General features: G+C 42.6%; 7 protein-coding genes and 5 pseudogenes across 20 annotated transcripts; 5 read left to right on the top strand and 7 right to left on the bottom strand.

Moving 5' to 3' along the window:
• The first annotated feature begins 7816 nt into the window (after nucleotides 1-7816).
• Nucleotides 7817-104163, top strand: R3HCC1L (R3H domain and coiled-coil containing 1 like). Of its 5 annotated transcripts, none has more exons than XM_062215110.1 (7): nucleotides 7817-7902; nucleotides 64981-66788; nucleotides 76770-76942; nucleotides 80532-80602; nucleotides 82754-82849; nucleotides 83338-83478; nucleotides 92512-104163. In XM_062215110.1, the coding sequence occupies exons 2-7, from the start codon at nucleotides 64995-64997 to the stop codon at nucleotides 92577-92579; spliced, it is 2343 nt and encodes a 780-aa protein (XP_062071094.1). In that variant the 5' UTR covers nucleotides 7817-7902; nucleotides 64981-64994; the 3' UTR covers nucleotides 92580-104163. The 5 variants fall into 5 exon arrangements, with proteins under 5 accessions (XP_062071094.1, XP_062071096.1, XP_062071093.1 ...); XM_062215112.1 differs by lacking the exon at nucleotides 7817-7902 and adding an exon at nucleotides 7910-7995; XM_062215109.1 differs by lacking the exon at nucleotides 7817-7902 and adding an exon at nucleotides 8046-8248.
• On the top strand, nucleotides 47012-47810 carry LOC133776262 (vacuole membrane protein 1-like; annotated as a pseudogene).
• LOXL4 (lysyl oxidase like 4) lies at nucleotides 96665-114670 on the bottom strand. Its single transcript, XM_062215114.1, has 15 exons — nucleotides 114592-114670; nucleotides 111278-111595; nucleotides 110585-110763; nucleotides 109513-109718; nucleotides 108000-108038; nucleotides 107635-107854; nucleotides 106635-106818; nucleotides 106335-106489; nucleotides 105535-105702; nucleotides 104366-104528; nucleotides 102037-102280; nucleotides 100841-100956; nucleotides 100111-100247; nucleotides 99582-99693; nucleotides 96665-97175 (listed from the first exon to the last, which is right to left on the bottom strand). The coding sequence occupies exons 2-15, from the start codon at nucleotides 111561-111563 to the stop codon at nucleotides 97105-97107; spliced, it is 2280 nt and encodes a 759-aa protein (XP_062071098.1). The 5' UTR covers nucleotides 111564-111595; nucleotides 114592-114670; the 3' UTR covers nucleotides 96665-97104.
• Nucleotides 114671-208937: 94267 nt separating this feature from the next.
• On the bottom strand, nucleotides 208938-235691 carry PYROXD2 (pyridine nucleotide-disulphide oxidoreductase domain 2). 2 transcript variants are annotated; one of them, XM_062214490.1, is made up of 16 exons: nucleotides 235559-235691; nucleotides 232120-232139; nucleotides 228991-229084; nucleotides 228845-228918; nucleotides 224705-224860; nucleotides 222500-222653; nucleotides 221308-221369; nucleotides 221099-221196; nucleotides 217975-218116; nucleotides 217444-217578; nucleotides 216175-216247; nucleotides 215817-215973; nucleotides 213740-213894; nucleotides 212307-212413; nucleotides 209892-210012; nucleotides 208938-209193 (listed from the first exon to the last, which is right to left on the bottom strand). In XM_062214490.1, the coding sequence occupies exons 1-16, from the start codon at nucleotides 235677-235679 to the stop codon at nucleotides 209117-209119; spliced, it is 1746 nt and encodes a 581-aa protein (XP_062070474.1). In that variant the 5' UTR covers nucleotides 235680-235691; the 3' UTR covers nucleotides 208938-209116. The 2 variants fall into 2 exon arrangements, with proteins under 2 accessions (XP_062070474.1, XP_062070475.1); XM_062214491.1 differs by lacking the exon at nucleotides 224705-224860.
• A 1083-nt stretch (nucleotides 235692-236774) lies between these two features.
• HPS1 (HPS1 biogenesis of lysosomal organelles complex 3 subunit 1) lies at nucleotides 236775-260891 on the bottom strand. 3 transcript variants are annotated; one of them, XM_062215342.1, is made up of 21 exons: nucleotides 260819-260865; nucleotides 259348-259518; nucleotides 257706-257822; nucleotides 252435-252572; nucleotides 252120-252262; nucleotides 250944-251052; nucleotides 248430-248590; nucleotides 247536-247641; nucleotides 246786-246887; nucleotides 246575-246644; nucleotides 244826-244875; nucleotides 243651-243818; nucleotides 243374-243553; nucleotides 242442-242503; nucleotides 241849-241983; nucleotides 241706-241770; nucleotides 240614-240759; nucleotides 238758-238871; nucleotides 237860-237942; nucleotides 237345-237392; nucleotides 236775-236990 (listed from the first exon to the last, which is right to left on the bottom strand). In XM_062215342.1, exons 3-21 carry the CDS (start codon nucleotides 257820-257822, stop codon nucleotides 236969-236971), a joined length of 2019 nt encoding a protein of 672 aa, XP_062071326.1. In that variant the 5' UTR covers nucleotides 259348-259518; nucleotides 260819-260865; the 3' UTR covers nucleotides 236775-236968. The 3 variants fall into 3 exon arrangements, with proteins under 3 accessions (XP_062071326.1, XP_062071323.1, XP_062071325.1); XM_062215339.1 differs by having other exon boundaries at nucleotides 236775-237392; XM_062215341.1 differs by lacking the exon at nucleotides 259348-259518 and having other exon boundaries at nucleotides 236775-237392; nucleotides 260819-260891.
• A 9347-nt stretch (nucleotides 260892-270238) lies between these two features.
• On the bottom strand, nucleotides 270239-950527 carry HPSE2 (heparanase 2 (inactive)). Of its 3 annotated transcripts, XM_062214714.1 has the most exons (12): nucleotides 950238-950527; nucleotides 947151-947308; nucleotides 882428-882589; nucleotides 539850-540023; nucleotides 509245-509416; nucleotides 490034-490081; nucleotides 432163-432256; nucleotides 416238-416344; nucleotides 410830-410944; nucleotides 296613-296758; nucleotides 289749-289895; nucleotides 270239-270404 (listed from the first exon to the last, which is right to left on the bottom strand). In XM_062214714.1, the coding sequence occupies exons 1-12, from the start codon at nucleotides 950525-950527 to the stop codon at nucleotides 270239-270241; spliced, it is 1779 nt and encodes a 592-aa protein (XP_062070698.1). The 3 variants fall into 3 exon arrangements, with proteins under 3 accessions (XP_062070698.1, XP_062070699.1, XP_062070700.1); XM_062214715.1 differs by lacking the exon at nucleotides 539850-540023; XM_062214716.1 differs by lacking the exons at nucleotides 539850-540023; nucleotides 882428-882589.
• LOC133776282 (protein SET-like) lies at nucleotides 765706-781249 on the bottom strand (annotated as a pseudogene).
• Nucleotides 950528-1049033: 98506 nt separating the features above from the next.
• LOC133775770 (mitochondrial import receptor subunit TOM6 homolog) lies at nucleotides 1049034-1049317 on the bottom strand (annotated as a pseudogene).
• A 4076-nt stretch (nucleotides 1049318-1053393) lies between these two features.
• LOC133776161 (ribosome biogenesis protein NSA2 homolog) lies at nucleotides 1053394-1054287 on the top strand (annotated as a pseudogene).
• A 321-nt stretch (nucleotides 1054288-1054608) lies between these two features.
• Nucleotides 1054609-1055774, top strand: LOC133775769 (F-box/LRR-repeat protein 20-like; annotated as a pseudogene).
• Nucleotides 1055775-1060230: 4456 nt separating this feature from the next.
• Nucleotides 1060231-1123215, top strand: CNNM1 (cyclin and CBS domain divalent metal cation transport mediator 1). 5 transcript variants are annotated; one of them, XM_062214826.1, is made up of 12 exons: nucleotides 1060231-1061803; nucleotides 1088397-1088540; nucleotides 1091279-1091419; nucleotides 1092724-1092893; nucleotides 1094407-1094506; nucleotides 1095256-1095303; nucleotides 1098593-1098655; nucleotides 1106859-1107022; nucleotides 1117457-1117643; nucleotides 1117747-1117896; nucleotides 1119703-1119804; nucleotides 1120831-1123215. In XM_062214826.1, the coding sequence occupies exons 1-12, from the start codon at nucleotides 1060231-1060233 to the stop codon at nucleotides 1120908-1120910; spliced, it is 2922 nt and encodes a 973-aa protein (XP_062070810.1). In that variant the 3' UTR covers nucleotides 1120911-1123215. The 5 variants fall into 5 exon arrangements, with proteins under 5 accessions (XP_062070810.1, XP_062070812.1, XP_062070811.1 ...); XM_062214828.1 differs by lacking the exon at nucleotides 1098593-1098655 and having other exon boundaries at nucleotides 1121040-1123215; XM_062214827.1 differs by lacking the exon at nucleotides 1098593-1098655.
• A 1331-nt stretch (nucleotides 1123216-1124546) lies between these two features.
• On the bottom strand, nucleotides 1124547-1152951 carry GOT1 (glutamic-oxaloacetic transaminase 1). The gene is made up of 9 exons (XM_062214056.1): nucleotides 1152727-1152951; nucleotides 1143882-1144063; nucleotides 1133189-1133312; nucleotides 1132645-1132757; nucleotides 1132290-1132394; nucleotides 1129732-1129882; nucleotides 1129484-1129649; nucleotides 1127642-1127784; nucleotides 1124547-1125349 (listed from the first exon to the last, which is right to left on the bottom strand). Exons 1-9 carry the CDS (start codon nucleotides 1152842-1152844, stop codon nucleotides 1125210-1125212), a joined length of 1242 nt encoding a protein of 413 aa, XP_062070040.1. The 5' UTR covers nucleotides 1152845-1152951; the 3' UTR covers nucleotides 1124547-1125209.
• Between the last annotated feature and the right edge of the window lie 482 nt (nucleotides 1152952-1153433).

The raw sequence follows: 1153433 nt of genomic DNA, 5'->3' as shown, positions 1-1153433 counted from the left end.
TTCCAAAGCACTTTGCTAGCACGAATTGATCTTTTCAGCACCCCCTTGTGAGGCAGCTCAGTACTGCTAGTCTTACTGGGACCTAAGACTTCGGGAAGGTAAGCTACTTAAGCTAGAGCCACGCTAGTGAGTGAGTGATGGATCCAGATTAGAACCAAAGGCTGATGACATCTGTTGTCTGAGCCCCCAGACAACTCCAGAGTGGCCCCCACGCCCCTCCCTGCCCAGGATGTCCTGGAAGAAATCCAACCCTCTGAAGGATTAAACAGAAAAGGTTTGTCATCTTTACGACTGAACTGCTTCCAAATCAGCTGCCATTTATAGAGCACTTATTATGTGCTGAAAGCAAGGGCACTTGGCATAGATCCATCATGTGATTCTCACAACCCTTGTCCAACTTCTGTAATGTCACTGCTATGATGTTATGCATCAGAAAACTGAGGCACATAGAGATAAAGTCACTTGCTAAAAGTTGCACAGCTAGTAGTTAGTGGAACTAGGGTTTAAACCCAGGCTACTCAGCTTCAGAGATTCTAACTATTATGAACTAGGCTAGGTGTGGAAAGATGGACCAAGTCAAGTGGAGTTACTCTCGGTAAAGTTCTGCCTACTCCAGGCAATTCATCATTTGCTTTGCAAGATTATTTCTGGAAGTAAAGGGATTGGGTGGGGGTGGGGAGGTGGCTCTCTGCAAACGCGCTCTTGAGGAATGAGAGTGTAAACAGAAGTGGCTGGTTATTTGATTTTCTCTGATTTTTCCATTGGCTCCCCATCCCAGCTCTCTCTGAAAGACAGAGAGAGGAGAGAGGACCAATTCATGCAATAACCCAGTGTGGGGCCCATGTGCCATGCATGGTGTTTGATTATGGCCCTTGCTCCAGGGGCTGGAGACACACATAAATAATGATGACTTGGTGGAGAACACTGCAACCTGGGGTTGTGAGAGCTCACCGGGAGGGAGAGAGTGCAGGGAGAAGGCAGAAGTCACTCGTTAGTCTAGGGAGGTTAGGGAAGCCTTGCAGAGGTGATGTGAGTTGGATCCTGGTGGAGGTAGGGGGTGGAGGGAAAGGAGCAGCACGTGCAGAAGAAGGGCGATGCAAACTAACACGGCAGATCTGGGGAGCTGCAGGCATTCTGTCTATCTGCCTGGAGTTGTGTTTCTTGCTTTCTTGAATTAAATGGATCGATCTGAGGTCCTACAGCCCTGGATGAAGGACTGACTTACAAATTCTAGGGTGTCCATGGGAATGTAAGCCTTTGGGACATGTCTAGCCAAATTATCATCTTGGGGGTTTTGTTGCTGAATAGAAAGAATAGTTGTTGAACAAATATTAGCAAGTTTCAGGGCCAGCATTTAGTCTAGTAGTTAAAATGCAGGTCAAGGTACCTGCATCTCACATCAGAACACCTAGATTCTGTGGCTAGCTCCAGCTTCTAACTCCATCTTCCTGCTAATGCAGATCCTGGGAAGCAGAGTGATGGCCCAAGTAATCAGGTTTCTGCTACCCACACAGGAGACCAGGATTGCGTTCCAGCTTCTGGTTCAGTTTTGGCTGTCACAGGCATTTGACAAGTGAACCGGAAGACGCAGGGTCCCTGTCTGTCTGTCTGTTTGCTTCTCAAGAAGAAAAACTTTCTATTATAAACAAGGTACTGCCATGTGTACATGGTGCCATTAGTAGGGGATCACGCTTTTTGAGTATTGTGGGGCCATGGGAAAGAGTCTGGGTATAAGGGATTATGTCCTGAGAAGGAAACTTTGAGAAAGAGTCATTCTGTCTCTACCACTTACTTAAAGCAAAAAGATTTACCATTGTAGTGTTAAAAATCTGTTTTCCCTACTTAAACCTGTAACTTACGAGAAAAACTTTCTGTGATGTGCACCCCCGTGCCCTTGTTAGCCCTTTATAGCATACCCATGCATTTCCTAGCCATTAGATGACTTAGCAGTCATGATTACCCAATAAGGCAGGAGGTCTTAGTGAGTCTCCAGATGTTCCAATGTGTCAAGTGGGGTTATATACTTTTTCATAGTAAAAATTTGGGGCTCTTGCTCTCAGGTTTGTTCTCTCACAACCACTGAGCCTCCCAAGTCTTGCTGAGAGCTCAGTGCAGCCTCTGATGAATGCCAGAAGCTCCCTGCCGGCACTTTCAGGTGGAGGTGCACCCTGATGCACACCCTGAGGCAGGTGGTGAGGTTGTCAAGGTCGTGGAGGACGCCATGGATGCCACGGTGGGACCAAAAAGTCCAGCTCTAAAAATCTCACTGGCTCACTCACAGCTGAGCTGTGAAATTCTAAGAGGAAGAACTTAACACATTATCAGCTATAGCTCTAAGGAGTCAAGTTGTTCGCAGATGATATAGTTAGGATGGATGTGTGAGTATAATATTGCCAAGCCCTTCCCTTCAAGTGGACACTGTGGCACTGGATAGTTTAGCTGTACATGAGACCAAGAGGTTGAGTGGACAGTTTTGGTGGATGAAAGCTAACTGTGAGGGCAAGTATGTATGGTGGGGGTGCCGTGAGGGTGTTGGTACAGCTCAAGGTTGGATAATAGCATCAGATGTTCACAACCTGGAGATTCAGTCAAAACAATAGTTGCTGTCACACTCTTTTTAAGGTGTCTTCAATTAGAGATGGAGAGTTCTCTGGCTTCCTAACATAGGCTTTTGCGGTCTTGAATCATTGCAGCTTGTCAACGTTCTCTGTCCTGTTTTTCCTGCATTAAATCGGAACTAGCTGCTCAAGCCTCACCCTCATAGTGTCCAAAAAAAACTTACCTTTCCTCCAGCTGAAGCCTCACACCCATGCACTTCTGGACAGTAGCATTTCCAATTTTCAATGCTAGGATCCCATACCCAAGGGCCAGTGAAATTTGGATGTGTTCTGCTTAAGAGCTTAAAGTCAAAAGGGAAAGAATCCTTAAATTAGGGGGGACCAGGGAAAGTGTTGTGGTGCAATGTATGAAGCCACTGCTTAGGACACCCACATCCCATCCCGGAGTGCTGGTTCGAGTCCTGATTACCCCACTTCCAATTCAGCTTCCTGCTGCATTGTTCTTAGAGGCAGCAGATGGTGGCCCAGGTTGAGTTTCTGGCTTCTGGCTTTGGCCTGGCCCCATCCTGGCTGTTGCAGGCATCTGGGAGTGAACCGGTAGATGAAAGATCTCTCTCCCTGTCAGTGTGCCTTTCAAATAAATGCATAAAAATAAGGAAAGAAATACAAATGTAAACTATTTGCTTTGGAGCTGGCTGTAGATAACTATGTGCTAATTACTGAACAGACAGACAACACAGGATCCTAAGAGCCTGGGAACCAGCTCTCCTCCTCAAGTTATCCTAGACCTCCAAAGTTTGCCACTGACACAGGGGGCCTGGCACCAGGACCATCTGTGTTACAGGTGGTACAGTACAGTAGACAGCTCAGTCTGTCACCTCTGAGCTGCACAGCCTTAGGCACATTATGTAACCGCTCTGTGTCTCACCTTCCTCCAGTGTAAAATGATGCCATTTGTAGATGCTATCTGGTAGGGGCGTGTGAGGATTAACTAAAATCAGGCTCCTAACGGGCTTAGCACAGCTCTTGGCCCACATTAAGCACTTGTTAACTCTTTTTTTTTTTTTTTTTTTTTTTTTTTTTTTTTTTATTAAACTTTTATTTAATGAATATAAATTTCCAAAGTATAGTTTATGGGTTACAATGGCTTCCCCCCTCGCATAACTTCCCTCCCGCCCGCAACCCTCCCCCCTCCCGCTCCCCCTCTCCCTCCATTCGTGTAAGGATTCATTTTCAATTCTCTTTATATACAGAAGATCAGTTTAGTATACATTAGGTAAAGATTTCAACATTTTGCCCACATAGCAACATCAAGTGAAAAAACTACCATTGGATTACTAATTATAGCATTAAATCGCAATGTACAGCACATTAAAGACAGAGATCCTACAAAAATTTTTTTCAAATTAATTAATTTTCTATGCCATTTCCATTTTAACACCTCTTCAATGCTATTGTTCACGAAGGGAAAGTGCTTTTCCTCCTCCAGGGTGTTACTTTTCTCTTCCTCACATCCTTGACCTCCACCCCGACCCTCTTCAGAGTTTACATTTCTGAAGCCAGCTGCTCCCATGTGCCCTCCTTCTGATGGTCGGGGGTGCTGCCGAAAGGCAGCTCGCACAAGAAGAAATTTTTTTTTTTTTGGCATTGCTTACAGTATCATCTCAAGCCAATATACCACAGCTCATTTTTATCCAATAGTGAAGGGCTCTTTAAGCCAGCCATTCCTAGTTTATTCTGCTAAAAAAAAAAAAAAAATCAAGGTCTTTGGTTTCATGTTCCTTTATTGTATTTTGTAAGGCACCAAGCACATATTGGATGCTATGTAAATGTGAAACACTCTAACAATAGTAACCGAGACAGATGAGAAACTCAAGGAAGCAAAGTCTCCATTTTGAGTTTAGCTTTTTTATTGATGAGCTGAGTGACTTGGGAGAGACAACGCGGCTCCAGGGCTAAAGAGCCCACAGGGATTCAGAGGCCAAAGCTTGGAGTCTCAGTCACAGCAGCCGCTCTGCTGACCCCAGAAAAGCAGCTTTTTCCCCCTCTGGGCTTCAAATTCTTCCCATGAATACTGGGCTTATTGCCACAAAACTGTCACCCAGGGATGTTAAATTAGGCCAGGACTGTTGTATGTGGTTGTGCAGACTGTGTACTGCACAAGAGTGCCAGCTGAGGGAGTAAGTAGGGAAGGAAATCTAGTCCATGCACTGCTCATCAGTTCGAGCTTTGATGCGGGGCTGTGTCCACCAGGAGGAAGGAGGTATTTTCTTCCTAATTTGCATGAAAGCACACTGTGGATTAGTAAGGGCCTGCATGATACAAAGTGTTAGCAATGGGGCACTGAGTTTAGCATATGGAACAGGTGAATTCCTTTGACACAACTGATAACAACCTCTTAAGTCCCAGGCTCCATTCTAGAGACTGAAGATACGGAGACAGCTAACAGCAACTTTCTGATGTTGGGTCTTTCTGATGCTGGGTCCTCTCTTTTGTTTGCCAGTCCTTCCTCCTCTATATTCAATTCAGCAGCAAGTCCTGTTGACTCAGTGAAGAATGTCAAATCCACCTACTTCTCTCCATGCCACTGCCAGAACTTTGTTCCATTAATTCTTTCTGCAACCTATGGGCTCCCATTTCTACTCTGGGCCTTCAGAAAAAAAAAAAAAAAAAAGAGTGATTATATTAAAATGTGAATGAGAAAACATCACCCCCTTGTTTAAAACCTATAATTTAGTCCAGGGTCCTCACCATAGCCCCAGAGCATTACTGGTCCTAATGACCTCAGCTTGTCATCTAGACTCACACGCTCTTCACTCTGGCCTGTCACTCACTAGCCAGTCCCTCAGTTAGTCTAGCTCTTCCTTTGTGCAATCGGATCCCTTTGATGGAACATTCTTTCCTTGGTTTTCCCCTTCACCAGCTCTTTTTCATCTTCCAGTGCTTAGTGGAAAGACTGCCTCCTCAGGGAGGCCCTCCTGGACCATCTTGCTAAAATAATGCAGTATTCAGTGTCCACCACCATTCATTGCCAGGGTGCTCTGTCACACAGCAACCCAGTTCAATTTGAAAGCATAGAGTTCTTTATTTTCTGTCTTATCTGCTAGACTGTGAGCTCCATGACAGTTAGACAGTCAGGACCACGCTTGTTTGTTCTCCACTCTATGCCACCTCAGCACCTTGCTAAGTCTCTGGTGCATGCTAATAAGTATCAATACATATTTGTTAAATGAAGTTGATATAAGGGATTCACCTACTAGGAATTTGTTACAATACAATTACAATGTAGGGATGAGTGGTGTAACAAAGGCAAGTGACAAGCTAGTTCTGGCTCTCCAAGAAAGAAAAAAAAAATTCCTGATTTGTCATTTGTCTGCTTTTCATGGTGTAAATACTCTCATCACAGTCCAGCTCAAGAGCTCAGTGGTTTAAAAAGTGACTTGCAAAATCCCTGGCCACCTAACAGTTGGCTCTTCAAAGCTGTATGAGCTGGCTCTAGCTTAACCGTTAGATGGGAAGTCAGCACAGGTACAGTGAGTGTCTTGCAAAGGGACATTAGTTCACTCTAGAGGGGGGGTAGGCTAGCAAAGACTTCCTGGGTGGGGGGAGTAATTCTTGATTTGTGTTTTGTATCTTGGCTCAGGCCTCTTTAAATTGCCAAGGGTAGCCCTGCTCCTCCTTAACCCAGTCAACTGTTCCCATCTCTCCTCATCCTACCATGGCTTGCTTGGGGCTATCGCCTAACGTGGTCCAATCCTCAGAAAAAGCCTTCCGTGTAGCTGGTATTCTATTGGATTTGCTTTGAATCCAACAGGAGAGAACTAGGGTAGGATTTAGTTAAGGGAGCAGGAAGAGAGCTTTCCAAACACAGGGACGGCTATGCAAACATGAGGGAGCAAGTGCGATCTAGCAGTTGGGTAAATGTAGATGTATAATGGGAGGGAATGAGGGGAGATTAGCTCCTGACAGGCTTTGATAGGCTCCTTCCCAGCCTGGGCTGGGACAGGCAGCAGGGAGAAGAGGAAAGGGACGGATTCATTTTCTTCCACAATTGTTACCACAGCTGGTAATTGTAGGGTATTTTGCTGTTCGTGCTGGTGGTGGCTTTGATTTTTGATAGGGGATCATTTGATTAGCATCTGTCTATTCCAAGACAATGTAAACTTCAAAAGGGCAGGGGCTGTTCTGAATACTAGTGTTTTCTCAGCACACAACACAGCAGTGGCACAGGCAATAAAAAATAAAAAGTATTCTTGTTGAATGATGGAAGCACCTGGGGAACTTTTAAAAAATGCCCGTGCCCACCTACCCCACAATAAGATCTGTTACAAATCCTTCCTCTGAACTTCCCCACCACAATACGGGGTGGGAGGGAGAGCAGTGGGACTGGAATTCACATCTTGTAGAAGCTGCCCAAGACATTCACCTCTAGTCCTCTTCCCTCACTCGGTCAAGTGGAGCTTTCAAAGGATTTTTACCACAAATGTGACCTGAGTAAATTTGCTGTTCGCATAAATGGGCCTGAGGGCAGCCAGCGGGATCAGAAAGAGGTACTAAGGTCCCAAAGGAAGCCTATGCAGTAATCAGCTAAGACACAGTGAGGGAAGCAGGGTGGGAATTGAATCTCCGGCAGAGGCTGCGAAGCGGGGAGAGGCTCAAGAGCCACTTGGGGGACAGAGTGTGCAAGATCTGAGCGGCCTCCTGGTCGTTTAGGGGGTCGGGAATGCAAGTGGCAGCTCAGGGGAGAAGGTGCTCTCCCACACCCATCTCGAACTTAGAGCACGGGTATTTCACATCCGGGTTAGGAAGAGCAATCTTGAAGAAAACCAAGAGCGACTTAAAGAAGGAAAATCTGGCTAGCGTCATTCAAAATAACCGATCCAGCCCGACAGCGTCACAGGACTCACGCTAGTGTTAGAGGAGCCTTAAAGGCCTCGACTGAATCTGTCAACAAGGCCGTGTTCCGTGACGGCGGGCGCTGCAGCGCAGAAATGGCGCACACACAGGCGTGGGCTACTTTTCAAGAAACTGGCTGTGAACAGAGAACGGAGCTGGTAAGACTGAGTGCGGTGTGAGGAGGTCTGAACACATTTACAGCCGAGAGACCGAGGCAAGCATGAAGGGATAAGAACACAACGCCCGGCCGCCCTCGCCATTTTCCCCGGCCCCTCCCACCACGTGACTAGCACGCCCCGGCGCGGCAGGGCCTTGCCAAGACTACCACTCCCAGAAGGCCGCGCGGCGGGGGCGGGGTGGAGCCGAGGCCTGGCGCGCGCCCCAACGGCGGCCGCGGAAGAGCTACAGCTTCGCGGAGGCGGCGGAAGCGCAGAGCGACGGCGCCCCGGTAACAACCAGCCCCACGTACCCCTCTCTCCTTCCTTCCTGGTGTACCTCGGGCTGGGGCCACCGACCCGGCTGCTGCCCCTCACAGCCGGGGGTGAGAACTGCCTTCCCCCCTGTTTGTGACCGGTATTTTTTTTTTTTCTCACGTGACGCGCGGGGCCGGCCCCTGCCTGGGGCTGAGGTTCCTGGGAGCCTCCCGCCTTTCGACCCCTTCGGGCCCTAGGTGGTGAGGGACCCTCCTGCGACCGCTCTGGCCTGCTTTTGCCCTTAGGGGGCCATGGACCCCTCTGGATCTCCGCCCCAAGTGCTCCCTGCGGAGAGGAAGTCCCTTTCCGGGGTTTCAACAGGTACTGAGTGGGGTCCGGCGACCCGCTCAGGGCGAGGGGGGCGTGGGCGCCGAGGCGGCCCCCGAGACCCCGGGGCCGTGGCGCTGTCTGGGCCGAGAGCCTGGCGAGCGATCCGGCTCCGCCGCCGGGAGCCCCGGGCTATGGCTGGTACCGGGCAGGCGGGGCGGATGTACTTCCTGCTTTTCTTGGGCGGCCCTCGGGAGGCTCTGGTTGTTCCAAGTTTCCTTCGTCAGTATGGAGAGTTGTGTAAGGGAGCGAGCACAGGACTGGGAGCCTGAGGCCCCGAGAGGAGCCTCGGGCTACCGCTGGATAGACCTGTGGGCCTTCGTGGTCGCAGCTGGTATGAACCACGCAGGTTTTCTTGCCGGGTTCCTAGTGAAGAGGTGGCATTAGGGCCTTACCACCTGTGGTGTCGGCCGAAGATCCGTCTGGATTTTAAACTCCACCAGAATTTGGACTTTTGTCTCCCCCACGCTCAACTGTTCATCTCTGTTGCTTGTACCATGCGGGCACGAGCATTTCAGAGAACACTTATATGTCTTAAATGTGATCTTAAACGAATAGCTGCCTGTACCAGGTCTTGTTTCTCCTGTTCAGATACTGCTCCTGTGCTAAAAACTTGGCCCTGCTTCTAACACAGCACCACTAACCTGTGTGTATGCTGGCTGATCGGATTATTTTCACCTATCCTAGGGCGATGTGCTAGGTGTATGTATGTCTCCTCGCAGAATTCAGAATGCAAAGAACCAGTATTCCGGCCAGTTTTCTGATGGTTAAGCTGTACTTCTCTAGACAGTCTGCTTACTGTCATAATTTTCCCCTTGGGGAGAGTAGGAATTTTGCAAATCAATTAAATGTAGTAGTTAGATATTTTTAGTGTGTGTTTACTCTGAAGTGATTGAAAAATGCTTGAATGTGGTCCAGAAAAACAGGATATCATTAAGGTCTGTTAGTTCACTGTATTAAGTTGAACAAATTTGAACCCAAATCCTGCTGCTGTGACTTAGAATTTTGACTTTTGGGCCAATTAGTTGATTTCTCTAAGTTTATTTACAGTCAAATAAAATAGAGGAAATAGCATTTAGTTCACAAAGTGTCTGTGAAGATTAAATAAGATGTGACTATAAAGGGCTTAGTTGTGCCAGGTGCAAACAAGTTTTCATTATATTGTTAATATGATGCTGGTAATGAAAAAAATGATAATTTTTAAGTAGAATATTTTCCTGAGATTTCATTTAGTTGCTTTGTAAAAGTGAGGATGATTATCCATAATTCATAAGTCTTAATACAATAAATAGAAGTTCTTAGTTTGCAGGTTTTTTTTAAGCAGTTTGTTTTTATTTAAAGATTATATTAAGCTTTTTTTCTTTTTCTTTTTTTCTTCAAATTGAAGAAGTTCCTAAAATGTTATTGGGAGGTACTATGTTTCTATTTTTCTAGAGACTCTGCAAGTGTTGCTGTACCTAGTTCTTTTTCAATTTTTAAAAAAATTTTTTTAAAGATTATTTAATAAGGTAGAGTTGCTGAGAGTGAGAGGGAGAGACAGAGAGAGATACCTTCCATCCACTGGTTCGCTCCCCGGATAGCTGCAATAGTAGGGGCTGATCAGAATCCAGGAGATGGGAGATTCTTCCAGGTGTCCCACATGGGTGCAGGGGCCCAAACCCTTGGGCCATTCTCCTCTGCTTTCCCAGGTGCATTTGCAGGGAGCTGGATTGGAAATGGAGCAGCCGGGACTCAAACCAGTGCCCATATGGGATGCCAGCACTGCAGGCAGCAGCTTTACCCATGGCCCCTCAACTTCTTTACTTTGAAAGGGGGAGAGGGGAAGAGAGAGAGCAAGCGAGTATGAGAACGCACACATTAAAGTGAGTACTCCTATCCACTGATTCAGTCCTGGATGCCCACCACAGCTGGGGCTGTGCCAGGCCCAAACCAGGAACTGGGAACCCAGTCTCGTATAGGTGACAAGGACCCAGCAGTTACTGCCTCCCAGAGTGTTCTAGAATCAGAGCAGACTTGGAACTTGAATCTAAAAACTCTAATATGGGCTGGGGGTGTCCCAAGTGGTATTTTGACTGCTAGGCCAAATGCCAGACTTTATATCTAGTTTTTGAAATTGGACTGGTGCTTCATTTATAACCTGTAGTAAGAATATACTTCTTTGTACATTGTAACCTATAGTAGAATAATTATCTATCTTTATGACTCAGATATTGACTAGGAAAGCATTTTGTGAAATAGTTTTTGTCATTGATCCTTTTTTATTTTTTAAAGATTTACTTATTTGAAAGGCAATGAGAGAGAAAGATCAATTCTTTCCTTAAATGGCCACAATGGCTGGTGCTGGGCCAGGCTTAAGCCAGAAGCCAGGAACTGTATCAGGGTCTCCCATGAGGGTGTCAGTGGTCCAGCACTTGGGCCATCATCTGTTGCTTTCCCGGGTGTATTATCTGGGAGCTGGATCAGAAGTGGAGCATCTGGGGCTCAAACCAGCGTTCATATAGGATGTTGGCATCACAGTCAGCGGCCACAGTGATGGTCCCGATCCTTTTGTTTTTCCAAGTGTGATTATTTGATTTAAACATTTCAACCTATAGTTGATAGGATCTAGATGACTTGATGACCTTTTTTTTTTTTTTGAAAGGTGAAAAGTATTTCTTTTTATTTTATTTACTTGACAAGCAGAGAGAGAGAAAGAAATCTGCACTGATTCAGTTCCCAAATGCCTGCAACAGCTGAGGCTGGGTAGGCTAAAGCCAGGAGCCAGGAACTCCATCCAGGTCTTCTCCGTGGGTGGCACTTGAGCCATCACCTGTTGCCTCCCAGGGTGTGCATTAGCAAGAAGCTGGAACCCAGAAACTCCAATATGGGATGTGAGCATCATTTGTTTTTCCTCAGACCGCGCTGAATTTATTTATTTTTCCCCCAAAGAAACCTTTTATTTAATGAGTACAGATTTCATAAATACAACTTTAGGAATATAGTGATTCTTACCACCATACCCGCCCTCCCACCCCACCCCCTCCTTCCTCTCCCTTTCCCAGTCCTTTTCTCCATTAAGATTTATTTTTATTTATTTATTTATTTTTGACAGGCAGAGTGGACAGTGAGAGAGAGAGACAGAGAGAAAGGTCTTCCTTTTGCCGTTGGTTCACCCTCCAGTGGCCACCGCGGTCGTGCGCTGCGGCCAGCGCACCGCGCTGATCTGATGGCAGGAGCCAGGTGCTTCTCCTGATCTCCCATGGGGTGCAGGGCCCAAGCACTTGGGCCATCCTCCTCTGCACTCCCTGGCCACAGCAGAGAGCTGGCCTGGAAGGGGGGCAACCGGGACAGAATCCGGCGCCCCGACCGGGACTAGAACCTGGTGTGCTGGCGCCACAAGGCGGAGGATTAGCCTAGTGAGCCGCGGCACCGGCTGACTCCTGCTATTAATTTAACAATTAACCCTCTTTTGTATGATGTCAGTGATCACCCAAGGCTCTTGATTTGAGCTGCCAAGGCTATAGAAGCCCTTTGAATCCGCAATCTCCATCAGTATTTAGACAAGGCCATAAGCGAAGTGGAAGTTCTCTCCTCCCTTCAGAAAAAAGTACATCCTTTGATGGCCACTTCTTTCCACTGGCATCTCTCTCACAGAGATCTTTCATCTAGGGTATTTTTTTTTTTTTTTTTTTTTGGCCACAGTGTCTTGGCTTTACATGCCTGAAATGGCAAGCATCTTTACCTCACTATATACCTGCCTCTGAAGGTGGAAACTCTTTGTGACTGATGCTGTTGATGACATTGGGGTGTCTGTGTCTACAAGGAATGAAAGTTCAAGGAAGCCAAGGAGGAAAGCCATACAGAGAAAAATGATTTATTCGTCAAGGCAAAGTCTTTGGGTTAAAAATTGAAATGTTTATATTCTTCAAAGCCACAACGACTGCAAGATATCTGCAGATTCAGATGTTTAGGAAATGTTTCCTTTATTCTCTTTCCCAATGTAGTATCTCCTGGTTATTATGCTTTGCCAGTTTCATTTTTACTTTTGGTTGTGAATCAGCAGGTAACTACTTTTTTGCAGCACAAAGCTGACAGTAGCTTTTTGTGCTACAGTGTGTTGTTTTTCCTTCATGTGTTAAACACTTGTACTTTTGCCTCAGGTTTTTTTTTTTGTTTGTTTGTTTTTTGTTTTTGTAACTTAAAAGGCATTTAGAAGGTAGACTCAGTCTCGGTGGTGGCATCTAAGTTTGTGTTGTGGATGCTCAGTTAGTACCAAGTCTGCTGAATAGTTCTGAATAGGCAGGTTTTGTTGATTTTCTTAGTCACTGAGGCACACTCTGCAAAGGCCATATTGCATAGTGGAACAAACCTAAGCTTTGGAGCCAGATAGACCAAGATCTGAATCCAAGCTCTACTGGATTTTGGTTCATATAAGCATTTGAATTCACTTTTTTTTATCATCTGTAAAAGGGATAATAGTACTAACCCTGTGTAGCTAAAGACATTAGAGGCTATTTGAATTAGGCACACACTAGCTAGGCTTAGTAAAATGGGGTGTTATTACAGTTTTTAAATTTTTAATATATATTTCTAATAGCAGTGGATGTTGGTGATATATATGTGTTCATTTCTCTAATGCAGTGGTGGGGAATGTCCAGCTTGCAGGGTATATTTGGTCTGGCCCTGCCAAGGCTACTGCAGGAATCAAATTCAGTAAATCTATAGCAGGCTAATTTTTAAGTTAATAACTTTGTATGATCTATGAATGGTGTTGTAAATATCCAGATGGTCCTTTGGCAGACATGGAGTTTGAGCCATGACTATTCATAATAACTCACCAGAATAAATGAGAAACTGGTATATTTTTTATTTGGCCTTCATGCAATTTATTTTTTTTTTTAAGATTTATTTATTTGTTTGAAAGGCAGAGTTTCACAGAGAGAGAAGGAGAGACAGAGAGAGAAAGAGAGAGGTCTTCTATCCAATGGTTCACTCCCCAATTGGCCGTAACAGCCGGAACTGCGCCAGTCAGAAGCCAGGAACCAGGAGCTTCTTCCGGGTCTCCCATGTGGGTGCAGGGCCCAAGGACTTGGGCCATCTTCTACTGCTTTCCCAGGCCATAGCAGAGAGCTGGATTGGAAGTGGAACAGCCCGGTCTCGAACTGACACCAATATGAGATGCCGGCGCCTCAGGCCAGGTCGTTAACCCACTGTGCCACAGCGCCAGCCCCCTTGCAGTTTTATTAGACGTAAACAAAAGAACTAGTGCCATGAGTAAAAATACAGATTTTTTATTATAAGCTTACATGAATATATGGTTAGTCCTCAGATTGTGAATAAAACTGGTGACTTGGATCATCTCTGACAACTGCTAACCTGAACTAAAATTTACACATTTGTTTTAGTTACAGAATTTATTTGTCACATACTTCCTGTCTATAGGAAAAGTGAGAGGAATGGAACTGGGCAGTTCATACTTTGAAAGAGACCCCTGCTTCTACTGTGCTTACCCCCCAGAAAATGTGCTATTAGGTAGTGGGAAAGTTTCTCCATTAATGAGCGTAGCAGGATGGGTGAAGCATGGGTAACTCCTGAAAAATTCTACTTATCAGAGCATTAGATAGAAGAAAAGTTACAGGGTGTTGTCTCTTTGGGAGAGAATTTTCTCTTCAACAAAACACAGACCAGTTGCTCTCAGTTTGTAGTATCCATTTTTCACTGTTTCATGCTAGCCTTTTATATAATTTTCCATTCTTCAAAATCATTGTTCAGTTTATTATTTGTTTTTCCTCTTTGTGTGTGTGTGTGTATGTGTATGTGTATGTGTATGTGTATTTGTTGGTTTCTTTTAATGACAAACATGACTGGTTTGGGACTAAGGATGAAAACAGAAGCACCGTTGGAAACAGCAGGTTCTGGTGTCTAATATTGTGAAGTTTCCAAATAATATGAGTTAATTTGTGAATATGTTATGGATTTTTGGAATAGGCAATTCCTAATCATTAGCTTTGTGCAGAGTAAAAAATGCACAAAAAGTGTGTAGCACTTTTTTTTTTTTTTTTTGACAGAGTGGACAGTGAGAGAGAGAGACAGAGAGAAAGGTCTTCCTTTTCCATTGGTTCACCCCCCAATGGTGGCCACTACAGCAGGCGCACTGCGGCCGGCGCACCGTGTTTATCCGAAGCCAGGAGCCAGGTGCTTCTCCTGGTCTCCCATGCAGGTGCAGGACCCAAGGACTTGGGCCATCCTCCACTGCACTCCTGGGTCACAGCAGAGAGCTGGCCTGGAAGAGGGGCAACCGGGACAGAATCCGGTGCCCCGACTGGGACTAGAACCCTGTGTGCCGGTGCCGCAGGTGGAGGATTAGCATATTGAGCCGCAGTGCCTGCTGTGTAGCAATTCTTAATATTAGATTTGGCTTTTAGAAAAGAATCTTTTTTTTTTTTTAAAGATTTATTTATTTGAAAGAGTTAACACAGAGAGAGAAGGGGAGGCAGAGAGAAAGAGAGGTCTTCCATCCGCTGGTTCATTCCTCAATTGGCCGCAACAGCTGGAACTGAGCCGATCAGGAGCAGGAGCTTATTCCGGGTCTCCCATGCGGGTGCAGGGCCCAAGGACTTGGGCCATCTTCTACTGCTTTCCCAGGCCACAGCAGAGAGCTGGATCGGAAGAGGAGCAGCCGGGACTAGAACCGGCGCCCATATAGGATGCCAGCGCTTCAGACCAGGGCATTAACCTGCTGCGCCACAATGCCGGCCCCAGAAAAGAATCTCCTTTTTTTTTTTTTTTGACAGGCAGAGTTAGACAGTGAGAGAGAGAGACAGAGAGAAAGGTCTTCCTTCTGTTGGTTCACCCCCCAAATGGCCGCTACAGCTTGTGCTGCGCCGATCTGAAGCTAGGAGCCAGGTGCTTCCTCCTGGTCTCCCATGCGGGTGCAGGGGCCAAGCACTTGGGCCATCCTCCACTGCCCTCCCGGGCCACAGCAGAGAGCTGGCCTGGAAGAGGAGCAACCGGGACAGAACCAGCGCCCCATCCGGGACTAGAACCTGGAGTACCGGTGCCGCAGGCTGAGGATTAGCCTAGTGAGCCGTGGAGCCAGCAGAAAAGAATCGTAATATGTATGTATGGTGTTACTATTGGCTTGCAGTTAGTCTGTTACAAGTTCTTTGCCATGCAGTATGGCAAGAATATTTACAAAGTTAAGAAAGCACTTTTATTTGACTCATAATCTCAAATATATACCAGTAGTTCTGTCTTTGTTTTCTTACCTTCTTATATCTTATTATTTTATATGTTATATCTTATTAGTATTAATATTAACCTTTCTTATTTATAAAGATTAAAGGGTAGGGCCAGCCTTTTGTCTCAGGGAACCAGCCTGTGTCTCATTGGCATCTCGTATGAGCACCTGTTCAAGTCCTGGCTGATCTACTTCCAATCCAGATCCCTGCTAATGTGCCTGGGAAAGCAGAGGAAGATGGTTTAAGTATTTGTTGCTAGCCATGTTGGAGACCCAAAATGGAGTTCCTTGCCCCTGGCTTCAGCCTGGCCTATCCCTGACCTTTGGTGGCCACTTGGGGAGTGAACCAGCAGATGGAAGATCACTCCCTGCCCTCCCCCTCCCCCTCATCTCTCTCTAAAACTGTCTTTTAAATAAATAAATCTTTTTTTAAAAAAAGAGATTAAAGGAAAGTAGATAGGAATATTTTGAAAATGGGATGGGTAACTAAGGGGGGGGGGCAGAAATGCAGAATTAGGGAAGGACTCAAAGATATGCAGTTATAGGGACCAGCGCTGTGGCATAGCTGGTAAAGCTGCCGCTTGCAGTGCTGGCATCCCATATGGATGCCCGTTTGAGTCCCAGCTGTTCACTTCCAATCCAGATCTCTTCTATGGCTTGGGAAAGCAGTAGATGGCCTGCTGCTGCACTTCCATTGCAACTCCTTGTTGATGATTCTGGGAAAGCAGTGGAAGATGGCCCAAGTGCTTGAGCCCCTGCACCCATGTGGGAGTCCCAGAAGAAGCTCCTGGCTCCTGACTTCGGCCTGGCCCAGTCCTGGTTGTTGCGGCCATTTGAGGAGTAAGCCAACAGATTGAAGAAATCTCTCTTTCTCTTCCTCTCTCTGTAACTCTGCCTACTTAAGCTAGAGCCATGGCTGTTGAGCGATGGATCCAGATTAGAACCAAAGGTGCAGTTTAAATACATTTTTAAAAAATTATTTATTTATTTGAAAGGCAGAATTAGGGGCTGTGGGGGAGAGATCTTCCATCCCTTGGTTCATTCCCTAAATGACCACAACACCTAGAGCTGGGCCAGACTGAAGCCAGGGGCTTCATTCAGGTCTCCCACTTGGGTAGCAGGGGCCCAAGCACTTGAGCTATCTTCCATTGTTTTCCCAGGTGCATTAACAAGGAGCTAGATTGGGAGTGGAGCAACTTGAACTCAAACCAGCACCCATATGGGATGATGGCATTGCCGGCAGTGGCTTAATCTGCTGGACCACAATGCTGGCCCCTAGTTTGTTTTTTAAAAATAAGTTGTTCTCAAAAAATCTGATACACACTGTAGAAAACTTGTAGAATATAGAAAATGTAAAAGGATAACAACAGAAAACATTCATAATCTCACAATCTAAACATAACACAGGGGTGGGATTTGGCTCACTGATCAAGACGCTAGTTGGGACTCCTGCACTCGAGATCTGAGTGTCTGGGTTCAAGACCTGGCTTGGCTTCTGATTCTAGCTTCCTGTTGATGTGTACCTAGAGAGTCAGGTAATCCTCAAGTATTTGCGTCTCTGCCACCCATGTGGGAGATCTGGATGAAGTTACCAGCTCCTGGCTTCAGCCTGGCCCAGTCCGAGTTGGTTGTGGGCATTTGGGAAGAGAGTTTAGCAGATGGAGAGCTCAGTCTCTGCCTCTTAAATGTAAACATAACATGGCTTATATTTTTCATTTTTTTTCTAGTCTTTTTTTTCTAAGCATTTATTAAATCTCTTCTACTTTCCGAAAGGAATAAAAAAAACTATAAATCCAAAATGATACCCACTTTTTTTTTTTTAAGATTTATTTATTTATTTGAAAGGCAGAGCTACAGAGAGGCAGAGGCAGAGGCAGAGAGAGAGAGAGGTCTTCCATCCACAGGTTCACTCCCCAGATGGCTGCAATGGCCAGAGGTGCACCAATTCAAAGCCAGGAGCCTCCTCCAGGTCTCCCATGCAGGTGCAGGGCCCCAAGAACCTGGGCTATCCACTACTGCTTTCCCAGGCCACAGCAAAGAGCTGGATTGGAAGTGTAGCAGCCAGGATTCGAACTGGCTCCCACATAGGATTCTGGCACTACAGGTGGCAGCTTCACCCACTACGCCACAGCGCCAGCCCCAGTGATACCCATTTGTAGTAATCTTTATATTCCCATTGTTGTAAACTTTATATTCCTATTCTTACGTACTTTCATAAACTATTTGTATACCTATTTTCTGTCCCTCCCTAAATTTAAGACTTTTATAGACTATATGTTATTCAACTTTGTGTCTTGGGCATATAGCCAAGTGTCATAAATAGGTACTCAGAAGGTAATTGAGATGAATTATTACCCCCCCCCCCCATTGTAAAAGTTGTCTTATTTAAACACATCTGCCTAATTACACAGTGGATTGTGGCTTCTTTCGAGTTGAGGGATGCTCAACTTTTCAGGTGTGTGAGTATGTTTAATATGAAGCTACTGAACTAGAAAGTGTGCTTTTTCTGGCTAGCTTTGTTGTATAGCAAGCTACTCCAAAACTTAGTGATATAAAGCAGACATTTAATTTTTGGCTGTGAATTCTGTTGGAATTCAGATGGGGTGGTTTAGAGATAACTAGCCAGAGCCTTAGCTGGGAGATTCAAAAACTGTAACTCAAGGCCAGTGTTGTGGCATAGTGGGTTAAACCATGGGCTGTGACACCAGCATCCCATATATGCACTGGTTCATGTTCCAGCTGCTTCATTTCTCTCCAGCTTTGTGCTAATGTGCCTGGGAAGGCAGCTGAGGATAGCTGAAGTGCTTGGGCCTCTGCACCCATTGCAACACCTGGAAGAAGCTCCTGGCTTCGATCTGGCCCAGTCCTAGCCACTGTGGCAATATGGGACCACATTATCTCCTTCTCTCTCTTTAACTTTACCTTTCAAATCAATCAGTCAGTCAGTCTTTTAAAAAATGTAACTCAACATGTGGGAGCTGGAATCTGAAGGCTTCTTCACTCACATGTCTGGTAGTTGATGTTGGCTCTTTCCCCAGAATACCTCCATAGGGTCTCCCCACATAGGGTAATTTGAGTTTCACAACATGGTGGTGACAGTTTTCTAATAGTGAAGATCCAGAGACAGCCAGGTGGAAGCTGTGTTGCCTTTTTTTGGTAAAGATTTATTTATTTATTTGTAAGTCAGAATTAGAGAGAGGGAGAGACAGATCTTCCATCTGCTGGTTCACTCTCCAAATATGTGTAACTGTCTGGGACTAGGCAAAACTGAAGTAAGGAGCAGGATCTCTATCAAGGTCTCTCACATGGGCACATGCTCCCAAAGACTTGGATCATCTTCCAGTGCTTTCCCAGGTGCATTAGCAAGGAGCTGGATGGGAAATGGAGCAGCCGGGGCTTGAACTGGTGCCCATATGGGATGTTGGCGTCACAGGTGGTGGCTTTACCCGCTGTGCCACAGCACCAGCCTCCAGCACAACCTTTCATATTCTAGCCTTGTAAATCATGCAGTGTTACAGACTTACCAGATTCAAGGAGAGCAGTGGTTGCATGGAACCCACTTGTCATAGGACTGTCAGTCACATTGTCTGAAAGCCATGGGGTGTGGGCAATAGTTGCCATCTATGGTTGTCTTTCTCAGTACTTACTGAAATGAAAAATAGTATGTTAAAAGGAATTAAAAAATGGTGTCATTTTTAGATGTCAGCGAGTAAATGTCCTGTTCAGTGTTGATAGGGTTTTTGCCACTGGTAATGGTGTTTTATTAATTTGGTTTAAAATCTGTACTTGTAAGAATTTGTAAGTTCAAAGCTGTTTCAAGTTGTTTTCTTGACTTTTAAGCTCTGAAAAAGATACTCTCTCTTTTTAATTTAGTTAGCAAGTTGGTCAATTTTGGGGGGGCGTGGCTTGCCCCACCTTGTTTTTTTTTTTTTTTTTTTAATTGACAGAGTGGACAGTAGAGGGAGACAGAGAGAAAGGTTTTCCTTTTTGCTGTTGGTTCACCCTCCAATGGCCGCCGCGGTAGGCGCGCTGCGGCCGGCGTACCGCACTGTTCCGATGGCAGGAGCCAGGTGCTTCTCCTGGTCTCCCATGGGGTGCAGGGCCCAAGCACTTGGGCCATCCTCCATTGCACTCCCTGGCCACAGCAGAGAGCTGGCCTGGAAGAGGGGCAACCGGGACAGGATCGGTGGCCCAACCGGGACTAGAACCCGGTGTGCCGGCGCCGCAAGGCGGAGGATTAGCCTGTTAAGCCACGGCGCCGGCCTCCCACCTTGTTTTAAAACAACAATAAATGATATGATATATGTTTGCTGTAGAAAACTTAGAAAACCAGAAAAGAAACAAAGTCCACTCATGATCTCACTTCTCAGGTGTAACCATTTTAGGTTTGTAATTCTTAACAATGGTACTTACAGTTCAGACTGTTTTGAAAATGGAAAGTTTTGGCCGGCGCCGCAGCTTACTAAGCTAATCCTTCGCCTGCGGCATCGGCACTCCGGGTTCTAGTCCCACTTGGGGCACCAGTTCTGTCCCGGTTGCTCCTCTTCCTCTTCCAGTCCAGCTCTCTGCTGTGGCCCGGGAAGGCAGTGGAGGATGGCCCAAGTGCTTGGGCCCTGCACCCGCATGGGAGACCAGGAGGAGGCTCCTGGCTCCTGGCTTTGGATCGGCGCAGCATGCCGGCCATAGCGGCCATTTGGGGGTGAATCAATGGAAAGAAGACCTTTCCTCTCTCTGTCTATAACTAAAAAAAAAAAAAGAAAGAAAGAAAGAAAGAAAATAGAAAGTTTTATAAGTTTGTGGCGAACTCGGTTGGCAGCATCCAATCTTTATCCAAGTCTTTATTTATCCTTTGAAGTATAACAATCATACTTTCTCCACAGAAATATTAATGTACCTTAATTACAAAGTATTGGCCAAGACCATGGTTGGGTTTGATTTAGTGCATGACAGTACTTTGACTGAGTCATATAATGAAAACAGTGCTTCAGAAGGTTTGTTTTGGCAACTTTGTAAAGGAGATAATCTCAACGAGGAAGTGGCTAGAGAGTGTTTTAGTAGTACTATGGAGTAATGTTGAAATAATGTGGAAATAGAAAACGTGATACTTGTCATGGAGGAAGGACATTAAAGTACAGGCTTAGAATCTATAACTGAACGAATCAAAATACCTCAAAATTTTGTCTGTCATTAATTGTGTTGTTTCATTGATAGTAACATTGGAAAAAAAAATCTCAAAGCTCTAGGAGAAAGATAATGAGTTCAGTTTCTAGTATGTTAAAGTATTAGATAATTTAAGTGGTAATTTTTTTAAAAAAATATGATACCTTAAAAACGTAAACTAAAATTAATGCTGCCCCTTTTAAAGTAATTTATTTTTGAGGTTATGCTTTTATTCTAGCAAATAAATATTCTTTCTGATTTGTCTTTTTTTCTTTTTCTTTTTTTTTTTTTTTTTTTGTGACAGTAGACAGTGAGACAGAGTAGACAGTAGACAGTGAGAGAGAGAAAGGTCTTCCTTTTCTGTTGGTTCACCCTCCAATGGCCGCTGCGGCCGGTGCACCGCACTGATCCGAAGCCATGAGCCAGGTGCTTCTCCTGGTCTCCCATGGGGTGCAGGGCCCAAGGATTTGGGCCATCCTCCACTGCACTCCCAGGCCACAGTGGAGAGCTGACCTGGAAGAGGGGCAACCAGGACAGAATCCGGCGCCCTGACCGGGACTAGAACCCGGGGTGCCGGCGCTGCAGGCGGAGGATCAACCTATTGAGCCGCTGCGCCAGCCTCTGATTTGGAACTAGACCTAGTAGAGCCATACAAAAAACTAGTGATCATTTTCCTTATCCCCAAAAGAATATTATCTTACTTGATCACCAATCTTATTTACCGTACTTGTTCCTAAGTGATAATTGGCATTTCCTAAAGATTAATCTGCAAAAGTATAAAATTTATTACTGTGGAAGATATTGAGGTGACTATCATGGTTGCTGAGGGCATAAGCAAGTCTTAAGCTATAATAGCATCTTCAGAATGCAGTGCTAGTGTGTGCTGGTTAAGAAGAGTGGGTTCTGGGAAACATTGCATGATCTTTTTGGTACATTAGTTTTGTATTTTGAGCAAGTTCCTTAATCTTTCTGGGCCTCAACTTCCTCATTTGTGAAATGAGGTGGTGATAATACTCTCTTCCTCATAGGCTTGTTGGAAAGATTAGCTCTTAGATTTAGAACAATGTCTGGCAAATATGAAGAACTCAGTAAACATTAGCTGTTTTTTCAGCACAGTATCTACTGTCGCTACCATTGTCACTTCGCTTATTTATCTGTTTTAAAAATTGGTTATGTTCCTGATAATCATGTCTCATGCTAGAGTATGATAGGCTGCTGCAGATAAAATTGGAGGCTCGGAAGATTAGGCATAGAAATGCAGTTTTTAAAAAAGTTTTAAGGGTCCAGTGCTGTGGTGTGGGGGTGGAGCCACCACCTGTGGTGCTGGCATCCATATGGGCACCAGTTTCTGTCCTGGCAGCTTCACTTCCGATCCGGCTCTCTGCTGTGGCCTGGGAAGCAGTGGAGGCTGGCCCAAGTCCTTGGGCCCCTGCGCCCGTGTGGGAAGACCCAGAGGAGGCTCCTGGCTCCCGGCTTCAGACTGGCACAGCTCCAGCCATTGCTGCCAGCTGGGGAGTGAGTTAGCGGATGGAAGACCTCTCTCTCTCTGCCTCTCCTTCTCTCTCTGTGTAACTCTGACTTTCAAATAAATAAATCTTAAAAAAAAAAAGTTTGACCTAGAGCTTAGTAGAAAATACAGAAAAGACTAAGGGTGGAATATTGCAATATTGGAGATGACTCATGGTAATGGAGTGGGAGGCAGAAAAGGGGTTAGCAACAGAGAAGACGGAGATTGTTTTTAGAAAGAGATCAATGAGTAAATATTAATATAGCGGTTATGTTGGGATTAGATTTTGTTGTAACCATGTAAGAGATTTAAACATGATAGATGCTTATTTCTCTTGATGTCAGGAATTCTAAAAGTATAGTTAGTACTGTAATGGTTTGCCGTGGTGTCATGTTGTTACTGCACTGTGCGTGGATTCTGTTCTTTTCCAAAGTCACTTTAGAATCTAAGCTGCTAGAGCTCCAGTCATTTCAGATCCCACTTCCGATCCAGCTCCCTGCTAATGCGCCTGGGAAAGCAGTGGAGGATGGCCCAAGTCCTTGGGCCCGTGCACCCATGTGGGAGACTGAAGGAAGCTACTAGCTCCTGGCTTCGTATTGGCCCAGCGCCGGCTGTTGAGGCCATTTGAGGGATGAACCAGCAGATGGAAGACCCCCTCCCCCCTTTCTGTCTCTCTATGTAATTCTGTCTTTCAAATAATTAAGATGAATCTTAAAAAACACACACACAAAAAAAACAAAAAACTAGGAATAGTGAGAATAACTCATATGTAGTTAGATGAACACGGGTTAGAGAATAGTTATTTGTTCTTAGGAATGTTTGTTTAATTATTGGTAATCCCTGATAGAGTTTCTATAACTATGAAGCTATGAATATAAATCTTTGATCACATTACATCAATGGTACTTCGTTTTTAGGGTATATTCCCTTTGTGAAACCTTGTTTAGTTAGGATTATCAGTCTCATAAAGAAAGAATTACGTATATGTATGTATGTACATGTGAGTATACAGATGTCTATTTCTCCTTTTACCATTAGTGTTGGCCAGAAGTACTTAATGTGGCAATAGTGTGCAGTAAAATTGCTGGAAAACAAACCTCTAGTATCCCTCTTTTATTGTTTAATGTCTGTAATTTTACCCAATCTTCTATCTGCTCTCCAATTTGGTTGTTTTTTGGCCAGTGTTTTTAATCTGTCTCTGTCCTTTTATATTGCTTCTCTCTCACTGCTGGTAATCGTATTTCCCAAAATAGATAAATGAGCAAATTTAATTAAATGTGTTATTTGCTCTGTCTCCTGATCATTAATGAATTTGTAAGTAAGGTCAGACCTACAATCTCCCTAGTAATACAATTACTGAATTCTCTCCACTCAACTGATAATTATTTGTGGTTTTTTTTTTTTTTTATTTTTAAACATTCTACATTTTGTGTGTTTATGCTCTTTCACTGTTAGAAGTATAAAAGTCTTTCAACAAAAAGGGGCGAGCTTTTTCTTAGGGGTTTTTTTTGTCTCATTGAATTGAAAATGTTTTATTTATACATTTTTGAATGATGAACTATATATTTAAGAAAAAGTTCTTAGGATTTTGTTTCTTTGAAATAATTTTCTCTCGTTCTTTGTATTTTATCAACCTCAGTTTAAAATAGAGAATTTAGAAAGTCAAATGGTAAAAAAAAAAAAGTATTTATAACAAGAGATAATGAATGGATTTTAGTTCCACTCTCCTCTCCACTCTCTCTAGTCCTTGTCCTAAAGGCAACCATTTTCAACTCCTTAAGCTGTTTTTTCTGGTATTTACATATTTCCGGCTTTAAAATAATATAATGCTATCTTTTGATTCGCCAAGTTACTATATATTTTTTGTTATGATGTTTTACTGTACTTAAATAACATTCACTGCTGCCCCTCTACTAGCTTGCCATTTCAGTAACATTACAATATTTGATTGAATCTAATATTTAACGTTGTGTTTGTGTTATTATGCCTGTACAAATTCTGTTCACTGATGGTATCTTAAATACCGTCTCTGTGCAGTTTTATGTAAGGTTAATCACATTAATCTGACACTTCTTATTTTTCTTTTCTTTCTTTCCCTTTGCTTTTTTTTTTTTTTTTAATTCTTGGAAACCATTCTTCTAGAGATTTCCATTGGCCTATCTGGGCCTATTCTCTAGTTGTGCTACAAGGTTCTTTTCCTGGATTGGTTTCCCTTTTTTTTTTTTTTTTTTTTAAATTTTAGAGGTAGAGTTACAGACAGTGAGAGGGAGAGACAGAGAGAAAGGTCTTCCTTCCATTGGCTCACTCCCCAAATGGCCGCAACGGCCGGAGCTATGCTGATCCAAAACCAGGAGCCAGGTTAGGGTGGGTGCAGGGGTCCAATCACTTGGGCCATCTTCTACTGCTTTCCCAGGCCACAGCAGAGAGCTGGATTGGAAGAGGGGCAGCCAGGACTAGAACTAGCGCCCACATGGGATGCTGACGCCGCAGGTGGAGAACTAATCTTCTGTGCCATGGCACCGCCCCCACCCGTTGTTTTCAATCCTTAGATTTTTCTCTTCTATTTTTGATTCCCAGTATTGTTGGAACTCATATCTTCCTCATTCTTCGTTTACTCTCTTGCTTAAGTGGAGAGCACATCCTCTAGTAGTTGTGTTGGGTTAAAATAATGGTGCTTTGGTTGAGAACAAGGGGAGTACAGCCTTTAGCATGCCTGCTCTCTTGTCACATGGCTTTAGTCCAGTTTGGTTGTCTTCTCATGCACAGCTACCATCTTGGAATTCCCATTCACCAAGATTCCTTCATTTCTCCCTTGTGTTGGAAGGCCTGATTTATCAGTGCATCTTATGTCTTCCTACTTTCGGTTTGTTTCCTGATCTTTTGTTAAAGGATTATGGATGGGACCATTACTTACTATGTGAACTATCTGATCAGTCATAGTTTTACTAAACAAAGTAGATTTTTTTGGTCTGCTATAGTGTTTTGGGGGAGCATGGAGTATAAAGATTAGAAGATTTTAGTAGGTGTAATTAGGTTAACATCATCTGTAGAGTGGGTAAAACAAATGTTGATTGGTTGGTACTCGGGTTGTTTCTAGCTATTGGAGTAAATCTGTCCTGGATTGGCTGACTTTTAGAACTAAGGACTAACGCTGATTGGTTGGTTTGTAAAAGAGGGTCTGCTGTGTTGAGTTGTTCTTATCAACTGAATGAGTTTTTAAAACTGGTTCTTAACTGATTACCATGGCTGCAGTCAGTGTTTTCCTGAATTTATGAGAACTGAAGTTCATAGTTCTTATAGTTCTTCAGTTACTTTCTAGGAAATAGTATATGGTAGGGAATGTTTAGAGCTGTTCCATGTATGAAAATGTGTTTATTTCCTACCCTCACATTTGATTAATATAGTTTGGGTAAGTTTTGAGAAGTCTTAAGCTAACATGAACCCTCCCTTCTTTGATTTGGATCTTTTTGTTGGAAACTTATATTCCTGCTTTGTTCTCAGTGTTTGGAAGTTCACAGTGATGTGACTTGGTGTGGACTTGTCTATTTTTATCCACTATGCTCATTGTTTGTGGGTACCCTCAAACTGCATTTTTCTTGGAGCTGGTATGTGAGGATGAGGGTAGGGGAGTAGATATTAGTGTTCAAAATGCTCATTTATTGACCATTTTTAAGGATCACTGCACTTATAGTCAATCTCCAAGCCAGAGACTGTTTTACATTATGCAGATAACATCAAGCTGTCTTTCAGGGAGAAGGCAAGGACCTGAGACTCTTGCGGTAACTCTGTTTTTACCCAATACCCTTCCTCTATTACACTTTCAGTTTCTTTTTTTTTTTTTTTTCTTTTTTCTTTTTTTTGACAGGCAGAGTGGACAGTGAGAGAGACAGCGAGAAAGGTCTTCCTTTTCCGTTGGTTCACCCCCTAATGGCCCACTTTCAGTTTCAAAGTTGGTAAAACCAGTTCTGAATTTTGTGACGATTTCTGACTGTAAATTGAATGTTATAATTTTTTTTAGATTTATTTATTTATTTATCTGAAAGGCAGAAATATGGGGGGTGAAGGGGGAGAAATCTTCTATCCTCTGGTTCATTCTCCAAATGGCTGCAATGGCTGGGGCTGAGCCAGGCTGAAACCAGAAGCCAGGAGCTTCCTGTGGGTCTCCATGTTAGTGTAGGGGCCCCAGCACTTGGGCTAGCCTCCGCTGTTTTCCCAGGTGCATTAGCAGGGAGCTGGATGAGAAGTGGAGCAGGTGGGACTTGAACTGGCATGCATATAGGATGCCTGCACTGAAGGCAGAGACTTAACCTTCTATGCCACAATGCGGCCCCTGTTTGTTAAAATTTCTAAAGTTTTGCTGCTGGAGCTGGCCTTGTGGCTCAGCAGGTTTCATATGGTAAGTGATACAACAGATGGATTCTCTCTCCTTCTCCCTCCTCCCTTCCCCCACCTTCCCTCCCTGTCACTCTGCTTTTCAAATAAATAAATGAAAACATGGGTTTTTTTTTTTTAATTTTTAACGATTATTTATTTGAAAGGCAGTGCCAGAGAGAGAGAGAGAAGTCTTCCATTTGCTGGCCCACTCCCCAAATGGCCACAACGGCCAGAGCTGGGTCATTCTGAAGCCAGGAGCTTCTTCTGGGTCCCTAACGTGAGTGCAGGAGCCCAAGGACTTGGGCCATCTTCTGCTGCTCTCCGGGGCCACAACGCAGAGCTGGATCAGAAGTGTAGCAGCCGGGACTCAAACCGGCACCCATATGAGATGCTGGCACTGTAGGCGGTGGCTTTACCCACTATGCCACAGTGCTGGCCCCTCTTTGCTTCTGATTTTGTGCTTTGTTCTTTTCTAACTCCTTCAGATGTATTTCTGGGTTATTTGAAATCTTTCTTTCTTGCTCTGTTTTGTTTTTTGTTTTTTTCTCCTTATAGGTTCTTACTGCTATAAACTTCCTGTTTTTGTTGTAATTCTGTAAGTTTTAGGATGTTGTGTTTCCATTTCATTTTGTTTCAAGAAATTTTAAAATTCCCCCTTGATTTCTTCAATGACCTATTGTCCATTCAGAAGCATATTGTTTAGTCTCCATGTATTTGGTAATTCCTAAAATTTCTTTTGTTGATTTCTAGTTTAATTGCATTGTGGTAATAAAAACACATGATATATATTTTTTAATTTGTTGAGTCTTACTTGGTAGCCTCATTTATGGTCTATCCTGGAGAATGTTCCTTGGGTTGGTGAAAGAAACGTACATTCCGCAGCAATTGGATGAAATGTTCTGTAAATGTGTGTTGGGTATATTGGGTCTCTACACCGTTTAACTCTGATGTTTCTTTGTTGATGTGATTTCTCCATTAATGAAACTGGTGAAGTCCTCTACTGTTGTACTGGAGCCCATCTCTCCCTTTAGATCTAATGCCTATTTCATAAAGTTATAAGATACTCTATTTTATAAAAACAGTACTTTTTTTTTTTAAGTTTTGAGCTGATGTTGTGGTGCAGTGGGTTTGGCTGCCACTTGCAACACCAGCATCCCATACTGGAGTGCTGGTCTGATTCCTGGCTGCTGTGCTTCCAATCCAGCGTCCTACTAAGGCACCTGGGGAGGCAGTAGAAGATATCCTGATTACTTGGGCCCTTGCTGCTCATGTGGGAGACCCAGATGGAGTTCTGGGTTCCTGCTTTAGCCTGATCCAGCCCCAGCAGTTGTGGTCATTTGAGGAGTAAAGCATCAGGTGGAGAATCTCTCTCTCTGAGTTTCCCTCTCATCATTCTTTCAAATAAAATAAATAAATCTTTACAAAAAGTTTTGTTGCTTTTTCTTCTCCCCCTGTTCTTTCTATTGTTGTGGATCTTTGTTTTAAAACAAAACAAATGTATTGTTGCTATTTAAGTAGGATTTTTGGGAAGAAACAATATGATATGCGTGTGTACATTCCACTCACTTAACACACACGAGTGAAATGATTTGATAAGACTAACGGAAATTTTCCTGCATGATATGATACTGCATTATCATAATTTTAATATGTGAAAAGTGAGGTAATAGAATGATGTGCTCAAATGTTTCACAACCGTTCCCCCACCCCCACCCCCACCCCATGCCCCAGATAGCTGTGCAGAGAGGGCACTGCTGTGGGAAAGGAAGGATGTCAGAACTTTGTGAGCTGTCCCTTTATTTTTTAAAAATATTTTTTTTGAAAACCCAGAAATCTTTCATCTTCATTATAAGGAGACTAAAAAAAATTGATAATCATAAGGATGAAAATAAGGATCATTTTAATTCCACTACTCAGAACTGACCACTGTTAACAGTTTACTATAGTTTCTAGTCTTTTTCTCTGCATTTAGCTATGTATTTGTGCATGTATATTTACGTGGAATGTATGATTTTGCTCCCCATTTTTTCACCATAAATGTATATATTTCTTCAGTAAGAAGGATTTTTTTTTTCACATAGAATTCTAGAGATTATAGTCTTACAAACAACATCTACCAACTATCATTAATTGTAGAGAATGTGCCAGGCACTATGCTTACATCTTTTTGACTTTTTTTGCTGTTTAAGTTATGTTGACATTATTTAAGACCACAGACAAGTTCTGTGAATGGTACAATAAGTTCAGAACCCCAAATATTAACATTTTTACTGTATTTTCTTTTTCTCAATATATAGCTGTATATATCTTTTGAGAAGCTGTATACTTTCTTCCTCTTTATATTTAAATACAATTTTAAAAAATATTTTATATATTTATTTGAAAGGTAGAATGACAGAGAGATAGAAAAAGAGCTCTTTCATATGCTGGTTCATTCCCCAGATGGCCGCAGTAGGGCTGGGCCAGGCTAAAGCCAGAACCAAGAACTCCATCCTGGTCCCTGATATGAGAGGCCCTTGGGCCATCATCTGCTGCCTTCCCAGGTGCATTAGCAGGGAGCTTTAATTGAAACAAAACAGCTTGCACCGCATGGGAGACCGGGAGAAGCACCTGGCTCCTGTCATCGGATCAGCGCGGTGCGCCGGCCGCAGCGCGCTGGCTGCGGTGGCCATTGGAGGGTGAACCAACGGCAAAGGAAGACCTTTCTCTCTGTCTCTCTCTCTCTCTCTCGCACTGTCCACTCTGCCTGTCAAAAAAATAAAAAATAAATAAAAATTTAAAAAAGAAAAAAGAAACAAAACAGCTGGGAATTAAACCTGCACTACTGGTGTTATAAGTAGTGGCTTATCCCACTATACCACAACACTGGCCCCTATATTTGAATATTTTAAATGTATACTTTCTAAAAACAAGGACATTCTTTTACATACCTATAGTACAGTTGCCAAAATCATGAAATTAGTATTGATTTAATATAATCTACTCAATATCCCAGTATACAATAGAATTCTAGAATATATTCAGTCATCATGTCTGTTTAGTTTCCTAGAATCTGGAACAGTTCCTCAGTTTTGAAGATACAGGCTATTTTGTAGAATGCCTTCAACTTGGGTTTATATTTTCTCATGAGTAGATTCAGTTCATCCATTTTTGGCCAGAGTAAGTGTTGTGCTTCATATATATATATATATTCATTTATATACATATATAAAGAGGCACAACATGTTGAAATATGTAATGTGATCTTAGATCACTTTAAGGTAGTGTCTGCCGGGCTTTCTATTGTAAAGTTACTGTTTTTCCTTTTGTAATTATTTTTGTGGTAAAATATGTATAACAAAATTTGTTTTTCTGTTTTAACTATTTTTAAGTGTACAGCTCAGTAGCTTTACATGCCCTTTGTTAATTCACATTACATTTATAATTTTAAAGTGTCTTATGAAAAAAACACTTAGAGACTTTATAAATACCTTGTTATACCTTGAACTTTCACTCAGTAATTTTATTTTATTTTTTTTAAAAGATTTATTTATTTATTTATTTATTTATTTATTTATTGGGCAAAGTTACGGAGAGGGAGAGAGACAGAGAGAGAGTGCTTCCATCTGTTGGTTCACTCGCCAGATGACTGCAATAGTCAGTGCTAGGCCAGGACAAAGCCAGGAGCCTGAAACTTTGTTCATGTCTCTCACATGAGTGGCAGGGGCCCAAGTTCTTGGGCCATCTTCTGCTGCTTTTGCAGGCACTTTAGCAGGGAGCTGGATCAGAAGTAGAGGATTCGGACTCAAACTGGTGCCTAAATGGAATGCTGGTGCTGCATGCTGCGGCTTAACCCGCTGTGCCACAGCACTGGCTCTCACTCACTAATTTTAGTATCCATTGGTGTTATTTATAATAATACTTGGTTTTGATGTTGTCCCAAATTTGGGCAGTGGAAGCCCCTTCAGACTGGTTCCTGTCTCCTTTTGACATGCCTCTGTCATTCTTTAGGCCCTTCCAGACTTTTTACCAGAAAAAGGCATTCTTGGCTCATCTCGTACTTTCCGAGCCCCAGCCCTGGAATGAGTATTTTCTTCAAGGAGACCTGGTTCCTTTCAGTAGAGAATGACTTTGTGAGCTAAGATCTGTACTCCATATATCTTAGTTGTCATTAGTATCATTGCTTCTAAACCCTCTCAGCAGATACCTAGGAATAGAGACATGTGATATGTAGGTGTGTGCCTATGCATACACACAGTCATAGAACTTTATCTAGTCAAAGCAGTGAGTTTATACTGATACCTGTAAGTATGATTCAGTAGTACAGAGTTTATTCTTTCTGCGTTTTATACTGTTTTAGAACAGTGATAAACCTGGTCCCATTACTCATGTTTTTTGCTTATTGATTTAATCCTAGAATAACAGCAAATAGTTTGAAAATTGCTAACTCATCCTACCATTTAAAACACACATTGTAAATACAGTAGTGTGTGTTTGTAGTTTTTTTCCCTAGCCCAGAGGTAGGGAACCTTTTTTCTGCTAAGTGCCATTTAGATATTTATAACATAATTTGCAGGCCATACAAAATTATCAACTTAAAATTAGCCTGCTAAAGATTTATTGAATTTTGAGTCCTGCCTGCAGTTGCCTTGGCATGTCCAGGCCAAATGATTTCACAGGCCCTACAGGGCCTTTGGGCCAGATGTTCCCCACTCCTGCTAGCCAAAGGGCGTATAATCTAAATTTCAACTACCCAGTAGGATGTCTGCTCACTATGTGAATTAAGATATATTTTAACTGTAAAATGTACATTGGATTTTGAAAACTTACTATAAAAATTTGAAATCTCATTAATAGTTTATAGTATTTTATTTTGATTTTGTGTTAAAATATTTTAGATGTATAAAAATATAAAACTAATTTTACCATTTATATTTATTTTTTAATGATTTATTTATTTATTTGAAAGGCAGAGAGGCAGAGGCAGAGAGAGAGAGAGGTGTCTTCCATCCACTGGTTTATTCCCCAGATGGCTGCAGTGGACGGAGCAGTGCCGATCTGAAGCCAGGAGGAGGAACTTCTTCCGGGTCTCCCACGTGGGTGCAGGGGCCCAAGGACTTGGGCCATCTTCTGCTTTCCCAGGTCATAGCAGTGATCTGGATTGGAAGTGTAGCAACCAGGGCTCAAACTGGCACCCATATAGGATGCCGGCACTGCTGGTAGCCACTTTACCTGCTATGCCACAGCGTTGGTCTCTAATTTTACCATTTTTTAAAAAAGATTTATTTTATTTATTTGAAAGAGTTACAGAGAGGGAAAGGCAGAGGCAGAGAGAAAGAGAGAGAGAGAGAGACGTCTTCCATCCTCTGACTTATTCCCCAGATGGCCACAACGGCCAGGGCTGAGCCATTCTGAAGCCAGGAGTTTCTTCCATGTCTCCCACATGGGTGCAGGGGCCCAAGCACTTGGGCCATCTTCCACTGCTTTCCCAGGCCATAGCAGAGAACTAGATCAGAAGTGGAGCATCCAGAACTCAAACCGGCACCCATTTGGGATGCTAAAGCACCTGGGTGCTGCATGTGGCGGCTTTACCTGGTTCTCCACAGTGCCGGCCCCTAATTTTACTCTTTTAATGTGGCTCCTAGAAAATATTAAATGATATATGTGGTTTTCATTATATTTCTGTTGCACTGCACTGACATAAAATCCATGCTCAAAAGTTGCTTGGATTAATTTTCTTTCTCAGATATTTCCTCCTTTTCCTGAAGTTTATATTACTCTTTTGAAATAAAATGCAGTTCACTTGTTTTTATTTGTAGTCTATGTTTTTCTCTTCATCTTAATCAATTTTATTTAATCTAGGGTACATAAAACATTATGGTGATCCCAAAAAGTAAGAATTTCACAAATATATACACTTTCTCTGCCCCCTCCCCAGAAGTGTCACCCATGTCTTCATTCTTTTCACCCTATGTCCATCTATCCTGTTACCAATCTCATTATAATATTAATTATCCTTTCTTTGTGTTTCTTCCCTTTAGAATTGAGAAGATACATGTATGTTTTCTAATTTTCCCTTCTTTCTTACACAAAGGTAGCATACTGCAGATACTTTTTTGTGCTCTTACACTGTCACATATACAGATAGTGCTGCAACCTTGTCCTTATGTATTTTCATTTGTTGCAAGTGTCCAAAGTATCTTCATAAAGTTTATGGAAAGTGCATATTATGAAAAAAATAGGCATGGATTTAAAAACTTTCTTGTATCAAAATAAATTGATCTTTTAATTTCATTTTTTAACATAACTTTGTATCTGGGTAAATTCATAAGACTAGAAGCAAGGGATTTCATTGTGCTGTTTGAAATGGCCTAGATCTCAGAGCAAACCAAAGTTTTAATCTTGGTTATTTAAAATCTCCTTGTATCTACCAGTCTTATTATTAGTAGTATTTTTTTTTTTTTAAGAAGAAACTCATTTGCAACTAGCTATAAAGAGTGACATTGTGTCTGGGAAAATGTAGTATTAACACACTGTGTTGTCCCACAAGAGTACTTCTCAAGTCCCCAAACGCAGTGCTGACAATCTGTGACAGCCTGTGAATTGTTGGACAACAGTTGGGGAAGATAGGACAGCAGAGTAAGGTAGTTGTGTGTTAAAAAGGCAATGAGGAGGGGAAGTAATGAAGGAAGAACAGAGCAGTGGTAGTGTAAAGTATTTCACTTTTCCTTTTAGGATGTAACTTTCAGTTATCAAAACCTTAGGATGTTATATTGATAGATGTTATATTGATAATAGATATATTGATCATAGATGTTGTATTGATAAGTGCATGGATTGAATGGAATTTAAAATTTTGAGGAGACTAGAAGTAACACTTTATGCCAGGAAATAACACATTATAGGTACAGGTAATGGGAAGACAGATTGTCTTTTCTGGGAATTGTTGCAGATACAAAATGACTGAATCTTTATCTCAAGTACATGTATCTTATTTATTTATTTGATTTTAAGAAAGAAACTTATTTGAAAGACAGAGTCTGAATCCTCTGGATCCTGCCCCCAAAAGGCCGTGACTGGGCTGATTTGAAGCTGGGAACAGGGAGCTTAATCTAGGTCTTCTATGTGTTAGAAAAATAGCTGCTTGAAGGGCCGGGGCTGTGGTGTAGTGGATAAAGGCATTGCCTGCAGTGCCGGCATCCCATATGGGTGCTGATGGGTGCTGGTCTGAGTCCCAACTGCTCCACTTCCAGTCCAGTTCTCTGCTATGGCCTGGGAAAGCAGTAGAAGATGGCCCAAGTCCTTGGGCCCCTGCACCCATGTGGGAGACCTGGAAGAAGCTCCTGGCTCCTGGCTCCTGGCTTCAGATTAGCGCAGGTCTGGCCATTGCGGCCATCTGGGGAGTGAACCATGGGATGGAAGACCTCTCTCTCTTTCTCTCTCTGCCTCTGCCTCTCTGTAACTTATATATGTAATTCTGCCTTTCAAATAAATAAATAAATCTTTTTTAAAAAAGAAAAATAGTTGCACCATCATCACTGCCTCCTGGCATCTGTATTAGTAGGAAGCTGGAGTCAGGAGCCAGGTATTAAACCCAGGGACACTGATTTGGGACACTGATATGAACTGCTAGGCATAGTGCCGACCTGTATTTATTTGATTTTATGTATATGCTAGTTGATATTATCTCGGAAACACATGGCTAACTGAAGCATTTTTTTGTGAAACATTAGTGTATGAATATCTGGATATCATTTAAATTGTGGAGAATTTAATGTGCACAGTTATCATTCTTTCCTTGATTATGAGAATGGTTATATAAAGTGTAGATTGGGCATCCCTAATTAGAAATTTTGGACTGGGATGCTCAAATTATAAAATTATAAATTATAATTATAAATTATAAAATTCTAAAATCCAAAAAAAAGCTCCAGACTCTGAAGTACTTCTGTTCCCAAACAGTTCAGATAACAGATTCTTTTTTTTTTTTTTTTTTTTTTTTCTGACAGGCAGAGTGGACAGTGAGAGAGAGAGACAGAGAGAAAGGTCTTCCTTTGCCGTTGGTTCACCCCTCAATGGCCACTGCAGCTGGCACACCACCGCGCTGATCTGAAGCCAAGAGCCAGGTGCTTCTCCTGGTCTCCCATGCGGGTGCAGGGCCCAAGAACTTGGGCCATCCTCCACTACACTCCCGGGCCACAGCAGAGAGCTGGACAGGAAGAGGAGCGACTGGGACTAGAACCCGTTGTGCCGGCACCGCAGGCGGAGGATTAGCCTATTGAGCCATGGCGCCGGCCCAGATAACAGATTTTTAACCTGTTATTAGATTTGATTGCTTCCCTAAGTATAATTCTAAATATGGGATTAGAGTTGGGATACATTGTTTTAGAGCCCATTCCTCCTTGTTGATTCTGTTTCTGGTTAAATATGTTACTACTTGGTCATTGATACCATTTGATTAAGCATTACTTCAACAAGTAATTTAGTCATGAAGGCAGAATTCTCATTAAAAAGAGGCCAAGGATCTAGCTTGTTCTCTTTCTGCCATGTGAGGATCCATCAGAAAACAGCCATGTGCATCCCAGAAGAGGGCTGTTACCAAAACCTGGCCATGCTGGCGCCCTGATCTTGGACTTCCAGCTGCCAGAACTGTGAGAAATTTCTGTTTGTAAGCTACTCAATTGACTAAGTTTCTATAACTGTCTCCAAAATAACACTTTGCTTTTGGCTTACCGTCTCTTCACAGATACATATTCATTCCTTCTACTTGGAATGTCTCCCCTAAATTCTGTGCCTGAATAGCAACTTGAAAGGCCTACCTCTGCTTCTACCACTTTATATTTTTCTCAACCATTCCAGGTTCTTGGTGATATCTCTCTTCTTCTGGGTTTCTATCTTTAACTGTTTTATCTTTATTTGGCAATGATATATTCCTGTAGAATAACTTTTTTTAGAAACTATCTTTCCAATTTTTCTTTTAAAGATTTATCTATTTAGCCGGCGCCGCAGCTCACTTGGCTAATCCTCCAGCTGCCCCCTTCCAGTCCAGCTCTCTGTTGTGGCCCAGGAAGGCAGTGGAGGATGGCCCAAGTGCTTGGGCCCTGCACCTGCATGGGAGACCAGGAGGAAGCACCTGGCTCCTGGCTTCGGATCGGCGCAGCGCTGGCCGTGGCAGCCATTTGAGGAGTGAACCAATGGAAGGAAGACCTTTCTCTCTGTCTTTCTCTCACTGTCTATAACTCTGTCTCTGTCTTTCTCTCTCACTAACTGCCTGTCCCCCCCCCCCAAAAAAAAAAAAAAAAAGATTTATCTATTTGTTTGAAAGGCAGAGGTACAGAGAGAGAGGGGGACAGAGAGAAAGAGATCTTCCATTTGCTGGTTCATGCCTCAAATGGGCCAGGCCGAAGCCAGGAGCCCAAGCACTTGGGCCATCTTCTGCTGCTTTCCCAGGTGCATTAGCAGGGTGCTGAATTGGAAGTGGAGCAGTCAGGACTTGAAACAATACTTTATGGAATACTGGTGTTGCAGGCAGTGGCATAACCTGCTGTGCCACAATGCCAGCCCCATTTACTATTTTTCCAGTTAGGTAGAGACATTGTAAGGTGGAGTTATGAATTCATTTATGTTTTGTTTTAAAACATGTTATTTCTTATAGTCCTCCTTTATCATCTCTATTACTCCAGCAGAGATCTCAGTATAGTACGTATACTTAATAAATATTTGTTGATGATGAAATACCATTATCTATTATTAGCTTTTACCTGCCTTTTTTTTTTTTTTAATTCATTTATTTATTTGAAAGGCACAATTATAGAGAGGAGGAGAGACAGAGAGAGATCTTCAATCCCCTGGTTCACTCCCCAAATGGCTGGGCTGGGCCGGGCCGAGCCGAGAAGAAGCCAGGAGCTTCATCTGGGTCTCCCATTTAGGTACAGGGGCCCAAGTATTTGGGGCATCTTACTGCTTTTCCATGAACATTAGCAGGGAGCTGAATCTGAAGTAGAGTAGCTGATTCTCCCATCAGCACTCATATGGGATGCTGGCGCTGCAGGTGTTGGCTTTACCCACTACACCACAGCTCTGGCCCCTGCTTTAACATTTATCTTTGTTTTTGTGTCATAAGAATAATAATACAATTTAAGTACCAGTACCAAGATTATTCAGTAAATTATTCTTTGAAAGCCCTCTGTACAGACTTTCTGATCTTTAAAGTAGCATTGCTCTGAAAATGTCATTATATTTCAAGGCAGTTACTTGTTATTCTTGAAATACTCTTATTTGTTAACTTGCTAATGCTTTCTGTGACTGCTTTAAAGTGAAACCTCCTTCTTTTGATTTCTCTCTCTCTTTTTTTTTTTTAACCTGGCACTTTTGACTTTCACATTTGGAAGCATACTTACAAGGAAGAGGAGATATAGAACTAACTAGCAAACAAATTCCACCTCATTTACAGTTACTCAGTTTTGTTGCTATTGCACTTTGGTGTTTTTAAAATTAAACTATGATATGCTTTGCCGTCACAACTCTTAGAAGATTTATATGCCAATCTAGTATAATTAAGTACAGGGATTTTAAAATCCTAACTAACACTTGTTTGTGGGCTGGGATCATAAGTAACTTATGTTTCAGATTTTTCATTGGTTTAATAATAGCTACCAATTAATGTTGTATCAAATAAGATACCCTGTAAGACAGTAGTGCTGATTAAATCTAGTGGCCTTTGCTTTTAAAATTTACTCAGTGGTTTATTAGCCTTAGTCTGTAAAATCTAAAGAGGGAAAAAAAGAGATCAAATTTAATGCATGTCAAGGCTGAAATATATCTCCCAAAGCTTTCTCCATTTGAGCTCCTTTATTGTCAGCTATAGAATGTTAGTTTAACTCAGGATAGACTCAGGATAGGAACTAACTTGAAGAAACTCCATAAACCAAAACCAACCTCCATATAAATAGTGAGGGCAAAAGACATTTTAAGAGAGATTAAAAAAAAAAAAAAAATTCCCTGCCCTCACCACCAGATATATATGCGGAGTAGGACGCAAACTTTTCTCTCCACCTTCCTATTATTATTGCTGTTGTTCAGTCATATTAAAAGCTTTTACCTGACTGCCTTTTGAGGTGGTCAATAATAGGTACTGACATTAAACTTTGAACAGTTAAGTTGGTGAGCCATGGAGCTACCACGCCAGTGGAGTGTGAAAGAGACTAAGCTGCAGCCTGTTTGCCAGCCTATAAAGTGTGAAATAGTAGGTGCTGATGCATGGCAACTGTAGCCAGTGAAGTGTAAAATAAGTTTGGGGCGTGAACTGTGTGTATGTTGTGAGAAAAACCTTCTCATGCCATAGTTCATGTGCTTTGGGACCCCCAAGATCCTGCTGGAATTATGTTTCCTGTATTTTTCATGGTCTTGATACTCAGATATTTCCTGAAATATTTCTTTTCATTGTGCAAGCTATATTCTTTGTCCAACTGCATGCAGAGGAACAAACGCCATGAATGTCCAATACAGAGGAATTGTAAAATGCTTAACTATTATATTCTGTTTAAGAATACATCTGAAAATACCATCTGCACTTGGTGTTTGATGTACAGGATTCTTCTGTTTTAGACTCAAATATGAAAGTGGACTCTACACTCTATGTGAAGCTTCTTCCTTCAGTCTAAGAACTGTGTTACCAGTTCCCCTCTGGAAAAGGGGAAGTCGAGAAAGATAACGTTTTCAAATGCTTGGGGGAACTGGAGGGAAGAAATATAGAGATTATTCTTATGGGGAATAGCAGAGAGAGAGTTCCTCCTCTCCTGACACCTGGTGAGATTTTTTACCATATGGCTTTGAGGGTGAGACAAGGTGAATGAGGAAGTTTCAGAGACAATATTATTGTCAGCATTTTTAAGTATGGAAGGTTGCTGGATGTAGGCATGCCATGAAAACATTAAAGTTCTTTTAATTTACTGCAGAAGTCTTTGAACTTTCTTTGCTTGCTGTGCATTTATATAGATTCTAAAAAAATCATTAACATTTATGAAATTAATGCATTATTATGAGACAGATCATCCTGCTGTACACCATGCAGTCTAGTAATTAAGTACATGGATTTTGAAATCCTAACCAGTACTTATAAGCTGTGTGATCTTGAGTAATTTAAGATCCAGATTTCTCATCTATAAAATTGGACTACTAATAGCTACTTCTTAGTATGGTAATTAGCATCAAATGAAATAACATATATAGAACATTTAGCACAATCTCTGTGACATACACATATAGTATGTCATTTTTTTAAAAAGCACTCATTTAAAAAAAAAAAAAGATTATTTATTTATTTGAAAGGCAGGGTTATGGGGGAGAGAGGGAGAGCTAAAGAGAGATGTCTTCCATCCACTAGTTCATCCCCCCAGTGGCCTCAACGGCTGGCCGGGCCTGGGCCAGGCAGAAATCAGGAGCCCAGGCTTCCACCTGGGTCTTCCACATGGGTACAGGGGCCCAAGGACCTGGGCCATCCTCTGTGTAAGCACCCATTAAATGGTAGCTGACTTTCTTCCTCTAATGCTGCCGCTCTACCACTACTTCATTTTTGCTTGTAGTGCCTAAGCCTTAATGAAGCGGAAAACATAATTAGACATGGTTCGCAGCAGCAGATTTTGAAAAATATGTCTTTGTTTTATTCTTAAGCATGACTTGATCATTCTTTTATAACCAAAATAGAAACTATAAAAAGACTTTTTAAATGGAATATAAGGATTTTTGTGTTGATTTAAGATAGCTTTGCAAATGAGTGTAAAAATTGATTCATGGGACAGGTGTGGTGGTACAGCAGGGTATGCCTCCACTTGAGATGCCTACGTCCTATATTGGAATGCCTGGGATAGAGTCCTGCATCTGCTTCTGATCCAGCTTCCTGCTAATGCACACCCTGGGAGACAGCAGATGATGGCTCAAGTACTTGAGTTCCTACCACCCATGTGGGGACACCCAGTTGGAGTTCCTGACATTGGCCTGGTCTGGCCTGGCTGCTGGGAACATTTGGCATGTCAACCGATAAATAAAAGATCCATCTGTCTGTCTCTCTTTTTCTCTCTCACTCTGACTTTCAAATAAAATAAATAAAATAAGAAATTGATTAAAATGTATTTGCTTAATGCAAATCAGCCTTTTCTGGAATTTAGGGAGTATGTGGAAATAAGGCCTCAAAGAATTGTTATTTCTTACTACTTCATGTAAGTTATTTTTCCTTAGTTAAGTGCCCTCTTCTTTGAATTCTTAGGATAAATGGGTTTTTTTCTGGTGCTAAGAATAATTGTAGGCCGGTGCCACGGCTCACTAGACTAATCCTCTGCCTGCGGCGCCGGCACTCCAGGTTCTAGTTCCGATTGGAGCGCCAGTTCTGTCCTGGTTGCTCCTCTTACAGTCCAGCTCTCTGCTGTGACCTGGGAAGGCAGTTGAGGATGGCCCAAGTAATTGGGCCCTGCACCTGCATGGGAGACCAGGAAGAAGCACCTGGCTCCTGGCTTCGGATTGGTGCAGCACGCTGGCCATAGCGGCCATTTGGGGGGTGAACCAACGGAAGGAGGACCTTTCTCTCCGTCTCTCTCTTTCACTGTCTAACTCTACCTGTCAAAAAAAAAATAAATAAATAAAAATAATTGTAGTGAAGTGCTTGTCCAGTGTGTGAGGCACATTTTTGTGGGAATGGGATGGGAAAGTTATCCTGATTACTTACACTAATGGAGATGAACATTAATGTGGATAATATATTTGGATTTGGTATGTATTGTATGATCATTTTTGCAGCATGATTAACTTTGATTAAATTTTACTTCTTATATGTCCTATAAAACAGCTGTGATGGTGATAAAACTATTGTTTTAATTGATAGGTGATCTGGGTTCTAATCTGAGTTGCACTCAAATAGCTGTAAGTCTTAAATAAGTTCCTCAGCCAGTTTTCTCATCTTTAAGATGAAGTTACTAGGCCGGCGCTGTGGCTTAACAGGCTAATCCTCCGCCTTGCGGCGCCAGCACACTGGGTTCTAGTCCCGGTCGGGGCGCCGGATTCTATCCCGGTTGCCCCTCTTCCAGGCCAGCTCTCTGCTATGGCCCGGGAGTGCAGTGGAGGATGGCCCAAGTGCTTGGGCCCTGCACCTGTGTGGGAGACCAAGAGAAGCACCTGGCTCCTGGCTTCGGATCAGCGAGATGCGCCGGCCGCAGCGGCCATTGGAGGGTGAACCAATGGCAAAAAGGAAGACCTTTCTCTCTGTCTCTCACTATCCACTCTGCCTGTCAAAAAAAAAAAAAAAAAAAAAAGATGAAGTTACACAACATGATTTTCTAGGATTCTCTCAGTTTTAAGATCAGTACAGGGCCGGCGCCACGGCTCAATAGGCTAATCCTCCGCCTAGTGGCGCCGGCACACCGGGTTCTAGTCCCGGTTGGGGCACCGGATTCTGTCCCGGTTGCCCCTCTTCCAGGCCAGCTCTCTGCTGTGGCCAGGGAGTGCAGTGGAGGATGGCCCAAGTACTTGGGCCCTGCACCCCATTGGAGACCAGGAGAAGCACCTGGCTCCTGCCATCGGATCGCTCTCTCACTGTCCACTCTGCCTGTCAAAAATACAAAAAAAAAAAAAAAAAAAAGATCAGTACAGAGGCAGCTTAGAAATCAGGAAATGCAGTAATGACACATTTTGGCCACCAGAGGGTGAAGTCTAGTCAGTTAGCTTGTGCTCTGTATTTGACCAGAATGTGGCATTCTTGGAAATAAAGACGGCTTATTATTCATCTATCATTTATGGTTAAGCTGGTTAAGTCATAGAGTGTCTTATTCTCTGATTATACTTGCATACTTACATAATATCTTTCTGATTTTTTTCCTTTTTAATCTATTGGCTAGGAGTGGGATAAATATTTAAAAGAAGAGTAGAGGTTTTTAGTTGTTAGGGACTTGTTTAATTTTGTTCTTTAAAGCAGTGAATAGCTTGAAGGTGACCTATGGGTATCATTAATTGAAAGCACAGTAGTATAGGTGACCAGATTTAATAATTTGTGTCCATCTTCTTTTCCCCAAATACATAGACACAGAGACAAAACTCAACCTCATTACTCCCACTCTTTGAAATTTGAAGGATAAAAGGGAACTATTTGAGAAATAGGAATATAGTAGAATGACATACTGCTTGTGATTACAACCTAAGTTTCAGTCTTGCTTTGCCAGTAAATATATGTAACTGTGGACATTATAACTTTTTATCCTTATTTGAAAAATTGAGGTATTAAATTTGAAAAATTAATAAAGTAGTATCTTTGAACAGCAGCATATGCGGATTTTTTTTTGATAGAAACATAACTGTAGACATTGTAAACTATACAGTAAAAAGAAAGACATTTGCTATGCTATTGAGACATTTTTCTAACCTCACAAACAAATACAAACAAATGCTCTGTGACTGCTGGCTCAGAGTGGCAGTAATTCAGCCAAGAGGGACCAAGATTAGGAGCCAGGCCAAGCTGATCTGAGGTCTAGTTGATAATGAAGCATTTAGAGAAGTCATTTGAGAATAAGTGAATTTGGAAAAAGAAGGCATATGTGTTGTGGGAATCTTCGTAGAGCTGGAATAAGAGTCCATTTATTCTAGTCATACCAGAGTAAATAAACTTGATATAAGGTCCAGTTATACAAGTCTTGAGTTGCTATCTGAGAGCTCAGGATAAAGTGCAAGAAAAAAGAAAGACATAGAGTCTAAATAGACAAGCTGAGATGAGTGATTAGAAGGTAACAAAACATATGGATACAGAAATATGCTTGTGAAAGGTGGCAATGATTAGTATTTACTATTTGATATGTACACATACAAGAGAGTAGAGGCCAGTCAAGCAGAGTAGATAGAAATAACATTTTAGGATTATGTACAAAAGATAGAAATTTAATCTGTCCTTGTTTTTTGTTTTTTTTTTGTTTGTTTGTTTTTTTATTTGACAGATAGAGCTAGACAGTGAGGGAGAGAGTCAGAGAGAAAGGTCTTCCTTCTGTTTGTTCACCCCTAAATGGCCACTACGGCCGGAGCTACACCGATCCGAAGCCAGGGAGCCAGGTGCTTCCTCCTGGTCTCCCACGCGGGTGCAGGGGCCCAAGCACTTGGGCCATCCTCCACTGCCCTCCCGGGCCACAGCAGAGAGCTGGACTGTAAGAGGAGCAACCAGGACTAGAGCCCGGCGCCCATATGGGATGCTGGCACCACAGGCAGAGGATTAACCAAGTGAGTCATGACGCCGGCCCCATCCTTGTTGATAATAGGTTACCTTGTATATCTAAGTCTCCTCACATATTTGCGGCTGGTATTTTTTATCATTGACTTTTATCATTTTATCATATCACACTTCACTGGATACACGTATTCACAGATCTTTTTACTACTACAGTAGAGTTCATTTCACAGAAATGAACTGGCGAGTAACAACTTTGGCAGGCAAGCTAGCTTTTGAAGTACTGCTAGGAGTGGAGCCCAGTCCTTCCCTTTGGGCTTTGAGTTGGTGAAATTCATTGTGTTAGTGCTAGAAAGAATGAAACTGTAACAGTTTTAGCCTAGCTCCTGACAGCAAAGCAGAGGTGTTAGGATTTCTGTTCTAGAGGTTTACACTGCAAGTAACTTAACCTGATTGTGTGTCTTAATATTCCTGGGCTTCTGACCGCTGAAATATGGCTTGGATCGATGGTGGTTTGGAGGAAGTAAAAAGAGGGCTATCCATCATTCAGAGGCTCCATAGAAGCTGGCTGATAATGCTGCTTTCACCAAGCAGCCATCTGTCCATCTATCCATCAGTAGGATGAAATGAGATTTAGCGGAACAGGCAGCCGTAACTCTGAGACACTTTCTAACCAACAATTGCAGCCCTGGCCTGGGTCTGGCCACAAAGCACAGCACTGGGGTTTGGCGGGATGTGGCGGCAAGTGCAGTCAACTTCCCATCACTGCCAGCCTAGAGTATATTCAACATAAGGCCATAGTCCTGCCTAACTTCTCATATAAAATGCTGCTAAACTTGGGATGACAAGTAGACAGGAATTCTCTTCAATTCCAAAGTGTTCTACAAGTTGAGCAGATCCTTTTGATGTTTCCATACTGCAAGTACTTGTGCTGGTAATTCCTCATTCATCATGGTAATGAGGGATAAGGTTAAGCTAAATTAAAAAATAATTCAGTGATTGGTTCTTAAGCCAAAGTTTTTATCTAGATTTTTAGGTAGCAAACATTGAATTATTGAGAAGCCAGGTAAACCCTGAAGTGGATAATCAGGCTCTGAATAATTTCACGTTAACTATCTTTCTGTTTATTCCAGAACACTGAACCTTCTGAGAGACCCTCTGGATCAGTATAGTGCTTTCGGCTCATGTCACATATCTTGGTACCTTCTCTAGCCGTGGTCGCTTACTAGTGGTCACTTTAGACCTTAGCTTCTGCGCTTTGAAGACTTGCGTTTCGCTTAAGATTGGGGGCGGGGTTGAGGGAGCCTAATGTACCGGAGATGCTTCGGAAATGAGAGCCTTGGATGAATTCCTGGGCCTATTGATCCACTGGCAGTTTATGCATCCTGACATTCATAATCTCAGTAGGCTGCTGATGTTCCTGATTAATGGGCCCAGGGGCTGTCCATCCGTCACTTCACATTAATTACTGAAGAGGTGTTTTTCCAGTGATTTACCTGACAGCGGGCTGTGATAAATACCCCTAAGCAGTATGGGCAGTGATTAATCACAAGGCCACACCCCCCAACTCTCCCTTTCCCCTAACCACAGACCAGCATGGGACCTGACCAAAGAGTGCCCCTTCCCCATAAGCTATCTGTCTCCGTAATTGCTTGTGGATGCATATTTACTGGGGTATGGGACTTAGCAGATAGCGTTTCAGAATTTGTGCCAAAGATGATGAAAAGTAAATCTTCCCAATAGGAAGAGTAACGAGCATGTTTTTACATGGGGCAGATAAGGATATATGAGCTGCCCTAATGTTGCTTTTAAGAAATTTAATGGAAATATTGCCTACCTACTATGCAGGTACTCAGCACTGTGCTAGTTGCTTTGAGAGCATTGTAAAGAAGAAAAAGCACAGCTTTTTTCTTTGTGATATTTGTAGCCTATTCAGGGAGAATATGTGAACAAATATGAGAAATCAAAAGAAAATTTCATGATACTAATGCAGTCTTAGGAGGATTGCAGCAGAAATCCAGGTTTCCATTTCTTATTTTGTGACTTTAGAAAGTGAAATTTAGGGGCCAGCATCATTGTGGCATAGCAGTTAAAGCCACCACCTGTGACATTAAAGTCCTGGCTGTTCCACTTCCCATCTAACTCCCTGCTAATGTGCTTGGGAAAGTAGTAGAAGATGGCCCAAGTGCTTGGGCCCCTGCACCCATATGGGAGACCTGGAAGAAGCTCCTGACTCCTGGCTTTGGCCTGGCACAGCTCCAGCCGTGTGGCCATTTGGGGAATGAACCAATGGATGAAAGATCCCTCTCTCTCGCTCTCTCTCTAAAACTCTGCCTTTCAAATAAATAAACAAATGAATTAGTTAAAAGAGTTAAATGTTTTATTTAATTTTATTTTAAAGATTTATTTATTTACTTGAAAGTCAGCATTGCAGAGAAAGAGAGGGAGCGACAGAGAGAGATTGATCTTCCATCCACTGGTTCACTTTCCAAATGGCCACACCAGCCAGGGCTGGGCCAGGCCTGGGCCAGGCCTAAGCCAGGAGCTTCTCTCAGGTCTCCCATATGGGTGCAGGGGCCCAAGGACTTGGGCCATCTTCTGCTGTTTTCCTGGTCACATTAGCAGGGATCTGGACCAGAAGTGGAGCAGCTGGGACTGGAACTGGTACCCACAGGGATGCCAGTAGTGCAAATGGTGGCTTAACCCACTGTGCCATAGTGCCAGCCCCAAGTTAAATGTTCTAGTGTTTTCCATGTGTCAGGCCCTGTATTCAGCTATGGAGATGATGAATGATGAATGTGATACAGCTGCAGATCTCAGGGAGCACAATCTAGTGCCTCTGCTTCAGTTTCTCAAAGTATGAAACAAACTTTTCTAGAAATTTGTTGAATTAACTTAAAATCCATATAAAATTTAAAGTAATTTAAAGTTAATTTTTGCATCCTTTTTTTCCTGTAAATCTTTATTGACTACTTGATGTATTCCCAGAGATTCAAAAAGCATCTGAGAGACAGCATTTGCCCTCAAGAAACTTACGAGCTATTCATAAATGCATAAACAAGAATATAAGATAATATGTAATGACAAATGCATGCTGTATGGTGCATGCACATACATTCACAGAATGGTAGAATCAGTGTGTTTTCAAACAGTTTTAGGAAAAACCTGGATTTAGGATAAGCCTTTTGAATAAACAGTGAGTTGGGGTGATTTAAGCTGAGATAATTCAAGAAGAGCATTACACATGTTGGAAGGAATAGATAGATGACTATGGGGCCATCCTGCCCAGAATGGAGGAATTGTGTCTGAGAGTGGTACACATATGATTGAAACAGTAGATTGGCACTAAGTCATGAAGAACTTTGAGTGCCGAGTAAGCTTAGTTAAGATCTTGTAGGCTCTGGTGAGTCATAAGTTTTTGTACAAGAATTATAACCAAAAAAAGGTGTCTTTTAGAAGAAGTTACTGTGTTTTGATATCTATGCCTAATGTCATTTGGAATTGCCAGAGTTCCTTGGGATGTTCTCAGTGTCTTCTTTTCTAAGGTTCTAAATAAAGCTACCAGATTAAAAATGTACTATTATTTGTCTCCTGATTGCAGTACAGAGGATTGTGTAGTTTGGTTATGAATTTATGGAGTAGATAATAATACAGGTGAAAGAGAGACCAAGTTTTGCAATCTTTGGTCATACAAAGTTTTGTAATTCAGTGAAAGCTTTACATGATAACTGTAGAATTAAATTAGGAAAGACTTCAGCCTCAAGTTTTCAGGAAGAAATTCATTCTTAGTCTTAATAATGTAATTTCTTTCTTTCTTTTCTTTTTTTTTTTTTTTTTGACAGGCAGAGTGGATAGTGAGAGAAAGAGAGAAAGGTTTTCCTTTTTGCCGTTGGTTCACCCTCCAATGGCCGCTGCAGCCGGCGCATCTTGCTGATTGGAAGCCAGGAGCCAGGTGCTTCTCCTGGTCTCCCATGGGGTGCAGGGCCCAAGCACTTGGGCCATCCTCCACTGCACTCCCGGGCCATAGCAGAGAGCTGGCCTGGAAGAGGGGCAACCGGGATAGAATCCGGCGCCCCGACCGGGACTAGAACCCAGTGTGCTGGTGCCGCAAGGCGGAGGATTAGCCTGTTAAGCGACGGCGCCGGCCAATAATGTAATTTCATTAAGGCTATACTAGCTACTAATTAATAGAGAAATTTGCTAATCAATAGATAATTTCTGATTCAGAGTATCCTATTGGTTCTGTTTTGGTAAGAATATCTAAGGGATACTTTTTTATTTTTCCCGTTTAAAAAATGAAAATTGCATACAGGTTCCAGTTGGCCGGAGCCCAGTGGCGGGTATGAGAGTCAGTCAGGAGCCACTTCCAGGATCTGGAGAAGCTGGGGTCGGGGCAGCTCCTCAAGACTGATCTATGAAATGGCAGAGAATGAAAAACACTGTGACCAGAGACATGTAACAGTGAACAAGGAACAACATAATGGGAATTTCAGGTCCCTCTTCAATGAATGAAAAGAAGAGGAAGGATCAGGAAGAGACAGCCACTTACTACCTTGCAGTATTTTTCTCTGGAAATCCTTGTAATCTTGAAGGAGTGGACCTCAGAATTATGGCATCGTCAAAGCATTGTGGTGTCTTTTTTACTGCTGCTTGCTGTGCTTATAGCTACTTATTATGTTGAAGGAGCACATCAACAGTGTGTGCAACATATAGAGAAACAATTTCTCTTGTATGCCTACTGGATAGGCTTGGAAATTTTATCTTCTGTTGGGCTTGGAACAGGGCTGCACACCTTTCTGCTTTATCTGGGCCCACATATAGCTTTAATTACTTTAGCTGCTTATGAATACAACTCAGTTAATTTCCCTGTACCACCCTATCCTGATCAGATTATTTGTCCCTATGAAGAGAACATTGAAAGAACCATTTCTTTGCCGAGTATCATCTCAGAAGTGATGATTGAGGCCTGCATGTGGGGTATTGGTACAGTGATTGGAGAGTTACCTCCATATTTCATGGCCAGGGCATGATTTCCTTGTTTTTTCCAGGTGGTTTTATTCAACATTTGGTGTGGTGGACATTATTATATAAATCGTAAGAACTTGCATTAGATTGTTCCAGAGTCATCTAAGGTAGTGACCGCTGCCACTAACAGCTGTGGTGAGTTTTATACAAAAAACACAATTGTTGGTCCGGAAAAATGTTTGTTTATGGTGGTGGAGGAGCAAATGCAGTTTTTAGGAAAGGGAGAGTTAGTGACTTCATATGAATCAATATTAATCATTAGTTAAGGTGGGAAGGTGTGTGTGTGTGGCTTATGAAGGTAAATAATTTTCCTTCTCAAAATGATGGAGTTAAAAACAAATATGAGGAGCAGCTGTTTGGCCTAATGGTTAAGATGCCTGTGTTCCATATTGGAGTACCTGAGTTTGAGTCTTGGCTCCTGATTCCAGTTTCCTGCTAATTCTCTTCCTGGAAGGCAGTGGTGATGACTCAAATAGCTGGGTTCTGGCCACTCATGTGTGAGGCCTGAATTAGGTTTCTGACTCCCAGCTTTAGTACAGCCCATTTGGAGAGTGAACCAGTGGACGGGAGTTGACTCTGTCTCCATCTTTCTCTCTGCTTCTCAGATAAAAAATAAAATTGTAAATGCAAATATGGTATATTATCACAACATTAGGCAGCTGTGTTTCAGAAAATTCAGAGTTGCTTCGTAGTAGATATAGGATAGCATTGTGAGCGGTGAGGATCACAAGTTTTCGAGCTGTGATCAGCATCAATTCTGATTTCTGTTCTTGTTAGCTTGGTGGGAGACCTTACGTCTTAGTTTCTCTATCTGTAAAATGATGATAGTAATTATATATATGCCCGAAGGAGTTGTTCTGATGGCTAAATGAGGTGATGTATTGTCAGCACTTTAGCCCATTGCTTCATTCGTTGAGTTGGATGTAGTACAAAATTAAATTCTATTGCTATGTACAGTCTTCTAGCTCGAACATACTGCAAGGTTTTTATAATCTCAGAATAAGTCATAATTTTGGTGCTTTTCAACATTTCTCATAATTGAACTCTATATATTACTTGTATACCTAAAATGAGTGGTGCTTTGACAATGGATATCATTTGTTTGACGGTGCCAGAAAATTGTGGTTTTCAAGAATAAATAAGGTATTGTGGAAGATGGGAGGGCTTACATCCCTGGTTTAATTTTGTTGTCATCATTAGTTTGCACATGAGATGTCTTTGTAAATAGATATGTAATGTCATATATATGAGTACAAGTTGAGAAGGCCTGCTGTAGTAGGAAAATAGCTAATGAATTGAGTCAAATAACACAGTAACAAAAGAATTCTTTGTTTAAATCTGCAACTTAAATTTGTTAAGTGTGCAACATGCAAATACTATATAGGTATTCAAAGATCATTTAGGACTATCTCAAAAGGAATAATTGTAAACTATGGCAAGTAGATCTTCAATGGCAATGAAAATTCTTGGGTTTGGAGTCATTATAAGATAGATAGGTGAGGCTGTATCTTTGAAAATGTTATGACTAGAGCAGCTTTGGAAAGGGAAAAGTATGCAGTTGAGGGTTCTGATGTTCCAGGTATCACCTAGTTAATTATCCTAACTTCTTTTCCAGAGGCTTATCAAAGTTACTAAAGCAGAGAGTACTAGACATACTGATATGTTTATGTTGTTATCAGGTAGCATAGCATATCTCCATAGGCATATATGAGCACAAACATTGGTGTCAGATTATCAAGATTAGAATATAAATAATCCTGTTGTCAGTGTTCTAGCATTAGGTTAAGCTGCCTCCTGAAATGCTGGCATTCCATATGGGCACTGGTTTGAGTCCCACTGCTCCACTTCTGAACCAGCTCCCTGCTAATGTACTTGGGAAAGCAATAGAAGATAGCCCAAGTCCCTGGGCCCTTGTGCCCACTTGGGAGACTCAGATGAAGCTCCTGACTCCTGGCTTTGGCTTGGCCCAGCCCTAGTGTTGAGGCTATTTTGGGAGTGAACCAGCAGATGGAAGATGCCTCTTTCTCTGTCTCTCTCTCTCTAACTCTACCTTTCAAATAAATAAAATAAACCCTTTAAAAAAAAGAATATAAAGAATCCTTTGCCACATTCTGGTATTTTGGCCTTGGATGTATTATTTCACATTCCCTGTGCTGCATTTAAAGTTACACTGGTAATAAAATGCCACTTCATAGGGCTGTTGGGAGGAGTAAATGATTTGTTACCATTTTGAACACTACTAAGGTCATCAAGTGAGTAACTAGGGTCTTACAAGTTGCCAAGATGGGTTTCATAAAGTTCATATGCTTTGCTCAAATAAAAATACATTAAATACCTTACTTAGAAACTTTTATTCTTATTTTGTATAACTTGGACAAACTGGACGTTGCAGAGCCCCTTCGATGGAGAGAAATAGAAATACTTAGCGTAGCGAGAAGTAGCAGGTGATGACAAACAATAAAAGTGAGATACTCTACTGTTACATAATAAACTGGAAGTTGTAATGTAGTTGTGTTATATCTGTGGTGCCTGAGGGCAGCCTTTGACAACACGTAAGACCTTGAGGGGTTACTTTATGTATGGACTGTTTGTCAGTTCCAACGGAGCTTTTGATTCTGCTTCCTGCTAGTGAACCTTGTTTCTTGCATACCTTTGAGTAAGATCTGTGTAAGATCTCTTAAGAAGTTTCTGCCTGGTTTAAAAGCTTATTTTTCCTCAGTTCAGGTATGTTAAAGAGAAGGGCTACAGTAGTTCTCTTCCTTTATAGACTTTAATGTTACCAATTTGTCTATTAATTTACATTATATATTTCATATAACCTGGTTGAGTAGATTTAAGAATGAACTCCAAGTAGGTGCAGGGATTATTTTGTGTTTTCTTGTGCAAAGTATGTCATTGTATTAAGTAGTACAAACACATTTATGGAAGGATACATTAACAAAGCCGTGGCAGAGGAGTGAACAGTGAATGGAAGATGTCTCTCCTTCACTGTCTGTAACTCTGCCTGACAAATAAGTAAATCATTTTTAAAAAGGAAACTATGGCAGAATCAGTTATATGAAACCATTTCTCTGCTGTCCAGGTATAATTTTTTATGTTATTATATCATATGCAAATACTTCTGTTGTGTTTGGGTCAAGTCTGTTTTAAAGTGATGCTCATGTGCATGGAAGGGACATTTCTTTTTGCAGATTTGATGTTTGTGGTTGACACTGGGAGTAGAGGCCTTTGAAAATGTGCAAAGATTGGATGCTTTATTATTTTATTATTTTAATAATTGTATTATTATAATTTATTATTCTGCTAGAAACTAGATCAGGTGGTATAATCTTCTAATTTTTCACTCATGTTTTACATTACCTTTTATCTTGCTCTACAACCAGAAGTCCAGATCATTTAAAATAGAGAATGTTTTCTGTGTCTGTTGTGTAACTTTCTGACATTAAATATGCTGTTAGAATGCTGTTTCTCAAACTGTGAATCCCCTGAAATCAACTTAGTGAATAAATTGACTTTAAATGATGAGAGATTTTTTTTAAAAGATTTATTTATTTGAAAAACAGAGTTACAGAGAGGCAGAGGCAGGGAAGGAGAGGTCTTCCATCCACTGGTTCATTCTCCAAATGGCCACAACAGCCCATCCAAAGCCAGGAGCCAGGAGCTTCTTCGGGGTTTCCCACATGGGTGCAGGGACCCAAGCACTTGGGCCATCTTCTATTTCTTTACCCAGGCCATAACTAGATCAAAAGTGGAGAGCTAGATCAAAAGTGGAGTGCGCCAGGTCTCAAACTGGCTTTACCCACTAAGCCACAACACCAGCCCCATGTTCAGAGTTTTTTAAATTAAAAAGTGAAATGGGATCCAGCCTGGTGGGTAAAGCCACCTCCTGTGACACCAGCAGCCTGTAAGGCAGGTGGTTACTGTTCTGGCTGCTCCATTTCCAATCCAGCTCCCTGCTAAAGGCCTGGGGAGAAAGCAGGGAGACTTGGAGGAAGCTCCTGGCTTCTGCCTGGCCTAGTGGTCGACATTGTGTCTATCTGGGGAGTGACCCAGCAAATGGATCTCTTTCTTCTGTTTTTCCCTCTCTCTGCAACTCTGACTTTCAAATGAATAAATAAATCTTTAAAAAGTGAACTAGATTAAAAGAAGAGCAGTACATATATTAAGGGTAAGCATTTTATGTAAATGTTTTTATTATGTATGTATGTAAGTCTGTTTTGTACTGTGTCAAAGCATGAAATGCTTTTTTTACTGTGGTGTACTTAGGGAAAAATGTGGGAAAAACTGGCCTAAAATGTCTTCTATATAACAATCCGCACATAGCAGGTAAGTCTTATTTACAAAGCTTTTTAAAAGTATTTTAAGAGACCTTGAATATAATAAAGACTAAAGCAGAAATAAATGGAATTTTATAAGAACAGCACAAAATCAAATCAATGAATAGTTACTTTTTTTGAAAAGATCAACGAAATGACAGGCCCTTAGCTAGACTAAATAAAAAGACTCAAAAGATTAATGTCAGAATTGAGACAGAACAGTTTAACTGATGCCACAGAAATAAAGAATCATATTAGACTACTATGAACAAAATTATAAGGCAGCAAATTGGATAACTTAGAATAAATGCATAAATTCTTGGGAATATACCAAAACAGAATCATAAAGGAATAGATAAATCTGAGCAGACCGATTAACTAGTAAGGCGACTGAATTAATGACTAAAAACCTACAAAGAAAAGCCTGGGACCAGATGGCTTTGATGAAGAATTCTACCGAACATTTAACAGAGAATTAACAAATCCTCAGTCCAAACTGAATAGCATTATCCTGATACAAAGCCAAAGAAACTACCAGAAAGGAAATCTACAGACCAATATGCCTGATGAATACTGATGTAAAAATTTTCAACAAAATACTTTGAAACTGAATTCAACAACATATTAAAAGGATCATATGCCATGACCAAGTGGGATTTATCCCAGGAGTGCAAGGATGTTCCAACATAGGAAAATCAGTAAGAATACCATATTAACAGAATGAAGGACAAAAAACACATTATCTTTTTTTTTTTAATTTATCTTTTTTTTTAACATTTATTTAATGAATATAAATTTCCAGTGTACAGCTTATGGATTACAATGGCTTCCCCCTCCCATAACTTCCCCCCCACCCGCAACCCTCCCCTCTCCCGCTCCCTCTCCCCTTCCATTTGCATCAAGATTCATTTTTAATTCTCTTTATATACAGAAGATCAATTTAGTATAAAGATTTCAACAGTTTGCACCCACATAGAAACACAAAGTGAAACATACTGTTTGAGTACTAGTTATAGCATTAAATCAAAATGTACAGCACATTAAGGACAGAGATCCCACATGAGGAGCAAGTGCACAGTGGCTCCTGTTGTTGACCCAACAAATTGACACTCTAGTTTATGGCGCCAGTAACCATCCTAGGCTGTCGTCATGAGTTGCCAAGGCTATGGAAGCCTTCCAAGTTTGCCAACTCTGATCATATTTAGACAGGGTCATAAAAGACAGAGTGAGGATAGTAACCAATGATCCTAAGAGTGGCATTTACCAGGTTTGAACAATTATACAGCATTAAGTGGGGAAGAGGACCATCAGTACACACAGGTTGGGAGTAGAGCCATTGGTGGTAGAGTAGAGGTTATGATTACAAAGGAATGAGGCCCAAGTGCGCTAGACAGGGTCTAGAACAAAGGACAGAGTCATTATTAGAGGAGCTAAGAAAGGTGCTGTCTAAGCTACAATTAAGTTTTCTGATTGAGAGGCAAATAGAACCTGACAGAAGGGGCTTGAAAATAATCTGGTGGGCTTTAGGCCTTGTAAGTTAAGAGGCCCAGACCTATCTATCTCTTCACATGGGGTATATCCTAAGGGAGGTGTGAACCTCCTAGGGGAAGGCACTCTGTTGACTTTCATTACTTGGCTGGCCAAGAAACACATTATCTTTATTGATAAAAGCACTTGACAGAATTCCATACCCTTTCATGATTAAACCACTCAACACACTATGAATAGAAGAAAATTACCTCAATATAATAAAAGTCATATGCAAAAAGCCCACAGTTAACATTCAACACTGAAAAGCTCAGAGTTCTTCCCCTACCATCAAGAACAAGGCAAAGATGCCCACTCTACTTTTGTTCAACATGTTAATGGAAGTCCTTGTCAGAGTAATTAGACAAGAAAAAGGCACAAAGAAGAATGAAAAATTATTTCTCTTTGCAGTGGATTATCTTGACAAAACTATTAGAACTAATCAACAAATTTTTAGCAAGAGGCTGCAGAATCAGTTCTGAAACTTTGGTGCTTTTCTATACACTAACAATGAATAATCCTAAAGGGAAATTAAGAAAACAATCCCATATACTTAGGAGTACACTTAAAGGTTAAAAGTGAAAAGACAAAGTTAATGAAATGAAAGTTGCTACAGGTATATTACTTCTAAACAAAATCTATTTTAGGACCCCCTCATAAATGATTGACAATATAAAGAGTTACTATGTAAAACATAACAGTTTTCCAGTAAGATAGAACATTTGTTGCCGGCGCCGTAGCTTAACAGGCTAATCCTCCGCCTTGTGGCGCTGGCATACCGGGTTCTAGTCCCGGTTGGGGTGCCGGATTCTATCCCAGTTGCCCCTCTTCCAGGCCAGCTCTCTGCTATGGCCCGGGGGTGCAGTGCAGGATGGCCCAAGTCCTTGGACCCTGCACCCGCATGGGAGACCAGGAAAAGAACCTGGCTCCTGGCTTCGGATCAGCAAGATGCAGCGGCCATTGGAGGGTGAACCAACGGCAAAGGAAGACCTTTCTCTCTGTCTCTCTCTCTCACTATCCACTCTGCCTGTCAAAAAAAAAAAAAAAAAAAAAGAAAAAGAAAGAAAGAAAGAAAAAAAGAAAAGAACATTTGTAAATATTAGAATCTGATAATCTAATTTTAAAAAGTATGTAAAAATGTGACCAAATTCGAAGGAGTAATTGATAAATCACATAGGCTTTTTTTTTTTTTTTTTTTACATTTCAAGTCAAAAGACAAAAAGTAAGGATATGATTTGAAAATAATTTAATAAAAGTTGAGCGCCCAGGAATTTAGCATACATTATTTTCAGGCACAGATGTGATATGTACCAAAACTGATCATTTACTAGACCATAAAAACAATAACATTGTAAAGAGTAGACCACAGTGGTATAAAGTTAGAAATCAGTTTTTTAGAAATAATTAAAAAGTAGGGGTGCCATTATGGGGTAATGGGTAAAGCCTCCTCCTGGGATGCTAGCATCCCATACGGGCACTGGTTTGTGTCCTGGGTGCTTCCCTTTAGATGCACTTCCTTGCTAATGGCCCAGGAAAAGCAGCGAAGATAGCCCAACAAGGGCTTGGGCCTCTGCATCCATTTGGGAGACCTGGGTGAAGCTCCTGATTTCCGGCTCCTGGTTTCAGCCTGGCCCAACCCCAGCCATTGTGGACATTTGGGGAGTGAACCAGTGGATGGAATATCTTTTCCTCCCTTTCTCCCTCTGTCGCTGTAACTCTAAATTTCAAACAAACAAATAAATCTTAGAAATAATTTAAAAGTATGTACATTTGTCAGACACTTCTAAATAACTTAATGAGATAGAAATACTTTGTTTTCCTTTAATTCCAAGAATCAAAATGACCCCATTAGTAGTAAACTGCATTATTGTCCAAATTATGGATTTAAAATATGGTTTTTCACTAAAATGAAGTAGGGCTTCTTTTTGAAAAACAAGCAAACAAAAAACATGATTCTAGCTCTAGGTAAGAATTGAATACAGTCATTCTTGAAAACACAGAGCTATCAAAACCAACTTGGGATTGTGTCAAAAGAATCTTGAAAGGCTTACCATCAGCCAAAAATAGTTTAAGATTCAGGAGGAATAGTAACCGCAGTGAATCTCAACAAATGAGATCAATGAGGTTTTTTTGTTTTGTTTTGTTTTTAAAGAAATGACTGTCTTTGAAGGATGCCAAGTAACTAATTCATAGAAAGATTGATAAAGAATCAAGGATTTATTCTGTTTTAATCTATATGAACACTTTGGAAAATAGTTAATACGGGGAAGTTTACTATAGAAAAATCTCAGCCAATAAATACAAAAAGAATGACCAAATTAGATGTCATCATTTTGCAATCCTGTATTTTGATGAAATAAAGGCATACCTTGTTTTATTGTGCTTCATGGAATTTTAGATATTTTTTACAAATTGATTGTGTCAACCTTGCTTTGAACATCTGTTGACACCATTTTTGCAATAGAAGGTGCTAAAGGCTCAGGTGATCATTAATATTTTTTAGCAATAGAGTATTTTTAAATTAAGGTTTATGCTTTTTAAAAGAGGTTATGCTATTGCAGATTTAATAGAATTCAGTGTGTACACATAACTTATATGTAGTAGGAAATTAGGAAGTTCAAATGACTTACTTTATTAGGATACTTGTCTTATCGTGATGGTGTGGAACCAAACCCAGAATATCTCTGAGATACACCTGTAGTGTATCTTGGCAGTACTTATCAGAAAACCATTTGGTGAAAGGTTGGTGAGGAGTTTTGTAGTAGATGACTGAAACTGACAGTGCCTGAACTCAGTGATCGGTGTTAGTATGACAAAAAAGAGACCATCAGACATTGTGTGCTCCCTGATGTGATGCAATAGGAAGTTCATTGCACCAGTTAGGACATGTTTTCAAATTACCACAAGCATCTAGATCAAGATTAGGGAACCTTTTTCTGCCAAGGACCATTTGGATATTTATAATATCACTCACGGGTCATACAAAATTATCAGCTTAAAAATTAGTGTGCTGTAGATTTAGTGAATTTTGAGTCCTGCCTTTGGTTGCCTTGGCAGGGCCAGACCAAATGATTTCACAGGCCTTAGATGGCCTCTGGGCTAGATGTTCTCCACCCTTTTGTAGAGCAAACACTGCTTTTTTAGGAAGTACAGCCTGAGGATGCAATCCTCTAACTTCAGAATGTGAGAAATTCTGTAGAGGATAACTTTAACAAACAGATGGCAGTACAAGAAAACAAAAAGTGATCAACACCTGTAGATAAAAAGATAATTCGACATATAGGTCTTTTTGGATCTTGATTTTAACAAACAGAATAGGCAGTTCAAAAAGCAAGAGTAGGAGCTGGCACTGTGGTGTAGCAGGTAAAGCCACCGCCTGCAGTGCCGGCATCCCATATGGACGCCAGTTCGAGTCCCGGCTGCTCCACTTCTTATCCACCTCTCTGCTATGGCCTAGGAAAGCAGTATAAGACAGCCCAAGTCCTTGGGCTCCTGCAGCCACATGGGAAGACCCGGGAGAAGTTCCTGGATCCTAGTGCAGCTCCTGCTGTTGTGGCCAATTGGGGAGTGAACCAGCGGATGAAAGACCTCTCTCTTTCTCCCTGCCTCTCCTTGTCTCTCTGTGTAACTCTGACTTTCAAATAAATCTTTAGAAACAAAAAAAGCAAAAGTGACATTTGGCAAAGCTCAAACACTGGGTATGTGATGATATATTTTTAAGATACATATTGATATATTATGATTGTGCTTTTTTTTTTTTTTTAGGTTTAGTTATTTATCTGAAAGAGTTTACAGAAAGAGAGTGAGAGAGAACGAGCGAGAAAGAGAAATTCTCCATTCAATGGTTCACTCCCCAAGTGGCCACAGTAGTGGGAGCTGGGCAGATCCAGAGTCAGGAGTTTCTTCCAGGTGTCCCCTATGGGTTGCAGGGGCCCAAGGACTTGGGCCATCTTCTGCTTTCCCAGGCATATTAGCAGGGAGCCAGATTGTAAATGGAGCAGCCAGGACTCAAATTGGCGCCTATATGGGATGCTGGCATTGCAGATGGCGGCTTTACCCGCTATGCCACAATGCCAGCCCCATGGTTGTGCCTTAAAAAAAAAAAAGCAAACTTATCTTTTAAAGATATATACTGAAGTATTTAAGAATGAAATGATGCCTGGAATTTGGTTTAAAATAATCTAGCAGAGGGTGTACATAAGTAAAATGAAGACACATGGGTTATGATTTGAAGTTGAATAGTGAGTGGGAGTTCATTTTTATATTATGTTTGAAATATTTTGTAATACAAATAAAAGCAGCAACAACAAAAACTTTGAGATATAATCAGTTAAGTCAGCTAATCAATAAATTAATAAAAGAAAAATAGAATAATATTTTAAGAAAATTGAAGGAAGGACACAAAATTGAGAGAAATCAAATAGAAAAGTAAGTAGAGATGACCTATGAAACCAAAATCCTTGTCCTTTGAATGACTTAAAATTTTATTTTGGCAGGACTAATCAAATATAAAAGAAAGTAAATAATATTAAGAACCAAAACAGGAAATAATGGCAACTATAGCTGAGAATAACAGTAACAAAGTTGTATTATGAACAACTTTCATATCAACAAATTTGAAAATTTAAGTAAGCAGATTTTCTAGAAAAATTTATTTGCCAAATGGATAAAAAAGAACTTGAATAGACCTTTTAACATTAAAAGAGTACCACAGATGAAGTCTACCAGATTTTCAATGAACAGTAAGCATAGCCTTATATATGTATTTAACTTTTGTGATGAATGTGTCATGCTGTAACTTTGATAACCCAATCATGATTCCCGGCACTAGGAGGGGAAATCATAGACCAATCTCACTTGAATATATCTGCAACCTTATCAGTATTGACAAGCTGAATGAGTGGTCAGGCAGTTGTCCTGGCATTGAATATCCTATATTTTTCCATTGGTCTGCAATACCACATTATATACCTCACTTGAGACATTTCATTATTCTAACAAGCATTTCATAATTCAAGCAAATTTAAAAGTTGTTGCTTGAGCTGGCGCTGTGGCGCAGCAGGTTAATACCCTGGCCTGAAGCGCCAGCATCCCATATGGGCACTGGTTCGAGACCCGGCTGCTTCACTTCCAATACAGCTCTCTGCTGTGGCCTGGGAAAACAGTAGATGATGGCCCAAGTCCTCGGGCCCCTGTGAGACCTGGAAGAAGTTCCTGGCTCCTGGCTTCAGCGCAGCTCTGACTGTTGTGGCCAATTGGGGAGTGAACCAGCGGATGGAAGACCTCTCTCTCTCTCTCTACCTCTCTACCTCTCTACCTCTCCTCTCTCTGTGTAACTCTGACATTCAAATAAATAAATAAATCTTTAAAAAAAAAGCTGTTAAACTTAAAGATGTTATTTGGAAATACATTTGAAATAATTACATAACATTGAAAATGTTTTCTTCCCATACCCTCATGTTTGTGTTTAGTAATGTATATGGATTGATTGTGCTTTGTCTTCTTCCCAAAGGAGTTTGAGATAGCTTTAAAAAGGAACAGAGAAATAAATTTTTTTTATTAAACTTTTATTTAATGAATATAAATTTCCAAAGTATAGCTTATGGGTTACAATGGTTTCCCCCCTCCCATAACTTCCCTCCCGCCCGCAACCCTCCCCCCTCCCGCTCCCTCTCCCCTTCCATTCATGTAAAGATTCATTTTCAATTCTCTTTGTATACAGAAGATCAGTTTAGTATATACTAGGTAAAGATTTCAACATTTTGCCCATATAGCAACATCAAGTGAAAAAACTACCATTGGATTACTAATTATAGCATTAAATAGCAATGTACAGCACATTAAAGACAGAGATCCTACATAATTTTTTTTTCAAAATAATTAATTTTCTATGCCATTTCCATTTTAACACCAGGTTGTTTTTTTTTTTTTTTCATTTCCAATTCTTTTTATATACAGAAGATCACTTCAGTATATAATTAGCAAAGACCTCATCAGTCTGCGCCCACACAGAAACGCAAAGTATAAAAATACTGTTTCAGTACCAGTCCTAGCATCACTTGGCTTTAGACGACACAGAGAAATAAATTTTACCAGACATCTCAGGTGGATTAATCATTGCCTTTGAATACCAAACTTTTTCTGTGATTCTTAGAAAAAAGAGCTGAATGAGACACATTATGCTATGTCTAATGAAGGAACCAGGTCGTTTTAAGAGAGATGCTTTTCTCTCTCTCTCTCTCTCTCTTTTTTTTATATATATAGATGGGGCATTGGATAAGATGATAGTCATCTTCAATTTTTGCAAAAGTTAGGAATTATTTTTCAGATGCACATTTTCTATATCAACCAACTATAATAACTGAGATTTTAACATTGAATCTTAACTTTGGAAACTTTAGCATTTGTGGTAAGCCAAGGTATGTGATTTACTTTTGCTTTCAAAAAAAAAAAAAAAAGTGAAGGAATGGGGTTAGCATTGTGGCACAGTGAGTTAAGCCACTAACTGTGGTGTTGACATCCCACATGGGCACCACTTTGAATCTCAGTTGCTCTGATTCTGATCCAGCTCTCTGCTAACATGCCTGGGAAAGCAACAGAATACAGCTGAGGTCCTTGTGCTCCTGCCACTCATGTGAGCCACCTGGATGGAGTTCTGGGCTCTGGCCATTGCGATGTTTAGGGAGTGAGCCGGCAGGTGGAAGATAGGTCTGTCTGTCTGTCTGTCTCTCTCTCTCTCTCTCTAATAAATAAATAAATAAATCTTAAAAAAAAAAAAAAAAAACATGTGAAGGACTGATTGATAATACGTCAAGGGACTGGTAGAGTTGGAAAATCATTTTGCAGCCATCATTAATAAGATTTCAGGGGCCGGCGCCGTGGCTTAACAGGCTAATCCTCCACCTTGCGGTGCCGGCACACCGGGTTCTAGTCCCGGTTGGGGCGCCAGACTCTATCCCGGTTGCCCCTCTTCCAGGCCAGCTCTCTGCTATGGCCCGGGGATGCAGTAGGGGATGGCCCAAGTCCCTGGGCCCTGCACCCGTATGGGGGACCAGGAGAAGCACCTGGCTCCTGGCTTCGGATCAGCGAGATGCACCAGCCGCAGCAGCCATTGGAGGGTGAACCAACGGCAAAGGAAGACCTTTCTCTCTGTCTCTCTCTCACTATCCACTCTGCCTGTCAAAACAAAACAAAACAAAACAAAAACAAACAAACAAAAAAAAAGATTTCAGGTTAGCATTCTAAATGAAAAAATCTATGGAGAAGTTTTTATGAGGGCACCAGATGTTTACATATTTTTAGAGTGACTTCTCACATACTACTTATTGTCAGGAAGAAAATATGCAGTAATTATACAATAGAAAAATTGGACAACATTTTGAATAGGTGATCAGATTTAGAGCATCATTGAAATACAGGTGGGAGTTATGTCCTCAGGGACATATCACCACCTATGTAGTATTCTGGCTAAGAATATATAACCTTAGTCTAATTATGGAGAGACATAAAGCTAACCTTAAATGATAAATGTTCTTTTTGAAAAAAAGGCTGAGGAGGGGAACTGTTCTTCAAAAACGTCAGTGTCATAACAGATTACAGTAGACTGTGGAAATGTTCCAGAATGTAGGATGCCAAAAAGTCATGGCAATAAGGCAGTATCTGACCATACACTGGAGTGTTTATCAGAGGGAAATGTTATAAAGGACATTGCTGGATTAACTGACAAAACTGAAATACTAATGTTAGAAGAAAGTATTTTATCAATGTTAAATTTGATGACATTATTAACTAGATTGTGATTATGTGAGAAATATTCCTTTCTTTTTTTTAGGACACAAACTCTGGTGTATAGAGCATAGGGCCATGATGTCTATAATTTGCTCTCAAAAGGTTCAATACATAAAAATTGTGTGTGTGTAAAATGAGAGAAGGGGGAGAACATGTGTGATTGCAAATGATAAATGGGATAAATTCACAGTAGGTGAATGTGAGTAAAGGGTGTATGTGTACTGTCTACTCTTTACTTTTGTAACTATTGATTTGAAATTATTTCAGAATATAAATTATATATGTTTAGTTAGGATGCATTCTCATGCATTAATAAGGTAATGAAGCCTAGAGTGTTTGTTATAGAAGCATGAATAGTTGTCATGCCTATTAGGTATTTTCTCTGAGGTATCAAATGTCTCAGGTGAACCTTTGTTAAGTACTGGATCAAATCAATTCATGGTTTCATTATCCAGTGAATGCCTTAAGTACCAATACTTTGTATTTGAAGAGGAATACATGTTTTGGATGCCAAATATAGGGCAAATCATATTGATGTTATGTTGTGAAAATGTGAAAGCCTGACTTATTTTGTGCTAGTTTAATTTTGTGAAGATGGGTCAAAGTGGTACTTAAAGATAGTTACTAATATTTTCTCTCGAAGATTTCGAAATTACAGAAACAATTGGACAGGTGTTCAGGTGTGATCCCAGTTTTCTAAAGTATATAGAAAAAAATGATTTGGTCTCGTTATTTTATTTTATTGCCTCTTTATTTTAAAGGCATTGAGTTAGCAGTTCACTGTTCACCATCATAAAGAAGTCTAAATTTTTATCTCCTTTAAGAAGTATGATTTTGAATGGGATTGAATGTTGATAGCCCTTACAGAATAAATTAGCTGCAAAATACACATCAGAAAGCTGATTACTGACTTCTGATTAAGAAGCAAACTGGGCCAGTGCCGCGGCTCACTAGGCTAATCCTCTGCCTGTGGCGCCAGCAGCCCGGGTTCTAGTCCCGGATGGGGCGCCAGTTCTGTCCCAGTTGCTCCTCTTCCAGTCCAGCTCTCTGCTGTGGCCCGGGAGTGCAGTGGAGGATGGCCCAAGTGCTTGGGCCCTGCACCCGCATGGGAGACCAGGAAGAAGCACCTGGCTCCTGGCTTCGGATCAGTGCAGCGCGCCAGCCATAGTGGCCATTTGGGGGGTGAACCAACAGAAAAGGAAGACCTTTCTCTCTGTCTCTCTCTCTCTCTCTCTCACTGTCTAACTCTGCCTGTCAAAAAAAAAAAAAAAAAAAAAAGCAAACTGGACTGATTAAAGCACTAAGTATGGCAAAAAAGATGGAAAATATTACATAAGTATCTATAAGTACAGTGAAAAAGATGGAAAATATTACATAAGTAGGTAGGAAATTTTTAATCCAAGATACATTTTTGTAACTATGTATGATAGGCAGCCAGCCCTATCTTCAATGTTAAAGGCTTTTCTTGCTTACCATTGCAAAAAACACGGGGGTTTAAATTAAATTGGCAGTATCTTGAAAGTCCACAAGATGGGGATACTTCTCCCTTTTTTTGTGACTGTGGATTATTTTTTCAAAAATAGTAATAGCCAATGATGTATTGGAGCATCTGTTAACTGGCCTGAGAGCTGGTTGTTAAAATTTTAGGAATTTTTCAAAAAATGTTAAGCATACCCATTATTAAAAATTATATTACATAGGCTTACTATAAATAAACTATTTTTAGAAGGGTAATTAACAGTTAAAAATCACTTCTTGATTATGTTACTGTATTTTGTTATGATCTATGTTCTTGAAGTTCTGAGTATGTATATTGTATCTTTATGATAAAATACTCTATAAGAGTATAGTTATGTGTATATTTCCCTAATTCCATGTTTAATGATGTCACATTGGTAGCTTGAAATTAGGCATGGTAAGTATATTTACATGGTAGAGGTTGGAAAATGCTGTAAATCAAGATTTGATTTATTACTTATGGATAATCTACACTGAAAGTGATAGAAATAATACTAATACAGATGTGTCATGTCTTTACTATATTGTGAATAACTCAAAAAAATGAGCATATTTTCTTCCATTATTCAAAAACTATCACTTCCTTAAGCCAAAAAGTCAGTGATATTGTTGATGTCATTGATGTAAACAAAAATGTCAACCAGTGCTCCAGACTACATGTGGAGAGCTAGTTGCTAAATTACCAGCATACTATTGACTAGGACAAAATTGAATTCAGTATTTTGGTAAGAAATAGATGATATAAACTTACTATACTGCTATTCAGGATTAGGAAATAGTATTATGAAAATATGTGGGCATTAATTGAGAAAAAAGGTTGAATAAAAGCCATTAGCCATAGCACATAATAAGAATTTTAAAATACATGAAGTATTTGATAGATTTATTGCAGATCATAAATAAAATCATAAAATTTTAGAGCTTAAAGAATGCTTAAGATTAATTTAGATGAACTTGTCATTTATATAAATAGAATTCTTTCTCTAGTGCATGTCAGTCATCCAACCTTTATTTAAATTCTCCCAGAGACAGAGCCTATTGCCTGATATGAGCACTGGAGAACTCAGAAGTAGAGCTCTTTCTTGGGTTAAACTTGTTTTCCTTTACTTTGTGCCAGTTGGTTCTGATACTGACTTCAAGAGAAACATAGGAGCATTGAAACAGTATGGAAATTTTGTCTCTTTCGTAAGAGTGACTAATCCTTCAGGTATAAAGGCTGCTGTGATATTCTCATTTAGACCTCTTTGGCAAGAAGTATTCCTAAATTGTTTGTTTTTATTTTTTATTTGAAAGGGAGAGAGAGAGAGAGACTATCTTAATCCTCCATCCATCCACTGGTTCACTCCAAATGCTGACAACAGCTAGGGTTGGACCAGCCTGAAGCCAGGAACTCAGAACTCCATCTGGGTCTTCCACACGTGTGGCAGGGACTCAAAGTACTCAAAACGTCATCTACTGCCCCCCAGGTTGTATATTAAGCAGGAAGCTGGATTGGAGTTGGAGTAGCCAGGACTTGAACCAGGCACTCCAGTATGGAATGTGAATGTCCCAAGCAGTAGCTTAAGCCACTGCACCAAATACCCACTCCTGAATTTTTTTAAATCATAGCCCAATAAGATCTTCTAGAAAGCTTCCCTGATTTAGTTGTTTCGTTTTATTTAAAAATTGCTTTATGTGTGGGTATATACTTACGTTGAATAAATGTGGTTTTGGGGTGGGTCCACCTTGAGTATATTCTTCAATGTAAAGATCAGAGCTCTCAGAATATGAAGATGATTGTGTTTCATTGATGAGTATGACTGTTCTGATACTCTTTTTAATTCAGCTTAAAAAAAAGCTACTTATTTAAAAATAGAAAATATTTAGAAGGTAGAGGGAAAAAGTTTTGAGAAATATAAAAAAGAAGATATTTGGATAAAATTCAAAATGATTGTTTTGGGAATTTACTGTACTTAATCGAATACCTTAATTATTTTATTGCAGGTTTTGCTTTCATTTTTCACTTGAAGATTTCTATAGGATGGGTTAGTAGGCCCTCTACCTAGTTCTTGAAAATCTCTTGGTTCAATACATTGTAATTAGTTTCTGGTAATTAAATCATCTTTCTTTTTCTTGCAGATTGAGGTGGTGCAATGCAGCAAGAGGGAGGTGGATGCAGACTTCGAGCCAGAAGGCCTGATATGGCACTCTATGTACCCAGAGCTCGAAGGGGTGCAGTGCTTCTCAAGACAGGTGAAAAGGAAAAGAGCTGTAGTCCAGCTAACTCTGCGGTGAAAGAAGAGAACAGTTGCTTCTCCCAAAAGATATTTAGAGACAAACTTGAAGCTCAAAAACAAAATATTAATCCTGATGGAAAGGAACATAATGTTAGAAGAGGAAAGATATCTTCAACAAAATTAAGAAAAGACACATGCCTTCAAAAAAGAAATAAAGATGGGGTTTGCACTAAGAGAGGGACCACAGAATCCAAAGAAATATTGTCCCAAGAACATCAGCACGGGATCCCAAATGCTGGGATTGCACCTCGTATACCTTTACAAAGACATTTTAAACCAAAGAGGATGGAGTGTTTGGAGGTGGAAACTACAGATGTGATAGAACATGGGAGGTTGCCTCTATCAGAGACTTGTTCAGAAATCACTGAGGCACAAGTTGTAAACAAACCATTCCAGAATATCAAATTCAGTCATTTTAGTAGGCATGAACTAAGTGGGGAAATTTTTGAAGACAGAGATTTGGAAAGCAGGAATGAAACCAATGCCAAAATCGGAGAAATACTATCCCAGTTTCCTGGAGTTTTTAGTTCTGTATCAGAAGCTGAGAGCATGATTATACCAGTTAAACTAAGCTCTGATTCCGAAACCATACAACAAGGTATGCCAACATCAGATGGAATGTTGAGGCTCAGTAGTGGAGGCGTCACCACTGTTAGTGTCTCTGGACATCCAGATGGTGTCATTGACCAAACTTGTGGGGACTTTGGACCTGAGAATGTAGGTGATACAGTCAATAATACAGATTTCATCTTGAATCAGGAAGGTATAGATTCTATTCCCGAGACTTTGGGTCCTGTTGCTCATGGACAGACTATAGTCAGCAAATTAGAGAGCACAAATGTCATTGCTGATCCAATGATGATTAGAGAGTGTGAAAAGAATAGTCTCAGCGCCAGTGACGCTTGTATAAAGTATGGACTTTCTGATAGAGCTGTCTTTTCTCGTGAAACAGATATAGATACTAGATCTAAGAATATAGATGACATTACGAATAAGGCATGTATGATGGACATTGCAGATGCTGTATGTGATCATTTAACTCTGGACAGTCCTTGTGAAGTAGCAAGTGGAGTGGCTGATGAGACCTGTAGCAATGTGACTTATTTCTCAAAATATATAAAAATGAGTGCAGATGTAGCCCCTCTTCAGGAAGTTACAAGTGGGAACAATGAAAATTTCAGCAATCTGACTGCTTACTCAGATACTTACACTGAGAATATTTCGTCTAATTGTACAGAGTCAACAGGAAAGTTGATAGAGAACTTGTCAGGTTGTGCTTCCTCCTTACCTATAAAGAAGATTGCTGTTAGTAATTGTAACACTTTTTTGGACTCTGAACTCAGTATGTTAAATGGGACAAAAGTACTTTCAGACAGTGCCTTGGGCAGTGATCTGGATGGTACCGGCGATATAACAAAAGAATTACATGAGCTAAGAACTGCTGAAGATTTCAAAACAAAAGAGCAAGATGACTCAGGGAATATAGAACTTGGTGTATCCTTTCCTGCTGGAGAATCCTCTGTGGAAACACCCATGGAACTGAAAGCAGCTGAAACATCTCCCAGGGAGGGAAGTACTGCTCCTGAGGAGACCTGGGAATCTATGTTTAATGATGATGGTGACTGCCTGGATCCCCGTCTTCTACAGGAGGTATGTTGAAATTGCTTGATGCTTAGACAGTGTATGAATTTTGGGGACCTGGGGTTTTGGCAGTAGTTTCGCTAAACGTTTGCACACATTCACATACATTCAGTTTAAGGGTAGATTGAGTAAGAATATGAGAAGACTTTGAAAAGTTCATGAGTAGTAGAATTAAAAGACAATGCACATTTTCTGTGAATTTTTTGAAGCTCCTCCTGACAGAGTTTTAAAAATTAAAATATACAGAATTAAACTATCTCTCTAATATAGAAAATCCTTGATAGATCTTATGAAGAGATTAAAGGCAAATTTAGGGGCTGGTGCTGTGGCATAGTAAGCTAAGCCTCTGCCTGTGGCACCGGCATCCCTTATGGGTGTCGGTTTGTGTCCTGGCTGGTCCTTTTCTGATCCAGCTCTCTGCAGTAGCCTGGGAAAGCAATAGAAGATGGTTACCTGCACCTGTATGGGAGACCTGGGAGAAGCTTCTGGCTATTTGTTGAGGAAACATGAGGGAAACTTCTTCCAAGTATTTTTCTGTATTGACAAGATGTATTTTACATCAGCTTTCTTGGGAGGTGGAGAATGTTACCATTAATCATATTTATTTATTTTTCTAATAGATGTTGGGATGTTGTTAGATGCTGTAGAGGAAAGGTAGTAGATAAAGGAAGAATAAAAGAAAATAGGATTGTTTTAAAGTTTATACTGAATTAAATTGAAGAATAAATGACTGCCATATATAGAAAACGTAAGTGAATAGTGACATGCTAACCAGTTGGAATTTAAAATGTTGGATTTGAAGGCATCTTTGAAATGACTTAGTTCTTCAGTCTTTTCATAAGTTACACATGTACTCTCTAGCAGGCAAGTATCTTTTCTTTTTCTTCTTTTTTTAAGATTTATTTTATTTGAAAGAGTTACAGAGAAGCAGAGGGAGTGGCAGAGAGAGAGAAAGATCTTCCATTCACTTGTTCACTTCCAGATGGCCACAATGGCCTGAGCTGTACCAGTTTGAAGGCAGGAGCCAGAAGCTTTTTCCAGGTCTCCCATGCAGGTTCAGGGGCCAAGCACTAGGGCCATCTTTTACTGCTTTCCCAGGCCATAGAAGGGAGCTGGATCAGAAGTGGAGCAGCTGGGTCTCCAACCAGTGGGAGATGCTGGCACGTGGGTGGTGGCTTTACCTGCTCTACTACAGCCCCAGCCCCACAAGTTTCTTGCCATAAATAGAAACCACTGGTTTAAAATAGTGGGGCCACTCTTTGTCTTTTTATTCTTTAGAGTGGGTTCACATAATCTTTGCCTCATAGGGCAAAAAGTTTTTCCCCTAGAAGACCCCTCGATTTTATAAATGAGGAAGTTGAAGCTTTAGTGGTCACATCCTTAGGAAAAGCAGAATCAGAATTTCTGTCCAGTTCTATCTTAATCCACCATTCATATTCTTTACAGCTGACCATTTCCTTACCTGTTTCATTGGAGCCATTCCAAAGAGCCTTTTAAGTTTTAAGTGATAGTTCTTTTTTTCCTGAAAATTAAATCAGAAGTATATAAAAATAATCACATACGTATTTATGCACCAGAAGACTGGAGAGGGCAGCCCACTGGAAAGAACTGACTTTCCAGTATCAAGCATCTCTATCTCTCATTTCCAGTATCCATCTCTCTATCTCTCTCAAGATTTATTTATTTATTTATTTATTTGAAAGATTTACAGAGAGGGAGAGAGGTCTTCCTCTGGTTTATTCCCCAAGTGGCCACAACAGCTAGGTCAGAGACAGGCTGAAGTCAGGAGCCAAGAGCTTCATCTGTGTCTCCTGTGTGGGTGCAGGGGCCCAAGCATTTGAGCCATCTGCTGCTGCTTTCCCAGGCACATCAGCTGGGACCTGGATTGAAGTAGAACAGCCAGAACTTAAACTTGTCCTCATATGGGATGCTGGCACCACAAACGTCTCCTTAACCTGCTGTGCTATAATGCTGGTTCCCAATCTATTTTTATTTTAAGATTTGTTTTATTTATTTGAAAGGCAGAGTGACACAGAGAGAAGAGACTGAGAGATCTTACGTCTTTTGGTTCACTCCTCAAATGGCTGAGATGGTTGGGACTGGGCCAAGCTACAGCCAGGAGCCAAGAATACCACAGGAACTCCTTTTGGGTCTCCCACATGGGTGACAGGGGTTCAAGTACTTGAACCCTTTCCAATTGCTTTAGCAGGGAGCTGGATGGGAAGTGGAGCAGTCGGGACTCAAACTGATGCTCCAAGATAGGATGCTGACATTACAGATGGCAGTTTAACCTATTGCACCACAATGCCTGCCCCAGCGATCTGTATTTTTACAACTTTTTCAGATGATACTGATGCACATCAAGCTTGAGAACCACTGCTCAGAGGTAACATACAAATTTACATACACATCAGAGTGGGAGTGGGAAACTACATGTAGCTGTCAGCCCACAATTAGAAAAAGTACTGTTCAGCATAGGTTTTAAGACTGAAGTCAGGTTAAGAAATACTTACAATGGGGAAGATAAGTATAGAGAGGTTATTATGAATCAGAGCATTGAGAGCAGGCCTTAGTCTGAGAAAAGAATTGGCAAAAGGACTACCTGAGGGGCACATGTACTTATAGGAGAGACAGCACAGCTTCCTACAGAAGAAGGGTGTGGTATGTAGAGCCTTTTATGCATGGTAGTACTCAATATTTTTTGAATGGATGGAGGTGAGGGCAGAGTTGGGGCCTTCTGACATTTTAGCATGGCCTCCAAGGGTTTTCAGAATGTCACTGTTGTGGATCTTGGATTCTGTGTGATAGATTAAGGATGTGGCTCCCCATACAGAGCAGGGAAAGAGGTGGGTGTGGATGTATAACTCAGTTTTTCACATCTTACCACTCACTGTTGAGAATAGGTGCAGAAGAATTTAGGCAACAACTCAGCATTTTAAGAAGCATAGTAATATAATTAAAGAAGACATTGGTGGGCTGGCATTATGGTACAGTGGGTCAAGCCATCAGAGCACTGGGTTTGAGCCCCAACTTCTTTGCTTCCTATCCAGCTCCCTGATATTGTATGTGGGAAAGCATTGGCAGATGACCCAATTGCTTGGGCCCCTGCCACTCACCTGGAAAACCTGGATGGAGTACCGGGTTCCTTGTATCTGTCTGGTGTGACCATTTAGGGGGTGAACCAGTGTATGGAAGATTGATCTTTATCTCTCTGTTTCTCCCTCTGTCACTCTGCCTTTCAAATAAATAAATCTTTTTTTTTTTAAATAAAACTTTAAACAAAATATATTGGCAAGACTTAAAGCTGAGAATGGCAAGAAAGCATAGTTTATATATTTTAAGGTGTGACAATTAGAGTTGCGTTTGGATATATTTTGAGGTCCTTAGGAGGGAGTGGCGTCTGTGACAAAGGATGATCAGGAAAGATGGAGATGGATTGAGAATGCAGATAGCAGAGATCTAGCTTCAAACTATGATCTCTCTGCTTTGTGTTTTAGAAGATGTAATAATAATAATAATAATAATAATAATAGTATTAAAAGATATCACATATCCAGTAACATTATTAGTCCTTTGGTGACATTCAGTTTATTATTTATATTGCTTAAATATACTTTATTAAATGCTACCCCAGAGTGCCTTGCTTGTCATGAAACCTTTCTAGCCTAAGATGTTTGGCTATTTTCCCAGCTGGCCTATTTCTTTGTTGATAATGGCTAGACATATGGGAGTATATCTAATACTTCTAATAAGCAGAGAGGTATACTGTAGAACAAAATATGGCAGCCATTGGCCTCTGAAGCAATTTCCTGTAGCATCTGAACCTTTAAAACTGTCCAAGGGGGTTAGAGCATAGTTAGGTCATTGTTGAACTCCCAGGGCTGCAGCTTTTGATGGGCCTCTAAAAATTGCACTTAATCTCCTAACCATGGTGTGGAATGCCCAGAGTTGGTAACTGATAAAGGTGAGGATGTTGGCATGACTTCTCTTAGCCCTGTGAGATCTTGGTATTAGAACACAGGAGTTACTGTTCTTTAGAAAAATCATCCAAATCCCTTTCTGCCTCATGTGTCGATCAACAAATATGTTGGTAGAAAGTAACATAATGTGGATGTTGACAGATACTGGCATCTGGCACCTTCATTAGCCATTTATGGCCTTGACTTGAGTTTTTACATAGGGGTAAATATTTAGATTGTTTTAAGAACTTAAAGCCTTCCATTTGGAAAGTCCTTTTTAATAGAGGGCCATTAACAGTGTATAATCATGGAAAAGAGAAAAAACGAAGAAAACCCTGCATTCCAACCCACCTTTCTTCTCTATGTCTGGTAATTCATGTCTCACAGTGTCTGTGTGTCTCCATAGTCTTCTGCAAAAATGCTGTCCCAAGTTAAAAAAAAAAAAAATCAATAAAGATTAAAAAATAATTACTTATTTACTTGAAAAACAGAGCTCCCGTCTGTGGTTTAATTAAATGCCTACAATGGCTGGACTGGCAGGGGGCAAAGCTGGGGGCCAGGAACACAATCCAAGTCTCCCAAATGGGTGGCAGGAGCCCGGTTACTTGAGCCATCACTCCCATGTTCCAGGATCTGCATTGGCAGTAAGCTGAACAGGAGCCACAGCTGGCAATCAAACCCACGTACCTGAAAGGAAAAATTCTTAAGCCATCCACTAAAAGCAAATTACAAAGGGAAGAAACCTCTTCGTATCCCACCTTCGGAGGCCTTGTAAATAGTTTGGTACCCCACCACTTTTCAGTTAAATAGCAAATTTGAGCACTTGGAATTTGATAAACTATAAATCGCAAATAGCTAGGTATATGTTATTATTATCAGTACTGTGTTAAAGGCGATGCTGTATGCCAGCCTTCTTTATGTTCTGAAGTTGCTTATGTTTTATTTGTACACAGTATGTAAACATGTGATTTGACAGCTGCATAGCAGTGTGAAGGGTAATTAATATAAAGCAACATATAAAACAGCTTTGTCAGAGATGCACAAAAACAGTGTTTTGCTGTCTGATGAGTAACATAGTGGTTCCAAAAGAGATTTGATCCCCCAGGGCTAAACTGATGGGTACATCTGCATGTTGGCAAGGCCATAGATTTAAGATTATAGTTCTACTTTGTATTATTTTATGTCCCTTATTTCTGTTTTTTAAAAAAGATTAATATATTTTTAGCAGTTTTAGGCTTATAGAAAAAAATTAACAGAAACATAGGGTACCCACATACACCCTCATTGTTCTCTAATTTCTATTTTCACAGTATCTTTTATTAGTTTCAACTCATTTTAATAGATTTGTATCTATGTCTGAATTGACATGTTATTGACTGTGTAAGTGATGATTTGTAGACTCACCTTCCATATGCTGTATATCCTAATGCAGTCACCTGGGACACGCAGCAGAGTTTGATGGAATTATGTACTCTTTATTCTTCCATTAGTAAATGATGGCTAGATCTCTGGTTAACACAGAAAGAACAGTAAGCAGGTTCCATGGTTCATAGGTTTTTTCTTTCTTTCTTTTTTTTTTTAAGGCCAGGTTACTCCTAAAATTGAAGATCTTTCTTCTGAACTCTGTTAGATTTATTGCATGTTTTTGCTTTCAAGTCAGCATACATGTCAGCAACATTTTGATTTCTGATCCCTTTTTAAAACTGAAGAAAGACAGGCACTTTTGGGCTTATATTGTCAGTACAAGGGAAGCTTTTTTTAAGAAAACTTTTATTTAATAACTATAAATTTCATAGGTACAGCTTTTGGAATATAGTGATTTTTTCCCCCCATATCTGCCCTCCCACCCCCAAACTGTCCCACCTCCTACTTCTTCTCCCATCCCATTCTTCATTAAGATTCATGTTTAATTATCTTTGTATACAGAAGATCAACTGTACTAATCAAAGATTTCAACAGTTTGCACCCACACAGACGCACAAAGTATAAAGTACTGTTTGAAGACAAGTTTTACCGTTAAATCTCATAGTACAACTCATTAAGGACAGAGGTCCTACATATGGAGCAAGTGCACAGTGGCTCCTGTTGTTGATTTAACAATTGACACTCTTATTTATGACATCAGTGATCACCTGAGGCTTTTGTCATGAGCTGCCAAGGCTATGGAAGCCTTTTGAATCCAGTCTCCCTCAGTATTTAGATAGGGCCATTAGCAAAGTGGAAGTTCTCTCCTCCCTTCAGAGAAAATTGCATCCTTCTTTGATGGCCCCTTTCCACTGGGATCTCACTCACTGAGATCCCTCGTGTAGATCATTTTTTGCCACAGTGTCTTGGCTTTCCATGCCTGAAATGCTCTCATGGGCTTTTCAGCCAGATCTGAATGCCATGAAGACTGATTCTGAAGTCAGAGTGCTATTTAGAGCATTTGTCATTCTGTGAGTCTGCTGTGTGGCCTGCTTCAAGGGAAGCTTTTAAGAGTTCTTGTTTGCAGCTGCAGAGATTCCTAGTGTGCCTTAATTTTTCCTTAGCAATGCCTTTGTTTTCAGTGAACTCAGTGAGATATGGTATGTGGGGTATGGTTGGGGTAGATCGGGTCAGGGTAGTGTTAGGACTCCTAATTCATTATCTGGGTAGTAACAGTAGCTGGGAGGAAAGTTAGGATGGTCAGAGAGAACACTGGACTCTGTACCCTGTTCATAAACAAACAGGTATGTTCAAAAAGTAAAGTTCAAAAAAGTTTAGTTAGAGATAGAAATGTACCTTTGAGAGAATTACACTCTCCACACACCTCCCTTTGTATTAATTTAATCATTTGTTAGATCAGAGCGTGCTTGTTTTCTAAAAATGGGTTCTTTGTTGTTAGGCTTTAGTGGGGAGGTATACTAGTGAAGAAAAGAATGATCCAGCCATAGGTATGACTGCTGAAATATGTACTCAACAGTCTAAAATACACTTAAACTCAGATTCCTTTTTTGTTGTGGTGTCTCTGGGGTTAGGGTGTATAAGAAAGTGAAGAATTGTAACAAAGCCTAGAATCTGGACAGAGGGAGTGCTAATAAGTAATCTTATCCAGAAAATGTTTTGTTTAGATTGACTGAAGGCTGTTATTCAGAAAAATCCTAGAGGATAATCAGAAATACTGGATACCAGGCATAAAGCATCAAGACAAAATTTCTGATCCTTCAGATGATGGATTATACTATTAAACTGCCTATCTATATCGGGGTTGGCTTACTTCTGAGTCTGCTGTTGAAGGTTGGAAGGGCATATAGGTATTACCTGTTGCTGAGAGGGCCAGTTGGGCAAAGACTATAGACTAATGAAAGAGAAATTTTCCCTTTTTTTTTTTTTTTTTTTAATACCAGGGAAGAGGTCTGGATATGATTCAGGAATTGAGGTAGCTAAAGATAGCATAAGGGAATAGTGGATCAGGGATCTAGAGAAATCAAGCAAGAAGTGGAATGGCAATAAATACAAATTTTGTCTTCATTACAATTTTTCTTAGGTTTCATGGACAGCCACTGTCACTGAATATCACAGCAGTACCTGAATTAAGCTACCAGGGCTAGTTTTGGAAGATTCAAACATTTAGAATTCTTCTGCCTGAGTTCACTTTATTATTCAGCCTTTCAACTTTATCAGTGGTGCCTCTCCACCTAGTGTTTCCAAGCATACTGGGAAAAGATGTGTAATTTGTGGGCCTTATATTTGTTGTTCCATGAAATGTAGGATAATAATTAAATTTTTTTGCTATTGTTAGCACTTTGTTTTCAGTAGGTGTCAGAAGCTGAAATGTTTACTGGTTACCTCAGAGATGAGATATAAATGTGCAAGTTCAGTTTGCAGACCAGGTTAGAATGAGGAGCTGTAATCACATTTTCTTGCCAGACCTTCCTTTTTCTTTCTTCTTTATAACCAGTTCTTAGTATTTATATTTCTAAGATATTTTGTGACTTGCACTGTACCTCTCACAGTGTATTGGTTAGCCCCAATTTATAAAAGCTCTAAATGCAGTTCTTTATTTGGTTTGGTTTTAGCAAAGTAACTCAAAAAGTCAATGCCAACAATCAAAAAATGAGATAAAAAAAATTCCATTTACGGTAGCATCAGAAAGAATAAAATACCTAAGAATAGATTTAACAAAAAAAGTACAACTTGTACACTGAACACTACAAAATATTATTGAAAGAATTAAACCAGACCTAAATCAATGGAAAGACATCCCATGTTCATCTTTTACAAAACTTAGTATTGTTACTTTCAAAATTGATAGTCATGTTCCCACAGTCCCAGTTGCCAATTTGGGCAGAAATTGACAAGCTCTTTCTTAAATTCCTGTGGAAATGCAAGGGACCCCAACTATCAAATGCTTTTAAAAAACAACAAAAATGGAGGACTCAAACGTCCTGATTTCAAAGCTTTCTGTGAAGCTACAGTCATTAAGCGAGTGTGTCACTGGCAAAAGGATTGATTTACAGGTGATTGTAGAGTGCTCTTTTCTGTTTTAGGGAATCTAAGTTACTTGAAACTTAAAATAATAACCTCCCTTACACTTTTAAGAATTTGTTATAATTTTGGCTCAGATCTCCTCGTCTACTTCTGTGGCATACTTTCCCCTATGATCTGCCAGAGGTGAAACAATTTATAGATTGTATTTCTCTTTGGGAGAAACTTGTCCTTCTATAGATTTTAGTTCCCTTGGTTGGTTATCTTGCAAACTCAGCTCTCTGTTGAACTCAGGAAAAGTTAACGTTTTTATAGATCAGCTGATGTTTTCCTTTGTCACAGTGAGAGGAATAATGCCTTCCTGCCTTCTACAGCCTAAGCAGAGTATAATTAACGTGGTGCTTGGTATGCAGATTTAGCACTTCGTTAACATTGAAGTAGGTTGAATTAATGGAATACTTATGTGTCAAGCACTTATTACATCATCTCATTTAATTCACCCATCTATGAGTTGTGGGTACTATTACTATATCCATTTCTTAAATCCAAAACTGAGACTTAGTGGAGAAAACTAGAACACAGGAAGAAACATACTATCTATATCACTTTTTGCTTCCTTGCTTTCCAGTAAAGTTTCTGAATCCATTTTTCAATTCTCTGGAGAAAGGAGATGTATCCTTTGTATTGCAAATACTCACTTTTCTCATCTAATGGGGAAAGAGACAGTATAAAAGACGGAAAGCTTGAATGGAACCTTGTTAGATTTTAGGTTGATACAGAGGTGATGCTGTAAGGATCTGGCAGCTTTGAGTAGGCAGTAGTAAGCAGCATTTAGATTTTATAACAGCTGAATGACAAAATGACTGCCATGACTTTACTGTCATTTTTGACTTTCCCGTTTCCCTTCTGCTGATTTCATTGTGGCATAGTTACTAGCCTTCAGTTATTTTATGGGATAGTAGAATTTTAAGTATTTTTCATTACCATTAATTCCTTCACTAACCTGTTAAAGTAGGAAATTGTTAGGTGGCTCTCAGCCAGAGAACTTGAGTATAATTACTTGTACCGTTTGCATTTATATTAGCAAATTCCTCTGTAAACTGTCTTTTCAACTTTTTATAATACAACGAAGGGTGAAATAAATTTTTTAATTAAAAAAATCTTTTGTTTTTATTTACTTCCAGAAGAGAAACTGAGATGAGCATGAACAATAAGCTCAAATTAAAATTATAAATTTATCTCTTTAGTTCTTGTTTGAGAGTCAGTTTCCCAGATGTGCCATTTGTAACTCAATGTATTTGTCTATATTTTCTCATATGCTGGTTGATAGATGCAGGTTAGATTTTATGCATTGCCAATCTGCCAGAAGTTCAACATCCATTTCAGGTATTTTACATTATAATATAAACTGGGTGATAAACCCCTGGTCATCATTGTATCTGTGAAAAGCATTAATACGCAGAGAATGTAAAAGGTTAAGGAATGGAAAAATGGAGACCAGGAACAATATTGTTTATAAATTGGAAAATACTTTATAGTGCTCAGGTTTGTCGTAACAGTCATTTATGTGTTTCTTCCTCTCTAGTTATCAGGGAATATAAACAGAGAAAGCATCCAGGAACCTAGATTTGATTATTATAACCATAAAGTTCCTGATATTGACCTCAGTGAGTGTGAATTCCCTCATGTCATTGAAATTTATGACTTCCCCCAAGAATTTCGTACTGAAGACCTTCTACGGGTTTTCTGCAGTTATCAGTAAGTATTTTCAAATAGTTGCTGGTGTTAGGGAAGATGGGATGGAATTTTCTTAAAGTGTCTCCTGAAAAAGAATCTTTTGTTTTCATATTTCTGATTTTCACTTGAGTGTCAGGTTTGTTCATTATCTTTTCCAGTCCATTAGAATTAATTTGTATTGAATTACTCTTCTTCTTAGTTCCTTAAAAATACAAGACAGCCTTTCTAGGCCCTGCTTTAGCATTTAAGACTTTGTCATCAGTGCTGACTCTTACATCTGTCTTCATGGTGCATTTAGCCTATTTGTATTTATTGTAATTATGTATATATTTAAATAAATATCTAAATATATATTTGTGTATGAAGGGATTTCAAAAGGTTTTTAGAAAGTGGAATTATGATTTTATTTTGGTGCAAAAATTTAAAATCCAAGGGTCCCCACAAAGATCATAAAGAATGTATATTATGAAAAACCTATGCATAGATTTCAAAACATTTTTTATACCATAATTTATTGGGCTGGGCATTTGTCCTAACAGTTAAGACACTAGTTGGCATGCCTTAGAATCACCTGGGTTTGAATCCTGGCTCCACTCCACATTCTAGCTTCCTGCTAATGCACATCCTGGGAAGCACCAAGTGATAGCTCAACTGGTTGCATCCCTGCCAGCAGTGGGGGAGACCTGGATTGAGTTCCCAGCTCCTAACTTTGGCCTGGCTTAGCCCTGGCTGTGTCTCTCTGCCAGTCAAATAAAATAAATATCTAAAAAAAGGTTTTTTTAATTAGTAAACTTTTAATTCCATTTTTTCACAAACTTTTTAAGGTGCCCTTCTATTTGCCTGCTATCTGTTTTATGTGTGTTTACTTGTCCCATCTTTTTCTCTTCTTCATAGCCTTATTTTGGATCGATTAGGTTTTTTTTCTTGTTCCATTTTTCATAGAAATGATGTTCTTTCTATTCTTTGATGATTGCTCTAGAAATTACAAAATGCGTACTTCACTTTTCCATTGGCTAAAGTTAATGTTTTTACCCTTTTTCTAAAAACTGTAAGGGCTTTTAATTCCTAACCCCTCCCTCCTCATCTTACATATTATTGTGAGTGTTTGATTAATTTTTTGCCTTTTCCTTTTAAACTCCATTTACCATAATTACTGTTTTATATATTTAGCACTCAAATTTATCTACTTGGTATATTTTTCATTTATACCTTCTTGTATCTTACCTCCCATGTGAACACTGTTTCCTCCTTCATGGGACATATTCTTTAGTATTTAACCTAGTAACAGCCTACCAATTCAGTTTGGTGGGTTTTTTAAAATGGTTTTATTTCAGCTTGTTTTTTTGAAAGATAATTTTACTGGGTACAGAACTCTCAGAAACTGAAAGATATTATCCTACTTTGTTCTGGCTTTTTCTGTGGGTGGCGAGAAGTCACTTGATGGCCTAAAAACTTCTGAATGAAATAAATAAAATTTCATTAAAAAGTCCTAGACAAAACTAGCTTGCAGCTATATACTGATTCAATCATTCAAACTTGCCTGGGAAAAGCATCAGTTGTGTCACTGAAAGTAGAGGGTGAGTGGATTCTGGAGGACAGTGAGTCTCTTCCAGAACCAATATTCTGAATGTCTAGTGTTGTCCACTAGTTTGATTTGTTGCAGTCCAATATCAGAATTCATAAAATGAATTGTTGATGTCTAGGATTTCCTAGAAATTAGTTAATTCTTATGAATTATTTACTTCCCTTTGCTTTGCTTTTTCCTGATCTTACCTGGAAGACCATTTTAGTGTCAAATCCAGAAACATTCTTCAAAGAGAATTTTAAAGGATTATGAAATTTCAAAGTCTAAAAACTCATCTAGATCTTTTTCTTGTCCTTTTTGTAAATTATCTTATAGTATAGAAGTATATACTTTCTAGTTTTTCCACAGTCTCCAGTCTCTGTAGTCATTTGATGCCATGGTCAGGTTTACCCTTTTTTTTTTTTGATATATATATTTATTTATTTGAAAGAGTTAGAGAGGCGGGGGGGGGGGGGGGAGAGAGAGGGAGAGAGATCTTTCATCCTTTCATCCACTGATTCACTCCCCAAATGGCTGCAACGACCAGGGCTACTAGGCCAGGCCAAAGTTAGGAGCCTGGAGATTCTTCTAGGTCTCCCATGTGGGTACAGGGGCCCAAGGACTTGGGCCATCCTCCACTGTCTTCCCAGGCACATAAGCAGGAAGCTAGATTGTAATAGGAGCAGCCAGGACTTGAACCATTGCCCATGTGGGATGCCAGCATCGCAGACAGTGGCTTTACCCTCTTCGCCATAGTACTGGCCCCAGATTTACCCTTTAATTCAGGAAATTCTCTAACTTTCAAAGCCTCTTAATTTTTTTTCCTCAAAGGAATTTTTCTCTTGATTGATTATTAAAGGGAGAAAATATTTTAGTGGTTGTCATTTTTTTCTGTATAGTGATTTATTTCTAAAAAAAAAGTAGTCATTATGCAAAAGACTATATGATAAAGCCTGTGAATCAAATACCAGAGTTTCATGTTTTTATCACCATTTCATCTATATTAATAATATTTGTGATGAAAATTACTATCAGTCATTAAAATAATAAGCACTGTTCCTATATTACATGCCTACTAAATGTTGAGCACTGTTCTTGGCCTTGTCATAGATGATCTCATTTCCACTTTCACAGTGATTCTGTGAGGAATGTGCCATGGCCATTTCTACAGATGAACAGACCTAGCCCTAAGAAAAGTTAAAGCTGCCCAAGTCTCAAGATAGCAGAACCTTGAGTCCATTTATCTGTCCCTGAATCTCATTCTGTCCCACTGAACTGTGTAAACTATTGTATCATCATTCTGATCTTCCTTGTACTCACTCTCAAACTCTGATCCAGAGTAAGCATTTTCTAGTACTTCAGTGTTAATTATTTTGATACTTTCTAATCTGATCTGCTGTTTGTACCATGATTTATTTTATCCTTAATTTTTCTGACTTTGCTACGATTCTTTCCTATTTCCCCTTTCTTCCTTTTTCCAAAAAGTGAGAAGAGATCGGCCTCTATGATTACAGTTGTCCCTTTTTCCTATTACTTGACGGTTTTGATTTTTTTTTTTTATTATTTGAGCAACATCTTGCAATCTTGTTCTCTGTCCACCTCCACTATCTCCGCCCTCCCTACACCCACCCCAGGACAGTTTACCTTTGCATTAAATCCAGATGACCTTTCCTGTGTCCTCCTCTTATATTCTTCTACTGCTCTGCCTCCTCTTTCCATCTCTTTTCAACCCCTTCCTATAAGAACATCTCTTGTAAATAGTGCATTAAATACCTCCCTAAGGGGCTTGTGAGGATTAATTAGTTGATGTCTATAAAATGGCTGAGAATGTAAAATACTCCCGGGTGGTTCTTTATGGTGGTATTATTGCTTTTAAAATTCACTGGCTTCTTCTGTCCTCCAAGCTGTTTTTGTGTCATTATCCCATTCCACCTGTGTACTTGTTGAGTGTTTCTATCTCATGAAATGCTTTATGAGACTATTTGAAAGATGTTTAATAAAAGTAGATTTTATTTTAAGAAACAAAATTGTTTTCTTTTGTTGCAGAAAGAAAGGTTTTGATATTAAATGGGTAGATGATACACATGCCCTAGGAGTATTCTCCAGTCCAGTTACAGGTAATCACTTAATAGATATCTCTATTCATTTCATATTGTCCATTTTCTCCTGCTACTTGTTTTGATTTCTTTTCTATTCCAGCCAATTGGCATTTTATTCAACCAGCATATGTAACAGGACAGATACAGATTTTTTTTTTTAATTTTTATTTTTGTAAGGCAGAGAGAGTGAGATCTTCCATGTGCTGATTCACTCCCCCAGGCCCCACCTAACAGCCAGGGCTGGATCAGGCTGAAGCCAGGAGCCTGGAACTCAATACAGGTTTCCAGGGACCCAAATATTTGATCCATTACCTGTTGCCTCCCAGGGTACACATGAGCAGGAAGGTGGAATCAGAAGCAGAGCTGAGATTTGAACCCAGGGACTCTGAAATGAGATGCAGGCCAAATGCCCATCCCCAAATACAGATTTTTGGTGCATGCTTCTTTGATACCCATTTGCTCTCCCTCTCCCTCCCTCCCTCTCTCTCTCTCTCTCTCTCTCTCTCTCTCTCAACTATAATCATCTAATTTGGAGAGAAAGTCAGCTCCTTCCAAGGTTATTTGCATACTTATATAAGTCATGACAGTGCATCAGCAGTTTATAGTAGAAATTAAAAAGATCATGGGGGGCTGGCGCTGTGGCACAGCAGGTAAAGCTGCCGCCTGCAGTGCCAGCAACCCATATGGGTGCCAGTTCGAACCCCGGCTGCTCCACTTCTGATCCAGCTCTCTGCTGTGACCTAGGAAAGCAGTACAAGATGGCCCAAGCCCTTGGGCCCCTGCACCCACGTGAGAGCCCCAGAGGAAGCTCCTGGCTCCTAGATTCAGATCGGTGCAGCTCCAGCTGTTGCGGTCATCTAGGGAGTGAACCAGTGGATGGAAGACCTCTCTCTCTGCCTCTCCTTCTCTTCCTGTGTAACTCTGATTTCCAAGTAAAATAAATAAATCTAATAAATAAAAATAAAAAGATCATGGGACTAAATCTTAACAATATTTGTGATTTTTTTTTTTCCCTAAGACAAATGAATTTAAAGTAGCCCTTTTCCTGGTCCAGTAAGAAATTGTAATACTCACTCTCTCAATGTGTGATTGGGCTGACTTACATATATGATTCGATTCATTGATAAGTATGATGCTGAGGCGTTCATAGAAACTAGAGGTGTTGGAATATTGGTTCCTCACTGAACCTCCTGGAATACAGATCTGCTATAAAGGACTACATAATAAATGTCTTAGATTTTGTAGGGCAAAATTTTCTGTCAGGCAAGAAAGCAGCCACTGACAGTATGCAGACAAATAGACATGACTTGATTTCAGTAAAATTTTATTTACAAAAACAGGTGGTTTGATGGATTTGATCACAGAGCCATAGTTTACAGATTCCTGATCTAAAATAATCGTAACTCAGGGCCAATGTCATGGTGTAGTGAGTTAAATTGCCTCCTGTGACACCAACATCCCATATTAGCTCTGGTTTCAGTCTTGGCTGCTACACTTCCAATGCAGCTCCTTCCTAATGCACTTGGGGAAGCAACAGAGGATGGCCCAAGTATTTGGCTCCTGCTACCTACTTTGGAGATCTGGATGGAGTTCCAGGTTCCTTGCCCAGCCCTGGCCATTGTGGTCATTTAGAGAAGAGATCAGTGGGCAGAAGATATCTTTCTATAACTCTGCCTTTCAAATAAAAATAAATCCTTTTTAAAAAATCTTAACTTGAGTGGGCTTTTGGCAAAGCAGTTGGGATGCTGGTTAGAATGCCCGCATCCTATATTGCAATGTATGGGTTCAAGTCCCAGCTCTGCTGCTGATTCCAGCTTCCTGCTAATGCACACTCTGGGAGGCAGCTGATGATGGCTCAAGGGGTCAGGCCTCTGCTACCCATATAAGAGCCTTGGATTGAGTTCCTGGCCCAGCCCTAGCTGTTGTGGGCATTTGGAGAGTAGACCAGTAGATGGGAGCTCTTATCTCCTGGACTCTCAAATAAGATTAACTAATTAATCACAACCAAGTTGTACCTTATAGATTTTATCTATCTTTAATCTCTTTTTTTCTGTAGAAAAAAAAAAAAAAGAAAAGAACATTTAAGAAATATTTTCTAAGAAGTAGCCCCAAATTTTTCTTTTTGTCCCTCCTTCATGCATACTTCCTTACATTTATTCCTCTTTGCAGCTCGTGATGCTCTGGGTATTAAACATACCATGGTGAAGATTCGACCTTTGTCACAGGCCACAAGAGCAGCCAAGGCCAAAGCTAGAGCTTTTGCTGGTAAGCCTGTAATCTCTGGATTTGTTCTCTTGTTGATGGTGAAGTTACTGTTTTTTTCCATCAGTTGTACACTGTCCATAGTTCTAAAGGCATTTCATTTTTAGTTTTAGTGTTAAATTAGGAAGCATGTTTTTAAAGACAAAAAGGAAAAAAGACCATGTTGAAAATAGGGCATCTGAGTGGCTTGGAAAATGGAAGATACTAACTGCAAGCAGTGCAGCAGCCGGTTTCTGATGACATCTCTGCTTCTGTATTAGCTATGATAGAGTCACTGTAAGAAAATGTGGTAATGCAGATAATGAAGCCGGGGTTGTTTGTGCTTTGCCATGTTAATTTCCTCTGATCATCATCTATCAGGCTTGTATTAATTACTGCTGATGCAGCCCTTGTTAGTCTATTTTGTGTGTTAATTACTGAGTTAAATCACTTGGATCTGGAATGCTTTCCCTTCCTTACCCTCACCTTCTGCCACCCTTTCTCCCATTCAGAGTTCCTCCAGCCAGCAAAGGAGCGGCCTGAGACTTCAGCAGCTCTAGCCAGAAGGTTAGTCATCAGTGCCCTTGGGGTTCGAAGCAAACAGAGCAAAACAGATCGGGAAGCAGAGCTCAAGAAACTGCAAGAAGCCCGAGGTGAGCTGAAGCAATGGTGTTCTCCAGTTCCTCTAGAGCTCATTGTAAAATGGGGTGTGTGTGTGTGTGTGTGTGTGAACGAAGCCTATTCCATTTTATTGTTTCCATTTCCTGGAAACCTCCCCAGTGTGTAAAAATTGTTTTCAAGCCTTACATTCAAGAGGATACCATTGTGGGATTTGTCTGCCTGTTTCCAGGCATCCTAATCCATGCTTCTACTGTTGTTTTCCAAGAGATCCTTTTTGGCCTTCTCAGATCATTCTTGGCTTTTTCTATGGGGTTTGCAACAAACCCTGAGAAAAATTTTCCTAGGAAGATATAATAATCTCCCAGGCAGAAGACATTTTTTGCTGTGGTTTTACTGGGCCATGACATTGCCATGATGTTATCAAATGGTTTAAATCTTAGGTGGCAGACAAATTAAAGAAAAGCTAGCAAGTGACAATGATGATAGTAACTGTAGAAGGTATTTTCGTCATTTTAAAGACAATCCCAAGTGGTTCAATTAGAGTACATCTAGATTCAGCTGTCTATGCTTATGTTTCAGTGTCTAAGAGTTCTCAGGAAATATTTCCACTGATCCATAATCAGGATTTTTCTTTCCATTATAGGTTGGAGTTGAGGTTAAAAGCTCTCTCTCTCTCCCGTTAAAGACTGTTGAATTGTATAAAGGTTTGGGACTCAGTCTTGGCAGTTAAAAACTTTTATCAACCTTCAGGCTTTAGACAGTCTCACTGCCTTAGCCCAAGATCTGTGAAATCTGTGAAGGCAATTTATTCTGAAAATTCCACTTACCAAAAAGTAACTTCATTTTTCCATTAAATGAATTGAAGTTTCAGACTCCTTGTTTATGGCCGGTGTAACAAGGCCATTAATACTTCCTGTCCACTTTGCTCTGGTGATAGCAGGCAGCTTGCAGAGTCTCAGCTGCACTGGCCAGATAACCAGTGACAGAGTGCGTCATGGCAGGTGCTAGAGCTTCAGAATTGAACCCAACTAATTTTTGAAACCTTGTTGATTATAATGAGGCATTTGACTTTTTCCAGTTGTCCACTCAAAGGCCTCTTTCAGACTATCAAAACGAGAAGATTCCTCTGGTTTTTTAGAAGAAAGTGCAGTATCCATACCCCTTTATTAATTGGTTATCTCTAAGAAAATGATTTCTATGTGATAACTGCAGTTATCTCAAAAGATCATGGAAGGTAATGACTGATATCTATAAAGGGAGATGGGACTCCTTTTGCAATGCGTGGGTGTAATATCATATATATCTCTACAGATACTGCAGTAGTTATTATCCGTGGGTATTATCTGAGTAGTATCTATTTCTCTGTGGGCACATCAGCATTCAGCTCCACTTCTTGTGTTTTAAATGTTTTTTGCTGTTCAAAGGACATTTTAGTGATGCAATTAAAAATGAAACTTGGTTGAAAGGGTACCCTGTTACTTTCTCAAGACACTCTTTATTTGTGAATAGAGACCCACTGGGATAGGGTTCTCTTGTCTGTTTCGTCCTGAGCTGCAGTGGTGTACAGAGGACCTTTCCTTGATTATACCTCAGAGCTCTCCCATTCTTCATATCTGAGAAAATGCCCGTGGAAAATCTTTCCGTCCTATTTCTGTATGGAGCAGATACTCATATATGTGCCTGCATGGAGCCCAAGGCTTCTCACTTAAAGATTTTTTTTTTTTTTTTCTGTAAGCAGAACAGATAATTTTGCTCCAGATCTTTTCTTTTTCCACCAGAGATGGAGGAATCAGTGCAGTATTGTGGATAATATTTTAGACTCTGGAAACAAACTGCTTAGGTCTACCTCTTGGTGCTTGGTACACATAGCTCTGCTGTGTGACCTTGGACAAATTATTGACTCTTTGAAGGCCTCTGTTTCCTTATCCATAAGATGGCAGGCAAGTGAGATAATCTATGAAAGATACTTAGTCACCTTCAAAAACCATAGGAACTCTCTTGTTCCTGTTTCAATAGGCCTATAATTAACATACGATAAATGTTAGCTGCTGGAGTTTTTATTAGTAATAAACTTCACCAAGTGGTACATATTTTTCATCATTACACTTTTATTTTAAAATTTCTGTGTTATTATCAGCTCCATTTGGCATTCATTGAGCACCTTCACCTGCCCTGTGGCAAGGACTGTGCTCCCTATGGTAAAGAATGAGAGAGGCCGGCGCCACGGCTCATTTGGCTAATCCTCCAGCTGTGGCGCTGCACCCCTGGTTCTAGTCCCGGATGGGGCGCCAGATTCTGTCCCGGTTGCTCCTCTTCCAGTCCAGCTCTCTGCTGTGGCCAGGAAGGCAGTGGAGGATGGCCCAAGTTGCTTGGGCCTTGCACCGGCATGGGAGACCAGGAAGAAGCACTCAGCTCCTGGCTTTGGATCGGTGCAGCGTGCCAGCCGTAGCAACCATTTGAGGGGTGAACCAACAGAAAAGGAAGACCTTTCTCTCTCTCTCTCTCTCTCTCTCTCTTTCTCACTGTCTAACTCTAAAAAAAAAAAAAATCAGGTTTTGTTTCTTTCCTTAAGACTTACAGTCTAGTGGAATTATTTGTGAGAAAATATGAACCCCTTATAGATATTTTGGTAAACTGTTTCTCCTCCCATTTCAGTTCTAAGATTTTAAGATTAAAATCTATAAAAAGGTTTTATTGATTTAAAAGACTGGAATGGAACTTCAGGCAAATCAGTGTAACATATTGTGCTGATATTGTGTTATAGTTCTGTGAAGGATTTTAGAGCTGGCTCAGAGAAGTTAAGTAACTGACTTAAGGTCATCCAGTTGGTAAATTAAGAGGAAATAATTGAATTTAGACCACCTAATTAAAACTCACGCTCCTCTAATATTGTAATCCTTCTCCAAGTTTTGAGGTAACTGACATCTTTTTCCAAGCAAAAAGTGTGTGTGTGAGTGCGTGTCTGTATGTGTCCAGAAAACAAAATATGACGGGTTTCTTTTCTAGTTATCTGTAACAATGGTTAGCATTTTTCACTGTCAGAAAAATCTTCCTTTTGTTTAACTTAAATCTATGTGATAGTTTAAACCCATTTCCTCTTCTTTTTTCCTTAGTGGAAATAGAGAGTATATGGACACTAATCTGTTCTAAAACTCTGTAACTATAAAGGTCAAAGGCAAATCATTTAAGAATGAAGGAATCTGGGCTCTCATAGAGATTTTGCCATTAACTACTTGTGTAGCCCTGGGCAAATCAGCTATACCTGTCTGTTCCCCAGTTTCCAACAAAGTGAAAGCAATGATTATCCTACCTAATGGAAAACATTTTTAGGACAACATAAATGAACATATATAAAAATGTTTAGAATGATGCTTTGCCAATTCAGGATACTGTATATTTATTCATACTTACCTGGCAGGGGGAATACAATGATCACAAAGATACTATATTTTCTGTGACTGCTGGGAATTCTAGTGTTCATTATAATAGGAGTGAAAAATGACAGGTGTGTAGTATGTACTGTCGCTCCCCATCCATTACACATGGCAGACAGTACTAAGGGGCTGGCGCCGTGGCTCACTTGGTTAATCCTCTGCCTGCGGCACCAGCATCCCATATGGGCGCTGGGTTCTAGTCCCAGTTGCTCCTCTTCCAGTCCAGCTCTCTGCTGTGGCCCAGGAGGGCAGTGGCGGATGGCCCAAGTGCTTGGGCCCTGCACCCGCATGGGAGACCAGGAAGAAGCACCTAGTTCCTAGCTTTGGATCGGTGCAGCGCTGGCCATAGCGGCCATTTGGAGAGTGAACCAATGGAAGGAAGACCTTTGTCTCTCTCTGTCTATAACTCTACCTGTTAAATAAATTTAAAAAAAAGAGTCATGGCATTCTTTCTTGGTGAGTTTGGGCATAACTATTGTCAATTTATCAGAATTAGCTGGGAATTGATATCTATATACCATCCCAGTATACTTTAATAAATAATAGTATATGATAAATTCCTAGCTTTTCTTTTTCCTAAAGAGTTTTACTGCCTATCACAGTGCCTATGACATAAAAAGAGACTTATTACGTGTTTGTTAACTAAATACATGAATGATGTTGGTTACTTTGATTTTTCTTCATAAATCTTATTCATGATTCTACACTGAACTTTCTAAGTTATAGAACTTAGTTTCTAAGTTTATAGAACTCAGAGTTGAACTCTACATGTGAAGCTTTCATAATAAACAAGTTTGGAATTTGATTTTTTTGTTTTAAATGCACTAGATTTTTGTACCCTATTTGGATCTTCTTAGCCTTTTAATGAGAAGTCAGTCCCTTAGTCTTTAAAAAGGAGATTCAGAAAATAAGAGTACTCCTGGTGAATTGAGAAAAAGTTGCCAAGTCCTCTTAAGCAAATCATGTAGTAAATATTAGAAGGAAGAGAACTTTAGTACATAGTCGCTGAACATGAGCAAAGTGTTTTTTAGTCCAGCAGAGTGCATAACAGATCAAAGCTACACTGAGAGTGGGAAATGAAAGCACAGATCATCCTTGAGTGCTTTGTATTTGACTTAATCATAAAGACATATCTTTAAAGGCCAAAATCAGGAATATGTATGATTTTCAAACATTCCTCTTATCCAAACACTTGATTTCTTACCTAAAATTGGAGATGATGTTATTACCTTTCCAAATAAGCTACCTTCTCACTTTGAAAGCCTGCTATAATTTTATTTCATAACTTGTTTCCATTTTATTTTGGGGGAATAAATGATTAATTGGCTGCTTCTAAAAGACCATCTTTTGAGTCGCAGGCCTGAAAGGCAGAGTAAGTAAGCAGCTTGGTCACCTAGTTTGATTAATTAAATCACTAAGAATTTAAAAATCCTCTCCATAGGCTACTTAGTCAACTGTAATAAAACAAATTGAATCACAGTTGCTGCCTTCCGAGATCCACTTTAAGCATTCCATTATTTTGGCTTAAAGGGCACTGCTGCATTGCTAACATAATCTAGATCTTAGGGTGTTTTCTTGGTGTCTTTTCTCCCCTGATGTTAGAAGTTACCTTCATTTTTAACCCATATTTTCTTTCATTTTAATTATATTTTTCCTGATAAGAAGTATTAGCCCATTTTTTGAGTATTGACTGCTGTTCAGTAAACTTACTTCCCTTGCCTACATCAGAGATGAAAATGTTACCCATCGGGACTGACTATTTCTAAAGTAAATAGCACGTGGTTCTTTGTATTGATACTTAATACACTAATAATTATTGTTAATCATAATGCCCTCTACGTGATTTGGATTATATTTTCCCAGTATATTGATGATTAAATACAATTATTTGGTAAATTCAAAATCTAAAACCTTGCTAAAATTAAGAAGTTACTTAGATTACTTCCCTTTGATCTACCAGAAATGTCACTGTACAAAAGAAAGCAATTAGAGTAGTTTGGCCAGACTTGTCCTTCATAAAGAATGTTGATTATTACCTTGTAGGTGACTACAAGTGGATTTCATGATGAGTTTTCTTAGATGAAGAAGTATTTTTGAAAGTCATGGGGTTGGTGTCGTGGTTCAGTGGGTTAAGCCACTGCCTATGATACAGTTGGGGTCCCTGCTGCTCCACTTCTCTCTGATCCTGCTCCCTGCTCATGTGCTTGGGAAAGCAGCAGCAGATGTGCAGTTATCTGGGCCCCTGTACCCACATGGGAGACCTGGATGGAGTTTCAGGCTCCTGACTTTGGCCTGACCCAGCCCCAACCCTTGCTGCATCTGGGAAGTAAACCAACAGATGGAAGATCTCTTTCTGTCTCTCCCTCTCTCCCTGTAACTCTTTCAAATAAATAAATCTTTAAAAAAATTTTTAAAATAAAGTCTTCAGTTTACGTTCCATTTATATTTTTATATATATATATTTATATATATATATGGATTTATTTATTTATTTGAAAGTCAGAGTTACACAGAGAGAGGAATGGCAGAGAGAGAGAGAGAGAGGTCTTCCATCCCATGGTTCACTCCCCAATTGGCCGTAACAGCCGGAACTGCGCCAGTCAGAAGCCAGGAACCAGGAGCTTCTTCCCGGTATCCCACGTGGGTGCAGGAGCCCAAGGACTTGGGCCATCTTCTACTGCTTTCCCAGGCCATAGCAGAGAGCTGGATCGAAAGTGGAGTGGCCGGGGCTCGAACCGGCACCCATATGGGATGCCGGCGCTTCAGGCCAGGGTTTTAACCCACTGCGCCATAGCGCAGGCCCCTATTATATTTTTAAAACACAACACAGAGCTGGCCTTTTTTCGGTCTTCCACAGTTTCCATTCCCTCAGTGAGAAATGGTGGTTGATTGCACCATGATTTCAATCAGCTCACTTAATGTACTGATTTCTGTTGATTTATTTATTATACTGGAGAATGAAAGTCTTCAGGGCCAGCTTATGTGAATGCCTTAGGTTAATCATTTCATGCTAATTCTATTCTTCCTTATACCTTACCCTTAAGGCTGTTGTTTGGCTTTCTTCTTAGTTTACTTTTTTTAATTGTTAAAGCTGAAGTTGATAGGAGCTTTTAAAATGCAGTCTATCAGCTATTATCTGCTTTCCTTTCTCTTTAATAAAGGGATGACATGTTTCTTTATCTTTGGTCAGTTAATTTTTTCACACTTTTTTCATTTTTCTTTGTAGGTATTTTCAGATGTCAGAATAGTAGAAAATATGCTACCTAACAATTAAGAATCTGGGTTCCAATTTCAGTTCTTTTACTGATTATGTAACCTTTGGCAAATCACTTAAGGTATCCAAGCTTCATTTCTTCATTTTAAAGATGAAGAAATCTTTTTTTTTTTTTTTGACAGGCAGAGTAGACAGTGAGAGAGAGAGACAAAGAGAAAGGTCTTCCTTCGCCGTTGGTTCACCCTCCAATGGCCGCCACGGCTGGCGTGCTGCGGCCGGCACACCGCGCTGATCCGAAGTCAGGAGCCAGGTGCTTCTCCTGGTCTCCCATGGGGTGCAAGCCAAGCACCTGGGCCATCCTCTACTGCACTCCCTGGCCACAGCAGAGAGCTGGCCTGGAAGAGGGGCAACCGGGACAGAATCCAGTGCCCCGACCAGGACTAGAACCCGGTGTGCCGGTGCTGCAAGGCGGAGGATTAACCTATTGAGCGGTGGCGCCGGCTGAAGAAATCTTTTTTAACTTCCATCCTAACCTTTATTTTTGTATTCTATTCATCTCCTATGTTTGTAAATGTGCCTCCGCATTTTCACTATTTGTGTGTTTGTGTGTTTCTCAGTTTGTCTTCTCTACACTTAATAATTAGTTTCTCATGCTTTACCACTGGAATTTCCTATTACGTTTACATATATTTGTTAATACAGAGCTACCTTTTTTATTAGATAGCATTAGCATTAGGATAAGAAATGTTTCAGAATTCTGAACTTTTCTGATTTTAGGATGGTAATATAGATTCCATAATAAATGTTTCATAACACCAAAACCAGACACATTATATTGAAATTTCTGCTCTAAAATGTCTGACTATTCATTCACATTAAATGGGACATATAAAGACTACAAACAGCCTCAAGTCCTTGCAAGTGAGCTTTCCACAGCATTTTGGCCCAAGGTTGGGGGGGAAAATCTTGTTTTCAAAATTGTTTTGAGTTTGAAAATTGTGGATTATGGACACTGTTCCTGGATTTCCTGTAACTTTCCATATTACCCTAATGACTTGTCTGCTGCCTTCCTGGAAAATGTAAGTTCTAATAATTGACGTTTCTGGTGTCCTTATTTTTCCTCAGAATCCAGAACCAATGTTTGATTGATTTCATCCAAAGTTGCCTTTAGATCTCTTCCAAACTTCTTTGTGTTTCTAAGAATCAAAACCATGCTGTCTTCCTAAGAAATCCTGGAATCCTTTAGACAAGCCAGCAGTTATCCTTCAACTCAAGCCTGCCTTGGAGCTGAGTCCCAGGGCATTATGTTAATCAACCTTCCCTTTGCAGTTGTTGACCATGCTTCCCCGACCCCAGTCCCATTTTTGCCTCTTGTAACTTTGCTGCTATATTCAGATAATGCCACAAGATGGTGCCCAAATAGCAGCAAATTTCTCTCTCACATTTCCAGGTGCCAGTGGGCTAAGCTTCCTGACTAACTTCTTTGCCTTTAGAATACAGTCAAATATAGCTTAGGAATTTTATAAAGGATTCAATTGATAGGGAAAGAGATGTCAAAATAGTGTTGACTCTAAACTTATGTTGATTTTTGTAATCCCCCTGGTTCATTGCAAAGTCTTTCATAGACATTATCAATTTGTAACAATAGTCCTTGAAAGGAAGCATTGAAGTTTACAGTCTACATTTTATGGTGAAAGATAATTAATAGCCATGAAATTAGAATTGGTTTTGTGGCACCTAATGCAGTACTTGGGCTACCAAACCGTGTATGTTCTATATTTTCTTAGGCCTTAGAGAAAATGTTAAATGGAGAACCAAGCTTGCATATTAAAAATTGAATATGGATTGCTCAGATTTGTACACTTTTTTCCTTATTGGAAATGTGTATCCCAGAATATTTCTGACTCCTGAAAGTACTCTATCAAGTATGGAAATTTGGTTTGCCTCTAAGTATTTTTTCAGTAAAGATAGAGCAGAAAGATATAAAAAAAGCTATTTCCATTTGAGCAACAAGATAGAAGAAGAATATTGAAACATCTTCTTGATCCTTATCAAAATATTTATAAGGATTAGTAAACTGGTAATAATACTGAAGCATGAAACACATTTAAAAATGGAATTAATACAAATACATATCAGCAAAACTAGAATCTAAGTCTTGCTAGATTCTGACTTATTCCAAATACTTGTAATTTCCATTTGCCCTAGAGCTTTCTGTTTTTGGGTATACAGTAATAAATATAAAGACTTATAGTAGTGTTGTTTCTACTAAAATTGCACATGGAAAATTAGATAGTAACTATTGGAATTAGGTAAGAAGAGTCCTGAATTTTCTCCTGTCTCATGATTAAAATTGACTTGTAATTTGCTTGTTATGTGAAATATACAACCATGTTTAATACTTTCCTTATTTACAGAGAGAAAACGATTGGAAGCCAAGCAACGGGAAGACATCTGGGAAGGCAGAGGCCAGTCTGCAGTTTGAACATCACCCAAAGAAAGAGATAACTTTATGACTCAGAAAATGTTTCCATAGTCTTCAGATAAGAGGATGTTTCCAGAGCTCTGCACATGCAGGTGTGCATGTTATAGAGTTAAAAGTGATGGAAGCGAAGACTGAATGGGTATATAAAGAAGATAGATTCCTGTCTTCACTCCTCACTGCAGTTCTTTGGAATATACTACTGTGGTGGGCGTAGAAGGGAGCCATCAGCTAGGAAGAAATCTGGAAGGTGTGACTTCCATGAGTCTTCTGGACTATGCACGTCATGTTAGTGTGGTTCACCAAGATATTTAAAGCAAAAGCAAACAGAGGATTCAAACCTGCAGTGATGGGAGATTTAGGCCTCGCAAAGGCAGAGCATTCCTTAGTCCCTCACAAAGCTGAAAGCAGCAATATTGACAGCATGGGAGGGGGGGCAAGTGTGGAGCAGTTAGTACAAAGAGAAAGAAGACAGGGAAGCTACACTGCCAGTCCTAGGACTCCAGAGTTCGTGCAGTGGAGTCCAGAGCCTGTACTAGCTAAGTGCCTGGGGCTGCTCCCACTGCACAGCAGCCAGTGCCAGCTCCATTCCTCATGGTCAGCCAGTCTTGGAGCTGTGTGCCAGTTCCAGTTCAAGGAGTAATATCCTGTTGTAAGAGGGATATATTAAAGCCCATTTTATGGCATATATCACTCTGGTATTTGTCAATCTTGTCATTCCCACAAAGAAATAAGAGAGCAGCTCTCTTATCTTTATGCCCATATTAACCCTACCGAGTAGAGAGCTGAACATTTCCCGGTTCCAACATATTCCACAAAAGTGACCACCCTGGGATTGGTATGTGGTAGCTCCCCTCCCCTTGCCTTCTTGGACACCCCCACCCAAACCTCTTGCCTTTTCCCTTCTCTGTCAGATTTTGACATCCTGCAGAAAACATCTGGTACATAGCATGTTTTTGGTATGATCTTCTCAGCCTGTGCCAGAGGCACTTGGCAAGCAGCACCAGACCATCCATTACAGTGATGAGCAGCCAGGATAAAGTAAACATCTCTAGGCAGTGAGAGAGATTTCCTGAAGGACATGGACAAGTCAGAGCCATCAGCTCAGGCTTTATCCATCTCATACCTGCATTCTCAGTGTTTTTGGAAAGTAGTTCTACACTGAAAAAATGGCAGTGCTAGACCTTATATGCTGAGGTGGCAAGAAATAGTATCCCATTCTTTAGGGCAAGAGTTTCATTTTTTGATTTAGTGCCCATGATAATGACAGATTGTTAGCAGTGCCTAAAACGTGGGGGAATGGGATTCTGTTCAAATATTCCTCAAACGACTCTGGATTGGGGACTTAGTTTTGACCAAAGAACTCTGCTGCTGTTCCGATCTTAGAGGTCTCTCACTATTCCTCAGCATTCTTTTCTCATTCTTGGTCAGTTCTGCCAGTTTGCCTTGCTCCTGTTTGGTGCTTCCATGCCAAGTTTAGGGGATTAAATAAATTGTTCTCTTGACTCTATCACTGTTGCTTAGACCAGTGTCCCTCTCATAAGCTTACAGTTGCAGGACTTGTGCTGTCTTCATGGAACAGACTTCTCTGTGATGGGTAGATCTGTTTGAATAGTATGACTGAAAGAAAGAAAATGTAGGGAACTGCAGCATGGCTTCACACTCAATGGTATACCTCTGAGCTAAGCCTTTGCTATGTTTTGTTTCTTCTACAAGGCTAAGAATGACCTTGAGCAGTGAAAAAGAGATGACTGCCTGTCACTTGCCTGTAAGTGGGCTTCCCCTCTCTGGCTGTATTTTAGCTTTGAATGGCATTGTTGATGGTAACATATAGCTCTATGTTTATTGCCCAGCTTTTTTATACATCTCATAATTTTGAGAAGTTACTTTTGTTCTCATTCTAATACTCTATACTGTAGCCTATCCCCGTTCTCATCTAATAACCAGCTACCTATAAATTTCTGATTTATCCTTACAAGCAGACCCAGGAGAAAGATTTTTAATTTTTTTTTTTTAACCAACACTTGACAGGGAGTTCTCTATTTCTACCATTAGTTGAGAATGTGCTCTTTAGTTATATATTCTCCCAGTATTCTGCCCAGCATACATTACCTCAGGCTTGCCAGAGGGGAATCAAATGCTTGGCCATATCTAACGCAAGCTGACTTTCACTGGAGAGCACACAATAGCTTCCCCTGGCTCCTTTGTGAGATGTCCAGGAAGACAGCTAATACAGTCTGCTGTTCACATAACATTATTTTGTATATGTTAAACATCTAATCCCACAATCATCTGCAATTTATAATAGAAAGACATAGTCTCCCTGAATCCTAATATACTCCTCATAGAGTGAAAATTCTTTATAAAATAGAAGTAGATTAGGCTTCTGAGGAGTAGAGGTTCCTAGCACCTTAGTGTCTCTGAGACTAAATTATGCAAGTTGAAAGTCTTCTGAGGTTTTGGGTTCTGCCTGGAATTTGTTGGTTGGTATTCTGTTAACATCCCTCATCTAGTTATTAAGTTATTCCAGCCATCAGTCTTGCCATGTTCTTCCCTTCCAACTCAGAGGTATAACAGTACAACCTTTGTATAACTTTTTCCAGGAATTAGAACTGGCTGCATCTATCAAACAAGTGATGTGGGTAGCAAGACTGACACCAGAGCTGGTGGCTGTCTGCCTGACCTGCTTTTTGTAGCCATGTTGGAAACTAGATCCAGCAAGAAGCTGAGAGTACCTCCATACCTGAATCTATTCACGTCACCACTTGCTGTCCTGCTAGCTGCACCTCCCTTCACAGGCCATTAACTGCATGTATGAGTATAATGTTGTTACTGTTTGGGAAATGTTTGCTGAATCCAACAGGAAATCAGTCCTTCCCTTGTTTACCTAAACTGCCATGCTAAAATATAATGCTTCATTCGCCTAATGAAGGAGACGAGGAGTGGAGAGAAGGTAAAGGAGAAGGAGGAAAGCACTCCCTTGTCATAGAGGATACCCCAGAACATGTCTTTTTTTTTCCTTCCTAAGGAGAGGGGTTGTTATTGTGATGTGTGGAGGGGAGTACTGTTATAAATTTCCTGTATCTGGTACCATTCCTTGTAGTTTTGTAAGCTTTGTTAGGAAAGTTTACAATCCTTGACTTTACCTTCTTGTTTCTACTTTTCATCTTTTAACCTTTCTAACCCCTGTTGCAGCATTGATCCTGGGAAGGGTAATTGGGAAGCAGATAATAGGCTGTCATGAGTAGTATGTGTGTCATGTGCACCCTAGTCCCCAGCACAGGGAGTGAAAAGGAGTGAAGTTAGGGTGCTGGCAACGGTACGTAACCACAGCTGCTCTTTGTCTTTGTAGCAGTCCATAACGAGCAACCTTTATTGACAATGGGAGGAGGGGTCATACCTGTACGGATTATCTTTTAAGTGCGTCTCAAAGGAGAAAAGATCAAGAATCGTGTCCAAGACCATGGAATTATATACTACCTGAGCAAGAGCATGGTGCAGTCATGCCAAGCAGGGTGATAGCTTTTCCTAAGTTCAGTCCTTAACTAAATTAAATGTTCCCCCTTCTGATTTCTCCTGAGTCTTTTGTCCCTCACTCTATCACATCTGTCTTCATGTTCCTATAGAGATGAGTGGCTTGTTTGACTGATGTTCTTTCCATTACAAAAATTCATTCAATGCAAAGTTCATTTGGTTGAGACCTGAAGCCTAGGCCAATCCTGAGATGCATGGTGGTCCTGAGAGAGATTGGATTGTCTGCCAGATTATTTGACACAATTTTTTTTCCTTAGCAGAGGTCCTGGCAGGAGCTGAGGTCCCTATTAGCTCAGTGGTCTTCTTGCTTGGCCTTCTTGTGCTGCGCTGCAGAAAGGCCCTGTCTAGCCGTGTCTGTGAAACTTGCCCTTCTCAAGCACTCAGTAACTGGCAGTGTTGGCCGTTCAGGAGATTAGGGGATGCCGAGGCCTAAGCTTCTGGGGTGTGCAGTAGGATAGTTCAGACTGCTGAAGAACAGACTCTCGCAGAGCAGGGGTGGGTTCCACATGAGGACAGATAAAGTGAGGGGCTGAGTCCTTCAGCATCTCTGGTAGTTGTGCCTCTGAGACTGTGTGTTGCTTTGAGTCCCTAGCAGTGAGCTAACCCCATCTCCTGTGTGAGTCCTCTGTCCTCTGCTCCAAGACATTCGCAAAGCACTGCTTAGATGGGGGACTGGTCCTGAATCCAGAACTCTAGCAAGATCCAGGAAAAATTGGATCTCCTTGTGGAAGAGGAGCTCAGCTGACTAAAGCATGGAGACCATACTCCACAGGCCACAGGCCCCACGGGGAGAGGCCCATAGCCACCCAAAGGGAGCAGTACCATCCTGGTTTGGTGATCTTGCCATCCAAAGGCTTCCTGAGCAGGTACTTGATGCCCCTTGGCACTGGCCCCATTTATTATGAATTAGGGCTCTGTGAAGGGCATGGCTCCAGTAAGCTGAGGTATCTGGTGTTGGTGTGTAGGCAGCAGCTAGGAGTGTGCAGTGATGGCTTCAGATGAGGTTGTTCCTGAGTCTCTGTTCCTGTTCCAGGGAGAGCTCTGCATTGGCTCGGTATGAATCTCCTGTGGGCCAAAGGAAAACAGCTGAATAGCCAACCCTTCCCTGACAAGTTCACACAGACACATTCTGCCCAGTTTAACCTTAAAATCAGATCAGTCGAGGGCATAAACACTAGTCATACTATAGAAACAGACCCTGGACAGGTGTGTGGTTTCGCGGCCACCAGAAAGGATAGGCTGTTGTGTGGGCAGGGTGGTACTGCTGCTTCTCCTTTGCCCATTTCCCCAGATTTATTCTTTGAACTTTATTCTCTCTGTCTTGACCTCTAGAGATCGCATCTTGGCATCACCCTGGCTCCCTTGTCCTCTGGTATCTAAGTGAGTTAGGTCAGTATGAAGCTACAGCAGGAAGTTTAGAGGATGGAAGGGGAAAGAGAGTTTGGGCATTTCTTCCAGAAGTGATAGTCTTTTGACTCCAGCTCCAGCTCCATGCTTGAGCCTTGCCCTGGCTCCAGCACATCCCTTACCCCTTGAAGCCTAAAGGGAATGACAGTTTTTCACTCTTGTTTATACGTGGAGGTCTCAATATCTCCTTGTTTCCTTAGTCCTATGCATACCTCCTTAAGGAATCCTTTTGTGGGGCTGGTGTTGGGGCACAGTGAGTTAAACTGCCACCTGCAACACCAGCATCGCATATGGGTGCCAGTTCAAGTCCTGGCTGCTCCACTTACAATCCAGCTCCCTGCTAATGTGCCTAGGAAAGCAGCAGAAGATAACCCAAATACTTGGGCCCCTGCCACCCAAGTGGGAGACCTGGATGGGGTTCCAGGCTTCTGGTTTCCACATGGGCCAGCCCCAGATGTTGCAGCCATTTGGGGAGTTAACCAGTAGATGAAAGATCTCTCTATCTCTCCCTAACTCTCTCTATAACTACATCTTTGAAAAAATAAATCTTTTATTAAAAAAAAAAAAGAGTATTTGTCTTTAAGTAACTCCAGACTCTCAGCTGAGTGTGCCTTCTGTTTCTGTGAGGACCCTGACAGGTCTGTAATCATTGGTGGAAGAACCTGCAGAGTTACAATGGTTGTTCTTGCCTCTCACTGCTCTGGACCCCTTGCAGCCTGATTCCAGCATTATGGAGGACCTGCTGTCTCTGTAGACATGGCCTTGGATGCCAATTTCTTACTTTCTCCCGTACCGCCATCTCATTTAATGTCAGAAGAACATTTATCCAATAGTCACACAAGTTTGGAACTTTAGACTGTTCGTTCTTTTCTCTGTCTTCTATGTATTGCCAGTTATTTTTTGAAAACAAAAATAATTCCCTGACTGAAATTTCTCAGTGGTTCTAAGAAGCCCTTAGCACAAAGTCCATCATTATCTTAGAACCACCATAACCCTACCTATAAAGAACTTTAAGAGGTTGGAAGTACACAAACCACTTTTACAGTGGAGAAAACTCAAGTTGGGATTTCTTCATTTGCTTTGAAGCGGGAAAGTAGTCAAATTGGATTTGGAACCCAACAAAGACATCTGAAGCCCAATTTTATTCTTTCTCCTACTCTTTATCTTTGATTTTTAACCTTCCTTTAAAACCTAGCTCAAATATCACTCCCTCAGAAACCTTTTTTAGTCCCCAGGTAGTTGCTTTCTCTCTTTGCTTGCTCAGCATTTAGTTCATTCCTGTCTGAGGTACTGAATAGCACTGGGCTTATCTATTTATGGATCTCTCTGTATGCCCTGCCTGACACTGAGCTCCCACACCTTACTTCTACTAATGGCATGATGTTCAACACAACAGTAGGCCTTAATAAAAATGTTGATTAAATGGACAATTCTGCCCCACCCTACCCACCCCACATAGGCAAGTACGGCTGCAAGTGCATACATACACTCTTGTGAAAATGTAGGCACATGAAACATGAAAACAGAAGGATTCTTTACAAACCAGTAAAAGCTACCTCCTTACTCTGCCTCTTCCTCCCATCCCTACCCATGGATTGCTGCTTCTTTCTTTGTCTGACAGGCCCAATCCTGTAAGTGTCCCTGTTCACTTTGTTCTTTTTTAAGCATTGATCACAGCTGGGGTAGTAGCACAGATCAAGGGGGACTATTTTGTGAGGGTATCCGCTTAGGAAGGAGGCAATTGAGAAAGACCATTTGAAAGAGGGAAAGTAATGGACCAGAAAAATTCTGACATGGCCTGAGGTGACAGGAGAGATTCTAGGTCAGAGTAGAAACTTAAGTTTACAAGTAGTCAGCCTTGAAGGCAAATGGGTATAGAAGTAGTTTTTTGGTGAGGTTGATGGCCTGACCAGTTCTAGAAATCTACCTGTCAAGTTGTTAAAGGAAATTTATCTCTGTTGCATCCCTAGCCTTTTATGCACACATACAGGTCACACCCAGGGTGATTTAGAGTCTTCAGCTCCCTGAGCCCATATAAGGCTGGTCCCAAGGTGACTCAGTTACCTGTGTGGCAGTTGTGCAGCCAAACCCGGTGCCCGTCGTACTTGCAGCGACATCTCATCATGTTGTTGGAGAAATCTGACTCTGCCACCTCATATTTGGGGTTCACAACCACCTGGAGCAAGGGGGGGACAATTGAAAAAGGAAGATTTGATTTCTAGGTGAGCTGACAAGTATAAAATCTGTCACATCTTAGGTTGTACCTACTTTATAAAATGGGCTTCTTTCTATGCTTTGCATCACTAATCCTTAAAATCACCCCCAAGAAGTAGGCATTAATAGCCCTGTTTTACAACAGAGACTGAGCAGTCACAACTGAAAAGCCGTGATCTGCCCTGTGCCCATTGAACCAGAACTCAAACTCAGGTCCTTTGGATTTTGACCAAGTGTTCTTTCCACAACATAGCTCCTTCACATGATAGCCCCATTGGAGACTACACGTGAAACCCTCTTTCTTCACTTGATCTTAGGGAAGGTTTAAGGATTTCTGGAGAAATTGGAGCTCCTGTGGGAAATCCCAAAGGATTCTCACCTGGAAGATATAGTCCCCTGGGCCCACATCTGTGATGTCCACCCACTGGCAGTCGATGTCATGCCGGTAGGTGTCCCAGCAGCCTACAGTCACTCCCTGTTCTCCGAAGTTGGCACATGCATAGCGCCTCTGCAGTCCTGTAGGGAAGGGCATAGTTGAAGCACTGAAGCACTCTGTTGGTCTTAAATGCTATGCTTACACCAGCTTGACCTGCTCTGTGCAAGAATGCCCAGTTTACAGATTAGAGACCTGAGGTTCAGTTAAATGACTGGCCTGAGTATCAGAGCCAGAATTGCTACTAACTGTGAATCCAGCACCACAGCAAACCACATCTGTGACAAAGAGATTTCTACTTTGGATGCTTTAGTGAAAACCTCTGTTGGTCTAGGAAATGTGGTTAAAAGATTCCAGCCATACTGGGCTGATTTATTTTTGTCCGTCTATCTACTCATCCATGCATCCAGCACTCTTAAGTTCCACTGTTTACTGGGCCATTCTTAAAGGTTAGGAACTCTGGAAATGCAAACAGGAATCAAACAACCACTGCCCTCAGCTTAGCAAAGATGACACGGGTAAGATGAGAAATGGATCTTTTGTAATTGCCTGGAGTGTTGCTGCCAAACCAGATCTCCAGGTGCCTGGGGCCATTGTAAAGGGCAGAGGGGAGCCTGACCCCACAGGGGCTGAGGAACATAACCTGAGGAGGATGTGCTGATAAGAAACCATGTACCTGCTGGACAGTTTGTGTCTTCTAGACAGAAGCTGGCTTTGTGCCCCTCAGCCACCTTGGAGCCATTGAGAGTGAGCAGATCATAGTGGGTGAAGACCTCGATGCTGTGGTAGTGCCTGCAGAAAAGGCAGAGCTGTGAGCCAGGCCGCTACGGGAGAGGGCCTTCTGAAGGAGTTGGCAGGGAAGATGGAGGCGCTGGGCCCCAGCATCACCCACAAGGGAAAGTTAAACAGGGCAGTGCCCCTCTCCTACCCACACCAAAGTTTGTATGGCCCACTGACTGCTTTGCTAGCACCCCTGCCAGCTGCCCCCATCACCTGGTGCCTGGCTGCGAGGCCTGAACCCCAGGTAGAAGGAAGGGGCCCCGGCACGACCAGCCTTAGCGCTGAGCTGCTGGGGAGGGGCACTTACTCTACTCCCTGTCAGCCTCAGACCAAATTGCTACCGTTGTCTCCAGTCCCCTGTAATGTTAACTCTGTTCATGCTACCAGGGAAAGGTGCATATTAACTCAGGCAGGCCCAAGTCCCATAGCCACTGCCCATTCCCTCTGCTTTCTCCACCCACAGCTGTGTCCTAAAGGAAAAATAGTTTCTTTCTGTCTTTTGTTTTTTTTTTTCCCCATTCAGCCTTTGTCACAAGCATTGTCTCTCCTTCTGTTGGACCTGGAGACTCCTGATAGGAAAGAATGCTCACTGTTTCCTTTTTAGGACCCATCTGTTCCTGCCATTCTCTGGGGCCGTGCCTTGATGCTCAGGAACCAACACACTTTTTCTGCAGAGCCAGAATCCTGGATAGTATGTCTATTTTGAGCATCCAGGTTTCTACAAGTCCTCACCTTACCTGGCTTCTGAAGACAAAGCCTAAACCCAACATTAGAAAAATTGGCCATTACTGTTCTAACAGAGTCAGCTTCTGGTAGTAGCTAGCCTCTGTGGGACATTGCTGTGGGAAAGAGACCTCATGAGCATCATCAACACAGGTTCATCCAGGGAAGGCAAGACACAGAGGGCCAGCAGATCCTACTCAGATTCCCTGATTGCCTCCTTGGGGCAAGGCCGGTAAGATGTCTGGGAAGGAAGATGTGTCCAGGGTGCAGGCTCCTCTCACGAAAGTGCGCCTGAGGCCAGGAAAGAGACTGGGCTCTGGGCCTTGTTCTTTGCCCTTAACTCTCTGGAGCCAAGACATAGGCAGACACCTGTGACACTGGTGCCAAATCCAGCTGTGGCGTCCGGTTTTGGGACGAAAATCAGCCCGGCCCAAGTTGTAAATCTGTGAGGAGAAGCGCAGCAGGCGTCGGTGTCCGTACGGCCAGTCCATGTGGTCAGCAGACCGGGAAAGGCAGTTCTCCTCGTGGGCACAGTACAGCAGGCTGAGCGGGCGGTCTTCCAAGTAGGCCGTCTCCTGCACTAGCTGGGCGTTCATCACCAGGTCTGGAGCACCTGAGTGGCAGAGCGTGGCAGTGAGGCCAAGGGTAGGAAAGCAGTCCGTCTTGTCTCCTGCATGGAGCATGGGCTTGCCCCCAGACAAAGGACAGTTTAAGAGTCAGGAGATGAGAGTTCTAATAACAGTAGCAGGAGAAACCAGTCACTAACCCAGGAGGTAGCCAGCTATAGTGTCAGAAAAGGCCAGGCCCTGTGGGTTCACTTTTGGCTTCATTTCTGACTGCCATTTACCAGCTGTGTGACTGCTTAACGTTTTTGCCTGTCATTTTTGTTAGCTGTAAGCTGCAGAGAATAATAGTGCTATTGATATCATAATACCCATAATGTGCTTAGATCAGTGTCTGGCCCACAGTAAACAAGCAATTGGTAAAAGGTAGTATTTCTTTGTAAATACTTTTCAACCTGTACAAGTACCTGTGTGTAGCCTAAGCCACACAATCATCTCAGAGAGATCTGCTGCTGCCCAGCTTGGTGACTTTAGCCAAGTCACTGTCTCTCTCAGGGCCTCAGTTCCTTGAGTGTAAGGGACTGGGCAGAGAGGGAGGACTGGAAGGGAGAGGTGGGGAGCTTATCTTTCTGCCTGGTCTTGAGTTCTTCCCTGCTAGTCTGTTCTGCAGCTCATAGGTCCACGCTTACGCCAGGGTGCCTGTTCCAACCTGGTGGCTCTCACAGGTGTCCCCGTATAGTTCTCTTTGAGGCATCCTGGGCATTTCAGATGCTTTTCTGTGCATAAATACCTTACTTACATGCTGGTGTCTGTGGCTCAGTGCCTTTCCCTTTCCTTCCCTGTTGCAGGAGCTCTTGCCCTCCCCTAAAACCACATGGCTTTGCACCATCACTGCACCTCCATGTGTCACTACAGAAGTGTGCAGCAACACAGCTGTTGCTGTTTAACTCAGAAGAGAAGAGTTGCCCATTTACAGTGCTTGCTTGTGCAAAAACACAGGGTTACTGTGTAGGTATTTTGGCAAAGGCATCCTGTGGGTGCCGACAAAAGTGGGAAGGGGGCACTGGTTTATTTCCATGGATAGGCATTGAGAGTGGGAGTGAGGATTTGGCTGGTTCGCTGTACGATGCAAAAATGCTGTCAAAATTTCTGTGATATATTTTGGAGAGAGCCAGGATATGCCCACTGACAAACCCTGAAGGAAAGAAGGAGGACTTTCAGGGAATGAGGAGAGTCAAGGAAGGAAAGAAATGAGCAAAGTCAGAGAGGAGAAACAGGGGTGACTACGGAAGCTGTCTAGTACATGTGCCCAGCTGTTGGGAAATACAAAATGCATTCGAGAACAGAGCTGCCACCATGTTCCCAGGGAGAGTCAGCATGCTGTGAGGCCTTGCTGCTGGGCGGGCCCACTCTGCAGGGGAGGGTGTACTGAGTGGCCCCGAGTTTTTACCAGGGTGGAGTGGGCCAAGAGGAAGCCTAGAGCTCACTGACAAGTGTTAAGGGTGTGTGGGGGTTGAAGTCTGGCTATAAAGGTCAAGTGGCCACTTGAGTTGGTGCCAGCTGTAGCCGTTAAACTAAGTATAGTTATCTTCGACATGATTGGCGATGTCAAACAGGTGATGAGAGTCTAGGTTTGTGGAGCACACCCATGTCACAGAGTGGTCTTGTCCTAAATCCTTTAAGATAAATCCCTCAGCTCAGGAACAGAACACAGCTGGCCTTGGGTCCCTGGGGTGCCTCACACTTACATATCTTCCACAATAGCTTTCTAACTTTTTTTCTCACAAACCACAGTAAGAAATATATTTTCTGTTGTAGCCTAGCACACACACACCTCTCCAAGAAAAAAAAATACCACCATTACTAAATACATATTTTCTATTCTGTTTCATTGTTTTTCAACTGTTGGTCACAACCTCAAAATTGAAAAATCCTTGTGCTTTCATAGTTTCTGTTTTCATTCTCGTGGTAACTTCATGAGGTAGCAGGGCAGGGTTTGTATCCTGATTTAACAGGCCACACACCATGGGGAAATAGCAGAGCTGATGCTTCCACTCTCCCACCCTGCCACCATGGAGCTAAGACTGGCACAGAGGCCCCTGCCCCACACCCTGTGAGTCCCTCCTATTACTCACTGCTGGTACAGGAGACTCCTGCTGAGAAGCGCCCAGTGCCGTGGGAGCAGTGCACTGGCCCGTGCCTCTGACACTGCTGCAGAGCTTGCTCGGTGCCCAGGCAACCCACTCCACTCATCACCACTTCTCCGGCCCCCGGTGTCCCCTGCCAGTACCAGGTGTCCTAAGAAAAGAGCCAGACACCCAGTCAGAGCAGAGGGGGACCTGTGGAATCATCTCTGGCACCTCTCTCAGCTTTGGGCCCTTTCATATATCACCCCCACTGGGGTAGGCCCAGCCTTTGCCTGAAAATCTTTAACCATGAGAACCCCTGGGGCAGTCCATGTCACAATTGGATCCCTCTAATATTAGAAAGTTCTTCCATGCCTTGAGGCAGTGTGACTGCCATCCTGCCCTGTTCCCATCTCCTACCACGTGGCAAGCCTCTGTTCCTTCCTCACAAACCCAGACGCAGGGTTCCCATTCTGCCCGAGCTGCCGTCTGTACTCAGAGTTGGGCCCAGTTCTCCAGGTGAGGCCTGCCCAGGCATTGCCAGTGTGGATGCAGTGCTGAGGTTTCTCCATTACAGTCACGCCCCAGTCCTCTTGGTTTTGTCTCGTTAGGACCCTTTGAATCTATCCATTTACTGCTTCCTGGACTGCCTCTAGCTTGTGCAGTCAGCATCTTTTCTGAGTCTGCATCCCTCCATCCGTGTTGGCCTCCACCCAGTTGTTTTCCAAACAGCAAAGGAAGTCATTAAGAAAGAAAAAACACCAGACTGCAAGCTTTGAATGGTCTTCCTCCTCCCTCCTCTACCTGTACACTTCACACCACTCTCTCCCTAACTTCTTCGACTGAATCAAGCTTTCTCTGACTACAGGGCCTTTGCCTGGCCACTTACTCCTCTTTTTACCTCATCTGACTTAGCTTCTTTTCTGCACACAAGGTACTGTGTCCCTGGCTGTGTGACCATGTTACTGATGGCTGCTTCCTTCACTGGCCGGCATGCTCCTGAGGCAGGGGCCGTGTCTTGTTTCCCACAGCACCCAGAATTAGTCAGCCCATAGTCTGACTCAGTAATGAATTGCTGAATGAATGGGTGAAGGGCCAGAAGCTTCGCACTGGAAGTTTTGGTCCTCTTAGTCTAGGAGGATCGGAAACTATAGAGAAGGAATGAGGCAGGGACCTACCTTGATGGCATGGTTGGCAAAACCCAGGCCGAGCTGTCGGCAGACTACCATGGCTTCATTGAGTCCCCAGTGGTCACTGCACACGGTCCCCCAGCGTTGGACTCCATTCACCTCCACCTGCACCTCCACTATGCCCTCCTCAGGGCTACGGCCACCAGCCAAGCGCACCTGCAGTGGTCACAGGTGTATAAGCAGTGGGACAGCCGTGGTGGAGGACTGCAAGCTGGACTCCTGCTCAGGGATCCTAGATGAGACAGTCCTCTTTGGACTTGTCTCTTCTGTAAATGGAAGGGAGTTCACTAGCTAGTCCCGAATGTTCCTGCCCGCTACAGAAACCTGACTCAAAGCGCTTGCGCTAGGGGCTCTTGCTGTCCTACCCGAAATCCTGCCATTAATGATGCCTCAATTACACAGGGCTTTCACGTCCACCACCTCTCCCACAGGGACCCATGAGAGGTGACCCCATTTTACAAGACACCAGGGACTTGCTCATGGACCATGTCATACTGACACTTGAACGTGAACATCCACACAGCTGCAGTGCTGACAGCCTGTGGCACTCTCCCCTAGCCACCTTCTCACCTTCACAGGGAACCTGCGAGGGTAGGTGTGGGGGGGATGCCACCACCTGCAGAGTTTCTGGGGCCCTCTGACGTGTCTGGGACTGTGGGCATGACCAGGTGAGACTCAGAGGAAAGGGCTCTCCAGGCTGACTCCCAGGGAAGGTAGGCTGTTGCCAGGGCAGCCCCTCCATGCTGGCTCCCTGTGATATGTGAGGCCATGCCCAGACCTGAGCTCACCTGACTCTGGAAGCCCATGTCGGGGACGTTGCACCTGACAGCAGCATCATTGTCATGTTGACAACCATTCTGGGAGCCTTCCAGGGCAAGGCAGTCACTGAGGGTGCGCTCATATCCCCTGCAGCGCACCTCACTCAGATGGATGGGCCCTAGCCCTGTGGGGAGAGAGGTGCAGTGAGGCCCACAGCCGTGGTTTCCCCTGCGAAGGGGGACATCCTGGGCCCTGACACCGCAAGGCCACCAAGAGATGGGGCAGTGATACAGGTTTCTCCTCATCCCACTGTAGGCCCCCTCACTCACCTTGGCCCAGCTGGGCCCCAAAGAGAGCCTCTCGAGCAGAGCCAAACCCAAGTTGACGACACACGACGCTGGCGGAGATGAGGTCCCACCTGTGGTCACAGACTGTGCCCCACTGGCGGTTCATGAGCACTTCCACCCGGCCCTCACCCACCTGGGCCCCGGAGCGTAGGCGCACCCTCAGCTCCTGGGGAGAGGGAACTTGCTTCAGGGAGGGTGGCCAGCAGGTGTTGAGCCACCACAGCCAGAAGCCAGGCCATGGCCTCTGACTGCCTGTAGCTGCCACCTTGAATAGGCATTTTCTCCACCCCATTATTTCAATGACAGTTAACCCCTCAGTGTGGCGCTGGATGTGTCTTAACACCTCACTAGCACTTGCTCATCTACTATATTTTTAAAATATTTATTTGTTTGAAAGGCAAAGTGGGGGAGGGGAAGGGAGATAAGAGATTTATCTGTTGGTTCACTTTCCATATGGCCACAACAGCGGTGGGGCTGGGCCAGGCTGAAGCCAGGAGCTTCACCTGGGTCTCCCACATAGGTGGCAGGGGTTCAAGTACTCGGGCCATCTACTGCTGCTTTCCAGGTATGTTAGCAAGGAACTGGATTGGAAGTGGAGCAGCTGGGACTCGAACCAGTGCCTATATGAGATGCCAGTGTTGCAGGCGGCGGCTTTACCCACTGCACCACACGCCAGTGCTGCTCATCTAGATTTCAGAACAAAGGGCCCGGCTCAGGGCAATCCTTTCTGCTGTCATAGGCTGCAGCTACAGTTTAATGACTTTATGGTTACGTTTTATTCAAGGTGGGTGATGTCAACTTTCCATTTATGGTAGGGTTATAAACAGTCCTTTTAAAATAAATTCTAAGGTTCTGCTGTCTCGTGACATGGTCTCCTCATCCCAGTTCAGTTGCTTTCTCCTCTCCTCCTGTCCTGGAGCACCCCATGGCCCCTGACCCTAAAGGGTCCTGCACATAGGGTGCAGGGTCCCTTGGGGCTCACCTCCTCCCTGGACTCCTTGCGCCGAGGCTTTGCCTTTGGGGGGCGGAAGCGGGGCCCTGCCACACAGTTGACCACAGCGTGCATGCCTCCTGGGCAGGCTGGCCGCAGATTGCCCTGCGCCGGAGCCACCTGCACCTGGCAGTTGGCCATGTGAGGCTCTGTCCCCAGACAGTTTACTCGATGGATCCAGAAAGAATTCTTACTAGTCAGGCCCTTCAGCCTGCAAGACAGGAGACCGAGGGTGGAGGAGGGGTTGAGGGAGGAGCTTGCAGACCAAAGGAGGCCAAGGCAGAGGGACAGGGAGGCGAGGGTGACTCCTCACGCCACACCCCCTTGCATCCTCCCCTGAGGGTGCTGCTCCTCACCTGGACTTGGGGTCCTTCAGCTTCAAATTCCAGACTTTCCTGTGGTGGGAGAAAACAGATAGGGAGGGGAGGGGTGCAGAAGTCCCAGCCCCTGCCACCCTGGTTCCTTATAGTTGTCCTTATGTTTACATCGCACTTTGGAGTCTGCTGACCTGGTCATAAATCTTAGCTCAGTGCTGATAAGTGGCCACCCCACAAATAGCAATGATCCCACTTTACAGGGAAGGCAAGCAGGGTCCCTCAGCTAGTCGTGAAGTGGGGTCTGTTCTGCTGGGCTGCAGCTCAAGCTCACCCCCATCCAGGTGAGGGGGGGCCTTCAGGAAGTGCTCTGAAAGGACCCAGGGAACGTCCTCTGGGGACAGATGGAAGTCGAAGGCCTTGCTTGGGGTGGCTGTGAGAGGGCTGCCACCCAGAGGCACCGAGGCTATAATCATGGCCGCCCTTCTCATGGGTGGTGGGTGAGTCAGCAGGGCCCAGATGTGCAATTACCGGGCAGTGGGGAGCCAGGGCCTTGCATCCCAGTCATCCCCGGGGATGCAGCCACGTGGCAGCCCAGCACCCTCCTCCCGTAGACACAGGTGAGAGCAGCAAGGACTGCCACCCCCTTGAATGGAGCGTGGCAGAGTGAGGTGGCTGAGGGCAGGTGACAGGTCCTGTAGGAGATTCTCGCTTGCTGAGGAACACACAGAGTGCACTGCCTTGGAGCTGGTGGAACTGTGAGCGCGGTCGTCACTTCTCGGGCTGATGCAGTCTGCTGCGAGGGCTCCCGTTTCTGACAGCACTTTCTGTCTCCTCTCCCAGAGCTGCCCCACCCACGCCCCGCTTACATGCACCCCAGTCACAGCCTGGCTCAGGCAGACTGCCGTCGAGTGGAGATACCCACAGTGGAATGGATAATCGACGCCCTGCCCAAGGCCCACAGATAGTTACTGGTAGGCCTGAGACCAGGACACGGAGGACCCGTCCTTGGGTGGCACTGCCAGCATCTTCAGAAAACTCCAGTTTGTAGTCAAGGACACAGTGTTTGCACAGTTGCCAGCGTGGGGCGTTCTGGGCACAGTCATTTCTGTTTGGTTTCTGGCTGTGTCTAGGTCTGTCTCAGGATCTTCCACTCATCCTTATCCACTCTCCTCTTGTTATCCTGAGGGATCCACGTCTCACAAGTCCAGGCACCGTCCTCAACCAGCCTGTTTGCCTCCCACTCCCACATCCACTCATTGTCCTGCCCCAGACACCCACACCTGCCAGCCCAGCCCACCAGCCCTCCCTGAACCCTGCAGGGTCTCATGACCACACACACACACACTCACACCTCACAGTTACACACATGCTCTTACATACTCATCACACATGTGCACACACTCCTGCACACCTCACACACCCTTCACACATCACATGCCAGCAGCCACACACACGCACACAGACTTGCACGCATGTACATGCACACACACACTCCCAGCCACCACCCTGTAATCCCACCTCCATCCGGTCCTCAGTCCCGTCCCCCTCTTACCTGTAGTAGGGGTTGTTGACAGGCACCTCACTGGGGAAGCCCAGCATCCCGCACACCACCCTGCTGTTGTTCATGGTCCAGCCCTGGTCACACACCTGCCGCCAGTGGCCCTCGTACTTCACCTCCACGGCGCCCTCAGTCACTGGGAGGCGCCGTTTGGCACTGGCAAGGATGGGCTTGAGCCGTACCTCCTCCAGCCGCCGGCCCTGTAGGGCGCAGTCACTGTGGGCCCCGGGTCCCTGCCCTTCCTCCGAGCTGATGCAAACTGTCACTCAGGAAAGGGGGGCGGGGCTCAGACCATCCTCCTTGACGCCTCACTGGACAGGCCGTGAAACCAAGGCCCAGGGAAGGGAGAGACTTTCTTTGAAGGCCACATGTTGAATAATAGGCAGACCTCAGTTTGCGTGGGACCTTTCCCTCAGTGCCTCAAATAGGCTAAACTGCAGAGAAGCAAAGGGACCTGAGCCCTCACTGGAACCAGGATGGGAGACCCTGCAGCTGAGGGGGTTTCCGCTGGGCTTGCAGGGGGGCCTTCTTCATGGCAGCTGGCGAGAGCTGAGGTGGGCACAGACTGGTTGCTCAAGGCTACCAGCAGGATCCTCTGGCCCCCAACCCCCGCCCCCAAACCTGGGTGACCTGAACGAGGGCAGAGTCTCCCATTGTGGCCAGGGCCAGCTGTCCCCGGGCTGGAGGCTGCCTGGCAGCAGAGGGTGGGAGCCAGAGTGCTGCCCTGCCGGCTCCTGTTGTTTGGCTTGAGCTGTTTTTAGCTTGGGGTTGTTTGTGCTGGGAAGAGGCAGCAATTGTGGCCTAGCCTTGTGGGTGAAGCAGCCCCTTCCCCCTTCTGCCTTCCTGATGGGGAGCAGCTGCTGTGATTCCCAGCAGACCCAGCCTTTGATCCCCGACCTGCCCTGCATCAAGCTGAAGCCCTCTACCCATGCAGCTGCTCATGGCCAGGGCCCCAGGATGCTGCTTGGCTCAGGCTCTGCTCCCTTTCCTTCTGGCCTCCTCCTCCTCCAGGCTTGTCCCCTGATCCAGCTCTTGGCTCAGGCCTGTGCCTGAACAGCCTCCTCACCTGGGGCCCGAGGGCATTGGAGACCTTCTCAGAAAAGTAGCCACGCTGACGCTTGGGGTGGCACACCACCCCAACATCTTCCGAGTGGCTGCAGTCACTCACACCCCAGCCATTAGAGCCACACTGGTCCAGGGAGCTCTCGGTGCCCACACAACGCACATTGTCCAGCCAGATGGGTCCTGTTGGGGAGAGCACGGGTGATGCTCAAGGATGGGCAGAGAGAGGCAGGCCACAGGCCCTGCTGAGCCCCTTCTTCTAAATGTTAAGTAGCAAGTGGGGGTCAGGTGGGTTGATGGTCCTCCCGGGGTCTCAGTATACACAACCCTGCTGCTGCCTCTTGGCATTGGGTCCTATGGAATCTGGTTACTGAAATTTCAGGTAGGTGTAGTGACTCACCTATACCCTCACCTCTTCATCCATCCACCCATCCGTTTAGTCCGCAAGGTTTGCTAAGCACTCAGTGCATGCCAGTTTATGTTAAGGAATTTAGAGTTGACAGGTGGTGATGGCGGCGATGATGCCTCTTACAAGGGGCCATCTGCAGCTGGGGCTGAGGGAATGCCTTATGGAGAAGACCATTTGGGCTGTGTGTTAAAGGCTGGGTGGGTGTCTGGTGCCTTCTGCTGGAGCCACGGTGAGCCCCCTCCCGAGAGAAGCCTGCCGCCATCGCCTTCGCCGTCCTGCTGGACTCACCTTCCCCTTGGCCATACTTGGCGCTGTGGGCCCAGGTCAAGGCAGCCTCGAAACCCAGCTGGCGGCAGGCCACTGTGGCCTCCTGGAGGCCGAAGTCATCATCGCACACCGTGCCCCACTGGCCCTGGTGCAGCACCTCCAGGCGGCCCTCCTCCGGCCTGCTCCCTGGGCCCACCAGCCGGAGCTTCACGGTGCCCACTGACTGTGGATTGCTAGGAGGGGCCTGGCCCAGCAGCAGCAGCAGCAACAGGAACAGGGAGAAGGTGGCTGGGGAGGACCACGTCATGGTCACTGCAAGGTCCGTTGGGGCCAAGGCACCTGCAGAATGAGTAAACACGGCTGATCACCGCCTCTCCCCTGCCCGCAGGCCTCTTTGGCACCACACAGGGAGGAAGAGGAGGTGGCCTACCCCTCGAGTCACGGGGGGGGGGGGTGCCCAGGATCTCCAACCCTGATCAAGTGGGCAAATGCCCCCTTCACCACAGACGGGTGCATGGATTGTTGGAGCAGAAAGGGCTCATTCGCTGTGTGGCCGGGCAAATGTTAAACTTTTAGGCCCTAATTCCTTACTTCTAAAGTGAAGTCTCATATCTCTCTCAGCTTAGATACCCAATGACATCCCCAAGCCGTAGCTCCAGGTACCTCTGAGCACATTATCTGTGCATTGATTGAACAAACGTGACTGGAATACCTGCCCCATGACAGTTACTAGGCCAAATGCGGGAACACAGAAGTGAAGACAGCCCTCAGGAAGCTCAGAGCAGAGGGCTGTGTGCTGTGTCCCCAGTGCCGAGTGGTGACAGGTGTGGAGGCAGCACTGGCTGTGCAGTCGGGCTGTGGCACAGCACCGGGCTGCAGAGTGCAGACTGGGGAGCTGGACCGCCCACTTTCAAGTTCCGCCTCCCCGGTTAGTTTCTCGATGAGCCTGGGCAATTTCTCAGCACCTCCCTCTGTAAAACAGGCATAACAACAACACCAGCTTCATGGGATTTTTGCGAAGAGTGAATGAATGAACACGTGGTAAACGCTCAGGTCAGGCTCTGTAACAGCTACAATAGAAACAGTGGTCTAGGTAGGTCTCGTCCCTTCTTTGTACAGAGAGGGGAATAGAGGCCATGCCCTGTCTGATTGCGAGTCCCCAGCACCTGCAATGCCCTGCAGCTCCCCCTCCCCCGGCATGGGGAACCCACACTCCTCGCGAGGGCTGTGCGCTGCTTGTACCACATTCTCACCATACACTGCCCGCTGGGACCCGCCTGTGCTCCCGTTCCAGACTTAAACACTGCTTTCTTCATGTCACTCCCTACTCTGAGTCCTGGGGAGCCTTCACCACAGTGGAGTTCACGTCCCCATCATTAACATTACGGCTTTCTTAGCTTTGAAAGTTAACCCAGAAGTAATCAATGGTCTTAAGAAAAAAAAAAAATGATGGTGCAGAGTTAGAGCTGCTGATTACAGTAATCGATCTATCACTCTTTGCTGCTTCAAGGTCCCATTTCCTCAAAGCTCCCCTGAGGCCACAGGGGTCACACTGGGTCTGGACAGAGAAACAACCTCCCCCCCCCCCCCCCCAGCAGTCAGGATGCTCTGACTGCCACCAGACTGCGGTGGGCCTGGACTCCGGGATTTCCTCTCCGATCCTCAGCTGCAACACCTGTAAGACAAGGGGGTAGCAGTGGCGGGGGGGAGGGGGGCCTCTATACAACGCGCCTGCTGCTGGGAGGGCTGAGTAGGTCTGCTCTTGCCTGTGGCTGATGTCCCACAGCAAGGCTGTGGACAGTCCCAAGCTGGCAGCATCCCTCCCCTCCGAGGTACCAACACGGGGACAGGGTAGGCTCCAAGCCAGGGCAGCTCCCTCCCATGAAAGCTGCCACGAGGTGGCTGGGCAGCAGCAGGACCTGGGAGTCAGACCACCAGTGCCCTCTTCACTCGGCCTTCCCCCACTGCAGGGCTCCCACCGTTTTTTGTTCTCACCAGGCCCCAAACATCGCATCGTTACCCACCCTCTGTGCCTTTGCTCTCACCCTCCTAGCTGGAGTACCCGCCCCCTCTGCATCAGATTGTTAAACTCCTAACATCAGCACCCAGGCCAAATGCTCCTCCACGGAGGCCTCCCAGTCCCCTGCCTCCCTAGTACTTCTTGTGTTGCCGGATTCCTGCCCCACAACCGGTCTCCACACACCCATTCCCCAGCACCGGGCAAGGAAGAGGATCAGGCCACAAAGTCAGTCTTAGGGAGGGAGCAGTCTCCACAGTGGCCGTTACTTTCTGAAGGGAAAGAGAAGGGACAGGACGAGTGTGGGAAGGAAGATGGGGGTGGAGGAGGGAGGGAGGGAGGTGGGGATAATAGTCCATTTAGAAATACCTATTGAATCCTCTGTCCATTTTCCAGATGAGAAAATGAGGCTCAGAGAAGTTCATTGCCCAGGCAGGATTCGACCCGGGCAGCCTGGCTAGAAGCCGGTCCTCAAACCCACAGGGAGACAGATGTTGGGAGAAGGGGGGTGGGGGCAGGGAGCTGAATGAAATTCCACCCTGTGACAGTGAGATTTATGACCCGGACCGCGGTGTGAAGGCACTGGGGTGAGTGCCAGCACTGAGTGCCACCAAGTGACAGTTCCAGGACCTTGCCAGCTCGAGGCAGAGTGGCACCTGCTCCAGGTGCTGCCAGGGGACGCTGGCACCTGTCCTGCCCTGGCCCTGGAGGGAGGGCTGGAAGAGGGCCAACGCCCAAAGGCGTTGGGGAGACAACATGAGATGCTATTGTGGGGTCCCCACAACCCCTTCTCTGGAGGCTCTTGGGGGTTGGGCTGCGTCGGGTCTCCCCCTCAGCCCTCTGCCCTCCCTGGGATCACCGGCTTTGGGCCTGAGGCAGCGCCAGCAAATGGGCTGGAGCTTACCTGTCCAGGCTGGGAAAGGAGGGGGCTGAAGTCCTCTCCCCGCTCCCACTCCTCATTCCCTCTCACCGCAGCACAGTCACTGTGCCCTGGCTCCTTGTCCCTCAAGTCACAGGAGCGACACCTGAACCACCTTGCCCTTCCCCGGCCCCTCCCTGGGTGAGAAGGCAGAGAACATAGTCCGCGCACAGAGCAGGCACGCAGACATTCGGGGCCAGGGCGCAGGAGCAGGGAGCCTCGGGCCGAGCGCCCCAGCTTGGTCCCTGGTCTCATGGGAAGCAGGCTGCTGAGCACCGAGGGGCTAGGCTGGCTGCCCACGGGACTCCCTCCCTCCCAGCCTCCAGGAACCCTCAGAGAGACAGCAGGGCGGACAGACAGCAGAGCGAGACGCAGACCCGGGGCCAGGCGGGAGCTCACCGGTGGAGCGCGGACGGTCCGGGGCTGGGCCGGGCGCCACGGCGGAGCGGCGGGCGGTAGCGGGCCTCCCGGGGCGCCCTGGGGCCCTTTTATCCGCCCGTCGCCTTGGCCCCCAGCCCCCAGCCGGCCGCGGCCGAGGCCCCGCAGGCACCGCCCCCGGGCGGGCCTGGAGTGGGCGGGCGCCCCGCCCGGCCGGCTCTTCGCCAGGCGCCCCGGCGGGACGGGACGGGACGGGACTCAGTCCGGGGGCGGGGGAGCCCGCCGGCCCGGGAAGTCCCCGGCCGGGAAGTCGCTGGGGGCCCGCTGCGGGCGGGGACGGCTGTTTGGCGGAGCCCAGTGGCGCGCGGTGCGGTGGGAGGCACAGGGCGGCTGAGCGTTCCCGGGCAGCCTGTGGGTCCTGTGCCTCCCCTGCCTGACACAGGGGACAGCGCCCACCCCAGGGTCCCGCTCAGAGCCTCGGCGGGAGCAGGTGCGCGCAGCACAGCGCCCTGGCCGTGGGTGCACCTCCCTTCTGCAGGGTCCGAACCCCCTGGGCGCGGTTACCAGACACCCTGTTCTGGGGGCACAGGTGAGAGCTGGGTTCAAGTGCAGTCGCGATAGAGTGGGTATGTGCCCGATGCAGTAGCAGGTAGGCCTCTGCACTGCCCTAGTCCCCTTAAATTTACAGGGTACTGTAACGGGGTGCCATCCTGTTCTGCCCACTGTGCAGCTGCGAACACCGAGCCCCAGGAGCCGACCCTGGCTTCCCCAGGTCATACACAATAAAGTGGAAAGCATAAATTCCCTGCAGCCCTCACTGGATTGGGGAGTGGTCTCCTCCTGCTGCTGATGGGGGGCGGGGGGAGGGTTGTGCGCACTGTGTGGGGCAGGAGGCTGTGGAATTAAAAAACACAACGGGCTGAGCGAGGAGGGGTCCCAGCCCCAGTCCTGCTTCTTGGCACAGTTCTGTTCACCCCCAGGGTCCCAGGGACTGCATCTCTGAAAGGGCCGGAGGATGCCAGGCCCCCACTGGTCTCGCCTGGTTTCCCTCTCAGCTCCCACCTTGCCTGAGAGTCCTTCCAAAAGGCTCATTCATTCAGTAAACCTTTATTGATTTTCTCCTCGTGCCAGACGCTGGGAGGGGCCTGCCCAGTCTGGTAGGGGAGGCAGATAGACCAGCAAGCACTGCCAAGGCACGGTGTGATAAGGGCCGGATGGCAAGGTGGACCTTTGTGGTTCCTGACCCTGCTGCTGGGGGCCACCCCTGGCCACTCGTGTCTGAGATGGCCCCCCAGTGCCCCCGCCCCACCCCAGCTGGGCCCAAAACATTCCCTGTGATGAATCAACAGGAAAGAATGCTCGGAGCTCCGGGTCAGTGGCAGCAGCAGCAGCCCGGTTCCTCCCCGAGGGACAATGAGGCAGCTGTGGCCTGGGGTGCCAGGTATGCCCAGGCCCCCTCCCCATGCCTGGCCACCTCTCATGCTGAGCCAGGAGCAACAGGGAGGGCTGGGAAACATGGGCTCGGCCTCCTGGGCCAGAGCTAAAAATACCCTGAACCCAGGAGCCGGCATCCGGGAGAGCCTGGAGAATGAATGGATGTTGCTCGGAACTCCTTTGGCAGGCAGTTCCCTGGACAGAGGCTGGGGTTGGGGGCGGGCGGGGGCAGGGGGTGGCTGTCCTTGGGGGTTGCTGTGAGCAGCCCCCCTGGAGAAGTGAGGGGCTTGGGTGCCAGGTCCTTCTCCGTGGCCTCCTAGTGGTGGGCTTTTCTTAGCACCATCACCATCTGCTCATCCTGAAATGCTGCTGCCGTGGGTCGCCTGGGACCCTCCAGTTCAGCTCCATCTGCTTGGGCTTCACCGCGCGCTGCAAGCCTCACTGCGGGAGGGGGGGGGGTGTCGCACCATGCAGGCGCATGGAGACTATCGGCCTCGACTCCCACAAGTACGTTGTCTTTCTCCCCTCTTTTAGCTCCCAGGTCTTCTCGCAGGTCCTGGCGCAGGGCATGTGCACGGTCAGCGCTCCTGGATGGGATCCATGGGTCTGGTGTGCGCCGGCACCCTAGGCTGGGCAGGCCCCGGGGGAGGGGGCGATGAGCCACATGTGATCCTGTCCTGTCTTGAGGAACTGGCTGAGAGGTGGGGGAGAGACCCACAAGCAACCAGCAGGCGAGATGTGGCCGCGCCGCGGGTATGGAGCAGCCGCTCTGTGTGTCAGCTCATTTCACTATCTCAGAACCCTGTGGGCAGCATTGTGACCACCTGCCCTTTGCAGACAAGGAGCACAGAGGGGTTAGGTGATTTGGCCAAAGTCACACAGCAGTTCTGTCATGCTGAACTGGAGCAGAAGCGCAGGACTGTGAGGCTACAGAGGGCAGATCCTGAGGGTGCAAGGCCTCACAGCGGTGCCTCGTGCCTTGAAGGAGGGCCCTGATTCTGGGGTTTGGGGGAGAAAGTGGTATGGCTGGGACTCGGCATTAGCAGTGGAAGCTGTGGAACGCTGCCCCACCACGCCAGGACCTGTCACAACCACCCACATCCCTCGGCTAGTCCTCAGGGACCCAGGCTACGCGCCTCCACCCACCCAGCCCCTAGGAGAGAGGAGCCCGTTGACTGTCCCCCCACGGGGTGCTCCTCAGTGCCCCCTCCCTCCCAGAGTAGGGTCACCTGCGGCCGTGTCGGCAGGTGAGCTGGAGGAGCACACTCAGCCGCCCCAGCAGCCTCCACGACTCTGTGCTCGCCTGCCTCCCTAGAGACCCACTACCAGAGTTTGTCCAGGTTGGGCGTTGAGGACTTGAGTTCCAGTTCCGGCTCTGAACTGTGTAACTGCGGGCCCATTGTCTTGCTGAGCCCAGGGCACTGCTTCCTGCCTGCATCTGTGTGTCCCATCTTCACATCGCACCCCTCTGACACCCGGTGCGACGCACCTGCGCTGTGGGCACAGCCTCCGAACTCCTCCTCTCTCTCCCTCACACTCGCTGCCCGTGGCTGCGTTAGTCCCTGTAAAGACTGGTCTTCCCGAAGAGTCGTGCCCTAGCTCAAGAACCTTCAGCGGCTCCCGCTTGCCTCCAGGATACACGCAGAACTCAGCTGCGCCTCCTGTGGCCTCACTCAGGCCCCAGCTCAGCATTCTTCCATGAAAACGTGCACAAATGCTCTCGAGGCAGAAGATGCTGGACGAGTCGCAGGGCTGGACCAGACATGGTCTTAGCAGCTCCCCGGCCAGTGGGCGAGATGACTCAAGGACACGCAGCGGTGATGGAAAGCAGACCGCGAGCGGGAGGAGGAATGGGGGGTGGGGGTGGGGGGACAAAACCTTTTGGCAAAGGATGAGCTTTCCTTGGCCGAGACTGCTTGAACAGGTGCAGGGCTTTTGTTGAGAGGGGGCTGGGAGCAGGAGGGCTGTGAGAGACTGTGGAGGGGAGGGGAGTGTGGAGAGACGGTCCAGCGAGACTGCAGAGGCCACCCTGGGAGAGGGGAGGGCCAGGGCATCTGGAGAAAGGAGAGGGAATCCGGGGGAAAGCACACAGCTGGTTAAGCAGGAATGCTAGGAAGTTATTTTTAATTTTTTTTTTTGAAAGGCAGAAAGTGAAAGAAAGGGAGGCCAGTAGACAAAACGAGATATCCCATCTGCTGATTCATTCTCCAAACGCCTGCCAAAGCTGAGACTGGGCCAGGCTGAAGCCAGAAGTGTGGAATTCCATTCGGGTCGATCACATGGGTGGCGAGACCCACGCACTTGAGCCATCTTCTGCCGCCCCCGGCATGTGCGCTAGCAGGAAGCTGGAGCAGAAGCCGCGCGTAGCCAGGACTGGAGCCCGGCACCCCAGTGTGGTGCGCAGGCATCCCCCGCAGCAGCTTAACCACGGTGCCACACACACCTGCGCCCCAAAGTGTGAGGAAGCTTTGCTTTGTGCTATACAGTGTCACTTGCTCCCTCTCTTCCTCGGGGAACTTCAGAACATCTGCATTGGTCACCCCCACATTTACAGAGCCCGAGAGGAGTCAAAGAGGCCTCACGCCATGTCTCCGGGTATTCAGGAGCCATAAGTCAAACTAACGTGAGGTGGAGCAAAGCAAACTGTGCCCGCCCCTTTCACGGTGCACCTGCGGGAAGACCCCGGGTCAGCTTCCTTGAGCACTTGCCTCTCCAGGGAGGTCTGTGTGTGCAGAACACGTTATTGCCGGCATGTCTGCCCTTGCCCAGACCCGATGAGGTCCATCTCCCCCCCCACCATCCCACCTTTCTCCCACCGTCTGCTCCATCTCACAAGCAGGGAGCCTTGGCTGTGACAGAGTGTGCAGCACGCGGAGCTCAGCGCCGGTCTCCCCCAAGGCTGCCCTGCGGCAGCCAGTACCTAGGGCGCAGGCTGCGCTGGGGCTGGGGGCTGAGCATTGGAGAGTCAAGGAGGAGGGAGAGGGGCTCAGGCCCCCTCACTTCGGCCTCCCCTCTGGGCTGCCATGCCTTTGCGCTCACGGGGGTCTGGGCTTGCCATCTGATCTGACCCAACAGCTCGGTGCCATCTCTTCCCCGGCGCCTTCTTCCTGCCGCCTCGCAGACCCGTGCTCACCCACACCATTCTGCACCCCTCTGTGTCGCATTTCACTGCCACTTTGAGGGTCTTGACCAGGGAAGGACGAGGGCGGTTGTGGTGGGTCACCAGCCATCGCCCTCATGCCCTTCCTCCACCAGACCCCTCCAGACCCCGTTCTCCTCCCACCTCTCCTCAACGCCCCTCCAACTCCTCTTGAGTTCCCTTAAGAGATCTCTCCCGCCCCATTCTCCCTCTTCCTGTGCTGGGCTGGGGGTAGGATGTCAGGCCAACTTCTAGATTCTAACAGAATCTTTCTGCATAACAGACGTGTCCACGTCTATTCGCGGCCACTGTGAACAGCAGCCTGAAGTCGGAGACCCTCATGGCCAGCAGGTGCCACTGACGCTCCTGTCTGGGCGGGCGGGGGGCGGGACCCCGAGCTGCCCCAGGTGCCCTCCTTCCCTGTGGAGTTGGTCCTGCCTCTCAGGATTCTCAGTTGATCGGGAGTTGTAGGACCACTCCAGAGACAGCCATGGCCAAAGAAGAGTTAAATAGCTGCAAAGCTGTTGATTTGTGAAAAAGGCAGCTACCGAGAGAGGACGAGAAGAGCTTCACTTCCTGGCCATTGGCTGGAATCCACGTTTCTCAGGGCAGGATGACCTCTAAGGTGTTGACTGGAGTATCCCGAAAGAAATGTACCTAAGTGACGTCTCCTTTTAGCATCGAGTGCTCGTAAACAAGGTGGCTGAGGAGGAGTTCCACGGAGCTCTCCGCAGAAACCCAGCTTCGGAGGGGAAGCGGCTCCCACGCTTCACGAATGAGCACGAGCGCGTGCCCACCAGCACCCCGAGTCGCTGTCGCTGCAGTGGAGGGGTGTGACGGGAGCCTGGTGGCGAGGGTCTGTAACTCAGATCTCACGAGTGAAGGTGCCCCGTTCAGGTTGGGGTGTTGTCCTGTACCAAGTGCTGGGCGTGGATCCATCGGATTTGTGAAGAGAACACTGTGCTAGGCACGGTGGCCACACACGGAGAGCAAGACCCAGTTCCTATCCTCAGCCGCGGGCATTTAAGTCATGAATTATGTCGTCGTGTGAATAAGTTGCACGAGTCACGGTGATCTGTTTGCATGGATGAGATCACTCATGTGCTTACTCATTCATTATTTACTGAGCACCGATTATTAATGTAGGCACTTTGAGGGTCTTGAAGAGAAAACCAAAGCCAAGTTTCCCAGGTTCCCGGGTACTCCCGGCTCACCCTGTAAGAACGGCCTTCTTGTGCAGGTTCCTGTCTCGCTTATCCAGGTGGCACTCCCAGCACCATGCCCAACCCCTCAATCAAGCTCCTGTTCAGCTTGCGTCCAGGAGTTTGTAGGGCACAGGCAACACGTCCTCCAAAACTGCCTGCCGGGCCGTCCTGAAGCTCCTGCCTTCCCTCCCCCACCGCACATGTTCGCTACCTGAGAAGCTTCGTGAAAAATCTCTCCCAACCTTGGTGCTGGCATCCACTGCAAAAACATGCTGAGGGCCAGGCCGGAGGGACTGGTTCTTTTATTATTATTATTTGTAAAGATTTATTTACTTATTTGAAAGCTAGAACAATACAGAGAGAGGGAGAGATTGGTTCACGCTCCAGTTGGCCACAGCAGCCAAGGCTTGGCCAGGCCAAAGCCAGGAACTCAACCCCAGTCTCACACACGGAGGGCAAGAACTCAAGTACTTGAGTCATCATTTTCTGTGTCCCAGGCATATTAGCAAGGAACTGGCTCAGAAGCAGAGCAGCTGGGACCCCAACCAATGCTCTGGTGGAGGGGTGCTGGCACTGCAGGTGGCAACTTCACCCCCTCAGCTTTAAGTCCGGCCCCAGGGACTAGCTCCTTTTTTTTTTTTTTTTGGTCTTTTTTGTTTGTTTCTTTTCTCTTCTCTCCTCTCCTCTCCTCTCCTCTCTTCTTTTCTTTTCTTCTTTTTCTTTTAGGGGCTGGCCCTTAATACTTCTAAAGCTGGCACCCCCGAGGCACAGAATGGTGCTGCCTTCCCTCAGGAGGCAAGCATGGCTCCCGCTGTGCTGTGGTCTGGCACCTGCACCCTGTCCCATCTCACTGCCCATGGCCTCTCTTCTCCACACCACGCTGTGTTGATGGCCACAGCTGGTTGGCACATCTGACCTCAGACAGCGTGAATCCTCCAACTTGGTTCATTTTCAAAATTGCTCTGGTTGTCCTGGTTCCTGTGCCCTTTTGTGTACATGTTAGAATCAGCTTGTTAATTTATACCAAAAAAGCTTGTTAGAATTTTAATTGGGATTGCACTGAATTTGTAAATCAGTTTGAAGTGATGACATTTTAAAATTGGATCTTCTGATATGTGAACAAAGTATAGTTGTGATCTTATTTCAGTCTTTTTGATTGCTTTAATGTGTGATTTGTAGTTTTCAGCATAAAGACCCACACACGACAGAGTTTTGTTGTATTTCTGCCTAAGTATTCCATAGTTTGGTAATATTTCACATGGTACTTAAAATTTTTTTAAAGATTTATTTATTTATTTGAAAGTCAGAGTTATGCAGAGAGAGGAGAGGCAGAGGCAGAGACAGAGAGAGAAGTCTTCCATCCGCTGGTTCACTCCCCAGTTGGCCGCAACAGCCGGAGCTGCGCCAATCCGAAACCAGGAGCTGGGAGCTTCCTCCAGGTCTCCCATGTGGGTGCAGGGGCCCAAGGACTCAGGCCATCTTCTACTGCTTTCCCAGGCCATAGCAGAGAGCTGGATTGGAAGTGGAGCAGCCGGGACTAGAACCGGCGCCCATATGGGATGCTGGCGCTTCAGGCAAAGGCATTAACCCGCTGCACCACAGCGTCAGCAGTGGTACTTAAAATTTTTTAAAACTTTCTAATCGGTCATTGTTAGTTTATAAAAAGAGATTCAGTTTCTGAATACAGACCTGCATCCCCTGAGATTGGTAAACTCGCTTCTAGTGGCTTTCACGGTGAGTAGCGGCGGTTCTAGTTCATGTTTCCAACCTGGATGTCTTTCCTCTCTTTTTCTTACACTTGCTGGGACCTCAGTGTGAGGAGGAAGAGGGATGAAAGTGAGCACCTGGCCTTGTTCTCTGTCTCAGGGGAAAATCATTCAATCCTCCAACATCAGACGAGATGCTACTTGCAGATCCGTGTCTCCTGAGTAGTTAGATGGACACGTGTCAGGCTATCCAGCGTGTTCTCTTATCATCGTCTTGGTATCTGTGGGGTCTGTACTTGTGTCCTCTGCACCATTCCTGATAGCAGTAATTTGGGTCTCCTCTCCCGCCATTCCCGCCTTCTCTCAGTCTTATCAGTCTTGATGGAGGAGTGTCAGTTTTATTGATCTTCTCAAAGAATCAGCTTTACGTTTGACTGTTTTTCTGTTCTCAATCTCCCTGATTTATGTTCTTATCGTTATTATTTCCTTCTTATGCCTTGTGTCTATTTTGTTTCTTCCCTAGGTTCTTGGGGTATGAAATTCGATTACTGCCTCTCCTCTTTTCTAACCTAGCCTTTGGCTTGAGAGGACGCCCTTTGTTGGGGCATTGTTTTGTTCTATACCTGTTGCTGCTGCCTGCTGGCTGCTGCAGCCACCAGTCTGGGATCTGTAAGGGGAAGACAACCCAGGCAGCACACTGCCGTGTCGTTCCTGGAGCCCCTTGGTTTGTCTCTGGCCAGAGTCTCCTGAGGCTTTCACGGTACTTGAACTCCCACTTGAGTGGGATAGAAAAAGTACTTCTGCCCTCCTGGAAGCTGAAGCCCATTTTTCCTCCTTTTTATTTTGAAAAGTTTGTGTAGGTTTGGTATTAGTTCTTCCTTAATGTTCGGTAGAATTTTCCAGTGACGCCATATGACTGAGCCCGAGGTTTTCTTTTTTGGGGTATTTTTAATATTCTAGAACTATTTGATTTTTCTATGAATCATGGAGTGAGTTTGGTGGTTGGTGATGTTCAAGGAATCAGTCACCTAAGTGGTCAAGTTAATAGGCATAAGTACCTGTCTTTCTTTTTTCCTTTTTAAAAAAGATTCATTTTATTTATTTGAAAGACAGAATTACAGAGAGAGGTGGAGACAGAGAGAGGTCTTCCATCCGCTGGTTCACTCCCCAGATGGCCACAACGGCCGGAGCTGTGCCGATCCGAAGTCAGGAACCAGGAGCTTCTTCCAGCTCTGCCACGTGAGTGAGGGGCCTAAGCATTTGGGCCATCTTCTATTGCTATCCCAGGCCATAGCAGAGAGCTGGATTGGAAGTGGAGCAGCCGGGACTAGAACCAGCACCCAGATGGGATGCTGGCGCTTCAGGCCAGGGCGTTACCCCGCTGCACCAGAGCGCCGGCCCCAAGTACCTGTCTTTCAGTAGTCCATTATTTTATCCTCACATCCTAGGGTCTGCAGCGACGCCCCCTTCTTTTTCCTAACATCGGCAGTGTGCACCTTCTTTCCTCAGTCCGCCAGACCCTAAGGAGGACAGGCATCACCTTATCGGCATCTCCCTGGCCTGAGGACTTTGAGTGGCATCTATTCAGTGGGCAGGGACTCTCCTCGGGAGCCTGTCTTCTCCCGGAAGGGGCAGAAGGTGTTCTTGCCAGCCCAGGGGGCCCAGGAGAATCCAAGGCCTCCCGGTTCTTGTACACATCCACCCATACATCCCATCTTCGACCTTGGCATCTTTCTATCAGGGTCCGGCATTAGTCAGAGAAACCTGTTGAACCTGTGCAGCGTCCCCAGCCTTGTGATGAAATCCTGTGCCTGGTTTTCTGCAGCCTGCCAAGTGGCTGCCGGGGAGGAGGGTCTCTTGCAGAGCTGCCAGGGGAGCCTCTGGCTTTCCCGGCATGCTCTGAGTTGGTAGTTGACTGAGCCTGTTTTCTCTCTCTAACATTTCCGAACAATATTAAGGCAGTTATCTGATTCCAGAATCCTTATGATTACTGTTGCCAGCACAGCGTTCAAGTGCTCGAGTTACGGCATGAACCAGTGTGTCTCTGCCTGTTATCCCAGCACACCACAGGCAGGAGTCACGATGCTTGTGAGCCACAGCGTGCCAGGGGTTCTCACCGCCCCACGTCCCACCACCCAGGCAGCTGTCAGGCTGTGTGAATCGGTAAATGAGCCGCTCCAAGTCCCACCCTGAGCCTGTGCCTGAAGCCATGCTTGAGACAAGGACTAGGGTGCAAGCTGTTTACTTGGGGAGTTATCCCGGAGAACAGAAGGACCGAGAGGAATGAGGCAGCCAAGGGGGGGAAAGCCAGCAGAGGCGGCCTGCCTGAGCTGGCTGTCGTGCACGCCATGGTCCTGTTTACCGAGGGCCCTCCTTGGAAAGATGACCTAAGAATTCCCCTACGGGGGCTGGTGCTGTGACGTAGCCGGTAAATTTTAGCCGCTGCCTGCGCTCCTGCTCCTAGATTTGGATTGGCACAGCTCCGGCTGTTGCGGCCAACTGGGGAGTGAACCAGCGGATGGATGGAAGACCTCTCTCTGCCTCTGCCTCTCTGTAACTCTGTCTTTCAAATAAATAAATATTAAAAAAAAAAAGAATTCCCCCATGAAAGGGGGGAGGCGTGGGTACTTGTTGACCCCCTTCTTCCTCCATTTGGGTCCTCTACTGTGGAGGGTTGCTTCTGGAGTGTCACCCACCCCAGGGCACATGGCAAGGAGCACGAGAAGCAGGTGCCACATGTGCACGCAGTGTGTGTGCGATCCAGACACACTGCAGCCGTACCCACAGTCTGTGAGCTTCAGCGCGTTGCCATCTCGCGGCATTACCAACCGTGGGTCTGGTTCCTCCTAACCTCATCCTGACTTCCCTGGACTCTTAAACAGGTTTCCTCTTGTGTCAGCTCTTCCTGAGAGAAGCAGCCTGCTTTTCTAGGGAATTGATGCCTTGATTGTCTTGCATCAGGGGTAGGAATTGGGGCAGGAGGTAGGCACTATACCCACTGTCCCAGTGGACGAAGAGTGGGCTCAAAGAAGATGTGTTCAAGTCCTAACTCCTGGCACCCATGCAGGGCACCTTATGTGGGAAAAGCATCCTTGCAGACACAGATAAGGATCTTGAATTGAGTTCATTTTTTTTTTTTTTTTTGAGTAGGACCTCAACCCAATGACTAGTGTATTTAGAAGAAAAAGGAGCAAGAGAGGCAAAAAAAAAAAAAAAAAAAAAAAAAGAGGGAGGAAGGGAGAGAGAGAGAGAGAGAGATTTGAGATACGCCGACATGGGGAGAAGGCCAGGTGGGAATGGAACCTGAGATCGGAGTGACACTGCCACCACAGAGAGAACTCTGGGAGCCACCAGAAGCTGGGCGTGGTGCGGAAGCGCCCTCCCACCCGCCGGCCGCCAGCCGGCCATCACAGAAAGCCAGGCCCTGTGGACACTTTGATGTGGGCCCTTTGACCTCCAGACGGGGAGAGAATCAATTTCTGTTGTTTCCAGCCAACAAGTTTGTAGCGATTTGTTACAGCCACCTGGGGAGATGCAGACAGGAGCTCCCACTTGAGGACGTGGTGCCTTGAACAAGGAGCAGCTGCCTCTTTGTGGGGTGACCTCTGCTTGTTGGGGAACAGCCACTCCCCTGGGCGGCCCTCTGCTGGCCTCATAAACCTCCCCAAGAGACATGCCGGTTGAGGCCGCCTGAGCTCCTCATTTCTTCTCAATGTTGTCTCAACCTGCATGGTGCCTCCCTGGCTTAGCCGGCCAGGTCCTGCCTGGCGGAAGACCGAGGGCGCAGCCCTGTTACCCATCGTCCCACGGATCAGTCCGCTCGTGTTGCTTACAAACAAAAGACACCGACTTGGGCTACTGGAAACAGAAGAGGGATTTGTGGGGTGGAAATAGGCAAAGCCGGATGGCCCAGCCGGGTAAGAGGCAGGCTCCCGGAACGCACGGGCCGGCAGCTGCTTCAGGTCACTGCTGTGCATTAGCCTGGGGTCACCTGAGGCTTCAATGGCCAAGCAGAGGAGGCCTGACCGGGCCTGACCCCACCGTGTGCTGGGCCTTGCTCTGGGCCAAGGGGACAGCAGGTGGAAGGGGATGCTTCGACAGTCCCCTCAAGACCTCGCAGCCGGGGTGGATGGGTGAACTGTGAGTGCCGAGAAAGGGGAAAGACGTGGACAGCCGAGAGCCTGCTGCCCAGGCTGGCGGGAGCCCCACTACGCTGCGTGTCCTCTTGCGCCTCTTGCTCCCAGCCTCTCCTCCCCACGCTGGTCCTTGGAAGGGGGAGGGGCCGCAGATCGCCGGTCTTCAGCTTGAGAGGATGCCCCTCATCCACGATGAGCGATAATTAGACCCTGATCGCTCCAGTTAAGCGCTTCACTTAATCAATGGCAATTGCCCGTGCTGTCTCCTGCTATTGATTACGGAGTCCCGCGCTCTAGAAATCTTACAACGCCCTCCTGGGACGCTGCCACGGACCCTGCGGCTCTCCCAGGCGCGGACGCCCGGTGCTGAAGCGGCCCCTCCCCCGGAGGCTGCGGAGGTCCTTTCTCATCAGGATTGTTTCTGAAGATGGCACAGGGCTGCAGCTCCCTCTGCGGCTAATCTGAGTCTAAGTGGGAAGGAGCGGCTCAGTTAATGGGGCGTGCGGCGCTTCCCAGGTGGCAAGGACGAGCTTGACTGATTCAGGGGCCCTCTCAGAGGAGCCATGGGATGTGGTCTAGAGACTGGCAGTGAACACTCGCTCGTGAGGATCCTAATGGCAGCCAGCTGACCTCGTCCACCTAATCGTCATGACGGGCAGCAGGTGCTCAGGCCGGGCCTGGGCTGAGGAAGCAGCAGGGCCCCAGCCCGGGCTCTCAGATTGCACAGCAGGGGCCCTGGGCCTCTGCCTTGGCCAAGTTTCCAGGTGATCCTGGCGCACCGTGGAGGTTGAGAGTCACTGAGTCAGAGCCGGGGTGGGCTGTGGGGGGAGGGGGACTCGTGGTGCCCCCTGAAGTTGTCTTTCTGCTTCTGTAGGGAGAGGGGTCCATCATTTTCTTCAGATTTTCCAAGGGCCCCATGAGTCCCCGTGAGACGCCCCACCCTGCAGGGAGGGGACGGGGCACCCAAACTAGGGCAGGGGGAGGTTTGAACGTCAGTGGTTCCGAGGCCAGGGGCCCTTGAAGCACCCTGTCATCCCGCCTACATCCGTCTTGCACCATCCGCTCAGCAGCCAGGCACGGCTGCAAGCCCTGCTGGGAGGCTGACGGGGGGGGGCCCTCCCCCGCTGTCCTTGCACGGAGAATAGCACGGGGGCAACCAGGGATTTAGCCAGGCTCATCTCATCCCAAACTCTGGTGGCAGGAAGCAGTTGCAAGGTCTGTGAGGCAGTGGTTCTCAGCGTGGGCTCCCCAGATGGGCAGCTTGAGCATCTCCTAGGAACGTGTGGGAAACGCCAGCTCTCAGGGCCCTGCCCCAACATCGTGGTCAGAAACTCCCAAGGAGGGAGGCAGGTATTTGGGACCTTGCCTGTGCTGCCTCTGTCCCACATCCAAGTGCCTGAGTTTGGGTCCCAGCTCTTCTTCTGATTCCAGCTCCCTGCTCATGTGCACCCAGGGAGGCAGCAGGGATGGCTCAAGACTCTGATGGAGAGGCGAAGGCATGCTGAAACCAGCTGCGGCTCTGTCTGAACTCACCGCCTTATGGAACCGACTTGTTGTCTACCGTTAGACGCTGCACACCCTGGCTGGGCACTGTGCATTCTGACCAACCGGCTGCCCTCAGTCCCTCTGGTAAGTTAAATCCATGTCTCTCCCTATGGGACAGTCCGGTGGTTTCTTTGGAATTCATGAACGTTGTACGTGAGCCCTCTTGGACTTGGGACTCACGCGCACACTCTCTCTGCCTTGCAAATAAATAAATAGTTTTTAGAAATGGGAACTGTGATGGGGCCCAGTGGTCCATGTTTTTGTGACCCTCCCGCCCCCCCCCCCCCCATGATGTGACCGAGCACCATGGCTACAAGGTGCTGGTGTCTCCTTGTTGACAGGGTTGTTCCAGGTTCACCCAGGGCCTGGTGAGGCTGATCCAGCACCTGGAAAACCACCCCCAGTGCCCACGACTGGGAGAGGCCGAGCCAAGGCTGAGAGTTGAGAATGCCCCAGGGAGCCATTGCCTGGGTGAGAGGAAGCATCAGGCTGCCAGGCTCACCTGCAAGACCAGAGCACACAGAGGCAGGCAGCAGCCTCCGTGCAAACAGTTCAGCCCTTGCAGCTCAGAGGTGTCCTCACCTGGGTTGGGGAGGGGGCGGGGCTGGAGACACAGGTTTACGGCTCCCAGGAAGTCTCCAGGGGATGAAGAAGGGAGCCAAGAGCTAGACTCGTCTCTGCCGAGGCAGCCCTGCCCTGGCGCCTCTGATGTCCACAGCACAGGGCCCCGCTGGCCTTGAGCTGCTGGGCGTTCAGTGGGAAGATGAGACCCACACACAGGGGCAGTGGCACTTTGGGGAGGGCACAGGATGGAGGCAGGCTTGCATGGGGGGACCCTGGAGGAGTGACTGTACCTGGGGCTGGAAGAGCAGGTGGGTGGCATCCCAGTAGCCCACCTACCCCACGTGACTCACTCACACAGAATCCCTGCTGCTTGGTGGAGCCCAAGACTGGCATAAGGCACAGAGCATGGCGGCCACCTGGGTTGCAGGTTTGCTGGGGAACAATGCAATCAAACAATGGCTTAGCTGGGACTGGAGGTCCCAGGTGTGAAGGGAAGAAGGCACTCATTCAGGTTGGGGCAAGTTAGTGGAGGTGTTAAGTGGCCTGGGGCAGCTTAAAACCTTTTCCCTAAAGCTCGCAGGGCTGGCAGGCCTGGGCTTCCTCACCGTGAGCAGCCCCGGGGGCTGGCCGCCTCTGTCTCTCAGCCCCAGTCCAGTGCTGGGGCCTGGGCAGGACCCCGGGACCTGAGTGAGGAGGTGTGGCTCCTAACCAGGCGGGGAGAAGGGAAGTGCTAGGCATTCCTCACTAGGGGCTGGCGACTATCGGTGCTCCCTGGAAGCTCCTTGGTGCCCCAGCGGCTGGCCCTCCTGCCGCACAGCAGCCCGAGGTGACCAGGCCATGGAAACCGGAGTGGGGGAGCCCGGCACTTGTTCCGGTGGGAGGGACAGCCCTGCCTCTGAACGCACTCTCCTCTCCGGTGGGGAAAGCCGGCCTTCTCCCCGGGGGGCAGCCAGGGGGAGCTGCCCCCTTGGGGACCCTCCCTCTCTGAGGAACAAAGGTAACAACATGGGCATCCTTGAGCAGTTTTTCAGAGACCCGAGCTACCCAAATCCCCCACCCCAAATTCATTCTGAATCCTAAGCTGGTATGGAAGACTGGCATTAATTAAATATTTAAGTCATGCCCATTAAAGCTAGAATATTACTTTTCGCTCAAATTTATGACCGGCTGTATTTTTTATAGCTGCCCATGTACTGCATATCGGCCGTTGGTCCCCTCGTGTAATAAAGTGGACTGCATATTTATGCTCGTTTTATAGGACTTGGCGCATAAGTTGAGTATTTTAAGTGATTATACAGACACCCAGTATTTGCTTTTATGACATCAGTGGTTGTATTGGTGACAAATGTGCTGTTGCTTCACCACTGGCCAGCCGGCACCCCATTCTAATCCTGTGCCTGTGGGGAGTTAGGGGCTGTGCGACAACAATCCATTTTATTACCCAGCTTTCGGGGATCTGCTGAGGCAAGTGTGAGTCTGTTTGTACATTTCCAAATGGCCAAGGCCAAGTTCAGAAGCACACTTCCGCAGCTTAAAACCCGAGTTTCGGGGTTCCTTGTAGAAGGGGGTGCTGTGAGCGACAAGCTGCGCAGGGCTTTCCGGACGCCCGGGCCCAGGCTCCCCCAGCAGCCGGCAGCGGTGCTAGGACCCGTGGTCCTCTGCAGCAAACACCGACATTGCAGTCAGTCTGGGGTCACTGATGAAAACTGGGCCAGAACTGGCCTTATGCCACGGCAGCCCCAGCTTGCAGGAAATCATTTGCTTAACTTTGACTTTCTGGAGTTGGGGCGGCATTGGGCACCGAAGTTAAGAACTGCCTGCCTGGAATGCCTGCGTCCCACATCAGGGTGCCCGGTTCAAGCCCCAGCACCTCTTGTGATGCCAGCTCCCTGCTCATGTGAAGCCCGGGAGGCAGCAGGAGATAGCTCTGCCACCCCTGTGGGAGACCTCCATGGAGTTCCAGGCTCCTGGCTTGGGCCAGTGCCTGCGGTTGTGGGCATCTGGGGAGTGAGCCAGTGCACAGGAGATGTTTCTGTCTCTCTCTCACACTGTCTTTCTACATTCCAAATAAAATGAAAAACATTTTTGAAATTCCAGAGTGGATAATGTAAATCCTGGTGTTTTGTGTAACACAGGGGCTTGGAGTGAGCTCAGCAGTCCTCAATGCCCCGTCTAGCATCCTTCTCTGAAGATTCAAGACAACAACCAAGCAACAACCAACCAAGGCCAAACTTTCCCTGTAAACCCCATGTACCCTAAGGGCTGCACAGACCAGCCTCATGGCGGGGGAAGACAGTTACTCCCCACCTCCCAGGTGAAGAAAGTGAGGCTGAGAAACTTGACCTTGCTCACCCACGCAGGAAATGGCTCAGCTTCCAATCAAGTCTGCCTGACTCAAGCCCAAGCCGCCAGCCGTCATTGGCTCTGTGTGGTGGGAGTGGCGGGGGTGGGAGGGGGAATGTGGAGGCTCAGGCCCTGGAGACCCAGAGCTAGGAGATGAGGAGTGGCAGAGCCTCACGAGTGGTCCGGAGAGAAAGTTCAGAGACACAGGCACACATTTGTTGAGCTCCTTTGTGGGAATGGATCTCTGTGCTCTGGGTCAGATCTGCTCCGTGGCGCACAGTCTGAGGACAGCTCCCACCCCGTGGAAGCCCGTCTACCACAAAGCAAGGCAGTTCCACCTGGCCACAAAGTACTGCTGCCTCTGCACTTCTGGGGGGTACGTGCCCCAGCCCAGCTCAGAGATGGTGTGCGTGGGTCTCTTATTTGGAACTGTTTCTGATGCCCACCACGAAGCCTGACCGTGTAACCCCTGAAATACCACAAACCGTGGCCTTCTCAGCTCTGCGAGAAGTGAAGCCCGTAGAAACCTGTGGCTCAGAGACACAAATCCACCTGCCCACGGGCGCACAGCACAGTCCTGACACTATTCTGAAGCCCCGCCTATGTTCTTCTCCCCACACTCGTGTCCCGCTGTGTCCGCCTGAAGCTTCCACTTGAGACGCGTTCAGCCTTGAGCAGAGCTGGGCTTCAGGGAAAGCCCCCAAGGCCCAGCCCTGAATTCACTCCTGCACTTAATTTTTGTTTCGGTTCGTTGGGCTCCCACCTCCACCGTGGCAGGGAAGATGACTTTGTTCTCAGATGAAAGTCAAAGAGAAAGGATGTGCAGTGCCTGTGAGAACGCAGGACGATAAAGCCAGCCTGGGAATGCGTTCGCCATGTCCACACACACACAGGCACACACACACGCCATATGATCCAGCCCTAATGAAATCACACTGATGTTCACACAAAAACCTGCACACAAATGTTGATGGTAGTGCTGCCCACAATGGCCAAAAGAACTTGGAAACTGCACAAGTCTTGTGGAAGCAACTGGCTAAACAAACAGGTGTGTCTCTACCATGGACTCCTACGTAGCTGTATGAGAGACAAACTGTGGGTCGATCCAGCAGGCATTGCGATCAGCACAAGGAGCCAGTTTAGAAGGCTACAGACTGGACGATTGCACTCCTGGGAAATTCTGGGAACGGCACACCGTGGCTGATGGAGAATGGATCGGTGGTTGCCAGGGGTTATGGGCGGGGGTGGCGGAATGTGTCTTCCTGGGGCAGCACGAGTGTTTCGGGGTGAGCGCAATCGTCCTGCGTCCCGACTGTGGTGGCGGGCACGTGATCTGTCCACGTGTGAAAACTCACGGCATGTACACCAAAAACAAAAGCAGGAACGGAAAGAATCTATGTGTCTGCTGGACTGACCTAGCCTTGACGGCGCCGGCCACGGGGTGGCTCTGGGCCAGCCCTCGAGGACCTGTCTTTCCGCTCCCCCACACTGCTCACATGTCCTAGCTGGAGCTCCGGCTCCAGCGTGTGGGGCCCTGGCTGGCAGTGCCCTCCCCTCTGGAGTGGCATCCACCCTGCCAGGGCCCCCCCAGCAGCCTGCTGGCTCTCTCAGACGCTCCCTGCACTCCCGTGGCCGGCGAGAGGCTCCAAGACCTCTGCCCCTGTGGCTGCTGAGGAGCAGCTGGGGACCTGGGGATGGAACGTGATGTTGATTGTTCCTTTGAGTCCTCCAGGGATTCCAGAGAGAAGAAGGCCACCCTCCACTTCTCCTCCCCGGAGAAAAGCCTCTGGGGAAAAACCCGCCTGCCTGCACTGGCCCAGCTAGCCAGGAGCCTGGGGCAGGCAGGCCTGAATACCCGAGGAGTTCATGGGCGACAGCTCTGAGCAGTGACACTGGCGCTGGCCGTTGCCCCTGGCCCTGGCTGGGCTGCAGTCCATTTCTGAGGCCTGGAGCTCTGTGGATAACCCACAGGCCACGGGGTCAACCTAGGAGGCAGGAAGAGGAACGGTCAGGGTGGTGGCTTTAACCGCTTGTGGTTCCAAGAGGGGAGTTCTTGTGGCAGCCAGCGGCACGGGTGATGGGCAGGTCCAGGGCTGCCAACCCCGGCTGCAGTATTTTTCCCCACTTACTCACTGGACTCAAAAACAACCCCACCCACGTGCGGCGACCGGCGCCCTGCATTCTTCACCTTTGGGCTCTCCTGCCCAGGAAGCAACCTCAGCCCTGGAGGAAAGTTTCGGCCAAGTTCAAAGGGAAGGGTTTGGGGAATGGAAAGTCCTTTGAAACTCCTTGCTGGGATGGTGGCTGCCTGACCCAGATTTTCTCTTTTCAAAAATATGCTCAGAGCTGAAAGACCCCGGTGTCATGCAGACATGGGCGTGACGGACCCAAAGCACAGCTGGAGCCTCGCTCAGGAAAACCTCAAGCCTGAGTCAGAGCGGACTGCAGAGGCCAGCCCGCGGTGGCACGTTCCTGCGGGCCCACTGGGGACACCTGCGGAGAGCCAGCCTCGAGCCACCCAGTGTCCCCAGCAGGGGCTTGTGGGCGGCCAGCTCCTGTCCCAACACGAGGCTCCCTCCCGCCCCCACTTCTGAGACCTGGGAGGTGGCCCCAGCCGGCCGCGGTGGGGCCTCTCCGTGGGGCTGCCTTCCACAGCCTGGACTGTGTGCCCGAAGCTGCTGCAGTGCCGGAGCCGGTGAAATGGGCCAAGACAGCATCGCGCCTGCTCCCCCGGCCTCAGTCCCAGCCCCACCTTGCTTGCATCTCTGTGACAAGCAAAACAGACCCCTTTCTGCTTCCAGCAGAGCAACCTCTGGTCTCACCCACACGTGCCCCCGGGCGAGTTCCCTGCACCGTGCTCCCTGTCATGGACCGAGCCTGGCAGGGTTTTGGTCACGGGAGTGGGGTTTTCGGCAGGCACTGCTGTGAGGAGCCTGGGGTGCACCCCACCCCTGGGGCTGCCCCAGGGACCTTGCAGCTTCAAAGCCTCAAAGCAAAGCAAACTTTTGAGCTTCCGCTCTGTGCCTGGGGCCTTCCTCATCCCCCCACGTGCTGTGGCCCCTGTGGCTGGCAAAGAGCTTCAGGCCCAATGCCTTTGTTCTGTTCCACTTTGGGGTGCCCGGCCAGCCCTTGGCTGGAGGTTCTGCTGGGAGGAGGTGGGGAGAAGGGTGCAGGTCCTCTCTGCTTTTCTTTATTGCTTAGCCATTTCCTAGATTAACTTCTCTCTGTTAAAATAATCGCTGCGCTTTCGGCTTTTTTGCAGACACGGGCTCATACAGCACAGGCTGCCGAGCCGACTGCACCAAGGAGCTGTCACTTCCCCTCTGATGTTCCTCAGAGTGGTGGGCGGCTGCCAGCTCACCCAGCTGCCACCCTGTGCTGGGTCATTCCAGCCCAAAGCACAAAACCTTCCCACCTCCGTCCTCTCGTGCAGCCTGCTCAGGAGCAGGGCTCTCGTTTCCCCCTTTCTGTAGCAGTGGTGGGAGCTGTCGCAGGTCCCTTGAGATCCCTGGAGGTCAGAGCAGCCACGATGGCAGCAGTGAGCTGGCCTGCAGACTCCTCTGCCTCTCCCGGAACAGCTGTGGGACACCCCCGCCCCGCCCCGGTTCCTGACGTCGGTGCTCCCTCCCACGTCACATGCCCCCCTGTTATCAGTTATCAGGCCACGATCCCTCGAAGTGAGGCCCTCAGTGCAGGTTGGGAAGAGGAGAGCACACTACCCGCACTGCTGCAGCCGGGGTGGAGCTGTTCCCTGCGCAGCAGCAGAGTCCACAGAGTGGGGAGGGTCCAAGGATGGCTCTCCCCGCCCTGCCGTTGTACCAGAGCTGTCGGGCAGCTTGCCTGGGGTCACACAGCCATTACAGACCGGCAGCTGAGGCCAAGTTCTGTCCCGGGAGCACTCGCAGCTCTTCCCCCAGGCCGCGCTGACGTCACTCAGGCTCTGAGTCTCCGTGGGCAGCTGAGGTCAGCTTCGGTTGCCCAGTGTCCGTCTTTCCTAGGTTTCCTGGGAAGTCAGCGGAGTTCTCTGCTTCCCCTGAGACCCTGCCCCTGCAGCCCTCTCCGAGTCTCTGCTTCGGGTCCAGCTCCCCTGAGGCTCTGCCTGTCCCATGACCAGCAAACCCCGAGCGACTAGTCTGGGCTGCTGTGCGATGCAAGCACTGTGTGCCCCTGGAATCATGGCAGCGCCGGGTGTGCGATTCGCCGCCTTCCTCCCCCAAGCACTGCTTTCCTCCCATTGCAGGCTCCTGGGCACCGAGCTGCTGGGGCCCTGGTCCTGGAGAGCCCAGACACAGCTGCTCTGTTGACCAGCCCTGGTGCTCCCAGGGCGTTTTCCCCGGCAAGCTTGTCAGTGCCGGCGAGAGGGAAGGCAGCACTTCCCTCTGAGCAGCGAAAGCGGCAGCCGTTCTGAGAAATCACTTCTACAGCGTCGCCCCCGGCGCTTTGCAAGGGAACCAAAACCCACCGTGCAGGGGCGGCCTGTTTGCCCAGTGCTGGGGTTCTCAAGGCTGGTCATCAGAATCACCTGGGCAGCTGTCTAACACTGGGCTCCTGCCCTCCACACCACCTTTGAATTTTCCAGAGTCCTTGGGGCTGGGCGGGGGGAGGGGGGGGCATCCTAGGACCTGTGTGTGTTAGAGCTGCCCAGATGGTTGTGATGTTCTGCCCGGAGCGCTGCCGACAGCTCACGGTGGAGGCCTCATCTTGGTAGACCAGCACGCAGAGAAGCATCCAAAAATGCAGGGGAAGTGAGGTCATGCAGAGGGACCCTCGAGGCTGAGCATCTGTCCAATAACAGGCTGTGTGGGGCGGATTCTGGCTCAGCGCTCACTGTACGATAGCCCCGCCTGGTCAGGAGCGTCTCCTCCTGATCAAGCTGCCTCTGGAGCACAGCCGAGGGGTGGGGAGACCTCGTCGCCCTGACAGCCTCCGCTGGGACACTTCGTGGCTCTGGGACCACACAAGCTCTGCGGGCTTCTGTGCGGACACAGCAGTGGCAATGCCTCCTATCACAGCCGCAGGTAGGCAGAGCTACTGAATGGCATTGGGAGGTACCACGTGGATGAGGACCATTAGCTTTTTATTCCGATGAGGCTGATGACAGGAAAAACACATTTTATTTATTTTTATTTTTTATTTTAAAGATTTTTATTTATTTATTTGAAAAGCAGTTAAAGAGAGAGAGAGAGAGAGAGATCCTCCATCCATTGTTTCACTCCCCAGGTAACTGCAGCAGCCAGGGCTGGGGTGATCTGAACTCAGGAACCAGGAGCCTCCTCCAGGTCTCCCACATGGGTGCAGGGGCCCAAGGACTTGGGTTATCTTCTGCTGCTTTCCCAGGTGTATCAGCAGGGAGCTAGATTGGAATGGAGCAGTCAGGATGTCAGCCGGTGCCCATACCTGCTACGCCACAGCACTGGCACCAAAAAACCACAAAGGACTTTCACCTCCATCACTTCTAAACTCTTATCTATCTATCTATCTATCTATCCATCCATCCATATATTCATCTATCTATCCATCCATATTTCATCCATTGAAAAATCCATCCACCCATCATCAATCTATCCATCCATCATCTACATCTCTCTATGTATTTATCTATCAATCATTAATCCATCTATTTGGTCTGTCATCTGTATCTATAAATTTATCTATCCACCTATTTGTATCAATCATCTATCTATTACAAACAATGTTGCAACTCCTATGCATCAACCCGCATTTGGCAGTGGTTTGTGTTGGAAGTTCAAGTCAGATATGTGCTCTTCCTGTCTTCCCTGGGTCTAGCTTGCCCTGTCCTGCCAGAGAAGTGACCCAAGTGCAGCAGGAGTGGTTCCAGACAGGCCCAATCAGACTTTTTTCTACTCATAAATTGGGTCCGAGACTGAGAAAATGGAGCTGGTCTGGTCAGGTGTCTGTTCTAGATGCATGACACGGAGGGCACAGTCTGCTGAGGGGTGAAGAACACAGACAGCTCCCCAGAGAGGAGCAAGGAGACGCCACAGAGCAGCGGGGCTGGGAGGTGGGGATGGGTCCTGGCCACCTCGCAGCTCTGGTCCACAGCCCTGCTGGGTTGTGCTGCTCTGCTGCTCACGGCTCCCAGGAAACACCACTGCTCTGGTCACGCAACCTCCATTTTTCACAGGTAAGTCAATGCTCATTTCCTGTTATTTGCACCCATTGTAACCTAACTCGTGGACAGGGAAAGGGGATTTCCAATAATGCACGGACTGGCGTGTCACAACAGCAGCCTAGGCACGGCGCTAAGGCTGGTACAGATGTCAACGTCAGGCCTTTGTCTCTAGTACCTACTACAGGCCAGACACAACATAGGCATTTTATATTCACTAACTTTTAAGATCCCTAGAGCAACCCTGAAGGCCAAGTGGGACTATGTCATCTCACAGGAAAAGGTGCAGCAGCTCTGAAAGAGAGAACTTGATCCACATAAGGAGGGGGTCGAACAGATTCAAACCCCAGTCGCTGTGACTTGAATATCGGCCCGCCTTCAACGCCACCTTGATGCTGGTCTGTGTGGCGTAAGACTGAAGAGGACGCAGCCTGACGGGCTGTTGTATTAGGTGTGGCTGATTTACGGAGAGAGGAGCGTAGAGGCAGCAGGCCCCAGTCAAAGCCAGAGGGTCCACTGGGCCTGCACGATTTCAAGTCCAGGCTGTCCAGTACCCTGGAGAGCTCCCAAAGAGTACTACAGACTGAACCTGCTGGATCCTTAGAGCCCCAGACAGGCCTACCCGGAAGCTCAGGTCCTACCAGAACTTCAGGATCTTGAAGGCTGTTCACTGTCACTCACAGGCAGGGCGCACCCTGGGATCCTGGGGATTATCCCAGGTCATCTTCCACACCCCCACCCCTGCAGGTTTCTCTGCATCAGCTTTGGGAGGCGGTTCTGATTTAGGAGGCCCATGTCTCCCCAGCCAAACTGTCGGAAAAGACTTACCCACTCTTTCGTTTTTCTTTTTTTAAAGGTTTATTTACTTATTTGAAAGTCAGAGTTACAGAGAGGCAGAGGCAGAGAGAAAGAGAGAGATCTTTCATCCGCTGGTTCACTCCCCAGACAACCACAATGGCCAGAGCTGACCCAACCGAAGCCAGGAGGCAGGAGCTTCTTCTGGGCCTCCCACATGGGTGCAGGGGCCCAAGGACCTGGGCCATCCTCTACTGCTTTCCCAGGCCATAGCAGAGAGCTGGATTGGAAGTGGAGCAGCCAGGACTTGAACCGGAGCTCATATGGGATGCCAGCACTGCAGGCAGCGGCTTTACCCACTACGCCACAGCGCTGGCCCCCCTACCCACTCTTTCAAGCTAGCCCACCTCTTCCTAGGTGAGTGATGGCAAATGCCACGTGTTCATCACGCCAGGCCTCCTTTGGCGCTGTAAGACCAAGCTGGCTGCTTTGCATAATAAAAGGTTAAAATTATGAGCCACGCAGGGACTAAATAAAGCTTGGTCATTCAGGCTTGAAATCTGTCACTGAGCATCCCTGCACTCGCCTTGCACGTGCGCGCCTCCGCCACGTGAGTGCCCTCAGCGGCGCTGCTTATTTTAATCCACGTTTCCCCAGGACAGATGTGAAGAACTTCCCGGCCTCTCTGCATCGCCCGGGAGCCACACGGTTTCCATGACCACAGCTATCCGGGGTTTCCTTTGACCCTGCCAATGGAGCCTCCCCTTGGCATTTAGGTTGGCTCTTAGTGGGCAGCACCGGCCGTCCCGGCTTCCTTAATCAGTTCTTCATGGCTGCCTCTGCCGCGACGTTAATGAAGTCGTTCTGAATATCACTGGGCAGACAATGAACCAGAGGCAGGGACCAGGGTGAGGACCCGGATGGGGGCAGGGGCGGGAGGCCCCGGGCAGCGTGGGCCCAGCTGCCTCCCTGGCTCAGAAAGGAAGGCGAGAGATGAATCCTAAGCCCCGGGGCCTGACTTTTCTCCCGCCACTGGGAGAGATTGGGTGGCTCTGCCCCAGCCTGTAGGGGACGAGACTCGGCAGTTTGTTCTTGCTGAGGAGAAGGCCGCGGGGGTTTTCGTCTCTGAGTAGCAAGGCCCCGAAGGCCGAGTCTCAGTGCTTTGTGGGTGCGTTTGTCTTCGTGTCCCTCCCCATTGCTCTCCCCACAGACCCCTGGCTGCCCGTCCTCATCACCCCCTGCACTGCCAGGAGCAGCTCCCAGCCTCCTGCCCCGCTCTCTTCTGATAGATGCTGGCCTAGACTCCTAGCTGTGCCATGGGCCCTCGGGGAAGGCAGGCAGGCCCCCCGGGGACCCAGCTCAGGGCTCCGACCGTCCGCCCCGAGTTCCGGGCTCACCACAGCTCTTCAGGGGAGCAGATAAGAGGATGAACGTCTCACCTGGGCCGCTCTGGAGGGATCTGAGACCAGAGACAGAAACTGCTCTCGGGCCAGGACACCCACCCGGCTGTGGGCACAACATGGAGGCCCCGTCCGCATATAAACATCGGGGATTTGTAGATGAACTGTGGCAGGTGCCTGGTGGCAGTGAAACCACAGTAATGCAGCACTTTCTCAACAAGTGGAGGGCGCGTGTTGTGCAAGCGCCCCTTGTCCCGTTTCTCACGAGAATGCTGGATGGGCTCTGCATGCGTGTTGAGGGACCTTACTCCATCACACATGGAGTGACTCTCATTCTACCTGGCCTCAGGAATGTGGGGCTCATGGTTACCCAAACGTCCGCTCAGGGTAGGAAGTGTGGAGCCCACAGCCACCAGCCAGCTGGGGCCTCGGTGGACGGCCTGCAGGGGCGTCTGCCAAGCCCAGCGGCCTTACCTCCCGGGGCGACAGGAGGTGCAGGCTGAGAATGACACGTGCGAGCTTTGCAAACGGTTAGCTCTGCAAACTGGAGTTGTTTAAAGAATCTGACCTCATAATATACACAGGGCGGGAGCAGGGCCCACAGCCCACCCCAGCCCTGCAAACAGCAGTCCCACTTCCTCCTTCTAGACATTCCAGAGCCGCTGGAAGAGCAGTCTGCTCTTCACTAGGGCCTTTCAGCCGCTGTGGCCCTGCCTGGCCCCTCTGGCGCTTCCCGTAAGAAAACAAGCAGGGAGGCGATGTGGGCAGTGAGCGGGCCCTGGGCCGGCTGCAGCTGCGAGGGGCGCTGGCCGAGCCAGGTGTGCAGCTGTTTACTTCCCGTCGAGCAGCCTGCTAGCGAGCCCCCCAGGGGGGTCACCGGGAGTCCAGGGGCTGTGGCTTTGCCTCGCTATGGACTCAAAGAGTGCCATCCCCTGGGCCTTGGTTCCCTAGCAGATCCATGAGAGGTTGGGAGGGGTGGGCTCTGAGGTCCCTGCCAGCTCTGATCAGTTGGTTCAGGGAAGCTCTCCATGGGTGCCAGGCAAGGGAGAGGCTCCTACCTGAGTTTGTGTTCACCAGGCCGCCCCTAGGCAGCTTGCTTGGAAGAAAACGCGTTCCTTTCCTGTGTGGGAGCCGAGCCTGCCCTAGCTCAGCTCAGTGGTACCAGCTCCCGGACAGCTGGTCTCCCAGCTGGAGCGCGCAAAGGTGCCAGTGCAGAAGGGCCTCTCCTGCGAGGGATTTCAGAGAGCCCTGGAGGCCCCGTGTGCCCCCTCCACCCCAAGCTGTTCCCTGTAGCCAAACATCTCCACTCCAGAGAGCGCAAAGCTGATAAAAATAGACTGCAGCCAGAGCAGCAAAATGGGAGGCGGGCACAGGCCCAGCCTCTCCCCTTCCTGAGAAATCAGCACAGGCCATGACTCCGCTTGGGGGCACAGGGCAACTGCTCCCTGCTGCCTTCCCTCTCCTGAGCCACTGTGTGGCAGTGCCCGGGCCAGGGTCCTCACAGGGCAGGACAGCCAGAGAAGAGGCTCATGTGCTCACTTACTAGACAGAGAGCTTGGCTGTCAGGCCCACCTGGCCAGGACTAGCAAAGTGACCCCATACTAACACCATAGCACTAGGTGGCCGCACGAGTGTTGGCTCTGTGCTGGTGCCATTGCATGGCTTAGCTCCAAGAATCCCAACCGTGGAAGTCCTAAGAGTCCTGGAAGCTGCGAGTCTGAGACAGGGTGCCAGCAGGTTGGGTTCTGGTGAGGGCCTCTTCCAAGTTGCAGATGCTGCCTTCTCAGAGGCGCCCTATGTTGGGAAGGCTGTGAGGGAGCTCTCTGGGTCAGGCTCCGCACCCAGGATCTAATCACCTCCCAAAGGTACCGTCTCCTAACGGGGGAAGGAGTTCATGTTGGAGGGCCTGGCTTCAATTCCAGGCTCTGGCTCCTGACTCCAGCTTCCTGCTAATGTAGACCCTGGAGGCTGCAGGTGGGGGCCTAAGTGATTGAGCTCTTACCACGCACGTGGGGGATCTGAATGGGGTTTCCGGGTCCTGGTTCTGGCCCTGGCTCCCATCCAGCCCTGGCTCTTGTAGGCATTTGGGGAGTGCCCCGGGGATAGGAGCGCTCTCTCAAATTGATTAAAAACCCCTTTGTAGGGGCTTCCCATTCCCCTAGTACAACTCTAAACTCCTTGCCTGGCAGCCAGGACTGCACTGCGAGTGCTACTTCTTGGGCCCCCCCACCTCCCCGTCCTGACTCTGCTGTGTCCACGTCACTCTGCCCCCAGGTCTCCTGCTGCCCGTGCTCCTCCCACTTGGGAGCAGCTGGGCTCGCTGCCCTATGAGCTTCCTCTGGCTTCTCTCGGGTCCTGAGGGAGCGTCTCCTCCCCGGGCAGGCCGAGGACGGGCAGGGATGCCGACCTCACCCTGTTTCCCTTGCCCGCTCCTCGCTGCTTCCTTTCCCGGCTCCCACCGCGGCGGTTTCCCCACTGCTCGTCGGGGACGCTCGGTCTTGTTTACCTGGACGTCTCCGGTGCCTAGCACTCTGCTGGCACCTGATTAGAGTCTGGCAAATGTGCGGGAAAATGTACGGGCTTCCGAAAGTTGCCAGGAAACTCTCCGAAACGTGTTCTCTAGTACCAATTTAACCCTCAGCAGTGCGACAGTAAGGCAAGTTCACATCCCCTCTGGCTCTGTCGTCTGGATCTGAAGGCCAGGGGGCGAGGAGGAGGATGGGCGTTCCGGATGGGGCTTGAAATGGTGAAATAAACTCACGTTGCCCCTCCTTGAGGCTTGGCTTCACTTTTTTTTTTTTTTTTTTTTAAGATTTATTTATTTGAAAGGCAGAGTTACAGAGGAAAAGAGAAAGAGGGAAAGATAAAGAGATCTTCCATCCACCGGTTCACTCCCCAGACGGCCACAGCAGCCAGGTCTAGCCCAGATTGAAGCCAGGAGCCCAGAGCTCCATCCAGGTCTCCCACATGGTGGCAGGACCCGAGCACTCGGGCCATCTCCTGCTGCCTGATCAGGCGCATCAGCAGGAAGGTGGATTGGAAGTGGGGCATCTGGGACTCAAACCCGCATTCTGATACGGGGTGCCAGCATCGTGAGCTGAGGCTAACCCACGGCACCACAGCCTGCCCCGTGCTTTGCTTCAGACGCCGCTTTCCCCTGAAGACTGTCCTGCTCACGTCCCACCTTGGCCAGCGGGCACGATTGCTCACTCACCTGTACTCTCGCTCTGCCAGTGGCACATCTGCGGTGCTCACCACATCCGGCCTGGACTGTGCTAGGGTTGTGTGTGTCAGTCTTATGGGTTGCGCATGCTGTCTGGGCTCATTAGGATGCTTCTGAAGGTAAGTGGCAGGGCAGCTATGAGAGGATCTCCCTTCCCTCCCCCCACCCAGCCTCCCTCCCATCACTCCATCTCCCAGCTTGCTCTCTCTAGGGGACTTCGTTCTGTTCTAATGAAGGATTCTCCTCCACACAGTGGGACATATATCCGCTGGCAGCTCCAGGATTGTCACATCACAGGTCACCATCGTGGAGATGAGCCCTGAGCCTCTCCCATGGTCCTTACATCGAGCCCCGTGGGAGCAGCCTGTGCCCAGCCCTTTGATCAGCCGCTGTGATTAGGAGCAGGGATAGAGGAGGTCTTGGCTGCACGCCCGCCCCTGCAGCTGGGGTGCAGGCCTCTGTGAGTGGCAACCTCAGTGCAATCACATGATGGCAGCAGGGAGAGACTGGCTTGGGCCCTGCCTCTGGAAGGTCTCTCGCTCTTTCTCTCTCTCTCCCTCTCTGTAACTCTGCCCTTCAAGCGAATAAATATTCTAAAAAAAGAAAAGGTGCTGGGAAGACAAACATGGTAGGAGCTTACTGAACTATCCTGCAGTGGCTTCTGTTTTTTTTTTTTTTTTTTTTTTTTTTTTTGACAGGCAGAGTGGATAGTGAGAGAGAGAGAGAGAGAGAGAGAAGTCTTCCTTTTTCGTTGGTTCACCCTCCAATGGCCGCTGCAGCCGGGGCACCACGCTGATCCAAAGCCAGGAGCCCAGTGCTTCTGGTCTGCCATGCAGGTGCAGGGCCCAAGCACTTGGGCCATCCTCCACTGCCTTCCCGGGCCATAGCAGAGAGCTGGCCTGGAAGAGGGGCAATCGGGACAGAATTTGGCGCCCCAACCGGTACTAGAACCCAGGGTGCCGGCGCCGCAGGTGGAGGATTAGCCTAGTGAGCCACAGCGCCGGCCAGCTTCTGTCTTTAAAGTGTGGTTCTGTCCGACATTTTCCCTGCATTACTTCTATTCTCCTTGATAGCCAATATCTTTGATAGGGTATCACGGGTATTATTTTTAAAGAGAAAGAAACCAAGTTCAGAAAGGGTCAGTAACTCATCCAAGCCACAAAGCTTGTATGTGGCTGTCCAGGACTCAGACACGGGCGTGTGCTTACCCTGAGCTCACGCTTGTCCCTTCCTGGTGACCAAGGGGATCTGTCACTAGGGCCAGCTGACAGATCGTCTCAGGGACCTGCACGTGGGAACTGTATCTCAGCACAGGCATGGTGAAGATGCAGTAGCAAGCAGATCCCGCATCTCGCTGGCCGTGAACTGTGACGTTGGCTTTCTTGGTTGGCCAGCATGCCCATTATGGGTCAGCGAGAGAGCTGAACCTGTCGCAGCAGCTCCAAGAGCTGGGATGGTGGAACGGCCACTGTCTCAGTGTCGCCATCACCGTGCAGACAGAAAGGACGCTCTTGAGGGTCCAGAATCTGCCACTCACAGCTCCGGCAAGAAGCGGCCACACAGCCTCAGTCAGCCCCAGAGGCCCGAAGAGTGGACGGCCACACCCCGCCGAGGGCTGGGCCTGGTCAGTGCTTGGATGGGAGACAAGTCCGCCACGGGGCTCGGGAGGAGGAAAAGACACAAGCTTAGGGAGCAACACTAATGTAGTTTTGAAAATCATTTTGTAATTTTTCTGTAGTATATAGAGTGATTTTTAAAATACATTTATTTCATATCAGTGTGTTAATAAAAATTGCATTATAAAGTTTATTTTAATCATTCTTTAATTATACCCGCAATGTATAAACCTGATTTGGAGCATTTTCCTTCTTGAATAAGTGATGAATGAGATTTAATTTACTGTAAGTTAATTATGCAGAAAGGTGATTTGTTGACGTGTTTTAATTTGATATGTGTTTCATTTGAGAACCAAATGTATTTTAAAATGCAGATTGTAATTATAAACTGTGCCCAAAAAACTGCTTTTAGGACCTGCCTCATCCTTGGAGGTATTCAAATTTTTGTGTTTTGAAAAATCAACTCATTCTTTTAAGTGTAAAGGATTTTCTTCCATTGAAAATAAGATTAAAGGGAAAGTTTGAAATTGCTATTTGCAAGCACTTCTCAAAAGTACATTATGGGAATAGATCATCTTTATTGTTAACAAATAAAAAAGCCAAAATTGGTTCTAATTGCTTCTGTTTTTGCCTCTTAGCATTGGTTTGCGAAGTGCTAGGAAAATTTGTTAGGATTAGTCTATTTTTTATGCTCCTCATTAACTTGATATTGTGTTTCCACCTCAGTACTCCTTATGCTTCTTGTCTTAAGCCAATGGGCCACACTGGTTGTAAATTCAACCACAGAAGAATTTCACAGCACGTGACAGGAAGCCCCTGGGGGTGGAGTGGCCCTGGAGTGCTGCACGCTCATCTGATCTGTGGCTGCCTGCAGGGCGCTCAAGGCCTGCCGGTCAGAAAATCTCTGCCGATCATGGATGGAGAGAAGACGCGGAAACCTACTGTAAGCTCTACCACAAGCCTCTAAGCTTGTGGGCCCCTGGCAATGTCTGGGGGTCCCAGATGGCTGCTCGGAAGGTGCCTGGGGCACATCTACGCTGCTGTCTGTGGGAACCCCATGTATTTCACATAGAATCAGATGCTTGTTAGTTGTAGATGTTTGTCGACATTGCTGAATACTTGGAGGGAGCAAAGAAAACAGGGAGAGAAAGCCCAGGTCCTCCTTATTCTTTTTAAAATTATTATTATTAAATTTATTTATTTGGAAGGGGGAGAAGAAGAGAGAAAGAAAGAGAGAGAGAAACTTTCACTCCCCAAATGACTGCAACAGCCAGGTCTGGGTCAGGCCAAAGCCAGGAATCTGGAATTCCATCTGGGGCCCAGGTACTTGGGCCAGCCTCTGCTGCTTTCTCAGGTCTATTCGCAGGGAGCTAGATTGGAAGTGCAGCAGCCAGGACTCGAACCGGTGCTTATATGGGATGCCCGTGTCACAGGCTGCAGCTTAACCCACTGTCCCACAATGCCGGCCCCCCAAATCCCTTTTCCCGAGGATATTTTACTTCCCAGTTCACAAGGGTGTTGCCTGCATGGCGCAGGGACCGTGGTGGGGTGGGCAGGGCTGGGGAAGGAGGCAGAGGCCCCGGGTAGCAGCGTGTGAAGCCGCGGGCTGTGTCTCTGCCTGCCCTGAGAGCCGCGATAATGAAGATAGAACAAGTTCAGAGAAGGGCAGCAGAAGCCATGCGGGAGACATGACTTACGGGAGGAGAGTTTAATTGGTTTAGCCTAAAAAGCCCATTACGCTCTCTGGTGGACATGATCATGCTATAAATATCGGCAAGGTGACAACGGGGAGAGAGAGGATGGAATCCGGCTGACCGGGTGCGACCGTGCAGGCAGTGCAGGGAGGGACTGCAGAGCCTGCTGGGGGTCTGAGCCCGGTGCCCGGGCCTGGAGGCTGCTGTGCGGCAGGAGCTGGGACCGAGAGCTGGCCTGGAATCTGCCACACCAAACACCCGCATGGCTGCCCTCTCTCACTGAGGAGGGGGATGAGCCCGGGCCCGACTGGAGAGCCCCTCCCCCAGGCACCTCCTGGAGGCTTGGTTGGAAAACCTCAAAGCAGGGTACTCTGGGTCCCTGGCCCCAGCTTCATGCCAGAGACAGGAGACCCAGAAGACAGGGCTGTGGGACGCAGCTTGGAGCAGGTCGCTGGGTGGACGGGGTTTGGATGAGCTCCTGGTGGCTGCGACACAGTCACAGTGAAGCTTCACTGAGGTCCCCAACAGCTGCAGGCCTGGGAGGTGGGTGTGGTGATGGCGAGGGCTCGGCCTGGGGCCCTCGTGCGTGGTCGAGAGAGGGGCTCAACTCTCAGGGTGCACCTGGAGTGTGCAGACCGGAGGGGTTCAGAGAGAAGGAAAAGGGGGCATCTGCTGGGCTTGGGGGCTTCCCAGAGGGGGCGGGTGGCGAGGACAGGAGCCCCGGACCCGCTGGGTGGATGTCTGAGTTCCAGCGCAGCTCTCTGTGGGTCTGCAGGGTGACCTGCGGTGGTCTGGCTCCCAGTTTCCTTAGAATTGTGAGTGAGGGGGAAGGACAGCCCCAGGGGCTCAGGTCCCACAGGCAGGGGAGCAGTCAGCCCTGGCTTTCACCAGCTGGGTGGTCCTGGCAGATTGCTTAACTTCTCCCTGTGTGAAATGTGACTGTCCTTGGGAATTAGATAGAGAATCCCACGGGAAGAGCGGAGCAGGGTCCTGGGGCTGTTACATGCTACCGCCTGTGATTTATTTATTTATTTGAAAGGCAGAGAGAGATGGATTCTCTCCACTAGTTCGGTTCTCAAAGTCCCATAATACCCGGGCCAGGACGGAAGCCAGGACCCAAGAACTCCATCCAGGTCTCCCACGCAGATGGCAGGGGCCCAAAGACTTGAGCCTCCCAGGGCGTGCGTCAGCAGGAAGTTGGAATCAGGAGCAGCGGGGATTCAAGCCCAGGCCCTCTGATACAGGATGCAGGTATCCCAATAGTGTCCCATAGGCTGCGCCGATGCCCACGCCTCTGGTTTTGTTTATGTAAGAAATCGGGGTCCAAGATTCTTTCCAGCTTGGTGTTTTCTATAGGAAAAGGAAGATGTCAAGTGGGGGAGAGACTGGAGGGGCAAAGAAGAATCGTGCTTCTCCTTGGGGACACCTTATTTTACCCTTACATGCATTTGTTCATTGGTTTGTTCAACATACTTGTCTGGAGCATCTGGTCTACCAAAGGCCAGGCACTGCTATGACTTGGAGCTGCCCTGGTGGAGCTTGTGGCTGGGTGACAGGGGGAGGACGGAGGCTGGAGGGCACAGAGCAGGGGCTCCTCACCTGCCCTGGGCAGAGTGACTGGAAGGGTTTCCAGGAGGCTGTGGGGTTTAGATCATGAGGGGATTGACACAAGAGCTGGGTAAGGAGGGATAGGAGGAGATAGAGAATGCTAAGGGAGGGCTGGGGACGAGCATTCTAGGAATAAGAGCAGCAGGTGCAAAGGCCCAGGGGCCAGAGAGAGCAGCACACATCCAGGCGGTTCAGGTCTTCAGGGAGCGTGGAGAGCTGAGGCCAGAGAGACGGGCTGACTGAGAGGCCACACTAAGGTGAGTGGGTTTCTTCCTAGCAGCAGTGGAGAGCCACTGGACTGTGTCAGGTGGGGCATTGGCACAGATCCCACGAGGCTCTTTTGAGAATGGGTTGGAGGGCAAGGCTGTGGACAGGGAGCTGTTAGAGTCATCCCAGCAAGAGAATCAGAGCAGGGTGGAAAATGGAGGGGGGTTTCCAGGGTTTAGTATCAGGGCTTTGTGATGGTGCGATGGGCTGGGAAAAGAGAGGGGCTCATGCATCCGGCCGGAGTGGCCCGCAGTGGTCCTACAGACAGTGACCTGGGGGATGGGGCGACCAGGACCAAAGGTGCAGCCATCCCTTCTGTGTCTCAGATGAGATGCCTGGGCTCCCTCGCATTGGCTCTGCAAAGGGAGGGGCTGTGCAGCCCCTTTGGTGCCTGGAAGGGAGGCTGCCCACCTCCCCACAACACTTATGCTTCTGATCTACACACAGGTGCGCTTGGTCCTAAAACAGCTGAGAGAGGCCATTCACTGAGAAACTGAGGCCCACAGAGGAAACCAATTTGCTTAAGGTTGCAGAAGGTGTTCTCGTCCCGAGAGGCTGATTCTCAGAGTGGGAGTCTCCTCCTGACTGTCCAGGCAAGAGGGCCTGTCCAGAGCCGGGGCAGGGAGTCTCGTGTGGGAGGGCCCACGAGTGGCCTCTGGGGCAGCCCCAGCTTCTCCACAAGCACAGGTGGCGAGGGCTTGCATCAGGTTCTCAAAGAAGCCCACGACCCCAGCTCTAGGAACACAGGTTGCTGGACAAGAGTCAGAGGCGAGGCCATGGGGTGAGGACAGAGCAGGTGGTCACAAGTGTGGGCTCGGGACATGGGTGGACCCCATTTGTCACCAGGTGACATCCCAGACCAACATGTATGTACTCGGTGTACACTGAGAAGCCCGTTGGGGGGGGGGGGCTGGGAGCACAGAAGAGGTGCAGAAGGTGTGGTCCTCCTGGCCAGGGGGGTGGGAGGGCTTATAGCCCACCTGTCCCTGCTCTGTGCCAGCCCTGGAGGCTGTCGGTGAAAGGGGAGGGGGAACCAGCGTCCCCTCTTCCTAACCCTGTGGTTTGTTAGCAAAGTCCTAATGGGACCAAAGTGGAGAAGTGTGTGTGGCAGGGGAGGAAAGGGAGGGAGAACAGGCTCTCAGGCCCTGCACAGCTCCCGGGAAAGCTTCCTTCTGTCCTGGGGTCTGTGCTGCCTCCCTGGCTCAGTGTGTGTGTGTGTGTAGGCATGTGTACATGTGTCTCTGTGTGTGTGGGGTACACGTGTCCATGTCCTTTCTGTGATCTCTGGTCTCACTGCCTCCTGGGGAAGGGACCCATCAGGATCTTAGCTCACAGGTGGAGTCCTGAGGCTGGCAGGAGTCCCATAGGAGTCTGCCCACACCTGGTGACCCATCCTGGCAGGTGGGAGGCTGGGTGCTTGACAAGCAGGGGGCTGGGCGGGGGCAGGTGTCCCCTGCTTGGAAAGCAGTAGGGCTGGGTGTGGGAGCCAGGGGGAGAGGAGTGTGGGCCAGCAGCAGAGGGAGGCCCTGGGGAGGCCGTCTCTTTCCCCACCCCTCGACCTGCCAACACCTCACTTTAAGCGCATATGTGGGGTCCACAGGGGCTGGCACTGTGGCATAGCCAGGTAAAGCCAGCACTTGCAGTGCCAGCATCCCATATGGGTGCTGGTTTGAGTCCCAGCTGCTCCTCTTCCAATCCAGCTCTCTGCTATGGCCTGGGAAAGCAGTGGAGGATGGCCCAAGTCCTTGGGCCCCTGCACCTGTGTGGGAGACTTGGCAGAAGCTCCTGGCTCCTGGCTTTGGATCAGCACGGCTCTGGCTGTTGTGGCCATCTGGGGAGTGAACCAGTGGATGGAAGACCTCTCTCTCTCTCTGCCTCTCTATGCCTCTACCTGTCTGTAACTCTGCCTTTCAAAACAAAAAAACAATAAAACAGATCATGGACAAATGTATATTATGAAAAAAACTGTGCATGGATTTCAAATTTGTTTTGCCAAAATTCGCTTCTCCTTCAATTCCATTTCCCATGAACTCGGCGGGGGGGGGGGGGGGGGGAGGGCAGGCTATGGCATTAGCACAATGCTGTTCTCGCCTTTGTGTGAGCAGCACCACCACATTGCTGCTAACGCCTGTCACTTCGCCAGAGAGGAATGGAGCGCAGGGTTCAGTTCCCTCACCCGGTCACACACAGCCAGGAAGTGGCTCAGCTGGGACTCCTAGCCGCAGGTCAGTCCTCGTCCTGGTGTTGGTCCCTGGCCGCGTTGACCTTGCTCCCCCACAAGCCAGGACTCCATCCCACGGCTCCCAGGGCCTTTCCCGGCCTCTGCAGGCTGCACTGGGCGCCCACACACAGAGGCGGCTGCAGCCAGCCCATTACCAGCCCTCTCCTGCCCTCTTACGGCCGCCCCGGAGCCAGCCTCGGCTGTGAGCCTTCCCAAGGCCCCCAGAGAAGGGAGGCTGGGCCTGGCAGTGACCCAGGAGAGGGCGACCTGGGCCTGGCAGTGACCCAGGAGAGGGCGACCTGGGCCTGGCTCCCAGATGAATGACAGACAGCCCCCTGGTGCTCTTAAGGGAGGAGAGCTGGGAAAGCTTCTTCCCCAGGGGACCACGCTGGGGGCGATCCCTGGACCCTCTCCCCAGAGAATAAGGGCAGCTCTAGGAAAGCAAAGGCAGATCCCACAGGCTGGGGTGGGGGTGTGGCGCCTTCTACACTTGCGGATCCTTCTGTCTCTTGGCTCCCGTTCCTCTGCTTAACCTCACGCTATCCTGGCTTCCATTCATCCCAGTGGACAGCCCCGGCTGTCGGTGCCCCCAGCACCCCCCACACTGGACAGGGCTCCATCTCTCCCTCCTGTGAGAGCAGCTACCGCAGACCTACCCTTTGTTGTTGTTGTTGTTGTTAAAGATTCATTTTTATTTATTTGAAAGAGTTAGAGAGAGAGAGAGATAGAGCTAAAGAGAGAGAGAGAGAGAGAGAGGTGTCCCATTCGCTGGGTCACTCCCCAAATGACTACAACAGCCAGAGATGTGCTGATCCAAAGCAGGAGCCAGGAGCTTCTTCCGCTCTCCCATGAGGGTGCAGGGGCCCAAGGACTTCCACTGCTTCTTCTACTGCTTTCCCAGGCCATAGCAGAGAGCTGGATGGGAAGAGGAGCAGCTGGGACTAGAACTGGCGCCCATATGGGATGCTGGCTCTGCAGGCCGGGGCTTTAACCCACTGCGCCACAGCGCTGGCCCCAGACCTACCCTTTGTAATGGTGAACCGCCACTCCCGGCTGCGGAGCTCCTCAGCGTTGCTGGGCTGCAGAGCTGTGCGGGCCGGGCCGGGTTCTGGCTGTGGTCATTGCGCAGTCCTTTCTTCTGCTGCTCCACACTCCCTGCGGTTGTCACTTAGCTGCTGCGTGATTTGTCTGCACAGACTGGGGGTCTTGATTCGGGTCTAGGGGTCTCCAAGGATGACACTCGGCTGCTGTTCAGCCCCATTCCCATGCTGCTGTCATACAGTGGGGGTTTTGGGAAAGATTTTATTTGGGACAAAATTCTGTAATTAAAACTAAAACAAATCACAGAGTCAGATTAACAAATATACACATTATCAAATATGTGGTTTCAAGAACAATCTTACGCATGCAGACTTTATTGCTTTGAAAAGCATTTCTGGCTCACTAGGCTGATCCTCCGCCTGTGGCACCGGCACACCGGGTTCTAGTGCCGGTCGGGGCGCCGGATTCTGTCCCGATTGCCCCTCTTCCAGGCCAGCTCTCTGCTATGGCCCGGGAAGGCAGTGGAGGATGGCCCAAGTGCTTGGGCCCTGCACCCGCATGGGAGACCAGGAGAAGCACTTGGCTCCTGGCTTCGGATCAGCGCGGTGCCCCAGCTGCAGCGCGCCGGCCGTGGCGGCCATTGGAGGGTGAACCAACGGCAAAGGAAGACCTTTCTCTCTGTCTCTCTCTCTCACTGTCCACTCTGCATGTCAAAAAAATAAAAATAAATAAATAAATAAAAAAGAAAAGCATTTCCGTGGGGTGGCTGTTTGGCCCAGCAGTTAAGACACCACTTGGGATGCCCACATCCCACATGGGAAGGAATGCCTGGGTTCACGTCCCGGCTCTGCTTCCAGTCCAGCTCCCCGTGAATGCACACCTGGGAGGCAGCAGATGACGGCTCAGGTACTGGGACCCCTGCCATCCATGTGGGAGACTGGGATGGCGTTTGTGGCTCCAGACTTTTGCCTGGCCCAGGCCTGGCTGCTGCAGGCATTTGGGAAGTGAACCTATAGATGTAAGATTGATCCACCTCTCTCTCCCCCAACTCCCTCTCTCTCTTCTCTCTTCAAATAAAAATGAATGTAAGTAAATAAAACTTTAATAAATAACAAGAGCACTTCCTTTTCTTGCCTGCCATGGGAGTTGTAAATACAAATCTAAAAAAAAAATAGTAAGAGCACATCCTTCTCCTGCCTGGCTTGGGAGTTCTCTGGAGGGGGCCGTGCTGTGTCCCTGGCACCCGACAGGATGCCCGAGAGTCAGGGCCAGGTCTGTTCACTTCAGAGCCAGGCGGGGTCTCTTACAGCAGGCGCTCCCCTGTGGAACTGAATGTGGAGGTTGCTCTGTGGGGGACCTGGGAGGGGCGCAGGTCAGGTGGACAAGAAGTTCACGTTCAGAGTTTCTTAGCATATCAGTGAATTTCGGTTGGCAGAGTGGGGCCAGGGCCACCTCCCTGGCCCAGGTTCTGAGGGGCATTCGGGGGCCCAGGTGTCTTCCCAGAGATGGCATTGGAGCAGGTGGTGAATGGCAGATGCCTATCCGATTTATGAAGTCCTTCCCTTTGCTCTAGGTCGCTTACTCCTTGACATTCTCCGGAGGTAGATGTCGCAATTTTATCGGCAAGGAAACTGAGGCTCAAAGACTTTAGCTTGTCCCAGATCTCCCAGCTAGTAGGTGGCCGAGTGGGAACTCTGGGCAGGTGTGTGTGGCCAGCGCCTCCGTCCATCCATCACCCGCCACACTCGGCTGCTGTGAGCTGCGGGCTGCCCGGCGCAAGCCTTAGCGCTCTGAACGGGCAGCAGAGTTTGGTGCTGGGGTCATGAGCGGTCTGCTGAAGCCTCAGCCAGGTCCCAGGCCTGCTGCGGCTTTGACCAAGTGCAGACACCTCCCTCCAAAGAAAGCACCTCTGCTGGCCGGGCTGGCTCGGGTGGGCTTCACTCCTGGGAGCCTGCGTTGTGCGTGCAGCCGACAGCGTCTGTGTCCACGTCGAAGGCACACAGTTCTCTGCTTCGCAAGCTCCTTCCCCAGCCTTTTAGGGTGGCCTTGTCTCTGCATCTGATTCTCGGTTTTGGAAGCGTGACAAGGACGGGCGTTCAGGCTCGGTGAGCGCCCACCGCACAGCATGTTGCTGTTCTCTCGTGGACTCCTTACCCACGAGCCTCAGAAGCAGTCGGGCTCCTGCTTCAGATGGAACACGAGGATGTGACTCACACCAGGCCGTCTGCCCAGAAGCAGAAGCTCCCTGCTGTGAGCACAGGGCCTGGGCCCCAGGGACCTCCTGGGCAGGAGCTGGCTCCTACATTTAACCGAGGCGAAGAAGGAAATGGTTCCAGGAAATCAGGGCCACCTGCCAGCGTTAAAATCCGCCTCTAGAAGTCCAAGGACAGAGACCTCGAGAGCGGCTGTCGGGCAGGGGCTTCAGCGTTCAAGGACACCCAGAAACTTAATCGCCGCTGCTGCTGCAAGCAGGGGGCTGTGCCGGGCGCCCTGGGGGAGCAGAGATGAGCAAGGCAGCTCCACGCCTCTATGGACTCCTGGGCGGGGCGAGGGCAGCTCTGGCATCACCACCCGGAAGGGCCACGGGCCATGGAGCTGAGAGAGCAGAGTGGCCTTGTGACAGACACGGAGGCGTCGGGAGCCCCGTGTTCTGGGCCCCTCTCTGCCAGCCCCTCTGCGTTCGTAGGAAGGAAGGTCTGGCCTTTTCCAGGGCAGTCTGCTCCCCGGTGCCCTCGTCCCCTGGTAGGATATTTATTTACACCCTGGGAATGGTCACTGGTACACGTTTTGGGACACAGCAGCCTGGGGGCAGCTCCACGGCGGGCCTGGCAGGCGATCGGACACGTTCTCTTCTTTCAGAACGAGCTCTGGGGCTCCACAGTGCAGGGCGGCTGGGGCTGCTGTTTTGCTCTCTTGGATAGAACACGTGATTGCTAATGCTTGGGTCTGGCTCTGGCTGCTTCCTCTAACGGGTGTTTCTTAGAAGGGGGGGAGGGTGACTTGGGCCCCTGGGGTCACCAAACAAGTGTTTGGGGCACGTGAGGACGGCTGCGGCTTCCCCAGAGTGTGCGTGGTTTCCAACGGGGCTCTGACCTGGCCTGCACTGTAGCGGGGAGAGCACGCTGGAAACCAGAGAGGAGGGGCCGTTGGCCTCCAGCCTTGGGGGTTAGGTCCACAGGGCTCCGCCTCCAGCTCTGCTGGGCCAGACTCCAGCCACTCACGATCAGGGTGACCGTTGGCTGCCGCGCCGTGGCCAAGCCTTGGGCTCCTCACTGGGGCCACCTCCAGGCAGCGACACGTGGCGGTTTACCCAGCAGAGCCCAGGAAGGAGGGGACTGAGGTCCCGCGGCTGTGGCCACATGAAATGCTTCAAGGGTGTGGTGACATTTTCCCTGGGTTGGGAAACAGCCTGGCGTCATGCCCAAGTGGATGCTTCCAGTGTCTTTTAGGCTTGGCCCCGCCTGCAGCCCGGCACGTAAGCTTTCTGAGCCCTGGGATCTTCTGCGACACGGGGGCAGCTCCTGCCTTGGAATGTCTGATGCTCCATGAAGCCGAAGCCCCTGGGTCTGCCTTTAGGAGCCGATTATCGCGAGCACAAGGAGGTGCTCTGAGCCAGGAGTTTGTAAACTGTGCAGGGCTGGGCGGATGGAAGGGATCGTGGCAGAACTCAGCCGAGTGCTCCCGACCGGCCAGGGCCTGTCCCGCACAAGTGACACGCGTTACCTCGTTCCAGCCTCACAGCCTCACAGCAGCCCTCCGAGCTCGTGGGCCGTGCTGTGCTGTCCCCTGTGCAGGCGAGGAAGCTGAGGCTCCCCCAGGTTAAGGGACTTATCTGAGATAATGCACAGGAATGGGCGTGTCCACCCAGCTCTGTCTGCAGAGCCCCGGAGCACAGCTCCTCACGCTGGGCTAGAGAACAGTTCCCAGCTGTGTGCGCTGGGGTGGAAGCCGGGTGGGAACTGAGTGTGGCTCCGAGCGCTCTGAGCGAGGGCGCAGGGAGGGTTCCAGGAGCAACCCCTTCCTCCCTGCACCCGGGACGTCGGGCAGGAGGAGCGCGGACTCCGGCCCTAGGGGACACGGCCACCTTTCTCCAGATGCTCAGATAAAGGCGCGGCTGCCACTGCTGCTGTCACCGAGGAGCAGGGGCACGCACGTCATCTCATCCTCACCGAGGCTCGGAGCGAGGGACAGCTGAACTCCTCACTTCATAGAAACCGAGGCACCGAGAAAAAGTGTGCAAAGCGGGCCAGCCAGTAAGCCCCAGGGCTGAGACTGCAGCCTGGAATGGCCGCAGGGCCCCTCAGGTCCTCGCGATCCCGGTGCCTCAGGCCCCTGAGGAGGGCCCGGGCTGGGGGCCAGTGCCGGGGCTTGACCACACTGACGTCCGTTGGCCCTCATGATGGCGGGGGGCCTGGCGTGCTTTGCGGCCCAGGGAAGGAAGGCCCAGAGTGTAGGCAGCCCGTCCTGGGGCAGCGTCAGGCATACCTGCCTCCCTCCACACCTGGGCTGTCACTCCTCGGCGCGTTCCTTTCACCACATTGTATTAAGCACCTGCTGTGTGCTGGGCACTGGAGTTGCTGGGGTTCAGAACCTGGGGCAGAATTCAAATTCCGGCTGTGTTCCTGGGCCAGCCCTTCTCCCTGTGCGCCCGGAGCCTGCCGGCTCAGTGAGCCGCTGGGGCTCCCAGCAGGCATGTCTGTCAAGCACCCAGGGCAGAGTGCGGCCCTAGGCGCCAGCCTTTGCCTCTGTCCTCGGAGCCCACAGTCCAGCGATGTGGACAGGAAGGGAAACAGGGCGCTTCCCCATGCCGTGGCCGGGGTGGTGCCAAGTGGCACCGAGTGAGGGCGTCCCAGGCTGCTGCCTGCCCGCTCTGATGTGGGATGCTGGTATCACAAGCAGCGGCTTGACCTGCAGTGTCACAATGCTGATCCCTCGTTTTTATTAGAAAGACAGAAAGTCAAAGGGACACACACACACACACACAGAGAGAGAGAGAGAGAGAGAGAGAGAGAGAGATCTTCCATCTGCTGGTTCACTCCCCAGATGCCCACAACAGCCAGGACTGGGCCAGGCTGAAGCCAGGAGCCTAGGACTCTATCCAGGTTTCCCATGTGGGTGTCAGAGGCCCATGTATCTGAGCCATCGCCTGCTGCCTCCTAGGATGTTTATCAACAGGAGGTTGGATCAGAAGTGGAGTAACGCAGGCACTCAGCCAATAGGATGCCGGTGTCCTAAGCAGTGCGTTAAGTCTCTGTGCCAAACACCAACCCCAAACTAAGGCTCTTGAGGTGCGATCACTCTGGATTATCTGGGTGGGCTCTAAATCCTCACGAGGCAGGAGAGAGGGCAGCCACGTATGAAGGCAGCGGCAGAGCTTGGCGTTCCGCACTCAAAGCCAGGGAATGCTTGGAGCCAGGAGAAGCTGGAACAGGCAAGCAGGGACCCTCCCCTGGGCTTTTGGCTGGAGCAGCCCGCCGGCGCCTTGATTTCCCCCAAGGGATATTGATTTTGGACTTGTGGCCTGTAAAACTGTTAACGAGTACATTTCCATTGTCTTAAGCTCCCAAGTGTATGGTAATTTGTGTCCTTAAGAAACACATCCAGTGGTAAGAAGCTAAGTGGTGACAAGGCTGGTGGAAGAACCCAACCCATGAGCACTGTGGCTCCTACACACACAGGACGCTGAGGCCAGGGTGGGTTGTGGTGAGAAGGACGGCAAGGGAAGACCAGAGCCTTTGTCCTCCCCTCGGGAGCACAAGCTCAGGGCAGCAAGGAGATGGTTCTGAACCACGTGGGAGCCCTGACCTGGGACCAGGGTGCTGGGGGCTGTGTCCGCCTTTGATTCCTGCTTCTCTGTGATTCTGGAGCTGTCCAGGTGATGGAGGGTGTGGGCAGACATGAGGTTACATGGGTTATCACCTCGGCAGCAGCGGGGCCCGCTCGAATGCAGGACTCCAATGCGCTGTCCCTTGCCTGCAGGGCTGGGGACAGTCTGGGGGACACTTACACCAGAGCCCCTTGTCTGGGCATCCAGAAGGGGCTTTCTGAGCCCTCGTGGACTGGATTCCCACTCACAACTGCTCCACCTGCCCACCCCCATGTCCTGATTTGTCTTCAAGCTTCGGTGACTTCCGCCCGTGACCACTGGCTGCCTCGGATGACAGCGAGGATGGACAAGCCTCCCAAGCACCGCAGAGAAGCTTCACACGGCCCGTCTCAGCCTGGCGGCGTCTTGGCACTGCTTTCTGACACGTGCGCTTGTGGTTGTGATATTATATCGCACACATCAACGTGCTCATAATTCCTGACGGTAACGTCGTTCCTGGCTCATACACTGGGGTTAGGTAGATGCTTCATGGTGTTCCGCAAAGAGCCGCATGGCTTCCGGGTGCTCAGCCGCTGACCTGTGGTGGAGGGCAGCATTGCCGAGCGCCTACCAGGGCGGGGGTGACAGACGCTGTCTCTCGCCAGCCCGACAGCCTCTGGGGGTGGGGACTGTGCACATGTACCACCTGCGCGCAGCCCAAGTGATTCACAGCGTTTTGCAAAGTATTCAGTTACCCTTCATGTCTCACAGAACAGACACAAAACACTCCCAAAGACCTCCTCTGCTCTCCAGAGCCAAACCGGAAACAGAGCCCCGTCAATCCACGAGCCAGGCAAATCCTCATCACCCCATGGCCACCCTTTGATTCCCGTGCCCCAGCCTGGACACGCAGATGGCTGTAGCACAGCCGCACCCCTGTCCTGGCCCTGGCCTCAGAGTTCATAGGTCCACCTCTCAAACAGCAGACTTGGGGAGCGCCTGACCTGACCTGTGTCCAGCCGGGCTGTCACAGGAGAGCCAGGACACGGCCCCCGAGTCCCTGGACGCTGGGCTCTGTGGTCGTTTACATGACGGCATCTGCCATCCACCTCTTAGCTTTGGCCTGGGCCAGCCCTGGCTGTGCAGGGCATTTAGGATGCGCACTGATGGATGGGAGGTCGCTCTGTCTCTCTCTCTCTTTCTGTATCTCTTTCAAATGAAAGTGAAAATGGAGTGTCTTACGAGGAAGCATACATAGAAAACATAGGGGCAAAAAAGGCTCCGCAAAATCCCTCTTTGCTGGAGCCCCAGCTGGCTCCTAAAGAGAATCCCGAGTGTGGGCGCGGGCTGTGTAGGCAGCGGTGGTTTATTCTGTCCCCGGCGTGGATCGGGTGCCACACCAGGCCCTGGGGAAGGGGCTGCTCAGAAGACAGACGCTGCCTTACCCTTTACAGCGTGAACTCCTCAGAGTGGGCTGGGGGGTCAGGAACGGGGTGCTGGTCACAGAACCAGGTGATCAGGGCTGGCCTGGGGATCCCGGACCCCAGCAAAGGAGGGCACCTCGCCCAGACATCCCTGCAGCTGCAGGTGGAGAGGGAACACCGGCCCCCTGGGCTCCAGGCCGCACAGCCCGTGGAGAGGAGCAACCAGGAGCACAAGTGGTGTTGAAAGCATCCTAACGAGCGGCCTTTCATGCCTCCTGCAGCCCAGAAGCCCGCAAGCAGCCCCGGAGCCTACCCTCCTATAAATATTTGATCTTCTAAGACACTATGACCGTAAGTATTATCTGCTTCGAGCTCATTGTTTTAATTTCCCACATCAGGAGCCCGATGAAGAGGATTTCCGAGCGCACGCCCTGGAGACGGGCTTCCCGGAAGGCGTGGTGCCGGGCCCTGGGGAGTGGGGGAGAGGCCCGACGGTGGTGTTGGCTCTCAGGCAGCAGGCGGGCAGCAGAGGGCAATGCTGCAGGTGCAGACGGACAAGCCCCGTTAGGGCACGCGAGTCCCCGGGACAGCACGGGGAAGGCCTGCCGGGGTGGCGGAGCCCACAGGTGAGGAGCAGGGGTCTGGAGCCAGCTCTGCCTGATGCACTGGGTCCCCTCCAGCTCAGCACACAGTGACCTCATCTGCGAAACACAGGTCATAGCCGGGCCTCTTCTGGGGTCCATGTGTGGGGCAGTGTGTGCTTAGCTCAGGGCCCTGCTCAGGAACGGCTGCCTGGGAGCACCACTTAGCTCTCCCGGGGCAGGCAGGATCAGCAATTGCCGATGTTGCCGTCTCAGCCGACTGGCATCAGTGCCCTTCAGGTGAAGCCCTGGGCGCGGCCCCAGGCCCCCTTGGGCTGGCCTTCATCTTCCCCTCCCCTCTCCTCCCTCCCCTGCTTACTGTGTGCACAGGCCTCGGCTAGCACGCAGTTGTCCATACCAGCCGTGTCCTCCTCTGTGCTCTTCCCCCAGTCCCACTATCTGGACACTAGGCACCCCTGCACCTCTCCTCCGGACCCCCGCAGTGAGTGTCTGGAGCCCAAGAATGGAGCATCAACTCATCTCCCTACCTCCAGGGCCTGGATAAGAACGTGGTACTTGGGGCTGTCACAAAAGCAGGCATCACGCAGTTTTATATTCTCTAAAGGATGCTTGTACCCATCCCCCCCTAAGTCCCTCAGAGCGCGGCGACCCTTCCCAGAGGCCCAGAGAGGCTAAGTGACTTGTCAGGGGTTTCTCAGCAGTGTAGGTGCACAGCAGCGGCCAAAGGGGCTAACCCCACGGGCTGGGCTGTCTGAGCTGGACCAGGGCATCTCCTCCCAACTGTGGTTGCTGTAAGGTTCCGAGGGCTCCTACAGAGACAGTGCAGGGGCTCCTGCTGTTCTAGGCACTGGGGGTGAAGAGGGGAGGAGGATGCTTCCTGGAGCTGGAAGCCCCCAAAGCCTCCAGAGTCATCGGATCCTGTACCAGGGCTCTTGAACTTGCTGGGGCATTCTCTTCTCTCTCTCTTGTCTTTAAAAATTTATTTTATTTATTTGAAAGGCAGAGAGAGAGAGAGAGAGAGAGAGAGAGAGAGAGAGAGATGTCTTCTATATGCTGATTCACTCCCCAAATGACAGAAACAACTTGGGCTGGGCCAGGCAGAAGCCAGGAGCCAGGAGCTTCTTCTGGGTCTCTCACGTGGGTTCAGGGGCCCAAGGATGTAGGCCATCTTTAGCTGCTTTCCCAGGAGCACTAGCAGGAAGCTGGATTGAAGTGGAGTAGCTGGGACACAAATTGGCACCTATATGGGATGCTAGTGTCGCAGGTGGCCTTACCCAATGGCCCCGAGGTGTTCTCTTGGGAATGCTTCCAGCCCCATTTGCAGAAGAGGAAACTGAGGCACAGAGAAGTCAGCCACCTGTCCAAGGTCACACAGCTGGTCAGGTGTGAAACTTGGCAAGGACCTCAGGCTCTTAACCGCTCCTTGTCTCCCTGGGTCTCGGACTCAGAGGTCTCACCAGGGCCTAAAACAAACCCAGCCCCAGGACACCTGGTGTGGATGACTGCAGGGGCCCAGGGGCGCTCAATCTTCCTGCCTGGCTCCTTCATTTTGGAAAGTGTTGAGATTTAAGAGCTCATAAAACAGAGCTAGAACGGCGCCCTGCCAGGAACTCTGCATGGGCTCTCTGTCCAGCACAGGGGCCCCGTCTTGTCCCAAGTCACCTTGGGACACTCGGCAGCCAGTTAAAGTCCCTGCAGGACCACCTGCTGTCTGTGTCCTTCCTGGGACTGGAGTGCTGTGCAGGGTGGCCATGTGCACAGCAACGCTGGGCGTTGGTACAGGGACCGTTTTCCTGTGGCCACAGCGAGACTCTGCCGCTACCAGCAGCCCCTGCGCGTGTGACTCGGGGTCTGCTTCCTTCCGAGTGGCGCCCCCTTCAGAGCCGAGGGCTCGTGTCACCACCGTAGATGTCCCCCAGCAGTGTCCTGCTCCAGAGCATGTGTCGGGTCAGCTTGTACTGGATGGAAGGCTGGGGGAACAGAAGGAGGACTGGGAGGGGGGAGAGGGAAGGGTGGTGTCATGTCACATTGTGGGCTTTTTTTTTTTTTTTAGATTTATTTAATTATTTGAAAGTAAGAGTTGAGAGAGAGAGATCTTGCATCTATTGGTTCAATCCCCAGATGGCTGCAATGGCCAGGGCTGGACCAGGCTGAAGGTAGGAGCCAGAGACTTCACCCGGTCTCTCATGTGAGTGGCAGGGGCCCAAGCACTTGGGCCCTGTTCCGATGCTTTTCCCAGGCCATCAGCAGGGAGCTGGATGGGAAGTAGAACAGCTGGGACAAGGAATGGCATCCATATTGGATGCCGGCACTGGAGGTGGCAGCTTTACCTGCTACACCGCAGTGCTGGCCTCCTGTAGCCACACCTTTTGCCATGTGACTTTCGGCTCCTTGCATGAAGAGGTGGGGGCTGCATCTTCCCCCATCCCTTAAATCTAAGTTGCACTTGTGACTTGCTTTGGCCAATGGAAGGCGATGGACGTGACACTGACCCAGCTCCAAGCCAAGGCCTGGTGGAGGCCTCTTGTGCATTTCTGCTTTTTCTCCCTCAGAGCCCCCAGGTCAATAAGCGTGGTGGGAGACACGCGGTCCGGTCACTGGCTGGGGGGGGGGGGGCCCTCGCTGCGCCCCAGCCAGCCTGCAGATGCAAGGGCGAGCCCCAGGTCAGCCGAGCCTGGTGCAGGTCAGCCGGACCACAGTCTCGGACGGGCAGTAAACACTTGCTGCCTTCAAGCCTGGTGGTCAGCTAGGTTGTGACGGCCGACGCGGTGCAGAGGTGTCCTCCAGGGTCAGCATGGCCCCAGGGTCATCTTCAGAGGTCTGCCCCTTGCTCTTTTTATCCTGGGCGCTCATCTCTCACCACACGCTAGCCAGAGCCTTCTGCCCACATTTGGACTTTGTTCTTCTTCGTCTGTATCTAAGCTGTGGCGTGTGCTCCTGCACTCCAGTGCAGCCAGTGCTTACAGAGCCCTCGGAGTAAAAGACGTCATGCCACAGCAAGAGGACGGTCTCCTGTGGCATGCACCTGAGCTTACGTGTGGGGTGACAACAGGTGAGACGCAGATTCAGCCATTACTGAGTACCTACTGTGAACGCAGCACTGTGGGAGACGCTGGTGAGAGACCAACAGATGCCACAGCCACTGTGTGGCCGAGTCACTCCCTTGCAGCCTGGCAGAGCGAACGCAGGGGCTGAACAAAGACTCCCAAGGGATGACTGTAGAACCCTGCTTTCCCTGTTTCGCAGGGGAGCCGCAGCTGCCCGCAGTCGCTTTGGAACACGCCCAGGTGCACCTGCGGCTGTCAGGATGGCAAATTACTGACTCAGGGTCAGGTGGTAGAGGGAGCACGGGGGTCATGCTGGGACACGGGACCCTGGGCCAGCGGGCACATCTAGGAGGAGGCATTCCAGGCCTGGACTCTGTTCTGAAGATCGAGGGACACACAGAGGTTCCACTCGGGAAGTGATGCTCTTGTGTCTACACGGGGAGCTCCAGCCTGTGACTGGGGGTTGCTGGATTTGGTGGGAGTGTGGGCTCCGTGACTTCGAGGGTCCCTTTCCCCTTTGGGTTCACAGAGAGCTTCACGAATGCGGCTTCCGAGCCCCAGGGCCCCGCCTCGCCCTTTCGTGAGGACAGCCACGAGGAAGGCTGCCTGGGAGAAGGTTCCTGTAGCACCTGGACCTCGGGCGCCCATGACCACTTATGAGAAGGGTCCAGGCCTGTGGCATGAGACTGGCTTTCTATGCAGACCTATAAAAAGGCTCCACCTATACAGAGGCGCACAGGTGCCTGTTACAAACCATTGCCTCTAATGACACAACTCTACAGCACCTGTCCACACGGGCTGTGTAATTTAGAGTCCTGCTCTGAATGAGGGGCCCTGGCTGGGCCCCCCTCTCATCATGATGACCCGCTCATCTTTCCCAATGCTTAAAGGGTGCTTGCATATGGTACCACTGAGTCAACCCAAGGGAGCTGGAGAGGGAGGCAGGCCAGGGAGGCACACAGAGCCAAGGGGCCGGGCAGAAGACCAGTGCTGCCGGCAGGCGACACGCCAGCTGGGGCAGGGAAGACACGGGTACTGTGCTCACTGGAAACGACGTTGCTGTTGATGGTAACAGTGACAACGGTTGACATACAGGGAGCACTCCCTGCATGCCTGGGACCATGCTCTCCAGACATCACCTCCCTTCAACCTCACAACAATCCAGTGCAGTTAGTACTCTGTTCTCAGTACTTGACAGAAAAGCAAAGCACAGAGAGCTTAAGTGACTTAGCCAAGGTCACACAGCCAGGAAGTAGCAGGGCCTGGACTTGAACCTAGATCACTAGACCCTCTTCCCTGTCAGTCACCTGCTGTCTCTGTCGGTTAGCAGAAGGCAAGCTTCGGTCACCTGCAGTCCCCAGGGTGTGATGGGATGGCATCAAGAGACATCTCAAGAGCACCGTGCGACCCCACCACCTCAATATATTGATTCCTTGTCCGCAATGAGACAGCAGAGAAAGATGGGTTTTGCCTGGTGGCATAAATTAGCTCCGTGCCCTTGGTTCTGTGTCCCCGTGCTGCCTCCTTGCCATGAAAGTGGCAGGTCTGCCTGCAGCAGAGTGGTTGCCTTAGAGCAGTTCACGACCGGCACATGGCACGTGCTGGGACAGCGGCGTCCACGTTGAGCTTGGACAAATGGCAGAACAGAGCAGAGGGCAATGCAATTTACAAGGAATCTTAGCAACCAGGCAACGGGCAATAAACCAGAAAATCGCCCAGGAAACTCAGCCGAGCATGAGCTAAACGAATTGCAGGATTTGTGAACCAATTTACACCCTTCGGAGGGGAGTGGAGAGATGCACCGGGCAGCTCCAAAGCCCCGGGCAAAGACAGCAGGCTGTCACCTGCAGCGGACTTGTCGAAGGGCAGTGAGGATGTAGTGCCTGCTGAGGGACAGCGGGGCAGAGGCCTCTGGGGGCCACCCTCTCTGGGAGGAAGCCAGGGTCTGCCGCCCCAGGGCGGGGTGGGCGTCAGCTGGGTGCCCTTGCTCCCGGGAAACTGTTAAAAGCGGGGTGAAGCAACCAGCACGCCTCTCCCGTGGGCCACCTCACCAGGAGGAGGGTGAGAGCTGCCGGAGGTGAGGGACACCTTCCCTTGGGATGACATTGGCGCATGGCTGCTTGGAAGCCAAGTCCCCTCCTGGGAGTCCTCTGGGAGGCACAGATCCACCTGTTCCCCCAGGCTGTGGCGTGCGGAGGGCATGGGATGAGGTGGGTTTTTGTGATGCAAACACCTCCATCTGGCTCAGCCAAAGTTCTGCCAGGACGTGGGAAGACAGATGTGTCACTTTGGATCCAGAGCAGTGACTGGTTCAGCGTGGTCCCAGCTGGATGACTTAATACAAAGATGTGTGGCACACACGTGCAAGGTACAGATTCGGTATACAGAGGGTCTCTCAGATACAGAGATACAGAGGGTCTCTCAGCTTAACAACAAAGCCATATGACAGTTGTAAGAAGGAGGCCAGGATGCTGCTCTTGCTGACGCTCCTGGGAAGTGGGCCTCAGTTTCCCCGGCCGTGAAAGGACGTTGGCCCCAGGCCCTCCTGGGCTGCGCTGAGCTCAGTCTCGCTATTGGGTGATTCCTGGCCATTGCGGGAGGCGCAGGCTTTGCCTGGGAGGGGCAGTGTGACTCCAATTTCTCATGAGCCACATGCAGGTCCTTCCAGAAGCTTCTAGAAAGCCACTCTGATTATTCCACCCCAGCCCCACCCCTTGCCTCTGAGTTCTCTGTCTCCATTGGCCACAGAATGGCTCCCACGGCCTCACTGCTGCTTGGCAGGACACAGCACAGGGGATCTGGCCTCGGCAGGCTCCTGCCACAAATGCTGCACCAGGAGCCACCCTCAACAGGGCATCTGGGTAGGCAGAGGCAGCAAAGGCAGAGATGGCCGGCAGACCCAGGACCTGGCTTTCTGGCCAAAAACACAGAGGTGGGGGGAGAGCCCAGCCGGGGCTGGAGTTGCTTTGTCTGCCAACACGGCTGGCGGGGCCCAGTCAGGTGAACAGAAGGGCTGCAGTGTGGTGTGGGCTCTGAAACTGGACACAGCGAGGTCCAGTCCTCCCTCCACATGGCCGTGAGGCTCGGACAAGTCCTTGCAGTGCGCCAGCCCCCTTCATGCACAGCGAAGACGATTGTGACTGTTTGCTAGGTAGCTCTGCAGAGCACTAGTGATAGTTCACGTGAGCTCTGGCCATGGGCACATGCCCAGTGAGTGCCAGCTACGCTGTGAGTCCAGAACTCCAATATCAGGGACAAAGATGTGTGCGTTCTCCATCCACGTGTCGTTAGGACGTCCTGGAGGTTCTAGCCCTTGGACACACGAGGGAGGCCCAGGCTCTGCCCTGAGCTGAAGTCCTTGGGCTATGCTGAGAGCACACATCATAGCAGTCTAACTTCTAGAAGACTTGGGGGTGGGCTGCCCGTGCTGAAGTCCCAGCAAAGGTGTGGTTGCAGGGAGGGTGAGGGTTTGTGGTCTCTAATTGAACCTGTCGTCTTGGGCATGAGTCACAATGTGGGGGAGTGGACTGAACAGGCAAAGAGATCCCCAGGGGAGCATCTCCGAGGTGGGGAGACACACACCGGGGAAGGCTTGTGGTGGGGCTTGGCAGGAAGGAAGTAGCAAGTGGTAGAATTGTTCAAGCAGAAGCAGTGGGGTCCCCTAGCCTGGGTCCCCAGCCAAGACCTCTCCCTGCCAGCTGCCAAGCAGGCACACAAGCGGCGTGGCTGCCATGCTTGCCTGTTGTGTCAGAGAGGCTGCGTCAGCTCAGAGAGGGTTACTGAACTTTGACGACGTAGGAAAATGGCGAAGTGACCCCAACAGACTCCAGTTCACTCCTGGAAGTCCCCACTCCTCCCTGCCGGGCCTCACGTCCCCCGCTGCATCTTACAGTGGTTCTTCATCCCGAGAGGATCCTGGGATCCATGAAGGGAATTATTAATTACCAAGGCAGGCTTGACTTCAAAGCAATGGCCTCGCAGTCAAGGTTATTGTACATTTGTGATTTGTATTCCTGCTAACTTCCAAGCAGAGTTGAGATGACTGACAATTAAAAATATAGGCACCAGGACTGGAGGATGAAAGAAAATATATCCCAAGTCCCATAGATGAAGGGAGGAAATGATTAAACCAGAAACCAACAGGAGATAGTTACGGCAATTGCGCATTAAATTGAGCTAAAGCGAAGGGAAAACCGGATGAGTTATTGGATAAGAGAAAGCACGGCCATTTGTCAGGTGAACCAAACTTTTCCTGACACTCAATGTGAGCCCAGATTTATCATAAGAATCTCAATACAGAGGACGGAGCGCCGCAGGGCAAAGACTTTCGCCGAAGATGCAGAAACATTCTTCAGACACTCATTTATGATATCGACCCTGATAAAAGCTGAGGTCTTAGGGATGGACCCTTCGAGATTTAATAGAGCCTGGCTAATGGCTTATAGATCCTTACAGCTGCCGGCCCAGCCAGTGGTGTTTAGCAGGAGCCAGGGGTCAGCCTTGGGAGAGATGGTGGCTGAGAGAGGGCCCCCAGGCTGGATCCCACGTGGCTGGTGGCCTCCGGGGGCAGGGTCCAGAGTGGGTGAGGGATGGGAGAGCCCTTGGTGTAGACGGGGATATGAGAACTCACACCGCAAAGTGGCCTGCCACCCTGCCATCTCCCGGTCACGAGCCAAATGCACACGGGGGACAAGCCTAAAGGGGTCTCTGCCACACGGGGCTGTTATCTGGGGTGAGGAGTTCAGAGGAGGGTGGTCTTTGTAACTTTCTCCGCCTCTCAAGTTGCCTAGAGTGAGCTGACATGTTTATACACAGGAATCCCGGCTTTGCGGGCCTTCAAGCCACGGAGAGGATCGGCAAGACCAACTGGGGGGTCTCGGGCTTCCAGAACCTGGGCACTCTGCGCAGGCGCCCCTGCTTTGCGTCTAACCCCGCCTTCCCAAATGGTGCCACCCATTTCCCAGCGAGCGAGGAGGCTGATGGCAGCCCAGGGCCGCTGGGAGTCCCTCGCCGTAGCAATGTGTTTCTTCCTTGGTGCAGCTGCTCTGGCAGGAAAACCGGCCGCTGGTGGCAACAGCCTTAGAAAACGCGCGTGCTCCTGCTCCATTCGTTTTCCGTATGTGAACCGGTACCCAGGAAACAATCAGGGCTACAGGTGAAGATCGTCAGACATTCCTCAGGGTGCAGTATGGGAAACATGCTCAACATTTACCACTAGAGAAGTAGCTAAATAAACTAGCCAAAGGAAGACAATGCACCTCACAACGACAGACAGCCGGGGAGGCTTCTTGGGGCAGTGGCTCTGTGCTAAATGACCACGCCCAGGGCCCTCTGTTTTTGGGAAAACGAAGAACGTAGGTACCCATAGGTTTCTCCTACCTCTGTTTTTGGCTTATCTGCATTGACTGTTTTTCTATTCTGCTGTGTATCGCTCTGGCCGTAAGGGAACATGAAGAAAAGGCACGAGAGGGACCATCATGGAACATGCCAGCTATGAAAATACTGTACATGGAGTTCAAAATTTGTTTATCTTTTCATTCCATCGTCCCGTGCACCGTCTGAAGTCCTTGTGTATTTTTCAAAGCAGCATCGGTGGGTCTATTCCTGGGAGAAAATTGCAGGGGCACCTTCACGTGGGGGGGGGGACCTTTAAGAGCATATTTTTTAAGAAGTATTTTATTATTTTTATTTATTTGAAAGGCAGAACACAGAGAGGTTGAGAGAGATCTTCTGTCTGCTGGTTTACTTCGCGAATGGTCGAAGCTCGCAGGCCTGAGCCAGGACAAAACCAGTAGTCAGGAGCTCCTGGTCTTCCAGGTGGGTGGTAGGGCCCAAGGACCTGAGCTTTCCTCTGCTGCCTCCAGCCTCATCAGCAGGGAGGTGGATTGGCAGCAGAGCAGCCTGGCTCCAGCCAGCCCTTCGACGTGGGGATGCCAGCACCCCCTGTGCCTCAGCGCTGGCCCCTGAACAGATGGCTGGGACCAGGCTTGGCCCGGTTTCAGGACGGGAAGTTGGAGTGTGCTGAATGAAGGTTCCGCTAGGCTGTTCGTCTCCTCTACCCTTCACTCCTTGTCCCCACTGTGCGAACTTTGAGTCCCCAGGATCCCATCCTTATGTCCCCTCTCATCCCAGCAGGCAGATGGTGCAGGATTAGGGTTGCCTGGAAACGCAGCCTCCTGGGTGACACGCCCTCCCAGGGGTGAAGCATCGCAGTGGGGAGAGCAAGACGTGTGCTGACCTAGACACCAGGCTGGCTTTAAAAGATGACACATCCTTCTCAGCTTCCGAGACACAGGAGCCCACGGCAGTGCCTGCGGCTTGTGCGTAACCCCCCCCCCCCCCACGCCCCACCGAGATCTAGCTGGCTCTGTGCAGCCTTTTGGAAATTCATCCCCACTCCTCTTTGCAGACAGGCTGAGACGTTTTTCCTCTGGGCGGCCCTCTCCAATGAGCCGTGGGCAGTGTGGGAATGTCCTCAAGGGAGAAGAATGAACGTAGGCGTGTCACCAGCGTCGTGTGGCTTGTGCTGGGAGATTTCGGGCTGTCTGGTTGAAGCGAAGACAGGCAGAAAAGATGTCATTAAAGGGAGCAAAGAAATCACAGACTGCAGGAGGCCAGGGCTGGACAGACCAGCCTGGCTGTTAGGATGGTTTGGGAAGTACGGCCCCAGAGGTGGCTGGGACTGGAAGGTTCTCCATGTGTTCTACAGAAAGCCAGGGAAGCGGCATGGACTGAAGTCTCCCAGAGGCAGGCTGGTTTGCAGGGGGCGGCTCACCAGGCCTCACACAGCCACGGGACGTTGTCCTTATCCACATCCTGTACGTGAAGAGGTGGAGGCTCAGAAGGTCGAGGAACTTGCTTGAGGCCACACAGTAGGGACTGAATGTGAACCCAGTCTGACTCCCGAGAATGTGTGCCTTCTGCTAGGCCACGCCAGCCTCCTTCAGTGTTGATGTTTACGACATGGCAAAGGCAGATGAAGATGCCTGGGACTGTGCTTTGCCCTCGGCGCTCACCGCACACCCCCCACTGCTTGCCAGAAGCACTGGATTTTGCAGTGTTAAATGCCTTCGGGTTCTGACCTGAATCAGTTGTTTGCTTTTGAGACTGTAGACGAAGGGTTACTTCCCAGTGTTTTACCAGCACCAGTTTTTTGCTGATTCTCTTGAGAGATTCTAGAACTTATTTTATTTTGCTTTGTTTTTTTTTGCTGTGGTCAGCAGAAGATGGGGGTGTCACTGGCTCACTGGAGGGACAATGGCTGTTAAAGTCTTCTTACCACACGTCAGTAGCCTGGGGGAATGAACAATTTCAAGTCCAAGATGAGGTTGTTTCAGGAACTATTTGAACTATGTTTTATTTGAGAGGCAAGGAGGAAGGGAGGGGATAGGAGGAAAGAGAAAGAGAGAAAGCACTCGCATTCACTGGCTCACTCCCCGATGGCTGCAGTGGCCTGGCTGGCTGAAGCCAGGAAGTGGGTATGCAACCCAGGTCTCCCACATGGGCAGCAGAGACCAGTTACTTGAGCCATCACAGCTGCCTCCCAGGGTCTGCATTAGCAGGACGCTGGAACCAGGCGGCAGTGGTGGGAGTCGGACCCAGAGACTCTGATGTGGGACATGCGTGTCAAAACTAGCAGGTCAAATGCACAGCCTCGAATGTTTGCATTTACTTTTGAGGTACTTCTAAATGCACAGGAATGTAGTGTGTGTACAAGCAACTCCTCTATCCCTTTACCCACGTCCCCAGATTGTTAACATCTTATCCCATTTGCTCCATTCCCTTCTCTCTTTCTGAACACACGCGCACACACACACACACACACCACGGGAAAGTGGGCGTACTAGATTGACAGGCAAGAGGGCACAGTGAAAGTGCAGGGCTGTGAGACAGAAATGGTGGGAAAACCTTCCAGCTCATTTTTCCCTAACTCCCTGCCTACTCCCCGTGTTCCTGGGACTGAGACCAGTCCGCAGATATGGAATGCTGGTGTGGCAAGCAGGGACTTAACTGCTGTGCAAAGGCACACGTGCTGGGCACGTGCTTAGAGCGGAAATTCACAGAAATGAGGCTGGCCTCTTCTCGGATGTCTCAGCGGGGCCCACGATGCACACCTTTCACACCTGCGGAAGCTGGCCGTCTGTCCAGTCCAGGTATCTGCCAGACTTCTCTCTGCAAACTCACTGTTTCCTCCAGGGTAACTGACAGTATTTGGTGGGGCAGTGTCCAAGACCATGCCAGTGTCACGTTTGTCACCAGATCTCTACCCAGGCTCAGCGTCAGCTGGTGCCCCCTCCCCACAACCTCTGTGTGGCTGCCACGTGTGATACTAGATTGGCCTCATTCCCTCTTACTGTTGATGCTTTATGGTAGACAAGAGCCCCTCTGCCGAGGCCTCGTCTCCCCCTTCCCTTTCCGTTCCTGCCCGTGTAGACAATGGACTAGAACCCGTTGAGCCCATTGTTTATTTTGCTGCTCAGGTGGCCTAGGTTATCGGTGAGCCCCTTCAGACTGGCTTGTGTGTCTCTTTGAGGGGGGGCAGAATCATCCTTGGACTCAGGGGAGGTTGCAGGTTTTTTTGGAGTAACACCTTGGATTTTCCTTTTCTCAGCAATTCTTAAAGAAGCCTGCTCCTTTTGGTGGAGAGGGGGGGCTCAGGAGCCAAACACTGGGGCCCCTTCCTCCTGGCCTGGGCCTCTTTTCCAGCTCCTTGGCAGAAAGAGCTAGGAATGATACGTGTGTACATGCACACACCTGCTGTGTTCTCTGTATTTATCTGGGCGTCTGTGTAAGTCATCTAGTTTCCTATCTAACCATGAGTTTACATAGATACTTCCCATTTCAAGCTATCACCTCAGTGTCTTTCTTTTTTGAGATTTATTCATTCATTAATTTGAAAGGCAGAGAGTCAGAGAGAGAGAGAGAGAGATCTTTGATCTGTTGATTCACTCCCCAAATGCCTGCAGCAGCCAGGGCAGGGCCAGGCTGAAGCCAGGAGCTTGGAATGCCGTGTGGATCTCCCACATGAGTGGCATGGACCAGGTCCCCGGGCTACCGCCCCTTGCCTTCCCAGGTGCATTGGCGGGGAGGTGGGTGCGACACGCTTTGATGCGGATGCCTGCCCACCTCATTTCTTTCCATCTTCCCCTTCCCCAGCAGGAGCAGCCGGGCTCAGTGAGCCCTGACTGACGACTGCTTTGCTCAGTCCCCTTAGGTAGCTGGTGTCCTGGCAATGCCAGCAGCTTCCGAGTTTCTGCACTGCCACCCCTGCCTCAGCCCACCGCAACGTCCTGGGCTCTGGCCCCACTCGCTGCCGCCTCCAGGGGAAGGGAAGAGAGAGGGAGAGGCGGAGCAGGAGGAAGGGCAAGCTGGGCACTTGGTCGTTTTTTTCGGGGTCTTTCTGTCTCGTTTCCTCGCAGTCAACACGCTCTGGAGGCACCTCTTTGGGAGACGCTCCCTCTCCTGGGCCATGTGAAAAGGATGAGTCCGTTCCTGCACCGGGTGGTTGTCTCCTCCACTCTCCCAGGGCGCTGGGTGGGGGAGCGTCCGGGCCTGGCTGACCAGCGTGGGTGTGAGCCTAACAAGGACTGGAGCTGAGGGTTGCGGGGACTCCAGGCAACGAAGCCCCTGGAGTCTGCTCCAGAGCTGCCTCTCCAGCCGCTGCACAGGTGGCAGAGACCACCGAGGATGGGGCCCGGGCTGGGCCCAGCTTTTCTGGGGTCCGAAGCTTGTACCACCTGGGGATGCTTTTTAGGAAAAAAGCACGTGCATGTGAGAATTTAACCTGCTGCCCTCGGATGTCGCTTGCTCTTTCTGTAACCTCAGTATTTAAATTAGCTGAGCGCCCTGCTGCCTCCCTCCCCGACAGAGCGAAGTCTGAGTTGTGTGGCGCCCACAGGAGCAAACCCCAGAGCTCCCTTTTCCCCTCTCAGTTTTGAAGGCAAACTGGGTTCAGGGTTTCTGTCCCTGAAAAATGTTCTTCTTAACTAGATCACAGAACTGCCAGATAAGGTTTTGGGACTTTACAGCAGTAAATAAAGAAGAATCAGAAGTTATAGTTCTGGCATTGCTGTCCCCGGTTCCTGCCTCGTTCGCTCTAAATCAAGTGTGTGCGTGTCCTTGGGGACTGCTGGTGACTCCAGTTCACCAGGGACGCCGCGGCCCGGGCCAAGGAGCTCTGCAGTTCAAATCACAGTTCGCAGGCCCACCAGCTGCACACTTGCAAGTGAAAGTCGACCCCTTTTGCAGGAAGCAACGGGCCCCACGAGTGCAATAGACTGCTAATTAGAGGGGTAGGGAATACCCCCTCCCCCGCCTCCCTGCCCACCCTGCTGCCCATCGAGGATCCAATGTAGTTGGTTTGGGAACGCTTTTAAGAAGAATGTTACAGAATCATCATCAAAAGGAGGGAAAATCAGAGCGCTCGCCTGAGAGGGTTTTTTCTCCATGCCTGGTCGCTTCCTGGCTCAGTTCCAGCTCTGCACTGGCCAGCACAGCGACTCACTTCATCTTCCTAAGCTCTGGGTCCGTCTTCTGTGAAATGGGTGCAGAATGAGCGCCCAGCACTCACCCGGGGTGCTCAGCCTGTCCACACGGCACACGCCCTGACCCCACCCCCAGGGGTTCACAAGTCCAAGGCGCGGCCTGGAGGGGAGCCAGTGTTTGAAGCAATGCCATTGGCTTCCAACAGTCCCCTGGGCAGTGGGCACCAAGGCCAAGGGAAGGGCACCGGCAGCACCCACAACCAGGAGTCGCGTTCCACGGAAGGAGTGGGCTCTGGGACACCTGGCAAGGCATCCTGGGGCCGCCGGGAAGGTGCTCCCTGTGGGTTCAGTTTCCTGGGTTTATCTCGGCATTCTGGGCAGACAGCGCCAGGGCCACGCGTGCTGTGTGCGTGGGGAAATCCACAAGGGCAGCGCCGTCACCTGCCTGTGCACGCAGCTCCAGAAACTGCGCTTGAGAGGCCACGGAAATCAATATCGAAAATGAGATGCTCGAGTCACCGCAAAGTGCTATTTTCGCTTATTCCAAATTGCTCTGCTTCTGTAAGCGGCTATTTTCGGGCAGCTCTTCCTGGCTATGTATAGGGATGGCTTGGCAATTTCCACACAAGTGGGAAGAGAAGAGAACTCTGCAAATAGGCTCACGCCCCAGGGATAAATCGGGGGCAGCTGAAAAGGTGGTGCAAGTCAGCTGTTTTCCCAAATATCCGGCCTCTTTAACCACCACCCCTGGGCTGGAAACTGTCAACAAATAAACACGCGCACACGTGGCAAGGCCGCTTTCTAGTAAGTGCTTGGTGTTTAAAAATAGGGCTTTAAAAGCACAGTTTCCTCTGCTCCTGGGCCCGTTCCCTGAGCTGTCCTGGCTTTGCTATCCAGGGACTGTGTTTCGACGACAGGTGAAGGGAAACGGGGGTGCATTTTAAAAGCTTTCTGGTTTTCTGTTGCCAGGGAGAACTGGGAGACGAAAGGGAGGCGCAGTACAGGGAAAGTGGCCTCAGGCGCAGGTCCAGTGAGTCACTCGGCAATTATTGACTGGCTCTACTGCCCCGAAATACCCAGAACCTGCCCACTGGCCCCGTGCCCTCGGCCACCACCTTGTCTCGGCCACCATTATTGCCCTCTGTGGCCAAGTGGACTTCCTGTTTTCTCTCGGGGCTCCTCCCATCCATCCTGCACCCTGCAGCCAGAGAGGGCTTGTTCAGGGGGCAACTGGCACTGAAGCCCAGCCCTGGTGGACGGAGTGCGTGATGCCCAGGCTCGAGGCTGCGGAGAGTGGCAGCTCCGGGCAGGGCTGAAGGTTTCACACCATGAGCTGGTACTTCTTCCATGAATCCAAAGGCTCTCAAGAGCTTCATCTGGTCCCTGGCCTCTGGGAGCTCATGACCTGGCCTCAGGGTCGCAGACACTGAAAGTTCTAGGACTTAGGCTTGTCCACTGTGGCCTGAAGGGGCAGAAGCTCTGACCACCACGTGGAATTTACTGGAGAGGTGACTATTCAGGAGGAGGGAGCTGGCTGACGACCTGCTGTGGGGCTGGCATGGGCAGTGGCCAATGGCCGTTGCTGGTGGCCAGGCTGTGGGATGGTGTCACAGGGCCCCTGAGTATGGCGATGCCACACGATGTCCCAGCAGAATCATGTCCATAGCCCGACTGTTCAGGGCGTATTCTCCGGGGGCCCGCTCATTCCTTTCTCTCTCTCTCTCTCTCTCTCTCTCTCTCTCTCTGACAGGAAGAGTTAGACAGTGAGAGAGAGACAGAGAGAAAGGTCTTCCTTCTGTTAGTCACCCCCAAAATGGGCGCTACGGCCAGCGCACCGCACCAATCCGAAGCCAGAAGCCAGGTGCTTCTCCTGGTCTCCCATGCGGGTGCAGGGCCCAAGCACTTGGGCCATCCTCCACTGCCCTCCTGGGACACAGCAGAGAGCTGGACTGGAAGAGGAACAACTGGGACAGAATCGGCACTCCAACCGGGACTAGAACCCCGAGTGCCAGTGCTGCAGGCGGAGGTTTAGCCTAGTGAGCTGTGGCACCGGCTCATTCCTTGATCTCTTTCATTTCTATCAGGCAAATACGGCCCTAGCGGTCTTGAATTAATCTCTTGGCTTCCTATGTCCAGAAAGTGTGGACAACGGTTCCTCTGTAATAAAAGAACACACCGGATCTGCAGGGAGTCAAGCTGGACGTTCACAGTGGAAGGAAGAAGAGACTCCAGGAAAAGTGTCCCAACAGGAGCAATCAGCTCCGGTGACACTGGCTAGCCTTGACCTTGGGGCTTCCATGCTGCAAGCCGCTTCCCTTGGCGGTCAGCTCTGGGCGTGCCCGCCGGTGCCTGTCTCTCCAGGGCCTGGTCACCCCCAGGCACGGCCCCACTTCTTGATGCCGTTCACTGTTTGGCTTGGAGTCACATGCTGTCCACTGGGGTGACATACTCTTCAAGCTGCCGTTATTCTTATTGTGGAATAAATAGAGATATTAGTCCCACCGGACAATGCTTTATGGAGCCCACCTTGCTCCCCGTTCTCGCTCAGACGTTTACAAATTGGTTGAACCATGTCTTAATTTGTTCCAGCACCTCAAGGACGCACCACTCCTCTGTTTAATATACAGACGGTGCCGTGCAGAGGCTAAGTGCCAATAAATATTTGTTGAATTGATTTTCCCGTTCCAAGGTATGGCAGAAAGACCCTCCTGCTTTATGCACATAATTCTTCCGTGCGGTTGTCACTGAAGTCCTCCTCATGGACCCTGAACACAGCGCCAGCCCCTCGGGAAGTCTCAGATCTGAGCTGCGGCCAGCAAAACCGAAGGCAACCCGAGGCTGAGGACTGACGGTGGCGAGGAAGGGAGCCCCCCGGTGGTAAAAGGAGAGCAATTCCAGCGCCGTGCGGCAGGGGACGGGTAGGAGCCAGGGCAGGAGCAAGGTCGGGCGCCAAGGGCCTCTGAGATGCGCAAGAGAAGGAGTGGAGTCCAAACGGGACGCCACGTCGTCGGCCCCGCGAGTAAAGTGGGGAGCCACCCCGGGCTTGCGTCCTGGCGTTGCCATGGGAACCTCTTTGGACGGCTCACTCATTGATGCCGGCATCCTCGTCAATGAACCCGAGCGGCTCGGCTCACAGTCGCTGTGAGGAGTGAATGAGGGAACTCCTGTTTGGGAAAACAGCGGAGCTGGGAAATGCGCTGCACAGAGACGGCGCCGTGGCGAGATTGGAGAACATCTAGTGTCCGGGAGGCGTCATGCGCCACTTCCTTCCGCCTCCATTCCTCCTGCAGCGGACTCCCAACAGCCTGCTCTTCCCAAGCTTGACGGGGTCTTGTCGTGTGACAGGCCGGGAAACAGGCTCAGAGATCTCAGCTGAGTCCCACGTGGCCAATTAAAACACAAATGACATGTCATCCCACAAAGCAAAGGTCCCGAGTTGGCTCACAGGCTCTCTTGTTTACTCTGGCTTTTATTGAGCTTTTGTCTCACTTGTCATGTTAAGCCCCACTCCTGCTGTGGGAAATGTGGCCTGGCAATGGGAGGCACAGCGGGGGCGCTTGTGCAGCCGCCCCCAGGCTCAGATGAGGCCCCTGGCAGCCCAGGCCCCCGCTCTCTCTCTGCCAACTGGACCGGGCTGCCTGGGACGGCACCACTTCCTGCAGGGGGAGGCAGGAGGGAGAATGGAGGCAGAGGCAAGCCTCCTCTCTCTCTGTGCATGGGCTCAGCTTCCTCTCTCACTCTCCCTTGCTGGGCTGGAGTTCCCCCCCCCCCCGCCCCAGGCCCCGTTCTGGGGGCTCCTTTGATGGCGCCTGCCCCCTCCACACCTCAATTTCAGCTGATTCTCACAGAGCCCTGCACCATCTCAGAAGCAAACCCACTGAACCCCCTTACCTGGGGGGCAAACAGTGCCCAGCCAGCCCCCCACACCTGTGCATTCGCATTCACCACTCAACCAACCTCAGATGGGAACATTCGAAAGAAAGCTGCATCAGTACTGAACAGGCACGGCTTTGCCCCTTGTCATTGCTCCCTGTTCCGCACAAGACAACCCTGTATCTGGTACTGTAAGTAACCTGGAGATGATTTAAGGACACCAGAGGATACGCACAGGTGATGTGCAAACGTAAGGGGGCTTTCATAAGTCATGAAAATGCAGTTAAAAGACAAGTCTATGTAGGTGCAATCAGATCCTGGCTCCTGGCTTCAGCCTGGCCCAGCCCTGGCTATTGTGGCCATTTGGGAAGTGCACCCGCAGATGGAAGATCTCTCTCTGTGTCTCTTCCTTTCTCTTTGTAACTGTGACTTTCAAATAAATAAATACATCTTTTAAAAAAGACAACTGATTGGAGAGAGAACAAAATTTGTCTTGTGTACGTTTTTCCCAAAAAGACTAACTCATCAAAACTCATTGGGGGAGGTGACACTGTCCTTCCTCCTCTTCCCCCACCCCTTGTACTTCTTTTTAAGATCTATTTATTTATTCAAAAGACAGAATTACAGGGAGAGAGGGAAACACACACACACACACACACAGATCTTCTATCCACTGGTTACTCCCCAAATGGCCATGACGGCTGGGGCTGGGCCAGGCTGAAGCCAGGAGCCTGGAACTCTATCTAGGTCTCCCATGGAGATTGGCAGGGGCCCAAGCACTTGGGCATCTTCGGCTGTGCCATCCCTTCCTGATTGAGCAGAGAGAGGAAGGGCCTAGTCTTGGCAAGGGCCGAGCTACTGGGGGCGGAGCTCTGGGATGGAGCCAGCGGCATTTTTTGCCAGTTCATTTAGCACACTTCCAGCCAGCGCAGCCTCCTCAACTGCTGGGCGATGCCTCGTGCTGCTCGTCCCCCAGTGTGCCCCTGAGCTGCAGGCCCAGTATGGGTGCTCCCCGCAGCTGTGCCCTGTGACCCTACCACATGGGGTTCCCACCCGCCGGGTCCTGGCTGCTGATGGAGTGGTGGCTCGACCTCCGCAGATGTCTCCCCCCTGCACTTCCTGATGTGGAAACCGGCGCCCTGCTCTGCGTGTGTCGCCCGGTGCTGGCGAGCCTCTTCCTGGCTCCCCACATCCCTGCAAAGGCTGATCACGAGAACAAGATGCAAGATGTGTTTTCCAAGCCACCACAGGCATCCCATAATTCACTCATTTGTCAGGGACTGGCCAACAGTACTGCTAAACTGCTGGCAGAGGGAACTGGGACACCACACTCCGTCAGCACCTTGTGAGCCTGTGCTAGCAACGCAGGGGGCGAAGGCGTAGGGGCCTGCACGCTCACCGGCTGTGTTGCCACTGAAATGAGTCTCGGTTTGCCCACTTGCGAAATGGACTTGGTAATAAAAAGAACGTCCATCCTATGTGCTTACACGACTCTTACGAGGATCAGAGAATACAAAACCCTGTTAAACTTATATTAAAGAACTCCGCGTGTATACAAGATTATTGGTCCCATAAGTAGCAAGTGCCTTGCTCAACATAAGTGCTCTGTGGACTGTAGAAGTGTAGTTTGATTATGAAAGAAAGCGTTGTTTCCCAGAATTTCTTACTTGACATTCTTCTTTGTTTGCCTGTTTATTTCCTGTCTTCCCCACTAGACTGCAAATCCCGGGAGATCCGGAACTCCCTGGCTTACTGAGCACTGCGCACCTGGTGCCTGGAGGGGCGTTGGCACAAAGCTAACACTCAGTAGGTAGTTTTCAAGGGATGGAGGCTGCTTTATGGCATCAAAAGTGGAAGCAGTGTAAGGAAGAGCTAATATGCATTGCTGATGAATGCGAACTTAACTAGAATTTGATGCTGGTATGTAAATGAACCGTGTCTTAGAAAGCGAACGGGTTATCTGGAAGTAAGAAATTGGGAAGGAAGCTGTGGGCATGAAGAATGGATACGGGATCTGTGGGTTTTGAATGGGGACATATTTGTTCTATGCATTTAATGGGCTGTCTCCATTGCATTGCCCACGGTGCAGAACCAGGAGCCACACAGAGATGGGGCTTGCTTCAGCTAAGGATCTTTGAAAGTACAATGGGCTGGTGTTCAAGGTGCACCCAGGCAGAGGGGGGCCGAGTCCGCGGCACTCAGTGCTGTGGGGTAGCACATGGTCTCCATGGCCCCACGGAGGGCACTGAGACAAAGCCCAAACCAATCAGCCAATGGGAAAGGGGGAAGACAGGGAAGGGAGAAACAGAAAGGAGGGAAGACTTGGGGACCTGAGTCATTTTGCTTCCTTGAAAATCCATCTTCAATGCAAGGCCCTCTTGAGGGAACCCCAACACCCCCACCCTCCTCCAGCCACGCCCATGCCCCTCCCTGGGACACGTGGCCTGGGTCTAGCCCTCAGCTCATCCCCGCAGCCCACAGGGGACGGCTGTTGACTTCATGCTGAGCTGGCTGCTGGGGGCTCTTGTGTAGGACCCAAACGCCTCCACGCTGAGTCCGAACTGGCAGCCCCCGGCCCTCTCTGCAGTGCTGTCATCTCCTAAGCCCCGCCCTCAGCGTGGCTGTGCCTGGAGACAGGACCTCTAAGGAAGTGATTGCAGTTAAGGACGCTCATAGGGTGCAGCCCTGATCTGGTAAGATCCGTGTCCTCGTAGGAAAAGCACGTGTGCTCTTCGCCTTTACACACACGAAGGCCGCGTGAGCGCACACACAGGGGTCGGCACAGCGAGGCCCCTGCAAGCCAGACAGCAGCCCAATCTTGAAATCATGTTAGCTGCCACCCTGGCCTGGGACGGCCAGCTTCCAGAACTGGGAGGAAGTGCATGTCTGTCGGCGAAGCCACCCCAGTTTCTGGCATTTGGTTGTGGCAGCCGGGCTGACTACGGCATCCTCCTCAAGGTACAGTCATTTCAGGAGGAGGCGTGGCTCGAGTGTCCGTGCCACACTCACCAGCCCAGGGGCTTGGGCCCCGCACCTTGCTTCTCGGAGCCTCAGTGTGGTCATTGGTAAAATGGGCATCACAGCGCCTACCGCAGAGGGCTGTCCCGAGGACCAGGTGAGACGTTCACAGGTATCCAGGGCACAGTGAAACACTTAGAGAATGTCGGATTTCAAAGAACGTCCCCTCAGTCGCAGGCTTTTGGCGTATTGGTTGACTACAGGACCCACATCCCGTATCTGAGTGCACAATTTCCAGTTCTGGCTCTGCTCCTGATTCCAGCTTCCTGCTGGGAAGTGGCAGGTGATGACTCAAGGCCTTGGGGCCCAGCCACCCAGGTGGGAGACCTGGACTGAGTTCCAGACTTCTGGCTTCCAGCTGGCAAAGCCTGGCTGGTGAGGGCATCTGGGGTGGGAACCAGTGGACAGGAGTTCTCTTTGTCTGTCTGCTTGTCTATCTGTCTGACTTAAAAAAAAAAAAAAAAGCAAGCACCATTATGTTATAATCACCAGCCCCTGTGGACACAGAAGTGGAAGTGCCCATTTATCAGTGACCTTTGGGTAGACAGAAGAGTGTTCATCTTCACCCACCCCAGCCTCTCCTGGGTCTGTAGCATTGACACCAGGAACGACGACTTCCTGAGCTCTTCCCGGTAGAATCTGGGAGTGACTCTGCTGGAACATTCAGGCCCCCACCCCCCACCCCTCCTGAAGCCAGCGGGCTAGGAAATGCTTCCATGTGCAGCGTAAGGATGGGTCCCCTGGGGCCATAATTCATGCCCCGAGGCCACCCCCTGAAGCAGAATGGAGGTGCCCCAACTGAAGACCCAGCAAGCCGCCCGCTGCTCCCAGGAACGCAGGCTGCCGGCTAGATCAGGACAGGGACAGATTTACAGCTGCTCTGCAAATGCCCGGAATGGCAATGTCGATTCCAGACAGTGCAGGCAAGGGCGCATGGTGCCGGGTCACAGCCTTGCCTGTGATGAGCGGCTGCCCCGATGGTGGCTCCGACACTTCTCAGCGGGCTGCCCCGCCAAGCGCGCACATCTGTTCTCACCCAGGACTGTGGGAATGGAGAGTTCTCTGGCTGTTGAAATATGGCCCCCCGGGGACACAGCCAGCAGGGGAAGCACCCGCACTTCCCGCATGCTGACTGCAGACAAGCCCCTGCTGTCCAGCATCACGGGACAGGAAGCGGCCAAGTCTGCCGCCAGCCAGGACCTTGGGAGCCTTGGAGTCACGCAGAGAAGAGTTCCTGGAACCCCTCCTGGTCAGGCTGGGCCTATGGAGAAGTGGAAGGCGCGATTAACATGTAACCGTGAAATGCTGTAGAGGGGGCAAGTTAGCCTGAGTGATGGCTGCTTGGATGGCCACAGGAAGCCACTTCCCAAAGCCCCCTACACTAACTGCTTATTTGTCTCTCATAAAGAGAGGACCCGGAGTGCAGGAGCTTAGACTAAAGAAGGAGAGAGGCCATCTTCCTGGTCCAGAGTGATAAACAGGTGGTTCCAATCCCACCCTTCCACGTTGGCAAGCGAGAGATGTGCCTCATATGGGGGGGGGGGGGGGTCTCTGAGACGCAGGGCTCCTTCCTGGGGGGTTGTCTGGGATAGGTGAAAACTGCACCGCGCCTCTCCAGCGTTGTTACTGCAGCTGTGTGACACATGAAGGAGCAGGTTTTGGGGTCTGGGGGCACTTTCCTGGGAGGAAGGAGGGGCAGGGAGGTCAGGAAGGTGGGTCACCGGGAATTCCACCAGGTTGCAATCCCACCACTCAGCACACGTCCCACGGAAACCTGTCCATCAAAGAGACACACACACTCCCACCTTTGTTGCTGCACTCCACAATAAGCAAGAAATGGAAGCGACGCAGGTGTGCAGCAGGTGATGAGCGGGTAAAGCAGGTGTGGTGCACACACGAGCAACCGAATAACACACAGCTACACGCACGACGGAATCCTCACTCGCAAGATCCAGAGGGAACTGGAGGTCATTATGTTAAGTGAAATAATTGGGCACAGAAAGACAAACAGCACGTGCTGGGTATTTGTGTGGGATCCAGGAACGCTGATCTTGCAGAAGGTGAGAGTGGAACAGTGGGTACCAGAGGCTGAGGAGAGCAGGGTTGGGGGGGCAGGGAAGTGTTGATTAACCGGCACTAAATGCTAGTGAGACGGGAGGCAGAAGCTCTGGGATGCTGCTGCACAGTAGGGCGGCTTCTCACAACAGCAATGAACAGAAAGGATTTCAATGTTTTCACCATGAGAAATGATAAATATTTGAGGAGACAGAGGTGCTTACCCTGATTTAACACTGAATAACGTATGTATGTCTCCATGTTGTGTGCAAACAGGGAGCACCACACAGGGATAAAATTTGACGTCCGTTATTGCTCATGCCCTAAAGAACTCTCAACCCCAAAGCTCAAAGCAACAGGGTTTATAAAGGCAAAAACTGCAAGGAGGGGGAATACAGGGTTGTTAGGATCAGGGGGATACATGCTTGCTAGGGTCAAGCTGACCTAAGGCCTATGGGAAATGATCATCAGTTAGAATCTTGACAATAGAAAAATTACAATCTTAACATTAGTCCAGGTGCAGCCTGTCTGTTTTAAGCTTGAGCAATCCTGCCAGGGAGTGTCTGTGTTCTGCCTCGAAGGATGAGCTGTATCGCTATTGTCTTAGTTCCAGATCGGAGTCTCACAGCGGGGGGTGCTTTCTCAAGATGGAGTCTCAGGTGCTCTACAATGGGGTCCCTACTGTCAGGGTGTTACTGCAGGACCATCATGTGGCACCCCATAAATATGCATAAGTTTCAGATATCAGTTGCAAACAAAAACAAAAACAACCCCACAGGGCTGCAGATGTGTAGAGCGGCTGCATAGGAGTGAACATCACGCCCAAGACGGTGGCTGTGAAAGGCTCACGGGGTGAGCACTGGCAGAACGGGCTGGGGAGACGTGGGAGGCGCTTGGGCCCCGCAAAATATGTGAAGAGCGAAGAAGGAGAGCAGGCGACTAAGACTTCAGGGACCATCGTGATTAAAGAAGAAAGCATTAGAGATAGGACACAGGCACTCCCTTGACTTGCATCCTCTGGTCTGCTTTAACACAAACCAGGAGGAAAAGAAAGCTAGGCATCAGAAGCAATGGGTGGCAGGCCTATTAATGGCTGATCTGTACAGTGATCTGCCCTCAAGGAGACCCAACAGGCCAGTCCACTGCAGTGGCTTTCAATGTGGTAAGCCTGGGCTTCAGCAGAAGTCAGCTTGTGAAGAGCCCTGGCAACTCTGCCAAGAGTTGGATCACTGGAAATGGACCTGCCCTGGAGTCGAAGGATGCCCAGGTCAGAGCCACAGATCTTATTGGCTCGAAGCTGAAAAGCCCTTCACTCAGCCCAACTTCCAAAGTGACCACTGCAGCTGAGGGGATGGTCAAGTAGGGTCAGCAACATTGCAGGCAGAACTGTAAATTTCTTGTTAGAGATGCCACCTGCCTTTACCTGGCCAGCTCTCCTCCCAGGCCAGCCAAGTAATGAAAGTCAACAGAGTGCCTTCCCCTAGGAGGTTCACACCTCCCTTAGGATATACCCCATGTGAAGAGATAGATAGGTCTGGGCCTCTGAATTTACAAGGCCTAAAGCCCACCAGATTATTATCAAGCCCCTTCTATCAGGTTCTATTTGCCTCTCAATCAGAAAAATTACTTGTAGCTTAGACAGCACCTTTCTTAGCTCCTCTAATAATGACTCTGTCCTTTGTTCTAGGCCCTGTCTAGTGCTCTTGGGCCTCATTCCTTTGTAATCATAACCTCTACACTACCACCAATGGCTCTACTCCCAACCTGTGTGTACTGATGGTCCTCTTCCCCACTTAATGCTGTATAATTGTTCAAACCTGGTAAATGCCACTCTTAGGATCATTGGTTACTATCCTCACTCTGTCTTTTATGACCTTGTCTAAATATGATCAGAGTCGGCAAACTTGGAAGGCTTCCATATCCTTGGCAACTCATGACGACAGCCTAGGATGGTTACTGGCGCCATAAACTAGAGTGTCAATTTGTTGGGTCAACAACAGGAGCCACTGTGCACTTGCTCCTCATGTGGGATCTCTGTCCTTAATGTGCTGTACATTGTGATTTAATGCTATAACTAGTACTCAAACAGTATGTTTCACTTTGTGTTTCTATGTGGGTGCAAACTGTTGAAATCTTTATACTAAATTGATCTTCTGTATATAAAGAGAATGGAAAATGAATCTTGATGCAAATGGAAGGGGAGAGGAAGCGGGAGAGGGGAGGGTTGCGGGTGGGAGGGAAGTTATGGGAGGGGGAAGCCATTGTAATCCATAAGCTGTACACTGGAAATTTATATTCATTAAATAAAAGTTAAAAAAAAAAAAGAAGAAGAAAGCATTGAAGTCGTGCAAGCAAGGCAGGGGGAAGCAGGGGAGGACTGGGTTCTCCCTGCAAGGCCACCCTGCGCAGTGCCCCGGGCAGGTGCAGAGGCCAAGGTGCGGCAGGTCAGAGCCAAGTCAAGAAGGAGGGAAAGCGAGGCGAAGCAGAGCTGCTTCCAGATCTGTCCGCGAATCAGCTGAAGGTGCTGCCCACAGAAAGGGAAATGGGGGATTTCAGAAAGGAAGACAGTGCCCAGGGACACAAGAACCCGGAGGGGAAGCACCACTTCCAGGACGGGGTAATTGCATTAGGGTGTGGACAGCGGAGCTTCGTGGGGCCTGCCCAGCAGGTGCTCTCTCTCTGACTCTTTCCTCTCAGAGAGGCAAGTGCTAGCACAAAACTCCTTAATAGCGGCCGGCGCTGTGGTGCAGGGGGCTAAGCCTCCACCTGCAGCGCCTGCATCCAGTATGGGCGTCAACTGGAGTCCGGGCTGCTCTACTTCTGATCCAGCTCCCTAATAATGTGCCTGGGAAAGTAGCAGAGGATGGCCCAAGTGTTTGGGACCCTGCACCCACATGGGAGATCTTGAAGAACCTCCTGGCTTCGGCCTGGCCCAACCCTGGCCGTGGTGGCCATTTGGGGAGTGAACCAGTGGATGGAAGATCTCTCTCTCTCTCCTCTCCTCTTCTGCATGTCTGCTTTCCAAATAAATAAATAAATAAATCTTTTAAAAAAAAAGATCATCTAAGAGAGCAGGTGCAGTGCCCGGGTCACACCCTAGTACAGGTCTCGAGGAAGCTTTTCCTCACTAGCATGTTAAAGAGAATCGAGGTGCGTGGCAGTTTCCGTGGACACAAGCAGTTGGTTTGCTTGAGAGGCAAAGAGTGAAGGACAAGTGAGAGTTAAGGAGGGCACTGCTGCTTACAACAAGCGACAGGCGGAGGAGACGCTGGGAGGGAAGTGCAGCTCCCTGAGGGAGTGCCTCCCGAGAAGCAGTTTGCAGGGGTTTCTGTGGCAAGGGCGAGGGGAGTATCAGGACGGAGAAACGCGGGGCGAGAGGCCCCTTTCTGCTCAACCCACACCCCTCTTGCTCACACTGCGTTCTTCTTCCTGCTGGTGGTCTGGCCCCTCTGAGGACACTCCTTCACCCCGTCACTCCGACACGGACGTGAGCCCGGGAAAACCACCTGCCCCGTGTCCCGCCCTCATCCCGTCACGCCGAAGGGGGCCTCTGAAAAACAGGTGCTAGGCGATTGCTGAGGTGGGGGTGCTGAGCCCTGGGGCCCCACCACGGGCCCGGCCCCCTGTGAGCTCCTGTTCTTCTCCCCACAACCGGCGGCTTCTGCCCGGCTTGCAGCCTCTCTCTGCCCCAGACTTGGCGTTCGCCGTGCCTCTGGGCAGCTCCTTCCCCCTGTGAGGTCTCCCCGTGAATGCAGCTTCGCTCTCAGACTTTGTCCTGAGTATGGCGGTCTTCCACACTGCCCTGCCTGGTGGCTCCCACTCATCTTCCCCAAGGCTTAAGTGGGGAGCACCAGGTAAGAGGGCTGGGGGCAGCGCGTGGGGGTGCACGGCAGCTCCACCCCGCCCCCACCCTGCCACGTCCTCCATGGCTGACAGCGGAGAATGAAATACCAGATACAGGAGTGCAATGGGCCCCAGGGCTTGGCAGCCTCTTAGCTGAGGTCAAGGACAGAGTCCCTGTGGACTGAGACTGTGCTGGCCTCTGGCCCAGCAGAGCCCCTGCCTGCACCCATGCTGCCTCGGGCCAGAGAGCCCTCTTGTGTCCAATGTACCCTGAGACCTGAGTGCGGTGCCCTCAGCATCCCACCCCTGCCCTGGCACGCTGGTGCTGGCCCTCAAGCCGCGAGGCCCCACGGCTCCCCCCGACCCTGCGGCTTTACATTTTCCATCGAACTCATCTTAGCCAGCGCAGAATCACCGTGATCAGGGCTCTGGGCTCAGCACAGAAAAGACCAGGGAGAACTGGCCCCAAGGGAGCCTGTGGTAACCCGGGCAGACCGCTGGGGCCTGGCTTTGATGTGGACTGTGAATGGGGTTGGGGGGGGGGCTCGTTCCTGGGGTGGGGGCAGTGAGTAGGGGTGCTGCTGTGAGGGGAGTGCAGAAGTGGGGTGAGATTTGCCACAGGACTTCGGACAGCTGGTGTCCTCAGACAGAGGGAGGCGCGGGAACAGGGGCGTGCGCGGGTGGGTGGGGATGGACCCCGTGGCAGAGCAGTGGGAGGAGCTGGAGTGGGGCTGGCCCAGCTTTCCCGGGGCCTGGCTTTTTCTGGAACCTGAAGGCCAGAGGTCTATGGTGTGCAAGCAGCTGAGCAGTGGCCAGTGCCCGCAGGGGGAGTCTGTGGCTTCGTCAGGGTCACAGTGAGCGCCAGAGCTAACACCTCAGGCACTGAGCACCAGGGCCACCAGCACATTGCTTTGCATTAAAAAACTTATTTTTAAAGAGATTTTTTAAAAAATATTTATTTATTTGAAAGAGTTACAGAGAGAGGGAGAGACAGAGAGATATTCTATCCGTTGGTTCCCTCCTCAAATGGCCACAATGGCAGGAGTTGGGCCACGCCAAAGCCGGGGGTCAGGAGCTTCCTTCAGGTCTCCCACACGGACACAGGGGCCCAAGGACTTGGGCCATCTTCTGCTGCTTTCCCAAGCACACCATCAGGGAGCTGGATTGGAAGTGGAGCAGCTGGGACAAAAACCGGTGCTCATATTGGATGCTGACGTCACAGGTGGCGTCTTTACCCACTATACCACAATGTCAGTCCTAAGGAGATTTCCCGAACATACCAAAGTAGAGGTAATGATAGGATGGACTCAGTGTCCCACCCTCAACCACGGTCAGCTCATGGCCAGTCTTGTGTTCACTGCAGCTTCACCTCTTCCTACCACTCCCGGATTGATTACATCTCTCCCAGATTCCCCAGGCCTTCAGCTGTAATATCCTGCATGATTCTGAATCAAAAGGACTTTTGCAAGGAGGCAGCCATAATACCAGTAAGGCATCTAAAATGTTAAGCAGTGTTTCCCTGATGTCCTCAGCTGTGCAGTTAGCTGTTCACATTTCCCTGTCTCTTGACTTTTTCTTTTGTTTAAAACAGTTTATTATTAATTTGATTCACAATCTATATAAAGTTCACACATTGCTTTCTTTATTTAAATACGTGTTTGTTTATTTTGAACGTCAGAGTTGCAGAGAGATCTTCCATACACCGGCTCACCCCCAAATGGCCCCAACAGCCAGGGCTGAGCCAGGCTACAGCCAGGAGGCAGGAGTTTCTTCTAGGTCTCCCACATGGGTGCAGGGGCCCAAACGCTTGGGCCATCATTCACTGCTTTTCCCAGGCCATAGCAGAGAGCTGGATCGGAAGTGGAGCAGCCGGGACATGAACTGGCATCCACTTGGGATGCCAGCATTGCAGGCAGCAGCTTTACCCACTATGCCACAACGCTGGCCCCACGCATTGCTTTCTAAACTCTCTTAATTCATAAGCTCTCCTCCATCTCCTTTTTCTCTTGGACTATTTTGGTGGAGAATCTGGTATTTGTCCTACAGAGCATTGCACGCTGGGGATTCTGGCTGTGTGCTCCTTGTGCCAAGGAGCTTGTGCTCAACCCTTTATCCACGTGTTTCCTGCCAGTCGGGAGCTGGAGCTGCAGACGCCCCCAGGTCCAGGTTTGAGTCTCCGTTTTCTTCAAGACTACTCAAGAGGCCCGCAGTGCCTGGCCACCTCCCTCTGTCGCTGTCAGAGTGATTTCAGGTGGGCATTCCAGAATGGTCTGAGCAATGGCAGGACACCAGGAGGCAGGGAGGCCAGTTCAGAAGTCATGCAGTGGCCTGGCTGGCTGCTGCCTCCTGGCTCAGTGATGAGCCTGTGCTGGCAGGTGTGTGTGTGCACGTGTGTGTGTGTACACGTGCATGGGTGCACGCACGTGTGTGTACTTGTGGGCGGCCCTCTGGCACCAGAGCTTGTTTTTGTGACCTGGAGGAACTTGACAGCCACTGAGGACCAGGAAGTGACTAAGTCCAGCAGGGTAAGTGAGGCTCTTTGTAAATTATTTGCTTTCTCTGGGTCTGCTCCAGCTTTGCCAGGTAAGTGACATTCCCCAGGGCTGGCCCCACCCTGGAATCTTAAGATCCCTGGGCTGGGGGTGGGATGCAGATGCCTGCAGCACAAGAGAGCCCCTGGCCTCGGTGGCTGTGCCTGTGTGTTTTTAAGGACAAGAACAGTAGCTGGTGTGTAACGGCAAATACTGCAACAGTGAAAAACCCCAGGTGGCAAAATCCTCCCCTCCCCAAAAGGCACAAGGAACTCCGTGTTTGAAAAGGGCTTTAAATGTCTTTGAGGGCTAAAGATGTTCCCCTTGTCTCTGCCTCTCCTGGAGACCCTGGGTGGGGGATGTGGGAGAGGGAGAGGCAGGGGAGAGTTCACACTCTTCACACCTCCTTTGGAACAAGCACACATAAATATCCAGCAATGTCATTTTCGAAAGTGCAACAAGGCTTACTTTCTTATCTTGGGTTATAAAATTTGATATTTATTTTGGAAAGCATTTTGATTCCAAGTTGTAATAAAATAATATTGGATGCTGTGAAGTATTTTGAAGTGTGTTTTCAAAGGAATACACTACATTTTAGACATCTAAAGGAGCCCAGGTATTCAAAATAAACTATCAAATGCAAATATCAACGTAGGTGGTATTTTGAATTTTGGCACCATACCTTATAGCTCCGTCTTCTGTGGCTCCTTCGTGTGCGTTTCTGAGTGCAGAAACCCCACTGTGAGAACAGATTGGCGGGGAGCGGTGTTGGCAGAGAGTGGGTGAGGTGCAGCCCCAGTGTGCATGTCCAGGAGACAGTGGTTGGGGAGGGGAAAGGGAGACTGAAGTCTGATGAGCCAAGGGTCACTGCTGCTCCTTTCTGGACGACCTTGGACTTCTCCTGTGTTGCTACTTTTAAAAAACTCAATAAATGGAGAATTTTTAAAAAAGGTTTATTTATTTATTTGCAAGTCAGAGTTACACAGAGAAAGGAGAGGCAGAGGAAGAGAGAAAGAGAGCCAGAGAGAGAGAAAGAGAGAGAGAGGTCTTCCATCTGCTGGTTCACTCTCCAATTGGCTGCAACAGCCGGAGCTGCGCCTATCCTAAGCCAGGAGCCAGGAGCTTCATCCGGTTGTCCCATGTGGGTGGCAGAGGCCCAAACACTTGGGCCAGCCTCTGCTTTTCCCAGGCCATTAGCAGGGAGCTCTATCAGAAGTGGAGCAGCCGGGACATGAGCCAGTGCTTACATGGGACGCCAGTGTCACACACTCAGGCTTTACCTGCTATGCCCGCTCTCTGGACCACTCATTCTGGGGTCAACAAGCGGCTGTGTCATAAAGAGAGGCACACTCGGCGAGGAACTGAGGCCACCAGCCAGCAAGGAGGTGCTACCTTCTGTGAAGAGCCCCGTGTGACCTTGGAGGCTGATTTTCCAAGCCCAGACAAGCTTTGTGTCAACTGCAGCTGGGCTCCAACCTCGTGAGATGCCTTGAGCTGGAGCCCCCAAACGAGCCACTGCTGAACTCCTGACTCACAGGAGCTGAGATAATAAATGCCTGCTGTTTTGAGTCAGTAATTCTTAGAGTAATTCATAACATAGCAAACGACAATAAATACATGTGTGTCGAGCGGAGCTTTGCCCAACAGGCCCCAGTGCCTCCTGGAACTGCCAGGCACCTCCTAGAGAGCTGGGAAGAGGACCCTAGGATACTGTCACTGCGCATTTTCCTATGGGGACAGAAAATAGCAAGGGCCTGAGGTCAGCATCTTCTGAAGGGGGGAGTGTGTCCCTTAGAAGTCACAAATGCCTGGCGACTCACCCAGGGACAAAGGCCATGGAGGCAATCTCCAGAGAAGGAGGTCCCTTCTCCCACATCTGGGGTGGCAGTAGACAAAGCTTTTGCAAAACAATCAGCTGCCTGGCTTGATCAGAAGAGGAGTGCCCTCCTTCTGATACCTGCAGTACCAGATCTTCTCAGGTCCACTGGGGCATTGGGAAGCCTGACGAGTCACAGAAGCACATCACTGGAGCCTTGGAGACGGTGGCATACCCATGCGGAAAGCCGTGAGTCAATGTGGAACTGCCTGGAAGTTGACCCTCGTCATCACCTTTTACCCTCCTAGCAAAACTTGAACGCAGGCAACTACTCTCCCCGTGGTACAGATGAGAATGCAATACATCAACATAAACGATGCATCTAGTAAGCAGCAGAGCGGGTCTTCCAATTCCAAGACCCGAGATCTTGTGGGTCCACACAACACTGGCAGTGATAGACTCTTTGTGGTAATCAGGGCCTCCAGTTGGAAACCAGATGTGAGGAGGCTCCACCGAGACGTAGCTGATGCCAGACATTGTGAAACATTGTGCCCAGTCCATGATTTCTCTTACTTGACCCAATAATCCAGTGCAGCGTGTGTGTGTGGACATATAAATACATGAAAAGTCTATAGCAGGATGGGCACGTGGCCTGGCAGTTATGATGCCAGCTGGGACTACTGCACCTCATCTCTGGGGCCCTAGATTCAAGCCCCAGCTCCACTTCTGATTTCTACTTCCTTTTAATGCATCCTGGGAGGCAGCAGGTGATGCCTCACGTGCTTGGGTTCCTGGCTCCCGAGACCCGGATGGAGTTCCGGACTCCTGGCTTCAGCCTGGCCCAGCCCTGGCTGCTGATCTGGGGAGTGAATCAGCAGATGGGAACCCTTCTCTTCATATCTCTGCCTTCCTGTCTCTCAAATAAATAAATATATTTTAATGAGGTGTATAGGAAATCCATAAAATCACAATGAAATAAATGACCAATGCTTACCAGCCCATTTAAAAACAGAATATCACCAGGAACTTAGACTCCCTTGGAAGCCTTCTTGGTGGAACTTCCCTTCCTCTTCCCAAAGGTCGTTTTGAATGTTACGTGAATCATTCCCTCACTTTTCTTCTCATTATTGATTTCTTTTTTGTTGTTGTTTTGTTTTAAATATTTATTTTATTTATTTGAAAGACAGAGTTACAGAGACAGGTAGAGACAGAGAGCGAGAGAGAGAGAGAGAGAGAGGTCTTCCATCCACTGGTTCACTCCCCAAATGGCTGCAATAGCCAGAACTGTGCCAATCTGAAGCCAGGAGCCAGGAGCTTCTTCCGGGTCTCCCATGCAGGTGCAGGAGCCTAAGGACTTGGGCCATCTTCTACTGCTTTCTCAGGCCGTAGCAAGAGCTGGATTGGAAGAGGAGCAGCCAGGACTAGAACCGGTGTCCATATGGGATGCCGGTGCTGCAGGCCAGGGCTTTAACCCACTGTGCCACAGTGTCAGTCCCTCATCTATTGATTTCTAAGGCTTTGGGTTGTTTGTTTGTTTGCTCATAGGGGCCAGCATGCTTGCACTTGGGAGGATTCTGGTGCCATGGCTGAACCTAAAACAAATGCCATTGGCCATAGACTGTGGAAGATCAAGGGGACTCGAACGATCATCTAAGTTGAAATGACAGACAGCTTGCTGCTGCCATTCCCATTCCGGTGCTCACACAGACATCACTAATCAATCATGGCACTCTTTCATGTTGACCTGTCTTGATCCCAGGCCAAAAAGGTTTTTTGAGGCTAAATTCTAGCCATCCTGATCCAACTCAAGCTTTCCTTCTTCTGCAGAAAACCATACATAACCATTCAACTCCCACTTAATTCTCCGTTTTATTATGTGAACTTCCTCTAGTGGAAATGATTGGCATGGCTTCCAGGGGGTAGCCTGTAAGCCACTTGAGGCCAGGCTCTCCGCCTACTCTCGTATCCCTCCTAGTGCCCAGCACTGACCTACAGGCAGTGTTGCATTAGCCCTCACTCACTGATATGCTGAGGACCCAGTGAGCCAGGCCTGGAAGGGGTCTCTGGAAATTTGAAAACCAATGGCCAACTGCTCCAGAGAGAATCCTTTGACGCACTCATGGTATCCACGGTTCTTGTCCTGAAGTCCTTTACTGTGATCTATTTGGCTCTTAACTTCCCAGGTGTTTATAACTTTCCCACTGGCCAAAGAAAATCCCATGGCCAAGCCCAGATTCCGTGTGGGAGGGTTCTACCAGAGGAAGTAGAGACAAGCGACAAATTGTGACCAGGACCACCATCACACTGCTACTGATTCAGCAACTTCTACCCACCAGGGGTGGTGTTGGATGTCTTACATTTAATCATCTTAAACTTCGCAATCCCCATTTACAGATGAGGAGCACCACTCCGAGACTTGGAATCATGCACATCAAGCTGGCAAAGGTTGGAGTGGGGATTCAAACCTGAGGAGCTCTGGGGAGCTGGGCAGAGTCTGCCCCCATGAGTGTTCATCACAGTGCATGCTTCCCCAAGACCAAATGACCAGCTCCTGGATGGAGCCACCACGTGGGTCCTGATCCTCGCTCAAGAGGGCACAGGTGCACCGACAAGGCGGTGCAGCGGGTGAGGCCCCTGCTTGCAACACCGGCATCTCATATCGGAGCGTCAGTTCCAGCCCTGACAGCTCCCTGCTGATGCGCCTAGGAAAGCAGTGCAAGGTGGTTCAGATGGTTGGACCCAGGCCACCCATGTGGGAGATCTGGATGGAATTCCAGGCTCCTGGCTTCAGCCTGGCACAGCCCAGGAGTGAATCATCAGATGGAAGATCTTTCTCTCTGTCTCTAGCATCCTGTGCTTCAAGTAAATAAAATAGAATTTTTATTAAAATAAGAGGGCGCAGCCTCTCTCTGGGATGACATCAGTCATCAGCGGAGGCATCGCTGGTACTCGTGGTTCACTCTTCGTTACTGCCTTACTGCGGGGGTTGAAATGTAATGGAGGTGGGAAGGGCGCCACGTGTCCCTGGGAGCAGCCCCTCAGGTGCTGATGACCCCCGGGGGGGGTGGCACCTGAAGTCCTCATCATTCTCTCCTTTCCCAGTGCTGGGCTTTGCTCTCGGAGAGCGCCCAGGCCACCAAAACTTTCCTGTACACTTTCAGACTTGGGTTTTGGGTCGTTTTTGAAGCGACTGGTGAAAGACATCCTTCTAGGGGTCTGATTCTGACCGCACTCCTCTGCCAGGAAGACCCAGCAGGTCTGTCCAGGTGACCCAGGCTTCCACGCGCTGGGTCTGACACAAGCACCTGTGGGAAGACTCCTCTGAGCTGCATTCTGGCTCAGCGCAGAGGATCAGCGGGTCAGCCCCCCACCCCCACCCCGTGGAGCTTCTGTCTTCCTGGCCCGGAACGCTCCTGCCTCCAAGGCCGTTGGAAGCTGAGTGGAGCCAAGTCCATGGCTAATTATCATCCAAGACAAAAAAATACTGTTTTCAAGTTCCGTGGAGAGGGACTCAGATGAAAAGAAGTGGGAGAAGAGAGCGCAGAGCCCAGGCTGCTCACAGCAGCCCGAATCACAGGTCGAATCCCGTGCTGCGTTGGCTCTCGCTTCCACATTTCAAAGGCCAGAGTCAGGCCCTGCTCTTGGAGCTGCCTGCCCCATGCCGAAGGCCTGAGCACAGCCAGGGTCCACCACTGTCCACTTCCCAGAGCACAGCTGCAAGCCGGAGACAGATGCAGGCTGGGCAGCCCAGGCACAGTCCCAACTCGCAGCCGGCGCCGGGCAGCCGTTGTTTCCAGCTGCACTTTAACCCACCCTCCCCTGCTTACACACTCGGTGCCTCCTCATCCCTAGATGGACGGGGCAGTTGTCTGACCAGTGCCCAGGGTGCCAGTGTGCTGACTCGTCTTCCTGGCAACGTTTCCGGGCCCACCCTCTGTGTCTCGCAGAGCCCAGGACAATGCTCCCCTTGCAAAGGTTGAGGCAGGATCATGGAGCCTGCCCTGGTGCCGCCTTCCTCCCCAGGACGAACAGCTTTAGTCCGGCTTTATGGGTTCCTTCCTTCTTCCTCCCCATCCCAGAAGCTGTGTTTCCTCTCCCTGACCTCTTGGGTTCTGTTGATAAAAGCATCAATGAACACACCTCATGCTGTGGGCACGGGTGGATTCTCACCTTTCTCCAGTTCTTTTCTCACACAAAGTCACGCCTCCTAAGTGCAGGTGTTTATAAGGGGCACCACGTGCTAACAGGGTTTATCTAAAAGGAGAGAAAGTGAACACGCACACACACACACCTGAGTGTGGGTTGCCCCACATAGGGAAATACAGTTAGGGGCGGGCCAGAGGATTGCCCAAAGAGAGAAAAGATGGCTCGGGGAAAAGAGAGAATACCTGACAGGGACTCCAGCTGTGGCCCATGGCGAGAGAGAGAGAGAGAGAGAGAGAGAGAGAGAGTTCTTTGCTGGCCTCTTTTATGACGTAGAATGTGATGCCTCTACATGCATGAAGCCACCTGGGAATTTTATGAGACCTCCAAAAATCCCATGTGGAGTATATTATCCACAGTTTCATGGCATCCCCTGCCCCTTCTAGGTCCCAGATGATACAGATGCAACCTGGGAAAGGAGGCACTTTGACTGACAGCTTACTGGATAGCAGAGTGAGCACTGCACCTCACCCAGCCCTAAGCTATCTACCTAGTTATACCACACCAGGGCCATGCAACTCGCTCTTGCGAAGCCGAGGCCTTGCCCTGAATGTCACCGGTGTGCTGGTCACTTGGTGAGAGCAGGGGAGCGCAGACTGAAGAAGCAGCAGCTGGCGCGGAGGAGGGCGGCAAAGGGTGGGGTGGGGGAAGGCGCTGGCGTTAGCAGAAGAGAGGAAGGGGATGCGGGGTGAGCTGGGAGAGGAGGAGGCTGGGGAGGAAATGCCCAGGGGGGCAAAGCACCGGTGTGGGACCCAAAGGAGGAAGGACGGTGCCTACCATGGGCCAGGCATCCCGCCAGGGCCTTTGCGCTCCACCTGCCACGGTCCTTACAACGAACACATCACGTCCTCAGCGGTACTCATGCTTTTGGGGGGGCAGGCTGAGGTTTAGAAAGGTTCAAGCGCTTGTCTGAGATTCTCAGCTGTAAGACAGCGGAGACTAGATTCTAACTCGGATTTTTGGCTTCGGTTCCAGGGCTCTTTCCTCTATCGTCTTCCCTTTCTCTTTCCTCTATCGTCTTCCTTTTCGCTAACAGGGGGAAGAGGATTAAGGGCGTAGAAGAGAGGTGGAGTTGTCACCTGTGCCCTGGTTGCAAGTGACAGAACCTGGCTCGCTTCCACAGGAGGCCTTCAGAGTCCAGCGGAATGTAGGAGACCGGGCCTCAGAGATGACAACGACCGGAATATCTTGGATTCCGGGCAGGAAAAGCTAATGAATAGGTTCTGTGGGGCTTTGCCCTGGAAGGAAAATGTTCCTAGCTTTTCCCTCTGCCCTGCAAAAGTCAAAGTCCCAGGACAGAGGCTGATTGGCTGTACCATGTCACGCGTGCAGCCTTCAGCCTGGGGAGACGGGAGCACCAAGATGGCTTACCACGGAGGGGAGAGTCCTTCCCCAGATGCTGTTACTGAGGCGCAAATGGCTGCTGAGAAACCACTCATTGTTTTGGGGTTGTGGTCACCCCAAACTGCATCTGGGCTGGGACAGGGCCTGGCATCTCGAGTCTTATTCATGCCATTGGGATTGCCACTCTCACCACCACCATCTCCATGTAGCAGGGCTGGGCTAGACCCCCACAGCCTCCAAACCCGGCTGCCAGCGGGGAGCCCTCTCCTCCTATCGGGAGTCAGTCTCATCCAAACCGCACAGTCAGGCAGCAGAGCCGTCGGCGGCTTGCAGTCACCTGCGCGGATGCACAGCTGATCGTGATGCGCCGGTCCTTCAGTCACACACACACACAAACACACACACACTCTCTCTCTCTCTTAAACTCACATTCATAAACACACACACTCTCACACATACACTCATACACAACACACACACATGCACTGTCACACACAACACACACACTCTCACAACACAAACACACACTCACACATACACACACTCACATACACTCACACACACAAACTCACACATGCACTCTCACACACTAACACACACTCTCACACAGTCACACACAAATTCACACACACCCACTTATACACATATACTCACACATGCACACACACAAGCACACACACATTCACTTGTACACACACACACACTCTCACACATGCTCACTCACACACACACACTGACACACACTCTCACACATGCTCACTCACACACACACACTGACACACACTCTCACACATGCTCACTCACACACACACACTGACACACACTCACACTGACACACACTCACACATGCTCACTCACACACACAGTCACGCACACTGTCTCTCATACACACACACACTCATGCTCTCTCCCTCTCCCTTTGTGATGCCCCTGCACTCCCAGGGCTCTGCCAGCAAGAGCCATCACCTTGACCTTGGGACTCAGAACTGTGAGCCAGATAATCTCTTTTCCTTGAAACATACCCGTCTGTGATACTGAGCTACTGAAAACAGGCGAACGCGCCGGGGAGCCAGCTGCACAGCAGACAAGGGAGGCTGCAGGGGCACTGGGGCTGCGGGTGGGGTCCTGGAGCATGCAATTGTCTGGGCTTGTGGCTTGGGCCCCCCCCACTCGAGGCTGGGAAGAAACGAGGCTCCACCACCCTCTTACATCCCCCAGAGCCCAATGGAGGGGTTACAACCCCCACTAGTCGTTTTAAAGCTCCAAGTTCTGCCTTCTATACAGGCAGGGGACTGCTGAGCCCCTTCTGGCAAGGAAGCCCTGAGGTGGGCGTTCCCCAAGGCTGAGTTCTCGCCAAGCCTCCCTCCCCTCTCCGACTCTGAGGAGCAGGGCTCGGCCACAACCCCTCCCTCGCTGGCCTGTGGTCCCACGGGTTGGGAATCTTGCTGCCTAATAGTGCACCTGCCCTGGACCCTGGAGCGGGTGCATTCCTCTCCTGGCTCCCACGCCCACTTCGAGCCACCTGTATACCCTACAGGGCCCTGGTCTGTTATCCTGGGGTTTGAACCCACCGAATCCCCCCCAAATCTCCCAGGGGTGCTGTTGATGCCCCTGGGCCATGGACGTGGCCTGCCTCTATGCCAGATGCTCAGTACAGAGCCCAGGGGCCTGCTCTGTAACCACGTGGGCTTGGCTTCCCTCGGTCCTTTTCTCGCTTTCTTGGTGTGCTCCTCATCCAGACCTTCTGTTCTTGCCATCCCAGGCCCTCTCCTACCTTTACTTCCCAGAGGTTCTGTTGCTGTGTTTTCTGCCGTAGCTGTGGCACCGCATGCAGCGCCTGCCTGGCTGCAGGCCTGCAAGAAATGGGCGTGAAATGAATGAATGGCGGGGAGGGGGCTGAGCCCGCGGCTGCCACTGCTGTAACAGGCAGCAGCATTGGTGGTCAAAACCAAGTGTGATCAGAGCAACCGTCCGGGAGGGCTTTGATCTGCCTGGGGAATGGGACGCTCACTCCCACGGTCACCCGGGAAACGTCCAGTGTAGACTTAGGCTTCTAAAGACAAAAAAGAATGATTTCCACCTGTTATGCCGTGGAAGGAGACAGTTTACTTTAAACCTCACAGTGCTTATATATTGTGTATTACAGATACCTAGTGGGATTTTTACATTGCTTTCTGATCACTTCTCACCAAGGACTGGTGACAATTCTTAGCCCAGTGTGGTTAAGGGAGCATCTCTGGTCCCAGCAGGTTTGGATTTCTTGTCTACCTGTTGCTGGTGCTTGTGTCCCACCTTCCAGGCTGTTGCACTGTGGGAGGTGATGAACCAGCCCACAGCCTCCTCCTCAGACCAGGTGTGGCCAGCTTCATGTTGAGAGAATCTTGGCTCTAAACAGACTTTCTTCCTTTCATTTTTTAAAAAAAGATTTATTTTATTTATTTGAAAGTCACAATTACAGAGACGGGGAGAGACAGAGAGAGATCTCCCATCTACTGGTTCACTTCCCAAATGGCTGCAATGGTCAGGAGTGGGCCAGACCAAAGTCAGGAGCCAGGAGCTTCTTCTGGGTCTCCAATGTGGGTGCAGGGGCCCAAGCACTTGGGCCATCTTCTGCTGCTTTGCTAGGCACTTTGGCAGGGAGCTGGATCAGAAGTGGAGCAGCCAAGACTCAAATTAGCACCTATTCGGGATGCCAGCATCACAGGAGGTGGTTTTACGCGCTGCACTACAACACTGGCCCCTTCTAAACAGACTTTCCCAAACCCTCTCTCACCTTAGCAGGAGGGAAGTTACTGGTCCATGAGGACCAATCAGATAGGACCCCGGGACACAAAGTGCTGGAAATGGCTAAAAATCTGCAATTTAAAGAAAAGGAAGAACATGGTGAAGAAACCTAAATAAATACGTATATCTGTGGAGAGTGACAAAGCAAATTATTGTTCATTGATCAAAACAGACCCCTAGGATAAAAAGAGGTCCAAATTCTGATGCTAGAAGTAAAACATAAAATTCCCAACAAAAAATCCAACTCTAAAGCTAAGATGTCCAATTAGAGGGAGTGTTCGGGGAAGTGCAGGTCTGGATGTGTACTGGGCCAGTGTGCATCTGAAAAATACGACGATTATTCCGAATGGGAAGAAGGGTTTGGCACAACGTGGGACGTGCTGGCTATGGCGGTAAGTGAAGCCACAGGATTGCAAATGCAGGGTGATCCAAACCGGGGGAAAAGCCAACGTTCTTCCTTCCTGGAGTAAGAAAAAGTAAACGTTATGTATGTGTGCACGTAGTTAGGTCACCACACCTTTTTCTTTCAGTATTTTTATTTATCAGGCACCAAATATTAACAACACTGGGGCTCAAGAGCTGTAACTAGGAGAGATTGTTTCCTGTTGTTAGTTTTTGCTACATCATTCTTTCTTATTGAAGACGTGGGAAGAAAGAGATCAACAAAAGTACAAGTACAGACGACAACAATAATTCTATCCTGGGTAGATAACATTCTGACGTCTTCTTTCCCGACAGTGTGCAGGTGGACAGGTAGGCACATCTGTGGCCCCGGGATTTGGGGTAGGCCCTGTGGCACAGCAAGTTAACCCGCCACTCGGGAAGCTCATATCCCATATCTGAGTGCTGGTTTGAGTCCTGGCTGCTCTGCTTCTAATCCAATTTCCTGCTAATGCAACCTGGGAGGCAGTGGATGATAGCTCAAGTGCTTGGGTCTCTGCACCCACATGGGAGACCACATTGGAATTCCTTTCTGCAGAGGCAGGTCCCTTCCCTGTAAGCTGATGAGCTCGTTGCTTTTGTCCTAGGGAAAAAACAAAACAAAAAAAAAAAAAAACAGTGAAAGGCAGGACAGCTCATGGAAGCACTTGACCTTGCCATATGGTATGTGGACAGGAAAATGTCAAGTGATCCAGCAGGAAGTGCTGGACCAGGCCCAGGCCCTCATCTCGCAGTGTGCTCAGCAGGAGAGGTGGGGGCCAGCCAGGCTCCCCTGGCCCCCTGCTACCCCACCACCAGCTGTTGGCTGAGCTGCGAGCCCACCCAAGGGAAGAAGGGTGCTTCCTTCTTGTGGGCCAAGGCAGGGACAGGACAGACCCAGTGAAGACAAACAGGTGAGGCCCTGCCCCTTCCTGGGGGGCGGGGCCACACACACATTCCACAGACTTTTCTTTTGGTACAATTGAGGGCTACCGGCCAGCAACCCACAAACATGTGGGACCCATGAACTAAAATTAGTGCTCCAGGTTTCTTGAGGACCTGCACTTGCTCTCCGACGCTGTACTTCACGTAAGCGGAATCTCTCCAGCCTGTGGAGGATGCTTTTCAGTTTGCTCTTCAGCGGTTGTTTGAGCTGGTGTGGTTTTCAGTTACCGTTATTCATACTTCTTGTTTATAAATTACTATTGGTGTTGTGCCCGCATCATCCATTTAGCCTGAGGAGAGTTTCTGGTTGCTCCTAGAGTGGGTTGTAATGAGTGTTTCCTAAGAGAATTTTTGGCCTTTAGAGTGGTCCAATATGCAGACGTTATGCGCAAATGAATTCCTGTTCAATATTAATGACTCACGTGTGCCCATGGCCCAAGCACATATACTTGAATTTCCTTACGGCTTGCTTTTACGAAAGGTGGCCGGTCCCCCGGGTTTGCCCGGCACTGGGGAGCTTGCCTGGATGCAGAGTTCAGGGTTGCTCCTCCTGTTACTTAGGGTGCCTGTGTGTTTGTGCTGTTTTAACGGCTTTCACCTCATGATCAAGGTTAGCATAACAGTGCTAGCAGGGTCATTTTTGAGACAAAAGGCTATTTATTTATAATATACAATGAAGGATACAGTGGCAGCTTCTTGTGCTTTAACATAAACAAAGTGAATCATGTATGTTGCACGTTCAGGAAGCTCAGGTCAGTGTTGCCATCTGGTTCTTCTGCAGTTCCCTAAGCCCCGCCCCACTGTACCCAAATCCCAGAAGTGGGGTGGGGGAGTGAGGAGGGTGCTCTGGCCCCACTCGGGGTGGGGGGTACAGCCAAGAAAGTTCAGGACTCACCGAGCCCCCACCCACCCCGTGTCTGGAAGCGCCACGCTGCACATAGCCTGACCTAGCTCTGCCACGAGCAAACGCACAGTAGCAATCAGCCGTGGGCAGCGTCCCCAGAGGGCAGGCAACGCTCCCTAGCTAAGCACAAGTTTGAGTGGCACCTGCTTTGGACACTATCCGCTGTGGGTTCTCTGATTTGGATCCATAACTTTAGAGGCTGGAGGGAAAGTCAGCTGCCATTTATTTACTGTTTATCTCCAGCGTGCCCAGAACTCAGGGGAGGGGCTTCTTGCTTTTGACTTAATTTAACTCAGAACAATGCTATGCCATATGCCTGACCCTGCTCTGTAACCAAGACCCTGTGATTCAAGCCCAGCTGCCTCCACCTGGCTCAGTTCCTTCCTTGTCTCCTCACCACATCCCACCACCTGAGCAACCCAGGACACCACTCACCTGAACAGAGGCCACTTCCAAACGGTGAAAGCGACAGAAGCAAAAACAAACAAGAGGCTGACAATTTAAAAATAAAGCCAACATGAACTCAGCCTGGAGAAGGGACGCCCCGAGGGAGGCATCCTCAGAGCTCATCGCCTCAGTGGCCCTGGGTGGCCTCCTCCCTGTCCCCTCCCCCCCGCCCTCCCCCATGCAGGCTGCCTTCAGGACTCCTGGGCCTTGGGAAGCACAGCAGCGCCTCCCGCAGGTGGGGGGTGGTTAAATCACCCTGGGAGCTGCTTGGCCCGCACTCGTGTCCAGCCCGCACCTTGCAGTGTCTTCTACGAACCTCTCTACCTTATCCGGCCTTCCAAAGTCGACCTTAACGGAGGGCGCAGGTGACCGTGGCGCGACCTGACTCCTGTTCAGCTGTGAGTTTTTCTGTCCCCTGGCCGGGGCTGGATGCTCAGCATGCCAGGCAGGGTTAGCGGTGGGGCTGCTATTTATTTAACTGCTAATCCCACTTAGGTGAAATTAATTTACTCTACTATTATAACTCACCTTGCTTCCTCCCCGGCTGGGCGCCTGTAATTTACACCTGAATGCTGCACTGTGCTCCTGCTTCCTGGGCGGTGGGCAGCGGTCCGCAGTCTTGGGGTGACTCACGTTAGGAGGCTGCTCCGTGCAGAAGAGAGGTTTTCTCCTTATAGACTGTGGCGGGTTATTATAAAAACAGGGCTGGGTTTTTCTCCTAATAACCAGTTCCCCTTTAGGCTGCCCCTCTCCAGGGAAGTTTGTGTGCTATTATTAGGCTGCCTTTCAATTCCAAATATGGGCTGCTCCGGTTTCCACTGCGAGCTGCCGGGTCTCTGGCTTCTCCAGCCGCAGCCCTGTCCCTGGGTTCCCGCCTGTCCCCAGCCTTGACAAAGTGCAGTCGGACACACCATCGCCAGGCAGGTGGCCGCAGGACAAGCACCAACTGCTGAGTGCTGTCCTCTCAGGTGCTACCAGTGACTCTAAGCAAAGCAGGGGCTGCCGGCCGCAGCTGCCCACAGCCAGGGCCCGCGGCCCGGCTCTCCCCCTCCCCCAGCCCTGTCTTTGGTCTTTGGTGGCCATGGGTGAGGAGCCGTTTGTGTGTTTGTGTCGAGGCTGCTGGGGATGAGGCTCCTTTATGGAGACAAGAAGGAGCCAGGCTGGCCTCTTGGGGACACCCTGGCATGGAGCTCCTGCCTGGGTAGCCCCCAGGGTGTGGGAGTCTGCAGATAGGGGTCTGGCCTCCTGGTGACGAGCCCCCACCCCTCACCACCTTCTCGGACAGCTCCTCTGGCTCCTCAGGGGACAGCCGGGGGCAGAGGCAGCCTGAGAACCTGCCTCCTGGCCTCTGCCAACCCTGCCCGTGTGGCCACTTCAACAAGCTGCGGGAAGGGACATCCTTCGACACGTCTTCCTGGATGCTGCCCGTGGTGGCCGTGGAGTGGAGCCCACCTTCAGCCAGGCGTCAGGGCTCAGGTCCTTGACCTCTGGCCTGGCCTCATTGCCATCATCACTCCTACAAATCCTCCCCATGCAGCTGGGAGCCCCGAGCTCCATGCCCATCCCCACCTCCCTGCCCTGTCACAGGGTCCCTGGCAGAATGCCCTCTTCATGCCTTTTCTTTCTTTCTTTCATATTTTATTTATTTATTAGAGAGGTAGAATTACAGACAGTGAGAGGGAGAGGACACAGAGAGAGAGGTCTTCCATTTGCTTGTTCACTCCCCAAATGGCAGAAATGGCCAGAGCTAGGCCGATCCAAAGCCAGGAGCCAAGAGCTTCTTCCGGGTCTCCCACATGGGTGCAGGGGCCCAAGGACTTAGGCCATCTTCTACTGCTTTTCCAGGCCATGGCAGAGAGCTGGATGGGAGGAGGAGCAGCCGGGATTCTAACCAGCGTCCATATGTGATGCCGGCACTGCAGGCGGAGGATTAACCTACTGCGTCACAGTGCCAGCCTCTTCACGCCTTTTTCACTCAGGGAGTCAGCCAGGGCTGAGCTCACTGCAGCTCTAGTCTCTCCTTCCTGCCCCACGAGAGTGCTGGTACAGATTCATACGGCATTGGAGTGGTTAAGAACCCTGCATGCAACATCTGTCTGCCCTTGGACTGCAAATGCTTTGTGGTTAGGGACATTGCCTCCCATCCGCGAGCAGCCCTGCCCGCAGGCGGTCAGCTCTCAGTGGACTTGATGGCCACACAGCCAGTGTGTACTGGTTAGATCCAGAGTGTAGCTCCTGGCTTTGAACGTGCCTTTTGGTGTCAGACGGGATGCTGGGTGGAGCCCCGACTTTGTGTCAACAACCTGCTCAGTGGCCTTAGGCAAACTCTTTACCTTTTTGTTTCTGTCTGTAAAAACAGAGAGCCATTGTAGTCGGCTTCTGGGGTTTGCTGTGGATTTCAGCCACGTGGTGCACATGGCCCATGGGGTGGGGTCCGTGTCTGCCCAGCTGGCTGTGGCCCTGCTCTGAATCTTTTTGGGCTGGTGTCCCTGCTGCAAGGAGATGATGCCACGGAGAGGCTGGCTTGAGAGGAGGCGTCACGGAGAGTACGTTGAAGTGAGTTTTGGAGATCCAACCAGAGGAGACTGCTTTGTCAACCCTGTGTCTCCCAACTTTTCAACAGTCTGCAGCGACTGGTCTGTCGCCAAACCTCCGGGTATTGCAGGCTCCTCCCAGAGACAGCAGACTGTCACTTGACCTTGAGGGTACTAGACAGCCCCCGGGGAAGGGAGTTCCAATGACAGTCCCAGACTTGGAGGAGGATGGTTGATTTTTATGGACCAGAAGCACAGCACCACGGCCCCCACACAGATTCCTGCTCTGGCAAACTGCCCTGCCTGCCCCCTCCTCTCTGCCCTGGTGCGCTGAGCTGTGTGTGAGCTGGTGCCGTGCACTGTGGAGGAGCGTGTGTAGTGGGATGTCGTGGCCCCGGGACGGGAGCTCCCAGTTCCGCACCCTCTTGCTGAGGGATGTTCAATGCCCTAACCTGAAGGGAATCTTGCTCCATTGTCCTGCATGGTGGCTTTAATTTCATTCTCCTGCTTCAGGTGGGTGCAGAATATTCCAGAAAGCCTCTCACTGGGCCTGGTCCCTCCGTTTCAGTGCAGTAACTTGTCACTTTGTCAGAAAGGAAGAAAAAGAATCTTGGTTGAGTGCATTGTGCTGGGTGAAACATCACCATCCATTAGTCACTCAAGAAGCAGACACGGAAGAGATACGGAACTCACCCAAGGTCGGAAGATACTAGAGCCGCCGCCCAAACCCAGGTATGTGTAGCCTGGTGCCCTCCGTGCTGGCTGACCCTGGCTCAGCCCTGCCAGGTCATAGGTCCTCACGAACGGGGATGCGGATCTGGAGGAACTCGATGTCAGTTCATAACTCCGGACGCATCTGCACCTACCTGTGCACGGCTGTGTGGCCTTCTGCCTTGTATTATGTGTGCATTGCCATGCTACACATGGCCACGGTCGCAGAGGCTTCAAACAGCCCACGTCTATCACACACAGTCGCCGTGGTTCGAGAGTCCAGGCTCACCTTAGCCGGATCCTCTGCTGGGGTCTCACCAGGCTGTGGGCGAGAGGTGGGCCAGGCTGCAGTCGCGCCGGGAGACGCGGCTGGGAAGCACCCAGGCTGCTGCCTACGTCGCTGCTGGTAGCGTGCTGCTCCCCGAGGCTGTAGGGCTGAGGGAGTCAGGCAGGTGCCCGCCTCTGGGGAGCCTCTGCCTCCTCCTTCTGAGTGCAGGCTCAGACACAGGGCTCTGCCATCAGACCAGACCTTCAGAGGGACGATGTTGACACTAATAATGCTGTGTTTCAGGCACCAAACTGATTCATTTTAAAACTTCCCATGGAGGATAATGCACACACAGAAAGCACCGACATGCTAGGTGTGGAGTTGGATGAATTGTTTGATCATCACGCAGATCGAACAGCAGGATATTCTGAGTGTCTGGAAGCCTTCCTCCCATCCCCTCAAAGGTGACCGTCTGACAGGACCCGTTCCTTAGCTTGTTTGCGTCCAGTTTATGAATGAATCCTTCAGCACACATGTTGCAATGGGCAGATTAGCACGTGCGGGCTTAGCAATGCCTGGGAGCAGCATTGCTGGGCCCTGTGGTCACATGGGAGGCATATTTGGGGAGCTATGTTTACTTGCATAATCCTTACGTCCCCTCTGTATGGGGGGCACCATTCCACCCTTTACACACAAGAGCAGTTAAGCTTACCTAGCTTAATCTGCAGGTCCTGAAAGATCAAACAGTTAGATAGAGGAGGAAGTGCCATTTGCCTCATTATCCACAAGTCATTTTATTACTTTACCTTAACAGATGCATTTTTTGGGAACAGTTTTGTGTATCAGGCAAATGTGCCTTGCTCCCTGTCATCTAGTTCCTCATCTGGCCCTCTTGTCAGTCAGAGGCATCTCTAATCACCTGCAGAGCTGCATCACAGGGTTGATAGAATTTCAGAGGGAAAATCCAGGTTTGAGCTCATCCCCAAAGCCTCCATCTAGGGGCAAAGGATTCCTGTTGGGCTGTTGGCGTAGTGGGAATCTGCCAGGCTTCGCCTTTGTGATGGTGCAGACTCTTAAGGGGCTAGAGACCCAGCCCATGTCTGCAATCCCATGGGTTATGACCAATAAAAGGCATCGATGCACAAGTCATTCCCAGATCACTGAGGCCAGGCCCAGACCATCATTTTAAACAGCCGCAGAGCCCCACCCATTCACTCTGGGCTTCTCTTAGGCACAGGCAGTTACACGGAAGTCGTGGAGGGACAGTTTCCAAACTGCCACCAAGTGGCCAGAAAGACTTGAGGCTGTCGCTGACCTTGGAGTGTGCTTTGTTCATGCACATTTGCCTGCTTCTGTTCTTCTCCAGTTGTCTTTCTCCTTGTCTTTCTCTGGATGTACAAGTGTGTTTTCTAGGTACAGTTGGCTCTGTCTAGCCATGGGTTGCACATACAAGGGTTCAACCAACCATGATTGAAAAAGTTAGAAAAAAATCTGTACTAAACATGTAGAGATTTGTTTTTCTTGTCATTATCCCCTAAGCAATAAAGTGTAACAACTATTTACATAGCATTTGCATTGCATTAGTTATTATAAATAATATATTTAAAAATTTATTTATGTAATTAAAAGGAAAAGTTACAGAGAGGCAGAGAGAGAGACAGCAAGAGAGGTCTTCCATCTGCTAGTTCACTCCCCAAATGGCCTCAACGGCCAGAGCTGGGCCAATCCAAAGCCAGGAGCCTGGAGCTTCTTCTGGCTGGGTCCCACTTTATCATACTTTTTAAAGAAATCATTCATTTATTTTTTATTTACTTGAAAGGCAGAATGAAAGAGAGAGAGCAGAAAGAGAGAAAGGGAGAGAGGGAGGGAGAGACAGAGATCTCCACCAGTTAGTTCACTCCCCAAATGCCTGCAACAACCAGTGTCAGGTTGGGACAGGACCAGGAGCCCAAACTCTATCCAGGTCTCCCATGTGGGTGGCAGGGGCCCAAGTACTTGGGCCTTCATCCCTTGCCTTCCATGCACATTAGAAAGGGCTGAATCAGAAGTGGAGAGTCCAGAACTCAAACCAGCACTACTCTATGGGATGTGTGTATCCCAAGCAGTGGCTTAACCCACTGTACTACAATGCCGGCCCCTATTTTACTTTTCATTAGCATTTGCCCGTGTGATTAGCAAAGTGCTCCTCTAAACTTGATTCTTTAAATTGCTATTTGACATTCCATTACATGGAGCTAAGCATGATCAAGTTAATTATTTTGGGATAATTAGGTTGTTTCCAATATTCTGCTTTTGCAGGCAACACTGCGTGGGACTTCTAGTCCCTAAATCCTTGGGGATATTTTTTTTTTTTTTTTTTTTGCCAGGCAGAGTTAGACAGTGAGTGAGAGAGACAGAGAGAGTTATAGACAGTGAGAGAGAGACAGAGAGAAAGGTCTTCCTTCCGTTGGTTCACTCCTCTAACAGTCACTATGGCCAGCGCTGTGCCGATCCGAAGCCAGGAGCCAGGTGCTTCCTCCTGGTCTCCCATGCAGGTACGGGGCCCAAGCACCTGGGCCATCCTCCACTGCCTTCCCGGGCCACAGCAGAGAGCCGAACTGGAAGAGGAGCAACCGGGACTAGTACCCGGCGCCCCAACCAGGACTAGAACCCGGGATGCCAGCACCACGGGTGGAGGATTAGCCAAGTGAGTCATGGTGCTGGCCAGGGGATATTTCTTAAACCAAGTAACACGATGTGGAATAACTCATCAGAGTACATGGTCTTGGCTTTTTTTTTTTTTTTTTTTTTAAGATTGATTTACTTATTTGAAAGGCAGAGTTTACAGAAAGAGACAGAGGGAGAGAGAGAGAGAGAGAGATAGAGATCTTCCTTCCGCTGGTTCACTCCCCAAATGGCTGCAACAGCCGGATCTGGCCAGTTCAAAGCCAAAAGCTCAGAGCCAGGAGCCAGGAGCTTCCTCCAGGTCTCCCACATGGGTGCAGGGGCCCAAGCACTTGGGCCACCTTCTGATGCTTTCCCAGGCCATAGCAAATAGCCGGATTGGAAGTGGAATGGCCAGGGCCCAAACCAGCAACCATATGGGATGCCAGCGCCACAGGCGGAGGCCTAAGCTGCTACAGCACAGCGCTGATTCCTAGATTTGACTTTGAGTCCTCTTATCAAACGCAAAGCTATGCCACTGTGAATAACCTGCGAGAATGTCTTTTTCTACCCACGCTGATAATATCCTGTTACAAGTAAGTTGGCTCGGTTTCACAGTAAACCATGATAGTAGCTGTATTTACCGGACTGCTGGCGAGGCTGCATGCTCTTCAGGTTTGCTGTCCCTTTTAATTTCCCTTGTCCCTCCCCCAGATGCCATCCTGTGTGTGGCAGGTGTGGTAGCTCCTGTATTGCTGCCTTCACAGGGGGGCAGCACCGTGTCCCCCACAGCTGCTCGGCACATCTGACACTCCTCCCAGAGCGGGAAGCCTCCCGTCTCGCAGAGCCCAGACACTGTCCGCAGGCTGGGCTGGCGCTCGACCTAACGACTTAACCGGGTGAGGCGAGGGTCCCCACAGGAAGTGCTCCTTCCACGCTGGGGGAAGTGAGCAGCTGTGCAATGCATCAGGTGACCACGTGGCCCTGGCTTCTCTCTCCTTGGGAGAGTTTTATGTGCTGGGGTCAGAAGGGACCCATTTGCCTGGTTCACGGCCAATTTGCAGAATCATCATTTTGAGGAATTCTAAGCCACCTTGCTCAGCAGGTGGGCAGGTGCTAGGCTTGTAGGAACGGAGGCTCCCGTGGTGCCGAGGCCTGACTGTGTGTCTGGACCGAGCGTCTTGCAGAGATGTGAAGCGGGCGCTGGCCGTCACACAGGGGGAAGCCTCCCTCGCAGGGCTCAAACTTCTTGTCCCCCGCTCCCTCCTCCTCAGCAGAACATCTGCCTGGGCAGCAGCTGCGCCCTCACGGTCCAAGACAGGACAGGGAGTCTCTGAAACGATAAAGGAGCAGCCATCGGGCCTCTGGCTGGTGCTGATTAGCAATCAAGGCCAAGATCCACTCGCTGTCCTGTAATAAAGGCTGGCGCACCCTTCCAAGAGAATATTAGGCAGCTATTAAAAATAATGTTTTCAAAGAATTTTTATGACACTGAGAAATGCTTATGATATGAAATAAAATGAGAGATATGTAGCCCACATATAGAATATGATCCCAATTATGAGAAAGATTAGCCGGAAACATCGTAAAGTGGAGGCGTGGCTGTCTCTGCAGGCAACAGTATGAGTGGGCTTCGGGTTGCTTTCTTTTTAGAATTTTTAAATTTCCTACTTTAAGCATTTCTGATTTTTGTGTACAAAAAAAAATATCCCACCAACAATATTCTTAAAAACAAAGTCTGGTGTGAGCTACACAGGCCTCTGGGGACTCGCTACTGTGTGTGACCCACACTGCTCTGATCCCGCCGGGGCGGGGGGGAAGGGGCACCAGGCTGCTCGGGGCCAAGGGTGACGTAAACAAGGCAGCCTCCGTTCCAGCACGCGCGAGGGTACATTTTGCTGAAGGTCTCAGCCCCCCCACCCCGTGCTCGCCCACTCCCCAACCCCTTAGGCTCTGGGAAGTCTTTTGAGAAAAGTGAATCCCGGAACAACCCGGCGGTGCTCACCCCGGCCAGCTCCATGCTGCCCTGGCCCGGAGCTTCCGCTGGCTCTCAGTTCTGGGGGGAAAACTTCCTCTTGCAGAATCAGCGTGAAGATGATGCTCCACCCCGCCCTGAAGGCCCCTTTCGCACCAGATACTGGATCTATTGTCTCATTTGCTCTTTACAACGACCCTTTCCTAGATGAGAGACGTGAACTGGTGAGCACGAAGGAACGGGTGAGTCTGGCCTCCCTGTGCACATTCGCCTGGGAGAAGGGCCTCCTGTGCAAAGAGGGCTGCTCTGCACGCGGCCTTGGCTGCTGGCACTGGAGAAGCTGGCGGGAGTCCCGATGCCAGCTCACTCAGGGGTACCTTAGGTGTGTACAGAAAGGTGTGCTGGCCCGGCAGGCTTGCTGGGGGGAAGAAGAAGGGACGCTCTGGAAGCAGTGCTGAGGGCTCCCAGGGCCTCAGCTGAGCCCACTCTGCAGCCATCTCACTTGCTGTGTGTTTGCCTGGAGGCTCTGCTGGCTTGGGATGCCACTGCCCCAGACGAGTTCATCCGGCTGTGATCACACAGCCCCAGGATACACGGGCACTAAAGCCAAGCAAGCTCTCCTCTCTGTATTAAACGCTGGTTTTAATAAAATGCACCCAGTTCACCCATGGAGGCGTGGGGCACTGGTTAGCAGGCACTAAATGCAAATTGTACGCTTCTTCCAAGATGGTGGCTGGAGCCTGAGCACTCGGCGACCTCAAGTGGCATCCTCGTGGGGGCGAGTTTCCTAGACAGAGCTGCTTCAGGCTCGCTTGTTCTTAAGATCCTCAAAGACCACATGGGCTGCGTTTCGTCCTGCGGCTCCCATGACACCTCCTCCTGGAAGAGAATTTCCCATGAGCCCATGCTGCATTCATGAATCCAGCAGGAAGCAGGCAAGACAGGGCTGAGAGCCTGCAGCAGAGTGTGGTGGGCAGCTTACAGGCTGGCACTAAGGCTGCAGGATTCTGGGTCCCCTCCAGGCTTCCTGCCCAGAGCTCGGGGAGGGGCTGGGCCCACAGTCCACACCCGCATGCCCCTCTGGCAGGCGAGCCACTGGGACACATAGCCCATAGGAATAAGGGGTGCAGCAGGAAGATGGGCGAGGGCAGTCTCCGTAGCCGAGCGGGCGTCAGTGTGCGGCAGCGCTGGCTTCTGTGGCACCCGGGAGTCTTGCAAGAGGCATAGGGTGGGATTTTAAAGCTGGGGAGCTGGACTGATCTTTACTGGTCTGAACCAGCTTGGGAAGTGAGGGACAAAGGATTTGGAGAGCTACCTCCGCTGGGCCGGACCCTCAGACCCCAGGAGCCGGCGTGAGGCCAGCCTGGCGGGGGCAGCGCTGTGTGCTCACCCTGCTCCCGGGATTCGAACATTTGGAACTCAGGGGCCAGCTTGGTTCAGGTAGAGGCATGTGCTTCCCTCCCTGCCTCCCTCAGCCCTTATCTTCTTCTTAGTCCACAAGTGTCTCCACCCGCCGCCTCCCCACCCCGCTACAGCCCTTGCAGCCCACACAGGGGAGTGGGCCAGGGGTCACTCACCAGGATGGGCCCCACTGCCGCAGAGGTAGAGGCCCTGGAGGGGGCTGCGGTAGCTGGAGTGCAGGGGCACAGGCCGGGCGAAGTAGAGCTGCTCCAGGGACATGGCGCCGTGGAATATGTTCTGTGGGAGGCAGGGCCGCCGTCAGTCTTACAGCCCTGGCCGGCTCCTTCCCCGCCCTGTTCTCCTCCCTCCAGGCTATCTCCCTGGGCTCCTACAACGCACAAGGGGAAGGGTAGGAGAGGGAGTAGACGCCTAAGGGAGGGGTGCAGTTTCCCAGAGGCCATTCTGGGGAAGACAGGCGAATGGGGGCATCTTCAGCCTGGGAGGAAACTGACCAGGAAAGCAAAGGCGGGAAGGCAGCGAGGGTTTGGCTGTGGGCTCTGAGTCCCCTCGCTCTGCCAGATAAGCAGAAGATTCTGCATGGGGCCGGTGCCGTGGCCTAGCGGTCAAGCTGCGGCCTGCAGCGCCTGCATCCCATATGCGCCCTGGACAGGTTTGTGTTTCGAATGCTCCATTTCCGATCCAGCTCCCTGATAATGCACCTGGGGAAGCAGCAGATGGCCCAAGTCCTTGGGCCCCTGCACCCATGTGGGAGACCCGGATGAAGTTCCTGGCTCTTAGCTTTTGGCTTTGAACTGGCCAGATCTGGCTGCTGCGGCCATTTGGGGAGTGAACCTTCGGATGGAAAACACCTCTCCCCACCCCCCACCTCTGTAGCTATCTTTTAAATAAATAAATAAATCTTAAAAAAGAAACTTTTGCCTGGGCATGGCAGTTGGCTGCTGTGGGAATGGGGTTCCTGGCCCAGGCATCCATCTGAGCCTGGGCTTGGGGGCCCAGGTGCCAGCAGGGTTACTGTGAATGGCAGCCAATGGGCAATGGGAACGGAGGGCGGTTCTGGTCCGCAGGCCTGGCTCAGTGCAGCCCCGGGGGGGCTGGATGGGAGGACCAGCATCGCTGGGAGTGTCCCTCACTCTGTCCCACAGGAGCCCTCCTGACGCCCTCACATCCACTCCTCTCCCATCTCCCCACCACTGGGATGGGGCTGCCTTCCTCTCCCAGCCTCCATCCAGCCTCCACTGCACACTGCTGCTCTCTGCTTTGCTGACCGGTGAGTGTCCCCAAGGCTTCGTGTTGAAATCCAAGTCCCATTGCCAGGCAGCAAGAGGGAGGAACCTAGCCCAGGCATGGGGTGTGGGGGCGGGGCCTTCCGGGGGCATCCAGGTGCAGCCCTCCTGAGGGAGCCCTGGTGGCTCTGGGACCAGGAAGAGACTCACGCGTGTGCTCTCTGCCCTTGTGTGGGAGGCCCTGCACTGCCTGGGGACCTGGCCAGCACAGACGCCAGTCCCCATAGGCAGCTCCTTGACCTTGGAATCTAGAGTCATGAGCCAAAATAATCTGTTCTTTATAAAGTTAGCCTGCCTCGGGTATTCATGTTTTAAAATCTACTTGTTGGAAAGGAAGACAGACAGACAGATAGACACACAGAGATCTCCCACCCACCATTTTACTCCCCAAATGCCTGCAACAGCTGGGGCTGGGTCAGATCAGAACCAGGAGCCTGGAACTCGATAAGCGTCTCCCACGTAGGTGGCAGAGACCCAAGTACTTGAAAAATCACCTGCTGCCTCCCGGGGTACACATTAACAGGAAGCTGGTATTGGAAGAGGAGTCTAGACTCAAACCCGGGCACTCCCATATGGGGTGTGGGCATCCAGGCAGCTGCACAAACACCCATCCCCAGGTATTTTTGTAGCAGTAAAGAATGGACTAATACAGGTACCAAGAGTGCTCAGGGCTACCTGGCCCCTGCTGTCCACAACCACCCACACCCTCCCTTCTGACTGCCAGCCCTTCCTTCCTCTGCCTAGACCGGCGCTGTCCACCGAAGTCCCCCACACACTTTCAGATTTACTAATAGCCACACTTAAAAAGTAAAAGCAAACTAGTGGAATGAACGCCAATATTCCAATACACTGAAAATGCATTTCAACATGTGATCCATGCAGCAATTATTCATCAGACACGTTACATTTTCCCGCCCTAAGTATCTGCAGCCTGGCATGCGTTTCACACCTTTCTGGGCTCCGGAGCCACCCAGGGCTACGATGTGGCTGCTATGTGGGAGCCCGCCTCCTGCCTGGGCTCCCTGCCTCCAGTGTGCAACATTCTGCCTGAGAGTGGAGCAAGTCAGAGGAGAGAGGCTGACGCCAACATCGAGGCTGAAGGCCACAACCTTGGTGAGCTTCTCAGATGGCACTATGCTGCCTGAGTTGTCCTGTCCCCTTCCTAGCTGTGACCACTTCTCAGTCCCCTCCCGGCTGTGGTCGGTGCCGCTGGTCTCCCTTCCCGGTGTAAAGCCAGGTGGGCCAGGCAGGAAGGGGAGGATGCAGGGCCCCCAGGCTCATACTCACCCCTCCAGGGAGCCCAAAGATTCTCTCCAGGTCGGGTGGAGTGAGGATGTCTCTGCCCAGCACGGAGCCCTTGAAGCCAGGGGCGTAGGCCTCGATGCAGTCAAACACTGGGTGCCCAACAGCAGAGACACAAGATGGCGTTAGGCGGACAGGAGGTGATATGGCTTGGAGAATTTGCCAAAATCCTTCAAATTATGTGCTGAAAGGGCTTATTTTATCCTATGCAAATTAAACCTCCAAAGTATAAAAAAAAAAGTCCAGTGCCATGGCACAGTAGGTAAATCCTCCGCCTGCGGTGCCGACATCCCACATGGGCACTGGTTCTAGTTCCGGCTACTCCTTTTCCAGTCCAGCTCTCTGCTATGGCCCAGGAAGGCAGTGGAAGATGGCCCAAGTACTTGGGCCCCTGCACCTGTGTGGAAGACTGGGAAGAAGCTCCTGGCTCCTGACTTCGTATCAGTGCAGCTCCGGCCGTTGTGGCCATTTGGGGGGTGAACCAACGGAAGGAAGAACTTTCTCTCTGTATCTCCCTCTCACTGTCTGTAACTCTACCTCTCAAATAAATAAATAAAATCTTTTTAGGCCGGCGCCGCGGCTCACTAGGCTAATCCTCCACCTTGCGGCGCCGGCACACCGGGTTCTAGTCCCGGTCAGGGCACCGATCCTGTCCTGGTTGCCCCTCTTCCAGGCCGGCTCTCTGCTGTGGCCAGGGAGTGCAGTGGAGGATGGCCCAAGTGCTTGGGCCCTGCACCCCATGGGAGACCAGGAGAAGCACCTGGCTCCTGCCATCGGATCAGCGCAGTGCGCCGGCCGCAGCGCGCCTACCGTGGCGGCCATTGGAGGGTGAACCAATGGCAAAAGGAAGACCTTTCTCTCTGTCTCTCTCTCACTGTCCACTCTGCCTGTCAAAAATAAAAAAAAAATCTTTTTAAAAATATCCACAGGGAAAACATATCAGCCATCACCAAGGCCCAGGGGTCCTGGCGCAGTCCAGTCCCCTCGTCTTTCCCATCTTACCCCAGCCTTAACACGAGGTGCCTTGTCTCCTCTTGCATATGCAAAGCTTTTGCCACCTCACTGCATTGCTCGAGCTCTTTCTTTGGCTCACCACGCACACCCTGTGCTGCACAGCCAGCTCCTATCTAGCCTTTCGCACCCAGCTCAGACGTGCCTTCCTTTGGAAAGCTCACAGCTTCCTCCTGCCAGTCAGCACAGCGTGCAGTGCTGCAGCGACTGCTTCCTTAGCTGGCTTCCCCCACCAGCCCGGGCCAGCCGGAGGACAGGACCTGTGTCTTTCTGGTTGTCCTCGCCCAGCGCCTGGCCCCAGCTGACAGCCAGCGGGTTGACTGGAGGATCCCCCGGGCACTGCCCTCCCCCGGGGTAGCACCTGCAGGAGGAGTGAGGAGGGAGGGCTGGGCTCAGCTCGGCTCTACCTCGGTCTGCATAAGCATTCTTCTCCTGCTCGTCCCACTGCTTGCCTGCAGCCAGAGTGTAGGGCGTGTACTGAGTGAACAGGGAGATGACATGGCAGCCGCGCGGGGCCAGCATTGGGTCCAGCGAGGAAGGGATGCAGAGCTCGATCATAGGCCTGGGACGAGCAGAGAGGGAGAAGGTTGGCTCTGGAGGGGCCAACTGTCACAGTCGTCACAGGGGCATTCGCAGGAGGGGCTCAGCGCCGCCCCTCCCCAAAGCAGTCTGGGCCAGCCTGAGGCCCTACCTACTCACAGGCCCAGGGTCCCAGGTCAGGCCCAGCCCCCTGATGGATGGCGAGCTGTCCTCACCTTCCTCCCCCGCACACCCTGTGCTCCTATCAGGGTTCCCAAATGCAAACGGTGCCTGACAGACAGACAATGTGCCAGACCAGCGGCCAGGCCTAAGGCAGCAGGTGCAGTTTCCCTGTGGTACGCCCCCCCACCCCACCCCATAGCTGCGGTTCTACAGCTGTGGACTCAGCCAACCATGGGCTGAGAGGACTCAGAGCAGAGTGTGTTCTTACAGAACTCGTCACTGTTCTGTGACTATTCACCGGCATTTCCACTGCCTTCGGTAGCAGACGTAGAAATGATCTGAAGTTCATGGACGGATGTGTGGGGCTATTTGCAAATGCTACACCATTTTATCTAGGGGCCTTGAACATCCTCAGGGGTCCTGGAGCCAACCCCCCCGGCCCTAGTCCCTCACGGCTCCCGAGGGCAGATGGCCTGAGCATCCTCCAAGGCCATGCGTGGGCCCTTCCCCCACTCCCCACATCCCTGAACTCGGGGGTCCACCAGGCCTCTCACCATGACTTGTCCAGGCCGGTCTTGATTGACAGCCTCTAAACCCTACTCCTCCCCCAGCAGCCCCTTCCCCTCTGTAATAACCGGAAACCTTGTTTTCTGGGGCTGGGCTTCTCCACTCACACCCCACTTCCTGTCCAGGAGGAAAGCCTGTGCCTCCACACTGCTCATCTCTTCTACCAGCCTTGCCCGTGGATCCTGCAACAGCAACCAACTGTAAAGACGCCCTAACCTCTTCTCCACACGGTGGCCAGCGTGGCCCTTCTAACGCGTGACTCGGGTTCTGCACCAGCTTTCCTGGAGTAAAGGCCAGAAGCAGTGGACAAGACCGGCAGGCCCTAGCAGCTGTGGGCCTCAGACCCTTCACTCCCAGGTTCTCCGTCTGTAGCCAGTCTGGCCCCTCTCTCTGCCTCCGACACAGCAGCACAGTGACCTCCGCACCTGACCTCCCTCCGTCTGGGTGTTCTTCCCCAGCGCCCCCCAAATCCGTGCTCTCCCTTCCTTCGGGTCTGCTGAAATATCACATTGTCAGAGAGGCTTCCCTCACCTGAACGGCAAGTCCTCCCCGCCCTGCAAAACACCCATCAGTGTGCGTGTGTGCGTGTGTGCGCGTGTGCGTGTGTGTTGTCCTGTATCCTCCAGGGAGAAGCTTAGGCCACTGGAGGCAGATCTTCTTGGCCTTGCTGCTCTGCACCCAGGTCCCTGAACCCTCGCTCCTCACCCTTCACTTGGGCCTCTCTCTTCTTCACCTTAGGCTCTAAGTAATGCGTCCCTGTCTAATTAGCAGCTCTACTTCCTACCCCAGCCCGATCCCCAGGCCTGCTGACCTGTACCCAGCGAGGCCTTCCCCAGCGCCTGTGGACAGTGTGCAGGATGGAAGGATGGCACCCTGGACCATCCACCCAGCTCGCCAGGATGGACTCACATCTGTGCTGGCACTGGGACCTGCTCGAGCAGTTTTGAGTGGGAGAGACCCCTGGTAAGTGGAGGAGGGGACTCAGTGACCACGGAGCCGCCATCTTCTCCCCAAATGCCAGCACTGTCCGCTGCAGAGCCCCGCCCCTTCCACTAACCTGTGATATACCCACTCACCTGCCCTGGCCTCGGGTTTCTTGCCTGGGATGCACTTTCTGTCCTTGGAATTTGAGTATGGATTGAGACAGACCCTAAGTCCCTGCGAAGGTTCCACGCCAGGCGGGGGAGGCTGAACCCTAAGCCCAGGGCCACCCACCTGCGTGAGGGCAGGCCGGCCACGGCATCCTCGAACGCCTGGTGGAGGATGGGGATGTCTTCGCAGTTGAGGTGGATGGAGCACTGGTGATGGGGCAGCGGCTGACCACTGGGTGCGTTGGGGGCTGCCAGGAAGCTGGGCAACCTGTCCACAGCCACTAAGAGACCGGAGGGGAGGGTGAGGTCTTGGGGCCTCGGTGGTGGACAGGCAGTGTGGAAGCAGGAAGAAGTCTTTCACCTCCAAACGGGGCGCAGGCTGGAGGTGAGGTGGGTGGGGCCCTCCAGCCCTCCCCAGCCTGGGAGAGTTATCACTCAGAGGATGGCAAAGACACTGCTCCGCTGTCCGGCACACCTCTTACCATTGATCTTGGTGACGGGAGACTGGGTGTCCAGCTGAGAGATTCTCTTCACAAACGCCTCGGGCAGCCACTCCTGGCAGGAGAAGGCTCAGTGAGGGGCCCTGCACAGCCACGGCCCCAAGGCAGCCGGCTTCCTCCTCTGCTCAGGCCGGCCCCACAACCCCAGCCTCCAGAAATCCTCCTCAGCCTTCAGAGCTCAGCCCACCACCTCCCCTGTGAAGCCTTCCTGGATACCTCTGCTCAGGGCTAACTCTCCTTCCTCTGCACTCAGCCACTGGACCCGGCTCTGCCTGCCCGGGCCTGGGCCAGTGGATTGCAGGCCTCGTTTCTGGGCTGAAAGCTCCTGGATAGAGCGGTCATCTCAGAACTGCCTTAACGAGGCGCTTTGCACGAATTGTTGGATTTTGTTAGTGGAATCACTCGGAAAAGGTGGTTCTTTGTCCCCAAGTGTAGCCTGCAGGATGGCTGGGAGCTTGGTGCTGAAATATTCATGCTATCTTTTAGGGACAGAGAAGGTGTAGACAGAAACTGCCCCAAGTCCTTGCCCCTGTATGTCCTCCTGCCCCGACTCTGGGCTCGGCTGGGAGACTTGCTTTGGCCAGTATTAGCAGATGCGATGCAAACAAACAGGATGGCACTGGCACGACTCAGCCTGCTTGCTGCTGCCCTCAGCCAGACCCTGAGAACATGTCTGCATGACTGGCCCGGGGATAATGACATACACAACAGGGCTGAGTTGTCCCTGTCACTCCAGCAGAAGCCACCCTGGACCGACCAGAGCCAGCCAACCCGCTGGTGTGTGAATGAGTCCAGCCAAAATCAGCAGAGTCAACTGGTTGACCCACAGCTAACCGCAGACAGACGGGCAAGCCCGGATCAGCTGGATTCAGGCAAGATCCTCCGAGTTCTCCAGATCTGGGAGCTAATACATGTCGCTATCTGCCCAGAAGTTTTGTGGTTGTTTGCTTTGCTGCATTAACACGGCAATAGGTCATCGTCAAAGACAGTGAGAGAGGAGAAATCGCAATAGCAGAAAAGCTGTAAAAATACCTCTGGATTGAAAAATCGGAGCTGTGTTCTCGCACTGGCTCTGCCGGTCGCCAGCGGCATGAACCGCTGCCTCGCTAGTGGGACCTCTCGTTTGCCACCTCCCCGTGATCTGTCTGCTTCCTACCCTGAAGCAGTCCTGGCTCTCTTGGGGCTCCCCGACCCCAACCCCATCTTCCAGCCTGTTCTTGGCACACTTTGCATGCCACGCCCCGGCCTCACCTGCGGCGTCAGCTTCAGGAAGGTGATCTGCGGCGATGCGTTGGACAGCACCACTTTGCTCCTCACCTCCTCGCCATCCTGCAGCACGACGCCTTGAACCCGGCCTTTGCCGCTCACCTGCACCCGCGCCACTGTCTGGAGCCCAGCAGAGAGAGGTCTCAGAACCCCCGGGGGAGGGGCAGCGAGGTGCAGATCTCATGGGCTTGCCACTGTCTGTACTGCCACAGACACAGCCTCCTCTTCTCAGATCCACCTGCCAAGTTGTGGCTTCGCCTTTGCCCCTGCTTCCTTCCCACCTACCCCTGATGGCTCAGCCAAAAAGCGGCTCAGGGACTGGTGACCTCAAAGTGGGTGGGGTGGTCGGAAGGACTGGGACCTCAGTGACAACTGCGCAGCCACGAAATAGGCTGTGTAGCCCAGGTTCTGGATTCTGAATCCACCTCCATCATCAGCACCAGGCACCTGAACCCAGACTGCAGCACCCTGGGATCCCTGCCAAGAGCCAAGGTGGGGCAGGGGGCGGTGCTGCACCTTTTCAGTGAAGATACTGGCTCCGTGGGCGGTGGCTGAGCTCGCGATGGCTTCAGAGAGGGCGCCCATGCCACCCTGGACGTAACCCCAGGCGCCCTGCCTCCCCTCCAGGGCCCCCATCACATGGTGGAGCAGCACGTACCTGAGGGCAGAGCGACGGAATCGAGGACTGCGGGTGGCTTTCAACCTCTCGGTGGAGTTTGAGGCACGAATAGTCCCTGCCGCCTTGTGCCTGCAGTGCCCTCTCGGCTCCCCTCCCCCCAGCCCTTGCCCGTCAGCCCTGGAAGGAGCTCAAGGCTCTCGTAGGAGCGCTCTGCTCTCCCATTCCGCACTCGCTGCCCACGTGTCCACGTCTACCTGCAAAGCCCGAGTGCCATCTGGGGGACCGCAGCAGTCCCCTGGGCTGGAGCCGCACGTGCAGCTACCCCCACACGTCTCCACTCCATGCTTTCTGGGCAGGCAACTTCAACACATCGCCTTCCCCCACACCCCATTCCCCTTCCCGGTGAATACAGGTTCCAACAGAAACACAGGTGTCAACCTTGACCCCTACCCGTCCCTCCTCATCAGCAACCAGCTGAACGCTGCCGGCTCAGCCTCTGAAGGGCACTCGGAGCCACCGGTTCCCTGCGGCCCCCTCTTCTCTCCGTTGGGCTGCACAGAGCTGCCCCGACTGCACCGCCTTGGCCTGCGCTTCCACCCGCAGATGTTTGTCCCTGCAGGTCCCGGAGCTCCGTCCCAACGCCCGCCATGCTCAGTCCTCCTCCCCTTGCTGCCCCAAGGGTATAGGCCAGGCCCCTGCAAGCCCTGCGGCCTGGGCACCCACGTTCCTTCCAAGCCACCCCTCTTCAGGTCCTTGGGTGGAGACTCCTCCCCTGCACTCCAGCCTGGGCCCTGCTCTCCGGCAGCCCGGAGCCTTCCTCACTCCTCTTCTGTTCAGCTGATTTCTCCTGCTCCTTCAGGTCTCAGAAAAAACATGTCTTCCCCGCAGAGGCCTTCTCTGCCCTACAGGTAGGCCCCCTGTTTAGCCTCCTATCTTATACTCTCGACACTTGCATTGCTTGCTCCGAGTCTCTCTCTCCCATTACAATTCCTGATCTGGTCACCATCCTACCCTAGCAGCCGGCACGGGCATGTGCCCATCAGTGTTTGTTGAAAGAGCCAAGATAAAAACAAATCACTCGGCCGGCGCCGTGGCTCAACAGGCTAATCCTCCGCCTTGCGGCGCCGGCACACCGGGTTCTAGTCCCGGTCGGGGCACCGATCCTGTCCCGGTTGCCCCTCTTCCAGGCCAGCTCTCTGCTGTGGCCAGGGAGTGCAGTGGAGGATGGCCCAAGTGTTTGGGCCCTGCACCCCATGGGAGACCAGGAGAAGCACCTGGCTCCTGCCATCGGAACAGCGCGGTGCGCCGGCCGCAGCGCGCTACCGCAGCGGCCATTAGAGGGTGAACCAACGGCAAAAGGAAGACCTTTCTCTCTGTCTCTCTCTCTCTCTCACTGTCCACTCTGCCTGTCAAAAAAAAATAAAAAATAATAAAAAAAAAAAAAAAAAAAAAAACAAATCACTCGAAGGCACATTTCACAAGCTGAGCAGGAGCTAAGCCTCCCAGAGACCCAAAGAGAAAAGGACAGGAGGCCCCTGGTGGGAGGTGCGGATTGGCTGGGCTGCCGCAGAGCTTGGCTGAGGGGTAGCAGCTGCCGCCAGGCCCTTTCCCCAGCCCTGGGCCCTGGGGGCCGGCGTCCCGTGTGCAGGACAATCCTGCCCGGGGAGAAAAGCCACACTGACAGCTTCTTGCTGCATCCTCTGCTGCACTGGCAGCACACACACACACATGCGTGCACACACGTGTACACAGACATGCACACGCAAATGCACAATATAACAAACACATATGTACACAGATGTACAGTATGCATGCACACATACTCACACAGACATGCACATACCCACATGCACACCTACATGTGTACACAGACATGCACACATGAACACACATGCACAGCACAGACATGTGCACAGACATGTTCACACACGCACAACACACATGAACGCATATGCACACACATGCACAACACACGTGTACACAGACATACACACGTGTACACATACACATATGTACAACACACATGAACACACATGCACACAGACATGCAAATGCACAATATAACAAACACATGTGTGCACACACATACACATATGTACAGTATGCATGCACACATACTCACACAGACATGCACATACCCACATGTACACACACACGCACAACACAGACACACATGCACACACAAATACAGAATACACACATACACAAAGGTGCACATAGACATGCATGATAGAAACACAGGTGCACACACATAAACATATAGGCACACACACGATACACATACAAATGTACAATACATACATACACACACACAGAGACACCCACATGCAGAAGCACATAGGCACACCACATACACACATACCCCTCATTTCCTGGTATACAAGGGACTCATTAAGTAATCCCATAACCTCAGTCTTCACTGTGTCTGACTGCCACCTCTCGGACTGGGCTGAGAGTGCACATCCCATGTACCCTGAGAAAGGCAGCTCCCTGTGCTGTGTGTGTATGTGTGTACACGTCTATTTATGTGTGTGTATGTGCATGTGTGCATTGTGTATATGTCTGTGTACATGTATGTATGTGTGTGTCTATGTATGCATGTGTGCGTGTGTGTGTGTGTGTGTGAACAGAACAGTGGCAGAGGAGTGACAGCCGGCTTTGTAAGAGGCTGGGAGTGTGAGGAGAGAAAGAGTAGAAGGGACAGGAGGGGAGTAAGGGAGGCATTCCTGCTGAGCTATCACACTGCGAGGAGGGGGCGAGGCTTTTCTTAGAGAAACAGCACAGAGCAGTCAATAAGGAAGATTTGGGGAGTTCAAATTGGGCTAGAAGTCCCCCACTTATTAGCTGTGTGATTTGGGGCAAGACAACGCCCCTCTCTGAACTACAGTTCTCAGACATTGCTTGGAGGGTTAAGCTGATGAGGCATCAAGTGTTTGGCTCATGGGGCTCACGCTGGGGGGAGGCCGTGGTCACTGCTGTCCTCATTCTGTTCCACTTCTGCCGCCCCCACCCCTCGCTCACCCACTTCCTGGAGTATGGGGACTCATCATGGCTCCAATCACAGCATCTGTGGCCAGAGTGGCTTTCAGTGGCTCTGACTCAAACCAGTGACCCAGCACCTAGACAGCAGAAGAGCAGGGAGTGGGTTCAGGGGCCTCAGGGGCCTGGGGGGGAGGGAGGGTCCCCCTTACTGCATGGTGGGGCCTGGGAGGTGGCTGGGAGTTACAGACCTTGGAGATGGGAGCCACGAGCACCTGGTAGTACTGGGGAAGCTGCGCTCCCAGGATGCGGCCTAGGAGAGGGACCACACAGCATTCATTGAGGCAGGCGGCACAGAGACTTCCAACCTGGCTGGGGTGGCAGGAGCGTGGGGGAAGGCCGGGAGGTGGGGGTGGGGGGCAGCGTGGCACAGCAAGTGCAGGCGACAGATCCTGGGCTGTGGTTTCTCCCCGGAGGTCCCTGTGCTGGAGGCTTGGTCCCTGTGTATGGTGTGGACATGGTGGGGCCTGGCAGAGGCAATGAGGTCATGGGCTCCACTTCACAGGTGGACTGATGCTGTCTCCTCCTGGTTATATAAATAGGGAGCCTGGAGTGCTCCCGTCTGTCTCCAGCCTCCTGTTCACCACGACGGACCTCTTGTTAAACCCGCTGCCAGTGTCAGGCAATTATAGCAACACAGAATGGACTTGGCCTCTCAGCATGGCCTTATCTGTAACCTGGGCTATCGTGAGGATGAACGATGCACAGAGAGCATTTCACAGGAACCGATCACCCTTTGGCTGCTGGGTTTAGCTTTGGACGTCTTTTACCTGCCCCTACTCCCTCACTTCGAACCTGGAGGCAACAAACGCCCTGAGGCTGGCTAACCCATCCCTCTGGTAGTGGGTTCAGGTCACTTTCGAGAGTAACTGGTCACCAATGCGTTGAGGGCAGGGGTCATGGTCCCCAGCTCTTGGGGCTCTGATGCCTGGTTCTGGGCCTGGCATATAGCAGCTGTTGAGTCAATGCATTGGACTGGTGCTCTGAGATGCATTTGTGATAGCTTCCACCTCTCCCCAATTCGCCACTCCTGGTAACCCAGCAGTGCCGCCCACTCTCTGTAGCTGGCACTCACCCACGCCCCGCCCAGCCTGGGGAATGTTTAAGGATTTAAGTATAAGGGAGGATGTGCATTTGTTATATGTAAATATTATGCCGTTTTACATAAGGGAGTTGAGCATCCAAGGATTTCGGTATCTCCAGGGGGTCCTGGAACCAACCCAGTGTAGATAACGAGCAAGGCTCTATTTTTAGACTAAGATTTTCTCAGTAAAGTGCTCTGAGCATCCCTTGGGGCTGCCTTGGAGGGGCAAGGTGCCAGGCATCAGGAACACAGGCTCACATGCCGGCCAAGAGGGTCACTTCTCACGCCTGGGGACTTACCTGCCTTCAGCAGAGGCGTGAGGGTGGACAGCGACTTGAGCCTTTGCAGCAGGCGGCCCTGCTGGAGGGCCGCCAGGTCCACAGGGGCTGCGTCCAGCAAGGGGTCAATCGCTAAGACCAAGCGGCTCAGGAACTCCTCGTATCTGGGAAAGGCCTGGGACAGAGCTCTAGGTCAGGGCCCCTTGGCCTGAATCCTATGAGGACCCAGTTCTACGCCCTGCCCCCCAGCTGAGACCTGGAGGCACCCAGGCCCTGCTCTGCTGAGTCGTCCGGCCCTAGGTCTGTGAGCTGATGACAACACCAGGGAGAGGGCGCCAGAGGAGTCTGGAGACCTGGGCAGTGGGAGAGCCACCTGCAGTGGTGACAGGGACCAGAGGTTTATGCTGGCTAAGACCAGTCAGCAGCCACCAAAAACTGGCCGGATCCCAGGTGTGGTCTCCGATACACCACGGTGTCCCTTAAAAGGTTCTGCTCATGGCCTTTGCCCTTCCGTTCTTTACCCCATCTCCCAGATCGCTGCTGGCCCTCTCTTGCCCTGAAGCGTCAACACGCCACCTGGCCACACACAGGCGCCCAGCCTGCATCTCTCACCTCTCACCATCTCTTCCTGCCTGGCTTCTGGCCCACACCCTTCCTTCACTGGGTGGGCTGCAGGAGCCAGGAGGGAGGCCGGGGCCACCAGAGCCCTTTCTTGATTCTCAGCCCAGAGCTTTTAACTTGATTCTTCCCTACCCATGGAATTTCAAGAAGCCTTGCACAAGGTTGTGTGTGGATCGACATTCAAGAAGCCTAGGTAGAAGTGAAGTTAAGGGGCTTTCTGCAGAGTAGGCCTTTATGTGACAACCTTCAAGGACAGGACCAGGAATCGGGCCCCTTATGCCCCCCTGCAATGGGAGCTGGGCCGGTGCCTCCTGCTTGTGGGATCATCACTGTGCGGGCACAGCCACCGGCCTGCAGGCCCTCACCCCAGCCCCATGCTCCTGAGCCGGGCAGCATTAGCGGGGACGGTGGAGGTGCAGCACAATCCACTTTCTCAGAGCTGAGCTCCCTCGAGCTGGCATTTAGATCAGTGGTTAAGACACCTGTGCCCCACACTGGCATAGCCTGGCTTTGGCTCCTGACTCCTGCCATTGCAGACCCTGGGAGCCAGCAGTGATGGCTCAAGTAACCAGTCCCTGACTCCCCTGTGGGAAACCTGGATGGTGCTCTCCGCTCTCCGCTCTCAGCCTCAGCCCCAGCTCAGGTTTGGGCATCGTGGGCATTTGGGGAGTGAACCAGCAGATAGGAACTCTCTTTGTCTGTGTCTCTGGCTCACAAATACATCAATTTAAAACAATAAAATAAAAACACTAAGCTCCGCAGGTGATTCTGCTCCTCAGCAGGCTTGGCAACTGCTGGCCAGAGAGCAGCGTGCGCTGTGCCTGGGGCTGTTTTGGTTTTGCCCATCACTAGATTAACACAACAGGGAGCAACACACTTGGATTGTATTAGCATAGATTCTTCTTATAAACATGTCTCCACTGGGATATGGCTTCATACTATGCCTTCGGCTGATAGCCAGACTTGGCACAAAAATGGCCCTCCGGACACTTTCTATGCTGCACAATCAGTGGCGACGTCGTCCGGACAGAGCCACCCCCACCCGACAGGTCCCAGAACGCAGTCCCCGGGATTGTGTTCCCATGACGCGCAGTCTTCCTTTCCCAGAACTGCACGTGGCGCGATGCTTTCTTGCCCTGGGTCGCAGGGGCCTGAGGCCGACTTGAGTGAATCCTTATTTCATTCTCCTGCCTGAAGGTCCTGGTGCACTCCATTCTAGACTTAGCTGACCCTCAGCTTCCCTCCGTCTGCGCCTCTGTGCACTCTGATATGGACACCCGCTTGGAATTCTGCCTGGAGGTGGGAGGGACATGGGCACACACAGCGTCTGCCCGGCCCAGGAAACCCAGCAGGTGACACACGTGACACACACGGGTCCAAGACCCCAGCGCCCGCTGGGCTTAACTCCGGTGCCCCATCCCCTCTCCTCGTACTGACTGAGACAGAAGCGGCAGAGCCCTCCCAGGGAGGCAGTGGGGCCTGTCCAAGCCCCGTGGCCTTTGGACAATGTGTTCTAGGGGAATTCCGATCAGGCCCATTTCCTCTCAACAGCCACCTCCAGGCTGGGGAGGGACAGGGACGGCGGTCACCGGTCACTTTCCCTACCTGGGCGTCCTTCTGTGAGAAGCGTGCGATCTGCTTCTGGTTTTCCGCTGTGTCTGTGCCCAGCAGCAGGGACCTGGGCACCCTGCTCCCCGCGCCCTCTTCCAGCATGGGGGTGAAGGAGTGCGGGTTTCGGAGGTGAAGCCTCAGCCCGTGTTTCTGCAGAACACAAACAGAGTAGCAGCTGGGACTGCCGCCTGTGCCCGAGCCTCCTCCTGTGGCCAGTTAGGTGCCTGTGTGCGGTTCCCGGATGTGGCCCTGCTTCCTGTTTCTGTAACATAAGTTCATCAAAAGTCCATTGCCTGGGGCCGGCGCTGTGGCGTAGTGGGTAAAGCCACCGCTTGCAGTGCCGGCGTCCCATATGGGCACTGGTTCAAGTCTTGGCTGCTCCACTTCCCTATCCAGCTCTCTGCTGTGGCCTGGGAAAGCAGTAGAAGATGACCCAAGTGCTTGGACCCCTGCACCAGCGTGGGAGACCCGGAAGAAGCTCCTGGCTCCTGGCTTCGGATCAGCACAGCTCTAGCCATTGTGGCCAATGGGGGAGTGAACCAGCAGAAGGAAGACCTCTCTCTCCCTCTGCCTCTCCTTCTCTCTGTGTGACTTTTAAATAAATAAAGTCTAAAAAAAAAAAAGAAATCTATTGCCACACTGTATCAGAATAAGGCATATCACACCACACCATTCCACACCTCACCACATCATGCCACATCAACACTATACCAAACCACACCACACCACACCATACCACACCACACCACACATTATATATCAAACCACAGCATACCATACCACAATATGCTATATACTATATCACACCATACCACTCCACACACTACTTACCAAGCTCCTCCACACATTCTATATACCAAACCATGCCACACTGTGCCATACACCATATCATACCATGCTGTGCTGTGCTACACCTTATTACATACCACACCACGCCACACTACACCATTGCCTGTGCCAGGGACCATCCTCGAGTTTATAACAATTAGCTCACAATGACTCTGGAAGAATTACAACGCTCTTTGTACAAGGGCAACAGTGGAGGTTCAGAGAAGTTAAAAACCTTGTCCCTGGTCACTCTGCAAGGTGGACTTGGGCTTCAAAATAAGATCTCTGTGCCTGCCAAGCCCTGGCTCTCAGCACCAGGCTAGAACTGCCCTACTGTGGAAATAAGTAGCCAAGCTGAGGAGGCACAGGAAAGCAATGGCTACATGAAAATCTGTACTTGCAAGGAAGATCAATTATTTACACGGAAAACTTGTGTGTACTTTGTAGGGGCACTTACCCTAGGAATGCTCTCAACGGAGGTCCCCTGGTGCAGTTAAAGCGTGACTTGATTCACCAAGGCCTGCATGGCACACAGAACCCTCCACAAGCATCTACTTCTTTGAAGGAGGCCCAGACAACACCTGGGGCGCACTGCTCCCCCTGAGAGCCCTGCTGCCCCCGCGGGCTCCAGATCTGTGGTCTGCTCCCTCGTCCCTGCCCCTCACCCTGCATGGCTTCTCTCCGAAGCACTTGTCGCCACGTGGCCAGCTCCTCTCCCTCCTGCGGAAGGTCAGCTCCCTGAGGTCAGGGGCTCACTCTGCTTTTCTCCTGTTCATCCCCCAACGTGTAGACAGAGCAGCAGCAAGTCCTCTGTCGACCAAAAGCTGACAGCTACGCTGCCGACAGTGGACGGCTCCAGGGCACGGTGAGAGAGAAGCGTTAGCCAGGCAGAAAGACCCTGCCAGCGACTGGAGCTGGAGCCGCCCCAAACCAGGGACCCTACAGGTGCAGAGGCTCAACACGGCATTGAGCACTCTACTTCTTAGCAATTCCCACACTGATGGGGTTCGGGAGACCGTGGGGTCCGTCCTAACACTGAGATGACTAAGTTGGAGAGTTGGGGGAGCTTCCAGCTTGCTCCTGTACATACAGTGGATTCTTCTATTTATTTATTTGAGAGGTAGAGTAACAGAGAGTGAGAGGGAGAGACAGAGAGACCTTCCTTCTGCTGGCTCACTCCCCAAATGGCCACAACAGCCAGAGCCGAGCTGATCTGAAGCCCAGAACCAGGAACTTCTTCTGGGTCTCCCACGTGTATGCAAGGGTCCAAGGACTTGGGCCATCTTCCACTGCTTTTCCAGGCCATAGCAGGAGAACTGGATCAGAAGAGGAGAAGCCGGGACTAGAACCCAGCACCCATATGGGATGCCGGCACTGCAGGCAGAGGATTACTGAGCCACAGCACCGGCCCTACAGTGGATTCTTTAACCTCATGGGGCATCCTCAGCTCCTCTGTCCCTCACTCTTGACGTCCTGTGCATTGCCACGTGTCGTGAACGCCACCCGGGAAGCTGGCCATTTCCGTGCACGTCTGCCGCCCTCAGCCTGAGCCCGTCTTGAGAAGCGCTGCAGCAGCTGCCGTGCTGGCCCGCACTGTCCGCTCCTGTCCGCACCGTGACCCACACCAGCCAGACGGTGCCACGTCGTGAAGCTCATCACTGCTCTCTGAGTAAACACCTCTGCCGAGCTCCCGTGGCACTGGCGCGGAGCGAGCCTCCGGTCCTGGCCTGCAAGGCCCTGTCTGCGCTAGCCTCTGTCCCCTCGCCCCTGCGCATCACCTGGCTGCTCTGGCCACAGCGGCCTTCCTCCACTGCCCTCTGGCCGCAATTCTCTCTGCTCCAGTGGCCACGTGGCTCATGACCTCTTGGCATTCAAATGTCACCTCTTCAAAGAGGACTTCCGGGTTACCTCTCTCTCTCTCTGTTCTATTGCCTCGTTTCTTTAGTTCCTGGTACTATCCCTGTCTATCTGAATTTCTCTTGCTAAGAGCAGACCCCCGGCCTCCCCGATTCACTGCTGTACCCTTGAGGTCTCTCAGAAACACTCGCCCGATGTACGAATCCATAGCCTCCCTCCCACTGCCCCGGCGTGGCATCCGGAAGGAACCCAAGAGTTACTTCAAGGGTAATGCATTGAATGTGAATAAGCTTTGGTTCTAGGACTTTCTCTTGCAAGTGAAGCCTGTGGCATTCTTGGTGGTTTTAACTGCAGAGTAAGAAGGAGAAAATTCAACGACCCCTGGGTTAGACCTACCATGCGGTTCTCCCCTGAAGTAAACAGAGCAACAAGCAGTCCCCCCACGCCTACCTCCTGGGCTCCCCCAGGAGATGGCTCAGCGAGCACAGCCAGCCCAGGAGGGAATAGCAGGGAAGGGGCAAGGTGGCTGAGGGACCACTGGTCTGGGGGACTTAGGACAGAGTCAAATTCGGGGTCTTCTGTTTCAGAGACCCAGAGCACCTCCACCCCTGAACCAGACCTGCCCCCGAGAGCCGGGGACTCCCTCTTCCTCACGTTCCCCAGGCCTTGCTGGGGATCTGCCGGTTTGAGAGTCCTGGCTCCTACAGGTTCCCAGGAGGAGGGGGCAGCAAAGGCACACGGCTGAGACCCGGAGATCACTGAGGGAGGGCAGGGGTTGCCTCTGGCTGTGAGGTCAAGGCTGGCCCGGAGGGAGGTGGGACACGGGGGACGAAGTCTCCCTTCCCCCAGTGCAGGGACTCTGTCCTCCCAGCATGGACTCTGCCACTTCGTGTGGGGCCACTGTGGAAGCAAATTCACTGTAGACAGGACTGGCAGGCGCCTCAGCCCCTGGCTCACAGTGAGGCAGGGGCGGGGCAAAGACCTGAGAGCAGGCAGGCCCCGGTCAGGCTCCACCAGGGCTGAGCAAGCCTTGCACAAAGGCTCCCAGGATCCTCTCTGCACAGATCAGTGGCCAGGGGAGGCGGAAGTCCCCGGTGCCCGCCTCCTGCTCCAGCTGCTGTGGGCAGAAGCAGGGCTCACAAGGCTGCTCTCACCGCAGGCAGGTGTCCCAGGAGGCTCGGTTAAGACCCCAGCAAGTGAAGGGGGCAAGGCAGAGCAAAGTGTGTTTTTCTAAAAAGGTCTCATTTTTCTGTGGAATTTCCCAATTTTTGAGACCCTGGGTAGAAGGCAGCAGGGGGACCACATGGGCCAGACAGGTCCTCAGAAGGGAGAGAGGGAGGCCCCAGGTGGGGGTGGGGACATCACCCTGGCCCATCACAGGGATCCCATGGAGGGTGGGGGACATGGAGCTCCGCCCACCACTGTTCCCAGCTCCCGGGGCTGCTCTACCTGCAGTTCCAGGTCGGTGTAAATCTGTGGCCTCAGCAGGCTGAGGAGGTAGGACGCTCGGGAGAACTTGAACCCTGGAATGAAACCAGGTGGTGTCAGTCACCAGCCGTCACCCCCCCGCCCCCACACCGCCTCTCCTGGCTCACCTGGGACGATCTCCTCGGTGACAGCTGCGCCCCCGATCACATGGCGCCTCTCGAAGACCACCGTGTTCACCCCCAGCCGCTGCAGGTACGCCGCCTGAGGGGGCACAGGGCTCCCTCATTACCCACGGGAAAGCTTGGGGCTGACCTGCGCCCTTGGGTGCTCACTGCGGGGCCAGCTCGTGCTGCCCCTGTCCTGGAGTGCCATTCCCTTCACTGCCCTTCCATCCCCACGTCCCCAGCTGTCTTCTAAGATCCGCATGCCTGCCCCTGCCCTCTCCTTCCCGGCAGAAGGGCACTGTCCCTCCCTAGAGGCCTGCCGCCGGGACATTCCATTGCACCCTGCCCACCCGTCCCAGGCTGGCTGGACTCGGAAGGTGAAGCCAGGCTGCTTCGGGTCAGCTGCTCATTCTCTTCCTGCAGGTGCCTGAACGTAACCCTACTCGCTCTGCCTGCTCCATCGGGCTGCTGTGAGGATGAACAGTCGGTCCCTAAATGGGGCTTAGCACAGCCCCTGGCGCTGGGAGCGGGTGTGATACGTGAGGCTGTGGTTACAGGGGGCAGTGATGCAGGGGCCCCTTAGTTTCCCCCCAACTTAGTGGGAAACAATACATTTTTGTTGCCTGGAGCTGGCTGTGAGTCTCCAGTCCCACAGTGCTGGTCTCCCCAAGAACACAACACGATTTCCCAGAATGCAGTGCAGAAGTCCAACCTTTGAAACAAGTCCACTTGGCCACCACTACCGTGGCCCAGCACTGCGAGGGCGTCATCTCGTTTCATGCGCTCCGCCCTCCTAGAGGCAGGCGCCGAGGTGAGAACACCCAGCTTTGGCGAGGGGAACGGCTCGTCTCGGGCTCCCAGAGCAATGAGTGGCCATGTCGGGGATCCCGGGAGCTATCCTCTGAACACCCCTCCCCACGGAGAAGGAAAAAGGAGCAGCCCTGAGCCGGGAAGCATGCGGAGGGGCCGTGTGATTCTCCCGTTGGCCGTGGCCGTTTCACAGAACGACCACCTTGAACACGGCACCTCTGGGACCACGATGAGCTGATAAGGAGCAAGCACAGTACAGTTCTCAGCACAAACGAAAGCTAGGTCATGGTGGCACCTACAGGACCCCAGACACCTGATCTGTAATTTACAACATTGATTTCCTATTCCTCAAACAAGAGCTCATCTCCCAGACACCTGCGCCCTCAGCTAGAACAAGGGGCTGCTACGTCTTCCCCAATTCTTCATGCGAGTCTACCCTTCCGGGGATAAGATTTGCTGAGGTACCTGGTCCGAGGGCTGTCCCAATTTCTGACAGCCTAGAATTGAGAGCACATCCCCACTTTCTTAGACCCCCTCCAAATCCACCCACGCTCACACCCTGGAGAAGTTTCTTTCTTGCTGAGGCGGCCTGAGGACCCCGGGGGTGCGTCTCCCTCACGGCACTGGGTAACAAGCCGAGCAGCAGCCGCGGGACCTTCCTGGCGCTCTGGCTGAGGGGCATCCACACGAGCCTCCTCGGCCGGCAGCTTCTCATCACAGGAGCCCTGGTGTGTGAGAAGCATCACGGCCAGGTCCTCGAGCCACGTGACCTCGACCTACAAGCCGCTCCGTGCGGGAGGCACTATTACTCTCCCTTGACTGGCTCAGAGAGGCGGAGGGATTAGTCTTAAGCTTTATGGACAGAAAGTGGCAGAGCTGGGAGATGAGATCTTGTTTGAGGAATAGAAAATCAATGTTGTAAATTACAGAGCAGGGCAAGCATTTGGCCTAGCTGTTAAGATGCCACTTGGGATACCCAATCCCATATTGCAGTGCGGGGTTCAGGTGCAGGCTCTGCTTTCTACTCCCACTTCCCGACAATGCCTTCCTGGGAGGCAGCAGGTGATTGTTCCCGTAACCCAGATGGGAGACCCAGATTACAAAAAATTAATGTATCTTAATAGCAGAGAGAGAGAGAGAAAAAAAAATCTTCCATCCATTGTTCACTCTCCAAATGCTGTAGCTGTGGGGCTGAATGAGGCTGAAGCCAGGAGCCTGGAACTCAACCTGCATCTCCCATGTGGGTGGCAGGGACTCAAGTACTTGGGTCATCTAGGGTGTACATTAGCACAAAGCTGGAATCACAAACAGAGCGGGGGGACGCGGAGCCACGCACTCCGATATGAGATGTGTGTATCCCAAGGAGCATCTTGACCACTGAGCCCAGTGCCTGCTCTTGGAGACCCAGATGGAGCTCCTGGCTCCTGGCTTTGGCCTGGCCCAGCCTTGGCTGTGGTGGGCATTTTGGGAGTGAACCAGTGGGTGGAAGATCTCTCTCTCTCTCTCTCTCTCTCTCTCTCTCTCTCTCTCTCTCTCTCTCCCCCTGTGGTATCCTTCTGTCTCTGTGTCTTTAAACAAGAAAATGAAATTACTGATCAGTTGTCACATAAGTTTCCCTGCAAGACGTGCGTGTGGAATGGATGTGTCACCTGCAGGACTCAGATTGAGCATCAGGCCCTCGGCACCCCATGTTGTTTCTCTGAGAGCCCCCAAATTGATAGATTCCACGTCCTGTGGCCTTGACTGCCCTCAGTGGCATCCTAGGGAGTTCACGGACTCAGGCTAGAGGAGCAGGGCCTGAGCTGGGATCCTGCGCTGGCTCAGCCTGGGGTCTAGAAGCCAGCTGTGCCACAGACAGAGGCCCCAGGCCTCTGCTAGCCCGGCCGCCTCTCTCTGTTTCCAGGTCGCTCTGGATGTGCTGTGCTGTATACTCCAGGGGATAGGTCTCAGACTGAGCTGGGAGCACACGGCTCTCTACACGAAGACTGCTCATGACTACGAGTCAGCCCCAGGGACCCGATCTCCGGGCTCCAGACTGCTCCCAGGCGGCATGTATAACGCACTTTCCCACCTTTTCCCCAACTTGCTTCTGAGAGTCCCTGACAGGCCACAGCGGCAACCACGCGCTTAAGGCCAGGACCGGGAGGCGCACTGTCCATCCAGTCCTGCTCAGCACCGGGAACCTGGCCAGCTGCCTTTTCCTCTCTGCGGTTGCCTTTATGCCACTAGCTTGCACCTGCTCCCCGCTCCAGCCCACCCCACAGCTGCTGAGAGCCACAGGCCTGGGGGCCAGCGAAGGGGACCCAAGTGGGAGCTACTCACAGCCACCAGCCCGTTGTGTCCTGCAACGAGACAGAGGGGAGGGGGGGACAGCGTCACTGGGCAGAGGACAGGCAAACGCGGTCACTCAGCCCCGTGAAAGTCCATCATGACCAACACCCCCCCCCCCCCACCTCACACTCAAGCTTCCCAGTGGCATCACCGGGGCTCCCATTGCTCGGGGAGGACCAGGGGACTGTGTCTGAGGGCGCAGCACGGCAGGGAAGGCAAATGCAGGTGGCTGGCAGGTGGGCGTGTCCCCTGTCTCCAGCCTGGTCTGGAACCAGCGGCCAGCCAGCCAGGCAAGTGCAGCTCACGGGCACAACTACTGTGTGGCTCCCGGTGGGCACGGTTGGGCCCTAACATGTTTATTCGCCTAGGGCTGCCTTTGCCCATCCCCAGGGATCCAAATGTGAATTTAGATAAAAAATGAAGTCTGCTCAGGCAGAACGCTCTTCAGCAGAGAACAGGCCCAGGCAATTTGCAGGGAGTCGGGGGCAGGCCTTGCGGGGACCCCCAGCCTGCTTCCCTCCTTGCTGACAGGCGGTCGCTCAGAGCCTTTACAGGTGTCAGGAGACGCCATGATCCCTGAGCACCAATCCAGGGCTGACGCAAAGCAAGTGCTCTGAGACACAGCCACAGACAGGGGCGGCCCAGTGCTGCGGAGTGGGTTTCCTTTTAAATTTCCCTCCTGGAGACCCCCGGATTTTAGAGGTCACTGAGCCAGCTTCTCATCTGTGGAGGGAATCCCTCACACTGAGCTTTTCAACCCCTCTTGTCCAGGACCCTGGGGAAGACATGCACGTTCACGCCGTGTCCTGGGCCGCACACGCACAGGTTCACAGACACGGGTGTCAGGAGCCTGGAGGTGAAAAGCAGGTGCTACTCCACGTGGGTGCATTTCATGTTCAAAGGGTGCTGGTTGCTGTGCTATTTTTAAGTACTTGTGAAACCTTTCCTAAGACAGTTTTAAAAATACGCTGGTGGGGGCTCACGATCGGGTGCACAGAGTCGCCTGGGGGGCCTTCTCTCGGTGCACACAACAAAGGTGAGGCCGGGAAGTCGGGAGTCCTGCCCGCTCCTGCTGTTCACCCAGGGCCTGGCCTCAGAGAGGCTTTAGATCCTGGAGAAGCAGAGCAGGGGGAGATGCAGCGAGTGAGGAGGAGAGCCCGTGGGCCGTGCAGTGCACCCACACCTGGGCAGGCCCGTAATAAAATATGGGAACCACTGGTCTTGTAATTAATGAGTGCCAATCACCAACCTTGGAAAATGAATAGAATCCTCCAGACCACCGGGTCCAGTTCAATCATGACACACAGGCCCACGCAGGCAGGGAGACCTCGGATGACAAAGGTCCAGGAACCCCCAGCCCAGGGCTCCTCCTCCAGCCCTGAGGCTGCCAGCCCGGCTCAGGCCCAGGTTGCCCCCAGGGGTCCTCAGGCAGCATGCGTGGCCCTGTGGCACTGGCCCACCCCAGTGGGCAGGGTCGAGGTGCTGGGCGTCACCTCCCATCGTCAGGATCCTAATCCCCAGCCAGCAGGCCCTGGAATCTGTGTTTTCCCAAGCCCCTTGGGTCATTCTCAGGCACACTGAGTCACAAGACTGAATCAGGGTCATCTTGGAGGTGCGGCCATGCACTGGTGACTTCAGGGACTCAGCCATCACCATGACCTCAGCAGATGTCACTCAGTTCCTGCCCCGGGCCTGAAACGCCTTCAGACTGAGCTTCCGGTTCTGTCTGGCAGTCACAGAAACCTCTCAAGGGACACACTCACACCTTCGGGCAGCTCACCGAGACAGCTGGTGACCCACGGGGGTCAACCTGACCCTCCAGAGACAGCAGGTGTGGAAGGAGGTGAGGGGGCTTCCTTGTCTAGAGCCCACTTAGTGGGCATGTTGGCGCTGGCTCCCACCCGCCCAGGGAGTTAGGGAGCTGGCTGTCAGAAATAGCCATTGTTAAAGATGAAAATTGGTCAACTTACAATTAAACACATTCTATTGAAAACAAAGGGAATAAATAGTCAAGAATCATCACTTTCCAACAGTACATCTGACTACTACCTATGTCTCTGTGGCCACTGGCCTTTGTGTATCTGAAAGGTGGACACAGGGAACAGGGGTCAGAAAATGCGAATCCAGGCATCCCTCTGTGTGGCGGAGGGGGAGGGATGGTTCTCGGACCCCTGCAGGTACCAAACTCTGAGGCCGCTCAAACCCCTCGGGTAAGTGCTGGATCTCTGCATATAAACTACGCAATCCTCTGATACTTTCAGTCATCTCTGGGCTATGTACAATCTCTAAGCAATGTAAGTGCTGTGTGCACAGGTGCTGGACTGCACCATCTAGGGAATGATGGGAAAAGTCTGCATGTGCAGTATGGACATGACCACTGCAGGCTTAACTACAAGGTACATGACCCATGCTTGGTTGAAACTGTGCCTGTGGAACCTATGGACACAGAGAGCTGACCACCTATGTGTATTGTGTACATGTACACACATGTGTGTACACACATGTATGCATGGACATGCGCACACACATGTGTACACGCACACACTGATATGTGTGGACATGCATGTATATATACATGATATGTGCCTGTGTGTACACGTGTACATGTACACACCTGTATGTGTGTGGACATGCATACACGTAGATACATACACATGCATGTATAGATGCACAGGCACACACAATCTTCCTATTCAACATCTGCCAGCTTGCAACTACTGTTAGTATATACATATATGAAGAAATACAAGGGCTGCCACTTGAGAGCCATGTTCCAAGCTTCTCTCTGTAGACTCAGCTGGAACCAACATTTCCAGGGCCCTGAGTGAGCGTGAATGGGACGCCCCCAAGGGAAGGCCACCTGGCCCTGGGCCTGCTGCCTCACCCAGGCGCCAGCGGGCTTGGGACTCCTGAGCCTGGGGACCAGCAAAGTGCGGCAACAGCACCGTAGCGTCCACCCAAGTTCCAGGGGGCAGGCAGTGGGGCGTCCCCTCTGCAGATGCGCAACGGGGTCTCTGAGGCTGTTCTGATTTTCCCAAAGTCCCCGTTATGGAATGATTCCAACTTCCATCAGAGACAGCGACCTGAGCCATGACGGAGTGGTGACTGGAACCCTGGCACAGGGGAGGCTGGCCTTCACTTAGCACCACCCCAAGGCTCTTTCCTTCTGAACCTGGTGTGCCACACACTTTCCCAGAACATGTGGGAATGGCTAACTTGGCAGGAGACACATGGGAACCCCTAAGTTCACTGAGCCTCTCTTGTCATTCGAGAAGGCAAGAATTTGCCCCAGATCCCATGGCAACTTGATGGCAGAGTGCGAAGTGAACCCTGGGCGCCTGGCTCTCCACTCTCCTGGCGGGGGAGCAGAGTGGAGCTCAGCCACGGGCCTGCCTCCCTACCTGCAGCTCGGCTGGGCCCCGCCTGTTACCTGCTCCTATCACCACCGCGTCGTACTCGGGCTTCAGGCGTCCCTTGCCTACTGCATGAGCTTGTCTCCAGGCAGGGCACGGAGAGGGGCCCACGGCCCTGCGGAGAGCACGGGCAGCCATGTCCGCTGTGGGCTGGCCACACCCAGGCAAGGGAGGGGGCGGGGAGACTGGAGGAAGAGGGGAGGAGCTGCAGCGCTGCTGCTGGCTCTTGGCCCTGGGCCAGGACAAGGGGGCCTTGGGGCTCCTCCTGCTGAGTCTGCGCGGCGCAGCATGGGAGCGGGTTGCCTATGAACCGGGCAGAAGTCCTGTGCCGCCTGCAGGACTCAGCGGAGTGAAACCGATCCAACTGTTTATACAGGAAGGCAGGGGAACTCCCCACTGTGCACAGGAGGGTGCTGCGGCTTGGGCAGGGGCAGAGCCAGGCCAGGTGAGCACTGTGCTGCCCCATGTGACGGTTCTGTACCCATCGGAGGCTCCCACAGCCACTGCGCAGAGCCTCAGAGTGACCCTGTTACCGCGGCCTCCACCACACGGCCCACAGGCTGACACTGCGTGAGGGGGCCGGAGTCGCATTCCACGTGTGCACCCGTGTGAGCGCTGCAGTGCACAGAGGCGGGGCCTGGCGGGGGACACGGCACACCGGGACCTCCCGTGCGGCCCCTGCCAGTGGTGGGCTTATTGGCTGCTCCCAGCACTTCTATGTTTTCTGCCGTCAGCATTTCCCTTTTTAATTTCCGTGTGCAAGTCGGGACATGGGGGGGACACAGACCAGTCATCTCTGGACACTGCTCTCCACTGCCACCTTCCGCGGGTGTTACCCCAGCTCCCCAGCACCTGTGTTCGCCCCAGAGCTGCCCCCCGCCAGGGAAAGGCCCTGGTGTGAGCTGCAGCTGCGCAGAAGGCCCGGGCACGCGGCACGCGGCGGCCATTCCCCTGTCTGCGGTCGGCAAACCCCAGTGCGGGCCTCCCCTGTCCCAGTGCTCGGATGGTTTCTTGTCCTCATGTCCATCCCGACACTTCAGCAAAGATCATAGCCTGGAAAACACGCTCACCAAGTGCATCCGAATGTCTGGGCCCAGGCCTACAGCTCCAAGCCACAGCCCTAGGGGAAAAGTGAGCCCAGCGTGGACCAAGAGAAGGGGCCAGGACTCTGCAAGGGCTCCCCAACCCAACAGAAGGGACCAGAGGCACAGGCACGCTGGACTCGAGTGGTGACAACAACCAACATTTATTGAGCACCGACTGCATGCTTAGTAATCCTCTAAGCGTGGGGGAACAGGGTCAGGATGTTAGAAACTTGCCCAGAGCTGTGCGAGGAGGTGGCAGAGCTGGAACTGAAACCCAGAGGCTCCTGTGCCTGGGGCAGGAAGCAGCTTCCTCCGCTCAGAGGCCGCCGAGAAGGAGGGCCTTCAGCCCCTGGGGACTCCCTTCCTGGCTCCCAGGGACAAAGGAAAGGCAGCTCAGACCCACCGATTCTCTGAGGAGACAAAGGGCAACTGGTGTCTTGCTCCCCTCCCCAGAGGGACGGATTTGGGGGTGCCCACGGTGGTCCAGGTGGAGTTTAAGGAAGCCTGTGCCTTGGCTCCCCTCAGGGTGCCACTGTGGACAGGAGCCGGCTCTTCCTGTGGGGACCATTGCAAGCATAGATGGCACGGCCAGCGTGCCCTGGCCTAGGGCAGAGGGACGCGGGTGGCCTCCCCCAGGCGCCGGGCCAGCTGGCCGGCCTGCTGCACCAACAGGTCCGTGGGGATGACTGACAGGTGCAGGGCCAGCAGCTCGTAGCACCTGACAGCCTCCGCTGGGTGGCTCTTGCTGTAGTAGCGCAGGAGCTTCCTAGGGTGGGGGAGTGGAAGGAAAAGGATTCAGGAGCCAGGCTGCGGCACTCCTCCTGCGGCCAGGGGTCGCCCCACCCACCCCACCCCACCTTCTGATGCCCACACCCTTGGTCTCCTCATGAGGCTTCCAGCCCTGGACTGACAACATCTGCTCTGGCTCCTTACTGACCCCAACTTCTAAGGCCCAGCCCCAGGTCAGGGCCATCCTCACAGAGGCCTGCCGAGGACAGGCGTGCCCCAGCTCAGACGCCCATCCTGGGACCCCGGCACAGACGTCTCCCTGTGCTGCCAAGACCATGCCAGCAGGAAGATGGGCAGGGCCTCCAGCGTGCTCCACTCACTTCCTCTCCCCCTGAGCGCCAGGCCAGCCTGTGAGGCGCTCCCACCTCCCCTAGGGGGCAGCTGGCTTCAGCACCCAACACCAGGGACACCCACTGTTCCCAGTAGCCTCTGACGTGCCATCACCTGTAGTAGTCGCCTCCCAGCATGCCGATGGGGACCACATCATCAGAGAGGACAGGCACCTCGATAATCTGGAGTTTGTACCCCTGAGGAAGGAGAGGGGGAGCCATGGGTGTGGGCCCAGGGCCTGGCTCTGTCCTGCTGTGTGCACGGTGCAGCGGGACACACGTGCTCCTCTAGTTACCTTGACTGCACACCTTTCAAGTGGGAACAACAACAACCGCCTACAGACACCGGGGAGGAACTCGGTCTCCGGTGTGGAGCTTGGCACGCAGGAGCTCTTGCGACCACCACCAGTGGACCCAGATCAGTGGCGGGTGGCAGGAGGGGGCAGGGGTGTGGGGACCAAGAGACCAAGGGGCTGTACGAGGTAGAAGGAATGATCCCTAGAGGGAAGGAATAACAGAGAAAGGAAAGGAAGAGAGAGGCAGAGGCAGAGAGAGCGAGCGCCCATACCATAGGAAATGGCTCTCCATTCCTGAGCTGGCACAGTACCGCAGAAGCTCTATAGGAAGCAGCCCACAGCCAGGACACAAGGGATCCGAGCCCTATGGGCGGCACCACCCTGGGCAGGTTGGTTCACTGCTTCCGGCCATGACCTTCTGCCTACACACTGGGCGTGCCACCGTGCACTCTGCGCCCATCTGTGCGCAGGCTGACTGGTGCCCTCGTGCAGCCGCAGAGTGCGCCAGCCGACTGGGCAGGGGACCGCAGCGTTCCGTGCCCTCGTGAAAATGCAGCTTCAGCTCTAGTCCCTGCTCACAGAGCTTACCTGCTCTTCTACCAGGACCAGAGGCACTGAAGAGATGGACAGCAGAACACAATTCACAGGAAAGGAGTCGGGGAGTTATAGCAATGCAGTGTTTCAGGCCACCCTGCCCGGGGCCCTGGCCACACCCACCATGTCATTCTCAAACCACAGGAAGTAGGAGCAGTAGAAGTCCCCCTCCTGGAACAGCAGTGTCGTGTAGCCCTTCTGCAGGTATCTGCGTGCCCTCCGGATCAGAGACCAGACCTGCGGGAAGGAGGGAGCACGCTTACCACCGCCCGCGGGGCCGTGGCCTAGAGAGAGGGAGAGCAGTGAGCCACCAGCTTCAGGGCTTAGCTCACCGGTGCATGGGTGGAGGGAGGGACCACCCCTGCAGCTACCATGGGGATAAAACACGGGTAACAACACTTTGTAGGACTCTACACTTAAGCCACTGACTAGTCAACTACTCAGGCCAGAAAAGTAGCCAGAGTCATGGTGAATAAATGTGATGGGAGGTCCGGATGTGGCCCCTTGGGAAGCTCTTCTCTGCCAAGGGTCAGGTGCTCACCCAGGCTCCTGCAGGGCTGGGAACCGAGGCCATGGGTTCCACACCAGGGAGGTGCAGGGAAACGTGCTGGAGTGTGCAGCCCGCCAGGCCACACATGCCTTCTGTCCCGGGGCGAAACCCAAGCGAGGGCTTCCCAAGGGATGCAAACACATTTCCCGTGGGCCATGCACCATGGGCCCCTGTGGGCCTGTTCTGCCTAGTGCAGGGGCCATCCCCGGGGCTGCCTGCTGAGTGACCCAAGGGGAGGCGGCCAGGCTGCTCAGCCCTCCCATCCCCTAGTGGTGGGCGCCGTCACCAAGGCCTCTGCAGGGGAGTGGGGCTCACCCCCTGCCGGATCACATTGTGCGGCGGAATGACATCGGCAGACACATGCAGGGCTTAGCTGTGCTTCTCTGGAAGGAAGCTGGCAATGCTCATCAATAACTCTACAAACATTCCTCCTTCTGACTTGGAGATTCCATTTCTGGGAATCCATACTGAGGAGACAGCCAGAGATGAGGGCGGAGGAGGTGTGTCCTATAGAATTATTTATGACTGTGAGAGCCTGGGACAATCTCAGTGCCCAGACACTGACAGGTGGGTAAGTAAATTATGTTAGATCCACATGAGAGGCGATTACGGAGCGCAACATGATGCTTACAAAGAACTCAGGAGGAAATGCACCTGATATAATGTGAAATGAAACGTGCGGAACGCACTTGCATTGTTCTCTGCCCAGCATAAGATATAAACCTACCTCCAGGACCTGACCCAGAAAACCTGTCTCCAGGAACTGACCCAGCAAAACCTGTCTCCAGGCAGATGGCTGGGCCCAGTGGGGGTGGGGGTGGTGCCAGTAGGTGCCTGATGAGTTCTGTCTGCCATGTGCTGTGCCAACATTTACAGTCCCCTCACGTAACTTGCACGGTGCTGCCATGACATAAAACGTGCTGTTAGCTCTGGCCTGATGAGGAAACTGAAACTCAGGCTAATGCCTGAGTCCCAGAGCTAGTGAAAGCCGAGCGAGGTCGGCCGCTCAGCTCAGCCTAGGCACCAGCACAGACTTCCCACGTGCACACACCCGTATGCGTCTGGCTTACAAAGTGGAAGAGCTGCCCCCCCTTCACCCAAGACACGAGGGAGCCATGCAGAAGGGTCAGCTAGACTAGGAGAGGGAGCGAGCCCCCAGAGAGTGGGGCCTTGGTGGAAACACCTAGCTCTCAATTCTGAGGCCCACACTGACCTCCTTCCCTTTCATATTTACTAATTCAACAAATACTTGAAAGTCCTGCTCAGGGCACGCTGTCACCCCAGGCCCAGCAGGACGCACGGAGAGGTGCTGCCCGGCTCTGGGACCCGGGTCCCTCAGGTCGGGAAGCCTAGGCAGCAGGCCTCTGGGGGTGTGCGGATGCTGAGGGTGAGGCTGAAGGCAGGGGGCCTCCGGCTGGGGAGTGGTTACCTTGGTCTTGACGAAGGCAGCCAGGGGCCCCTTGCCCAGCTCCGAGGACGTCTTGTCACTGCTGCTGAGGGACGGCGCCACCATGTGCCCCGTGGTGCGGTCCACGTAGATGAAATGCACCAAGCCTGGGAAGTCTTCTAGGTAGGTGAGGGCCTGGGTTAAGGTGCGTACACAGCCAGGAGCCAGGGAGTGCGCCTCTGTCCTCGTCCTAGGCTTCGGTTCAGCCAAGCAGCAGCCGTGGAGGGCCAGGATGCTCCTCCCCCCGGACTCCCATCTGAGCCAAGGCTCCGGACCCCTGCCTCGTGGGAGCTCTCGAGCCTTGAGGAGTTCTGGGATCCTCCCTGTGCACATTTAACACAGGCACGTGTGGGCCTCACAGGAGCACGGGGCATTCACATCGGATCACTCCCACGTGGGAGGAGTGCAAGTTGTGCATGCGTGGAGCCGCGGCGTGAGCAGAGCTCTGTCTGACCTGCCAGCCCAGCCCATCGCCCGGCCCACCCATCTCCACAGGTCGCCTCCAGGGCCGGAAGGCTCCCATCTGGGAGGGGGACAGACTCCCCTGGAGGGGCAGTGGCGGGAGGTTCACGAGGTCCCTGGCGTCCCTATTCTCCTGCCTGGTGGAACCCAAAGCCTCAGGCGGCCAAGGCCTGACACCACAGCCATCTCAGGAGAGGGACAGCTGCTCTACCTAAGTTCCGTGGACAACCCATTTCCATCACGCAACTCGGCCTTTCTCACTAAAAGGGCCAAGTGGGTCTCGGCAACGGCTTTTCAAGCAGGGACAAACGTCCACTGAGGGCCTTCTCACGTCACTGTGCACGGTGGCCATCTGAGGAGGAGGACGTGGCCCTCTGGCACCAGGCGGGCCACAGGAACCCCCCAGGCGCCCTCAGCGAAGGCCTGTCAGCGTTTAGCGCCTGGCCAACACTGGCATGAAGAATGGGACAGCGGGCTTTCTGGAATGCTGGTCCCAGGTGACGCTGCAGCAGGACGCCCCCCCCCCCCCCCCCCCCCGGCTTTCCTGCAGAGGGCAGCCGCGCCAGGGTGGAGCCCCGCCCCCAGACACGAGGCTGCTTGCTCCAGGATATGACACCATGGTGACGTTCCGCCGGCTCTTCACCACCAGAAAGTCCTTCCAGTCGCTCAGCTTCTCCCTGCCAGGGAAGCGCCGCTGCCTGACGCGCCCTGCGCCCGGCTCCCTGCCCTGCCGGAGCCGCCCGCGCCACGCTTACCGCAGGAGCTTCTGGGCCTGGTCTTGCAGGTGCTGCGGCAGCCGGGGGCCGCCCTTGTCTGGTGCCGTGGCCAGGAAGTTGAGGCGGTAGATGGCACAGAGCTGCCGCTTCACCTTCCCACACGCCTGGAGCAGCCTGGGCGCGGGGGGCCAGAGCGTCACAGCGGCCAGGGCCTGGGGTGGGGGGGGCCTCGGCCCTGGCTGGCACCCCTGCTCCTGCACCCTACAGTGCCAACAGGCCTGGGGGGGCCTCCTCTCCATACAACATTGCCTTGCTACGTGGCATCTTGTCCAGTCTCGTCCCTCTGCTTATTAAGGGGGGGAAGGGACTTGCCGGGCGTGGCACGCAAGTCAGTGCTGGAGCTGCCGGGGCCGGAGGCCAGGCCCTGCACTGCCCGCTGTGGCGGCCTTGCACCCCTGCACCAGGACTTCTGGCCTCTGCTCCACTGGAGCAGGTGTTTCCCCAGCACCCTCCTCCTACTCGGCAGCTGCTTCCCGAGCCTTCCCTCCCCTTGGCCTTGAGGGACATGGTGTTTTTGGGATACGGGCCCTTTGCCTAGATGAGCGCCCCTTGTCCGTAGGTCCATGACTTACTCCCCGGATGATCCTGGCTCAGCTCTGGAGAAGGCCTTGGACTTAAACTCCAGCCAGGTGCTCTGTAGGGAGGACAGGGGTGAGGTAGTTTCCTGCCCGTGGTCCTGCAGTGAGGCTCAGGGAGACCCCTTCCCCACGGGGCCCTGAGAGGACCCTAGGCCTCCAGCCAGAGCTGGCTCCTCCGGCTGGCCCCACCACAAGGTGCGCCCTGCCACACACCACACTCTCTCCTCCCTCTTCAGGTGCAGTCTATGGAGCAGTTTCCCTGGGCCAAGTGCAGGGCACAGGCTCATCCGTGAATGCCTTGGGTAGCGAGGGCAGCCCCTTGGGGGACACACACAACAGGGCAGTGGCTGCAGGTGCCCTGGGAAGGAAGAGACCCTGAGGAGGCATGGGGGCAGGGAGACCTGACGTGTTGGGGGTGGCTGGGAAGGACCTCCCTGAGAGTGGGCACCAGGCATCTACCCAGGATGTGCGTTACCCGGGCACCAGCAGCGGCGCGGCCCCAGTGGCCCCTCCTCCTCCGAGGCCCCCCGCCGGCCTGTGTTGGGCCCTGTGCAGACATGCTGCCCACACCCCTGGCCTCAGCTCCCCGCTGGGGCTCTAAGCTCCACCTGGGGGTGGCCACAGGGATACCCAGGGGGTGGGCCACAGGGAGGGATGGAGGGTGCCCCGAGCCATCACTCAATCATGGCACTCTGGCTCTGGGCTCATGACGGTGTGGCGCTGGCCACGTCACCTGGGCTTCCTTGTCCAGAAGGCGGGCGTTACAGTCCACACTTGGTTTGGAGCCCTCAGGCGCCGCTGTGTGGTGCTGCTCGCACAGGAGGCCACATGGCCCCTCAGCGTGTGGGGAGCAGGACAGGGGGCAGAGGCGCTGCCCCTCAGTCCCCATGTGCCACCAGACGGCAGCCGCCGGCCCTGGGCCTCACCTGAACCTCCTGCCCGCTCCGGCTCCTGACGAACTTGTCCATCCTCTGGCGCAAGTCTCCCATGAAGGGCTGGGACCGCAGTGCGCTCCCGGCCTCCTGCCCCTCCTTCAGCTTCTTCTCCAGCAGAGAAAACCCATCCAGCAGCTGGTACAGCACCAGGGCCAGGGGCATGCTGGGGCTCTGTGGGCCAAGGAGAGGGCAGGGTAGAAGAGGGGTGGCCAGCCGAGCAGCCGCCCCGGCCCGAGAGTCGCCAGGGCAGGCCGGGGGGCTGCGGTACCTTGGTTAGGAGCACCATGTTGACGCCAGGCCACAGGGGCAGGCAGTACATGGTGTGGGGCACCAAGGGGCAGTAGTTGTCTTTTACGTTGGCGTCTAGGAAGATCCTCCTGGGGCCAGAAGGCGCGGGGGACTGAGGAACCAGCATTTCCACAGTGGCCTCAGCTACCTGTGCGGGAAGAAACATGGTGAGTGCGGGGTGGGCAGGGAGGCTAGGGCCGACTGGCCTCCTCCCCAGGGGCGGCATCTGGGACCGTCCACCTGCTGCCCTGGCCGGCACCCACGAGCTCCAGGAAGTCCCCTTGCAGAAAGCCCGTGCGCTATCGGAGCAGCTCCAAGCAGGGCAGCGGGAGGGGCACAGAGGCCAGGGTGGGCAGGGAGCGACTGAAGAGGCAGGCAGAACAGACACGGGGCCGGGCAGAAGCCCCCCCCCCCCCCCCGCCGCCTCCAGCAGGAAGTAGGAGCTATCTGTGCTGTGTCATCACTCGCACTCAGAACATGCCGCCGCACTCAAGCTGTGGGAGCTGAGGCATGCGATAACCAGGTGAGTGTGACGCCAGCCTTGCGTGAGAGGGTGCTAGCAGGCAAACTCAGAGAGTAAGGAGCTCATTGGGGATGCCACAGAGATTTCTCCAGTGTTGTTGACACCAGGAGACGGCTACAGACAGGGATTCGCTAACACACGCAAGGGATGGGCCCCCCTGCAGCTGGCACAAACCACGCTCTGAAGAATGCCTAGCAAACGGGAAGATGGGTGAACGCAGAAGTGTCCTGAGGTACGGCAGGGGCCACATTCAACACAGAACACCCAGGGCAAGCACTGTGTGCAGCGTGTGTGCGCACAGAACCACGGCGCAGGGGCTGCGAGGAAACACCCAGGGATGCTACTCGCTCTGAGGGGGGCCACACCCTCTGCTTTCCTATTTCCCAATTCTTCTAGAATGATTTAGTATTTGCATTTTTGAAAAAAGTGAAAAATGAAGTTGGATGAGCAGTGGGGAGGGTAGGGATTTATTGGAGGCCGAGGCCCAGTGTCTGGGGGAGGGAAGGGGACCGGCACCGCTCCAGAGACAGGCCCTGGCACGGGCAGTAACCCTGGAGAGCTGCCTCACAGCCCCAGCACCCACTGCAGCATGTGGGACCAGAGGGCGCAGGGCAGGGCCAGGGGAGACTCACCTGCAGAGCATCCGTGGGCGGGGTGCCCCCCTCCAGCCAGATGGTGCTGCCTGGTAAGACCCAAGGTAAGAACATAACAAGATATAGACCGGGAGAGTGGACACAATGGCCCAGCAGCACCTGGGGGTGGGTATGGAACACACAGGGCCCCAACCCACCAGCAGCTGGGTGGCCCTGGGCAGGGACAGAGGGCTTCACCGTGCCTGGAGTTGCCCCTTTTCATCCTCTCCCATGTCAGCAAGCACCCAGGAACCAGGGCCTCTGAGGCTTCAGCCAGCGGCAGCGGCTGATGGAGCTCGTGAGGATGTGCCTGGCAGTGATGGGGCACCCACCTCCTGGGTCCCTGAAGCCCCTCCTTGTCTCTGCCCTCTCTTCCTCAGTGCCCCTCCCCAGGAGTCAGCACACACGAGCTAGGGTCCCTACGCGCTCATTCCCTCGGCAGTCTTTTACTGAACACCTACTAAGTCCTGGGGACGGAGCTGGGTTTCCTTCCTGGCACAGCTCACAAAACCCCAGTGAAGCCGCTGCATATTTGAAAGATCATGTGTTTGTAATAATACTGTCTTAGATTTCATTGTAAATGACCCTCATTTATAACCACGGTTCTCTGGGGGAAACACGCTCCTACGTTCAAACACTGGAGTTACAAACGGACGAGTGCGACTCATGAGTTCTGGGCCCAGGGGAGCAACATTATTTACAGCTCTGCGGCCGGGAGACAGGAGGCTGGTGATGGATGAGGGGAGGGAGTGCCAAAGGCGGCGCTGATTCTCGAGGTGGCTTGGGCTCAGGGAGAGCTTAGGGAACAGGAGCTATGGACCCTTGCCCTAGGAACAATCACACCCCAGGACCTAAAGTTAACAACATCCGACCCAGCGGCTTTCCATCTCGGCTGCTCACGGAAATCATTTGGGCACTTTAAAGAGTTTGGAAGCCCCAGCCCCAGCCCGGGGCAAGTGTGAGCATCTCTGGGCACAGGCCCAGTGGCAGTGGCTTGGGAGGATTCTCAGGTGAGCCCCCCAGGCACGCGCCTAGGAGAGAACCTCTGCGCCAACGAGATGTGTGCACTGTGGCCTTGCCCAGGCCTGCTGGACTCGCCCGGGAAATGGCCCAGCAGAAGTCACCCCTGTAACTGGGCCTGGCTGACACGCGCAGTGGGGTCTGAGCCACTGGCACGAGGCAGCCTCACAAAAGCTCCTTTCACAACTCAGCCCTAGCAACCGGCAGCGGAAGGCCGGGCTTTCTCCCCACCAACCGACAGGGAGGCTCGCTCAGGCACGGCGACCCCAACACCAGGGCTCGGCAGCTACGTTTGTGAGCCAGGTTGTCTATTTTTCTTTTTGTTAATAGTGCTTTGATTATTCACAGTTTATTCTTTGTGCTATTTACCCACACGCTTTTGGGGAAAAAGGTATAAAGTAGAGAGACTGAATAAAATGTATTTGAAATCAAATGATTGCTACTGATTTCTACTCATTAGCTACAAAGAACGACGAGGCTGAAGGAACAGGCAGAGAAGAATTAAATGAAATCAGCCTGTCATGAAAGCTTTACGGATCACTGGCATGGCCTTAGCCATCCCTGGGTGCAAGCCGGGGCTGCCAGGGAAGTAGGGGCCAGGAACTTGGGTAGCTATGCTCAGGCCTTGCAAGGTGTGGGGATCCCCTGAACCCTAAGATCCCAGGGCTGCCCACTGGCATCAGTCCCCAGGCTGCTGCCACCTCCTCCTCCCTCTTCTCCCAGGCGCACCTGAGCTCTGCGCCCCAGGGGAAGGAGCCGGCGTGAAGTACTCGTCCAGGAGGGAGAGGCTGTCTGTGTCCTGGGAGGGAGAGCGGGGCGGCTCAGGCTCAGGCGTGGCCACCTCAGGTCCTCCCGGGAGCTCTCGTGGCCCTGCTGCCAGAGGCCTGGCCACGTGGCTGAGGCAGGCCCTCCCCTCCAAGCTGCCGTGCCTCGCACACACCTCCGTCTCCACGGAACTGCGCCCATGCGTGTCTGCGGGGTCAGGGCACCAGGCCTGCTGCACAGGGAGGTTCTGGCTGCTCCGGGGTCTTCGTGGTGAAGGCTGTAGGAGTGCCGGGAGATGCCGGTTAGCACAAGTCTGACTCGCTCCCTTCTGTCCATCCTCTGCCTCCCAGCGCTGCATAGGGAAGCCCCCGTCCCCCCACCCTGCTCCTCTACAGCCCTGGGTATGCGGTCCGCACTTTCCAGGGGTGTCTCAGTTCCACGGGCTCCAGTCTTTCTCCAGAACCACTGAGACTGCGGAAATTCCAACCCACAGCAATCCAAGCAGCACCGCCCAAGTGGTGGTCAACGCCCACCGGGTGTTCACTGTGCCCGGGCAATGCCGGGTCTACCTGGACGGTCTTCTCCATCCCTCGTAACAGCCCCGAGAGGGGAGGCCGGCACTGTCCCCATTTACAGACAGGGACTCGAGGCTCAGAGGGGCAAGCACCTGCCTGGCTCACATAGCTAAGTGGAAAAGCTGGGTTTCAAATCAGGACTGACTCCCAGGCTCTTCACCTGTAACTCATGGGTCAACATGCACTTGAGAAGTCCCCTGCCATTTGAAAGTAGCAGGAAAAATGTCATGGCCAACCAGGGGCTCAGAGCTGTGACCCGAGGAGTAGCCTGCCCACCATGCTGGGGGCAGCTTTGCTGGGCCAGCTCCCTGCCAGCCACCCCCCGCCCCTGGGGACAGCTGCCCCGAGACCTGAGCATCGTTGTCGTCCTCCGCTGTGCTCTCGCTGGGGTAGAGGTCCTGAACCAGGAGGATGAGGGCGAGGAGGTCGGCCGGGCGCAGGGAGCTGGCGCCATGGCTGTGGAGAGGGCAGGAGAGATGGCCGTCGGTGCTTACAGCGTGGGGGTGGGGGTGGTCCTGTGCAGGTGGCAGGCAGGGCCTGGGAATCTGCAGTCTGCCTGGAGTCTGCACAGCTGCTGCTGAGTGTGAGTGACAGAGGGAGGGAGGCAAAAACGAAGGAAGGAGGGAAGGAAGGGTGGGAGGGAGAGAGGGAGCGAGAGGAAGAGAGGAAGGAAACTTCCAGAGGATAGCACCAGGGCTCAAAACAGCTTAAAATGAAGTTCTCCTTCCAGAACAGGGAGTGAGCCGAGAGGAGCTGAGGAACTGGGAGGGTTTCAAGGAAGCGCAGATGGGTCTCGAAGGTCTTCTTGGCTTTTCAGGCAGAGGGAATAAGAAAGAGTAAGGGGCTGGTGTCATGGTGCAGTAGGTTAAGCCGCTGCCTGCAATGCCAGCATCCCATATGGGGCACTGGTTTGTGTCCCAACTGCTCCCCTTCTCATCCAGCTCCCTGCTAATGTGTCTTCGAAAGCAGCGAAAGGTGGTGCTTGGGCCCCTGCACCCACACGGGAGACCTGGAAGAAGCTCCTGGCTCTTGGCTTTGACCTGGCCCAGCCCCAGCTGTTGTGGCCACTTGGGGAGTGACCCAGTGGATGGAAAACCTCTGTCTCCCTGCCCCACCGCCGCCAGCCCTGTAACTCTGCCTTTCAAATAAATAAAATAAATCTTAAAAAAAAAAAAAAAGAGAAAGGGTGGGAGGGGGAGGGGAGGGGAGGCTCCCAGGCGCCGGGCATGGGACCCTGGGCTCACCTGGAGTAGAAGGCCAGCAGCTTGGAGTGCACGAGCAGGAAGGCGTGCAGGGCCTCCTCGCCGGCCCGCTCGGGGCTGCAGTTCACAAGCTGGACGCAGTGCCGCTCCAGCGCCTCGAGGCACAGCTCGCAGAGCTGGGGGTGAATCAGCCGCTCCACAGCCTGGCGGGGGGCGGCAGGGAGAGGAGGCCGTGTCACCAAACTCCCCGCCCTGCCGTAGGCCAGACACCCGGGGATGGCCGAGGTCTCAGCTTTCCTGGGCTTGCAATGGCTCAGGGAACTCAAGTGGCTAAAGCAGACGATGTGCAGGGGACAAGATAACCTTGCTGTAGTGATGTGCTGTATAAGTGCTGAGGAGGAGGCCCACAGTACTGAGCCAGAGAAAAGTGGTGGAGACTTACTTGGGCAGGGTGTTCACAGAAATGTCCCTGAGGAGGTGACCTTTGTAGTGCTACCTACAGAACGGCAAAGGCTGTCAGAGAAAGGGAGTGGGAGAACACTGCGAGCTGAGGAGAGAGCAGCTGCGGGGGCCTGGGGCTGGGGAGTCTGGAACAGTGCTGCCGGACTGAAGCACAGGGAAGCCCCGGGCACAGCGTCACACTCTCCAGCAAGCACACTCAAAAGCTAAAAACAAACAAGCGAAATTAATTTTCATATTCTATTTTACCCACTGTGTCCAAATATAATCAGTATATAATATTAAAGCATTTTTTTAGACTTATTTTTTACTTGTTTGAAAGGAAGAATTAGAGAAGGAGGAGGAGGGGAGGGAGGGCGAGCAGGAGAAATTGTCCATCTACTAGTTTACTCCCCGAAAGGCCATTTCGGCTGGGGCTGGGCCAGGCCGAAGCTAGCAGCCAGGAGTTTCTTCCGGGTCTCCCACATGGTGCAGGGCTTGGGCCATCTTCCGCCACCTTCCCAGGCACATGAGCAGGGAGCTGGATCAGAAGTAAAGCAGCCACATCTTGAACCAGTGCCCACATGGGATGCCGGTGTCACAGGTGGAGGGTTAACCTGCTATGCCCCAGCGCCAGCCCCTAAAAGCATTGTTAATGGGATGTTTCATATTCTTTTTTATGTTAAATCATCCAAACTGGTGTATAATTTTACATGTAAAATATAATTCAGTTTGGACCAGGTACATTTCAAGTGTTCAACAGCGCAAGCTGCTAATGACTGCCACAGCAGACAGGGTTAACCTGGAGTAATTCCCGAAGCTGAAGTAAGTCCCGTGTGAGGCCAGGGCACAGTGAGAGAGGACAGGAGAGGCAGGAGGTGAGGCTGGGCAGACAGGCAGCAACAGATCACATGGGCCCGGCAGCCTTGTGAAGGAGTCTGAATTCTATCCTAACTCCAACAGGTCACCTCCTACAAGAAGCCTTTCCCGAGCTGATACCCCACAGAGTTGACCACGCCGTCTTTGTGCCACCACGGGCTTTGATGAGAAACCTAATGCGGCACCCAGGATGCCTGATGGTGTTCTTCAGTATACACTCATGGGGATGACTGCTTTCCTCTCCAGGGCAGGAACTGTGTCTTTACGTAACCATCAGGGCCTGCAGCCTTAGCGTGCTGGGGGGACTAGGCATTTATCGGAAGAGTGAGTGAGTAGGGCTGAGGATGAATTCCTCTAGATTTATTTTCCAGTTTATGAATTCTCTAAGTCTCACCTGCTATTTATTCCATCCTTTGAGTTTTTCATCTTAACGAACACGTTTCCATTTCTGAAACAGCTATATGGAGCTACATGGGGTATTAGTCAAATCTGCCTTGTCATTATTGAGTCTCTTTTGTTATCTGATAATTTTTGTGACTAACTTCCGTGTATTACATATTTCACAGCTGCTTCAGCCTGTCCCTAAGAATTCCAATATGTCGAGCTCAGGGGGTTAAGTCTGCTCTCTCCTGACGCTTGGCCACTGCGCACCTGACCTTCTCTAATCCCGCTTTGATCCTAATCTGTCCTCGCAGGCAGTGAAGTTCAAGTTGTGGTTCCTGGATCAGCACAAACGGCGTCACTTGGGAACTTGTTAGACGTGCAGGTTCCACAGCCCTCCGGGAGCGAGGACAGCAGCGAGCCCTGCAGGGGAGTATGACGTGCACCGGAGGGCGGGGCCTCTGCTCCAGAGAGATGCCACGTCCGTGTCTGTGTCTGCAGAGGGCCAGGGGGCACCCTGGCCGCTGGGGCTGCTTCCTGCTCGCAGCGTTGTTACTGGCTGCATTCTGGGCAGTCCTGCCTTTGGTGCTATTTCAGTTTTGTTTTCCTGTTTCCCACTCTGGTTCTGAAGGGCTGTCTCCGGGGCGTCCTGTAGCCCTGCACGAGCAGTCTGCTTTATCCAGCACCTAGCTGCCTTGTGATGGAAGGCCCACCTGAGTCCCCAGCCCACCACAGGGCCAGAGGGAACAGCTGTCAGTCAGCGTGTTCCACGGCCCGCCCAGCCCTTGTCACCCGGTCTCCGGCCTGGATGTCCCCTCTGGCACCCGCAAGGCCTGAGGTCCCACGCGCAGCAGTCACCTCCACAGCAAAGCACTGCTCCTGGTCCCGCAGGCGGCCGTAGGTCCACAGCAGGCTCTGGAAACGCTTCCACACCTGGACGCGCTGCTCCAGGTCTGGGGGCCGCAGCCTGGGGGCAGAGCCGACAGGGTAGGAGACCCCGGGAAGGCTAGTCAGCCTCCCCAGCCCCAGCCTCCCTAGCTGAGCACCGGATCAGCGCTGCGCTGAAGGACCACACACTGAGAGCCCATGGGGCAGAGCGGCGTGGTAGGGCGGGCACTGGGAGTCAGGCACCACAGCCTCATCACACAAACTAGAGGGCACGGGGGGTGGGGGAGGAGACGCTGCTTTCTCTGCACCTCTCAGAGCCCCTGCAGCCCTGCAGACAGACAACTCAATTTCAAACGCTCAACACACCACACAGGCCAACACGGTCTGTGTCACAGGTACAGTCCGGCAGCATTCGCCTCCTGGGCGAGAACCACTCCTGAAATGGCCTTTGCTCACCGTGCCCAGGCATGGCGCTCCCTCACCTCGCCTCCCTGCTCAGCGTGGTTCCTGCTCATGTCGCCTCCACACTCAAAAGACCCAGAGTTTTGCACTTTGCAACATCTCCACCTGTGCTGGAGATCAGGGGGTGACCCCACCATGACCCCCACTCTCTCCAGTCCCCATCTCAACCAAGCTCCTCTCCTGGGCCCCGCCCACCTCGGTGTATGCTGCAAATCACTGTCTCTCCTGCCAAGTTCTTTCCTGCGGCCTGCAGATGGACTCCGGGGCCTGAAGCCCTGGGTAAAGGGTCATGGGGCTCTATGCGTGTGCAGGGGCATTTGCTTTTCTGGAGGGAGCGAATGCAAGTTCTCTGAGCAGGCAGGGACCCTTGGCACTGATGCGGTTTCTGGTGACAGATGGCTATTGGAGGAGTGGCCAGAGCACTGCACCAGGAGTCCTGAGCCCAGGTTTCCAGGCTGGCCGGTGCTGCTGGCTGGGTCGCCCTTGGCAGGGTGTTTAAGTTGTCTGTCCTCAGCTTCTCCATGCGGAAAATGAGGGGGTCAGACCAGATGGTCTCCAAGGGTCCTCTGAGCCTGCTTCTCTGAGCAGGGCAAGGGGTAGACAAGGGAAGGGCCGCTCTCCCAAGGCCGGCACAGGCCTCTTGCCCGGCGCGGACACTCAGCGCGGGACAGCCCCAGGACTCACTCCTTCCGGATGAGCTGGCTGTCCACAGTAACCAGCCCGAAGTGCACCTCGAACAGGTATTTGAGCACACACAGCTTGCGCCGCAGGTCACCCTCGCTCTCCGTGTGGTCTCCGTTGATGGCGATGAACAGGCATTCTCCGAACTGTGGGCACAGCCGGCCACGGCAGTCAGTCCCTGGGGGTCCCTCACCGGCCCCGTGCTTGGGGAAGGCGTGGGTCCCAGGGCATCTCCACAAGCTGCAGTTTCTGTCTTCCAAAGGAGTGGCAAGCGGAGTGCGTGGGGAGCCAGGCGTCCGCCCAGGGCCACGTACTCACCAGGTGGAGGACATACAGGTGGTCGCCATCTTCCGTTGAGAAGCAGGTGTACGTGTCCGAGAGCTTCTCCAGCATCGTCATGGAGGAGATGATGACCGGGGCCAGGAGGGTGCTGAGCTGGTCCTCCAGGGCAGGGAGCTGCAGCGGGTGGGGAAACGAACAGTGCCCAGGCCACACGCAGTGGCCAGATCCACGCCTCGACATCAAGGGGCAGTGTTGAGCCCGCCAGGGAGCGGGACAGAGACAGACTGGCCCCAGCACCTTGGGTGGCGGTTAGGAAGGCTGGGCAAGGCCACCGGACCATTCGGAGCTGTTCAGACCCTGGATCCAGAAGGCAACATTAAGGACCTGGGCCACGTTCTCATAGTGGAATGTCTGGGGCATTTGATCAAGAACTGGCTAACCCTGAGGACAAAGACGCCAGAACAAAGATGTTCACGAGAGCATAATTCCCAACTGCAAACCCCTAGAGAGAAAGGGAAGCAGCCAGTACCAGAGAGAGGATTAAAGAAGTAACCGCACACCCAGACGATGGAGGAGCCGAAGACTTCAAATGTGAACACTGCAACAGTTAGGACAGTTTCTCTCATACAATATTATACTTTTTTAAAGGATGGGAATATTCTGTATTTACGAACGCATAGAAAAAGCAAGGCACTGGAGAATACTGGGAGGGCTAGCACTCAGTGACTACCTCTGGGGAGAGGGCCAGTGGCCTCCCCGTCTGTGTACTTTCCTGTCTCCCACCCACACATGCGCGGACTCTGATAAGCTCTTCCCTGTCCATTCTTGCTGCCCTCCCAAAGAAGGAACAAAACAAGCAAACAAAACCAAAAAGGAACTGGGCCAGTTTGCTGAAAATCTGTGAATAAAAATGGGAGCGAGCCAGGGGAACGGGTACAACTCCACGGCTCAGTCCTGGGATGAAAGGAAAGGAGGAAAACAGCTCATCTTCCCCAGCTGGGGAACGCGGAGTCCTAGCTTGGCGCCGGGAATCCACAAGGAGCCGAGAAAGATCCTGCCTTGAAAAGAAACACAGGCGACTGCCTGGCGATAACGCGTAGCAGGTAGGGTAGGAGCGGGCCCGGCACGGGGCACCGTATCTGCTTGCCAACATTCTTGGCTGTGTCTGCGGCAGGCTGCCCGCGCTGCCACCGTGGTCCTTTCCAGCACTCCCGCCCCAGCTCAGATGGTTCCTCTCCAGACACGCTCAGGCCACCCGCCCTGTCACCCCCGTTCCCCATCCATCTATCACCACCTGAACTCAAGGGTTTGCCATCTGGCTCACTGCCCATCGGTCCTTTGTAGACTCTAAGACCCATGCTAGCAGGATCATGTTGCTGGGTTCACTACTTTCTCCCCAGAGGCCAGCACATAGTAGGTCTTCAATATTTGCTGAATAGAAGTGAGAAAAAATGCTTGTTGAATTCTTCACATACTGCAAATTTCTTGAATCATCATTCTTGAACAAATTTTAATAGAAAATCACTTAAAAGTCTAGATAGTATGTAGCCACTCATCTTAACAACAGGTGCTTGTGGGGCCGGCACTGTGGCATAGTGGGCTAAGCCTTTGCCTGCAGTGCTGGCAACCTACGTGGGCACGGTTTGTGTCCTGGCTGCTCCACTTCCGATCCAGCTCTCTGCTATGGCCTGGGAAGGCAGTGGAAGATGGCCCAAGAGCATGGGTCCCTGCACCCAAGTGAGAGAACTGGAAGAAGCTCCTGGCTCCCGGCTTTGGATAGGCCCAACTCCGGCTATTGCAGCCATTTGGGGAGTGAACCAGCAGATGGAAGACCCTTCTCTCTATCTGTAACTCTACCTCTCAAATAAAATCTTTTAAAAAAAATAGGCACTTTTTCAGCCAGTGAGGCAAGAACTTTTAGAGAGGGGAGTTGAGAACTTCTGGTATGCAGGCCTATTCCCAGACAGTACTTGCTGGGATTATAAAGCGGCACAATATCTTCGAATGCCTTTTGACTGGAGCTTTCTATCTTTTTTAGGAACTTCTCCTGAGGAAATAATTAGATATGGGACACAATTCAAGTACAAATGTGCCAGCAACAGTGATAGCAAACTAGCAGTAAGACGTGAGTATATATCCAGGATTAGGGAAATAAATGAAGATTCATTTATTCATCTGCTGGAATACAGTTACTTCCATTAGAATTATGCTTTTGAGAATACTCAACAAAGTGGAAGAATGATTTTGATATAATGGCAAGTAAAAAAAGAAAAGAGCCAGGAGATAAAACTGTAAATGTGGTATGCTCCCAACTATATAAAAGATAAAGAGCCAAAGAAAGTTATTAAAGAGCTAAGAGCTCTGGGTAGTAGAATTATGGGTCGTTTAAAATCTATTTCTCTGTATTTCCAAATTTCTACAATTAACTGATGCTATTTTTATGATCAGAAAAAAGTAAGTGTTGTACACATAAAAAATAAAACTGTGAAGATTTTCCCCCTTTACAATACTCATTCAGGTACTGGAAAATCAGGACTTTGTGCTTTTTATCCAGTTTTTAATAAAGAGGAAGAGAAAGGCTAGCAAATAGTTTGCTTCTTGAGTTGCTCTGATTGAAACAGTGGTTGCAGAACTGAAATACTTAAAAATTCGTAATTTAAAAATTATATGTATTGATTGCAAAAAAGAGCTGAACAGACAAACCTGTCTTTTGGCTTAAATAAAGCTACCTGAACGCCTGTGGTCTCTGCTGTCTTGTCTGCAGTCAGCGACTGTGCCAGGGATGTCAGCGAGGCTGGGGAGTGGGGCACTGACAGCCAACCAGTGCACTGGGGAGTGGGCTCACTGCCCGCGGGCCCACCGTGGCAGCAGGGGCACTGACAGCCAACCAGTGCACTGACCAGAAACGAGAAGTGGAGGACCTCCTGCTGCTGCTTCCCTGATAAAACATTTTTTTTTTCTCAAAATTCAATTGGAAACAAATTTTAAATGAATTACTTTTTAAAATGTAGAATGGAAATTATTTAAGTACAAATGACAGAGGCTGGCATTGTGGTGTAGTGGGTAACGCCGCCACCTGTGATGCCAGCATCCCATTATGGGTTGGAGTCCTGGCTGCTCCATTTCTGATCCAACTTCCTGCTAATGAGCCTGGGAAAAGCATCAGAAGATGGTTCAAGTACTTGGGCCTCTGCCATTCATGTGGGAGACCTGGATGAAGCTCCTGGCCTTGCCTAGCCCTGGCCATTGCAGCCATCTGGAGAGTGAACTGATGGATGGAAGATCTCTGTCTCTCCTTCTCTCTGATTCTTTCAAATAAATAATTAAATCTTTTAAAAAATAAGTATAAATCACAACTATTTCTTTTTTTAAAAAAGATTTTATTTATTTATTTGAGAGGTATAGAGTTACAGACAATGAGAGAAACAGAGAGAAAGGTCTTCCTTCCGTTGGTTCACCCCCCAAATGGCCACTATGGTCGGCGCGCTACACCGATCTAAAGCTAGGAGCCAGGTGCTTCCTCCTGGTCTCCCACATGGGTGCAGGAGCCCAAGCACTTGGGCCATCTTCCACTGCCTTCCCGGGCCACAGCAGAGAGCTGGACTGGAAGAGGAGCAACGGGGACTAGAACTCGGTGCCATATGGAATGCCGGCGCCTCAGGCGAATTAACCACGTGAGCCACGGCGCCAGACCCCAATCACAACTATTTCTAAGCTATAATGATAAAGTATTAAAACTGGATGTCCATATGCAACAAAATGAACTTCAATCCACTACTCATAACATAATCAAAAAATTCAAAATGGATCACTGAGCCTAATATAAAATCCAAAACTATAAAATTTCCATAGAAAATACAGGGGCAACTCTTTGTGATCTCAGGCTAGGTAAAGGTTTCTTAGTTATAACCCCACAACCATGAACCACAAATCAAAAGGGATAAATTGGAGTTACATAAATTAAAAATGTCTGCTCTTTGAAAGATACCCTTCACTGGAATGGAAAAACAAGCCACAAACTAGAATAAAACTATTTGTAAAATGTGTATCTCATAAAAGATTTGCATCCAAAATATATAAGAAACCCTCGAAACTCAGAAAGAAAAATAACAAGAAACAACCAACCTTATAAAAAAAAGGCAAAAAGCATGTGAAAAGATGCCCCAAATCATTAGGCACTAAGGAAATGAAAAGGAAAACACACGGAGATTCTAATAGACATTTAGTAGAATGGCTGAAATTAAAAAGACTGCGCAGAGCAAATTAGCGACGATACAGAGGACCTGGACCTCTCCCATTCTCCTGATGGAACGTTAGGACAACACATGCAGCCTGGAAGAGGCCAGCCGTTCTCGCCCAGCTGTCTGCCCACGGCAGAGGGGAGCACACGCCGTCACAGAGCCGTGCACACCAACGGCAGCGGCTGCTTTGTGTGCCGCAGTAAGAACGCGAGACAACCCGGAAGTCCAGCAGCAGGCAAACCCGCACAAGCGGCCGCTCCTCAGCAGGAAGGAACGAGCTACGCTGCAGCACGACTGATCTGCGAGTAATTATGCTGGATGCAAAAAGCCAGATCCAAAACCAAAACCTGAGTACACCTGTACTGTACGATCCCTTCTAGAAATGCCGACGGGTCCATGTGACAGCACTGGGGTCTGGCTACCAGGAGGCAGGGGTGGGAAAGGAGGGGTTACAAAATGGGGTGGTGACGAATATGTTCATTTTATTGGTTGTGACACAGACACAGCTTTGGGGTAGGCATCGTGGTCAGTGGGTTAAGCCACCACCTGGGACACCAGCAGCCCATTACAGAGTGGCCAGTTCGAGTCCTGGCTACTCTGCTGTCTCATCTACCCCTGGGGACATATGCCTGGGAGCAGCAGAGGGTGGCTCAGTGCTTGTCTCTGCCACCCACAGGGGGACCTGGATGGAGTTCCTGCATGCCAGCTTTGGCCTGGCTTGGCCGTGGGCGTTGTGCTCTTTTGGGGGGGTGAACTAGCAGATGAAAGATCTTTCTCTGTCTCTCATGTTTGCTCATCTCAGGCACTCTGCCTTTAAAATAAATGAGCAACTAAACCTTAGAAAAACAATCACAGGTTTAAATGCAAATCAAATTGTACACACTAAGTGCAGTTTATGGTGCAGAAACATACATGTCTTAAGTTTATGCTAAACTTTTTAGGTAGACAGTTGTTACATGATTAACTCTACTTCCTCTTGCCCTCAGTCAGCCGGGTGAGCCCTGGTGGGGTGGGGTCCCAGCCCCCCCTCCCCCATCTCTCCTGGGGCTGCCTCCCCTGCACCCACCTCCTCTTCTGCATTCTCTGACTGCCCAAACTTCAGCCGGAGGCTCTCTTCAAACTCCTCGTCTGTCCAGTAGAAGAGGACCTCTGCACCCTCGGTGGCCACCAAAACACACTTCATCTGCCAGGAAGAAGCAAGGTCAAGGGCACTGGCAGCTGCCACACCCGCGAGCTCAGCCTGAGTGACGACAATGATCCTAACCCTGGCAAGCAGTCACTTAGGGGCCCTCCTGGCGTAACTTCACTGCACCCTCACGCCTGGACAGAGTAGGGCTCTTGGGTTCCTCCCGCCTCCAGCAGCAGGACATGGGCTCGGCCTGACGTGGGAGAGCTGCGATCTGAACCAGGCCTGTCTGACGCAGGGCTGGGGCTCTTTCCTGTTATTCAGTCCCTCTCACCAGCTACTGCAGAGCCCCTGGAAGCAAATGCAAGGAAGAGTCCCAGGGCAAGCATTGTGGTACAGCAGGTTAAGCCGTCACTCACGATGCAAGCATCCCATTATTGGTGCGCCAGTTCGAGTTCCCGCTGCTCAGCCGGCTTCCCTTTCCAGCTCCCTGCTAATGTGCCTGGGAAAGCAGTGGAGGATGGCCCAAGTGCTTGGGCCCCTGCACCCCTGTGGGAGACCTAGGAGAAACTCCTGGCTCCCGGCTCCTGGCTTTGGCCTGGCCAATCATGGCTGTTGTAGCCATTTGGGGACTGAAACAGCAGATGCAAGATCTCCCAGTGTCTCTCTGTTTTATTAAATAATTTTTAATAATAATAATAATCTAATAATAATAAAGGATGGGATGCAGTTCCCAGTCTGAAAGAGCTGATGAATCAAGGCAGTCACACTTGTGGCTGACAGCTGGTGCCTCGTCTGGAACACAGGCCCCCAGACGGCTTTCCCCTCCAGCACGTATTTAGTGCTGTAGTTCTGTTTACTGAAACAGGTTGCCTGGGGACCCTGTCCCTGGCTCCTTCTCCCACCTGCAGCTTCTTCAGCCACATCCACCAGGGCCTTCAGCCTTCCAAATCTCCTTCCCCACCCACGCGCCCCCCTGTGTCACACACTTCAACGCCTGATAGGAAATGTGCTTCGTTGTTCATCCACTGGAGAGTCTTAATGCAGAGCTTGCCACGCTTCGGCCGGCCCCCTGGGTGACAGCCTGAGCTCCCAGCCGTGGTGCAGATCCCCTGGGGAACCGAGGGGATGGGGGGGCACACATGTGCTCGATCACACGGCGCGTGTGCAAAGCAGTGGCAAGGATTAGAAGCTCTGGCCCAACTCCTGCACATGCTGACGTCCACATCGTCAGGAGGCTCAAAGCATCCCGAGGCGTCAGCCTCAGCTAGACGCCTCAGGAACCTGCTACGTCCAGCTTAGTGGCCAGCTCGGTGTGGGGAAGGCTCAGAGAGCAGAGGGGAGAGTGGATGGGAGAGGTGCAGGTTAGAGACCCAGCAGGCCTGATGACCACCCGGTGCGAGGGATGAGGAGAGACGAGGCAGCAGGAGGCAGGTGACAGTAGGACGAGGATCTGGGGACGGGGTGGCGAGGATGGGTCTGCAGAGTGGAGGGGAGCCCCGTCCACTGCCTCTGTCTGCCTCCCATAGCCCCATGGTGGGTGCTGCCTGCCGACCCCACGGCCCCACGTGGGCCCGGCTACCTTAGCGAGGGGCACAGTCAAGCTTCCAGACAGCCAGTGATGCGGCAAGGGCTGCGGCTGGCAGGCTCGGTGACGGGCTCGCGGACCAGCAGCATAGCATCCTCCGTCCTGCAGACGCCGAGGCCGGAGAGGGAGCCAGCGCAGAGGCCCCGGTGCCACTGCTGCCTGTCCCTGGGAGCAGAGAAGGGCTCAGTGGTCAACGTTCTCCAGGGCCTTGGACAGTCGCTCTGGTCATAGCCCAGCCCTCTTCCTCTCTTAAGGGAGACTGTGAACCCCTCCGTGCAGAGTAGGTGCCTGTAAATGCTACCTCCCACCTCCTGTCCTTCCACGGTGGGTGGCTGGGTGGACGGCAGGCGGCCCAGCACACCCACGGAGGGTGGGGAAGCTGAGGGAAGAGAGGGAGGGGCATCCTGGGATGACGCGGTGAATGGCACTAAACTCAAACAGAAGAGGCTTTGCTCAGCCACCTAACATCTCTCTGAGCTCCAAACTCTGCTATGCAATAAAGGAAAGAACCCCCGCTCTCGGTGCCCCTGAGGCGTGGGGGCAGCCAGGCAGGTTGTTAAGCAACCTTAGCAAACTGCTTCCATGCACAGGGGGCTTCAACAACTTCACGGAAAACGCTAATCCCTAGCAACTCCACGTGTCCGGGAGCTCGTTATGGACATGGGGGAGGGGCCATTACTCTTACTTCTCTACCTCTCTTCTCTAAAGGAACTGGTTCCAGAACCATTCCTATCTGGATGAAATGCAGGCACAGCACAAAGCTGAAGCAGGAAAGCAGATAAGGTGCCAGTGCCCCTCCATGTAGAAAGGGCCGGCGTCCGGGAGCCTCCCTGCGAGCCTGGCTACATCCCCCCAGGGCTGGCGGGCAGCGGGCCCATTGGCAGCCGGCGGCGGGAAGGAGAGCCTGGCAGCTGTCGTTTGCAGATTCCCCCGTTTTCCTCCAGCCTGCTCGCAAGGGGCACCCGGAGGGGACTTGGGACAATGGCAGCCGGCCCGGCCGCCCTGGGAGACCCCCAGCGCCTACCTTCACCGTCGGGCCCGGGCCGCCCCTCCCTCCCCACAGCCCAGGACCCCAGGGCCGCCGCACCCGGCTTCCGGGCAGCTTCCTCGCTGGCCCGCCCGCTCCCTGCGAGCCCCGGCCGAGCCTGGGAACCATCTGATCAGCAACTCGCGGCCGCCTGCCTGTGAGCCCGGGACCCACACTTTACCTGGTCGTTTCACCCCTAAATCCCCACATCCCCCGCAACCCCGAGGCGACCCCGGGAAGCAGCCACCCCAATCCGAAGTTGGAGAAACTCTGGGGAAGCTAAGGTCCCCCGGCCACACCCACGGCGAGGATCCGGGGGCGCGGCCGCTCTCGGGGGGCCCCTCTGCCCCCCACGGTCCCTCCCTGGCTCCCCGGCGTTGCTGTCCTCGGAGGGACGGGCCGAGGGCAGCGCTCGGGCAGCGCGGGAGGCTCACGTACCAGGTCGCGGCGCACACTGCCCAGCGGCCCCGAGCCCACGGGCGCGCTTCCGGGTAGGGCCACGTGACCACGCCACGTGATCGGCCTCGCTTGGAGAGGGCTCGCGGCGCCGCCCGGCTCTGTGGGTTCGAGCCCCGCCCCTGCCTGGCGTGGCTGCTGCCCGCAGCCAGCCGCTGCTCTTGGCCCCCGAGCCCCGCTGAGCACGTTCCTCCTGCATCAGGGAGGGCGCCGAGGACGGAAGTGTTGGGGACGCGTTCCCTGCTGTCCCAGTCACAGCCTGGGCCGGCTCACCTGCCTTAGCGCAAGCGCTTCCCCCTGCACTGCGACCATCCGCACTGGGAAACGCAGGCCCGGAGAGAAGTCAACTCGCCGAGGGGCCAAACTAGGGTCCGAACCCAGGTTTTCTGGCTCCCTGGCTGGGCGCTTTCCCTCCTCTGGCTTCACTTGCCAGAGGTGACTGCGTTCGCAGTGCTCCTGGGGAGGAGACACAGCCTGCAGCCCGGCCCCCATGGCCGACAGGGCGTTATTAGGGCTCTCGGGCTTCTGGGGGTGGGTGCACGTTCTGGGTGCATCTGAAATGGCTGAAGGGTGGAAGGGGACCAATTCCCCACCCAGGCACCCTTGAGTGTCCACCAGGTGCTTTGAGCCCCACCCAGCAGGGGATGGGGAGCGGGGACTTGCTGGGGGGTGCAGCAGCTTGAGCGTCCCTGGGGAAAGGCAAGGCCAAGGATCATGGCCTGCACCACCTCCAGTCTGCACTGTGGAAAGGGGTACCCCCACCCCCGTCCTCCTCATGACAGAATTTCCCAGCCCCCCCGACCCATCTAGGCACAGGGCCCCACAGCAGGCATCCGTCTCCCCCAGCTCACAGTTGAGCTCCTTCTGCCTGTGCACTCCCTGTCGTGCTGGGTTCACTCACTGTGTGGCTGTCTGGTGTCAAATTCTGCGTAAGCATGAATCTCTGAGGTTGAATAAGTTCCATCAAATGGGCATGTTGCTATTTACCTATTCACTCCTTACTAGCAGTTTCTGCTTCTCACCAGCAGTATACTGGGGAGGCCCCGATTTCCCCACATCCTAACTGACACCTGTTATTGTGCACCTGCCATCCTGGTGGGAGCTCCTGATTTTGATTTGTATTTCTCTAATGCTGAACTAGTGGTGTTCAGTATTTCTTCATGTGCTTTTGGTCATTTGTGTGTGGCCTTTGGAGAAATGTCTATTCAAATCCTTGGCCCATTTTAAAATTTCTTTTCGTTATTGGAGTGTAAGGCTTTTTAAAATGTTCTAGATGTAAGCTCCTTATCAGACACAGATTTGCCAGCTGTTTTCCCATTACATGGTTTATCTTTTCATCTTTTACTTACCTTTTTTTTTTAAAAGATATATTTATTTTATTTGAAAGTTACAGGGGAGAGAGAGAGAGCGAGAGAGAGTGAGCGAGTGATATCTTCCATCTGCTGGTTCACTCCCCAAATGGCTGCAACGGCCAAGGCTGGACCAGGCCAAAGCCAGGAGCTTCTTTTGGGTCTCCAAGCACTTGGGCCATCCTCTGCTGCTTTTCCAGGCACATTAGCAAGGAACTGGATCAGAAGTGCAGCAGCTGGGACTTGAACCAGCGCCCATATGGGATGCTAGTGTCACAGGTGGCAGCTTCACCAGCTCGCCACAGTGTCAGCCCCATGTCTTCCATTTTTTCAATGGTATCATTTGTAGCACAAAAGAGTTTTTAAAAATTATTTTTAAGGATTTATTTATTTATTTGAAACTCAGAGTTACAGAGGCAGGGAGAGACAGAGGGAGAGATCCTCCATCCACTGGTTCACTCCCCAAGTGCCAATATGGCCAGGACTGGGCCAGGCTGAAGCCAGGAGCCAGGAGCTTCTTCTGGGTCTCCCACATGGGTGGCAGGGGCCAAGCACTTGGGCCATCTTCTGCTGCTTTCCCAGGCCATATCAGAGAGCTGGATTGGAAGTGGAGCAGCCAGGACTCGAGTGGGCACCCATCTGGGATTCTGGTGTTGCAGGCGGTTGCTCCACCTGCTGTGCCCCAGTGCAAGTCCCAGCACCAGCATCAAAGCTTTTAGTTTTGACGTAATCCAGCTCAGTCTATTTTTAGTTACCTACAGGTTTTTGTGTCAATGTAAGTTTTTGTTTAAAATTTTTTTTTTATCGTGGTAGAATATACATAAAACTTCCATCGTAAACATTTTTAGGCATTCAGTTTGGTGGCGTTGAATAAACTCCGAATGCTGTGCAGCCACTGCTGTCACCGCTCGCCGTGACTTTCCTGCTGAAACTGAGCTGCTGAGCGCCCGGCAGTACCTCGTGCTCCCGCCTCTGCCTCGCTCTGGCAGCCTCTGCTGCTCTCTCTCCGGGATTTTGGCCACTCGGGGATCTCACAGCAGTGCACACGTGCCGTCGTTTGCTTTTTCTGGCTGGCTTAGCATCACGTCGTCCGGGTTCACTGACGTCGGGTCATGGGTCAGGATCTCCTCCCTTTCGAAGCCTGAGCACCGCTCCGTTGTGGGCATCCTCAGATTTTGCTTTTCCAAACACCCACTGATGGACCCTTGGGTTGCTTCCACTTTTTAGCTGTTGTCGAAGGTGCTGCTAAGAACACGGGATGTACAGAGAGAACAAGGTCTCTTTGAGCCCCTGCTTTCAATTCTCTTGGGATATACACCTGGACATGGAATTGCTGGATCACAGGGAATCCTGATTTTAATTTGGGGGTACCACTATGCTGTTTTCTGTGAGGACCGCCCCATTTTCCATTCCTACCAGCAGTACACAAGGGCTCAAACTTCTCCACGTCCACACCAACACTGCTTACTTTGTTTTGTTTTGGATGGTAGCCATCCTAATGGGTGTGAGGTGGTTCCAAATACATGTTGATCTGATTGGGTAAATGCATAGGCGTGGGGCTGCTGGACTATGCGGAGCGTCTGCATGTACATTCCAGCCATTTCCTAAAGTGGATGTAGCATCTCACAGTCCCGTCCGTGCTTGGAGACTGCTGGTTGCCCTGTGGCCTTGTTAGCACTTGCTGTGCTTTTCTGACTAGTCATTCCAGGAGGTGTAACAGCTAATGACATCGGACTGCTTTTTGCTTGCTTATATGCCATCCATAACTCTTCTCGGATGAAGTGCTCAAACCTTGTGCTCACTTGAAAATTGGATTTTCTTATTATTTATTTGATTTCTTTGTATACTTGGATACAACTCCCTTATCAGGTATCTCTTTTGCCTTCAGGGACCAATGTGTGCCTTTATCTTTTCATTTTCTTTAATGACTTAACTTTGCATCTAATACACAAGTCCACATAAGGAGGATGTGGAGAGACAGCAGCAGCTGGAACAGGACCATCGGACACAGAACTGGACAAAGGACATCCCAGCAACCTTAGATTCAGGTGACCTCAGTCCAGTCCACGTTTACAGACGAGGAATCTTGAAGTGTCGAGGTGTAGAGAGGTGGAGGGACTCCTCTTCTGAGGTGGACAGGATCAGTGGGCTAGCACTGCTGTGATTTCCAGGTGTGGGTGTTCATTTGGTCTACAGCTGTGGCCTTTCAGGTCTCCATGGACCCTTTTAACTCTTTCGCTATTTGAGGTTTCAAATTATGTTTTCGTCATGTCCAGTAGAGGGTGCGGCATCTAGTACTGTGTGTATCCTAACTGGCTAGCAATGGAGAAGCATTGTTTCTGATACAAGTCAGCCAGGAGAGATAGCGCTCAGGAAGTGGGGGAGACGGAGAAGGCGCTTCAGGTCATTATGCAGTGTGCAGAAAAGTCCTGTGGATTTAGATTTCACTACACACAAACTATTAGACGGAAAATCAATGAGGGCCCTAACATCATTGACTCACACTCTGGTCTCCAACATTTTGGGCTCCTTTCCCACAAAACGCAGTTGTAGGGAAGTGACTGACCAGCTAAGGACTTCACTTCCAGACTCCTGGCATCCAGAGGGAGCCCTAGGACTTCTGGCTGTGGAGTTGGTTGGGAGTTGGGTGGAGGGTTTATGGCAGCTCTGGGTTTGGCCCCTAATTCCCGTGCCATCCTGCATGCTCTCTCCTCTGCCAGCTACAGCTACACGTTGATGCCCAGAGCTGCCCTGGAGGGAAGTGCTGGAGATGGTAGAGGGCCTACCTCAGACCAGATCCCTGAATGGCTAAGTGACAGGGCCACCGCCCCCTTCCCTGTTACCAGCAGTTGCATTGTATGAGTTATGAGCAAGAAATAAACCTTGATTGTGCTAAATCATTGAGATTCTGGGGTTGCCTGTTATTATAGTTTAACAGTTATTTTAATTCTGTGAATGGCACCTAACTTGATTTACAAAATTTAATTTATACTTAGAGTAGTTGAAGCAAAGTTTGGGGGAAGGGCTGAGGGCAACGTATCATGAATCCAAAGCTGCCCCATTTGTCAGTCCATCAAGGAATCAGTCTGAAGGTCAAGGAGCAGTGTGCACAAGGTTGCCTCCTTCTCCCCCGCAGAACACCCAGAAAACAGAAAGTGAGAGTAATCACATTTTATTACTTACAAATCATTGCCTGAAAATATATAAACTACCTCATGGACCCAAACTCTCTGCAATATCATAGAAACCATGATATAATCTGTTTCCTGGAAGAAAACTTTTAACACCTGCTAAGACCCCCTACACAGAGAAACAACTTTTCTTGCACTCATCATGCCAACTTTCAGGTGAATAAAACTAAGGGTTCTTTGTGCTTCTTCCAAAAGTATAATTTATTACATAACATTTACAACTTGGACAAGAATCCTGGACTAGGTTCATGAATAATAATCAGAAGACAAATGTTCCTGACACAGGCTGTAGGAAGGGCCCCTTTCCTCTGTGGTGGGACAGGGGATTGATTCATGAGCTGGTTATTTAGCACTTGCTCTGCTTCTCCCAAGCACTCACAGGGGAGGATCTGCTATTTGGAAGGAAATTCTGTGCCACAGCAGTTGGTGTGCTGCACTTTGACTTTCTTGTTTTAGAGTGGTCTTTGCAATGTCTCCCCAAGGTCAACAGCTAATGGATTTATTATTTAGTCTGGAAAGATGCAGAGAGACATCCAAACCTCTGGGGGTGGAGGGGCCAGTGCTCTTCCAGGTAGAGCGTGTGTGGGCGCTGACTGGCTCTGCCACTTCCTTCCCAGGACTTAGGAGCGCCGAGACGCATCCTGTGGCATTCGGGAGTGGTCCTTAAATTGCTCCAAAGAAGCACATAGATGAGAGAGCAGGAAGGCCCCTGGTGGGACACAGTGAGCTGCACTCGGACTACTACAGCCAAGGCTGGACACAGCTCTACTTAGTACTCATAGAGCTGCTAGTTGGCTTCCTCAAAGCAGAGATGGAGCGTTCTGGGGGAAGGCACTGCTAGAGTTCTCTGTAGGATACACACAGGACACTGAGGCGGCTAGCTCTGAGAGGCAGAGATGAGAGAGGCCGGCCACTAGCACTTGGATGACAGGTAGCACAGTGCAAGCAGGGCAGGCTTTGGAATCATAACAGACCTGGGCCCAAACTCCTGTGTGCCACTCTGCTGAGCTATGTGGCCTTCGACAGTTTCCTTCTCTAATCCGCCCATGTATAACTGGATTTAAGCTCACCGCACCTGGGGCTGCTTTGAAGCGTAAATGAAATGAGCAGTCTGATAAGAAGCATTCAATACAGGAAGGCACGCACAGACGCCTCCGTGCCACTGCAGCGGAACTCAGCAAGGGGTTCCACAGGCTGCGGCTGTCTGGCCTCATAATAACAGCACAGTTCTTCAACTGAATACTCTTTTTGGAGCACTTCTTGGGATCTTCTATGCAGTTTTAGTGCATCCTAAAAGACAGGTGGCAAACAATTCTCAAAGTGAGACTTAACTCCATCTCAGTACAGCTGATTTGCCTGGGCTCTGGGCTGGGGACAGAGTGACGGACGGCACAGGGGAGAGGCTGTGGAACTGGAGGGCGAGTCGGCATCCAGACCAGACCGTGGTGCTGCGGCTGCAGCGAGGGGGTGTGCGGGAAGCCACGTCAGGTGAGCGCTGACGCCCTCCCTTCCCTTGTCTCCTCCGGCCATCTCTGTGTCATTCCGCTCTGGTGGTAACTCAGAACACTGACGTCTTCCTGTCCCAGAGCGTGTGCTGTCAGCACTGCACCTGGCTTGCCTTTGCGACTGTAGCGATTAAACACTGTCCTCTCGTTTTCAGAGAGCCACTCTCAATGGATTTCCAACGTGAAGCCTGCACTGCATCCACCCAACCTGGGGCCCTGAGTGCACGGGGAGCAGACCTGCAGGTGCTGGGCCCGGCCCTGTGCCACAGCCCCGCCAGGGCCTTGTCTGCAGGCCTCAGAGGCTGCCTACGCTGAGAGAATCTGCCAGCTGCCTGTGGAGAGCACAGGGCTTTGGGCCCACCTGCCCAAACTGCTGCAGAGGGGTGGGGCTGCAGAGGGCCAGCGGGATTTGGGAATGGCGGTTCTGGCGTCCCAGGTCTCGGTCTCTGCACTGCCAAGCTTTCCTCCTGCCGGAGATGAGGCTAGCATCCCACACTGGCAGCTTTTTTCTCAGGGCACAAGAAGAATTGGGACTGTCTTTCCAGATAACAATGAAAACTTGTTCTGAGCCTTTGTGATAAGAAATAAGAAAGACAATCATTCCTAGAAGCAGCAGGAACAGAAAACCATCTGCACAAAAGGCACAGCCTTCTCGTTGTGCACGGTGGCTCTCTGAAATACGCATTTCTGCAAACCTCGTGTTTGGTCTGAAATAACGCGGCTCTTCAGGATCAGAGGCTCTTGGCCAGGTCCTGCTTGAGGAAGGGAAAATCAGGAGAGGCTGTGGGTGAGCTCTTTGCACTTTTGTCCCTGGTCCCAAACTGGTGAACGACTCCCCTGGTGCGGGTGTGCTGCTGAGTTTCCCTCTAACGAGCAATCCCCAGTGGTTCAGTAACGGCCCCCTCATGGCGAGGGACAGAGCTGGGACGGACGCCCGTGCTAGGATCTCCATGGACGGCAAGGGCAGAGTGAGTTCCTTGGTACCCTTTCATGAGACAGCTGCAAAGCCAGAATTGCAGGACTCCAGGGAAATTTCAGTGATACCCCCTTCCTTTTTTATTAACTAAAGAATAAACAAAACTTCAACCTCTCGGGAGCAGTTTTTAATACGCAGAGAAAGACCAAAGCAGAAGGAGTTACTGTGTCTGCCAAGCGTGGTGAAGAACCAGCACTTATTTACAGAAAGTGGGCTGGAGTGAAGCACTGGTGGCCCTGGCTGTACCCAATGAGCAGAAGCTACTGAGAAGTGACCAGGTGAATCTATGACCTGTGCATGGCGGTCGGGGGCAGGCTCTGGGGTGTTCCGTGCTCAGCAAACCCATTCCCCTGGACGACCCTCGGCAAGCTGCTGACCCTGTCCAACCTCATCGGAAAACGGGGGCAGTGTCAGCAACTCATTCTGGGGGCTCCTCTGTATGTAAAGCAAACGGTCAGGGGCCCTCCAGCTGTGCCCATCACCTCTAGGAGACTGCTATCTGCCCAAGTCTTGACAAGTTTGGACAAAGAGCCTTTGTCTCCTCTGTCCTTTCCTTGCTCTTCCACACTTCGGCCTATCTGTCCCCTCTTTCCTCTCCTTCCTCCCGGGGTGGCCTGGCTGGAAGGGCTCAGGGTCCCTCCCACTCCCCAGCCGCTTCCATGCTGGGTACAGCACTGGCCTTGTGCCTCCTTGCCCACTGTCGTGCATCTCCTGGGGGCTGTTCCTCCTGGGCCTAACCGTAAGCACACCAAGAGCCATGTCACCGTCTTCCGTACACAAATGGCATCCTTCTGCCAAATTCTGTTTTCCAAGCTGAGAATCCTCTGCTTCCCCTCTTGTCTCGTCGTCTCCCGCCTGTCTCTCACTTGCAGACCTGGCCCCAGTCCTGAGCCCCATGGGCATTTCAGGCAGGCTCCTTGGCCTCTGCTCTCAACAGCCCTGTCCCCATCCCACATTTTATTCTTTCCCAGTAACAGAAACTATATCACACTCTTAATTGTTAAATTAAGAGACAGTGTCAAATATTCCCTCCTTTTTTTTTAAAAGAAGCATTATCGGTAGCATTTATCCTGAGAAAGAAAATCACATCCGCAGAAAATGAAGTGATTTTGGTTGCAGTCTGCTCGCAAAGAACCGAGGAGCCCTGGGACCTCCTGAAGATCCTCTTCATGAACTGTGCGTCTCTCCACTTCCCATCTTCCCGGCTCGGAAGCCTCCCGCCTCCCACTCCAGTCTAGCCTCGGCCTCCAGATCCCGTGTTCTTCCCTCAATGGCTGACTGTGCCCGGGTGAGCTGGTTTGGGATGGGATGGACCTGGCCATCTGCCTGGTAGGTGCCTCTGAGAGGTGCACGGCTGTGTGGGAAGGGGTAGCAAGGTTAGACTCAGCTGTGTTCTACAGTGATGACTTCTGAATAACACCTTCTGCTTTTAGAAGACGGTTTTGTTCAACCAAACAATGAAGGGCTTGCCTTATCAAGCCCTCAGTAATCCCTCCATGTGAGAGCAGGTCAAATTTGCTTTAAGTTGAGGTGTGTGTGTGTGTGTGTACGCGTCTATTTGGTGTTCCAGTGCACTTTCTCTTTGTACTAAAACTCTCTCCTCCATAGCAACATGAAGGATGATGATTGCTTTTTGTGGAGCCAAATACATTGCTCTACACTCAACAAATATTGTTACCCGACTCCCATTCCAAGCCTGGGGGGATCTGGAGTCGCAGAGGAATAGAACCTTCTGACAAGGTCTGCAGTCTGAGTGTAATTCTCCTTGCGAAGCACTCGTTTCCCAGAGGAATAGCCAGTGATGGATGCCACTGTCAGAAACCCAGATGCACACTCCCATACATCAGCCAGGAAAAGCCGCCAACAGCTCGCCCAGCAGGCCAGAGCTGACTCACCCACTTGCCCCCCCAGTGGGAAGAGAGGTATCAGGCAACCCAGGGCAGCAGCAGGAAACAGACAAAGGGGAAGGAGTTAGACAGGGTTGGTTCTTGTGGGTCCTCGGTTCCTGTTGAGGGCTGAGGGTGTGGAACCGTACTGCTGTGTGAGCAGGGTCAGGGGGAGCCTTGGGAAACGTGTGGCCTGGGAGTGTGCTGGCAGCTCTGTTCCGGTGCTAGTAAGTGGACATGTACAGCTCTACCCATGAACTTTACTCCTTATACAGCTAAGGATGATGGCTCTGTCTTCCTCGTGGACGGCTGTGATCTATCTACGCTAAGCTCATGCTATGACAAGTAGTCCCTTTGGAGAGCAGGTCTGTGTTGACTGCAGCAGGAGGGGTGGTGCAGCTGGTCATGGAGAGGTCTGAAGAGTCAGGATACTATGGGGTGAAAGGGTGGAAGCCGAGCGGCAGGCCCACAGGTAGCTTGTGAGTGTCGGGTGCTTTATCGGTAGCGGCAGGCCAAAGCATTGACATTCTTAACCACATAAAAGCCCATGGTGACTGGAGGGATGACCAATGTCCGGCCGGCCCGCAGGGGGCGGGGCTTCAATTCTGGGAGTGTCCCGTCGTCCACCATGACTAAGGGCTGGCCATTCAGCTGCACTGACCTACAAGGAGGAAAAACAGCATGGGACTCATTAGTGTATCATAGAGGAGCCAACACTGCAAAGCCTGGGTAGTCCCAGGTTGCCTGCCAGCCCTGGCTGACACCTGCTGTGCCCTCAGGTGCTGACCAGGTATTTAATCATTCACTAAACATCCCAGCAACCCCCTCGGTGAATAACTTCGGTTTACCCCATTTCATCTGGGGTGGCTAAGTGACTTCATCGAGGTCACTCAGCTTGTAGGTCTGGGAGCCAGGGTTTGAATCCACGTAGTCTGGCTTCAGAGATGTCATTTAGACCAGTGAAAAGTCTCAGTGATACAGAAGTCGGAAATGTTTCACGCTTTAAAATACAGTAGCAGCTCGATTTGACTTTTTGACCTGAAGACTTTTTACCTGTGGAATGATGCATGGGCTTCATACAATTTCAGAAATCTATTTGTCTTGTTTTTTTTATTAATTGATCTAATGCATTGGAGAACTGCATGATGTCACTTTTCTAGGGTTATTCTGAAGAGGGACAGATAATTATCTATCAATTCTATTTCCCTATTTAACAGATGTTTCCATTTTAGTAACACAACAAAGTAGGTGGTGAAGTCGGTATCTGTGACCTCGCTTGCTTTTATCTCTCAGTGTAGCCAGCCATTTTCACCCTGAGAAGGGTACCACATGCACAGCAAACTTAGAAGAGAAACAGCCCACTTCAGCTGGATGGAGGGAGATGCCACCCCCATGGCCTGTGATAAGGAATCCAGGCAACTTGCCAGCTGTTTCTGACAGCCATGTACCCAGATGGAAGCTCAGTTGTATGGGTCAGTAGAAACGGCTAGAACCCGGCCACCAGCTGGAAATAAGGTGGTGAGTCAGCCCCAGAGAATCAGCATTGCGGAGTGATGAGTGTTTCTGGGCCTTGCCCAACCTTCAATGTGATAACATTGCAGTGATGTCATCCAAGCCGTAAAGGGAATAACATGTGATAAATTGGTAGGTCTTTGTTTTCTGTTACTTCTGTGCTATAAATGATGGGCAGCTTTAGAGAGAGAGAATCAGACCCATGCCCAACAGAGCAGACAATTCCCAGAGATAAGAGGGTTGCAAATTGCTCCCACTGGAGAGCTGAGCACAGGAGAGCTCCAGACCTGGCCCCACATGGATATGTTTAGGCTGGGTCCAGATCTGACTGACAGGCCAGAGGCCCCCCCCTCCCCCCGACACCCGATAGAATGGATGAGGAGTGAGTGAGCCAGAGGGGCACTCCCGGGTGAGGAGGTAGGTCTGCCTCCGGAAGCTGGGGTGGAGGAACTGAAGGTCTGTTTGATCTCATCAGATATGCAAGCAGCTTCGGCTTCTGAGCACAAGGAGTGACCCTTGTGGAGAAGCCAGTGTGCTCACTGCAGTGGGAGGCAGCGTGAAGAGGAAGATGCACCTGCCCAAGAGGCCCAGATGTCTTCGCTGTGTATTTTCACTCTTTTGTTTCAGGTGCTGCGAGTAGTCTACAAGCAGACGGGAGCGCAGTGAGATGCAGTTCCACAATTCTGATGAAACTCTCCAGAGCGCTTATATTTATGTAACTGCTCTGCGGGAAACCCTTCAGTGTGCCTCCCCTGTATGAGGGTACTTCAAAAAGTTTGGGAAAAGTTGCATTAACAGATAATCTTGGAGGGCCGGTGCGGTGGTGCACTAGGTTAATCCTCTGCCTGCAGTGCCGGCATCCCACATGGCACCAGTTCTAGTCCTGGCTGCTCCTCTTCTGATCCAGCTTTCTGCTATGGCTTGGGAAAGCAGTGGAAGATGGCCCAAGTCCTTGGGCCCCTGCACCCATGTGGGAGACCAGGAGGAGACTCCTGGCTCCTGGCTTTGGATTGGCACAGTGCCGGCTGTTGCAGCCATTTGGGGAGTGAACCAATGGATGAAAGACCTTTCTCTCTGTTTCTCCCTCTCACTGTCTGTAACTCTACCTCTCAAGTAAATAAATAAAATCTCTTTTAAAAAAGGTAATCTTGGTAAAAACATTTGAAATCATGCATAGTTATCTCACAATATGCACTTTTTGAACTGTTTGAAGATTCTACCTATGCATGGATTTCAATTTTTTTTTAACTCAAAATAAATTTATCCTCTAACAGCAGTTTCTATACACTTTTTGAAGTACTCTCATATACAGAACTAGGTGGAAACCTTCTGAGGAATTAGCCAATGTCTTTGCAGGTCCAGATGATACCAAAGCACTGACATCTTGGGGTTCTGGGAAGTGCAAAGCTAAGTATGATGAGAAAACCTTTCAAAATCGATACTAGCAATGAGTAGCTATTCAAGAACAGGCCTCATTGTGATTTCCTTATTGACCAGCTAAAAAGTTAACTTGGGTGGGACCAGGAAATGTGGTCAAGACCCTGGACTGACATCTCGAATTCTAGGAGTTGGTTGCTAATTTGCTACATGGCATTGGCAAACCCCTTAACCTCACTGAACTGCAGCTTCAGCATCTGGGAATGTGATGCAGGCTGTGGTGTCAAGGAAGGAAATAAAACACACGACCATGCTTTGGAAGCACAAAGAGCCGAATACACAAGAGGTCGTGTTCTTGTTGTCTCCTCGTTGCCACCATGCGCAGACAGACGCTTTGGTCCCTGTCACATGTGAGTGCTAGGTGGCAGATGCTTTTTATGGCTCCCTTCTGACAATCTTCTCTTCGCTTGGCTCCCATGTTTGATTCTCTGATTCCCTCTCTCCCTCCCCCCTCCCTCTCCATCTCTCCCTCTCATTTCCTCTTTCATTTCCGGATATTGTTTCCTTTTGAGGGGCTGCTCCCCTCTCTGCCTCTCAGCTGTTGGGGTCCTTGGGTGCTCTCACCCACAGCCATGACTTGGGTCCCACCCGCACGCTGATGTTTCCCAAACCCATATCTGTAGCCTAGATTCTTCCTCCAAACTTAGGTATCTCCACTCTGTTGGCCACAGGAACACCAAAGGTACCACGCCCAAATTCAACATCTCAAATCCTGTCCTATCTCTGTCTTCAAAAATAATTTTTGTGACAGAACCACCGTGTATCCAATCACCCAAGCCGAAGCGCTGGAGGTCTTCTGAGACTTCTCCAACTGACAGATCTAGGGCTACTAAGACAATCAATTCTACCTTTTAGTAGTTCTCAAATCTGTTCCATTTTCTTACCTCACTGCTCTCATTTTAGTCCAGAATTAGAATACTTGACTCCAAATTTATCTGTGCCACATGCCAGAGTGGCCTGTTCCTGTCACTGCACTGCTTCAGACTCTACCTCCTCCCTTCCCCTTGAACATGGACTATTAACCTAAACACCAGCTACCTCCCCAGTCTCAGATCCCCTTTACTCTAGTGCTCACCATGGGTCACAGCCCTCTGGGAGTGGCCGTGGGGTCCGTTAGCAATTACTGTGTAAGGATTTCATCAATCTTTTTCAAGAAAGATATTTAAAACAACATTATACTGTGGGAAGACCATGCCACTCATTGACATTGAAAAGGGAGAGGCCAGGCACTCCTGCTCCAATACGACATTAAGTGACCTGCAGTTTGCTTCCAGGCCACTGTGTGAGGTGTTCCCTCCACCTGGAGTACAGCCTTGTCCTCTTTTGGACAAGACTGCAGCAGGACCTTGCAGGGCCTGCCCAGGAGTTGTCTCCCCTGGACAATCTTCTCTGACCTGGGCTGAGTTACGAGCCCCACCTCCGAGCTCTCAGCACTTGCCTGCCTGCTCTGTCCCTCACTGGGCTGTGAATCCTCAGTGTCTAAAGGGACTCGATATTTCCTGAGAAAGTGACTAGACTTTTGAAGTTCTTCTGTTATTTCTGGTCTTCCTGGGTTGGATTTCTCCAGGTCTAAAGAGGCTCCCTAGAGGTGTGCTGAGTGTCTTTACAGCTTTCATTAACTACCAATTACTCTCGCTCTCAGTGGGGAGGAGAGATTAGATCTGCATTATCACCATTCGCACAGTCACTCACTAGATAACTTATCCCAACCTGACACAAGGCCATCCATCACTGCTGGGGTTTTTCATCCTTAATAAAGATCTCTATGACCTTCACTTAGCTAGGTCAACACGACTGAATTTTGTAGGGTTTGTGTGAGACCCTGAGTCCTCATACATCCTTATCTACAAAGACCTTTCACTTTAAAGATGAATGATACACATTGTCCTCCCCTCTCTATTACTCCTGCTTATGTTTCCCTTTTCGTACTTATCTCACTGCCTAGCGGAGTCACCTCGTGCTAAATCTAACAGCACGTTTCATTTATGTACACGGAACAGCTGGTAAATCGGCAAACACAATACAGGAATGATGAAAATCACTGATGATGGGACACTATTTGTGCAAAGGGCACTGTGCTATGATTTCCTCTGTTTCATCTGGTACCCAAACCCACTGAGGCGGCTGTTAGCACCCCTCGAGTACAGCTGAGGAAGCAGAGTGCACGGCCAGTGGTAGAGCTGAGATTCGCACGAAGCTTTAACTGCAGTCGTATGTGAGCTCCCTTGTCACAAGTGATTGTGAAAGAGCCCTGTGAGATCCACAGGGCAGGATTATTATTGTTGTAACTTTACTGTTGTGACGAGGTCAGAGGTTAAGTGGCTTGGGCAAGGTCACACAGCTAAGTGGCTAAGTGAGGTCTCGGATTCTGGCCTCCTGACCATCTCTTTCTTCTATTTCCTGGTGTTGCTCCAATTCCAGGTGGCACTCACTAGGGTCATATTTCTTTCTTTGGAAACCTTTCTTATCATATTTTCGTCATATTCTGGGACTTCCTTACTGGCCCACGATTTCTCAAAGCAAGTGCTAAATGATCTGGCCCAGGCTGAACTATTTCTCTTGCCTGAACTGCTGAGGGCATTAAAATTATCCAAATATTAGGACAACTGCATTTTATCACCATTTGTTTTTACAAAGTCTGAGTTACTTTCCAATTCCTACACTTGCTTTCTTAATCTTTCATGTTATTTGAAATGGGATTCAATGTGTCACCGTGGAGTCAAGTCCTCTGCTCCCCCGGTCTCTGTGGGAGCCCCTTAGCCTGGTCACCCTCCCTGCCCCCACCACCTGTCTACAATCTCTGGCGTCCACAACTTGTGGTTTCTGATAGCCATGGGTATTTAAGCATGGGTTCAACCGTTCTGAGGTCTCAGGGGAGCAAGTCTAGTGAGCATGTCCTTTCCCTATCGTGGAGATAATGTGTTAGACTCTAGTCTGGCACAGCGGGTACTTCCATGGGGAAGTGTGTGTGTGTATCAGCAGCAGACTTGTTGATGTCTGGTTCGGGCTGGCATGATCTCAGTTGCTGAGTGGGAGGTGAAGGGATTCCGAGAAAACTGGCTCCACTGCAGCCACGTTGAGAAAGTTATTTGCCTTCTCTGAGCCCAGGCATCTCCATCTGGATGAGGAGCACTGATTGACCAGATGGACCTCGAGAGCCCTCGGGCTTGACCGTTCTTCAGGCACGTGACCCATGCCTGACAGCTAGCCCGAGCCAGACTAATGCCAAATTCGGAGTGCTCCCTCCTGAACAGAAATCCGGCCACGCCATCGGCCTGTGTAAGTGTTCAGCAGCTTCCCGCTCATCTTAGGACATTGCCCAGTCCCTGTCAGCGGGCCATTTTGCCCTTTTATCTAGCTTAGGCCCCTAGAAGCTCACCCTAACTCCTGTCCACTCCAGCTCCCCACCACCGTCTCCTTTCACCGCGCATTGAATTTTGTTAGTCACGGTCTTTCTAATCCCAGTGCTTCCTTGGTGTCGTTCCGCAGTCTGGAACTTCTCCATATTCTGCCTTCTTCTTCCAGCTTCCTTCTCCTGGCTACTCGCTTCTCTCTCAGGTGGGGCTCCGTGCAGCTTCCAGGTGCGCCACGTGCCCAGTACTGCTTGGGCCGCAGCACCTAGCACAGGTATGTGACGGCCAGCGGCAGGAGACAGGAAGCCCGGCTGAGCCCGGCGTCGCCGTCAGTAAATCACATGCTAGATATAGATATGGAAGTAACAGAACTACAGGGAAGGAAAAGCCACTGGAAGGTCAGAAACTTGTTTCAGCCTAGGCTTAGGGCATTCAGTGCGCAGGTGAGGTCCCCGTGTCTGAACTGTTATATGAAAGGGAGGGAAAGAAGGGGAGAGAATGAATGAGAACTCGAATGTGTGCGCTCGGGTCTGTATCAGCCGGCACACACGGCTGGTTCCCAGTCTCGGTCCAGGGTGCTCTCCTGTGCGCCACTAGAGGTCACTCTTGTCCTACACAACAGTGCCGGCCGAGCCAGCCTTCGCGGTGGCTCCCAGGAAGCCGGAGCGCGGGGGCCTGTCCCCACAGCCTGCTCTCCAGTCCGGGGAAGGCCGCGAGATGTGGCCTCTCGGAGGAACAAATCCCAGTATCAATCAAATCCCAACCCAAACTTCCTTGCGGTCCTCTTGGCAGGGGGCCCACCAAATGTGGAATGTAGCCTGATATTAAGGAAACGTGCGAACCCGGCCTGCAATTCCTGCCGGGGTGCCGGCTTCCCGGCCCGTGTGCAGAGAGGGGGTCGGCTGCAGGTGTGCGGTTGGCGCCGGGCTCTCGCGGGTCCCAGGTCCCGGTGCCGCGCCGGCCCTGCGCTCCCCGTCGCCCGCACCTGTTTGTGCTTTGGTGTTCCCCACGGCCCCTCGCTGAGTCGGGAAGCTGGTATGTGCAGCCCCTGCCCTCTCCAGGTCACAGGCGGGTTAGAGCGGAGGGGCCCCGGCCGGGCTTCAGGAGAGAGGGGCTCTGCTCCCTTCTCTGGCTCTGAGACAGCCTGTGTGTGCATGTGGGGCCTCTTAGAAAGGACGTGTGCCTGAACCGGCTCTGAGTGTGGCCACCACGCTGAGCCCCCCGCCCGGCAGGGCTACCTGGTCCCACCTACCCCACTGCAGTCAGAGCCCTAGGACACTGGAACACTCCCTGGGCGGCTCCCACACCTCAAGGTCAAGGGGAGTTGTACTTCAAGTGTGCCCTGCAGCTTTTCTCCTGTGCTTTTTCATCAGTCTGGAATCCCGCGGACTCCCTGGCTGTTTTGGTCGTTTGGGGAGTGAACCAGGGGATGGATGATTCATAGTCAATCCCTCTCTGGTTCTCCCGTCCTCTATTTCTGTCACTCTGCCCTTCAAGTAAATGAATGAATGGATCTTAGAAGAAAAACAAAAGCCTGTTCTTGCTCCAGGTCCTGGCAGATGTGGCCCGGTCCCAAGGCTCAGATGGGAGAGGGGCAGAATCTGCACCTGCCTCTGCCAGCCTGCCCTGCCTGCCCACTCACTTAGGAAGAGTCCTGCGCTGAGTCACTCTGCCGCTAGACTGCTTTGTTCCACGTCTTAATTTTCAGTAGCACATGGCTCCGTGTCTTCTTGCCTGTGACATTTCACCTAACACTCGTGGAGTTCCACTCGGTCTCTCGCGTTCTGACGTGGCTGTCTGGACACTGCAGTCTCTTCCTCTACCTTTGTTAAAGCACGGGAGACTGTAAGAGACAAAGTGGGGGAGAAAGCTCCCTGTCCCCCCACCCTCCCAGGAGCCCACACCCCATCTGAGGAAGCTCCTGGTCTCTGAGCCATCTGGAGCCCGGTAAGATCGCGGCTCTTCACCCTGCCCTCAGAAGGGCAAACTGAAACAATGACCAGTTTTGATCTAGCTTCCGTGTCACTGACTAGAGGACACCAGTACCTTCTACAAACAGCTGGGCACTGGGGTCAGGCAGGGGCCGGGGGGTGGTGTTGCACAGGCAAGTTGTTCGGGATATAGGTTTTCCTGTGTGTAGTCAAGTCTGGGGTCATGCTTTGATCTGTGTTCCATCCAAGCCAGAATGATTCTACCATGTACTTCTGAAGGCTTAAACCAACTTAGCACACTTGGCAGGCATGATGAGATCCTAGCTAAGGAACCTGGATTTATACTGGTATTGTTGACTTCCAACAGAGGAGGGAATCGTTTGGGGGCAACTGGGGAAGAAAATTTGATTCTTCAATCATCTCAAAGCTCCATGCCTTGGGCATATCAAACTCAAACCACAGGACAAATAGCATTAGCTATAAAAACCATAGGACACAATAGGCACCAGCTATAAAACCATGGAGACTTTCTTATGTGGCTACTCTGCCTTCCCATCCCCCACCGAGAATTGATGCCAAGGTCACTGGCATTCACAAGTGGTGTTTAAGGAGCATTACTCATAATCCACTGTTCTGTGCGTTGTGGAAATTTCATTATAACAGACTTGATCTTTACCCTCGAAGGCAGAAACATGGAAACATGCAAATATGTGGCCATACACCCTATAATAAACATATTACGCAATCAGCAGAGATAGAAGAAAAAGAACATTCAGTTTGCATTTCAGGGTCTTTGGCAGTCTGGCCCTAATATGTCTTTGTGGCCTTTCCCCTCACCCTTCAAAGCATCCTATATCCCAATCACATGAGATGATTTACCCCCCCACCACCACCACCACCATGAGCCTTGAACTTTTGTCCTTCCAAACCTTCAGTAAACCCATCCTGGAACTGCCTTCCCTGTAGCACTTCCCAGAACATGGCTCATCTGAGAAAATCACAGATTCCCAGGTCAGAAATGGTCTCTTCCTTCTGTGTGCTCCCAGTTTCTGGATCTACTCTCATGTGATCTGTTCTGTTTAGATGTAATGGATCCTTAAAGCAGAAGCACCAGATTCCCCAAGCCTTACTTGCGTGGGGCTGGAAGAAGCGAGCATTGGGGTTCAGAAACAGTCTCTTTTCAGACAGTTCACAGCTATGTGAAGAGTCAGCAGAGGGCAGGGCGTGTGTGCACACAGGCATGCCCCCAGACAGCTTTTTCCTACGTAAAAGTATGAGCTAGAGGTCTATAAGCCATACCCCAGGCTCTATGGACAGCTATTCAAGTATGTGAAATCGAGGAGATACGCATTCCAGTTTTGCTGGCCTTTTTTCCTGTGACATCAAGGTGTGCTGGGGGAACCCTCAGAAGTCCCTTGGGGCTTACTTACATTTGTCCATCACCAACCCATGGCCTCTGGAAGGCGCAGAGAAAGCCAATGATAAAGGCCATTTCTCAGTCCACCAGGACTGCCCATGTTTCCTGTTTCCCTGCCACGCCCCCGCCCCCCCGTTTAGAACCGACTGTTCAGAAACATGTTAACGATACCCGAAAGTGCTCATCTCCTACGTTTTATCTGGGATAGAGTGGGAATCCCTGCCTGCAACAAGGGTCCCCAATTGAGTTGGGGTGGGGAGAGGAGAACACAGCCTTGATGGACAGCTTTGCAGAGGCTTTCCAGCTGCTGGGAATGAGCTGGAAGAAAATATATTCCTGACTTGAGGACAGACGAGAAACTCTTGGAAAGTAACAGTGAAAACCCTGGATTCCTAAACATCTTGGTTTAAGATGTCAAGTCACCAGAAAATATAAAAGCATTTTATAATCCTCTAATCTACACAGTGATCTGCACATTACTAATCAGGGATTTACAACAAAACAAACAATAGAAACCTTGGGGGAGCCAATACTCTTCCACTCAGTCTCAGAGAACTCCCAGGGGCTCATGGCAGGTTCGCACCTTTGGCAAAATGGCTTGGTGCCTGAATGAAGAATATAATCTGGGAGAAATCAAAGAAATCAAAATGCAAATCATCTAGGATCTTGTTCCAGCAGTTTATGGAAGGACAGTGGTTCTCAACCTTGGCCGCATATTTGAATCATCTGGGGAGCTTTAAGAAACACTGGGGCCTGGGGCCCAGCCCAGAGATTCTGGTTTAATTGGTCTTTGGGGCAGGTTGGGCACTGGAATTTTTAGAGCTCCCCAGGTGATTCAAAGTCGAGCCAAGGTTGAACACCGGGGGTAGAAGAGGCAGGAATATATTTGCAGCGGGGCATGGAAGGAAACTAAGTAATTTTCTCACCACTACATTTTGAATCTATTTTGAATAAAAAGTTTTTTTTTTTTTTTTAAACTCTTTTGGAGTGCATGCCAGAAGGCCACGTTTTTTAACCTGAAACAAAGATGGGAACTTTTCAAAGGCAAGTTTTGCTGTTGTATAGACTGCAGTGGGCCTTTCTGCCATCGGGACAGAGCTGCTTCAGCTCCTGCTTGCTCTCTGGCATGCACAGCGGGGAGATGGGTGTGCTGGGGAGGGACGGTACAGCGCTCTGCCGGATGAATTAAGGACCAAACCAGGTGAAACCTTGGCACTGATCAGGAACCCTGTGTTTCCTTAACACTGAATAAATACACACTCCTTGGAAGACAAGTCCTAGAAAGTTCTTTAGATTTCTCTCAATTCCTAGATTGTGCCATAGTGAGCTCCCAATGGACAAAGAGTGGTTCAAGCTCTCTTTAGGCAGAGGAACTAGGGATGAAGAATAGACCACTCGGTATCCCAGGTGTTTCAGAAACGTGTATAATTATTTACTTTGATCCCACAGGCATTGGATATAGCTCCTGTTTCTGTGCCACAAGTACTCCCAAGGGTTAAAAGGATTTAAATAGCTCTAAGTTACGTGAGTAACTCTGCACTAACTGAAATGAAGGATCATTCTCTTCTCTTTCCTTTTTTGATAGACTTCTTGAGAACTTTGAGGGACAAGCATTTTTATATGCATATATTTGCCGGCATCTATTTATATTTGTGCTGCTGACAGTGTCTATTTCAGCCTTTCTGAACAGGAACAGTAACCTGAATGTCAGTGCTCAGGATAGCTACCACTTGCCTGTTCACGAGCAGCCTGCTTCTAGATCTCCCAGTCCCAGGCACCTTCCTTGCCACTGGGTGCTCCCAGCCTCCATGCTGTCCTTCCTCCTGAGGGGCTCAAAATGGCCTGGGACCAGGGCTGCAACTAACGGGGTTGCACCTGTACCAGCAGAGACTCTTCCTCTGGGTGAAAGAGGTCTCCATTCTAAGTTTTGCTTTTTTTTCAAAAAAGGATCCTCTTTTTTCCTGATTTTTAAAACCAGTACCTGAAGCTCTGCATGGGTTAACAGCTTTCCTCACCCCTATCAACCTGAACAGGACAACAACTGAAGCTCTTTATCTCTGACTACCAAGGCAAATTCTCAACAGATTAGAGAAATTAATATAAAAATGAAACAGTAAATAAACCAGAAGAAAGTAAAGATGCATATTTATCTGACTTCAGGAATATAAATACACACACATAAGTGGAATGGAAGAAACCATAAGGCAAAAGGCATATTTAACTATATAGAAAGGGAGCACTTCTGTTTGTCAAGGTAAGAATCTGAAAGTGAAATTGTTGAAAAATAGCAAATAAAATACTGGATAAAATATTTCAGTAAGTATGACTGATAGCAAAGGGAGAAACTGTCTTATTAGAGCAAATTTAATAAAACAGATTAACATCCCAATAGAAAAATAAGCAAAGAACATATAAGACATGAAAAATCATTTAACATCACTAAACTCAAAGAATATAAATTAAATAAGAATGCCATTTTCCATTACGAATTTGGTAAGAATGTGAAAATGTTACATACTGTGTTGGTGAGGTGAGTTATAACAAGAAGTTCACATGTCCTACTCCTTCTTCAAGTAAGCTTGGCTAAGGTAGGGAAATTTGAAAATTAATCCTTTGAGATAAGGTCCTATATCTTGATAGATTCCAAGATGAGCAATCTGGAAACCAGCTTGTTCAAGGAATGGCTGAAGGAGCTGAGAGTGTTTAACTTGGAGGCTGGAACTTTAAGGAGAGTTCTACTGAAAAACTGTTATAAAGATCTACGCTGCCTAATTTTCCAAAACAAGGGGAGAAATGTCAAGAACATACCCTTTGTCTTCAGAAGGTTTACAGAAAATGCATATTATGAAAAAACCATGCATATATTTCAAGATTTTTTGGCACCAAAATAAACTTTGAGATCCATTTTTCCATGAAATTTTTAAAAAATGATTTATTTTATTTATTTGCAAAGCAGAGTGACAGAGAGAGAGAGAGGGAGAGACAGAGAGAGATTTTCCACTTGCTGGTTTACTCCTCAAATGGCTACCAAATTTATGAGCCTGGAACTCCATCTAGGAACTCCATCAGGGTCTCCCATGTGGGTGGCAGGGTCCTAAGTACTTGGCCATCTTCAGCTGCCTTCCCAGATACATTAGCAGGGAGCAGAGTCAGAAGTGGAGCAGCCGGGACTTGAACCAGTGCTCTGATATGGGATGCTGGCAGCCGTGGCTTACCCTGCTGTGCCACAGCACAGAGCTGTCTACTCCTAAAGCGTGCTAACTTGTGAGACAGACCAATCCATTAAACAGATGTTGAACTCTGTCTTTCAAGGACAACACAGGGGAAATCTTTGATGCACAGGCATCTTTCTAAGTTTTTCCTCTATAAAGTCATCTTTTAATAACTACAGAATGTTCAGAGTGGTTCCTTTTAAAAAAGAAACTAATTTAAACAATCCCAGATAAGTGAAAGTAATGGAAACCTGCAGGCATACATCTGGCTGATCAGAGCTCAGAAAATCCAGGTACCCACTAATATTGGCAGAATTTAAACACTGGAATGTCTTGAGTCTTCTGAGATACGTGGACTAATGGCCCCTGGTCTCAGAAAACAGGTCTTCAGGCTTTGTTTTTGAGTGTGTGAGAAGTCTTGGTATAAAATTCTTGGAGTTAGGGTTTTTCCCGAAGATCCTTTTACCAGGTCTATCTGTGGCCAAAATCTAAATGTAGTGCTTCCAGTTATCATTAGTGAGGGATTGTGGTGGGCCAGGTGGTGGCCAATTCTGTGCTCAGGACTTTTCACATTAGCTGCACTCTGCATCCAGAGATGAGGTATCATAATATAGTCTGTTCCAACAAGGACATGAAGATATTTTTAAAGTCTTAGCACCTGGGAGTTACTGGAGTATTTTCAGAACCATTCTGTTTGGTTAACATCAAATGACACCTCCCTAAAGGCTTGCAGTGAGATGCCAGTGTTTTTCTTTGATATTGGATTTAATGAGGGTAAAATCAAAGCAAAAGTTATATCCCAGAGAGATGGAAAAAATGAGCAGTGGTTTGTGGAAAAAGGAAAAAAAAAGATGTTTATTTCTTCACAGAATAGGCAATACGGTTCTTGGTTCATAGGAGCCTTGAGATCTTTTTCAGTTACAATCATGGCAGCTAAAGGAGAAACTCATGAAAATATGGAATTTAAACATTAATGTGGAACCCATTAACTCCAAAGCAGAAATGCTCTGCACCTCTATTATGGCACAGCCCACAGGCTGCTTCCTGTTAGTTGTTTGTAATAACAGAGATGCACTCTTTGAGGGTAGGGACCCAGAATTCTCTCCCTCCAGCCTCACTCATTAATAATTAAATAGCTCTTGAAGGCCAGGCGACAATGTGGCCTAGCGTTAGGATGATCAAGGGACACTTGGGTTGGAGGCATTCACACTGAACTTGACATTCCCACATCTCCCCTAATTTGTCTGCTTGCAATTCCTGAGTACTCAGTGTTGGCATCACACTTCTTTACGAAGTTTAGCCAGGTTAATTACCACTGCAGTTAGGTTCCTGAAGAGGAACAAGTCACTTCCAGTACAGAGTAGGGTCTCATTAAAAATTGATAAATGGAAGATATTTCTTTTCCCTTTTCCTTTGGAAGCCACCTTGGAGAGCATCTTTGCCTCAGAAATGTATCTCTGAGGGCGGATTCCACTGGGCATTAGGGAGCTCAGAGTACCTGTGAGTCAGAGTATAATATATTGGGTCAGAGTATAATATATTGAAGTTGATTCTCATAGATCTCAGATCAAACTAATTTAATTATCTCTTTGTCTCAGAACATAGAAGAAAACAGAAGGGAATCCCTCAATTTATTTGCTTTTTCTAGAACTCCATGGCTGGGAGACAGTTTTAAGTAGCTAAGAGAATAACTTTTAAGGAAAGCCTGAAATTAGGACTTGTGAAGAAAAGTTAAAGATCCGGGATGACTTAGTCCAAAGGCGAGAGCTGATGGGTAACCTAATACTCTTCAAATAGATTCATTCTATCAAGAGCCTGAGGTGAAATGAATCCAGACAATATAGAGACAGAGTTCACTTATCCATCCTGTATGCTTATCCTGTGAATTATAATTTTCTGTGACTGGGCCACTGGAGTAGCACATTGTTGAAGAGAGTGCACTGGATTAGAGGTCAGGGGAGTGGGATGGCAGGTGCTTTCTGGCCTCATCACTCACTAGTCTTGTGACCCTTGAATAGGTCACTTAATGCTCAAAGCCTCAGTTTCTTCAACTTTAAAATGGGAGAGGGGCAAGAATTGTTCTATATGCATCATGGTGCCATTCAGAAGGTTACATGAAATAATCACTATTAAAACTTTCGATTACCTCTAAAGTCACAGCCTTAGGTATGGTGGGCCCTAGTGTTCTTATAAATCAATTGTTAAGAGAGGTTGAAATTGTGGCCACTCTCTTCCCAGAGGTCTTTAAACATTGGGCATTCTCTGATCCACGTGGCTTAGCCAAAACTGTCTGAGGGCAGAATAAACTAGATTACCTTAAAATGTCATTCCACCCCAGTATTCTTAGCATCTGCCAGTTCCCTGAGGCCGACGTCCCCGAGTAGAACAGCTGAGCTGTTTCCTTTTTTCTAACCTTTGGATTATTTGCCTTCCACATGGAATTGAACCAGATATGTGCAAAACCCCTGGTGTCTGACCTAAGACCTGTTCTTAGTCTGAGCTTTCCCCGGAAAAATCCTTTTACTTTTGCTTTGCTTAGTTTAGCTTCATGTTGCTTCTTTGTTGAAAGACATTGGACATAAGTACGTCTCAGGTAGAAAGGATTCTCTAGAGGATAACGTTTATTCGTGTGTGATGACATGAGGCAATGGGTAGATTCCCTCTTTGGTGGTGGTAGAGCTTCCCCAAAAGGTGTTCTCTGACTTCCCCAGAATGGGGACTACTCTCCCAGGTATGAATGGGGCCATCTTCCTAAAGGGCAAGACAGGAGGAAACACAACAAGGGAGGGACCCATGTAGTGGAATGAGAAGGCCATGCCAAGGTGGCCACTGGCAAGCGAGCATCAGTTACTCAGGAATGGCTTTGAAACCCACCTGGCAACGCAGCCTGCCTGGCAATAGGCTGTGATTGGATGGCTCTGGAAACTGCCTGGCAACAGGCTGTGATTGGTTGGGGTATAGACCGCCCCTTGACCAGATTGGCTGGTCTTGGCTATATAAGCTGTTGTACCAACTGTAATAAACGAGTCTGTGGGCTGCTTGCCTCAAGCCTGCTTTCACCCGACTCCCGGGGTCTGTGTGTTGACTCCGCGCCTCTTGCCCCCACCATGCTGCTCCTCTCAGAAATGAACCCACTGCAACATTGTTGAGAAATCAACCGCAACAGACCCAGAGCTGGAGATCTGCTGGGAAAAACCAGCCACACGGTTTCTGCATTCCCTCTCACAGAACCGGCAGCTTCTCTGCGTGGCACTCCGATAGCTTTGAGAAACTGCTTCGCTGGGGACCAGAGAGACCACTGCTTCCCAAGATGAGGTGGAGAAAGGTGAAGGTGGGGTGCTTCCCAAGATGAGGTGTGAGTGGAGAAAGGTGAAGACGCTGCAGTCGTCTTGAGCTCATGGGAGCAGTAATCTGTTATCCCAGCTCCCACTGAGTCAGGACTCTGAGAACACCCCGTGAGAAAAGTCCATGCTGTCCTCAGACGAGGGGAGCTGGTGCAAGGTGAGCTCGCTTAGAGGTGAAATCTCTTCTACATCGTACTCCTTGGCTTTCTGTCATTTTGGAGTATTCTGGGCCAAATCTGTTTAATTTCACTTGGTGAGCCTGTGACTATCTGAAGAAAGTTCTTACAACTTACGTTACTTTTCTTCTCTGATCTGAACTCCATTTCCTTCAGCCATTCCTTGAAGACTATGTATTCAGACAGAATCCCCTTCCCTTGCAGTTTTCTAAAACTTCTATCGTATGGGGCAGAGAGCACTCACCTTTTATCTGGTTCTCAGAATGAGAGCAATCTCTTACCTAAGGAGTTGAGACCTGAGTGGGCTTCTCCTCGGCTCACTCACTGAGAAGGGTAACAGGGACCTGTTCTGTGAACCTGAACACCTAGACCGTGTCTCACTAGTGGCATCAAGTGTGCTTCCCGTGTGACAGCTGGCATCCCTTAGCTCCCAGTTCACGTGCAGATAACCCTTTTAGAGATTTCGAATCTTCCCAGCCATGAGGGCAATTCTAAGAGAATGGAAATTATCCCACGCCCTCAACTTCAAGTTTTCTGGCATTTCCCTTTTTCTGAACCCCAGACCAACTGGTGGCTTTGGTGGGGCACTGACTTGCTCTATACCCTCTTTCTAGTTCCTCTAGACAGGAGCACTTACACAATCTTCTACTCCCAGAACTTTATATTCTCTTCTGAGCAAACATGGCTTCAGGCTATAGCAAGGAATTAGCACAGAACACAGAGCCTGGCCCCAGAGGCTTATAAAAGAGAGAAAGAGAGACCAAAGGCTGAAATCACTTCCTACATTTCCTTTCATCCTTCTCAGCATAGCCTGCTTCACTGAAACCAAAGCCTTCCTGTGAGCCCCTCATCCCAGAGCCACCGAGGGCTTTCTCGTCAGTGGTTAGGGCGCAGAGGGCTGGACACTGGGCTGTGTGCGGGACTGTCCCTGCCTGGCAGCTTACAGGCTGAGAGGGCGAAGCAGAGGCTCAGAGTCCCCGTGTCCAGCACAGAATAGGTATGAAATTAGCATAATTTACAGGAGAGGAATACATCCTGAAAAGTGAGCGAAGGGCCCATGTTTCACACAGTGTTAAAGGGAGCGTCAAGGGCTGCACGCCAGTCTCTCTGACGTCTAATCTACAACTCTCTGATACAACATGTGTGAAATCATATGTGTGTAAACGTATTTATATTTCTAGATGTATGTGTGTACACGGGAAGTGGAATTCACCTATGGAGACGGCTTTATTTCACCCATATCCTTTAACTTGAGTCTCACAAGAATCACGTTTGACTGTTAGGAAACAGGTTTCATCATGCAGATAAATGGGAGCACCGGGATTCAGATTCGGGTCTTCTAACTCGAGCTCCATTGTTCTTCCAGTTACAGGACATTACTCACTGATCTCAGTAGTTGTTACCAAACCCCTCTTTAGGATCCCTGTGGAATGAATTTCTCTTTGTCCTTGTCCCTCTACTGTATTATTAACAATGGAACACAACTCCCCATCAATATGCTGACAAGGTGATGATAGCAAAATTTGAACAACAAGCACATTGCTAGCCAGTGAGACTCAGTCACTTTAGTCACCACGAGGACAGGTACAGGTGGGACAGGGGCCAAGGAGCAGTCAGGCTCACACAGTAAGGAAATTATGCTGAAGGCAGGGACACCGGGACGGGGCAGACAGATGGCGTAGGTGGCCTGTGTCCTTGGTTGGTGCAGAAACAAGCTCATGGGAAGATGCCACCCTATGCCTACCACCTCCTCCTGCTTGTTTACGTGATTCTTAGCAAACCCTTTAACATAATCTTAACAAATGTCCTAACATATTATCTCAAAAATCTGGGAAGACGTCTTTGTAAAAGAATATTCTTAGGGAAAGTGACTGTTTCCCTCCACTTCCCCCACAGGCTAGAGTTCTGTGTTGAGAGAAAGGAAGGCAATGGATATTTATTATTTACTATGTGTCAGGAACTTTACGTACAGTACCTCATTTACTCTGTTCCACAGGAGAAGTTTTACAGCTGAGGAAACAGGCTCACAGCGATTACAGAACCTGCCCAGTGCACAGCAGGGATGGAGGCATTGGCCTCATCCATGAAAGCATTTGGCACGTCCTTCAACACAGGGCCCATGGTCTTCCCAACACCAGGCAGGTTCAGCTCCTAAGCTCTTCAGCCCAGAGGACCTTAATCTATCACAGTTACTGCCAGGAATTAGCCGCTCTGCCAAATGGCTATTGCTTGGCAGCAGGAGACTTAAACACACTCGTGGTCCCCATAAACTCAGATCCTGGACGAGAATTTTAGAGCTGGAAGGGACCTCATCAAATAAACAGCAAGCCTTGAATTCTGCAGTTGAGGAAACCGAGGCCAAGGGCTTAGGGTTAGGGGATTTCCTGGTTCATGTGGTTGATTATTTAGTGGTAAAGCTGGGACTAGAATTAGGTACCTTTCTTAGGATGGAGGCCAAGAATCTAACACACCAGCAATGAACTACTGGGAAGCAGAGAGACAGGAATTGAAATACCCAAGAGAGTCCTAGTGATAGGCAGGATTAGGAAGAAAGAAATGTAGAAGCAATGTACCTGTAGCCAGAAGAAAAAAAAGCCATATGTGAACCAAGGCTGAACAGATCGAGGGTGGGCTAAAGAGATTCAATAAGTGACTTCCCAAATTGTGTTTTGTTCCATTGCACATGCAGTTGGAAGCCAAATGCAAACCACCAAGGTTGCAATGAATCAGTGAACAATTATAGCACAAATATTTGTGGGCAGCTGTGGGAGTGCAAGCCACCTGCTCCAAGTTTACAGCTTTGTTAAACTTGGTAAACATCAAAAAATGAACGGGAACGCCCCCTGTCTGTACAGCATCCCATACCCCTCCTGAGTGGCCTTGCTTGGGGTGGACTTGCCCTTGACCAGGTCCTTCTCATTATGGCCTCGAGGTGCTTTCTGTTGGCAGAGATAAGTGCTGCGGATAGTCTGTTGCAGCGTCTAGGGAGGTGGAGAGTTTGAAGGGGTCTTACAGACCACAGATGTCATCTCTCTCATACTGCTCAGACAAAGAAATTCAGACAGAGTAGTGATGTTCCCAAAGTCATAAAATTATGGACAGAACTGATTCTTGATCTTGAACTTTTGACTTTTTGTCCAGTGTTCCTTCCTCTATGCCCCAGGAAGATTGCAATGATAAAAATGGAGTTGTACCATTATAGAACTGGAAGGGACATGGTTTTCAATTCCCAGGATTCTTGGTTGCCACATGACCAGGGGGTGCTTTTGGCATTTAGTGGGCAGGAGCCACAGACACTGATCACCTCACAATGTGATAAGTCTGCATCATGAATTCTCTCTCTCAAATACCAAAAATACTCTTTTCAGAAATATTTTTGTCCACCATTTGACTTAACAGTTGAAGAAGATTCTAAACCTAGGGACAGGGAGGAATCTGATTAGGGTCCTGAAGAGAGGAGTCAGCAGTTCCTCAACCCAGGCTGCTCTTTGTCCTACCCTCCTCCCACTGAGCCCCAGTGAATCAGTAGCGACCTTGATGCCTTCAGAAAAGGGGTGACTCTGTCTCCTCCCACCATGCTCCGGCTACATTGGCTCCTCGGTTGTTTCTACGTCAGCACTTACTTGGACTTCAGGCCCTCTTGCCCATAGGGCTGCAGCAAATACTGGTGGACAAGCTTGTCCCTGAGAGTCCCAGCCAGTTTGATTTTCTTTCTTGATCGATGCAGGTTGATGATAAAAAGTGTAATGGACCCACGAACGTAGTTGTGGCTGAGATCCAGAGGGAGGAAGGGAAAAGATGGAAACAAAGTGGTCAGTTAGATGCTTCTGAATAATTTATAGGCTGCACAAAATAGGACCACCCCAGAAAAGGGCACTTACTTTATGGGCTTTGGCCACCATAGCCCTTCACAAACAGGAAGGCCTGTTATTGTGGTTTCCTGCAAAGAAGATAACTGCTTCCCACCATACCCCTTTTGCTTTTGTTTAAACTACTGCAAAGGTTTTAGAATTTCTGAGTATGGAAGTAAAACATGCTGATTACAAAAAAAAAATAGATATACAGTGGAAAAAGAAAATTTCCCACAATTCAGCAACTTGAGATATGTCAACGTGTTGGTACACATCCTTCCAGTAGTTTTCAGTTATTAATTTGACAAATATTTATCAAGTACTTTGACATGAAACTGAATCTTTAGAAAATTGGGATCACACAGCTTTTTTTTGTGTGTTAATGAACATCTTAAACATGTTCCTATGTTATATAATTCTATATAACATAAACTTTTTAATCAGAGAAATGCAACATAATTTATTAATCGTCTACTTTTGCAGAATTACGTCGTTTTCAATTTTTACCATTATAAATTATATCATACTCTCTGTAAAGTGAAGGATTAAGCCTCTGACTATAATGTAAATAAAAAATGTTATCTCAAAAAATTAAAATTATGTCATGAAGGGCTTCATCGTACATAAATTTTTGTACTTCATAAGCATTTCTGATGGCTAAAGTCTTAGAAGTTGAAGTCACTAAGTCCAGAGGAATTACATTGTGGAATTCCTAAGCAAATTTTCCAGTTCATTCCCAGTTGTGCCCTTCTTGTGGGGAGATTTTATGCCCCTGCTCTGTGAAACCCTAGGCCTCATGTGATCAGATAGTTTGCTTCATCTAATGAAATGTGGGTGGACATGTTCAAATCTCTGGGAAGCAGCTTTAAGAGACAGACCACGTTTTGCCATGTCTCTTTTCGCTCCGACAGATTGAGAGTGTTCTGGAAGAGGCTGCTCGGTTGACTTGAGCGCTGCCAGGAAGATGATGTGGAGCAGAGCTGCAGCTGTGCTGTGATGGACATGTAGAGCGAGTGAGAAATAAACTTTCTTACTGGAAGTCATGGCGATCTGGGGTCTTGTGATTACCACAGCACAGCTTTACGTATCCTGACAAATACACACATTTTAGAATACTGGTATTCTTTACAAAGCTTGTACCAATTTTTTCCCATCATCTCTATATCCATTTACTCATACTTTTAAGAATAATGGGCATTAACATTGAATAATACTTTGACAACCTGAGAGTTGAAAGGAGATTTCAGTGTCATATTAACTGGTACTTTTTTCAACTCATATTGAGGTACAGCATTTTTTTTTTCATTTGCCCACCTGCCATTTTATTCCTTCTTTTGTAAACTGTTCATATCCTTTGCCTATTCTTTAATGATTTGTAAAAACTATTTATCAAAGATAGCATCCGTTGTCTACATATGTGTTGTCCAGTTTACCCTAATTTTCTTCGACTGTCTCAGTTTGTTCATATTGCATTCTTATGTATAAAAGTTAAAAACTTTTATGTGGTCAAATGTACTTATCTTTCTGACTTCTGATTTTGCTGTTTTATCTATCCCAAGATTATAAAACTATTCACTGTTCTGGAATCCTTTAGCACGAGATGTTCAGAAGCCTGGGAGAACTATATGGCTCCATGCAAGAGCCTTTCAGCATGTATCAACAAAACTCTAACGATTTCCTTCACTCTGAAGGAAAAAGACCTTGTTCCTAAGGGGTCCCTCAGGGCCCCATCTGGATGGGTTAATGAGAGGAAACAGAAAAAATGACTGCCCTGCATTCAAAGGAAGAGTTCAGAGAAACTCATAAGTCAACTTTGCCCAGAGGAAAACATCATTCCTTGTAGAATTTCCCCTTTCCATCTCAGGGTCACTCATCTCTGTTTCTAAAGGTGCTAATTAAGAGTTGAGTGGCCAAGGGCAGGTCAGTATGATAACTTGGGATATTTAAAAAAAGTATCGTTCCCAGAGCTCCTCTCTGGAGATTTTGATTCATTTCATTTAGGATTGGGGCCTGAGAATCTGTATTTTTAAAATGTTTCTGAGCTATCTGGCAGATGAGTTGAGTTTGGCTACTACTTGCTTAGGACCATCCGTTGGGGCTGTAAGAAGAAATCCCAGTATATCCTGCTGGCTGTGCATAGGATGATTTTTCATGTACCAGTAGGAGGACACTTTGTTGTATTCAAGGTTTTTAGATGCCTGCATTTGTTTTGGTAAATTATTAAATGAATCTCCTATCTAATTTGTCTTCCTTTGATTCCTTTAAATCCACTATAGCATGTGAATTCGCTTTGTAGGCAAAAGAGTTAGGTCAGAAGATAATGTCAATTGATTTGAGCAAACTTGTATCACAACAGCCTGTGTCAGTGTTGACCATCATTAAAAGAATAACAACTAGATTCCTTTGGTGGGTTCTCAGATTAGCTTAGCGCATGTGAAAACTTGAAGTCATTCTGGGCTTCAGAGTGTGAGTGAAATAAATGTGGGTGGGCACCAATTTTTTCAGACTCTGGTAAACCCTTTTGCTAGCTACTATGAAACAATACTCTCCAAGGTCGGCGGTAGAGCAGGGTGAGAGCCATGTGCTTGCATTTATGAGTTTTTCTTCTGCAGGGCTGGGGAAGAATGAGCCCTCAGAGACTGCAGAGGAGAAGGGTGGGATGTGGGGAAGTGGTGGGTGGAGGGGAGGCCTGAGGTCACAGCACTACTGCAGGGAAGCTGTCTTCCCAAGCAGCCTGGCAATGGTCTGTTTTCCACGTATCTGGTTCTCCTCGGGAAGATGAACCAGCGCGGGCCAGGTACCAACATGCGGAGGCTCTCACAGCTCATGGAGTCTCCCCAGCTGGGAACTGGCGTTGAAGAGCACTTCAGCCATCTCTCTCCCTGCTTGGCCGAGGGGCCAGGACGTTAAGCGGAGGACACATTCATGGCTGAAAAGCCATATTGCTGAAGAATCTATATTGCTTGCTCACAGAAAAATAATCCTGGAGGAGTATCTGTTCCTCAAGAAAACTGCATCTGAAATCCTGGCCTGCAGGCAACTTTTGACCTCTGATGCTGTCAAATTCAGGTGGATTTTGGTTACTGTAGTGAATTCCCCTTTCTGGAGAGAAGCTATCTGGGTAGAACATCTGTCTCGCTGCAGGTCTCACGCATGGTGAGACTTTTTCAACAGCAAAGGCTCCAGGTGTCTGGAGTTCATCTTTTCTGGCTGTTCTGTTCCTGCTTGACATCTTTCCTGTGTTGCCATAGGAGGAGGAGGAAGTGAGTCAGGGAAGGAAGGCTGGAACCAGACTACGCCGAGTGTGAGGGTGGGGGACGTCATATGGGAAGGTGCATCTTGGTTTCCAGACAAAACAGTCACGTTCTAGAAACGTCTCCAGTAAAGCTGGAAGGCTGGGAAAAGGAAGGGGAGACAACGCTTTGCAGCCCATAGTCATTCCCAGCTAAAGTCAATGTGCTCAAAAATTGGGTTGGTCCGTTGTCTCCAAATCTAATTCAAAAGTTTTAGGTTTGGTAAAAGTCAGACCATGTTTTGCCAAACATTTTTTCCCCTTAATTTCAAAGCCCCTGTGTATTTTAAGGGAAATTTAATCCACATGTTTCTGATTCATTTACACTTAACTCATCAAAATATTGTTTTGTAAGAGCCATTTGATGTCCAAGAAGCCTCAGGAACCTTTTTTATGAGTCTTTAAAAAAACTTCTTCTGAAAAACAGGAAGTCATGTTTTGCCAATAATAAATGAACTTGAACCCCAAAAGACTCAATTTTGCTTTAACATCCACCAGGTTCCAATTGGTTCCGAACTTGGCTAAGGACCTTGGCTCCACCCTCGAAACATACATTGTCTCAACAGAATGGCCTATAAAAATAAGGTTTCCCAGTCAAAATTTGATTGCTCCATACATGAAGGCCTAGAGTGAGACCTTCTGTTAACTCCAGAACAGGAAGCTGAGAAGCACCTGCTGGTGTTGGTGTGAGTTTCTAACCTTTTCTCTTAAATCAATGACAGAAGACAACAGAGACAATGCTCTAGTATGTCAGGAATGACTGGCAACGCAAAAGACTATCATAAGAGGCAGTAGGGTATCCAACTGGACGTTGCCTGGCTGCCAGAGCGATAGAAGAGGGCGTGCTGTGTTAAGTTGGACACTAGGCCAAATTATCTCTATGGGTTCCTTTCAAATGTGAAATTCTTGCCATCACTAATGCTGTTATTCGCATAAGCAATTATTTCCATAGAGTTTTTGGAATTCAGTAAGATAATGTAACTGCAAATATATGACAAGGTGCTTATCACAGAGCAAGGATTCAATACACTCTGGAGGGCAGGAGTTATTTTAACGGACACTTTCTTTGGGTGGTTCTGTTAGTAATTTTCTACTTTCTCACTCAATCCTGTTTTGACCCAAGACACATATTTTCAGAGTCCTGGTCAAGACTGATTAATGTGAAGCCAGCGTGCTGTGACTCTGGCCGCACTGCCACAAGTAACATCATCAATCAGTGCTGATTCACTATGATGGCTGTGGCAGCTGTGAGGGCACACGCAGGGCATGTGGCTTCCCAGAGCGGAGAGGAGACACTTCTCCTAGCCTCGGCCCTGCTCTCTGAACACATGACACCCGCTGACACGAGGGACACCTCAACCTCGGCTGGCTCAGTGTATCCATTGTATGCTCGCTGTAGGTATCTAATAGGAAGATAAAGATCTTCACCCCAATTATTATCATTTGGGTGATGTGTGGGATGAATTATGATCATCATTTTTTTCCTTTTAATGGACAGAGGGAGAAGTTGTACTGATGGAGTTAGCAGTAGAAGTAGAGGGCTGGTGATGTAGAGTCCCGAATCTAGATGATTTGGTAACTTGTTTGGGGTCTCATGCTAGTGAGTGGTAGAACTCCTAATCACTCCACACACCGCATTCTGGATGCTGTGCTGATAATAAGAGGAACAGAGCTATAATTAAATCAACAGTAACACCTTGGTGCCTATTTCTGCATTTACTTATTCCATCTTCCATGCATTTATCATTTACTGAGAACTGCATGCCAGTCATTATACTGGACATCAAAATTAACGAGACATTGGCCCTGAGTTCAAGGGATACTCAGATTTTAGTGACAGCTCCCCATGAGAATATGAAAAGCACCAGGTGGAACACTGGAATGAGACCACATGAGGATCCCTGTGTGAGGGCACCAGGTCCTGCTAAGTCCATGGCAACTGACATTTCTTCCCCTGGGTCTTCAGACCAGCAGCACAAAGGCCACAGACTGATGTGCTTTCTAACAGCCACAGAAGGTGCCAAGCATAATTTTTCTTTCTTGAAGCTGAGGATCCACCTTTTGGGTGGTTACCTCAGGGCCGGAGCAGAGACAAGGAATACAATGTTTCCTTGTGTGGTGATCAGATAACTCCAGGCCAAGGCCATAAAGCAGTCACTCTCTGTCAGGTATTGGATTGAGCTTCCTGTTGAGCAAAAGGGATGTTGAAAACCTCTGGCCCCTGCCCAAAGCAGCCTCCCCTCATCTACAATAGGCACTTGTATGTACAGACATGATTCTTTGAGAAATCTTATCATGATAAATTAATTGGCTTGGCTCCTCTCTCATCAAGGAAGGAGAAGGAGCATCCGTTGAAACCTGACCACTCGGGCTCTTTGTGCTGTCCATTGCCTTGATCAGCCCGATCGGTGGGGTGGAATGAAGTCTGGCAGAGGCGCTTGCCCGCCCATTCCTCCTCTGCAGGTTTTCTGTGCATTAAGAGAAAAAAGTCTCTTCCAGGGCAGCCTACTCTGCCTTAAACAGGAAGTGAAGTAAGAAAGTCATGTTTAGCCAGATGGGTTTTGTTTTAGGCCTACTTTAAAATTTTTTCCCTTATAATCTTCATGTTTTAAAACATTTTATCTGTCAAACTTCATTTACTGATGATTAAATTTCCTGTTTGGTTTAAAGACAACTCTAATGACAACCAGCACTTCAAATAAAAAACAGAACAACCATACCTTACTGTACTGGGTTGTGAAAAGTCTGTGCTTCCCCCCAAAATGAAGCCCAGATTTCATTTGGTTTCTTAACACTTAAAAGAGCTGAAAAGATGTTTGAAAAACTGGCATGTGTACCTTTGGGTACTCCTGTGTTTCTGGGTAAGATCAGTTCGAGACACAGGTCTGGGGCTAGGTTTCTAGCTCTCTAACATGTACCTCAGAAATGGAGACATATTTCCTCAAGCTTTGCTGCTGGGTCATAGGACAAATCTGGCTTCTTGCCTTGGCTCAAGCTGAGGCGCACAGAAGAGCCTCATGGGCATTACATCAACAGGCACAGAGAAAATGCCCTATAAAAACTAATTGGGTAAATAAAGAAATGAACAAATGGCACAGATTTTATGGACCTTTATGAATAAATCTTGTTAAGTATAAGAAGGGAGCTTTACTTAGAGAAAAATCATTTGGAGAAGAAACTATGTATCAGACATAGGATGGCCACTGCAGAGGGAGTCTGGGAGTTTTCAACTAAGATCATTGCATGGAGATCCACCTCAAGGGGGTCCCAAATGGGATGGAATTCTAAGAGGGGCTGAAGTCCACTGAGGGTGGCCTTTCTCTTCTATGTCCATGAAGACTTACTTATGGTGATTTGTGCAGTGAGCATAAATCCTCAGCTTGTCCCGGATCACACGGCCAGGCCGTGGCTTCCGCTGCAGCCCAGCCACATGCACAGCCAAGACTTTGGGCCCGATCAGGCGCTTGTAAAGGAGAGAGAGCCAGTAGTCCTGAGGAGAACAGAGAGGTGGAGAGTCAGGGAGAGAAGACAAGCAGAGGTGTTCTGAGTAGACACGACAATGTGCAGGCCAGAAACCACTCCCCACCAGTCCCGAGAGTCATCACCAAAGGAGACCTTGACCCTACAAGCATGGTCCCTCAATGAAGTAAATCATCCCTCTGGGGATAAAGCATAAATCACTTCTTTCATTCCAATGTCTTATCACAAACACCCTGGTTTTTATTTAGGAAATTTGAAAAAGCTAAATAGATTTTGATTTCAAATTTGCATTCAGGCATGGTCATGATTTTTGTGCATCTAAACTGATTATCTCAAAAGACACAGAGAAAGCATTCGATAAAATACAACATCCTTTCATGATAAAAACCCTATGCAAATTGTGTGTAGAAGAAACATATCCCAACACAATCAAGGCAATAAATGACACACATACAGCCAGCATCACACTGAATAAGGAAAAACTGGAAGCATTTCCATTAAGGTCCAGAACCAGGCAAGCATGCCCACTGCTTTTTTTTTTTTTTTTAAAGATTTATTTATTTATTTGAAAGTCAGAGTTACAGAGAAAGGGAAGGAGAAAGGGAGAAAGTGAGGGAAGGAGGGGGGGGGGAGAGAGAGAGAGAGAGAGAGAGAGAGAGGAGGAGAGAATATCTTCCATTTGCTTGTTTATACTCTAGATGGTTGCAAGGCTAACACTGGGCCAGGCTGAAGCCAGAAGCCAGGAGCTACTTCTAGGTCTCCCACATAAGTGACAGGGGCCTAAGTACTTGGGCCATCTTCTGCTGCTTTTCCCAGGCCATTAGGAGGGAGCTGGATTGGAAGAGGAGTAGTTGGGACACCAACTGGTGCCCATATGTATTGCCTGCATTACTGGTGGCAGTTTTACCTGCTATGTCACAATGCTGGCCCTAAGGATGTCCACTTTCACCACTACTTTTCAATATCGTTCTGGAAGTATTAGCCAGAGCCAATAGGCAAGAAAAAGTAATTACAAGGATTCAAACTGGAAATGAGGAAGATACATTATCCCTCTTTGCTGATGACAAGATCCTTTATATTGGGGAACCAAAACACTCTCCTAAGAGATTATTGGAGACCAGCACCGTGGCTTAACAGGATAATCCTCCGCCTTGCGGCACCGGCACACCGGGTTCTAGTCCCGGTTGGGGCGCCGGATTCTATCCCAGTTGCCCCTCTTCCAGGCCAGCTCTCTGCTATGGCCCGGGAAGGCAGTGGAGGATGGCCCAAGTACTTGGGCCCTGCACCCACATGGGAGACCAGGAGAAGCACCTGGCTCCTGGCTTCGGGTCAGCGAAATGTGCTGGCCGCAGCGGCCATTGGAGGGTGAACCAATGGCAAAAAGGAAGACCTTTCTCTCTGTCTCTCTCTCTCTCACTATCCACTCTGCCTGTCAAAAAAAAAAAAAAAAAAAAAAAAAAAGAGATTATTGGAACTCTTAAGAGATTTTGGTAAAATTGCACAATATAAAATCATCACACAAAAATCAATAGCCTTTGTATACACAAACAATGCCATGACTTAGAAAAAAATTCGTAAGATCAGTTACATTCATATTAGCTACAAAAAATTTAAGTAACTTGGGATAAATTTAACCAAGGATCTGAAAGATTTGTACAATGAAAATTATAAAACATTTAGGGAATAAATAGAAAGACATCAAAAAAAAAAAGGAAAAACCTTCCTTGTTTGTGGGTTGGAAGAATTAATATAATCAACATGTCCATATCCATATTACCCAAAGCAATTTACAAATTCAGTGCAATCCCAATCCAGATACCAAGGACATTCTCAGATTTAGAAAAAATGCTCAGCATCACTAGCCATCAGGAAAATGCAAATAAAAACCACAATGAGGTTTCATTTCACCCCAGTTACAATGGCTATCATCCAAAAATAATAATAATAAAAAAAACCCAACAACTACTCATGAGGAGTAAAGGTAGCTTAAGGCATTGTTGGTGGGAATGTAAACTAGTACAACCATTGTGGAAGATAGTCTGGAGATTCTTCAGACATCTGAAAATAGATCTACCATATTCTGCTCCTGGGAATATACCTAGAGGAACTGAAACCTGCATGTGTAAGAGTTATCTATACTCTGGTGTTTATAGCAGCTCAGTTCACAATAGGTAAGATATGGAATCAACCCAAATGTCCACCGACTGACGACTGGATAAAGACAATGTGTTACAAATACATGATGGAGCACTACTTAGTTGTACACAAGAAGGAATTCCTGTGTTTTGCAACAAAATGGATGCAACTGAAGACCATAATGCTTAGTGAAATGAGTGAGAACCCAAAACACAAATGTCCTATGTTTTCTCTGATTGGTTGTAGCTAATATACAGAGAACAACAATAACAAAATGCAGCAAAAGCAAAGAAAACTCCAAAACCCCCTAGTGTATATCAGACTAAGCTGACATCTTGTGAGGTGACTGTTGTCTATAACCCTTGTCTACACTCCTGGGGAACAGTGGTCTACTACCTTTTACTTGTAGAGCTCTTTGTTTAGAGGAGCACTGAGCCTGTGATAATGAAGTAAAGTGAAAGCATGTTATTGCAAAAAATTAAAAGAAAAAAGGAAAGAAAGGAAGGAGGAGGGAGGGAAGAAAGTATTCTTGTATTCTTGGAAGTGAATCTATGAAATCTGTTCTCTATGTATTAATACATAAAAATTAAATTAAAAAAAGAAAAAAAACCCACTCACCCACCCAACCAAAAAACAACAAAAAAGAGATTTTCTCTTAAGGTAAGATCCGTTTTCAGCCAGTTTCTCACATGCAGGATGAAGAGATATTTATTAATTCTCAATATTTGTGTAAAGATAAAAAATTAACTTTAGAACAACAGATAATCCTCATCATTATTAAGTGATAAAGTTGAACTTACACTCTGTTTTATTGAAATCAGTTCATTTTCCACTGGGGGATAGGTAAAAGCTAATTTGTGCTCTAAGAAGGGAGGTGAGGGCTGGGTAAAGCTCTAAAAAGTTTCTGAGACAGATACACAAAAGAAATTGAGGAAGTTAATTCTTAACAAATTATTTTTCCAGGTTTTTTTTTTTGTGCAAAAATCCACATAATGTAATATTTACCATCTCTATTTGTTTATGGTATAAATATTCTGTTAAAGTTGTGTGGGTGCATTTTATTACCTTTGTGAGTTTTTTGCATAGAGGATAAAAGAATTTTATGGAAAATATTTCAATACTTTTATTTTGATTTCTTCCTTTTATTCTTAGAAGTCCTTCCTCATGCAAGGATAACATACATCTTTATTTGTATTTTTTTCTTTTTAGTTTATATCATCACTTTAAATTTTAAACTGTTAATTCATTGAAAATGACTCAGTGTATGCTACCAAGTATATTATTTTCTAAATAATTTGTTCCTGTAGTATCAAATAGTGAATAATCTATGAGCCCATCTTTATTATATACTAAATATATTATATATTTTATATATATATTATATATATCTGATATTTTATCATATGTATATCATAATATACTGACAAGAAATATTGCTTCTGAACTTCTGTGTCGGGAGTTTCTATTCTCTTCCACTGAATGCTTCATTTTTTATCAGTTTCACATCATTTCAATTGTTATACTTCATATTTTAATGTCTAGTGTTCCAGTCTTTCATCCTGCGTTTTCTTTCTTTCTCCACACACTCTTTAGGCAGCTATACCCACTTACTTTCCAAATAAACTTGGAAGTCACCTTTGTGGTGTCTGTTGTTGCAGAGAACTTCGAGGTTACCATGATCTCCGCTCTACGTGTCTGTTTTGTTTCCTTTTTTTGTCTTTTGTCGTGGCTTTGACATTCTTGTTCCTATTTCCTGACATGTAGGTAAAGAAATCCAGAGGAGTGTAGCTCCAACTGGGACTGGTACACAGCAGCTGCTACATCATCTTAGTGCTCCAAAAAACGCACATTCATAGACTTCACATCAGGCCTCCTGAATCAGAATCCTAGAGGCTGGGCCCCTGGGTGACTTTCCAGGTAATTCTGATACTCACGTAAGATTGAGAAGCATGGTTCTAGAGTACATGCCTAAGAGCAGAACTGCTATATCAGATACAGTTATAAAAACATACACTATAGGATAATGCCCACCTTTCCCAAAGTGGTATCTCCCTCCAACAGAGTCTGTGTGGACTTCTCTTGACCCACATCCTTGCCCACTTTTTATTTTCAGACTTCTTAATTTTTGCCCACCCAGTGTTAAGAATTCCTTCCTGCATTTAGTTTATTAAGTTATTATAATATATATTCTTTTAATATTTTACACTTTTTCTCCTTCATGATTAAGTCTTCAATCACAATAGTATGACCTGGGGTAGGTATCTAGTTTCATATTTTTCCATGTGGATAGTCAATTACAGCAGCGTCATTTATTACATGGTATCCCCTTTCTTTAGTGATCTGCAGTGTCCTCTGTGTCCCATATATCCATGGATCTGTTCCTGAGTTCCGTTCTGTCCCAATTTTCTGAGCTACACTAATCCTACACTGCTTTACTCGCTGCTGTTTTATGTTATGTCTTGAAATTTGGCAGAATAAGCCCCTTACCATAATGCTTTGCTAATCTTGGTCCTTTGCTAGTCATAGAAATTTCAGAATCAGATTATCTAAAATAAACTGGGTATCCAATATCTAAAAAAAATCTGCTGGGATTTTAGAGCTCTATTGAATTTATAAATCAAGTGAGGAAAATTTACATTTTATTATATTTAGTCTTCTTATCTATAAATATTAAAAGAACTCAAAAGGACTCCTTCCAAGGAGGAAAAAATATCTGACTGTCTTCAATGAAGAAGAAAATGTGGAAATCTTTTTAGTTAAGACAAGAAATCAGAAAAAATTTTACTTACAGGGTTTTCTAGTAACTATTTAGTGGTAAGCAGAGCCTTGAGGAGAACCCAGTGTTAAGTCTCAAACTTACTCTGTGGGCCGATACAGATACAGGTCGATTTTCCATTTCTAGAAAACACACGTTCAAAGTACTTCTGCACGCCTGTCCTCCCCATGGACCCATTTGATGTTCTATGGAAACTATTTGTGATGAGTCCCTTCATTTCCACTTGCAGAAGTGCATACCACTAGACAAAGCCTTCAATTCTCACCTCAACTCCCAATTCAAAGCCCAGGCAAAGTATCTGATTTAGGTAATACTATATGTGTCTTGTATACTATAGGCAAATGTTTGCTTTTTCAGTATTAAAATAACTGTTAATAATTAGCTCATAAGGGGCCAGCGCTGTGGCGCAGCAGATTAAAGCCCTGGCCTGAAGCACCAGCATCCCATTCTAGTCCTGGCTGCTCCACTTCCAATCCTTCTCTGCTATGCCTAGGAAAGCAGTAGAAGATGGTTCAAGTGCTTCGGACCCTGCACCCATGTGGGAGACCCGGAAGAAGCTTCTGGCTTCCAATAGGCGCAGCTCCGGCTGTTGTGGCCATCTGGAGAGTGAACCAGTGGATGGAAGACCTCTCTCTTTCTCTACCTCTCTCTGTAACTCTGTCTTTCAAATAAATAAAATAAATCTTTTTTAAAAAATTAGCTCATAGAGGGCCGGCGTGGTGGTGCACTAGGTTAATCCTCCACCTGCGGCGGCGGCATCCCATATGGGTGCCGGGTTCTAGTCCCAGTTGCTCCTTTTCCAGTCCAGCTCTCTGCTGTGGCCCGGGAAGGCAGTGGAAGATGGTCCAAGTGCTTGGGCCCCTGCACCCGCATGGGAGACCAGGAAGAAGCTCCTGGCTCCTGGCTTCGGATCGGTGTAGTTCTGGCCGTGGTGGCCATTTGGGGAGTGAACCAACGGAAGAAAAACCTTTCTCTCTGTCTCCCTCTCTCACTGTCTGTAATTCTACCTGTCAAATAGATAAATAAAAATCTTTAAAAAAACCAAAAAAATTAAAAAGCTCATAAATATATATTGTCTAAGCAGACATGCATCTGTAGTAAAACTGTGCATATACTTGTATGCATTATGGAGAACACTGATAAACATTAAATTTATGGTAAGAGTTACTTCAGGTGGGACCAGAGGAATCAGTGGAATAGGAAAGTCAAGAAACTTGGCGGTGGGAAGGAGTTATTGGTAATGCCTCAGATTTGAGTAGTAGATTCACAGGTACTGATTGTATTATTTCACTTTAAAAGCAACATTTAGGCATAAATAATCTTTTCTATGGGTCAAATAATATATTAAAGAGATACATGAAACATTATGTATGATTTGTTCATCAGAGCTTCCTTTATGAAGATGACATTATTGATTCACCCATAAGCAGGCAAACAAATTGTTTTACCCAAAGACAAACTGTGATTTACTTTCATTTTATCATCTCTTCCCTCAGAGGAATGGAGGGTTCTGATTGGCAAGTTAGTCGATGCTTGGAATGTTGCCTTACTTAGTCTCATGGACCATTTTCAGATTCTTTTTTTTTTCACCTTTACTCTTTTTTCAGTTTTCTATTCTACCTCTTTTTAAGAAACTCCATTCTCCATCTAGCTCTCCTTTTTGTAAAAAAGTCTCTCAACAGAATCGCATTGTATATCCTCCCTCCTCTTCCCTTCTTTCCTTCTTCTCTCTCCCTTCTTCTCTTTCTTCTATCTTATTACGAACATGTACCATTCACAACATAAATGAAATGACTCCTGCATATTTTGTAAGGAAATGGCACAAAAAGTAGAAAGATTATCTTTATGCATAGAACAGATAGGAAAACAATAGAGAGCACACATACATATCTAACAACAAAGAGGATATTTCATGAAAGATGGGATACAGTGAGGAGTTTCCAGATAGTAAGAGTTCATTAAGAGGGAAGACAACCAGTCATATAATGACTTTTTATGTCAATAATAGTAATAAATCCAAAGGAAGCAAGACATTGCAATTTTCAAGGGACAGAGACACAGGCAGACATTCTTTAAATGTACCAGACATGAGAAGAAATTGAAGAAAAATAGTGTCCATTTATTAGCTGGAGAGAGAAAACTAATAGCAGATGACATTAGAAAGACAGAGGTTTTAAATCTTTTCTTTTTCTTCAGTATTTGTCAAAAAGTCAATTGCTGTCTGAGAGCTAGACAGGCAGTATATAGAGTGAATTGAACCACAACAAATAGGAAGAGAGAGAATGACAAAAGGTTACAGAATTTACTGGATGAATTGCGGAGCTGTGTGTTCCTTGTGATTGAAAACTACCCTGCCAATTCCTATAGCTCAGTGCCTAGTAGCGTGCCAGGCCTATAGGAGATGCTAGAATTCAATTATAGAATCCCTGCTATGTCTAAGGCTCTATGCTAGGCGTCAGGAACATATGTGGAATACGGCAAATATAGTTCTTGCGAAGTTTTTGAAGCTTATAGCCTAGCAATAAAGATGGACCTTAAACCCAAGAGTTAAGTGATTAATTAATTTTGGTAGTGCTAATGGTAATGGAGAGGTAGGGCAGGATTCTACAAGATCACATAATAGAAGGTATAAACCAGCCTGGGGGCCAGCAAGGTGGCCTCTCATGGAGTGACATTTACGACTGGAGGAAGAGACAGGGGACAGAAGGGGTGTCAGGTAAGAGAAAGAGCTATGCAAAGACTCTGAGATGTGAAGCAATTTGAAAGCAGTCAATTCAGCTAGAGTGCAACAAACACAGGCAAGAACAGGATGAGATGAGGATGGTAGTGCCAGTTCATATAGACCTAAAATTATAGAATTCACCTTAAAATAAATGGGAAGTCATGGCAGGATTCTAACAGAGAAAGTGGTATTACTCAATTTACATTTAATGGGTTGACTTTCACAGCTGTGCAGAAAATGGAACAGAGAAAATCACTTGAGGTTGTTTAGAAGAAAGATAATGATAGTTTTGATTAAGGTAAGTTTAATTAACTGATTTAGGAGATAACATTGATGGACTGGGTTATTGACTGGATATAGGGCAAGTGCACCAAACGCTCTTCATAGCTTTTTAAGTGCTCAAGTCGTCGTTAGTTCTGGAGGACGGGGCGGCTACTGGTAGCACAGCACCAGCAGCAGGATTTTCCTTCTATCCTCAGCCCCACTTCCTCCTAACCCAATCCCAGCCAACAGAAGCTTCTTGATACCAAGTTCTGCCAATAATAAGTCCGAAAAGAACATATGTTAAAAAAAGCAGTCCTAGTAGTAGCAATAACTAACAATGTACATCATGTGTCCTTAAAGCTTAGTTCTCAAGTTTCTTTTTAAGATTTTTAGTACATTTGAATCCAATGCATGTTTTTTAAATGTTTGTCTTTATCCACTTATTTCACTCCCTGTCTCTTGCACTTCCTATTCTGAGTCACCTAGAGGCAGGCAAGGGGGCTCCTGCTTCAGAGGGCCGGCTCTGGCCATCCTTGAGCTTCACCCCTCTTTATGGGACCAAGAATGCCCAGAGCTAAGGGGCCATTCTCCACCTGAGCTGGTATCCTTTTCTAGGCTGTACTCTGCTTACCCAGGACTCTAGACTTCTCTGCCCAGATAGCCTTTAGTTTGTTGCCAGGATCTTTGTGGGCTGCCGCCTGAGGTCTGGCTTCCCCCCGGAGCTCTAGAGTGCGTGCCACAAGGTCAGAAAGCTGGCAGGGCAATCCTGTTTATGGAGGTGTGACCAGGGCTTGGGTTCATGAGACCCTTGATGCTATGTTATAGTGCTAGGGGTGAGAAAGGGGGCTAGCTGTGGCTCTAGGCTCTGACTTACCTGTGAAAGCTAGGAATGAATTAGTTGATTCATTCTACAAGCATTTTCTGAGCACATATTAATGGTGTTTGAGGTATTCTGTTGAGCCTGGGAAATGCAAAGATGAACCAGACAGCTTCCTATCCTCAAAGGACTTAGGAGCAAAGATACATGGAGACAAGTCTCAGTGAAATGAGACTGACTAAAGTAAACACCACGTGAACTGGAACCACTTGCAGTACTTTGGGAATTCAGAAGAGGAAACAATTATTTATGACGGGGGGACTTTGGGGGAGGCTTCACAGAGAAATAAAAGCGGAGAAGTAATTTGCTTAGAGTTGAAAGATATATATTCAAATACTGGAAAGTTATTTATTATCTCTAAACCTCAGTTTCCTCATAGGAATTTAATGAGACAATAAATCTGGAAACATCTATCAAAATGCCTGCTACATAAAAGCATTTAATAAATGTTTCTTATTATTCTCTTTATTCCTTGAAATATTTTTCAGCTTCATCAAAATATTCTACTATGTACACAGTTGTGCTTTAAGTTTCCCTGAAAACATACTTGATGTGTGTGCGTGTGTGCCTGCACATGTGTGTGCATGTGTGTGTGTGTGTGTGTGTTGGAAGTTTAAGGAGCGTTGGAAGGAAGCTCCTAGAGATCAGGGCTTATCTCTACACCCTCAGTGCCCTAGATAGTTGCATTCAATAAATGTAGTTTGACTGAAGAACATTCATATTAAGATTCACCGCCTGAAGCTGATGAAAGACCTCCAGGGCTGAATGGGAGTGAAATGGTAACTCTGAAAGGTTCAAAGGTCGTGGTTTGTCTAAGCTCTGATAGGCCTTGCTGCAAGTGCCTCACCTTATTTAATCTCAGTGTTTTCTGTTTGTGGGAAATATTCATATGCTGAAACGTAACAGCCAAATAGCAAATATTTTCCTTCATGGAGCCTCTTATGTGATTTCCAAAGTCCCTTAAATCTAGTTAACTCTAAGTGGGCACAAATGCTACAGCAGTAGCTGCTCTTCATCTAGATATTTGACCTTGGAGAGCTAACAAGAAATGAAGTGGAACACCACTGTTGGTTCTTGCCCCAGATGTGGCTGGATGCCAGAGCTAACATGTAGGGAAACAGCCCTGCTGCTCCAACTTCCTCCACAGAGAGCGAGCTGCAAGGCAGACCCAGAAAGTTTCCACGTGATTAAAGCATCTTTAGAAATTCTAAAACTGCGTTTTCCCTTGCTTCCCTTTTTAGAGGAAAAGAAATTCCCTCCAAACCATTTTTGCTACGCCACTTAAAACTGTCAAATGGCTTCCCATTGCTGGCAGGCTAGGGGAGTAAGGCCAGTGATTTTGATATGAATGGATTCTTACCACCTCACCTTTCCCTACCTGGCTTTTTATGCTCAAGGATGTTGATTATTTTTTTCTCTGACACCACCAACAGGGCATTTCTATTTGCCTAATTACCTCCTAATCTCAACCCACCCCACACCCTCAACACACACACACACACACACTGTTAACTCAGTTATCAGCGGAAGGATCACTTCCTGAGGGAAGCCTTCATGGACCACTCTCATCCTCTGTCTGAGCTGTCACATATTATGTTAAATGTTCTCATAGAACCATTTCTCTCTCTTGAACATTAAATTCTGCTAGTGTTTAGACATTAGTAAGATTATCTGATTCATATACTCATTTCCTTGAATGTAGACTATGAATTACATGATGATGAGACTATCTCCAGACTTAACATCTTATCTAGAACATAAAAATGTTCAATAAATGGTTTGAAACAGGACAACCTAGGGAAGCAATTTTCCCTTGTTCTAATTTCTTATCTCTTGCTTGTCTTTTTTACTTAGTTTTATCTATAGTTAGATTTCAGGTCATTTACTTTGGGAAAAAAACAAAAAACAAAAAAAACAGTTTTTCTGTACTCTGCACCATCAACCCCAGACCTGTGAAAGGTGAGAGGAGACAGACATTGGCCATGTTGAGGCTCCATGAAGCCGTCAGTGGCAGCAGTGAGGAACTTCCAACCCAATTCAATGGAGTGATGCTCAAACCAGAGAACTGAGTAGCATGGACACTCAACCTAGAATTATACTCCACAGAGTCACACACAAGGGGCAACAGAAGTATTGGGATATGGAGTTAGAATTCCAAGTGTTCTGAAAGTAAAAGCAATCAGACTTTGCACAAGCAATTATAAAGACATACCTTCATCTGCTCACAGAGTAAAGGTAGGTGGTGTTCTCTGGGTTCAAAGAGCCAGGGGCAGAACTGATAAATTTACTGTAAAAATGCCAAGCTATACTCTTTTAGTGAGAGTTATTTTTGGCAAAAACTACATTTGAATTATTGTTTCCACGGCCTGGACATTCAGATCATGAAGATCTAGTATGCCAGTGAAACATTTCCAAGTATTTAGTAAGAAAACAATTGCCAAATGGTGCGGATACTGTGGAAAAGTTGTGAGGTACTCGAAAAGTTAAAGATAAAAATACCACATAACAACAATTCCACTCCTAGATATACCCAAAAGAATTGAAAACAGGCACTCAGTTACTTAGACATGGGTGTTCACATGAGCATTATTTATGATGGTCAAAAGGTAGAAACAATCCAAATATCGATCAACAGAAGAATGATTAACAAACATGATGTATGCATACAAAGAAATATTATTCAGCTACAAAAAGGAATGGCGTTTTGATTCATGAAACAACATGTTGAATGAAATAAGCCAGGCACAAAGTGGTTTCTTCTGCTTACATGAATTATCAAGAAAAAGCAACTTTATAGAGATAAAAAGAAGAATAAGGTTACCAGAGGTTGGGAGGAGGTGAGAATGGAGCTTCTGCTTAACAGTTACAGAGTTTCTATTTGGAGTAATGAAAAATTTTGGGAGTAGATAGTAGGGCTAGTTGTATACCATTAAGATTATATACTTAGAATTATTCAATAATATACATGAAGACTGCTAAGGTGGCAAATTTTGTTATATATATTTTACCACAATAAAGAAGAAAAAAAGAAAAAAAAATCCAGAAATAAACTTTCTTTTTTTTTTTTTTTGACAGGCAGAGTGGATAGTGAGAGAGAGACAGAGAGAAAGGTCTTCCTTTTTGCCGTTGGTTCACCCTTCAATGGCCGCTGCAGCTGGCGCATCGTGCCGATCTGAAGCCAGGAGCCAGGTGCTTCTCCTGGTCTCCCATGCAGGTGCAGGGCCCAAGGACTTGGACCATCCTCCACTGCCTTCCCGGGCCATAGCAGAGAGCTGGCCTGGAAGAGGGGCAACTGGGACAGAATCCAGTGCCCCGACCGGGACTAGAACCCGGTGTGCCGGCGCCGCAAGGTGGAGGATTAGCCTGTTAAGCCACGGCGCCGGCCTAGAAATAAACTTTCTTAAGAGTAACCTAGTAATATGCATCAAAAGCCTTAGATTGCTACATACTCTTTGACCTAACAATTCTATTTCTCATATTCCCAAGAAATACATAGATATGTGCAAAGGTTTATCTGTAAAATGGTTATAATGGCTACTGTTGGCTTTGGTAACAAATATCAATTCCTTCTTCTGTTTACAGAATCTGGATTTTCTCTGGGAAATGGTTCAGCCATGACTGCATATGGTTTACTTAGGCTCTCTTACCTCTCTTGAGTAAGTGATAGTATTAGGTCAGTAGGATTTTCTCTTTGGAAGAGTGTTGATTGATTCTATAGAGTGGAGCCTCCAGGAGGTGTAGCCATATAGATTTCCTGCATTGTCTTAAACCCTATCTTTCCAAGCTGGGTGTGTCTGTTTTTTTTTTCCCCCAAATGTAACTAATGTAACATTTTCCACAATATTGTCATACAAATTGCTACCCTTTCTTTTTTTATGACCAAAGAAACTCAATTGGTTCAATGGTCATTATAAATTATTTTGAATGGAAGAATAAATAAATGAATGGATAAGTAAATTATAGTAGATTCAACTATGGATACTTTGTAGTCATCAGAAATTATATTTTGGAAGAATATTTATTGTTGTGAAAAGATAACCATTATAGTATGTAGAGGAAGAGCAGACTCTAAAATAGAATGGTCCTATTTTGAGATGATAAAATGTCCTTCTGTGCAGGTAAATCCAAAGGATGTATTTGTAGTCTAAATTAAAATAGTTATTTCTGGGTCATAGGGTTATTAGGTCATTGTTTTTTCCTTTTTAAGAATATTCTCTAAATGTTCAAGAAGGAACATTTAAAATGAGGAAAAAGGGTTTTTTTCTCCTAAGAAACACATACTCAAATTTCTGTTGGTAATTTCCTTAGGCTTAAAATAAAGTTTTGCTTGTTTTTCTTCTTTCAAAAGTGTATTTTCATAAAACAGACTTTTCTACATCTGTATAAGCACCTCAAATTCAGTATGTAAAATATCCAAATATATCAATTCTCCCCTTCCCCCACCATCCCCCCCTCAATGGCTTCTTCTCCCATGATTTCAATCTTTTTTTAAAAGATTTACTTATGTATTCAAAAGTCAGAGAGAGAGAGAGAGAGAGAGAGAGAGAGACTCTTCCATCTACTGATTCACTTCCCAGATGGCTGCAATGGTCAGGGCTGCATCAGGCCAAAGTCAGGAGCCAGGAGCTTCATCCAGGTCTCTCACATGGGTGGCAGGGGTCCAAACACTTAGGCCATCTTCTGCTGCTTTTCTCAGGCCATTAGCAGGGAGCTGGATCAGAAGCTGGGACATGAACCAGTGCCCACGTGGGATGTCGGCACTGCAGGAGGCAGCTTTACCTGCCAAGCCACAACCCTGGCCCAGTATGTTTACAGCCTTAATGAATGACACCCTTCCTCACCTAATTATTCAAGTCAAAAGCCTCGGTATCATCTGTTGACTCATCCTTACTCTTTACCTTACACATGCAATAAAATTTATATTTTGTCCATTTCCATTCCTCTCTAAACCTCCTACTTATTCCCATTCTGATAAAAAAACATGGGGTTTGCAAACCACCACATTTTTCCTCGCCCTCTTGCTACCAGGAGGAATTTGTTAAGATGCAAATACGATCCTGTCCCCCATCCTTAAACGTGCTTCAGTGGCTTCCACTACTCGCAGGACAGTGTCTCCTTCCATGCTATCCCTTTCCTCCTATGAACCCTGCAAACTGCTTCCTGTGTGCACGCCAGCTATCTTGAACTACTGTCCCTCATTCAAGTCCCTGCAAGGCCACTGCTGTTTAGAAATGTCATTCCTTTGGTTTGTGCATTTCCTCCCTCCAAGCCCTGCTCGGTTAACTCTTTCTCATCATTTGGGTTTTTTCCTAACTGAAACTTCGTCCAGGAGGCCTCTGAACTCCCAAGTCTAAGTTAGGGATTCTTTTTAACTACCTTATCACAAGACTCTGTAATTCCCTCCACAGCAGTGGCCACGCTATATGCTAATTGCCTTTTACTTGCAAGTGTTCTTGTCCAGCCCCTTCAGAAGTTCACAGTTCTTATTTATTCATAATAATGCCAATTATCACTTTTTGAGTGACATGATCAGCCCTTACATATATTATCTCACTGAATTCAGGGAACAATCCTCTAAGGAGGCACTATTTTGATTTTCCTATTTATAAATATGTGGAGGCTTAGAGTTATAAAACAATTTACCTAAGTGATAATGTTATAGCCTAGCACCTAGCACAATGCATAGGTATTTTGTAGGTGCTTAAAAAATATTTGCTGAATTAATGAATGCATGTACTAAAATTATGTAGATAAATCTTGCTATTATAGTTCTGATTCTAAAATAAAAGATGTTGCTAGAAGTTAAAGTCCCAGCCTGATCAAATGAGTAAGATGTCAGTATGCACCGAAGGTAGAAGCACCTGTCTCCCCAATTCGTCATTCACTGTGCTGCATCTCCAGAGCTACTGCTGCCTCAAGAAGCCCCATCCTTTTTTCCTCCAACTGCTTCTGTGAGAATTAGTAAAACAGCAAGGCACACTCCACTGGTTGAATTACCTATGGGGAAGGCAAGACGTAAAATTACTCTTCCTCACCTGAACTGCCCCTGGGTGCCCTGCAGCCCACGTTGAGACTCTGAATACCTGAGCAAAGTCAGAGCCCCGGGAGCAAAGTCACTGTCCAGATGCTCACGTGGTGAGGAGAGGCCTGAAATGAACAAACCTGGGGCAACGTAAGAACTGAGCACTGTGAAGAGTCAAAGAGCAGGCTGCCAAAACCCGAGCTCTCAGTCGCGAGTCACCAGCAGAAAAACAATGATAAGGGATCTTCCGAGTTTCAGGACCTTAGGAGACTTTTTGGCTAAGTGTCATCATTGTCAACAGTCAACATTTGCTAAGCACCTGTGCTGCACGGGACAAATAGAGACAACTAAGACCCAGTCTTACATAACAAAGAGCTCATGGTTTAGTGGCCAAAACCTAGGACGAACTCTGAGCAGAGTGGTTGCATTGACTCTGAAGTTCCACTTTCCCTTCCTTAACTGACTCATTCTTTGGATATTGGTGGGCAGAAAAGTGGGTCCCCCATAGACCTGAACAAGTCCCTTTTCTCCCCCAATACTCCTGCTCTGTTTTACAACTTCAGCTTTTCTGCACAAAAAGAATTTGTACAAGTCAGAAAGTTGCAGTGCCTGTGAGACGTGGTTTGTAGTACCCCATGCCTTTTCGCTAGGTTACAGGAGCCGAGCCAGTGAAGAAATCTCAGGGGAGGAAGTTGGAGAGAAACTGGCTGACTCTTGCTCTGGGCGGCATCATGCTAGCACCTTTCTGAATACAAAGAGAAGAACTGAATCTGTGAAGTCAGCTGCAGAGCTCAGCCTGACTTGAGGAGGCTGACGGTGCAGTCAACCAGTCCCAGAGGAGACATTTTCTTGACACTGACGCGTTCAGGGGATTTGGAACCCAAAAGTCAAGGTGGTCTCCACTCAGCTCCAGGATAGTCTGTGGAACACTGTGTTGTCCACAAGCTATTTTGCAGCTGTTCCAATTAAATAATTAAACTATATCTGAGTAGCAGCAACATCCACAAGAGCCAAATTGGATTCCTCCTTGGAAAACAAGCTACAGACCACATCTTTATTGTGCAGACACTCATTAACAAACACATAAAAAATACTAGTCAGAGGAAGATGTTTTCCTGCTTTGGAGATTTTAAAAAGGCATTTAATTCAATCTGGCATGCATCGCTGAACCTAAAATGGCTACAATGTGTAGCTAGTGCGAAAGCACAACCCTAGTTGTTCTATCAGGTCAGCCTCTGCAGGACAAATGCACCCAGAACTCAACAGGAGTTAGGAAGAAGGGGCCATTTCCCTTAGTTTTCTGAGCCCTGGGGAAGGGTTTTCTATACTTGAGAGCTCTAAGTTCAGGATCTTTCCTGATGAAAAGAAATGCTGGCTGCAGGTGATTAAGCCAGTCCCTACATCTCTCTGCTCGCTTCTGAGCAAAACAACTTAAATTGGTAGGCCCCAACTGACAGACTCCAGGGCCATCTACAGAGAGACAAATGGTCCTAAATAAGTTCACATTTCACTTTTTAAAAGAATATCTATTTATTTGAAAGGCAGAATGAGAGAGTGAGCGAGTAAGCGAGAGAGCAAGAGAGCTGTCTTCCATCTTCTGGTTCAGTCCCCAAATGCCCACAACAGCCAGGGCTGGGTGAGACTGAAGCCATGAGCCAGGAATCTCATCCATGTCTCCTATGTGGGTGGTAGGGAACCAAGTAGTTGTTCCATCACCTGATGCCTTCCCAGACACAACAGTAGTAAACTGGATCAGAAGCAGAGCAGCTGAACTTGAACTGACACTTGGATATGGGCTACAAGAGTTGCAAGCAGCAGCCTAACCCTCTGCACCACAATGCGGCCCCACACATTTCAATTTTTAAGGTAGAGCATACTGCAAATAGTGATGGAGTCTGTGGTCACAAAAGGCTTCCTTAGCCTTGGCAGCTCATGGCAAGAGACTCGGGCAATCACTGACATCATAAATAAGAGTATTAATCGTTAAAGGAATAATATAAGTCACTGTGCACTTACTCCCCATGTAGGACCTCCATCTTTAATGAGTTGTACTATGAGAATTAACTGCAAAACTTGTTCTCAAACTGCACTTTACATATTGTGTGCAAACTGTTGAAATATGTAGTTATCACAGAGTTGGTCCTCTGTATATAAAATTAAACTAAAAATGAATCATAATGAAGAAGGGGATGGGAGAGAAAGTGGGAGGTGGGATGGGAATTGGAGTGGGAAGGCACGTATGGGGGAAAGAACCACTATATTCCTAAAGTTGTACTTATGAAAAATGCATTCATTAAATAAAAGCTTTAAAAAAAAGTAGAATATGCTGTCTGTGCTGTTATGGATCCACAAAGGTTGTCTGATTTCTCAACCCCAACTCAATTGAGTCAAAACTTCAAAAAGTATGGTCTTCAAAGTAAGACCCATCCTTTAAGAAGTACCTGCATATCTAATGGCCTTTAGAATATTTTCATTTACATGAGCCTTTATGTGATTTTTAAAAAGTAGTTAACTCTGCAACCTCCAATGTCTACTGCTGCACACAAAACCGGGGCATGAGTATAGAAATATGCTAAAGAAAACAAAGACTAAAGCTGGGGAGGTGCAGAGAATCCTTGTTCTCCTACATAAAGGAAACTGAGCAGTGCTTTGTATTTAAGAAGAGCAAAGAAATGTATGAGGTGTGTGAGCAGTTCTAGGGTGAGGGAAAACAGACATTGTGGAATGAGGCCTGCCTTTGTCAGAAAATCTTGAAAACAGAAGTCAGAGGCAGCAGAGAAGAAAGACAGAAGATCTGTATCTTATTCTGGGCCTTGCACACAGTTGTCATTATCGTAAGTTCTTTTGGGTTTTGGATCAATTCTTCCTATATGGATGTTGCCCTATAACCAGGGACAACAAGCAGTTTGCTTGGCTGACCATAGCACACAGCCACTGGAAAGAGTTTTTCATTTTTAGCCATTAATTTGTCCTTACCATGCAGGAGGTGATCACAAGTTAGTTACTGGAACACTTTTGAGCAGGTTTATTTATCTATCTTAGAGATTAGTGGAAGGGAAAGAGAGAGAGAGAGTGTTAGCACTTAGCCATTGTTTCACTCCCCAAATTCCCACAATAGCCAGTACAATACTAAGCCCAAGCCGGGAGCCAGAAACTCAATTTGGGTCTCCTACATGGTGGCAGGGACCCAACCAGTTGAGCCATCACCTGATTTCTCCCAGAGTGCACATTAGCAGGAAGCTGAAATTGGGATTGGAGCTGAGACTCAAACCCAGGCCCTCTAAAATGGGTTGTGAGCATCCTTATGAGCAGCTTAACTGCTTTGCCAAAAGTCTGGCCCTGTCTTATTCTTAATAAGTGCAAATGGGAAGCCACAGTATCAAATCAGTAGCTATCTTTGACATTTCCAAACACAAATACCCAAATATTGAAAATCAGTCATTACAAATCTAAAGAGCTTCATTTATGGGGTCTCCCAGACCTTGTATAATGCAATACCAATTGATATGGAGAATCTGGAGAGAACAGCAATCTTGGCACATAAACTCAGTATAAAATAGAACACAGACTTTGACATGTGCAAAATCTTCAAAGTTCAAAGGAAAGTCCAATTTCAGAAAACTACAGGCTGGAAAACAGCTTATTGAATTCAGAATGAAGATACTCTACAAATCTTATTACAAACCTTGATAATTCTGACATTTGTAAAAGCATAATGGAATAAATCTTCAATTATATTTAGACAAACTCTCCATATACAATCAACTGTATGGATAACTTTACCTAATTTTTCTCTCTTAATAATTCTGCAGTTTTAAGTGCCAGCAGTTGTTTCAAAAGTGTAAGTGGGATACTGAAACTGTATTTAGAAATTTCCCTTGTGATTAGGAATTAAAAATCTATGTAATAGAGGTTCACTTTCTAGATTTCTACCTCAGAAGTTTCCTTGTCAACTATAATAAAAAAAAAATTGGCAAAGCTCCATCCTATCTTTTCTTCCTCCTCAGCCAAAGATTAAATAAAATTTTCAGATGTTCTTAACAGAAATTGAACCAGAAAGCTTAATAGGTTAGGGACTTTCATAATATAGTATGGGATTTTTTTTGGCAGAGCCAAGAGTTTCTACTTCACATGCTTTCTTACAGCCACCCAACCCTGTAACTTTCTCAGTCCTAGGGCCAGCCCCATGGCACACAACCTGTGCAGCTCCATAGGGCCCCATGCTCAGAAGAGTCCTATGCTCAAAAGTGTCCTGTGTGTGGCTTATTGCTCCTGTTGCTGCTGCCTTGACATCTTCAATAATTTTATCTTTGAACTTGTGTTTTGTAACGATGTCCATTGAGACAATGGGGCATGTGCCTGAGTCAAGGAGATGTGCACCGTATGTGTGCTCCAAGTTCCTTGCCATCCAATTAGTTTTTTTTTTTTTTTGACAGGCAGAGTGGACAGAGAGAGAGAGAGAGAGAGAGAAAGGTCTTCCTTTTGCTGTTGGTTCACCCTCCAATGGTCGCCATGGCTGGCGTATCGCGTTGATCCGAAGGCAGGAGCCAGGTGCTTCTCCTGGTCTCCCATGGGGTGCATTCTTGGGCCATCCTCCACTACACTCCCGGGCCATAGCAGAGGGCTGGCCTGGAAGAGGGGCAACCAGGACAGAATCCGGCGCCCCAACTGGGAATAGAACCTGGTGTGCCGGTGCCGCAGGTGGAGGATTAGCCTACTGAGCTGCGGCGCCGGCCATCCAATTAGTTTACAGTGTTTGTGATGCCACATGAGCACACAGTTCTGGTGGAGCCATGATGTGTGGGAGTTTAACAAGACTCAAGTGAGTGCAAGGTAGATGTGTGTTACGTGAGGAGTGGAGGGACTGGCGACACTGAGAGGCCACTTTCTTTTCACACCAGAACTAGCTTTTCAAATGCAGGAAGAAGACAATGGTGTTCTAAGAAACAAACCACCACTGAGTCCTACCATAGCCTTTTTCACTCATATTACTTCTCTGAATTGGCCAACCATTTTTGCTGAAAACGATGACATAAAAAGGGAAGGCAGAGAGAAGGCAAGTCATCATTCCCTTTTCTCCCAGTCCTTTCTTCCTTATCAATAATCTGAAGGTACAGTATTGGTCAAAAGTACACATACCAATAAACAAAATAAAAGCTGTGGAATTTAGTTTTGTGCAGTTTTCATTGTTCTGGTAAGAACAAAATACATATGTGTATATGTAAGTTATGAAATAAAACATGGACAATTTTCATCATTCTGCATACAGCTTTTAGAATGTTAGGTTCTCTTTATTTAATCCAAATTAAATAGCAGCCAGGGCAAGTGGAGAGACAGACTGAAGGAAAGGACAAGGTTTTACATTTTAGTATCTTTAATAATAGCTTTTTGAAGTCAAGGTTTCACATTCTCATGGCCCATTTAGTCCTTACTTTTCTCAGTAAGCCCTCACCATCACACTATCCCACTCTTCTTGTTACATATTTTGCAGGCATATACCATACAATGAAATAGGAGTCTGAAAAACAGAGACCTATGGACTAGAACTGAGAAGACAGGCCTACGGGGGACCCAAAGTGAATTTCTGACTATTAAAGGAAAAGCTACATGAGACGGAAAGATGACAGCTCCTAATTAAAGGAGGGAGAAGGATCTTTCTCTGGTGAAATCTGTTTAATGGGAGAGATCCGCAAGTACTAGAGCAAGCAATGCAGATCTGTGGGCTGCAATAGTGACTGACACCCATCTGTGTGACCCTGGATCTCGCAGGGGCAGAGTGAAGCTCAGGAGCGGCAATGGTAGCAGGGGGCATGTGAACTCAGAAGGCTGAGCCTGGTAGTCTTCAGTATTTTGCCTACATAGAATCATTCAGAAATCTGTCAGCACAAGGAAAGTAGTGTTTGGCAGCTTTCAGCACCAGCCACAAAAAAATATTTCAACTAAAAATTGTGATGTAGCGCTTCAGTAAGAGTACCTCCTATGTGATGGATACACTCATGAATGCAAGGCAAACTTACATGAATAGTTTTTTAAGAAGGCACTAAGATGGGCTTCCCAACATTACAAACCCTGTTCACAGCACAGAACGCGGACATGAGAGCTGTCATCATTCCTCAGACATGAAGTCCACAGCCTCAGAAGCTGTTCTTTCTAGCCTTCTGGTATGGTCATATGTGGAACACAGTAATAGGTGCTATTTAAGAACCTGGGTGTTGGGGGAAGGTAAAGGAGAGGACCTGGTGCAGCAAAGGAGAGCTCAGCCGCAGGGTGCAAGTTAGGTCTTGATGGAACCAAGTAGGCAAGTAAGGTCTAGACAGGCTCTTTTTCAATGTGAGTTAAGGTTTGAATAGCTGTAAGGAAAACTACAACTTTGTTATGTGGCTGTGAAATAGGTATGTATGTAGGTCACTTACACTAAGGTCATTTATCTCATTATTAGATGTATCAGAACAACTTTGATCCAAGTTTTATTTTGATTACAACATCAACTGCTATATTAAATTAAAGTCTTCTAATATAAAATGTAGCACTGATGCTGGGGAAGCAGTCACGTTCCAGAATCACATTTCTTTGGTTCCCATTTCAGGGCTTGGGCTCAAGCAGCATGGCCATCTGCTCACAACTTCACAAACAGAGACAGAGAACACTGTTTCTAAGGACCCAGAGGCTAAAACACAGAACATGGTCATCATTAAGTTTACAGATGACACTGACATGAAGAAAGGTGGGTTAGGAATAAATTCAGGGTAGGGCCTGAAGAGACCATCTTAACCACCCAATACATGATGGGGAAGGACTGGCAGCTTTGTGTGGTCACGACTCGATGAGGACCAGAGCTTATCAGTGCTGGGGAACAAACCTGGTATACATTTCTGGCACACAGTACTCTAGGGCCAATTGTGCTAATGTCAATTCAAATCCACCGAAAAGATTTTTTAGCCTTGAAGAAGATAAAAACCACATTTTTCCCTTCAGGGGAGCTAAAACTCATTCTGGGGTTGAGTAGTGGTGGTGATTTAGGATAAGATTATCCCAGGGTTTGCATAAAGGGGAGCAGAATATAAAAAATGATGCCTTGGTTTTCTATGCCATTTCCAATTTAACACCAGGTTTTTTTTTTTTTCATTTCCAATTATCTTTATATACAGAAGATCGATTCAGTATATAATTAGTAAAGATCTCATCAGTTTGTACCCACACAGAAACACAAAGTATAAAAATACTGTTTCAGTACTAGTTATAGCATCACTGCACATTAGACAACACATTAAGGACAGATCCCACATGGGATGTAAGTACACAGTGACTCCTGTTGCTGACTTAACAATTTGACACTCCTGTTCATGGCGTCAGTAATCTCCCTAGGCTCTAGTCATGAGTTGCCAGGGCTATGGAAGCCTTTAGAGTTCGCTGACTTTGATCTTATTCCGATAGGGTCATAGTCAAAGTGGAAGTTCTCTCCTCCCTTCAGAGAAAGGTACCTCCTTCTTTGATGGCCCCGTAGGATCTCTGTCTTTAATGTGCTGTACACTGTTATTTAATGCTATAACTAGTACTCCAACAGTATTTTTTTCACTTTGTGTTGCTATGTGGGGGCAAACTGTTGAAATCTTTACCTAATATATACTAAACTGATCTTCTGTATATAAAGAGAATTGAAAATGAATCTTGAAGTGAATGGAAGGGGAGAGGGAGCGGGAAAGGGGAGGGTTGCGGGTGGGAGGGAAGTTATGGGAGGGGGGAAGCCATTGTAACCCATAAGCAGTACTTTGGAAATTTATATTCATTAAATAAAATTTAATAAATGAAAAAAAAATGATGCCTTGGTCCCCCGCTGACCCTTTCCCATTCAGTCCATCCACATGTCCTTTCATCTCTACTCCCTCGTGTGTCTCCTTTGTCCCCTTCTGCCCTCTTCATTGCCATGTCCTAGTTGAGAAAATAGCTTCCCATCTAGCTCTCTTCTCACTTTAGATTCTTTAAAATCTGTTCTCCACAAAGCAGCTGAGGTCATCCTCCTAACACTAAAATCTGATCATATCAGTTCCTCCTGAAGTCCCTTCACTGGTACCCATTGCTCTCAGACAAGAATCCAGGCTTCTTATATTAACATGCACGCTGGGCGGGATCTGGCTTCTGTCAGCTCTCCAACTCCATTTCCTAGCGCTGTACTGTCTCACTAAATCTAGCTGTCTTCTCTGTTCTGGGAAGCTTCTGGGTCCTCTCCCCGCTAAGGCCACTGCACAATCCAATGCTTCCCTTAGCTCCTCTCAAGGATTTCTCATTCTCCTCCTTCAGGTCTCTGCTTAAATGTACTTCTCTGGAGACTTAAACAGCCACTTCACCACAACTCTCCAAACCCTTATTACCTTTCCCGTTTCTGTGATATTTACCTTTTTTTTTTTTAATCTGGTTACTTGTTTATTATTCGTCTCTGCCCTGTATCAACTCTGAGTTCCTTGAGAGCAAGAGGTTATGTCTGTTTCCTTCATAGCTACAGTCCCAGAATCTGCTGCAGTGTTGGCACAAGACTGGCCGTTATAAATATTTGTGGAATCACAAAACCTGTCTCCTGTCACACGGCCAGTCCAGTGGCCAGCATATTTAACAACTGGCCCTCTGAATCCCATGTATCTGTAGCCACACTGCTGTATCTGTAGTATCTGTCAGCCACACTGCTGACAAATGTACCTAAATACTATGCATATTTTTTAAGCTTCCAAGGTGCTTAGCTGAGGCTCTGTAGAGGTGGGGGCAGGTTGGTATTCAGCATGGTTAGGTGGTCTCTGAACCTTTATTATAGCAGTGGCAACTTGGGAAAAAAAACATCCTTTTTCTTCTGCATGTTTCCCACCTTCATTTTCTATGCCTTGGAAAATGTCTTTAAATTTCCTATCACTTACACACTCTTTAAGGTGGCTTTAATATCTATCTTCCAGATTCACAAGTGATGCTGAAACAATTAAGAGGTTCCTCATCCCTGATAGCCTCCCAGCAGGCACCTCTGGCTCAGCCAGAGCCACTTATTCTCTGGGGTTTGCCTTTCCCCGTCAGCTTTTAGTTCATTTGATTGGCTTAGATTCAAACACACTTAAATTTTGAAAACTAAGCTTTATAATTGTAGATGTTTATATTCTCTGAGTCATGCCATTTTATCAAAAAAGCACATGATCTGAGTTGTAGAGGGCATTTCAGAAGGCAGAGCTGCAATTCCAAGCAAGGGTAGGAAAGCAAGAGGATGGATGATACTTTGATCAACACTCATTCCCCAGGCCACATGGTGATTCTATCAGTCAAGTGAAGTATGTGCAGATCGAACCATGAGCGCCAGTGAAGAACAGACACCCAATCAGTCATAGGAACCTTTGACTTGTAAGTGAAAAAGGACTACGGAAACATGGACACCAAGAATGAATCTGGAGACCAAAGCACTCCGAGTTTCCTATCTGATGTGTCAGCCAGAAGGGCAGCTCTTCTGAGAGATGTGCCGTGCATTTGTTCGACCACAGGGAGCCAAGGGGTTGGGAAGCAAAAGCCCCAAATGGACTTTACAGTTACTGTGAATGGAAAAGGAAGGCCATATATTTTTAAGAGAAAAAGCCATATAAGTCTGACAGTTGCACCACACTCATGGAAAATGCGTCCCTCTGGCCATACCACTCTGTTTTCCTGACGGAGACTTGCACAGTGGGGAGGCACTGTGAAAAGTCTGTAGTAGTAACCACAAACCACTTATGGTGCACGCTGGGCTCAGCCACGGTGTCTCTGGGTCCATTTAGAGCAAGGCAGGTCACCTGCACTTTTGAACACACACACACCAAGGCTCTTATGCAACATACAGATAGCAACAGCCTCACAGATGCAAGGTGAATTATGCAATTAAAATTTCTATTTCCTGGCCGGCTCCGTGGCTCAACAGGCTAATCCTCTGCCTTGCGGCGCTGGCACCCCGGGTTCTAGTCCCGGTCGGGGCACTGGATTCTGTCCCGGTTGCCCCTCTTCCAGGCCAGCTCTCTGCTGTGGCCAGGGAGTGCAGTGGAGGATGGCCCAAGTACTTGGGCCCTGCACCCCATGGGAGACCAGGAGAAGCACCTGGCTCCTGCCATCGGATCAGCGCGGTGTGCCGGCCGCAGTGCGCCAGCCGCGGCAGCCATTGGAGGGTGAACCAACGGCAAAGGAAGACCTTTCTCTCTGTCTCTCTCTCTCGCTGTCCACTCTGCCTGTCCAAAAAAAAAAAAAAAAAAAAATTTCTATTTCCCTCCTTAAATTACAATAATCTTTGCTGTTTTGAAAGTTCTCAAATACTGGTCTTACCAATATTATCCAGTTAGTGCTTTAATTTTTACTGTGTTGAAACAGACTAACAGGGATGATAACTGTATTTAAAAACTTTTTCCAGTTAAGTCTTTAAATAATGATTGATTGTGATAGTTACTCAGCATTTAAAATGCACATGCTCTTCAACTAAGTAATTCTATGTATTTCTATTACAAAAATAAGATATCCTTACCCATCCATTGTCTCCATTTTGTACCTAAGGAACTGAACGTGGCTGGATAAAAGCATGAAAAGGCAGACAGATTTCATCTTAACAAGATCTCAAGCCTCCAGTGTGCTCTCAACATTGCCAGTGTTTCTCTAGTCTGTCATCGAGCTTGTTTTTCTCAACTCTAAGCTGACTATTTTGTATATTTCCTTTCTCCTCACAACATCTTCTCAACTCACTTCTCTTCCTTTCAGCTAATGATCTTACGTCCTGCTCCAAGAATACAAGAAACCAAGATTTGGGGGAAAGTTTTCACTCCTACCACCCAGTCTTCAAATGGCTGCCTCTGTGCCCTTCTCTGTCTTCTTGTACAAGTCAGAAGTACTATTCCCCCGAGCAAGGTTAGCTGTGTCTGTCATCTCTCATTCTGTTTCTCTTGTGCATCACCACTCCTCTTACTTTCATCTGGACTTAGAAGTACTGACATGTCTTCCCCAAAACATCCCCTCTGAGTGTCAGGCTTGTGATCGATCCACATGCTCAATATTCCCGGTGGACATCTTCCAAGCATCTCAAACTTAACATGCTCCAAGGGGACCCTTGATTCGTCCTTCCTCACACGCCTATTCTCTCCATGATAGTGAATGCCCCAGTACTCAGCAGGTGCCTAGATCTCTTTTCAACCCCAATCTTCACTCCTAGTGAGAATGTCACTTTTTGCCTTCTACATAAATCTTGAAACTGTCTATCTCTGGCCATTAGCCTAGGTCAAACCATCTATCACATTGAATATACTGCTGAAATAATCTCTTACCTTGTCTCATATCCATTGGTTGCTCCACTCTGATCTGTTCACAGAGCAGTTGAGTAATCTTTAGTATACATGATCACAACACTCCTCTGAATGAAATTCTCCAGTGGCCTGCCATAGCAGTGCAGATAAAACTCAAACTCTTTACCATTCCTTATGAGATTCTGTGCGATGAGTCTCTCTTTCCATCACCATTTCATGTTCCTCTCCCTCATCTGTCACCTTCCAGCTGCACTGGCCTCTTTTCTTAAAATGCTGTGCTTTCTCTCCTAGGGATTTACAAATGCTGTTCCACATGCCAGAAATGCCCTACCATCTTTTGGACCCACTCCTCAAAATATCCATCTGTGATTCTGCTGCCCAGGTAAGCATTCCCAGTTAGCTTGCCATGACACACTTCATTTCCATCAGAGCTACTGTCACAATGTACAATCGCATATTTCCTTTCTTATTTATTATGCATATTTCTGCTACTAGGTTGTAAGCTCTACCAGGTGGGGATCATTATTCAGAGATGCATACCCAGCCTTTCACACACCATATCACATATAGTGATGATCAGTAAATATTGATGAATATTTGAAGAAATGAATGAATAGAAAATGGTTGTTACAGTATTGTTGTAATAATATATTATTGTAATAATATATTGTTGTAATAATATAAACAATCTATACATCTATTAACAAGACTAACATAGCTTTAGAGTACTAAAAAGAGGGTCTATTTATAAAGATATAGAAAGTTGTCCCACATATATAGTACAGAACACTATATTTAAAAGGGTCGATGCCACATATAAACAGTTACAGAGTGCTCTGCTACTGAGAGCTTTATCCACTATGCCACAGTGCCGGCCCATCCAGGTCTCCCACATGGGTGGCAGGGACCCAAAGACTTATGCCATAATCGCTGTTGTCTCAGGAGCATTAGCAGGATGGAAGCAGAGGAGCCAGGACTTGAATCAGAATCAACACTCTGAAATGAGATGCCAGCATCCGCAGAGGTGGCTCAACTCACTATGCCATAGCACCTGTCCCTTTTCACGTTTTTAATTTAAAACTCTATCTGGATTTCATGAGGGCCCTTCTTGAGAGCTTGTTTGGAGGTTCTAGCAGGGGAGCGCAGCTACTCGTATACCCTTGACCGAAGACTGGTCCTCCTCTAGCGGAGAAGGTCGTCCTCTTCGACCGAGCGCGCAGCTTTGGGAGGGACGCACATGGAGCGGTGAGGGAGGAAGGGGACACCCGCCTAGCCAGCCAGATCAGCCGAATCAACCCTGGCGATCAATGGGGTGACAGATGTCGCAGCCAGATCGCCCTCACATCCTATGAGGGCCCTTCTTAAGACAGACCATGCACAATGTTTGTCCATTCAACAAGGCAGATCCCTAATCTATTTCTATGACTGAGCAGCTCTTTAGGTGTTTAGCTATTTCTTCAATACCTCCCCTAAATTGTTGATGAGGTACAAAGCTTCAAAAATAGAGGAAAGGGAACATAGATCCCAAGGGATAGTCTGCAGCATAAATGAACAGCACAGAAGTCTTGAACTGCCTTTTGATCTGAAGGACTGTAGAATACTAAGCTCACTCTTGAGTCAGTCTGGGTCTGAATTCTGCCTCTGCCTTGAGATTTGAAGCCTACACCTTGGCCAATTTTTGTCTTGTTTTAGTTACCTGAAAAAGTGGAGATGATAAAAGTGCCTATCTCAAGCGGTTGTTGAGAGGCCTATATAATATATTTTAGGTAAAACACTATTAACACTATTAGGATAGAGAGTGGGTATATAATAAACACTCAATAATATTAACTCTTATATAATGGAAAGAAGACCAGATTGGCAGTTGGAATGCCAGAGTTTCAATCCAAATGTGTCACTAGTAATCTTGGGGCCTAAGTTTCCTTTTCTGTAAAGTAAATACGTGGAGCATGAGTCTTCCAAGTCCTAATAAACTGATCTTATCTTACCATCTTTCCTTATGAGAGGGTGGAACTAACTCAGTCTGTCTGTCTGTCTCTCATTCAGAAAACAGACTGCAGATCCTGAGAAAGCTCTCATTTTGTTTGTTTTCTTGCTTTTGTTTTTGTCTATCTGGACCACCACTTCTGGCCTTACTGATTCTCAGGGGTCATGGCTGACCTGATCTTTCTCTTTGCTGGATCCAGTTTGATTTCCCTTTCTGCGAATGCTCTGGGCATGCTCTAATCCCTTGCTATCTTAGCATTCTAAGTCGTAGGGACTGGGTGATCTCTCTAAGGCCCTTTCTTACTCAGTGTTCTGTGAGTCTGCGGAGGTCAGCTGGTATTCTTTTCCAGCTGATGTTTGGCTTTGACTGCTGCAAAGCTGGATGCATTCAAGGACAGTGTGGGCAAGAAAGATTTCCGCCAATGGGCTAGGACTGCAAATGAAGCAACTGTGATGTCAAGAAGCATCCCCGTAATTTGAGGCTCAAAAAGCACAAAGTAGAATTTTATAGAATATAGGCATTTTGAGGTATTTTTGGAAGTCAAAATGGGACATTTCTTAAGATATAATAATGCTTTAATACAAAATTTCCTGGCTTTCTTTTGAGTCACTGGAACACAGTGTTTATGTTTCGTAATGTTAATCACATGCAATTCTTCTAAATCTGGGATCTAATGGATGCAAAAATTGGTCCAAATGTCAATTTTAAACATATGTTTTTTATATTGAATAGACCTGTATGATTCCAAACACCAGTTAACTCTTTGATGAAATTAGGGTCTGATTGTTTTTTTCAGAGGAGGTTTTGATTGGTATTCAAGATGGGGAGAAAACCTTAAATCACTCCAGCAACAGGGTCAGCAGAAAATTTGGAAGGCTACTTCTTGAAGCAAGCCGTGAAGGACTGGGATAGCTCAGTGAATATTGTTCACTCTAAGGAATGGAGGGAGTCAGGGAGCTGCTGGGCAGACTTTGGTAGGATCTGGAAATTTGAAAATTGGACAGAACAATGAAAGCCAATGTGAGAACCCTTTCATGGGGACTTTAAATGCAGATGGAGAACATACCGATTTTTTTGGTCATTAATAGTCATTATGAATTTCAAAATGACCATTTTCATTTTTTTCTAATGATGTGAAACAGTTTGTCTCAGTCCTCAGAGAGCAATTAACCAGACTTTTTGTTGGTGTCCAACAACTGTGCTTGTTGTTTTGTCTGAACAAAAGAAGGCTGGAAGATGACTTAGCCTTCCAGAACAAGAAGAAAATTATAGTTTAAAAAGTAACAGATATTAGGGTGAGACATAAGGCTTTAGACGCTAGGATATCACAATTAGAAGAACTGGCAAAAACCATGAGACTGAGGGATGGGTACTACTTCTTTTATCTGACCAAGAGCCTGATGACAGTTTGATTGTTTTTTTTTTTTTTTAATTTTTTTAAAAAGATTTGTTTATTTACCTGAAAGTCAGAGTTATATAGAGAGTGGGAGAAGTGTGTGTGTGTGGGGGAGAATCTTCTAGCTGCTGGCTCACTCCTCAAATGGCCTCAATGTCCAGGGCTATGCCAGACAGAGGCCAGGAGCCAAGAGCCAGGAGCTTCCTTTGGGTCCCCACATGGTTGGCAGGGCCCAAGTGGTTGGGACGTCCTCCACTGCTTTTCCCAGGCCACCAACAGGGAGTTGTATTAGAAGTGGAGCAGCCAGGACTTTACCCACCTCACCACAATACCGGCCCCCAAAATTTTTAAAAAGTTTTTGTAAAGGGAACAAATTTAATGTATCTCATATATATGTATATATACATAGTTCTTTTTTTGATTTCAGCATAGTTTATTGGAAAAAGTGAGAAGACAGAAATTCCTACAGCTGACCAAGTAGGTGTCTCAGTAAAGGAGAGACAGCCCAATCTACATTCAGACTGGGGTTTTTATGGATATGGGTATGGGTCTCCCATTTCTTCTCCACTCTTCTCTCTTCTGGGAAAGTCTGGGTGGGAGACTTTGCACGGAATCCCCCTAATCAAACCCCTCTGGATAATACTGGACAATATCTACTGGAGAAGCATATGATTCCTCCAGTACAGTAGAGCTAGCTATATCACTCCCTCAATTCAGTTAATTTCTGTTTTTTTATTTACAATTTTAAAAATTTATACAAGGTGAACAAATTTCATGTATTTCATACTTACAGACTTAGGAGCACAGCACTCCTTCCCACTCTACCCTCCCTCCCATCCATGCACCCACCCTTGCCCCTCCTTCTTTTCTTACTTTTCTTTTAATTTTTTTGCAATGACATACTTTCAATTTACTTTATAATCATTAAGCTTAACCATCCACTAGGTAAAAAATTCAGCAAGCAGTAAGTAGAAAGACTACTGTTCCTTGTGAGTACAGACAAGGGCTATAAACAATAACCAAATCTCAAAATATCAGTTTGGTTCTTAAAGTTCTTTCCCATTTGGTGCTTCAAATAACACTGCCGTGACTCACACTCATGTGTATATTTAATTTGGAATTGCCTTTTGAGCCCATAGAAGTCATGGAAGATCTCCACTTCACAGACATATCCTAGGACTTTTTTTTTTTTTTTTTTTACACAAGGAAAAATGTCCCAGTTTAATTATCCACTCTATTCATTAATCTTGACTCCAAATAACTTTTGTCTATTTTTAATTTTTTTTTATTTGATAGATGGAGTTAGACATGAGAGAGAGAGAGAGACAGAGAAACAGAGAGAGAAACAGAGAGAAAGGTCTTCCTTCCGTTGGTTCACCCCCCAAAATGGCCACTACAGCTGGAACTACGCCGATATGAAGCCAGGAGCTAGGTGCTTCCTCCTGGTCTCCCATGCGGGTGCAGAAGCCCAAGCACTTGGGCCATCCTCCACTGCCTTCCCGGGCCACAGCAGAGAGCTGGACTGGAAGAGGAGCAACCGGGACTAGAACCCGGTGCCCATATGGGATGTTGGCGCCAGAGGCAGAGGATCAACCAAGTGAGCCACGGTGCTGGCCCCTGTCTATTTTCTTTTTTTTAACTCTAACTCGCTACTAAAGGACAAACATTAGTGATGGATAAGGAACCAAGGGAGTGCCATAAACTCAGAAAGCAATTCCTAAATAGATATCACAGGTAATTTGAGAAAAATCAGCATCAAAAAACCTGCCAAATCCTCTTTCGGGACAGTCTTATAGGTTCTCCCAATGCTTTCCTGCTGGGAACCTCCATGCTAAGCTCTTCTTCTTTTTTTTTTTTTTCACTCAGAAACATTTTATTTAAGGAATACAAACTTCACACATTTCATAAATACAACAACGTTAGGGATATAGTTATTCTTCTCACTGTACCTTCCCTCCCACTCACACTCTCACCCCTCTTCTTCTTCCCTCTCCTATTCCCATTCCTATTTTTTACTAAGATCTATTTTCAATTAATTTTATACACATATGATTAACTTTATACTAAGTAAAGAGTTCAACAAATTGTATTAAAACTGTTCCTCAACAGTTGAGACAAGGGCTGTTCAAAGTCATTGCACCTCAAACTGTTAATTTCACTTCTGTAGATTACCATTTAGGTGCTCTATTAGTTATCCTACATCAGGGAGAACATATGGTATTTGTCCTTTTGGGACTAGCTTATTTGACTAAGTACAATATTTTCCAGTTTCATCCATTTTGTTGCAAATGACAGGATTTTTTTTAATACTATGTAGTATTCCATGCTGTACATATTCCATAGTTTCTTTATATAGTCTCCATAAACTGTTTTCTTATGCAGGCACTATACTTGATGGCTGACCACTTATAAGTCCTTTAAGTTTACACCAATCGTGTACCTCTTAACAGCCTCTTCCTGTTGGGGTTTGATTCTTTTAAGACAACTAAAACTTGGTTACTTTCTGTGCTATCCACTATACCTAAGAGAAATAGGTATCTTTGCTCTGTTCTCAATATAGATGTGATTTTTTAAAAAAAAATTTATTTGACAGACAGAGTTAGACAGTGAGAGAGAGAGACAGAGAGAAAGGTCTTCCTTCCGTTGGTTCACCCCCCAAATGGCCGCTACGGTCAGCGCTGCACTGATCCGAGGCCAGGAGCTAGGTGCTTTTCCTGGTCTCCAACACAGGTGCAGGAGCCCAAGCACTTGGACCATCCTCCACTGCATTCCTGGGCCACAGCAGAGAGCTGGACTGGAAGAGGAGCATCTGGAACTAGAACCCGGCACCCATATGGGATGGTGGCACTGCAGGTGGAGGATTAACCAAGTGAGCCACGGCGCCGGCCTAGATGTAACTTGATAACACGTGGATCTCTCCCTTCATTCAATCATTACGGACAGCTCCAGCTGCCTCTTCATTAGACCTTTCCAGGTAAGGCCTAGGTACTGGGATCTGTACCTACCAAACTTCAGGGTACACATGTCATGTCCTCCCATGAACTCTTCTTACACTCTCCTATAAAGTTTCTGGGACCAAACGCCTGGAGCAGAGAGGAAGGGCTTTCCGCATTCCCAACTGCCAAACTGAAACAACTCTTTTCAGGCTGACAGACTCTTCTTTCCCATTAACCTCCTGGTTGTCTTCTATACGTAGATGGGATATAATCAATGAGCCCCATATCATTTGGGTCCAGAAGAGGTTTGGGGCAACCCTTTAGGAAGTTCTGCATGGATAATTTGCTGTAACCTGTGGGCATTTTACATCCATTGGCCTCAGCTTTGAGGCCTCAGCTGAAAGGGACAATTGAAAAGTCTTAATATCATAAAAGCAATGACAATGACCTTCAGAACACAGAACTGAAAGGACATTCTGAGTTCATCATTACAAAAATAATTTCAGAGAAAATGACTCAATTATTGCTTTGTTTTGTGTTGGTAGAAAACTCAAAACTGCTAGAGAAGCAGGTCAGGTGGAAACCATTGAGGTGATGCTGGACAGAGACACTTTTGATGTGAACAGATAACACTGATGGTCCTTCCTACTGAACTATCAAGGTGGAGTTAAGTGGAGATGAAGCTGGTTACCAGAGATAGGGGAAAAGCGGGGAAGGTTAGAGCTGGTGGTGAAACACCAGGAAGTGCAGTCAATATTGGAAGGATCTACTCAAGGCTGAGAAAAACAGAGATCAAAGCCAGGGAAGGCAAGAGAAGCAATATAGCTTTGAGTGAATAGATCGGTGCAGAGGAATTAGTTGATTAACAGGGAGGAGAACATCTAAGGCTTTAAATGCCTGGAAACATATTCACTCTCTCATACATGCACACACATGCTACAAATGCTTCCTGAAAACTGATCCTGCTGCAGAGACTGTGGTAGTCACTGGGATTGCAGCAATGACACAACACAGAGAGCCTACCCAGAGATAAGACATTAACTACATTCAAGGGACTCAGCTAAATTCAGTTTGGCTGGAGAACAGAAAACCAGAAGAAGGATGACAAGAGAGATACGGGTAAAGGCCAAATCATACTGGTCTCTGTGGACCACTTTAAGGAATCTGAATTTTATCCCATAGGCAATGAATTAAAGGGTTTTAGGGAAGTGTTAAGAAGTGTTGTGTCATAAAATCAATTTGTCTGTACAGTGTAGAAAATATATTAAAGAGAGGTATGGCAGAAGGACAGAAATAAGATTTGTGGAGTAAGATGAAAAAAGTTTTTCAGCTCAGGAATTGGTTGAATATTGGTGCCATTTATCTGTTTGTGGGCATCCAGATAATGGATGGATATCCATTATGGCAAGGGAATGGTAGGGTAGAAGAATGGATATTTTGGGGTTATATCTAGATATGCATATGAAACACCCAATTTGCTAAGTCCAGTAGGTAGCTGTAAGGAAGGATAAATGGCTAAAGCATATACATTTGTGAGTGACCAGTGATTAGATGATAACTGTATGAAATTATACAACATTTAGAAAATCTTTATATAGCTCAGTGAGCCAGTATTTTCCAAATTACCCAAAAGGGTAAGCCCCATGCCTTGCAGCTATCAGACTGTTAAATGTTGTGGAGTTGTCACCTACAGTGCATTTGTAGGAAGCTGGATAGGTAGCAGAATAGTCAGCACTTGAACTGGCAATTCAATACAGGATGCAGGCATCCCAAGTGGCAGCGTAACCCACTGTGCCATATATCTGCCTCCTGGAAATCTTTTTAGACAATTCCATGGTAGGGTCCCATTCTATATCAGTTACGTCAGAGTAGGTGGTGAAGAGACCATTTCTGGCTCACATTCTCTGTCTATGGAGGAACAAGGAGACTGCTTGACTGCTCTCAGAATCCCCAAACTCAATTCCGTGTTCTTCTGTCTATACCAGTCTGGCTCTACCTTTGGAGAAGTTTTCAGTTTCTTACTTCCAAGGTTCTAGGCTTTTAAGGTCTGAGTGAAAAATAAATTGGAATGAGCAAATAGCACTAAGGCTACAGAGAAGGAATCTCAGAGGATTAGCTGAAAGTCACATTTAATTAAATTGCATCTATACTGACTTGAATGAAGCAAACAACACACAGTAAGAAGCTCAGACGACTGCATGGAAAAGATCAATGAGAAAAGGTAAAGCACTTATCTAAGTGTCAATCAGAAGTGTTAACATGAATTAAAAGGTAAAAATTGTAGAATAAAAGCTGACAACTTCAGTTTTATGGAACTACGGATACAGAGACCCTGGAGGAACTGTTAGGGTTCATCTAATTCAGCAGATTCCAAAGAATGGTCTGTAAACCTCTGGGGATCCCAAAGACCATTTCAGGGGGTCTTTTAACTCAAAATGAGTTCACAAACATGCTAAGATGTTATGTCATTCACTACACTGGCAACTGGGCTGAGAGTGGGAAAATAATGGAGGATAAAACCACAGGAGTTCAGAGTAACCTAGTGCTAGCAAACTGCTAATATTGGATTCTTCACTACCATGTCATGTGGTAACAACAGCAAAAGCAGTTTCACTGAAGAATTTTCATGATGAAACAGTAAAAAAATTACTTTCTAATTCTGACTCTTTTTAATATCCCATGTAATATCCCCAAATAGGGATTACCCATGACCATTTTTCCTTCGTTCTGAAGTATAGGGATTACCCTGAGAAGCTACTGTGTGCCCTTTGAGCTGGAAGCTAAACCAGCAGCTTTTTTATGAAATATACTTTTTTCTTGAATAAATTATTTACAGACTGATTATTTGCATTTGGATGCTTTGGAAGATGTTTTCTCCAAAATGAGTGAAGTGAGCCTGTCACTTAATGGAAAGTGACTGCCCTTGTTTGTTGCCATTTCTAAAAGTTTGGGCCTTCAGGAGAAAATGAGAATTCTGGAAAACATGGATGGACTTCTGTGACTCTGACAAGTTCTCAATATTTATGACTTTTATGATGAGATTGGGGGTAATATTGGAGTGATTTTTTGATATAGTGTAATGAAATTATACAACATTCAGAAGATCTTTATATATAGCTCAGTGAGCCTATATTTTTCAAATGACAATGAATAATACAAAATTACACATGGGTAAAAGATCCATTCAAATGACAAAACAGGTTTTAGTATAGAGTAGGAAAGATTCATTGATAAGGTTTTTAATTCCATATTTCAATTAACCTTTGAAAAACCACTATTAATTGAGTTTTGATGTAGTATCATGCAAGAATATGTGAATTATCTGAAAAACCTATTAAATAATCCCTTTTCCAAACACATTTCTGTGGAAGCACAGATTTTCTACATATATGTAGATTGATCAAAGTGACACATTGCAACAAAATGAATGCAGAAGCATAAGAGAATTCAGCTGTCTTCTGTTAAGTCAGAGATTTGCAAAAAAGGTAAAACAATGCCTCTCTTCTCACCAATTTTTGTTCTGGAAAACATACCTGTAAGATGTTATTTACGTTAACATGTAATGGGGCTAATTGTTTTGTGTTTTTGGATAAGTTAATACATAAATTTTTCTGTTTTAATTTTTATAAATATTGATAGTTATAACCTTGACTTCTTTGGGTTATTACAATAATTCTTAAGAGTGTAAAGGGGACCTGAGACCTGTTAGTCTAATATGGTAAACACAGGACAAGGAATGTGTCTGTTTCACTTCACACATCACATTCAGCCCCAAGGGGCCAACAAAACTTTATGTATCACCTTTAGCACAGAGTGAAGGAAAAAAGGCACTGAAGAATTAGCCAGGCAATTCATTCATTCTTTGATCCAACAAATATTTACTGTTCTAAGTCCTAGGAATACAGTAATGTTGAACATAGATAAAAAGTCCAATGCAGGTAAGCTTTTATCCTAGGGGTTTAATTGTGTCCCTATCACATTGTGTAAGCTGGGTAAATCATTTAATCTTCCTAGAGTTTGGTTTTCCCATATGTAACACGGGAAATTTGGAAAGAGTGATGTCCAGGGGTGCCCTGATTTCTATGCTCCTTTACCTTTGCTGGACTTCTAGAGGGGACCCTTCTGTTGCACCTGAAATACTGCTGAGATTTTCATCTAGCTAACTCCTAGTCCCTTAGGTCTTCTCTAAAAGTCACTTCTCCAGGGAGCTTTCCTTCATCTTCAGGTTACCCTCTTTGTAGCTGGTCACGTTTGACTCTCACCTTTCCAGGACACTCATGGTAATTGTTTACTCAGTATTGGTTTTCCTACTGGACTTGTGAGCTACCTGAAGGCAGGAACCATATCTGCTTTCTAACCATCTTCATGGAAAGAGCAGGTGCCAACTGAACACCCTACTCAAAACTTTAACATTTTCTCTAATACTTCCTAACCACCTTAATCTTACTTCCTTTCCAAAAAATACTATTTATCCTTATGTAACATACAGTATTTCTTACCTAATAATAGTATTAATTATCTATAGTGGGGGTAGGGAGGCCAAAAGTGATGACAATTCCATGAAGATTAAAATAGTCTCTTTGGTTCACTGTATATCCTTAGGAAATAAGTGTCAGAAGCAAAGACGCTGAACCATTTTTTTAAAAGCAGTGTGTTAGATTTGGATTTGTTCATACATATGTCTTCCTCTATTTCCTCTTGTGCATAAAAATACACATTTGTGTGAATTTTGAACAAGGTCACGAGCAAGGTCTGTGATCTGTAAATGCTGTGACATAAATTGGCCCATGTGGTAAAGGGCTTGTGACCTTGACCATCACTGGACCATAAAGTTGTAGTAGGCCAAATGCAATTATGGTTTTCTTGACCATTCTCTCAAACCATTTACAAATGTGCCTTAAACAGATTTTTGAGAAAATCAAGAGCATATGAACAAAGCAAAAAAAATCATTCAAAAAATAGACTACATGAACAGAGACAGAATTTAAAGGATCCTGGAGCAATAAACCAAAGATATAAAATGTAAACTCTTTCAACAGCACATAAATAACTTAAATAGATAATGTTTGTTCTCTGAAAATATAGCTTACAAGATGGAGGGAAAGCTAAACAACAAGAAAATTAAGTAAACAAAAGCAACTAATCCATAGCACATTAGGACTTATAATCCAGTTAGGGAGCAGCAAGTTTGAAATGCAGAACCATTTCAAATGCATCTACCATGATATAATTGGATTCTAGATGTAAAAAGGAAATATCAGTATAATTAAATTTAAGGTTGTGTGAACTTAAGGACTATAATATAAACTGTATCAAATTAAAAATGAAGTAAGTGCAGTATGAGAAAGAGGAATAGCTGTTCTTTTAGAAATAATCTTTATTAAGTATTCAGATGACTCATTAGAAAGAGAATTACTCACTAGATCCCTTCACGCAATTAAAAACAGGATATTAATATAATAATTTTGTGTGGGATAAATGTGGAATCATTGTAATTGGAAAACTAGTTTTCTACTTTTCAATTATAGTTAAAAAGGCTTTGATGTTAGGATATTCCTATAGTGCAACCTTAGTATTTAATTGTTAAAATTCAATTTTTCAAAATTGAACTTTGCTCTTCTGAAATGTTCTGCTTAAGTCAAATTCTGAACCATACAGAAATACTATCTTTATTGCAACACTGCAATTGTCTCCACAAATTATAATAAAAACTAAAGTGAGGATATTTAAAGTGACCTGTCCATATCCAAGTATTCATTTACACTCAGGATTCTTTGAATAAGATATAATTTGCAAGAAGTTGGAATCCCATCTATTGCAGAGATCTTCCCCTCCACAATAGCAGGGGTCTTTTCCTTTACAATCATTCAATGTAAAGGATTATTACGCATTTATGGGATTCAAGGCACTGTCTTGAGCACTGGAAATACAGATATGGACAACACAGAGTCCCAATTCCAAAGCTGATGAGATCACTGGGCAATACATAAGTACAAGATAATGACAGTTTATATATTCCATAAGAGGACAAAACACTATGGTGACAAGAGGAGAATAATATATTGCTCACTACTAATAGCTCTTATAAAGCTTTGGTTGCAGTCTTTGATGATTTAGTAAAGGTGCAAGGCAGAAAAAGTACAGTGGTAATAATGGGTTGGCAGATTCCCTTTCCCCTCTATCTCCTTGTAAAATTTCAGACATTCAAAGATGCGTACTTAGTATTTTCAATCTTCAGATAAGGAGGAGCAAGAGCTCTTTTGAACACTGACTTAGGCATTTGGTAGTAGGAATCCCATTTAGGCACCCTGTGAAGCTGAAATTGAGTCCATTCCTCTTTCCCTTAATTCTACAACCAAGTATTTGAACATTTGATTCTGTCCTGAAAGGCATCAAGACAAGTAAGCACATTAATCTTACTGTGGTAGCCGTATTTCTCTCACTATGGCAGGTAGAAAGGAGATCAGTCTTTTGATTCATCTTTTACTAGGATCACTATCAATGTTTGCACACAGTAAATTCCAAATCATTTCTGCCACAACAGAGCCTCCTTCTTTTACCCATTATATAGCAGATGCTCTCAAGTCCTGTTTTCCCACAAAGTTTTAGGCTACCTTATGTGAGTATCCTAAACTTGCACTCTAGCAACCTCAAAATCTATCATTTTACAATATGAAGATTAAGATTCTGGAATCAAGTTATCTGAAATTAAATCTTGCTTATATACCACTTACTGGTTTTGAGACCTTGGACATGTTGTTTAAAATTTTGAGCTTCAGTTTTTTCATCTGTAAAATGAGGAAAATAATAGTATTGACTCTATTACTGATTCAATCAACTGCAGATTGGCAATATTTGAAAAAATTGTATTTGTACTGATTACATGCAGACTTTTTTTAGTCATTATCTTCTAAACAACAATATAGTATAACAACGATTTACTTATTAGTTATACTGTATTGAGTATTAAAAGTGAACTAGAGGGGCTGGCGCCATGGCTCACTTGGCTAATCCTCCACCTGAGGTGCCAGCATCCATATGGGCGCCGGGTTTAGTCCCGGTTGCCCCTCTTCCAGTCCAGCTCTCTGCTGTGGCCTGGGAGGGCAGTGGAGGATGGCCCAAGTGCTTGGGCTCCTGCACCTGCATGGGAGACCAGGAGGAAGCACCTGGCTCCTGGCTTCAGATCGGCACAGGTCCGGCCATGGTGGCCATTTGGGGGTTGAACCAACGGAAGGAAGACCTTTCTCTCTGTCTCTCTCTTGCTGTCTATAACTCTATCTGTCAAATAAAAATATATTAAAAAAGTTAACTAGAGATGATTTAACGGATATGGGAAGATGTGTGTAGGTTACATGCAATGTAATGGCATTTTCTCTAAGGGACTTAGCATCTTCAGGTTCCTGGAACACTGGAGTCAACAAGTCTCTCAGGGATATGGAGAGGTGACTGTAGTTCTATGGCTGAACACAAGGAGTTGGAAGAGGAAGTGAGAAAAGGGAGGCAGCTGAGGCCAGTGTGTGGCACAGTGGGTAATGTGACTGCCTGCAATACAGGCATCCCGTATGAGCAATACATTTTTTTTGTGTGTTTTTAAGAAAACTTACATTTACACAAAAACCTGTAGGTAACTAAAAACAGATTGAGCTGGAAAATGTCAAAATTAAAAACTTTGGTGAAAAGTGATCCCTGTTAAATTTAAGAGTGGAAAAAGAGAGGGAGGAGATGTACAATTTGGGACATGCTCAATCGGACTTGCCGCAAATGGTGGAGTTAGAAATGTGCCAGGGGATTCCAACACAATCCCATCAAGGTGGCATTGGCCATCTCACTAGTCCAAGTGATCAATTTCAGCTCACAATTGATGGCTCTGATAGGTCTAAGAGTCAAAGGGATCACACAAACAAGACAAGTGTCTGCTAATACTAACTGATAGAATCAAAAAGGGAGAGAAGGATCCAACATGGGAAGCAGGATACACAGCAGACTCATAGAATGGCAGATGTCCTAAACAACACTCTGGCCTCAGAATCAGCCCTTCAGGCATTCGGATCTGGCTGAAGAGCCCATGAGAGTATTGTAGGCATGGAAAGCCAAGATACTATGGAAAAGAAAAAAAAGACCTAAATGAAAGATCTCTGTGAGTGAGATCCCAGTGGAAAGAATGGGGCCATCAAAGAAGGAGGTACCTTTCTCTGAAGGGAGGAGAGAACTTCCACTTTGACTATGACCCTATTGGAATAAGATCAAAGTCAGCGAACTCTAAAGGCTTCCATAGCCCTGGCAACTCATGACTAGAGCCTAGGGAGATTACTGACGCCATGAACAGGAGTGTCAAATTGTTAAGTCAGCAACAGGAGTCACTGTGTACTTACACCCCATGTGGGATCTGTCCTTAATGTGTTGTCTAATGTACAGTGATGCTATAACTAGTACTGAAACAGTATTTTTACACTTTGTGTTTCTGTGTGGGTACAAACTGATGAGGTCTTTACTTAGTATATACTGAATTGATCTTCTGTATATAAAGATAATTGGAAATGAAAAAAAAAACAACCTGGTGTTAAATTGGAAATGGCATAGAAAATTAATTAATTTAAAAAAATATTATGTAGGATCTCTGTCTTTAATGTGCTGTACACTGTTATTTAATGCTATAACTAGTACTCCAACGGTAGTTTTTTCACTTTGTGTTGCTATATGGGGCAAACTGTTGAAATCTTTACCTAATATATACTAAACTGATCTTCTGTATATAAAGAGAATTGAAAATGAATCTTGATGTGAATGGAAGGGGAGAGGGAGCGGGAAAGGGGACGGTTGCGGGCGGGAGGGAAGTTATGGGAGGGGGGAAGCCATTGTAACCCATAAGCTGTACTTTGGAAATTTATATTCATTAAATAAAAGTTTAATAAATGAAAAAAGAAAACTTTGGTGCTGATGCTGGGGCTGGTGCGGGGGCATAGCAGGTAAAACAATTGCTTGCAACACCAGCATACCATATGAGCGCAGGTTCGTGTTCTAGCTGCTCCACTTCTGATCCAGCTCCCTGCTAATGGCCTGGGAAAAGCAGCAGAAAATGGCCCAAGTGTTTGGGCCCCTGTCACCCATGTGGGAGACCCAGAAGAAGCTCCTGGCTCCTTACTTTAGCATGGTATAGCCTGGTCACAGCCATTTGGGGAGTAAACCAATGGATGGAATATTTCTGCCCCACCCCCAACTCTGACTTTAAAATAAATAACTACTTTACAAAAAGGAAGCAGCAAAGGATGACCCTGAATAAGTAGGCAGGAGTTACTCAATGCAGGCCTTAAAGGTGTTGTTATGCAGCTTTAGCCTATGAATGGTAGGGAATCCATGAAGATTTGTAAAAAGGAAAGTAAAATGGTAAGATGTATGTTTTAGGAAGGTCACATTGACAGTGCCTCAGAACAGAGAGATTAGACTTCATATCCTCCAGATGAGAAAGAATGAAGTCCATATGTATTACAAAAAAGCTATTCAGAGATTTCAATTTTTTTGCACCAAAATAAACTTATTTTTTAATTCCACTTTCCATGAGCTTTTTTAAAAAAAACATTTATTTTTATTTATTTCCCCCTTTAAAAAACTTTTATTGAGGAATACAAACTTCATGCATTTCATAAGTACAACTTTAGGAATATAGTGATTCTTCCCACTATACCCACCCTCACCCACTCTCCCATTCCTCCTTCTCTTTCTCCCATTCCCAGTCTCATTCTCCACTAAGATCCATTTTCAATTAACTTTATACACAGAAGATGAACTCTATATATTAAGAGTTCAGCAATTCACATAGAAAAAAAAAAAAAACAAAAAACAAAACAAAACAAAAAAAATTGTTCCTCAACAGTAGAGACAAGGGCTGTCCAAAGTCATTGCATCTTGAAGTTAATTTCACTTTTTTTTTTGAAACTTAATTAACTTTAAAGAAGCACCCAAAAATGATACATCTTTTGTGAGCACTAAGACATAGTTATAATACAACTTTTTTAGGACAGAGGTCCTGCATGGGAAGTTAGTGCACAGTGATTCTTGTTGTTAATTTAACTATTAACAGTCTTATGTATGATATTAGTGATCACCTGAGGCTCTTGACATGAGCTGCCTAGGCTAGAGAAGCCTTTTGAATCCACAAACTCCATTAGTATTTAGACAAGGGCATAAGTAAAGTAGAAGTTCTCTCCTCCCTTCAGAGAAAAGTACTTCCTTCTTTAATGACCACTTCTTTCCACTGGGGTCTCACCAACCAAGGTCCTTCATGTAGGACATTTTTTGTCATAGTGTCTTGGCTTTCCATGCCTGAAATGCTTTTGTGGGCTTTTTTATCCAGACCAGAATGCCTCAAGGGCTGATTCTGAGGCCAGAGTGCTATTTAAGGCAATAGTCATTCTATGAGTCTGCTGTGTGGACTGTTTCCCATGTTGGAGCATTCACTCCTTTTTAATTCTATCTATTGTTATTACCAGACCCTTAATCATATCCATATGACCACTCTAACACTTAAGATGGTATTTTTACCACCCAGCCTAAAGGGATTTGCGGTCCCAATGCAAGTTTTTAAACTACCCTTAGAAGTAAGTATGTAGGAATGTATACAGAACTATACAGCTTTACAGTTACAAACTTCATATGCTTCCTAATTACAACTTTAGGAACATGGTGATTCTTCCCACCATGCCCACCCTCCCACCCATATTTCCAACTCCTCTTCTTTTTCCCTCTCTTATTCCCACTCTTACTTTTTACTGAGATCTATTTTCAATTGACTTTATATACATATGTTTAATTCTATGTTAAGTAAAGAGTTCAACAAATAGTATATAAAAAAACTGTTCCTCAACAGTCAAGACAAGGGCTGTTCAAGTCATTGCTTCCCAAAGTGTCAATTTCACTTCTACAGATTGCCTTAGGTGCTCTATTAGTTATCACAGGTCAAGGAGAATAAAGTGCTATTTTGGTCTGGATTATTTCACTAAGTATGATGTTTTCCAGATTTATCCATTTTGTTGTAAATGACTGGATTTCATTTTTTTAACTGCTGTGTAGTATTCCATAGTGTACATATCCCATAATTTCTTCATCCAGTCTTCAGTTGATGGGAATTTGGGTTGATTCCAGGTCTTAGCAACTATGAAGTGAGCTGCAATAAACATAGGGGTGCAGATAATTCTTTCACATGCTGATTTTATTTCCCTTGGGTAAATTCCCAGGAGTGGGATGGCTAGATCATATGGTAGGTTTATATTCAGATTTCTGAGGTTTCTCCATATTGTCATCCGTAGTGACTTTACCAGTTTACATTTCCACCAACAGGGGATTAGAATACCTTTCCCCCCCACATCGTTGCTAGTATTTGTTGTTGGCTGATTTCTGTATGAAAGCCATTCTAACTGAGATAAGATAAAACCTCATTATGGTTTTGATTTGCATTTCCTTGATGTCTAGTGATCCTGAGCATTTTTTCGTGTGTCTGTTGGCTATTTGGATTTCCTCTTTTGAAAAATGTCTGTTTAAGTTCTTTGCCCATTTCTTCACTGGGTTATTTTGTTGTTTTGGAGTTTCTTGATCTCTTTATATATTCTGGTTATTAATCTTTTATCAGTTGAATAGTTTGCAAATAATTTCTCCCATTCTTTTGGTTGCCTATTCATTTTCCTGAGTGTTTCTTCTGCAGTACAGAAGCTTCTCAATTTGAGGTAATCCCATTTATGAATTTTGGCTTTGATTGCTTGTGCCTTTGGAGCCTTTTCCAAGAAGTCTTTGACTATGCCAATGTCTTACAGGGTTTCCCCAATGTTCTCTAATAATTTTATGGTATCAGGTCATAAATTTAGGTCTTTAATCCATTTTGAGTGGATTTTTGTGAAAGATTTAAAGTAGGGGTCTTGCTTCATACTTCTGCATGTGGAAATCCAGTTTTCCCAGCACCATTTGTTGAAGAGACTGTCCTTGTTCCATGGATTGATTTTTCAGCTCCTTTGTCACATATAAGTTGGTTGTAGATGCTTGGATTAATTTTTGGAATTTATGTTCTGTTCCATTGGTCTATCCATCTGTTTTTTTTATAGTACCAGGCTGTTTTTATTATAACTGCCCTGTACTATGTCTTGAAATCTGGCATTGTGATACCCCCAGCTTTGCTTTTGTTGTATAAAATTGCTTTAGCTATGTGGGGTCTCCTGTGTTTCCATCTGAATTTCAGCATTATTTTTTCCATATTTAAGAATATCCTTGGTATTTTGATTGGCATTGCACTGAATCTGTAAATTCCTTTCAGAAGTATGAAAATTCGGATGACATTGATTCTTCTAATCTATGAACATGGAAGATTTTTCTATTTTTTTGTATCTTCTTCTAATGTTTTGTAATTCTCATTGTATAGAGATTTTTGACAATCTTGGTTAAATTTATTCCAAGGCAGTTGATTGTTTTTGTAGCTATTGTGAATGGGATTGATCTTACAAGTTTTTCTCAATCGTCGCATTGTTGGTATATACAAAGGCTGTTGATTTTTGTGTATTGATTTTATATCCTGCTACTTTTTTTTTTTTTTTGACAGGCAGAGTTAGACAGTGAGAGAGAGAGAGAGACAGAGAGAGAGAGAGAGTTATAGAGAGGCAGAGATAAAGGTCTTCCTTCCATTGGTTCACTCCCCTAATGGCTGCTATGGCCAGCACTGTGCTGAACTGAAGCCAGGAGCTGGGTGTTTCCTCCTAGTCTCCCATGAGGGTGCAGGGACCCAAGCACTTGGGCCATCCTCCACTGCCCTCCCAGGCCACAGCAGAGAGCTGGACTGGAAGAGGAGTAACCGGGACTAGTACCTGATGCCACAACCAGGACTAGGACCCGGGGTGCTGGCGCCACAGGCGGAAGATTAGCCAAGTGAGCCACGGCGCCGGCCAATCCTGCTACTTTACCAAATTCTTCTGTGAGCTCCAATAGTCTTTTGGATCCCTTATATATAGAATCACGTCATCTGCAAATAGGGATAGTTAGATTTCCTTCTTTCCAATTTGTATCCCTTTGATTTCTTTTTGTTGCCTAATGGCTCTGGAACTATATTGAATAGCAGTAGTGAGAGTGGGTATCCTTGCCTGGTTCCAGATCTCAGTGGGAATGCCATGAGCTTTTTAAAGCTGCCTTGTGTCTCTTCCCCCTGGATGCTGTCCTGTTGAGGCTGTCAATAAAGATGCTTTGCCCTGCCATCAAGGGGCAGGAAGACACAAAGACTGAAAAGTGACTGCAGCTTATTCATCCCAACTGTAGTCTCTGATTAAACTGTAAGTGAGTTTCTACTCCCTGGATCCTCAGAGATATTCACTTTTCTTTTTAAATTAATCTACATGCTATCCATATCTTTCCAAAAAATTCTTTTTTCACTTAAGTTAGCCAGAGTTTGTTTCTATTGCTTATAACCAAATAACCTTGACTGACATAGTACTATATCCCAAATTTGCTTGAATATAGTCAATATCTACGGTGATTGTTTAAAAAATGTATATTTCTGGATTCTACTCCAGACAAAGTCACTGAATCGTAAATTCCAACAGAAGGGCATAGAAATTTTTATCAATAATAAATTTTCTCTAGTAACTTTCAGAATCCAGGCAAATCTGTCAAGCACTTAAGTAAGGGAAAATGGTGTGGAAAGAAAAATAAACAAATGGATAGACATAGCAATAAAGTTGGATATGTGAATGAAGGAGCAGGACTTCAGAGATCATGAAGATAAAAAGCCATGAAATCTGAGGAGAAGCACGTCTATAAGAGAACAATGAATGCAGTTTTGACATATATTTATTAATGGATACCCCAAGACATTTGAGGGAAAACTGGCAGCTAGTTAAAGTGGTTTTGCTACTTGTTCGGTGTGTGACCTTGGGGAAGTGACTCTGTAGAGTGGGAATAATCATCAGCTTATTCATTCTTATAATGTCTATTCATAGGTTTTTCAATGACAATATCAAAGTCTTAGAACTATGCCTGCCACATGATAGGTACTACATGAGTGTTAATGAAGTAAAGTGGGATATAAGGACCTACATTTTAGGAAAAAAATTCTGGCAGGAGATGAAGACTTGTGAGTTACAATCTTAGAAGGAGTGTTTGAAATCATAGAAATGAATGATCAAAGAATGTATAGTATATAAAAAACAGAAGGACCCCTACTCGGTGAGCCTTCCCTCTTATTTTAATCTATCAAAATTCTTCAATTACCACTTTTCATCAGTTCTATAATGGCCTTTTTCCACATTTCTAACATCTCTGGGAAAAGGATGCCTCTTATCATCAATGACATGTCATAGCATAATTATAAGAATTCTTTCTTATGCCGGTGCCGTGGCTCAACAGCCTAATCCTCTGCCTTGTGGCGCTGGCACACTGGGTTCTAGTCCCAGTCGGGGAGCTGGATTCTGTCCCGGTTGCCCCTCTTCCAGGCCAGCTCTCTGCTATGGCCCGGGAGTGCAGTGGAGGATGGCCCAAGTACTTGGGCCCTGCACCCCATGGGAGACCAGGAGAAGCACCTGGCTCCTGCCTTTGGATCAGCGTGGTGTGCCGGCCGCAGCATGCCAGCTGTGATGGCCATTGGAGGGTGAACCAACAGCAAAGAAAGACCTTTCTCTCTGTCTCTCTCACTGTACACTCTGCCTGTCAAAAAAAGAAAGAATTCTTTCTTTTTTAGTGGTGCATGAAATTATGATGTGCCTTTTAATTGACAGCATCTTGTATTTGATGAGACAAGAGAAGGGTGATTGCTCATCCCTATATGAGCCTCTCCCATAACATTTATTTGTCTTCCTTGTATTATAGTTGTCCATCAACTACTAGATTGCAAGGTACCCAAGGTAAAAAAATCTTTAACTATCTTTCTTGTTTCTCTAGGGACACTTAAAACAGTTCTGACTACAAAAGGTCATCAATAAAGATTGCTTGATTTAAATCAAACCAAGGTAGAATATACATTGTTTTTAGAGTTTCTGATACTTTGCAATTATACTCATTGCTGTTCCCATCTCTTCATTAATTTTCCATGAATGAACACATACTTGTTTTCAGATTACTAATGCTACAAGTGATTCAATGCATCAATCATGTTAATTTCCCAGGTAGTTAACTACATGTACTGCTTCAAGAAAACATATTACTAGCATTCCTGGGAATATTTAAAAGAAAGGACCAGAGTCTTACCCCACAATTATATTGAGATCAGAGAACAATTTTCACACACATCATTAACTGTGTAATTCTAGTAGATACTAATTCTGATTGATCTCTGTTTAGCCTGTTAACATAGCTCTATTCCATACCTTGGTTTACATTTAGGACTATGGGTGCCCTTTACCTGTGTATTCAATCTCCTAGGATCTCCAGGGGTCAACTACATGTTCAGACACGCATGATTATTGAAGTAAAGAGCTCATCTTCTCCTCAAGCTAACGCTTTGCACAGAACACACCTCATGTCTTGGAAATGGCCATGAAAATTCTCTTGGTTGGTTCCAACCAAACTTTCTATTATTTTTCTATTCATCACTTCTGGCTTTGCTATCACAGAGCTCAAGCTCTGATCTTACTTCTCACTTTCTGGATCCTCAGATCACATGAAGTCATTAACCTCCCTTCTTTTCCAAGTCCTAGAGTCTCTGCAGTGTCACAGTAGCAAACAGGAACTTAATTGTTGCCACTGATGATTGCTATCTTTTTCCTCCTTTCGCCTGATGTCTCTTCCTATGCTGACAAGGGAGTTGTTCTTCATCCCACTGGGATTTCTTTTCTCAAGTGGACAGCCAAATGTCTCTTCATTTGGTTGGCTCCTTACCCCCAATGGCCTGTTTATTTTTATAGTACAATTTGCCATTGTGATTTTGTTCTCTTAGTATTCTCTCCACCAAATTCTCCAAAGACTCAAGGGTAATCTGAATACTTTTAGTGTTAAGTAAATGGGAATACAGGTGTGTGATGATCACCAGAAGACTATGTGACACTTCAGTACTATCTACCTTCTTACATAATGTTGGAGAAATTAAATTTCTCAATACTGCATCCATCCAATGCCCAGACTCATTTTGTCCTCCGAGATTTACCCCTCATAGCATCCTCCAGACTACCTTCAAGCTAGATCAGACTATTCAACATCATCCAAACTCCCTGTATGCTCAATCATTTCTCAGTCTTTGTTAATTTTACTTAATTTTTTTCCCGGAATTTTCCTCCTCCCTTTTTGCTCATTGAAATCCCATCTAAGCCTGATTTCAGTAGCGCCTCCTTTATCAAGTCTCTCTCTGTTCTCCTACAGAATTTTTCTTGTATTTCTGTATCTGTTACTTTGTTATGTCTTAAATAACTTTTTGTACTTACATAGATAATTCTCCATAAAATTCCAAAGTGTTTGTGGTCAGAGACTCCATCTTATCTCAGTCACTCCCACATTGCAATGTAATATTTATTAAATGAATGATTACATGAAAATAAAGAGTTTATTGACAAAATACACATATCGTAAAGTTTAATAGTCCGGAAGGGTAAGTTGACTACCTAGAAACCTTTGCAATTTTGCATTCTCTCAGATTAACAGGGCAATTTGTTAATTGCAAAAGAAAGCACAACTCTGGTCTATGATTGAACAGATTTGGATGTTTTTCTTAGGCCGGTCATGTTCCTGTCTGGCTTAGTTTCCCAAAAGCCAAGATGAGGGTTGCTCTAGGTCAGTATTTCCCAAACCTTCCTCACTTTAGAAGCATCTACACAATACCTGTGCTTTATTTGCTTAGTAATTTTATTTAAATCACTGCAGACCTAATATTACTACTAGCTTTAGCCTTATCTTAAATAAAGGAATCTGTGAAATTATGGTTTTACACAATGAGGTTTCACTTCACCCCAGTTAGAATGGCTCTTGTACAGAAATCAACAAACAATAAATACTGGTGAGGATGTGAAGAAAAAGGTACCCTAATCCGCTGTTGGTGGGAATGTAAACTTGCATAGCTATTGCAGAAGACAATATGGAGATAGCATATGACCCAGCAATTCCACTCCTGGGAATTTACCCAAATGAAATAAATCCGCATGTGAAAGAGTTATTTGTACCCCATGTCTATTGCAGCTCAATTTACAATAGCTAAGATATGGAATCAACCCATTAACTGATGACTGGTTAAGAAATGTAGTACAGGGGCCAGTGTTGTGGCATAAAGGGTAAAGCTGCCACCTGTAGTGCTGGCATCCCATATGGGCGCTGGTTAGAGTCCCAGCTGCTCCACTTCTGGTCCAGTTCTCTGATATGGCCTGAGAAGGCAGTAGAGGATGGTCCAAGTCCTTGGGCCCCTGCACCTGTGTGGGAGATCCAGAGGAAACTCCTGGATCCTGGCTTTGGATCGGCCCAGCTCTTGCCATTGCAGCCAATTGGGGAGTAAACCAGAGGATGGAAGACCCCCCCCCCTCTGCCTCTCCTTCTCTCTCTGTGTAGCTCTTTCAAGTAAATAAATAAATCTTGAAAAAAAAAAGAATAAAAAAAGAAATGTGGTATATATACCACACACAGACACACACACACATGCACTATGGAATACTACTCAACCATAAAAACAAATGAAATCCTGTCCTTTGGAACAAAATGGATGCAACTGGAAACCATTATGCTTAGTGAAACAAGCCCATCCCCAGAAGACAAATACCGTACGTTTTCCCTGATCTGTGGTAACTAATAGAGTACTAAAAATGTAATATATGAGTGTAATTCACATTTTGAGATTCAATGATCATTTACATCCCTTGTCTCAATTGCTGAGGAACAGTGTTTATTTCTTATTATTTGTTGGACTATTTACTTCGAGAAGGGTTAATCTTATGAGTATAGGGGCCGGCGCTATGGTGCAACGGGTTAATGCCCTGGACTGTAGTGCAGGCATCCTATATGGGCGTGGGTTCGAGACCCGGCTGCTCCACTTCCAATCCAGCTATCTGCTATGGCCTGGGAAAGCAGTACAAGATGGCCCCAGTCCTTGGGCCCCTGCACTCACGTGAGAGACCCAGAAGAAGCTCCTGGCTCCTGGCTTTAGATCGGTGCAGCTCCAGCCGTTGCGGCCATCTGAGGAGTGAACCATCGGATGGAAGACCTCTTTCTCTCTGCCTCTCCTCACTCTGTGTAACTCTGACTTTCAAATAAATAAATAAATCTTTAAAAAAATTTTATGAGTATAAAGTAAACTGAAAGCAGATCATTGTAAAAATTAAGAGAGAGAACAACAGAGGAAAGAACAAGAAGGGTGGGAGGAAGGGTAGGGTGGGAAGTATCACTATGTTCCCAAATCTGTATATATGAAATACATGAAATTTGTTGACCTTCAACATTTTTAAAAAATTAATTAATTAAATAAATAAGGAATTATGGTTTTCACATTGTTTTAGCTATAATCTTTTCCTAACATAAATTAAAATAAATGTAACTATTCAAGTAACAAAAAGAATCTGAGTACCATTAAAATAACTTCTTATGCCACTAGTGGTACATGGACCACATGTTGAGAGATTTTGTCCTAGTCTCTCCCTGAAGTCCCTTCCAGACACAGTGGCCTTAAAATCTCCTCTAGGGAAGCTGTGTCCCCTCTTAAGCCGTTCAGCAAAATGCATTAAATGAATCTTTAACAGGGAATGATTCGGCATTAGCCCCAGGGATTGGAATGTAACTTCAAGTCTTCTAGCACCTCTAATGACTGGGATTTCACCCTCTTTATGCCTCCCCTCTGAGCACAGTGCTGTTTGCACCTCCTGCCTTTTCTTCAGCCTGTGCTTTCTTCCAGGGCCCTGTATGTGTTTGCCTGTCCAGATCTCCCTTCTGAGGGCTGTTTATGTTTGCACACTTGGCTTGTCCTGTGGACTTGTCTAACTAAACTCCACTTTGAGGGCTGTATATTTTGGCACATTTCGGCTCTCTAAGGAATTGTTTTGTCCATTAACACCTCTCCTCTTGCAGTTATACCAAAGTCTTTGCTGCCCTTGCCTCAAGAAAACACTATTCTGTTCTTAACATTTCTTCTATATATTTCCATTTATTTTTATACTTTCTATAATGAACATGTATAAAGATTATAATAAGAAAAACTATTTTAAAACTAGTTTTAAAGAATGTGAAGAGGACATTTGGTCACTGATGATGGGAATAAAGATAGTCTACTCTTTCAAAACTCATTTGACAGAAACAAAATGAAAAAACAGCATTAAGAAAGGGACTTGCTATGAATCACATAGCTAGCCATAACCCCAAGTACCACAGTTAGAAAGCATGCTTACCAAGTGTAGGCTTGTTTGCTGAGGGGAAAATAAAGAATCTTGAAAAGTGTCCAGACGTGGAATTGTACTCTTACTAGCACTAAGAAATCGAAGGGCATAGGTAGGTCGCCAGGGAAACACACTGTGTCCTGAGGCTTAGTTCCTCATCACAGGAAAGACTGAATTGAAGAAGAAACCATGCTGATCTCTCACTTTATTGTTTACCACATGCATAGTCAAAAAAGACTGCTCATGATAAAGAGAAGGATGAACTCAAAAGACAGAAAGTTAACGGTACAACTACTACTCAAACAGTGCTTTATACTTTGTGTGTGTCTGTATGGGTGCAAACTGTTGAAATCTTTACTTAGTATATTCTAAGTTGATCTTCTGTATATAAAGATAATTGAAAATGAATCTTGATGAAGAATGGGATGGGAGAGGGAGTGGGAGATGGGATGGTTGTGGGTGGGAGGGAGGTTATGGGGGGAAAAGCCACTATAATTCAAAAGTTGTACTTTGGAAATTTATATCTATTAAATAAAAGTTGAAAAAAAAAAAGACAGAAACGCAGAGTCTACATCTCAGGGAAACTGCTGTGAGCTACAGTGGCCTCTGGAAATCACGGAACAGAAGAGGGAACACAGCCCCAGAGCACAGGATATACAACTTGCTGGAAGAAGGTATGAACAACAAATCTTAACAGAAATCAGGCATTGCCCCCATACACATACTTTAGCAAATAGATGACCTTACTCAAAAACCAACTATTATTAGCATCAGAATAAGACAATAAAATAGGCATTGTGTGCCAACAATATTATTATTGTAATGTAGAAAGTTCAAAAGAATTTACAGACTATTAAGACTAATAGTTTGTCAGTGACTTTGACTTTAGCAAGGACACTAGATATAAGGTCAACATATAAAAACCAATCTGATTACTATATATTAGCAACAGCTATATGGAAAATAATACTTTAAGAAAGATATAACTTCAATAAATATAAAATACCTTGGAATATATTTAGTGATGCTAGATAAGATATCTTCCCTAAACATTATAAAACATTGCTGAGAGGAACTGAGAAATCTAAATAAGTAAAGAGATTTACCATATTCATCGAGTGGAAGGCTCAATGTTGTAAGATGTCAACTCACCCCAGGTTAAACTACTGATTCAATGCACTCCTTGTCAAAATTTCAGCAGGTCTTTTTGCAGAAATTAACAAGTTGATTCTAAAATTTATATGGAAATGCAAAATGCCAAAAATATCCAAGGTAATCTTGAGGCAGAAAACAAAGTTGAGTGTTTATGGAGACTTCTTTTAAGCTATAGAAACTAAGACATTAAGGTTTTGCTGTAAGGATAGATAAACTGACAAATAAAGCAATACAGAGTCCAGAAACAGACTCTTACATAGCCTGATTCATGACAAAAGCACAGACTCAGTACCTTGGGGAAAGAATGATTTTTTCATTAATTATGTTAATTCAATTGAATGTTCATATAGAAAAATATCTATTGATTCCTATCCTATACCATATAATAAAACAATTTTAGTGGCACTGCAGATCTAAATACGAAAGGTAAAGCAAGAAATGTTTTTGAGAGAACACAAGATAATATCTCTGGCAGGGGAGTATGCTGATACATCTTAAACAAACAGATGCTGATCATAAAGAGTGAATTGGACATTAAAGTTAAGAATGGGTGTTTATCAAAACCATTAAAGGAGTGAAAAGGTAAGTGACTGAGTAGGAGAAGATATTCATAGTACTTAATATCCAGAATGTTTAAAGAAAAGAATAATTAAATTTTAAAAATAAGCAAAAATTTGAGCAGGTATCCAATAAAAATGGTTATCTAAAAGGCCAATAAACATAGGAAAAGGGGCTCAACTTTATTACTTATCAGGGCCATATAGATATAAACCAATCACTACACATTAATGAGAATGGCTAAAATGACAAAGAACGTGTTGACAAGGTTGTAGAGCAATCAATACTTTCATATACTGTTGGTGAGAATGTGAATCTATACAAGTAATTTGACAGTGTCTTCAAAACTGAATGGTAGACATACACAGCAGCCTTCTATCACTGACACACACATACACACACACACAAATGTATATGTAAAAGCCTGCTACTTGATTCTTGGGTATATACCTAAATGTGCACATATATTTACCAAAAGACATCCAGAAAAAGACATGTGCAGTAGTTAAAACAATGAAACTTTAAATGTTCAGTGTAGCAAAATGTCACATAGTTTTGTAATATTCACACTGTAGCACACTATACAGCAATGCAAATGAGTAATACACAACAGCCCACAATATGGATGTTTATCACAAACATAATGTTGAATAAAAAAATCTCCAGATACAGAAAAATTAAATATCCTGTGATCACAATTATACAGAGTACAAGACTGACAAAATTACTGTGATATTACAAGTTGGGTTAGGGGTTACGACTAGGGCAGTAAGCAGTAGAAGGGAGCACACAGGAGTGGGGCTTCTGAGTTTCTGGTAATATTCTGACTCCTGTCCAGAGTACTAGCTAAGTGGGTATGATTAATGTGTGAAAATTTACTTACGATATGTATATATTTCTATAGATATGTTATGCTTCAATAAAATAGAATGTTTCACCAAAAAGTACACATTATCCTGGCTTCTCTTGAAAAAATTCAAAGATATTTCCAAGGTGGCTCACTTTCGAGAATCCTCTGGAGCTAAGCAGAAGATACCCTTTGGATAGAGTATGCATCACTCTCTACCATTTTCTCATTAATGTTCCCTGTCTAGCTGGAGGCATCTGGATTTATGTCCCTGGGAATCAAAACCACTCTGGTTATTGATTTAGTAGCTCAAGTCTGAATGCCTAGGACACAGCTCACTCTTTACCCTGAATATTCCCTCCTGTCCACTATTGCCCCCCATCACCAATCTCCACTCTCACTGTTCTTACAGCTTAGCACAGTCTTTGGCCATCTTACTCTGAAGTCTTCTTTCCTGGCCTGTGCTGGCATTCATCTGATTGTGTCTATCTGCACATCCCCCAAGTCCTTCTATCTTTCCTTTTATCAACAGCATCCTTTTTCCTTTTTTAAAGATTTATTTATTTATTTGAAAGAGAGAAAGTAACACACAGAGAGAGAGAGAGAGAGAGAGAGAGAGGTCTTCCACCCGCTGGTTCACTCCCCAACTGGCCACAACAGCTGGCTGAAGCTGCGCTGATCTGAAGTCAGGAGCCAGGAGTTTCTTCTTTTTTCTTTTTCTTTTTAAAGACTTTTATTTATATATTTGACAGGTAGAGTTACAGACAGTGAGAGAGAGAGACAAAGAGAAAGGTCTTCCTTCCGTTGGTTCATTCCTCTAATGGCCACTATGGCCGGTGCTACACCAATCCGAAGCCAGGAGCCAGGTGCTTCTTCCTGGTCTGCCATGTGGATGCAGGGGCCCAAGCACCTGGGCCATCCTCCACTGCCTTCCTGGGCCGCAGCAGAGAGCTGGACTGGAAGAGGAGCAACCGGGACAGAATCCAGCACCCATATGGGATGCCAGCGCCACAGGTGGAAGATTAACCTAGTGCGCCACCGCGCCGGCCCCACCAGGAGCTTTCTGGGTCTCCCATGTGAGTGCAGGGGCCCAAGCACTTGGGCCATCTTGTACTGCTTTCCCAGGCCATAGCAGAGAGCTGGATAGGAAGTGGAGCAGCCAGGACTTGAAATGGCGCCCATATGGGATGCCGGCACTGCAGGTGCCAGCTTTACCTGCTACACCACAGCACCAGCCCAACAGCATCCTTATTCCAATTAATTCATTCAACCACTAACCCAATAAACATTTACTGAGTACCTATTTTGTGCCAGGTGCTATATCAAGCACAGGTGGATTCAGGGTCTTAATCTCTGATAAAAAGTAAAGATAATCTATGAGTCATTGTACAAGTGAAGTATTACAAGAATCTGGCAAGTCTGAGATTGATTCTGTCTGGCAGGATATGGGGATTCTGGGAGTACTTGTGGAAGAGATGGTTTGTAAACTATTCTTTGAAGAACTGGAAGGAAGTTATTTGGACATGCAGAGATTATAGTGGGAGTGATAAAATATTTTATTCTAGACAAAGGCTGGGTTCTGTCCCATCTAAGAGCAAGTACTTCAGTGTGGATGGATGCCTTAAAGGGTAGCTGGGGGGCTAGTAAGTTTGGAATTTAAAGCTGGGGTCAGAATACAGAGGATCACAGACTGACCCCACTAAGGGCGTCACTGTGGTATGACTATTGAAAGGTTTTAAAAATAGAGTGCAGCACTGAGATTATAAAGGGTCTGTTTACATGTACATTCATCTCTTCCACTTACTCTGACTCCATTAGCTTTCCCTTTAAGCTCTACTTACCATTAATTCCAACATCATTTACAAATTGCTTGAAAACCTCCTCTTCCATTCAGTACAGCAGACCCTGGGTCCTGGGAATAACAGTCACCATCTACTATTTTCTCCCAATTTCTTTGCTGGTAAGCTGTGGGTCTCCTTAAAGTATGACTTGATAAGCTACCTTCTCCCAATCAGATTTTTTTCACTGGGCTAAACAAGCAAGAGGAAGAAGGAGTAGTCACATGGGACTTGTCTCTTCCCCTACAATGCACATCACAGAAGGCCTTGTGCCCTGCCCTCTCCTAGGAATCTCCAGATGAACACGGAGCCGCCTGAGAGCAAGGTCCAGCCTTGTCAACACAAAGGCCCTGCTTTCCTCTTTGCCTCTCAGGGTTTTTTTCCCTCATTAAATGTATCTTCTTCTCCATCTCAGGAGGATACTGACTTCCTATTACAACTTTTTCACAGTGGAACAGCCATTTACAGTGTGCAAAGTACTTGATCCTATTGGATCTCCACAGACACCCTAGAGAGACCCTAGAAAGGCAGTGATCATGCCTTCTGACTTCTGATCTGCTGGTCCATTCTTGTATCTAACAGGAGGTAAATAGTATTTATAGTATTAACAAACAAATGATTCAACGTGAATACCAATCTCTCTTGAGGATTACTTTCTTACTCTGTATTTTGTTCTTGTCTTTCTTATTTGACTTTACAAGAGGCTTGATATGGAATGCCCAATTTAAAGATAATCTTCCCACATCCAAGTATCATATAAATGGTTCCTTGAACTGTCTTAAAAATCAATTTGAAAAAGGTAAAGGAGTTCTTCAAAAGGTTACACATAGGGGCCAGCATTGTGCTGGATTGTCAGTTTGAGTCCTGGCTGCTCTGCTTCCGATCTAGTTCTCTGGTAATGCACCTGGGAAAGCAGTGGATGATGGCTCAAGTATTTGGGCCTCTGCCACTCATATGGAAGACCAGGATGGAGTTCTGGGATCCTGGCTTTGGGCTGGCCCAACCCCAGCTGTTGTAGTCAGCTTGGGAATGAACCACCAGATGGAAAATATCTCTTTCTCTCACTCTGACTTTTAAATAAATACATGAATAAATAAATAGTAAGTCTTTTGAAAAGGTTACATGTAGAGTTACCACATAACCTAGGCAGTTCATTCTCAAATATGTACTCAGCAGAAATAAAAATGTATGCTCACACCAACACTTGTATGTAAATGTTCATAATAGCCAAAAAGTGAACATGATTCAAACATCCATCAACTGACAGATGATGGATAAGTCAAATATGGCATATTTATGCAATGGGATATTATCTGCAGTAAAGATAAATCAAGTACAAACACATCAAAATATGGCTGAACCTTGAAAACATTCTGCTGAGTTAAAGAAGCCATTCACAAAATACCATGCAGTAAATGATTTAATTTATATGAAATGTCCAGACAGTTAATTCTATAGAGACAGAAAGCATATTAGTGATCACTAAATCTGATTACTGGGATGGTTGGGGGCAAATAGGGAATGAGTGCTAACGATTATGGAATTGCCTTTTCAGGTGTTCAAAATGACCTAAATGACCTTAGAATGATTGCTGCACAATTCTGTGAACATACTAAAAATCACTTAGTTGTACACTTTAAATGGGTAAATTACATGTAATGTAAATTATATCTCATATAAAACTCTTTTTAAAAAGACATGTTAATGAAATAAAACTTAGAAAATCAGAAATAGAGAAGAAACAAGTTGCCCCTTACTCTACCACCCAGAGAAAACTACTCTCCTGTGTACCCACATCCACATCCACACACACACACACATGTGCACGCACTAGTGTCACTTTCTATATTCAAGTCTGTAGCCTGCTTATTTGCATTAACATTGATCACAAGTACTTTGCACAGATGTTGACAGCACATGTTCTGGGGTCACATAGTATTCCTGTCCTTGAGATTTGGGCAAACACCTTGACCTCTCTCAGCCCTCCTTTTCTTAACTGTCCAAAGGGAATGATAACACCTACCTCCCACAGATGTCATGAGGATTAAGTACAAGTTCACTGAATACTGTTGACTTTGTTTTTCCTTAGTGAGGGCCAGTTTGTTTTCCTCAGTTGCAAGGAAGACTGCTCTCACCAGTGGCTGGCTGAGATGGACTGAAAACTCTGGTGCTGTTGTCCCCCTTTCCTGAAAGCGCTGCCTCTTTCCCAGGAGTGGGGAACAGAGTGATTGAGAGAAGGGCTCTACATTCAAACTGCCTGGGACAGGTTCCAAGTTCTGCCTTAACTTGAGCAAGTTCCTTAACTCTCTGCAACTTGGTTTTTCTCACCTGAAAGTATATATAAAAGTAGATACTAAATTTACAGTTTTTCTTAAAGATGAAATGTGTTCATATACATACAAAATCTGACACTATACATACAAAATCTGACACATTGTTAGCTATTTTTATAATTTCCTTGCTAAGTATTCTACATTCATTTTTCAAATTTACAGTTGTCAAGAATTTGTGAACTTCCAAACTGCCAGTATTTCTTTCCTATCACCCGAAGCAGAATTTTACTGACTCCAAGCTCATAATGGTTGCTCATCCACATCCATGGGCCCACAACACAAAGCAATTTTTGTTCAGCAAACTGAGTAGTTAAGAATGTTGTTTCCATTAATTTTACTACCTATGTACCTCCTGGAGGCAGGGCAATGCAGTTTAGTTAAACCAAAGCAAACCAAACAAAGCATTCTAAGGAGCTTATAAATGAGTGCTTATTTGCAGTTCTAAATCATCCCAGCCAGATGGGCATGTTTTAAATATTCAAGGAAAAAAAGTTCACAAGCTTTCTTAGTAACCTGTGTTAATGTTTCTAATCCTTATTGAAAGTTCTTCTGAAAATTCAACATCTGGGGCAAGTCAACAATTTGTCATCCAAATTACCACCAAAATAAACTGGGACAATTCTGGGTAAACTGGAACATGAAGTCAATTCCTAGATGGCAAGCCCTCCTGTTATGAGTGCCGTCCATATTATTTTACTTAGTACTCAGCAGAAAAGAACAATTTCTTTTGTTTCAGTGGTCTATGTAGCAATCTTATATATTCTTAAGCTTTTTCTTTTTTTGTTGATTTGTGGAATGGAAGGAAAAGAAGAAGCAGCTTAAGAAAGCACAACTTGAAGAATTTTTTTCTTTTCTTCCCACTCGATGATGGTGATAGTGATGGCAGTAATGAGGATGAAGATGAATGTATTACCAGGCATTCTGCTGAAGGCTTTATATGTATTATTTTATGTAATCTTCAAAAAAATCTGTATCATAATCATCATCAAAATTATCATCCCAACCTTGTTTTGCAGATTTAAAAATGGGAGAGAAAGAAGAGAAGAGGAGAACAAAATGAATGAATTTCACCCAAGGCCACACAGTCAGGATTTGCCTGAAGTTGGAATCTGGGGGTTGGGCTCTTCATCAAGACACTTCCTTCTGGGCCTCCTGCAAGACCCTGGTGGCACAAAACCTTTTGCTGCAGAGTCCCACCTGACTGACCGTGCCTGTAACACTGCATTATAAAAACACATCAGAACATGCTAAAGTGTATGAGATGGACATTATCTTTTTGAATCCTCACAGGACTGTGAGGTGGTCAAGGAAGGTTAAAATTCTTCCTATTTAGTAAATGGAGAATTCAGACTCAGAAAGAAAAAAAAATAAAACCCATACAGAGAGCAAGTAGTATAGCCAGTACTCAGTTCTGACTGTTCTTTTAACAAACTGCTAATGATTTAATATGTGATCCTCTCCGTGGGCATTTCCATTTTAACTGAATTGTCCCTGCAAAGCAAACGTTATCATACAAGAATGATCTTTCAACGAGGGGGTGGGGTGGGGTGGGTTTGGACACCATGGCATGAGCGCAGGAGGCATTTGGAGACAGACAACTTTTCTAGCAGCCTTCAAATCCCAACTCTTACATAACTTCTTTATTTGCTCGCCTTAAGGCTGTGTACAGAAGCCAACCACATTTTGAAAAAAAGTCAAATTAATTTTCCACAGTAGGTAGATTTTCTACCCATTTTCTCCAAGCCTTTGTGTAAAGACAGCAGCACATTAGGCCACCATGAATTGTCTAGATGGCCAGGGAGGCTGTGAGCGTGAGGATGAGCCAGAGAACTGTGGGACAACTTGTCCCTGGAGACAATGTGCTCAGGTCCAGCTGGTAGGTTCCATTTTCTGTTTCCTGAGGTGGGACACAGAAAGCTCTCTCATGAATGGGGAGCTGACTTAGACTTTGTGAGTCCAGAGGGAAGAGGAAAAGTGGGAAGTAAAATGAGTCAGAATTACAGGGGGTCAAATTCAGCTCAATAAAGGCTATCTTTCCCTTAATTACCATTACCTTTCACTAGGCTCAGTTGCCCAAGGAAGCAGCGAGTTTCCCGACTAAATGCACTCACACAGGGGTATGGCTGGGGCTGCTGGGGGAGGGATAAGGTCATCTGTAGTGCAAAAACATCTTGGGGAGCTTGGGAAATGGAAGTTCCTAAGTGATATCCCAGAAATTATGATTCCCAAGAATCTGCATTTTTATAAGCTTCCCTGCTGACACTGATGCAGGTAGCCCGACAACACTGCTGTAAAGGGATCCCTGTTCGGAGCGTGAGGCAGGATGAGGTGTAAGGCAGGGGGTGAAGGGACAGAGAGGAGGGTTCACACACATCCCTCTGAGCTGAACCATATGGTTGGGTGAACTCTACTCTTTTAGTCTAATATTAATCTTCTTTTTGGATGTTTATTCCTTGGTTTCCTGACAGAGAATGCTTGAGTGACATATGAGGTGAGAGATCTGGGGTGTAATAATACCATGTCATGGAAACACTCATAAAGCCATGACCCTGTGGCATATGAATTCTATGTGGGGTTTGCACAGGTATTAAATGTTCTGTGGTTGGCTTTGGAAGCCTGCTCTATCCTGACACCAGGATTTCTAAGCTGGCCTGGAGGGAAGCAGGCCTGCAGCTTCCTGGTGTTTGGAGCAGATGGGGAAAGAGTCTGAAATATTCCTTGTCATCACCTCCAGCTGACAGACCACAGGCAAAGGAGGCAGCAGGGAGAAGTCAGACCAGTTGATCCGGGAGAAAAGAGAAATCAATGGTGATGCCTTGTGAATATTTCCTTCTTTGTGTTCTTCTCCAAATGGATGGTATGTCTCTCTGTGTGTGTTTATTTGCATGTGTGTGTGTACTAAATCGTGTAGCACTTGTTTCTGACTGGAGACAGTAATAAATCAGGGGTTACAAAACCACCACTAGCCACCTCCTGCTGGCTCTGTCAAAGAAACAGGCCTTCGAGAGTGCAGCTGAGCCAGCACGATCCCCAGTGTTTAGGCCCCACCCTGTGGGATGAAAATCACACATCTGGGATCAAGCATTCCAGATGTGCAAAAGGCTAACATAGACGAGACGCTGGTGGGAAGACCATAGAGCTCTCAAAAACATTAGTACAGGTTCAAAGGTTTTTTGTAACCTTAGTCACGATAGTGCTTTCATCAGGCTTGGGTAGTAGGTTTTTTTCCCCCCTGGGCTCTGATCGTCTGCCCTGGGGTATCAAGAGGGATGTGGAAGGATTGAAATCTTTAGAAGAAATCATGTTAATAGCACTGAGGCAGTGACAGCAAAAATCCATAAGCTAAATGAGTCCTGGTTGAAGACCTTGAAAATAATTTTGGCACTCATCAAGTGTATAATCCTGAGCAAGTGACTTTACCTTCGGTGAACTTTGGTTTGTTAATTTAGGAAAATGAGGGATGGCCAATTCCACTGCACAGGTATTTTATGGGGACTGAATGAGATGCCACACAGAAGGCCCCTCGTTCAGGGCATGGGCATAGCAGGAAGCATGAGTTGTCGGAGACATAAGCACTGCTCCAATAGAGGATGAGTAGAAAAAAGGGAAGTAACTTCTTGCTCAGCCCTGCCACAGAGGTCTGTGGGGACAGGGCAGAAGCAAGATCGCCTTTGGAAGCTCTCAGGTTACTGGGGCTGCTGGGAGAGGTGTTGTCTTGTTATCTTTTCTAAGGCCCTGGTTGGCTTTTCTTTTCTCTGGGCCTAACAACTCCTTTCTCTCCATTAAGGTTCTCTTACACATAGTTTCTTTCTGGGCTTCAGGTCCTTTCTCTCACTGTCGCTCCTGTAGTCTGACCATACAAGGATGCTTTCCCTTAGAGTGGCAGTGACAATGGACTCAAAGATTAATGAGCATCATTCTAGGTTTCACTGAGCTAAAGAAGACAAAATTCCTGGCAATCAGAGCCTTACTACTCTTTGTGTTTGTGAGATTAAATGAAAAATAGGCCACAACAGTGGGGATAAATTTGGTGGGAGGTGATAAAAATATCCTAAAATTAGATAGTGCTCATGGTTGTATAACTCTGAATACACTTAAAAACACTAATTTAAAGGGTGAATTTTACTATAATTGAGATCCAAAAATAGGTGAGACTATTTAGCTAGCTTTCCATTCTTCTGTCCTTCTCCAGTTTTAATTACAATACAAATATAATTTAATTGTAAATCTAAATTATGAATTTGAAAGACAAATTTAAAGTAGAAAAAGCCATAACATGGTATATAGCATTTTGCATCAAGATTAGTATCACCTTTACCACTCCAAATTCATATTCATTCCCATTCTCTCTCTCTCTTCCTCAAGTACTATTGTGCCTAGAAAAATGCAACCCATCTTTCTAGATTTATCAACAAAACCTTTCCTGGTCTCTGTTACCAGGCCTCCTCTCTGCTCATTCATCAAACTAATGCAGTTGTTCCCATCTGTACTTCATGGGAGTAGCCTCCAGGGGCAGAGTCGAGACAAGCGAAGGAAAAATATTACCAATGCCACTCTTAGGAGGAGCTCTTCCACTTGGAAGTCTTTCTCATTCATCTCCTTCCAGATAGCTCCCCAGTTTCCTTCTCAGACCAAAACCAATGCCCAGGCAAGCCTTCTGCCTCCTGGGTTCTCCCACTCCAGTTGCTCCCCAACAGCTACCACAAAAATAGATTCATTTACACTATCTCCATTCCCAACAGGTACAATTACTTAGGGAGTCCCTCTAAGTGCTAAGGGGCCTTCTCTGAGCCAGTTGTTTTATGTCTCACTGACATCTCTGACCACTTCACAATGTGCCCACTGTGTTCCACCCGGGTCATCTATGGGTCTCTGCAAGTGTTCTTCCTGGCAGGTGGAATCCTTGCCCAAAGCTGCTCCTGTCTTGCCCCTTGCTTCTTCCCAAAGCCAGATCTGAACATTTCTTCTCCCTGAAGGAAGTCTCCTAGAGAGCCTTCATCGACTTGTCTGCTTTGTCCGTGTTTGGCTTGTGGTGTATTATTTTGCCCCTGCAGGACATCTGCATGACATGGCTTCTATTGCTCTTCTGCCAGTATGATGCTCTGCACCCAGTGGTTGCTCAGATGAATGCTGACTTGAGTTCTCTTCTTTAAGGAAAAACTCCTGTGCTTGTGCTCAGTCCAGCGGTTAAGATGCCCACACCCCACATCAGAGTAACTGGGTTCAATACCTGCTTGGCGCCCGACTCTGACTTCGTGCCAGTGCAGACCTTGAGAGACAGCAGTGATGGCTCAGGTAGTTGGGTTTTTACTGTTCACCTGGGGGACTTGGATGGAGTTCCAGGCTCTTAGCTTCAGCCTGGCCCAGCCCTGGCCATTATGGCCATTTTGAGAGTGAACCAGCAGATGAGAGAGCTCCCTCTTTCTCTCTCTGCCTCTTAAATAACTAAATAAAAGTGGAAGGAAGAAAAGAAAAGAAAAAAACTTCTTGCCTGCCTCGCAGAGGTCTCCCTTTTGACGAACAGGAAGGCTGTTTGTTGTTGTTTTATTTTGGCTTTAAAAATGTTTATTTATTTTCATTTATTTATTTGAAAAGCAGAGACATACATATACACAGAGAAAGATTTACCTGCTGGTTCATTCCCCAAATGCCCACAACAGCTGGGGCTGGGCCAGGCTGAAGCCAGGAGCCAGGAAATCCATCTGGGTCTCTTAGCTGGGTGGCAGGGATACAAGTACTTGAGTCAGCACCCCTTGCCTCTCAGGGTGTGAATCAGCAGGAGCTGGACAGGAAGTAGAGCATCTGGGACTTGAACCAGATGTGGGCTTTCCAGGTGGTGGATTAACCCATTGCATCACAATGTTCTGACTTTTGAAGAACTTTTAAAATTTTATTTAAAAGGCAGAGAGGCAGAGAAGGAGACAGTAAGAGCTACAGCGAGAGTGAAAGAGAGAAAGAGAGCCAGAGATAGCTGGATCTTCCATTCACTGGTTTACTCCCTTAATGCCTGCAACACTTGGGGCTGGGCTAGGCTGAGATCAAGGCCCAGAACTCAATCCAGATCTCCCTCATGGGTAACAGGGACCCATCTAATTTGAGCTACCACCTGCTGCCTCCCAGGATATACACCAAAAGAAACCTGAAATTGGAAGTGGAGCGAGGACGCAAACCCACACACTAATATGGGATGCAGGTCACTATAGGATGCAGACCTATAAGCAGTGTCTTAATTGTTATGCCGAAAACCTGTCCCTGGCTTTTTGTATTTTAACAATAAGCTGATAATTAGCTCAGAACTGTCTGTATGCTAGGCGCTATGGGGAATGTATCCTTCCTTTTTTTTTCTTTTTTTTTTCTTCCTTATGACCTTGTCATTAGAATAGGAAACGAAGGTATGTAGGTAAGTAATGATTTGGGAGCTGGATACACTGCCTTGTTTGTTCAGCTGCCATAGTAAATTGCCTTAATTTTTTCACATAAGCAGAGCCACTAAGATGGTTATTACAGAAACAGCCACTTTGTATAGTGCGACCCTGGCCACAGCCAGAGATGCAGGGCCCGTGGGTGGACCACTAACCAGGTGAGATGGACAGGAGTCCTTTCTTTAGAACTGCAACTCAAATCTTTTGACTCAAAGTTTCAAGCTTGACATGACCTATCCTGTTGAATATAAAAAATACTAAAGCTTCCCAGATTCTGTTTTGAGCATGTAGTGTTAATTACTGTATGTTTAGAGTTCTTCGTACTGTATGGTATAAAATCTCAAGTGTATAAATCTAATGACATATGCCTGTTGTGGTATCGCTGGGGGCAGTGGGACTGCTACAACTTTCTTTTTAAAATATAATTCAGGTAAATAAAAGCATTAAGTTACACTAGTACAATGGAAGATTTATTATTCAAACTGTGAAAAGTCAGGAAATTCCATAGCTGGATTCCAGGAGAGATATTTCTAAAAAAGAAAGTGGAAAGACCTAACTTAATTCAGTGCTGGGTCTGTTTGCTGCCTGGTACAATAATCCTATGGATTAAACACAGGGATCATATTGCACAGACTCTGTTCCTTGCACAAAAAAGACAAAAATGATTACTGAATTGGTTTCAAAGGAATAAAAAAAATAATTTTACAAATTTAAAAAGCATTTATCTTGAGGTAATCAACCAATAAAACCGCATGATCTCTGTCACACAAGGAGAAACAGAGCAACAGGGCAATGATGTACCTGACTGTGCCTCCTAATAGAGTCACAGCAGATGTAGGACTGAAATCAAAATTTACTTATTCCAATTGTCGACTCCAATTTTAAAGTTCGAGTGTTGACCTATTTCATAGGATTAAAAAATTGTGAACAGGGGACTGGCAGTGTGGCATAGCAGCTAAGGCTGCCTCCTATGATGCAGGTAGCCCGCATGGGTGTTGGTTCATGTCCCAGTTGCTCCACTTTTGATCCACCTCCTTGCTAATGGCCTGGGAAAAGCAACAGAAGATGCCTCAAGTGCTTGGGCCCCTGCCACACATGTGGGAGACCCAGATGAAGCTCCTGGCTCCTGGCTTCAGATTGCCTCAGCCCTGGCTGTTGCCACCACTTGGGGAGTAAACCAGTAAATGGAAGACCTCTCTCTCTCTCTGTAAGTTTTTCCAAATAAATAAATCTAAAAGAAAAAGGAATTATGAGAATTGAGAGGGTACTCAAAGATGCTTCTAAGGTAAAGTTTCATAAAAATCTCACACAAAATAATTGCTAGGTGACGGAGAGTCTCTGGACTCAAGACTGATTCATTTCAGGCACTGGCAGTTAGACCAGCTGATTTTAAAGTTCTATGTCTCTCTAGGATTTTTATCTGCCTACTCTGGGACACTGAGTCCTTGGAGAGCTAATTCACAGCAAGAGGATTCCTTTTTTCTGTCTGCTTTCTTATCTGGCCTTAACTTTTAATTTCAAAACTGAACTCCTCTCCAAATATGCTATCCTTTTCACTGAGGTGAGATGCTGTAGTTCATGATTTATTTTTTCCCTTGAGATAGCATCTGCACTTTCCAGAGGTCAATTTTATTTCTTTCCATGAACTTACAATCGTATCTCAATGTGCAACTTTCTGCTTAGGCTACTTGGTCTAATTTTCTGTCTTTCCTAAGTTGATCCACATATGCTCGTGGGCATTAGGGATGACTGGAGTTGGGTTTCTTCCTTCTGAAGGTACTTTGTGAACTCGTACCTGTCATGTGCATCCTACCAACTGCATCTTCCCATCCCTCCACTTTTCTGCTTTCTCAAGAGTGAACTCACCTTCCATGACTAATGCAATCCGTAAGCAGCCTTCATGTGGATTCTACAGATTTTAATTTCCTAGCATTTCCCTTTAGACTGTTTCTAACATCCTCTTCTTAAAAAGAAAAATCCCTTCTTGGAGTTGGTCAGAGGCTCCACATGGCCTCTCGTGTGAACTCCCTGCTCGGATGCCTCCGGTGGTGCATGGCTGCACAGACAAGGGGAGGAGAGGGCTCTGATAATGTGTTTCAGCAGAATGTACGAGGAGCCAACCTGTGCTGAGCATCCTCTAGCAGTGACGAAGAAGACAGGACTTAGTTGAGTAAGGCTTCTGATCTCTAAGAACTCCAAGGCCTACAGTATGATATTCAAGGCTAAAATACAGTAGAGAAGAGGCATTTGCTTTGGGGCAACAGATCTGGTCTAGTAACCTTGGAGCAATTACTGAATTTTACTTACTGTAGCTATAAAAAGAGACAATACCTATCTCTCAGTGGTTCTTGTGAGGATTCATTAGAGCAAGTGATATAGACTAGGAACTCAATAAATGACATTTGTTTATTTATAGTTATTATTATTATTTTTAATATAAAGTATCATTCACTATATTAGGACCCTAGAGGCAGTAATAAAAAATCTGGAATTCATTTCTCCTGTAGAAAAGCTTTCATAGATACCTCAAGTCCATATGAAAAAGAAATTGTTCCAGGCTTATTGGTGAGTCTGATTCTTAAAGCCAGCATTTAGGACATCTTTCTGCTCCCTGCCCCTCCCCCTCCAACCAAAGGCCTATTTTTACTATGAGGCAATGGAAGATGGACTCTTTCAAGAACCTATATTGGCAAATGTTGTTTATTGCTTCAGGACAAAGAGGACACTGGGTTCACTGTCCTCCATTCTAGAACCTCAGGTGAAATGGGGTGAGGGGGTCTGTTTCCCACTTACTCCTGCTCTTAGGATATAGTGGACACCAGCAGGAACTCAGTGTCACTCACCCCTGTCCACCTCTCTGATTTTTTCAGAGGCCATGGGTCACTTAAGTTGTGATTTCAACCTAAAATCACTTTACCTGCTAGAGACCAGGCTTACCACAGAACATGCCAGCAGTGTGGATGAAGAGCTGAGGTTAAAAACCACTAGCACTGTTAGGTCTCTAATTTAATTAGTCCTGAAGAAGCATACCTAATGAGATTACTCTGTATTTTTTTTATTTCACACAGCTTTATTGAAGTGTAACTCAAATCTTATACAATTAACAATAAGCCCATTAAAAAGAGTTGTGCATACACTGCCACAATTTTAGAGCCATTTTCTCTTATCCTAGAAAGAAATCCTGCACCACTTAACCATTACTCTCTAAGCCCCACTTTCCACTCCAGGGCTAGGAAACCACTAATTTCTGTCTCTATAAATTTGCCTATTCTAGACATTTCATATAATTAGAATCATACAATATATGATCCTCTGTGGCTGACTTCTCTTAATAATATTATATTTCTTGAAGACAGATGTATCTTCAATGTTGTCAAAAGGGATTTGCTAAATATAGCAAAGTGCAGCCATATTGTGGATTAACTCAACACTTAAAAAAAAAAAACAGGCTTGAGGCACGCATTTGGCTTAGTGGTTAAGACCCTCATATTCCATACTGCAGGGCCTGGGTCTAGCATCCACCTCTGGCGCCTGGCTCCAGCTTCCTGTTAATGCAGATCCTGGAAGGTGGTAGTGATGGTTGAGTACTTGAACACCTGCCACTCACACTGGAGATCAGTTTGAGTTCCTGGCGACTAGCTTCAGCCTCTGCCCAGCCTGTGTCGTTGTGGGCATTTGGAGAAGGAACAGTGGATTTGAACTCTCTTTCCCTTTCTGCCTGTTTCTTTCATTGTCTGTCTCTCAAATAAAGAAAAACGTTTTAAAATTTAGGTAGATCTACATATATTAGTAAATACCTCTAGTATGCATCTAAATATGAAATCTGAAAGAATATACATCAAACTATGAAAGTGGAGGACCTCTAGGGTAGGGCAGAGAAAGGAATAAGACTAGGAACAGAATACATAAAAACCTCTCCTCTTACTTAGGATATAGTAATTTTTCAAGGATGATCATTCCTAAGTTACTTCTACAATGAAGATTTAATTAAAAACCTTAGAAAAGAGAAGTGCAACTTCCCTTGGAAAGCTCCAGGAGGAGCTCAGCAGAAAGTGGAGGGGATGTTACTGAAGGTCCTGGAAGCATCTCACTCTGCAGTTCATGCAGAGAAACACCTGCACTGGGTGGCCCCTCCGTGCATGGGAGGCGGGTAAGGTCTACAGCAGGACAGTCATGGGAGGTCCTTAGTTGCCTACGAACTTAAGTGAAAAGGATAGGGACACTAGGGATTGTGGGTGGTGAGAGAGAGAGACTTTCAAGATTCAAGGAAGCAGAAGGAGGGCTGGAACTACATTTCCCAGGATGATTGCACAGAGATGGGGATCCAATTTTTAGAATCCTGGGAACTACCTCAACTTTCGTAGTCTCCACAGAGGTTAGTAGTATAGCTCGCTCGCTCTCTCTCTCTCTCTCTCTCTCTCTCTCTCAGATTTATTTATTTTGAAAGAGTTACAGGGGGGAGAAGGGAGAGATCAATCTTCTATCAGCTGGTCCACTTCCCAGATGGCCACAATGGCCAGGGCTGGGCCAGGCTGAAGCTGGAAGTCAGGAGATTCATCCAGGTCTACCACAAGGGTGACAGGGGCCCAAACACTTGGGTCATCTTCTGCTGCTTTTCCCAGGCCATTCACAGGGAGCTGGATCTGAAGCGAATCAGCCAGGACACAAACGTGTGCCCTGATGGGATGTTGGCATGGCAGGAGTGGCTTTACAAACTACACCACAACGCTGGCCCCAGTACAGTAGTTTTTAAAACAAAAGGAGAAAGAAGAATCTTTATCCCTTAAAAATATTCATTTATTTGAGAAACAGAGAGACAAAGACAGAGATGGGCAGAGAGAGGAGCTCCCATCTGCTGGTTCACTCCCCAAATGGTTGTGACTGGGCCAGGCTGAGGCTGGGAGCTGAGACTCAATTTAGGTCTCCCACATCGGAGACATGGACCCAGCCACTTGGGCCGTTACCTTCTGATTACTTGAAATTACATTCGCAGGAAGCTGGAATCAGACACAGAAGCAGGACCTGAATCAAGGCACTCCGATATGGGATGTGGGCATCCCAACCAGGATCTTAACCACCAGGGCAAACACCTATCCCCACATTTTCTTTTTTCCTTTTTTTTCTTGTGTTTTCACTGTTTTCTGGGATAGCAGGAAAGAGGGAAGTTGCCTCAGAAAATGGGCAGAGCAATGTTGAAAAGGGGAAGATTTCAGATTGGGTTCAGGGATTCAACAGCTAATTAGGATCATGGGGACTTTAGGTTCATTTTCAGCAGACTGGTATTTCTTTTCTTTTCTTTTTTTTTTTTTTAAAGATTTACTTATTTATTTATTTGAAAGGCACAATTACAGAGAGGCAGAGACAGAGAGAGAGAGAAAGCTTCCTTCTGCTGGTTCACTCCCCAAATGACTATAATGGCCAGAGCTGGGTTGATCTGAAGCCAGGAGGCTGGAGCTTCCTTCAAGTTTCCCACATGGGCACAGGGGCCCAAGGGCTTGGGCCATCCTCTGCTGCATTCCCAGGCACATTAGAAGGGAGCTGGATGGGAAGTATAGCAGCTGGAACTCCAATTGGTGCCCACATGGGATACCGGAACCACAGGTGGCAGCTTTACCTGCTATGTCACAGTACGGGATCCAGACTGGTGTTTCTTAAGATTAAGTGAATTCAATTATGTAATAATCTTAGAAGAAATATTTATAATCTACCTATCTAGGGATAGAACACAGGAGTCTATTCTTGGGGTGTCCATTTTTTACAGAATACCACATAGCTGTGGTTGTAAATGATAGATCTTAAGTGAAAGAGAGATAAGTTAGAGTGTCATCAAAAAAAAAGAGGTAAGATACAGCTCACCTATTTTAACAGATGCTCAACTAGGTAAGATCACTTGCCTAGAGCCAAATGGTCCATCTGTATAGCAATGGTCATAGTAATATTGATTATAAAAAGTTAATCTTTATGTCTGTTCGAGTTCCAGCTGTTCCACTTCTGATCCAGCTCCCTGGTAATGGCCTGGGAAAGCAGTTGAAGATGGCTCAAGTGCTCGGGCCCGTGCATTCAAGACTTGGAAGGAAGCTCCTGGCATCTGGCCCAGCTCTGGCCATTGCAGCCATTTGGGGAGTGAATAAGTGGATAGAAGAACTGTCCCTCCCTCTCTCTGTCTGTAACTCTGCTTCTTAAATAAATAAATAAATTTTTTAAGAAGTTAATCCTTATTGAGTGCTTACTGTATGTTAAGCACTATGCTAAATACTTCATATTTACTATCACATTAGTCTTACAATGTAGGCACTTTCATTATCCATATTTTATGGATAAAGAAATGGAAGCTCAGAAAGACATAGGAACTTTTTTATGGTCACACAGCTAACGAGAGGTTAGAGTTAGATTTCATGTCTTCTGCTTCCGTTCTAATATCTATCATGCCATGATGCCTATTTTTGCTTTTCCCCCAGGCCTCCTTCAACCACCACAGTTCTTAACTCCCCCTAGCTTCCACTTTGAAGATAGACTACTATTTAACCTTTCATTATTCAGAATTGTATATTTGAGCTAGAGTCACTGATGAAGACAAAAGGTTTTATTAATAAATAATTATCTGTTAGGATTTCACTCATCCTGTGTGAATTTCCAATTAGTATTTTCTTTCTTTTTTTTTTAATTTGACAGGCAGAATTAGACAGCGAGAGAGAGAGAGAAAGGTCTTCCTTCCGTTGGTTCACCCCCCAAATGGCCGCCATGGCCAGTGCGCAGCGCCAGTCTGAAGCCAGGAGCCAGGTGCTTCCTCCTGGTCTCCCATGCTGGTGCAGGGCCCAAGCACTTGGGCCATCCTCCACTGCCTTCCCGGGCCACAGCAGAGAGATGGACAGGAAGAGGAGCAACTGGGACTAGAACCCAGTGCCCATATGGGATGCTGGTGCCATAGGCGGAGGATTAACCAAGTGAGCCATGGGGCCAGCCCCTCCAATTAGTATTTTCACATGCTGACACTAATAATTCAGATGTTGTCCCTGTTGAGCTAAAAATGGAAATTGACTCAATTTCTAAGTGGAATGAAGCTCCTACTTCACTTTTCCCTGGAGCAAATATACGTAAAGATCAAAAACGAGTTCAGAAAGAATTTGAATAACATATATTAAGCTACAAAGTGACCAATTTATAATATTTCATAAAGTCTACAGTAGGTTAAAATAATCAAAGATGTCATGGATGAGCACAAATTACCAGGGGAATAATAAAAATTCTGGCATATGAGAAGGTAGATGACGTTTACCAAAGGGAATAGTGTAGGCAGGGGGAATCTATGAAGGCCATTCACCCACAGAACAAAGTCAACGGAAGACCACAGAGAAATATAAAGCCACTCGACTTGGTTTAATATTTTTTTTTTTCGTGAGAAACAGAAAATGTTGAACTCATCTGCTTTTTCAATTATGAACAGGAAACATAAAACTATATTCAATAAATACAGCAAAACTCTAATAACAACTACTTCAGGCCCACATTACAGCCAGTAAAAGAGGAAAAGAAGCCGAGGGGAGGGTGCGTAGGAGAGAGGGGGGAGGAAGCTCAGCAGGGTCCCAGTCACCTCCAGCATCTGTCACTGTCAGACCTGCTCCCTTTCCCAGGGTGCCCTCCTCAGGACTCTCCTATTTCTTTGTTTCCTTGTGGCCTACACTTCCCAAGTGCCCCTTCCCTTCTACTTTCTGCCTCTCCCCCATGCTCTCCATCCCTTCCCCCTCACCACAGTGAGAAAACTGAAGCAAGACCCTTTTTCTGATCACAGCTCTTGTTTTCCATAGCATTTATACTGAATTTTCAATTGCTTATCAGCCCTTCCTTCTTCAATATATGTGTGTTTTTAAATTACCCAAGTAGTATGTTCATGTGGTGAAAAAACACCACCGTATAAAGACTTATAATGAAGAGTGCTGCCTCTCTTACCAAATACACTGCGACTGAACTTCCGGTACAAATGATGAAGACTGAGCTGTTTAAAATCCCCTGACTTCTAGTCCCTCTTTTTATATTCTTGATTTCTCTTCTGTTCATTGCTGCAATTTCAAACAACATATTTAAATCTATAATTCCTTTGCTGTCAGCTACATATAAATACTGCTTAATTAACTGGTCTTTATTATTTCACTGTGTTTGTCAACATGACTTTAGTATTCCAGGAAGCTCTTGCCCAGAAAGTCACAAACTGAAAATATGTTTATTTGTTTCAGGAACTTCCTGATGAACATCAGACTGCTCAAGTCTTCTACTGATAGTGTCAAGTGACTGTTTACTCTTTAAAAAACTCTTTGAAACACGCACCTCAAAATTTTTGCTTTGTTGTGTTCACCTATTCTAAGTTAATTACATCATGACTTAATCAGTCCTAATCAAGCCCCCACGTTAAGTCCTACCTTAAACCAGACGTTAGAAAAAGCCTCATAAACATCCTGAGTGTGTCTTTACCCTTCTGAGATGCTCCTGAAACTTTGTAAAGATATGCTTATGCTTTTCACCACAGTAAGAATAAACTCAGTTTTGCTTTACCAACGGGTTAGTTTAGTGGTATTTCTAAATTGTTTTCAACAATTTGGGAAGTTCCATTGACATTCAATTGAGATCTCCTCACTCCCTAAGACCCTCAGTTCAGAAACAGCTCTCCCCTAAGCTCTACAGCTTTTGTGCTGGGATCTCTGACGCTGAAAGTCTTGTACTGGGCCTTTGAGGTACAAAGGCTGAGTTTATTTTACATCTCAGGATTAACAAAGTTTTTTTTTAGGAATCCTTTGATTATTTGATAAGATTGAGAAAACTATTATCCTTGGTGGAAATCTGTCTTATTACTAATACTTCTCTATGTTTCTGTCTGTCCTTGCCAATTATTGGTTTCTTCTTTTAAAAGGAAAGTTTGGAGTAGGGGAGGACAAATACCCAGAGTCTATTCTTCAAGTTGGCTTTAAGGACTAAGAAGTTCAGGACCTTTCCTCTTGACCAGCATCTTCTGGAAACTATCCTTTGGGTCAGTTTTCAAGACCTTTTTAGAACTTATCTCAAGCTTCTAGTTTTGTGTGAGGTTCTGATTCTGTAAGAGATCTCTCCAAACCTTCTGTCCTATCAAAAAGTGAAAGCTAGGTGCTCCATTGGTGAGGACTCAACAATGTGGTTGGGAACCCAAAGCATGTGGTACACAGCAATACCTGTAAAACAACTCTTTCCAAGTTCTCATGGGTTTATTTCATTCTCTGACTAATGTTTCTACCTTCCAGATCATATTTCCTGCTTCTTACGTATACTTAAAATCCAATTTCATGAACCTTAGTAATGGCATAATTTCACCAAGCATACCAAAAGAGTTTTTGATATGAACAAAAGTTATTCATGTGAGAAACATCCTAGAATAAAAAACAGATTATATATCAGAATCTTTAGTGTTTGACTGGTATAAAAAAGCATCCAAAGAAATTCAAATTCCAAAAATTCTTTAAGCGATTCCTTGGTCAAGACTAAAGAAAAATGTAGAACAAGTAAAACTATCTTTTTTTTAGATGCTTCCCACAATTTATAAATTGAAACAATGGCCTTCACTCATGCTATGGTTTGAGTATGATTTGGCCCCTGAACTCATGCAGGATTTTAAGTTTATGATATTAACAGGATGAACATTTATTTAAATTATGGTGTTTGCAGAATAGTCTTTGGGAAGTGATTATATTGGATTATGTTGTTAGACTGAAGCCCCCAAGATCTAATCCTGGTGAATTTATAATGTCCTCAAGTAGATACATGCATGCTATCTGCCTCACATCATGCACACCCCCCAGGACTCTGCCAGCAAGAGTGACATCACCAGAGGCTAAACCAACGAGACAATATCAAAATAAGAAATCTGACAATAATACAATGTGTGTGTAGTTACATGCCACTTTATCACATGCACATTTATGTAATCATAACCACAATCAAGGTACAAAACTATTCCTCATGACGATCTCTCTCATGCTCTCAATAGCAACATTTACCTCACAAACTTATACCCTCCCCAATCCCTGGTATCCATGAATATGTTCTTCATGTCTATAATTTTGTCATTTCAAAAATAGTACCCAAACAGAATCATATACTACTGGCCTTTCGAGATAGGCATTTTAAAATTCAGCACACTCCCCTTGAGATCTGTTATGTCTCCAGTTCCAAGTTTTCAACTGTTCATTCAGGAGTTACCAAGCTGACAGTCTAAGAGGGAGGGCCTTTTAGAGGTGATGGGCTCCTCCCTTTTGAACGAGATTAAGGTCCTTAAAAAGAGGCTTCCTGTGGCTGTCCTCTCTCTTGTCCTTCTATTCTTCTGCTCAGTCAACTGCGCCTCCCTTCAGAGGATGCAGTCCTAGTCAGAATATTAAACCTACTGCTGCCTGGATCTTGGACTTCCCAGTAAACTGCTGTTCTTCATAAAATTCCCAGTCTTTGGGATACTGTCATAGCCGCACAAAACAAACTGAGGCTGTCTTTTATGTCAGTGGTTCATTCCTTTTCTACTGTGGCATGGCTGTATTATAGTTTAAACATTCACCTACTGAGGTGATGTGAACAATAGTGCACGTTATTATGTGGATCTAGGTTTTCATTTTTCTGAGATAAAGGTTGAGGAGTACGATTGCTGGGTTAAATAGTAAGTGTGTATTTTTAAGAAATCGCCAAACTTTGCAGTAGCTATGCTGTTCCACATTGCTATCAGCAATGCATAAGAGATCCAGGTTCCCTGCATCCTCATCAGTAATACAAGTCATTCGCTTACTTTATTAATTAATTAATTTATTTATATAAAGGAAACCAATTTGATGTGTTTCATACATACAGCTTTAAGAACATAAGGTATTTAAAACTGCAAAGGTAGACAGATCTTAAGTAGTTATTCTCAGAACCACAGACATGCCAATGTTTTCCCTCTCTTCTAAGCTCTGAGGCTTCAATCCATTGGGCTATTTTTTTAGGAGATTGCATCCTTATGTTGAAGTCACCTGGATAACAGAGTGACAAGTCCTGCTGAGTAGAGTCAGGAAGTAGGGGCATGGAGGAGTGTCCAATTCCAACAGGAGCTGATGGTCTGACAGGTGGGGCTACCTTAAATCATTCACATTGGATCCTATTTGCAGCTCACAGACTTAGCCATGATGAAAGCATTATAATCTCAGGAGGGGGCAGAATAGCTAGCTAGTTTTTTTTTTTCTTTTCTTTTTTTGTCCTTCAGATGTGAAAAGGAAAGACATGAAGAAAAGAATTGCCTTAAAAAGATCTTCAGGTGACATTTCTCATTATAGTACATTCCACTTAGTTCACCCAACACAAATCAAGGAGCAAAATATTCGTCCTAGTAGAGCCATAGTCTTGGGTATTTTGGTATACTAGGTCATAAAGATTTTTTTAAACAAAGATTATTTATTTGAAAGATAGAGTTACATACAGAGAGAGGTGCATACATACACTTACACACATAGAAAGAGAGGGGGAAGAGAGAGAAAGAGAGAGAGAGAGAGAGAGAGAGAGAGAGAAAGAGAAAGAGAAGGAGAGAATCTTCCATCTGCTGGTTTACTCCCCAAATGGCCACAGTTGCCAGGGCTGGGTCAGGCTGAAGCCCAGAGCCAGAAATTACATCCAGCTCTCCCATGTGGATGGCAGGGATCCAAATACTTGGGCCATCTTCTTTTTGCTTTCTCAGGTGCATTAGTAGGGAGCTGGATGGGAAGGTGTAGCAGCCAGGACTTTATGGGAGGCCTGCATTACAGGCAGCGGCCCAACAGGTTGTGACAAAATGCTGGCCCCAGGTCATGTAGAGTTATAGATTATTAATGTCAAATCCATTTATAAAATAATATATTAATAAAATAATTACAGGGACCAGAGTCATCTGCAGACATTTTTATTCTTGTGTCTGGTGGTTGATATTGGCTGCCAGCAGACAATTCAGGAATTCCTATTGAGTGAATGTTGTACATATGAGGTGTTGAGTAAAACACTGAGTATGGTAACAGTTTTTAAATTACTTCAATTTTAAATTGAGGAACAGGAGGAGGAAAAAGCAGAGTAAATATTGGGACTCTGCATGTACAGTGTCTTCCCTCTGCTCCACAGCACCTTCCCCCATCACCTCCTGCAGAACTCCTCTGAGCCCTTAAACTCAGTTTGGATATCACTTTTTGCACAGAGTCTCTCTGAACCCCTCTAGAGCTAATTATCCTCTACTGGACGTTTCTGCAGTTCTCCATACATTTTACATTACTGCTCTAACGACACTGAATTATACAACAAGTTATATCTGTGTTTGCCACCAGACAGAGATTTTTGAGGACAGAAGGGTAACTTTTTCATATTTGTAATCCATGACACTATACAGTCTCTAGAATATTAGAGAAATTGAATGAATGAATGGAAAAAAAATGGAAGGAAAGAAGGCGGAAAGGCAGGTAGAGAGATACCTGAAAGGGGGCCAGTGTTGTGTCATAGCTGGTAAAGCTGCTGCCTGTGATGCCAGCATCCCATCTGGGTGCTGGTTTGTGCCCTGGTTGTTCCACTTCTGATCCAGCTCCCTGCTAATGGCCTAGGAAAATCAGGGGAAGACGGCTCAAGTATTTAGGCCCTTGCCACCCACATGGGAGACCTGGATGGATTTCCAGGCTCTTGGCTTTGGCCTGGCCCATTCCTGCCCCTGCGGCCATCTAGGGAGTGAACCAGCGGATACAAGATAACTTTCCCTATTTCTCTTTGTCTCTCTCTCTGTAACTCTTTCAAGTAAATAAATAATTCTTTTAAGAGAACACATGATGGATGTGGATAGGTTGGATGGGGTATCTTGTTCTCCAAATGAATTTGTAACATATTCATTGTTATTTATTATTTTATTTATTAGAGAGAGAGAGAGGGAGAGAGAGAGAGAGAGAGAGAGAGAGAGAGAGAGAGAGAAAGAGGAGAAGAGAGATCTCTCATCCACCAGTTTTTAAGATTTCTAATGTATGACTAAATAATATAAGACATGCTTAGAATTATTAATAACTCATGTTATACATGGGTCAACTGGTCTTCTTTTCCTTAAATGTGTTTCTTTCATATTTCATATCACTTTTCCATTGAAATAGATTAAATCCCGACAGGATGTCATTGTAAGCTTTAGTTTCCAATGCTTTTATAAAATAGTATTGTTAAAATCATTTGCTTATTAGTATTCCTCCTTTTCCCTACTATTTATTTTTATATTAAAATACTTTACACATTTAAAAACAAAATTTGTGTTGTGTTCCAAAGTGCTCAACATCTGGCTACAAGTAGTCTGTAAAAATTAATCTTTTCTCCTAATGAATAAAACTAACTTTTACTTTGATAAGTCCATTTCATCTTGTTACATCTTAGTGTGGGCTTTAGATCCTCTATGAACTCAGAGAGTTGATCAAAATTAACTTTTTAGTGGTGAGTGCTGTGGAACAGCGGGATGAGCTGCCGCTTGGGACACCTGTGTGCCATCCTGGAGTGCTGGTTCTAGTCCTGGTTAATCTGTGCTTTTGATACAGCTTCCTGATAATGTGTCTAGGAAAGCAGCAGCCACCCACAGGAAGGCCCAGTTGGCTTTCGTCTAGTCCAGCCCTGGCTGTTGTGAGCATTTGGGGAATGAACCAGGGTATGGAGGATCTTTCGCTCTCTCTTCCTGTCTCTCACTCTCTGTCACTCTGTCTTTAAAATAAACAAACACTTTTTTTAAAAAACCTTTTAACTTTAGGATTAAAATGATATATACAGACTAATACCAAATTTGGGCTGAAATCACTTTTTTCTTTTTCTTTACTATTAGGCTAACATATCTGAATCAGTACAACAATAGTGGTTAGAACATAGAAGCAACCATTTACCATTAACATGGCTAAATCTATGCAAAGTTATATAACTTTTTTTTAAAAAAGATTTATTCATTTATTTGAAATTCAGAGTTCACACAGAGAGGAGAGGCAGAGAGAGAGAGAGAGTAGTCTTCCATTTGCTGGTTCACTCCCCAGATGGCCTCAACAACTGGTGCTGTGCCTATCTGAAGCCAGGAGCCAGGAGCCTCCCCCATGTCTCCCATGCAGGTGCAGAGGCCCAAGGACTTATGCCATGCTCTACTGCTTTCCCAGGCCATGGCAGAGAGCTGGATTGGAAATGCTGCAGGTGGCACTCGAACCAGCGTCCATATGGGATGCCAGCACTGCAGGCGGTGGCTTTACCTGCTACACCACAGTGCCGGCCCGAGTTATACAACTTAACATCAGCACTGTCCCACACATAGGGTGGTGGAAACAGTCCACCCTGTGTACAGGCAATGTGGAGGGACATTGTGTACTGAGATTTTCGAAACAATAAAATTGACTAAACTTTAGTCTGCTTTTTATTATCACCATGTGCCAACATTTCTAAACATTGCCAGTGATAAAATACTCTTCCCTGAAAAAGTCTTTTGTTGGTCTAACTTCTAAACAATCCCTGTGGCCACTGTTGGTTTAATAATATATGTGTAAGCTTCAAATTAGCACATTTTAATAATTTATCCTCTAGCAAGCACTGTATTCTACATGGAAGCTGATTCCAAGAATTCCCAGTTGCTCAGTGGGCCCCCTACACACGTTTCTGGTGAGAATAAGTTCGTAACAGTGTGAGCTATTGAGCACTGTACAAGTTCTCCTCCAGCCAGCACTTCACATCTCCAGCCACTACAGTACTATATGGCCCTACATACAGCAGGATTCTGCATAAACAATGATGACATGATGATCTGAAACAGAAAAACAAAATAAAAAACCCTAGAATTGTTTTAATCCTGTCATTTTGTAGGACCATTAGGAGATTTTGAGTTGGAAATGTAAACAGTAAGGCAGAACACAAGCTATATAGTGCACTATTTTTGTTTGACAAATGCAAATAAAATATTTTACTGAATTTGAACAATATATTTAAATAGAAATATCTTTAAAATAAACGATCTGCTTTTTAAATGTCAACTGTTTTAAAAGTATAAAAAGAATCAAGAAAATAATTCTATGGCTGATTTTTACTATAAATAACTTTCTCATGTTGAAGAAGGGGACAGTAAGAAGTGACCCTTTTCTGGTGCCACATGTACTCAGCATGTCTCTGTGGGCTCTGCCTGCCTGCTAGGGCAGTGTTATGAGGCAGGTAAAGGTAGAACCAGTGCCTCAGCTTTTCACCTGTGCTTTTTATTTCAGGCTTTGTCCCTTCCTGGTCCCCAACCCAATTTTTACCAATCCAAAATTCCATTTATGAAGTTTTTCTATCAGCAATCGGTTACTGTATTCCTTTACAGCATGACCTTCACAAATGAGTATTCATATTTTACAGGAACCTTAAAAAGCCTGCTTTATTGAGATTTAATTCACATACCATATAATTCATCCATTAAAGTGTACAACCCAGTGTTTTTGGGGGTATTCACAGAGTTGTGCAAGCATCACCACAACCAATTTTAAGACATTTCATCACCCAGAAAGGACACTCCATAACTATCAGTAGTCATTCCCTATCTCCCACTTCCAGCCTTTCCTCTTCCTGCTACCCCCTGCCCTGAACTCCTTGCCACAGAAAATCACTTATCTACTTTCTCTGTGTATTTTTTTTTGCCTATTCTGGACATTTCATTATAGCATAATGTTTTCAAGATTCATCTATATTGTAGCATGATCAGTGCTTTATTCCTTTTATTGCCAAATAAAATTTCATTGCATGGACAGATCACATTTTATTTATCTGTTCATCAGTTAATGAACATTTGGATGTTTCTACTTTTTAGCAATCATGAACAATGTGGTAATGGAAATTCATATAACAAGCTTTTGTGGGGATGTATTTTAAAAATTCTCTTGAGTATATACCTAGCAGTGGAAATGCTGGGATATATGGTAACATTATGTTGAACTTTTTGAAAAACTACAACACTTGTTCTGCAAAGTGGCTGGACCATTTTACAATCACACCAGCAATGCAGAAGGGTCAAAAAAAAAATTCTCTGTATCTTAACAGAAGCCTTTGAAACCAGGGAGATAAAAAAAAAGAGGGTGGAGGGAATCAACATTTCTAAGCACCAGGCTATAAAACACATAAAACTCCAAAATCTGTGCACATTTCATTGTGCGTTCCTGAACACCAGTAAACCTTCCCTGGACTGAGTCTTTACCTATATGCAGGAGAATAAGAAATCAGGTGGTTGGGCAGGAAGAACTGAAATCAACTACACTCATACTGCGACTGCTCATGGTAAACTAATTTTATCATTCCACCATCTCCATCAATGTAACTTTACTGGTTCAGGAAATTCTTGTCTAGGAAAGTAGAATTTAGTAATAATTTTATTGGACATTGTAGAAATTTCTGAAAGATCCAGAAACTTAGTACTGGAAATCAGCAAATGATAGTTTAAGACTACTTTGAACCTCTGACCTCAAAATCTTCATTTGGCTATTCCCCAATACTATAATACTATATCATGATCTTAAGACTCAGTTTAGGTGTTGTTTTCTTTACTAGTAAAAACAAACTTAGTTTTGTCTTATTAACAGGTTGTTTTGGAGATATTCTGGGAAGCTAGTGTCTGACAGTGAATATTTGTGAAAGAATCCACCAAATCCATATATATAAACAGGTGTCTTGCCTTCCTACCTAGGTCAGACCTGTCTAGGAATGAATAGAAAAAAGGAACTTATATTACTAATGAGAACACAAAAAAGTCACAAAACATTGCTGCAGTAAAATAAGAAAAACAAAGAAAAAACAGAATTTAAATTTTCTATAAAAATACAAGTTCACTGAGAGGTTTCTAATGATTTAATTATTCAGTTCCTCAAAAATCCCTCCCTAAAGTCTGGTCTGGAATACAGTGGGAATACTTCTGCCTTTGGGATCCAGTGCTGCGTAATGCCACATCATGCTTCTCCAGGGCACTGTCACAGCACACCTAGATCGCCCTCTCCCACCCTCAGTGCTGCATACCCTGCATTTGGAAACACTGGTGCAAAAAAACCATGGTGGACTCTGGAGTCAGAATGTTCTGGGCTCAAAGCTGACGTCTGCCTTTTATCAGTTTGGCTTCAGACAGGTTACTTAATCTCTGTGGACTTCACTTTTTCTTCTTAAATAAATCAGATCTGCCTCAGTGAGATATCCGAAGTATTTGAGACAATGTATTTATTAAGTGGTTAGCATGTGATAGGTCTGAATGAATAGCAGCTTATATTAATAATAATCTTTACCATTATCATTATCTTCCTCTAAGGCAGGTATCTCATCCCATTGGTGAAAATGCCACTTTGTTCCCTGAGATTTCACAGTGTTCTGAAAGTGTTTTAATTTTGATAGAATAATGCATTTACATCCGTCTCACCTGTTATTTGGTGAGTTCTTCAAAGTCAGGCCCTCTTCTCAGCCCAGCAAAGCAGACACTAACTGAAACCCTACTGTGTTCAAAGCTTTGTGAACCATGTAACTATTTGGAAAAAAAATTTGCAAATTTAGTCATCAAGAGATTGAAAACTCAAGGCAGATTATGGCAATCATTAGAACTGTTTCTCAGCAAACAGCCTCATACATGCTGAAGACAGCAACCGATGTATTTTTCCATTCCGTAAATGAAAAGACACTTGAGGTCAAAGAATTTTCCACTGTCCCTGTCCCTAGCACGTCCTTGTCTCCCACAGCTGTTCTTTCCTAAACCTCTTAATAAAATTCAAATTGCCCAAACAATGGCTGCTAACTCTTGAGTACAATTCCTCCCTCTTCTGAGAATTGTCTTGATCCAACTATTCCCGAAACTTGCTGAACTTCAGCTAACCTCCCCGCTGAAGCCCTGTGAGAATGTCTGCCCTCCTCCCGCAGGTCAGAATGCTTCCTTGGAATCTGTGACTGGCATTTTTGAGTAAAGTTCTATGCTACTATGCTCTGGATGGTCTTCCTTACTTCAGAAGGAAAAATTTAAGTGCAATGAGAATGATATTTTGAGACCTTAAACCAATGTTTAAAATTTTTTTAAAAGTTTATTTATATGAAAAGCAGAGTAACACACACACACACACACACACAGGGAGAGAGAGAGGGAGGGAGAGAGAGAGAGAGAGAAAGAGACAGAGAGAGAGAGAGAGAGGTGTCTTCCATCCCTGGTTCACTCCCTAAATGCTTGCAACAGCTGACTGGGCCAGGATGAAGTCAAGCGCCAGAAGCTCCATCCGGGTTTCCCACATGGGTTGCAAGAACCCAAGTACGTGGCTCATCATCTACTGCCTTCCAGCTGTATCAGCAGGAAGCTGGACTGGAAGTGGGAGAGCTGGAATTGGGCCTCCAATATGGGATGGGACGTGGGCATTGTAAACATTAGCTTAACCCACTGTGCAAAAATACCCACCCCTAATTTTTTAATTATAAAATAGCTCATTGAAACAAAAGAATATGTGAAATAACCAAGTTAGTTTTCCATCTCTGAACCCAATTTGCATTTTCATTCTCTGTCTCATTGTCCTTCAGCTCTTTATACACTGATAGGGGGCATTCAAGCTTCTGCATTACGTCGGGCATCAGTTAGGACAAAAAGGTCAGGGCTCAGCCTGGGTTTCAAACTGACCTAAAAAATTTAATGAGGAAAAGTCTTGGAAAACAGATAATAGTAAGTTTTTCTCTTTTAAGTTATCAAAGTTTTTCTTAACATAGTAAAGTTTAGAGGTCTGAACATAAGTTTTATTAGAAGACTTATTGTAGAGAGCTGAGGCTACAACATAGGGAAGGTTTGGAGAGGATGAGATCAGGGCTAGGGTATAGCCTGGATCACGGGAAAGAAACTTAATGTTCTTCCCCCGTTAGTTCTTGGTCAGGGAGAATATACTACAAGAGGCACATCAGCATGACCTACTTCTCATACAGAGCTCCAAGGAGAGACTTTACCCATCCACCTAGGGCCACTACAGTGACACAAAACTCTTGCATGGAATGAGTCTGCAAACAAGGTCTGAGTCAGTGATTCCTGTCTGTCATAGCCTTTGCTTGACTACAGGAAACCCACCAGCTCCTATGTGCTCCATGAAAGAACTGGTATTCTGGAAGAATCTTGGTGACAGTACAAGGAAGTTCCAGAATCCAGGAAACTTAACATGGAACAATAGTAACATACATGCTCAATAGCAGGTGCCAATATGAAGCCAGAGAGACCTAGAAGCACCCACTCCACCTCAGTAAACACCAGGGTAATGTGCCAAGAAACTGGGGATGGGAGACAACTGAGTGTAAATGGGTAAACAGATGATAACGCATTAGCTGTGAGGCCTTTCCCCAGGGCCAGCCCCCTTGTCTAAGCATCTCTTTGTCTGTAAGAAGAAAGGAAGGAGAAGAAGGAAACTTTACAGTCTGAAAAGCTATTAAAAAGGAGACTAGGCTGGTGCCGTGGCTCAATAGGCTAATCCTCTGCCTGCGGCGTTGGCACCCTGGGTTCTAGTCCCGGTTGGGGCACCGGATTCTGTCCCAGTTACTCCTCTTCCAGGCCAGCTCTCTGCTGTGGCCCAGAAGTGCAGTGGAGGATGGCCCAAGTCCTTGGGCCCTGCACCCCATGGGAGACCAGGAGAAGCACCTGGCTCCTGGCTTCGGATCAGCGTGGTGCACCAGGCGCAGCACACTGGCTGCAGCAGCCATTGGGGGGTGAACCAACAGAAAAAGGAAGGCCTTTCTCTCTGTCTCTTTCTCTCACTGTCCACTCTGCCTGCCAAAATAATAATAATAATAATAATGTAGTGGTCAAGGTGAAGAGTTCTGGGGTCAAACTTCAGGCTTTAAATCCTGGGTCATCACCTTTTAGCCGGAGTTACAATCTTCCTCTTCTCAATGTCCATCCAGTTTTGTGCCTTACAAGAAAACTATGCTCTATTTAAGAAATCTGAACTTTCAGATGTTAAAGACAATGCTCTTATCACTTGTTAGTTTACCCTTCTTTTTGTTAAAAAATATTTATTTAGGGGCCAGTATTATGGCATAATTGGTAAAAGTGGCTGCCTCAGATGCCAGCATCCCATATGGGTGCTCGTTTGAATTCTGGCTGCTCCACTTCCAATACAGCTCCCTGATAATGGCCTTGGAAAAGCAGCAGCAGATGACCCAAATATATGGGCTCATGTCAACCATGTGGGAAGCCTGGATGAAGTTCCAAGCTCTTGGATTTTGCCTGGCCCAGTCCTAGCTGTTGAGGTCAACTGGGGAATGAATCAGTAGATAGAAGATCTCTCTTCTCTCTCCCAACCCCAATCTGTAACTCTGACTTCAAATAAATAAATCTTTAAAAAGTATTATTTTTATTTGAAAGGTAGAAGGGGGACGAGAGAAAGAAAGAGAGGGAGGGAGGGAGAGAGGGAGGGAGAGTGACACACAGAGAGAAACCTTCCATCCATTCCTTCACTCCCCCAAATGCCAACAAAGGCCAAAGCCAAGAGTCTGGAATGAATCTGGGACTCACACATGGATGTCAGGGACCCAAGTATTTGAGTCATTCCCTGCTGCCACTCAGGATGTACATTAGCAAGAAGCTAGATCAGAAGCCAAGTAGCTGGCACTTGAATCAGGTACTCTAATATGGAATGCAGGCGTCCCAAACTGTGTCTTAACCACTGCACCAAATGGCTGCCCCTAGTTTTCCCTTCTTTAGCCTACATTTTCTAGAACTTTCCATCTGCAGTCACGTCATATGATCCACAGCTCCTTTACCATTCAGATTGCTCTCCCTAGACGTGTGTGCAAGTTATCTAAATTTGCTTCACAGCAGTCCTACACTGTTGCAAATAGCTGCTTGATAAGACTCCATTTTTATCCTCAGTCATGACTGGAATGGTTCTTTTTATTCCCCTTGAATCCTCATCTTTGCCTCAAGCCCCTTTTGGAGTTACCATAGAACTTAGTCAACCTGTCAGGAAAAGGCCTTCTGCCAGCTGTGACTCAACTACTCAAATGTTCATCATTTCCCTGTCTTGTCTCCATTAAGCTGGCAGATTTAAATAAGGAGATGAATTTAATGAGAAGGTCAGTGGTTAGGTCCAAGTCCTTTGGTCACTACTTCTGTACAAAGCAAGAACAAAAAAATAAGAGAGCAAGAAATGTCTGCATGTTCCAACATCAACCCCCAAAGTGTGTTTCCCTTTCTCTTAAAAAAAAAGATAATTTTCATTTTCTCCATTCACTATTAAGAAGAAGCAACTATTCTGTCAATAGGAACCTTTGCTTATGTGTCTAGAGGTCATATCATTTAAACATTGTAATATTCAAACATAATTTCTTTTAATTTCACTTTGAAATTCCCTTTTCCCTTCAAGATCCAGCAGTCACAATTGTGGTTGATAAGGGAGTTATGTGTCTTGGTTAGTCACAATATCACATCAGCTTTTCTACTGTATAGAAGCATATAATCAGTTAAAAAATCTGTACCTCAGAATTAGATAAACTTAGGTTGGATGCCAACTTCAGTGTGATATAGCTTTTCCCACCCTAGGGATGAGGTAGTTTCCAAAGTTAGTAGTACAATGTAATTGTTAGAGAGTGGTCCTGGAGCTGAATTGCCTGAATTTTAATTCCAGTTTCTTCACTTACTAACTAGTGGGAAAGTCACTTCATCTCTGTGTATCTCAGTTTCCATGTCTTTAAAATGAGGGAAATAATAAAATCTACTTGATAGTGTTGAGCATTAAATGAGTTAATATACATAAAGTGCTTAGACCATGCAATCAATCCAAGCAACAGGAGTGCAAATTATGACCAAGTTATGGTAGTATTTTTCTTTATACAGTTATGTCTATGAGCTCAGAAGTCATTTAGATACAGGAAAAATATTGAATCAGGGGTCAGAAGAACCAGACTCTCTCTCTGACCCTGTTACTACTTAGTAAATTATCATTTCTGTGCTTCAATTCCTTCATGTGCAAAAATGAGATGGTATTATTGCCTGGTAGTTACTGAGAAGAATGTGGAACAATCTATATGGAGGATCTTATAATAGTAGAGCACTATTGAACGTAAAAGATAGTTATTATTATTAGTCATCATTATGTTTATTGCATTTCATTGTACATACAGAAGTTTTTTTAAAAATAAGATCAAGATATCCTACTTTGTAGAAAATAACAGATTATTTTCTTCAACCCGGTTACCTAGACATGCAGAAAACATCTTTGCATTTTCCTAGCGATACAGCACTTGATCTTTACTTCAAGGCACTTGTATAACACTACTTAAAATGGCCCAATTTCCAAGGTCAGAGCTTGCCTCTAATAACTGTACTTTGGTTTGGCCTATTTGGGTGAATATCTGATCTCTTCAGATATATGTCTGCTAATATAGGAAAGGATAACACCCTTCCAGGAAGGTCTCTTGCGGAGGATCCATAATGTATTTAATGGCTTCAAACAAAGAGTGTGTTCTTCCCTAGAGAAGTCATGTATCCTGTTCCAACTAGAGGGTCGGTTTCTTTTGCTTTGTATCTCAGACTCTGTCTTGCCTCTGGAATTGCTGTTCAAAGACTATAGTTGTGATTTTGGTCATTCATTTCCTTGCATTATCTGGAAAATTTTGCCAGTTTTAGCTAAATCTTTCTTATACCAGTTAAGTTCAGTATCAAATGTGAAGACCTTGTTTACGTCCTGTGAGACTTGAGTGCCGTTTCATATTCCATAGTCCACAGACTTTTCTCTTGCATCTCAGGAATAAGAATGGTCAGCCGTCTACCACATGGGCCTGGTTGACTAGTTACCAACAAACGTCTTATAGTCACTGTAACTTTATTAGGTTTACCTCAAACAAAATCTCTGTTTCTGATTATTTTGCCCCAGATGTACCTGGAGCATATTTTGAAGCCAAATCTCATTTTCTTATTTCCTGTCCATATTTCTAACTTCCCTAAACCCCCTGGATAATTTATCTATTGCACTAAAAGAAGTACAGTCCTGCTCCTTCTCAGTCTTTGGGCTCAGGAAATATCTATAATCATTTTTTCAATCATTTATGGTCCAGAGAGAGCCAAAACATGTTTTTTTTTTCTGGGGAAACTTAATCCACATGTTTATGATTAATTTATATATGCCATTAAATTGGTGTTTCTAAGATAATTCATTTGGCAAGCTACCTCTCTCACCATTCAAATCTCCCCTCAAGTCTTATTTGAGTTGGTATGGAACTTCAGCCAGGTGCTTTTCAGTGTTGGCTCAACCATTGGAAAAGTATTCTGAGACACTGTTCTGTCCGTATTATGATTGGTACACAACTGTCTGAACAGTGGGTGTCTTACCGAATGGAGACTGACTAAAGAATTTATGATCAATGTCCCTTTAGGCAACAGCTGCAACTGTTCCTCAGAGTAGATATAACTTCTAAGTCTAATTCACCCAAAGTTCAAATGCATTTCAATTTAATCCCAGCTAATTCTAAAAATCTTTCACTATGTATATATTATGTACTAGGTACGGTAAATTATAATATATCCTGCCTTCAATTTGCTCCTTATAGGAGATACTGACTTGTATATTTACAATAGCACTGTGCAGCAACAATCAAGTGTACATATCGTCAATGTGCTAGGAGAGAATTAGGTTAAGAGATTTGTACTTGGGACATTAGAGAAGGTAACAATACAGCTGGGCTTTAAAGCAAAGTTTTGAGTATGTTGGGGATAACCACGAATAAGTGGTTCCAAGATACTGGACCCAGAATGGCAGGGCTAGTTGGAAACAGGATGAGAAAGTGCAAATACAGATTATGAAAAGTCTTGAATGCTTAGGCGTTTTGGGGCATTGAGTTTGGGGAACTCTCAAAGCATACTGGATTCAACAACATATTTAAGAAGAGGAATGACATGATTATTCCTCTGATCATTCCTTCGGCCCTGACACTGCGGAAGCCAGACTGGAAGTGTGAGAAACTATAGGCAGGGGAGTCCTTAAGGAGGCTGCTGTGATGATAGAGATTAGAGGTTCTTGTAGTGGAAGGCCTGGCTTGGACATATGTAACCTACATAAATTTCAGAGAGTTTAGAGATGAACAAGATATGAAGATTAGATAGGCTGTGAGTGATCTCCCGATGAATTACATAGACTCTCTGGGCCTTCATTTTCTCAACAGTAGATTGATCTCTAGTTGTCTAAGAGTTTTAAAACAATGTCATATGAAACAACTGAGCTCTTATGTGGCACACAGATTAAAGAATTTATGAAAGGCTCTCATTTCATTGTAGCTCAGAAAATAAAGATGAGGGCTGGTGCTGTGGCGTAGAAGGTTAATCCTACACCTCCAGTGCCAGCATCCCATTTGGGCGCTGGTTTGAGTCCCAGCTGCTCCACTTTTGATCCAGCTCCCTTGCCTTGGAAAGCAGCAGAAGACGGCCTAAGAATTTGGTCCCCTGTACCCATGTGGGAGGCCTGGAAGAAGATCCTGGCTTCCGACAGGCCCAGCTCTGGCTGTTGTGGTCATTTGGGGAGTGAACTTATGGATGAAAGATCTCTCTCCTTCTCTCTCTCTCTCTCTCTCTCTCTCTCTCTCTGTAACTTTGACTTTCAAATAAATAAATAAATAAATAACTCTTTCAAAATAAAAGAAGTTAAAGATGATTATAGCTTGTGTGAATTAGGATTTCTAAGACAACTGAATATTCATGCTGCTTGAATCTCTAAGCCTTTGTTGTAGTCTACTTAGAGGTCTTTCACATGTATCTCGATAAATATGTGCTTGCTGGCTTTTTAAATTGAAAATTTACTTTTGAAATTAAAAATTAAAACTTTTTAATTAAAAAATTATGTATATAATATATCAGGTAAAACATGATACCTTGAAATGTGCATATCTTGTAGAATGTCTAAATAATGTCTAAATAATGTCTATCCATCTTTTTCTGTACCAGTACCATGCTGTTTTGATAACAACTGCCCTGTAGTATGTCCTGAAATCTGGTATTGTGATGCCTATGGCTCTGTTTTGTTGTACAAGATTGCTTTAGCTATTCGAGGTCTCCTGTGTCTCCATATGAATTTCAGCATTATTTTTTCCAGATCTGAGAAGAATGTCTTTGCTATCTTGATTGGTATTGCATTGAATGTATAAATTGCTTTTGGGAGAATGGACATTTTGATGATATTGATTCTTCCAACCAATGAACATGTAAGATTTTTCCATTTTTTGGTATCCTCTTCTATTTCTTTCTTTAAAGTTTTGTAATTCTCATCGTAGAGATCTTTAACGTCCTTGGTTAAGTTTATTCCAAGGTATTTGATTGTTTTTGTGGCTATTGTGAATGGGATTGATCTTAGAAGTTCTTTCTCAGCCGTGGCATTGCCTGTGTATACAAAGGCTGTTGATTTTTGTGCATTGATTTTATATCCTGCTACTTTGTCAAACTCTTCTATGAGTTCCAATGTCTCTTAGTGGAGTTCTTTAGATCCCCTAAATAAAGAATCATATCATCTGCAAAGAGGGATAGTTTGAGTTCTTCCTTCCCAATTTGTATCCCTTTAATTTCTTTTTCTTGCCTAATAGCTCTGGCTAAAACTTCCAGAACTATATTGAATAGCAGCGGTGAGAGTGGGCATCCCTGTCTGGTACCAGATTTCAGTGGAAATGCTTCCAACTTTTCCCCATTCAATAGCATGCTGGCCATGTGTTTGTCATAAATTGCTTTGATTGTATTGAGGAATGTTCCTTCCATACCCAGTTTGCTTAGAGTTTTCATCATGAAAGGGTGTTGTATTTTATCAGATGTTTTCTCTGTGTCTATTGAGATAATCATATGGTTTTTCTTCTGCATTCTGTTAATGTGGTGTATTACGTTGATTGTTTTGCGAATGTTGAACCATCCCTGCATACCAGGGATAAATCCCACTTGGTCTGGGTGGATGATCTTTCTGATGTGTTGTTGCATTCTATTGGCCAGAATTATTATTGAGGATTTTTGCATCTATGTTCATCAGGGATATTGGTCTGTAATTCTCTTTCGATGCTGCATCTTTTTCTGGCTTAGGAATTAAGGTGATGCTGGCTTCATAAAGAATTTGGGAGGATTCCCTCTTTTTCGATTGTTCTGAATAGTTTGAGAAGGATGGCTTGGTGCTGGATGGGCTTACAGATTGTATCTACAGAGGTTTGCCTGGAGGCTGGATCTAGCAGTTCCAGGCTAAGGACTAGGACTGTGCAGTCTAACCTATTGCTAGAGCAGTCTTAAATCTTGGAGCTTTAGTGGCCATACTGGCACTTTGAGTATTCTGAAGCCTGGGCCTGCTTGGGCTTGTCTGACCTTGGGCTTGTCAAGACTGGTATTTGAGTCTGTGGGGGCCAGTCTGACACTGGGGCAGGCCTGAAGATAGTACTAATAAGGCATGCCTGGAGCCTGTGGCTGCAGGATACTTTCTGGTGCCAAGGCAGTCTTAAATTTTCAGTTTTCAGATACCAGCATGGAGTCTGGGGCAACAAGGGCCTGACTAGTGCTGAATTTTATTGGAGTAGTTCCAGTGTTGGGGTCCAATATAAATTTCGGTGCTCGCTTCTTCCCTCTTTTTCCCACTGAAGGGTATCTCTCTCCACTGTGCTTCCCGTAGTAGGGGGAGGGGCATAAAACTATTCCTCCTACCCTCCTTAATGTATCTTCTTGTATCTATACTATACCCAGGAGCTTTAATCTTTATCTGCCTTTGTTGGCTCTTATGAAGACATTTTAATGCATGGACAGTTATTTAAAGTGATGTTTCTGTTGAGGGATAAGTGCTGGAAAGATATATTTCCCATTTTGCAGATGTACTTCTGGTCCTCTTTATTCGTTCATTGAAGTTTTTTTTAAAAAAATATTTTATTTGTGGGGGAGGGAGAGAGAGAGAGAGAGAGAGAGAGAGAGAGAGAGAGAGAGAGAGAGAGAGAGACTCTTCCATCTACTGGTTCACTCTTCAAATGCTAGCAACAGCTGGGGCTGGACTAAGCCAAAGCCAGGTGTCTGGAACTCAATGTAGGTCTCCCAACATGAGTGGGAGGGCCCAATTACTTGGTGCATCAGCCACTGTCTCCTTGTGTGCGCATTAGCAGGACACTGGAACTGATAATAGAGCTGGGACTCAAGCCCAGGCTTTTCTTTTCTTTTCTTTTTTTAAGCTTTAATTATTTATTTGAAAGGCAGAGCTACAGAGGCGGAGGCAGAGGCAGAGGCAGAGAGAGAGAGAGAGAGAGAGAGAGAGGTCAGTCTTCCATCTGCTGGCTCACTCCCCAAATGGCTGCAATGGTTGGAGCTGAGCTGATCTGAAATCAGGAGCCTGGAACTTCCTCCAGGCCTCCCACATGGGTGCAGAGGCCCAAGGATTTGAGCCATCTTCCACTGCTTTCCCAGGCCATAACAGAGAGCTGGATTGGAAGTGGGGCAATTGGGACTTGAACAGGCGCCCATATGGGATTGTAGCACTGCAGGGGCGGCTTCACCCGCTGTGCCACAGTGCTGGCCCAAAACCTAGGCTTTTCAATATGGGATGTGGACATCCCAAATAATGTCTTAACTGCTATGTCAAATGTCTGCTTCTGTTGGCTCCTTTAAAAGGCAACCAGTTACTTCCTTGATGTGTAGTGGTTAAAGTGATCATTAACAAAAGGCCATGTTTCCTAAGGAGAGTCTAAGCTGCTAACTAATAATCATAAACCCCTTTGAGAGTAGTTGTGAGTAACTGGCATGTTTGCACCAGTGATTCCCTTCCTTGATTTGAGAAAATTCAACTCATCAATCAATTTTTGAGAGTACATTAAGTATGTGTAATGGATGCTATAGGAGACGTAACAGTAAGTATACCAAGTCCCTGCCCTCAAGGAACTTAAATTCTTGGAAGGGAAATAGGATAAATCTATAAATGATTATAAATTATAAATGATTTATAGCTTCCATATATAATAAATTCATAAAAGGATACAGATAAAAATGCTAATGAGGCTTAGAAGGAAGAGAGAAAACATTCACTTAGGATAATTTAAGAAATTCTCTAAGAAAGAGTTGAGATGGACCTTGAAAGATACTAGGTAGGTTTTTGCTCATTTGAGATGTTAGAGAAGGCAATGGTGCAGGGTAAAAGAAATCCAATTATGAAATCACAACTGAAACTTTTTCTCATTCAACAAATTTTTGTAGGATTCCTACTACATTGAGGAAGATGGTGATAACTAAAACAAATTCTGCACCCAAGATTTCAGCCACTTTGAACTCAAATGTTTCTCCTTCTCATGGGGGCAAAGGAGAAAAGGAAATGAACAGATTAATTATAATGTAATATGGTTAGTATTTTATAAAGTTCCTTAATTATGTGGTATATGTATTAGCTAGGGTTTTCCAGAGACAAATACTAATGGGGTGGAAATTCATTTTTCTAATAAGCCCTTCAGCTGATTGGATGAGGCCCATCCATATGGTGCAGGGTAATTTGCTTTATTCAGTCTACTGATTTCAATGTCAAAATTATTTAAATGTATATTCATAGAGCTATCTAGAATTGTGTTTGACCACATAGTAAGAATGCTTACCCTAACCAAATTGGTACATAAAATTAACCACTATACTGGGCAAGAAAACACCAAATACTGGTAAGGATAAGGATGTGGAGCAACAGGAACTTTCACTCATTGTTGGTGGAGATTCAAGAGCGCATAGCCACTTTGGAAGATAATTCAGCAGGTTATTACAAAACTAAATGTATTCTTATCATATGATTCAGTAATTGTCTCCTTGGTATTTATCCAAATAAGTCAAAAATGTATGTCTACACAAAAACCTGAAGATGGATGTTTATAGCAGCTCATTCATAATTGCCAAAACCTGGGAAACACCAAAAAGTTCCTCCAGTAGGTGAGTGTATATGGGTCACGATACATGCATCTAAAACTGTAGATTTTACAGCAGCAATGTTCACCCTAATGTAACTGTGGACTTTGGGTGATTATGATGTGTCAATGTAGATTCATCAGTTGTAACAGATGTATCAGCCTGGCAGGGAATGTTGATAATAGGGGGCGGGTAACATATGTATGGGGACAGGGAATATCTGGGAAATTCCTGTACCTTACTGTTTTTTTTTCCTACAGAAACCTTTTATTTAAGGAATACAGATTTCACAAGTACAGCTTTAGGAATACAGTGATTCTTCCCACCATACCCACCTTCCCACTCCCACTCCCACCCCTCCTCCTCTTCCTCCCTCTCTCATTCCCAGTCCCATTCTCTATTGTGATTCATTTTCAATTAACTTTATACACAGAAGACCAACTCTATATTAATTAAAGATTTCAACAATTTGCACACACACACACAAACACGTTTTGCAGTTAACTCTCATAATATAACTCTTGAGGACAGAGGAACTGCATGGCAAGTTAGTGCACAGTGACTCCTGTTGTTAATTTAACAACTAAAGCTCTTATGTATAATATCAGTGGCCACCTGAGGCTCTTGACGTCAGCTGCCTAGGCTATGGAAACCTTTTGAATCCATAAACTGTGTCAGTATTTAGACAAAAACATAAGCAAAGAGGAAGTTCTCTCCTACCTTTAGAGAAAAGTACATCCTTCTTTGATGGCCACTTCTTTCTGCTGGGGTCTCAATCACAGAGTTTCTTCATGTAGAATACTTTTTTACCACAGTGTCTTGGCTTTCTATGCCTGAAATGCTCTCATGGGTTTTTCAGCCAGACTAGGATGCCTAAAGGGCTAGTTCTGTTTTTTTTTTTTTCAACTGACTTTATACACATATTATTAACTCTCTGTAAGAAAAGAGTTCAACAAATAGTATGAAGAAGAGAAAAAAATTGTTCCTCAATAGTCAAGACAAGAGCTGTTCAAGTCATTGCTTCTCAAAGTATCAATTTCACTTCTACAGATTTCCTTTTATGCATCTTACTCTTAAGGTTGCTATAAACCTTAAAATTCTCTAAAAAACAAAGTATTTGAAAAGAAAAAGAGAACACCATTATCTTTTTGAATAAAAAGAACACACCTGTCTTTTAAACAACTGTGAATTGAAGCATATATTTGCACATCATCTGCCTGGAAGAGGACTTGCATTGTAAGTACCCTGTCGGAATAAGATCCAAGTTGGTGAACTCAAAAGGCTTCCATAGCCTTGGCAACTCATGACTAGAGCCTAGGGAGATTACTGACGCCATAAACAAGAGTGTTAAATTGTTAAGTCAGCAACAGGAGTCACTGTGTACATACTTCTCATGTGGGATCTGTCCTTAATGTGTTGTCCAATGTGAAGCAATGCTATAACTAGTACTGAAACAGTATTTTACACTTTGTGTTTCTGTGTGGGTGCAAACTGATGAAATCTTTACTTAATATATACTAAATCGATCTTCTGTATATAAAGGTAATTGAAAATGAATCTTGATGTGAATGGAATGGGAGAGGGAGCAGGAGATGGGAGGGGTGCGAGTTCGAGAGGAATTATGGGGGGGGGGGGAAGCCATTGTAATCCATAAACTGTACTTTGGAAATTTATATTTACTAAATAAAAAATAATAATAATAAAGAAATTCTTAAAATTCAACAATAAAAACATAACCTGCCTCCTCTAAAAAATGTCAAAGAATTTGAATAGACATTTCTTCCAAGAAGATTCACAAATGGCAAATAAGCACATGAAAAAATGCTCAACATTATTAGTCAATATGGAAATACAAATATGTCCACTGATTAGGGTGGGTACAATCAGAAAGCAGACAGTAGCAACAAGGGAGGGTGTGGAGTATTTGGAATCCTCATGCATTGCCGATGGGAATACAAATGGTTAACTATTTTGTAAAAATAGTTTGACAATTCTTCAATAATCTAAAGATTTCATATGACCCAGTAATTCCATCCCTAGGTAATTTAGTCCACTTTTGATACTACAATAAGACTTGAAACTGAGTGATTCATAAAGAATGGGGATTTGTTTCTCAAGTTTTAGAGGCTAGGAAGTCCAAGATCAAGGCACCAGCAGGACTACTGTCTGGTTAGAGCTGCTGTCTGTTTGGCAGATGGCATCTTGCTGCCACATCCTTGGAGGACAGGAATATTGGGACCTCACACGGCAGAAGGGTCTGAAGAGCGAGAGCATCCTTCTTCAACCTTGTGCCCTTTCATAAGTGTACTAATCCCATTCATAAGGGTGGAACACTGCTGACTTATTCACCTCTTAAAGGCCACACCTCTTAATACTGTTGCATTTGAGGTTAAATTTCAACATGAATTCTGGAGGGGACACCAATATTCAAACCATGAGCACTATGTATATATATCCAACATAAATGAAAGCACACATTACACATTATATGCAAATGTTTAATTGCAGAATTTTTCACAAGAGCCCCAAAACAGAAACAGAATAGTGTCTATCAAGGATGAGTAGATGAATAAAATGCAGCATATTCATACAATGGGATATTATTCAGCAATAGAAGGGAATAAAGTATTGATATGTGTTATAACACAGAATGCCCTGAAAACAGGCTAAGCAAAGGGTGACAGATACAAAGCCACATAATGTATGACTCCATTTATGTGAAAAGTCCAGAAATGGAAAATCCACAGAGATCGAAAGGAGATTAGGACTTTCCAGGGGCTGATGGAGAGGATGGGATAATGGAGAGTAACTGCTAACAGTCAGTTTTCCTTTTTGAAAACTATTCTAAAATAGATTATGATGTCAGAGGCACAATTCTATGAATATAATAAAAGTGATTAAATCATAGACTTTTAAAGGTTGAATTTTATGATATGTTAATTATATCTCAATAAAACATATTTTAAATGAATCCAATGTCAATACAAAGCCTTGCTTACTGACATGGAGTTGTGTCCTCTCCTAGTGCCACATCTTTTTTCTTCCCTCTATCCCAAATCTAGCTGTCTTAAAGAGAAAGATGACCAGAGGAAGTCCTGAAGTCTCCCTTTCAAGGGGGACCAACACTCATATTCATTCAAGTTTGCTGGGAAACTTTGAAGAGGATGGAACTTCAATGGTTATGGATGGCTCTGCTGGATACAGATACTCAAGTCACTATCCTACTACTACCTGTTTGGTCAGGAAAGAGGGCTTCTGAGCTCAGCTGATAAAATTTGGGCAAGGTTTCCAATAGAAAAAATAAATCTAGAGTGACAGTGTCATGTTGTGGTTTTCACTGCTGCAAGAATATTGGTGTATATTTTACATGGTTGTGCTGTAAAAACTTATAACATCCAGAAGGGATTCTCCTGATTGGGAAAAATCACATGTAGAGAAGTAGTGGGGCATCTAGTGGGATAATTGTATATAGGAGGACATGTAAATCACTCCCAACACACTTTCCGATTCTGTCTCAAGGGAACCCAGGAGGAGAAAGGGAAATCCAGCCTCCGCACCAATTAAGTACTAATAAGCACTAAATCAGTACTACTAAGTACTAAAAGGTAGTACAGATAATTGAGACACAATATTTCAATCTACCTCCCAGAATGCAACTGGAGACTTAGGGTAGATTATTCCCAACTGAATTCAGTTTTATCCCCGTAGCCTCCACTGTACCAAGATTATAACTATACCTAAATCCATTGCAAAGACTGATGCCACCTGTTTGCTGTTTTGGACATTGTCAACACCTTGTCTATTGCGTTTTCCCCAAGAACAAGGGTCAATACCAGTTCACATTCATGGCAAAGTCTCCAATTTAAGTGCATGTTTTCAGTATCTCTCAGAAAGAAAGATGAAGAAAGAGTATTAAGGATCTTTATTCCTTCAAAGCCAACTGTGGAACTTTCCTCAAGATGCAAAATGTCTTGGTATGGCCCTTTAAACCAATTTAATTGATATTTAGGTCTGCCAGCCATCATTAGATGGTTACACATTGAGGATGGTTCTGTACTGTTTATGGTTCTAGGGAAGGAGGTTTAAAATTCACTCTTGAAAGTGGGAATAAATTCCCACATATTGTATGATATCAATGGGGCAACATAACTGGCATAGAGGGATAAGGACTTGATAGTGCTCTTTTAATATATTGGGTATGAGCAGTGAAACAAACTTGCTGCTGATTATAAAGAAAATTGAACGTACATCAGTGTAAAAATTAAAAGAAAAATAAGGAAAGAAGGAGGAAGGGTGGGAGTGAGTAAGGGAGGGAGGGTAGGGCAGGGCATATCATTATGCTCTTCAAACTGTAAACATGAAGTTTGTTCCTTTTTATACATAAAAATTTTAAAAATTGTTCCTTCCTTCTTTTCATTCATTATTCAGTAAAAATATAAATCTACAAATTAGCCACTGTTAAATCCCAGGTTTTAGTTCTGGGGTCATTTTATTTTACCTTGAAGGCACTTTTCTGCTTCCTTCTGTTTGCCATGGCTCTAGGGGATACAGTTACCAGGAATTTGAGAGTTGTCAAAGCTGTAGCAGAACCTACTAGGCAGAGAAGATAAAGTAATAATGAAGAACCATAGAGCTCAGAATCACTGAATCACTGGAAGTACCTGGCAGAGTTACAGAGATAGAGGGAAAGGGACAGGGAGAGGGAGTGAGGGGGTGAGGGAGAAAGAGAGAGAGAGAGAGAGAGAGAGAGATCGTCCGTCCACTCATTCTTTTTCCAAATGGCTGCAAGAGCTGGGGCTGGCCAGGCTAAAGTCACGAGCCTGGAACTCCACATGTGTGGCAGCCCAGGATGGCTATATCTGTCCTACCTGCCTTATCAGGAAGTTGGGAAAGTCAGCTGAATTAATATATAGGTAAGCTATAGCAACTTACAAAGGGACACGATGAATAAAATCAAAGAAGCCAAATAAAACCAGTATTAAATGTTTGTAGAGTATGAATGAGATGTGAAGGATTCTGAAGATTCTAAAACACATTCTATGTGCAAGCTGACACTGTTGTAATTAAAATCCTGTACCTGTATAATACTATGGAGGATGGCTGTTTCCTAGGTAATCCCATATTTCCCAAGATGTTAAAATTTCAATTAATACTTTCACCTATTTAGAAATATAACAATGGTAATATTACTATGTTGTTACTAAGTGTCAGGTGTTCAGTAAAGCCCTCACAAGAACTCTACAGAGTAAACTCTACTAGCATCCGCCATTACACAGATGATGGAGGATAATGGAAAATCTGTCAAATGTAACACAGCAAGTAGACAGTAGAGTTGAGAATCATATCCAGATTTGTCTCACTTGAGTCCAAGCTCTTAAGCAGCAAGCTATACTGTCTCTCAGTATACATCAGGCACTTAGCACCTGACAATAAAAATATGCCTTGACTTCACTGTTCAGTTTTACCAAACTTTTAATTAAAAAAAATTTATTTGAGAAGTAGAGTTACAAACAGAGAGAGAGACAGAGGGAAATCCATCTGCTGGTTCACTCCTCAAATGGCCACAAAGGCTGGAGCCAGGCCAATCCAAAGCCAAGAGCCAGAAGCTTCTTCTGGGTCTCCCACATGGGTGCAGGGGCCCAAGCAGCTGGGCCATCCTCCTCTTCCAGCCATAGGCAGAAAGCTGGATCAGAAGAGGAGCAGCCAGGGCATAAACTGGCGCCCATATGGGATGCTGGCATCACAGGTGGAGGCTTAGCCTACTATACTATAGCAAAAGCCCATCTAGCAAATTTTTAAAGAAGAACTAATTCCAATTCTCCTCAAACTATTTAAAACAACTGAAAGGGAGAGATCCTCCTAAACTTCTTCTATGAGGCCAGTATTACCTTAATTACTAAACCAGAAAAAGATACAACAAAGAAAGAGAACTATAGACCAATATCACTGATGAACATAGATGCAGAAAACCTCAACAAAATAGTATGTAATCTAATCCAACAACACATCAGAAAGATCATTCACCCAGGCCAAGTAGGATTTACCTCTGGTATGGAGGGATGGTTCAATATATGTAAATCAATAAATATGATACATCACATTAACAAGTTGAAGAATGAATACCATATGATTATCTCAATAGATGTAAAGAAAGCATTTGATAAAATACTATGTCCTTTCATGGTAAAAACCTTAAGCAAATTGGCTAGACAATACAATTAAGACAATAAATGACAGACCCACTGCCAGCATCAGATTGAATGGGGAAAGGTTATAAACATTTCCACTAAGTTCTGGGACCAGATACAGATGCCCACTTTCACCACTGCTGTTTACTACAGTTCTTCAAGTTTTACCCAGAGCCATTAGGCAAGAAAATGAAATCAAAGGGATTCCAATTAGAAAGGAAGAAGTCTAATTATTCCTGTTTGCAGATGACATGATCCTACACAAAAGGGAACCAAAATACATCACTAAGAAATTATTGGAACCTATAAGATAATTTAACAAAGTTGAAGGATATAAAATTCACACACAAAAATCAACAGCATTTGTATACACAGGCAATGTCATGGCTGAAAAGGATTTGTAAGACCAGTCCCATTCACAATAGCTACAATAAAACTTAAATATCTTGATTAATTTGACCAAGGATGTAAAAGATCATTATAATGTAAATCAAAAAACATTAAAGAAAGAAATAGAAGAAATCATAAAAATTTGAAAAATCCATCATGTTTTAGAATTGGAAGAATTAATATCATCAAAATGTTCATACCACCAAAAGCAATTTGCAGATTCAATGTGATCCCAATCAAAATACAAATGACATTCTTCTCAGATCTAGAAAAAATGATGCTAAAATTCATTTGGAAACAGAAGAGATCTTGAATACCTATAGGAATTTTAAACAAAAATAAAGCCAGAGACATCACAATACCAGACTTTAAAATATACTACAAGGAAGTTAAAATCAAAACAGCCTAGAATTGACACAAAAATAGACATGTAGATCAATGGACAATTAGAAACTTCAGAAATTAATCCACACATCTACAATCAACTTGTCTTTGCAAATGAGCTGAAATCAATCCCTAGAGAAAGGACTGTCTCTTCAACAAATGGTGCTGGGAAAAATTGGATCTCCACATGCAGAAGTATGAAACAATACCCCTACATTACATCTTACAGAAAATTTAACTCAAAATGGATACAAAATCTAAATCTATAAGCTGATACCATCAAATTACTAGAGAAGAACATTGTGAAAACTCTGTAAGACACTGATACAGGCAACTATTTCTTGGAAAAGACCCCAGAAGCATAGGCAATCAAAGCAAAAATAGACAAATGGGATTACAACAAGCCAAAAACCTTCTGCACTGTGAAGGAAAAACTAAACTAAGTGAAGAGGCAACTGACTGTACACAGCAGACTCATAGAATGGCAGATGTCCTAAATAGCACTCTGGCCTCAGAATCAGCCCTTAAGGCATTCGGATATGGCTGAAGAGCCCATGAGAGTATTTTAGGCATGGAAAGCCAAGACACTCTGGAAAAAAAAAACAAACCTAAATAAAATATCTCTGCGAGTGAGATCCCAGTGGAAAGAATGGGGCCATCAAAGAAGGAGGTACCTTTCTCTGAAGGGAGGAGAGAACTTCCATTTTGACTATGACCCTGTCGGAATAAGATCGAAGTCGGCGAACCCTAAAGGCTTCCATAGCCTTGGCAACTCATGACTAGAGCCTAGGGAGATTACTGACGCCATAAACGAGAGTGTCAAATTGTTAAATCAACAACAGGAGTCACTGTGTACTTACTTCTCATGTGGGATCTGTCCTTAATGTGTTGTCCAGTGTGAAGCAATGCTATAACTAGTACTGAAACAGTATTTTACACTTTGTGTTTCTGTGTGTGTGCAAACTGATGAAACCTTTACTTAATATATACTAAATTGATCTTCTGTATATAAAGATAATTGAAAATGAATCTTGATGTGAATGGAATGGGAGAGGGAGCAGGAGATGGGAGGGGTGTGAGTGGGAGGGAAATTATTGGTGGGGGGAGCCATTGTAATCCATAAACTGTATTTTGGAAATTTATATTTACGAAATAAAAAAAAAAAGAAATGGGCAGAGGACATGTCCAGCAATTTTCAAAGGATGGAATACAAATGACCAACATACACATGAAAAAATGCTCAGGATCACTAGCCATCAGGGAAATGCAAATCAAAACCACAATGAGGTTTCAACTCAACCCAGTTAAAATGGCTATCATCCAAAAATAGAAAAAAATAATAAATGCTTTTGAGGATGTGGGGTAAAAGGTACCCTAATCCACTGCTGGTGGGAATGTAAAGTAGTACAACCACTGTAGAAGTCAGTATGGAGATTCTCAGATATCTGAAAATAAATCTCCCATATGACCCAGCCATCTCACTTCTGGGAATTTACCCAAATGAAATATAATCAGCATATGAAAGAGTTATTTGCACTCCTGTGTTTATTACAGCTCAATTCACAATAGCTAAGATATAGAATCAACCCAGATGTCCATCAACTGATGACTGGATAAAGAAAACGTGATATATATTTACTATAGCATACTACTCAGCAGTAAATGAAGAATGAAATCCTGTCTTTTGCAATGAAATGGCTGCAACTGGAAATCATTATTCTTAGTGAAATTAAAGCCAGTCTCAAAAAGACAAATATCATATGCTTTCTCTGATATATGGTAGTTAATATAGAATACCAAAACATGTATAAGAATGAGATGGATATCTTGTTATATGTTTGTTATTTTTAGCTCTTGTTTTTACTCCTGTGAACTATGGTCTTTCTACTTTTTACTTGTTGAATACTGTGAATAGGGGTGAAGTAACCCTGTGAATTTAGAGTGTATTAAAATTATTGTTTTGTAAAAACTGATGGAGAGGAGGGTGGAGAGGGGGAGGGGGAGTGAAGAAAGTGTTGTTGTCTTCTTGGAACGGTACCCTATGGAATGCATAAAATCTGTTCTCTTTATATTTAGAAAAAAAATTTAAAAATCTGCCTTGATTCTTTCTGTAGCCCCAGAATCCCAGTCACTGAACATCTTTAGAGTTTGGTAAACACTATGTTCAGAGCATCATGGAAGGAATAAACAGGAGAGGTGACTTCCATTTTCAAGGTGCTTATAGTCACAGGGAGGAAATTAAATGTATCCCATAACTCAATTAAAGGAAGCAGTAAGTGCTGTAATAGTGTTGCCTGAGCCTGAAGAAAAGAGTGACTACTTCTTGAATTAATTCAAAGTGAAGTCATGCATTTTAATTTTATTTTAAAAGATTTTACTAATGTAAGTCCAGTTGGAAGGTGTGCCTGAAGATATTATATGAAAATATTAAAGATGAATCAGAAATGTCAGAGCTTAGGGGGAATGAGATCACTGAGTTCAACCTCCACATTTAAGACAGACCAAGAACTTTCAACACCACACAATAAGTGACTTGGTAGCAGAACCTGGACTCAGATCCAGTACTCTTGGTCTTCCAGGTCATCAGCCATCTGTCTTAAGTCCCTCTCCCTTCTTGCTGTCACATAACTGCAGTGCCCTGGGACAAGGAGTTTTCTCAGGAACATGTTTTCTTTGAGTAACTAATATCACAAATGTCACAAATGACATATTGTTGTACAAACCTTCCTTTACTCTTCCTCGGGCTCCTCTCTTCTGTCAATAGTAACCTCTACTACCTCAGAGAAAAGCCCTATTGTCTATGGTTCACTTGAATTCCTCCTATCTCTTCATTTTTCACATATTTGTTTAGTATTTCCTATGTAAGGGATGTTATGATAGGATCTGGAAATATTAAATGGACAAGACAGACATTTACATCCATCACATACAAACTGTCTCTCCACAGCTTTGTGTTTTGTCACCCAGAACACATCGTAAACATGCAGAGAAGAAATCCTACTTCATTTTCTATATTTCACAGCAGCTAAAGCATTGTTCTGTTTTACTGTTTGTCATAACAACCTGGCATGAGGACATGAAAACGATTATCAATGAAATTTGTAAACACACAGAAATACAGAATAGTATGAGAAACTCCCAAATGTTCTGTTTTCATTTCAAAGCCTGATGACAGGTGACAGAGGGTCACACGGATACAGCTGGGTCAGTGATGGCAAACACAGTAAGCATTAGGTTGTTAGAGATTCATGACACAGGGGCAGGCAGTGGGATGCTCCACCTTATTCACATAAACAGCAACAGACAGAAAGCAAAGAGGTTTACCAGCTGCTGCTTGCAAGGACAAGTCACCAGCTACAGGAGATCTGAGTGAATTTGTACCAAGCAGGGTATCTGGCTATGGGTGCACTGTGCCTAATTTAGGATTATCTGCGAGGCACTGGATGGCTTCTGATGTGTACCTGACCTTCTCTGAAAGAAGGCTCTGCTCTTCTTCCAGCCCTTAAAGGGTTGCCTCTTCATGAAGACTTCTTGGCCACGCTGTGCAAAGAGGTCTCCCATCATCATTGTTCAACTTAGCCACCTGTTTACTTCCTACACAGCAATCTTAATTTCATGATTAATTGTTAATTTACTTGTCTATTTTTAGTCTCCTTTTCTAGACTATAATCTCCACTGAGGGCAGGAATCTTGTCTTTCTCCTTTACCTCTATGTTCGCAGAGTCTATAAATGTCTGGCACCTAATATTAAATTAATCTGTTTCAAATGGATAAGTAATAGAAAATTCTAAATATTTTGTTTATATCTTGATAATTGAAGTAAGCATTGAGTACAGAGGAGTAAAGGGTAATTTCTATTCTAAGTAAATGGAAGCCTATAACCCAGTGGCTCTGAATCCTGGCTACACATTAGACTCACTTGGGAGACTAAAACACAGCAACATCTGGGATTCTCTACAGACTAACTGGCTTGGGGTCTTTGGGACTGGGGCCTGAACACGGGTATTTTTAATAGCTCCCTAGATGGCTATAATATATAGCCAGGCTTAAGAACTACTTCTCTAATGAGGAAAGGCTGTAGGGAAATTGTCATCAAGATGAAGGCAGGTCTTCTCAAGTCGAGTTTAGAGTCAGAATGGTGGCCTGTGTTGTGGTGCAGTGGTTAAGGCACCATTTATGACACAGGCACCCTATACCTGAGTGCCACTGGAGTCCCAGCTATTCCACTTCCAATCCAGCTCCCTGCTAATGTGCCAGGGAAGGCAGCAGAACATGGCCCAAGTAGTTAGGTCCCTGTCATCCACATAGGAGACCTGGATGGAGTTCCGGACTTCTGGCTTCAGCTTGGCATAGTGCCAGCTGTTGTGGCCATTTGGGGAGTGAACCAGCAAATGCAAGACTTCTGTTATTTCTGTTTCCCCCTATCCCTCCCTCTATAACTCTTTCTTTTTTTAAAAAATAATTTTATTTATTTGAAAGGCACAGCTACAGAGAGAGAGAGAGAGAGAGAGAGAGAGAGAGAGAGAGAAAGTCAGAGGGAGAAATCTTATATTTGCTGATGCAATCCCCAAATGGCTGCAACATTCAGGATGGGCCAAGCTGAAGCCAAGAGCCAGGATCTTCCTCCAGGTCTCCCACATTGGTGCAGGGGTCCAAGTACTTGGGCCGCCCTCTGATGCTTTTCCAGGCCATCAGCAGGGAGCTGGATTGGAAGTGGAGCAGCCAGGACTCGAACCCAGTAACTGTACAAGATGCCAGCGTTGTAGGCAGTGACCTTATCCATTATGCCACAACACTGGCCCCAACTCTGCCTTTCAAAATGGAATATAAGCATCTGTAAAATGTTGTATTCTATTCAATCTTTTCAAAGCTTAACACCAAACCAGAGATAAAATAAGTAGAGATTGGTAACAACTGAAAGTGACTGAGGTACTAAAAACTGATTGATTTTTTTTAAAAAATTAAAAATTTGTTTAATGCATTTAAATAACAATTAAAAAAGAGTATATGTTCATTTATCCTAGTTCTATTTTTAAAAATACACTTGCTCTTATTCAAACAGCTGCAAATACTTGACTGAGTTAGGAAACAGCAGAATCTTGGTTCCTCCTGGTCACTTTTAACACAGACTTGTGTGTTGGGTCCCAAAGGTTATAACCAGACAGCACTGTGCCTTCCTTCTTCTTGTCAGATTATTGTAATTTTTTTTAGTGTTTTTGGTGAGCTGATGAGGTTAGGAGAGGTGCAGTTATTCTCATTTCAGAACTGAACATGCTCCTCCTCCTCTCAGGCTGCAAGGGTGGCACACCGGGCTCACAAGCTCAGGCAGCGTGAAGCTGTAATTGCTTCTCCTCCCTAATTTATCTAGGTTGCCACACAATTTGCTGTATCTGTAATCCCTCAGTATTGCAATCTGGGAACAATATAAATGGCTGATAGCAGAGTGGGGTTTTCAATTGTTGCTTTTCAGTGATTCACATAATGTGCTGTCATTAGCACTTTGAGGGAACACATCATGGTTTCCAGGGTTTATTGACCATTTATAAATACCAAATGAAGGTGTAAGAGCTGGTGTTGCAGCCTGGTTACTGCCTAATTACCTTCACAGGGAAAAGAGTGGCAGCATCTTCTCTGCAGGGAAATAAAATATAATTTTTAGTTTGTCTTTAACCATTTGTAGTCTCAAGAACAAATTCCTCTCAAGTACCAAAAGTCACAGCTTTCCTTTTTTCCCTCTAATATTCTAGTAATTGAACTTTCACCAAAAAGTCTGTCTACCTTTCATACTTTAACCGTTAATACTTGGAGTTGATTTTTAGATCTCTATATAAATATTCAAATGCACATTATCTCACTACAGTGAGATAATTACATTATATTAACATTTACTGAGTGGATACCATGTAGTATAAGACACATCCATTGGTTCATTTAATTCTTTCCAACCTTCAGAGATAGACATTATTATTGTCTCTATTTTATAAGAGAGGAGATTGGTGTTTAGTGAGGATTAGTAGTGAATCCAAGGACGTATAGATGGTAGATACAGCTGGATTTAAAAGATAAGACAAGTCAGTCTGATTCCAAAGCCATACTCTAAGTGTACATTCAAATAACCCCTGCTCTCCAGCCCCAGCACAGCTAACGCCTGTTATAGAGGAGGAAATGAAGACTCATGTGACTAAAAAATTGTGGCCCTGCATCTTCTAAGGTCATGTCAGACTTCTTTCTACTGCCTCAGCAGCTTTCATCTGGGTGAGCTACTACAACTGCTGGCATGTGCTGCTGACATCCTATACACACTGCTCGGGTTGAAAAGTAAGTAAAGAATAAGAACTGATAGTGAAAAAACAATCAGAAAATCTTCAAAGTAAAAGCAAATGAGGTTCCTTCCTAGTTAGGAGGAGCACAGCACCGGCGCTCATCAGGGAAGCCAGGAGTTAGAGGCACACAGGAGGAAAGAAGCAAGCCAGTCATGTCCACCGGGCACGCAGCCCAGGTCCTTTGGCCACTGACGAGGAGCCAGTGTGAGTCTCAGTGATTGATCCTGCAGCCAAGGATGCCCTTCTCTCAGCAGCCGCAGGTTCCCACAAAGGAAGGCTGCACACGGAGAAGTCTTTGTCAGGGCTCCTAATGAGAGGATTGAGTTTCACATCACAGCTACCTCTAACCAGGTACACTCTGCTGCTTTCATCTTCCTGATGGCTCCCACGGGAAAGAAAAGAAAGAGAAGAGAGACTATACTAAGAAACAAGTCACAGGCTAGTTTGGCTGGGTTTTGTTCCTCCTGGCTTCTTACCACCCCCAGGTCTGCAGCTTTGAAATTCTTTAATTTTCACACACCCTGTGTGGCCACTGGACAGCAATGGGAAAAGTTTTCCAAACTAATTGTTCATAATTCATCCACCATGGCTCACTGGAAAATGAATGCCTCTGAACCGCGGCACATGCTATTGCTTCTGGAAGATCCTCCGCAGACCCAAACTCTTCTACGCATAACCTGCCCTTCTTCAGGACTCAGCTCGGGCACTGGTCTCCTCCAGAAAACCTTCCTGGATGCTCTGCCCCAGTCCTGCACAGATCTCATTCTGCAGTCCTCTTCCATCCTACCACAGTCTTTCTTCCATAGTCCCTGCTCACATATCTGTCTCCCCATCTATACCATAAGTTCATTGAGTACAAGGAAAGTGTCCCCAGTATCTAGCATGCTGCTTGGCATACAGCATGAGTGTAATAGGCACTTATGGGTGAAATATGATTGATAAATGACTAAAACTGAAATCATATTTGCTGAGCTCTTTATATAGTATATTTAACTCTTTCAATGCTTTTTTTAAAAATAACTTTTAGGTGTGAGTATTTGGTGCAGTTGTTAATACACTACTTGGGATGTCTGTGTCTCTTATCAGCAAACTTAGGTCTGAATCTTGGCTCTGTTCCCAATTCCAGCTTCCTGCTAATGTACATTCTATAAAGGAAGCAGATGAAGGTTCAAGTAATTGGGTGCTTGACACCCATATGGGAGATCCAACTGAGTTCCAGGCTTCTGACTTTGATCTGGTCCAGCCTCACTCCTGCTGTTATATTCATCTGAGGAATGAACCAGCAGATGGGAGATCTCTATCTGTCTGTCTTTATCTTGTTGTCTTTAGAATGAATATATAATTTCTAAAAAATGGCCTTTACTTTATTTGAGGTTTCAAAAGCAATAATATTGACTGAAACAATTTTACATAGAAAAAAAAGAATCCACAAAGGAAATAAAAACTGCCTATATCTTACCATCCAAAGAAAACTACTTTATCATTTAGATATAGATTATGTAGATATTATCAATATCATAAATCCATGTATATATAATTTAGATATAGATTATGTTCCTTCCAGTAATTTTATATGCATATGTATACACAAAATCAGAATCCTATTGACATACTTAATTTTCTCACGGACAGTAACAATAACTTTTGGAAGAAGGTAGAGCAGAAATTTTTATCACAATTTAAGTGATGAGAAACTGGAACCTAAAGATACACATCTAACTAATGGCAGAGCTAGGACGATGGCCCTTGATTCTTGCCATAGTCTTAGGCTCCTGTTGCCCCTAGGGACGCCTCCTAAATGGGTGGTGTTCTTGCATCACTCCAGTATCAATGGGACATGGGTTTGTAACTGCGGGGGGTTCTTCCCTAGGAAAAGGAAAGGTTTCCAGGGTTGAGGAAATCATTTGACCTGGCCCCAAGAAGGCAACGATAGGCAAGATTGGAAATTCAGTAAATCTTAGCAGGCTAACTTTGGGGCAGATAATTTTGTATGATGAATGATATGTAAATATCCAAATGGCACTTGGCAGAACAAAGGTTCCCCACCCCTGAAAGATGAGCCTGTGTCTACACCATGGCCATAGTGTGTAAGTGAATGTTACACTTTAAAGGGAAACAAGGATGAAGCAACTAGGATATTGTCACAGGACTTTGTGTTATACTAACAAACTGAACTAAACAGGCGTCAGTACAAGTCAAAGTTTCTTTTCAATGGCCAAGTGACATCTGAACAGTGATTATCTAGGTGCAAATCATGTTGCTATGGGAATTGCAGCCTTACATTAAATCTCATTATAGCCTAGTAAACTGTGCTCCAACTCATGACCAATGCATACTGCAGTGTTCAATAAATGTGCATTGAGCTGAACGGAATGGTTATTATTATTTGGCAGGGATAACAAGCAAAATAAAGACTGACAGCAAACGTTTGCACCAGTACGCCCACTACGGAAAAGGCACTTCAGTGTGATCTAGATTTTTTTTTTCTAAATAGAGGGCCCTGAATTGTAATTCCAGAAACACACTTCAAATTATCAGCTCTGTACTGTCTTATTTACATGCATACCTGTAGGATGCCTAGCACAGAGTCTGATACATTTGAGATGTCAATGATCCATGAATTGAATTATGTTTGTGTGAAGACTGTTTTTTGCTAGCCTGCTATGAGAATTAAGGAGATGTTGACTAATAATTCACCATTCCTTTCCCTGAAAGCTCTGTAAATCAAGTTGTTTTTTTTTTTTTTTAAAGCAGCATGCTAGATTCCAAAGCCCTCTCTCAGGAGAAATGCCTGTGACTGGTGGGGTCTGGACTGTGTCCACCAAATGTGAGATCTCTTCTGCACATACATCACCTACTCCCAAGGGAGTCTGTGACTGACTGGCTGTGGAGAGTCCCACATCCTTTCTTTCCCAGTGGGAGGGGGGTCAGGGGAAAAGGCTGGGAGTCTAGTGATTTAGCATGGCTGAGCTATGTGTTCTCTTCCCGGGAGAAGCAAAATCTTACAACAGGAGAAGAGATGGCACTTTTCTAGAGAAGCTCCCATGAAGAACATGGGATGTAGTTGAAAATGACCTTTCTAGGGACAAGTTTCTTTGTGGCATAGCAGGTGAAGCTGCTGTAATGCTGGCATTCCATATGGGTACTAGTTCATGTCCCAGCTGCTCTACTTCTGACCCAGCTTCCTGCCAATGGCATGGGAAAAGCAGCACCTGGAGACCCAGATGAAGCTCCTGGCTCCTGGCTTTTCTGGCTTTGGCCTGGCTCAGCCTTGGCATTGTGACCACTTGGGGAATGAACCAGCAGATGGAAGACCTCTCTTTCTCTCTAACTCTGACTTTTAAATAAATAAATCTTTTTTTTTTTAAAATAAAGAGCAGCCTCATATTCTCTCTTAACATACATTGGAGCTGTTGGAACAGTGCTGCCAGAGTTGGGCTGAAATGGTACAAACTGGGGTCAAATGAATGAGCAGAGGGAGGGGTAATACGGGATACTGGCTGAGGAATCAGAAGACTGAAATGCTCACTTTTTCTGAGTTCATCTAAGAGAACTAACAAAAACAAACACAAGACACTATTTGCTATTCAGATCCTTTCTTGAAATTCATTGAGCTGAATTTGAAGGAACTAGAATAGATTTTTCTGGGAAGCAACCAAAACACAACTCATTAAACCCTTTAACTCTTAACAAACCCTCTTGAAGATTTAATCATGATGTAAAATCCACAAGTTTTTATTGGCAGTGTTTGGTTATCTTTTGCACAACTCTCTCAAGTGGCAACCAATATGATTTCCAGGTCTGTCTCCATTACACATTCCAGGGGCCTGCTGGCAATGTCTGTCAGATTGGTGCCCTGGTCTAGCATTATAAACTCTTTCCAAGGCAGACTTAGGACACAATCTCCCAGATGCCAACTTCTCTGCTTATAAGGTACAGAATTTATTAGTGAAAAGAAAGATAAAAAGAAAGATTGCTACCTTTAAAAGTGATTTTACATATGGTTTATTTATTAGAACTTGGTGTTTCCAAAGATACAGCTGCCCAGATCATTTGAGCCTTTGTGCTGAATCAGTGGAACTTGTCTTAGCTCCCTGTGAGCTTCTATGAGCTCTGCTATCGATGCAGAGCCACCGAGGTCTGTTGTGTCATGTGTTTGAACGAAGTCACTGGAAGCAAGGAAGCAAGTGAAGGAAGTCACTTCTCATTTGGGAAGAAAAAGTCATGAGAACTTGTGAGTTTATGTCACACATGGCCATGCAAGGTACATAGAGGGTTGGTATGAAATCCAGGTTTTTCCAACCCTGGAAATGAAGATTTCTAGTCATCCAAAGGCTATCTTTTTCTATCCTGTTTTCTTCTCTTCAATTCTCTAATATACCTGTTTTAATCTCTAGACTCAATTCTAAAGCAAAATTTGCTCTAAGATCACAGGAAAGAAACCCAGGACAGTATTACAAGAAATCGTATGAAAAGAAATTGGGATTTAGAATTTATACACTCTGAGAGTTCTGATTCTTCTTGTCTGACCTTGGATAAATCACTTAATAACTTCATAGAATATCAGTTTCTTGTCAGTAGAATGAGTATAAATAGTTGTATTATCTCACCACGCTTTTTTTCAGAGCAACTATGTGAAACTACAATTATCTTCCTCATGTGTTTATTTATTTTCCATTTCTCAGTACACTTTACTACATTATAAATACTAAGAGTTCAGGAACCTTATTGTTGTGGTTTACCACAGTGGACCAATGCCAGGAATAGCAATCAGCTCACAGTGCATGGTCAAGAAGAATGAATGAAATTTAAACAAGTGAAGGAAGGCACGAAGGAAAGAAGGAAAAAGGAAGGACAGAATTTTTGAAGCATTATTGATACACTTCAGGAAAATGATCTGTAAATTATTAAGTATTGTCTGCATAACTTAAAAATTATAACATTTCATGTATTAATTACGCCAGCATCTTTAAAAAATGTAAGTTACAACAAGTTACTTCCTCGATTAAAGCTTCCTTTTACTTCTTAAAAAATAAAAGCCAAACTCCTGGCCGGCGCCGCAGCTCAATAGGCTAATCCTCTGCCTTACGGCACTGGCACTGGATTCTGTCCCAGTTGCCCCTCTTCCAGGCCAGCTCTCTGCTGTGGCCAGGGAGTGCAGTGGAGGATGGCCCAAGTGCTTGGGCCCTGCACCCCATGGGAGACCAGGATAAGCACCTGGCTTCTGCCTTTGGATCAGCACGGTACGCCAGCCGCAGCACGCCGGCCGCGGCGGCTATTGGAGGGTGAACCAACGGCAAAAGGAGGACCTTTCTCTCTGTCTCTCTCTCTCTCTCACTGTCCACTCTGCCTGTCAAAAATAAAAAATAAAAAAAAAAAGCCAAACTCCTTTCAGCTTATCAAGCCTATATGATCTGAACTCTACCTGCCTAATTTCCAGTCAGTTTCCCTCTTCTCTGCCATACCCCAATCACTCTGATAATCTTGTATGTTCTCCAATATGCCAAGTTTGTTCTTGCCTGGCACCTTTGTGTTAGCCTCTTTCCCCACCTGGAAAGTTCTGCAAAACCTGAGAGCTAGCTCCTCTCTGTCCTTGAGCTCTTGGCACACATGACATCTTGTCAGAGGAGCCTTTCCTGTTTATGTGTGCTGAAGCAGTCGTCACAGTAATCTATTGTTTATTTATTCATTTATATATTACTAGTCTCCTCCTTAGTGCCTGATATTCAACAAATATTTACTGCTGTGTGACATAATATTTGTTTAATGCTTATACTTCATAGATACTTTTCTATTTTGTTTAATTTCTGCAAGTTTACAAGCAAAAAAAAAAAAAAAAAAAGAGAAAAGAAAGAAAAAACCACAAAAACCCTCTATGGTTTAAAAGTGAAAGCTCTCTCTACCTCTTTCCACTGAAACCTCTCCCCAACACACTTCGCAAGAGGTATCTTTGTCCTGTGGAGAAAAGCAACTGTGGCGATTGGTTTCACATTTATGATTTAGCTGCAGTCTTGGAGTCATGGAACCCTAGTGATACAATACTTACTTGGTATTCCATTCGAACCTAGAGGGATTCTTGTGAGACATGGAAATGGTGCTACTGGTATCAGGCTATTTCCTGTCTTGGGTTAGAAGCCTCGTAATTCAGAGCTGGGAGGATGGAGGGAATGGGGTAGAAATAGGTAGATGGAAGCAAATGGTAGTGAAATTCACTGGTTCCCATTTGGGCTTGTTTATACCCATGCGTCAGTAATTCTGTACAAAGAGCACTGGACCAGGACACAGGACTAGAGTCTGAGGTTGTCTCTACAACCCCTCTTCCTTCTACTCAATGATGTGGAACTGGTAACTTAGGGGAACCCCAGCTCTGAAACTCTATGAATTGATGAAAGGAGTCTGACCTTTCCCAGTGACCATGATGTCTGTGAAAAGGGATAACCCCTGCTGTACTTCTGGTAAGTGTAGCTTTCCTGAACTAAGTAGGATTTCTCTGACTGTCCAATAGGGTCACCAGACAATCACAAATCTCTGCTTTCCTCATGCAACTCTAGTCTCCTCTTTCCTTGAGAGACCAGGCAAAAACCCTCACTGTCATGTGGGGTTTAATATCTAACTATACAACTAAGTACACTCCAACCACTCTCCAAGAGATGGATTCCTACTGTATCTGATGTTGCTAGCACTACTCATCTGCCTTCAACATGCTGCACATGACATTAAACAAAGTCTCCCATTAGCACGAAAAGAAAACAATCTGGAAAAAAATGACTGTCAAGCAGAGTTCAAACAGGCCACAAGTAGATGTGGAATCTAAACGCATAAGGTTTGCTAAAAAAAACTGTAATAAATATTTATCATGTATAGGTATATGCATGCATGCATAAATATGTAGGTACACATATAGATGTGTTTGTGGTATAGTCTAAGTCTGTGAAATCAGTCAAGGCAAGAAAGACAAGAAACGCTATCCAATTTATGAAATTAACTAGTGACAGCAACAGGAGAAAAACTTAGTGTAGAACAAGGTATAATCAAAAGAAATGAATGTTACGGAAAAGGATCTGGGAATCTTTATCCCACACTTACGGGTAATGGGTTAAAATTCTGGTCCACAAGGTGATTGTATCCATGGTCAAAAAATGAATGCCGTATCACTACATCAATGCCCTGGTTGGCCAGCATTCCCAAAGTGTTCAACCATCTAAAATGCAAATGGAAGAAGCTACATCAATATATTTTAATGGCATATAATATATCTATAAAAATTGATTACAACATACAAGTACACACCAATCCTCTATAACCAAATTTATCCAGTACTTTAAAGGAGAAAATTGTAGTAGAGCATTACGACTTTGACTATAAGGTAATTTAAAAATTTGTTATCTTAAAAATTAAGAAAGAAGGAAGCAAGCATCAATATTCTTAGAATTATATCTTTGAATAACATTAAGTCTGTTCTCTTTATATTAATAAAAATGCAAAATAAAAGAAATTATAAGATTTTTGGAGATTATCAGATGCAAATTCTTCATTTTACAGGAAAAGAAGTGGAGATCCAGGGGAGCACAATGACTTCCCTTGGTTATGAAGTCATTATTGCTAATAACTTATTTTGTATTGATGAATACCCAAGCCATTTTTAAGCCTAATGCCATCCCTCTGGTCACAAGATATACAATCACAGGAGAACACACAATATCAGTTCCATCTCAAACTCCCTTTTTTACTCTCTGCCACCATGCACACACCTTTCATGGGCTCCTAAATCATGGACTCCCATGAGCCATGCAAATGTACCTCAGTCATTTGCATGACTCATATTCATATATATCACTGTCAGGTGTTGATGCAATAATTTTCCTTGGCACTATAATTAATTATTCAGGGGTTCACACATACAAGTATGTTACAATGAAGTACCTGCACTGCTCACACACTTACCATGTACCCCACTATACCAAACAGCCACTTTCCAGAGTACGTCATCTTTCAGTAATATTGCCCTCTTGGTTCTCCCATCACCCATGGCTGATCTTGCCTCATAATATACACATTCAATTCATTCATCCACCCATTCATTCTCATTTTCATTCTCTTCTCTCTCTGTCTCTCCTCCCCCTAATTATGAAACTTATGGAAATTTCTCACTCCAATGTGACCATATATGTAATAAATATGTCTTACATCTTCAGTCTTCCCCATATGAAAGGCAGGGTATTTCACAATATGCTTCAAGCACATGTGTGTGTCCAGGTTCATCTATTACCTCTTCTGCCCTCTCCTATTCTCCACAGGCTCTAAGCCATAAGAAACTACTCCTAGCTACTCAAATACATTATGCTTCCTCATACTAACCTGAAACTGTTTTAATATCTGCTTAAATTTTTTTTCCTCTTCTCCTATAACCCACCTCTTTTCATCTAGCAATTTTCTTTCCATCTACTAATTTCCAGTGTCATATTCTTCTAAACTCTGCTGCTACAGCCAGAAGTAGTACCTCCCTCTCTACTTTCGCAGAATCCTATTCACACTCTCTGGGAGCCCACCAAGTGGTAATTTGCTTATTTATATTCCTTCTCTTCAGCTATGAGCTCATCAAGCATAGACACAATGTTTGAGCTTGTACCCAAAACACCCATCACAGTTCCTGGAACATTGCAGGTGCTCAATACTCTTTAAGCTGAAATTTATCTGCATAAAACTGGATCCTAGGAACCCTATTCTTCAACATTCAGCCCACTGGAGGAAAATCATGCATAGTTATGATTTCCCAAATCTGAAGCCATATAGAGGTCCAAACACATGATTTGTGGAAGAAAAAAGTTTTTTTCTTGCTAGAATAAAAAGCATTGCTAATTTTTGTATCATGAATAAGTGTTATTCACATTTTCAAACCTTTTTTCACATTTACAATTATATTTTATTTTCATAAAAACTAAGAAATATAAACTGACAGAGTTAACAAAAACAGACAAGAACAAAATGCAAAACAAATCACAAAAACAAAAATTTTAAACCAGAAGGAAAATCTGACTATAACATAGAAGAATCTTGTTGTTGTTGTTCAAATTGGGACACTGTGACCTAGGGAATTGGAATTACTTTTGGAAATCCCATAGCTCAGCTACTTGCCTTTATTTTTATTAATCTTGCTGCCTGTGAAATCAGGACAAGTGTAGTTTTCCATTAGCCATAATATTAATAAACTTGTCACAGCATGTGCTGTGATAGAACCATAACACAAATCCAGAGCTAAAGCCTCCTAAATCAGTGTTATTTCCATGTTGAAAGAGCATAGATACAGTAAAGTTAATAAGTATTTATCTATAAAACAAGTATGTCTTACTTATCTTTACATTTTTATATTGTTAAATGAGTGAAAAATAAAACAAATAAACATACTATTACATATTTGTGAGCTCCTAGATCCAGTAGCAATTACATATTAACACAAGTCTGTATCTTGCTGTTTTTACATGTGAAAGGATATTCATTCACTCATTATTCAATAACACTTAACTAGTCTCAGCATGGAGGATACATGCAAAAATGCCCATGTGATCATGTCAGTAACTGGTAAATCACTGGGTGTGTAAATACCTTTTTATATACATTTACAGGAATGGGATCCAATTCCTACTTGTGACCTCTATAGGGCCTGGCACCATGACCTGCATAGACTCTATATTTAACAAATAGGAGTAAATTAGTAAACCTGATTTTTCTTTGCAAGTATATGGGGAACTGTTGAAGAAGCTGTAAAGTGGAAGAGAAGAATGTGCATCCTCCCCCCCCCCCCCTTTCATGTGTGTCCAGGATCTGGAGATTAAAAATGACTATGCCAGAACCACTGCTTCCCCTGGCCTTCAGAGCAGAATGCTTAGTGCTGAAGCTGTCTTCATCTCTTTTCTGTGATAACAAATCCCCGGAGAAGGGGAAATAAATGGTCTTCCAAAACTGCCTTCTAAGCGCAAGTAAAGAAAGTTGGTAAAATGACTGGTATACACATCCAAGGATGCTGCTCCAGTCATTGTTTTTCATTCCACAAAAATTCTTTTGAAGACTTTGTGCCAGACACTACTACTTTCTGGAGACACAGCAGTGTACCAATGGTATACTTGCAGTGTGACAAAGAATCTCAAAGCCCTGACTGGGAAACACTCTCCTTGGGTACTTGGTGGAGAGAATTCTGATTTACACACACATTTGCATGTTTCTTAGTGAGTTCACATTTATATATGTTGAAAAATGCCTTCTTTCCAATTTCTTTGTAACCTCATAAGAGCTTCCTGGAATGCTTTTTTTCCCTCCAGGAAGCCACCTATGTCCCTTTGAGAAGTGGGTACTGTCAGTGGAGTTGAGATCGAACGGGTGACAAAGAGATAAGAACAGAAGCAGAATGAACTAATTTTCATCTGATCTGTGTCAACCAAGCATTGGATGTCGGAACTACAACCCATGGTTAAAGAACCATGTTTATCTGTGTTCTGGAAAATAAATGCAGAGCTCTGGGAATATGTGGCTGATGCTCACATAAAGGCAGGTCTCTGCTGCAGATGATTCCATGAAGGTCTGAGGTATTTCTCATTTCACATCATTATTTAAAGGGAGGAATGCTCACAAAAACACTTGTACAGCTCGGTTGCCAGCTGGGCTCTGCAGCAGAATCCCTTTTTCTTCTTGTTGATAGTTGGGCAAAAGCTATTCCTCTACTGATTCCAAGGGGCCTCCTGTATTACTGACTGTCAGTCTGGCTTCTCACCCTTGCAACCTGTCACACATTAAACCAGTGTGGAATGTATTTTTAAACAAGATGCTCAGCAATGCTGTATCAAATGTTGACTCACTCCATTTCATTCATTTGAACCATGCATTCTGGACAACTGCTCTGTGCTATATATTGTTAGATGCCGAAGATACAGATATAGAAGACGTGGTACTAGCATGAATTACATTGATTCATTATCTTCATCTACATTTGCCACAATTCTGTCTGTAAAGGCAATCTACTTGACTAGTCTGATTTATCCTTCACAAATGTATTAAAGAACTACCTCAATGGAGAGGGACTGCCTATATAAAATTAGGAACAGCTGTTAGTAGACCACATAGCTGAGGGTGTAGCTGCAGTTCCTAGGAGCACCTTGCTTAGCAAATGGTCTAGGCCATAGAATTATACTGGAACAGGACAAAGCTGCTTGGTTAGTCCACGCTCCTTTGGTGTTTGTCCCTGCCACGTGACACTGGCAGGAGTCAGAGGCCCTTCATGGTCCTGGCTTCCGTCATTCTCCAGATTGCAGTGGGCTTCACGTTCATTTTCCTGTCTCTTTCAAATTCCGGTACATTCTATTACCAAAGCCAAAGCTTTAAAATAAAGGTCAGATTGTATCTCTTTCCTCTCTCAAAGTCTTCAGTGTCTTGTCCTGAGAATAGAACACAGGCTCTCTTGGTTTTCAAGACATTCCCTGATCTGGTGGTAAACCTCCCCCTGGTCTCAGTCCTCATTTTATCTCTGCAGAGAGTGAGGCTGTAGTCACGAGCCATTGCCTCCTCTCTGCGACTTTACCCATAGTGAGGCTGTAGTCACCAGTCATTGCCTCCTCTCTGCGACTTTACCCATAAGCTTTCTCTGGTTTAGAGCACTCTCCTCTGCCATCACCACTACTCCCATCTGTAGAAACTACAGTAACTGACCTACTCAAATGACACTTCCTTGATGAAGTTCTTCCTCATACTCTCAGCAAGAGAAAGTCTTAATTCGTTTGCAAGCCTATCACATTCCTGTTGTAGACAGCTCACGTAAGGCAGAAAGAAAGGTTATCTGCTATGACGGTAAAGAGGCTGGGCTCCAAGGCACTCTGCTTGGGTACAACTCTGAGCTTTGCCACTAACTAAATGAATGACTGCATAAGTTACTTCAATTCTGTGTTTCAGTTTCCTCATCTATAAAATGAAGATAATAATAGCATCTATTTCACCAGGTTGTTAATAAAACAATAGCATTCAACTGATTATTAACTTATTACAATATGTAAAGCACTTCAGACAGTGCATGACACGTGGCAAGCACTAAATAGTTAAAAGTGTTATAATTATGCATTTACCTCTCACAGTCAGTTATCTCCTATCCCAGTTCCTCCAGTTTTATGTTTCTGAAGGGCAAAACTCTATATAATTCACCTAGGACTATGGCAAAAACTATGTAAGAACATATATGTTATTGGCACTGTGTTTTGAACTGTAGGCATTAAAAATCCGTAATTACCATTATCATAACTGTGAGTACTACTATTATTATCTGTGTTCTCATGCCTGTGCCTGACCTTTTAGGATCTAGGGAAGGCACAAATCACCACTGAGTGGTTACAAACATTCACAAATGAATGGAAGAACTTTCCCCAGGAAAGCCTTGCCTTGCATTGGGCAGAACAATGGGCAGTAGCATCAGTTTCATTGTCCTTCCAGGAAGTGAATTTACAAGTATTACTCACAAGAATCCTGCAGCATAAGAATCTGATAGATTGTTTGTGCCTCCAGCTGAGGTGGTCACCACACCTTCAAGCCAAATCTTCTTTCCTGGAGTGTATGTATTAACCACCTGTTCATACAACAAAGCAAAAGAAGAGGATAATGAATGTTTAAAAACTAAGCCCAAATGAGAAGCAACAGACATTCTCCTAGGGAAGTTTCCCTATTCTCTACTCCCAGGTGGTCATGGTTTGTGCTTGTTTTATGATGGTGCACACAGAAAAGTGAGCTGACATCACACATAAAAGCATTAATATGGACACACGTCTACACAAAGAAATCATCATTTTTCCCCTAAGAAAACCCAACATATTCTAACATGAAAGTTGACTGCAACAGCCTTCACTGGAAAATGTAATTGTATTATGTTTCCCTCTGATTGAGAAGCAATTTTCTTCAGTCATCTGCGATGGCACATCTATGATACAGTATGCTGCCCATGCATCAGAAGTTATGAATCATAAGAGGGTAGACAGCAATGTTTGCAAGAAATATTTTATAAATAGCAAGGCATGATATTGCAACAACTTTTGAAAATAACTTCAGTTAAGTGGCAAAAGAAGTCACTGACCTACAAGTCAGAGAATACCAGGGAACAACTATAGCTGTCTGTCATCCATGCAGAGGCAAAGTCCCTTGTCAAAACGTGACCTCCTGAAGTTTTGAAATGGCCCAGTCTCTGCTCCGTAAGTTGGAGACTGGCCTAACTATCCCATTCGGGGTACAGACACTATGGGAAGAAATATGGCAGTACTTCTAAGTAATATTGTACGCTAGGTATGCCTGGAAAATAGAGCTTGAGTCAGACTATCTACAGACAGCACATTTGAGAAATAATACCAAGAAACAAGAATTAGGAACAAGGGGGTTTTAAACAGGTAAGAAAAATGAACACAATCATGTTTTCAAACTGGCAACTGATATTGGCAACCTAGACTAAATCTCTCAGGGATTTCAGTAAGGGCCTTTTGAGCTGTCTCTCTGCATTGTTCTCCACGAGTTATAATGGGAAATACCTATCCCCTGGCTCCTCTCCTTCAAAGGTCAAGAATAGCCTTGTGGTTGTTCACTCACCTTCTTCCCACTCTCTGCCCCCATTTCATGTGCAGGTCTGAGTGCTGAATAAGATTCCCCGACAGTTCCATATTTCTGCCTCAGAGAAGTCCCAGAAAAGGAAATAAATAAGAGATAGGGGCCTATCATACTACACTAGCAGCAAGCTGGTTATAACCCTACCCTGGCCTAGCTCTCCTCTTTGCAACAATGGCTAAGCAGGAAGTGGGACTAGGAGGTTCCTGTTATAATAGGAAGGGTTGATTCCTCTTCCATATATATACATGCCAAAACAAGTCTTCCTCAGATCTCTAGGGAAACAATTATAGGGTGCCCACTATGTCACTTTTGTGACAGGTGTCCTTTGACAGAAATGAAAAAATAAAATGTGTTGGATACATAGTACTATGAAACACTACAAAGCAGTTGGAACAATCAACTGAATGCCAATATGCAACATGAATAGGCTTTAACATTTTAGTGGTAAGCTAAAAAAAAACAAAGAAATTTACAGCACAATATTATTTATGTAATTACTTATTCACATCCAGCAGCAAGTACACATCACTTAATGGCATATATCAAACACACAAGGAAGGCATTTTTAAGAGAGAGGTAAAAGCTAAAATTAAAACTGAACTTTGCATGAACTAATGATATAGTTTAAGTGACTTAAGTATCTGCATGGAGGCCCTCAATAAAGGAAAAATAAAAAGTGCACGGGGAGGGACAAACCCATGGGTAGACATCAGCAAATGATCATAAACCTCTTTTCAATTTCACCTAGGTAAAGCTCTCTGTCCTCTCTCCCCCATCTACTAGAGAATTTTCATTATTTGAAACCTATTTTAATGTAAGAGTTGGCAAAATTATCGACCCTTTCAGAAGTAAGCTTATGAAAATATACAAATTTAAAATGAAGTAAGGATGGACAGATCAAGAATGGAAGAAAGATCCTGAGAACTAATGGTAGTGGTCAAATCAGAATGTCAATAATTAAATAAAAATCCACCCTTGTACATGGGAAAATAAGAGTCATTTGGGAATACTACAAGGTAGTTCCCTCATCCTTTCAACACTGTTCAGTGTATCCAACCCAAAGGAAGCTGAAAAAAGAATAAAAGAAAAACACCTCAAATAATCAAAAGATAGAGTCATAGATGAAATTAAAGGATTATATCAATTCCTGTTAATATATAGTATAGAAACACCTGTACAATGATCTATTTGTGTTACTTTTATGACTAACCAGAGTTGACTCAATATATTTTGTTTTTATTCTTTGCTTTTGGCTTCCAGTATATTCAGAGTTTAATTTTGTGCTCAAAGCCAGATATTGAAGTGAGGCAGTTAGAGACAGGGGGTTTAGTTAAGCAAAACAAAACAAAACAAATGCCAAAAATGGTAAACATTGAAATAGAAATGAACCTTGAAAATGTTAAGCTAAGTGAAAGAAGCCAGACACAAAAGGCCACATATTGTATGATTCCATTTATAGGAAATGTCCAGAATAGGCAAATTCATGGAGACAGTAAGTAGATTCATGGTTTCCCAGGGTTGAAAAAGGATAGGGAGTCTGGGAGCAGGGGAACTTTGGAAGTGACTGTTATTGAGTGTGGGGTTTCTTTTGGAGATGGTGAACCGCTTTTAAAATAAGACAGTAGTGATGATTTCAAAATTCTGTGAGTATACTAAAATCTACTGCGTGTCACACTTTTTAAAAAATATTTATTTATTTATTTGAGAGGCAGAGTTACAGACAGAGGGAGAGACAGACAGAAGTCTTCCATTTACTGGTTCACTCCCCAAATGACTGCAACAGCCAGAGCTGAGCTGATCCAAAGCCAGGAGCCAGGAGCTTCTTCCAGGTCTCCCATGTGGGTGCAGGGGCCCAAGCACTTGGGGCATCTTCTACTTCTTTCCCAGGCAATTAGCAGAGAGCTGGATTAGAAGAGGAGAAGCCAGGACTTGAACTGGTGTCCATATGGGATGCCGGCACTACATGGGAAGGCTTAACCTACTATGCCACAGCACTGACCCTCAAGTGTCACACTTTCAAAGGGTGAATTTTATGGTGTGCATATCACATTAGCAAAAGGAGAGGTGGAGTTTAAGCAGGCCAATAGTCATAATGTGGAAAGTGGACTGTTTCCTGAAAATGAGGGTTCTATTGCATACTAGCTGTAAGAATTTTAGCAGCCATTATCTTGGACTTCAATTTCTTCATTGACATTTAAAATCATGGATTTGGAGTAGAAACTCTCTAACGTCCCTTCTAGTAAAATGTTAAGATGCATTAGTATTTTATAATACTAATTTGAGTTCCTTTGGTGTCACCCAAAGGTCAAGAGTATCCTTGATTATGGAAGTTAACAAGTATGAAAGACCAAAAAGAAGTCAAAAACAACTTAGAACTTGTCATCTCAAAAGCAAAGATTATGGCTAGAGGAAAACAGTGAGAATGGTAGACAAAGCCATGGGAGTAGATGAAATTGGCTACAGAAAATATAAAAAAATGAGATCAGAAAAAGGATAAGGATTTCCATGCAAAAATATTAAGGCATTATCAAATGCATTAATTAATTTATTCAATAAATATGTATTGAGCAGATGCTCTCTGCCAAGCACAGTTCGAGGGACAGTTATTCAGCAATGAAACACAGTAAGCTCTGTTCTCATTCACTTAATTTTAGTCAAGGGCAGGAGACTAACACTAAACAAGTAAACAAAATAAATTTAGAAAACAATATGGGTAAAAACCCAGAGTAATATAGCAGAAAGTGACTAGGCAGACGGAGAGATTACCTTAGTGTTTAAGGAAGGCTCCTGTGGAAGGTGGTGTCTGGGCTAACAGCTGAGTGCAGAAGCAGCCATCCCCTTAATGAATCTGGGGAGGCAGCCCAGAAAAGGGCCTATGGAGGAAACAGGGTTGCTGTTTGTACAACCCACAGATTACCACCTGGAGTCTAGCAATGGACTGAAAGATTTGAAACTGAGATCATAGACGAAAGGAGGTATATTTTCATTCTGAGTGTAACATGAAGTTATAGGGGTTTAAGCAAAGGAGTGATCTGATCTGACTTGTACAAGATCAACATAGATGCTAAGAAATCATATCCATATGTAAATACATATATAGGGGTGTGTGTGTGTGTGTGTGTATGGATCATGAAAACTGATACACAAATTATGTTTTTCTTTTTTAAAATTAATATAAAGAGAACACATGTCGTGTACTCCATGGGTACAGTTCCATGAAGACAACAATACTTCCCTCACTCCCCCCTGCCAAACTCCCTTCCTTCCATTCTCTCATCAGTTTTTTAAAAGTCATAATTTTAATCCACTCTATATTCACAGAGTTAATTTGCCTCTAATCATAATATTCAACAAGCAAAAAGTGGGAAGACAACAGCTCCACAGGAGTATAAACAAGGGCTAAAAATGACAGTCATATCACAAAATGTCCATATCATTCCTATACATTTTTTATATTCTACATTAACTACTACATATGAGAGAAAACATGATATTTGTCTTTCTGATATTGGCTTATTTCTCTAAGCATAACGCTTTCCAGTTGCATCAATTTTGTTGCAAAAGACATGATTTAATTCTTTTTTTTTTTTATGGCTGAATAGTACTCTGTATTGTATATATGCCACATTTTCTTTATCCAGTCATTAGCTGATGGACATCTGGGTTGATTTCACATCTTAGCTATTGTGAATAGAGCTGCAATGAACATGGAGGTATAACTAACTCTTCCAAATGCGGATTTCATTTCCTTTGGGTAAATTCCCAGGTGTGGGATTGCTGGGTCATGTGGTAGATCTATTTTCAGATTTCTGAGGAATCTCCATAGTGTTTTCCATAATGGTTGTATTAGTTTACATTTCATTTTGATGACCATTTTTAGCTCAATTTCCTCACTGAAACAATGAAATAATACCCAACACGATTGTGTTAAATATTCTATCTGCATTGTCTAAGGATAAATAACATTAGGCCTTCTACACAAAGATCCTAAACTACCACTTATTACCCAAGTAAAAATCCAGGAAATTTCCTGGAAACTATTAATCTTCTGGAGGACGAAGAATCTTGCCTTGCTTAATTTTATATTTATTTCTTATCAGACAGCCTGGCACAGAAGTGCTTACCTGAAGATGATAGTGTTCTAGGAAGATAAACGGAATGATTTCAAACCTGTCTCTGGATAAGCTCAAAGTAAACTGCCAGTCTTTAAGGAAGTGATGGGATCTACAAAAAGGCAACTAAACTGGTCAAAGAATTGAAAGATACATGTTGGTTGTGAAAACAACCTCAGAGATCAGGAAAAGTAGAGACATACAATGAAAACCCTTAACAACATAAAATGCGAGCAGTGCATGTTTCTTTGCTAAGTCTTAGAATATCAGATTTGGGATCTTCTCAATCTCAGGAAAAGGAAACTCCCATTTTGCTTAGCAATAACTCATATATAGAATCCAATAATGTCTAAAGTCTCCAGGGTAAATTACTGCTCAACGTGATTTAGATACCAGAAAGATCTGAGGAAGTATCAAGCTCATTATAGGACACTGCTATTGAAGATAAGGAGACAATAATGTATATCTACCACCTTTTCCTTGAGAACATCTGCTGTACATACTCAGTTGGGAGGGTGGCATACAGAACTCAGAGGGCTGATTTGGATGGGGAGGTTATATTTTCAATGGAGTTCAGAGTCTTTCTTCTTTAAATGAAGACTTGGTTTCAGAGGATAGATTTATGAAATGCTGCGTACACAGAACCCTGCACAGACTTACGCATGGTATAAATAAAAGTCATTCTGAATTCTCTTCTGATTTCAGGGAGATTTAGGAGGAAATAACGTAAAAATTAGTAGTGAGGTAGTGGGTAGCAGTGAGTAGTGGTTAGGGGAATACACTCTGGAGACTGAATGTCAGCACTGGAATCCTGGTTCTATTGGTTATTCATGTATGAGCTGGAGTGTGTTGTATTACTTCTCTCTGTCTCCATATGCATAGCAGAGGATGTTATGATATTTAAATTAATATTTGTAACCACTTGAAGGAGTGTGTGGTATATTGTAAGCACTAATAAGTATAAATAAAAATGCTAGCTAGTCTACTCTTCTTGTTAAAAGCATATCAGATTGTATTTGAATAAATATAATATTAGCGTTGGTTTCTTTTTAGATATACTACTTGTGGTGACATGAAATAGCTCAGATATCGACTAACAATGGGAAAGGCCAGTTTAGAACTTAAAATTGCACATGCATAATCCACTTAAACATAATTAGCATTCAGAGTGATTCATTTAACCACCCTCAGCACAGGGGCAATCCCTGTCAAGTCCCATGAACAAAAACCACACAAGGTAGAACTTAATATATATCCTAAATCAATCATATGAAATGCTTTGTGGGTGAAATAGTCCTGGAAATTATTCATGTTAAAGGTTCTAGGAGTAATAGTACAAACCAACAAATATTTTCTGAGCCTTTACTATTTGGGACAAAGTAGGAAGCTGAGTCTTCCACGGGCAGAGAAGGCCCCTGTGTGTGGGATGGAGGCACTGATTCTGAGGCTGGGTACTGGTTGGTCTTGGGGAGGAAATCAGTTTACGCAGAAGAGGACAGAAAAAAATCAGGAAAAGCAGATGGAACCAGCTGCAAAATTCCCTTAGAAAGTGAAACTCTAAGAAACTGAGGGCTACAGTTCAACACTGCGGTTTTCTAAGTAAATATGATTCTCCCTGGCTGCGAGAGAGAAAATTAGAAATTGCTGGAAAGAAAAAGGTACAGTTCCTCATAAGAAATGATGTGCCAGTGAAGGTTATCTTAAGGGATACATTGTCTGGGGAGAGACAAGTGCACATGCAGAGATTACTGAAGTGAGGGTAGAGGGAAACTGGCTGGGTGGCTGACTTCCTTTCAACAGTTCTTTTGTTCCCAAATAGACTTCAGCCCTTGGGCCTGTGTGGTCAAAGGAGTTTTGAGCCATGTATAGAAGAGCTCAGTAAGTGCCATTGGCTGCTCAGAATCCCTAGTCTATTGGAAATAGAGTGGTACAAAGGGAAACCCTTGTAGCTCACTTCCCTCCCATTTCAAGGTTGGATGGTCAGAACTGTTTTATGTAGATACACTGAGGGAAGAAGGGTGAGAGACAAGAGAATATTTCCTATAATTTTTAATTTACAAACATGGATGAAAAAAGCAAAAATAGGGAAAAAATCATTTATGTGGCACATTTTCAAGACTGGGCTTCCTATTCCTGTATTTCCTTGATACCCTGCCTCCAAAACCGTGATCTAAGTCTTTTAAAAAGACTCCTGAGAGCCTGGCTTCAGTCACTGGCTGTTCAAGAGATGGTAGCCTTGTAGCAGCAGACACGTTGTTTATGGTTATCCAAACCCAACACCTTCCTTAATGAGAAAGGAAGTAATAAAACAGGAACAGTGGACAGCCCAGCTGGACTAATCTGCCCTGGCAGGAGGCCCACCCTCCAAAGGAGCTGGAGTCCATTAATTCTAGCATCTCATCTACTTGAAAGTCAACCTTCCTCAGGATTTCAGGAAGAGCAGTAGCTCTTTAAATAACCAGAACTGCTCCTCTATATGGTTACAAAGAGCTGCATAGCTTGAAGCTTCCTAAAATTTACCCCTACGTGGCTCTTGTCTCTCAGCAGTCTTTGTTATCATACTTATGAGTGGTCAATGGGAGAGTTCAGGGCTGGTCTTGTTTCTTTCCATCCTCCTTGTGTGTTTTTCTTTTTTTTTTTTTAATTTGACAGATAGAATTAGACAGTGAGAGAGATAGAGAGAGACAGAGAGAGGTCTTCCTTCTGTTGGTTCACCCCCTAAATGGCCACTACTGCCGAAACTACGCTGATCTGAAGCCAGAAGCCAGATGCTTCCACCTAGTCTCCCATGTGGGTGCGGGGGCTCAAACACTTGGGCCATGCTCTACTGCCCTCCCAGGCCACAGCAGAGAGCTGGACTGGAAGAGGAGCAACTGGGACTAGCCCATATGGGATGCCGGTGCCACAGGCGGAGGATTAACCAAGTGAGTCACGGCGCCGGCCCCTCCTTGTGTGTTTTTCAATTCTATGCTTAACTACTGTGCTAGGAGAGTATGGGGCATGTTGATTCTGACCTCTCCTTCCTCACTGCCCCCGCCTAAGTTCTGGATCTTAGCATTTCTTCTTCGGTCTTCCTGTTCTTGTATCTCTCTCCTCTAGGCCATCCACCACACTGCTTCCATTTGAAGAAATCCATCTTTGGCTTAAAATCCTTCCGTGGTGTCCCATTGTCAGCAGCAGTACTCAAGCATTTGTGCTCACTGAGGAGTCTGCTGAGTTCGGAGATGGGCTGTAAATAACTTGTTTTTGATAACACTGAGAGTGGTGATTTGGGTCTACGGCCATACCACCTTGAACGCAGCCAATCTCATTGGAATGTAGTCATTTGGGGGTTATTTACTTACAAATAAACTAAGTGGATTTCAAGTTGTCATACAACATTCTTTTCATTCCCCCAAATTATGAAATGTTTTCTTAACTGGGAAAATGGGTTAAGAATCCAGTAATTACAACGCCTGGTCTATCTTATCTATTTGTCCATGTGAGTATATTAGACATATAGAGTAAGGTTGAGAACTATGGCCCACAGGATACAATACTAACTGCTTTCACATAGCATCTCAGACCCTTCATAACTCCCCCTTAGTTACTTCTTTTCCCATCCCTTCTCTGACACCTATGTATCACCACACAGAATGGACTCACCCCCTTTAAACTACACAGTGTGCTTTCACTTTCTTACTAATTACCCCCACACTCCCAATCCACGTTATCTGATATTTTTTTCAAGGCTTATTTCAAGTGAAATTTTCTCTGTGAAATTTTCTTCAAGCTTTCAGAAAGTTAATACTTCTTTCCTCTAGGTGCCAAAGTTCTCTGAATATCTGTATCTGTATATCTATCTATCTATAGATACCTATATCTATGTCTATATGTATGACCTTGTCCTCATTACACTGAAATGTAATTTTCTCTTTGTTTCTTTTTGCATGCATGACAGGATGTTTGGCAATTATGTTTTTATTAAATATTTCTTAAATAAATGATAGAAATAATATTTTACTGATGAAAAGGCTAAGTTTCAGAGAAGATAATAACCTCAAGATATCAAGGGCAAACACCAAATTCTCAGAATTCCAGCTCAGAGCTCTGTTTATTTTCTAATTGAATTTTCCTGTTTGAGGAGACCCACAAGTTTCTGGTTGACTAAACTGCCTCCATATTTAAGATGTCCTTCTTAAGTTAGACAAGATTGGCTATTCTGGGCTCAGTCATTCCAATATCTCATCACATTCCTCTTGATTTATTTCTTCTGTCTAATGCACTTCCTATCAGTTTCATTAATTTTTTCTATATAATTTATTTTTATCATTTCCTTGTTCCGGAGTGCCATATTTGCTCATTTTCTGTTGGTATCAGATCAATTTTTAATTTGTGGCTTCTGTTTCTGTGACATCTTTAGGATTTAAAATTGCATTCTCTGCTCTTGTTATCTCAAACCACAGAAAAGCAATTGAATATAATTGCAACAAAACATAAAATTAAAATAAGAACACACAGAAAAAAGATAAAGTAACTGAGGAGGAGTATGAGCATATGTAAGAAAATACAGAAGAAAGTTTCAGTGTCCCAAAGCTTTGGCTGTGTTCCAGAATAAGTGCTGGTGGAGAGAAAGAGCCTGGAAAGCAGCTACTTGAACTTAAACCTTTCTTCCTCCTTTTCCCAGTCCTTTTCTGTGCCTAATCCTTTCCTGTGCCTGATCCAGGCTTACTGGATACTTTACTCACCAGTCCTAGGCTCTACCAGCCTCAGTGGTAATTTTGTGCTTAATTGGGACAAACCCTATCATCCTCTAACTCCTATGTTAAAACATTGGAATATCACATCGAATTGCCTCTTTTTTTCCGAATAAGCCTTTTTGCCCAAAACAGCAATCTGTTCCCAGGGCCATTCCTCCAAGCATATAGGCATGGCACAAACCTTCACATCGTCACTGCCTTGCTTGCACACAATAGGACCTCACTATACTTTGACCAAAATCTTATTCATATGAATAGAATCCAGTGGGTGAAAGTCACACCCTGAAAACTATTTCCTCTTCTACTATCACCTGTCTAATATCATGATGCCCAACTTTGATCCATTCCTCATCTCTTAACTACCCATTTCAGATTATCAACTGATTGGAGAATCAAAGAGATACTCTTTTATAAAAAACACTCAATAGTTTTTAACGGTTTTCCTGATCTTAGCTGGTTGGGAATATAAATATTACATGGGTTACAAAATGAATGGTTAATAGTGTAGGAGATGCTGAACAATGTAATGGAGAATAGTGCAGGTTCTGGAATTAAGTGAGCCTTGCTTTAAGCTGTTTTACTACCTGCTAGGCTCTGTGGTGTTGAGAAAATTTTTTGAAAGGATTAATAATTTATGATATGTGCAATAAATGGTACTTATAACCCCCAAAGAAGCAAACACTATATTTCATAAGTTAATGATGCATTTTCCACAATTTAATGCTATTGAAATCAGAATGTTCTTTATAATCAATATTAAATGAAATTTGCCTATTTATTCTTCCCCAATAAGCTTTCACTAAGTTGATGGTGAATTTTCTAGTTACTTGTGTTTAAGAACCAAGGAAGTATCTGTGTAAGAATAAAGAAAATCAAGGTTCACAGAATGACAGTGTTGAAAGTTTGGATCTTTTTTGTGATAAACATATCTTTAGGACTAGATACCGCCTGTATTTTTAGGGTGTTGTACATGAAGAGTACCCAGTTCTCTTAGGTTATATTCTCCCATTTGCAGATGCACAGTTACTGGAAAGCTCATTGAGTTAAACTTCCACCTCATTTTCATAGCCATCTACCTGTGTCCTTGGAAGGGCCCCACTAATGGGTTTATAAGATCAGATATTTCTAAAATTTGTGAAACTGTTTTGCTTTTTCTTTCTTAGAGAGGTTTCCATTGCATAAACATTGGGCCCCATAAAACTTAAAATCACCCATTCATTTCATCCCATATTACTTTATGGTACAGTTTGCATTTAGGTATCTAGTGCCTCCTCTGCATACTTCTTTAGCCCATGTTTCTCTTACTTTCCATCAAAACCTGCTCTTGGGAAAGGACCAACTGTTTGAACTTATTACCTTAGAGTGAATTTAAACCAGTGTAGTTTATCTCTTCCCAGATTCTTTACATTTTCTGTTACCTCCTAATACAGAATGAAAGATTATTCTTCTCAAATGAAATACATGACATTAACATTCAGACTGAAAAGTTATTTGGGGTCACATTCCTTCATTTCTAAATGTACATGCAGAAGATACTTTCCTACCATACCTATTTGTAAGCATTGTTAATATGGCTGTCTGGGGGCCGGCACCGTGGCTCTCTTGGTTAATCCTCCGCCTGTGGCACCGGCATCCCATATGGGCGCAGGGTTCTAGTCCCAGTTGCTCCTCTTCCAGTCCAGCTCTCTGCTGTGGCCCAGGAAGGCAGTGGAGGATGACCCCAGTGCTTGGTCCCCTGCACCTGCATGGGAGACCAGGAGGAAGCACCTGGCTCCTGGCTTTGGATCAGCGTAGCTCCAGCAGTAGCGGCCATTTGGGGGGTGAACCAATGGAAGAAAGACCTTTCTCTCTGTCTCTCTCTCTCTCACTGTCTAACTCTATCTGTCAAATAAAAAAAATATATGGCTGTCTAAATCAGTTTCTGCCTACTAAATACTATGCTACACAGTCAGCAGCAGATCAGGGTCTTCTGAAATGTGAATGGCAGAGATAAGACAATGTGAGTGAGAGAAGACATTACTGCTTCCCTGTTTGAGTAGTGTATTTCTACTACTCTGCTTATTTTCTGCAGCCTCCTTTTGTGCCTCCTTCTAAGTGACAACACTCTGGCAGGCACTGGTATTTTGAAATAAGCATTTAACATTGTTGAATGAGTGAAGTAACAAATGTATAAATTGAAAATTGATTTTGTGGTTATATTATTATCCCAATAATGTGTTTTTATTTTCCAGTTTTCTTTATTAGATAAGGTTAGCATTGTTACAGTCCTTGTTTTCTCTTTGATTATGCTTCCAGTTATTCTATGGTCCTCAAAAGTAACTGTAATGTTTTATTCCCTTCTCTTTTGGTATACTGAGAGACTCAATTAAATTGGTAAACTGAGAGGTTAGGTGAAAACAAAGATTTATTTAAAATATATTAATTAATTCAAAATATTACATAGCTTTCTGCCTTACTTATTTCTATGGTCCTGCAACCAAGATGTATCAGGAGAAGTAGCATAATATCATTGCAATGGGACTTCAAAATAGTTCCTCTTTCTTAAATATCATAAACAGTCATAAGCAATGATATTAACAAAAGGCTCATGGCTATATTAAGATCCATACAAACCTTCACTCTACCCATACACATCTCCCAGTGGTTCCCTGATGCAGCTTAAGGACTTTATAAATTGGAGAGGTCTATCTTTCAGGTGTTGGTCTAAATGTCACTTTCCTGATTTGGATTACTTTACAAACTAGATAGTTCCCACCATTGGCTCCTAGAGCATCCCATTATAGAAGTCTTCATATCTTATACTAGTTGCTTGCTTCATTAACTATTATCCCATTAAACTCATAGCATACATGAGTGTAAGCATCAGTCTTGCTTACCATTTTATTCTTAGGGTCCTGGAAATACTAAGACAGTTGTAAACAGCTGCTAAATAAGAGAGGAAGGGAAGAAAGGAACTTTCTAAGTACTAGGGAAACCTACTTTCCATTTATTTAGTATTCAAAATGCAATCATGTGGACAGTACTTTTGGAAATATTTCCCTTATGACTGGGATTTCACCAACTATTTCCTGTGCTTATTAGATTTCTGAAAAATAATACCAAAAAGTGTTATTTCCCCCTCTGATTCCTCCAGGAGATGAAGACACAAATCGCAGAGTCCAAATGACTTCAACCAAAGTGGTTCTTCTTGGTTCTCACGTCATTGTTTTGGAGTAAGCCCAGCCATCAACACTATACCACCTGCTCTGTGTCCTAAATCTCTCTCAGACTCTTCCCTGCATTCATTGGTAGATTCTCAATTCTTTCCTTTCACTCATCTCCCAATGTACAGATGATTGTCCTCATTTTAATGGAAGAGAGATTGCATGGATCATCTAAAGGAATGGGTTGTCTAAACATTGTCCAAACATGCTCTGTTTGGTTTCCAAATGCATCATGAAGATTTTCATATAACTAGATAATTCAGCCACTGCTCAGAAAATGGCAAATTCTTCTCTAAGTGGAATTCTAAATTTGGGAACCACAGCTGTTTTTAACAATTTAGTCATTGCCTTTAAGGTGCCAAAGATATCACCTGTCATATTCCTCAGAGTTAAAAAAAAAAAAAAAAAGGAACAAGAGAGCAAAAAGCAAAGAGTAAGTAGAGAATAAAGGCTTAAATGGGGACGTCATAAGGACTTCACTTAACTTCTACTAAGAGAAGAACCAAAGATCCCTCTTATGACTTTTGGGTGACAGTTTTAGGTATATAGACATTAAAACCTTACTTGGTCTATCTTTGATTTGCTTTTGAAAGCCTAGGACATTAGTTCATTCTGTCCAGTTTGTATTTTTGAACCTAACATCCCAGACCTTCCACCCTTCTTAGGCCCCCAGAAGTCCCGTATCCACTTGGGACTTTAGAAACAGTCAAAACAACTAGTCGACAATCAAAAGTTTGGAGGCTTTGCCATGGTCCCCCTGGAGGAAGCTCCTGGTTCCTGGCTTCAGATCGACCCAGCTCCAGCTGTTGTGGCCATTTGGGGAGTGAACCAGCAGATGGAAGACTTCTCTCTGTCTCTGTCTCTCCCTTTCTCTGTAACTCTGACTATCAAAACGAATAAATAAATCTTAAAAGAAAAAAAAAGGCCTGCAGTGTTCAATAGGTTGCAATTCTATTGTATTAGCTAATATGTTCTCAACTTTCTCAAGCTAAGTATGAAACTTTGAAACTGAGTCTGTGAGGGCACAGACCATGTGTTATTCCATTTTATATCCCAGCATGTGGCACGAGAGCTTGTACTTGTTGAGGGCTCAGCAAATATTTTTCACTGACTGAATGGCAAACAGGGACTGTTGGGAATATTGCAGAGCATTTGGTTGCTCTAGACTTCCAGTGGCAGGAGAGGGTGCTGGCTAATGCACCTGGTTCCTGGAGGTACCAGACAGGGATGTCCGGACGTCCTGCAGCCTCTCGGTCTCCAAAACCCCACTGAGAATAAGAGGACGCAAGAGGTTCTTTGTAACTTGAGTATTGCTAGGAATACAGAAAAGAAAGAAACAGATTTCCACTTTCTCTCTCAAGAGTGCTTTTCTATGATTGTTTCAAACAGGGTTTACTTTCAGAACTAATTTTATACATGAGTCATTCATTCACTTGTTTATTTATTCATTAATCTCAAATTTATCAAGGGCTCACCTGTTGTGATCTTTCTGCAAAGATTTGTTTAATATGCTCAAGAGATATCAAAATATTCAAAGGGTCCATATTTCCTGGGCAAGAAACTGGGCAATGAAAGATGTGATATTTTGTAGAGAGGCTCATTGAAATTATAGACATAAGGGGCCGGCACTGTAGCGCAGTGGGTTAATGCCCTGGCCTGAAGCGCCGGCATCCCAAATGGGTGCTGGTTCGAGACCTGGCTGCTCCACTTCCAATTCAGCTCTCTGATATGCCCTGGGAAAGCGGTAGAAGATGGCCCAAGTCTTTGGGCTCCAGCACCCGTGTGGGAGACCCAGAGGAAGCTCCTGGCTCCTGGCTTCGGATCAGCACAGGTCTGGCCATTGTGGCCATCTGGGGAGTGAACCATCTGATGGAAGACCTCTCTCTCTCTCTCTCTCTCTCTCTCTCTGCCTCTCCAATCTCTGTGTAACTCTGACTTTTAAATAAATGAATAGATCCTTAAAAAAAGAAATTATAGACATAAGATCCCTACAATCCAGAATTAACAAATCTGCATTGGTGGTTCGGTGGTAGAATTCTCGCCTGCCAGAATTAACAAAGCCAGTGTCTCTCAAAATGTGACCTTAGGGCAATCTGCATTGCATAGAATCACTTGGTGGATAATTATTAAAAATATGGAGCCAATCCAATTTATTAAACCAGATCATCAGCAGTGATACTGGAAATCTGAAAGAAAATCACTGATGAAATCTGAGAAACACTGGTCAGAGGTTAATAGGACCTTCATGGAACTGTTTAGTATGGTATAGCTTCCCCCTCCTCTTTATAAAAGTAAGATTTTATTTACGTGATTTGAAGATACCTAGACATAGGGTAAACATGACTCAGAATTGCTAATGCCCAGGACCAGAATTTTACTGAATGAATGTAATCATTGTCTTCTTAAATTAACTCAAAATAAACCCCTACTACCCCTCCCCTCACAATACCCAATGTCAACCTATCCTTTCCTTATTAAATTCATAATTTAGAAGTAAACTATTAAATAGAAGCTTTTAAACTTTGTTTTGGCACACAAACCATTGTGAATTTGGAAAACAATAAACAACATGCATCAGTTGTGAGAAGGGACTCTTGAGCTTGCTCATGCTCATCTGGCCTGAACTATTTTCCCTTTATTCTACCCTGGTTCCCACAGTGCTGAAGTTGAGCTGGAACTTGTGATTTCTTCCTTTCATTACCCCAAGGTTGCTCCTCTTCTTTCCAGTATACTTTTACTCACTTTCTGAATTTTCCTAATCTGATCAGAGAGTGTGTCTAGCAGGCGAGTTTTCAAGAAGTCCATCACCTTGACCACCCGGCCATCAATGTAGCAACTGGAATAAAAATAAAATAAGAATCAGATAAAATCTCAAACAGAGACACAAATACACTTCTCTAGCCGGAGGCTTTTGTTGCTTGAAGAAAGTGCCCAGGTTCCGCTTGGGTTCTCATACACTGAATGGATTTTTACCTTGTATATTTTTCAAACAAATAACATATTTTTAAAATCTTTTTCATTTCCACCTCCATTTGTGGGATAATGCCATATGTTTCTTCAACTTTTGACAAGTGAAACACCATTGCTTGTTATATAAGAACTGACAGAAATTCCACAATACTAATTGGGTAACAGGCACAAGCTTACTTTCTTTCCCTAGGGAAATGAATTTAGCATCCATCCATGCCTACCCTGATCCCTACTTTAAAATAATAAAGAGGGAGGCAGCACTTAGCATAGTAGGTAAAGCTTCTACCTGCAGCACTGGCAGTCCATATGGGCACCAGTTTGAGTCCTGGCTGCTCCACTTCAGATTCAGCCCACTGCTAATACTCCTGGGAAAAGCAGCGGAAGATGGTCCAAGTGTTTAGGCCTCTGCCACCCACATAGGAGATCCATGTGCACATAGTCATCTGATTTTTTTTTTTTTTATTGAAAGGAAGAGATACAAAGAGAGGGAAGGAGGGAGGGTGAGAAAGAGGTATCTTCCATCTGCTGGTTCACTCTCCAAATGGCTGCAATGGCCAGGGCTGGGCCAGGCCAAAGGCAGGAACTAGGAGCTTCATCTGGGTCTCCCATGTGGGTGGTAGGGCCCCAAGGTCTTGGGCCATCTTCTGCTGCTTTCCCAGGGACATTATCAGGATGCTGGATTAGAACTGGAGCAGCCAGGACTTGAACCGGCATCCCATGCAGGCAGCAGCTTAACCGTCTACATCATAGTGCTGGCTGCCAGCCAACTAATTTTTGATGAAGTGCGCAAACCATACATTGGAGTAGGGATAATCTCTTCAATAAACAGTGCTGGCAAAACTGGATGTAAATATTTAGATGAATACAACTAAATCCATAACTTCTCACTATACACAAAAATCAACTCAAGACGATCAATGACCTAAATTTAAGACCTGAGACTATGAAGTTGCTGGAAGAAAATATACAGGAAATACTTCAAAACATTGGTCTTGGTGACAACTTCTTAGATAATACCCCAAAACATAGGCAACAAAAGCCAAACTGGATGAATGGGATTATAAAATCTCAGAAGCTTCTGCACAGCAAAGAAAAAATGATCAATAGAGTGAAGAGACATCTAACGGAATGGGAAAAATATTTACAAGATATCTATCTGACAAAGTGTTAACAGCTGTAAGATATTAGTAACTCAAATAATTCAACATACTCATACTCATAATCAATTCGGTTATGAAATGGGCAAAGGACCTCAAAAGACAGTTTTAAAAGAAATACAGACGGCCAACAAATATATGAAAAAATGCTTAACATCATTAGCCATCAGGAAAATGCAAATCGAACCACCTCACCCCTGTTAGAATGACTATCTTCCAAAAGACAGAGAGTAAAAATGCTGATGAGGACATAGAGAAAGGAGAACTCTGATACATTGTTGGTGAGATATAAATTAGTGCAGCCATTTTGGAAAACAGTATGGAGATTTCTTTAAAAACTAAAAATAGATTTGCTGTATAATCCAGCAATCCCATCACTGGGTATATACCCAAAAGATATGAACATGTTGTTGGCTGGCGCTGTGACTCAACAGGCTAATCCTCTGCCTAGCGGCACCGGCACACCAGGTTCTAGTCCCGGTTGGGGCGCCGGATTCTGTCCCAGTTGCCTCTCTTCCAGGCCAGCTCTCTGCTATGGTCCGGGAGTGCAGTGGAGGATGGCCCAAGTGCTTGGGCCCTGTACCCCATGGGAGACCAGGATAAGCACCTGGCTCCTGCCTTCGGATCAGCGCGGTGTGCCGGCAGCAGCGCGCTGGCCATGGCGGCCATTGGAGGGTGAACCAATGGCAAAGGAAGACCTTTCTCTCTGTCTCTCTCTCTCACTGTCCACTCTGCCTGTCAAAAAAAAAAAAAAAAAGATATGAACATGTTGTATCAAAGAGATACCACCACATTTATAGCAGCACTGTTCACAATAGCCAAAATATGGAATCAACCACAGTGTCCATCATCAGATGAATGGATAAAGAAAATGTGATTATATATATATTAATATATATTATTTGGCCTAAACAATTCTACAAATTCCAGTAAAACAGATGAGACTCAAGGACATCATGTGGAATGAAATAAGCCAGACACAGAAAGCCAAGTACCGCATGTTCTCCCTTATATGTGTGGGAGCCAATATTCAAAAAAAAAAAAAAAAAAAATCAAGGCTGGCACTGTTGCATAGTGGGTAAAGCTGCTGCCTGAAGCACCAGGACACCATATGGGCGCTAGTTTGAGTCCAGGTTGCTTTTCTTCTGATTTAGCTCCTTGCTAATGTGCCTGGAAAAGCACTGGAGGATGGCTCAGGTCCTTGGGCTCCTACACCCACATGGAACACCTGGAGGAAGCTCCTGACTTCAGCCTTGTCCAGTCCCTCTGTTGTGGCCATTTGAGGAGTGAACCAGTGATGGAAGATCTCTCTCTCCTCCTTTCTCTCTGTAACTCTGCCTTTTGAATAAATAGAATAATTCTTCACTAAAGAGGGAAAGGTATGAAACTTAAAAAAAACAAAAAGAAATGTCTGTTCGTATCAGTATTGTTGCAAATATGCTTTTGGGAAACTCTGTGGTATATCTTTGTCAAGCCAATGGTTAAAAATGACATACTACTATAGTTTTAATTATCTGTGACTCTTTTAAAATTTATTGTGTATGAGTTAAATGGTTATCTTTTCATTTGACTATTGTTTATAGTGCTTGCCTATATCTCCACTGAAATAGGTCTCTACCTCTTACTTGTTGAACTCTATATTTAGTGGAGCATTAAGTTTTTGACTATAATGTAAATTAAACATGTTATCTCAAAAATTAAAAAAAGAAGAAAGAGAGAGAAAAGGAAGAAGGAAGGGAATAACAGTATATTCTTAGAATTGTATCTTGAACTACACTGAATCTTTGTATTAACCTCACATTAACATGAAAAAAGAATCCAATTAGTGCAGCTTAGTAGGTCTCCAGCTTTTCCAGTCAGCCTTCTATTATATGTCCAGGATGAATGAATCAATGAATGAATGGATAAATAAATCAACTGAACAAATTAAATTCCAAGAGACCCTTCCTAGGACAATAGAGAGTTGGCACCCACAATTTTTTTGTTTTTAACCTGATTTTCATTAGGTAGCCTAAATGAAACACCAAGTTGTACTGATGTCATGTTGTGAATATTTGATCAAAATAGGCCCATCAGGTTCATGGGGCTTCCTTTGTGAAGTGCTTTGTTCTGAAGACTAAGATGGGACTGGCTCAGGGTTAGGCAACTTTGTTACTTCAAACTTTTGCAAAAGTTCTGAATTGAATCAATTTCTAAAAGCTTCTGATACTTGGGTGCCTTTTCCAACCGTTTCAGATCCCCTTTTTTGATGACTAGTGATAGATTATTTCATTTTTAATAAAATACCTGCTGATCAGTATCTGTTATAGAATTATGTGAAGAAAAAAATTTTTCTGGCAGGAAGCTGGAGCCAGAAGCCAGGGCTGGACATTGAACCCAGGTATTCAGATCTGGGATACAGAGGTCTTAACTATTAAATGACTTTTAGTTCTTTGCTAATTTCTCTTGTTTCCAGCTCATAAAGATGGGAAAATAAGCAATAGGGATTGGTTCAATTATATATGAGTACAGAATCCTAAAAAAGGTGGAACTGCTGTTCAGAAAGAGAAATTTTAATGGTTACTTATATTAAGAAATGAAACAAAATAATCATATGATATTTTACCTTATCCTTGATACAGATGCTAGACTCAGATCCAATAACTATTTTTATGTGCAAAACACAGTGCTGGCCATGTCTACGTCCTTTACTACAAGACCTTCACAATCTTGTCCCATTATTACTTTAAGCACCTCTGTTTTTTTAAAGTTTATTTACTAATTGATTTTTGTTTATTTGAAAAGTAGAGTAAGAGAGGGAAAGAAACAGAGAGGGAGGGAGAGATGGAGATGGAGATGGAGATGGAGATGGAGAGAGAGAGAGAGAGAGAGAGAGAGAGAGAGAAAGTCTTCCATCCACTAGTTCACTGCCCAAATGTCCCTAACTTCCAGGACTGGGCAGGCCAAAGGCAGGAGCCAGGAACTCCATCCATGTATCATATATGAGTGGCAGGAACCCAAGTACATGAACCATCATTTGCTGTTTGTCTCCTAAGCCGTGCATTAGCAGGAAGCTGGATCAAAAGCAGAAGAAGCTCTCTGATATGGGACATAGGCATCTCAAGTGGTGGCTTAATCCACTGTGCCACAACACCTGCTCCTAATATTTGAGATAAGTGTTGAGATAAATGCCATGCTACATGAAAGATAGGATACTGGAACAGAATAGTGTTAAAAATAAAAATAATTTATGCAATGTTGATCTAACAAATATTTGAAGACAAGAGTACTTGTCACTACATTATATGGTGACTAGACATATGATAAAAAGTGTACTGTTTCTTTTATTATTTAACCAAACATATACCAGTTTCCTCTTTTCTGTCTGTTAGTTCTCCAGTGACTGTATTAAATATCAGTGCTTGTAACTTTTGTTGGAACACATGCAGTTTAGCATTTTGGGTGACAGAAGTGCCAGATGTAATTTTCAGCAGAGAAGATCCCTGTGGATACCCTCCTGAGCCCTCCCAGTCCACGGCCCGGAGCTGAGCGTCCTTTTGCTCTTCCCCTCCTTCCTTTTGTCCCATTTTTTCCCAAGAATATAGAACCCAAAGTTAGAAAACTTTGGTTCAATCTGTTTTTCCATTTACTATCTATATGATATTAGAATTTCTCCCAGCCGGACAATCACAGCATCTTTTTAATATCCTCAGTTTGAGTACAATTCACATGTGCAACCTTAAACCCTCATTTATATCATGCTATGGAAAATAAACTTTGGTCACTTATCATTCAGTGTCACTTTTAAGAGAGATCATTTAAGCATATGGTATGAATCTAATAAATACATAAGCCTTTTTCTTGGTATCCCTGCACAATCAGCCTGCTGCACTTACCCTCTGTAAATGTGGCGCTTCTACGAAAACATTCAGTGTCTACAATCTGTTGCTATTTGAAAAACTCCTGCTTGTTCTCTGTTAGTAACTGCCAGTGACGAAAGATTCAATACATCCTTTAGATCTGGGTGTGAAGGAGGTGGCATGGTCTGTGGTGATTATTTGGTCAGAATAAGTTGCTCAAGATGATGAAGATTATGATTAGTAACAAAGACTGGGTAAAAAGAAGTTGGGCTGGATTCCAGCTGCCTGAGCAAGGATCTGGGGCAACTCCTCTGTTTTCTGCCTTTCTCACTAGAAAGGTAAAGATGATCATCAACTACCCACTGGTCTCCACAAGAGTTCATTAACTTAATAATGGCTGCAAAGGAGTCCTAATTCCAAATAAATAAATAAGAGAGGAAAGAAAAGAAGGAAGGGGGATAGGAAGGAAATCCATCAAGTAGAGGTTCTCTGACACCTTCCCCATAGACCCTGGCATAATCATTCTAGAGCCAGCTAGATTGCCACTTGTAGATAAATCATAGTCTTCCTCCAACCTGTCTTAAATTTCAAGATCTTTTGGGATCACATCACAAGTGGCTGAGCTGTTTAAACACTGAAGTCAAGTGGGAAGTATCATTATGCTCTTGAATCTGTGTATATGAAAAACATGAGATGTGTTCACATTATATAAATAAAAAAGTTTTAAAAAAGAAAGATTGTGGAGAAAAACACCTTTATGGGAACTCTTACAAATGCAGTGAGGCTGAAATCTGTGCACAGACAGTTTCCCTCACTTGGCGCTGGCTGCCTCCAGATGAGCAGGTCACATCAGGGGAGGTGGCAGAAATGGTAGAGAACACAAAGCCAATGGAATTGCTTACCAATGCATGTGCCAACTCTCTGGTCCTCATTAGTTTCCTATTTTATCTTCAGTGTAATACCTTTCATTTTATTTTATTTAAAATGTTGCCCTTCATGTTTATTATAAAAGAAACAAATGCTTATTGCAGACATAATATAAAATGAACATAAAATTGAAATATGAAAATGAAAAATCACCAAACCCCTGATCCTTATTCTCATTTTGTTATATACCTTTCCAGAACTTTTAATAGAAAATACACATAAAATTCCCCATAATTATTTTAAAACCTATTGCAGGGTCTATTATACTAGCATATAAACTTAAAACCTGGCCCCAACTGAGATAACCAAGCCTATTTCACAGAATACTGACATTAATCTTGGAGACTCCCTGTCAAAGCCTCTCATTCTTACCTCAATTCCATTTTGGCTGTTTAAGTATTCTCTGCCAGGGGCAGGTCTCACCTCCTTTCTGTCTCTGCCTGCTGGCTTTCACCTCATATCCATCCTGCCCCCCCCCCCCCCCCCCGCCTGTTCCAGGCCCCAGATTTAGTTCTTCAGGACTGTTCTACAATTAGCCTCTTATGCCCATTAGCCTGTTAAAATGTTTAATGAGGAGAGTTTGGTGGCTCCAGGAACAGCTGGTTTTGTTTACCTGTCCCTTCACTTTAAAAGGAAAAACCTTTGCCCCTTATTATCTGACCCCTTCTTTTATTTCAGGCAATTGCATTAGTGCTGGCTTCCCAATGCTCAGGAATTTCCGGACCTATTTTGCTGCCTGCTGCCTTCAAGGAGGACAGGCAGTCTGTTCAGAATTCTAACACCCAGCCTGCTGCCTGGACAGGGTAATTCCATAAAACTGTGGCCTTCCCCACTGAAGGTGCAGAAGCTTGGGTAATCATTAGAGCAACCCTGGTGACCTATAAAATCTATTCTGACACCTTGAAGCCAAACATTGGTGGAGAAGGCTGATTTGAGTCTACAAAGCTTTATAAATTGCACTTGTCCCTCCTCCAAGAGTCCCCACCCCGGGGTCCCTGTTAAACACATTCCTCATCACACTTGCCATCAGGCTCTACTTCTAAGGCTACATTATTTATTATTTTCTTTGCATTAAGTTAACCTTCCTATCCTCGCTTCAAAACTACTTGGGCAAGAAAGCTTAGAACACTATAAGAAAGAAAGATACTAGAGAAGCAAATATAGATATTTCTGTGGCTTTAACAAAAGGCAGAAGGGTGGGGGAGAGATCCATCCATCCATCCATCCATTGGCTTACTCAAATACTTTCAACAGCTGGGGCTGGGTGGGATCAAAGTCAGGAATTAGGAACTCAGTTCAGGGCTCCCATATAGGCAGCAGAAACCCAGTAACTTTAGCCATCACCACTGCCTCCCAAGGTCTGCCTTAGCAGGAAGCTGGAGTTAGGAATCAGAGAAGGACTCAGGCATTGTAAGCTACACCTTAACTGCTGGGCTAAATGCCTTTTCTTCTTTGGTTTTCTTTGTAAAATACTAATTAATATAATTAATTTTAGAGGCAGACAGAGAGACAAACAGACATGGAGAAAGAGCTCCCATTGGCTGACTAACTCCCCAAATGTCACAATGCAAAACTCCAGTTTGGGCCAGGATAACACCAGGAGCTATGAACTCAATCCAGGTTTCCCATGTGAGTGGCAGGAACCTCACTACTTGTGCTATTACCTGTTGCCTTCCAGGATGCACATTATTAAGAAAAAGGAATCAGGAGTGGTGCTGGGACTTCAACCCAAGCAATCTGATATGAGATGCAGACATCTTAACCCAGCATCTTAACTGCTAAATCTCTGCTCCTCTTTTTTACTTTATTTTATTTTATTTTTAAACTGGTTCATTTAAACCTATACAGTAGTCATACAATCAGTTTAGGAATTTGAAGAGTTTATATCTGAAAAAAATGTCAGGAAAAATGTTATAAGTAAAGGTGAGCATTGTGGACAACCCTATAGGCAAATAATGAGTATTCTAACAATACAGTTAATGAGAGAATGAGTGCCTGAATAACTTAACTCACAATGAGTCAAAGGGGTGGCTCTGTGGCTCGTGCACTGTGTTAAAGGCCCCACGTCTTGATCTCTTTCCTAACTTCTAGTATACTCTGAGTCCTAAATCTCAAGCCCGTACCATTCTCCTCACCCATGTAGTCAGGGTTGTGTGTGTTGCAGAGGCCTAAATAGCTGGACCTTGATTCCAGCTGGGAGAAGGAAAGTCCTACAGGAAGCTGGGAGAAGAAAGGATCATGAAGGTCACAGCAGTTACAGAAACAGGAGAGGGTTCTGGGAATTTTCAGAGTAGGAGGAGTTGATGGCACGGGACTGTGGCAGCAGTGGGTCCATCTGTTCTGGCTCTGAAACTTAACACAATTTGTGGGACCTTCTTTAAGGAGAAGTCAAATGTACAAAACACAAAACTAGGGACAAAAGTAAATGTTTATGTAGAATGGCAATATAAATCACAACAAACTACCCAAAATTAAGAAAATCAAGTCCTTTTGTCCCTGACAGCTCTTTAGGCAATTTACCGGAAAGGTTTCCACAGAAGTGCTTCCCAACAGTAACCTGCCCCCACCCTCTTACCACCTATACTACCCTACAACTCCCAGCCCTTACAGGAACAAATGTGTGGGAGGGGCATAAAGCTGAATTCATGAGCTTCAAGGTAAATCTAACTGTGGGGGATCAATCACAAATGGCAGGGTGTCAGTTGCCAAAACCGAATCATCTATGTGCATTTTTCAAAAATTCAGTGTTTGTAAACTGAAAGTTGCTTATACAATTACCACATCCTCTCTCTCTGACCTCTTTCTCATATAATTCTCATTGTTTGTGACAGAACAGCACAACTTAACCATAATTAAGTTAGGGCATTACTAACTGGGAAACAGAGAAAGGAGAAAGAGAAAGAGAGGAGCTTTATATGTATTAAGTTACTTCTTATTTGCTAGTTATATAATGGTCACAGATATCCCATTTCCAGATTAGAAACTATGGCTCAGAGAGTTTTAGTTAGTAGGAAACCAGAGATCATGTAAATATTAAGTAATAAATATCAAAAATGCTGCCCTCTACTGTGACATGCCAGGTGTCCCAGCCATCCAGCATTGTACTTATTTTGTCTTGTAATTACATATAATTGCTTTTCAAATGTCTTGAGTCTTGCCTACTTCAACCAATCTGACCTCTAAAAAATACTGAACTAAATTCAAGTGTCTTAAGAAAGTAAAAGGATTACAACACAATGAAAAGTAAACGAAAGCAATAACAAATGCAGAAACTTGGGGGGATAACTTAAGACTTGGAAGTGGTAAGAATTCTACTCTTTACTTTGTAAAAGTGTTTTTTGAAATGTTTTAGTCATTTATGTATGAAGAAAAGGGGGCTCCATAAATACGTTTAGTAAATGTTGGGTTATAACCAAGTTAAATAGTACTTCCTGTTCCAGCCACAACAGAATAGCTGTATTAGAATTACTCTTGTGTTAACAGACAACTAGAAATCTAAGACAAAATATATAAAATAGCCATTTGTGGGAACTGGACAGCAACCAACTCAAACTGCAGTTCCTGAGAGAGAGGCACACGAGGGAAGCACCATGTTCACCTGGGCTTCTTCCTCCAGTTATGCTGGAGACAGTTTACTGACATAGAAACTTTGTGCTTCCCTTCCTGGTGTACAGCTGCTGCCAAGAAGCAGCTGTCCAGCCAGAACCTCTATTTCTTTGCCCCTCTCGCATGAATTGGGCCAAAGCAATGTGTCACCTGCAGGCTGTCATACATGGGTATGGGATCATTCCTGAACTGAAATTAAGAAATCGTGTCTTCCTTATGGTGTCTTCTCCCATCGCCAGATGACAGAAAATCTCTGTGAAGCAACTCCAAGATGGTAAGTACCTGGATTCCAGAAGGCCATGAATGAGGCCATTCACAGGTACATATTATATTAGACTGTTACATTAGTGTGAAGCTTCTACTGTTAGACCAATCAGATCTTGAGATTTGCTGTTTAAGCAACTTGTATTATACTATTATAGGAGTATACTATTATAGGAGTATTCATAAAAAACTTCATTACACCAATCAATCTACAAAACTTTATTATACTAATTAATCTTTTTGGCCAACAGTTCATACTTAATAAAGAGAGTTTCCTCTGAGAGGAAATGATCCTTGTTATGAAAATTAAAAACATTAGACACTGATATCTGTAGTTTGAATTGACTAGGAGTCTGTTAACAATTGGCTAAATAGCAGCGTTCATTCTAATATCATGCAAGAACAGTTGATGAGGAGAGATGTCATTCTCATTCTTCTATCTAGACAAACTGATCCTGGGGTAAAAACATGGTAATCAAGGTGATTACTCCCGAGCAAAGAGGACATGGAACCCAGAATGTTGAAAAGGAATTCAGTTATTAAAGGTCACATATCAGTAGGTGGCAGCCTTTTAACTCTACATCTAACTCTCTCTAGCAGGCTTCTAGATACTTCAGTTTTCACTCAGAGAAAGAGCACAGAATTTGAGGTAGATGTACTGAGGCATTCTTATTGTTTCATATCTCACTGAGGACAGAGATCACATGGCCTGTCTTGCATGCAACACATAAGCAGGAAAGCCAGTGGTTCATTTCTGCCCTGCATGATGTTGGTTATCTTCAGAGATTCAGTATTCATAAATACACAAACCATTTCTCTAGCTACACTTATCAACATTGTGTATATTTTAGTCACTATACCTAACTTTTATCACAAGCAAACTCATAGTTATACCTGCTTAAAGAATGCTTACTGTGTGAAATACTGCATCAGAAGAAAATCTTACATCAATATCACTCTTTTCATGACAACTGCCATTTCTCTGTTACAATGAAAAGCTGCTCACCATTTAGCTCCATTAAAGGGGCTATGTGACATGAATGCTTATATTTAAACACATATGTGTGTGCATGCACATGTGTTAAGAGAAACAGAAAGAAACTGAGAGAAAATGATCCATCTATTGGTTATATTTCAAGGCCAGCATAAATATAAAGCTGGCTTTTGTGACATATGAAATGGGAATGAGGCCCAAGGAAACCATCTCTGGTGAATATTTTAAATGTCAGAATTTGCATTTTTGTGTGATTTGATTTGAGCATTATTAATATTCTAAAATTAAATTATAATTTTCCTTTAAATTATAACTTTTAATTCTTTTGATTCATAATTTTTGAACAGAATAACGATTTTCTAGCAAAAATAGAACTAATTTTAAAACTTGAACATGATAAAATGTGCAAGAAGCTTAATAATCATTCCAAATCCCAATGTATTAGTTTTACCAACATTCAGTGAAATTATGCCAGACAGCTCTGTATGTACACACATATATATATATATATTTATATACACATATATGTAAATTAAAATACTGATATCAACCACTTTAGAACATGTTATGCCATATGTGCTATTCACTTAGCAATGTGGATCAAATTTTATTGGTATTTTAATGCAATAGAAGAAAAACAAGTTAAACAAATAATTGATGAGTATTAGATATTAATTCCTTGAAAATTTTTTTTTGAAAAACAAATTTTTAAAGATTTATCTATGTATTCCTAGGCTGGGCCAGGCCAAAGCAAGGAGCCAGGAGCCAGGAATTTCCTTCAGGTCTCCCACATGGTTTCAGGGGTCCAAGGACTTGGGCCATCTTCCTCTGCTTTCTCAGTAGCGTTAGCAAGAAGCTGGATCAGAAGTGGAACAGCTGAGACTCAACTGGCGTCCATATGGGATGCTGACACTGCAGGTGGAGGTTTAACCTTCTGCACCACAGTGTCAGCCCTTGAAAAATTTTAGAGGATAGATTTGCTAAACTTTTGTTTTATTGTCAATTTCAAAACTTCAGACTGTATATGCCAATTGCTTATTGTGAAAGGTAACAGTTCTATTCCTATTTCTCTACAACAATAACAACCACTCTAGCTAGTGGTGGTAAATTTTTGCTTCAACCCTGAAACTAAAGAAGAATTTTATTCTCTTGATTTGTCCATTTATTTATCTGATTTTCTATCTGATGTTCTACATTTCCATGTTGTACAATTTTCTTTCTTTTTAGAAAACTTACTGTAGCCATTATTTTAGCTAAGTTTTCAATTAACAAATTCTATTGTCTTTCCTTCATTTGAAAAATCTTGATTTCCCCTTTTATTCCTGAAGGACACTTTCAATGGATTAGGAACTCTGGACCCATAATTCTTCCCATTTCACACTTACAAATTGCTGTGCTACTTCCTCTGGTCTCTGTGGTTTCTGATAAAAACCAAAGCTGTTGACATTTGAATTGTTTTTTACCTACAGGTATAATGCTATTTCCCTCTTATAGCTTTCAAAATCTTTGTCTTTAATTTTCACAAGTTTGAGTACAGTGTGTCATGATATGGATTTGTTTATCTGTTTGAGGTTTGCTCAGCTTCTTGAATTTATAGGCTTACGCTGTCTGCCAAGTTTGGGGAGTTACAGCCATTATTTATTCCAAAGAAGAGTTAGCTTTTGTTATGGGATACACCATGCCGTATTTCCCAACAACTACTCTTTTTCCTGCCAGAGCAAGATTTTTCTTGAATTCATAAAACGTATGGGGAGCTCCCTAGGATGGCAGTTCCAGGAATTTTTCACTCTCAAGCTAGTCCACACTTACAATTCAGTAACTCATCACAATTACCACTTCAGTGTTATAACCTATTTATGGCCCTCAGCAATTTCCGCTCCTGATAAGCAGATTTTGGTGGTGACAGTCTGGAGTCACCTTCTTTTAAAATTTCTGAGTGCCAGTTTGCCCTGTAACATCAATTTTCCAATAGATCTAAGAAAAGTTACTTTCAGTTTGTTCATCTTTTTCTTAGATGGGTGAGACCAACAGCTTCAAAGATCTTTATATGTCTGAGCTGAAACCAGAAATCTACTTACAGTATTTTTATCATGGAAATTGTGCTAAGCTTTTGCAAACACTTGTATTAAAGGCTATATTGATAAGTAGCCTTTATCTCCGCTTTGTACTGTCAGTGAGTGTCCTAATTTACATGATCAATTAATGAAGTCTGCCACATTTCTGACAGTAAGGAATGAAGATACGTATGACACTCTGTGTCATTTTTTAAAAAGATTTATTTATTCATTTGAAAGTCAGAATTAGAGACAGACAGACAGACATAGAAAGAGAGACATAGAGAGAGACATGGAAAGAGAGAGAGAGAGAGAGAGACATAGAAAAGAGAAAGATAGCTTCCACCTGCTGATTTACTCCACAAGCGGCTGCAATGACCAGGGCTGAACTAGGCTGAAGTCAGGAGCCAGGATCTCCATCCAGGTTTCCCACGGGGCAGTTGAGACTCAAGCACTTTGGTTGTCTTCCACTGCTTTTCTCAGGCCATTAACAAGGAGCTGGATAGGAAGTGTAGCAGCTGGGACATGAACCAGCACTCATTAGGGATGCTGGTACCCACAGGTGGGCACTTTTACCTGCTATGCACAGTGCTGGCCCTGCATATGTGTCATTTTGACCAAAATGATTTCTAAGGCCCTTTTCAGATCTACTCTTTGACACAGCAGAATGACACCACAGGATATCCTTTCAATGCATAAGAGGGTCCTATATTTCAGTCAGTAGTAATGAAAGTGCATTTGAATAGGATGTTGTCCAATAAATGTGCACAAGCCCAACATGTGAGAAAAGTAAAGGATAATGACTTGACTTGCCTAAACATTTCACAAAATTTCCTACTTGAAGGGGTGGGGGTTTGGTGTGGTAGTTAAGACCGCAGTAAGGATGCATACGTTCCATATTAGAGTGCCTGAGTTTGAGACCTGGCTCTGCTTCCCCCTACTCCAGCTAAGGTGCATCCTGGGAGGCATCAGTAATGACCCAAGTATTTTGGTGTCTGCCACCTACTTGGAAGACCCAGATTCTGAGTTCCATGCTCCTGCGTTTGGTCTGGCTCAGTCCCAGCTGTTGTGGGCATTTGGGGACTGAACCTACAGATGGAAGACCGATTCATTTTCTCTCTCTCTCTCTCTCTTTCTCTCTCTCTCTCTCTCTGCCTATTCTTGTCTATCTGTCTCTGTTTCTCTGCTGTATCAGAAGCAGAGAAGCCAGGACTCTCAACATGGGATGCCTGCATCGCAAGCTGCAGCTTAAACCACTGTGCCACATATTTAGCGATTATATACAGTGAAATGCAAAGATTTTTAGTCTTATTTCCAACTCTAGTTTCCTCCAATATCCATTTTTGGTGTTTTTATTTTATTTTTTTTTTATTTTTGACAGGCAGAGTGGACAGTGAGAGAGAGACAGAGAGAAAGGTCTTCCTTTTGCCGTTGGTTCACCCTCCAATGGCCGCCGCGGTAGCGCGCTGCGGCCGGCGCACCGTGCTGATCCGATGGCAGGAGCCAGGTGCTTCTCCTGGTCTCCCATGGGGTGCAGGGCCCAAGGACTCGGGCCATCCTCCACTGTACTCCCTGGCCACAGCAGAGAGCTGGCCTGGAAGAGGGGCAACCAGGACAGGATCGGTGCCCCGACCGGGACTAGAACCCGGTGTGCCGGCGCCGCAAGGCGGAGGATTAGCCTAGTGAGCCGCGGCGCCGGCCCAATATCCATTTTTGAATCCTGTTAAGAGATCTGGGAAAGACTCAGTAAGCCCTATTCTCTTTTGGGATTTAAAAGCATTTTTTTTTCTTGTTAGAACAAACATTTTACTTTTACTTAGCACAGTTTGGATCACAAAGACATTAATGTTTTTGCAAACTGATTTCCCATTTTGGGAATTTTTAGACATTTTAATGTTTTCCCAGGGCTAGAATTAACCTTCTTAAGTGGCACCAAAAGTTCGTAAGGTTGAATGATGAATATAATCAGAGCTACCTAGTATTTCCAGGACATATTTCCCAAAGATCACAGAGTACTTCACAGATAAGAAACCTAAAAAGAATCTTTCTTAATGTGAACAGAGAATGCAAATAAAAACCACAATGAGGCTTTACCTTACCCTAGTTAGAATGGCGCTCATACAGAAATGAAAAAAAAAAAATGCTAGTAAGGATGTCAGAAGAAAGGTACCCTAATCCACTGTTGGTGGGAATGTAAACTAGTACAACCATTATGGAAGACAGTGTGGAGATTCCTCAGATATCTGAAAATAGATCCACCATATGACCCAGCCATCCCACTTCTGGAAATTTATCCAAAAGAAATGAAATCAGAATATAGAAGAGTTATCTGTACTCCCATGTTTACTGTAGCTCAATCCACAATAGCTAAGATATGGAATCAACTCAGATGTCCATCACTTGATGACTGGATAAGGAAAGTGTGGATGTGGCATATGTATACACACACATACACATACACACACAGACTCAGACACACACACACACACTATGGAATACTACCCAGCTATATAAAGGAATGTAATCCTGTCTTTTGCAACAAAATGGATGTAACTGGAAACCATTATGCTTAGTGAAATTAACCAGTCCCCAAAAGCCAATATCATATGTTTTCTCTGATTTGTGGTAATTACTATCCACAGCACAAAAATGTAATGCATATTTTTATGACATTTTGAGGTTTGATTATTGTTTACAGCCCTTGTCTATACTCTGGAGGAACAGTGGTTTTTCTATTTACTATTTGTTGAATTCTTTGTTTGGTGGAGGGTTTTGTGATTATAAAATATACTGAAAGTGGGGCTGGCACTGTGGCGTAGTAGTCTAAGCTTCTGCCTGGGTTGCCAGCATCCCATATGGGGACTGATTTGGGTCCTAGCTGCTCTTATTCCAATCCAGCTCTCTGATTATGGCCTAGGAAAGCATTTGAAGATGGTCAAGTGCTTGAGTCTCTGCCCCCATGTGGGAGACCTGGAAGATGATCCTGTTTCCTGCTTTCAGATTGACCCAGCTCTGGCTATTGTGGCCATCAGGGAGTGAACCAGCAGGATGTAAAATTTCTTTCTCTCTACCTCCCTCTCTCTCTGTAATTCTGCCTCTCAAATAAATAAATAGAATCTTTAAAAATAATAAATAAATACACTGAAAGTATGTCACTGTAAAAATTAAAAGAAAAATAAGGAATGAAGAGGGAGGGAGGGACCATTGGCGGGGAGGATAGGGGGAGAAGTATCACTGTTTTTAAATCTGTATATATGAAATATATGTGATTTGGTCACCTTATATAAACAAAAAAGTTAAAAACACTCAGTTTGGCTGTATTTAGTACACTGACCAAGTTGTGCACCCTGCATCATGATCTAGCTCCAAAACATTTTTATTTGCTCCATACCTACTGAGTGGTCACTCATCATTCTTCCTTCCCTAAGGGCCCTGAAAACCACCAATCATTTTGTTTGCTTGTTTCCATAAAATACCTATTCTTGATATTTCATATTAAAGAAATTACATAATACAAGTTCCTTTGTGACTGGTTTTCTTCACTTAGCATAATTCTTTATTATTTACTTTTAAAATTAATTTTTTTTTGACAGGCAGAGTGGATAGTGAGAGAGAGAGAGACAGAGAGAATGGTCTTCCTTTCTGCCATTGGTTCATCCTCCAGTGGCCGCTGCGGCCAGCGCATCTCGCTGATCCGAAGCCAGGAGCCAGGTGCTTCTCCTGGTCTCCCATGCGGGTGCAGGGCCCAAGGACTTGGGCCATCCTCCACTGCCTTCCCGGGCCATAGCAGAGAGCTGGACTAGAAGAGGGGCACCCAGGATAGAATCCGGTGCCCCGACCGGGACTAGAACCTGGTGTGCCGGCGCCGCAAGGTGGAGGATTAGCCTGTTAAGCCATGGCGCCGGCCTAAAATTAATCTTTATAGTTCAGGTAGTTCATAGATACAATTCTAAGAATAGAATGATACTTCCCTCTTCTTTCTTAATTTTTGTGAAGACATTTTAAATTTACTTTATAGTCAAAGGCTTAAATATAGCATAACATTTTGAAATTTGCTGATGTTACACTACATATTAGAATTTCATTCCTTTTTATGACAGAATAATATCCCACCATATTAAAATATTTTGTTTACTCAGTCATCCGTTGATGGACATTTGGGCAGCTTTCTCCTTTTATCTGTTGTGAATAATTAATACTCAAGTACATGTATTCATCCGACTATCTGTTTTCAGTTCTTTGAGGAACAGAATTGCTGGGTCATTTGGTAATTCTAGGGTCGACATTTTGAAGATGTTGAATTTATTGAATATGTGGGATTTCTTGATGGTTATGTTGTCAACATTTGCTTCTGTTACATTCTTTTTCTTCTGGCATTCCAAATCTAATTATATTAAAACTTAGAACTGTATCCCATGTATTTGATAAACTTGTTTCTTACTATTCCTTGTTTTATTATTCTGTGCTTTGGAATTAACCTGTCTACAAATTAATTAATCCTATCTTCTGTTACAACCTGTCTCTGTGAAATACATTCAAGGAGTTCTTATTTTCAGATATTTTAAGTACTCTATTTTTCATCTTGTTTAGATTTTCCTGGCCGGCACCGCAGCTCACTAGGCTAATCCTCCACCTGAGGCGCCAGCACCCCGGGTTCTAGTCCCGGTCGGGGTGCTGGATTCTGTCCAGTTGCTCCTCTTCTAGTCCAGCTCTCTGCTGTGGCCCGGGAGTGCAGTGGAGGATGGCCCAGGTCCTTGGGCCCTGCACCCACATGGAAGGCCAGGAGGAAGCACCTGGCTCCTGGCTTCGGATCGGTGCAGTGTGCCAGCAGCAGCGTGCCAGCCATAGCGGCCACTTGGGAGGTGAACCAATGAAAAAAGGAAGACCTTTCTCTCTGTCTCTCTCTCTCATTGTCTAACTCTACCTGTCAAAAAAATAGATTTTCCTGAATATATTGATGATTTTAATTTATTTTTAATTAAATATTTTATTAAATATAATATACATATCAAGAAATTCATTTGTACAGATCAGAGTTCTGGTTTTTTGTCATCTTCGTCATCCTCATAACCAACACCGTATTTAAGAAGAAAGCATTACTGGCCTGATTACATTTATTTAAAATTCCTTCTTTGGTAACTCCTATGACAAAATCACCTAGGCCTTCTTTTTCCTTCTTGCCCCACCTCAGTTCTATTTTGTGTTTTTAAAGCTTAGTGTTAATTTTGCAAGGTATGGGAGATTACAATAAAAAAATTTAAAGGCTATGGATGACTTGTCAGTCACCAAAGAAGGTTGCATTTTCTTCTGGCAAGGGTATAAAGCATCAATAGATGACTTTGATTCTGTTGAGTGTAGGTTTTAGGCTTTGGTAGGTTTGGTGTATTTTAATTTGCCCTTATAGTGAGACATTGTTCTTATTACCTCTAGGGCCTGGTAAATGTCTTAAAGTGTGATCTTCTGGAATCTCAGCTGATATCTGTCATCTACTACTTCACTTCCCAAATTCTTACAATGACCTGGGATGGGCCAGGCTGAAGCCTGAAGCCTGGAACTCCTGCTGGGCCTCCCATGTGGGTGGCAGGTTGTCAAGCACTTGAGCCATCTTCTACTTTTTCCCAGGTGCATTAGTAGGGAGCCGTATCAGAAGTGGAGCAGCTGGGACTCAACTGGTGCTCATATGTGATGTCTGCATATGTGATGTCTGATCTCATATGATGCTCACAGTGTCACAACACCAGCCCTCATGCTTCTGTTTTCTCTAAGATTTTTCTCTTTAATACTCAACCATTTTGGCATCCCCAAATATTGTTTGTCACTCCAGCCCAATAACCATGCTGTTTCTGCTTTGACATTATTCCCCTAGGCTGAATCAATAAAGTGCCTTCATCTTCCCTTCAATCAGAAGGGGGAAATTTAGGTGGGGAAGCAGAATGGAATTCACTCTGTGAACTTCCCTTTCAAAGATTATAGCTTTTGAGTCTGCTTTTGTTATTTGTATTACAGTAGCTTCAAAGGGTTGTCTTGTGTATTTGACCATATTTTATAATTCTTTTTAAAAATCATATATTTACTTATTTGAAAGGCTACTTTGAAAGAGAGAGGAAGAGATGGAAAGAGGAAGGAAGAGGGAAATGAAGAGGGAGGAAAGGAGGGAGGGAGTAAAGGAGGAAGGGAGAGAGAGAACGAGAGAGAGAGAGAATCTTCCACTTGCTGGTTCACTCCCCATATGGTTACAACAACCGGGGCTGGCCAGGCTGAAGCTAAGAGCCAAAAATTCCATCCTGGTCTCCCATACATGGATGGCAGGGACCCAAGTACTTGGGCCATCCTCTGCTGCTTTCCCAGGTACATCAGCAGGAAGCTGGATCTGAAGCAGAGCAGCCAAGACTTAAACTGGCACTCTGATATGGGACACCAGCAATGCAAGCAGCAACTTAACCTGCTGTGCCACAGTATCTGCCCCTATAATTGGTTTTGACAGTAGAGTCAGTAAATACAAGCTATGCCATTGTGGTAAAAAATAGCCCCTCTACAAAAAGATTTACCGGCCGGCGCCGTGGCTCAACAGGCTAATCCTCCGCCTTGCGGCGCCGGCACACCGGGTTCTAGTCCCAGTCGGGGCACCGATCCTGTCCCGGTTGCCCCTCTTCCAGGCCAGCTCTCTGCTGTGGCCAGGGAGTGCAGTGGAGGATGGCCCAAGTGTTTGGGCTCTGCACCCCATGGGAGACCAGGATAAGCACCTGGCTCCTGCCATCGGAACAGTGCGGTGCGCCGGCCGCAGCGCGCTACCGCGGCGGCCATTGGAGGGTGAACCAACGGCAAAGGAAGACCTTTCTCTCTGTCTCTCTCTCTCTCACTGTCCACTCTGCCTGTCAAAAATAAAAAAATAAAATAAAATAAAATAAAAAAAGATTTACCAAAATACTTAGATACCAAATAATCTCTATATTTTGTATATTGTTTATTGTTGCAAAGAATAAACAAAAAGAGAAAACTACCCAAGTCATATTATGGTAGCAGAATCCTATCCTAAAATCAGTTAAGAATAGTATAAGAAAGCAAAATTATAAAATAATGTCACTTATGAATATGGAAACAGAAATCTTAAAATATTAGCAAACAGAATCCAGCAATGTTTAAACATACTATGATATAGATGGGGTTTCTGCATAAACAGAACCATGGTTCAAGAGCAGAAACCCTGTCCAGGTATTACACTAACTTAACATATTAAAGAAGAAAAACTACATGTTCATCTTAATAGATACAGAAAAAAGTTGGTACAATTTGACATTTTTATTACTAAAAATTAATGAAGCAAGTGTTTAACAGACCAAGAAGGCAAGATGTCCTTAATTTGATAAAGACTCTCCCAAAAACCCAGAGCCAGTATCATACTTGTAGAGAAAATGAAATCATTCCCTTTGTAGTCAAGAACAGACAACGGTATTCTCTGTCATCCCTACCACTGAGCACTGCAATAAAGATCCTAATGAGTTCAAAGACACAAAATTAGGAGCAGGCATTTGGTGCAGTGGTTACGTCACTGCTTGGGATGCCCAAATCCCATATTGGAGTACCTAGTTCAAGTCTTGGCTAATAGTTGGGTACTTGGGTCCCTGCCACCCATATGGGAAATATGGAATGGGCTCTGGGCTCCTGGTTTTGGCCTGGGCTAGCCCTGCATGCTGTGACCATTTGGGAATGAACCACAGATGGACGATCTCTCTCTCTCTATCTCTCTCTGATTTTCAATAAATGAAAAATAGAAAAAAAAAGAAGAGATGTTAACTATTGGACAGAATAAAAAAAAACAAACCCTAATTTTAAGCAATAAGATTGCCTGTAGAAAAGCTAAAACAAACTACAGACAAAAATTGACAACTAGTAGAAAAATTTTTATCATGGTTGTTACTTTAAAAAATGAACACAATATCTATAGTGATCTCTAAAACTAAAATAACTAATTATAAAATTTATTTAAAAACTAGCACTCACAATAGTAACAAAACTATAAGATCCTTAGGAATAAATCTATGTAAATATGCAAGAACTATCAGAAGAAAATTACTAAATCAGATTGCTAAATCACATACATATACAAATATATTTCAGATGAATTTAGATCTAAATATATTTTTAAAATTTTTAAGTTTTTTGTTTGTTTGTTTGTTTTCTTTTTGACAGGCAGAGTGGATAGTGAGAGACAGAGAGAAAGGTCTTCCTTTTTGCCGTTGGTTCACCCTCCAATGGCCGCTGCGGCCAGCGCATCTCGCTGATCCGAAGCCAGGAGCCAGGTGCTTCTCCTGGTCTCCCATGGGGTGCAGGGCCCAAGGACTTGGGCCATCCTCCACTGCCTTCCCGGGCCATAGCAGAAAGCTGGACTGGAAAAGGGGCAACCGGGATAGAATCCGGCGCCCCAACTGGGACTAGAACCTGGTGTACCAGTGCTGCAAGGCGGAGGATTAGCCTGTTAAGCCACGGTGCCGGTCAAAATTTTTAAGTTTTAAGAACAAAGGAGCCAGCGCTGTGGCATAGCAGGTAAAGCCACCTCTTGCGGCACCGCATCCCATAAGGGTGCCAGTTCAAGTCTTGGCTGTTCCACTTCCAATCAAGCTCTCTGCTATGGCCTGGGCAAGCAGTGGAAGGTGGCCAAAGTTTGTTTGTTTGTTTGTTTTTTTTTGACAGGCAGAGTGGATAGTGAGAGAGAGAGAGAGAGAGAGAGAGAAAGGTCTTCCTTTTTGCCTTTGGTTCACCCTCCAATGGCCGCCGCGGCTGGGAGCTGCGGCCGGCACATGGTGCTGATCCAAAGCCGGGAGCCAGGTGCTTCTCCTGGTCTCCCATATGGGTGTAGGGCCCAAGGACTTGGGCCATCCTCCAGTGCACTCCCGGGCCATAGCAGAGAGCTGGCCTGGAAGAGGGGCAACCGGGACAGAATCCGGTGCCCCGAATGGGACTAGAAACCAGGGTGCCGGCGCCGCAAGGTGGAGAATTAGCCTATTGAGCCATGGCACGGGCCATGTGGCCGAAGTTCTTAGTCCCTTGCATTTGTATGGGAGACCCAGAAGAAGCTCCTGGCTCCTAGCTTCAGATCGGCCCAGCTCTGCTGTTTTGGCCATTTGGGGAGTGAACCAGAGGATAGAAGACCTCTCTCTCCCTCTTTCTCTCTCTGCCTCTGCCTCTCTGTTACTACATAAAGTGTTATCACTCCATATTTATGTAATTTTATATAATTTATAACTGTAATTTATATCCATTTTAAAGCATCCAAGTGATGATACATATCATTTGTAGATAATCCTGTATGTAGAAAAACATAAATGTGAGTTGGAAGGATGCAATCAAAATTATATAAGTATTAATTTACCCCTGGGAAAGTAATGTGACGAGGTAGGGTAATGAATGGACTTCAACGTGTATTTATTATGTTTGTTTTGTTTTGTATAAAATATCATAAGCAAAAGTGAGAAAAAATTAATAGTTATAAATTATGAGTGGTGGATACATTGGTGTTTTTCATACAATTCTGCTGCTACCACTTCTGAGGATTAAGAAAAGACAGTAGGACAGTTCTATGGATGAAAATTAACCTCTCACCTCAGAAAGTCAGTAGAGTATCCTTTAAACAAACTTCTAAACAAAAATTTTGAAAGATAAGAAAACAAAACAAAATCTGGGTCAAAGTGAAATTTATATTATAAAAGACAAAGGCTCCACTTGTAGAGGTGGAAAGGGGAGCAGACAACAGATGTCAAGCGTGTTAGTAACTCAGTGACTCAAGTTCACTAAGTAGTTATGAGGCATTAATGGGCTAAGAATGGACAAAGTTAGAATCTTTGTCCAATGAAAACTTGGTTGCAGCATCATTAAAACTAAGCTGTTCTGCCTGACACAGATTTTTTTTTTTTGCTCTGAGGCTGGTTATTTTTTGCTTATTATTTTTCTTATTTTTGAAGACAGGAAGTGCTTCTTGTGGAGCAGATAAAACTGAAGTGATGAGCAAGACAGATTTGAACTGGAATGGTTCTCAGCACGAGCGTCTCACTGCAAATTTATTTTCTAAATTTTATGACAGTACAAGTGCAGGGTTGTACAGATGCCTGGGGTTTCTGCATCCATTTTTCCTGTTGTGTTGGGTAGTTTTCTTACTTTAGAACTGGAAGGGACTACATGACTCTGAGGGCCTTCTTGCTTATAGATTTGGAAACTGAGATCCAGAGAGTTACAATTGTTGGTCAAGGACTGGGTCTCTTTCCAAAGCTTCCAAAAGCAATTTCAAGTTTTACTTCAAAAATTAGCCCATCAGAATTAAAAAAGGTACATTGTAAAAGGTACCCTTGGCATACCATATCCTCTCATGGCCACAAGAAAGTCCTTGGCAAAGGGCTGGCAAGGGATTCCATTTGAACAGGGGAGACAATTCTTGGCATCAGCTATGTCTCTGCATATCAGTTCCCCGCTAATGTCTCCTAAACACTTAGAATGAGCCTCCAGAGCTTGAGGAAGAACTGGCAATCAGCTTCTTCCTCTGTGAGGGATGGTGGGACAGCCAGAATCCCCACAGCAGTGCTACTGTATGGTCATTTCATTGGCTGTCCCTTGGGCAAATTTTTCTCCACAATGAACCTCTCCTCCATCTATGTGGAATTTACTATGTTTGCCACATACCTTTTCATTTATACTCTCATTGAACCTGAAAAATTCCCTAGGTCATTCTCTCTTATCCCAATTTTCTGGAAGAGGAAGTTGAAATGCAAGAAGGAGAAGGCTGAATTGGCACCAAAGACCAGGGCTCATCTCTGGACATCCACCTTGAATCTGAGCTGCTATATCCTTATCCTGACACAGTTTTCCTCCAGGTTGTGTGAGCCTTTCAGGCCCAGAATAAACTGTAGTAATGCTCCCCTGGGAATCACAAGACCATATGCATACTAAGACTTGGAAGAGGCTGGTGAAGGGAGTGGGTAGTATTATTTCCTTCAAAGGATGCATAAGGAAAGTACTGGAGGTAGCGTGATAAAACTTAGACTACTGAATTCTCAAAGAATGTTGGTCTAGGAGAACAAAATATAGTCCAGAGGTTTCCAAATCCCTGTTGCATCATTGTTGCCTAAGGATTAGTTCTCATTTATTCAATTATAGTTCTTGAATAGCTAATAGATTCACAAGGTTCAAAAATCAAAAGGAACAAAGAATACACAGTAAGTCTTCCTCCCTCCTTTATGTCTTGGTGACCTCATTTCCTTCCTTGTAGGCAACAAATGTTGTATTTCTTGTATGTCAGTGATTTTTCAGCTCATGTAAGCAGAGCATAGAACCAATCTCCTCCTGCATTTTTTATACAAGTTAGCATTCTATTCACATTGTTCTTGACTCTGCATTTTTATCCAAACAATGTATCATGAAGATCACTTCGTATTAGAATACTAAATGCTTCTTCTCTTTTTAATAGGCATTAACATTTCAGTGATGATTTTCAGACACCAATTTCCTACTAGTAAATCATAAAGTATTTTTCAATCTTTTGCTATTACAAGCAACCTGCAACAAATGACCATGTGCAATGAATGTTTTAGTCTAAGCTCTCTTACTATGCAGCCATATACCTTAGGCCTATAAGATAGGAATTGGAAGGAATTTTAATGAATATTTGGTGTGCCATTTTCCCAAAGTGGGTGCATTAAACATACATCCTAATGGGTGATTCTCTGGAACCTGGCAGTGTATTTTGGACTGAGAAAACCATATTGAACAAACATGAATTAATGAAGTTTTACTAATTTATTATAAAATGGATTCATTTTTTTCAGGATCAACTAATACCATGCTATTGAATTAATATTTCTTAGAATGCACTTTGAGAAAAGACAAGTCTAGTCTGCCCCATTCTCATCTTACTTTATAACTAAGAACTCATCTAGGTTTTGGATTTTCAGCATTTAACAGCTGGTTGGGCAGTATGACTCTATAAATACTGTTTGACTTGCTTTAAACAGTCAGTGATCTGTCTAAGGAGATAAAACAAACCAAAATGAATTTATAAAGAGTTAAAGAGCAATAAAGAAAAATTGGTGAGACTAAGGTAGAATCACAGGAATTTGAAAGTAAATGAAGGCCACTTAACATTTATGGATGAAGTGAGACTTAATATGAATCAACAGATGAACAGATGCAAGGACAGAGACATGAAGGTTATGCATTCAGACATGGCATGTTCTGGGTAAATGGAAACCAGTTTGATCGGACTTCCATGGTTCACCAATTTTTGTTTGGTTTCCTCATTCAACAATAATCATCAAACACCTGCTATGTACCAGGCACCATTCTAGGCACTGGGAAAATAAGCAGTGATGAAGACAGACAATGCCTTTGTTCTCAGAGAATTTACATTCAAGAAGAGAGCAATAAATAAGTAAACAAACCAACTAGTGTCTCATATTGGGGATAAGTGCAATGAAGGAGAAAAAGGAGGACAAAAAGGTTACAGAGAGTGTTGGGTTGGTTGGAAAAGATTTGTTCTTTTACCAAAGGTAGCCAGGTGGCCACACAGATAAGGTGACACTGGGGCAGAATCTTGGAAGATGTTTGCATCAAGCAGATTTCTGGAGGAAGAGTATTCTAGGCAAAGGGAGAAGCAAATGCAAAGATTTAAGGTAGGAGCATAACTGTCATGTTTTGAAGAATACAAAGTAGAACAGATTAGAGGGGGGCAGTGGGTAAAACGATGGTAGCAGGAGATAGAGCCAGTTAAGGTAGGGCCTTACAAACATCATTTTAAGGGCTTTGGTTCCTATTGTGAGTCAGAGAGAGACATTAAAAATATTTCAAACAAAGAAATGATAGGATCATTGTAGCTGCTTATTGAAATAATTATAAATGGAAAACAAGGAGATATATTTCAAAAGTCTGAGAAAGAAATGAAAATTGCTTTAAACTTTAGTGGTAGTAATGGGAATGGTTATAAGCGTTTGGAAGTTGGATCTGTTCGAAAGGTAGAGCTAACAGGATTTGATGATGAATTGCCTGATGATGGTGTAGGAGAAACAGTTTTGCACAAGGAAAATCCCGAGTTCTTGCAACTATTTGTTCATGTGACTATGAGTCTTATTTATCCCACCTGCAAAATGGGGTCACTATCCTCTTACTTGGAGTTAGGAGGCCAATTCAAATGGTCTCTTTATGTGAGTTCAGTTGTAAGATCTGTAAATTTTGTTTAGCTTGTGCCTAAAAAATCAGCATTCTGTTAATTAATCTTTTTTAAGATTTTAATTGCTCACTATGGTTTCAGGAAAATATCTGTATCTTGTCTTACTACATTACAAATCCCTTGGAGGATGTAATCATATCTCATCAATTTAATCTTCTCAAATGAGAGCAACCAACCCTCAGATAATAATTCTAAGTGAATAATAACCATATTTAGTTGGTTAATGGATTTGTAAATTCTTCATCCTCCCACTACTCCTTTTACTCTTCTTGTAGATCTTTATTGATTTTTTTTAAGATTTATTTTTTTTTATTTGAGAGTCACAGATAGAAAGGGAGAGGCAGAGATCTTCCATCTGCTGGTTTACTGTCCAGATGGGTGCAATGGCCAGGGCTAGTCCAGGTGGAAGCCAGGAGCCAGAAGCTTCATCTGGGTCTCCCATGTTGCTGGTAGAGGCTCAAACACTTGGGCCATCTTCCATTGCTTTTCCCAGGCCATTAATGGGGAGCTGGACCAGAAATGAGCAGCCTGGACATGAACCAGTGCCCATGTGGGATGCCAGGCAACCCAGGTACTAGCTTTACCCACTATGCCACAACATCAGCCCCCTCTTGTGAATCTTTAAATTTTGTGCTAAAAATAAGCCCCACAGTTTCAAAAAGCAAGAAAGGGAAGGGAAAGAAGGAAATTCCAACTCAACAGTTGCTCATGGTGAATTATGTAGATTAGCTAAGAGAAGCTTAGTAAAGAAGCTGAAAGTTTGGCATTGGAGTTCAACTTTAAAGAGGAAGTGAGATTGAATACAATGGAGGAGGGAATGAAAGGCACTCCAGAGAGAACAGCACTGGCATTAATTGTATCCTGTAGAAGGAGCACCACTGGCTCAACTGGAGCACAGGGTGAGAGAAGTAGAAGAGTAGAGAACAAAGCTGGATACATAAGTGGTATCTGGGGCCAGTGCTGTGGGCTAAGCCTCCACCTATGGTGCAGGCATCCCATATGGGCACCAATTTGTGTCCTGGATGCTCCTCTTCCAATCCAGCTCTCTGCTTATGGCCTTGGAGGCACTGGAAGATGGCCCCTGCACCATGTGGGAGACCTGGAAGAAGCTCCTGGCTCCTCCCTTTGGATTGGCCCCGCTCTGGCTATTGTGGCCATTTGGGGGAGTGAATCAGCAGATGGAAGACCTTTATCTCTGTCTCTCCCTCTCTTTGTAACTCTGCCTCTCAAATAAATAAATAAATCTCTTTAAAAGAAAAAAAAGGTAAGCGGCATCTGGATTATGATATCCCTTACAGATTGTTCAAAAGAGTTAATCTTATCGAATGAAATGGGAAGTTATCTCTAGGATATGTTTTCTATGACAGCATGTCCTATGTTGGCCTTGTTTTTCTAGTGTACTCCTAGTGTCTATTACATGCCTGGTACATAGCAGGTGATCAATAAATTGCTGCCAAAAGAATCATTGCTTTTAAACTGGAGGATGTTATCATCAGATGTGTACTCTGGAAGAAGAATTAATGGCAGTGATGAGAAAGGACTGAGAAGTGAGCTAGACTACAGGCAAAGAGACCAGTTAGCTGCTGACTGTCAGTTTAGGTTAAACTCAATAGGCCAAGTATAGTTATTTTTATTGCAATCAACAAGAACTTTGTTGAATGGAATTTAAATAACTGGCTGTTAATAATATTTATCTATTGTAAAAAATTTAACATGCAGGGTGATTGATAAATATTAATCAAATTAATGTAGAAAAGGTATTAATTAATTCTATATTATTTAATTTCCTTTGTTGGCTGGGAGGTCAATGATAATAATACCAAAGGTACTGCAACTGATTGATTTACTTTAGAGAATAATATTCTCTCTGATGAATGTAAAACAACTCCTGTTTCCATGAATGGTGGTTGGTTTACATACATTTTATTTACTAGGTGATATCGAAGTCATAAAATTAAAAAGGCAATTTTTAAAAAAATAATATGTAGGATCTCTGCTTTAATGTGCTGTACACTCTTATTTAATGCTATAACTAGTATTCCAACAGTATTTTTTTTTTCACTTTGTGTTGCTATATGGGGGCAAACTGTTGAAATCGTTACCTAATTTATACTAAACTGATCTTTTGTATATAAAGAGAATTGAAAATGAATCATGATGTGATTGGAAGGGGAGAGGGAGCGGGAAAGGGGAGGGTTGTGGGTGGGAGGGAAGTTTTGGGAGGGGGAAGCCATTGTAACCCATGAGCTGTACTTTGGAAATTTATATTCATTAAATAAAAGTAAAAAAAAAATTAAAAAGGCAAGAAAATCGTATCTATTGAAAAGGTAAATAATGTGGAAGGATTTGTTAATAAGAAAATGGGATTTTCAGCAAGTATAGAGAATGACTAGGAAAGAGAATTCTAGATCTGAAAGGAACAAGAAAAAAAAAATAGGGGGAAAAAAGGGATAGAGGGAATCAAAGAAGCTAAGATTGAGACAGACACCAGAGACTCAAGTAGAACTAAATATTGGTGTTGTATACACGAAAGAGATCTCCAGGTAACTGGGAAATAGATGCTATGCTGATGGATCCCCCAACCCCCTCCAAAAAGAAAAAAAAGAAACTAGACTCAGCTGTAAATACTGGAGAAATTAATGAGGCACTCTGAGCCCTGCCTTCCTTATCTGTAAGCAGTATAACGATGCCAACCTTCCATGGTCGCTGTGAGGATTCAGGGAGATAACGCACATAAAGTACGATGTGGATAATAAACGTATGACCCACATAGCTATTGATTTCATCATGGAGAAAGCAAAGGGCTAATTCCTTAGGAACAAAGACTTGAGTAAGATTTACATGAAGTAGTAGTTAGAAAGGGGAATTTCAGCATTTGTCATTTGGGAAGGAGAGCAGAATCATAGAATCATATCCATTAATGCTACTGGTCATAAGGCCAGGAGTCAGCCATTCAAGGAATACATATGTTGACATTCAGATTGAAAAATTATGTTTTAAGGCCTAGAGAAGAGGTGGGGAATGTCTTTCTTGAGGGGGGTCTGGCTCTGCCAAGGCGGAACTTGAAATTCAATAAATGTATATATAGCAAGCTAATTTTCAGTTGATAATTTTATAACACCTGCAAGTGATATTATAAATATCCAAATGGCCCCTGGCAGAAAAAGGTTCCCTACCCCTGCGAGTCTAAAGGTATACAAGCATGGGGTACTGGCAATGAATATTCTAGGAACATGTCACTGAACTTGAAAGTTTTGGAGGCTTGAGGTTAAAGTGGTATAGAGGTGCTAGTCACAAAATCAACTTGACCTGAAATGCTAGTTGATGGCGAATTGACACTAGAAGGGTTGACATTAACTGCTTTTGAGAGTCATATGAATTGTAATAATTTCCTGCTTTCTTGATTTCTCATTTTGGTTAATTAAATTACTGTTTGAAGGCAGAAAGTAATCTGTTGATTTAATTTTTAAAAAATCCTTCTAGTTTATTTTTTAAAAATAAACATTTTAAAAAGTTTTTAAAAGTATATATATACACATATATATATGTATGTATGTGTGTGTGTATATATATATATATATATATATATAGAGAGAGAGAGAGAGAGAGAGAGAGAGAAAATGCAAAAGAGAGAGAATATCTTCCAGCCTTCTACCCACTGGTTTATTCCACAAATGCCCAGAACAGTCAAGGCTGGGCCAGACTAAAGCCAGGAGCCAGGAGCCCCATCCAGGTCTCCCATGTGGGTGGTAGGAATCAGAGTGCTTGAATCATCATCTTCTGCCCCCTGTCAGATTACCAGGAAGCTGGATAGGTAGAGTAGGTGAGACTCAAATTTGCACTCTGATATGAAATACAGGCATCCCAAGCAGTGGCTTAACTTGTGCCCATATGCTCCCCTGATGTAAAACTTCTATCCTGGGCCATCTGAGGGAGGTACATCTCCACCTAATTTGAGGGAGCTGATAATTTTCCCTCAAATCCAACACCTCTTAATGTGTATACAAAAGGAAGCCTCAGCCTCGGAGAACTGCTCACATTTAAAGGGGTAAGTTTGTTTCAGCATTCTCAGTTTTGATCTCCCATTAACTGTCCTTCTAGTGAATGCTAAGAAAAAGAAAATTTCTATTAGAAAAAGCATGACAAATGGCCCTACCTTTCAATATTTTAAATCTACCAGAGACAAAAGGCATAGATAAGTATTTTTAGCCATTGTTCTTTCCGTTATCTTCATTTTCTTATCTTTTTCCATCCCTGTTCCCCTGCTTGTTTATTTTCTTCTAGTTTGCCTTATTTACTTATATTCAATATAAACACAATAGCTCTTAGTAAAGTGACTCACCTTGCCACCACAAAATTGTTTTTACAGTGGACCAAACTTGTTTCTAGTCCGCTTACAGTTGCTTAATTCATCTCTTTGGCTATAATATGAAAAAGCAACAGTAGCATCAACATTATAGTGATACTTAACAGTTACTTTACTTGTTTTTATGAATAGAATTTTATCTAGAACTAAGATTGACTCTAAAGATGACTCAACATAAATAACTAATTTTACAAATAAGAAACAACTTCAGGGATAGACTTGGCCAAAGTGAGCTCAGGGGCAGGTGGAGAGCAGAATTGGCAGGTCAAATCAATAAGCCTGCTGTAAAGCCTGCAAGAAGCAAAGAACCTGCCGTATAGTAGGTGTTCACAAGTACCTATCCAATCAAGTTAGAAAATAAAGACATGAAATTCTAGAAATCTGGGTTCCAGTAGAGACTATGCTACTAACAAAACATGTTAATTAATCATTACATTAAAATAAACATAATGCACATTGAATTACTCAAATTTTCTTGATTTGTTTCATCATCTACATGACAGAAAAATATTGTGTTCACCAAAAGCATAATTCCAGTAACAACATGCCTCCAATACATGCAGCATCACAATTTTTAGAAATGGAAGAACTTGGTAGAACTTTGATCAGACTGTAGGAAAGCTTAAAATATGGTATTTGGTGCCAGCACTGAGGCATAGTGGGTAAAGGTACCGGCTGTGGTGCTGGCATTTCATAGGGGTGCTGATTTGGGTCCTGGCTGCTCCACTTCTGATCCAGCTCCCTGCGAATGTGCCAGGGAAAGCAGCAAAGAGATCCTTGGGTCCCTGCACCCATGAAGGAGACCTGGAGGAAGCTCCTGGCTCTTGTCTTCAGACTGGCCCAGATCCCCCAGCTGTTGTGGCCATTTGGGGAGTGAACAAACAGGTGGAAGACTTTTGTCTCTTTCTTGCTCTCTCTTTCGCAAAAGCAATCTTTAATTATCATAGCTTCACTTTCCGTACAAATAAATCTGACTCAGATGCAACATTTATTGACTGTCTCCCATTTACAATAGTCTGTGTTTGGTATTAGGCTGAAATTGCCTTTTTTTTTTAATCAAACATAGTTGTACACTAGCATTTTACATGGTTCTACCTGGTATTTAAATATATTATCTCCCTTTTTGTGGAGAATAAGATTTCTGCCAGTGCACTCCTAGTGAAGATATTTTCTTCCTAGAACACAGAGTGTGACCACAGGGACTGATTAAGGACAGTTTATGACCTACTAACAAGAAGAGCATTGAGCCCTTGTGGGAATGCTGGCTTCACTAGGACATGCAGCTGCGTTATCAGACATGCGTATCTAATATGTCTTGCTAAACATGTTTCAGAGAAACCTTAGAGTGATATGAACGTGCACATGTGCTGTACAATAGGCTGTTGTAATCATTATCAATAAAGAAAACATGCTGGGTTAGTCTGGCGGCATGTTTTGGAAGAAGAGTTCCCGTGTCCTGTCTCTCCTTTTGGTTGTGCACCCCAACACCTTTACTCTTTTAATTATTTTGTGAGGTAGATGATATTACCCCAATTTATAGATGAAGACATCAGAACTCAGAAATATTAAATTGATTTGCTTAAGACCCTATAGCTGATAACTGGGTTATGGATACAAAACTAAGTTCTCTGGATTCATTTCTTGCATATCACACATAAATCAGAAAGATGGCAAGAAAAAGAAATCAAAGGGATGCAAATTTGAAAGAAGAAAATCAAATCACCTCTGTTTACAGATGATATGAATCTATATGTAGAGGAACCAAAAGACACCACTATTAGACTATTGGAACTCATAAAAGAGTTTGGTAAAGTTGCAGGATATAAAATTAACATACAAATCAATAGTCTCTGTATACACAAACAATGCCATGGCTGAGAAAGAACTTGCAAGATTAGTCCCATTCACAATAGCCACAAAAAATTCAAACAGCTTGTAATAAGTTTAACAAATGAGGTAGAATATCTCTAAGATGAAAATTACAAAACATTAAAGGAAGCAATAGAAGAAGACACACATAAAAATGGAAAAATCTTCCATGTTCATGGATTGGAATAATTAATATCATCAAAACGTCCATATAACAGAAAAACAATTTGCAGACTCAATGCGATCCCAATCAATATATCAATGCATTCTTCTCATACTTGGAAAAATGTTGCTAAAAATCACATGGAAATAAGAGACCCCAAATAATTAAAGCGATCTTAAACAACAACAAAGGTAAGCCAGAACCTTAACAATTCTAGGTTTCAAGACATACTACAGGACAGTTACAATCAAAACAGCTCAATACTGGTACAAAAATAGACATGTAACCAATGGAACAGATAGAATCCACAGCAATCAATCCACACATCTACAACCAACTAATCTTTGACAAACTAGCTAAAATCAATCCCTGAAGAAGGGACAGTCTCTTCAATAAATGGTGCTGGGGAAATTTGATCTCCATATGCAGAAGCATATACCATATACAAAAATCCACTCAAAATGGATAAAGGATCTAATTTTATGACCTGATACTAACAAATTACTACAGAAGAACAATGGGGGGACTCTCAAAACACTGGTATAGGTAAAGACTTCTTGGAAAAGACTCCAGAATCACAGGCAATCAAAGCAAAAATAGACAAAAGGGATTACATCAAGCCAAAAAGCTTCTGCACTGCAAAGGAAACATCTAATGTGAAGAGGCAATTGACAGAATGGGAGAAAATATTTACAATTAAGCAATTGATAAAGGATTAATATACAGAATCTATAAAGAGCTCAAGAAACTCAACAACAACAAAACAAACAATCTGGTTAAGAAATGGGCAAAGGACTTGAACAGGCATTTTTCGAAAGAGGAAATTCAAATGGTCAACAGACATATGAAAAAATGCTCAGGTTCACTAGCCATCAGGGAACTGCAAATAAAAACCACAATGAGGTTTCACCTCACCCTAATTAGAATGTCTCTAATACAGAAATGAAGAAACAATAAATGCTGGGGAGGATGTGGGGAGAAAGGTTCCCTAATCCACTGTTGGTGGGAATGCAAACTGCTACAGCCATTGTGGAAGATAATATGGAGATTCCTCAGAAAGCTGAAAATAGATCTACCATATGACCCAGTAATCCCACTCCTGGAATTTATCCAAACAAAATTTAATCAGCATATGAAAAGAGTTATCTGTATCCCCAAGTTTATTACAGCTCAATTCATAGTAGCTAAGATATGGAATCAACACAGATGCCCATCAACTGATGTCTGGATAAAGAAAATGTGGTCTGTTTATACTATGGAATATTACTCAGCCACAAAAAGAATGAAATCCTATCTTTTGCAACAAAATGGATGCAAATGGAAGCCATTATACTTAGTGAAATAAACCAGTCCCCAAAAGACAAATACTATGTATTTTCTCTGATCTGTGGTAACTAACAGAGTATAAAAATGTAATGTATAATTATTGCATTGCAATCTGCATAAAATTATTCCTGTGTATGAACTGTTGAGAGAAAATGGCTTAAAGTCTAAGTGAACTTAATTATTATCTTGTAACTACCCAGGAAATATTTAGATATCACATTGTCATTGGTTATATTCCATTGAAGAAATCATTAATGACTAATTGACAAAAAATACTGTATATGGATGAAATGGTCATTTTTTCTATTGATAATTATTTATAGCCATTGTGTACATTCCCACTAAACTAGTGTATTTTTTTTTACTTGTTGAAGTTCTTATTCCATGAAGTATTAAGGCTTTTTAGTATTAAGTAATTTTAAAATATGAGAATTGAAAATGAATCATGATGTGATTGGAAGGGGAGAGGGAACGGGAAAGGGGAGGGTTGCATGTGGGATGGAAGTTTTGGGAGGGGGAAGCCATTGTAACCCATAAGCAGTACTTTGGAAATTTATATTCATTAAATAAAAGTTTAATTTAAAAAAATATGTAATCTCAAAAACTAAAAAAAAAGAAAAAAAGGTAGAAGGAAGTAGAGTGAGCAGGAGGGAGGGAGGAAGGGAATATCATTATACTTTTAGAGTTGTATCTCTAAATCATATTGAACCTGTTAAAATTAATTAAAATTAAAAATGAAATAAAAATAAAAATTTAAATAAAAGATAAAATCTTAAAATGAATTCCCACTTTTGACCATACACACACACATACACACACAGATGAGACAGAGACTGAAGCTTAGCTGTGTGATTTTTGAAAGAGCAGTTGTTTCAAAGACTGAATGGTTTGAGAAGCTCTAAGGAGCTTTAAAGAAGCTGAGAAGGGAAATAAAAATATAATACTTACAAATATATATCAGTTCCCTTTCTCCTGAAGACACTGGAAGTATAATGTCAATAATGTGTGCCATGGGCAGAGGAAAGAAGACAAGCAACAGTGACCAAATGACTTGAGGGAACCCAGAAAGTAGCCAAGGACTGCAATCTGAGTAAATGGAGGTAGAGATCACACTGAGTAGATAGAAGTTTATGAGGTTAAGGTCAAGAGGATTTTCTTGTTTATTTGTTAAACTCACATTTAGTGTCAATTTCAGAAAGCTAAAGCAAGTGATTGTAAAGTAATTGTTAATTGTTGAATAGATTCTGCAAAATGAAGTTGTGCCAGAATCTTCAGTAGCATTTTGCAATCTATCCAGTTAATACTTCATATATAGATTGTGCATTTGTGTCTGTAAATTAAAACATTAGTATAATTGTAGTAAAAATGCTTGCCCCACGGATGTTCACAGAAGTTCTGGAAAACAGAACATTCTACTCAGGAATATTTAATAAATCTAGGAAGGGATAATTCATAAAATCTGCATGGATCATGGTATTAATGTACAAATATCTCACTGCCTTTTTTGTTTCTCACACCCAATCTCTGAAAAATATGAAACCTAGGTAAAATAGATGATCCAAGGAGAGTTGATCCTCAGCTAATCATAGATGTCTTCTATGTATCACCTCCCTTTCTACATTTATTTATTGAGCACTAATCATTTTCAAAACTTTGACCAAAGTAATGGAGGAGAAGACTAGGAAGGAATTATTGTTGTCCTGGTACATAAAAACCCTTTCTTGTTTCTCTTATTTCACAAAAATAAATTAATTTATATTAATATTGTAGTGCCTTTATTTGTTCTACTTCAAAAGCATTTTAAGAGTACCCATGGGCTGAGGAATTAGTAGCGTGGTGTGAGGGTAGGAGAAAATGATGGGTAAACCCAGTTCTTAATATTGGGTCCTTGAATTTTTTATGAGGTCCATCAATGGGCTCCAGGACATAAAAAAAAAAGCCTGAGAATGTTATATAAAATTGTGTATTTCTGTGCCTACTCGTATATATTTTCTTTTTTTTTTTTCAGATTATTTATTTGAAAGTCAGAGTCATAGAGAGGAGAGGCAGAGAGAGAGCAAGAGGTCTTCCATCCGATGGTTCACTCCCCAATTGGCTGCAAAGGCCAGAGCTGTGCCCAACTGAAGCCAGGTGCCAGGAGCTTCTTCCGGGTCTCCCATGTGGGTGCAGGGGCCAGAGGACCTGAGCCATCTTCTACTGCTTTCCCAGGCCACAGCAGAGAGCCAGATTGGAAGTGGAGCAGCTGGATCTTGAACCAGCGCCCATATGGGATGCCAGTGCTCCCGCTGCGCCACAGCACCATGTATTTTCTAAGATCAATAGTTTTTTAATCAGAATTGTTAAAGGATTGATTAAAAGTGTTTTGGGAGCAGGCGTTTAGACTAGTGGTTAGACAACAGGTAAGACCCCCACCTCCTGTATCAGAATACCTGGGTTTTCTATCTGGTTCTGGCCTCTGACTCCAACTTTCTGCAAATGCAGCCCCCAGAGTCAGTGGTTGTGGCTCATGTAATTGGATTCCTGCCACCCATAAGGGAGACTGGATTTTGTTCCTGGCTCCTGATTTTGACCATACTCAGTCTCAGCTATTGCAGGCATTCGAGGAGAACCAGTGGATGGAAGATCTGTATCTCTCTCTATCTCTCTCTCTCCTCCTCACCCCCCTCAACAAACAAACAAACAAACAAATAAATTTATTTCTCTTAAAAGTGCTTTAAACCCAAAGAAGTAGCTCTAGTGTTTCAGCCTCTGTGGTAAGGGGACAGGATATGAGATGAAGTGAGAAGGCAGAAAAAGCAGGGGTGGAGAGGGGAGGGATTGTCAGGAAACAGCTATCCACCAAAATATCAGCAGAAAACCACAGTTATACTGCCATCTAACAACAATATATTCTGTATAGGACACTCCCTGACCCCAGAAGCAGCCATGTAACTCAAGACAATAATGAAATTACATCCTGCATATGTACAAAACCATCCTCTGCAGCTTCTAATGACATTATTATTTAGCTTTTGCTTTTGTGCCTTTCTGAATTCTCTAATGACATTTTGTTCCTCAGAAAGGGGCCATGAGTTTCAGAGAGGATAAGGGTGGTGGTGGTGACAGAGGGGTATAAGCATGGTAGTACAAGTTTCTCAGAATCTCCACTTTCAGCCACCATAAATTAAGGAGATGGGATAAGAGTGTTTGACTCTTTCTCATCACAGAGAAGAGAGTAAGCACTTTTCCTAAGGAGAACAAAAGTCTGCCAGCGTAAATGATTTACTGAAAGCATTCAATTCTCTCCTTAATGACAGTAGCTGGGCTGACTCTCAACTTGTCAGCAAAACATTAGCCATTTCTAATCTCCTAAGAGGAAAAATTTAAACTTTTTCTTGAAATCATGTAAGTGCATTACATTTTACTTTGCAAAGCTTCAAGTGGTGTTTCTTGCTTATTGTTAGCAAGAAGGAGGTAAAAACAATGACAGACAATACCTTGCACTGAAATGAAGTTTGAAAAGTGCTGCTCACAGAGATACCCCGAGACACAAAGTTGGAATATATTAAGTAAGATTGAAAACTGGCAATGACTTTGAATATCTGCATGACTTTTCCAGATGCTATCAAGTATAATTTGGCCCTGGAAATTAGAATTCTGAGAGTGGTAAATATGATGATGGTTCCATAAGATCCTGGATTCCAGTCACCTGTGAGGGTACTGTGCTCTGTAATCCTAGAATCCAGACTCCCAAATGAATATAATTAACACTCCATGTAATCTGAGGAACACAATCAAACAGACCTGCTCACTGCACAGAGTAAGCCTGAAAGTCAAACATCCACATTGAGGTAATACAGCTCTCAAAGGGATCAAATGACACCAGAGACAAATGTATCAAGTTGTTGTGGCAACTAAGCCAAAGTGTGGTCCAGCTGTTCCCAGTCTATTTTCCCAACATCAGAGGTTATTCACTCTAGGCACACCATAAAAATACCTCCTTGCTCATAAAAAAGACATTCACTGTCTTATATGCCAGATTGTTCATCTCCTCAGGCCACGGTCTGCCTCTCCCCATTTGTTCTGTCTTCTTCCCATCAGAGTAGGATTTTGGGAGAATCCTGCCAACGATTACACTTGGGTTCCTTAATTCAACAGAAAGGCGGGTTACCTAAGAAGAGCTGAGGAGCATGTGACTCATCCACCCACAGCCACACACAAACTCAATTACTGTTTCCCATCCCTCTTCGTTGGACCAGGTGTTTACACTCAGCCTGTCTGGGCAAATGCTTTCAAAGTGCACTCAAGTGGGAGCTGACTGATTTATTTTTTTCTATAAAATAGATTGTAAAGTAGACCTATTCGAAAGAACTAGTGGAGGAAACAGCATGGTGGGAAGAGCATGGACTCTGCTCAGGGCCAAACCTGAGTTACATCCTGGACCGCCATGTACTAGCTGGGAATGCTTAGACAACTGAGGTGCTCCCCCTGAAGCTTACTTACCACACCTCGGGAAGACGGTGTTAATCATACATGTCTTGTTTGGGCTGTACTTTTCAGACTTCAGTGTGCATACTAAATACCCAGAGATCTTATTAAAATGTAACTTCAGACTCAGAGTCTAGAGTGGAGCCCAAGAGTCTCCCTTTTTTTTTTTTTTTTTTTGACAGAGTGGACAGTGAGAGAGAGACAGAGAGAAAGGTCTTCCTTTTGCCGTTGGTTCACCCTCCAATGGCCGCCGCGGCCGGCGCACTGCGCTGATCCGATGGCAGGAGCCAGGTGCTTATCCTGGTCTCCCATGGGGTGCAGGACCCAACCACTTGGGCCATCCTCCACTGCACTCCCTGGCCACAGCAGAGAGCTGGCCTGGAAGAGGGGCAACCGGGACAGAATCCGGCGCCCCGACTGGGACTAGAACCCGGTGTGCCGGCGCCGCTAGGCGGAGGATTAGCCTGTTGAGCCACGGCGCCGGCCAAGAGTCTCCCTTTCTAAAAATTCTCAGGTAATTTTAATTCTGCCCATCTGAAGCACATTTTAGTATCAATGTAATAGGGGCTTTGAAAGATTTAACTTTATATGAAGAACTTGCAACAAAAGTTGGCATGTGAAAGGCTTTCAGTTAATGTTAATTCTTTCATCTTCCTCATCCTCACCCTCATTTAATACATTACACAAAACACTGTGCATTCTAAGAGTTTCAGTTCCTCTGAGGATTTACACTTTGAGAAAGCAAAATAGAATTCTAATAACATAAAATCTGCCATTATTTTCTTATGAAATAAAAGGAGAAATGGCTGGAATGATTTATTTGAAAGGCAGATTGTCAGAGAAAGAAGAGAAATATATATAGAGAGACAGACACCCGTGATCTTCCATCTGCTGGTCCCCTCCCCAGATGACCACAATAGCTGGGGCTAGGAAGACTGAAGCCAGGAGCCAGGAACATCACCCAGGTTTCCCACGTAGGAATAATCTGCTGTTTTCCCAGGCACATTGGTGGTGAGCTGGATCAGAAGTGGAGTCACTGGGACTCAAAACGATGCTCCAGCATGGGAAGCCAGCATTGCAAGCTGTGGCTTAACCTGCTGTGCCACAACACTGGCCCCTCTCAGAGTTCTAAAAGTCCATGAAGCTTTACAGCCCTTCAGACCTACTCGTCATCCTCAAGTAATATCCAGAAAGATTCAACTTGTTTATCCTTAGCTTTTTTTGTTTTTTTTTTTTCTCTTTATATACAGAAGATCAATTTAGTATATATTAAGTAAAGATTTCAACAGTTTGCACCCACATAGAAACACAAAGTGAAACATACTGTTTGAGTACTAGTTATAGCATTAAGTCACAATGAACAGCACATTAAGGACAGAGATCCCACATGAGGAGCAAGTGCACAGTGACTCCTGTTGTTGACCCAACAAATTGACACTCTAGTTTATGGTGCCAGTAACCACTCTAGGCTGTCGTCATGAGTTGCCAAGGCTATGGAAGCCTTCCAAGTTTGCCGCCTCTGATCATATTTAGACAAGGTCATAAAAGACAGAGTGAGGATAGTAACCAATGATCCCAAGAGTGGCATTAACCAGGTTTGAACAATTATACAGCATTAAGTGGGGAAGAGGACCATCAGTACACACAGATTGGGAGTAGAGCCATTGGTGGTAGAGTAGAGGTTATGATTACAAAGGAATGAGGCCCAAGTGCGCTAGACAGGGTCTAGAACAAAGGACAGAGTCATTATTAGAGGAGCTAAGAAAGGTGCTGTCTAAGCTACAATTAAGTTTTCTGATTGAGAGGCAAATAGAACCTGACAGACTGGGCTTGATAATAATCTGTTGGGCTTTAGGCCTTGTAAGTGGAGAGGTCCAGACCTATCTATCTCTTCACATGGGGTACATCCTAAGGGAGGTGTGAACCTCCTAGGGGAAGGCACTCTGTTGACTAAGTAATGATACTTAGCTGGCCTGGGAGGAGAGCTGGCCAGGTAAAGGCAGGGGGCATCTCTAACAAGAAATTTACAGTTCTGCCTGCAATGTTGCTGACCCTACTTGACCATCCCCTCAGCTGCAGTGGTCACTTTGGAAGTTGGGCTGAGTGAAGGGCTTTTCAGCTTCGAGCCAATAAGATCTGTGGCTCTGACCTGGGCATCCTTCGACTCCAGGGCAGGTCCATTTCCAGTGATCCAACTCTTGGCAGAGCTGCCAGGGCTCTTCACAAGCTGACTTCTGCTGAAGCCCAGGCTTACCACATTGAAAGCCACTGCAGTGGACTGGCCTGTTGGGTCTCCTTGAGGCCAGATCACTGTACAGATCAGCCATTAATAGGCCTGCCACCCATTGCTTCTGATGCCAAGCTTTCTTTTCCTCCTGGTTTGTGTTAAAGCAGACCAGAGGATGCAAGTCAAGGGAGTGCCCGTGTCCCATCTCTAATCTTCGGTGGCCTGAACTACAAGTCTATAGCCACAGGCATGTTCTGTAGTAGTTTTTCTAAGGTAGACAATGCCCATGAGGAAAATTATATTCTCACTTTAAAACTTTCTTTCCCTTTGGTCTGAAAGGGAGGTTTTTTCCTACTTACCATTTACTTCGATGATGGCGAAGTAAATCTAGCTATGAGATTACAATTTAAGCTCTTATTTTGGCTATGCTATTACAGAACAATGTTAGCCATCTCTTTTATAAGGTCTAAAGATTAAATTGTGCATCCTACAGATTCCTTCATAATAGAATTAGTTTCCAACCTTGAATAGAATAGAGAAATGAAAGAAAATCCTACAGGTGCTTTCAAAAATACTGTGAAGTAAGCAAGTGCCTCTTGTTGATTGATGAGTTTATAATTTTAAACATGGCGACTTAAAGTCTTTTGTCATCCACAGTTATATATGATTTGCTGCTCATAAAACTAAAGCGTTGTTGGTTCTGTGTTTAGCTGTCCTCCTATAGGTTCCTATGGACTTTTCCCAGCCACTTTTATTGTATTCAGTACTTTGGGACGGCTCTGTAAACAGATGAAGCCAATAATGTATTAACAGTACCAACTGAGAGAAAGTATGACTAACTGAGGCTACTAAAAACAAAAAGCAATTCAAATCAATTGGCAATCTTCAAAAAGAGTTAAAGATTTTAAAAGCTATTATTAAAATTGCTATATTGGTCTGTTATGTTATATGTGTATACATATTGTATGTCCACATGGGGAAATTTTATTAAGAATTTTATTTTAATTGGCTTATAGATAAGATTGTCCATAAATTTAAGCTGCTAAAATTAATCAAAGATACATTTTAATTCGTGTGACCTGAATCTCTGTATCATATGTTTTATACTTGTTGGTAGAAAGAAACTAAAAACATTTTATATGGTTGTGCTTAAGTTTCTGGTTAAACAAACTACACCATGTTAGATATTTAAGAGGTGTTTCCAAATACATGATTCTTAAAATTTATAGAAGGCATTGGACCTTCTGGTAAATGTTTTCTTAAGTTGTTATCTAATGGTTGAAACTGTTTGCTAAGTATTCATGTGATATTGCTATTGTCAGCAAGCGATCTAGGACTTGCTCCCTCATTTCTCTATTCTATCCTTAGCTTTTAATACTTGTTGGTCCAACGTCTAGCTGTTCATTTGATGTTGTGGTTGTTACAAACTTGTAATATATATAAAATATGGTTATTTTATTTTCCAATGGATGTAAAGACACAAACTCGAACTCTTCCATTGAAAATGTACATTTTCACTGTTTTCCCTCTAATGAATCTTTTGAAATGTGTAAAAACAAAACAAAACAAAAATACTGTCCTCTTGTGGGAAGTACAGCCCTAAGCCCTCCTGAAAAGGATCATTAGCTTCTTTTTGTTTCTTTTCTTTTTTTTTTTTTTTTGCCAGGCAGAGTTAGACAGTGAAAAAGAGAGAGACAGAGAGTTATAGATAGTGAGAAAGGTCTTCCTTCCGTTGGTTTACTCCCCTAATGACCGCTACGGTTGGTGCTGCGCTGATCTGAACTCAGGAGCCGGGTACTTCCTCCTGGTCTCCCATGTGGGTGCAGGGACCCAAGCACTTGGGCCATCCTCCACTGCCCTCCCGAGTCACAGCAGAGAGCTGGATTGAAAGAGGAGCAACTGGGACTAGTACCCGGCACCCCAACTGGGACTAGAACCTGGAGTGCCGGCGCCGCAGGTGGAGGATTAGCCAAGTGAGCCATGGCGCCAGCCTCATTAGTTTCTTAAGGTCACTATGCCATTCAATGAACCAGAAAAAAATCAATTAGCTCATGAGGCAGCATCTTCTTCCTTTTGCTAGCTGAAGGCTTTCAGTGAAATGAATATTTGGGGGCAGGAGCTGTGGCATACATAGTAAGCTTAGCTTCCACCTGCGGCATTGGCATCCCATGTGGGTGCTGGTTTATGTCCTGGGTGCTCCTCTCTGATCCAGCTCCCTGCTTATGGCCTGGGAAAGCAGTGGAAGATGGCCCAAGTGCTTGGGCCCCTGCAACCACATAGTAGACCTGGAAGAAGCTCCTGGCTTGGATAGGCTCAGCTCAGCCTTTGTGGCCATTTGGGGAGTGAACCAGCAGATGGAAGACCTTTCTCTCTGTCTCTCCCTCTCCCTATCTATAACTGTACTTCTCAAATAAATAAAATCTTTTTTTTTTTAGAAAAAGAAATGAATATTTGTAACGGAATGTGGAGAAGAGGGTTCACATGTACACTTGTCCACTGACTGAGGGAGTCATTATGAGGAACTCCCTAAAGATCTGGACCGTGATACTCCATATGTATATCTAGAGCCTAGATCTAGGAGAATTAAACAAAGTACAAAGCTCAATTTTTTTCTCCTCTGGCCACATGGTTTTTGGATTTTATTACAGAGATAATAAAATAGATATAATACTATATAAATATTCTCTGGAAATAATGCCAGATCAATCCTTCTTTGGGGTTTAATATATTTATGCACACTCTGAAATGAAAGAGGAATAGCTCATCCTCTGTCACCCAAATCAACTACAAATGTATGAAATAGCTTCATTGGGGGTGACGGAGGTAAAGGGAGAGTTTATGGAGACTACACTGTCTTCCAGAGCTACGCTGAGAAGAAAGCTACAAACACCCCTGTGTGCCAATGGTAAGGAGTCCACCGCCTGTGTCATAGGGATCATTGCACCTAATTTACAAAGACTTCAAGACTCAGTGAAGTACCAAGACACTTGTCCAAGGTTGTACAGACAGTAGATGTTAAGCTCTAGAACTCAAGACTGTTATAAGTTAAACAGTACAGAGTTTTACCTGTAAATAAAATACAAATAGGGATACTGGGATTTGTATGTATAGTCTTCCCTGTCTTAAGAGCTCTTTGGTGCTTTAACATGCTTTTAGAAACTTAGGTTTGCACCCCTCCCCCTTTTCATTAGTCCATACGCAGTTGATGGTTCCCTTCTTTCCTTATATTCTATTTAAAGCAAATAAATCAGATATTTGTGTGGGCATAGTTCTCTCTGGGGCTCACAAAAATTTCTTCCTATTATAGTCCTTACTTCCTCAACCACGAGCACCTCTTCCTTTCTTACTTTCCCTTCCAGAAGAAAGAAAATAAGCATGGTTTGCAAAAGTGGCTATTAGAGAGATAAATCCCTTGCTAACTAGAAGCCCACTAAATCCTCAGGGGGAAAGATTTCATTTCCTTTGGTTCCCTTATATACCCATAACATCTAGAACAATGCCTACACATAGCAGATTCTCAATTAATATCTTCTGCATGAATCAGTAAATAAAACAAAATAGGATTATCCCACAGAACCACCTACTTTCTTCTGGCTGAAAAGGTCATAGGTCTTGAAGTATCTGCAGAGCATTATAAAAAATGCTCAGTAGCAGAGTTTGTGCTAAACAGCTGTATATTCTATAGAAAGACACTTTCATTAATACTCAGATTGTGAGAGATCATAGAAAGTTGGAGAGGAACTCATATTTTGTGAGCGTTTCTATACTTTATGCATACTGGGCCAAGGACTTTTCATATATTACCTCATTGAGCCTTCACAACAATTTTGTAAAGTAGGCCAACCCCTCTTTATAGATAGGAAAACTGAGACTGAAGAATTTTTACTTTCTCTCTAAGGTCACAAAATTAAGGGTCCTTCTGTTCCAATCTGCCTGCTTCAAAGCCCTTATTTTTTCTACCAAACTGAAATGTACTGTACTATAGTCTCAGCTCTCCATTATAAATGTTTTAACACTCCTGTGAATGATCTACTTTGTTAAATCTTTTTCCCACTTTTTTTTCTAAATAAGGTTAAACTTTTCTTTGCATATTTTCTCTAAAATTGGTTATCTATATAATGGACTTTTCAGCTTTTCCTTTAAGCAGAATCTTTGCTTAACAAGTTATTCTAATGTCCCATCAGCCCTGGAAATCTTCATGAATTTCCAATAGATGCTATTCTCAGAGTCATTTTTCTCACATTTACCTATATTGTGGATAAATTCATAGTTGTTCCTGCAATAATATTTTTAAAATGTTCATTTTTATGCGTTTAAATTCAGCTAAAAATTAAATTATCAAATTTATCCCTTTAAGCCATACTATATTGTTTTCCTTCAATAACAGAAGAATTATATACATACACACACACATACACACACACACAAGTGTGGAGCAGGATCAAAGAGAGTAAAGCATTGACTTTTATATAAGAGAAAAACTTATTGAAAACTAGATGACTTGAAGCTATGCCTTTGACTACAAGGTGTGGATATGTTCTAATGGCCAAGACCTAAGAAAGCTTTTCTTCTATTTTTTTCCCATTCACATGTCACAAAAGAAGGTATTGAAGAAAGTTTTATGCCAAAAAATATGGTGATGGATGTATTCTTAGAAATCAGATCAGGGGGCCGGCGCTGTGGCACAGTGGGTTAACTCTTTGGCCCGAAGCACCGGCATCCCATATGGGCGCTGGTTCAAGACCCGGCTGCTCCACTTCCAATCTGGCTCTCTGCTGTGGCCTGGGAAAGCAGTAGAAGATGGCCCAGGTTCTTGGGCCCCTGCACCCACGTGGGAGACCCTGAAGAAGCTCCTGGCTCCTGGCTTTGGATTGGTACAGCTCCAGCTGTTGCAGCCAACTGGGGAGTGAACCATCAGATGGAAGACCTCTCTCTCTCTTTCTCTGTCTCTCTGCCTCTCCTCTCCTCTCCTCTCTCTGTATAACTCTGACTTTCAAATAAATAAATAAATAAATATTATAAAAAAAGAAATCAGATCAGACAGGTAAAGCCACCACCTATGATGCTATGGGTGCGTTTGAGTCTGGGCTGCTACACTTCCTATCCAGCTCCCTGTTAATGTTCCTGGGAATGCAGTGGAAGATGGCCTACCTGCTTGGGCCCTTGCACCCATGAGGGAAACCTGGAAGAATCTCTTGGCTCCTGGCTTTGGATTGGCCCAGTTCTGGCTGTTTGGCTATTTGGGGCATGAACCAGTGGATGGAAAATCTCTTTCTCTTTGTCTCTCCCTCTCCCCCTCTGTACTGTAACTCTGTTTTTCAAATAAATAAGTAAATCTGAAAAAAGAAAAAAATGAAATCAGCCCAGCCATTCATCTTCTATGGCAGTAGTTCTAAAGCTGCAAAGCACATCAGAATCACCTGCAAGGCTTTGTTACATGTACTGCTGGGGTTCATCCCCAAAGTTCCTGATTCAGTAGGTATGGGATAGAGTCTATACACCTGCATTTCTATTCGGTTCCTAGATGATGTGGATACTGCTGCTCCAGAAAGCACACTTTGAGTGTAAGCACTAGGGGTTACTGTGCTCAGATAGGATGCTCCTGGGCAATAGTGGTTCTCAATCCTAACCAAACCTAAATATTCTTAAAAATATTGATGTCCATATCCAACCAGTAAGGGATTTTTTTTAAAAAAACTTTTTGGTCTCTGGTGGAGCTTGGGGCATTGAGAACACCTGAGCTTGGCTAGTGAGATTACATAAAAAAATAGATATCATATTTTAGGATATTAAAATTTGTATTTGTTTTATTAAAATGCAGAGTAGTATTTCAGGTTAAATACAGTGGCTTAAATAAATTCATTTACCAAAGCTCCTTTCCAAAATCCCACTAAAACAACACTATATTTTTTAAAATGGCATTTACCCACAAATTCTAAGAGAATAAGTCAAGAAAGTCCAGCAATAAAAAATGCTAATGTTAGATAACAGAAGGAAGAGTATAACTGACTTAACTGCCAGAGAAAGCTGAATTCTACATCTGTTGTGATGGACAGCTAAAGTCAGGCTGATTCTTTACTACAGAACCCTGGAATGTGTCAGGAGTTGGAAATATGTGGTGCCTTTGAGAATGAAGGGATGAATGGACTGAAATAGGAGAATTATGAAGCAATTAGTTCCTGGGATTTCCATCCTCACTTTGCTTCAGTATTCCTTAAAGTGTGGTTCAGGAACTCCTGGTGATCCCCAAGTCCTTCTCAGGAGTCTTTGAGATAAAATTATTGTCATACTAAGACACTATTTGCCTATTTTACTTTCATTGTCTCTTATGTTTACATTATCATTTTCAAGATTCTATATGATGTGACAGTTTCACTGCTCTGAAAGTTAGTAGAATGTATGCTTGAATATTCTTGTTTTTTAGATTTGTCAATCCATATGGTTGTCCATATGCTTTTGGAAAATACGTATGTATGCTTTTAAAGATCAACTCAGTTTTGTTCATTCTATTGTATTCTTACAAATTATTTTCTACTATACTTGATATAAACTGTACAACTTCATAATATCTAGTAAGATAATAAGAACAACTTGTCACCTTATTTTGCAGTAACATAAAATTATTTTGAAAACTTTTCTTAGAATGTCAGGCTAAGTTATTATATAACATTGGCTGGAAAATTACATAAGTTAGATGGGAGATTTATAGAAATTTGCACAGGTGACATTGCCAAATGTCCATTCAATAAGAAATCAGCAAAAGAAATCATACCATAGTCACTTAACAACAATTCAGTAACTTGTTAAAAATTTAGCTGCAAACATGAAGACAAAATTAGTATCTCATTTGTAAGAGTGTACATTTTCCTTATAAATGAATAAATCTACAGATGGTAAATTTTTGTCTTACAGCTATCCAATGTAAGCACAAACTAACAACTGATGAAGATTTTTATGTGACTGACACAAACCATAAATGATTATGAAATATTTAAACTGTGAAGTCACTTACTTGATTCTAATAGTTTGCACTGGACAAACTAGGAGACATTTTGACTGATGGTCTAAAATAATAGTGGTGGTACAGGAGTTTGGCAAAGTGGTTAAGATGCCCATATCCCACATCAGAGTGCCTTGGGTTTGAGTCCCAGCTGCATTCCCAATTCTAGGTTCCTATTAATGCATACCCTGAGAGGTAGCAGGTGATGGCTCAAGTACTTGGGTTCTTGCCACCCATGTGCAAGACCTAAGTTGAGTTCCTGGCTCCTGGATCTGGTGTGGCTCAGTCTTGGATATTGAAGGCATTTGGAGAATGAACTAGCAGATGAAAGATCTCTCTCTCTCTCTTTTACTTTTTTTTTAAATTTATTTTTCAAGGAATGCAAATTTCATTAAGTACAACTTTAGGAATATAATTATTCTTCCCACCATATCAGCCCTCCTTCCCACACTCCCTTTTCCCTCCCTCTCCCCTTCCTAGTCCCATTCTTCATTAAGATTCATTTTCAATTAACTTTGTATACAGAAGGACAACTCTATAATAAGTAAAGATTTCAACCATTTGCACACATGTGTGCACGTGCACACACACACAAAAATATTTGAGAAGTGGTTTTACAGTTAACTCTCAATACAACTCACTGAGGGCTGAGATCCTGCATGGGGGGTTAGTGCACTGTGACTCCTATTGTTAACTTAACATTCAGCACTCTTATGTATGATGTCAGTGACCACCCAAGGCTCTTGACATGAGCTGCCTAGTCTATGGAAGCTTTTTGAGTCCACAAACTCTGTCAGTATTTGGACAAGGTCATAAGCAAAGTGGACATTCTCTGCTGCTGTTAGAGAAAAGTACATCCTTCTTTGATGGCCACTTCTTTCTGCTGGGGTCTCACTCACAGAGATCCTTCATGTAGAACATTTTTTACCATAGTGTCTTGGCTTTCCATGCCTGAAATGCTCTCATGGGCTTTTCAGCCAGACCAGGAAGCCTTAAGGGCTGATTCTGAGGTCAGAGTGTTACTTAAAGTGATTGTCATTCTATGAATCTGCTGGGTGGACTGCTTCTCATTTTGGACATTTTCTCATTTTTAGTTCTATCTATTATTATTACCAGGCACTTGATCCTATTTATATCTCTTTAACACTTAATCCTATCTATTTGTTCACTTTAACACTTAATATGACCACTTTAACAATTAAGACAGCATTTTTACCACTAAGTTTAATGGGATTTCAAGTCTCCCTTGACAAGTTTTTAAACTATACCATTAGACGTAAGTCCGTAGGAATGTATGCAGGACTATACAGCTTTACAGTTACAAATTCCATTGTGGTTCGAGAAGATACATGGTATGATTTCTGGTGTAGAGCCACTGATATTAGAGTCTATGATTTTAAAGGAATGAAGCCCCCAAGTGGGCTAGACAGGGTCTAGAACAAAGGTCAGAGTCATTATCGGAGGGCCTAAAAGAGGTGCTGTCTAAGCACTGAATAAGTTTTCTGATTAAGAAGCCAATAGAAACTGACAGAAGGGACCTGATAATAATCTGATGGGCTTTAAGGCCTTGCCAGTTATGAGGCCCAGACCTTCACATGGAGTACATCCTAAGGGAGGTGTGAACCTCCTTGGGAAGGCACCCTGTTGAGTAGCACTACCTAGCTGGCCTTGGAGGAGAGCTTGGCAGGTGAAGGCAGGTGGCATCTCTAACAGGAAATTTAAAGTTCTGCTGGCAATGTTGCTTACCCTACTTGGCCATCCCCTCAGCAACACTGGTTACTTTGGAAGCTGGGCCAAGTTAAGGGCTTTTCAGCTTAGAGCCAGCAAGGTCTGTGGCTCTGACCTGAAGTCCTTCAACTCCAGGGCAGTTTTATTTTCAGTGACCCAACTCTTGGCTGGCAGAGATGCCAGGGCTCTGCTGAAGCCCTGGCTTTCCACATAAGCCAATGCAGTGGGGTCTCCCTGATGGTAGGTCACTGTGCAAAGTGGCCATTAATTGGCCAATTTCTCTCTCTCTTGCTCTCTGTCTTTGGCTCTCTTACTCTCTGCCTTTCAAAGAAATAATAGATACTTTTTTAAAAAAAAGTAATAGTGGGTCAAACTATTGGTACCTTAGTACAAACCAAATTAGCAACCTTTGTTGGTTATCATTGTCACATACTTGCAACAAAATAAAAATGCCAGCACGAATATTGTAGCACAGTCCATTGAGCTACTGCTTGGGATGCCCACATCACCTATCAGAGTGCCAGTTTGAGTCTCAGATACCCCATGTTACCAATACAGCTTCTTGTTAATGTAGTGGTAAGGCAGTATAAAGGGTCAAGTCTTTGGGTTCCAGCCACCCACATAGGAGATTTGGCTATGGTTCTGGCTCCTGACTTCAGCCTGGCCCAGCTCTGACTTTTGCAGGCATTTGGGAAGTGAACCAGTGGATATATGATCTGTCTCTCTATCTCTCTCTTTGTCTCCTCCCTCTGTTTATCATTCTGCATTTCAAACAAATGGATACATCTTAGAGAAATGCCAGTTTCAGTTAAGAATGTGCTTGGCAAGGGAATAAACATTAATTTTATTAAATTTTAACCCTTAAATATATTTTTTAAAGATTGATTTAATTATGTGAAAAAAAGAGGGGACACAAAGATCTTCCATCCACTGGTTCACTATTCAAATGGCCTCAATAGCCAGGGATGGGTCAGGCTGACGCCAGAAGCCTGGAACTCTGTTTAGGTCTCCCATGTGGGTGGCAGGGGCCTAAGCATTTGAATAATTTTCCCCTGCTTTCTCAGGTACTTTAGCAGGAAGCTGGATTGGAAGTGGAGCAGGTGGAACTCGAATTGGCACCCATATAGGATGCTGGCACAACAGGCTGTGGCTTAACCCAGTGTGCCACATGCAACTCCTTGGGCACATGTCTAAAAAATATTCTGAGTAATTCATTGGGAAATATACACAATTGCTCTACAGCAAAGTATGATTGTTGTATCAAGGATAAACACTTGTATGAGTGATGTGCAAACTGAATTGGTCATTTGTTTTGTTTGTTTTGTTTTTTTTAAAGCTTTTATTTAATGAATATAAATTTCCAAAGTACAGCTCATGGATCACAATGGCTCCCCCCCCCCCCCCCCATAACTTCCCTCCCACCTGTAACCCTCACCTTTCCCACTCTCTCTCCCCTTCCATTCACATCAAGATTCATTTTCAATTCTCTTTATATACAGAAAATCAGTTTAGTATATATAAAGTAAAGATTTCAACCGTTTGCCCTCACATAGCAACACAAAGTGAAAAATACGGTTGGAGTACTAGTTATAGCATTAAATAACAGTGTACAGCACATTAATGACAGAGATCCTACATGATATTTTTTTAAAAATTGATTAATTTTCTATGTAATTTCCAATTTAACACCAAGTTTTTTTTTTTCATTTTCAATTATCTTTATATACAGGAGATTGATTCAGTATATACTAAGTAAAGATTTCATTAGTTTGCACCCACACAGAAACACAAAGTGTAAAATACTGTTTCAGTACTAGTTATAGCATTACTTTACATTGGACAACCCATTAAGGACAGATCCCACATGGGACGTAAGTACACAGTGACTCTTGATGTTGATTTAACAATTTAACACTCTTGTTTATGGTGTCAGTAATCTCCCTAGGCTCTAGTCATGAGTTGCCGAGGCTATGGAAGCCTTTAGGGTTTGCCGACTTCAATCTTATTCCGACAGGGTCATAGTCAAAGTGGAAGTTCTCTCCTCCCTTCAGAGAACGGTACCTTCTTCTTTGATGGCCCTGTTCTTTCCACTGGGATCTCACTTGCAGAGATCTTTCATTTAGGTCTTCTTCTTCTTCTTCTTCTTTTTTTTTCCAGAGTGTCTTGGCTTTCCATGCCTAAAATACTTTCATAGGCTCTTGAGCCAGATCCAAATGCCTTAAGGGCTGATTCTGAGACCAGAGTGCTATTTAGGACATCTGCCATTCTATGAGTCTGCTGTGTCTCCCACTTCCCATGTTGGATTGTTCTCTCCCTTTTTGGTTCTATCAGTTAGTATTAGCCAACACTTGTCTTGTTTGTGTGATCCCTTTGACTCTTAGACTTATCAGTGTGATCAACTGTGAACTGAAGATGATCACTTGGGCTAGTGAGATGGCATTGGTACATGCCACCTTGATGGGATTATATTGGAATCCCCTGGCACATTTCTAACTCCACCATTTGGGGCAAGTCCGATTGAGCATGTCCCCAATTGTACATCTCCTCCCTCTATTTTTTTCATTCTTATATTTAACTGGGATCACTTTTCAGTTAAAATTTAAATTGGTCATTTTTTAAAAATTGAATCACTTTTTACCTGAAAGAACAAATGACAAATTATGATTGTTTAGCACTGGGTATTTAAAATATCTTTTCCCAAAAATAAACAAAATGAGTTTTTCATGTCAAGGCAAACATCTGACAGAACTTTTTGAAGATAATAATGTTTGAACTGCTAAGTGAAAGTTAAATTGTTAGAAAATCTGTATCTGCCATCTTAACGTTGTCAGTTTTCCAAAAGAAATATGATTAGGTTAGTAGTGATATTAATAAATGTGATATATATAATGATTTTTATAATAAAATGTGTCAACATCTAGAAAATCTTTATAACTCATAATTTGGTTAAGTAATATTTTCCAAATATGATGTTACAGGATGGTTATGAAATAAAATCATGTTATAAGATATTACAAAACAAAATCAGGATTTTACAAACACATGCCTGAAAAACAGATTTTTTCAAAGTACAAAAGCAATGGAGTATAATGTGTCAGATTATGATATGGCTGCATATTCCACATTGTAAATAATCTTTAAAAACTTTCACATTTTGGTTTTTGTTGTAGTACCTCAGAAGAATACTTAAAATTATAGGAAAAGAGATATTCAAATACTATGCCTTTTTCACTTCTATCTCTCTATAAGGTTAAATTTTCTTCATTTTCTTAAACCAAAATAATGTGTTTCTATAGAATACAGAAGTCAATACAATAATCTCACAGACTTCAAGTAAGTCAGAAATCACAGAGATTTGCAAAAATATAAAATGCCATCCTTCTAACTTATTTTTCATTTTGGAAAGTATAGTTACTGTTCATAAATTGAGCTATTTGTATAAAATATAGTGGTTTTATTATTTATATGTGAATAAATGAAATAATCTTCATTTTTATTAATTCTAATCTAATATCTGTAAATATGATTCATATAACTTAAAGAAGGAATCCTGAATATTTTTCAACAGTGAAAAAATGGCTGAGAAGAAATTGGAAGACCCTTGCCCTGCATAATTAAGAAACTGCCTTACTTCTAAAAAATCAGAGCACTAGAGGTTGAGGTAGAGTGCCTACATCAAAAAATTGGAAAGGCACCAAATAAATGAGCTATCAATGCATCTCAAGGACCTAGAAAACAACAGCAAACCAAACCTAAAATCAGAAGGAGAAGAGAAATAAATAAAATTAGAGAAGAAATAAACAAAAATTGAAACAAAAAAACCCCCAAAAGATCAGCAAAATGAAGAGCTGGTCTTTTCGAAAAAATTTAAAATTGATACATTGAGAGTATTAGAACTCACAAAAGAGTTTGGTAAAGTGGCAGGATATAAAATCAACACACAAACAATATACAGACATACACAGACAATGTATACACAGACAATGCCAGGGCTGAGAAAGAACACAGCTACAAAAAAGTCAAATACTTTGATATCAAAGATCTTTACAATGAGAATTACAAAACACTAAAAAAAGAAATAGAAGACACAAATAATGGGAACATCTTCCACGTTCATGGATTGGAAGAATCAGTATCATCAAAATGTCCATAATATAAAAAGCAATTTACAGATTCAATGTGACACCAATCAAAATACCAAGGAATTCTTCTCAGATACAGAATAAACGATGCTGAAATTCAGATGGAAACACAAGAGATCCTGAATAACTAAAGCAATCTTATACAATTAATCAAAGCCGGAGGCATCTCAATACCAGATTTCAAGACATACTACAGGGCAGTTATAGTCAAAACAGCCTGGTACTGGTGCAAAAAGTTTCTGTTAGCGTGGAATATCTTTTTTTTTTTTCCATCCTTTCACTTTCAGTCTGTGTGTATCTTGTTGGTGAGATGTGTTTCTTGTAGGCAGCAAATAGATGGATCTTGTGTTTTAATCCATTCAGTTAGCCTATATCTTTTAACTGGAGAGCTGAGACCATTTACAGTTAAGGTGACTACTGATAAGTAACGACTTGGCCCTGCCATTTTTCCATAAATATTTCTAATGTTTACTTTAGATTTCCTTTGGACTTTTACTGGGCGATTTTCTGCCTTCACCTTCTTTCATAGTGATAACTATGTATCTGTGTTTCTGTGTGTAGCCATGTAATATAACATATTTATATGTTCTGGAGATAAGGATTTGTCTCAAAAATAAATAAAATATTAATCTGGAAGGAAAAAGGGATTTTCAGGCTTCTAGCTGTTGCTTTCACTAGGTTTCTAAAGTGTTTTGTGATTATATACACTTCAGGGATTAAAGTGTATATGCACGTTTGGTGTTTTTCCTCCTGTAGTTCCTTCTTTTAAGATTGCTACCCTCAGGGTCCTGCCTCTCTCTCTTTTCCTGACACCTCAAGAAAATATAACCATGTATTTCTGTTTGAGTTCTAGGCAGCTCATAACACATATATTACTAAAGAACCACAGTGTCAAACACAAGGAAATCACATACAGTAGGGCTGGAGGGCTCTTCTAGGAGGAGTTCCTTCTCCTTTCTATCACTCTTCAGTGTTTTGGGTTTTTTTCTTTAAATACTTAGATTTTTTTTTTGTCATTGCTATCTATATTAGTGTTACTCTGATACAAACTACTCCATTATCCATTATGCTTATAATTAGATCTTCACTTAATTAACTCTTTCTGGTGGACAGGACCAAAGATTAAGTCATACATCTATGTTCTCAAAATGTAGTGAACCAGGGACAGGCATGTGGCCTAGCAGTTAAGACATGTGCATCCCACATCAGATGACAAGTCTAGATTCAGGTCCCAACTCTGCTCCCGGCTCTATTCTGTTGTTTTTACAGCTTCCCACTAATCATACCCTGGGAGGTAGCAGGTGATGACTCAAAGCTGGGTTCCTGCTACCTATGTGGGAAATATGGATTGCATCTTGGCTTCTGCCAGGGTTGCAATCATTGTTCCCAACTGATAGGAGCTCCCTGACTGCTTGCCTGTCTCTGCCTCTCAAACAAATAAATAAATAAATTTTTTTTAAATATAGAAAATCCCAAATTGCAAGCTTCCAAACAAAAACAGTCAATTTCTTAATGTTTTCATACTGAGAGTTCTGGTTATTCAAACTCTAAGTTCAACATCTACTGCTCATCAACAATGAATTGATTCTTCTGGCAATCCATATTTCCATAAAGTCAGAAATGATAAATTCTATGTTAGGTCTTTTTTTTTTTCTCTGACCATGACTCTTGCTTTGCTTTACATATTAAGAAATCTGGCCGGCGCCTCGGCTCACTATGCTAATCCTCTGCCTGTGGCACCAGCACCCCAGGTTCTAGTCCTGGTCAGGGCGTCGGATTCTGTCCCAGTTGCTCCTCTTCCAGTCCAGCTCTCTGCTGTGGCCCGGGAAGGCAGTGGAGGATGGTCTAGATCCTTGGGCCCTGCACCCGCATGGGAGACCAGGAGGAAGCACCTGGCTCCTGGCTTTGGATCAGCGCAGCGCGCTGGCTGCAACGTGCTGGCCGTAGTGGCCATTTTGGGGGGTGAACCAACGGAAAAAGGAAGACCTTTCTCTCTGTCTCTCTCTCTCTCTCACTATCCACTCTGCCTGTCAAAAAAAAAAAAAAAAAAAAAAGAAATCTTCACCTCAGAGTTCGAGAAACATGGCATTTGGCTTTAATTTCCACTGAGACCTCCTAATTAGCATTTCTTGTGTTTCTTTCATGACTATACCAAGTCCTGATGAAAAATATGGTTGGAGAGATAAATGGCACATCTCAGGTGCTACTTGTTGTCTACAAATGCGTGCTGATCCTGGAGCCAAAAGAAACACAAATCCCTGCCTGCTTTGTATTTCTTGTTTTGAGTAGTTGCAAATGTATAATATTCATCCTGAGACATGGACAATGCTCTAAAGAGACAATAAACAAAATGTATTTAGTAAAATTTTCTCTTCCTATTATAGGAAAGAATGCTATGCTTACTTCATCCCACTGTGTCAGGGAGTGTGCCTGAATAGAGAAGAAAATCTTTCTTAGATCCCTCTCTGCCAATTATGACAATTGAAGCCATATACTCTTAGCCAACAACATTCTTACACTGATCTCACTGTCTCTCCATACAAATTCTGTGAGTTCTTCAAGCTTCAGCTTTATACACTACCCAGATAGCCTTTAGTGAAAATGTTGAACAGGATCTCAGTAAAAGGACACTGTTCTGCTATCAGTGCAGTTATAGTTAAGACAGTAGTCCTTGATGTGAGGCTGACTCAATTTTAGTTCTAAGAACTGCCACTTTCTGTGTAATCTTTGATTTTTGTACGACTTCGTCTAAATTACAGAAAAATAGAGATAAAAATATTCCCTGCCTCATTTGGTTGTTGTGAGAATCAAATATAATAAGGCATATAAAGTTTGAGAACAGTTCCTGGAACATTGTTGTTGTTGTTACTATTATTATTATTAATTATTATTATTATTATTATAGTTATTCATAGTAAATGCCTAATATAATTGCTTAAATAAGCACCTCGTATTTTGAATAAGTGACACTCTGATTGAAGAGAAAAATTAAAAAACATGTTATTAAGCTAAAGATGTAAGTTACTATAAGTGCTACTGAAAAAAACAAAGAGCTAAGAAAAATAATTAAATGGAGGATCTTTTTTGGATAGGATTTTCAGGGAGTCCTCTCTGAAGACATGACATATAGGATGAGCCTTAAACTATGAGAAAAAGCCAGCCACACGAGTGGGGGGAAAGCATTTTAGGGCAGAAGGAACAGCATATACACAAAGACCCTGAGGCAGACATGTACACGAGTCTTCAGAGAACTAAAAAGCCTCCAGTGTGCTAGTGCAGAATGAATAAGGGCAGGGTTCACCAGATGAGATCAGAAGGCACAAAAGCCAAACACAATGGGCCAGATAGAGAAGTTGGCTTTTGATCTCAGTAAAAAGGGAAGGTATGGTGGGATTTTAAGCAAAAGAATGTGAATAGCCTCAAATGTACTCAATCCATGACTCAGAAAAACAAGTTGAAGAAGGAAGACCAAAAGAGTCTAAGCACTAGAGGGCAGGGTTAGAGTTACGGGCAAAGGTGGTCGCAGTTCTGGGTTGAGGAGGGTCCGGATCGTGGAGAACACACAGGTCTGCACAGGGAGAACTATGTTACACGGGAAAGGATTTGGAAGGTGCTGAGGGACACATTCTTGCAGGAAAGAAGGACAGGATTCCAGAATAAATGTGGAGAGACAATTGATGTGAACACATGCCATAGGAGACTTAAAGAATACTGAACGTTATGTATCAGCTAATTATCTTTATAAGTCAAGTTGCACTGGAATTACAGGTCTTTGCCATTGTAAGTTTCTTCTCAGACTGTCGGAGTTAATCCCCTCTCTTGAGGCTGCTTTATGCTGTTATATTTTTTTAACCTGCTTCATATAAGTGGCTCACTTAGCGCTTGGTAAGATTATTGCTATTAATATAATGAAGTATTTCTAGTTTCCTTTTCATTTGCTATATGGAACAATTAAAAACTATTTTCTCTCTTAGACAAGGAAATTCATCCCCAGAGGAAAAGCCTATAGGGAAAATGGCAGCATGCTTAGATCCATAGTACCTTTCACTTGCAACAGATTAATTGAAAAGTGCACATAATAATTGAGTTCTCTAAAATGTGTTAGTTTTTTGTTTTATTTTTTTAAAACAACAAAATAAAGCAAATTACAATGTTGTAATAACAGCTTTGGGTTTAATTTTAAATGTTTTTCTCAAAGATGATAGCTTATGAACTTGGTGAAAATTATGAACTTGGTGAAAACTAATCATGTTTAATTTCATAGCAGCTGACAATAAGTAAAAGTAAAAATAGTGAATACCTACTGTTGCCAGGTAACTGCATCCACTGTGCTTCCTGCCACCTTCATGAATCTGTGAGGAACAGAAAGGAAAAAATATTGCAACTTAAAGTAAGCTATCTCCCCAAGGTTAAAATAAAATAAGCCCAAAACCCCCAAAACACCATAGTTTGGGCTGACCCCTGAGCAGCTGTGATTTCTGAGAGGATATACTACCTACTCATGGCCTATCCAGAGTTGTTAAAGGTCAAACTAAAGAAGGAAAAATAAGCATGTTTTCAGCTCCTCACCATCTGGAAATCAACACCCCCAGTACAGCCTTCATGTAAGTCTACCTTCCAAAGCCCATGTATGATGGCTCCCTCATCAATTTTCTGACGTTTAAACTTCTCTGTTCCATTTCCTATTCTCTAAGCTGTCTAATCTCTGCTAGGAAACAAACAATAACATTTCCCAAGGATAACAGGATAGTAGATACCTCTGAAAAACCGCAGGCCTGTCTTAGACAGAATGTGGGAAACCCAATTTATTTAGACAGGAAAAAGTGCTATCAAATATATCCCAATGAAAGGCTGTTATACCTGCATGAGTATAGAGATCTGAGCACCACAAAGAGAAACCCAGCTACTTCAGGAGCAGCTCACTAGAGAACGGAGTCTCATGTGACAACCGTGCTCAACACAAGAGAAACCAGGCTTGGTTCCATGAAGTTAAGCACAGAGTGAAGCTTTACTAGTAATTCTTAACTCTCTTGTGTTCCTGGAGGTGCCAGGAGAAACAAACAGCCAGGAGGAAGCATCTAGGATTCACAGATGGCTCAGGGTATCATAAACCCCATGTCTGTTAATAATTCCATTATTCACCCACCTCCTTTTCCCTATCCACACATGCTGTCATGCAGGAATTCAAAGGAAACACCTCAGTTCTTTAAGATAGTCCTTTCATCCTGGAGACTAGAGAGGAACTTTTCTCTACAAGGAAACTATCTGTAATTGTACTTTTTCTTTTCTTTTTTCTTTTTTTTTTTTTTTGACAGGCAGAGTGGACAGTGAGAGAGAGAGACAGAGACAAAAGTCTTCCTTTGCCGTTGGTTCACCCTCCAATGGCCGCCGCGGTTGGCGCACCGCGCTGATCTGATGGCAGGAGCCAGGTGCTTATCCTGGTCTCCCATGGGGTGTAATTGTACTTTATAACTGAATAACTATTTTACCAGGGAAAGAGAATGTGCTTTTCTGAAAGGCCCTTTGCGTGGGCCATAGAGCTGTGGTGTTCCACTGAGAGGCTCTGCTTTGGTGTGCTATCAGAAGAGGACTGATTCTCTCTGTAGAGTGGATGAGAGGAAGCATAGAGCTGGACTGTGATGAAGTTTATAAGAGAAGGAGGGGAAGGAGAAGAAGGAGCTGGGAAAGGGAGGGAAGGGGGAGAGAAAAGACAAGCAGGAGGAGGAGGCCTACAGTGGACCTAAGCTCCTGTCTGGTTTGGCCTTTTTTTCTCCAGTACCAATCAGCAGTATAGAAGCAAGAATGTAAAAAAGGGACCTATTGAGCAGAATAGGTATATTTTTTAAAAAGTATATCTTAGAATTTTTTGCTTGAAAAAAGAATTTAGTACATGAAAACCTCAAACTTTTAGTGGTGCTATGTGATTTTTCTTGCCTATCAGGAAAAAAAATAATAAAATCCTTACCTAACATTTTATTTTGTGTAAGTAACTAAAATAATAAAATATAGTTTAGCTTAGCTTTATCATTATATTTTTAAAAGTAGTACAAAAACATTTAATACTTTTAAAAAATATGATGTTATCTTTTCAACTTGAGTAATAAATTGCGCAGTAGAAAAGTCGCTTTGGCTAACTTTGAGGAAACACCATATTAAACATGGATTCACGTGAAAATTGCTATAAACTACATTCTTCCTTCTTCCTTCTTAGCAAATTATGAGACCAGCTTCAAGCATATGGAAGCATTTCTACACTTATTCCTAAGAGGAACGACTGAATTTGTAAATAATGTCAAACAAAACATCCATTTCCAAAAACTACCAAGATGACCAAATATACTCTTGTTTTTAAAGAAGTTTAAAAACTTCTGTTTTCCAATGTCTTTGAGTAACAGTTTCTAAAAACTAGAAAAAGAAAAGCCAATCACATATATTATAGTCAATGAGTTTAGAGTATTCTCCCCCCCCATAATTCCTCCCTGAAAATAGGGCTTTCTTCTTTGTATTTATATCATTTCTATATTGTTTTTTATTTCTTTAAGATTATTTATTTATTTATGTGACAGGTAGAGAACAGACAGTGAGAGAGAGATAGACAGAGAGAGAGAGAGAGAGAGAGAGAAAGGCCTTCCATCTGATGGCTCACCCCCCCAAATCGCCGCCACGGACTGAGCTACGCCGATCCAAAGCCAGGAGCTAGGTGCCTCTTCCTGGACTCCACGCGGGTGCAGGGGCCCAAGGACTTGGGCCATCCTCCACTGTACTCCCGGGCCACAGCAGAGAGCTAGACTGGAAGAGGAGCAACCGGGACTAGAACCCGGTGCCCATATGGGATGCTGGCACCGCAGGTGGAGGATTAACCTAGTGAGCCACGGCGCCGGCCCCTCTATATTGTTTTGATATCTACTTTGGCACTGCAGAAGACAAGAAGTCCAAAAAGGTCATAATTTTCTTTGTTCAAATCTAACATTGGTGAGTTCTTCTGCTCTCTAGTTCTGCTATTAGCTTAAAAATAGGCCCACAGCGTCATGGCTCACTAGGTTAATCCTCCACCTGCGGCACCAGCATCCCATATGGACCCCGGTTGTAGTCCCAATTGCTCCTCACCAGTCCAGCTCTCTGCTGTGGCCTCTTGGGAAAGCAGTGGAGGATGGCACAGTGCTTGGGCCCCTGCACCCACATGGGAGACTGGGAAGAAGCACCTGGCTCCTGGCTTCGGATCAGCACAGCTCCGGCCATTGCAGCCATCTGAGGAGTGAACAAGCGGATGGAAGACCTCTCTCTCTGTCTCTCCCTCTCACTGTCCGTAACTCTACCTGTCAAATAAATAATTAAAAATCTTTTTTAAAAAATCAGGCCCAAACCACATAAATGAATAATTTCAACACAGCTGCAAAATGCTCAATAACAATAATCTTAGAGATGGAATAACATGTACACAGAATAGTGCCATCAGCACCAGGACATGAACCAGCACTCAAATGGTTTGTTGGTGCTGCAGGCAGAGGCCCAGCCCACTACACCACAGTGAAATACCACTGGAAAAGTGAAATTCCATTTAGGATCTGTTACTCTCCAAGGATTTTTCAATCAGTCACTTCCTAAGTTCTATGCATATACGAGTTAAAGATGACCCAGAATGCCAATACTAACAAAAAGATATTTTGTTTTATCAGAGTTGGATATTTCCAGTCTTGAAATATGATGCCAGAAATTTGGATTATAATTTCAGAAGAAAAGGGGTATATACTCTCCTGCTTACTTCTACTCGTGCTTACTTCTTACTTCTACTTGTGCAAAGACGAATAAGAGAGGAAAGGGGACGAGGACTTGTTCCACAGGAACTCGGCCCATGCCAGGCAGACATTTCAGTGTTTGAGAGTCTTCCTTCCAAGAGTCAACCTGCTGCAATAGCAGAAAGCAAATATCCCCTTTCATTGCGAGAGTTCCTCTCTTTCCCTGGGAGACTCCAAATCTGGGAGAATTTCTTTCCTTTTGTTATCCACCTGCACATACGACATGTCTGAAATATTGTTTAGCTTTCTCTCCCAGGGCATATCACAGCTCTCTCTTATAGTAAGGCCCATCTTTATTCATGTTTGGGGTTTGATTTCTATTTGGGGACCACAGAGTACAATCCTAAACACTAGACTCTGAATCTTGTTTCCAGAAAGAGGATAAATCCTTCACAGAGAACTCAGTGTATACATGAGTACATACTTCAGTAAGACTAAAGCAGCTTGATCTCTCTTGATTATGTAACCAACATAAGTGAGATGTGATAGCCATTCTACACAGAAACTTAGGAAAACCATATGACAAAATTATCCCCCTTGTGTTAACCCAGGCTGAATGTAGAATAGTAACAGATTTAGAGGCATCTTCTACTTGGTCCAAAGGCATTTATTTTTCCATGACTGACTATATGGAGCTATACTGGGTGCTGCATAGAACAAATGAAATGGTGACATCTCTAACCTGCTCTCTCCTCTCTCCCTTCCTTGCTTTAATCCTTCATTCCTATCTCTCTTGCATGTGTACCTTCTCATCACTATTTATTTCACACTGGTAGTAGACTGGTGAACAGAAGTCTATATGTTAACTTTAATGCTAGAACAATCTCTATTTAGGATTCCCTTTGGGAGCTTACATTTCCTTTGGTAGATTTATAGAGCCTTTAGCATACAAGACTTTAGATGGGTGAGATTCTTTGATCTTTCTTGTTGATGGAAGTTATACTCATTTAATTTAGGTAAGTAGTTTATATATTTTATAAGTTTGCTGTTATCATTTTCATTTTATTAATGATGAAAACTGCTCAAGGCTCAAAATCACCCAAGTAGTAAGAAGTAGATCTGGAGTCCAATCCAATTCTGATGCTAAAGCCCTGTTGTATAACCATGCAGACATAGCAAATGATACATGTGGCGCTGCTTGCTTCGTTTTCCTGAGCCCATGGTATTTGATCTTTTATTCCCTCAGTTATCTGAGAATTGGCCTCAGAATCCTTCCCAAGATAGGGTGATGGACACTATCACCTGAAAGTGGCCCCTGAGATGATTCACACCTGCTGATAGAGAGGAACTGGGAGAAGGAAGGCTATAGAACAAGATGGAGGCAGATGTAAGATGGTAACACATGTAAGAGAACCAAATCAGTTTGCTTGATTAGGATGAATTTCAAAAAGCACAGGGGTGATGAGAGAATATATTGAAATACATCTGGAAGGCTCTGGCTGGAACTGGAAGGTGCTGATTAGCAGAATATTATAATAGACATGTCTTGACAGTCTAAAATGCTGCCGAGGAAGTTGTAAATACTTGGATTCAAGCAAAAAGGACTATACCTAACCTGACATGATTTTCCCTGGCTACAGAGCCTGGTGGGAAAGAAGATAAATGCATCAGGATGCAACTATGAATTTCACACAGAAAAGAAAACTTTGCAAAACCTCAAGCCCTGGTAAGAAGCTGACTCTATAAGAGTGAACGCTGCAGAATGGAGGCAGGAAAGGATTATATTTTGCTTTGTATGACAGACTTTTGCTTCAGGAAAACACCACCAGAGAATAGAGACAGAATGAGCCGTAGAGTGAGACAGATAACAGATTTGAAATCTGAAACCACCTTTCATTAGCCATGTCACCTTGGGCAAGATGTTTAACCTCCCTGAACCTTTTCAGATGGAAAGAATAGCACCCAATTCCCACATATATTGTGAGGATTAAAAAGAACACAGACATGAAGGAACAAAGGTAGTTCCTGGTACACTGCTGACATTCAATAAATTTGCGTTTCTTCTTCCTGGTTCTGGCTTTTGAGCTTAGCAAGTCATTTACCAATTGCATGACTCCATTTTTTGATCTGTAAAATAAAATAGTAAAACTCAGGCTCTATCTGTGTTACAAAGTGGTGAATCTCCAACTCTGGGGTACAAAGACTCCTGTGGAGTCCTTGTTCAAAATTACAGTATGTGGGTCTCATCACCACATATTCTGGTTCAGAAAATCTGGGTTGAAGCCTGCAAATCATGTTTTTTTAAAAAATATTTATTTGTATTGATTTGATTTGAAAGGCAGAGGGAGAGGAAGAGGGAAAAGGAAAAAGAGAAGGAGAGGAAGAGGGAGGAGGAGAGAGAGAGGGAGAGAATTTCTCAACTATGGCTGGGTCAGGCTGAAGCCAGGAGCCAAGAACTTTTGGATTTCCTTCATAGGTGGCAAGGACCCAAGTACTTAAGCCATCACTGGCTGTGTCACAGGGTTTGCATTAGCAGGAGGATGGATCAGAAGTGGAGGTGGGACTCAGTCCCAGGTACTCTGATATTTGATGTGAGCATCCCAAGTGACAGCTTAACCTGAGCTCAGGCTACATGTTTAACGTCCTTTTAGGTGCTTCTAATGCATGAGGGCGTAGACCACACCTTTGAAAAAATCTGGCAGCATCTGTGAGGGTACAGCATTCTTGGAGGAGAAAGCAGAGTTGTGAAGGAAAGGAGAAAAGGAACAGAAAAGAATAAAGTCAGGAAATTTACCTTGCAAAACATCAAATCTGTTTCAGACTCCAGTCTCCTCCAATGTTCTTTTTAAAAAATATTTATTCATTTTATTTGAAAGGCAGAGTTAGAGGGGGAGGGAGGGATGGAGGGAGGGAAAGAGGAGGAGAGGGGGAGAGGGGGAGAGAGAGAGAGAGGGAGAGAAATCTTCCATCTGCTCCACAACTGCTGGAGCTAAGCCGACCTGAAGCCAAGAGCCAGGAGCTTCTTCTGGGTCTCCCACGTGGGTACAGGGGCCCAAGGACTTGGGTCATCTTCCACTGCTATCCCAGGCCATAGCAGAGATCTGGATCAGAAATGGAACAGCCGGAATACGAACTGGTGCCCATATGGGATGCCGGTGCTGCAGATGGTGGCTTTACTTGCTATGCCACAGTGCCACCCCCCACACCAATGTTCTTTTTTAATTCTCATTCCAGACTGACATCTCTGGTCTCAGAAACAGAGAAAAACATCCTCTGTCACTAGAATGATGGGAATATTCATAAGCTTGAGTTTGGGTCAGGAATTAAGCTACTTCTCCAGTCAGGAGAGTACATTCCAGGAAAAAATAAAAATAAAAGAAAGTCAGTGGGGCCAGCACCGTGGCTCACTTGGTTAATCCGGCGCCACATGGGAGACCAGGGAGAGGCACCTGGCTCCTGGCTTCGGATCAGTGCAGCGCTGGCCGGAGGGTCATTTGGGGGGTGAACCAGCGGAAGGAAGACCTTCCTCTCTCTCTCACTGTCTAACTCTATCTGTCAAGTAAATAAATAAATAAATAAATAAGAAAGCAAGTTTAGAAGTTACTGGCAGTTAACACAATTCTCCGGTAGAAAGTGGGCCCTGGGATTAGCCTGCTTCACTGTTAATGAGCACTGAATGAACAGCTTGGTTTCTTTCTAAAGGCAAAGAGATGGGAACTCTCTTTTTGGGAATCAGAGGAACATACGGTTTTCTCCACCTGTAGTTTGGTCAAGTAATATAACTTTTTCACAGTTGAAATAAAGCAGACCAGTTATTAGGAATAACAATGTGATAATTACACTGTGCACCAAATTGTCCCCAGCTGTGGATTTTCCCACTCCAAACAAGAATGGGGCAGAAGCAGGTTTGTAGGCAGGAAATAAAGCTGTAATCAGCCTTAACATGGTGACATGTTATTGTAGCTAATCTTTCTAGTTTCCTTCCTCGTTCAATTTTCTGAACTGCTTAGAAGGCTGCATCAAGTCATATGCAAAAAAAAGTATTAAACTAAAACCTGCCCTTTATCTTTGAAACACATCCATCTTTCTTAACAATTGTGGCTATTTCTTTTTTTAAATTTTATTTAAGATATACACATTTCATGTATTTCATATATACACATCTATGAACACTGTGATACTGCCCACCCTACCCTCCCTCCTGCCCACACTCACACCCTCCCCTCCTCCTCCTTCTCTTATTCCTTCTCAATTTTTATAGTCATCTTTCAGTCTACTTTATACTCATAAGATTAACCCTACACAAAATAAAGAGTTCAATAAATATTAAGACAAAAAGATGTTCCTCAACAGTAGAGACAAGGGCTGTAAACAATCATCAGTCTCAGAATGTCAATTTTATTCCTATACATCACATTTTTGGTGCTCTGTTAGTTACCACAGATCAGGGAAACATATGGTATTTGTCTTTTTAGGACTGGCTTACTTCACTAAGAAAAATATGAAGTTTTAAGTTGAAGAAAATGTTTTAATATATTTGTCTTCTTACCAATGGAGTAATAAAATATAATTTTTAGTATGTCTTTGTGTGGAAGAACATACCCATGAAGTCAAGAATGCCTAGGGCCCACATAAGTCATAATGGAAGCTTGTGTTTAGTAATACAGTGAAATTTCTATATTTACTTACCCACATAGCCTTCATAGCTCTCCATGCTTTGAGTAAAACCCAAGATCTATAAATCAGCACATTTAGTAGAAGTACTGATAATTAGACCAACCGGAGAGAGAAATTCTGGATATAAAAAGCAATTTTTCTATTTCTGGTTTGCTGACCATTGAACATAAAACATATGGGCTACTCTAATGGCAAAGCCCATTATTTGCTTCTGAGTTCTATTCTGCTTATTTCCCCTTTGCTCAAATTTGAATACTTTCCATAGATTTCTGGGTCACCAAAGGAACAGAAATCTGTTCTAACATAAGTTTGAATTAGAATATTCCATTAGCAACTCTGTGGAATATCGGGATGACTTCTATTCTTCCATTTATTCATTCAACAAACTTGAGTAATTTGAGTACCTACTTTGTATTACATTTTCTGCCAGCACTGCATATACAATGGTAAAAGCAACAGATATGAGTCCTCCTCTTATAGTTTTTATAATCTATAAATAACAAGTAAACAATCACATAGTGACAAATTGTGATAAATGCTATGAAGAGATCTAACAGTGTGGGTTAATGGAGATTACTTAGCTAGGTTCCAGAAGGAATGACTCTAAGAATGAGAAGAAACTAGCCACATGGCAAGTGGAGGGAAGCTTGGTATGTACCAGGCAGTGAGGGAGTAAGAAAAAGGGAAAGCAGTAGAAGATAAAAGTGAAGAACCAGACACTGGCCAGCTCATTCACTATAGAACATTTTAAGACATGATAAAGATATTAAATTTTATTCTAAGAGTGATGAAAAGTCATTAAGGAGCTTTTAACAAGTGACCAACAATCTGAATTATGGTTTTAAAAGATTTTTTTCAGCAAGTGAATGGTGAATAGATTGGAGGGAGCCATGAACAGAAGCAAGTAGACCAGCAATGAGGCTATGGAAACACTAGCCAATTTCTTAAAAATAATCATTTATTTGAAAGAGCGATAGAGTTAGAGCTGGTCCATCTGCTGGTTCCTTCCCCAAATGGCTGCGGCAGGCTGCAGTCAGGGTCTGGAACTCTATTCAGGTCTCCCAAGTAGGTGGCAGGGACCCAAGCACTTGGGCCATCATCTATTTCTCCCCAAGTGCTTTAGAGGAAGCTGGAACAGTAGTGGAGCAGCTGGGCCTCAAACCAGAACTCCAAAATGGGTTGCCAGTGTCATGATGAGCAGTTCAGTCTTCTGTACGATAATGCCAACCCCTCCAAATTGTAACTTTTGACCATCTCTGCCAAACCAGAGTTTATAATATAATCAATACTGTCCAAACATGTTAGTGGAAATTAGTCCCTTCAACATGATCTCTGAGAATAACACTCTGTGGCCAAGTCAAGTCAAGATATTCTGCATACAGAATTTTCTTCTTGAAGTTTGAGAATGTAAACTAATACATTAAAGTATCTTGAAGTATTTCAGTAAATGTGTGGATACCAGTATTTCTCAAACTTATTCGACCATGGAGCCTTTTTTTCCCCCATCCACATAATGTTAATATTTTGCAGAACTAATTTTTCCCAGAGCACAGTTAAGGAAGTGCTGCCAGTCATTTGAACCAAGAGATAAGCTAATTTTAAGTGCTGGGTTTACCAGACCTCCTCTTCTCCACCTTCTTTCATTTATTATTTCAATGATTCAGACAATGGCTATTGAATTCTCATATATATTATGGGATATCAAACTTTTTCATGTTTTATTTCTACCTTCTGTTTCCTATTAAATAAACTTTTATTTTGGCATTGTCAAAATTAATAAGGTTTTAATTCTTTCTGAAATCATATATTTCTAACTTGTTTCTGATTGTGGATCTCCTATGAGATAGTTAATCCTGAATTGATTTACATTTCCTAATAACTAATTATGTTACATGTCTATTCATATACTTATTGTTCATTTGTAATATCTTCTTAGGAAAATTAGTTAGTCAAATTCATTCTGCCCATATTTTTAATTAAGCTATTTGTCTTCTTATTGCTGATTTGTAAGAATTCTTCATATATATTCTGGATACAAGTCCCTTATCAAATATATGATTTTTAGATATTTTCTCCCATCCTATGTGTTATCTCTTCATATTCCTGATGGCATCATTTCATGCATTAAAGTTCTTGTTTTGATAAAACCCAATTTATTAATGTTTTCTTTTATCACATATACTTTTTGTGTTTGCTATGGTATGAATGTGTCCCCTAAAAAAGTATGTGTCAGAAACTTAATTCCTAATACAAGTATTAGGAGGAATTTTAAGAGATGATTAGGCCATAAGGGCTCATCCCCTCATGAATAGATTAACTGCATAGTAACAAGTGGGCTCATTATTGCAGGTGTGGGTTCCCTGTAAAAGGATAAGTTCAGCCCTCTTGCTCTGTTTCTCATCCTCTTTGCTCTTCTACTATGAAATATCATGGCACCAAGGCCTTCACTAGATGCTCAGGACTCAGTCTTGGACTTCCTAGGCTCCAGAACTGTGAGGAAATAAATTTATGTTCTTTATAGATAACTAAATATCAGGTATTCTGCTACTTAAGCACAGAATAGACCAAGACAATGTTGTATACAAGAAATCATTGCCTAATCTTCATTAGGTTTAATTTCAGGAAGTATGTGTTTAGTTTCAACAATCACCCTTTTGTTTTGTTTGAACTTTTATTCATAGAAATGTTTTTACTCTATAATCCAATATCCTACTATGTATTCATATATACAAATTACTGCTTTTTATTTTTAAACATATATTTACTTTTTTGAAAGTTAGTTTCAGATAGAAGAAGAGACAGAAAGATAGACATCTTCTATCAGTTGGTCCACTCCATAGATGGCTGCAGCAGCCAGTAATGGGCCAGGTTGAAGCCAGGAGCCAGGAGCTTCATCCAGGTCCCCTGTGTGGATGGTAGGGGCCCAAACACTTGAGTCATCCTCCACTGCTAAGGTTCTGCCTTAGCAGGATGTTGAGCTCAGGAGCCAGACTTGAGAGTAGAATCCAAGTATTCTGATGTGGGAGGTGGGTCTCTATTAGGCCAAATATCTGCTTCTTTTTTTTTTTTTTAACTTTTATTTAGTAAATATAAATTTCCAAAGAACAGCTTATGGATTACAATGGCTTTCCCCCCCATAACTTCCCTCCCACTCGCACCCCTCCCATCTCCCGCTCCTTCTCCATTCCATTCACATCAAGATTCATTTTCAATTATCTTTATATACAGAAGATCGATTCAGTATATACTAAGTAAGGATTTCAACAGTTTGCACCCACACAGAAACACAAAGTGTAAAATACTGTTTCAGTACTAGTTATAGCTTTACTTCACATTGAACAACACATTAAGGACAGATCCCACATGAGGAGTCAGTACACAGTGACTCCTGTTGTTGACTTAACAAATTGACACTCTTGTTTATGGCATCAGTAATCTCCCTAGGCTCTAGTCATGAGTTGCCAAGGCTATGGAAGCCTTTAGGGTTTGCCGACTTCAATCTTATTCCGACAGGGTCATAGTCAAAGTGGAAGTTCTCTCCTCCCTTCAGAGAAAGGTACCTCCTTCTTTGATGGCCCCGTTCTTTCCACTGGGGTCTCACTCAGAGATCTTTCATTTAGGTTTTTTTTTGTTTGTTTGTTTCTTGTTTTTTTGCCAGAGTGTCTTGGCTTTCCATGCCTAAAATATTCTCATGGGCTCTTCAGCAAGATCCAAATGCCTTAAGGGCTGATTCTGAGGCCAGAGTGCAATTTAGGACATCTGCCATTCTATGAGTCTGCTGTGTCTCCCGCTTCCCATGTTGGGTCGATCTATCCCTTTAAGTAGGTTTTCTGGGACACACAGGCAGATTCTTCTCTGCTGCTGAATATGGTTAAAAATAAGTCTCTCTTTGAACTGGAATCTTTATTTTGTGGGCAGGTTTTACTTATTGATCAACACAAGAAAAAATAATTATAACAGAAAACAAACTTCTAAAACAATGTTTCAAGATAAAAAGAAGAGTTTCCAAGATGGCTGAATAGTGAAAAGACGTAATGTTTTAGATGACTGGAAAATAGCAAAAGAAAAGCTGAGGCAGTACATTCCCATGGGAGAAATGGGGAATTTTGCAGTGGAAATTCTACAGAGGAAAGAGTGTTGCCATGAACAGTGTGGAAGGTGTAAATGCACGGCAGCAAATGGAACACCAAGAAGACACCACAGCCGGGATCTAGAGGTCACTCCAACGCTGGAGAGCGAGATGAGAGCATATTATGCAGACCATGCCATTGGTGATATTACTGAAGGGAGAGCCTTGCAGTCCACACTATCTGTGAGTCTGACCTGGAACCCTAACAGGGGTGGGGAAGGAAGGGTATCTGTCTAATCCAGTTAAAGTAAATCATGTTTCTTTCCCCTCATCCCCCAACAAGGGCACCTGGAAACTGGCGGAGATCCTCTGACTAGTCCCAACTGGGACTAGAACCCAGAGTGCTGGCGCTGCAGGTGGAGGATCAGCCTAGTGAGCAGTGGCACCGTCCTGACCTCCTCCTATCCAATGTAAACAATTTGGTAAGTGCCATAGCAGAAAAACAAACAAAATGCCATGCAAGGACAGAGGAAACCATAAATCTTGCTTAAAGATGTTTGAGATTTAGGGAAAGAAGAAAAAATGAGAATGTAGCAGAATACTCATATTCCAAACTGACAGAAAATAAAAAGGTGTAAATGTAGAAAAATATTATAGGAGCTTCCAGAATTTGCATATACTTCAAGGTAGCCAGAGGGCAGGCGGTGTCAGGGGACGTAATGGCTTTTTAGACACAAATTTAGGCAGGTACAGACCCTAAAGGCCAGGAGTATACCCCAAAGAGTTTGGATTTTAGGCAATAGTGACTTGACCAGATTTTGCATTAAAAAAAAAACAACTCAGGAATCTATATGGAGAAATTATTAAAATCTGAAGCTAGTCATATAAAAATTATTTAGGAGTAATAATGGTAAGGTTTAAAATAAAAATGCAAACAAGATAGTATATGAGTGAAACTAAGAACTCAGAAATAATAGTACTGATTGAGTATGTGTACAAAGAGAGGACTGAATTTTTAAATGGCTTCTAGTTTGAGTCTCAAGCAAAATGCTTATTGTGTTGTTAACCAAACTTGGGATAAGAGGAAATAAGACAACATAGATTTGGAAAATGTTCAGCTCTTTTCATGGTTAACAGAATTCAAATTTAAATAATCATTCAGCACAGTCTTATAGTAATTAAAATAGAATGAATTAACAAAAACGACAAATTTCTTATTGTGGGGTATTGGGGCAAATGACATGCTAATATATTACTGCCCTGCAACCTGGTAAAATTATTCTGAAAAGAAATTTAGCAACAAATATAAGAGCCATAAGAATTACTATATGCTTTGACAAAGAAACACAACCTTTTGGAACATATCCCAAGGATATACTTCCAAATAAATAAAACATCTATTCATAAAAAAGATGCTTATAGCTGTGTTATATATTATAGGCAAAAACTGGAAACAGCCCTAATGCCCAATACTGAGGGAATGCTTAGGCAGGATTTTGGTACACTGATGCAATGGAATATTTTATTGCTATTAAGAATGACAAATATGAGAACTATGTAGAAAAAAGAAAGAAGCCATATGAAGCAATGAGTGAAAAATGCAGAATTCAAAATGATGTATATACAATGATCCAAGTGGTAAATTTATATCTATATAACAGAAGCCCAGGAAAAGACTGCAGAGCTGGTAATTTAGAGGGCTGAAATTTTCATTACTGTTCCTTAGAATTGCTGGGAATGTTTATGTATTTCTAGTTCTATTTCACTATATATTTAGTACATATACATCAACAAAGATAAATCTCCATGTATTTTCTGGTACATAAAAGAAAGAAAAAGTGCTCATCAGCATCTTTCCTTGCCCTGAGAGATTTTTTTTCTTAGTCTCTTGAGTTATATTTTAGTTTTGGAATGTAGCAGAAGTGGAGCTCACCATTTGCTACCATAACAACCCAGTCACAAGCTCATTTATTTCATCTCTTGCTTATTATTTTGTCCCAGTTTGTTGACTTATGCATAACAAACCATCATCTATATGTTCACACTCACACCATGTACACGAACGAGGGTGCCCTAACTATACTTTATATACTAGGTGCAGACTTCTAAGTAGGATTGTTTAATCTTTTTGCAGAGACGTATTTGTATCTTATCTAATTGTCCCTCAATTTAATGAAGGTCATCCCTCTGGATTCTATCTTTTCTAGCCTTAAGGACTCTGCACATTGACTATATATATATATATATATATATATTTATTTTTTTGGCAGGCAGAGTGGACAGTGAGAGAGAGAGAGACAGAGAGAAAGGTCTTCCTTTGCCGTTGGTTCACCCTCCAATGGCCGCTGCGGCCGGCGCACCGCGCTGTTCCGATGGCAGGAGCCAGGTGCTTATCCTGGTCTCCCATGGGGTGCAGAGCCCAAACACTTGGGCCATCCTCCACTGCACTCCCTGGCCACAGCAGAGAGCTGGCCTGGAAGAGGGGCAACCGGGACAGGATCGGTGCCCCAACCGGGACTAGAACCCGGTGTGCCGGCGCCGCAAGGCGGAGGATTAGCCTGTTGAGCCATTGACTATATTCTCCCTCTCTTGTATCATCTGCCTCTTCTCAGAAATATCTCTTCAACCTACAAACTTATTAAACTATCTCTCATGTTAACTGGGGAAAATGCCCTCACCTTCCTTGACCACACATTTACCTGCTTTCTTTCATATTAAAACTTGCTCTAAATTGTTATCTACATTACTGTATCTAATTTCTTACTCCACATTCCTTCTTCAAACTATTGTAATCTGTTTTCAGTTCTCAACATTCCTTTGAATTGTTTCTCAAAGTCACCAACACTCTACATTTTACCAAACCCAAAGGCACTTACCTGCCCTCGTGTTACTTGGCTTACTGATCTCCTAATAGCACTCCCTTCTTATCCAGAGCTCTCTCTCTTTGGTGCATCTCTTAATCTCCTTTTCCTCTCACCTCTGAGGCCATTCCTCTTTCTTACATCTCTAAACATTCAAATTTTCTCAGGGTTCTTTTCTAGGCCTCTTTCACTGCCCTTTTTATACTTTCTCTATCTTGTCTCTTCCATTCCCATGACTTTAAAACCTATCAACATGCAAATGACCCCCAAAATTAATGTCTCTAGCAGAGAACTTGATCCCTTGACTCCTAATAAATATAACTCCTAATAAATATAACACAAAGATCTAAAGTCATGATTTTTCCTTCAGAACCGGTAACTCCCTAGTCTTCTCATCTCTGTAAATGACATCTACCCAATTAATTACACATGGATGTCACATCATTATACTGTTGGATAATATATCATCAAGTTCCCTGGATTTTACCTCCAACAATATATTCCACTGCTACTACCTTAGTTTGGGACTATCATTATAGCAACAACCTTCTCTTCTCACTGACTTCCTTGCTTTCCTTCCAATCAATTTCCCAGAATTGATACACCATACTTTTATGAAAAAAAGATTTCCTTCCCTAGTTAAAAAACATCCAATATCTTCCAGAAAGCACTTAGAGAAGAAATTGTAAGCCCTTTATTATATCTCCAATCTGATATATAACATGACTCCTAATTAATTATTTACTATACTGTTCTCTAGCCAATTTAATCTCCGTTTTCATCTTATGAGCCTTTGTATACACTTTTCTCTCTGCCAAGAATATTGACACAACTCACTTCTCATTTTGTCTACTTAACTCCTAGATTAAACTTTAGATTAAGTCTTAAACACCTTTCTTTCACAAATGTGTCACGACTTTAGAGAACCCTTCCATGACTTCCCTAAGTCAATCAAAGCCCAGCCCTTATAGTCATTCATAGCATAATGTATCTCTTCCTGATATTGTTTTGGTTTTAAATTTAGTTGATTAATGTCCATGTCTCCCCTATCATAACGAATAATCCATGAGAGCTAAGGAAATATCTTTCTATTTGTTGTTGTTGTTTATTATATTCCCAGTTCCTAACACAGTATCTGGTGTACTGTAGTTACTCATGAGACATGTTTACAGATGAATGAATTAATTAATGCCATGCTACCAAGAGGACATTATGGGTCTTAAGAGAATATAAAAATTGAATGATTAAAGAAAAAATGATAATCCAAAAGAAATTTATGTGGACTTAAACGATGGAGTTGTTAGCTTTGCTTGATGATATATCTACAAAATGTGAGTAAAGTTCTATACATGTATCCTGATAATCTAGTGTTATTCAATTCTTTTAAATAAAAAAAAATTTACAGGGCTCAGGATGTAAGTGATTTGCAATGTAGCACTATGAGGATATGATAAGGCTCATTAGGATGTAACACTGGAAAAATGTTCTGGATATATTCTTTTTATTAAATGAAAATGGTTTTATTATATCTCAGTATGACCCTTTACAACCTATACTTTGTGTTGGCAAATATTTATATGTGGAACATGTTAATACATCAGAGTGAGACTGTGCTTTTGTTAAAGGTAAATACATATCTATAGCCACTGTGCCTCAGATGTATGCTACAATTACATTCTTATCAACGGGTTTTGTAACTGTTGGGATGATGTCTGTCTTTTGACCAGTCTTTGGTCTTCTTTAGGTGGGTACTGTGTCTGCAGAATCTAGCAAAATGCCAACTACATGGAACTGGTTAATAAATAGCCACTGAATGAAAAAGAAAAGTTCTATATATGTGGTCCTTATCCCATAAGAGACAAAATGAAAGCAATGTCTTCATCCACTATCCTCCTCCCCACATATACACACAATAAGTTCAATGTTCAATTAAAGTATGAAAAGTGAAGCCCACATTTGCATTTTTGAATAGGGACCAAGATCCACAGCAAAAGGGAAATTAGTCTGAGAGAAAAAAGGATAAAAGAGAAGGGCAGGGGAAAAACAGGAATTGCAGTAAGAGTGCAACAACATTTTATAGATAGAAAAACATCTAAAATTAAATTTCAGGTTAATGTTGTTACCATGTAAATCATTCTGCTTTCTCAAACCTTGGCTATGTTCATAAGAATAAGTAACCAGAAAAGGGAGGAGAGTTACCAAGGGCTACCAAGCCACATGGTTCATTCCACTGACAGGTTCCTCTCTCCATATATGTCTACTTACACTTGTATACTATTTCTCTAACTTCATTTGATCTGTGCATTTCACCAAAAAATATCTTATTCATCTTTGAATTTTCAGAATTACCATACCTATTCCTATGACAAGGAATTACCATACCTTTTCCTATTATATGACAATTACCATACCTATTCCTATTACTATGACAAGGTACTACACAAAAGTGTGCACTTTGGTGCACAGGAGATGTGTTCCAGATTAACTCTCAAATCTCCCAGTCTCATTGTTTCTACCCTTCCTGCTCTGAATCCATCTCCGTTTGAGGCCTTGGATTCTAACTTCATCCTTCCTCACATCACCATGGCTCTTTTGACCTTAATTCACCCTCTTTACTAGCAATGCATTCGTGGTCAATGATTCCCTCTGACCCTGCTTAACTGGGTACCTGGATGTCTCAATTTTCGGTGTGAGCCTGATTAACCAGCAGGACTGAGGCATGAAGCATTTCACATAGTGCCTTGTCCATACCAATACTTTAAAAATGATTTTAGATTCAGTAAACATTAAATATGAGGAAACAGCAAAAAGTCATGAAAAATGGAAGTAAAAGGTAAGTTTATTTTGGTACAAAAATTTTTGAAATCCAGGTATACAAGAAGTCTTCATAAAGTTCATGGGAAATTCATATTATGAAAAAACTATGCATGGGTTTCAAATATTTTTGTACCAAATAAACTTATCTTTTATTTACATTTTTCACAAATTTTGAGCTACTCTCATAAATCAAGTGGTAGCAATTCTTCAGAATAGTTGATCATATATTTACCAGTTCAGTTGTACTTTATCCCACACATATCTGTGGTATCTCAAACATTTTTTTTAAAGATTTATTTTTCTTGAGAGTCAGAGTTACAGGGAGAGGGATAGAGAGAGGGAGAGGGAGGGGGAGGGAGTGGGGAGGGGGAGGGGGAGGGAGACGGAAAGGTTCAGATGGTTCACTCCCCAGATGGCTACAATGGCTGGAGCTGTGCCGATCCGAAGCCAGGAGCTTCCTCCGGGTCTCCCACATGGGTACAGGGGCCCAAGGACTTGGGCCATCTTGCACTGCTATCCCAGACCACAGTAAAGAGCCGGATGGGAAGTGGAGCAGCTGGGACTCAAAAACCAGCGCCCATATGGCACGCTGGTGCTTCAGGCCAGGGCGTTAACCTGCTGCACCACAGTGCCGGCCCCTCTCAAAAATTTTTAAAGGTTTATTTATTAATTTGAAAGAATTAGAGAGAGAGAGAGTGAGAGAGAGAGATTTTCTATCCACAGATTTACTCCCCATATGGCTGGGTTGGGCCAGTTGGGCCAGGCTGAAGCCAGAAGCTTCATTTGGGTCTTCCATGTGGATGGCCAGGGGCCTAGGGACTTGGGACACCCCTCTGCTTATTTCCCAGGCCATTAGCAAGAAGTTGGATTGGAAGAGGAGCAGCCGCCCTCAAGCAGGTGCCCATATGGGATGTCAGCATCACAGGTGATAGTTTTACCCACCATGCCACACTGCCAGCCCTAGTTTCTTAAATTTTTAATTTAGCTTGTTGGACAAGATTTTTTAATCTTTACTTTCAGTAAGACGTCATGAAAATAGAGTACTTTTTTCTTTTTAAAAATAAGCAATGATTCTATTAAGTGTAATATTATATGTTGTTTTTTAAACAATACTTCCTTTTCAAACCTATTCTACAGATTGTGATCTCCCTACTCCATCCCACTACCCTCTGATGACTCTGAAAGACCTGGAGAGGTAAGTTCTTCCACTATTTGATGGAGAATTCTTGATTTAGAGAGGGGGAAAAAACTCATTCTTAATTCCAAAGACTAAAAATGACCAGGAAAAAATACAAATACATTAGCTCACTACTTTTAATGAGCAATATAATATTCAGTTAAATAATCTCACTTACCCATCTAGGAGAGCAATGACATTCTTCCTGGGCCGCCCAATATTAGGGCCATACAAGCTGGCTCTGGAGTAAATCCGGATGGGCTGCAACAGACTCTTCAGCTGGATGTAATCCTTTCCCAATTGGCTGCCATTTACTGCTCGGCCATGCATGGTCCGATAGTTATTTGGCTCTAGGTTAAAAACAGGTATGTGAGTTAGAGTTGAGAGGGATGATGCCCTGCCAACCCTTTCTTGTCCACAGATCTCACTGCCTTTTTCTTAACAGCTTGTACAAAATAACAACAATAACAAGCCAGTGAGTTATCCTAACTTGAAGAACCATCCCAACCAAAAAGTCAAATTAGTAATGCCTAATTTTCCTCTTTACCCATTTTAAAACTAATCTTTTTAAAAGACCACTTATTACACAAAACAGACCATACTGACTTTCAGTTCATAATGATGTACTGGATTGCATAGTATCACTCCAAATTTATGTCTAGCAGAACTTCAGAGTGCGGCCTTATTTGGAAATAGGTTTTTTGAATATGTAATTAATTAAGATGAGGCCATGGATTAGAGTGGGCCCTAAATCCAATGGCTGCTGCCTTTATAACATAAAGGAGAAGGAAGATCAGATATACAGGCACACAAAAATCCATGTGATGATGGAGACAAAAACTGCAGAGATTCTACTATAATAAGGATTTCTGGCAGTCACCAGAAGTGGAATGAACAATTTTGAGCAAAATACTCATCCCCAGCTTCCATTAACATGGTAGTTCTGTAGAGGGCATAGAAAATGCTGAGTCATTATTTCTACAGCTGCAGAGGGCAGTAGATTTGGAATGGATTCCATTTCCTTAGTGAAGGCCAACAACATAGACAGTTTGACTTTGTGAAACGGGTATGGGAAAGACAGAGACTAATAAACTTGTAAGAAATTTAACAGGGAGATTTGGAGAATATGACAGCTACAATGAGTCTTGATAAGCTCACTGTACTACTTTAATATGGAAAGCAACAATGCTTAGGAGAGACTAAACAGGATTCCATTTCACCACACATTCCCAGATGAATGTGAACTAGGACACTCATAGAGGAGACATGAGAAGGCATGTCTGAAAGTAGAAGCCAGCCAGATTGGAAAATGGCCTAAATATTGAATGAGTTCCCCAACCCACAAATATATCCAGTGACAAAAGACAGAAGCCCTACTGGCTCAAGAAAATTAAGTACAACCCCTGGTCAATCATTGGCTTACCATTAACTTATACTGACTCAAAGGCAAACCTCTGGGAGGCTAGCCTTCAATTTTTTAAATGAGAAAAACAAACAAGAAAAAGCTTAGGCAATATCAGTAGCTACACAATGCAAAGCAGACAGACACTACATAATTATATCAGATAATACACTAAACAAACAAATAAGATGTAACAACAACAACCTCTGGGGCAGTGGATTCAGAATTCAGTTTCCCCAGTGTATTATCTAACACGCATACTTTTCAACAAAAATTATGAGGCATGCATAGAAATATGTATGACTCATATACAATAAAAAACAGGCAAACAGGTAATCAGTAGAGATTCTCTTAGAGGGCCTAATTATTGTTAGACTTGGCAAAAAAAAAAGGAACTCAACACTGCTATTAGAATATGTTCCGGGGCTGGTGCTGCGGCATGGTGGGTTAATCCTCTGCCTGTGGCACCAGCATCATATCTGGGCGTTGGTTCTAGTCCCAGCTGCTCCTCTTCTGATCCAGCTCTCTGCTAAGGCCTCGGAAAGCAGTAGATGATGGCCCAGGCACTTGGGCCTCTGCACCCACACAGGAGACTTGGAAGAAGCTCCCTGTTCCTGGCTTTGGATAGGCCCAGCTCTGGCCATTGTGGCCATTTGGGAGTGAACCAGCAGATGGAAGACCTCTCTCTCTGTCCCGCCCTCTCACTGTTTGTAATTCTACCTCTTAAATAAATACATCTTTTAAAAAAGAATATGTTCAAAGAACTAAAGAGAATAATAAAGAATTAAGGGACAGTATAGTGTTATTGACTAATCAAATAGTAAATACAAATAGAAAAACTTAAAAATAGTCAAATGGAAATTCTGAATGGAAATGATTCAACACATACAGAAGAACATAATATGATTAACAGTTGAATTTTTTTTTGACAGATAGACAGTGAGAGAGAGAGACAGAGAGAAAGATCTTCCTTCCGTTGGTTCACCCGCCAAATGGCTGCTACGGCAGGCGCTGCACCGATCCAAAGCCAGGAGCCAGCTGCTTCCTCCTGGTCTCCCATGCAGGTGCAGGGCCCAAGCACTTGGGCCATCCTCCACTGCACTCCCGGGCCACAGCAGAGAGCTAGACTGGAAGGGGAGCAACCGGGACTAGAACCCGGCACCCATATGGGATGCCAGCACCACAGTGAGCCATGGCACCAGCCCCAACAGTTGAATTTTTATTTGACACAATAAAAGTCAGTAGATAATAATGTTGAAAGAAAATAAAGTGTTAACCAAGAATTTTAAAAGCAGCTAAACATCCTTCAAAAGTAATGAAAAGATGTAGATATTCTAAGAAAAGCACAGAAGAGAGATCATTATGAATGCACCTACTTTTTAAGAAATAAGGATGTAATTCCTTCACATTGAAAGGAAATGATACCATACAGCAACTCAAAGCAACACAATGAAATATGAAACATCAGTAATGGTAATTACAAAGGTAAATATGAATATAAAGTTATTCATTACCTTTTGTTTATTTGGTTTAAAAGACCCGTGCATGAAACAAAAACATTAAACTGTATGAAAAAACTGTATTGTTGATTTTCTAACATATAAGATGTAATGTTTAGAATAATAATGGCACAGAGAAAGGGGAAGGGAAATTATGTAGAGGCAAAATTTTTATATTAAACTGGGTTTAAGTTATTGTTACTCTAAATTGTGATGAATTAAGATGTCATATAAGAAATTACTAAAAGTTCATAAAGCCAAAAAATGAAAACAGTGCCTTAGGTAGTATTTCTTCTGCATAAAAAGCCAGTAAAAAATAAATAGAGTAAGAAAAATTATATGAAATAAATGGAAATTTATTTCCATTTATTTATCCATTTATGGAAAAATAGCATATGTAAGTTCAACCATATCAACAATTAAATATCAATGTATTAAATATTATAAAATAGAGGAAAGTGTCACATTGAATTTTAAAAATCTAAATAGGGAGACATTTTAAATTGAAAGACACAAATGTGGGGCTGGCGCCGTGGCGCACTAGGTTAATCCTCTGCCTGTGGTGCCGGCATCCCATATGGGTGCAGGGTTCTAGTCCCGGTTGCTCCTTTTCCAGTCCAGCTCTCTGCTGTGGCCCAGGAAGGCTGTGGAGGATGGCCCAAGTGCTTGGGCCCTGCACCCGCATGGGAGACCAGGAGGAAGCACCTGGCTCCTGGCTTCGGATCGGCACAGTGCGCCGGCCGTGGCGGCCATTTGGGGAGTGAACCAACGGAAGGAAGACCTTTCTCTCTGTCTCTCTCGCTCACTGTCTACAACTCTACCTGTCAAATAAATATAAAAAAAAAAAAACAAGAAAGACACAAATGTGTTGAAAGTAAAAAGATGAAGAAAGATACACCAGGCAAACAGTAACTTTAAAAAAGCAGGAATAACTGTACTGATATTAGATAAAATAAACTCTAAGGAAAAAAAGTGAAAAATGTGGGACATTTTATACTGATAAAAAGGCATTTATAATGAGAACAAAGGCCTCATTTTATCAAGAAGAAATAACAATTGTAAAAAAATGCAAACCTAAGAAAAGCACCAAAATACATGGGTCAAAGTTGATAAAAAAAGAAAAACCAACAATAATAGAAGGATACTTCAATACCACATTCTTAATATTAAATAAAACAACTGAACAGAAAAACAGAAAGGATATAGAATACTAACATTATTAGCTACCCTGACTTAACTGACATCCACAGAAAGCTCCACCCCAAAACAGCAGGATATGCCTTTTTCGTTTGCTAGGGTACAGAGTATATCTTTCAGTACAGACCATATGCTAGGCCATAAAACAAGTCCTATAAATACAAAGGGATTAAAATCAGATCATGTATATGCCATGACCATAATGGAATTGCACTAGAATTCAACAACAGAAATTTTGGAAATCCATAAATATTTAGAAACTGAAAAATAATCCATAGGTCAAAAAAGAAATTATAGAAAAATTAGAAAATACTTAGAATATCAATGAAATTACAATATATAAGAAAAAATGAGATGAAGCATAAACAATACTTAGGAGAAAATTTATAATACTCCTGTATTAGAAATAAAGAATGAACTCAGGGCCGGCGCTGTGGCATAGTGTTTAAGCTGCCGTCTGTGATGCTGGCATCCCAAAGGGTGCCAGTTCATGTCTAGCCACTCTACTTCAAATCCAGCTCCCTGCTAATTAGCAGCAGCAGATGGCCCAAGTCCTTGGGTCTATGCACCCATGAGGGAGACCTCCTAGAAGAAGCTCCTGGTTCCTGGCTTTGGCCTGGCCACTGTGGCCATCTGGTGAATGAACCAGCAGATGGATCTCTCTATCTCTCTGTTTCTGCTTCTCTCTCTCTAACTCTGACTTTCAAATAAATAACTTTTTTAAAAATGATCTCAAATCAATAACCTAATATTCTATCTTAAGAAATGAGGAAAGTATGAAAAACTAAAACCAAAACAAGAAGAAGGAATGAAATAATAAAAAATAGAGTAGTGGAAATCAATGGCAGAAAAATCAATCAATGAAAGCATAAGTAGGTTCTTTCAAAACACCAACAAGTAACATACCTATAGTTAGATAGGCCAAGAAAAAAAGGAGACAATCCACAGATTGGCAAAATTGGGAATGAATGAGGGAACACCATAATAATTTAATTGATAAGGAACTATTATTAACAACCTTATGCCAATAATTTAGATGACTGAGGTGAAATGGAAAATTTCCAAGACAGACAAATTACTATAATTGGCTTGAAGAAAGAAATAGAAAATCTGAATAGACATGTAACAAGAAAAGACGCTTATTAAGTAAATAAAAGTCTTTCACAAAGAAAGCCCAGACCCAAATGGATTAATTGTTAAATTTAGCAAATATTTAAAGAAATTCCAATCCTTCGCACAATTCCAGAAAATGGAGGAAAAAGGAGCACTTCCCAAATCTTTTCATGAGGACAATGTTCCTGCGATACCAAAGCCAAAGGCATCATAAAAAAACCTATAGATGAATATGCCTCATATATATAGTTGCAAAACTCCCCAACAACATATTTGCAAATGGGAGTACAGCAACACATAAAAAGGATTACATACTATGACCAAGTATGGTTTATGCCAGGAATGCAAAGTTGACTTTTTTTTTTTTTTTTTGACAGGCAGAGTGGACAGTGAGAGAGAGAGAGAGAGACAGAGAGAAAGGTCTTCCTTCCATTGGTTCACCCTCCAATGGCCGCTGCAGCCGGTGCACTGCACTGATCCGAAGCCAGGAGCCAGGTGCCTCTCCTGGTCTCCCATGCGGGTGTAGGGCCCAAGCACTTGGGCCATCCTCCACTGCACTCCTGGGCCACAGCAGAGAGTTGGACTGGAAGAGGAGCAACCGGGACAGAATCCGGCGCCCCGACTGGGACTAGAACCCGGTGTGCTGGCGCCGCAGGTGGAGGATTAGCCTAGTGAGCCACACCGCCGGCCGCAAAGTTGACTTAATATCAAAACCAAGATAATGTAAATTATCATATTAATTGAAGAAAAACACATTATCATTTCAACAGATATAAAAAAATCACTTGACAAAAATCCAACACCCATTCCTCTCAGTAACTAAGAATATAAGGTAACCTCTTCAACTCAGTTAATGCATCCAGGAAAAACCTATAGCTAACATCCTACTTAGTGGTGAAATACCATTCCCCTAATACTGGAAATAAAAGCAAAGATGTGGGCTCTTGTCACCTATATGGTACTGGAGCTACGAGCTAGGGAAATGAGTCAAGAAAAGAAAATAACCAGACATACCCCAAGGATACACAGAATACCCCAAGGATCAAACAATATGGGGGGGGGGGGGAAGAAAAGCATAAGATTATAAAAAAAAAAAGTTCAGTAAGGTTGGAGGATACAAGATCAGCTTATAATATAGACTGTATTTTTAAATACTAACAATATACAATTTGAAAATGAGATTAAGAAAATAACTATTAAAATAAAAAATAAAATACTTAAGAACAAGTTTAATACAGGATGTGCAAGATTTGTACGTGGAAAACTTCAAAACATTGCTGAGATAAATTAAAAATTAAATATACAGGAAGATAATTTATACTCATGGATAGGAAGATTCAACATTGTTAAGATGTTAATTCTCTCCAATTGATTTACAGATTCAATTTGTCTCTATTAAAATCCCAGCAAGCTTTATTGATGAAATTAACAAGCTGATCCTAATATTTACATAGAATGAAAACACCCAGGATAGCCAGAACAATTCTGAAGAACAAAGTTGGAGGACTTACATCTCCCAACTTCAACATTCATTGTAAAGTTAATATGATTAAGTCAGTGTAGTCGAGGCCAACATTGTGGTGTAATGGGTAAAGCCAGAATCTCAGGTGCTGTGGGTTCCTGTCGTGGGCTGCTCCACTTACAAATCTAGCTCTCTGCTAATCGCCTGGGAGAGGCAGCCCAAGATGGTCCAAGTGTTTGGTCCCTGTCATCCATGCGGGAGACCCAGATGAAGTTCCTCGCTTTCCTGGCTTCAGCTTGGCCCAGTACTGGGTGTTACAGCATGTGGGGCATGAACCAATGGATGGAAATTCTCTCTCTCTTCCCCCTTCCCCCCCTTCCCTTTTTTCTCCCTCTCCCTCTCTCTGTAACTCTGACTTTAAAAATAAATATATAAATCTTAAAAAAAAAACTATAGGCCGGCACTGCGGCTCACTAGGCTAATCCTCCACTTGTGGCGCCGGCACCCCAGGTTCTAGTTCTGGTCAGGGCGCCAGATTCTGTCCCGGTTGCTCCTCTTCTAGTCCAGCTCTCTGCTGTGGCCCAGGAAGGCAGTGGAGGATGGCCCAAGTGCTTGGGCCCTGCACCTGCATGGGAGGCCAGGAGGAAGCACCTGGCTCCTGGCTTCGGATTGGCACAGTGCGCCGGCTGCAACGGCCATTGGGGGGTGAACCAATAGAAGGAAGACCTTTCTCTCTGTCTCTGTCTCACTGTCTAACTCTGCCTGTCAAAACACACAAAAAAAAAAACAAAAAACAATAACAAAAAAAAACCAAAAAACTATAGTAATCTTGAGGCTGGCGCTGTGGCGTAGCGGATAAAGCTGCCACCTGCAATGCCGGCATCCCATATGAGCGATCTCGCTCTCTGCTATGGCCTGGAAAAACAGTAGAAGGTGGCCTAAGTCCTTGGGCCCCTGCACCCATGTGGGAGACCCAGAAGAAGCTCCTGGCTCCTGGCTTCAGATTGGGGCAGCTCCGGTGGCAGTGGCCAATTGAGGAGTGAACCAGCGGATGGAAGACCTCTCTCTCTCTCTCTCTCTGCCTCTCTGTGTAACTCTGCCTTTCAAATAAATAAATAAATCTTAAGAAAAAAAAACTGTAGTAGTCTTAGCATAAGGAAAGATATTCAAATAAGTGGAACAGTATTAAGACTCTAGAATTAAAACCACTTATGCAGGGCAGGCACTGTGGCATAGCGGGTAAAGCCTCTGCCTGTATAGTGCCGGTATCCCATATGGGCACTGGTTTGAGTCTTGACTGCTCCACTTCCAATCCAGCTCTGTGCTATGGCCTGGGAAAGCAGTGGAAGACGTCCCCCTGCATCCGTGTGGGAGACCTGGAGGAAACTTCTGGCTCTTGGCTTAGGATTGGCGCAGCTATGGCTATTGTGGCAACCTGGGGAATGAATCAGCAGATGGAAGATCTCTCTCTCTCTCTTTGCCTCTGCCTCTCGGTAACTCTGCCTTTCAAAAAATAAATAAATCTTTAAAAAATTTATAGACTATTGATTTTTGATAAAGGTACCAAGATAATTTAACTGGGAACAGAATAGTCTTTTAAATAACTAGTGATGGGAAATTCAACATCCATATACGAAAATGAATTAAGAGTCTTCATACTGTACACAAAAATTAACTCCTAATGCATTTATGCCCAAATCTAAGAGAAAAACTATAACCATTTTAGAATAGATGGAAAAATATTTTATGACCTGGGTTTAGGTAAAGATATAACAATAAAATCATGACCCATAAAATAAAAACTTAAAACATTGAATTACATTAAAATTCAAAAGTTTTGCATTTTAAAAAAATTCATTAAAGTGAATGAAAATGTGAGTTATAGATGGAGAAACCAATTGCAAATCATATTCTTTTTTTTGGACAGCAGAGTTATACAGTGAGAGAGACAGAGAGAAAGGTCTTCCTTTTTCCGTTGGTTCACCCCCCCAAATGGCCGCTACGGTCGGTGTGTTGCGGCTGGCGTGCTGCGCCGATCTGCAGCCAGGAGCCAGGTGCTTCTCCTGGTCTCCCATGCGGGTGCAGGGCCCAAGCACTTGGGCCATCCTCCACTGCACTCCCGGGCCACAGCAGAGAGCTAGATTAGAAGAGGAGCAACCGGGACAGAATCTGGCGCCCCAACCGGGACTAGAACCCGGGGTGCCGGTGCCACAGGTGGAGGATTAGCCTAGTGACCCGTGGCGCCAGCCTGCAAATCATATTTGACTTTAAAAAGTATATGCAAAATAAATATTCTTACAATTTAATAAGATATATAATCAATGTAAAGGGTCAAAAGATCTGAGTTGACATTCTACCAAAGAAGATGTACAAATGGCTAATAAACACATGAAAAATGCTCACCATCTTTAGTTACTAAGGAAATACAACTTATATCCATATTAATATACTATTTCAAACCTATTGGGTAGCTGTCATCAAAAAGAAGCATAAAGAAGCATAACACATAAAACAACAGTAAGCAATCAATAAAATGATAGGAGTTTGCTCATCAATATTAACCTTGAATGTAAATGAATTAAATTCTCCAATCAAAAATTGTAGGTTGACTGAATGGACAAAAAACAAGACCAATCTAAATTCTGGCTACAAGAAACTCACTTCACAGGGATAAATATACACAGACTGAAAGTGAGGGGTTGGAAAAAGCTATACCAGGCAAATGCAAACAAACACATGTGGCAGTCATTATACTCATATCAGGTAAAGCAAAGTTAAAATCAAAAACCATGAAAAGAGACAAAAAGGACATTATATATTGATAAGAGGATCAATTCAGCAAAAAGCTATAACAATTATAAATACACATGTACCAAACAAAAGACTGCCCAAATATATAAAGCAAACATTATAAGATCTAAACAGAGATATAGAGTACAACCCAGTAAAAGTGTAAGACTTCAACACCTCTATAGTAGGACCATACTATAGAGCAAATGTACCTAACAGATATTTACAGAAAATTTTATCTAATAGCTCCAGAATATACATTCTTCTCATCAGGACATTGAACAGTTTCTGATATAGCCCATATATTGGGTCATAACTCATGTATCTATAAATTTTTAAAAATTGAAATCAAATCAAATCATGTACCTTCTTAGGTCACAAAAGAAACTAGAAATCAACAAGAACAATAGAAAATTTATAAATTACAGGGAAATTGAGTAACATCCTCCTGAATAACCAATGGATCACTTAAAAACAATTAAAAAAGAAATCATTTTTAAATAAATTAAAGTGAAAACACAATATATAAAAAATCTGTGGGATATATTAAAAGCAATATTAGAAGGCAGTTTATAATAAGAGCACGCTCATTAAAAATAGACTTCTGCTTACTACTTCCTGAATGCTTTATTTGGTGGATGGTTAACCTTGTGATTATAAAATAAACTGAAAGTATATCATTGCAAAAATTGAAAGAAAAAATAAGAAAGGAACAAGGGTACAATTGTGGGCAGGAGGAGGGTAGAGGGGAACTATCATGAAATCTGCTCATTTTATACAAATAAAAATTTAAAAATAATATATAGACTTTAAATAAACAACCTGATGATGCATTTCAAGGACTCAAAACTCAAAAAAGCAAAGCTAAATTAAACCTCAAATGATAAGGAGGCAAGAAATAATAAGGATCAGGGAAGAAATAATTGAAATTTAAACTATAAAATATAAAAGATCAAGAAATGAAAAGCTGGTTTTTGAAAATATAAGCTAAATAAATAAATAGCCAGACTATCCGGGGGGGGGGAGCTTAAGAAATATGAAAAAGGAGATGTCACAACTGATACTACACAGATAAAAAGGATCATAAGTAACTACTATTAACAAGTATATGCTAACAAATTGGACAACCTGAAAGAAACAGATAAAATCCTGGATACATACAGCCTAACAATATTAAATCAAGAAGCTACAGAAAAACAGACTAATAACAAGTAATGATGCTGGTTAGTGTACTGACTGCACCACTTCTAACCCAGCTCCCTGCCAATGTGCCTGAGAAAGCAGTGCAAGATGGCCCAAGTGCTTAGGCCCCTGCACCATGTGGGAGACTCAGATGAAACTCCTGGCTTCTGGGTATGGTTTGGTCTAGCCGATGCTGTTGTGGCCATATGGGGAGTGAACAAGTGGTTGGAAGATCTCCCTTTCTCTTTGTCTTTCCCACTCTATCTGTAATTCTGACTTTCAAATCAATAAATAAACCTTTATAAAGAAAGAGTACACCATAAAAACAAAACCGTAGAACAATACCCTTGATGAAAATAGATGTCAAAATTCTCAGCAAAGTGATAGCAAACAGAACAGACAAATATGATATCCACTGGGGTTAGTGTTCACGCACTGATTGCCACTGAGGGAAAGAACTCAGCTAAGTGGAATTACTTCCCTTCTAATTAAAAAAAAAGAGAGAGAGAGAGATTTACCACGCCAAACCTGGGTGTGTCACCTTAGGCACACCCATAATGCTGAAAAAGAGAAACGCCAGATTACTCTCAGAGGATCTCTGATTAGACTCACAGCAGACTTCTCATCAGAAACCCTACAGGCTAGGAGGGAATGGCGAGATATAGTCCAAGTACTAAGAGAAAAAAACTTCCATCCCAGAATATTATATCCTGCAAAGCTCTCATTTGTGAATGAAGGTGAAATAAAGACCTGGATAAAGAAATTATGGGAAATGTCCTCTATAGAATACTATACAGCAGTAAAAAAAAAATGAAATCCAGTCATTTGCAACAAAATGGAGGAATCTGGAAAACATCATGCTGAATGAAATAAGCCAGTCCCAAAGGGACAAATATCATATGTTCTCCCTGATCGGTGACAACTAACTGAGCACCTAAAAGGAAACCTGTAGAAGTGAAACTGACAATATGAGAAACAGTGACTTGATCAGCCCTGTCCTAATTGTCAAGGAACAGCTTACTATTTTATTCCTCTTAGTATTTTTTTTTTGTTCTACTTAATACCATTGGTTGAACTCTGTAATTAACACACAATTATTCTTACGTGTTTAAATTTAACTGAAAAGTGATCCCTGTTAAATATAAGAGTGGGAATAAGAGAGGGAAGAGATATACAGTTTGGCACACGCTCAATTAGACTTGCCTCTAATGGTAGAGTTAGAAACGTCCCAGGGGATTCCAATTCAATCCCATCAAGGTGGCAAGTACCAATGCCATCTCACTAGTCAAAGTGATCAGTTTCAGTTCATAATTGATAATAATGATAGGATTAAGAGTCAAAGGGATCACATAAACAAGACTAGTGTCTGCTAATACTAACTGATAGAATAAAAAAGGGAGGGACAATCCAACATGGGAAGCGGGATACACAGCAGACTCACAGAATGGCAGATGTCCTAAACAGCACTCTGGCCTCAGAATCAGCCCTTAAGGCATTCGGACCTGGCTAAAAAGCCCATGAGAGTATCTCAGGCATGGTAATCCAAGACACTCTGGCACAAAATGACCTAAATGAAAGATCTTCGTGAGTGAGATCCCAGTGGAAAGAGCAGGCCATCAAAGAAGGTGGTACCTTTCTCTGAAGGGAGAAGAAAACTTCCACTTTGATTATGGCCTTGTCTAAATAAGGTTGGAGTTTTTTAATTTAAGAGGCTTTCAAAGCCTTGGCAAATCATGACAAGAGCCTTGGGTAATTACTGATGCCATAAATAAGAGTGTCAATTGTTAAATCAACAACAGGAGTCACTGTGAATTTACTCCCCATGTAGGATCTCTGTCCTTAATGTGTTGTACTATGTGAATTAACGGTATAACTAGTCTTCAAACAGTCCTTTATACTTTGTCTTTCTGTGTGGGTGCAAACTGTTGAAATCTTTACTTAGTATATACTGAATTGATCTTGTATATATAAAGATAATTGAAAATGAATCTTGGCCAGTGCCACAGCTCACTAGGCTAATCCTCCACCTGCAGTGCCGGCACCCCAGGTTCTAGTCCCGGTTGGGGCACCGGATTCTGTCCCGATTGCTCCTCTTCCAGTCCAGCTCTCTGCTGTGGCCCAGTAGTGCAGTGGAGGATGGCCCAAATGCTTGGGCCCTGCACCTGCATGGGAGACCAGGAGAAGCACCTGGCTCCTGGCTTCGGATCAGCGCGGTACACTGGCCACAGCACACCGGCCACAGCAGCCACTGGGAGGTGAACCAACAGAAAAAGGAAGACCTTTCTCTCTCTCTCTCTCTCTCACTGTCCACTCTGCCTGTCAAAAAAGAAAATGAATCTTGATGTGAATGGGATGGGAGAGGGAGCTGGAAATGGGATGGTTGTGGGTTGGAGGGAGGTTATGGGGAGAAAAAGCTGCTATAATACAAAAGTTATACTTTGGAAATTTATATTTATTAAATAAAAGTTAAAAAATAAAGACCTCTCATAGCAAACAGAAATTGTAAGAATTTGTCACCACTCGTCCAGCCCCACAAAAGATGCTTAAAAATGTGTTAGACACAGAAACACAGAAACACGGTCATCAATATGAAAGAAGGTAAAGGAAGAAAACCTCTCAGTAAAAGATCACAGGAAGTTCATACTATATAATAGAAATATCTTTGGAAAAATAGTAGGGCAAAATCACTACTTATCAATAGCCACACTGAGTGTAAATGGCCTCAACTCTCAAGTTAAAAGACACAGACTGGCTGAATGGATTCAAAAACAAAACGCATCTATTTGCTGCTTACAAGAAACACACCTTTCCAACAAAGGTTCATGCAGACTGAAAGTGAAAGGTTGGAAAAAGATATTAAATGCCAACAGAAACAAAAAATAAAAGCTGGCGTAGCCATCTTAATATCAGACAAAATAAACTTTAACACAAAAACTGTTAAAAGGGACAAAGGGGGCACTATATAATGATTAAGGGGTCAATTCAACAGGAAAATGTAACTATTATAAACATATATGCACCTAATTACAGGGCACTGGGCTATTTAAAAGATGTGTTAAGGGTCTTAAAGGGAGACTTAGACTCCAATACAATAGTATTAAGGGACTTCAATACTCTACTTTCTGCTATGGACAGATCAACAAGACAGAAAATCAACAAAATCAGCAGATTTAACTACCACTATAGACCAAATGGATCTAACAGATATCTACAGAACTATTCATCCTAAACTTAAAGAATACACATTCTTCTCAGCAGTGCGTGGAACTTTCTCTAGGATTAACCACATATTAGGCCATAAAGCAAATCTCAGAAAATTCAAAAGAATCGAAATATACCATGCATCTTCTCAGACCACAATGGAATGAAGTTGGAAATCCCTAAAGCATATATAAACACATGGAGACTAAACAACATGCTCCTGAATGAACAAGGGATCATAGAAGAAATCAAATGAGAAATCAAAAACTTTCGGGAAGCAAATGAAGATAACAACACAATATATCAAAACTTACGGGATACAGCAAAAGCAGCGACAAGAAGAAAGTTTATAGCAATAGGTGCCTACATTAAGAAAATGGAAAGGCACCAAGTAAATGAGCTATCAATGAGTCTCAAGAATCTAGAAAAACTACAGCAAACCAAACCAAAAGCTAGTAGAAGAAGAGAAATAATTAAAATTAGAGAAGAAGTTTACAAAATTGAATCCAAAAACATTACAAAAGATCAGCAAAACGAAGAGCTGGTTTGTTGAAAAATTAACAAAATTGACATAACATTGGCCCAACTAACTAAAAAAGTAAAGAGAAGACCCAAATCAATAAAATCAGAGATGAAAAAGGGAATGTAACAACAAATGATAAATGAATGAATAAAAAAAGTCATCACAAATTATTGAATGCCAACAAACTGTGAAATCTATCAGAAATGGATAGATTCCTGGACACACACAACTGACCTAAATTGAACCATGAAGACATAGAAAACCTAAACAGACCCAAAACTGAGTCAGAAATTGAAACAGTAATAAAGGTCCTCCCAACAAAGAAAAGCCCAGGACCGGATGGATTCACTGCTGAATTTTATCAGACACTTAAAGAAAAACTAACTCAAATTCTTCTCAAACTATTCAGAACAATCGAAAAAGAGGGAATCCTCCCAAATTCTTTCTATGAAGCCAGCATCACCATAATACCTAAAACAAAAAAGATGCAGCAGAGAAAGAGATTTACAGACCAATTTCTCTGATGAACATAGATGCAAAAATCCTCAATAAGATTTTGGCCAATAAAATTCAACAACACATCCGAAAGACCATCCACCCAGACCAAGTGGGATTTATCCCTGATATGCAGGGAAGGTTCAACATTCACAAAGCAATCAATGTGATACAACACATTAACAAACTGCAGAGGAAAAACCATATGATTATCTCAATAGACACAGAGAAAGCATTTGATAAAACACAACACCCTTTCATGATGAAAACTCTAAGCAAACTGGGTATAGAAGGAACATTCCTAAACACAATCAAGGCAATTTATGAATAACCCATGGCCAGCATCCTATCAAATGGGGAAAAGTTGGAAGCATTTCCACTGAAATCCAGTACCAGACAGGGATGCCCACTCTCACCACTGCTACTCAATATCGTACTGAAAGTTTTAGCCAGAAAATGAAAAAAAAAAACAAACCTGGTGTTAAATTGGAAATGGCATAGAAAATTAATTAATTTTTAAAAAATACCATGTAGGATCTCTGCCTTTAATATGCTGCTGTACACTCTTATTTAATGGTATAACTAGTACTCCAACAGTATTTTTTTTTTCACTTTGTGTTGCTATATGGGGCAAACTGTTGAAATCGTTACCTAATTTATACTAAACTGATCTTTTGTATATAAAGAGAATTGAAAATGAATCATGATGTGATTGGAAGGGGAGAGGGAGCGGGAAAGGGGAGGGTTGTGGGTGGGAGGGAAGTTTTGGGAGGGGGAAGCCATTGTAACCCATGAGCTGTACTTTGGAAATTTATATTCATTAAATAAAAGTTAAAAAAAAAAAAAGAAAAAAAAAAGTTTTAGCCAGAGCCATTAGGCAAGAAAAAGAAATCTAAGGGATCCAAATTGGGAAGGAAGAACTCAAACTATCCCTCTTTTCAGACGATATGATTCTTTATTTAGGGGATCTAAAGAACTCCACTAAGAGACATTGGAACTCATAGAAGAGTTTGGCAAAGTAGCAGGATATAAAATCAATGCACAAAAATCAAAAGCCTTTGTATACACAGACAATGCCATGGCTGAGAAAAAACTTCTAAGATCAATCCCATTCACAATAGCTACAAAAAAAAATCAAATACCATGGAATAAACCTAACCAAGGCTGTCAAAGATCTCTACGATGAGAATTACAAAACTTTAAAGAAAGAAATAGAAGAAGATACCAAAAAATGGAAAAATCTTACATGTTCATTGGTTGGAAGAATCAATATCATCAAAATGTCCATTCTCCCAAAATCAATTTATAGATTAAATGTGATACCAATCAAAATACCAAAACATTCTTCTCAGATCTGGAAATGATGCCGAAATTCATATGGAGGCATAGGAGACCTCGAATAGCTAAAGCAATCTTGTACAACAAAAAACAGAGCCATAGGCATAACAATACCAGATTTCAAGATACCACAAGGCAGTTATAATCAAAACAGCATGGTACTGGTACAGAAACAGATGGATAGACCAATGGAACAGAATAGAAACACCAGAAATCAATCCAAACATCCACAACCAACTTATATTTGATCAAGGAGCTAAAACCAATCCCTGGAGCAAGGATAGTCTATTCAACAAATGGTGCTGGGAAAACTGGATTTCCATGTGCAGAAGCATGAAGTAAGACCCCTATTTTACACCTTACACAAAAATCCACTCAACATGGATTAAAAATCTAAATCTACGACCTGACACCATCAAATTATTAGAGAACATTGGAGAAACCCTGCAAGATATAGGCACAGGCAAAGACTTCTTGGAAAAGACCCCAGATTAACAACTGGGATTACATCAAATTGAGAAGTTTCTGTACAGCAAAAGAAATAGTCAGGAAAGTGAAGAGTCAACCTTAAGAATGGGAGAAAATATTTGCAAACTATGCTATAGATAAAGGGTGAATAACCAGAATCTACAAAGAGATCAAGAAACTCCACAACAACAAAACAACCCACTTAAGAGATGTGCCAAGGACCTAAATAGGCATTTTTCAAAAGAGGAAATTCAAAGGTCCAATTGACACATGAAGAATGTTCAGGATCACTAGCAATCAGGGAAATGCAAATCAAAAGCACAATGAGGTTTCACCTCACCCTGGTTAGAATGGCTTACATACAGAAATCAACTAACAACAGATGCTGGTGAGGCTGTGGAGAAAAAGGCACACTAATCCACTGTTGATGGGAATGCAAACTGGTAAAACCACTATGGAAACAGTTTGGAGATTCCTCAGAAACCTGAATATAGCCCTACCATATGACCCAGCCATCCCACTCCTTGGAATCTACCCAAGCAAAATTAAATTGGCAAATAAAAGAGCTGTCTGCATGCACCTCAATATTTATTGCAGCTCAATTCACAATAGCTAAGACATGGAATCAACCTAAATGCCCATCAACAGTAGACTGGATAAAGAAATTATGGGATATGTCCTCTATAGAATACTACACAGTGGTAAAAAAAAAATGAAATCCAGTCATTTGCAACAAAATGGAAGAATCTGGAAAACATCATGCTGAGTGAAATAAGGCAGTCCCAAAGGGACAAATATCATATGTTCTTCCTGATCTGTGACAACTGAGCACCTAAAAGGAAACCTGTAGAAGTGAAACTGACACTATAAGAAACAATGACTTGATCAGTCCTTGTCCTAATTGTCAAGGAACAGCTTACTACTTTGTTCTATTCAGTATTTTCTTTTTCTACTTAATACTATTGGTTGAACTCTTTAATTTAAACACACAATTATTCTTTGGTGTTTAAATTTCACTGAAAATTGATTGCTGTTAATAGTAAGAGTGGGAATAAGAGAGGGAGGAAGAGTGGGTATAAGTGAGGGAGGAAACGTACAATTTGGCACATGCTCACTCGGACTTACCCCTAATGATAGAGCTAGAAACATGCCATGGCACTCCAAATTCCATCAAGCTGGCAAGTACCAATGCCATCTCACTAGTCAAAGTGATCAGTTTCAGTTCATAATTGATAATAATGATAGGATTAAGTGTCGAATGGGTCACATTAATAAGACCAGTGTCTGCAAATAATAATTGATAGAATTAAAGAGAGAACGACCCAACGTGGGAAGCGGGATACACAGGAGATTCATGGAATGGCAAATGCCCCAAACAGAACTCTGGCCTCAGAATCAGCCCTTAAGGCATTCGGACCTGGCTAAAAAGCCCATGAGAGTATCTCAGGCATGGTAAGCCAAGACACTCTGGCACAAAATGACCTAAATGAAAGATCTCTGTGAGTGAGATCCCAGTGGAAAGAGCAGGCCATCAAAGAAGGTGGTACCTTTCTCTGAAGGGAGAAGAAAACTTCCACTTTGATTATGGCTTTGTCTAAATAAGGTTGGAGTTTTTGAACTCAAGAAGCTTCCATAGCCTTTGCAGCGCATGACAAGAGCCTTGGGTAATTACTGATGCCATAAATAAGAGTGTCAATTGTTAAATCAAAATCAGGAGTCACTGTGGATTTACTCCCCATGTAGGATCTCTGTCCTTAATGTGTTATACCATGTGAATTAATGGTAAAACTAGTCTTCAAACAGTCCTTTATACTTTGTGTTTCTGTGTGGGTGCAAACTGTTGAAATCTTTTCTTAGTATATACTAAGTTGATCTTCTATATATAAAGATAATTAAAAATGAATCTCAGTGAAGAATGGGGTGGGAGAGGGAGCAGGAGATGGGATGGTTTGTGGGTGGGAGTGTGGTTATGGGGGAAAAACTGCTATAATCCAAAAGTTGTACTTTCGAAATTTATATTTATTAAATAAAAGTTTTCTTTTTTTCTTTTCTTTCTTTTTTTTTTTTTTTGACAGGCAGAGTGGATAGTGAGAGAGACAGACAGAGAAAGGTCTTCCTTTTTGCTGTTGGTTCACCCTCCAATGGCCGCTGCGGCCGGTGCATCGTGCTGATCCGAAGGCAGGAGCCAGGTGCTTCTCCTGGTCTCCCATGTGGGCGCAGGGCCCAAGGACTTGGGCCATCCTCCACTGCCTTCCCGGGCCATAGCAGAGAGCTAGCCTGGAAGAGGGGCAACCGGGATAGAATCCGGCGCCCCAACCGGGACTAGAACCCGGTGTGCCCGTGCCGCAAGGCGGAGGATTAGCCTGTTAAGCCATGGCGATGGCTTAAATAAAAGTTTTGTAAAAAAAAAAGTAAGCAAAGCAATAGGATGGGGGTGGGGGAAAGTGTGATAAATTAGTTCAGATTTTCAAATGACTGTTGTCTCCTAGTTGGTTATTTTGATGATGATTACAATTCTGATTATATAGAGACTTCTTTTTGGTGCTCAAAAAAAATATGATCATCTCAACAGACACAGAAAGACCAAATAAGATTCAACATCCACATATGAAAAAAAAAAAAACTTTCAACAAATTAGGTAAAAAGGAAACATATTCAAATTATACAATCTATGTATGACAAACACACTGCCAAAAACACACTGAACGGGGAAAGCCATTTTCCCTTAGATATGTAACAAGACAAGGATGTCCACTTTCATCACTCTTATTCAATACAGTATTGGGAGTATTAGCAAGAACAATTAGGAAAAAAAATGGAAGTGAGGAAGTCAAACTATCCTTTTTGGGAAGCAGATGACCTGATTTTGCAGATGGTAAACCCTAAACACTCTGTCAGAAAGCTGTTTAAATTGATAAACCAATTCAGTAAAGTCACAGGGTATAAAATCAAAACACAAAAAAGGCAGCATTTTATACACTACAATGATTTTGCTGAAAGAAAATTCAAGAAAGAAATCCTATTCATAATAGCTACAAAATTAGGTTTTTGTTTTTTTTTTTTTTTTTTTAGACAGGCAGAGTGGATAGTGAGAGAGAGAGACAGAGAGAAAGGTCTTCCTTTTGCCGTTGGTTCACCCTCCAATGGCCGCTGCGGCCGGCTCATCGCGCTGATCCGAAGCCAGGAGCCAGGTGCTTCTCCTGGTCTCCCATGCGGGCGCAGGGCCCAAGGACTTGGGTCATCCTCCACTGCCTTCCTGGGCCATAGCAGAGAGCTAGCCTGGAAGAGGGGCAACCGGGATAGAATCCGGCGCCCCAACCGGGACTAGATCCCGGTGTGCCAGCGCCGCAAGGTGGAGGATTAGCCTGTTAAGCCATGGCGCCGGCCACAAAATTAGTTTTTGGAATAAATATAACCAAAGAAGTAAAAGATATCTACAATGGCAATTATAAAGCACTTTTGAAAGAAATCAAGGACACACAAAAAAAATAGAAAGATCTTTCCTGTGATTAGATTAGAAGAATATTGGGGCCTGCGCTGTGGCGTAGTGGGTAAGGCTGCTGTCTGCAGTGCCGGCATCCCATATGGGTGCTGGTTTGAGTCATGGCTGCTCCACTTCCTATCCAGCTCTCTGCTATGGCCTAGGAAAGCAGTAGAAGATGGCCCAAGCCCTTTGGCCCCTGCACCTGTGTGGGAGACCAAGAAGAATCTTGTGGCTCCTGGCTTTGGACTAGCGCAGCTCTGGCTGTTGTGGCCAATTGGGGAGATAATCAGCAGATGGAGGACCTCTCTCTCTGCCTCTCCTCTCTCTGTTTAACTTTGACTTTCAAGTAAAATCAATAAATCTTTTAAAAAAAGATTAGAAGAATATTATTAAAATGTCTATACTGTCTAAAGCAATCTTCAGATTGAATGCAATTCCTATCAAAATATCAATGTCATTCTTCGAACAATTATTAAAAACAATTCCAAAGTTCATATGGAAAAATGAAAGTGTAATACACTGTAGATGGGAATGTAAGTAACTATGGAAAACAGTATGGAGATTTCATTTAAAAAACAGAAAAGAATCTCCACGTGATCCAGCAATCTCACTGATGGTTATATATATTCCAATAACATGAAATTATTGTATCAAAAAGATACCTACTCCACCAAGATTGCTGCAGCACTGTTCACAATGGCCAACACATGGAATCAACTAAGGTATCCACCATTGGATGAATGGATAAAGAAAATGTGTTATACCTACTTGATAGAATATTATTCAGCCTTAAAAATTCCTATCATTTGCAGCAAAATGGATGGAATGGAAGGATACCATGTTAAGTGAAATAAGCTAGAAACAGAAAGACAAATGTGTTCTCTTTCATAAGTGGAAGCTAAAGAAAAACTCAATCTCAACACAGAATGGTGATTACTGGAGAATGGGAAACATATGGTGGGCAGGGGGAGAAGAGGGAGTTTGGATACCAAATCTGAGTTAGACTGCAAGAGTAAGCTCCTAGTGTTACACAACACAGTGGGGAAACCAGAATTCATAACAGCTGTATGTATCGTATGAACAAACAGAAGAAAGAGGATCCAAGTTTCCATTCACGTTAGAGAAGGGGAAATGCTAATTAATCTGCTTTGGTCAATACATATTATATACATGTACAGAAGTGACACACTGTATCCCCCAAATATGTAAGATTATAGATAATAAGCTTTAAAAATGATAGACAATATTGAGTGCTGCCAAGGAAGTTGTAGATATGGGAGTCCTTATTTATTGGTGGTAAAAATGTAAACAGAACTCTAGAAAAGTTTGAAACTTAAAAGTTTAGAAAGCAGCTTGTCAATTTCTTTAACAATAAAAATAAATGTACCACATGACGTTGCAATGATACTCCGAGTATCTTCCTAAAAAGAGCCCAAAGCCTATGACCATACAAAGATGTGTATGTGAATATTTAATTAGAGTAGCATTATTTATCATCACCAAAAGTAGAAACAATACAAATGTCTGTCATGCTGTGAATGGAAAATAAAAAATATATCTATACATTAGAATTTATTCACGAGTAAGATGCAGTGAATTACTTGTACATGCTATAATGGGTAAATTTCAAAATCACTATGCTGAAAGAAGATGCAAAATGCTACATATTTTATGAATCCAGTTACATGAAATATCCATGAAAGACAAATATATAAAAGACAAAAAGTAGATTAGTGTTTCCTGGGACCTGGAAGAGTAACAGATTGACTATAAACTGGCACAAGGGGATCTTTTGAGGGTGATGGAAATGTTCTAAAAGTGGATCATGGAAATGGTTACACAAGTCTTTAAATTTATGAAGAATTACTAAATTGAAAAAATAATGATCAATTGTTTTCATATCTTATTTAATATCTATCTCCTCTACAAGGATTTAGACAGCCATATGTATTATTTACTACTTCATCTGTCAAATCTTTATCCTATTACTAGGTAGCTAATATTTTTGAATGAAAGCCAAATAAACTAAAGAAAGCTAAGAAGTCACAGTAGCATTTAAAATAGCAAACCATACGGTATTAGGAAAAATACCTTACTTTCCATTAGGATTGCTAAGTTCTTGATATAGACTTAGCACTTAACTACCTCTTTCAGCAATTCACTCCACCTTTCTCTTTTCTCACCTATAAAATAGTTTATTGGGTACTTTATGTAGCATTTTGAGGTCTAACATAGAAGAGTTAGAATTTCTATATAAACTACATACTATGCAAATATAGGGTGGTGATATTGCTTATCATTGTAAAAATAAACCTCCTAAGGGATTCTTCTGCCAGTAACTAATGGCATGGGTTATGCATTGCTAGGCCCTTTCAAATTAAAAAAAGAGCAGGCTGGCATTGTAGTGAGCAGTGCCACAGGTTTGAGTCCCAGCTGCCCCATTTCTGATCCAGCTCCTTGCTAATGGCCTGGGAAAATAAGCAGAAGATGGCCCAAGTGCTTGGGGCATAGGAGAACTGGAAGAAGCTCTTGGCTTCAGCCTGGCCCAGCCCCAGCTGTTACAGTTATCTGAGGAGTAGAAACAGAAGTTGGAAGGTATCACTCTCTTTCTCTCTCTCTCTCTCCTCCCCCCGTCTCCTCCACTCTATGAATCTAACTTTCAAATAAATAAATAAACCTTTACAAAATAAAAAGATAAACACACACAATTATTTTTTCTGCTAAAATAGCTTATTGAGATATAATTCATATGCCATATAACTTACCAATTTAATGTGTATAATTCAATGTTTTTTAGTTTATACAGTCACTCAACCATGACCACAACAAATTATGTAATACTTTAATCATCCGAGGAAGAAATCCTTTCAGCAGTCATTCTTCAATCCAACCCTACCTCCCTTCCCAGTCCCAGCCAGTAATCTATTTTCTGTCTCTGTAGATTTACCAATCCTGGATATTTTACATAAAGGAAATCATACAATTTATGTGTTTATAACTGTCTTCTTTCATTTAGCATAATCTTCTCCAGGCTTACCCATGACACAAAATGTTTTTGTACTACATTTTGTTTTACAAATATTCCATTATGCAGATATTTATTCATTTACCAATGACTGGAAATTTGGGCTGTTTGCACTCTTTTACTATGATAAATAAATGCAACTATGAACATGCGTATACAAGTTTTTGTGTGAATATGTCTTCATTTCTTTTGGATATATATCTAAGAGTGGAGTTGCTGTGTTATATGACAACTTGATATCTAACATTTATGACTATAGTAAATTAACAATGAAACAATGGAAATAATCTACACTGTTGACCAAGTGTATCTAATTGATATCTAAAGAGCTTTTCATCCTGCAGCTGCAGAATACACATTGTTTTCATCAGTGCATGGAACTTTCTCTAGGATAGAACAATGCTATTTCCATTGTTTCATTGTTAATTTTGATATTTTGTTTACTTCATCTGTCAGTTGATGAAGGCCCCCATTATTATTGTATTGGAGTGCATGTCTCTCTTTAGATTCATTAACATTGCTTTAAATAGGTACCCTATCATTGGGTGCATATACATTTACTATAGTCATATTTTCCTGTTGAATTGATCCTTAATCATTACATAATGTCCTTTGTCTCTTTTCAGTTTTGTCTTAAAGTCTATTTTTTCTGGTATGAGAATATCTACTATCACTCAATTTTTATTTCTATTTTCATGAAATACCTTTTTTCATACATTCACTTTCAGCTTGTGTATATTTTTATTGGTGAAGTGTGTTTCCTGTAGGAACTTTATGGATAGGTCTTATTTCCTTATCCATTCAGCCAGTCTCTATCTTTTAATTGTAGAATTTAGTCCATTTACATTCAGAGTTATCATTGGTAAGTAATGACTTGGTCCTCTCATTTTTCCATGAATATTCCTATTGTTTATTTTGAATTTCATTTGTTTTTTTTTTACTAGGATGTTTTCTGCCTTCACATTCTTTCATGATGCTCAATGTCGTTTTGATTCTATGTGTAGAAAATCCTTAAGTATTATTTGTAAGGCTGGATGAGTGGTGACAAATTCTTTCAATTTCTGCTTGTTATACAAGGCCTTTATTTCACCTTCATTTATGAATGAAAGATTTGCTGAGTAATGTATTCTGAGTTGGCAATTTTTTTCTTTTAGACTTTGGTCTATATCTCTCTATTATCTCCTGGCCTGTAGGGTTTGTATTGAGAAACCTGCTTTTAATCTGATAGGAGATCACTTAAAGGTCCTGTGGCATTTCTTTTTTTTCAACTTTATTTAATAAGTATAAATTTCCAAAGTACAAGTTTTGAATTAGAGCGGCTTTTCCCCCCATAGCCTCTCTCCCACCCACAACCCTCCCATCTCCCACTCCCTCTCCCATCCCATTCTTCATCAAGATTCATTTTCAATTATCTTTATATACAGAAGATCGACTTAGTATATACTAATTCTCTCTTAAGTATTGTAGGATATTATATTTATGTTTTACTTTTGAAATTTTAAGTATAACGTGTCTGGTGCCAATCTTTTCTGATCATGGCTGTTTGGGGTTCTATATGCTTACTGTATTTCAATGTCCGTATCTTTCTCCAAATTGGGGATATTTTCTGTTATTATTTCACTGAATATGTTTTGTAAGCCATTCTTTGTTAACATAGTTTCTGGAACTCCTTTGATTATTTGATGGTATCCCATAGATCCCAAATACTATTTTCAGTTTTTCTTCCTGTTTTGTGTATGCATGACATATTTCAAAAGACCTGTCTTCTAGATGAGATAATCTTTCCTCTGCCTCTTCAAGTCTGCTGTTAAAACATTCCATTGTATTTGTTTTTTGACTTATTGAATACTTCTAATATTTCTCTTTTGTCTTCATTATCTCTATCTCTTTGCAGATTTCTCATCCATGTCATGTACAGATTTATTTCATTCAACTGTTTCTGTGTTTCTTAGTAACCTTATAATCATTCTTCTGAATTCTTTCTTAGGCATTTTGTCAAAATTCCCTTCTTCACTGTCCAATATTAATGTATTATTGCCCTTCTTTTGTGAAATCATAATGTGTTCTATTTTTATGTTTCCTGCATTTCTACATTGATTATTATACATCTGGGGATCACTTATTATCTCCTTGGTGGTCAGATTTTTTTTTATTAAGGGCATTATTCTTGGAAATGTGTCTCTCTAGGTCAGCATAGTTCCTTAGACTGAAGTAGAAATTAGAGAGTTGTGTCCTGGGTGAGTCCAGGGAGCTCTGACCACCATTTGTGGGTGGGGTAAGAGTCTAGAGTGACACCTAAGTTGGGTGTAGAGGGAGGAGATGTTGCAGCTGGCTAATGTGTTCACAATACCAGCCCTTCTATGTACCAAGATGAACCAGCTGTTTCATTGCCTAGAGTGAGCTCTGGGTGCCTGCACAGCCCATCTACCCAGACATGCACACCACACAGAACACCAACTTATTTCATGGTGTGTCCTGAGTCCTCCATTAGATCTGCAGCAACATCCTTCCACCTTGCCTTGGAAGATGACGCTTTCCAGCTGGGTGCTGCCATGAATATGCAGCAGTTACTGGAGGTGCACTACTGGCAGCTGTGTGTCTATTCACTCTCCTCACTGCTCCATGGAGTCTCTGTTCTGTTTTGTGCATTCTCCACTGAAAATTTCTCTCAATATGTCTCCTGGGAACATTGTCCTTCCTTTGTTTTTCTGGTATCTGTCTGTGGCTGAAGTCAATGCCATTTCTCCCTAGGCATCCATCCTCAAGTACTACTCCTTGGCTATTTCTTAACTGTAGTCTTTGTTATGTTATTGTTGAATTTCTTGAGCTCCTTATATATTCTGGATATAAATCCCTTATCAGATGCATGGATTACAAATATTTTTCCCATTTTTTAGGATGTATCTTCACTCTGTTGGTTGCTTCCTTTGCTATGCAGGATCTTCTTAGTTTCGTATAATCTCTCCCATTTGTCACTTTTTCTTGTGTGTGTGTGTGTGTGTCTTTTCTAAAAGTTTTTTGCCTATGTCAATGTCTTGAGGTGTTAAACTTATCTTCTCTCTTAGTAATTTAATAGTTTTAGGTTTTACATTTAGATCTTTGGTCCATTTTGAGTTGATTTTTGTGTAGGGTGATAGGTAAGGGTGTATGAAGTTTCCTTCTTCTTCATATGGATATTCAGTTTTCCCACCAATATTTATTGGATAAAAGGATATCACTATCCTTTACTCAGTATATGGTTTTGTGGACACTGTCAAAGATCAGTTGGCTATACATGTGTGGATTTTATTTTAGGGTTTCTATCTGTACCACTAGTGTATGTGCCTATTTTTATGCCAATGCCATGGTGATTTAGTTATAATAGCCCTGCAGTATGTCTTAACATTTGTCATTATGTTGTCTCCAGTTTTGCTTTTATTATTCAAGATTGCTTTTGTTATTTAGAGTTCTTTGTGTTCCATATAAATTCTAGGGTTTTTTTCTAATTCTCTGAGGATTGTCATTGATATTTTGAAGGAGGTTGTATTAATCTGTAAATTGCTTTGTGCAGTATGGACACTTCAGAGTTTGTGTCCTAGCTTCAAAATGTCCCAGTTCTTCTTTACTTTAGATTTACCAATGGTTGGTAGAAATATAAACAATTACAATCATTATTTGACATTAATCAGTTATAAAATTTAAAATTTATGGACATTAAAGGAAACATTTTATATCCACAAAATGTAATTGTTAATATAATTCTTGTATCAGAAAGTCATTCTTTCATAGACTTTTGAGATCCTAACTGGCTTTTTGTTTTGCATTTTTGTTTTTAAAAATATTTATTAATATAAAGAGAACAGATTTCACATATTCCATAGGTATAAGTCTAAGAAGATAATCATACTTCTCTCTTTCCCTCCCTCAGTCCCCCCTTTCTTCATTTTTTTCTTTAATTTTTACAAAAACATAATTTCAGTCCACTCTATAATCACAAATCACAGGGTTAATGCACCACTTGACAATGGACGTGATTTAGGTAGAATGTAACCTACACTACTGACTTATTTCAAAGGAAAAAAAAAGTAGGTTAGTCACTTGTAGTTTAGCTACTTTAGTAGAAACAACAAAAGAAATGTCTGTTTAGTTTTTTCCAATGCTAGATTTGCTTCAGAGATAAAATATCTGTTAACAGGTTGTTGGTACATAGAAACATGAATGATAAGAGACTGGTCAGTCCCATTGTCCAATTCTGAATCTGGATATGATGATTTAACCATTATCTCTGACCAGAAGGATAAAGTTACAAAGAAGAAAAAGGACAGAATATTGGAGAAGTAAGTCTAGGCCAGGGGGATGATCCTGTAGATAATTTTTTTTTTAGGAAGAAGCGGCTGAATATACAACACACAATAGTTGTAAGCAGAATACATTGGCTATCTTAAGGGGTGTGATTCTAACACAAGAAAAACTATCAATAGTTTCAAAATAAATTAGAAGGAAGAATAAAATAAATCTTTTTCAAACCCTGAAAGGCAACTTGAGTTGGGCAGGTCATTTATAAAATTCATATCAAAAAATAGAAGTACACTTTTTAAAAGAAAATGGAAGAGAAAAATGCTAACTTCAAATTTATTGATTAGAGAAGCACATAACACTTACAGAAATACTCCCCAAAACATTACTGGATATTTTCTACTTTATTGAATTTTTAATTTATAGATTTTGCCTTTATTTATATGATTATTTTTATTTTATTATATGTGACAATGCCTATCCCCCTCTTCATCAATGATTCTTTGTTTTGGTTAAGCTCTGAAGAGGCACTTAGAAGAACAATGATTGGAATCAAGTGTTATGTGGCTAAGGTGATTACATAACATTCTTTCAATGTAATTAGTGCCATGCCCAAAGTATTTAATAGTTAGAGGAAACAGGATGGGGAGGGACAAGGTCTTAATTGTCTGGAATAGATGAGGGTACACAGAAAGTTGCATATATTCTCTTTCCCAGACCATCTCCAACACCAAATCACTCTAGTTATATCAAATGAAGATTTATTTATTTTAACAAGCACCCACACCTAGAGATGCCAAAAACTCTAGAGGGATTTTCCCAAAAGTCAATCACTTGTAGGTAAGTTTTAATTGCTTTAAACTTATCTAAAACTAGTTAATTTTTTAAACAAAACAATTTTACTCAGGCATTATAATATTTTACAAAGCAAACAAAGCCTTTGGACACAGCATGCATGCTGCAGTTCAGCATAGGCTTACTGCTCCTCTAAGTGTGTAATAACATTCACCTATTTTAAATGTTCTGCCTAATTGGTCCTGCAAGTGTCCTTTTTGAAAAACACTTTGCTCTCTTAAGGGAAAGATGCTGTAATAAGTAATAAGCTGGATGCAGTCTGATGTTAGAGTAGGGTAAGGTAAAGAAAGGGAAAAAAAGAATACCAAAGAATAACAGAAACATAAACTTGAAGATGGGATGGGAAGGATAAGTAAATGACTTTGCCTATTATGCAATAATTAGCTTAGTTCAAAGCTGATAACATCACTCTGCTTATTTCATGGAATGTGTAATATCTAGACTGATTTAAAATATGAAAATCCTCAGGCTACCCAAGTTCTCCTTTCTATAGTCAAATTTTCTCCAGTTCAGCATAGCAGGTCTCCATATGGTCCCTATATTTCCCCAAATGTCTCCCACTTTGCGAGAAGGAGAGAAAGAACAGGAGGAAAGAAAATGAGAATCACATTCCAATTAAAGACTACTAGGGAGATTACTGACGCCATAAACAAGAGTGTCAATTTGTTAAGTCAACAACAGGAGTCACTGTGCACTTACTCCTCATGTAGGATCTCTGTCCTTAATGTGTTGTTCAATGTGAATCAAAGCTATAACTAGTACTCAAACAGTATTTTACACTTTATGTTCTGTGTGGATGCAAACTGTTGAAATCTTTACTTAATATATACTAAATTGATCTGTATATAAAGAGGATTGAAAATGAATCTTGATGTGAATGGAATGGGAGAAGGAGTGGGAGATGGGAGGGTTTCGGGTGGGAGGGAAGTTATGGGCGGGAAAAAGCCGTTGTAATCCATAAGCTGTACTTTGGAAATTTATATTTGCTAAATAAAAGTAAAAAAAAAAAAAGACTACTGATGCAAAAACAGAACCCTATTTCTTTTTTTTTAAGATTTTATTTATTTATTTGAAAGGCATAGTTACAGAGAGACAGAGGCAGAGAGAGGGAGAGAGGTCTTCCATCCACTGTTTCACTCCCCAGATGGCCACAACAGCTGGAGCTATGCAGATCCAAAGCCAGGAGCTTCCCAGCTTATTCTGGATCTACCACATGGGTGCAGGGGCCCAAGGACTTGGGCCATCTTCCACTGCTTTCCCAGGTCATAGCAGAGAGCTGGATTGGAAGTGGAGCAGCCAGGACTCAAGCAAGTACCCATAAGGAATGTCAGTACTGCAGGCAGCAGTTTTACCTGCTACACCACAGCACTGGCCCCCAGACATTAATTTTTATGACCTTTGTGCATTGCCATGTTATCATGAGAACTTCAAATTCTAGGATTCAATAAATACATGTGAGAGCACATACATGTGTATGTGGGTATACATGCACACACATATGTACCTAGTGTTTAATAAATGAAGTTAGCTACAGACATATAAAGCCATGGACAAAAATGCTGGAATTAATTTATGATTAGTATTTTAAGAGAAGTCTTGGTTTGTTAGGCTCAATTGCTTTGATTGAGGGTTACCAAAAAATTCTTTTACCTTAAGAATCAGAAAACTTTCAGATTTATACTATCCATAATTTAAATGATAACCCATATTAATTGACTTAATATTACAGTCATAGACTCTACAGAATGGCATGTATATCAAGAAAAACAGTATGATTCATGAACTATTTCTCTAAACTTCTCTAAACTGTGTGCAATGTGATATTGTTCCATGGAAGGAATAACAGATAATAAACACACACAGAGAGACACAGTTCAATGGTTAAACATAATTTATAGGGCCCCACAAAAAGGAAAATGTGAATCCCCTTGTTAAAAAATTATTAAGAATTTCAATGCAGTGGCAACAGAGCATTAAACTAAGTATGGGTTTTCCTAAGCCTGAAACCAACCTTGGTTTAATGGCTTAATAAAATTAAGTTAAAAAATGTTAAACAGATTTATTTGTGGCAGGACTGCTCAGGGTCTTTTATATGCTGATATGAATCATGAACCTTCAAGAAGTCCATATACTATATAGCAGTCCTCAAACTTATTTAACTGAAACTCTTTCAAATTAGAGTAGTTTGTGGTTGCAACATGAAATTTTTAAGTCATAAATCACTATATTTTCCATTTATTGTGGGATTTTCCCCCATGTTTGAAATGATGTAATTAGAGATCACTACAGATGCAGATGGTGTAGATTCAATTAATCTACTGTTTTTCACCATTTGGATGGTCAACTCATGACCAAACATCCCAAATGTTTTTTGTGCCAATGTATTAGAGATGATTTGACTGAGAATATATTTCAAACCAATCCATTTTCCCCCTTTATCCTGTCAATTCAGAGGAAATAACATCTTTACTTACCATTACCCAGTTCCCAAGAAATGTTGTACTTTTTGCTGGCACTGTACTTCAATAGACTCAGGGCACTAGAACTGTTCCAGGAGTTATTGGGATTACGACGCAGTGCGTTTAAAGCAAATATCAGGTGGAGTCCAGAGCAATCAGCAAAGTTATAAAGTTTGTCTAGAGACCTGGCTGGGAAGAAGCAGAGAAAGTCTTATAACTTTCAAATCACCATCCTAACTAAAGGAAAATACTAGCTAGTACAAAAATCCTTTCTACATGTTTCTTGCTGATAAGAAATCACACAGACAAGTTTCTATGCAATACACAGAATTTCAGAGAGGTTTCAAATTGGCAACCAAGTGTAGGATATAGTGTTTTATTTGTTAACAAAAATTGAATTATTGATGTTTAAAAGTTAGGAGATTACACAAAGTAGCTGAATTTACAACTTTCTTGAAAAAGCAGAAGATCTGACCCTATTGGATATATTTTCCTGCATGACATGACAGGAACAGTGTCAGAGTAGATGGCCAGGAAAGAGGACTTGATCATAAGTTTTAGGCAATAGTTGAGTCTGGGAGGACTTCCAAAAATTTAACTCCAATCCAGAAAGCTATTATTTCTGAGAACAGAAATACCCCAACCATTACTAGAGATTTGTTCACTGTCAGATTAATCTCAGATATCATCTACGATCACCATGTGTGTCATTCTCATCCCATTTCTTCATTCCTATTGCCACCATTCTTGTTCTGGCTATCATGTCCATTTTCATGAATTCTCAGGTCTGTACTTGCCTATCTAATTCTAGGTTCTTCCCATCCTGCCAATTCATCCCCCTACCCTCAATCACTCTCATCAGATTCTCTCATCTTGAAAAACCTTGGTGGATTTTCAATACCATTTTCTTCCTGCTCCTTGTCTATATCACTCACCAATAATCCCCTCCCCCAACTTCAGGCATCTCTATTTTTCTCAAAGGTTTTTTTTGTTGATGTTAATTGGTTCTATTTATTATAGAATTCTCTGCCCCATCAACTTCTTCTCTAATTATTCTCCTTATCTGACATGCCTTTATTTTTTTCTTTTAAAATCTACACATTACACTTGTCCTTTGAGACAGTTCTTCCCAAGGTACAGATAAAATGACATTAGGCACTATAAAGTTTTAAAAACTTTTAAAATTTAATAGTTAGATATAGGAGTTAATATTATCCTAGTATATCTGCTGTGACTTCTGGATGCCCTGGGAGCAGTGAGAATAAATATCCAAGGTTAAATAAGGTGTTCTGTATTTAACCTCAGGCACAGAAATGAATCAGGTGAACATTTTTGGGAGATTAGCTTAAGGAAAACTCTTGAAATCAGCAAATAAGGGATAGGAAACCTAAACAGCATAAAGTTTAGGAGACCAGTAGAAAGGAAGGAACAGAGCACACTGCAGCTGCTACCCCAGACCCCCGAGAATTCCAATTGCTGGCAAAGGTAAACAGGAAAGCACAGTGACTTCAATGATTACTGTAGATCAGCATTCCTAACTTCAGGGGAATTCCATAACCCTCAGAGGCTTCAAATCCAGTTTGGGAAGTTGACTGGAGTCCAACTGACTGTGTTACTCCAAAAAAGGAACCCATATTGGGTCCCTCCCCAGTCCCCAGAACCCAATCTGCTAGGGTGTAGCCACTATTAGACTCCATTTTATTTCAGGAGCCAGTAGGCAGCCTGGATGCTGCCACAGTCCTCAGAACCAGCATACATCTCACAGAACAGATGACAGGCCCCTCAATACTTAGAGCTACAGGACTGTGGTATACAAACTAAGGAGTCACCCTCGCTTGCCCCTTGAGACCTGGAGAAGACCCCTTCTGTGTTTGGTGGCTCAGGGCTCCTGGAAGCCTTGCTCACCTTGCAGAACCTGCGGAATTTATTCTCCACACATCATGGCTCAGAGCATTTGATGACTTTACACAATGTCAGCATCACTCTTGCTTGCTCCGAGGGATGTGGGAAATTCCTTTCTGCATCTCATGGCTCAAGACCCAAAGCTGGCAGTGCACAGCTCTCATCTAAACTGTGCTTGCCATGGGGGACCTTGAGAAGGCCTTTTCTGCATTCCATAACTCTGGGACTGTGGCTGCTAGTCCTAGAAACCCCAGAGTCATGCATGCTTACCCCATGGTGCCTGTAAAAGGTCCTACCTACATCCTGCAGCTTCAGGTCAGCAGTTACCAGTGCAAAATCCCCAGCATAGCCTATGCTTTCCTGGCCCCATGAACACTCATCCTAGGTGGGCTAGGCTCCAATGAAGCTCCCTTTCTCTCTTTCTGAGTGCCTTCTCAGCAGTGGTAGGTGTATGTAACCACGCATGCTCACATCAGGCCTGGGTTTAGCAATGCTGTGACACCAACCACTGCCAGTTCGACCTCTCCACCCTTGCTGAGACTGAAAGGAGTTCCCCCAATTCCCTGCCACTGCTGCCATAAATTATGATGAAAGAAGGTACAGGGAAACCATACTTTAGTATCCAACTGAAACTGAGGCCAAAGTCACCTACCAAACCGACACCCAAAGACAGACTTTCAGGAAAAAGCCTTCAGTCCACAAAAGCCACCGTTAAAAGCAATGGAGTAAACTGATATACCAGATGTGTAAATACCAATGTAGGCACCCAACAAGAGTAAAAACCAAGGCAATATTATGTCCCCAGAGGAACATGATAATGCTTTAGTATCACACTCAAAAGAATTGGAGATTGACAAAATGCCTGATAAAGCATTCAAAGTAATGATTATAAGGATACTCAAAGAAATACAAGAGAATACAGATAAAGAGCTAAACAAAATTAGGAAATTGACGCATGATATGAAAGAGATATTCAGCAAAGAGACAGACTTGAAAAAGAATCAAGGAGGCTGGTGCTGCAGCAGAGCAGGTAAAGCCGCGGCCTGCAGTGCCAGCATCCAATATAAGTGCTGGTTCTGGTCCCAGCTGCTCCACTTCCAATCCAGCTCTCTGTCATGGCCTGGGAAAGCAATAGAGGATGGCCCAAATCCTTGAGCCCCTGCACCCGACTGGGAGACTGGGAGGAAGCTCCTGGCTCCTGGCTTCGGATCAGCACAGCTCTGGCCATTGCGGCCAATTAGGGAGTGAACCAGTAGATGGAAGACCGGAAGACCTCTCTCTCTCTCTCTCTCTCTCTCTGCCTCTCCTTCTCTCTCTGTGTAACTCTTTCAAATAAAATAAACAAATCTTTAAAAAAAAAGAAAAAGAATCAAACAGAAATTTGAGAAACAAAGATTTCAAGAAGTTAAAATTACAGCTGAAAACCTCAACAATACACTAGATCAACCAGGAGAAAGACTATCTGAAATTGAAGATAGCCCTTTTGAAATATTCCAGTCACACAAAAACAAACAAATAAGATAGTCTTTGATACCACCAGGACTCCATTAAATGAACAAATATTTAAATTTTGGAAATTCTCGCAGACAAAAAGAAGTAAAAAATTTTAAAAAAACATATCTAATGAAACAACAACTAAAAACTTACCAAATGTGGAGAAAGATTTGGACATCTAAGTACAGGAGACCCAAAAGACTCCAAACAGACATAACCCAAAAAGATCCTCACCACAAGAACATATTATACCCAGAGTAACAAAAAGAGAGAATTCTAAAGTCTGCACAAGAGAAAAGTGCCAGCTAACTTGTAAGAGAACCCCCATTAGATTAACAGCAGATTTTTCATCAGAAACCTTACAGACTAGGAGGGAAAGGAATGATATATTCCAAGAAAAAAATTGCCAACCAAGACTACCAAGTAAAGCTATCTTTAGTAATTGAAGGAGAAATATTTTCTACGACAAGCAAAAACTGAAGAAATTCATCACCACCTGACCAGCCATACCAAAGATACTTAAGGGGTCACATAAAAAGACAAAGATAACTACTGTCACACAAACATCTGAAAGTATAAAGCCCACCAGAAAAAGAACAAAGGAAGTTCAAAATATACTGAAGAATTTTAAAAAAAGACCAGACCAAGTCATTATGTATCATTAATAACTGAATATAAATGGACTAAATTCCCCCAGTTAAAAGGTACAGATTATCTGAATGATTAAACAAAAACCAAAACAACAAAACAAACAAAACCAGGACTTATGCTGCCTCTTAAGAAACTTCACCAGTAGGCAGAAATATACACTGAAAGTAAAAGAGTGGTAAAAGATATTCCATTCAAACAGAAACCAAAAATGAAAAGAAGTAGCAATATTTTTATCAGACAAAATAGAATTTAAAATAAAACTTGTAAAAACAGACAGCCACTATAAAGATCAAGAGATCAATCTCACATGAAGGTATGATTTTAAATGTAAATGCACCTAATGCCAGAGAACTGAATTTTCTAAACAAAAATGATTAGATCTAAAGGGAGAGACAAGCTTCCAAACAATAGTGGAGACTTCAACGCTGCCCTTTCATCAACGTACAGATGAACCAGACAAAACAAAATCAACAAAAATTACACTGTACACTTAATGGACAAAACAGACATATACAGAATACTCCACCCAACAGGTGCTGAATAAATAATATTTCATCAACATGTGAAACATTTTCTAGGATAGGGCATATATAGGTCACAAAACAAGTCTCAATAAATTAATAAAACAAAATTATATCATAATCTTTTCTCATGAGAAAGGAATAACACTAGAAATCAAAACAAAATAAACTCTAGAAATAAACAAATACATGAAAGCTGAATAACATACTCCAAAATGAACAGCTTATTAAATAAATTAAAAAGAGAAATTTTAAAAATTCCTTGAAACCAATAAAAATGGAAACACAACATACCAAAACCTATGGGATACAAAAAAAAAGTAGTAGTAAAAATGAAATTTATAGCAGAATGTGTCTAAATTTAAAAAATTCAATTTAACAAACTAACAATGTATCTCGAGAATCTATAAAAAGAACAAACTAAACCCAAAGTTAGTGGAAAGAAAGAAATAATAAAGATTAGAACAGAAATAAAAGAAATAGAACCAATAATACAACAGATCAATGGGATAAAGACTTTATTTTTGGAAAAGGTTATGTTGATAAACCTTTAGTCATACTAAGAATAAAGATATTAGACTTAAATAAGGCATGATAAAAGATATTCAACTGATACCACAGAAATATGAAGGATCATTAGGGGTAACTATGAATAGTTATACCTTAACAAGTTGAGGGGCCAGCACTGTTGCATAGCAGGTAAAGCTGTCACCTGCAGTACTGACATCCCATATGGGCGCTGGTTTGAGTCCTGGCTCTCTACTTCCAATCCAGCTCTCTGCTGTAGCCTGGGATAGCAGTGGAAGATGGCTCAAGTCCTTGGGCCCCCGCACCTGCATTGGAGACCTGGAGGAAGCTCCTGGCTCCTGGCTTCGGATTGGCCCAGCTCTAACCGTTATGCTCATTTGGAAAGTGAACCAGTGGATGGAAGACCTCTCTCCTGCTCTCTCTCTGCCTCTGCCTCTCTGTAACTCTGCCTTTCAAGTAAATAAATAAATCTTTTTTAAAAATTGGAAATAGTAGAAGAAATGAATACATTTCTGGATACATTAACTTACAAAAATTGAGTCATGAAGAACAGAAAGCCAGGACAGAACAATATTGAGTAATGAGTTTGAAACAGTAATCAAAAGTCTCCTAACAAAGAAAAGCCCAGGAATATGTAGCTTCATTGCCGAATTCTACCAGATTTTGCAGAACAACTAGCAGCAACTGTTTTCAAACTATTCTGAAAAACTGAAAGGAAGGGATAATTCCAAATTCATTCTATGAGGCCAACTTTACCTCAGACCAGGCAAGGACACCGCAAATTATAAAACTATAGAACAGTATACTTGATAAAAATAGATGTAAAAATTCTGAACAAAATGCTAGCAAACTGAATCCAACAACATATCAAAAAGATAATTATTCAGGATCAGGTGAGATTTATCCCAGAGAGTCAGGTATGGTTCAATATACAGAAATCAACAGATGTAATAATTATCACATCAAAAGAATGAAATATAGAAATCATATGATCATATGAACATGCGCAGAAAAAATAATTCACTATAATTCAATATATTTATGAGAAAGGCCTTGAACAAATTAGGTATAGAAAGAACACAGTTCAGCATAATAAAGGATAAATATGACAAACCATAGTCAACATAATATTGAACATATTTCTTCTAAGATCTAGAACCAGACAAGAGCATCCAACCTCACCAGTCTTACTCAATATAGTATAGGAAGTTTAAGTCAAGCAACTAGGCAAGAGAAAGAAATAGAAGGCACACAAATAAGAAAAGAGAAAGTCAAATTATTACTGTCTGCAGATTCCATAATTCTATATATAGAGAAACCCAGAGACTTAACCAGGAGACTATTAAGACTGATAAATGAATTCAGTAAATTTGAAGTATATAAAATAAGTACACAAAAATCACTAACACTTTTATACACTAATAAAGAACTCACTGAGAAATAAACTATAAAACATAACTAGTCATAGCAGTTACAAAAAAAAATAACTTGCAATAAATCTAACCAAGGATGTGGAAGACCTTTACAATGAAAACTAGAAAATATTAATGAAATAAATTGAAGAAGACACCAAAAAAGGAAATATTTCTCATGCTCCTGGATTGAGTAATCAATATTATTAAAACATCCACACTACAGAAAGCAACTTACAGATTCAACACAATGCCTCTCAAAATACTAATGACATCCTTCACAGAACTAGACAAAGTAATCCCAAAATTCAAATGGATACACAAAAGATAACTAATAGTCAAAGAAGTCTGAACAAAAGTAACAGATCTCGGAGAATTACAATACTGGATTTCTTTCTTTTATATATATATATATATATAATTTTTGACAGGCAGAGTGGACAGTGAGAGAGAGAGACAGAGAGAAAGGTCTTCCTTTGCCCTTGGTTCATCCGCCAATGGCTGCCGCGGCTGGCGTGCTGCGGCCAGTGCACTGCACTGATCCGATGGCAGGAGCCGGGTGCTGCTCCTGGTCTCCCATGGGGTGCAGGGCCCAAGCACTTGGGCCATCCTCCACTGCACTCCTGGGCCACAGCAGAGAGCTGGCCTGGAAGAGGGGCAACTGGGACAGAATCCGGTGCCCCAACCGGGACTAGAACCCGGTGTGCCGGCGCCGCAAGGCGGAGGATTAGCCTATTGAGCCGTGGCACCAGCCTCAATATGATTTTAATTACAAAGGTAAAAACAGTAAATACAGATAGGAAACACCTAACAGACACCATCTTAATCCTTGCAAATAAAATAACCTTAGTAATTATGGGATAAATTGAAATAATTTGCCCTGATATGAAGCTCTGAGGATGGCATGATATTATTTCTGTGAAATTCTTCCAAAAATGGAAAACCCAAATTCAATATGACAAAACATCATATAAAACCAATTTGGGGATATTATATGAAATAACTGGCCTAGACGCTTACAAGTGTCAACCTTATGAAAACTATCGAGAACTATCACAAATTGAAGCAGACCAAGGAAACATGACCATAGTGCAACGTTGTATCCTATATAGAATTCTGGAACAGAAAAGGTACAATAATGGAAAAATGAACAAATTTGAACATGGCTTATAAGATAGTTAATAGTATTATCCTACAGACATCCTACTAATAGTACTATTCTACATTTTCCTATGTCTATTTTGCTTTTGTTGCCTGTGCTTTAGGATTCATAGAGAAAAAAAAAAATCATTGCCCAGGGCTAATGTCAGGATGATTTTTCCTTATGTTTTCTTTCAGTAGGTTTAGGCCAAACATTAAATATTTTACCCATTTTGAACTTATTTTTGTGTATGATGTAAGATAATGGTCTAAATTTCATTCTTCTGCATATGATATCCAATTTTCCCAACACCGCTTATTGAGGAAATTGTGCTTTCCACAGTGTGTGATATTGACACCCTTGTTAAAGATCAGTTGCCTGTAAATGTGTGGGTTTATTTATTAAATCTTTATTCTGTTTCAATGGTCTATAGGTCTGTTTTTTTTTTTGCAGGTGCCACACTTTTTATATTATTGTAGCTCTGTAATATATTTTGAAGCCAAGAAGTATGACAACTACATCTTTGTTCTTCTTATTCAACATTACATTGGTGATTTAAGGTCTTTTTGTGGTTAAGTATCATTGGAATTTTAATAGTGATTACATTAAACCTATAGATCACTTTGGGTAGCAAAGATATTTTCATAATATTTATTCTTCCTATCCAAGAACATGGGATTTGGATTTAATGCCTTTTATTGTGGAAAGTTGGGTTGCTCAATAAGCTCCTTTTTTGTAATATATGTATTTATTTCTAGAAACTCCCCTCTTACTTTAAAATTCTGATATAGACACTATAAATGTAAAGTCATATATTCAGAATAAAATACCTGCTAAAAATGAAAACAAGATTTCCAGTGTCAAACAAGATGGAGTAAGCCAACTACACTGTGTCTCCCTCACTAACTGCAATTAAAATTTCTGGACAGAATATGAAAGATAACTACTGAAGGACTCTGAAAAGCAAATACTAGCAAATAGACAGGAGGCGAGTGTCAAAATTCGGACAACCATCTCTAATGTGGGTGAGTTTCATGGTCTTATTTTCTTCCTTTCCCTCTTTGCTTTGACTGAAGAAAGGCCCATATAGCAGAAAAATTCTGGAAAACAAAGCACTATTTCTAGTTATAAAATCAGACAAAGAGTCCTTTGCATGTTAGACAATTTTTAGGAAATATTCATTTTATTGGAGCATCCTTGGACATTGAGCTACAAATTTGTGAAGTTTCATGGCTGTGGCAATGTTTCATAGGTACCTAAAATCCCGAGAAAAGACATGTCTCTGCACAGTGCACAGAAATAGGCTTCTGTTTCTCAAACAAGGTAGAAGAACTCCCTGTTTGCAAATCCCTCTTTTATCTCACTAGTCTCACAGAACTCCCTGAAAACATGGCACTGACAAGCCATGTAAAAATATTTGAGAAAAAAGAAGCGAGGAAAAGAATTCCTTGGAGTGTGTGCATTAGAGGACAGTTTGATGATGGGGAGGGGAGCGAAGTCTACAGAGGAGTAAGTTGTAGAAATGGGTATTCATAATTCTGGGTATGAAATATGAGTCCTAGGATTACTATGGGGTTCCATGTACACAGAGCGTCAACATTATGAAAAGGAATGAGTTATTGATAACTATCACAGGAAACACTGAAAAATATTTATAAACCACATAACAAGTCCCCAACTACTCCCTAAGTATATATTAGACAGATGCAAACATGGTTAACAATGGCTTTGCAAACTGAACTGTCATTGAAACCACCACCCAAGGAATATGAAACAGGATTAACAATCTTAACATAACCAGACTGACTACATGCTAAAACAAAAACAAACTTCAGAAAACAAGATCCAGGGCTTCACAACATAATATTAAAAATGTTCAGAATATGATTAAAATTATGCAATATGAAAAAAAGCAAAAAATGACCAACTCTCATCAGAAAATCAAATCAACATAGGCCAACCCTCTTTTGACCCCAACGTTGAAATTATCAAAGATTTGAATGCAGCTATTATAGCCATACTTAATATACTGATGAACATGTTTTAAATGAATAAAAACTTCTATACAGAGAAACAGAAACTGTAAAACTGAATCAAATGGAAAATTTATAACTGAAACACACAATAGCTGAAATAAAAATGCACTTTATCAGCCTAATACCAGAATGGAAATGATGGAGAAATAATCAATGAACTTGATGACAAAATAGGGGAAATACATATAATGTCAGAGAAAACAAATTTTTATTGAACACAGTCGGAGAACTGTAAGACTACATCAAAAAATTTTAACATTCATGTCAGTGGCAGCCCAGAATGGGAAAATAAAGACATTAGCAAAAAAAAAAATAATAATAACCTGAAGAAACAGTAGTTGCAAACTTCCTTAACTTAATTTTAAAAAAGTAACAAATTCAAGATGGTCAGTGAACCTCAAACAATGCAAACTAAGAAACAAGACAAAACCATCCCACACATGCAGATACCCAGACATCATAATCTTCGAGCTGCTTCAGTCCAAATACAAGGAAACAAATCTTGAAAACATCCATATAAAAATAACATTAAATGAAAGAGAACAACCATTCAAATTACCCTGTATTTCTCATTAGAAAACATGGAGGTTAGAAGATAAGGGAACATCTTCAAAGTGATGAATGAAAAGACCTGTCAGTTGAGAATTTTCTCTCTAAAAATACTTATCGTTGTTGGCCAGCATCATGGTATAATGGGTTAAGCCGCAGTCTGCAACACTGTATGCATACCATACAGGTGCCAGTTCAGTTCGAGTCCCAGCTGCTCCACTTCCAATCCAGCTCCCTGCTAATGTGCCTGGGAAAGTAACAGAGATGACTCAAGTGCTTGGGACCCTTGCACCCACATGGGAGATCTGGAATAAGGTCCTGGCTCCTGGCTCCTGGTTTTGGCCTGGCTCAACATTGGCCATTGCAGCCTTTGGTGAGTAAACCAGCAGTTGGAAGATCTTTCTTTCTGTAGCTCTCCTTCTCTCCATCTGTACATTACTCTGCCTTCCTAATAAATATCTTTCAGGAATGAAGGTGATATTATGAAATTTTCAGATGAACAAAAATTAAAGAATTTGTTGGGAGACCTGCTGTAAAAGAAGGAAGTTCACTAAGCTAAATAGAAATAATTCCAGAGGGAAATGAAGGGAAAGTGACAGAAACAGTAAATTTTGAGAATAAATCTAATGGACTATTTTTCTCTTTTCAAATTCTTTCAAATATGTATGAAAGTTTAAAGCAGAAACATTGGGTGGAGGGATGTCAGTGTACACAGATATAATACACCACGAACTATAACATGAAGGTGTAAGTTCTGTATGGTCATACACTTAAAAATTTTGCTTGAAATGCTGAAATACTAAGTAGACTGAGAAGAAATCACTAAAAAATGCAAATAATGCAGCTGAAAGTCAATAAATTTAAATGGAACAATAAGAATAATAATCACAATAAATGCAAAAATGGGAGCAGAGAGGAACAAAAGGCCAGCTGGGAACAGATTTTTAAGAAGCAAACAGCATTGCTATTGTTCTTCCTTAGCTGACATAGGACTGGCCTATTTTTGTGCCTGTCTTTTTTGGAAGGCTTTAAATTATGAATTCAATTTTTAGTAGGTACATGATATTCTTCTTATCCATTTTTTCTTGAGTGAAGATTAGTACTTTATAACTTTTATAATAGCAGAGTACATATTCTTTACCAATGCACATAAAATACTCATCAACACAGACTATATGCTGAGCTACAAAGCAAATTTAGGCCAATATTTAAAAAAACTGAAATTAGACAAAAATATTGTGACCAAACTGAAATTAACCTGGAAATTAGTAACAAAGATATCTGGAAAATTCTCCCAAATATTTGGAAATAAAATCACACAACTTTTAGGTGAGACAGCAAATCAAAGAGATATTAGTAAATACATTGAACATAATAAAAATTGAAATATAATATATCAAAATTTGTAAGATATAGCCAAAGCAATGCTTAGGGAAATTGATAGCAATAAATATCTTTATTTAAATGAAGAGATGTTCCACATAATTAATCTAGTTTTCCACCTTAAAAATCTATACAAAGAAAAATCTATAAAAATCAAATCCAAAGTTATCATAAACAATAAATATAAGAATAAAAATGAATAAAAAATTTAAAATACACAAAAATCAATGAATCAAAATTAGTTCCTTTTACAAATCACAAGATTAGTAAAATTCTAGCAAACTGGGTAAAAGGGAAGATACAAATTACCAACATCAAGAATGAGAGTGAGAAATATAGACATATATTATAACCATATAGACATACATTATAACCATATAGACATTTAAAGGAATAGAAGAGGAATTTAGCCTAGCAGGTAAGATGCCTGTGTTCCACACTGGAGCACCTGGCTCTCGTTCTGATTCCAGCTTCCTGATAATGTAGGAGGTAGTGATAGCAGCTTAAGTAATTGGATTTCTTCTGCCATGTGGAAAACCTGGATTGCATTCTCAACATCTGACTTTGGACCCAGCCTGGCCCCTGCCCAAGGCAGGCATTTGTGAAATGAACCAATAGATGGTAGTTAGTTTCTCTCTCTCTCTCTCTCTCTCTCTCTCTCTCTCTGTGTGTGTGTGTGCATGCATGTGTGCTTAAATAAAACTTTTAAAACAGGAAAATCAGATATAATGAATGTATTCACCCAATTTTTGTTTATTTAACTAAAATACCTGAGAGGAACTCTTTGGGAAGGAAAAGATTTATTTTGCCTTACACTTTGGAGATTCACAGTTCCAGCTTGGTAGTTTGGTTGTCTGGCAATGTTGGAGGGTGTGTAAAAGAATGACCACATGGTAAACCAGGAAACAGGAGAGAGAAGCTTGTCCAAATTCAGTTTTAAAAACCAATATGGGGGGGGTGGGCACTGTGGTGCAGTGGGTTAAAACCCTGGCCTGAAGCGCCAGCATCCCATATGGGCGCCGGTTCTAGTCTAGGCTGCTCCACTTCCAATCCAGCTCTCTGCTATGGCCTGGGATAGCAGTGGAAGATGGCCCAAGTCCTTGGGTCCCTGAACCCATGTGGGAGACCCGGAAGAAGCTCCTGGATTCGGATTGGCACAGCTCTGGCTGTTGTGGCCATTTGGGGAGTGAGTCAGCGGTTGGAAGACCTCTCTCTCTCTCTGTCTCTACCTCTCTCTGTAACTCTTTCAAATAAATAAAATAAATAAATAAAAAATACTGGGGCTGGACTGTGGCATAGCAGGAAAAGCTGCAGATTGCAGTGCTGGCATCCCATATGGTCACCGGTTCAAGTCCTGGCTACTCCATTTCCAATCCAGCTCCCTGCTACGGCCTAGGAAAGCAGTAGAAGAAGAAGGTCCAAGTCCTTGGGCCCCTGCACCCACATGGGAGACCTGGAAGAAGCTCCTGGCTCCTGGCTCCAGCCATTGCTGGAGAATGAACCAGTAGATGGAAGACCTCTCTCTCTCTCTCTCTGTACCTCTCCTTCTCTGTGTAACTCTGACTTTCAAATAAATAAATAAATTTTTAAAAAAAGAAATAAAGAAAGAACCCAGTTCTATTTAAAAAATACTCTTATGAGAACTACTTTCCAGGGAACAAGCCCCAAAGACCTAAAGATGTTCCAGTGGCATGATCTCAAAACAGCCATAATTAGATCAAGTCTCTATCCTAACCCATCACCCATTAGCATTAATCTATTAACTATTAACATAAAACATTGGGGTTTAAACATCTGCATGAATTTGGGAAACCAAGTTCTGTTTAGTTCATAACAATAAGCAACTTGGCATTTTCCATAAATTCAGAATGTACACAAAATGGAGCAGTACCTTGAAAAACATGATGATAGCTCAGTTAACTGAGTTCCTACTACCCACATGAGTGACCTGGATTGAGTTTTTGACTCACAACTTTGGCCATGACCCAGTTTTGGCTATTGCAGGCATTTGGAGAGTGAACCAATAGATGAAATTGTTCATGCTCACAAACACTCGTTCTTTCTTTCTCTTCCTGTCTCTCTCTCCTACCTCTTAAATAATTATTTATGTCCATATGAAAAAATTTACTAATCTTAAAGTTAGATATTGATGTGTAATATGTATTTATTACATTATTCTAATTTTGTATAATTTTAGCTTTTCCTAATGAAAATACTAAAAAGAAAAAACATTCAACATATTTACATTAATTAGAAAGGTTACTGCTGAAGTGAAGGGTTGGGGTAGGTAGTGGTGGTAGGAGGGGCCAAAGACTCTTGATTTTCATTCCAAGAGCCTCTGTAAAATTTTGTTACTATCTCTATTTACAATTATAATAGGATTTTTATTTGTTTTAATATAGATGACCTTACAAGAGATAAATTACACAGATTTTAAATTCTCTGATGCTTTGATTTTATTTGACCTTGTGTTTTTAAGTCTAGCTTCCATGCCCAGTACATAGCAGATATTGAGTATACATTATTGTTTGTTTTATTTCCTAAATATTGTAGTGTATTTGATCTCTCTGTTTTCCAATCATTGGCCACCATTTTCACTCTGTCCCTTTGGACAAATCATTTAACTCAATAATAATACCTGTCTTGCCTACTTTCCTAGTCTATTTTCATTTCCACATAAGAAAACAAATATCAATACATTGTTCCTAAAAAGAATAAAGTATACACAAATTGAAGAATTGTAGTAGACCACTGGAAGACTAGGAAGAATTCTCAAGAGATCATATTATCACCTAAACATCACAGTCCATCATTTTCCAGAACATGTTAGTGACTTAAAAAAATCTATTTCCATATGGAAGCCACTGAACATGGCTTGGTGGTTTAGAGGGGGAGTGGTATTTTGGGTAGGGATTTTATAGAAGCTGGCTTCTTTAGTCATGAAGATATTTTCTTAGGAAGAAATTCCTTAATATGCCACGATGAAAAACTAACCAGTGATAAATCTTACCAAAGAAAAGTAAGATGCACAACAATTTTTACTTGACTTAAAACCATTTTGGCTCTAAAAGAAATCTGACTTCCCCATGAGTGAGGGATGTGGTTGTTAAATAATGCAGGGAAGAGCAATGATTATAGAGAGATATGGGGCATCTCTCCAAAGGCTGTGATTCTGATGTGAAACTATAAAGAGCTGGCCCAGGGAAGGAAGCACAGTGTTAAAGAAAGAGGTCACCAAATACTTTTTGGCACTGAATTAGTCACTTGGGTACTGAGTGTAATCAAAGATGAGACATGGTCCTTGCCTTCAAGGAATTTATAGTCTGAGATATAGTAACTTGGACACAACAAGTAGATTATAACATGGGATAGAATAATGAGAGAAAAATATATGTACGAGTCGTGTTGGTCACATACAAAAGTCCTACTTTTGTAGTATATTATTTTTCTTTTGGATGCGTTGCTAATTTGAAAAATCTCTACCCAGAAATGCACAGAAATGGAAGTTCATTTTCAAGCTACTGACTCATCACACACTTGGTGATTTATGTCTCAAATGCTTAGAAATAGTCTAAGTGGCCTTTCATGACTGTTGGAAGTCCTCACCTTATAATTTTGTTGTGTTACAGAAACTCAATTGTCATCATGGTATGTATTTTCACATTAAAACAAAGCGACAAATGGAGATCATTTCTTTAGATTCTCTGAGTAAGTTTGTATAAAACCCATTATGAATGAGAAATTATAATACTAATAGAATGATAAAGTCTGATCCCTAGTGTATGTGTCTGACTCCTCTCTATGTGCACAGGATCCCTATCTAGTTCCTGTCTGTGTCATGTATGATAGAATCTGATTCCTTATAAGTGTGTGAATGTGCATGTATGTGTGTGTAGCAACCACAAAACTGTACCTGCTACAAAGAGCATAACTGATTAATGGCTCTAGCTGCCATACTTCATGCTAAGGTCACACTTCCCATGAGCTATTCCCAGTTGATGACTCAGTGTGGCAGTCAAAGATACTAAAGCAGATCCATGACAGCATGTCATAGGACTCTTCCTAAAGACAGTTTTGGCTTGAGGACTCCACATGGGCCTGACTGAAGTATTTTTGGAGCTGTGCTGTATTCTAAGATGCTTGCTATCATATCCTCCTTACTTTCCTCTTTCCATAGATATTAGAATTATCTGAAGGCTTTCTTTACCATCACCAACACCCCACTGCTCCAAATAAATCTCTGGCACATCTAAATCTATCTTGGTTTCTATGTCTTGGTACGCCCAAACTACGGCAAATAATATTGAAAATTATCTAAGATAACAATCAGCAAGATTGAGACGAGTAGGATTAAAACAGCATAACAAAAGTAAGGAAGTGAAAAGACTACATAGTCAAGGAGCTGTGACAATTACTAACAGGAGCCAGGGTTGGATTTCTGGGATTGTACTTTGAAGGTGTTTAATCAGGGCAGCCAGGATGTAAGACTAGATAATCAAAAATTTAGTGATTTGGAGGTTTTTTTTTTTTTTTTTTCTTGAGACATGTGATTTAACACCCTGGCAAAGATACCAGGGGTCAGGGAAAACTCACAGTTAGATTGTCATGAAAAGGCTGGTGCTGCGGCTCAATAGGCTAATCCTCCACCTGTGGCACCGGCACCCCGGGTTCTAGTCCCGGTTGGGGCGCCGGATTCTGTCCCGGTTGCTCCTTTTCCAGTCTAGCTCTCTGCTGTGGCCCGGGAGTGCAGTGAAGGATGACCCAAGTGCTTGGGCCCTGCACCTGCATGGGAGACTGAGAGAGGCACCTGGCTCCTGGCTTTGGATCAGCATAGTGCACAGGCCGCTGCTGCAGCCGCAGCAGCCATTGGGGGGTGAACCAACAGCAAAGGAAGATCTTTCTCTCTGTCTCTCTCTCTCACTGTCTAACTCTGCCTGTGAAAAAAAAAAGTCATGAAAGTAATGGCCATGTTGAGCACAGACGTTTCTGACTTGCCTTGGAATATGGTAGATGGAAGTATAAAAAAAGAGTGAAGGAAGGGGCTATGTTAGAATTGCTATGTTAGTAAGGCCAAGAGACCCATCAGAGGATTTATGTTCCATGACACCATTCACAACGGTCATTAGGGATGTGTTGAGGGGAACAGCACTGATTTGAAAAGTTCACTGTTGGCTCTTAAGATCTGTCAGTAACTACGAGGATGATGATGCAACAGAGCCCAGGTATCAATGTTTGGTTACTAGAAGCCAAAAAGTAACAATTTCCCTGATGGCTAGCAAGGGGGAGCTAAAGGGACTTGACTGGCAGGGAGTTTTGAAGATGGTTAATGCAGCATGATATTCCCTGGAACAAACAGAAGGGAAGCCAATACGAGTGTTACTTAACACGTGTAATCACACACAGACAAAAAAGGATGGGTGGGAGTCTGAAGATGGTTGACTCAATGAAAAGTCCTGACCCCACACTGCTCCTAAGCTAATATGAAGATCTGAGACCTTTTAAAGATACGGCCAGGTCTTTGGGAAGAACACTGTTCCATAACATTTTTAGAATTCTTATTCCCCAAAGGGATCTATGGCCATTTACTTAGGGACTACACTGTGAACAAGGGAAAACCCAGACATTTTGAGGAATAGTTAACACAGGATCTGAATAGTCAGTGACATCTGGAGACTCAAAGTATCATCAGAGACCCTGTGTATAAGAGCAGAACTTACAGAGGTCAAGTAATAAAGTGAGTCCTAGAATTGTGCCCAGTGCCAATTAGATGCCTACTATTGATTGACTGATCTATAAGAACAGGTATAGAAAATAAAGAAAAGAGTTTCACCCCTTGGGCATGGCTACAAAATGATAATATTTCATGTACAAATTCTACAGACAAAAATGTAATTATCAAAAAGTGTAAATATGAGACTTACTGATTAGAGGGTGGAATTCTCAACAGGAATTTATTAACACCAGAGGTTTCTCATTTTTTTCCTCTAGGTTTAAGGAAGATCATAAGGTCAACAAAGAATTTTGACTGATTAGAGGAAATCTATTATTTTCATAGAGGCTCTCAACTTCTACTTCAAGATCTTAGGAAGAAGTATATGAACATCTACTCAACAGTCAAGAATATTCTGTATTTCAGAGTATTTTATTCAGGACATAGACAAGAATCCACTCTATTACAATGTAATTATTTTTCTACTATAATATTATTTGTATTTTCCTGGGTATCTTAAAAATGAGACTCTAGGCTTTTAACATTCTGCATATCATATCCTGTGGGTTGATTTAGTTACAGGCACTACCTATGTTCCAACTTGTACATCATCAGAGGTAATCAGAGGCCCATTTCTTAGATTTGATCTCTTTCTGCAAGCCAGTCCTTATGGATGGATAGGACTTACTTTTGCTTAGTCTTCAATAATAATATAATTATCCTGGCCTGGAAACTTTCAGGATATATAGTGATAGCCTCCCTTGTAACTCATAATTCCTTGCTTTAACACCCAATCTACCTATGGAAACTGTAAGTTAGATAGTCCTCATAACACCTCTGGAAAGAGATATGTTGGTAATATGTACTGAAAGCTATAAAATGCATATACCCTTTATGTAAATGACACCACTTCCAAAAATTATTTCTTATGAAACAGAACTGGGTGCAAACATGTATAAGAATGTTCATTCCTGCTTTAGGGGCAGAAAAGAGTGAGAGAGAAAAAAAGAGAGAAAGGATACATTTATATGAGGAGTAAATAAAAATTCTATAGGATAGAATTCATAAGGGCATTATAGAAAAATGATTTTTAAAATGGGAAAACATTAATGTATTGCTAAGTGAAAAATAGTAGTCTTCAAACACAGTAATACATTCTAGGTTGTAAAAAAATTAACTTATAATGTATATGCTTCCAAAATGTTCTAGGTTGACTGCCCTTCTTGTCTTTTTGTCTTATTCCAGCCTCAATGGTTACTTTTTGGATTAAAATTAACATCAGGAAACTGGGATATTTTGGACATATATATATTTTAAAATATTTTACGTGTTTATACACATACATATAACCCTACATGCGCACATGAATACATACATGTATATGTGCAAATACACATATATACAGAGAAGACAACAAGGAAAAAATAAATGAATAGTGCCCTGTTTAGCTTATTCAAGAGAAAAATTCCTATCTGATCTACAAATCAAGCAGTAGTGGTAATTTAAGAAAGTAGAAGCTAGATAGCCACAGCTATAAGATAACAACAACCACTAAAACAAAAAAACAGCGTTATTTGTAAATGACTCTGCCAGTGCTGTGCTTTCGCTCTCCCTCCCTACCCCAACCCTTCCTTGGCTTGTTAGTGTTACACCTGTGGGAGAAATCTAAGTCAGCTGTACAATCAGATAGAGCTGTGTTAGAGGCTCTCAAGAGGGTTCACTCATCCCAACCCCCACACACCTGCTAATTGCATTCTTTCATTTAGCCCTCATGGTGCAAGTGGTGAGGTATGGGGTTGGTCAGGGGAAAGCAGCAGGGCAGATGCTGCAGTTTTAAGTGAAATCAGGTGTTGACTTCCCTGAAGTGAGATCTGGAAAATGTCAGTCCTTAAGTAACAAGTATTGGCAGCTGAACACTCAGCCGTCCCCATTGGGCTCAGCCTGCTTTTTTCCTGAAAGAAAAATCTAGGCTTTCCCTTTCCTTCTTAGATCGCTCAGCTCCTTCATCTCTTTTAGAGTTCATGTACATTTTGTATATATTTATCTGATATTCAAAACATGTTGGAGATGGGGAATTTTTGTAATAGAATCCACAAATGCCTAACAAAACACTCTAGTGTGTTTGGTGACTTAGTCTTCCAGGTGTGGACGGAATATGAAAGATTTCTTTGAGGAATGATTGAGCACTGATTGTTTTCTCCATATGCTGAGAGTAACAGGCAGAATCACAGCACACAAATTTGATAAAGTCAAAGTATTAAATAAAGTTGAGAGAACATACTTCAGGTTTTCTTTCTTTTTATTCTGCTAGGTCAGTCTGGAACTATTCCATCACAGAATTGCAATCCAGATTGCAGAAACACACATGTGTACACCACAGCTGACGTATGATCATCTTTACTGTGTTTGGTCGATTTGCATAATGTGCCTCAGCACATTCTGGAATTGAACCAAGGAACAATGGGGGAGGTCTGGCAGTTTCAACTCGGGTGTGGTTCCTTTGAGAGAAACAGTCTTAAACTTATCTAAAGGTACTAGATGGAACACAGATTACTATGGCCATGTATATGGGTTAGTTCCAGTGAAACTCTAGTTTAGTTGCGACAAATGCAATCTGTGATGAAGCTAAACAAGTCCTGAGTTCAGTTGCTGTCTAAAGAGCAAATCAGTGGAACAACACTGAACTGAAAATCCTAAAAAACTAAGCAACAAAGATACTGAAAGAGCACAGGACTGAGAGCTATGGCGAAACTTTAAAACTAAGAATGAATTATATGGGGGCTGGCATTGTGGCATTGTGAGTTAAGATGCTGCCTGTGGCACTGACATCCCACAAGGGCACCAGTTAAGTGTTCTGGCTGCTCTACTTGCGATCCAGCTCCCCACTAATGGCCTAAAGTAGCAGAAGATGGCCCAAGTGTTTGGGTCCCTGCCACCCAATTAGGAGATCTGAATGAAACTCCTGGCTTCGGTCTGGCTCAATGCTGGCCAAGGAAGCCATCTAGGGAGTGATTCAATAGATGGGAGACCTTTCTCTCTGTCTCTCTCTTTCTCTCTGTAATTCTGAATTTCAAAATAAATAAATAAATCTTTTTTTTTAAAAAAAGTCTAGGCAATCTGATGCATCCATATGGTTATACTCTGTACAGATATGCTAATATTTTATTCCCAAATTTAAATAGCAAGTCCTAGGTTCTTCTGGTCTCCAGATTGGTCATATAAATTTTCTCTATCTGAATGACTCACAGGCATTTCAAATATTATGTGTGAAAAATAAATTCATCAGCTATTCAAATGAACCTATTTTTTTCTTACAATTCCTGAACTAATGAAAGACATAGCAATTTCTCAGTCACCCTGAAAATTTCTATGGGTTCCTCCATCTATATCATCAACCACAACCAAAAATGGTCATCAAGTCAGTCTTCTAACCCTTTCTTGATTTGTCCTTCCTCAGTTCTTACCACTGCTTTGCTAATTCAGGCCATTGTATCTTTCACCCAAATAGTTGCCACAGCCTCTCCATTTAGCATCCTTCAAAACTTTCTCTATACTGCAACCTATAGAGCGTTTTAAAAGTGTATCTACACATTACCTAGTTGGTATTCATGCCAAACATATGTAATCAGAATCTAGTCATAAAGAAACAATCAGAAAAATCCCTAGGTACACTCTACAAGAAAACTGGCCTAAGCTCTTCAAAAATGTCTATGTCACTAAAGACAGAATATAACTGGGGATCTCTTCTAGACTAAAGGAGACTAAAAGAGGCAAGAAAACTAAATATTAGTGTGGACCTTGTTTGGATCCAGACTGGAGGGGTAGAGGTGAGAATAGCTACCATGGACATTATTGGAATAATTAGGACAAATGTGGATATAAATTGTACATTAAATGATGATGAATCAATAAATGTTAAGTTTCTTAAATGCAGCAATGTTATTGTGCTTCACAAGAAGGCTCTTGATGCTAGAAAAAAAAAAAAGCTAAAAATTAAGGGGTAAAATGCCAGAATGTTTGCAACACATTCTCAAATAATCTAGTCTTTCAATTTTCAGGTTTAAAATTTTTCAAAATAAGAAGTTTTTCAGGGAGTGGGGTAGAGAAACAGGAGAGAGTTTACCACTGGTAAGCTGTTTTTCTGTTAAACATCTTCCATATTACATAAACAACTTGAATTTTTTAGAAATTAAAAATAAATATGAGGGAGGTCATTACAGTTGATTTACCATAGCCATTAACTCTTATCTCCAGTACTTTAGGCAGGTTATTTCCCAAGTAAGCACAGTAACTCATATTATTAACCCAAAGTTTTTATAAAAATGGCTAGGTAGCTCAAAAGACAAATTGAATTCATATGAGCCATTATTTTTAAACAGACAAAAATATAAGAACTATAATAAGCAAACAATAATTGAAACTTCACAATAACTAAATTTCATTTCAGAGATGAAAAAGTCAAGGGAACATCAAACTGGACTGTGTCCTAGAGTTCATGTAACTTTCAAACAAATAAGGTACATTATTACGTGATACAGAGGTTTTCAGAGTAAACATGTTAAGCCAGAATAGTTTACTCTTTGTTAACAGAATTATTAATTTTCTATTTGTCTTCTACAACTTTCATTTACATTATGACCAAGAATACCCACCCAGACAAGCAGAGTACAGGAGTTACTGGTGAGTCAAATAGGTTTTATCTAGCTGGCTCTTAGGGAAGTGGTCACCAGCAGTTGGTAGTGTAACATAGATCTCTGGATTAACCACACTGAGGAATTGAGAGGAGATACATGCCTGGAAACTGTGTCAAGGGTGACTGAGTCCTGCTTCTGGTATAAAAAAGTTAAAATTCTATTTAATACAGATGTCAAGACAATATAAATTAACTACATTGCTTCTACATTCACTACTTAGGCAAATTCTTTATCCTCATTGAACCTCAATTTGCATATTTATAAAGGAGTGTTAAATCAGATGGTAACCAATGCTCTCATATGATTTCTGCTCTCAATGTCCTTAAATCTGTGAAGCTGCTTTAGATAAATCACAAGTAGCTTATATTCTGGTATGGAAGAGGTTTTTACTTCTAAAGAAAAATTATCTTAAAGAATCTGTGAAAAGCAAATGAGGGAAAAAGTTCCAAATCACAGCCTAGTTTACATAGTTATATATAGTCTAGTTATATAACAGAAATCTGAAATGTACCAGCTTTTTAAATGTTTTTTATTTTTATTTGAAAGCAAGATAGAGGGAGAGAGAGAAGGAGAGATATATCGAGGTAGGGAGATGGTGATCTTCCATCCACCGTTACATGCTAAGCCAAATACTCGTCACGTCTCCCACACAGGTGTCAGAGACTCAGGTACTTGGCATCTTCTGCCACTTTGCAGGATTCGCGTTAGCAGAAGGTTGGGACAGAAGCAGAGTAGCTGGGACTCAAGCTAAGCACTCAAATATAGAATGAGAGTGTCCCAAATATTGACTTAACCCACTGTGCCACAACATCCACCCCCATAATGTAGGTGGGAGTGTAAGGTGGGAAGTATCACTATTTTCCTAAATCTGTATATATGAAATACATTAAACCTGTATAACCCAAATAAAATTTTAAAGTAAATAAATAAAAGGATAAATACAATTCCTTGGCTGGCGCCGTGGCTTAACAGGCTAATCCTCCACCTTGCGGTGCCGGCACACCAGGTTCTAGTCCCGGTTGGGGCGCCGGATTCTGTCCCGGTTGCCCCTCTTCCAGGCCAGCTCTCTGCTGTGGCCCGGGAGTGCAGTGGAGGATGGCCCAAGTCCTTGGGCCCTGCACCTGCATGGGAGACCAGGAGAAGCACCTGGTTCCTGGCTTCAGATCAGCGCGATGCGCCGGCCGCAGCGGCCATTGGAGGGTGAACCAACAGCAAAAAGGAAGACCTTTCTCTCTGTCTCTCTCTCTCTCTCACTATCCACTCTGCCTGTCAAAAAAATAAATTAATTAAAAAAAAAAACAATTCCTGAGACCATAACAAGAAATCTATATAAAATTACAAGTAAGTATTGAAATAACGTGATAAAAACATGTATGAAGAAGTGAATTTTAAGCTTTAATATGAGTTTCAGCTACTATTTTGGTTACTAGTCAGAATATAGGTTCAGGAGCAGTGATTCTATGTAAATAACTGATTAGGAACATAGCCCATTGGCCCATGAAGGAGACAAACTATTCCTTAATGTTTCATTCTTCATCACCTGTTAGACGCAGATATAAATCATTACAAGCTCTGAGGAAGCCTGAGATTACCAATTTAGGAATACTCTGAAATCATTCAACCTCTCCCTCTTTCTTCCAAAAGTATTTCCTACACTGAAGCCAACACGTGGGGTGAGGTGGAATAAACTGCAGTAACAAGTTACTGAAAGAAGCACTCTCATTTAATCCAATCCACTTGGCACAGACAGTGGGAAGGTACTACAAGTAATTCACCATTCCCTGCCTTTATTTAGAGGATGAGTTCAGGAAAGTAGTATTACTAGAAAAAGCTGATATATAAACACATACCATGGGCTCTGCTCTACCTACTCAAGCCCTGACAGGGAATTATCTTGAAAATCAAAAAAGTTATATTCGTTTTTCAAACCTGTTTATTTTAAAACCTGTTTTCAGAAGTTCAGAAGAAAAACTAGTAAGGATCTTTTAAGAAGGCACTAATATCCACTCATTTAATTCATTGAACATTTATTATCTAGTTAAACAGCATACACTGAGCAAGATAAAGGGAATATAAAATAAGTAAGGCACAGTTCCTAACCTTGAAAAGCTCACCAACTAGTAATCATTCCTAACACTGACAGTGTTTTTAAGGGAATTGATCATCAACTCCAAATCACTGGCATTAACTTAGAAGGTTTCTTATCAAGAAGCTGATATCCAATGGCTGGGAGTTGCTTCCATTCAGAAAAGGCTCAACAGAGAGCCACACATTAGTTAGAGGCAGGGGGGTCTCCAAACCGTATTTCTTTTTCCTTCAAACTGGAAGTCCCTGAGCAAATTTTTTAACGACAAAAATGAAATAAATTAGTTTTCTTTCTGAGAATAAAGAGAGGGGGAGGGAAGGAGAGAAAATGAGGAGAAAAGGTTATGTGTAGGAAGGCAAAGATAGAAAGTTCCAAGAGCTATTTACAGAGAGCTCAGAAAACAGATGATACTTTCTGATAAATTACAAGCAGATAATTTAAGAGTTGAGAGAAATATGTCATTATCACATATAAAACAAAATTAGATCTTTGAGAAAATTTATCTTATTAATTAGTATTGGCAATAACTAATAATAAATAAAGGGTTTTTAAAAATTATTTATTTATTTATTTATTTTTTGTCAGGCAGAGTGGATAGTGAGAGAGAGAGAGAGAGAGAAAGGTCTTCCATTTGCTGTTGGTTCACCCTCCAATGGCCGCTGCAGCCAGCGAGCGGCGGCCGGCGCACCGCACTGATCCAAAGGCAGGAGCCAGGTGCTTCTCCTGGTCTCCCATGGGGTGCAGGGCCCAAGCACTTGGGCCATCCTCCACTGCACTCCCTGGCCACAGCAGAGAGCTGGCCTGGAAGAGGGGCAACCAGGAAAGAATCTGGTGCCCCGACCGGGACTAGAACCCGGTATGCCGGCGCCGCAAGGCGGAGGATTAGCCTATTGAGCCACAGCGCCGGCCATAAATAAAGTTTTGGTTTTTTTTTAATTTTTGACAGGCAGAGTGGACAGTGAGAGAGAGACAGAGAGAAAGGTCTTCCTTTTGCCGTTGGTTCACCCTCCAATGGCCGCCGCGGTAGGCGCGCTGCGGCCGGCGCACCGCGCTGTTCCGATGGCAGGAGCCAGGTGCTTCTCCTGGTCTCCCATGGGGTGCAGGGCCCAAGCACTTGGGCCATCCTCCACTGCACTCCTGGGCCATAGCAGAGAGCTGGCCTGGAAGAGGGGCAACCGGGACAGGATCAGTGCCCCGACCGGGACTAGAACCCGGTGTGCTGGCGCCGCAAGGCGGAGGATTAGCCTGTTGAGCCACGGCGCCGGCCATAAATAAAGTTTTTTTAAGAAAGTATTTCACTTGTACTTAAGTGCTTGTATTTTTTTTATTTGATAGGTAAAGTTATAGATAGAGAGAGAGACAGACAGAAAGGTCTTCTTTCCGTTGGTTCACCCCCCTAATGGCCACTACGGCCAGCGCTGCACCAATCCGAAGCCAGGAGCCAGGTGCTTCCTCCCGGTCTCCCATGTGAGTGCAGTGGCCCAAGGACTTGGATCATCCTCCACTGCTTTCCCAGGCCACAGCAGAGAGCTAGAACAGAAGTGGAATAGCCAGGACTCGAACTGTTGCCATATGGGATGCCAGCACTACAGGTGGCGGCTTTACCTGCTACACCTCAGCAATGCCTTCCCCCCTTTAAATCTTGATCTTGTAAGTTTTAGGAGATAGATAGATAGATAGAAAGATAGATATAATAGCAGTTAATGGAAAAATTGTAGATTACTGGCTACAACTGAGCTTGTTCTATCAATGAAAAATTTCAAAGAAAAGTCATAAATAAAAAGTATTTTTGGTTTAGAACTTTCACTTAAACTTTGGCACAGAAGATAGACTGGGAGGTTGGAGAGTGGGGAAGGGCTTAATCAGAAAGATAATGTAGGACATTATTGCAATAAAGATGAAAGAAGGCAAGATAACTGAAAGCTTTCGATAGAAAAGGGATAATGTATTTGAAACAAACAAATCTTAAAAATGGATAAAAAATTCTGGGAGGATTCCTTCAGATCTTTACTCAAATGCCACTTTGAGTGAAGTCTTCTGTGACAAGAAATAAAAAATGGCAAGATTACAGCACCATTTCCCCTTTTAGGGGATACAGGAGGACATATTCTTGCTTCCCTTGCAGACAGAGTGGGAGCAAGTAACTTAGTTTTGGCAAATAGCAATGTGAGCAGGAGTGATGTGTCACTTCTAACCAATGCTTTTATTGGATATTTATCTACCTTCAACTCCCTCTGCACCTAGAAATAATATGTGTGTCTGGCAGCATCACACTATGGAGGAGGCCTGGATTTCCCAAGTCGCTTGATTGGGTGATGAGTCATGTATTTCAGACTTCTTGTGAACAAAAACTAAACTTTGGTTAGGCTAAACCACTGATATCTAGACTTAGTGCTAGAGTGTAGATAATTTTGATTAATGTGTCTTCCTTGGCTACTGTATCTAAAATTCCACAAGCCTTTGCTGTGCCCAAAAAACAAAACCCAGATGCATTCACATATACACACACGCTATCCTTCTCTCTCGTTTTTTCCCTTTAGTACCTGCCACTCAGTAACTTAGAAAATATTTTACTTATTTATATATATAAAATATATATTTATATATCCACCTCCCTCAGTAGAATGTAAGCTCCATGTGGGCAGGGGTTTTTATGTGTTTAGTTCCTTGTTACAATCTCAGTGATATAGTACTTGGACCATGGTAAGTACTCAATAGATATTTGTTAGATGAATGAATTAAATAAAGATAATTATTAAGCTCTGTCTGAAAAACAGGCAAATTTTCAAGTAGAGAAGTACAATGGGAAGCTAGAAATACACGTCTCAGAGATCCACGGACACGTACTTGGGACACATCAACATTGGTGGAGGGGTCATAGTTGAAGTCATAAGAATGAATTCCTTGTTAAAATGCATCTTGCAGGTTGGGTTCTGCAAGAGCAAAAGCTGAATAAGAGTCTGGATGTTTTCAAGGATCCACAACTTTGAAAGGAAAGTAAGGAAGCAGACTGGACACAGGAAGAAGTCAAGCTGCAGTGCAGGCTCAAAATGCATTGGCCAGCTTAGTGGGGAGCCCCCACGGAATGGTGCCTGTCAGAGTTGTCTTGGATCAGACAATAGGTTGGGCCGTTATAGCCGCTTCTTACACATTCACTGTTGTGGGCTTCCCTGAGGAAGCTGACCTTGGGTGAGGCCGCTCTCTGCAGCTGAGGCAGAGTCTAAGGGAGCTGACAGCTGGGGGCTGTCTGCTGACCTCACTCCCACAGCTGGGTGAAAAGTACTTCTTTGAAGGGAAATATGAGCAGTACGTCTCCATGTCTACTACAAATGGAATAAGAAAACAAGGCTAATAGCTAAACGTTGTCAGATTTACCAAATACAAGATGCCCAGATAAATTTGAATTTCAGATAAACAACAAATATTTTTTTCAATGTAAGTATGTTCCAACCATTATATGGGACATACCTGTATTAAGGAATTCTTTGATATTTATTTAAAATTAACATTTAATGAGTTCCTGTGCTCATTTGGAAACCCAATGGAAGGCTGACTCAAGGTAGAGAGCCACAGATTTCAGGAGAAAGTAGAATTGTCAAGGAAATCTAAGAGACGTAACTCAGTGACTCAGGAAGGAACCCATATGAAGTAACAGCAATGAGTTCCAAGGAAGGAGGTGATTTTCAACATAGTAAGGTGATGTAATACTGAAATCTTGCAGAATGAAGAAGACAGAAAAGGAAGACAAAGACTGAAAATTATTTCAGTGACTCGGAGACTGGGAACAAAACAACTTCAAAAGAGAGTGGCCTTCAGTGTCAAATGACACACAGAGACAGGCAGAACACAGCTGAAGATTTGGTGGGGGGATGAGGTATGCCAAACTAGATGTGACAGGGAATGCCTTACCACACGATGGCACTCAGAGTTCCTCTTTTTTTCTGAGTTTCTATCAAAAGTTCTGCAAATATTTTATTGTCATAGAACAAAGAGAGTATCTTTTATTCCGTAGCTTACACACAGCATTGTGTTTCATGTTCTACCATTTTCCCACAACTTAGCACTGCTTTTCCCCTCAGGACATAAAGACATACTGAATGATGAAACTGAAGGGACACGGAGTGGGATTAGAACTTGGAAGAAGGAATAAGCGTAATGTTGTTGAAGATACTCAGTACAAAGGCTTAACAAAAAGCTGCTGGATTTGACCATTATGCGATGACTAATGAACTTCAAGGAAACTAAGAATAGTGATGAAAATAGATGCCAGACTGCTCCGTGTTGATGGCTAAGAATGTGTTGAGGGAGGAGAAGCAGTGAATATAGACTACATGTTTAGCACATCTGCCATCAAAGAAAGGAGGGAAATTTAGGTGAATTTTTCCTTATAAGGAATCGTTTTCCAAATAAGGGCTTGTTTACCTTATATGTACATTTCAAATATTTGACCAAAATACCTATTAAATGGCAATACCTCACAGAAAATAAGTATCTATAGAGTAAATGTGTTTGTGTTGTACAGATACTTGTACATAACTAAATAATTCCTTTATTCGCTCAGTATTATAGTACTGATTTCATTTCAAAATAATTCCATAACTATTTTTCAAATTATATTTCCTATGGAGTGAATGTCTGTATCAAGGTTTATAGAGAACATAAGATTACCTAACACTGCACTGCTATGCAGAAATAGAATTGTGGGTCAAAGTTTTCTGTTGTCTAATTCCATATTCCTTCTATTAAATTATTCTTCTTGTCACCTGATTTCTGGAGATAAAGATAAGATAAAGTTTCTTACCTATTATCCAACTTTATTTTTTCTAAAATGCATATAATGTCAATAGTTCTTTGAAATTACCCTGTTTCAAAATTGTCCCTGTTATCTCAGATATGTAACAGTTAAAATAGGTAAAACACTGCTGTTTCCCATGGATAGAGAGGTACTTTTGGAATACAGTCGCACCACACAATCCAAAAGTTTTATTTCAGCCAATGAATGTTCTGTTTAGCCACTCACTTCTTTTTGTTCTATCAAGGTGAAAATTGTATCAGTATTTGTGTAAATCTAAGCAAAATCTATTTGATGCCTTTTGACATAAGGAAGAAAGGAATGAAAATGACTTTAGCTTTGTTCCTCCCATTTACTTCCTCCACCCAAAAGAGAACAAAAGGGTGGAGGGTCTCCTATAGCTAGTTCACCAACAACTCCATATAAGCCAAACAAAAGAATACTTCAAACTTGCTTTGTGGCTAGGCCTCTGTGGGGAATAGCCTTCTTACTGAGTTGAAAAGAATAAAGGATATTTTGAACTTACAAGTGCCTGAAAACATCATGTCTGTGAAGCATGGTTGGCATTTTTATACATTTAAAAGAGTCTAATGAAGCCCAGCTCTGTAGAAATTCCTACAAAAAATGAAGACTGGGAAACAGTTCCTGCTACCCAGGGGTCAGAATGGTAGTTATTGCTCCAACCAACTGAACAAAGGAGACCTGTCATTAATAGATAGTTCCAAACTCTTGCATTAGCAAGAACATCATGAAGACTGGCCTTTACCCAAAGAATTTACATAGAGAGACATTTAATATGAAGTAAATACAACCTCAAAGAGAATAGCTTTGAAAGATGGCTTTGAAAAGGTCAGAAGATGAAATGAGGAATGTTGCTACTTAGTGCCACTATTAAATGCTTGCTTTAGTTCTTCTCCAGCACGTCTCAAAATGTGGCAAAGTAATAATGATATGACCACTTCAAAAAATATGTTGGAATGTGAAATTTTTCATTAGGATGAGCCCTCAGGCTAAAGTGCTGTTCTCAAAGCACGTGAATGTCCTCTTTCCATTATAGAGACTCCTCCTCTCTCTCCCAGATACATCTACTGTTCCATGAACAGTACATGATCATTTGGATTTTATTATGCTCTCCCTTAATTGTCATAATGGGGTAAGATTGAAAACTCTAAAATCCCTAATTCTTTTTTTTTTGAAAGGCAGAGTTGCAGAGAGAGATCTTCCATTCGCTGGTTCACCCACAAATGGTTACAACGGCCCCCACTAGGGCAGGTCAAAGCCAGGATTCAGGAGCTTTAGCCGAATCTCCCAGATGAGCACAGGAGCGCAAGCACTTGGGCCATCTTCTGCTGCTTTCCTAGGTGCATTAGCAGGGAGCTGGATCAGAAGTAGAGTAGCCAGGAGTTGAACCCCACACCCGTATGAGATGCTACCGCTGCAGGCTGTGGCTTAACCCACTATGCCACAGTGCTGGCCCCCACAACAACATTCTACAATTAATTTCTTTTCTGCTGCTATTCAACTCTAGTCTTTGTATACATAAATGCACTCTTCCATTCAAAAATACAAGAGTACTTTAAAACATTTGTGGGAAAACAGAATTCAAAATAAGTATATTTTGGTGCAAAATTTTGAAATCCATGCATAGTTTTTCTGTAATATAAATTTCCATGAGGTTTTTGAATAACCCCCACCTCCCTGCCTGTATACATGGATTTCAAAATTGTTTTGCACTGAGGTATTGCATTTTTTCAGAACAGATTAAGCTGCATGCAGTTCGTGATGCCAGGATCCCACCGGTTGAATTTAGGCTGCTCAGTTTCAGATACAGCTCTCTCCTAATGTGCCTGGGAAAAGCAGAAGATGGTTCAAGTGCTTGGGTCTCTGCCATCCATGCGGGTGATCCAGATGGAGTTCAAGGATCCTGATTTCCAGCCTCAGCTGTTGCAGCCTTTGGGCAGGGAATCACTGGATGAAAGACTTCTCTCTTCTCTCTCTCTCTTTCCATCTGTCTATCCCTTCTCTTTGTAATTCTGCCTTTCAAATAACATAAATATCTTTTTAAAGAACCATTGTTTTCCCCAGTGTCATTTTCTACAAATGTTTTTGAAGTGTCTTATATTACTGAGCATCTGCTATGTGCCAGATATTGTTTTAGAAGCTGTTCTATATGTTTATGACAGCCATGAAGAGAGACAAATGCTTCTAAATAGGTAGAGAATGAAGAGTATGAGAGTGAGGGAGGCGACAGAAAATAAACGAGATGAATTCAGACCGTGGTAAATCCCTTGGTGACAAGAGAAAAGGTTCAGGTGATTGAGTAGGTGAAGAACTACTCTTGTTTGAGTTGTAGAGACCCTTACCCTGAGCTGGGGTGTTAAATGTCACATTTAACCCATGGCCTGATGCTGACAAGAGGCCAGCCTAGCACAGGTTTGGGAGGAGAATGCTATAGGCAGATAAAACAGCAAGAACAAGGTTTGAGGCAGAGCATGCTTGGAATGTTTGAGGAACAAATTAAGGCCAATGATGTTGAATCCTGATGAAAGGAAGTGGGAAGTAGGACATGAGTTCTGAAAAATCTGAGAGACAAGCTGAGGCTGCTAAATCATGAAGAATGTTATAAAACAGAAATCTCCAGAACTATAACATTTTTGTTTTTTTGTTCTAACTTCTAATTATCTTAGTGTAGATCAAGGACAAGTATGAAAAGTACAATGATCAAAAACAGAATTTTCACCAATATAATCATAGAATAATTAGTTAAAATCAGAAAATAATATTAATCTAGCATCTAATTTATAGGACTTCCATAATTTTGCTAATGGTCCCAAAAATGTTCTCTGTAGAAACTGTATTGATCCCAATTGGGGACATGCTTAATCGGACTTGCCCCAAATGATGGAGTTAGAAATGTGCCAGGGGATTTCAATACAATCCCATCAAGGTGGCATGTACCAATGCCATCTCACTATTCCATGTGATCAATTTCAGTTCACAATTGATCACACTGATAGGTCTAAGAGTCAAAGGGATCACACAAACAAGACTAGTGTCTGCTAATACTAACTGATAAAATCAAAAAGGGAGAGAACGATTCAACATGGGAAGTGGGAAACAAAGCAGGCTCATAGAATGGCAGATGTCCTAAATAGCACTCTGGCCTCAGAATCAGCCCTTAAGGCATTTGGATCTGGCTCAAGAGCCTATGAGAGTATTTTAGGCATGGAAATCCAAGACAATCTGGAAAAAAACAAACAAAGAAAAAAGACCCAAATGAAAGATCTCTGCAAGTGAGATCCCAGTGGAAAGAATGGGGCCATCAAAGAAGGAGGTACCTTTCTCTGAAGGGAGGAGAGAACCTCCACTTCGACTATGACCCTGTCAGAATAAGATCGAAGTTGGCAAACCCTAAAGGCTTCCATAGCCTTGGCAACTCATGACTAGAGCCTAGGGAGATTACTGACGCCATAAACAAGAGTGCTAAATTGTTAAATCAACATCAAGAGTCACTGTGTACTTACGTCCCATGTGGGATCTGTCCTTAATGGGTTGTCCAATGTGAAGTAATGCTATAACTAGTAATGAAACAGTATTTTTACACTTTGTGTTTCTGTGTGGGTGCAAACTGATGAAATCCTTACTTAGTATATACTGAATCGATCTCCTGTATATAAAGATAATTGAAAATGAAAAAAAAAACTTGGTATTAAATTGGAAATTACATAGATAATTAATCAATTTTTTAAAAAAAATATCATGTAGGATCTCAGTCATTAATGTGCTGTACACTGTGATTTAATGCTATAACTAGTACTCAAACAGTATTTTTCTCTTTGTGTTGCTATGTGAGGGCAAACTGTTGAAATCTTTATATATACTCAACTGATTTTCTGTACATAAAGAGAATTGAAAATGAATCTTGATGTGAATGGAAGGGGAGAGGGAGCGGGAGAGGGGAGGGTTGCAGGTGGGAGGGAAGTTATGGGGGGGGGGGGAGCCATTGTAATCCATAAGCTGTACTTTGGAAATTTATATTCATTAAATAAAAGCTTTAAAAAAATTGAATTAAATTAAAAAAAAAGAAACTGTATTGATCCAACCCAAGATCACACATGGCATTCATCATGCTTCTATAGTCCTCTGTAACCTGGAATTATTCCTCATCCTTTGTCTTTCATGACATTTACATAAGGGATTACATTTAAGCCATGTATTTCATAATAATATGTATGCCATCCATAAAAATGTTAAATACACAATATTTAACATTGGAAGAAACATTAAATATTAAAACTATTAGGATATATGACGATGTTGATGATCTCAAAGTCATTACTTGGTTAAATCAATGAAATGTTTTCAAGTAACTAGATTGTTATGTGGATGTGGTTTAACAGATATTTTATTTTATTTTCCTAATTCTTTTTTTTTTTTTGACAGGCAGAGTGGACAGTGAGAGAGAGAGACAGAGAGAAAGGTCTTCCTTTGGTTCACCCTCCAATGGCCACCACAGCTGGCGCGCTGCGGCCGGCGCATCACGCTGATCCAAAGCCAGGAGCCAGGTGCTTCTCCTGGCCTCCCAGGAGTTGGGCCCTCCTCCACTGCACTCCCGGGCCATAGCAGAGAGCTGACCTGGAAGAGGGGCAACCGGGACAGAATCTGGCACCCCGACCAGGACTAGAATCCGATGTGCCGGCGCTGCGGGTGGAGGATTAGCCTATTGAGCCGCGGCGCTGGCTCCTAATTCTTTTTAAAAAATATTTATTTTATTATTTGAAATGCAGAGTTACATGTGGGGGGAAGATATAGAGATCTTCAGTCTACTGGTTCACTCCCCAAATGGCTGCAACAGCCAGGACTGGGCCAAGCCAAAGCCGGGAGCCCAGAACTTCCTCCAGGTCTCCCACATGGGTACAGTGGCCCTATGACTTGGCCCATCTTCTGCTGCTTTCCCAGGTGCACTAGAAGGGAACTGGGTTGGAAGTGGAGCAGCTGGGACTTGAATTTGCACCCATATGGGATTCCAGTGTCACAGGTGGTAGCTTAACCCATTAAACCACAATGATGGCCCCTATCTGCCTAATTCTTATACTTCAGAACAGATGTAACAGATATTTAAATTTGACTAAAGAATATTACTTTTTAAAAATTGTAATTCCAGAAAATTCCAAACACATGAGTATGTAAACAAAGTGAACAGAATATAATGAATTCATTAGATACATCACACATTCAGCTGCAATATTTTAAAAAAATCTGTCATTTCTACTGTGTGTGTGGTAAATTATATGTAACATGAAATATATCAATTTATCCATATTTTAAGCTCACATTTCAGTGGCATTAATCATATTTACATGGTTGTGTCTGATATCCTTATATCATTGAATCTCTATCCATTTCTCACTTATTCACACAATTATTACGAGAACTTTACCTTTTAAATCAGACATCAAATATTTCCATTTTCTTCTAAAATGGTATTAATCTTTTTTGCTCTAAGTTTCAGTTTCCTCTTCAGCAAAATGAGTGTTACAACATCTGAAATTGTCATGAAATTCAAAGGATACTATGTAATATCACATGGCATGTACTCAATAAATATTAGCTCACTTGCCTCCACAATTCATATGGTTGCAAGAGAAGTGCTGATAACACAATGAATTTCATTTCATTGGTGTGATGGCTCTGAAGTTTTATTTAGAGTATTTTCTTGCCATTTCTTCATTTTTCCCTTGTACCTTATCTAGGTGAAACATATAAACCTAAGTAAGTTTCCAGTTTTACACTAGTTTTATGTAGGTAAGTAATGGAGTTCATTAAAATCCTGGTGATAGTATTAGGTAAACAATAATTATAAAAGTAATAGAATAAGCTTCACTAGCCTAAGTGAGGAGTCCTCAAGTTGTTGCAGCCATCTGTTCAAGTGTATGAGGAGGCAAGTAAAAGACACCTTTGATTTAATGAAGGAGTCACTGCTGACTCTCCTCTTCAGGGTCATTCCTCAAACCAGGGTCTGTTATCTCCCATAAGTTCTTCTCAGCCTCACTGCACCATCTGGCACACTAAATGAAGGGATATTCTAATACCTCTTTCTATGTCTTGAGTTCTTTCACAGGTCCCAAAGGGTGACTCATTTCTGTGGCTTCAGCCTACATCTCTACATGAGGTATCCTGAAATCAACATCTCCAGCCAGCCAACAATTCTGACTCTGGGGATTTTCTGAACCACGAAAACAGCAATATCCAAAACCAAACTCATCATCCCACCTTGTTTTCCCTTCCAGAAATCCCTTGTTTCTGTCGCTGATACCACCCCTTTGTTATCCATCTTTAACTTTAGCCTCATATACTATGGAATACTACATGGCAGTAAAAAAGGATGAAATCTGGTCTTTGCAACAAAATGCAGCAAGTTGGAAAACTTCATACTCAGTGAAATAACCCAGTCCCAAAGAGACAAACACCATATGTTCTCCCTGATTCAGGAGAATTAACAGCGCAGCTAAAATGAAAGCTGTAGAAGCGAAATAGTCACCTTCAGAACTAATGTCCTCAAAAACCCTTGACCTGATTGTCGAGGGACAGTTAGCTATTGTTACTTTTTACTGTGTATATCCCTTTGGTTTGGTTGTGTTGTTTTTTTTTTCTTTTTCCTCTGTTTTCTTTCTACCTCTCTCTCTCTCTCATCTACCTCACACTGTAGGCTGAACTCTCCATGTAACACAAAGTTAATTATATGTATTTTAAAGCAATTAAAAAAGATACCAGATTAAAAAAGGGGAGGGAATAAGAGATGGAGTAGGTAGTCTAAAACTGTAAAAAAAAAAAGAGTATAGTTATGCATACAAGCACATAGACTCATCTCTAAGGGTACAGCCCAAGAACTAATCATGGGACTCCAAACCCATAAGAATCAGTGGTATAAACACCATCTTCAATGTTACAATGATCAACTTAAGTGTTAAAGGCAACAGATATATTGATCTAAGTTTAAAAGGGATTACATAAATAACATCAAATACCCAGTAAAAATAATAGAATTAAAAAAGGAAGGAGGGAGCAACATGGGAAGCAGTCCGCACAGTAGACTCCTAGAATGACTTTCCCAGTAAATAGCACTCTGACCTCAGAATCAACCCATAAGGCTTCCTGGTCGGGCTTAAAGGCCTGCAAGACCATCTCAGGCATGGAAAGACAAGACTCTGCAGAAAAACAAAAACAAAAACAAAAACAAAAAACAACCCTACACAGAGGATCTCTGCGAGATCTCAGAAGAAATGAAGGGTCATCAAAGAAGGAGACATTCTTCTCTGCAGGGAGATGAGAACATCCTCTTTGCTTATGCCCATGTCCAAATAATGATGGAGTCTATGGTCACAAAAGGCCTCTATAGCCCTGGCAGCTCACGACAAGAGCCTCAGGTTATCACTGACATCATAAAAAAGAGTGTTAATTGTTAAAGGAACAACAGTAGTCAATGCTCCCCAGGTAGGACTTCTGTCCCTATTGAATTGCAATATGAGAATCGACTGCAAATTCTCTCTCCAAACTGTACTCTATATATTGTGTGTGGGCATGGGGGCAAATTGTTGAACTCTATGATTAGCATAGAGATAGTCTTCTACATATATAGTCATACTAAAAATGATCCATAATGAAGAAGGAGATGGGAGAGGGAATGGGAGGTAGGAAGGGATTTTGTATCTATGTAAAAATGCACTCATTAAATAAAAAAAATCCCCTACCTCCTATGTCTGCCACAACTCTAAGAGTGTTTCTTCCTTAGAATGTTTCTTTTCTCTATTCTTTTCACAGCCTTTATTCTTTTCACAGTCATTACAACTTCACAAACTAATTAATGCATGCATGAGTTCATGTAGTCAACAAAATACACTTTGTAGCATATAATGCTCAATCAAGAAATCAAAATTTTGAACTCTTTTAAGGAATTGAGTGTCACGTCTCAGCAGCCCTTCAACTAATACTTAGGAGAGTTAAAATGATATACATCCTTTTCCTGAACCAGAAGAAAACACAGTTCTCTTTATTGATAAGGCATGTTATTTTATAACTAAGTCTGAATAATGAAAACATCTGATAATCTTCAGAGAAATCACATCAACAAAATCTGAGTGCAATCTGGTCCTCTTAAATACAGCTCACATTTCCCTAATTTTATTGTCTCTATATAAAAACTTATATTCCCATTATTACACTTAGAGAGCTCTTCAAAGGTGCCATAAAGTTCCAGTCTTGATAGTCTTCAATTAGTGTCCTAGTTACATAGCTCTGAAGTTCCAGTTTACCAGCTTAACATGTAGACTAGAGCTTATCTTAACTGAGAACACTTACATCCAATGACTGGTTTCCATTAAAACCAAGCCCCCGGCGAAACAAAACAGCTAACTTCCAGATTGCAGTTTTCTGCTTAGTTTCTCTCTAGCAATCTTGTCCAGACCAGACATCTATCTTCTCAGGTGACTCTGCAGAGAATACCCTAGTTGGCATTCACTCATTCTCATGCTCTGGGACTCAAAGTTTTGATAATAAGCATGCAAAGATACATTTACAAATATAGTCACTATTGTTGCATTTGTTTAGCAAAATCTTAGCCATAACATTGTCTGTTTATAAGTAAGTAGAATAGTGGGTGACATCATAGATTTTAAAAATTGCCAAGATTTGATAATTGTTGAAACTGAGTGATCAGTTCATTATACAAATTCTGCTTTTTTGGTGTATGTTTGACTTTTTCCATAATAAAAATTTTTAACCAAGATACAATTAATAAAATATAGCCATTAGAAATAATTAAGATTAATTAACTTATAGAAACAGGGCTATAATATATTGTTTTTGTGAGAAAGTAAGTTAATACATAAGTGTAGAATGGCTCCATTTGGGGCTTTTGAAAGATCTTTCTCCCTCTCTCTTTCTCTGTTTGTATGTATTTATGTGTGTGTGTGTGTGTGCATACATATCTGTATTTGTATGTCCCAAAAAAAAGCCTGGACAGAAACCCACCAAACTAAACAGCTAACCTTGGCAATAAGGAGAAATAAGAGTAGATGATCATGCCTTACTCCATATACTGCAATAAGCTTTTTAAACAAACATCTGAAGAAAATTTTAAATAAAAATAGAGGTCAGCGCTGTGGCACAGGGGGTTAAACCACAGCCTATAGCACCAGCATCCTATATGGGTGCCAGTTGAGCTTCTGCTTCACTTCCAATCCAGCTCCCTGCTAATGTACTTGGGAAAGCAGCAGAAGATGGTCCAAGTCCTTGGGCCTCTGCACCCATGTGGGAGACCCAGAAGACACTCCTAAATCCTGGCTTCCACCTGGTCCAGTCCCGGTCATTCAGGCCATTTGGGGAGTGAACCAGCAGATGGAAGATCTCTCTCTCCTTTTATTGCTCTGTAGCTCTTTCAAATAAACAAATCTTTTTTAAAAGAAAAATAATATTTACCACAAAAGTAGTTAGTGCTAAATGGACCTGGAGGATTATATTCTTTAGAGAATTAAATCTTAAGGAATACTAAAAGTACACACCTATACTTCAATGTATGCTACATATTGACAGTGAAATCCACTTGTTTGGCCTATTCTCTAAAGGCATTTACTTTAATTAAGTGCTTTTCCTACCAGCCTTATCTGGGACTGCCTTCTGTTACTTACTGGCAAGGTTTTATTTCCTTCTTTGATCTTTCCTGTTATAGGCAGAACAGATGTATGAAAACCACAAAAGATTTTCTTACTCTTTACTTTAGTCCAAATTTATAATTTTTTGTAAAATCATGATTGGATCTGATTTGTGTTCCCATGACAAACAGTAGCTATTAATTTTTTACTTTGTCCAAAGACACTCCAACTACTCCATTAAGGAGAATTTGCATTTCTCTTTGCTATTGTACTGTTGGTTCTTCTCATCTTCAACTGGAAATTCTGCTGCCTTGCCCACCCATATCTGAATCAGGTGCCTTCCTCTATCAAAACATTTGTTACACTACACAGATACTGTGCACTTATCTGCCTCCCCTGGAAAGCTGTAAGAGGGATGCAACAAAGGGTGGATCCAGATTGTGGGTTCTGAAGCTAATACAATTTAAGGGACAATAGTTATCATCTTCAGTTCACAATTGATCACACTGATAGGTCTAAGAGTCAAAGGGATCACACAAACAAGACTAGTATCTGCTAATACTAACTGATAGAATCAAAAAGGGAGAGAACGATTCAACATGGGAAGTGGGAGACACAGCAGACTCATAGAATGGCAGATGTCCTAAATAGCACTCTGACCTCAGAATCAGCCCTTAAGGCATTTGGATCTGGCTCAAGAGCCCATGACAGTATTTTAGGCATGGAAAACCAAGACAATCTGGAAAAAAACAAACAAAGAAAAAAGACCTAAATGAAAGATCTCTGAGTGAGATCCCAGTGGAAAGAACAGGGCCATCAAAGTAGGAGGTACCTTTCTCTGGAGTGAGGAGAGAACGTCCACTTTGACTATGACCCTGTTGGAATAAGATCGAAGTCAGCAAACCCTAAAGGCTTCCACAGCCTTGGCAACTCATGACTAGAGCCTAGGGAGATTACTGACGCCATAAACAAGAGTGTCAAATTGTTAAATCAACAACAGGAGTCACTGTGTACTTTCGTCTCATGTGGGATCTGTCCTTAATGGGTTGTCCAATGTGAAGTAATGCTATAACTAGTACTGAAACAATATTTTTACACTTTGTGTTTCTGTGTGGGTGCAAACTGATGAAATCCTTACTTAGTATATACTGAATCGATCTTCGGTATATAAAGATAATTGAAAATGAAAAAAAAACTTGGTATTAAATTGGAAGTTGCATAGAAAATTAATCAATTTTTAAAAAATATCATGTATTTTTATGTAAATATTTCTGATAAATTGCCTGAAATCTCAGAAGAGAGGAATATTGTCTCTGAAGCTTCAAAATAATGTGTTGTAATTTCTTTTTTCTTTCTAAATAAGTATATGTGTTTATACATAACTTGGTATTTGTAATTTTTCTTTCTTTTTTTCATTTTCAGTTCTCTTTATATACAGAAGATCTCTGTCCTTAATGTGCTGTACATTGTGATTTAATGCTATAACTAGTACTCCAACAGAATTTTTCACTTTGTGTTGCTATGTGGGGGCAAACTGTTGAAATCTTTACTTAATATATACTAAACTGATCTTCTGTATATAAAGAGAACTGAAAATGAAAAAAAGAAAGAAAAATTACAAATACCAAGTTATGTATAAACACGTATACTTATTTAGAAAGAAAAAAGAAATTACAACACATTATTTTGAAGCTTCAGAGACAATATTCCTCTCTTCTGAGATTTCAGACAATTTATCAGAAATATTTACATAAAAATGCATACTAATGGTAATATGGTTTTCCCTTCCCATTATAGTACTCACAAGGACCTGTACAAGTGATGGATCCTGAAACCTCATCTTTAGGTCATGATACAGCTATGTCTGACTTCACTACTGTGTTCTCAGCACTCAGACATTGTTTTATCCATATTAAGCCCTCAAAGTATAGCTATGATGTAGGAAGGCAAGGGTGAATGGATTAATCCTCTTCTTAATTAATTCCTGCCACAAACTCTTCAATGGCCTCCTACTGAACTTAAGATACATGATTATTGTATAACCCAGAGTTTTCTTTCCTCTCCACTCACAATTCCATCTCTTGTCTTCATTTTCTATACTCCAACTGCACTGAAAACTTCTCACTGTCTCAAGATGTGTCCATCGGTGTCCTTATGACTAGATCCCTCTGCCTATCCCACCTCCACCATTTACAGCTCCTCAAATGATGCCTTGTTAAGGAAGACTTCCAACCTAGGTTATATTTTAAATCATCTCAATAGTGGTACTCCCTATTTCTTAAAAAAACTTTTATTATTTATAATTACAACAGATTTCTGTGAAAAATAGTTTACTATTTGTTTTGCTACTGGAATGAAAATCCCATGAAAGTAGAGATTCCAATGTATTTGTTTATTCATTGTTTCCCCCAGTTTACCAAATTCTATGTACAGCAATGTTCCTTGTGGATTGAGGTTGGAGCAATGGTTATCTGTAAGAAGACTGTCCAATAACTGAAACCTGTATGATATTAATATAGCACTTTCCATGATTGGTGCTGAATAAATTTATAAGAAAGAAACACATTAATCAAAGAAAAACAGTGGCTTTATTAATATTAGACAAAGTTGACTTCAGATAGAACTGTTATCCATGGCTTTCTCCAACCTTCCAATCTGGTTTCCCTCCCTTTATTGCTCAGATATTTCTATTACCTCCAATGACCTCACCTCTTCCTCCCAGGAAAATTGCTTTCCAATCTTTCAATTTATCCACCATTTTAACCCTGAGCCGAAGTGTTAACTAAATCTTAAAATATCTTCTTCCTTCAAATCATGAAAAGTTCCAGGAATTCTAACATTTTTTGCTCTCTAAAATAAATCACACAGGAAGAAACAAGAAAACTACTTTTCAGGCAGTTTCCTAGTCCTTAGCTTAAACATGCCCACTACACAAAAGCTTCATCTACTCCAAAACAGGGCAGACTCCGTGGCAGCAGATGATGGCCCAAGTACTTGGGTTGCTTCCACCCATGTAGGAGACTTGGACGGAGTTCCAGGAAATTGGTTTCAGCCTGGCCCAACCTGGCTATTTCAAAACATTTGGGGAGTGAACTAGTGGCAGGGAAAAAGCCCACTGTCTCTCCCTCTCTTTCTCTATCACTTTGCCTTCAAATACATACATAAACACCCTATACTCAAAAACACTGTGAACTTGAGGATGAATTCTTGATCTGAGAATCCCTAAATCCCTTGCCTTCTCCACAGAAGTAATCCTGTCTCCAACAGTTGGGCAAAACCAGATCAATTAAAGGAATATTATTCAAGAATAGAACATAACATTTAAGGACGAAGATTATGGAATCAATTGGTCAAGGACTAGGTTCCAACTACACTGATAACCAGTTACAGCTAGGCTAATTTTTGCTACTTTTCTAATCCTCAATTATATCAACTGGAAAATGCTTTGCAGGGTTATTGAGAGAAAAATTACATACAGACACAGACACAGAGTTTCTCCTGATAAGGACTCAATACATGATGGCTACAGTTCTAAGAATGGGTACTTTTTTCTCATAGTCACAGGTTTCCACATAATCAACAGACTAGAAGAAACGAGAAGATTTGTTGATGCAATGACCTATTGTCAGCTCTAATATATCTGCTCCTGTTCTAATGCTACATTTTATACTTAGCTTCCCTTAAATCAATTGTTAACCAAAACTAATTAAGTACTTTGACTCATTCTGCTACAACAAAATGTTTCTGTATCAAGCTGATGCTCTGAGGGTCTGACAGAATTAAAGGATATAAAAGAGTAGCATTTCTCCTAAGAAGTAACAAAAATCTAAAATAATTAAATCAATTTTATTAGAAATTATTAAAATATAAAATCTTTAACATATGAATTCAAAATTACTATCTCTTCATAAATAATCTTACTTGTTGCTATCAGCATTTATAAGACAGTAGTGGCAGTATGACAGTCCCCTGTCCTTTGCATTCTGAATTAACGAATAGTTATATTCATCAAATTTATATATTTTTTAATTTATTTTTAAGGAATACAAATTTCATAAGTACAACTTCAGGAATATAATTATTCTTCCCACCATACCTGCCCTCCCACCCACACTCCTACCTCTCCTTCTCCGCCCTCTCCCCTTCCCAGTCCCATTCTCCATTAAGATTCATTTTCAATTAATTAGACAAGGAGAAAGCAGAAGCTAAAAGACTGAGCCACTAATAGAAATTTTCATTAATGTCACAGTGCTGGGACACCAACACAGTTGTGTGCCACTTAATGATAGGAATGCGGTCTCAGAAATACATTGTTACGTGATTTGGCTGTTGTGTGACCATCACAGGTCATAGTTAAACAAACTGATAAGAGGTCAATTATGTAGCCTCTTGATGCAATTGAGATCCATGTTAAATATGAAATATATGAGTATGGAATTCTGTTTCATAGTAACTTTTTTTAGAGATTTATTTTATTTATTTGAGAGGTAGAGTTACAGACAGTGAGAGGGAGAGACAGAGAGAAAGGTCTTCTTTTTGTTGGCTCACTCCCCAAATGGCCACAATGGCCGGAGCTATGCCGATCCAAAGCCAGGAGCCAGGTGCTTCTTCCCTTTCTCTCATGCAGGTGCAGGGGCTCAAGGACTTGGGCCATTTGCTGCTGCTTTCCCAGGCCACAACAGAGAGGTGGATTGGAAGAGGAGCAGCTGGGACTAGAACCGGCACCCATATGGGATGCCGGCGGCCACAGGTGGAGGATTAACTTACTGCACCACAGCACCAGCCTCCATAGTAACTTTTTATTTTATTTTATTTTTTAACTTTTATTTAATGAATATAAATTTCCAATGTACAGTTTATGGATTACAATGGCTTCCCCCTCCCATAACTTCCCTCCCACCTGCAACCCTCCCCTCTCCCGCTCCCTCTCCCCTTCCATTTACATCAAGATTCATTTTCAATTCTCTTTATATACAGAAGATCAATTTAGTATACATTAAGTAAAGATTTCAACAGTTTGCACCCACATAGAAACACAAAGTGAAACATACTGTTTGAGTACTAGTTATAGCATTAAATCAAAATGTACAGCACATTAAGGACAGAGATCCCACATGAGGAGCAAGTGCACAGTGACTCCTGTGGTTGACTCAACAAATTGACACTCTAGTTTATGGTGCCAATAACCACCCTAGGCTCTCATCATGAGTTGCCAAGGCTATGGAAGCCTTCCAAGTTTGCCGACTCTGATCATATTTAGACAAGGTCATAAAAGACAGGGTGAGTATAGTAACCAATGATCCTAAGAGTGGCATTGACCAGGTCTAAACAATTATACAGCATTAAGTGGGGAAGAGGACCACCAGTACACACAGGTTGAGTAACTTTTTTTTAAAATATTTATTTTGTTTATTTGAAAAACAGAGTTACAGAGAGAGGTAGAGACAGAGAGGTCTTCCATCCACTGGTTCACTCCCCAAATGGCCGCAAGGGCCGGAGCTGCGCTGATCCGAAGCCAGGAACCAGGAGCTTCCTCCAGGTCCCCAACGTGGGTGTAGGGGCCCAAGGACTTGGGCCACCTTCTACTGCTTTCCCAAGCCACAACAGAGAGCTGGATTAGAAGAGGAGCAAACAGGACTAGAATTGGTGCCCATATAGGGTGCCAGTCTTCAGGCCAGGGCTTTAACCCGCTGTGACACAGTGCCGGCCCCATCATAGTAACTTTTTTTTATAGGTAAAAGAAATATATTCTAAAAGCATCACAGTGGTGAGAGTTTTAGCACAGTGGCTTAAGCCACTACTTGCAATATCTGCATCCTATATTGGAGTATCAGCTTGAGTCCCTGGATACATTTCTGATCCAACTTCATGCTAAATGCATTCATGGAGTCAGTACATGACGGTTCAAGTGCTTGTAACCCTGCCACTCATGAGGGAGACCCAGATAAGTTTTGGGCTCCTGCTTCGGCCTGGTGCAGCCCTGGATGTTGTGAGCATTTGGGAAGTCAACCGGTGGATGGAAGAGCTCTGTCTTGGTCTATTTTTTTTTCTCTCTGCCTTTCATATGGATGAAAATAAATAAAAAGCAAACATTTAAAGTACCGCAGGCCCTGACACTGTGGTGTAGTGGGTAAAGTCGCTGCCTGCAGTGCTGGCATCCTATATGGGCTCAGGTTCGAGACCTGGCTGCTCCACTTCTAATCCAGCTCTCTGCTGTGGCCTGGGAAAGCAATAGAAGATGGCCCAAGTCCTTGGGCCCCTGCAGCCACGTAGGAGACCAGAAAGAAGCTCCTGGCTCCTGGCTTCAGATCAGAACACCTCCAGCCACTGCGGCCATTTGAGGAGTGAACCAGCAGAGGGAAGGCCTCTCTCTCTGCATCTGCCTCTCTGTAATTCTGCCTTTCAAATAAATAAAGAAATCTTTTTAAAAAATAAATAAAAGTACCACAGAAGTATAGTATAGTAAATAACTATAAGTAAGTAACATAGTCATTTATCATCATCATCATGATCAGTATTATGTACCGTAACTAACTGTAGGGGCTGCACTTCTAGAATACTGACAGCACAGTGGGTTTGCTTACACCAGCATCACCACAAACAGGTGTGCTACTTTAGGATGTCTAGGACATACAAGAAAGTTTTCATCTTTTTTTTAAACTTTTATTTAATGAATATAAATTTCCAAAGTACAGCTTATGGATTACAATGGCTCCCCCCACCCCACTTCTCTCCCACCTGCAACCCTCCCCTTTCCCACTCCCTCTCCCCTTCCATTCACATCAAGATTCATTTTCAGTTCTCTTTATATACAGAAAATCAGTTGAGTATATATTAAGTAAAGATTTCAACAGTTTGTCTCATAACAAGACAAAGTGAAAAATTCTGTTGAAGTACTAGTTATAGCATTAAATCACATGTACAGCACATTAAGGACAGAGATCCTACATGATATTTTTTTTAAAAAATTGATTAATTTTCTATGCAATTTCCAATTTAATACCAAGGTTTTTTTTTTCATTTTCAATTATCTTTACATACCGAAGATCGATTCAGTATATACTAAGTAAGGATTTCATCAGTTTGCACCCACACAGAAACACAAAGTGTAAAAATATTGTTTCAGTACTAGTTATAGCATTACTTCACATTGGACAACACATTAAGGACAGATCCCACATGAGACGAAAGTACACAGTGACTCCTGTTGTTGATTTAACAATTTGACACTCTTATTTATGGCGTCAGTAATCTCCCTAGGCTCTAGTCATGAGTTGCCAAGGCTGTGGAAGCCTTTAGGGTTTGCTGACTTCGATCTTATTCCAACAGGGTCATAGTCAAAGTGGAAGTTCTCTCCTCACTCCAGAGAAAGGTACCACCTTCTTTGGTGGCCCCGTTCTTTCCACTGGGATCTCACTCGCAGAGATCTTTCATTTAAGTCTTCTTTTTTTTTTTTCCAGAGTGTCTTGGTTTTCCATGCCTAAAATACTCTCATGGGCTCTTGAGCCAGATCCAAATGCCTTAAGGGCTGATTCTGAGGCCAGAGTGCTATTTAGGACATCTGCCATTCTATGAGTATGCTGTGTCTCCCACTTCCCATGTTGGATCGTTCTCTCCCTTTTTGATTCTATCAGTTAGTATTAGCAGATACTAGTCTTGTTTGTGTGATCCCTTTGACTCTTAGACCTATCAGTGAACTGAAGATGATCACTTGGACTAGTGAGATGGCATTGATACATGTCACCTTGATGGGATTGTATTGGAATCCCCTGGCACATTTCTAACTCCATCTTCACCATGATCTTATAGAATCACCATCCTACGTGTGGTCTGTTGTCGAATGAAACATCATTACGCAGCACATGACTGTGCTTGTGGTTTAGGAGGAAACAACCTGGTATATTTCCTGGGCTTTCTTGGAGATCCTGAAAGGATACAACCTAGGAGTAAGAGTGAACCAGAAGTAAAGTAGTCTTCACAAAGGACAAGCTTCAAGTCAGTTCAGTCCCAAACTAGATTAAGGTAACTTGTACCTATTGTCTCTGCTAGAAATAAAAATAAATACTTTCTAGAGGAAAATTACATTCTGAGTGTTGGTTTGTGTATGTTATGATTAACCTAGGAACTATATTTCCTGAAATCCTCTTCCCTATAATTCTAGGATAGAGTAGGCTAAAAAAGACTGATGTGCGGCTGGTGCTGTGGCTCAGTAGTTAATCCTCTGCCTGCGGCGCCAGCATCCCATATGGGTGCTGGTTCTAGTCCCGGCTGCTCCTCTTTCCATTCAGCTCTCTGCTATGGCCTGGGAAAGCAGTAAAAGATGGCCCAAGTTCTTGGGCCCCTGCACCCACGTGGGAGACCAGGAAGAAGCTCCTGGCTCCTGGCTTTGGATCCGCACATTGCAGCCATTTGGGGAGTGAACCATCGGATAGAAGACCTTTCTCTCTATCCCTCCCTTTCACTGTAATTCTATCTCTCAAATAAATAAACAACATCTTTAAAAAAAACTGATGTAAGATTTGAAAAACAGGGAATAAGTAGCAGCCATTATCTAAAGGATTTCTTTCTGCTCAAAAGTGATTATCAACAGAATCCAAGATTCCTTTCTGGTAGTGTGTGCAGGCTTCAAATTATACTAAATCATAAAGCAATTGACAACATCAGCACAAAAGGTGAGAAATGGATGGATGGATTTAAAGTATTTTATGGTTTTTGGTTGTTCCATAAATTATGAATTATATTGTTATTATATATTCTAGTAAGTCAAGAATTATGCTATAATTTCAGGGATAATAATTTTAAAATTATGAAGCATATTTAAATTCTCAAATAGTAGGAGAAAAATTAAATAAGATAACTAAAAACCATTATACTTAGTGAAATAAGCCAGTCCCCAAAAGACAAGTATCATATGTTTTCCCTGATCTTGGGTAACTAATAGAGTACCTAAAATGTAATGTGTTGGAGTGAAATGGACATTTTGAGATTTGACAAGATTTGTTTCAATCCTTGTCTCTACTGCTGAGGAACAATGTAGGGTTAACCTTAAGAGTATAAAGTAAACTGAAAATAGACCTTTGTAAAAATTAAGAATGGGAACAGGAGAGGGAGGAGGAAGAATGGTTGGAGTTTGGGGAGGAAAGAGGGTAGGGTGGGAAGTATCATTATGTTCCTAAATCTGTATATATTAAATATTCAAAACGTGTGTACCTTAAACAAAATGTTTACAAAAGCCACTAAATTTGTGATGACTTGTAACAGCAGTAACAGAAACTTAAAAAATGGTTTTCTATAGATAATTAGAAACAATGACTAGAAGAGTAAATCTACCAGCAATGATAATAATTCTAAACTGTAATTCCTGTCAAACCATAGAAATATATCAATCATGAAAATGTATCAAGCAAAAGTTAACAGACCTAAATGCATACATAATCAAGCCCACAAATCAGAGAGAGATATTTTAATATGCCTCTAACAGTCTTCAGAAGCAGATAAAAACTTTCAAGAATATATTCTGGGGCCCGTGCTGTGGCTCAGCAGGTTAACGCCCTGGCCTGACGCACCGGCACCCCATATGGACGCTGGTTCTAGTCCAGGCTACTCCTCTTCCAATCCAGCTCTCTGCTATGGCCGGGGAAAGCAGTACAAGATGGCCCAGGTCCCTCGGCCTCTGCATCCACGTGGGAGACCCAGAAGAAGCTCCTGGCTCCTGGCTTTGGATGGGCACAGCTCCAGCCATTGTGGCCAATTGGGGAGTGAACTATCAGATGGAAGACCTCTCTCTCTCTCTCTCTCTCTCTCTCTCTGGCTCTCCTCTTTGTGTAACTCTGACTTTCAAATAAATAAATAAATCTTAAAAATAGAATATATTCTGTAATGTTTAAAAATAAAAGTAACAAAATGCATCCAATCATTATTTATTTAACTCCAAGCAGAAAAGTACATGCTTTTAAAATAAACATTTATCAAAATAGAGCAAATGCTGGGTTACCAAGTAAGTCTTAACAAATCTGAAAGGATTGAATCATATGTTCTCTATCATGATATTCAATGAAAAAAATTTCAATGATAACTAGAAATTAAACAGTATTCTTTCAAAACCTCATATTTTAAGGAATAGCTCAAAAGGAAAATCAGAAAATATTTTATATAACACCAAGAATATTTATGAAAACTCAAGGAATGCAGATAAATCACTATACAGACGGAAATCAGCAATTTTTAGCCTTAAATATACATGCTGGAAAATAACAAATTCTAGAAAAATAATCTAAGTTACCATCTCAGCCAGTAAGATAAAGAAAAGCAAATTAGAACCAAGGAAATACAATGAAGGAAATAACATAAGAGAAGAAATCAATGAATAGAAAACAGATATAAAATAGAAGAAAATCAAGTCAGAGTTCTTTAAGAAGATTAATAATATGGATAAACTCTTAGTGAGATTAAACAAGAAAAAACAGAGAAAACACAAATAACAACATCAGGAATTAAAACTGGCACATCACTAAGGGTCCTCCATATGTTAATATTAAAGGAAGATAGAACCATAATCCCAATGGGTATAAAACTGTCAATGAAATCGACAAATTCCTATAAAATCAGTTCATTAAAATTCACACACAATAGAAATATAAGTAATCTTGTTTACTAATATTTTACATATGCTGTTTTATTTCATACAATTCTATTTACAAATTTAAATGTATTGATTCTAATTTTACATCAAAATGAATAGTTTTTCAATTTATTTTCTTTTTTATTATTTCATGTTTATTAAGGCTGGCTTAAATATTTAGTATTTATTTGCTCACAATTGCTTCCAGTGAAATTTTTCTTTATCCTTTTTTTTTGCATATTTTTAAACAATTTAAATTAAGGGACCAATTTACTTTTTTTCATACATTTACATTTGTATGTTTTAAAACATTATCACAGGCAGAGCCAAGATGGCGGAATAGTGAGGGCGCACACCAATAGTCCAGGAAAAGATAGTTTAATAAAAGCGAAGTTACTGTAGCCTCAGGAAAAGACTCAGGAAAAAAAACTGCAGAGGAAACTCTTCCGGATCTAGTGGATGTGACACAGAGGACCTACGGGGAGAGCAAGGTTGCCCACCGCGTGGAAGCCGAGCCATAGGAGCCGAGCTGCAGAGTCTGCACACCAGCGCTGGAAGGGGAGGTGAGACAAAAACCCCAGTAACCCGAGACATTGGCAGGGAAAGGCAGAACGAGGCCTAAGGCCCCACTGGGGAAAGTTCATCAGGCTGACTGGAGGAGAGAAAAAAACGAATAAATAAGGAGAACCGGCATGGACACTAGCCTCTCTCTCCTCTCACCTTATAAAGCCTAGCAAGACAAAGAGCAGGCGGGGGCCATTAGCCAAGCAGAAAAACCTGACTCTGGTGGGGAGAAATAACAGGTTAGGATCTAGTAAAAGTGTGTGGAGCTAACGACTGTGAAAATCTGAGGGGGGGGCAAGAGAACTCACCGAGTACACAAACTCAGTAACCTCAGCAACCCAGTGAGAGACTGCAAATTTGAGACCACACTGAGGGATGTACAAACTCTTTGTGTGGTCCCAGTGGTAGATTTCATACATTTCACAGAGGCCAGATTTCATACATCAACTACCCTCAATTCCACTCAGCTGTGCAGAATTACTTCCCAACTGAATAAAAAAAATAAAATAAAATAAGAGAGAGAGAGAGAGAGAATGACCCAGTTAGAGAACAATCTGGGTGAGTCACCTTAGGCACACCATTAACCCTAAAGAACCAAACAGAGCTCTTTGGACACACCCATCACAGCCTCTAAGGATCCATCAAAAACAGACAGTCCACTTAATCTAGAGTCATAGTATTATGAGAAAAAGCACCACAGCGAAGGAACCAAAGAATATTTCCAATATGCCAAACAAATGCAGAACCCGAGGTAACAAGAACAAGGAAGACACTATGACGCCCCCAAATGAAAAAGACACCCAATTCAAGATTATGAAGATGATGAGATAGAAGAAATGCAAGAAGCGGATCTCAAAAAATTGGTAAGATCATTAAGAAGTTCTCAAAAACAAATTCTTGAACTACAGAAATCCTTAATGGACAAGACAGAAAATCTCTCACATGAAAATGAAATATTAAGGAGGAATCAAAATGAAATGAAACAACTAGTAGAAATGAAACTGTGATAGTGATGAGAAATCATAATGAAATGAAGAATTCAATAGATCAAATGACAAACACATTAGAGAGCCTTAAAAACAGAATGGGTGAAGCAGAAGAGAGAATATCGGAATTAGAAGACAGAGAACAGGAAAGGAAACAAACCAAAGAAAAGAAGAGGAAATTAGAAATCTAAAAAATATTGTCGGGAATCTACAGGATACTATTAAAAAAACCAACATTTGGGTTCTAGGAGTTCCTGAAGGCATGGAGAGGGAGAAAGGATTAGAAGGCCTTTTTAGTGAGATACTAGCAGAGAACTTCCCAGGTTTGGAGAAGGACAGAGACATCCTAGTACAGGAAGCTCATAGAACCCCTAATAAACATGACCAAAAGAGATCCTCACCATGAAACATCGTAATTAAACTCACCACAGTGAAACATAAAGAAAAGATCGTAAAATGTGCAAGAAAGAAACATCAGACCACTCTCAGAGGATCCCCAATTAGACTCACAGCTGACTTCTCATCAGAAACCCTACAAGCGAGGAGGGAATGGCGAGATATAGCCCAGGTACTAAGAGAGAAAAACTGCCAGCCCAGAATATTATATCCTGCAAAGCTCTCATTTGTGAATGAAGGTGAAATAAAGAACTTTCACAGCAAACAGAAATTGAAAGAATTCGTAGCCACTCGTCCAGCCCTGCAAAAGATGCTTAAAGATGTGTTACACACAGAAACACGGCCATCAATGTGAAAGAAGGTAAAGGAAGGAAACCTCACAGCAAAAGATCACAGGAAACTCAAGGCATATATTAGAAAATATCTTTGGCAAATGGCAGGGCAAAGTTACTCCTTCTCAATAGTCACATTGAACGTTCATGGCCTGAACTGTCCAGTTAAAAGACACCGATTGGCTGATTGGGTTAAGGAACAAAACCCATCTATTTGCTGCTTACAAGAAACACATATTTCCAACAAAGATGCATACAGACTGAAAGTGAAAGGCTGGAAAAATATATACCATGCCAACAGAAATGAAAAAAGAGCGGGTGTAGCCATCTTAATATCGGACAACATAAACTTTACCACAAAAACTGTTTGGAGATAGAAAGAGGGACACTATATAATGATTAAGGGATCCATTCAACAGGAAGATACAAAGATTATCAATGTATATGCACTTAATTACAGGGCACTGGTTTATTTTAAAGACTTGTTAAGGGACTTAAAGGGAGACTTAGACCCCAATACAATAGTACTGGGGGACTTCAACACCCCACTCTCAGAGGTAGACAGATCAACAGGACAGAAGATCAACAAGGAGACAGTAGATTTAAACGACACTATAGCCCAGATGGATCTAACAGATATCTACAGAACTTTCAATCCTACATTTAAAGATTTTACATTCTTCTCAGCAGTACATGGAACCTACTCTAGGATTGACCACTTACTAGGCCATAAAGCAAGTCTCAGCAAATTCAAAAGAATTACAATCATACCATGCAGCTTCACAGACCATAGGGGAATGAAGGTGGAAATTAGCAACTCAGGAATCCCTAGAGCACGTGCAAACACATGGAGACTGAATAACATGCTCCTGAATGAACAATGGGTCATAGAAGAAATTAAAAGAGAAATCAAAAATTTTCTGGAATTAAATGAGGATAACAGCACAACATACCAAAACCTATGGAATAAAGCAAAAGCAGTGTTAATAGGAAAGTTTATATCAATAGGTGCCTAAATCAAGAAATTGGAAAGGTACCAATTAGATGAGCTTTCAATTCATCTCAAGGATCTAGAAAATCTGCAGCAAACCAGACCCAAATCTAGTAGGAGAAGAGAAATAATTAAAATCAGAGAAGAAATCAACAGGATTGAATCCAAAAAAAAAACATTACAAAAAATCAGCCAAGTGAGGAGCTGGTTTTTTGGAAAAAAAAAAAAAATTGACACCCCATTGGCCCAACTAACCAAAAAAAGAAAAGACCCAAATCAATAAAATCAGAGATAAAAAAGGAAATGTAACAGCAGACAACACAGAAATAAAAAGAATCATCAGAAATTACTACAAGGGCTTGTATGCCAGCAAACAGGGAAATCTATCAGAAATGGATAGATTCATGGACACATACAACCTACCTACATTGAGCCAGGAAGACATAGAAAACCTAAACAGACCCATAACTGACACAGAAACTGAAACAGTAATAAAGGCCCTCCCAACAAAGAAAAGCCCAGGACTAGATAGATCCACTGCTGAATTCTACCAGACATTTAAAGAAGAACTAACTCCAATTCTTTTCAAACTATTCAGAACAATTGAAAAAGAGGGAATCCTCCCAAATTCTTTCTATGAAGCCAGCATCACCTTAATTCCTAAGCCGGAAAAAGATGCAGCATTGAAAGAGAATTACAGACCAATATCCCTGATGAACATAGATGCAAAAATACTCAATAAAATTCTGGCCAATAGAATGCAACAACACATCAGAAAGATCATCCACCCAGACCAAGTGGGATTTATCCCTGGTATGCAGGATGGTTCAATGTTCGCAAAACAATCAATGTGATACACCACATTAACAGAATGCAGAAGAAAAACCATATGATTCTCTCAATAGACGCAGAGAAAGCATTTGATAAAATACAACACCCTTTCATGTTGAAAATTCTAAGCAAACTGGGTATGGAAGGAACATTCCTCAATACAATCAAAGCAATATATGAAAAACCCACGGCCAACATCCTATTGAATGGGGAAAAGTTGGAAGCATTTCCACTGAGATCTGGTACCAGACAGGGATGCGCACTCTCACCACTGCTATTCAATAAAGTTCTGGAAGTTTTAGCCAGATCCATTAGGCAAGAATAAGAAATTAAAGGGATCAAAATTGGGAAGGAAGAACTCAAACTATCCCTCTTTGCAGATGATATGATTCTTTATTTAGGGGACCCAAAGAACCCTACTAAGAGACTACTGGAACTCATCGAAGAGTTTGGCAAAGTAGCAGGATATAAAATCAATGCACAAAAATCAACAGTCTTTGTATACACAGGCAATGCCACGACTGAGGAAGAACTTCTAAGATCAACCCCATTCACAATAGCCACAAAAACAACTAAATACCTTGGAATAAACTTAACCCAGGACATTAAAGATCTCTACGATGAAAATTACAAAACCTTAAAGAAAGAAATAGAAGAGATACTGAAGACATTCTTCTCAGATCTGGAAAAAATGATGTTGAAATTTATAGGAGACACAGGAGACGTCGAATAGCTAAAGTAATCTTGTACAACAAAAACAAAGCTGGAGGCATCACAATACCAGATTTCAGGACATACTACAGGGCAGTTGTTATCAAAACAGCATGGTACTGGTACAGAAACAGATGGATAGACCAATGGAACAGAATAGAAACACCAGAAATCAATCCAAACATCTACAGCCAACTTATATTTGATCAAATATCCAAAACCAATCCCTGGAGTAAGGACAGTCTATTCAATAAATGGTGCTGGGAAAATTGGATTTCCACGTGCAGAAGCATGAAGCAACACCCCTACCTTTTTTTCACCTTACACAAAAATTCACTCCACGTGGATTAAAGACTTAAATCTATGACCTGACACCATCAAATTATTAGAGAACATTGGAGAAACCCTGCAAGATATAGGTACTGGCAAAGACTTCTTGGAAAATACCCCAGGAGCACAGACAGTCAAAGCCAAAATTAACATTTGGGATTGCATCAAATTGAGAAGTTTCTGTACTTCAAAAGAAACAGTCAGGAAAGTGAAGAGGCAACTGACAGAATGGGAAAAAATATTTGCAAACTATGCAACAGATAAAGGGCTGATAACCAGAATCTACAAAGAAATCAAGAAAATCCACAACAACAGAACTAACAACCCACTTAAGAGATGGGCCAAGGACCTCAATAGACATTTTTCCAAAGAAAATACAAATGGCCAGAGACACATGAAAAAATGTTCAAGATCACTAGCAATCAGGGAAATGCAAATCAAAACCACAATGAGGTTTCACCTCACCCCGGTGAGAATGGCTCACATTCAGAAATCTACCAACAATAGATGCTGGAGAGGATGTGGGGAAAAAGGGACACTAACCCACTGTTGGTGGGAATGCACACTGGTTAAGCCACTATGGAAGTCAGTCTGGAGATTCCTCAGAAACCTGAACATAACCCTACCATACAACCCAGCCATCCAACTCCTTGGAATTTACCCAAAGGAAATTAAACTGGCAAACAAAAAAGCCGTCTGCACATTAATGTTTATTGCAGCTCAATTCACAATAGCTAAGACCTGGAACCAACCCAAATGCCCATCAACAGTAGACTGGATAAAGAAATTATGGGACATGTACTCGATAGAATACTATACAGCAGTCAAAAACAATGAAATCTAGTCATTTGCAACAAGATGGAGCAATCTGGAAAACATCATGCTGAGTGAATTAAGCCAGTCCCAAAAGGGACAAATATCATTTGTTTTCCCTGATTGGTGACAACTAACTAGCACCAAAGGGGAAACCTGTTGAAGTGAAATGGACACTATGAGAAACAGTGACTTGATCAGCTCTTGTCCTGACTGTTGATGTGCAATGTAATACTTTATCCTTTTTAGTATTTTTTGTTCTAGTACTGGTGGTTGAACTCTGTAATTAACACACAATTATTCTTAGGTGTTTAAATTTTAACTGAAAAGTGATCCCTGTTAAATATAAGAGTGGGAAAAGAGAGGCAGGAGATGTACAATTTGGGACATGCTCAATCGGACTTGCCCCAAATGGTGGAGTTAGAAACGTGCCAGGGGATTCCAATACAATCCCATCAAGGTGGCATGTGTCAATGCCATCTCACTAGTCCAAGTGATCAATTTCAGTTCACAACTGATCACACTGATAGGTCTAAGAGTCAAAGGGATCACACAAACAAGACTAGTGTCTGCTAATACTAACTGATAGAATCAAAAAGGGAGAGAACGAACCAACATGGGAAGCAGGAGACACAGCATACTCATAGAATGGCAGATGTCCTAAATAGCACTCTGACCTCAGAATCAGCCCTTAAGGCATTTGGATCTGGCTCAAGAGCCCATGAGAGTATTTTAGGCATGGAAAGCCAAGACACTCTGGAAAAAAAAAAAAAAGAAGACCTAAATGAAAGATCTCTGAGTGAGATCCCAGTGGAAAGAACGGGGCCACCAAAGAAGGTGGTACCTTTCTCTGGAGTGAGGAGAGAACTTCCACCTTGACTATGACCCTGTCGGAATAAGATCGAAGTCGGAGAACCCTAAAGGCTTCCATAGCCTTGGCAACTCATGACTAGAGCCTAGGGAGATTACTGACGCCATAAATAAGAGTGTCAAATTGTTAAATCAACAACAGGAGTCACTATGTACTTTCGTCTCATGTGGGATCTGTCCTTAATGGGTTGTCCAATGTGAAGTAATGCTATAACTAGTATTGAAACAATATTTTTACACTTTGTGTTTCTGTGTGGGTGCAAACTGATGAAATCCTTACTTAGTATATACTGAGTCAATCATCTGTATATAAAGATAATTGAAAATGAAAAAAAAAACTTGGTATTAAATTGGAAATTGCATAGAAAATTAATCAATTTTTTAAAAATATCATGTAGGATCTCTGTCCTTAATGTGCTGTACATTGTGATTTAATGCTATAACTAGTACTTCAACAGAATTTTTCACTTTGTGTTGCTATGAGGGGGCAAACTGATGAAATCTTTACTTAATATATACTCAACTGATTTTCTGTATATAAAGAGAACTGAAAATGAATCTTGATGTGAATGGAAGGGGAGAGGGAGTGGGAAAGGGGAGGGTTGCGGTTGGAAGTTTGGGGGGGAAGCCATTGTAATCCATAAGCTGTACTTTGGAGATTTATATTCATTATATAAAAGTTTAAAAAAAACATTACCACCAGGAATCTATACCTCTAGATGGCTTTACTGATAAAAATAATAATATATTAAAACTAAACTGAGTTTATGCCAGTAATTCAAGGTTAGTTTAATATACAAAAATCAATCAATGCTATGCAACAAATAGGAGAGAAAATATATGACCATCTCAATATATGCAACAAAATTCAACCCCTACTTATAATAAAAATTCTGAACAAACTAGATTTGAGGAAATATTCTAATATTATAAAGATATCCTATAAATATCTACTGGAAAACTCATACTAATGAAAGGGAAGTGAAATATTTATCCCTGAGACTGGTAATGAGATGAAGGTGCACTCGTACTACTTCCTTTCAGTATTAGACTGGAAGTCTTCCACTATTTAATAAATTAAAAATTAAAAATAAAGGTATGTGAAATAAAAAAGGAGTAATAAAACTTTCATTATTCACCCAGGCAATATTTGTATGTGAAAATATCTTCAAATAAATTTCCATAGTGGATAAGTGAAAGAAACAGTCACTGGATGTGAATATTGAATTCATTTTAACATTCTATCAATAATAAAAAATGAAATTATAAAAAAGAATTCTGACTGCCTAATGTATATAAAATATCCTTTTATAAAATTAAACTTAAATATCAACAGAGAAAACTATGACATATTGGTAAAATACATGATAAATGAATGGCTATATCCTAATAGGATAGAAAACGCAATGTTAAATTCTCCCTAACTGGCTTATATGTTGAATGCATGAACAGGCTTTGTGTAGAAATTGATAGTCTGGGGCCGGTGCTGTGGCATAGAAGGTTAAGCCTCCACTTACAGTGCCAGCATCCCATATGGGCAACAGTTCAAGTCCAGGCTGCTCCACTTTCAATCCAGCTCCCTGCTAATAAGCCTGAAAAAACTGTGGAGGATGGTCCAAGTACTTAGGCCCCTGCACCCATGTGGGAGACCCAGAAGAAGCTCTTGGCTTCTGACTTTGGCCTGGCCCAGCCCCAGCCATTGCAGCTATTTGAGGAATGATATCTCTCTCTCTCTCCCTCTCTCTCCCTCTCTCTCTCTCACTCTCTCATCTTCTGAAACCCCATGACTTAAATACTATGATGCAAAGCTAGCAAACTAAAATATTGATATATATATATAATGTTACATGATAAAACAGTAAGAGAAAAATGTAACCAAAAACGCTGCTTCATATATGTACATATACACAGATATATTCTTTAAAATATAAAAGGAAATACTCATGACAATTATGGTCTTCATTTCTGTAACTGGTCAAGTGTCATAACTACTTGCCATAACCACAAGTCATAACCCATTACTTGACCAGTATTTACAGTTACTTTCTTCTACCACCATTCTCTAAACCCTTTGCCTTCAGAAGCCAACTCAGCTGGTCATGGTTCTTTACCTGGAAGAGTGACCCAAACTTTCACTGCTGAAGAGTCTGGGCCTTTTGTAGTCTTGCATGGATTGGACTGTAGTTATCCACTGACATTAATTTTGAACCAAAGTAGGATGTAAAGTTTTTTTCAAATTGAGCTATCTGTTCTTTTAAAAAAAGTATTGATTCATTTTTAATCAACAGATAAAAACTGCACATATTTAAGGCATACATTTTTATATTTTAGTACATTTATACATTGTGTGATCAACTCGGGATATTTAGGTTGTCCATCATCTCATTTATAATTTCTTTATAATTAGAACATTCAAAATCTTTTCTTCTCTTATTCAGGCTATTTCTCAGTGTTGTTTCTGCTACTGACAACCTTGGGAGAAAAGGGACATTAAGTCTCCCACTCTTAGTTGCCTTTCTTATGGTCATCCCCAGGTGTGTTGGCAGAACTCCCAGGTTCAGCCTAGGAAATTATGTAAAACCGGGGTGGCTCTTGCTGTCTGATGGTGTGTTACCAATAAAGTTCTTTGTCTCTGACATGGAGTCCATGACTTCTAGCAGCTTTCCTGAAGCAGAAATGAAAAGGCTGTCTGACAAGCTTGTCTTGACAAGAATTAGCATGAACTCAAATCCAATTCATGCTACATTTAGACATAATTTTCCACCTTAAGTATGAATTCAAAATATTTGTATCCCACAATAAGGATTTACAGTGCCACAGTTGTTGGGTCATTCTGCATATATGCTAAATGGCATCCTGCCCAACCTCTCTGAGCACCACCACCTCAGCTACAAAACAGTTTACAACAGGGTCCTTGCCACCTTTACTGGGTTGTTGTGACCACTGGTTATGAAAATAGAAATAAAACCTCCAAGCATATCCATGGATATTTCTGTCTTATAGACCCTGTACTATGTACACATTTTAATGTCCTTACAACATCCATTGATGTTGCAGCTGAAGGCATTGTGGTTTTAAGGGGGGTGGGGTGGTGGGGGAGCACAGAAGCACAAAGACCAAAAAGAATGTGTCCCAAGTTGCATACCTACTTTATAACCACTAGACCAAAATATTATTAAAATATATTATGAGGTGGGCTTTTGGCCTAGCAGTTAAGACACCATTTGGGATACTTGAATCCCATGTTGGAGTACCTAGGTTCAAGTCCTGGCTCTGCTCCAACTTCCAGCTTCCTACTAATGAGTACCCTGGGAAGCTCAAGTAGTTGGGCCTCTGCCATATACTTTGAAGATCTGGATTGAGTTTCAGGCCTCAGCCAGATCCTGCTCCAACTGTTGCTGGCATAAAGGATCTCCTTTATTCCAGATATATTTTTCTGTACCTTCACTTCAGGGTAGTAGTCAAATTTCCCCTTTGGTGCTTGGATCAATCATCTCAGCCAACACTGTAACTCCCTTGTTGGCCTAGAGGCATGTAGTGCCTATAATGACCAAGTGGCAGTCTTAATCTCCAGTTCAATGTAGCCATCATGTGTGTTAAGGTGAAAATATTTCTGCTTTTGGAACTAAGACCTCCAGGTCAACAGATTATAACACTGTAGTAATAGGAAGCAAAAATGTTGCTAGTGGATCACTACAGGTAATGGTAAGTGGTACAATTTCTATTTCTACCCCCTTGATTCCTAGACCCATGAGCTAAGGGAGAAATAGTCCCTTGTTGAACACGAAATCAAAGCATACACAGTCTTCTAAAGAACCTAGCCCCACCTCTGCCAGGTACTATTGACTTCTCAGCACTCTATCTGTGACTTCAAAAGGCCATTCTATCTAACAATTACTTCAGGAGAAGGGGAACATAAGAAGACCAGTACATTCCATGAGCATGAATCAACTGCCACACCATTTTGGCTCAAATGAGTTCCTGGGTCAGAATCATTTCTGTATTAGTCAGCTTCTGATTACTATAACAAAATAAGATAGGCTGTGAAGCAGGAATGAGGTTTGTTTAGGCTCATGGTTTTGAAAGTCCACAATCCAAGATCAGGTAGACCCTATTGGTCTAGCCATCTGGTGAAGCAATGGCAGAGCATAGGTAGAGGAACAATCACATGGTAAGCCAGCAGGCAGAGAAAAGAGAGTGTGGATAGGTTTGACTACCGACCCCCTTGTAAAAAATAACTTCTCAGGGCTTAAGAACCTCTCACTAGGCCTGTTTCCTAAACACCATAATTAGATCAAGTCTTCCTCCCACTTCCAGTGTCAACAACCCATGACTTTGGGGTCTTTATGAAGCAGCCAGCACTATGGTGCAGTAGGTTAAGTTGCCATTTGCAGTGCTGGCATCCCATATGGGTGCCGATTCATGTCCCAGCTGCTCTACTTCTGATCTGGCTCTCTGTATATGGCCTGGGAAAGCAGTGGAAGATGGCCCACGTGCTTGGGCCCCTGTACCCAAGAAGAAGCTACTGGGACCAGCTCTGTCTGTTGCAGCCATTTGGGGGGTGAACCCATAACTTTGCCTCTCAAATAAATAATAAATAATTTTTTAAAAGTACTAAATTAATTCAGGAGTCAAATAATGTTTAAATTATAAGCTTAACACAGTGGTTAATTTCATAGAGGACATTATAGTGAATGAGTGTAAATTTAGGTTATAGAAGATTGTTCTTAGTGTGGGTAATGACTTATTTTTTGATATGGGTGGTGGTTACACAGCAGTCCCAATTGCAAAAATGAATCCAGATATTCAATAACAGTGTACTTTTTATATGAGTATTTTAATTCACTGCAATGTTATTAAAATAACTCAAAAACTTTGTTCATTTTTGTTGCCTGTGGTACTTGAAAATATTACAGTGGTGTTAATGTCTCTTATGATCATAGTGAGCCATCTAAGTTAATAATGGAAAGGCTGATATGGATGTGTGGATAATTATTTGAGGAAAGCCTGGAGAACTAGGTGGAATGTCTATTACTATACTGTATGGGTCCTTTAGTGTTCCCTTTTCCTTGAGCAAGGCTGACTATTTCCAGTCATTCGGATTTAAGTATAAATGGCATCTTTTCAAGAGAAGCACTCCCTAACTAAAACTACGTTATCAAAGTTGCTGAAGCCAGTTCCTTCTTTGCTGAAAGAATTTCAATTTTCTTTATCCTTCTATGAGTAGACTAGTGTTTCTGAAGAGACAGTTTCCATTTCCAGGGAGTGAATACTAAGTCATGTAACTCAGTTATAGTGCTCTTATTACCACTGCTAAGACTGGTTTAAGTATGGGCATGTGGCACAATTCTTTTTTTTTTTTCTTTTAAGATTTTTATTTATTTGAGAGGTAGAGTTACAGACAGTGAGAGGGAGACAGAGAGAAAGGTCTTCCATCTGATGGCTCACTCCCCAGATGGCAGCAATGGCCGGAGCTGCACTGATCTGAAGCCAGGAGCCAGGAGCTTCCTTCGGGTCTCCCACACGGGTTCAGGGGCCCAAGTGCCTGGGCCACCTTCCACTGCCTTCCCAGGCCATAGCAGAGAGCTAAATTGGAAGAGGAGCAGCTGGGACTAGAACCAGCACCTACATGGGATGCTGATGCTGCAGGCAGAGGATTAACCTACTGCGCCACAGCTCTAGACCCACATGTGACACAATTCTAGCCAATGCAATGAGGGACATCTACTTCTGAGGAAGTTTCCATTGCTTAGGCAAAAGTAAAAATAGAGAAAATGTACTCATATACAAAGTCTTTACACTAAAACGTATGCTCCAATAATGCAAAGACCTTGTCTATCTTGTTCATCATTGTATTCTAAGTGTTCATAACAATGCCAAGTACATATGAGATGCTGAAATATTGTACATGCTGCAATATCGTAGAATATGAGAAAACTGTAAAGGCTTTTAAGTATCTATATTGTGTAAGGGAAACAAAAACAAAAAAAAAAAACAAACCTGACTCCATTGATACTATTTTTATTTTTTTACTCCACTATATAACATTTTAATTTAAAATAGAAATATCAAAAATGGGATGGAGAGATGACTCAATAATGGGGTTGTGGAAATAACTTTGTGGTAAATTTAAAACATGGCCCCAAAGTCTTGATAGTCCTTCTATTGTAAGATGGAATCCATATATCCTGTCCTTTATTTTTTTAAAAAAAGGTCTTACTTTATTATTTATTTTAAAGTCTGAGAGATAGAGATATCTTTCATCTGCTGGTTCAAGATGGCCACAATGACCGGAACTGTGACAGGCCAAAGCCAAGAGCCGAGGGCTTCTTCTAGGTCTCCCATGTGGGTAGCAGGGGGCCAAGCAGTTGGACCATCTTGAACTTCTTTTCCCAGGACACTTGCAGGGACTGGATCAGAGGTGGAGCAGTTGGCACACAAGCTGGCACCCACATACGGTGCCAGAATTGCATCTTTACCCATTAGGCCACAATGCCAGCCCTTAAGTCTCCTGTCTTTAAATCTGGACTCTGTGACAACTGGAGCAATAGAATACTCCAAGAATGTTCACTCTTAGTGCGTAGCCATCATGCCAAGAAGAAGACAAATACCCTGAGGAGAGACCCATGTGGAAAGGAAATGAGATTTCCGGCCTTTACCTCAACTGGCATTGTGCATGCACCAACTCACCAGCCATGTGAGTCAGCCATGTTGAGAATGGACCCACCAACTCTCAGGGATGCTCCTACATTTATATATACAAACACACTCATTTTGGGGGTTTTATTTTTCTGAAGAATCCTGATTAATATATACTGCTTCCTCTTTGCAAAAGCCCTCATAGTTTTCAAATCTTTATAAACATGTCTTACTAGATGCTAAGGAGAGTACAAATTTCAAGAATGCCATAGTTTAGAAAAAATGACAAACTTACCAAAGTCATACAGCAAGGCAAGAGGTAGAGCCTAGGTTACAAAGGTTACAACTCATAATCACCTGATTCTTGGTACAGATTATTTGTGCAATACCATCCAGGCTTCTGTATTGACTTTGATACAGACTCATGAATCAAATCTCATACACTCCTGAAACTCAACAACAACAACAAAAAGCAAATAACCCAATTCAAAAACTGGTAGAGGACTTGAATAGATACTTCTCCAAAGGAAACAGACAAATGATCAATAAGCACATGAAAAGATTCTCAGTATCATCAGTCATTAAAGCAACACAAATCAAAACCACAGTGAGGGGCAAGCATTTAACCTATTGGATAAGATGCTTGCATCTCACATTGGAGTCCCTGGGTTTGATTCCCAGTTCTGACTTCGGAGTCTAACTTCCTCCTAATGGACAACCTAGAAGGCAGCAGTGAATGGTTCAAGTAATTGGGTCCTTCCATGTGGAATACCTATGTTGATTTCCTAGCTTCTGGCTTCTGGCTTCAGCTTTGGCCCAGACCAAGTTGTTGTAGGCATTTGGGGCAATGAATCAGTGAATGACAGTTTCTCTCTCTCTCTCTCTCTCTCTCTCTCTCTCTCTCTCTCTCTCTCCTCCCCCCTTTCCTTTACTTCCTTCCTCCTTCCCTTCCTCTAAAATAAAATATTAAAAAAACTCTCCATGAGCTATCATTTCACATCCACTAAGATGACCATTATTTTTAAAAAGACAGTAAGTGTTGACTGGCAAAGATGTAGAGAAATACAAACAAATATATACTGGTGGCAATATAAAATTGTGCAGCTACTATGGAAAACAAGATGGTTCCTCAAAAAATTTAAAATAATCATATGATTCAGCAATTCTACTTCTGAATGTATAACCACAGAATTGAAAGCAAAGGCATGTACATATATTTATGTACCCATTTATAGTAGCATTATTTTAACAGCTAAAAGGTTGAAACAACAAAAGTATCAGCATTGGACAAGTGGATAAACAAAATGCAGTACATGTATACAATGGAATATTATTTGGCCTTAAAAAGGAAATTCTGACACATGCTACAACAAAGATAAAACTTAAAATATATTACTTTAAATGAAATAAGCCATTCACACAATGATGAATATCGTAAGCTTTCACTCATAGGATGGACTTACAGTAGTCAAAATCATAGAGAGATAGAAAGTAGAATAGTGTTTGCCAAGGGCTGGGAGTGGGGTGGAAATGGGGAGTTACTGTTCAATGGGCAGATTTTCAGTTTTTCAAAATCAAAAAGGTTCTGGAGAAGGATGATTGCAATGATTGCATCACAACAATGTGGAAGTACTTAATGTCATTGAATTATATACTTTAAATGATTTTAAAATAGTAAGTTTTATGTTACATATATTTTATCACAATTAAAAATAAAAAAGCAAATCAAATATAAAATCCCCCACACAAAACAAACAAAAACATAACCTAGCCTTATAGCAAAGGGCTGGCTTGAATTTTATAGTGATTTTTCAACACCTCCTTTACTAACAACATTTTTATCTCTTACTTTTCTTCAATACCATCAGGAATATTAAAAGTTACTTGTTTATTTTTTGGTTATTCTTGTTCCTTCATTCATTTGTTCATTATTTTATTCAATCAAGCACTCAGGCAATTAATAAGTATTCTTGTCTACTATCTGCTAGGGGTTAAAGAAACTGCAATGAATGAAGCAGGCATAGTCTTTATCCTACTGAAGATACGTTCTAATGGGCAAGAAAAAAGCAATAAATGCCAGGGAGGAGGAAAGAGATGGGATAAGGAAAGGGAGGAGAAAATGAAGAGACAGAGGAAAGCAGGATAAGGAATGGGAAGGAGGGGGTCATTGAGACCTGCAACATGCTTTCATCCATCTAATAGGCAAAGGACACCTACGATTCAGAAATAAAAGGCTTCAGTCTGAAAACAGTAGACTCAGTGACACAACACTGAGCCTTAGTGGTTATACCTTCTTAAAAAGAGGGTAATGAATTTAAAAGAATTATGTTTCACACCTACTAAATCTAATTCTGTAAGAAAAATGCCTATGTAGACACAGGCAACGCTTACTAACAAAATTTCTAATATTAGGTGAATTTTAGCTTTACTTTAACCAACAGGTTTAAAATATAAGCAGCCATCTTACATATGGAGAAATACTTTATTGTTTAAAATACAAGCTGTCTTGTATTGACAACATCCATTGGTCCAGAGCAAAGGCACACATTTCAGCCCTATAGAGTATGACTCTCCCCTCAGAATCAATGGGAAAAAAGGGCCATGCATTTTCAATAGTGGACATGAAATTCAATTTGATTCACAATACACCATGCAGATTTTTTCCCAAGTTATTTTTATACTAAGACATGCTTGAAAAATTTCAACCCAGATTTAGGTTTAAGTTTCCCAGACTTAGTAAGTAATTGCTACAGTAATGAGTTCTTATGTCTTAATTTGGTCTGCTCCAGATGTTAACATCTAGATTGTTTGTTTTTCATTCTCCACCCCTCTGCATTTCCTTATAAAACAGTACATTTGCAAATGTTTGGATTTTTTTTTTTTTATATTGGGGGAGGGAGTGACACAAGAGAGCAGGAAGAAGTAGGCTGGGCAAGAAGTTTAGAGTTATGCCAACTTGACCAACTTCCTGCCAGAGCAAAGCAGAGGGAGAACCAGTTTTCAAACTCATTTAAGAAATTCTAGCCTTTCTAGCTTCGCAGAAGGGTATAGTCCTGAGGAACATGCGTGCAGAGTTGCTGATGTGCCTCCCCTAAGGCAAGGTACTGTATCGGTGGTCCTCTTTGAGTGGCAAATTAAAACCCTGTGGAAGAAGAGATGGCTGTGCTCTGCCACAGATCAAGTTACTCCCCTCCCCCCATACTTATTGAACTAGCAGAATAAGCCTGATCCTATAAACTGGTACAACTGACTAACAGTTAGGAAAAACTTGGCTTATACAACCAAGCTAATAAAGTAATGCACTGATAGAGTATGTTAATAAGAACCTGCATTTCAGACCCAGCTGTTGAGCAGCTGGATGGCAGCTGGACGACCTGGGATCATTCTCCAACAGATATGGAGAATCCTGCTTAAGAGCAATGGTTATCAAATTTTAGTATGCATGGGAATCAGCTCAAATGCAGATTCCATGGCCATAGGCCTAACAATTCTGAGTCAGAAGATCTGGGATAGGGCCCAGAAATCTGCTTTGTAATAAGCAGCTTCAGGTGATTCTTGTGCAGGTGGTGGAAAAACCATGTTTTGAGAAGTACTGCTCCTCAGAGCTACTAATATCATCATTCAAGATCTTTAACAGCTAAAAAGATATGTAGACCTTCAATCAGTCTTTCGGGTTTTGACAGCTGACTCCAATCCACAGCTGGTAAAGATGTTGGATAATGACCACAGATAGATTTGATCCCTTGGGATTGAATTCTTAAAATGATTTGGGGACCTCTTGTTTCTCTATCGTCAGTAAGGAGGCTGGAAGGCGGCCACAGACTGGCTTGAAATCCAGCTGGCACAAAACTTGGAAGACAATCCTCAGTAAGGTCTGGGTTCAATATCTAACTGCTGAAGAGCCTGGCTGTTCGCCTTGTGGTGTGCAGTCGATCTCCAATTGATACAATGCTTTGATAACTTACAAGCAACATGGGTTAAATCCAGAAACTGTAAAGAACTTAGATAAAAGTCCTAAGACCTAATTTGGTCCCCAAATGGCATGGAGCTTGGATGAAATTTGGGAATGAATTTAGTCCTCAAATGGTAAGAGTTTTGGATGTCAGGAATGAGGTCTGGGTTCAATCTCTTGTCATTAAAAAGCTTGGAAGACCAGTCCGGGGTCTGGTTTCAATCGTCAGATGGTAAGGAGTTCAAATGACAACAATGGTTTCTAGGTTCAAGTGAAAGCTGACAAACAGCTTGAAATAAACTGCAAGATCTGGGTTCAATCTCAAAATGTTAAGAGTTTAGATAATTGTCATGAGGAATGAGTTCAGCTTGAAGGATTCTAAAAGTCTAGGTGAGGTAGCTAAGAATCTGCACCAGATGACTAGAGACAACTTGTCATGATCCACACGGGAAAGGATTTAGATAGTGGCTACTCTTTTCAGATTAGAAGATACAGAGAGTGCCCAGATACCATTGATCTAGTGCTACATATTTAGTTAATGTAGAAAGAAGCTTGAATTCCAGCTACGGGATAAGAAAATCTGTATACAAATAATAGGTCATGAGCTAATTTTGCAAGAGAATATTATGTGACTTCTCCATATCCATAACTATGGAGAGGAATACAGGCACCAGGCCTGGGAATGTGATTTCTGAAATAATGGAGTACATTTGCCAGGAGTTTTGCTGACAGAACGACTGTTTTATATGGCTAAGAGAGCAGATGTCTGAAAAGCACTGAAATCTATGATGTGTGTTCCTAAGTGGGATGACAGCTGGCACCACTGCATAAAATCTTGTTCTTACTTTTACAGTTTCACTAATACTCTTCTTTCTGATTGTTCTGATTTATCAACAAACAGCAGTTTCTGGAAACTTTTTTTAAAAGCATTCTCAAATAGTTGAGAAGCAGACGGCTTTCCAAGCACCTAACAACCCAAGAAGCCTTTAGACAAAAATGGAACTGGATTCCTTGGGGAAGAAGCAAAACCCAAATCATGACTACCAACTAGTTTTATTTCTGGAGATCTTTACTCTTTGACCTGATAATCTAAGGTGAATTCAAAAAAGATGGCCTTCTTAAGGGATTGGTTCATAGCACATATTTAGCTTGAATCTGAAAGTGTTCTGAGGAATACCTTTTAAGGGACAACCAGGCTTCAGACTTCTGGGACATACTAAAATTTGTTTTAAGTCATTGTTATTGAAATAATATTGTTATTCATAGGTAACATTTATTAAACAATGAAATATGTTAGGTATTAAATGAAATAGTTTACATGTACTAGTTTATTTAATCCTTAACATAACCCTATAAAGGAGGTTTTATTATCTTCATTTTATGGAAGAAGAGACTGTGACACAGACACCTGGCAAATTAATGTTGCAAAGGTATTGCTGTGTTCATAATACCATCTCTTTTTAGGTCCAAAGAAGACTGCATTTCCTAGCATCTCTTACACTTGAGTTAGAATCATGTGATTAAATTCATCCAATGAGGAATGTAGGCAGAAGTGCTATAAAACACTTTTGAGCATAAAATATCTTGGTACAATCCTCAGAATATTTTTCATAGCCCCTCAAGAGTAAGCTTAGACTAGTGTTTCAGATGATAAAATAAGATGGAGGAGGGATTCCTAACATGCTTCAATCAGATGTTAAGCAAGAAATAGGTCTCAATTATGTTAAGATATTTCACCAAATTTAAGATGCTACTGATCATATATGCACTATTATTTTATATAGTTCTAAGACAGACAAAAATGCTTCCAAATAAACAGGAGACCCTTATTTCAGAGATGTTGAATTATGAAGAAATAACAAGGCTTAGCTTCTCCAGTAACAAGACTCAGGAGAAAATTTCAAGAAACTTCAATAAGTTTCAGATGTGGCAACATAAGCTTCAAAAAGAATAACTGTAATTGTTTAGAAGTCATAAAATAAATTTAGTTACATTAATCCTCATTGATACTTTAAAAACTAATTTGGATCAGAAATTTGGCACAGTAGTTAAGCCACCATTTGAAACAACCACAAATTTGAATCCTAGTTAGGCTTCTGATTCCAACTTCCTGCAACTGTATATCCCGGAAGGCAGCAAGTGATAGCCCAAGTGGTCTATCACCCATATGGGAGACCCATAGTAAGTTCTGGGCTAGAATGAACCAGCTTGTGCTCTCTCTCTCTGCTTTTCAAAAAATTAAATAAATAAATAAGCAATAAAAAAAAAAACTTAATTTGTTACCTCTGCAGGATGATAGAGAATCCATTCATTGTCTTGAAAGTGTTACAATACAACTAATAACTTAAAAAGAAATGGTAGACTATTATTACTTTGCATCCTCCAATGAATCAATGCATTTGGACACTGAGCATCAATAGCTGCTATCACCACAAAAGAGGTGCAACCAGCCATCATGGCCCTCTTGATAAAAAAAAAACTCAAAACCGCCTATAGACTTGTATAGAAGTTTTCAGTGTAGTGTAAGGACCCTGGAAGCCTTTCAAGGGATCTGTGAGGTCCTTATATTTCAAGCTACATGTCTGTATGAGACCAGATTTTCTTCATATCCTTCAAATAAAGCAACATAATGCAACAGATTGAATGTAAAAGCAGATATTATAATCCAGCTGTCTTCTATTAGGCCAGACATTAAAGAGATTTGCAGAAATGTAAAACAATGTTATTCTTCTCACCAGATTTTTTCAGTTCCTAAAATATAGTTATTTATGATTTTTAAATGTTATTTATGTTAGTTTATAATGGACTTATTGTTGTTATTTTAAAATTAAGTATTACATAAATATTTTTTAATTTTTTTCAGTTTTAATTTCTAATATGGCAAATATTGATAAACACAATCCAAATAAGCAAAAGCTTTTGGGAGGTCTTCAAAAAAAAATAAAAGAATCCTGAAATCAAATGTTTGGGAACTATTTTTTTCCAAAAATACTGAACCTGTCTAACCAAGCATCTAAATCCAGCTGTCAGTTTTCAGGAAATACAGATGACTGGAACATGCTTAAATATTTTGGAAACTCTGGAAGTCAAATGCCCTGGATTCTTCCAAAGAAAAACTGTAAGGAAGAGGAAAGGATAGAGAAAAAAAATCTTAGAGTAAAAGACATTTCCAAAGCATGAAAGAAAAAAAAAATGAACAAGACCAAACTGTAGTGTCTAGGGATGAACAACTGAGTAAGAAAAATATAAAGAAATATAGAAAAGTGATTGTTATTTACTTTGGAGGCAGGGAGAGGGTTCACTCAGCAAAGTAAGAGACAACCTACAGAACAGGATAAATTATTTGCAAACTGTGCAAATGATAAAAGATTAATATCCAGAATATACAAAGAGATCAATAGACTCAACAACAACAAACAACCCAGTTAATAAATGGACAAAGAACTTAAACAGACATTTTTCAAAGGAGGAAGTTCAAATGGCCAACAGACACATAAAAAATGCTCAAGATCACTAGGCATCAGATAAATGCATATCAAAACCACAATGAGGTTTCACCTCACCCAGGTTAGAATGCCTTTCATACAGAAATCAACAACCAACAAATGCTGCAGAGTTTCTGGGGGAAAAGGTAACCTAATCCACTACTGGTGGGAATGTAAACTGGTACAGCCACTTGAAAGATAGAATGGAGATAATTCAGAAATGACCTATCATATGACCCAGCCAAACCACTTCTAGGAATTTACCCAAAGCAAAATATATCAGCATCTGAAAGAATTATCTATAGCCCCATGTATACTACAGCTCAATTCACAATAACTAAGATATGGAATCAACCCAAATGTTTGTCAACTGAAGACTGGATAAAGAAATTATGGAATATGTATATCATGGAATACTACACAGTGGTAAAAAAAAATGAAGACTTGTCTTTTGCAACAAAATGGATGCAACTGAGAAACATTATACTTAGTGAAATAAGCCAGTCCTGAAATGACAAATACCATATGTTCTCATTGATCTGTGATAACTAAAAGAGCACCTAAAGGTAATCTATAGAAGTGAAATTAACACTATGAGATGTGGTGACTCTGAACAGCCTTTGTCTAGACTGTTGAGTAACATGTTTTTTTTTTCTTAGTATTTGTTGCACTCTCTACTTAGTATAGAGTTAATATTATGCATATAAAGTTAATTGAAAACAGATCTTAGTAAAAAATAAGAATGGGAATATGAGAGGGAGGAAAAGAAACATGGGGGTGTGAGTGGTAGGGTGGGAAGAATTGCTATGTTCCTAAAGTTGTATTTATGAAATAAATGAAGTTTGTATACGTTAAATAAAAAGATTCTGGAAGAAAAAAATAACAGCCATATTTAAAAGAATGGAGCAAGTACCAGAAAATTAGAGCAACCATTCAATGTCACCCATTGGCACTATTATCAGTTTATTTTTTTATGCATAGGATTTAAAAAGATAAAATTTAGAACCAATACCAAAATCAGGATAGTAGGTACTTCATAAGGCAGAGCAAATTAGCTCTAGGAGTAATACAAAGAAATCTCCAAGTATACTTATAAAGTTTTGTTAGAAAAATGCTTTAAAGCAGATTTGATAAAACAATAACATGACAAATCAAGGTAGTAGGCACACTGGTATTAATTATATTATGCTCTACATTTTTCTGTACGTTGAAATATTCAACTACTTTTTAAAAATTCAGAAAAGCATATGACATAGTTCAAATAAATTTCTATCAAATACATTTGCAACCATCCCTAAAATTGCAAGCTGAGAGCATTTTCTCTCTTTAATCTCCCATGGAAGTTTGTACCTCTCACCTACAGCTCATATCCTGCAGTAGTTGGACTATGAGCAGATGGAACTGGATTTAAATCTCAACTCCATAGCTTACTGGTTTGTAACCATGGATAAATTATTTTATTTTATTTTTTTATTAAACTTTTATTTAATGAATATAAATTTCCAAAGTACGGCTTATGGGTTACAATGGCTTCCCCCCTCCCATAACTTCCCTCCCACCCGCTCCCTCTCCCCTTCCAATCACATCAAGATTCATTTTCAGTTCTCTTTATATACAGAAGATCAGTTTAGTATATATTAGGTAAAGATTTCTACAGTTTGCCCCTATATATATAGGGATAAATTATTTTATCTTTTTGGGGCTCAGTTTTTTAATTTGAGAAATGCAGACAATAGCGAGCCTTTAACCATCTTGCACATAGCACCTAGCACATAAAACCTAAATGCATTGTATTATTTCTTTAAAAAAGACTTATTTTTGTATAATGAAGGTCAGAGTTACAGAGAGAGAGGGAGAAACAGAGAGAGAGAGAGATCATCCATCTGTTGGTTCACTCCCCAGATGGCCACATGGGCCAGCACTGGGCTTGGTGGCTTTATCTGCTATGCCACAATGCCTGTCCAACATTCCATTATTTCTATACTACAATATAAATATTTTCAGCCTCTCTCCTTTATAGAAGAATACAGAAGAATTCTTCTATAGAAGAAATCATCTTTTTAGCCTTTTATAGAAGAATGCAGGCACCATTCATTTTTATATTTCTCACAGCTCCCAGAATCACACTAGATATTCAAATAAATGTAGAGGGATGTAGAAAAGGTCCATTTTTCCATCTCATCCCTACAACTAGTTTCCTGAGCCTCAGCTGACCTCGAGGAGGCAGAACTCCACTGACTATGTACATACAGGCACATCTGTGGATCCCGGATACTATCTTCATGGAACTATAGGAGGTTGGAAATTTATGATCTAGTCCATATTTAAAATTCATAAACCATTTAGAGAAGTTAATATAAAACTATAATAGATCAGTTCGAGAAATAAGCTGGCAAAAATATGTGATTCAAATTTTACTTTAGTACGTCTTTACTAATGTAGTTAATGAGCCATAAAAAGAACATTCACTTCATTTATCTAGATATAATTAAAATACAGAAACCTTATAAATTAAAGTCCAAAGCCACAGCTATGCAACATTAAGACTGAAAATTTAAATGCAGAAGTTAAGAGAGATCATTATAACATATTATTGATGAACTGGTAACCCAATTCACACAGCACTCCTGTTGCATTTGATATTGATTATGAGGGTCTAAACTTTATAAGACTCAAACACCCAAATCCTACCCCAAACTTCACTAATATTATGTTAATGAAAAAGAAGATGAAGATTTTCCAAAAAATAGATTATAAAAAAGAGATGATATTTTTGCAATCATGAATTTAAATTCATTATTCGTGAAGTATAACATAATACCCACAATGTTGAAGACATATTAAATTCAAGGGACAAAAGAATGAGATGATCAAGAACCCAATCTCACAAATCCATATAATTTAGTAAGAAGAATAGAACATATCTTTAAGCAGTTATAATAGAAGTATACAAGTTAAGTGACCAGGCCTGATTCATTTTCATATTCCTCACACGAATACAGTGCTAGATGTTCAAATGGTTATAAAGGAGAGTGGAAAAATGTCCATTTTCCCATCTTATCCAAGTTACTGAACTCCTGATCCCTCCGCTAACCTCCTTGAGATCTACCAGGATTCAAAAAAAGATAAGACATAAGATTCAGAAGGAGGGGGTGGTGATGATGTAAATGAAAATTTCCAAGAGTGTTATTTAAGATAATCTTTGAGAAGCAGAAATGGGATGAACTAATTACTTGTAACAACATTTTACAAAGCATTTATTTAAATCTCATGACAATCTTTAATTGGGTTTTCTCTTTTGTAAATAAGGACATTGAGGCTTAGAGGAACACAGTGACTTGTCCAAAATCTTAAACTTGATCTTAAACTTGAGATGTCTTATTTCATGTCCATTGTCCATTACGGTAAATAAACTACTCTTTGATTACAAAAATCTTCTGACTTTAAGGACAAGGCAGGAAAACACAAGATCTTGACAAGGAAGAGTGAATTAATAACAGTTCAGCTGAGGAGGAGAAGGCATTTGTTGTGGTGCAGCAGTGTTGGGCTGCTGTTTGGGATGCCTATGTCTCAGATCAGAGTGCTGCTTAAAGCCCTTGCATCTCTGCTTCTGATCCAGCTTCCTTCTGATGCACCCTGGATGGGAGCAGATGATGGCTCAAGTGCTTGGGACCCTGCCACTCACATGGAAGACTCAGATGGAATTCCTGGCTCCTGGCTTTGTCCTAGTTCAATCTCAGCTGTTGTAGCCATTTGGAGAGTGAACCAGCAGATGGAAAATCACTCTCTCGCTCTGCTTTTCAAGTATATGAAAATACACAAACATTTAAAAATAGTTCAGCTTGAAGATGGGTGGGTCACTGGTGAGTAAAGAAGGACAGCAGGGACTATAGCTAGAAATCAGTATGGCAGATGGCAGAAAGCCTAGAGGAAAATAAGGGTCTGAAATAGGGTTATGACAGTAGGAACAGAAAAGATGGAGGTGGGCAGAGAGACACCACAGGGCTTGAAAACTGATTGGATTTGGGAGGAGAGAAAAGAGAGAGGATTCAAAGATGTTTAAGGTCTCATGCCTGAGTGACTTAGAAGAAGATGGTGTCATCCACTGAAACATGAATTGAAGAAAAAACGAACATTTGGGAACACTATGTTGTGTTGAGTTTTAGTCACACAGAGATACATGAAAATGCTTTACATAAATTAGCATGTTTAATCTGGAACAAAGAAAATGAAAAGAAGTCAAGTTGACCATGTTTAATTATTTAAAGGACTATCTCTTTTAAGAAGGAAAAAATTTTAAATCAACTGTACTCAGCACTAGATTATCCATAATTCTTTGCTCAGGTTCATGACACATTCTATTATTTAGTTAACTAATAATTGACATTTATGGGCTAGCACTGATACAACTACATATAATACTGATAATATGGCTGGCACCGTGGATCAATAGGCTAATCTTCCGCCTTGCGGCGCTGGCACACCGGGTTCTAGTCCCGGTCGGGGCACCGGATTCTGTCCCGGTTGCCCCTCTTCCAGGCCAGCTCTCTGCTGTGGCCCAGGAGTGCAGTGGAGGATGGCCGAAGTGCTTGGGCCCTGCACCCCATGGGAGACCAGGAGAAGCACCTGGCTCCTGCCATCGGATCAGCATGGTGCGCCAGCTGCAGCGCACCAGCCGCAGCGGCCATTGGAGGGTGAACCAATGGCAAAGGAAGACCTTTCTCTCTGTCTCTCTCTCTCTCACTGTCCACTCTGCCTGTCAAAAAATAAAAAATAAAATTAAAAAAAATGCTGATAATAACACAGATTTACCTGTATTTTCCCTCTCTCTACCCCTTGCTTCTACTTCCCTGACTGTGGTTATTGTGGTTATTCTGAAACAACTAAAATACCAATATTTTGTTTATGTTTCCCTTGGTTTAAAAAATAGGCTGACCAAATATACAAGTGTACTTCAAAAATTTCATAGAGATAAAATTAAAATATGTTTATCTTGGTGCCAGATAATTGAAATTCATACATACAAAGGGTCTTCAAAGGATTTACAAAGAGTTATAGAATTAATCTTCCTTGCTTGTTGTGGTATTTCCCTGTCTGCCTGTAATAGGTATTCAAGAAATGCTTGTTTATGATTTTGGAGCAATGGAAACTAATGTATGTAAACATCAGTGGTCTAAAGACAGACAGAGTAGGTTATCTAACAATTATCTTTTTATGTGCATGACCTGAGAGCACTAACATATTTCGGTTGTAAGCTTGTCAGGGCTATGGTCTCTGCCTCCACAAATCTACTCTTTTAAGGGACAGCATCCAATTAAATAGACTTAGGTTTTGTAGAGTCTGTCAAACAAACTATTTCATTATTTTATAATCATGCCAATGATATGAAGTTAGATTCACTGAGCTTTAATAATCCTTCAAATTTAAATTTAATGTTGTAATATAGAGAAAATGACTGGTACAGGAAAGGAGAATTCAATACAGAACACAATGCATTCTCAATTATTACGAAGTTTGAGTTAAACAATGAAATAACTAATTCAAAATGCATTTAAATTTGCCTTTGGGATTTGGGCACTTATGTTTGAAAATGGAGATGTTTGAGAACCACACAAAATTTCAATAATTAAATTAAACCATAACATAAAGGCTATTGGGGGGAAAAGGGAATGCTATTTAAATTCCCTAAACTACTTCCTGCTAAAAGCTATTCCCATCCCTAAACTCACTGTTGAAAGTATACATAATAACATCTCTCATGAAAAACTAGCATTCTACAACAAGTCTACAAAAAAAAAAAATCTTCCATTCTCTCTAAATGGGTATAACTGTGCTTTACTCCTTTCCCAGAGGAGAGGGTATTGGAATGCTTTGGTTCAAAAGCTTCCAAGTGATGAGCTTACTGCCTGGCGAGAAAAAACAAAATTTTGAGGGCTTTTAATTTTAGATACACACATATCTTCCATTTTTAGAAGATGTTGTTGGTTAAATTCTAACTTCTAGTAAAAGACAGACTCTTTCATTTCTAGTATGGTAGACTCATTGGAAGGCAGGTGTTCCTTGGTACTTCAAATTACACACACAAACTCAACTGCCCTCTTTGGCCTTAGTCTCCTCATCCCATAATCTGAGGAAGCAAACTAGATGATTTTTGAGTTCACTTTCAGCTTTAATATTCTCTGGATTGATAAGTACATAGGAGAGGAAGAGGAGCTCCCTGGGAAGGAATCTGCCCCCTCATTAGACATCTGTGTTCTTTTCTGTTACTGCAGCATGAGGAGCCATGAGCAGCCACAGTTTCTCAGGACAGGGAAGTCCTGCACAGGAACCAGTGCAAGTGCCGGAAGTTTTTGGAAATGGTGGAGCTGCAGATCAGCATGAAGAATTATGATCCCCAGAAGGACAGACACTTCTCCGCACCATCAGGCTGAAGTCCACTCCCCATCCTGAGTTCTCCGTGTGTGCCCTGGGCAACCAGCAGCACTGCGACGAGGCCAAGGCTGTGGAATCTCCCTCATGGACATCGAGGTGCTGAAGATGCTCCACAAGAACTAGAAGTGGTCAAAAAGCTCACCAAGTATGAGAACTTTTGGCCTCAGAGTCTCCGATCCATTAATTCTAGGCCCAGGCCTAAATAAGGCTGGCAAGTTCCTTTCCCTGCTGACACACAATGAAAACATTGTGGCCAAAGTCAATGAGAAGAACTCCACAAACAAGACCCAGAAGAAGGTGCTGTGTCTGGCCGTGGCAGTTGGCCACATGAAGGTGAGCTGTGTACAACATCCACCTGGCCGTCAACTTCCTGTGTTACTGCTCAAGGACTGGCAGAACATCTGGGCCTTACACATCAAGAGCACCATGGGCAAAACCAGTGCCTGTATTAAAGCACATCCTAATAAACCCTGTGCCACTGTGAAAAAAAGAAGAAGAAGAAGAAGAAGAAGAAGAAGAAGAAGAAGAAGAAGAAGAAGAAAGGAAGAGAGAGAGAGAGAGAGAGAGAGAGAAACATCTGCAAGGTTAAAGCTTCCAAAAAAGTACAACTGTGTACACATGGTGTAGTCAGTCTCTAAGAATTTTCATTGACACTTTCACTTTTAGGTTGTTGGTTATGTTTTAGTTTATGATATTAAAGTGTTTGTGTTCTTATGTGGTTTTGATATTTATTTAAATTATGCAATGCATTCAACAGACAATAGACTGTTTTGTCAGTATTTAGCCTGTGTATAGGAAAGTTTCAAAAATAGATAGATAAATATTAATGAATTTAAAAAGTAAGGACCATGGACTGGTAATAATCATAGACTCAAAACATCTGAATCCATGTCTGTAACAGATTATCAATAAATTTTATAACTTTACGAAAGTAAATCAGCCTCTCTGAACTTCAGCATTTACATGGCTGCCATAGTCATTTACATGGCTCCAAATATATAATGTGTTCCAGGCATTATGTTGGTTTACATCACATATATTTATAGTATCTAATCTTTACAATAACCCTGAAAAGTAGGTATTACCAATCCTATTTTACAGATGAAGAATTTGGTGTTTAGAGTGTTGTCACTGAGAACACTAAAATTATAATCCCGGCCTTCTTACTGAAAACCCAACCTCCTTCAAGTGTCCCATCCATTTGAAAATTATATCAAATCAAGAGTATTTATTTTTCTTACATGCAAGGTAAGGCGGCTGTTAAATGCTTTTAAGATGTTAACTTCCTGGCTGAAGGCATCGTCAATGCTTCATAAATGAAATGGAAATAACTCCTGCAATTATAACTAGAAGGGGAAGAAATGTGTTAAAGGATCACTGGAGACAATGTGGAGGTCAGGGGAGGGAGGAATAACTCTGAGCAATTTGTCTCTTCCTCAGAGCTAATCAAAGATGAGAAAGACCTGGAGAAAAGAAAATGAAAAGTCATTTACCCAAATAAGTAAATAGTTTGGTCAGGGCAAGAGAGCTTGTTACTTTTATTCCTCCTACTCCAATCAAATCAAGGTGGTAGTGCTCAAGATTGGGTGAGTAGCCTAATGATATTTTTGACATTAGTTTCTCAACTACTTCTACTATTTCTTATAAGTGGTTGGTGGCAGTGATGATACCTTTGGCAGTGTCTATCTCTCCTGTCAATCATTCTTCTGCATACCAGATCCATACAGCAAATCACAACATTTTTGGTTAAAAGACCAGCACGTAAGTGTTTAAAAAGTGGGCAAATTTTCAGGCGAAGATCATAATCTCTAAAGACACTTCTCAAGGACATATTCTAATATGATATGAGCAATGACAGCATGTTTACATTTTCCATGGTGACCTTTTTGAGGAACAAGCCTCAATTGGATGCCATAAATCCTGATTTTGGTTCAGTTGTCCTGTTTTGTTTGTAAGGGAGCCTCATTACTTTTCAGTCACACCTGGTGTGTGTCTCTGATGTGGCTGGGAGCTGGTTGGACAGGGGACTTCCTGTCTACTCTCCAGTGTGTCCTGACCCATTCACAGGTGTGTCATGGACTAAAATAAGGTTGGGAACTAGGTCATTTGCAGACCAAAGGCAGCTGGAGTCTTCAGAGCACAAACTCCTATTGACTGTCTTGGGACTACTAAGTAAAGGCATGGGAACTTCTAATTACCAATAGCTGTGCTTCCCAACCAACTAGAATTCTTTTCCATTCTGTGTATTTCCCCCATGAACAGATGTAGACTGGGGGGCCGAGGACCTGCATGTGATGTGGGATTTCTGTTTCCTATCAAACAAGATAACTTTTCAGATTCTCTTTATAGCTAGAGTTTATTCACAGATGGGTTTTTGTCATGGCTAATTCTTTACAGGAATATATTATTATAAAAATACTAATTTTGTTGTTATATACCTTAACAAGAAAATAATTAGGGTTTAAAAAAAACCTGTACCAGCTTTTGAGGGGTTTTAAAAAGACAGAAGTCAAAGTTTAAATTTTTGATAACTGTCATGCCCTCTCTACCTCCTGAGGTCACTATACAGATCTATTTATCTAAAGGCACTTTGAAAAACAGAATGTTCTGTTCAGATCCACTATGCAATTACTTGACTGTAAGGTAAATTAAACCTGGGTTTTGAAATTTGTGATGGGATGAAAAGGAATTTGAAAATAAAGGCTTTATGTGAATATGCAGAGTATGGAGACAGGCTTTGCTACACATCTCCTGCACACATTCTCCTTGTTGTCAAGGAAACTCAGGAGGTGGGTAGCATATGCTGAAACTCTCTGGAATAACTGATGCACAGTTCATGTAACTTCATCATTAATGAAAAACAAATTTCAGTAAAACTTGAAATATCAAAAAGTTACTGAAACTGAAAACAAAAAACAGAGAAGCATACTAAAACAAACAAACAAATGCTTCTTTTAAATGAGCTTCACTAAGGAGCTGCCAAACTGCTCTAGTAGCTCATGATTTTCAATGACAAAGTTCATACTAATGAGTCCAGGAGAAAAATGCTACAATATTGTTCTGTGGCAGAGAGTGTATATCTGCAGAGGCACAATGACCTCATGACCTCAGAGAATTTTCAAGCAAGCATAAACTATAAAGAGTATTGATGAGTGAAGTTAGCCCAAGCTTATCCTTGCACAGTCTTGCATAGTCACCTTTTAAGGTCACCATTCCCCTTTAGGTTCAATAAAAACATTTGATAGGAGACATAAACTCAGAATTATTAGGAGGTTTTCCCAGAGCTATGTAGATGCTGTATCAAGAATGGAATCTATAGCCTCTCAAAAATGCTTTAGTAATAATTTTAATTCTAATCATAATAGTACTTACCATTCACTGAACACTTGTTAAGTGTCAGAAGTCTGCTTAGTGCTTCAAGTGATCTCATTTAAAATATATAACATTTACTATAAGAGCCCCGAAAGCATTTGGATCTGGCTAAAAGGCCCACGAGAGTCTCACAGGCATGGAAAGCCAAGACACTGTGGCAAAAATGACCTGAATGAAAGGTCTTGGTGAACAAGATCCCAGCAGAAAGAATGGGCCATCAAAGAAGGAGGCATATTTCTCTGAAGGGAGGAAGGAACCTCCACTGTGATATGGCCTTGACTAAATTAGCTCAGAGTTGGTGAACTCAAGGGGCTTCCATAGCCTTGACAGCTCATGGCAAGAGCCTCAGGTGATTACTGACATCATAAATAAGAGTGTCAATTGTTAAATCAACAATGGGATTCACTGTGCACCTGCTCCCCAAGTAGGATCTCTGTCCTTAATGTGTTTTACTATGAGAGTTAACGGTAAAACTACTAGTCGAATAGTACTCTATATCTGGTGTGGTTGTGTGGGTGCAGTCTGTTGAAATCTTTGCTTAGTATATACTAAGTTGATCTTCTGTATATAAAGATAATTGAAAATGAATCTTGATGAAGAATGGGATGGGAGAAGGAGTGGGAGATGAGATGGCTGCGGATGGGAGGGAGGTTATGGGGGAAAAAGCCACAACAATGCAAAAGTTACACTTTGTAAATTTACATTTATTAAATAAAAGATGAATAAATAAAAAGAGCACCCAGAGACATTTATTATAATCCCCATTTAAATTTTTAAAATTTACTTATTTTTGTTTTATTTGAGAGACAGAAAGACAGGAAGATCCTGAACCTTCTGGTTCACTCCCAAGTGCCCATAAGAGCCGAGGCTGGGCCAGGCCAAAGCAGAGAACTCAAACAAAGCACTCAGATATGGGATGCAGGTACCCCAAGAGGTAACTTGGGATACAGGTATCCCAAGGTGACAACACCTTGCCACTGCCTGTTCCAACTCCATTTTATAGAGAAATAAATTAAAGCTAAGAAGTGTTACTATAAGTGATTGAGTAGAGGTTGAACTCAAATTTACCTAACAGTAAAGCCTATGGTTTTAACCATACTCCAGGCATGGCTATTAGATTTTACTTTATATGACAATTTACCTGGATGGGAAGTACATTGCTGTATTCTTTTTTTTTTCTTTTTAATTTATTTGACAGAGTTAGACAGTGAGAGGGAGAGACAGAGAGAAAGGTCTTCCTTCTGTTGGTTCACTCCCCAAATGACCGCCACGGCTGGTGCTGTGCCGATCCGAAGCCAGAAGCCAGGTGCTTCTTCCTGATCTCCCATGCGGGTGCAGGGGCCCAAGCACTCGGGCCATCCTCCACTGCCCTCCTGGGCCACAGCAGAGAGCTGGACTGGAAGAGGAGCAACTGGGACTAGAACCCAGCGCCCATATGGGATGCCGGCGACTCAGGGGGAGGATTAACCAAGTGAGCCACGGCGCCGGCCCCAGTACATTCCTGTATTCTTAGGCAAACTGTGAATTTAGTGGGAAAAATACTTATGAGCGCCATGGCTCACTTGGTTAATCCTCTGCCTGTGGCGCCAGCATCCCACATGGGCTCCGGGTTCTAGTCCCAGGTGCTCCTCTTCCATCCAGCTCTCTGCTGTGGCCCGGGAGGGCAGTGGAGGATGGCTCAAGTGCTTGGGCCCCTGCATCTGCGTGGGAGACCAGGAAGAAGCCCCGGCTCCTGGTTTCGGATCGGCTTAGCTCCGGCAGTTGCAGCCATTTGGGGAGTGAACCAACAGAAGGAAGAACTTTCTCTCTCTCTTTCTCCCTCTCACTGTCTGTAACTCAACCTCTCAAATAAATAAATAAATAAAGTCTTTTAAAAAAAAAAGTAGGAACTCTCAGAGAGGTTAAATAACTTGCCTAAACAAAACCAGGCAGATATTACTTCTTCCTTGCTTCCCTTCTATGTAGCAGATGAACAATAAATGGAAACCAGAAATAGCTCAATAATTTAGGATTTACTATGAACTCAAGTTGACGATGTTATTGAAACCAACATAGCTTAAATTTTGAGGTTTTTCTCTGTTGTAATACCATGGCTTAAACAGCTAACTGTACATGTTGGGTAGAGATGAATTTAGAAGGAAAAAAAAAAAAAACAATTTCAGGAGAGATGTCCATGTGTTCCAGGTCTTATAAAATACATGAAGTGGGGGCCGGCACTGTGGCATAGTGGGTTAAAGCCCTGGCCTGAACCACCGGCATCCCATATGGGTGCCGATTCTAGTCCCAACTGCTTTTCTTCTGATCCAGCTCTCTGCTATGGCTGGGAAAGCAGTAGAAGATGGTACAAGTCCTTGGGCCCCTGCACCCACGTGGGAGACCCCGAGGAAGCTCCTGGCTTCAGATTGGTGCAGCTCTGGCCGTTGTGGCCATCTGGGGTGTGAACCAGTGGATTAAAGACCTCTTTCAAGTAAATAAAATAAATCTTAAAAAATAAAAAAAAAAACATGAAGTGAAACCCCAACAAGACTTGTTGTCATAGTCAGGAAGTTATCTAAGACTTAGGGAGGATGACTGAGCAGAGAGACCCTCCAAATTCTGATGATGCTGTAGTTGCTACCATTTCTTTATGGCATTCCTCAATGTCTTCCCTTACCACTTGTCCTTAACCTCTTGCTGTAGAGATTTTCAAAAAGTGAAAATGTCCTATATGTTTTTAGCACAAAACCAGCAAGGTATTCCTCAAGAAGATATGGCCTATAACCAACTCATGCTTCTCCTACAATCACTTCCTGGATTCTTCTGCTCTTCTGAAGTAAGTAAATGTTCCTTATATAGGATAAGTTGTTCTCCACCGCTGGACCAAGTATTTCTCTACATTTCCACCTTAGGTTTTCACCACTGTGTCTTCTTTCTCACATTTCTTTGCATTTTAGGTGAGTACTTTATTTAAAAAATGCCCAAATCCAACATATACCTCTTTTAAAACCTAGCTAGAAAGGTGGTTTCTTGAGTCATTGAGACAGTCAAGTAGTATTTACCTTAACTGCAGTGAAAATAAACTCACTTTTATCTCCAAGAACAATTCTATATAACGTCAGACCAATTATCTCTACAATTCTGTTCACTACAACCAAATGCCCTAAGTAATCAAAATCACTTGGAATCACCTAGACAAAGCCAGGCTGGTAATGTTTCTCCTTTACCTTGACTCCCCAAGTAGCTGGGGTAAGCCAGAGATGGAGACTAAAAATGACTCTAAATCTTGATTTATCAGAAATCCATATCAAACTGAGTTTGCAAACAGCAGTACTGATTTCCCCACTTGCAGTTACATTAAAATAATTAAAACTCTTTAAAACAAAGTTTAGCAAACACTATAACCCTTCTTTTTTTTTTTTCTAACAACCAATGAAATGAAAGAAGAAACTAAAAAAATAAATTGGGAAAAGCAAGATGAATTCTTATATTCACCTTCTACTGGAGGCCTTGCTGATCTCCTGGGACAAGAATCGAGAAGACACCTATCTGCATATTACAGTCACTGGATCGTTATTTATTTGTTTACACAGTTTCAAGACCCTCTTCAAGGCTATATGTTATATGGCTGAGCTCCAAAATAAATGTTTAAAATGTAAATTAAATACGAATGGCAAAAGCCATATATCTGAATAGTTATAAATTTAAGTCACAGAGATATTTTCATAAATATCCTTGTCATTAATCTTCTTTTGAAACCTTCTTATGCAATAGGCAATTTATGGAAAGTTGAGCCATTTTATTCTCACAACTAAATAAGGAGAAACAACAAAATTTTCCTTAAAAGTTCTGAGTATTGTGGAGGGCTTTCAAAGAAAACACAAAGGAGGGATGTTTTCCCTTGCATGTTTGCCATAAAGCCAAATAAGACTCTGTAGGAATTTGTTCTATTCCTCTCCATAGAAGCAAGACGCTTTAGCCAAGACTCCTTAATATTTGAATTCTAGCCCCAGTTCTCCAGTCAACATTATTGTCTTTATTCTAAAAAATATTTGAGAGAAAGAAAAATAGATCTTCCTATTTTTTTTCTCATTTTTTTCTCTCCTTTTACTCCCATTTCCATATCACCTTTCCTTTCTTTTCCTTCCCTTTCCATATATGTCATTAGGAAAAAATATTTTGGCATAGTAAGGTCACACCATTCAGAATAAAAGAGGAAATAAAAATCTGCCCCATTAGCCCCACTTTTTCACAGTAATGTCTTCCTCAGCACCAACCAAGCATTCTATACATCTGTAATAGATATGAAACACACACACACACACACACATCCTAACAAAACAGGGCAGTTAGAAAGAGACATTATAAATGATGCTAAGCAAAAAGAGATGGCTAAATCCTACTTCTTGATAACTATATGGCTTGTGGTCACTCATATATCACTCTGAGTTTCAGGCATTTATCTATAAAAATAGAACTGAAGGTCCTAACTATCTTATGTAGGGAGTATGTGAAATTATTTTGCATACAGTACAGTAAGTACTAGACAAGTATAAAGGAATATTATCTTCTTCATTTTCTTCTGATCTTTTCTATGGGTGGGTTAATCAGTAATACCAAGATAATAAATAATACTTGTATATCTTAATCATATTTTAAAAAAACTATAAAAACTGTCTTTTTTCCTTTACTCTGAGAATGCAGACCTTAAAGAGAAGGAGAATTTGAAAATGATGATTACTTAAATGTCTTCTGTTCTTTCTCTTAATTTCCTCTAGGCTGCTTTCCTTACTGTTGCGCTTCTCATGCACACTTTACATCATAATGACTATTTTATGAGTTGATGATTCTTTTGTAAGAAATGGTTTACTGTGTAATCCAGCAGAGAGAGAATTGTCTCAAGGTTGACTTGCAAGAAACTCAATTATGAAATGCTAAATGTTCTGCTCACACAAAGAAGATTGAAACCTTTTATTATTTTCTTTTAAATGTATCATCAGCCAAAACAGGTCAGTGTTTCCTTGCTTGTCAAGGCTAACTCATGACTTTTCAACTTTCCACTCAGGAAATCAAATCACATACTTAGACAATGTAACCATGCATGGAAACATCACATGGGTCCCCTAATTTTTTATGTATCACTTAAAATTATTGTAATTATTATTTTTAAACTTAAAAATCTCTAGGTCTCTAGGAGTGTACTAATCTATAAACAAAAATGAATTTCCTTAACTGAAATTCAGCAAACATGTATGAAGCCACTGCTACACACAAAGCCCTATGCTGGGGCAGGGTGGAGTGTAGAAAAGGACAAAAATCAATAATAGTTATAACCACTTCCCTCAAGGAGTTAAAATTCTGGAAGGAAGAAAAAGATGTAAAATACGTAAGGAATGTACTAAGAAATATAAGAAAATCAGGATCTGTGGGCTCCAGGAGGGAGCAACATTCAGTACCAGCTGAGGAGCAAGAAAAAACAAGCCTTTAACACACTTCCAAGTTTAATTTTACAGGTATTATTCTAAATCACTGAGATTCCTTATACATCATATTTACTATAATAATCAGTAAAGTTAACAAAAGTAAAGAAATTATTTTAATATTTTTAAAAGTTTAGATATCTACTCACTGGATTTTCAATATCCAATTAGGACACAGGAAGTTGAAAAGAGTTTAACTCCTATCCTAATGGCGAGAAAAATCTATATGATCTATAGAATTACTTCCTGAACCCATCAGAGTTCAAGAATCTCAGAGCAACCAAAAAGTGTGAATTTAGAAAACCAGGCGCATCCAAGGAGAGAGGAATGGCCTGTACTTATTAACCTGGAGCAGGGTTCTGGAGTAGCTGTCAAGCTTTGTCAGTCTAAGAGATGATTCATATACTAGACCCAGCAGACAGAGAAGTTTGAATGATCATCAGCAACATGTTAAAGACAAAACTTTCAGAAAAAAGAATTACAAACTTAAAATTCCACCAGCAACAAAAAATCTTTGAAAATATGAAGGAAGTAAATAATGGTGATGGTTGTACAATATGAATGTACTTACAAACTATAAATGCAAAAGTGGTTAAAATGGTAAATTTTGTGCTATCTATATTTTATTACAATAAAAAATTTGGAAAAAACATGCAGGAGAAATAAAGACTTTTTCTACAATTCCTAATCATCCCAAATGTAGCTGTCCACTGTCTCCAGTAACAATCAGAAACACTGCAATAGAAACTACTTTAGTTTTACTTCCACATGAAAATCTGTTGTTCAAGGGGGACTGTGATCAACTGCAATCTGGGTCAGCCTCAGTGACCCAATGGGTGGTCTAGCGTTTCCCTAATATAGGTGATGTCTCCTACCCTTCTGCCAGTTCCTCACATTCAGCTTCTCCTCTGATTCCTCTCTTAGGGTCAGATCTGCAAAATGTTATAATTAGTAGAGCCATTCAGGGGCATCATCTCACCAAACTTGTGCAGCCAGCTTCCTTTCTGGCACTTTGGGCTAATTCATCATCTTACTCCTGGGACTTCTATTTACCTATTTATGTTGATCAGCCCTTCCTATTCATTCTAGGGTCATTTAGTTTACACCACAGCCTTGTGTGTACCTTACTTGTACATGTAGATAGAATTTCATTTCTGTACTTTACAATTAGAGATATGTGGAATAGATTAAATAAAACAGCTTTATATGTCTGTACAAGATAGATAATAGCTCACTGCAATGTGAAGGCAATTCAGCCATCCAACTGCCAGTTTTAGTGGAAAAGTATAATCTTTTTAGAGTGAGAACTATCTTTTTCTAGGTTGAGAACAATAGACACCAAAATTTGCATCATTTCCCAAAATAGATTGATAAAAATATAGTATTTACAACATAAAAATTAGATTTTGAAATATGGAATATTAAACATGTACACCCAAAAGTAAGATAAGAAGACATAAAAAAAATCTGTCATTGATCTCAATACAGTTTTCTTAAATGGAAAAAATAATTAATTATCAGAAGTAAAAGATGAAAGTTAAATGTACAAAGAAGTAGCAATAATGGAGGTATACATGGACCTGATATAAGGCAGTTTAATTTAACTTTTTCAAGCATTATCTGAAACAGAGAATAAAGAGTGGAAACTTTATCTTTGTAGAGCATATTACCTTTTCTAGATTATGAAGTGTCAAAGTGTCGGACATAAAACATGATATGGTCTCATAAGCAGTTGAATAGGAAAATATGCACTCTGAACTTCTACTATAGAAGGAGATGGTTATATAACTGAAAAACACTGGTTCTGGAGGCTAATAGTAGGTATCAAATAGCATTCAAAACTGTCAGTATCTATTAGATACCATACATTATTTCATTCACTCCTTAACAATCTTTCAAAGTAGCTATTCTTTCTATCATGCAGACAAATTGAGGCCCACAGGTTGCCCAACACTGCAACAATGTTTGCTGAATGCTTCTGTGAATGAATGTCTTAATCATTAGCATCCCTATCTCTGGAGACTGAAATTTGATGTTTCAGATATAAAGGCAAGAGCTGATCTATGAACAGTAAATTCTGCCACTTTTGACCTTGATAGTCCAGAATAGAATAAGTGCTGGCAATTACCAACACATAAAAGTCAGTGAGGGGGAAGCATTGTGGAGCAGTGGGTTAAGCTGCTGCGTGGGACAAACATATCACACATCAAAGTGCCAATCTAATTCCTCACTTCTCTGCTTCCAACCCAGTTTCCAACTAATGCATCCTGGGAGACAGCAGATGATGGCTCAATTGATTGAGGCCCTGCCACCCAGATAAGAGTTCTGTGTTCCTGATTTTGGCCTGGCCAGCCATAGCTGTTGCAGACATTTAGGGAATGAACCGGCATATGAAAGATTCTGTGTGTGTGTGTGTGTGTGTCTTTCTCTTTCTCTCCCTCCCTCACACACTACCTTTCAACCAGAGTCACTATTAAAATGTAAGAAAAATTATTCCAGAGAAATTAGCTCAAGATAATGTGCTTGTGAATAAAATCAACCGGCAGAGGGAGCTTCTAGAAAAATGCATTGTAGAGAATATTAAGCTGATACTTTTCTATCAGGTTGTATTTCAAAAGTCTACTTTTGGATCAATCACTTAGAGTACAGAATTCATTTTACCATGACAATAATACTATTTTACATTTTTTGTGAATGAAAAATTGAAAAATAACCAGTATGTTATGATATATGATAATAACATAAGATTAAAATTTTCAGTGTTCATTGGTAAAGTTTTAGAGACGCAGCTCACTTGGCTAATCCTCTGCCTGTGGCGCAGGCACCCCGGGTTCTAGTCCCAGTTGGGGCACCAGATTCTGTCCTGGTTACTCCTCTTCCAGTCCAGCTCTCTGCTGTGTCCCAGGAAGGCAGTGGAGGATGGCCCAAGTGCTTAGGCCCTGCACTCACATGGGATACCAGGAGGAAGCACCTGGCTCCTTGATTCGGATTGGCACAGCGCATTGGCCGTAGCGGTCATTTGGGAGGTGAACCAATGGGAAGGAAGACCTTTCTCTCTATCTCTCTCTCTCTCACTGTCTACTCTGCCTGTCAAAAAAAGAGAATATAGCCATATTCATTCATTTATGTAATGGCCATGGCTGCTTTCATATGTAAGAACAGAGTTGAGTACACAGACACTACTTTGGATGAGAAAGAATTTATAAGATCATTACCACTCACAAAAACTACAAAAAATTTAAATACTTTGGAATAAATTTAGCCAAGGATGTCAAAGATCTCTGCAATAAAAATTATAAAACATTAAAAAAGAGATAGAAGAAGATATTAAAAAAAAGAAGATCATCTATGTTTGTGGATTGGAAGAATTAGTATCATCAAAATGTACATACCACCAAACAGTTTACACCTCAAAGTTATCCCAATCAAAATAGCAATGACATTCTCCTCAGATCTAGAAAAAATGCTAAAATTCATATGGAAACACAAAAGACTCCGAATGACTAAAGCAGTCTTATACAATAAAAACAAACCCATAGTCATCACAATACCAGATTTCAAGACATACCACAGGGCAGTTATAATCAAAATAGCCTGGTATTGGCACAAAAATAGACATGTGGACCAATGGAACAGAATAGAAACACTATATAATAATCCATGCATCTACAACCAATGAATCTTTGCAAACCAGCTAAAATCAGTCCCTGGAGAAAGGATAGTCTCTTTATAAGTGGTGACAGGAAAATTGGATCTTTATGTGCAGAAATATGAAACAGAACCCCTACCTTACACCATACACAAAAATCATCTCAAAATGGATTAAGGATCTAAATCTATGACCTGATACCCTCAAATTACTAAAGGAAAACATACAGAAAACTCTGAAAGACATTGACATAAGCAAAGATTTCTTGGAAAAGACCCCTGAAGCACAGGCAATAAAAGCAAAAAGAGACAACTAAGAATATATATTTTTAAAAAGCTTCTGCCCCGCAAAGGAAACATTCAACAAAGTAAAGAGGCAACCAAAAGAATGAGAAAAAAATACCTGCAAACTATACAACCAATAAAGGATTACTATCCAGAATTTATAGAGAGCTCAAAAACTCAACAACAAAACAATCTAGTCAGGAAAAGGGCAAAGAATATGAACAGACAATTTTCAAAGGATGAAATTCAAAAGACCAACAGGCACATGAAAAAAATGCACAGGATTACTAGCCACCAGGGAAATGCAAATCAAAGCCACAATGAAGTTTCAGCTCACCAGATTTAGAATGGCTACCATCCAAAAATCAAAAAAATAATAATAAATGCTAGTGAGGATGTGGGGAAGAGGGTACCCTAATACACTGATGGTGGACATGTAGAATAGTATAATCATTATGGAAGAGTGTGGAGATTCCTCAAAAACCTGAAAATAGATTTACCATATATCTAGCCATCTCACTCCTGGGAATTTACCCAAAGGAAATTAAATCAGCATATGAAAGACTTATCTGTACCCACATGTTTATCATAGATCAATTCACAATAGCTAAGATATGGAATCAACTCCGATGTACATCCACTGATGAATGGACAAAGAAAATGTGTTATCTTTACACTATGAAATACTACTTAGCCATAAGAAGAATGAAATCCTGTCTTTTGCAACAAAATAGATGCTTCTGGAAACCATTATGCTTAGTGAAATAAGCTATATCCCCAAAGAAAAGTATTGTATGTTTTCTCTGATGTGATAATTAATATAGACAGCAAAAAAATGTAACGTATATTTTTATGAGGTTGAGATTTGATTACTATTCACAGCCCTTATCTATGCTATTGAGGAACAATGATTTTTCTACTTACTACTCGTTGAATTCTTTATTTGGTGAATGGTTAAGATTGTGATTATAAAATAAACTGGACATATGTTATTGTAAAAAATTTTAAAAAATTAAGGAAGGAAGGAAGAAGGAAGGAGGAAGGAGATAGGGGCCATAAGTGGGATAGATAGGGTGGGGAGTGTTATTATGTTCTTAAATCCTGACATATGAAACACATGAAATTTTTTCACCTTAAATTAAAAAAAATTAAATTATGGTGTATATATACATGATGGAACATTACACTCTGTTAAAAAGAATGAAATCCTCTCTTTTACAACAAAATGGATGCAACTGGAGGCCATTATGTTCAGTGAAATAAGCCAGTTCTAAAAAAATAAATATATGCTTTTCTGATCTGTGGTAACTAATATGCAGGGTACAAAAATGTAATGTATATGAACAAAATTGACACTTTGGAATTTGATTATTGTTTATAGTCTTTGTCTATTTTCTTGAGGAACAGTATTTTTTCCACTTACTACTTGCAGAATTATTTATTTATTGGAGTATTGAGTTTGTGATTATAAGATTAAATTGTAAGTATGTCATTGTGAAAATTAAAATAAAAATAAGAAAAGAAGGTTGAGGCAATATGGGGGCAGGAAGTATCATTATTCTCTTTTTTTATCTCTTTTTAATTTTTTTTTTTTGACAGGCAGAGTGGATAGTGAGAGAGAGAGACAGAGAGGTCTTCCTTTTTGCCGTTGGTTCACCCTCCAATGGCCACTGCGGCAGGCGCATCTTGCTGATCCAAAGCCAGGAGCCAGGTGCTTCTCCTGGTCTCCCATGCGGGTGCAGGGCCCAAGGACTTGGGCCATCCTCCGCTGCCTTCCCGGGCCATAGCAGAGAGCTGGCCTGGAAGAGGGGCAACCGGGACAGAATCCGGCGCCCCAACTGGGACTAGAACCCGGTGTGCCGGTGCTGCAAGGCGGAGGATTAGCCTGTTAAGCCACAGCGCCGGCCTCATTATTCTCTTAAAACCTTCTATATGAAATACATGAAATTTCTTTCCTTTATGTAAATTTTTAAAAGTAAAAAATAGAGTTAAATTAAGTGCTTTATAAATGTTTTGAGCATTTTACATGCAATACTTAAACCTCAGAATAATACAATAAGATAGTTACTATTAATATGAGTATTTATAGATGGAGAAACCAATATCCAGAGAAGTTAAATAATTTGAGCCAAGATATAAACCCTTACAATCCAGCACAATATTGTATTATGCTATTACCTATAAGCCACAAGGCTATATAGATGACTTGACTAAAGATTTTTTTGCTACTTTACAAATGTTCTGGGGCCAGCATGGTTACATAGTGGATAAATCTGCCACCAGGAATACCAGCATCCTATATGAACACCAGTTTGTGTCCTGGCTGCTCCACTTCTGATCCAGCTGCCTGCTGATGGCACGGGAAAAACAACAAAAGATGGCCCATGTACCTGGGCTCCTGCTACCCATTGGGAGACCTGGAAGAAGTTACTGGGTCCTGGCTTGAGACTGGCTCAGTCCTGGCCATTGCAACATTTGGGGAATGTACCAGCAGAAGGAAGATTCTCTCTCTCTCTCTCTCTCTCCAACTCTTTCAAGTAAATCTTTTTAAAAAGGTGCAAAATGAATACCAAATACATACACACACTCACAGACACATACACATAGAAGAGAGACAGAGGGGATGAGAGAGATGGAGAAGAAAAGAGATAGGAAGAGAGAAATATTAGAAACTATTTTAACTGAATAATAAAATACATAAACACACATATATATAAAACTGAGTTTGACAAATGTGCAATGGCCAAGCAGTAGAGAATGAATATTCTACTGAAAAAATGGAAGGATTACAAAGAGACACAAGAAATTTTTGGAAATGACGGATATGTTCACTATCTTGAGTGTATGCATAAGCCAAAGGTATTAAACACTTTAGATATTTACAGCTTGGGAAAATTGATGTACCTCAAAAAAAGTTTTTTAATCAAAGCAAAATGTGAATACTTACATAATTTAATCTGTCTAATAGAGTATATAAACAATTTAAGAAGCAGTAAACTATTTCCTAATGAGAGTGGCAGGGTACTTCAGTATTTTTTATCTTAAGAATGCTTGCACATTTTAAGAATATTAACAGACATTTGTTAAGACATCAGGGTTTATTTTGCGTGTGCTTTTTAAAATAAAAACAGCTGAAAGAAATTTTAAAAACAGTTTAGTAATGGTCATAAAGGAAAAAATCTGATTTTAAGTCTCTAGAAAAAAAATTGTGGCACCAAAGAAAGTAAATAATAACACATTCACATAGTTTCTTTTCTATGTCTTTATTGAAGGCCACTGACTTTTCAGGAGATTTGTCAATTTTCAATGACAGGAAAGTTTTTGACTGCCGTTTTCTTCTAATTGCCTTTTACTTCTATAAAATGAGCTCAAAAAGGAGTCATTCCTAGAAGCTATTTCAGGAGGCTAAAGGATCTGAGAAAACTCACTTTGTTTTAAGTGGAATTCTATATAAATTGAATTAAAGTTTAACTAACTGGAATTTTAATTGGCAATGCACATAAGAATAAATGTGAAACACATTGTTCAATATTTTAGCTATTTGTGTCACATTTTAACATCTTGTTAAAAAGCAGTTCAAAGTTTTAGAAAAATAATTCCACAAAGGACAAATATATTCTTCCTTAATGGCTAAAGTGACACTGAGACGATACTTCATAAGCATGGGCTCACTGGAATCAGTACTATAAATTGGATACTAATGAACAGAGCTATGAGTGTTTACTGGAGATTATATGATTAATAACAATAAATGATATATTTAAGGACTTACTATGGTCTGGAATCTATCATCAACATTTTTCAACTATTAATATCATTTAATTCCTCAATGAGACCACAGAGCAGGTATTACGATTCTCACAGTTGAGCTATCTGAAGTGTGAGGAATCATCCAATTTATGAATGGCAAAGCTAGGATATACTTTATACAAAATATATTTACATAGCAATCACACTTTGAGTTTTGCTGATTAAGCAAAAGTATAATAAAAAAGCTTCTCAGAATTTGGTGTGCTCACAGCAAAATACACACACACATATTCAAAATTCAGTATTATATCTACATAACAAAAATTTTCTATTTAATGCACAGACATTACTTAACAGCCATATAAATCTGAGTACTTCTTAGAACAGGGGAACTAAGGTCTTGAATGAATCTAAAATCACTTTTATAAAATTATTTATTTTGTCGATGTTAATATTGATAATTGTTCACAAATGCTATCAATTTACCATCCAATCAAGGGAAATGATCACTGATATAAAAATATGGAGTTGCTGTGAGGGAACCAAAAAGGTACATAATAAAATAGAATTAATATGAGGCATAGCAGTCATTCAGTTGAAAGCACGGCATATAGATCCAAAGCATCCTTGGTCAATGTTTTCCTATCTAACATTCTTCAGGTTAGGACTACTCCTAGCTCTCTAATGGCCAGCTTGTCCTTGTGAATTGTATTCATTTCCTATTATTGCTGTAATAAATTATCACAAACTTAGGATCTTAAAACGCAAATTCAGAGCCAGCACTGTGGTACGGGGGTTAAAGCCACGGCCTATAGTGCTAGCATCCCATATGAGCAACAGTTCAAGTCCAGGCTGCCCCACTTCCAATCCAGATCCCTGCTGATTCGCTTGAGGTAGCAGCATAGGTTGGCCCAGGTCCTTGGGCCCCGCACCTATGTGGGAGACCCAGAAGAAGCCCCTGGCTATTGACTTCAACTTGGCCCAGCCCTAGTCATTGCAGCCATTTGTGGAGTGAACTAGCAGATGGAAGATCTCTGTCTCTGTCTCTGCCTTTCAAATAAATAAATTAATATTTAAAACACACACACGTACAAATTTATTTGCTTATTGTTTGGGAGTCAGAATTTTAAAATCTGTTTCACTGGGTTAACATCAGAGTGTTGACAAGTCTGGGTTCTTCTGAGGTTCTGCTCAGAAAACCTGTTTTCTTAACATTTCTAGCTTTTGGAGGTCCCTTGAAGTGCTTGTTCATGATTCCTTCCTCGAAATGCTCCAACCTCTTGCTCCTGTTGTCACATCTCCCACTTCCTCTTCACTGTCAAATTTCCTTCTGTCACTCTCTCATATGGAAAATTACAATTGCATTTAGGATTTACTCATATAGTCCAGGATAATCTCCCTATCTCAAGACCCTTAACTTAATTACATCTGCAAACTCCCTTTTGCCGTGTAACAATTCGTCGCAGGATCTAGAGATTATGATATATACAGGGGTAATTCAAAACACAAATGAAAAAAAGTGATAGGTTGTTGTATTAGCTTTTTGTTACTTCAACTAAAATACATGAGAAGGTATTTAGGATGTAAGAAGGTTTATTTTAGCTCACAGTTTTGGAAATTCTTAGTACAAGATGGGCAGTCCCATTGGTCTGGTGTCTAATGAGTGCAGCAGATGGCAGAACATATGTTCCTTGGCAGGCATATATTGTAGGAAGAAGAGACAAGGAACACACTCATCTTCGGTATCTGTATATCTCTTTATAAAGCCAACATGATTGGGTTATGCAGCTCCAGGCTACTCACCTATAGTAACTTGATCATTTCTGGAAGGCCTAATCCTCAGGAATAGAATGTAAACAGTAAAGACAGAAATGTGGACAGTAAAAAAGCTATGCCCATGAGGTTTCAGCTGGAAATGTGCATTCCACTGAAATCTGACTAAAGGTCATTCTTGTTACATGGTCACAAAGAACCTCTCTTTTGTTTGTTTCGTGTTTCATTTTGTCCATTTCCTGAGACTTGGGGAGGCTGGACTAGTTTGTTTGGCAGAGGAGATTTTAAGACAACAAAGTGTTCAGGCTGCAGCATAACTGATATTCGTAAGATTTAGAGTGAGAATAAGGAACCAAATGTGGCAGAGCAGAAGATTTGGAAAATTCACAGCCTACTCAGGGGAAGAAGGAAGAAAAAGATTGCTTGGAACAGGAAAGTGAGGTAGAGAAACTTGACTTGATAAAAGGTACTTGCACAGGTCAAAGGGAGTCATATGTTAGTGGACAAAGCAATGGGAGAAAGAATCCTGAAGGCATTTCACAGGTCTTGGTGGCAGCCGTTTCTATCGCAGTTCTATCAAAGATTTAGAAGTGAAAAAGTTTTTCAAGGATCTTCCAGGGCAGAATTCATTCAGGAAAGATCCCTGGGAAACCTGCTTGTCCAGAACCAGCTCCAGAGTCTGGCTTGCTGGCAAGATGCTTCAAAGCTGATGCCACCAGGGTTCAAGTGGGCTCAAGTATGGCTCCTGTTGGCAACTTTGGTATCACTAATGCGTGTTGGTTTTGCAGGAGTGCAGAATGTCAGAGTGATAAGGTCATGGTTGCTCCTACGAAGATTTTAAGAAAAGCATGGGAAGCCATGCAGAGTTGTGCTGCAGGGTTGGAATGCCTACAAGGAACAATGTGGAGTGAAGCTGCAAGGCTGCAGATAAGTCCCCAGAAAAGAAAAGTGCCAGCCACACCACCAAGGAAAGCTGCAAGCAGTCAGTCAGACAAGCTTGAGAAAGCCTCAGGCCAGCACGCGGCCTCAGAGAGTGACAGTGGAGGCAGACACCAATAACTGCATGGATTCCTTTGCCTAGATTTCAAAGGATATTTCAGACAAACTGAGGGCCCAGAGAAAGATGGGGTTCAAGGGCAGAGTCACTGCAAAGAGCCTCCCATAGGACTATCAAAGTAGAAATGAAGGGGGTGGGTCTGAAGCTGCTGCAGAGTGTCCACACCAGAGCAGTGCTTAGCGGAGCTACCGAGACTAGACTCCTGCCTTTGGGGACTAAAGCATGGGCAACAACCATCAGAGCAGTAGGGATGTGGCTGACTGAACTGCTGGGAGTCCAGCCTGCAACCACGATATGCTGACATGAGCTTTAAGATTCAACATTTGCCCTGCTGGTTTCTGGTCTTGCTTTGGTCTAATTAAACTTTTCTATTTCCCCGTCTCCTTTTTTCTGAAATGAAAGTATATACCTGTGCCTGTCCTTCCACTGTATCTTGGAAGTATGTAACATAATTGTATGGGAGGAGGTGGAGGTCTCCTTATCAGAGTACCTGTATTAGAGCCCCAGCTCTACTTCTGATTCCAGCTTCCTGCTAATGTGCACCCTGGATACAATAGGTATCAGCTCAAGTAGCTGGATCCTTGCCACCCTCATGGGAGACCTGGATTGTGTTTCTGGATCCTGGCTTCAGCTTGGCCCAGCCTTGGTTGTTGCAAGCATTTGGAGAATGAACGAGTAGATGAAAGTCTCTAAGTTTCTCTTTCAAATAAATAAAAATAAATAAACAAAATTTTAAAAATGATTGTACAAGGAATTACAGCTAAGAAAGTTGTACTTAGGCCGGCGCCACGGCTCACAAGGCTAATCCTCCGCCTTGCGGCGCCGGCACACCGGGTTCTAGTCCCGGTCAGGGCACCGGATTCTGTCCCGGTTGCCCCTCTTCCAGGCCAGCTCTCTGCTGTGGCCAGGGAGTGCAGTGGAGGATGGCCCAAGTGCTTGGGCCCTGCACCCCATGGGAGACCAGGAGAAGCACCTGGCTCCTGCCATTGGATCAGCGCGGTGCGCCGGCCGCAGCGTGCCAACCGCGGCGGCCATTGGAGGGTGAACCAACGGCAAAAGGAAGACCTTTCTCTCTGTCTCTCTCTCACTGTCCACTCTGCCTGTCAAAAATAAAAAAAAATAAAAAAAATTAAAAAAAAAAAAACTTAGGCCTTTGGGGATGGAATGATTGTATGCTGTACATGAGAAAGACATGAATTTTCAGAAGCTATGGGTGGAATGCTTTGGTTTGAATACAATTTGGCTTCCCAAATCATGTAGATGTTTAAACTCTAAGTCTTTTTTTTTTTTAATTGACAGGTAGTTATAGACAGAGAGAGAGACGGAGAGAAAGGTCTTCCTTCTGTTGGTTCACCCCCCCCCCCAAATGGCCACTATAGCCGGCGCTGTGCTGATCCAAAGCCAGGAGCCAAGTGCTTCCTCCTGGTCTCCCGTACGGGTGTAGGGGCCCAAGCACTTGGCCATCCTCCACTGCCTTCCAGCACCACAGCAGAGAGCTGGACTGGAAGAGGAGCAACTGGGACTAGAACCTGGTGCCCATATGGGATGCCAGCACTGCAGGTGGAGGATTAACCAAGTGAGCCACGGCGCCGGCCCCTAAACTCTAAGTCTTATGTTAAAATGTACTGGCTTAATATTAATAGTTGATGGATTAAAGGTGGAATCATTTTTTTTTTTGACAGGCAGAGTTAGACAGTGAGAAACAGAGAGATGGAGAGAAAGGTCTTCCTTTCTGTTGGTTCACCCCCCAAAAGGCCACTACAGCCAGCATGCTGCAGCCAGCGTGCTGCACCAATCCGAATCCAGGAGCCAGGTGCTTCTTCCTGGTCTCCCATGCAGGTGCAGGGCCCAAGCACTTGGGCCATCCTCCACTGCCTTCCTGGGACACAGCAGAGAGCTGGACTGGAAGAGGAGCAACTGGAACAGAATCCAGCACCCCAACCGGGACTAGAACCCAGGGTGATGGCTCCGCAGGCAGAGGATTAGCCAAGTGAGCCACGGCACCAGCCTAAAGGTGGAATCTTTATTTTATTTTATTTTATTTTATTTTATTTTATTAACAGGCAGAGTGGACAGTGAGAGAGAGAGAGAGACAGAGAGAAAGGTCCTCCTTTTGTCATTGGTTCATCCTCCAATGGCCGCCGCAGCCAGCACCCTGCTGCCGGTGCATTGCACTGATCCGAAGGCAGGAGCCAGGTGCTTCCTCCTGGTCTCCCATGTGGGTGCAGGGCCCAAGCACTTGGGCCATCCTCCATTGCCTTCCCGGGCCACAGCAGAGAGCTGGCCTGGAAGAGGGGCGACCAGGACAGAATCTGGCGCCCCGACCGGGACTAGAACCCAGTGTGCCGGCGCCGCAGGCGGAGGATTAGCCTATTGAGCCTCAGTGCTGGCCAAAGGTGGAATCTTGATTCAATTATGGTGTCTATGAGGTGGGCTAGTAGGAGGTCACTAGGGCCTTGCCCTCAGAGGGTAGTTCTCGTGAAAGGCATGGTTATATAAGCTAAGTATGCCTCTTCTCTCTCTCTCTCTCTCTCTCTGCTTCTTGGTTTGCCATATGATTGTTCCTCTGCACCTGTTTTGCCTTTGGTGGCCTCCCTTAGACATCAGATCAACAGGGCTGCCCAATCTTTTTGTTTGTTTTTTGAACAGTGAATCTGCAAACATATGAGCCAAAATAAACCTTATTCCTTCTTAGTAGTATCCAACAACTATATCAATTAAGCTAAAAATTAATATTACAGTTTGTTTTGGTACAAAAAATTTTGAATGCATTTTTTTTTTGACAGGCAGAGTGGATAGTGAGAGAGAGACAGAGAGAAAGGTCTTCCTTTTGCCGTTGGTTCACCCCCCAATGGCCGCTGTGGCCGGCACACCATGCTGATCCGAGGCCAGGAGCCAGGTGCTTCTTCTGGTCTCCCATGTGGGTGCAGGGCCCAAGCACTTGGGCCATCCTCCACTGCAACCCCGGGCCATAGCAGAGAGCTGGCTTGGAAGAGGAGCGACCCGGACAGAATCCAGCGCCCTGGCTGGGACTAGAACCCGGTGTGCCAGCGCCGCAGGCAGAGGATTAGCCTATTGAGCTGTGGCACCAGCCTTGAATGCATTTTTTATAATGCATTTTCAAGAACTTTTAGAAGATCCCTTGTATGCATGGATTTCAAAGTGGTTTGTTTTTTACCAAAACAAACTTATCCTTTAATTCTATTTTCCATGAGCTTTTTGAAGTTGCTTGTATATATCTGAATGCCATTAGTTAACAGTGAATGAGAGTAAACATGAGACTTGCTAAATGTTGTATTATTCTCTTGGAAATTTTGTATCCTGGGATGATTTGTCTTTTGTTTCCTCTTAGTTCACTATTTCCTAAAATGTATTTCAAGGTATATTATTATTACAGAATGTTATTGTGTGGGAAAGAACATATAAGTTCTCTGGTCAAGGTACATTGAGAAAAACAGAGTAAAGTTAAAATTTACTACTACAGGGCTTCTCAGAGCATCTGATATGTAAACAAGACCTGAAAATTTCCAAGAGAATAATAATATTACATTTAGCAAGTCTCATGTTTACTCTCTTCTAATGTTCATTAAAATTTGGGCTAGAATATTTTGTTAACTATTTTACAATTATTTTAACATTGGTTATCTTTGCAATTTAAAAGAATTTTGTTGGAATTAAATGACATCATCCCATCACATACTCAGCAGTGGAACTTGTGTTGAAAACTATAATCAAGAAAATTAAATCTGATAAAATGCTGTGACAATTGCCAGTATATCACACTCTTAGTTTAGGAGAGTGTAGTTTCTTCCAAGTTACTTGCATTGTGTGGAAATAAGATTAGAACAAAGTGGCATTAAAGTAAAAAAAAAAAATGTCTAACAGTGATTTACATTTATGTTGATGGCAAATTTTATAACTAATTGTGTAATTTTAAATATATAAGGGCTCAGGTAGTTATCCCTCTCAAAAACTATTGCCAACAAGTACATTTTTGAAGACTGATTTATTTATTTGAAAGTCAGAGTTACACAGAGAGAGAAGGAGAGGCAGAGAGAGAGAGGTTGACCATCCCCTGATTTACTTCCCAATTTTTTTTTTTTTTGACAGGCAGAGTGGATAGTGAGAGAGAGAGACAGAGAGAAAGGTCTTCCTTTGCCGTTGGTTCACCCTCCAATGGCCGCTGCAGCTGGCGCATCTCGCTGATCCGAAGCCAGGAGCCAGGTGCTTCTCCTGGTCTCCCATGCGGGTGCAGGGCCCAAGGACTTGGGCCATCCTCCACTGCCTTCCCGGGCCATAGCAGAGAGCTGGCCTGGAAGAGGGGCAACCGGGATAGAATCCGGCACCCCAACCAGGACTAGAACCTGGTGTGCCAGTGCCGCAAGGTGGAGGATTAGCCTGTTAAGCCACGGCACTGGCCAATCCCAATTAGCTGCAAAGGCTGGAGCCGCGCTAATCCAAAGCCAGGAGCCAGGCGCTGCCTCCAGGTCTCCCATGCAGGTGTAAGGGTCCAAGGACTGCCCTTTTCTACTGCTTTCCCAGGCAATAATAGAGAGATGGATTTGAAGTGGAGCAGCTGGGTCTCGAACCGGCATTCACATGGGATGCTGGCAATGCAGGATCGGCTTAACTCATTATGCCACAGCACTAACCTCAACAAGTACATTTTTGTATGGACCATACCACTTAAGCATCACAACACATCTGTTCATAGAAATTGATAATTCTATTTCAATCACCACATTCAGCAAAAACAGAAGGTTCAAATGTCATTATGCTGGCTGAGCTCATGACCTCTCTCCTGACTTTTACTGCTTCCATACATTTCTTGGTCTTGTGACATCCTTTTTCAGCGAACAGCCTCTGTTATTGGCATACTCAAGAGACTGCAACAGGGAAAAGTCATGTGACATCAACCCATGAGGACAATACCATGCGACCCTGTCAACAAAAAGTAACATCATGTCACACAGGATTCTGCTGGGAAAATATTCCAAGAGAATTTGGAATTTTCTATGTATGTATTTTAACATTTTGTGGTTAAAAATTTCTTTAAAATTTAAAGTAGTTGAGTAGAATCTTTGCTATTTTTATTCTGAGTTTTTAAATTGCCAACTCTAAAAGTTTTTCACAAAATTCAATGGTGACAAGGAATGAGCAAAGGAAGAGAAAAAAGGATATAGATTCCTGTGTATAGACAAAAGGTGGTATTGTTTTGTAGAATTCTCCTGATGATTATATATAGATAAGGCCATTTTTTAGAAAAGAATACCAGTATAAGTGCTGGATTACTAAATTATTTTTATTTTTAAAAATGGTCAAACAAAAGAAATCCTTAAATTCTTGCATTTAATATGTAGAATCAAGGACAAGATGAAAATTTTTATGAGGCCCGCGTTGTGACATAGCATGTAAATCCACCACCGCCTGCAGTGCCGGCAACACATATGGGTGCCAGTTTGAGACCCGGCTGCTCCAATTCCAATCTAGCTCTCTGCTATGGCCTGGGAAAGCAGTAGAGGATGGCCCAAGTCCTTGGACCTCTGCACCCGAATGAGAAGACCCAGAAGAAGCTCTGGGCTCCTGGCTTCAGATTTTCAGATTGGCCCAGCTTTGGCCATTGCAGCCATCTGGAGAGAGAACCAGTAGATGGAAGACCTCTCTGTCTGTCTGTCTGTCTGTCTGTCTCTCTCTCTCTCTCCCCCTGCCTCTGCCTCTCTGTAACTCTGCCTTTCAAATAAATAAATAAATAAATCTCTTTAAAAAAGACAATGTTTAGAGAGTCTCCAGTCTAATGTCTTCTATTTTACATGAGAGGAAACTCAGATCCAGAGTGGGACAAAGGAACCAAGTTAGCGGCCTCTAGCCCCCAGAACTGTCTTACTGTTTCACTGTCATAAATAATCCATGTCTAAGTTATCTGCTCCACATATGGATTACAGAATGAGGCATAAATGACTCAGAGCATGACATAAGATTCTTAATTAGTAGCTAACTCTAAAAAACTTCTAGCCATTTTGAACACTGAGAAACCCTGCTTTATTACTATTATAATAAAATATTTTATTAACTGAGAGTGAATATCTCTTTTTAGAACAATTTACATTTCCATAGAATTATAGAGTTTCTTGGCTGAAAAAGAAAAGTTTCAAACTTCTCTCAAACTAACTTGATTCCCCAAATAATTCTGGAATCTTCTCTATAATATCCAAGCCTATTGGTCACCTAGCTATTTGCTTGAATACATTCCATCTTTGAGAAATTCTGACAGCTACATTTTTTTTTTAATTTTGCCAAATTTGTGTCACTTTGATCTCTCTACTCACTATTACTACCAAGGGCACTACATTTTTATGACACATAAAACAAATCTTATCTCTCCCTTCCATATGATGACTTCCCAGATGTAGGATGGTCAACACATGGCTTCTCTTCTTTAAGCCCCCCCCCCCCAAAAAAAGATATGATGGCTTTAGACTTGGTTCATAAAATATTTAGGGGGGTGAATCATAGTGATAAAACACTAAGCCTTTGGCATCATACTTTGAAGGTCCAAATCCTCTAACTACAACCTGCTGACTCCATGATATTTGGATACTTACTATCCTTTGTTTCCCTCATGTGCAAAAAGGAAATGGTAATGGTACTGATTCCACATTACCACTGTAAAAATTCAAGTAATCTATGTAGAGTGCTGGATTAGACTGGAAAGTTGTTGTTTTGAACTTTTCAAAGCTTCTCTGTGTTAAAATTAGACATTCATTGTTCTCTATCATCTACACAGGGCTTTCCACTGTGAGTGAAGAATATCCCCTCTCTCAATGATATCAGATCTAGTCAAATGATTAGATTAAACTAGTGGAAATGTTAGTAGAAGTAATCTTATCAGAAACTTTTTGCATGGTCAGTTTCCTCTCTTTTATTCTGATGATCTTCTATAAGAGTCATTAGTATAGAAAAACAAGAAAACGCATAAAGCTGATTCAAATTCAGTTTGCAGCCTGATGCTAAGCCTTACCTATGTGAGACAAGTGCAGCAGAGCCACAACTGATTTATACTTTTGAGAAAGAGAAGTTTTGCTGTAAGCCATTTGAAACCTTGACGCTGTCTGTGACTATATTGATAACTTACTGTGTTGTATAACAAACTACTAAAAAACTCACAGCATAAAACAATAAGCATTTATTTCTAGGCTCCTTAACTATGGGTTGCCTACAGCAGATCTGGGCTGGTACTGGCTGGAATTCACTGCAAAGGCTGCAGATTGGTTCTGGGTCTGCCTCAAATATGTCCCATCTTCTCAGACCAGCAACTTCTCAAGGCATCTTCATCTTGTTGTAAAAGGTAGGACTGGTAGGAGAGCAAACCAACCTAAGAAAATACCCCAAAATCTGGGCTTTTGTCATGTCTGGTAACTTTAACATTTGTTAAAAAAAAATCAAATGCACACACAAGATCACAGTCAAAGCAGGGGAAGCAAGCTCTGCTTAACACGAGTTCAAAGTAAGTCATATAGCTATGTTCAGCATCAAGGGGCTGGAAAAATATACTCTTTCAATGAATGTGAAAGGAGGGTGGAATGAATATTTGTTAAATAATAATTCAATAATAATTCAATATTAAATAACATAATAAATATGACATATAATAAAATATTCAATAATAATTATATATAATGTAATTGTATATAATATTTTATATTTATATAAATTATATATTTTATATATTATATAAAATTATATATATAACTTTAATAAATATATATTTAATATTATAGTAATATATTATGTGTAATAATAAAATATTCACTAATAATAATAATGGTCTTCTACCTTATGCAGCAGCAACCAACAGAAGAACTCAATAGAATTTTTGCTACTTAGAAACTGGTATACAAATGTTAGCTATCATAATTAAATATTATCACAATGTTCCAGGTTCTTCTATGTTTTGAATGCCCTCCTATAAATGAAAGTTTTACTATTCCTCTCAAAAAATAAATCCATGTTGATAAAGAAAGCAGCTACTGATATACAGTTTGACTGGATGGGATCATCATAGTCCTCATTCTATGTATCCTTCTAATTTTAGAATGACCTAATAAGCATTACTGTTTTTTGTTAGTCCCCTCACTGTCATCTAAAATTCTAGTTCTTCCTACAGACTATTACACAAACACTTCTTTCCATCAAGTAACAGATCATTTAGCTATATGGATATGTAAATCCAACTTGCTATATTTAATTAAATCACAGCCAGTTCAGATGGTTTGGGTCCTGATTTTATCATTTAAACATCCCTCCCACCTTCCTGTCACTTATGCATTCCTTGCCTTCATCCAAGTCACTGACAGAAGTTTATACTGCCCTGCCAGCACAGGAGGCGATGACTCCACTGGACTGTAGCCACCAAGGAAAGCTGGGGAATCCCTACCCGTAAAAGCAGAGCTGCCAGCTTCCGCAGGAGCAGACCTCCTGAAAACAATGGCAAGTCTGATCATCCTTCTTTCTGTGATCTTCCTGAGCAGCTGCTTGTAGGCTGTGCGGAGGCCCTGAGACCACGGGGAGAGGAGGGTGGGGCCCCAAGTCTAACCAAACAGTGCTATGGTTCTGAGCAGAAACTAGAGGGTCTGGGTCGTCCTCCAATGAAGAAGCAGCACTGTGTGATGGCGAGAGCAGCACCAACATCACAGTACAAATCCTTTGCTGATGTGGCAGACTTCCCATTGACAATAAAAACAACGGATCATTTAGGATTGTGAAGGCAATCTTAAGAATATCTGAAAAACAAATTCCAGGAAGAGAAATTATTTCTCACAAATCTCCTGGGAGGGGCTGTATTCAAACTAATTTTGCTTTGTTGTTTTGAAATAACAGTATTTGAATGTAGAGGAAAAAATCCAATGATATGAGATGTATGCTGAAAAATAATTCTCCCTCTTACCTTCAGTTAACATCTAGGGGCAACATTTATTACTTAGGTTCTGTCACAACTCTACAGAGTTCTTTCTATATAAAAAAACACATTAATATACATTGATAGATTATTTATGTTTTATAATAAAAAAGGAAGCACAGCATATAGAGTCATTTCATTCTGAATATTCGTTTTGTGCCTGGTAAGAGCAAGACATCTGAATTACACACATGAAGCTCCTGAGATTCAAAGAGACTAACTTTGGTCAAGATCATAAGCCTATAAGAAGAAAAGCCAGGCATGGGCTGTCGCCACGGCTTAATAGGCTAATCCTCCGCCTGCGGCGCCGGCACACCGGGTTCTAGTCCTGGTCATGGCGCGAGATTCTGTCCCGGTTGCCCCTCTTCCAGTCCAGCTCTCTGCTGTGGCCTGGGAGTGCAGTGGAGGATGGCCCAAGTGCTTGGGCCCTGCACCCACATGGGAGACCAGGAGGAAGCACCTGGCTCCTGGCTTCGGATCAGCACAGTGTGCAGGCCACAGCGGCCATTGGAGGGTGAACCAACAGTAAAGGAAGATCTTTCTCTCTGTCTTTCTCTCTGTCTCACTGTCCACTCTGCTTGTCAAAAAAGAAAAGAAAAGAAAAGCCAGGCATGTATACGAAGAGAATTGAAAATGAATCTTTACATGAATGGAAGGGGAAAGGGAGCGGGAAAGGGGAGGGTTGCGGGCGGGAGGGAAGTTGTGGGAGGGGGGAAGCCATTGTAACCCATAAACTGTACTTTGGAAATTTATATTCATTAAATAAAAGTTTAATAAAAAAAAAGAAAAGCCAGGCATGAAGGAAGACCTACTCCTAAGAGGCATGGAGTTTACATATCAGAAAATCACCCATGATATGATTTTGGAAAAGTTTTCTAAATCTACAAATAAACTGTGGTTATTTAAGGAGGGGCAAAAAAAGAATTGCAGAATACTGAGTTGGGACAATGACCTACAGCCATATCCTACATCCTCCACCAGACCGTGGAAGCTCAAAGGAGTAACTGGGGGTTTTTTGTTGTTGGTTTTTACTTTTTGTTGTTGTTGTTAACTTCGTGAGTTGGAGACCTGGCATTTTTCAAAACCCTAAAATATTCTAACTGAAAACTGTCCTAAGAAAAAGGAAATGCTTCAATTTGAAATCCTTAATTAAAACCACATTCATAATTCTAAGTATTTAAAGAGAAAGTTAAAGAAGAAATTTACTTTTGCACATCACAGAAATTATAATAAACACAGAACTTTGCCAAACTACATGCTTCCAGCTGCACTGAAGAAACATCAGAGTAGACCGTCAGCACTGCAATTCCAGCAAGAGAAAGACTAAGGCAAAGTCATATATGGGAAGGCAAACAACTGTAATGTGAAACTCATGTTCTTCATTGGAGTAGAATTCTGCAGAAATGCATCTTACACATGCATACACACAGAGAGAACTACAGTGGTTTCTCAGTATTAATTTAAAAACTATCAGTTATAAATCTGTTTCTGTGAGGTCCACCAAGGCCACAGATGGTTGCTCCATACAAACACTGCAAACTTATGGCCCAGCCCAACTAACTTGTGCCCAAAAATGATTCACATGGGTGTCTACACGGTAGAGTTCATTACTTTTGGGATTTTCCAGATCTCTCACTCCTGGCTGCCTGACTGAATAAGAAAATGCATATTTATTTTGCCAGGACGTACATCATGGTGGCAAAAAAAATACTTCAAAATTCCTAAGAAATCCATTGTCTCAAATATGGAATGATACACCTGTTAGAAAAAGTGGATCTTTTTCAGTCACCAGTTGTACAGGAATAATCCATCTTGATTTCACTATCAAAAATGTTTATGGTGCCTATATTAGGTATAGCTGCTTATACCAGAAGCTAGAAGAAGTAGAAGTAATTTAAAGGAAATCGGTATTGAGAGTATTTCTTAGATACTGATATGGGTGAAATACCTTTAAAGAACTTGGGGCTGGCACTGTAGAGTAGTGGATAAAGCCACTGCCTGCAGGGCTGGTATCCCATATGGGTGTTGGTTCGAGTCCTGGCTGCTACACTTCCAATCCAGCTCTCTGCTAGGAACTAGGAGAGCAGAAGAAGACGGCCCAAGTCCTTGGGCCGCTGCACCAGCATGGAAGACCCAGAAGAAGCTCCTGGCTCCAGGCTTTGGATCAGCACAACTCTGGCCATTGTGGCCATCTGGGAAATGAACCAGCGGATTGAAGGCATTTTCAGTGACATACTAGCAGAAAATTTCCCAGGTTTGGAGAAGGACAGAGGTACCTTAGTACAGGAAGCTTATAGAACCCCTAATAAACATGACCAAAAGAGATCCTCACCACGACATGTTGTAATCAAACTCACCACAGTGAAACATAAAGAAAAGATCCTAAAATGTGCAAGAGAGAAACGTCAGATTACTCTTAGAGGATCTCCAATTAGACTCACAGCAGACTTCTCATCAGAAACCCTACAAGCTAGAAGGGAATGGCGAGACATAGCCCAGGTACTAAGAGAGAAAAACTGCCAGCCCAGAATAGTATATCCTGCAAAGCTCTCATTTGTGAATGAAGTTGAAATTAAGACTTTCCATAGCAAACAGAAACTGAAAGAATTTGTTGCCACTCGTCCTGCCCTGCAAAGGATGCTTAAAGATGTGTTACACACAGAAACACAGAAACATGGTCACCAATATGAAAGAAGGTAAAGGAAGGATACCTCATAGCAAAAGATCACAGGAAGCTCAATTTCTCTTTGACATAGAATTAAACTCTGACGCTCTGTTAGAGCAATGTGTTAAAGTAATCTATTATGTTCTCTTGATGTCTGTTAAATTCTAATTGTTCAAAAACAGCTGCATTTTTATTAAGAGCTAAGGGTTATTTAAATATGTGCTTATTTTCAAAGATTTGAATAATCACCTTGTAACAATGATCAAATTTGGTCTATGTTATGTCATGATTTTAAGGAATCTTATTTCAACCAGATATTTTGGATTTTGAGCCTTCTTGGCATTCTTGACAGGCATTCAAAAAATCAAAGTTTCAAACAATCTGGTCTCTAAAATTTCCAGTAAATCCTGGACTTTGATTTTTCCAGTTTGGGCCCAACTGAAAAAATCGAAGGACCTATGTCTCTTATCTTATAGAGACACCAACTAATCAGGCTATTTGGATTATATTAGAAGTACTGTCAAGATGTGATGAGGTACCAAACTTTAAGTTTCTATAATGGAAAATGCTATTAATACAGATGTTTGAGAATTAAAAAGTCTAATGATCTTGTGTTACTAGACATGACAGTTATCTTAATCAGAAAGCCCCAGAGGCCTAAAGGGTTAAATACTTGTAAAATCCTACAGGTGCTTTCAAAAATACTGTGAAGTAAGCAAGTGCCTCTTGTTGGTTGATGAGTTTATAATTTTAAACATGGCAACTTAAAGTCTTTTGTCATCCACAGTTATATATGATTTGCTGCTCATAAAACTAAAGCGTTGTTGGTTCTGTGTTTAGCTGTCCTCCTATAGGTTCCTATGGACTTTTTCCAGCCACTTCTATTGTATTCAGTACTTTGGGATGGCTCTGTAAACAGATGAAGCCAATAATGTATTCACAGTACCAACTGAGAGAAAGTATGGTTGACTGAGGTTACTAAAAACAAAAAGCAACTCAAATCAATTGGCAATCTACAAAAAGAGTTAAATATTTTAAAAGCTATTATTAAATTGCTATATTGGTCTACTATGCTATGTTATATGTATGTACATATTGTATGTCCACATGGGGAAATTTTATTAAGAGTTTTATTTTAAATGGCTTATAGATAAGATTGTCCATGAATTTAAGCTGCTAAAATCAATCAAAGATACATTTTAATTTGTGTGACCTGAATCTGTGTATCATATGTTTTAGACTTGTTGGTAGAAAGAAACTAAAACCATTTTATATGGTTGTGCTTAAGCTTACTGGTTAAACAAACTACACCATGTTAGATATTTAAGAGGTGTTTTCAAATACATGATTCTTAAAATTTATAGAAGGCATTGGACCTTCTGGTAAATGTTTTCTTAAGTTGTTATCTAATGGTTGAAACTGTTTGCTAAGTATTCATGTGATATTGCTATTGTCAGCAAGCGATCTAGGACTTGCTCCCTCATTTCTCTATTCTAAGCCCAACTTGTTCTTTCATTTCTCTATTCTCTTCAAGGTAGGAAACTAATTCTATTATGAAGGAATCTGTAGGATGCACAATTTAATCTATAGACCTTATAAAAGAGATGGCTAACATTTTTCTGTAATAGCATAGCCAAAATAAGAACTTAAATAATAATCTCATAGCTAGATTCTCTTTGCCATCAGCGAAGTATACAGTAAGTAGAAAAAACCTCCCTTTCAGACCAAAGGGAAAGAAAGTTTTAAAGTGAGAATATAATTTTCCTCATGGGCATTGTCTACCTTAGAAAAAGTACTACAGAACATGCCTGTGACTACAGACTTGTAGTTCAGGCCACCGAAGATTAGAGATGGGACTTGGGCACTCCCTTGACTTGCATCCTCTGGTCTGCTTTAACACAAACCAGGAGGAAAAGAAAGCTAGGCATCAGAAGCAATGGGTGGCAGGCCTATTAATGCCTGATCTGTACAGTGATCTGCCCTCAAGGAGACCCAACAGGCCAGTCCACTGCAGTGGCTTTCAATGTGGTAAGCCTGGGCTTCAGCAGAAGTCAGCTTGTGAAGAGCCCTGGCAGCTCTGCCAAGAGTTGGATCACTGGAAATGGACCTGCCCTGGAGTCGAAGGATGCCCAGGTCAGAGCCACAGATCTTATTGGCTCTAAGCTGAAAAGCCCTTCACTCAGCCCAACTTCCAAAGGGACCACTGCAGCTGAGGGGATGGTCAAGTAGGGTCAGCAACATTGCAGGCAGAACTGTAAATTTCTTGTTAGAGATGCCCCCTGCCTTTACCTAGCCAGCTCTCCTCCCAGGCCAGCCAAGTAATGAAAGTCAACAGAGTGCCTTCCCCTAGGAGGTTCACACCTCCCTTAGGATATACCCCATGTGAAGAGATAGATAGGTCTGGGCCTCTTAACTTACAAGGCCTAAAGCCCACCAGATTATTATCAAGCCCCTTCTATCAGGTTCTATTTGCCTCTCAATCAGAAAACTTAATTGTAGCTTAGACAGCACCTTTCTTAGCTCCTCTAATAATGACTCTGTCCTTTGTTCTAGACCCTATCTAGCGCACTTGGGCCTCATTCCTTTGTAATCATAACCTCTACTCTACCACCAATGGCTCTACTCCCAACCTGTGTGTACTGATGGTCCTCTTCTCCACTTAATGCTGTATAATTGTTCAAACCTGGTAAATGCCACTCTTAGGATCATTGGTTACTATCCTCACTCTGTCTTTTATGACCTTGCCTAATTATGATCAGAGTCGGCAAACTTGGAAGGCTTCCATAGCCTTGGCAACTCATGACGACAGCCTAGGGTGGTTACTGGCGCCATAAACTAGAGTGTCAATTTGTTGGGTCAACAACAGGAGCCACTGTGCACTTGCTCCTCATGTGGGATCTCTGTCCTTAATGTGCTGTCCATTTTGATTTAATGCTATAACTAGTACTCAAACAGTATGTTTCACTTTGTGTTTCTATGTGGGTGCAAACTGTTGAAATCTTTATACTAAATTGATCTTCTGTATATAAAGAGAATTGAAAATGAATCTTGATGTGAATGGAAGGGGAGAGGGAGCGGGAGAGGGGAGGGTTACGGGTGGGAGGGAAGTTATGAGAGGGGGAAGCCATTGTAATCCATACGCTGTACACTGGAAATTTATATTCATTAAATAAAAGTTAAAAAAAAAGAATGTTTCAGATCTCAGCACAAATATTACTTCCTCAAGGAAGCATTCTATGACTCAGAAAAAAAATAGATCTCCTCATTACACATTCCTATACCATACTGTACATGGGCTAAAATGTACAAGTAACTGGAGAATTTCTTTCCCTTTTCTCAGTGATGGCAGTCCTATACTCCTTTTTGGCTAAGATCTGAAATTTATTTTGTGTATTTAGTTTTTAAAAAGTTGTATTTTTTATTTTTTATTTAATTTTTAAAGTATACAAATTTCATGTGTTTCCTATATACAGAGTCAGGAACATAGTGAGACTTCCCACTCTACCCTCCCTCCCACACATGCTCCTTCCCTTCTTCCTTTCTCCCTCTCCTATCCTCATTCTTACTTCATGAAGGTAATTTGATACCTGTTATTTCATCTTGGTAGAAAGTGGAAGTTCCAGGTAAGTTTTAAAGACTAGGACTCACAAACTTTCCTTCTGAATTATTATATATTAGCATTCTCCATGGCTAAGATTATTTTTTCCCCTAAAGCTAGTCTTTTTCCCTTAAAATCCTCTCAAACTTAAAAGGTAATATCCTTTAAACTATGAGTTTGTTTTGTCTTTCTGTAGCACCAGAGGCCAGGATAACCCATCAAGAACACAGCAGATGCTGAATGAATAGAAACTGCCTCTAAAATCCCCTCTCTCACTGCATATCGGTTATGTAGCCTGTAGTAAGAGACAGACCTTACCACATCATAATCCTATGAAAAAACTGATACCTTAGTTCTGGGAGTGGGAAAAACTGTACATTTAATTCTGAACGACTTTAATTCCTTCTAAATATTCTTTATATTCCTTTTTTATTTAATTTACCACATTCCCTTGTCTGAAAAATAGATAATATTTCTCAGTTATGACTTGCTAGACACTTTAACAAACAATAACTGATATAATCCTCTCAACAAACTTATGATATGGAATGCATTATTATTTCCATTTTATTGATGAGAAAATCAGACACAGGAAGGTCAAGGAAAAAGTCAAGATAACAGCTGAGAAACAATGGAACCAGAATTGAACACAAAATAACTGAGAAATGCATCTGACCTAACATATCTAAACAGCCTCCTAGTACTTACTACCTCCAAATAGCATTATAAATGGCTTACAATAGCAGATATTTTATGAAATATCTTATTAAAATATAAATTTAAATAAAAATCAAAGTGATAGGAAGTATGTATTTTTGTAAAATTTAGACTAACGTGTCACTGTAAAAGAACATTAATTTCAGTCCCAAACTTCCTATAATTCAGGAGTAAAAGGGAAATGCAGTCAAATAAATTTTAATTTATAGTAAAAGGATGTTAATTCATATTCACAGAGGAATTTATATAGTAGATCCTATGAGATAATTTACAGCAACATAAACAATGTTTTTGAACATGGTTTTCACAAAATATTCAATAGTACTCCCTATAACAAGGTCATGTACAACACTATTACTAATATTCAAAAGTGTAACAAAAAATACCCAACAAGGACATATACACAGGATAAATAAGGAGGTTCAGTAACTATCATCTGTTAGTTTTATATGATCTAAGAATAAAACTTAGAATTCATGGGAAAGGAGAAAGAGGGAAGAGAGTGGAATTTCTTCTACTTCCTCCGTTATTAATGGTCAGCTAATATAGCGGCAAAATTGTATAATCCACATTTCAGGAGAGAGCTCTGCAGTGAAGATACTCTACTGCTATTGCTGTTGCAGCTTGCAAAAAAACTCTGTATGCTTTGAATATTAACATATTGGCAAAGTTGCCATTTTATTATGATTATGTCTAGAAAACATAATCTAAGTTTATCTAAAACATCCTAATTCTCATACAGGTAGGCTACCAGGTAGCTGAAAATAGGATCAATATTTTCCTCATAAAGTAAAACAGGGTAAAAAATAAAAAAGGAAATATGTGCTTTAGCCAAGAAAAAGGAATATAAAGGGAATATAAAGCAATTCCAAAAAAAGGAATATAAAGAAACAGGGTAAAAAAATAAAAAGGGAAAGATGTACTTTAGCCAAGAAAAGTCTATTGGCCTAAATACTAGGTTAAATGCATTCAACAAATATTTATAAGCTGTCCTCTATGTGCCAGTGTTTGCTGTAAGTCCACTGGGCTCAAATATATTTTGGAGTATTTACATTGAATATTTGATCTTGGAGGCACTACCTCTTAGTGGCCCTAGCAAAACTGGTTAACTCACTTGTAATCAATACCCTAGCATGGCACTTTCCAAGTTGGAAGCACTTTCATGATTTTAGCTATTGTCTCTCACTTCCTCTGTTATTATTGACAATATTTTTCTCTGTACTAACCACCTTCTAAATTTCTCAAATTTTATTTTAACAGAAATTTAATTCCATGTTGTAATAAAAAACCATTATCCCTTGTCAGGAGTAAATACAATAACTGACATCTACTGAGTACTTTTTCATGATAGCTATTATACTAGTTGCTTTACATGCACTAGATCTTTGGATTGTCACATGAGCCCCATGAAGTAGATATAATCATGAGGCCTATTAATAAAGACATAGAGAAGTTAAATAACCTACCAAGAAATCACAGGCAATAGTAGCAGACCTGGTATTTTTAATTGAGGCTAAGTAACTCCAAAGCCTATCTGTTTAACCACTGTAACACACTGCTAGGCAAATATGGACACAAATGAAAAAATACTATTAAAATATTACTGCCTGTCTTTTGAAGTATTTGAGAAAGTTTCAATTAGTGTTAAACTAAGAAAATTTACTTGATGCTAACAGAGTTAAAGAAGGATCAAAATTAAAAATAACTTCCTTGTTACTGGAATCAAATGTTACTTAATGCCATGTCCATGAACTATGGGCAATCAATTCGCATACCACCTGCTATGGTCTGACTAAGATTTGGTCACCAAACTCTTGCAGGAGTTGAAATTCCAAAGTCTTATGTTAACAATATTAAAAGGGTTGAAACTTAATCCAATAACGGTGGTTAGAGGCAGGGCCTTTGAGAAATGATTAGATTGCATTAGGTTGCTAGTGTGATGCCCTGTGATTGAATACTGATATTTATAAAGAAAAAGATAGAGACAGATATAGATAGAGGCACACACTCATCTCTCTTATTTGTGATGCCCTGTGCTATTTCTAGTCTCTGATAGCAAAATATCATACCAGAAACTGAATCTATGGGATCTGCCCAGTATGGGCTCATGAATTTTCAGAATCACAAGACAAGATTAACCTTTTCTTTATAAAGAAACCCTGCCTCAGTATTTTGCCACAATAATGAAATGCTGACTAATATGCCATCTAAAATTATATTATTAGACTGGGAAATAAAATCTCAGAATTAAATGAGATTAAATGGAGGGCCCTATAACTATGACGGCTCTGTGATAAACGAGTGTGATAAACTTTAACCTCCTCTGGTTTGCCTTCTATATGAATGAAGAGGCTGCTACCTAGTATCATTTCAATGGAAAATACATTCTGAAATTTGCTGAGTAAAAATATTAGAAGTAAACAAATCTTTGAATCTTTGATTATGCATAAGTTAATTCATAAAAGTTAACAGACACTAGAAGATAGTGATAAATAAGACAGCTTCATACTCTAAAATGTTAACAAATAAAAACATAACCAAAGGTTTCTTAGCCTTTTTTAGATATTTCCTGTCAGTCACCTCAAAGGACAATGATACTTGAAATTATCACCCCTCAAACTATAGTACATGTGCCAATGGTGGTTTAGGAGATGATTCTTTGATGATAGATAAGCACACTTTTAATTTTCCTATGGATTAAAAAGCAGAGCTAGCATATTATACCTAACATTATATCAGTGTTTTTACCTTCGGTGAGGTAAATCTCAGCATTTAAGTTAAAAAGTGTAAATTTTGGCTGGCGCTGTGGCTCAACAGGCTAGTCCTCCACCTGCGGTGCTGGCACACCAGGTTCTAGTCCCGGTCAGGGCGCCAGATTCTGTCCCCGTTGCCCCTCTTCCAGGCCAGCTCTCTGCTGTGGTCCAGTAGTGCAGTGGAGGATAGCCCAAGTCCTTGGGCCCTGCGCCAACATGGGAGACCAGGAGAAGCACCTGGCTCCTGGCTTCGGATCAGCATGATACACCGGCCGCAACGTGCCAGCCATGGCGGCCATTGGAGGGTGAACCAATGGCAAAAAGGAAGATCTTTCTCTCTGTCTCTCTCTCACTGTCTACTCTGCCTGTCAAAAAATTTAAAAAAAAAGTGTAAATTTTTTGATCCTTAAGTTCTTTTAAAGAAATAATTAAGTTGACAATGAAACAGATGGTCAGTTGATAGAGCAAAAATCATGAAAAAAGATCTTTGTCATGACATATTGTAGTCAACTTTCAACAATAAAAAATAAGAAAAGATTCTAAAATGTGCATGAAAGAAATGCCAGATTAGTTTCAGAGGATCTCCAATTAGACTCATAGTTGACTTTTTATCAGAAACTCTACAGGGTAGGAGAGATTGGAGAGACATAGTCTAAGTCTTAAGAGAATAAATTGTCAACCCAGAATACTGTATCCTGCAAAGCTCTCTTTCATAAATAAAAGTGAAATAAAGACCTTCCATATCAAACCAAAATTGAAAAAATGTGTCACCATTCATCCAGACTTACAAAATGTTCGTAAGGATGTGCTGCACACAGAATCACACAGAAAGGTAGATATCATTTTGAAAGAATGTTAAGGCAGAAAATTTCCCAATAAAAGTACAAAGGAAATCCAAAGTAAATAATATATATTATGGAATATATATGGAAAAATGGCAGGGCCAAGTCATTACTTATCAATAGTAACCTTAAATGTAAGTGGCCTAAATTCTCCAATTAAAAGATACAGGCTGGTTGAATGGATTAAAAAAAGAAAAAGACCTACCTATTTGTGGCCTACATAAACGCATCTCACCAACAGAGATACATGCAGACTGAAAGTGAAAGAATGGAAAAATATATCCCATGTTAACAGAAAGCAGAAACAAGAAGGTGTAGCCATCCCAGTATCAGATAAAATAGATTTTAACATTAAAAAAAATGTTAAAAGAAAATGATAGATATATGACTAAAGTGGTGGAACCTCTACCTAAGCTAATACTGGGGATCATGTAACTTATATTTATCACTAGATTGGTCCCAGGAATCTCCACTGTAGGGAGGGAAAAAGGACATTCATTCTATCCATAAGGCTGGAGACAGAGTAGCAGTATGCCTTGTGTCTAGTACTTCTAGAGTAACTTCATTGTATCCTGTTTTTTAGAAATTTACCTATTTATTTTTTAATTTTATACACTTGTTTATTTAAAATTACAAACCACATGTTTATGAATTTCAGAAACTTAAGCTTAAAATCTAAATATGTTCAGAAGCACATACTTAAAATAATTATCAAGTTATTTGATATCAGTATATATCGTTATAAAATAATAAACATAACACTTTATTATAATGAATGCTCATTAACCTATATGATCATATGAAAAAATACAGCTTAGAGAAATAAACCTAAGCATTTCACATACAGGCTTAGTGTTTTTCTCTCTCAGGAAAAAAAAAGTCATACTAATGATAGGAAAACAGAATCCAATCTACTCATTGGATTACTACTCTATGATTACTCCTCTACAAAAGAAGAGACAATTCCTTCTACCTAAAATCCCTAATGAATCTCTATTCCTTGTGCCTATCTATTCTTCTTCCTGGCAATTGTTCCTTACTATATATCAAAATTAAACTTGGGCAAGATCTTAAAGAAATCTTTCCAGAACACCCCATGCTTGAATCCCCTTCCATTTCCCAAATCTTTCTCTTTTTAAATTTTATTTTAGGTGAACAAATTTCATGTATTTCATAAATACAGATTTAGGAAGACAGTGATACTTGCCACCCTACCCTCCCTCCCGCTCAAGCTCCCACCCTTAAACCTCCTTTCTCTCTAATTCCCTCCCTTAATTTTTACAGTGATCTACTTTCAGTTACTTTATACTCATAAGATTAATCTTACACTAAGCAAAGAGCTCAACAAATAGTAAGAAGAAGAAAAAAAGAACTGTTCCTCAACTGTAGAGATAATGCCTGTCAACAACCATCAAATCTCAAAATGTCAATTTCACTCCCATAAATTGTATTATTTATTTACATGAGAAGTGTAGAAACAAACAGATTGAAAGAGAGAGCTTTCATTGGTTGTTTCAGTCCCCAAATGCCTACCATGATGCCTGGCTGGGATTGCAACAGAGAGCCAGGAATTCAATCCAGATCTCCTACATGGGTGATAGGAACCCCACTACTTGAGCCATTATTTGCTGCCTCCAAGGGTACATATTAGTAGAAAGCTGAAAATCAACAGTACTCAAAGGATTTGAACCTACATGCTCTGATATGGGATGCGGATATCTCAGCTGGCTTCTTAACTGCTAGGCCAAATCTATATTTCATTACTTATAAGAGGAGAACCTCTACAGAAAACAGTATGTCCTTGTCATCCAATCTGTATATATCTCTACAACTAGTCTTTCATACTAGCCCATGGGAGAAGATCTATCAAAATGCCTAAATAGATGACACAGTGGTAGAAAAGAAAAAAAAGACTGATTCTAAATTTTTTGAAGATTTTATTTATTCATTTGACAGAGTTACAGTTAGAGAGGAGAGACAGAGAGAAAGTTTTTCCATCTGCTGGTGCATTTTCCAAATAGCTGCAATGGCTGGTGCTGAGTCAATCTGAAGCCAGGAACTAGGAGTTTCTTCATCTCCCATGCAAGTGCAGGGGCCCAAGCACTTGAGCCATTTTCCACTGCTTTCCCAGGCCATAGCAGAGAGCTGGATCAGACGAGGAGCATCCAGGACACAAATTGGTTCCCATATGGGATGCTAACGTCACAGGTGGAGGCTTAGCCTACTGAGCTACAGCACAGGCATTGATTCTAAATTTTTTAAATGTTTTCCTCCCAAATAGAGGTGGAATATGAACAAAGAGTAAGAAGCAGATTATAGATTTTTAATGTTTGAGGCACAAAAACAGTTTCTTTTTTTGCATTTACTATTTTATATTTTCAATAAGTTATTGTCTAGTATTAAGGTTTCAACTTCTATAAATGAGGCTGCTTTCATGGAATATGTTAAACTAAGAATACCTGTAGTTTTTTCCTTTTGGTTTTTTCAGTCAAATATTCAAATTACTTTTATCTATAGGATCATGGTGTAACCTGGAGACAGAGTATAAAACCTGAAGGATGCTGAAAGTTTAGATGAAGGACCAGCTACAGAAAAAGAAACATGTGCTCAATATCGATATAATCTACAAAAAAGGCAACTTCTTGGCAAATCTGCAAAAGCCAATTTATGAACATCTTGTTAATGCTTTAGGATGAAAAGAACATGAAAAATTTCATGTGAGGTATCAAGATATACAAAACAAAGAATTTTATAAAAACATTTATAAAGGAGATCTCAGTTCCACTAAGATTATTTTTGCCACAAATTCTTTTATTTCTCAATCACAAATTTTTTGGTACATGGTTTTCCAAAACAACACAGGAGATGAAATAGTGTGAATATATATATATATATATGTATTCTATACATATAGTAGATACACAGATATATAAGGTAAATACATAAAGTATTTGCTGGAACTACATAAAAAACATACCAACCTAATCTAACCAAATACACTTAATAAAAGTAATTTTGTTACTTTAAAAAATGCCCAACTCCACATAAATTTATAGAACATCTACTATGCAAAATATCTTTTTTTTAAAAAGATTTATTTATTTATTTATTTGAAAGTCAGAGTTAGAGAGAGAGAGAGAGGTCCTCCGTCCTCTGGATCACTCCCCAACCAGCCACAACAGCTGGAACCATGCCAATTCGAAGCCAGGAGCCAAGAGCCTCTTCCAGGTCTCCCATGAGGGTGCAGGTACCAAGGACTTGGGCCATCCTCCACTGCCTTCCCAGGCCATAGCAGAGAGCTGGATTGGAAGTGGAGCACCGGGACAGGAACCTGCACCCACATGGAATGCCAGCACTGCAGGCAGTGGCACCAATGCATAATACTTTAACACTAAAGCAACTTAGAGTTTTTGTCATAAAGAGTTAAAGGTTTACAAAGGGACAGAAGAGATATATGCTAATGGCTCATATACACATCATAGTACAGAAAGAACACCAGACCAGTGCCACCGCTCACTTGGCTAATCCTCTGCCTGCAGTGCCCGCCCCCTGGGTTCTAACCCTGGTTAGGGTGCCGGATTCTGTCCGGGTTGCTCCTCTTCCAGTCCAGCTCTCTGCTGTGGCCCGGGAGTGCAGTGGAGGATAGGCCAACTGCTTGGGCTCTGCACCCACATGGGAGACCAGGAGAAAGCACCTGGCTCCTGGCTTTGGATTAGCGTAGTGCACCGGCCACAGCGGCCATTTGGGGGGGTGAACCAACGGAAGGAAAATGCTTCTCTGTGTCTCTCTCTCTCACTGCCTAACTCTGCCTGAGGAAAGAAGGAAGGAAAGAAAGAAGGAAAGAACACCAAAGGAAGAGTTCATGTGAAGAGTTAGGAAGGTTTATAGAAGGGAAATATAAAGATATATTAGGAGAGACATTAAGATTCATAGATTCAAACTCAAGAGGCTTCCATAGCCTTGGCAGCTCATGACAAGAGCCTTGGGTGATTCCTGACGTCATAAATAAGAGTGTCAATTGTTAAATCAACAACAGGAGTCACTGTGCACTTACTCCCCATGTAGGATCTCTGTCCTTAATGGGTTGTACTATGTGAATTAACAGCATAACTAGTACTCAAATAGTACTTTATACTTTGTGTGTCTGTGTGGGTGCAAACTGTTGAAATCTTTATTTAGTATACACTAAATTGATCTTCTGCATATAAAGAGAATTGAAAATGAATCTTGATGTGAATGGAATGGGAGAGGGAATGGGAGACGCGATGCTTGCAGGTGGGAGAGAGGTTATGGAGGGAAAAGCTGCTATAATCCAAAAGTTGTACTTTGGAAATGTATATTTATTAAATAAAAGTTAAAAAAAGATTCATAGATTCAAAATTATTATGGAGTCCCTACCACATTGTAGGTTTATTGCTAGATACTGAAATAGGCTGATGGATAAATTTCTCTATAGTAAAGATAAAGGGAGAGATATGAGTTGAGAGGATCAGAAAAGCACAAGAAAAGAAAAGAACTGATGTACATGTATTTAAATTCAGAGTTAGGGCCGGCGCCGTGGCTTAACAGGCTAATCCTCTGCCTTGCGGCGCCGGCACACCGGGTTCTAGTCCCAGTTGGGGTGCCGGATTCTGTCCCAGTTGCCCCTTTTCCAGGCCAGCTCTCTGCTATGGCCCGGGAGTGCAGTAGAGGATGGCCCAAGTGTTTGGGTCTGCACCCGCATGGGAGACCACGAGAAGCACCTGGCTCCTGGCTTCGGATCAGCGCGATGTGCCGGCCGCAGCGGCCATTGGAGGGTGAACCAATGGCAAAAGGAAGACCTTTCTCTCTGTCTCTCTCTCTCACTATCCACTCTGCCTGTCAAAAAATAATAATAATAATAATAATAAATAAATAAATAAATAAATTCAGAGTTAGCCAGTTACTGTTCTAGGAGTATTTCCTTAATTCAGCAAGAAATGGGAAGCTAGAACATTTTTTATAAAGGGAGTGATAGGAAGAATCATGGATCTGGCAAATGTAACCCTCATTGAGCAAGTTGGTGGAATTTCTTCCCAATGTGCTGTCTCCCTCGTGCTGGAGCACAGCCCAACTAAAGCTTGTTCAGGTTGCACATTGGCCTCTTGTCAATTTATATTGTAAGAAAGTTGAAGAAACTGTGGATGGTATCAGAGTCAGATACCAATTCACCTCCTATTATCTGTTGGGACCTTAACCAAGTCAGTTAACTTCAGTTTTCTCATTAGCTAAGTGGAGAAATAATATCCTTTTTGGGGGGATTATGTCAATGAGGGTATATCTAGCATAAACCTGGTATGTGTTAAGTGTTCAATTACTCTCTCCTGTTCTCCTCCTCAAACTGGCTACTATAAACACATTGAAACACACATAATTCATTTATATATAAAAAAAGATTTTTCTGCAGCCCACAAGACTTTCAGAAGCAAATCTCTTGTCAACTATACACAGCATTTCTCCAACAAAAACAAGGAATTGTGGGAAGCCAACATAATATGTGACTTAAATATGCTTGAGATTTAAATTTGTTTGAAATATGTGTAAGAGCTAGTAATTTAGTAGCTCATTCTCATAAATTAGTAATCATACTAGAGATACCAATGTCAAATAAATTATTCTTTTTCAATACAATATAAATTTTTATTTTCCATTTTTTGTCTTGCCCTTTCCCCAATAAAATGAACAAGGAAAATTAGGTTGACTTGATCTTATAGATCATATTTTGCTTAGGTTTTTAAATTTTATTCATGGACTTGTTCTGTAAAATGAATGGTAGGTATCTCTGGGTAAGAACCAAACAAGAATAAGAAAATACAGCATAAAGACACAAACAGCTGGATGGTGGCAGTGTACTACAAAACGTGCAAAGGAAGTCAAATGATCCAGGGCTGGTCATGGACAAATTACCTTCCTCCTTTCAATCTCAACTTATTTGTTAATAAGATGTTTTTGAGCTTCCAACTCCAAAATTCTATTATTAACTGTGAAGTACCTTTTGCTTCTATTAAATTAACAAAACTGAGCTGGGGTTGGGAGAAGCAACAAGAGGACAGGGGAATGCATAACCCTTTCTAAGGGTCTTGAGATTCAGCATCATTCACTGTCTGGGTAGGCAGGGCAGCACAGAAACTGCCATAAATTAATACTATCTCTGTAGTGGAATAATTTAGCAAAATACATCCAGAGCACGGGATTCATACTGTGGCTCCAAGCCCCAAACTCTAATTTTCATAGTTTCATTGTTCCAATGCTCATCTAGTTAAGTTGTTTAACATGGAATTCCCATCTATAAAATAAAGATAATAATGTATCTGAAAAGGTTCTTGTGCAGATTAAATTTAAGTAAAGGGCTTCCCCATTCACAACCTGTCACAAGGTAAGTAGCAAAAATGTGTAAGCTATTATTTTCTATTTCTACCCAATTACAACAGTCCTAGAAATTTATCCTTAAGATATAAAGAAGAAATAAATGTTACTGATAATTTGTAGTATCACTGACTATGTTCAATGACTAAAAAGTGGTAACAAACCTGATAGGGAGTTAAGAAGCCATTGAAATGATTATTATAAAGAGTAGATGATATTATGGAGAAATATATATGCTAGAAGACAAAGTGAAAAAATCGTGACCCAAATTGATTGTACATTATTTCAAGTCCATGTAAAATGGACTTACATGTATAAAGTGGCAATAGGAAAGCAAAGAAAAGTGAAATTGGTTGATATTTGGCTAAATTAAATTATCAATTTTTTTCTTTAAAAATATTTTTCTTTAAAAATATTTACGTCCCATGTGGGATCTGTCCTTAATGGGTTGTCCAATGTGAAGTAATGATATAGCTAGTACTGAAACAGTATTTTTACACTTTGTGTTTCTGTGTGGGTGCAAACTGATGAAATCTTTACTTAGTATATACTGAATCGATCGTCTGTATATAAAGATAATTGAAAATAAAAAAAAACTTGGGGTTAAATTGAAAATTGCATAGAAAATCAATTTTTTAAAAAAATATTATGTAGGATCTCTGTCATTAATGTGCTGTACACTGTGATTTAATGCTATAACTAGTACTCCAACAGTATTTTTCACTTTGTGTTGCTATGTGAGGGCAAACTGTTGAAATCTTAACTTTATATATACGAAACTGATTTTCTGTATATAAATAGAATTGAAAATGAATTTTGATGTGAATGGAAGGGGAGAACGAGCGGGAAAGGGGAGGGTTGTGGGTGGGAGGGAAGTTATGGGGGGGGGGGAGCCATTGTAATCCATAAGCTGTATTTTGGAAATTTATATTCATTAAATAAAAGATAAAAAAAAATTTTCAAGATTAGCAGTTTTGCTCAATAATGCACTTCATTTTTAAAGATATTTTATTTTATTTATTTGAAAGACAGAGTTACAGAGAGATGTAGAGATGGGGGGAGAGAGAGAAAGAGAGAGAGAGAGAGAGAGAGAGAGAGAAAGAGAGATTCATTTCAGGTTAATCGTATTAATAAACTGACAATTCTTGTTCAAAGAGGCACAAAGCTCAGACCATTCTAATAGCTGGGTAATCCCTATACATTTCTATACTATACACACAGAATGATTTGAGGGTAACTTTTGTCATGATTATTTTAGAGACAAGATTAGATTTTTTTAACTTTTCTGGAAGTTCAGGACCAGCGTCGTGGCACAGAGGGTTAAGTTACCATTTACAATTCTAGCATCCCATACTGGAGCTCTAGTTCAATTACCAGATGCTCCGTTTCTAATATGGCTCCTGATAATGTGCCTGGGAAGGCAGTGGAAGATGGCCCAGGTACTTTGGCTCCTGTTACCCAATTGGAAGACCCAGATGGGGTTAGTTCTGGTTCATGGCTTCAGCTTGACCCAACCCCAGCCATTGCAGTCATTTGGGAAGTGAACGAGCAGATGGAAAATCTCAATCAAACTTTTTCTCTATGCCTTTCAAATAAATAAATTTTTAAAATAAAATTTCTGAAAATTTTATGAAAGTAATTACTCCAAAAACCATTTGAACTCAAAAAGATTAAAAATATAATGTAATTTGACTCTATAAATGCACACATTTTCATGGAATGCATGTTATTTTCTTTATTTTACTATGACTCTACTTTCTGAGAAGTTCTTTAGTATTTATGAATATAAAACAACATCTTCCTGTTTTATAAAATATGCTCACCTCAGTATTCTCAGAGCTTTTAGGATTTAGGCTCTAGAATGCATCCAAGTGTTTCGACTTCTCAGGACATTCCCCCCCAAAATAAAAACCATATCCAAATTACTAGCAATATCCAATGAAAACCATATGAATTGCAATTCATCAAAACTTCAAAATGGTCCTACAGGCATGAAAGAATAAACTGAATAAAACATTCAACCACATAGAATATGTTCAGCTGAAAGATCAGAGATGTGGAACATTTATTTCTAACTGATTTGTGGAATGTAATGGAATTACATTACCAGTTGTTAGTTCTTAACATTTAACAGTTACATCTTAAATTGAGAGCATGGGAAAATTATTTATATGCCAGTATTTAACACAAATCTTTCAGACACAAAATTGGGTATGAGAAATAGAAACAAGATGAAAAAGAAGTTGAAAAATCTTTTCAAAATTAAGTGAAAGGAAAAGAAACTGGAATAATGCAAGGAAATTAAATTTTATCAGAGGTTAAGATGGCCCTCTGGTTTAGGTGGATCATATTTCTGTTACATTATCCAAATGCTCAGCTTTCAAAAGTGAAGACTTAATTTGACAATAGAGGTTTTATCACATTCCCAAAGATCTTAAATGAGTCTGAAATAAAAAATCTCCAATATATCTTAACAGCACTTTATATAGCAAATATTTATTCAATGTTTATATTGCAAGGTATGCAAGTAAAATAATCCAGAAATATGAATATGAAATATGAAAAAGGAACTATAAATCCTTCCTTCCAGAGCTCCCAATCTATGAACTCTCAGATGTTTTTGAAAGGAATTTTCTTTCCTATATCCTATGTAGTAGTAACAAACTCACAACTGGGCCAAGGCCCCTACTGCTGAGCTGAATTTCATTTCCAACTTCCAAAACCACAACCTAATTCATCAACCAGTTAACTGGCAGCTAAAATAAACTGCCTTATGACAAGTCTTTCATTCCCCTGAATGATTTTAATTATCTTTGTAGCCAAGAATTATGACTAACTTCTGTGACAGAAGTGAGAAGTATTTTGCTGAAAAAGCCATTAACACTGTTTTATTATCAACATTTAACCTTTATAAAATCATCTTCTCTCCTGGGGAACAGAGAGGAGTAGCTAACTTGAGTACTTACTGAAGGCTACACATTGGCTTTATATACATTATCTCATTTAAGTATTGCAACACAATAAAGTGAGTATCATTATCATTCTTATTTTGAATGAGGGTAGAAAAGCTAAGTAACTGGTAAACACTCACAAAGCTAGTAAAGACATAATTTTTTCCTGAAGATACAAGTATAAGCAGTTCACATAAATTCCTGGGCTTACAGAGCAAAATTATAACATGAAAGTCATGAAAACAAAAATTAAAAAACAAACATTAAAAACAAATATTAAAGCAATAAAATGTTTTTAAAAACCAAATATGCTTTAAAATGCCTGAAGTCCAATTCTGGACAGATAGTAAATTAGATACCCTAAAACTACCTGACCTGAAAAAAAGTTAAATTCAGAATAAAATATAAAAATATCTTATAAAGTAGATTATCGAGCCAGCAAAAGAGTAAGGAAATAAAAGAGGACAAAGATTTTGGAACTGTGAGAAAATTAAGCACCACAGTCAAAGGCTCAGAACACATCCACCAACTTCCTGGAGTTCCTGAGCACTAGTTTTATGATAAAACTGAGTATAAGGTCAAAGCTTCTTGAGGCAGAGAGATAGAGAGAAGATAAAGCCAGAGCCACAAAGGGCTACATCATACTGAAATAATAAACCAGAAAAATAATTTAAAACAGCAAAAAATATTTTTAAATAATTTAAAACATCCAAAAAATATCATAAAAAGTTAAATCAAGGAAAACTGCCTCTCTTGAACTTAGTAAGAAATGTATGGATAAAGAGAAAAAAAAATTTCTAAAAACATATGCCACAGATTGGGCTTTAAATTAGTAGGGAAACTAAATTCACACTATTAGTATAGCTGAAAATTAATCCTAAGCTTGAAATTTATTTTTAAGTGGCCTGGGATTGGCAGTGTCCAAAGATACCCTGCAAAATCAGTAAACTAGCTACTACCTTAGGAAATTAGAGGATGAATAGCAATTGAAGCTTAAAGCATGCAAAAGAAAAAAAATGAACAAAAATTAGAACAGAAATCAAGTAGAAATTAAGAAAACAATATGGGATAACAATGGAATTTAAAGTTGGTGTTTTGAAAATATCTATAATTTTAAATCTCTATCTAGGTTAACTAAAAAAAAAGAGAAGACACAAATTGTCAATATCATAAATTAAAGTGGGATATCATTAGTGATCCAATAAATACTAGAAATATAATAATGGAATACTAGGAAAAACTCTATGCTTACAAATTGAATAACATATGGCATAGGTGGGAAAAAGGGAAGGGTGGAAAGTATTACTCTATTTGTAAATCTGTATATATGAAATAGATGAAACTTGTATAACTTAAATAAAAATTTTTTAAAAAGAAAATGTTTATTTCTCCTTCATCTGTGAAGAATAACTTTGCTTATAATAGTATTCGTGGTTGACAGTTTTTTTTTTCCTCTCAGAACTTAAAATATGTCATTCTGTTACCACCTGGCCTGTAAGGATTCTGCTGAGAAATCCGTTCTTACTCTAATAGAGGTTCCCCTCTCATATAGTGCTTTTCTCTTGCAACATTTAGAATTCTTTTTGTGTTGGACTTCTGAGAGTTTGACCTTACTGTGTTGTAGCAGAGATCTTTTCTGATAATGTCTATTTGGAGTCTTGGGAGCCTCCTAATGGAGAAATTTTCAGCTATTATTTTATTGGATAGGTTTTCTATGGCTTTTCTATTCCCTTATTCTTCAGAAACCTCCAAAACTCAAATATTTATTCATTTAGTGGTTTGCCAAAGGTCTCAGGATCCATTTTCATTCTTTTTTATGTAAAAAATACATGTTTGGATGAGATATTTCAAATATCTTCAAGTTCAGATATCTTCCTTCTGCTGAATTTAATCTACTTTTGAAGCTTCATCTATATTTTAAATTTAATTTAGTGAATTCCTCATTTCTTACATTTCTGTTCAATTTTTTTTCACTATCTCTCCTGTTTCCTAATCCCATTTCCTAATCCTATTCAACTGTTTGTATTCTTTTGTATCTTTCAACATCCTTATAATCAGGCCTTTGAATTTTAATGTTTCTTTTTTTTATTCATTTGTTTATTTAATTTGAAAGGCAGAGAAAAAGAGAAAGAGATAGAGAGAGAAAGATTGAGAATATAATGGCTTCTACCAGCTGGTTCACACACCCAAATGCCTACAACTGCCAGGAGACTGGGCCAGGCCAAAGCCTGGAACCTGGAACTCACTCTGGGTCTCTCATGTGAATGTCAGAGACCCAAGTACTTGACCTATCCTCTGCAGTCTCCTAGGATGTGATTAGCAAGAGGCTGGAATCAGAAGTGGATATAGGACTCAAGCCCAGGGGCTCCTATATGGGATTTACTGTATCCCAAGCAGCCTCTTAATTGCTGCACCAAAAGCCCACATCAGTCTTTTGAATTCTTTATCAGACTCTCAATTTGCTTTTCTTTTGAATCTGTTAGTAAAGTGTTATTGTGTTCCTTTGGAGGCATCATGTTGCCTTGTTTTGTATATTTTTGTGCCCCTACAATGATATTTGTATATCTGGTGGATCAGTTGTCTCCATCACCTTTACAAAGTAGCTTTCATGTACTAATGTTCTTTTCCTGAAGATATGTCTTTGGGTGGTGATTTGGTAGGCTACCATGGCTACAATGACATGTGATCTTCCTATATTTTCTTCCACTTTAATCAGTGATAGTAGTAGTGAGGGTGTGAGGCACAACTTCATTTTTTGTTACTGCTCTGTAGTATTCCATGTTTATATAAATATCATAATTTCTTTATCCAGTCTTCAGTTGGACATCTGGTTGATTCCATTTCATAGTTTGTGAATTGTGCTGCAGTGAACATGGGGGGAGGGGAGTTTGATAACTCTTTCATATGCTGATTTCTTTTGTTTTGGGTAAATTCCCAGGAGAGATATGGTTGGATAATAACATAGGTCTATCTGCAGATTTCTGAGGTATTGCCATACTCTCTCCCACAGTGGCAGTACCAGGTTACATTCCCACCAACAATGAATTTAGGGTACCTTTTCCCCACATTCTTGGCAGCATTTGTTATTGATTTCTGTATGAAAGCCATTCTAATTGGGGTGAGGTGAAACCTCATTGTGGTTTTGATTTGCATTTCCCTGATGGCTATTGATCCTGAGTATTTTTTCATGTGTCTGTTGGTCATTTGAATTTCCTCTCTTGAAAAATGCCTGCTTAAGTCCTTTGCCCATTTCTTAACTGGATTGTTTGATTTGTTGTTTTTCCATCTCTTGAGCTCTTTATAGATTCTGGATATTAACCCTTTATCAGTTGCATAGTTTGCAAACTATTGAAAGGGAAGGAATCTTCCCAAACTCCTTCTATGAGACCAGTGTCACCTTAATTCCAAAACCCAAAAAAGATACAACAGAGAAAGACCTTTAAATCTTTGATGAATGTAGATATTTCTTCCCTGATTTTAATTATTTCTTTTCTCCTACTAATTTGTGGTTTGGTTTATTATTGTTTTTTGGGGCCTTGAGGTGCACTGATAAGCTCATTTACTTGGTACCTTTCCAATTTTTTTCATCTAGGAAACAATTTCAATAAACTTCTCTCTTAAACATATAATCAGAAATATAAAAATTTAGTTTTTTACAAAGCACCAAAATATTGAAATACTTAGGAATAACTATGGCAAAAAAAGTAAAAGATTTGAGCACTGAAAACTACAAAACACTACTGAAAATTAAGGTCTTAAACTGGGCATTATACCATATTTATGGGTTGGAAGATTTACTATTTTCAATAAGTCAAAAAATTGATCAACACAACAGCCAAATTTTAAAATGAGCAAATGATATGAACAAACATTTAATCAAAGAATGGACAGAGATGGCAAATAAGCCCATGTTAAAAAAAATGTCCAATATCATTAGTTATTAGGAAAATGTAAATTAAAACCACAAGAAGAACCATAACATACCTATTAGTTTGGCTCAAAACAAAAGATAGACAATACCAAGTTTTTGTAAAGATAGAAGAAAGAATTCTCCTACATTGCTGATAGGAATACAAAATGGTACAAGCATTTCGAATATATTTGGCAACTTCTTAAAAGTTTAAAATATACTTGCCAGTGATTCATCCATTTCACTCCTAAGTATTTGGTAAAGGAATACAGAGATATTTCTAAGTGAAGACTTAAGCAAAAAGGCAAATGTTTGGTCTAGTGGTTAAGACATCAGCTAGGATGCCTGTGTCCCACATCAGCACGCTTGGATTCCATGCCTAGCTCTATTTCCTAACTCCAGCTTCCTGTTAATGCAGACCCTGAGAGAGAGAGAGAGAGAGAGAGAGAGAGAGAGAGAGAGGAGAGAGGTGATGATTCAAGTGCTTGGGTTCCTACCACTCTTTACAGGAGACCTGGATTGAGTTTCTATCTCCTGGCTTTGGCTTGGTCCAGTGCAGACCACTGCAGGCATTTGGGGAGTGAATCAGTGCATGGGAGTTCTTTTTATGTCTCTCTGCCTCTTAGGAAGTAGTAACAATAAAAGACTTATGCAAGCAGGTTCATAGCAGCTTTACTCAGAACAGTTAAACCCTAGAAACAGAACTGGGCATTTAGCCTAGTGAAGGAAGTACTATCTCTCTCTCTTTGCCTCTCGAATAAATAAATTTAAAAACCAGAAACAATGCAAATTTGCACCAATAGCTCAATGGATAAACAAGGTGTGGCAAAGTCATACAATTCAGTATCACATAGCAATGAAAAGGAAACTACCATATGAAGTTTCTTGAATGAAAGAAGCCCCAAAGGCAGAATACTATAATATCCATTTATATACAACTTTAGAAAGTGGAAACTAATATGTATCAGTTAAAACAAATCAGTGTTACCTAGGGACAAAATGGGGATATCAGGGGGAAAGGGAAGCATTGTAAAGAGGTATGAAAGATGTTTAGGGATCATGAATATACTTGTATATATGTATTGTCTTGCTTGTGCTAATGGCTATACAGGTGTAAACATGTCAAAGCTTATCCAACTGAATTTTCAAGTAAGTGCAGTTCACTGTGTGGCAATACTTCAACAAAGCTGTTATAAAAAATACATACATCATTACAACTCCACCAAAATGGATAAAATTAAAAGGACTGACAATATGCTGGTAAAGAGGTAGAAGAACTAGAAGTCTCATGTACTGACTGTGGAAATGGAAAATGGTACAACTACTTTGGAAAATAGTCTGACAATTTTTTCACTTACCATAAAATCCATGTTTTTCATCCCTAAATATTTATGTGACAAAAATGAACATACATGTCCATATAAAAATATGTCTACAAATATTCATAGCAGTTTTATTCATAGTAGCCAAAAACCGGAAACAACCAAAATGTCCTTTAACGGGCGTACTATAAAAGAAATTGTGATAGATGCAGGCATTTTGCAGAGCACTTACGAAGCTGCTTGAGTGAAATGTTCACATTCTGTATCAGAGTACCTGGGTTAATGTCTTGGCTGCGCTCCTGATTCCACATTTGTCCTAAAGCACACCCAGGGAGGCTTCAAGTTGAGTCCCTGCTGCTCATGTGGGAGACCTGGATTGAGCTCCAAGCTCCCGGGCATTTGGGAAGTGAACAGGAGAATGGGAGCACGTTTCTGTCCCTCTCCCTCTCCCTCTCTCAAGTAAAATAAATAAGAAACACACGGTGGTCTCTCATACAACAGAACTGTTGAGCAGTAAAAAGGGATGAGTGCTTTGGTACATGCAACAACATGAGTGAATCTCAGTTACTGTGCTGAGAAATAAAAAGCTAGACACAAAGATTACATACAGTATGATTCCATTTCTATAAAACTCTAGAAAAGACCATTCTAATCTAAGGTGTTTGTTAGACAGCAGATTACTGGTTGTATAGGGCAGGAGATAGAGAGGGTGTGAGCTAAAGAGAAGCACAAGGACACTCTCAGAGTTTCTTGTAAAGTTTAGTCAAAAATGTTCAATTGAAATAGATGCAATTAGTGTATACTAGTTTTACCTTTAAAAAGCTGATTTTGAAAAAAACATTTCCTCCATGTGACTCCAGTATTAAGGAAATCTCTGAGTAAGCCCAGTCTCCAACTGAATGTAAATATATGCTAACTGCATCTGAATGGGTACTTCTTGTGTATGAAGTTTTCTGATACAAAATCCTGCTTTATCTACTTCTTCTATTTTATTTAGAAAGAGAGAGAATTCTAATCCTCTATCTCATTTCAATTCCCAAATGCCAGGGAGCTTGGAATTCAATCCAAGTTTCTCAAATGGGCAACAGGGACCCAACCACTTGAGCCATCACCTGATGGCTTCCAGGGTACACATTAGCAGGAAGCCAGAATTGGGAACACAGTGAGGACTTAAATCCAGGCACTCTGATATGAGATGCAGACATCCCAAACAGCATCTTAACCACTGTGCTAAACACTAGCCCTTAAGATTTATTTATTTATTTGTTTGTTTATTTGAAAAGTAGAGCTACTGAGAGACAGAGAAAGGGAGGGAGGAGTGGAGGAAAGATGGGAGAGAGAGAGAAAGAGAGAGTTCCCTGGTTCCCTCTCCAGATGGCCACAATGGCCAGTGCTGGGCCAGGCTGAAGCCAAGAGCCAGCAATTTAATCTGGGTCTAAAATGTGTAGACCCAAACACTTGGTCCACATTCCTCTGCTTTTCCCAGACCACTAAAAGGGAGCTGGATTAGAAGTGGCGCAACTGGGACTCAAACTGGTGTCCATTTGGGATGCTGGCATCACAGGTAGTAGTTATAACTGATACAGAATGCTGGCCCCTTTGTCTACTTCTTGACAGTTATGAGAAGATTATCTATTTCTTGACAGTTTTGAGAAGAACTTCCCATGTTAGATCTAAACTTATTTCTCTCTAATGGCCATGTTTGGTCCAAGTTTTGACCTCTGGAGCTACTCTAATATAATTTTTTTGACAGACTTCAAACGTTAAAAGATGCCTTTTGTGGGTACATAATAGTAGATAGAACTGCTACTGGGATCTGACAGACCCAGAATTTAACTATGGCCATGTCACCTATGAGTGACCTTGAGCATGTTACTTAATCTCTCCAAGCCTCAGTTTCTTCAGTGGTTAAATATTCATAATAATAGCTATGAGGATTATAATGATTAAGAAATAATGCACATAAACACTTCACATAGTGCCCAGCATATAACATATTCTCAATTATTGTTACCAGCTCTCCTTTATCTGCTTACCTAGGGATCAATACCAGGTAAGCCAATCTCTAAGACTTTAATTCCACAGCACTTGACAACCAGGTTGCCTGAACATATTATACTTTGTTAATGTAATAATGACTCAGTCCATTATCTTTTGTTTCTTTTAGCATTAAAAATGCCTTTGATCTGAATACACGGCCACAAAGTGCTGACTTGGTGTTAATTATGTGAGACAAATAGTAAGTATGAAAGGATTAGAAAAGAGAGATCTAGGGCCGGCGCCGTGGCTCAACAGGCTAATCCTCCGCCTTGCGGCGCCGGCACACCGGGTTCTAGTCCCGGTCGGGGCTCCGGATTCTGTCCCGGTTGCCCCTCTTCCAGGCCAGCTCTCTGCTGTGGCCAGGGAGTGCAGAGGAGGATGGCCCAAGTACTTGGGCCCTGCACCCCATGGGAGACCAGGAGAAGCACCTGGCTCCTGCCATCGGATCAGTGCGGTGCGCCGGCCGCAGCGCGCTACCGCGGCGGCCATTGGAGGGTGAACCAACGGCAAAGGAAGACCTTTCAGTCTGTCTCTCTCTCTCTCACTGTCCACTCTGCCTGTCTAAAAAAAAAAAAAAAAAAAAAAAAAGAGAGATCTGGAACAAACTATTACTGGAAGTAGTACTTGAATATGGTTTTGCAAACTAGGAAGTATATAAATAAAAGTGGGCTTGGTTGAAGAAAAAAGTAAGAATTTAATTTGTGATCATCGTTAGATTTTCTAATTTTGCTGCATGAAGTACTCTGAAAAGGCACTTAATATATAAAGACTACTCCATTTGTCTATGTACAATAAGCATGAGATCAAAGCCCAAGATCTTGGGAGACTTTATTTCCATGTAAGAGTACTTCCTATGGACACATCAATCTCAACATGCAAGGTCTTGATGACAACATGAGTCAAAACATGCTAAGCTCATGTTCTGCTTCTTTGATTTTGAATAAACTGCTTCCCTTCTCTGGACATTAGTTTTCCTTGGTAAAATAAGATAAGATGTCTAATATTTCCAAAGTCCTTTCTAACATAAAACCATATAACCTAGGTTACATATGTATATGCATTTCTCAAAACTCACAAAAAACTCACTTATTTTTGTGCACGTTTCATTGTATGCAAATGTTATGTGAAACTTTAAAAACCTAAAAGCAAATAATAAATTTTAGTTAGGGAGATACATGATAAAACATTTTAGGGCTGAAGTATAATGGTTTTTGCAAATTATATTAAAATGCAACAAAAATGAAAATGGATTAATGGATGAATAGATGGATAGACAGATGAAAAAGTTCTTCAAATGGTTAAAGATTTACCAGTGATCTGACAAAAAATCCACTTCCAGATTTATACCAGATTTATAACCACACAAACACTGGGACACAATGCTCATAAATGCTATTCATAATGGCCAAAAGGCAGAAATAACATAAATGTCTATCAACAGTTGAATGGGTAAATAAAATGTGAAATATCTATATAATGAAATATATTTTTATATTATAACATGGAGGAACCTTAAAAACATTATGCTAAGTAAATCAAAAAAAGATCACATATTGTATGATTAGATTTTTATGAAACATCCAGAATAAGCAAATGTACAGCATTAGAAACCAGCTTAGTGGCTGCTAGGACCAGTGGGAAGGAGAGCTGATAAGTGATGGCTATTGTGTATAGATTTTCTTTTTGTGGTAAGTGAAAATGTTCTAAAATCAACTTGGTATAAATAAACAATGTTATCTATATATTAAAAGCCTCTGAACCCTACCCTTTAAGTGGTTAAATCTTATGGCATAGCTCTCTGCTGTGGCCCAGGAGGACAGTGGAGGATGGCCCATGGTTGGGCCCCTGCACCCACATGGGAGACCAAGAAGCATCTGTCTCCTGGCTTTGGATCGGCGCAGCGCCAGCCGTGGTGGCCATTTAGGGAGTCAACCAACAGAAGGAAGACCTTTCTCTGTCTCTCTCTCTCACTGTCTATAACTCTACCTGTCAAATAATAATAATAAAAAAATCTTATGGCATGTGAACTATATCTCAATAAACTATTAAAAATTTAAAAATAAAGGCCAAAAGTGTACTCGTCTTTATTTTGTGTGTTATCTACCCTTTATCTCTTCAGTGCTATGACCAAGAAGTTGTCTTACTGACTTTTCCCCTTGTCTCTTGCTTTAGTGGCACTTAAAAAATTTTTTTTTCTTATACATTCCTAGGACACTGTTTCTCAGATCAGGGAAGGAGGGAGGGGCCCAATTTCACTTATGTTTTTGGATTATACTAACTTGTGGGGTTTTCTTGATTTCATTCATTCACTAGACAAATTTATGAGTGGTTCTATTATGTCAGGCACTCAGCTAGACGTCTAAGGTACAAAGTCAAGACTTGGTGCCTGTCATCAAAAAGTTTACAGTCTAATAGAAGGGAGGCAGATATGCAAACACACAAGAGTACTAAAGACAGAAATCAACATGAATTGTAACAGAAGCATGTGAAAGTCCTAAGTGAGAACAGACTGTGGTACTGGACTTACAGTCAGAAAACTTGGGCTAAAACTTAGGCACTTAAAAGTTCTATGATCTTAAACAAGTCCCTTAAGTACCTTAAACCCAAGTTTTTAAACTAAAATGAAGAAAATGCCACCTACTTTCACCAGGTTATTGTGATACCTAAATGTAAACAGAACTATGAGGGAATTTTGTAAACCAAATATTACAGCACATTGTGATGCATCAATATTTTAGAAATACTGCTGTTTTACCTAACTTTACTTGCAAATTGGCGAAGATAAAGTTAGTAACATGCTATAGGATCTGAAAAAATAAGTACAATATTTTTCCTATAACTGAGAATAACACAAGGAATTTTAATAGTTTCTGTAAAATAGGGAAACATCTTGAAATACAATGATTTCAAGGCTGCCTAAGGAGACAAAGAATAACATGGAAGAGGGTTAGATCATGGTTGGAAGAGACAAAGGCCAATCAAATAGTAAGTCTGAACAAAACTTAGATGTGGTAGAAAACAGTGCTGAAAGCAGGGCATTTGAAGTAAAGAGGAATTTTAGTGAGAGCTGTAAGTTTTTCACATACCTTTATTGATCACATAAGTTTTCTTTTAAAAGGTGAAAGTGAAGGTGATTCAGTGACGACAATATCCTCTCCCAGAATAATTTAAACACAAAGTTCTGCTGCAGTTCAAATTTCTCACAAATTAGGACCTACACAGCTACATGCAGAAGAATTAGAACAGTATGTTTTCTGATTAATTTAATATTTACTGGTTGTACAATGGTTCTTTCTGTGTAAAACTGTGGATTCTCTTTAAAAAAAAAAAAAGTCCTTCACAGAAACAATGAGATATGATATACATAATGGGATGAACACTAGACCTGGACTAAGGAGTCTTGGTTTCTAGTCCTAGACTAACTTTCCTTGTCTGCTTCCTCAGCACAGTGAAATTACATGATCTTTACGTTCTTCTTGTTCTAATATGCTAACATTTGCAACTTTTAAAAATTGCTTTTATAGGCCGGTGCCGCGGCTCACTAGGCTAATCCTCCGCCTTGCGGCGCCGGCACACCGGGTTCTAGTCCCGGTCGGGGCACCGATCCTGTCCCGGTTGCCCCTCTTCCAGGCCAGCTCTCTGCTGTGGCCAGGGAGTGCAGTGGAGGATGGCCCAAGTCCTTGGGCCCTGCACCCCATAGGAGACCAGGATAAGCACCTGGCTCTTGCCATCGGATTGGCGCGGTGCGCCGGCCGCAGCGCACCTTCCGCGGCGGCCATTGGAGGGTGGACCAATGGCAAAAAGGAAGACCTTTCTCTCTGTCTCTCTCTCACTGTTCACTCTGCCTGTCAAAAATAAAAAAAAAAAAAATTTTTTTTTAAATTGCTTTTTTAAAAATTATATGCATACTTTGTATATAAGACAAATGTTAAAGCTATATATTAAATATGTAATATGTATACATATATATATATACATACATATACATCTTTAAAAGGGCCTGAGACTTTAAAGCCTTTTATACCAATATCAAGCACTCATATCTATATACATATACATTTACATATAGATAAATAGCAGAAGTGTTTTCCAATTATATAATACATTGTTGATGTCCTAACTTGTCAGTACATAAAATACTATCTTTTTTAAATGGCAATATATAAGTCTATATTAGCCCTCCACGTGTTGCCCTGGCAAATGGAAAAATTGGACTTATGCCTTGAATTGAAAAACTGCCAAACACTGATCTGGGCCATTCTGGTGTTAAATGATACTCCATATAGATGGGAGGTATTCCTTCTTTTTCAAGATTTATCTTACTCCAACATGCCAGCTTATACTTGATTTGTTCATGTTATTTTGTTTTGCTTTAATGACCTACCATATTCCCTCACATGTATGCTGATTTTAACATCCTTCTAATATTCATCTTTGGGGCTACACTGTGGCATACCAGGTTAAGCTGCCGCCTGGAGCGCCAGTATCCTATATGAGCACCGGTTTGAGTCCCCAGTTGCTCCAATTTCAATTCAGCTACCTGCTAATATACCTGGGAAACACAGCAGAAGATGTTACAATTGCTTGGGCCCCTGCCATCCACATGAGACATCGGGCTGAAGCTCCTAGCTCCTGGCTTCAGATTGGCCCAGCCCTATCCATCATGGCCATTTAGGTAGTGAACCAGTAGGTGGAAGCTTGCTCTCTCTCTCTCTCATATCTCTCTCTTCCTTCTCTCTGTAACTCTGCCTTACAAAAAATAAATAAATATTTAAAAGAAGCTCATGGTGATTTTCCATTTTTTCTATTAACGAAAAAGAAAACTCCATAGACAAATTCCAGGTGAAGTCCCCTGATTACATAAGAGGTAATATTAATTTGTCACAAACTCTTTCAAAAGATTAAAAAAGAGGTAATACTTTCTCACTCATTCTTTTTTAATATTTTAGTCATTTTTTATTTATATAAAGGGAACAAATTTCATTTATTTCATACATACAGTTTTAAGAACATAATGATACTTCATATCCTATCTTTCTGCCTTCCCTTGCTCATACCCTCTCTCCTCTTTCCTTATTTTTCTTTTAACTTTTGCAATGACATACTTTCAATTCACTTTATAATCACAGCTTAACCCTTCACTAAATAAAGAATTCGAAAAGTAGTAAGTAGAAAAACCACTGTTTCTCAGGGATATAGACAATCGCTATAAACAATAATCAAATCTCAAAATATCAATTTCTCTCATATACATAACTTTTATCATACTTATATATTAGTTACCACAAAACAGGAGAAATATATGAAATATGTCATTTTGGGACTATTACTTCACTAGGCATTATGGTGTCCAAATGCATCAATTTTGTTGTGAAAAACAGGATTTCATTCTTTTTTATGGCTAAGCAGAATTCCATCGCTTATATATTCCACAATTCCTTTTAAATTTTTTTCTAGTTTATAAAAAGGGAACAAATTTCATGTACTTCATATATACAGTTTTAAGACCAGAATGATACTTCCCACCATTCCCACCCACTCTTCCTTCTTTTTTTATTTTTCTTTGAACTTTTATAATACTTACAATATTTTCAGTCTATTTTTTTTAACTTTTATTTAATGAATATAAATTTCCAAAGTACAGTTTATGGATTACAATGGCTTCCTCCCCCCATAACTTCCCTCCCACCCGCAACCCTCCCCTTTCCCGCCCCCTCTCCCCTTCCATTCACCTCAAGATTCATTTTCAATTCTCTTTAAATAAAGAAGATCAGTTTAGTATACATTAAGTAAAGATTTCAACAGTTTGCCCTCACATAGCAACACAAAGTGAAAAAATACTGTTGGAGTACTAATTATAGCATTAAATAACAGTGTACAGCACATTAAAAACAGAGATCCTACATGATATATTTTTTAAAGCTTTTATTTAATGAATATAAATTTCCAAAGTACAGCTTATGGATTACAATGGCTTCCCCTCCAAATTTCCCTCCCACCCGCAACCCTCCCCTTTCCCCCACCCTCTCCCCTTCCATTCACATCAAGATTCATTTTCAATTCTCTTTATATACAGAAAATCAGTTGAGTATATATAAGGTAAAGATTTCAACAGTTTGCCCTCACATAGCAACACAAAGAGAAAAATACTGTTTGAGTACTAGTTATAGCATTAAATTTTTAAAAATTGATTAATTTTCTATGCAATTTCCAATTTAACACCAGGTTGTTGTTTTTTTTTTTTTCATTTTCAATTATTTTTATATACAGATGATCGATTCAGTATATACCAAGTAAAGATTTCATCAGTTTGCACCCACACAGAAACACAAAGTGTAAAAATACTGTTTTAGTACTAGTTACAGCATCACTTCACATTAGACAACACATTAAGGACAGATCCCACATGGGGTGTAAGTACACAGTGACTCCTGTTGTTGATTTAACAATCTGACACTCTTGTTTATGGCATCAGTAATCTCCCTAGGCTCTAGTCATGAGTTGCCAAGGCTACGGAAGCCTTTAGGGTTCGCCAACTTCGATCTTATTCCGACAGGGTCATAGTCAAAGTGGAAGTTCTCTCCTCCCTTCAGAGAAAGGTACCTCCTTCTTTGATGGCCCCGTTCTTTCCACTGGGATCTCACTCACAGAGATCTTTCATTCAGTTGTTGTTTTTTGGTTTTTGTTTTTTTTGCCAGAGTGTCTTGGCTTTCCATGCCTAAAATACTCTCACGGACTCTTCAGCCAGATCCGAATGCCTTAAGGGCCGATTCTGAGGCCAGAGTGCTGTTTTGGACATCTGCCATTCTCTGAGTCTGCTGTGTATCCCGCTTCCCATGTTGGATCGTTTTTTCCCTTTTTGATTCTATCAGTTAGTATTAGCAGACACTAGTCTTGTTTGTGTGATCCCTTTGACTCTTAGACCTATCATTATGATCAACTGTGAACTGAAATTGATCACTTGGACTAGTGAGATGGCATTGGTACATGCCACCTTGATGGGATTGTATTGGAACCCCCTGGCATGTTTCTAATTCTACCATTTGGGGCAAGTCCAATTGAGTATGTCCCAAATTGCATCAAATTGAGAAGTTTCTGTACTTCAAAAGAAACAGTCAGGAAAGTGAAGAGGCAACCGACAGAATGGGAAAAATATTTGCAAACTATGCTACAGATAAAGTGTTGATAACCAGAATCTACAAAGAAATCAAGAAAATCCACAACAACAAAACAAACAATCCACTTAAGAGATGGGCCAAGGACCTCAATAGGCATTTTTCAAAAGAGGAAATCCAAATGGCCAACAGATACATGAAAAAATGTTCAAGATCACTAGCAATCAGGGAAATGCAAATCAAAACCACAATGAGGTTTCACCTCACCCCGGTTAGAATGGCTCACATTCAGAAAAGAAATCTACCAACAATAGATGCTGGAGAGGATGTGGGGAAAAAGGGACACTAACCCACTGTTGGTGGGAATGCAAACTGGTTAAGCACTGTGGAAGTTAGTCTGGAGATTCCTCAGAAACCTGAATATAACCCTACCATACAACCCAGCCATCCCACTCCTTGGAATTTACCCAAAGGAAATTAATTTGGCAAACAAAAAAGCCGTCTGCACCTTAATGTTTATTGCAGCTCAATTCACAATAGCTAAGACCTGGAATCAACCTAAATGCCCATCAACAGTAGACTGGATAAGGAAATTATGGGACATGTACTCTATAGAATACTATACAGCAGTCAAAAACAATGAAACCCGGTCATTTGCAACAAGATGGAGGAATCTGGAAAACATCATGCTGAGTGAATTAAGCCAGTCCCACAGAGACAAATATCATTTGTTTTCCCTGATCGGCGACAACTAACTGAGTACCAAAGGGGAAACCTGTTGAAGTGAAATGGACACTATGAGAAACAGTGACTTGATCAGCTCTTGTTGTGACTGTTGATGTACAATGTAATACTTTATCCTTTTTAGTATTTTGTTGTTGTTGTTGTTGTTGTTCTAGTACTAGTGGTTGAACTCTGTAATTAACACACAATTATTCTTAGGTGTTTAAATTTTAACTGAAAAGTGATCCCTGTTAAATATAAGAGTGGGAAAAGAGAGGGAGGAGATGTACAATTTGGGACATGCTTAGTCTATTTTATTATCACAAGCTTAACTCCCCACTACATAAAGTATTCAACAAGTAGTAAGTAGAAAAACCACTGTTCCTCAAGAGTATAGACAAGTGCCATAAATAATAATCAGTTATAGAAATGTCAATTTTGCTCATATTCATTACATTTCTTGTATTCTGTATATTAGTTACTACAAATCAGGGAAAACATTATATTTGTCTTTTAGGGACTGGCTTATTTCACTAAGCATAACAACCTCTGTTGCATCCCATTTTATTGCAAAAGACAGGGTTTCTTGGGGCCAGAATTGTGGCACAACAGGTAAAGCCACTGCAGACAATGCCAGCATCCCATATGGGCACTGGTTTGAGTCCTGGGTACTCCACTTCCAATTCATGTCCCTGTAAATAGCCTGGGAAAAGAAGCAGACGATGTTTCAAGCACTTGGTACCTACATAGGAGACCTAGAAAAAGCTTTTAGTTCCTGGCTTCTGCCTCCCTTAACTCTGGCCATTGCAGCCATCTGGGAAGTGAACAAGCTGATGGGAGAATCTCTCTTTCTCTCTCTCCCCCTCTGTGTGTGTGTGTGTGTGTGTGTCCCCTCCCCCTATCCTATAGCTCTGAGTTTCAAATAAACAAACAAACAAAAAAAAAACTTTAAGAAAACAAAGACAGGATTTCATTCTTTTTTTATGGATGAGTAGTATTCCATCATGTCTATTTACCATGATTTCTTTATCCAATCATCAGTTAAGGGACATCTGTGTTGATTCCATATCTCAGCTTGTATAACATAATGTTAACATAGCAATAATGCAAGAAAGGATTGGAAGGAAATAGAAATGGGACGGAGGTGGGAGTAGGAAGATTAGGAGTCTGTTGCAAACAATGGATAGAGTAGTTTTGCAGCCAGATAAATACGGATTTAAAACCTGGCTTAGTCATTTACATGTTGTCTGAACTTAAGAAATTAATCTCCCCAAACTTCTGTTTCCTCTTCTATAAAATAAAGATGATACTGCCTGCCTTCGTAAAATTGTTGCTATGAGAATTAAATATTATAATATGTCTTATTGTATCTGACTACATATTAAGTAATTAATGTTAGTAACAAATCATTAGTACAACAGCATTGAAAATAAGGAAATAGATTCAAGTGGTATTTATGAGATAACACCCATGGAAAACTGGGAACTAACTGGGTGTATATTTTAAGAAAGATACAGAAAGAGAAAAATCTTGTATTTCACAATACTCTGTTCTCTGCAATAAACTTCTCTAACACCAACCCACTGAATTGCTAATGCTTATCTCTGCTAGGCACCATGCTTAGTAGAACAGAATCCTCAGCAATGTCATTTAGCATGAGATTAGGTCTCTCTTCCTTCTAATATCTCCCTCCCTCTGCTTCATTGGCTAAAGTTAATATTCTTCATTCAAAGATTCCCTTAGAAAATGTAACTTAGATGTAAAGTAATCACCTAATCAGTAACAATATCAGATACAAATGCTAAGATAACTCCATCTTTTTATAGAGAAGCCTTGAGAAGCCCACAGAGAAGTCCTACAATCAAATGAGATAAGTAAAGGCAATGCCCCTGAAACTTGAGTATCACATATGTTGGAAGTCAATCATCATTTTAAATTATTTATCTGCTTTAACTGGAAAACTGTTTATATGAATTGCAGAACAGAAAGCAACTGAAACCAGTTTTTTTCCTACAGTGAAGTTCATTGTGTACCAATCCCTAAAATTTCTTAAAGCTTCTTCAGTTAGTGCACAGCGGAAGGCCCAACAATACATGGAAGAAGAACTGGTCTCAGAGAAGACTGGCATATTCCTAGCTTTTGAGTACCTTCTGAAAACCCAGAAAGCTTTAACTCACAAACAATTCATTTGTGAGCAAAACTGATCTAAAAGCTACCCAAATGAGCATTCTAAATGCCACTGAAAATGCCCAGGACGTAAACTTATGTGCCCATCATGGCTTAGAGACACCTAAATCAGAGCAAGCAAAATGAAATTAAAGATCTCACTGGGAACATCTCAGATGGATCTTCAAAAAATTTTAAACAGATTTTTTTAAAGGAAATATTTAAGAACTTAAGGACAAGGGAAGATTCCTTAATAAAAGCAAAGTATCATACTAAATGCCTGGTAGAGCTTAACCCCACAAATAATTGAGCGAAGTAAAGTAAACAATTATTTTTTTCCTACAAAATCATTGAGGGAAGTGAAATTTTAGAAGGTGAAAATGGAATATTTAAGCCCTGTGAGACCCAGTACTATTTCTTCAGCAAAAAAGAGGCAAAACAAAACAAAAACACTATAAATTTCTCAAATCTTCACAATTTAGAATCATTTGGAAGGAACCATAAAATAAAAAACTTAGATTGTTCCAATATGTTGCCTGAAGGCTAAATAGCAAACACTTCTTAATCCAGGGCAGCCACTCTTAGCAACTTGCTGTACTATCAGGTGTATGTCTGACCTATTATCTTCTTACACACAGAATGAATGTTTAATAAAAGCGACTCTGGTCCAATGAGAAAACACTCTAGTGGAAGCTGAGAAGTCTGAACAAGGGCAACACTAACATACTCTCTACAATCAAAAACACAAGAAAAATAGAAGACGGCATCCATTGCTGCCAAACTGAAGACAATTTTATCGCATTCTGGATGCTAAATAAACAGTCAGAGAATCATGGCACAGAAGGATGTGGTAGGCTTCAGCCCAAGGCCGGACCCCTACATCAATGGTCAATTTAATATAAACACATTTTTAAACTTTCCAAAGATAAAGCAATAACAAAAAGTGTATATACAGTATAATCTCAGTAATTTAGAAAGTAACATGCAATTAAAAAACTACTGGAAAAATGTACCAAATCATTAGTGGCTTCCATCTTTGATGGTGATTATTTTTCTTCTAGATACTTCCATATTCTTCAATAAACTTCAATATACTTTTCATATTATTCTATATACTTTTAAAATTTTTTTCATATTTTCCACATTGAACAAGCATTAGTTTTATGGTAACAAAATAAATATTAAAAATGAAAAATGAGAGGGGAGGAAAAACTTAGTTCTAAGAGAGTGATACTAAACTCTTCTTTGGAACATCATCATCTACTCTGAAAGTTAGCATCATTGACATTGAAAGGATGGGATTGTGCCTTAACAAGATAACCAACAGTATGACACTTCATATGACTCAGGCCCTGATCTTTTCTGTGCTTGCTTTTCCTCTGTGAAAACTTGATAAAATTCTCCCAATTTCTTTCCATGAGGAAGTATGTGAATGGGAAGAAAGAAAGGGAGAAGTTGGACTTAAGGAAAGGAAGAATGCTTGGAAAGGATGACTAGGAGTGATGGAGGCGTTCAGAGAAACACTCCTGTGTAGAAATGTACATTAAGCTCCAAATGAGATATAATTTAGGCCAACCTTACCAACAGGGAGAAATGTATATAGAGACTGCAAAGGACAAGAGAAAAGAGGAGTACAAAGAAAGGATAGCAGGAAACATATAAACTTTGTAATTTTTTTTCACACAGGATTCACAACATTCCTCAGAAAATTCAATTTAGTTGCCCTGCTCTAGCTTGCTAACCAGAACCAATTTAATTTTAAATCTACACACAGAGCCAAGGGGGACGAAATATTTTGCAATTACTTTTAGCTCCCTGTTGGAGGCAAAATGAGATTTAACCAGTTCTGCTCCGGCTGCAATAACTATCCAGGTTTGTCAGAGGTCTAAATGGTGTCCTTGGCTGAGGACTAAAGAACAGCAAACTGTACAGAAATCACTTGCTTTGTTTAACAACCTAAGGGGAGTGAATTTTGAGAATATGACAAATTGCTTTTGATTTATCTGCATAAAGCATGAAATACTGGTGCAAAAGAGCAGTATGTCACACAGACAATGTCTACCCTTTGCTATAAATCTACCCACTGTCACATTCCATTTGATACTCAGGTGATTTTCAAAGAACTAGTTTACTACTGCATTTAATGAAGAGCAGAGAACTGATATATGACTCTCGACTCTTGACTGGAGTTGCTTCCCAGCTACTAGAAACACACTTCTCGGATATCAGTCTATCCAAGTTGTTTCTTGGTTTTATGCTCTATTGTGACAGATAGCTAAACAAGCTGATAAAATCAAGTACTTTCAAAAAGAAAAGTCGTCATATTCATGTATGCCCCCGACTTGTCACAAAACTTTAGTTTCTGGTTCTGCTTACCATCTGCACAGATTTATTCCGAATAACATAACAAAGTTTGTTTCTCGGTTTCTTTCAACATAAATAGAATCATTAAGTTGGGGGGGGGGGTGTTCATATGCTGGCAGATAATCAGATCACCTATTCTGATTAACCTTAACAAACAGGCCTGGCCCTTGCTGCTACATAAACTCAGCCTCAGAAGCATTCCTCTGAATTTCTCCTCAGTCTGTCCTCCCTTTCACATTACTATGAATATCTCTAGAGCATCTATTCTCAGGACCCAGTTTGCTCCTCACCATGTCTCCTACTGGGAGGAAATGAAGCTGCTATAAGTCTGAATAAAGTTCCCCCCTTGGGCTATATTGTGGTCTGTCTTTATTAAAAGCAAAATAAAGGTCTCACATGGGGACCTGGCAACTATTCCAGATTGTGCCAGGTTTTTCAATTCTTGCTTTTTCAGTTGGAGAAGCAGGGAAGAAGGAAACCATGTATAAATGTTATAAGAATAGATACATACCTCAAAGGTTATTTTATCATTGTCAGTTTAAATATAGATACCCTCCCCACCTCATCAGAGGAAGAACCACTAATACTCATAAGAAAAACAATTGTTATAGGCAAAATAAGCACTAAACTACAATGGTTGTAATTATGCACATTAGGAGATGTTCAATAGTAAAACAGTAATTCCAGAATTTTATCTTGAATGTCATGTAATTTAAAAGTTGGCATCATCAGATTTCCAGAAGGAGTGGAAAAAACAGCAATGTAAATTACATAAGTGATCTTCAGATGAGTGAACTGGAATGACTGTGAAATCTGACTTATCAAATACCCCAACTCTTGCCTTCAAATTCCAACTCCACCTCCGAATTTCTCTGGGGAGCATCTTTATCTTTTTTTAAAATATTTATTTATTTATTTGAAAGGCAGAGTTACAAAGAGAGAGAGAGAGAAAGAAAGAGAGAGAGTCTTCCATCCGCTGGTTCACTCCCCAGATGGCTGCAACGGCCAGATTTGCACCGATCTGAAGCCAGGAGCCAGGAGCTTCTTCCAGGTCTACCATGCAGGTGCAGGGGCCCAAACACTTGCGCTGTCTTCTACAGCATTCCGAGACCATAGCAGAGAGCGGGGTTAGAAGTGGAGCAGCGCCCATATGGGATGCCAGTACTACAGGTGGCTGCTTTACCCACTACACCACAGTGCTGGCCCCACAAGTCTTTATCTTTAAAGTAAGATTTTTCCCTCATGGAGCTATTATAAAGACTGCATCACCTAGTGTGGTGCCTTAATGGGCACTGAATAACTGGTACCTACTCTTACTTTTCTCATGGATTGTTTTCATTTCAATTGTAAGAATGAACGATAAGCCCTGAAAAGATGTAGAAAATGCAGGAAGGAACAAATCTACATTTAGCAATATTTGTAAAGGAAATACTGGTAGGCATCTAGGAAAGAAGTTTTGTTTCTTTTTATTGTTGTTGTTTTTATTGTTGTTGTTGTTCTGAAGGCAATGCCCATAGAGAAATTTAATGAAGAGTGGTCACACATCACTAGGGACATTTTTCTGCAGATAAACCTTATGTAATTGTTCATGTTCAAATTATGCAGAAATGAAAGTGAGCAGGGTCACTGCTTGCAAGGTAACATAGGTCCTCAGTTTTTGCATATTGCATCATCATATTTATGTATACATTGGGATATATATACAAATGGCATTGATCCAGGAGTAAGGAAAATAAGGCAACTACTTTCAAGTAAGGAAAATGCTAAAATTAAGATGTAAATATAAACAACAACAAATCCATTTACTGAATATTGCAATTGAAATTTCTTATGGTCCCTTAAATACATTTTCAAATTTTCTCATTTACATACCTTTAGACAAGTATATGTTCAACAAGACTCTGTAGCAGACACTGTGGGGACATACAAAAATGTGACTCAGTGTGGGTTCAGTATAATCATACGTATTGAGCACCTTTCATGGGTCAGAGTTATGTTCACAGGCTGTAAATAAGACACAGCCAAGGCCCTTGATTACAGGGTACAAATAATTACAACACAAAACACGGAACTTGCTATTGTATACTGGTAGGAGATTCAGTAGAAATACAAAAGGTGAAGTAATCAATTCTGACCAGAAATCAGGAAATGTTTCAAAGAGGATGTAGTACCTGATCAGAGTTTTAGAAGCGGTAAGTGGGCAAATAATAATACATTTCACACAAAGAACAGGGTACATACACGGGTAGGTAGTGTGCAGATCTGTTCCTTGGCACCAAAACAGAAAGCACAATGGGAAGAATGGAAGGAGATCAAGTTCACATGGTGTGCATGGGTAAGTCCATGAATTGTCTTACATGCCATGCTAGGAAGCCTAGATTTTTTTTTTCTCTGAAAAGCTTAGAAGCCATTGAAGGTCTCCAAACAAATGTCAAACTTGTGATTAGTAATTGTACAGAGGGTGAACTAAATGGGAGTGGGTCATAATTCTGAAAAACAAAATCTCAAATGTCAAAATCCTGACTCTTCAAATCCTGAAAGATCAGAAACACAAAATTATAATTCTGGAAAAAATTTTAATTCTTTTTTTAAAGATTTATTTTATTTATTTGAAAGACAGAGTTAAAGAGAGAGGTAGAGGCAGAGAGAGAGGTCTTCCATCTGCTGGTTTACTCTCCAGATGGCTGCAACAGCCAGAGCTGCGCCAATCCAAAGCCAGGAGCCAGGAGCTTCTTCCAGGTCTCCCACGTGGGTGCAGGGGCTCAAGGATTTGGGCCATCTTCTACTGCTTTCCCAGGCCATAGCAGAGAGCTGGATCTGAATAAGAGCAGCTGGGACTAGAACCGGCATCCATATAGGATGCTGGCGCTTCAGGCCAGGCCTTTAATTCACTGCATCACAGGGCCGGCCCCAAAATTTTAATCTTTAAAGGACATGTATTTACATTTTAGGAGGAGATTTATTTTAAAAAGCATATGCAAACATGACAGAATGGCTCAGAGGCCACAAGATACAATAAAATAGGAAATAATAACATATTTTTTGTAAGCAATGGAACTGAAAAGCAGAAAGACTAGAGGAAGGGATGACAACAGATGAAAACCTACTAAAAGAATCCAAGAAAACAGGATTAGGAAACTGAGTTAATCCAATAGCACAAGATTCAGAGAGAGAGGACAAATTTTACCTATACTCAAGAGATAAAATAAGCAAACATTAGAATTCATGCTTAATATGGGGAAACAAAAGTGAAAAATACATGGAAGAATGTTCTTTGTGCTCACATCAGAACTGAATTTGAAGCATTGAGAAAAAATAAAATATTAAAAAATCAAAATCAGCAAAGCCCTAATAGATTCTAGAAAAAATCAGAAGTCCATATAGTAGGATATAGTATCTAGAAAGGAATGGATGAATAGATTTGTACAGATGGTACACTTCGATGCTATGACATTTACATTTAGGAGAAAATACCACTGAAATGGAAAGTCTGCTTCCTTGTTCACTTGACACTAGCAGTAAATTTTAAGAAAGTTCTCTAGTTTGGCAAGGCAATACATAACTGTGGCTGACATGGAGGTGCCCTCCAAGAGAACCTGCTGCTAGACGCATAGCTGCCTGATGGCCTCCAGCTGCTGCACCTTTAGATCCACAGCAGCATTCACTTGGAGGCCATGCTCCCCCTCCACAACCCTCTGAGCCTTGTGCTGCTCTCAAGCAGTGAGGAAGCACAGAAGGCACAGCAGAGCTAGGCCAGCCCCTCTACAACATGGGATTTCCCTGATGGGGAACTTTGTTTAAAGCCTCCCATCAGCCTGGCCCAGACTTTTTCAGAACTGCATTGTGATCTGATGCTGTTCTCGTTCAATTCTCTTCCTTGTTCTGCTCCTTTCCTGGGGAGCAGGCCTGCATCACCAGCTATAAGATTCTCTGTGTTACTCCGGTTCCTTTACTCCACATAGATGTTTCTCCAAATAAATCTATGTCTAACCCATTTTTTCTGTCTCCTTCTCAGAGGATCTGAACTGACACAAAAGTTTAAGTAGGTTTAGTAGGAGTAAGAATCACATGGAAACACAGGTCCCTCCTCAGAGACTCTGCCACCTAAGCCTCCCGCCGGGAATCAGAGATCCAGCTGGTCCTCAGGGTCTTCCTGAGGTTATGCAGCTCAGCTCAGTGCCCAAGAGCCCTCACAGTCAGACGTTTTATTCCTAATGACTTGGCCACCTCCCTTGGGTAATATGTTCCATTCTAACTTCCAGAACATCTTTTACTAACATTTCACATAATTGAATTAAACTAAACTTCCCATAAAAAGTAGATTGAACTAAAAATAGTGAGAACTCTATCCATAAGAATTTTATTTTGAACTGAGGAATTCTCAAGTTAAATAATCATAGTCTCCTCTTTGAGCCCCAGGGGCACAAGCAATTCAAGCAGACAACATAGTCTCCTCTGGAATACAACGTTCATCTACCTTCTCAAGAGAATCGGCCTTTCCTGCCTCAAGCAAGCAGCTTCACGCAGCTGCCAGGAGAGTATTTGGATGACATTGCTCAAAGTCAACACAAAGCAATTCTAGTCCAGGGAGGCAGGATCTGTTCAGTCTACAGGATCTGCATTTCTATGAATTGGGGTCTAAATCCTGTTTCCACCAGTGCTCAATCTAGATGAGCTTAGGTACATATGCATGTGTGTGTGTGTGTGTGTATGGCCTCTCTGATATGTAATTCTCTCATAAACTGAGTATAATAATAGTACTTAGTTTGTATGCTGGTGAGGATTAAACAGACCTGGGCAGATAAGCACTAAGCACAGTTTCTAGCATGTACTGAGGAATCAGTAACTGGAAATTATTTATTTACGTCATTGTTAGTGGAAGTTTCTGCTCTGGCAGTGGACAGAGTTGTTGCCTGCACTCGAGAAGCTAGTGGCCACATGAAATGATTTGGCCTCATTTTGGGCTAGACAACTGAGAAGCTATTTAAGTGGCCACACATTAAGGCCCAGCCTTCACTTACAGCAGCAAAGGGGAAGCTGGCCTCTCTCTGAATACAGGGCAGACAGCTGGAGAGGGCCAAAAAGGGATTACCGCAAGATTACGATGGTCAGGGGAAAGCTGAAATAACTATTTTAACAGACAATTTGTGCTCCAATTACCATCTAAATGTTCATGGTAAGTAAGGATCCATAAAAACACATCTGTAAACCTCAACTTCAGTGACAGGAGCTTTGCATGGTTCATTAGCACATATTTCTTTGCCCAGCCATGACATCACTTATCAGCACAGTCCTTTCTCGAAGTTTATTCCTAAGAAGTTGGGCCCAGTGCCAAATGAGGAAATTTTTTGAAATCAGTGCAGTAAACACCTCCTCTCATATAGGTTCAGGAAGCTTATTAAATGATATCTTCTACATTGTTCTGTCACCTAAACTCATGTTAAGATAAGGGTTGGCAACTATAAGTTAGTACATGCCAGTTCATAGGAAAAGACCCATATGCTAGACGTGCCGTACAACAGAAATACAATGTGAGTTACAAATGCAAACACAGTTTGCAGTTTTGAAATTTCTACTTGTCACAAGAAGAAAAATATTTTAAATTGATTTAATGTTACTAATTACCTATAGGTCTCAAACTTATTTCAACATTTAATCAATATAGAACCTATTAATGATATTTTAATATTCTACTTTTCACACTAAGTTTTCAAACTCTCATGTGTAATTATACTTGTAGTACATCTCTACTTGGACTAGCCACATTTCAAGTGCTCAATATTTTCATGTGACTAGTGATTACCAAATTGTAGCACTCTTCAAGAATGTCTGAATCCACAGAAGCATGGTATGATTTGCTTTACTTATGGCCAGTAGTAGAGATAGCAAGGCCCTAGCTGGAGCCATTCTAATTGGGTTAATGTTCATTTGTAGTTCCTGGGTTTCTATATAGTTTTCAAACCTGCTTATCTGGCACTTCCAAGAGAGTCTGTTAGCTACCCGGTATCCTTTAATAAATTTCTTTTATACTTAAACAAGCTAGAGTGAGTTCTGTAATTTCAAGTAGGAACCCAAACTCATAAAGAAATCTAGATATTTTACAGTCCAGATTTTGATATTATGTGACAAGATTTTAGGTTCCCACTTTAAATATTACCACTTGCCCTATTAATCTGAATAAACCACTCATTCTCTCTGATCTTCATTTATTTATTTGTATATAGGGAACAATAATAATAGTATATTTCTGGTAGGGGAGTTGAGGATTAAAAAAGATGACATATGTCATATTCCTAGCACAGCACTTAGTATATAGTAAGTGCTCATATAAGGTACTCAACTATTATGATGATCAAGAATAACAGGATTGGGTACTATACTTCATAATCTATGTTTACCCCTTAGTGGAGGGTAGGGTGTCAGAGAGCCTAATACCTTGATGTTAGGCTTTAAAATTTTTTAAACAACGTGTGTTTGTCTCGGAGGTGTTCTACTCTGAAACACAGTCTTTGAGCAAAACCATGACAGCAACATGAGTTCACCCTACAAGAAAAAGATAGGGGAAAAAGAGAAGGGAAAGAGAAACAAAGGAAAGACTTTTGCGCACCTTTTGGAATCATACTCTACAAAAGGAAATGAAAGCTAAAAGGACAGAAATGATTTGTCTTCTTCTCAGGGCTCTCGGTGCATCCATGATTGAAAAGCAGTATCTATTTTGGTTTCAGAATATGCCTGCACAACAACAAAGTTACACCATAAATTTACCTGTTATACTATAAATAAAATTCTAGGGAAAATGAGAGTTGGATCTATATAATTCAAACAAGATTGAGTTTAAGGATAGAATTAACAAATTTACTCAATGTTTTTGTGCTCAGCTAGGCATTGGAAATTCACATGCAAATAAGACATAGACCTAGTCTTCAAGCTTCTCAGATCTTATCAGCCAACAGCTTATAAACTACAGTTAACTAGAAATTCCACAAACTATTGATTACCCTGGATGCTCCTTTCATTCAAATGACTCTTCTCTAGATAGGAATGTGGTTACTCTCCAACCTGTTTGAGTCTGCTCAAGTGTTAACTATTTCAACTAGGCCTTTTAAATTTTTTTAATATTTTATTAAAGATTAATTAATTTATATAGAAGCAGAGTGACAGGGAGAGAGTGAGAGTTAAGAGACACAGAGAGATCTTCCATCCACTGATTCATTCCCCAAATGGTCGCAACAGCCAGGGCGGTGCAAGGCTGAAACCATGATCCAGGAACTCCATCCTAGTCTTTTACAAGGATGGCAGGAGTTCGGGTACTTGGGACATCTTCCACTGCATTCCCAGGCACAATAACAGAGAGTTGGATCAAAAGTAGAGCACCCAGGACTCAACCAGCACTTGGATATGGGATGCTAGCATCTCAAGGGCAGCTTAACCCACTGGACCACCATGTCAGTCCCAATTAGACCTTTTTTGACTACTCTAAAATCACACCCCTTCCCTGAAAATCCAGAATTCCCTTACCCTGCTCTGCTTTAAAATGTTAATTAATGTTTAATTATAATTTTAATTTACTTCTTTATTATGTTGCCTTCCAATCAATGAACATGGAATGCTTTCTCTATTATTTGGGTTTTCTTTGATTTATTTCATCTGTATTTTCTAGCTTTAAGTATTCAAGTCTTGTATCCATTTTGTTAAATATACACCTAAGCATGTCACCTTTTTGAACATTGTAAATGGAACTGCATTTTTCATTTTGACATTCATATGTTTATTGCTAGAATACAGAAATCCAATAGGCTTTTTTTCTTTTTTTTGACAGGCAGAGTTAGACAGTGAGAAAGGTCTTCCTTTCCGTTGGTTCACCCCTCAAATGGCCACTATGGCCAGTGCACTGCAGCCAGCGCTCTGCGCCAATCCAAAGCCAGAAGCCAGGTGCTTCCTCCTGGTCTCCCATGTGGGTGCAGGGCCCAAGCACTTGGGCCATTCTCCACTGCCTTCCAGGGCCACAGCAGAGAGCTGGACTGGAAGAGGAGCAAGCGGGACAGAATCCAGCGCCCCAATCGGAACTAGAACCGGGGGTGCCTGTGCTGCAGGCGGAGGATCAGCCAAGTGAGCCGCGGCGCCAGCCCATAGGCTTTTATATGTTGATCTTGTATTCAGTAACCTTGCTGAACTCATATTTTAGTTCTAGTCTTATTGTAAAGTCCTTATGATTTTCTACATAGACATGTATCAATCGTCATCTACAAACATGGACAGTATGGTTTTTCTCTTTCTGTTCAGTATGTCCTTTAAAAAAATTTCCTTCAGCTGGGCAGAGTTGTGGCACAGTGGGTTAAATGGCCACTTCCCCATCTGGAATCCCCTATAAGAGTGCTGGTTCAGGGGGCCGGCGCCATGGCTCACTTGGCTAATCCTCTGCCTGCGGTGCCGGCATCCCATCCCAGGTTCTAGTCCCTGTTGCTCCTCTTCCAGTCCAGCTCTCTGCTGTGGCCAGGAAAGGCAGTGGAGGATGGCCCACGTGCTTGGGCGCCTGCACCAGCATGGGAGACCAGGAAGAACCGCCTGGCTCCTGGCTTCAGATCGGCGTAGCTCCGGCCGCTGCGACCATTTGGGGGGTGAACCAATGGAAGGAAGACCTTTCTCTCTGTCTCTCCCTCTCACTGTCTGTAACTCTACCTCTCAAATAAATAAAAAAAAAATCTTTAAAAAAAAGGTTCACTCCAGCCGCTGCAGCTATTTGGGGAGTGCAGTAGCAGATCGAAGACCTCTCTCTGTCTGTAAGTCTGCCTCTCAAAGAAATAAATAAATCTTAAAAAAAAAAAACAAAACAAAACAATAAGAGTGCTGGTTCAAAGCCCAGACAGAAGACAGCCCAAGTTCTTGGACTCCTGCCACCATGTGAGAGACCTGGATGGAATTCCCGGCTCCTGGCTTCAGCCTGGCCCAGCACAGGTTGCTGCAGCCATTTCAGGAGTGAACGCATGATGGATGAGATCTCTCTCTCTCTCTCTCTCAGTCACTCTGCAATTCAAGTAAATAACTGTTTTTTAAAGATTTATTTATTTATTTGAAAGGCAGAGTTGCATAGAGGCAGAGAAAGAGACAGAGAGAGAGAGGTCTTCCATCCGCTGGTTCACTCCCCAAATGGCTGCAATGGCCACAGCTGGGCTAATCCAAAGCCAGGAGCTTCTTCTGGATCTTCCACGAGGGTGCAGGGGCCCGAGGACTTTGGCCATCTTCTACTGCTTTCCCAGGCCATAGCAGAGAGCTGGATCGGAAATGGAGCAGCCGGGACATGAACCGGCACCCATATGGGATGCTGGCACTGAAGGCAGCAGCTTTATCCGCTACGCCACAGTGCAGGCCCCAATAAATATTTTTTAAAGAAATTTCTCTCTATTGCCTTATTCCAGTAGCTAGAACTTATAGCATTATGTTATGTAAGAGTGCTGAGAGCAGATATACTTGTATTGCTCCTAACTTTAGGGAGAAAGCATTTATTCTTTACCACTAACTATAATGTTAACTGTTGGTTTTATATAGATAGTCATTATCAAGTCAAGGAAGTCATGCCACCTCCAAATGTGTTCCTATTTTTATGAGTTTTTATAATGAATATATATTGAATTTTTTCAATTGTTCTTTCTGCAGCAATTGATACATAAAATATCCATTTTAGTCTGTTAATATGATGGATTGCCGGTATTGCTTTTTGAATACTAAAACAGCCTTATATCTCTGGAATAAATCCCCCTTCCCATGGTGTGTAAATCTTTTTATATATTGCTGAATTCTATTTGCTAGTGTTTTGTTATGGCTTTTTGCACCTACATTAATGACAGAGGTTGCTCTGTAGTTTGTACTGTAATTTTCAGGTTTTATTATCAAGGAAATATCAGCTTCAAAAAGTGAATCAGGAAATGTACTCTTTTATTTTTCTGGAGAAATTGTGTAGAATTGGTTCTGATTCAATAAAACTTCACAATCAAACAATTTGAGGCTGAAATTTTCTTTTTTTAGGAATTCTAAAGTTACAAATTCAACTCCCTTCATAAACATATAACTACCCATATTGGGTGAGTTGTGGTAGCTTGTGATTTTTTTTGAGGAATTGGTCTAATTAATCTAAGTTGTCGAGTTTATATGCATAGGTTATTTATTAGCATTCCCTTATCATATTTTTGATATCTGAAAGAGCTGTAGTAACATCTTGTTTTAATTCCAGATTTTGGTCACTTGTAGCTTCTCCCTCTTTTACTTCTATATTGCTAAACTATCATTGTTCTTTCCAAATAGTTTTTTTGTTTCATTGATTTTTCTCTATTGTTTTTCTGCTTTTAATTTCACTGATTTCTACTCTTATCGGTTTAAGTAGAAAAATCACTGTTCCTCAGGACTATAGACAAGGGCTAATAAACAATAATCAAATCTCAAAATGCCAATTTCACTCATATACATCAAATTTTTTTGGTACTCTGATATCAGTTCCCACAAATCAGGAAAAATATACGATACAATATTTGTCTTTTCCGGCCGCAGCGCGCCAGCCGCGGCGGCCATTGGAGGGTGAACCAACGGCAAAGGAAGACCTTTCTCTCTCTCTCTCAGTGTCCACTCTGTCAAAAAAAAAAAAAATTGTCTTTTGGGGACTGGCTTATTTCATCAAGCATAATGGTCTCCAATTTCATTCATTTTGCTGCGAAAGACAGTATTTCTTTCTTTTTATGGTTGAATAATATTCCATTTTGTCTATATAACATGTTTTCTTTACACACTCATCAGCTGATAGATGCTGGGTTGATTCCATATCTTAGCTATAGTGAACTGAGCTGCTATAAACAGGGAGAGTACAGATAATTCTTTCATATGCTGATTCCATTTCCTTTGAGTAGATTCCCTTCTTCTCACTATGAGCTTATTTTGCTCTTCTAGGTTCTCAAGATAGGATCTAAAACTACTGACAGGAATTTCTTCTTTTCTAATGTATGCATTTAGAGCTTCAGCTGCCTCACACATTTCAATATGCTGTATGTTTTTATTCTGAAGGTAAATGCATTATTCATTTCCCTTGAAACTTCCTCTTTGATTCATAAATTATTTAGAATCATTTAAAGTGTGTTGTTTATAGTTTGGTTTCTAAGTCTTTGGAGATTTTCTATCTAGTTTGCCTCCATTGTTGTTGAATAGCATACTCTGTATGATTTTAATTCTTTTAAATTTATTTATTTATTTATTTGAAAGACAGAGTTACAGAGAGAAGGGGAGAGATACAGAGAGATTTCTCATCCATTGATTCACTCCCCAGATGGCCATATTGGCCGGGGCTGCGCCAGGCCAAAAGGAGGAGCTAGGAGCTCCAACTGGCTCTCCCATGTGCCTGCTGGTGCCTGAACACTTAAGCCATCTTCTACTGCTTCTCTCAGGCCATTAGCAGAGAGCTAGATTGGAACTGGAGCAGCCAGAACACAAACAGTTGCCCATATGTGATGCCAGTGTCACAAGTACCAGTTTCACCTGCTACACCCAGCCCCAATAAATCTTTTTTGAAAAAAGAAAAATAAATATGTTTTCTGGATACAACATATAGTTGGTCACGTTTTGGAATTCATTTCTCCAATTTGTCTTTTAATGAGTGTATTTATCAATATATTAGGACTTCATCCTTTGTTTAATTTTTTTGCTTTTTGACTTTTTTTTCCCATTTTCTTTATACTCTCCTTTGGGATACTTTAACATTTTTTAAAATTCTGTTTTACCTAAAGTGTTTTTGAGTGTATCTCTTTTTATAGCATTCTTAACTGTTTGCTCTAGATATTACATTATATGTACATAAATTATCACAGTCTACTAGCTCCTCTAGATAATACATTATTTATACATGTTATTTATATACTGTCTATTGGTGTCATTATTTTACCAGTTCAGTGCAATTTAGAAATCATACCTCTCTGTAATTTCTTTATCTTCCTCCATTATAACATGACTGCTCTAAGTATATTCTGTAGCTACATTCAGAAACACATCAGAAAGTGTTATCAATTTTGCTTCAACTGTCAAAGATGATTTAGAAACTCAAGGACAAAAATGTTTACACTCTTTACCACAGCTTTGCTTATGCTGGTCTCCCTTCCTAATATCCCAAGTTCCTTGTTTTGTCATTTCCTTTCTATTTAGAGAATTTTGTTTAGTTATTCTCTTAAAATAGGTTCTAGGGAAAAAGTCTCTTTATTTTCCTTACCCTGAAAATGTCTCAATTTCTCCTTTATTCCTAAAGAATATTTTCACTGGGTATAAAATTTGGGTTCAAAGTTCTTCTGTTTCATTGCTTGAAAAATTTTATGCCACTTTCTTCTGGTCTTCGTGGTTTCCAGTGAAAAATAGGTTCTGCCACTTAAATTACTTTTTCTTATAGGCTAAGTATCACTTTTCTCCAGTTGTTTTAAAGATTTTTTTTTCTTTGCTTTTTTTCAGAAATTTAATTGTAATGTGTCTTGTGAAGATCTCCTGTTTGAGGTTCACTCAGGTTTTTGAATCTGTTGTTTATATCCCTCACTAAGTTTTCAACGATTAGATCTTCATGTCTTCAAGCACTTCAGCAGCCTCCTCCTCTTCTCACCTTCCAGAACTCTAATTAAAGGAATATACACTTATTCATTATACTTCCACAAGTCAGTCTGTTTTCCTCTTCTTTGTCAGACTGAGTAAGTTTTATCACACTATTTTCCAGTTCACTAATTTTCCTATGTTCTACATTCCAAGCTTAACCACTGAGGTTTTTTTTAAGGTTTTTATTTATTTATTTGAAAGTCAAAGTTACAGAGAGAGAGAGGGAGTGACAGAGAGAGAGAGGTCTTCTATCTGCTGGTTCACTCCCCAGAAGGTTGCAACTCAGTGGTGGGGCTGGTGTTGTGGCATAGTGGCTAAAGTCGCCACCTGTGATATTGGTATCCTATATGAGCACTGGTTTGTGTCCTGACTGCACCACTGCCTATCCTGCTCCTTGCTAGGGGCCTCGGAAAACTAGTGGAAGATGGCCCAAGTCCTTGGGCCCCTGTCACCCCATGTGGGAGATCCAGCTGAAGGTCATAGCTCCTGGCTTCAGCCTGGCCCAGCCAGGCCATCTGAGGAATGAAACAAAGCATGGGAGATGCAGGGTTTTTAGTTGTGGTTAGCAAGGGGAATAGGGAAAAGTATATATACTCTATCATGTCAGAAATGGAAGACATGTTATCTTTTAAAACACTGTATTTATTCAATGATAATGCTTATTCATTATTATCTTTGTTAGAAAATAAGCCTCAAAAGGGCATACTTTCTGTCTGACGATGGTAGTTTGGCTAGATAAATTTATGAAGCTATAAAGTCAGTGCTATCAGAAAATAAATAATAAGAGAATTTTGATTTGTTTTAATTGGCACTAAGTCAGAGGGAAGAGTTTTGAAAGTGAACAGGAGGAGGGGAATCCAAGATGGGGAACAGCAACAAGAGGGGAGCCTACAGAAAGCTGTAGGAAAAATGGTGAAAGTGCATTCTTGGGGGAAAGTTGCAGGGAAAACTGCAGTGGAGATTCTGCAGAAGCAGGAGAGACGCTGTGGATCAGTGTGGAAGGTACAGACATGCAGCAATGAGCATGGACACAACATACAACACCAGCAGCTCTGAGCTGGAGAAAGCACCAGCTTTAGGGAGCAAAATGAGGGCAGACTGCACAGGCCCAGGCCACTGCTGACATACCCAGAGGGACAGCACAGTGGACTACACTGTCTTTGAGTCCGGCCCAGAACCCTAAGGGGAACATGGTGCCTACTCACGCAAAGAAAAAAAAAGTGGCATTTCTCTCTCTGTCCTCATCTTCATCCTACAACAGCACCCTCAACTGGCTGTGAGAAGATGGGTGCCGTTTTGGACATAAGTAGGTAGCAGCTGCTGCAGCCCTGGTAAATGCACCTAGTAACTAGCAGGGACAGTCTCTCGTCAGAAGGGGAAACCACAGCAGCTCCAGTGCAACTTGGAGGGGATGACCTGTGCCTTCTCAGCAAGGCAACCACAGCAGCTCCACTGTGCTCACCCGGCAACGGGGGAGGAGGGACATCCACCCCAACCTAAGTACCGCCTGCAGAGACTCGAGTACCTGCCCCGCCCAGCATGACTGTAAAGTGACCAGGGCTGCTGTGCGGAATTGTACACACATGGGATCCAGAGATTTTACCAAGGGAAAAATCCATGTTCCCCACTGACTTTAGACTGGCTGGGAGGATTGACAGGGCTGGGTACCCACATATGACTGTGAGGTGCCCCCAACCTCAGAGAAGCAATCATAAGCAAACATGAATTAAAGAAATCCATACATGACTTGAATGAAAATTTTTCCCATGAAATTCAGATTTTAATGAGAAATCAAAATGAAATATTAGAAATGAAGAATTTATGGCCGGCGCCACGGCTCACTAGGCTAATCCTCCGCCTTGCGGCGCCGGCACACCGGGTTCTAGTCCCGGTCGGGGCACCGATCCTGTCCCGGTTGCCCCTCTTCCAGGCCAGCTCTCTGCTGTGGCCAGGGAGTGCAGTGGAGGATGGCCCAAGTCCTTGGGCCCTGCACCCCATGGGAGACCAGGATAAGCACCTGGCTCCTGCCATCGGATCAGCGCGGTGCGCCGGCCGCAGTGCGCTACCGCGGCGGCCATTGGAGGGTGAACCAACGGCAAAAGGAAGACCTTTCTCTCTGTCTCTCTCTCACTATCCACTCTGCCTGTCAAAAAAAAAAAAAAAAAAAAAAAGAAATGAAGAATTTAAAAATGTGGTAGAAAGCATTAACAACAGACTTGGTGAGGCAGAATAAAGAATGCCAGCTAGAAGAAAAATCTTTGCAAGTTTTTCAGTGAGACAAAAAAAATGGAAAAGAAGAAATTAAAAAAAATTAAAAACAGTGTTCAAGATTTATGGGACACTATCAAATGACCAAACATACAGGTCTTAAGAATTCCTGAAGGTGTAAAAAGAATGTTCCAGAAGGCCTATTTAGTGAAATAATTACAGAAAACCACCCCAATTTGGAGAAAGAGATGTCCAAGTATAGAAAGCACATAAAACTCCTAATAGACATAACCAGAAAAGATTTTCACCACAACATACTGTAGTCAACCATTCAATGGTAAAATACAAAGAAAACATTCTAAAATGGTCATGAAAGAAATTCCAGATTACTTTCAGAGGATATCCAATTAGATTCATAGCTAACTTCTCATCAGTAACTCTACAGGCTAGGAGAGACTGGCCTAAAAAAAAAAATTAAAAAATAAAGAAACTGTCAACCCAGAATACTGTGTAGACCAATGGAACAGAATAGAAACTCCAGAAATTAATTCACGCTTGTACAACCAACTTATCTTTGACAAAGGAGCTAAAATCAATCTTTGGAGCAAGAACAATCTTTTCAACAAATGTTCTTGGGAAAAGTGGATCAGATCTCCGCATTCAGAAGTATGAAATGAGGCCCCTACCTTATACTTTACACAAAAATCCACTCCAACTGGATCAAAGACCTAACTCTACAACCCAACGCCATCAAATTAATACAGAACATTGGGAAAATCCTATAGGACACTGGCATAGGCAAACACATTTTGGAGAAGACCCCAGAAGCACAGGCGATCAAAGCCAAATTAGAAAAATGAGATTACTTCAAGATGAGAAGCTTCTGTACTGAAAAACAAACAAACAAACAAACAAACAAAAAAAAAACTACAACACTCAGCAAAGTGAAGAGGCAACTGACAGAATGGAAGTAAATATCTGCAAACTATGCAGCTGATAAAGGCTTAACATCCAGATTCTACAAATAACTCAAGAAAATCAACAATAACATAACAATCCAGTTAAGAAATGGGCAAAGGACTTAAATAGGCATTTTTCAAGAGAGGAAATTCAAATGACCAATAGACACATGAAAAAATGCTCAGGATCACTAGCCATCAGGGAAAAGCAAATCAAAACCACAATGAGGTTTCACCTCACCCCAATTAGAATGGCTCTCATACAGAAATTAACAAACAACAAATGCTGGCGACAATGTAGTGGGAATGTAAAGTGGTACAGCCACTGTGGAAGACAGTATGGAGATATCTCAGAAATCACAATATAGACCTATCATATGACCCAGCCATCCATTCTTAGGAATTTACCCAAACCAAAAAAAAATCAGCATCTGAAAGGCTTATCATGTTCACTGCAGCTCAATTCACAATAGCTAAGATACAGAATCAACCCAGATGTCCATCAACTGAAGACTGGTTAATAAATTATGGGGTATATATACCCTATGGAATACTACAAAGAGGTTAAAAAATGAGATCCTGTCGGTTGCAACAAAATGGGAGCAACTGGAAACCATTATACTTAGAAAATATGCCAAAACCCAAAAGACAAATACCATATGTTCTCTTTCATCTGTGGTAAGTAATAGAGTACCTTAGGAGTGAAACTGACACTGTGGGATGTATTGATTTTGAACAGCCCTTGTCTTGGCTGTTGAGGAACAGTGTTTTTGTTTTGTTTTTCCTTCAAACTATCTGTGGAAATTTTTACTTAGTGTAGGGTTAATCTTATGAGTATAAAGTGAACTAAAAATAGGGGCCAGCACTGTGGCACAGTACGTTAATCATCCGCCTGTGGTGCCAGCATCCCATATGGGTGCCGGTACTGGTCCCAGCTGCTCCTCTTCCCATCCACTCTCTGCTATGGCCTGGGAAATCAGTGGAAGATGGCCCAGGTCCTTGGGCCCCTGCACCCACGTTGGAGACCTGGAAGAAGCTCCTGGCTCCTGGCTTCAAATTGGCACAGCTCTAGCCATTGCAGCCATTTGGGGAGTGAACCAATGGAAGGAAGACCTTTCTCTCTGTCTCTGTCTCTGTCTCTGTCTCTCTCTCTCTCTCACTGTCTGTAACTCTATATCTCAAATGAATAAATAAAAATCTTTAAAAAAACTTAACTGAAAATAGATCTTTGTAAAAAAAATAAGAATGAGAATAGGAGAGGGAAGAGGAAGAAGGGTGAAAATGTGGTCTGGAGGGAGGGTACAGTGGGTAGAATCACTATGCTCCTACATTTGTATATATAAAATGCATGAAGTTTGTATTCCTTAAATAAAGTTTTAAAAAAGAAGGTGAACAGGAGTGAATAAAAGGTCTATATAAGGAGAAAAGGTAGACAAAATTAAAATAAATTGTTACCAGAGAATAATAAAACATATACAGCTAAACTGAGCGATGGAGATGGTGCAATACAGATAGAGATAGTTCCTGATGTAGTCTATCCCTCCACACCCCACATGATCATTAAGCACTATAGGAAACATGAGAAAGAGGCATGTTTCATAGTAGCTTTCTGAGGTAGTAAGAAAAGTTTGGTCTCCTTGAACTGTCCACAAAGTATTTACCAAAATACCTTCCCATTGCCTTGCCTCCTTATCACCCTTTCTTGAGCATTGACAATGAACATGGCAGCAAAATATCAGCAAGTCTTAAGGCACCATTAAATATAAGACATACTTTTCCCACCAAGGCCATAAGGTAGAAAAAGGGCAGTGGTTAGGACAAATCAAATGAAAAGTTACAGTTGTCCCTTACTCGTCTTTATTACTGTCATACCACTGAAATCCTGTCTCCAAACTGTAAATTTTAAGAAAAAAAAAAAAAGAATAACGAGTAACTTTTTCCAGTTACTACAAAATCCCACAAATCTATCTCAAAGCCATTCCTCCTCTGAGTCCCCCCTGGCCTCTGGCTTCTGATGTTTCCTAGCTGTTATCAACATCCTGCCACATTCCCATCAATATTCATGATTCATAAAATGTGCTCTTGTGAACATATATTACAAACATGAAGTTATAGAAACACACAGCACTGTCAACAATCCAAGTACAGGAACAGAGAAATTGGAGTCTTCAGCAGACACAGCAGATACTGCAGATCCCATATTTTTTCATTTTGCCCATGTGTATGACCTAAAGCAAAGAAGACTTTCCATGACCAGGGTAGTGGTACTACCACTATTCTTACTTTTTTTAAAATGTAGATTCCTTGTCTATAAAATGGAGAAAGGAGTACGGTGGCAAACAAGATGATATCTGAGATTCTTTCTGCCCGATTCATGCAGGACATACATACTAAAGTTTTTCTCATCCTGAACAAAGGGAGGAGATATCCAGCTTTTATTCAAAGAATACACATGATAAATAGCTTAAGACACAAAGTAATTGCCAAAGATTTTCCAACAGCCAAAAATTGAGAGACTACAGGTAAAAGGTTTGCCATGGAGTGACTCAGAATCATGTAGTATTCCTAATGGGGAATAAATAAGATTACTAATTCACATTTGCTTATATTTTCATAAAAACATTCTGGAATAAAACAGTCTAGAATACATGTTAACAAACTACTGCTTGTGGACAAAATCAGGCTATTTTTTCAGGCTGAAAAAATCAAAATAATATTTCATGACACAGAAAAACGGTTTTGAAAATTCAAATTTTAGTGCTCATAAATAACATTTTATTGGCACACAGCCATACTCTTGTTTATTATTGTCTACGAGTGCTTTCATGCTATAAGAATAATAGAACAGGGGCTGGCACTGTGGCATAGAGGGTAAAGCCGCCACCTGCAGTAGTAGCATCCCCTATGAGTGTCAGTTCAAGTCTCAGCTGCTCCACTTCCAATCCAGCTTTCTCCTATGGCCTTGGAAAGCAGTAGAAGATGACCTAAGTCCTTGGGCCCCTGTGGCTGTGTGGAAGGCCCATAAGAAGCTCCTGGCTCCTGGCTTCAGATCGGCGCAGCCTCAGCCATTGCAGCCATCTGGGGAGTGAACTAAAGGATGGAAGAGCCCATTTCTCTCTCTCTCTCTCTCTCTCTCTCTCTCTCTCTCTCTCTCTCTCCCTCTCCTTCTCCCTCTCCCTCTCCCCTCTCTCTAAATGTGTCTTTCAAGTAAATAAACAAATATTTTTTAAAAAAGAACAGTAAAATAGTTGTGTGAGAGATTGTATATCCCATAAAGTCAAAAATACTACATGATCCTTAGTTTAAAATGTTTCCAATCTTGGCTCTAAATCAGTACATAAGAAACTTTTAGAAATGGTTACCTGTGAGAATGGAGAAAGCTGAGGGAAAGAATTAAAAACTTGTACAGGATATCTTTCTATATTACTCTGATTTAGTGACTGTATAAATATATTATCTATGAAAACAGCTTTTAAAATAAACTTAATTAAATGAGCCTCAATAATCCCTGTCTTTTGGTACTCACACTCTTGTACAGTCCCTCCCACACTGATCATGAAGGTCTGTGTGAAAACTACATGTGGCAGAATGGCAAATGGTGTGTCACTTCATGTTTGGGTGGCTAAAGACAATGAGCTCACTCTCCTTCTTTCCCCTTTCTCTCTCTCTCTCTCTCTCTCTCTCTCTCTCTCTGTGTGTGTGTGTGTGTGTGTGTATGTGTGTTATTTTTCTTTCTAAAAAATAAAGAGTTGGATAGGATGTCTACAAGCTCTATCATTAGAGTATTCTCTTAGCACCATGGCAGAGGCAATAGCACTGCCTGGATGAGTTATAAGGTACACTGTTTTAGCCGTCTTAGACACAAAGGTATGAATAAGGCATCTTCTTAGCCTAGGAAGCAGTTAAATTCATACATTTACATTTACCATGTACACAGTACTTGTTTACTGAGTATTTCTTCTGTTCTCTAGTATGCTATACTTTGGGGGAGAGAAAAAAACAGAAAAGTCAATGAGATACTATAATATTTGAGGAATCTATAACACATCAATTGTGCCTGGTCCAACAGGATCACAATGCCTGCCTATTGGCATAAGAGTCCTCCTTCCTTCAAACATCTCTGAAATTCTTAGTTAGCTTCAAGGTTTTTCATTCTTGTCCTGTTTAAGTTTATTTTGGTATCATACCATAATAGTTGCTCAATCTCAAACTCACTTAGGTACAAATTCATAATGTGTGTGACAAGATGTGTGACATGGAGCCCTTTTAAATTATTTTGGTGAAACCAATATACCCTTCATGTATGGAATTCCCCAATCATTGAACCTAAATCCATCCAAAAAGGAAGTTAGCCATTTTTCTCCTAATATCACAAATTAAGAGATTTATAATTCTTCATATTGTTTTTACAGACATTAGAATGTAAAAAGCAGGGCTGGTGTTGTGGTGCAGTAAGTTAGGCTGCAGGTGGTAATCTGTGCTTCAATCGAGCTCCCTGCTAATGCATCTGGAAACAATGGAAGATGACCCAAAGGGCTCCTACCACTCACGTGGGAGACCCAGATGGAGTTCTTGGCTCCTGGCTTCAAACTGGCCCTTTTGGCAAGTGAACCAGAGTACTGAGGCATACTCTTTTTCTTTCTCTCTCTGTGTGCCTGCCTGTCTTTCCTTCTCTCTCTGTTGCTCTACCTTTCAAATAAATAAATAAATCTTTAAAAAAAGACTCATTTTCATTTTTAAAAAATGGCCTTTTGCTCACATTTGTTCTGCTGATAACTTTCTGAACTTTTCACATTTGTAGACACAAAAGATTATTTCATTCATTTCTTTCTTTACCCATTTAATCTCACCAATAAAAGAAAAATAGAGTATAACTTATGATCCATCAACTTAATTGATTAATATATAGCCAGTATATTATCAATCTGACTACTACTAGAAGGAAATTATTTATTACATAATGATAAATTCAGAATAAAAGTGATAGGTAGGGGCCGGTGCTGTGGCGCAGCAGGTTAAAGACCTGGCCTGAAGCGGTGGCATCCCATATGGGAGCCAGTTCTAGTCCCGGCTGCTCCTCTCTGATCCAGTTCCGCCACGACCTGGGAAAGCAGTATAAGATGGCACAAGCACTTGGGCCCCTGCACCTGCGTAGGAGACCTGGAAAAAGCTCCTGGCTCAGGACTTCGGATCAGCTCAGCTCCGGAAGTTTCAGCCATCTGGGGAGTGAATCAATGGATGGAAGACCTCTCTCTCTGTCTCTACCTCTCTCTGTAACTCTGTCTTTCAAATAAATAAAAAATAAATCTTAAAAAAAGTGATAGTAGATACAATTATAAATCTAAATGTTTTTGGTGTACAGAAGAAACCTGGAATGCAATAAGCAAAAATGCATTAAGTAAATTAAACTATAGTTAATTATTTTCTCTTTTCAAAACTTTTCTTTAGCCTCATATCTACCATTTTCCATGTCAAAGCTCTATTAAGAGAAATTTAAGAGTACATATAGAGAGACAATTAAATAGTACTAATGTCTTGTTTTGCATTTATCATTCACACTATAGTATTTTTATTGCCCAATCCTCAAAACTGGCTGGTGACAGAGATAGAGCATGCATTATAGTTTCTATTTTCAAAATATATAGATCAGATTCTTCCTTTCACATCACAGAAAGAAATAACAATAATATAACCAAGTTCTTTAGAAGATATTTTTGTTTTCTAATTTCTTTATATGGTGTCTGGGTACAGCTTAACTGGTTTTCTGTTTCAGGGTCTCTACATTGGGCCTTTCTCAAGAGCATGTCACAATAGGGTAGTTGGCTTCATCAGAGTAAGCAAGCAGGAAGGCAAAGAACAGTGCAAGAAAAGGGGCAAGAGGACAAGAGAAAGAAAAAGAAGAAAAAAAATGAGGTCTAGCAAGGTTAAAACCAGTCTTTTGTAACCTGAAGTGACATCCCTATTACTTGCTATATTCTGTTAAGAAGCAAGTGCAGTCCATAATCAAAAATTGCCCAAAGGTATAAATGGTGGAGGCACAGGTCAATGACAGCCATGTCACCAGCTACTTGACACACCACTGGTTCCTAAAATAATGAAAAATCTTACAATCAGAATTTTAGATTTACTGAAATACGGTACGGAGTACTCAGAAAATATTTGTTGACTCATTAGATGAGTGAAAATTATAAAATGATTCCATCCTTTTTGACAGAATCAGTTATAATTTTCTTGCTGTTTTATCCATATTTCCAAATGTTTCTCACTATCTCTGTGGCTGGACCAACTTCCCTCATGCTCATTTTCTAAAAGTACACAACCACAGAAACAATATCATTCTCTTGGCATCCGTGATACGATGTATTGGCAGAACAAATCAGCACAATTTTTTGAGTGCCACATTGACATGTGCTCACTCAATAAACAATCAACATTCCTATCTCAAATAACTTATTCAAGAGAATGAGCAATTCAAATATTAAGTCATGAGCTGACAACATGCTACTTCTTACAAAGACCACATGGTGCCATGGCAATGTTTAGCTACCGGGATGTGTTTACGATCCCTCCTTTACTTATTCTAACCATTGGCAGCACTGTTTTACACATGCACTGACCCCAATGCCACCTCATGTCTGAGGCTGTAATGAACAAAAATTTTTATGACAGCAATTGAAGCCAGGGCTGTAGGCACAAACTACAAGATTCACTGTTTAGATCCTTTCTTATACTACTAGTTTACCTAGAGAAGGAAAGGGGGTACAACATTCAGGAGAAGATGAAACAGCCATATTTTGTCCACTTGAGGAGACAAACACTGGTCCTTTTTCTAATCCAAAAAACACTGCAATTATTTTGTCTGAATGACAACAGTGTAACTACAGAAATACTGTGGTTTAAATGAAGAAAACAAAGCAAAAATATTTTCGTTTTTAGTTGGTACCATTAAGAAACCCTAATCATTCTTACAGAGCTGCTTTATTTTGCCTTACAAGAAAATATACTCTCTGCAAAGAAATGACAAAGTCAGCATGTGTGATTTGAGGAGCCTCTGGACTAGATGTTCTTCCAAAGAAGCCTCCTTCCTTTGTTTGCAAGAAAAGGGTCTGCTCTGGAGAAGCACCAGAGAAGTGACAAAAAAAATAATACATGAGGTATAATATTTGGCCCCACTTTACACAGGGCAAGCGGGGAAGATGCAAAAAAGGTTAGTGTAGCTGACTTCAAAAGGTTTAACAAGACAGATAAACTATGTGCAGGAAAACATGACAGTGGCTACACCAGAAAACAGGAATTTTAATGATGTTTTAAAAGACTTGCTGTCTAAGAAGGTCTCTTAGTCCTGCATGCTGTTATTCATACTTGAAAGCTCCCCGAGGGCAGGAACAAAGCCTTATTTCTCTTAATAGTTCCAAGAACAGTGTCCTTTACAAGAGGTATCCTTAGTAAAAATATAATGAAACTAAAATTTATTCACTACTTAGCCAGATTATCAGCTACAGATTTTATACAGATTACTCAAATTAACTTCAATCTTTTCTCTTTTCACAAACTGCCCTTCCTCTTATGCACCCAGAAGTCTCATTCTTTCCTTTAGGAAAACAAGGCATCATATTGTATCACCTCTTCTCTGAGATTCCTTATTCATATTAACATCATTTAGTCCTAGGTAGTTTCCCATTTTTCTCCCTTAAAACATAATAAATACTTAAGAGTTCATGAATATTCTTTTTTTCCATTACTTGCAAAATGCTCTAAATCAGTACTTTCTCATATTAACAGTGATTGCCTCTGATTCACCTTCAGGAGGATTTAATAGGGTTTTCTACCTGGGGTCAAAAGAAGCAGCAAACTAAAACCAGTTAGAATCATTTATATACTGGGATTCTGGGAACACGGCTCTACAAAGTATCAGTTTTGTCCAATTTAGCATAAATGGGAGAAATAAATAAAATGTTTCAGTCTCATCAAGGCAACAGTTACAAATATTAGGTCAGATCAACAAAAACCCAGCATTTTTTCACTTGTTTCTTACAAATATATGTATAGTTTTGGTTATGGTGTAGTGAAATTACGAATTATCCAATTATTATTATGTGTTTGGAGATGACAATGATAGCCCCTAAAAAAACTTAGAAATGAAGGTTAAACTGAGTGCCAAAACTCAAATGTATGAAGCCATCAATGATATGTGAAACTCTAAGACTGGAAAGACCTATTAAAATATACTACTCTATCCAAAGAGAGAAGATGTGATTCACTGGCCAGCCACGGAAACAGAATCACATTCTAGATAGAAGAAACAAACAATAAAGGAAAAAAATAAGAAATTTCCAGTTATTAAAACATCCATGACAACAAACTAGACAATAAGAAAATTATGATATAATAAAGCATGGTGTGTGTCCAGGCAGGTGAAGGATACATTTTACTGATTTCGCCCAGGTTTGGTTAAGTACGGGAAAGAAAAAGTAACAGTGGCTTAAGTAAAATAAAAATTAGCTCTTTCTTATTTAAAAGAAGCCTGGAGGTAGATATCCCAGTTACTTTTGAGGCTCTCAAATTCATCAGTAACTCAGGTTTTCCAGATCTGTTCCCCTATACCCAGTAAATGCCTCTCCCTTTGTCACTGAAGATAGCTTCAAGAGCCCAGTTACCACATTAAGTTTTCCAGAGAACAGGATGGAGAGAAAGAAAAAGAAGGTCTTTTCCTCACAAGAAAGAGTTTTTTTTTCCAGAATATAATATTACACTTTGGTTTATATTTCATTGACCAGAACTTAATCACAGGGCAATACACAGCTCCACAGACTGGCATAGTGGCATAGTGGGTAAAGCTGCCACCTGCAATACTGCCATTCCATATGGAAGCTGGTTGGTGTCCCAGCTGCACCACTTCCCATCTATCTCCCTGCTAACAGCCTGGAAAAAGCAACAGAAGATGTCTCAAGTGTGTGGGCCCCTGCACCCACATGGGAGATCCGGATGAAGCTCCTGGCTCCTGGCTTTGGCCTGGCCTAGTGCTGGTTGCTGTGTCCATCTAGGGAGTGAACCAGCAGATGGAAGATATCTTTCTTTCTCTCTCTCTCTGTAACTCTCAAAATAAATAAATAAATCTTTAAAAAAAATACTCAACTCTCAAAGAAACTGGAAAATAAAGTCATTTGGCTATGTGGCTATGTGCCTAGCAAGAGAAAGATATTGGGAAACAACTAGGATTCATGCTGCAGTCAGGGGAGGTCTCCTTGAGGAGTTAACATATAACCTGAAGCCTCAACAATGGGAAAGAGGTAGCCATGAAAAGATGTGGAGGTGGCAATTTCAATCAATAGGAAGAGTTAAGCGCAAACTCTCAGAAATGGGGAAGAAGCATAACATCTTTGGAATCAAAAGAAAGCTAGGTGCTGGCAAAATTGAATGAAGGAAAGAGTGTTACAACATGAAGTCAGATCAGCATGCCAGATCTTATAATAACAGGTTATGGTAGTAAGTTTAGATTGGAATAGCTCCACTCCCTTTGAAAGGGCATCCCAACTGTGATAAGAATGAATAAAGCCATCTTAGACTGCAACCATCAAACATGCACTTTAAGCTCCCTTGTTGTGAATGCATGCCCACACAACAGATTCTGATTTTACCTGCTCTATCAATAATGGGACTCTGGTTCTTGAGCCCCAGCCCCACAGTCCCAACTTCTCTCAATTCTACATTGCAGCATGTGGGTTGTAAGAAGATCATGTCGGCATGTCATGAATAGAGATATAATTCAAGGTAGTTAAATCTTAAATTCCCTCAAAATAAACATATCAGTCAAGTAATATAAGATTTCATTCTTGGCTTCCAAGAAAAATATTCAGAGAAGACTCTCTTAACCTTCATTTGCAATAAAATAAACAGCTCAACAGTTTCCCTTCTGCTGCTCCCAGATTCCACATGAGGGTTTGTGAGGAGTGTTCACATCTGCAGAGAGAAGAAAGGGAACAGCTGGAGGGGTTGTTTCTTCTTCCAGCATTTGCTCTCTGTAAGCTTTAACAATCTGAGTCACTGATTTTCCAGAAAATTTAGTTGTTTAAAGATGAATCTGTATTCTTGAGAGGAGATCAGTAGGGTTGTTAACAAAATAATGCCCTACAAGGCCAGTAGTCCTACAGAGGATTTTCATTGTCTATATACACACACACACATATTTACACATACATGAATATTATATATACATAAAAGCTGAGTCAAGTAATTTGCATATGACACATTTTTAAGACATATGTAGAACCTGGCAAGATATAGTAAAGACCAAGTTAAAGTCAAAGACTAATCAGATAATGGGTTTAAAAAAACATGCAAAGAGAATGAGGTCACACAGAGAACTATGAAACAAAAGAGAACCTAATGCATTGGGAAAAACTGAACTTACTGTAGACAAATGAATAATGATATGATAATTATTTATGCTACTATTGAGCATTTACTATATGCTAGACAAAGGGCTAGGTACTTTGCTGCCTTATCTCATTTAGTAACAACCGTAAGAAATAGGCAGTGTTATTATACTCGATTTATAGTTAAAGAAACTGAGTACTAGAGAGTTTCACTTTCTTACCAAAGTCTGACAACTGTTAAGTAGTAGAGCTGGGCCCAAATGAGATCTGCCTGACTCCAAACCCTGTGCTCTAACAACTTCTAGCAGCTTCTTATGTTATGTGATGACCACATACCACAAAGAGTAAGGAAAGAGGAAAATAAAAACATAAGTTACATTAACATAAAAATTTATAATATTTCTACTGCATTATATTCCTACCACATATCGCCAGGAATATCACATCAAATTAGAAACAAAATTTAAAGACACAGATGTTTCGAGAAAGAAACTATTGGCTCCTATCACTTCTAACTATGTGACCCTGGCCAGTTCCATAAGAGCCTCATTTTTATCATCTGAAAGTGGGGAAAATATCTATTATACAGAGTTGATGTGAATATTTAAGTTAATAACTATGAAGTTAAAAAGTAGTATCTAACATGTGGCATAAGTATACTTCAAAATATTCACGGATAATAAAATTAAAATTAAAAGAAGTTAATTTGGGTACAAAATTTTTTTTTAAATCAATGCATAGTTTTTATAACATGTATTTTTATTGAACTGTTTGACAACCCCTCATCTGTTGGATTTCAAAAGGTTTTTGTATCAAAATTATCGTAACTTAATTACATTTCCACGAATATTTGTAAGTACCCTCATAAATACAGAAGACACTAAAAATAAGATAGCCAGTGTATTTATTATTTCAAAAAGAGAGTGGTCAGAATATTGGTCTTATTTTGCAAACTTTATCATGAGATGTGAATTCATACTTTCTAAGGGATTGCTCTCATTATTACTCTGTATTCTGCTATAAACTACATTTCTTAACAAGCTTAAAGTTGAGCTTTCTGAGGCAAACAAAATATATCTTGTAAACCTAATAACTTCACATTTCCCACAGAACTGGAAAGGATTCTCTCCAGTTCTTGTCAAAATTATCTCTGGAAAAAAAAATGGCCAGTGAGAAAGGAGTCCCAGTGGTTGCTGATGTCCTGCCAAATCCAAACACCAGAATCTCTTCAAAGTCTAACCCATAAAAAAGACTTTCCGTCTTGACTGACAGCTTTTATCTGGATTTCAAAGCATCAAAGCACTGTTTGTGCCCAAGAAGTTCTGTGAAATGATACTAATGTGTTCGATGATCTACACTTGAGAGGTTGCATTTCTGAAACTGATAAACTCCAGCAAGCTTCACTACTGGAGTCCATTTGCAGTACATAAACTTTGCATTTAAAAAGGCAGTCATTAGTCACATCTGAAGAGGAATTCATAGTCCAAAACAGAAATGAGGATGGATTGAGGATGGAGGCCTTCATGTACATTGATACAACCAGGAAGAAGGCAGAAATACAAATCATTCTTACTTCTAGACATGAGTTCAACTCTGCAGGGGGGGGGGGGGGGCAGAAAAAATACATCTAGCAAACAGAAGCAAGTCTTCCACCTTGCCTTCTTTCTCCTTTCTGCTATCATGGAAGCCAGTATGATTCTGCAGTTTCTCCACAGGAAGAAGTATCCTTGCCTCACAAAATGGCAACCAAAATCCTCAGCCACCAATTCTTCCAAGAACTCTGCCTCTTTTCTGCTGAGATCATATCCATCAAGCCTAAAATCTGGATTGTTCAAACTTGAAAAGAATTTAGACTAGTACTACAGGCAAGGGAGGCTATTAACACTGAATCACAGAAGAAAGAAAGTCATTCCACTTTCCACTCTTTTTCTGAATATCTGATTTGTTAAGAAGCTGTCTCAGTGTGATGCTAATATGTCATTAGCACCTTTTCAACCCTTTTCAACCCTAAACTTTCTTTTTATAAGGATTCAGTTTCAGAGCCAAGGAACAGGCAACACTACCTAGATAGAATTTAATAACACCATTTCGTTTACACTGTCTTTATTTTTAGTTACTGTCTATTTATGGTGAGTGAACTATTATTCCATTTATAGAAGTAAAGTTCACTTTCTATATTCATTTATTTGAATTATTATTAAAGTTAAAAAGGTGGATAAGTATAAAAATGGAATGCACATAAAAATTATGAAAGTGCATTTGGAATGACTACATTTGAAAGTTTGTAATGATTATATAATATGAAAACAGAAAATATCAAAATCTATCCCTGCACCTAATTTCTCCCTCTTCTGTAATCCTACAGCCATATTTGTACCTCTAATATAACATGTATTCGTCTTCTTTGAGTTATGATTAGTCACATGCATTTCTCACTTTCCTTAAATAGAATGTAAGATCTTGGAGGTCAGAAATCTTGGCTTTTTTGTTTTTTGAGGATCTCCTTTATGTTATACAGAATACATTCTGTGAATGCTTATTGAATTGGAAATCTGATTCACCACAATTTCACCTATAGAATATTAGCAATCACTTTAAGGAATCTCAGGATACACGAAGTGTAAGATTTCTCTAGTGTGCAAGATTTTCACTACTCACATATTTTAAGATTAGTCAAGAGATAATCAATATACACTTCCTGATCTTTTATCATGTCCAAGCCCCTTGAGGTAAAGGGGAAAAAGGGACACTTTTATAACTTTTCTTTTCCTAGTTACAAAAGTTAAAGTACAACAACTGAAGAAAATTTAGACAATACATAAAACAAAAGCAAAAAGGTATAAAAATATAAAAATAAATAAACTACAGATAACTCCTATTAACATTTTAGTGTTTTCTTCTAGCCTCTTTTGTTTATTTTCAGCATTGAGAATCCACTTATATTCCTGGCTTTCATTGCTCACACATTCTTTCAATCTTTTGCCACCTTGTTTTGTACTTGATTTCTATATGCCACCAACATGAATAAATAGTATTAGAGAAACATCAAGAAATACAGAAGTATAGGCATAAACATCCCCTTACAGACTTTTGCCAAAAAAGAGGGATTCTACAACTTTAAAGGTAATAAAGACTTTCAAAAAAGATGAATCAAAATATTTCTTTTTTAGTTGGAGAGCATCAATAATTTGGTAATTTTTGTCTCAAAATTCCCTATGACTTTAATAACTTTACATAGTGAAATTGCAAATAGTCAGATGTCCCTTATATCCAAGCCTTAATCCTCCTCCAAGGTCATCTTTCCTCATTCCGAGCCCTTGGGCAGGAAAAAAGGCTTGGAGCCTCCCCTCTTCCATTCTTCCTCTTCCCTCAGGAGTGCGACCCTCTACTTGCCCTGCCTGGCTCTTCCCTGCTCCTTCCCCACAGTGGCAGCCCCAGCTGCTTCTCTCCTTTCTTCCTGACCCCTCTTCCTCCATTCTGCCACTCTCTCCTCCTGGTGCAGAGGGATACTGTAAAGGCTAGCAGAATGTTTATTGCTCTGAAAAGCCCTGCACCTGGGACATTCCAAACTGCTAATACTATGCACCAGAAGCTTCATCAAGAAGCCTTTCTCACATCTCTGGCCACCTTATCAGGATCCAAGTGGCACTCTGCATCTTCCCCAACCAGCAGCTTAAGGAAGGACTCTGCCTGCTGTGCAAATGCAACAAAACCTGACTTCAACCCTGCCACCCTTCCCGCCCTCTTTCCAGGCAGGCTGAGCTCTAAGTCTTCTCTAACTAGCAGCCTCTTCTCCATCTTCAGACCCAAAAGCCCTAAAACCTGACAATAATAGAGCCACATCTCGCACTGCTACTCTGTCTCACATCTAAATTCTCTCTCACAAGAAGACAAAACCTCTGTTCCAGCCATTTCCAGGAATATATTTGGCAGCTCTAGCCAAGAAAAAACTTAAGAACAGTGATAAGTCCTGAGCAACTTCACTCCAAAAATGCTCCATGCCTAGCCTTCTTCTCTCTTCCCCTGCTTTATCTGGTGGCAGCCAAAATCTTTTTGCCAATACTTCATGGAGTCAGGTTTGCCCACTCTCTTTTAACCTAACCACCTTGGCATCTCCCCCACCCCGCACCAAGAGGGTTATTAAGTGCATTGTAAAGTCCTCGGAGGAATTTGAGGAATTCCACACCCATGAAGCCTCCTACTCAGCAATGTTCCACATCAGGAGTAGAAACATAAGGAAGGGTCCCCACTTAAATCAACATTACCCTGGGAGCTATCTCTCCCAACCTATGTGAAATAATCATCAAGACTACTGGCCCTTCAAACCTACAGGCTCAGCAGATTAATTACTATTTCTAGGCATATCTCTTTCTCTATAATTGCCCTTCATTCTATTACCCATCAGATTCTCCTTCTTTAAGAATCTCTCTCTCCAACCAGAAGAGTGCCCATCTGCTCTGATGAATGCCCTCACTCACTAAACCCAACATAATGGTGAACAATCTCCAGTAGGCAACTTGTCCATGGCTCACGACCCCCTGGCCCACAGTCACACTTGGGACCTATCTTGCTTCTGCCTGAACACATGTTTGTTTCAGAGACAGTCTCAAGTAGTCGACTGTTGACCAGGCATCATTTGCCTAAGGTGTTTTTTGGGTAAAACAACAAGACTCAAATTCAATTTAAAACCTAAAAGATGTTTTTGGTAAATAACAATCTCACGCATGATAATTTGGCTCAACTGTAACTGGACATTGGGTTTAAAGGAATTTCTCTCTTTTGAATCTAGAAAGATCACTGCCTTAAAAATGTTTTGTAATCTGCCAAACTGGTTTTATGACATGGTTTTACAGATCTTGCTGAAACAGCTCTTGTTATAGCCTCCTAAAGTAGATTTTTCAATCTTTGGTTTATGCCACTGATTTTTCAGCTAGAAAGGAATAGCATGCCATATAAATGCATTTTGACCTTAATTCAGATAAAGGTATAATATAACATTAACATCTAATTCATCGAAGTGCAATTAGTAAATGTAAACTGGGTAAAGGTAAATGAGATAAATGTGTCTAAATGTGAACTCAGGTTTACATTATTTTGCAATCTCTGGTTTACATTCTGTAAAGAAAAAAAAAAACTACCTGGGTTTGTTAACAAATATGACTTCATAAACTGTCCATATATGAAAAATAATTCAAGAGCACTTGAAATTAACTAAGGTTGAAATTCATTATGTTCTTTTATTTAGAAAATGTTGTGTTAATTTGGAGATTTTTAAAGGGTCATTTCAAAATGTAAATCAAGGACATCAGCAGAAATATTTTGAAATAGTCTTAATCTCTAATTTCTGAAATCTGTTTTGAAAACTGCAGCATCAAGAGATGCCAAGATGGTGTATTAGGGAATGACATAGTGTGCAATGCTAGGAATAAGCAGGAAAAAAAAGCATAGGACGTGCACTCTCAGGGGAGAACTGTAGAGAAAACTGCACTGGAAATCCGACAAGAGGAAGATAAATGTGGAATTGTGTGACGGGTGGGATGTGCAGCACAAACAAGAATACAAGAACTGCGGAAGCTGAAAGCCAGAGCAGGTGGCAGCTTGGAGAGGGAGGTGAAACCAGGTTGCAGCAACCTATGGTGATATAGCCAGAGGGAGAGCTTGGCATGAATCTGGACTGGAACCCAGGGGGCTGGTAGTTGCTAGCAGTTGCCCACAAACCCAGTAGAAGTAGAAGGGGCATGTTTACCTTGCCCCAACTTCCCCACAACAGCGCCTGCTGCCCAGCTAAGAAAGGGTGGGTACCATTTTGGGTTTGGGCAGGAGCTGCAGAAGACTTTGTGCATGCAGAAGCAATTGGCTGAGATAGGACGCCATCTTCTCCGCAGTACTGGTGGCAGTGACAGGGAGAGAGCTACATTTGGCCAGTGACTTTTGTGTACACGTATGATCCAGAGAGTCTAGCAGAGCGAACAATCCACAGTTCCCACTGATTTTGAAACTGGCTGGGAGGTGGCTGGACAATCATGTCGGATGGTGAGGTGCCCACAGCCTCCCAGGATAAAGATGCATAGGCGGAGCTGTCTTGGGGAACATAAGCCTCTCTGTTGACTGAACAGGCTGGCAGGGCAGAGAAAAACCTCTGTACCCAGTGACTGTGGGAGCCTTGCGTGCTGAGACTGTGAAAACTCGTGGTTACACGAGAAGATGCAAGATGTAGCTGGTTCTCTGGGCAATCACTGGGTGTGGATCCACATGGTCAGAGCTCCTTGGTTGCCTAGAGCAGGTTTTTGAAGCAGGAACTGTGCTCACAGTGAGGAGTGTACAGATAATTTTTGCAATTCATATTGTGGCATAGAACACTAGCGGCTAACGCGCAGGCATTGAGATCCACCACAGCCACCATGGGTATTACCCTGGATACACAGCCCACCCTGGAGCACTGACCAGAGCTGCCCGGCCACATCCAGCACACACCTCTAGGTATTCACTGAAAGTGCAAACATTCCACTAAGTCACAGAGGTATAGCTCAAAGATAAAAGTCATTAGGGATAAAAACAAAAATCAACTCCACAAATGCCTAAAAACAAACATAGATGCAAGAAACAAGAATAAGGAGCACACCATGACCCCATCCCCACAAAAGAACACAACATTTCAATATTAGAATGTGAAGAATGAAGATTTTGAGGAAATGCTGGAAACTGAATTTTAAAAAATTAATCAAAAGCAATCAGAAGCAAATCCATGAACTAAAGAAAACAATACATGACATGAATGAAATGAATGAATACAAAACATGACATGAATGAAACATTTCAAAACATTGATATTTTGAAGAGAAATCAAAAAGAAATGTTAAAAAATGAAGAATTCAAAGCAGACTTGGTGAGGCATAGTAAAGAATATATGAACTGGAAGACAAATCTTTGGAAATCTTACAGTCAGACAAAAAGAAAAGAAAAGAAAAGAAAACTGAAAACTTAAAAACACTGTTGGAGATTTGGGGGTACTATTAAATGACCCAACATACGGGTCTTAGGACTACCTGAAGGTGTGAAAAAAAAGAATGTACTCGAAGGCCTGTTTAGTGAAATAATTTCAGAAAACTTCTTCATTTTGGAGAAAGAGACATCGAAGTATAGGAAACACATACAACTCCTAACAGACATGACCAGAAAAGATCTTCACCATGACACATTGTAGTCAAATTTTCCACAGTAAAACATAAAGAAAAGATTCTAAAATATACATGAGAGAAACACCAGATTACTTTCAGAGGATATCTAATTAGAGTCACAGCTGATTTCTCATCAGAAATTCTAGGGTAGAAGAGAATAGTTCAAGTCTAAAAGAAAAAAGCTTCAACTTAGAATACTGCACCCTGCAAAGTTAAAATTTATGATGAAGATGAAATAAGGACCTTCCATAGAAAACAGTTTGAAACAATTTTTCACCACTCAACCAGCCTTACAAAAGATGCTTAAGGATATGCTACACACAGAAAAACAGAAACATAGCCATGATTATGAAAGAACGTGAAGGCAGAAAATCCTCCAGTTAATGTACAAAAGAAATCCAAAGCAAACAATAAGAATATTTATGGAAAAATGGCAGGGCCAAGTTGTTATTATCGATAGTCACCTTGAATGTAAATGGTCTCGACTCTCCAGTGAAAAGATATAGACAGCAGAAGAGATTAAAAAACACAACCCAACTATTTGCTATCTACACATCTCACCAACAAAGATACACATAGACTGAAAGAGAAAGAATGGAAAAAGATATTCCATGCTAATGGAAAGCAGAAAAGGAAAAGTTTTGTCTTCCTAATTTCAGACAAAATAGAATTTAACATAAAAACTTAAAAGAGACAAAGAAGAGCACTGTGTAATGATTAGTGGACCAATTCAATGGGAAGATGGGACTATAATAAATGTACATGGACCCAATTACAGGGTGCTTAGTTATTTAAATGAAATGTCAAGGAATCTAAGGGGAGATATAGGATCCTATACAATAGTAACAGGGGATTTCAATACCCCACTTCCATCAATGGACAGATCAACTAAACAGAAGTCAACAAAGAAATAACAGAGCTAATTGACACTATGAACCAAAAGTACCTAACTGATATCTACATAACTTATCACCCCACAGATTCAGAATACATATTCTTCTCATCAGTGCATGGAACTTTCTCTAGGATAGATCATATGCTAGGAAACAAAGCAAGTCTCAGCAAACTCAACACAATCAAAATCATATCATGCATCTTCTGCCACAATGGAATGAAGCTAGAAACCAACAATTCAAGAATCTCTAAAACATATGCAAACACATGGAGACTGAACAACATGTTCCTGAATGAACAGTAGGTCACAGAAGAAATCAAAAGAGAAATCAAGAAATTTCTGGCAACAAATGAAGATGGTAATACATCATATCAAAATCTATAGGGCCTTTTGGGTCCCCTATGTATAGAATCATATCATCTGCAAATAGGGATAGTTTGACTTCCTGCTTCCAAATTTGTATCTTTTTGATTTTTCTTTCTTGCCTGATGGCTCTGGCTAGAAAATCCAGGACTATATTAAACAGCAAAGGTGAAAGTGAGCATCCTTGTCTGGTTCTGGATCTTAATGAAAATGCCTCCAATTTTTCCCCACTCAGTAAAAAGCTAGGTGTGGGTTTGTCATAACTTGCCTAGATTATATTGAGGAATGTTCCTTCTATACCCAATTTCTTTAAGGTTCTCATCATAAAAGGATCTTGAATTATATCAAATGATTTCTCTGCATCTATTGAGATAACCATATTTTGTTTTCAGTTTGTTGCTGTAATGTATCACATTTATTGATTTTCATATGTGGAACCATCCCTTCATACCAGGGATAAATCCTACTTGGTACGGATGGATGATCTTTCTGATGTGCTGTTGGATTTGATTGGCTTGCATTTTGTTGAGAATTTTTGCATCTATGTTCATCAGAGAAACTGGTCTGTAATTTCACATTTCTGTTGTTTTCTGGTTTAGGAATTATTAATTTCCAGAATCTGTAAAAACCTCAAGAAATTCAACTACAAAACAAGCAACCTAGTTAAGAAATGGGCAAAGGTCCTAAATAGACTTTTTCAAGAGAGGAAATTCAGATGGCCAACAGACACTTGAGAAAATGCTCAGGATAACTAGCCATCAGGGAAATGCAAATAAAAACCATAATGAGGTTTCATTTCACTCCAGTTAGAATGGCTCTCATACAAAAATCAATAAAAAATAAATGCTGTCAAGGACATGGGGAAAAACGTACCCTGGTCTGCTGTTGGTGGGACTGTAAACTGGTATAGTCACTGTGATAGACAGTATGGAGATACCTCAGAAATCTGAATATAGACTTAACCATATGACCCAGCCATCCCACTCTTGGGAATTTACCCAAACCAAAAGAAATCAATATATGAAAGAGCTATCTGTACCCACATGTTTATCACAGCAGAATTCACAATAGCTAAGATATGGAATCAACCCAGATGTCTACCAACTATTGACTGGATAAAGAAATTATGATGTATATACACTATGGTGTACTACTCAGCTGTAAAAAGAAATGAAATCCTGTCTATTGCAACAAGAAGGATGGAACTAGACACCATTATACTTGATGAAATAAGCCAATCCCAAAAAGAAAGATATCATATGTTTTCCATGACCTGAGGAAATATAATGTATTGGAGTGAAATAGACACTTTGAGAATTGATGGTTCTTTACAGCTCTTGTCTCTTCTGTTGAGGAAACATGTTTTTGTTTTAAATTTTCTCTTCATACTAGGTGTTGAACATTTTTACTTAGTGTAGGCTTAACTATATGGTCATTAAGAAAACTGAAAATAGATCTTTGTAAAAATTTAGAGTGGTAATGTGAGAGGAAGGAGGAGGAAGGTTTAGAGTGTGGGTGGGAGGGACTGTTGGGGGGAAGTCTCACTATGTTCCTAAATCTGTATATATGAAATTTGTATAACTTAAATAAAATTTTTAAAAAACCCTGCATTATCTCAATTTGATAGTTTTTAATTGGTGACTCTATCAGTTTCTTAACCAGCTTCCATAAGCTCTCTTCTCTTCTCTAATCTTGACTCTGTTAAAATTGGTCCAAGCTTTAGAGTGATGCAATGTGCTAAATCTTATATTCAAGGTTTTCACTTCTTATTTTGGTGACAGACCAAACAGACATTAATTTTATATCCTAATGAGGAAATCTTTGTGTTCTCTGCCTCTCCTTAAGTTCTGATTGCTTAACAATAGCTGTTTTTTTTTTTAGATCAAAAGTGTTGGGTTTATTTGAATATATACTCGTTCTAAAGCATTTGAGTGAAGCACGTGATAACACTGATCATATCTAGTCTATATATTGTCATCATGTTAAGGGATCCTATTTATATCAGATATTTTAAGCTTTCCTGGCATCTTTGATAGGCATTCAAAAAAATCAAAGTTCCAAATTCTTTGGACTTTGATAATTCCAGTTGGGCCTCTGGGAATGTCAAAGCATATTTCCCTCACCTTGTAGAGACACCAACTAATTAGGCTATTTGGATTATTAAAGGTACTGTCAAGATGTGAACTGGTGCTAAATCTTAAGTTACGACAATATAAAATGCTACTGATAAAAATGCCCAAAAGTTACAAAAGCCTAATGATTCTATGTTGTACTATTATCAATCACAATGGTTATCTTAATTAAAAAGGCCCAGAGGCCTAAAAGGAATATATGTTTTATAAAATCTTCCAGGGGCTTTCTAAAAAATTGTATGGAGTAAAGAAGTGCCTCTTGTTGTTGGTTAATGAATTTTATAATTTTAACTACGGCTATTTTAAATTTTCATTTATTTACTTGAGAGACAGAGTTAGAGAGAGAGGGAAAGACAGAGAGAAAGGTCTTCCATCCATTGCTGGAGCCAGGAGCCTTTTACGGGGCTCCCATGCAGGTGCAGGGACCCAAGCACTTGGACCATCTACTACTGCTTTCCCAGGCCATAGCAGAGAGCTGGATCAGAAGAGGAGTAGTCAGGACACGAACCAGTGCCCATATGGGATGCCAGCACTGCAGGCAGAGGCTTAGCCTACTATGCCACAGTGCCAGCCCCTAGCTATGGCTATTTAAAATCTTTTATCATCCACAGTTTTTTATTCTCTTTGAAACACTAAAGTCAGATTTATTTCTCATGAAAATTAAAACATTGTTGATTCTGTGTTAAAATATGTCCTCCTCTAGGTTCCAAAGGGCTTTTCTTTTTACTATTTTCAATACTTGGGGACAGCTCTATAAACAGATATAGCCAAAGTTTAGCAATGGACTACAAGTTTCAACTGAGAAACAATGTAGTTAATTCAGGTTACTAAGAGCAGGAAATAATTCTAATCATTAGTGGTAATTTTTTTAAAAACAGCTAAATGTTTTAAAAAGTTATTACTGAAACTGTTTTGTTATTCTATCCTGTAAAGTATATTATCTGTAATACACATGTACATATTGCATGTCTACAAGGGAAAATTTATTAAAGGTTCTGTTTTAATTGCCTTTTAGAGAAAAGTGTTCATATAAATTTAAACTAGTAAATTAACACCAAATACCATTTTGGTTCATGTGACCTAAGTAAATGTCTGTATTGGATATTTAAAATTTGTTGATAGAAGAAAACTAAAAATGTTTAATTATCATGTTTGGGTTTGGGTTTGCTGGCCAAACAAGTTACACTTGTGTGAATTATTCAAGAAATATTTCCAACTACATGTACTCTTTTTTCTTTCTTTCTTTTTTTTTTTTTTTTTTTTTTTTTTTTTTTTGACAGGCAGAGTTAGACAGTGAGAGAGAGGGACTGACACAGAGAGAGGTCTTCCTTCCGTTGGTTCACCCCCCAAACGGCCGCTATGGCTGGCGCTGCGCCGATCCGAAGCCAGGAGCCAGGTGCTTCCTCCTGGTCTCCCATTCGGGTGCAGGGCCCAAGCACTTGGGCCATCCTCCACTGCCTTCCCGGGCCACAGCAGAGAGCTGGACTAGAAGAGGTGCAACAGGGACAGAACCAGCGCCCCAACCGGGACTAGAACCCGGGGTGCTGGCGCCGCAGGCGGAGGATTAGCCGAGTGAGCTGCAGCACCTGCCCAACTACATGTACTCTTAAATAAATTTATTTATGAAGCCATTGGACCTTTTGGTAAATGTTTTCCTAAGTTCTTATTTGAGAGTTAAAATTGCTTTCTAAGTTTTCACTTGCTATTAAGTTATTGACAGTAAGCAACCTGGGAAGCCTTACTTCTTTACTCGTTTCTCTATTCTCTTCATGTTGGGAAACTGATTCCATTCTGAAGGACCCTCCATCAGGCTGTAGAGTTTGATCCTCAGACCTTATAAAAGGGATGGCGGCCGGCGCCGCAGCTCACTAGGCTAATCCTTCACCTGCAGCGCCGGCATGGCACCCTGGGTTCTAGTTCTGGTTGGGGCCCCAGATTCTGTCCTGGTTGCTCCTCTCCCAGTCCAGCTCTCTGCTGTGGCCCAGGAGGGCAGTGGAGGATGGCCCAAGTACTTGGGCCCTGCACCCACATGGGAAACCAGGAGGATGCACCTGGCTCCTGGCTTCGGATCAGCACAATGCGACAGCCGTAGTGGCCATTTGGGGAGTGAACCAATGGAAGGAAGACCTCTCTCTGTGTCTGTCCCTCTCTCTCACTGTCTAACTCTGCCTGTCAACAAAAAAAAGGGGGGGGGGGATGGCAAGGGGCTGGCGCTGTGGTGCAGCAGGTTAACACCCTGGCCTGAAGTGCCGGCATCCCATATGGGCGCCGTTTCGAGACCCGGCTGCTCCACTTCCAATCCAGCTCTCTTCTATGGCCTGGGAAAGCAGTAGAAGATGGTCCAAGTCCTTGGGCCGCTACACCCACATGAGAGACCAGGAAGAAGCTCCTGGCTTCAGATCGGCGCAGCTCTGGCCATTGTGGCCAACTGGGGAGTGAACCATCAGATGGAAGACCTCTTTCTCTCTGCCTCTCCTCTCTTTGTATAACTCTGACTTTCAAATAAATAACTCTTAAAAAAAATGGGGTGGGGATGGCTAACTTTTTTCTGTAATAATAGTCTGGCCACAAATAGAACACCAAATAGCACAGCCTAAATGAGAGCTTAAATATGATGTCACATCTAGATTTATTTTGCCACGGGCACATTAAACAGGCAAAAACCTCCCTTTTCAAAGCAAACTAAGGGAGAGTTAAAAAGTTTTACTACTGACTTCATAGTTTACAGACAGGTTGGATAAGATGGCCATCATGTTTGCTCTTACTTAGAAGGGCATAGCTCTCCTCATGTGCATTATTTTATCTCATAGGGAAAAAACCCCACTGTCAGAACATGCCTGTGACCACAGATTTCTAGCTCAGGCCACCCAAGGCTAGGACAGGACTGAGCATCCCCTTGGCTGACATCCTAATGGTCTCCTCCAAGGTCTACTTTCGCAGATACCAGGAGGAATAGGAGTAAGCTTGGCAGCAGCAACAATATAAAGATAGCCGGCAAGCCGACTAACAGCAGCTATACACAGTGATCTGCCATCAAGGACACCCAACAAGGCCAGTCCACCACAAATGACATTGGTTTTCAATGTGGAAACCTAGGGCTTTGGACAAACAGCTTTCATGACAGAAGCCAGCCAGCCTCTGAAGCATGTTATCAGCTCTGCCAAGAGCTAGGCCACTGGAAACAGAACTGCTGGGAATCCCAGGTCAGTGCTGCAAACCCTGTTGCCTTTCTGTACGCTGAAAAAGCCATTCACTTGGTCTAGCTTCCAAAGTAACTACCACCATTAGGGGGACAGCCTAGGTTCAGTAACATAGCAGACAGAGTTGTAAATTTTCTTTTAGAAATGACACCTATTTGGCCAAGGCTGCAGCTCACTAGGCTAATCCTCCACCTGTGGCACCGGCACACCGGGTTCTAGTCTCTGTCGGGACTCCAGATTCTGTCCTGGTTGCTCCTCTTCCAGTCCAGCTCTCTGCTGTGACCCGGGAAGGCAGTGGAGGATGGCCCAAGTGTTTGGGCCCAGCACCTGCATGGGAGACCAGGAGAAAGCACCTGGCTCCTGGCTTTGGATCAGCGGCCATTTTAGGGGTGAACCAATGGAAGGAAGACCTTTCTCTCTGTCTCTCTCTCTTTCTCACTGTCTATAACTCTCTCTCTGTCTCTCTCTCTCTCACTGTCTAACTCTGCCTGGCAAAAATAAATAAATAAATAAATAAATAACACCCATTTGATACTAACCTATTCAGGCCAGTTCTGGTCTCAGGCTAGCTAGAAAATTTGAGTCAACAGGGTTCCTTCCCTAATGAGATTTACACCTCCCTTATGATGTCTCTTTCAGTAGCCCATGTAAATAGACAGGTAAGTCTGGTCTTCACATATACCTGGCCAGGACTCAATGCCCACCTGATTATTATCAAGCCACACCTGTCAATTTCTGTTTGCTTCTCAATGGGAAAACTTCCTCCTGGTTTGGGCAGCACCTTTCTTAGATGCTCTAACGATGACTCTGTCCTTTGTTTTAGAGCCTGTGTATTTAACCTGCTTATTAGATCTATTTCCTCTAGACTTGAAGCAATGAAATTCTAGATGGCCATGCACATGAAACCTTGAATGGTGACAGCTTCTGTGAGCCGGTACTGTGGCCTCCTAGAGAGGCCACCTTCTGCTGGAGCCCTGTCTTGACCTCAGGTCCCTACTTCACCCCTACTCAGCTTGAAGAAGTCAAAGCAGCCCTTGCCCTAATCCGACAGCAGCCAGGGTTTCCATAAAGAGGAGGAAATGAGGTAGCCAGGACTAGAAGCAGGCCAGGCTAATTCCATCCCACAGCTCCTTGCCAGCATGTACATTCTAAACGAAATGGGAATGTTCTTTCTCTATGGCAACCAGGCAGACATCTGCCTTCCCACTAACTGTACAGGATACTCGCTTTCCTATTTCCCCTTATGTCCTCATTTTAGCCATCTTTTCACCATGGTCAGTGTCTCTAATGCTTTCTTTTATCCTCATAATCATAGTTCTCCTATTCCTATCATGTACAATTAACACATTTCAAAAGTTCTTACAGGAACGAATGACTGCTATACTTCAAGCCATCACGCAGGAGCAACACAAGACTGCTCTCCTTCAATCAATCCGATCCAGAGTACAGATCCCCACCCTGCATCTACACCCCATAACAGCAGGAAGTAGCCAGAAAGAAACATGCATCCCGTCTCCTTATCTATACTCAAAGTTAGGATTGATGGAACAAGGATATAAACTTCAGCCATTCTAGCTCTTTGGCTGTGAGTTCATATCTTGTCTCCTCACTGATCTATGCCCCTTTTCTTTGCAAACACTTTTTACTTAAGATAAAAACTTTTTTTTTTTGACAGGCAGAGTGGACAGTGAGAAAGAGAGACAGAGAGAAAGGTCTTCCTTTTGCCATTGGTTCACCCTCCAATGGCCGCCGCGGTAGCGCGCTGCGGCCAGCGCACCGCGCTGATCCGATGGCAGGAGCCAGGTGCTTCTCCTGGTCTCCCATGGGGTGCAGGGCCCAAGGACTTGGGCCATCCTCCACTGCACTCCCTGGCCACAGCAGAGAGCTGGCCTGGAAGAGGGGCAACCGGGACAGGATCGGTGCCCCGACCGGGACTAGAACCCGGTGTGCCGGCGCCGCAAGGCGGAGGATTAGCCTAGTGAGCCGCGGCGCCGGCCAAGATAAAAACTTTTATATAATGATTCCTGAATCATGTAATAGTAACATCACCATACTGAATTGTTTTTATATGCATATAAATATATAAAGTTTATATATATGTATATATATATATGCATCTTCTTTTAGATTGTACTAAGTAACCAAAAAGAAAAGGCACAAGGATTGTGTTGGCTTTGACTATAAAACATAATCTTGCAATAATTTGTACAAATCAAATATGAATGTTAATTAACTACATTAATGAATTGTAAATTTACTGACCGTGCCTTCTATCAGAGACCATAGCAACCCTTGTCAATAAAAGCCCTCAACAAGTAGTAACACAAGACTGACAGTGTGTGCAATTTTCCATGTTTGAGCTCTACATTCATGATTATAAGTATGCCAAAATTATCTGGCTGCATAGTAATCTTCTGTCTAGATAACTGCAAATCACAAAGACAGAATTATCTTTCAGAAGAAAGTAAAATTATCAAGATGATCTTTAGAATTTCCCTTCAATGTATCATCATCTGAGAAAGCTCAAAGAATTTTGTGCTCACAACTGCTTTTATCCCTGAAGGTAAATTCTGAAACACAGTGAAGACACTGATTTCAAAGTAAAATATACAAACCTAAAAAACTTTAAAAAGCATCTGATGGGAGAACAGTACTTCTGCACTACATGGTCTTACTGATCATATCTTAGTTATAGGTTAAGGTAAACTTCAAGCTTGCTTTACCTAATGTGAACCACTTATAATGAAAAAAATGTTTTTTTTCAAGAGGAAAGAAAAACAAGGGATCCATATTTTCTTTTTTTACTTTCTGATTTTCCAAAACATACATTCGGATGATGTTTTCTAACTTTCCTTTCTGTATACCTGTCTGTACCTTCCAAATTGAATATAATAAGCACAAAGGGGGAAAATTTAAATTTCCTTTGATATTCATCCTCTTCATTCTCCTACCATAAACACCATCACATAAAAACACAGTAAAAAAAAAGAGGGGTTCAAAATATAGGGTAGACTAAATGAGCAGAAAGAATGATTTGTAATGTCAAACAGCTTTATCTTTAACTATCTTTACTCTAGAATTTTAAAGAGCTGCAACACCTTCACAGAGACAGGGATTACCTGGTGATTGTAGAATATTCTAAATTGTATTTTTATGGTAATTCAACTCTAGGCATCAGTATATTCACTATAAAGTATCTATCATATTTATCTAAGGTGAAACATAATGTTATAAAATTGTATTGCCTTGTTCCATTTTTTCTACAATAAATATCTGTCCATCTACAACTGCTAATTGTAGATTGACCACAGATGTACTAGTATTATTTTGGAAGCAGGAAAGTAATGTTGAATAAATATCAAACTTTTATCAGTGAGAAATTTTAATGCTATTACTTTTGTTAAACTGATTTTCAACAAAGCAGTTTTGCTATTATGGTGTTTGGCATATCAGATGAAATGTTAGATTTACCTTTTTTGAATAAATAACAACTAAGTATATGAGGTCCGACCTATGATTTAAAAAAAAATGTTCTCAACATTATTTCCTAGGTGGATTCCTGCTTCATTTTTGTCTGGGTGATTGCTTTTCACAGAATTTTTTTAGATGTAACAGAGAAATTGAAGAGTTACCGAGATTATGCTGTTGCTCTATCTGGCTGAATCGGTATGCACTCTTCTGTATAATCACAAAGTAGGAAATCCACTGTGAGATGACACTACCTGCTTTAAGAAAAGAAACAACTGCCACCTCTTTTCTCAAGACATTTGCTTCTCTTTCCTCTTGGTTAATTCTCTGTCTGTTCACCAGAAGAAGGAATTCTGGAAGCAGAATATATTTATAGAAAAATATAAACCTAAATTATTTATTTGGTAAGTCCTCTTTTACATCAGATTTGTTTGTGATCCCTATGTTTAAAGACCTATAAGAGCAGGAATAAGTGGATGTAAGGATAGATTATTCATCAGAGAATAATTTGGACATATAGTCTGGAATTATGTAGGCTTCCAGCTCTCAGTTTACCTGAAAAAATTGTTGTACCTGAGGGATTTCTTAAAAAATCAGAAAGTTCAAATTCATATAACATGAGATCTGGAAGGAATCTTGGAATCAAGTCACAACAAAAAGGGCTAACTGATGCAGGTTTTAGAAATAGAGTCAAGAAGAAAAACATTGTTTCTCTCCCTCACAACCAGTTATGAGTCAAGTTTTTCCCATTGTTCCTGGAGAACTTTTCACTTATCCAATCCTTCGATTTCATTCCCCTACCACAGCTTTAGTTCAGGCTTCCTTATCTCAGTATAAACGTAGGACAACAACCTCTAAGATAGACTTTTGGTTCTTCATGATACAATCAGAACTCAACTGTCTTAGTCCTACCTTCTCAATAGAACACTAGAAACTACAATTAAAGGGACCATGTTTTATACTTTCTCTGTATCCCCAATAAAGGAAAATAAAACAATAAATAATAAAAGTAAATCTTTATTAAGTACTTACTCTATACCAGGCACAGTTCTAAATACTTTATATGTATTAGGTCATTTAATTCTTACAAAAACTCAATGGGATAAGTAATATTATGCTTCCCAGTTAAGAGCTAAGACTTAGAGCAGGCATTTAGCCCAGCAATTAAGACCACCCACAATCCACATCAGAGTTCCTGGGTTTGATTGCTGGCTCTGACTCGTGAATCCAGCTTCCCCTCAATGCAGGCCTTGGATTGGCAGCATGATGGCTCAAGTAATTGGGTTCCTGATACCCACATGGGAGACCTGTGTTGAGTTCCTAAACCCTAGCTCCAGCCCAGACCTAAAGCCTAGCCATTCCAGGAATATGGAAAATGAACAGGTGAATGAGAGTGATCTCTTGCTCTCAAGTCTAGTATTAGGGGAAAGTGTTGTGGTACATACAGCAGGTTAAGCCACTGCATGCAACACTAGCGTTCCATATGAGCTTTGGTTCAAGTCCCAGCTTATCCAATTCTGATCCAAGTCCCTTCTAGTGTACTTGGGAAGGCAGCAGAACATGGTCCAAGTACTTGGGCCCCTGTCATTCATGTGGGAGACCTGGATAGAATTCCTGGCTCCAGGCTTCAGCCTGGCCCATTCCCAGCTTGGGACCATTTGGGGAGTGAACCAGCAGATGAAAGTTCCCTCTCTCTCTGTCTCTTCCTCCCTCACTCTCTGTGTCTCTGCCTTTCAAATAAATGAAATAAAAATAAACTGTTTAAAAAATTAAAAATAAAAATAAGAAGCAAAACTTAACAAAGGCCAAATGGGCAATAAATGATAGGGGCAGGGTGATAGGTTTATAGTCAACAGTCTTGTTCAAGAGCTTGCATTCCACTACCTTTCCAGGGGTAGGAATGACAGCTGCATATTAAATTTCCCAATAAGGACTTAGCATGGGTGGCTGGGAAGATACTGAAAATTAAAATACTCTAAAAAGGCAACTCTTAAATATTGCTCAGATGCATTTTGTATTACTACCATGGCCGTATTTATAATTGGTAACATAGTCTTCATACCTAAAGTAAGAAGTATGTGTACCCTCATACAAAGACTTAACAATTTGTTCCTATGATAGGCTGAAAAATGGACACTGAAAATATCCACACCAAATCCCTGAAATCTGTGAATGTTACTTTATTTGAAATGGTCTTTGCAGATATAATTAAGAATTTGAGTGAGATCATTCTGGATTATATGAATGGGTCCTCAATCCAACAAAAAATACTCATACACAAAGAGGGGAACAGACAGGACAGGAAGGAGTAATGCAACCACACAAGTAGAGATCAGAATAATGAAGCCACAAGCGGAGGGATATCTGGAATCACCAGAATTTACAAAAAGCAAGGAACAGAATTTACTCGAGAGCCTTCTGAACCCTGGCCTTGCACACATCTTGATTTCAGATTTGGGGCCTCCAGAACTGTGAGAGAGTAAGTTTCCATTGTTTAACACTATCATGTTTGTGATAATTTGTTACAGCAACCACAGGAAATCAATACACTATCCAGTTGCTATTCTGTAACAGAGAACATGCTCCTTGTATATAAAATGTTTTTTTTTTTTTAATGATTTTTGGTCTAGTATGGTGCCTAGGATGTTTGGATATAGTGGCAATAACGCTGGTAAATAAAAGTGGAAATGGAAAATAGAAAGATTAATGTATAACATAAAAACTGTGGTGGGGTATTTGTCTTCTGTGCAAAACTTATTTCACTTAATATAATGTCCTCTAACTCTATCCATATTGTTGTAAATGACAAGATTTCATTCTCTTTTATACCTGAATAGTATTCCACATTATGATATGTGTCATATTTTCTTCATCCATTCCTCATTGGATGAACATTTTGGTTGTTTGCATTTCTTGGCTATTAAAAATAGTGTTGCAAAAAAATCATAAACTGATTTAATTCCTATCAACAGTGCACAAGGTTCCCTTTGGTCCACATCATTGCCAACATTTGTTATCTTGTGACTTTTGATAAAAGTTCATCTAACTAGAGCAAGGTGATAACTCATTGTAGTTTTGATTTAGATTTCCCTGGTGATTAGCAATATTGACCACTTTCTCAAGTATCTGTTGGCTATTTCTATGTCTTCCTTTGAGAAACATTTATTTGAATCTACTGCCCATTTTCTAATTCGATTACTATTCTGGGACAATAAATATCATTGTCAAATCCACAGAGATGGTAAAAGGCAGAGCTAGGATCTGAACCAGGTTTAATTATACAGCCTACTTCTGCAAATTTTTTAAATTGCCAATATTGCTGGATAAAACCATCAACAAGTATTCCTTTTACTACTCAAACAGTACATTATACTTTGTGTTTCTGTGTGGGTGCAAACTGTTGAAATCTTTACTTAGTGTATACTAAGTTGACCTTCTGTATATAAAGATAATTGAAAATGAATCTTGATGAAGAATGGGATGGGAGAGGGAGAGGGATATGGGATGGTTGTGGGTGGGAGGGAGGTTATGCAGGGAAAAACCTGCTATAATCCAAAAGTTGTAATTTTGAAATTTATATTTATTAAATAAAAGTTGAAAAAAATAAATATGTATCTTCAGGTGGGAAAAGAAACTGAATTCTCAAAGGAATCACCTTCCACTAGCAGGTCATCAAACATACACACACAGACACAGACACACACACACAGGAAAAAGAGGTATAAGGTAGTGGCCTCTACCCAAAATAGCCAAAATACTTGACAATCTAGTGATGTTTTGCCACAGTATCATTTTGACCAACCAATGGCTTGTTCTGTGATTCAAAAATAATCGCTTTACTTCCATAACCTAAGTTTTGGCTAACAGTAACCTGATAATAAAAGTTTTCTTTTATGGGACTATTTTGAGAAATATAAGGCATGTAACAACTTTAAAATGTTACTTGATTCTTCCTAATTCACTCAAAGCATCATAAAAGGCCTGAAAACAGCAATGCAAAAAAATAAACAAAACCTGTGGTTTGCAATAAATCTCATTACAATTGTTTTTTTTTTTTTCACTGATTCTATATTTGCAAATTTGGTTGCTTGCTAAAATTTATTTGTAACCCTGAAGTCAATACTGTAATGCTTTCTTGGTCATTTTCAGACAAGTACAGAACAGCAAAAAAATTTCAGTCAACTAGGTTCTCCCTTCTTGTTTCAACTCTCAAATTGTAAACAAGTGCTCATTTACTAGCCTATTTACTGCCACAGTTTTCACAATTTTGTATGTGATTTTTCTGCTTAAAGTGCTCCCAAACATAATCCTTTTTTTTTTTTTTTTTTTGACAGGCAGAGTGGACAGTGAGAGAGATAGAGAGAAAGGTCTTCCTTTTTGCCATTGGTTCACCCTCCAATGGCCGCCGCGGTTGGCACGCTGCGGCCGGCGCACCGCGCTGATCCGATGGCAGGAGCCAGGTGCTTCTCCTGGTCTCCCATGGGGTGCAGAGCCCAAGCACTTGGGCCATCCTCCACTTCACTCCCTGGCCACAGCAGAGAGCTGGCCTGGAAGAGAGGCAACCGGGACAGGATTGGTGCCCCTACCGGGACTAGAACCCGGTGTGCCGGCGCCGCAAGGCGGAGGATTAGCCTATTGAGCCGCAGCACCGGCCCCAAACATAATTCTTAATTGCTTACTAATGTTTCTAAGTGCCATAAGGCTGTGGTGTGACTTATGGAAAAATACATGCATTAGGAAGAAGAAATTTGCTGACCTATACATGAGTCCAAACCAATTAGTGCTAAAATAACATCCACAGTGTGTGATAAATCTATAGAAAAATGGCTGGATTTGTGGATTCATGAAATGATGATATATTTTTAAAAAGCACAGTGGACAGCACTGTGAGGTTGACAGCCAAAGAAACTTAGTCACACAAGAAAACATACCCTTTGGGCTATCATTTTGTTATAAAGAAATATTGTACACAATTATTTGTATAAAAGAACCCTTATTGTATATTCAACAATATGTCTTTAAAGAAACCCATATAAAAGGTTATGTCTCAACTGGTTGATAAAAATGTGAGAACTCATCAGAACTTAACCTTGTATTTTCCATAGGAGCAATGATTCAGCATTCCCCAATTTATTGTTTGTGCAACTTTACAGAATAATTGCAGTACTTCATTGAAGAGAAACAACAAATAGAAAAACATTTCTTTCTTACTGAAATATTACTTCAGGGGCTGGTGCCGTGGCTCACTTAGTTACTCCTCCACCTGCGGTGCCAGCATCCCATATAGGTGCCAGGTTCTAATCCCGGCTGCTCCTCTTCCAGTCCAGCTCTCTGCTGTGACCAGGAAAGGCAGTGGAGGATGGCCCAAGTGCTTAGGCCCCTGCACCTGCATGGGAGACCAAGAGGAAGTACCTGGCTCCTGGCTTCTGATCGGCGTATCGCCAGCCGTAGTGGCCATTTTGGGGGTGAACCAACAGAAGGAAGACCTTTCTCTCTGTCTCTCTTTCTCATTGACTCTATCTGTCAAATGAATAAAAAAAATTACTTCAAACATTCTATTTTCCAAAAGAATATTTAAAAAACAAAAACAGAATATATAAAGAAAGAATTTATTGCAAGGAGACAAAAGAGGAAAAGCCACATTGAATTGGCTTTGAAAGGATAAAGAGGGTATTCTAAACCTGAAGCCACACTAGGAAGTCACTTGAAGCTAGAGAGACAAGATACTCAATTTTGCATGGCATAATTAAATTACAATAACATCACTGGATCACTGGAAATGGACCTGCCCTAGAGTCGAAGGATGCCCAGGTCAGAGCCACAGATCTTATTGGCTCGAAGCTGAAAAGCCCTTCACTCAGCCCAACTTCCAAAGTGACCACTGCAGCTGAGGGGATGGTCAAGTAGGGTCAGCAACATTGCAGGCAGAACTGTAAATTTCTTGTTAGAGATGCCCCCTGCCTTTACCTGGCCAGCTCTCCTCCCAGGCCAGCCAAGTAATGAAAGTCAACAGAGTGCCTTCCCCTAGGAGGTTCACACCTCCCTTAGGATATACCCCATGTGAAGAGATAGATAGGTCTGGGCCTCTTAACTTACAAGGCCTAAAGCCCAACAGATTATTATCAAGCCCCTTCTATCAGGTTCTATTTGCCTCTCAATCAGAAAACTTAATTGTAGCTTAGACAGCACCTTTCTTAGCTCCTCTAATAATGACTCTGTCCTTTGTTCTAGACCCTGTCTAGCGCACTTGGGCCTCATTCCTTTGTAATCATAACCTCTACTCTACCACCAATGGCTCTACTCCCAACCTGTGTGTACTGATGGTCCTCCTCCCCACTTAATGCTGTATAATTGTTTAAACCTGGTAAATGCCACTCTTAGGATCATTGGTTACTATCCTCACTCTGTCTTTTATGACCTTGTCTAAATATGATCAGAGTCGGCGAACTTGGAAGGCTTCCATAGCCTTGGCAACTCATGATGAGAGCCTAGGGTGGTTACTGGCGCCATAAACTAGAGTGTCAATTTGTTGGGTCAACAACAGGAGTCACTGTGCACTTGCTCCTCATGTGGGATCTCTGTCCTTAATGTGCTGTACATTGTGATTTAATGCTATAACTAGTACTCAAACAGTATGTTTCACTTTGTGTTTCTATGTGGGTGCAAACTGTTGAAATCTTTATACTAAATTGATCTTCTGTATATAAAGAGAATTGAAAATGAATCTTGATGCAAATGGAAGGGGAGAGGGAGCGGGAGAGGGGAGGGTTGCGGGTGGGAGGGAAGTTATGGGAGAGGGAAGCTATTGTAATCCATAAGCTGTACACTGGAAATTTATATTCATTAAATAAAAGTTTTTAAAAAATTACAATAACATGTTTCATGAAGGATAAATACCACAGACAGGTAATTATTACTAAATTTATTTTGACTTTTTTTTTCTCTCTATTAAGGAATCAAGTTAGTATACTGAAAGACAAGAGAAGGCAGTTAGAGCCAGAAAGATCTTGGCTCAAATCTGTCTTCCAACCCAAGTGCCCATGGACAACTCATTTCTTAGCCTCATCTCTAAAAGAGATGATATTGGCCTCAAGTAGAATTAATTTCATGTTTAAGAAATATTGTTTTGAATAAAATATTACTGCACAATAATCAGATTTTCATACCTCTTAAGCTACTCCATTTTGTCTCTTGGACAACTTAATTCTTTCATGCTTTCCATCTGTCGTACACCTGTGTATTTGTTCATCTCTATCTCTATTCCTAAAATTCCTTTCTAATGTTTCCTTTTGTAGGTAACAGAATCAGTGTCATATAAATGGGGAGAGCATGGGCTTTGGAAACAAACATACTGAATTTAACTCTGGCTCTATCACATGCTAGTGTGAGACCTTGGAAAAGTTCATATTTCCTCATCTGGAAAATAAGTATCATACCCTTACAGGGTTAGGGTAGGAGTCATTGAAATTTATGAAAAGTTAGCACTGCATTCAATTTACTGAAAGATTTAAGAAATGTTCATTCCTACTGTTACATCTTATTCTGGATTCACTAGGAGTTTCTAACAGTCTTTAGAAAAAAGGACACTATATAGATATTTTGGATTTTGAGCCTTCTTCGCATCCTTGACAGGCATTCAAAAAATCAAAATTTCAAAAATTTAGACTTTGACAATTTCCAAATGTGCCCCTGGAAATTGCCAAAGATACATGTGTCTCATCTTGTACAGACACAAACTAATCAGGCTATTTGGATTATATTAGAAGTACTGTCAAAATGTGAAGTGGCACTAAATTTTAAGTTTTTATAATATAAAATGCTACTGATACAAATGTCTAAAAGTTAAAAAGTCCAATGATCTTGTGTTATTAGACATGATGGTTATCTTAATGAGAAAGCCCAAAAGGCCTAAAAGGGTTAAATGCTTTGTAAAATCCTACAGGTACATTCAAAAATACTGTGTGAAGTAAGCAAGTGCCTCTTGTTGGTTAATGAGTCTATTTAAAGACTTTGTCATCCTCTGTTTTGCATAGGTCCCAATGGACTTTTTCCAGCCACTTTTTTATTGTATTCAGTACTTTCGGATGACTCTGTAAACAGATGAAGCCAATGATGTATTACAGGTACCAAATGAGAGAAAGTATGGTTAACTGAGATTACTAAGAGCAGAAAATAATTCGAATCAATTGCTAATTTACAAAAAGGAGTTAAAGATTTTTTTAAAAAGATATTACTGAAACTACTTTATTGTTCTATCTTATATATTATGTTATATGTGTATTGATATTGTATGTATACATGGAAAATTTATTAAGCACTGTTTTAATTGTCCCACAGATAAAAGATTGCTCATCAATGTAAACTGCTAAAATTAATCAAAGATACATTTTTATTCATGTGACCTGAATCTCTGTATTAGATGTTTTAAATTTGTTGACAGAAAGGAACTAAAAATGTTTTTATATGCTTCTGCTTGAATTTGCTGGTTAAAGAAGCCATACCATTTTCGATATTTAAGAGATGTTTCGGCCGGCTTAACAGGCTAATCCTCTGCCTCGCGGCGCCGGCACACCAGGTTCTAGTCCCGGTTAGGGCGCCGGATTCTATCCCGGTTGCCCCTCTTCCAGGCCAGCTCTCTGCTATGGCCCGGGAAGGCAGTGGAGGATAGCCCAAGTCCTTGGGCCCTGCACCCACATGGGAGACCAGGAGAAGCACCTGGCTCCTGGCTCGGATCAGCACAATGAGCCGGCCGCAGTGGCCATTGGAGGGTGAACCAATGGCAAAAAGGAAGACCTTTCTCTCTGTCTCTCTCTCTCACTATCCACTCTGCCTGTCCAAAAAAAAAAAAGATGTTTCCAAATACATGCATTCTTAAAATTTATAGAAGGCATTGGACCTTCTGGTATATGTTTCCCTAAGTTGTTTTTTAATGGTTGAAATTGTTTGCTAAGTTTTCATTTGTTATTGCTATTGTCAGTAAGAGATCTGGGACTTGCTCCCTCATTCCTCTATTCTAAGCCTGACTTTTCTCTTATTTCTCCATTCTCTTTGAGGTAGGAAACTAATTCTATTCTGAAGAATTCTCCAAGATGCACAATTTTATCTTTACATCTTATAAAAGGGATGGCTAACATTTTTCTGCAATAGCATAGCCAAAATGAGAGCTTAAATTATAATTTCACAGCTAGATTTACTTCGCCATTGGCACAGTAAACAGGCAAAACCTCTCTTTGAGACAAAAGGGAAAGAAAGTTTTAAAGTGAAGACATAGCTTTATTCACAGGCATTGTCTACCTCAAAATAAACCAATATCAGAACATGCCTGTGATAACAGACTTCTAGTTTAGGCCACAAAGATTAGAGATGGGACTTGAGCACCCCCTTGACTTGCGTCCTCTGGTCTGCTTTAACAAAAACCAGGAGGAAAAGAAAGCTAGGCATCAGAAGCAATGTAAAGATAGGGGGCAAGCCAATTAAAGGCTGCTCTGTACAGTGATCTGCCCTCAAGGAGACCCAACAGGCCAGTCCACTGCAGTGGTTTTCAATGTGGAAAGCCAGGGCTTCAGCAGAAGTCAGCTTATGAAGCTCCCTAGCAGCTCTGCCAGCTAAGAGTTGGATCACAGGAAATGGAACTGCCCAGGTCAGAGCCACAGATATTGCTGGCTCCAAGCTGAAAAGTCCTTCACTTGGCCCAGCTTCCAAAGTAACCACTGCTGTGGAGGGGATGGCCAAGTAGGTCAGCAACATTTCATGCAGAACTGTAAATTTCCTATTAGAGATGACACCTGCATTTACCTAGCCAGCTCTCCTCCCAGGCCAGCTAGGTAATGGAAGTCAATGGGATGCCTTCCCCAAGCTGTTCACCACTCCCTTAGGATGTACCCTATGTGAAGATACAGATAGGTCTGGGCCTCCTAACTGACAAAGCCTTAAAGCCTACCAGATTATTATCAAGGCCTTCTGTCAGTTTCTATTTGCTTCTCAATCGGAGAACTTAGTCATGGTTTGGACAGCAGCTCTCTTAGGTTCTCCAACAATGACTCTCTCTTTTGTTCTAGACCCTATCTAACCCATCTGGGGCCTCATTCCTTTGTAATCATAGCCTCTAACATCAATGGCTCTACTCCCAACCTGTATGTTTTGATGGTCCTCTCCCCAACTTAATGTTGTATGATTGTTCAGAATTTCTCTACAGACAAACCCCTCTACCCTCAAAAGATGAGTGGCCTTTCTCCCAGCCTTGGTTGGGAACAGCTTTAAACCACGTCCACCAAACAGTCTTCACAAGGGTCCAGAGACCCTTCTCATATCCTCTCCTCTATGAAATCCTCTCAACTTGGTTAATGCCACTCTTAGGATCATTGGTTGCTATTCTCACATTGTCTTTTTTTCACTAGAGTGTCTGTTTAAGTGTTTGCAGGAGGTAATAATGGAACAAACCAAGGCATTCAGCAACCAGGTGGTCAAATGCTGCTGCAGGGATATACTCAGTTCCCCTCCCACAAGACAGCAGCTTGAGACATCGCCCCATGCCAGCAAAGAGTACCTTGTCACCCCATGTCAGCAGGAATAGCTCTAAAGACAGATCATTGTCCCTCTATTCCTCCTGGGCTTTTGGGATTACATTAGTCCCAACATTAGCAGCAACTCCTGCTTTATAAAAAACAAAAGGGGGAATGTTAGGAAAATGGCGCAGTTTTATCTATGGCTCAATCTACACCCTGACATCATCCTAGGCTCTAGCCTCCGCTGCCATTGCTGGAAGCCAGGTGGCCACAAGGCCCAACCACCGATGTCAAGCTCCACCCCCATCCTAATGGGATTCACTCCTACTTCCCTGCCCACTCCCTGGCAAAGTTTTAAAAGAACCTGTTCCTGGGAAAGGAAACAGGCAAACCAAAGAAAAGAAGAAGAAATTAGAAATCTAAAAAATATTGTCGAGAATCTACAGGATACTCTTAAAAAACCCAACATTCGGGTTCTAGGAGTTCCTGAAGGCATGGAGAGGGAAAAAGGATTAGAAGGCATTTTCGGTGAGATACTAGCAGAAAATTTCCCAGGTTTGGAGAAGGACAGAGGCATCTTAATACAGGAAGCTTATAGAACCCCTAATAAACATGACCAAAAGAGATCCTCACCACGACATATTGTAATCAAACTCACCACAGTGAAACAGAAAAAAAGATTCTAAAATGTGCAAGAGAGAAACGTCAGATCACTCACAGCAGACTTCTCATCAGAAACCCTACAAGCTAGAAGGGAATGGCGAGACATAGCCCAGGTACTAAGAGAGAAAAACTGCCAGCCCAGAATATTATATCCTGCAAAGCTCTCATTTGTGAATGAAGGTGAAATTAAGACTTTTCATAGCAAACAGAAACTGAAAGAATTTGTTGCCACTCGTCCTGCCCTGCAAAAGATGCTTAAAGATGTGTTACACACAGAAACACAGAAACATGGTCACCAATATGAAAGAAGGTAAAGGAAGGAAACCTCACAGCAAAAGATCACAGGAAGCTCAATTTCTCTTTGACATAGAATTAAACTCTGATGCTCTGTTAAAGCAATGTGTTAAAGTAATCTATTATGTTCTCTTGATGTCTGTTAAATCCTAATTGTTCAAAAACAGCTGAATTTTTATTAAGAGCTATGGGTTATTTAAATATGTGCTTATTTTCAAAAATTTGAATAATCACCTTGTAACAATGATCAAATTTGGTCTATGTTATGTCATGATTTTAAGGAATCTTATTTCAACCAGATATTTTGGATTTTGAGCCTTCTTGGCATTCTTGACAGGCATTCAAAAAATCAAAGTTTCAAACAATCTGGACTCTAAAATTTCCAGTAAATCTTGGACTTTGGTTTTTCCAGTTTGGGCCCAACTGAAAAAAAATCGAAGGACCTATGTCTCTCATCTTATAGAGACACCAACCAATCAGGCTACTTGGATTATATTAGAAGTACTGTCAAGATGTGATGTGGTACCAAACTTTAAGTTTCTATAATGGAAAATGCTATTAATACAAATGTTTGAGAATTAAAAAGTCTAATGATCTTGTGTTACTAGACATGATAGTTATCTTAATGAGAAAGCCCCAGAGGCCTAAAGGGTTAAATACTTGTAAAATCCTACAGGTACTTTCAAAAATACTGTGAAGTAAGCAAGTGCCTCTTGTTGGTTGATGAGTTTATAATTTTAAACATGGCGACTTAAAGGCTTTTGTCATCCACAGTTATATATGATGTGCTGCTCATAAAACTAAAGCGTTGTTGGTTCTGTGTTTAGCTGTCCTCCTATAGGTTCCTATGGACTTTTTCCAGCCACTTCTATTGTATTCAGTACTTTGGGATGGCTCTGTAAACAGATGAAGCCAATAATGTATTAACAGTACCAACTGAGAGAAAGTATGGTTAACTGAGGTTACTAAAAACAAAAAGCAATTCAAATCAATTGGCAATCTACAAAAAGAGTTAAAGATTTTAAAAGCTATTATTAAAATTGCTATATTGGCTACTATGCTATGTTATATGTGTGTACATATTGTATGTCCACATGGGGAAATTTTATTAAGAGTTTTATTTTAAATGGCTTATAGATAAGATTGTCCATGAATTTAAGCTGCTAAAATCAATCAAAGATACATTTTAATTTGTGTGACCTGAATCTGTGTATCATATGTTTTAAACTTGTTGGTAGAAAGAAACTAAAAACATTTTATATTGTTGTGCTTAAGTTTACTGGTTAAACAAACTACACCATGTTAGATATTTAAGCGGTGTTTTCAAATACATGATTCTTAAAATTTATAGAAGGCATTGGACATTCTGGTAAATGTTTTCTTAAGTTGTTATCTAATGGTTGAAACTGTTTGCTAAGTATTCATGTGATATTGCTATTGTCAGCAAGCGATCTAGGACTTGCTCCCTCATTTCTCTATTCTAAGCCCAACTTGTTCTTTCATTTCTCTATTCTCTTCAAGGTAGGAAACTAATTCTATTATGAAGGAATCTGTAGGACGCACAATTTAATCTTTAGACCTTATAAAAGAGATGGCTAACATTTTTCTGTAATAGCATAGCCAAAATAAGAACTTAAATAATAATCTCATAGCTAGATTCTCTTCGCTATCAGCGAAGTAAGCAGTAAGTAGAAAAAACCTCCCTTTCAGACCAAAGGGAAAGAAAGTTTTAAAGTGAAAATATAATTTTCCTCATGGGCATTGTCTACCTTAGAAAAACTACTACAGAACATGCCTGTGACTATAGACTTGTAGTTCAGACCACCGAAGATTAGAGATGGGACTTGGGCACTCCCTTGACTTGCATTCTCTGGTCTGCTTTAACAAAAACCAGGAGGAAAAGAAAGCTCGGCATCAGAAGCAATGGGTGGCAGGCCTATTAATGGCTGATCTGTACAGTGATCTGCCCTCAAGGAGACCCAACAGGCCAGTCCACTGCAGTGGCTTTCAATGTGGTAAGCCTGGGCTTCAGCAGAAGTCAGCTTATGAAGAGCCCTGGCAGCTCTGCCAAGAGTTGGATCACTGGAAATGGACCTGCCCTGGAGTCGAAGGATGCCCAGGTCAGAGCCACAGATCTTATTGGCTCGAAGCTGAAAAGCCCTTCACTCAGCCCAACTTCCAAAGTGACCACTGCAGCTGAGGGGATGGTCAAGTAGGGTCAGCAACATTGCAGGCAGAACTGTAAATTTCTTGTTAGAGATGCCCCCTGCCTTTACCTGGCCAGCTCTCCTCCCAGGCCAGCCAAGTAATGAAAGTCAACAGAGTGCCTTCCCCTAGAAGGTTCACACCTCCCTTAGGATATACCCCATGTGAAGAGATAGATAGGTCTGGGCCTCTTAACTTACAAGGCCTAAAGCCCAACAGATTATTATCAAGCCCCTTCTATCAGGTTCTATTTGCCTCTCAATCAGAAAACTTAATTGTAGCTTAGACAGCACCTTTCTTAGCTCCTCTAATAATGACTCTGTCCTTTGTTCTAGACCCTGTCTAGCGCACTTGGGCCTCATTCCTTTGTAATCATAACCTCTACTCTACCACCAATGGCTCTACTCCCAACCTGTGTGTACTGATGGTCCTCCTCCCCACTTAATGCTGTATAATTGTTTAAACCTGGTAAATGCCACTCTTAGGGTCATTGGTTACTATCCTCACTCTGTCTTTTATGACCTTGTCTAAATATGATCAGAGTCGGCGAACTTGGAAGGCTTCCATAGCCTTGGCAACTCATGACGACAGCCTAGGGTGGTTACTGGCGCCATAAACTAGAGTGTCAATTTGTTGGGTCAACAACAGGAGTCACTGTGCACTTGCTCCTCATGTGGGATCTCTGTCCTTAATGTGCTGTACATTGTGATTTAATGCTATAACTAGTACTCAAACAGTATGTTTCACTTTGTGTTTCTATGTGGGTGCAAACTGTTGAAATCTTTATACTAAATTGATCTTCTGTATATAAAGAGAATTGAAAATGAATCTTGATGCAAATGGAAGGGGAGAGGGAGCGGGAGAGGGGAGGGTTGCAGGTGGGAGGGAAGTTATGGGAGGGGGAAGCCATTGTAATCCATAAGCTGTACACTGGAAATTTATACTCATTAAATAAAAGTTAAAAAAAAAAAAGAACCTGTTCCTGAACACGTGTGTGTGTCTCTCTCTCCTTCTGTCTCCTGATCTCTCCATCTATCTCTCTCTTCTCCTTCTCCCTCTTTTCCTTCTTTGCCCCTTCCTTCCAGTCTGTCGGGTTTCCCCCAATAAACTCTTTCCCTTAAAAAAAAAAAAAAAGAAAAGAAAAAAGGACACTATATACAACTGAATGATCCAAACTGTGTTTCTAATATTGATATCTCTTCTAATTTCTTGTCCAATTCTATCTACCTCTATGCCCTTCTCCTATCCCCATTCCCCAATATATCTAACTAGCTTGCCCTTATTTATGACTTATTTCTATAGCCATTTTTATTTCTCCCTTACTACAGCTTAAATCAATCCTATCCTTGCATTCATATATTCTTTCGTAGCTCCTTAATACCCCTCTTAAACCTAATATCTGAATCCTAGATTAAAACCCTCCTTTCTGGCTTCCTTCCCACATACTATCCTCTTGGCTAGTCACCAACTTCATACTAATCTTAAATCACTGCTTCCAAATTATTACTATAAGAATAATGGCTCTTCTTTTTCTCAAAAATTAGGCTTGGTTTCATTTGTTTGACATACATTTGATTTTTTTCCAATTTATTTGAAAAGTATAAAGAGACAGCAACTTCTGCCCACTGGTTCACTCCCCAAATGCTCACAATAGTGTTTAGGATAAAGTCACTCAATATTTGATATCTAAAGACAAAGGAAATACAATTTTTTTTCTTCTAGATAAGAAGGAATCAAGGAAATTTGAGAATCAGGAAAATAAACTTTTAAACATCTAAAGGTAAATGTGGCTTTGATGGCAAAGTTGCCAATAACCAACCAACCAGAGTCCAAGATAAAGTTAATTATGGTAAAGAAAAATCATTTTAGGTAAGATTAGAATTCTGAAACTATTAACTAGCAATAGGAAAATAGTCAGCAGGCAAACTAATTGTGTTTACAGTTCTGTTTCATTCTATTTCCAGTAAAAGTATATCTTATTTAGTTATTTGGCTCTACTACAACAAATACTCTTATATTTTAATAATTAATCAGAGTCTAGAATATGTGGTTAATCGCTTGAAACCATGAGGTTTAGTTTCAAAAGACTGGAGTTTGGAAACCACTCTAAATTAAGTGAGCTTAAATTAAGCCATTCAAATTCTTTGGTACTTGTTTCCACTCAACAAAATAGTTCATACAACCAATATTTACCAGCTACTGCTAAATTCCTGACAATGTGCTAAAGAACAATCCTTTTCACGAATGTACTTACAGCATCATGGTAGTAACTTCAGCAATACGAAATGATGTCAAGAACAAAAATTAATTAAAATTTCTATCTATAGTTAAAATAAGCAACCTTATTTTATGGAGTTCTAGCAACAGGGACACTGGAGAGGCTGTTTACTTCCATGGGATGTGTTTAATAGATCCTGTCCTATTTAGCAGCCAGAGACACGTTCTACTCTTATGCAATGATTTCACACTACCTAAACACATACCCCAAAATCTTAGGTCATTTTTCAGAACTTTTCACAATATATCCCACAACAACATTTAAATGATGTCCTACAATTTCTCAATTTAACCTCCATGCTCCAGTCATACTGGTCTATTATCACTATCTTCATAACTGATCATGCATATACCCACCTCCATTTGTTTCTCATACAATTTCCCTAATAAGGAATGACTTTTCTCACCTATATTAACTGCTTACTCATTTTTCATCAAATGTCTTTTTCATTCCTTCATTCATTCTTTTGGTGAGTGTCTGCAACATGTACACCCTAAGACTACACACAGAAAACAAAACAAAGCCCCTTACAGTAAAAGGGTAAAAGATAGATAACAAATGGATAAATTAATAAATACAAAATGTGAATTTAAATAAAGCAGAGTGAGAGGGCTAGAAAGTTCTGAGGTCAGAGTACAGACTGATGTTTTTAAAAAGTAGCCAGAGAAAGCTTCTTGACATGTAAACAGATCTAAGGGAAATATGAAACAAGATACACAGGCATCTGAAGGAAGAAACTTCCAAGAACAGCTAACTCAAAGGCTCTTATATCACAGCATGCTCCACATTTTCAAGGAAGAACAGTGTGGTCAGTGTGAGTAAGAAATGGGAGAGGATAAGGAGAAATGTAACAGTGGGGACACTGTGGGGTGGATGGTGGACCACATGGCCTGTAGGTCACTGTAAGAATAGTGACTTTAGGGGCCAGCGCTGTGGCGTAGTGGGTAGAGTGCTGGCATCCCATATGGGCGCCGGTTCAAGTCCCAGCTGCTCCACTTCCTATCCAGTGGGGGAGTGAACCAACAGATGGAAGACCACTCCTTCACTCTCTGTAACTCTTTTTTTTTTTTTTTTTTTTTTGACAGGCAGAGTGGACAGTGTGAGAGAGAGAAACAGAGACAGAGAGAAAGGTCTTCCTTTTGCCGTTGGTTCACCCTCCAATGGCCACCGCGGCTGGTGCGCTGCAGCCGGCGCACCGCACTGATCCACAGGGCTGGCCGCTCTCTGTAACTCTTTCAAGTAAAATAAATAAATAAAAAGAAAGAATAGTGACTTTAATCTGAGAGCCATGGGAAGGAAGCCTTTGGGAGGTTCTGAACAGAAGAGTCACATGGTTTGACGTAGGTTTGTAGGACCCATGTCTGGATGCCAGTGCAACTAAAGGATAAAAGGGGCAAAAAAGTGTAGTTTATGAAGACAGAAGAAAAAGGGAAAGCATAGGGGAATGAATAGACAAGAAAATCACAGCCGGCGCCGTGGCTCAATAGGCTAATCCTCTGCCTGTGGCGCTGGCACACCAGATTCTAGTCCTGGTCGGGGTGCCAGATTCTGTCCCGGTTGCCCCTCTTCAAGGCCAGCTCTCTGCTGTGGCCAGGGAGTGCAGTGGAGGATGGCCCAAGTGCTTGGGCCCTGCATCCCATGGGAGACCAGGAGAAGCACCTGGCTCCTGCCTTCAGATCAGTGTGATGCACCAGCCGCAGTGCGCTGGCCATGGTGGCCATTGAAGGGTGAGCCAACGGCAAAGGAAGACCTTTCTCTCTGTCTCTCTCTCTCTCTCACTGTCCACTCTGCCTGTCAAAAAAGAAAAAGAAAAAAAAAAGAAAATCGGTACGATTAGTGGGTATCATGGATACCTATTTCACACTAATTATTATGAAATTGAAGTGAGACAAGTTAGCAAGATGGTATGTTTTTCTCCAGCAGCATACATCTGTTTGGGAGCAGTTCTGAAGCAGGCTGTAGCCACGTGACCACACTGTCTCCAAAACCCTCTCTGATCATTCCAGGTTTCAATCACCACCTTTATTTTATCAATTTCAAATATATTTCTATAAATACACGTAACACTGATGTCTTCCCACTCATTTAGACATGAATCAATTTCAACATTTATTTTTATCTTGTCTTTCTGAACAGATTTTAATTTCCTGAAAGATAGAGACAATGTGTTGTAGCATATTCCTAAATACAGGATAAACAGAATGAAGGCAGAGTTATTTTTCAAAAACAAATGTTAAAAATGACAAAAATATGTTTTACTGTATAAAAAAGCTTATTGTTCCCCTGGGCTTGAGGGAACTAGAATAGCCTCTTTCTCCTCTAGCTTTCTGCCTTCTTTAGGACTGATTCTATAATTGAAATGTTTTTTCAGAGTAACCAGCTTGGGTTTTTTATAGAGATTTTAGTAACAACATTCAAAAAAGGCCAAAATAAGACATTTTAAAATAGAAAATGTTAATGTATTCCAGAACACAGTCATGAGATTATGTTGCTGCCAATCATTTACTGGGAAGATATATAAAGAAGATACACAATGAGGTTTTTCCTTCCAAGCCACAGCCCAGCCACAATGTCAAATTATTACAGCACAGTAGGATTTAATTCAATAAACTTTTAATGAGTACCTACTATGTGCAGGTCATTGTACTAGATCTACGGAGGAAATAATGAAGAATTGTAAAAGCCTTGCAGTTTAGAACATTAATACACAAGAAAGCATATACATACAATCTATAGCTTATAATATTTTTCAGTTGTACAATGATGAGAAGCAATATGCATTCTGCAGAAATCTTATTTTAAATTCTGAATTGTGATCTTTTCCCAGGCTAGTGATATACAGTATATGTGTGTGTTTAAATATTTATTTTATTTCCTTGAAAGGCAGAGTCACAGAGAGAGAGGGAGAGACACAGAAAGAGAAATCTTTCATCTACTGGTTCACTCCCCAAATTGCTACAATGGCCAGGGCAGGGCCAGGCCAAAGCCAGGAACCAGGAACTTTCTCTCAGTCTTCCACTGGGGTGCAGGGGCCAAAGCACTTGGGCCATCCCCTGCTGCTTTCCCAAGAGCATTAGCAGGGAGCTTGATCCAAAGTGGAGCAGCCAGGATTCAAACTTGTGCCCATTTGGGATGCTGACACTTCAGGTAGTGGCTTAACCCACTATTCCACAATGCCAGCCCCATGGTATACATTATAATCGATCCTATCTTATGACAGTGGGCAGTGGCAGCAAACCGTAGCTCTCAATCAGCTACTCCATCACAAAGGTACACAATCAATACTCTACAATGTAATGTTATGCTAAACTATGTTTGGTAGGACAGGTGTAAGAAATGCACTTTTGACTAATTGTATTTTCAACTTATGATGCGTTGGTCAGGACATAACCCCATTCTAAGTCAGGGAGCATCTGTACAAGGAAGAGGAGAATAACGCCTACAAGGAGGCACAAAGCATCCTCCTTTCCCCACAGTTAGGCTAGAAGGTATCTAGGTATGGAATTAATTAAAATGTGGTACAGGAATCAAGTATCTTCATATTAGACTGGTTGGAAGCATGGAGTTTGAAGTTAAATAACATTAGGCTTCTTTTTATATTTGACCTTGGGTAAATTATTTAATTTCTCTGGGTCTCAGTTCACAGTAAATATAGTGGTTGTGGTGGGACTCACTACAGCTAACTAAAATCCAGTTTCTAGTTCTGGACTCATCAGAAGATTATACTTTCTTGTCCCTTTTAATTTCTTTAATATCTATGAAGATTTGTCAAATTGAGTAAGAATGATGCTCCTTCCACCCAGGGAAAACTTTGTCAGTAAGATCATCTAAACACTGTGATTGGTACAAAACAGAAAATAAAGGAACACAAAGCATAAGTGGCCTGGAAATGTTGGATAAGGATTCACAAAAGAGGTGCCTTTGGAGCTGAATCTTTAAAGAATGAAGAGAGCTAGAGTAAGCCACAGAGATGCATATACAAAAACATAAACATTTAATTTTATATTCCAGGAAAAAAAAACAATTTGTTCAGAAATATAGGGTGTCCAGAAGTTTCATAATGAATTTGTTAACATTGAACATAGTTGTACTTTTGGACATCAACTTCAAAGCTTGGGAATGTCCTTGTCCCCTCCCTGGCACAGCCTAGTTACCCAAATAACTCATGGAACTGAAATTCATTAACCCTTAATCTTTTCCTCTGAATACATTTTTATTTTTACCTTTTACTATCTCTTCAGCTTATAAGTTACAGAAGTTGCATAAGACAGTTCTTAGTTCCTTTTACTCAAGCTTCTCTCTATGAAGGGAACTTCAGCAATGGCAACCCTATTATGTTTCAGCACTGGGATCAAGCAACAGAGACATGCTCACACCGTCCATAATCTGGATACTTTCATGTACTGATTACATTCCTTTTCAGCTCCATATATCACTTCCAGTCTACACAATTTGTTCCTGAACATCTTCATCACTATCACTCCTCTCCCTCACACTACATTATTTTAAGTAGTCCTTTCTGATTCCATCATTTTCAAGTAGAGTGATCAAAATATTACACATGTAACAGAACAGATAGAAGAGTACCAGTTTTATCCAAAGATGATAAAACAGTTTTCTGAAGAACTGTCACAGCAATGAAATCAGGCACAGCATGCCATAGCCCTCGGTTTCTATGCAGCCATACTAAAGTCCACTGATCAAGTTCTGCCAGAATAATGCAAAAAATTAAGCATGAAGCCTCTAGAATCAGATTGTCTGTATTTAAACCCTGAATTCACTAGCTATAGCCATACTTTGAACAAATTATGTACCTTCATTAAGACTTGTTTTCCTTACCTTTAAATGTAGATTAGTCTTATTTTGTAGCAGTTTTATAAGAATAAAGTGAAACAATGCCTATAAGGCAATAAGCAAAATGTATGCTACACAGTAAATACATAACACATTAGCAATTGTTGCTATAATTATTATTAGGCCCATTCCTGATATCTCTTCCTCCAGGATTATATTTCAATGACCAAATTTAGTTAAATTATCACCTTGAAGATGTCATCATACTTTCTTTTCTTCAGACTGATTTGTAAAATATTAAATCTGAATCTTTCTGATCCATGGCAATTTATAATTCCCTCCTAGGATAAGTATTCATTTTTACTTATAAAAGACACTACTAGGGATTCTGTCCCGGTTGCCCCTCTTCCAGGCCAGCTCTCTGCTGTGGCCCGGGAGTGCAGTGGAGGATGGCCCAAGTCCTTGGGCCCTGCACCCACATGGGAGACCAGGAGAAGCACCTGGCTCCTGGCTTCGGATCAGTGCAGTGCGCCGGCTGGCAGCGCACCAGCCGCGGTGGCCATTGGAGGGTGAACCAACGGCAAAGGAAGACCTTTCTCTCTGTCTCTCTCTCTCACTGTCCACTCTGCCTGTCAAAAAAAAAAAAAAAAAAGACACTACTAGGAAAAATAGACAAGGCATAGACTGGAAAAATATTCATAATACATTTATCTCAAAGTATTCACAATATAATTATCTGGATATGGACTTATATATAGAAAAAAAATAAGAAATTCTTAAAAATCAGTCATACAAAGGCAAACAACTCCCCCTGCTCCAAAATAAAAAGCAAAAGAAAACAAGGAAAAATACATAGACAGATACTTTGCAAAAAAAAAAATCTATAAATGGCCAATAAGCACATGAAAAGATGGTCATCATTAGTCACTAGCAGAATGGAAATTAAAGTCATAATGAAATTAAATACAATGTGATATCCTGGGTCCAATCCTGGAACAGCCAAAGAACATTGGTGGAAAAACTGAGGAAATTCAAATAAGCCCTGTAGGTTGATAAACTGCATTTTAACAAGGCTACTTTCTTAGTTTAGATAGACATATGAATGTATTAATTTGGATCAATTTAACATTAGGGGAAGCTGGATGAAGGGGTCATGAAAACTTGCAACTTCTCTATAAATTCAAAATTATATTAAAATAAAAAGTTTTAAAAACCCAATCATATTGAGATATCACCTTTACCCACCAAAATCAATAGTGAAAAAGAGTTAATGTTATAGGAGATGTGGGATAACCAGAACTCTCATACTTTGCTGGTAAAAGTATAAAATGGTGGGACCATTTTGGAAAATAATTTGGCAAGTTCTTAAAACATTAAACATATTCCAATGACTCAGCAATTCTACTCCTAGACATGAATACAAGAAAAATGAAAACTATCTTTAAAAAGCCTTTCAAATGTTCACATAAGCCTTATTCATTATAGCAAATACTACCAACAATTCAGATATTCATAAACAGGACAAATGAATAAACAAAATATGGTATATTCATAAAATGAAATAGCAATCAGCAACAAAAATGGAAGAATTACAACAAAAGTAAATCTCAATTATGCTTAGTGAAAGAAGCCAGACACAAAAAAGTACATGCAGCATGATTCTATTTATGTGGAGTTCTAAAATAGTCAAACTTAATCTATAGTGATAAAAATCATACCAATGGGTCTTAGAAGTGCTGACTGGGAAGAACCATAAAGAAATAGTTTTAGGATGATGGATATGTACTAGAGCTGATTGATAGTGTTGGGGTAACAAAAAGGTATGCATTTGTGAAAACTGATCAAACTGCCTAGTTGAGACCTTTGTACTTCACTGTGTAAATACTTTAAAATAATTTTAATAATGTAAGTATACATTTACTCCTTGTTTTTGTGTCATACTCCAGTCAAAACAGACCCTCCCTACCCAAACTAAAGGCAATGACTATACTTAAAGGTATTTAATTAGAACCCTTGATTTTTGAATGTCTAATTGGATTATATCCACTTGTTCCCTTCAAAGTAGGTTGCATCATATTCATAAGCAGGAGACTAAGGGGCTACAGTGTCTCTAGCCTTTGTTTTTTATACTTTGGCACACTTTTCACATATGATTTAAGAATATACAAATAGTCCTCTTATCTGAAGGAATTCTAAGTGTTTTACAAACCTTCAAAACAGATTTTTAAACTATCTAATATTTTATGAGAGGAACATTTCATGCACACTAAAGTACAGCCACATCTGGCCTGCAACATGGCAGCTGTTTAACAGTCATGACACCTCACAAAAGTTTAGGACAGGAAGTGAAAAATTCTACAGCCAACTGAGGCAAAGATGAGGCAGGCTGCTGAAGCAGAAGGCTGCAATGGCTGGGGCTGGAGCACAGCCAGCATGATGCAGTTAACACGTCTGTTGTAATGAAAAGCACAAGTGCCATTAGCAGTCAAAGTCTCATCCCACAGGAGGCACGTCCCATAGCGCATTACCTTTCCTTCCATCAGGCATATTAATTTATCTCTAATACAACAAGGAAAACGCCAGCAATAGCCATGTCCAAACCATTCCTTCCTGAGACCATCATTCCTTCCTGAGATGTACCTCACACAAGCTGAATTGTGCTGACCTTTGACAAGGTCGTTCTCCTGACATGAAAAGGTCAAGCCAATACTCAGTTGGACATATTTCATCACAAGCAAACAGAACATAGAAAGCTGTAATTTGGGTTAAGAACTACAGGCGAATACATTATCATCCAACCACTCTCCTTTCATGTATGTTGTGAAAGCTCACTTTGTTTTGCCAAATTAAAGAAGAAAAACTTGAATGCTGTTTTCCCCTCTGTGATAGCCTTGAAGTATCCTCGTGAGGAAAGCTCAGCTAGGTTTTGCTGAGCCCAGATATGACTTCTAGATGCAGAAAGGATGAAAGAGCAGAGATTCTTTACAATATGTTAGCCAGTACAATCTGCCTGCAAAGCCTTCTGTTAAAAAGGGCATGTGTGTTCCTGTAAATAGTCATCACACCTCCAAACCTTGGCTTGGGCTCCCTGGAAACACAGATTTTTTTTTTTTCAGTTAGCTCAAAGTCTTCTAGATGCTAGACCTAAAATAATGTTTTGTTTCCAAACATTACAACTGAACCAGATCATTCAGCCCTACAGCAAGTCCACCATCACTCTCAAGATTACATTAAGGATTTGTGCCTTTAATTTTAATGCCTCCTCTGGATAGTCATGTATCCACTATCTGAAAGGCCAGGTAAAGACAATCCAGTATCTAGAATTCTTTGTTAAAGTAAGAGGTCCACCGTGCAAAAGATACATTTTATTTGCTCTTTCAAAAGGTATAAAAGGCTGTAGTGACATCTCCTGGATACCAAAGGCTACTAAGGAGACTCTGACCTTGCAAACTCAGTCATCATTATCAAGGCACAGGTTTGTACAGCCCACTAATTGTGCCCTAAGGACTAGGCAGGTCAGAAACAGAATTCCAAGTAAGGCTGGAATTAGATTTATCTATTATTGCTTAGATCCAGGATATTTGTATTTGGGGGAGGGGTATTCCAGGATGTCTAAGGCTGGGGAAAAAGGAGAGAAATGGTTATACTTAAACCTTGGTCTATGGCCAGCGCCTCAGCTCACTTGGCTAATCCTCTGCCTGCGGCGCCGGCACTCCAGGTTCTAGTCCTGGTTGGGGTGCCAGATTCTATCTCAGTTACTCCTCTTCCAGTCCAGCTCTCTGCTGTGGCCCGGGAAGGCAGTGGAGAATGGCCCAAGTGCTTGGGCCCTGCACCCGCATGGGAGACCGGAAGGAAGTACCCGGCTCCTGGCTTCGGATCCGCCATGGTGAACCAATAGAAGGAAGACCCTTTCTCTCTCTCTCTCTCTCTCTCTCTCTCTCTCTCTCTCTTTCACTGTCTAACTCTGCCTGTCCAAAAAAAAACAAACAAACAAAAAAAACAAAAACCCTTGGTCTATTAGATGAAATAATATATCAGTCACCAGCCACATGCTAAGCCCAAAGTGCTTTGTGAGGTGGTATAAATAAAGCATGTATGTATGTGTGGAGAACAAGAGTGGAAAAGGGGAAAATATAATGAAGAAATAACTCACTATAGTATGCAGTAAATATATCAAGGAAAAAATGTGTTGTACAAACAATGTTTTTTTTTATAATTTGGCTTTGGAAACTCACGTACATCAAACATTTGTGGGCAATTGCCAGGTATCAGATATTATGCCTAGAGAATATTTTATGTCTATTTATTTAATACTTTCAACATAATTATCATGGCATATTTTTTTTTAATTTTTAAATTTCAGAGACACACATTTGGTGCTGTGCTTAAAACACCTGTGTTCCATGTCAAGCTCTGCTCTGATCCAGCCTTCTGCTATTATTAGTACACCCTAGGAGGAAGCAGGTGATAGCTCGGGGACTTGGGTCCCTGCCACCCATGTGAGAGACCTAGATTTGAGTTCTGGGCTCCTGGCTTCCCCCTGACCCAGTCCCAACTGTTGCAAGCATTTGGACAGTAAACTAGCAGATGAGATTGATCTCTCTCTCTCTCTCTTTCTCTCTTTCAAAACATTTTTTAAGATAAAGAAATAATAAATTTAAATTTAACCTTAATTCTTATTGATTTATTTCAGAAGCCAAGAGACAGAAACAGACATCCTGGGTCTCTCCCAAGGTCTGCCCTAGCAGGAAGCTGGAGTCAGGAGCCCAAGCTGGACAGCAAAAAAGCAAACCCAAGCACTCTGATATCAGGATGCAGGCATTTTAATCACTGGCAAAACTCCTAACCTCAAAGGTAATTTTACACTTCTTCAGATGAGATGAGGAAACTATGACTAGACAGGCAACACTATTTTTTCAAAGTCACTCTTATAACTACTATCAGAGGTGAAGTTCTCTTAGATCAAATCCCTTTGTTTTTCTTTCTGTACACTATTCTGTTGCCATTCTCTTCTGAAATAATCTCACTGGAAGTGAGATATGAGCTGAGACTTGAAAGCTGTACTGTGAAATGGAATGGGAAAGACATTTAGGGTAAACAGACTAGACTCCATCATGATTTTCAAGCAGAAGAGTCCAAACAAAAAGTGGGTTCTATGGGCTATGAGAAGGCTTGCTTTGAGGGAAGAGGATTAAATAGAAAAGAAGAGAGAACATTCTAATGATAGGCCAAACTGGGGGAAAGTTCTACCTATTAAACAGTCACTTTATCGTATTCTCCACTTCAGTGGGGGAACTACTGTCGTTCTTTTAATGACATTATGGAATTCATCTTTAATAAATCTCATCTGGCACACTGCGTGATAGATGGACTAATGAAAAAATAATGAAGCAGAGAAATCAGTCTGAAGTGGTGGTACAGCAGTGCAGATGTCGAATGCCAAATTAAGACAGAATGGAGAGGAAGATAAAAATAAAAAACAATTTGTACCACATGGTGGACACTACTTAATAGATGTTTAAAAAAAGGCAAAATAGTGAAGAAAAATAGTGACCAGAATGCGTTAACTGACCAGTTACAGAAAACAAAAATATCAAATATCACTCTACTCTCAGACCCAAGCACCTCTAATGATGACAGGATCATCAATAGAAAAAAAAAATTAGAAGAATAAAACTAAATCTAAGAAATAAAAATACATTCAAATTAAGACACACTGAATTTGAGAATACTCACGGCACTTCACAAAAATATTTTAGAAACAATAACCAACGATAAAGATCAGGTTGGAAACTTAGATTTGATCATCATCTGCATAAAGGTGGAACCAAGGTAGAGAACAAAATCACTAGGGAATGGGCTGACGCTGTAGATAGTGAGTTAATCCTCTGCCTGTGGCAATGGCATCCTATATGGGCATCAGTTCTATGTCCCAGCTGCTCCACTTCCAAACCTGCTCCCTACTAATACACCTGAGAAAGCAGCAGAGGACAGTCCAAGTGCTTGGGCCTCATACCCATGTGGGGGACCTGGAAAAAGCTCCTGGATCTTGGCTTTGGCCTGGCCCAGCCCTGGCCACTGCAGCCATTTGGGAAGTGAACCAGTGGATGGAAGATCTCTATCTCTCTGTCTCTCCCCCACTCTCTCTCTGTAACTCTACCTTTCAAATAAATAAATAAATCTTTTTTTAAAAAAAGGCAAACATAAAAAAAAATACCAAACAAATATATACTCAGAGATACGAAATAGTACTAACTATTGTTTGTGTATCAAGGAAACTAGGCTGGGGAAAATAATTGGATCTGGCGATTAGGAGGTATGGTGACCTTCAAGAGTTCAAGTTCAGGTAAACAAACTGAGAAAAAGCAGATTTTAGGGAGCCAATGAGAGAGTGGATTAAAAGGCCAGATTACTTATCTGAAAAGATTGGCAGTACAAGAAGAAAGAACTTTATATTACATGCTAAACTTGGGAGAACTTTAATTTTTTTCAGTCCAGTATCTTTAATTTTAATTCTTGTAGTAAAATTATATTACATCATGATGCTATAATCCAGATTAGGCTATACTGTGAGTCAATCCAGTCCCCCTGAGTACATGGCATTATGTAGGGAAAGTCTTGTTCACCCGTGTCCATGACTATTAGCCTTGTCCATCCTACTCTGATATGTGTAATTGTAGGGTTTAACTATAATTTGAATCAATAAAACAAATGTTACTTCCCTGGGTCTTTTAATCCCTTCATTGTGTGAAAAACTCACCCCATTTCTCTAATTATCCTCTATTAACAACTGTACTAATTTAGTGAGATGATAATATTAGAGTGTGAAAACCATAATGAAACAAGATTTATGTCTAAATCCAGATGTTTAGATATTAAACCACAATGAAGCTTGATGATATATTTTCTATCGCTACAGGTCACAGCATATGGCTTAGAGAACATTTAAGAGAAGTGAGCTAATACACTCATATTTCACTACTGCAATCTTTGACTAAATTTACCAATGTGAAATAAGCTTGAAGGACCTATACAAAACTTGAGTCAAAATTCTTCACTTCACATCAAACCTCCACCTCTCTTCCATGGGACAGAGCTAGTATTATCAATATGAAATTTCTAAAATACACAGCAATTTAAAGAAATCAGGCCAAGATTAAATGGATTACTTTAGATAAATTTAGTAAAAGAAATAAAAACACATAAGACTTGATCTTTAAATTTATCCTTTCAATGAAAAATTGTCAACTGAAAAAGATACTTTGCAACTAATCAAATACCCAGGCAAGGAAGGAGTCATATACAGCCAAAGGAACACAGCCACTCAAAGCCATGATTGCTTAGTAAAGGCTTGTTGACTACACCATCTGTGATTATTCTTTAGGGCCAAGATTGAGTACTAAGTGAAAAATATGACATAAATTTAAATCTGCAAATCCTAGAAATTATACTCCATCAAGTTACATTTATAGTGCATTACTAGAAAACATAGAGAATGGTCTAACCTAGATCAAGAGTTAACGTATTTTGGCCGGCGCCGTGGCTCAACAGGCTAATCCTCCGCCTTGCGGCGCCGGCACACCGGGTTCTAGTCCCGGTCGGGGCACCGATCCTGTCCCGGTTGCCCCTCTTCCAGGCCAGCTCTCTGCTGTGGCTAGGGAGTGCAGTGGAGGATGGCCCAAGTCCTTGGGTCCTGCACCCCATGGGAGACCAGGATAAGCACCTGGCTCCTGCCATCGGAACAGCGCGGTGCGCCGGCCGCAGCACGCTACCGCGGCGGCCATTGGAGGGTGAACCAACGGCAAAAGGAATACCTTTCTCTCTGTCTCTCTCTCTCACTGTCCACTCTGCCTGTCAAAAAAAAAAAAAAAAAGAGTTAACGTATTTTTTCTATAAGTGGTCAAACAGATAATTTAAGGATTTACTCTGGCTGAAGAGCCCATGAGAGTATTCTAGGCATGGAAAGCCAAGACACTCTGGGAAAAAAAAAAAAAAAAAAAAAAAAAACCCTAAATGGAAGATCTCTGTGAGTGAGATCCCAGCGGAAAGAACGGGCCATCAAAGAAGGAGGTACCTTTCTCTGAAGGGAGGAGAGAACTTCCATTTTGACTATGACTTTGTCTAAATAAGATCCAAGTCAGCAAACTCAAAAGTCTTCCATAGCCTTGGCAACTCATGACTAGAACCTAGGGAGATTACTGATGCCATAAACAAGAGTGTCAAATTGTTAAGTCAACAACAGGAGTCACTGTGTACTTACTCCTCATGTAGGATCTCTGTTCTTAATGTGTTGTCCAATGTGAATTAATGCTATAACTAGTACTCAAACAGTATTTTACACTTTATGTTCTGTGGGGTGCAAACTGATGAAATCTTTACTTAATATATACTAAATCAATCTTCTGTATATAAAGAGAATTGAAAATGAATCTTGATGTGAATGGAATGGGAGAGGGAATGGGAGATGGGAGGGGTGCGGGTGGGAAGGAAGATATGGGGGGAAAAAGCCATTCTAATCCATAAACTGTACTTTGGAAATTTATATTTACTAAATAAAAGTTTTTTTAAAAAAATGATATACAGGTCATATCATCTTGGCTTCAGTGACTTAACTCTGTCATAAAGAATATGTAAGTGAAAGAGTATGGCGGTGTCCTAATAAAACTTTATTTACAAACATAGGTGGAAAAAGCAATTGTTCATCAATAACAAAAACTCACAAAGATGAGGTGTATAAAAGGGACACGAGAGCCAAGTGAAAGAGCTCCACATGGCCAAAAGTAGAATAATTTGAACAATAAAAAATTAATTATAACTTAAGGTAAAATAACTATCCATAGTGCATATTAACATTAATGAAGTTTTAACAAATTATAAAATGGGGAGAAAAACAAATCTGTTATGTAGAATAGTACAAATAATTTTAGAAGATACTCAGACTTCACTAAGATGGAGCACAATTCTCCACTTCTTAATTGTGGACTGTGCTTCATGACTTCCTCCCAAAAAGCACAATATGGAAAGCAGAGGAAGAGTTACCTTCCAATGCAGAAATCCAAACACTACTTCAACAAGGTGGTCAAGGTCAGTCAACATCAACAGTGATAAGTCATGTTGATAGGATGTGTTCTTGATACGATGTAATGAGAATGGCACTTTATGGTTTTCTTCCCAAAATTTATTAGCCTGTTTTAAACATGAGGAAAACATCAAAGAAATATCTGACCAGTATTCCTCTAAACTGTCAAGTTCAGCAAAATCAAGAAAAGCCTGAGAAACGGGCACAGTTCAGAGGAACATAAGGAGGCTTGATATTAAGTGTAATTTTGTCATGCTGCTGAGATCCTTCTCAGAAAAAAAATGTGAAAACTAAAGAAATAGGAAGAGGAGCTGGTGTTTAGCCTCGTGATTAAGAAAGATGCTGTTTCACATGCACATGTCCCATGTCAGAGTACCTGACTTCAATGCCTACTTTCAGCTCCTGACTCCAGTTTCCTGCATTTTATTTACAGACCCTGTCAGGCATCAGTAATAGCTCAATGTGTTCCCTGCTATGCACATGGGAAGTATGTACTGAAGTTCCTGCTCCTGGTTTTGCTCACCCGTGACCATCATAGTCATTTCAGGAGTGAACAAGTGAATGGGAGCTTCTTTCTATCTGTCTCTCTCACTCTCTCTCTCTGCCTTTGAAAAAGAAATAAAAGAAATACGAACAAAGTATGAACTTCAGGTTTTTCAAGTTAGAAAATATCTTATTTTACTGAAACCTAAAAATTATACAAATTTATGTGTATGTTTTGAAATATGCATTAAGTCATTCCACAATGTATACATAGGTATGCATTTCTGTACATACCTATCATTATTTGCAGTGAGAACACTTAAAATCTACTTTCTTAGCAATTATCAAAATACACTATCTTTAACTACAGTCACCATGTTGTACAAGAGATCTCTTGGACTTACTCTCCTATCTTACAAAAATTTTGAATTATTTGGACATCTCCCTATCACCCCCAGTCCCATTCTACTCTCTACATCATTAACTTTTGTAGATTCCACATGTAATATATCATATGGTTTTAATCTTCCTGTGCCTGGTTTATTTCAAACAACATTCTGTCCTTCAGCCCATCTATCTTGTTTCAAATGACAAAATTTTCTTATGACTGAATAGTATTCCATTGTGTGTAAATATCACATTTTCTTTATCCATTTGTCACTGATGGAGGTACAGGTTGATTCCATTTCTTGGCTATTGTGAATAACATAATAAACATGAGAATGCAGATATTTCTTTGACATATTGCTTTTGTTTATTTTGGATACATACTAGTTTTTAGGGCTGCTAGATCATATGGTAGTTCTTTTTTTTTTTTAATGTGAACATAACACAGAGAATGGATTTTTTTATTTTATTTTAATTTATTTGCCAGGTAGAGTTATAGACAGTGAGAGAGAGAAACAGAAAGAAAAGTCTTCCTTTCGTTGGTTCACTCCCCAAATGGCCGCCACAGCCGGCACTGTGCCGATCCGAAGCCAGGAGCCAGGTGCCTCCTCCTGGTCTCCCATGCGGGTGCAGGGGCCCAAGTACGTGGGCCATCCTCCACTGCCCTCCCAGGCCACAACAAAGAGCTGGAATGGAAGAGGAGCAACCAGGACTAGAACCTGGCGCCCATATGGGATGCTGGCAACACAGGTGGAAGATTAACCAAGTGAGCTGCGGCGCCGGCCCCCATATGGTAGTTCTATATTTAAGCTTTTGAGGAACCTCCATACTGTTTTCCATAATAGTTATACTAATTTACATTCCTAGCAATAGTTTGGAAGAGTTCCTTATCCTCCACATCTTTGCCAGCTCATTATTCTATCATCTTTTTGATAGGTGTGAAGGGATATTTGATTGTGGTTTTAATTTGTATTTCTTTGGTGATTTACTATATTTAGCACCTTTTCATGTGCCATGGGCCACTGGTAGGTCCTCTATTGAGAAATACCTATTCTAGTCCCTTGCTCATTTTTAAATCAGATTATTTGCCTTGTTGACATTACATTCTCTGATTTCCTTGTACATGCTAGATACTAGCCTCTATCAGATGAATGGTTTACAGATATTTTCTTTTTTTTTACATAAACCAGTAATATAGTAATTAATTATTACAATCAAGTGTTAAGTGTTAAGTACTATACATAATTGTATGTGGTATACTTTTTTTTAACTTTTATTTAATGAATATAAATTTCCAAAGTACAGCTTATGGATTACAATGGCTCCCCCCCCACCATAACTTCCCTCCAACCCGCAACCCTCCCCTTTCCCGCTCCCTCTCCCCTTCCATTCACATCAAGATTCATTTTCAATTTTCTTTATATACAGAAGATCAGTTTAGTATATATCAAGTAAAGATTTCAACAGTTTGTACCCACATAGCAATACAAAGTGAAAAATACTGTTGGAGTACTAGTTATAGCATTAAATCGCAATGTACAGCACATTAAGGACAGAGATCCTACATGATATTTTTTAAAAATTGATTAATTTTCTATGCAATGTCCAATTTAAAATCAATTTTTTTTTCATTTTCAATTATCTTTATATACTGAAGATCGATTCAGTATATACTAAGTAAAGATTTCATCAGTTTGCACCCACACAGAAACACAAAGTGTAAAAATACTGTTTCAGTACTAGTTATAGTATTACCTCACATTGGACAACACATTAAGGACAGATCCCACATCTCCAATTCTTCTCAAACTATTCAGAACAATCAAAAAAGAGGGAATCCTCCCAAATTCTTTCTATGAAGCCAGCATCACCTTAATTCCTAAGCCGGAAAAAAGATGCAGCATTGAAAGAGAATTACAGACCAATATCCCTGATAAACATAGATGCAAAAATCCTCAATAAAATTCTGGCCAATAGAATGCAACAATACATCAGATGTCTTCTCACACTTCATAACGCTGTCTCTTCAGCCTTTTGATTGTTTCCTTTGTTGTGCAGATGCAACAATTTGATAAAACCCCTTTTGCTACACATTTACTCTTGCTACCTTTACTTTTGGAGTCATATTGAAAATGTCATTGCTCAGACTAATGTCAGAGCGTCTCCCTATATTTTCATCTACTAATTTTCCAGTTTCAGGTCTTACATTTAAGCCTCTAAAACATTTTAATTCACTTTTGTATAAGTTGTGAGTTAAGGGTCTAGTTTCTTTGCACTGACTGTGCATATGCAATTTTACCAGCACTATTTATTGAAAAGACTGTCTTTCCCCTACTATGTGTTCTGTCGATATACAAATCTTTCTCTACTAGTGTACTTTGATTCTTTATTTTTTATCTTTTGGAATGTAACATGGTAGCTTGCACTGTAGTTACCATAAGACATAAGACTTAAATAACCATGTTACAACAGACTATGTTAAACTGACAACTTTGATCACATAAAAAACAATACTTTTACTGCCCATTATACGCTTTTGACAACACAATTTATATATTTTTAATGGTGTATATCCCTTAAAACATTTATAGCTATTATTTTATTTGACAGGTTTTGTTTTGTTTTTGACAGGCAGACTGGACAGTGAGAGAGAGAGAGACAGAGAGAAAGGTCTTCCTTTTCCGTTGGTTCACCCCCCAGTGGCCGCTGTGGCCGGCGCACCATGCTGATCCGAAGCCAGGAGCCAGGTGCTTCTCCTGGTCTTCCATGCAGGTGCAGGGCCCAAGCACTTGGGCCATCCTCCACTGCCCTCCCGGGCCACAACAGAGAGCTGGACTAGAAGAGGAGCAACCAGGACAGAATCCAGTGCCCCAACTGGGACTAGAACCCCGGGGTGCTAGCGCTGCAGGCGGAGGATTAGCCTATAGAGCCATGGCGGCAGCCAATAGTTTCATCTTTTAAATTTTACACTAAAAATATGAGCTACTTCAAAAGGTCACAGTGTATATTACAAATAAACTATACATGGATTCCAAAAATATCTGTACCAATATATCATTTTATTCCATTTTTCCATGAGCCTTTTGAAGTAACCTCATATAGGTGATTTCTTAAACACTTTTACAATATTATTTTAAATTTGATTTGCACTTAATTTTACCAGTGAGTTAAGTTCTTTGATATGTTTTTGTGTCATTAATTAGTGTCTTCTTCTTTCAGCTTGAAGAACTTTCTTTAGTATTTCTGTCTAGAGGTGATGAACTTCTTCAATTTTTGCTTCCTGGAAAAGTCTTTATTTATTTCCTTCAGACAGCTTTTCCAGGTTTCCTTGGTTGACTTTTTTTTTTTCCTTTTGCATTTTGAATAGATCACTCTCTCTCCTTTCTTGTTAGGTTTCTTCTGACAAATCTGCTGTTACCTTTACTGTAACTCACTTATATGCGACTTTTTGTTTCTCTTGCAGCTTTCAAGATTCTCTTTGATTTTTGATGATTTCATTACAAAATATCTTGGTATATCTTGAATTCAATCTGATTGAAGACTTTTGACCTTCCTGTCCCTAGATATTCATATCTTTCTACAGATTTGAAGGTTTTTTAGCTACTATTTCTTTTATTATGCTTTCGTCCTTTGTCTCTCTTTTCTTGAACTTCTATAAATCAAAAATTTTCTTGTCCTATAAATTCCACAAGGTTTCTTTGTCCTTTTTCATTCCTTCCTCTTCTCTATTCATGAGTAGTTTTAAATAACCTTTCTTCAAGTTTTAGGATTCTTTTTTGTTTGTTTGTTTGATCAATATTGCTACTGATGGCCTACATTGAATTTTTCATCTTATTAGTTGTATTTAACTGTTTGATTTTTAAAAATCATTTCAATCTATTCAACTTTTAATTTTGGAGACTTATTGCTTTCCTGATTTCACTGAATTGTTTCTCTGTATTTTCATGAATTTTGTTGATTTTCTTGAATAATTATTCTGAAAACATTTTTAAGAAGACCATAATCTCCATTTCTTTGGGATCTAAGTTACTGGGAGATTACTGTATTCTGTTGATGGCATGATATCTCCTTGGTTTTCCATGTTTTTGGTACCTTACATTGATGTCTGTGCATTTGAAGAAATAAGGACTTATTTAGTATGCGCAGATTGGCTTTATACTGGGAAACCTTTCACCACTCAGCCTATCCAGAAATTCTGGGCAAGTTGTCTGGCATGATTGTGAGCAAGGTTACTAGCGGAGTTTTCAGACAGGATTGTCTGGTGTCTTGGGTCATCTGAAGGGTGAGCTGAGCTCCTAGTTGCCCTAGGTTGGGCCTGGACCCTTGATCCACTGGAGTAGATCCGTTGACTGGGTCCTTGAGAGGTAGACTTTGTCCTTGAGGGCAGACCTGGAGCCTGGATCTATGAAAGTCTTCCTGAAGCCTGGATCAATGAGAGCTGACCTGGCATTAGGATAGGCCTCGAATCTGAGGGTCAGCCAGGTGCTTGGATGGGCCTAGCATCTAGGTTCAATGGACCAGGCCTAAAGCATGAGTCCATGGAACTGGCCTGGCACCGATGTGGGGCTAGGGCCTGAATCCTTACGGATAGGCCTGGGTTCTGAGTCTGCAGGGGTCGTATTGGAAACCTTGGTCCATGAGGGCCAGACTGGCACCATGGTCTGTGGAGCAGGTCTAGAATCTGGACCTATTAGAACGTGGGGTTGTAGGGGCTGACCTGGAGAGTAGGTTTGCATAGACCAGTCTGGCAGCAGGTAAGCCTGGAGCCTGTGTCACCAGGTGTTGAACTGGTATATAAGACCAGTCCGTAATTTTAACCTGGTATTGGGGCAGGACTGAAGCCTGGGGTGGGCCTAAAAACTTAGGGCCCCAGAAATTGGCCTGACATAAGATGGACTTGTAGCTATATTCAAGGGGACATGCATCTTTTCTTATTGCTGTGCTAGAACTTGTTGCTGAAAGCTCTCCCCTGGTTTCCTTATTTCTTGTGTATATATTTTCATGCATGAGTAGTTACTCAAACTGGTGTTTTAGGGTGGGGGGTGATAAGCCTAGAAAGTCCTACTTTGCCCTCAAGTTGACATTAGTCTGGAGTTAGTTAATTAAAAAAAAAAATAGATAAGACAGATTTTTCCTTAGGGCCATGGTTTTCTGACCCCAGTCTGGGTTAATCAATATATTAACTATAGGTCATGATGGTCTCCTACAGGTACAAGACAAAACAGAAATAGATGACAAAATGAGACCAGAGCCTTTGGAAATCATCTAGTCTAGCTCCTTATTTTACAGATGAGAAAGTAAAAGCATTGAAGATAAGTGTCTTACCAAAGCCCAAGCAACCAGTAACTGGTGGACCTAAAGCTGAGATTCAGGTTCCAATTTCCTGGCTAATGCTCTTTAAGCTGCACTATATTGTTGCTCTCTCTCCTTTCCCGACATTCATAATTCCATGTTATTCCAGAAACAAAGAAACAGTCTGGCAACTCAACTGATTTTTGCCCCCAATCCCCAAAGAAAATCTTACAATGCCTTCCCTGTTTTCTTCTCAGGTAAGCTCATTTTCCCCTTAAATTTCTGTACCTATGTGCTATGAAGCACCAGAACCTAGAAGGACAGATTCCTCACTGCTTTCCATCTCCTGATCTTGTTTACATGTGTTTGTCTGCAAAAGTTTTAATGGAATAAGAGAAAATTACTGCTTTAATTTCCCAATAAAATCTGTGCCACAGTATGAGTCATTGTTTTCTTTTTTTACACTAGCAAGGGTAAAGCCTTCTGGTTTTAATAACTAATACTGCTGAGTTCAATAAAAAACACTTAATTTAATTTAATATAAGCCTTGATGAATGCCAGCTTCCCCTGGAATTTTATCTTTGTTTTAATTTGAGTCTCTATGTTCAGAAAAATGAGAGGCCAAGAGGAAAGGAACAGAAGTCAATTAGTTTGTGGGCTTGTTTTCAGAGAAAAGATGTAAAAATAAAAGACTGACAGGTAAACTCCAAGACACTAATGTTTCTGCCCCACTGGACTATCTTTTCCTGGCAGAACTGATGTTTTCTTTAGTTCTGAATAGAGAAACTGAACCATTCACAGCCCTATTGGAAAATGTTTTTTAAATAAAATATTCCAAAGCCAATTAACATCAGATTTCTAAGCTAGTAGTAGATTGCCTTTAATGTGTTAATAATTGAAAGATATGCTACTGTAAAATTAGATACAGAAAGCCTCTTGAAAGCCTCAGTCTGTTTGAATACCAAAGCAGCCAGACTCAGTGCTTTGTAGACTGGAATGGACACAAGGACTGAAACTGAAATAGAGTAAGGCAATCCTGAGGACAGTTTTGAAAAGCTTTTCTTAAGTGGTCCCTTTATGATTGCAATAGTACTCAATCCTATATGTGAAAACATTCATCATTTAAGAAAAATTTCCGTTTACCAATAATTGACACCAGTGTCTTAATTTATATCTGAAAGTTTCTATTGCCCTGTCAAGTATGAACCAAAAACTCAGCTAAAGATGGGGGAACTGTGAAAAACTCCATTTTGGTTCAATACAGAGTTTTTTATTACAGTTTTTACAGCAGTTCTGATGGCACTTTTTTTGTACGCATTTAGTTTTATTAACTTGTGTACTTTTAGCATTTAAAACTCACCATCGTATTTTTTTCCAGTGAAACAAAAATAAAATTTAGAAACAAACAGGAACAAAATTATAATAGAGAATTCAATTCCAAATGAGATCCTATAAGTTCTGCTGACTCTCCCCTTGAGTGATAGGGATGCAAGTCATCATTATAAGATTATTTTATTTTTAAAAAGTGTCATCTTGAACTAAAAGGATTTCTGTTAAACATCACAATTAAACATGCTAAAGGAGAAGCCATGTTGTCAAAATGCCCACTTAACCCAGACAAACACCTCAAACCCACCATAGATGAATTTCTATAACACTATTTTTTAAGGCTTTCTTTCCTTTTTTGAACAAGAAAAAGTAGACATACATATGTTGGAAAATGCTGTCTGTATTTACAAAGAGACACAGTGTAATCTCTGAGCCCAATATACAGAGAAAGAAGGAAAAAAGCTAGAATTGTATGCACTAGTACAGAGGATCCTGCACCCTCCAGCTTCTGGCAGAGCAAAGGGAGCAGAAGGTGCTCTTTTTCCCACAGAGCACAGTAGTGTTGATCTATACAGTTTTTGACAAGATAAGAAGGGATAAAAATGAATTTGAAACAGAAAGGGGTAGAGATTCTTTTCCCACTGCATTCTGCTTAAGGTATTTTCCCCGCAATAAGGTGAGAACCATGGTGAAGAGAAAATAGATCTCAAAAACAGGGAGACTGAGCACAAGAGGGAAAAAAACATAAAAATAAGAAAATGGCAATTTGCTCCCAGGGACTAGAGAAAACTAAAAAAAAAAGTTGGAATACATCAGTGTTTTCTACTAGTCATCTTCTCCTTTATCCCCCTCTCCTTCTTCCTCTTCATTAACACCTTCATCTTCTTCCCCATCATCCTCATCCCCTTCTTCATCAGTATCTTCCAATCCTTCTTCCTCATCCATCTCAGGAACCAAGTAGTACTGTAATGGATTCTGCCAAATATCATCCTTGATGACCTCTCCTAACTCATCTGCACCTGCATCAGAATGGCCAGTAAACCAGGTGAAAAAGCTCTCTGGCTCCTCATGTTGCCTCTTCCTGCTGGCTTTGTCCTGCATTTGACTTGAACATTTCGTCAAATCCTTTCCAGATTTCCATTTGATTTCAGTGGACTTTGAAGATGGATCACCACTCTCATTCATATGAAATTATTTGCAGACAACTTTATTTTCGAAGTAAGGATTTTCATCAAAATAAAAATCTAGTCTCTAACCTGATTTAACATCTTCAAATTGTGTCACTTCAACTCTGGTCAGATAATGTAGTGCCTCTTCATCCTCCTCCCCAAGAAGTGCAGACACTTGCGGATGGCTGAAATACGTTGTTACCAAAAATGTGGGATTTTGGTGACCAGTTCTGACCTCCTCTGAAAAAATGATTGGCAGAATTTGTTATATGTCTGTTCTACTTTCAAAATCTCCTCATTGGCTCATTTATTAAGTCATCCATTTCACTTTGTACTTCATCAATATGTTCAATGGCTTCCTGTTGTTCTTTTTTTCCTGTCAACAAACCCTGAGAGGGCCAGGTGTCCACCAGCCTCAGGCAAGGAGCTGCTCTCGGCTTTTTTTGTTTGAGGAAGGAGCAAACACGGGCAGTTGGGAGCCATGCTTCCAGGAAAGTCTGAGTCCCAGCACCAGGCAGAAGGGAGCTCTAAGAACTGAGACCACTGAGGGTTCTTAAAAGAAAATTCAGGCCGGCGCCGTGGCTCAACAGGCTAATCCTCCGCCTTGCGGCGCCGGCACACCGGGTTCTAGTCCCGGTCAGGGCACCGATCCTGTCCCGGTTGCCCCTCTTCCAGGCCAGCTCTCTGCTGTGGCCAGGGAGTGCAGTGGAGGATGGCCCAAGTGCTTGGGCTCTGCACCCCATGGGAGACCAGGAGAAGCACCTGGCTCCTGCCATCGGAACAGCGCGGTGCGCCGGCCGCAGCGCGCTACCGCGGCGGCCATTGGAGGGTGAACCAACGGCAAAAGGAAGACCTTTCTCTCTGTCTCTCTCTCACTGTCCACTCTGCCTGTCAAAAATTAAAAAAAAAAAAAAAAAAAAGAAAATTCAATACCAGGACCAGCTTTCACTCCCCTTCTCCCCTACGGCAGAGTTACTGGCAGTCACATGTGTTGGTCAATATTTGCAAGTACAGATTCAACAGTAGACTAGAAGGACAAGACGAATCAGTCTCTTGTATAATCCCAAACTTCAGTTCCTGTAGCACCTGGTTCTCCACTGGAGTATTGTGTCAAAGCCTGATGAAACTACAATTCACAGAATAGAGTGTTAACCTTGGGAGGAGACTTGGAGAGCATCTAAGCCAGTATGTCTATAATTTCATGGATAAGTAATATTTCTAAAGAAATATGCTGGTGCCACAAAAATAGGATTGCTCATTTTGTAATCCTTTGCTTGTGCAAAATAAAGACACTTAAAATAATTATGACCAATTATCAACACCATTTCAGAAAGTTATGGATATAAGAAAAATGTAGAATGATCAAAAACTAAAAATTACATAATTTAGTTTCATTTTGCTGCACACTTATTTTCTCATTGCATCTGAAAGTGCTAAAAAACTTCATCACAAGCTGGCATTCATCTACACATCATTACTGGACAACAATCAGCTAGATTCAAGTCTTCTACTTTATTGATGAAAACATGATGTCCTGAGACGTACAGAGACTCACTCAAAGAAATCAAATAGACTGACAGCAGACCTCAGACCAGAAGATAGATACCTAAATTTTAAGCATGTTGCTTTTGCATTGATAGCAGACTCTTCTATTTGCTTAAGAAACATTTCTTAATCTATGACTACATAATTATGGAAAATACCTATTCTTAAAAATTTTTATGGTCAGGATAGAATAGGGAAGTGGGTAGATATATGGAAAAAAGCTAATTAACATTTCTAATTTAGGGATGAATACAATGGACAGGGAGATACAAATTATTATGACCAGGCTAAAAAAAAAAAAGAGGGGCCACTTATAGTTGGGGATTTCATAATGTCTTTTTAAAAATGGCCATATTTGAATGGGGTCTGAAGGAAAAAAAAAGACAGTAAGGGCATTAAGAGTAGACTGAATGTTGTGAGTAAAAATTAATAGGGAAGTAAATTAACAATCTTTGATAAAACATTATATATTTGAACTTGGAGAAAGCTTTAGAGTAAATAATAAGGAAAGACCAAAAAAGGTTGTCCAGGCATTTCAGCGAATGTTGAAATGCCAGTCTTAAAGGTTTATAGCATTTCATCTCAAAATTTAACATGCAGAAGGATCCTCTAAAGTTATCAGATAGCTCTGCCAGGGGATTCCAAGATGGTAGAATAGGGAATAACATACTGTGCTAGGCTAGGGATATACAGTGGAGAAAAAAAAATGTAGGAAGTGCACTCTCAGGCGAATTAGACAGCAAACCTCACTAGAAATTCAACAAAAGGAAGGGGAACACCGTAGATTTGTGTGTAAGGTGCAGACACGCGAAATAAACACAGAGACAACACACAATTGCAGCAGCCGAGAGCCAGAGCCAGGAACAGCTTGGAGACAGGTGAGATCAGATTGCAGCAGCCCATGGTGATATAGCTGAATGGACAGTATGGTGTCAGTCCTGCCTGAAGCCCTGGGGGATAGTGATTACCATCGGATCCAGTATCCTCCCCTAAACGGGCTCCCGCTTCCAGCCGAGAAGGACAGGCACCATTTTTGGCTTGGGCAGCAGCTGTGGAAGCCTCTGTACACGAGCACAGAAACTGGCTGAGAAAGGACACCAGCTTCTTGGCAGTACGGCTATGGCGAAGAGAGGGCAACGTTCGGCAAGTGACAATGTTGTAAGAGTGTGATCCAGAGATTCTAGCAGAGGGAAAAATCCACAGTCCACGTTGACTTTGAGCCTGACTGGGAGGATAGATATAGAACTGTGAAGTGCCCCCAGTTTCCCAACAGACCACAGGCTCTGGGTCTCAAGCTACCTAGGCAGAGCTGGCTCAGGGAAGCCTCTCTGAACTGGACAGGCTGGAAAGGCAATAAGAAACCTCTGCACCCAGCAACTGTGCAAGCCTTGTGTGCTAACACTGTAGGGACTTGGTGCACAAGAAGGTGCAGGATGTAGCTAGCTCTCTGGGCAATCACTGGGTGTGGATCTACATGCTCGGAGCTCCCTGGATGCCAGAGGGCAGGTCATTGTGGCAGGAACTGTGCTCAGAGTGAAGACAGCACAGATCATTGTGTGGTTCATATGACAGTGTGGATGAGTGTTGAACACACTCGGGGCTAACAATCAGGCACTGCTCAGCTTGGAGCAGAGCAGTTGAGGGAGTAATCACACACAATGAGATGACCATTTCCCTCTTGTATTGACAAGAGGAGATCAACCACACTCAACTTGGGTGTTACACTGGATACTGGCCCAACCCTGGAGCACGGACCAGAATTCCTGGCCATATCCAGCCCACGCCTCCTGGTACTCCCTGAAAGCGCAGAAATTTCACCAAGCCACAGAGGCATACTTCAAAGATAAAAGTCATCTGAGGAAAAAACCAAGTAACTCCACAAATGATTAAAATTAATGCAGAAATTCAAAAAACAAGAATAAGGAGGACATCATGACACCCCCAAAGGAACACAACAACATTTCAATATTAGAATGTGAAGATGAGGATATTGATGAAATGTAAAAAGTGGAATTCAAAGATTAAGCACAGGATGACTGAAAAATAATCAGAAGTAAATCCATGAACTACAGAAAACCACACACAACATGAATGAAAAATTTTACCATAAAATTGAGATATTAAAGAGAAATCAAAACACAATATTAGAAAAGAACAATTCAATAGATCAAATAAAAAAGGCAGTGAAAACTCTTAACAACAGACTTGGTGAGGCAGAAGAAAGAATATTTGAGACAGAAGACAAATGTTTAGAAACATTCAGTCAGACAAAAAAAATTAGAAAATTTAAAAAAAGTATTGGAGATCTATGGAATACTATCAAATGTCCCAACATATGGGTCTTAGGAGTTCCTGAAGGTATGGAAGGAGAGAATGGACTAGAAGGCCTGTTATGTGAAATAATTATAGAAAAATTACCTAACTTGGATAAAGAGATGTCCAAGTATGGGAACAGACATGACCAGAAAAGATCTTCACCCTGACATGTTATAAACAAACTCTCCACAGTAAAGAAAAGACTCTAAACTGTGCACAAGAGAAACACCAGATTACTTTCAGCAGATCTCCAATTAGACTCAAAGATGACTTCTCACCAGAAACCCTATAAACTAGGAAAGAATGGAGAGACATACTCCAAGTCTTAAGAGGAAAAAACTGTCAACCCAGAATACTGTACCCTGCAAAGCTCTCATTTATGAATGAAGGTAAAATAAAGATCTTCCATAAAGAAAACAGAAATTGAAAGAATCTGTCAACACTTGTTCAGCCTTACAAAGGATGCTTAAGAATGCCCAACAATAGAAACAAGAAAAATAACCATCATTATGAAAGATTGTGAAGCCAGAAAATCTCCCTGTAAAAGAACAAAAGTAATCCAAAATAAACAATAGGAAGATTTATGGAAAAATGGCAGGGCCAAGTCATTACTTATCAATAGTCACCACACATGTAAATGATCTTAACTCTCCAGTTAAAAGATATAGACTGGTGGAATGGGTTAAAAAACAAGATCCATGTATTTGTTGCCTAGAAGAAACACATCTCACCAACAAAGACACACACAGATTGAAAGGAAAAGGATGGAAAAAAATATTCCATGCTAATGGAAAGCATAAAAGTGCAAGTGTAGCCATCCTAGTATCACACAAAATATACTTTAACCCAAAACTGTTAAAAAAGACAAAGAATGGTACATTTTAATGATTAAGGGTTTATTTCAACAGGAATATTAGACTAAAATAATTCTATATGCACCCAATTACAGGGCACCTGACTATATAAAAGAAATGTTAATGGATCTAAAGGGAGACACAGACTCTTATACAATAGTAACCGAAGACTTCGACACCCAATGTTCATCAATGGACAGTTCAACTAGAAAGAAAATCAACAAAGAAATAACACAACTAATCACCACTATGAACCAAATGGACCTGACTGATACCTTTTCACCCCACAGTTGCACAATACACATTGTTCTTATCAGTGCATGAAACTTTCTCTAAGATAAACCATATTCTAGGCCATAAAGCAAATCTCAACAAATGCAAAAAAATCAAAATCATACCATGCATCTTCTCTCACCACAATGGAATGAAGCTGGAAAACAACAACTCAGGAATCTCTAGATCATATGCAAATACATGGAGACTGAAACAACATACTCCTGAATGAACAGTGGGTCACAGAAGTCAAAAGAAAAGCAAAAAAATTCTAGATATGTATGAAGATGACAATACATCATATCAAAACTTATGAGATAGGGGCCAGTGCTAGGGCACAGCAGGTTAAGGCTCAGCTTGCAGTGCTGGCATCCCATATGGATGTCGATTCGAATCCCAGCTGCTCCACTTCCCATCCAGCTCTCTGCTAGGCCTGGAAAAGCAGTAGAAGATGGCCCAAGTCCTTGGGCCCCTGCACCCACCTGGGAGACCCAAAAGAAGCTCCTAGCTCATAACTTTGGATCTCCAGCCATTGTGGCCATTTGGGGAGTAACTAGCAGATGGAAGATACCTCTCTCTCTCCCTCTCTCTCTCTCTCTCTTCCTTTCTCTCTCTCTCTCTGCCTGGGATAGAGCAAAAGCAGTACTGAGAGCAAAGTGTATAGCAATTGGTGCCTACCTGAAAAAAATTGAAAAACTACCAAATAAATGAAATATCGATGCATCTCAAGGACATAGAAAAACAACAACAAACCAAACCACAAAATAGGAGGAGGAAAAACATAATTAAAATTAGGGAAAAATTAACAAAATTGAAACAAAAAATATAAAGTTTAGTGAAATGAAGAGCTGGTTTTTTGAAAATTTACAAAAAATTGATAATCCACTGGCCCACTAACCAAAAAAGAGGGAGAAGACCCAAGTCAATAAAATCAGAGATGAAAATCTGCTCTGTCTATATGAAATACATGAAACTTGTAAAATTTAAATGAAATTTTAAAAATAAAGTTATCAGAATGCAGATTCTTGGGGACATTCCTAGACATTCTGATCCAATAATTTTGGGGTGGTATCTGGGAATTCACTTCTAAAAAGTTTGTAGGTGATTTCGATGTTTTTCACCCATGTATCATACTTTGAGTTTCACTGTAACATTTAGTAATATTTAGACATGAGTAACAGATAGTCATCACCACTGAAACTTGTAGAGCCTGACAATACCTCCTTAAAAATATTTTAGTACAAAACTTTATAAAAGATAAACAAAACACACTTGGGGAAAAATTATCATGGAATTATCCTGTCTAGGAATCTTCATCTTCCCTTAAAGGTCAATAATACCAACATACCCTCACTACTGCAGGCAATAAACAAGCTCATGAATTGCAGTCTTTTAGAAGAGGCATTAACTTGACTCCAATAAATCCTGATATCAGAACTAAATGGGTAGAAATCTTAAATGGAGGTAGTATATAGGTAAAGAAAGAACTTGTAGGCCGGCACCGTGGCTCACTTGGCTAATCCTCCACCTGCAGCACTGGCACCCCGGGTTCTAGTCCCAGTTGGGGTGCTGGGTTCTGTCCCGGTTGCCCCTTTTCCAGGCCAGCTCTCTGCTGTGGCCTGGGAGAGTAGTGGAGGATGGCCCAAGTCCTTGGGCCCTGCACCCCATGGGAGACCAGGAGAAGCACCTGGCTCCTGCCATCGGATCAGCACGGTGCACTGGCTGCAGCGTGCTGGCCGTGGTGGCCATTGGAGGGTGAATCAACAGCAAAGGAAGACCTTTCTCTCTGTTTCTCTCTCTCACTGTCCACTCTGTCAAAAAAAAAAAAAAAAAAGAACTAAATGGGTAGAAATCTTAAATGGAGGTAGTATATAGGTAAAGAAAGAACTTGTAGGCCAGCGCCATGGCTCACTTGACTAATCCTCCACCTGCAGCACTGGCACCCCAGGTTCTAGTCCTAGTTGGGGTGCCGCGTTCTGTCCTGGTTACTCCTCTCCCAGTCCAGCTCTCTGCTGTGGCCCGGGAGTGCAGTGGAGGATAGCCCAAGTGCTTGGGCCCTGCACCCGCATGAGAGATCAGGAGTAAGCACCTGGCTCCCGGCTTCAGATCGGTGCAGCACACCAGCCGCAGCGCACTGGACATAGCAGCCATTTGGGGGGTGAACCAATGGATGGAAGACCTTTCTCTCTATCTCTCTCTCTCTCACTGTCCAAATCTGCCTGTCAAAAAAAAAAAAAAAAAAAAAAGAACTTGTATTTAAAGGCAAAAAGAATCTAAATCTGTTAAAAAAAAAAAAAAATGACTGGGCAGCTTCATGATATGTGATACTGCCCCATCCTTTAGGTGCTTAAGCAGTATCTGGTTAATGATTTTCCTACTACAAAGAGAAATCATGCAAGGTTCAAAGAGTAGATTAATCTAGACGATCTCCAAGAAGTCATAAAACTCTAAGAGTCTAGGATTCCTTTCCAATCCAGCCCCAGAGAGCCATTCATAAAAATGATTATTAATTACACAATTTCATAAGTACTGACAACTCAACAATCATTAGTAATTCTTGAATGAGCTACTATCATTAGGAGGGTGGGAATTTGGACTCCTAAGTATAATGCTCTTCTTTCAATAGAACATTATTTTTCATTAGATCAGTATCTTTAAAGTCACTCAGGGCTGGCGTTGTGGCTCACTTGCTTAATCCTCCGCCTGCGGCACTGACATCCCATATGGGCACCAGGTTCTAGTCCCGGTTGCTCCTCTTTCAGTCCAGCTCTCTGCTGTGGCCCAGGAAGGCAGTGGAGGATGACCCAAGTCCTTGGGCCCCTGCACCCGCATGGGAGACCAGGAAGAAGCACCTGGCTCCTGGCTTTGGATTGGCACAGCATCAGTCATAGTGGTCATTTGGAGAGTAAACCAACGGAAGGAAGACCTTTCTCTGTCTCTCTCTCTCTCACTGTCTATAACTCTACCTGTCAAATAAATAAAATAAAATAAAGTCACTTAAAGTGTATGCTTTCAATACACATTTTTCAGTGTCTACATCATGCCTGGCACTATGTTTAGATGTTGTCCTGAAATAAACACACTGACACAATGTGGAATGAAACCTCTTCAACCTTGAAGACGCTAGTACCCTATCAGATGAGGACTTAAAATTTAGGAAAAGTAGATGGAATAGGCACCTACTTAAGAGCTTCTCCATCTAGGAAGAGCCCCTCACCACATAATAGTTCATAAAACTCCCAACAATAAGAATCCTTTTAATTCATTTTTGAAAGCTCTGTGTTAGGTGACTTCTATTATAAAGCAAAGATTGCTGAGGAAGAGAAAATAACTTAAAACTTTAGCATTCTAATCACTTCCCCTCTTTGGACATTAGTTTCCCTACCTGTAAAATAAGTAGTTTTGACCAGATGACCTCTTTGTCTCTACAGCTATGAATATACAGGACTTAGTAGTCCTATATGCTAGGGAATAGTTCCAAGTTATGGCTGAGTTTTCAAGGCTGCCTAGAAAAAGAGATTGGAGTCTTAAGCAACCTAAAGTACTTATAATGATCAAACTCTCTCCTAATCCTGAAGTCATAGGGGATGATTTATAAATGCCTCCAAGCCTCATGGGTAAATCACTCCCTTAGAGCTGTTGGACAAACTTTGGCTAATAAAGATTAAACAAATAAATATAAAAAATGGTTCTATAGAGCATCCTGAGAGGCCAATTTGCTGTTAATGGTCAAGTTTAGGCCCTAAAAGGGTATTAACTTACAGAGAAGTAAAATCTCCAAACACAGCCCAGAGTTTTAAAAGATGCACAGGTGCCAAAATTAAGGGCCAAATTACCAATCTGTTTTAAATGATGGTCTGGGAATTCTCAATATGACAAGGAAAATGTATGACAAATAGTATCTTCAATACAAAGAAAAAGTTGCTTGAATTTATTAGAGGAAATGCACTGCCTCTTGGGATTTCTTTTTTGCCCACTCCCCAAAGAGGTGATTTTTTAAAATCAACTTGAAGACATGGTTAATGCAAAATGACCCTTAAAGCATAAAATAAGTTCATTTTTAACTAAAACAGTTTCCATGTCAGCATTTACCAAAACCTTTGGGAACATAAAAATCTTAAGGAAATATACATTCCATTAGTATCCAAACTAGGTACTGCAATGATACACTAAATGCTGCATTACTTGACATTTGCAAAAGCTTTAGACCAGAGTAAAGTCGGCTGCCTCTCAAATCATAGACAAATTTAAATAATTACATTGGTAGCCCTCCTGGATGACAGCAGAATGACTTCCTGTCAAGTAATCTTCATCCTCTGAGATGACAGGAAATAGGTTTAAACACTGGTGATATCACTAATCAATTTGAGAGAGCACATATGTTCCCAGCGTGCAGTTTTGGAGTTTCCTGAAATGTGTTAGCTGTTTGCTGGGCCATGTGATTCAACATAATGACAGGTAAAAGGAGAGGTCAGAATTACCAAGTGTTGAAGAGGTGTCATCAAGAGTTGCGTATTACTTCAAAATGTCCTCCATATCAGGGGCAACTCACTTACAGGAGTCAATTCCTCTTACAGAATTTTTCAGTCTCCCAACAATCCTGTACGGATGCCCTCAAATTTATTTTGACACATGAAGAATTAGACTTTATCTTATTCCTGATTAAGAACAAATAGTCGGCCAGCGCCACGGCTCACTAGGCTAATCCTCTGCCTTGCGGCGCTGGCACACCGGGTTCTAGTCCCTGTTGGGGCACCGGATTCTGTCCTGGTTGCCCCTCTTCCAGGCCAGCTCTCTGCTGTGGCCAGGGAGTGCAGTGGAGGATGGCCCAAGTGCTTGGGCCCTGCACCCGCATGGGAGACCAGGAGAAGCACCTGGCTCCTGCCATCGGATCAACGCGGTGCGCCGGCCGCAGCGCGCCCACTGCGGTGGCCATTGGAGGGTGAACCAACGGCAAAAGGAAGACCTTTCCCTCTGTCTGTCTCTCTCTCACTGTCCACTCTGCCTGTCAAAAATAAAAAAAAAATTTTAAAAAAAAGAACAAATAGTCAAGGTAATGATTTTACCTTTATATAATCCTATCTTGAACTTTAAGATAAGTACATATGTATATATACATTCAAGGGCTGCCAAATCTACTCATTAAGTTGCATTAGTCATATTTTGCTCAAAAGTTCTTTATAGGGTCTCAATTATCTTCAGGTGATTTCCCCTTGTCATACGCAATTGTATTTATATTCCTTCTTTAAAAAAAAACTTTTATTTTATTTATTTGAAAGGCAGAGTTAAGAGAGAGAGAGAGAGACAGAGAGAGGGAGAAAATCTTCCATCTGCTGATTCACTCCCCAATGGCTGCATGAAAGGCAGGAGCAAGGAGCTTCTTCCAGGCTTCCTATTTGGTGCAGGGGCCCAACCACTTGAGCTATCTTCCTCTGCTTTCCCAGGAACATCATCAGGGAACTGGATCAGAAGTGGAACAGCCAGAGAGCCAACCCCCAGACGCAATGCTAGTGTTATAGGCCACGGCTTTACCTGCTATGTCACAGCACTGGACCCTATATTCTTTATTAAAGAAACACTGTTCAATTTTATACTAAGGAGGGCATAAGGAAATATGGACCTCTCCCAGAGTCCTTTCATATATATTTATTTCTTCAGTTATAAATTTTTCATAAGTATTTTTGAGCATTTGCTCTATGTCAAGCATTGTACTAGCAATTATAATAATAAATAGAATCAGACATGGCACAATCTCTTGGAGGTAATTAACTTAAAATTAAATATAAACTAAAAAGTTCTGCAAATGAATATATAATACACAAATTAAATATTTGTAATTACTAAACAAATATTCAACAAATGAATAGTAATTACCTGGAGATACATCAACACTCAGACATCAGAAGGTAAAGTTATTTTCTAAGGTCCCACAGAAAGTCTATTATAAGAGTACTGGCCTCCTGAATCCCAATCCAGTTCTCTTTTACTCTATATTCAACTGCAGTTCATACTGTGCTCAAAGATGATCTGATATTCCATTTCTAAAGTATATTCACAGTACTTTCTCTAGAGCAGACTTCCAACATTGGTTTTTATTTATTTATTTATGTTTTACCTCCTATTGCAACCATAAAATGCTTCACTCTTTGCTGAGAATACCTGAGGAAATCACAAGGTCCATGTACGCTTTTGTGTTGGGAGGCAGCAAATGTTACCCAGAAGCGAAAATTATAATACAAGGCTCGGCCAGTGCCGCGGCTCACTAGGCTAATCCTCTGCCTTGCGGTGCCACCACCCCGGGTTCTAGTCCCGATCGGGGCGCCGGATTCTGTCCCGGTTGCCCCTCTTCCAGGCCAGCTCTCTGCTGTGGCCAGGGAGTACAGTGGAGGATGGCCCAAGTCCTTGGGCCCTGCACCCCATGGGAGACCAGGAGAAGCACCTGGCTCCTGCCTTCGGATCAGCGTGGTGCATCAGCCGCAGCACGCCAGCCGTGGCGGCCTTTGGAGGGTGAACCAACGGCAAAGGAAGACCTTTCTCTCTGTCTCTCTCTCACTGTCCACTCTGCCTGTCAAAAAATAAAATAAAATAAAATAAAATACAGGGCTCATAAGCTTTTATGAAGAGTACATGAGACTACACTAGTGAAAAAAGAAGACAAGAGTGCCTAATTAGGGGCTGGTGTTGTAGAACCGAAAGCTAAGCTGCTACCTGAAATGCCAGCATCCCCTCTGGAGTCCTGGCTGCTCCACTTCCAATCCAGCTCCCTGCTAATGTGCTTGGAAAGCAGCAGGTGATGGCTCAAGAACTTGGGTCCCTGCCACACACACGGGTAAACCAGATGGAGCTCCGGCTCCTGGATTCTACCTGGCTCAGACTAGATAGTTGCAGTCATTTGGCGAGTGAACCAGTAGATGGAGAGAGCTCTCTCTTTCTCTCTCTCTCCCCTCCTCTCTCTCTCCCTCCCCCCTACCTTTCTCCCTCTCTCTTTGCTTTCAAATAAAATCAACAAATATTTTTTAAAAGGAATGCTTAATTGTCTTTTCATGACTCCTGCCCCCAAAGAAAAAGATGTATTCTTAATGACAGATGAAGGGAAGCAATCTAAGTGATTTTCTAGACCACCAGATTTTGTCTTAAGTATGTGCTGAAAGTAGTGTGTCAGCACAGCTCAAGACCAGGGAATACAGAAGCCATGGAACCTGACAAATCAAAACAACCAACTATGGCAGATGAGGATGATTCATGGCTAAAAAAGTAAAGCTAAGGCCTTCTGAAGCATCTCAAAAGGCAGGGTAGCAGGACAAGGTAGTCTGTTTCCTCCTCAGATCTTAAAGGACACAGAAGTAAAGAACTTTCAGTTATCCAATCCCTCCACCAAAAGCCTAACATAAAACTGTCTCCCATAAATACAACTCATCTCATAGCTTAGATTGCTGTATCCACAGAAGAGAATCTAGCTGTCCTCAACACTTAATCTGCAAGCTACACACCTAATCAATATTTGCTGAATGCATAAATTGTATGGACAATGGCATCAATACACTTTTGTGAAATTAATAATAAAAAATATATTGAGCATTTAGTTTGTGAGATATACTGTGTTAAGCCTGTGAATGCATATTTACATGTTTAATTCTAATAATAATGTAAGAGAGCTAATACCATTATTCCCATTTCATAGGTGAAGAAAAAAAAGCCTGGGAGGTTAAATAATTTATCCAAGGTTATTCAGCTAATTGACGACGAGCCAATATTAAAACATCTGATTTCCTTCAAATCTCAGGCTACTAATCACCCTATTTGTTGCTTCTTTCAGGGAAAATACAGGGCAAGATACATAGCATCTCATTACAAAGTCACAGTTTAAACCAATAAGACACTTTTTTTTTTTTTTTTTGACAGGCAGAGTTAGACTATGAGAGACAGAGACAGACAGAGAGAAAGGTCTTCCTTCTGTTGATTCACCCCCAAATGGCTGCTATGGCCAGCACGCTGTACAGATCCGAAGCCAGGAGCCAGGTGCCCCATCCTGGTCTCCTATGCGGGTGCAGGGGCCCAAGCACCCGGGCCATCCTCCACTGCCTTCCCGGGCCACGGAAGAGAGCTGGACTGGAAGAGTAGCAACCGAGACAGAATCCAGTGCCCCAACTGGGACTAGAACCCGGGGTGCCGGCTCCACAGGTGGAGGATTAGCCAAGTGAGCCGTGGCACCAGCCCCAATAAGACACTTTCAACAGAAAATGACAGAATAAAAGTAATGTAATAATACACAAAAGTACATAATCTCTTAGATAAAAATTTACATTACCTCTTACATAAAATGTTAAGACAGAGTAAAGTGTTTTTAGATTCTTTTAAATTCAATGGCTCAATAATATCTTAATGATGTAAGTCCTTTCCAACTTATGTTCTGCTGTCTTTAGTGTGGCTTCTTTCCCAAGGCTTATCCCTTAATAGTAACTGCATGCTATCAAGATATATTAATAGGATATTAGTAATAGACATTTTATAGACATTTACGGTGGATGTGGCTATCCCCTCCTTACACTGTTGTGCCTTCTGGCAGAAAAGTGGCTGTTTTTCCTATTGCATTTCTTTTAAAGTTGAGGAAATTTTTCTCAGAAGTCCCACAACATTTCTTCCATTTCTGTTTTGGCCAAGCCAATTACTGGTAAAGAAATTAGAGTTCTGTGACTAAGTTAAAGTGATCAAGATCTACCTACCTAAGGCTGAAATAAAAATCTGTCTTCTCTGAAAAACATAGTTGACTGCTCCTAAACAAAATTGAGGCCCTTTTAAAAAGGAATAATGGAAGGAATGGCTATCAGGTAGGAAAACTAATAGTAACTGCTATGTACTCAAACCAAAAGTTAAGTGAAAATACAAGCTATATCAACTGAGGCATTTTCTAACCACCACTAAATACTAGTTGACAAATGCTTTCAAATCTAGTTATAGTCAAAGACAAAGTAGTAGTCAGTTCCAATCAATCAGGCTTTGACAATTAAAGTAAATTGTGGAAGCAAATAAAATAATGCTTTCCAAGCTTTCTGGTGGTTTCTGTTGAATCTACAATATAGACCTTAAATAAAAAGAATGAAACATGTAGAAGCCATTTTTCCAATTCCCCTGCCTTTGACCAGAAGACAAAGGGTTACCTGCTTCAACAAGGGCCCAAGATGATTCTTGAGTACATACTTATATTTCAGAGGTAGAAAACATTCTTGTCTAATCATCCCTAGAGATTTTCAACCTAGGAACACCATTTCATGTTTCTGACCCCAAGTTCAGAAAATATTCCTCCTCATTATTTTTGTGATTAGTTAAGAATAGAGATCTTTTGTTTCTTATTCTTCTAAGACCTATAGTTTACATTAGGCTGAACTTCTGATAGTACTACTGTCTATTAGGGGAAATTTCTGGTTGAGTTTCTTCTGACTACTTAAAGATCTTTCCTCCTCCACCTTTTAAGTATTTTCTAACAGATTTTCCACTGCCAGTATGCATAAACTTTATCCAGTGGCAACAGTTTATTAACATAAATAACTAATATTTAACTGATTGCTTACTCTGCATCAGGTCTTATAATATGCATAACCTTTCTGTATTCATGATCTTTTTTAATGGAAGCTCCATCCTATTCTCTATAGTGGCTGTATTAATTTGCATTCCCAACATCAGTTTATAAGCATTCTCTTTTTCCACATCCTTGCCAACATCTGTTAAATTTTATTTTTTATATTTTTTATTTTTCATTTTTAAACTTTTTTATTTAAACAAATTTCAGATTTTTAGGACATTATTATCTCTATTTTACTGATGAGAAAACATCATCTTAAAATACATATCCAAGGTTTACACAGTCATAGAGTAAAGATTATTAATAAGTTTATGCTGCACCATCATCTTTTCTGTCTCTAAATCTCTAAACCCAACGTAGTACATATCACAATGGACACATATGGCCTGTTCACTCTATATATACTATCCTGAAGGGGTGACTCCTTGAGCCCTGAGGTGTCAGGGTCAGTACTGATTTTGTTAGACAAGATTATTGATCTTTAAACCAATATTTACTTTCCAAATGCATCTTCATCCCAAAAGCATTTGGGGAGTGATTGGCGGAAACAAATATTTGCCTTAAACTTCAAAAGTTCAGGGAGACTTGGCAAATATCCATACCCTTCTAGTAGAAAAGAAGAAGGCCGGCATCGTGGCTTAACAGGCTAATCCTCCGCCTTGCGGCGCCGGCACACCGGGTTCTAGTCCCGGTTGGGGCACCGGATTCTATCCCGTTGCCCCTCTTCCAGGTCAGCTCTCTGCTATGGCCCGGGAAGGCAGTGGAGGATGGCCCAAGTGCTTGGGCCCTGCACCCGCATGGGAGACCAGGAGAAGTACCTGGCTCCTGGCTTAGGATCAGCACGATGCGCCGGCTGCAGCGGCCATTGGGGGTGAACCAACGGCAAAAGGAAGACCTTTCTCTCTGTCTCTCTCACTATCCACTCTGCCTGTCAAAAAAAAAAAAAAAAAGAAGAAGAAGAAGAAAACTTAGGAACAAAAGGACCATCTCTCATGAAGATGTTGGTAGGATTAAGTGATCTTTAGTATGGTATAAAATTCACTAGATCAGCACTAATTACATTACAAGTAGCTTGCTCTATCATGAAATAAGGACAAATATCACCCAAATCACTGAGATGTTATAAGAAATAACTGTTGCTGAAATGAAATCTTTTTCCTTTCTAAGACTCTGAGTCCCAATACTTGCCTAGGCCCTCTGTTTTGCTTTAATCTCAAATTTGCAATATCATAAATCAGTAATTGTATGGAAAACTTTTCTACACTCATTTAATGAAAACAGATATAAGCACATAGAACACCAGCTCAAACCACAGATCACATCCTAAAGATATACCATACATTCAGATAACAACAAATTTACTCGCATTGTATGAGGAATTCAATTTCTCTACATCCTTACCTGCATTTGTCATTTCCCACTTTGTGCCTCCTTCCAGTAGGCCAACCTTATAAATACCTGGTAGTTTTGTGACTTCAAGATTCAAGATCTTAAAACAAGCTACTTTTCTCTAAAATCTGTCCTTTAGATTAGATTTACTCTACAAAATGATAAGATAACACATCCCAGCACCTCCTCAGTCTCTTGACCTTCTCTGATGTATGGAAAGAAAGGGCATAACAAAAGCCAAAGAAAGCTACAAGTGAAGACACCAGAGATCGAAATGCCAAAGAACAGATTTGATAGTGAAGAACAAGAATGTAGAAAACTATGCAGTCTACAAACTAAAATTGTGAAATATTATACATATTCCAGTCTATTGCTTTTAAGTATATGTATAGTTTTACTGAAGAATAATTGAGACAAAATAATCAGCAAATATTTAAAGTGCACAATTTGAGAAATTTTAAAACATACACATACCTGAGAAAATTACCATCACAATCAAGATAATGAACACATGGCTCAACTCTGAGGGTTTCCTTTTGATACTTTTTCTTTAATAAATAAAAGATAAGTTTATTTTGGTGCCAAAAAATTTAAATTCTTGCAGAGTTATAATAAAATGGATTTTGGGTTTTGTCCCCAGGAAATCAGTGATCTGATTTCTGTTGCCTTACATTAATTTATACTTTGTACAATTTTACATAAATATAATAATTCTCATGTAACTAGGCTAAATAATAAATTTATCCTAGTAAGCTTCTGCTATTTGTATTTCGAAACTCTTTTGTTATATAGCACAAATTTAGGATTGCTACATTTTCTTGGCTACTTGATCTTTTTATCATTATACAATTATCTCTTTATTCAATGTAATTTTCTTTGCTCAGGAATCTATTTTGTCTGAAAGTATTGTAATCTCTCCACCTTTGATTAGTGCTTACATAGAAAAACTTTTTCCATTCTTTTAAGTTTTTTAATGTGATTAAAAAACCCACATGACATAAAATTTACCATTTTTTTTCACTTATTAAACTTATATTTAATGAGTATAAATTTCCAAAGTACAGCTTATGGGTTACAATGGCTTCCCCCCTCCCATAACTTTCCTCCTGCCCACAACCCTACCCTTTCCCGCTCCCTCTCCCCTTCCATTCACATCAAGATTCATTTTCAATTCTCTTTATATACAGAAGATCAGTTTAGTATATATTAGGTAAAGATTTCAACAGTTTGCCCCATATAGCAACACAAAGTGAAAAAAACTACCGTTGGAGTACTAGTTATAGCATTAAATAACAGTGTACAGCACATTAAAGACAGAGATCCTATATAATATTTTTTAAAAATTAATTAATTTTCTATTCCATTTCCAATTTAACACCAGGTTGTTTTTTTTTTCATTTCCAATTATCTTTATATACAGAAGATCAATTCAGTATATAATTAGTAAAGACCTCATCAGTTTGTACCCACACAGAAACACAAAGTATAAAAATACTGTTTGAGTACTAGTTATAGCATCACTTCACATTAGACAACACATTAAGGACAGATCCCAGATGGGGTGTAAGTACACAGTGACTCCTGTTGCTGACTTAACAATTTGACACTCCTGTTCATGGCGTCAGTAATCTCCCTATGCTCTTCTTTCATTTGCTGTTTTACAGGCTTCTCTTTGGTACCATTTCCTTCCATTAGCAATTTTTCAGATGAGGTCTCCTGGTAATTAATTATTTTTTATTAGTCTGAGAATATCTTTATTTTATCTTAACTCTACAGGACATTGTCATCTGATTTAGAATTTGCATTTGACAATTGCAAAACATGTTCCATTTCCTTCTACCTATCATGGGTTCTGAAGAGAAATCTGCAGTTACTTGAATTGTAAGTCTTCACATTAATAATATATTATTTTTCTCTGCCAGTTTTCAAGATTTTTTTTTCCTGGCTTTAACTTTTAAGCATATTGATTATACATGCCTGGTGTGCACTTCTTTGAGTTGATACTGTGTGATGTTCTCTCAGTTTCTTGGATTTTCAGGTGTATGCCCAGGAAATCTAATAATTTTCAGATATTGTTTATTTAAATAACACGTCTGCACTGCAATTTTCCTCCTCTACATCTGGAACTTAACATAAACATTAGACCTATTAATATTGGCCCAAAAGTCCATAAGGATCTGTTAACTTATTTTACAATTCTTTTTTCTATTAGTCATTTTGGGTACTTCCTCTTGAGCTATCTTCACATTCACTGTCACTTCTATCTGTCATCTTGACTTGCTACTAAGCCTCTGCAGTAGTTTTCTTTTCATTTATTCTACTTTTAAGTTCTAAATTTTTACTTGCTTCTGCTTTATATTTTCCATTTCCTTATTAAGAGAGTCTATATTTCCATTTGTCTTAAGAGTAGTCACCTTAACTTGGTGGGACATTAATATAATAGAAATAATATTTACCTTAGAGTTTTTGTCAGATAATTCCAACACCTGTATCATTTTGTCATCTATATCTGCTGATTGTTTTTCTCCAGCACAAGTTAATAATCTCAACTTTTATGCCATACTTTTGTATGCCATATTATTTAGGATATTATATTAGACTTTTTTTAAATAATATAAGGACAGTTTATAGTGTTTAATCCTATGGAAAATGTTTATATTTTTGCTTTAGTGGGCAATCTACAAGGAAAATTCATCCCATGATTTCAAACTAACCTCCCTTGGGTTATGGTTTCAATGATAGTTCTGTTTTTGAAATCTTAATGCAACTTTTCATAAGTTCTTTGTGCTCCACCCTATCCTAATGGCACTGCATCAATGGTCTATACCTTAATCATACTGATTCTGGATAAGCTGGATTATCAGCTTTTCATTTATTGTTTAGGATCAAATCAATACATACCCAGCTCAGGAATATTCCCTGGACTACATCAACAACTCAGTCATGTTCAGAAGCTCCAAGTAAAACCTTGGGGTTATATTTTGGCAATGGAAAAGAAATTGAATCAGCACTTTTTAGACCTACGTGAAAATGTCAGAAGTTCAGATATGTATATGTATGCAAACACACACACATGCACACACACACACATATATACACACATACATATTCTTTGGCTCATGACCTATTTCCTCTCTCTTTAAAGCCAGCAATGACAAGTCAAGTCCTTCTCACATCAAATCTAATCAATCAGATTTATGCTTCTGTCTTGATTTTCTAATTAAAAGATCCTTATGATTACACTGGGTCTACTTGGACAGTCCAAACTAATCTACCTATCTTAAAGTAAATTAACAACATTAATTCCATTTATAACCTAAATTTCCCATGAAAAGGTACATAGTCACAGGCTCCTAGGGATGAGGATGAGGATATCTTAGTGGGGGGAGGGGCATGCATTAGTCTACCTTCTACAATGTTTAAGTTTCAAAAAGGCATATTAGAAAACATTAGACATGGAGTATGCATTTTATTAACTATATATCGCATAGGTGAATAGGAGAAGATATGTAAAAAATAGGGTTATCGCCTGTGTCATGGCTCAACAGGCTAATCCTCCGCCTTGCGGCGCCAGCACACCGGGTTCTAGTCCCGGTTGGGGCGCTGGATTCTATCCCAGTTGCCCCTCTTCCAGGCCAGCTCTCTGCTATGGCCCGGAGTGCAGTGCAGGATGGCCCATGCACCTGCATGGGAGACCAGGAGAAGCACCTGGCTCCTGGCTTCGGATCAGCACGATGCGCCGGCCGCAGCGGCCATTGGAGGGTGAACCAGTGGCAAAAAGGAAGACCTTTCTCTCTGTCTCTCTCTCTCTCACTATCCACTCTGCCTGTCAAAAAAAAATATTGCCAGGAATAATGATTTTTATTCCTGTTGGTGAGTTAATCTGTATTTTATAATTTTTCCTCAACAAATTTGTATTCCTTTTAATTAAAAAATGTTACTTCCATTAAAAAATTTTTAATGAATATACACTTCTGAAAAGAATATACAATGGCAAGCATATAGCAAGACACTAAACATCTTTATTCATTAGGGATATGCAAATCAAAACAATAATGATATATCACTACAAATCTACTAGAAAAGATTCAAAAGACTGACAATAGCAAGTACTTTTAAGGATGGAGAATAACTGGGAATCTCATAAACTGAAGGTAGGAATGTAAATGGTAGTCAATTTGGAGAAGTGTTTGTCAGTTTCCCAGAAAGTTAAAAAGACACCATCTGACTCAGAAATCCTATTTCACACTCCTAAATGGACCAAATCAAACACTGTTTAAAAAAAAAAAGTCACAAGAAAACTTGTATGTTCATATTTGTGGCTGCCTTTATTCTTTTTTTTTTTTTTTTTTTTTTGACAGGCAGAGTGGACAGTGAGAGAGAGAGAGAGAAAGAGAGAAAGGTCTTCCTTTGCCGTTGGTTCACCCTCCAATGGCCGCCACGGCTGGCGCACTGCGGCCGGCGCACCACGCTGATCCGAAGCCAGGAACCAGGTGCTTCTCCTGGTCTCCCATGCGGGTGCAGGGCCCAAGCACTTGGGCCATCCTCCACTGCACTCCTGGGCCACAGCAGAGAGCTGGCCTGGAAGAGGGGCAACCGAGACAGAATCCAGCACCCCGACCGGGACTAGAACCCGGTGTGCCGGCGCCGCAAGGTAGAGGATTAGCCTGTTGAGCCACGGCGGCGGCCTGCCTTTATTCTTAACTATCCAAATGGGAAATGACTCTGAAGCCCTTCAAAGGGTGAGTGGGTAAACAAACTGTGGTATTTCAACAAAATGGGGTATTATTTGACAATTAGAAAGAACATGTAGCAGTGTTTGCCACCTTGGGACACCTGCATCCCCTACTGGAGTGCCTGGGTTAGAGTCCTGGCTCCACTCCTTTTACCAGTTTCCCGTTAATACTCACCCTGACGGGCAGCAGGGGATGAGTCAATTGGTTACTGCCTGTTACTCATGCTGAAGTCCCTAACTGAGCTGCACATTCCTGGCTTCAACCTGCCACAATATAAGCTGTTGTGGGAATTTGGAGAGTGAACCAGCAAATAGGAGGGGTATCTGTCTCTCTCAGTCTCTCTTTCTACCCCTTCAAATAAATCAAATAAGAACATTTTTAAAAATTGTCACAAACAAATGATTCATTCAGTAACATGCATATATCATATGTGCATTTTGCTAAGTGAAAGAGACCAGGCCCAAGTGATTATGCATTCTATGATTCTATGATATTTTGGAAGAAGTCATACGATAGGGATAGAAAAAAAAAAATCGGACTCCGGGTTCTGTCCTGGTTGCTCCTCTTCCAGTCCAGCTCTCTGCTATGGCCCCAGAAGGCAGTGGAGGATGGCCCGAGTGCTTGGGTCCCTGCACCCGCATGGGAGACCAGGAGGAAGCACCTGGCTCCTGGCTTCAGATTGGCATAGCTCTGGCCGTAGCGGCCATTTGGGGAGTGAACCAGTGGAAGGAAGACCTTTCTCTCTGTCTCTGTCTCTCTCTCACTCTCTAACTCTAACAGTCAAATAAATAATTTTTTTAAAAAAAGAAAAAAAATCCATGATTTCTAGGTGGAGGAGGGATTAGCTATACACAGGTACTATCATGCAATTTAGTGGGTAATGGAACTACTTTGTGTTGTGCGAGTGGTAGACACATGATTATATATTCATTAAAATCCACATAACTGTACACTGTACACTTTAATGGTCAAAAGTAAATTCACAGAACTGTACAATGTATACTCTTGATGGTCAAGAGGACACTTTTTGTTTCCAACTTTCAAAAAAGCTAACCAAGATATTCAAGGAAGATGAAATGTAAACTATGACAACTGATTCCAACTGTATTACATTATGTTTATATACACACTAATATAAATACATACATATAACTACAGAAGTCAAATATAGATACTGAAGCATACACACACACATGCTAGTAGACATACATTTTCCAACTTTGTCCAATGAGATGACCTAGAAGCAGTGATACTGCATTAATAACAAGTATACTTGGCATCTAGTCAGTGGTCTCTAAATACTGGTCTCTAAATACCCGGGATCTTTAGAGAGACACTTGATTTAACTACAGGGAAATAAAGATGGGAAATTTAGATGAGCTTGGAATATCTTGTGTGCTAGAAAGACAGGTGGTGCTCAAAACACCTAACTAGTGCATAAAAGAGATATAGAGTATTTTCATAGCTTCAAAATATCTCTCCTAAGATATTGATTAATTACTGTTCCACATGCCTCTTTTTAGAAAGCAGACCATAATTCCCATCCACTTAAACTGTGAGCTGAACTCAGTTACTTGCTTCTAATGAATAAAGTATGGAAAGGGAAAAATAGTGACTTTACAGTGGAAAAACACCACAGCAACTACAAGAGCAAGATTTAACATCACTAGTAATAGAAACACTGGTATCATGTACCCACTGAAATGGTGTGATGTGAAAAGCATAACACCTCTGTGATATCCAAAATATACAACTCCTGTCTAAACAGAATACATCACACAAACCCAACTTGAGAACATTCACCAAAATGCCTGATTAGTATTCCTCAAAAGTATCCAGGTCATGAAAGACTAAAGAACTCATATATCGGAAGAGACTAGGGAGATATGATAACTAAATACAATGTGGCATCCTATATTGAATTCTGAAATACAAAAAGGACATCAATGAAAAAGCTAAGAAAATCTGGGGAAAAACTATAGCTAATTATATTTAAAATATTATTTCCTTAGTTTTGATAACTATATCATGGTAATACAGAATAGATCTGAACTCTCCATACCATCTTTTCAGCTCTTCTATACACTAAGATCAGTTTGGGGGTTGATGCTGTGACATATCAGGTAAAAGACACGGCCTGCAGCACCGGCATTTGAAACAGACACCAGTCTGAGTTCCAGCTGTTCTGCTTGTGAACCAGCTCTCTGCTAATGTGCCTGGGAAAGCAAGAGAAGATGGCCTAAGTCCTTGTGGGAGACCCAGATGAAGCTCCTGACTCCTGGCTTCAGCCTGGCACAGCCCTGACCATCTGGGGAGTGAACCAGTAGATGGAAGATAATATATATATATATATATATATATATATATATATATATATATATCTTTCTTTCTGCTTCTGTCTCTCCCTCTCCTTCTCTGTAACTCTTTCAAATAAATCAATCAATTTTTTAAAAAATTAGTCTGAAATTAGAAGCAAAAATAAAATAATTTATGAATACATATTAATCTTAAAAACATAGGAACATAGTATATACTTCAAATGGCATTCCAACAAAATACAAACTATAAGCCATCTTGCAAAAATACATAATAGGGATCTTTAAAATGTTCAAGAAAATGTGTCCCATAAAAAAGTACACATGCATTTCAAACACTTTTGGCACTAAAATAATATTTTAATTCCACTTCTCTGAGCTTTTTGTCATATCACACAAATATTTGTACGATAGTAAATACATTACAATGGCTACCTATAAGGAGAAAGGAGTAGGAGTGAGATATAGGGTTTGATAGGAATAAATAAATAAAATGGGAGGATACTTGCATCAACCAATGATGATAACATTCTGGGAAGCAAGAAAAATGATTCATTCAAACTTTTGCATATCAGATCCAAAAAGAAAGAAAAAAAGTGAGCAATGAAGATAAAAGCACTCTAAAAACAAATTTCTTAAAACTCAACAACACAGCAAATACACAATCCAATTATAAAATAGGCAAAATAAAGAGATATTTCCCTAAGGACAAAAAAGTACATGAAAATATATTCAGCATCAACTAACCATTAGGGAAGCGAAAATTAAGATCATGATTATATTACTATATAACAATGAATGCTGGCAAAAATACCAACAAACATTGTTGGTAAGAGTTTTAAAATGTTAACTATTTTAGAAAATACTTTGACAATTTTTTTAAGATTTTATTTTATTTGAAGGGCAAAGTTAGAGAGAGAGAGATATCTTCCATCTGCTGGTTCACTCCCCAGATGGCCACAAGAGCCTGCACTGGGCTGCTCTTCTTCCAATCCAGCTCTTCTCCATGGCCTGGGAAATCAGTAGAAGATGGCCCAAGTGCTTGGGCCCGTGCACTCATGCAGGAGACCCAGAAGAAGCTCCTGGCTTCTGGTTTCAGATAGCCCTGCTCCAGCCTTGTGGTCATTTGGGGAGTGAACCAACAGATGGAAGACCTTTCTCTGTCTCTCCCTCTCACTGTCTATAACTCTACCTCTCACAAAAATGAACAAAAATTTAAATTTAAAAAAAGAATGAAACTAAATTCCTCTCACCACATACAAAAATTAACTTAAAATAGATCAAAGATTTAAATTTAAGACATAAAATTACCTGAAAAAAAAAAATAGAGAAAATGCTTCAAGACATTGGTCTGGACAAAGATATTTTGGAAATGACCCCAAAAGCCCAAGGAGCAAAACAAAATTTGTCAAATCAGAATACATAAAACTAAAAAGCAGCTGTACAGAGAAAGACGTGATCAACAGAGGAGATGACTTCCAGAATGGGAGAAAATATTTGCAAATTATTCACCCAACAAGGGATTAATACCTAGAATACATAAGGAATTTAAATCAACAGCAAAAAAAAAAAAGTCAAATAATACAATTTAAAAATGAGCAAATAATTTGAATAAACACTTCTCAAAAGAAGATATACAAATAGCCAATACATATACAAAAAAAATACTAAGCATGAATAATCATTGCAGAAATGCAAAATTAGTACTACAATGAGATAGCATCTCAATGCAATTAGACAAAAGATAACAAGTGCTGGCAAGGTTGTGAAAAAAAATGGAATTCTTAAACATTTGGTGGGAATGTAAACTGATAGAGCCACTACAGAAAAAAGTATGGTGCTTCCTCAAAAAAACAAAATAGGGTGAGCATTTGGCTTGGGAAGCCCATATCCCCTTGTCAGAATGCATGGCTTGAGTCCTTGCTCCACTTTTGATTCCATTTCCTGGTAGTACACTCTAGGAGGGAGTAGGTGACAGTTCGAGCAACTGGGTCCCAGCCAGAAACTATAGAGACCCAGATTGAGTTTGAGGCTAAACTCCTGGCTTCAGACAGGCCAAGCACAAGTAGGGAGTAAACAAGCAAATGGAAAATCTCCCTCTGCGTATTTCAAATAAAAATTAAAAAATGAAAGAATATTTAATTAGAAATAGAACTTCCTTATGATCTGGCAAACTCACTACTGGGTATATATCCAAAGGAACAGAAATCAGTATGTCAAAGAATCATCACCTACACTTATTACAGTAATCAAGATATGGAATCAACCATGGTATTCACTAAAGGACAAACGGATAAAGAATATGTGGAAACGTGGTATACATCCACAGTAGAATTTCATTCAGTTGTAAAAAAAAAAAAAAAAAGTAAATTTCTGGCATTTGAAGTAACACAGATGGATGGAACTGTAGGACAATATATTAAGTGAAATAAGTCAGGCATAGAATGAGAAATAAGTGGTACAGTGGGTTAAGCAGCCATCTGCAGTCCTGGCATCCCATATGAGTGCCAGTTCAAGTCCTGGCTGCTCCACTTTTAAGATCCAGCTCCCTGCTAATATGCCTGGAAAAACAGCAGAAGATGGCCCAAGTCCTTGGGCTCCTGCACCCATATGGGAGACCTGGAAGAAGCTCCTGGCTCCTGGCTTCAGACCAACCCATCTCTGGCCATTGAAGCCATTTGGGGAGTGAACCAGCAGATGGAAGATCTCTGTTTCTCCCTCTCCTTCTATAACTCTGCCTTTCAAACAAATAAACAAATATTTTTGCAAAAAAAAAAAAAGGAATGACAAATATTGCATGTTCTCACTTACACATGGAAATTAACAAGTTGCCCTTATAGATGTAGAAAGCAGACTAGTGATTCCCAGAGACTGGGAAGGGTGCAATGAAGCAGGGAATAAAAACATATGGCTAATGGACACAATTGTACAGTTGAAAGTAGGGAATAATGCAATGTTCTATAGCGTGGGAAGGTAATTAAGACAATTAATTTCAGCATTCAAAATAATTAGTAGAGAGGACTTTAAATGTTCCCAACACAAAGAAATGGTAAATGATTGAATAAATTAATTTGCCAATTATACTGACCTGATTATTAGACATTTTATACATGTATTGAAATGTCACATTGTACTCATATATATACAATTACTTACTATGTGTCAATTAAAAATAGAAAATATAGTTTAAAAAAGAGATATAGCCTAGTGGGAGGTCATTAGGTCAATGATGTTGCCCTTGGAAAGAATTATGAATGTGGTTATCATGTGACCCTAGTTAGTTCTCCAAAGAGGGTTGTTATAAACCAACAAACTGACCTTCCCTGCTCTCCAGTTTCTTGTCTTACTATATGATCTTTCCCTTTTGCATGAGTTTCCATGGTGATGCCATCTACCCTCTACCCTGAGGCCCTCACCAGAAACAGAATAAACGGGGCTGCCAAACCTTGAACTTTTGACTCTCAAACGGTTAAAGAAACCCCTTAATATCTGGCTGCCCCACTTCTGATCCAGCTCCCTGCTAATGTGAATGGGAAAGCAGCTGAAGATGGCCCAAGTGCTTAGGCCCATGCACCCATGAAGGAGATCAGGAAAAAGCTCTGGCTTCCTGGCTTTGGCTTGTCCCAGCCCCGGCCATTGCAGCCATTTGGGGCATGAACCTGATGGAACAGATATAAGCTTTAGCTTCTGCAAATCCTGTAAACAATTGGCTTAAAAATGCCTAACATTTTCATAAAAATGGTTCTCCTGAAAATGTCAACTGCTAATTTATTTTTAAATGGTAATCTTACACATTTCTTATTTGACAACATTCACATTTCTGTGATGAGTAAAGCAAACAAGTAAAGCATGTTTAAATGAGAAATGGGAAGGTTTGATTCTACACAGGTGAAGCCAATTATCACAATGTAGATTGTTCATTTAAAAACAAATAAAATGTCCATTTCCAGACAAACTTTTTAAAAATATTTATTTATTTATTTGAAAGTCAGAGCTACACAGAGAGGCAGACAGAGAAGTCTTCCATTGCTGGTTCACTCCCTAATTGGCCGCAATGGCTAGAGATGAGCAGATCTGAAGCCAGGAGCCAGGAGCCTCCTACTGGTCTCCCACATTGGTGCAGGTTCCCAAGTACTTGGGCCGTCTTCCACTGCTTTCCCAGGCCATAGCAGAGAGGATAGGAAGTGGATCAGCCAGGCCTCGAACCAGCACCCATATGGGATGCCGGCACCGCAGGCGGCGGCTTCACCCACCATGCCACGGTGCCAGCACCCCACAAATTTTAAGACCTTAAAAAAATCCAGTTAACAGAAAGTTCCAGAAGTCTTTGCAAAGTGCTTCCTCATGCTTTGTACATGCCAAGAGGCTGCTTCCTTGGAGCTAAGGAGAGTTGTGAGTTTCCACTGTAAAAATTCCATTGGAATCTAGCTTCCCAAACTTGACAATTATTTCATTTTTGTCTAATAACTCAGTGGTTGGCAAACACTTCTGAGTCACATTTTAAAAATGCGAAATTAACAGTACTTTTAAAAGAACTGTATTTTGAAGTTTCATAAAGTTCACTAGTAAAGTACTTTGAGAAATGGATGTCAAACTGGACTGTAACCCAATCTGTAAATTAGGATTTAAAGGAAAAAAAAAAAAAAAACAGAAGGTAATGAGAGCTTTTTGTTCCCAGTAAGGCTGGCAAGTTATTTGCAAGATAAAAGGAACATCAATGAACGGCCTAATTAAATCATCCGTTGCAGTGTTTGTCAAAGAGTTGCTCTAGGTGTTTCCAGAGAGGGCAGCTTTCACATGGTTTCTCTCTTTTTTTTATTTTTTATTTTTGGCTATTGGGATTTCTTTGCTTTAGACTTGAAGCTATTCCAAAATTAGGTGAATTAGAAATGAAGTGCATATGGACTAGGAATAACCAGCCAGGGAGGGCAACTGTCACCACCTTGAACTATGAAAAAAAAAAAAAAAAAGTCTTGGGGTTGCGAGGGGGGAGAGAAGTGAGGGGACAAATATTCTAAATCCTGAGTGGTTTACTTTAAAAGTATTGATTGATATTTCCCAGGTTAATGCTTTTTTAAAAAGATTTTATTTATTAATTTGAGAGGTAGAATTACAGACAGTGAGAGGGAGGTCTACCTTCCCTCCCCAGATGGTTCACTCCCCAGATGGCCACAACTGCCAGAGTTGCGCCAATCCGAAGCCAGGAGCCAGGTGCTGCCTTCTGGTCTCCCTTGCAGAGATGGCAGGGGCCCAAGCACTTGGGCTATCTTCTATGGCTTTCCCAGGCCATAGTAGAGAGCTGGATTGGAAGAGGAGTAGCTGGGAATAGAACCAGCGCCAATATAGAATGCTGGCACCATGGAGCTGGCCCAGGTTAATGCTTTATTACTGAGACTGAAATGACTCTGAGAATACAATCTATGTCTTCCTCATCATCTATGTATGTTATTCTTACTTAGGACAGTTCTGAGCACATACAATAACAACCTGCCTCATTCTACTTGAAATAAATAATTAACCATAAATATGATAAAAATGGTGTTTTTACAGCAGCATACTGAATGATGGAAAAAAGACATAAGCCACAGCCATTCTTGCTCAGTGCCCAAAAGATCCATAAACATTGGAATTTATTCCTTGCTCTTGAATCTCAACTGGGTCTCACACCCTACTGCCTTCACACTCCACCCCTGAATTCTTCTCCAGGTTCCCTAGAGCCAGTCTAGTTCCAGAAATTCACCTCTGCCTGCTACCCCCACCCCCACCCCCATCCCTAGCCTTCCTAAAATATAAAAAGGCCTGGCCCCCAAGGGTCAGGGCCTTCTGCCACGGGTTCCACAATGTGTACCCCAGCAGTTGGTCACCCAGCTCTACAAATTTATTTTACACTGCTTCATCTCTATTTTGCACCTCTTTTCCTAACACTGAAAATTAAAGGAATATATAACAAGATTTTCGTCAGATATCAAATGAGCATTTAAATGCTAAATATCTTATTACTGGTCTCTTATTAAGGAACTATATAATGTGAATTTTAAATTCTAATTTTTGTCAAAATCCTCTGTATAAATTTTGAATAAATAATACCCCCCACATACACATATATGGAAGGCAGACATCCAGCTTCCCTAACGTTCTGAGAAACTTCCCAGGACCCACTCTTGTCTCACTTCAAAGAGAACAAAGAGAAGGAACTCACAGTGGCCACTTCATAAATCTTGGTAGTAGTTCAGTTTGCCTGCCAGGAATGGTGCCCTATAAGAGGTACAAGTCAACATCATAGTACACCTGCAAAGCTGACCTGGCTCCAAGAAAAAGAACAAACTTTCTTCCTGGGTTTTATTCTTATACAGCTAGTCTCCAGATTCAATTCTGGACTCACTTCCAGACCTCACCCAAAGAGAAAACTGGGGGTGGGAGGGCACAGAGAGAAGTCTGCCACAGTGCAATTTGGCAAAGAGCAGATGCTAGTTCTGTCACATATGGAAGTTTAAAAATCACTGGATATGGCCTCAAAGCTCACACCTGGACCACACTCAGGAAGGAAGTGATCACCACCTCACATTTTAGCTAGTTTGGCTATTCAGGAGCCCAAACAACTCAGCTAGCTCAACCCTGAGGTCTACTGAAGGCCCAGACTAGGCATGGCAGCATACTTCAATCACAAAATTGTACTGATCATACCAGCTGGTCCCATCCATCCCTGGCAGTGATTCTGCCTGACCTTGGGTTTAAGCCTGCAACTTTGCCCAACTGCAGAACTAAAATAGTTATACCATCTGTCAGGGCATACATCTATGGCCTGTACTAATCAAAGGCAATTATAGTGCTCAGGCAATAGTACTTCCATTGCAGACATCAGCTAGGGGTCTCATTAAATTGCAGGGCACAGCCAGAGGTCCCACCCAAAGAGAAAAGGCAACATCCCAGCCAGCTAGATAAATGGAAAGAAAACTGCCTGCATGGATTCTACGAAATGTTAGATCCAGAATCATATAAACAGCAAAACTCCATCCAAGCCAAAGAATACCTGAAAATGTCAAGAAGAGGTGGCTGTCTCCTAAATGTGCAAACAACAGAATGACACAAGAATGAATCAGGGAATAATCTGGAATGACATCTGCAAAAGAAACTAGCAAACCGCCAACAAAAGACCCTAAAGAAAGTTGATCTGTGAAATGATAAAGAATCCAGAATAATTTTGAAGTATTTCAGTGAATTATAAGAATATATGGGTAAAACTTAAATGAAATTTGGCAAACAATGCATGAACAAAATGAAAAGTCTGGCAAAGAAATAGAAACAGATGTGTGGATATATTTCTGTTCCACTGGTCTGTGTGTCTATTTTTATTTCAGTACCACCCTGTTTTGGCTATAATGACCCTGCTATGGGTCTTGAAGCTTGGCATTGTGATGCTTCTGCTTTTTTTTTTTTTCCTTTTAAGTTTATTTACATGTTAATTTACTTGTTAGGCCAGGAAGGGGAGGGGAGGGAAGAGGGAAGAGGGAAGAGGGATCTGCCACCAGCTATTACATTCCCCAAGTACCAGCAATAGCTGGGGCTGTGCCATCCTGAAACCTGGAGCCAGGAACTCTATTCAGGGTTCCACTGTGGATAGTAGGCACCCAACTGAGCCATTATCTGTTGCCCCCTGGGGGGTGCATTAGCAGAAAACTGGATTGGAAGCAGAGGTGGGATTGGATCCCAGGTACCCCAATATGGGATATGGGCATCTTAAGTGGTGATTTAACCTGCTGTTCCAGGACACCTACCCCTCTGGCTTTTATTGTTCAAATTGCGGCAGTTATTCTGAGTCTTGTGTTTCCATATATATTTTGGGTTGATTTATCTAATTCTGTGAATAATACAATCAGTATTTTGATAAGTATTGAATTGAATCTGTTAACTGCTTTGGGTAGTATGGACATTTTGACATTGATTCTTCCAGTCCATGATGGAAGGTCTTTCCAATTTTGTGTCTTCAACATCTTACATTCCTGTTTCATAATTTTCATTGTAGAGGTCTTTCACTTCTTTGATTTAATTTATCCCAAAGTATTTAATTTTTTGGTAGCTATTGTAAATGAGACTGCATTTATAAATTCTTTCTCCATAAAATCACTGTTGGTATATAAAAATGCTACTTTTTTTTTTTTTTTGATAGGCAGAGTAGACAGTGAGAGAGACGGAGAGGAAGGTCTTCCTTTTCCGTTGGTTCACACCCCCCCCCCACAATGGCTGCTGCAGCCGGCGCACCGCGTTGATCCAAAGCCAGGAGCCAGGTGCCTCTCCTGGTCGCCCATGCAGGTGCAGGGCCCAAGCACTTGGGCCATCCTCCACTGCACTCCCGGGCCACAGCAGAGAGCTAGACAGGAAGAGGAGCAACCAGGACAGAATCTGGCGCCCCGACCGGGACTAGAACCCGGGGTGCCAGTTCCGCAGGCAGAGGATTAGCCTACTGAGCCGCGGCACTAGCAATGCTACTGATTTTTGTGTTTTTATCATGTATCCTACAAATTCGCTGAATTCACTTTGAAGTTCTAACAGACTTTTGGTGAAGTCTTTTGGTTTCCCTATAGAATCATGTCATCTGCAAACAGGGATGCTTTTACTTCGTCCTTTCTTATTTGTTTACATTTTGTATTTTTCTCTTGCCAAATGAGATTCATTAAAATAGCCAGAACTGTATCATGTAAGAGTGGACATCCTAGTCTGGTTCTAGATTTAAGTGGATATGCTTCCAGCTTTTCTCATACATTATGAATCTGGCTGTGAGCCTGTCATGGAGAGCCTTCTCTGTATTGAGGTATGTTCCTTCTATATCCAATTTGTTCAAGATTTTTATAATGAATAGATGCTGTATTTTATCAAATGCTGTTTCTGTATCTATTGAGATAATATGATTTTTATACTTCATTCTATTGATATGATGCATTACCTTTATGGTTTGCCTATGTTGAATTTTCTTGCATTCCTGGAATGAATCTTACATGGTAAGGGTGAAAGATTTTTTTGTGTGTTTTGGGATCCAATTTTTTAGTATTTTGTTGAGAATTTTTGTATCTATGTTCATCAGGAATACTGGTGTGTAGTTTTCTTTTGTTATTGTTGTTGTTGTATCCTCATCTGGTTTAAGAATTGACTGATGGCCTTGTAGGATGAGTTTGGAAGGGCTTTGTCCCTTTCAACTGTTTGAAATATTTTGAGAAGAACTGGTGTGAATTCTTCCTTAAAATTTTTTTCCCCCCAGTGGTGTGGTTAGGTGTCAGGTAAAGCAGTTAAGATGCCACTTGGGACAGCAGCATACCATATCAGATAGTTCATATCCAGGCTCCTCCACCTGCAATCTACTTCCTGCTGATGCACACCTGGGAGGCAGTGCGTGATGACTTAAGTAGCTGAGTCTCTACCACACATGTGGGAAACCTGGATGAAGTCCCAGGCTCCTTCACAGCCCAGCTGTTTTGGGCATCTGGGGAGTGAACCAGCAAATAAAAAAATTTCTGCCTCCCTCTACTTGCCTTTCAAATAAAAATGAAGATAAATAAATAACATAAACAAATAGTTTTCGGTAGAATTCACCAGTGAAAGCACCCGGTCTTCAGCTTTTCTATTTTGGGAGACTATTACTTAATCAACCTCATCACTCATTATTGGCCAGTTCTTCTTTTGTCTATGTCTTTGTGAATCAATTTTGGTGAGTTATTTTTCCAGAAATTTATTCATTTCTTTGAGATTTTCCAACTTGTTGGTACATAATTGTTCATAATAGTTCCTAATGATTCCTTGCATTTCATCACTGATTTTATTGGTTTATCATCTCTGTTTTTAGTCTGCCAAGTGGTTTATCGGTTTTCCTTATCTTGTCAAAGAAAATGCTCATTTCATTAATTTTGTATAGTACTTTTTAAATCTCTATTTTGTTTATTTATTATATGATTTTTATTATTTCTTTCCTTCTACTAATTATGGGTTTAGTTTGTTCTTATATTTTTTCTAGGTCTTTGAAATGCCTTGTTAGATTATTTATTTGCTATCTTTCCATTTTTTTTAATGTAGGCACTTAATGCTATTAACTTTCCTCTTAGTATTGTTTTTGCTATATCCCACTAGTTTTTTAAATTGTGTTGCATTTTCATTCATCTCAAGGAATTTTTAATTCCCTTTTTTATGTCTTTAATGTCCCATTGTTCTCAGGAACATGTTGTTCAGTCTTAACGTATTTGTATAATTTCTACAGTTTCTTGTTTTATTCCACTTAATTTTTTTTTTTACATTTTGAGACTTCTTTTGCCACCTATGTTACAATTTATCCTAAACAATGTTTTCATGTACTGATGAAAAGAGTGTGTGTATTCTGCAGTTATATGATGGAATATTTTATAAATCTCCATAAGGTCCATTTAGTATACAGTGTATATTAACTTTGTTGTTTCTTTGTTGAAGTTTTGTCTGGTTATTCATTCTTTCACTTTCAGTACGCATGTGTTTCTACTCATGAAGTGCATTTCTCATAGGCAGCATATGGTCAATTTTTTAATCCATTTAGCTAGTCTGTACCTTTTAACTGGGAAATTTACTCCATTCATATTCAGGGTTATTATTGATGAAATTAGGTTTTGGAAGTCCCCCAATATTAATCTATTGGAGTTTATGTCTCCCTTTTCATCTACTAGCATTACTTGTTTTTCTTTTTCTTTTTATATGTTTTTAATTGTTTTATTTATAAAAGGTGAACAAATTTCATGTATTTCATATATACAGGTTAAAAATATAATGATACTTCCTACTCTTGCTACCACCCTCCCATCTCCCTTATTTATACTTTTAATTTTTGCAATGACATAATTTATTTATTTTTCTTTTTTTAACTTTTATTTAATAAATATAAATTTCCAAAGTACAGCTTATGGATTACAATGGCTTTTCCCCCCCATAACTTCCTTCCCACCTGCAACTCTCCCATCTCCCGCTCCCTCTCCCCTTCCATCCACATCAAGATTCATTTTCAATTCTCTTTATATACAGAAGATCAATTTAGCATATATTAAGTAAAGATTTCAACAGTTTGCACCCACACAGAAACACAAAGTGAAAAACACTGTTTGAGTACTAGTTATAGCATTAATTCACATTGGACAACACATTAAGGACATAGATCCTACATGAGGAGTAAGTGCACAGTGACTCTTGTTGTTGACTTAACAAACTGACACTCCTGTTTATGGTGTCAGTAATCACTCTAGGCTCTTGTCATGAATTGCCAAGGCTTTTGAGTTCACCGACTCTGATCTTATTTAGACAAGGTCGTAGTCAAAGTGGAAGTTCTCCCCTCCCTTCAGAGAAAGGTACCTCCTTCTTTGATGGCCCATTCTTTTCACTGGGATCTCACTCACAAAAATCTTTCATTTAGGGTATTCCATGCCTAAAATACTCTCATGGGCTCTTCAGCCAGATCCGAATGCCTTAAGGGCTGATTCTGAGGCCAGAGTGCTGTTTAGGACATCTGCCATTCTATGAGTCTGCTGTGTATTGATACCATTTCAATGACTGTTGTTGATTCAGAGATAGAACAGAGAATGCCAAGTGAGGACTGTCCTCTGAATGAATAGAAATTGGGTAAAAACAGTCTTTTACATCTATAACAAACAAAGACCAATCTTGGGCATAGCATAGATGTAGGAAGGCCACACTGCAAAGCACCCATTGGCCACATGGTTGTATTAACATTACCCAAATCAATTAATAATCTTCATTTACCAGACTTCTCATTGATAACAAATAAGGGGAATTGTTCTAGGGGAAGAAAAATTCTTCAAAACAATTATTTTGTAGATGTTCTTGCAACAAATCATGTGAAGCCTGTAATTTTCTTTCATTAGGGGCCATTGGGGAGTCCAAAGAGGCTCAAAATATTTTTATGGGTGGAATAGTAGAATGTTCCTCAATGGACTCGACAAAAAACCCAATCCCTGTCTAGAACTATTGCCTTGAATTTATAATTTCCAAAGTACAATTTATGGATTACAATGGCTTTCCACCCCACATAACTTCTCTCCCCCCTGCAACCTTCCCATCTGCAGCTCCCTCTCCCCTTCCATTCACATCAAGATTCATTTTCAATTCTCTTTATATACAGAAGATCAGTTTAGTATATATTAAGTAAAGATTTCAACAGTTTGCACCCACACAGAAACACAAGTGAAAAAAACCGTTTGAATACTAGTTATAGCATTAATTCACAATGTACAGCACATTGAGGACAGAGATCCTATATGAGGAGTAAGTTCACAGTGACTCCTGTTGTTGATTTAACAAACTGACACTCTTATTTATGGCATCAGTAATCACCCTAGGCTCTTGTCATGAGTTGCCAAGGCTCTGGAAGCCTTTTGAGTTTAAAAAAAAAAAAAGGCAAACATAACAAATTGCTGGTGAGTATCTGGAGAAAAATTAACCCTAAAACACTTACGCTTTTGGTGGGAATGCAAATTAGTATACAGCCATTATGGAAACATTTTGGAGATTCATCCAAAAACTAAAAATAGATCTATTATATGGCCCAAATAAAATGAAGTCAAAATAAGAAGAGATAGCTGTACCCCCATTTTTATTGCAGCACTACTAACAACAGAAAAATATGGAATCAACTTAGATGTCCATCAATGAACAGGTGGAAAAGAAAGGGAGGTATAGACACACACTGGAGTATTACTCAGACATAAAACAGAATAAAATCCTGACATGCGATTCCATTTCCAATGTGATTCCATTTCCATGTGATTCCAATTCCACAATGAATGGAATTGGAAATTATTATCTGAAGTAAAATAAGCCAGACACAGAAAGACAAGTACCATAAGTTTTCTCTTATGTGGATGATAATATACATAAACAGTAGTTAAGAAAAAAAAGGCCATTATTTGGTATGTATTTATAAATATTACATCCAATTAATTATAACTCTTACATTATAATACATCCTTCTTTCCTCAGCCGCAGAGGCTACCAGAAAAGAGTTAAGTGACCCCCCAACCTATCATCCTGCTGCTCCCAAAAGCAGACAAATGACCCTATCCATGCATCCTAGGCCCAGAAAGCAGCTGGACAATAGCCTTGAGTAGCTCGTCCCACAGAGGACCACAGAAGCAAAAAGTAGCCTTTTCTACTCACTCAAGATCCCAGGAAGAGACCGAGTAGATTTTTAGGGTAAACCACCTGGCCAATGACCCAAAGGAAGCAATTAGGCAACCTTCTCAATAGTACTGTGGCCACAAGAGGTTGCTGAACAATCTGTTCTCAGAATCTTGGCCTACTGAGGCCTGATAAAAAGACATCTAAAGCCTGCTCATCCACCCTCAGCCCTGAGAGATAGCTAGGCAGATCTCCCTAGGCAGGTTTGATCCTGAGGCCTCATAAGGCTACCTCTTCAGCCCTCAGAGTCTGACAGGCACTCTACTCCACTACCAGCTATACATACCACCTGGACCCACAGTATTGGCCTGCAAACATAAAACCAGGAGAAACTAACAGGCATCCTAGAAATAGATACCTAATCCAGCAAACCCACACTTAACACCAGAAGCAGCTGGTTAGAGCTCCCTAGGCAGTTTGACTACCAAAGGTTCACAGAGTTACCCATACAGCCCTCACACACTGACAGGCACTCTACCCCACTACCAGGGACACTGTGCCACACTGACTTGGGCCCACAGGGGTGGCTTAAGTAACACCAACTGTGGAAACTATCCAAAGTTTGGTAAAATATGGACATACAGGTCTAGGAAGATTAAAGGACACCTATCCTACCCTCAAAAAGCCCTCCCAGAGGTGTATTATAATCAAACTGTCAAAAGAACAAGACAAAGAATTCTAAAAACAAGTCACTTATATGGAATCATCATTAGATTAATAACAAACTTCTCAACTGAAACCTTAACAGGCTAGGAGAGAATCAATCGAAATATTCAAAGAACTCTAGAAAAAAATTGCCAGCAGGGGCCAGCGTAGTGGCACAGCAGGTTAAGTCAATGCCAGCAGCCCATATCAGAGCACCAGTTGGAGTTTGAGTTGCTCTGCTTCCAATCCAACTCCCTGCTAATGTACCTGAGAATGCAGCAGAAGATACCCAAGTATTGGGCCCCCACAATCCACGTGGGAGACCTGGATGGGGTTCTGGGCTCCTGGCTTCAGCCTGGACAGTCCTAGACATAGCGAACTGCTGGGAAGTGCACTAGGAAATGAAAGGTCTCCCTGTTACGTCTGTCTTTCTGTCTGTCTGTCTCTCTGCCTTTCAAGATAAATAAATAAATGTTTTTGTAAAGAATAAAAAACTGCCAGCAAAAAATACTGTACCTAGCAAAGCTATCATTCTCCCTTGTATGACAAGCGAAAATCTAAAATATTTGTTCATCAACAGATTGCCCTACAAGAAATGATTAAGGAGATCCAAAATTAGAAAAGAAGTAATAATTACCATAATGAAAACACACAAAAGTACAAATCTCAATAACAGAGCATATACATAAAAGGAAAAGAAGAAAAATCTAATGATTCATATTTTATATTTTTCTGGATTTCATTTGCTATATATTTATTTAAGGCTTTTTCACCAGTATTAATTAGCACTATAGTTCTATCATGTTTCTTTCTTGTACTCACTAGGTTTTGATATCAAGAGTTATGTTGGTCTCTTAAAATAGTTTGAAAACATTTGTCTCTTCTCTATATTCTGTAAATGTATTATTATGCTATTATTTCTTTAAAAGTTTAGTTAATTCACCAGTGAAACTATTTAGGTCTTTAGTTATCTATAGGAGTACCTTTATTTTTTTAAGAATTATTTATTTATTTGAAAGACTGAGAGACAGTGAGAGGGAGATAGATCTTCCCATACACTGGTTCACATCCCAAATGTCCCACAATAGCTGCAGCTATGCCAGGCTGAAGCCAGGAGCTAGAATCTCCATCCAGGTTTCCCACATGGGAGACAGGAACCCAACTACCTAGGCCATTATCTCTTCCTTCCCAGGTGTATTAACAGGAAGTTGGCTTGGAAGCATGTAGTATCCAGCACCCAAACTGGCACACTGTTATGGTTTGTGGGCCTCCGAAGTGCTGACTAATCCACTATGCCACAAGGCCCATCCCTTGGGGAGAACTTGAAAGTTAATTTAATTTCAAAAATACACGTGGAATTATTCAAATACTTTTCTATTCCATGCCAGGTTTCTAACTTTGTGGGTTTTTTTTAATGTGCATTTCACACAAGTTGCTAAAATTTTTGGCAGAAAATTATTTAATATTCTTTTAAAAACAGAACTTCCTGGCCGGCACCGCGGCTCACTAGGCTAATCCTCCACCTTGCGGCACCAGCACACCGGGTTCTAGTCCCGGTCGGGGCACCGATCCTGTCCCGGTTGCCCCTCTTCCAGGCCAGCTCTCTGCTGTGGCCAGGGAGTGCAGTGGAGGATGGCCCAAGTCCTTGGGCCCTGCACCCCATGGGAGACCAGGATAAGTACCTGGCTCCTGCCATCGGATCAGCGTGGTGTGCCGGCCGCAGCGCACTACCGTGGTGGCCATTGGAGGGTGAACCAACGGCAAAAGGAAGACCTTTCTTTCTGTCTCTCTCTCTCTGTCCACTCTGCCTGTCAAGAAAAACAAAAAACAAAAACAAAAACAGAACTTCCTTATGATACAGCAATCCTACTATAGGGTATATATCCAAAGGAAATGAAATCAATAAGTGAAAGAGACATCTACTCTCTTGTATGTATTGCCTCACTACTCATGACAGCCAAGATATGGAATGAAGTTAAGTGTCCATCAACAAATGAACAGATAAAGAAAATATAGTACATACACAGAGAAGAACACTATTCAGACAAAAAAAAAGGCTAAAATCCTGGCACCTGTGGCAACATAGATGAACCTAGAGAATATTATTTTGGGTTAAATGATAAGGCACAGAAAGACACATCACATGATCTCACTCACATATGGGATCTAAAAATACTGATCTCATAGAAACTTTGAATAGAATAATGGTGCCCAGAGAATGGGGAAGGGAAGGAGGCAGAAAAAATGAGAAATTAGCTAATGGATACAATGTTCTGTTATGAGAAACAAGTTCTGGTGTCTTTTGCACATTAGTATGACTATGGTTAACAATAATGAACTGTACTTGTGTATTTCAAAATAGCTAGAAGAGAGGATTTTTATATTCTCATCACAAATATATGTTTGAGATGATGGGTATGCTGATTAATTAGATTATTACATAATACATGTATCAAAACATATTGTATTCCATAAATATGTATGTGTCAACCAAAAATAAAATACCAAAACAAAGAAGGGGAAACAAAATGAATAAGAGAGAAATAAAGATTTTCCCAGATAGTACACTAACAATTGAAACCAAGATGGCAGATGAGGAAACAGATCCAATGACGACCGCCCTGATGACAAACCAATTCATATGAACAGCTATTCACACACTCAGTTACCATCACAAGAGCTACAAAAGCCAGGAGAGAGTCCATAATGTGTCATCTTGTTATAATCCTAAGAAATCTGGCACTGAGGAAACCAAGAAATGAAGAACTTGTCTGCATTAACTCCCCCTGCTCTACTTGGGAGTGCCAGAGTGAACTGAATCCGACTGCCAGGCCCACTGCAAAAAAAAATTCAAATTGAACACAAAGTTTGGAGCTTCCATGCCAGTGGCCTGCCACCCCTCTCCCAAAAGCATACTGAGAGCAAAACTCCAGATATGTGGAGAGGCCGGGGGAGGAGCTTAGAACTGAGCTCTGCCTGATGCAGAATAAGTCTACAGGCTTGGTTTGTGAGTACTGGCCTTGGGCTAAGGGCCTTTGTGATATTGAAGATAAAGACCCCATACAATGAAATAGGGGACTGTACCATCTCACTTTCAGAAAGGAACAGATCATCTAGACAGAAAACCATAAAGAATTAACAGTAAAATTGTACCTAGATAAACTGAACCTGTCATCTATGAGAACCTTCCACTCAACACCTTCAGAATATACGTTATTCTCACCAACACACGGAACATTTTCCAGAAATGATCATATGGTAAGTCACAAAACAGGTCTCAACAAATACAAAAGAACAGAAATCATATTTAATATGCTTTCTGGTCACAATGCAATAAAATCAGAAAACAGTAGCAAGAAAAACTTTGGAAACTACAAATTTGTGGAAATTAAACAACTTACTCATAAACAATCAATGAAAAAGGTAGAAATCAAGGAGGAAATTTTAAAATTTTTTGAAATGAATGAAAATAGAAACATAATGTACCAAAATTTATGGGATACAACAAAAGCAGTATTACAGGGAAATTTTTTCTAAAAAAAGAAGAAGATTTCAAATAAACAACTTGTCACTGCATCCCAAGGAATGAGAGAAACATGAAAAACCCAAAACCCGAAACTGATAAAAAGAAATAATAAAACTCAGAGCACAAATGACATAGAAACTAAGAAAACATTAAAAAATTAATGAAATTAAATGAGCTAGTTCTTTGAAAAGATAAAAAATTGATAAATCCTTAGCCATAACAACTAAAAGAAATTCAAATAAATAGAATCAGAGATGAAAATGGAGACATTATGACTGATGCCACAGAAATACAAAGGATTGACAGAGATTATTATGAAAAGGTATATAACAGCAAATTTAAGAATTTGGAAGAAATGGACAAATTCTTAAAAATACATACCCTGCCAGGATTGATTCATGAGGAAATATAATACCTAAACAGTGAAAGATGAGTACTGAGATTCAGTCAGTAATTTTAAAAAAATTCCATCACAGGACCAGATAGGTTCACTGTATAATTATGTTAAAACTTTTAAAGAATTAATACCTATCCTTCTTAAATTATTTCAAAAGATGGAAGTATACAGATTTCTTCCAAGCCTATTCCATGGGGCCAACATTACCTTGAAAACAAATCAGACAAGAGCACAATAACAACAAAACTAGAGGATAATATCCTTGATGAACATATATATATATATACACACACATATATAATTCTTCAACAAAACACTAGCAAATCAACTATAACATATCAAAATCATCAAGAACAAGTGGAATTCATCCAGGGATACCAGTACAACACACACAAATTATTAAATGTAATACACATGAACAGAATGAAGGATAAAAATATGTTCATCTCAATAGATGCAGAAAAGACATCTGATAAAGTTCAGAATTCCCTTTGTGATTAAATAATATCTCTGACCAAATTAGGTATAGAAGGAACATATCTCACAATTCCTCATATGGGGAATCCTTTCAGGGTACAGATTTCTAGGCTCCAGCCTGGGATTAAAATCCACAGGTGTGACAGAGCATGGGATTTGGACTCAAAGATCAGGTATTAAAAATCCTGAATATCATTTGTAAATAGTGCTGCATTAAAGAAAAGACTTAATTTCTGAGATTACATTACTTTTTCTATAAACTATAACTAACTATACACACATAGCAAGACTGACATGAATTACATAAAACAAGATACATAAAAGTTATTTATGTATTATAATATACTACAGAAATAGTTCAGGAACTGCACTAGATAATGCATTCCTTTATTAATCTTAGATATTAAACAGACTTCAAAATGAAAAAAACAAAAAACAAAAAAAATCCTACACAAAAGGACAGAATGGAGAAACAGAGTTCAAATCCAAAAGAAAAATGCTGTCAACTCAGAATAATGTAGTACCTAGCAAAACTCTCATTTATAAATGAAGGTGAAATAACAGCATTTTCATAACAAAAAGAAATTGAAGGAGTTTGCTACCATATATCTAGCCTTACAAATGATACTGAAAGATGTGCTACACAAAAACAGAGAATGATAGTCATCATTATGAAAGAATGTGGAGGCAGAAAATCCAATAGTAAAATTTCAAAGGAAAACCAAAGGAAAAATAGGAATATTTATGGGAAAATGGCACAACAAAGTAGTTACATATCAATAATAATCTTGAATATAAATAGTCTAAATTCTCCAATTAAAATATACAGATTGACTGAATGGATTGAAAAACAATACCCATCTACTTGCAGCCTACAAGAAACACACCTCACAAAGATACATGCAGACTCAAAGAGAAAGGGTGGAAAAATATATTCCATGCAAATGGAAAGCAAAATCGAGCAGGTATAGCTATCCAAATATCAAACAAAATAAACTTTAACACAAAAACTGTTAAAAGAGACAAAGAAGGGCATTATGTAATGATTAAGAAATCAATTCATCAGGAAGATATGACTATAGTAAATACAGACAGTAAATACCAGGGTGCCTGGCTCTTTAAAACAAATGCTAACAGATGTAAAGGAAGACAGGAGTTCAACATACACAAGTCAAAAAATGTGATATATCACATAAACAAACTGAAGAATAAAAACCATATGATTATCTCAATAGATACAAAAAACTTGATAAAATACAGCATCCTCTCATGATTAATAAGAAACCTTAACCAAATTGGGTATAGGAGGAACATTCCTCAAGATAATTAAGGCACATATATGATAAAGCCATAGCAAGCATCATACTGAATGGGGATAAGTTGGAAGACTTTCGACTAAGATCCAGAACAAGACAAGGAGAAGGGGAAGGAGGAAAGTATGGTTATCTTCTTAGAACTGTATCTAAGAAACCTGTTCTCTTTATACTTTTCAATGATTCATTTTATTTATTTGAAGGAAGCGTTACAAAGAGAGAGAAAGGGAGAGACAGAGACACTGGTTCACTCCCCCAAATGTCTGCAATAGTCAGCACTGGGCCAGGTGGAGGCCAGAAGCCAGAAGTTTCTTCCAGGTCTCCCATGTGGGAGCAAGGGCCCAAGCACTTGTGCCATCCTCCACTGCTTTCCCAGGTACACTAGCAGGGAGCTGAATTAAAAGTGGAGCAACTGTTACTTGAACCAGTGTCTATATGGGATTCTGGCATTGCAAGCAGTGGCTTAACCTGCTACACCACAATACTGGCTCCTCTCTTTATATTAAGCCTGCCCCTCTCTTTATGTTAATAAAATTTAAAATTATATGAAACTGAAAAGAGATGTTAATGTAAGAAAGCATATGCAAACTGTGGATATTCATAATATGAAAACTCAGGAAAAAATTTAAATGAACTACTGATACACATGATAAAATAAGTAATGGATACATAGTAAGCTTAAAAAGCCATACCAAAAAAGAGTTCATATGAAGTTCAAGATGAAGCAAAAAAATTTATGCTGATACAAATCAGAACAGGGTTTGCTGTTGGGAGGTTAGGATTGCCTGGAAAAGGATAACAGAGGACTTTTTGTGTGTACACTTAGTTTGTTAGTGTTTTCCAATATACAAATTGTATTTCAACGTTAAGTGGCAATATGAGAAAAAAATTTCAGCTGCTACCAAAATATGTAGTTTTCCATCCAGATTTCAAAAGGTATCAAGTAAAATAAAACCCAAGTGGCACATGCACCTTACTTGAACCACATTATAGACTGACACAGGAAAAAAAAATAGGGAAGTATTATGTTCTTAGAATTGTATCTTTGAAATACATGAAATTTGTCCTATTTTTAATTTGAAAAACATAAAAATACAAAGAAAAATTAAATATGAAAGATGTGTGTTTCAAAATTTACCCATTTATATTCTGAAGATTAAGATAAGTACCATAATACAAAGACTCTATGAGGGCAAGAAATGGTATGAGGTTTCATCTGCCATCTGCTTCTCCCCTTAACCCTTAGCATTGCTCACTCTCCAAGGAAAACCCACCTGACTCCGCTGGAGAGCAAAAAAATGCTAATAAGCTTTCAGGACTTGCCACTATAATCTGGGAATAATTCCAGATAAAACTCATCATCAAGACAACAGCCGGTGCCAACCCAGAAGTAAATACTTCCTCAGTAGCCCCATCAAGGTCATTCAAGCCAGTAAGACTGAACTTTCCCAACATTAACCCAGGATTCTAATCAAATTGACATAGAAATGAACTTATTTTGTCCATCTGGTTGCAAAAACACATGCATGAATTCTTTCTCGCTCACCCTCATGCTAGCTTTTCCCACCCATCATCCTGTTTCTTCTGTTTTTCATACATGCACAGTCATGTCGCCATATGAGGTATGTGAACACTGAATCTTACAGGTAAAAAAACCAGATGTCTTCCAATGTTCCTTTACAAAACTGTATTTTATATTGGGTTCTTCCAGGGATTTATAGCCAATGAAGAGAAGTTACTACAGTAGTTCATGGAGGGGAATGATAAAAACTGGAAAGGAAGACTCAGACAAGGCAAAAAGAAGCCATCCAGAAGGCTGCAACTGGAGAAGCATGACAAATGGGCAGCACAGTTTTAGAGGGTTCCGGCAGAAAGGCAGATTGCCTGACTGGGAGAGATTCGCCACAGCTGTAGCATCTACACACCATCTGGAATTTTTTAAGTCTGCTTTCCCCAGGTGATCTTTCAGAGTGCCAGTGGAGATGAGAAAAAGGGAGAATTTTATGGCTCAGAACAACTTCAAATGCTCCCCAAATTAGTTAATGAAATCTTATTTGAATCAGTTTCAGCTTCTCCTCCAATCTGAGCCTCTAGTTTAGTGTTATTTCCTCACAAAATACTGCATGCTTGGAGTTTAACCCTTAAAGACTTCTGTATAGTGGAATAAAACACGATTCCCAGTACAGTGGTCAAAAATGGCACTCAAACTATCAGACTAGGTTCAAATTTCCCAGTAGCCCACAAAGCTTCATTTTCAGTCTCACTTCTCTTGATTAGTCTTAGCACTAACTTTTAGCTGTTGTCAAAGAAGAGCCTACATACTGAGATCCTCAGTGTTCTTTCCCAGATGGTCCAAACTCCAGATTTAAAGCAACAGAGTAAATTATAATTTAAAAAATTATGAACAACCACAAAACCTCATAATAATGAAACACTTTGGTCTTCCTTTTATATATATATATATATATATATATATATATATATATATATGAAGTGTGCATAGGCAGACACACACACACACACACGTGTGTGTGTTGTGGGCGGGGGGTATTCAGAGGTAGAGTTGGGTGGCAATGTGTGAAAGAGAAAGAGGGTTAGACGTAACTAAGGAATAGGAGAGCAAGGGAAGAAACTAAAGGTAGCAAGAAAAGGAATTCTGACTCTACCCTTGATCTTTTTTCCTTTTCTTAAAAGGCTAGACAGTAATTACCTCGAGCTTTGTGGGTCATACAGGCTATGTTACAACTTCTCAACACTGCCATTGCATCATAAAAGCAACTATGGACAGTACATAAATGAATGAGTGTGGCTGCATTCCAATTTATGGATACTAAAATTTAGATTTCACGTATTTTCACTTTACAAAATATTATCCCTCTTTTATATTTTTTTCAACCATTTAAAATGTTAAAACTATTTTTAGCTTACAGACTATACAGAAATAGGTAGTAGGGTGGGTCATAGTTTTATACCAATAAAGATTATCCAACTGGCATTTCCAGAACTGCGGGATGGTTGCAATAGGAGTATCACAAAGCACCTTACTCAGCATAATTATTTTTTCAAAATAGAAGTGTTCCATTTTACTATGAGCAATTATGATAAACTTCCCATTCTCAAGACGAGCAGAAACCTAAAGATCTAAATAAATACATACATGAAATGAATTCTCCATATTTAACTATAAAGAATTTTCAACTTGCCTTATTCTTTTTATGAATCTTCATCCTCATTGGCATGAAGAAATGGTAGTCTCTTGATGATCAAAAAACATTTTGAATTATTTACTAAGTGCTTTACGTTGGTGATAATAAAGGTTATGACAGATACCAATACTTTTCTTTTCCTCTTCTTTTTCAAATGAAATTAAAATTTTCATGTCTACTCAACAAATTAGCATCTTTATCTTAATAAACTATTTGCTGGGAACAACAAATTTATACCTCATTTTGAAAAATGAAAGAGAAAAGAGCAAGGGAAGTTTAAAATGTATAAATTTTAGCAAGCATTTCTCACAGCATTTTCATGGAATGAACTATACCTAGCTAAAAATCTAGGCCAGACGCTATTCTACCCATAGGATTCTGCCCTCAAAATACTCGGTCTGCTTGTGGAAGCATAGACACATGTAAAAGAGTAATAAAAGAACCACAAACACATCACATAATTCAACATATATGAAATTTGTGGCAATAAAGATAGAATCCCATATTGATATAAATGATATAAAATAAAGTCTACAGAAATTGTATTAGAAAAATCCCAGATCTCAAAAATATATTGAAAAATAGTTCCTGCCTCACAAAAAATTAGAAAAATGCCATAAAATATCCAATAGAATGTGGCCACGCCCTACCCTACTCTCCAAAAACCTAGGGATAAAAAAGAATTATAGCAAGAGAAATACAGAGCAACTAATGCAAAGATAGTAAAATATGGGAAATATATCACAAAAAATCATAAAAGGATAATATGGGCGCAAATGAATGTCCATGAGACATACACTAAGGGACATACTTCTATGTTTAAAATCAACTGTGTGTTAAAATTTAGATGTTTTAAAAGTCTACAGAAAAATTTTTAAATGGGCAATAACAAGCAATAATGAAGAATTCAACTAAGAATCTGCATACAGGTAAAAATGAAGATTAATCAAGGAACTCAGAAAAGGCTGTGGATTTTGGCAATGGTTTATTGAAGAGTTTATTCCTAAACACGGAATCCTGTAGAGAAAAAATACAGTTTTTGGAAGGAAGCGGTAGCATTCAAGAGACACAATATTGATGGAAGAAGGAAATGTGAACAGGAAGGAAACCTGCTTGCCATGAAGACAGAATCCATGAAACTGGAAAAGAACCCAAAAAAACTGATCCAACACAATGTCAGCCTGGACAGAAAGGTAGCACCAAACTACAAAAGAATATGGCATTTCCTTTCTGTAATCTATCTAAGGCAATAACTAAATCTCAGGACCACAAAATTAGTTTGAGAGGACATTATCTTATGTTTTAATTTTAGAAATAAATCTTTGGGGCTGGCGCCACGGCTCAATTGGCTAATCCTCCGCCTTGCAGTGCCGGCACACCGGGTTCTAGTCCCGGTCGGGGTGCCGGATTCTGTCCCGGTTGCCCCTCTTCCAGGCCAGCTCTCTGCTGTGGCCAGGGAGTGCAGTGAAGGATGGCCCAACTGGTTGGGTCCTGCACCCCATGGGAGACCAGGATAAGCAACTGGCTCCTGGCTTTGGATCAGCGCGGTGTGCCGGTCACAGTGCGCTGGCCGCGGCGGCCATTGGAAGGTGAACCAATGGCAAAAGAAGACCTTTCTCTCTGTCTCTCTCTCTCTCTCTCTCACTGTCCACTCTGCCTGTCAAAAAATTTTAATAAATAAATAAGTCTTTGGAAGCCAGTGCTGTGGCACAGTGGATTAAAGCCACCTCCTGCATTTCCAGCATCCCATAAGGGTGCCAGTTTGAGTCCTGGCTGCTCCTCTTCCTATCCAGCTCTCTGCTTGCAGACCTGAAAGAAGTTCCTCACTCCTGGCTTCAGATCAGCACAGATCTGGCTGTTGCAGCCATCTGGGGAGTAAACCAGTAGATGGAAGACCTCTCTCTCTCTATCTCTACCTCTCTCTCTAACTTTGTCTTTCAAATAATAAAATAAATCTTTAAAAAAAAAAAAAAAGAAAGAAAGAAATCTTGATCCAGAGAGGTAAACTTACTTAGTCAAAGTCACATGATAAGCTGGTGGCAAGAAGCTCTATGAACCTCAATTAGGAACCTTTCCCATGTAAATTATGTAATATGTGTTCTGAATATAATAAACAACAAATAATAGCTGTAATAACTGTAAGCCAAAGTTAACAGAAACATTCACCTTCTCTCCTATTTTACCTGAGAAGGGTAGTAGTACAGCATAGTGGTTAAGATAGCCAAGAGCACAGATTCTGAAGCCCCGTGCTTCACTATTTACTAGCTATGTGAGCTTGGGCAAATTACTTCCACTCTCCATGTCTCATGTTCCCTATGGGCAAAGAGGATTCTTGTGAGTAATAAATGAGATATTTCACATGGAGTGCTTTAAAACAGAATATTTGCTACTGAAAATAAACTTGTGAAACAGGAATTTCTATCTCCTGAAATATACTGGGGAGAAAAAGTTGGCTTTTCTACAAGGTTGGAAATGAGACAGTAATTAAATATGCTTTTATTAGCACCACACTCTAACCAACTGAGCTAACCAGCTACCATTCATGTATGCCTTTAATAACCTCATGGTGATGGCGGGGAGAGTAGAGAGGATACAATAGAAGGAAAAATGGGCAAGGAAAGAAACTATTCTGAGATTTCTATTAAATTGCCTCAAAAATCTCTGTCAAGAGGTTGGTATTTTATGGCTTATGACTTAAAATTCTAATCAGCATAACATTCTAAGATAGTATTTTAGAATAACAGTTTTATAGTATGCACAATGTGCTGTACCTTCTTTTTCTTAAATTTGATGATAACTTCCTCACACAGGTCTTACTTTGTTTTCTAGATTTCAGATTGGACAGGAAGTACACATCAGTGTCTTCCCTGCTTCTCTCCAACCCTAGGTGATAGAATGATTACAGGGAATTTATATGACTTTAATTCATGCTGAGAAACTGCCCATAACTAGCTCTTTCCAGTCAGAAAGAAGAATGAAATGCACCACTCTTCCAAATTTCCCCTACTTCCTCACAGATATTTGGTATCCAATAGATAAATACTCTCATTAAATATTTTGAAGGCATTTAAAAATATTTCCCCACTGCATTTTACCCAACTCTCCATAGCTCTGTTTTCCACTGATTCAGAGGATCAAGATATTAGTTTCAGTACCATGGCTTGGGTCTGCAAACAAGGGATCCACTAGTTTTTAGCTAGTAAATGTCCATCACCAATGGTCAGAGCCAGAAGTCATGAAGTAACCATACTTAAAATCCAAGATCTGGGCCAAAAGTCATAACATAAAGTTGGCAAGGAGAAGCAAGAAAGGGAAATGGGTGTCAAATCCAATCCAAAAGAGTTATAAACACCTCATATCCCCAGAACCACCTAAGTCCATTGCAAAACTATTACCGCTGCTTTAGGTATACTGTCCTTAAAAACTGCTGACCAGGGTTGGCGCTGTGGCATAGTGGGTTAAGCCACCGCATGCAGTGCTTGCACCCAATATGGGTGCCGGTTCGAAACTTGGCTGCTCCACTTCCTATTCAGCTCTCTGCTATGGCCTGGGAAAGCAGCAGAAGATGGCCCAACTCTTTGGAGCACTGCACTCACATAGGAGACCGAGAAGAAGCTCCTGGCTCCTGACTCCTGACTCCTGGCTCCTGGCTTCAGATTGGCGCAGCTCTGGCCAATGCGGCCCATTGGGGAGTGAACCAGCGGATGCAAGACCTCTCTCTCTGCCTCTGCCTCTCCTTCTCTTTCTGTATAACTCTGACTTTCAAATAAATAAATAAATCTCTAAAAAAAAAAAAAACAAACCTGTTAACCAATGGCTGAGGTCTGAAAAGCAGTCAAAGAAACAGGGGTAGTACTGAATTAAAAAGAGTAATAACACCTATGTTAGCAAAGGTGAGAGGGAAAAGAATACTCACATTCACAGTTGAACTGAGCACTCTGCTATCATCAATTCTACTTCTAGGAAAATTATCAATGAAAAATACTAGTCAAAAATTCATAAAAATACATGTACAATGATATAGATTAAAATAAGTTAATTGCAAATATGTACATATATTCAATTATTTTCTATTTATATATTTGCTACATATGTTATATATGCATACATAAATATGCTTAAATGTAAACAGAAAAATTTCTGAAAGTTTACACAACTTTTAATGGTACCTATTCCAGGGAAGAAGAATTGGACATGGGTGGGTAGAATCTTATAACATTACATATATGTTTTACATGTATATCCTGTAATTTTTTCCATCCAACATGAACTTCTTTTATAATTTTTAAAGAGAAATGTTTGCATATTATATCAAAAGTTATACCTTATTAACCAAAAGCAATTTAAAGTGATATAGAAACATGAGGTATAATTATTTCTCACCAGAGCTTCTTATTTAAAATTATTTTAAAGTAAAAAAAAAAAAAACTAAAGAAAAATGTGTTAAGCCTGCCTTAGCATAATAGTAGGGTAATTAATTAGAGGTTTAAAATACAGAAATGTAGCTCCCTTCAGAAAAAAAAATACAGAAAATTCTTTTCTTACAAAGGCTTCCCTTTTCTAATATTATGCTCATGCTTACAATATATTACAGACATTAATATTATTCCTAGAACAGTAAGCCAGCCATCCCTGACATCATTTTAATTTTGAACACATTTCTCTCAGGTACAACATCACCAGCTCAATTTTGAAAGATCAGAAAATTAAGCATTCACTGTTTCTATTTAATCACTAAAGACAATAGAAAAATGTGACAATTTTAGAACACAAAACAAAAGAATTATGCAAGGTCAAGTTAAGTTCTCAGCCAAATGCAGCAACACTGGCTGAAACTATTAAATCAGTTCCTTTTACCTTCAGTCTGCCCATTTCCATTTCCTATGACAATCTGCCTTTCAGGTTGCATCTCCAGATACTCCTAACTCTCATACAACAAAGCCTGCCTTCAAGAAAGGATATGAAAAATAAATTTACACTGATGAATAAAAAACATGCAAAGAAATAAATCTACAACTGCTAAATTTTATTTATTGTTTTTATTCCACATGAATTCTCAACAATATCAAATACTGTGTATAATATGAACCAACTGATGAACCTGTCCTCAGAGAACATGGAAAACAGATAAGTAAGGAAGCAATACATTAAAGTCTGGTGATTACTATAATAGGGTTAAGACAGAGTGTTATGCAAAAAGAAGTCTAACTAAGTGCAAAAGCTCAGAGAATTCTAGAAAAAGAATTATCCAAGCAAAGCAACAGAACATTAACTATAAAAAGGAGAATGGAAGGAACTAAGAAGAATGACTTCTTGGAATTTCTAAGATCACATCACTGTCTCAATCCCAAATATATGTCTGACCCTAATAAGCAGTGAAGTTGGAAACAAAATCCAAGCCTCCCAACTCCCAGTTCCTTTCATCATTTGGAATACTATTTCCCTCACTTCCTCACCTCTCTTCAGCATTCAATGATCATGGAAAACAATTGAAGTAGTAAAATAAGAACTCACAGAAAACCACAACTGCAAGGCAGAAAGTGAATAAGTATAGGCAGACAGCTGGGTAAATGGTTTTGTAAAATTTTCTCTAGGGGACAAATGTTTGGGACAAAACAGATTCCCAGCAACAGTGTATATGCCCCTAAAGATTGCAATTTTGGCAGGGTAGTAAATATTCAACCCCAATGTCCAAACAGAACAAATATCTGGATAGTCTCTGCCAAACCAAGATTACAAACTGCTACTATATCTTCTGAAGTAAAAATAATCAGCAATAAATTTATCCATTTTCAGCTAAGCAATACTTAGAGAGGAATTTATAGCTTTAAAGGCCTGTATCAGAAAAGGAAAATGATCTCAAATCACTAACTTAAGTTTCCACCCTAAGAACCTAGAAAAAAGAAAAGCAAATGTAATCCAAAGGAAAAAGAAGAAAGAAAACATTAGCGTGGCAATCACTTAAATGAAAATAAGACCGTAATAGAAAAAACAAATGAAACTTAAAAAACCACTTCTCTGAAATGGCCCACTCTACCTTTCAAATAAATCAACTGCTTAAAAATCATTTGCTGTGGCCAGCACTGTAGCATACTAGGCTAAGCCTCTGACTGTGGTGCCAGCATCCCATATGAGTCCCAGCTGCTCCATTTCCGATCCAGGTCCCTGCTGATGGTTTAGGAAAGCAGTAGAAGATGCACCCACGTGGGAGACCAAGAAGCAGGCTCCTAGATCCTGGCTTCGGATCAGCCCAGTTCTGGCCATCATAGCCATTTAGGGAGTGAACCAGAAGATAGAAGACCTTTCTCTCATCTCTCCTTCTCTCTGTAACTATGCCGCTCAAATAAATAAATAAATAAATATTTTTTAAAAAATGCAGCGCCGGCACCCCAGGTTCTAGTCCCGGTTGGGGTGCCAGATTCTGTCCCGGCTGCTCCTCTTCCAGTCCAACTCTCTGCTGTGGCCCAGGAGTGCAGTGGAGGATGGCCCAAGTCCTTGGGCCCTGCACCCGCATGGGAGACCAGGAGGAAGCACCTGGCTCCTGACTTTGGATCAGCGCAGCGCGCGGGCCGCGGCAACCATTGTGGGGTGAACCAACGGAAAAGGAAGACCTTTCTCTCTCTCTCTCTCTCTCTCTCTCTCTCTCTCTCACTATCCACTCTGCCTGTCAAAAAAAAAGAAAGAAAGAAATCATTTATAAAGAAAAGCCCAGATCCATCTGGCTTTACTAGGGAATTCTGTTAAACATTTAGCGGGGAATAATGCCAATCCTTCATAAACTCTTTTGGCAGTATTTCCCTGAGCATACTCTATAAACTTGGTCTGAACAAAACCTAGGACCACAGAACTCAGTTCTGTTACTTCTGGGTTCCAGGTGGATTCTGCAGGCCAACATGGAAAAGTCCAAATACATGTCAAGAGTTCCAGAATCAACTTGGATTTCAGAAGTCCTTTAAATACTTAAGGCAATCTCATGGGGAAACTGTGAATAGCTACCTTAAAAGGCTGTAAGCTAACAAAGGAAATTTTTGGTTTGCAGGGCAATAAATAGGATCAGGTCATTAGAGCTAGAGCTCTCAGTTCTCTAATCAGTTTATAGAGTTTTGATGTCCTTAGGTGATACCTTATATATAAGGTCACTACATCTATAGAAAAGAGTGATTTTCCAGGTTAAAAAAATTTTAAGACTATATTACAAAAAGACTTTTTCTTCCTTCTCTCTCTCTTTTATTGTTGCATCAATTATATGCTATTACAGATATATGTATAAAGTAAAAATACCCAATTTTCTTCACAATTATGAGTGACACTGAAAAAGATTTTAGCTGAATCAGCACAAAATAGCAATAATAATGACAGCCATGTCTAACAATTCCTTAGTATTCATTGTTTTTATGTGTATCTTATTTAATGCTCAGAATGTTCTCATGTAAAGATTATATAGATATTCTAACTACTATAAGAGTAGCAGCTTCTAATTTGATAGCCTAAAAAGAAGCTATGTTTACTTAGACAAATAAGATTGGGGTATTTTTGTCCATAATAAAGGGAGGAAAAGTGGAATAGATGCAAATTAACTGAGGAGTATACTTATACAGACACTGACAAGACTTCATGAAAGAATAGAGCAAAGTTTTTCAATACTGTTCTCCATATCAATTTAGAAACAGATGTATAAAAATGATTTTTAAGCTTTTCTGTGAATTTAAAATGTTATCACCAAAAGCATGATGACCAATAAAAGAAAAAAACATAATTGGACTTGATCAAAATTAAGACTGTCTGCTCTTTAAAAGACACTGTTCACAAAATGAAAAGGCAAGCAAAGCCAGGAGAAAATACTTGCAGAGCACCTAGCTGATAAAAGACTTGAATATGGAATATATGAAGAACTTTCAAATTCAATTAACAAGCAAACAACCAAATTTTATTTAATGGGCAAAATATTTTACATACAGTACTCCAAAGAAGGTACACTGATGGAAAACAACATATGATATGGTACTCAACACTATTATTGATTAGGGAAATGAAAATTAAAACCACAACGAAATATCACTACATATTAGAATGGCTAAAAGTACAAAGAAAATTATATCATGTATTGGTGAGTAGAAGTCTCATGCATTGCTAAGTTGAACATAAAATGACTACAAGCACTTTAGAAAACAGTCTTGCAATTTCTTAAGTTAAACATACACTTGCCATATGATCTAATTATTCTGTTTCTGGCTACTTACCCAGAGAAATAAAAGCATATGTCCATCCAAAGACTTGGTCAGGCATATTCACAATGATTTCATTTGTGATAGTCATAAACTGGAATCTCCAGTTTCTAACAGGTAAACAGAAAACCAAAATGTGGTCTACTGATATCGAAGACTATTATTCCACAAGAAAATGAATGAACTGATTGATTCCAAGATGCCTTTAAAACAGGGGAAAATAGCAGAAGAAAAGTGGAGGAAGTGCATTCCCAGGAGAGAGTTGGAGAGAAGTTTGCAGTAGAAATTCTACAGAAAGAAAGAGACGCTGAAGAGGAACATGGAAGGTATGGACTTGAAGCAGCAAGAAGGGACACCACACTCGACTCCCATAGCTAGGGGCTGGAGGAGATGCCAGCATCTGAGACTGAGTGAAAAGAGTCTGTGGCAGCCTGTGCCACTGGTGATACTGCCTAAGGGTGTACCTTGCAGACCATGCTGACTTTGAGACCAGCTTGGAGCCCTAATGGGAGGATGTGATAACAACCTAATCCAGCAAAGAAAAGTATGTTTCTTTCTCTCCATCTCTCCAATATGGTGCACGGAAACTAGCAAGGAGAAGGCGCCATCTTGACAACCGTAGAGGCTGTGGTGGCTCTCATGTGCTTGTGTGACAAGGGGATTTTAACAGAGGGAAAAATCTCCCTTCCCCTCTGATTTGCGAATGGCTGAGAGGGTTGACAGGGGCTGGGCACCCATGTAAGACTATGAGGTGCCCCCATCCTCTCAACATACCACAGACTCAGGGTCTCAGACTGCCAAGGTGAAACACTCACAGGTTGCTGGCTTTGGGAACATCTCTGCTCCCTTGGTGGATGGGGCAGGTTTGCAGGGTTGAGCAGATCCCCATGACTATGGGAGCCTTGCAAGCTGTGACTATGGGAACCCTGTGACTACACTATAGAATGCAGAGTGTAGCTGGTTCTCTGGGCAGTCACTGTGTTTGGCTCCAGAGGCTCAGAGCTCCCTGACAGCCTGGGGTGTGTCATTCATTGCAGACTGTTCCTTGCTCACATTGAGGACCACACAGATCCTTTATGCAGTTCATGCACCAGCACTAATGCAGGTTGTACTCACTAGCACTAACCCCAATCATTGATCACCTTGGAAGAAAGGACATGAAGTTGTGATTATACTAACAGGCAGAGGGAGGGGAAGGGGGAGGAGGAGGAGGAGGAGGAGGAAGAAGAAGAAGAAATTAAAAATATTAAAAACAGCATTTGAGATTTATAGGATACTATCAAATAACCAAATATATGGGTATTAGCAGTACCTGAAGCTGTGGAAAGAGAGAATGGATTAGAAAGCCTATTCAGTGAAATAGTATCAAAGTCCCTACTTTGGAGAAAGACAGGGGCATCCCAATACAGGAAGCACATAGAACTCTTAATAGGCATGACCAAAAAGGATCTTCAGCACAAAATATTGTAGTAAAACTTTCAACACTAAAACATAAAGATTCTAAAATGTACATAAGAGAAATACCAGATTAGATTCATAGGATCTCCAATTAGACTCAAAGCTGATTTCTCCTCAGAAATTCAACAGGCTAGGAGAAAATGGAGAGACATACTCCAAGTCTTAAAAGAAAAACATTATGAATCCAGAATACTGTACCCTGCAAAGCTCTCATTTATGAAAAAAGGTAAAATAAAGACCTTCCATAATAAACAGAAATTCAAAGACTTTGTCACCACTTATCCAGCCTTACAAATGATGCTTAAGGATGTGCTACACACAGAAACACAGAAAGACCATCATCATCATGAAAGAATATGAAGGCAGAAAATCTCCTAGTAAAGTATACAGGAAATCCAAAGCAAGCACACAATAGGAATGCATATGGAAAAATTGCAGGGCCACTGAATTTTTATCAATAGTAATATTGAATGTAAATGGCCTTAATTAGCCAAACAAAAGATACAGACTGGCTGAATGGATTAAAATCAAGACCACCTATTTGCTGCCTATAAAAAACACACCTCACCAAAAAAGATACACACAGACTAAAAGTGAAAATATGGAAAAGATATTCAATACTAATGGAAAACAAAAAGCAGCATATGTAGCCATGCTAATATCAGACAAAAGAGACATTAACACAAAAACTTTTAACACAAAAACTGTTAAAAGAGAATGGCATTTTATAATGATTAAGGGATCAATTCAATAGAAAGATGTGACTAAAATTAATGTATATGCACCAAATGCCAGGACAGCTAGCTGTTTAAAACAAATGTTAATGGGTCCAAATGGAGACACAGACTCCAATACTATAGTAATAAGGGACTTTAACACCCCAGTTTCATCAATGGACAGATTAATTAGAAGAAAATAAAAAAAATGAAACAACATAATTAATCTACACTATGGACCAAGTGGACCTAACTGATATCTACAGAACCTTTCATCCCACAGTTGCAGAATATTTAGCAGTACATGGAACTTTCTCTAGAAAGGACTATATGTTAGGCCTTAAAACAAGTGTCAGCAAATTCAAAAATATCAAAATAATACCATGCATCTTTTCTGACCACAATGGAATTAAACTGGAAATTACCAATTCAAGAATCTATAAACATATGCAAACACATACAGACTGACAATACATTCCTGAGTGAACAGTGGGTTATTGAAGAAATCAAAAGGAAAATAAAAAATTTTCTGAAAATGTATGAAGATGACAACATAACATACCAAATATTATGAGATACAGCAAAAGCATTGTTGAGGTTTCTAGAAATTGGAAAGGCATCAAATAAGTGAGCTACCAATACATCACAAGAACCTAGGCAAGCAATATCAAACCATACCCAAAAGTAGGAGGAGCAAAGAAATAATTAAAATTAGAGAATAAACAAAATTGAAATAAAAAATACAAAAAAAAATCAGTGAAATGAAGAGCTGACTTTTTGAAAAAGTAAACAAAGTTGATACACCACTGGCCCAACTAAACAAGAGAGAGAGAGAAAGAGAGAGAGAGAGAGAGAGAGAGAGAGAGAGAGAGAGAGACTCAATTCAATAAAATCAGAGATGAAAAAGGATATGTATCAATGGAAACCACAGAACTAAGAATAATTATCAGGAATTACTACAAACAGCTATATGCTAACATACTGGAAAATCTAGAACAAATTCCTTGACACATACAATCTACCAAAAATGAGTCATGAAGACATAGAAAATCTAAAAAAAATTTAAAAAACTACAATTGACATTGATTCAGTAATAAAGACTCTCCCAAGAAAGAAAAGCTCAGGAATGCCTGGTTTCACTGATGAATTTTACCAGACTTTCAAAGAAGAACTAATTTCAATTCTTCTCAAACTGTTCAAGACAATTGAAAGGAAGAGAATCCTCCAAAACTCCTTCTATGAAGCCAGTATCACCTTAATTCCAAAACCAGAAAAAGAAATAGAGAAAGACAACTATAGACCAATGTCTCTGATGAACACAGATGCAAAAATCCTCAACAAAATATTAGCTAATTGAGTGCAACAATACATCAGAAAGATCATTCACTTGGACCAGTTGGGATTTATCCATGGTATGCAGGGATGGTTCAACATTTGCAAGTCAATAATTATATCACATTAATAAACCAAAGAATAAAAACCATATAATTATCTCAATAGATACAGAGAAGGCATTTGATAAAATAAAACATTCTTTAATGATACAAACCTTAAGCACATTGAGTATAGAAGTAACATTCCTCAAATGAGCAAGGCAATATATGACAAACCCACAGTTAACATCCTACTGAATGGGGAAAAATTGAAAGCATTTCCACTAAGATCCAGAATCAGAAAGGATGCCCCTTTCACCACTGCTATTCAATATAGTCCTGGAAGTTTTAGCCAGAGCCTTTAGGAATGGAGAAGAAATCAAAAGGATATGAAGTGGTAAAGAGGAAATAAAATTATCCATTTGCAGATGACCTGATTCTATATAAGGGGGAACCAAAAGACTCCAATAAGAGACTATTAGAACTCATAAGAAGAGTTTGGTAAACTTGCAGGAAATAAAATTAACACACAAAGTCAACAGCCTTTATATACACAGGCAATGCCACATCTGAGAAAGAACTACTGAGACCAGTCCCATTCACAATAGCTATAAGAAAATTTAAATACCTTTGAATAAATTTAACCAAGGAGGCAAAAGATCACTGCAATGAAAATTACAAAACATTAAAAAATAGAAGACACACACACACACACACACAAAAAAAAAAAAACCGGAAAAATCTTCCATGTTCATGGATTGGAAGAATTAATATTACAAATGTCCATACTACCAAAAGCAATTTACAGATTAAATGCAATCTCAGTCAAAATATCAATGACATTCTTCTCAGATCTAGAAAGAATTATGCTAAAATCCATATGGAAACATAAGATATTCCAAATAGCTAAAGCAGTCTTTGAAAGACATTGGGATAGGCAAAGACTTCTTGGAAAAGAACCTAGAAGCACAATCAATCAAAGCCAAAATAGACAACTGGGATTAAATCAAGCTTCTGCACTGCAAAGGAAACACCAGGCAAAATAAGAGACATAAGAAGAAATGGGATAAAATATTTGCAAACCATGCAAATGATAAAAGATTAATATCCAGAATCTATGAAGAACTCAAGAAACTCAACCACAATAAAATAATCAAGAAGTGGGCAAAGGACTTGAACAGGCATTTTTATTATTATAAACCCAGTAAATTCTTTTTTAATGATTTATTTATTTTCGAGGCTGAGTTATAGACAGAGCGAGAGACAGAGAGATGTCTTCCATCTACTGGTTCACTCCTCAAATGGCCACAAGTAGTTGCACCCTGTCACCGATGTGGGAGACCTAGATTAAGTTGTATGCAGCTGTACAAATGTCTTGGAATTACTATTATTTAAAAAACAACCAGTTGAATGCAACTTACAATACTTAATAAAAATCTTTAGTCTTTTAGAACAAAAAAAGTTTTAAAGAAAACAAGAAAAATACAAAAATTAAGTGATTAAAGACTAATGGTAAAGTTGTTTAGTATTGACTACAGCTTTTTGTTGTTTTGGGTTTTTTTTTTAAGGTCTTTATTTAATGAATACAAATTTTCATATGTACAGCTTTTAGGGACACAGTGTTTCTTCCTCCCATTCCCGCCCTCCCTACTACCACTCCCACCCTACCTCCCACTCCCTCTCTCATTCCATTTTCTATTGATTCATTTTTAATTAACTGTATATATAGAAGACCAACTCTATACTAAATAGAGATTTCAACTATTTGCATCCACATAGACACACAAAGTATAAAGTACAGTTTGAAGACAAAGTTTTACTGTTAATTCTCATAGTACAACTCATTAAGGACAGAGGTCCAACATGGGGAGCAAGTGCACAGTGACTCCTGTTGTTGATTTAACAACTGACACTCTTATTTATTACATCAGTGAACACCCAAGGCTCTTGACATGAGCTGCCAAGGCTATGGAAACCTTTTGAGTTCACAAACTCCATCAGTTTTTAGACAGAGCCATATGCAAAGTAGAAGTTCTCTCCTACCTTCAGATAAAAGTACATCCTTCTTTGATGGCCCCGTATTTCCACTGGGGTCTCATGCACCGTGATCCTTCATCCAGAACTGCTTATACCACTAAATCTAGGCTTTCCGTGCCTGAATTGCTCTCATGGTGTTTTCAGTCAGGCCTTAGGGGCTGATTCTGAGGTCAGATTGCTGTTTAGGGTGTTTGTCATTCTATGAGTCTGCTGTGTGGACTGTTTCCCATGTTGGAACCTTCTCTCCTTTTGTATTTCTATCTATTGTTATTACCAGATACTTGGTCTGATTTATGTGATCCCTTTGACTTATGGTTCTATCTAAATGATCAATTCCATATTTAATATGATCACTTTTTCACGTAAGATGGGATTAGTGCCACCCAACTAAATGGGATTTGGAGTTCCATGGAAAGTTTTTAGCTTCACCTTTAGGGGTAAGATACAGCTTTTATTTTAATAATCTTAAATATTTTTAAATTATCAGCATTAATTAAAATCCAACTTTTATTTTCTGTTTAGGAGATGTATCCAAAATGCAAAATATTTCTCTGAGCTGGACAGTAACAGACTGCAGAACTCACAAGACTTAAAATCTTATTCTTTGTATAGGTCAAAAAGCCACACAGTATCCCACCAGACTACCAGCTTTGTATTTGATCACAGCCTTCATGCATCACTTCTGGTATTGTGTGCACATTTAACAGAAAGGGAGCCAAAATCAAACCAGTGTTAACAAAGAATATTTCAGCAGTCACTTTAGGAATATGCAGAGGACCATAGTCTGCCCTCAGATGCATACCCAAAATTTCCATTGACGTCAATACTTATTTCTTACAAGTATCCAAAGGCAGGCTATGGCCCTTAGAAATTAAATTAAATAATTCCCTGTGTGGGATGCCAGAAAGTATCACAAATCTGCTGAGAGGGACAAGTTACTAACTATGAAAGGGTAGTTTTCCTGTGGTAATGTCAACACTGACAAATTAATATGGCCCAGGGATGCAAATATGGGCCCTGCCTATTATTGTTTAAGCTTACAAACATTATCATCTGCAAATGTGTTTGCAAGAGTACACAAAATTTTTCAAACATGCATAGAGGAGATGGCTCCAGTAAAGTTTTTGTCTTTGCCTGTTGTATGCATTTAAATTTAAAGAAAGTAAAATCTAACCCTCAAGATACCAAAATCACTTTCCTTACTTAATTTTAGACTTGGAATAATATAGGGAAGACCCAAATTTTCCCAACTAGTTCTACATTTCATCCATTGGTAGATGCATTTCCCATGATGAGAACGTCTGTAGTTTAAGGATTGCTAGGGATCTTTTGAACTGATCAAGTAGGAAAATAATCGGCATGATTCCCAATTTTGTAGTTGGACAGAAGTCAAGCTCCTGTCAATCCTCAGAAGAAAAAGTCTGTAAAAATTTTTTTTACATTATAGTAAATGAAAGAGAATCTTTACTTTTTGACCATGTCACAAAATGTGGAAAACACATTTGCTCATTGAATGAAAGATTAAATTAAGAGAATTGGTTTTCTATAAGAAATCGAACTCACATGTATACATCAGTTATCATTTAAATTCTCCAGAATAAAGTAACCTTCTGTACTATCATATTTATATGGTTAATGCTAATTATTATTATTAATACTCCCTTTCCCCCAAACCTTCAATTCAGTTGAAGAAACATTTATGCAGTGACTTTTTAGCTAGTTCTAGTGATGGCATTCTGGACTGAAAACCCAGTCCTAACGATCCCGGTACTCAGCATCTTTGAGTGGGCCAGACATGCTATGGTATACACAGAAGATACACACTGTGCTAAGCTCTGTAATAGACATATAAAAAAAAATCCAGGGAGAGAAAGAGCTCAAATTTTTTCTGCTGTTTTTGAAATGCCTCAAGTATCCCTGGTTATCTGGGATGCACTTTGGAAATGACTATGGTTTTGATTGGTGCCAGGCATAGGCAAGATGATGTGAACAGTATGGTTGTGGGATGCTAACTCTGAACAAAGAATTAAGAGAGTGATTAATATGAATATTAGGGAGCAGTGAAGCATCTGGTATGGCTGGGACATAGGACACAACAAGAATAGTGGAGGTATAATAGCTGAATCTAGTCTATGGATTTTTGAATGTCAAGCTGAGGAATTTGAAATTTGATCTGAATGTCCATTACATTTCTTAGTGTTTTTATTTAAACCTGTCTGTATCAAGACAAAATTTCAGTGATTTCTTTAAAAATAATCTCATAGATATTTGTATTATCTCTGAGCCTCTCATAATCATACCTACTTTTAATTTTTTCACTTTCTCCTAATATTTTTAATACGTGATTTCCTATACATTTACAAAGGTTTTAATATTTACAGCCCTCATCTCTTCCAGGAACACTGGGTTTTTTCTTCATACTATTTGTTGAACTCTTTTACTTAGTGTAGGGTTATCTTCACAATCATTAAGTAAAATGAAAACAGATCTTTGTAAGAATTAAGAGTGGGAATGGGAGAGGGAGGGGGAAGAAGGGCTGGAGTGTGGACAGGAAGGAGGGTGAGATGGGAATTATCACTATGTTCCTAAATCTGTATATATGAAATACATGAAACTTGTATAACTTAAATAAAATTTTTAAAATAACAAAAGCTAAAAAATAAAATAAAATGGAACTTTCTCCCTGAAAAAAAAAAAATGAGTAAAGAGGTTTACAAACCACCATGATGGATATCATAGAAGGCAGTCAATATGAAAGGGGAGTGATGTTTCTGAAAATATTTGGGTGACAAAAAGAGACACAGGAGGCAGAAACAGCTTTCAGTTCATATTTTCTTTTTGAATTGTCTTTTGTTTGGAGATGATGCAGGTTTCTGGCACAAGCAGGTAGCTAGCTCAAGACTGGTAAACTTTGGTGCCAGTTTCAAATTCACAGGGTTGGACAAATCACTTCTCTCGACCTCACTGTCTTTATTTTGAAAACAAAGCATTGACCTAAACAAGTTACAGGTTCCCTTGCTCTTCCAAGATTCAATACTGAGAAGTCATTGGCTACCCTTAAAAAAAGAGACCTCTCTTGGATTTTTCTTTGTTGCTGACAGGCTAAAGCACTTAGAATCTCATTCTCGATGCTGTCATAGATTGATGCATCTGGCTTGCCATTCTTCCTCTCATTACCTCACACCTATAGAATCAGTGAAGGGGTGTTGGAGGAGAAAATTAGTGGAAGTAAAAGGAATAAGAGGTGCTAGAGAGAGGAAGAAAGGTTGGTAATCAAAGATGTTCTCTGAGATTGAGGTGTAAAGAATAAAATAATCAATGCTGATCTTTCCCACTATTGAGTTGGTTTTTCATGTACCTTCTGTGTGTCAGGCAATGTTGACTGGGGCATATTGGTCCATTAGCTTGTTTTCATAAGTTCTGCTCTGTTAAGTTTCTTGCATTTACAAGAACTGCTACCTCTGATTTTACCAAGTTTTTGTTTCTGCTTTTTAATTTTGCCTTTGAGGAAGTAAAATTCAAACTGTTGGCCTCATGCAAATCAATTTTTTAAAGTTTTATTTATGTATTTGAAAGGCAGAGTTACAGGGTAGGGGAGAGGGAGAATCTTCCATCCCCTGCTTCACTCCCCAAATGGCCGTAATGGCCAGGGCTGAGCCATGCTGAAGCCAGGAGCCTGGCACTCCACCCAGGGCTCCCATGTGGGTACAGAGGTCCAAGTACTTGGACCACCTTCCACTACTTTCTCAGGTACATTACCAGGGAACTGAATCAGAAGTGGAGCAGCTAGGCTCAAACCAGGGCCCATAGGGAATGCCGGGATTGCCAAGCAGTGGCTTAACACACTGCATCACAACACCGGCCTGAAAATCTATTTTTAACCAGAGAAATCAACCCGCCTAGCAAAAGTGGCTTACCACAGGCTCAGCATTGGTTTGGTTTGCCTAAACAAGTTATTTTAAAAATAACCCTCTTATGCAGTGGTTTAGATGCTACCTGGGATGTCTGCATTCCATATCAGGGTGTTTGGGTCTAAGTCCTGGTTCAGCTCCTGATTCCAACTTCTGCTTACATGCAGGCTGGGGAGCAGCAGGTGATGACTGACGTGTTTGGATCCCTGCCACCCATGTGAGAGGCCTGGATTCAGTTCCTCAGCTTCTGGCTTCAGCTTGGCCACGCTTAGCTATTTGGAGTATTTGGGGGACTGAACCAGCAGGTGGGACACTGCTTTCTATCTCTGTCTCTCTCTTGCTCCATGACTTTTAAATAAATAAGTAAGTAAACACTTTAAAAGCCCTCTGAGTGGAAGGGAAAACCCATACTTTGAGAACATTTGGATCCTTCTTATGTGAGGAAAACTGATCTACCTGAGAACCAATGTGCATCTTATGTTTTGTTAGTGAAAGGGACCAATACCTATATGTGTGAGTAAAAAGGTCACTTTACACTTTCATTTCTTCCCCCGCCCCCATAACACTTTCCTAAAAGGGGGAAAGCCTGAAATCATTGTTTTGTCTTTAGTTTTCTGGAATTGAAAATATGCACTTCAGTGCCCTTAAATGCACTGGTTACCAAGAAAAGCAAATGCTTCTCTGCGGCATTCTGTTGACATTCTGAAGTACTACTATGCCTAGCACTTACTTCAGGACATGGAGGAATTGTGTTTTATGATCCTACTGCGAAGAGCACCAGCCAACAAATTTGGACTTCTAACCTGGATGTGGATGGCAACCTTTTCCCAAAAGCTTTTGTCTTCCATTCCAGATGGAAATTGGGCCTGAAGTGATTCTTGGTAGAAAATCTTAAAGTTATTAAAAAAAAAAAAAAAAGTAAGACTTTCATGTCTACCCCTATAGCTTTGTGGATTTTCAGCCTTTTGCAAAATTTACATCTTTTCTTTGACTTTTGTTCTTCCTTCAAGACGTTTTCTTTTCTATTGTTAACCCCCAAAATAGGTTTATTGCAGGAAACAAAACTCAAGAGTCTCTCAACAAATACCTCTTTCCATGAAAAACAGTTGAGAAGGGATGGAAAACTTGGTTCCACAGCCCCTGACTTTTTAATATTTCCAGCTTAGGTAGAAAATCAGGGGTGCCATGCCCTATAAAATAAAGGTGAAATATACAAAATGCTATCTAAATGTAAGATCTTATAAAAAGTGAAGCAGGAAAGTTTTAAAAAGATCTCCTAGACCTATTATATGTTATTTACTTAAGATACTTAAAAATATTCTAATTTTTCACAGATGAACTTGAATAAATGTAGATACCGACCTTGGGATATCTAGCTCACACTTTTCTTTCAGCAAAAATCCACTGGAATGATGTTAGAAGGATGGCTCTCTTTTCATGAAATTCTGCAGGTTATGAGAATCCATATTTCTTTTGGTAGCTGTTGTCAGTGTTTCATTTCCTTTGAAATATGAATTCTGATTTTTTTTGGTCTAAAAACCTTCCTGTTTAACTGAAGACTTCTGTTTGTCCCATTCTCAGTGGAAACAGTCACTTGCAGTATTTTTGTAATATCTCTAAATTCTTAAACACTCAGGGTTTTTTTGTTTGCTTATTATTATTATTTTTTTTTTTGACAGGCAGAGTGGACAGTAAGAGAGACAGACAGAGAGAAAGGTCTTCCTTTTTGCCATTGGTTCACCCTCCAATGACCGCCGCAGCCGGCACACTGCGGCCGGCACACCGCGCTGATCCGAAGGCAGGAGCCAGGTGCTTATCCTGGTCTCCCATGCGGGTGCAGGGCCCAAGCACTTGGGCCATCCTCCACTGCACTCCCGGGCCATAGCAGAAAGCTGACCCGGAAGAGGGGCAACGGGGACAGAATCCGGCGCCCCGACCGGGACTAGAACCTAGTGTGCCAGAGCCGCTAAGCAGAGGATTAGCCTGTTGAGCCACGGCGCCGGCAAACACTCAGCTTTTGTGGATCGAATATGTCTGTTTTCTTTTGGACTTCAAAGTACAGTGTATTTCCCAAAACTATTCCTCTCAGCATCTTCTCCATTCCTCAAATCTTGTTTCAGTTGTAGAATCTCAAAGTCAAGATCTCTAGTTAAAAGTTCTCTCAGCATTGCAGGATGACTTCGCATCTACTTACGCTTCTCCTTTTATGTATTTATATACATATAAATCACATTTCTTTATTTTGCACCAAGTGACATGATCTAGCTTTTGACATTTAGACAGTTGGCATTTGGCATTTTAAAATTTTACATGCTAAAGCTCTAGGACTTAAATTAGGACTTGGGGTTCCTAAGAAATAGTGGAAAATAATAGCATAACTAATGGTGTTTGCTCTCCCTGTGAATTGTTTTTTCATTAATTCAACAAAATGTGTGCTTGGTATGTATTAGGCATTAGAAATTTAGTATTAAGCAAAAATGACAAAGTCTCCGCCCTTGTGGAGCCAACATCCTAGTCAACTATTTCTCACTTCCTAACTTTTTCTGTTAAAGTTTGTAAGGCCTAAGAATGCAGCCAGCATTAGATCTATGCCGTGGGTGTTAAGAGGATGCCTGCTCTGCTGTAACAGAATGAGCAACCCCCTTAGCTGTGAATTTTTAGGAAGTAACAGCAGCAGACTGATTGCTCACCATTCAGGAGTTTAACTGGAGTGCTCAACTTTAGCAAAGATAGAATAGGCTATGCAGCAATGTTTTCCTCCACTATGTCTCACTTAATAATTGTGTTCATGAATTATTTCATCATAACAGTCTCCAAAGTCTTTTGGGGAGTTTCCAACTGTCACACTAAATGCATGAAATCTCTTTGACTTTCTCGTGTGCAAGCATCTTAGAATTTTCCAATTTGTTTCTGGCCAGTGAAGGTTAGGTTTAGGTTAGGGTTAACATCCCTTCTGACATGGTAACTGCACATAGTTAGCCGTTCCCTTCCTTTTATTACCTCTATCATTAAAAAAAAAAAAAAAACTATGTGCAATAACTTTTATAGACTACAAATGATAGACTTTGTCATTGCCTGTAGACATTTAAAGACCTATGGAAGAAGGATTAACTATAGTATAATTTAAATGGGAACATGTTTTAATTTGCCATATGGAAGAACTTCACAGTAAAATTGTCCAAAAGTGAATTGGTAGATTTAGGAAATTGTATCATCACCATCATCATCATTAAAGATAAACATGAAGAATTTCAAGACAGCAACTGTAGATCACTAAGCCAACAACAGAGCCACTTTAAGCACAGGGACTTAGTATAAGGTAAGCATGTTATACAAACTGTGCAGTAGGTATCATGGATGCTGTATGCTAATGTGACAACAAGGAACTGTGGCAGACATGCATATTGTATGCATCCCCTCTGCTCATACACATTCCACTGTCTCACTGAACTTTATTTATACAACACAGATTAAAAAATAAAAGCATTAAGAATTTTAAAGCAGCTGGCACCCGCGGCACCGGCACACAGCATTCTAGTCCCGGTCGGGGAGCCGGATTCTGTCCTGGTTGCTCCTCTTCCTGTCTAGCTCTCTGCTATGGCCCGGGAGTGCAGTGAAGGATGGCCCAAATCCTTGGGCCCTGTACCCGCATGGGAGACCAGGAGAAGCACCTGGCTCCTGGCTTTGGATCAGCGTGGTGCTCTGGCCACAGCGGCCACTGGGGAGTGAACCAACAGAAAAGGAAGACCTTTCTCTCTGTCTGTCTCTCTCACTGTCCACTCTGCCTGTCAAAAAAAAAGTAAATAAATAAAATAAAATAAAAAAATTTAAAAAAGAATTTTAAAGCAGCTAGAGCATGAAGCCTCGACTTAAAACAACCAAGAGTCTTTTGGAATGTGACTCCCTGTGTGACAGTGCAAGTCGCATGCCAGATTATCTTGGCTTCCTCACTCACATTTCTGGTACTCAGGATGGGAGACTTAAAGATTGAACTGGGCTAGGCCTAATGTGACTTGGGCTTCTCCTAATAGGGTGACTGGGTTCCAAATGATAGAGACCATAGAATAGGAGTGGAGAACGTCTGGCTCATGGGCCATATAAGGTATGTGAAATCATTTGGTATGACCCTGCCAAAGTAACTGCAAGTACGATTTGAAATTAAATAAATCTATAGCAGGCTGATTTTTAAGTTGATAATTTTGTATGGTCTATTGATGATGTTATAAATACCCAAATGGTCCTTGGCAGAAAAAAACTTCCCCACCCCTGCTATAGAGGGACCCTTAAGAGAGCAAAATAATCAATGGAATTTTTGTGGCCTTTAATAACCTAATCTTAGATATCACTTGACAACACTTTAGCCATCTTCTACTGGGAGAAGTGGTCAAAAACCGCAAGATCTGTCTCTCCCTCTGTCTGTAACTCTACCTCTCAAATAAATAAGTCTTTAAAAAACCATATAGTTGTCTCAATAGATGCAGAGAAAGCATTTGATAAAACACAACATCCTTTCATAATGAAAACTTTGAGCAATTTAGGTATAGAAAGAACATTCCTCAACACAATCAAGGCAATTTATGACAAATCCTATGGAATGGAAGCATTCCCATTGAGAACTGGAACCAGACAAGGATGCCCACTCTCACCACTGCTATTCAATATAGTACTGGAAGTTTTAGCTAGAGCCATTAGGCAAGAAAAAGCAATCAAAGAGATACAAATTGGGAAGGAGGAAATCAAACTACCCCTATTTGCAGATGACATGATTCCAAATACAGGGAATCCAAAAGATTCCACTAAGAGACTATTGGAACTCATAAAATAGTTTGGTAAAGTGGCAGGATACAAAATGAACACAGAAAAATCAAAAGCATTGTATACACAGACAATGCCATGGCTGCGAAAGAACTTTTAAGATCTGTCCCATTCACAATAGCTCCAAAAAGATTAAATACCTAGGAATAAACTTTCTCTAAAATGAAAATTATAAAACACTAAAGAAATAGGAGACAGTAAAAGTAGGGAAAATTTTCCATGTTCATGGATTGGAAGAATCCACATCATAAAAATGTCCATACTACCAAAAGCAGTTTACAGATTCAATGCAATCCAAATCACATTTTAAAGTACTTTTATTGTGTACAACATAGTGTGGTTTTGCCTATTGTACAATTTGAAACTGTGCTTTTATTATATGAGTAAAGTTCAGACACAAACACATAAAGAATAAAATTAAAATCCCCCATAATACCACTCAGACATAAAGTGGTTTTGATAGTTCTTCTTGAAGTCTTTATAAAAGTCATTTAATCCTTTTTGGAAAAAAAACTGAGATAATTCATTAGATAGTTTTGTATATGATGTTTTTCTCTTAACATTATGCCATTTTTTATTTTTCATTAAAACAATCCCATAAATAGCTGTATAACATTATACAATATCTGCATAACACTCCCCTGAATAATTATACAATAGTACATTATTAAAATATGACCATTCTCTTATCTAATAACAGTATTACTAAATTTACTGAGTATGACTCACCAGGTTCTTTCCTATGTGAATCTACATATTTAGCCCTCACAACTATCCTATGTCGTAGGAAATAATCACTTATCTGTTTCAAATATGAGAAAAATGAGGTTTTGTGTTGCTAAGTAAGTTTCCAATTTTACATTTTTTTAATTTTAAGTTATATAAGTTTCATGTACTTCATATATACAGATTTAGGAAAGTGATACTTCCCACCCTACCCTCCCCCCATCCAAGCTCCAACCCTTTTTCCTCTTTCCTCTCACATTGCTACACCTTAATTTTTACAAAGATCTATTTTCAGTTTACTTAATCATTGTATAATTAACCCTACACTAAGTAAAAGAGTGCAACACATAGTGTGAAGAAAAAAAAAAAAAACACTGTTCCTCAATGGAAGAGATAAGGGCTATAAATAATCATCAAATCTCAAAATGTCCATTTCACTCCAATACATTGCATTTTAGGTGCTCTATTAGTTACCTCAGATCAGGGAAAACATATGACATCCGGAATTCATAAAAGTCCTGATGTTAAAACTTTCTTAAAAATGGTTCCCTTCTATTTTATTTTAAACATCATTCTATATTATCTATATTTTATATACTTCTTATCAGTCAACTGATTTAAGCTTTTGCATTTAGGATCATCCATATCATGAAGTGTTTTCAAGGAATTATGTTTTCTCTAAATTGTGGGAACTGGGCTTAAGTGGTTTTCTTTTCCTTTTTTCCCAAAAAGCAAATTTTAAAAAGCATTCTTGAGTAAGCTCAAAGGTTTTCACATACCCCTGAAGAAAAAATAAGAAGGTCACAAGATAGTAATCATCACATAGGATTTTCTATGGTTAGGAGCAAGGCAAATCTATAATGAAACCTCTAAGAAGCTGGCTCAGAGCTATCTTCAGTAGATGGCAGAGACCTGAAACAAACATAGCATCAGTGGGAGCCAAGGTAAACCTATGCCAGGTAAAGTGGACCACTAGGTCCTGACTAGACTGAGTCCAATGTTACATCAAAATTTATACCATTTCCAATATATTGCCTAAAGATAGATCCACTAATTGTAGCTCACCAGTTATCAGCCAGTACATAGTTAACAATCAGCACAAGGCCAAGGTGTCAGTACTCCTTACCAATACACCTGAATACTGGTTTGAAAGGAGCAGCATTACTGTTTGCTTTTGTGCTTCCCGTAGGGGACAGAGACAGCTCAGCTCACTAGTTTTGTATCTACTATGACCAACAGAAAAAGTAGTTTTTGAAATAGGCAATTTTTTAAAGAATATTTACATTTCTAGAGTCCTTACAAAGCTAAAGAGTAAATCCCCGTTTACAAGAGACATTTGGTCATTTTAGTAATTAGAAAGTTTGATGTCTTTTTTTAAAGATGTCCTTTATTTATTTGAAAGGCAGAGCAATAAAGAGAAAGAGAAAGAGATCTTCCTCTGCTGGTTAACTCCTCAAATGGCTGCAATAACCAGGACAGGTGGAGCCAGGAGCAAGGAACTCCATCCTGGTCTCCCACATGATTAGCAAAAACTACAGGGGCCCAAACACTTGGGCCATCTTCCACTGCCTTCCCAGGGACATTATCAAGAAGCAGGGTTGGAAGCAAAGTAGTGGGAACTTGAACTGCACTCCACTATGGGATGATGGCATTGTAAGCAAGCAGCATAACTCACTGAACCACAATTTCAGCCTAAAAGTTTGATAGGCTACTCCAAAAAGTCTGGAAAATAAATGAGTTATTCAATTAGTTTTGTGACTTTTTTTTTTGCCATAAACTCTAGTATTCTCTTTTCACAATTTAAAGTATCTCCATTAACTAAATCAGTTTAAAGTATCTCCATTAACTAAACCAACAAAAGGTCAAAATTTTATCTGTTGATATAAAGTTACAAACTTCTTTCAACAGTAATAAAAACTTTGCAATATTTTTTAAACTACTCCCTTAAATGCATAGTTAATCGGTATACCAGACAAGAACTTATGTACCTCTTTTGTCCTTAATTCCATCTACTACTTAATCACTAAAAATTATTAAAACTGTCTGTTGTATTTAGGTTTGCAAAAAATCTCGGTTCTTAAAATCTGTTGAAACAGTCTACCACTTAGTCTATCACTTACTGGAAATCTGTTTTGAAATGTCTTTAACAACAACCAAAAAAAAAAAAATCCTGAGAATAATCTCCACTTTATGATAACCATTGTATTGATGTATATTTCACTAGGGTTTGGGGATAATCCATATGGGAATTTAATGATATTTTATTAAAACTATTTAATAACATTTTAATATGCAAAAGCTGACTAAAAATGCTAGGATTCTCGAGAGTTTATATAAGAAGAACAATTCTGATTTTAATATAAGAAGAAAGCAACATTAAAATAAAGCATATTATTATTATATTTTAAAATTTTTTCCAAGCTTTAGCTATATAAGATTTATAATGGTTGCCACTTACTTACGGCTTACTATAAATTGGACATTATTTTAAGCCCTAAACATTCACACTACTTAATCTTCACAACAATCCCATGAGGTAGATACTATTAATATGCCATTTTATAGTTTCAGAAGGTAAGTCTTAAAGTGGTGTAGCTATTTTCCAGGGTCCCTCTGTTGATGTTAAAATCAGAATTCTATTCCTGCTGGCCTTTAAGAATTTACTACTCTTTACTACTTTTTCTAGAAAACATTCTGTATCTTTTTCTCTGATGTTCATATATATGAATTTAGAAAGAGTTTAGGCAGCTTTTGAAATAAATAATAAACTTTCTCTTAAACATAATCCTTAGTTCTGAAAGATTAAAAATAGCTCTCAATATTAATCAGTTTCTTTTTTTTTTTTTTTTTTGGAAAGGCAGAGTAGATGGTGGGAAGAGGAGAGGGAGAGAGAATCTTCCATCCCTTGGTGTGCTCCCCAAATGCCTGTTACAGCTGGGACTTAGTCAGGCCTGAGCAAAGAGCCAAGAACTCAATCTGGGAATCCCACAAGGGTGGCAGGATCCCAAGTACTTGGGCCATGATCTTCTGTCTGTCTCCCGGGCACACCAGCATGGGTAGCTGGGACTAAGAACCAGCAACTCCAAAATAGGATGCAGGCATCCTAAAAAGTAGCTGAACTTGCTGGGTCACAATTCCTGCAGCTGGGACATGAACCGGTGCCCATATGGGATACTGGTACTGCCAATAGCAGCATCACCCGCTACACCACAGCACCAACCCTTAAATAAAAAAATCTTTAACGCAGGCAGATCAATCAGTTCTCCACAAATCACATTCCAGCAAAAAAAAAAAGTCTGTAACATTGGCAAATGTCTTTTAAATATCATAATACTTACCTAACTAAACACAAGGATGTTAGTTTGGTTTTTTCTTTTTTTTTTTTTTCCACACCACTCAAAAACAAAATTGTATTCTCAGCTCCTGGTTAACTCTTCAGCCCTAAATACTCTCTGAAGAGACTGGAGTGGTAGCCACAGCACAAATGTGGAAACTGCTCCTAAAAGTATGTATAAAGTTCCATCCTTGAAAGGTATATAATGTCCTTCCTGCTTTAGGAAAATAGAACAATGAGAATTCTTTTTGGTCCTCATATAAAGTATGACTGCAATGCTCTGGAACTAGGGGAAGATTAATGGAGAAGTAATGCTCCACTATACAAGGATGTATAAAGTCTCATTTTCACAAATGGAGTGAGAAAATGGTAATTCTGGGAAAATATGCTCAGGATAAATGGAAATTTTCACTTGAAAAAAAGGTCATTATTATACAAAATTACAGTAATAATCTGATGACAGAAAAAAATGCTACTTTAATTCTCGCCTTAATTCAAATTAGAAAACCCAAAAATCCTACTGAAATTACCAAAAAGATTCACAAAAGCATCAAATCTTTAGTCACCTTTTCTTCTGTAAACCATTACCAGTGTGAAAAGAATCAGCAACTTCACTTTTGAAATACATACTACAGCATATGTAGAGAAAAGGGGAAGAGGATTTCTTATAAAATCAAACATAATTTTATTTTATTCTAAATTAAAATAATTAAGAGTTCAAAGTATTTCTGGACCTAGCTAATCATTCTATTAACAGTGTCTTTTTGGGGCCGGCGCCATGGCTCACTTGGCTCACTTGGTTAATCCTCTGCCTGTGGCGCTGGCATCCCATATGAGCGCCTGTTCTAGTCCTGGTTGCTCCTCTTCCAGTCCAGCTCTCTGCTGTGGCCCGGGAAGGCAGTGGAGGATGGCCCAAGTGCTTGGGCCCCTGCACCTGCATGGGAGACCAGGAGGAAGCGCCTGGCTCCTGGCTTCGGACTGGCGTAGCTCCAGCTGTAGCGGCCATTTAAGGGGTAAACCAACAGAAGAAAGACGTTTCCCTGTCTCTCTCTCACTGTCTAACTCTGTCAAATAAAAAAAAAGTGTCTTTTTCAGAGGATAATTTAATTTTAAAGAAGTCCCAAAACTTCATTTTTTTCTCTCATGTATCATGCACCTGACAAACAATAAACTCAAGTTGCCTAGATTTTCTCATATGTATATATATATTTATCTTATATCTTAGAAGTTTTACACCTTAACATTTTACATTTAGGCCCATGATCCTTACTTATTTCATTTTTATGAAAGACATAGGATACCTTTGTATATTCATTGTATTTATCTATGTGGATGTACAGTTGTTCAACAACCATTTCCCAGTATCTTTTCTCCACCAAGCTGCCTTGGCTCCTTTGTTGAAGATCAATTGACTATAAATTTGTGGGTCTACTTCTGGGCTCTATATTCTGTTCTGCTCTGTCCAACTGTCTTTCTTTCACTGAACCCAGACATCTTTTTTTTTTTTTTTTTGACAGGCAGAGTTAGACAATGAGAGACAGAGAGAAAGGTCTTCCTTCCGTTGGTTCACCCCTCCAATGGCCACTATAGCCGGCACACTGCACCAATCTGAAGCCAGGAGTCAGGTGCTTCTCCCGGTCTCCCATGCAGGTGCAAGGCCCAAGCACTTGGGCCATCCTCCACTGCCCTCCCAGGCCACAGCAGAGAGCTGGACTGCAAGAGGAGCAACCAGGACAGAATCCAGCACCCCAACCGGGACTAGAACCCAGGATGCCAGTGCTGCAGGCGGAGGATTAGCCAAGTGAGCCACTGCGCTAGCCAATACCACACATCTTGATTACAGATACTTTATCCTAAGTCTTAATGAATGGTAGTGTCAGCCCTATTAACATCTCTTTTAAATAGCCACGTGCCCTAGCATTGGGTGCATATACAATTATTATAGTCCTAACTTCCTGTTTAGTTGATTCCTTAATCATTATATAGTGCCCTTCTTCGTCTCTTTTAATATTTTTTGTGTTAAAGTCTATTTTTTCTGATATCATGATGGCTACATCAGCTCTTTTTGGGTTTCTGTTAGCATGGAATATCTTTTTCTATCCTTTCACTTTTGGTCTCTGTGCACTGTTGGTGAGATGTGTTTCTTGTAGGCAGCAAATAGATGTCTTGGTTTTTAATTCATTCAGCCAGTATGTATCTTTTAAGGGGAGAGTTAAGGCCATTTACATTCAAGGTGACTATTTTTAATTAATTTATTTATTTGAAACTCAGAGCTACACAGAGAGAGAAGGAGAGGCAGAGAGAGAAAAGTCTTCCATCTGCTGGTTCATTCCTCAATTGGCCGCAACAGCCGAAGTTGAGCCAACCTGAAGCCAGGAACCAGGAGCTTCTTCCAGGTCTCCCATGCAGGTGCAGGGGCCCAAGGACTTGGGCCATCTTCTACTGCTTTCCCAGGCCATAGCAGAGAGCTGGATCAGAAGTGGAGCAGCCGGGATACAAACTGGTGCCCATATGGGATGCAAGCACTGCAGGCAGCGGATTTACCCTCTATGCCACAGCGCCAGCCCCTCAAGGTGACTATTAATAAGCAATTAATTGGCCCTGTTATTTTTCCGTAAATATTCTTATTGTTTACTTTGGATTTCCTTTGCATTTTTACTGGGTGTTTTTCTGCCTTCACCTTCTTGCACAGTGATGACCATGTTTCTGTGTTTCCTGTGTGTAGCACATCCTTAAGGCTGCACAAGTGCTAACAAATTATTTCACTTTCTGTTTTCTATTGGAGATCTTTATTTCACCTTTATTCATAAATGAGAGCTTTGGAAGGTACTGTATTCTGGGTTGATTTTTTCTTCTCATAAAATTTAGACTTTATCTCGCCATTCTCTTTTACCCTGTAGGGTTTCTGTTGAGAAGGCAGCTGTGAGTCTAATTGCAGTTCCTCTCAAAGTAACCTGGCATTTCTCTCAGTGCATTTGGAATCTTTTTTTTATGTTTTATTGTGGAAAGTTTGACTACAATGTGCAGTGGGGTAAGATGTTTTCTGGTCATGTCTATTAGGAATTCTGTGTGCTTCCTGTACTTGACATCCCTTTCCTTCCCCAAAAATAAGGAAGTTTTCTGTAATTAATTCACAAAGTCCTATTTCAAAAAGGCGTTTTAATGCATTCTCTTTTTCCACGCCTTCAGGAACTCCTAAAATCCAGATTTTGGATTGTTTGATAGTACCTCATAAATCTCCAACACTGTTTTTAAGTTTTATATTTTCTTTTTTATTTTTGTCTGTAAAATTTCCAGAGATTTGTCTTCTAACTTGGATATTCCTTCTTCTGCCTCACTGAGTCTGTTGTTAAGGCTTTCCACTGTATTTTTTTTTATCTATTGAATTCTTCATTTCTATTTTTTAAATTAATTTATTTATTTGAAAGTAAGAGTTACACAGAGAGAGGAGAGGCAGAGAGAGAGGTCTTCCATCCGATGGTTCACTTCCCAATTGGCTGCAATGGCCAGAGCTGCACCAATCCAAAGCCAGGAGCCAGGAGCTTCTTCTGAGTCTCCCACACGGGTGCAGGGGCCCAAGGGCTTGGGCCATCTTTTACTGCTTTCCCAGGCCATAGCAGAGAGCTGGATTGGAAGAGGAGCAGCCGGGACTAGAACCGGTACCCATATGGGATGCCGGCGCTTCAGGCCAGGGCGTTAACCCACTGCGCCACAGTGCTGGCCCCCATTTTTTTTAAAGATTTACTTATTTATTTGAAAGGCGGAGTTACACAGAGAGAGAAGGAGACACATAGAGAGAGAGAGAGAGAGAGAGAGATCTTCCACTCACTGGTACACCCCCCAACTGGCCACAACAGTCTAGGCTGTCAAATACACTGTCTGCCACAGGTCTCCAAGCTGGAGTCACAACAGGTTCTTCCTGGAGCCTTATCGCAAATGGCTTGGGCTGCTGCAGCCTGTCTCCCCTCACTCTCCAAAGCCGGTGTTGAGGTTCTCGGTTGCTGGGGTTCTGTGTTGTGTTCATGTTCATGCTACACATCCACACCCTCTGTGTAGATCCACAGTGTCCCTCTAACTTGCATGGAGTTTCCTCTGCAGTTTTCTCCCTAACTCTTCCCTGAGATTGCACTCTCTCCACTTTTTTTTTTTTTTAACAATCTTCCCCTGGACTAAAGCAGTAAGTGCCCTCCCTATTCCACCATCTTGGAATCTCTCCATACATTTTCTTAATACAAAAAAAAAAAAAAAAAAAAAAAAAAAAACAAGTAACACAACAGCTAAAGCCATTACATTTAAAGGAAATAGACAAAAAAACTATAAAGAAATTGAAGAATAGTTGCAATACTTTCCTTTAGATCTCTAATAGAGACTGGAACTGCTTTTGAGAAGAAGTGTGACAAGGATGTTCCCATGTTCGTGCTCATATAATTTCTATAAACTCAAGTTCCTCCTAGACCTTACCCTTACACACACACACACACACACAAACACTCACACTCACACACACACACACACACTAGAATGCATGGAAATAGTTACTTTTGACAATCCTCAAACTTAAGGAGTTACTCCTTGTAGAATCCAATTAGCTTTTTTTTATTGCATTGAAACACTATATGAGACAAGAGCTAAATTTTCAAAGATTCCCCAAAGGATGGCCAATCTCTTTATTAATAAATATAATATGATAGTATTAACATTAGCTACTATTCATTGAGTGCTTGGCATTTTACTAAGCACTTGGTTAATCTAATCTTGATAAACCTACCATATTATTTTCCCATTTCACAAATGAAAATGAGATTGATTTTTCACAATGTCCATATAACTGGTACATGGAATTTTTCAGATCCAAATCTGGGTTTGTTGAATCTCAAAAATCCTGCTTACATGCACTCCTATGCTGCTTTGAGAAAGAAAGGACTCTGTAGGCTGTTGGTCTCCAGATTTTTTGGATTACATATACCTACCAGTAGAATATTTCTGAGCACATATCATTCATGTATATGCAATTACACATATACACATATATTACACATACACACATTGCAGTACTAGTTAATTTAGTTACATTATAAAACAGATTAAAAAAATCTTGAAATTTGTTTGTTTGTTTTTTTTTTTGACAGGCAGAGTGGACAGTGAGAGAGACAGACAGAGAGAAAGGTCTTCCTTTTTGCCATTGGTTCACCCTCCAATGGCCACTGCAGCCGGCGCACTGTGGCCGGCACACCGCGCTGATCCGAAGCCAGGAGCCAGGTGTTTCTCCTGGTCTCCCATGCAGGTGCAGGACCCAAGGACTTGGGCCATCCTCCACTGCCTTCCCGGGCCATAGCAGAGAGCTGGACTGGAAGAGGGGCAACCAGGATAGAATCCAGCGCCCCAACCGGGACTAGAACCCGGTGTGCCGGCGCCGCTAGGCAGAGGATTAGCCTAGTGAGCCACGGTGCTGGCCTGAAATTTGGTTCTTATTTAAAGCCCTTGTCTATTACTCCTGAGGAACACTGGTCTTTCTACTTTCTACTTGTTGAATTATTTATTTAATGGAGGAGTAAGCTTATGATTATAAATTAAACTGAAAATATTTCATCACAAAAATTAAAAGAAAAATAGGAAGGAGGGGAGAAGAAAGGGGAGAGCAGGTGGAAAGTATCATTTATATTCTTAAAACTGTACATATGAAATACATGCTATCTGTTCCTCTTATGTAAATAAATGAATAAATTTAAATAAAAAGACCAAAAAAGAAATTTCAAATTAATCAACTAAAAGTCAAATAAGCAATATTTTAGATTTTTATTTTATTTGGACAAAAGTTTTGCGTCTATTTTTAAGGCAATAATTATGCTCTGGGCATTATATAAACTTCCAGTAATACTCATTATTAAAGATAGCATATGTAAACCCATATGTCAAAGTGTTTTTGATAATTCAGACAAAATCAGATTTTTTTCCTCATTATATAGTTCACAAAAAGTTAATACTAAAAGATAAACCATCAATTTGCAATATTATTAATTCTTTTTACTGGTATTCTTAGTACTATGTATAATCCAATTTCTGTTCAAAAATCCCATTAAATTTAAATCTACTTAGCTAGGTACATGCAAGCTGCAATGTGTTGAAATACACTGTAAATTAACAAACCAGAAAGATTCCTATTCTGTTCTCAGAATAAATGAAAAATATGTAAAACTAGTACTCTTCTGACAAATTGGCTACAAAATTATTAGCAAAACTCGCCATTCAGTGGATTTCCTTGCACATCTTCTGGAGTACCGCTAACATCCTCTCTAATCCCCACTGGGAACCCAGAGAGCACTGACCTAAATACTCTACTATTCACCCTTGGATTTAAGAAGACCTGCAGAGAGATGTCTGCACTTAATTTGCTTTAAAAATTGCTTTTATCCAATTATGTTTTGATGTGATGCCATCTGCCTAAATAAAGGAATTTACAAGAAACTACTTCTCATCCTGAGGAAACAGGAAACCTACAGTTAAAATTAATTCAAAGCATTACTTCTTACATCATCTTTTACAAAGTACAGGTGCAAAGCAAAAAATAATTAGCTCTTCCAGATCCCCCAACATAAATACTCCCACAAACAGAAAAGCTCATTCTATGATTCAAAAAGACCAAGCTTCCATCAGCTTGAGATGGAAATCAATCAATGTTGCTAAATCTGAATTTTGGAAAAGTAGAACATGAGCACTATTTTAAAATGTGTCTTTTGGTGATTCTCCTTATTAATCATCAGTAGAATACTCATACAGCATGCACTTTTTGTAATTATATCCTTTTATCCTATTATCATCCTATATTTTTTCTAATCACATTTATAAAATACACTAAGAAATTAAGCTTGAGAAAAAATTTCACTTATGGTGTAGTTTTTTTTGTTTGTTTGGTTTTTTATTTTTTGTTTTTGACAGGCAGAGCGGACAGTGAGAGAGACAAACAGAGAGAAAGGTCTTCCTTTTTGCCATTGGTTCACCCTCCAATGGCCGCCACGGCCGGCGCGCTGCGGCCAGCACACTGTGCTGATCCGAAGCCAGGAGCCAGGTGCTTCTCCTGGTCTCCCATGCAGGTGCAGGGCCCAAGGACTTGGGCCATCCTCCACTGCCTTCCCAGGCCATAGCAGAGAGCTGGCCTGGAAAAGGGGCAAATGGGACAGAATCCAGCGCCCTGACTGGGATTAGCACCCGGTGTGCCGGAGCCACAGGCAGAGGATTAGCCTATTGAGCCACAGCACCGGCCTATGGTGTAGTTTATAAGGAGAATTTTACAAGCAAAGGCTCCTTTATAAAATATTCATTTATTCATTTATTGAACTAAGCAATAGAAAGAAAGGGGAGAGACAAATAGAGACACAGAAGGGGATCTTCCATCAACTAGTTTGCTCCCCAAATGCTTCCAACAGCTGAAGCTGAACCAAGGACTCCAACTGGGCCTCCCACATGGATGGCAGGAAACCAAGTACTTAGACCATCATCTGCCGTCTCCCAAGTACATTAGCAGTAAGTTGGATGAGAAGTTGAATAGCCAGGACTTGAACCAGCAATCTAATATGGGATGCTGATATCCCAAGCTGTAGCTTAAACCTTTGCACCACAACACTAGCCTCAACAGATTATATTTTTATACTTAAAGCTATAAAGCAGTTAGAGAAAAAGGGAAAACTGTAGTCATGTGCTTTTTACCTCATGACCGTATTTGTGTGGGCACTAACTTTTATGCAGACAACATACCATTGGTGTTTATAACAGCAATATCATAACATATATAAAATACCATCTTATTTGTGTTCTATTCAACTTCATTTTAAGGTAATCAGGAAGAATTCTGATATCAACTAATGTGCATCTAGCTTAGCATAATCCCTTCAAGACACTGAAAGTACTTGGACAAAAGATAACGAACTATGCTTCAAGGAGTCATTCCAAGATGGCAGAACAGGGAAGAGTGTACTGCTATATGCTACAGGTAAATAGTTTTAAAAAACAAGTGTAGGAAGTATATTCAAGAGGAAGAAGTATATTCTCAGTGGACAGTTAAAGAGAAAACCACAGTAGAAATTCTACAAAAGGAAGAAGAACACCATGGACCAATGTAGAAGGTGTAGACAAGCAGCACACAGTCACAACACATGACCCCAGCAGTCAGAAGCCAGAGAAAGGGTCGGCTTTGGAGCATTGAGGTAAGATAAGACTGCAGCAGTCCATGCCACTGGTGATACAGAGAAAGAGCGTGGCATAAGTCCAAACTGGATCCCTAAGGGGAAATGGTACCCACTGACCCAGTAAAAAAGGGGGGACACGTTTTTCTCACTCCATCCCACTCAAAAATGGTACCCAACAACTGGCTGAGAGAAGGTGGGCGCCATTCTGGACATAAGAAACAGCTGCAGAAATTCTTGTGCACACACCCAGCAACTGGCTGGGACAAGAAGCCATCTTGTTAGCAATACTGGCAGCAGCAGCTTGGGTGCATGCACCTGGGAAAATCCGGTTGGCTCTTGTGCATGCAAGTGATCCAGAGATTCTAGCAGAGAGAAAAAATCTACATAGCTAACTGATTTTGAGTCGGGCTGGAAAGTTTGACAGGGACTAAGCACCCATGTAGGACTTCAAGGTGCCTGGAGCCTCTCAACACACTACAGCCTCCAGGGAGTACCCAAAGGCTCTGGGAATATCTCTACCTCACTGTAGTCAGAATAGGATAACAGAGCAGAGCAGATCCTCTGCACCCTATGACTGTGGAAGCCTGAAGTGCTGAGACTGTAGGAATTCTGAGACTACATGAGAGGGCACAGGATAGAGTGGGGTGTGTGGGCAATCAACATGAGTGGCTCCACATACTCAGATCTTCCTGATTGCCTGGGGTGGGTCATTGCAATGGAATCTGTGCTCATTCTGAAGACTGCACAGATCCTTTGTGTAGTTCAGATGGCAAAGTGGATGAGTATTGCACCCACTGTGGGATAACATCTGGACTTTGAACACCTTGGATGAGAGGAGGTGAGAGTGTGATTATACCAACAATGTCATCATACTCTCCTTTTTTAAAATTTTTTACCAGGCAGAGTTAGACAGTGAGAGAGACAGAGAGAGAGAGAGTTATAGACAGTGAGAGAGAGACAGAGAAAAAGGTCTTCCTTCCGTTGGTTCACTGCCCTAATGGCCACTACGGCAGGCGCTGCACCAATCCGAAGCCAGGAGCCGGGTACTTCCTCCTGGAGGTGCAGGGCCAAGCACTTGGGCCATCCTCCACTGCTTTCCCAGGCCACAGAAGAGAGCTGGACTGGAAGAGGGGCAACCGGGACTAGTACCCAACGCCCCAACTGGGACTAGAACCCAGGGTGCCAGTGCCGCAGGTGGAGGATTAGCCAAGTGAGCCATGGCGCCAGCCCATACTCTCCTTTCTGCTAAAAAGAGATCTACCACGCCCAACTTTGGTGCTACCCTAGATACTCACTGCACCCAAGTGCACTGACCAGAGTTCCCTGGCCAAACCCAGCACATACATCTATGTATTCACTGCAAGAGCAGACATCTCACTAAGCCACAGAGGCATAGTTTAAAGATAAAATCCACCAGAGGAAAAAATAAAAGTATTTCCACAAATACATAAAAATAAATACAGAAATTCAAGAACCAAGAATAAGGAAGACAACATGACCCCCACAGAGGAACATAAAGAGATAAAGGTAGGTAAAGAGATTGTTGAAATACTTGAAATGGAATTCAAAAGATTAATCACAGGATTACTCAGAAACAATGAGAAGCAAATTAACAAATTAAAGAAATCCATGCATGAAGTCAATGAAAAATTTTCCAAAAAAATTGAGATTTTGAAGAGAACTCAAAAATGAAATATTAGAAATGAAGAATTCAGTATATCAAATAAAAATACATTGGAGAGCCTTAACAATAAACTTGATGAGGCAGGAGAGTATACAAGCTAGAAGCCAAATCTTTGGAAATTTTCAGTTAGACCAAAAATATTAGAAATATTAAAGTCAGTGTTGGAGATTTATGGGATACTATCAAATGATCCAACATATGGGTCTTACGAGTTCTTGAAGGTGTGGAAAAAGAGAGCGGATTAGAAGACTTATTCAGTGAAATAAACACAGAAAACTTCCATAATTTGACAAAGAAAGGGACATCCAAGAACACAAGGCACACAGAACTCATGATAGACATCACCAGAAAAGATCTTCACATTGACACATTGTAGTCAAACTTTCAATAGTAAAACATAAAGAAAAGATCCTAAAATGTACACAAGAGAAACTTTCAGAGTATCTCCAATTAGATATACAGCTGACTTCTCATCAGAAACCAGAGAGACATGGAAAGAATAGAGAGATATAGTCCAAGTCTTAAGAGAAAAAAAACCTGTCAACCCAGAATGCAGTACTGTGCAAAGCTCTGATTTACAAATAAAGGTGAAATAAACACTTTCCATGGAGCCAGCACAATTGTGTGGTAGGCTAAGCCTCCATCTGTGGCACCAGCATCCCATATAGAAGCCAGCTCATGTCAAGGCTGCTCCTCTTCCAATCCAGCTCTCTGCTATGGCCTGGAAAAGCAGTAGAAAATGGCCAAATGTGTGGGCCACTGAAACTACATGGGAGACACAGAAGAAGCTCCTGATTCCTTGTTTCAGATCCCCCAGCTCTAGCCGTTGTGGCCATTTGAAGAGTGAACCAGTCTCTCCCTCTCTGTCTGTAACTCTACCTCTCAACTAAACAAATAAATAAATCTTTTTAAAAAGACCTTCCATAACAAACAGAAATTGAAAAAATTTATCACAACACATCCAGCCTTACAAAAGATGCTTCAGAATATGCTACACACAAAAACACATAAAAATAGTCATCATTAGGAAAGAATGTGAAGACAGATAATTTACCAGAAAAACAACAAAGGAAATCCAATGCAAATAATAGGAATATATATGGAAAAAGGCAGGGCCAATTCATTACTTATCAATAGTAACTTTGACTGTAAATGCCTTAACTCTCCAATTAAAAGATATAGGCTGGCTTAACAGATTAAAAAATAAGACACATCTACTTTCTGCCTATAAGAAAAACACTTCACCAACAAAGATACACACAGACTGAAAGTGAAAGGATGGAAAAAGTCATTCCTTGCTAACAGCAGAAACAAGCAAGTGTAGCAATCCTAATAAGACAAAACAGACATTAACACAAAAACTGTTTAAAAAGACAAAGAAGGGCATGATGCAACAAATAAGGGCCCAATTCAACAGGAAGATGTGACTATAATAAATGTTTGTACATCCAATTCTGGGGCTACTTAAAACAAATGATAATAGATCTAAAGGGAGACACAGACTCTAATAAAACAGTAATGGGGGACTTCAACACCACAATTTCATCAATGGACAGATGAACTAGAAGAAAACCAACAAAAACAACAGAGCTAATTGACACTATGAACCAAATGGACCCAACGAATATCTACAGAACCTTTCATCCCACAGTTGCAGAATATACATTCTTTTCATCACTGAATGGAAATTCTCTAGGACAGACCATAAGCTAGGCCACAAAAAAAGTCTCAGAACATTCAAAAACATCGAAATCATATGTGCATCTTTTCTGACCACAATGGAATGAAGCTGGAAATTAATAATTCAAGAATCTCTAGAACATATGCAAATGCATGGAGACTAAACAACATGCTCCTGAATCAACAGTGAGAACTGGAGAAATCAAAAGAGAAATTTAAAATTTCTGGAAAGGAATTAAGATGACAGTTCAGCATACCAAAACTTATGGAATATAGCAAAAGCATTTGTTAAGAGGGAAGTTTATTACAATTGGTACCTACATCAAGAAACTGGAAAAGCACCAAATAAATAAGCCATCAACACATCAAAAGGACCTAGCAAAACAGTAACAAACCAAACCAAAAATTAGTAGGAGAAAAGAAATAATTAAAATTATGGAAGAAATAAACAAAATTGAAACCAAAATACACAAAATATCAGTGAAATAAATAGTTTTTGAAAAATAAACAAATTTGATACACCATTGGCCCAAATAAGCTAAAAATGAGAGAGAAGACCCAATTCAATAGAAACAGAGATGAAAAAGAAAATGTAACAATGGATACTGTGGAAATAAAAAGAATCACCAGGGATTACTACAAAGAGATGTACGCCAATAAATTGGAAAATACAGAAGAAATCAATGGATTCCTGGACATAAACAATCTACCAAAATTGAGTCATAAAGATAGAAAACCTAAACAGACCAAGAACCAAGACAGAGATGGATTCAGTAATATAAGACCCTCCCAACAAGGAAAAGCCCAGGACCAGATGGCTTCACTGCTGAAAGACATTTAAAGAAGAACTAATTCCAATTCTTCTTAGGCTGTTCAAAACAATTGAAAGGGGGTGAATCCTCCCAAACTTCTTCTATGAAGCCAGCATCACTTTAATTCCTAAACCTGAAAAAGAAACAACAGAGAAAGAGAAATATAGACAATATCTCTGATGAACACAGATGCAAAAATCCTCAACAAAATACTAGCCATTCAAATCCAACAACACATCAGAGGGGTCATTCACCCAGACCAAGTGGGATGTATCCTTAGTATACAGGTTTGGTTCAACATTTGCAAATCAATAAATGTGAAACATAACATTACCAAACTGAAAAACAGAAAACATATTTCAATAGATGCAGAGAAAGCATTTAATAAAATATAACATCCTTTCATGGCAAAAACCTTAAGCAAACTGGAAATAAAAGGAACATTCCTCAACATAATCAAGGCAATTTATGGTGAACCCATAGCCAGAAGCTTATTGAATAGGGGAAAGTTGGAAGCATTCCCACTAAGATGCAGAACCAGACAAGGAAAACCACTATCACCATTGTTATTCAATACAGTACTGCCAGTTTCAGCAAGAACCATTAGGCAAGAAAAAGAAATCAAAGGGCTGCAAATTGGAATGAAGGAAGTCAAGCTATCAAATATCCATATTTACAGATTACATGATTGCATATGGGGAACCAAAAGACTCCATTTAGAGACTATTGGAACTCATTAAAGAGCTTGGTAAAGTGGCAGGATATAAAATTAACACACAGATTAGGGAAGATGGCGGAATAGGGAGGGAGCACACTGATGGTCCGAGAAGAAAAAGTTCGAGGAGAAGGAGAGAATTTGTAGTTTCGAGGAAAGAGAAATTTCTGAGACTGGGGAGACGGGGTGGACCTGCGAGGAGGATGTGGATACCTGAAGTGCAGGACACCAGCAGGAGTGTGCATGCACCAGCGCTGGAAGCAGAGGTGAGGAAGGGCACTCGTGGAGCACCGCTGCACCAGCTGCCACCACCCCTCCCCCACAACCCACCGTGGGATGGACAGTGAGACACACACGACTGAGTGGGGGAAAGGTACCCTAATCCACTGTTGGTGGGAATGTAAACTGGTGCAGCCACTGTAGAAGACAGTATGGATAAACCTCAGAAATCTCAAAATAGATTGATCATATGACTCAGAAATCCCACTCCTTATTATTTACCCAAGGAAAATGAAAGCATATGGAAGAGTTATCTGTACCCCCATGTTCATTGCAGCTCAATTCACAACAGCTAATATATAGACAGTGTTTTTTTCTTCATATTACATTTGTTGAACTCTTTACTTAGTGTAGGGCTTATCTTACGAGTATAAAGTAAACTGAAAATAGATCTCTGTAAAAATTAAGAGTGGGAATAGGAAAGGGAGGATTGAGAACAGTGGGAGTGTGGGTGGGAGGGAGGGTGGGAAATATCACTAAATCTGTATATATGAAAATCCGGTCATTTGCAACAAAATTAAGGAATCTGGAAAACATCATGCTGAGTGAAATAAGCCCGTCCCAAAGGGACAAATATTATATGTTTTCCCTGATCAATGACAACTAACCGAGCTCCAAAAAGGAAACCTGTTGAAGTGAAATGGACACTGTGAGTAACAGTGACTTGAGTAGCCCTTGTCCTGACTGTCGAAGAACAACTTACTACTTTATCCCTTTTAGTATTTTTGGTTGTTGTTCTACTTAATACTATTGGTTGAACTCTGTAATTAACACACAATTATTCTTAGGTGTTTAAATTTAACTGAAAAGTGATCTCTATTAACTGTAAGAGTGGGAATAAGAGAGGGAGGAGATGTACAATTTGGGACATGCTCAATCGGAATTGCCCCAAACAGTAGAGTTAGAAACGTGCCAGGGGATTCCAATTCAATCCCATCAAGGTGGCATGTACCAATGCCATCTCACTAGTCCAAGTGATAAACTTCAGTCCACAATTGATCACACTGATAGGACTAAGAGTCAAAGGGATCACACAAACAAGGCTAGTGTCCGCTAATACTAACTGATAGAATTAAAAAGGAGAGAATGATCCAAGATGGGAAGCGGGATACACAGCAGACTCATAGAATGGCAGATGTCCTAAATAGCACTCTGGCCTCAGAATCAACCCTTAAGGCATTCAGATCTGGCTGAAGAGCCCATGAGAATATTTTAGGCATGGAAAGCCAAGACACTCTGGCCAAAAAAAAAAAAAGGAGGATGTAAATGAAAGATCTCTGTGAGTGAGATCCCAACGGAAAGAATAGGCCATCAAAGAAGGAGGTACCTTTCTCTGAAGGGAGGAGAGAACTTCCACTTTGACTATGACCTTGTCTAAATAAGATCGGAGTTGGCGAACTCAAAAGGCTTCCATAGCCTTGACAACTCATGACAAGAGCCTAGGTGATTTTGACGCCATAAACAAGAGTGTCAATTTGTTAAGTCAACAACAGGAGTCACTGTGCACTAGCTCCCCATGTAGGATCTCTGTCCTTAATGTATTGTTCAATGTGAATTAATGCTATAACTAGTACTCAAACAGTATTTTACACTTTATGTTCTGTGTGGGTGCAAACTGTAGAAATCTTTACTTAATATGTACTAAATTGATCTTCTGTATATAAAGAGAATTGAAAATGAATCTTGATGTGAATGGAATGGGAGAGGGAGCGGGAGATGGAAGGGTTGCAGGTGGGAGGGAAGTTATGAAGGGAGGCATTGTAATCCATAAGCTGTACTTTTGAAATTTATATTTATTAAATAAAAGTTAAAAATGAAATATATGAAACCTGTATACCTTAAATAAAATATTAAAAAAATTAAAAAATGAACTGTGCTTCCCACATGCCACATTTTTCAGATCTTTGTTTTGCAAGGAATTGTGTGACTCTTTGTGTTTTATTTTATTAATCATAACACACATCTTAGATATTGAAAAATCTAAGTTTCAGAGTAGTAGAGTTTTCATGAAATTATCACAGCAGGGTTCATATATTTCTGCCTGGTTCAATTTTTCACAGTCAATTGTGGTTTTAAAAGAGGAAAAATTTTAGTACCAGCAAAAAACTGAGCTACCAAAGGGTGATACTTACATTTGAAGATTAATCATAATAATAAATTCTAACATTTATTGAACATCAACTATGTGGCAGGCAGTAGCTAAATATATACTCTCATTTATCCCTCAGGTAATTATCTTCATACTTACACAATCACCATTTTACTCCCGAAGAAATTAAAGCTACAGGAAAAATAATCAAAACTTGCATAAGACAACAGAGATAGTAAGTAGCTGATCTAAATTCCAAAACTCACATGTTGAACCAACACACTATATGAAATTAACATTGTCCAACCATTTGTACATTTCTGACCATGGAACCACTACGGCTCCATCATCTCTAAAGAGATTAAATAGGCCGGCGCCGTGGCTCAACAGGCTAATCCTCCGCCTTGCGGCGCCGGCACACCGGGTTCTAGTCCCAGTTGGGGCGCCGGATTCTATCCCGGTTGCCCCTCTTCCAGGCCAGCTCTCTGCTATGGCCTGGGAAGGCAGTGGAGGATGGCCCAAGTGCTTGGGCCCTGCACCCGCATGGGAGACCAGGAGAAGCACCTGGCTCCTGGCTTCGGATCAGTGCGATGCGCCAGCCGCAGCGGCCATTGGAGGGTGAACCAACGGCAAAAAGGAAGACCTTTCTCTCTGTCTCTCTCTCACTATCCACTCTGCCTGTCAAAAATAAATAAATAAAGAGATTAAATAGATTTCTTACCCACCTATTAATGATAAGGATGCTGATGCTTATACTAATTTTTACACAGCTAGAAGTCTCAATTAGAGATGCTTTCCATAGCTGTCATATATAAAGAAATTCCTACTTTAAACCTGCCAACCTCATCACTGACAGAGTGGTAGTTTGACTACTAAGAGATAATGTAGTTCAAAAAGAGACTTGTGAGAGATGGAGGACCAAAGCCAGACTCACCAATTGGAAAGGGAGAAAAAAACCTACTGTAGGCCTGCTGCTAGAGGGAACAGTTGACTAGAAGCACAGGGAGAAAGGGAGAAAAGGGCTGCAGGACCAGAGAGAAAATACCACCTAGAATGCAGGTAGGCCATGTGGCTCAGAGATAAGGTTAAAAAACCCCAAATATCACTACACAACAGGAGTTACTAAATACTATTATGAAACCTGATTCTAGACTAGAAACACCAAAGACATGACAGAGAAAATCCTCAAATTGTTAGCTGGCAAGGGTGAGCAAAGACAGAAAAAGAAAAAATAAAACAGACTATAGAACAATATTTAGTAACAAAGAGAAATTTTATAAGCCTAGAAATAAATTTTACAATGAATATGATAGATGACTATCTCTAATATATGGATTTTATAATTCAATATGACTCATTCAATACCGCAAGAAAGGAAGTGAGGTAAAGAATCAGACAATTCAGGACCAGTGTTGTGTAAAACCATGCCAGCATCTCATATGAGCACCAAATCATGTCCTGGTTGCTCCACTTCTGATCCAATTCCTAGATAAGATGCTCGGGAAAGCAGTGGATGATGGCCCAAGTTTTTGGGATCCTGTCACCTACATGGGAAAACCAGATGGAGTCCCAGGCTCCTAGCTTTGCTGTTGCCACTTGGAGAGTGAACCAGCCAATGGAAGACTGCTCTATCTCTCCTTCTCACTCTGTAACTCTGATTTTCAAGAAATAAATATTTTTAAAATGATTATACAATTCATAATTCATAACACAGAACATAAAAAGAGTTAACCTCATTAGTAAATCCTGAAATATAATTAAAAATAATGCCAAATAAATTATTGTCTACCACACTGATACAGATAAAAGGATAGAAAATAATCAGAATTAGCAAGAGATAAATGAGCTCTCTTGTACATTGATAGTATAAGTATAAACTGGCTATTTATGGAAGTCCAGTCTATTTGCTAAATACATCAAAACTTTAAATGTGAAATTATTTTAGCATAGCAATCATAATAATCACCCTTCTAATGCACAAAGATGCGTTTGCAATAATGTTCATCTCAACACTGCTTAAAACCATTAAAAGTAGAGACAACCATGAAATCTATCAATTGGAGACTGATTAAATAATTATGATAGAAGGAATGGGAAAGGAAGGAGGAGAAAGGGTAGGAATTGGGTGGGAGGATGGGTAGGGCGGAAAGCTTTACTATGCTCCTAAATCGGTATATATGAAATATATGAAATTTGTTCACCTTAAAAAAATTAAAAACCAAAAAATTTAAAAATAAATAAATAATTAATACATAGCCACACAATGTAATGCTAATGTAGCCACTAAAAATAATATGAACCAGGGCAGGCATTGTGGCTCAGCAGCTTAAGTCACTGCTTAGGACACCAATATTCTGTATCAGAGTGCCAGTTCCAATCACAGCAACTCCATGCTTCTGATCTAGCTACCTGCTAATGCACCTGGGAAGCAGCAGATGATGTCCCAAGTACTTGGGTTCCTGCCACTCTCATGGGAGACCTGGATGGAGTGACTGGCTCCTGGCTTCAGCCTAGCCAAGCCTCGGCTGTTGCAAGGTTCTGGAGAGTGAACCAGCAAATGGAAGATATGTGTCTCTCTCCCTCATGCTGCCTTTCAAATAAGTAAATCCTTAAAAATATGAACCTGGATGGCATTGTGGCACAGCAGGTTAAGCCACAATCTACAACACTGACATCCCATATTGGAGTGCCAGTTACAGTCCCAGATACTCCACTTCCAATCCAGCTCTCTGCTAATGTGCCTGGGAAGGCAGAGGAAGATGGCTCAAGTACATGTGTCCCTGAGACCCATGCAGGAGGCCAGGATAGAGTTCTAGGCTCCTGGTTTCAGTTTGACACAGCCCTAGTTGAAGTGGCCATTTGGGGCGGGGAGGGGGGGAACCAGATGATGAAAGATATATATATATATATATATATATATATATATATATATATATATATATACACACACACACACATATATATATATGCCTTTCAAATAAATTAATAAATCTTTTAAAATAATAAAAATATTATGTGACAAGCAACTATCATCATTATTTTTCTATGTTATTTAGGAAATTTTGATAAATTAAAAGAAAAATGACTGATAAAAATGAATAAAAGAGATTTGATATCACTATGTACCTATAATTTTTGTATTTCTTAAGACTATATAGCTATAAAACACAAGAGTCTCTACTGGTAAAGTATTAAAACAACTGTTTCTCTTTACATGAAAATAAGTTATAAAAAGAAATTCCCTTCGGAAGATGGCAGAATAGGAAGGGAGCACACTGATGCTCCAGGAAGGGAAGGTTCAAGGAGGGGTGAGAATTTGTAGTTTCGGGGAAAGGGAAACTCTTCCTAAACTGGGGAGACAGGGTGGACCTGCGAGGAGGACGCAAATGCCTGAAGCACAGGACACCAGCAGGAGTGTGCATGGACCAGCGCTGGAAGCTGAAGTGAGGCAGGGAAGGAGGAAGTTACTATCCCTATTTACAGATGACATGATACTATATATAGGCGACCCAATAAATTCCTATAAGAGATTATTGGAACTCATAGAAGAGTTTGGTAAAGTAGCAGGATACAAAGTCAACGCTCAGAAATCAACAGCCTTTGTATACACAGATAATGCCGTGGCCGAGGAAGAACTTCTAAGATCAATCCCATTCACAATAGCCACAAAAACAATAAAGTACATTGGAATAAATTTAACCAAGGATGTCAAAGACCTCTATGGTGAAAATTACAAAACACTAAAGAAAGAAATAGAAGATGACACAAAAAAAATGGAAAAACCTGCCATGCTCATAGATTGGAAGAATCAATATCATCAAAATGTCCATTCTCCCAAAAGCAATTTACAAGTTTAATGCAATACCAATCAAAATACCAAAGTCATTCTTCAAAGACCTAGAAAAAAATGATGCTGAAATTCATATGGAGAAACAGGAGACTGAGAATAGCTAAAGCAATCCTTTATAATAAAAACAAAGCTGGAGGCATCACAACTCCAGACTTCAAGACATACTACAGGGCAGTTATAATCAAAACAGCCTGGTACTAGTATAAAAACAGATGGATAGACCAATGGAACAGAATAGAAACACCAAACATCTTTAACCAACTCATATTCGACAAAGGACCTAAAACCAACCCCTGGAACAAGGACAGCCTCTTCAACAAATGGTGCTGGGAAAACTGGATGTCCACATGTCGAAGTATGAAGCAAGACCCCTACCTTACACCTTATACAAAAATCCACTCAACATGGATCAAATAACTAGAGATGTGCCACAACACCATAAAACTAATTGAGAGCATAGGGGAAACCCTCCAAGATATTGGAACAGGTGAAGAATTCCTGGAGAAGACTCCAGAGGCATGCACAATCAAAGATAAAAGAAACAAATGGGATTACCTCAAATTGAAAAGTTTCTTTACAGCAAAGGAAACAATCAGGAAAGTGAAGCGGCAACCAACAGAACGGGAGACGTTATTTGCAAACTACACAACAGATAAAGGATTAACAACTAGAATCTATAAAATGATCAAGAAACACTACAGAATCAAAACAAACAACCCCATAAAAAGATGGGCCAAAGACCTTAACAGACATTTTTCAAAAGAGGAAATCCAAATGGCCAGCAAACACATGAAAAATGCTCAGGATCCCTAGCCATCAAGGAAATGCAGATCAAAACCACAATGAGGTTTCACCTCACTCCAGTTAGATTGGCTTACATACAGAAATCAACCAACAACAGATGCTGGCGAGGATGTGGGGAAAAATGGACACTAATCCACTGTTGGTGGGAATGCAAACTGGTAAAGACACTATGGAAGACAGTTTGGAGAGTCCTCAGAAACCTGAATGTAGCACTACCACAGGACCCAGCCATCCTACTCCTTGGAATTTACCCAAATGGAATTAAAGGGGAGAAAAAAAGAGCCATTTGCACCTCAACATTTGTTGCAGTTCAATTCACAATAGCTAAGACATGGAAGCAACCTAAATGTCCATCAATGGATGACTGGATAAAGAAACTATGGGATATGTACTCTATGGAACACTATACAGCAGTAAAAACAATGAAATCTGGGCATTTACAACAAAATGGAGGAAGCTGGAAAACGTCATGCTGAGTGAAATAAGCCAGTCCAAAAGGGACAAATATCATATGTTCTCCCTAATGGATGGCAACTAAACGAGCATCTAAAATGATACCCATTGAAGTGAAATGGACACTATGAGAGACAATGACATGATCAGCCCTTGTCTAGACTATTGAGGAACAACTTACTATTTTATTCCTTTTAGTATTTTTGTTGTCGTTGTTGTTGCTCTGTTTGTTCTACTTAATACCACTGGTTGAACTCTGTAATCAATACACATTCTTAGGCATTTAAAATTAACAGAAAAGTGATCTCTGTTAAACATATGAGTGGGAATAAGAGAGGGAGGAGATATATAGGTCGGCACATGCTCACTCGGACTTACCTCCAATGGTGGAACTAGAAATGTGCCAGGGGATTTCAACTCAATCTTATCAAGGAGGCAGGTACCAATGCCAGCTCACTTGGTAAAGTGGTAAGTATAGGTACACAACCGATCAAAAAGATAGGGTAAGTGTCAAAGAGATTTTACAAATTAGGCCAGTGTAAGCAAATAATGAAGGATAGAATTAAAAGGGAGAGAATGATCCTGCGGGGGAAGCAGGACACACAGCAGACTCATAGGATGGCAAACGCCCAAAACAGCACTCCAGCCTCAGAATCAACCCTTGGGACATTCGGATCTGGCTAAAAGGCCCATGAGTCTCACAGGCATGGAAAGCCATGACATGGTGGCAAAAACAATCTGAATGAAAGATCCTGGTGAACAAGACCCCAACAGAAGGAGCAGGCCATCAAGGAGGGAGGCGCCTTTCTCCAAAAGGAGGAAGGAACCTCCACTGTGATATGGCCTTGACTAAACAAGTTCAGAGTTGGTGAACTCAAGGGGCTTCCATAGCCTAGACAGCTCATGGCAAGAGCCTCGGGTGATTGCTGACGTCATAAATAAGAGTGCCAATTGTTAAATCAACAATGCGAGTCACTGGGTACATGCTCCCCACGTAGGATCTCTGTCCTTAATGTGTTTTACTATGAAACTTAAAAACAACACTACAAGTCAAACAATACCCTATACCTTGTGCGGTTGTGTGAGGGAAGCCTGTTGAAATCCCTGCTTAGTATATACTAAGTCGATCTTCTGTATATGAAGGCAATTGAAAATGAAACTCGATGAAGGGCGGGATGGGAGAGGGGCGGGCCATGGGAGGGAGGGAGGTTGGCAGGGGGGAAGCCACAACAATACAAAAGTTGCACTTTGTAAATTCACATTTATTAAATAATAAAAAAGAAATTCCCTTTCAATAGCAACAAACCTATAAAATACTAACGAATTTTTTTGTATTCAAGAAACAGAGAATAACAGAGAGGATGATCTCCATCTGTTGACTCACTACCCAAATGCCCACAATACCCTGGGATAAGAACCCAAAACCAGTAGCCCACAAATAATTCCAGATCTCCATGTGGGTAACAGAAACCCAATTATTTGAACCAACATACTGACCCCGAGGTCTGAATTAACAGGAAGCTGGAATCAGGTGTCAGAGCTGTTATGGAACCCAGGTATTCAAATATAAGATGTAGATGTCTTAACCAGTATCTTAACCAATAGACTAAAGACTGACCTCAAAGAATATTTAGTAAGAAAACGAATTCTAAAATATTACTAATGATGTAAAATAAGAACTTAAAAATTACAGAGATATGCTACATTCTTAAGTGGAAGACAATGTTTAAAAATACCAATACTAAAAAAAAAAAAATACCAATACTTTTAAATTTGCCTACAAAGAGAATATAATTTTAATAATAATCCAATGATGAATCTTCTTGAAGTGGGGAGAGTGAAAAGTTTATTTCATAAAGTAATTATATGGGAGAAATTAAGAAAACCTTCAAATGGAAAAATGAGGAAGAATAGGCTTTGCCAGATATCAAAACACCATGGGACTGGCACAAAGAATACAAAACACAGAAAACACAGTTCAGAAATAAGTACAAATATATGTAGAGATATAATGTATAATATACATGACATTTCAATTCAGTTGCAAAAAATGTTTTTAAAGCATCAGGCAAAATTACTCAGTCATATTGAAGAAAACAATGTTATATAGTCACATCATACTATATTTAAACATAAATTCCAATCACAGCAGAAGTTTAAAGCTCTTTTTTTTGACAGGCAGAGTTAGACAGTGAAAGAGAAAGACAGAGAGAAAGGTCTTCCTTCCGTTGGTTCACTTCCCAAATGGCCACTACAGCCGGCACTGCACTGATCCAAAGCCAGGAGCCAGGTGCTTCCTCCTGGTCTCCCATGTGGGTGCAGGGCCCAAGGACTTGGGCCATCCTCCATTTGCCTTCCTGGGCCACAGCAGAGAGCTGGACTGGAATAGGGGCAACCAGGACAGAACCAGCACCCCAACCAGGACTAGAACCCGGAGTGCCGGCGCCTTAGGAATAGGATTAGCTTAGTGAGCCACAGTGCCGGCCAAGATTAAAGTTCTTAATTAAGAAAAGTCAACAAATAAATAATATCCATGGAGGAAAATGATTTGCAATACTTATGACAAAGAATTAAATTCTTAGTGCACAAAGAGCAATTATAAACTGACAAGAGAAAGATCAACACTCTGTAGAGATGCTGCATAAATGTCTCTGGGGGGGCACATACCCCTGAAATTAAGAGGCAGCTCACACCAAAACAGGTCATTGATGGGCACACACCCCCCAAAAAAGGAATGTGGCAGTGGGAACAGCAGGGGGCTAATTGGTACCTGGAATATTTTCGGGAATTTGTAAATTTGCACAAGTATCTAAATGGACCTGTCTCTGAAGATTTACAACACAGCTCTAATCCCTATGTTAGACTACACGACCAAATTCCTTTCCCAAATCCTTAAGTTGATGTATAACCTTGCCTACATGCCTGCTGACTTGTAGATTTGCTGGTACCCTATAAATAAAAGTGGGAGTTCTTAGCTAGCCAGTGGCCCGTTCTTAGAATGGATAATCCCGTGTCCTGTCTCCCCATTTGAAAAACCCCTTCACATGCGATTTAAAAAGGCATAGAAAATGGACAGGTAATTCACAAAAAAAGAAATGCCAATCACTATTAAACATGTGAAAATACACTCGACCTACATACAGTCAGAAAACTACAAAAATGGGATCTTTTTCATCTTCTGCACTGAAACACATTAAAAAAGGCATTAACAGGGCTGGTGCTGTGGCGTAGAGAGTAAAGCCACCACCCGCAGTGCCAGCATCCCATAATGGTGGCGGTTCAAGTCCCAGCTGCTCCACTTCCAATCCAGCTATTGGCTATGGCCTAGGAAAGCAGAAGATGGTCCAAGTACTTGGGCCCCTGCACCTGCATGGGAGACCAGGAAGAAGCTCCTGGCTCCTGGCTCTGATGTACCCCAGCTCCATCTGTTGTGGCCATTTGGGGAATGAAGCAGCAGATGGAAGACCTCTTTCTCTCTCTCTGCCTCTGTTTCTCTCTGTGTGTAACTCTGACTTTCAAATAAATAAATCTTTTAAAAATAAAAAGGATTAACATGATGCAGTGAAAATAAGAATGCCTGGAAATAACTCCTCTCATACATCTAAGTGGGACTATGAACTGAAATGATCTTCTCTGAAAAGTTCAGGAAAGAGGCATTAAAATTTAAAATGCAAGTCCGAGAAGAAAAGATTAAACTTGATCCAAATTAAAAACCTCTGCTTTTTGAGAGAAATTGTTAAGAAAAAAAAAAGATAAGCCATAATCCTCCGCCTTGCGGCGCCGGCACACCGGGTTCTAGTCCCGGTCGGGGCGCCGGATTCTGTCCCAGTTGCCCCTCTTCCAGGCCAGCTCTCTGCTGTGGCCAGGGAGTGCAGTGGAGGATGGCCCAAGTGCTTGGGCCCTGCACCCCATGGGAGACCAGGATAAGCACCTGGCTCCTGCCATCGGATCAGCGTGCTGCGCTGGCCGCAGCACGCCAGCCGTGGCGGCCTTTGGAGGGTGAACCAATGGCAAAGGAAGACCTTTCTCTCTGTCTCTCTCTCTCACTGTCCACTCTGCCTGTCAAAAAAAAAAAAAAAAAAAAAAAAAGATAAGCCATAAAATTGGAAAAAATATTTGCAAATCTGAAACTTGATCAATGATTTCTGTTCCATACACAAAACTCTCAAAATTCAATAATAAGACTATAATTCATTTTTTTAAATGCACAAAAAACTTGAATGGACACTTCGCCAAAGACAGGCATGTAGCAAATAAACACAAAAAGAGATGCTCAATATCATTAGTCACAGGGGAATGCTAATTAAAACCAAAATGGTAGCATACAAGAAAAGCTCAAGGTTAAAAGACAGACAATATCAAGTGCTTACCAGAATGTAGAGAATTCTCACAGTGTTGGTTGTGAATACAAGAAGGTATAATCACCTTGGAAAACAGTCTGATAGTTTCTTACAAAGTTAAACAGACATTTACCATAAAAGCAAGCAAACCAACACGTTTGTACTCAATAGAAATATGCTTTTAAAACAAATAAAACTAGAAACAAACAAAGATTGCTCAACAGATAAATGGATAAGTTGTAGAATACCCATATAATAAAATATTACTCGGCAATGCAAAGTAATGGAGTGAAATGGTGGCTAAGTAAGACACTTCAGTAATTATCTCTCCTACAGAGACACCAATTTTAAGTTATTCAGACGCCAGATCTCCTTCACAGGAGTTAAGGAAGCCAGGTGAGAGATGACAGTGCCCAGTTTTAGTGAAATAATAATAAAAAAAAGATACATTAAAGAAGGCAGGAAGGAAGGAGTTGTACATGCCAGCACAGTGAGGAGAGATACACCTTATCTTTCAATCTGAGGAAGAAGAAGAAATTAAGTACAGATCTTAGACTTGAAACCCAGCATTAGGCCCACCATTACCCAACAGGGTCCATGGCCCCCACTCCAAGTCCACCCCTCAAATCTAAGACTCTGGACTCTCCCTAGTCAGGCAAACCAGGAATTGCCTCCTCTCCCTCAAGCACAGGCAGACTCTAGCCACTGGAGAGATGGGCAGGAAAGTGAGTACAGGACTATGACTTGGAGCTCTGTGACAAGCCTGCCACAGGGAGACCCACCATCAGCCAGAGTCCAAAGGCTCCTATCCACAGGTCAGTGCTTGGGCATCAGGCAGAAACCTGTATTCCAATGGATAGTGCACCCCATGGATGGACTTCTGTTTTGGCCTGCATCATCATCAGCCTTGTGCAGACCTGGGCATACCTACAAGACTATGCAGGATCAGATGCGAGACTTAGGTGTGATCTACTTTAGTGTCACTCCTGGCAGCCAAGGACAGCCTTCACCACCCCTCCCCAAAACTCAAGCAGTCAGCAAGAAGCAATAGTCTGGCCACTGGAGAGTAGGGCAATAAAAATGAGCACAGGATCATGGCTTGAAATTCAGCATCAGGCTGATAAAACTTAACACTTGGCAGATCTGAACGATCCTGTATCTAGGATTGTGAAGACCTGTGGCCCCAGTCAGACTTATCTCCCTGTCAGCACTACCTGGGTCTCATTGTATTAGTCTCAGACTATCCAGCAGCAGGCAGTTCACAGAAGTGTGGACCTTGGTCCTACCTACATGCTATGTTGACATAGGTGGGTTGTGAGTTCTGGTTGTGACCTAGCATTGTGGCACTGGTGGCCCCAAGCTTATTTACTTCATTCTTCCCCTAACCTCAGGCATCAAAACATGAAGTCAGTACCTGTTGACTTTGGGGGAATAAAAGGGAGATGCAAGTTTTCGCCTGGGAAAATGAAGGTGGTCCCTCCACAGCCAAACAAAAGTCCATGGTTCCTGACCACAAGCTAGAGATGGTACCTGTCTCTGTAGACTGTACCTGAGGTTTGCAGGGACAGGAAACCCCTTTTAAGTACTTTCTTAGTTCATTCTGAACAACATACCAACTGTAGCTTGGGATAAACATGGAATGGAGACAAAACAGCATATGGAACATACATCAGGAATGCTCATACAGGAGGTCACAAAACAAATCTCAAAAACAGTTTAACTGAAATCATTTCTTTTCTAATCATAATGCAATAAAACTAGAAACAATAAAAAATTTGGAAACTATAAACATGAAAATGTAGAAATTAAACAACTTGCTCCTAAACAACCAATGATCCAAGCCAGAAGCCAAGGAGAAAATTTAAAAATTTTTAGAAACTAATGAAAATTAAAACAAAATATATCAAACCCAATGACATAACTGCAAAAGCAGTACTAGGAGGGAAGTTTATAAAAATCAGTACCTACATCAAAAAGCAGAAAGATCTTGGGGTAAACATTTGGTACAACAGTTAAAATGTCATTTGGAATGTCTGCACCCTGACTCAGAGTGCCTGATTTGAGCCCCAGCTCCTGCTCATGTATACCTTGGGAGATAGCAATGATTCAAATACTTAGATCCCTGCCACTCACATGGAAACCCTGTATTGAGTTCCATGCTTCTATCTTTGACCTGGTCCAACACAGACTGTTACACTAATTTGGGGAGTGAGTCATCAGATGGAAGATAACACTCGGCGTGTGTGTGTGTGTGTGTGTGTCTGACTGTCTCCCTTTCAAAAAAGTGAAGATAAAATAAATTTTTTTAAAAAGGCAAAAAGATCCTAAATAAATGACTAATTACTACATCTCAAGTAACTAGATAAATCAACTTTAAAATTAATAGAAGAAAGAAATAATAAAAATTAGAGCAGGTGTGAGCATTGTGATGTAGCACCTTAAACCACCACCTGGAACATCCACATCCTATTTCAGAGTCACAGTTCAAGTTTCAGTTCCTTTGCTTCTGAACCAGTTTCTTGCTATTGCACCAGGAAAGTCAGCAAATGATGGCCCAAGAACTTGGGTCCCTGCCACCCAAATGGGAAATCTAGATAGAGTTCCACATTCCAGGCTTCAACCTGGACCAGCCCCAGCTATTGTAGCCATGTGGGGAATGAACCAGCAGCTAGACATTCTTTCTTTCTTTGTCTCCCTCTCTCTGTTACTCTACCTTTCAAATAAATAAATAAATAAACCTTTTTTAAAAACTAAAAGGTAGAGAATAAATAAATGAAACACAGTTTAACAATCAAGAGACCGACAAAATATAAAGAGCTGGTTCTTTGAAAGATAAACAAAATTGTCAAACCATAGCTAGATTAGCTAAGAAAAAAAAAAAAGAGGTAAGAAGCAAGTAAATTAAATGAGTGATGAAAAAGGAGGCATTAAAACTGACAGTATCTAAACACAAAGTCTCTGGGTCCAGTGTTGTGGTATAGAGGGTAAAGCAACTGACTATAACACAAGCATCCTACAAATAACAATGCCTTTTCCATCTTTTAAAAATGTATTTATTTATGTTTATCAATTTAGAAGAGAGACAGACAGACACACAGAAAGAAAGAGATCAATGTACCATATACTGGTTCACTCTCCAAATTTCTAAACAGCTAAGACTGGGCTAGGTGAAAGACTTGGGTGCCAGTTCAAGATCTGGCTGCTCCATTTCTGATCCAGCTCTCTGTTAATGTGCCTGGGAAAGCAGCACAAGATGGCCCAAGTACTTGGGTCCCTGCACCAATGTGAGAGATCTGGAAGAAGATCTTGACTCCTGGCTTTGGCCTAACCTAGCCACTTGTGGCCATTTGGATAGTGAAGCAGCAGATAGAAGATTCTCTCTCTCTCTCTCACCTCCCCCCTCTCTCTGTGTAACTCTTTCAAATAAATAAATATTTGAAAAGATACAAAAAGTCTCATTAGAGGTTTTATGTATAACATGAACACATTTAATAACCTAGAAAAATAGGCAAATTCCTGGAAATACACACCTTACCAAGACTGAATCGATGACTATTCACAGCCTTTGTCTTTCCTATTAAGGAACACTGTTTTTTTGTTTTTTTTTTTCTTTAAACTATTTGTTGAACTCTTTACTTAGTGTAAGATTAATCTCATGAGTATAAAGTAAACTGAAAATTGACCTTGGTTAAAAAAAAGAGTGGCAATAGGAGAGGTAGGAGGAAGAAGGGTAGGAGCATGAGCAGGAGGCAGGGTAGGATGGGAAGTATCACTATGTTCTTGAATCCGTATATATGAAATACATGATACTTGCATACCTTAAATAAAATAAAATGAAGAATTATACTATATAATAGAAAAAAAGACTGAATCATGAAAAAATAGAATACATAAACAGACTACTAATGAATAATGAATGAGTAATAAGAAGTCTCTCATCAAATAAAAGCCCAGCACCAAATGGCTTCACTATTGAACTCTACCAAGCACTTAAAGAAGGACCAGGGCAGGAATCTGGAACAGTGGTTGACACTGTTTGTGGCATCCAAATCACAAATTGGAGTGCCTTGGTTGGAGTCCTGAAACTATTTCCAATGACAGCTTCATGCAAATGTGCATCCTACAAGCAACAGCTCAAGTACTTGCGCTCTTCTCACCCATATGGAGCCCCAGAATGAGTTCCTACATTCTGGCTTTCACCTGGCCCAGTCTTAGCTATCTAGGAATTTGGAGAGTGAACCAGTATATGGAAGATTGACCTCTCTCTTTCTGTTTGTCTGTCTGTCTCTCTTCCAAATTAATAAACATACATAAGTACATTTTTAAAAGATGGAAAAGGCATTGTTATTTTTAAAAACTAAAACCAATTATTCTTGAACTATTCCAAAAAATATAAGATGGCAGAATTATTCTAAACTCATTTTATGAGACCAGCATTTCCTTGACACCAAAACAAGACAAGAAAAATACAAAAGAAGAAAGCTACAGGCCAATATCATTGAACAGACAAGCAAAAATCCTCAACAACATTATGAGCAAATCAAATCCAACAGCATATTAGATTATTTACCATGATCAAGTGAAATTTATCCCAGGGATACAAGGATAGTTCAACATATACAAATCAATAAACATGATACTTAACATCAACAGAATGAAAGACAAAAATATTATCATCTCAATAGATGCATAATAGGCATTTGGTAAAATTCAACAAACCTGCATGATAAAAAAACTCTGAACAAAGTATATATGAAGCTAATACACCTCAGTATAATACAGGCCTTATAAAACAAGCCATCAGCCAATATCATACTGAATGGGGAAAAGCTGAAAGCTTTCTCTGTGGGAAAGGAAATGATGGTACAAGAAAAAGATGCTCAATTTCATCATTTTATTGAACACAGCACTGGAGGTCCCAGCCAAAGCAATTAGGCAAGAGAAACTAATAGAACATATGGAGATCCAAGAAGTAAACCCACCTACCTACAACCAACTGATCTCTGACAAAGGTGTTAAGAAACTGCATAGGAAAAAGCACAGTTTTCAAAAATGTTGCTGAAAAAATTGGATATCCAAATGCAAAAGAATGAAACTAATCCAGAACTCCTATCACCACATACAAAAATCAACTCAAAATGTATTAGAGAGCAGCTATTTGTCTAGTAGTGAGGCTGACAGGTTAGGCTGTCCATATCCCACATCAGAGCTCATATCCCACACCCGAGTTCTAGTCCAGGCTCTAATAACTGATTCTAGCTTCCACTAATGCAGATACCAGAAAGCAGCAATGACAGCTCCAGTACTTGGGTTCCTGCCACCTACATGGAAGATCAGGATTGCATTTCCAAATCCCATCTCCAGCACCCTGCCCATTGTAGGCATTTGGGGAGCAAACCATTGACTGAGAGGTTGCTCATTCTCTTGCTGTCTTTCAAATAAATTTCAATCATTTTTAAATTAGAAAAATGAATTAAAGACCTAAATATTAAATATGAAAACTACTAGAAGAAAACATAATAGAAGTGCTTCAGGACATTGGAATGGTCAAGAAATTTTTTCTTAATCAGATTCCTTTTAGTGTCTATTTAGAAAAATAAAGTTATTTCATCAAATAAATAACTGATGCACAAGGGAAATAACTAGCAGATAAAAGATAAATAAATAACCAACCTACAGAATGAGAAATTATTTGCCAAGTGTCTATCTGACAAGAGGTTAATAACCAGACTGTATAAGGAATTCAGACAACTTAGTAGCAAACATAAACAAATAATCCAATTAAATAATGATTAACAGATCTATACAGACATTTTTCTAAGGAAGCCATAAAAATGGCCAACAGGTACATGAAAAAATACTCAGCATTACTAATTATTAGGAAAATGTAAATTAAAACCAGAATGTGTGGGGCCGGCACTGTGGCGCAGTGGGTTAAAAGCTGCAGCCTACAGTGCTGGCATCTCATATGGGTGGCAGTTCGAGTCCAGCTGCTCCGCTTCCTATCCAGCTCTCTGCTATGGCCTGAGAAAACAGTAGAAGATGGCCCAAGTCCTCGAGTCCCTGCATCCACATGGGAGACCAGGAAGAAGCTCCTTGCTCCTGGCTTCAGATCAGCTCAGCTCTGGCTGTTGCAGTCATTTGGGGAGTGAAACAGTGGATGAAAGATTTCTTACCTCTCTCTGCAGCTCTGACTTTCAAATAAATGTAATAAATCTTTTAAAAAAAAAAAAACCAGCATGTGCTATCACTTCATTCTGGTTACCTTGGCTATTATCAAAAAGCGAAAGAGTTTGTGAGGATTTGGAGAAAAGACAATCCTTGCATATTGTTGGTGAGAATGTCAATCAGCACAGCTTCTGTGGAAAATAGTATGGACGTTCAAAAAACATTAAAAATAAAAATCCCATTTGATCCAGAAATCCAATATGTCCAAAGAAAATGAAGTCAATCTGTTGAACAGCCATCTGTTTTCCCATTTCCATTACAACATTATTCACAATAGTTAAGAAATGGAAATAACCTAAGTGTTCATCCACAATGAATAAATAAAATGTCATACATGTACACAGAAATATTATTCACCCATAAAAAGAATGAAATCCCATCATTTATGACAGGATAAATGGAGCTCAAGGTGAATATAGTAAATGAAATTAGCCAAGTATAGAAAGATAAATACACATGATCTCACTCATAAGTATTGCTTAAAAAAAAAAGTTGATCTCATAAGGTTGCAAATAGAATGGTGATTACTGGATTACTAGAGGCTGGGAAAAGTAGAGAGGGAAGAATCAGGAGAAAAGATTAACAGGTACTAAATCATACTTAGGAGAGAAAAGAACTGGTGTTCTATTGCATAATAAGGTGATCAGAGATAACAATCTTGTAGTTTTAAAGTAAGGAAAAGAATTTCCATCAAAAAAAATTTAAAATGTTAGATGAAATAGATATGTTTACCTGATTTGAACATTATAAAATGTATACATGTATTGAAAAATCATATGGAAGCCCAGAAATAGGTATAAACTTATGTATCATTTACAAACTTATAGAAAGGGAATAAATATATAAAACAAATGAATCAATATCCAAAAACATTTGTCTAAGCAAAAGAAATAGGACACGCGTAATCACTTAATAATTTCATACACATGGCATTTACGAACACCTATTAGTACAAAAGCAACCACTTACTGGAATAGAGGAAATACACGGAAGGTCTTTATCTCACCTTCATATATAAATGAGGTTAATAACTTTCTTAATACTTGGACTATGTCTCTCCATTCTCTGGTATCTCACAGATACCAGCTGTGAGTCTAACTGGAGATGTTCTGAAAGTAATTTGGCATTTCTCTTTTCTTTCGAATCTTTTGTTTCATTGTCGAAAGTTTGACTAAAATGTGTCATGGTGAAGATATCTTACGGTCATGCATATGGGAGTTCTATATGCCTTGTCTACTTGGACATCTTTTTTTCTCCAGATTATGGAAGTTTTTTGTAATTATTTCACTGAATAAGCCTTCTTTTAAAAAAAAAGATTTATTTATTTATTTGAAGGTCAGAGTTACACAGAGAGAGGAGAGGCAGACAAAGACAGGTCTTCCATCTGCTGGTTCACTCCCCAATTGGCCCCAATGGCCGGAGCTGCACCAATCCGAAGCTAGGAGCCAGGAGCTTCTTCCGGGTCCCCCATGTGGGTACAGGGGCCCAAGGGGCCCATCTTCTACTGCTTTCCCATGCAACAGCAGAGAGCTGGCTGGGCATCAGAGCAGCCAGGACTCAAACTGGCGCCCATATGGGATGCTGGAACTGCAAACAGCGGCTTAACCTGCTACGGCACAGCACTGGCCCCTGAATAAGCCTTCTTTTTTTGTCTTGAAAATCAGTATCATTTTTGTTTGTGTGTAGTTTTTTTTTAACTTTTATTTAATAAATATAAATTTCCAAAGTACAACTTTTGGATTATAGCAGCTTTCCCCCCATAACCTCCTTCCACCTGCAACCATCCCATCTCCCACTCCCTCTCCCATCCCATTCTTCATCAAGATTCATTTTCAGTTATCTTTATATACAGAAGATCAACTTAGTATATACTAAGTAAAGATTTCAACAGTTTGCACCCACACAGATACACAAAGTATAAAGCACTGTTTGAGTAGTAGTTTTACAGTTATGAGTAAGCCTTCTAATCCATTCTCTTTCCACACCTTCAGGAACTCTTAAGACCCATATGTTGGGTTGTTTGATAATGTCCCATAAATCTCATAAAAATGTTTTATGTGCTATAAAAAATTTAATTTTTCTAATTTTTTTGGTCTGAGAGATTTCCAAAGATTCGTCTTCTATCTCAGATATTCTTTCTTCCACCTTACCAAGTCTGTTGGTAAGGCTTTCCATTGTATTTTTTATTTGACATGCTGAATTCTTCATTTCTAATATTTCAGTTTGATTTCTCTCAAAATACCAATCTCCTGGGAGAATTGTTCTTCCACATCATGGATTTCTTTAACTCATGAATTTGCTTCTCATTACTTCTTAGTAATCCTATGATTAATCTTTTGAATTCATTTTCAGGAATTTCATCAATCTCTTCTTCACACTAATATTTGAGGTATTGTCTTGTTCCTATGCAGGAGCACATTGTCTTCCTTATTGTTGTTCTTGATTTTCTGTGTTTATATTTAGATATTTGTGGGAATACTTGTTGGTTTTTCTCCTCTGATTTTATCTTTGAAATATGTCTCTGTGGCTTGGTGAAGTGTCTGCTCTCTCAGTGAATACCCAAAGGCATGTGCTGTGTGTGGGTAGGGAGCTCTGATTAGTGCTCCAAGGTGGGGCAAGTATACAGGGTAACACCCTAGTTGGGCATGGTAGATGATCTCTATTGTCATCAGGGAAGAGGGTATGGTCACCTCTGTTGTTATAACCACAGGTTCTCCTATTGCTTTCCAAGGTGATCAATGCCCTGGGTTAGCCCACAGTGGGTGCAACACTTACTTGTGCTGCAACAGGAACTATACAATGATCTGTATCATCTTTGTGTGAACACAGATTCTGCTACAATGACCCACACCAGGAAATCAATCAGTGAGCATTTGCTACAGCACACAGTGATTGCCCAGAGACCCAGTTAAACCCTGCACCCTATCATGCAGTTACGGAGTTGTGTGTTGTGTTTATGCTCATTGCTATGTGTCTTCACCTTAAGAAGCTCATCCATGGTGTCCCTCTTCTTTCTGTATAATTTCCAATGCCAATTGCTCCCACTCTCCCCTGGGAATCCACTTCCTCTACTTTCTACTACTATTTCCCCCTAACCTAAAGCAGTATGTATTTTCCTTATTCTTCTTGGAATACTCTCCTTTCTTTTTAATTTTTGGCATAACTTATAATTTATTTGTGATAATTTATAATTTAATTTATATCACAGTTTTAATGCTCTGTAAATAAAGAGTTCAACAAGTAAAAAGTTGAAACATCACTGCTAAGTAGTAATATAGACCAGGATTATAAATCAAAATTTAGGCACAAAAACATAGAAATTCCAAACACACCAATAACCAAGGCTGAGACTAAATTGGTAATCAAGGCCTCCCAGGGGTTGGCACTGTGGCTTAGAAGATTAAGTTGCTGCCTGCGATGCCATCTTCCTATGTAGGCACTGGTTCATGTCCCACTTGCTCTGCTTCTGATCCAGCTCCCTGCTAATGGACTGGAAAAGGCAGCAGAGGATGGCCCCAAGGTTGGGTCCTTGTCATCCCTTGAGAGTCCTAGATGAAGCTCATGGCTCCTGGCTTTGGTTTGGCTTGGCTCAGCTCTGGCCATAGTTGCCATCTGGGAAGTGGACCAAAGATGGAAGATACCTGTCTCTCCTTCTCTCTTCACAACTCTTTCAAATACATAAATAAATCCTCAAAAACAAAACAAAACAACCAGCCTCCTAACAAAGAAAACCTCAGAACCAGATAGCTTCACAAAGGAGGCCTAAATGCCCATCAACAGAAGACTGGATAAAGAAATTATGATATGTACTCTATAGAATACTATACAGCAATTTTAAAAAATGAAATCTGGTCACTTGCAATAAAATGGAGGAATTTGGAAAACATCATGCTGAATGAAATAAGCCAGTCCCAAAGGAACAAATATCATATGTTCTACCTGATCGGCGACAACTAACTGAGCACCTATAGGAAACCTGTTGAAGTGAAATGGACACTGTGAGAAACAGTGACTTGATCAGTCCTTGTCCTGACTGTCGAGGAACAACTTACTACTTTATCCCTTTTAGCATTTTTTTGTTGTTGTTCTACTTAATACTATTGGTTGAACCCTAATACACAATTATTCTTAGGTGTTTAAATTTAACTTAAAAGTGATCTCTGTTAAGTATAAGAATGGGAATAAGAGAGGGAGGAGATGTACAGTTTGGCACATGCTCAGTCTGACTTACTCCTAATGGTAGAGTTAGACACGTGCCAGGGGATTCCAATTCAATCCCATCAAGGTGGCATGTACCAATGCCATATCACTAGTCCAAGTGATCAGTTTCAGTTCATAACTGATCATAATGATAGGATTAAGAGTCAAAGGGATCACATAAACAAGACTAGTGTCTGCTAATACTGATAGAATTAAAAAGGAGAGAACGATCCAAGATGGGAAGCGGGATACACAGCAGACTCATAGAATGGCAGATGTCCTAAACAGCACTCTGGCCTCAGAATCAGCCCTTCAGGCATTCGGATATGGCTGAAGAGCCCATGAAAGTATTTTAGGCATGGAAAGCCAAGACACTCTGGCCAAAAAATAATAATAATAATAATAATAATCTAAATGAAAGATCTCTGAGAGTGAGATCCCAGTAGAAAGAACAGGGCCATCAAAGAAGGAGGTATCTTTCTCTGAAGGGAGGAGAGAACTTCCACTTTGACTATGGCCTTATCTAAATAAGATCAGAGTTGGCAAACTCAAAAGGCTTCCATAGCCTTGGCAGCTCATGACAAGAGCCTAGGTGATTATTGACATCATAAATAAGAGTGTCAATTGTTAACAACAGGAGTCACTGTGCACTAGCTCCCCATGTAGGATCTCTGTCCTTAATGTGCTGTACTATGTGAATTAACAGTATAACTAGTACTCAAACAGTACTTTATACTTTGTGTTTCTGTGTGGGTGCAAACTGTTGAAATCTTTACTTAATATATACTAAATCAATCTTCTGTATATAAAGAAAATTTAAAATGAGTCTTGATGTGAATGGGATGGGAGAGGGAGCGGGAGATGGGATGGTTGTGGGTGGGAGGGAGGTTATGGGGAAAAGGCTGCTATAATACAAAAATTGTAGTTTGGAAATTTATATTTATTAAATAAAAGTTGCAAAAAAAGAAAAAGAATTTATCTGTTTCCTTAATTATCTCTAATTGTTTAATTATGGTAAATATTTAATACTTTCATAACTTTAAAACAACTGATATAAAGTAAAACAAATGTTTAACATTCTGTATGTGATAGTTAACAATTTTTAAAATTATTTTTTAAATTGTCAAAAACCACCCATGCAGAATAATTTCAACTTTGAAACTGTATTTATGGTTTAACTATACACCTATATAGTTTAAATATATACACTTTAGATATACAGAGGTTAAACTAAATCATCATCTCTAAGAAATAAGATTTTAGATGATTTATATTTTTCAACTTTACACAGTGGATTTATGTGCTTTAAAATACTAAATAAAGCAAACATTGCTAAATATCAGTATTATTTTAAGATACATATAGCGTAATAAGAAAGAGTTTTATGGTGTTCAGAAGCATTTTCAAATAATTTTAAAACAAATGAGGAGTATCCAATATAGAATTTTAATTGGAAAAGTAGACAAAGGGCTATTTTTACAACATAACATTTCGAATAAATATGAGAATATAATCCGTGAAACATCAGTTCCAAGAGAACCTATGGTAACTCAAGCATTTCAAATAAAGTGGCACACTATTTGTATATAACTTACACAAACTCTCCCACATAATTTAAATCATAATAGTGTATGATAATAAAATTTATAGTAATAAAATAATCCATGGTAAAACTTTAAATCTTTAGATTACTTATAATACCTAATAAAATAAAATGCTATGTGAACAGTCGTTATACTATATTGCTCAGGGAATAATGAAAAGGAAAAGAAGTTCATACATATTCAAAACAGATGCAATGTTTTTATTCAAATATTTTTAATTCACAGTTCAAGTGGAATCCACAGAGAGGGTTGACTATGTTTGTTATCTTTATGTTAAGAAAATGTCTAAGTTTTTTTCAATAAGCACAAATTACTTCTACAACTAGGGAGAAAAGTTAATTTCTAAGAAGACGTCACTTTCTCAGATAAACTCAGTATTTGGGTGGATTTTTTTTTTTTCCTGTAACAGAAAAAGGAAGCAGGAAAAGTATCTGCCTTATGAAATCAGTCACATGCCCACAATTCTCCATGCTTAATTAAATGTTTATCAGAGGAAAGTTTAGACAATAGAGTTCCTTCCAGTTTTTCTTTCTTTAACAGCTTACAGTTTTAAGAGAAGGTGAGGATCCAAATTATCAAGATAAGGATGGGATTAAAGTACTAGGTCCAAAAGTATTCAGATCATGATGATTGGCCCAGAGTTGAAAGTCAAGATCAACAACCTGAACAACCTGCTCAACCTCCTGGAACCTGGCCTAGTCGCAGGGGACAACTAGCCTAAAAACAGCATTAGGGAAGTTGATGATAGAGTACCCCAAGAGTTTACATAGTACAGTATTGGGAGTGGCAGCAACAGTTTTGCTGTTGGAAGTTTAATCAAGTTATTTTGACTACCCATCCCCCCCCCCAAAAAAAGCACCAAATGAGCAGCTACAAAACCTTCATTTTACAAATAAGCTCTTTCTTCTGATCCTTAGTAAAGAAAGGTTTACTGACCCAAACCTGAGAGTCACTGTTTTTTATAAAGACCCTGAAAATTCACTTATGTTTAACTAGACTTCAAAATGAACTCATTTGGATTCAAAATGCTAAAACTCAGAACCACAATCATGTTAACAAGGCTGAATATATGTACACAATACTTTAAAAAGCTCACACATGTGCTTGCATAAGTCATGATGCTTACTATTTCATGTAGTTATAAGAAATTGGTCATAACAGAGATTTCATTTGTCAGTTACTTCTGAAATACACCTTTCACTGAACAGTATGTTTCAGACATCAACTTGACTGGATTAGGAATATCTAGAGAAATGGGAAGGCATTTCTGAGTATGTCTTTGACAGTGTTTCAAGATAACATTGGATTGTGAGTCAGTGGACTGAGGGGAAGGTGCATTAGTCAGCTTTCCATTATTTTAACTAAAATACCTGAGAGGAGCTTCTAAGGAAGAAAGGCTTATTTTGGTTTATCATTTTGGAGGTTCACAGTCCAACTCTAGGCAGTCCCTGTGGTTTAGGCATCTAGTAAGGTCAGAATTTGGTAGAGGAAGCCGGCGCCGCGGCTCACTAGGCTAATCCTCTGCCTAGCGGCGCCGGCACACCGGGTTCTAGTCCCGGTCGGGGCACCGATCCTGTCCCGGTTGCCCTCTTCCAGGCCAGCTCTCTGCTGTGGCCAGGGAGTGCAGTGGAGGATGGCCCAAGCCCTTGGGCCCTGCACCCCATGGGAGATCAGGATAAGCACCTGGCTCCTGCCATCGGATCAGGGCGGTGCGCCGGCCGCAGCGCGCTACCGCGGCGGCCATTGGAGGGTGAACCAACGGCAAAAGGAAGACCTTTCTCTCTGTCTCTCTCTCACTGTCCACTCTGCCTGTCCAAAAAAAAAAAAAAAAGAATTTGATAGAGGAGCCATCATATGGTAAGTTAAGAAACACAGAGATAGGAGCACGCTCCTTCTCATGACCTGGTGTCTCTCTTTACAATACCATTCTCATTTGATCAGAAGGCCTCACCCTAGCAACTTCCCAAGTGCCCATCTTCAGACATTATAATTGAATCAAGTCTCCACCTTTAATCCATCAACCATTAATGCAAGAATTTGGGAATCAAGTCCCCCTATACAGAGGATTTGAGAGATATCATTTGAGAGACATCCAAACTATTATCCAAACCATAATAGAAGATCTGATGTCAATGTGGGAAGGCACCATTTAATTTGCTGTGGAACTAGATAAAACAAAAAAGGCAGGGGCTAGCATCATAGGCATATTAAGTTAAGCTCTGCCTTCAAATTTGAGAACTTCACAAGCAATGTCCCTGATTCTGAGGCTCTCAGATTTGAACTGAGCCATACTACCAGTAGCCCAGGTTCTTAGGCTCCAATTCTTGTGAGGCAATTTCTCTATGGAGAACCTAAACTAATACAGAGGCACTAGTCTATAATTTTTTCATATTAAAAAGTTTCTCCAGGGGGCTGGTTTGTGGCATAGTGAGTTAAGCCCCTCTGTCTGCAGCCTTGGCTTCCCATATGGGCACCGGTTCAAGTCCCAGCTGTTCCACATCTGATCCAGCTCTCTGCTGATGGCCTAGGAAAGCAGCAGAAGATGGCCTGCGTGCTTGGGCCCTTACTTCCATGTGGAAGACCCAGATGAAGTTCCTGGCTCCTGGCTTTGGCCTGGTCCAGCCCCAGGCACTGCAGCCATTTGGGGGAATGAACAACAGATGGAAGATTCTCTCTCTTCCTTTCTCTCTCTCTCTCTCTCTCTCTCTCTCTGTGTGTGTGTGTTTGTGTGTGTGTGTGATTCTGACTTAAAAATCAATCGATAAAAAAAAAAGTTCACCAGAAAACTATTCTAGCCCTCTAGAAAAGATTTCTATGGTGATACAATGCACATCACTGTATAAGATGTAAATAGACATACAAATAGGCCAAGATGCTACTTACTAGTTATTTTTCACATGATTTTCAAACATTATCTTACTTTGATGAAATCAAAAGTAAATGCCAGGGGTTTGGTTCTTTTGTGTGGACAATCACACCCACCTGGGTTCACACCAATAGATAAATGTACTTTTCTCCCCCTACAAAGCAGAAACTCACAAAGCAGATGTCTCCTCATACTCAGACACCAATGAATACTGAATAAAAAAGTTTTAATGCTATTTTAAAGATATTAATGACTTAAGAAAGAAAATGGCAAATGGGAGACATGAAGCTGATCCAAGTATCCTGGGTAGAGCAGAAGAAAATATAGAATATAAAAGAATACAGTCTGTGCATATAACCTTATGATAGGTTCACTTAAGTACAGAAGCTAAAGAAGGGGAGTAAGTCAAACAGGGAGACAGGAGGACCTCCAGGATCTCAAAAATAACAGTAAGTGGACTCACTCAACTGTGTAACTACAGAAGCTGGTTTGAGAATAGAAATCATTTATTCATACCAGTAATAAAATTAATTTTGAAACATAATTAAAATTAACAGGTGTTATCAGTTAATTATTTTAGATTTTCACCAAATTAATGGCACAATTGTAAAATAACAGACTGCTTCTTTGATTCATTGGGATGATCAAGAAAGGTATACAGAGAAATAACTCAATTCTAAAATAATGTTCTGTACTTAAAAAGTGTATTGAATTCTACCACCCATTTGTAAATGGTAGGGTTTCAAGCTGACTAGAGACTCAACAAGATGATTTCACAGCACAAATAATGCTGCACATATTATCATTATTATTATTATTACATTATTATTATGATATCCCTTACCCTCCAGGAGTTTATGTTCTAAATAAAATTCTAGAAAATTTATTTCTTCTTAAGGTTGATTTAACTTTCACATTTTTCATTTGATTATAGTAAAGAGATCTACTATAAAAGTTCAATTTACATCTCAAAAACAGGGAGGGGACAAGATAAGTGGCAACAAATAACTGAAACTGAACCTGTAAAATTGAATTAATAAGTGTCTATATTATCCCTTAACAAGTACTCTTCCATTCATATGTACATGGAAGAACATTTCAACAAATTTATAGAACATTATTATATTCAGAATATATGAACACACAAAGAAATTTAAGACAACTGATCCCTGTTCTTTCTTAAAGCCTCCTACCCAATTCTCCCTCTCATTGTCAATCTCTGAGTGACATGCACAGTGAAAACACTCTCAGACTCAAAAAACTGCAGGACAGTGTGTCATGTAAATTGGTATAAAAAGTACAGCATCTGATTCACACTATTTGAACTAGTTCCATCACTGATGCCCTACTAGAATTTTTCCACACCTTCCCATAACCTGACAGACTACTTAAAAACCTTCTAGGCTGGGTGAGGAAAATGTTATTTCTAATATCACAAAATAACTCACAAGAAAACATTAAGGGATGTTTAAAAGCATGCATAAATATATGAAAACAATCCACTTATCTAAAAATCCAATGTAATGAGGAATAGTTCAACAAGATGAAGTCATTAAATTTTATTTGTTTGTATTAGTTCTTTTTAACTGGGCTATCACTAGAGTAATTTCCTTATTAAAGGTTACTAGACCTTCAAAATTAGACTATCATTAGCCATTATCTGAGGGATTGCTACTTAAAAGGGATCATTAGCTTAAATGTAGAATATGAAGGTGTGCTTCTCACCTCAACAACTAACAGTCACATCAGATAAAGGTTGAATACCTAAGAATGAGACTTGCTTGTGAAGTAGACAACTATCATTGCTAAGATGCTTTTAATCATCTGACATTTTGATCCCTTCCATTAAATTTTTCACTACACTGGGATCCTAATTCTATCATTTTTAAAATGAATAATTTACCACTAACTGACCAGGAAACAATTATTATGTATTGATACCCATATACAAGAAATTCTGTAAATAAATGGTGGCAGGAGCAGGGTGTGAAAAGGTGATCTCTTTCTGAGATTTTAGAGGCCCAGTTTCCTCATCATATTCTCACATAAATATTTTCATTGTAGATATTTCAAACAGTATGCCAGAGTTACACAAAATAAGTAGATATCACCAAGCAGAAATTCTAGAGGTGTTTTGAATGTGTTGGTAAAGAAAGTCACTTCATTTGAGAGGTCTCTGCCCCTTCAACCTCACCCTCCTTACCAATATACATTCATCACTGAAAAAGGAAATATTTACAAAAGTTAGTTTAGTTATGTTTAAATATTATGTTTAGCTGTCTGGAGACCATGTTCTCAAGATTTATATAAGAAATCAAGGATTAAACTTCATAACAATTAGAAAACCACACTGTGGAAAATCAAAGACTTAGTTAAAGGACATTAAAATAGTTTTACCGCTGGTGCTAAACTGAAAGGACTCCATCTCTTCCCTACACCTGGAACCAAAACCTTTCGAACTTTCATGTAAACAAACTGGGGCACACTGAATGCTCTGTCTGCCTTAAGGTACCACCTCTGCACAAGCATTTGTGTGAAAAATGTGGAAAATGCCTTAGGACTCTTTGAAGCTTGGGAAAAGTGAGAGCAGGAAAAAAGGCTCTTCTGTAGGGTAGGTTTGTTTAGTGGAAAGTAAGCAAGTTGTCAGGGTAAAAGTTGACAATGTTGATTCCAACAGTTTGAACTGTGAATAAACATCCAAAGGGATTATGTTACTGAGAATTAGAAAAAATTCCATTGAACTCAATAGAACACTTGTGTTTTCAAAGATAACAAGCCTTCAAGCCATATTCTGGATCCACAGTTTAGGGTTAGAATTACCTTAAGTCCTTTCTACACCACATTAAAGAACACAGGGTCTGACCCCTCCAATTTTGCCTACAAATATCAGAATAGGATTAAAGTGAAGTATTTTATTTCTGATCACCCATTTGGAAAACACTAAATATACATATAGTGCATATTTCAGGTAGACCGAAGAAACTTGGAGCAAAAGCTATGCTCTCCTCAAACATCTAAATTTAACCCAGTTAACCAATTTAGGGAAATACATGCATTGACTACAAATCACCTTTAAGCTTCCCTCATTAATGACCTATCAAAGAGCAAAACACAGGGCCTATACTTATGAAATCCATAATCCTCTTTTCTTCTCTCCAAAGTCACTTTTAAATCTGGATTTCATCTCATGCTGTTGGGTTTTCTATTTGGTACAAGATGAAAAATTGGAAGAGTCTTAAACTTTTTTAAAATCAAAACAATTTGGTTGCCACTCAAAAATTCCTGGTGAAATGCCAGGAAGCCTATAAAAAAGTTAAAATTCTCCCAAATTAGAGTTTACAAAAATAAGTGTGAGATGTTCATAGCTTACCAGACATTCTATTTTTTAATACACATAAAAAAGAGGAAAGATACACTTTTGACATTAAAGCTCATCTGAATCAATATAAGACAGCAGGTCTATCTTGCATTCTCTCAACACAACAGAAGTAACTGAGACTGCTCTTCTTAATTCATACAAAATTCTTAATGATTCTCACGTTAGAGTATGCTATTATAGTGTTTTCCAAAGCTTGACAAAGGCAGGCAACTCACATGCTCTTTACCAGCCAAGTTTGCAGACAGCCCTGCAAAAAGTTGTTTCTCCTTGCAGCTATGACATATATATACACTTTCCTCCTAGAACCAAAGATGTAAGGGAGTATTGCTCAGTCTCAAAGCCTCTTTGCTCTCACAAAGAAATCAAATTCCCCAGATATTTTCAAACTTCATCAGGAATAGAACATTCTCAGCAGCTCTGCCTAAGGTTCATTATCTCTTTTACATTTCATCTTTATATTCACTGGGTTCATAGAAAGGGCATGCACAGAAAGAGGAAAATAGCTGCTTTTTAAAAGACACCAAATTTAGTAATTCTCTTAAATCTACTGGCACACATCTAGAAAGTCATATTTTTACAAGACTTCATTAGGGTTTCATTGGTTCTGTCTTTTGAGAAAACCCATGCTGGACTGCCCATAACTTCAAGCCAAAATACATCTTGCAAGCTACAAGAAATATTTGTTATGGAAAGACCAAGAGTCATCACAATTCGAAAAGGGAAAGTGGGTGGAGACAGACAGATATGGGCTCATCTAGATCCCACTCCAGTGCCCCCTAAGCATCAAGTTGCCAACTGATGGAAGCTAACATATGCTCTAAAATTTTAGCTGACTCCAACAGCCTTACCTGTTAATATGAGATTACTGTAAGTATTGGAGAATTGTTCTTTTAGAAGAACCAAATGCATCTGAGCTGCCTTCTCTCTCTGGAGCTCCAGCATAACATCAGGGTGCTGGGCAATCTTGCAACCTTTCTGTTTATCCAAGGCAACATCACTTCGAACGATGTCTACAAAAAGAAAGAAAGAAGGCAGGCAGCAAAATCTAAAACTAAAACAAAACAAAAAATCATACACACATCAAAGTCTTATTTTACCCAAAATGACAGCATTTATAAACTACCATCATTTTCACCAGACGAAAAGCAGCAGAAAAACCTAAAGGGTCTCCCAACTCCATGACATCTCCCAAGTTCTGGAAATTTCCAAATTCTTTAGATACTTCTTTGTTTTTTAGCTCTGACTTCATTTAAGATTCTCACTCCTCTCTTCGCCTTTAAAGGTATCCTCCAGGATTTATTTACCTTTGGGGAATTCATTTGACTTTTCTATCTTTGTCATCATCCATGGGGAAAAAATTATACAATTTTGAATACTTCTGGCTATGAAGGTTATTTCTCCCACCACATGCAGTAGGACCAGGTGGTAGCTCCAGCATGTATATTCTGAATAGTGAGCCTATCTTCAAATTCAACTCCCAGTCAAGCCACTCAGTTCAAGTTATGGCTGCCAATCAAGAGGTTACCTGTTCAGAGTGTTTCATACTACTGTTCATGTACTTCTGGGAAAGCTATATCACATTTCATGCCAACCAAGTACAACATAGAGAAGAATATGGAATCAAGCGGACTTCAGTTCAAATTCTGGCTTGGTGGTCACTTATTAGTTGCATGGAAACAGAAGATAAAACCATCTAAGTAAGCCTCAATTTCTTCATCTGTAGTTAGAGATACATAAAGGACTTCATACTATGTATGCCAAATAATAAGTGTTCAACAAAGTATGTCTATTATTATTTTTCTTAAAAGTGAATTACTTGTGGTATAATTTTGATTTTTTGAAAAAAAAATGAGAATATTGAGTTTAAAGAAAAAACTAGTTGACCTGTTTCACACAGAGATCATTGATTTATTCTGTGTAAATCCAGTAAGTCAAATATGGGACTCACCAAAAGACAAACACACTGTTAAATTTCACATCAAAAAACTTTATAATAATAGATATTATCATATAAGGAAAAGGGCTACTGAAGAATTGAGGACGTTCTTCCAGCCCAAGAAATATTCAAATAGGACTGGGTTCGCAATACTATAGTCATCAAAATGTGTTATGTACATGCAAATATATTTTCATCAGTATTGTTTGAGGCAATACAACAGCATGGTTAAAGACATAGGTTTTCAACTCAAATAGACACAAGTTTAGAACCTAGCTCTACTATATATTATCTAATAGCTGTTAGACTAATCACTAAATCTCTCAATGCAATTCCTAATTTTTAAAAATGAAAATAGAAATAGATTATTTGTAATGAATTGCTACAGTAATAGGGACATAGCAGACACTCAGGAAGTGCTGGCTGTTTTGTGGTTGTTAATAATAACATCATATCTCCCAAAAGCAATTTATAGATTCAATGTGATACCAATCAAGATACCAAAGACATTCTTCTCAGATCTAGAAAAAAATGATACTGAAATTCATATGGAGATGCAGGAGACCTCAAATAGCTAAAGCAATCTTGTACAACAAAAACAAAGCTGGAAGCATCACAATACCAGATTTCAGGACATACTACAGGGCAGTTTTTATCAAAACAGTATGGTACTGGTACAGAAACAGATGGATAGACCAATGGAACAGAATAGAAACACCAGAAATCAATCCAAACATCTACCGCCAACTTATATTTGATCAAGGATCCAAGACCAATACCTGGAGCAAGGACAGTCTATTCAATAAATGGTGCTGGGAAAACTGGATTTCCACGTGCAGAATCATGAAGCAAGACCCCTACCTTTCACCTTACACAAAAATCCACTCAGCATGGATTAAAGACCTAAATCTACGACCTGACACCATCAAATTATTAGAGAACTTTGGAGAAACCCTGCAAGATATTGGCACCAGCAAAGACTTCTTGCAAAAGAACCCAGAGGCACAGGCAGACAAAGCCAAAATTAACTATTGGGATTGCATCAAATTGAGAAGTTTCTGTACTGCAAAAGAAACAGTCAGACGAGGGAAGAGGCAACCGACAGAATGGGAAAAAATATTTGCAAACTATGCTACAGATAAAGGATTAATAACCAGAATCTACAAAGAAATCAAGAAACTCCACAACAACAGAGCAAACAACCCACTTAAAAGATGGGCCAAGGACCTCAATAGACATTTTTCAAAAGAGGAAATCCAAATGGCCAACAGACACATGAAAAAATGTTCAAGTTCACTAGCAATCAGGGAAATGCAAATCAAAACCACAATGAGGTTTCACCTCACCCCGGTTAGAATGGCTCACATTCAGAAATCTACCAACAACAGATGCTGGCGAGGATGTGGGGGAAAAGGGACACAAACCCACTGATGGTGGGAATGTAAACTGGTAAAGCCACTATGGAAGTCAGTCTGGAGATTCCTCAGAAACCTGAAAATAACCCTACCATACAACCCAGCCATCCCACTCCTTGGAATTTACCCTAAGGAAATTAAATTGGCAAATCAAAAAGCTGTCTGCACCTTAATGTTTATTGCAGCTCAATTCACAATAGCTAAGACCTGGAATCAACCCAAATGCCCATCAACAGTAGACTGGATAAGGAAATTATGGGATATGTACTCTATAGAATACCATACAGCAGTCAAAAACATTGAAATCTGGTCATCTGCAACAAAGTGGAGGAATCTGGAAAACATCATGCTGAATGAAATAAGCCAGTCCCAAAGGAACAAATATCATATGTTCTCCCTGATCGGCGACAACTAACTGAGCACCAAAGGGGAAACCTGTTGAAGTGAAATGGACACACATGAGAAACGGTGACTTGATCAGCCCTTGCCATGACTGTTGATGAACAACTTAATACTTTATCCCTTTTAGTATTTTTTTTGTTGTTGTTCTACTTAATACTATTGGTTGAACCCTAATACACAATTATTCTTAGGTGTTTAAATTTAACTGAAAAGTGATCCCTGTTAAATATAAGAGTGGGAATAAGAGAGGGAAAAGATGTACAACTTGGGACATGCTCAAGCTGACTTGCCCCAAACGGTAGAGTTAGAAACATACCAGGGGATTCCAATTCAATCCCATCAAGGTGGCAAGCACCAATGCCATCTCACTAGTCCAAGTGATCAATTTCTGTTCACAATTGATCATAATGTTAGGACTAAGAGTCAAAGGTATCACACAAACAAGACTAGTGTCTGAAAATACTAACCTATTGAATAAAAAAGGGAGAAAACCATCCAAGATGGGAACCGGGATACATAGCAGACTCATAGAATGGTGGATGTCCTAAACAGCACTCTGGCCTCAGAATCAGCCCTTAAGGCATTCGGATCTGGCTGAAGAGCCCATGAGAGTATTTTAGGCATGGCAATCCAAGACACTCTGGCAAAAAAAAAAAAAAAAATTGACCTAAATCAAAGATCTCCACAAGTGAGATCCCAGTGGAAAGAACAAGTCATCTCCTCCTCTGAAGGGAGAAGAGAACTTCCACTTTGACTATGACCTTGTCTAAATACAATCAGAGTTGGGGAATTCAAAAGGCCTTCATAGCCGTGGCAACTCATGACTAGAGCCTAGGGTGGTTACTGACGCCATAAACAAGAGTGTCAATTTGTTAAGTCAACAACAGGAGTCACTGTGCACTTGTAGGATCTCTGTCCTTAATGTGCTGTACATTGTGATTTAATGCTATAACTAGTACTCAAACAGTATTTTTCACTTTGTGTTTCTGTGTGGGTGCAAACTGTTGAAATCTTTACTTAATATGTACTAAATTGATCTTCTGTATATAAAGAGAATTGAAAATGAATCTTGATGTGAATGGAAGGGGAGAGGGAGCAGGAGATGGTAGGGTTGCAGGTGGGAGGGAAGTTATGGGGGGGGGGGAAGCCATTGTAATCCATAAGCTGTACTTTGGAAATTTATATTTACTAAATAAAAGTTTAAAAAAAAATAAAAATAGATGTAAAACCGGCTTAAAAAATCATATTACTATAATAATAGTATCAAAAAGTTATTATAGGATATTATTATTCTTTTAGGTCATTTTTAACTCACGGATTTTAAGACTCTATGAAAATGTGTGCTTTTCTTGTATTCCTTACCAGACAGAATAGAAATAATACAAACTCAAAGCCAGAAGACTTAGATATGAACTTAAACAATTTAAAGTATTTGTGAAACTGGATAGTGAACATTTAAAATCCTTGTACTTTGGGTTTACCTGACTTGCCAAACTGGGAGCTAATACTTCCAATGATCTTGAAACCTCTACTCTCTTGCTATTCCTTCTACTTTCATCACCCTTTCCAATCCCTTCCCTCCTCAGATTCTGGTAACCAATGCCATACTTTTAACTTCAGTGAGATCACCTTTTTCTGGACTCCATATATGAGTGAGATCATGCAAAACCCATTTTTCTGTGTGTATCTTATTTACTTAACATAATGACCTCCAGTTCCACCCATGTTCTTGTAAATGACAAGACTTCTTTCTTTAATGGAGTCCATATGGGATGCTGGTGCCGAAGGAGGCAGCTTTATTCGCTATGCCACAGTGCCAGCCCCTGTAATATCTATTTAAAGTCAAATAATGTTATGCCTCCAGCATTATTCTTTTTGCTCAAGATTGATTTAGCTATTCAGTGTCTTTTGTGATTCCACACAAATTTTAATAGTGTCTTTTCTAGTTCTGTGAAAAATATCACTGGTATTTTGGAAAGGACTCTATTGCATCTGTAAACCACTTTGGGTAGTATGCATATTTTAATACTATTGATGCTCCCAATCCAAGAACATAGGCTGTCTTTCCATTTCTTTTCGTTCTCTTCAATTTGTTTCACCAATAGTTTATAATTTTGTTTTGTTTCACCTCTTTGAGTAAATTTATTTATAGGGTTTTCTTTGTAGCTGTTGAAAATGGTATTGTTTTCCTGATTTTGTTTCCAGATAATTTGCTATTGGTGTATAGTAACAATATAGGCCTTTGCACATTGACTTTGTATCATATATCTGAATTTATTTGTTAGCTCCTATAGCTTTTTGATGGAGTCTCTGGGATTTTCTATATTTTATATCAGGTCACCTATAATCAGTGATAATCTGATTTCCCACTTTCCAATATGAATTCCTTTTATTTATTTCTCTTGCCTAATTGCTCTAGCTTGTACTTTCAATACTATGTTAAATAAAAGTGGTAAAACTGGATATCCTTGCCTTTCCTCAGATCTTAGAAAGAAAGCCTTTGTCTCTTCCACAGTCAGTATGATGTTAACTGATGGTTTGATTTTTATATGGCCTGCTTAATGTTGAGGTATCTTAATTCGATAACTACTTTGTTCAGTTTTTATTATGAAAGGATGTTGGAATTTTATCAAATGCCTTGTCTAAATCTATTGAGATGATTATATGACTTTTGTCCTTCATTCTGTTGATGTCTTGTGTCATGTTTATTGATTTGCATACACTGAATTAGCCTTGCATCCCTGAGATAAAATCCACTTGGTCATGGTGAATAACCTTTTTTTTTCAAAGATTTGTTTTGTTTATGTGAAAGGCAGATTGACAGAGAGATAGGCAGAAACAGAGAAAAAGAGGTCAGCCATCCATTGATTCATTCTCCAAATGGCCCTGATGGTTAGGGTTGGGGCAGGCCAAAGTCAGGAGCCAGAAACTCCACCCAGATCTCCCAAAATGGGTGCTGCTTTCCAAGGCACATTAGCAGGGAGCTAGACTGAAAGCAGAGCAGCCAGAACTCAAACCAGTGTTCCTACATGGGAATCAGTGTCTCGGGCAGCATCTTAACACAACGGCCCATGAATGATCTTTTTAATGTGCTTTTAGACTTAATTTTCTTAATTTTTTTGTTGAGGATTCCAGCATCTATGTTCATCAAGGATATTGGCCTGTAGCTTTATTTTTCTATCGTATCCTTGTCTGATTTTGTACTAAAATAAAGTTGGCCTCATAGAATGAGTTTGAAAAAATTCCCTCTTATATTTTTTGAAATAATTCAAGAAGGATTGGTGTTAGTTCTTTAAGTGTTTGGTAGAATTCAATAGTGAAGTCATCACAGCAGAGAGCTGGACTGGAAGAGGAGCAACCAGGACAGACTCCGGCGCCCAAACCGGGACTAGAACTCAGGGTGCCGGCGCCACAGGCGGAGGATTAGCCTATTGAGCTGCAGCGCCGGCCATAGTTAATCTTACCACAGAGTTTTGGAGCTTTTGACATTTTCTTCTTACTCATTAAGGTCTTATTCTTCCAGTTTGAAGAACTTCTTCCTTTTAATATTTCTTGAAAGGTAGGTCTGCTGGTGATAAATTCTCTCAGCCTTTCTTTGGGAATTACTTTAAGTCTCTCTCATATCTGAACAATAGTTTTCCTGAGTACAGTATTCCTTTTCTTAATGATTTGCTTATTTATTTGAAAGGCAGAATGAGAGAGGGAGGGAGGGAGAGAGAGAGAGAGAGAGAAAGAGAGAGAGAGAGAATCTTCCACCCACTGATTCATTCTCCAAATGTCTGCAACAGAAAGGTGTGAGTCAGGCTGAAGCTAGGAGCCAGGAATTCCATCCTGGTCTCCCACACAAGCAGCAAGGGCTCAAGTACTTTGGCAATCTTCTGCTGCCTCTCAAGCAGCATTGGCAGAAAGCTGGATTGGAAGCAAGGTAGTTGGGATTCAACTAGCACTCCAATATGGGATGCCAGCATCTGCACCATAACATTAGTCCCTAAGTCTAGTATTCTAGGCTGGCAATTTTTTTTCTTAACTGCTAGGCTAAACACTCACTTTATTCTATTAAACTTCTGTGCAACATTTGTTCAATTTATTCGTGAGTATTTTCAGGTTTTATTGCTTTTATAAATGATATATTTTTAGTAATATTTCCTAAATTTCATCCTTACTTTATAAAATATCACTAGTTTTGGTATATAGAGCTTGAGTCCAGAAATCTTGGTGAACTCTCCTGTTGCTTATTACTATTTGCCTCTAAATGTTCATAGATTCACTATGGAACTAAGCATATCATCGGTTAATAATAATAATTCTTTCTTTATTCTCAATTCATATGTATTTTATTTTGCTTTTCTTATTTCTTGGAAGACATAAGACTCTTGTGTTTGCACCTATTATATAATTAGAGTTACAGACTGCCTTTATTCTAGGTTATCTTTTTAATGATGGCTGTATAATGAACAGCTTTGGAAGACAGAGATGTCTCCCTCTAGAGCAAAGGAAGGCATGTTAACTGTACCATACAATAAAGATAGTATTTCTTTGAAAGGGCAGGTATATTTACTTCCCATTAAAAATGACTTAGGTTTCCTGGTCTTTCTCTCCATCTCCTGATCTCTCTGTCTCTTGATTTCTCTCTCGCTCTCTCTCTCACACTCTCCCTCTCTCTTTTCCCTTCTTCGCCCCTTACCTACAAGTCTGCTGGGTTTCCCCCAATAAATTCTTCTCCTTACTCCAGTGTTTGGTGTGTTTTGTGGTGGCCCTACACTGGTGCTATGACTCAGATCCAGGCTCTCCCAGTGACTCTGGTCTCCCAGGGATCTCTGAGCTGCCTCGGGGGTCCTGGATTTCTGCCAGTCACAAAACACACCCCTGGAACTCCTTCCATGCCACCAAATGTTCCATGATCTCCATCCATACACCAGCCTTCCAAATTCTGAGGTAAGACGCGGAATGGGAAATTCCCACAGCGACTTCTACGGGTTGTGGTTCTACTCTCATCTCAAAGTCCTGGTACTGGTCTCCAATTACAACTCTCAAAGGCCTTTGGTCTCTATGGACTCTATGTCTGGGCAACAGTGAGTGTGTTGACAACTCAACCTCCTGTTTCCCTTCTATGGGCTAAGCCCTGGGCTCCAGTGGGTGCATGGGCGATGAACCCACCCTCTGTTCCCATTATCCGCTCATCAGCTGGACAGCCAGGATTTCGCGGATGCCCGATATCTGCCAATCTGACTCTACCGATCACCAAGAGAGCTTCCTTCTTCCTACATTCCTATTAAGTAATACGGCCCCTCTCAAATTGGCTCCAGACCTCAAACACTGACCCTGATAGCTTTATCACTTCTGTGAGCGATCCGGAAAATGGAAGGAGATCCTATATGCTCAGGCTTTTCCTATCTTTGATTTAAACTTTCTATGTGTACTTCCTGCTCTACGCCCCAGGTCCTGTTGGCCTCAAACTTTTCCATTAGAGGTCAAGGGCCTGAACTGAAACCTCTGCCTTCTACATCTGCAGCTCTGACTCTTCACTGTCTCGGCATAATGTACCTCCTGCTCCCACCCAGGAATTCCGACTTTATCTTAGATCCAAGCCTGGTCCAAAATCTATTCTCCCTTCTTATCAATGATCCTCCCTCATGTTTGGGAATGGCTTTCACTCTCCAGCCCTTGTCCTCCAACTGGTCTTTGCCCCTACCTCTCCTGTTCCAGTTTTACCACAAGAATAGCAAAGGAGTAGTAAGCCCATCCTTTTGAGCTCCTGGCTTATTTAAACAAACTGGGTATCCCACCCTTCTGATGGCTCTTTTGTTTATCCTGAGCAAGCCAGACAGGAAAATCAGGTCTTTTGACCTCCACCCCAATGGACTTCTTGTCTTAGGTGCATCAGCCTCTGGCTCACCATCACTTTTGGGAACTGTCTGGCAGCTGCCTGAACTTTTGTTTCAGAGGCAGTCCCATGTGGCTGACTGTTGACTATGATATCATGGGCCTAAGGTGTTCTTAGGGAAAAAAGCAACTGTAACTAGACACTGAGTTTGAAGAAATTTCTCTCTTTGAATCTAGGTAGATCACTACCTTTAAAAATATTGCTTTGTAACTTGTCAAACTTACTTTGCAATTTATTTTAAGGGGTTTCCAGGTAATCAGTACTCAATGAAACAGCAATAGAAAATTAGTACTTGTTTTAGATGAATGCAATTTTAATTTTAATTGTATTCAGATAGAGATATAATATAATATAATATCAGCATCTTAAGTCATTTAGGTGTAACTGCTAATTTAAATTGGGTAAAGGCAAATGAGATAAATGCATCTAAATGTAAACTTTGGTACTCTCAGCATGTCATATTCTGTAGAAAAACTATTTGGGTTTGTTTAGCAAACATGTTTTCATAAACTGTTCAATAAAAATAGTTCAACACTGCTTAAAGTAACTGAGGCTGAAATTTGATTTGTTACCTTATTTAAAAATGTTATCTTAATTTGGAGATTTTTAACAGGTTATTTCAAAATGTAAATCAAGGAAATTGGCAGACGGAAAATATCAAGTATAGAACTGTGCACTTGGTAAGAAAGGTTAAGAAGAAAACAGTGTTCTTGGTAAGGAAGGTTAAGAAGGAAAGAGTTTTTTTGAATAAAGGACATGATTTGTAAGAATTACTTTATCCTGATGGCTAGTTTACTCTAGACTGGAATAGAAATGATGGAATGTTTCAAGTAAGTTGAAGAGGGTGTGTGGAAGTCACAGAAGGTTATAAAAGAAAGAAATTTTGGATACAAAAGCTATTAATCTATTTCTCTGACACAGAATTAGAATCTGATCCTCTGTTAAAGCAATGAGTTAAATTAATGCATTATGATCTCTTGATGTCTCTGTTAAATTCTAATTGTTTAAAAACAGCTGAGTTTTTTATTAAGAGCTATGGGTTATTTAAATATGTGCTTATTTTCAAACATTTGAATAATTACCTTGTAACAATGATCAAATCTGGTCTATATTATGTCATGATGTTAAGGGATCTTATTTCAACCAGATATTCAGATATTTTAAGCCTTCTTGGCATCCTTGACAGGCATTCAAAAAAAAAAGGTCAAAGTTTCAAATTATTTGAACTTTGATAGATCCATTTGGGCCCTTGGAAATATCAAAGGATATATGTCTCTCATCTTGTAGAGATACCAACTAATCAGGCTATTTGGGTTATATTAGAAGTACTGTCAAGATGTGAAGTGGTACTAAATTTTACGTTTTTATAATATAAAATGCTACTGATACAAATGTCTGAAAGTTAAAAAGTCTATTGATCTTGTGTAACTAGACATGTTGGTTATCTTACAGAGAGAGCACCACAGGCCTAAAAGGGTTAAATGCTTTGTAAAATCCTACAGGTGCTTTCAAAAATACTTTGTAAAGTAAGCAAGTGCCTCTTGATGGTTAATGAATTTATAACCCACAGTTTTATATATCAAATTTGCTGCTCATAAAACTAAGACAATGTTGTTTCTGTGTTTAGCTGTCTTTCTATAGTTTCCATGGACTTTTTCCAGCCATTTCTATTGTATTCAGTACTTTGGGGTGACTCTGTAAACAGATGAAGCCAATAATGCACTACATGTACCAACTGAGAGAAAGTATGGTTAACTGAGGTTACTAATAGCAGAAAGTGATTCAAATCATTAGCAATTTACAAAAAGAAGTTAAAGATTTTTTAAAAAGCTATTACTAGGCCGCCGCCATGGCTCACTAGGCTAATCCGGTGCCAGCAGCCCAGGTTCTAGTCCCGGTTGGGGCACTGGGTACTAGTCCTGGTTGCTCCTCTTGCAGTACAGCTCTTTGCTGTGGCCCGGGAGGGCAGTGGAGGATGGCCCAAGTGCTTAGGTCCCTCACCCGCATGGGAGACCAGGAGGAAGTACCCAGCTCCTGGCTTCAGATCGGCGCAGTGCCGGCCGTAGCGGCCATTAGAGGAGTGAACCGACGGAAGGAAAACCTTTCTCTCTGTCTCTCTAAACTGTCTATAACTTTGTCAGAAAAAAAAAAAAAAGCTATTACTAAAACTGCTTTATTGTTCTACCTTATATGTTATGTTATATGTCTACATGGAAAAATTTATTAAGAGCTTTATTTTAATTGGCTTATAGATAAAAGATTGCTCATAAATTTAAACTGCTAAAATTAATCAAAGATACATTTTGATTCATGTGACCTGAATATTCTGTATCAGATGTTTTAAATCTGTTGGTAGACAGAAACTAAAAACATTTTATATGCTTGTGCTTGAATTTTCTGATTAAACAAAAGCTACACCATGTTAGATATTTAAGAGATGTTTCCAAATACATGTATTCTTAAAATTTATAGAAGGCATTGGACCTCCTGTTAAACGTTTTCCTAAGATATTAAATGGCTGAAATTGCTTGCTAAGTTTTCATTTGTTATTGCTATTGTCAGTAAGAGATCTGGGACTTGCTCCCTCATTTCTCTATTCTAAGCCTGACTTTTCTCTCATTTATCTATTCTCTTCAAGGTGGGAAACTGACGATACTGAAGGACTATCTAGGATGCACAATTTAATCTTCAGACCTTATAAAAGGGATGGCTAATATTTTTCTGTAATAGCATAGCCAAAATGAGAGCTTAAATTATAATTCCACAGCTAGATTTACTTTGCCATTGGCACAGTAAACAGGCAAAACCTCCCTTTCAAAGGGAGAGAAAGTTTTAAAGTGAGGACACAGCTTTCCTCATGGGCATTGACTACCTCAAAATAAACCAATATCAGAACATGCCTGTGATAACAGACTTCTAGTTTAGGCCACAAAGATTAGAGATGGGACTTGAGCACGCCCTTGATTTGCATCCTCTGGTCTGCTTTAACAAAAACCAGTAGGAAAAGAAAGCTAGGCATCAGAAGCAATGTAAAGATAGGAGGCAGGCCAATTAAAGGCTGCTCTGTACAGTGATCTGCCCTCAAGGAGACCCAACAGGCCAGTCCACTGCAGTGGTTTTCAATGTGGAAAGCCAGGGCTTCAGCAGAAGTCAGCTTATGAAGCTCCCTGGCAGCTCTGCCAGCCAAGAGTTGGATCACAGGAAATGGAACTGCCCTAGAGTCGAAGGACGCCCAGGTCAGAGCCACAGATCTTGCCGGCTCCAAGCTGAAAAGTCCTTCACTTGGCCCAGCTTCCAAAGTGACCACCGCTGCGGAGGGGATGGCCAAGTAGGGTCAGTAACATTGCAAGCAGAACTGTAAATTTCCTGTTAGAAATGCTGCCTGCATTCACGTGGTCAGCTTTCCTTCCAGGCCAGCTAGGTAATGGAAGTCAATAGGATGCCTTCCCCAAGAGGTTCACACCTCCCTTAGCATGTACCCCATGTGAAGAGATAGGTAAGTCTGGGCCTCATAACATAAAAGGCCTTAAAGCCCACCAGATTATTATCAGGTCCCTTCAGTCAGTTTTTTATTTGCCTCTCAATAGGAGAACTTATTTGTGGCTTAGACAGCAGCTTTCTTAGCTCCTCCAATAATGACTCTGTCCTTTATTCTAGACCCTGTCCAGCCCACTTGCGGCCTCATTCTTTTATAATCATAGCCTCTACTCTAACATCAATGGCTCTACTCCTGACCTATATGTTTTGATGGTCCTCTCCCCCACTTAACGTGTAATTGTTCAAAATTTCTCTACAAACAAACGCCTCTACCTGCAAACGATAAGTGGACTTTCTCCTGGTCTTGGTTGGGATCAGCTTTAAAACATATCCATCAGTCTTCACAAGGGTCCAGAGACCCTCCTCATTTCCTCTCCTCTATGAAATCTTCTCATTACTTGGTTAATGCCACCTCTTAGGATCATTGGTTGCTATTCTCACCCTTTTATACTACAGTGTCTGTTTAAGTATTTATAAGAGGTGATAATGGAACAAACCAAGGCCTTCAGCAACCAGGTGGTCAATCAAATGCTGCTACAGGGATATACTCAGCTCCCCACCCAGGAGACAGCGGCTTGAGACATCACCCCATGCCAGCAAAGAGTACCTCATTGCCCCATGTCAGCAGGAAGTAGCTCTAAAGACACATCATCTTCCCTCTACCCCTCCTGGACTTTTTGGGTTAATATAATCCCATGCAACTCTAGCTTTATAAAAAAAAAAGGGGGGGGGGAATGTTAGTAAAATGGTGCAGTCTTATTTATGGTGCAATCTGCACCCTGACACCATCCTAAGCTCTAGCCCCCGTCGCCACTGCTGGAAGCCAGATGGCCACATGGTCCAACCACCAGTGTCAAGCTCCAGCCCCACCCTAATGGGATTCAATGCTCCTACTTCCCTGCCCACCCCCTGGCAAAGTTTTAAAAGGACCTGTTCCTGAACACGTGGTTCTCTTTCTCTCCATCTCCTGATTTCTCTGTCTCTGTCTCTTTATGTCACTCTCTCTCACACTCTCCATCTCTCTCTTTTTCCTTCTTTGCCCCTTCCCTCCAGTCTGTCGAGTTTCCCCCAATAAAAAAAAAAAAAAAAGAATGACTTAGGTTTCTTAAGCTAAAGGTTCCCCTCAAATACAACTCATTGCAGCAAGCATCATAGTTTTGGTGTCTGTCCTCTCCAAAACAGGGTAAAATGTAATTGCCATTGTAATGGTACTGGGAGGTGGGGCTTTAAAAAGATTCTTAGACAATGATAGTACTCATGAATGAACTAATGCTGTAATCATAGGAGTGTGTGTTTTCCCTCTCTTGCTCATTCACACCCTTTCTTTCCCCTTCCTCCATGTTTTGATATAGCAAAAGTCCTACCGCATGCCAGCACCTTGATATTGGACTTTCTAGCCTCTAGAACTGTGAGCCAATTAACTTCTGTCAATTACAAATTACCTAGTCTGTAATATTCTGTTATAGCAGCACAAAATGAACTAAGAAAATAACCTGGTCCTTTTCTTGTTGCCCTATGGGAACTAGGATTCAGGTAACCAGTGAAAAACAACTGGCTATATCCCCACTGCTGTTACTGCTGTGAAAACAAAGTTCATTTTCTCAGGACTCTCCTAACTGCCAGCATTCATTAAACTTTGCCAGGCTATCTTTGTTACCTTGCAAATAAGACAAAATCTCAGACTTCCCAGTTCTTTGCATTATCTCACTGGTTAGAACCTCAGTATAAAGGTAATCTGCAGGCATCATTCACTTCTTACCTATTTTGAAGGGAATGCTTATAATATTTGACCATTAAGTATACCAAGTAATTTAAGTTTCTAGATGCATACCTTTTTTCAGATTAAGAAGCATGATTAAAAATTTTTCCCGGGGCCAGCACCGTAGCACAGTAGGTTAATCCCCCTCCTGCGGCGCCAGCATCCCATATGGGCGCTGGTTCTAGTCCCAGCTGCTCCTCTTACAATCCAGCTTTTTTTTTTTTTTTTTTTTTTTTTTTTTTTTTTTTTTTTTACAGGCAGAGTGGACAGTGAGAGAGAGAGACAGAGAGAAAGGTCTTCCTTTTGCCGTTGGTTCACCCTCCAATGGCCGCCACGGTAGGCGCGCTGCGGCCGGCACACCGCGCTGATCCGATGGCAGGAGCCAGGTGCTTATCCTAGTCTCCCATGGGGCGCAGGGCCCAAGCACTTGGGCCATCCTCCACTGCACTCCCTGGCCACAGCAGAGAGCTGGCCTGGAAGAGGGGCAACCGGGACAGAATCCGGTGCCCCGACCGGGACTAGAACCTGGTGTGCCGGTGCCGCAAGGCAGAGGATTAGCCTAGTGAGCCGCGGCGCCAGCCAATCCAGCTTTCTGCTATGGCCTGGGAAAGCAGTAAGTGCTTGGGCCCCTGCACCTGGAAGTGGGACCAGGAGGAGGCTCCTGGCTTCTGGCTTCGGATCGGCGCAACTCTGGCCATTGCAGCCATTTGGAGAGTGAACCAGCAGAAGGAAGACCTTTCCCTCTGTCTCTTCCTCTCACTGTCTGTAACTCTGCCTCTCAAATAAATAAATAAAATCTTTCATTATTTTTTTTTTTTTGGCCAGGCAGAGTCAGACAGTGAGAGAGAGAGAGAGACAGAGAGAGACAGAGAGAAAGGTCTTCCTTCCGTTGGTTCACTCCCCTAATGGCCACTACGACCGGCACTGCGCCGATCTGAAGCCAGGAGCCGGGTACTTCCTCCTGGTCTCCCATGCGGGTGCAGGGCCCAAGCACTTGGGCCATCCTCCACTGCCCTCCCAGGCCACAGCAGAGAGCTGTACTGCAAGAGGAGCAACCAGGACTAGTACCCAGTGCCCCAACCGGGACTAGAACCCCAGGGTGCCGGCGCCACAGGCAGAGGATTAGCCAAGTGAGCCACTGCGCCGGCCAATAAAATCTTCAAAAAAAAAAAAATTTCCCAATCCATTTTAATTTGGGAAACTGTTGCCTTAGTGGCCTAAAGGAATTGATGTAATTTTCAAAAGTGGTTCTCATTAGAAAATCAAAAAGGAAAAGGAACCCTTAGGAGGGAGAAACTGGAAAAGCAAGCAAGACAGTTGTTTATTACATCCTTTCTTATAGGATATTTGGCATTATTAGACCTCACCAATCTGATTCCAGTAGCATCCCAGTCTGAAGGGTTAAAAACACTCTAATTTTTTCAAATGTTCTTTAGAGCAAAGGTTGGCAGATTTTCTACAAAGAGTGAGATAATACATATTTTAGACTGCTTGGGTCATATAGGCTCATCAGAACTACTGCAATTCTACGATTTTGTAAATCACTTCTCAGCCTTTTAGCTAAGATCAAGTGTAAAGCAAAAGCAGCCACAGATGAAACATAAATAAATGGGTACAGCTGTGTTCCAACAGTACTTCATAAAAACAGGTGATGGCTATACTTTGCTGGCTCCTCCTTTAGAGGAACTGGTGGAGAGCAGAATGTACTTTAATTTCACAGACAAATAAACTGGGACCAGAAATGATTTGCCTGAGGTTTCACAGCCATTTTGTACTGAGCAAAGATTAGAATCCAGGCCTCTGACTGCCAGTGCTCTTCTCATTGCATCACAGAACAAATGACACCCTGGCAGAATCTGCCTCTGTAAGTATTTTTATCCACTAGTCTACTAAATGTATGCAAATATATATGGACATTTGGCAGATGTCCATGAATATTCAAGTCTCTGCTCCAGCTCCTTCCTCTGTGGTCTGCATTATTTCTCTAACTTTGCATCATTCCCAGATGAAGACACTATAGTTTCATCTCAAGAATGTTCATGAAAACATGCAATACAAGTGTGCTGGAGGCTGAATCCACTAGCAGTGCCTTCCCACAATAAATCAGCATAAATCATTCATCCGCTAAATATTTCTTAGGCCCTCCTCACAAGTATTGACCACAGCCCTGATTTTTCATCTGTACACCAGGACTCACACCCAATCAACTTGAAGTCTATTTTCAAGGCAAAGCCCCTAAAAAACTGAATCAATTATCAATCTATATGAAATATCAGAATGTATCACATCTACTTCATTTCTTTCATCTGAAATTGCTGAGACTCCACCAACAAAGGTATGTTGTTTGGTCTGATTTATGCCTTACCAAAATGTTAAATAAAAGGAAGGAATAATAACAAATAAGTGTCAGCAGCAATACACATAGCTCAAAGCAAAACATGAGTTCTTAAGAGAACAGTTACATTACCAGCCTAGGTCAAAACGAAGACATCTGTTGGTTCACTCAATGTATCTGGGGCCATTTTAAACAACACTCAGTGGAATTCACACACTGGGTATAATATTAGACTATATTAACTAAAGTTCTTCCTACTCTAAGTTTCAGTTATTTTGAATTTAGTAAACCTCAAAGAGCACAGATATGAAGACAGACAAAATTTAGATATGGAAGGAGACAGAGGTATAATAAGGTCAATGTAGTTCTGCAGTTTCCTCTCTTACCCTTCACCTTCATAAAGAAACTAACCATACAGTATCCCAATATCAAAAGGACCCTAAAGAGACAACCTTTCAGGGGCTGACACTGTGGTGTAGTAGGTTAAGCCTCCTCCTGCAGTGCTGGCATCCCATATGGGCACTGGTTTGTGTCCTGGCTGCTCTACTTTTGATCCAGCTCCCTGCTGATAGCCTGAGAAAGCAGTGGAAGATGGCCCAAGTGCTTGAGATCTTGCACCTACGTAGGCAACCCCGAAGAAGCTCCTAGCTCCTGGCTTCAGATTGGCTCAGCTCCTGCCACTGTGGCCATATGGGGAGTGAACCAGCAGATGGAAGACTTCTCTCTGTCTCTACCTCTCTCTGTCTATGACTGCCTCTCAAATAAATAAATCTTTTTTAAAAGGGGGAGGAGGAGACAACCTTCTAAGAAATAGTTCAGGATGGACTGTCCCAAAGCAGCAGTCATAATGCCAATTAGAGTCAACAGCCTGACTTGTGTGGCCATTGATTAGCAATAATTTTAGTTGACAATTTCTATTAAATTCCAGTATGTAAGATCCTTTGGAAGTGGGGAAGTATTTTGTGTGGCAGTTAAGATGCCACTTGGGATGCCTGCATCCCATATTGGAGTGCCCTGGTTCAAGTTTGGCTCCACTCCCCATTCCAGTATCCTGCTAATGCCCATTCTCTAAGGCAGCAGGGGATGACTCAAGTGACTGGGTCCCTGCCACCATGCAGGAGACCTGGATTGGGTTTCTGGTTCCCACCTCAACCCCAGCAGGGGCTGTTGCAGACAACTGAGGAACAAACTAGCAAAGTGGAAGATCCCTCTGTTTCACTCTCTCTTTTTCTCTCTCTCTCTCTCTCTCTCATAAATCAAATACATTTATAAAGAAAAAGGGTTTTTTATGATAAGAAAAGATAGGAACCAACAATCACCCTTAACATATCCTTTGTAATGAAGAAAAGAAACATTTAGGCACTGGATTATGGAATAAATAGCCCTTGCCTTCATTTTGTGCTAAAAAAAGAAAATACCTTAGCCTCTTTGAGATTTTACTTTCTGCCCATGGCATGAGGAGATTGGCTAGGAGTAAAATGTTTACATTCCTGGCTTATAATCATTTAGGTATAAATTCTTCAAAGGGCAATGTGTAATACAGAGCTGCTAAATGCCAAAGTCAACCAGCAAACAAAAGAAAATTCTACAAAGTTTAAATAAAGGTTTAGACATCTGAACTTTTGGTAAGAATTTGTCAAACATCATCAGTTCCTTGCCTAAGTTGGAGGCAAACCAATTTCCTCATGTGGATGGCTTTGGAGCCTCCTAGTGGCAGCCTCAAGGGACCTAGTCCTGGAAAGGACTAAGTTTTCAAGAAAGAGTATTAGTTATGTATGCTAATGATAGTCAAACAAACACTACAGCTGCTAAAATATGCTCAAGACACTATACTAGACAGTAAATAAGAAGTTGAATAAATGTTGGTCCTTACCCTCATGGATTTCACATTTTACTGTGGAAATATTCAAGAAAAAAAGTATCTCAGAAACAATGTAATAAGCACCTATACACTATGAAAATCAAGAAATGGGATAAGATCAAGGAACGTGTAATAAAGGGAATGATATTTTCACCAAGCCTTAAAGGGTAAATAGAAATTTATATGATATAGAAGTCAAGTATATTATATATTTTCATGGCTTTGCTATTTCTGCTTCCTATTTAAATATTCCCTTTTCCACTTGGTATCATGCTTGAAATTCTAAGACTATAGTATGAAAGAGTGGTGAGAAAGTTAGAACCACAGTCTGGGAACAAACTTACCTTCTGAGCTTTATCCTGGTTCTGAATTTATGTCAGAGGCAATGAATCAAAGAAGCAACCTACTAAACGCTATTCACTAGAATAACTCTAATAACAAGATGAGGAACATAACAGATCGGGTGGGGGGGGGGAGAAGATCTATTAATCTGTAATAATAATCCAGGAAAGAGGTAAGAGGGGCCAGCAGCAAAGCAGTGGCAGGAAAGAGGATGCCAGATTAGGCTCAGGAAAGAGTTAAAAATAGTTCCAAGTTTTCCTTAAGACACAAAGTAAACTGTGAAGCTTTTAACCAATGTAGAAAAAACAGAAAAAGTTGAGAACGTAAGTAATAGTGAGGCCCTTTAGTTCTACAAATTAGGTCTGGGATTTGTTAAATAAATACTATAAAGAGTCTGCCAAACTTGTAACTCTGAAAAAACTGTGCAACCGCCTCAAAATAAATGAGTTACAACCATTATTAAAATTATAATTGTTGTCATTTCTTACTGATAAAAGAAAAGGAACAATTACTTCCATTTTTGCAAATGATAAATGAAATTGATCCAGTCCCAGAAAACTCCACCCTCATTAGTCAATGAAATTTTTCTAACCAAGGTGCACATTTTGTTCCCCTTATTTTTGTCCTCATTGGCTTTTCCAAAAATACTCATCTTTCAAGGAACACCATGAGCTCTATGGTTGTCACACAGCCTTATCTTATTTCTTCAGATTTTATTAGCACCAATATTTCTAAGCTCTCATGGCATTCAGTACGAATAGTATTATACTATGTCATCCTTGATAACTTGCTTGTATTCTAAGGGAAGTTTTTGGTATCTCTCCAACAGTATTTAAATTCCTTAGAGGCCTACTGTAGAGGTAAACATACAGGAGATGTATGGCCAATGATGGCAATATTGTGAGAGCAAGCCTCTGGATTACAGTGATAACTATCAGGCTGTGACCTATAAAGATATCAGCCATTTCCAATCCTAGGTTGTAACATGTCTAAGTCAAATTACAGAAAGTTAATGTTTATAATCAGTAACTGGGTGATCTGCCATTTTTGAGTAATACTAGCTGATACTAGGTGAATTCTGTCACACAGATTCATATACTGAGGCACTAATTCCTAGTACATCAGAACAACACTGTGGTTGGAGACAGGGTGTTTACAGAGTCAGCTGAGTTAAAATGAGATCATTAAGGTGAGCCCTAATTCAATCTGACTGATTTCCATAATAGACAAAGGTAAATAATATATATATTATTATAATATATAATATATATAATAATATATATATTATTATATATAATAATAGATAAAGGTAAATAAAAAGAACCACAGTTAAAGGATGCTGCTTGGGATGCCTGCACAGCATATCACAATGCCAGATTTAAGTCCCAGTTACATTCCCTAATATAGTTTCCAGTTAATTGCATCCTGGAAGACAACAGGTAATGTCTCAAGTACTTCAGTCCCTGCCACCCATGTTGAAACCTGGATTGAGTTCCTGGCTCCGGACTTCAACCTCTCTTTGTCTTGTTTATTGTAGTCATTTAGGAAGTAAACTAGTGAATGGGAGTTCTCTCCCTCTCTTTTTCTCTCCCCCTTTCATATAAATCAATTTTTTTAAAAAGCCTTGGAATAAAATCAAACTGACCCCAAGGAATTCTAACTTCATTCCAGAAAGGGGAAAAAATATTTGAAGGAATAAAAAACTCAAGCATCAAGCAATATAAAACTCAATGTTTAACATCCAATTAAAAATTATCAAAAAGTAGAAAATATTATCCATAAAGAGGATAAAAGTCAATAAACATAAGCAGATACAGAAAGGACATGCATGGAAGTAGTAGACAACAATATGAGGAAAGCTATTAAAATATACACGTTTCATATGTTCAAGAAGATAGAGTATAAGAGTGAAGATGAGAAATATAAAAGATATAGAGGAAATCAACTAAATTTAGAAATATATAACAAATGAAATGAAGAAAATTATTAAATTAGATTAACAATGACTTAGACACTGCAGAAGAAAAGATCAACAGAGTGGAAGACAGCAACAGAAACTATACAAAATGATATATATAGAGAGAGAAAAAGACTGAAAAAAAACTTCAATAAAGCATCATAGAGCTATCAGACATTAAGCGACAACATTCAAAAAAGGATAACAAAAGACAGAAAATATTTTGAAAACTTAACGTCCAAAAATTCCTAAATTAGATGAAAACTGTAAACCCAAGAGTATTCCAAGAAGAAAAAACAGAAAGAAAACACAAGGCATGTCACAATTAAGTTACCTAAACCAGAAATGAAGAGAAAAAAATCCTTAAAAGCAGTCAAAGAAAAATAAACACATGAAGAGAAGAAAAACAGAGAGAGAAGAATGTTAGGCATCTTGTCAGAAACAATGCAAGCAGAAGATAGGTTAACAGAGATTACCTAATTGAACTGCAAAGAGGAAAAACAACAGACCAGAAAATCTAACAGCAGAAGAACAGTATTAAATGGCATATATTTATATACATAGTTGTAATCCTAAAAGGCAAATGCAGAAGAGGGCCAAAGAAATAATAGCCAAGAATTTTCCAAAATTAATGCAAGACAACAAACCACAGACACACAGACAACAAGCCACAGACAAACGTTATATTGTACAAAAAAAAAAAAAATGCAAACAGGCAAACTAAACAAGAGAAGAATCTTTGAGTGACACACCATTGGTTAGCTTTACCATGCAGTCAAATGACACTAACTCTGGCATTTCCTTTGGGGTTAAGCTGCAATCTTCATGTGGGCCTGATGTCATTTTGTACATTTTGCACATAGGTCCCACTAGGCAATCATCAAACTCTGCAGCCCAGAACACTTTATTAGAATTCCCACACAGTGACAAACCCATAAGTTCATGCTTTTTAATGAGGCCATCTCCTCTCCTCCCAAATTTGGGATCTTTTTGTACACAACTGTCTACCCTGACATGTGAAAAAGGAGACAAAGCTAGGTGTTTCTGTCTTTTGGGAAAAATGTGAGATGTTCCATTTAAACTTGATCTCATGTGTGTTTTGATTTCTTAGCCTTTTTATTTAAATATAAGAAACCAGAAGCCAGTGAAAATAAAAATCATGAAACCATCCATGAGACATGGGGAAACAGCCTCCTTGAGTGATAAATAAGCTCAGTCGGCAGAAGATCTGTGGTCTGACACTCACTACAGAAAAACTTTCATTGGATGGATAGTTTGTCCAGATGAGTTACTTAATTTTAAAAGTTCTCTGTGCTTTTAAAAATATACCCTTCCAGATTGGCTGAAAGCATGAATACTTTGAGCATTCATTCATCAGTAATTTTGGGTCAGCCACTCCACAGCTTAGTTTGCTTTGGTGTCAGCTGCATGTGGCAGAAAAGTTGATTATATGTTTCTTGTGTTAAAAGTGGGAAAAAAAAGTCATGTTGGAGAACAGGACTCTTAACAGAACAAGTGGAATGCAGAATTTGTAGGTTTTTTTTTCAGGAGTGAGAAGTCATGAGGGCACAGACTAGTCCATATGGATCAATGAAGAACCCAGAGCTTTTTTTGAGAGAGAGCTTTTCATCTCTGCAAATGAATTTCCATTTTGATATTAAAACTATTTAAATAATTTATTTCACTTGTCCAAAGTCTCCTTTTCTATTTCATATCTACCCTGCCCACCAAGTTCTATTTTGAGTTTCACATTTACTTCCAAACATTGTCTTATTGCAATGGGGTTTTGTCAAGCCTCCTTTGTCTGAAGTTCTAAAGCTCCAGGAGATAATAACTGTTCTTTTCAAATGTACTGCAATATTTGATGCTGTTTCAAGTATATTTAGTAGGACTGTCAGTTAGATTTAGGTAAGGAATTACTGCATGATTGGGTAGAACAATGGCAGCCTTTACAAATGACTTAAAAAAAAAACCTTCCTCCTCCTCCTCCTTCCTGTCGTCTTTTTATTGGTTAGCATTATTAAGGTGAAATTAGCCAACTTTTAGTGTACAGTTTAGTGAATTTTGACAGATATATTCATTTGTTAAATACTAGCATAATCATGATACATGACTGAGGAATATTTCTATTTTTCAAAAAGCTTCTTCCTATCCTTTTATACTCAGCCATCTACTTCCTCCCCATAGGAATTTCTTATCTGTTTTCTGTCACTATAATTGAGCTTCTTTCACTTAGTATAATGCTTTGGAGATTCATTATCGTCATTGCATGTAATCAGAATTTTGTTCCTTCTTTATTGAGCAGTATTCCATTGAATGGATATTCTACAGTTTGCTTCAATTACTAATTTACTAATTGTAAATTTTAGTTCTTTCCAATTTTTGTTCCTCAGTTTCAACATCTGTTGGTAAAATAGAATGAGAAAATATATTTCACAAAACTTCTGTGAAGATGAAATTAAGTGGTCAGTAAGGGATAGCCATTTTTATTTATTTTTTACAGATTAAAAAAAAAAAGTCTGGCAAGATTAAGTGTTTTGTCGATGATCACAAGCTAAAATATAAACATAGGTCTGTGACTCCTAAAGCCAATGTCCTTAACCACTGTAACTCAAAATCATCAGATTCAGGGTTTCTCAAAGCATGTTCTATGGAAGACTAGTCTCATAAAATAACATATTTTATTCCTCTCTTGATATTTTATAGTATACTACATATTAGTATACTAAAGTCTACTTCAAGAAATCTATTTAATGTGGCTTGACCCAATGTTTCACAAATATATTTGATAATTCATAGATATTAGAATAAGAACATCTCCTGCTTAAAAAAAAAATCCAAGGCATTAAAACTAATCACAAGTAAAATTAAGATAATACCTTCAAGAATTGTATTCAAATGTCCTGACCAAATATATGATTCTTAGGAGATCCTTAAAGTATTTTAAAACAATGGGCTTAGAAAACCTATTCAGGGACCAGTGCTGGCGTGTAGCAGGTGAAGCCCTCGCTTGCAGTGCTGACATGCCATATGGGCACGGATCGAGTCAGAGATATAGAGAGGCAGAGGCGGAGAGAGAGAGAGAGTTCTTCCATTCTCTGGTTCTCTCACCAATTGGCTGCAACGCCAGAGCTGGGGCGATCTGCAGCCAGGAGCCAGGAGCCAGGAGCTTCCTCCAAGTCTCCCATGCAGGTACAGGGGCCCAAAGACTTGGGCCATCCTCCACTGCTTTCCCAGGCCATAGCAGAGAGCTGGATCGGAAGTGGAGCAGCCAGGCCTTGGCACCCATATGGGATGCCAGCGCTTCAGGTCAGGGTGTTAACCTGCTGCGCCACAGCACCGGCCCCAAGATCTACACTCTTAACAAATCTTAAGTGTATTATACAGTGTTATTAATTATAGATATCATATTATACAGGAGATTTCTAGAACTTACTTATCTTGCATAAATGAAACACTATACCTGTTGAATGGCAGATCCTCTCTTTCCTTTCTCCCAGCCCCTACCAAGAACCATCAACTGTGTTTCTCTAATTTTGACTATTTTAAGTACCTCAGATAAGCAGAATCATGAAGTATTTCTCCTTCTGTGACTGCTTTATTTCACTTATCATAATGTGCCCCAGGATCATTCATTTTGTTACATATGGCAGGATTACCTTATTTTTAAGGTTGAGTAATTCCATTATGTGTTTACATATAATTCTATTGCATGTACATATAACCACATTTTCTCTTTCCATTTCCTGTTGATGGACATTTAGGTTGTTTTTACATCTTGAATACTATGAATATTGCTGCACTGAAAAGGGAGTGCAAATATCTCTTCAAGATCTGGAAGTCAATTCTCCTGGATAAAAATCCAGTAGATTGCTGGATGATACCATACTTTATTTTTAAATTTTTGCAGACCCTCCATACTGATTTCTATAACAGCTATATTATTTTATATTCCCATAAACAGCATACAAAGGATCCCAATTTTTCTGTATCTTCACCAACATTTGTTATCATCCTTTCTTTTTAAATAATAGCTATTCTAACAGATGTGAGGTAATATGTCATTGTGATTTAATTTGCATTACCCCAATGACTAATCATGTCGAGAATCTGTTCATATATTTGGCCACAGGTATGTCTTCTTTGGAGAAATGCCTGCTCAAGTCCTTTGCCCATTCTTTTTAGTAGACTGGGTTTCTGCTACTAAGTTGAAGAGCTCCTGACATATTTTGGATATCAAACCCCTTCTCATATATATGGTGTGCAAATATTTTCCCTCATCCTACAGTTTTTACTTTTTTAAGATTTATTTATTTGAAAGTAGAAATACCAAGAGAAGGAGAGAGAGTGAGAGGGAGATAGAGAGTCTTCCATTCACTGGTTTACTCTCTCATATGGGTACAGGGGCCCAAGGATTTGGGCTATCTTCCACTGCCTTCCCAGGCACACTGGCAGGGAGCTGGATCAGAAGTGGAGCAGCCAGGACTCAAATCGGTGCCCATAAGGGATGCTGGCATTGCAGGTACAGGCTTAACTTTCTACATCACAGCACTGGCCCCAGTTTTTTCTTTTTACTCTGCTAACCATTTCCTTTGCTATGCAAAAAGTTTTTAGTTTGGTGTTGTCTTATTTGTCTAATTTTGCTTCTACTGTCTGCTTTTGGTGTCATAGCCAAGAAATCACTGTCAAAACCAACATCATGGAGCTTTTCCCTATATGTTTTCCTATGAGTCACAGCTTTAAGTTTTACATTTAAGTTTTTAATCCATTATTTATATATTTATTTGGTGGGAGGGAGAGAGAGATTGATTCCATCCACTGATTCATGATTAATTTCCCCATTACTGCTGTCTCTGGAGCTACATGTTAGCAGGAAGCTGGAACTATAGGAGAGTCAATTCAGACCTAGGTATTTTTTATGGAGTGAAGCCATCACAATTGGTGCTGTAATCATTATCTTAAGTTGATATTTGTGTAGGATTTAAGATTGAAGCCAAATTTCATTCTTATGCATGTGAATATTCACGTTTTCCAATAATATTTTCTAAGAAACCTGTTCCCCTACTTTGTTTTTTGCACCCTTGTCAAAGATAAGTTGAATGTATTTGCATGGTTCTGTTTCTGGGCTGTCAATTCTGCTCCAGTAGTATATATGTCCATCTTTATGGCATACCTATTGTTTTAATTACTATAGTTTTGTAATACATTTAAAAATTAGAACATGTGATGTCTCCGGTTTTGTTTTTTCTCAAGATTGCTTTGGCTGTTTGGGGTCCTTTGTGATTCCAAGTGAATGCTAGGATTGTTTTCCCTACTTTTGTAGAAACAAAGAATGCCATTGGGATTTTGATAGGAATTGCATTGAATCTGTGACATGTTTTGGGTGGCATGAACATTTTGACATGAACATGAACACAAAATATCCATGAACACAAAATATCTATCAATGTTTTTGTGCTTTATTCAATTTTTTCATAAAATTTTTTATTATATAAATCTTTTGCCTCCTTAGTTAAGTTTACTCCTAGGTATTTCATACTCATTGATGCTATTTTAAATGAAATTGTTTCCTTAATTTCCTTTTCAGTTAGTTCATGCTTGGTGCATAAATGTAAACTGATTTTTTGCTTGCAGACTTTGTATCCTCCAACTTTGCCAAGTTCTGGTGAATTTTATGTTATGTGTTTTTAATCATAATAAAAAGAAATACCTGAGCAGACAGTGACTCATTACTATTAATCACTGACTTACTGAAATGTATCCAATGTGTAGCAAAGTAATAGGCATCAGGAAACACAATGTCAAACATTTTGTAAAGAGCTCCTTGCTGGGGGCTGATGTTGTAGTGCAACAGATTAAGTCACTGCCTGCAATGCCAGCATCCCACATGGGTGCTGCCCCTACACTCATGTGCAAGACCTTGCTGCAGTTCCTGGCTCCTGGTTTCTGCCTGGACCACCCCCAATCATCATGGCCATTTGGGGAGTGAACCAGCAGATGGAAGATTGATCTCTTTCTGTCTCTCTCTCTCTCTCTCTCTCTCTGTCTCTCTCTCTCTCATTCTAACTTTGCCTTTCCTATCAATAAACCTTAAAAAAAAAATTTCCTTGTCTTTTTAACTAGATTTCTCTTTAGGAGGTACACTCTAAGTCTTTTTTTCTTTATAAAGATTTATTTCTTTATTTGAAAGGTGGAGTGACAGAGAAAGATCTCTTCTATTCTCTGGTTCACTCCCAAAATGGCCACAACAACCAGGGTTAAGTCAGGCAGAAACCAGGAGCCAGGAGCTTCTTCCTGGTTTCCCGGGTAGGTATGGGAGCCCAAAGACTTGGGGCCATCCTCCACTGCTTTCCCAAGTACATTAGCAGGGAGCTGGATCTGAAGTGGAACAGCCGGGACTCGAACCAGCTCCCATATGGGATGCTGGTACTGCAGGCAATGGCTTAACCTGCTGTGCCACAGTACCAACTCCAACACTGCAAGTCTTAAGCTCTAAAATCGATGCTCCTTACATTTCTGTTGATAATGTATTACTTGAAAGTGTTTTACTAGATGTAATAGAGCTTTAGGATCAAAGTGAACGTAGTTGCTATACTAGCTCTGCCACTTAGTTGCATGACCTTGAGCAAGTTATTTAATATTTCTGAGCCTGAGCTTCCTCGTTTGTGCAATAATAAACAATGGTACCCACCTCATAAGATGGTTATGAGAATTCAATAAAATAGCAGTTATAATGCCTAGCTCAATTAAATGTTTAAAAGAATCATTACATGAAACACATGGAATCTGTTCTCTTTTTATATATAAATACTTTTGTTTAAAAAGAGTCCTTAATAATAAAAATTGATGATGATAATGACTGAGTCATTATCCTGTTTATCAGCAAGAACACATAACTGTAGGAAAATAAGACAGGCTTAGGAGTGCAGTAGTAGCTAAGAAAAAGATTTTTCCCCTTTATGTTAACTAAACTCATATCTGTCACACAAATAGGTCATATATAGATCTGTTCAAAGAGAAATCACAAATGCAAAAGGGTTTTTTTTTGGCTTATGTATCAATATCTTAAAAACATTTTTGAACCCCACCCTCAACTATCAAATTGGCTGTATTTTGCCTTTTGGGAGAAGACAGACACATTAGAAGGGAGTGGGTGAGAAGAAAGAAAGGAGAAAGGGCTAGGGTAGGGAGGAGAAGAAAGATAAGAGAATTATTTCTAGTGAACTGACATAGCCAAAAACTTGCTCTGCACTGACTGAATTTTTTCAGAACTAAGTTAGACTTACATTCATGCTATTAATCTCTCAGTTTATAAGCCTTTTTTGATCCCAGTAAATTCTCAACAGCAGCAACAAACAGTACAAATGAATCTCTTTCGTGTTATAACTAGAACACAAATTAATTGCAAAGGATGATATCCATATCAAATCAATTATCAAATGCTATCCATTTTCCTTTTATAATAACTCCCTAACTATTCCTTTCTCTTCCACTGCTGCTTCACTAATTTAATCTATCCTCATTTTGGTCTTAAATATTTTCACTAGCCTCTTCTTGGCCCCTCTGCAGCTAGGCATCTATGCTGCTCTTCTATTGTTTTGTATAGGGCTATAAGACAAATATTCCTAAAATATCACATATAATTTTCTTTATCTCAATCTTTCTTCAGCTCTTTACTTATATGGTTTAAAGGATAAAATCCAAAACTCTTAATTCTCAAGTTAACTCTCAAATGATCTTCCACAATCTGATCTCAAATCCCAACCCAATTTCATCTCTCAAGCAAAGCATTTTAAAACTAATTCCCAAATAACCTTGATATATTGGAAATAAGATTTGTTCAATGGCACATGATCATTATCCTCATCTCATCACAAATCTGTGTTCTCAGTCTGCCCAAAAGACCTGGTCTCCCAGCCTGCCCCATCACCAACAGGACTCCAGCAGACTCAGGCTCCACATTAAGCAAAAAGAACAAAGTTGGGGCCAGCACTGTGGAATGGCACGTAAAGCCATTGCTTATGGTGCCAGCATTCCATATGGGCACTGGTTCGAACTCGGCCACTCCAATTTCAGACCAGCTATCTGCTATGGCCTAGGAAAGCGGTGGAAGATGGCCAAAGTCCTTGGGCCCCTGCACCCATGTGGGAGACCTGGAAGAGGCTCCTGGCTTTGGATTGGCGCAGCTCCGGCCACTGCAGCCATCTGGGGATTAAAACAGCAGATGGAAGATCTCTCTCTCCCTCTCTCTCTCTCTCTCTGCCTCTGCTCTCAAATAAATAAATAAATCTAAAAAAAAAAAAAAAAGAACAAAGCTGGAAACATCATAGCATCTCACTTCAACATATACTAAAAGACTATAGTAATCAAAGAAGCATGGTTATGACAATAAAAACAGGCACATAGACCAATGGAACAGAATAATGAGTCTGCATAAATAAGTGCACATATTTATGATCAACTGATTTTTGACAAAGATGCCAGGAACATGGAATGTGGAAAGTACAATCTCTTCAATAAATGGTGCTGGGGTGGCACATATTTGGCCTGGTAGTTAACTGTCTGGTTAAGACATCTGCCTCTCATATTGGAGTACCTGGGTTCAACACCCAGTTCTGGCTCCTAATTCAAACTTCCTGTGAATGCAGACCCTGGAAGGCAGCAGTGATGGCTTAAGTAGTTGGGTCCCTCCCACTCACAAGGGAACCCTGGGTTGAGGCCACTGAATAGTCATTTCTCCAAAGAAGACATATAAGTGATTAACAGGTACATGAAAAACTGCCCAACATCACTACCCATCAGAAAAATGTGAATTACAACCACAGTAAAATCACACTTGTTAGAATAGCGATTATGAAAAAGGTGAATTATAACAAGTGTTGGCAAGGGTATGGAGAAAAGGGAACCTTAAACACTCTGAATAGGAATGTAAATTGGTACAGCCATTATGGAAAAGAGTATGGAAATTCCTCAAAAACTAAAAACAGAATTACTATATGATCCAGCAACCCCAACTCTGGGTATTTACACAAAAAAATTAAAATCTGTATGTCAAAGAGGTGGCTACACTACGATGCTCACTGCAGCAGTATTCACAATAGCCAACATAAGGATGGAATCAATCTAAGTGTCCACCAAGGGATAAATAAATAAAGAAAATGTGTGTGTACACAAAGGAATGTTAGTCAGCCTTTAAAAAAGGAAAAAAATTTGTCATTTGCAACAACATGGATGGAATTAGAGAACATTATGCTGAATGAAAGAAGGAAAACACATATATATCACGTATTTTCATTTAACATGTGGAATATGAAACAACTGAACTCATAGAAGCACAGAGTAGAATGGTACTTGACATATCCTAGGGGTGGGAGGAACAGGTTGGTACAAAGGGTACAAAGCTTCAGTTGGATAGTAAGAATAAATTCAAAATACCTATTGTACAACATGGAGACTATAGTTAATAACAATATATTATGTACTTTAAAATCATTAAGAGGGGAATTAGCATTGTGGCACAGTGAGTTAAGTCACCATCTCTAACACTGGCATCCTATATTATCATGCCCAAGTCCTAGCTACTCTGATTCTGATCCAGCGTCCTGCTAATGTAAGCAGAAAGACAGCAGAAGGTGGCCCAAATACTTAGGCGCCTGCCATCCATGTTAAAGACTATGATGGAGTTCCTGGCTCCTGCCTTCAGCCTGGCCCAGACCTGGTTGTTGCAGTCATCTGAATTAGCAGATGGAAGATATCTCTCTCCCTCTACCTTCCTCTCCCTCTCTCTCTCTAATAAATATTTTAAAAATAAATAAAATTATTATGAGAATATATTTTTGGTGTTCTCACCTCAAAAAATGATAAGTATGGGAAATAATTCTTATGTTAATTAGTTCTGTTTACTCATTGCACAATGTACACACATTTCAAAACATCATGCTATACATGATAAACATGATACATGTAATCATGATTTATCATTTAAAAAATAAAATAATTGTATTTCACACGATAAGACATTAGGGCAACTGACACCAATTGTGGCATTAAGTAGTTTGGTAAAAGGTCTAGAATAGGGCAGTAACAGAGGGAAGGTAAAATAAGAAATCCCAAAGGCAGTTTAACAGGCAGGAAAGAGAACTTGAATTGCAAAAAGAAAGTTTCAGTATATTCATGAACTAAAAGAAAGATTTTTCTACAAAAAAGACTAGGTCTAAAAATAAGGTCAAATTATTTTTCTATTTTAAGAAAAATGAGACTAATAAGGAAAGTCCAAAAGGGAGAGAAGAAGAAAAGAATCCTTGGGTAAAATAATTTAGGTAATTATATTCAGTAAGAAAAAAAGGAAAAAAATCCTCTAAATATGTCGATGGCAATGAATTACTTCATAAAGAATCATATGATGATTACTAAATAGACCACCACTTCTGGCCATGGGCTCCTTCCTTCTGCTGCCCAAGATCATGATGTCCATGACCAAAGGAAAGCATCAAATTTCACTGAGTTTTTTACAAAAAGAAGAAACATCATTCCCTTTCAGGTAAACACACATATATACACCCACACAGACACATAACTTTGGTTCTGTGTAAATAATGTCACTGCCAATTGCCAGAGCCATTAAAACAGACTTGGAAAGTTTATAGTTCCTCCTTGAACTATGGTACTCTAGGTTCACTTTTTTAGAAAAAGCAATTTGACAGAGGTACTGGAAATTACATTCTAGAAACAAACTGCCAACCAAAAGGATGGATGTAGATAGAATATCCTGGCTCAGCTACTTATTATCTATGTGTGTCTTTGTAAGAAACTTATCCTCTCTGAGCCTTGATTTCTCTTCAATAAAATGGGAATGATGACAGAATCTATCACCCATGAATATTGTGAAAATTATATGAGATACCATCAAAACCTGAAAACACATGCTTCATGGGACATGACCAAGACAGAGAAAAAACAAACCACAGAATGGAAGAAATAATTGCAGATTATATGACTGAAAAGGGATTTATATCTAGAATATATTTGTAAAATTCTTACAACTTAATAATAAAAAGACAAATAATTCAATTTAAAAATGAACAAGGGTGGGGGTTGGCATTGTGGCATAGCAGATAAAGCTGCCTTCCGCTATGCCAGCATCTCATGTGTGTACCAGTTCATGTCCTGACTGCTCCACTTCCAATTAAGTTCCCTGCTAATGGCCTGGGAAAATCAGCAGAAGATGATCCAAGTGTTTGGGCCCCTGCCATTCCTGTGGGAGACCCAGATGAAGCTCCTGGCTCCTGGCTTCAGCCTGGCTCAGTCCTGGCTGATGTGGCCATCTGGGGAGTGAATCAGTGGATAGAGATCTCTCTCTCTCTCTCTCTCTCTCTCTCTCTCTCTCTGTGTGTGTGTGTGTGTGTGTCTGTATGTGTGTAACTTTGACTTTTAAATAAATAAATCTTTTTCTAAAAGGGGATAGAGCTATGGTATAGCAGGCTAAGCTTCTGCCTGCGCTGCCAGCATCCTATATGGGCAATGGTTTGTGTCCCGGCTGCTCCTCTTCTGATCCAGCTCTCTGCTAATGGCATGGGAAAGAAGTAAAAGATAGCCCAAGGGTGTGGGCCCCTGCACTCTCGTAGGAGACCTGGAATAAGCTCCTGGCTCCTGGTTTCAGATTGGCCCAGCTCCAACTGTTGTGGCCATTTTGGGGAATGAACCAGTGTATGGAAGACCTTTCTCTCTGTCTCTCCATCTCTCCCTCTCACTGTCTGTAACTCTACACTCCACCTCTCAAATAAATAAGTAAATAAAATCTTGGGGAAAAAAGGAACAAATGATCTGAGTAGACATTTCTTTTTTTTCTTAAGATTGGTTTATTTATTTGAAACATTGAGTTTACATAGGTGGACACAAAGAGAGAAACAGAGAATCTTCCATCCACTGGTTCACTCCAAAATGACAAGAGCTGGACTGGGCCTGTCTCTGGTCCAAATCCAGGAGCTTCCTCTGAGTTCCCCACCCAAATAGGGGCCCAAGGTCTCGGGCCATCCTCTGCTGCTTTCTCAGGCACATTAGCAGGGAACTGGATGGAAGTGGAGTAGCCAGGATTCAAATTGGTACCCATATGGGATGCCAGCAATGCAGGCAGCAGCTTTACCTGCTATCCCACAATGCCGGCCCCCTGAGCAGATGTTTCTCCAAGGAAGATACAAATGACCAAAAAGCACAAGAAAAGAAGCTGAGCATTATTACCCCCAGGGAAATGTAAATCAAAGCCATAATATGATACCGCGCATACCCACTAAGATGGCTAGATACTAAAATACACAATAACAAATGATGACAAGGATGTGGAAAAATTGGAACCCTCATACCCTGATGGTTCAAGTGTAAAATGGTACAGCAATCGGGAAAAATAGTTTGTCAGTACCTCAAAAAGTTAACAGTCACTTCTTTTACTTATTGAATTCTTTATTTAGTAGAGGTTGAACCTTGTAGTTACAAAGTAAACAAAGTATGGGACTACAAAAAATTAAAATAAGAAAGGAAAGAGGAGGGAGAACAGAAGTATCATTATGTTCTAAAAATTGCATATATAGGGGCCAGCATTGTGGCATAGTGGGTAAAACCACCACTTGCAGTGCCGGCATCCCATATGGACGCCAGTTCAAGTCCCTGCTATTCCACTTTCGATCCAGTTCTCTGCTATGGCCTGGAAAAGCAGTAGAAGATGGCCCAATTCCTTGGGCCCCTGCACCCACATGGGAAGACCCGGAGGAAGCTCCTGGCTCCTGGCTTTGAATACACAGTTCCAGCCATTGCAGCCAACTGGGGAGTGAACCAGCAGATGGAAGACCTCTCTCTCTCTCTCTCTCTCTGCCTCTCCTCTTCTCTCTGTGTAACTCTGACTTTCAAATAAATAAATAAATCTTAAAAAAAAAAAACTATATACAGAGAGAGTTTCCAAGACGGTAGAATAGGGAGGGAGCTTACTGCTCTGGTCTAGGGGAAGATAGTTTAAAAAAAAAAAAGTGGAGAATGCAATCTCAGGAAAGTTAGGGATAAAACAGCAGAGGATACTACACACAAATTACAGGGACATTGTGGACCTACATGGAGGGTGTGGATGCAAACAACTCAGGCCCCCAGCAGCTGAGAGCATCAGCACCAGCTTTGGAGAATGAAGTGAGACCAGACTGCAGCAGGCTAAGCCACTGGTGATAGAGTTTCAGGAATAGCCTGGTTTGAGTATGGCACGGGGCCCTGTGGCAGAGAGTGTACCTGCCAACCTAGAGGGAAAAACAAGGGGTGGAGGGTACATTTCTCATACCCCAACCACCCGGCACCAGCATCCTGCAACTAGCCAAGAGAGGGCAGGCACGATTTTGGACATGCATAGTAGCTGTGCCAACTTGTGTCCACGTGCCCAAAAACCAGGCAAAAAGAGATGCCTGAGTCTGTCTGGGAGAACTGACAGGGGCCGAATGCTCATGACTGGGAGGCCTGTGTGCCAGGACTGTGAAAACACTGTGACTGCATGGGAGGGCGCAGGGTGTGGCTGAGACTTTGGGAAGTCACTATGGGAGGCTCCACATGCTCAAGGCTCCCTGATTGCCTGGTGAGGGTCAATGCTGTAGGATCCATGTTCAGACTGAGGGCTGCATGGATCCATTGTATGGTTGTTGTGGCAGCGTCGATGAATATTGTATACACTGTGGTTAGTGTCCAGGCATCGGTCTCCTTTGAGAGAAAGGAGGTGAGTGTGAAACTATGCCAACAGAGTAGAATAAATCTCCCATCTGATAAAAAAAATAGGGAGGGAGAGAGAGAGAGAGAGAGAGAGGGAGGGAGGGAGGGAGAGATTTACCACACCCAACTTGGGTGTCACCTTGGACACTCCCCTCACCCACGAGCATTTAACAGAGCTCCCTGACCACATCCAGCACATGCTTCAGAGTACTCACTGAAAATCAGACACATCACTAACCCACAGAGGCAAAGTACAAAGATAATAGCCATCTCAGGGATAAAAACAACAAATTTCCCCACAAATGCCTAATACTAAGTGCAGCAATTCAAGAAAAAAGAATAAGGAAAACAATATGATGGCCCCAAAAGAATAAAACACTTCAGTGCCAGAATGTGAAGATGAAGAAGTGCAGTGGAGGATGGCCCAAGTGCTTGGGCCCTGCACCCCATGGGAGACCAGGAGGTAGCACCTGGCTCCTGGCTTTGGATCGGCATGATGTGCCAGCTGCAGTGCGCCAACTGCAGCAGCCATTTGAGGGTGAACCAATGCAAAAAGGAAGACCTTTTTCTCTGTCTCTCTCTCTCTCTCACTGTCCATTCTGCCTGTCAAAAAACAAACAAAAAAAAGAATGTGAAGATGAAGAGATTGAAGAAATGCCAGAAATGGAATTAAAAAAAAAATTATAGGATTACTTAGAAATAACCAGAAGCAAAACCACAAACTAAAGTAATATGCACATGACATGAATGAAAAATTTTCCCATGAAATTGAAATTTTAAAGAGAAATCAAAATGAAATATTGGAAATAAAGAATTAAATAGAACAAATAAAAAATGCAGTGGAAATCCTTAACAGCAGATTCAGTGAGCCAGAAGAAAGACTATCAGAGTTAGAAGAAGAAAACTTCTGAAAATTTTACAGTCAGACCAAAAAAAGAAGAAGAAATTAGAAAACTATAAAACAGTGTTGGAGATTTATGGTATACTATTAAATGACCCAACATATGAATCTTAGGAATTCCTGAAGGCATGGAAAGAGAGAACAGATTAGAAGGTCTTTTGAGTGAAATAATTACAGAAAAATTCCCCAATTTGAAGAAAGAAAGGGACATCCAAGTACAGGAAGCATATAGAATTCCTAATATACATGACCAGAAAAGATCTTCACAACACACTGTAGTCAAACTCTTGAAGGTAAAACATGAAGAAAAGATTTTAAAATGTGCACTAGAAAAATGCCAGATTAATTTCAGAGGATCTCCAATTATACTCACAGCTGACTTCTCATCAGAAACCCTATAGGCTAGGAGAGAATGGCAAGATATATTCCAGGGCTTAAGAGGAAAAACTGTCAGTCAACCCAGAATACTGTACCCTGCAAAGCTCTTATTTATCAAGGAAGGAAAAATAAAAACCTTCCATTAAAAAAAATGGAAATTCAAAGAATTTGTCAGCACTCGTCCAACCTTACAAAAGATGCTTAAGGTTGTACTACACACAGAGACACAGGAACATGGTCATCACTATAACAGAAGGTGAAGGCAGAAAATCTCCCAGTAAAAGTTCAAAGTAAACCCAAAGTAAACAACAGGAATATTTAAGGAACAATAACAGGGCCACGTAGTTACTCATCAATAGTCACCTTGAATGTAAATGGCTTCAATTATGCTGTTAAAAGATACAGACTGGTGGAATGGATTAAAAAACAAGATTCATCTATCTGCTGCCTACAAGAAACACACCTCATCAACAAAGATACACACAGACTGAAAGTGAAAGCATGGAAAAAGCATGCTAACAGAAACCAAAAAAGAGCAGGTGTTGCCATCCTAATATCAGACAAAATAGACTTTAACACAAAAACTGTTAAAAGAGATAAAGAAGGGCATTAAGTATTCTAAGTATTGATTATATTAAGGGATCAATTCAACAGGAAGATTAACTATTATAAACATGTATGCACCCAATGCTAGGACACATGGCTATTTAAAAGAGATGTTAATAGGTCTAAATGGAGACACAGATTAAAATAGAAATGTGGCTGGCGCCACGGCTCACTAGGCTAATCCCCTGCCTGCAGTGCCGGCACACCGGGTTCTAGTCCCGGTCGGGGTGCCGGATTCTGGCCCCTCTTCCAGGCCAGCTCTCTGCTGTGGCCTGGGAGTGCAGTGGAGGATGGCCCAAGCGCTTGGGCCCTGCACTCCATGGGAAACCAGGATAAGCACCTGGCTCCTGCCTTCGGATCAGCGTGGTGTACTGGCCACAGCACGCCAGCCACGGCAGCCATTGGAGGGTGAACCAATGGCAAAAAGGAAGACCTTTCTCTCTGTCTCTCTCACTGTCCACTCTGCCTGTCAAAAAAAATAGAATAGTAATGGAGAATTCAATATTCCACTTTCAGCAATGGACAGATTAACCAGACAGAAAATCAGCAAGGAAACAACAGAGTTAATTGACACTATGCACCACATGGACCTAATGAATATCTACAGAACTTTTCATCCTACAGTTGCAGAATACACATTTTTCTCACCAGTGCATTGACTTTACTCTAGAATAGACCACATGATGTGCCATAAAGCAAATCCCAGCAAATTCAAAAAAATCAAAATCATAGTATCTCTTTGACCACAATGGAATGAAGCTGGAAATCAACAACTTAAGAATCTCTAGAATATATGCAAACAAACAGAAACTAAATAACATGCTCTGAATGAACAGTGAGTCATAGAAGAAATCAAAAGGGAAATCAAAAAATTTGTGGAAATGAATGAAGATGATAATACAACATATTAAAACTTATGGGATATAGCAAAAGCAGTGTTAAGAGGGAAGTTTATAGCAATTAGTGCCTAGATCAAGAAATTGGAAAGGCAACAAATAAATAAGCTATCAATGCATCTCAAGGACCTAGAAAAACAACAGCAAACCAAACACAAAACTGAAGAGAGAAAAGAAATAATTAAAATTTGAGAAGAAATAAACAACAAAAGTACAAAAGATCAGCAAAAGGAAGAGCTGGCTTTATGAAAAAATAAACAAAACTGACACGCCACTGACCCAACTAACCAAAAGAAGGATGGAAAAAAACAAAATTAATAAAATTAGGGCTGAAAAAAGAAATAAAACTACAGATAATACAGAAAAAAATCATCAGAAATTACTACAAAGAACTTTATGCCATCAAATTGGGAAACAGAGAAGATTTTTGTAGATTCCAGGACACATAAAACCTCTCTAAATTGAACCATGAAGACACTGAAAACCAGAACAGCCCAATAACCAAGATGGAAACTGAATCACTAATACTCTCTCAAAAAAGAAAATCCAAGGACCAGATGGCTCACCACTGAATTCGACCAGATATTTAAAGAAAAACTAACTCCATTTTTTCTCAAGCTATTCAAAACAACTGAAAGGGAAAAAAATATGCCCAACTCTTTCTATGAGGCCAGTATCATTTTAGTCCCTAAACCTGAAAAAGATGCAATAGAGAAAGAGAAATACAGAACAATTTCTCTAATGAACATAGACACAAAAATCCTCATCAAAATATTAGCCATTCAAATCTAACAACACATCAGAAAGATCATTCACCCATACTAAGTGGGATTTATCCCTGGTATGCAGGGATGATTCAGTATTCACAAATCAATCAATGTGATACATCACATGAACAAATTGAAGAAGAAAAACCATATGATTATCTGAATAGGTTCAGAGAAAGCATTTTATAAAATACAACACCCTTTCATGATGAAAACTCTAAACAAAATGGGTATAGAAGGAACATTCCTCAACACAATCAAGGCAATTTATGACAAACTCACAGCCAGCATCCTATCGAATGGGGGAAGCATTCCCACTGAGATCTGCAGCCATACAAGGATGCCAACTCTCACCATTGTTATTAAATATAGTGTTGGAAGTTTTAGCCAGAGCCATTAGGCAAGAAAAAGAAATCAAAGGGATACAAATTGGGAAAAAGGAAGTCAAACTATCCCTATTTGCAAATGACATGATTCTATATATAGGGGAACCAAAAGACTCCACTAAGAGACTATTGAACTCATAGAAGTGTTCGGTAAAGTGGCAGGACATAAAATCAACACACAAAAATCAACAGCTTTTGTATACACAAACAATACCACAGCTGAGAAAGAACTTCTAAGATCAATCCCATTCAAAATAGCTACCAAAAAAAATCAAATATCTTGGAATAAATTTAACCAAGGATGTCAAAGATGTCTACAATGAGAAATACAAAGCATTAAAGAAAGAAATAGAAGACACAAAAAATGGAATAAATCTTCCATGTTCATGGATTGGAAAAAACAGTATCATCAAAATGTCCACACTACCAAAAGCAATTTACAGATATGATGTAATACCAGTCAAAATATCAAGGACATTCTTCTCAGACACAGAAAAAAGGATGCTGAAATTCATACAGAAACACAAGAGGCCCCAAATAGCTAAAGCAGTTTTATACAACAAAAACAAAGTCAGAGGCATCACAATACCAGATTTCAAAACAAACTACAAGGTAGTTACAATCAAAACAGCATGATACTGGCACAAAAACAGATGGACAGACCAACGCTACAGAATAAACACCACAAATCAACTCATGCATCTACAACCAACTTATCTTTGACAAAGGAGCTAAAATCAATCCCTTGAGCAAGGACAGTCTCTTCAATAAACGGTGCTGAGAAAACTGGATCTCCACATGCAGAAGTATAAAGCAAGACCCCCACCTTACACTTTATATAAAAATCTGCTCAAAATGGATTGAAGACCTAAATCTATGAACTAATACCATCAAATTAATAGAAACATTGGGAAAACCCTGCAAGACACTGGCACAGGCAAAGAATTTTTGGGAAAGACCCCAGAGGCACAGGTAATCAAAACCATAATCAACAAGTGGGATTACATCAAATTGAGAAGCTTCTGTACTGCAAAACAAACACTCTGCAAAGCGAGGAGTCAATTGTAGAATGGGAGAAATTATTTGCATATCATGCAAATGATAAAGGATTAATAACCAGAATATATAAAAGATCAATAAACTCAACAACAACAAAACAACCCAGTAAAGAAATGGGCCAAGGACTTGAACAGTCATTTTTCAAGAGGGAAAATTCGCCGGCGCCGCGGCTCACTAGGCTAATCCTCCGCCTTGCGGCGCCGGCACACCGGGTTCTAGTCCCGGTCAGGGCACCGATCCTGTCCCGGTTGCCCCTCTTCCAGGCCAGCTCTCTGCTGTGGCTAGGGAGTGCAGCGGAGGATGGCCCAAGTCCTTGGGTCCTGCACCCCATGGGAGACCAGGAGAAGCACCTGGCTCCTGCCATCGGAACAGCGCGGTGCGCCGGCCGCAGCGCGCTACCGCGGCGGCCATTGGAGGGTGAACCAGCGGCAAAAGGAAGACCTTTCTCTCTGTCTCTCTCTCTCACTGTCCACTCTGCCTGTCAAAAAAAAAAAAAAAAAAGAGGGAAAATTCAAATGGCCAACAGACATATGAAAAATTGCACAGGATCACTAGCCATCAGGGAAATGCAAATCAAAACCACAATGATGTTCCACCTCACCCCAGTCAGAATGGCTTTCATACAGAAATCAAGAAACAGCAAATGCTGGCAAGGATATGGGGACAAAGGTGCCCTAATCCAGTGTTGGTGGGAATGTAAATTGGTAAAGCCACTATAGAAGACAGTATGGAGATACCTCAGAAATTTGAATACAGACCTACCTTATGACCCAGCCATCCCACTCCTGGAAATTTACCCAAGGGAAAGGAAATCAGCATATGGAAGAGTTATCTGTACCTCCATGTTTATTGCAGCTCAATTCACAATAGCTAGGACATGGAATCAACCTAGATGTTCATTAACTAAAGAATGGATAAAGAAATTATGGGATATGTACACCATGAAATATTACACAGTGGTAAAAATATGAAATGTTGTTGTTTGCAACAAAATGGATGAAACTGGAAAACATATTTAGTGAAATAAGCCAGTCCCAAAAGACCAAATATCATTTGCTCTCCCTGATCAGTGATAACTAATAGAGAATCTAAAACAAAATCTATAGAAGTTGGCTGGTGCTGTGGCTCAATAGGCTAATCCTCCGCCTGCGGCGCCAGCACACCAGGTTCTAGTCCCAGTCTGGGTGCCGGATTCTGTCCTGGTTGCCCCTCTTCCAGGCCAGCTCTCTGCTGTGGCCCAGGAGTGCAGTGGAGGATGGCCCAAATCCTTGGGCCCTGCACCCACATGGGAGACCAGGAGAAGCACCTGGCTCCTGCCTTCGGATCAGCGCGGTGTGCTGGCTGCAGAGCGCCGCCCACAGTGGTCATTGGGGGGGTGAACCAATGGCAAAGGAAGACCTTTCTCTCTGTCTCTCTCTCTCTCACTGTCCATTCTGCCTGTCAAAAAAAAAAATCTATAGTAGTGAAATTGACAGTTTGAGGTAAATGACTTTGAACAGCCCTTGTCTCAAATGTTGAGGAACAGTATTTTTATACTACTTATTGAACTCTTTACTCAGTACAGCCTTACTCATATGTGTATAAAGTTAATTGAAAACAGATCTTAGTAAAAAATAATAATGGGAATAGAAGGGGGAAGAGGGAGAGGGGTGGGACTGTGGGTGGGAGGGCAGGTACAGTGAAAAGAATCACTATGTTACTAAAGTACTTATGAAATGCATGAAGTTTGTATTCCTTAAATAAAAGGTTTGGGGGGGGGGGGCGGGGAACTGAACTGTGGTGTAGCAGATAAAGCCACAGCTTACAGTTCTGGCATTCCATATGGGGCTGATTCGAGTCCCTAGCTCCTCTACTTCCAATACAGCTCTCTGCTATGGCCGGAGAAAGTCCTTGGGCCCCTGCACCCAATGGTAGACCTGGAAGAAGCTCTTGGCTCCTGGCTTTGGATCAGTGCAGCTCTAGCCATTGCGGCCAACTGGGAAGTGAACCAGCAAATGGAAGGCAGACCTCTCTCTCTCTCTCTGCATCTCCTTCTCTCTGTGTGTAACTCTCACTTTAAAATAAATAAGTGGAGCTTTAAAAAAAGGTTTCTGGGGAAAAATTGTTTATCTAAAATAATAAAATCTGTTCTCCTTATACAAATTAACTTTTTAAAGTTAGAATTACCATATGACCCAGCATAAATTCCCATGCTTCTCTTATACCAAAGAGGAAAAAATATGTCCTCACAAAAACTTCTTCACAAGTATCCATAAAAACATTACTCATAAAAGCAAAAAAGTGGAAATCCAATGTCTGTTAAACTTATAAATGGATAAACAAAATGTGGTATATCCATATGACAGAATATAATTTAGTAATAAAAAGAAATGTATCACTGATGCTACAACTAGGATGAACCTTGGAAACATTATGCTAAGTTAAAGTCAATCACAAAAGACCACAGATTTTATGAGTCTCTCATATGAAACATCCAAAAAAGAAAACTCATAGACATGGAAAAAGTAGGTTAGTAGTTGTCTAGAGCTGCAGGGATGGGGGAGTTCAGTAGAAAAGGCTAACGTTGCACAACTTCCTCTGGGTGATGAAAATGTTGTTAAACTGATGGAAGAGAATGGTTGCAGAACTCTGAATACTCTAACTTACTTTAAGTGGTATCTGAAATGTATAGTGCCTGTAGTGCCTAGTATGGAAGTGCTCAATAAATGCATATTGATGACATTACTGATATTGTTGCTATTTCCAGAAGAAAATACATCTAATCAAAAACACAATTTTATGCATGTAATTGGTAAGACTACCAAGATCCTTATTCTTAAAATTATAACATTCTGAAATGCAGAGGAAACATTTAAAAATTTCACCAATGACCTAATAACCTAAAGTATTACAAACATTTATAACAATCACAAATAAGAACAATAAATTTGTGAGTTTTCCTCAACTATTTCAAATAAAATTTACTGTTTCTTCCTCTGTAATTTGCTGTCCATTTATCTACTATATCCTTTTCTGTAAATGATTTTCTCCCATGTTAAGCTCTATTACAGCAAGGCTTCATTCACTTTTGTATCTTCTAAGAACTGCATTATCACAAGGACTGTACATAGTAGGCAATTAATTGAATGAACATTTAACTTTGAAAATGTATGGATTTCTTGTAATTTTCTTACTTATTTGAACTCCTGTTTAAGATCCCTTTAAGAAGAGGAGAAAAAGGATTTGAAAACCTACCTTTTAGCTGTTATAACCACAACTCTACCTGACAGATGAAAATGTCTGAACAAGTCATGATATTCCATAAGTGATCCTGTGGTCAGCAGCCTGGGCATAACCTTGAAGTTGATCAGAATGTTGTATCTTTGGGCCAACACTGCAGTACAGAGGATTAACAGCTGCTGCCTGTGATGCCACTATCCCATATGAGTGACAATTTGAGTCCCAGCTACCCCATTTCTGATCCAGCTCCTTACTAATGCATCCAGAAAAGCAGCAGAAGATGGCTCAAGTACTTGGGACCTTGCCACCAATGTAGGATAATGAGATGGAGTTCCATGCTCCTGGCTTCAGCATGGCCCAGTCTTGGCCACTGCAGCCATCTGGAGAGTGAACTAGTGGGTGAAAGATCTCTCTCTCTCTCTCTCTCTCTCTCTCTCTCTCTCTCTCTCTCTCTGTAGCTCTGCCTTACAAATAAATAAAATAAATCTTTCAAAACAAAAGAAATGCGACATCTTATTTTTAACTAGATTCCCCACATTGAAAGCTTAGTCTTTACTGTAATAGTTAGCTTTGCCTGGGCTCTAATTTCACTCCTTTGTTCTGAATGCCACTATTGACCAGCTGAAGAGCTTTAGGAAAATCACTTCACTCACAGATTTTTTTTTAAATTTATTTATCTTAAAACAAACTTACAGGGAGAGATGCAGAAACAGAGACAGCCCTTCCATCCACTGATTCACTCTCCAAATGGCTCCAATAACTGGGACTGGATTAGGATGAAGCCAAAAGCTTGGAACTTCATGCAAGTCTTCCGCATAGGTGGCAGTGACCCAAGCACTTGGGCCAACTTCTAGTGCCTTCCTAAGTGCATCACCAGGGAGTTGGATCAAAAATGGAGCAGCCAGGACTCAAAATGGCACCCACATAAGAACCAGCATCACAGGTGGCACAACACCAGCCCCTTTGAATTCAGATTCTCACCCAGATGTGCACTTTAGATAAAAAAAAAAAATTTAATTACAATGCTAAGGCTGCACACTAGAGACTAATTTCATTGGCCTAGGACTCAATGTTTTTTTCAAAGCATCCCTAGCTAATTCTAATGAGCTTCCAGAATTGGGAAATACTCATTAACCTCTTGAAGCTTCTATCAAATGAAACAATTAATAGACTTGCCTCATGGATTTGTGAGAAGCAAATTTGATCATCTTTGAAAATCTCTTGGCCCAACAGTTGGGACATTTAAGTGCTCAAGAAATGAGATGTACAATTTGGGACATGCTCAAGCTGACTTTCCCCAAACGGTAGAGTTAGAAATATGCCAGGCCAGCGCCGTGGCTCAACAGGCTAATCCTCCGCCTTGCGGCGCCGGCACACCAGGTTCTAGTCCCGGTCGGGGCACCGATCCTGTCCCGGTTGCCCCTCTTCCAGGCCAGCTCTCTGCTGTGGCCAGGGAGTGCAGTGGAGGATGGCCCGAGTGTTTGGGCTCTGCACCCCAGGGGAGACCAGGAGCAGCACCTGGCTCCTGCCATCGGATCAGCGTGGTGCGCCGGCTGCAGCGCGCTACCCGCGGCGGCCATTGGAGGGTGAACCAACGGCAAAAGGAAGACCTTTCTCTCTGTCTCTCTCTCTCACTGTCCACTCTGCCTGTCAAAAAAAAAAAAAAAAAGAAATATGCCAGGGGATTCCAATGCAATCCCATCAAGGTGGCAAGTACCAATGCCATCTCACTAGTCCAAGTGATCAATTTCTGTTCACAATTGATAATAATGATAGGTCTAAGAGTCAAAGGGATCACATAAACAAGACTAGTGTCTGCTAATACTAACTGATAGAATCAAAAAGGGAGAGAACGATCCAACATGGGAAGCAGGATACACAGCAGACTCATAGAATGGTGGATGTCCTAAACAGCACTCTGGCCTCAGAATCAGCCCTTAAGGCATTCGGATCTGGCTCAAGAGCCCATGAGAGTATTTTAGGCATGGCAAGCCAAGACACTCTGGCAAAAAAAAAAAAAAAAAAAAACACAAAACCTAAATGAAAGATCTCTGCGAGTGAGATCCCAGTACAAAGAACCAGCCATCAAAGAAGGAGGTATCTTTCTCTGAAGGGAGGAGAGAGAACTTCCACTTTGACTATGACCTTGTCTAAATAAGATCGGAGTTGGCGAACTCAAAAGGCTTCCATAGCCCTGGCAACTCATGACAAGAGCCTAGGGAGATTACTGATACCATAAACAAGAGTGTCAAATTGTTAAGTCAACAATAGGAGTCACTGTGCACTTACTCCTCATGTGGGATCTCTGTCCTTAATGTGTTGTTTAACGTGAATTAATGCTATAACTAGTACTCAAACAGTATTTCACACTTTATGTTCTGTGTGGGTGCAAACTGATGAAATCTTTACTTAATATATACTAAATTGATCTTCTGTATATAAAGATAATTGAAGAAAAAGTTATTATTATCATACCTGGAAACTTGGAAATGAATACTTCTATAAAGAGATAAAGAATAGCTTCAAATGTATTGTTCTGGTCCCATCCTACAAGTACATACCTGCCACAATCAAACAACTCATTATCTATCCTCAATGATGAGTTCTTCCTAGCTGCAAACTTGATTACAACCTCAAGGAAATTCAGAATGTCAGGGAATGGGCAAACCACCTCAGCGAGGTGTCAAAAAAGGGCAACACCTTCATTTGGAATTTAGCAATGGTGGTTGAGGAAACACTGTTTTGGCAGTAATACAGGAAATCCCACCTTAACACACCTTCCTGATTTACACTGGTTCTTGATACACACCACATGTGTCCTCAACTCTTTTTCCTTCCCCCCCCCCCAACCAAGATTTCAATCCTTCTGTTCCACATGTAGGTGATGAAAACTTAAAATCTATGGTTATAACTTCCATGAGAAATTTCATTCTGAGCTTGCTAAATTTCAATTTTATTGCCATGAGGAAAACAGAAGAAACAAAAGACCTCAGTCATCCTATAACACAAAACCCCCTGGTGAAGACATTCAATACAATAGGCCTAAATTTTCAGATACAAGTTGTTGAAAATCCTGATCTTCACACCAAGATGCCATTTGTTTGCTTCTACAAATGTTTTTTGAAACACAGCATTTTTTTTTTTTTGACAGGCAGAGTGGACAGTGAGAGAGAGAGACAGAGAGAAAGGTCTTCCTTTGCCATTGGTTCACCCTCCAATGGCCACCGCGGTTGGCGCGCTGCGGCCAGCGCACCGCGCTGATCCGATGGCAGGAGCCAGGTACTTATCCTGGTCTCCCATGGGTTGCAGGGCCCAAGCACTTGGGCCATCCTCCACTGCACTCCCTGGCCACAGCAGAGAGCTGGCCTGGAAGAGGGGCAACCGGGACAGAATCCGGTGCCCCAACCGGGACTAGAACCCGGTGTGCCGGCGCCACAAGGCGGAGGATTAGCCTAGTGAGCCGTGGCGCCGGCCTGCATTTCTTTTTTAATGGTTTTAGGTTACATGTTTGGTTTCATCCATGGATTTTAACTTGGCCTGGCCTGTAGTTCCTTTTGAATTTACATCTAATGGATGTCTACTTTTCTAAGGAGTTTCATAATGGCCAAGCAAGTAAGCTCACAATCATGTTTCCCAATAATTACAAAGAAATAAACACCAGCTGAGAAAGAGCATCACTACCAGATCACTGAGGAATACACAAAAATTTACCTCAATAGTGACTCCATGCATTTTTTAAAGTGTTCATAGTTTAATGACTATATGACCATAAAGCTCAAATTTTATATCTAGATTCTCTGCTTACTCAGACCTCTTCAGTAGTAAATACAGCAGATTCCTCCCCCACTCTCACTGTGTATATTGTGATAGCTAATGAATATCTTTATTTTATACTCTGGTTTCTCTTCAGATTATAGAAATCTTTTGCTTTTACTAATGAATATCTGTATTTTAAGGCTTTTAGCAGCCATTGTGTGGCCCAGCAAGTGAGGGCACTGCTTGGGACACCTGGGCTTGAGTCAACTCTCTGCTCCCAATTCCAACTTCCTGCTAATGCACACCCTTGGAGTTTGTATGTAAAATGGCCCAAGTACTTGGTCCCTGCTACCCACATGGGAGACCAGGATGGAATTCCTAGCTCTTGATTTCAGCCTGGTCCAGCACTAGCTGTCATGGGTATTTGGTGAGAAAACCAGTGGATGAATGATCTCTCTTTCTCTGTCTCTTCCTCTCTCTCTTTCTCTGTCACTCTGAATGTCAAATAAATAAATAAATAATTTTTTTTAAATTTATTAGACAGGTAGAGTTACAGACAGTGAGACAGAGAGAGAAAGAGAGAAAGGTCTTCCTTCTGTTGGTTCACTCCCCAAATGGCTGCTACAGCAGAGGTTGCACCAATCCGAAGCCAGGAGCCAGGTGCTTCCTCCTGGTCTCCCAAGCTGGTGCAGGGCCCAAGCACTTGGGCCATCCTCCACTGTCCTCCCAGGCCACAGCAGAGAGCTGGACTGGAAGAGGAGCAACCGGGACTAGAACCTGGTGCCCAGATGGGATGCCGGAGCTGCAGGTGGAGGATTAGCCATGTGAGCCACGGCGCCGGCCCCAATGAATATTTTTAAAATAGTTTAGGGGCCAGAGCTGTGGTGTAGTGGGTAAAGCTGCCGCCTACAGTGCCAGCATCCCATATGGACTCCGGTTTGAGTCCTAGCTGCTCCATTTCTGATCCAGCTCTCTGCTGTGGCCTGGCAGGCGGTGGAAAATGGCCCAAGTAAATTGGGGCCCTGCACCCACGTGGGAGACCCAGAAGAAACTCCTGGCTCCTGGCTTTGGATTGGCACAGCTCTGGCTATTGCGGCCAAATGGGGAGTGAACCAGTGGATGGAAGGCCTCTCTCTCTCTCTCTCTCTCTCTCTCTCTCTCTCTCTCTCTCTCCCTGCCTCTCCTTCTGTGTGTAACTCTGACTTTCAAATAAATAAATCTTTAAAAAATAGTTTAAAAGGCTTTTCTTTCTTTATTGAAAGTCAAAATAATGACGTTGGATCCCACAGAGTGCTCTCAAAGTCCACTCTGTTCTATTCTCTAGACAGGTTCTATACTCAACTTAATTTTGGAATGCAGCCTAAAGGGGATCTAGGATTCAAATCTTAGGTCTCCAAGAATGGCACTCTGCCTTCTGTTCAGGAGTTTGTCAATGAAGAACAAGTCAAAAATATGGGAGACTCCAGACCTTAACTAGACCCTAGCACACCTGGAGGCACACATGGAGTCTCACAGAAACCACAGACCCACTCTAGCCTCCCAAACAACCTGTTTCATATTATCCCAACCACCACAGAATACCAACCTGTCTCAGTTCACTTCAGTGGAGTGGAGAGACTACCTTTAGCTATGATACTTCATGTGGAATTGTCAAGAATCATTCTCTAGCCTTTTCCCATTATCTCTCCTCATAGTTCTCCACGTTAGGTGGCCCACAGTCATATATGCATGTAAATGCACTGCCTATCTTTTTAAATAAATCCTGCTATCATGTGCTCACTGCATTTATGTTTCTGATTTAGATTCTTATCTCCATGGGGGCAAGAATTTGGGATAAAAGCTAAGATACATTGGCCCATAACAGAGAGGGGCCTCAATGCAGGCCTGGGAGATAGAAACAGTTGGTGCTGTGCTTCTGAGAATGAACTTCATCCCTTTGTTTATTTCCTAAGGCCTTGAACTTCCATTTAGGGACACTAGCTACCATTGGACTTTATGTATAGCATGCTGAGAACTGGCAAAGAGCTCACACCTAGGAAGGGGGCACTAGGTGGAAGGAAGTCAGAACGCTTCCTATCTATGTGGCCCTTGTCAAATAGCTTTGCTTCCTAGGACTTCCTTTCCTCATGCATCGAAGAGGAGGGATCCTTTACCTGAACAGGTTCTTATCAGTATTTACCAGCACACTAACCAATCTGCTGACACCCTATACCAATGCAGGCTGTGTAATTACCATTATTGGAGATGGGACACTCCTCCCTCACCTGATCTCCTCTCTGTGCTCCTTTTTTATATGTAGAATTCTTACTCTGGGCCCTTGGATGTCTCCTACTGCTCAGTCTTGGCTTATTTCCCTGGTTTTTCCTTCCCTAATGAAAGGAAGGTAGATTTGGACAAGACTAAATGGTACTGAATGTCAGTGACAGAGCACTTGGCACACAGTAAGCATTTCATAATCATAAGTAGGGTAGCTGTTACCATTTAGTAAGCTCTTGACATGTGTCAGGCATTGTTCTAATCACTTTATATGCATTAACTTATCTAAATGCCCTAAAACAAGAACTAACTCCTAGTGATTTATTACTGCTTTGTTCTTAGGGGAAAAAAATTGCAAGGGTCCAGAAGCCAGGAGCAAAAGAAAGACTGCTCCTCTGTTATTAGTCTCTTTTATGATAGAGGATGATGCCCTAACTGAATGTACAAATGGGGTAGAGTTTAGCATGTGTAGGCTTTCTGGGAATTTCATGGTAACTCCCCACGGAGTTTTCTTCCACATGGCCATCATGGCATTTCCTCCTTCCTGGTCCTAGCTGAGATACAGATGCATCATGAGAGAGTGGGTATACTGGATTGATAGGTACGGAGCAGGGGGTAGAGTTACAAAGCAGGGGTACACAGAAATTATGGGGAAAAAATCTTCCAGCTTTATTTATTCCTACCTAACTCCTGGCCTAGTTCCTCTATATCATCTCCAGAATTACATTTTGCCATTAGTTAGAGCCTAACATTGGTTTTTACCTTTTTCTGCTTCCATGACATATCTTTTCAGATAGCTCTTGAGGGGAGGGATAATATCTTAGCTTCCTCAACATTCCCCAACTCCCACCACCATGGTATTTAACATTGGGCCTTCTGCAGGGGGTTCCCAACAATATTTTTTAACATTTATTTCTCACTATTAGAGTTCATCCTATAGAAACATGACCTCCCCCCCAAAAAAAAGCCAATGTGAATTGTCTGTGTTTAATTACAATGTAATAAATTAAAAACCATATTTTACCACCCAGATCCCCAGCTCCACTTCCTTAATGCCTCTTGTCTTTTATATTATTTCAAACAGGGTAGTTCATATTGTTCTTGTCTCCTCAACATTTCTGAATAACTGGTACACCCAGACAACAAAAGCAGTTTGCATCTCTCCACTTCCCTAGCCTCCCTCCCTACCAACCTTAGAGTATATGTGAAAAGCCATTTCTACCTGAGGACAGGAAAGTGTAAACATGATGTGTTAGAAAATGCATTGAGGGGACAGCACTGTGGGGTAGCGGGTAAGGCTGCCGCCTGCAGTGCCAGCATCCCATATGGGCACTGGTTCGAGGCCCAGCTGCTCCACTTCTGATCCAGTTCTCTGCTATAGCATGGAAAAGCAGTGGAGGATGGCCCAAATCCTTGGGCCCCTGCACCCACGTGGGAAACCCAGAAGAAGCTCCTGGCTCCTGGCTTTGGATAGCTACAGCTCTGGCTGTTGTAGCCAACTGGGGAATGAACCAGTGGATGTAAGACTTTCTCTCTCTCTCTCTCTCTCTCTCTCTCTCTCTCTCTCTCTCTCTTTCTCCCTCTCTCCCTCTCCTCTCTGTGTGTAACTCTTTCAAATAAATAAATAAATTGAAAAAAAAAAAAACGCATTGAGTTGGCAATCCATGTTACTGTGTTTACCAACTGATTGATGTACAAATGTCCATGTGTGGCTGTTTAAATTTAAAGTAAAAATTTTGAAAATAAAAATTCTGTTTCTAAAAAATAAATAATTAATTAATAAAAGTAAAATAAAAGTGTCAAACTTGAAAATATAAGTACTGAATTTTTTTTTAAAGGCAGAGATAGAGAAAGAAGAAGAAAGAAAAGAGGGGCAGAGGGGGCAAACCTTCCATCCGCTGGTTCACTCCCCAAGCGGCCACAATGGCCAAGGCTGGGCCAGGCTGATGCCAGGAGCAAGAAGCTTCATCTGGGTCTCCCACATGGGTGCAGGGGCCCAAGGACTTAGGCCATCCTCCACTGCTTTCCCAGGTACTCCAACAGGGAGCTGGATCCCAAGTGAAGCAGCCAGGACATGAACTGGGGCCCATATGGAATGCCGGCACTACATGTGGAGGTTTAACCTTCTATACCACAGCTCTGGCCCTAAGAGTACTAAGTTCTAATCTCAGCTCTGCCATTTAAAAACCATTTCACTTTGAGCAACTTCCTTGAGATCGTCTTCTCATTTATAAAATGGAGATGACAATGTAAAATGATATTACTGTACACAGTTCCTGTGAGGAGCAGAGGAGTTTTTGTGATTTTTAAAGAATACTAAAAATGTAAAGCATATTTTTTTTTCTAGCACAAATGACTGCTGAGGAAGTTATATACAAATAGCTACCTTTGCCTTGTTTACTGTTTCTTACTATAAATAGGTCTTTATAAATCTCTCTTCATAGGCTCCCTACTATTCAAATTCACAGAATAGCTTTAATGAGATGAGTGACATTCAAAGAGTATAAAAAAGTTCTCAGCCAGCATTTCTTTCAAATCACATAGTGATGCACTACTTGAGCTAAAAGTCAAAATATTTTTAGTGTCACTTTCCATTTTTATTCAAAATTTTTGCAAAGTCCTTGCTTTATTAAATGAAACTATAATGTGTAAGGTCAGTTTTGCTGTGGCCATTTTCTTGACATCTATCTAAAGAAAGTATTACAGCTAAAAGGATTAAGATGGACAGGAGTGTTAAGAGACATTAGGGGTAAGGCAAGCACTGTGGTGCTACCAATTGTATTACCAGAATTCCATTTTAGGGGCTGGCACCGTGGTGCACTGGTTTAATCCTCTGCCTGTGGTGCCAGCATCCCATATGGGCACCGGTTCTAGTCCCGGTTGCTCCTCTTCCAGTCCAGCTCTCTGCTATGGCCTGGGATAGCAGTAGAAGATGGCCCAAGTGCTTAGGCCCCTGCACCCACATGGGAGACCAGGAAGAAGCACCTGGCTCCTGGCTTCAGATCAGCTCAGTGCCAGCCGTAGCAGCCATTTGGGGAGTGAACCAATGGAAGGAAGATCTTTCTCTCTGTCTCTCTCACTGTCTGTAACTCTACCTGTCAAATAAATAAAATAAAATCTTTTTAAAAAAAATCCCATTTTAGAGTACAAGTTGGGTTCCCAGTCTGATCCAGCTCTCTGCTAATGCTCCTGGGAATGCAGTGGATGATGGCCCAAGTGCTTGGGTCCCTGTCACCAGTGTAGGAGACTGGATAGACTTCCTGGATCCTGGCTTCTGCCTGGCCCTGCTGTGGCTATTGAAGTCATTTGGGGAGTGAACCAGCAGATGGAAAAACCTCTCTTGGCATGTGTATTTGTGTGTGTGTGTGCCCCTCTCCTTCTAACAATCTGTCTTCTAAATATATAAATCTTTTAAAAAAAGATGTTAGGATAAAGATTATTCCATCAAATTCCAATATAGAGAGAGAAATATGATAACACAGCATTGCTTTGTTAGAAAAATGGAAAGAACGGGGCCATCAAAGAAGGAGGTACCTTTCTCTGAAGGGAGGAGAGAACTTCCACTTTGACTATGACCCTATCGGAATAAGACCAAAGTCAGCGAACTCTAAAGGTTTCCATAGCCCTGGCAACTCATGACTAGAGCCTAGGGAGATTACTGATGCCATGAACAGGAGTGTCAAGTTGTTAAGTCAGCAACAGGAGTCACTGTGTACTTACATCCCATGTGGGATCTGTCCTTAATGTGTTGTCCAATGTGAAGTGATGCTATAACTAGTACTGAAACAGTATTTTTACACTTTGTGTCTCTGTGTGGGTACAAACTGATGAGATCTTTACTAATTATATACTGAATCAATCTTCTGTATATAAAGAGAATTGGAAATAAAAAAAAAACCTGGTGTTAAAGTGGAAATGGCATAGAAAATTAATTAATTTTTTAAAAAAAATATTATGTAGGATCTCTGTCTTTAATGTGCTGTACACTGTTATTTAATGCTATAACTAGTACTCCAACAGTATTTTTTTCATTTCGTGTTTCTATATGGGGGCAAACTGTTGAAATCTTTACCTAATATATACTAAACTGATCTTCTGTATATAAAGAGAATTGAAAATGAATCTTGATGTGAATGGAAGGGGAGAGGGAGTGGGAAAGGGGAGGGTTGCAGGTGGGAGGGAAGTTATGGGAGGGGGGAAGCCATTGTAACCCATAAGCTGTACTTCAGAAATTTGTATTCATTAAATAAAAGTTTAATAAAGGAAAAAAAAAAGAAACTATATAGCAAATAACAAACAGATAAGTTCCTGTAAAACAAAAATAAGTTCCAATGTAAGAAAATGGTTAAATAACAGTCCTTTCATACGCAGATTATTCTCTAACCATAGAGTATTAAAAGATACTCTAGTGTTCAGCATTAATACACTGTGTGGGATACCCATATCTCATATCAGAGTTCCACCCAGTTCTCCACTTCCAATTCCAGCTTCCTGCTAATGCACACTCTAGGAGGCAGCACTCACATATGGAGTTCCTGGCAGCACTCACACTCTAGGAGGCTCAAGCACTCACATATTGAGTTCCTGGCCCCAGTTTCAGCCTGGTGCAGCTCTGGCTATCAAGGCATTTGGGGAATGAACTGGAGGATGGAAAATATCTTTTCTCTTTCTCTTTCTCTCTCAGCCTTACAAATAAGTAATTATTTTCAAAAAGGATATCTAAATAAGCAAATTGTATACAATATAATACCATCTGTGTTTAAAAAATCTATGTACTTCTGCACATATAACAAAAGGTCTGAAAAGTTAAATGCAAAATTATTAAAAATGTGAGACAGAGGGCAGGAAATAGAGACTTTTCCTTTTTATCTGTATATGTAGTATTGAATTTGTATCAATCAGCATGTATTGCATTAGAAATTAATAAAATGAATAAAAAGTATAAGCCTTTATAAGTATGAATAAAGAAGTTAAGAATCAACCAGAAATATCCTATGACATGGGAAAAAAAAGAGGAAACAACTCATGGAAAGAGAGGTTATATCCTTCTGCATGTTAAGTATTAAGTAAGTGGGAAATAATCAGTGAACAAGTATTGACTGAATAAATACTATGCAAAAGGCATTATACTAAGTGTTACTGAAACTAGAGAAATGACATTACTACTCTCACAGTGGCCTATGAACTACAGATAGAACCACCTCTATATGGACACTCACAAAAAACATCTGAGGATATAATACGAAAATAGCTAAAGGAGAAAATAATTGCTTAAGAAGCTCCAGCTCAATTTCATGAATCAATTAAATCACTTTGAACTAAGATATTGAGGAATCTTAGGAAGGAGGATAAACTTAAACAGAGCTTTGAAGGGAAGATAAAAGTCAGAAACGCCAAGTAGCAGAAGAATGATGGGGTAGGAAATCTAGAGGGTTAGAAATGAAGACTGCCAAGAGGTTAACAGGAAGCTGTAACAGGAATCTTTACCATCTACTCGTGAACATATTCTGCTTCCCATGGAGAGGAAAGAGAGCTGGCCAAGGATGGGAGGATGATTGTAGAGAACCTATGAAAACTAGAATAGAGTGAGGAAGGGCTTGAGTTACCAGGCAATGGCTATATCCCTGAAGGGTTCTAGTTAGGCAGTGACAGGAGGGAAGTGGAGCTTCAGAAAGATTAATCAGACAGCAAGATGGAGAAAAGCTGAAGACAAGGAACCCAGTTGAGAGTATATAAAATAAGAGTGAGGTGATAAGTGCCCAAACCAGATAGAAACACACAAGGGAAACAATAATTATCATTTAGCCTTATTCTCAAACAAACTTTCAAATCAGACTGCAACTAACATAAAAGCATTTCCTCTTGAGGAAAGGCCTTTGAAGCTGTCTTGGTAGAGGAATGAGGAAAATCATGCTGTTGTGCTATAAGAGAAGTGGTGAAAATCACCAGCTATGGAGAAAGACTGTTCTAGATTCAACCACAACTCAGGCACTTAGTAACACAGTACTTAAATAACCCCTGAGACTTTTGTTGAATACAAATACTTCGTTCCTTGGTTTCTTCATCTCTTTTTTCTTAAGTTTTGTTTTATTGTGTGTGTGTGTGTGTGTGTTATCTGAAAGGCAGAGAGGGAGAGGCAGAGAGATCTTCCATCCACTATTTCACTCTTCAAATACCTGCAAGAGCCAAGCTTGGCCAGGCCAAATCCAGGAGCCAGGAATTCCCTGTAGGTCTCCAAGGTGTGTGGCTGGAACTCAAATACTTGGACCATCATCAGTTGTCTCCCAAGTTCATTAGTAAATGAACTGGATTGGAAGCAGAGGCAGGACTCCATCTGAGGTATTCTGCTATCAGATATAAACATTCCAAGCTGCTGCTTAATCTTCAATGCCTGCCTCAATTTCACCTCTGAAATTTTTTTATTAATTTGAAAGACAGAGATAGAAACAGATGAATGGTCCAATCTCCAATTTCCTGGTTCAACTCCACAAATGCCCATAACAGCTGGTGTTGGGCCAGGCCAAAGCCAGAAGCCCAGAATTCAATCCAGATCTCCCACATGGGTGGCAGTGATTCACCTACATGAGCCATTATAGGATGTGCATTAGCAGGAAGGTGGAATAGGGAGCAGAGCCAGGACTTGAACCCAGGCGCTCCAAAATGGGATGAGAGCATCTTAATCATTAGGCCAAATACCTACCCCTAGTTGCTTCATGTTAAGTGGCTATAAGAATGTTCTCTACTTGAATTTAATAAAATCTCAGATCAAAGAAAAAGATAAAGGAGGGAGAGATGAAGGAGCAGTTTTCTTGAAATCTCACCCCAAGTTCTTTTCCCTTTATAAGGCTTCACTGGGCTTAAAACTTGAAGGAAGAATAAAGCAGAATATAGTTCTCAAGCATAAATACAAAACAAAGTAATTCTAAAAGTACTCAGCAATCTATCAAAATTGTTCAAGAATATTTTCAAATATTCTTATTTCTCTGCTTTTTTTCCTGCCATTTCCCTTGCATTCATTTCACTGTTGATTCACTATTGCTCCCTCCAATGTATGTTTCCAAAACATATCTTCTTTCCAGAGAAATTATAAGTCCTATACCACACTGAATCAGTTGTTTTACTCATTCAGTATGTCCTAAAATGTGACAAATATTGCTTTTTATTGTTCATGCATCTCCCTGTAATTATTCCTTCATTGTTTGACCTAACAACTATTTTGTGTTCTAATCCACAAGACCTTTAAATATACTCACAGGAAGACCTATGGCACATATTTTTTAATTTTCCACAATGTTTCATATAGGGTTTTTAGGTATAAGGTAAATCAATGGATAAATAAATGAAACAGTGAACAAATAAGAGAATGCATCCTTCTCTTATCTAAGTGTGATGTAGAGGGCTAGAATTGCGCTCTTTTATTTTTAAGACTTATTTATCTGAAAGGCAGAGTGGACACAGAAAGAAACAGAGAGAGAGATCTTTCATCCACTGGTCCACTCCTTAAATACCCAGAACACTTTTAAAGAACATTAATATATTCCTATAGTTATATTTTCAGAATTTGGACCTTTCAAGATTTCAACATTTAGTATTATGACATTCAGGATTGTGCCTTTTAGGATTACGACTCAAACCCATCCAGCACTAAGCCTGGCATATAACTGATAATTTTTAAGGTATTTATTGAATTGAGTAAATTACACTGTTTTTCAATGTACTAAAGCAAAGAAAACAGAATGGAATTTAACTCAATCAAATCATAAAAGCCAAAGGATAAAGGAATTCAACAAATTTGTACAAAGATAGCTTGAATAGCAAGGCCATTAATCTGGAAATGTTAATTCACTTTGCCTAAATCACTGTCCATGGATAAGTACAGAAAATAAAACACCAAATTTTTTAATTTCATTCTCTTTCTGTCTTGTCCTCCCTCTCTCTCATTCTTTCTCTCTTTCTCCCTCTCTCTCTCTCTCTCTCTCTCTCTCTCTCTCTCACACACACACACACACACACACTCTCACCCACATACACACATAATGCTCAGAGTTCTAATCTATTGCCTCAGAGACTGAAACAGCTGAAAAGTTGACTAAGACACTGAAAAGCATCAAAATTAAGTCTTTGAGCATCTGATACATTTTAATAAATTATTCTCATAACAAGTTCCTGACTCCAGAAATCCAGACCATGTGAGCCTGGTAGACTAAAGAGGCACAGGAAATTATGAAAGAAAAGTGTTTTTTGTTCCGCAAGGTACCAATCTCATCAGCAGGCTTTGGAGAATATGAATTTAAATGAATTTGACAAGAATAATAATATTTAGCACTGGCAACAGTAGCACAGGAAATTTTATGGATTACTTTTGTCTTCAATGACCAGGTAATAAATTACACAACTGTAATAACCACTTAAAGGTTGTTTTTTGTTTTTTTTTTTTACTGGATTTTCTTATTCACTGAAATTAAATCACTTCTATAAGCAACAGACCAGTGCTTCCTGACCTCTATCATTTTCAACTATATACATGGCCAAAATGTCTAAATGACACAAACTAAATCTTTGTGAGATACCACATTCAAATTCACAGGGGTTCAGTGAATTGCAGCTCACACTCAGGATCTAGGTACTAAATTTTAATGACATTACAGAAAACACATCCATTTTGCTTCAAAAGGCTGTGTAAAACACACACAAATTTTCAGGTAATTACTAACAACCTTAGATGCAATACTAAATTTAATCAAGACATTTTAAAGTTACTTGAAAACATGAAATGTCAAATGATGAAGTTGGAATGGAGGCTTTGCTTGGGCTTAAAAGTCTCCAGAAGGGCTGGCACTGTGGTGCAGTAGACTAAGCCTCTACCTGTGGTGCCAGCATCCCATATGGGTGCCAGTTCATCTCCCAGCTTCTCCCCCTCTCATCCAGCTCCCTGCTTATGGCCTGGGAAAACAATAGATGATGGTACAAGTGCTTGGGCCCCTGCACCCACATGGAAGACGCCAAAGAAGCTCCTGGCCCCTGGCCATTGTGGTCATTTGGGGAGTGAACCAGCAGATGGAAGACCTTTCTCTTTGTCTCTATCTGTAACTCTATCTGTAACCCTGTTTCTATGTGCAACTCTCTCTCCCAAAATAAGTAAATAAATCTCTAAAAAAATAAAAAAGTCTCCAGAAACTATTTTTGGCTGATGCTGCTGAAATGACAAGAGATCAATAATAAGTAATTTGACAACAGTATTTGTACCTTACTCATTTTCCCACAGTCAACATCAAAGAGGTATCTGGTACTAGATAATAACCCACTCAATCAGTAAATGAATTAATGATATAATAAAATGCTAACTTGTAGCTACTCTTCTTATTGCATTGTATCAGGAAATGCATAATATCAATATGACTTACCTGCTAATGCTAACCTTGGATCACTATGAAAATTATATCAGTCAGTTTTCCCAAAGTAAAACTACTACTTTCCCTTTCTAGATTCTATTTCTTTGGAAACAAGTCATTAAACCCTACTCAAATGGGCAGGAATTAAGTATACCAATTAAGACACCACCTAGGATGCTGGCATCCCACATTGGACTGCCCAGGAACAGGTCCTGGCTCCACTTACAACTCCAACTTCCTGTTAATGCATATCCTGAGAGGCAGCATATGATGGCTCAAGTACATGAGTCCCTACCCAGATGAAGTTCCAGGCTCCTTGTTTCTGCTTGGTCCGGCCCTGACTGTTCCAGACACTTGGGGAGTGAACCAAGGTATGGAAGAGCTCTTTCTCTGGCTCCCAGATTTTCAAGTAAAGTTTTTTAAAAATCCAACCCACACTCACAAGGAGAAAAATTAAGCTCCAGCTCCTAAAGGCAGAGAATTTGTGGATACATACTAAAAACCACCACAGTAATTAATTAATAAATATGATGAGGGAGTGGAAAGAAGGGGCCGTCCAGAAGGATGTACTTTTCTCTGAAGGAAGGAGAGAACTTCCACTTTGCTTAAGGCCCTGTTTAAACACTGAAGGAGTTTGTGGCCACGAAAGGTTTCCATAGCACTGGCAGCTCATGGCAAGAGCCTTGGGTGATCACTGATGTTATAATTAAGAGTACTAATTGTTAAATTAACAACAGAAGTCACTGTGCACTTACTCCCCATGTAGGACCTCGGTCCTTAATGAGTTTACTATGAGAATTAACTACAAAACTTGTTCTCAAACAGTACTTTATAGATGTATATACATATATATAATGTATATTATATATATATGTATATATATATATAGTGTGTGTGTGTGTGTGTGGGTGCAAACTTCTGAAATCTTAGTATAGAGTTGGTCTTCTATATATAAAGTTAAATTAAAAATGAATCTTTTTAAGCTTTATTTATTTATTTGAAAATCAGAGTTACACAGAGAGAGGAGGAGAGGCAGAGAGAGAGGAGGAGAGGCAGAGAGAGAGAGGTCTTCCATCCGCTGGTTCACTCTCCAGATGGCCACAACAGCCGGAGCTGCACCGAGCTGTTGCCAGGAGCTAGGAGCTTCTTTCAGGTCTCCCACATGGGTACAGGGGCCCAAGGACTTGGACAAATGTCCACTGCTTTCCCAGTCCACAGCAGAGAGCTGGATCAGAAGTGGAGCAACTGGGACACGAACCGGTGCCCATATGGAATGCCAGCACTAAAAAGGAATCTTAATGAAGAATGGGATGGGAGAGGGAATAGGAGGTGGGACAAGAGTGGAGGTAGGAAAGTGTGTATGGGGAGAAAAACCTCTATATTCCTAAAGTTGTACCTATGAAATTTGCATTCATTAAATAAAAGCTTCTTTTAAAAAAATCCTGTTTTACTTTGAACTTTCACTTACTGGAGGCCAGCACTGTGGTGTAATGGGTAAAGCCGCCCCCTGCAACACATATGGGCACCAATTGGAATCCTGGCTGTATCACTTCTGTTCCAGTTCCCTGTTTATGACCTGGGAAAAGCAGTAGAAGATGGTCCAAGTGTTTGGGCCCCTACTATCCACATGGGAAACTCATTTGAAGCTCCTGGCTAGCTCCTGGCTCAGCTCTGATCATTGCAGCCATCTGCGGAGTGAACCAGTTGATGGAAGAACTCTCTCTCTCTCACACTCTGTCTCACCTTCTCTAACTCTTTCAAACAAATAAAAAAATCTTCAACAAAAATAAAAATAAAGTTTCACTTGCTAATTTCAACACTGATTAGTGGATCTTGTCTAAACAAATTATTACTGCTATTTTTTGTGATTCGATATGATATCTTTCATTTATTTTATATGATACCATTCTTTGTGCAGTACAAAATGAAATACAGAGTAGGTAATCAATAAGTATTTGTTAAATGTAATGGGATTTCAAGAAACATTATATAAAATAAAACGAGAGAGTGAAATGTGGATAAGTTCAAGACAAATACGTATTTTGTTAGTTGTGCCATTCTTCATGTGTTGATTAATGGAACAGAAACAGAAAAAGAATTAATAAAACCTCACTTCTATGAAAACTCAGAAAACTTCCTGGAGAAAACAGAATGATAATAATAGTTTATAATGCCTTAAAGCTGACATTCATCATTGAGAATTTCAGAGGATCTCTGTAGAGAAAAATCTTTAGGAGATAGAGATAAAAGATACTTGAAAGTTGCAAAAAGGCACTATTAAGTGAGGGATTGGAAAATCAGGCATAGGAACTACATAAGTTTAACAAACAAAAGCAAAAGAAAGGCAAGAAACAAACAACCACAATAAAAAAGTATAGTTTCAGCACAAGACTTTAAACTGAGCAGCAAAGTTGATTTAAGGCAAAGCAAGAAACCAAGACAACTAGGATGACTAAAGTCAACAAATACATGGTTATTCGTTATTTATGAATACTGTCATGAAAATAAGTATTACAAATGCACTTCGTGGGCCTATCTATTGAAGGAGGAAAACAATTAGAATCTTCATGTATCCTTCACTTATTTCTTCACTGGTCACCTTCATTTTCTCAGGGCCTTTCACAGTGCTCTTAACCTGTTATTTACCAAAGAAAATTTGCTGAAAATCTGCAATGTGTCAAATAGTATGCTAAACCTATGGGACATACAGTAATTTTATAAGGCCCTTTTCTGCAAAGAATTTGCATTCTAGTTGAGAATTAAAATAAATAAATATAAATGAAAAATTTAATATCAAAACAAGTAGAACGGCCAAATAACAGCACAAAGAAAAAAGTCCAAAAAAGAAGAAACCACTGTGAAATGACTTGTTGAAGAAAAGCTTTTTACAAATAAGGAATACCGGCAATGGGTCTTTAAGAATTAAACAGGGTGGGAGTAAGATTTGGACAGAACTATCCAACAAAGGTCTGTGGCTGGGATAATGAAAGTGTTTTAAGGAGACACTAAATAATCAAATTGAACTATAATAAAAGGTACATGGAACCACCATGTAGAAAAAGTAAGCTGAGACTGAAATGTGAAAGACTTTGATGCAAAGTTGAGGAGTTTGAACATTTCTATAAACAATTCAAAAATAATCAGGATTTTTGATCAAAAAAGTTGTGATGAATACATTTTGGAAATATTAAGCTAGCTTTCTATGCATACAATAAATATTGTATATCTTCATTAAATGTGGTTATAGCCATAACAAGATGGACATACAATAAAACACACTGAATATACAACAAAGAGGGAAAGACTGGCACAAAAGAAACAAAAACAAAAGATTAACCCAAAGATTTCTCTGTTGGGACCAAGTAAAGCATAACATCACAAAGAACAAAGAAGAAGTAATACAAAAGTAAGACTCCCAGAGTAAGAAAAACAACCCTATTTTTATTTCCTCCATAATTACCATGTTTGTATGGGATTCAGACTATCTATAAGCACAGAGCAAAATAGGTTACTGTATTAAAGTAGTGACCAGAGAAGGTCCTCACGTGATATATAAAAGTGACTTTACAAAGTTGGAGAAACTGCAGTTGCCTTAATGTATTCAAAAATATTTAGAAAATGGAAGCCACCTGATCTGTTAATTACATTACTGATTTGGGGGATGGAGGGAACAAATAATAAAATCACATCAGGTATCCAGAAAAGTAAGTTTTGTCCAAGCTAGAACTATCAGTTCATTTTAATGTTAGTATATGACAAAAATAAAATTAATCTCTTCTCTTACCTCCACACAAAAAAAGCTACCTTAGGTTCCCACCTCCCTTTCTTAAATATGATTGTCTGCGTTCTCTTAATCTTCTCAAACAGTTCCTTAAATCTTCCTACTTCTACTATATAAACTTCAATCTCATCTAATCTTATTCACTCTTTAATCCCACTTTAAAATACTAAATGTTATAAATGTCCTGAAATTGCCTTTAATTAAAGTAAGAATCCTTAGCTTTCATTTAATGCTTTACAGTCAACAAGATATTTCACATGTATTACCTCTGAGAACCTTCACAGAAGCAATTTACAGCAGGTATTGTCATCATCCATATGTCACAAAGAAGTGGTAAGCCCAGGCCACACATTCATCAGTGATAGAGCTAGACCTGCAGTGTGGGCTTCCTAAGTCCAAATTCCATATTCTCCTTACTATATAATTGAATTTCATAGTGTACTAGTAGGTACATCTTATTACTTAAAATATGCTATTATTCTATATTTAGGTGAATATTTTTAATAAGGTACCTTTATGCCCAAGTGTTCATTACAGGGTTATTTACTAAGAAAATATAATTATACTAAGATGTTCATTATGATAACAGTTATCACTGATAAAAAGTGACATGTGAAGTACAATGTTTGCACAATTTCTGAGACTACACCAAAAACATTTTTGCCTAAAATTCTGCAATGCAACATGCAACAACAAAGACAATATGGGTGATTTAAGGATATGTGAGCATCAAAGGGCAGAAACAGGGCATTCCTACTCTCTATAACTCTGCTAAAGCTTCAACTACTGATATAGTTCAGAGCATCTTATTACCAGGGAGACATAAATCAAAAGGAGTTCAGCTAAGAGCAATAAAACAGATTAGTGTCTGGAAGAACTGACTTTAAAGAAAGTTTTAAAAGAATTAAATCCAGGTAGTCTAGATAAAAAACAGCCATGAAGAGACCTTTTTGGTTTTTGTTTGGTTGGGTGGTTGGGTTTTTTTTCTTTAACACCCACACCAAAGAGAACTTATTGTGAAGGCACAAATCTTAAAAATGCAGAGAAATAATTATAAAATTTTGAAGAATATTTAAAGGGGAAAATTCAGGAGAAATTTGCCAGCAAAAACCTATGGGACAGATGAACTCTCTTCCCAAGGAGTGGTAAAAAAGTACATTCCTAAAGATATTTAATACCAGGATGGACAAAACAAGAAAAGGATTCCATATGGAAAGATCCTATACTGGCCCCTGAAGTGGTGGGAGGAGTGAAGATGACCACTTAGATGTCTCCCACTTCAGATTTTTTTTAATTCTATGAAGTTTTATGGGGCACAGCCTCCTGCCAATTTCTTTTCTCCCCACTATGCCCACTTTTTCCCTTTACAATGGGAAACAAATTGTGTCTTTCATTTTAAGCCGATTTTAATGTTCTCAGTGAATCAGTAGTATAAGGCTATGTACAAGACTGGAAGAAAACAGCTAATTTCTAAATTCATGATGGTCCTTTTCCCCCCAGCAAATCCTAAGACTCTTACAAGTTTCTCCACAAACTAAAGAGGAAGGAGTTTAAATGATCTTGAAGAACTATCTCATGAGAAAAATCATTAGTATTCTCCCTTCTTGAGTATGATCAGTAAGCTGACAATGACCCTGGGAATTATAAAACCTGGGTCAAATTACCAACAGTGCTGCTACACAGGATCATCTTTTATCTTTCAGTATTTTGTCCTGAGTGACAGCAAAATCTACATGCAACCCATATTTTTATGACAAGGACTTTTACCTTTGAGAAGAATGAGACTTAAGCACATACATACTCTGGATGAGTAAGTCCATGTTTCAAACTCAGTCACAATCTTGCCCTCCTTCTCCATTTTGGCACCTTAAAAATATGTTCTTCAGGCATCCTTAAAATAAGTCCCAATACCTCTCCAGAGGTCCAACTCAATGGAGGCCCAGAAAATACAAGGACATTGTCTTGTTTAGCTGATTTATAAGGACAAGATGTAACAAAATCCAGGGGACTATGAAAACCTAGACCTAAGCCCTTTAAAAATAGAACTATAGCTTACTTATGAGAAGGGAGAGTGGGGAAAGCCCGCCCTCCAAGAATAGACACTAATGTTCCTTCTATCCAATCTTAGCAGCCACAGTGGCTCAAGGTGCACCAATTTCCGCTGTGCCTCTCTGAAAGCAACTATGTCCCTTTAGACACACAGAAAGTTCATAGATAACAACTTCAAGTCTCCTGAATACATTTTAAAATGCCATTTTAATTTTTTCTCTAGTAAAAAAAATGAGACTGTTCAGATCTAAAAAGATTGGCCTCTCAGTCTGGAATAGGATTTTGAGTTTTCAAAGCCCTTCCAACACTTAACTCATCTGATCCTGGCAGGAAAGAAGGCTAGCATTTGTAATCCCATTTTAAAGCAGAAAAAATTGTAATTCTGAGATTAGTCAGTCTGAAAGAGCGAGCACCCACTGGAGATTCTCAAACCTTCTTCAATAAGGAACCAATCTAAAGGGAATTATTCCAGAAAACTACAGTGTTTTGTTTTGTTACGTTTTAAGATGGAATCCCTCTGTGTCCTCATCCCAGGAAAGCAAAAAGACATACGAAAATCACAAAGGCCATCTTTGCCTAGAATTTTAGGAATGAAATGTGACTCTGATCCTTTAGTGATCCAGGAACCTGGATGAATTTTCTCAAGAAACTCGCTGCACTTTCTCCTGCACAAGACTACCTTGCCAGAAGTTTTAGCCATCAGTTCCGGCCTTGAAGAGTACAGCACAGCAAAAAGTCAAAGTCGGCAGCTGGGACAAGGACAACCTGGCAAGCCCCTTGAGTGTAAGCACCCCAGGAGCCCCACACTCCGAAGGTCCCCTTGCCTGCAGCTTCCAGCCGCTCATGGGAGCTTCACTGGGGCTCTCCACAAAAATCTACCCACATAGAAGTGCACACAGCGGGTGCTCGCTCCCGACCCCCCATTTCCCTCCCACCCCGCCAGAACAGGGACCAATTTCTCACCATCCTCATAGTTTTTTAGATAGTAATCCGGGCCCGGACCCCCTCGGCTTTTCGCCAGGTTCCTCAGGTTCTGAAACTGCAGAAAGTCGGTCCTTTTGCCCCCGAAGCGCAGAAAGGCGGGTGAAAGTCCCCGGGCCAGAGTCACCAGACGTTTGGAGCTGCAGGGGTAGAGAAAGAGAGAAGAAAGGATCCCAGAAGCGGAGAGCGCCGGAGGCACAGAGCAAGGCCCTCTTCCCACTCCCTGCGGGCTAAGGACTCCGTGCCCACTCTAGCTCGCGGTACGCGCCGGCCCTAGCTGCTCCGCCGCGTCTGAGAGCGCCCGGCACCTCAATCCGTGCAGCCCACCGCTGCTCGGCTTCCCGGGGCTACGCCTCCTGCGCCCAGCCGCCCGCAGCTGCCCCCTCGGGCGGAAACCTCCACGCTGCTCGCGCAAGGTACTCATTTCCGAAGGGTCAGAGATTGTGTTGGTTCCCAGGGTTGGGGGACACTTGTGCTGAGAACACCGGGTCAAGGCGCAGCTGACTGGCTCTGCTGCGGCCAGGAAAGCGCTCCTGGCGGAGACGCGCAACGCGCCAACTGCTGGCCTCCAACCGCTGCCAAACTTCTCCACGGAAAGCCAGTCTCGCCTCCTCGGCTTCGCCGGAGCCGCCACCTCAGTGGAAGGGGTGAAAGCCTGCTTTTTTCTCTCAGACGAGGCCCATCGGATTCTGACTTTTTTTTTTTTTTTTTTTTTTGAGGCCAAGTGGATTACAACTTTTTTAATGAAGTTGATTTTCCTTTCCATTATGCTATTAACAACATCATTGTTTCCCAAATCCACGAGCAGTGTGTGTCTGGGGGGTAAACTCTCGCCTCCAGAACAACTCACGCCCCCTCCCTCCCTCAGAAAAAAGGTCTCTTTTGCCCCCGTGAAATAATTCAGCCCCATCACAAAAGGTAACATCCTCCTCCCCACCACCCGTGTTGGGCTCCCTCTTCCCTCCTTCTCGTTGGGGCCGTTTGGAAGCGCTAAGAAAAGTGAAGTTTGCCGAAAATATGGAACCTGCACGTTAGGGGAAACTCCGGGGGGCCCAGAACAATAGCATGCACAATCTACGGAAGTTCAGGCTTTCCGTCAGTAAGTTTTTTAAATCCCCAAACGCTGCTACTTTGGGGAAGGAGCGAGGAAAGAGCAATGCAGATGTCTTTAATGCTGAGGGGATCGCTGTTCCGGGTCTGTTCATTATTTTTAACGCTTTGCAGGTTCAGGTTCTGAAGAATCCAAATCCAAATGTAGTAAGAGCGTTGTAAAGGAAGATAGGGGTAGAGGGATGGGAAGGACGGAGACTCCTCTTTTTGAGAGTTTCTGCGAAGAGAGGTGGCAACCCGGAGAGGCCGGTGGCCAGATAGTTCGTGTGGCTGAGGATTCCAGGACCGCGTTCGGGGGCGCGCAGTCAGCCGGTGGGCCAGCTGCACGCAGAGAACACGTCCGTGCGGGTCCGGCCCCGGGGAAACGCGGCACTTCCAACAACCTTCCGTCCGGAAGCCTGCACAGCCAATGCAAATGCGCCCCGCCAGGGCTTCTTCCCCGAAAATCTGCCTTCCAAAACCTCTTCTGCAGCAAGCATTTAGCGCGAAAGGGCTGAGTAGTCTGTGCAGCTGAAAGAGTGCAATGCAAGTGGGGCACGCAGTTCGGGAAATCCTTGCCGTGCCCCACAATAGGACAAGCTCAGCGACGCGCTCTGCTGCGCAGAACTTTAGAGGAAGCAGGGCAGCACGGAGCTGTTGCCCCCCTCCCAGTGTCTGCGCCCTCAGGAACCGAAACGGTCTCCGCGGCTGGGAAGACAACCACTTAAGATCCGGGCTATGCTCCTCCACGTGGAAGGCGCATTCCACGTGGCGCCTCCTGCTACCTGCCGCATCCACAGACCCGGCCGGAGCCAGAGGGAAACCCCTAAGGGATGAAGGGCGAGTGCATCCGGAAAAGCAAGTCTAATTTCCCAAGAAATGAAAAAATACTCACGAAAGACGCGCGGCGGACACGGCCTCAGGAAGAGGAGTGGGACTGAGAATGCTCAGAACTCTTCGAGGGAGCCCACAGCTGAGGCTCCGACTTGGAGGGAATTTTTAAAACTCAACACTTGGATTCGATATTGCAGACCATTTTTATTTCTTTTTCAACACTGCAACTTTGTCCCTGATGGGAAGGGACAGCAGTTGCCTGACTACTAGAAAGTAAAAACCCAAGGAAAGGGCGAGTCCAATTAGGTTCCAAGCCCTAGAGCAAAGGGGATCGAAAACCGCTGGGTTTGCTAATGGGGGGGGGGGGTGTGCAGGTCAGACTTCTGCACCACCACCACCCCCCGCCCGAGTATTTCTAAAACACTTACCGCTCCCCTTAGCTCCCCTTATATACACTACCACCCGAGAATTTTTTTTTTTATTTAAAGGAAAACTAAACTATGCAGTTTACCACAGATTTGGGGAGGGGGGGTCATTTGTCTATAAAAAGTGCCTTACAAAGTCTTTAAGTCTGGAGATGACAGTGGAGGATATGAAATAAATTTTAAAATTCCTTTCCAACCTGTCCACCACTCAAGCCTCTAATTTGTTTTCTGATGAAATCATCTTTCTGTAGAAAATTCCACTTTCTTGCAATCCCCATTTGAACACTAAGTCTCTGTGTCTGTCTCTCTCTCACACACACACATGCACACACACACCCATTCCTCTCAGGTCTTTGTTGCTGGAGACCTTTTCTTCGCTTTTGTAACTGCCTAATCTCTTGTTTCTTTTTCAGAAGGAGACAGGGAGGCTAATTGTGGATATATGTAAGCAAAACATTTTTTCAGTCATAACTGATAAGTTTCTGAAATGCCTTTTGCATTGCAAACATGTGCATCTTAATAGAAAACATTGCTTTTCTCAATCACTAGTTACAGCCTCATAGCAAATATTCCAGGAGAAGGAAAACCTCCTTTCTTCTCATTGAGAGATCCACTTGGCTTATTTTCTTCTTCTTTCCCCTCTAGAATGGGGGATAGGAAGGGGTTGGGGAGTGTTACTTTAAAAAAAAATGTAAATGATCCATCCAAGCCCCTGCCTTACCTTAAGAAATCGAGCCAGCCATCATGAATGATGGACGGATCCAGCTGCAGAGAGAGGAAGTTCTCATTGACTGTTCTGATTGGGTTCTTGGTGCTCACATCAAGTAGAATCAGGGTCTTTTCCTTCAAACCTGGAGCTCTGTCTACGGGCAAGGGTCTCCTATGTCCTGCCTGGGAGGAAAGAGAGAGATGGAGCAACAGAGCCAAGGAGAGAGCCACCAGGGCTAGGCACGAAGGGGGGCGGGAGTTGCTGGAGGGCATGGCTTCAGGGAAGGCACAGAGCACCCTCATTAAATCCCTCTGATTTAAACCACTCTCCCTACTGGATCTCGCTGGTGACTAATTGTCCTTATCTAAAGTGTGTGTCTGCCTTTTTCCTCCCTTTTTTTCCCTTTCCTTTTTCCCCCCTCACTCTCGCTCGCTCGCGAGCTCGCTCTCTCTCTCTCTCTTTTTTTTTTTTTTTCAGTGTTTTGGTGCTGGTGGAGCGAACTCACGCCCCTAGCCAGCCTTCTCAGCAACGCGTGCCAAGAGTACTCGTTCACCAGCACCGCCCCTTTAAGAGATTTCAACTGCAGACATTTTTTAACTTTTTAAAGGTAAGGGGAGGAGGAGGCGGGAAATAGGAGGGAGGGGTGATGTTGTACCCTCCTGATTTAACCCTCTAGGGTCAGGAAGCACAGGGAGGGATCCGATCGGAACAGTAGTGTTGTAATGTCTGGGGTGCATGGCGGGATGTCTTGTTTTTACTTCCCTCCATATGAGACTTGGAGGAGAGCAGTTCAAGCTCTGACTGTGACACAAAAGCCCCAGAGGCAACCTCGGACTAGAGTAAAGCGTTCGCACCAACCATGCTTCTGTTAGTGCTGACAGCGTCAGGCATCTCGTTGGCTCAGAGCCCTTCTCCCAGCAAACGCAGGAGTGGTTAAACTGCAGTGGGGTCTTGCAGGGGCAAACTGTGATTTCTGCCAAGGCATGGACCTCAGAGGAAGACTCCATGAACAGAAACCCAGACCTCTGCAACAGTGAGGTTACAGAAGCATCTTCTGACCTCAGAGGACAAAGGGTGATCAGAAAGAAAATCAGGACCATGACAAAAGACTTCATGCAGAGGAGCAAAGGAGACCAGTTTGCGCCCTGGCTCTGCTCTATTCTTGGTGCAGTCAAGAAGTAAAGGTCTTAGTTCCTTCAAAATACGCTGGCTTTGGCCAAGTCAAAGTAACATGTATGGCGCTGCGTACCTTTTTGTCACTGCCTGGCCACTGTATTCCATTGCACAGGCAGCCCCGCTTCGAGGACGGCAAAGAGAAGTGCAGCTCTTTGGTGCCAGAGAAGGATGGAATGACCCTGCAGGGGTTTCAGACTCGGCCCCTACTCCAGGCCAGAGTCAGCCACACAGAGCTGAATGAGAAAAGCCCAGCCACTTGTTGCCAGGTGCACCACCAGCCCCTGCTTAGGGACCCCCACCCACAACAGCTCTCAGCTCTCAGTGCCATTTTAAGGCACGGGAAACAGGTGCAGTTTGGTGTGTCACACTGTTGGGCCCCACTTTGTGCTTCTGGAACAAAACGGGCCTCTACTTGGCAGAGGAAGAGAACTGTTTTATACAAGGCAGGCACACAGGAGTGTCCCAGGGGCTCCTTGGTATCAAGCAGGAAAAAAACTCTAAAATGCCAAACAAAAGTTCTCCCCCAGAATGGATATGCAAGGGACAATCTCAGAGCCCAGCAAACACTGTAATAGTAACCCATCTCCCTGCCCCTCTGCCAGTTACAGTTAACAAATCTGAAAAGGGTAAAGTAGATGATCCTTGCTCAGGTTCCCTGAAGAGCAGCTACTAACCCCAGAAACTAGGAAATCCAGAGGTTATGTTACATTAGACTGAAAAGAGCCATGAAGACCTTCCAGGAGTATAGTCACATCAAGTGAGGCTAAAGAAGAAAGGAAATCCAAGTAATACAATTTAAAGATTATTTTTAAAAATCAAGTTATCATACACATAAGTATTAGATGCTGGCTCCAGCCCTAGGGCCTGTTTCCTTCAGTTCCTGAAAACTTCTAACACACCTTGATCCTGTAAAATGCGCGTGGGAGTTTGAGATATGGTATAAGTTCCAGTAAAAATTACTGCAATGTTTAAATATGTACTAAGTCCTTCCTAGAGATGATGACATCCCAGTGAGCAGAGCAGACTTTTAAAAATTATTTTATTATTATTCATTTTTATCTACTTGAAAGGCAGAGCAACAGACAAATGTTCCATCTGTTGGCTCACTCTCCAAATGCCCATAACAGCCAGGACTGAGTCATGCTGAAGCCAGGAGCCTGGAACTCCATCTCAGTCTCCCACATGGTAGCAGGGACCCAAGTACTTGAGTTGTCATTTGCTGCCTCCCAGGATGCATTAGCAGGAATCTAGATTAGAAGTGGAGTAGCCAAGATTCAAACCAATATGGAATATGGCTATCCCAAGCTGCAGCTTAACTCACTGTCTCACAAAGCCCATGACAAGAGCAGACTTTCATCTTTGTATCCCCAAACCTGAACACTTAGTAGGCATTCAATAAATAGCTGTACAGCCGGCGCCGTGGCACACTTGGCTAATCCTTCACCTGTGGCACCGGCACCCCGGGTTCTAGTCCCAGTTGGGGCGCTGGATTCTGTCCAGTTGCTCCTCTTCCAGTCCAGCTCTCTGCTGTAGCCTGGGAAGGCAGTGGAGGATGGCCCAAGTGCTTGGGCCCTGCACGCACATGGGAGACCAGGAGGAAGCACCTGGCTCCTGGCTTCGGACCGGCCGTGGTGGCCATTTGGGGGGTGAACCAACGGAAAAAGGAAGACCTTTCTCTTTGTCTCTCTCTCACTAACTCTGCCTGTCAAAAAAAAAATTTAATAAATAAATACCTGCATGAATAAAGTTAAATCATGCTCATTACACTGAAATCATATATTACTCTCAAGAAAAATGTAACAAAAAATAAGTACTTTTGAAACAATAAACAGTGTTTTGGATATCCGTTCAGTAATATTTTCCCAATTATCAGCATTTTCTCCCCATCTCCTTCAGCAAAACAAATAATTTATTTTCTTAATTCCTAATGAAGACCATCTATATTCTAGCACTGAAATTGTACAGTCATACACAATTGTAATAGTCAAACTCAGGACAATATTTCTTGCCTTGCTTCTCATTTAACCTTAAATTACATGTTGTCAGTAAATCAATCTATGATTGGTATTCCTATCTTACCTTCTGTGTGCTGACAACACAGATGTAGACAACAATCTACATCTCTGTTCTTAGACTGCAGTTTCATAGGTAACAAGAATTGAGCCTCTGTATAAAATATGAGCTATCAGGAACTACAGGTATCCTTGAAAATTCTCTGTGGGGCCTCCAATGTGGCACAGCAGGTTAAGCTCTGCCTCTGATGCTAGCATCCAGTATGAGTGCATTTGTTCCACTTCTGATCCAGCTTCTTGCTAATGTGTCTGGGAAAGCAGCAGAAGATGGCCCAGCACTTAGGCCCCTGCCACCCACATGGGAGACCCAGATGGAGTTCCAAGTTCCTGGCTTCAGCCTGTCCCAGCCCCAGATGTTGCAGCCATTTGGGGAGTTAACCAACAGATGGAAGATATCTCCCTCTCCCTGCCCCCCTCTCTCCTCTCTGTCTTTCAAATAAATATATCAATCTTAGAGAAAAAAACACTCTGCTTGGTGTCTACTAAATGGTCTTTATGGAGAAGTAGCTTTGATATCTAGGAGCCTAAATAAGAAATTTGAAACTGTAAGAACTACAAGAAACTAAAGATTAACTGACTCAGTGATTTCCAGACTCTGAGATTTCAAGATAAATATTAGTTATTAGGGAGGAGTAGATATGTGTTTGCCAACTTTTTATTTTGTCTAGTAATGACCTTAAAAAAAACTATCAAATGTTTGTCACTATTACTTTCCAAAAGGAAAGAACATTTCAACATCCAAAAAAAGCTGAAACAACATGTCAAAATAAAGAGCAGGTTTTAAACTAAATAAACTCAACTTTATGAAAAATCACTACATTATCACACTTATCATTTCATCTCAGACAAGTGGAAATACACCAGTCACCAACATGGGTACTGGGACTGGTGACTGGGACTAACTGATATGTCCTGTGTTTGGGGCCAAATCTAGTTGACAGCATTGCTGCAAGATGTACATGCTTTTTAATGATGGTCATTTAATTACAATGATTTCTTTTAATTTTTCCTATGATTTTTTTCTCTTTCAGCTGTCATATTTGTCAACTCCTCCCCTTCTATTAAAGTTTCAAAGTTTAGTTATATCTCTGTCTATTTTCCCCTTCTGAAAGAATCTTATGTAGCTATGTAATAGCAAGAAAAAATACCTTCCACTCTAGCAAGGACTTGGAATTATGAAGATATGGCAGTCATTCCACTACCTAATCACTTGCTACTTGTATACTTGTTCATAATCCATATATATAATTATATAATTAATTATATAATATTATATATTATATATTTATATATAATCATATAATACATAATATTTATATATATTTATATATAAATATATAATTAATTATATCTAGTATACATATGAAGAAATTGAAACTCAGATGTTAGGCAACTTTCTTATGTTACATAGCTAGTAAGTGACAATATAGGATTGAAACCCAAGGCCACCCAACTCCATAGACTATTTATGTTCTTAATGCTGTACTCTAAATATTACATACTCCTCTATAACTTATCAATGTACAGTAGATAAAAATCTTGGAACAGGAGTTAGAAGACAAAGGTTCAAGTCCTGACTTTGTCAGATCTAGCTTTGTGACTCTGGTAAATGTTTTAACACTTTTTTTTTAGATTGATTTGTTTCAGCAGGTGCCGCGGCTCACTTGGCTAGTCCTCCGCCTGCAGCACCAGCACCCCGAGTTCTAGTCCCAGTTGGGGCGCCAGATTCTGTCCCGGTTGCTCCTCTTCCAGTCCAGCTCTCCTCTGTGGCCCGGGAGGGCAGTGGAGGATGGCCCAAATGCTTGGGCCCTGCACCCACATGGGAGACCAGGAGGAAGCACCTGGCTCTTGGCTTTGGATCAGCACAGCGCGCCAGCCGTGGCAGCCATTTGGGGGGTGAACCAATGGAAGGAAGACCTTTCTCTCTGTCTCTCTCCCTCTAACTCTGCCTGTTAAAAATAAAAAAATAAATAAAAATAAAATAAATTTTAAAAAGATTGATTTGTTTCTTTGAAAGGCAGAGTTACAGAAAGAGAAGGAGAGAAAGAGAGAAAGATCTTCCATCTGCTGGATCATTCCCCAAATGGCTGCAATGACCAGGACTGGACCAGGCCACCTTGGGCCATCCACCACTGCTTTCCCAGGTGTATCAGCAGGGAGCTGGGTCAGAAGTGGAGCAGTTGGGACTCAAACCAGCAAACATAATGGGATGCTGGCATTGTGGACTGTGGCTTTAACTCACTGTGCCGCGGTGCTGGCCCCAGTGTTTTAACTGTTCTCTTAGCTGCCTGCTATGTAAAATTTAATATCATATCCAAGAGTAGAGTAAGATTATTGGGGGGTGGGGAGGGGCAGTGCTGTAGCACAGTAGGCTGAGCCTCCACCTGTGGTACCAGCATCCCTTGTGGTTGCTGGTTTGTGTCCTGGCTGCTTCTCTTCAGATCTGCTTGTGGTCTGGGAGAGTGGTGGAAGATGGCCCGGGTGCTTGTGCCTCTGCATCCTAGTGGAAGACACAGAGGAAGCTCCTGGCTCCTAACTTCAGATCTGCTCAGCTCTGGCCATTGCGGGCATTTGGGGAGTGAACCAGCAGGCATTTGGGGAGTGAACCTTTCTCTCTATCTCTCCCTCTCTCTGTAACTCTACCTCTCAAATAAATAAAATCTTTAAAAACAAAAAGATTATATATGGGGAAAGTGTTTTATAAATTCTAAAATATACAAATGTGCTGTTTCTCATTCATTATTATACCCTGGCACCCACACTTAGCACAAACATAACTCCTTTAATGATGATTGGGGTAAGAACAAAATTATATATAAAAATGACTTAGTGGTAAAACTGAAACAAAGGTCAAGTCTATCTAATATGATGTTTAAAAAAAATATAGTAGGGGCCAGTGCTGTGGCATAGGCAATAAAGCCCACGCCTGCAGTGCCAGCATCCAATATATGGTGTGGGTTCAAGTCCTGGCTGCTCCACTTCCAATCTAACTCTCTACTATGGCCTGGGAAAGCAGTAGAAGATGGCCCAAATCCTTGGGCCTCTGTACCCATGTGGGAGACCCAGAAGAAGCTCCTGGCTTCAGATCAGCTCAGCTCTGTCCATTGTGGGCAATTGGGGAGTGAACCAGCAGATGGAAGACCTCTCTCTCTCTCTCTCTCTCTCCTTCTCCTGTGTGTAACTCTTTCAAATAAATAAATAAATCTTTTTTTAAAAATGCAGTAAACAAGTCCATACCACATTTTAACCATGCAGGCTTTCCTACCAATTAGCTTCTCAAAGAAAAAAGTGGAGTAGGTATCACACGCTTTCTTCAGTTTTCTACTAGAGGAAGAGACAGAGGAGTAGGGACAGGACAGTGCCCGTTATAACTGTGTTACTTTAGCATAAAGACATGTTTCTGTCCTGCTGGAGAAGAAAGGGATGAAAACACTTTCTTCTTTCAGAAAGTTGAAGGAGAAAGACACTTCTAATTTTGTGATTGTTCCACCTCATCATACAAGAAAATTCTGGCTGGATGATCTTTGTCCCTTTTACTATCATCAGATAGTAAACATTTTTGGGGGAAAATCATACCCACAATAAATGCACTTGATTATAATGAGTTCAGTTTGAAATCCTTTAACACGTTTGGAAGTAGGGATGGCAGTTATTTGAGAGACCGCTATATGTGAAAAATCAAATAACAAAAAAAATTATCCATGTCTTACTCTTATCCATTAAAGGATCTATACTTTACCATTCTAGCCCATTCTGCCTTTTACATAAGACCAGTTTAAAAAGTTCACAGATAGGGGTGGGCATTGTAGTGCCACTTGGGACATCCACATACCATATCAGAGTTTGCTGTAAGTCCTGGCTGCTCTGTATCCAATTCAGCTTTCTACCAATGCACCTGAGAGGCAGTTGAGGATAGCCCAACAATTGAGCTCCTGCTACCCATATGGGAGACCGATGGAGTTTGGGCCTCCTGACTTTAGCTTGGCCCAGCCCTGGCTGTTTGCAAGCATTTGGGGAGTGAGCCAGCAGATGGAAAGTTTCTTTCTTTTTTTCTATCTTTCTTCCTCCCTTCTCCCTCTCTCTCCCTCCTTCTATTGCTCTGCCTTTCAAGTAAACAAATATAAATATTTCAAAAATAAAGTTCATGGGAAAATGGAATTAAAAGATATGTTTGGGCATATATTTGGACCAGGGTTTAGGACATTGGTTAGGATGACCACATCCCTTATATGAATACCTAAGCTCCACTCCCCCATTTCAGCCTTCGCCTAAAGCAGACCCTGGTAACATTGATCACTCAAGTAGTTGGGTCCTTTCCAACCACTTGGGAGACCTGAATTGAGTTTCCGGATCCTGGTTTTGGTCTGGCCCAACCCTGACCCTTGTGGGCATTTGGAGTCAGTCTCTCTCTCTCTCTCTCTCTCTCCCTCCCTCCCTTCTCCTCCTTTTCTTCCTCCTCCCCTGCTTGCTTTTCACACACGCGTGCTCTCTCTCTCTTTCCTTCTGCCTCTGAATAATATTTTAAAAGATAAGTTTATTTTGATGAAAAAAATGAAATCCCTGTAGTTTTTCTTAATACACATTTTCCATGAACTTTCTAAAGACCCTTCTATGCACAGGTTTCAAAAAAAAATTTTTTAATATTGTACCAACATAGATTTACCTTTCAATCCCATTTCCATAAACTTTTTGAAGTACCCTCACACCTTCATGTTATACAGGAAAAAGCATGGAATTTTGAGTATTACAGACTTTGATTAAAGTCTAGTTCACAGGGGCCGGCACTATGGTGCAGCGGGTTAACACCCCGGCCAGAAGCACCGGCATCCCATATGGGCGCCAGTTCAAGACCCAGCTGCTCCACTTCCAATCCAGCTCTCTGCTATGGCCTGGGATAGCAGTAGAAGATGGACCAAGTCCTTGGGCCCTTGCACCTTCGTGGGAGACCCGGAAGAAGCTCCTGGCTCCTGGCTTCAGATTGGCGCAGCTCCAGCCATTACAGCCATCTGGGGAGTGAACCAGCGGATGGGGGACCTCTCTGCCTCTCTTCTCTCTGTGTAACTCTTTCAAATAAAAATAAATAAATCTTTAAAAGAAGTCTAGTTCACAATTTATTGTCTACTACTGTGACTTCTGTTAACAAGTCACACATCCCTCCCAAGCCTCAGGTTCCCTATCTATAAAATAGAGATTGGTATACTTCCCTCGACATGTACTATTAGAATTAAATGAACTAATTCCTTTAGTACCAGGCATATAATTGCTATTTAGTAAAAGTAATTTTTATTCTCCTAGTTGATGTTCATTGTGGAAATAAATGAATTCTTCATAGATGGGATAAGAGGAAATTATATACCTAAAACCTGAGGTTTGAAATTACTATAATAATAACTTACATATATACTATTTCCTTTTATGTTCACGGCATAGATATGACAGACTTTGTCCCCATAATTCAGTAAGAAAAACAGAGTTTAAAATTTCAAGCTGTTTCCCAAAGAGCTTGAAACTAAAACCAGCTCTACTGATTGATGACTAGACTATAATTGTGGTATATTTGTTACTGAAAACACCTGAGAGCCTTTGTATATAATATTCCAGGAGTAAAAATTCAGACTGCCTTTCACATACTTTTCAGCTTCATTAACAATAGACAGGTAGATAGATATAGATAGATATAGTAATGTAAGTTGTTTATACATACTACTTTCCCTGTTGGATGATTCTTAAGCATTAACTGATGCTGAAGATAATTTCTATATAAGTTAAATATATCAATCATCTATATGTATCTCAATATATTTAATACATAATCCCAACACTAAAAATTGAACCTGTAACTAAACTTTTGCCTGGAACATAATTGTGTTCACTGACGCTCAAAAAGCGATTAGCTATTACTGTAGTCTTTAGTTCCCTAGACTTATGGCACACTTTTACCTTTTTATACTCAATGTGCTAAGTTCATAATAATGTAAATGTTGATAATAGAAGGCTTATACTGATTCAGCCCCTTCTTCGAGCATCAAAATCAACTCAAACACTATTAACTCTTCCAGTACATATTTACTTCACTGAATATTTTCTCTCTGTGTGACCTGACATCTAGATCTCTAATTCTCTGGAGTGAGATTTGGCCCATATAGCCAGATCTAAGTCCTTACTTTATTCTAAGTCAGTTACATTAAACCATACCAGCCTTAACTGTCATCGAAATTATTCTGCTTCTTCTAGTTCTTTGGTCATCTACAGACATGTATTCTTAGGAAATGCATTTAATTTCTATAAGACACTTAAATTTTAAATTCTTATGATTTTCTGAAGCCTGACGAGCACAATAAAATTATATTTTCTGTGTTTAAATACTTATAAATAATCTTTTTCCATTTCAGGTAGAGATGAAAATAATATGAGAATCTAAGTGATTCTCATCCCTGATTACATATTAAAATCACCTAAGAAGCTTTTGAACAATTAATTTAAGTGAGACCCGACACATCTTGGATCCCTCACTATACAACACTATTTTATTTATGGTTTTAGAGAACAAATATAGATAATAAGGGATACAATATTATTTGAATCTATTTGATTCATAGACTTCAAATAATGAGGAGAAGGAATTCAGATTCTAAGGGATATCTCAAAAAATTATTGGTATTTATTCCATTCCTACATTTAGACAGTTTAAAGTTCAGAAAGCACAGGACCATCCTCAAAGGAAGAAAATCATGCAACTAAAAATAGCATACATCTTATTAGCTTTAGCTGATTCTCAGTTGAACATCATTTCGCACAAGAAATATTTTCAGAAGTGGGCACTGTGATACAGGGGTTAAGCCACCACTTGAAATGCCTGCATTCCACATTGGAGTGCCTAGGATAAAGTCCTGCCTCCGTGTGCATCCAATCCAACCTCCTGCTAACGTGCATCCTGGGAAGCAGCAGATGATGGCTCAAATACTTGAGTCCTTGTCACCCATGTGGGAGACCAGGAGGAATTCTGGGCTCCTGGCTTCAGCATGGTCCAACCCCTGCTATTGTGGGCACTTTAGGAATGAACCAGTGGAATAAAGATCTCTCCCTTGCTCTCTCTTCAAATAAACGAACATGAATATATAAATATTTTAAAAGGAAATGTTTTTGCTTTACACCATCTAATTGGCAAAATTTGAAATACTAGGTGACAATAATTATGGATGGAGTGAGGTGGAAACCTTCTTGCATGTTGATGAGACTGTAAAATGACTGGACCATTCTAGACAGTATTCTGGCAGTATTTAGCTAAATTAAGTATGCCTATTTCCTAAGGCCCAGCAAACCCACAAATGGGCATAAACCCCAGCACAACTCAGAAAAGAATTTGAATGAGGGTGTTCAATAAGGCTCTAAGCTTAAGAGTGAGGAACATGAGACACCCAGATGTCCATCACAAGAAAAATGGATAGGTAAACTTATAAGGACAGCTGTTACAAGCAATGTATTAAAAATATGTATTCAACAACATAGATAGCTTTAAATACAATGATATGCCAGGAACATACACCAAAAAGTCAGAATGATATATATCCAGTACAGTGTTAGTGCAAATTAAACACACAAAAAATAATACATTTTACAAGGACACAAAAACATCAAAGAACATACATCAAACACGTTAGAGTTGATAGTTACAAGTAACTGTTAAAGAGAAAAAAAAATAAAAGGCTTTGCATGAACCAATGTTTATGAACATTCTCTGGCATACAAGGCAATACTTAACCAATTTTCTGAGGAATGAAAAGCAGAGACACTTAACTGAGTGCTGAGTATGGGCCAGGTACTATGTCACCTCCCCTACCCTTGGAATCCAGAGATAAATAATGTCATCTTTACCCTTAATCTGACAGTTTATCTGGAAAATGAACAAGTAAACAAGTGAGCTTACATGTCCATCTGATGAGTACTATAATAATAGTTTGGTGGAAAGTACTGTGGAGCACATAAGGGATTGTGGCTCAATATCAATTTGTATATCTAGAGGGTCTATTAACTGATACATATGTAATTTTTATCACAATAGTAACAAACATTTCAAAGCTTTCTTTTTAATGTGTCCAGTTTTGCCTAATTTCTTTTTGGGGAATAGCTAAGGGTTGCCTACTGTAGAAATATTGGAGTGCCATCTGCTGGTAGATACATTTTAAATCCCTCCCCGCCCATCTAACAATTTATTTTCAAAGAAAAACATAAAAAATCAAGTCCATCACAGGGTACTTGGACTTTACAGATTGTTAGAAATCATCTATTCAAACCCTGACTTTATTTTTTTAAAAGCTTTTATTTAATGAATATAAATTTCCAAAGTACAGCTTATGGATTACAATGGCTTCCCCCCGCCCATAACTTCCCTCCCACCCGCAAAACCCTCCACTTTCCCGCTCTCTCTCCCCTTCCATTCACATCAAGATTCAATTTCAATTCTATTTATATACAGAAATCAGTTTAGTATATATAAAGTAAAGATTTCAACAGTTTGCCCTCACATAGCAACACAAAGTGAAAAATATTGTTGGAGTACTAGTTATAGCATTAAATCACAGTGTACAGCACATTAATGACAGAGACCCTACATGATATTTTTTTTAATTGATTAATTTTTTATCTAATTTCCAATTTAACACCAAGTTGTTCTTTTTTTTCCATTTTCAATTATCTTTATATACAGGAGATTGATTCAGTATATACTAAGTAAAGATTTCATCAGTTTGCATCCACACAGAAACACAAAGTGTAAAAATACTGTTTCAGTACTAGTTATAGCATTACTTCACATTGGACAACCCATTAAGGACAGATCTCACATGGGATGTAAGTATACAGTGACTCTTGATGTTGATTTAACAATTTAACACTCTTTTATGGAGTCAGTAATCTCCCTAGGCTCTAGTCATGAGTTGCCAAGGCTATGGAAGCCTTTAGGGTTCGCCGACATTGATCTTATTCCGACAGGGTCATAGTCAAAGTGGAAGTTCTCTCCTCTCTTCAGAGAAAGGTACCTCCTACCTTGATGGCCCCGTTCTATCCATTGGGATCTCACTCACTGAGATCTTTCATTTAGGTCTTCTTTTTTTCTTTTCCCAGAGTGTCTTGGCTTTCCATGCCTACAATACTCTCATAGGCTCTTCAGCCAGATCCGAATACCCTAAGGGCTGATTCTGAGGCCAGAGTGCTATTTAGAACATCTGCCATTCTATGAGTCTGCTGTGTCTCCCACTTCCTATGTTGCATCATTCTCTCCCTTTTTGATTTTATCAGTTAGTATTAGCAGACACTAGTCTTGTTTGTGTGATCCCTTTGACTCTTAGACCTATCAGTGTGATCAATTGTGAAATGAAATTGATCACATGGACAAGTGAGATGGCATTGGTACATGCCACCCTGATGGGATTGTGTTGGAATCACCTGGCACGTTTCTAACTCCATCATTTGGGTCAAGTCCGATTGAATATGTCCCCAATTGTATATCTCCTCCCTCTCTTTTTCTCATTCTTATATTTAACCGGGATCACTTTTCAGTTAAAATTTAAACACCTAAGAATAATTGTGTGTTAATTACAGAGTTCAACCAATAGTATTAACTAGAACAAAAAAATACTAAAAGGGATAAAGTATTACATTTTACAACAACAGTCATCACAAGAGCTGATCAAGTTACTGTTTCTCATAGTGTCCATTTCACTTCAACATGTTTCCCCTTTGGTGCTCAGTTAGTTGTCACCGATCAGGAAAACATATGATATTTGTCCCTTTGGGACTGGCTTAATTCACTCAGCATGATGTTTTCCAGATTGCTCCATCTTGTTGCAAATGACTGAATTTCATTGCTTTTTACTGCTGTATAGTATTCTATAGAGTACATATCCCATAATTTCCTTATCCAGTCTACTATTGATGGGCATTTGGGTTGGTTCCAGGTCTTAGCTATTGTGAATTGAGCTGCAATAAACATTAATGTGCAGACGGCATTTTTGTTTGCCAATTTAATTTCCTTAGGGTAAATTCCAAGGAGTGGGATGGCTGGATTGATTGGTAGGGTTATATTCAGGTTTCTGAGGGATCTCCAGACTGACTTCCATAGTGGCTTAACCAGTTTGCATTCCCACCAACAGTGGGTTAGTGTCCCTTTTTCCCCACATCCTCTCCAGCATCTGTTGTTGGTAGATTTCTGAATGTGAGCCATTCTCACCGGGGTGAGGTGAAACCTCATTGTGGTTTTGATTTGCATTTCTCTGATTGCTAGTGATCTTGAACATTTTTTCATGTGTCTGTTGGCCATTTGGATTTCCTCTTTTGAAAAATGTCTATTGAGGTCCTTGGCCCATCTCTCAAGTGGGCTGTTTGTTTTGTTGTTGTGGAGTTTCTTGATCTCTTTGTAGATTCTGGTTATTAATCCTTTATCTGTTGCATAGTTTGCAAATATTTTTTTCCCATTCTGTCGGTTGCCTCTTCACTTTACTGACTGTTTCTTTTGAAGTACAGAAACTTCTCAATTTGATGCAATCCCAATAGTTAATTTTGGCTTTGACTGCCTGTGCTCCTGGGGTATTTTCCAAAAAGTCTTTGCCAGTACCTATATCTTGCAGGGTTTCTCCAATGCTCTCTAATAATTTGATGGTGTCGGGTTGTAGATTTAAGACTTTAATCCATGTTGAGTGGATTTTTGTGTAAGGTGAAAGGTAGGGGTCTTGCTTCATGCTTCTGCATGTGGAAATCCCGTTTTCCCAGCACTATTTATTGAATAGACTGTCCTTGCTCCAGGGATTGGTTTTGGATACTTGATCAAATATGAGTTGGCTGTAGATATTTGGATTGATTCCTGGTGTTTCTATTCTGTTCCATTGGTCTATCCATCTGTTTCTGTACCAGTACCATGCTGTTTTGATAACAACTGCCCTGTAGTATGTCCTGAAATCTGGTATTGTGATGCCTCCGGCTTTGTTTTTGTTGTACAAGATTGCTTTAGCTATTCGAGGTCTCCTGTGTCTCCTATGAATTTCAGCATCATTTTTTCCAGATCTGAGAAGAATGCCTTTGGTATTTTGATTGGTATTGCATTGAATCTGTAAATTGCTTTTGGGAGAATGGACATTTTGATGATATTGATTCTTCCAATCCATGAGCATGGAAGATTTCTCCATTTTTTGGTATCCTCTACTATTTCTTTCTTTAAGGTCTTGTAATTTTCATCGTAGAGATCTTTAACGTCCTTGGTTAAGTTTATTCCAAGGTATTTGATTGTTTTAGTAGCTATTGTGAATGGGATTGTACTGGAAGTTCTTCCTCAGCTGTGGCATTGCCTGTGTATACAAAGGCTGTTGATTTTTGTGCATTGATTTTATATCCTGCTACTTTGCCAAACTCTTCTGTGAGTTCCTTTAGTCTCTTAGTAGAGTTTTTTGGATCCCCTAAATAAAGAATCATATCATGTGCAAAGAGGGATACTTTGAGTTCTTCCTTCCCAATTTGTATCCCTTTCATTTCTTTTTCTTGCTTAATAGCTCTAGCTAAGACTTCCAGAACTCTATTGAAGAGCAGTGGTGAGAGTGGGCATCCCTGTCTGGTACCAGATCTCAGTGGAAATGCTTCTAACTTTTCCCCATTCAATAGGATGTTGGCCGTGGGTTTTTCATAAATTGCTTTGATTGTATTGAGGAATGTTCCTTCCATACCCAGTTTTCTTAGGGTTTTCATCATGAAAGGGTGTTGTATTTTATCAAATGCTTTCTCTGCATCTATTGAGAGAATCATATGGTTTTTCTTCTGCATTCTGTTAATGTGGTGTATCACATTGATTGTTTTGCGAATACTGAACCATCCCTGCATACCAGGGATAAATCCCACTTGGTCCAGGTGGATGATCTTTCTGATGTATTGTTGCATTCTATTGGCCAGAATTTTATCGAGGATTTTTGCATCTATGTTCATCAGGGATATTGGTCTGTAGTTCTCTTTCAATACTGCATCTTTTTCCGGCTTAGGAATTAAGGTGATGCTGGCTTCATAGAAAGAATTTGGGGCCGGCGCCGCGGCTCACTAGGCTAATCCTCCGCCTTGCGGCGCCGGCACACCGGGTTCTAGTCCCGGTCGGGGCACCGATCCTGTCCCAGTTGCCCCTCTTCCAGGCCAGCTCTCTGCTGTGGCCAGGGAGTGCAGTGGAGGATGGCCCAAGTCCTTGGGCCCTGCACCCCATGGGAGACCAGGAGAAGTACCTGGCTCCTGCCACCGGATCAGCGCGGTGCGCCGGCCGCAACGCGCTACCGCGGCGGCCATTGGAGGGTGAACCAACGGCAAAAGGAAGACCTTTCTCTCTGTCTCTCTCTCACTGTCCATTCTGCCTGTCCAAAAAAAAAAAAAAAGAATTTGGGAGGATTCCCTCTTTTTCAATTGTTCTGAATAGTTTGAGAAGAATTGAGTCTGTTCTTCTTTAAATGTCTGGTAGAATTCAGCAGTGGATCCATCTGGTCCTGGGCTTTTCTTTGTTGGGAGGGCCTTTATTACTGTTTCAATTTCTGTCGCAGTTATGGGTTTGTTTAGGTTTTCTATGTCTTCCTGGTTCAATTTAGGTAGGTTGTATGTGTCCAGGAATCTATCCATTTCTGATAGATTTCCCTGTTCGCTGGCCTACAAGTCCTTGTAGTAATTTCTGATGATTCTTTTTATTTCTGTGGTGTCTGTTGTTACGTTTCCTTTTTCATCTCTGATTTTATTGATTTGGGTCTTTTCTCTTCTTTTTTTGGTTAGTTGGGCCAATGGGGTGTCAATTTTGTTTATTTTTTCAAAAAACCAGCTCCTCACTTGGCTGATTTTTTGTAATTTTTTTTGGATTCAATCCTGTTGATTTCTTCTCTGATTTTAATTATTTCTCTTCTCCTACTAGATTTGGGTCTGGTTTGCTGCAGATTTTCTAGATCCTTGAGATGAACTGAAAGCTCATCTGTTTGGTGCCTTTCCAATTTCTTGATGTAGGCACCTATTGATATAAACTTTCCTCTTAACAATGCTTTTGCTTTATCCCATAGGTTTTGGTATGATGTGCTGTTATCCTCATTTACTTCCAGAAAATTTTTGATTTCTCTTTTAATTTCTTCTATGACCCATTGTTCATTCAGGAGCATGTTATTCAGTCTCCATGTGTTTGCACGTGCTCTAGGGATTCCTGAGTTGCTAATTTCCAACTTCATTCCCCTATGGTCTGAGAAGCTGCATGGTATGATTGTAATTCTTTTGAATTTCCTGAGACTTGCTTTATGGCCTAGTATGTAGACCCTGACTTTAGAAATTGAAGAAAATAGGGGCCGGTGTTGTGGCTCACTTGGCTAATCCTCCACCTGCGGCACTGGTATCCCATATGGGTGCGGGGTTCTAGTCCCAGTTGCTCCTCTTCCAGTCCAGCTCTCTGCTGTGGCCCGGGAGGGCAGTGGAGGATGGCCCAAGTGCTTGGGCCCCTGCACTGGCTTCGGATCAGTGCAGCGCCGGCCATAGCAGCCATTTGGGGAGTGAACCAACAGAAGGAAGACCTTTCTCTCTGTCTCTCTCTCACTGTCTATAACTCTGCCTGTCAAATAAAAAAAAAAAGAGAGAGAAGAGGGAGAGAAGAAAATATCTCCTAACAAGATGTCATGTTATTTAACGGAAGCCAGTACACATATTATGTAAAAAGCATGACAAAATGCATTCATATTATTAAAGAGACTCTGAAGGCAGACGAACAGGCATAAATAATTATTGAGAGAAGAAGACTCAATAAGAAAATAAAGTTTATATCATTATGGGCCCTTTCTTCATCATTTCAGGTAGGAAATCTATTTACCCACCCATACAGACCAACAATAATATGGGTAGTTAAAATAGCAAATTTTCTTAAACACTTTTATAGTACAACAATAGGAAATTGTGCAAAATATTTTAATGAATTACCTGATTTCATCCTATTACAAATCTAAATGGCAGATTCTGATCATTTCATTTTAAAGAAGAAAATAACCAGCGGGTTAGAATTATCAAGTAACTCACCAGCAGTCGATAGCTAGTAAGTACTAGATTGGGGATTCAAATTCAGGTCTGTTACTACAGAGGCTAAGCTCTTAAATGCTGGGATGTTCTGAATCATTATATTTAACATATAAGGCAGCCCATGTATTTAGTTAGCATCAATGAACATTTAAATCAATGTAGCAGTTTTTAACATTTTAATCAGCTTACCCTCCACAATCTAAATGACACTTGTTTCTGTATAACACACCATATATATTTTGCGCAAAATAAATTTTATTTCCTTTTTTAAAAGCAAAAGTGATAGCTTGGTTTTCTCCATGCATTTTTAATTTTCTATAGAACACTAACTAGTATGTAAAGACTAAATCTATACCAATGGTCATGATCACTTGCATTGAGTATACTACAGTTAGAAAGGAGCTGGCATTGTGGCACAATGGGTTAAGCTGCCACCTGCAATGCCAGCATCCCATATCAGAGAGCCAGTTCAAGGCCCAGCTGCTCCATTTCCAATCCAGCTTCCTGATAATGTTCCTGGGAAGGCAATGGAATGTGGCCCAAGTGCTTGGTCCCCTGACACCTATGTGGGAGACTCAGATGGAGTTCCAGGCTCCTGACTTTGCCTTAACGCAGACCTGGCTGTTGTGGCCCTCTGGAGAGTGAACCAGCAGATGGAATTACTCTCTCTCGCTCGCTCTCGCTCTCTCTATCTCTATCTTTCTATCTCACTCAATCTTTCAAAGAAATAAATCTTTTAAAAATAAAGTAAGGCTTGAGGAACACTGATTTTTTCTTACTATTATCTGTTGAATTCTTTACTTAGTGTAGAGTTAATCTTATGAGTATAAAGTAAACTGAAAGTATATCATTGTAAAAATCAGGAGAACAAGGCCCGCGCCGTGGCTCAATAGGCTAATCCTCTGCCTGCGGCGCCGGCACACCAGGTTCTAGTCCCGGTCCGGGCACTGGATTCTGTCCCGGTTGCCCTTCTTCCAGGCCAGCTCTCTGCTGTGGCCCGGGAAGGCAGTGGAGGATGGCCCAGGTCCTTGGGCCCTGCACCCGCATGGGAGACCAGGAGAAGCACCTGGCTCCTGGCTTCAGATCAGCGCGGTGCACCAGCTGCAGCAGCCATTGGAGGGTGAACCAACGGCAAAGGAAGACCTTTCTCTCTGTCTCTCTCTCTCTCACTGTCCACTCTGCCTGTCAATAAATAAATAAATAAATAAATAGGAGAATAAAAGAGAAAGGAGGAAGAGGGTAGGAACATGGGTGGGAGGGAAAGTTGGGTGGGAAATATCACTAAGTTCCTAAATCTGTATGTATGAAATATATGAAATTTGTTTACTTTAACTAAAAAAAGACGACTCCTAGAAATTTTTCCAGAAATCTCTTAAATTGTATGTACACGTTCTTGTTCCTATATTCATTCATTCATTCATTCATTCTCTCTCTCTCCCTTCTACTCTCCTTTCCTTCCCTCCATTCACCCCTCTTTCTGTCTCTCTCAAATACACACTGGAAAGAGTAGCAGGCATATTTAAAAACAGAAGCAGAAAAGTAGCAGGTTTTGTATTCCTTGACTTGTGAATGAGTTTAAGTAGTCATGATCTGAAGCACTGTGCCTTGTGAACTCACAAAATCAACCAACCAAGACTTCCACAGTCAAAAACTCACAATAGGAAACATTTAGGAAAAGAATGCATATTGGACTGTACATATATTATTGAGGCAAAGGAAACCAGAAGTCCCCACAAAATTAGAGGATGGACACAAAACCAGAATATTCCAGAAAGCAATAGGCCATAATTTTTTATCACAGACACACATATGCTCTATATAGTGCATAAGCACACACACACACACGGGGGCACTAGGGCTATGAGGCTAGAAAAGCCCTCCTAACACACCACTCCTTCCTAAAAGTTCACAAAATTTGGTTTTGCATAAAATTGAGCAATATTAACAACCTCATGAAAAAAATATTTTAAGAAAAAGAAAACAGAAGTTGAAAATCTCCCTAGAAATAAAAAAATCATGCCAGAAAAGTCTTGGCCATGAAAACTTTAACCGAATATTACAAAATACAGTAAATTAAGAAAATTGTAGAATATATGAAAAAAGTATAAACTCTGAAGCAGAATGACAAAAAAGAATTAGACATAAAAGAAAAATACCATTTCATAAATGGAGACCCAATGAACTGAAAATATTGCCTTCAAATAAGGAACAAAGATAAAAAGGAGAAAAAATAGAAAAGAATTTCAGAGAAAGGGACAAAAACAGAAAACAGATTTTAAAGAGATCTAAAATATACATAAAAGGACTTCCTAAAAAGGAAAACTACAGAATAGAATATGAAAAACTAATTACATAAAACCACATTTTGAAAGGACACATTGTATCATAGAATGACCAATACCTAGATATATTCTAGTAAAATATTAAATAAAAGAAAGACAAAATAATCCTTTGGACATAGAAAATTGGGTTTGTCATCAGTTTTTTTAATAGCAACACTATATTTTTGAAGACAATAAAGTAACATTTAAAACACTCAGATACAGAAAAATGTGAGCCAAGGATTTTATATCAAGTGAAACTGACATTCAGGTATAAATGCGAGAGAAAAACTATTGGGGACATATAGGAATTCAAGGAATAAAAGTCTTGTTTCATACGCCTTTCCAGATATAACTACGAAAAAATATAAACTCTAGACTACTGAAATGACTGGAGGAAAGACAGCCATGTTAAACATTAATGGTAAGCATTAACTATATATTTACTTATAAAACTAAGAGTATATGATAATTACAAAGCAGAAAACATAGTAGGCAAAGGCTACATGCTCTAACAATGTAAATCCAGTACAACTATCAAAGAATGGGAGGGGTGGGCATTGTGGTATTGCTAGTTAAGTTGCTGCAGGTATCAGAGTGTCTGGGATCAAGTCCTGCCCCTGTTACCAGTCTGATTTCCCACTAATATGTCTGGGAGCCAGTAGATGATGGCCCAAATACTTGAGTTCCTGCCATCATTCTGGAGACTTGGATGGAGTTCCTGGCTCCTGGCTTCACTCAGTCTGGCCCTGCCCTGGCTGTTGCAGGTATTTTGGGGAATAAACCAGTGAATGAAAGATCTTTCTCTCTTCTGTTTCCCTCTCCCTCTCACTCTTTCTCTCTCTCACTTTCAAATAAATCAATAAATAAAAATTTTTTTAAATTGTAGAAAATGAAGAAAGTAGAATTAGCTTAATGATTGACTTATAATTATTAACTGAGGTAAAAGGACATTACCTCAGATCAGAAGCTGGGGGAGAGAAAGAATGAGAGTTTGAAGAGATTGTCTGGCTAATTTTAATATTGTTCACATTAGGATACTAACAGAGAAAAATCAAAGCACAAGTGTATTAAGACATTATATAGAGATATTAAACTTATAAAATATAGCTTGCTTTACTGACTTTAGAACTATGTCAACGTTTTACTTAATTATAAGATAAAATCAATTTTTAAAGCATTATCTAAAAATTGAAAATGAAATGAAACAAAGCAACCTAAATGAAATGAAACAAAGCAACCTAAATGTGTATACAGATGGAAACATAACCACTCACAGGGGAACTATTTTAAGTGGTTTTAAAACACAGTAGTTTATACATCTCTAATAATCATGGTTAGCAGTAGTGTCAGTATTTTTATTCTTAGATATAATATGTGCAATGTGAGATAAAGCAAATGAATTTTTATGTGCTACTTTATTCTATTAGGAAGATCTGAAGTTCTCAACAAAAAATAAACTGAATTAGAGTAACACATAATATTAAAAACCAAAAGATTAGGTCAAGTAAAAGTTCTATGGTACTGAATTTGAATGGGGAGTATTACTAAAAATTCAGAATGCATTTAGGATTTTTAAATTATATTTTCTAGATCTATCTACTTAAATAACCTAGAAACAATTACCTGCCCAACTAGATCTCTTAAGTGATATGACTTTAAATATAGTATTACTATATACTTAAGTTTTTTAAAAGATCATATCTTTCAGATACATTAGAAAATATTTATGCAAATATTCTCAAGCCCTTGATTGGTATTCAAGAATACTAAAACAGCATTTACTTATGATGAGATTAAGTATAACATGGCAATATCAGGAGTAAATAGCATTTGAAACTTCTGATCATTTATATCTGATTTTATTTTTTTTAAGATTTATTTATTTGAAAACCAGTGTTACACAGAGAGAGGAGAGGCAGAGAGAGAGGGAGAGGTCTTCCATCCAATGGTCCACACTCCCCAAATGGACACAATGGCCCGAGCTGAGCTGATCAGAAGCCAGGAGCCAGGAGTCTCCTCAAGGTCTTCCACATGGGTGCAGCAGCCCAAGGACTTGGGCCATCCTCCACTGCCTTCCCAGGCCACAGCAATGGGATGCAGGCACTTCACACCAGGGAGTTAACCCACTGCACCACAGCACCGGCCCCTATATCTGATTCTTTTTTTTTTTTTTTTTTTTTTTTTAACAGGCAGAGTTAGACAGTGAGAGAGAGAGAGACAAAGAGAAAGGTCTTCCTTTTGCCGTTGGTTCACCACTGCCAGCACGCTACAGCCAGCGCACCGTGCTGATCCGAAGGCAGAAGCCAGGTGCTTCTCCTGGTCCCCCATGCGGGTGCAGGGCCCAAGGACCTGGGCCATCCTCCACTGCCTTCCCAGGCCACAGCAGAGAGCTGGCCTGGAAGAGGGGCAACCGGGACAGAATCTGGCACCCCAACCGGGACTAGAACCCGGGGTGCCGGCGTCGCAGGCGGAGGATTAGCCTAGTGAGCCACACCAGAGAGAGAGAGAGAGAGAGAGAGAGAGAGAGAGAGAGAGATCCTCTATCCACTGGTTTACTCCCCAAATGGCTCTTATGGCTGAGACTAGGCCAGGCTAAAGCCAGAGGCCTAGAATCCCATCTGGGTCTCCCATGTGTATGGCAGGGACCCAAGCACTTGGGCCACCTTCTGCTGCTTTCCCACGGGCATTAGCAGGGCACTGGATCAGAAGTGGAGAAGCTGGAATTTCAGCCAGTGCTCATATGGGATGCCAAGGTGTCAAGCAGCTGCTTAACCAGCTGCCCCACAACACTTCCCCTCCCACTTCCTCTTTTATTTTTTAATTAATCCTACCCTATTTTACCACATTTCCCTAATCCTAGGTGCCATCCCAAATGATATGTAATTCTTTTGATTCTCCCTCTTTAAAACTATAGCATCCTTCCTGAGTCTTCTCCACTCCCTCTCTTTCAACAAGAAGACTGCATCCTTCCCCAGGGCTACACTATCATCATCCCAGTTGCCATCCCAAACGAGGCCCCTCAGAACAGAATATCTAAGACTTAGCACTGTAAGAGAACCCTTACTGGGAATAAAAAGAAGAGACTGTTACATGAAGGGCTATGTGTATGTATGTATGTGTCTGGGGGCGGGGAGAGGGGGAAGGATAGAAATCCTGGTAATATTAATTAGTAGTCATTAATAGTACATGGTATCATGGATGAAAGTATGAAAAAGAAAACAGTAAAACAGACATACTAAAAGCTTGGTTTTGTTATTAATCTTTAAAAATGTTAGTTTATATACCTAAAACAGTAAATTATTCATTTTATCACACAGCACTTTGCCTACAGTAAATGTTCTAGAAACATCTGCTGAAAATGAGTAAAACTAATTTTTGAACTATTTTACCACATATACATAACATTGTTAGTTGGAAGGTAACAAAAGCTCACCTATTAACTACAATGAATCAGACACTATGCTCGGTGTTTTACAAACATTTCCTCTACTAATACCTATTTATCCTACAACCCAAGAACTATTCTATGTATCATTAAATGTTTATTTCATTAGCATACAAGACCCTGTATAAAACTTAAAATTTTGGCCAGCGCCACTGCTGCTCAATAAGCTAATCCTCCGCCTTGCGGCGCCGGCACTCCAGGTTCTAGTCCCAGTCGGGGCGCTGGATTCTGTCCCAGTTGCTCCTCTTCCAGTCCAGCTCTCTGCTGTGCCCCAGGAAGGCAGTGGAGGATGGCCCAACCCGCATGGGAGATCAGGAGAAGCACCTGGCTCCTGGCCTCGGATCAGTGCAGTGTGCTGGCCACAGGGCACCGGCCGCAGCGGCCATTTTGGGGGTGAACCAACGGCAAAAGGAAGACCTTTCTCTCTGTCTCTCTCTCTCACAGTCCACTCTGCCTGTCAAAATAAATAAATAAATAGAATAAAAACTTAAAATCTCATAGTCAGGTAGACTGGATAGCATTGTTGTCTAGCCAATATTCTCAAAAATGAATTTTGCTTCTATCCCAGAGCTCTTCACTATACATGAATCTTTTTCGTATACATATCTCAAATAACCTATTAGCCCCCTCTTTTCTCCAGGGCTCACATCTGGGCATTCACAGCCCTTCTAAAATTATATTTATAATGTTCTTTTATGTGTTCCAGAGTTTTATTTTATTAAAAATTATCTTACCAGCCAGCACCATAGCTCACTAGGCTAATCCTCTGCCTGTGCGCTGGCACCCCAGGTTCTAGTCCCGGTTGGGGCGCCAGATTCTGTCCCGGTTGCACCTCTTCCAGGCCAGCTCTCTGCTATGGCTCGGGAAGGCAGTGGAGGATGGCCCAAGTGCTTGGGCCTTGCACCCGCATGGGAGACCAGGAGAAGCACCTGGCTCCTGGCTTCGGATCGGTGCAGCGCCAGCCGCAGCACGCCGGCAGTGGCGGCCACTTGAGGGGTGAACCAATGGAAGGAAGACCTTTCTCTCTGTCTCTCTCTCTCTCATTGTCTAACTCTGACTGTCAAAAAAAATTTTTTTAATAAATAAATAAAAATTATCTTACCACAATAATGTGAAGTATTGATAAATGTGAAGTAAAGCAACTATTTACACTTCCACCATCTGGTTAGATTAGAAATATTAAACTATCGCACTATGCTAAGCAGTCAAAATATTTATTTAAATTATTTCATAATCTTTAAAAAAACTGGTCAAATCTGAAAGAACAACATGGATATTGACTGCCATCTTGTGGGTTGTTAATATAATTACAGGGGAAATATTTAAGGCAAAGATAGGAAAACTGTTGGGAGTTAATATATCCCCATTGCATAGTATAAACCAGGATACTTCCCAGGGTAGAAATAACATATAATCATCTGATCATTTATATCATTTCAGGGCTTTATGAAGTCCAAATACATTTAAACAAAGGCACAAAAACAGGTACTCTCTCAAGGGATTCAGTACAACCTAATTCACTAAAAAAGAGCAGAAGTCACACAAGAAAATATTTTTTTGCTTGAAAATAAAAGAAGGAAGGAAGGAAGGAAGAAAAGGGAGAGGGAAAGCAGGAAGGAGGAAGGGAAGGAATTATACAAAGGTATAGGCAATTAGAAATTATCTTAGAATTCTCCCTACCACATCAGACTTCACCTGTTAATCTGTATAACCTTTAACTTTTTTCTCAATTTCTCTGGGGTTCATATTTTCCATTCATATTATAAGGCTAATTAAAACTTTATTAGATTGCTTAAGTATTAAGTGCTATAAGTATTCAGATATGCTGAAGTGTGTAGGTCAGTTGTCTCATGAAATGAAAATGTTACTCTATGATCACCTACAGAGTTGTTTAAAAAGATAAACTAAGTAGAATGCTTAGCATGGTATCTGGTATATAAATACAATAAATGTCAATTGCCTTTCAAAAAAATTTTTGGCTGGGATCCTAGAAGAAACTGAATCCTGACTTTAAACCAGGAGAATGTTTTTGTGTTCTCTTCAGAAAATCTATTGGTCTGCATTTTTAAAGCATTGATGCACTAATTCAAACTTCCAAGTAATAGGCTTCTTTCTTCTTATTACTACAGATATGAAATCTATCTCTTTGGGATGCCTCACTTAAATTTTTACATTTGTTTTTGGCCAAAATTAAATCAAGGAAAAAAGTATTTAGCAAACAGTGCATATATAATGTTCAAACAAATCCAGCAGTCCTCCTTTTTCTGCAGAGATCATATTCCAAGGCCCCCAGTAGATGCCTGAAACCATGGATAGTGTCGAACATTATAGATACTATGTTTTCCACCTTACCTGAAGCATTTACAATGTACTGTAGCTGCAACCTTTACAGCTTTGAGGTTCAACAAAACACTATCACAAATTTGTTTTTCCTTCACAATTTCATAGATAGAAGATTTGTTCTTATCATAGATCTTAACAACCTCAGCATCCAATTTCTTTTCTTTCCCTATAAAGATGAGAACTTTCACCTCTTCACCTAAAGGAAGTACTTCATGGCCTCTCTTTGGCATACCCAAATTGCCAGCATAACTATATTTGCACTTTAGGGTCATTATTAAGTAAAAGGAGGTTTATTTGAACACAAGCAGTGTAATACTTGTAATATGGTTGGTATGGTAACAGAGATAGCTGCTATGTGAATAAAGGGTAGGTGCACATGTAGCTCAGATACGCTGGACTAAGGGATGATTCATCACAGGTAGGATGGAGCATGATGGTGAGTTTTATCACGCTGTTCAGATGGCAAGCAATTTAATATTCTGGAATTTTTCATTTAGTACTTTCTGATCATTATTAACCATATGTAACTGAAACCACAGGAAGTGAAACAAACCAGATAAGGGGACACCACTGAATTACACAGAATAGACAGCATTCAAAGCAATGTGAATTAACTACAGAAAACAATAAGAATACTAAGACTCCAAAAAGAAAAAGAAAAATAATGAATTTCATTTCACCTGTTTAATTAGAAAATAAAATATTAACACTGGTATTATAACTGATTTTTCCAAGAATATAATATGCAGACTCTCATTTATTTCTAGTGGAGTAATAAAGTCACAACAATCTTTCTAGGAGGCAATCTACCAATATTTATATATGCTTATATATATATGTCTTAAAATATTCATATTTATTAGAATATACCTAGAATTTATCTAAGAAAATACATAATACACAAGAATAATATGTAAGAATTCATGTACAAATACGGGTATAGAGCAGCGTTTGGCCATAGCCTCAATATCTAATAGTAAAAGAATGATTAAATAATTCATAGTATCTCCATACAATGTACTATTAGAGTGTATCCTCTCAAAATTTTGTTCTGCCTTGGTAGCCTACATCTGATAAGCCAGACACCTTCTAGGAAGAGAAACCTGGTAGTAAGAGTCTAAAATAACATGTTATGAAAGTCAACTGAAGAAAAACCCAGGAACTTCTTAGCTAGAAAAAGGACTATAGAAAAGAACCTTCAGGGGGATTCCAAAATAGCAGAATAGGGAAAGGACATATTGCTTTAGGCTAGGAGGAAAACAGTAGCAAAAAAGTGGAGGATGTGGATTCCCAGGGGAGAGGTGGAGAGAAATCTGCAGTGGAAATTCTACAGAAGAGGGATGCCGTGGATCATCATGGAAGATGCAGACACACTGCAACAAGCATGTACACAACACATGACCTCTACAGCCAAGAGCCGAAGGAAGCTCCAGCCTTGGAGAATGAGGTGAGAGCAGACTGTAGCAGCCCATGCCACTAGTGATATAATCAGACAGAGAGCCTGGTGGAGTACTGGATCTGAGTCTGGAGCCCTAAGGGGACAGGGTACCCACCTAACCTCATGGAACTAAAGGGCACGTTTCTCTCTCCCCATCCCTGGACAACAGCACCTGGCAATCAGCAGGGACAAGGTGCCATCTTGACACCAGTAGTGGCTGTAGCAGCTTGGGTGTGTGCATCTGGCAATAGGTGAGGAGAAGGTGCCATTTTGAAATCAGTAGTGGCTTTGGCAGCTCTTCGGCATAACCAGCAACCATCAGGGAGAAGTAACCATTTTGAAACAAGTAGTGGCTGCAGTGGCTCTTGTGCATGACTGTGATCCAGGAATTTTTACTGAGGGAAAAATCTGCATTCTCCACAGACTTTGAGTCTCGCTGGAGGACTGATGGAGGTGGGGCACCCATGTAGAAAGGTGAAGTACCCTCTGCTTCTCAACATATCACAGGCTCCAAGGCTCAAACCACCAAGGTGGAACACCCACAGGCACAGGCTCTGGAAACATCTCTGCTCTCTCCGTGGACAAGATACTCTAGCAAGGCAGAATGGACACTCTACACCCAGTGACTGTGGGAACTTTGTGTGCTGAGACTGTGAACTCTGACTGCACAACAGGGTGTAGGGTATAGCTGGGTCTATACACAATCACTGTGTGCAGCTCCAAAGGTTCAGAGCTCCCTGATGCCTGGGCTGGGCCACTGAGGCAGGATCTGTGTTCACACAAGGACTGCACAGATCATTTGTGAAATTCATGTGGCAGTGCACATGAGTGGTGCACCCTCTGTGGGCTAAACCAGGGCATGGGTGATCTTGGAAGACAGGAATTAAGGGTGTGACTACACCAACAGAGGTGATCATTCCTTCTCCTCTGATGACAATAGAGACCATATACCATGCCCAATTAGGGTGTTGCCCTGGATACTTGTCCCACCTTGGAGCACTCACCAGAGCTCCCTGACCACACCCAGAACACACCTCTAGGTATTCACTGAAAAAGCAAATACTCCATAAGACACAGAGGCATAGTTCAAAAAGATAAAATACATCAGAGGAGAAAACCAGCAAGTATTTCCACAAATGCTTAAAAATAAATGCAGAAACTCAAGAAACAAATAACAAAGAAAGAAAACATGATTCCTGCAAAGGAAAACAGTAAGAGGCACATTTCTCTTTCCTGATCACCGTGCAACGGCACCCTATAACAAGCCTAGAGAAGACAAATGCCATTTTGGACATACATAACAGTTGTGCCAGCTCATGACCACAAACCCAGCAACCAGCTGAATGGAGATGCCTGAGTCTGGCAGGGAGAACTCACAAGTGGCTGGGTGCTTGTGACTGTGGGAGGCTTGTGTGCTGGAACTGTGAAAACACTGAGGCTACACAGGAGGGCTCAGGATGTGGCTGGGACTTTGGGCAGGCACTTTGAGGCTCCACATACTCAGGATCCCTGATTCCCTGGTGAAGGTCATTGCTGCAGAATCTGTGCTTATACCAAAGACTGCACAGATCCTTTGTGTGGTTCTTGTGGCAGCATGGATGAATATTACACCCACTAGGGCTAGCACCCAGGCACTGGTCTCCTTTGAGGAGAAGATGTCAGCTGAGACTATGCCAACATATGCCCTTTGATGAAAAATATAGTAAAAAAGAGATTTAACATTCCCAACCTGAGTATCACCTTGGACACTCCCTTCAATCTAGAGCACTGAACAGAGCTCCCTGGCCACACCCACAGAAACATGGTCACCACTAGAAAGGAAGGTGAAGGCAGAAAACCTCCCAGTAAAAGTACAAAAGAAATCCAAAGTAAAAAAATAGGAATATTTATGGGAAAATAGTCACCTTGATTGTAAATGGCCTCAACTCTCCAGTTAAAAGACACAGACTGGCTGAAAGGATTAAAAAAGAACACCCATCTATTTGTTGCCTACAAGAAACACATCTCGGCCGGCACCATGGCTCAATAGGCTAATCCTCTGCCTTGCAGCGCTGGCACACCGGGTTCTAGTCCCAGGCGGGTTGCCGGATTCTATCCCGGTTGCCCCTCTTCCAGGCCAGCTCTCTGCTGTGGCCAGGGAGTGCAGTGGAGGATGGCCCAAGTGCTTGGGCCCTGCACCCCACGGGAGACCAGGAGAAGCTCCTGGCTCCTGCCTTCGGATTAGTGCGGTGCGCCGGCCATGGCGGCCATTGGAGGGTGAACCAATGGCAAAGGAAGACCTTTCTCTCTGTTTCTCTCTCTCACTGTCCACTCTGCCTGTGGAAAAAAAAAAGAAACACATCTCTCCAATAAAGAAGCATGCAGACTGAAAGTGAAAGGATGCAAAAAGATATTCCTTGCCAACAGAAACCAAAAAGAGCTGGTGTAGACATCCTAATATCAGACAAAATAGACTTTAACACAAAAACTGTTCAAAGAGACAAGGAAGGTCACTATAATCATCAATGGATCAACTTAACAGTAAGGTGTAACTATTATAAATATATATGCACCTAATTACAGAACACCTGGCCATTTAAAAGAAATGTTAAGGGATCTAAAGGGAGACATAGACTCAAATACACTAGTAATGGGGGACTTCAATACCTCACTTTCAGCAATGGACAATCAACCAGACAGAAAATCAGCAAGGAAATAAGAGTTAAACAAAACTACAGACCCAATAGACAACAGATATCTATAGAATTTTCCATCCTAAAGCACAGAATACACATTCTTCTCACCAATGCATGGAACTTTCTATAGGATTGACCACATACTAGGCCATAAAGCATGTCTCAGCAAATTAAAAAAAAAATCAAAATCATACCATGGATCTTCTCAGAACACAATGGAGTGAAGCTGGAAAGCAGCAACTCAGGAATCTCTAGAACATATGCAAACATATGGAGACTGAACAACATGCTCCTGAACGAACAGTGGGCCACTGAAGAAATCAAAAGAGAAATCAAAAAATTTCAGGAAACAAATGAAGATGACAATACAACATATCAACACTTATAGGATACAGCAAAAGCAGGAAAGTTTACAGCAATTAGTGCCACAACAGGAAATTGAAAAGGCACAAATAAATGAACTATCAATGCATCTCAAGAACCTAGAAAAACAAAAGCAAACCAAACCCAAAACTAGTAGGCAAAAAGAAATAATCAAAATTAGAGAACAAACAAAACTGAAACAACAACAACAACAAAAAAAACCAAATAGTACAAAACATCAGCAAGACAAGAATTTTTTTTTTTTGGACAGGCAGAGTAGACAGTGAGAGAGAGAGAGACAGAGAGAAAGGTCTTCCTTCCATTGGTTCACCCTCCAATGGCCGCCGTGGCCAGCGTGCTGTGGCCAGCGCACCACGCTGATCCGAAGCCAGGAGTCAGGTGCTTCTCCTGGTCTCCCATGCGGGTGCAGGGCCCAAGCACTTGGGCCATCCTCCACTGCACTCCTGGGCCATAGCAGAGAGCTGGCCTGGAAGAGGGGCAACCAGGACAGAATCCGGCGCCCTGACTGGGAATAGAACCCGGTGTGCCGGCGCCGCTAGGCAGAGGATTAGCCTGTTGAGCCATTTAAAAAAAAAAAAAAGCAAAACAGACACAGCATTGGCCCAACTAACCAGAAAAAGGAGAGAGAACAACCAAATTAATAAAATTAAATATGAAAAAGGAAATGCAACAAACACCACAGAAATAAAAAGAATCATCAAAAATTACTAAAAAAGAGCTGTGCGTCAACAAACCAGGAAACCTGGAAGAAATGCATAGATCCCTAGACACAAAAAACCTACATAAATTCAGCCATGAAGACACAGAAAACCTAAACAGACTGATAACCAAGACAGAAGCTGATTCAGTAATAAACACCCATCCAAGAAACAAATGCCCAGGACCGATGGCTTCACTGCTAAATTCTAACAAACATTTAAAGAGCTAACTCCAATTCTTCTCAAAACAACTGAAAGGGAAAAAATATGCCCACCTCTTTCTATGAGGCCAGTATCACTTTAGTCCCTAAACCTGAAAAAGATACAATAGAGAAAAAGAACTACAGAACAATTTCTCTAATGAACATAAACGCAAAAATCCTCAACAAAATTCTAGCCAATAGAATTCAACAACACATCAGAAAGATCATTCACCCATACTAAGTGGGATTTATCCCTGGTATGCAGGGATGGTTCAACATTCACAAATCAATCAATGTGATACATCATATTAACAAATTGAAGAACTAAAACCATATTATTATCTCAATAGATGCAAAGAAAGCATTCGATAAAATACAACACCCTTTCATGATGAAAACTCTAAACAAACTGGGTATAGAAGGAACACTTCTCAACACAATCAAGGCAATTTATGACAAACACATGGCCAGCATCCTATTGAATGGGGAAAAGCTGGAAGCATTCCCACTGAGATCTAGAATGAGACAAGGATGCCCACTGTCACCACAGCTATTCAATATAGTCCTGGAAGTTTTAGCCAGAGCCATTAGGCAAGAAAAAGAAATCAAAGGGATACAGACTGGAAAGGAGGAAGTCAAACTATTCCTATTTGCAGATAACATGATTATAAATAAGAGGATCTAAAAGACTCCACTAAGAGACTATTGGAACTAATGGAAGAATTTGGTAAAGTAGCAGGAAATAAAATCACTACACAAAAAGCAACAGCTTTTGTATACACAAATAATGCCACAGCTGAGAAAGAACTTCTAAGATCAATCTCAATCACAGTAGCTACTAAAAAATTCAAAAACCTTGGAATAAATTTAACCAAAGATGTCAAAGATCTATACAATGAAAATTATAAAACATTAAAGAAAATAGAAGACACAAAAATATGGGAAAAAATTCCCATGTTCATGAATTAAAAGAATCAATATTATCAAAATGTCCATGTTACCAAAAGCAATTTTCAGGTTCAATGCGATCTCAATCAAAATACCAAGGACATTTTTCTCAGATATAGAAAAAATTATGCTGAAATTTATATGGAAACACAGGACACCCCAAATAGCTAAAGCAATCTTTTACAACTAAAACAAAGTCGGAGGAATCTTTTAAAAGATTCTATTGTATTTATTTGAAAGTGTTACAGAGAGAGGTAGAGACAGAGAGAGATCTTCCATCCAATGGTTCACTCCCCAGATAACCGCAACGGCCAGAGCTGTGCCGATCTGAAGCCAGAAGCCAGGAACTTCTTCCGGGTCTTCCACATGGGTGCAGGGGCACAAGGACTTGGGCCATCTTCTACTGCTATCCCGGGCCATAGCAGAGAACCGGACAGGAAGTAGAGCAGCCGGGTCTCCAACCAGCGCCCATATGGGATGCCGGCACTTCAGGCCAGGGCATTAACCCACTGTGCCACAGCACTGGCCCCAATAAAATATATCTTTAAAAAAAAAAAAAAGAATGGCTTACATACAGAAATCAACGAACAACAAATGCTGGTGAGGATGTGGGGGAAAAGGCACCCTAATTCACTGTTGGTGGGTATGTAAACTGGTAAAGCCTCTATGGAAGACAGTTTGGAGATGCCTCAGAAATCCGAATATAGCCCTACCATACGACCCAGCCATCCCACTCCTGGGAATCTACCCAAGGGAAATGAAATCAGTAAACAAAAGAGCTATCTGCACCTCCATGTTTACTGCAGCTCAATTCACAATAGCTAAGACAAGAAATTAACCTAAATGCCCAACAACTGAATACTGGATGAAGAAATTATGGGATATGTACACTATGGAATACTACACAGCAGTATAAAAAATGAAATCCGGTCATTTTCAACAAAATGGATCAATCTGGAAAACTTCACATGTAGTGAAATAAACCAGTCCCAAAAGGATAAATACTATGTTTTCCCTGATCTGTGAGAACAAATAGCATACCTAAAATGAAAGCTGTAGAAGTGAAATTGACACTCTGAGAAACAATTACTTGAACAGCCCTCATCTTGACTGTCAAGGAACAGTTTTCTATTTTTGTTTTAATTTTTTAAAATTTTTTTCTCTTCTTCATGCTATATGTTGAACTCTTTATTTAAGATAGAGTTAATCATATGTATATAAAGTTAATTGAAAATAGATCTCAGTAGGGGCTGGTGCTGTGGCAAAGTGGGTTAATGCCCTGGCTTGCAGCACCGGCATCCCATATGGCCACTGGTTTGAGGCTCGGCTACTCCACTTCCAATCCAGCTCTCTGCTATGGCCTGGGAAAGCAGTACAATATGGCCCAAGCTGTTAGGCCCCTGCGCACGCAGGGGAGACACAGAAAAGGCTCCTGGCTCCTGGCTTTGGATTGGCACAGCTCTGCCCATTGCAGCCAATTTGGGAGTGAACCATCAAATAAAAGACACCTCTCTCTCTCTCTCTCTCTCTCTCTCTCTCTCCCTCTGCCTCTGCCTCTCCCTGCCTCTCCTTCTCTCTCTGTGTAACTATAACTCTGAATTTCAAATAAATAAATAAATCTTTAAAAAAATAGATCTCAGTAAAAAATAAGAGGGGTAATAAGAGAGGAAGGAGGAAGCTTGTAATTGTAAAGCTGTATAGTTCTGCATACAGTCCTATGGACTTACTTCTAAGGGTACAGTTTAAAAACTTGTCATGGAACTCCAAATCCCATTAAAACTGATGGTAAAAAATGCCATCTTAATTGTTAAAGTGATCATATTAAGTGTTAAAGTGAACACGTAGGTAGGATTAAGTGTTAAAGAGATCATATAAATAACATCAAGTGCCTGGAAATAATAATAAAATTAAAAAAGGAGGGAATGTCCAACACGGGAAGCAGTCCACACAGCCGACTCATAGAATGACAATCGCTTTAAATAACACTCTGACCACAGAATCAGCCCTTAAAACATTCAGATGTGGCTGAAAAACCCATGAAAGCATTTTAGGCATGGAAAGCAAAGACACTGTGCCAAAAAATATCCTACATTAAGGATCTCTGTGAGACCCCAGTGGAAAGAAGGGGCCATCAAAGAAAGACGTACTTTTCTCTGAAGGGAGGAGAGAACTTCCACTTTGCTTATGGCCTTATCTAAATATTGAAGGAGTTTGTGGTCACAAAGACTTCCATAGCCTTGGCAGCTCATGGCAAGAGCCTTGGGTGATCACTGATGTCATAATTAAGAGTGTTACTGTTAAATTAACAACAGAAGTCATTGTGCAATCACTTCCCCTATGGGACTTCTGTCCTTAATGAGCTGTACTATGATAATTAATTGCAAAACTTGTTCTCTTTTTTTTTTAAACTTTTATTTAAAGAATGTAAATTTCCAATGTACAGCTTATGGATTACAATGGCTTCCCCCTCCCCCCATAACTAACCTCCCACCTGCAACACTCCCCTTTCCCACTCCCTATCCCCTTCCATTCACATCAAGATTCATTTTCAATCCTCTTTATATAGAGAAGATCAGGTTAGTATATATTAAGCAAAGACTTCAACAGTTTGCACCCACATAGCAACATAAAGTGAAAAATACTGTTGGAGTACTAGTTATAGCATTAAATCACAATGTACAGCACATTAAGGACAGAGATCCTACATAAGGAGTAAGTGCACAGTGATTCCTATTGTTGACTTAACAAATTGACACTCTTGTTTATGGCATCAGTAATCTCCCAGGGCTCTAGTCATGAGTTGCCAAGGCTCTGGAAGCCTTTAGGGTTCGCCGACATTGATCTTATTCCGACAGGGTCATAGTCAAAGTGGAAGTTCTCTCCTCCCTTCAGAGAAAGGTACTTCCTTCTTTGATGGCCCCATTCTTTCCACTGGGATCTCACTCACAGAGATCTTTCATTTAGGTCTTCTTTTTTTCTTTTCCATAGTATCTTGGCTTTCCATGCCTACAATACTCTCATAGGCTCTTCAGCCAGATCCGAATGCCTTAAGGGCTGATTCTGAGGCCAGAGGGCTGTTTAGGACATCTGCCATTCTATGAGTCTGCTGTGTCTCCCACTTCCCATGTTGGATCGTTCTCTCCCTTTTTGATTCTATCAGTTAGTATTAGCAGATACTAGTCTTGTTTGTGTGATCCCTTTGACTCTTAGACCTATCAGTGTGATCAATTGTGAACTGAAGATGATCACTTGGACTAGAGAGATGGCACTGGTACATGCCACCTTGATGGGATTGTATTGGAATCCCCTGGCACGGTTCTAACTCAACCATTTTGGGCAAGTCCGATTGAGCATGCCCCAAATTGTACATCTCCTCCCTCTCTTATTCCCACTCTTATATTTACCAGGGATCACTTTTCAGTTAAAATTTAAACACCTAAGAATAATTGTGTGTTAATTACAGAGTTCAACCACTAGTACGAGAACAAAAAAAAAAATACTATAATGGATAAAGTATTACATTGTACATCAACAGTCAGGATAAGAGCTGATCGAGTCACTGTTTCTCGTAGTGTCCAATTCACTTGAACAGGTTTCCCCTTTGATGCTCAGTTAGTTGTCACCAATCAGGGAGAACATATGATATTTGTCTCTTTAGGACTGGCTTAATTCACTCAGCATAATGTTTTCCAGATTCCTCCATCTTGTTGCAAATGACTGAATTTCATTGTTTTTTACTGCTGTATAGTATTCTATAGAGTACATGTCCCATAATTTCTTTATCCAGTCTACTGTTGATGGGCATTTGGGTTGGTTCCAGGTCTTAGCTACTGTGAATTGAGCTGCAATAAACATTAATGTGCAGACTGCTTTTTTGTTTGCCAATTTAATTTCCTTAGGGTAAATTCCAAGAAGTGGGATGGCTGGATTGAATGGTAGGATTATATTCAGGTTTCTGAGGAATCTCCAGACTGACTTCCATAGTGGCTTAACCAGTTTGCATTCCCACCATCAGTGGATTAGTTTCCCTTTTTCCCCACATCCTCTCCAGCATCTATTGTTGGTAAATTTCTGAATGTGAGCCATTTGTTAAGGGACTTAAAGGGAGACTTAGACTCCAATAAAATAGTTCTGAGGGACTTCAATACTCCACTCTCAGAAATAGACAGATCAACAGGACAGAAGATCAACAAGGAGACAGTAGATTTAAATGACACTATAGCCCAAATGGACCTAACAGATATCTACATAACTTTTCATCATACACATAAAGAATTTACATTCTTCTCAGCAGTACATGGAACCTTCTCTAGGATTGACCACATACTTGGCCATAAAGCAAGTCTCAGCAAATTCAAAAGAATTAGAATCATACCATGCAGCTTCTCAGACCATAGGGGAATGAAGGTGGAAATTAGCAACTCAGGAATCCCTAGAGCACGTGCAAACACATGGAGATTGAACAACATGCTCCTGAATGAACACTGGGTCATAGAAGAAATCAAAAGAGAAATCAAAAACTTTCTGGAAGTAAATGAGGGTAACAACACAACATACCAAAACTTATGGGATACAACAAAAGCAGTGTTAAGAGGAAAGTTTATAGCAATAGGTGCCTACATCAAGAAATTGGATAGTATTGTAGGCATGGAAAGCCAAGATACTATGGAAAAGAAAAAAAAAAAAAGAAGAAGACCTAAATGAAAGATCTCTGTGAGTGAGATCCCAGTGGAAAGAATGGGGCCATCAAAGAAGGAAGTACCTTTCTCTGAATGGAGGAGAGAATTTCCACTTTGACTATGACCCTATCGGAATAAGACCAAAGTCAGCGAACTCTAAAGGCTTCCATAGCCCTGGCAACTCATGACTAGAGCCTAGGGAGATTACTGACACCATGAACAGGAGTGTCAAGTTGTTAAGTCATCAACAGGAGTCACTGTGTACTTACATCCCATGTGGGATCTGTCCTTAATGTGTTGTCTAATGTGCAGTGATGCTATAACTAGTACTGAAACAGTATTTTTACACTTTGTGTTTCTGAGTGGGTACAATCTTTACTAATTATATACTGAATCAATCTTCTGTATATAAAGAGAATTGGAAATAAAAAACAACCTGGTGTTAAATTGGAAATGGCATAGAAAATTAATTAATTTTAAAAAATTATGTAGGATCTCTGTCTTTAATGTGCTGTGCACTGTTATTTAATGCTATAACTAGTACTCCAACAGTATTTTTTTCATTTTGTGTTGCTATATGGGGGCAAACTGTTGAAATCTTTACTTTATATATACTAAACTGATCTTCTGTATATAAAGAGAATTGAAAATGAATCTTGATGTGAATGGAAGGGGAGAGGGAGCGGGAAAGGGGAGGGTTGTGGGTGGGAGGGAAGTTGTGGGAGGGGGGAAGCCATTGTAACCCATAAGCTGTACTTTGGAAATTTGTATTCATTAAATAAAAGTTTAATAAATGAAAAAAAAAAGAAATTGGAAAGGCACCAAATAAATGAGCTTTCAATTCATCTCAAGGATCTAGAAAATCTGCAGCAAACCAGACCCAAATCTAGTAGGAGAAGAGAAATATTTAAAATCAGAGAAGAAATCAACAGGATTGAATCCAAAAAAACATTACCTATAATCAGACAAACGAGGAGCTGGTTTTTTGAAAAAATAAACAAAATTGACACCCCATTGGCCCAACTAACCAAAAAAAGAAGAGAAAAGACCCAAATCAATAAAATCAGAGATGAAAAAGGAAACGTAACAACAGACACCACAGAAATAAAAAGAATCATCAGAAATTACTGCAAGGACTTGTATGCCAGCAAACAGGGAAATCTATCAGAAATGGATAGATTCCTGGACACATACAACCTACCTAAATTGAACCAGGAAGATATAGAAAACCTAAACAGATCCATAACTGCGACAGAAATTGAAACAGTAGTAAAGGCCCTCCCAACAAAGAAAAGCCAAGGACCAGATGGATCCACTGCTGAATTCTACCAGACATTTAAAGAAGAACTAACTCAATTCTTCTCAAACTATTCAGAACAATTGAAAAAGAGGGAATCCTCCCAAATTCTTTCTATGAAGCCAGCATCACCTTAATTCCTAAGCCGGAAAAAGATGCAGTATTGAAAGAGAACTACAGACCAATATCCCTGATGAACATAGATGCAAAAATCCTCAATAAAATTCTGGCCAATAGAATGCAACAATACATCAGAAAGATCATCCACCTGGACCAAGTGGGATTTATCCCTGGTATGCAGGGATGGTTCAATGTTCACAAAACAATGAATGTGATACACCACATTAACAGAATGCAGAAGAAAAACCATATGATTCTCTCAATAGACGCAGAGAAAGCATTTGATAAAATACAACACCCTTTCATGATGAAAACTCTAAGCAAACTGGGTATGGAAGGAACATTCCTCAATACAATCAAAGCAATTTATGACAAACACATGGCCAACATCCTATTGAATGGGGAAAAGTTAGAAGCATTTCCACTGAGATCTGGTACCAGACAGGGATGCCCACTCTCACCACTGCTCTTCAATAGAGTTCTGGAAGTTATAGCCAGAGCTATTAGGCAAGAAAAAGAAATGAAAGGGATACAAATTGGGAAGGAAGAACTCAAAATATCCCTATTTGCATATGATGATTCTTTATTTAGGGAATCCAAAAAACTCTACTAAGAGACTAAAGGAACTCACAGAAGAGTTTGGCAAAGTAGCAGGATATAAAATCAATGCACAAAAATCAACAGCCTTTGTATACACAGGCAATGCCATGGCTGAGGAAGAACTTCTAAGTTCAATCCCATTCACAATAGCTACAAAAACGATCAAATACCTTGGAATAAACTTAACCAAGGACGTTAAAGATCTCTATGATGAAAATTACAAGACCTTAAAGAAAGAAATAGTAGAGGATACCAAAAAATGGAGAAATCTTCCATGCTCATGGATTGGAAGAATCAATATCATCAAAATGTCCATTCTCCCAAAAGCAATTTACAGATTCAATGCAATACCAATCAAGACACCGAAGACCTTCTTCTCAGATCTGGAAAAAGTGATGCTGAAATTCATAGGAGACACAGGAGACCTCGAATAGCTAAAGCAATCTTGTACAACAAAAACAAAGCCAGAGGCATCACAATACCAGATTTCAGGACATACTACAGGGCAGTTGTAACCAAAACAGCATGGTACTGGTACAGAAACAGATGGATAGACCAATGGAATAGAATAGAAACACCAGAAATCAACCCAAACATCTACAACCAACTTATATTAGATCAAGGATCCAAAACCAATTCCTGGAGCAAGGACAGTCTATTCAATAAATGGTGCTGGGAAAACTGGATTGCCACGTGCAGAAGCATGAAGCAAGACCCCTACCTTTCACCTTACACAAAAATCCACTCAACATGGATTAAAGACCTAAATCTACGACCCGACACCATCAAATTATTAGAGAGCACTGGAGAAACCCTGCAAGATATAGGTACTGGCAAAGACTTTTTGGAAAATACCCCAGGAGCACAGGCAGTCAAAGCCAAAATTAACTATTGGGATTGCATCAAATTGAGAAGTTTCTGTACTGCAAAAGAAACAGTCAGTAAAGTGAAGAGGCAACGGACAGAATGGGAAAAAATATTTGCAAACTATGCAACAGATAAAGGGTTGATAACCAGAATCTACATAGAGATCAAGGACAAAGAGTTCTTGGAAAAGACCCCAGAGGCACAGTCAATCAAAACCAAATATTGGCAAATGGGATTACATCAAACTGAGAAGCTTCCGCATTACAAAGTAACCAACAGAATGGGAGACAATTTCTGCAAACTATGTAACTGATAAAGGATTAATATCCAGAATCTATAAAAAGCTCAAGAGACTCAACAACAACAAAACAAACAATCCAGTTAAGAAATTGGCAAAGGATTTTAACAGGCATTTATCAAAAGAGGAAACTCAAATGGCCAACAGACACATGAAAAAATGCTCAGGATCACTCATCATTAGAGAAATACAAATCAAAACCACAATGAGGTTTTACCTCACCCCAGTTAGAATACTTCTCATACGTATATCAGCGAACAATAAATGCTGGCAAGCATGTGGGGGAAAAAGGTACCCTAATCCACTGTTGGTGGGAATGTAAACTCATACAGCTATTGTGGAAGACAGTATGAAGACCCCTCTGAAAGCTGAAAGCAGCGTCAGCGCCGTGGCTCAACAGGCTAATCTCCGCCTGTGGCGCCAGAACACCGAGTTCTAGTCCCAGTTGGGGCGCCGGATTCTGTCCCGGTTGCCCCTCTTCCAGTCCAGCTCTCTGTGGCCCGGGAATGCAGTGGAGGATGGCCCAGGTCCTTGGGCCCTGCACCCACATGGGAGACCAGGAGAAGCACCTGGCTCCTGGTTTCGGATCGGCGCAGTGCAACAACCAGCCATAGCAGTCACTGGAAGACCTGTCTCTCTGTCTCTCACTGTCCAGTCTGCCTGTCAAAAAAAATTTTTTTAATTAAAAAAAAAAGCTGAAGGCAGATCTGAACATATGACCCAGAAATACCACTCCTGAAAATTTACCCAAAGGAAATGAAATCAGCATGTAAAAGAGTTATATGTATCTATATGTTTACAGCAGCTCTATTCACAATAGCTAAGTTATAGAATGAACTCTGATGTCCATCAACTGATGAGCAGATAAAGAAATTGTGGAATATATACATTATGGGATACTACTTAGCCCTTAAGAATAAAATCCTGTCATTTGCAATAAAATGGATGCAGCTGGAAATCCTTATACTTAGTGAAATAAGCCAGTCCAAAAAGACAAATAGCATGTTTCCCTGATCTGTGGTAACTAATAGAGTACCAGAAATATAATGTATAGGAGAGAAATTGACATTTTTGAGCTTCAATGATTGTTTACAGCTCATGTCTCTACTGTTGAGGAACAGTGTTATTTTTCTTCTTACTATTTGTTGAACTCTCTACTTAGTGTAGGGTTAATCTTATGAGTACAAACTAAACTGAAAGTAGATAATTATAAAAATTAAGAGAGGGGGCCAGCGCCACAGCTCAATAGGCTAATCCTCCACCTGCGGCGCCGGCACACCAGGTTCTAGTCCCAGTCGGGGCGCCGAATTCTGTCCCGGTTGCCCCTCTTCCAGGCCAGCTCTCTGCTATGGCCCGGGAGTGCAGTGGAGGATGGACCAAGTGCTTGGGCCCTGCACCCCATGGGAGATTGTGGGGAACCGCGGGCTGGCCACCTGTGAGAACCTCCTCATCTACATAGTTTGCAGCAATCAGTCGACCACAAGTCCTACGAAAACAGCCAAGTGAAACAGGTGAAACAGAATGGACTCTGCATAAACTAGGAAGAACCAGGTGAAACAGATGAACTTTTGACCTGAGACTATACGCGCCCTTTCATCTGATTGGACAATATCAGCATAAAGGGACATTGGGATCTGGGCGGGGCGGCGTGGCCACCGCTGCTGGCGGCCCCTCCTCTTCTTTTCTCCTCTCCCCACTTTCCTTCTCTCCCCACAAATATAAAGTTCCTTGAGAACCATGAACAGTGACCGTGTCGTGACTACGTTGGACCCTCGCTGGCGAGGGTCCGACAGGAGATCAGGATAAGCACCTGGCTCCTGCCTTCAGATCAGTGCAGTGCGCCAGCCACAGCGCGCCGGCCGTGGCAGACGTTGGAGGGTGAACCAACAGCAAAAGGAAGACCTTTCTGTCTCTCTCTCACTGTCTACTCTGCCTTCAAAAAAAAAAAAAAATTAAGAGAAGGAATAGCAGGACTGTGAGTGGGAGGGAGGACAGCGTTAAAAGTAACACTATGTTTCTAAATCTGTATAAATGAAATACATGAAATTTGTATACCTTAAATAAAATTTAAAAACTAAAAGAACAAAAAAAGAGCCTTCAGAAAATTGGAAGGACTAACACATATAACAACACTTCAGAAATTTTTTATATCATTCTAACATATCAAGTACATATATTAACTTATTAATCACATATACCTTCTACTTCACTGAATAATGAACATTAAACACAAAAATACAAGTAAAAAAGTAGAATATCCCATTCAATTTCCTGAGTTGTCTGCAGCCCACTTCGAGAAAATCAGAAAGAAACAAAAGTATTTCGTTTTGCTATGGATAGCAGAGATAGAACAACAGGGGAAAGCAATGGAAAAGCTCTCTCCTTGTCTTTGCCATTATGGTGAATGAGCCTGACTCACTTCTTCATCATGTCTTCCTACAAGAGTTTAGGATAAAGAGATTTCAGACCAAAACAAAAACAAAATCATCACATTCCCTAATGGGTTAGGCCGAAAACTGGTAATAACATCAGATACAGCTTGAAAAGGAGACATTGGAGAAGAACTCAGCTGAGTCTACAAGGAACTGGACATGAGATGGCACACATACTTATGCCACATCAAGATCACTATCATCTTAACCATATCAAGCTGAAAATGTCACTACTGTCTGGACAGTTGTACATGTTTAATTGAGGATGTAGTTTTCTCTTCTTTCTATGCCCTACACTAGTGAGTTGATTCAGTAATAAATATGTGAAACCTTTTGAAAAATATAAAGAAAAATAAGGTTTAGGTATCAGTTCAAGGGAAAAAATCAACTAAAGTTGTTCAGTAAAGATGAAATGAATTCTGTATGAGACAAGGAGTTCATCTTCACTGGATGAAGTCATAAAAAGATAAGGATGGTGGGAAAAGATCGGTTCTTAACAGGGGAAACTCTATGAGCCCTTGACATTTCAGAGTACATCTCTATCCCCTGCCCATGTTACAAGATTTTACACTTAATAGAAATACTTAGCATTTGTATATCCTGGTGGCTTTCATGACAGTATAAATGTTATAAACAAAATATAATGAAATATAAATCAATAAATCCCTAAGAAGAACATGGAAACTACAGTTTAATATAAGAGCACTTTAAAAAGTTCATGGAAAAGGAATTAAAATATAAGTTTATTTTGGTGCAAAAAATTTTGTAATTCATGCATACAACAGGTCTTCAAAACAGTTCACAGAAAGTGCATATTATGAAAAAAAATGTATGCAAGTGTACTTTGTAGAACTCATGCTCAGTTAAGAACTTCTTATAATCATTAGACAATCAGAACTTCTCAGACTTTTATAGGCATATCTACTAGGATGTTAAAATGTGGATTCTAATCAATATTTCAGTGCCTAAGATATTGTAGCTCTTACAACTCCCAGGTGAGGCCAACGCTGCCACATGCAGGTCTACCCACCACACTTTAAACAGTAAGACAGTCAATTGCATAAAGTTAATTACTGAACTACTCAAAAATGGCGGGAAGACCAGCACTGCTAATCTAGAGTAGTAAATTTAAGGCCTGTTTTTATTAGAAACTGCATTCAGCTGCTTGTTACACAGATTTGACAAGTGGATTTTTCTCCCTTTACCCTTCACCTTGTCCTTCTTGTCTCTCCACCACCATTATTAATATGAAGTCTGATAGTAGGTAATCAGGAATGTTATAGTAGCCCCATATGTTCACCTTAGTTTCAAATTCCAATTTTCCTATTTTGCTATCTTTAGCATTGACATATAGTTTCTAGTCTCAACGTTCCTTTGTGTTCACAAGATAGCTGCTGAAACTCCAGTCATCACATCTAATTTCTAGACAGGAAAAAGCAGGATGTGAAGAAGAGGAAAAGATATCCTGGCTGTCATTCCTGGATGTCCCATCCAACAATTTCCACTTCCATCTCATGGCACTCCTAGCTAAACAGTCTTTTGCTGCCTCAAATAAAACTAGTTTCTGTTTATAAGAAAGAACAGGGGATAAATACTGAATAGATAACTGGCATTCACAAGCCACAGAAGTTAACAATCTGGGTTTAAATTCAGCTCACTACACTAACTGTAATCTTATGCAAATTATTTGGACTTTATTACCTTCTATTTCTTCATCAGTAGAAATTAGCATTAAAATAGCCATTTCATAAAGTTGTTGTTGAAGAGGTTAAAGGGTTAACATATTGAAAAAGAAACTGTCAATAAATGAAAGTGCTCAATAAATGAAAAGTCCAGGTCATTTCTTCACTGAAAGTACAAACAAGATATTCTGCAGTAGAGAATAAGTGAATAAGAAAGTGGTGAAATGTTTAAAAAAGACTATGTTCTAGACACATATTTCCCTTTCAAAAAATGTTTTATTCTAGAGGCCAGCAGTGTAGCATAATGGGCTAAGCCTCTGCCTGTGGTGCCAGCATCCCATATGGGCACTGGTTCATGTTCCAGCTGCTCCTCTTACAATCCAGCTCTCTGCTAATGGTCTGGGAAAACAGAAGATAGGCCAAGTGCTTGGGACCCTGAACCCACATGGGAGACCCAAAAGAAGCTCCTGGCTTCTGGCTTCAGATCTGCCTAGCTCCGGGGAGTGAATCAGCAGATGGAAGACCTTTCCCTCTGTCTCTCACTCTCTGACTGTAATTCTGCATCTCAAATAAATAAATAAAAACTTCAAAAAAAAAAAAGTTGGATTCTAGACTTCACATTACCTAATATAATTGATTAAATCATTAAATCACAACTTACAGAAACTGTATTTCTCTCCTAGTCACTGAACACATAGGAATTCCCAGATTGTCATTCATTTTCAGAACAAAAGGAGAAATATTTACAACAGGACTGCGACTGTTGTTCTTTTTCACAGATAACAGATCGATCAGGAAGGAGAAAGGAACAACTTCTTTTCATGCATTGTTATTTTCTGATACCCTGGAAAGTGACAAGCACATAAATGAGCTTTCTCGAGATACTACAAACAAATAATACAGAGAAAGGCAGGGTGATGCGGGATTCTGGGATCAAGAACATCATTCTGATAAAAAACATCCTGGTATAGGGACTACAAAGATGAAAGGGTTTACAGTTCTCAATAAAAATCAAGACTTTTATTTTTTAACCTAAGGGAATATTCTTAGCTAAGAAAGATTCTTAAATTGTAAATAAAATCCAGATTTCAATTCTTACACTGTTAACTAAAAGACTAGTACTCTTTTGTGAAATTCTGTAGCTCATCTGAATACTCAAGAAACCAATTTCTGAGTGGAAGGTTTTAGCAAGTTCTAAATTTAATGCATGAGGAACTTCATAAGTAAGTTTGAATGCCTAATACACATAAGACAGAAGCATTTAATAATCTCCAGCTTTGTCCCATATGGGAATACCCAGGGTTCTTTTCATTATGGGAAATCAAGCTATGACAAACAAAACCCATGGGAAACACAAAATGTGTTCCTCCCCACTCAGAGACTGGCAAGTCACCAGAGGAGGCAGACTAAATAAAATCTATATTTGCATATTACTGTCAGAAACAACACAGAGTAAATAAAACAGACGTGACTTTCTTGAAAAATCCCATACCCTGTATATGAAAATTCACACTGGCACATATTTTAAAGTTGATGTCAGTGGAGACCCAGAGGCCCTCTAGGCATATCCTTTAGAGACTGCTTCTAGCAACACGAAAGTGAGACAGAGCAGGGCCATCCTCAGAGTCTGTGACTGCAAATCCAGAACCAGGTTCTTGACTGGTTTGGACATTAACCATCGCATGACCTAGACAAGACCCTTTAGCCTTCTGGATTAGAAGTTGTTCAAAGTTTCTTCCTCAACTCCAAAAGAGTTAGTTTGTGTGAATTATCTAAGATTTATCACAAGTAAGGTTATAGGTCTCATTAGGCAAGAGCTTGGGGAAGGAAGAATAAAAAGTCTGTTGAGGGCAGTGAATGAACAAGATCATCTAAAGAGGATTTAGAATGGGTAATAATGGGAGACATGTTGAAAAGGGAAACCTGGTCAGAACACGCTACTGCATGTTTCAAAACACACCTGTATTTATCTAAACTCTTAAGTACATTAAAGCCTTGACTATCTCCAGTTATATAGAAAAAGAAAAAAATGGACACTTGAGATTCAAATGCATTCCCCAAATCTAAATTACCTGATGATTACATCAATCCCCTTCACATTTTTCACTGGAGCAGTTAAACCACGAAAATTTTCCCCTTTCTCAGACTCTGTGAGACAGTGAAACAGGCACAATTTGAAGCATGAATGTACCTCTGAACAAATTCAGAAATCACTCATTATCATCACTACCTAACCCACGTGTGTACAACAGCCCTCACTTTTGCTAACCTTATGATTAACTGTGAGTATGTCCATCTCATATCACAAGCTGGTCAATACAGCTCAGTTGTTAAAATTTCAGCTATGGGGGCTGGCATCCTGGGTAGAAGTTAAAGCCAACACCTGCTGTGCTGGAATCCCAACTAGGCGCTGGTTCGAGTCCTGAATGTTCCACTTCTGATCCAGCTCTCTGCTATGGCCTGGAAAGCAGTAGAAGATGACCCAAGTGCTTGGGTCCCTGCACCTACACAGGAGACATGGGAGAAGCTTCAGGCTCCTAGCTTCAAACCGGCCCAGCTCCAGCCACTGCAGAAATTTGGGGAATGAGCCAGGGGATGAAAGACACCTCTCTCTCTCCCTCTCTCTCTCCCTCTCGCTCTGCCTCTGCCTTTCAAATAAATAAATAAATCTTTAAAAAAAACAGTTTCAGCTATGGAATCAAATCCAAACTCCTATACTTAATAGCTCTGTGACCTTGAAAAAGACACTTACATCCCTGAGTCTTAGTTTATTTAATAAATGTAACTTTATTCATTCACTCCACAAATATATGTATGAGGAACAGTTCTAGATACTGAAAGTAGAATAACTAAAAAATACAAGATCCCTGCCCTCAAAGAATATTATATTAAAATGGTACAATAGGCAATAAAAAAATAAATGAGTAAGCACTACAAAGAAACAGAGCAACAATACAAGAGGGCAACATTTGATGGGATAGTGACAAAAGGCATTTTTTGAGCAGGCAACACCTGAATAAAGATTGACATGTCAAAAAGTCAGCAACTGGCGGCCAGCACTGTGGTGCAGCAGGTCAAAGACCTGGCCTGCAGCACCAGCATCCTATATGGGTGCCCGTTCAGGACCCAGCCACTCCACTTCAAATCCAGCTCCCAGCTAATGTGCCTGCGAAAGCAGCAGAGGATGGCCCAAGTGCTTAGGCACTTGCACCCATGTAGGAAATCGGGAAAAAGCTCCTGGCTCCTGGCTTCAGATCGGCCCAGCTCTAGTCATTGCAGCCATTTGGGGAATGAACCAGTGGATAAAAGACCACTCTGTCTCTACCTCTCTATGTAACTCATTCAAATAAAATAAGTCTTTAAAAAAAGTCAGCAACTGGAGGAACTGAGAGAAATGCATCTCAGACAGAAATCAGACCAAGCACAAAGGTCCTGAGGCAGTCAAAGCTTAGAGTGTTGGGAAGAATCAAAAGGCTGCTGTAAGAAATTAACCTGGGGAATTTTAAAGAAAAAGCACTGCATGCCTTATATTCCTTTTTTATATATGAATAATTCTACCCTTTTCTGCACTAAAAGTTTTAAGATTCTCAGGTCTCCAGAAACACAGTCAGAACCAAAATTATCAAATGGGATTACAACAAACTGAGAAGCTTCTGCATTGCAAAAAAAAAAAAACACTCAGAAAAGTGAAGAGATAACTGACAGAATGTGAGAAAATATTTACAAACTATGAAACTGATAAAGGATTAATTTCCAGAATCTATAAAGAGCTCAAGAAATTCAACAACAACAAAACAAAACAATCCAGTTAAGAAATGAGCAAAGGACCTAAACATACATTTTAAGAGATAAAATTCAAATGGCTAACAGACACATGAAAAAATGCTCAGGATCACTAGCCATCAGGGAAATGCAAACCAAAACCACATGAGATTTCACCTCACCCATTATAATGGCTTTCATACAGAAATCAACAAACAGCAAATGTTGGTGAGGATGTGGGGAACACGGTACCCTAATCCACTGCTGGTAGGAATGTTAAAGTGGTACAGCCACTGTGGAAGACACTATGGAGAAACCTCAGGAATCTGAAAATAGACCTATCATATGACCCAGCCATCCCACTCCTGGGAATTTACCCAAAGGAAATGAAATCAGCATATGAAAGAGTGATCTGTACCCATGTTTATCACAGCTTATTTCATAATAGCTAAGATATGAAATCAACTCAGATGTCCATCAACTGATTACTGGATAAAGAAATTATGGTATATATACACTATGGAATACTACTCAGCCATAAAAAATGAAACCTGGCCAGCGCCGTGGCTCAACAGGCTAATCCTCTGCCTAGCAGCGTCAGCACACCGGGTTCTAGTCCAGGTCGGGGTGCCGGATTCTGTCTCGGTTGCCCCTCTTCCAGGCCAGCTCTCTGCTATGGCCAGGGAGTGCAGTGGAGGATGGCCCAAGTGGTTGGGCCCTGCACCCACATGGGAGACCAGGAGAAGCACCTGGCTCCTGCCTTCGGATCAGCGCGGTACGCCAGCCACGGCGGCCATTGGAGGGTGAACCAAAGGAAGACCTTTCTCTCTGTCTGTCTCTCTCACTGTCCACTCTGCCTGTCAAAAAAAAAAAAAAAATGAAATCCTGCCATTTGCAACAACATGGATTGACCTGGAAACTATTATATTTAGTGAAACAGCCAGTCCCAAAAAGACAAATACCATTATGTTCTAACTGCAACAACTAATAGAGTACCTAAAAGGTAATCTATAGGAGTGAAACTGACTTTACAATGCAATGATTTTGTACAGCCCTTGTCTTGACTGTTAAAGAATGATGTTTTCTGGTTTTTTGTTGTTGTTGTTGTTTCTATTTTTTTTTTCATATTATTTGTTGAACTCTCTACTTAGTATATGGTTAAACTTAGGAGTATAAAGTTAACTGGAGGGGCCAGTACTGTGGCGCATCAGGTTAAAGCCTCGGTCTGCAGCACCAGCATCCCATATGCTTGTTCAAGTCCCGGCTACTCCACTTCCAATCCAGCTCTCTACTGTGGCCTGGGAAATCAGTGAAAGATAGCCCAAGTCATTGGGCCTCTACACCCACATGGGAGACCCGGAGTATGCTCCTGGCTCCTAGCTTCAGATTGGTGTAGCTCCAGCCATTGTGGCCATCTGGGGGAGTGAATCAGCGGATGGAAGACCTCTCTCTCTCTCTCTCTCTCTCTCTCTCCCTGCCTCTCTGTAACTCTGCTTTTCAAATAAATAAACAAATCTTTTTTAAAAAGTTAACTGAAAATAGATATTTGTAAAAAGTAAGAATGGGAGAGGGAGAAAAAAGAAGGGTGGGAGTACAGATGGGAGGGAATTAGGGTGAGAATTATTATTATGTTCCTAAATTTGTATATATGAAATGCATGAAGTTTATATTTCTTAAATAAAATTTAAAAGAAAAATTAAAAAAAGATACTCAAGTCTGCTCTCTTCTCTCAGTTGTAATGGAATTCCAGTAATTAGCCTTGAAGCTATGATCCCCAAAACACTACTTAAGCAAGAAGTCTAAGAGAGAGAGTAAAGAAAAAAGGTTCTCTCTTACCATACAGCTACAAGAAATGAAGGCTCTATTCTATAACAAAATCTATATGATATGCTATTTTTGAGGAACAATATAGTACACCATGAAATATCTGGAATATGGAGTTAAGACAGCCTGTGTTCAAATCCTGACCCTGTCTGTTACTAAATGTATGATTTGGGAACCTCAAATCATTATCTTTTGTCCTGACTGTCGAGGAAAAACTTGCTATTTTATTCCTTTAAGTATTTTTTGTTCTACTTAATACCATTGGTTGAACTCTTTAATTAACACACAATTATTCTTAGTCATTTAAATTTAACTGAAAATTGATCCTGTTAAATATATGAGTGGGATTAAGAGAGGGAAGAGATGTACAGTTTGGCACATGCTCACTTGGACTTAGCTTAATGGCAGAGCTAGAAATATGCCAGGGGATTCCAATTCAACTCCATTAAGGTGGCATGTACCAATGCCATCTTACTTGTTAAAGTGACCAGTTTAAGTTCATAACTGATCAAAAAGATAGGATTAAGTGTCAAAGGGATTACATAAATAAGACTAGTGTCTTAATTTATATAATTAAAAAGGAGAGAATGATCCTACATGGGAAGCAGGATACACAGCAGACTCATAGAGTGGCAGATGCCCTAAACAGCACTCTGGCCTCAGAATCAGCCCTTGAGACATTCGGATCTGGCTAAAAAGCCCATGAGAGTTTCACAGGCATGGAAAGCCAAGACTGTGGCCAAAAAAAAAAAAAAAATGACTTTAATGAAAGATCTCTGTGAATGAGATACCAGGGAAAGAATGAGTCATCAAAGAAGGAGGTACCTTTCTCTGAAGGGAGGAGAGAACTTCTACGAATATGGCCTTGTCTAAACAAGATCGGAGTTAATGAACTCAAGAGGCTTCCATAGCCTTGACAGCTCATGACAAGAGCCTCAGGTGATTACTGACATCATAAATAAGAGTGTCAACTGTTAAATCAACAACGGGAATCACAGTGCACCTGCTCCCCCTGTAGGACCTCTGTCCTTAATATGTTGTACTATCCGAATTAACAGTAAAACTACTACCCAAACAGTACTCTATACTTTGTGTGTCTTTGTAGGTGCAATCTGTTGAAATCTTTACTTAGTATATACTAAGTTGATCTTCTGTATATAAAGATAATTGAAAATGAATCATGATGAAGAATGGGATGGGAGACGGAGTGGGAGATGGGATGGTTGCAGGTGAGAGGGAGGTTATGGGGGGAAAAGCCACTATAATTCAAAAGTTGTACTTTGGAAATTTATATTTATTAAATAAAAGTAAAAAAAATAAAGATTTATTTATTTATTTCAAAAAAGAGTTATTAGGGAGAGAGAAAGAGACTTAGAGAAAGATCTTCCATCCACTGGTTCCCCTCCCAAATGGTCAAAACAACTGAGACTGAACCAGACGGAGCCAGGAGGCAGAAGCCAGGAGCTTATTCCAGGTCTTCCACAAAAGTGTTAGGGGGACCAGGACTTCAGCCATCTTCTGCTGATTTTCCAGGCACATTAGCAGGGATCTGGACCAGAAGTAGAACAGCCAGGACTTGAATGGGCACCCATATGGGATGCCAACAGTGCAGGTGGCAGCTTAATCTGCTGTGCCACAGCACCAGCCCCTCAAATCACCATCTTTAAACGATAATAACCGTACTCATCTCATGAGTAGTCAGATAAATTTAAGAGTTAAAACATACAAAGAAATTAGAATAGTGTGGCACCCTGTTTTTTTTTTTTTTCTAATTGATTGAATTTGAAATCCAGAGTTAGAGAGAGACAGAGAGAGAAGAGAGAGAGAGAGAGAGCTTCCATCCGCTTTCCCAGGCCATTCTCAGAAGCTGGATTGGAAGAGGGACATCCAGGACACGAACTGGCACCCCTACGAGATGCTGGCCCCACAGGCAGAGGCTTAACCTACTACGCCACAGCACCAGCCCCAAAATAAATCTTTTTTTTAAAAAAATGGCTTAACATTACACTATGCTCAACAAATGATGAATGTAATTACTGTTAGTTTATCTGTATCTCTATAGAGCTAAGAACTGTACTTTGTAAATATGAGTACTAAGTGCCAATAAATGGCTGTTTGAAAATGAACCCTTAAATAACTTCATCTTTTTCAATCATGTTCAACTTCTCTTGAAGACTAGTACCTTATAACTTACTCTATCTTGGTATGTTATCAAATAATATATATACATTCAAAAGCTACTATTGGCAGGCGCTGCGGCTCTCTAGGCTAATCCTCCACCTGTGGTGCCAGCACTCCGGGTTCTAGTCCCAGTTGGGGCGCCGGTTCTGTCCCAGTTGCTCCTCTTCCAGTCCAGCTCTATGCTGTGGCCCGGGAAGGCATTGGAGGATGGCCCAAGTGCTTGGGCCCTGTACCCACATGGGAGACAAGAGGAAGCGCCTGGCTCCTGGCTTCAGATCGGCACAGTGTGCCAGCCATAGCAGCCACTTGGGGAGTGAACCAACAGAAGGAAGACCTTTCTCTCTGTCTCTCTCTCTCTCTCACTAACTCTGCCTATCAAAAAAAAAGCTATTATTAAGTATTAATTATTAAAACCACAGTTTTTCATATATGCCTCAATTTAAGGCTTGAGGAGGAACTAAAGAACAAAAAGTGCATGACACACTGGAAACAAATCTACAGTAAATGGCAGAAATAAGTTCTTCCTTAGCAATTACTTAAAATGTAAATGGATTAAATTCTCCAATTAACAAGTGGAAATTAGTAGAATGGAAGAAAGCACCCAGACATGACCTCCAATGTGTTGGAGGATTAAAATTGGCTGATCAGGTCATCACACCTGTAACTTGGCAAGATGACAATGGAAATGCAGGAACCATCTTTCCACTAATTGCTGAGGTTTCCATGACCTTATGGGGGAAGAGATGTGCTCTCACAAATGCAAGCGGTCCTTACTACGGATCACAAATCTCCACAAGCCAACAGCTTTAATGGAGAACCTACAAGTAAGATTCACCCCAATTCTAGGGGCCACTGCTCATACAAAAGCCAAGCCCAATCCCCATTGAATGGAAAAAAATAGGAAACATCTGGGTAGAGCAGTGGCCAATAATACAAACCAAACTTAGACATTTTTCCAAAGAGGAAATCCAAATGGCCAACAGATACATGAAAAAAATGTTCAAAATCACTAGCAATCAGGGAAATGCAAATCAAAACCACAATGAGGTTTCACCTCACCCCGGTTAGAATGGCTCACATTCAGAAATCTACCAACAACAGATGCTGGAGAGGATGTGGGGAAAAAGGGACACTAACCCACTGTTGGTGGGAATGCAAACTGGTTAAGCCACTATGGAAGTCAGTCTGGAGATTCCTCAGAATCCTGAAAATAACCCTACCATACAACCCAGCCATCCCACTCCTTGGAATTTACCCTAAGGAAATTAAACTGCGAAACAAAAAAGCGGTCTGCACATTAATGTTTATTGCAGCTCAATTCACAATAGCTAAGACCTGGAAGCAACTCAAATGCCCATCAACAGTAGACTGGATAAAGAAATTATGGGACATGTACTCTATAGAATACTATACAGCAGTCAAAAACAATGAAACCTGGTCATTTGCAACAAGATGGAGGAATCTGGAAAACATTATGCTGAGTGAATTAAGCCAGTCCCACAGAGACAAATATCATTTGTTCTCCCTGATCGGCGACAACTAACTGAGCACAAAAGGGGAAACCTGTTGAAATGAAATGGACACTATGAGAAACAGTGACTTGATCAGCTCTTGTGCTGACTGTTGATGTACAATGTAATACTTTATCCATTATAGTATTTTGTTGTTGTTGTTCTCGTACTAGTGGTTGAACTCTGTAATTAACACAATTATTCTTAGGTGTTTAAATTTTAACTGAAAAGTGATCCCTGTTAGGAATCTGGAAAAGGGACAAATATATGTTATCCCTGATCTGTGACAACTAACTGAGCACCAAAAAGGAAACCTGTTAAAGTGAAAGGAACACTATGAGAAATGGTGACTTGATCAGCACTTGCCCTGACTGTTGATGAACAACTTAATATTTTATCCCTTTTAGTATTTTTTTTTGTTTGTTCTACTTAATACTTTTGGTTGAAATCTGTAATCAATACACAGTTATTCTTAAGTGTTGAAACTTAACTGAAAAGTGATCGCTGTTAAATATAAGAGAGGGAATAAGAGAGGGAAGAGATGTAGAATTTGGGACATGCTCAAGCTGACTTGACCCAAATGGTAGAGTTAGAAACATACCAGGGGATCCAATGCAATCCCATCAAGGTGGCATGTACCAATGCCATCTCACTAGTCCAAGTGATCAATTTCTGTTCACAACTGATCATAATGATAGGTCTAAGAGTCAAAGGGATCACATAAACAAGACTAGTGTCTGCTAATACTGACTGATAGAATCAAAAAGGGAGAGAACGATCCAACATGAGAAGCGAGATACACAGCAGACTCATAGAATGGCGGATGTCCTAAACAGCACTCTGGCCTCAGAATCAGCCCTTAAGGCATTCGGATCCAGCTGAAAAGCCCATGAGAGTATTTCAGGCATGGAAAGCCAAGACACTCTGGCAAAAAAAAGAAATAAAGAAAAAAAGAAAATGACCTAAATGAAAGATCTCTGTGAGATCCCAGTGGAAAGAACAGGTCATCAAAGAAGGAGGTAGCTTTCTCTGAAAGGAGGAGAGAACTTCCACTTTGACTACGACCTTGTCTAAATAAGATCAAAGTCGGCAAACTCAAAAGGCTTCCAGAGCCTTGGCAACTCATGACAAGAGCCTAGGGTGACTACTGACGCCATAAACAAGAGTGTCAATTTGTTAAGTCAACAATAGGAGTCACTGTGCACTAGCTCCCCATGTAGGATCTCTGTCCTTAATGTGCTGTACATTGTGATTTAATGCTATAACTAGTACTCAAACAGTATGTTTCACTTTGTGTTTCTATGTGAGTGCAAACTGTTGAAATCTTTACTTAATATATACTAAACTGATCTTCTGTATATAAAGAGAATTGAAAATGAATCTTGATGTGAATGGAAGGGGAGAGGGAGCAGGGGAGGGGAGAGTTGTGGGTGGGAGGTTAGTTATGGGGGGGGAGCCATTGTAATCCTTAAGCTATACTTTGGAAATTTATATTCATTAAATAAAAGTTTTAAAAAAAAGAATTGGTAAAGGAACAATTGGAAAAGGGACACATAGAACCCTCCACTAGCCCTCATAACACACCCATAAATGACCTTACTATGCTAAAAAAGGCTTCTCAAGAGTCAGGTCCTGACTCTCCCTACTTTGAACAAGTGCTCAAACAATGGGCAGTAAACCTTCAAACTCATTTTGACTGGGTTGCACTGCTCAAAGCATGTTTGTCAAGACCACAGTTTTTACAGTGGAAAGCCTCCTATCAGGAAGAGGCTGAAACTGTGGCGAGGAATAATGCTGCCTATGGAATAGCAGTAACCTTTGATATGCTTACAAGCCATGGTACCTACATATATCCTCAAGAACAGGCCGCATTGGAGTAGTTGCCTATTTTGATCAGGTCAGAGATTTGGCAATTAAAGCCTTAAAAAATATAAATCATCCTGATTATAGTCAGCTCTTTAAAAATCTAGTTCAAGGCCCAGGCGAATGGTTCCCCGATTTCGTTGCCAGAGTCTTGGAGGCAGTAGAGAAAAGATTACTGTCTGGCCCCGATCAAGACAATTTGGTCAAACAATTAGCTTGGGAAGGTGCTACCAAAGAGACAAAAGCAGCAATCGCCCCAGTCTGTAATGAAGACATTTCTAAATGGATAGTAGCCACAAAGGAGGTAAACCCTGCTGATACACCCATACAGGCTCTAACTGCAGCCATTAACAAATTGAACACAAAGAAGTCTAATGACCCTCCAGTTTGTTGGGGAAATAGGATGCCAGGAAATAGGACACCTACAGCGAAACTGCCCAAACACTGAAAGATGAGGCAAGCCCAAAATGCTGTGTCCCAGATGTAAAAAAGGCTTTCGTTGGGCAAAAGATTGCAAGACCAAGCCTTTAAACTCCTAGTGGGGCGGCCCTCAGCCCAGCAAGTAAGAGGGAGTCCCACCACCATTAATTGGTCAATGCCCATCTTCAATCTGAAGCCAAAATTGACCCTATATTTAGATGACATTGCCTTTGTGGGTTTAATTGATACAGGAGCAGATGTTACTGTCTTAAAAGCTAGGGACACAAGAAAAATGCAACATCTGGCGCGCCAACGTGACTGAGAAAGAGACAGCATGTCGGACTCAGCAAGGTCCCCTCCTGGATTTCGGCAAGGCCCCTCGGTGTTTTGTGTGCTGTTCGGTTCTGTGAGGGTGAGCATAGAACCCCCTCCTATGCCCTTTTCCTTGTCCTTGTCCTCGGTCTAAGTGACCCCAGGTTAGGCACACACCGCCCAGAAGCGTACATCGCTTCTCTGCTCCTCCTTTTACTTTCGGTTCACCCGGCGAATTCACATAAGGGACTGATCATCCCAGAATTCGGAACCAAGTCATCTTCCCTTACTCGAGGGAGGTGACGTTCCTGAGACACTGTGTGGGCATACGCCTTGATCTAAAGAATCAAGGAAGTCCCCACTAAGCACAGGACATATTTATGATCTGATACACCACTATCTGTTTGTCTAACATAGGGAAACCTCCTGCAAAATGCCATCAACAGCTGAGGTGCTAGGAATTTGCTTTGCTATGGCAGCAGTGCTGTGCGTGTCTTTCCTTTGGCTAGAGTTGGCGTGCTGTGCTGCTCTTAAGCACTCAGACATGGGAAAGATACCCCCCTCTCAGAAGCGCACCCAGATTACCAAACATAGTGAATCTGTGAGTGATAAGAGCCTGTCACTCCAGGCGTCTGTCTCACAGACAACAGTTGATGACTTAGGGAGTCAAGTGAAATCAGACAGTGAAAATGACAATGTAGCATACAAGGTAGCAAACAATGCAGCAAACAAGTTAGCAAACAATGTAGCAATGCCTAGTCAGCCACCCCCCACATACCCATGGGACGAACTTAGAGGACCTCTAGACAATAACTCATGTGAGGTCATCCCATCCACACCCAGTGAGGATCCTCACACTTGTGGCAGTACCAGGCTCTCAGGGCAGCTCTAGACCCCATGCCACCCACATGTTTGCCATTAATGTCAAATTGTACGCAAAATTCAAGCCCTGGATTCCAACACCTGTAAAAAGGCTTCTGCTAACCAAAGGTCGAGGATATGCTTGTGTCTTTCCAGAGAATGTGGGACAGCCCATTTTGATACCAGCCAGAAACATCAAGCCTGCAACTGACAGCCAACAGAACCAGCTGAACAAGACTGAGAATCCGCCTTGTTAGCAGACGCACCTGCCCTATTATCCTACCCTGAGAAACTGCCCATAGCCATATCTATTACTGTTGTGTACCCCACTAGCTCTGGTCAGCCACTCAAATGGCCCACAGCCTGTGTGCAGTCATGCCATTCCTGATAACCATTATTCCTCATTCCTACCCTTATCTGAGCAAGCAATCCTGTGGTCTCTCGATTTGAGTGCTGGTTAGTCAATGACGGGTAAGATCCCCTTGGGGACAACCTAAGACAGGCACAGCTGCATATGGAGACCACATGGAAACGGGGTCAACAATGGTATGGCCAAGAATCATGCCTCCTGTTGCTCAAAAATAAACGAAAAGGGGGAAATGTGGTGGAATGAGAAAGCCATGCCAAGGTGGCCGCTGGCAAGTGAGCATCAGTTACTCAGGAATGGCTTTGAAACCTACCTGGCAATGGAGCCTGCCTGGCAACAGGCTGTGATTGGATGGGTTTGGAAACTGCCTGGCAACAGACTGTGATTGGTTGGGGCATAGACTGCCCCTTGACCAGATTGGCTCGTCTTGGCTATATAAGATGTTGTACCAACTGAAATAAATGAGTTTGCAGGCTGCTTGCCTCAAGCCCGCTTTCACCCAACTCCTGGGGTCTGTGTGGTGACTCCGAGCCTCTAGCCCCCACCACGCTCCTCCTCTCAGAAACAAATCCACTGCAATATTGTTGAGAAATCAACTGCAACACTAAAGGGCCTGATTCATCTATATACTGTTAAAGGATATTTGCTTTAGATACAAAGAGGTTGAAAATAAAAGGATGGAAAACTGTATCTTATGTAAATCATAACCAAAGAAGAGCTAAAGTAGCTATGTTACCATCAGGCAAAATAGATTTCAAGGAATGGGTATTATGAGGCAGGAGATTAAGACCCCACCAGGGATGCCTGCATCTTATATCAAAGTATCTAGAATCAAGTGCTGCTTCCACTTCCTGTCCAGTTTCCTACTAATGCACACCCTAGGAGGCAGCAAATGATGGCTCAAGAACTTAGGTCCCTGCCCCCCACATGAGAGACCTGGATGAAGTTTCTGGCTCCTGGCTTCAGCCTGGCCCAGCCCTAGCTTTTACTGGTAATTAGGGAGTGAACCAACAGATGGAGGATCTCTTTGTCTCTCTCACTTTGCCTTTCAAATAGATAAATAAATCATTTTTTATAAAAAGGAAGAAATAAAATTGTCTCTATTTACAAATGACATGTTCTAGGATATAGAACACCTTAAAAATCTTGTAGGGTTTGGAGTAAGCAATGGTGGGGCCAGCACCATGGCTCAGTAGGTTAATCCTCCACCTGCGGCACAGGCATTCCATATGGGCACCAGTTCTGGTCCCAGCTGCTCCTCTTCCAGTCTATCTCTCTGCTGTGGCTTGGGAAAGCAGTAGAAGATGGCCCAAGTGCATGGGCCCCTGCACCCACATGGGAGACCAGGAAGGGGCACCTGGCTCCTGGCTTTGGATCGGTGTGACTTCGGCCATTGTGGCCATTTGGGGAGTGAACCAACGGAGGGAAGACCTTTCTCTCTGTCTCTCCCTCTCACTGTCTATAACTTTACCTCCGAAATAAATAAATAAAATCTTTTTTAAAATGGAGTAAGCAATGGTGCACAGATTTGAAACTTGCCCGCTTAACTCATTCTACACTTAAGTATCCCAAAAACAACATAAAGGTGAAGAGTTGTCTTATTTATATTTGACTCTCCAGAATCTAGTACAAAGTCTTACCTGAAGTAAGAAATTCATGAAACATTTGTTGAGTTATCTCAGTTAATCTTTTAAATTATGTTGGTTCAGGTTCTCTAAAAAGCAGATTCCAAGATGGAATCAAACATCCAAGAAATTTCTTGGGAGAAATGCCAATGCAGGATTAAGGGGAAAAGAAGCAAGAGTAAGTTAGAACTTTCAAATTACAAGGTAGCTATGATACCTGTGAAAGAAGAGAAGGGAGGCAGATTGGGTAGAAAGAACCTCAGACTGGATCATGGCTCAGGGAAATGTTGGCCAGGCCAGCTCATGGTATTCAAGCAAAGACTGTCCATTAGGAGTCCCATGTTGGGCAGAACTGGCTTAACTCTAGTAATCAAGGTGAATCCAGTCATTGGCTGGAAAAAATGGTGGGCAGGTGTGTATTGAAGGTGGATGGAGGAATGTGGCCTTGGCATAAACAGCATGGAGAATATGAGAGCACGGCACTTGGAGAATGTCATCCAACTATGGCACTTGTAGCAGATGCTCTTAAATGTAGATTTGAATAGTGCACCTTCATGGTTATGACATCAATTTCAAATACTTACTTTAAGATAAATTTTTCCTCAAGTCGTTAAAGATTTTTTTTTATTTATTTGAGAGGTAGAGTTACAGACAGTGAGAGGCAGAGATAGAAAAAAAAGTCTTCCATTTGCTGGTTCACTCCCAAATGGCTGCAATGGCTGGAGCTGGGCCAATCCGAAGACAGGAGCCAGGAGCTTCTTCCAGGTCTCCCACGCAGGTGCAGGGGCCCAGGCACTTGGGCCATCATCTACTGCTTTCCCAGGCCATTGCAGAGAGCTGGATCAGAAGAAGAGCAGCCAAGACTAGAACCTGAGCCCATATGGGATGCTGGTGCTGCAGGCAGAGGATTAACCTACTGCGCCACAGCACCAGCCCCAAGTGATAAACTTTAAAAGAAGAGTGTCTTACATTTAGAATCAGTAGCAGCCACAGCTCAATATGGAGATTTGTATTTCTGAAGTCCTGAATTCAACTATCAGCCATTATTTTGCCCAAATTGCTCACCTTTAACAAATAGTAAATGAGAGAGCTAGTTGCTAAGTGGTAAAAGTACTTCATATTTGGGGCCAGCACTTTTGCATAGTGAGAAAAGCCACCACTGGGATACCAGCATCCCATATGGACACCAATTCATGTCAAAGCCACTCCACTTTTGATCCATCTCCTTGCCAATGGACTGGGAAAGGCAGCAGAAGATGGTCTAAGTGTTTGGGCCCCTGCCACACACATGGGAGACTCACATGAAGCTCCTGGCTCCTGGCTTTGGCTTGGCCTAGCCCTGGCTATTGCAGCAATCTGGGAAGTGAACTATTGGATCGAGGATCTCTGTCTCTCCATCCCTCTCTTGTAACTCCAAATTTCAAATAAATATATAATAATCTTTAAAAAATACTTTATATTAAAAATGGCTAGTGATAGGAAATCTTAAACACTAACCAAAAAAAGAAAAAAAAATTCTGTGCAACACATTTGTCAATGAATTAGGAAATCACAAGATTAGAGTTCTAGAAACTATAGCTACAGATGGCAGAATAGGGAGGGAGCTTACTGATCTAGTCCAGAAGATAGTTTAATAAAAGTGGAGATACTGTAGTCTCAGGAAAGAGTTAAAGAAAAAATGGCAGAGGAAACTCTTCTGTAATTAGAGGGACATGGTGGACCTACATGGAGGGCATGGGAGCCCACGGCTCAGGGTTCCAGCAGCCAAGAGCCTCCACACCAGTGCTGGAAAGTGAGACAAGAAGATGGTGGACCAAGTGTCTTAGCCCTTTTTCTGCTGCTGTGACAAAATCCCAGGACTTGGCAACTTATGAAGAACAGAGATTAATCCCCTACAGTTCTGGTGGCAAAGTCAAAGGTCAAGTGGCTTGCATCTGGTAAGAGCCTTCTTGCGGCAGAGCCAAGATGGTGGAATAGTGAGGGCGTGCACTGATAGTCCGGGAAAAGATAGTTTATTACAAGTGGAGTTACTGTAGTCTCAGGGAAAGGCTCAGGAAAAAATTGCAGAGGAAATTCTTCCGGATCTAGTGAATGTGACACGGAGGACCTACGGGGAGAGCAAGGATGCGCACGGCTCGGAAGCCCAGCCATGGAGTCTGCGCACCAGCGCTGGAAGCGGAGGTGAGACAAAAACCTCGGTAGCCTGAGACATTGGCAGAGAAACAGCAGAAAGAGCCTAGAGGGAATGAGGCTTGAAGCCCCACTGGGGAAAGTTCACCAGGCTGACTGGAGGAGAGAAAAAAATGAATAAATAAGGGGAACCATCATGGACATGAGCCTCTCTCTCCACTCAGCTTACAAAGCCGAGCAAGACAAAGAGCAGGCGCCATTTTGGAAATACATAAAGCGGCACCCGCCATCAGCCAAGCAGAAAAATCTGACTCTGGTGGGGAGAAATAACAGGAGGTTAGGACCTAGTGAAGGCATGGAGCTAATGAACTGAGACTGCGAAAATCTGAGGGTGGGTGAGAGAAGTCACAAAGTACACAAACTTGGTAACCTTGGCAACCCAGTGGGAGACTGCAGAGAAATTTGAGACCACACTGAGGGCTGCATAGACCCTTTGTGTGGTCCTTGGGGCAGAGCAGATTAATATTACACCCACAGAGGCCAGATTTCATACATTGACTACCCTCAATTCCGCTCAGCTGTGCGGAATTACTTCCCTTCTGAGTCAAAAAAAGAGAGTGAGCAAGAGAGAGAACAACCTGGGTGAGTCACCTTTGGCACACCCTTAACCCTGAAGAACCAAACAGAGCTCTCTGAACACACCCATCACAGCCTCTAAGGATCCATCAAAAGCAGACAGTCCACTTAATCTAGAGTCATAATATAATGAGAAAAACCACTACAGTGAAGAAACCAAAGAATATCTCCACAATGTCAAGCAAAAAACGCAGAAACCAGGGAAACAAGGAAAAGGAAGGCACTATGACACCCCCAAATGAACAAGACACCCAATTCAAGATTATGAAGATGATGAGATAGAAGAAATGCAAGAAACGGATCTCAAAAAATTGACAAGAACATTAAGAAGTTCTCAAAAACAAATTCTTAAAATACAGAAATCCTTACTGGACAGGATAAAAAATCTCTTGTGAAAATGAAATCTTAAGGAGGAAAATGAAATGACAACGCTTTAGTTTTATGAGCAGCAAATCATATATAACTGTGGATGACAAAAGACTTTAAGTTGCCATGTTTAAAATTATAAACTGATCAACCAACAAGAGGCACTTGCTTACTTCACAGTATTTTTGAAAGCACCTGTAGGATTTTCTTTCATTTCTCTATTCTATTCAAGGTAGGAAACTAATTCTATTATGAAGGAATCTGTAGGACGCACAATTTAATCTTTAGACCTTATAAAAGAGATGGCTAACATTTTTCTGTAATAGCATAGCCAAAATAAGAACTTAAATAATAATCTCATAGCTAGATTTACTTCGCCATCAGCGAAGTAAACAGTAAGTAGAAAAAACCTCCCTTTCAGACCAAAGGGAAAGAAAGTTTTAAAGTGAGAATATAATTTTCCTCATGGGCATTGTCTACTTTAGAAATACTACTACAGAACATGCCTGTGACTATAGACTTGTAGTTCAGGCCACCGAAGATTAGAGATGGGACTTGGGCACTCCCTTGACTTGCATCCTCTAGTCTGCTTTAACACAAACCAGGAGGAAAAGAAAGCTAGGCATCAGAAGCAATGGGTGGCAGGCCTATTAATGGCTGATCTGTACAGTGATCTGCCCTCAAGGAGACCCAACAGGCCAGTCCACTGCAGTGACTTTCAATGGGGTAAGCCTGGGCTTCAGCAGAAGTCAGCTTGTGAAGAGCCCTGGCAGCTCTGCCAAGAGTTGGATCACTGGAAATGGACCTGCCCTGGAGTCGAAGGATGCCCAGGTCAGAGCCCCAGATCTTATTGGCTCTAAGCTGAAAAGCCCTCACTCAGCCCAACTTCCAAAATGACCACTGCAGCTGAGGGGATGGTCAAGTAGGGTCAGCAACACTGCAGGCAGAACTGTCAATTTCTTGTTAGAGATGCCCCCTGCCTTTACCTAGCCAGCTCTCCTCCCAGGCCAGCCAAGTAATGAAAGTCAACAGAGTACCTTCCCCTAGGAGGTTCACACCTCCCTTCGGATATACCCCATGTGAAGAGATAGATAGGTCTGGGCCTCTTAACTTACAAGGCCTAAAGCCCACCAGATTATTATCAAGCCCCTTCTATCAGGTTCTATTTGCCTCTCAATCAGAAAACTTAATTGTAGCTTAGATAGCACCTTTCTTAGCTCCTCTAATAATGACTCTGTCCTTTGTTCTAGGCCTTGTCTAGCGCACTTGGGCCTCATTCCTTCGTAATCATAACCTCTACTCTACCTCCAATGGCTCTATTCTCAACCTGTGTATACTGATGGTCCTCTTCCCAACTTAATGCTGTATAATTGTTCAAACCTGGTTAATGCCACTCTTAGGATCATTGGTTACTATCCTCACTCTCTCTTTTATGACCTTGTCTAAATATGATCAGAGTCGGCAAACTTGGAAGGCTTCCATAGCCTTGGCAACTCATGACGAGAGCCTAGGGTGGTTACTGGTGCCATAAACTAGAGTGTCAATTTGTTGGGTCAACAACAGGAGTCACTGTGCACTTGCTCCTCAAATGGGATCTCTGTCCTTAACGTGCTGTACATTTTGATTTAATGCTGTAACTAGTACTCAAACAGTATGTTTCACTTTGTGATTCTATGTGGGTGCAAACTATTGAAATCTTTACTTAATATATACTAAATTGATCTTCTGTATATAAAGAGAATTGAAAATGAATCTTGATGTGAATGGAAGGGGAGAGGGGAGGGTTGCGGGTGGGAGGGAAGTTATGGGAGGGGGAAGCCATTGTAATCCATAAGCTATACATTGGAAATTTATATTCATTAAATAAAAGTTAAAAAATAAACAATAAAAAGTAAAATAAAATAAAGGAACCCTACAGGCTAGGAGGGAATGGAGAGACATAGCCCAGGTACTAAGACAGAAAAACTGCCAGCCCAGAATATTATATCCTGCAAAGCTCTCATTTGTGAATGAAGGTGAAATAAAGACCTTTCATAGTGAACAGAAATTGAAAGAATTTGTTGCCACTCGTCCAGCCCTGCAAAAGATGCTTAAAGATTTGCTACACACAGAAACACAGAAACACGGCCATCAATATGAAAGAAGGTAAAGGAAGGAAACCTCACAGCAAAAGATCACAGGAAGTTCAAAGCATAAATTAGAAAATATATTTGGGAAAACGGCAGGGCAAAGTTACTACTTATAAATAGTCACATCGAACATTAATGAACTCAACTCTCCAGTTAAAAGGCACAGACTGGCTGGATGGATTAAGGAACAAAACCCATCTATTTGCTGCCTACAAGAAACATATCTTTCCAACAAAGATGCATGCAGACTGAAAGTGAAAGGCTGGAAAAAGATATTACATGCCAATAGAAATAAAAAAAGAGCAGGTGTAGCCATCTTAATATCAGATAAAATAAACTTTAACACAAAAACTGTTAAGAGAGACAAAGAGGGGCACTATATAATAATTAAGGGTTCAATTCAACAGGAAGAAGTAACAATTATCAATGTATATGCACCTAATTACAAGGCACCGGTTTATTTAAAAGATATGTCAAGTGACTTAAAAGGAGACTTACACTCCAATACAATAGTACTGGGGGACTTCAATACTCCACTCTCAGAAATAGACAGATCAACCGGACACAAGATCAACAAGGAAACAGCAGATTTAATCAACATTTTTGCCCAAATGTATCTAACAGATATCTACAGAACTTTCAATCCTACATTTAAAGATTTTACATTCTTCTCAGCAGTACATGGAACCTACTCTAGAATTGACCACTTACTAGGCCATAAAGCAAGTCTCAGCAAATTCAAAAGAATTACAATCATACCATGCAGCTTCTCAGACCATAGGGGAATGAAGTTGGAAATTAGCAACTCGGGAATCCCCTCCACGTGCAAACACATGGAGACTGAACAACATGCTCCTGAATGAACACTGGGTTATAGAAGAAATTAAAAGAGAAATTAAAAACTTTCTGGAAGTAAATGAGGGTAACAACACAACATACCAAAACTTATGGGATACAACAAAAGCAGTGTTAAGAGGAAAGTTTATAGCAATAGGTGCCTACATCAAGAAATTGGAAAGGCACCAAATAAATGAGCTTTCAATTCATCTCAAGGATCTAGAAAATCTGCAGCAAACCAGACCCAAATCTAGTAGGAGAAGAGAAATAATTAAAATCAGAGAAGAAATCAACAGGATTGAATCCAAAAAAAACATTACCTATAATCAGACAAACGAGGAGCTTGTTTTTTGAAAAAATAAACAAAATTGACACCCCATTGGCCCAACTAACCAAAAAAAGAAGAGAAAAGACCCAAATCAATAAAATCAGAGATGAAAAAGGAAACGTAACAACAGACACCACAGAAATAAAAAGAATCATCAGAAATTACTACAAGGACTTGTATGCCAGCGAACAGGGAAATCTATCAGAAATGGATAGATTCCTGGACACATACAACCTACCTAAATTGAACCAGGAAGACATAGAAAACCTAAACAGACCCATAACTGAGACAGAAACTGAAGCTGTAATAAAGGCCCTCCCAACAAAGAAAAGCCCAGATGGATTCACTGTTGAATTCTACCAGACATTTAAAGAACTAACTCCAATTCTTCTCAAACTATTCAGAACAATCAAAAAAGAGGGAATCCTCCCAAATTCTTTCTATGAAGCCAGCATCACCTTAATCCCTAAGCAAGAGAAAGATACAGCATTGAAAGAAAATTACAGACCAATATCCCTGATGAACACAGACACAAAAATCCTCAATAAAATTCTGGCCAATAGAATACAACAACACGTCAGAAAAATCACCCACCCAGACCAGGTGGGATTTATCTCTGGTATGCAGGGATGGTTCAATGTTCACAAATCAATCAATGTGATACACCACAATAACAGAATGCAGAAGAAAAACCATAGGATTATCTGAATAGATGCAGAGAAAGCATTAAATAAAATTCAACACCCTTTCATGATGAAAACTCTAAACAAACTGTGTATAGAAGGAACATTCCTCAATACAATCAAAGAAATTTATAAAAATCCCATGGCCATGCCAGCGCCGTGGCTCTACAGGCTAATCCTCTGCCTTGTGGTACTGGCACACCGGGTTCTAGTCCCGGTTGGGGCACCGGATTCTATCCCGGTAGCCCCTCTTCCAGGCCAGCTCTCTGTTATGGCTCGGGAAGGCAGTGGAGGATGGCCCAAGTGCTTGGGTCCTGCACCCGCATGGGAGACCAGGAGATGCACCTGGCTCCTGGCTTCAGATCATCGCGATGCGCCAACCGCAGTATGCCGGCCGCAGCGGCCATTGGAGGGTGAACCAACGGCAAAAAGGAAGACCTTTCTCTCTGTCTCTCTCACACTATCCACTCTGCCTGTCAAAAAAAAAAAAAATTCCACGGCCAGCATCCTATTGAATGGGGGAAAGTTGGAAGCATTTCCACTGAGATCTGGTACCAGACAGGGATGCCCACTTTCACCACTGCTCTTCAATATATTTCTGGAAGTTATAGCCAGAGCTATTAGGCAAGAAAAAGAAATGAAAGGGATACAAATTGGGAAGGAAGAAGTCAAACTATCCCTCTTTGCACACGATATGATTCTTTATTTAGGGGATCCAAAAAACTCTACTAAGAGACTAAAGGAACTCAAAGAAGAGTTTGGCAAAGTAGCAGGATATAAAATCAATCCACAAAAATCAACAGCCTTTGTATACACAGGCAATGCCATGGCTGAGAAAGAACTGCTAAGATCAATCCCATTCACAACAGCTACAAAAACAATCAAATACCTTGGAATAAACTTAACTAAAGATGTTAAAGATCTCTACAATGAGAATTACAAAATCTTAAAGAAATAGAAGAGGATACCAAAGAATGGAAAAATCTTCCATGCTCATGGATTGGAAGAATCAACATCATCAAAATGTCCATTCTCGGCCGGTGTCGTGGCTCAACAGGCTAATCCTCCGCCTAGCGGCGCCCGCACACCGGGTTCTAGTCCCGGTTGGGGCGCCGGATTCTGTCCCGGTGGCCCCTCTTCCAGGCCAGCTCTCTGCTGTGGCCCGGGAGTGCAGTGGAGGATGGCCCAAGTACTTGGGCCCTGCACCTGCATGGGAGACCAGGAGAAGTACCTGGCTCCTGCCTTTGGATCAGCGCGGTGCGCCGGCCGCAGCGCACTGGCTGCGGCGGCCATTGGAGGGTGAGCCAACGGCAAAGGAAGACCTCTCTCTCTGTCTCTCTCTCTCTCACTATCCACTCTGCCTGTCAAAAATAAAAAAATAAAAATAAAAATGTCCATTCTCCCAAAAACAATTTATACATTCAATGCATTACCAATCAAGATACCGAAGACATTCTTCGCAGATCTGGAAAAAAGGATGCTGAAATTCATATGACCTCAATACACATTTTTCCAAAGAGGAAATCCAAATGGCCAACAGACACATGAAAAAATGTTCAAGATCACTAGCCATCAGAGGAATGCAAATCAAAACCACAATGAGGTTTCACCTCACCCCGGTTAGAATGGCTCACATTCAGAAATCTACCAACAACAGATGCTGGAGAGGATGTGGGGAAAAAGGGACACTAACCCACTGTTGGTGGGAATGCAAACTGGTTAAGCCACTATGGAAGTCAGTCTGAAGATTCCTCAGAATCCTGAAAATAACCCTACCATACAACCCAGCCATCCCACTCCTTGGAATTTACCTAAAGGAAATTAAACTGGGAAACAAGCGGTCTGCACATTAATGTTTATTGCAGCTCAATTCACAATAGCTAAGACCTGGAAGCAACTCAAATGCCCTTCAACAGTAGACTGCATAAGGAAATTATGGAATATGTACTCTATAGAATACTATACAGCAGTCAAAAACAGTGAAATCCAGTCATTTGCAACAAGATGGAGGAATCTGGAAAACATCATTGTGCTTTAATGTTATAACTAGTACTCAAACAGTATTTTTCACTTTGTGTTTCTATGTGGGTGCAAACTGTTGAAATCTTTACTTAATATATGCTAAACTGATCTTCTGTATACAAAGAGAATTGAAAATGAATCTTGATGTGAATGGAAGGGGAGAGGGAGCAGGAGAGGGGAGAGTTGTGGGTGGGAGGGAAGGTATGGGGGGGGCATTGTAATCCATAAGCTGTACTTTGGAAATGTATATTCATTGAATAAAAGATTTTTAAAAAAAGAGCCTTCTTGCTACATCATCCTATGAACAAAGGCAAAGGAGAGAAGAGCATGTGTGTGAGACAGCAGAAAAGAGCCAGTGTCGGAGCCAGTGTTGTGGCTTATCAGGTAAATCTGCTGCTTGCAACATTGGCATCCCATATGGGCCCTGATTCAAGTCATTGCTGCCCCACTCTGATCCAGCTACCTGCCAATGCACCTGAGAAAGCAGCAGAAAATGGCCCAAGTGCTTGGGCCTCTGCACCCACATGGGAGACCCGGAGGAAGCTCCTGGCTCTTGGCTCCAATCTGACCCAGCCTGGTCATTGCAGCCATTTGGGAAGTGAACCAACAGACAGAAGACTTTCTCTGTCTCCCTCTGTGTAATTCTGCCTTTGAAATGAATAAAACAAATCTTTTAAAAAGGAGCCAATATCACCCTTTCATCAGGAACCTGATCCAATGATGACAACATCAATCTATTCCCAAGGGCAGAGCCCCTGTGACCACGTCACCTCTTTTTAGGCCTCATTTCCTAACATCACTGTGGAAAGGATGTTTCCAACACATAAACTGTGAGGGACACATTCAATCCACAGAAACCAGTGGCATGCAGAGTCCCACAGCAGAGCCCAGTGGCCCAGGCAACATCAATCTAGGTCTGACTCCCCAGTTGCTCTCTTTTCTTCTATCAGCAGCCACTAACCCCAGCTCAAAAATGCAGATATTTTCAGAAGATACTGAGGTACTAAAGGAAAGAATGCCAGTGAGCCCACAGACAAGAGGAAGGTCCTTTGCTGCAAGGGAGCAAGTTCTGAACACACAGATTATATTTTTATACACACACACACACACACACACACATATATATATAAATACACACAGAGAAGTGTACGTTATATGATGTTTATCCAATAAAGAAGGAACCTTAGAAATTAACAAGTGGCTCTTGGATCAAAAAGTGAAGAAGAGGGGCCAGTATTGTGGCATAGTATGTAAAGCTGCCACCTGTGACAAGGGCACCCTCATAGGCGCTGGTTTGAGACCTGGCTATTCCACTTCTGATCCAGCTCCCTGCTAATGTGCCTGGAGAATCAGTGGAAGATGGCCGAAGTGCTTTGGTCCCTGAACTCACATGGGAGACCCAGAGGAAGCTCCTGGCTCTTGGCTTCGGCCATTGCGGCCATCTGAGGAGAGAGCAAACCAGCAGATGGAAGTTCTCTCTGTGTCTCTGTGCCTTTCAAATAAATAAAAAATCTTCTTTAACAAAAAAGTGAAGAAGAACTTTCCAAGGTGATATTTCAGTGCACATTTGTGTAAGGGGTAGGAACAGGAAGGGGATTTGGCATTTAAGGTCAAGGCAGTTTACTAGCAGCATGGATGAGGCTACATGCAGCTGCATGGAGTGAAGAGGAGTCACAATTCCACTGACTCTGCTCCCTCTGGCTGCCCCCATTCACCAAGTCAACTGGCCTCTAACCCTCTTTCAGGGGTTGTTTGATGGCCTCCAAACAGATATTGTCTATGTCAAAACCCCAGAAACCATAAATGTTGCCTGATTTGGGAAAAGGTACTCTGAGATTAGTTCTTGCCAGATTATCTGTGTGGGCCCCAAATCAAAGACAAGTGTCCTGATCAGAAAATTCAATAAAATGGTGGCTGAAGGGGGCTGGGACACATGAGGGTTTTGCTCAATGGGCAGAAAGTCTCACTTATACATGGTCAAGAACAAGTTCTGCTGAACAACACTGTGCTTATAATCAACAAGACTGTACATTTAACTTTTTAATCAAGCAGGCAGATGTCATGTTATCTGTCCTTAGAGTGCAAGGTGCGATGGCAGGAAAAAAGGGGAAGAAGGAGTTCTGAAACCCACAGAGGAGAAAGCCACACACAGATGGGAGGCAGAGGTTGGAGTAGGGCAGCCACAAGAATGCCAACAGCCACAAGGAGCTGCCATAGGCAAAGCACAGACTGTCCCCACAAGCTTCGGAGGTACAGCAGCCTTGCCACATCTGGATTTCAGACCCTGGGCCTACAAAACTGTAAGACAATAAATGTCTGTTGTTTAAAAAAAAAAAAAAAAGAAAGAAAGAAACTATAGCTACAGGGGTTAGCTCATACCATATTTCAAATTTCACCAGTGACAGTGATATAATTTGTGTTATAAAAAGTAACAATAAAGTTCAAAGTAACTTGAAAATTGAACATGAATAGATAATGAAAGAAATGAGTTAAGACTCCAGGTAAGTCATTTCTCAGAACCTCGGTTTCCTCACTCTTATGTTGTAAGGAGCTTAGACTAGATTACATGGTATTCTTCAAACTGTGTCCCAAGGAACTCTGGGCAAGAAAACTCTAGAACAGGATGCTGAGTTGCTAACGTCAAGGTAGATGGCTCTCTTAAGATCTAGGTTGCCCATCTCTTCCCGTGTTGTTTAATTTTATGTTCCAGATATAATTGTATGCTGCACATATTTCACATGCCAGATACAAAGAACTTCTGCCACTTTTATATGAAGGATCTTCAAAAAGTTTGTGGAAATGTATATTATTTTTTAAAATTACATGGATTTCAAAAATGTGTTGCATCAAAATAAATTTATCTTTTAATTACATTTCCATGAACTTTTTGAAGTACCCGCATATATGTTCAAAAAGAATGAGTTATCTTGAAGTCCTAAGCTTTAAGAATTTCATAGTTCTAGAATAAAAAGATATAATATATAGAAAGAATAAAGGGAAGACAAGAGAAGGATGATGACTAAGATAAGACAAATAGGCTGACGCCACGGCTCACTTGGCTAATCCTCCGCCTACGGTGCCAGCACCCCGGGTTCTAGTCCCAGTTGGGGCACTGGATTCTGTACCGGTTGCTCCTCTTCCAGTCAAGCTCTCTGTTGTGGCCTGGGAAGGCAGTGGAGGATGGCCCAGGTCCTTGGGCCCTGCACCCGCATGGGAGACCAAGAGGGGGCACCTGGCTCCTGGCTTTGGATAGGCGCAGCGCACCGACCATGGAAGCCATTTGGGGGGGTAAACCAATGGAAAAAGGAAGACCTTTCTCTCTGTCTCTCTCTCACTGTCAAACTCTGCCTGTCAAAAAAATATATATATAAGACAAATATCTTATAAAATGTTTATCCCGGGGCCAGTGCTGTGGCGCAGCAGGTTAAATCTCTGGCCTGAAGCGCTGGCATCCCATATGGGCACCGGTTCAAGTCCTGGCTGCTCCACTTCCAATCCAGCTCTCTGCTATGGCCTGAGATAGCAGTAGAAGATGGCCCAAGTCCTTGGGCCCCTGCACCCACATGAGAGACCCAGAAGAAGCTCCTGGCTCCTGGCTTCTGATCAGCGCAGCTCTGGCCATTGCGACCATCTGAGGAGTGAGCCAGTGGATGGAAGACCTCTCTCTCTGTCTCTATCTCTCCTGTAACTCTTTCAAATAAATCTTTAAAAAAAAGTTTATCCCCTTTCCACCAAAATGACAGACAGAAACAAAGAAATTCAGGTTTCTATAGCATAGTGGTTACCAGGATCGCCTAACAAAGAAAAGAAATGCACTGAATCCAGACACCAGGGCATTCAACACAGGAGAAAGTAAAGCAAAAGCCAAGGTAATGGTGAAGGGACTCCATGGGAGACATGCAGCTGTGCAGTACCCTAGAAGAGTAATTAGTATATGTTGGTTAGGGAAGGTAAGAGACTCCAGGAGGGATAGGTTCAAAAAAAAAAAAAAAGAGAAAACTGGTATATTATTTTATGTGTTGAATGAATTAAGAGGTACAATGGAGAGTCAAGATTGAAATAATGATAAATGCCTTAAAAATTAACCAACTAAATCCCAGGGAAAATAAAATTTGTGTAAGAAAGAAAATTTAAGAATAGTATACATATGTAGATTCGCTATATTTTCACAATATTAGCAAGCATTAAATACCAGCTAACAAAAAAGCATAGCTAGGGTCCAGCACTGCAGCACAGCAGGTTAAAGCTCCGGCCTGAGGCGCTGACATCCCATATGGGTGCCAGTTCGAGTCCTGACTGCTCTTCTGATCCAGCTATTTGCTAAGGCCTGGGAAAGCAGTGGAACATGGCCCAAGTCCTTGGATCCCCACACCTGCATGGGAGACCCAGAAGAGGCTCCTGGCTCCTGACTTCAGACTGGCTCAGCTCTGGCCATTGCAGCCATTTGGGGAGTGAACCAGTGGATGGAAGATCCCTCTCTCTGTGTCTCTATCTCTCTCTGTAACTCTTTCAAATAAATAATAATAATAATAATAAAGCATAGCTATATTGAAAGACATGGGGAGATGAAGGTGGGCAGGGCAGTATAAAAGCAACTAAATTCTCACCTTCAAAAGATTTTTAAATGGTTGCATCTAACAGGAGAATCAGAACAACATTCCCCCACCTTATAAATCTATAAACTTATATAATTGTTTAAAGTTTACATTACAGGGGCTGGCGCTGTGGCACAGCAGGTAAAGCAGTGCCAGCATCCCATATGGGTGCTGGTTGAAGTCCCGGCTGCTCTTCTTCCAATCCAGCTCTCTGCTATGGCCTGGGAAAGCAGTGAAAAATGGCCTGAATCCTGGGGCCCCTGCACCCGCGTAGGAGACCCAGAAGAAACTCCAGGCTTCTGGCTTTGGATCAGCCCAGCTCTTGCCATTGAGGCCATTTTGGGAGTGAATCAGCAGATGGAAGACCTCTCTTTCTCTCTGCCTCTGTTTCTCTGTGACTCTGCCTTTCATAAATAAATAAATATTTGGAAAGAAAAAAACACCAACACATAACAAGTATACCACTGCATTTAAAAAAAAAAGTTCACATTATGAATATATAAAATTATGGTAAAATTAATTTGTTAAGTCCATGTCCTTGTAAAATGAAGAGAGTAGGGGATGGCTGCCATGGCTGGTGCGCTGCGCCTATCCAAAGCCAGGAGCCAGGTGCCCCCTCTTGGTCTTCCATGCAGGTAACAGGGCCCAAGGACCTGGGCCATCCTCCACTGCCTTCCCGGGCCATAGCAGAGAGCTGGCCTGGAAGAGGGGCAACCGGGATAGAATCCGGCGCCCCAACCAGGACTAGAACCCGGTGTGCTGGCGCTGCAAGGTGGAGGATTAGCCTATTAAGCCATGGCGCCGGCCAATATATCAAATAATTTCGAAAGTCAATCCAACTTTAACATGCTATGTGACCCTAAATGATCCTGATTAGTTATTCTTGGAATGTGAGGTGTGTTTCCTGTATTCTTAGAACTTTCTCAAGCTCCTAAATCAACTGCCATGAAGATTTCTGAGGATACTTACTGACTTTTAGCAATCATCAGAAAATGATTTTTAGCCTAGTGTAAATGAAAAGGCTAAAAAGTACAGCTACAGTGAATTCTTCAGGATTCCCCCTTCTTAAAGGATTCAGTTCCCAGAAGGAATACTGTGCAGGAAAGAACCACAAGTAGGACTAAAGGCAATAGAGTTTACAATACTGGGGCTCGTGTTGTGGCACAGCAGGTTAAGCTGTAGTCCACAACGTTGGCATTCAATTTGAGCATTGGTTCAAATGCTGGCTGCTCCACTTCTGAAAGCAGCAGAAGATGCCCCAAGTACTTGGGCCCCTGCCACACATGTGGGAGACATGGATGGAATTCCAAACTCCTGGCTTCAACCTGGCTCACCCCTGGCCATTTCAGCCACTTGGGGAGTGAACCAACAGATAAATGCTCACTCGCTCACTCTCTCTCTCTCTCTATCTATCTCTCTCTTCCCCTCTCTCAAACTGCCTTTCAAATAAATAAAATAAATCTTTTTAAAATTGGAAGAGTTTAAAATTTTGATTTTAGAATAATATAAGGGTACTTCAAAAAGTCTGGGAAAACTGAATTAAAATATGACTATTTTGGTGCCAAAAGGTTTTATATTCCATGCACAGTTTTCTCCTAATACTTAAATTCTCCATGAACTTCTGAATATACCCTCTATGAATTAGCACACAGGGTGACAGGGAATGGGTCAAAACTAATGGAATTCTTTTCCTGAATTAACAATAGTCTGATATTCATTTGTTTCTCTCATTTCTGCCCTCTTCAAAATGATTAGAGAATCACTGAGTGTTGGTGCCAGAAGATACCACCTGAATGATCTAGCTGTCTATCTCTTTGTTGCTTTTTGATAAAGATCCCTTAAGTCCCAAAAGAAGAGATTTTCTCCAAATCACACTCCTAGCAAGTGCTAGAGCTGAGACCACCACCCAGAACTTCAAGCTGTCTATGGATGCATATACTTTTTCTTCCATGGTTCTCATCCTCTCTCTTATGCTCACTCTAATTTGGTTACAAAAGGTAGTGGCCTATAGAGGGTTCCAATCTGCCAAGTTAATCACACTGTAGTGAGCCCCCCGAGGAGGGCCAACACAGGTGTCTGAGCAGAAAAAAAAGAAAGCTAAACTTTCCCACTCAACCTTTGGCAAGCTCCATTCCCTTCCAGTGAAATTTAAAAGGATATATAAGGATATAGTATAAACTAGTAGGGAATGACTAAATGGCTTTTGAATGGTTATATAAGAGGTTGTCAGGTCCTACATACCATCTTGGCTTGAAGATGCACAAAAAAAACAAAAGACTTTAGAAGGAGAGGAGACGGAAACAGAGGGGGCCAAAGGAAAGGGGCAAGAAGCCAGACATGTAACAATGCAAATGTATGAAAACCAGTTGGGAACTAGCTAATAACAGAGGACATAAAACTGTTGGAGAGTTGGCTGGAAATTTCCATCAAAAAATGTTCTTCATTTATTCATATACTAAATATGTTCTGAATGCCTACTATGTGTTTAACGCTCAACTCAGTCTGGAGAGAGACTCAAAATATTAAAATGCAGTTCCAAGTCATCAGAAACTTATAATCAAGATGAAGGAAAATACCTATGATGAAATATCCATTCAGGGGTAATTACCACTATCCTAGGTGCCGGGTATTACAGATACGAATTGGAGGCTCACATTGTAATACACAGGTTCCAGAGTCCTGCTTCCCATCTGGCCCACTCTGGACTTTGCAGCCATTCGGGGGCTGAACTACGGGATGTATGATCTCTCCCTCTTTCCTTGTAAATAAAACTTATTTCAAATAGGTAAATAAATCTTAAAAAAAAAAAAAACAGGTATGAGTTACACAGCACCTGCATTCATGGAACTCACAATTTAGAGCAGTGTTGCCCAACAAAAATACAGTGAGAACCACAAATGTAAGTTACACAAGTAATTTAAAATTCTCTACCAGCCACATTAAAAAAGGTTAAAAAAATGGTAAAAATGTTAACGATACATCTTATTTAACTCAATATACCCAAAATACTTTTCTAACATTTACTTAATATTTTAAGAATTGAGATTTTTACATTTTTTGTTGTTATACTGAGCAGAAAACTCATTGTGTATCTGTGTATCTTCAGCTCACTTCAGACTTATTTCAGATGCTCAAAAGTCATATGTGGCTAGTGACTACCTTATTAAACAGTACATATCTACAAAACTACTCAAATTTCCTTCAAAAATCTAAATATTAGACATCTCTGAAGTTTGATATGTATCTTCCCTCTCCCATCTCCCTGAAACTCTTATTAAAGGAAGAATTCCCTCATCAGTTTTAAAGTTGTATGTATTTATTTGAAAGGCAGAGTTATTGAGAGGCAGAGAGAGAGAGATAGAGAGAGAGTCTTCCATCCACTGGTTCACTCCTCAGATGGCAGTTAACAGCCAGAGCTGTGCCAATCAGAAGCCAGGAGCCAGGAGTTTCTTCCAGGTCTCCCATGCAGGTGCAGAGGCCCAAGGACTTAGGCCATCTTCTACTGTTTTCCCAGGCCATAGTAGAGAGCTCGATTGGAAGTGGACCAGCCGAGACTTGAATCAGCACCTATATGGGATTTTGGCACTGCAGGCAGCGGTTTCATCCAATATGCCACAGTTACGGCCCATCCCTCACCATTTTATCTCTTCCTTTTTATGTCTACCTAGTTCTCTGCTGGCTAGAGCAGGGGTCCAGAAGTTTTACACTTTCCCAAAGTACATGTAACCCTCTTCACTTATAAGAAACCCAGCTGTGCCCACACCTACCACCAACACTCACACATCAACACCTATTTGAGAATCACCATTAACTCTAAAGGGCATAGAAATATAAAATAAAATATTAACATAGGAAGTAAATCACAATAAAAATCAACTACATAAGCTATTCCCAAAGCAGAGCATGAACATATAGCAAATGCTATGAGTTGGGACTGAAAAATATTGGATGGGCCAGAGCAGTCACACAGATTTACTGAGGGAATGGGATTTGAATTGTGTATGAAAATATATAAAATACACATTGAAAAGAATTTTTAAATAACCTTGCCTTTGTCACATGCACAGAATTTTAAAATGCAGTCACATCATGGCTAAAAGAGCGCTTTTAAAAATTTCTGAGAAAATTATGTACCCAGTTCTAGAATAAATTTCGGGGAAAGGGATAGAAATGTTTTGTTCTTTCTATAAAAATGGCATAAATAGTCAGTCTAGGTACATGCTCAAGTGAAAGGCAACCTTTGTTTCTAATATCTCACTTAAACTCCAAACCAGGTTCAGTCGGGTTCCTTCTTCAGTCTTTATCTCTGACAAACCCATCTAAGCCAAGAATATCCCTTCCTTAGGATATTTACCTCAAATGAATACAACAATATTGTTAATCAGTGGATAATGTTTGTTTTTCAATTATATCCAAAAAGACTATACCTTAACTAATAGCTTTCAATATTTACAATGGGGTAGTGGTGAAAACTGCAGATTTAGGAAGCCAGCATTGTGACACAGCAGGTAAAGCCACCATCTGCCATGTTAGTATCCCATATGGGTGCTGGTTTGAGTCCTCGTTGCTCCACTTCCAATCCAGCTCCCCGCTGATGCACCTAGGAAAGCAGCAGAGGATGGCCCAAGGCATTAGGCCCCTGTACCCACATGGGAGATCCAGGTGAAGCTCCTGGCTTCTGGCTTTAGCTTGGCTCAGCCTTGTGGCCACTTGGGGAATAAACCAGCAGATAAAAGATAGCTCTCTCTCCCTCTCTCTTTCTAACTCTGATTTCCAAATAGATAAATCTGTTTTTAAAAAAGAAAAGTGAATACTTAGGCATCAGTCTGCACAGTTTGAAACCTCACTCTGATGAAGATAAATATTCTAATCTTTTATAAAAAAGCCGTAGTGTATATATTATAATTGACCAACAGCACTCATGAGCTAGAGCAATAATCACTCTAAAATACTGTAAGTGTAAGGGAAAATTGTAAATTAGTAACCCCTTTGCAAAATAATTTGGAGAAATTTTTAAGAGCTTTAAAAATACATACTTTGGCTCAGTAATTCCAATCCTAAAAAGTTATAATACTTTACTTAAGCAGCATTTACTTTGTAATATTCTAGGTATTTTTAATGTGTTAACTCGTTTAATCCTCGCAACACAAAGGTACTTACTATATTGTCTATTTTAAAATGGAGAAATTGAGATTCCCTAAGTCAATCTGTCCAAAGTCATAAAGATAAAAGGTTGAGGAAGCAGGATTAAAACACAAATAATCGGCCGGCACCGCAGCTCAATAGGCTAATCCTCCGTCTGTGGCGCCAGCACACCGGATTCTAGTCCCGGTCGGGGCACTGGATTCTGTCCCAGTTGCTCCTCTTCCAGGCCAGCTCTCTGCTGTGGCCCAGGAGTGCAGTGGAGGATGGCCCAAGTGCTTGGGCCCTGTACCCACATGGGAGACCAGGAGAAGCACCTGGCTCCTGGCTTCGGATCAGCGCGGTGCACTGGTCACAGCACGCTGGCCGCAGCAGCCATTGGGGGTGAACCAATGGTAAAGGAAGACCTTTCTCTCTGTCTCTCTCTCTCACTGTCCACTCTGCCAAAAAAAAAATAATAATAATACAAATAATACAGAATCTGTGGACTTAACCACCATATTTCACCAGCTCTTGGCAGAATGGAATTATGGCACAGTATATTAACATAAAGGGCTATTAAGTAACCAGTAAATTGTGCTTATAAATAATGTATTAAATTTTTGAAAATGCTTACAGTATAATATTAAGTGAAAAAAGCAAGATTCAAATTATGCATAAATACACTCACAGTTATTATTTCAACTATGTAAATCAAAGGCAGAAAAAAGTATATTAAATATCATTTTTCCTATATTTTCCAAAGTCTTTTTAATACTTTATTTTGAAGAAGAGACAAATGAAAAATATCGCCATACTTTAACTGACAAGGAACAACTCCCAGGATCACTTGTTTTCAAAACTCATTCATGAAAAATAACAATAATAAAACAGCAAGGTAGAGCAGATAAAGATCACAGTTCTGGAACTGAAAAACCTGACACATCCCACTTAACCCATTTAATGAAGAGTTATCCTCATCTGAAGAATCGGGTTGTAAACAAATCCTACAATTACTGAAAAGACCAAATAAAATAATTTATGTGGAAATAAACAGCAAAACAACTTTGGTATTATTTCCCAGTCTGATATCTGATAACCTTTAGGATACCATTTTAGGCAATATACCTCCAAAAAATGTCCCTTGACTCCCAAATCTACCTTTTTCAAACTTGGCTTAGGTAGCCCTTACTCCCCTAATATGATGCAACACTTATCACACTGAAGTACTGGCTATTAAACAGCCTTCTATTTGGGCTTCTACTTGGAGACCTTCAAAAGTCCTATCATGGGGTCAGTGCTGTGGAGTAGGTTAAGCCTCTTACTGTGGTGCCGGCATCCCATATGGGTGCTAATTGGAATCCTGGATGCTCTACTTCCAATCCAGGTCCCTGCTAATGATCTAGGAAAGCAGTGGAAGATAGCCCAAATGCTCAAGCTGGTGTACCCAGGTGGAAAACACAGAAGAAGCTCCTGGCTCTTGGCTTCAGGTTGGCCCAGCTCCAGATGTTGTGACCATTTGGGGATTGAACCAGAAGATGGAAGATCTCTCAATCTGTGTCTCTCTCCCTTTCTCTCTATAACTCTGCCTTTCAAATAAAATCATTAAATCTTTAAAAAAAAAAAAAAGTTTGTTCATATAGCCCTCCAAAAGACTCTTTTGGAAACGGGCCTCTGAACACTTACATTAGATGAAATGGTCTGAAGCAGGTAAACATTACCACCACTTAAAATAATTAGAAAAACTGGATAAACTGCAAAATATCAATTTTTAGGGCATCATTAAGCTGCAAAGGTAGTATCAGGAATGAAAATTCAAGGAGCAGAGAATCATGTAGAAGATTTAGGATCCACAGTGTTGGGGAGAATTCAATATTTCTGAGCACAGTCTAGTGGCTGAGAGATGGAATTGAGCCAAGCACAGGAAAGCTGCTGTGGGACAGAGAAACAAAACTTTTGACAACTAGTTACATGGCCTGGAGTGACAAAACTGGAGATGTGAGAAGCCTCAAACAAAAGTTTCTTTCTCAGAGTATTTTCTGAATTCTGAAGATAAGCTGAAATGTAAGAAAAGCACAATGAAGTTTCCTAGGGTCTATGAACAAAGTCTGGCAAGGAAAAATAGTCTAGCCTCAGGAGGATGATTTTCACCCTGTGTTTGCTCACTATATCTCAACCAGGTATTGGTCCATGTTCTATAGAACACTCAGAGAAACCACAGATACACTATGCAAAAGATAAACCAACAAACCATCACTTGTGTAGAGAAAGAGTAGTCACCATGTGGAATGATGAAGGCCAACCTCCTAACAGCAAACTCTCTAGCATTCTGTGCCTTATATACCTCTGTTCTGGCCGCTGTTGGACAGAAATTTTCTAAAACAAAATCTCCATCAAGGTTATAGAGAAAAAGCACTCAAGGATCCCCCCATGGTTCAGAGACACAGTAAATTCAAATTTGAGTTACACCCAGCCACCCTAAACCCAAAAAAATAATCATTGTCAATGAACAGGCTTCTAACCCTGATGATATGGATTATATGGATTTGAGACTCTCTAGAAGGAAGATATTATAAATATGAGCATGGTAGAAATGAATAACCTAGTATTATATCACACACACACATACACACACACAAATGGCTATGAGGGGAGTGGGGACAAAAAACTGAAATAGAGGTTCCCAAATTGATCTAATTAGAAATCTAAAATTTATTAAAATAATTTCTAAAAGAGAATAGAAAAGGCTGCTAATTGGTTTCTGCGCCTCTACAACACAGGTTCTAAATTAACGTTAACATTTGACTAAATGGCAATGGCAAGCTTCATGGTCTTAATTGATACTGGGGCTCAATTTATGGTTATACTTGTTGATACCACTAAATTTAAACAAGATACCACCTCTTGGAGAAATTATAAAAAATAAAATAAGAGGACAAACAGGCAAAAAATACACCTCCATCCTTGATGCTTAAAAAATAACTACTGATCCTCTCACTGCCCACAACATCTTACAAACCCAACATCTTTTAGGCCATTTTGGATTCTGGAAGCAAGAGTTATCATTTACAAACTTTACTTAAGCCATCACTTATGCCATCAATCACAAATTGGTCTACTTTGAATGGCAACCACTACAACAAAATGCTCTAAAATTGTCCAAATTCCAATAAAACAGAGGCATCTTCACTGTAGAGGTACCTTAGTTTTCTATTAATGTCATAATGAATCACCACAAACTTGGTGGGTTAAAACAACACAGATTTCTAATCTTTTTTTTTTTTTTTTTGACAGGCAGAGTGGACAGTGAGACAGAGAGAAAGGTCTTCCTTTGCCATTGGTTTACCCTCCAATGGCCACCGCAGCCGGCACGCTGCGGCCAGCGCACCGTTCTGATCTGAAGCCAGGAGCCAGGTGCTTCTCCTGGTCTCCCATGCGGGTGCAGGGCCCAAGCACTTGGGCTATCCTCCACTGCACTCCTGGGCCACAGCAGAGAGCTGGCCTGGAAGAGGGGCAACCGGGACAGAATCCGGCACCCCGACCGGGACTAGAACCCGGTGTGCCGGCACCGCAAGGCGGAGGATTAGCCTGTTGAGCCACAGCACCGGCCCGATTTCTAATCTTATAATTCGATAGATTAAAAGCCCAATGTAGTTCTCACTGGGCTAAGATCAAACTGTCAGTGGAATTAAATTCCTTTCTGGAGGCTCTAGAAAGGTTTCCATTCTCCAAACTTCGCAAATTCTAGAGGCTTCCCACATTCCTTATCTTACAGCTCCTTCCACCATCTTCAAGGCCAACATCATCGCAATACTCTGTCCATTCTTCCATAGGCTCTTCTCCATCGCCTAACAGCCAAGAAAGGTCTTCTGCTTTTAAAGACTTCTGTGATTAGACTCTACCCAACCAGACAACCCAGGATAATCTCCCCATCTCAATTAAGCTTTTAGTTTAATTACATCTACAAAACCACTTTTGTCATATATGGTAACATTTTCACAGATTCTGGGAACCATTATTCTGCCTTTTTATTTTATTTTTAAAATTTATTTATTTATTTATTTTGAAAGGCAGAGTTTGAGGCCAGAGACAGAGGCAGAGAGAGAGAGAGATCTTCCATCTGCTGGTTCACCCCCCAAATGGCCACAACAGCTGGGGTGGGCCAGGCCAAAGCCAGGAGCCAGGAGCTTTAACCAGGTCTCCCAAGTGGGCACAGGGGCCCAAGCACTTGGGCCATCTTCCACTGCTTTCCCAGGCCGCAGCAGAGAGCTGGAACAGAAGTGGAGTAGCCAGATCTGGAACCAGTACTCACAAGGGATGCCAGCACTGCAGGAGGCAGCTTCACTCGCTATGCCACAGCACCGGCCTTTCACATGAGGCTCCTAAATGGAGCTCTGGACCATCTATGATGACCATAAAGTGTCCATGAATTTTTTGATACAGTAATTGCTTTTCTCAATGCCATACTATATGCTATCAGAACAGAAATACTGACTGCACACTGGGTTCTTCTGGAAACAGTGGTTCTTACAAACCCTGGCCCACTGATGCCCCATATCCAACTGTCCATCATGCCTTAGGTCATTGAAGCAACACCCACAAATTTAGCATGGCCACCGAGGCCTCCTTGCTAAAATGGGAACAGTAATATAGGATGGACCCAAATCTGGGCCCTGTAAGATTATATCTATAAAATCTCAAAAAGTTGGCCGGCGCCGTGGCTTAACAGGCTAATCCTCCACCTTGTGGCGCCGGCACACCGGGTTCTAGTCCCAGTTGGGGCGCCGGAGTCTATCCCGGTTGCCCCTCTTCCAGGCCAGCTCTCTGCTGTGGCCCAAGAGTGCAGTGGAGGATGGCCCAAGTGCTTGGGCCCTGCACCCACATGGGAGACCAGGAGAAGCACCTGGCTCCTGGCTTCGGATCAGCGAGATGCGCAGGCTGCAGCAGCCATTGGAGGGTGAACCAACGGCAAAAAGGAAGACCTTTCTCTCTGTCTCTCTTTCTCACTATCCACTCTGCCTGTCCAAAAAAAAAAAAAAAAAAAAGTTTGTGAAAATGGAATTAAAAGATAAGTTTATTTAAAAAAAAATCTCAAAAAGTTGTACTTCTAAGTATATATAAAAAAATGAATGAAAACCATAAAATTCATATGGAATCACAAAGGACCTCAAATAGCTAAACCAATCCTAAATAATAAAGTTGGAGGCATCAGAACACCAGATTCCAAGACATTACAGAACAGTTATAATCAAAACAGCCTGATACAGGCAAAAGAATAGACATGTGAGCCAGATTAGAAACCCCAGAAAAAAAATTTTTTTCCCCAGCTCCCCTAGCCCTCACGGCCAAGCAAAACCCGGAAAACTTGGGTTTGAACTGACTTTATTATTCTGTAAATGTGAAGTTTACAAAGCGTTTTTACCATGAACAAAACATCCTTGGCTCCTGCCTCAGCGGCCACTGGAGGGTGAAACAATGGCAAAGGAAGACCTTTCTCTCTGTCTCTCTCTCTCTCACTATCCACTCTGCCTGTCAAAAATAAAAAAAAAAAGTCCATTCTCCCAAAAGCAATTTACAGATTCAATGCATTACCCATCAAGATACCGAAGACCTTCTTCTCAGATCTGGAAAAAATGATGTTGAAATTCATATGGAGACACAGGAGACCTCGAATAGCTAAAGCAATCTTGTACAACAAAACAGAGCCATAGGCATCACAATACCAGATTTCAGGACATACTACAGGGCTGTTGTTACCAAAACAGCATGGTACTGGTACAGAAACAGATGGATAGACCAATGGAACAGAATAGAAACACCAGAAATCAACCCAAACATCTACAGCCAACTTATATTTGATCAAGGATCCAAAAACAATTCAATAAATGGTGCTGGGAAAACGGGATTGCCACGTGCAGAAGCATGAAGCAAGACCCCTACCTTACACCTTACACAAAAATCCACTCAACATGGATTAAAGACCTAAATCTACGACCCGACACCATCAAATTATTAGAGAACATTGGAGAAACCCTGCAAGATATTGGCACTGGCAAAGACTTCTTGCAAAAGACTCCAGAGGCACAGGCAGTCAAAGCCAAAATTAACTATTGGGATTGCATCAAATTGAGAAGTTTCTGTACTTCAAAAGAAACAGTCAGTAAAGTGAAGAGGCAACCAACAGAATGGGAAAAAATATTTGCAAACTACACAACAGATAAAGGATTAATAACCAGAATCTACAAAGGGATCAAGAAACTCCACAACAACAAAACAAACAGCCCACTTGAGAGATGGGCCAAGGACCTCAATAGACATTTTTCAAAAGAGGAAATCCAAATGGCCAACAGACACATGAAAAAATGTTCAAGATCACCAGCAATCAGAGAAATGCAAATCAAAACCACAATGAGGTTTCACCTCACCCCGGTGAGAATGGCTCACATTCAGAAATCTACCAACAATAGATGCTGGAGAGGATGTGGGGGAAAAGGGACACTAATCCACTGATGGTGGGAATGCAAACTGGTTAAGCCACTATGGAAGTCAGTCTGGAGATTCCTCAGAAACCTGAACATAACCCTACCATACAACCCAGCCATCCCACTCCTTGGAATTTACCCAAAGGAAATTAAATTGGGAAACAAAAAAGCGACCTGCACATTAATGTTTATTGCAGCTCAATTCACAATAGCTAAGACCTGGAACCAACCCAAATGCGCATCAACAGTAGACTGGATAAGGAAATTATGGGATATGTACTCTATAGAATACTATACAGCAGTCAAGAACAATGAAATCCGGTCATTTGCAACAAGATGGAGGAATCTGGAAAACATCATGCTGAGTGAATTAAGCCAGTCCCAAAGAGACAAATAGCATATGTTCTCCCTGATTGGTGACAACTAACTGAGCACAAAAGGGGAAACCTGTTAAAGTGAAATGGACACTATGAGAAACAGTGACTTGAGCAGCCCTTGTCCTGACTGTTGATGTACAATTTAATACTTTATCCCTTTTAGTATTTTTTTGTTCTAGTTAATACTATTGGTTGAACTCTGTAATTAACACACAATTATTCTTAGGTGTTTAAATTTAACTGAAAAGTGATCCCTGTTAAATATAAGAGTGGGAATAAGAGAGGGAGGAGATGTACAATTTGGGATATGCTCAATCGGAATTGCCTCCAATGGTGGAATTAGAAATGTGCCAGGAGATTCCAATACAATCCCTTCAAGATTGCATGTACCAATGCCATCTCACTAGTCCAAGTGATCAGTTTCAGTTCACAATTGATCATACTGATAGGTCTAAGAGTCAAAGGGATCACACAAACAAGACTAGTGTCTGCAAATACTAACTGATAGAATAAAAAAGGGAGAGAACAATCCAACATGGGAAGCAGGATACACAGCATACTCATTCCTAAACAGCACTCTGGCCTCAGAATCAGCCCTTAAGGCATTCAGATCTGGATGAAAAACCCATGAGAGTATTTTAGGCATGGAAAGCCAAGACACTCTGGCAAAAAAAAAAAAAAAAACCCTAAATGAAAGATCTCTGTGAGTGAGATCCCAGTAGAAAGAACGGGGCCATCAAAGAAGGAGGTACCTTTCTCTGAAGGGAGGAGAGAACTTCCACTTTGACTATGACCTTGTCTAAATAAGATCGAAGTAAGCGAACTCAAGAGGCTTCCATAGCCTTGGCAACTCATGACAAGAGCCTAGGGAGATTACTGATGCCATAACAAGAGTGTCAATTTGTTAAGTCAACAACAGGAGTCACTGTATACTTACTCCTCATGTAGGATCTCTGTCCTTAATGTGTTATCCAGTGTGAATTAATGCTATAACTAGTACTCAAACAGTATATTACACTTTATGTTCTGTGGGGTGCAAACTGATGAAATCTTTACTTAATATATACTAAATCAATCTTCTGTATCTAAAGAGAATTGAAAATGAATCTTGATGTGAATGGAATGGGAGAGGGAGCGGGAGATGGGAGGGTTGCAGGTGGGAGGGAAGTTATGGGGGGAAAAAGCCATTGTAATCCATAAACTCTACTTTGGAAATTTATATTTATTAAATAAAAGTGTTTGTAATAAAAAAAATGAACTGGGGCCAGCATTGTGGCATAGTGGGTACAGCCACCACCTGCAGCACTGGCATCCATATAGGCACTGGTTCACTGCTCCACTTCCAATCCAGCTCCCTGTTAAAGGCCTTGGAAAGCAATGGAAGATGGACCAAATGCTTGGGCCCCTGCCACCTACATGGGAGACCCAGAAGAATCTCCTGGCTTTTGCCTGGCCCAATTCCAACCATTCCAGCCATCTGGGGAGCAAACCAGGAGATGGAAGACATCTCTCTGTCTCTCTGTCTCTCCCTCTCTTGCTGTTAATTCTGATCAAATAAATAAAATAAATATTGAAAAAAATACAAATGAGCAAACATTTGAACAGGCACTTCACAACAACAGAACATCTAAAAACTCAGCTCATAAAAAGATGTTCGTTAATTATCTGAATTATGTAACATAAAACTCTTAATGCAATATTACAAAACACAAATCAGAATGACTAAAATGAAAACAACAAAAAATAAAGATTTATATTATTTATTTGAAAGGCAAAGTTAGAGAGATCTTCCTTCTGCTAGTTCACTCCCTAAACAGCTGGGGTTAGGTCTCCCATATGGGTACCAGGGTCCAAGCACTTGGACCACCTTCTGCTGCTTTCCTAGGTGCATTAGCAGGAAGCTGGAGCAGCCGGGAATCAAACTGGCACCATATGGGATGCCAGCATTTCAGGCAGCAGTTTAACATACTAGGCCTCAACGCTGCCCTCCCCCACACACACACACAAATTTTATTTTTGTATTAAATAACATTTTAATGGAACACAACCATGCCCATTCATTTATGTATTGTCTATGATTTTCATTCTATAAGGGCAGAGCTGATTATGTGCCACAAACCCATACAGCCTGCAAAGCCTAACATATTTACTATCTGGTTCTTTATTATCTAGACCACAGAAATCTCAAATTCTGCTACTGGGAATATAAATTGGTACAATCACTTTGAAAAACAATTTGGCAGTCTCTACTATAATTAAATGTTTGCACACAAGTATAGGGTACATCCACCTAATGCAATATAAATGTTGTAATGATCTGTTACCCATCTACTATCATCCACTTTAAAAACAGAAGAACATAATCTTCAGAAACTCACATCATTTTTATTTCTCCTATAACTTGCCTTTTCATTCACTTTTCCCACTGCATTTAATCTGAATCTATTATACCTTTGTATTTAAGATCTACTAATCATCCTATTATAATTTCCTGAAACTAAAGTATGGTAAATTTAAATTTAAAATTTTAATCAGTCATGACTATGGGACTCAGAGATTTTTTTTTAATTTTTCCTGAATCAAGTTATCATTACAATTATTAGTAGTTCTAAATAAAGCAAAACATAAACATAATAAAATTTATATAAACATTAAACCTAAGAAAAATTTTATTGGCAATGAATTTCTTAATGAAATGAATAGGCTTTATTTTATAAATCTATGCACTTACTGATAGTCAATGTAAAAATCAAACGCTTTTCCTTTCTAGTTTATTATTAAGTATAAGCTGAAGAAAATGACTGAGAAAGCTGGTTTACACAAGTAGATAGGGCAAGTAACTATTGTGTTGTGACATCATATAATTATTTGATCACCAGAGTTACATGTCAAGCATCCGAAAGTGATGTTATTAAAATTACTTTTGATTATCTATCAATTAACAACTACTAGGTCCTTAGAAAACCTGAAGAAAAATCTGTGGCCCACTGATGTAAGTCATTCACTTTCTCAGGACCAGCAGCAATTTTCCTTCTACGCACCATAGTAAGATTAGGAATGGAAGAGACATACACAGAGGAAACCATTCTTTTGACCTAAAATTATTAAAATACTTTTAAACTAGTAGTATAGTATTATGTATGCTTCAAGGTTAATGCACCAAACAGATAAATGAATTTTTAAAAAATGGCAGGCCAAATAACTCAATTTCATAGTTTGCAAAAATATTTCTGTCAGAAGGTCAGTATCTGTGACTGCAAAAGTTCAGGTTCTGTTAACACAATTGGGCTTTGTGACTGCTTTCCTAACAGATAAAGGTACTGAAATTTATTTAGACGTTAGACAAAACAAAGATGTGATTTTCTTTCCCCTCCAGTTCAGAGACCACCAAAATTCTGGGGTTAAGATAACTCCTGGCTTACTGGAAGGAAAGCAGCCTGGGAGGGGAGGCCGGGCAGCAGGACAGCAAGACAGCGAGGAGGAAATTCGCACATAATTCAATCTCTGGACCCAGTTTAAGCAAAAAAAAAAAAAAAAAAAAAAAAAAGCCTGGAGATTCGTGGCCAGTGCCGTCGCTACTTCCATGGTGATTTTACACTAACATTTGACAACAACTAGGTTCTAAGGGTCACCGGCTTGCAGCAACGGAGACCCTCCCAACGCTGAGTATAAATCTGACAGCTTCTCAGCCATAGCCAAATCTTGAGCTTTCAGCCCCATCGGCGTCATCAGCAGGGAGTCCACGGGTTCTCTGGCTACCCTCCCTCCAGAGTCCCTCCAAATGGCCTCAGGCAACTGCGGGGTGCGGGTGCGGGTGCGGGTGCTCACCTGTTCTCTCAGCCGCATCTGCGTCCGCGCGGCCTTCAGCCTCCTCTGCCCACCGATGCAGCGCTTCAGCAAAGCTGGCGGAAGCAAATGATCCCGTCCGGGTCCCTCTGGTTTGCAAGCTTTCTTTGCTGCTCCCATGGCAGCCTTCGAGTTTCTCTCCTGTCTCCCGGCCCGGCGTCTCGGAGCACACAGGCCTCGGCCAGGCCCGCGCCAATCCCGCTCTTCCTCACTCGGGGGATGGTTCCTCTCAGGGCCTCCAGCCAGGACACCCCCATTCTTCCACAGGCTCCGGGAGCTCAAGGCCGGTGTGCTGGGGCGTCAGGACAGCGGCGGGACACGTGGCTGCGCCGTCGAAGTCTTGTGAGGAAGTTCCCGAACTTTCCATGACCCTAGAAACACCAGCGAGACTCCACAGCAGCTGAGGGGAGCTGCCCTCCCAGGGCTCACAACGCCTCTCAGGAACTGTGTGCCTTCACCCTCCGACCTCACAGCCTCAGTCCCAAAGAAGGGTCTCTGAGGAAGAAATTAACCCCAGGAACAGCGAGCGCCAGACTCCACCCATCCCGGAGCCGGACTTCCATCGTGCGCCTGCGCACTCCATCTCCCGCCTCCCGCCGCCGGCCTTCTCCCTCTGCCGCCGTCTCTGGCTGTCTCTACCTCTGCTTCGGTTAAGTAATGTCTCGGGTGTACTTTCTTTTTTTTTTTTTTTCTGACAGGCAGAGTGGCTAGTGAGAGAGAGAGAGACAGAGAGAAAGGTCTTCCATTTTGCTCGGTTGTACTTTCACTCCCGCAAAAGGCCTCAGCAGGAAGTTAACTACAGTATTGCCTTCTCGACCCCCAGTGTTAAGTTCCTGAAAACCCTGCTATGAACTTCTACACTCCCTCTTCATTTTTACATCGTAGTAAGCACAGAGACTACAACGATGCCTGAAATCACGGAATCCAAACTTGTCAAAGGAGGCAAACTGAAGATTACAATACTCAGCTTACAATTGGGCTACAGGATGAAACTCGTCATAAACTGAAAATACGGTAAGTGGAAAACGCATTTAATACATCTAACACAGCATTCCAGCTCAGTAACACAGCTCACTGTTGAGGGTTGTTTGTGGGGTAGCCCTCCTGAATGTTGCAGCTGCTGCCACAGCCGGGCATGGTGAGAAAGTGTCAGAGAGTGAAATACGTAGGTAGACTACTGGCCTGGGAGAAGGTCAGAATTCAAAATATAAAGTACAGGTTTTACTGAATGTATGTCGCTTTTGCACCATTTCATAAACACACAGAAGTGTGCACGTGCATATACACACATAGAAAGTAGAGGGCTCTCTGTGTAAGGAATCCCTTATATAAGGGGGCAGAAGGCTATGGGAACATGGCACAGAGGCTTCAGACTCAAACTTTGGAAATCAATGGAGAGTTTCTTGGAGAAACTTCAACACTGATACCTGAAAGAGAAATAGGGAGGGGTTTTTCTAAGCCAAAGGAGTAGAAAGAGTAAAATCCAGTGGCTAGCACTGTGATGTGGCAGGTAAAGTTGCCACCTGCAGTGCCTTGCTCCCATATGGGCACCAGTTCAAGTCCCAGCTGCTCCACTTCCAATCCAGCTCTCTGCTATGGCCTGGGAAGGCAGCGGAGTATGGCTCAAGTCCTTGGGCCCCTGAACCCATGTGGGAGGCCAGGAAGAAGCTCCTGGCTCCTAGATTTGGATCCGTGCAGCTCCAGCAATTGCAATCTGGAGAGTGAACCAGCAGATGGAAAACATCTCTCTCTCTCTCTCTCTCTCTCTCTCTCTCTCTCTCATTCTGCCTTTCAAATAAATAAATAAATCTTTAAAAAAAATTAAATTCCAGGTAGAGGCAACAGCATGTAACAAACCCTGAAGACAAGAGAAGCGTGGGGTTGGAACTGGCATTGTGACTCAGCAGTTTAAGCTGCCACCTGCAAGGTCAGCATCACATATTGGAGCCAGTCCCATCTGCTCTGCTTCCAATCCTCCTGCTTACTAATGTTCCTGGGAAGCAGCAAATGATAACCTAAGTAACTAGTCCGCTGCCACCCATGTGGGCACCTGGATGAAGTTCCAGGCTCCTGGATTCAGCCTGGCCCAGTCTTGGCTTTTGCAGCCATTTGAGGGGAAAAACAGCAGATGGAAGATCTCTTTCTGTCTCTCTTCTTCTATGTCACTGTGCCTTTCAAATAAATCTTTAAAAAAAAAAAAAAGCTGAGTGAAATAAGCCAGTCCCAAAGGGACAAATATATGTTCTCCCTGATCGGTAACAACTAACCAAGCACCAAAAAAGAAACCTGTTGAAGTGAAATGGACACTATGAGAAACAGTGATTTGATCAGCCCTTGTCCTGACTGTTGATGTACAACTTAATACTTTATCCCTTTTAGTATTTTTGTTGTTGTTCTACTTAATACTATTGGTTGAACCCTGTAATTAATACACAATTATTCTTAGGTATTTAAATTTAACTGAAAAGTGATCTCTGTTAAATATAAGAGTGGGAATAAGAGAGGGAAGAGATGTACAATTTGGGACATGCTCAATCTGACTTGCCCCAAATGGTAGAGTTAGAAACATACCAGGGGATTCCAATGCAATCCCATCAAGGTGGCATGTACCAATGCCATCTCACTAGTCCAACTGATCAATTTCACTTCACAATTGATCATACTGATAGGTCTAAGAGTCAAAGGGATCACATAAACAAGACTAGTGTCTGCTAATACTAACCGATAGAATTAAAAAGGAGAGAATGATCCAACATGGGAAGTGGGATACACAGCAGACTCATAGAATGGCAGATGTCCTAAACAGCCCTCTGGCCTCAGAATCAGCCCTTAAGGCATTCAGATCTGGCTAAAGAACCCATGAGAGTATTTTAGGCATGGAAAGCCAAGACACTCTGGAAAAAAAAAAAAAAAAAAAAAAAAAAAAAAAACCAACCCTAAATGAATGATCTCTGCGAGTGAGATCCCAGTAGAAAGAACGGGGCCATCAAAGAAGGAGGTACCTTTCTCTGAAGGGAGGAGAGAACCTCCACTTTGACTATGACCTTGTCTAAATAAGATCAAAGTCGGCAAACTTAAAAGGCTTCCAGAGCCTTGGCAACTCATGAGAAAGCCTAGGGAGATTACTGATGCCATAAACAAGAGTGTCAAATTGTTAAGTCAACAACAGGAGTCACTGTGCACTTACTCCCCATGTGGGATCTCTGTCCTTAATGTGTTATCCAGTGTGAATTAATGCTATAACTAGTACTCAAACAGTATTTTACACTTTATATTTCTGTGTAGGTGCAAACTATTGAAATCTTTACTTAATATATACTAAATCAATCTTCTGTATATAAAGAGAATTGAAAATGAATCTTGATGTGAATGGAAGGGGAGAGGGAGCAGGAGATGGTAGGGTTGCAGGTGGGAGGGAAGTAATGGGAGGGAAAAGCCATTGTAATCCATAAGCTGTACTTTGGAAATTTATATTTATTAAATAAAAGTTAAAAAAAAAGAAAACTGGTTTTTAAAAACATGTTTTAAAAAGAGAAAGAGAAAAGCATTTCAGGGCCACCATTGTGGCACAGTGGGCTAAACCTCTGCTTACAATGCCAGGGAGTGAACCAGCAACAGAAGATATTCTCTCTCTCTCTCTCTCTCTCTCTCTCTCTCTCTCTCACCCCTATATATTTTTTTTTACAGATCTATATATATTTATTTGAAAGGTAGAATGACAGAAAGAGACACACACAGAGAGAGAAATAGAGAGAGCAAGAGATATCTTTATCTACTGGTTCACTCCCCCAAATGGCCACAGGAGCCCAGAACTTGAGCCATGTTCTGCTTTTTTCCCAGGCACATTAGCAGAGAGAAGCAGAGCAGCCAAGACACAAACCTGTGTTCTGATGTGGAATACCAATGTTGCAAGCAGTGCATTAATCTACTGCACCACGATGCTGACCTTTGCTCTCTCTTTCTGTCTCTTCCTCTCTCTTTCTCTCTGTCACTCTTATAAATAAATAAATATTTTGAAAAGAGAGAGAGGAACATGACTTGTGGGAGAAACTGTAAGAGATTCAATTTGGCTGAATGCTGGGGCAATATGGGGCAGTAGTTAAAAATACAGGCTCTGAAGTAGCCTATCTGGGTCCAAGTCTGGGTTCTGCCACTTACCACATGGAGAAACAGAGTAATGTCATAAAAGAATGGAGGATGTAGCTCAAGAGGACTTAGATAAGCCATGTTGAAGAGTTTCCATTTTACCCTTTAAGCAACAGAGAGCCACTGGAAGTTCTTAAGTAGGGGATTATGTTTTACAAAAATCACTCTCTGCACTCTGAAGAATGGAGAAGAGAAACAAAGCAAGACTGACATCAGGCAAAATGGACTTGAAAGTCAAGGCCACCAGGAGTGAATCAGTGAAATCTCTTATGGGTGTGTTTTCATTCCTGCCGATAAAACACTGAAGGCAGTTCACATTAACATTCACCTACATGAATAATAGTGGTATGTCTGAATAATGTCAATTTAACATCCTTTGTTAACTAAAAACCTTTCAGGATTGACAAGGTGCTTGGAAATTTGTTTTGCTTGGTTACAGATAACATGCAAACTAAGATGTTATCCTTATTGGAACCTCCATTCAAATATATCTTTCTGATTATATAACACAGGGCCATCAGTGACTATATCCTTTGTTCCTATATCCTTGGTTCCATAGTTTCAGAGACTGGATGCTCCATAAGGAAAGGCCTTAGACACACCTTAGTCCATTTTGCCTAATTAAATGGGTATTTCTCAATTCTCTCTCCAAAATACAGTGTTACAGGTCTTGTTTCAGCCCTGATAAATAAGTTCATAAAAAGGCACAACTCCCACACAAGCCTAATTCCCTGCCTCCTAGTAGACCGTAAAATAAGTCCTTGTTTTATATCCTTTTAGCTTCCTTTGCCTCTCCCTAGACTGTATGACAAAAAGTTCAATTCTTATCCCACCATATGTTTTACCTCCTGTTTTTATTCTTGTCCTCTTTCCTAAATTGTCTCTTTTCCTCATTATCCCCAAAAGGAATGACTTAACATCACACATTCTCAAGTATGGAGGCAAATTCTTATTTACTAGAATTTCTCATAGGGGAAAAGATAATAGTATGTAGCTATCCAAGTAATTGATCCATTGCCTGTTCTCCAGACCCTGGGCAACTCATGCTGCTGGGATTAAATCCTGGTTCTACCATTTATGGTGGATAGCCATGAGTAAGTGATACTTAGCCTCCCTGCACTTTGATTTTGCCATGCAGTTTCCTGTAAGATAAAGATAATAAGAACCCTATCTCAAAAGATTGCTATGGGGACCGGCACCATGGCTCACTTGGTTAATCCTCCGCCTGCGGCACCGGCATCCCATATGGGTGCCAGGTTCTAGTCCCGGTTGCTCCTCTTCCAGTCCAGCTCTCTGCTGTGGCCCAGGAGGGCAGTGGAGGATGGCCCAAGTGCTTGGGCCCCTGAACCTCCATGGGAGACCAGGAGGAAGCACCTGGCTCCTGGCTTTGGATCGGCACAGCGCCAGCTGTAGTAGCCATTTGGGGAGTGAACCAACAGAAGGAAGACCTATCTGTCTCTCTCTCTCTCTCACTGTCTATGACTCTACCTGTCAAATAAAAAAAAAAAAAAGATTGCTATGAAGATTAAATGAGTTGATACATGTAAAACACTGAAAAGGGTCAGGAATATAAGAATTCAATATGTGTTAGCTATTCCTACATGCTAATCACTGCAATTATGGGAACGAATGAGATAGAAAAGGTTCTTGCTCTCCTGTACTTTATAACCTAATAGAGGGAAAAGATAATAAACAAGTAACTAGCTAATGTAATTACAGAGTATGAAAATTCTATAAACAGAGTCATGGAATGGGGATAGATGGTCATAGAAGAAGAAAGGTGGGTCCGGCACTGTGGCGCAGTGGGTTAAAACCCCAGCCTGCAGCACCGGCATCCTATATGGGTACCAATTCGTGTCCTGGCTGCTCCTTTATCAATCCAGCTCTCTGCTATGGCCTGGAAAAGCAGTAGAAGATGGCCCAAGTCCTTGGGCCCCTGCACCCATGTGGGAGACCTGGAAGAAGTTTCTGGCTCCTGGTTTCCGATTAGCTCAGCTCTGGCCTTTGCGGTCATTTGGGGAGTGAACCAGCAGAATGGACGACCTCTTTCTCTGCCTCGACCTCTCTCTGTAACTCTTGTCTTTCAAATAAATAAAAAATAAACAAAATAATTCTTAAAAAAATGAAGAAGAAAGGTAAGAAGAAATCAGCAACAAGGAGATTACAGAACAAACAGCAAATATAAAAACCATCAGGGCCGGCACCGCAGCTCAATAGGCTAATCCTCCGCCTGTGGCGCTGGCATCCCAGATTCTAGTCCCGGTCGGGGCACCGGATTCTGTCGCAGTTGCCCCTCTTCCAGGCCAGCTCTCTGCTGTGGCCCGGGAGTGCAGTGGAGGATGGCCCAAGTCCTTGGGCCCTGCACCCCATGGGAGACCAGGAGAAGTGCCTGGCTCCTGGCTTCGGATCAGCGAGGTGCGCCGGCCGCAGCGTGCCAGCCGCGGCGGCCATTGGAGGGTGAACCAATGGCAAAGGACGACCTTTCTCTCTGTATCTCTCTCTCTCACTGTCCACTCTGCCTGTCAAAAAAAAATCAGACTGGAAAGAAAGTTGGGAAGTTATCGGGACAGTAAGGAGGCCAGTGTGTCCTGAGATTGGAGAAACTAAAGTCAAGATGTTAGCAAAGATGAGCAGAACCATGTGAGCCCTGCTAAGAGGCAGGATTTATTCCAAATGCCATGGAAGATCACTGGAGGTTTATAAGCAGGAAAATATTATCAAGTCTGTATTTTTAGATGAACCTTTCCAGATATCTGTACCATGTGTGACCCAAGAGCAACCTGCTCAGGTAACAAAGTTTTAGCCCTGCCTAGGAACTTAAAGGTCCTGAAATTCACTTCCAAAATCCCTCCCAGTTTCAACAATCACTGGTTTTGTGCCAAAATTGAAAATGAAGAGACCTTTGATTTCTCAACAACATAATCTAAATACAAGCTGTTATTCCTTTTTCTCCCTGCACCACTGGTTTCAAATGGTTCTGTCACATCAAATAAATGCTTTTAATTGTTCTTGTTTCTTGCCTCCAAATTCCCAAATGCTAATCAACAATTTTCTACTAATGAGGTGTCCAAAATTAAAAACAGCATCCCAGGTGCTATCTCACGAGGGCCAAATAGAAAGAGCCATTATCTCCCTACTTCATGACAAGAGGCCAGTGTCATATTTTTCTTGCAATATTATATAGCAGTCATGTATCTAATTTGCCATTTAGCATCACCCTTGGGCCTCTTACAAACATTACTATTTTCCAGGTGTTGCCCTCCCCATGAAAAATTTTATTTCCAATTGCTTTTCCCCAGATACCTCTACTTGAAATTTCTCCAAGTGGAGTGTCATTCTTTTTGCCATATTGCTAATGTTTTATATAATTTCTTTGGCCTTACTTGTGGTTGCAGCATGTCTTCTTTCAGGGTCATCTGAAAATTTCATTAACATGTTTGTGGACAGGATGTAGCTAGAAAAGAATTGTTGAGGGACCCATCTTCTGTTCCATTATTAGGTACTGGATCTAGAAATGGAGAAAGAACGTCTTTGTTACATGTAGAAATCACCTCTTCTCTTTTCTTACACACACACACACACACACTTAAAACTATTCTCAATTTCCTGAACCTCTCTCTTTAAAACAAAACAAAACACAAACTCCTTACCACAAGCATCACCTTTTTGTCAGGGGTCCTGAACTTGAGGATCATGGACCGTGATGCCACTGGGATTCCCTTGAACCCCTTGCAATTGTATTCACAATTTATTCATGTCAGTGTGTCTTGGCATAGATCTTCAGTTTTCTACAGAAAAGACCTATAGCTTTCCTTAGAATCTCACTGGTATGTGTGAACCCAAAGAAGTTTAACAGCCGCTCTTCTCATACCATATTTCTTATAGAGTGAGAAAACAGTCAGCTCAATTGGAATCATATGAGATATTTGTTAAAATGCAGATTCTTGGGGCAGGTATTTGAACAAGTGGTTAAGACACCACTTGGATTGCCAGCGTCTCATATTGAAGTGTCTAGGTTCAAGTCCTGCCTCCACTCCCCATTCCAGCTTCTGATGGATGTGTACCCTGGGAGGCAGCAGGAGATAATTCAAATAACTGGGTCCCTGATACCCATGCTGGAGTCCTTGATTGTAAATCTCAAATAGATAAATAAAATATTTTTAAATTTTATTTTATTTATATTTGAAAGGCAGAGAGACAGACAGATGTCTTCCATTCATTCCCCAAATGCCTGCAACATCCAGGGATTGGCCAGACCAAAGCCAGGAGCCAGGAACTCAATCCAGGTCTCCCATGTGAGTAGAAGTTACCCAGTCACTTGAAGTTTTATTACCTGCTGCCTCCCAGAGTGCACATTAGCAGGACACTAGATTGGAAGCAGATCCAGGCCTCAAACCCAGGGACTCCAATATGTGATGCAGGCATCCCAAGTGGCGTCTTAATCATTCCACCGGATGCTGATATCACAGGAGTATTTTAAAAACCAATCCAAAATATTAGCCTGAATTCCACACATAAAATGCTAACAACTATATTAAGAGATATGTGAAATTGCTAGGAGTCAGAGACATTCATCAGCTTAGCCCAATTTGGTAAATGAATAGTATCAGGTGTATTCTAGGAAACTTCAAGCTCTGCTAGTGGAGAGTAATCCACAGTACTGGGTGGATGTGTACACTATGATCCAACAGCCTCATATCAGGACATCCTAGAGGAATTCCTTGCAGACCCATTAGGGTCCCTGTCAAGGGTTTTACTTGGGTTCTTTTTGTAGTAATGGGGAGTTAATGGTAATCTAAGTATCTATCGCTATGGAGTGGATAAAAATAATAGCCATTCTCTATGGAATACCATGCAGCATTTAGAAACACCAAATCAGGAATGCATTTAGCAACATGAATGAATCTTGCAAGCATGGTGCTAGGTGAAAACTTAAAAACTGGAGAAGTTAAATGGCACATCTTATGATAATTAAAAACATGCACAGACAGCAGGTATATTAGTGGTTTTTGGAGGCTGGGGCAGAGGATGGAAAGTGATTGTTATTGGGCTTATAGCTTCTTTAAAGGGTGATAGGGTAATGAAAATATTCCTGAATTAGTGGTGATGATTGTACAACTTGGTGAAAATATTAAAATATTATTGAGTTGTCCACTTTCAAATGGTAAATTTTATAGTATGTGAATTGTATCTCAATAAAAGAAACACAAGAGTCAAACCAATGTTGTGGCACCCACATGTTTAAGAGCATATCTTAATACTGGGGTAGCTACTTGAGGGATGAGTTGGAATTGAGGATTGGGAAGGGTTAGGGGAGGTCTTTCCTAGCCCATGATTGACAGAGCACCACCAGCAACCCTCAGTTGAGAAGGTGACCACCTCAGTCCTCTGTACCTCAGGTGAAACTGACAAATGGGCAGTATAACTGCACCTTGGGGAGGAAAGGAAGAAGGAAAAGCATACTTAGAAATAGTCCTAATAAGGGAAATTGCTTTATACTATAATAATGAAAGAAAAACAGAATACTCCAATTGTAGGAACATGGTAAATGTAACTGTATAAAACAAAACATGTTAATGAATGAAAGCCACAACAAGGGGATATAATGTAATCTAGTATAAAATAATATAGTGCAGTGGCAGTGCACCTGCCACAGATCATATAAATCTTGGCCACCAAGGTTCTTAATCTCTCTATGGCTTAGCTTCCTCATGCAAAATGGAAATGATAATAACATCTATTTCCAAATGAGTCAGTTTATGTCTGATACAGAGTAAGCCATCTGTAAGGTATTATTAAATTCCTAACTTTTTAAATTGTTGGCTCTGTACTCAGATTTTGCACTCAGCTGGGCTCTGTTAACTATATTAATCATGTGACTTTCACAAAGTCACCCAATCAGAACCTCAGTTTTCTCATCTATGGTGAAAACTAAAAGGGATAATGCATTTGTCACATAGCAAACACTTAATAAACATTAGCAGATTATATTATTAGGAATATTAATACATTGTCATTGTCATCATTTCAAAAGTAGAACAAATAAGGAATAGAAGGCACAAAATATAGCAGTTTCTTCCAATGTATAAATTCTTCCATTTTTATTACATCTTATTTTTTCATGGTAGTTTTTCCAGAGCCTCCTCTGTAGGTGAATTCACACATTATAAACCTTCATGGCATTTGGAACATCTCCTTTGTAAAAGTAATTAAATAACTAGATAGGGAAACTATTTCTGACTCATGTATGCTTTCCTCAACAAAATCTAAGCTCCAAAACAGCAAGGCTAGTGTCAGATATGCCCAATATCTTGCATAAGGCCTGGCACTTTGTTCATTAGGAATGTTTACTGGATGGATAAACAAATAATGAAATTAACCACAGCATTTTGGGGACTTTCTTTGCATGTGGTCTTTATTTCATATATTTCTTTAAACATTCTTGTCATTCCTCAGAACAAGAGCAAAACTTTAGGAGCTGTGTACTGCACTTTATAGAACAGCCTGAGTACTAACCAAGGAACAGAGCTCTGAGTGGCCTCAAGGAACAAAAGGGAACCATCAGGCCATGTCCTATGATGGTCATAATTGTACTCTCAGTTTTTGGAAGGCTGGAGTACAGCACAGAGATTCCACTTGTCAGCTTGGCTACACTTCTGGCTGAGGTACCACTCGCTCAATGTCACTCAGCTTCCTGGCCAGCCACACACTTGCAGCAAACAGACCCAAACTGAAGGATCAAGTTCCTCTGGAAATCATTCCTATTGGTGGCAAAGCTATAGAAGTCTCACGTTGTTGGAAATTCCTGGATCTTCATTTGTGGAGCCAGCAAGGTTCACAGAGACCCTGCTGGAAGCCAGAGTAGCACCTTTGTGCTCAGCACAGGCCCCAGACACACAACTTGCAGTCTGGCCAACAAAAGCATTTGACATAGAAATTCTGATACAGCTGTGATAGCAGAGGCCAGCATTATTTCCTCCACTTCTCTGAGAAGCTAGGAAGATAGTGAACGTTTAGATTCTGGGAAGCTATTTTTGGCAGCTCTTCCTTAGGACAATCACACTGCCAGAATCTGTCCACAAGAATCCTCAGTCTCAGCACAGCTCTAGAATCCCGGTATTTTTCCAGAACCTTCTGTTCAGTAAAAGGAAAAGTACTCAGGCTCTCTGGGTTATCTGCACCCAGGGTACCATTAGCCTTTACTCATTAACCCATGAAAGGGTGGAGACCTTACAACTGTCATTTCACAGATGAGGAACTGGCCCAGAAAAGTGAGTTGAATTTCCTAAGCCTAACACTTCTTTTTTTTTTTTTTTTAAAGATTGATTTTATTTTACTTGAAAGGCAGAGTTACTGAGAGAGGAGGAGAGAGAAAGAAATCTTCCATCTGGTGGTTCACTCCCCAAATGGCAGCAATGGCCAGGGATGTGCCAGACCAAAGCCAAGGGCCAGGAGCTTCTTCCAGGTCTCCTATGTGAGTGCAGGGACCCAAGGCCTGCTGCTTTCCCAGGCGCCTCAGCAGGGAGCTGTATCAGAAGTAGAGCAGCCAAGACACCAACCAGCACCCATATTCGATGCTAGCAATTGCAGGTGGCGGCCTTACCCACTACGCTACATACAATGTTGGCCCCAGCCTAATACTTCTTAATAACAGTTGATACAGTTGGGAATAGGCTTATTTTGTACAAGTTACTTAAAGAAGTTCATGGAAAGTTAAATTAAAAGATAAGTTTATTTTGGTGCAATAAAAGTTTAAAGTCTATGCATAGATTTTTTTTCATAATATACATTTTCCATGAGCTTTTTTTTATTTATTTGAAAATCAGAATTACACACAGAGAGAGGAGAGGCAGAGAGAAAGAGGTCTTTCATCCAATGGTTCACTCCCCAATTGGTCACAAAGGTCACTGTGCCGATCCAAAGCCAGGAGCCAGGAACTTCTTCCAGGTCTCCAACCTGGGTGCAGAGGCCCAAGGACTTGGGCCATCTTCTACTTCAGGCCACAGCAGAGAGCTGGATCGGAAGAGGAGCAGCCTGGACTAGAACCAGCACCCCTATGGGATGGCAGCACTTCAGGCCAGAGCATTAACCCACTGTGCCACAGCACCGGCCCCCTTTCCATGAGCTTTTTTTTGGGGTTTGTTTTTGTTTTTGATTTTGTTTTTGACAGGCAGAGTGGATAGCGAGAGAGAGACAGAGAGAAAGGTCTTCCTTTTTGCTGTTGGTTCACCCTCCAATGGCTGCCACGGCCGGCGCTCTGTGGCCGGTGCACCGCGCTGATCCGAAGCCAGGAGCCAGGCACTTCTCCTGGTCTCCCATGTGGGTGCAGGGCTCAAGGACTTGGGCCATCCTCCACTGCCTTCCCGGGCCATAGCAGAGAGCTGGCCTGGAAGAGGGGCAACTGGGATAGAATCCGGTGCCCCAACCGGGACTAGAACCCAGTGTGCTGGCGCCACAAGGCAGAAGATTAGCCTGTTAAGCCATGGCGGCGGCCTCCATGAGCTTTTGAAGACTTGTTTTGAGTGTGCGTGTGCGTGTGTTTGTGTGTGTGTGTGTGTATATATACATAGCTAAAACTATGTTTCTGAAAAAAAATGGTATTACATTGGGGAAAAAGTTTGTAATATGTTAAGTGACAGAAGCTAACTAGAATTACTTATATAATATATACTCAATTATAAAATATACAAATATATGGTGAATACATATGTGTGTATTTCTTATTCACTCATGTAGAAAATAAAAAGGTGTATGTAAAAATATCAGCAATGTTTATCTCATTGGTGGGGTCATGCTTTAGTTTTATTTTGAGCATGAAATACTTTATAATTAGAAAGCTAAGTTTTTAAAATTCCTACCATGATATTTTTGAAAGGTTTTATTTTGGTACTGCTTGGTCCTGCAGAGTGAAGGAGCATCAATCCAGAGGCCAAAAAAGTTCAATTAATCAGTTAACCAATTAACTGTAAAATGGGTATATTTGTAATGATATCATTTTCACAGGGTTCATTGTGTGTGTGAAATAATAAATTTTAAATTTCTTCGTAACTCTACAATTTGAAAAAGTTAGTGCTTTTTTTAAGGTTTATTTTTATTTGAAAGGCAGAGTTAAAAAGAGAAAGAGGGAGAGAGAGAGAAAGAGGTCTTCCCTCTGCAGGTTCACTCCAAAAATAGCCGTAATGTTTGGGGCTGGGCCAGGCCAAAGCCAGGAGCCAGAAGCTTCTTTCAGGTCTCCCACATGGGTGCAGGGGCCCTAGCACTTGGGCCGTCCTCCACTGCTTTCCCAGGCACTTATCAGGGAGCCAGATAGGAAGTAGAGCAGCTGGGACTTGAACTGGAACCCATATGGGACACTGGCATCCAAGCAGTGCCTTAACCTACAGAGCCACAGCACTGGCCCCAAAGTTAGTGATATTTCAATGACAAAGTCCTGTGGCCTAAAAGAGCTTCAAGAAGAATATTTGGGATAACACAGACCTTTGCACTTAGGAGTTTGTTAGGAGCGGAGATAAATCTAAATGTCAAAAAAGAAGTGAGAACTTTCTTGCCACCACTTGAAAAATACAATCACAGGATAGGCATTTGGCCTGGCAGTTAAGATAGATGCCTGGAGTCCTATGTGAGAGTACCTGTTTCTAATCCTGTTTCTGACTCCCAATTCTAACGTCCTGATAATGCAGACTCTGGGAGGCAGTGGGTAATACCTCAAGGAGTTAAGCCCCTGTCCCAATTGTAGGGGACTGGGACTGAGTTCATGGCTCCTGGCTTTGGGCTGGCCCAGTACCAGCTGTTGTGGGTATTGGGGAGAGTGAACCAGGGGGTAGGGTATCTCTCTCAATCTTAGCTAATTTTTTAAAAAAGAAAAAGAAAAGCTGCCCACATCCCACATCAGAGTACATCCTTTAGAGTCACATCACAGCACCAGATCCTAATTCTGGCTTCCAAGGTGATGCCTCAAGTTGTTGGGTCTCCATTACCCACTGGGGAACCTGGGTTGAGTTCCCAGCTCCTGGCTCTTGGCTTCAGTCTTAGCCCAGCACTGACTAATGTTGTCATTTGTGAATCTCACTAATGGGTGATGGACTTGTATACTCTTCTTCTCTCTCCCCCACTTACCCTCAAATTAAAAAAAAAAAAAAGGACTGTCACATGCTAACCCCCCCTTCTCTGCCCTATACTTCCAGTACTCCTAAATGCCTCAATGCTTCCTCTCCATGTTAAACCTCCCTTCTAGCTTTGAAGCACAGTTTTAGAGGACAGTACCTAGGGCATATTAAGGCAAAGGCAGGTTTGGCTCATATCTCCAGCAAGGTGTGAAGAGCAACCTATGTAGGAAAGTAACCAGCAACCTACTAAGGTCTATCCAGTCCCAAAACAGGAAGACATTATTTCCACTCTGGGTTATAAGAATTTGTTATGAAAAGAAGGCAACATTTGGCTGGAATCATTTGTATTTGGTTTTACCCTCCACAAGACTTTATCAGATAATATCTTTGTGGATTCACAAATGCAGTGGAAAATAAATTTCACACATAACATTGGTCATTAATCAGAGATGCTAAAGGTAGCATTAAAGGTAGTATGTGAAATCATTACTTTTACATATTTTTAAACATTTTTATTTGAAAGGCAGAGTTACACAGAGAGATAGGAAGACACAGAGAGAGAGAGATCTTATATCCACTGGTTCACTCCCCAGATGGCCTCAATGGCTGGAACTGGGCCAATCCCAAGCTAGGAGCCACGAGCTTATTCCGGCTCTCCCACGTGGGTTCAGGGGCCCAAAGACGTGGGCCAACTTCCACTGCTTTCCCAAGCGCATCAGCAGGGAGCTGTATCAGAAATGGAACAGCCAGGACTCAAAACTGTGCCCACACTGGATGCGTGTGCCACAGGCAGTGGCTTTTCCCACTGCACCACAACACTGGCACCTACTTTTACATTTTAAAGATTAATGAATGGGGTTCTTCGCACCCAGGAGGCTGCAACTGGTGGTTGTAAGGCTGTCACCATGCCACAAAATGAATATATTGAATTATACCGTAAACGCTATGGGTACCGTTTGGATTACCATGAGGAAAAGAGAAAAAAGGAAAGTCGGGAGGCTCATGAACGTTCAAAGAAAGCAAAAAAGATGATTGGTCTGAAGGCCAGGCTCTACCATAAGCAGTGACATGCTGAGAAAACACAGATGAAAAAGACTATCAAGATGAGAAGAGAAACACCAAACAAAAGAATGATGAAAAGACTCCCAAGGGAGCAGTGCCTGCCCGTCTGCTAGGCAGAGGACAGTCCCGAGCTAAAGTACTTTCCAACATGATTAAACAAAAACAAAAAGAGAAGGCGGGGAAATGGGAAGTCCCTCTGCCTAAAGTTCGTGCCCAGGGAGAAACAGAAGTATTAAAAGTTATTCGGACAGGGAAAAGAAAAAAGAAGGTGTGGAAGAGGATGGTTACCAAAGTCTACTTTGTTGGAGATGGCTTTACAAGAAAACCACCTAAATATGAAAGATTCATTAGACCAATGGGCTTATGTTTGAAGAAGGCCCATGTAACACATCCAGAACTGAAAGCCACCTTCTGTCTGCCAATACTTGGTGTAAAAAAGAATCCATCATCCCCATTATACACAACTTTGGGTGTAATTACTAAAGGTACTGTCATTGAGGTGAATGTGAGTGAGCTAGGCCTTGTGACGCAAGGAGGCAAGGTTATTTGGGGGAAATATGCCCAGGTTACCAACAATCCTGAAAATGATGGATGCATAAATGCAGTCTTACTTGGTTGATAACAGTAACTTCTAACCATTATTGAAGACTACAAACTAAGTGGGAAAACTGTCTTTACTATGATTTTTCTGAATACTGCCAAACAGCCTTCATGTCTGCAGTCAGCAAGATAATTATTTTAAGGTGTAAAAAAACATTAAAAAGATGCACTTTTACTGACTGTTCTTTATTGGAGTCTGCTTAAGGTTTACAAGTTAATAAAATGTGAACAATTAAAGCAAAAAAAAAAAAAAGAGTAATGAATGGGAGCAGTCCTCACAGCCGTGGGCGTGCTGCAGGAGGTGGTGGAGGCCCCGCTGGAGCCAGAGGTCTCTCCTCTCTGTCCATCACCAGGGCCTGGCTCCTAGCCTGCTGCCTCCCCATCCAGGAACTCCGGGGCCTGCCCTAGGCTCCCTGTCTTTGCACTCCGCACACCGCAGCGCCCAACCCGGCCCCATGAGGAGGGACATGAACGAAATGACCAAGAACAGATGTTCTCAAATAGCAATGAAGCTGTAATCAATAAAAAAAACTCCCCCCCCCAAAAAAAAATTTTAATATTAAGAAAAACTTCCCAAAGAACTACTATTATGGATATTTTCCTTACTGGAAGTCGTTACCTTGTGTCGCTGTGCTCAAGTCTCCATGGCCTGGAATGTTCTGGCTCTGGGTGGAAATAACTGGCATTGACCTGCTTGATTTCCAGAGAGATACTGAGGGCCATGTAGTGGAGACTATTTCAAAATGATGTGGGGGCTTTTTACAAAAGTTAAGTCTTTGTGAGTGTCTTGGAGTGGGAGACAATGCATTAAGGACCTTTGCACAAAACTGTAGGAATAATGAAGTACTGGATCTAAATGGATGTACAAAGACTACAGATGTGGATGTACTAGCCTTAGCAAGTTCTGTTCCAAACTCAGGCACCTTGGCTTGGCTTCCTGTACATCAATAACAAACATGTCTCTAAAAGCACTGAGTGACTGTGTCTGCTGTTGGAGTAGTTTAACATTTCCTGGTGTAACCAAATAACCAAAGATGGCATTCAGACACTAGTGAGAGGCTGTGGAGGTCTCAAGGCCTTATTCTTGAAAGGCTGCACACAGCTAGAAGATGAAACTCTAAAATACATAGGTGCACACTGCCCTAAAATGGTGACCTTGAACTTGCAGACTTGCTTACAAATCACAGATGAAGGTCTCATCACTATATGCAGAGGGTACCATAAGTTACAGTCTCTCTGTGCCTGTGGCTGCTCCAATGTCACAGATGCCATCCTGAGTGCTCTAGGTCAGAACTGCCCATAGTTTAGAATATTAGAAGTGGCAAGATGTTTGCAGTTAACAGATGTGGGCTTCACCACTCTGGCTAGAAAGTGTCATGAACTTGAAAAGATGGACCTGGAAGAGTATGTTCAGATAACAGATAGCACACTGATCCATACACTTTCCATACACTGTCCTCGACTTCAAGTGTTTTCTACAGGTGCAGAAGCTGCAGCTGACACAGTCAGGAGGAGACAGAGCCAGGAGCTGACTTCAGGCTATCTGGGTCACAGTACCTGCCCCTCATCACTGCACTATGTCCCACTCCACCACACATACAAGTGTGGGATTTTAAAATGAGGGGCTGGTGCTGTGGCATAGCAGGTAAAGCCACCATCTGCAGTGCCAGCATCCCATATGAGCTCCAGTTTAAGTCCTGGCTGTTCCACTTCCGAACCAGCTCTCTGCTATGCCCTGGGAAAGCAGCAGAAGATGGCCCAAGTCCTTGGGCCCCTGCACCTGCGTGGGAGACCCAGAAGAAGTTTCTGGCTGCAGATCAGCACAGCTCTGGCCATTGTGGCCATCTAGGAAGTGAACCAGAAGATGGAAGAGCTCTCTCTCTCTCTTTCTCTCTCTCTCTCTCTCGCTCTCTCTCCCTCTGCCTCTTTGTAACTCTGCCACTCAATAAATAAATAAATCTTTTAAAAAATGAGTAATGAGTGGCCAGCACTGTGGCACAGTGGGTTAACACCCTGGCCTGAAGCGCCGGCATCCCATATGGGTGCCAGTTCGAGACCCGGCTGCTCCACTTCCAATCTAGCTCTCTGCTATGGCCTGGGAAAGCAGTGGAAGATGGCCCAAGTCCATGGACCCCTGCACCTGTGTAGGAGACCCAGAGGAAGCTCCTGGCTCCTGGCTTGGGATCAGCACAGCTCTGGCCGTTGCAGCCAATTAGGGAGTGGAATCATCGGATGGAAGAACTCTCTCTCTCTCTCTCTCTCTCTCTCTCTCTCTCTCTCCCTCCCTTCCTCCCTCCCTCCCTCCCTCTCCTCTTTCTGTGTAACTCTGACTTTCAAATAAATAAATAAATCTTTAAACAAATGAGTAATGAATGTAAATTTGGGATTTCCCCATTTGGGGAAACCATATAAAGTTCCCTCAAAAAGCTAAAAATAGAATTACCACATGATCCAGCAATCCCACTGCTAGGTTTCCACCCAGAGGAACTGACAATACCAAAGAGTCATCTGCACTACTGTGTTCACTGCAGCATTATTCACATCAGCCAAGACATAAACAACCTGTGCCCATCCGTGGATGAATACATTTTTAAAATGGGATACATGTAAAAGGAAATGCTACTCATTCATAAAACAATGGGGAATTCTGTCAGCATTTCCAGTAACATGGATGAACCTGGAGGACACATATTAACTGAAATAGACCAGGCGACAAAGACAAATACTGTATTATCTGCATTCTACTCATGTAGAATGTAAAACAAGTTGAGCAAATAGAAATAGAGAGTAGGGTGGTGGTTAGCAGAGGCTGGGAGAGCCTGCACAGGGAGAGGGAAGAGATGGATCAACAGGTGCAAAATACAGTTAGATCAGAGGACTAAGTCCTGGTGTTTCATTGCACAGCAAGATGGCTGTATTTAAAAATGACATTATCTATAAGAGAAGATTTTAAATATTTTCACCACAAAGGAAAGAAAAATATTTGAGGTGATATATATGCAAATTACCCAGGTCTGATCACCTCACAATGTAGTATACACATATCAAAACATTATCCTTGGGCAGTGCCATGGCTCACTTGACTAATCTTCCGCCTTCGGCACCATCACCCCCAGGTTCTAGTCCCGGTTGGGGTGCCGGATTCTGTCCCGGTTGCTCCTCTTCCAGTCCAGCTCTCTGCTGTGGCCCAGGAAAGCAGTGGAGGATGGCCCGGGTCCTTGGGCCTTGCACCCACATGGGAGACCAGGAGGAGGCACCTGGCTCCTGGTTTTGGATCAGCAGAGTGTGCCGGTTGCAGCGTGCCGGCGTGGCAGCCACTTGAGGGGTGAACCAACGGAAGGAAGACCTTTCTCTCTGTCTCTCTCTCTCTCTCACTGTCTAACTCTGCCTGTCAAAAATAAATAAATAAAAATTTAAAAAACATTATCCTTACAGAGCCAGCATTGTGGTGTAGTGGGTAAAAGCCACTACTTATGACATGGGCATCCAATATGGGCACCGATTCATATCCCACTGCTCCACTTCTGATCCAGCTCCCTGCTAATGAGCCTGGGAAAGCTGCAGATGATGGACCAAGTGCATAGGCCCCTGCCACCCTGAAGCTCCTGGCTTTGGCTTAGCCCAGCCCTGGCCATTATGGACATTTTGGGAGTGAACCAGTAAATGAAAGATCTCTCTCTCTCTCTCTCTCTCTCTCTCTAATTCTTTCAAATAAATAAAGCTTTTTTAAAAATCACATTGTGCTCTATAAATATATGCTATTATTATATCAATTCAAAATAAAATTTTACAACTCTAACTTCAGTAAAAAATAAATTTAAAAGTAATGTAGATGGATAGTAAATTTAGCCAAGAGAAATCAAAACATTACATTCACACAAAAACCTATGCACGAACATTTTTAGCCACTTTATTCATAACTGCCAAAAACTATAATTAACTCTAGTGTTCGTTAGCTGGATATACAAGCTGACACATCCAGATAATGGAATGCTACTCAGCCATACAAAGGGATAAATTATTGCCAGTGTTGTGGCACAGTGAGGTAAGCCACTGCCTGCAACACCAGCATCTCATATGAGTGCCAGTTTGAGTCCCAGCTGCTCCACCTCCAACCCAGCCCCCTGCTAATGTGCCTGGGAAGGCAATAAAGAATAGGCCAATGCTTGGGCCCCTGTCACGTGGAAAACCGGATGGAGTTCCAGGCTCCTGGCCCCAGCCTGGCCCAGCCCTGGCTACTGTGGCCATTTGGAGAGTGAACCAGCAGATGGAAGATTCTCTCTCTCTCTCTCTCTCTCTCTCTCTCTGCCTTTTAAATAAATATCTTTTAAAAAAGAATAAACTATTAATAAACACAACATGGATAAGTCTTAAATGGGTTATACCAACTTAGAAAGGGAAGTCAGACTCAGAAAGGCTGCATATTGTATTATTCTACTTATATGACATTCAGAGAAAATAACCATAGAGAAGAGATTCACATTTCCCAAAAGAAACCATGTGGGAAGGAGCTGACTACCATAGGACAGTAAGAGAATTGGGGGAGATGATGGAACTGTTTTTTATTATGATGGTTGAATGAATATTTGTCAAAGCTCTTAGGACAGCTTTTTTTACCACATAAATTTTTAAAATAAATACATGAAAATAGGAATGGGCATTTAGCCTAGTAAGTTGTCCACATCCCATAGTCAGAGTGTCTGTTCCAGCTGGCCCTGCTCTCAATCCCAGCTACCTGCTGATTAGAACCTAGGGAGGCAGTAGGTGATGAATCAAGGAGCTGAGTCTTTGCCACCCAAAGGGGAGACCCAGATTGGGTTTCTGGCTTCCAGCTTGGGCTTTGCCCAATCTGGGCTATTATAGGCATTTGAGGACTGAACCAGCAAATGAAAACTGTTTCCCCCTCCCTACCAGTCAAACAAATAAAAATAATTTTAAATGTCTATAATAAAGTAATACAGGCCTATGGTAAATTCAAATAATACAAGGAATTCAGTAGGAAAAAAAAAGAATTTCCCTCTATCTTTGTGGTGTTAAAATAAATCTGTATTTTCATTGCAGTGGTAATTACACAAACCAACATGTGATAAAATTACATAGAACTATATACACACATTAAACCAATGTGAATTTCCTGTTTTTGAGATTATATTATGGTTAAGATATAACCATTGGGGGAACTGAGTGGAAAGTACAACTTCTTATTAACATATGATTTCTTAAAGATTCTCCTGATTTAAAGTCTCTTCCAGACTCCTATCCTGATCTCTAAAGGTAAGCACTGACATGTCTTGTGTATCCTCTGCATTTTGAATCTATTATGTATGTGTATTTATGTATTATATATACATATAAATTTATACATAATTTTAACACAAATGGCAATTGCGCACATTGTTCTGCATTTTCCTATTTTCCCAGTACTACTGTGGATTTTCATCATCACAAAACAATGGGCCTCCTCGTTCTTTTTTCCCGTTGCATAGTATTCCATTGCACAGTGATATCATCCTTTATTTCCGGTTTCTAATTGATGGATTTTCTGATGTTAACAGGGCTGGACTTAAATAATTTGGAAATTTTTACCATATGAAGGACAGCTGGACTTGAGACTAAACGCTAAAAAGTATTCACCGATTCAAGATTCCAAAACATCTTTTGACCAGGAAGAAAAGCGCCAAGTGGTAAGGGGAGGAGCAAAACACTCGGAAATTTCCCGGACCAATGAAGAAGCCGTGGGGCGGGCAGGGAATTACTGCCGGGTAGGAGTTCGCGGAAGCGCGCCGTCCTGCTGGAGCTGGAGGCCAGGCCAAGCCAAGCCTTCCCCAGGCTGCAGCTCTGATACACCGAAGTGTGTCCGCCCGCTACGCGCGGTACCAGGATGGGTGGCCATCTCCAACCTCCGGCTCCGACACCTTGCCCAGGCAGGGTCTGCGCCCCCACCGCCTCCAGCCCACGCGCGCAGGGGGCGCGCACGTGGTGACCTGCCTGGGGCCGGGTTCCCGGCTCCGGCTCCTCCTCCCTCCAGCTCCTGCTCGGCTTTCTGCAGCATCACGTGCAGCCGCGCCGGGTGCAGGATGGCGGCGGCGGCGGCGGCGGCAGCCGCGCCGGGTGTCAGGCTCTGGGACTGCTGCAGCCAGGGCGCTGTGCTTCTGCTCTTCTTTTCCTTGTCTCCTCGGCCCCCGGCCGCCGCCGCCTGGCTGCTGGGCCTGCGGCCTGAGGACACTGCTGGAGGCCGCGTGTCCCTGGAGGGGGGCACCCTGCGCGCCGCCGAAGGCACCAGCTTCCTCCTGCGCGTTTATTTCCAGCCCGGGCCCTCAGCGCCCGCCGCGCCGGTGCCCGCACCCACCCTCTCCCCGGGGGAGAACGGCACCGGCGACTGGGCTCCGAGGCTCGTGTTTATCGAGGAGCCCCCGGGCGGGAGCGGCGTGGCGCCCAGCGCGGTCCCCACGCGGCCCCCGGGGCCGCAGCGCTGCCGGGAGCAGAGCGACTGGGCGTCGGACGTGGAAGTCCTGGGGCCCCTGCGCCCCGGGGGCGTGGCGGGCTCTGCCCTGGTCCAGGTGCGGGTGCGGGAGCTACGCAAGGGCGAGGCGGAGCGGGGCGGCGCGGGCGGTGGCGGGAAGCTCTTCTCGCTGTGCGCCTGGGATGGGCGCGCTTGGCACCACCACGGCGCCGCCGGCGGCTTCCTGCTGCGCGTCCGCCCGCGGCTCTACGGCCCGGGTGGGGACCTGCTGCCCCCCGCGTGGCTGCGGGCGCTCGGGGCGCTCCTGCTGCTGGCCCTGTCCGCCCTGTTCAGCGGCCTGCGCCTGAGCCTGCTCTCGCTGGACCCGGTGGAGTTACGGGTGCTGCGGAACAGCGGCTCGGCCGCCGAGCAGGAGCAGGCGCGCCGCGTGCAGGCCGTGCGCGGCAGGGGCACCCATCTGCTCTGCACCCTGCTCCTGGGCCAAGCCGGAGCCAACGCGGCCCTGGCCGGCTGGCTGTACGCCTCGCTGCCGCCGGGCGTCGGGGACACCGGGGAAGACTACATCGAGGCGGGGATTCACTTCCCGTGGCTGCCTGCGCTGGTGTGCACGGGCGCCGTGTTCCTGGGCGCCGAGATCTGCCCCTACTCAGTGTGTTCGCGCCACGGGCTGGCCATCGCGTCGCACAGCGTGTGCCTGACCCGGCTCCTGATGGCGGCCGCCTTCCCCGTGTGCTACCCACTGGGTCGCCTGCTGGACTGGGCGCTGCGCCAGGAGATCAGCACCTTCTACACGCGGGAGAAACTGCTGGAGACGCTACGGGCGGCGGACCCCTACAGCGACCTTGTGAAGGAGGAGCTCAACATCATCCAGGGCGCCCTGGAGCTGCGCACCAAGGTAGTGGAGGAGGTGCTGACCCCCCTCGGGGACTGCTTCATGCTGCGCTCCGACGCGGTGCTGGACTTCGCCACCGTCTCCGAGATCCTGCGCAGCGGCTACACTCGCATCCCGGTCTATGAGGGCGACCAGCGGCACAACATTGTGGACATTCTGTTTGTCAAGGACTTGGCCTTCGTGGACCCCGACGACTGCACCCCGCTTCTCACGGTCACGCGCTTCTACAACCGGCCCCTGCACTGCGTCTTCAATGATACACGGCTGGACACGGTGCTGGAAGAGTTTAAGAAGGGTGAGTAGGGGTGTGTCTCGGCTCCTCGCCTGTGCCCGACTCCTATCCCCTTCCTTAGCCCTGTGAGGCTTCGGTTTACCCAAAGCCGTTTCTCTCCTGCATGCCACACACCGGCTCTGGACTCCCGCGTTCTTTCCGTCTGGTTTCTCCCTACCTTCCTTGCAGCTGGCTGAGCCCCAGCCTCTGCCCCTCTTTTTGGCTCACAAGATGCACCATATTCCTCGTCCATTCCGTTCCACTAGCATTTTTCCAGCGCCTGCAAAGTTGCTGGTGTTGTGCAGGTTGGGTTCAGGACGGCCCTGGGAGGTCACTGCATATCCCCCATCCCTTACAGGGGGCACCTCTTCGGGGTCCCGTCAGGGACAGTTTCTGCTTTAAACTCTTCGCAGCGCTGAGAGCTCACAGTTTCAGAGCAAACTCACTGCTGCTGGACAGCTCCAGCAGCTGACAGTGTGTTCCTTACATGGGGCAGACTTCGCCAGAGCCTTCCAGTTCTGCTTTTGAGACAAGGAGAGTAAGCTCCAGATACCTTAGACATTCTTCCCCGTGTTTAACTTCCCACGAGCTGTCCATTCAACACACGTGGAATACCCAAGATTGGACTGAAGCAGTAGCGTCCTTGAACTTGGGGTCCCATGAAACAGGGTGGATCTGGGCCTCAGTAAGTGTTCTGGAGAGAACACTGGAGCTTTCACCTCCAAACAAGTGCGGTTATTTTTAGTGAAGTCACTGGTCCCCCCCCCCACCGCCCCCCCCCCCACCTTCAGCTTGATGTCGTGCTTACAACACGTTCACTTCATGTCAGGGCTTTGTCTTTGGCTTTGCCTTCTGGGGTTTGAGTACAAATTCACTCAAGGAAAATCAGTCCTCATAGAACCCCACAGTTTGAGGACTGGTCCCCTGGTTCTTTCAAATTGGTATAGAAGAACTCCTGGTTGTTTTTGAAAATCAGATTGACTTTCAAGTGTCAGCACTGAGGGCATTTGAAAGATTATCTCACAGACCCTGAAAGCAACTCCAGATATAATGTGAGAACAGTGATGTGGTTACAATAAATGTAGAACTTTCCAGAACAGCTTTTTGAAGGAGGCACTCGTTTCTGCCTATAGGTTGGCATGTTTATTATAAACAAAATAAAAACCAAAGCAGTTCCGTGGCTTTAAAATCAGGCTTCAAATGTAGCTTCCGTGTGGCTAGCAGTATTCTCATTTGACTGTGCCTTTTTATCCATTTTTGGCCAATAAATCAATCTCATTATGTTATCATCAAAGGTCCTCTCTAAGATTTCACATAAAGAAAGAAATCTGGGGTCGTCTTCCTGCCGCAATGTTTTGGAAATACGTTAAATGTCAAGTTTAGCTTGGGGGGGTGGTCTGAAAGCTCCTCACAGTCTCAGATTTGGGAGAACAGCCCTAGGCTTCGCATTGGGGCTGTGGTTTGAATGTTCCCTCCAAAACTCACACTGAGATTTAATTGCTGTTCTAACAGTGTTAAGAGATGATTAGTCCATGAGGGCTGTCCCCTCACAAATGGACTAATGCTATCATCCCAGCAGTGGATTAGTTGTCACGAGAGTGGGTTTTTATAAAGGCAAGTTTGGCTGTTTGTGGTGTCAGTCTCACTTGTGTGCTCAATGCCCTTATTGTCATGTTAGGACACAGAGCAGAGGCCCTGGCCAGACGCCAGCTCCATGCTCACGGACTTCCCAGCCTTCAGACCTGTAAGAAATACATTTCATTTTTTTATCTATAAGTTATTCAATCTCGGGTAATTCCATTATTAGCAACACGAAATGGACTAAGACAGTTGGCGACGTGAGAAGGGGAGAGGAGTGGGTATGTGGTAGCTATTTAAGCCCAGTCTGGGCTACTGTCTCACCCTCTTCTGTTTATCTCCCTTAATCCTCGCATTAATGGTTGCTTACACTGTTTGTCCATTGCAGAAGTAGGGTCTTGGATCTGGGTATTTTTTTTTTAAGATTTTAAGATTTTTTTTTATTATTATTTGACAGGTAGAGTTATAGACAATGAGGGAGACAGAGAGAAAGGTCTTCCTTCTGTTGGTTCACCCCCCAAAATGGCCGCTACGGCCGGTGCGCTGCACCGATCCGAAGCCAGGAGCCAGGTGCTTCTTCCTGGTCTCCCACATGGGTGCAGGGGCCCAAGTACCTGGGCCATCGTCCACTGCCCTCCTGGGCCACAGCAGAGAGCTGGACTGGAAGAGGAACAACCGGGACTAGAACCTGGTGCCCATATGGGATGCCTGCGCCACAGGCAGAGGATTAACCAAGTGAGCCACGGCGCCAGCCCCCTGGATCTGGGTATAAAAGCTGTGAAAAATCCATTTTAGTTTGCTCTGACCACCATAACAAGACACCACAGACTGGGTGGCTCAGACAACAGGAATTTATTTTCTCACAGTTCTGGAGGTCCAGAGTCCAAGGTCAAAGACCATTTCTTCTGAAGCCCATCCCCCTGGCTTGTAGGTGGCCACCTCCTGACCCCTGACATAGTCTTTCTTCTGTGCACATGAACCCCTGGCGTTTCCTTGTGTGACCAAATTTCTTGTCCTTACAAGGATGTCTGCCAGGTTGGATTAGGGCTCACTCTATGGCCTCACTCTAACGTAATCGCCTCTTACCTGTGAGTTAAGATAGAGAGCAGTTAAGGTAGTGTTTAACGAAACTCCCGTGAACTCATTCATTTGTCCATGTCGTGTTTATTGAGAATCTAAGCAGTTTTAGGCAATAGGGGAGACAAGATAACTACCCCCTGGAAGTTACCAGTCTCTAGAGCATCCGGTGTTAAGAGTAAGAGCTCTCTTTAGTAACAGGAATTGTCTTATTAACCTTTGTATCTCCAGCACCTTGCACAAAGTGGGCTGTTCAAAAAAGTTCATGTTGATCAGAAATGAGTCCTTCTGAAGAACTTCTAAATCTGGTCTGAAAAAGGCTTGTCAGTGTTTATTGGTAACTAATCTGTAGTGAAGTAGGTCACCCAAGAGAAATAGGCCACTGTGGTGAAGACACCATGACTCAAAAGACACTTCATGTGCCTCAGAGCCCTGCCACTTAGAGTGGCCCCGGAATCTACAGCAAGAGTGTCACTTGAGAACTTATTATACACGCAGAATTTCCTACCACACCCTAAATCCACTGAAGGAAAATCTGCACTTTTAACAAACCCCCCGGTAGATTATGTGTACGTTGAAGCTGGAGAAGCATTACCTTCTGCAGGCCATTACTTAATAGTGCTTAGCAGATCTACTGAGGATAGAAGCTGTAGAATAATTAGCAAGGTGGATGTTCTCAGGTTCAAGTCATAGAACATCATGGTCAATTTCCATGTTCGCACTGTTGATTAGGAGAGGAAAACCGAGCTGAGCTGCTCTTCCTTGCCTTTAAAAATAACTTGTTAAGTAATTCTTTAAGAGTCTTTCCATCTCTCTCCCTCCCTCTTTCTCTTCCACGCCCCTTTCCCTCCCTTTTTCTCTTTCTTTGTTTAGTTTTTGAGGTAATATATTTTTAATTTACATACCAGTCAAGGGCTTTGATAAAATTATATTTGTAATAATAGTGATATATACAGGCATTTTTTTTTGTTTTTTATTTTTGAATTTTAGCTCCCACGAATAAGGGAGAACATACAGTATTTGTCTTTCTGTGTCTGGCTTATTTCACTCAAGATAATGTCTTCCAGTTGCATACATTTTCTTGCAAATGGTAGAATTTCTTTCTTTTTTATAGCTGAATAATATTCTTTTTTCTTTTTTCATTCATCTGATGACGGACACCTTGATTGATTCCATATCTTGGCTCTTGTGAACAGTGCTGCTATGAACATGGTGGTGCAGGTATTTCTTTGATACAACATGTTCATGTCTTTTGGGTATATACCCGGAAGTGGGATTGCTGGTTCATATGGCAAGTCTATTTCTAGTTCTTTAAGGAATCTCCATACTATTTTCCACAGTGGCTGTGCTAAATTACATTCCCAGCAACAGTTTGTAAGAGTTCTTTCTCTACATCCTCACCAGCATCTGTTACTCTCTGCCTTTTGGATTTTAGCCTTTCTGACGGGGTGAGATGATATGCACTGTGATTTTGATTTGCATTTTCCTGATGGCCAGGATGTAAATAACTAAATTCTATATTCCTATGTTTGAGTGAGGTAAACACTAAATTTCTAAGCATAGAGTAATTAGAGCTGATCCATTGACCACAAGTCTCTCTTCTTCCTCTACCCCAGTCAGTGGCACCACCGTCCCTCTAGTCTCCTGTGCTGGAAACCTTCCCTTCACTACTCACCCTTGTGTTATTTTTGTTAAACATTTATTCCTTTATTTGAAAGTCAGTGTTACACAGAGAAGGAAGGAGAGGCAGAGGCAGAGAGAGGTCTTCCTTCTGCTGGTTCACTCCCCAATTGGCCGCAAAGGCTGGAGCTGCGCCATTCTGAAGCCAGGAGCTAGCTGGGCCATCCTCCACTGCTTTCCCAGGCCACAGCAGAGAGCTGGATTCAAAGTGGAACAGTGGGGACTTGAACCGGTGCCCATATGGGATGCCAGCACTGCATGTGGTGGCTTCACCCACTACACCACAGCGCCAGTCCCACACACTTGTCTTAGTCTACTTGGGCTGCCATGACAGAATACTGTCTACTGGATGCCTTAAGCAATACCAATTAATTTTTTTACAGTTCTGGAGACTAGAAAGCCAAGATGAAGGTTCTGACCGGTTCCATTTCTGGTGAGGGCTCTCTTCCTATCTTGCAGATGGCTGGCTTCTCTCTGGTTCTCACATGGCTTATCTTTTGTACATGCACACAGACAATCAGAGGGTTCTACAGTCTCCTTTTCTTAGAAAGACACCATCCTAGTGGAATGGACCCCCTGCCCCCTTTACCCTTAACTGCTTTCTTAGAGGTTTCCCTGGCGGTGTAGTGGGAGAGGAAAAGGGGTTAGGTCTTCAACATAAGAATTTGGGGGGCAGGGGACTCAAGCATTCAGTCCATAATGATCTCAAAAGCCCGATCACTCAAACCATAACTTTGCCAATTTTGCAACCGAACTATTTATAGAATCTGTAGGTGATTTAGCACACTATTTCTTCTTCTTAGGTTATTTATTGAATTTATTCAACAAATAGTTACTGTGTACCTGTTAGGTAGGCACAGGGGAGAACACCACCAATACGCATGAAGTTTTTGTTCTAATACAAGAGACACAAGCTAAACAAATGTGATTAATAGCATAAGCTTTGGTGCCAGAGGGCCTGGTTGATGCAGGTCTTGGGTAAATTACCTGCTTGTTAATGTCTGTTTCATTAGCTGTAAAATGAGAATAATAAGACTCTTTGCTTATAAGGTTGTTTGAAACATTGAGACTTGCATTATAATGCTTATTTAGCACCCATTGCATAATAAGTGCTACGTGTTAGCTATGATTATTTAATATAAATGCAAATATATTACTCATTTATGCAAATGCCTTCTAAGAAGTTACACTCAAATTTCTGTCTCCCTCCAATTCATCCCCTCCAGGGTCACTAAAATAGTCTCCAGTAGCATTATCCCTGCTTAAAGCCTTCTGCAGCTTCCTGCTGCAGGGTGAAGTCTAAGCTGGTGCCAGGACTGCCAGTGCCCTGGGACCCGGCTTGCTGCCCTTCCCTGCAGCCCTGTCACTCACCACTCAGCCACAGTTCTAGGCTCCAGCCTCTCCAAACTCGGCAGCCGCCCTGTATTTCTTGCCTTTGTCCTGTGTTCCTTCTGCTCACACTGGTCTCTGTCAGGAATGGTCCAGGACTAGTCCTGCTCCAGCTCCTCTTTTAACACTGCTTGGGGCTACCTCCTCGGGCAAGTTTCTCCTGTAAACCCCAGGTTAGCCAGCCTCATTGTTTCCATTGTTTCCATTGGTGAGTAAGCAGGCTGTACTGTGTATTTGTTTTTAAGTGCCCCCCCCTCACCCATATAAAAAACATCTAGGGGCCAGGCTTTGTAACTCTGATACCTATCAATGGATGTGATGCAGAGAAAATTTTCCAGAGGTGTTTGTTGAAAGACTGATGAATGATTGAAGGAATTAAACGTAAGATAATGGAGGGCATCTGTGGAGCACTGGTAAATGAATCACTAATTGTCTCCAGCCCAATCATTTTGGACGATTCAGCAGCAGGATAAATTAGACCTCGTGTTCAAAGAGAAGTATCGCACATATGATTTCTCTGCTTCTTTAGGCACATCTGTTTATTCATGAGCAAAGCATGTGCTAAGAGTTGGGTGTATGAGATACAATCCCTGCTCCCAAAGAGCCTAGAGCCAGGGTCCAGGAGAGGAGTACTCCCTTTGCAAAGCTGGAAGGCCAGCTAGAGTGACCTTTTCCTGTGACTTCCAATGACATTGCAATTCACCAGTCAAGTCTCAGTATGTGAGGGAACGTCAAAAAATTCGTGGAAATGTGTATTATGAAAAGACTATGCATGATTTAAATTTTTTGCACTAAAATAAACTTATCTCTGAATTCCATTTTCCATGACCTTTTAGAATTACCCTTATAGAAATATATGGACAAGACAGACCTATACATAAACCATCAGAACAAAATTGCCTGTAATGGAAATGTGAAAATCCATAGAATCGTGGGGAGCAGAGTAACTTTGATTAGGTGTCATATTTTTGCTTTCATAAAAATTTTATTGACATCTGTAAGTTTCCATGCCTCACATAGAACACAGGAAAAAAAATATGAAAATCATCTGGAGATAATCACCCCACTATCCTGAAATAACTTACTATTTTGTCAGGTGAGAAATGTTGTATTTATAACAATTTGATGAAGTCTTCCAAAAGAAAAGAAAGGGGAAAACCTACTATTTTGCCATCATCCACAAACCAAACGTCCCATTCCCAGCCCACGAGTGGTCTTTGTTGATGGAGTTATTTTCACTGCAGTTTCCTCAGGATGAGTTCTGTAATTTGGGAGGACCCACTTATAAAATGGAGCCTTAGAGATTTATTGTACTTCTAAAATTTACTGCTCTATTTATTACTTTTTTTTTTTCCAGAAAAAAACCATGGGGAAAGGAATAAAGCTTTGTTCTAAAATCAAAGGCCTCTGGGCACTAAAGCTCTGGTATTTAACTCATTTAGACAACTCTGCTACATCAGTAACATTGTCTTCCCAAAGGACAGCATAACCCGCCTTTGCTGGGTTGCTATCTGTGGACTGGCACGGCTCCAAAATGCCCTATTGCAATTTTCATACTCAGCTTTTGCTCATTCATTGATTCGGTCAGTAAATATTTCTTGCATTCCTACCTTGGCCCAGGCACTGTACTAGGCCCTGGGAATACAGTGGTGAGCAAGACACACACTAACCAGCCCTCAGTCAGCTGCACATTGTCCTTCCATCATGGGTCTTCCTGCAAGCAGTCTGTTGCTTGAAAAGGGCAGGTTAAAAAGTTGTGGGAGCCGGCGCCGCGGCTCAATAGGCTAATCCTCCACCTAGCGGCGCCGGCACACCGGGTTCTAGTCCCAGTCGGGGCGCCGGATTCTGCCCCGGTTGCCCCTCTTCCAGGCCAGCTCTCTGCTGTGGCCCGGGAGTGCAGTGGAGGATGGCCCAAGTGCTTGGGCCCTGCACCCGCATGGGAGCCCAGGAGAAGCACCTGGCTCCAGGCTTCGGATCAGCGCGGTACGCAGGCCGTGGCGGCCATTGGAGGGTGAACCAACGGCAAAGGAAGACCTTTCTCTCTGTCTCTCTCTCTCTCTCTCACTGTCCACTCTGCCTGTCAAAAAAAAAAATGTTGTGAGAATGTGGGGTGAAAAGATGTTTATTTTGTTGCAAAAAAAAAAAAAGGTTTGAAATCCACACATAGTTTTTGCATGATTTGTGTTTCCAGCCAACATTTCTGAAGGCTGCTCAGATGTCTCTGCAGCCAGTAAATGCTCCTGGCCCAGACACAGATGTAACGTTTTTACTGAGATAATCTGGTGGAAAAAGTCAGTGTAGCAGTTTATACTTCAGATGCTAATGTGAGCTATTTTAGCACGAAGAGTAATCATCCCATCGCTTAATTCTGCAAAAATCTACCAGACCTTAGTGCCGTATTCTTTGTCTCCCATAAAAAAAATGAAAAATATCTTCAAAGTTGCATTTCTCTGGCATAAATATATATTAATATGCCTTAAATGTATTAAATATTGTTGAATAATAGCTATTAAAATGTAGATTGAGATGTTAACCTTCTAAGCAATAGAGTTAGCAGTCAACAACGCATAATCCCTCACAAACCTAGGAAAAGGAAAAAATGAAGTTAATTGCAAGGTGATGAAAAATGGTGGATTTGCTTTTCTTTAGGATTTTCCAGCATGGTTGTTGTAATGTTGTGATGCAATATTCTTCTTTATGCCCTCATCCTGGCAAAAGAAATGCCCAGGAACAATAGATCTGCCTGGAGCAGACTGCAAAGCCTGAGGGAGAATCTCATTCAGACTGGCTTGTTGTTCAGATTCTCCTTTCCAGGCCATACCAGCCTGCATTGATTGTCAGACTATTCTCTTTTTTTTCTTTTTAAGGGAAAGGATTTATTGGGGGAAACCCGACAGGAGGGAAGGGGCAAAGAAGGAGGAGAGCGTGAGAGAGAGATCCAGACAGAGAGAGAGAGACAGAGATCAGGAGACGGAGAGAAAGAGAGCCACGTGTTCAGGAACAGGTCTTTTTAAAACTTTGTGGGGCAGGGGGCGGGCAGGGAAGTAGGAGCAGCGAATCCCATTAGGATGGGGGTGGGGCTGACATCAGTGGTTGGGCCATGTGGCCACTTGGCTTCCAGCAATGACAGTAGGGGCTAAAGCCTAGGATGGTCCTAGGATGGTGTCAGGGTGTAGTTTGCTCCATAGATAAGACTGCACCATTTTACTGACTGTTGCTGTGGATTCATTCTGAGAGGAGGAGCACTGTGGGGGCAAGAGCAGGAGTCACCACATAGACACCAGGAGTCAGGTGAAAGTGGGCTAGAGGTGAGCAGCTCACAGACTCGTTTATTTCAGTTGGTACAGCAGCTTATATAGCCGAGGCAGCCAATCCAGTCAAGGGGCGGTTTATGCCCTAACCAATCACAGCCTGTTGCCAGGCAGGCTCCTTTGCCAGGTAGTTTCCAAAGCCATTCCTGAGTAACTGACACTTGCCAGCGGCCATCTTAGCATGGCCTTGTCATTCCACCACAACTAACATTCATCCCTTTTGTTTTTTATAAAGCAGGAGTTGTATGGGATTGTATTACAGACTATATCTAATCTGAATCCTACAGGCTGTGGTGAAATGCTATTTCTCTTTTTGTCATCTTCCTGAGTTCTTTTTTATGTGAAGACTGTTGTATCCACCTCAGTTCCGTTTCTTAACCTCCGGATACAGGTATTTGTGTTTCCAGTTCTTGAAAGCATTCGGGTGCCTTGGGAGAGGGTCTGTGGGTTTCCCCAGGACTCCTTTGAACTGCTTGACCTCCAAACCCAAGTTTGGGGACCCTTGGACTTCCAGAAACAACTCTCAATTCTCTTTTTATTTTTTTTTTCTCAGTGTTCCTTCCCTAAATTGAGGTTCTTTTAGATTCTTACTTTTACCCAAGTACACTTACCCTGTGGCAGGCTTTGCTAGACAAGGGGAATTGGGTGAAGCCAATACAGATACCATTCCAGCCCTTCTGGGGCTCGCAGTCAGGTAGGGAGAGAGACACTAATCAATAAACAGTTACTGCCTAGGATAACTGATTTTGCTTAAAAAAGTGTAAGGCGTTCTGACAGAGTGGGCGGTAGAGGGCCCTGTGCTGGTCTCTGGGTAGGGAGAGACTTCCCTCTCCCCACATGGTATTTGAATGGCAGCCCAAAGGGTAGTCAGAAGGCGTTTGTCAGAGGAAGAGCTCTCTGGGGGAATGGAGCAGACGTGCAGAGACCTTGAGGAAGGAGGGCCAGTGTGGTGCTGTGCGGGTTCCTGGGCTGTGTGATGGCCCTTCGAGAAAATGTCACTGCTGACGGCCTGCCTTCCGTGCAGCCACAGTGACTGTGGCCGTGGTCTGGGCAGCTCAGTTCAGTTCTGCTCACTGCATGCCAGGGCTCCAGCAGATACACACGGATATACAGGTGGGATTGACAGTGCCCTAGTGGAACACGAAGGGAGACAGGGAAGGTCCCCAATGGATAGGATGCCAGGTGGCCTGAGGTAGAGGCAAGGGCATCCCGAAAAAGCTGTGGGTGAGAGGGGAGGGAGAAAAAAAAATGCCTGCAGGCTCTGGGAGACTTCTCTGAGGCAGTAGACGTTCAGCTCAGCCTTGACAAAAGAAGAGGGAGTCTGATAAGCAATTCTGAAGGGATGCACATTGCAGCTGAGGCAGGAGTTTGCCTTAGAAACATCAAGGCAGAGAGGGAGGTGACGCGTGTCTGAGTGCTGGCAAGGCAGTGGCCCTAACGCCGCTTTCTTCCAGCACAGCAGCGAGCAGGGCACACTGACGCATTTGTCAAGTATAACTGTCATTCCCTTTGGGTGCCAAGACTGGACATTTTGACCATTTTTGATGGTGAGAATTCTAAAATATTTTATAGCCATCCCTGCCCGCCTTAACAAAGGCTGCTAAATTTACCTCAGTCTTGCTGACGCAGGATCATGGTCGTGAGAATGTATTTTATGCAGTTCTCTGTCTACTTTTCTAATTTCTTCTGTGCTCTGGCTGTCAAATGTTAGCTCTGTTTGAGTCTGCCTCAGGCAAATCCCTGCCCCCACTGTACTCTACACAAAACCGCTCTTTCTCTGTCCATCTCTCGTATAGCTGCTGTTCACATGAGGAACCATGTGAACACACACATTGAGAATCGTGTGCCTGGTATGCAATAAGCTGCAATAAACATCAGTTGAATAAATGATTAACTAGGCGTTGACTGGGAACTAAGGTATGGAGTTGGCCTAGGGACCTGGGACAGTTCTTTTTGGGACCAGATTCAAAGCTGTGCAGGGTGAGACCTCCAGATAATGGGTCGTTTCTCTGCTATTTTTGTAGTGTTGCTCAGCAGGCCAAACTGCCAGCTGGCTCACATTCTAGTGACTAACAACTATGTTCTTCATGCCCTAGTGATGTTGGTTACCATGGTGCTCTGGGTGACACAGTTGGCTTTTGTATAATTGCCTTTTAGTGGTTTGAGAAATATTTTGGGGATTGAGGTGTTGATTACTGTATTTCCAATAAAGTAGAACAAGACAATTGCTACAGAGTGCAGTGTGTTTTTATTTTTTTTAAACTAGAGAGACAGTTTTGTTTTTCCACATCAGTGTGGTTGATGCAGGATTGGTAAGGTAACATTTTTGGATTTCTTTTCCTGATTTGTGTGAAAATGATTTGGTTGTGTAGACCAAAACCGGCTCATATGTGTCAAGGAAGCTTTTTCTCATCTCACTCCAATGGAGTTCTTCAATACTAAGATATAAACATTAGGAGGTCACAGCCCTTGGTAAGTGAAAGAGGTTGTAACTGGTGGCACTGTGAAAACCATTACCTTGTATGTCAGCACAAAAAAAGCATCCTATAAAGGCACACTGTTTTTGCAACCCAGAACTATTTAGACTTGACAGGCATATAATTTTCAAGCCAGAAAAAGGAACTTTTAATTTTAAGGTTGAGAGGCCCAGAAAGGACAAACAAAAATAGTCATGATAGTCTTTGATAGCTGCAAAGCCTTTTGCAATTGCAAAGACCTTTTCAAAGCAGTAACTCATTTCGTGCTCACTGAGAACGTGAGGTCAGCAGTTTTTATCCCTATTTATCTTATATATATATATATATATATACACACACACACATATATATATGTATATATACATATATATGATTTATATATGTGTGTATATATATATAGATATATATATATATATATTCAAGTCTCTGGATCCCAACATCAGTGACAGCGGCAGAACCAGAACCCACATCTGTGACTCACAGCTTCAACCCATGGAGAGATAGGCCCAGAGAGAGAGCACCAACGGCCTGGTCTTGGATCCTAGCTCTTTCATTTACTAGCTGTGTGACTTGGGCAGGGCACTCAGTCACTCTGAGGCTTACCTTCATTCTTCTTAAAAGGGGAATAGCAGGCCTTTGGCCTGGTGTCTGAGACACAGGTTAAGAGGCCATGACCTGCAATGGAGCACCTAAATTTGATATTGGCCTCCAATGCTGACTCCTGCTCCCTGCTAATGCAGACCCTGAGAGGCAACAGTAACGCTGCAAGTAACTGGGCTTCTGCTACCCACATGGGAGACCTGGATTGAGTTCCTGGCCCTAGCGTCAACCTGGCCCAGCCCCCAGCCTTTGTGGGCATTTGGGGAGTAACCAGCAGATGGGAGCTCTGTGTGTGTGTGTGTGTGTCTCCCTCTCACATAAATACAAAAATAATTTTTGAGAAGGGAGAATAATGATACTACATTATAATTTTAAGTGTACTGTGAAGGCTAAGCCTAATTCCTGTACAGCACCTTCAAGATGGTCTACTATTTGCCTCTTACCTCCCTGATCTAGTTAAATGAATTGAATGTAGCTAATCATCTTGTATAACAAGTCCTTTCTCTGAAGCAGCCCATGTAGAACTGTCTATGATAAGAAAACAAAATTGAAAGCTGTTGATAGGACCCAGGAGACCAACACTGAGCTGTGGCAAGTTCCTTATCCCTGTCATCAATTAGAATTAGGTTTCTTCCCCATCACTCTGCCCTTCCTCAGACATCTCAGGCATATTAAAAACATGACCATCCATTAATATCACAGACATCTAAACAACACTCCTCATGGGCCCCAGCCAGTCCATGAAGACACAAGGCTAACTCAGTATCACAGGAAGGCTTGGACCAGAAAGCAGCAGTACTTGGAGGAGGCAGAATGGAGACTCCTTTCACTTTCCCAATGGAAAAATCCATCTCCTTCCTGGCAAACTCGTTAGTAAGGTGCAGGAAATTAGCTCTGTATACTTTCCTTCAGGCTCTGGGCATTACACAATATGGGTTCATATCTCTTAATACATAAGCAACAGCAAACCTGAGATTTGGCCTGAAATGTGGCGCTCCCTGTGTTGAAAAGAGCACAGGCTGTAAGGCAGGCAGAGCAGGTAGCTTCCTGGCTCCACCACGTACTGCTGGTTGCCCATGGACAAGTTATTTTCTTTTTCTGAGTCTCAGTCTCCTTGTCTGTAAAAACAATCCCATTTTGCCGCGATATAGGAGACCAGAGGTAATGTTTGTATGTGTAATGTTTGTGTACAGCAGGTATTATAGTCACCATTATGGCAAAAACCTATGCTTTCAGGAGTCAGCTTATTTTAGATCAGAAACAGTACAGAAAACATTGGAGTAGCGGCAGGCTGCCTTTTCCTGAATGAAGGCCTTCAAAGGGTATGTTTTAAGGTCGTTTCAGATGTCTAGCTTACTTCAAATAGAGCCCCTGAGAGCCCACATCTCTCTATTCTGCCAGGAATTAGCCTGGCTAGAACATAGGCCTTAGACTTACCAGAATTATGTGAACTGCTGGATGACTAAGGCCAACGCTATGTGGTTTTTGATGTATCTTCCTCATACTTCAGGTTAGTAGATGGTGTTCAAGGATTACCATTCATCAGGGTTGAGTTCCCATGGTGATTTTCAAACAGTAGATCCTGGTTATGTTTAGCTTGAACCTGGAGAGAGTCAAACTGGCCCCATAGGTAACTTCCGTGATCAGCTGTGTGTCTGAGGAGCCTTAGGTTAAAGAATGAAGTCTTGTTTAGTTAGGTCTTGAAGCTCTCCACAAACCCTAGCCAGAATGGGTCCTATTAGGCTCCCTAACTTCAAAATTTGGCTTCACTCTTTATTAGCTCGTAAGTCATTTTCTGAATAGTGAATAAGCACGTTATATTTTGATGGAGTACTGGAAAAGAAGGCGAGATATACACCAAAAACATATGGGGTCTTTAATGCCTGGAGGAAGGACTCAGAAACAACCTTCCCTGGCGGCTGGCATATGTCACTAATACTGGGAATATCCTCATAAATGTGATTCGGGGGGACTCTTGATCTGGTTTTAGTGTATAGAATGGACTAGAACTGGAAAAACCTGAAGGAGAATTGGTTAGGATAGTAGTACAGACTTCCAGGATAGGATGAAGACATGGATATTAAGAACTTCACACTTGGGATTGCAAGGAGGAAAAATCTCTGAGACTGCATTACCTTCTGGCTGCTCCTTCCTGGTCTCCTGCATCCACTGATGAACCTCAGCAAGTGGAACAAGACACCCAAATCAGACAGTCTGTCCATTCAGACACTCAACTATTAGTTGCAAGAATATTGTATTCTATGATTTCTATATGTGAGAATGCCCCAGGACTCAGAAATGGAGATCTTCTATATTTACACTCACTCACTTGGTTATTTCATTTATTCTCCCAAAGAGCTCACCAGCCTAAAGTCCAGACTTGTATTTCCAACTGCTACTCAGCATCTCCACCTGTAAATCTAATGGGCATCTCAAAACTGAGCTCTTGGTCTATACCAAAATGTACTCCTGCCCAATACTACCAAATCACTAGCTGTAGTTCCATTCTTCTAGTTGTTCAGGTCATAACTTCTTTTTTCTCCTTCACCACACATTCAGTCCCTTATGTAGACTCTGCTCCCAAATGTATCAGAGAATCTGACACTACCTCTCCATCTCCACTACTGCCATCCCAGTCCAAGCCACCAGTTATCTCTCATTTAGATAATTCCCACAGCCTCCTATCCAGTCTCCCTGCTTCTGCCTCTCTCAACTTCATGTTTCTCTTAATCTAGCAGTTAGAGAGTTTCTTCTAAAATATAAATCAGGTCACACCACTTTTTTGAAAAATCAAATAAAATAAACACAAACACAAAACTCTACAATGGCTTTTGTGTGTTACTTACAATAAGATCCAAAATTATTTTTTAATATTATTTATTTATTTGAGAGGTAGAGTTATAGACAGAGAGAGGGAGACAGAAAGATCTTCCATCGACTGGTTCTCTCCCCAAATGGCCGCAATGGTAGGAACTGGGCTGATCTGAAACCAGGAACCAGGAACTTCTTTGGGGTCTCCTACGTGGGTGCAGGGCCCCAGGCACTTGGGCCATCTTCCTTTGCTTACCTGGGCCTTTAGCAGAGAGCTAGATCGAGAAGAGGGGCAGTCGGAAAAATAACGGGTGCCCAAATGGGTTATCAGTGCCTTAGGTGGAAGCTTAGCCTACTAGCCACAGCACTGGCCCCAGATCCAAGGTCCTCATGAAGGCTTTCTAGGCTCTGTCACATCTGCACCTTCCCCCATCATCTCCTTGACCTTGGCTGCCACTGCTGTCCTCTCCCCCACACTGCAACAACCACATTGGCCTCCTTGCTGTTTCTCAAGCACATTGGTTACATTCCCAACTCAGGGCCTTTGTATCTTGTTTCACTGCAAAGAGATCCCCAGATATCCATGGGGCTCCCTTCCTGACCACCTTCACATCTTTATCCAGAGGGCACCTTCTAAGAGAAGTCCCCCACACACACACCTAAAGTTGCAACACCTGCTCCTCACTCCCGCTGTGCTTTGATGTTACCTATCCATCTGGTCTCCTGTCTCTCACTCCTGACTTATAGGAGTGTTAAGTTGCAAGAGGAAAAGAATTTTGTCCATTATGTTCATTGCTACAAGAGCACTTGGTACATGGTAAGCGTTCAGTAACAAGTTACTGGAAGAGTGAAGGAAGGATTGGAAGAAAGTAGGGATTTTTTTCAGTAGTAGCAAAGCAAAAGAAGGTAAAACATGACTCTTTAGTTTTGACTCTGAGTAACTAGAAGGTTGGTGTCATTTACTGTCGTAGAAGGAGGAAGAGTAAGGATAGTGGGTCTCAAAGATCAGGAGTTCCTGGTTGGATAAGTGATTTTGACAAGTCAAGGGGACACTCCATTAAAATGTCTAAAACAGGAAAAGAGTTCAAAATGGACACTGGTGTTAAGCTACACATCTAGTTTCCAGGAAACAGGTCATGGTGAGATTTAAAGCAGTGGTCTTTTCTGGGATTTTCATTAAGAGGAGAGAAAAGCACAGACATTCTTACCTGCAACAGCCATGAGAATGTGCAAGGTTTTAAACAGCCCAGTGCCTCAATCACATCCCCGATGGATTAGGTCAGAATTCCTGTGGGTGGGACAAAGTATTCAATAGGTTTGAAAGCTCCCAAGTAGTTGCCATGTCCAGCCGAGGTTGAGAATCACAGAGCTAGAGACTTTGTGATATAATTGTCTGTAGATGAGGAAAAAGTGAAGGAATCCACAACGGAAACAGAAAAATATCAGTCATATAGTGGTGGGAAGAAAACCAGGGCCGTCTTGACTGGTTCCTCTCATGCTCACATGTGCCTGAGTATGGCCTGGAGGTCGTGATGAAATGCAGCTTCTGATTCAAAGACCTGCGATGAACTTCTGCATCTCAGACACTTCCAGGTGATGGCAATGCTTCCAGTCCTTCCACATCCACACTCAAGCACAGCACTTCTTAAACTTTAGTGTGAGCAAGACTCACTCAACTCAGTTCTTGTCTCGGCTCCATCTCACCCCTAAAGATCTCAATTCTGCAGTGCAGAAAAGGGACCCAAAACTTGCATTTTGAACAGATGTCCAGGTAGTGTTTATGCTGCTGCTCTCAGGAATACACTTCAATGGTAGTAAGTCACCAAGACCAGGGTAAGAAAGAGAAGACACTCAGTCCTGTCTACCAAACGAATACAAGGTGCTGCAGGGACATCAGGGAGAAGAATGTAGCAAAAGGCATTGTGTTTTACAAGGGGAAGGTCCTAAGTGAGGCAGAAACCATAACATCTGATCTCCACAGTTCTGTTTCCAAGCAATATGTCCTCCTCCTAGCTTCTCTATCTTATATTGGGAACAATTACCTTACCAAAGAGCTGTAGCTATTTTTGAAAGAGGGAGGAATCAAATCAATGAGTTGCTTTTTTTATTTTCCACGCATAGGAAGTATGCTCACAGGGTCCTGGAGAGCTCTTATTTGTGGAGGTGCCTAAGTCTTTTAAAGCAGATAAGGCTATATTTATTCAAGACTCTTGGAGGATATTTCACCTTCTTCAGATACCAAAATATAGTTGTGATATTGCTGCCACTGCCTAACTTCCTGTCTCTTTTAAGCAGGCTTCCAACCTCTGCAGTATTGAAATTAGGACCTGATTATTATTGTGGGGGGCTGTCCTGTGCATTGTAGGATGTTTAACCTCATCCGTGGCCTCTAGCCATTAAATGCTCATAGCATTCCCTACTACAAGTTGTAACAGCCAAAATTATTTCTGGGATTGCCAGTTGCCACCCCCTCAAAAAGGAGGGGCATCAAAATACCCCCCATTGAGAACCACTGCTTTAAAAGCAATGTCTACAAGCCTAGTCACCCTTCTAAGAAATCTGACTTGCAGTGTAGGTATACTGACATCAGAGGGTGATGTAATAGAGCCTTATATAGAGCACTATCTGTAACCAGTACCAAGAGTGCCCTTTGGACTCTTGGGGCAACAGGAAAGAGTAGTTTGACTTTCAGTACAGGTGAATTTTATAGACCTGAGACTTGCAAAGAACCCAGTAGATAGTGCAGTACCTTAAGGCTGTCTCAGAGGTGACTGGTATAAAAAAGAGACTCCTCTCCAGGTCTAGTCAACAACTACATTTTGCTCCATGTCAACAAAATACCATAACCACACGCATCATAGAAGAGAAAATGTTAATCATCTTGCAATAAAACTACCCTTTGTCCCAGGAAGTTCTTTTCTGTCTGTCATGAGTGTATTGTGATTCCTAAACCAGGGGCAGCTAAGATTTATTAGACATTTCACTATTTGTTTCCCTTCCTCATAGACCCCCAGACAAGAAACAAAAATAACATAGAGCCTACCCATAAAGCATTGATTTTGAAATGGTAGCCTGCATAAAGACCACCTGTAAAGCTTATTAAACTATAGCTCACTATGATGCACACCCAGAAATTCTGGTTTACTAGGTCTTGGGATAGGACATGAGAATTTGCAATAACTAGTTCTCAAGTGATGCTGATGCTGCTGTCCCAGGGACCACACATTTAAAACTATTGCAGCAAACCAAGGTAATAGTTCTCAGCTTTGGCTGAACACTGGAATCACCTGGGGAACATTTTGACCCTGCCCCCAAACCAATGAAACAGGAATCTCCAGGTATGGGAGCAGATCTGTGGAATGAATTTAAAGCTTCTCAGGTGATTCTAAGGTGTGGTCAGTATCGAGAGCCATTTATCTGGATGAAATGCATTGCTAGTGAAGGGTCTTGACAGGTGACCCTGTTTAACAGAGGCGTGATGGGTCTTTATAAATATTGCTTAATCCTGGAAAGGTCTGACTCCAACCCCTCATACTTCATCAGTGATTACTTCTCTAGTTCCAACCGAACTGTCCTCAGTACGGTCCAAGTAAGGCTCAAGATGTAGATATATAGTCTCTCCTTTGTGTCTCATCAAGGTATGGACAACACTGGAGCCAGAGATTGTAAATCAGAGACTGGGAGAGATAGTCAAGGTCCAAGAGTAGCAGACGAAGGCTTAAGGAACGCAGAGCTGCTAAAATCAGGAAAGGCAAGTGTGAGCCAGCCAGTTCATCAGGCCAGAGCTGGGCTGCTGTGGAGGCCGGACACCAAGAACAGGCCAGGGATTCCAACCAGACGCCAGCGAGTCTGCAGCTACCAGTTCAGAAGTAGGACACCGGCAGACCAGACTAAGATGTGCTTTGTACAACTTGGAGGCAGATGTCGTCTTCATTCTTAGAAATGACTTGCTATAAAATCCACTGTTTCTTTACCTTTCAGCTCAGCCCAGAGGTTCCCCATCCCCGGGTGAACAGTGCCACGGTGGTGTGTTGAAGGAACATATAAAAATGCCTTATAAAATTTTCTGTCTATAGAATTCTCTCTTGCCTTTGCTATATTGTAATGAGATACAACATGCCTTTAGGCTTAACAGGCTTAAAATTTGTCACTTTGACTATTTTTGGAAACCGCAAGGTAGTTCTGCCAGGCCCCACTGCTTTGGAGTTGATCAAGGCTAAGGCTGTGCAGGGCGTGTCACCTACCTTGGTCTGCTCTGCACCCTGCAGCTCCAGGTGGCCTCGCCCTCCTGCGCGTGTCTGGTCTGCAGTCCGCCTGAGGAAAATGGCCGCCAAAGGAGGAAGCTCTTTAATGAAAGAGAGCTTCACTTAAGAATATGCATAAGACATATCTCCCAGTAGATTCTGGAGAAATCTGGGGGCCTGACTCACTCGGGGAGGGATTCGGGAAGTTCTCAGGCACATCTCACAGACTCTCAGGCTCGTCTATAGCCTATATGAAGCCTCTTGACAAACTGTGAGCTTCTTATAAATGGTAGAGATCACCATTATTAACCCAAGTTACCTCACTTGCCTAGGAAGTTGAAGCAAAGCTGCGATGAATGGGCCAATAGTTGTGAAGAGGTGCTTGAGAATTTCTGCTGTCTGTAGCAGGATGGGTCCACAGGAAAGGCATGGCTCCACTCAGAACCCCACAGGAAGGCAGTGAGGGAAAGGCAGGCTTCCAGCCACTCCCCCATAGGAGTGGCTTCTTCATGGGAAGGATAATGCATGTTGGAAGCCAACATTTACCCCAAGAAATACTGAAACATAGAAAGTTTGAGCCCCTACTCCCCAGGTTTGCCTCTGTTTGTGTATAAATACTCAGAAGTCACGCCTGAAGGTCGGTGAGATCTCAAACACGAACCTGCAGTGTCCCAGCCTCAAGGCTGTTTGTTCCCAAATTCCCCAGCAGGCAGCACCCTTTGCCCTCCACAGAAAATCACAACAGCGCCCTCTCCTCCATTTGTGGTCTCCTGTGGCCTCTCCTGTGTGCACATTTGGTCGTCACATTTTGGAACACAAAATTGTGACTCTTGCTCTGAGTTAACATTTTGCCAGTGTTACTATCTATGTCCAAACCTGTATTGCTCTTTCAACCTGTTCTTAGGAAGCAGTCCCTAGTTTTACTCACCTGTATGTCAGTTTAACTTTCAGTCTCACCATCTTCCTGTTCATTCAGACACAATTTTTATTGGCTTTTTTTAAACAACAACTTTATTCACATGCCATAAAATTAACCCTTTGAAATACACAGTTAATAGTTTTTTAGTAAATTCACAGACTTGTGCAACCATCACCACGAATTACAGCATTTCATCATCCTAAGAGAAACTTTGTACCCATTAGCCGGCCCCCTCCATTTCCTTCCTTCCCTCCCTTCTTCCTGATAACCACTAATCTGCTTTCTTCCTGTGTAGATCAGCCTACTCTGGACATTTCACATGAATGGAATCATACAGTGTTTTGCCTTCTGTATCTAGCTTCTTGCACTCAGTGTAATGTTTTCAAGCTTCTTCATCACTTTTTATAGCTGTATAATATTTCACTGTGTGGATATACCATTTTTTTTTTATTTGTTTGCAAACATTTGGATTGTTCCTGAGTTCTGGATAGCAGTAGAAATGCTACTTCAGGCCGGCGCCGTGGCTCAACAGGCTAATCCTCCACCTAGCGGCGCCAGCACACCGGGTTCTAGTCCCAGTCAGGGCGCTGGATTCTGTCCCATTTGCCCCTCTTCCAGGCCAGCTCTCTGCTGTGGCCAGGGAGTGCAGTGGAGGATGGCCCAGGTGTTTGGGCCCTGCACCTGCATGGGAGACCAGGAGAAGCACCTGGCTCCTGGCTTCGGATTGGCACGGTGCGCCAGCCACAGCGCACCTGCCTCAGCAGCCATTGGAGGGTGAACCAACGGCAAAGGAAAACCTTTCTCTCTGTCTCTCTCTCACTGTCCACTCTGCCTGTCAAAAAAAAAAAAGAAGAAATACTACTTCAAACACTTATGTGCAAGTTAGCTGGGTCATATCATAATTTTATGCTTTAATATTTTGAGAAACTCTAGAATATTTTCCAAAACAGATGAATCATTTTATAATCCCACCAGCAATGTCTGAAGTTTCCAGTTTTTCTATATCCTCACCAACATTTGTCACTATTTTTTTTGTTCTGATTATAGACATACTAGTGGGTATAAATTGATATCTCATTGGTATTTTGCTTTGAAGTTCCCTGATTCTGACAATGTTAGGCTTCTTTTCATGTGTTTAGTGACCAATTTTATATCTTCCTTGAATACTCATATTTATTCATATCTCTTGCCCACTTTGTAATTGTCTTTTTATGAGTTTTAGTGTTTTTTATATATTCTGGATACAAACCCTTGATGTGACAAAGTAAATATTTTCTGCCATTCTGTGAGTTGTCTTTTCAGTTTCTTGATGGTGTCTTTTGATGCACAAGCAATTCTAATTTTTGTGAAGTCCAATTTGTCTATTTTTTTGCTCGACTGTGCTTTTTATGTGCTAATAATTCATTGTCTACTCTCAGAAGACAAAGATTTACTCCTATGCCTTCTTTTTTTTTAAAGATTTATTTTATTAATTTGAAAGACAGAGTTATAGAGAGAGATAGAGACACAGAAAGAGAGGTCTTCCATCCACTAGTTCATTCCCCAGATGGCCACAACAGCTGGAGCTGCGCTGAACTGAAGCCAAGAGCCAGGAGCTTATTCTGGGTCTCCTACATGGCTTCAGGGGCCCAAGGACTTGGGCTGTCCTCCACTGCTATCCTAAGCCATAGCAGAGAGCTGGCCTGGAAGAGGAGCAGCCAGGACTGGAACCTGCGCCCATATGGGATGTCAGCACTTCAGGCCAGGGTTTTAACACACTGCACCACTGCGCCGGCCCCTCCTATGCCTTCTAAGAGTTTTTGTTTTTGTGTTTTTTTTTTTAAGATTTTATTTATTTATTTATTTGACAGAGAAAGGGAGAGACAGAGAGAGAGAGAGAGGTCTTCTACCCACTGGTTCACTCCCCAAATGGCTGTAATAGCTGGAGCTGGGCCAATCTGAAGCCAGGAGCCAGGATATTCTTTAGGTCACCCACTTGGGCCATCTTCCACTGCTTTCCCAGGCACATTAGCAGGTAACTAAATCAGAAGAGGAGTAGCCAGGACATGAACTAATGCTGCAGACGGAGGCTTAGCCTACTAGACCATAGTGCTGCCCCCTCTTCCAAGAGTTTTGTAGTTTTCACTTACATTTAGATGTTTGATCTGTTTGAGGTTAATTGTTGTATATGGTGTAGGTAGGTATCCAAATTCATTCTTCTGCGTGTGGCTATCCAGTTATCAACTGCTAGTTACTGAGTTCTTGATGTTAAGCATCTTTTCATGAGCATTGCCCACTTTTGTATTTCACTTGGCGAAATACCTATTCAGGTCATTTGCCCATTTTTCAATTGAGTTCTCTTTTTAAAAATTTATTTTACTTATGCGAAAGGCTGGGAACATCTGGTTTTCCTGCCCCTGTGAGTGTCAGCTGAGAACAGGTCTATGTGGCTGCTGACCCCTGCCCCAGTCCACACCTAACAAAGCATGGCTTCTTTCATTGGTTTGCAGATCCCTACAGGCTCTGGAGGAAATCTTAAGGGCTGATTATAAATTATAAAATGTTTCCAACTAGATTATATAGGTACAATATCTTCAATATTGCATTATTGGGACTTAAAAATCTCTATTTGCGGGTGATAACGTAGTGTGTCCTCAGATTGACCTCAGAAAGCAGATCGCAAAGGTGGCTTTTCCACATGGATGTACTGGTACTCTGAAATATCCAAATCTGTGAGCTTATCGAATTCCATCACATGAATTAATCTTGGCAGTGGTGGGTAGTGTGGCTGCACTGTGTGTGTTCTGGGTTCCACTTTGCAAAATGTATCCATTTTAAGAAACCACTCTTTCTCAAGTTTTTCGTCTATAGTAGTCATTTGTTTTGTCATCTGCTAGCACATGTCAAAAGAAAAGTGAGAACAGGTGCCATAAGTTTAAGAAAAATGTGTTCAAAATTTTTTTAAAAATTTAAATTTAGCATATTCTAACAACAATCTAATTTAAGCTACAAAACACTTCAGTTGGATAGGAAACAACTGTTTAAAAGAAGGATGATTTTAGAACTGCTGATGCAGAGCTTAAAATTTAATTTATGCACATAGTATTTTATCAAAAGCACAAAGGTCCTGTTGTAGTACAATCAACCATGCCAACTATGGACTTTGATTCGGTCTTCAGCTTTTTCAGTTCATGGAGCACCCATTGGCTGCCTGGTGCAAGGAACCCTGTTGAAGTATGGGTTTAGCAAAGGATTAGGAGCACATGGCAAGAAGAGATTGGTTCCAATTCAGAGTGGGGCAGACCTGGGAGAGCTTTCTGCAACTGACATCTGAGCTGAATTAGAAAGGCCAACAGACATGGGGTTGGGAAAGAAACAGTGTGGACAAAGACTTAGAAAGTGCCTATGGTGGCAACTGAGGAGGTGCAGGGAACCTGACACCCCTGGAGTATAGAATGAATTGAGGATATAGTGGGGTGAGCAGTTAGAAAGTCAGAGAAGAGGCCGGCGCCGTGGCTCAACAGGCTAATCCTCCGCCTAGCAGCGCCGGCACACCGGGTTCTAGTCCCGGTCGGGGCGCCAGATTCTGTCCCGGTTGCCCCTCTTCCAAGCCAGCTCTCTGCCGTGGCCCGGGAGTGCAGTGGATGATGGCCCAAGTGCTTGGGCCCTGCACCCCAGGGGAGACCAGGAGAAGCACCTGGCTCCTGCCTTCGGATCAGCGCAGTGCACCGGCTGCGGTGGCCATTGGAGGGTGAACGGACGGCAAAAAGGAAGACCTTTCTCTCTGTCTCTCTCTCTCTCTCACTGTCCACTCTGCCTGTCAAAAATAAAATTAAAAAAAATAAAGAAAGAAAGAAAGAAAGTCAGAGAAGAGCCATATTGGACAGTCTTGATAATATCAAACTAATGGGTTTGGACTTGACTCTGTAGGCACGAGGGCACTTTGGAGGGTTTTTGAGGAGGGCTGGCCATGATCACATCAGTGTAGAAGTAGGGCAAAATCAGGTTGAAGGTGGGGAAGAAATTGGAGACCATTCTGCAGTGATAAAATTCCCATCTTTCCCATTACATTTCAATGAAAAAAAAATCGCAAGAGGAGGCTGTCTTGTGATTTCAGGTATTTTTGATACAGAATTTCATGTATTTAAATTTTAATGGTTAATTATGCCTCCAGCAAAGTGATTGCTCCTCTGATCTGATATTTTTAGCAGTGGCTAAGCAAAAGCTTGAAAGAGCAGCACTGATAAAACATACCCTTCCCTTTTTTTTTTTTTTTTTTTTTTTTTGTCTTGGCAAGAATAACATCTGAGTCAGTACCCCAGATTTTCTCCAAGGAAAAGAGTTACCGAGTTTTGCATCTTAGAGACTGGACCAGGAAATGTGACCATATAGCAGAAAAAAACAACCTGACACAAAGCAGGACTGTTAGATAAAATCAGTCCCCGTGTTAGCACTGCATCCAGCTGCCAGGGTTTGTAATCCAGCCCCAGCACTTGCAGGCTGTGTAACTTTCGGCATGTTACTTAACCAGTCTGTGTCTTGGTTCTGCCATCTGTAAAATGGGAATAACAATAATATTTACCTCCGGTGTTGTAAGAATTAAATAAACCGATACCTATAAGGTGCTCTCAGTAGTGCCTGGCATGTAGCAAGAGCTCAGTACATGTGTACTGTTTTCATTAAGTTGTCGGGCAATAAAAATGAAATAACTTTCCATGGCACAGTGTAGCTTACTGAGCCTCTTCATAAATCCAGGAGGTCTCTGAGCTCCACAGTCAAGGGATGCTAGTTGTTCTAATTACCATTGTTACTAACAGACCACCCCAAAACCTAGAGGCATGAAAAAAACAAGCGCTTCTGCTCACAGGCCCTGTGAGTCAGGAATTCTGAAAAGGCATAGCGAGAATGGCTTCTCTGCTTACCCCGTCCAGGGCTGCAGATGGAGAAAGGCCAGTGAGGGGAAGGGTGGAGCTGGAACCGCTGAGACTGGCAGATCTGCTGCCAGATGTCTTTGCTAACCTCCCTGGAAGCTGGTGGAATGCCTGTCCCCCAAGCGCCGGCACGTGGCCTCTACCATGGTGGTTTCAGGACAGTCATTGCAAAAAGCTTACAGTCATTTCATGACTCGGCCTCAGAAGTCATGGAGTGGACACTTCCTGTGCACTGATAGAAAAAGAGTCACAAGTCTGCCCAGATTAGGGGAAGGCAAGAACACAGCTCTCCATGGAGGCCTTTGTAAGAATTTGGAGAAGATTTTACAATCACCACAGCGATACTAGTCTCTGATTCTGGACGAGAGATGATTACTTAGTAGAGGTTAATATGCCCAGACGTTTGATTTGTTCAGCAATACTAACTCGAATAGTTAGCAAGGGGACTGTCGGGAGGAGGAAAATGACTTCTAACAATTCTTCTTACTTTAAACTTTCTTTCCATGAGAGTATTCATCCTCCTTCAGCTAATAAATATTTGCTGAAATGTGAAAGTGCAAAAGAAAGAAATTTAACCAGCATTGAGTACGTTAGGTAACTTCTCTAAAATGACAGAGATGTAAACATGTAAGGTTGCAGAGGCTGGGAACCAGAGAGGAAGAAGAAGGTAGGGAGACGGTGGTTGAGAGGAACAGGGTACAGCTGGATCGGAGGAATGACCTCTGACATCCTATAGCACAACAGAGTCACCGGTTGGCAGCAATTATCATGCATTGCAAAACGCTAGTAGAGGGGATTCTGCATGTTTCCAACACAAAGAAATGTGTTTGAGGTCATGAATATGCCACTTACCTGTTGTATATGTGCATTGAAGGGACCTTTTACCCCATACATATATACAACTACTATGTGTCAATTAAAAAGTTTAAATACAGGGGGACAGCACTGTGGCGCAGCAGGTTAAAGCCCTGGCCTGAAGCGCCAGCATCCCATATGGGTGCCGGTTCTAGTCCCAGCTGCTCCCCTTCCAATCCAGCTCTCTGCTATGGCCTGGGAAATCAGTAGAGGATGGCCCAAGTTCTTGGGCCCCTGCACTCTGCTCCTGGCTCCTGGCTTTGGATCAGTGCATCTCCAGCCGTTGTGGCCATCTGGGGAGTGAACCAGCAGATGGAAGACCTCTGTCTGTCTCTACCTCTCTCTGTAACTGTCTTTCATTAAATAAAAAAAAAAAACTGTTAAAAATTAAAATACAGTTATGTGCCACAATACAATGGTTTGGTCAACTACAGCTGCATGTGTGACCATGATCCCGTAAGATTATATCACCTAGTGATGTTGTAGCCATCAAGTACACTCCATGATGTTAATACAGTGATGAAATCACTTAACGATGCATTCCCCAGAACAGGTCCCCAGCATTAGGTGACACAAAACTGTGTTTTAAAAATATGAGGTTTGCATTTATAAGAGCTGGCACACAAAGTTCATATTCGAGGGGGTCTCTGGGATGAGTTCAGTCCTAAGATTGGCCAGACAGCAATTCTGTGCCCTTTTCTCACAAGGGAAGAAAGAGCCCTGCAAATGTCCCAGATACTTCATGGTGATTTCCTCTGTTCTCTAGGAAAGTCTCACTTGGCCATTGTCCAGCGGGTGAATAATGAGGGGGAAGGGGACCCCTTCTACGAGGTGATGGGCATTGTCACGCTGGAGGACATCATAGAGGAAATCATCAAGTCCGAGATCCTGGACGAAACTGACCTCTACAGTAAGTGCATGGCCTCGGCTGCTCTCTGACGCCATCCTGTTTGCTTCGGAGACTCTCCGGGACAGCCCAGTTTGATACAGTGTGAACCAGTGTCAGAACAAGCCCTGTGCACTGGTGTGTGTCAGCCACCTCTGCCAAGTGGCTTAAATCACCCGTGAGTCACTGGGAACAGCTGGCTAACTGCTTACCCAGAGGGCACCTTCAGGAGCTCAGCCAAGACTATGAAAAGGAGACTTCCCAGCCTTTGATTGGGAAACACAATGTACCCAGGGTGGAGCCCAGAGGCCTCTCTGCCCTGTGTCATTCCTTTGTTGTCTCTCCTACATGCACACAGACCCTGGCAGCCCCTGAGGGTCCAAGTCACAGTCTGCTCACACCACACCCCAGGGAGTGACGGAAACCGCCATGAGGTTGCCCACTCCATCCTAAACCTTTAGTGTCCATGTGCCTGTTCAGACACTGCACTGCTCTCTTAGGCCTTTCAGCCCACCACCCAGGTTTCTCTTCCCGCCCCTTCACCCTGGACAAGGCACCTGCCTGGCTCCAGTCCCTGACCCCTTCTGTCTGGACTCCTCTCCCTCCTTCTCCCTCCCCTGGCACAACATGAACCATTGTATGCAGGGAGTGGCTGCTTGGGTTACTGAACCTTATCAAAGCTTTGCTTGCAAACATTACAAAGGCTGCCCTGTCTCTGGGTCTCTGGGACAGGAGTGTTATCCCTGGGCCAGCATGCATTTCCTCCTCCAGATTTCATCTCTTCCTCCCCTCAGATAACTCATTTCAGACCCCTGTCCTTTGCTAGCAGCAGCTTTTCAGAGTCCAACTGCTGGTAGAAGCAACTCAGACACCGCAGGGCAGTAAGGCAGTGAGCGGCACAGAAAGAGTGTTTTGCCTTTGGGCTAGGAAGGAATTAAAGTTGAATGGTGGTCCTGGCCTTGGCAGGAATGAGCTGGAGTGTCTCAGCGCCCCCACCAGGAAGCAGGTGCTGCTGCACCCCGGGGCCAAGCAGGGACTGAGCTCAGAAATGACCTGTCCCCCTCTACCCACCGAGTGCTCCCTTCTCCACCTCTGCCCACCACCCTTATTTAGAATTCCGGGGAGTCTCAGTAGACAGATTGATGAAGACATTCACACTAAGGTGTTAGTAGCTAACAGAAGTCTAAATGTGTCAGCTCCTCCCGGGACATTTGTTTGAGCAACCTGAATGCTGCAGACCCTAGCCGTGAAATCAAAGGGAGGGAAGGAGGGTGCAGAGGTATGGTTCTCTAATGATGAGATGTTAACTGCCATTCTGAAGGGGAGATTGTTGAATGACACACATCGGAGGGCAGCAAAGGAACTGGGTCCCACATGCTTGTTTGCTACTCTCTTTCTCTACAGGAGGCAGTTAGGGTTTTTCTAGCCAAATAAGTAAATTGCTGAAAGACCAAGGATCCAGAAATACTATGTTTCTTCTTCCATGACCCTGACTGCCTGCAGGTCTGGACTCCTGGGTCTGTACATCCCCACTGCTGTGAGCAGAGCAAGGGGCGTGTCCATCCAGGAGCCAGGCGACTGCAGAAGCCTGAAGTCAAAGGCAGCCCCTGAGAGCTGCGTGGCGGGGAAGGGCACTGTCTCCCTCTACAGGGAGACCCAAAGGAGCTGGCAAGAGCACCCTCCAAGAGGAGAGGGAACGCAAATGGGAACCAGACTGTGGGGCCCTGTTTTCATTCCCAGGGGGGTTATTCCATTTCACTGCTATCACATCCACTCAGCTTTCACTGAAGTTCCCTACAGCCCTGATTGCTTCAGGTCAAGTCTAGAGAAAAACTCAAATCCCTCCCCAGGTTCCCCTAAAAGCAGATGAGATAGACCAGCAGTTTCAACGTTTTATGCAAAATTCAGGGAAGGCAAAAGAGAAATGTCCATGGAAAAAACTCCCCACAGCAAATTAAATTGGGAAAAAAAACACAAATTTTTTCAGTCAATAATCACATACCCAATATACAGGCTCTTGGGGGTGCCATGCCATGCCTCAGGCCCCTGCTCCCTTCATAGATTACAGGTCCATTCCTATTTCTTTCCTTCTTCCCTATATTTCCCTCAATTCTTCCCCTGTGGAGGGCCTGGGGTTGAAGCAGGAGAGGTGGTGACTGCTCTCATCCCTTGTATGGCCTCTGGTACCACTCAGACCCTGGTTTAAATCAGCAGAGAGAGACCAGGTGAGCTCAGTTCTGGGGATAGGGGAGCATTGAGACCCACCAACCCCCTTGATGCTAAGGAATGCAAGTACCTCCTGTGTGTGTGACTTTGTGCAAGCACTTTCATGGTAGTTTCTGGTTGGAGTCTCATAATAACTGCATGGGATGAGTAGAAAAGCTGTTGCTAACTATGGTCAGCCTCCTTATATAGCTTCAGGCAAACAGAAACTGATGTTTAGATGTTACACAGCTAGACGGTGGGGGAGTCCTAGCACCTTGGACCTGGGAGCCCCACTCCAGTTTTTTCACTGTCACCACCTAAGTGTAGCTAACCTGAGTTGGTTAGAGCCATCTCCCACTAGAGAGATAGCCATCTCTATCCCTCAGCAACATCCTTCCACTCCCTAGGAAAGAGGTGTGGGCATGTCACCTGTGCTTGGCCCTGCAGAGACGTGTGTGGTCCCAGAGGATTTCCCTGTCCTATGTGACTCTGGGAAAACCTCCAATGACCAACAGTGATTCTGAGATAGCTGCCACCTGTCCCCTGTGACCCTACAGCCGACAATCGGAAGAAGCAGCGGGTCCCGCACCGGGAGAGGAAGCGGCATGACTTCTCCTTGTTTAAGCTCTCCGACTCCGAGATCAGGGTGAAGATCTCGCCCCAGCTCCTGCTGGCCACACACCGCTTCATGGCCACAGGTAGGACCCTGCCCTGGCCCCCTGAGTCTCCAGTGCGGTTGAAGCAGAATCTCTAGTGGACCAGAGATGTCAGTGCCTTCCGCTCTCATTCCAACGTGCAGCTGGCTCTGAGAACCACTGCTCTGGGAAGGAAGTTGCCTCACAGAGGGTAGCAGATGTCGCACGCTGTCATGTGCAGCCCGGACCTGACCATCTAGGGACTGAAGTGTGAACAACTCAACTTGTTCTTCCTCTTCAGAAAAGAGCTAAAGAAACCACGGTTGTGCTTTCCCCTTCCTCCACTCACTTCCTGGCTGGAGCCTGAGGCCAAGCCCATCCTGTTATTGGTGGGGTGCCCCAAGTATTTGGGCAGGAAAGTCATTTTCCTACACAACAACAAGACCCTAGGGGCCAATGCCCACAAGGGTTCTGAAAATACAGAAGTGGACTGTGAATCTTGGGGTTTTTAGAAAGAAGAAATGATGAGAGACTCCATGGGTAAACTCCTTGCGAGGAGGTAGAGTTTATCTTTGAACCCTCCGAGCCTCTCTCATCCATGCTGAGGCACGTGCTGCCCCACAGTGACCATATCTGTCACTGGTTCAACACGTAACAACTCTAACACAGATGTGCTGAGTACAGTAGGAGAGCTGGAAGTGTTCCAGGTGCTGATAAGTAGAAAATTTCAAGATGAGTTCCCTTTAAAAAAGGGTTTTCAACATGTTCTATAGTTGTGAACATGGATTCCTTGTAACTTCTGCCTGATTTTCTAGGGCAAATAGCTGTACTTGAATCTGTTTGGTATAATAATATAAATGTATAATGATGAATACATACATAGTGATCATATGTAAGTATGATGCAGTGAAGCCTCACCTTACTGACAACTTTTCACATGAAGAATGACCTGCCTCTATTTCTTGGGATTTCATTCCATTCAATAGGTATATGTCTCATACATAAGCCAGAATAAGTCTCTGTATTTCACTCAGTTATACATTTCTTGTTCAAATGACTTAGTTACTATACCCAATTTTTAAATCAAAGAGAAAATTAATAACAAACTGACATTTCCAAAATGCTGACCTGTCCCTCCTGAGATGCACATACAGGGACACACTTGTCCAGAGGGATGAATACTTAGGTTTAAGATTGCCAACCCCAAAGAAGCCTCAGAAGCCCTGCAGCTTGGTGCCCAGTAGCATGATGGGAGTGATGCTAGCCACAGCCCCCGTTTTACCCACTCTAGCTCCTGCCAGCTGCCACTGCGGGGAAAGGGTGGACACAGGAGGTGCTAATTCCTACTTCCCCCAACTCTTGCCTAGAAGTAGAGCCCTTTAAGTCTCTGTACCTCTCAGAGAAGATCCTGCTCCGGCTCCTGAAACATCCCAACGTGATCCAGGAGCTGAAGTTTGATGAGAAGAACAAGAAGGCCCCAGAACATTACCTCTACCAGCGCAACCGCCCCGTGGACTACTTTGTGCTACTTCTGCAGGTAGGGGGGAACGTAAGGGCACTTCTGGGGGCAGGATGAAACCATGGCCAAGGTGAAGAGGAATGGCCATGACTCCCTCAAGGAAGGCCAATTGGCGTGGACATTTCTGCATGACCCACAGTAGGGGTGCAGACGTGGAAGACTGAAGTCCTGGGAGTGGCAGGATCTTTGACAGCATTTATTCTGATCACTCAGCAGTGTTTGGGGCAGGGTGTGGTGAGAACTTCTGCAGCAGAGAGGTTCTGCTTTTGAACTTCCATTCCATAATACCTCCTTGTCTTCGCTTGAACATCCCCCAGAATGAAACTGCCCACTCCCTCCTGCACTTTAGACAGTTCTTGAAGCCCTTCCTTCTGCTGAAGTCTCACCACCCTGTTCTCTGGGTGCATGTGAAACACATTCTTTCTGCCACATTGCAGCCTTTCCAGAACATTGAGTATTTCCTCCTTTAAGAGGACTGGGAAGGGAAAAAAATGACCGAGTGAAAGAAGTACAGCATCTTCCCGATGCTCACATCAGGGCGATCACCTTCTGCCTTGGCTGCCTGGATAGGCCTGTGTTAGATAAGAGTCAGGCATGGTTCCAGCTCATAGCACTGCTGTGCCCTGTCCTAGATGCTCCATTAGCTCTGTTGCTGATCCTCTGTCTCTTCCCAGCAGAGTTTTGTGGACTCTAAATAAAGGGATGGTTTACAATCTTGATGAAACGCACATTAACTTAGAAACGACCTCTGTTTGCTACTGTCCACCCCCAGCCTGTCTGCTCAGCCTCTCATTTGCCTCCCATATATCCTTCCAGCTGGCCTCAAGGAAGTCCTTCACTGTTTCCAACAGTGAAGGGTCCTGCTACATTGTTTATATAATGTAATAAACAATACAACATACTGCCTTTTGCTGAATATAAACTTAAGTTTTCAAATAAAATGTGGAGGGAATAGGATGTAGCAGCAAGAGAGTAACCTCAGAAATTGTACAGATCTAGATTTTAAATTCCCATATTACCATTTCTTGATGAAGCTTGACCAAGTTATTTACCCTCTGTGAGCCTCAAAATTGATTCGTCTGTAAACTGTGGGTGAAAACAGTACAATCCCCATATGGTTGTGAGGCTGACTGAAGAAGACTCTGTGCAGTGCATATAACACAGCATCAGCCCCATAGACAAACACTCAACACCACACTTAAGCTATCATTATTACTGGTGAAAACATTGTATTTTATCTCAATCAGACTGAGAGTCTAATCTCAGACTAAATCAGTGGCAGTTTCTGAGGCCGTAGCTGGTACTTGGACCTGTGTCATCATTTCAAAGAAGCGTGGGTATTCGTAACCAGATGCTGCTTTATGAACAATGAAGCAATGAATTTACTGCAAAGAGCTACCAAAGTTGGAGGTTCTGCTTATGAAACATAAATCTAGACAGAATTAACATTCCCCTCTGATGAGAACAGCAAAAGTACTTAGGATCCTAGTCATGCTCAAATAGACCCTTCGCACACTTCTTCTTTCTCCAGGGGAAAGTAGAGGTGGAGGTTGGAAAGGAAGGCCTTCGCTTCGAGAATGGAGCCTTCACCTACTATGGTGTCCCGGCCATCATGACCACTGCTTGCTCAGGTACTCCAGTTTCCAGGCCACTTCTCCACTTACTGGAGAAGCAGTGGAATGTTGTAGAAAAAGCGTGTGGGTTCAAGTCTTGACTCTTTTTTTGACTCCTGTAACGGATGTTGGACAAGCCATTTAACTTGCTTGGCTTTGGTTTTCTCCTCTCCAAAGTGAGTATAAAAACCCATTTTCATCCAGGGTTTGTGCTTAAGAAAAAAAGTGACAAAAAGAGGCTGGCATTGTGGCACAGCAGGTTAAGCCGGCATCCCATATGGTTCAAGCCTTGGCTGCTCTGCTTCAGATCCAGTTGCCTGCTGATGTGCCTGTGAAGCAACAGGTGATGGCTCAAGCACCTGGGCCCCTACCACCCACAGGGGAGAACCTGATGGAGTTCCTGGCTCCTGGCTTTGGCCTGGCTGTTGCAATTATTTGGGGAATGAATCAGCGGATGGAAGATGTGTGTGAGTGTGTGTGTGTGTGTGTGTTACTCTGCCTTTCAAATTAATAAATCTTTTTTAAAAGGTGACAAAACTTAAGTAAGAAAAAGCAATCACATTAGCAAGTGTTCACAGTAGAGAATGATTTGTTTTAGCATGAAAATGCAAGTTTCTTTGGCTTTTTACACTGGTTTCTACCCTTCCATTTGATTGCCTGGTTTTTACAGAGTTAACTAGTGCTATGGGTGGAGTGGAAGAGGGGAGATTCCCATAGGAAGGTGTGTTTTCTGACTTGCCTCTGAGACTGTATCTTTCTCTCCTTAGATAATGATGTACGGAAGGTGGGAAGCCTGGCTGGATCCTCTGTCTTTCGTATGTATTCCTCAAGCCCCTTCTTCGTCCTCCCTGTCACAGCACTGCCTCAGCCCACTCTGGGGACCTGGACCAGGCACCTTGAGCCTGGGATGGGGCTAGCACAAATGCTGGCAGCCTCTTTGTAACACTCTGCCAGGAATACTGCTTTCTGCCAGGTACCCCCGATCCTAGGGACTTAGGTGCTGTGTGTCTGCAATGTTTCCTGCAGCTTCTCTGCTGACATGCAAGTGGTGAACCCTAGGAAAGGAGATGAGCAGGGTGGTTGGGAGTGGAGGCCCCACTTACTGCCATCTGCCAGGGAAGGTGTGTGCTTTGCTGGGTGAAAGTCCAGGCTTTCCTTCTCCACAGTGATGATTCACCTCCCTGCCTTTAACCGAAAACCCTCATGTGCTATTACTGTGTCTGTGGGGTTGTGCTCAGTAGGACGTGGACCACAAGATTTGGGGATGTAAGCCCCAGGCTGGTGCGGTATATTGCTTATCTGCTTCTCTTCCTTTGTTCACGCCCTCCCAGCTGGCGGAGTGGCGGCTGCCAGCTGGCTGTGCATGCTGCCGGTGGGGCTGGCACGGGGCTGATGGCCAGTCCGCTCGTTCCTCTCTGTGCTATGCCTTCTCCCTGCCTCTGTGCGGTTACTGCACTTGTGTTTACAGGGCATGACATTTCTTGTGATGAAAGTGTGAGCCAGAATTATTTCTCCAGATTTCTTCTTGATTCACTGGTCTGAATATTGCATTGCTCTCAGCTGCTAGTGTTTATGGCGGCTGTTTTAAAGCCAAATGGGGTATTTTTTACATGGTGCTTTGTATTGGGATTTGTCAGAGGGTCCCAGAATGTGATATCACAGTCCTGGGAGCACAGCAAGGTCGGTGCCATTTTAACACCAGACACTAAAGAAATGACTTGCTTCACACCATGCAGCAGGTTAGTGACTTACATGGATGCATCCCAGTGGCCTGACTAGTTCACACAGCACAATAAAACACAGATTTTAGAGCCACCATGTTCTAGAATGCATATGGAAGTAGCAGGGAAATTTATAGTGTAATTAATTTCACGACCTAGCCCAGCACACAGCTAAAATGATGTCTAAGTGCCTACCCACACTGAAGAGGTGGAACTCAAGTTGAAGGAGATCTGTAAAATTAAAAGGGCCTGGTGCATTATCAGACTGATGTAACCCAACAAATCTCAATCAAGGTTGATGAAGGGAGTATTGGTGCTTGGTGTCAGAACTCAAGATGAGTGAGAAACCAGCCAGTGGAACGCCTTTGTTCCTAAAGGAGATTCCCACCTTCCATCACATTAGGAACTATGCCTGGGACTGAGATAGCTTGTATAGAAATGTGGCCCTGTTCTGCCCGTTCCAGAAGATCAAAAGAGGTAGAAGAAGGAATACATAAGTCTCCCAGCCCACCCAATTTGATAACCTTTCTTTAAAAGAAAAATCTAAGTAGAAGGAAGATATTACATGAGGTCCTCCTTTCCTTTCTTCCTGTCCCTACCTCTATCAAGACCCTTCAGTTGATCAGTGAGACAGGAGTAACCTGCAAGTCCTGTATAAATTGATCTCTCTTTTAAAACAGGTAAAAGGAAGCATTGAACTCTCTCCCTCCCCACATTTCTGATGCATCTTTATAAGTACTCCAGAGGAAAAGGAAATATTATTATCCAGAAGGGTATAAAGACATTTTTCATCCTCCTCCAAGGACTCCCTACCTAGTAAAGTGTGAAATAATCTCAAAGGCTGGCCGCACCCCATGATTGTCCCAGGAGGATGCTCAGCCCAAGAACCCCACCCAGCATCTTGCACTTGCCAAGAACCTCAACTTGAAGGAGGAAGGGAAGCTAATGCCTAACCCACAAAGCAATAAACTCTTGTAGTCCTTGGCCTAGCAAACTCCCGCTGTCCTGGAAGCTAGCCTGTAGCTTATTCAGCCTTTGAAGTTGAGAAGTGAAGTGATGGATTTTCCAGAACCTTGGCTCTGTGACCTATGCCTCCAGGTTGAACTTAAGGTTTCAAGGAGGTCCCCAACTGTGGGAAGAGAACACAATTGCACTGTCTTATTTATTGTGGTTCTGATTGCCAGGGAAGCCAGAAGTACCATGGTGAGCCTGGCACTCTGGAGGAAACCTGCCTGAGCTCAGGGTCACCAGAACAGGTGCACATACAGGCTTGCAGCAGGAGAGAGCAAGTCTTCTGTCGGATGGTGTATACATTTAATTGAACAACCATGATTATTCTTGACACTGTGGGGTTTACTTACTCCAATGTGCCTTACAATATTAGAGGCCCATTCAAACATCCATTAAAACCTCATGTCAGAGTAAGTGACGATAGGACAGGTATGAAACATCCCACCTTGCTCCCTTGCATATGTTGATAATTTCAGATCAAATCATCTGTTGCTGCAAATAAGACAGCGGAAGCTGCCTAGTTCACTGTGCCATCATGTGCATACCGGCTTCACTGCCTTCCTTGAAAGGCACTCTGAGAATCATCTCCTAAGACAGGTGATGATGGATTCCCATGCAGAATCACCACTTGATTAGGGTCAAAATGGGAAAAGGCCAGAGTAGCCCTACACACTCTACCCACTCAGTCCCAGATGACAGCCAACACCATTTCAGTGATTCTGCTGAGAGAGACAGAGAAGGAAGAGGGATCGAAAGAGAGGTGCTTTGGAGCACCGATACTTGCTAAGAAGGGATGATGATGTAATCCACCAAGCTGATTACATTCAGAGGGCTAGAATGCTGCCCTTCCTGTGTCCCGGTCCTCTAGCAATGCACAGTCCCTCGCCAGCACTGTGATCACGGAGGAGCACCTAGAAGTCCGAGGTAGGAGCCAGCTTCTTCAAGGATGCCCCTAGCAGGGGCTCACACTTCACTTTCAAGGGCCCAAGTGCGATTGAGCAGACTACACATGGCAGCTGGGAGAGCCTGGTGGGAAGGCAGTACTGGGCCCCCAGAGTGCTGCCCACATGCTCCCAAGGAGGGCACTACCTGGCCTTCCGATTGGCACCTCTGATCTCCTCTGAGACATTGGGACATGTTTGCAGGTGACCTTCAGCAAGGTCCATTTTATTTTCTTGTCTTTCTGGGGAGTGACTTTGTAAGAGGACCCAATCCCCGGGTTTTTTCCGAGGCAAGATCCCGTTTTGCAGAGAAATGTGATGCTGTGAAGATCCAGGAACAGACTGTCTCACCGGCTTTGCTCTTTGTCTCTCTCCTTTTGTGTTTATCTCCCCCTTTGCAACTCACAAATCCTTGGCCCCTGACTCTTTAGTGCCTGTCTCTGTGTCTCGTACCTCCGCCTTCAGCAGAGGGGACTCCCTGGCAGGATCCCCAGGTAAACATGCGTGGGTGTCTCGGGTCTCTGTAAATCCAAGTGGTTTGCAGGAAGTCTTTGGTCTTGGTCACCGTCCTGCATGAGAATTGCCTTCTGCCAACAGGCAAGCCCGTGACTGAGGTACAGTGTGTCACATGAGCAATGCTCTTGTGCACACGCAGCCAGGCGTTGCTGGTTCTGTGGCATCCTCTATGAATTTGCCTCCCAGATCTGAGTGTACATGGAAAAACGGTGGGAGTGAGTGGCAATGGGAGCTTTTCCTCATCATTTGGGGGATGAGGAGTCAGCAGGAGAAAAATAGGAAGAAATTTTGTGACATTGTGCCTTATTCCTACTGACTCTAATTGCACCTTCCCGTCTGTGTGGGCCCCTGCCCTTAGCTAACCACTGGCCCATCCTCACCCTCCTAGGAGTGTTCAGATGTGGTCATCGTATTCCCTGTGGTCTGTTCATATGAAGGATGCTGTATTTAAAATGTCCAAATCAACTTTTCATTAGGCTTAACCTCTTGTTAATTAAATGAAAGTTACTGGATTTCTTTTTAATCACGTAAAGTAGCTCCTTGTGGAGCTGCACAGTAACTCAATTGAGTAGAATGAAATAAATCTGAACTATCAAATAGCTGGTTATATTATTCTCTTCTCTGGAGGTTGATCTCTGATGCTTATAGAGCAAGTAATGACCAAGGCAGGAGCTTATTTGTTAAATTGCCCAGCAGTTAGCACGCAATCCAATCTCCTATACTCTCTACATCTGTGTCCCTTGTCCCAGTTTTAAGACCTCATTATATCCTTTGTCATCAAGAGTTCGGTTGTGTTTTGCTGCCTATGTGCTAGGCCCTCAACACTCAAAAAGGCTGTGTTCTGAGACCTCCAGCCTTCAAATCTGTGACTTCACAAGTGTTTATGTTGACTTCTCTTTTCTCTCAGATCACATTTTTCCATCAAAGACCATCTCTTTTGCATTTTTGTCTTCCTGAGTTAACTACCTTTTCACCAGTGTGCTTCCTCTCAATTGATGGTGTTTTTCCACTAAGATGTTTTCTTGCTTTGTGAGAGCACACGCCTTCGTGATGATTACTGGAAAACACAGTTGATGTGTTGCCATTGGGTGCCCTCACCAGTCAAATGGTCCACTCCCACGTGCCAGCAAAATCAGAAATGACTTCATCATGGGCATTCAAGGTCATTTGCACACAGGGAGGCTGGGGGAAGGCCAGGCATATGCTGTGAGGGTTCCACAGGAGAGGGAGGACACACATTTTTAAAAGATTTTCAACAAAAGGGATCTAGCAAGAATATATTTTCCTTTTTAATGAACCTTTAGTTAACTTGATGACCTAATTCACTGTACCTTTCCAGTTGAAGAAGGTAAATTCTAGCTCATCAGTGAATGACTTTGTGGTTAGCACAGGGTCAGGCAGGGATTAAAGTGGCTCATTCTTCAGCAGGTGGTGAGACTTCTGGCCCAGCCCTGGCTGGTGCCATGTGCAGGGTCTCTTGCTTCCCTGGTGAAAAAGTGGCAAGCTTCTTCTTGCCCTTGGTAGAGCAGTGACAGTCACAATGGGAGGAAATGGAGGTGGGGAGCATCTTCCTTCTCCTTTGCCCCCTCCTCTCCTCCGTCTTTCGTCGGGTCTCATCCACAGCCAAGCACACAGCCTTCTCGGTGACCGGGTGACCTCCCAGGACCTGCACAATGAGTTGACCCCTGCCACTCAAGTCTCTGTTCCATATCACCAGAAGAAGCTTCAGAGCTCTGGGGTTTTGTGGGAAGAAGTCCTGGGTACCTTTTGGCCCCATGTTTGGTTTCTGATCCTGATACAATAATTACCATATGCAGTACATCTCAATCCCATCTTACCCAGGGAAAAAGATAAATACTGTGAATCACTAGGGCCTTGAAGAACTCTGTTATTGTTTTATTTAACCTCCACAGCTACCTCGGGAGATAGAGATGAGTTATTGTTGGGAAACTGTAAGTATGTGCAGTCAGAGGGGGAGGGATTGGCATCCAAGTCTGGACCCTGCCCTCGCTGCACTTCTGAACACAAGCACTTTGTGCCCCCTAGAGGGCTGAGATTTATTTGCATTTTGAAAGCAGACTGCCAATGAATCTGGTGCTCACAGGGGTCCCTGCACCAAATACTGCAAACCTATTGTTTGAGTACAAATCAGTATCCGCAGGGAGTTCCTGTGTGTTTGAGACTCAGTTGTAAATAAGGAGAGCAGAGTGCTCTGCGGATTATCTCCAGAACGCAGTGTAATTAGCCAACTGAAGTTTCATTTAAAAGTGAAACATCTGATCAGACCCACTGCAGTTGCCATGCCTTCTTCTCCCTGCATTAATTCCCTCTTCCCTGTCCTGATGGCGAAGATAATTGAGAGGACCCACGACAATCCTTCCCAATCCACAAAGCACAGAAGAAATGTCAGAACCAAGGGATCGTTTCCAATGCACGACTGTCCATCCACTGTGTGCTTTGAGGTCAATGACAATAAGAGTTTTCTCTCAGAATATGCAGAGAGTCCCCAGAATAATTGTTTTACTTTTCAAAAGTGGCAAGTGGGAATATTCCTCGGGGTTGGCTCTTGTGTAGCGAACATTTGGGAATCATTAAAGCTCCGTGTAATGTGAGCAAGTTCATCTGGGAGCCTAAGTTGGGCTGACTTGCAGAGTTCACATTGTAGCTTTGACAGAGGGCTGGCTTTTGGCATTTGGTTTTCTGATGTTGAATATTACTACAGGATGATGAATTTTAATAATGCTAGTGTGTACTCTTACAAGCCTATGGAATTAAACTCCCCATCTGATTTGGAGAACACAGATGGCCCATGCCACAGTGACCATGACCAAGGGAGGCCATTTCCACCATCCTTCCCTGATGCTCCACAAGATGTAGGCAGGCCACCACCAAACCCTCCTTGCCTTCAAATCCTCATACTGAGAAGAGGAGTAGGCATTCTACTTCTGTGTCTTGGGTCCTGCTTCCAGGCTTCCAGGATAGGGGTGTGAAGGTTCCCTGGGTAAAGACATCACCAGAGAAGCAAGAGACCCAGAGCTGTGTGTGGGCTTTGGGGCCCCTTCCTGTCATTCCATCGAGCCTCAATACCAATGATGCCACACTGTCTCCCATCCCTCATCCAGTTCTGTCTCCCTGTCTTCTCCACCCAACCTCAATAGCGCTAAGTACCCAACCAGGACAGGTATCTCCTATAAACCATGCCTCGATGGCTGCAGAAATGAAGTCCACGACACTTCTCCAGCGGCTGGGGACCCAAAGCAGAAACTCGTGTTCCCTGCCACTCAGTCACACCAGAGCCAACTTGAGGAGGTGACAATCGAGCAGGGCAGGCAGCGTCTGTTGGCCGCCTGGTCTACCTCCTTTGACCAGCCCTATGGTGGGTTTTACACATCACGCTTTGAACTGTCTCCTTTCAGACCTTCTTGAACGCAGCATTGTCCTCCTAGCTTCACTCCCCCACACTGTGCCTCTGTGCTTTTAGGAAATGCCAAGGGGAATTACACAACTTGAACTAGTTTGCCATGCTGCTGGGATACTCGTCTGTTACTGATTTCTTCTCCTTTTTTTATTAAAAGCATTTTTCCATTTCCATTTTGCCTTGCTCAGAAATCTCTGAGTGCATGTGCACAATTACCAAAATGCCAAGTCATCAGCATCGTACCTATTGAGGAATGTCAGGCTCTGGGGCACAAAATCACTGATCTTGCACAACGCTCTGATGAGCCGAGGCCTCCTTTGTCGCAAAATGAGGACCCCTTTTCCTTTTAAAGTTGGTTCTATAGCTCTGACCTTTGTAGGACAGTTGTGATATTGGGAATCACCAAGGATTTTATGAATAAACAAACCTTCAACAGAATTCTTACTTTAAAAGACATGTTTCTCCTCCCAGCTCAGTAGTGCTGTAGCTTGTGTTTGACCGGTGAGCCCCTGTGAGTAGCAGAAAGGTACCCATGAGACAGTGTTTTGTTTTACTGAGGGGAGGGGGAGGAGGCTGGCATGTGCTTGTTGCCTCTGTTTGCAGTGAGGACTGGAAGTAACTCAGGACAAGTTTTTCTAAATAGAAGGAGGTTAGCAGATCAGATAGGGCTCTGTCTGCCTGTCGTCCTCCATGAATATATGCAGAGTTGTTCTTAACGGATGGGGTGTGTGGAGCCCAGGTTAGGCCAGGCAAAACAGAGGACTATCAACAGGGATGGTGATTTCTCAGGGGAACTAAGCCACAGGCCCTGCTCTATCCCCTGGCTCATGTCCAATCTGAGTCAAAGTTGACCAACCAGGATAAGGTAGGGTTTTCAAGATTCCACTCAAGACCAAAGATGCCACCCCCACCCCCACCCCCACCCCCCGCAGTACTAGCTGCCTGCCCCACCCCACCCCATCTCCCTTGTCTACAGCAGTGAGCCTAAAGGAAAGAACCTGGACTTGCCTTGCCACACACCACCCTAGAACAGTCACAGGTGGGTTCAGACTCATCAATTTGTTTTCAAGGGACCAGAGTCAGGCCTGAAAAGCACCTTTTTCTGTCCAGTATTTGTCATTTACAGTCACCGTGGTGCTTCACTGTCCTCTGTGGCACCATCATTTTCCCTCCCAGTCCGTGGTCACCCTGGGAGAGGGTCTGTCCTCATCACCCAGTGGAGGCATAGGACCCTTGATGCCTGACCCCAGGACCCCCTGTTTCACAGGTTCTTATTACAGGGACAGATAAACGGAACCCCGGTGCACCCTGTAGCCTCTTTCAGATTACCAGACCAAGTTCTAAAGCTTCTAGGTGCCCTTGGCTTCTAGTTGCATTTCTGCTGCATCTCTGGAGTGTCCCGCCACCCCGGCCTCTTCTGCAGATTGACTTCAGGTTGCAGAGGCTTAAAGGCATGCTGGTTCCAGGATTATTTGAGGGTTCTGAAACCTTTTTGAAAAACAAAATCTAGATTCTAAATAAAATCTCTTTAAGGGGCTTTTGAATTTTTATATTTTTTAAATTTTATTTTATAGGACAGATAGATCTTCCATCCACTGGCTCACCCCTAAATGCCCACAATAGTGGGGGCTGAGCCTTCCCAAACTGAGAGCCAGGAATTCAATCCTGGTCTCCCACATGGGTAGCAGGGTCCCAGTCCCTTCACCCATCACCACTGCCTTCCAGGGTGCATGTTAGCAGGAAGCTGGAATTGGGAGCTGAGCCAGTACTTGAATGCAAACACTCAGATATGGAATATGGGAGCCCCAACTGGTGACTTAACCTCTAAGCCAAATGCCCACCCCTGTTCTATGCAATTTTAACTGAGTATCTGCTCTAGGCAGGCACCGTACCAGGCGCTAGGAATACAGTGATGATGACAGAAAGATAAACTCTTTGCTTTCATGAATTTAGAATTGAGTTCAGTAGGCCTAAGCAGTAAGTGCAGATGTGTAATTAGTGAACACTTGTGAGAAGGGCTTTGACGAAATGCACAGGGGGCAGTGAAGGAGGGAAAAAAGGGCATTTTCTTAGACTGGCCAGACAAGGTCTTCAGAGAAGGTGCCATTACAGATGAGAGGCAATGACTGTGAAGCCAGCAGCCACCAGCTGGGGTGGGAGTAGGGGGAAGGAGGGCACCTACTGAGCAGGGGGAAGCTTTCGTGATCCTTGATGCCCAAGGAGGCCTATTGGCTATAGTGAGGCAGCAGGAGCAAAATGAGACCACACAGGAAAGCAGGGGCTAGGGCGTGGGGGCTTTAGGGGCCGGAGCAAGTAATTTGGGTTTCATTCAGATTCAGTAGGAAGTTGACTTGTGTTTTTAAAATGTTATTCTGGCAGCTGAGATGAAAGCAGAATGTAAGTGGGAGACCCAAGTGTGGTTCAGGAGCGGGTGATGGTGACCAGGACTGGACCGGAGACAGAGATGGACAGATGGGCCTATAGTGTCGGAGGCAGAGATGGCCAGACTGGGCGTGGGACTGAGGGAGTGGCAGGAGTCAAGGTGACTGCCAAGTTCCCGGTTAAGTATCAGAAGTACATTTGCTGAGAAGGGGAGATGGGAGTGGAGTCCTTAATTCTATAATCATCTCCAGATAGTGATTACTATGCTTCTAATGAGAAAATTCTTCAACTGTTGGTATTTTAATCTTTCTGCTGCTTGGCTTGCCAGGCCGTAACAGCTTGGCAGCTAAATAGCATCCTGCATGACTCCTCCAGATAGATGCTAATCAGATATGTGGATCGATGGCAGCATTATCTCAGGAGACAGAATTCAATTCCCCGGGGTTCTACCCTAAAGAGGCAAGGACCAGGATATGAAGAAGTAGATTCTTTGCAGCCCTCTGAACCCAGTGTGTGTTACGAGACGCTGGTGGCCTCCTGGTCTCACCCCCAGTGCAGAGTGGCATTGATTGGGAAGCACGGGGGTGGGAGAAGCTTTGCTGTCCCTCCCTCTGGGGTTGTCCTGTGTTTGAGGCAATGCAAGGGTCACCTTCAGCACCCTCTCCTGTTGATCTGGGGCAGGACATATATCAGGTCCATTGTGAAACCAAGTGATGTGGTCTTCCTTTCGTGTGTGTGACAACCGTTGTTATTCCTGCCACTGTATTCCCAGACACAGTACTTTTTTAAGGAATGTACTCAATTATTCCTGGGAAATGTGTTACATATATTTATTATTTTTCAACTGTATGCTAGAATCACATTCCTCATTCTCTCAAAAACCCTTGATATCCTTAAATATTTTAATTTTGACAATCTGATAAATGCATTGTTTGAATTTTTATATCCCTGGTAGTGAGACTGAATAGTTTTTTTATGAATCTTTCTAAAAAGTGTTTCTTGAAAATGCAGAAGGAACCTGACGAAGCATTTAGGTCTTTGACAGCAGACCTGGGGTTATTCCAGCCCCCCATTAGGTGTTTGCAGGAAGGAGCCCTGCTGTGGAGACCCACACTTCAGGGGTCCTGTTTTGGCCCCTTCAACCCTGCCCCTCTGTAAAGCAAGTAGTATGCAGGGCCAGAGGTGCACCCAGCCGGAACCCGTGTTCTTCCTTCCAGACCATGCGTCAGAAACCCAGAATCCTGGAATCCCCACTGAGACAGCCCTGGGCGGGTAAGGGGATGAGAAGCCCAAGGGTGGGGGCAGCTGTCCTCACCCTGAGCTCTGTTCTCTGGCGCAGAACTTGAAGGAGGCAAGTTGCCATGTGCATTTGTCAAGGACAAGGATGGAACACAGCTTGTGACTGTGATTGATAGCTTGGGAAGACTGATCCCTGTGCTCCGTGGGCCTCTCTTTGTACTCTTGTCCCAGACCCTGCCAACACTGGGCAGGCCTGCACTGTCCCTACTGAAATGCATCACCAGCGTGAGGATTGCTTGTCCATACGGTGACAGAGGGTGGACAGGGCAAGCCTAAGGCCTTGGCCTTTCTAAAATAAGGTTTGCGGTGAAGTTTCTGTAAAATACCAGAGGTCGAGGGCCTCGGGGTCTGGGTAGAAAGCCACGCTCACGGCCGGCGCCACAGCTCAATAGGCTAATCCTCCACCTTGTGGCGCCGGCACACCGGGTTCTAGTCCTGGTCGGGGCGCTGGATTCTGTCCCGGTTGCCCCTCTTCCAGGCCAGCTCTCTGCTGTGGCCAGGGAGTGCAGTGGAGGATGGTCCAAGTGCTTGGGCCCTGCACCCCATGGGAAACCAGGAGAAGCACCTGGCTCCTGGCTTCAGATCAGCGTGGTGCGCCAGCCGCAGTGGCCATTGGAGGGTGAACCAACGGCAAAGGAAGACCTTTCTCTCTGTCTCTCTCTTTCACTGTCCACTCTGCCTGTCAAACAGAAAAAAGAAAGAAAGAAAGAAAGCCACGCTCACAGCACCAGGGTCCTCCTGCACTCAACCTGGAGACCAGAACCGGAGAGGCGGTGGGAGCCCTCTCCGCCACCTACAGAGGTCTGGGGAGCATCTGAATGGAGCAGAGCCAGGCGGCCCCTGTCTTAGGGAAGTGCCCCCCCACCTCGCCACTAGAGGAGTAAATAGCAGCTCCACTCCTCCTTGGGCTCTGGTGGGGAGCAAGAGGGCCCTTTCCACCACCTGGTATTGCCACTACCCCCTGGTCCCGTGGGACCTCAGTAAACAGCTCCTGTCTCTGTCTCCCCCCTTCCATTCTCCCATGTCTGTCCCCCGCCCCGTTGCCTTTCCTCTCTCTTCCTCCCCTCCCTGTCCATCCGCAGTGAACCGGTCCCCTTCTCGCTGCAGCGGCTTGAATCGCTCCGAATCTCCGAGCCACGAGCGCAGCGACTTGGCGGGGAGCAGCACGCAGCTGTATGGCGGCAGCAACAACCTGTACCTGCCTGACTACTCGGTCCACATCCTCAGCGATGTGCAGTTTGTGAAGGTAACTCCCCCGCCGGCCTCACTAGGTGCGTCGCACTCCCCCGCACCGCGGCACATCAGGCTCCCTGGTCTTAGAAGGGCCTGGTTTTCGGGAAACTTCACTGTTGTTCATTACTTCTCATTCTTTAAGGTCTCCTGATCCTTACTTTTCGTGTGGAGAAACTGAGGCACAGAGCAATAGGCGATTAGCTTGCTTGAGACAAGTGGCTGGGACAACTGTTTCCTTTGATTCTCCCACCATGGGCACCTGGTTGATTTTGCTCATTTTGTTTTCAAGGTGATTATTTGTGAACCGAGTGTGTAGAAGAGACCTGCTGTGATTTTACATGATGGTGCGTTTTTACACCTTAAAGTCTGAAACACAGCTGGGCCTGTGTGGTCACTCCGGTGTCGCCAGCAGGCACAGCCCCTTAACCATCAGAGCTGTTTGAAGAGAGCCCCTCTGCCAATGCACACTTGCTGCACTGCTGTTCCTGCAGACCCCTCATTGGGACTGCCATGGCGCGGGGCCTTTTAAAGTTTTCCCTTCCTCTTGCATCAGTTTGTTGTATTTGCTTTGTTTTCCGGCGTTTAGCAAACCGTCACAAACTTTGACCCATTTAGCCCAGTCCAAAAGTGCAGCCCATGAGTTCGCTGGGTAACCATTGTCCCGGATGCAGGCTGGATGAGGGGTGGACTGCAATCCCGGAGAATGTCTTTCTTTCTGTCCAGAACACACACCCTGGCTGTCCCTTCAGAGAGCAGTGTGTGCTGGCCGGCTTTCTATGTTCCAGAACTCTGTGGACACCTGAGCTAACACTGAGACCAGCAGATAAAAGTAACCATGGAAAGTTAGCAGGGGGAGGGACGGAACCTGGAAGCTGAGGTGGGTGGTAGCTGTTGTCAGGGCAAAGCCCTTCGCCAAGTGCTTTGTCTGAGTGACCCATGTCCTCTCACAACCCCACTGTGAGGTGAGTGCTCCTGTCACTCCCATGTTATAGATGAAGCAGTTGAGGCTTGAGTCTAAATATAAGGTCACGGGGCTAGGAAGTGGCAGAGCCAAGCTTCAGGGTTGAGCTTCCCTGCCTGCAGAGCACGCGCTCTGAAATCGTGGGACTTTGGGGAGGCCTGCAGGAAACCGCAGTGAAGGCCCAGGAGTGATGACTTCAGGGAGCCGACTGAGCAGTGCCCCCAGGGGTCCATGATGGTGGACACCGAAGGAGTCTAGTGGGGCAGGAAGGTGAAACCTTGGAGAGCTGTAGCCCAGGGTTCCCTCCCCACGGCTCCCTCTTGGTGCTGATGCAAACTTACCTCAGATGTAGAGTAGAGAAAAAGCAGAAGAGAAGCTCGTGTGTGCTGACTCCTAATGGTTTGTAGGATGGGCACACGGTGTGTGGGAAAAGAAATGGAAAGTCACAATCTGAGTGTGTGGCTCAAAAGCACTTCATGGATGCCTGCTTCATACCTGGCACTGACGAGTGTGTGTGTGGAGACCAAGCCGCAGCCTTAGATGACTTCAGACAGCGCTAGGGCCACACGGGAATTGAACAGGGGCATGGGATAAGCAGTGGTTGGGCCGAGAAGACAAGGAGGCTGGGGCTGAAACGGCTCTCACAGCAGGCTGAGCAAAGGGCGTTTTGCTGAGATCTGAAAGAGGAGGGGGAAAGGACGTTCAAGGCAGAACCGCCAGAGCTCGGCTGTCAAGGCTCACTCCCAATGCTGCCCCTGGTGTGTGTAGGCAGCAGCGGGGGTGGGGTGCGGGTCAGAAGCAGGGCCACCCGTGAGCTCCAGGCCAGAGGGAGGGATCTGCATTGTATGCTATGTGCATTGGGGAATTTAAAGTTTGTTTCTCAGATCTTTGCGTTTGTCCTACGCTGCTGGTGCCGCAAATTGCCAGATACTGGGGGACTTAAACAATCAACATGTATTCCTCACGGTTCTAGGAGGAGTCCAAGATCAAAGTGTTGGCAGATCTGGTGTCCGGGGAGGCCCACTCCTGGTTTGCAGATGGCCTCTCATGTGGTGGAGAGTGGGGACGGGAAGCAAGGTCTCTTCCTACGAGGGTACTCATCTCACCATGAGAGCTCCCCCATGTGACTCCATCCAACAGGCTCCACCTCCTAATACCATTATCTTGGGGTTAGGACTTCAGCATACAAATTTTGGGGGACAAAATATCAAGGAACATAAAAGGGAAGTCACTTTCATGGAAGCTGGTGTCAGGAGCCAGCTGCTGGCATCTGTGCTTGGGTCACACCCAGTGACCTTGCTCTGACCTTGCTCTGACCTGCAGCACTGAGTGTGGTCCTTCTCTCCACCTGCACATCTTGAAACTAAGAGGATGAGATGTCAGAAGTAGGAAAAGTGGAGTGCATGATAGAAACCAATTACAGCGTTTTCTAAATCTGAATAAGCTTGTAGCTTCAGTCTCTAAAACTTCAGTAGGGGCAATGGTTTGGCACAGCAATGAAATCCCCACTTGGGATACCCACGTCCCTCACTGCAGTGCCTGGTACAAGTCCTGGCTGCTCCACTTCTGGGACAGTTTCCTGTTGATGCACACCTGAGAGGCAGTAGCGATGGCTCAGTAGTTTAGTCCTTGCTACCCACATGTAAGACTGGATAGAGTTCAGGCTGCCAGCTTTGACCTGGCCCACTGCTGGCTGTTGCTGGCATTTGGGGAGAGAACTAATGGATAGAAGATCTCTCCCTGTCTCTCTGTCTCTTTCTCTGATTTTCTTTCAAATAAAATGAAAATCAATAATTTTAAAAGAAGGGGAGATCATTGGGGCCAGCACTATGGCGTAGTGGGTAAAACTACCGCCTGCAGTGACGGCATCTCATATGGGCTCCGGTTTGAGTCCTGGAGCCCATCCACTCTGATCCAGTTCCACTTCTGATCCAGTTCTCTGCTAATGCACCTGGGAAAGCAGTAGAAGATGGCCCAAGTGCTTGGGCCCCTGCACCCACGTGGGAGACCCAGAAGAAGCTCCTGGCTCCTGACTTCAATCTGGCCCAGCCCCGGCTGTTGCAGCCATTTAGGGAGTGAACCAGTGGATGGAAGATCTCTCTCTTTCTCTCTCTCTCTCTCTCTCTCTCACTCTCTCTCTCTCTCTCTGTAACTCTGCCTTTCAAATAAATAAATAAATAAATCTTTTTTTAAAAAGGAGGAAATCACAAGTAAATATGACTTATGATTCTGAAATGGATCCTTTATTAAAAAAAAAAAAACACTAAACTTTGATATACAGGGCATTCCAACAAGAGAGAGTTCTGAGTTCAAGCACTTGTTTTGACAAAAGTGTTTTGCTTTGGTTTTCACTTTTGTTTTGGTTTCTTTGCATAAGCTAAGATTATACTATAAAGTTGAAAATCACCTTCTCCTGATTTAATAACTTTGTTAAAGTCATTGTTTAGGTTGTTCTTTTATCTACCTCCCTCACCTGTCTGCCCACATTCTGCCTTCCATATTTTTCAGCATGAGGAGTTTTAAAATTTATTTATTTGAGAGGTAGAGACAGACTAAGCTCCCATTCACTGATACAGTCCCTAAATGCCCTCTACTGCTGGGGCTGGGTCAGAGCCAAAGCCAGGAGCCAGGAGCTCAATCCAGGTCTCCCAATGACTTGAGCCATCACCTCTGCCTCCTAGGGTCAACATTATCAGGAAGCTGGGGTCAGGAGCCAGAGCTGGAAATCGAAGCCAGCTACTCCAGTGTGGTCATGTTAACAGTTGGGCCCACCTTGAGGAGTTTGTGAGAAAGCAGAAGACTGTGCAAGATAAGTGGTTTTATTGTGTGTGTGAAGATTTATTTATTTATTTGAAAGGCAGAGTTACAGAGAAGGAGAGGCAGAGAGAGAGGTCTTCCATTCACTGGTTCACTCCCCAAATGGCCACAACTGCTGGAGCTGCACTGATTCAGGGCAGGGTCCAGGAGCCTCCTCCAGGTCTCCAATGCAAGTACAGGGGCCCAAGGGCTCAGGCCATCCTCCACTGCCTTCCCAGGCCACAGCAGAGAGCTGGATTGGAAGTGGAGCAGCCGGGACTCAAACAGTGCCCATATGGGATCCCACACTGCAGGCAGTGGCTTTACCTGCTATGCCACTGCGCCGGCCCCACAAGATAAGTGTTTTCACAGGCCAGTGTCTGTGGCTGGCTGCAGGAGGATTTTGCAAGAGCTTTTCAGGTGCCATGGACTGAGATTCCAGAACTGTTTAAGGCTGGAGTCATTCGACCTCATAGTTACAAAATAAGACAGATAGAAAGGTGCATCTAGTGATTATTTGGAAAAAGTATTAAATGAAGCCATAAGTAATAGTACTTAATAAGTTATGAAGTACCAACAAATCCTTGTGAGTGTTTTTACTGAAGTATGTTCTGTACGTATCATTATTAAACTAAGAGTATTTGATGACCGAATCTGGATTATGCAACCTTGGCCAAGGCCCCATCACCATCTGGTGGCAGAATCCCTAAATTGCAGGATGGTATTTTGAGGGATGAATAAACTGCCTGAAAGTTGAAATTGAAAACCAGACTTCATAAAATAACAAGAGACATCACATTAGCCTAAAGGTAGACTTCTGGACACCCTGGCCTCTAAGTCCAAAAGGGTAGTGTTTTTTTCTTAGCTTCAAGGTCGGCTTCCATTTCCTTTGTAGCTTCCAGGACACTTGAATTGTTAACTGGCCTAAGTAGGAGGAGACCGTCTGAATTCAAGCTGTTGCTAAGAAATCTACAGCAGTGAAGAGGAAAGTGAAAGCAGGCTGTCTTTTGAAAAGTAGTTTGATTCTCTCCATCAGCCAGTCAATCAGCATTTGTTGAGCATTAATCATGGTTCTGGGTAGCATGAGATACACTAAAGAAATATGAGTATAAAGTACATTTTTAGGGTGGACTTGGCACAGTGGCTAAGATGCTACTTGGGTTGTCTGCATTCCAAATCAGAGTGCCTTGTTTGCGTTGTGGCTCCTCTGCTTCTGGTCCAGCTCCCTGCTCCCTGCTGAGGCACACCCTGAGATACAGGAGATGAGGGCTCGAGTACTTGCTACTCACAAGTGAAACCTGGATGGAGGTCCAGGCTCCTGGCTTCAACCTGGGCCAGCTCTGGCTGGGGAATGAGTTAGGGGATAGAAGATATCTCCCTCTCCTCTCTCTCGTTCAAATAAAACAAAAAGAAATAAAAATAAAATATATCTTCCATTACTTAAAAGTATGTTCCCTGCCTTGTAAATACAGTAAGATCTAGTTAGGGTGAGGCAATATAGGTTAAATTATAGTGACCAGTGCGGAGTAGCCTCTAATTGGGTATAAAATTATGTGGCATTTTTAAAGCACCATGTTAGCTGGGAAAATGTACTGAGCCTTTAAAAATTGGGAAGGAATCAGAGAAGTTCAGGCAATGCCATGCAAGTGACGCCCATAAACAGAAGTATGAAAGGAAATGGAGGGATTGTGAAGAGAGGGGAACTGAGCTGAGCCCGCAGTTCCACACTGGTGAGTCGTGGGCACACCACCGGCCAGATTACCAAAACAGCAGAGTGGTTTAGGTTGACCTGCTAGCCCTTCACCGTCCAGTGCAGTAGCCAGTATTCACATGTAGCTGTTGACCACACAAGATGTAGCCTGTCCAAGCTGATAGGCTAGGTGTAAAATGTACACTGGGTTCAACACAAAAAAGAATGTAAAATTCCTTGGTAAAATATTTTTGATGTATTAGATTAAATGAAATACATTGTTAACATTGATTTCACCTGTTTCGTTTTCCTTTTGTTAATGTGACTATGAGAACATTTTAAATTACCTGTTGACTCACGTTCTATTTCTGTTCAACAGTACTGTGAACAAGGGGCGGGGCGGGAACTGGCCAGCAATGATGCTTGAATGTAGAAACGCAGCTGGGGAGAAGCAGGGCAGAGGCTGCTTCCTGTGAACGTCATCTCCCAGTGTTGTCTTGTTAGCCGCTGCTTTAAAGGTGACACGTTGGCATGGCAGCAGTTTCTAGTTTAGAAAAAAGGTTTTAAATAAAGCAGTGTGAAATCAAGGGGCTGAGAGACACATGGAGGAGGCAGCCGGGGTGGTGGCTTTCCCGTTATACACTTGCCACCAACAGAGCAGCCCTGCACTCCATGTGTGCCCCTCCCCTGCACCTGGACCTGTCACCCCCACCCCATCCATCCACACTCCGCCACGCTGCCTCTTCCAATGTTAGATCCGACGGTAGCTGTCTGAATATTCTGTGTAGCATCACTACAAGTGGTAGTTTAATGGCTGTGTGGACACCTCCAGTGACAGGAACTTCGTAGCTCATAAGGGAGTCTGTCTCACTTATTCAGGATTGTTACCATGGTAATGCTTTATTCCCAGCTCATCCTTTCTTGTTAAGGATACGTAAGGAGTGGGTTAGAGTTCCCGGATCCTTGATTCCAGGTAGCTGGAGGGTGTAAACCACTGTTTCTCCTTTTTTAAGGTTTATTTATTTATTTGAGAGGTAGAGCAACTGAGAGAGAAAGAGGGGGAGAGAGAGAGAGAGAGAGAAAGAGGCCTCTTCCATTCACTGGTTCACTCCCTAACTAGCCGCAACAGCCAGGGCTGGATCAGGCTGATTCCAGGAGCCAGGAATTTCATCCAGGTCTCCCAAGCACTTGAGCCATCTTCCTCTGCCTTCCCAGGCACATTAGCAGGGAGCTAGATCAGAATCAGAGCAGCTAGGACTGGAACTGGTGCTCTGATGTGGGTTGCCAGTGCTTCAAGCAACAGCTTAGACCACTATACTACAACATCAGCCCCTCACTGTTTCTTAAGGACAAGGGGAGAGTAATACAGTGTGAACAAAACCTTTCCAAAAGTAAATAAATTAGTTAAATAATTGTCACTCCCAAGAGGTTTCTAGCTGGGGTGGGGCGGGGGAGGGGAGTCAAGTTAGCAGCTGATAGGAGCCCTAAGCCAGCAAATCCATTTCAAAGTCAAGTCAAAACACACCCCCTTCCCTCTCTCTTTTCTTGTCTTTTTCTCACTGTCTCCACTTAGAATCTCTCTCCATCCCCTACATTTTCTTTTGCTTTATCTCCTTGGTTGAGAATTTATTTTCCCAAGACGTAGTCTTGCTTTCACAGCACCCCCAGTGACACTGACTCTGGGAGCAGAGGCCATGTGGCTTCTGCTCCCACCCCCACATCCCGTGGTGTTGCACCTTGGCCAACTGAGACGTGACAGCAGGCTGTTTGACCCCTGTCTTTGAAATGTACGCCCATTATAAAGTCAAATTGTGAGACTTGGTGTGGACATATTTCAAACAGCACTTCCAAACAGCTGTATAACACATTCACCCACATTATCTCATTATCTCTGTGCTTTTTTACAAGCTCAAAGAAGGCAGTGATTTGGGCAGAGTTGCCCAACTTGAAAGTGGCAAAACTGGGACTTGGAACTTGGTCTTCGACAGATCGTATGTTTCCTACCGTACTGTCATTTGGCCTTCTTTGACTCAGCTAGGAGACAAGTGGAATGAAAGAACTCAAGTAGAGTAATATCAGTTGCTTTGCGGGGGGGGGGGGGGGGGGGTATAAAATGTCATTTAGGAATTGTCCTATCCTTTGGTGTTAGGGCCAAATTTCTCCATCTTTGGGGTTATTTTTGGAACCTGACTCTTACAGCTCAGCAGAGCAGACTGAAAAGGTCAGGTGTTCTAAACCAGAGCATTGAACCTTTTGAAAACCTGGACAGATGCTAACTTGTGATCTATAAATCCATGCGATAAAGCACAGTACGCAGAGTTGTGACCTGCAGATTATCAAAGCCAGTAACTATGACCACTCCGCTGCTTTATCCTTTGAACTTCTTTAGACTAGAGGAATAAAACCTAAGTAGGACCTGCGTCTGAGTCTAACTTTTTTTTTTTTTTTTTTTTTTTGAGAAGCAGAGAATTTGCAGCTACTGGTTCACTCCCTAAATGACTTCAACAGCAGGGCTGGGAGCTGGGACTTGAACCCAGGTACTCCAATATGGGATGCGTGCATCCCAGGCAGTGTCTTAATTAGGCCAAATTCCCACCTCTGATCTTAACTGGCTCTTCAGTCAGTGGTTCTCAATATGTGATCTCCAGACCAGCAGCAGCAGCATCTGGAACTTGCTAGAAATGTAAATCCTTAGTCTCCACCCCAGACCTAGTAAATTAGAAACTATTTTTTAACAAGTTCTTCAGATAATTCTGATGCTGAGATTGGAGAATCATTAATTTAAGCCATCAAGAGGACTGTAATTGTCCACTCAGTGTGACCAGAAGCCTGGCACCTCTGCATGTGTGTGTCCTGTAGGTGTTGCAAAAAATATATATATTGTGCTTTGCAGTTACATTACTTGGTATTTCCTGATCAGGTTAGTTGTGCTTAGAATTTGCTTGACTGTCATGCAAAATATCATGAAGTTTTTTAGCGAAGAAAGAAAGAATTGGCAATGTCCAATAAAGTAATTTGTCCCCCACCACGGGAAATAATAGATTTCTCCTTATGAAGAGGGAACATTGCCCAAATGGTTATTGAAGTCAAATATTTTGACATAAGATTGTGATTTAATACTCAAGATGAATGCTAAATAATTCTCAGAACAGATTATGTCAAGGAGCTCTTGTTAGCATTGGTAACTTTGAGACATTTTAGAGCAATTAGATCTATAAAATGTAGCAAGACTAGCATAGACCAATAAGAAAGCAAGATGAATTAACTGAGCCAATGAAAAGACATGCACAACAGAAAGGAGAGGCGGAGGGTGGGCGGATGGACAAGTGAGCTAGAGAGCCAGCCCAGAGGCTGGGCACGAGCAGTCTAGGATTGACTCGAGGTCTTGGGTTTCAGTCACCACAAACCCTCCAGAAGCAGGGGAGATGCAAGAGGGGAAAGGAAGGCTTGCAGAGCTGGTGCTGAAGATGGAGCCGTTGGCAAGAGGCCACTGTTGAAAGAGACCTCTCCAGACACCAAGCCAACTTCAAGCCCACTCTCTGTTCCAAATGTGGACCTTAACCAGGCCCTCTGCTCTGCCCTCTGTTCAGTGTTCCAGTCTTAACCATGCCCTCTGCTGTGGCCAGTCACAAATCTTTACTGTTCCAACACACGGTGCCAGTCCTGTCCCTACAGGAAAGAGAAGGCAGAATGAATAGTATTTGTAGTTCTTTGTGTCCTCTTGTTTGATGCAATAATGGGGCATGAAAGCACTTCGGGAAATCACAGGACTTGGGCAGGATATTGCACCATGTGCCATTGTCATTCTTCCTCCAGTGCCAGTCATTGATTGGTGATACCACATTTCTGTACCAACCTGTTTTCCTATAGAAAAGGGTTCGTGGTGCCAGGCTGTGAACCACACCTAAAGAACAGGCATTGCCTTCTTTCTCTCTGTGAGAAGAGATATCTGAGCCATATTTTTCCTGCCTGGGATCGCGTCGGTTCCCTTCTGCTCTAGCTAGGACCTGACTCACTCTCCAGACACCTTCCTTGCAGGTGAGGTTTGACACACCAGGAAAATCCCATGAACCACAGGTGACGATAGCGAGATAGCTGTGCTGTGGTCTGACGTGTAGTAATTGGCCAAGCCCAACACAGAAATGCCCGTGCTCTCTCAAGTCTCAGCCTCCAGCTTCCTGCCAGCGAGGCCTGGGGACAGAGATTCTCCCTCACCTGAGTCCTGCCTCATTCTCCCTGCCGGCTGACTCTGGAGGAGGACACCTGTCATTAGTGTAAACATGTGGCTTTTGAGTTTCTCCGTCGGCAGACACTCTGCTAACGGAAGAGGCCCTCTAGCTTCTCCAGGGCTTCAAGGGAAGAAAACTTGATTGTGGTGTGGTTGGGATCGGGGGTAGGCTTTGGATGTGTTCCCTAAAGGTTTGTGTGCTGGAAGCCTGGTCCCCAGCATAAGAGGTGGCAGATCTCTAAGAGCTGGGGCCTCAGGGGAAGGTAGGTCAAGGGGCACCACCCTCAAAAGGGATTAATGTGGCTCTCACAGGGCTGGGCTGGTTCTCGTGAGAGCAGGTGGTAGTGAAGTGAGGTCACCCCCACGTGCTTGGCCCCTCTGCACTTGGCCATTTCCATTCCCACATCTCTGCCATGTTGTGACACAGCCAGCTGCCAGTGCCACACTGTTTGGACCCTCCAGCCACCAGAACCATGAGCCAAATAAACTCCTGCTCTTTGTAGAGTACCCAGTCCCAGGTATTTTGTTGTAGCAACACAAAACAGACTAAGACAAGCTCCCCTGAGTGCATCCTAAGGGCCTGGAGCCAATAACAGTGAGCAGTAGGAACCAGTGCAAACAAGCTGATGGCCCCTCCTCGTCCCTCATCTGCTGAGCTGGGTCTCAAGCCTCAGAGGCCAAGGGTTCCGAGGCACCTGGGCAGGGCTGCCTGAGCTGGGCGGTCCAGGGAGGGCCCTGCCCTGCTCCTGAGCTTCTGCCTGCTTCTCCCCAGATCACGCGGCAGCAGTACCAGAATGCACTCACCGCCTGCCACCTGGACAGCTCACCCCAGTCCCCCGACATGGGCGCCTTCACTGACGGGGACTCCAGCAAGGCCCCCACGAGCCGGGGCACGCCTCAGACCCCCAAGGATGACCCTGCTGCCGTCTCACTCCTCACCCACAGGAGCAGCCTACCGTGTAAGTCAGTGGGCGGATGGCCGGGCCTCCTTCCCATCTCATGCCTCACAGAGCCCCAGGCCCCCTTCCGGGTGGAGACTGAGGTGTCCACTGTCCTCCACAGGCAGCCGCTCGGACGGGCTGAGAAGCCCCGGCGAGGTGGTGTACCTGAGGATGGAGGAGCTGGCCCTCACCCAGGAGGAGACGACCGACTTGGAGGAGCAGAGCACACAGCAGCTCTCGCTGTCTCCCGCAGCAGGTCCCACAAGAGCAGGTCAGGGCGGAGGCTGGGCTCAGACGAGTATCATCTTGGGCAAGGAGATGGCACAGGGCAAGCTGGGTGAGAGGAGCCCTGGGACCCCAGCCCTGGAGTACAACTTCCCACCTCCTTACATAGCCACGGAAGAGACACTCACGCCTACCAAGCACCTGCTATGCATCGGGCCCTGTCTCATTTGTTCTCCCAGGACAGCTGTGTTAGGCAGTGTCAGGAGCTAGGACTCTGCCTGGATTCAGCCCCCAGCTCCTTCATGTAGGAGCTGTGCGATTTTAGACAAGTTACTTAAGACTGAAGTTTCTTATCTTAATTGGTGATTTTCCTACATGAATAGGTATGAATGATGGTAGCTCTCTTGGGAAGTGGTGTTGAGTATAAATGGGACAGTTACTTGAAGGCACACACATCACCACGTGTGGAGCATCTACAGTAGGTAGTTATTATTCGACTTGCCTTACAGACTAGGAAGCTGGAGTCAGCCATCACTCTTTTTTTTTGTTAGAAAGAGAGAGGGAGAGACAGAGCTTCCATCTGCTGGTTTACTCCCCAGATAGCCACAATGGCTGGAGTTGGGTCGATCCAAAGCCCAAGAGCTTCTTCTGGGTCTCCCATGTGGGTTAAGGGGCCCAAGCACCTGGCTATCTTCCATTGCTTTTCCAGGCACATTAGCAAGGAGCTGAATCGGATGTGGAGCAGCCAGGTCCCAAACTGGTGCAGGCAGCAGTTTAACCCCTTATGCCAGAGTGCCGGCCCAGCCATCACTCTAACCAGCAGCACCCCTCCCTTTGGGCCCAGAGATCCAAGGTTGTCTGGGAGTTTTTCCTGAGGTCCTAGATTGCATTGCCTCCCTCTAAGACACTGAACGCTTCTGCCCTGATGGTGCAGTTGCTCCAGCAATCCCATCTTTCTGTGCTCACTAAGTACACATCCCACGCTCTCAGGAGGCCCCTACACCCACCTTCAGGCCACCTGTTCCCCTACCAGACCTCTCAGACCTACCCTAATCCAGATTGTAAGCCCTCAGACCCAGAGCAATGCCTTGAAGAGAACTTATGAGGCCAGCAGACAGCAGACAACACAGTTAGACTCATGGCTAACCCAGAAAATCCTGGAGAGTCACCGTTCCAGGATATGAGTTTAGAACGGGTGGTCCCTCTCTCCCACACACACCGGATCCATCGCCAAAGCACAAGGGAAGAAGATGTGGCAAAGGCGTCAGAATGGAGGCGTGGGGTGGGGTAGTCTTTGAAATCACCTAGTCCTCCCTCCGCATGGGACACATGAGGACCCTTGAGGCCTAGACAAGGGAAGAGTTTTGCTCAAGTCCAAACCTGTGCTTGAAGCAGCCTCCGTCTCTGGCTTTCGGTGCAGTGCGGTCTCCAGCTCATCACCTGCCTGCCTGGTTGGCCCTAAGCCATGACCTCCTCCTGGCTCTCTTGGGATCCCCTTCTGAGGGTGCTTGAAGGTTGTTGAGCCTGCAGTTTGCCAGGGCTGTGTGAGCAGAGGAGGGAGACAGCCCTACCTCTCCCTGGATGCCCTTTGGGTGGAGAATATACCATGCCCTTCCTCCTTTGCCAAATGGTGTTTGGGGGTGAGGGCATTATCCCTCCCTGTGCATGGACTTCTGCCTTCCCTTCCTTTTATGGCACCAAAATGCCTGTTGCCAGCATCCTCTGGGCCGTCCCTCCGTTGCCATGGCACCCTGCGCTGGCTTCTGTACAGGATGTCACGCAGAATCACTTTGTCTTGATCCCTGGGCATGGAGGTTGAAAAACTTGAGTTCTCTCTTCCTCCCTCTCTCAGCGTCAGATAATGAATGTTGTAACATCCACCTGGACACGGAGACCAGCCCTTGCAGTAGCGACTTTGAGGAAACCATGGGCAAGAAGCTGTTGAGAACCTTGAGTGAGTAACTCTTCCCCCAGACTCGGGCCACCCCCAGCCCCACCCCGCGCATTAGCAAGAAAAGCACATTAGGCTCTTCCTCCTGGAGGAGGAAGCTCTGGCTTCTTTTGGGAGCTTTACTGAGGCACAGTTGTAGGCGCCCGCACCAGGGCTTGGGCCGAGACTGCACCCTTGATAGTCAGTGGACCTGCCATACCTGCTGTGGTCTCTGGGCTAGGAGCCCATGGCCTGTGCCTACAGGTCAAACCCCAACATCTCTCCTCCACTTGTTTTCGCCAGTGAATACTCACTAGACCATACAGACCAGTTTGTTTTCTGCAGCCACAATGGCAGAGTCGAGTACTCATGAGACCATTTGGCCCACAGAACCTGTAACATTTACTATCCAGTCCTTTAAAGAAGGGCTTTGTGGCCAGGAGGCTCACAGCACAGGAAAGCAGTCCCCTTGGCGGGTGACGGCCAAGGGGGTGGCTGGAATCCTGGAGTCTCCCTTCCTCCAAGCAGCAGAGCTGGGAGCAGATTGCTTTTCCATTCTTGAGGACAATTCCGCAGTTACCCCACTGCCCCAAGGCAGAAGGGAGCTTACGTCAGAGCTGGAGAATGTAGGGCCCTGGGAATGGCTTCCAGCTGCCCCCACAAACCTTGGCTCCTGGGACATCAAAGGCCGTGAGAGCCGTGCTCTCTCAGCCAGGGTCTGGCAGTGAGTAGGGCCGGGGCCCTCGGGCGACGCAGGCAGGATCCTGAGCTATTATGCAGACTTTCCTCAATCCCTCCAGGAAATTGCCATTCCAGACGCTGGCCTGGATTTGTGGCTTTTCAAAGCTGCTGTCTTAGGTGGAAGGTGCACCCTAATCCTTCAAGATGTAAATATGCCCAGTCAGCCCTAGGGATACAAGGCAGATCAGTCCCAGCCACGCAGGCCAGGGCTCAGGCTCCATGTCTGCTTCTGTTCTGAAGAGAGCTTGGGCCGCTGAGAGTGTGGCCGGCCCCTCCAGGCTCACAGGGTGATACTGACACACTTTGCAGGTGGTCGAAAAAGGAAGAGGTCTCCAGATGGAGAGAGAACCTCTGAGGAAAACTCCAACCTGACACCGCTGATCACATGAGCAGCACAGAGTCGGCCGGGCGTGTGGGATTCCAGAGCTTTGGGGAGAACCCGCCCTCCAGCACCTGCTCCCCCGAGGCCCCCCCAGGTGACAGAGCATTCTGCCTTTCTTCCACCTCTCCACCCCCAGCTGTCAGTGTGGCACATTTTCCCTCGTTGCCTCCAACTTGACTCAGAGCCTTGCTGTGGCTGTAATGGAAGGAAGTGCCTCAGATGGAAAATGCTAGCCCAGGCTGGGCCTGCAGAAGAGATGACCCCACCCAACAATGCCGCTCTGGGACCCCTGATGATCTCTGGGCTTCCCCATGTCCTGGAACTCACCACTCTGTCCTCCGGAGCAAAAGGACACCTTCCTGCCCCACTGCACGCCCAGCTGAGCTCTGAGGTGCCCCTGGCAGACAGCACACAGGCGGCCGGGGCAACAGGTGTGAAGGGTGAAGGTCAGTTCTGGGGATGGACCGAGAACTCCAGGGCTGTGGGGCAGCGGGACACAGCCATACCACACACACGAGACTCATGTTTCAGCATTCAGCACTGTCAGCGACCGGTTTCCTGTTAGACAAAGGCCCTGGCAGCCTGGAGAAGTGAGTCTCAGCTGAATGGAAAGAACGGGAGGTGGAACGTTAAGTCACTGTTTTTCCCAGGGACTCCGGTTTCGGCTCCCAACCCGCAGTCATCAGTTGACTGCTCTGGAAGAGGAAGAGCAGGAAGTGGGAGCCAGAGATGGAACTTCAGGTTTTAAGTAAATAATCATGAAAAAAAAATATATATATATATATATATATGACTGACAAAAGATTCCAAGCTGTTTTAGCCATGACAAACCAAAGAGTGCCCAGGTCAGCCAAGAAGGATGTGTGCTCTCACGAGACTTCAGTGTGCATCACACGGGAACGTTGAAGAGTCATTCTTCTGTCTCACCCACTACCCCCAGCCCTTACTACACTGCAGCAGGTTAGCTTAGTGTGCTTTATTCCAAGGACTCATAATAAATCCCTGGTTTTCTCCTGTACCTTAGGACAGGTGTAATTCCAGAGATAACCACCAGATGGCAGAAGGACTGCACATACGTGCCTCCAAGGAAGGAAAGCTCTCAGATCAAGAACCACAGGGGGCCTTAGGGAAAACTTGAATGTGAGTGGGGTTTCCGTTTGGGACACCAGTCTCCACCCCCTTGATGCCCTCAGTCAGGTACTCAGTGCTCCCGTGCTGCCTGCTGAATCCCAAGCCATTCCCAGATTTCCCTATCCAGGCTTCCCACCGTCACTCCCACCTCCCGCAGCCACTCAGTCAGAAATCAGATGGCAAAGGGACTGGTCATTCCTCTGGGTTATTTGCATCTCAAAAGGAAATGCTTACCCACAGGAACCTTGAACTCAGGGGTTCTTCACTTGGGGTCCATCACCCTCGGGGGTCCATAGTTGGACTTTGGAGGGGCTATGAAACCCCCAAAACTGTCAGAGTTTAGTGTGTTTGTCCTTGTGCGTGTTTTCCAGAGGGTTAAGGCTGTCCTAAGTCTCAGTGGCCTCAGACTCACAATAAAACTATTTTAAGTAGTGGACCCACGGGCCCAGAGTTTCCGCAATGCAGGGTGAAGTGAACACTGCGCTGCTTGAGTCAGATTTTAATTAGACATGATCTTCCCGGGTGTCCATCAGTCAGCAGGGAAGGCTGGCCCCCCACCAGGAAGTGGAGTCTTCAGAAGGTCCAAGCACAACCTGTGTATAAACTACACCCCACACCCTTGTCCCCGCCACCCCAGAGCTGCTGCTGTACACAGGAGGGTCACAGCATGCAGGAGGGAAGACGTGGGAGCCGGAGATGCCTTTCTGGGGGTGTCTCCTTGACTTGGACTTGACCCTCGCCTGGCCCGCCCAGCAGGAGGCTCAGCCACGCATGACTGCCCGTAGATACCTGCACAGCCACCCCTGCCAACACCTGCTCTGGCCCCGCGGGAAGAGACAAACCAGCAGCCCCAGATCCCAAGCAGTCAGCTTGGAGCAGGAGCTGCCATCCTGCGGCCCCGTCCGGCTGGCCACTGGCCCAAGGGAGCCTGCCTGGCGAGGCTGCCTGTCGTGACCCAGGGCTACCTGCTCGGGCCGCTGCTGCTGCGTAACATCCATCCCTCTGCAGAATCCCCAAGGAGCCTGTCACCACTCCCCTCCCTGTCCCCTGCACCCTCCGCCCAAGATTTTCTTCAGGTTAAAAATCAAAGTTTAAAAAAAAAAAAAAAAAGATTTTAAGATAAAGCATTTATGAAGGCTCAATAAGTTGTACATACTTTTTAAATAAAATGAAAATGCCTTTCCTGGAATCTTGCAGTTCTGAGGTGGTTTCATTGGAGATGCAGGTGGGTGGTGCACACCTGCCGGAAGAGGCCGGCGCGAGGCTGTGGGAAGGTCACAGGAAGGCCTCAGCACTGCATCCTGAGAGGCCAGCTGGGCAAATGCCAGAGATGGGAAGTCAAGCCCCAGGAAGAAGCCAGGGTGTGATGGAGACAAGGAAGGAGCACTAAGCTTGTGGTGAACCCATGTGATGTGTGAGGCATTGTGCTGGGTGCCTTCCAAGTTCAAGGTCTCGGTGGCCCCTGAGACAATGGGCTGGTCACCTTGGCTCCCTTCTGCAGACTCCAGCACTGTCCAAAGGCTAGAGAGAACGGGGAGTGAGCCAGGCCTCCTGGTCAGCTTAAATTAGCGCAGTGTGGAGAGAACCAAGATAATTTTTTAAAAGGTCAAATTCCTATTGAGATTGAGACGTAGCACTCACTGTGGCTGCATCTTAGTTTTATCTGAGTGGTCTTATGAGGGGTGTTTCCCATTAGTTTATAGAGGACAGGGACTTTTATCTTTTTGTTCACCAGGTTATTCTTAGCACCAGAGGTGATGCTGGCACACGGTCAAGGACTCACAAGTGCCACCTCCCTGTGTTTGAAAGGTCACCAGTAGAGGGGCCCGGAGGACTGTACTGTTTGTAGTTGGAAGGGGGCAGGGGCGTGGAACAGGTGCAGATCAAATTCTGGTTCAAGGTAAAGGATCTTTCAAACTATGGGGCTCCACCAGCAGAATGGGATGCCTCACCCCGTACTGAGAGCAGCCTCACCACTGCCCTAGCTGAGACAATATGGAAGAAACCAGTTCACCAGGGAAGAGTGGGGACCCCCACCATCCCCCAAGACTGTAGGATTTTACCACTCAAAGGAGTTCTAAAAAGGTACAGATCCTGTTCATGTAAGAATTAGGTTTAAATATTTTAAAACGTCAAGTATTAACCCTGTTGTTTTAAGAAAGACTCAGCCCCAGCGAGTTCTCCAAACCACCACTTGCAGAGTCCAAGACCGTCTGCGAACCGTGAGCTGTGTTTAACTGCTGCAGCTGTCCAAGGGCCTAGAGGGCCCTCCAGCTGCAATACAAGGGGCTGCTCTTCTAGAATCACCCTGGGTGATGTTATCCCTCCTACAGGCAATAACCAAAGACAGCTGGCCTCCGCATGACCCGCCCACAATATGGATACGGGGTTGCAGGGTGGTGAGTTCACCAAAAGGAGTCAGTCATATTTTGGGAACACATTGTAGTATTTACTTTAGTCACCAGTAAATCCCTCATTTTAAGCTGGGTTACAACTCACAAAATAAATTCCATGGGTTTTAATTAGGATTTTATTTATTAACTTTTTTCAGTGAAATAGAATACAACAGAATGAACTAGAAAATGTCAGGATGCACTACACAGAGCGAGGGTCAGTATCGGTTCTGAAACCTTGGTTTCAGTCCCAGAAGTGTGTATCTGCGTGTGTCATGATGCAAATCTCTTACCACACTCACCCGGAAGACAAAACTTGGGACCAGGGATGCCACCATGCAGAAAGAGCGGGAAGACAGCACACTGTGGGTGGAGATGACGAGTTTTAATGCCACAGCCGAATCCCACAACCACACTCGCCTCCTTCCGGCAACCTGCTCTTTGGGACTGGACTCTGCAGAGTTGAGCCACACACAGCAGCACACGAACAACACAGGCCACACTCCTGCTGCTAGGGAGGGTGGCAAGATACCTGCATCTCATGATCAGAGCACTGTTTTATTTTTAAATAAAAAGCTTAATTTGCCCTGGCCTCCGAAAGGCTCTAATCCCAAGCCCCAGTTCTTTCCAAGAGATGTTCTCCCTGGACCAGGTTACACAGCGTCCGCCCCTCTCAGTCCTTGAGTCCTCTTCAATCCGTGATATGTATAGCTGGGTTTGTGCGGGTGGGGGACACACGTGCAGAGACCCATTCAGGTGGTGCTGGACTGGAGGGTGTTTCTTCACTGGACTTTGGTGACTGCTTCATGGATGGAGGTGGCCACATAGTCGAGGTTTTTGGTGGTGAGGCCACACATGTTGATCCGACCGCTTGGCAGCAGGTAGATGTGTTTTTCGTTGATCAGGTAGTCGACCTGCTTGGCTGTTGGAGACAAAAGAGTTCGTCAGAGTAGGAGGGGCCCTGTAAGAGTGGAGGTGCAGGGACTGTATAATAACCACAGTTTTCCAGACTTTTTGGACAGCCCCCACCTCTCCCCAAGATAAATGCCATGAATGAGCCAATAGCTGAAAACCTGCACTGACCTCTGACCTGGGGCCATCAGATGTGTGGTCACTTCCCAGCCTTCCGCGTTTGCAGAAGTGCCGCAGGTATGAAATAGGAAAGGACCGCCTCTCTTTTCTTTATGCTTCAATCCCTAGAGTGGTTCTGCATCACTGCCAGCCCATGATACAATTCTTGCTGATCTTGGCCTAACTGATTAGCTCCCTTAAGACACCATCAGTCTGAGGGCATGGGATAATAACAGTAGAATCATTACAACAATCAAAGGAGCAAACACTATGTGCCAGGTGGTGTTCTAAGCACTTTATTTTTGACGCAGTTAATCTTGGTAATAACCTTATCATCCCTATCACATAAACAGGACCGAGAGAAATTAAATGGCTTTCCCAATCGCAGCTGCTGAATGGCAGACATGGACTTTAGGGCAGGCAGTGTAACTCCCGTCCTACAACTCTAAGCTGCCTCTCTATGGAAGTAAAACCCTGGACTCTGGACTAGTGCTGCCCACGTGTCCCGCCAAACAACAAAATAAAACAAACAGCAAGCCAGCTTTAGGAGGCACCTTGACCAGCTTTAACTGTGAATGATGGTTATCTGCGGAGATAAAGCCCAGCCTCACAGCCAGCAAGGCCACAGGCAAGGCCTGTGTGGAAAGCTGTGCCCCAGATGCAAAGGTTGTGGTCCGGGCTCCCACTCTGGCTTGGTTTTGTTTGAATAAAAATGCAACTTCCCCACTTGTGGGGAAGAGGGGTGTGTCACAATCTGAGAAGCTAATGAAAGTCAGGGACTTTTTCCCTGGAAGAAGGATAAGATGCAATGTTTGAATATAACTCGAGGGTGTCGCCAGCTCCCATGCTGGTGGAGAAAGGTCAAGAGCTGTGACATGAGCTTTGGGGAAGCGAGGCGGTGGGACATGGCCTTCATTGTGCAATTCCTCCCAATGTTCTGTATGTTTTCCTAATAAAATGTTGGGAGGAGAGGGAAAAAAAAAACAACCCTGCTTTTAAAAATGGTAAAGGAGGGGCTTGGCATGGTGTCATGGGGGTTAAGCTGCTGCCTGCAACACCAGCATCCCATATGGGCACCAGTTCAGGTCCCTGATTTTGTGCCTGGGAAAGCAGCAGAAGATGGCCCAAGTACTTGGGACCCTGCCAACTACATGGGAGACCTTGATGGAGTTCCAGACTCCTGGCTTTGACATGGCCCAGTCCTAGCTATTGCAGCCATTTGAGGAGTGAACCAACAAGTGGAAAATCTTTCTCTCTCTGTAACTCTGCCTTTCAAATAAATAATCTTAGGAAAAAAAATGGTAAATGATATCAAGTAAAAATATGACTTTTATATAATAAGCACAGGTCTAGTCTCATCATTGGTCAGTTCACAAAACTAACTTCCAACTCTGCTTAGTAGTATTTTTTGGGGAGACACATCCTCATCTTCTAAACTTTCAGAATGCTGCTAGTGTAGACCATTTCCATTATGCTTAAAGATTTGTTTATTTGAAAGGCAGAGTTTCAGAGAGGCAGAGAGAGAGAGAGAGGTCTTCCATCTGCTGGTTCACTCTCCAAATGGCCACAACGGCTGGGGCTGGGCCAAGCTGAAGCCAGAAGCCAGGAGTTTCTTCCAGGTCTCCCACACAGGTGCAGGGGCCCAAGCACTTGGGCCATCTTTCACTGCTTTCCCAGGCCATAGCAGAGAGCAGGGTCAGAAGTGGAGCAGCTGGAACTCGAACCAGCACCCATGTGGGATACTGGCACTGGAAGGAGTGGCTTTATCTGCTATGTTATAGTGCCAGCCCTACACTTATTATTCTTACAGTTGTTTAAGAATGTCTTGCTCAAATGAACTAATTCCCTATTCCAGGCATGAGGATACCCACAGCTAACTGGGCTATTCCTTTACTTTCTTGGGTTATTGGCTCTAAACCACTTGCTAGAACGGAAGTATCTTAGGTATGGGTCAGCGTGGCAGAGCACAACAGTGCTTTTCTGAGATGGAGTCAGGAGACAGGAGGACACATTGAGAAAACCTGACTTGTCCTGGCCCTAAGCAATGGCTGGTTGAAAATCAAAGCACAGCTAACACAGGTGAGCTCCAGGCCAGCGACCAACAGGAGTGGTGTGAGTAAGCGCACGTGCTCGGGCCACTTACGGTTCAACCCGGTGAAGCTGAACATGCCAATCTGCTCAGTGATGTGATTCCAGGTCCCGGGGGTCTTGAGGGCTTCTAATCGTGCCCTGAGTTCCGCTCTCATGGTCAGAATCCGGTCAGCCATTGTCTTCACGTTATCTGTCCTGAAGCAAGGACAGCGGCACATCCAAGCCAGACAGGAGAGAGAGTGCACAAAACACGTAGGTTTAAAAACTGCAGTTTGAGCCATGAAATGTAAATGGGATCGCAACCTGCCCATCACAACGGGTGGATACCTGGGTGGTAGCTGAGCAGACAGAGGCAGCAGGCAAAGGGAACAGGACAGCACTGTGTACACAGATAACGGCAGTGCCAGCCGCCCCCTCTTTTTCTCAGATTAATTTATATTTGTTTATTTGAAAGGTAGAGTGACACACAGAAGACAGAGATCTTCCATCCTGGCCGAGGCCAGGAGCCTGGAACTGTATCTAGATCTCCCCTGTGAGTAGAAGGGGCCCAAGTGCTTGGGCCATCATCTGCTGCCTTCCGAGGTGCATTAGCGGGAAGCTAGATGGGAGGTGCAGCAGCCAGGACTCAAATCCACACCCCAGTATGGGATGCGGGAGTTCCAGTAGGGGATTAACCTGCTGTGCCACCACACCCACCCTGGGGTCCCTCCAGTTTCAACTCAGGCTTACCAGAGGTGTTGCTACAGATACAGGACAGCTATTTTATCAGGCCTAGCTAACCAAAGATTGCAGATTCGGCAACTACATAAAAATTACTTGATTGTAAAATATAACACGTTAGTGTCCTCTTATCCATGGTTTCTCTTTCCACAATCTCGGCTACCCTTTGTCAACTGCAGTCAGTCCAAAAGTATACGGAAAATTCTAGAACTAAACAATTCATACATTTTAAATAATTTTCACTGCAGTACGTTGTTATAATCTCTTACTGTGCCTAGCTTATACATTAAATGTCATTATAGATACAAGTATATGTAGGAGATAGCACAGTATACAGAGGCTCAGTACTATCCACAGCTTCGGGTATCTAGCAGGTGGGTTTTGGAACATATCCACTGTGGATAAGGGGAGACGACTCTACATATAAATCCGAGATGGGAATCAAGAGCCCAAAAAGTGTCACATGGCCATGGCGCTGAGTACTCTCTCGGGAATTCCTTCTTGTGACTTCCAGCTTCCAGGGACAGAAGACTGGGTGGCAGGAGAACAGCAGACACACCCATTCACCGCGCACCTCGGCCTTGGTCCCTGGCAGAGACACCCATTCATCGAGCACCTTGGCCTTGGTCCCTGGCAGAGACATCCATTCACCGCGCACCTCGGCCTTGGTCCCGAGTGCTGTGTTGGGCATCCATGAGCTAAGCGTTAGCTCTGCTCCACAGCAGAATCTCAGATCCAAAGAGGTTAACGTGAAGTGGACTTTTGTCTTAGCTACGATGCAGGCTAGGACACCCACGCCCCGCACTGGAGGGCCTGAGTTCAACTCCCGCCTCTGGCTCCTGATGGCAGCTTCCTGCTCATGTTCCCCACCACCCACGTGGGACACGAAGACGAATTCCTGGCTCCTGGCTTTGGCCCCCTCCCCAGCTGTTGCAGCATTGGGAGAGTGAACCAGAGGATGGGAGCCTTCTCTCCTGCGAGCGCCCCCACCCCCACTGCCTCTCAAGTAAGTAAAAACGGACAAAGTAAAAACAAATAAAATTCTTACAAAAAAAAAATTAGTGTAATTCCATCTTGTCTCTGCCAAAATAAACAGAAGAGGCCTAATTCAATGCAACGGACAACCACAGCTCTGCACTCCCAGCCCTCACCTCCCCGACTACGAGCCTCTTACCATTCCTTAAAGAGCTCAGGGTTAGAGAGGGTGTAGGCCACGATGCGGGCTCCCTGGGCGGGGGGATTGGACCAAGTGATCCGCACAATCTTCTCCATCTGGGACAGGACCCGGAGGATACAGTCAGGTTCTTTTCCGACCACCGTCAGATTCCCCACTCGCTCATCTAGAGAGAGGGACAAGAATCAGCCTTGACTGCCAAGGGGGCGCGGCGGAGAGGCGGGGCTGTCACTCGGGCGAGCACTCACTGTAGAGCCCGAAGTTCTTGGAGAAGGACTGGGCACAGAAGAGCTCGAAGCCTTCAGACACAAAATAGCGAACGGCCCAGGCGTCTTTCTCTAGGTCTCCAGATGCGAAGCCCTGATAGGCTGAGTCAAAGAAGGGGAACAGAAACCGGCGCTGCGAGCAAGGACAGTGAGTCAGGGCAGGAAATCCTGGAACCAGCCTGACACCGGCCTTCTGTCCCCAGCTGGTGCCTGGAAGGAGCAGCTAACCCTGTCCACTCCTCCTGTTTTGTGTCCACCTGCCCCTAACCTCCATTTTAACGTGTTTCTCTGTTCAGCTAAATCCCAACCAACAAACCTAACAATTTCAGTAAATTTTACCTTTTTTTTCTTGGTTTATTTATTTTCATCTACTTGAAAGGAAGAAAGCAAGAAAGAGAGAGACAGAGAGAGATCTTACATGTGCTGGTTCACTCCCCAAATGTAATAACCAGGACTGAACCAAGCTGAAGCCAGGAGCCACGACTCCATCTAGGCCTCCCATGTGGGTGACAAGGGCCTCAAACACTTGAGCCATCATCTGCTGCTTCCCAGGATGCATTAGCAGGGAGCTGGATCAGAACTGGAGTAGCCAGAGCAAGATCCAGCACTCCAGTATGGGATGTGGGTGTCCCAAGTGACAGAACCCTTTGTACCACATCTGCCCCAAATAAACCTCACTCTAAAAAAAATTACTTTCATCTACTTGAAAGGCAGAACAATAGAGAGAGCAAAAGAAAGATCTTCCATCCTCTGGTTTAGTCTACAAATGCCTACAACAGCTGGGGCTGGGCCATGCTGAAGCCAGGAGTGAAGAACTCCTTCTGGGTCTCCCATGTGGGTGGCAGGGCCCCAAGCACTTGAGTTATCTGCTGCCTCCCATGATGCACGAGCAGGGTGCTGGATTGGAAGCAGAGGAGCCAGGACTCAAACTGGCACTCCAATATGGAACAGAAGCTCCCAAGCAGCAGTTTAACCCAAAACCTTACTTTTAAAAGTAGATTGTCCTAGGAGGTCACAATGCAACTTTGCCAACAGAGCTATTGCTGGGGCATGGAGGTACTGTCCCATGTTAGGAGTCTTCTCCATGAATTCCTGCTGTGTTAAGTCAATCAAGTGAGGCCTGGTATCCCCAGAGCTTCCTAACTTTAGGGCCATTCGACTGAGGACTCAAAAAAAAAGCACAGTAGCCCCTATTCTTGTCACTCCTTTCTCCTCAAAGGGCCCCGCATACCAAACCCTCCCCTACTGCTGGCCATTCTCTCTGAGAGGAGGCCACTGCCCCCTCCCAACCTCTCCAAACCAGAGCCCGGTGGATCTTGACTCCGGCCTTTGCAGTTCAGCCCCTACATCCAGTCACATCCCGAGTCCCACTGGTCCTGTCCCCTGCAGACTCCAGAATCCGTCTGCATCTCACTCTCCCCACTGCCACCTACTGCTTTCAGGTCCATCAACTCCTGCCTGGAGAAGGGCAGTAGCCTCCCACTGCTCTCCCTTTCTTCCGTTCCCGCTGTGAAGGCAGGGTGACCTTAAGACAATGCACCATCTTATCACGTCACTCCAACAGCAGAGGCTTCAGAGGCCTGGGGCTGCCCAGAGAACAAAGTCCCAGGCCTCAGCACGGACCTGGTCCCTTTCACTCTTTAGCCTCAACAAGGGCAGTCCAGGGCTTGGACCACACTCCTGCCTCTTCAGGGAACACTGGCTCTCTACCAGCACCCATCCGTCGAGGCCTTCCTCACTCCTCCCCGTCCCATAAGGCTGAACGTGAAAACCACTTATTCCATGAAGTCTTCTGCCATCACCACCATTCCCCCAACCTCCATCCTCCCCCCACACACACTGCCTGAAATCTGGACCATCGACCCCCATTCACATGGCTATCTCCCAGAGTGCTAACTGCCTTAGTACTCACTGGTCACCCCAAAGAGGATATATATGCTCTTGAAGGGCAGGGACCATGTGTGCTTTGTTCATCACTGTATCCCCAAGGTACCCAGCACATGAGAGCTCAACAAGCATTTTATAAGCCTGTTAATGAAGAATATATCCACTTGGAGCTAGAGACTCCAATATAGGTTATCACAAAGAAATAATTAAAATAAAAATTTTACATAATTGTTCATAAGATCAAGAAATCAGAAATATGCCTAAATATCCATCAGCTGATTTAGCCAATCACTAATATGGCGTAGCCATGAAAGAAATATAATAGGGCTTTGAAAAACCATGCTGCAAAACATTTAGTGATGTGTACCAAGCAGTTCAAGTGAAAAACAAAATGTGCTACAAAACAGTGTAGACAAAGTAATCCCATCTCTGTAAAACACACACACACACACAGCCTGACATCCTATGTACCCAAACACTAACAGTGTCAGTGTCTTTCTTTTGGGTAACAGGATTTACGGTTAATATTTATTTTCTTCTTTGGATTTTTCTCCATTTTTCAAATTCTTTGGTAAGCAGGCCCTGCATGGGAACACATCAAAGCACAGTAGGAGCAGTGCTCTGTGTAAGAGGTTCTTGGAAAAGGCGGTTACCTTCATCACAGAAGCGATCTGCTTCCACTGCTCCGGGGTCGGGTCGGTCCCAGTCGGGTTGTGGGCACAAGCATGGAGGACAAAGATGGAGAACTCGGGGGCGCTCTGTGGAGAAGGAAGCTGTGTCAGCTCTGATACTGGCAACACCCCGGGGAGGCAGAGTCGGCCGCACGCTGGCAGCGGAGGGCAAGGGGAGCCTGTGTCCTCAGCTCTTCACGTCTGTGGTGCTCCCTGTTACAGGACAGTTCAGAAACCAGCATCTGGCTCGGGGAAAGAGTTCAGACTCTCGCTAATCAATCGCTCTAAGGCTTTTACTGCTCTTTCTAATGACACCTTTGTCTTCTCTATCACCCACCTCCAGATCATTCAGGAAACCCTGGAGGTTGAGTCCTCTCTTCTCCGCATCCCAGTAGTGATAGGATCGGATGTCCTTAAAACCAGCGGCAGAAAATACAGCATTATGATTCTCTGCAAGCAAAGGGGTAAACCGTTAAACACTTAGAGAAACACTAGGAGGAGGCCTAATTGGAAAGGACTTAAGTTGGCTTCCAGGGCCCTCACAGACTCAAAGTCCACAGGGGTCCCTGGGGCCAGGAGTCAGAACAGAGGACTGTCACCAAGAGCAAGTCCACCCTTCGCATTCATGCCAAACGTCCATCCACCGCACTGCTACTTCCTGCATCTACATGTCACGCCTCCTCTGGGAGTTTCAACACAGCCTAACATAGAAGCCCACCGGGAGACTCAGGAGAAACTATTCCTAATGTGAATGTGGGTACCATGTTTCTCACACAAGGCCATAATCCACTGTCAGGCACCCCCCCAAAGTCATCATTTTCTGTGAGGATAATTCTCTCGGGCTTCCCTGTCTCTCCTCTCGTGACAGCTCTAAGACTCACCCCAGGTTGGTGAGGATACATAGACTGGCGTGTCCTTGTTGTTTATGCCGTTGTACCACCGTGCTAAGAACTCGGCTCCGATCCGAAGGGCACCTGTTCCGCCCAAAGACTGCACACCTCCGACCTGAGAGAGAAGAAGCAGGGTCGCAGGTTGCTAATGGTGAGGTCAGAGGATACCGGCAAAACTAAGGTCATGATGGGCGCCTGCTGTGTGCCTGCTCAGTGTTAAGCCCTACAACTGTGGTATCTCACTCAAACCTCACCTTGGCACAAGGAGAAGGCACTGATACTGTGGCCTCTGTTTACAGATGAGGAAACTGAGGCTAAGACAGGGGAAGCACGTCGCTCAAGGTCACCACCCTGTGAAGAGGAGGCCGGAGTCCTGGCTGGAGAGGGAGCTCCACTTCTGAACACAGAGGCGAGGACCATCACCACCCACTAGTGCATGCCCAAGAAGGCAAACCCACATTTTCAGCTCCCACCCCAAGATTAAAATGTCTTCCAGCAGAAGCCGGGAAAACTGTCTTACTTGCCTTGACACCAACCTGCAGAACTCCTTCTCATCCCTAGGATTAGGGCTTGTGAAGCCGCAGGAACATGTTGTAGCAAAACGAGGGTGACATGTGAGTGCCATGTCGCTCTCCTTACCTCCCTCTCATCTCTCAGTGACTTAATATGGGCAATTATAAAAGTCTTAGGTTTCACTATTTACAAAATTCTTTCTCACCTGACCCTCACACACCCTGGAAAGTTCTATATCCCCAGTTTCCCTATGAGGAAAGGGATTCAGGGAGGTGGCAAGCCGAAGACACGAGGCTGGTAAGTGGTGGAGCTGGGCACAAATACGGGCTGTCCACTCTACACCTGGTCACCGCATCTTGCTATGCAGTTCTACCAAGCTCTGAGTTTGTCCCTTCAAAACTCTCATTAGGGCTCAGCATTAAGTATTTCAGTAGAGAAATGGCATCAATTGCATGTTGCCCAACACAGGCACGGCCAAAGAAGGAGGAGGAAGAAAGAAAATCACACGCAAAAGGAGGGGTACACCAGGCTTCTAACCGTGGCGACTCTGCAGAGAGGACTAAGATGAAGGAACAGTGGGCAAAATCTGTAAGTTCTCTTTTAAAAACAAGAAGAGAGATGGGGCCGGCGCTGTGGCGTAGCAGGTAAAGCCACCGCCTGCAGTGCCGGCATCCCATATGGGCGCCAGTTCGAGTCCCCGCTGCTCCTCTTTCAATCCAGCTCTCTGCTATGTCCTGGGAAAGCAGTAGAAGATGGCCCAACTCCTTGGGCCCCTACACCCACATGGGAGACCCAGAAGAAACTCCTGGCTCCTGGCTTCAGATCAGCGCAGCTCCAGCTATTGCAGCCAAATGGGGAGTGAGCCAACAGATGGAAGACCTCTCTCTCTCTCTCTCTCTCTCTCTCTCTGCCTCTCCTTCTCTCTCTGTGTAACTCTGACTTTCAAATAAATAAATCTTTAAAATAAATAAATAGATAAAAAACAAGAAGAACGTATTCATGTGTTATATGTAAAATTTTACAGTAATTTTAAGAAATGGTTTAGATGTTGGAGATTTACTGTAAAATAATCCAGCTTGGCAGTGGCGAGGGGGTGGGGAGTAGGAGGGGCGAGATGTACAAGATTAACCACATCAGAGTACAGGTGACAAGACAGAGATTCATCATTGCAGTGCTTCCCCAACTTTTTGTGGTTTTTTTGACAATTAGAGTTATAGATAGTAAGAGAGAGAGACAGAGAGAAAGGTCTTCCTTCCTTTGGTTCACTCCCCAAATGGCCGCCAAGGCTGGCGCTGTGCCGATCCGAAGCCGGAAGCCAGGTGCTTCCTCCTGGTCTCCCATGCAGGTGCAGGGCCCAAGCACTTGGGCCATCTTCCACTGCCTTCCCGGGCCACAGCAGAGAGCTGGACTGGAAGAGGAGCAGCTGGGACCAGAACCCGGCGCCCATATGGGTTGCCAGCGCCGCAGGCAGAGGAATAACCAAGTGAGCCATGGCGCTGGCCCTGCTACCCCAACTTTTACACAGATTTGAAATGAAAGGGTGAAAAAATCATCCTAGATATGAAAAAAAGTTTCCAAAGTCTTTTCAAAACCTAACATAACCTTGATGCTGCAAGATGGTAGAGGAGGAGCTGGCGTGTGGTGCAGCAAGTTAAGCCACTGCTTGCAATGCCAGCATCCCATAAGAGCACTGGTTTGAGTCCTGATTACTTCACTTCTGATCCACTTCTCTGCTAATGTGCTTGGCAAAACAGACAAGAATGATCTTGTGCCTGGGCCCCTGCACCCGCACGGGAGACCTGGATGGAGTTCCTGGCTCCTGGCTTTGGCTCGCCCCCATTTGGGAAGTGAACCAGTAGATGGGAGATCTCTGGTTTTTTCTCTCCCCTTCTCTCTCTCTCTCTCTCCGTAACTGCCTTTCAAGTAAATAAATAAATCTTAAAAAAAAAATGGATGGGGCCAGTGCTGTGGTACAGTGGGGTAAGCCACCACCTGTAGCATTAGCATCCTATATGGGTGCCAGTTCAAATCTTGGCTGCTCCACTTCCAATCCAACTCCCTGTTAACGAGCCTGGGAAAGCAGCAGAAGATGGTCCAAGTCCTTGGGCCCCTGCCACCAATGTGAGACACCTGGAAGAACCTCCTGGCTCCTAGCTTCAGCCTGGTCCAACCCTGGTCATTCTGGCCATTTCAGGAGTAAACCAGTGGATGGATTGAATATGTCTCTCTCTCTCCTCCCTCTCTGTAACTCTTTCCAAAAAAAAAAAGATGACAAAGGAAAAATGTAGAAAAAAGGAAAACATTTAGCCTATTCATGAATAGATACTAACTTCCCAAATAAATTTTATTAATATGAATTAACAATACATTAAAAAATACCCATTGAACACGTAAGTCATCTCAAGAATGTGTGATTGACAGGTATTCATATATTATACAATTTGTCAGCTGCTAGACAGAGAGAACCCAAATGATCACAGCAACAGAGAAGAGCTTGGCTGTTCGTGACACCAATGGTCAGTAAATCAGGAAACTCTGGCTACTTCCTGGAAATAACTGGAAAAAAAGATTCATTCAGCCTGCAGGGCAGCTTCACCACGAGCAAGGAATCATTAGCAGAAATCCCACTTATGCCAAGAACCAGGCAGACACCGATTATCACCACTAGTATTCCCCACTGTTCAGTCTGTACGGACAGGTCTTAGTGTCTGTGAAAGAACACCACCGGAAACGCGGACACAGGCCAAGCTGCAGCTCACGGAGGTGAGGAACTGAGCACAGCTGTACACTGGAGCCAGCGGCTCGGGGAGAGGACCGGGGTGAAGACAACGCACATCAGACCTGGGGCACTGCCGGCTCTGTTCTCTGCAGTGACCTCTTCTGAGCATGAGCCCTTGCCACTGCTTTAAGGGTTTGTCGCCACACTGTGGTCCACCTGGATTCTTCATGCACATCGCTGCCAAGGTCATACAACCCAAATGTCTATGTTTTTCATGGATTTGTCACCTAGCTAAGACGAATGCCAATTCCATACCTTGGTGACTCTGGCATGCTAATACTTCCTACTCAAATGAACAAGGTTTCGCCAGCATCGCGGCTCACTAGGCTAATCCTCCGCCTGCAGCACCAGCACCCCAGGTTCTAGTCCCGGTTGGGGCACCGGATTCTGCCCTGGTTGCCCCTCTTCCAGTCCAGCTCTCTGCTGTGGCCCAGGAGTGCAGTGGAGGATGGCCCAGGTTCTTGGGCCCTGCACCCGCATGGGAGACCAGGAGAAGCTCCTGGCTTTGGATCAGCATGGTGCGCCAGCCGCAGCGGCCATTGAGGGGTGAACCAACAGAAAAGGAAGACCTTTCTTTCTGTCTCTCTCTCACTGTCCACTCTGCCTGTCAAAAAAAAAAGAACAAGGTTTCCCCTAAACACAATTTGAAGTTACCATGGAAACACAGCAGCTACATATGGAAACTAGTGAAAACACTCCCAGGCATGATTTCTTGTGCTCAACTTTTAATTCCACCCTTTCTCTCCCACTCCACAAAGGAAATTCATTACAAGAAGTCAGGAAATCAGAAGACTAGACTGAAAATGTGCTTAGAAGAGAAAAACCCACTTCACTCACATTAACTGATCCCTGACATTCATGATGGGTATGACACTCAAATTCTCAAGAAGTTATCATTCCCTAAAAATATACTGAACCCTAGATGGCTTCACTGCAACCCAAGTTGCTTTAAATACCAGCAATTAAAAGGAACCAGTTTTGGGTGAATCATTCATGTAGCAATTTGGTCATTCTACAAATTGATTTTGGCAAATTGACCTAAAGTGCAAGAAAACCATATATCTGATATAAATGGAAATCATAAAAACCAAAGGATGTACAGACTTCTCCAACGAGTGACTGGACCTCTGTGGCTAAACAGGGGTATCCAGAGCAGGAGAAACCCAGTAAGACTTGGTGCAAAACTGGACAAGGCAGCCCTCAGTACCCACAACCCAGGCCAGCTTGCAAGGGCTGGCCTCTACAACCCTTGCCTGAGACCACAATTTGCTGATGTTGTGAGTTCACTACGGGGAGTAGGAGAGCCGTCCAGGAGCTGTGTGTGGACAGGGTCCTGCGGCATTCACCTCCGCACTCCTAGCAACTCTCAGAGCACCTAGGGCATGGTACTACACAGAAACGCATGCTGAACTAGATGAGAAAGACAGTGGTGAAAGATCTGAGCCACTGCCCAAGTCCCAGGTCTCCTGGAGGTCACAGAAAGACTGGGATGTCATTCCATCGCAAGGAGTTACAGCCCACGGCCCTCCCACCTCCAAGAGCTCGGTAACTTCAGATCCTGGAGCACTACTGCACAGGAGATGAAAAATGGGTATTTTTATCTGGATCCCAAGGTCTGAGAACAGAAAAGTATAAGAAGCAGTGAGGAGACGAGAAAATAGGTCTCTTCAAAATGGGCAAAGGGCCTGACAATGCTGAATCCTGAGAAGCATAAGGACACTGCTTTCTGGTTCATTCATTCTCTCGTGCCTTGTCGCCTTCGAGTCTGGGCTCAGATGGCATTTCTATTTCTACCACAACCATCCCAGTTAAAACTGTATTCACCCTGACTCCCACCCCTTGCACCTGGAACTTGGGTCCCCTGCTCCGTTTTTACAGCATTTACCATCTTTAATATCCTGTATCCTTTTCTTATGTTTAGTCTGTTCCTCTCCACAAAACTGAGAGCAAAGGCAAGGATTCTGTGTGTTTTGGTCCGTGCCATACTCAGCTCCTAGCACAGTGCTCTCTCTAGAGGTGGGCCCCGCCACTGAATGACGGAGTCAAACATCTGGGGAGCTTGGAGTGCCAGGCTGGCAGATGAGTGCTGAATACGTACAAGGTAAATGAGGAGGCCATGGTCCCTGTCTGCGGGCAGTTAGTTTTATGGGAGAGAAAGACTTATAAAAGTGTACATTATGGTAGGCACAACAGGTACTGTTATTCTCAGGCTGTGAACAAAGTCCTCTGACAACTCAGAGGACTAAACTTGCTCTGCCTGAGGATTTAGCAGGGTAGTGATCTTTACTCCGGTCTTGAAGGACATGGAGGTGGGGACTGGGAGGATGGAGAAGTGAGGGAGGGCATGCCAAGCAGAGGCAGGAGCCAGGCAAAGCTTCTGAGTCATGACTGGGCCCTGTCGGGTCTAGAAAACAGCCAGTTGGGGCTGGCGCTGTGGCATAGCGGGCAAAGCCACTGCCTGCAGTGCTGGCATCCCATATGGGAGCCGGTTCGAGTCCCAGCTGCTCCACTTCCAATCCAGCTCTCTGCTATGGCCTGGGAAAGAAGTATAAGATGGCCCAAGTCCTTGGGCCCCTGCACCTGTGTGGCTCCTGGCTTTGGATCAGTGCAGCTCTGGCCATTGTGGCCAATAGGGCAGTGAACCAGCTGATGGAAGACCTCTCTCTCTCTCTCTCTCTGCCTCTCCTTCTCTCTCTGTGTAACTCTCTCAAAAAAAAAAAAAAAGAGAGAGAGAGAACACCCAGACTCCTGGCTCCTAGAGTGAAGAGCAAGAATAAGCAATTGGAAGAATAGGATGAAGACTATTAAATTCACTGCATGCCTAGCTCAAAGACTAGATTTCAGGGTCTAGCACTGTGGTGCAGTGGGTTAAGCCACCATCTGCAATGCCAACATCCTACATGGTTGCTGATTCAAGTCCAGCTGGTTCATTTTTGATCCAGCTCCTGGCTAATGGGCCTGGGAAAGCAAAAGATGGCCCAAGTACTTGGGCCCCTGCCCCCACATAGGAGACTCAAATGGAGTTCCAGGATCCTGGTTTCAGGCTGGCCAGCCCTGGCCATGCAGCCATTTGAGGAGTGAAACAGTGGATGGAAGATCTCTCTCTGTCTCTCCCCCTCTCTATCTGTAACTCTGCTTTTCAAATAAATAAATAAAAATCTAGGGCCAGCGCCGTGGCTCACTTGGTTAATCCTCCACCTGCGGTGCCGGGTTCTAGTCCAGCTCACTCCTCTTCCAGTCCAGCTCTCTGCTGTGGCCCGGGAAGGCAGTGGACGATAGCCCAGGTGCTTGGGCCCCTGCACCCACATGGGAGACCAGGAGGAGGCACCTGGCTCCTGGCTTTGGATCGGCACAGAGCACTGGCCGCAGCGGCCATTTGGGGGGTGAACCAACAGAAGGAAGACCTTTCTCTCTGTCTGTCTCTCTCTCTTACTGTCTATAACTCTACCTGTCAAATAAAAAAAAAAAAAAAAAAAAGAAAAAAAGAAAAAAAAATCTAGATTTTTACCCTGTAGACAAGTGGGGGAACTACTGTGGGGGATGGGCAGGGGGAGAAGGGACATGTGACATGGTTAGCTTTGTTCTGAGGAAGATCATTCTTGCTGTAGTGTGCTGGATATATTAGAATGGGGAAGAGACTAGAGGCAGGAAGATCTTAGAATGCTGTTCCAAGAATGCAAGAGATGGTGGAGAGCAGAGCTAAGTAGGACAGCAGCCTGCGGTGGAGGGCACTTCTTCAAAGACAAAGGCGCAGAACTGATTACCAGCTGGTACCTGGGGTGATACAGATGCCAGAGGAGGACTCTGAACCAGCCCAAAACAGTGTCTTCAAATATGTGCTGCTGTGAAAACTGCCATTTAAGTCTGTTCTGTGATCGAAAGCACAGCACTGGAAGAACAAGACTGAGAGAGAAGGCCATGCTCTCAGGTCAACGCACAAGCTACAGCCCCAGGTCTTCGTGTGCAAAGTGACCAAAATGAGGATCAACGGGCAGAGGAGCAAGCATGTGCCCAACACAGCGAATAGCTGATAAGAAACAGTCTTCGAGGACGGAGCTCCCAACACTCTGCTCCCACTTAGACACATCAAAACAAAACTCCAAGTAATTTTTCTACAGCATCTCAGAAGACAGGCCCCCAGCTGTCAAAGTCTCCCACTTACACATTTCAGTAGGAAGCGCCTCTCTCTTTGGGGAAACCTTGGATTTTTGAAGCAATTTCCCTATGCTACCCATAATCTCTACACGCTACTGTTTCTATCCATATATCTTCAGGTCCTTCAGCCAAGTCCCAGTCTCTCATACCAATCCAGTTAAAACCCTAATTAAGTTAATTCCCTGCCTAATCACTAGTCTGAGCTCCAAGACCTTCACCCGAGCCTCCCTGCTTCCTGATAAATGTTTAAGAATGCACACAGGTGTAACCTTCATTTCACCCTGTCTTCCGCCTCTCAGGGCATCCAGGTAGTGTGATACACAAAAGGAAAAAAACCACTGTAAACAGCAGGTGGGGAACAGGTTAGATGACTCCAGAGGTGGCCCTTTCAACGCGTGAACAGCAGACGGCACAACACGGCTCAGGGGCAGCTGGCTTAAACTGCACAATGCCTAACTGGACTATTGCAAAACCTGAGCTCTTCCCTTTCCCACCTGTCCAGCCAGGCTTATCTTCTTCAAACAGCGCTGTTACTGGGTAACTCCTCTGCTCAAACCTTCAGCTGCTTCCCCTGCCTGGTTCCAAAACAAGGTCCCAGCTCCATCAGGTGGGCTCTTTTTTTTTTTTAAATTTGACAGATAGAGTTAGACAGTGAAAGTGAGACAGAGAGAAAGGTCTTCCTTCTGTTGGTTCACCCCCCAAATGGCCGCTGCGGCTGGTGCGCTGTGCCGATCCGAAGCCAGGAGCCAGGTGCCTCCTCCTGGTCTCCCATGTGGGTGCAGGGGCCCAAGCACCTGGGCCATCCTCCACTGCCTTCCCGGGCCACAGCAGAGAGCTGGACTGGAAGAGGAGCAACCGGGACTAGAACCCGGAGCCCATATGGGATGCCGGTGCCACAGATGGAGGATTAACCAAGTGAGCCACAGCGCCAGCCCCCAGGTGGGCTCCTTACAACCTAGACTTGCTTACCACTTCCCTCTGTCCCTGGACTGCTACCATTCAAGAGGAACGCCCCTTCACATTCCCTTCTCTAGTACTTCATGGGTCTCAACCCTAGCTGTACTGTGCAATCACCTGGGGAGCTCACTAGGCTAATCCTCCGCCTGCGGCACCGGCACCCCGGGTTCTAGCCCTGGTTGGGGTGCCAGATTCTGTCCCAGTTGCTCCTTTTCCAGTCCAGCTCTCTGCTGTGGCCCGGGAAGGCAATGGAGGATGGCCCAAGTGCTTGGGCTCTGCACCCACATGGGAGACCAGGAGGAAGCACCTGGCTCCTGGCTTTGGATCAGTGCGGTGCACTGGCTGTGGCTGCCATTTGCTGGGTGAACCAACAGAAGGAAGACCTTTCTCTCTGTCTCTCTCTCACTAACTCTGCCTGTAAAAAAAAAAAAAAAATATATATATATATATATATATGGCCAACCTGAGTGGCATAGCAGTTCATGGGTTCAGGTCCCAGCTCCACTCCTGATGCCAGTTTCCTGCTAATTTGCACCGCAGGAGGCAGCAGATGACGGCTCAAGTAGCTAGGTTGCTGACACCCATATTGGGTACCTGGATGGAGTTTCTGGCTTCAGGTTGGCCCAGTCCCAACCATGGGGGGCATTTGGAAAGTAAACAGAAGATAGGAGGGAAGATCTTTCTGTCTGCCTCTGTCTCTCTCTCTCTGCCTTTCAATTTTTTTAAAAAAAATTAAAATAAAAAACATGCCCATAGGGGCAAGAAAAAGGAAGGACAAGAAAGTGTGAAAGGTGGGGCAGAAGAGCAACACCCTCTAAGATTGGATTTAACACCAGTCTGGAGCAGGGCCAAATCATCAGTGAGGGTTTTTTGTTTTTGTTTTTGTTTTTGTTTTTTTTATATTTATTTTATTTATTTGAAAGAGAGAGTTACAGAGAGAAGTAGAGACAGAGAGAGGTCTTCCATCTGCTGGCTCATTTCCCAGATGGCCACAATGGCCGAGCTGCACCAATCCAAAGCCAGGAGCCAGGAGCTTTTTCTGGATCTCCCATGTGGGTATAGAGGCCCAAGGACTTGGGCCATCTTCTACTGCTTTCCCAGGCCATGGCAAAGAGCTAGATCAGAAGTGGAGCAGCCAAGTCTCGAACTGGCGCCCATATGGAATGCCAGTACTTCAGGCCAGTACTTCAGTACCACAGCACCAGCCCCATTAATGTGGTTTTTAAGACTTTCCAGGAGGCCAGCGCCATGGCTCAATAGGCTAATCCTCCGCCTAGCGCCGCTGGCACACCGGGTTCTAGTCCCGGTCGGGGTGCCAGATTCTGTCCCGGTTGCCCCTCTTCCAGCCTAGCTGTCTGCTGTGGCCTGGGAGTGCAGTGGAGGATGGCCCAAGTCCTTGGGCCCTGCACCCCATGGGAGACCAGGAGAAGCACCTGGCTCCTGGCTTCGGACCAGCACGGTGCGCCGGCTGCAGCGCGCCAGCTGCAGCGGCCATTGGAGGGTGAACCAACGGCAAAGGAAGACCTTTCTCTCTGTCTCTCTCTCTCTCACTGTCCACTCTGCCTGTCAAAAATAATAAAGACTCTCCAGGAGATACAAATATGCACCAGCATTGAGAAGCAGTGTCCTGCCTCCTCCACACTTTTTCCAAGTCCCTCTCCTCTGCATTGCTACAACTCTGAGGACCTGTCCTGCATCACTTCCTGCCACATACAGCCTATCTCACTTCCGCTTCCAAATGTGTTCTTCCCCGTGTCTCTAGTTATGCACAGGATACATACCCGGAAGTACCTAAATGCGAGATGCTACTCTGAAGGCCAGAAGTATTACAGAATACTAGAACTGGCAAAGACTTCACAGAGCATCTAGACCAATGGCTCTTAAACGTCTGTACGAGCACAGAAACCCTTTGAAAATCTGGTAAAGTTATAATCCTTCTCTCCCCAGAAATAAAAACACACAAAACTCTGCATAGAATTTCAGAATATCATTCCATCAGATTCCCTGTACTTGGCATCTCCACTGACTGCTTCAAATCCCACAGCTAAACTCTGCCCAGCTGCTGGTGGGAACCTGAATGATCTAAGAGGCTGTGCTTCGTATATGGCCACGATAATTACACTACGAGGTTCATGAACTCACACTACTTGAATGACTCATTCATTGCTGGGTCACTAGACCTAACACCTAAGAATGTAAAACAAGTGGAAGTCTAAATTTTCAACTCCTCTTCGCTTTCAGAGTTTCTAATGAGACAACAGATCCTTACCCCAAACTCACCCGCTTCTCCACAATAGCTGGGCTGTCATCCCCAAGGGCAAGGCGAGAAGCAAAGGTCCGGAACTCCGCCAGGCCCAGAATGGGCAGGTACTCATGGTTGAGGCTACTGTCGTTAGCAATCTTCTGCTCCACCTTCCTCACTACCGGCAAAACCCAGGGCTGGCAATCGTCTGTGCGGTAAGCTGGAACACAGGAAAGAGTTATACACAGTGGAGTCTCAGGCTTTGTCCAAGTTAGAAATGGGAACTGCACACAGGGGGATTCCAACACTTCCCACTCAAGGCACAACAGCAGGGGTGGGTGTTTGCCTGGTGGTTAAGACCTTGCTTGGGACAGCTGCATCCTACACTGGAGTCCCTGGGTTCCACTCCCTGCCCCGGCTGCCAATCCCAGCTTTCTACCGAGGCACACTCCGAGGCAGCAGGGGATGGCTCAAGTAATTGGGTCCCTGCCACTGACATGGGGCCCACTGAATTCTTGGCTTCTCTCCTTGCTCCTGGCTTCAGCCTGGCCCAGCCGTGGCTGTGGCTGGCATTCAGGGAGTGAACCAGTAGATAGAAGATATCTTTATCTCTCTGCCTTACAAAAACAAGCAAAATTTTAAAAAATGTAAAAATTAAAAAAAAAAAAGCTAGGTCAATACTGCTAGTGCATTGATGTCTCTACAGCTACTGGCCCAACAATTTTCTTCTTTCTACATCTCCCTGAGGTTTCCAGAAAGGTCTGGGTGCTACTGCCCAGGAAGTCTGCACCTTCTAACATAAGCATGGAAAGAAGGGTGGAAGGGGCCTACCTCCTCCTCGTGCCCTGAAGCACAGAACGAGGCTGAACAATGAGCAAACACTCTGGGACAGAAGAGTTCAACAACTCATTTCATAGTCACCCGAGGACCCACTTCAACACATCTTCGTCCTGTTCTACATTTTGACATCAGCCAGTGTTTACCAGACGGTTCATCTACTTCCTGTGCCTCATGCTTTCAATGATTTAAATTTACCTATTTCACAATGTTTAACCTCACTTTATAGTAAATTTCTAACCAGTCCTTCTACACTAAAAGTAATTTAAGGCTGTGCTGAGTTACGCTAGCACTGATTTTTTTCCTCTATACTATTCTGGCTGTGACAGGATTATAGCTGTAGTGGGCAGCTGCTCTGGCTTGGTGCCCAGGCCAATAATCTCTCTGAGTGGAATTCTCAGCAGAGGTCATTTGCTTTCTGCTTGAATATTTAGGTCTCCAACAATCCTATACTCACGCAAGTGATTTTAAAATGGAAACAAAATATTACAGTAATTGTAATTAAGTTTTATCTTATTGATTTCTGCACAGAATTTATCCCTGACTTTTAAAAAAAAAAATTAACTTTTTTCCCCATGGCTCATACCATATATGGAATTTTCAACATGCTGTTTTCCACTTAAATATGTTATTAATAGCTCATCAGCAACCGTTTTTCTAGTAGGTGACATGTTCCACACGTCTCAGTGCCGTGGTCTTCCCCATCTGCCTCCCTCCGTAATAACTGTCCTCAGTTTCGAATGTATCCTTCTAGAACTTCCCTAAGCACACACAAGCAAATAAGCTCCTCACATCTGCCCTTTTTACACAAAACACAGCACATCATACTATTTTATTCCTTGCTTTTTCTACCTAAATATCTTTTTACATTTGTGTACACAGAGTGTCCTTGTTGTTTTTCACAGCTGCTTAACTGATGAATGTATCACATTTTCTTACTAGTCTCTTGTATGTTTTTTTATAAGAATTTATTTATTTGACAGAGTGACAGAGAGAAAGAGAGGGAGAGACAAGAGACAGAGATCTCCCATTTACTGATTGACTCCTGAAATGCCCACAAAGGCCAGGACTGGTCCATGATGAGGCCAGGAGCCTGGAACACCATCCATGTTGGGGGTGGCAGGGCTTGGGCCATCGTCTGCTGTTTTCCCAGGGAGCTGGATCAGAAGCACAGAGCCAGCGCTCCGATATAAGGCGCTAGTGTCCTAAGAGGTGACTGCGACATCACATCACCAGCCCCCGCCAGTCTCTTGTTGACAGACATTTGAGTTGGCTTTTAAAACAATACTTCATATGAATATGAGCAGTCCTCTCATGTGTATGTAAACGTAACATGCAGTGTTGGAAATGGAAGAGTGAGCTAAGAAGCGAGTGTGTTTATAATTTTGATAGCTATTTCCAAATTGCCCTTCAGAGGGATTCTATCAATTTATATTCCCACAAGCACTGTGTAAGATTGCTGGGGCCGGCGCCATGGCGTAGCAGGTAAAGCTGCCACCTGCAGTGTTGGCCTCCCATATGGGCGCCGGTTCAAGACCCAGCTGCTCCACTTCCGATCCAGCTCTCTGCTATGGCCTGGGAAAGCAGTGGAAGATGGCCCAAGTGTTTGGGCATCTGCACCCACATGGGAGACCTGGAGGAAACTCCTGGCTCCTGGCTTTGGATTGGCCCAGCTCAGGCCGTGGTGGCTATTTGGGGAGTGAACCAGCAGATGGAAGAACTCTCTCTAGCTCTCTTTGACTGCCTCTATTTCTCAAATAAGTAAATCTTTAAATTTTTAAAAAAAAATTTTTTTTTTTGACAGGCAGAGTAGAGTGGATAGTGAGAGAGAGAGAGAGACAGAGAGAAAGGTCTTCCTTTGCCGTTGGTTCACCCTCCAATGGCCACTGCGGCCTGCACATCACGCTGATCCGAAGCCAGGAGCCAGGTGCTTCTCCTGGTCTCCCATGGGGTGCAGGGCCCAAGCACTTGGGCCATCCTCCACTGCACTCCCTGGCCACAGCAGAGAGCTGGCCTGGAAGAGGGGCAACCGGGACAGAATCTGGCGCCCAGACCGGGACTAGAACCCAGTGTGCCGGCGCCACAAGGCGGAGGACTAGCCTAGTGAGCCGCAGCGCCGGCCAAATAAACAAGTAAATCTTTAAAAAAAAAAAAAAAAAAAGAATTGTCTCTTTCCCATAGCCTCATCCACTGAGAGAATTTTTGCCAAGGAGAAGGTGCAAATGATATCTGAGAGTAGTTTTATTTGCATTTCTCGTATGAATGTAACTGGGCATTTTTTCATATAAATAAGCCATGCACAACATTATTTTAGTGGCTTCCTATGCATCACTATTAACCATGTTATTTTCAAGTGTGTACTATTATAATCATGTTGAATGCTCATATCTTTACACATATTCATAAGTGTTTTATTTGAAAAAATTCTGGGGCCAGTGTTGTGGTTCAGTGCGGTAAATCACCTCCTGAAATGCCAGCATCCCATGAGTGCCACTCAAGTCCTGGCTGCTCCACTTCTAATCTAGTTCCTTGCTAATGCACTTAGGAAAGCAGCAGATGGCTCAAGTACTTGAACCTCTGTCACCCACATGGGAGACATGGATAGAATTCCAGGCTCCTGGCCTTGGTAAATAAATCTTTTTTTTTTTTTTTTTTACAGGCAGAGTTAGTGACAGAGAGACAGAGAGAAAGGTCTTCCTTCCGTTGGTTCACCCCGCAAATGGCAGCCACAGCCAGTGCACCGCACTGATCCAAAGCCAGGAGCCAGGTACTTCCTCTGGTCTCCCATGTGGGTGCAGGGCCCAAGCACTTGAGCCATCCTCCATTGCCTTCCTGGGCCACAGCAGAGAGCTGGCCTGGAAGAGGAGCAACCGGAACAGAATCCAGTGCCCCAACTGGGTCTAGAACTCAGGGTGCTGGTGCGGCAGGCGGAGGATTATCCTAGTGAACCACGGCGCCGGCCTGGTAAATAAATCTTAAAAAAAAAAATTCTAAATGTAATATTACTAAGTCAAAAGGTATACTAGGCCAAAACAAATAAAAGACTTCATATGATCGTTTTGAATTTTGTGGCTCTCTCCTGTCAGTTAACTTTAACTTCCAGGAATGTCATATGCAAATCTGAGAAACATACCAAGCAAGTAACAAAAATGGGGCTAGATCTCCCAGACTGACATAGCCACTAACCAACCAATAGTCTCCGGGCGGGGGAATCTAACCCTCAAGGCAGTCATAGCATGCATGATACCCCTGGGTCACCAAACTACTTCCCACCCAATAAGCTCACAAAGCCTACTCTACCAGGAGGGTCAGATTTCCTTAAATATACACCAAAATAACAACTTCCAAGACAGAGTTGTCCCTGAAGCAGATCACCCTATCTACGATCACAATGCTACCATTGTTCAAAACATTCTTGGAATTCCTTCTGGAATTGTTTTCAGAGGCAATTATCTCATTATTCTCAATGTTCCCAATAGTGCCAAATCTTCATTCTTTGCAATTCAATTTAATTTTTAGAAATGGTACTTGCACCCTCTCCTTCAAAGAGAGGGTAGGTGAATAAACTGGGTAATATTCCTGTAGAACAATTATAAAGAAATGGTCTACCTGCTTCAAAGGCCATTCCAACCAAGAGAGGGTTTCCAGAAATTTCTGAAGAATAACAGTATGTTTGGACTACATAGAAAGGATACTACTTAGGGGCTGGCACTGTGGCACAGTGGGTTAAGTTGCTGCCTGGGACACCTGCATTCCATATGGAGTCCTGGCTGCTCACCTTGGACCCACCTCCCTGCTAAAGTGCCTGGGAAAAGCAGAAGAGGCCTAAGTGCTTGGGCCCCTGCCGCTCACATGGAAGACGCAGGTGGAGTTCTAGGCTTCTGGCTTCAACCTGGCCTAATCCCCATCATTGTGACCATTTGAAGGGTAAACCAAGGAATGGAAGAACCTTCTTTCTTTCTGTCTATAACTCTGCCTTTCAAATAAATAACTAAATATAACCACAGCAAATAGAATAAAGTATTAATACTATTTAGATGTAGAAAATGTGAATGTTCATAGAAAAAGCAGTTATTTTATGCTTTGAGTCTGGGTTTGGACATTAGATATACTAAACAATTATGCTATGTATTCACATTTGTGATGTCACTCATGAATAACGTAGAATAAGTAAAATTAATGAAAGAGAAAGAAAAGGCTGTATGTTCTTACCACCACTGCATATTCCATGGAACTCTAGAAAATCTTGTAATGCTTCCCAGGGTGGGCATGGGAGAAGGGTATCGTGTCTTTACTGTGACGAAGGAGAAACTGGCCAATGTATACCTTCCCTTCTGTCCTCATTGCCCAATTTCTCCCAGGTTCTGTTCTGGACTAATTCCCAAGGCCTCACCTAACTGCTATTGCAGCAGAACTGCAGGTTCCTCCCGGGTGACTGGATGAGGTCAAGTATCACCAGCTCCCTCATTCCTGCGGAATTCTCACTCCGGTCTGTGCAGTCACGAGCTTCTCATTCATTCTTTCATCCACTCATTCACTGAACCTACCATGAGCCAGGCACTAGCTAGAAGCAGCCACACAGAAACGGGTAAGAGACCATCCGCCCTCCAGGAAACCTTCTCTGAGGGCAGGCAGAGTTCACAGAGGATGAAATGTGAATGATGAACAAGTTTAAAAGGCAGATAAGCGGAGGACGGTGATCCAGACCCAGACCTGTGCAAGGTCCCGGAAGCTGGCACAGTGCTGGGTTTTTGAGGATCTGCATTTTCACGGCTCAGAAGTCGGATCCATGCAGGGAGTGGCTCAAAGGGTCACGGAGTCTCTTCTAAGGAACTTCCATTTCAGTGGGAACTACTGCAAGCACTGAAGGAGTCATTAGAATGAAACCGTGAAACAGACTGGAGAGGACAGAGGCAGGTAATTAAGTCAGCAAGCTGTGGCGACAGTCTAGAAGGGGAACAGTGAGGTCTGAATGAAGGCAGCGCCAGTGGAGGTAAATAAATGGGGAGATACTTGAATGGACAAGACCCAGGTGCCAAATAAACAGACAGGGGGCTGCAGAGTGGCGACTCCAGGTCTCACTCTGTCTCTCCTCTCTCTAACTCTGCCTTTCAAATAAATAAATAAATCTTAAAAAAAGGATCTTTAATGTAAAAATGTTTTTAAAAGATACAATATTTCTTAAAATCCTTTATTTGAATATGCTAGAAAACCATATTGAATATTCCAATAAATATTAAAAACAAATAGATTATCTGGACCAAAGGAAAGATAAGTTTACATGAAAAACAAACTGGAATCTTTGAAGAAATGTCTTTACAGGCCGAGTCACGTAGGACCCATGTCTCCCTTGCCCTCAAAGACACTTCAGTCGAAGTTTTCCAGAAGCACTAAAGCAATCAACTCAAAAAGTGCTGTGCCTAACAGTGGAAAATGTGATATCCACTGCACAGAGCTTACTGAAATCACACAGCAAGAAGAAAATCTCCGGGGAAACCATCTGTAAGTGGACCTGACTGATGAGGTTAAGCTGCCATGTATTCTGAAATGTCACTATTCTCTGAGCTGAATAACCTCTATGGGGTTTTATCATGACCTGCAGGGGGGCAAAACAGCTTCCCCAAAGCCAGTAATTAACTACATTCCCTGAGGATATGTGCAAGCAAAGACAACACATCCAAAGGCTGAAAAGACGTCTCTAACCCTGTTCTACTCTGATAAGGTCTTCATCCAAGGAGCTGCCAGCTACAAAAAGGTAGGTCACAGTGGGGATCAAAAATAACATCTATATATTACACTTTTTAATTGCACATCACATTTCTCTTCATTTACTTACTCCTCAAGTCAACTAATAAGACCAGAAAATTATTGCCCTACATACACTATTGTCATGGAGCATGCTAGTGAATCTTGGAGCAGTAGAGTCCAACCTTAGCCTGACAGAGACGGCAGTCAGTTCCTCCTTTTAGACTGAGTCCCTGGGATGTCACGTAATCCTCCCAAGGTCACACTGCTAGACCACAGTGCTGGGCCTGTCCCCAGTCTTCTGGCTCTTCCTGCTACAGTTCTTTCTTTGGCTGCCTCCAGAGCACCTGAAGGCACCTGAAATGGAGGAATGAGCAGAAACCCTAGGGCCTGAACGACCTGCCAGGAATCCCCGGCTAACAGGCAGTGGTCATAAGACCCAGGGTAAATTATATCATGTCTCTAAGCTTTAGCAATATAGGAGATTTGGGGCAACATATGAGATTCTATACGTATCTCATTTGCTCACAGTAAGGAGCTGCAGTTCCTGGGTTGCTGGGAAATATAACAAAGGCACCAGCAGAGATGAGGCAGCCAGTGAGCCAAAGACCGGCTCTAAGCCAGTCACTCTGCCTGGACGCTTTTTCTCTGCTTGAACACTATTTCTGAACCAATACCATAAATTATTCCATTCTACAGTTCTTGAGCTGAAAATTTCTATTAAATATCATCTGAGACTCATCCAAAGAAATGCCAAAACAACAATAACAGTAATAGCCAATGCTTATATAACCCCTATTTATTTGCCAGATACAGTTCTAAGTACCTTTAATGAATTTAATCCTCACCAAAAAAAAAAAAAAAAAAAAAAAAAGAAGAAGAAGAAGAAAAATCTGTAAGACAGTTCAAAGGTCAAGGGCAAATAAAATCTGAGGTCTAGACTAACATTAATATTAGTTCTTTGGTAGGTATTGGCCATACTTACTATTTGGAGGTTCTGTACTAGATTTAAATTAAGAGCTTGAATAGCACTCATTCCAATTCAAAGCAATCTTTGAATATTTGTCTTATTCTGCTGCCTGCTGAAAACATCACTTTCCCTCCATGAGCAAAATATGTAGTCCTGACTTAATTTTTTAATGCTTTTTATGAAAAATTTCAAATACACACAGAAGTTGAAAGAATACTATAAAGTCTGCACACGTACCCATCACCCAGCTTCAACAGACTCCCTTTCTAGTGGATTTTCCCTTACTCTCTCCCCCATACTCCTCAGTGGAGACACAAACATTCTCTGTGGGAAGCCTGTTTCTGAACCTCCTTCATGTCACCTTGCCCTACAAATTAATCCCACTTCCTCTCTCATCTTTTCATCCCAGTCCGTCCCCTAGCAAAGCACATCCTTCTGTCGTTCTCCTCTCTCTGACTGATCTTAGAATGTGGCAAACTGGCAATCGAGAGAGCGTCATTGGGGCTTCAAACATGCGAATGACAGTGAAGGAGATAAAGCACTCACCGCAGAGGACTCAGAGGAATTGGGTTAAGTGGAATGTCAGAGGCCCTCCAGGACAAATCTTGCAAAGGAGGGAAACGGAGGCCCACACGCAGATGTCCAAGGCCCAAGAAATACAACCAAGAGACGAACTCAAGGATGTGTGGAGAGCGAGTTTCTAGCGTCCACACTTCTTCCACCATCTCCATCTGGTCATACCAGGGCCAGAACCATCTGCAGGGGCATTAGCCCATCACAGAAGCACTCAGAGCCCTACCGCAGGGCAGCATAACTAAGGTGCAGATTTGTTAAATCCTTGAGGACAAAACCAAGCCTCCCTCTAACCCCACCAGACTTCATAAGCTATCTGATTGTCCTGGCGGTCCCTCAAATATTTACCGACCCAGGTCACAGCTCCCTACGTCTCCCTAAGTGTCCTTTCCCCGGTTCCGGCAGCCGGGACCCCCCAAGCCCATCGGGCGTCATATTTTCCTTCCTCTCGTCACAATCCCTGGCCCTCGCGTTTCTGAGGAGGATGTAGGACAAGGAACACCGGACGGAGGAATCAGGAAGACGGAGCTCGTGTGCCGGCTGCTGCACTCGTTCTGTGTGACCTTGGACACATCTCCCCTCTCCAGGGGCTCCAAAGCCGCACCTGCAACATCGGCAGCTGAACCCAGCCCTCGTGCACCCTGCCTCCCCTCCCGGGCGCGCCCACATGGAGATTCGGCCTCCCCCGCAGCCCCCACGCTCCAGGTTAGGCGCGCCCCACTCCGAGCGGCTCAGGCTCCGGGGCACCGCGTCCTCACCTCCCACTCCCAGGTTGACCTTGCGGGGGTCTGGATCCTCCCGGAAGTCGGCAGTGAGCTTAAAGACGAGGACCGGCTGGGCCTGCGGAACCTCGGCAAAGACTGACGGAGGCGCCATGGCGAGGGAGGAGGACTCTGCCGAGAACCTCCACTCGGCTCCTGGAGCGGCTCGGTCCGGTCTGGGCGCGACTGGAGGAGACGCTCACCTTCACATAGCCGGTGGAGGCGGGCCCGCGGCCTCCAATGGTCGAGCCGCGTCCGGAGCTTGGCAACGCGGTTAGCCAATAGTGAGCTTCTGACAAAGCACAGGCAGGGGGGAGGGGATACTGTTAGCCAATCCAAGAAGAGAATCTTATCGGGGGCCAGGAATGATGCAACCAATGTGATTTACGCCGGCAGAGGTGAGGGCGGAGTCCAGAATTGATTGGCAGAGCGTGCTCCTATCACTGAGGCTGTTATTCCTTGGGGGCTCAGGGGAGGAACAGAGCGCGGTGTCCCCGGAGGCTGCCGGCTCGACCTTCGGGGGCCAGAAACTGGCGGGAAGTGGCCGGCGGGAATTCCAGAGGCCGGGTCTTTCTTTACTGAGCAGGTGTTTTTGCCAGACCTGGCCGCGCGCACGTTCCTGACCGAGCCTGGCCCTCCCGGGCTGGCAGCCAAATCCCCGGCGTCGGTGCCCGGGACGCGAGCCCACGGCCGGGACGTGCTGC

Source organism: Lepus europaeus, chromosome 17 (genome assembly GCF_033115175.1).
Source record: "Lepus europaeus isolate LE1 chromosome 17, mLepTim1.pri, whole genome shotgun sequence".
Classification (NCBI taxonomy): Eukaryota; Metazoa; Chordata; class Mammalia; order Lagomorpha; family Leporidae; genus Lepus; species Lepus europaeus.
Note: the sequence above shows the minus strand (reverse complement) of the source record. Positions and strands in the feature narration are given on the sequence as shown.

Excerpts from the sequence above, each read along its gene's own strand:
- CNNM1 (XM_062214826.1), top strand. The coding sequence starts at position 1,060,231 with ATGGCGGCGGCGGCGGCGGCGGCAGCCGCGCCGGGTGTCAGGCTCTGG. Across the intron at positions 1,061,804-1,088,396 it reads GCTGGAAGAGTTTAAGAAGG|GAAAGTCTCACTTGGCCATT; the intron begins GTGAGTAGGGGT and ends TCTGTTCTCTAG. Across the intron at positions 1,117,644-1,117,746 it reads CCACAGGAGCAGCCTACCGT|GCAGCCGCTCGGACGGGCTG; the intron begins GTAAGTCAGTGG and ends TGTCCTCCACAG.
- GOT1 (XM_062214056.1), bottom strand. The coding sequence starts at position 1,152,844 with ATGGCGCCTCCGTCAGTCTTTGCCGAGGTTCCGCAGGCCCAGCCGGTC. Across the intron at positions 1,127,785-1,129,483 it reads CCTGAGCTCTTTAAGGAATG|GACAGATAACGTGAAGACAA; the intron begins GTAAGAGGCTCG and ends TCCTTGCTTCAG. Across the intron at positions 1,125,350-1,127,641 it reads CAGCTTCACCGGGTTGAACC|CCAAGCAGGTCGACTACCTG; the intron begins GTAAGTGGCCCG and ends TGTCTCCAACAG.
- HPSE2 (XM_062214714.1), bottom strand. The coding sequence starts at position 950,527 with ATGAGGGTGCTCTGTGCCTTCCCTGAAGCCATGCCCTCCAGCAACTCC. Across the intron at positions 410,945-416,237 it reads TCTTATGCTGCAGGATTCTT|ATGGTTGAACACTTTGGGAA; the intron begins GTGAGTAATACT and ends TTTGCATTTTAG. Across the intron at positions 270,405-289,748 it reads CAAGAGGGCCTGAAGTCCAA|GTCAGTGCAGCTGAATGGCC; the intron begins GTAAGTGCTGAC and ends TCCTCCTTGTAG.
- LOXL4 (XM_062215114.1), bottom strand. The coding sequence starts at position 111,563 with ATGACGTGGTCCTCCCCAGCCACCTTCTCCCTGTTCCTGTTGCTGCTG. Across the intron at positions 105,703-106,334 it reads ACATGGGCTTCCAGAGTCAG|GTGCGCTTGGCTGGTGGCCG; the intron begins GTGAGCTCAGGT and ends TGACCACTGCAG. Across the intron at positions 102,281-104,365 it reads AGGAGTCTCCTGTACCAGCA|GTGCTCCAGACCTGGTGATG; the intron begins GTGAGTAATAGG and ends TCTGCCACTCAG.
- R3HCC1L (XM_062215110.1), top strand. The coding sequence starts at position 64,995 with ATGCAGCAAGAGGGAGGTGGATGCAGACTTCGAGCCAGAAGGCCTGAT. Across the intron at positions 66,789-76,769 it reads ATCCCCGTCTTCTACAGGAG|TTATCAGGGAATATAAACAG; the intron begins GTATGTTGAAAT and ends CTTCCTCTCTAG. Across the intron at positions 82,850-83,337 it reads CAAAGCTAGAGCTTTTGCTG|AGTTCCTCCAGCCAGCAAAG; the intron begins GTAAGCCTGTAA and ends TCTCCCATTCAG.
- HPS1 (XM_062215341.1), bottom strand. The coding sequence starts at position 257,822 with ATGAAGTGTGTTTTGGTGGCCACCGAGGGTGCAGAGGTCCTCTTCTAC. Across the intron at positions 246,888-247,535 it reads AGGACGACAACGATGCTCAG|CCTTCACCACGAAGACCCCG; the intron begins GTCTCGGGGCAG and ends GCACTCCTACAG. Across the intron at positions 237,943-238,757 it reads TGTGGTTTGAGAATGACATG|GGGTACAAACTCCAGATTAT; the intron begins GTGGGTGTGGCC and ends CTCCTTCCTCAG.
- PYROXD2 (XM_062214490.1), bottom strand. The coding sequence starts at position 235,679 with ATGGCTGCCCGTGCTCTCCGCAGGGCCGTGGGCCCCTCTCCGTGCCCT. Across the intron at positions 210,013-212,306 it reads TCTTTGGGCTCCCTGGAGGG|AACATATTCCACGGCGCCAT; the intron begins GTGAGTATGAGC and ends TGCCTCCCACAG. Across the intron at positions 209,194-209,891 it reads CGGCAGTGGGGCCCATCCTG|GAGGAGGTGTCATGGGAGCC; the intron begins GTGAGTGACCCC and ends ATTCTCTTCCAG.